The 1,132,781-nt window shown below is 42.8% G+C and overlaps 20 protein-coding genes and 11 long non-coding RNA genes across 78 annotated transcripts in view; 15 read left to right on the top strand and 16 right to left on the bottom strand.

Moving 5' to 3' along the window:
- Window positions 1-119,850, top strand: part of LOC309347984 — a 155,442-nt gene extending 35,592 nt beyond the window's left edge. The window contains exon 2 of the long non-coding RNA XR_014159106.1: window positions 116,883-119,850. This is a non-coding gene — a long non-coding RNA (uncharacterized lncRNA). The remainder of the gene's footprint in view (window positions 1-116,882) is intronic.
- Window positions 6,163-21,939, bottom strand: LOC309347989. Its single transcript, XR_014159111.1, has 4 exons — window positions 21,832-21,939; window positions 10,861-10,945; window positions 7,021-7,108; window positions 6,163-6,499 (listed from the first exon to the last, which is right to left on the bottom strand). It is a non-coding gene; the product is annotated as an uncharacterized lncRNA (long non-coding RNA).
- Window positions 61,981-65,483, bottom strand: LOC309347996. Its single transcript, XR_014159118.1, has 2 exons — window positions 65,412-65,483; window positions 61,981-63,166 (listed from the first exon to the last, which is right to left on the bottom strand). It is a non-coding gene; the product is annotated as an uncharacterized lncRNA (long non-coding RNA).
- LPCAT1 (lysophosphatidylcholine acyltransferase 1) lies at window positions 65,142-107,809 on the top strand. The gene is made up of 14 exons (XM_081872785.1): window positions 65,142-65,580; window positions 82,515-82,657; window positions 85,290-85,504; window positions 88,925-89,037; window positions 90,921-90,981; window positions 94,461-94,519; window positions 95,598-95,632; window positions 96,361-96,415; window positions 98,538-98,620; window positions 99,924-100,049; window positions 100,853-101,006; window positions 101,830-101,928; window positions 104,823-104,961; window positions 106,266-107,809. The coding sequence occupies exons 1-14, from the start codon at window positions 65,413-65,415 to the stop codon at window positions 106,430-106,432; spliced, it is 1,617 nt and encodes a 538-aa protein (XP_081728911.1). The 5' UTR covers window positions 65,142-65,412; the 3' UTR covers window positions 106,433-107,809.
- A 2,481-nt stretch (window positions 119,851-122,331) lies between the features above and the next one.
- Window positions 122,332-148,621, top strand: CLPTM1L (CLPTM1 like). The gene is made up of 17 exons (XM_081872764.1): window positions 122,332-122,573; window positions 126,600-126,700; window positions 128,178-128,367; window positions 130,736-130,881; window positions 133,861-133,939; window positions 135,016-135,133; window positions 136,687-136,781; window positions 137,813-137,897; window positions 138,611-138,714; window positions 138,966-139,031; window positions 139,652-139,702; window positions 140,552-140,634; window positions 141,315-141,349; window positions 143,471-143,526; window positions 143,627-143,671; window positions 144,597-144,712; window positions 145,900-148,621. The coding sequence occupies exons 1-17, from the start codon at window positions 122,391-122,393 to the stop codon at window positions 145,982-145,984; spliced, it is 1,638 nt and encodes a 545-aa protein (XP_081728890.1). The 5' UTR covers window positions 122,332-122,390; the 3' UTR covers window positions 145,985-148,621.
- Window positions 148,622-150,841: 2,220 nt separating this feature from the next.
- TERT (telomerase reverse transcriptase) lies at window positions 150,842-207,975 on the top strand (the record flags this gene model as incomplete). 8 transcript variants are annotated; one of them, XR_014159046.1, is made up of 19 exons in its annotated part: window positions 150,842-151,078; window positions 153,634-155,503; window positions 158,092-158,290; window positions 161,032-161,221; window positions 161,589-161,771; window positions 163,288-163,449; window positions 165,176-165,271; window positions 166,521-166,606; window positions 169,868-169,981; window positions 172,113-172,184; window positions 173,450-173,638; window positions 174,814-174,940; window positions 175,172-175,233; window positions 177,236-177,360; window positions 178,929-179,066; window positions 180,127-180,246; window positions 181,076-181,138; window positions 181,542-181,656; window positions 183,403-183,540. XR_014159046.1 is itself a non-coding variant. In XM_081872596.1 (17 exons), 16 exons carry the CDS (start codon window positions 150,842-150,844, stop codon window positions 180,228-180,230), a joined length of 3,954 nt encoding a protein of 1,317 aa, XP_081728722.1. In that variant the 3' UTR covers window positions 180,231-180,246; window positions 183,403-183,540. The 8 variants fall into 8 exon arrangements, 1 of the variants encoding a protein (XP_081728722.1); XR_014159049.1 differs by having other exon boundaries at window positions 180,127-180,250; XR_014159044.1 differs by lacking the exons at window positions 181,076-181,138; window positions 183,403-183,540 and adding an exon at window positions 206,949-207,975 and having other exon boundaries at window positions 180,127-180,250.
- Window positions 180,615-205,660, bottom strand: LOC309347995. Its single transcript, XR_014159117.1, has 2 exons — window positions 205,572-205,660; window positions 180,615-181,064 (listed from the first exon to the last, which is right to left on the bottom strand). It is a non-coding gene; the product is annotated as an uncharacterized lncRNA (long non-coding RNA).
- On the bottom strand, window positions 181,185-195,423 carry LOC309347943 (sodium-dependent neutral amino acid transporter B(0)AT3-like). The gene is made up of 12 exons (XM_081872939.1): window positions 194,968-195,423; window positions 193,111-193,251; window positions 192,617-192,754; window positions 191,083-191,264; window positions 189,865-189,975; window positions 189,073-189,185; window positions 187,633-187,761; window positions 187,083-187,233; window positions 185,527-185,731; window positions 184,917-185,076; window positions 183,062-183,218; window positions 181,185-181,551 (listed from the first exon to the last, which is right to left on the bottom strand). The coding sequence occupies exons 1-12, from the start codon at window positions 195,164-195,166 to the stop codon at window positions 181,345-181,347; spliced, it is 1,893 nt and encodes a 630-aa protein (XP_081729065.1). The 5' UTR covers window positions 195,167-195,423; the 3' UTR covers window positions 181,185-181,344.
- LOC309347847 (sodium-dependent neutral amino acid transporter B(0)AT3-like) lies at window positions 205,716-224,110 on the bottom strand. Its single transcript, XM_081872718.1, has 13 exons — window positions 223,650-224,110; window positions 220,021-220,161; window positions 219,103-219,240; window positions 217,041-217,222; window positions 216,554-216,664; window positions 215,326-215,438; window positions 213,304-213,432; window positions 212,792-212,942; window positions 210,483-210,687; window positions 209,602-209,761; window positions 208,002-208,158; window positions 206,149-206,326; window positions 205,716-205,905 (listed from the first exon to the last, which is right to left on the bottom strand). The coding sequence occupies exons 1-13, from the start codon at window positions 224,086-224,088 to the stop codon at window positions 205,883-205,885; spliced, it is 2,127 nt and encodes a 708-aa protein (XP_081728844.1). The 5' UTR covers window positions 224,089-224,110; the 3' UTR covers window positions 205,716-205,882.
- Window positions 224,111-229,922: 5,812 nt separating this feature from the next.
- On the bottom strand, window positions 229,923-248,410 carry LOC309347862 (sodium-dependent neutral amino acid transporter B(0)AT3-like). Its single transcript, XM_081872756.1, has 12 exons — window positions 248,236-248,410; window positions 245,651-245,791; window positions 243,879-244,016; window positions 243,292-243,473; window positions 242,002-242,112; window positions 241,104-241,216; window positions 239,851-239,979; window positions 239,315-239,465; window positions 238,260-238,464; window positions 233,555-233,714; window positions 231,940-232,096; window positions 229,923-230,272 (listed from the first exon to the last, which is right to left on the bottom strand). Exons 1-12 carry the CDS (start codon window positions 248,384-248,386, stop codon window positions 230,090-230,092), a joined length of 1,821 nt encoding a protein of 606 aa, XP_081728882.1. The 5' UTR covers window positions 248,387-248,410; the 3' UTR covers window positions 229,923-230,089.
- Window positions 248,411-250,876: 2,466 nt separating this feature from the next.
- On the bottom strand, window positions 250,877-267,337 carry LOC309347857 (sodium-dependent neutral amino acid transporter B(0)AT1-like). Its single transcript, XM_081872741.1, has 13 exons — window positions 267,217-267,337; window positions 265,391-265,724; window positions 262,524-262,664; window positions 261,371-261,511; window positions 258,939-259,120; window positions 257,637-257,747; window positions 256,669-256,781; window positions 256,110-256,238; window positions 255,279-255,435; window positions 254,561-254,765; window positions 253,130-253,289; window positions 252,021-252,183; window positions 250,877-251,388 (listed from the first exon to the last, which is right to left on the bottom strand). Exons 2-13 carry the CDS (start codon window positions 265,590-265,592, stop codon window positions 251,176-251,178), a joined length of 1,917 nt encoding a protein of 638 aa, XP_081728867.1. The 5' UTR covers window positions 265,593-265,724; window positions 267,217-267,337; the 3' UTR covers window positions 250,877-251,175.
- MAJIN (membrane anchored junction protein) lies at window positions 267,134-534,776 on the bottom strand. 25 transcript variants are annotated; one of them, XM_081872830.1, is made up of 12 exons: window positions 534,755-534,776; window positions 288,497-288,560; window positions 283,597-283,714; window positions 282,707-282,752; window positions 281,806-281,881; window positions 279,434-279,559; window positions 278,339-278,370; window positions 276,871-276,980; window positions 273,233-273,332; window positions 270,518-270,593; window positions 268,673-268,805; window positions 267,134-267,496 (listed from the first exon to the last, which is right to left on the bottom strand). In XM_081872830.1, exons 1-12 carry the CDS (start codon window positions 534,755-534,757, stop codon window positions 267,439-267,441), a joined length of 942 nt encoding a protein of 313 aa, XP_081728956.1. In that variant the 5' UTR covers window positions 534,758-534,776; the 3' UTR covers window positions 267,134-267,438. The 25 variants fall into 25 exon arrangements, with proteins under 25 accessions (XP_081728956.1, XP_081728955.1, XP_081728936.1 ...); XM_081872829.1 differs by having other exon boundaries at window positions 283,597-283,717; window positions 534,755-534,773; XM_081872810.1 differs by lacking the exon at window positions 534,755-534,776 and adding an exon at window positions 443,009-443,137 and having other exon boundaries at window positions 283,597-283,717.
- LOC309347994 lies at window positions 272,346-282,306 on the top strand. The gene is made up of 2 exons (XR_014159116.1): window positions 272,346-272,552; window positions 282,047-282,306. It is a non-coding gene; the product is annotated as an uncharacterized lncRNA (long non-coding RNA).
- LOC309347962 lies at window positions 299,755-308,847 on the top strand. The gene is made up of 3 exons (XR_014159083.1): window positions 299,755-302,199; window positions 308,182-308,739; window positions 308,825-308,847. It is a non-coding gene; the product is annotated as an uncharacterized lncRNA (long non-coding RNA).
- Window positions 309,294-409,138, top strand: SLC12A7 (solute carrier family 12 member 7). Of its 5 annotated transcripts, none has more exons than XM_081872609.1 (25): window positions 309,294-309,517; window positions 355,326-355,420; window positions 357,506-357,628; window positions 358,693-358,839; window positions 363,274-363,328; window positions 368,885-369,015; window positions 369,966-370,192; window positions 371,234-371,445; window positions 372,506-372,673; window positions 377,795-377,893; window positions 379,303-379,360; window positions 379,708-379,882; window positions 380,698-380,816; window positions 382,556-382,654; window positions 383,823-383,942; window positions 385,513-385,617; window positions 386,786-386,954; window positions 392,042-392,237; window positions 393,641-393,810; window positions 394,350-394,481; window positions 396,546-396,653; window positions 398,332-398,448; window positions 401,544-401,725; window positions 407,336-407,469; window positions 408,410-409,138. In XM_081872609.1, exons 1-25 carry the CDS (start codon window positions 309,331-309,333, stop codon window positions 408,499-408,501), a joined length of 3,420 nt encoding a protein of 1,139 aa, XP_081728735.1. In that variant the 5' UTR covers window positions 309,294-309,330; the 3' UTR covers window positions 408,502-409,138. The 5 variants fall into 5 exon arrangements, with proteins under 5 accessions (XP_081728735.1, XP_081728734.1, XP_081728736.1 ...); XM_081872608.1 differs by lacking the exon at window positions 309,294-309,517 and adding an exon at window positions 310,027-310,237; XM_081872612.1 differs by lacking the exon at window positions 309,294-309,517 and adding an exon at window positions 331,744-331,798.
- On the bottom strand, window positions 416,664-424,328 carry CAVIN4 (caveolae associated protein 4). Its single transcript, XM_081872854.1, has 2 exons — window positions 423,429-424,328; window positions 416,664-418,820 (listed from the first exon to the last, which is right to left on the bottom strand). The coding sequence occupies exons 1-2, from the start codon at window positions 423,840-423,842 to the stop codon at window positions 418,164-418,166; spliced, it is 1,071 nt and encodes a 356-aa protein (XP_081728980.1). The 5' UTR covers window positions 423,843-424,328; the 3' UTR covers window positions 416,664-418,163.
- TMEFF1 (transmembrane protein with EGF like and two follistatin like domains 1) lies at window positions 425,730-501,275 on the bottom strand. 2 transcript variants are annotated; one of them, XM_081872847.1, is made up of 10 exons: window positions 501,200-501,275; window positions 466,199-466,308; window positions 464,663-464,792; window positions 454,141-454,167; window positions 448,738-448,834; window positions 439,796-439,944; window positions 438,193-438,258; window positions 433,235-433,358; window positions 431,364-431,522; window positions 425,730-427,084 (listed from the first exon to the last, which is right to left on the bottom strand). In XM_081872847.1, exons 1-10 carry the CDS (start codon window positions 501,258-501,260, stop codon window positions 427,000-427,002), a joined length of 1,008 nt encoding a protein of 335 aa, XP_081728973.1. In that variant the 5' UTR covers window positions 501,261-501,275; the 3' UTR covers window positions 425,730-426,999. The 2 variants fall into 2 exon arrangements, with proteins under 2 accessions (XP_081728973.1, XP_081728972.1); XM_081872846.1 differs by lacking the exon at window positions 501,200-501,275 and adding an exon at window positions 495,060-495,252.
- Window positions 482,621-484,128, top strand: LOC309348259. The gene is made up of 2 exons (XR_014159313.1): window positions 482,621-482,663; window positions 483,183-484,128. It is a non-coding gene; the product is annotated as an uncharacterized lncRNA (long non-coding RNA).
- LOC309347951 lies at window positions 502,914-530,313 on the bottom strand. The gene is made up of 3 exons (XR_014159068.1): window positions 529,572-530,313; window positions 528,155-529,260; window positions 502,914-503,200 (listed from the first exon to the last, which is right to left on the bottom strand). It is a non-coding gene; the product is annotated as an uncharacterized lncRNA (long non-coding RNA).
- Window positions 530,449-549,343, top strand: SLC39A6 (solute carrier family 39 member 6). Of its 4 annotated transcripts, none has more exons than XM_081872717.1 (10): window positions 530,449-530,592; window positions 533,555-534,160; window positions 536,217-536,397; window positions 536,733-536,902; window positions 539,160-539,372; window positions 539,802-539,898; window positions 545,010-545,381; window positions 546,887-546,967; window positions 547,785-547,975; window positions 548,647-549,343. In XM_081872717.1, exons 2-10 carry the CDS (start codon window positions 533,564-533,566, stop codon window positions 548,797-548,799), a joined length of 2,055 nt encoding a protein of 684 aa, XP_081728843.1. In that variant the 5' UTR covers window positions 530,449-530,592; window positions 533,555-533,563; the 3' UTR covers window positions 548,800-549,343. The 4 variants fall into 4 exon arrangements, with proteins under 4 accessions (XP_081728843.1, XP_081728840.1, XP_081728841.1 ...); XM_081872714.1 differs by having other exon boundaries at window positions 533,555-534,265; XM_081872715.1 differs by having other exon boundaries at window positions 530,463-530,580; window positions 533,555-534,265.
- LOC309347993 lies at window positions 548,964-550,746 on the bottom strand. Its single transcript, XR_014159115.1, has 2 exons — window positions 550,503-550,746; window positions 548,964-549,977 (listed from the first exon to the last, which is right to left on the bottom strand). It is a non-coding gene; the product is annotated as an uncharacterized lncRNA (long non-coding RNA).
- Window positions 550,747-555,080: 4,334 nt separating this feature from the next.
- Window positions 555,081-560,243, top strand: ABITRAM (actin binding transcription modulator). Its single transcript, XM_081872918.1, has 6 exons — window positions 555,081-555,243; window positions 557,517-557,568; window positions 558,145-558,274; window positions 559,650-559,726; window positions 559,802-559,871; window positions 559,959-560,243. The coding sequence occupies exons 1-6, from the start codon at window positions 555,183-555,185 to the stop codon at window positions 560,085-560,087; spliced, it is 519 nt and encodes a 172-aa protein (XP_081729044.1). The 5' UTR covers window positions 555,081-555,182; the 3' UTR covers window positions 560,088-560,243.
- On the bottom strand, window positions 560,056-639,154 carry CTNNAL1 (catenin alpha like 1). Of its 5 annotated transcripts, none has more exons than XM_081872685.1 (21): window positions 638,938-639,154; window positions 631,378-631,490; window positions 599,745-599,934; window positions 597,363-597,550; window positions 596,673-596,792; window positions 593,407-593,496; window positions 591,703-591,873; window positions 587,326-587,526; window positions 584,698-584,784; window positions 583,040-583,198; window positions 580,421-580,513; window positions 577,634-577,784; window positions 568,981-569,018; window positions 567,941-567,991; window positions 567,683-567,837; window positions 565,380-565,428; window positions 564,533-564,589; window positions 563,689-563,808; window positions 562,601-562,684; window positions 560,628-562,506; window positions 560,056-560,365 (listed from the first exon to the last, which is right to left on the bottom strand). In XM_081872685.1, exons 3-20 carry the CDS (start codon window positions 599,824-599,826, stop codon window positions 562,336-562,338), a joined length of 2,067 nt encoding a protein of 688 aa, XP_081728811.1. In that variant the 5' UTR covers window positions 599,827-599,934; window positions 631,378-631,490; window positions 638,938-639,154; the 3' UTR covers window positions 560,056-560,365; window positions 560,628-562,335. The 5 variants fall into 5 exon arrangements, with proteins under 5 accessions (XP_081728811.1, XP_081728809.1, XP_081728812.1 ...); XM_081872683.1 differs by lacking the exons at window positions 631,378-631,490; window positions 638,938-639,154 and adding an exon at window positions 620,803-621,122 and having other exon boundaries at window positions 560,628-561,533; window positions 561,576-562,506; XM_081872686.1 differs by lacking the exon at window positions 631,378-631,490.
- A 1,400-nt stretch (window positions 639,155-640,554) lies between these two features.
- On the top strand, window positions 640,555-690,062 carry ELP2 (elongator acetyltransferase complex subunit 2). Its single transcript, XM_081872672.1, is given in 23 exon segments — window positions 640,555-640,719; window positions 641,556-641,634; window positions 644,077-644,147; window positions 647,385-647,541; window positions 649,582-649,659; window positions 651,588-651,652; window positions 653,089-653,155; window positions 656,516-656,659; window positions 660,816-660,911; window positions 661,889-661,989; window positions 662,870-663,001; window positions 665,458-665,607; window positions 666,238-666,426; window positions 666,882-666,951; window positions 669,830-669,928; window positions 670,055-670,112; window positions 677,803-677,875; window positions 679,687-679,879; window positions 681,058-681,179; window positions 685,039-685,181; window positions 686,644-686,757; window positions 689,768-689,911; window positions 689,913-690,062. Coding segments are annotated over 23 exon segments (2,517 nt in total). The 5' UTR covers window positions 640,555-640,587; the 3' UTR covers window positions 689,953-690,062.
- Window positions 690,063-691,425: 1,363 nt separating this feature from the next.
- Window positions 691,426-696,590, top strand: LOC309347945. Its single transcript, XR_014159056.1, has 3 exons — window positions 691,426-692,594; window positions 694,878-694,974; window positions 696,459-696,590. It is a non-coding gene; the product is annotated as an uncharacterized lncRNA (long non-coding RNA).
- Window positions 695,720-997,684, bottom strand: GABBR2 (gamma-aminobutyric acid type B receptor subunit 2). The gene is made up of 19 exons (XM_081872653.1): window positions 996,488-997,684; window positions 959,431-959,568; window positions 913,402-913,572; window positions 886,656-886,757; window positions 882,447-882,512; window positions 880,950-881,150; window positions 875,865-876,101; window positions 831,847-831,907; window positions 798,358-798,438; window positions 795,305-795,455; window positions 793,245-793,377; window positions 785,579-785,686; window positions 778,554-778,676; window positions 713,721-713,831; window positions 712,155-712,379; window positions 709,266-709,448; window positions 704,922-705,051; window positions 699,650-699,767; window positions 695,720-699,014 (listed from the first exon to the last, which is right to left on the bottom strand). The coding sequence occupies exons 1-19, from the start codon at window positions 996,806-996,808 to the stop codon at window positions 698,849-698,851; spliced, it is 2,826 nt and encodes a 941-aa protein (XP_081728779.1). The 5' UTR covers window positions 996,809-997,684; the 3' UTR covers window positions 695,720-698,848.
- A 10,722-nt stretch (window positions 997,685-1,008,406) lies between these two features.
- GALNT12 (polypeptide N-acetylgalactosaminyltransferase 12) lies at window positions 1,008,407-1,043,540 on the bottom strand. 2 transcript variants are annotated; one of them, XR_014159055.1, is made up of 11 exons: window positions 1,043,131-1,043,540; window positions 1,038,671-1,038,840; window positions 1,034,823-1,035,012; window positions 1,029,637-1,029,822; window positions 1,024,373-1,024,490; window positions 1,022,297-1,022,473; window positions 1,019,933-1,020,064; window positions 1,017,666-1,017,779; window positions 1,014,214-1,014,369; window positions 1,010,241-1,011,493; window positions 1,008,407-1,010,146 (listed from the first exon to the last, which is right to left on the bottom strand). XR_014159055.1 is itself a non-coding variant. In XM_081872757.1 (10 exons), exons 1-10 carry the CDS (start codon window positions 1,043,523-1,043,525, stop codon window positions 1,011,356-1,011,358), a joined length of 1,776 nt encoding a protein of 591 aa, XP_081728883.1. In that variant the 5' UTR covers window positions 1,043,526-1,043,540; the 3' UTR covers window positions 1,008,407-1,011,355. The 2 variants fall into 2 exon arrangements, 1 of the variants encoding a protein (XP_081728883.1); XM_081872757.1 differs by having other exon boundaries at window positions 1,008,407-1,011,493.
- Window positions 1,043,541-1,045,437: 1,897 nt separating this feature from the next.
- On the top strand, window positions 1,045,438-1,068,073 carry ANKS6 (ankyrin repeat and sterile alpha motif domain containing 6). Its single transcript, XM_081872662.1, has 16 exons — window positions 1,045,438-1,046,228; window positions 1,047,319-1,047,815; window positions 1,051,296-1,051,340; window positions 1,051,611-1,051,815; window positions 1,053,669-1,053,775; window positions 1,053,942-1,054,090; window positions 1,054,880-1,055,084; window positions 1,055,500-1,055,549; window positions 1,056,470-1,056,682; window positions 1,056,947-1,057,112; window positions 1,058,746-1,058,915; window positions 1,060,853-1,061,042; window positions 1,062,480-1,062,547; window positions 1,064,577-1,064,693; window positions 1,065,588-1,065,681; window positions 1,067,463-1,068,073. Exons 1-16 carry the CDS (start codon window positions 1,045,873-1,045,875, stop codon window positions 1,067,510-1,067,512), a joined length of 2,682 nt encoding a protein of 893 aa, XP_081728788.1. The 5' UTR covers window positions 1,045,438-1,045,872; the 3' UTR covers window positions 1,067,513-1,068,073.
- Window positions 1,068,074-1,074,658: 6,585 nt separating this feature from the next.
- NFX1 (nuclear transcription factor, X-box binding 1) lies at window positions 1,074,659-1,111,729 on the top strand. 3 transcript variants are annotated; one of them, XM_081872614.1, is made up of 24 exons: window positions 1,074,662-1,075,083; window positions 1,076,615-1,077,604; window positions 1,079,826-1,079,987; window positions 1,080,237-1,080,314; window positions 1,081,689-1,081,794; window positions 1,082,752-1,082,823; window positions 1,085,596-1,085,735; window positions 1,087,190-1,087,271; window positions 1,087,364-1,087,581; window positions 1,088,450-1,088,547; window positions 1,090,726-1,090,756; window positions 1,093,923-1,094,005; window positions 1,094,508-1,094,616; window positions 1,096,003-1,096,122; window positions 1,097,346-1,097,425; window positions 1,098,637-1,098,867; window positions 1,100,529-1,100,602; window positions 1,102,031-1,102,132; window positions 1,102,541-1,102,582; window positions 1,104,149-1,104,247; window positions 1,105,908-1,105,974; window positions 1,106,318-1,106,413; window positions 1,107,231-1,107,332; window positions 1,109,047-1,111,729. In XM_081872614.1, exons 1-24 carry the CDS (start codon window positions 1,075,056-1,075,058, stop codon window positions 1,109,056-1,109,058), a joined length of 3,222 nt encoding a protein of 1,073 aa, XP_081728740.1. In that variant the 5' UTR covers window positions 1,074,662-1,075,055; the 3' UTR covers window positions 1,109,059-1,111,729. The 3 variants fall into 3 exon arrangements, 2 of the variants coding, with proteins under 2 accessions (XP_081728740.1, XP_081728739.1); XM_081872613.1 differs by having other exon boundaries at window positions 1,074,665-1,075,083; window positions 1,106,318-1,106,463; XR_014159050.1 differs by lacking the exons at window positions 1,105,908-1,105,974; window positions 1,106,318-1,106,413; window positions 1,107,231-1,107,332; window positions 1,109,047-1,111,729 and having other exon boundaries at window positions 1,074,659-1,075,083; window positions 1,102,036-1,102,132; window positions 1,104,149-1,104,245.
- A 4,341-nt stretch (window positions 1,111,730-1,116,070) lies between these two features.
- Window positions 1,116,071-1,117,177, top strand: LOC309347965. The gene is made up of 2 exons (XR_014159086.1): window positions 1,116,071-1,116,445; window positions 1,116,803-1,117,177. It is a non-coding gene; the product is annotated as an uncharacterized lncRNA (long non-coding RNA).
- A 1,509-nt stretch (window positions 1,117,178-1,118,686) lies between these two features.
- On the bottom strand, window positions 1,118,687-1,128,391 carry LOC309347916 (carboxymethylenebutenolidase homolog). Of its 2 annotated transcripts, none has more exons than XM_081872908.1 (7): window positions 1,128,207-1,128,391; window positions 1,124,470-1,124,684; window positions 1,123,317-1,123,424; window positions 1,121,736-1,121,878; window positions 1,120,218-1,120,309; window positions 1,119,640-1,119,926; window positions 1,118,687-1,119,343 (listed from the first exon to the last, which is right to left on the bottom strand). In XM_081872908.1, exons 2-6 carry the CDS (start codon window positions 1,124,682-1,124,684, stop codon window positions 1,119,747-1,119,749), a joined length of 738 nt encoding a protein of 245 aa, XP_081729034.1. In that variant the 5' UTR covers window positions 1,128,207-1,128,391; the 3' UTR covers window positions 1,118,687-1,119,343; window positions 1,119,640-1,119,746. The 2 variants fall into 2 exon arrangements, with proteins under 2 accessions (XP_081729034.1, XP_081729033.1); XM_081872907.1 differs by having other exon boundaries at window positions 1,118,687-1,119,351; window positions 1,119,647-1,119,926.
- Window positions 1,128,392-1,132,781: the final 4,390 nt, after the last annotated feature.

The following is a 1,132,781-nucleotide window of genomic DNA, read 5'->3' as shown; positions in this document are numbered from 1 at the left end:
TTTCCTCCTCCTCCTCTTAGACATGTATTAGCTATATTGTGTAGCCAGTGCACTACTACTAAAATCCCTTTCCTTCCTTCCTTCCTTCCTTCCTTCCTTCCTTCCTTCCTTCCTTCCTTCCTTCCTTTTCCTCCTATTTAAAAAAATCAAGGTAGCCCACAAAAATCTAAATTGCAGCTTCCAAAGAACCTAACTTAAATACAGCTAACTAACATCAAAGTTCTGAGAGACCAGGTGAATGTTTTCAGTCTTCTTAAATTCAGTCACAGTTCTTCCCTACTCCCTTTCTCAACCCTTGTATGTCTGTAAGGTTTTTTTAAAAAAGACTGTAAAGCTACAGACAAGGTCCTTTCTTATCCACTTACCTGGAGGGGGTAACAACCCATTTCAGGGCACATTGGATACCGCCAGGAGAAACAGGCAGAAGAGCCCGAGCAAGCAGAGCTAAGCAGAAGGACACCATTTCTTAGTTCTAATCCCTTCCAGGACCATGAATCAAATATTAGGATTGTGACTTTATAAACCCAGACGCTTAGATCAGGAGGTTAGTTATTCCTCTGCCACCTTTACTAAATTTGCACTTCCTGAACCAAAAATAGGAGCTGAAACACAGCTGTCCTTTGACATTCCTACTTTTCTGAATGTTGCGAAAACAATGTGCAGAAACGCATTAACTGTATACTCATGAAAATTGCTTCACTTATGCAAAATTATATAAACCAAAATGTACATACAGTGGTACCTCAGGTTATGTACTTAATTCGTTCCAGAGGTCCGTTCTTAACCTGAAACTGTTCTTAACCTGAAGCACCACTAATGGGGCCTCCTGCTGCTGCCACGCCGCCGGAGCACGATTTCTGTTCTCATCCTGAAGCACTATTTCTGGGTTAGCGGAATCTGTAACCTGAAGTGTATGTAACCCGAGGTACCACTGTATTAGGAGAAATGTGCATTGAAATGTATATTTAATTTTTTAATCGAAAACTGATGTGGAAGTGGGACAAAACAAATTTAAGACAGGAAAAACAAAACAATGAGAAATCCAAGCTGCCAAATTTATCCATCCCTATATGTTCCAGATCTTTTTGTATAGGCATGATAAGAATCTCCCCACTAGGGGGCAGCACCAAAACAGAACTGCTGAAGCAAGCTGAAGGAATTCCAGAGAACTCCTTGATAACAAAGGAGTAAATAAATAGCTTGTTTAATTTCCAAGTTAGAGCCATCCCAACAGCATCCAACTGATCCCCATGATTAATTATCATTTCTTCAAAAAAGGAGGAATTCTGGAAAAGAATATGCAGCCGGTGACCCAAAATATTGACTCAGAGAAAGAGCGCTTGTCCCTGGAACTGACCAAAATGGCGGTGGGTCAAGGTTGCCCAAAAGAATTCCTGAAGAGACCTCAAAGGTACTGCCATCTGGGAGATTAATTTCCAAGTCCTATATAGATGTTGGTGAAACATTGTCTGTGGACCATTCATTCCACTCAAGTGCACAAGTCCAACAAACTGTGTTGTCCTTAGAGAACATGCTAATCATGAAGGTAAAGGTAAAGGGACCCCTGACCATTAGGTCCAGTCATGACCGAATCTGGGGTTGCGCACTCATCTCGCTCTATAGGCCGAGGGAGCCGGCGTTTGTCCACAGACAGCTTCCAGGTCATGTGGCCAGCATGACTAAGCCACTTCTGGCGAACCAGAGCAGCACACGGAAACGCCGTTTACCTTCCCGCTGGAGTGGTACCTATTTATCTACTTGCACTTTGATGTGCTTTCGAACTGCTAGGTTGGCAGGAGCAGGGACCAAGCAACGGGAGCTCACCCTGTCGCGGGGATTCGAACTGCCGACCTTCTGATCGGCAAGTCCTAGGCTCTGTGGTTTAACCCACAGCGCCACCCGCATCCCATGCTAATCATAAATGAGCTAAATTTCAGGGGAGCTGCTGCAATCTAGAGGAGGAAGAGGAGGAGGAGGAGTTTGGACTTGATATCCCACCTTTCACTCCCCTTAAGGAGTCTCAAAGCGGCTAACAATCTCCTTTCCCTTCCTTCCCCACAACAAACACTCTGTGAGGTGAGAGAGGCTGAGAGACCGAGAGAAGTGTGACTAGCCCAAGGTCACCCAGCAGCTGCATGTGGAGGAAGCGAACCCGATTCACCAGATTACGAGTCCACCGCTCTTAACCACTACACCACCCTGGCTCTAATGAGAAAAACAAGGCAGAATCTTCTAAAAGGTGTGGGGGGGGGTGTAAAGCCAGCTTAACAAAGCTTTAGGGGTTTGATATTTTAAGATTTGAAACAATGCACATGCTCTTAAATGCATTTTTTTTCTATAACCACTTTCAGTATGATAGGAGTGACTGTGTATCATTTAAAATAATGGGAAGAGGTGGGGTAAATCCCAGCTAAGATCCCAGGAAAAGGAGGGTAAACCTCAGTATTTTGAAGAAGAAGCCAAGGGCATGCAATTGCTGCTGATCCCTGGTGGTTTTGCCATTTCATGATTTTTATGAAGAATTGTATTGCCAGTGAAATATCCTTTTCAGTGCATTGTTTTGTTTTATGTATTCTCCGCTCTGGGAGCTTAAGGGCTGGTTTAAAAGTCTGAAATAAATAGATTGATAAATCTACTTTGCTGGGTTGAAGATGGGTGATGGGAGGGAAGTGCGATACAATGCTGTCCTGAACTCCTTCGGAGAAAATGTAGAATATACACATAATTAACAAATTACCAAAGAAAAGAAAAGAAAACAACCACAGGAAACCTGCAGTTTGGCATGCAGTGGTACCTTGGGTTACATTCGCTTCAGGTTACAGACTCCGCTAACCCAGAAATAGTACCTCAGGTTAAGAACTTGGTTTCAGGATGAGAACAGAAATCGTGCTCCGGCGGTGTGGTGGCAGCAGGAGGCCCCATTAGCTAAAGTGGTGCTTCAGGTTAAGAACAGTTTCAGGTTAAGAACAGACCTCTGGAACGAATTAAGTACTTAACCCGAGGTACCACTGTACTGGAATTGTATGCTATAAGTAACACATAGTTTGGAAAGCCTGGTATATATAGAGGAATTATTGGGCTGATAAAGATATTCTGAGAAATTATCTGAGGATTTTCTTTTGAGAGGCTTCCAGAGAGAAAGGAGAGCATTTTTCCTACTCCACCTCTAGGCTATTTAACTGGGAAAGTGAATAACTTTGGATTCAACAGATTCATCACCCCTCACCCAGACATATCACACACCCAACATCCTGATAACTGGGGGTTCTTAAACCAGGTAGTGCCAGTGAGAGATCTGGCAACGGCAGTTTCCTAACCACCTGGGCCTCGGACCAGTATACCTGAAGGAGCATCTCCACCCCCATCATTCAGCCCAGACACTGAGGTCCAGTACCGAGGGCCTTCTGGCGGTTCCCTCACTGCGAGAAGTGAGGTTACAGGGAACCAGGCAGAGGGCCTTCTCAGTAGTGGCACCTGCCCTGTGGAACTCCCTCTTATCAGATGTCAAAGAGATAAAAAACTATCCAACTTTTAGAAGACAACTGAAGGCAGCCCTATTTAAGGAAGTTTTTTTATGTTTGATTTTTTTTTTTTTTTTTTGTATTTTTAAATATTTTGTTGGAAGCCGCCCAGAGTTCCTGGGGAAACCCAGCCAGATGGGCGGGGTATAAATAATAAATTATTATTATTATTCTAAATTATTACTATTGCAGTGGTTCTCAAAGGGTGCGGTGCACCACACTGCTGTGGCAGGAGAGGATGGCAAGTGTGGTAGGAAGGTTCAAGGACAATCAAAGAAACATTTAAATATTTCAGTGTAGTATGGACATATGTACAACCAGAAACAAATATCCACAACTCTCTTCAAGAGCATTGGCTAGTCTTCTGCTGTTCCCCATGACATATTTTTGTGAACAGGGATTTTCAACTCTGTCATATCTGAAAAGAAAAAGGCTTCTTTGTGTTGATGAGGAGATGAGAGTTTTCTTGTCTCAAATTAGACCTAATATAAATTAGATTACCCAGCAAAAGCAAGCCCACACACTATTAAGGCACATATGTAAGGCTCATTCATAATTATATTTTGGGAATAACTCATGTTGCTTTAAAAAAAATATTTACAAAATATTTTTTTAAAAATATATTTATTAAGCTTTTACAGAAAAAAACCAAATAACTACAACACAAATGAAGAAAAACAAACATAGTCAAAAATACAGAAAAATAAAAAAATACAAAAAAATAAAATTACACCAATCTAAAAAGAAAAATAAAAACTCCGATTTTTAACTTCATACTTACTTATCCTTCTTTCTTTACTTCCTCACACCTCCCTTTTTTGTGTTCCTCTTTACCCAATCAGAACAGCAAATCCTTACCCTCTTTTAAAACTCATTTCTAATTATTAGAATCGTTCTAATATGTCTCCGATCTTCCTGCTTGTACTTTAAACCCCTTTAACATATTATTTTACTTTTGACATAATATAACTTTAGTCTTTTACCCTTTTCTATTACATTTTTACATACTTTTTCAAACTGTATCACTAATGCCATAATATTGTCATATCCAACATCATTTTAACATTCGTAAACTTTGCAGTGTTTCTGCAGGTAATCTTTGAACTTCTTCCAGTCCTCTTCCACCAATTCTTCTCCCAGGTCTCGGATTCTGCCAGTCATTTCTGCCATCTCCATGTAGTCTATTACTTTCATCTGCCATTCTTCCAAGGTGGGCAAATCTTGTGTCTTCCAATACTTTGCAATAAGTATCCTTGCTGCTGTTGTTGCATACATAAAAAACGACACATTTAACACAATTAAATTAAATTTCAAAATAAAACAAGATTCTTCCGAATCTTACGACTTCCCTCCTCCACTCTATGGGTCATTTAAATATCTTAATCAACTGCATATTGCAGTTCTTCCAAATTATAGTCACCCAAAATATCCAAAGTCTTGGCAACATTGCAAGAGTTATTCAAAGCCTGCCAAAGATTTCAGCTGCATTGTAATATTTGGGAAGTGGAAAAACCAAGGGTTAACTAGGTTCTAGTTTACAGCTGTAGGCATAGATCGGTCACTTCATAACAGATTTGGAAAAGTCCAATTCTTCAAATACTATATCCCTAGATATGCATTGTTGGATATTGTCAGTTTCTTATTTGTATTAAAACCTATGACTTTAAACAAATACGTTGCATTGTACTGGTACCTTTCTGAAGCTAAGCATGTCTGATCGGTGCTTGAATAGATGAGCCCTTGGGAAACACATATACACTGATGGGGAAAATGCAAGGTATTAATGTTAATGAATTATGATGCTGGAGGAGACTCTTGATCAAACCTATCCAATAATAATAATAATAATAATAATAATAATAATAATAATAATAATACTAAATTATTTATACCCCGCCCATCTGGCTGGGCTTCCCCAGCCACTCTAGGCGGCTTCCAACCAGATAGTAAAATACACTAATATAACAAACATTAAAAGCTTCCCTAAACCAGGGCTGCCTTCAGATGTCTTCTAAAAGTTTGGTAGTTGTTGTTCTCTTTGACATCTGGTGGGAGGGCGTTCCACAGGGTAGATGCCACTACCAAGAAGGCCCTTTGCCTGGTTCCCTGTAATTTGTCTTCTCGCAGTGAAGGAACCGCCAGAAGGCCCTCTGCACTGGACCTCAGTGTCCGGGTAGAACGAAGGGGGTGGAGACGCTCCTGCAGATATACTGGACCGAGGCCATTTAGGGCTTTAAAGGTCAGCACCAACACTTTGAATTGTGCTCGGAAATGTACTGATTTCTTAAGGAAACCAGCCTTGAGTGCTCACTGGAAGGACAGATCCTGAAGCTGAGCCTCCGATACTTTGGCCACCTCATGAGAAGAGAAGACTCCCTGGAAAAGACCCTGATGTTGGGAAAGATGGAGGGCACAAGGAGAAGGGGACGACAGAGCACGAGATGGTTGGACAGTGTTCTCGAAGCTACAAACATGAGTTTTACCGAACTGCGGGAGGCAGTGGAAGACAGGAGTGCCTGGCGTGCTCTGGTCCAGGGGGTCACGAAGAGTCGGACACGACTAAACAATTAAACAACAACAACAAATTAATGTGATACACACACACACCAAAGCAATTTTTTACATCGGGGCTCTCTCAACTGCAAAGCTAAGTGCAATAATTTTAACAAATACAGATTGAGAAAGTAGAATTAAACAGGAAGCTAAGGGTCGACTCTGTGAATGTTCCTTCCTGTCTTGAAAGTATTTTGTGCCCCTGCCAAAATGAGACCCCCTTTCCCCTTGCTTAAGGTAATGGGAAGTGCAGCCCCATAAGCAGGGCTTGCAAATGAAAAATGTTTATCATTCATGCTTCGGAGCCTTCATTATGTACCCAGGCCCAGTCGTTTTCAGGCGAGGAGAGCGTTCCTCATCCGCGCTGCATGCCATTTATAATGCGGCCCTGCTGAAATATCCACACCACTAACATCTGTCTTCCACTGCAAGAAAAAGGGGAGAGATTCCCATAGATAAAAATGCACATGAGGGCAACAAAAGAAAGGAAAACCTATGACATAGTCAAATTTTATTAATGGATCAACTATATGCATCCAGGGAATAATTAACTATTCACAGGTGAAATTAACTGATAGGAGTGTCTGTCGCGAGCAAATCGAATGAGCTCTGATTATATCAATAGTTTTCAACCAGTGTCCCGTGGTTATCAAACTATCAAATAAATTTGTCCACTCTCTTCCTTTGGGGTGTAAAAAGGAAAAAAAAAACTTTAATTATCCGGCCACGGTGTATGGCAGGTCATTAATAAAAGCTAGTTATCTAGCTGCCGGTTTTAGAGTTTTTACTGTTATCAATCTTTTATCTAAATAAATGTTTGGGAAATGTCCTTAAAATTAGTTCCGCTACTTTGCCCCAATGGCTAAACAGATATTTGAAAATAATAATAGTTTTTTTTAAAAAAAAAACTTTGCAAGATTTTACAGTAGAGTATACAGGATGTCACCTCCAAGCTACCTTCTCTGCTTTCCCCTTCCACCAAAGGAATTGAATTATGGAGTTTGGCTGCACATACATTGATGAATCTAACCAACCTGCAAATGCAGATAAGAGTAAAATCACTTGATGGCTTAGTCCTCCTTAATGTATATTTACTCAGCCTTTATGTAATGTTTGCATTTTTTTTACTTTTGCGCCACATATATCAATGACAAATGGAAAAATGGAAAAAGGAGTAATAATATAAAAGAACCAAATGCTTTCTCCCTGCGCCCCAGCCCCCACCCACGCACAAAAGCGGAGCATTCCCAGAGACGGTATCTTTTCATTTGAATAAAGGGTGCATGCTAATGTTGAAAGGCCCCGGTCTTCTACCAAGGAAAGTCAGCTTCAAGCAAACCATGCGCTGCAGAACTAGACATTTCAGGCTAGTTATGCCACAACAGTAATTGGCACCACCCAACCAAATATTTAATCACTGATGACCCATTGATTTCAAAGAAGAAATCAAGGCTGAAATCCAATGTATGCTTAAGTTTCAGTACAGTAAGCCCGCAGCTAACATGCATTTAACTTGTGTGCATTCAGCTTTATGTGCTTGGCAAAAATAAAAAAATTAAAGGGGGAAGAGAGGGGACAGGTGTCTGGGGGGAAAGTATTTGGTACTGTAATCCCACCTGCCATTGCACCTCATGTGTTTTGATTGTTCGAAATTTTGGCTTTAGGCGCAATCCCCATAACATAACCCCCAGGTAAATTGTGGGCTTACTGTAAGCTCAACTGAGAGCAGAGAGCTTTACAGTGGCGTAGCGTGGGGGGTGCAGGGGGGGGCCGGGCGCAACATCTGAGGGTTAGGGTTAGGGGGCGCAAATCCACGGGTTAGGGGGCGCAAATCCATGGGTTAGGGGGTGCAAATTACTTGCCTTGCCCCGGGTGCTGACAACCCATGCTATGCCACTGGAGCGTTAGCCTGCAGGCTTTCTTCTCTAGCAGGTTAGGGTGCGGCAAAGGGTTGCACCAAGAGGCCTGTTGGTTTCAATGGGAGGAATGAGCACATCCCTCTCTCTCTTGCAGACACATCTCTTTGGGCTTCCAAAGACCCAACTGTCCAAGACATAGCTGTCAACTTTCAGATTTGAAAAGAAGGGATCAGCAGCCAAAATAAGGGATCAGCAGCCTCACCTCTCCCAGGCACTCCTCTCTTCCACTGCCTCCCGCAGTTTGGTCAAACTCATGCTGGTAGCTTCGAGAACACTATCCAACCATCTCGTCCTCATGGTTCAAGGTTACTGGTGAGCAAAGTTACCCAGTCAGGATTTGAATCTTGGTCCTAACTTTTGGGGTTAAGTTTCTATTTAGCTGTCCATTAATACTGACAAACCGTATCTCCCATTCATCTCTCAGATCCCCTTGCAAATCTCAAGTACTGACCTCACCATATCCTGCGGTAAAAAAATTCCCCAAATTAATTACACATTGTGTGAAGGTAAGTGTGTGAAGCTACAATATTCCTACTATCAGCTTAAGTGACACATTCACACTCTCTCTCTCTCTCTCTCTCTCTCTCTCTCTCACACACACACACACACACACACACACACACAGTAGAGCCCCTCCGAGCCAAAGGCAGAAAGCCCAGCCAGCAGCCAAACTGTTATGTACTGAGTTGAATAGGATCCAAAATGCAGCAGTCTGATTGGTCCTAGAACAATAGGATCCAAAATGCAGCAGTCTGATTGGTCCTAGAACAATGCAGCAGTATGATTGGTCCGCAGGAGCCACCCAATCCAGCTCCAGATGGAAGTGAATCCACAACCTGATTGGCCTACAGGAGAATCCCGGAATTAACCAATCACGTGCAGCCCATTGTGTAAATAATGTATGTAAAGCAGTTACTGTGGGGGAACTTCCATTCCTCCTCACCACTATGAGCTGAATAAAGAGCATGAAATCCACTCTTGACTCTGAGTATATTTCACAAACGAAGCCTCAAGCAGTGGTTCCCACAGTGCAGCAACCCGGCAAAGGGATACAGCAGCAAGGAAAACCACACCGTCACCTCTCCGCTGGGAAGCACTGAAGCAAAGGCGAGTCCCCAGGCAACGCGGCCAATTTGATCGGCATAAGGCATGCAAACTCCATCCCCCAGTCGTTCTCAGACTCCTTATTGGTGAGCAACGCAGCCGAGCAACACAGTTGAGGGGCCTCCCTGGCCGGCAGGGAGGGAGAGGAGCTGCTTCCTCTGAAATCCGGGAAATTTACGGGATATCAACAATCCGGGATAGCAGCGGGAAACGGCGCTGGAATAAGGGAGTTTCCCGCCAAATAAGGGAAGGTTGACAGTTATGGAGAGTGTACAGCTTCACAAAAGCCTGCCTCAGTTTACACTCTTTTAAATGTTCAGTTGAATTTTTGAAACTGTGTTGAAACTACAGTACAGTGGTACCTCAGGTTAAGAACTTAATTCGTTCCAGAGGTCTGTTCTTAACCTGAAACTGTTCTTAACCTGAAGCACCACTTTAGCTAATGGGGCCTCCTGCTGCCTCTGCGCCACCGCCGTGCGATTTCTGTTCCCATCCTGAAGCAAAGTTCTTAACCTGAGATACTATTTCTGGGTTAGCGGAGTCTGTAACCTGAAGCGTTTGTAACTTGAAGCGTCTGTAACCCGAGGTACTACTGTACTGCATTGGCTCCCCATTTGTCTTTAAATGCTGGTGATGGCTTTTCCTGCTGTATATGTTTTAGGACCAGAATTGCCTCAGGATTTCCTTCTCCCATCTAATCCCCTTCTTTGATGGCCTCTCCCTTTCTCTATGGGAGAGCGGAGGCTCTTTGTTCATACAAGCTGTTACAGTCTTCTTACTGATTTTTATGCATACATTTTGCGCTGCGTGAAAATTTAAAATCTGCAGGGTTTCTCCCCCTCCCCATATTTCTGTGTTTTTTACTGTAGTATGGCACCATTGCTTTTATTACTGTTTGCAACTTGTTTTATTGCTCACAGGTTTTCTAAGCCACCTGTTACGTTTTGGTGGGGAAACAGTCGATAGATCCCTTCAATAAATGAGTTGCACAATTCTGCTTACTGCATTTGCCATGCTAAGCATGTCATCACTGCAAACAAATCCAGTTCTCATAAACTGTGTTTCAACTGGCATTGTGTATTCTGCTATTTGTATTATAATGTACATTGTGGGATGCTGGTGGTGCTGTGGTCTAAACCACTGAGCCTCTTGGGCTTGCCAATCAGAAGGTTAGCAGTTCGAATCCCTATGATGGGGTGAGCTCCCATTGCTCTGTCCCAGCTCCTGCCAACCTAGCAGTTTGAAAGCATGCCAGCGCAAGTAGATAAATAGGTACTGCTGTGGCGGGAAGGTAAACGGCGTTTCCATGCACTCTGGCTTCTGTCACGGTTGCACCAGAAGCTGTTTATTCATGCTAACCACATGACCTGGAAAGCTGTCTGTGGACCAATGCCGGCTCCCTTGGCCTGAAAGCGAGATGAGCGCCGTAACCCCATAGTCGCCTTTGACTGGACTTAGCCGTCCAGGAGTCCTTTACCTTTTACCTTTAATGTACACTGTAAGTGTCTGGTGTGGGAAGTCTTCTGTTTGGTCCAGTGAAAGTTGGTTCAACTTTCACTGGAGGACCTTAACTGATAGTTGAGGAGGGGTTTTATGCACAACTCTGATTGGTGGCTGCAGGTTTAGAATTCTTAGACACTGTGATTGACAGATGGGGGCTGGTCACACAGCATCAGCATGCATTGGTTGGTGTTTGTGCTATAGAGCCAGAAGAAGACGACCATGGGAGAAAAGGATTGTGGAAGAAGAAAGAAGATGCTCACTGAGAGGAAATGCTTCAGAGTGGCTTGTTGACTGAGGTATTCCTAGCTCAGGCTGAAGAGTCAAGGAGAGAACCAGTCTACATCACTGAGGAGGAAAAAGTGAGAGGTGGTTTGCATAATGCTAGGCTCTGGCACCCGGTAGGAGGAAGATTCCAGGACAGGACATCAAACAGAGACCTTCAATAAGTCAGCAGGGGCTGAAACAGAGGCTTCAACAAAAGTCCCTGGTTATAGTGTTGGTGAGGCTTAACTAGAGTCAATACAAGGCCAGTGTGCACAATTAATCTTGTAATAAATAAATATATTTGATAAATGTAGTAATGACATCTGCCCAGCTTTGTACCATGTCTGTATTCCACAGTTACCAGAGTTATTGGTAAGTATTCATTCCCCCCTCTAGCCCACTGTGCTCTCTGGCAAGAAAGGTTTAGTAGGGTTTTGCTCTAATTCAGAAATCTACAGAATAATTCAGCTAGAAATCACAGCAGGATAGAAAACAAAGAATATCAGTACTGCCATAGGCTCGAAGGTATCATCCAAATGCCAATTTCATGTCAGTTTCATTACAGAGACAGTAGCAGGGCATCCAGTTTTCCTGAACCCATTCCATATAGCGAATTTTGACAAAAAAAATTGACATGCTTCTAACTACTGAAATGTCATATTGCCATGGACTGATTTCGAGATTTGTGTCATGAGGAAAGAAAATCAGAAGCAGCTATAGCCACTCACAGGTTTCCTTCTGCCACATACATGGATTAGGAAAGGTGTCAATGATATTGGAGTTAATCAGAAGTGTGGATTTGTGTCATACTTGTCATGTCTGAGTTTTGCTCTACAAGCGATACTTTTAGAACAAGCAGAGAAAGCAGCAGAGACAGGCTGGCAAAATCAGTGTAGAGTTTAGTACAGGAATAGAGACAATTATTAATCAGCTATGGTTTGGCCACAGGGATGGGGACCCTCTGGTCCTCCAGATGTTACAAGACTACATCTTTCACCATGCCTGCCCATTCACCATGCTGGCTGAGGCTGATGGAAATTGTGGTCAAGCCGTACCTGGAGCGCCACAGGTCCCCCATCCCTAGTCTAGGGTAAGGGATCAATGGATCTGAGGTTGGGACTGGATTCACAAATTAATGATTTGCGTTTAAGTGGTAGAAAACCACAAGGTGCAAAAGAGAAACATTACAGTGATGCAAAGTCTTTGTCCACACTTTGCATTTGGAAACCAACAAGATGATCTCAGATATAGAGAAGGGAAGTATAATAGGAGTAAGATTACAGTGGTGCCCCGCAAGACGAATGCCTCACAAGACGGAAAACTCGCAAGACGAAACAAGACGGAAAACTCGCAAGACGAAAACAAGACGAAAATGTCTTGCGAGTTCCTGCGGGGTTTTTTTCCTCCCCCCCTTTTTCTAAGCCGCTAAGCCGCTTATCCACTAAGCCGCTAAAAGCTGCTATGCCGCTAATAGCGCTAATCCGCTAAGCCGTCAATGGGCTTGCTTCGCAAGACGAAAAAAACGCTAGACGAAGAGACTCACGGAACGGATTCTTTTCGTCTTGCGAGGCACCACTGTAATGGGCGTAGAATATTTTGGGGGACAAGGAATGGCATAAGAGATGCTTCTTAGGAAATGGCGACTGGGGAAACTTGCTGCTGGATGGAGTCATTGAGCAGACATTGCTGGACTCGGTCTCCCATCTGCCTCATTCACCATGGCCAATGATCAGGAATGATGGGAGTGATTGTGCGACATCAGCTGGAGTGTCATAGGTTTCAGTTAGACAAAGTCCCCCATGATATTCTTGCCGAGAAGTTGGTAAATGTGGGCTGGATGAGGTACCGGTAACTGTGGACTTGTAGCAGGTTGACTGACTGAGCCCATAGACTGAGCCTCACTAATGGTTCTTGATCAGGGGTAGGCAACCTAAGGCCGGATGCGGCCCAATCACCTTCTCAATCCGGCCCGCAGATGGTCCAGGAATCAGTATGTTTTTACATGAGTAGAATGTGTCCTTTTATTTAAAATGCATCTCTGGGTTATTTGCGGGGCATAGGAATTTGTTCATTTTTCCCCCTTCAAAATATAGTCTGGCCCACCACATGGTCTGCAGGACGGTGGACCAGCCCACGACTGAAAAAGTTTGCTGACCCTATTCTTGATCATCCTGGAAAAAAGTGACCAGTAAGGTGTTGCAGACTTCTGTCCTGGGATCATTGTTAGTCAACATCTTTATAAACAACGTGGGCAAAGGAACTGAGGGGATGTTCATCAAATCTGCAGATGACACCAAACTGGGAGGAGTAGCCAATGCTGCAGAAGACCAAGTTGGGATTCAAAGTGACCATAACAGATTGGAGAACTGGGCCAAAAGTAACAAAATGAATTTCAGTATGGACAAATGTAAGGATCTGCACTTACGCGGGAAGAACCAGCTGCACAAATATAAGATGGGGGACACCTGGATTGCCCGTAGTACGTGTGAAAAGGTTCTACGGCAGGCATAGGCAAAGTCGGCCCTCCAGATGTTTTGAGACTACAACTCCCATCATCCCTAGCTAACAGGACCAGTGGTCAGGGATGATGGGAATTGTAGTCTCAAAACATCTGGAGGGCCAAGTTTGCCTATGCCTGATCTACTGGGTCTTAGTAGATCACAAGCTTAACATGAATCAACAGTGTGACGCGCTGACAAAGAAAAAGAGAAGCTAATGCTGTTCTAGGCTGCATCAACAGATGTCTATCGTCCAGCTCAAGGGAAGTAATAGTCCCACTCTATTCTGCCTTGGTCAAACCACACTTAGAGTACTGTGTCCAGTCCTGAGCACCACAATATAAGAAGGATAGTAATAAGCTGGCATGTGTACAGAGGAGGGCGACCAAGATGATAAAGGGTGTGGAAACCAAGCCTTATGAGGAATGGTTGAAGGACTTGGGTATGTTTAGCCTGGATAAGAGGATGATTAATAGCCATATTCAAATATTTAAAGGGCTGTCACAAGGAAGATGGAACAAGCTTGTTGTCTCCTGTTCCGGAAGGTAGGACTCAAACCAGTGGATTCTAGTTACAAGAAAGGAGATTCCGACTAAACATCAGGAAGAACTTTCTCAGTAAGAGCTGTTCAACAGTGGAATGGACTCCTCAGAACGTGATAGCTTTCTTCCCATGGAGGTTTTTAAGCAGAGGACGGATGGCCATCTACCATGGATGCTTTAGTTGAGATTCCTGCATTGCAGGGGGTTGGACTAGATGACCCTCAGGACCCCTTCCAACTCTACGATTCTGATAGTTTTCCCCAGTCCTGCTCTAGAGAAATAGTATCCTCAGCTATTTCACATCCACCTACAGTGGTGCCCCGCAAGACGAATGCCTCGCAAGGCGGAAAACTCGCTAGATGAAAGTTTTTTCCATTTTTCGAGGTGCTTCGCAAGACGAATTTCCCTATGGGCTTGCTTCGCAAGACGAAAACGTCTTGTGAGTCTTGCGAGTTTTTTTTCTTTTCCTTTTTCTAAGCCGCTAAGCCACTAATAGCCGCTAAGCCGCTAATAGCGCTAAGCCGCTAAGCCGCTAATGGCCGTGCTTCGCAAGACGAAAAAACCGCTAGATCAAGAGACTCGCGGAACAAATTATTTTCGTCTTGCGAGGCACCACTGTATTTACTTTCTATCACTCTACCTTCTCTTTGTTTCAATACTGAACTGAGGTGTTATCTTTGTGATATTTGTTATCACATATTCTATAGATCCATGTCTAAATGGAATAAATGCTTGAGAAGGGAACATGCCCAGTGAAAGAACTGAGCAAATATTCATTTATTTAATTGGATATAGTGATCAGGTTTGATTATCTGCTTCTAATCCCCATATTTGATTGTTACATTCCTGGTTAGTCACATTAAGATCCCAGGTATAATGTGTTTATCTGCAGGATGAAGGGTTAATTTTTTTATTTTTTAAAAAAAGCATTTCTTATAGATACTAAGCCTGTAAAATGATGTACAGATTCCTGCAGATCTCTTTGCTCAGGCCCAGGCACTCATTTATGAATCCTTTTTCATTTTCTTGCTATAGGGTATACAATCACTTCTTGTTCAGCATCTGATTATCTTAATCCATGGGTAGGCAAACTAAGGCCAGGGGCTGGATCCGGCCCAATCGCCTTCTAAATCCAGCCTGCAGATGGTCCGGGAATCAGCATGTTTTTACATGAGTAGAATCTATCCTTTTATTTAAAATGCATCTCTGGGTTATTTGTGGGGCACAGGAATTTGTTCATTATTTTTTTTCAAAATATAGTCTGGCCCCCCACAAGGTCTGAGGGACAGTGGACCGGCCCCCTGCTGGAAAAGTTTGCTGACCCCTGTATAATCCATTGACAGCCATTAGTACAGATGGTGTTTTTAGAAGGAATAGATCAATTCATGGTGGATGGGCTATCAGTAGGTAATAGTCATGCCAGCTAAAAATGACATTTTAGGGTACAGAGGTAGTATATTTTTAATTACAAAATGTTGGAAACAAATAATTGAATGTGACCCCTTCAGTGAACATCTGACTGGAACACAGGGTTCTAGGTGAGATGTGGGGTTCTAGGTGGACCTTTGGTTTGGCTCAGCAAGTCAGTTCTTACGTTCTTTACCAGCCATATGTGAATTATAAAATTGGATTCTGGTTCAGCTGGAATAAGGTTATTGATTTTTTTCATACACAAAGAGGAAATCAGAACACTCAGCCATAAAAATTTGACCAACTATGCAAGTTTATAATTTGATGTGTCTTATACATTTTGGGGGGATGAAATCCATCATTATTCTCATGTACCTTATTCAGCAGTTTACCTTTCTGAATGATCAACCTATGTGTTTTTGTCCAGCTCATTGCAAATTGTCGCTCCATGTTGTTTAGATATTTTCTAGATTTACTGCAAGTTGCAAACAAATCATTTCTCATTTTACTATTATAATCACTCAATTCTCCATCCCTTGGCTGTGGTGTCTCTGTAATTAAAGTGTGGGGCTTTCTACGGGATGCATCGCACCAAGTGAAAAATGTTAGCTATTTCCACACTTCAGAGACCCAGCTGCTCGGAGCATTAAAATTTTACTTAAAACATAAATTTATTGCGTTGCGATTACCATGGATTATGTTGTTATAAATGAACTGCACTGTAAATTGCTGTTTTTAATTAAAATACAGGTTATTAGAAAAGGCAAGGGAATAAAGTGGGGAGAAGTTATGTTTCATGTAATTGCCTCCATACACAACAATACCTGCAGAGGTAGCAAAAGACCCATTTAGAGTCCAAAAGCCTCTTAAGACTGCAGAGTACAAGCTTCCATTTCAAAGGCTGTGTGCAGACTGAATGCAGATCAATGTCCTGATACCACCACAACCTATTCACTCAGCGAAAGTAATATGGGAACGGCTCTGGACCCATCTCTTCACAGCCAGGACTATCTCTCAGAAACCATAGCTTTCCCACAGTATATTCATATTCTGCCTTTTCTCTTCCAGCCTTTACACTTAATGTTTTTATTTTCCCCTTATTTCAGAGGCAGTGCGGCATAGCTTTTTTGTTGACTGTGGACGCCAACGTGCTTCAAATGGGGGTTCATGGAATGGCCAGGAACTCCCTTTCTGTACTGCTACTTCCTGTTCTGGTGGGCGTGGAAGAAACTCCTGCCCAACCACAGCAACACTTGCACCCAGAAGTTCTCCATTGGTTTCTGTCGGCATTTGTCACTTCCACACCAGTCAGGGGGAAAGCACTATGGAATTGGCAGTGGAGCAGATTGTGTTTGGATCTGGGTCAGTTAAGCCTGCAGCTGAGCGCAGCTGAGCCATTGAATGTTGAAGGTGGCATTTGGCGAAAAGAGAGAAGTGGGGAGAAAGTAGCATGGGAGGTCTTCTTGAGCCCCATAATGATGTTGTTGTGTTGTTTAGTTGTTTAGTCGTGTCCGACTTTCGTGACCCCATGGACCGAGCACACCAGGCACTCCTCTCTTCCACTGCCCCCTGCAGTTTGGTCAAATTCATGCTGGTAGCTTCAAGAACACTGTCCAACCATCTCGTCCTCTGTTGTCCCCTTCTCCTTGTGCCCTCCATCTTTCCCAACATCAGGGTCTTTTCCAGGGAGTCTTCTCTTCTCATGAGGTGGCCAAAGTATTGAAGTCTCAGCTTCAGGATCTGCCCTTCCAGTGAACCCCATAATAGCTTATTATAATGTGCTTGGATGTGAGCATTTGAGTTGAGGAACCTGTGCCATGAGGTTAAAATTTGTTGGGTGGATTCTGATAGCGAGAGGATATTTTGTTTAGTAGTTATCCTTCCTCTTTCTCACTTGTGTGAGAATGTAAATATTTTTTTCCAGCAGAGTTTGAAATCATCAGTGCACAGCTTATTGCTAGAAGCGATTAGGACAAGGTTGCATAGAACAATTATGGATGCTTTTGGAAGACTTGGATTATCTTCCCCCATTTTATGTTTCCCTCTTAACAAAGGAATCACCCTCAGACTGCTTAGTAAGCAAGAAAATACAGGCTTTACTCACACCAAAAGTCTTGCCAGGATTCAGCTGATACACTGCTGAAGGACATGCAGTCAATCATCCTTAAATGTTACAAATATCTATAGTCCTTTTCAAAATGGAGATTTCCCTCTGGAGGAGAGCAAAAATACATCTTCCCCCATTGCAGGTAGGAAAAAGAGCATGTAGTGACAGGATGAAATGAAGGAAGCTATCTGTAGTTGGTGGGATATTGAAGGAATTGCTCTTAATCCAGCTGGGTTGGATTAAGTTTTAAACAGGCTTTGAGTTACCTCCTTAGTCTCCATCCCCATCTGAAACAAAGTTTATGTATGCACACTGCACATGCTCATAGTCGCCTTTGCCTCTCATCACCCTCTGTTGCACCTCTCCCCTTAGCCCTGTCAAAATTCAGATTGCCTTGGGGCATATAACCTTTCTCCCTTTTCCTTTCCTTTCTTTTATGCCTCTTTAGAGCATCCTGTACATTGTCTAAATAAGTAGTGGTCTCAGGCATAAGGGTAAAGGGCCCCTGAACATTAGGTCCAGTTGTGGCCGACTCTTGGGTTGCAGCGCTCATCTCACTTTATTGGCCAAGGGAGCCGGTATACAGCTTCTGGGTCATGTGGCCGGCATGACTAAGTCGCTTCTAGCGAACCAGAGCAGTGCACGGAAACGCCGTTTACCTTCCCGCCGGAGTGGTACCTATTTATCTACTTGCACTTTGACGTGCTTTCAAACTGCTAGGTTGGCAGAAGCAGGGACCAAACAACGGGAGCTTCACCCCGTCGTGGGGATTTGAACCGCCGACCTTCGGATCGGCAAGTCCTAGGCTCTGTGGTTTAACCCACAGCGCCACCCGCATCCCTCGGTCTCAGGCATAAAAACCAGCAAATTGGTTTTATAACTTGACACAAAATGCCAGCAATCCAAAGTTCTAAGCATACAAGAGTACGGCTCTCTAGCTTTTGAATATCCCTTGTATTGCTTTCAGTGTTTTTATTTAAAAAGCAAAACACCTGAGCTGTCATGGCTTAAATATCCTATCTATCCTTGGAAGATTCTGATCAGTGTGATTTTGAAAACATGAGCTGTGTCCCAGCATACCTTTCAACTAAAATCTGGTTAACATGGAGCAATGGGTTTCATCTCCCCATAAATTTTCTGAAGTCCTGGGAAGTCTCACTTTGGAATGGCTACATTCTTCCATGAAACCTGGAGATGGTCAAGACTGTCTCTTCTCTGGATAACTGTAGATCTGCTTTAATACCCACCTAATTGTTGCAAGGCTATGCTCAAAGCAACGATTGAGCTCTATGGCAGATACTAATAGGAGCAGCTCCATTCCATTTCTCAAGTCCATTTTAAATTAATAAGTGTTTCCCCTTCTGGGTTTTTTCCTTAATCCACAAAAGAGACCTCTCTGCATATTAATCTAATGTTAAATTGATGGATCAAATTATACCAAGCTCAGATTCCATTCTGCACGTACTCACTAGGATAGACCAAATCCCTTAGCAGGGATAAAGCGCAGAAAATGCATTTAGAGACACTGATAAGTCCAGGTCCATTATATTTCATTTTAAACAAAGGGGGACGGAAGGGAAGTCCCCTCTGAGATGCTCTATCAGCTATTAAACAGAAACGTTGCCTGCAGAGGGAGATTGATGATTAGCAGAGAGACCATCTCAGGATGATTCTCCCCGGGCAGACGAATACACCGTTCACAGGCAACCCCATACACTTCTCTGGTTTTGTGGCTCTTCCACCACAATCAGTTCACAAGTGCAGAATTCCAGGGCTGGTCCTTGGTGCCAGTGAAGTATCAGGCTGTTGTTGTTTAGTCGTGCCCAACTCTTCATGACCCCATGGACCAGAGCACGCCAGGCACTCCTGTCTTCCACTGCCTCCCACAGTTTGGTCAAACTCATGCTGGTAGCTTCGAGAACACTGTCCAACCATCTCGTCCTCTGTCATCCCCTTCTCCTTGTGCCCTCCATCTTCCTCAACATCAGGGTCTTTTCCAGGGAGTCTTCTCTTCTCATGAGGTGGCCAAAGTATTGGAGCCTCAGCTTCACAATCTGTCCTTCCAGTGAGCAAGGTTTACTAATATAATTAGGCTGATGCTGCGGTGAAGTCCAACTTTCAGATAAAGCTCAGTGGGCAGGGTCCATGCTTTCACGGCCGGCCCACCCATTAGACATAGTGAGGGGACCACTTCAGGCGGCAGGATCCACAGGGGCAGCAGATCCCAATGTAGATTTTTATTCCCCCTTTGTTCCTGATATAGATCTTCACTCCCCTCCTCCTCCTTCCTGGGGGGGGGGATTGCCATGTTGTGATTTCGCCCCAGGTGCCAAAATGTCATGGCTCGACCCAGCATACTTTGAATGCAGAAATTCCTAAATTCAATCCCTGGCATATTCAGTTAAAATGATCTTAGGTAACAGGCTTGTGTCTCGAGACCTTTGTCTATTATGTGGCAGCTTCTTATGTTCGTGGGAAGACAGGTGCAGCTTTTGCAGGATTGGTCCAGTGGATGGTCTGGGAATGGCTAATATATTTGCACTGTTGCAGCAAATCATATGTGTTAAGTTGTGGGTGAACATATCAGACGACACAGCAATTCTTCAGACAGCTCTTGTTTATTCACAGGCCAGAACAGAACTGAATTGAAGGGTTCAGCCAACCTGCTTATATAGAGCTCCACTACAAAGCAACAGTAACAACTTTCTGTAACTGTCCAATCACTGAATGTCAATTTCAATTCCTTATTTGGATATGCGGACCTGAGTGAAAACTATCTACAGTATCCCCCTGCTGGCCCAGGGTGAGAACTTCAGTACATAACAATACAGTGGTACCTCGGGTTACATACGCTTCAGGTTACATATGCTTCATGTTACAGACTCGGCTAACCCAGAAATAGTACCTCAGGTTAAGAACTTTGCTTCAGGATGAGAACAGAAATTGTGCTCCGGCGGCGCAGCAGCAGCAGGAGGCCCCATTAGCTAAAGTGGTGCTTCAGGTTAAGAACAGTTTCAGGTTAAGAACGGACCTCCAGAATGAATTAAGTACTTAACCTGAGGTTCCACTGTATGTGCATCTGCCTATCCACACTTTCGACTGGTGAAGCAAGAAACTGCAGCAACAGAGCCCAGCACAGTCAGATTGAGCTAAGAGGAGAGATACCCCTGCCTCATCCAAGCCCCCTCTGGTGTCACTGAAAAATAATAATGGGTGTTTTAGAATATATAAAACTCAGGGTTTTATTCTGATTTTGGTTGCTTTGAACTGTTGGAACAGATGAGAGGAAATCCTTTAACTAAAAAAATTAAAATTGCTGTACTGAAAGGACCCACCGGTCTGTAGCTGATAGCTTTCCATGCCATTGCTTCCATTGACAGCCCAGCCTCTCAACCAATGTATACACTGCTCTTGCAAACTGAAGAGTGGCTTATCTCTTACTCCCTTGTATGCCGCCTATAGTCATCTGAAGTGCACACAAAAGGCTTTTCGGTTCTTTTTTTTGAATCCTCCATCAAGGTGAGTTAGGCTGCAATGACTTTCCTGGCCCAAGCTTTGTGGCAGAGCAGGGATTTGAACCTGGAGCTCCTCTGGTCAAATCCAACACTCTTTGTTTGGGTTTGTTGTTGTTGTTTAGTCGTGTCCAACTCTTCGTGACCCCATGGACCAGAGCACGCCAGGCACTCCTGTCTTTCACTGCCTCCCGCAGTTTGGTCAAACTCATGCTGGTAGCTTCAAGAACACTGTCCAACCATCTTGTCCTCTGTCGTCCCCTTCTCCTTGTGCCCTCCATCTTTCCCAACATCAGGGTCTTTTCCAGGGAGTCTTCTCTTCTCATGAGGTGGCCAAAGTACTGGAGCCTCAGCTTCAGGATCTGTCCTTCCAGTGAGTACTCAGGGCTGATTTCCTTAAGAATGGAGAGGTTTGATCTTCTTGCAGTTCATGGGACTCTCAAGAGTCTCCTCCAGCACCATAATTCAAAAGCATCAATTCTTTGGTGATCAGCCTTCTTTATGGTCCAGCTCTCACTTCCATACATCACTACTGGGAAAACCATAGCTTTAACTATATGGACCTTTTTTGGCAAGGTGATGTCTCTGCTTTTTAAGATGCTGTCTAGATTTACACACACACAAACACACACACACTACAAAAAAAAAAAATCACTTGTGGGGGTTGGGGGAGAGAAAAGCCTTATGCAGAAGTGCATTCAAGGATGCTGATCTTGAAACCAGCTATTTCTTGAGGGGATACCCTAGGCATGCTACAGGAAGGTTATACTGTCAAATCTAATTAGATGTGCTTCTATAACCCATGGTATACGTTTCGTGGGTCTCTCAGGAACTTGCTGAGATATTCCACATCCTATTTTTTAAAATGTAAATAAAACATATAAGGCTGGCTCTTTACCTGATGTCAGCCAGCTGATAAGCAGCTGCTGGTGGTCTGCCCAACATGCCACAAAGATTAAAAGAATGAAAAATCCAGCAGTCTTTCTATGGCTGTAAACGGCACGATTTTTTTCCTTGGGAAAAGCAGACAGTGAAAACAACATTTATAGGATTTGCTGGAATGCTTTAAAATGTCTTGAAATAACCCCGGAAGTTCATTCTCAACGGGAAGCATTAATATAAGCAAATCTATCACCACCACCCTGGAATGTTTCCAGAGGCTACAAAAGAACAACATTGATTGGGCACTGCTATTTTGGATCATACTCATTGCTGCAGGACTTGAGAGATCTCCCAAGTTCATCTCAAAGAGCCCAGGGTTTAAGTGAGCCATTATATCCCCAAGCAGGGCCTGACAATGACCACCAGAATTTGCCAGGGATGTAAATGGGTGGTGGTCTAACTTAGGCGTGTGCTTTCCACCTTCTTCGCCAGGTACTCCTCAGATGATAAATGGCCCAGTCTGAACCGGAAAAGGCATGAGCTGTTTCTCATAGTTTCAGAAGCTCATCCTGTCATTCCAGAGAGGCGTTTGACAGGATTTCCTTATTTGTTTGTTTGTTTGTTTGTTTGTTTCACTTGCTTGTAAAACAACAACAACAAGAACAACAACCACCTCCCGACAGAATTGTGGTGCCTTTCTATGATCAGGAGATGAGCTTAGGGGGCGATGCTGGACCTCCTCTTTTGAGGGGCAGGTAAAGGGGTGGTGAAGAATAGAAACCAAAAGTTAACCCAGCAGAACAGAAACTGAAAGTGCTGAAAAGGTTCCCTTCAGAAACAAAACCTTACTTCGGGTTACAGATGCTTCAGTTTGCGTTTTTTCAGGTTGCAGACCTCCGAAACCCAGAAGTACCGGAATGGGTTACTTCCAGGTTTCAGCAGCCGCACATGCACAGAAGCGCTAAATCATGCTTTGTGCATGCGCAGACACACCGAATCGCAACCCGTGCGTGTGCAGACGCGCCGCTGCGAGTTGCGGACGCTGCAGGTTGCAAACATGCATCCCGCATGGATCATGTTCACAACCCAAGCGCCCACTGTACTAGTGATTTGATTGGTTGAAGACTGAGACAAAGGCACAAAGCTTTTCTGTATAAGCATACCCTACAACATTTCTCCAATGAAAATAGGGACAACATTGATAATAATAATAATAATAATATACCTGACCTGTCTGTCTGACTGGGTTGCCCCAGCCACTCTAGGCAGCTTCCAACTTATATAAAAACATAATAAAACATTAAACATTAAAAAGCTTTCCAATACAGGGCTGCCTTCAGATGTTTTCTAATGGTGTTTGTTGTTGTTAGAATTTATATACCGCCCTATACCCGCAGAACTCAGGGCAGTGCACAGGTTGTATAGTTACTTACCTTTTTGTCTTTGAGGTCACATAACTCCATATCCTCCAACATTTCTCCCATGAAAATAGGGACATCCTAAGGAAAAGTGGGACATTATTGGATCCAGTCAGAAATTGAGAGGGCTTCTGTTAGTCTGGGACTGTCCCTGGAAAATAGGAACACTTGGAGGGTCTGTATAAGGTTGTCAGAGGGAGAAAGCAAAGAATCAGAGCTGTTTCTATTTGTTTAGCTTTGGTTGCCCACAGTCCCTTCAAAAAGCAGAGAAGAGTTAGTGAGCCCCAGACATACTATATACTGAAGACACTACTTCATTAGAAGTGGTGCCTTCTAACTATTCTCCTTGGTTAGTATTCTCTGCTGCTTTGAAAGGATGTGTATGCCATTATTGCATTTTATTTCTCCAGCCAGTAGCGCTGCAGTTACAAGGCCACCTTCATTACCAAAGTTGTATCAAGCACAAAGACTTCAAAGAAGCTGCAAGAGAAGCTCTCACAGAGCGGTGAGTTCACAGGACGATGCTTTGAACTTCCTTTATGTCTTGAACAGGAAAAAAAGTATCAGTGGAACAGAAGAAGTCATATGCAGGAAAATAAATAAACAAAAACTGTACTCTATGATATGAACCATTGTGTGGTGTGAGTCACATGACCTTGTGCTTCATGACGCCGCAGGTAAAATGATAGACCTCTTACAGTTTCACGATGAGGCAGGGGATGAAATATTGGGGCACACAATGCAAAGTATACCTCTTCAAGAAGGCAGAATGAGTGGATAATGTTGTGTGGCCAAATTTGGAGGGAAGATAATGTTGAAAGCTGATGCCTCCATGAGATTCTCAGATTTAGCAGGTGAAACAGAAGATATTTCCAGCACAGAAAAACTGCTTCTAGGTGTAAGATTTGTGGAAGAAGCTGACGGGTATATGAGGAATTCCTTGGGTTCATTTCAATCTCAGACTAAACTGCCAACACAATTTTATCTGCTTGTTCTGATTTTGGAGTAGATTTCAATAAATCAGTTGGATGAGGATACATTGGTTGTTCAACTATGGCCAGAAAACAAGGTGGGGTTCAAGCACAAATGAGGGCATTCTATCCTCAGGCAACCTTTGTCTGAGGCTCATCCCATAGATTTAATCTCACTGTAAATGATCCGAACAGTGCAGATGATGTGTGGTGTACAGTTGGCACAATTAAAACCGTCATCCTTTTTTCCATGAGACCATCCAAACACAACATCTAATATCCAACACGTCAATGCTATGTGGAACATGGTGGACTCAAAAATACAAGAGCATGCATGTGTTTGCAAAAACAGTAAAGAAGTATCATCTCACAACTGAAGCAATTAGCTGGATCAAGGGAAATGATGACAAAGGCGGCTTTTGGACCACTTGTTGTGTGCATTGCAGATACCAGCTTTTACTGTTTCTCTTGGAATCAGAAGGAAATATTATTTGATGCCAGAGTCAGTCGCCAAAGCTCTGCAAACTGTGATGTGAGATGTAATGGAAATGAAAGCACATACAGTGGTACCTCGGGTTAAGTACTTAATTTGTTCTGGAGGTCCGTTCTTAACCTGAAACTGTTCTTAACCTGAAGCACCACTTTAGCTAATGGGGCCTCCTGCTGTTGCCGCGCCACCGGACCACGATTTCTGTTCTCATCCTGAAGCAAAGTACTTAACCCGAGGTACTATTTCTGGGTTAGCGGAGTCTGTAACCTGAAGCGCATGTAACCTGAAGCGTATGTAACCCGAGGTACCACTGTATATGAGAGTTGCTGAGAATGCTGGAACAACATGGGGAACTTAGTGAGGAGACCTTTAGCACAATAATAGAAAAATGCAAGAAGCTGGCAGATGAATGATCTAGACACACCATAAGGTAAAGGTAAAGGTACCCCTGCCCGTACGGGCCAGTCGTGTCCGACTCTAGGGTTGTGCGCCCATCTCACTTAAGAGGCCGGGGGCCAGCGCTGTCCAGAGACACTTCCGGGTCACGTGGCCAGCGTGACGAAGCTGCTCTGGCGAGCCAGCACCAGCGCAGCACACGGAAACGCCGTTTACCTTCCCGCTATAAAGCGGTACCTATTTATCTACTTGCACTTAGGGGTGCTTTTGAACTGCTAGGTGGGCAGGAGCTGGGACCGAAAGACGGGAGCTCACCCCGCCGCGGGGATTTGAACCGCCGACCATACGATTGGCAAGTCCTAGGCACTGAGGTTTTACCCACAACACCACCCGCGTCCCAGACACACCATACACAACAGAAAATGTGCAAATCATCCCTACCAATCCACAGAAGAGTTATACTGGGGGTCCATCTATGTTCCCTACCTAGATTCACTTATAACCTCACTGAGGATTCATTTCCATTCTGTTTGTTGAAACTACGTCCATGTCAGATGTGCCGCAGTGGAGAAGACAACTTTCAAGCCCACATCAATTCCATCAAGGAATGTTACTAGTTTCAAAACTTGGGGAATGAATCTGTTGCTTAGTATGAGCTGTGGAGGAAAAGACCTGCCAAAGAAATACACACATCATTGTTGCTAGTAAGGCAACACAGGCCTTAATGAACTATTGGACCACACCAAACTGTTCCCTGCAATTAAAATGGCTATCCAATTTCCCTCCCAGTTACAATTAGCATTTTGCACAGGGTGAAGACATGATTGTCTGAAGATCATGTATGTTGAGCGTTCATAGTGAAAAATGGAAGACCTATCCCAAGGAGAAACTTCTAAAAGAAGTTATCAACCGTTTTGGCCAAGATCCCCATATTTTGTTTAAAGAATGACCCACATTGTACTATATTTTCATAAGAACATACAACAAGCCTACTGGATCAGGCCAGCGGCCCGTTTAGTGCAGCATCCCATTCTCACAGAGTTGACCAGATGTCTGTGTGAAACTAAAAGCAGAACCTGAGCACAACAGCATTCTGCCCTAATAGGTGGGTGGTCCTGTAATGGAGACTTAAGAGCAAAAAAGGAGAGGGAATTCTCCTGCTCCTGCTTAACAAAAGAGGAGAGTCTGATTAGCTTTAAAGGTAAAGGTAAAGGGACCCCTGACCATTAGGTCCAGTCGTGGCCAACTCTGGGTTGCGGCGCTCATCTTGCTTTATTGGCCGAGGGAGCCAGCGTATAGCTTCCGGGTCATGTGGCCAGCATGACTAAGCCGCTTCTGGTGAACCAGAGCAGCACACGCAAATGCCATTTACCTTCCTGCCGGAGTGGTACCTATCTATCTACTTGCATTTTGACATGCTTTCGAACTGCCAGGTTTGCAGGAGCAGGGACCGAGCAATGGGAGCTCACCCCGTTGCGGGGATTCAAACCGCCGACCTTCCAATCGGCAAGGTCTAGGTTCTGTGGTTTAACCCACAGCGCCACTTCTTGTACAAAACCCTTAAAATCTCAGGGTCAATGGATAGGGGACCCTATTAAGGCATTAGTCTTAAGATATGAGGAGGAGGAATAGGGATGAGTGTGCTTGCTGTGTCTCCCTGTCATTGCTCAGAAAGTGAATGGTGAACTTCTGGAGCAAGGAGCCTCCTAAACTCATGTAAGTTCCTCATCTAATGCAGAACCTGGATTCTACGTTGTGAGCTACTCCTATATAGGTGAGTATGAGAGCTACTCCCAAGGCATTTTTCCCCCAGCTGGAGCTCACAGGAGCTCAGCTCTGGTACCTCTCTGGTGGGTGCCATTGCCATTCTAAGAGAATGAGGGAGAAGTTTGTGGTGAGCTCCAGCACCTCATTTTCTAAAAAAAAAAAAAAAGAAAATAGCACTGGTTACTTCTATATACATGAGTATTTAAGGTTACAACCTTATTTGCGAGTAGGCTCCTTAGACATCAGCGCAACTTACTGTTGAGCAAGCATACTGCAAGTTTCCAATCCTGAACACATTTGCCAAGAAGTTAAGTCCTATCTGCTGAGGGGAGTTTTCTTCTTCAGTATATATGTTCATTCAGCTGAAGGCAGTGGGGAGTGCCGGTGTTGACATTCTCTTAAAATGCTGTTTGTCAGACCCATGAAATGAATCTATGCCACGGAGCTATCATGGGAACGTTTTCAACATTTTTCTATATTCCACAGAGCACATCATTCTAAGACACAATCTAGCAGGAAGTCCTCCAGCACAGGCACCGTTCCAATGAATGGCTGCCACACAAGAGCATTCATGTTCTTGCACTTCTCCCATTGTTTGTAAAGGGGCTTGCAGTGGGATCGACTGCTGATGCGTGCCCAAAGCAGGCTGTATTTTTGTGAAGGCTTTCCAACAGAGCTGTGCTTGCTCTCTGCTCCACAGTATGTGCTCTACTCAGTCTGTCCTTTGCATTGGTTCCACCAGAACGTGCATTACAATCAATTCTCAAAGCAACAGCTCCACCCTTTGTTTGTGAAGAACAATGCAGAATTTACAGTGCATCAAACCACAGAAGAAGAAAGAGCACACTTCAGAATGACATTTGCTGTTATTTCTATTGATATCCTGCTACTTGCCATGGGCTAAGAGAGTATTATATGCTTCTCTGCTTCCCTAGGTAGTGAGAAATTCAAGAGATAGGACTATAACATTGGATGCTGAAAGTGTCTTTGCAATGTTTACTGCTTTTACAGAAGCACAAAAAGGTAAATGGAATGGTGATGTAATTTGATTGTTGGTCACAATTCAGATACGATACAATAATCTTTATTGTCATTGTCCCATACAGAACAACGAAATTGAAAAAATCTACATAAGACATTCAAAAACCAACAAGACTGCTATCCCAACTATCCCAACCTGGTTAGCCCCTAAAAACTCTGATACCCCATTTTTAAATACAATATACTCCCATAGAGACTCCTTACACTGCATTTAAAATCAAAATCTCATTTGGATAGAAACTGTTTCTCAGGCAGCTAGTTCTAGTCTTTATAACCCTGTACCTTCTTCCAGAAGGCAGAAGCTGAAAGAGATCATTTCCGGGGTGTGCACTATCCTGCGCTATCTCTGCAGCTTTCTTATGGCACCTGGAAGCATAGATTTGATCCAAGGTGGGAAGAGTGCACCCAATTATTCTCTCCGCAGTCTTTACAACCCTGGACAGCATTGTTTTTCCCCTGACCGTGCAGCTTCCAAACCACACACACAGTTAATACACTCTCAACAGTACAATGGTAAAATGCCATCATTATGATTCAAGGGATTGATCACTATTTTTAACTATTTCTGATCTGGTGGTCCTTTAGCTTTTCAAAAATCACAGAAGACCTTTCTGATGGTAAGAGCTGTTTGACAGTGGAAGGGACTCCCAAGGTGGTGGGCTCTCCATCTTTGGAGGTTTTTAAGCAGAGCTTGGATGGCTATCTGTCATGGGTGCTTTAGTTAAGATTCCTGCATTGCAAGGGGTTGGTCTAGATGACTCTCAGTGTCCCTTCCAACTCAACAATTCTATGATTCTATGAACGTTATTAGGGATGCGGGTGGTGCTGTGAGTTAACCACAGAGCCTAGGACTTGCCGATCAGAAGGTTGGTGGTTCGAATCCCGTCGACGGGGTGAGCTCCCGTTGCTCGGTCCCTGCTCCTGCTAACCTAGCAGTTCGAAAGCACATCAAAGTGCAAGTAGATAAATAGGTACCGCTCCTGCGGGAAGGTAAATTCCGTGCACTGCTCTGGTTCGCCAGAAGCGGCTTAGTCATGCTGGCCACATGACCCGGAAGCTGTACACCGGCTCCCTCAACCAATAAAGCGAGGTGAGTGCCGCAACCCCAGAGTCGGTCACGACTGGACCTAATGGTCAGGGGTCCCTTTACCTTTATGAACATTATTGTTTACTTTTTTATGATGATTTCGGAACTGGCTGAAAACTCAAGGAGCCGGAAATTGTCAATTGAAGTATGCACCTTGCCTTAGGGTTACTATCTATTCAAGTGAGGATGAGGACCCCATCACCACCCTTGGAGCTGCTGCTGTTTGTAATTTTTTTCTTATTAGCAGTCAAGAAAATGAGTGACCCACCACACACCCACACAAAAACCCCCGAGTTCATCTGGGATTCAAGGCATGTGCTTATGATTCCGCCCCACCCCCTTCCCAAACACTTTCCCAAACAGTGTTCCCAAACACTTTCTCCAGAAAAAAGGGGGGAAATGTGTTTTTGCATGGATCAATCAAGAAAAGTAATAAATATGAACAGGCTGATAGGGAAACGAACTGTTTACTATAATGCAATAAATAATGTCATAGTGTTATTACAAAAATATATGCATCAGCTGCACATTTTAGCACTCAAACAGTCCATTTTGGGGTTACATTAATAAATATAATAGGTTCCAATTAAGTTCCAATGGCTGCACTCTGTGTGTTTGGCTAAGTCACAGGGAGCAAAAAAGAGAAGACAAAGAGGTCAACAATAAAACAACAATTAAACAATGGGTGTTAATGGTGGTTAATGGCTAATAATCACCTTAACAGCAAATCAATGAGACCAAAGCTAACACCACATTTCAGCAGTACTTAGCAAACAGTTAAGATGAAACATCGATGATGATAGCAACTGACTAAATTTTATCATAACAAATACGTTTTAAAAATAAAATGACACTATCAGGGAATTCTGCAGAAAGTTTTTGCAAAGAGAGTGAACAAATGCACTACAGTCCAGCTCAAAGCTCAGTCCACTTGTAGAGATTTCTGCCACCATCCTTAAAATGGAGGCAAACAGACACTTCTATAAGTAGCACAGCTGCTTATCCAGTGCTAGATCATCAAAGACAGCAACTGCATCTCAAGAATCCTTCAGCTTCAGGATCACAGCAGGGGTAGAGGAGGGAATTTAATATCCTCCCTGAGGAAGGTCCTGGGGAAAAAATCACCTATGAAAGTTGTTTGTATCATAAAGAAGCATCCCACTTGTGCATGCGGCAATTTTGATAATCTGCTCACCTTACTCCCAAACTGATGCTATTTTCATTTTCTTTAAAACCTGGAGGTTAAACACAAAGATGCATTTAACACCATGTCTTGCTTGGCCCTCAGACTCTAGTTCTACAGGCAAATAACCCATTCATTTTGGCCCAGTTCTCCAATCTGTTATGGTCATTTTGAACCCAAATTCTGCCTTCTGCGGCATTAGCTACCCCTCCCAGTTTGGCATCATCTGCAAATTTGATGAACTTCCCTTCAATTCCTTCATCCAAATCATTTATAAAGATGTCGAACAACAACAAGCTCAGGACAGAACCCTGTGGCACCCCACTTGCTACTGTTTTCCAGGATGGTGAGGAACCATTAGCAAGCACTCCATGGGTTCGGTCAGTCAACCAACGACAAATCTTCCTAGCAGTTACCTTGTCCAGCCCACGTTTTACCGGCTTCTCTGCAAGAAGATCATGGGGGACTTTGTCAAAAGCCTTACTAAAATCAAGATACACTATGTTCACAGCGTTCCCCTGATCCACCAAACTTGTAACTCTATCAAAAGGGGGGGGGGGAGAGAAATGAGATTCCTCTGGCATGACTTGTTTTTGAGAAACCCACACTGGGTCTTAGTAATCACAGCATCCTTTTCTAAGTGCTCACAGACCGACTGTCAAATTATGTGTTCCAGGAGCCTTCCTGATATTGATGTCAACAGAGCCATCTTTCTCATAGAGCTTAGTGGTGTGCTGCACCACAGCGCTGCCTTTTCAGGGGCGCCCCAGCGAGTGGGGGAGCTTTTTGGCTTTACCTGCGGCCTCCCCTTTCCCTGTACGCCCGGGCTTGCAGCTTGCCTCCCAAGCCTCCTGTGCATGGCAGGAACGTGGGAGGAGAGCCCCGAACCAGTAGCTAAGTTCCTCTATTTGTTTTTTTGTCACCGAAGTATGCTACAGGATCCTGCCCTTGCTGGAAACCCACAGAGATGAGGCGGATTGCTCACCTCTTCTGCCCTTTGGCGGGTGACTGTGCCGTTGGGGTGGTGACGAGATCGCACTGGTCTATCTATTCTGAATGTATTCTGAATGTTCTTAGGTGATGCCAATAAAGGTTACTTGACTTGACTTGAGAGCCCCGAAGAGGTGGGTGGGAACAGTTTTGACGGGGAAGCTGGAGCCTCTCCCAGCAGCTCTCTGTCAAAGTTCCCCACCAGCAAGCGAGGAAAAGGGAACTCCAAAACATTTGCAAAGACTCTGGTTTTTTTATTACAGTGGTGCCTCGCAAGATGAAAAGAATCCGTTCCGCAAGTCTCTTCGTCTAGCGGTTTTTTCGTCTTGTGAAGCAAGCCCATTGACGGCTTAGCGGATTAGCGCTATTAGCGGTCTAGCGGCTTTTAGTGGCTTTTAGCGGCTTAGCGGATAAGCGGACAAGCGGATAAGCGGATAAGCAGCTTAGCGGCTTAGAAAAGGGGGGGGAGGGGGAAAAAAACCCGCAGGAACTCGCAAGACATTTTCATCTTGCGAAACAAGCCCATAGGAAATTCGTTTTGCGAAGCACCTCCAAAATGGAAAATTCTTTCGTCTAGTGAGTTTTCCGTCTTGCAAGGCATTCGTCTTGCGGGGCACCACTGTATTTTTATTATTAAAGATTTTCTTGTTTTACAGAATTATGTGTAATGTCTCTTCTATTTTTTCCATGTAACATTTTTACAAATCCGTTTCATTTGTTGAGACATTAGGGGGAGAAAAAAAGGGGTGGAGGGGGGAAGATGGGTGGGGGTGGGGTCAGGTGGCGATGTTTCTATTTTGCTTAATGTATGTAGGGTTTGGTGTCAGTGTTGCTTGTGCTGTTCACTTGTGTTCCTTTGGTGGTGAGAGAGGTTGGGGTTGTTCGTTTGTGATGGGCTGTGGTGATCTTTGTTTCCATGTGTGAGTGGGGTGTGTGGGTGTGTTTTGGATCAGGTTAGCCATATTGATTTGTATGCTGTTGGTGGATTATTGTCATTGTCTTGTTGGGCTGTGTATGTGATAAAGGGGAGCCATACCGGGGTAAAGGCATCTTCTTCTGTTTGTCCCCATGTCAGTTTCAGTTTATTGGTTACTTTTTCTAGTAGGGCTGTTTCCCATACTATTTGGTACCATTGGTCCATGCTTACTCCTGACAGGTCTCTCCAGGACTCTCCTCCTCTTCACTCGGGAGCAGAAAGAGCTGCTTTGGCTGCTGCCCCTGAGACTCAATCCATGCTCGTTTCTGGAGACCAAGCTGAACTCTGACCGAAAGAATTATTTCATGGGGTCTGCCCAAGGCATTTTGCTTTACACACACACACACACAGAGAGAGAGAGAGAGAGAGAGAGAGAGAGAGAGAGAGACCCGGCCTTAGCTGTGCCCAAGTGCACTTTTATTTCTCCCTTTAAGTAGCGTTGCAAAATGCAGTGGGCTGCACACACACACACACCCCTACACTGCATGTGTGGTCATGAGTGAGGACAATCTGCTGCTGTCGCACCGCACCGCACCCACCCACCCACTCACTTACTTTGAGGGGATCAGGGAAGACTGCGTGGGCGGGAGGAGCGATGCTATTACTGCCCAGCTCAGCTTCCTGACCACCCCCCTCCTCTCCTTACTCCTTCGGTGGGTTAAATGCCCTCCCACTTTCTCTCTTTTTATCCAGTAAAGGAAGGGGTAGGTTCCCCCCACCCCCAGCTCTTGCCTCTCCTTCCCTGTAGTGAAATTTTGTTGAATTCCCAAGTTCAGGTCAACAGCTTTGGGGTTCCCCCATTAAAAAGGTCGACAACTCTGGGAAACTGGGGGGGGGGTGTGCCAGAGGGTTCTTTGCACCATGGCGCCGGATATGCTTAAGACAGCCCTGGATGTCAAGCCGACCGGTTGATAGTTAACTGGATATTCTTTTTTCCTCTTTTTGAAGATGCGAACATTTTCCCATCTCCAGTCTGCGGGGACCTCACCTGTTCTCCACGAATTCTCAAATATTATAGACAGAAGGTCTTCTATTACATGTGCAAGCTCCTTTAGTACCCTTGGGTCCAGCTCATCAGGCCCTGGAGATTTGAATTCATTTAAGGCAGCTAGGTGTTCCCTTACCACATCTCCTATCTTAGGCTGTAGCTCCCTCCTTGCATCATTTATTCTGTTGTCACCAGGTTGGACAATGCTAACCGTAACCCTAATTCTAACTCTAACCTCCCTATGTCACTTGTTTTGGGTTTAGTTTGTTGTACCTGGAGTTCATAAGCATAGCCTATTCCTGAACTCAGCCATAAGATGTTCCACAAAAGTTGCTCAGGCATTTCGAAAGAACTCCCCCTTTTCTCACCTTCTGATGAATGTTATCAAACTCCATTTTTCAGACACCCCAGACTTTTAAAACTTATGCTAAGCTGATTGACCAAGTATTTCCAAGCAAATACTATGGATTTGGATAGGCATATCTGAAATTCCTGCAGCATTAAGTCTGTTAATGTCCATGGGTTAATGCTGACTAAAATTAAGTTGCCCACAACCCTGGCTTTCTATTTACAAAACACACAATAGCTACCTAGGCCTTCTGCAAGGTCAGGTTATTTGTCCAGTTAGGCCAGCGTTGTCTAAGCTAGATGATTCTCTAGGGTCTCAGGCAAAGAAAGGCATTTCCCAGCATCTGTAAGCTGATGCTTTTAATTGGTTGCATGTGTCAGTTTACTTAGCCCCTGGGCTATGGTTCCTCCACACACACTGTCTCTATGTCTTAAATAAGGCACCTATGTTTTCTTGCTTTTGTAGCAGATATTATAACTTTGCTGGCATACGCAGAGTTTGAAATTTCCGAGGGAGTAATCCTATACACAAGAAGCCATCAAAAAATAAGCAGGTGTTAAGTTAAAGTTACACCAGATCCAAACTCTGTTCACAGCAGGGCTACCACTGGCAAAGCCAGCCAAAGAGGAAGGATGCCTTTATCTGGTCCTAAACATTTCAGACATTTTAAGTGTGTTGTTATGGGACATTTAGGGAGCAGTCCTGTGCTCAGAGAGCTGGTATAAGTTACACCATCATTTTTGCCAGCTAAATTTACAGCAAGTTGCCAGGTCAGGTGACCGAGCTGGGTGGGTGCTGTTTTGTTTGGAGGGTGGTTTTAAATTCTTGTTAAATGTTGTATGTTCATTTAGATTAATACCATGTTGGCAAATGCTAATGTTGTAGATGTGGGGGCTGAAATGCCAGTTTCTGCATGAAGCTAAAACCATGGATTACCTTTTAAACTGGTCCATAATTGGTCCATAGCCCTGTTCTCCGTTTATGTTATGTACTGAAGTTCTCACCCTGGGCCAGCAGGGGGATACTGTAGATAGTTTTCACTCAGGTCCACATATGCAAATAAGGGATTGAAAGTGACATTCAGTGATTGGATAGTTACAGAAAATGGTTACTGTTGCATTCTAGTGGAGCTCTATATAAGCAGGCTGGCTGAACCCTTCAGTTCAGTTCTGTTCTGGCCTGTGAATAAACAAGAGCTGTTTGAAGAATTGCTGTGTCGTCTAATATGTTCACCCACAACTTAACAGTTTACCTGAGAATAAGCCCTATTGAACTCATTGGGACCTAATTCTGAGTAGACAGGTGCTGGATTGTGCTGTTAGACATTTACAACCACATGTCAGCTGTAGGAACTCGGGAAACATTTGTGTTCTCCATTGTTTTCTACATCAAAAGGTATGTTATATTCTGCATTAGATCTCATTTCCCAATCCAGGCCCTAAGTGTTACCGTATCCACACATGTGTAGTCCGTGTTCATTTTAGTAGTTATAAAGGAGCTACTGTCTTAACAGCTAAGAGGCATACCAGGAATTAACATGACTGTCTCAATGTAGAGTTGTTAATTGGTTATATAGCTGATCATCTCCCACATAACTGATTGATCCACTTATTTTTAAATAAATTCACACATCAATTTAGACATTTCCGAGGCCACTGGAGAGAGTGTGAGATCCTGCAAATTTAATACACAAAAGCTAGCATTCATTACAACAATCTAGGAAATGTCACCTCTAATATTATTCTTTTGTGGTTGCAAAGGCTTCAGATCAAAAAGATAAAAGCCACAATCCAGCACAGAAATGGGCATGCTAAAAGCCTGTGAAATAAATTAACTTACAGCCCATGCTTGCCTACTCAAAAGCCCCACTGATTTCAAGAGGGCTTACTCCAAGGTAAATGGATGTGGCATTAAGCAAGACAGGCTCTGTGTCGCTTTGTGTCTTACAATCACACTAAACCTGCACTCCTAAACTCACTCACTAGTGAGTAACACCCATTGAGCATAGTGGGTGGGACTTACTATATTTCTGAGCAAAGATGCACAATTCTGAACTAACTAGAAGTTCCCAATTCTGAACTAACTAGAAGTGCATTCTGCGCTCAGAATAAATAAAACGCTTCCCCTTGTTAGGATAAACAAACAACCAAATCACCTCTTAACCTCCTTAAGCCCCCCATCAGAGCCAAGTCCTTGAGCTTTTCTCTCTACAGCTGATTTGATGCTCTCTAACATGCTGCAAACTCCTTTATCAAAAGGCTCGAGGGACGTGGCTTCTTGTCAGATAAAGCAGTGTTTGGCTGATGGAACTGCAGACAGCTGTCAACTGTCATCCTTCAAAGTTCTGCAAGCCCCAACAGCCCTTTATTATACTACAGGCTGCAAGTTTCAACATTTAATCTAACTGCATTTTATAGAGCAGGGAGTGTTTTCTGATTTAAAAGTGAGTGGAATCCAGCTCAAATAATAGTAATCTTTGAGATTCCCTATTAAAATGTTTGGGTAAGGGTTTGAAAAAAAATGGATGTGTTGCACAAGTCAGTCATTCTGATCATTGCCAACTGTAATGTCGCAGTCTGGTCAAGCAAAGCATGATTGCCACGTGGAAAGGAAACGACTTGTACACACCTGCTTTTATCTGGTGGGGGAAATTCCAGGCAAGTTGAAGTCTCAAGCTGCTAGATCTCAACAAGTAAATTTCCCCTCTTCTCTGCATCGGTATTCCTTTACCACTGAGCAAAGACCAGTATTCTCTCATCAACACAACAGTTGTGGGTATACAACTAAGATGTCCGTGTGGTTATGCCCTTCTTCACTGAACCCAAAGGTTTACAACCTGTGGTTGGTTGTGGCAAGCTCAGAAGGACTGAAAAGCAGGTGGGAGAGAACCAACAGTCTTCAGATGAAAATAGGGGCATTTCTCATGCCCTGCAAACTGTCCCTTCTCAATCCCCCCCCCCATTTTTTGTCCCCGGTCCCCCCTAAAGAGCATTTCCTATCAGAAGAAGAGCGAGTGTCACCCCCACCACCATACTAATGGGACACAGCACACCCTTAATTCCAGTTTTATTTCATTTTATTCTTTGGCAAATTTATAAAAAGAAAAATACCCCCCAGTAAATAAATTTTAGAAAGGGGCAAGATTAGGCATGGACACACAAAACATTAAAAAGGGGGGGGGGGAGACTCCTTTGGTTTTACAAAATCAAATTGCCCAGTCCCAGTTCACAGTCTTGCATCTCTATTCTGAACTAATTGATGTTTCTGAATCATTTCCCTCCTCTGTTTCCCAATTTAATATTTTCTTGAATTTCAAAAGTTTTTACATATTAACTTCAACTCCAATATTAATTCCCTTAGACATTTTGATTTCCCACCCTTACCTCCATGGTGTTTTTGTTCCCATGCTTATTCCTACTGTGGGGTGTGATCCATGAGAGGCAGTCAAGTACAACATTCCTTGTAATGCTAGAGAAGACATGTTAGGGAATGTTTGGTTCAGCCAGTCAAAACTTCCTGTTCCTTCTGGCTGGAGCATCCTTCCTTTTGCATGTGATGAAAGGTGGGCGTGACCTAACCTGTCCAGGTAACAAAAGGACAAGTCATGCAGCACACTTCCCTCCTTTTGACTTCCTTCTTTGTTGGACCAGTTTTTAGGTAGGACTGCAGAAGCTCTGGGATTATTCCCCCATATGGGGTAGATCCACATGTACATATTTGTAACTAAGTCTGCCTTCAGGAATCCAACTGTGAACTGAAGTGAGTAAACTTATTGACTTTGAATAAGATTGTGGTATCTTCATTCTTTTAAGAGGGATTCAAGGGAACTTGCTAGGAATGTACAATTCAGTCTGAGACAGACTGAATTGTATAATAGTGAGAGGCTCACACAAGCCTGCAACCAGCTATCTGATGTGCATGTAAAAAGGGGAATGTAAACTCTGCTAAGTTTAGGAAGGATATTAATAAACAATATATCCTCTCCTGCCACCCTGAACATTGCCACACCTACTGCATTAGACATCATACATTTATCCAATACATAAGTTTTCTTACATTTATCATCATTTTGTTTCGGCTGCTCATACTTTGAATCCTGATCGTGACTCCATCTGACTGTGATATTTTCTCAGATAGTCCATAAACGGTTTCCACTCTTTGCTTTGATCTCTTAACTGTTGCTGTCAGCTTTGCCATTTCTGCAGACTCCATTAGTTTTAATATCCATTCTTCCTTAGCTGGAACTTCTCTTTCTTTCCATTTCTGTGCATATAAAATTTTAACTGCTGTTTTTGCGTACATAAATGATTTTATTGTCTTCTTTGGGACATCTGTCCCTATTATCCTGAAGGAGCGTCTCACCTCCATCATCCAGTCTGGACACTGAGGTCCAGCTCTGAGGGCCTTCTGGAGGTTCCCTCTCTGTGAAAAGTCAGTTTACAGGGAACCAGGCAAAGGGCCTTCTTGGTAGTAGCACCCATCCTGTGGAAAGCCCTCCCATCTGATGTCAAGGAGATAAGAAACTATACAACCTTCAGAAGACATTTGAAAGTGACCCTGTATAGGGAAGTTTTTAATGTTTAATATTTTATTATGGTTTTATTATATGTTGGCAGGCCCCAATTATATGTTGGCGGGTGGGGTACAAATAATAAAATTATTATTATTATTATCTTTTTTTAAAAAAGGTTTGGGTTTGGGGAGAATAACCAATTTTAACATCTTTTTCATTTCATTGTGTATCATTTCCCCAAACCCTTTAGCTTTTCCTCTGAATCATTTTCAGAGGCAGCTTCACATACAAAAGCACATCGTACTACTACTACTAATAATAATAATTTATTATTTATGCCCCACCCATCTGGCTGGGCCTCCCCAGCCACTCTGGGCGGCTTACATAAAAACCAAAAATACAGTAAAATATCACACGTTAAAAACTTCCCTGAACAGGGCTGCCTTAAGATGTCTTCTGAATGTCAGGTAGTTGTTTATCACTTTGACATCTGCTGGAAGGGCGTTCCACAGGGCAGGCGCCACTACCGAGAAGGCCCTCTGCCTGGTTCCCTGTAGCTTTGCTTCTCGCAATGAGGGAACCGCCAGAAGGCCCTCGGCGCTGGACCTCAGCGTCCGGGCAGAATGATGGGGGTGGAGACGCTCCTTCAGGTATACTAGACCGAGGCCGTTTAGGGCTTTAAAGGTCAGCACCAACACTTTGAATTGTGCTCGGAAACATATCTGCAAGTAAGTTCCCAGTGTGTTGTCTCTGACCCAGTGAGGTCAAACTTGGCATAGGAGCTTCACTAACCTGTTGCCCTCCAGATGTTTTGGACTACAATGCCCATCAGCCCCGGCCAGCATGTGCCCCAGGTGGGTGAAGGCCAGGCTAAACTGATGGAAGGTGCTCAGAGCTATAATTGCCATCTGTGCCTGCAGTCAGAATGCGAGTATCCTGAAACTGGGAGCCTGATCCTGTTTAGGGGAAGTGCATCCACCTCCAGAATAGAATGAAAACCTCTGAACTGAGCAGACAAACCACACACAAACAATATAGTACCACCTCCTTTTCTGGATCAAGTTTCAGATTACGGGGCCTCATCCATCCTAATGACTTTTGAAGGCACTAATTTTGACCATGATATTGGGAAAGATTGAGGGCACAAGGAGAAGGGGACAACAGAGGACGAGATGGTTGGACAGTGTTCTCGAAGCTACCAGCATGAATTTGACCAAACTGCGGGAGGCAGTGGAAGACAGGAGTGCATGGCATGCTCTGGTCCATGGGGTCACAAAGAGTCAGACACGACTAAACAACTAAAAAACAACAACAAAATTTAGATAGCACTCACTTGCTCGCTTGATTAGGAGGACAGGTGCATATTGGTGGCAACCCAACTCAACTACCTGAATGCCCTCAATCCAAGTATCAGTGGTTTCAAGTAGATGTTGAAGAGCATGGCGGTCATCCCATCAGGTGCACAAAATGGCCTGTCCCCATCCGATGTTGACTGGAAGGAGGCATGGCCAAAGCACTGACTCACGCAGAGACACAGCAGAGAGCATCTCTTCTGCAAGTCAATACTTTGGGCTCACATTTTGAATAATGTCGTCACTTTATTTCCTGAAGCATACTAACAGATCCCTAGTGGCACACTGGGAATTAGCAAGGCAAGTACAAAAGGTGGTTTGATTGTTTTTTTTGGGGGGGATAAAGATTATTGCTATCTTGCTTTTTTAATATAGAAATAACGACAGGTGCATATGAACTCCCTGTCTTGAAATGGTTAATAGTATTGTGTAAGCATTTCCCATACAGCATTGACATATAACTGTACAGTTTTGATTACACACACACACACACACACACACACACACACACACACACACAGCTCAAACAACTCAAGGCAAGCTGTCAGTCAGGTGGATATTAGCCTAAGGGCTTATTTAAGGTATATAGGAAAGAAAACAGGAAGAGGTTTAGGTTTAGGGTTTTGGGGGGGTTGATAATCTCTCCTGTTTCTCTTCCGCTAGAACTTGAAGGACTGGTAGGAGTTCAATACATGTTGAAACAAATTGTGGTCCCTTTTGTGAATGATGCCGTTATTTGTACAGGCTGCCCTACATGACCCAATCAATTCGGCAGTGCAATAAACACCAATGGCTTACTAAAGAATTTAACCTGAGAAACACGGCATCTGAAACAAATGTCATTTGACCTAGATTGGATTTCTCTCTCTCTCTCTTTGCGTGTTCATTAAAACCGTTTGTGGAGCTCCATTTCCTGAGGCGACTTAGCGGGGGCAGGCTACAGCCCAAAGAAACAGAAAGCCTATGAAATGTAAACTTTGGGGGATCACACCCTTCATATTTCCACATGCTATTAGAGAGAAGCATTCTGTTCTGTACATTGCAACCTTTCGTCTAAATATTATAAATCATTAAGGCATCTTTTGTGTAGATCTTGCTTCCTGTCTTTGTTTACAGTGCAACCCAGTAAGCCAGTCCACGAAGTGACCAGCCTGCAAATATATATATATATATTTGTTTAGTCATTTAGTCGTGTCCGACTCTTCGTGACCCCATGGACCAGAGCACGCCAGGCACTCCTGTCTTCCACTGCCTCCCGCAGTTTGGTCAAATTCATGCTGGTAGCTTTGAGAACACTGTCCAACCATCTCATCCTTTGTCGTCCCCTTCTCCTTGTGCCCTCCATCTTTCCCAACATCAGAGTCTTTTCCAGGGAGTCTTCTCTTCTCATGAGGTGGCCAAAGTATTGGAGCCTCAGCTTCAGGATCTGTCCTTCCAGTGAGCACTCAGGGCTGATTTCCTTAAGAATGGAGAGGTTTGATCTTCTTGCAGTCCATGGGACTCTCAAGAGTCTCCTCCAGCACCATAATTCAAAAGCATCAATTCTTTGGTGATCAGCCTTCTTTATGGTCCAGCTCTTCCATATATATATATATTACTAGCCATCTGGGGCTTGGCCTAGGAGGGACAGAGTGTTCTGTTCTTCCTACAGAAGGGCCCATCACCAGTTTGATCCCATTAGCCCATCAAGACTACCCTACAGTACTGGGTGCCCTTGCCACCTTCAAAGTTGCAGCGCGGGTCCCAGTTGAAGACTAGAGTCAGCCCAGATGCAGGCCTACCTCTCAAGCTGTCTACACACCATTCATCCAAAGCATGTGACTTCCGCAAAGAATCCTGGGAACACATGCATGCACACAGGGTATGCCTAGCCATACCATAATGTTGCTATTTTTTAAAGGGAAGGTCATGACAAGGAGGAGAGAGTATGGAGCAGCACCCTGGCTCCTTCAGCTGCCACAACTCATTGGGAAATGGGGTTGGAGGGAGACAAAGGGAGGAGGTGGAAAGCAGACAGACAGAGAGAGATGCAGGCAGAAGAAAAAGGCTGGCATAGGAATGTAGCTTCTGTCTGCATCTGTCTCTGGAAGTAACATAGACAGAATCAGCAGATCCATTCCAGCCTTTTTCTTCTGCTTGAGTCTTTCTCTGTCTCATGGCTCTTCCTCTGTCCACCATCTTTTGCTCAAATGTGGTGAGGACTCATTCTCTAGGACAGAAAGATGAAGAAAACTTAATTTGTTCTGGTCAGTTTAGGTTAGGTTAGGTTTTTATTTTCCTTTAAACAACATTTCCAACATTACAGCAACAAACACAAAACAACCTTTTTGCTCTGCCGAGTTTGCGACTTCCCTCCTTCCCTTCAACAGGTATCCCATATCACATCCATTTGCGCAATTTAAGTCTTTGCTCTATGTCCACATTGTAGGATTTATTTCAATCCTGCTAGTGTCTTCAGATTTTTGCAATTATCATTCAAATATACAAGAAACTCCAGTCTCTTTGGAATTTCTGATCGTTCTGGTCTCGGATCCTGCAAGTCAGTTTGGCCAAGTCCATCATCTTCGCCTGCCACTCCACAATAGTAGGTATTTCTTGTAATTTCCATTTTGAGGCAAGCAAAGTCATCGCTGCGACTGTGGCATACATAAATAGTCTTTGATCCACCTTTGCAATCTCATTTCCCATCAAACCTAGCAAAAACGCTTCCGGTTTTTGGGGAAAAGTGTATCTAAACAGCTTCTTTAATTCGTTGTAGATCATCTCCCAAAATACTTTTACTTTATCACAAGCCCACCACATATGATAGAAGTCACCGTCTGAATCTTTGCATTTCCAGCATGCTTTATCTCTCATCCTATACATTTTGGCTAGCTTTACAGGTGTCAAATACCATCTATACATCATATTCATTGCACTCTCTTTCAAAGCCATACATGTTGTAAATTTCATATTTTCGTTCCATAATCTTATCCATGAATCAAACTCAATATTATACCCAAAATCTAAAGCCCGTTTTACCATAACTTCTTTCACTTCCTCATCTTTAGTAAACCATTCTAACAACAAAATATATATCTGTGTAGCAGAAGCTTTCATGGACTACAGCAGCCTTATAAATAAGCCCACAAAAGTTACTAGTCTGCTAACACAAAAACAACGAACCTATAGGAGGAAGATGCTATCAGGAGAAGGAATGGGGTGCTTCTTTCTTCCTGCAACAATCCACATAATTCCACAACCTGCAGCTGAAAAACTTCATGCATCTGATGAAAGAGATCCTACGCCACAAAAGCTTATGTTATAAAGAATGTGTTCATCTTTAAAGTGCCGCAAGGCTGTTAGATTTAAATAATGTTTTCCTTGTTTAAAAAATGGAGGGAATCAAATTAGATTTAATGAATCTAAAGAAATGCTCTCATCACTGGGTTACAGTCACATTTAGGAAACAATCAATATTAACAGTTCTGTACATAAATGTGATGCTGGGAACACTGTAATAATACATTTGAGAGAGAAAATAGGTATGTAAAACAGAGAAGCAGCGAGGGAAGATCGATGGCATGTAATCATGTGGAAGTACTGGAACGGCTTTGAAAGAGGATCTAATATTTGTTTAACTTCTTAAGAGCCATAATTAAAGTGGGATGTGCCAGAGGCCTCTGAGAAATGATGCCTAGCTCTCTTGACTGATACACTTTAGAAAGCAGCAATTAATAGGCAGCAAGCAAGTTCTTTAATATCCCTAAAACAAAGTAGGATTAAGCAGGATGAAGCAGGGATGGGAGTTTATCTGATTAGTCTAGAGAAGAAAGGAACCAAATCCCCTGGCAGGCCTGCTGGTGTAAATCTGGAGTAACGTCACCGACTTGCCTGGGATTCTTTAGGCCAGATGACCATCAGATTCCATGCATGGTGGGTCAGATGAGTAATGAGTGCAACAGTCTGCTAGTAAATTACTACTTGCGTTTAGAACTGCCAACTGTAGCACAGCTGCGAGAAACCCTATCCTGACCTCAGAGGCCAGAAGCAGCTGTGTAGAACGAGAGTAGTGAGGGCAGGAGCTACGGGAAAAGGAGATTCAGAAAAGAAGTAACGGACAGAAGGAGCAGCCCAATATCAAGCTGAAATTCTGCTTGTCTCTGGGGAGGCACAAAGTGCCATAGATTTATGTATAAGCTAAACAAGCTATAGGAATGCGGGTGGCACTGTGGGTTAAACCACAGACCCTAGGGCTTGCCGATCAGAAGGTTGGCGGTTCGAATCCCCGCGACGGGGTGAGCTCCTGTTGCTCAGTCCCTGCTCCTGCCAAACTAGCAGTTCGAAAGCATGTCAAAGTGCAAGTAGATAAATAGGTACCACTCCGGCGGGAAGGTAAACAGCATTTCCGTATGCTGCTCTGATTCACCAGAAGCGGCTTAGTCATGTTGGCCACATGACCCGGAAGCTGTACGCCGGCTCCCTTGGCCAATAAAGCGAGATGAGCGCTGTAACCCCAGAGTTGGTTACGACTGGACCTAATGGTCCGGGGTCCCTTTACCTTTACCTTTAGGCTCCTATGATGCAAGTAATGGGTTCTACCTGCTAGCCTGCTCCCTAAACTATCACTGTTTTGCCCATTTCTATATATAGGGTGCCTACATTCTGCATGGACTGGTTTCATGGCAACATGTGCAAATGGCTTTAGATACCTATTAGGTCCATAAATTACCATATAGCATACAGTGGTAGCTCGGTGTTAGCCGCCCTGAGCCCAGCTTCGGCTGGGGAGGGCGGGATATAAATAAAATTTATTATTATTATTATTATTATTATTAAACAGTCCTGTTTACGAATTATTCGGTTTACGAACTTTGCAAAACCGGAAGTAGTGTTCTGGTTGGTGAACTTTAGCTCGGTTTATGAACAGAAGCCAAACGGTGGAAGGGCACTGGTGGCAGGAGGCTTCATTAGGGAAAGTGCACCTCAGTTTAAGAATGGATTTGGTTTAAGAACAGACTTTCAGAACAGATTAAGTTCGTAAACCGAGGTACTACTGTATATTCAATACAAAAACAGCGACAATTTGTTGTTAACAAAGGACAGCTGGACATATAAAGGGCCCCATTACTTTCAGCAGCTTAGGTTCTCATCAAACCTAAATCCAGCCCTGCTGTAGACCTTCTAGGTCACCTTTTCATTGCCTCATGTGTCATCTTTATCAACTTGCGCATTCATTCATTCTTTATGAAATTAATATTGGCTAACAATCAATACATGGAAAGCATTTTAAAACAATGGAACAATAAAAATGGATTGTACTTTAAACCACAAGCCAGGCCACAGCAGCCTTAACAGATTGAAAGCCGTCCTGAGCAAAACACACTCTTGCCATTCTTCTGAAGAATATGGCTGAAGCTGAGGTCTATAAGCAGATTCATATCCAGCTCCCCCTTGAAGTCTGCTGCCTCACGGCCTTCGCAACTCATATCCCTTTGAAGCAGGGAGTGCAATGGGCTTAATTCTGTTAACGTTTGCCCCGACTTCTGTATGTGTTATGGAATAATCTTTTTAAAAGCTTCCACGATTAATTGAAAGCAATGGCGCTGCGTGCATGAATTCTTTACTGCTGCATGCATGTATCTGAAAGCAAAAGAGAATTAAATAAATGGTGGAGCTCATTATGTGAATGAAAGTGAGGTCTGCTGAAGTCAATAGAACTTTAATCCGAAATAGATCTCACCGATGCACATTCACTCTGAACTGTGCGCTTGGACCTTCTTTGTGATGCTCATCTTGGCCCAAGGTGGTTCGATATGGTTTTATGATACATGTAGCATTGCGCCTCCTCCTGTCCGAGGCCACCACATGTCACATGCAACCAGGTGCCCATGACAAAATGTTTAGAGTAGTAGCTTGTTACCTGTCCAGTAACAACCGTTCTGTGCTATTATATTTGAATCTGTGTGTGTTTTGAATGGTTCCTGTATTCTCTTTGCAACTTTAATTTCTCATTAGGCCACCCTCAGATACACTGAAGAATTTTAAAGCGTGTACATCTGGACACTTACACAGAGCGAGCATACAATTTGTGCAGCGTATTTCATGTTTGTAAATTATTCTCTTGTTAAAAGGAGGGGAACCTTTTCTGATGTGGGCTGCATTACATTTCCCACTTACTATTAACCTAGAGAGCCCTGAAGGAGCTCCCCTCCCCCCCTCTTTCTTACTTAGTTGTATAATAGTGACCTGATGCAATCTGCCTGCAGGGGCAAATACAGTTATCTCTCTCTAAATTAAAATTGTAATTGATTTGGTGCAGTTTACACAAGGCCTCAGCTTTGACACATGCAATTACTATGAACACAGGGCGAACATGATTGCTGGGCGCCACCAGGAATAGAGTTTAATCAGAAAACATGGAGTTGTTCCAACAGATTTATGAGTCCACTACTTGTTATTCTTTTGTGTTCTTGGGGTTCAGATAATTAGATACACTGGTTCTTGCTTCTCAAAAGGCCAGAGAGGGCAAGTCTGATTATTTCTGTGTGTGTGTGTGCATTAAAAATGATTAAATTATATTGCCATCCATCCACAACATTTTTCTGTTGTTAAAGTGACAAATTCACTCTGTTTATTGCAATGTTTACAAAATATTACAAATCACTCACTTTATAGTATTTGAATATTTCACCCAGTGCGGAAGTGAATTAATTCATTATACAGATTCATTACCTGAGCCAGGAATATCTGTCATGTGAAAACTGCTAAGTTAGGCATCTATTCCATCCTTTTAATCAGGTTTTCACAAGTAGCCCTTTAAAAAAGAATACAGTTCACAGCTTGCTGGAGTCATATATTTACCAAAGGGTTGGATCCAGACATGGTAAACAGACTCATTAAAAGCAATGAGACTGAAGTCAGTTCTCTCCGTTTCTCGTATTTCCAATCTTAAATGGTGTTCTCCGCATTTCTTCAGCAATTTGCTCATTTGTTTTGAACAAATCCTCATGAAAATCCTTCAGCATTTTAGCATTACAGTAGCTTAATAAAAATATTTCATAAAAATGTGCCCATTTTTGCAATCCATTTCTCCTAGCATAATGCTTTTTTGCAGGTTACGGTATTTTCACCAATGTATTCGTTCTTATGCACATTCCCCCCAAAATATGAACATTTTTAAAATCATTGTTTGGTTGGAGAATGGCATCATGAATTTCGGATATGTGTGAATTTTGAAGGATGCCTATGTTTTGGTTGCCATATTGTTTTGGAATGCAGCCCAGAAGCCATGTATTCCGGCCTTCCTCAATGTCTATGCACTCTCAGGGGCAACTTACATGTTTCACATACTTTCGTTCAAAACTCCTTATGTATTCCATGTGATTTATTGCTGGCTGGCTCCATGACAACAGGCTTCTTCTTCCTTTCTTTTATTTACCGTATTTTTTGCCCCATAGGGCGCACCTAGTTTTTTGGGGGGGAAATAAAGAAAAAAATTATTTCCCCCCCAGGCGCGGGGCTGGCGCGAGGGAAGCCCGAGCTTCCCCCGACCCCAGCCCCCAGAACAGCCTGCTATCCGCAAGCCTAGGGAGCCCGGCGGGAAGTCACACCGGTCTCCCCAGGCTTGCGGAGAGCTGTGCGAAGCCCGGGCGTGCTCTTCAGTGCGCCCCAGGCTTTGGAATGCAGGCAGCTCTGCACAACCCTGGGGAGACCGGCGTGACTTCGCGCCAGTCTCCCAAGGGTTGCACAGAGCTTCCTGAAGCCTGGAGAGCAAGAGGGGTCGCATTTACCTGCATTCACCCCATAGGACGCTCACACATTTCCCCTTCATTTTTGGAGGGGAAAAAGTGTGTCCTATAGGGCGAAAAATATGGTAAATTTTATTTAGATTTTCCGTCATACAATTCAAAAGAGAAAGAGAAATAATACAGAACAGAAAAGAAACATTAAATCATTATACAATATCCCAACAGAAAAAAATAAACAAAATAAATTAACCCACCACCCTGTTTAGCTTCCCTCCACCGCTTCTCTAGAATCAATTTTACCCTTATCATTGCATTCTGATTGTTTTTATTTTCTCTATATACATATACCGTATTTTTCGCTCTATAGGAGAAGAAATGTGTCCTAAGGGGAAATGTGTCCTATGGAGCAAATGCAGGCTCCTTGGCTTCAGCGATAGCAACGCGAAGCCTCCAAAGCGCAGAGGGAGCGCTCCCTCCATGCTCCGGAGGCTTCATGTTGCCCTCTCACTCTCCAGGCTTCAGGGATAGCCGCCTGAAGCCTTCGGAGCGCAGCACGAGGTCCCACTGCGCTCCGCAGGCTTCAGGTTCCTTTCACTGAAGCCGGGAGAGTCTTGCTCTCCCGGCTTCAGCGAAAGGAACCTGAACTTGCACTGTGCTCCGAAGGCTTCAGGGATAGCCGCCTGAAGCCTCTGGAACACAGCGGGAGGTCCCGCTGTGCTCAGGAGGCTTCGGGTTCCTTTTGCTGAAGCCAGGAGAGCAAGACTCTCCCGGCTTCAGCAGAGAGGGAGAGCTGCGCAGCGCCCCTTCAGCCAAGCGGGAGGAGAAATGGAAGGGGCTCCGTTTCTCCTGCCGCTTCGCTGAAGGGGCGCTGAGCAGAGAGGGGGAGATTTTTTTTTCTTGTTCTCCCCCTCTAAAACAAGGTGTGTCCTATGGTCGGGTGCGTCCTATAGAGCGAAAAATACGGTATATCTTTTTGATAGATTATTGTTTTGATGCATTTGCATTCTTAGTCTAAGCATATTAGCATGTCTTTTTTAGACCAGTATTGTGTCCTATAGTCATCAAAGCATTGCCATTCATTTTTAGTTTTTGATTTAACTGCTGTCGTATAGATGCTGTTAATTTAGCCGATTATAAATATTCGTTTAATTTGAGAATCCATTCCTCCTTGGTAGGTAGTTCTTTAGCTTTCCATTTAGATGCTATTACTATCCTAGCTGCGGCGGTTGCATATAAAAAAAATCCTTTTTTTCGATTTCGGTATTTCTTTTCCTCATAGGCCCAGTAAGTAAGCCTCTGGTTTTGTCATTAATGGGATTTTAAGCAGTTTTTCAACTCCTCGTGTATTTCTCCCCAGAAGTACTTAATCGGGGTGCAGTTCCACCACATATGCATTGTTGTTCCAGCTTCCTTGTTGCATTTCCAGCAGAGGTTGGATTTCAGTTTATAGATTTTTGCTAGTTTGACTGGTGTTAAATACTACCTGTAGAACATTTTGATGAAATTTTCTTTTATTGTACTACAGGCGGTAAATCTTATATCTTCCTGCCAAAGTTTCTCCCTAAATATATTGTATGGCCGGTGTCTTGCACCCATTTAATCATTGTCTCTTTCACTTCCTCATCAATCATGTCCAGATCTAGCAAAAGGTTATACATTTTAGATAGTAATTTTTTGTTGTTTTTTAATAGTGTTTCATACATTAATGAATTCTCTTTAGCGAAGCCCATGACAATAGGCTTCTTGACATTCTCAAACAGGGGTGCCAACTTGAATAACATATTGAGGGGTCCCAGGTAAGCCCTGCCCCACATATTCGATCACATTACACAGTGCACACACACCATTTGAATGGCAATGCCCATCAACTTTGGGGGGCAGCCCCCTGAAATATTTTATGGGGGGCTGAAGTCCCCACAGCCCTTAGAAGTTGGCTCTTTAATAATGTGTTTTCCAGGAACAGACATTAAGTTAACTAGCCTGTAATTTCCTGAGTCCCTCTTAATCTCTTTTTTTTTTAATGGTGTTACATTGCTGTTACATCCAGTTGTTTAGTACTGACGCCAGTTGTACAATTTCAAACTGCTGTGCAATTTGCTCAGCTTTCATTTCCCAATGTTCATTTGCATCTTTCCCTAGGATACCAATGTAAGTAAGTTCCTGGGCACATGGATGAAGTAACACAAAAAAGAATCCTGATGTGACGGTAACCACAATCACATCAGGATGCCTTTATGCAACATCTTTCATCCATATGCACAGAACTTTGTGCACGTTAGAAACCTAGCAGAAAAAAAGAGGTCAGAAGTAACTGAAAGTGGGTCCAGCCGCATAAACGTTTCCACCTACATTTAGCTGATTACTGATGCTGCTATTTTACTACTGAGTTTTGGAATGAATTGTTTTTAGTTTGGATCTTTATATTTTACCTCTCGGTGTGCTTTTGTGAAGAACTTATTTTGTGAAGAACATATTTTGTGAACCACTTTCAGAGGGCTGCTGAAAGGCAGTACCTTGGTTCTCGTACAGAATGCGTTCAGGGAGTCCGTTCGACTTCCGGAACTGTTCGAAAACCAAGACACGTCTTCCAATTGGCTGCAGGAATTTCCTGAAGCCAATCGGAAACCGCAGAAGCCACACCGGACAGTCAGCTTCCAAAATCATTAGAAAACCGGAACACTCACTTCCAGTTTTCAATCGTTCAGGAGCCAAAGCATACGAGTTCCAAGGCGTTCAGCAACCAAGGTACAACTGCATAAAAACCTTAGAATGGAAATGGAAATCGCACATTTAAAGCTGAAGGAAGGCAAGTTAAAATAATGAAGTTGAGCCAACTCACTGATCAATAATGGAACAAAATGGAGCAAATCTGTTCATCCCAGCTTCACCTCTCATCCCTGGATGATGCTATATTTGACTGCTCTTGGCCAAATGAGTGAGTTGGCTCCATTGAAGAGTATTACACATCATACAGTCATGCAGATTGACTCTGAGCAGTCCTTGGGAGCTGCAAAAATTATATCTATGATGAACCTGCAATGACTCAGTCACACAGGCAAGTCAACTGTTGATGCTTCACCAAACAAGCAACGAACAGGCATGTGTCAACCAGTCCTCAGTTGCAGCCAGTTTGATTAGATGCCCAGATCAACTGAAGAGAAGGTGAAGTAGAAGAGTAGGAGAGCTGAAAATAATGCCAGCATATTTCACAGCTGGCAACCAACACATCCCTTTGGTTTCAGATAGTACATGGGTAGACGAGTCTAGTGGCTATGGTGGCTCATTTTCCAGAAGTAATGCATTTAGCATTAACTCTGGAAGTGTATAAGCTAAGCCTCCAGAGTTAAATGAATTACTGAATGAATCTTCCAGTTAATACTGTGTGCATCCATGTTTTATCTCAAGATTTGCCCGTTGTTCCACCAGTTCTTAAAAGCAACATTGATGGCATGGTGGAACTGGAACTCAGTACTGGCTTCTGTTTGTAAGAGAAAAAGCAATCTCAGAAGAGGAACTGGTAGCAAAGATGAAAGCGATCTAACAAAGGCATCAGCGGGGAAGGCTTAGGAGCCAGTACTGAGTTCGAATTCCACCCCACCATCAATGTTGCTTTTAAGAATTGGTTAGCCTCCTTTCCTAGTTCCATACGAGAGAGCTGCAAGAAGCACAGCTGATGGTATTGTGTAGTTGCTTTCTATTTGTACCCATGGAATATTCACTCTGCCTCTAATGAGAAGTATCAGCAATTTAATTCGGAAAGCTGCATAGCATAACCCGCGACTGGGCATTCCTAGCCCTCCTTCGTATTCTTGAGGTCTACCAATCTTATACAAGGTGAGTCCTTTAAAAGAGGCCCTGTGGATACAGAGTACACATGTTCCTCGGGGCCTCTTTTAAAAGACTCACCCTGTATAAACCTTCCATGTGGGGGGGAAATGAGACAATGTTTGTTAAGAATCCTATATTGCCTGTGGTTTGTGTTCCTATTATACTCTGGGTAGTTCCATGTCATTTCCTCTGCTTTCTGTTCTTTTATTCTATTACGAGGAAAATTAGATTTGGGGAAGATGGCAATTTGCAAAGCTCCCTGTGTCCTCATTCTTATTTTTAAAAAATCAATACTACTTTTTCTTTCATTCATTCTTGTGTTATGTTAGCAATTGTCCATGATTGTCCAAAGAGAATTGCCTGCAATCCTGAAAGTTTATAAACTAATTCCGTAAATAACCCTTTCCAAAATTGTGTGCATTGTACTTTTCCCATTATTTCCATCATTTTTCTAATTAATGTTCTGATTTGTTTACTAAGTTGTCCTCAATAGTCTTTGGGGGGGGGTTTTCTTCTACATGTGAATATATGTAAGGTAAAGGTAAAGGGACCCCTGACCATTTGGTCCAGTCGTGACCGACTCTGGGGTTGCTGCGCTCATCTCGCTTTATTGTCCAAGGGAGCCGGTGTACAGCTTCCGGGTCACGTGGCCAGCATGACTAAGCCACTTCTGGTGAACCAGAGCAGCACACGGAAATGCCGTTTACCTTCCTGCGGGAGCGGTACCTATTTATCTACTTGCACTTTGATGTGCTTTCGAACTGCTAGGTTGGCAGGAGCAGGGACCGAGCAACGGGAGCTCACCCGGCAAGTCCTAGGGTCTGTGGTTTAACCCACAGCGCCACCCGTGTCCTTGTGAATATATGTACATAGCTATAATTTTCAAACAGTTTTGCAAATCTCTATCATGTTGTAAACCTATCAGAGGTTTTACAAAATTATGAATAGTGCAGAAAGAGATTATTTTCTCCTTCTCTCATAGTACCAGTTGGTGGGATGTACCGCTTGCTAAACATAGATGGTTCATATGTATTTACCGCACAGAATCACTCTGATAGAGGACATGTCAGGGATGCTCTGGTGGTACCAATGTCTAACATTTCTTCACCCACACCCCACATAAGTCAGTTGTCCTTTCACACTAATTGGCACAATTATTTTCCAAGACAGGAGCAACCAGACTGGTTCATAGAGTTGAGTAGTGACTCATCCTGGAGCAGAACGATAGTGGCTTACTTTCTTGGGTCTCAGACTTAGGGCAGGAATGGTGTGTCAGAAATTAAAAAATAAATCAGGAGAAGGGTTGAGCTCTAAACATGGGCAGGAAATGTAGGTGGAAGAGAGCTATGTTTAGGCCAGTTTCATCACCAATGTATATGGGTGGCATACAGAGCACCACCAGGAAAAAAGACAGGTTTTTTCCTCAGGGACCATAAGATCTAAATGTTGACAGCAAAAGAGACAAATCTGGAAGAATTAAGAAGAGCAAACATTTATTAAAGACTGGAAAACTCTTATAGTCTTTTTGTGTGAAGAAGGTAATGAAATGGTATATGCATTTGGGGACTGAAGATAGTGTTGGTTTATAGAAAGTGGTTTTGTTGGGTGTTATATTGGGGTGGATAAAGTAACTATTGTTTAAATATAGTGGGCAGATGAAGAATCATAAGTTCTTTAATTTCTATATTTTATCGTTTATGTTCTTTTCTATCTCTTTTTTCTTGTTGTTTTCTCTCATTTTCTCTCTCTTCTCTTTTCTCCTTTCCTTTTTCTTTTCCTCTTTCTTTATGTTTTTATTTTATTTAGATTAATGTTGAATTAAGAAAAATATATTAATACCAAATAGTTTTGTATCTCTCTTTATAAACTCTAATAAAATTTATTCAAAAAGAAGAAGGACAAAGAGAAAGCGGGAGGAGGAGGAGGAATGGGGAAGATGAGATCAAGTTCTGATGCCCATGGTTTAATCCACTTAGGGAACAGCAGTACATTCAGCTAGAGACCTGGGTACAATTAGGACCATCTTATTTCATATATTCTTCTCTGCATGTTCCACTCAACATTTGAAGCCTTGCTTGGGTTTGTTTCTCTCTCTTTATAAACTCTAATAAAATTTATTCAAAAAGAAGAAGGACAAAGAGAAAGCGGGAGGAGGAGGAGGAATGGGGAAGATGAGATCAAGTTCTGATGCCCATGGTTTAATCCACTTAGGGAACAGCAGTACATTCAGCTTGAGACCTGGGTACAATTAGGACCATCTTATTTCATATATTCTTCTCTGCATGTTCCACTCAACATTTGAAGCCTTGCTTGGGTTTGTTTACTCATATGAAGCACAATGACAACCACTAGGGGCAGGGCATTTTCTGGGGTGGCCTTCACCTTCTAGGTGAGATCTAGCATCACTTTACAATATTCTATAATTAAGATGCTGTACGTGTTCCATTTGCCCATAAAGGGGAGCAAAAATAGCCTCCCAGAATTCTGAGGCAGTGAAAATTCGCTTCTTTCTCCCTGTCCTGAGCAAGAACTGTATTGGCAGCCTGGCCACCAACTGCATCTCCTAAAATGACGGAGACCGAGCACTGTTCCAGGCCATTATGGGTTGGGGGGAGAAATGGTTGCTAGCGGCTACCACACACAAAAATGATCCTCTCTTTTCAGAAGGGGTCAAAAATAAAATTTATCAGAAAAATATATTCTTGTTGAACAACAATTTTGGCTTGTTCCTGCATGACAGGAAAAGTTGTACCACAGTCCTGAACCATTCTATACTGTCCCTTTCAAGCAGGTAGGAGTAATAACAGGAATATGACTGTTTGCTAGAGATATGTACAAGAAGCCCTGGGATCTGCCTGTCACTTAAAACCAAAAACTGTGTAAAACCAACACAGTGACATTGCAGCTAATCCATTTAATGATATATAATTCAAACCAGTCATAGAATTTTGTGGAACAATCCTAACAGATTTCCTACGCATGTCTGCTCAGCAATAAGTCTTGCTGGTTTCAATGGGGCTGACTTCCAAGAAAGTGTCCATTGGATTGTAACCTTAAAACTTAAATAAGTTTGTGTTTTCAGGAAATCTTGTGCAAGAGCTAGCAATCTAGTCAGTTCCTCTAGCAGCTAGAGTCCAGCTACTTTAAAAAAGAAGGTCAAGTGGTTAGAAGAAGTATGAAGTTTTATGTAAGAGAGTCTCTTAGCAAACAGATCTGCTATTAGTAGCTAAAGGAACATACCAAGAGACAGGGAACACACTGTAAGCTCCCTGTAACCAGGGCTGCAGTGGTTAGATGTAAAGCAGAAGAAGGCTACTTGTATACAATTGCTGAAATTTCCTCTTCTGCACAGCAATTAAGGCTTCACATTTTAAGACGTTACAGATCATCCCAGCACACACCCCTTACACCATGCAGGGAGAGGGGCGCTTGAGTGAGGGAGCCCACTCAGCTGAGGCAGCCTTCTGGCAGCTGAACTCAACTGCTGAGCCAGTTAGAGGGTGACACAGGAGTCCGACCCAATCGTCCTCCCCACTACCACCTTCTGCTATGGCTGCCATCATTAACCACTGGGCTATGGATGAAGCCATGGCTGTGCTACTCCACAAGGTTTGTATTGCACCTTTCCACTGTGTTGTAAACAAAATCTGCCCCCTTTCCCTTATCCAAGAGCCCGTATAGAGTCCTTACATGGGTTCCCTATTGGTAGGAGAAAATAACAGAGGCAAACCAGAGAATACTGAGAAGCAAAGCAGCTAGTAAGCCTGATCTTTAATTGATCTTTATTGAGAAGCAAAGCAGCTAGTAAGCCTGATCTTTATTGATCTGTTGCAACAGGGTGCTCCCCTCACACGCAGGAAAGGAGGAGGTCCCAGAACCAAGGTGTGCCTGCCCTTATATAGACATTTTAAATTCCCTGCCCTAGAGCTCCAGACCACCCCTCCATACATCATACATTCATCACAGAAGGGGTGTAACCCAAGACCACCCCCCACAAACATCATACCTACATCACAGAAAAGGTGGTCTACAACAGAAATTTGAATGTTGTTGTTTTTCCTGTCTGTCAGGTTATCTGATAATGCCTTTCCTGGTAGTCTGGCCATTCTTTTGAGATGGTGATTTCCCAATTCCTGAGACAATGGGAAGGTTCCCTCACCCCCTCCCTCCTTGCAGAGAAAACATTTGGTCATTTTGGGAGTTTCAAGATGGTCTTCCTGTGTTGCTCCAGACATGTGGTCCACATATCTATGTATGTGCTTCGTTGGTACATTTATGAGCATTTATGATATATATAAGACCTTAATTTTTTTATTTCAGTATGTTTTCATGATGCATGCATTCCTCTGTGTTCTTTCTATGACAAGTACCAATGTGTGTGTTCTTCTTTTATGTTCAGTCTTTAATGTCTCCAGTCATGCTTCTGAGTATAAACTCCGTATTGCATCTGTATAAACTGCCTCTACAATTTTAGCAATTTTGCAGCTTTAGTTTTCTCAGACAAAATGCCCTCGGGGTAATAATATGAGTCACTTGTGAAATGGCATGAGCGAATGGCATTGGCTTAGAAAATAACCTTCTGCTACCAGGAAAGAAGCAACAGGCAATGTTTTCTGGGAATCACAAAATGTGCTGGAAATCGCAAGCTGGGAGAGTGCTGTTGCACTCAGGTTCTGCTTGCAAACTTCTCATGAGCCACTATGCTGTTGGCCACTATGAGAACTAGATGGGCCATTGACCTGGTCCAGCAGGGCTCTTCTGATGCCTTCATGGCCAGCATTTCAAAGTCAGATGTGCCTCTTTAGAACTACAAGGAACTGTGCAGGACCTCTGTAAGTGTGACCTCAGTCTGGAGGGACACCCCAAGATCAACACGGACTCTGTCTTCTGTTTTATAGGATTTAACGTCTATGATATAGGGGGAAAATAGGGGTGGTTGGCTTTTGCTGCCCAACTCCCCAAGGGACTGAGTCCACTAAGTCCATGATCGGTCAGAGATGAATGGATGGACGCAGATCTTTATTTTTCTGTTGCAACAGAGTTCCCACCCATCCTAGCAAGGAGGCAAGAGAGACCCCGAACCAAGAAGAAACATCTCTTTTAATGGTTGGCATTTTGGCATGGAGAAGGACACACCTGACTGCAAACAGTCAGAAATTACATGTCACTTAAGGTGGGGTTACTGTGGCTCAGGCAAGTCAAGGTGTGATATTCCTGGGGATTTAGCAAGTTTCACATAGTTCCAGATGCAGTTCACACAAAGAATTAGCATTTGATAAGAGAGTCTCTTAGACGTAGACAGTCCAGATGCCCGTCAGACATCCCTCAGTGCAGAACATCTGGGCAAACAATGACAATTAATACAAAGGAGCTTCGTAGATATAGGAGAAGAATCCCTTCAGGAACTTCCCCTAATTGCTATCTGCCTACCTGTTCTCAGACAAGGGGGGGTTGAGGAGGCAAAGGAAATATTTTAGAGTATTTAGGGGAGCCAAGATGGTTTTTGGATTGCTCTCCTGTACTATTTTAGACATGTGGTCTTTATACTTAGGTATGTGTGTTTACCTTGTGCAATTATCAACATTTATTCTATATTTAAGACCTTGCTATGGGTTAAACCACAGAGCCTAGGACTTGCTGATCAGAAGGTCGGGAGTTCGAATCCCCGGGACAGGGTGAGCTCCTGTTGCTTGGTCCCTGCTCCTGCCAACCTTCCAGCGGGAAGGTAAATGGTGTTTCCGTGCGCTGCTCTGGTTCGCTAAAAGCGGCTTAGTCATGCTGGCCACATGACCCGGAAGCTGTAGGCCGGCTCCCTCGGCCAATAAAGCGAGATGAGTGCCGCAACCCCAGAGTCGGCCACGACTGGACCTAATGGTCAGGGGTCCCTTTACCCTTTACCTTAAGACCTTAGAATTCCTATAACATCTACCTACCTGAACATGTGCTGACAGTCTGTGGTCAAGGTAACAAAGAGTGTGAACGAAGGAGGCTTAAGCAACTGATACCCTAATCACTGGGGGAAAGTGCCTGAGCAGAAGACAGCATCTTAGTGGGACAAGCTAAGGGGTAAGGGCTCTGTATCCACCTGATGTAAAACAATGACTCTGGTCTCTTTCCTCCTCCTCCTCCTCCTCCTCCTCCTCCCTCAACTCTCCATTTGTAGTCTGGCCATTGAGAAATCAAAGCACCACTGCAGAGTGTGTGTTAAGGTGTGGGTGGTGCACTGATTTTCTGAACTGAGTTCAGTAAATGTGGCGGTCTCACCTTTTCCCGCACATAAAAGTCTCACTAGGTTTGTTATCATTCTGTTTATATTTTTAAGGTTGGACTTCATGCATAAAATTAAAGGTGCCCTGTTCTCTTTTGCACTTGGTCACCCCAATTGGGATGTCTAAGACTAGATCAAACCAACCTAATAAATTATTAGAGGAATAGTCAACGTTAGTCATACTCAGATTAGGCCCGTTGAAATAAATTGGTCTGGTATGACTAACATTAGATATATTGAAACCATGAATGTGGAAAAGCTTTTTAACATTCAGATGAATGTGATATATATCCTGTGGGAGGAGAATGTTTGCAGAGCAGAGGAGGAATCTGTTGTTACGGACAGCAGTCTCACCAAGCCAGACATTTACTATACAATTCAAAGCAAGTTAAATGTATTGCTAATGTAATTCAAAGTACAAACCTGTGCCTTTCAGACTCCTGTGCCGTACAGACATTGGCTGGAACCACAGGGAGATGAAAAAGGGCAATTGTCAACAATGACTTTTGGAAACAAGGGGCTCCAGGGGCCTTCTTAAAGCACCTAATTTGGATCTGTCCAGTTGTTGGCCATTTTGGAGGACAGAAATAATTTCTTCAGTAAATATAGTCCTTAATGCTTTCATCGCAGAGAGGTTAGTAGTCCAACAAACTGGAAGCTGTCCTGGCTTTTGTGGGAATTTCAATTGCTAAATGCATATTTCTCTGCCATTGGAAGTTGTAAACCTGCACCATGATATGATAAATAGGTGGCAAAGATGTAGCCCTTGTGAGACTGAGGAATCCAGATAAATTTAAAAACATAGGTGAGCTTCTGGATCTATAGAGTCCAGGTCATGTTTATAGAATCACTGCTTATTAACACTTGAATGCATGTAGGATTGAGGTACCCATGATTTATTCATTCAAATTATGGAGTAATCAACTTTTAATGTTATTTTTATTAATTTATCAGTGAATGAAATTTAAAAGGAAATTATTTTCTGTCTTTGTTTTCCCTCTTTTATGGCATCTTGACGTAATATTTGGCCCATCTGATTTTACCATGACAACTGTGAGTTATTGTTATGTATTATATGGTTTGTTGTTTACTTTTAAGACTGGATCTCATAAGGACTGTGTTTTCAGGAAAGATGGAAAGAGGAGGGTGCTGATGATGGAGGGGAAGGCAGTATGGTGAAATGGTGTATTTCTATTAAATGAATTCTTTTAAAAATAATAATTCCATTCATTAGAGATTTCTGAAACATTAAGCCGTATATAAATGCTTTTTTTTTACAAATCAATTTTAAAATTGGGACTTGTAGATCTCACATATCTCCAATGATTTGGGCAGATGAAATCTATATGAGTCCCACACCTGTATTTCTGGTTACTTCTTGGTGACCTTTTAACTGGTTCTCAGATTGTTTCTGATTTCTTCTGGCAAGAATGGGTTGCAGCCATATAGATACTGCAGACCTGAGAAGCAAGAACTGCGAAGCTAATAAAATGAGACCAGAATCACTGTGCTTTGTTCTTCAGTGATCTTTACAGTCTTCCTTATCAGCAGAAAAAAGGCAGACTTATTGAGAACACCTTGGAGCAACAGCAACTAAAGGATATTTAAGTGTGCTAACCACTTTAAGTGTTTACTTTTTCAAATAGCTTTCTTGATTGACTATTAGGACCAAAGAATGAGAGAATCAAGAAGCTTCCAAGTTGACATTTCTTCTCCTTTAATTTACCTGGAAGGGAATTTACTTGATTTGCTGAAGTGTGCTTTCAGAACAGCATTGTCTTCAATGAAATTGTCAGCAGAGGCCCGCTGCAATTTTAGAGGAAAGCATTCATTTTAAGTAACATCACTATGTTTGGGAGGAGGAGACAGTAACAGCCATTCCTCAATATATATTTTATTTTTGGTAGTAATATTTTATTGAAAAGTTTACAATTATAAAGAAAAAAGTGATACAAAGAAAAAGAAGAAGAAAAATACAAAAGGCACAAAAATGTGTAGAGAACACACACACACAATACGATAAATGCCCTAACCCATACATTCTTTTTAAAGTTTGATTTAATCTTATACATATGTAAAGCCTACTGCATTTTGTATAAACCCATTCCAAATATTGTTACATTTATCCAAACAAAGTCTACGTCTGTAAGCAATCCATTCATAAGTTGCGAGCGTTATCACATTGTCAATTTTATTGTGCTATTTTAAGAATGCATGGAACCAGTTTCTATTCCAGTCATGGAAATATCATGAGCAATGGTAAAATTAACAGAAAACAGAATTTTCAGCGAAAATAAGACGATTACTGTGGCTGTCTTTGCTCTGGTGAGTGGGAAGCAACAGCAAAAGTATTCAAATTCACACAGTCATTTGGGTGCCTTATGTACATAAGCAGAATCACTGGGAGGTACATTTGTAGGTTGTTAGTACCACAGTGGTAGTAATACTATTATTTGGTAATAAGCCATGACAAAAAGAATTGGGGCGCCCAGAGTTGAGCCATAAATGTAGCTCTCAATCCCCTGGCCACCAACACCAACATGGAACATACAAGGTAACATAGTTTTCATTTTCAGGCAGCAAAATAACAAAACCGTACAAACTCAGAAAGTGTAACAAAGTAATTTTAGATACTAAACTCAGGCAAATATTTTTAGTACCACATTTGACCTGTTTCCTCCTTGGTTGGTTTTCTCCTATTCTACAGAAGGAACAAGTCAGCTACTTTTTCGTGGCATTTTGATTGGTTCCAATAAAGCCAACTGTGGAGTTCGGAGGGGATTTCCCCCCTGATGCCAACACTAACTACCTTTTGCTTTTTATGTGCTTTGGGGAATACCGGATCCAGACATTCAGAATGCAATCTACATCCAGAGGAAGATGGTTTCTACATCTGAAGATGGATTTTGTAAATATGGAGGGTTACAATCCTCTCCAGCCACTAGCATGTGCTACACAACTTGGCTTCTATTGACTCTTTTTTCCACCCACCTACCCTCTTGCTGGGGACACAGGTGGCACTGTGGGTTAAACCACAGAGCCTAGGACTTGCTGATCAAAAGGTTGGCGGTTCGAATCCCTGCGACGCGGTGAGCTCCCATTGCTCGGTCCCTGCTCCTGCCAACCTAGCAGTTCGAAAGCACGTCAAAGTGCAAGTAGATAAATAGGTACGGCTTCAGCGGGAAGGTAAACGGCGTTTCCATGCGCTGCTCTAGTTCGCCAGAAGCAGCTTAGTCATGCTGGCTACATGACCTGGAAGCTGTATGCCGGCTCCCAGGCCAATAAAGCGAGATGAGCGCCACAACCTCAGAGTCGGTCATGACTGGACCTAATGGTCAAGGGTCCATTTACCTTTACCTTACCCTCTTGCTCAGGAGAGGTGCAAAGAGCTCTGACAGGGAGCATCACGGTGGGTAATATAGATGTCTTCTTTCTCATTGATGGCGAACATGCCCACACCATCTTGAGGACCTGTCTCTTTTTTCTGTGGTTAATAGATGTGGCAATCATTTTGTGTTATGCCACACCTTCATGGCAGCTGTATTGGTGACTGGCACCCACAAAGCCTTCTCAATATTCCAGATGTGTCCATTGTCCCCAAAAGTTTCCCAACCCCTGCATTAAGGTACAGGGCTGGGCTGGGAAGGTTGGATTGAAATACGCACAGAACTAGTTGTTAGGTCCAGGCACACTCACAATATCTTGGTCAAAGCAACTCAAAACATTGTGTTGAGGATAAAATTGGGGAAGTGCAGACATGCCTAAGATTAGACCGTGAATGTCAGAATGTGTAAGTGCCTAACAGCAATGGGAAAAGCAAGATCTAAGGGTAATATGGAAGCCTTTGTAAATTCTTTCCATTTTCTATAACCTGTGAGATTTTTCAATTGCAGCAGCTCTTCAAATAATCTTTAGCAGAAAGCCATAGAAGAGTGAAGTGGTCATTTGCAATCCCTGTGTTTCTTTCTACTTCTAAAATATATGCATTGCTTTCCTGCCTGATAGGGCTCCAATGTAGTATACAACTAATACAAAACATGGTACAACATTGATAATAACTATCTGCTACAACAGCGGCAAGAGTCTTGATAGCACAAGGATGGAAGAATGAGGAAACCCCAACAAAAGAACAGTGGCAAGAGAAATTGATGAACTATGCAGAACTGGCGAAACTGACATGCAAACTGTGAGATAAGGACAACTGTGACTTTAAAGAAGAATGGGAACTTTTTACAAATTATTTAAAAAGACAACAAAATGAACTGGACTCCTTGGCAGGTTTTGAATAAACATACACAAATTTATTGAGGGTTAATACTGTAGACAGATATTATAAGGGTGTATACAATTTTACAATATGCAGAGAATAATAGGAGTTGAGAAATCAGAAAGAGGAGCTGAGGGAAGTCTGGGGGGGGAGGGTTTGTTGGGGAGGTGGGAGGGAAAAATAATGAAGATGATTTGTTTTGATAATTTGTTGTTGAAACTGTTAATATATTTTTTTTAAAAAAATATCGATAATAACTATTTTCAATAGGCAGGTTTTTTGCTATTCCTATCTACACCATGCTCAAAAATCTCCCTTTGATGTAGGTTTGGGTACAAAGAAGTGTTTCTAGTACACACACAGGGGAGATTTGTCTTTGATTTCTAGCACGCCCTGTTCTCTACGGTAAGTGGTACTTTGCTTCTGGAGTAGGGTGCTCACATCAAGAAGTGCTCAGTTTGTGCTTCTCAAGGTTCAAGTGCCATATGTTCCCATCACCTGTCCTTGAATCATAATTAAGATCTGAATGCACAGAAGCAGTTTTCTGACTGTTTGTGTAATAATAATAATAATAATTTTTATTTATACCCCGCCCTCCCCAGCCAAGGCCGGGCTCAGGGCGGCTAACAAGCAATAATAAAAACAAGTTGAATGAATACAACTTAAAAACAAAATTAAAATACAACATTAAAATATTGAAACATTAAAATATTAAAATGTAGCCTCATCGCAGGATGAGTAAGGGCACCCTTCCATAATAATTAGATATGGGAAATGCCTAATAATCTGGCCCTGCACGGTGATATCAGAAGAGCTACTGCCTGACTACCAGTTAAGTTTTAACTTATCCAGTTAATAGGATCTTTGTTTTAAATTACAGTATAATATTTCAAACTACAGTGTCTTCAAACATGTTAGATAGGCTAGAACAAACTATATACGGGTGGCTAAAACTAAGGTTACATTTTAGAGGTAATCTACACATGCAGAGAAATCACAGAGGAACTATAATATCTCAAACTTGTGAGGGATAGAGTGCTGTCCCACAAAACCATCCCTCTTCCAGGGAAAAACTGTCCCCACTCCCGGTTGAATTCCTCTCAGGAACTTGCATGTCATTCCCACGTATGTGTCAATTCACCCTAAACTAGGACTGCCGTATTTCAAACAGTGAAAATCCAGACAGAAAAGTTGAGCTTTTGGGGCAAAAATGCAAAAAAGAAGCAAACTAAAAAACCCCACAATTTTCCAGCTAGTTTTATGGGAAAACAGTAAAAACGGCACTGCTGACATGGGCTGCCATACCCCTGGATTTTCCCAGATATTTGACCGATTTCTGCCCAGACACTGCTGCCGACTGCAGTATTTTGAGTATGTCCAGGAAAATCTGGACGTACGGCAACTGTACCCTAAACTGGGGAAGAGTTACATTTTCTATGTACGCCACCAGAGAACAAGGCATGGTATAAATAAATATATAATATTTATTGCTGGCATCTGCCTGTCTCAGGAGACAATGGAAGAGTGCGCCATTGGGGGTAAAGTCAAACCATTACAGCGCCTGCTGTGGTTGTAGAGACTGATATTGGAGAGACATGTTTTGTTGCAGTTGGGGCAGGTGAAAGCATCCGGTTTCATGGTTACAGCGGTCATTCCTCCTTTGGTCACTGCTGTGGCTACTTGACTGCCTGTCTCCCAGCCATCCAGTTGAGGGAACTGCTCGCTAACAGCGCCTGTCTTAACTGGATTGAGCTTCAGCTTGTTGACTTTCATTTGGTCCATTACTGAGGCAAGGCATCGATAATTCAAACCTCTTCCCAACTCTAGATTAAGCAATCCAAAGTATCAACCACCACCATCCTGGGGTTGGCACTCATATCTCCAATATGAATTGGGAGCAACTGCCACCTCTTTTGGTGCACGCTTTTGCAGGAGTAATCCCAATTTAAATATGAGCAAATTTACCTATCCATTCTTAAGGAAATCAGCCCTGAGTGCTCACTGGAAGGACAGATCCTGAAGCTGAGGCTCCAATACTTTGGCCACCTCATGAGAAGACTCCCTGGAAAAGACCCTTAATGTTGGGAAAGATGGAGGGCACAAGGAGAAGAGGATGACAGAGGACGAGATGGTTGAACAGTGTTCTTGAAGCTACCAGCATGAGTTTGACCAAACTGCGGGAGGCAGTGGAAGACAGGAGTGCCTGGTGTGATCTGGTCCATGGGGTCAAGAAGAGTCAGACACGACTAAATGACTAAACAACAACAACAACAAATTTAGACTGTGGGTTAAGCCACAGAGCCTAGGACGTGCCAATCAGAAGGTCAGCGGTTCGAATCCCCGCGGCGGGGTGAGCTCCAGTTGCTCGGTCCCTGCTCCTGCCACCTAGCAGTTCGAAACCACATCAAAGTGCAAGTAGATAAATAGGTACCACTCCGGCGGGAAGGTAAACTGCGTTTCCATGCGCTGCTCTGGTGCGCCAGAAGCAGCTTAGTCATGCTGGCCACATGACCCGGAAGCTGTACGCCAGCTCCCTCGCCCAGTAAAGCGAGATGAGCGCCGCAACCCCAGAGCCGTCCTTTTGTTGTTGTTGTTGTTTAGTCGTTTAGTCGTGTGCGACTCTTTGTGACCCCATGGACCAGAGCATGCTAGGCACTCCTGTCTTCCACTGCGTCCCACAGTTTGGTCAGACTCATGTTCGTAGCTTTGAGAACACTGTCCAACCATCTCGTCCTCTGTCATCCCCTTCTCCTTGTGCCCTCCATCTTTCCCAACATCAGGGTCTTTTCCAGGGAGTCTTCTCTTCTCATGAGGTGGCCAAAGAATTGGAGCCTCAGCTTCAGGATCTGTCCTTCCAGTGAGCACTCAAGGCTGATTTCCGTCAGAATGGATAGGTTTGATCTTCTTGCAGTCTATGGGACTCTCAAGAGTCTCCTTACCTATACCTAATTTACTTGTGGGTAACTAGCTCTGGATTGTGAGCAAATTGCAGGGGCTATTTTCTGTTTTGGCCACCAGTTGCTGTTTTGACTACCATTTTCATTCTCATTCCACTGAATCCCATCCCTTTGCACGGAGAAGCCAAGGTCTGGGCGAAATCGACACAGAGAGTGGGTGAAGCACCGCTCTGCAAGGTTCACAAGTTCACTGACTCCTGCTCGCAATCCTAACAAAGGTCATAAATGCCAAGTTTGTTGGGGTTACAGTATTCCAAGCAGTTACAGATAGGTAGCCGTGTTGGTCTGCCATAGTCAAAACAAAAAATTCCTTCCAGTAGCACCTTAAAGACCAACTAAGTTAGTTCTAGGTATGAGATTTCGGGTGCATGCACACTTCTTCAGATGCATGCACACGTGCATGCACCCGAAAGCTCATACCTAGAACTAACTTAGTTGGTCTTTAAGGTGCTACTGGAAGGAATTTTTTGTTTTGAGTATTCCAAGCAGGTGGCCTTCCTGGGGGAGAGGGAAACCGAGCGCCCAGAGGTCGCCTCACAGCAGCCCACTGGGCCCCGCCGTGGCCTGGCCTTCCCGCGCCCACTCGCCCCTCACAGTCTCCAAGGGGCGGCGGCGCCGCCGGGGGCTTCCCGCCCTCCGCCCCCATCACTGAGGCCAGGACGCATGCGCGCTCCGGAGGGCGGGGCTGAAGCCGGGAGCTCGGCGCGGCAGCGGCCACAGCAGCGTCTGACACAGCCGCGCATCCGCCTCCTTCCCTCCCTGCCGGCTCAGGGAGACCAAGCGGCCGAGCGCTGCTCCGACACCCTCGCCAGCCCCGGCCCGGCTCGGCCTAGTTGATTAACCGCAGCGCCGAAATTGCCTCCCTCTCGCTCCCGGCTCCTTGCTTCAGAGGAGAGGAATTTCCCTCAGCTTCACCTCATCCCTTCCTTCTTCCTCCTCCCTCCGTTATCCCCTCCCTCCCTCCCTCTTCTGACCCAGCGCGCCCATTTTCTCGCTCGGCTTTTCCTCCATTCGCATCCCTCAACCATGAGGCTGAAGGGCCGGGGATGCTGCGCCCCGGGCGGAGGCAACGGAGGAGGAGGCGGCGGCGGCGGGGAGGAGAAGCAGCCACCGCAGCCGCCCGGGCCGGCCCCTCCGCCGGTGCGGAGCCCCTTCGCGCACCACCTGCGCTTCAGCGCCCTGCAGAAAGCCAAGGTGGGTGTGCGCGCGCGCGCGCTAAGCGGGGCATGTCGTCTTGTCTGGAGGCGAAAGGGGCGAAGGAAACCGCCGCCCGGAGACATAGATAGGGGAGTGTGTGTGCGCGCGCGCGCGAGCGAGCGAGCGGCTTTTCCTCTCCAACCCCACCCCCCAAATCAAGCATGTATGTGTGTATATCTGCTCCCGCGCGCGCCCGCCCGCGAGGCAAGACCCGCTCGTGTGTGCGCGAGACGAGGGGGGTTGTATTGCACAACGCGTGGAGACGCCGAGTTGCGCGCCCGGCGGAGGGGAAGGGACTCGCGCTCTTGCGCGCGACGCTGCAACCAAATCGCACCAGTCCTGGTCTCCTAACCGCTCACGCAGATGGTCTTGAAGTCCTCCTCCTCCTCCTCTCCATCATCAGGCTGAGGAGGCCTTTCCTTCACCTCTCCGCTTTCTTTCCGCCTCTTACCATCTTCCTGATGCTTCTCAGTACAACAGGTGCCTAAAAGCACCGAGGCCTGATTTTTTTATTTTTATTTTTTGGCCTGGCCTCCCTGGCAGAGCCAAAAGATTGCAGGAAACTGGCGTCCTCGACTCTCTCAGGCATACCTAGCAAAGTCCAACAGAAGGAACGTGCGTCGGATTATGGTATCACATGGGGCATCACTGATATTTGAGGCGCTAAGGTCCGCCACTGTACGTAGTGCCGCTTGATCCCTTGGCAAGGAGCTGTATTGGCACACACATATGAGGGGGGTCACTTTACCACAATAGCCGTATTAGAAATTACTACGTTTTACAACTACAGTGGTGCCTCGCAAGACGAAATTAATCCGTTCCGCGAGGCTCTTCATATAGCGGTTTTTTCGTCTTGCAAAGCAAGCCCATTGACAGCTTAGCGCTATTAGCGGTTTAGCGGCTTTTAGCGGATTAGCTGATAAGCGGCTTAGCGGCTTAGGAAAAGGGGGGGAAACCCGCAGGAACTCGCAAGACATTTCGTCTTGCGAAGCAAGCCCATAGGGAAATTCGTTTTGCGAAGCGCCTCCAAAACGGAAAACCCTTTCGTCTAGCGGGTTTTCCGTCTTGCGAGGCGTTCATCTTGCAGGGCACCACTGTACTCCAAGTGTCCGTAGTGAGGGCGGCGAGGCCAGGAGGAAGGGTGATAAAAAAATTTGCACGCCTTTGTGTGAGAAAGATGGGAAGGTTCTGTGTTCGATGATGCCATGACAGCAGTGGCACATCACCACAAACATATACAGTGGTACCTCTGGCTATGTACTTAATTCGTTCCGGAGGTCCATTTTTAACCTGAAACTTTTCTTAACCCGAAGCACCTCTTTAGCTAATGGGGCCTCCCGCTGCTGCCACGCCGCCACTGCGCGATTTCTGTTCTCATCCTGAAGCAAAGTTCTTAACCCAAGGTACTGTTTCTGGGTTAGTGGAGTCTGTAACCTGAAGCGTATGTAACCCGAGGTACCACTGTACTGCACATTGTACGCTCCATAGCATGGCAGGTGATTTCTGCAGCCTCCCTGGGCCTGGGTCCCAGCGGGACCGGTTTCGCCAACCCCTAGGTACACCTCTGCCCCCTCTATATGCGAGTGCTTCCCATGGCCTCCCATGGCCTTTTCCCAAGGAAGAGCTGGTAGGAAGTGCCTTAAGTTGTGGCTAATTCTTCCAGTGGCATCCAACCCCTCCTTGTCTGCCTTAATTGGTCTGGAGTGGGAAAGACAGATGGGAAGTTTGCCTGTGTGACTAGGCAATTCAGGCACCTTGGGCAGTGCGGCTGCTGGTGCCAAATACGCCCCAGACTCCCTCCAAACTTTGGAGCTGAAGAGGTGGGGCAGGGATTGGCATACAGTTACTAAGACAGTTGCCCACCTTGCCCACAGCTTCACACCTTGGGAGAAAGATTGGCTGCTCACAGTCTCCACAGGACATCACCATGCTTTGTCATAGTGAATGTGGCAAGTGGGAATTGCTGGAGCCTGCTAAAGCCCACTCCTAACCAAGGTTCTCAGAAATAAGGCTCATTCATTTTCAGCACAGCTGATTTGTAAGCATGCTTAGAATTGCAAAGTAGTCCAAAAGCCATCCTGGAGTTGGGACTCTAGAGAGGCTCTGGTGTTCTTCACACCTCCTATTCCTTATTTGTATGATGAGAAAGACCATCTCATGTCTTCTCATTTTTGTCAAGGAAATAAACAACTATCTGCCTTTTAGAAGACATCTGAAGGGGAGTTTTTAATGTTTGAAGTTTTATTCTGTTTTTAGTCCTCTGTTGGGAGCCGCCCTGAGTGGCTGGGGAAACCCAGCCAGATGGGCAGGGTATAAATAGTGTTGTTGTTGTTTGTAATAGGGACTGTATTAGTGTCCAGCCCCAGCCTCATTTTAGTGCTCTTAATTTTCCTGCACTGTCCAAGAACAGAGACATGAGGTTTGATAAATTCTCCTCTTTTTATTGAGGTGCCCATATCAGAATCTTCCCTGGGCCATATATAGCTTTAAAATGAAATATGATATCTAGCCACCATAAATCATAGTCATATCTGATCTTAAAAGTTTTTGTTACATTGGAACAAATTGGCCTCATTTAGATTCTAGTCTTCTGTCCATAATACCTAGCACTAGATGTTCATAGAATGTCCAAAATGAGCACAGGAGAAGTTATGGTATTCTACTGTGCCAGAACAATAGTAGAATACCAGTGCTGAAAATAATTGCCCCGTAAGGCTAGCCCCCAAACTTACTTTTTCTCACCTCATGGGACCAATATTTTGGCAGTCCTCAGCGGCTAGGCATCTCAAGGACTTAGAATCATAGAATCATAGAATCATAGAGTTGGAAGAGACCACAAGGGCCATCGAGTCCAACCCCCTGCCAAGCAGGAAACACCATCAGAGCACTCCTGACATATGGTTGTCAAGCCTCTGCTTAAAGACCTCCAAAGAAGGAGACTCCACCACACTCCTTGGCAGCAAATTCTTGTTGGCATGGGGTTCCTCACCCCTCTTCTAATCAATGTTTGTGCTATGCACACTGATTCCCACTTTCTGCAAGCCAGTTGTGACTGCTGTTTCGACCCATACTCCACTTGCAGAAAGAACAGCAAAGTCCATACAGTTATACTATGCAAACTTTCCTGCAACCTGGTACTTTTTCTTAGGCACTGTTCCCCACACTTCCAGATGAATGATGAAAAATGGTAGTGCAGAAGTGAACATGGAGAGGAAAGAATTGTCCAGTATCACTTCATTTGTAGCTTCTGGCGTTTGCCTTTCTCTGACCAGAGGATGCACTTTTAAACTTTGGTAGTATGTTGCATCAGGCATCTTTCATAACCATGTCTAACTATGTTTTGAACACACACACACACAGCGCAACCACTTTTTTGGAAATAACCCTGAATGACACCTGGAAAGCACTATATAGACTTATTTTTTTATCTCTTGTGGCAGTGAATTTTGTACGCTAATGTTGTATTGCATGAAAATGTAACTTCCCCGAATCTTAACCTGCTTTAAATTTCCATAAGTATTCCTTAGTTTATTGTCAGATGGAGAAAACCTGAGCAATAGCCCTGTGTTCACATTTTCCTTGATTCTTGGCTATACTTCTTTCATTAGTGCTTTTTTCCATTGATTTTTTTTTTAAAAAAAAGCTTGCTTGAAAGATACAAAATCTTATCTTTCTGTGTGCCCTTTTCTAATTCTGCTGGAAGGCAACAAGAATTACACATGAAATTAAAAGGTTTGTCACCAGTAGGAATTGCTCTGACAACTTCTCATGTGGGCTAGGAAAGAGGTGACTAACCTGTGTCCCTCCATATATTGCTAGGCTCAGGCTCCCATCAGCTCCAGCCAGCTTGCATGGTCAGGCATAGGGGGAATTGTAGTTCTGCAACATCTGGAAGGCCAGAGATTAGTCACTCCTGGACTAGGGCAAGAAGAGGATGGCAATTAGCAGACTAAGTCACAACATAAATGAGTGAAGCCTCCCCACCCCTATCCCACACATGTGCTGGAGGGCTGGGCCATGGGTGCAAGCAGCAACAAAAATATCTGGCTAATAAGCCAGGTAAAAACTTATAGACCTCTGTGAATGCCCCAGTTTTGGTTTCCGACAGGCATCCAGTTGGCCACCATGAAACCAACAGGCTGTTCTTATAGAACCACTATATTTTCTGTATTACACCATAATCCACGCTAGAGAAGTGTAAGTAGTACTCTACTCATATAGCAGTGCCTTCTCCCATCTCCACCTCTACTGTAGCCTTCTGAGCCCCCTGAAAAGTTGCTCTTGAGGGTTAGGGGCACTCTCCCAAAATTCATGCAATGATGAGACCACAGTAATGGGGGGAGGGGGCAAGTGGAAATCAGGATCCCATCTTCTGCCCCCTTCCCATTTGCCTAACCAATGTTTAAGAGTGATGTGTTTTGCAAACTATTGTTTAATGTGTGTAATGTTTTTTAAACCACCCTGTCTTCAACTGAATTGATTGCCTGTTTGTAGAACAGGAATTCTCAGAATATCTATAGAGGCAGGATGCATTGATATAAACCACTAAGAAGAATCATGGTTTAAACCAGGTTTCCCATTGCAACTTCATGTGGTTTCTAAACTGTTATGCATACTAATTGGTTAAAAGATTTTGGTTGGCATCCGTCTGTCTCAGGAGATAATGGAGAAGTGCATCATTGATATTAAAGCACATTTATGTACCACTCCACAAAGTGTTTTTATTATCTGGGAATGTATGTTTTGTATATGTGCGCGCGCACACAAACAAACGTGGGGCCAGTTTTCTTGCAGCTGCCATAGTCTGAAACAAGCAGTGTACTGGTGCATGCTGCTCAGTGAAGCCCACTTGGCTGTTCAGTTTCTAGAGCTGGGAAGCTGGTTTAGTATTGCATACAAACTAGCGTTCATGGTTTGTTCCTCTCAAGCAAACCATGAGTGGAGAATCCAGGGTCTAGAAGACAACTTTAAACTATGTTTTTACATTCCGACTTCCTTGGAAGCTATTAACCAGTTTCCCAGTTCAATATAAGCTATGGCTGACTTCTCCCACACTCATTCAAAGTGCACAAAGGTTGGGCACACATTTGCTTATTAAGTCAAGGTTTGATCAAATTCAAACACGATCTCTCCTTACCTAATAGCTACCACAAGCCAAATCCTACCATGGCTTGGCGAGGGTATAGAAGAGAGAGGTTGAGGTGGAGCTGGACACAGGTTCATTGATGGAAACTAGTGGCCAAGGCATAGAGAAAGTTACTGTAGATTAGACTCAGGTTAAGAGGTATGGTCAGTGGAACTAGTCTAGATATGAACCTTCTTTGTGTTGGTGTAATAAGAATGCATCAGATGGACGGCTATCTCAGATTTCTGTACAGTACTACATTTGCCAAATCTTATTCATCTTAAAAGATCTATTTGTGTTCCCATGGCTGAATCACTTTGGTTCATAGTCATCTTGTGACCAAGACCCAAGTACCATGTTTCTCATCTGTGGTTTCCAGCTGATGAATCCTCAGCAGACAGGAAAAGTAATCATTACCAGCTTCCAACTGCACGTTGGCATCGCTTAAGGGGCATTATCCAGCAACAGTTAAGTATTCCTAAAACCTATACATTATAGTGGAATAGTTGACCTCCTTAATTTTAGGTGGAGTGTACGTGGAAGTTTCCATCTTAGCTTCATTGCTGCACCCTATACACCTATACACATAATGGGGACGTGGGTGGCGCTGTGGGTTAAACCACAGAGCCTAGGACTTGCCGATCAGAAGGTCGGCGGTTCGAATCCCCTCAACGGGGTGAGCTCCCGTTGCTCAGTCCCTGCTCCTGCCAACCTAGCAGTTCAAAAGCACGTCAAAGTGCAAGTAGATAAATAGGTACCGCTCCAGCGGGAAGGTAAACGGCGTTTCCGTGAGCTGCTCTGGTTCGCCAGAAGCAGCTTAGTCATGCTGGCCACATGACCCAGAAGCTGTACGCTGGCTCCCTTGGCCAATAAAGCGAGATGAGCGCCGCAACCCCAGAGTCAGTCACGACTGGACCTAATGGTCAGGGGTCCCTTTACCTTTACCTTTATAAACATAATGGTTGGCAATGCTCACAACCTTCTGGTGCACTAACTGGTACCTGTTGGTTTCTGGAATTCTTGCAAAGAATGCTAGATAGCTAGATCTAGGGTCATCCTGTGTGCTTAAGCAAGACTCTACTCCTTCTCATCGAACATGATTCATTACGCCTTAGCTAATAAGAGATCCCAAGCAGGCTGCCTTGATTTGTAAATTTAGAATGCATTAGTGGACGGTGTGGAGTCTAGTGCAGGAAAAAAACAAATCACACATTACTGAAATCCGCTCACCCCTATTGTAAAACTTCAGCCACTAATCCTCCATATTTCTGAAAAATATTGAATATAATGGATCCTAAAACTTGTGCTTGGAAGAGTATTTGTTAAGTCATTTATGTGGGTTATTATTTTTAAAAAAGAGATTTTTCTATCACAATAGTCGCTCCCTCAAATAGTGTGTTCAGCTGCTGAGTGCTGACAAAATGGAGCCAACAGAGGGACGCTGAGAAACAAAAGGAAAGTATTAGGGGGACCAGAAAGTATCAAGAAATAACAACAAACAAAGCAAACTTTTGAAACAGCAGAGTATGGGGCAACTCTCCACCCACTATAAGCCCAATAAGCAGATACTATGTCTCAGATTTTGTTATATTTTGCCTTTTGTATTGATAGCTTCATTTTTATGTACAGCACTCAGGATTCACACTTTGACTGAACATGCACTTCATAAATTTTCTAAATAAATAAAATGAAAATTAAAAACTGGGAAAGGGCTGCCTGCAAGAAGAGGTTGTGGCTGCCTGCATCCCTTAACAGGTGGGAGGTGAGAATACATTGCAGAGGCACTTCTTCTCCCCATATACCTCTGCAGTGTAACATGCAATGGATTCTCACCTCCCACCTGGACCTCAGTGAGGGTTTGAGATCCGTCAGCTGCCCTCACCTGGTTTAGCTGGCCAGTCAAAGCTATTCCCATGGTGTGGCCACTGTTGCATGCTGACAGCTTCCAGGAGCCAGAGGTGAGAGCCGAGTGCAGGGTGAGGAAGAAAGGTGGTGCTCCTTCTGGGGTGGTTTGTCCAGGACCTCCATACACACTGTCTAGGCTTGTGCCCCAAGTAGGTCACTAATGCAGCGGTTTGACTTCACCCGCAGAGGAGCACTCCATTGTCTCTGAGACAGACGGATGGCAGCAATACATTGCAGCACTTTGTTGCAAGTTCCACTTGTTCCCTCTTATGGCCAACTAAACCAGTTCATGAGACCACCACCCCCCCAAAAAAAATCAGGTAGTGTTTTTTTAACATACTCATTAGATCTGTAATGGGGTGCCTCTAAGCATCATGGTGCCCTCAGATATGCCTCTTGGCCAAGACCTACTGCCCCTCCCCTTTCTTTTAAAATGAGTTTTCCTGGTTTCTTTTACCATGGGTGCTGCTGAGCTCGTCCACATCCATCCTCTTAACTTCTTTTCTTCCAGAATGCCCCATGTTGGGTCCTATGTTGGGATGCCTTGCTGCCATTTTTGTTCGTTTTGTAGCAGTTGTTGGCGTTATTATTTTCTTCTTCTTCTTTCCTTTTTTGTGGGTTTGCCTACTTTATTTTTTTGAGACGGAATGCATTTCAGCTGCTTTTTCTTTTGCTTGTTTGGAAGACACTTTGCCTGGTTTTTTTGTAGGGGAGGGTGGCTCACTTGCCCTTTTTTGACAGTATTTTGTATGTTCTTGGAGTGTAGATGTGTTGCCTGTTTTGGGGGTCTGAGTTTCACCCAGTTGTTTCCTGTTAAATGGGTATCTTGTGGTGCCCATTGCAGTTTCTTAGATTCCCATACATACTCCCAGGTGTAAAATTGACATAGGAGTTCATATATGCATGTAAATTAAAAGAGAAATATATTTGTTTCTCTACTCTGCTGCCAAATCATAAAATGACCATGGTGGTGTTCAATAGAAGCATTAAAACATTACAAAATCCAGAACAAATGGTTAAGGCTGGATCAAATTAATTCTCTGAAAATACTTGTTGAAACAGAAACCTTTTCAGCAGGCGGCAAAATATCAAAATTCTTTCTTAATTCATTAGAAGCAGTCTTCCAAAGTGCAAGTGCCACTATGCTAAAAGCAGGCATCCCCAACCTTCGGCCCTTCAGATGTTTTGAACTGCAATTCCCATCATCCCTGACCACTAGTCCTGTTAGCTAGGGATCATGGGAGTTGTAGGTCAAAACATCTGGAGGGCCGCAGGTTGGGGATGCCCGTCTAAAAGCCTTAGTTTGCATAGAAACCAAACAATTATGTGATAACTGTAGAGCAGTTAGGAGGGTTTCTCTGGGTGATCAGTGATCTGGCCAGTGTATAAGGAACAAAGTGGTTCTTCAGGTAATCTGGTCCTAGGTCATTTAAAACCTAACAGTAATATCTTGAACTTAGCTCAGCAATGTATTGGCAGCCAGTGCAATGCAATATGCCTCTATTTCCCAGTTCTCAGATCATTTCTCATAACAGCCTCATATGTGAAGAACTCAGTTTCCCCATATATTTTCTTCTCAGAGGCACACTCAATTGGCATTTATTGGTGCATGTAAAACAAGATCAAAGTATGTTGGTGTTCTGCCTACTTCTTTTCAGTTTTCCCTTTGTACTAGTAGTGGTGAATATCTCTTCCCAGTGCAGGTAATAATTTTTATCATGAGGTATTTGAATCCTAAACTGATTAATCTGGCATTTATTTTGCCCAAAGAGCCAGCTGCCATTTTCAAAGTTATCCAATTAGTCTTGGCACCTTCTACATGTGATGAACCCATGCTGCAGTACAGTCTGTTTGTAATTTCCTGCCACATCATTAATTAATCTTTTCTCTGATATCCATTCCAGGGCCTTGCATACTACCAAAGTTAGCTCAATTGGCCTCTGATCATTTGAATTGGTTCTATTTTTGTTTTTGGATGAGATTAAAGGTACAGTGTTAGACATTTCCTATTTTGTAAGGTACCGTTGCTGACTTCTCTGAGAACCTGACTTTATGGGCAGGGTCATAATAAAATGTTTCATTCTTTGGTTCCTCCTTCATAAGATGGGCTTTGCCAAGCAGGAAACAGGATATGGCCAATTTCCTTCGGTGTCAAAAGCACAAATAACATTTCTTACCCTTGCCTCTGCTGCATGGTCTCAGTAGATCCAATCTAGGTTATGGCCGTGGTTTCAACATTTAAGAACAGCCCTGCTCAACAAAATTTAATCTACTCTAGCATCTGTTTCCAACAGTGGCCATCCAGACAATGTAAGAACACATGCATCCTCTTCTATAGTAGCATCATAGAGGATCAAGCGCACAGAGCCAAGGGGTGTTGGCACCTTCCTGCACAGTCAACCTTGCCTTGCTCTTAGCCATTATTGGATGGCTGTGCTTTGGAAGGACCCCTGTTGAGTGGTGCAAAAGTCTTGTCCAAGGGGAGAAAAGCTTGCTTGAATGAGGTAAGAAGGGAAAGGGTGAAGGTGCTCTTCATGATTCCTCCCATTGGTTTCTAGCAAAACAGTAGCTCAGAAAGTCACCACAAAAGGTTCAGTGGGCTGGGCCTCTCCTGACTCATTCTCATTCAGGCACTGGGTAGGATACTAATAGTTTCTTGCGGGAAATTCTAAAAGCACGCCATAATGGTCTTCAGCACATAGTCGTAACTGCACAATCCTATGTCAACTGTAGCAAAGGCAACCCATCTTGGTTCAAGGGAAGCTGGATAAGTCTGCATGAGTTGCTCCTTCACAATGTGCTCCTCAAACTGTTGCAACATAGGATTCTGTTTAGGACTATTGTGTTTAAGTGTGCAGTTTTTATGAGCCTGGTTTTTTAAAGGTAAAAAAAAGGGGTGAGCATAATTTCTATACCTTCAGTTTTAAATGCTCTAGTATTTCTTCCATTCAGTGACGTAGCGTGGGTTGTCAGCACCCCGGGGCAAGGCAAGTAACTTGCGCCCCCTAACCCGTGGATTTTAGGTAGGGGCAGAGAGCTGCAAATGCGAGCGTGCCCCCCCCCGATGTTGCGCCCGGGCCCCCCTGCACCCCCCACGCTACGCCACTGCTTCCATTAGCAGGAATTATTGGTAAAAAGCTGTTTTTTACTGCATCATAGCTATCTAGGAAGATTTAGGCCATTAGACAACTTGTGGTTTAAAACAAAAGTTGTGAAGAAATGTACTCAGAATTTAGGGAATTTCGTTCATTGCACTGAAAAAAAGCTGTACTTTTGGTGAAAGGCTTAGTTTTCTAGTGTGAAAATCAAAGGTTTGTGTCACAGCATTAGATACAGCAGCTGAGGCATGTTGCTGATAGTTCTAAAGGTTCTCTGCAGGTCCCATATATCTTAAAGAACATACTTACTGCTTCAGAGTGAAGATGGTTGATTTATTTTTCTGGTTCCAAGCAACTGGACGTAATCCTATTTTTCACAACTTTCTATTGCTGCTATAAATAACTTCAGCATGCCATGTTACTTTTCTACAGAATATACGCTATACAAATTCTATTTTTTGATGTATTATATGATGTGGTTTTGACAGTGTGTATGCAGAAAGTAGAATTGTTTTGCGTTCCTTTTTTAACCTGCGAGAGCTTACATGCCCTCATCCTTTTGATAGCTGGTTTTGTCTGTTGTTCGACTGAGATAGCATTTTAATGCCACTTAATCAGTCAGGCAAACTGATCCTTCGGGTAGTTCTCTGGCATAAATATTGAAACGAACCGAGTTTGTTAAACAGATTCCTTGACCTTGTTCGTTTCAGGTAACATAATTCTGTAGCCCAAATCAGTTCTGAAAGCTTAGTCAGATAATTCTTGTTAATGATCAGTATCTCATAATCTAAATTCTTTCTTGCGTATCTGAATAAGGCTGCAGTCCTGACCTCACTTATCTAAGAGTAAGCCCCATTGAATTAAATCGGACTTAGACTGGAATAGATGTGGTTAGGATTGCACTGTTAGTGTGATGTTTCTTTAAAGCAATCTTGTGTTGAACCGAGTGCATATTTGTTGCCCAGGCAGTTCATATCAAGGTCCATAATTGCAAAGTTTAATCCGGTGCAGCTGAAACTGCTTTCTTGTTGAATGTGTTTGTAAACATACATGCCATGACATTATTGGTAAGGTGCTTCACCTTTGGCTTTTAGTATCTGGGAACTGGTCTGTGTGAATTTCTTTACATCAACCCACCAGTGCATTTCTCTTGTGCGCTACGTCTTCTCCTATTGCAGAGAGACAACAACAATGCAAGTGAATGAATGTTGTGCCCTCTGTTGTAAGAAAATAAGGCTGCATACACAATATTCCTTTGAAGCACTTCTCTCTCTCTCTCTCTCTCTCTCTCTCTCCTGAATTCTGGACTCTGTAGTTTGCTAGGAGTTGCTGGGATTTGTAGCTGTGAGGAGTAAGCTATAATACCTAGAATTATTTGAGGGAAAGAATGTGCTTCAAATGTTCTTTAGAGATATACGTGGTGTGCTTGCAGCCTCAAAAACAGTTGACTGCATTTCTGTCACTTTGTCTAAGCTTGCAGCCTTGAATCGGAAGAAGTTAATATTAAAATTAATTGTGCTATCATTATGCAACTACATATGTAAAGCCGTTCAGCTGAATATGCTACAAAAATAGTTTGATGCATGCCAGGAGCCTCAGCCAGCAATCTTCTTCTGTTTGTTCTTTAATGGCCTATTGTCTTGGGTATTAACAGTCTTACAACTGGAGTGTACAGTTCTGTGCTCAGCCTTTTACCACTGTTCCTAGTTATTGCAAGACACCACAGACTTGCTGGAGGAACTGCAGTCCAGAAACGCCATTCTGGCCACCACAGATATATGTAGAAGTCCCAAACACACATTTTCCACTCAAAGTTGGGGTATAAACCATCAGAAACACTAAGCCGTGGCGTATCTAGCTACTGAGCTTAATTGCTTTGTTTCACAGTTGCAGGTAGTCTGCATCTTCAAGTTAGTGGTTTTGCTTCAGTGTTGCCCCATGGTATACTTATTGCTGAATTAGAACAGTCTTTCCTTAGTTCCTGACCTCAGTTGCCTCTCTTGATACCCGAATTGCATCAGTGATGACATCATAATCTAGTTCCATAAGCACACAAACACAATCTTATACCATATTGATGGCTACACGTACCTATATGCTTCCAGCTGACATCCATAGCACACAGCACAATTCATTGTCTATAACTAGCCCCTAAGATGGGGGCCAGGGACGTGGGTGGCGCTGTGGGTAAAACCTCAGCGCCTAGGACTTGCCGATCGCATGGTCGGCGGTTCGAATCCCCGCAGCGGGGTGTGCTCCCGTCGTTTGGTCCCAGCGCCTGCCAACCTAGCAGTTCGAAAGCACCCCCGGGTGCAAGTAGATAAATAGGGACCGCTTACCAGCGGGAAGGTAAACGGCGTTCCGTGTGCTGCGCTGGCTCGCCAGATGCAGCTTTGTCACGCTGGCCACGTGACCCGGAAGTGTCTGCGGACAGCGCTGGCTCCCGGCCTATAGTGAGATGAGCGCACAACCCTAGAGTCTGGCAAGACTGGCCCGTACGGGCAGGGGTACCTTTACCTTTTTAAGACGGGGGCCACAAACTCATTAGGGCCTGTGGGACATTTGACAATCTTAAACTGTTAATGGGCACTAACAGAGTACCGGGTTTGTACGGAAGAAAGCTGCTGGAGCTCAGAAGCCCCCCCCCCCAAAATAGCCATCTCCCAAAACAAATAAAAGACAAGAAGCAAGTGCACACACAAAAAACCCCAACCACACAACCCCACCAAGCAACAATGACAACCCACAAACCTTTAAAATTAAAAATAATAATGGAAGGGGGCCTTGGCAGGCACCAAGGGGGGGGGTGGTGGAAGATGCCATAATGGCCTAAGATACAGCTGCACTTCTTCCAGTCCTTCAGGCAGAGACTGGCAGGATTTACATCAAGTATTATTGAAACTACAGTACTGGCTTGGCCTACAATGCAGCAGCATCAACACACCCCAGCCACACTAAAGGGGGTCGGATTGGGCAGAAGCATCACTCTGCCAGCACAGAACTGCCTGTTCTGCCTGCTGACTAGGTGAATGGAAATGGCACTATAGCAGGATCCTTGCCAGCAGCAATCTGCAGAGAATTGCAAAATTGGGCTTCCAGGGAGGGGCTGAGGCAGCCTGGGATCTGCTGGCTCCCAAGCTGCTCCATCTTGCAGTCACTAGATGGGCAACACGCACAATCCGGACTGGCACACCAATTTGCCTGCCTTCTCCCCAGGCCAGCATCAGCGCACTGCTCTCCAGCCAGGTTTGGAGTATGGTGTTGGTTTCCTCCATTGGTTATTGAGTATTAACATTTCGTATGGAACAGACTCGCTTGGGAGGTGGTTGACTCTCCTTCCTTGGAGGTTTTTAAGCAGAGATTGGATGGCCATCTTTCATGGATGCTTTAGTTGAGATTCCTGCATTGTAGGGGGTTGGGCTAGATGACCCACAGGGTCCCTTCCAACTCTATGGTTTTATGAAGTGTCTTGATTTGTGTCTGGGTCTGCATTTATCCTTTTGCCCAGACGCAGTCTGGTTTGGTCTGTCAGAGTTTTCCTTTGTCCATACTACTGGTAGTCTTCACCCTCTTCAAGATATACTTGTGAGTTGCGTGGTGTCTTCATATTCTGTTTGATACATATTTCCAGTTATAGATAGGTAGCCGTGTTGGTCTGCCATAGTCAAAACAAAATAAAAAAATTCCTTCCAGTAGCACCTTAAAGACCAACTAAGTTAGTTCTAGGTATGAGCTTTCGTGTGCACACGAAAGCTCATACCTAGAACTAACTTAGTTGGTCTTTAAGGTGCTACTGGAAGGAATTTTTTTAGTTTGTTTGATACATAGGCAGTGATGTAACAGCTGTTTCTCAGTACATACATTACATGAAGTGTCACAATGCAAGAGGTGGCTTTTCTTTCATTTCCTCATTCCATGCAGCTATTTCTCTTTTTAAAATTCTGTTTACTTAAAAACTTGACCAGGCTGCAGCCTAGCAGTTGTTACTGGTGTGGCATAGGTACAGAGAGCATAATCCTACAGATCTATAGGCAGAAATCTGTAGAAATGATATTAAAGCTCACTTTTTTTTGTATGACTGCATCATACAGTCTTTCCTTCCACTGCCAAAAATAGCTTACAATCTCTTTACTACATGTAGTTCCAAGTATTGTGATGTAAATAATATGGGGACAGACAGAGACAGGAAGGGTAACTGAATTGTAATGGGAAAACAGCCAGTGCTTTTCTATTTGTATTAATTATATAACAGAGTTTTAAAAGATGCCATGTTCATGCCGCGTTTCATTAAGATCGTTCATAGTGGGTTACTGCCGTATGTGTTCTCAAATTGTCAATCTTTTACTCAGCTAGAAACAAATTCAGGCTTCTTCCTGGATAGCAGACAAATAGCTTTCCAGGTCAATGAAGCATTAGTTCATCTGTGTTGTGTTTGAGCTTAGGATGCAATTAGGTGAAATTACAATGGCTTGTAATATCAGATTTCTGTTGGACTATGACTAACGTTGGATATCACCGTGGATGCCTTTGCTTGTTAAAAACTTGCAGAAGCTTATTGGAGCAGACTAGATGTGCTTGCAATCTATGTATTAGCTACAAGCACACTAATACCTTGTGTACCAAGGGATTTTTGGCAGGAAATTGAAAATTAAGATTTGGTCACCCCAGTGGTTTTCTCAAAGTTTACAGCAACCGTATCAAAAGTTCTAATAAATGTTGACTAGGAACATAAGAAAAGCCCCCCAAAGACAGTACAGGTAAAATATAGTCACTATCACTAAGTAGCCATTTATAGCTTTATGATCCATGAATTTTAAGCCCTTTAAGCTTGTGGGATCACTTTAGCCCATACACGTCATGCCCAACCACTTCAGTCTGCAGAACTGGCAACTGTAACAGGTGCCATGTAATATTTCCACAGTTGTAAGAAATCTGTATTTTAGTGTGGCAGGGCCTGCCCTGTAGAACTACCTGTCTATTGACATCAGGGAGGCGACTCTGTTGTACTACTGTCTATGCCGTCTTTAAACATTTTTTTATTTAGTCAATCCTGTAGAGACCTGTTGTAGGTGTTGATGTGCTTTCATCTATTTTACTGTTAATTTAAATTATCTTTATTTTTTATTGATATTTTTAATTTTTCTTATAAATCACTTACAGCTCGGCAGTATATGCATTTTGTTAAGTAAAACGAATTTTGTCTAATCCTGTTTTAAAAGTCACCCTGTTTGGTGATCATTACTGTATATTGGGAGAGTGAATTCCATAACTATGCACTGTTTAAAGTGATAATTCCTAGTACAAATGAATGAAATCAGGGTCCTTAGTAATTTGGAGTGGATCTACTCTAAGAAGCAATGGATTACTCTAAGAAGCAAGGCAACAGAAGTCAGTCGTGTTAAAGGAAAGCTCTCAGTGCTCTTAACTCTGTGTGGACTGTGGCACCAACCACTGTGGGGTTTATCTGATTCTAAAAACTTCTCATTTCCCCACATGCAAACCCCATCTTGAACTCATTGCAAACCCCATCTTGAAATTTGACGGCTGCCCTGTGAGTATAATTGCATTTGCTGGGATTTCTTCATTCCCAGTTTGGACAGGGATAGAGTCAGGGTGAATGGGTGCCATAAAAACTAAGGTGTGAAAAGCATGGCTGCATAACTATTCAATCTAGGTGTTATTTCAGATTCTTTCTTCAACTTATTTTCCCTTACAACCTGTCCTGAACCTTTTGGAATGTGGGGGGGAGGGAGTAAGAGTTCTTCTATGATTCTTCCTGCTTGCTCTTTTAGTCCACAGCTGCAGAAATGCTTTTGGCAGAGTGTTATATGTGTGTTTGGCTGTGTATTCCTGCTTAACTAAATCAGGGGTCAGCAAACCTTTTCAGCAGGGGGGCGGTCCACTGTCCCTCAGACCTTGGGGGGGGCAGACTATTTTTGGGGGGGGGGATGAACGAATTCCTATGCCCCACAAATAACCCAGAGATGCATTTTAAATAAAAGGACACATTCTACTCATGTAAAAACACGCTGATTCCCGGACCGTCCATGGGCCAGATTTAAACGATGATTGGGCTGGATCTGGCCCCCGGGCCTTAATTTGCCTACGCATGAACTAAATCATCCTGGGGAACACTACAGGCTTTTACTAAACCAGAATTGGGAATACATCTAGAACTGTCAATATCTTCTTGCTACTTCCAGTTACTTAAGAAGCATTTTTCCGGATTTGGTAAGAAAACAAGTGTTTAAACCATAATTTTAAGCGGGGTCTACTTCATATAGGTGGGACGCGGGTGGCGCTGTGGGTAAAACCTCAGTGCCTAGGGCTTGCCGATTGCATGGTCGGCGGTTCGAATCCCCGCGGCGGGGTGAGCTCCCGTCGTTCGGTCCCAGCTCCTGCCCACCTAGCAGTTCGAAAGCACTCTTAAGTGCAAGTAGATAAATAGGTACCGCTTTATAGCGGGAAGGTAAATGGTGTTTCCGTGTGCTGCGCTGGTGCTGGCTCGCCAGAGCAGCTTCGTCACGCTGGCCACGTGACCCGGAAGTGTCTTCGGACAGCGCTGGCCCCCGGCCTCTTAAGTGAGATGGGCGCGCAACCCCAGAGTCGGACACGACTGGCCCGTACGGGCAGGGGTACCTTTACCTTTACTTCATATAGGTACTGTTTTGGTGGCTGTCGTCTTTGTTATAATGTGTTAGATTTACCTGATCATCAGCAAAAAGCAACCACGTTTACAAACGTTGTTTGCCTTGTGTCTACAGTCCAATCTTAAAAGAACCAAATTCCTTGGATTTTTGCAGATTGCCTTCATGACGCTGACCCTGTTCCCCATCAGGCTGTTTTTTGCTGCTTTCATGATGTTGCTGGCCTGGCCTTTTGCATTCATCGCATCCATGGGACCTGCCGACAGAGAAATAGAAAAACCCCTCTCCTGGTGGCGAAAGTAAGTCATTGAGCCCATTTGGGTGTGCTAACATGTACTTGGAGTATAATGCAAGAAGTGAAATTGGCACAGGTTACTAATTTGTTATATTTCTCCTCATAGTGGTGAAACTGACAGTGGAAGAAGATTGGAAGAAATTTAAGGACTATCTTAATAAATACTATAAGATTAATGAATGCTAGATTGACATGGGTTTAAAAACAATGTGGTTTTCAGAGATGTTGAGTAAGAAAAGGAATGGAAATAGTAAAAAACTTTTGGGAAATAAGGGAATGGATTTGCTGATTGGATAATGAAATTAGAGTACAAAACGGGGAGGTATGAGGAAGTCGGGGAAATTAGGTTGAGAAAATAAGGTTTGAAATTATACTTGTTGTCCTTTGTTTGTGTTTGTTTTTATTGTTGCTGTTTGTATTTGTATGTTCTTATTGGAAATTTTAATAAATATCATTAAAAAAAAAAAGAAACTGACATATTGCACAATAAAATCATCGTTTCCACCTAACGATGAATCACTTGTATATTTAACCCCCAGTGGCAGCTGTCTGTACTGAAAAGTATCTTCAAGAGAGGCTGGCACTAAGCAGAGAAGTAAGCTGGTGGGAGAGGAGGCAGCATTAACCTTTTTGCAACCTTTTCCTTCTCTGCTGCCTAACCTTCCTCTGGAGGTTCTGGGCAAGCATTTTTAAGACGAAGCACATTTCTGGAACCTCGCAAGGAGAAATGGGTAGGTGAGGTTTTGCAGGAGGGAAAAGGGTTAATCATTCATGCCTCTCTCACAGCTTCTGTGCTGAAGCTCGCCGCCCCCCCCCCTTGAAGCTGGTTTTCACTACAGAGAGCAGCTATCAGGATTTAAATAGGTGCAATGTGAATGTGAACACTTTATTTCTCCTGGCTGATGTGCGTTAAGTTCAGTGTCTGCCCTGATTCTTTTTCACTGCGTCCCCACTCACATAAACTGCTTAACTGCTTTATTTGGTACCCGAAGATGAGTTGCCGGAAGTGTTTACAAGATCTTGAGGGTGCTTCTTCTTCTGGAAGATTTTCCATTATCTCTACGTGCTGTGCTGTGCGATGTTAATCCCAGGATTAACGGAGGGTACATCTGATTGGTTAAAAACACAAGAGAGTTGCTGAGCAATGCTGTCTTTCTGTACCCATGAATAGTCATGAGAAACAACAATATCGAAAACCGTGCCCTGTTACCTCCATGGGATGGTTTGTCAGCTTAGAAAAGTACCGTATTTTTTGCTCTATAAGACTCACTTTTTCCCTCCTAAAAAGTAAGGGGAAATGTGTGTGCGTCTTATGGAGCGAATGCAGGCTGCGCAGCTATCCCAGAAGCTAGAATAGCAAGAGGGATTGCTGCTTTCACTGCACAGCGATCCCTCTTGCTGTTCTGGCTTCTGAGATTCAGAATGTTTTTTTTCTTGTTTTCCTCCTCCAATAACTAGGTGCGTCTTGTGGTCTGGTGCTTCTTATAGAGCACCTGAAAGGGGAAGGGAACTGGTTAAATGTCTCGTCCTGACAGGTGCCTATTGCGGTATTCCCTGGAGAGATATGCACACAGTGTTTGTAAATACTTCTTCAGCTGTGGCCAAAGAAGTTGCAAGCATTTCCACTGCATGTTGTTCGCTTTTCTCTTAACCCAAGCCATGCTTTGTGGGGCAGGAAAGCTTGAAGGCACAGCAGCTCCAAGTTTCAAATAAATGTAGCAAGGAGGTTATAGAACAGCTCACAGAATACTAAAATTTATATCTTTAGGCACCAGGCGAAAACATTTCTCTTTAACCAGAACTTTGGCTGATTAACATTCTATGTCCTTTTAAATGGAAGGGGGTTATTGGTTTCTTTTTGTTTCTATTATGCATCCTTTGTGATCTTCAGATGAAAGGTGGTATACAAATTTAATAAACAGCAACAGCAACAACAAATTTCCTCTGCCTGAATTGTTGGGCGTGTACATCCAAAGTTAGTTCATTTCAGATTGTGCCCATTAAAATTAATGGACATAATTAACTTCGGTCCATTGATTTCAACGGGCCTAACATAACTTGGATAAAACTCTTTTGAGTTTATAGAAAACCAATATTGTCTTTATAGTTGGAGTGCGTACCCATCTTAGGATATCACCATAATTGGAAATGATAGCTTAATAATTATAAACTATCCTACAGCTAGCTGGGGGAGAATGAGCAGAGAAAAATAGTCACCCAGCTCTTTGCATGAACATCTATTAAATGAGAGTGCACTCTGTGGATATATTTGTTTTGGGTTGTTGTTTTTGCCTGCTTCGGCCCACGCTCTGTGATTTCCACTGATGAAGATAGACAGGTGACAGGCTGCCTTTCTAAAGAGACAGTTTGTACCTGTTCTACAGTGATGCTCCCTTCGACCTTTTGGGGCAAGATGAAGTAAAATCTGCCATGGGGTTGTTAAACTGGAACCTATTTAACCACATTTGAATTCCCTGACTTAACAAAACCGTGTTAAAATGCAATCAGAAAATGAGGAAGCAAAGTGCTTTTTAAAAGAAACTCTTATTTCTTGGTTATCTTGGAAATAGCTTATGTAAGTAATCGTGTTCAAAGGGATTAACACTTCTGCATTTGTGCTATCTAATTATTTTCAGGTTTGTGGATGTCATGCTGAAGGGCATCATGAGGACCATGTGGCTTGCTGGGGGATTCCACTGGATAAATGTAAAGGGCAGGCAGGCCTTGCCCACTGAAGCAGCAATATTGACTCTGGCTCCACATTCCTCGTACTTTGATGCGATACCTGTAACAATGACCATGGCCTCCATTGTCATGAAAGCAGAAAGCAAAGATATTCCTGTTTGGGGAAGTAAGTCAAAGAAAGCTTTACTTTCAAATAAGGGCCACGGAGATTTATTTCTGGAACGGAACGTATTCTTGGAACGTGGGAACCACCGCAGAAAAGGGCCCCTTCCTGGTTGCTGGCAGAGGAATATTTGCAGCTTGTGAGAAAAATAGGAGGGCCTCTGACCTTAGGGGCCAGACAGATCCAAATGGGAGAAGCCGTTCCCTCGGGTAACCCACTCCTGAGTTGCTTGGATCAAAGCTGAAACCTGGCTTGGTAGCAGATGGCAGGCAGTTCAGTTCTTTCAACCAAGGTTCTACATGACAGCAGCTTGACACATCGCTCAACAACCTACCCATGGCACTCTCTGCTTGTGCCAGCTTCTAGGCCACGCATACGAGCAGCTAAACATAGAGTGCCTATCAGTATGCCCCTTCGCCACCCCACCAGGTGTTTTCACAATGTTTCCATTTCTTAATTTTATGTTCCTTCCTTCAGTAAGCACCACGTTCTCATACATTAGATTATTCCATTTTATCTTTGGGAGTCATACAGTGAGGTGAACCAGATTGAAAGATAGCAACTTGCCCAGGTTATCCACTTGAGAATTTTGTGCGCGCACACTTTTAAAAGTCTCAAAGCAGTTTACAATGAAACATGCCAAAAAATTTTATACAATGTGCAACTTCAGTAAAATAACAATTAAAAACACACACGAAAGCTCAGGTTGATGACACTTGTCATCAAAGTTGCTGATGTGTCTGCAAGAATAAAAAAATGTTTCTACATGGTGCCAAAATGGTAGCAAAGTTGGTGCCGGCCAGATCTCCTTTCTCGCACTATGCACAATGGCCCACTAACTCTTTCTTAAGGAGCCAGCACTTCTATTTCGATATCAGAAGGAGCGTAAAGGAGGAGGCTAAACATGATGTAGCCCTACATTTATTTCAGTAGCATCCAAGGGAGTTCAATAGCAAAAGGTTGAACTTTCATTACAACTCTGTGCCTACAAAGTTTTTGTTAGTTCAAATGTAACTCCGTAGTTACAAAACAAGGAAGTGCAAAAATGAACCACAGATTTTTCCCCTGATTGCGTTGTGTATTATGTAGCATGATGTGGTATCTTAAAATGAAGAAAGCAAAACCTCTGTGGGAGAGAGTGGGTATGGAGTGGAAAGGTCACCCCACCCCACCCCCCCGTCCCTCACTAACTGTTTGCTTTTTATTTCCCTGTCCTGCTTCCAAAAAAAAAAAAAAAAAAAGAATCAGGGCACAAGTTCCTTGATTTTTTTACATTTGTGTTTTGAAAACATGGATAAGTTCAGGAGGGGGAAAGAAAATGATTTTTGGGTCACTTTGCCTGGCTGTAGTGCTTTTCATCTTGCAGCTATTGCATATATGAATTTGTGTATGTATGATTTTTGTCTGTAAATGGGTGTATTTAACCTGCTTTTGCCCATTTATAAATGGATTGCTAGACATTCTTTACTCTGCTTGTGTTGCAGAATATCACTGTGGAGGATTATTCAATGGGTGAACTCTTGGTCTTCCTCTCTTCTAGACCTAAAATTCAGTGGGATGACTTTTGTTGTTAACATTTTGGCATTCTATTGCTGCTTTTCTGTACCTCTGAGGGAGTTGCATACACAGCCCTTTAACCATGTGTACATGACCTACATAAATATAGGAATTTAGTCTGCTGGTCATCTGTCTTAAATAAACTTGGAAGTTTTCTGGAGATTTAGCTCAGCGGCAGATTGTGGGACTTGATTTTTTTTACCACTGTTGATGGGGGCAGGGAGAGAGAGAGAAAATATTTAATTCACTTGAAACTTTGGGGGGCATGGAATCATTGAAAGCAGGGAGAGCACGTGCTATGAAATGTGACATGTACAATTTCACTAGTGTTATTTGGGAGTGGGAGACGGACCCTCCAACAGGTGGCAAAGATCAGGCTGTCCAAAGAGAATTTAGCTGCTTCCCTCAAGCGTTTTCCAAAGTTTGCAATAGTTTCCATGAAGACTATTGCAATGCAGTAAGGCATTGCTGCTGCTGAGTGATAAACGTCAACAATAAATTCCAGCATGCCACCAACCTGTCTAACATAGTATCTAATAATGAGCTCTAAATGGCTGAAACCTCAAATCTACAACATCCACACCACTTTCCTTATCTGGAGTTGGATATATGATTAAGGATAACCTGTTTGTACCGCTAGGAGTGATCTGACAGAGGTAGAATTGCTCAAACCCCAACCTTTCCACTTTAAATCCAGGGGCTTCTCTTATGCCAACTGGCTTTTGTTAGTTGTGTGAATTGCACAACACAATTCAAGATTCTGTGGTACTATAGGAGTATAGTCAGGTGCTCTTGTCAGATTATTCATGTGGCTGGGGAAAGAGTAATCTCACAACCATGTATATTTAGAACACTCAGGTGATGACATGCAGCTTGTCATATGCATTTGAGGTGATGAGCAGCGTTCACAATGACCCCAGGGAAAGTGAGCTAGAAATGCAGACTTCCTAGCAGAAGTCTAGCAGTGTCTCCTTTGAAAAGATCCCTCCCATTATTTCAAGACTGTCAGTGGTGATGATAGTTATTGTTCTTAGGAGCTTTTCCTGAAAGGAACAAATAATTTGATTGGCTTTGAATGCAGGCCAAAATGGTTCTAGAGTGGCTATAAAAGTTATAAATGTGATGTATTGCTTTGCATGGATTTTATTATTCCTTATCACTATTTCAGTATTACCGTATTTTTTGCTCTATAAGACTCACTTTTTCCCTCCTAAAAAGTAAGGGGAAATGTGTGTGTGTCTTATGGAGCAAATGCAGGCTGCGCAGCTATCCCAGGAGCCAGAACAGCAAGAGGGATTGCTGCTTTCACTGCGCAGCGATCCCTCTTGCTGTTCTGGCTTCTGAGATTCAGAATATTTTTTTTCTTGTTTTCCTCCTCCAAAAACTAGGTGCGTCTTGTGGTCTAGTGCATCTTATAGAGCGAAAAATACGTAGATATTCTGATTCTGAAAAATACATAGATATTCTGAACTTTTCACGAGTGTTAAACTCATATCCCATCCCATTTGTAAGAAATAAACAACTGTCCTGTCTACCTTCAAACAGGATCAAACTGAGGCAATTTTAGAAATAAGTAAAAGCATGGGAGGTAGTTTTAGTTTTTGTTTTAAAGGGGCACTTTCAGTTTGAAGTATTCATAAGTGGGTGATTGTATTTCTCAATAAATGCAGAGCTATATTTTATTTTAAAATGTTTCTTAATGTGTTCTGCTATTTACTCCCCTCCATATGGCATATTTTGTTATGAAATGTGTTTGCTCATAAAACTGTTGATTGTTTCTCTATATAGCATGTCATACACTTATGCTAATCTAAAGAAAAATGAAGGAATATACTTAGGAATACGGACATTTCTGTTTCTTTCCAGCTCTAATCAAATACATTCGACCCGTGTTTGTATCTCGATCAGATCAGGATTCCCGCAGGAAAACTGTTGAGGAGATAAGGCGGCGTGCTCAGTCAAATGGCAAATGGCCACAGGTACTGGTAGAACGTCTTGTGATTTAAAGGTATTTGTTTTCTGTAAAGGAATATCTATTTCCACCTAAAGAGATGCTATTTCTGTTCAAAAGTAGACACACACTCCTCAGGTTTCAGTTTCTACTATTTGTGGGGCTAACGTTCACCTGAGTTGTGAATTCTTTCGAATTCTTCAGGTTTTCCTCCAGCTGTTCCTCTTGATTGGTACCACATCCGGGAAAAGGGGGGGGGAATCCTTTGTTGGATGATACCATGGTTCATTTAATCCATTATTCTGTTTCTAACAGCCAAACATCTATGGGTGTTCACAAAGAAGGCATGAAGGTGACAGCCCTCCCTAGTTGTTGCCAAGGAGGATAAAATCCATGACTTGCTGTTAATTTAATTATGTTTGTCATGTGAAACAATCCTGATACATTAAGGAAGCAATCCTCTGGGGAGACCCCGTGCCACCTTAACTCCCTCACTGTCAGCTCAGCCAGAGATAGGCTGCCTATATCTCCCTCTTCCAGGCTCAGCCGTTAGTAGTACAGTTTCCTTTTCTCAGCCCTGATCCTAGTGTCTGTCATTCTCTTCTAGAGTTATGAAAGATGGGGGGGGAGGGGAAGTACTTTCTCAAGACGAGTTTTGATTATATAAACATCCATCACATTCCCCTTAATCACCTCTCCTGTTCTTTCCTCAACTAAAAAACAAACAATTGCTTTACGAATAGCGAATTCACCTCTTGGCAGTTTGGTTACCCCTTCGAAGCGTTTTCAAATTGTGCGATAGCACTTTTGAGAAGAAACAAGTACATAATATCGAAATGTCACCGCAGCATAAATTTGGGTAATGGTATTTTAACGTTGAGTTCTGTTCCTAAGAATTTCCAGTGCTGAGTTCGTTGCTGCTTAGGAATCTCTTAAGCTGTGCATAGATAAGTTTTCCTCCTGCCATAGAGGAAATCATTTTAATCTTCACCTCTTCTTTGTTTGTGGGTGCCATGCTATGTGTGAGAAACTTTAGTGCCTTGAATTTAAAAGAACAGGGTTTCCTACCACTAATATTGTTCAACTTTTATTGAGTACTGATGGTAAGCACAGTAAGCACATAGAACTTTAAAGTAATGTAAAGCTGTGGAAAAGCCGAATCTGGCAATTTCGATGTGGATTAGTTCCCCTTTTTTGAATATATGAGCAGCTTCTCTTTCTTCGTTAAGGTTGGGGTATTTAAATACCACCTGATATTTAGTGAAGTATCGTTGGAATTTGGTTATACAGTACTGCTTTGCTGTTTTTATTTTATTCCACAACCCTGTTACTTTCTTTTTCTCTTTTGCTTACTTGTTTTTCCCCCTGTATCTACACGTTTTCATATGCAACAGTAAAATTCGATAAAAAGTATTTTAGAAAAAGAAAACAAGTGGTGTAATCTAGGCTCCTGAAGTCTTGGAGCCTACGTAATTTAAAAGGCAATGGATGAGGAGGTCATCGTTTGCTTCATGCGTGATTAAATGAGAAAGAGTTACCCTCCTTGTGATGAACACAAGGGTGGGGGGGTGGAGGAACATTATATTATAACTTCTACCTCACTCATTGAGAGGGTATCTGGCCCTCACTGTTTGCAGTTTCAAATGGGAGAGTACTTCAAAGATTCCTGGGCTGCGTTCCATACATTCTTTCATAGATCACACTCCATTTGTAGAACACCTTAGGGAGCAATCTGAATGCCTTCTTGAAATCAGATACCTGTGGTGAATTATTTATTAAATGCTAGCAGCATTTAAAGCAAAGCGAATTTGAATGCTTCTAAATTCTGAGCTTGAAATGTACTTAAAGATGCAGAAGATGTACAAAAATAACTTTGTAATAGAGGGGGTTTTTTTCTGTTTCTGTTTTAAGATTATGATATTCCCGGAAGGAACATGCACTAATCGATCCTGCCTAATTACCTTCAAGCCTGGTAGGTATGATGTACATTCTTCTTTACCTATGTAACTTCAGATTTTGAAATTCGGTGCTCATGATTGCCTATGGCCACTTCAGATGTTACAAGAGGGGTGTCCTCTCACCCCCCAATAAGGGCAACCTTTGCCTTTTCTGAAACTTTGGTATGCCAAGAAACCTAGGATTGTCTGTCTGTTTGAATGTTGAGTTAACTGTCGTAACTTGCAATCCAAGTACGTGCAAAAAACCCACCTGTAATGGATGTATGGGGGTTGCTCGTGCGTAAGTTTGCCGCCACTCCTGGCTAGGTAGCCTGATTAAACCTTTCCTGACTGGACAGCCCTTCACTTCGTGGCTGTTCAGTCGCTAGCAGAATCCGTCAGTGGGCGTTTCTTAAACTTCTCCCAGCACAGAAGCTCTTTGACGCCAAGTCTACGCCTACTTTCCCTGTGCGGAAGTCTTCTGCGCAGGGTGGGTGTGGGCAGAGGAGGACCTGTGCTCTCCCCGCTGGTCTCCAGCGAAGAGTCCTGGAGACCCCTCTCCGATTCCCCCAACCGCCCCCCTTTATCCCTGGTGTTACGCTGATTTCCTTCCCCAGCCGATGAGTTCCCTCTCTCCCTGCTTGGCCCTTCTCCGGCATCGCTTGGGAGCCCTGCCTCCACTTCTGGCTCCGATGTCAGTTCCCTGACACCACCCATCTGAAGTACCTTCTTCATACATAGGTTTGGAAATCAAAGTGCATCATTGCAAACACGTGTTGACCATTTCCTGGAAAATGCTGAATGCAAATAAAGGGGTTTCCATCTTCAAATCTAATTATTGAGTTCAGGACAAACAAAACAAGCAAGCAAACAAGAACCTGAAATAGGACATTCAGTCAGTTCATCATTCTCTGTATTTTGTCCAGTCTTGACACTTGCTGACTTTCATCTAGTGTGCATCAGGGCTCCTTCGGGATATTATGTGGTCTAGAATGTTTAAACCTAAAACCTCTCTATAGCAAAATAATCTCTCTTTTTTTGAGGATTACTGCCATTAGCTCAGTTCTCTTACTGTTTCCTATGGAATTCAAAAAATGTTTCCAAGTAAGTTCAGAAAGACTTCCTTATAGAAAAAAAAGTTGAAACTCTCATGGTTTTGTGCCCTGATTTGGTAGGTGAAGGGGCAGCGTCAGAATGAGTTGTTTTTGTATTTTTAATGCAATAGTCAGAGACATCATTGGATTGTTCCTTCCATGCTTCAGTGGTCTTTATTTCATAAATTGTAGAAATAGTAAATGGAAATTATTCTCTTTGCCAAATACAAAGGGTAGGGGTGTTTTGCTTGTACCACAAATTGCAGGAGATAAGGTTATCTTACCATGTTTTGCATTCTCTAAAGTTTAGTCAACATATTGGATAATGAGAGATTTATGGTAATACCTTGTGCCCTTTTCATTCCTGATTTGATGCCAGGACTTTTCCTCAGATATGTATTAGTATGGCTCTTGTGTTGTGCAGCACTTTGCAATCTTTTCCCTAGGATCTGTGTATTTGCATGACCTCTGGTTTTCTAATCAGATGGCTATCATCCTGTTCTGTATCTGAATAATTTCATGTTGATGGCACATGTACGAATCCATGCATACAGCTGTGCAACAGAATAATGAGTAAAAGAATCCATGAGTGAAGATTTGAATCATGTGGAGAATGCTACCTTCAGTCTGAGTCCAAACATATATTTTCCTAATAGCATTTAAGCATGTACTACTAATATTCAGTAGTATTGGAGCTTGGCTGTTTGTAGAATGGAACTTCTAGTGCTAATCTGTCAGAGCCTTCTAGAAAAGATTGCTTCAGATTGTGTAAATGTCTAGTCCAGTTTTCCGTGACCAGGTGTGTATGTTTGATAGGAGATCTTCATTTCAGAGATCTTCCCTAGAAAATACAGTGGTGCCTCGGGTTAAGAACTTGATTCGTTCCGGAGGTCCGTTCTTAACCTGAAACTGTTCTTAACCTGAAGTACCACTTTAGCTAATGGGGCCTTCCGCTGCCGCCGCACCGCCGGAGTACGATTTCTGTTCTCATCCTGAAGCAAAGTTCTTAACCCGAGGTACTATTTCTGGGTTAGTGGAGTCTGTAACCTGAAGCATCTGTAACCTGAAGCGTTTGTAACCCCTAGGTACCACTATACAAGTTTGTGTCACATTCCCTGATGTCAAGATAGAGAGAGCAAGGATTTTTTAAAAAAATACCAACACTTTACGGGCTCCCTTAGTGAAAGAAGTCTTGACCTGGGTTTCTGGTTCAACAGGTTCCTCTAGTCCATGAGTAAACAATAGTTACTATCATCAGTACCTGTGGGAGATAGGGGTGGAATGAGAGGTTGCTGCTCAGGGCTTCAAACAAAAATCCCAAAGGCCTCTTTCCCTGGAGCCTTTGCAGATTGCATCATCATGCTTAGAGAGATTCATATGCCGGGCTGCAAAATCTAGAAAGCACAATTGTTCAACCTTTTCGGAAAGGGAGACATCTAAATTTGTAAATGTTGGTGAAAATAGCCACAGACTGACCATAGAGTTGGGAAAGAACTGGGTGTCCAGAAAAGATTTTGATTTATTGCTATCTTTGGTAGTGGATGAAAGTGCAAACAAAGAAGACCAGAAGTGTTGATTGTTTCAGTTATCATTCCTTTCTTGTTCCTAGTTAGAGATTTGAGTTGATTCTACAGTCTTCTTCCACTCCAGAAGAGTGGAAGAATTAGCATTAACAATGTAGATTGTTTTCACACACCTTATTACTGGTTGCTGTTCGTTGGCTTATAATATGAGAGAGAGAGGTTACAAGGCAGATTTTCCTGTTTAAAAAGAAAATGTTTGTCTTCATCAGGGAAGGCAGTCAAAACTTGTGGTGGAACATTTTTTCTATTTCTGTCAAATTCCTGGAATATAAGTTGCGTAGGATTTGACAGCCCTGAGATCTTTCCAATTAGGTACTTCTGAAAAATTGCTGGCTATTAGTTGTTTTGACTAACTATCCATTCTTCCTGTGTCATCTTATCTGGAATGAAATATCCTGCTTGATCAAAGGATTTAAATTAAATTGAATGAATCATACTAATGCTTCCAATGTTATACAAAGTTTTCCAGGAAGTAAGCTGCTGGGAATAAGTCACAGTGGTATACCATAACAGTAAACCTCTGAAGATGGCACATTATGTTCACTTGCAGGGAAAAGCTTGGACTATTTATTATTTGGGCAGGGAATAATCAGAATCTTTTTATCTTCAGATGCTTGGATTACTATGTTGCTGAGTGTTGTTGCTTAACCTTTAAAAATAAATTATAGTTGCATCTTTTTTGGCTACTTGGGAAGGTGGAACTTCAGGGCATATCATCCAGAAAAGCCAGCTGTTACATAACAGAAATGCGCAAGCAATACCTTCAATGCTCACAGTGTCATTAATAGGTGGTAATTAGAAAGTATTGTAATTATATGTATCCCGTATATCTTGTAGGAGCATTTATCCCTGGAGTGCCTGTCCAACCAGTGATTTTACGTTATCCAAACAAACTGGTAAGCTCTGAGTAAGCTTTTATGGCAAATACATAAAGGTAAAGGGACCCCTGACCGTTAGGTCCTGTTGCGGATAACTCTGGGGTTGCGGCGCTCATCTCACTTTATTAGCTGAGGGAGCCAGTGTACAGCTTCTGGGTCATGTGGCCACCAGCATGACTAAGCCACTTCTGGCAAACCAGAGCAGCGCACAGAAACACCGTTTACTTTCCCGCCGGAGTGGTACCTATTTATCTACTTGCACTGGTATGCTTTCGAACTGCTAGGTTGGCAGGAGCAAGGACCAAGCAATGGGAGTGCACCCCGTCGCGGGGATTCAAACCGCTGATCTTCCGATCGGCAAGCCCTAGGCTCAGTGGTTTAGACCACAGCGCCACCCGCATCCCTATGCCAAATGCATATTGGAACCTTAAGTAATTGTCTGAAATATATTCTCAAACTTTTTTTTGAAAAGCAGAATGGTAGTAAATCAGGTGGGAGGTGACACGGGCTGTTTCTTAGATATGTACATTTGTTTCAAGACAAATGCAGCGTGTATTGACTTATTTCCCCCCCAAACGGGAGAACATGAAGTATCCCCCAAAATAGTCAAGTTACTCCTATGCTAGCTAGAAAGATGTAAATTTGATATGTACACAGCCCATCTTTTCATCTAATAGCTGATCTGTTAATCTATCAATCTATTACTGCAGAATGCAAGATTTGTTTGCTAGTATCTCATTGTGGTAAACAAACTCAGTTCTACCTATGAGAAAGCAAAAGTGAGCTTGTGTCCCGTTATTCCTTTAACTGAAATGCTGCTTCTGTATCACTAGAGGGCACTGATAATTCCTTTGTCAGTATGCTGTAAACTGGAGGAATTCCTGAACCTACAATAAATTCATCGGCATTTCATTTAATGTATTTCCCCCTTCATGATTTACATATTGCCAAATGCAGTAGTAGACAAAACCCTTACAGGGATAATGAGATATAAATAGCCTACTGTCACATTTTTCAAAGCAGTGCTTTTTTTTGTGAAGCCTATTAACATCATAGGACTGCTTAAATATTTGAATGCATTTCTTTTGCTGCATAGGATACAATTACGTGGACATGGCAGGGTCCAGGAGCGTAAGTCAGCTATGTATTATTTGACTTACTAATTGCTTTAATGAATTGCTTTTCTTTCTTAGGACTAGTATGTTAAATAATGGGAAATAATGGGCACACGTCAGATTATCTTCCTGGCCAATTATTATTTTTATGATCAAACAGGGTTTAATAAGTTCTTCAAACCCCAAATCACACTATTCCTAATTTGAATGAATAGATTAGCCTGCCAATAGATAACTTTTGTCTATAGTGTTTGGAAGCATCTGAGCAATGGCCTTCTTGTTTCTCTTTAGCTTTTTCATGCAATTTCAAATCGATTAAGTATTTGATAATGTTAAATCATATTTGATTTCAATATCATTCATAGCTAAGGTACTTAAGTTTACTGTGCATCAGTTTTGATATTTAATTGCCAAGTAGTGTTCGCTTCCTATATTTTACAGAGTGAGGTCCATCTGCTTACACAACATAAATCCATTTGTGCAATGGGACTTCTTATTCTTCCTGCTCCTCCAACTCCCCCCCCCCAGCTTCAGAGAGTCCCCCAACCCTTTAGAGCATATTTGGGGGTGCACAGTGGGGAGGAGAGGAATGAGAAGTCCCATTGCATGAGCAGATGCCAGTTTGTACAATGCTGGATCTCACCCAAAGTTCATTTTCGTTTCTCTTTCTCAGGATGCATTTGTGATGTTAATAACGAACTAATAATCTTGTAAATTAAAACAAGCTTTTCATTTCTCTTTCAGGTTGAAAATTCTGTGGCTAACTTTATGTCAGTTTCATAATTTTGTGGAAATAGAGGTTAGTACAAAGTTACCAGTGTTTTAGTCTGCAATCCTAGGCTTGAGACAACTAAAAAAAACTACAACCCATTTTAACGGTATCCTTTAATATGTGTGAATAGTTCAGCTCTGGAACAGGGGAGAGCACAATAACTTCATAAGAGTACCCCAACAAAATAAAGACCGTGTACTGCAGGAGGAAAGCTTAACTTCATTTTATTTCTTTTTCATTTCCCCACTTTGCAATAAGGAATAGCCAATGCTATTTTTCTAGAAAAAGAGGTACCGGAACTCAGCCATGAACGCCTCCCCTGTTCTCTTACAATGGCAATGGCGCCTGTTAAGTTGTGGGTGAACATATCAGACGACACAGCGATTCTTCAAACAGCTCTTGTTTATTCACAGGCCAGAACTGAACTGAACTGAAGGGTTCAGCCAGCCTGCTTATATAGAGTTGCACTACAACGCAACTGTAACACTTTCTGTAACTATCCAATCACTGAACGTCACTTTCAATCCCTTATTTGCATATGTGGACCTGAGTGAAAACTATCTACAGTATCCCCCTGCTGGCCCAGGGTGAGAACTTCAGTACATAACAGCGCCCACCTGAGAGGTGCCAGGACTGAGTTCTGGTGACTTCCAGCTGAACAAAAACCCTGGGAATAGAACAAGTGCTTCCACTGGTCTTCACAGGTCCATGCATTGTTAACCTTGAGTTAGGCTACTGTAATGTGCTCTACATGGGGCTGCCCTTGGGTCTGGTTCGGAAACTCCAGCTGGTGCAGAATGCAGCAGCCAGATTGCTGGGGCAAGCTTCTGGTCAAGAACATGTCATGGCTGCCCATCTGCTACTGAGCCAAGCTTCTTATACTGATTTACAAAGCCCTGAGCAGCTTTGGGTCCAGGATACCTGAGGTATCACCTGAACCCTTATAATTCTGGCTCTGTTACTGAGATCATCTGCAGGGGTGGCTTGGGTGAGTTGCTGAGGCTCGTTTGACAACAAAAAGAAATCAAGCTTTTTGTGTCACCAGTCCTGTGGAACACTCTGCCAAAAGAGATTCAGAGGCACCTTCTGTGCCAACTTTTTAATGTCCACTGAAAACAATTGAGAGTACACCTCCCACAATAGTCTATTGATGCTTGTTTTTTAAATTTCTTTTTGCTTTCAACTTGCTTTTTTAAACTTTCTATTATTTTACTGTCTGGTTTTATGTTTTTTCTATTGTGATATAAAATAAATAAAAGTATAATAATAGAGGTCAAAACGTTACGGGCATATTGGGAGGGGGAATTAATGTCACTGATCAACGATAATGCTACTATCTGTATGCGGTGGTACTGACGACATTTGCACAGCCACATTTCATACCTGCAGTCCACTCTCAAGGAGAAAAATGCGGTTTTTAGACTTGCTGCTCTGAACTGTGGGAAAATGAGATAATTGACGCAGTTGGAAGCACAACGTAGACGAAAGATGCCTAATCTGTATCCCACACAGCTGCTCATTTGTTGCACTATAAATATCATTTAGTTCCTTTTAAAAACACAAATTACCGTATTTTTCGCCCCATAGGGTGCACCGCCCCATAGGATGCACCTAGTTTTTTGGGGGGGGAATAAAGAGAAAATATTTATTTCCCCCCCAAGCACGGGGCTGGCGCGGGGGAAGCCCGAGCTTCCCCCGACCCCAGCCCCCAGAACAGCCTGCTATCCGCAAGCCTAGGGAGCCGCACCGGGCTCCCTAGGGTAGCGCAGAGCTTCCTGAAGCCTGGAGAGCGAGAGGGGTCGGTGCGCACCGACCCCTCTCACTCTCCAGGCTTCAGCGAAAGCCTGCATTCACCCCATAGGACGCACACACATTTCCCCTTCATTTTTGGAGGGTGGGGAATGCGTCCTATAGGGCGAAAAATGCGGTAATAAAGGGAGGGAGGTTGGAAACAAAAAAACCTGAAATGTTGCTACACCTTAATGATGCGTGTAAAAATTCAGGATTGTGTTTTTTGGTTTTATATTTGCTTATGAACATTTGATCCTGTTACTGTACTTAAAAGCAACATTATTAGTGTGTGTGCTTATACTTTTGCCTGTGAAATACGGTAACACGCTTGTGCTGAAACCATTTTTTCTACTTGCAGTTCCTGCCTGTGTATATACCCTCTGAAGAAGAAAAAAGAAACCCATCTTTGTATGCAAATAACGTGAGACGGATCATGGCACAGTAAGTGAACTGCTGTCCAAATAGCACCATTGTGGTATCTGCTTATTTAGATGTTTGTACCGAAATATTCTGCTTATTTTAATGTGTGTGCTAACATTGTGGACATTGCAGAAAAAAAATATATATCATATCAAACCTAACAAAAGCTGATTGCATCACAAGTGTGGACTGGAATCTGAACCTGTTTTTGGTGTAGAAATTACAACCCTGCCAATGACAAGAAAATCTGTTCCTTCTAAGATCTGACAAGTCCCTGCTAGTGTCAACTTTGACTTGTCCGGGTTCATTTACAGTCTATTAATCCTTAACTACCTGCCCACAACTTCCAAACAGTGATTTTATGGCCAATAGGGTAGCTGGATATTTAGGGAAAGTTCCTCACTCCAAAACAGTGGGCGATCTCTCTCAGTGGCTTCATATCAGTGGCTTTATATCAACAGGTTTAGTGCCGATACTAATCCCTGTAGGACTACATAGACCAATTTTCAAGAGGTGAACAATCAACATCATTCCCAGCGACCATCCTCTATATCTGACTGGGAAAGATTACCAGAATTTCTAGGGAACCAAACCTATCATCCAAAGCAGATGCATTATGGTTGCAGATTAAGGTGCAGTTTAGATGTAGCAAGAAAACAATTTAAAGGGATTTGGCTTCTAGGTCCCCAGATATACCCAGTGCACTGCCCACCAGAATGCACTGGCTGCTAATAACTGTAACTGAACATTTTAATTACAGGTAGGTAGCCGTGTTGGTCTGCCGTAGTCGAAATGAAATAAAAAAATTCCTTCCAGGAGCTCCTTAGAATTTGTTATTGGTATGAGCTTTCGTGTGCATGCACACTTCTTCAGATACCTTCAGATGTCTTCTTCAGATATTCTTCAGGTATCTGAAGAAGTGTGCATGCACACGAAAGCTCATACCAATACTTAGTTTGGTCTCTAAGGTGCTACTGAACATTTTAAATACATGTCTGGTGGAAGTTTTTTATAGTGTTTTCAGATGCATAAACACACATAAATGTACACCAAACAGTTGAGAAATATGCAGGAGAGAAGGTCTAGTGGTTTAATGGTTTTAGGCAGATTTAAATATACCCTCCCTTTTCTTTGTCTCTTCATCCCCATTTTTAAATTTGAAGTACCCTTGATGAAAGCTACTCTTTCCTTGACTTGCCAGACCACATCGTGAGCTCTGGCATAGCCAAAATGTGGCGTTTAGATTGCGTCTGCTTTATAAGCCTGCCGTTATAAATAAAGTGTGATGCTGTTGTGTAAATTCCTGCTTTTTCCCCCCCTCAAGGGCTTTGGGAGTTCCAGTAACGGACTACACTTTTGAAGATTGCCAGCTAGCTTTGGCTGAGGGACAACTTCGTCTCCCTTCAGATACCTGCCTCTTAGAATTTGCAAAGCTTGTGAGAAGCCTTGGGTGAGCAGGCTGATAAAAGTGTGGAACTGTACGACGTAACGTTTTAATCGCTTTGTAACTGTATAGGGACACAGGTGGCGCTGTGGGTTAAACCACAGAGCCTAGGACTTGCTGATCAGAAGGTTGGCGGTTCGAATCTCTGTGATGGGGTGAGCTCCGGTTGCTTGGTCCCTGCTCCTGCCAACCTAGCAGTTCGAAAGCACGTCAAAGTGCAAGTAGATAAATAGGTACCACTCCAGCAGGAAGGTAAACGGAATTTCCGTGCGCTGCTCTCGTTCACCAGAAGCAGCTTAATCATTCTGGCCACATGACCCGGAAGCTGTATGTCGGCTCCCTTGGCCAATAAAGCGAGATGAGCACTGCAACCCCATAGTCGGTCACGACTGGACCTAATGGTCAGGGGTCCCTTTACCTTTACCTATTGTCAGATGGCTTAGGTGGTTGTTCACGAGTAACCAAACTGCCTGGTTTGTCCTCCTCAACACTCCTGTAAGAAAAAAAGAGAGAGGGTTGTTTACAATTGCAGCCTTGGTTGAGAGCCAGTGTGGTGCAGTGGTTAAGAGCGGTAGACTCGTAATCTGGTGAACCGGGTTCGCGTCTCCGCTCCTCCACATGCAGCTGCTGGTTGACCTTGGGCCAGTCACACTTCTCTGAAGGCTCTCAGCCTTACTCACCTCACAGAGTGTTTGTTGTGGTGGGAGGAAGGGAAAGGAGAATGTTAGCCGCTTTGAGACTCCTTTGGGTAGTGATAAAGCGGGATATCAAATCCAAACTCTTCTTCTTCTTCTTCCTCCCATGTTTAGATTAAAGCCAGAGAAGCTTGAAAGAGAGCTTGATGCATATTCAGGAAATACCAAAAGAATGAAAGACAAAAGGGTCAGTCTCAAGGAGTTTGCAGAATACCTAGAAGTCCCGGTTTCTGACACATTAGAAAACATGTTTGCACTTTTTGATGAGGTAAGAAAGATGACAGTCTTGAAATTTCTAAATAACCACTTTTATTATTTGAATTAAGGCCTTGGGCGTTCTTTCGTTAGGAATGCAGTTTTCATTTGTGAGTATGGTTAATGGAGCTGTAACATAGAAAGTACCTGTTTATGTTATGAACAATAGTTTCGAAAAAGTGATTACTAAATCCAGAAGGTCTTGTGTGCATGCCTTTTGCCTGCTGTGTGAACATTTGTAGTCTGAAATTACGCATCCTATTGGCTGCTGATCATCATTTTTACCATGGAGAAATGTAGCACAAGGGATACATGGTGACTATGACTTATTTTACAAATTAGACTACAGCTTTCTATATACATACACATATATAGCAAGCATAACGTAGTGTTGCATCAAAGCTCTCTATAAACATCCACATGGGAGAACTATTTGAAAGCCCGCAAAGGGCTGTTTGAAAGCCTCATGTTTCTTTTTGAAGTTTTGACAATCAAGGGCTCAAAGGGTTACATTAACTGATAGCACTATGATGCCAGGTGATTGGCAGGTGGCTTCCCTGCCCACCAGGGGTTGGGGAGAGAAAGATCTGGCCAGAAAGGGTTCCTTGCTGTAAAACAACTGATAAATATAAGATGTTTCAAAAGTTCAGAGGAGTTAGTCCCTTAGTTAATTGCAGATGAGCTGCTATTTTAACACTAGTTTCTTTGTTTAGAAATCTTTGTGCTGAAACCTCCATGTGAGCTCTTTTTATGTGCACTTTTCAGAATTTTCTTTTCTTCAGTGGGTATTTTCTATGAAACTGGTAATACAGTTTTGTTTCTTTCTTTTTTTACAGAAGGAAAGTGGTCTGATTGACTTAAGAGAATATGTAATCGCTTTGTCAGTAGTCTGTCGGCCATCCAAAACCTTGCAAACGATACAGCTGGCTTTTAAGGCAAGTAGCAGCTTTTATTAAGCCGGTTTGTTGAAAGCCATTTTAAAAAACAAAGCCCTTTTTTCCCTTTCCCTTTTTTGGGGGGGAGGGGGGCAAAACAGGTCAATTCATTACATTAACCACAACTTCTCTGCATCTCTTGTCATTACTGGCTTTATACAAGTTCTGTACAGTTGTTGTTTAGTCGTTTAGTCGTGTCCGACTCTTTGTGACCCCATGGACCAGAGCACGTCAGGCACTCCTGTCTTCCACTGCCTCCCGCAGTTTGGTCAGACTCATGTTTGTAGCTTCGAGAACACTGTCCAACCATCTCGTCCTCTGTCGTCCCCTTCTCCTTGTGCCCTCCATCTTTCCCAACATCAGGGTCTTTTCCAGGGAGTCTTCTCTTCTCATGAGGTGGCCAAAGTATTGGAGCCTCAGCTTCAGGATCTTCCAGTGAGCACTCAGTGCTAATTTCCTTAAGAATGGATGTGTTTGATCTACTGTACAGCAGTCACCATCTAACAGTAGCCATATTCACTCACATGCATTTTGGCCCGCAAAACACAGCAGCAATCTGTTGTGCCCTGTTTTGTTTTTTTTCCAAATCAGCAAGCAGGAGCATGAGACTGTGCAAATTGCTGCCTACGCAGGCAAATGGGTAAGAAAAAAGTAGCTTGCATGCTCATCACTTGATGAAAGCAGCATCAAGCGACAACTTGTCAATGTGAGTGAGCCATCACATATACAACACCACAGAGACATCCTTTCTGGTAATGGTGTTTTATCGTACATTGATGCTTTATTTTATGAGCTGTGGCCAAAGAGGGGCTAACAAATGGGGGGAGAGTGTCACTTGATGATACCTCAAACTTAATGTTTATCAGTAAAGTTAATTCACGAAGAGTCACAAAGAGTCGGACACGACTAAACGACTAAACAACAAAAAAGTTAATTCACATAGTCATCTATGAGTCATTGAGCACCGAGAAATCAAGTGATGTAAGTGAAAGCCAAGGTTTGTGTACCTTTTGAAAGCCCTGGATTTCCTGAGCTCCGTATATTTGAAGGACCACCTTTTCCTGCATGAGCAACCCCTTACCCTAAACACATCTGGGGTGATCCTGCTGTGGACGTGGCTAGGTCTTATTTTTATTTCAAAATATTTATGACCTGCCTTTCTTTCCACCAGGACCACCAAGGCAGCTAGCAATACACAATACATTGCCTAACTGGCAAAATGCACAGTTCCCACAGAATAAAAGAGGCAGTAAATCAAAAGAACTCAAGGGCGTATGAGCATATGAGCTCCCCAATGCTCTCTTATCCCTCCAGCACTCAACTCTATTGTGGCATCACACCTGTGGATTGCGTTTCCTTATGCTGGCCCACCAGATTACAGCCTCAGCAGAATTTAGGTGACAAATGAAGTCTCCTGTATCTGTTGCAGTGATGATGCATGATTAGTCAGTTTCCTGCAGCAGACCTTGAGAGAATGGGATTTTAACTGGCATTTAGTAACATGGTTGGCCTTTGTATTTTTATGTACTGTAATTCCTTATATTACCTTGAGTACTACTTTTAGTGGAGAGGCAATTGCATGTTTGATGATGATGATGATGATGATAACGATAATAACAATAACAAACTATTAAAATACAGTGGTCTGTTAAACATTAAAAGCTTCCCTAAACAGGGCTGCCTTCAGATGTCTTCTAAAAGTCTGGTAGTTGTTATTTTCTTTGACATCTGGTGGGAGGATGTTCCACAGGGTGCCACTACTGAGAAGGCCCTCTGCCTGGTTCCCTGTAACTTGGCTTCTCACAGACAGGGAACTGCCAGAAGGCCCTCAGCGCTGGACCTCAGAACGATGGGGATGGAGACGCTTCTTGATTTATCTAGAGGCCAATCCCCCACCTTTGCAATACCAGAATGGCTGTTGTTGTTACTATTATCATTATTGTTTATTCAGTTTACATCCCGTCCTTCCTCCCAAACAAGCACTACATTTGCACCACTTGAAACAGCTTACAGCAATTAAAATACTGCATCCACAAAAGCAATAATATTAAACAAAGCAATTAAAAAATAAAAACAGGCACAGCAGATAAAACCCCAAAGAGAGCTTACCATATAAAGCATCCTATGTTGGCAAGAAGGGGCTACAAACAAACCTCAGAGGGCAAGGTATTCCATAGCCTGGGTGTGGCCACTAAGTGTGGCCCTTTTTCTCTTTCTTTATCTGTTTCTGAATAAACCAGAGGTAGGTCACAGTGAATGCCCTCTCTGCCAGATCTTAGACATTGGGCAGGCTGGTACAGGAATAGGCGGCCCCTAAGGTATCTAATAGGGACACGGGTGGCGCTGTGGGTTAAACCACAGAGCCTAGGGCTTGCCGATCAGAAGGTCGGCGGTTCGAATCCCCGCAACGGGGTGAGCTCCCGTTGCTCGGTCTCTGCTCCTGCCAACCTAGCAGTTCGAAAGCACGTCAAAAGTGCAAGTAGATAAATAGGTACCGCTCCAGCGGGAAGGTAAACAGCGTTTCCGTGCAGTGCTCTGGTTCGCCAGAAACGACTTAGTCATGCTGGCCACATGACCCAGAAGCTGTACGCCGGCTCCCTCGGCCAGTAAAGCGAGATGAGCGCCGCAACCCCAGAGTCGTCCGTGACGGGACCTAACAGTCAGGGGTCCCTTTACCTTTAATGTATCTAATATACTGTATCAATAAATGTATTTGCTCTTGGGCTTCAGCAAAATTTGCAAACTCTAAATGGAAAATAAAAGGTGGCGTATCAATCAGCGTAGGGAAGTTGGAAGATTTATTTGGCTGGGAGGAAAGTGTCAAACAGAGGCCCTGGGAATGTGTTTCTTTGCTGCTGCTGCAACAACAAATCATACGTTTTAATTTTTCACAGATGTATCAGTCAGAAACTGGAGCTCTAACAGAAGAAGATTTAACCTGCATTTTAAAGACTGCCATGGGCGTTTCAGATCTTAATGTGTCAAACCTATTCAGAGCTATAGATGTCGACGAAAGGGGGGAAATTACATACGGTGAGTTCCGTGCTATGATTTTAGAAAGCCACAGAAAATGGGGAACTTTTGTGTGGTGGCCAGGCATGTCCCACGGAAAAGAGCAGCTGCCTGGGGGCGAGTGTGACAGGTTCCTGGCCATTGTGTTGCATGGGAAGGGCTGTAGCTCAGAGTTTAAGTCTCAGCTTCAAACCCAAGCATTTCCAAGTGGGAATGCCTCTGTCAGAAACCCTGAAAAGCCAGTCAGTACTAGATAGTCTGGGTCAATATGAAACAGCTTCCTGTGCTCATTAATGGGCTTCCTGGAATGTCTGTATATAGGGACAGAATGTCTGTATATTATTTCTTGTTTGTGTGCTATACCTTTTCCTCCAGCTTGTATGGTTGGCACCCCCTTCACCCCTTTGATCCTTACAGCAACCCTGAGAGATAGTGCATGGCCCAAAGTAATCCAGAGAGCTTCCAAGCCAAATGGAAATTTGAACTTGGACCAGTCCAGTCCTAGTGCAGCACACTAACGCGCTCCATGCTATGGTTACCAGTAGCTAAAGGTTCCAGTCTGTTCTATGATCAGTGACCTTATGCTGCAGTGTTGGGCGCTGTGGTCTAAACCACTGAGCTTCTTGGGCTTGCCGATCGGAAGGTTGGCGGTTCGAATCTGCGTGACAGGGTGAGCTCCCATTGCTCTGTCCCAGCTCCTGCCAGTTTGAAAGCACACCAGTGCAAGTAGATAAATAGCTACACCTGTGGCGAGAAGGTAAACGGCGTTTCCTTGCTCTCTGGCTTCTGTCACGGTGTCCCTTTGCACCAGAAGCAGTTTAGTCCTTCTGGCCACATGACCCGGAAAGCTGTCTGCGGACAAACGCTGGCTCCCTTGGCCTGAAAGCGAGATGAGCGTCGCAACCCTATAGTGGCCTTTGACTGGACTTAACCATCCAGGGGTCCTTTACCTTTTACCTTTACCTAATGTAATAAACCGACCTGTCAAGAAAAGGCCAACACGAACAAACAAACTATTGCTTAAATCTCAAGGAGGTGTGGAGGGGAGGAACATAGTGTAGTTCTGCAAATCATTTTGAGTTGTTAGCAAATGTTAGTGTTACTCAGGGAAAACCCATTGAAACTAATGAAAATGACTATCCTGTGTCAGTGGGTCTACTCTAAATATAATTTAATTGGGTTCAATCCTTTGGAAAATGCTCTTAAAGTTTGGCATGGGAGACTTAGTAAACAGTAGTCTACTTAGTACTTTTATTGTCTTGCAGTCTTTCTTGATTTTGTAAGTAAAACGCTTAAAATGTATGCTTGCTTTTATTAATTTCTAGAGGATTTCCACAAGTTTGCCGAAATGTATCCAAACTTTGCTGAGGAGTATTTATATCCTGATCAAATGGAGACTGATACTTGTCCTGCTCCTAACGGTTTCTGTACAGACTTCAGCCCAGAAACTACTGAAGACAGAAGAAATCACCTGCAGAAGAAACTGAATTAATGTTAACAATTCCAGCATCCTCTTCTGGTGAGAGGAGCGTGTCCTGTCTTGGGCTCGTCATAGTCACACAACTATGTAATCTGAAGTATGTGAGGGGTGTGTAAGACAGAGAGGAAAAAGTGTGTGTGTGTGTGTGTGTGTGTGTGTGTGTGTGTGTGACAGAGAGAGAGAGAGAAGATTTTGCTGCATTAATGAGCATCTTCAGACTTCCTGTTTGGAAGATCTTGGTTTTTTCCATCAGCATCTTGGAAAGTAAAGAATGTAAATGAACTTTTAATTTGTGTACTTAAAAAGAAGATGCTTGCATATTTATATTCCATTGTTTAGTTCCATGTACAAAGTGTCCTACAAAGTGTGCATGTGTAAAGAATACTGTAGCTCCTATGGTGTTAAGTGCACTTCGGTGATTAGTGTTATTCCTGTTTAGGGAATTGTTTGGGTTCAAGTTCCGCTTTCCTTCTTCATGTGAAGACACAACTATTTACTGCTGACTGTGGTCACTGGTCTTCTGAACAAGGCTAGCTCAATTTAGCCCTTTTGTTTTCATTTCAGCAAACAGTTAAAGGAAGAAAAGTATGCAAAAATATTTTTAACTAAGGAATTTTTAAAATTATTTTTCTTGTAAGAGGACTTTTTTGCCATTCAGTTCATGGTAGTATTAAAAATTGGAAGGGTGTGGTTGTTCCCTGGGTTGTGTGCATTCTGTTCTAAAAGCATGAAAAAATCTGCACCAAGTAACATAAATTCAAAGAAAACTGAATTCCAAGGTTTATATAAACTAGATAAACTTCCACATTATATATAGTTCTGCTTTTCCTGAATGTGGGCAATGACCAAAACAACTAAATAAATGAGGCAGGTGTGAGAGAGACTGAGGCCCAGTGTGATGTAGTACTTGAGAGTGTTAGCCTAGCGCCAGGAAGACCTGAGTTTGAATCCTGGGTCAAGTCACAAAGCTCACCAGTTTACCTAGGGCCAGTCACACTCTCAGCCACACCTGCCTCACAAGGTTGTTGTGAGAATGAAATGGACCAGAAGGAACCCTTGAGTTCCTTGGAAGAATGGTGGGATACAAATTGCCCCTGACCTCTGGAAAGTCATATTATTCCCACTATAAAAAGCTGCTGAGATTTCAGAGCCCACATACTGTCACATTTATCTTCACATCTTAAGGGCCAGAATTGTTCATTTTTTAAAAAAATGAAAGCTAAAATTCTCAGGATGCTGAATACTGCCCTAAATTCAAATTTATTTAATTATTGGGTATGAACACAGAACACACACAGCCCTGGCCATATTCCTGCCTTTTCTGTTGTATTTCACTTAGGGTTTTCTAGCAGGGGATAATTAAACAAGGTATATTTTAAACAGCTTCAATGGATTTGGCTTTTTGCACAGAAGCAACACAATGCATAATGGAGACTGAACAGGCATAAAATAAACCATTTTTAACACCAGAAAGCCATCAGTTCTTGTGAACTGCCCTGAGACCTGTGGGTATAGGGAAGTATACAAATTTAATAAATAATAATAAAACAGTCCCTCATAATCACCCACAGATATCATAAGATTTGGTTGTACACATTTTCAGAAAGAATGCTTGGTAACATCTGATTCCATTTTTTTTTTTTTTTTTACTATCCCTGCCTTAGTGACTTTTTCACTGCAAGATGCTTTTCAAATCAATGTATTGCCTCAAATGGTCACAAAACCTCATTGTTCTAAAATGTGTTCTCCTACAGTCCACAGCTTTTCTACAGTTAAAAACTGGACATTTTAAAAAAAAGATATGGTATAAATTACTGTATTACATCAGCTTTCTAACCCCCTTTTAATGTATACAGAGATCAAAAAGAAGAGGACAAATGCACTTGGAGGCGTTTTATCTATGAATCTTCCTTCCTTCCAAAATGCTGTTGGGATCACATAATTTTGAGCAGCTATTTAGGTTGTTATAGGTTTGGAAGAGAATTTTTTCCTCCTCAAATCAAGAAGTTGCACACATAGTTTCAATGAGACTTGCCATTATGTCAGTAAACGTTCCACTGGTATTCATCTGAACGGTGATTCTCTGTGGCCTGAGAATGGTCATTGGTTGGGCAATGGCTCCATCTTGGGAACAAAGACAGGAGCAGAACTTCAGAGAAGTAGACAGCTCCCACAATCCACTTTGCAAACTTGTGTTGTCATCAGAAAATGTCAGAATCCTTGGTCTGCATCAAAGTAGCCTCAAGTTAACAGAGCATTGAAACTTGATCAAAAGTGTATAACCTGAATGGCATTGTGAAGAAGAAGAAGAGAAGAAGAGTTTGGATTTGATATCCCACTTTATCACTACCCTAAGGAGTCTCAAAGCGGCTAACAATCTCCTTTCCCTTCCTCGCCCACAACAAACACTCTGTGAGGTGAGTGAGACTGAGAGATGTCAGAGAAGTGTGACTAGCCCAAGGTCACCCAGCAGCTGCATGTGGAGGAGCGGGGAATCGAACCCAGTTCACCAGATTACAAGACTACCACTCTTAACCACTACCACTACACCACACTAGCTGAGCAAAGAAGTGGGGGATTTTTGCTTGCTTCTTCTCACTGCAGTACTGCCTGCTTTCTGGACTCCTAAAGCTACATCAAATTACAGGGAACTGAATCAGCTTTCTTTTGCTACAAAGCAGTCCACCATTTAATTTCCTTTGCCATTGCAAACACACATGCATGCCAAAATTATACAGATCTAGTTTCAAATGTGTGAGCTTCCTTTTACATCTCATTTATTCAAATGTCAATTATGTTGTCTGAGAGTGCAGCATTTTTTTTCCTGGCTTTCCAGCACGAAAAGTCCTTAGGGTTGAAAAGTCTGCTTGGTGAAGGCAGGGCACAAAGCACTGGTTAGCAAATTGATGCACATTGTCGCTTTCACCAACGACCAGTGGACTTGAACATACTAATCCTAGCATTGTACACCCTATCACTGAAGGCTTGCATCCAACGTAATTGCCACTCCTAGCAGGGAGACCTGTACTTTTGAATCCAGGGTCCACCCAACACATGGCCAGCAGAAGACAGCAAGGAAATGTGCACAGGATCGTGTCTGTTATAGGCTGTTGCCCACTGGAACAAGAGAAGTGCTAATTGAAAGCGGTAGTGGTGATGTTTGGCCCAGACTGTGATTTGAGCCATGGGCATTCAGAGGTCAAGGACTTCTTCCAAGAACATTACACCTGCCTTTTTGAAAGAGGCCAGAACCTAGGCCAGAACCTTGATCTTCAAAATGTAGTCTAGAGAGAGCAACATCATACCTGTGGAGGTTTCAAGAAGCATTCCAAGATGAACCAGCTGTCCAATCAGAGACAGGTGATTCTTGCCTAGGTTTACAAGGAATCCCTGGGTCTCCACCCAAGGAGGAGTCAAAGCCATGTCTCAAAGGGCCCAAGTCAGAGTGGTACAGCCAATAAGGAGATTGCCCTGGAAGCAGAGGTGAGCCACCAGGGCAACCATACTCTGTGCGGAGGTCTGAAGTGCTGTAGCCAAGTAGAAAGGAAGGGCCCAGTATTGAAGATGATTCTGGTCAAATGAAAACTACAAGTACTTCCTGTGATTGCAGTGAATGGGGATGTGCAGCTATGTTTCCTGAAATCTATGGGCACTAAGAAATACAGTGTTTGGATACAGTCTTAGGTGGAGGCCAGAGATTGCATCCATAACTTATTGTAAGCGACCCACTGGTTCTGGAACTTGAAATCTAGCAAAGTCATCCAGGACTAGCCATCCTTCTTTGGCAGCAAATGAATATTGAATGGGTGGGGAACCTTATTTGTTCTGAGCCAACATTGGCAGTTCGGTAGGACTTCTCACCTGTCAGTCACGCGTCATTATGATGTCACGTAATTGACAGTGTCCTGCCCACTTGTCAAAATTCTTATGCAGGGATTATGGAAGTGACAAACAGGGGAGGAAGAAAGAATTGTTTAGCAAGCAAAGGCAATGCAGGAGTTCTCCTGAGCTCTGTCTTTGCTTGAAAATCATACTTTTCTCCTCTCCCCCACAGGGGAAGGGGAGAAAGTTGCATTTTGCAGCAAAGGCAGGATTGCCAGAGAAGTATTCAGCTGCAACAGGGATGAGGTGAGAAAGAAACTGTGTGAGAGAAAAACCTAAACTGCACCAGAAAAGATAGAAAGAATGCCACAGATAGCTGGGGAGGAAATAAAGAGACAAGATAATGAAGAAAGGAAGAAGAAACCAATGAAGTATAATCCTGAGGAGAATAAATGAATGGGAGCTCTAAGGAACACATCCTGCTTCAACAAAGGTCAGAGCAAACAGGATTGCTAGAGGTGCCTGCTTCTACCAAGTTTTTGCTCCTACTATTCCCCACCAGGTGGAACTGTTTCCCAAGCTGTGATATTCTCAGGTCATGGAAGAATCTCCTGGCTTTTCATTGATCCGTCTTATTTCCCGCAAAGATTTTCACTCTCTGATCTTGCCTTTCATATGCCTGACTGCACATCCAGCTGCCACATATTTTCTCATCCTCCACTCTGGGTGCTTCCAAACTAGGGTTAACTCTAGAATTGCCTCTTTTTGCCCACTCGCTTTTTATCAGGCACCTGCCATTAAAATGGCCGTGCTGCCTTTTCTGTACTTATTCCATTTCCCTTTTCGGAGCTCGCAAAATCCCAACTTTTGGAGGGGAAGGAACAAAACAGCAGAGCAATCTCTAGCCTTAGAATACCTTCCTATTTTATTAAATTTGTATACCGCCCTTCCTCCATAGATCTCAGAGCAGTTCACACTATAAAAATTACAAGATTAAAACACAAGGCTACTCTTCCATCCATTTCAAGAGCTGTAGATTTGACATGTGCAATTAGGTTACCATCACATCACATGGGCACACCTTCAGTGTTACTTTTCCAGTTGGTGCCATTTTAGCAACATGGGTTGCTGTTTTTTACTTTTTTATGTTGATGCAGTCTTTTGCTTTCAAGCATTTTAATGCATTCGTAAATTGTGTGTTTAGGTCCATTGTTACAACTCCACTCAGAAGGCTGTTGTGATGTTCACAGTTGTGGACAGAACATAGCAGGGTACAGACATAGAACCGTAGAATTCTAGAGGTGGAAGGGACCCTTAGGATCATCTAGTCCAACCCCCTGAAATACAGGAATATGCAACTGTCCCATACAGGGATCGAACCTGCGACCTTGGTGTTATCAGCACCATGCTCTAACCAATTGAGCTAACTGTTCTACCCCTTAAAGTGTAGGAACCTAGGGGCAATGCTGCATGTAGAAAAGCAGTGATTGAACAATGCTAAAAGTAAACACTAGCGGTGTGAAAGCTCCCATTCTGCCGTGTAATTTCTGACTAATACACAACATGCATCATATGAAATGCTATGGGAGAATGCCCCTTGCCTGTGAATGACTAGAGCAGATATTTGTCTCCTCTCGATGGCAATACCATGAAGAATAGAGACATTGTCATCGTATTTTTAAAAGATTAATTTCATTCTGAAGAGCTATCAGACTTCTGGTTTATTTACATGCCTGCTCTATTCAGAGACTAATTTTCCTATTCATTGTGGGCAGAGATAACAGAGCCTATACGAAGCCTGAACATTGTGCAAATGGCCCTATTGAAGCTGGTGGGGTGGTGTATTTCAAAATTGGGACCAAAGAACCAAGGACACTTTCGTTGTCGTTAAGAGCTGTTATGATCACTTCAGTCCAGCTGCTGCTCGTGGGAACAGCTTTCGATACATTTCAGCTTGTTTGTGGGATAATGACCATAATATAGAGTCCTACTTCGGTAAGTTAAGTGTCAACAGCATTTTTATACTGCCTACTGTCATTTAAATGAATTTTAATGTGGGGGATATTTTTTTCATAACTTTCAGAAGCATAAAGGTTTTTACATAGAGTAACGCCAGGAGCTGTTGTGCTATCAAGTTAGGTGTTTTTTTGTTTCGTTTTGTTTCGTTTCGCTATTGATCCTCTTCCGAAGAATTGCTTTAACCTCAGCAATCGCCAGGTCTTGCAAGGCATGTGGAGAAGTAGGTGCTGTAAAGAACAAGAACAAAACAACCCTGTAATCCTCCTCATGGAATGCCTTTAGAAGTTTCACAGGTAAATTCCATATAGAGTCTGGAATGTGTAGTATCTTTTATCTGAAAATTAGGTGGGTAAGATGGGATTATGAAAAAGGCAGACGAAGGCTATTTTCAATAGGTTCCCTATGCTATTAGCCCTGGAATGATGCCCATTCTCCCGTCTTTCCCACTTTGCCAAATTTATATAGGAATATGACGGCATGTGTAATCATTTGCGTAAATTTATATTCGTACGATCTCAGCCAACGTGTTTCATGTGAATTTGGGTCAAGTGAGTTGCATTAGATCCCACTTCTTGAATTTGAAGGATTAGATTGCAGTGCTCGATACTCCCATTGTTCAAAGTGCATTTTGCAAAAGGGAATTTCATTAGCGCAAAAAGTTTATGAGCTCTGGGTGCACGCACCTGAGATTTCAGATTAAAACTGCAGAGTGGAATGAAAGGAAGACCTTTTTCTGCCTCTCCATTTCCAGCTACTCTCTGAAAACTGTAGAAGAGACTATCTTAAGAATATTAGGGAGGTGGGCAGGGGAAGGAATAGACCATGTGAAAAGCGAACATAATATTTTAGCTGCAGTTCATTCATTTTCAGCTTTGTATTCTTGTTATTAAAAAGTGCGCCTAGACATTCCGCTGTTGCACCCATAACCTAGGTTTATGGTGCCATTGAGCTCCTAGCTTTCATATCTCAGTTTCTAACACTGTTAGATTGCCTCCTGAAAACAACAGGTTTTAGAAAAAAAACCTGGTTTTAGAACCAGGTTTTAGAAAAAACCCTCAGAGTTCCAGCTACCCTGAGAGTGGCGGGGTGATTCCTTGCTAATAGTGTTCCCTGAAATGTCCATCCTTAGGTAGCCAAATTAGCACCATCCAAGCACAAGATGGGAGGGTTGCAGAAATAAAAGCAACAGGAACCTAAAGTAGGATGTAGCATCCTTACTGTCTACAGAATGCTCTGCATTTGTGGTGGAACAGAAAATTGGGGTGGGTAGGAGGGAGTTTAGGAAAGGGTGTCGGTGGCAGAAACCCTGAAAAGGAACATTCCATCCTGCAATGTTTTTTCGGAGGTCCAGCTCATAGTTTAAAACTCTGTAATAAGCTGCCAGTGCCATTCTTCAGCAATACCCTTTATCTCATTCCTTCTCCCTAACCCTAACCCTCCCAAATCTCCTGTTAGCTTCCCTCGGTTCTCTCCTCCAAAGGTTTGCTGGTTAAGCTGTTGGGTTTTTTTCCTTTGTCTCTGGTTTAGTTTTTAAAAGCATCAAGGCTCAGGCTTGCCTGGGAGCCGCCCATTCTGATCCGGAAGGTTGTTGCCTTCATACCTTGTGTGAGATCTGGTTACGCTTGCTCTCTTTATTACTGTATTCCTTCAAATGTCTGTCTTTGAATAAAAGCTCTCAAAGCTGACACCTGGTAAGTTCCGGCTGAAATTAAGCAGAGCCCAGAGAAAGAGCCTTTGGGTTAAACAGTGAGGGGCTGACATGGTAAAAAAAGGCATTTTGCAGGGAAGTTACAAGTTGGAATATTTTGTGTCTAGGGTCTGCTGTACATATTTAGCAGGTTTGCTTGCGATGCTTAAACCAGTGTTTCCCAACCTTTGGTCTCCAGCTCTTTTTGGACTACAATTCCCATCATCCCTGACCTTTGGTCTTGCTAGCTAGGGATGATGGGAGTTGTAGTCCAAAAACAGCTGGAGACCAAAGGTTGGGAAACACTGGCTTAAACCATGGTCTAGCACTTTGTGCATGAGCCTGGGCAAGCCTAAGCGAAGTCTCAAGCTTACACACTCATCTTTCCTCTTCCTCTCACACGGCTGGGAGAACTTCTGCTGCCGCTTTCAGTGTTCTGGTGCGCCATGATGTATGACCCAAGAGCCATGATTGAAAGGAAACTCTGGATAAGTTAAGCCAGCTAGCATCATAAAGCATGGTTTGAAGTGAACTTGGCTTTAAACCACAATTCCCAGTTCAAGCATAACAACAAGCCAGCATTTGTGGAAACGGAACTAAGCATGGCAAAAGTTCTCCTGCCTGAGCCAGGAGGAGGGCTGAGCTTGTGAACCAATGTGCATGGTGCTAATTGCAACTTAGTTTTTGGCTTTCTGTTTTAAAAGGGCACAAAACCTAGATAGCTGGAGCTTTGTTTAGGTTTTGTGGAGTCATTCAGTCCTGATCTGTCCAAGCTTGGCAGGTACAAGTTTAACAGTGGAATAGAATTCATTGGCTCCTTTTGAGGCATCAGAAAAGCTTCCAAGTGTGGATGACATTTAAAAACACTCCTTTCCATGCAAAGCTATAGTGAAATGGTAACTAAGACACAACTGATCGTGTTTGCATAGCATCATTTATTCTTTTTTTTAAAGCCCATATAACAAGTGTACAACATGACCACTTCTTCATGTGTTATATGTTTCCCCCATGATCAAAGGGTAGTCCTAATAAATTACTACTTTGCTTTGTAGTAGCACAGAAGACTCACTGTATCTGGAGTCAGAGGTATTCAAATATGGGAAGTTAAAGTAAAATTGTGCAATACAGCTGTCTGCAAAGTTAACTTGAGGCCTAACTTTCTGTGATTTTATTGATGAAATCACCAGTGTGGTTTATCAAAGGAATCTCAGTGTGCCTCACATATTCTTCTATTTCAAAACAAAACAAATTCCTTCCAGTAGCACCTTAAAGACCAACAGAGAAAGTGTTGCATAGTTTTCTTGCATATTCAGTGGGATACGTGGATTGTAGAGGGTTCTTAATTCTAAGACCCTTGGGTATAATGTCCAGGTTCTTGCATTTAGTAAGAAAGAAGATATCAGTCTGTACCTGTGCAAGTTTCTTGGTGAGGTTGATGGACTTCCACTTCATGCGGCTCAATGTGGTGCCTTCCATAGTTCCAGTTACAGATAGGTAGCCGTGTTGGTCTGCCATAGTCAAAACAAAACAAATTCCTTCCAGTAGCACCTTAAAGACCAACTTTAAGACCACCTTAAAGACCAACTTAAAGACCAACTGAGGATAAAACTTTTAAAATTTCAGTTGGTCTTTAAGGTGCTACTGGAAGGAATTTGTTTTGCTTTGACTATGGCAGACCAACACGGCTACCTATCTGTAACTCTTCTATTTCAGATTGGGGGAAAACCGATAGGGACAAATAATTAGATGGATAATGCAAAATATGTTGCATCAACATTTTCCAGTTATCACAACTGAATTATCTAATTGCAAGGTTACAGTGCAAAGTTACTGTAGCATCAGTTTCTCAAACATGACAATATCTATTTTATTTCTCTGTATTAAACATAGTTGTTGTAAGAACACTTTGTTTTCAGATCACATCCATTATCAGATGCTTCCCCACGCAAGCTTCTTGCTAAGAACATTATCAAACCAATTGAGGTAAACAAATTTAGGGAAGATTATCTCACAAAATGGAAGGATTAAACTGCTTCCACTGCTCTTGCCTTCCTCCTATTTAATTAGAGGCTTGCTGCTTAAGGCAATAAATGTCCAGATAAAAGTGTGTCAGTGGCAGTTTGTGACGACAAACTTCAGTACTTCAGGGAGAAGTAATAGTTTCTCAACATTTGTAAAAGGGCAAAACCAGTCTAGGATGAATTTCAAATTTGGATTTGACTTTTGCTCTCTGATTTAGAAGCTAGTTGCTTTTCAGACAATCAAAGCTGATAGGCATTGACTCTCATTGTGGTTTCTCATCATTGTCAATCAATAAAATTTGAAGAAAATGGATTCCTTCCTTTAAAAACAAATGAGCAAGGATAAAACTTTTAAAATATCTGTTGGCTTCTATTTTGAACTAGCAGTTTCTGGTTCAAAATAGAAATGTTTCCCATGCTAAAGAACTCAATTGGTTTTTTAAAAAAACATATTTCTGTACTTAAAAGAAATGTAAATATAGGGTTTCTGTCCACTGAGCTCATTGCAACCCTTTTATTGATGTCTTCTTCATTTACGCATCTTTTGGGTCCTGACATTTAAATATTATGGACCTCTTACAGGCCCCTACTGACCAGTATGGTTTTTACACATTCTACCCCCCTGAATAATCACTACTTCTGGTGTGAACAATGCAAGATTAATTCAGATCATAGTGGAATTGTCACAGATCAGCACCAATTCGTGTTCTGAACAAGCTATCCCGCCTCCTAGTTAAGAGTTTCAAATATACTTAGTCCAGCAGCTTTCTCCTTTTGTAAGGGTTTGACATCGAGCTTTTTACATGGTAAATTTTTCTTGAAGTCCTGCTTTTTTGCTCCTCCTGGTCACATGAACTTGTGAACCACACCCACATGAAACTTTTAATGATGGATCTTCTGTAGTCTTTATAAGTCTTTATAAGATAGAAATTTCTGGAGGAAAGGTTGTGTAGAATTCTGTCACAAGGATACCCTTGCCGCCTCTCGAAAATTCAGAGAAGTGGGGAGCATTTTAATACTTGGCTTAGTGCATAAACTGATATTTTAGCAGCATGCACAGTGCATTTTTGAAGTGGCTACTACATGGTCTCTGGTCATCCCTCTCTAACCTTTCTTTTCAAAATTCGGTAATGAAGTTCAGCAGTGCTTTTGGCACCAGCAAGCCACTATAAGCTTCCCAAGCGTCTTGACTATTTGACTTTAATGGCTCTAATATCACATTGCAGCACTGAGGCCAAGGGCCAAGTCTAGAGAGTGATTGGGAATCCTGAGCTCATATTGTGGGTTGTAAGGCATCCATCTTGAATCTCTTTTCTCAGACACTGCTTTTATTCCAAGTCTACCTCCTTTTCTGTAGGCATCTGTGTTCTCAATTTTACTGTTGCTGAAAATGAGGAGGAAAATACCTCTGCTAAAATAAAAACATGGGGCCTCATCTTTAAGCCTATAAAGGTTTGAGGACGCAAGTGATGTTTAGAAACTGTTCAGGATCCAAATAATCTCATTACTAGTTCCACATTTATCCAATGGCCTCTGGACTCATGTTTCTTAGGCAGCAGTTTCTACCCGCCTCGTGCTGTCTGACAAATTGCTTTTGAAATTTAGAGCTTGTGATATGATATTAGTTAGGGTGGGAGTCTTCTGTGCATAGGGAGCAAGTAATAAATTTATTACAGCCATAATTTCACAGCCATAATTTCATTTTCCTAAAAGCATCTAATGTAGAAATGGGACCAAAACTGAATCAAACAATGTCCATGCTGACAAACTGCTAGAAAACAAAATATCTGACTTTACAAGTCATTTCAAAACATGACATGTATATTTTTAATTCCTGTGAAACATGAAAAATGTCTTTCGGGTGATGGAAGTGTAAGAGTAAAAATCTTGAAAGCTCTTAATATACATATTTTCCACATATCTCACCTTATACTGTGAAAATCAATCTGTACAGTTTGTGAAGAGCAGAAATATAAATAAGCCAGCATTAAGTTTGAACTTTCTAATTAAAAAAATGGGAGAACAAATATTCTTGTATAGATAAGATTTCACAAGTAATAGGATATATTTAAGATGTCAGATTGCTGTAGCTGGTGAAACGTTTTTGTGTTCTGTTTACATCGACTACTGATTTTTCTATGATTATTTTTAGGGGAGTAAAAGCGTTTTAAAGTAATAATTGTTATACCTTAGAACTTTAATATGTAACTAGCTCCTCTTAAACAAGCTCTGAAATTCATAATTTAAGGACCAAGGTAACTACATTTGTGGTCCTACACATCTACTAGCTTTGTATGAAGTGCTTTATAACTTAAAAGTTACAGCAATTTATTAAACTATCTCCAAGATTGTTGCAGTGGGGTCATTTTCTATATCATTTTGTATCTCCTGATATCTGCATAGCCATTATGGACAAAAATTATTTTGAGGGGGGCTTCAAAACATTGAACCATTATTTGATGTTTTTAAACCTTTAAAAATTATTGTGAATACAAAATCAAACTATAGTGTCCTGTTTATATATATTGTCTAGCATTACTACATTTGTGATATTATTATTATTTTTAACATAATTAAGTTTGGAGAAAAAATACTAGTCTCTTGAACAGGTCAGTTTGGAGACTGCTTTGCTACTGTGATATCCAGTGTGGACCACTGCCTAAAGGTGGGGGGGAACGGGACTCTAATTGGACCAATAACCTTTGCTGATATGACAATACCTTTATCCTATTTGTGCTATGATAAGGAAATTAATACATTTGACTTTAGCAGCAATTAAATCCGCGCTGTGGTCTAAACCACTGAGGCTTTTGGGCTTGCCAATCAGAAGGTCGGCGCTTCGAATCCCCGTGATGGGGTGAGCTCCCGTTGCTCGGTCCCTGCTCCTGTCAACCTAGCAGTTCGAAAGCACGTCAAAGTGCAAGTAGATAAATAGGTACCGCTCCGGCGGGAAGGTAAACGGTGTTTCTGTATGCTGCTCTGGTTTGCCAGAAGCGGATTAGTCATGCTGGCCACATGACCCAGAAGCTGTGTGCGGACAAATGCCAGCTCCTTGGCCTATAGAGTGAGATGAGCACCGCAACCCCAGAGTCATCTGCGACTGAACCTAATGGTCAGGGGTACCTTTACCTTTACTTTACTTAAAATCAGCGATATACATTCCATGGCAATCATTGCTACTGAATCAAGTTTTTCTGTGTTTAAAGAGAGATAAAATAACTCTGGGGGCAGTTTTCTAATGCTGCATCTTTGCGTATTACGCATGATGTATTGTACTGATTTAAGCTAAGAATCCTGGAACCAACATTTCTGATACAGAAGTACTTTTTCCACTTGAGTTTCTGTTGTGTACATGTACAAAGGCAATTGTTTCCATGATAAAATAAATGGGATTAACCATAGTTCAAACAAGAATATACTTTGCCTTGCTGGATTTACAGTCACTTGTAACGTCAGCAAATAAATGCTTTCGATGAGGACAGTATATCAGCTGTTACATCAACACAATGATGTCATGTAGCCATTGCACTGGATTGGAGTGGAAGCATAGACATTTATCAGTGCTGAAATGTTTCATTTCATTGTCTACTGAAATCATCTTTCAAAGAATGTTACTTTTTTGTACAATGTCTCAAGTTTATATAGTCTGACTGTACCTGATATCAGTACTATTCACCAATTTCCTAAAGGAAATACCTCACTTTGAGCAGTCTCTCTTTTTGTAACTGTCAAGTGAGTGGAATTCTGTGTCTTCGTTACTGATTGTAAAGTGCTATAAACTGAACCAAGCCAAGGAACAAAATAATAATAATGGCTTTTAATGGTTTACCGTTATGAGACATGCTGATTTCCTTAAAATAAATCTGGTGTTTGTTTTTAAACGTTAGGAAAGTGTCTTATTTCAAGATTTTGTCTGTGCACTATAGAATCACTGCTCATTTTGCCTGGTTGGGTTTCGCCCCCCCCCCTTCTGACTGGCTTTCTGTAAGCTGAATTTTTAATATGGAGACAAATTAAAAGAACAGGGGACAAGCAAAGTATTCGTCTTTCATTAGTATTTTTTATGTTGTAGTGGGGTGTCTTTTTAAGTGGGCCACCAAAAAAATGAGAAAATGGATAGTAGTCTGTTGGTCTATTCTGAATATCACTTAGTTGACATTAACTTAGTTGTGTTTATTAATTTAAATGGGTCTACTTTGAGTAAAATTTAGTGGCCTCCCACCCTATGTATGGGGAGCTATTATACATTTGGTAGGACTCTCATTGTTCCACATCAGCGATAAAAGGGGAAAGGGAGACACAGGTTAAATTGTGAAGATGTATGTTTCTGATCTCAAAATCACAGCACAATCTGCTGGTTTATTTTAGTGCACATGCACCCTGTCCAAATTTGCAGCAGAAACTGCGGAGGGGGGGTACTTCTTAGAGGAGAAATGATGAGCTTATATAGATTCATTTGTACAAAACTAGGCATGAGTTCTTGCAAGTGAACACAAAGATGGGGCCTGGTTCTAAGCTGTCAAAAATATTTCTTCATCTACAAACACCCTAAAACCAGTGCTTTTCTTCTTTAAAAAATATTTAGGGGTACTCTCAAGAAACTATTTTATAGTTAAAATCGGGGGAAATAAAGACAGTAAGTGGACAAAAGTACAAAGATTCACAAAATGTTTAGGGGTATGCGTACCCCTGTGTCCCCCCAGGAAAAAAAGCACTGCCTAAAACTGTTCAGAAAATGTCCATTCCTGCAACAGCCACTGAAATGTTTCCTGGATCGCTTTTACCATGGTAGTAACACTGTGTGTCATTTGAAAAGCAGTGCAGTTTTGCACAATTAGGACAGAAAAGCAACACCTCAATAACCATGTGACCAACTTATATAGGAATATACTTGTATTTAGATGACATGGGGGGAAATAAATCAAGGTGCACAGGAAAACCATTAAGCTTCCATAAAACAGGTGCCAGAATATTGGGATTGTGGGTGCCTGTCTTCATTTCAATAGAAGCAGCAATATTTCAACTTGCTGGTGCCGCTATACACTAAGTCTTCATTTGCATATAAACTAAACAGATGGAGATAGCCAAGTGGGAAATGGAGTTATGCAAGCCACTGAATTTTTGGACGCTTGCTGCAGGTGCACATCAAAGCCTGTCTTTATACTCATGAGGACTAAAAACTTGCTTTGAAAGAAGCAAACCTCGTTTGAGATGTCATCTGTTTTTTAAGGTCACTGGATTTGGTAGCCCATGCAAATATATATATATATAGAGAGAGAGAGAGAGAGAGAGAGAGAGAGAGATCGATCCTCTCCAGTCAGTCAAGAACCCGTAACTGGGAAATCGTATCTGATGCAAGCCTTCCAACATGCATTGAAAAATCAGTTCCATCAGACGCCAAGATGCGCGTGGGCGTAACCTTGTCCACAGACAGACAGGTGGAAAGGGGGAAAAAAACACCTAATCCTCTCACCACCACCACCCCATGGGTGAGCATTTAATACTTGTTGTTTAGTCGTGTCCGACTCTTCGTAACCCCATGGACCAGAGCACGCCAGGCACTCCTGTCTTCCACTGCCTCCCGCAGTTGGGTCAAACTCATGCTGGTAGCTTCGAGAACACTGTCCAACCATCTCGTCCTCTGTCGTCCCCTTCTCCTTGTGCCCTCAATCTTCCCAGCATCAGGGTCTTTTATTCTCATGAGGTGGCCAAAGTATTGGAGCCTCAGCTTCAGGATCTGTCCTTCCAGTGAGCACTCAGGGCTGATTTCCTTCAGAATGGAGAGGTTTGTTCTTCTTGCAGTCCATGGGACTCTCAAGAGTCTCCTCCAGCACCATAATTCAAAAGCATCAATTCTTTGGCGATCAGCCTTCTTTATGGTCCAGCTCTCACTTCCATACATCACTACTGGGAAAACCATAGCTTTTACTATACGCACCTTTGTCGGCAAGGTGATGTATGTACTTTTTAAGATGCTGTCTAGGTTTGTCATTGCTTTTCACCCAAGAAGCAGGCGCCTTTTAATTTCACGGCTGCTGTCACCATCTGCAGTGATGCTACTGGATGGGTTTTTAAAGGGCCAGCAGCGCCGACTTCCGCCCGGATATCCCGAGAGCGGAGGGGAAAGGCGCGAAAAGCCCTCCCCGCTCGAGCCCGAGACAAGCCACGCCCCACAGGAACCCGGCGCCGGCCTGGGCGGGACTACACTTCCCGGCATGCCGCGGGGCGGAACGCGACCGGCCTCCCGTCGCTGAGGGAAGAGAGAGAGAGAGAGCGCGCGCGCTCGGAGCGTGAGGCGGAAAGCGGGCCGGGGGTCGGATCCTGCCGTTTCCCGGGGCGGCGGCGGCGGCGGCTTCGCCTGCCTTGTGGGGCCTCCGCGTGTGGTGCGGGCGGTCGATGCCGGCGGCGCTTCTCGGGGGCGATGCTGCCGAGGCGCAGCTCGCTGACGGGGCTGGCGGTGGGGCTCTTCGCCGTCTACGTGGCGCACACCTGCTGGGTGATGTACGGCATCGTCCACACCCGGCCCTGCCTGGCGGCCGCCCGGGACAACGACGCCAACGACGGCTGCATAAGGCCTTACCTGGCGCGGAGGCCCAAGCTGCAGGTGAGGCGCCGAGGGGGGAGGGGACAGGGGAGGGGGGCAGTCAGTGGGCGGGGGGGGACAGGGAAGGGGGTGGGGGGCAATGAATGGACGGGGGGAGGAGGAAGGGGGCAAGAAATAGGCGGGGAGGGGACAGGGAAGGGGGTGGGGGCAATGAATGGGCGGGGGGAGGAGGAAGGGGGCAAGAAATGGGCGGGGGAGGGGACAGGGAAGGGGGCGTGGGGCAATGAATGGGCGGGGGGAGGAGGAAGGGGGCAAGAAATAGGCGGGGAGGGGACAGGGAAGGGGGTGGGGGGCAATGAATGGACGGGGGGAGGAGGAAGGGGGCAAGAAATAGGCGGGGAGGGGACAGGGAAGGGGGTGTGGGGCAATGAATGGACGGGGGGAGGAGGAAGGGGGCAAGAAATAGGCGGGGAGGGGACAGGGAAGGGGGTGGGGGGCAATGAATGGACGGGGGGAGGAGGAAGGGGGCAAGAAATAGGCGGGGAGGGGACAGGGAAGGGGGTGGGGGGCAATGAATGGGCGGGGGGAGGAGGAAGGGGGCAAGAAATAGGCGGGGAGGGGACAGGGAAGGGGGTGGGGGGCAATGAATGGGCGGGGGGAGGAGGAAGGGGGCAAGAAATAGGCGGGGAGGGGACAGGGAAGGGGGTGGGGGGCAATGAATGGGCGGGGGAGGAGGAAGGGGGCAAGAAATGGGCGGGGGAGGGGACAGGGAAGGGGGTGTGGGGCAATGAATGGGCGGGGGGAGGAGGAAGGGGGCAATCCGTGGGCTGGGGAGAGTGGCAATCAATGTGGGGGGGAGGGGACAGGGAAGGGGGTGTGGGGTAATGAATGGGTGGGGGAGGGGCAATAAATGGGAGGGGAGGAAGAAGGGGGAAATAGGCGGGGAGGGGACAGGGAAGGGGGTGTGAGGCAGTGAATGGGTGGGTGGAGGGGCAATGAATGGGTGGGGAAGGAGGAAAGGGGAAATAAATAGGTGGGGGAGGCGAAGGGGGAGTAGGGAAATGAATGGGCGGGGGAGGGGAAAATAAATGGGAGGGGAGGAGGAAGGGGCAATGAATGGGTGGGGAAGGGGACAGGGAAGGGGGAGCAATCAATAGGTGCATGGGGAAGTCTGTTTGTTCGTTTATTTATTTGAGTAATTACATGCCGCTGTATGATGGAAATGTGTCACCGAGTTTTTGCAATCATGCAGGGGGGAAAGTAAAATCCGGAGGAGTGGGAGGGAAGCATAAAAACTCCACAAGTTCTCCCCTTTCTCCTTCCTATCTCCTTTCCGAGGGAAATCAATTTGGGGGTGTCCGTTCGTTCATAGAAAATGTAGATTTGGAAGGGACCCGGGGGATCATCTAGCCCCCCCCCCTGCAATGCAGGAATAGGCAGGGGGGATAGAACCTACGAACTTGGTGGTGTTTTCAGTGCCAACAGAGCTACCCAAGTGGCCTTGTTGGTTTATTTGTTTGTTCTGAGTGTTTATGCATCACAGAAATATTTTTGTCAGCAGTTTGCAACAATGTAGAACGTATAATTTTTTAATTTTTAAAAAAACCTTTTAAGAGGCAAGTTCATATTCCCCTCCCTATCCCAACCCACTCAATGCCAAGTTGGGGAGGGACACGTCACCTAAAAGGCATAGACAGCTGTGTGTGACCGGACTTCAGCCTTGCACAATCTGGTTTTTCTTCTTCTTTAATCACAACCCCCGACTCCTGTGTGCCCAACACTATCTGTACTGTGGCATATTGTATATTTGCATTGCCTCTGCATTCTTCCCTACGCCTCAAGATTTGCTGTAAGGTGAGCGAAGCTCATTGTGCAAAAGCGGCATATGAGTAAACTCTCAACCAACCAGTGTGAAACTTTCAGAGCAAGGTTCTCATTTTAATAAAGCCAACCTCTGCTAAGTTATGTGGAAGCCCTTTTTCCTGGGTTACGCCAAGGCCCATCTGGTACAGTATGCTTTGCAAGGAACTTGGAGCAGCCAATGGACAGTGCTAGGTGGTCTGCTGCAAACTGACCAGTGAAGCATGGTGTGCTACGTAAGCTCTTCAGCTTTCTTTCTTTCTGCCCATCCTTTGACTGACTTGCACTGTGAACCAGGAAGTGCTGCTGCTGCCAACCCCCTTCATAATTAAAGCCTTGAGCAAATTGCTCTTGCCTGGCATCATTGCCCTTCTTCAGTATGGGGTGACGATGCTGACTATGCAAGAAAGTGTAGGAATCAGTACCTAGAGACCCTTGAGCCAGATTGCCACCCCCTTCCTGTTGACCAGCCTTGTGGCAATACAACTAAGCAGCAGTCCAGTTGGCCCAAGGCCATCCTACTTTTTTCAGTTCTTATTTGGCAAAAGTTGCTGTTAAGCAGAGTTCTTAAGGATTAGCACAGGCATAGGCAAACTTGGCCCTCCAGATGTTTTGGGACTACAACTCCCATCATCCCTAGCTAACAGGACCAGTGGTCAGGGATGATGGGAGTTGTAGTCCCAAAACGTCTGGAGGGCCGAGTTTGCCTATGCCTGGATTAGCGAGATATATGTGAATAGCTTTAAGTGTTCTGTAAAGTGTTGTATGAATGCTAAGCTTATGGTTGTTGAAAAATAAAAGTACCCACTCTCAATTATGTTTTTAATAAAGAGTTATTTCAAATTCCTAGGCAGCGTAAGAATGATATGAGGCCTTTGCTCCCCAATTTCCTGGTATTTTTACAGTGGTACCTCGGGTTACATACGCTTCAGGTTACAGACTCCGCTAACCCGGAAATAGTGCTTCAGATTAACAACTTTGCTTCAGGATGAGAACTGAAATTGTGCTCTGGCGGCAGCAGGAGGCCCCATTAGCTAAAGTGGTGCTTCAGGTTAAGAACAGTTTCAGGTTAAGAACAGACCTCCGGAACGAATTAAGTACTTAACCCGAGGTACCACTGTATTTGACTTTTCTGTCAAAAGGATTGTCTGTGTCTTCTTGTACCATATTAACACCTTTCATCTACAGTGCATTGTAAAGTCATGTACAGTGTAACTTTGCTCCACTGTAGTGGACTCTTGGGAGCGGGGAAGGAGAGAGAAGGAACGATCATGAGCAACATGACAGGCTTGGATTTTGTATGTTCCTCCTCTGTTTCCCCAGTAAAGTAGAATGCTGCTCTCTGTGCCCTGTCAGTTTTATTAGTCTATTGTCCTGTCGGGAGCAGAAAGTCTCAAGCAGGAGGATGGAAAGAAACAGATTTGTATATTCTGCACTAGACTGTAGAATTATAGATTTGGAAAGGAGCACCATGCTCTTTAATTGTCATCACCACCCACTGATGGGTCTACCACTACATGGGTCATTGGAGTTCCATACGCAGCTGCACTAGAAAAGGGGGCAGAAAACAAATGGCAACTCATATAAATAAACTCAAAACAGTGTTTACAGAAGCAGGCAACTTCCATCCCTGCACAGCACTTCATAAACTTGGAGCAGGTGGGGAATCTATCTCTGTTCAATATACGGTGATCAGATTAGAAGAATCATACCCCACACTTTTAGTCTCAAAAGAGATGGTCAAGAGGAGTTGCATCAGTTTAATGAAACAAATAACAAGTGAGCAATTAAAGCAATAAAATTATCAAAGTAGATTATGGCGGGGGATGCTGATTTTTAGTCAGCAACTAAAAATGCTGAAATAAAAAGGTCTTCATGAACATTGGGGCTGTCATACCTTCCATGGCAAGTGAGTTTCATAGTCTACATGTGACCACTTCCTCCCTTCTGCATTCCGGCCAGAGCTCTATGGTCCAGACACAGACAGCCTCATACGCCCCTTTTAAGTGGCGTCTGCGTTTTAGATGTCACTAAGGCAATGTGGGTTGCAAGCTGAAAACATGCTGGCCTTGAGTTGGGGGGGAGGGATTGGCAGCAGATAAAGGGAATAAATGCTTGGGATGGCAGGAGCACAGCCAGTTCCACTTTCATCAGCACCCAGCACAACAACATGGTGGAAGGAAGTATTTGTGCAAGCATTGACTGTTTGTCCCTTTTCTCTTTCAGCTAAGCGTTTACACAACCACGCGATCAAACATAGGCACTGAAAATAATATTGATCTGGTTTTGAATGTGGATAACTTTGACGTCGAGTCCAAGTTTGAAAGGTATTAATGGATTTGTACAGTTTTCTTTTAAGACCTATGTATTTAGCGTAAGAGTTAATCATGTGCTGTAATATTTATCATTGAAATGACAGTGTCTTCGAAGTTTTTGAACTGCGGCTGGATCAGGGGTTCCCAGCTTGTGGTTGGTGGACCACTTGTGGTGTGCAGTTGATGTTGTCTGCGGCATGTCTGTAAAAATAGATTCACACAGCATATGCACAGTGCATTACACTTGCTACAAGAGGCAGAGAAATTATCATGCACTCTGCCAAAATTCTCAGTAGATTTCAAGTGGTCCATGGAGGGAAATATTGGAACCACTGGGCTAGATCATGCCTCATATTTTTCATGATTTTTTTCAAGTCATAGTTTTATTTTACTCCCTTTGTTTAAATCATGTGTATTCTGCCTTTTACTGATGATTTCAAAGTAGCTTACAATTGTCTGACTTGTGCCCATTTTTAGCATGCTAATTGAAAAGAAGGATGTGAGTCTAATTTTCATTAATGGGATTTACCTCCAGATAAGTGTGCTTAGATTGAAGTTCTAAGCCCATCTATTTTGATTTTCTGGGCAGGATTTGTTCATGGTGTAGGTGTAAGTATTCAGAAGTCTTTAGTAACAAAATTCATCATAAGTGGTTGCCCCTCTTCCCTTCGTTTCCTTGAGTGTGTGCTATGTGCAGAAAACTTGAGGAAGGAAGGGTCCTTTGCAGAAGACTCAGGTAACATACTTGCTGCTTTCACCACCTGCAAAACCTCAGCGGAAAGGGAAAAAAATCCTTGCTTTGCTCAATGGAAGATTGGAGGGGGGAACTAAGAAGTAGTTTCTCTCTTATAAATTGAGTTTCTGCCTTGCTTTGCCTCTAACCAAACCCAGCAAAACTGGGAGGAAACCACTTTTACTTCCTCCCCTTCCACTACAAACTTCCATGGAAAAAAGCAGGGACAGTTTCTTTCCCTTCCCAATTAGCGTTTTTAGGAGAAAGTGCAATGACTGCTCCCTTAAAAAACACAACATAGAGGTGAGCTTCCTTATCACTGTTCCGACATACAGACAGAAAAGGTGGTTTCTGTCCCATGATTGGGTTCTGGTTGGTGTTGCAGACCAGCAAGCGAACAGAATCCTGTTTGGGGAAATTTTGTCTTCTATATAAGTGGCCTTTAGGAAGATTTGGTGCTATCATCAAATGTGGCAGTTAAAATTCCTGGAGATCTGAAATGCTTCATTAGAACAAAATAAAAGAATATGGAATCAGTCAGACTCCAAACAGAAATATGAATCTGTTACTTCACCATTCAACTAAAAGACATTTAAAAGTTAATCTAAAAATTCTAAATTTATCAGAGTATCTCACTTTTAAGTGTCTAAAACGCTAGTAGTCCTGGTTGAGGCAGAACTGCTAACGATTGCATCTCATGGCGAAGAAAAAGCATAAACGTTATTTGTATAATTAATGTCTTTATTTCGTTTTCAGAACAGTTAACGTTTCAGTACCAAAGAAAACACGAAATAATGGGACATTATATGCCTACATATTTCTCCATCATGCTGGAATTCTGCCTTGGCATGATGGCAAGCAGGTTCATATCGTAAGCCCTCTGACTACTTATATGGTCCCTAAACCAGAAGAAATTAATCTTCTTACAGGAGAATCTATCACACAGGTGAGAGGCTTTCTTTTTTGTTATTGGAGATTTCTGACATTTTGCAGTATTTCCAGTGAATAATTTGCCAAGTAAAAATTGTGTTGGTACCTTGCGGACATGAAAACTTTGCTAAACTAGATACATTCAGAATTATTTTCTACCTGCTAGTGGGCGTGCTTAGATAATGCACATGCTCAATTCATTTCTCTGAAAGCAGTGCTGTGGCACTTACTGGCCATAGTAGGATACCTTTGCCCTTCAGTAGAATTTGCAGGTGAGTTTTAGTGTACATAATGCACATTTTATGTAAATACAGTGGTGCCCCGCAAGACGAATGCCTCGCAAGACGAAAAACCCGCTAGACGAAAGGGTTTTCTGTTTTTCGATGCGCTTCGCAAGACGAATTTCCCTATGGGCTTGCTTCGCAAGAAGAATGCCCATAGGGAAATCTCCGTGGACCTCTTTTAAATGCTGGCGGTGGGGAGCAAAGCCTTTCCCCCCCCTCCGGCCTTCAGAAGAGGTCCAGGAAGGCCGGCGGGGGCCGAAAGACTTTACTCCCCACCGCCAGCATTTTAAAAGCGGTCCGGGATAGCAGGGAAGCGCTTCCCGCTATCCCGGACGGCTTTTGAAGGCAGGCGGGGGGGGACCAAAGACTTTCGCCCCCCGCTGGCCTTCAGAAGAGGTCCTGGACCTCTTCTGAAGGCTGGCGGGGGGCGAAAGTCTTTGCTCCCCCCCCCCCCGCCTGCCTTCCCGGGGGCTTTAAAAGACTTTCGCCCCCCGCCAGTCTTCAGAAGAGGGCCCGCCAGCATTTTAAAAAACCCCGGGACAGTGGAGAAGTCCTCTGCTGTCCCGGGGTTTTTTAAAATGCTGGGGGTGGGAAGAAAAGCCCTTGTCCCCCCCCCCAGCCTTCAGAAGAGGTCGGGGGACAGACTGTCCCCGGACCTGGTCTGAAGGCGGTTTCCATAGGAACGCATTGATTGATTTTCAATGCATTCCTATGGGAAACCGTGCTTCGCAAGACGAAAAACTCGCAAGACGAAAAAACTTGCGGAACGAATTAATTTCGTCTTGCGAGGCACCACTGTAAATGCCAAATGAGCCAGAATGTTTGGCTACCTAGGCTCACCCATAAAGAGTAAGAGCCTTGCTACAGTCGTAGCTGTTTTCCATGGGGGAAGCCTTTCTGTTTGGAGGCTACCATGATGGCCTGTCAATCCCAGTGGAGCCCCCTGAGAACTCTTTGGGTTGCTCTTTCAGAGTGTGATAAGAGTGTGGACACTTGCCCTGGGCAATGGTTTGTGGATCGACTTGCTCCTAGGTAAAATATTGGCGCAACCGGGGAGGGTGATGTGAGTTAATCTGACTTCTGAATAAGAGATGGACTGCTTGGATGCTGAGTCTGTAGTTACATCCTGTGTGATTGGTGGGTGTTTGGTGATTTTGCTTTTTGCTATTGTATATATTTATAGATTAGATTTACATTTATGAGCCACCATTTTGAACTCTGTGCCTGCTTGCAAAGCAATTAGATCCCTAGTTACTCTGCTCACTATTTTTGAAGTTGTTGTTGTTGTTGTCGTCGTCATTATTATTATTTATCAAATTGTTATACTGCCCTTCATCCAAATATCATAGGGTGGTTAACAGTATAAAAATTCAAAATGAGAACACAAAATACATGATAAAATAAAAACAAACCAATAGCCCCCCTCCCACAAACACATTTAAAAGGCCATAGTGTATGTCATGTATTCTACTCATATTGATCCAGAGTAGAATTCCAATGTGCAGTTAGCAGAGTAAAAACTTAAACACGTTGCAGGATTCCCCCCCACAGAACACCACACCAGAAGGAGAGACAGAAAGAGAGTGAGACCCAGGCTCCTTCTGGCCTTATTATTATACTTAGCATGACCTTGACAGAAAGAGATAACAGAATCAGTTTAAGCCAGCTGTACTCAGCTTCTCTGAAGGTATAACCCAAACATCATGAACCTTCTGCTTGTTTCTTTCACACAGAGAAGCTTCCAGAACCCTCTTGAATTATTTAGAATAAGAAAGATGTGCCTGCTACACATCAGGTCAATACTTTCTCCACTAACAAATGCCAACCAACAGAGTAGGCATAGTTAAAGGGAAACATTTTCACCCAGCACCTAAAGTTATGTAATGAAGGCACCAGGAAAAGTCCCCCCATCAACCATGAAATTTGTTTGGAGAGAGGAATGGAAGCTTTACTTAACTTATTCGGATTAGATTGTAATGTCTGCTCCATAAAGATGGAAAAGCAGAAGATTAGAGTTTGAAAGCAACACCTTTTTTGAAATATTTCTGCCCAAAAGCCTGGATTTCTGAAATAACTTTTGTATCTCTTTTTATTGAGCAGCAAATTGAAGCAGAAAAAAAGCAGAATTATGCTCTAGATGAGCCTGTCTCACACTGGAGGTCCAGGCTGACCTTAAATGTTATGGTGGAAGACTTTGTCTTTGATGGCTCCTCTCTCCCTGCTGATGTGCACAGATACATGAAAATGTAAGTATTTTTTAAATTGCTAATCCAAAATTCTTCCAAAATAGGAATACTTCAACAACATATACAGGAAATGTTCGAAACTCCCATTGTTCTAGGCACAATTTGCTACAGGGAATTTCATTAGTGTGAGCAGTTTCTGAGCTCTGGGCACGGTATTGCGCCTAAGATTTCAGTTTTAAACTGCAGAATGGAAGGAAAGGAGGACCTTTTTCTGCCTTCCCACTTTCAGCTATTCTCTGAATACTGGAGAAGAGACCCTCTTAAGAATATTAGGGGGTAGGAAAGGGAAGGACTAGACCATGTGAAAAAAGAACATAATATTTTAGCTGCAGTTCATCTGTTTTCTGCTTTGTATTCTTGTGAACGTAGACATTCCGTTGTTGCACCCATAACCTAGGTTTAAGGTGCCATTTAGCTCCTATCTTTCATATCTTAGTTTCTAACACTGTTTACATCAGGGATCAGCAAACTTTTTCAGCAGGGGGCCGGTCCAATGTCCCTCAGACCTTGGGGGGGGGGGCTGGATTATATTTTGGGGGGGCAGGGGGAATGAACGAATTCCTATGCCCCACAAATAACCCAGAGATGCATTTTAAACAGATTAAAATTGCATCTCTATACCCAACTTTTCTACTACATCTAATGCTTTTTAGTGTTTTGACAAAATACATTGCCCTAATAGTTTATGATCCAGAAAGATTTTCACAAATAAAATGCTGGGAAGTTGAGAGTGGTTGGGTTTCGTGGTGGGTGCAAGGGCCCTTTAGTTCAGGACACAAATCCACTGAGAGAGCAGATCTGTCTGATCTTGCAATCTCCTGAGGGCTCCTCAGAATTCATCCCTGACCTCAGACAGGGTTTCAGAGATCTCTGAAGCTCAGTGTAATGGATGAGGTGCTGCTTTTGACAGCTTATTATGTTTATATTAATTGTATTTTCACATTTTGTATTGTACCTTGCAATGTGGGGCCTGGGTTATGTTTGTCTCTGTAAAAGAGATAGTTTTTGGTAGTTTATTTATTGTTATTATTATTATTTGTTAAATTTGTATTCCACCCTACACCCATAGATCTCAGCGTGGTAGTAACACCATATTACAGGTGAAACTTGGAAAATTAGAATATTGTGGAAAAGTTCATTTATTTCAGTAATTCAACTTAAAAGGTGAAACTAATATATTAGATAGACTCATGACATGCAAAGCAAGATATGTCAAGCCTTTATTTGTTATAATTGTGATGATCATGCTGCACAGCTGATGAAAACCCCACATTAACAATCTCAGAAAATTAGAATATTAAATGAAATCAGCAAAACAAGGACTGCAAATAGAGCAATATTGGACCTCTAAGAAGTAGAAGCATGCATATGTACTCAGTACTTGGTTTGGGCCCCTTTTGCATCAATTACTGCCTCAATGTGGCGTGGCATGGATGCTATCAGCCTGTGGCACTGCTGAGATTGTTAATTTGGGGTTTTTATCAGCTGAAATAAACTTTTCTACGATATTCTAATTTTCCGAGTTTCACCTGTATATTCTTATGTATGTATTTCTCTTTTGTAACATGAAGAGCTATATTAAAAATGAGATAAGATCCTGTTGCTTCAAAATAAGTTTGGTAATGACTATAAATTTTGACTGGCTCCCAAGGTCAATTTGAGATCACACAGTTCCATGGGCACCCCCAAGGAATATATATATTCGTAGTGGGATTCTGGCTGTATATGTAGGGTCAAAGGTCACTCTGCCTTGTTCAGTCTTCCACATGTGTCTCTTTCCCTGATTAGCACTTACTAATGAGCACTTACTGTTCCCAACCCCAACCCTGCAGGAAGCCATCTAATTAGAATTTAATTTGATTCTGACCTGTTTTTAGGAGGTAATTTAATTATTGTTTGATTTTATACCAATGCTATATATATGTTAGCTACCCTGAGCCCGACTTCGGCCAGGGAGGGCGGGATATAAATAAATATTTTTATTTATTTATTTATTTATTTAATAAAAGCACACATTCTACTCATGTAAAAACACCAGGCAGGCCCCACAAATAACCCAGAGATGCATTTTAAATAAGAGGACACATTCTACTCATGTAAAAACACGCTGATTCCTGGACCGTCCGCAGGCCAGATTTAGAAGGCGATTGGGCCGGATCCGGCCCCCAGGCCTTAGTTTGTCTACCCATGGTTTACATGTTTGCTTTCAATATACCGGTACTCTCTACTGCAGCTGTAGTGCCAGTGGCCTCATTTAAGAGCAAATCTAGCAAATTGAGCACTTATTTTAATGGGTTGGGGGCTTTTCTAAAGCAAGTCGTGATAAAGTAGTGACTGTCTGGTGTTTTGGGCTTAGAGCAGGAAGATGTATGTTCAACTCTCCATTCAGCCATGAAGTTTGCTGTGTAGCCTTGGCCACATCACCCATTTGCTTCAGCTTTCTCAAATGTTGGGGATAAAAATGCAGATACTCCTTCTTTGCTTTGCTGTTAGAAAGTAGATTTTTACAGGCATGTGTTAAAATCAACCCTGGTGTGTCACCCCCAAATAGTTTCGAGTCACATTCCATTGCTTCAAGATATTGGTCATCTTATAACTCCCCCCCCCCCCATGGTTAGCAATCAAGTTGATACGTCACACTTGGGTCATAAATTGAGGTGTCAGTGACTTTTGTCTAGCTTGGCACTGTTCTGTGTAAGGCTCATTTGAGTAGAAGAGCCACCCAAATTCCACAGACAGTTATCCAGACTAAAAATTAGAATGTTAAATGAACTTGGGTTTCATTTCTCTCTGAGAAAACTTGAACAAGTGAGTGTTTGCTTGGTGTAAAGATTATTCATCTAGGTTCTAGGCAGAAATATTGTAGCTGATACTGGACTATGTGTTTTGTACTTTAAGATGCATAAAGTAATGTTTGTTTACTTATTGCATTGAAATAGAATTATTTGTATTCATAACAAAATCTGTTTTGAAACTTAGGGTTCAGTTGGGCAAGACTGTGCATTATCTTCCAATATTGTTTATTGATCAGCTGAGCAACAGAGTGAAAGATTTAATGGTGAGCTACAGCGTGCCATCTTACCTTTTTTATCATTGTTTGTTTGTCTCAATGAACATTTGTTGTTTCTGCTACAGCAGTGTAAGTTGAAAAAAGGGGTTCACCATCCCATTCCAGCTGTGCAGTTCTAACATGTAGCATGGGAACTTCATAGGACTATACAGAATGTTTCGCTTTTTCCTTCTCTCCTCTATGTAGCCCTTGCACGATTCTGCTGTGCCTGCTGATTTCTAAGGCACACAGACTTGTTGCCCTTTGACTCTGAAGTGTATGGCATATGCACCCTGGGGAAGCGTAGGCTAGTTCCTGTCAGGAGCTCATCCTATACTCGAGTAGACCCTGGCAGAGACACATGCCCGACTGGCATGTTCTCTCCCTCCTGGTCGATCGTTCGGGAGCTTCAAAAGCTTTCTTCAGCCCAAACATCACAGCGACCGATGCCAGCTGACATCGGCACACTTAGGGATCCGCAGAGTTTGCGCAGTTTGCGTAACAGACCTCAGCAACTCAGCATTTTGGCTAATCTACTTTATTTACATATAAATACACACGGAGCACTGCAACATGGCTCCCTCTCTCTCTAGCATCAGACAGCAGAGATAGAGGACAAAGGACAATAGTCCCACTTCACGGAACACAGTAATAAAAACATCCTGTCTCCATCACTTCCCACTCTGGCATCAAAACAGACAACAATCCCATGACTGCAATCACAGAGCAGGAATTCTAACAGCTCCATGTCACTAAGGGAGGAGAGTGCAGGCCTCTTATTCTAGGCAAGGTACTTGCAGTGTACTTCGTACTACATCCACCTGGCTCAGCTTCCAGGGCTCCATTGCACCTTATGTCTCTGAATCTATTGTGGTATGTGGCATAACCTGGAAGAGTGGAATGTCGAGACTGTTGAGTATCATCCTACATCTGTAATGTTATGTTGCTACTTCAGTATTTTTTTTAGATGTTGCTTTTTTATTGTAAGTAGCCCCCTGTATGGTGTTGCCCTTTTAGAAGGTGTAATCTAGTTGTCGGTGTTCATCTTGTGGTTCTTAATTGATTTGTTTTCAAACTTGATGCAGATTATAAACCGTTCAACAACAGAACTACCCCTTACAGTGTCATATGATAAAATTTCCCTGGGGAAACTGAGGTTTTGGATCCACATGCAAGATGCTGTGTACTCTCTGCAGCAGTTCGGTAAGGTTCAGTTTCCACCGGGTTTATGGAGTGGGTTGAATATTTCTGTAAGAATAGTATTGATGAACACAAATCCAGCTTACTGTTGATGTGTAATATCCGTACCATTCAAGATTAAAGACACCATTTTGAAGTCTAGAGCAGAGGTGGAGAACTTGTGGGTCTAGAGGTGTTGACGGGACTCCAGTTCCCCTCATCCCTGACTATTGGCCAGGGGCTCAGAGTGAAATGAAGGGGTTCTAGTGAATAAGGTAAATAAGAGTATGAAAGAAGGGATAGATACTGGACGAAAATTTGAACAGTACAATATGTGAAGGAATTTTTAAAGGATAAAATTAATAAGAATGAACTTGCTAAATTAATTTCAAAGTGGAATACAAGAAAGGAAGGCGGGTGGAAGTCAGGAAAATAAGGTTATGAAGGTTAAGAATTTGAAAAGAGGTTTTTCTTTTTTCTTTATGTTAAATTTTCAAGTTTTTTATTTTTTGTATTTTAACTGTATTTGTTGTTTAAATGTTGGTATTTGTTGGTGTTTTGATGTTTGTTGTATGCATTGTTTTTCTATTGTAATTTTTCTCTTTGTAAAATCTAACAAAATATTATATATATATATATATATATATATATAAAACAGAGTGCAGCAGCATTTGCATGTCCCCCCCCCGCCCTTGTCTAGAACTATCCAAATTGTCCTGTTTCCCCCCCTGTCTCTTTTGTTCATACATGCACAAAGGGCTGATGTAATGGTGAAACTGTTCCTGGTGTGTACCACTTCAGACTGCATGTGAACAAACAATTCTGAAAGTGGTGGTGATGTTGAGAATAATAGTTGAAGCCTCAGTTTATTCCCCATATGCTTGTTTCGTTTATAAAACAATTTTCTTGAGAAGGTATTCGGCCTTGCAACCTCCCCAGGTATCGTGTGTGCACCGCATCAATATTGGCAATGTTGTGATTTGGATCTTGTTTAATGTAACCAAGTGTCCACAATGGATGAAGTTCAAAGGCAATATAGTTCTTCAGTGTGAGGTGGGTTGGACCCATGTATGTGTGCCTCTGCAGTCAGCTTTTAACACACACTAGATTTTTGGGCAATGTTGAATACATTGTGTAGTGCATTACAGAATATAATGCCAATAGAAACCTATGATTTGCTGACGTTTTGCTTTTATAAAGCCTTGTTGATAACCCAATAATTTGCCTCATACTGAGTCATGCCATTGGCCCATCCAGCCCAGCATTTTTTACTCCCCAAGATCTCATGCAGAATTCTTTCCCAGTCCTGCTACCTGTATTATTTCAACTAGAGATTGCCAGAGCTTCAACCAGGGCCATCTGCACATAAATCATAAGCTGAGTTGTATGTCCTCCATCAATAGACGACACCTGTCTAATTATTCATATATGTTGTGCTTCCATTCTATTTGCCCAAGGATGTAAAGGAAGGGAAAGTGTGTGTTTGATCTTCTCATATTTGAACTATATTTAGAATGCTTGGGACTTCTTCTTCAGCTTGCTTGTAAGCCCATGTCCTGTCCACTTCATTCTTCTAGGCTTTTCCGAAAAAGATGCCGATGAAGTAAAGGGGATTTTTGTGGATACCAACCTCTATTTTCTTGCTTTGACATTCTTTGTAGCAGCATTCCATGTAAGTGAATTGTGGATATTTAATCACTGATCGTTGCTGTCTGACAGTGTATCTAATAATTATGGAATTCTGTTGGCTTACTCCAAGCTCCTGTTTCGAACAGCACTAGTTCTGTTTGAGGCTCTGTTCAAATTAAGACAGGGATAGAGAGATGTTGGGCTGGTGGCTAGAATGTTAGATATGAGATTGAAATACACACAGTCACAAATCTCAGCCTCAGGCATAATTTCTCTTCCTACCTTACTTACCTCACAGGGTAGTTGTGAACCCAAAACAATGCCCTGAGTTTCTTAGGAAGGAAGGAAGAATGGAAATGTAGCTAATAATGATTTGACATGTTTCACAAGGCTGCATAAGTTTATTTGCCTTGGCCTCCAAGTCTCTGGAAATTGATTTGGAATGCCAGTGTTAATTAAGAGAGACGGTTAGAACCCTGACTAGAAGGAGAAGCTTGCAAAATTAGCTAGTTTGCCTGATTCATCTGTAAATATAATTACAGATTAATAAAAACTGTAATGCAAATTGAGTTTTTTTTCATATCACAGGCTTTTAGCAGCTGATCTGCATTGTGGTGTGTGCTGGGGTTTTGTAGCATTAGAACCTCTGACTGATTACTTGAGAGGAGATGGACATGAGGAAGGGTTTTCTATTGGTTTGTCGACTCTTAATTGTAAGGCGTTGCCAGTTCTGGGTTCCACAGACCTGAACATTCGGGAACTGAAATGTACGACAATGGAGCTGTTCGGGAACCGAGGTTCCACTGTACCAACTCAGGCTGTTGGTCCTCCTAGCAAGTTGCAGGTCCGCTGTATTGTTTCCTGCATTATGGAAGTGGATAGACATTGCCAGGCAGAAGCTGAAAACAGAGGTGGGCTCACATGGTCATCTAGACAAGGGATGAGGAACTTGTGGCCCTCAAAATGCCATGGCCTAGTAGTTGTAGTGCCTTCAAGACTTTACCAACTGTAGAAACGTAATTGTGCTGCTCTCTTTTGGTCGGTTCTAATCTAATGGCATCTTGGTATTTGCAGCTTCTCTTTGATTTCCTTGCATTCAAAAATGACATCAGCTTCTGGAAGAAGAAAAAGAGCATGATTGGCATGTCTACAAAAGCAGGTATGGAATGTGTGAGTTTTCTGTGCCATCTTTTCATGGTTACCAAAGCCAAAGGTGGAACAAATGCGGCGTCCCAGCAAGGCCTACCCATACTGACCCTGTTACATTTATTCCTCTTGCCTCTCAGTGTTGAAACAAGTGCAAAGTGGCTAAAGCAAGGGTGCTATCATTTTAATCTCTGCACAGTTCCCTCGATATAGCATCCCTCCAGAGTGCTAGTGCATTGGGGAGGGGTTGTAAAGGATTCTGTTGCTCTTCTCAGCACTGATGGAAAAAGGAAGAATCTTTTTTAAGGACCCAGTTTAGGCAGCTCTGTTGATTTAGGATTTTTTTCCTCGTCGCTCAGCACTGAAAGGTGTACCAGTTGGCTATAAACATGCCTGTTTAATCTGTCTTCAGTGTCTCTGATGTTGTGCACTCTCAGAGAGATTGAAATGGCAGTTCCCATGCTGTTCCCCTTCCTGTGCCACTCCTGCTGTTGCCACCTATTCTGCTCCTGCCCACTCTGCTTCGCAAGCTGCCTCTGGACAGAGCCACTGATGATACTTTGCCTAGAGCTGTGTAGACCTGGAGCCAGTTATATGTAGAAATGCAACTATTAAAACAGATGAATGCCGCTTTTCAGTAAAGTTGGGTGTATGGATCTCTAAACTCGAGAAATGCATTATTTTAAAACTCGCACAAGTGTCCTCATGTGAATTTCTTCCATGCAGTGCTTTGGCGATGCTTCAGTACCGTGATAATATTTCTTTTCCTATTGGATGAACAAACAAGCTTGTTGGTGCTGATTCCAGCCGGTATCGGGGCAGTGATTGAGGTGAGTTGCCACACATGTTTCATATGAGCCCAGGCAGCCATATCCTCAAAGTAGCTTTATGTGGATTTAGACCGATTTCATCCAGTATATTTCAGTAGGTCAAAACCAGCTTCATTCAAAATGAATCTGGCATTTTAACCACTTTGTGGCCCATTGACTCATTTCTGACAACAGCTGTTAACAGTGTGAAAAATGAAATCAGTTAATAAAACAATACGTGAAGATACTAAGGTAATGTTTTTACCTTCCAGCTTTGGAAAGTGAAGAAGGCATTGAAAATGACAATTGAATGGAATGGCCTGGTGCCAGCAGTGAAGGTAAATTACTTTTTAACTGTTTGTATAGAAATCGTCTTGCTTCATTCATACCGTTTTTTCTTCCAGAGTCACTCTGATCATAGCATAGTATGCCACTAAGGCCCAAATAATGTAAAGGATCTAGGATCAGGTCTCCTAGCACTTTTATTTTTCTTGATGCCTGCAATGGAGAATTCCAGATTGGATCAGAACAGCAGCATTTCTCCCGATTCCACCCCCACGCCCATTTTTCTACTCTGAATTCCAGCCCTCAAAGTTTTTTGCCCACAGCATGAGATTCCTTAACCTTTTTCTGCTACTTGGGGTTATTGCTTTGAATTAGCAATGGTGTCTGTTAACATAACTGGAGAAGAGACACTTTGTGTCTGTGGCTCCCCATTCCACCTTCCACAGTGTTCTGGAGGATCACCCAACCCTCCAGAACAGATTTTGGGAGGTTGTGGGGTACTGAATGGCAGCCTTGGATTTCATTCCTAAATCTTTGCCATCTGTTCTAGGTAAAATATGTAAAGTGGTTTGTGCACTTCTTTCTCCATTACATTTTTTAAAATTAGCCCTTCTTAACAAAAGAGTAGGGCATATGGTCAACCTGATCGCTTCTGTTTCTATATTTTATACAGTTTGGTGCATTTACTGAGTCTGAGAAGAAAACTGAGGAGTATGATACCCAGGTAAGAGAAATCTGCAGCGTAACATTTAGTTTACTACCCAGAGGGATAGCAGCAAAAAGCAAAGTATTGTCACATTTTAACGGTTATCATTTTTTTCATAGCATATGTTTTCATGGGCTCAAGGCCACTTTCTCAGATGCATGATGTAGTAGACCATAACTGAGTAGAAAATATTTGTTGTGGACTTTCTTAGTAAGGAAAGAACTGATATGGAGCTTTGCCAGGCTCTGTATAAAAATGGAGACAACAGGTCAAAGGTGGGCAGGAATGAGAACTAGTGTTGTCAAACGAATGGCATTGCGCTCCAGATTTTGAACTCCCTAGTGGTTTAATACATGCTGTTGAATTGAAAGGTCTGTAAGGAATCATGTACGGATTGATCTTTCTCCAAATATAGCTTGAAGCTGCAATGTGGGGGCTTGTGTAAAGTCTATGCTACATTAGTGGGAAACTGGTTTTGAGTTTTAGAAATGACGTTCTGCCTCCTGGTCCATTTTCATGTGTGTGTCACAAAATTCCATCGTACTGAGGGCAGAGGCAAGAGTTGGAATGGCTCCTGGACATTTCATTGGTTGAAGACTCTGCCCTTTCCCTGTATTGACTTCTAAATATTAACTTCCAATGTAATGAAAGCCAGTGTGGTTTAGTGCATAAGATGGTGGTTTGGAACCACAGAACCCTATGTCCAATCCTGGGTAACCTTGGATCAGCCACCATCTCTCAGCCTAACCTGTATGATACAGTCATGAAAATAAAAGTGGGGAAATCCATTTATGCCACCTAGAGCTCAGTGGACAAATGGTAGAAATATAGGAGTAAGGTTCACCCCAAAAATGTTTTCTTTTTCAGGCTATGAAATACTTATCATATTTGCTATACCCATTGTGTATTGGAGGTGCAATTTATTCATTGCTTAATATCAAATACAAAAGGTAAGCTGCTGTGAATTATTTCAGAAACCTCAAAATGTCTGTTGCATAGCCTTGAGCCAATGACTTATAATACTGCAAAGTCAAAGAAGGCAAATGGTTTAGAAATGTTATGCTGGTGGCTAAATGTCTGCCTTGTTTTATGAGTTCTCTTTAGTTAATGTAGCAAAGAATATATGCTTGACCAGTTTGAGATGAGAAGATCCTCACGGTACTATAGTGCTCCGGTTCAGAGCTTGCATCAAAATAATGGTTTGGCCATTAGGAACTTGCTACAAAACCACTTCACAAAGTGTAGCTTCTGATTATGACTTAAAGGCAAGCAGTAGTTGGCGGAGAGCTGCGGTCGCATAAGTAAAATAAGCATGAGATGCGAGTTAGATGTACACCTGTGATTTCTTATGTTAAGCAGTCATCCTCAAACTTGGGTCCCCAGCTGCTGTTCGACTACAGCTCCCATCATCCCTAGGTAGCTCATCATCAGGGATGATGGGAGTTGTAGTCCTAAGTTTGAGAAACACTGTGTTAAAGCATGGAGGAAACAGAAAGGCGGGGGAAGAGGGGTTGTATTGTGCTGGTGTGGGTTTTGTTTTGTTTTTGAAAGGAAGGAAGGAACGAAATAAAACAGCAGATAATGTTGTTTTTATTAATTTAATGCAATTTTTTTTACCGCCCCCTTATAGCTGGTATTCATGGTTAATTAACAGCTTTGTCAATGGTAAGTATGGATTTGTTTTATGTGTTTTGTTGAAGTCTAGTTCTCTAAAAATATGATTACAGAGTGAAGTTATTCTTAAAAACGGTAGTATTTCTGGAAACTTGTGTCATTATAATCGCCTGTGGTGAAACTCGCTGGGCTGAGTAGAAATCACAGAACTGAATGCTTTCTCAAGTTAAAAGTAGCACCCTCCAAGTAGTAAAGTAGGGTGTCTGGCGGAAGGGTTAACTAGAACCAGAGGCTAGTGCTCTGACTGCATGGTGTTCTTTGATGTGATAGGTTCAGTAGTTCTTAAGTTGTGCAATGCAGCAAGAGCTGGCCCTGGCAACAGCTGGGGGTCAGCATTATTGAGCAGTGGCTGAGCCCCCAGAAATATTCCCCATGAAGGCGACTGTTACACATGCAGTACAGCAGATCCAGCTACAGTGGTGCCTCGCAAGACGAAAAGAATCCATTCCGCGAGTCTCTTCGTCTAGCGGTTTTTTCGTCTTGCGAAGCAAGCCCATTGACGGCTTAGCGGATTAGCGCTATTAGCGGTTTAGCGGCTTTTATTGGCTTAGCGGATAAGCGGCTTAGCGGCTTAGAAAAAGGGGGGGAGGGGGGAAAACCCACAGGAACTCGCAAGACATTTTCGTCTTGCGAAGCAAGCCCATAGGAAATTCATTTTGCGAAGCGCCTCCAAAACAGAAAACTCTTTCGTCTAGCGAGTTTTCCATCTTGCGAGGCATTCGTCTTGCGGGGCACCACTGTATCCCTGGTTCCCCTAGAACAGAGATGGAGAACTTTTGGCCCTCCTGATGGTGCTGAACTACACCTCCCATAATATCTGGCTTGCTGCGCCTGATGGGAGTTGTAGTTCAGCAACATCTGGAGAGCCAAAGGGTTACCCACACACCTACCCTAAAATCATTTTTATTAAAATGCCTGTGCTGGTGCCTTGAACTACTTGGCTTAATAGAAGCAGGAGCTTACGACAGAAAGAATGTATAACTTTGGGTTTCATACTATATCTTGCTTTAGGTAGTCCATTCTGTTTCTCCAGTTCATCCTGCAAACGTGTCCAAAGTGTCTGGACACAGGACATCAGCTTTCTTTGTTAAAGGAACACATGGGTGGCTTTGCACATTACTCTGTAGCAGCTTGTTATAGGTAGAAAAAGAGTGAGGAGATCTGGGGCTAGCGGTGCCTCTTGATTGTAGTTGACAGTTGGAGTAGAAAGCAGCAGGACAAAATTTTGGTTGTCTGCTATAAGAATACGTAGCAATTATATAACACCTAAAATCTTCCAAGGCACTGTACAAGATTACAAAATAATAATACTGTCCCTAACAGATCTTACAGAAAGGGGAGGGGTGATGTGCAAGGAACAGGAAAACCAGCCAATTAAGGTGTTAATTCCTTATCGGGTTACATAAACGTTTAACAGCCAGGTGGATTAGCCACTGTGAGAGACAGTTCTGAGAGAGGAAGAACCAAGGAGTGGATTAGGCTGACTTAACCTCTCCCTTCGCTGTGGCCAAGCGGAATGGCTGCTAATTACAGATGGAGCAGTTTTACTCGGGAGCAAGCCTTGCTGCATTCATTGGGAATTATATCAAAATAAGCATGCATGCAAAAGCAGCCAAGAGTGTACCATGTGCTTTGTTTGTATCATCTCAACTATTTTTACAATAACGTTGCAACGTAGGCTAGTGCTGTTGTCCCATTTCAGGGAGTGGTTCCCGATGACATGGCAGCTTTCCAACGTTTTGCAGGGGGTGGATTTGAATAGGAGTTTCCTTCCTTCCATTTCTTAGCTGTGACATTACCCTAGCTTCATTTCAAGCGTAGAAATAGATAGGTACCAGAAGTCTTGTTTTTATTTGGGGGGTGGCAGGGTCCTCCTTTAGACAATGTGAGCTAACCTCCCTGATCTCCCAAACCAGTTAACTCAGTTTTGTGGTTGACATCTTGAGAAGTTCCTTGAGAATTGCAAAATGGGCTTTGCCATCTCTTAGCTGAGTTTAACCAGTTGTCATTGTATCCTGATAATGTAAATGTGGTAGAAATAAAAGTCTTTAAGGGCATTTAAGGCTTTGTTCTTTAATTATTAAACCTAGTTCATGTTTTCTTTCCCAACAGGAGTATATGCTTTTGGATTTCTATTTATGTTGCCACAACTATTTGTAAATTATAAGGTAAATCTGAAGGTTTTAAAGAATACCTTAATCTTTTTGTTTTGTCCGGCCTCCTTTACTACTGCTAGTATATATGAATGTATGGTTTCGTTTCTTCCAGATGAAATCTGTTGCACATCTGCCCTGGAAGGCATTCACATACAAAGTAAGTTAAGTTCATTTGACAGTTCTAAGATTTATAGTTCTGACTTTCAGTTAATATCATTTAGTTGAAAATCAGCAGCAATTGGTGGCCAAACAATATTCATCAACAATTATAATACGTAGCAAAACTCTTAATGTGGTTGAGAGAAATGATGAGAACGCTTCTATAGCCTTCACTCCCAAACACTGCAAACCTGGAAGTGAATGTTCCGGTTTGTGAACGTTCTTTGAAACCTGAACGTCCGACGTGGCTTCCGATTGGCTGCAGGAGTGTCTTGCAGCTAATCGGAAGCCGTGCCTTGGTTTCCAAACATTTTGGAAGTCGAAGGGACTTCCGGAATGGATTCCATTCGACTTTCAAGATACCACTACGTTATTATTTGTCAGTGGTCCCTTGTGGGGTATAAGATGTGGTTGTTAAACTGCATTTAGCTTGATGGGTCACAAGTTACGTAGGCCTGAAGTCTAAATCCTGGTCTGCATATCAAAAAAAAAGCATTAAAACTGTTCCAGCTGCTACTGAGGGTTATAGTTCTTATCTCTGTCTAACCATTTTCTCCCCACAATTTTTTAAGGGCCCTTTTTATTACCGGTTCCCAGTCATAAAACACTGTGTAGACTGAGCTCCTGCTTGCCTCTGCAGATGAGTTCAGGACTCTTGACTACCTCCCCACCTCCACCACAAAAAATGCATGCTAGTTTTTAGTTCATGTGCAGTGAGTTGCTCTTTTAAGGCTCACTGGGAGACTAGACGAGGTGGGCTACACCCCCAATTTCTGAGATACCTTTTTAGCTTCAGAAACTCTGTTTAAATATTGTATGATGAAGAATGGATGACTTGGTTGAAAGCTTGGTTTGCTGGAAACGACACTTGATTGATGTTCTGCTACGTACGCTGTGTTCACCTTGTGCTTTATTTTCTCCAGGCATTCAACACTTTCATTGATGATATTTTTGCATTTATCATCACAATGCCAACATCTCATCGGCTGGCATGTTTTAGAGATGACGTGGTGTTCCTGGTCTACCTTTACCAAAGATGGTATGAGTTCCTCTTATAACTTTAGTTTTTGTTTTTGTTTTTGTTAATGTTTTGCCATTCATTCTTTTGTCAAAAAAGGCAGATCTTACTAGTTCTGTATATCAAGCTGTGTTGAGAAAAATGGCCCTCAAATTCTGGTTAAAAGGGAATCCTTGTTTAATGTTGGTGCTAATTGTAATACTGAAGAACAGATAAAGAGCTGGGAGGAATTTAGAATCCTGAAGGATATACTCTCCATCTCTTACCTATGTTTACATGTGGTAAAAATGCTATAGTAATGGCGCTACTTATGCCTCCTGCTCACCCCAGCCATTAAGTGTCAAACCTGCCCCTGTTCACATAAACCTATGATGTCTTCTGTTTCTTGGTCACACTACAGTAGAGGTTCCCAAAACTGGTCTGGGACCACCGGTGGTCCTCAAGCTTCATTCAGGTGGTCCATAGCTTCTCTGTGGATTTGTGATTGAAGATGGGAGACTGCACATCCATCGCATGAAATATTCATATGGATTTTAATAGTATTCTAAGGGCTATTTTTATTTGTTACGTTGTATGTTATTGTCTCACCGTTTGAATCCTGTGGAGCACAATGAAATGCGATACATAAGAAATAAAAAGAGTAATAAAAGTGCAACCTGAGATCATACGGCACCTAGCTCCAGCACATTACAATAGCTACAACAGGCAGAGGAATCTTAAAAGTCGTCCACCACGACTCTCAGTAATTTTCAAGCCATCTGTGGGTTCAAGAGTTTGGGAACCACTGTGTGATCTGTTGCAAACCGGAAGCTTTCATTTTTTCATTTTAGTCTCCCCAAAAATCAATTACCGGTATGTGCTGTAAAAAATAAAATAAAATAGAAGGAAATCCCTGTCTGCAAGTGTACAGTCTAATAGAGATGGGCAGCAGAGGGTATGGAAAGCAGGGCAAGATCCACTCAGCAATTGGCAACCCATACTACTATAAAAGTAGTATCATTCAACATTCACAAGTATCATTCAACATATGTTGACAGACCTTGTTGCTGAAAAGAATAATAATAATTATTAGCATTATGATGGCATTTGCAAGGAAGGATATTCTGGCGCTGATGCATGAAAAACTGTACCAATTAAAGGTGGCAAAAGTATGTCCCTGTGGAGACTTTTCTTAAAGGAAGTATTAACTGTTTCTTTTTATCTGCAAGGCTTTATCCTGTGGATAAGAGCAGAGTGAATGAATATGGAGAATCTTACGAAGAGAAGCCGAAAAGAAAGCCCCACAAAGAATAACTTAGGATAACTCTAGGAGTCTCTTTGGACTGATACTGGCTGCATATGTTGTCTGGCTTGTAAGAAGCAGCAAAGCAAAAGAGTATTCTTCAAAGCTTGTGACAGAACTTCATGGACAAAATATCATCTGCATTGCCAAAATATGTTTTGATTGCCTTTGGATCTATCTTTGCTGTTGTTTTCTTTGTGTTCAAGAAGTCTGCCAATATTTCTGCCAGGTTTCACTCAAATGATTAACATTTTGAATTTCTGTGGAAGTTTCTGCATAAATATTTCTGTCTGTCCTGCTTAATGCCTTTGACCCTGCAGTATCTGGCAGTGTGGTTGTATGCATTTAAAGGCCTGTGAGAAATAGAAGTATACTGTGAATAATTACAAAAGGGTAGCGAAAGTGGGGAGAAGGCCAGCAAGTGACCTTCAAACCGTCCAATAAAATGCTTTTGTACTCAACTGGGCCAATCCCTGGGCATGATCCAGTCAAATTCAAGACCCTGATTTCAGTGCAAGAGATTTCAGTGCATTTTTATCTCACGCGTTGAAATCATGTGGACTTGAAAAAAAGTTTGCTTGACTGGATTGCACTCCTTGTTTTGTATCACTTTCTCCACCATGAACATCTCATCTTTTAGATTGAGATGACTGACAGCTATGCTTCTCACAGTGGAACATGTTATCATAGCAGAATTGGGCATTGTTGCTGAAATAGTGTCAATATACAAAGGCATGCACTTTAACATGTATGTACCAAACAGTTCTAAGCCAGCACTGGACACAGAAAGCTTGTAACTTTTTAAAATGCATTTTTTAAAACGACAAAGGCTTATTGGCATAAGTCCAACTGAGCACATGCAACAAATAGTATTCAGTTGTTTTGGGTTTTTTTGTACAGTGGGCAAAATGTTGTCCTTCAACCCTAGAATTAGTATTTCTTCATTCCTTCCAAACTGGATCTTCGTTCCTAGGGTGAGAGCCATTATGTTGTAGTCAAAAACCTCTTTTTAAAAAAAAAAAAAAAAATGTAAATACATACTTGCATGACACACTATTGTGCCAATTATATTCCGGCAGGGAAACTAGGCCTTTTTCTTCTATATTAACATAGATAGCATAAAGATGAGAAGAAGTTGCTTAAAGCACCTAATAGAAAACAGAGACATCAGAAGGGAAGTGTAAAGAGATTCTGTTGCAAATCTGGTAGAAAAGGAAATGAACTTTCCAGTTGCCATTGCTTGGCGGGGGAGGGTGTTGCAGGGTTTTAATCTTTTGCATTTTTTAAAATTAATTTGGATGTGTTGATCTCATCAAATAGTGTCACTACGTCACTTTATTTTGAGCATGTCCAAAATGCAAGTGAAGCCGCCTTATAAAGGATCTTCACTTGTATCACAGCATGACATTTAGTAGAGCTACAATCCCACCTGTCCTTTTTGAGCTTTGATCTCCAATGAATTCCATGGAATTTGGACTCTAGGATTTTTATTTTTATTGAGACGCTGTGTGCACGTTGGCCTAATCCCCCCACCCCATCCAATGGATTGGCGCATAGGGCCTGCTCCCCACTGTGCATGCTTAAGCCCATTGACTTGAATGAGACTTGAGTATGCTTAATGGTGACCTTCATTACTAAGAGGTATTGCATTCAATAAGGTTGAATATGCATGTTCGTTCCGCACTCCAGCATCAAAAGATGCACTGGTACTTTATTCTTTCAGACAACATTAGGTTGCTAAGTTTTGGGTGTCAGGATACTTTAAAGATCTGTTTTGGTTCCTCAGGACTCTTCCCCCCCCCCCCCCGCTATATTTTTATATTTTTAACTGGGAGGTGGGGATGTTGGCAGTCAATTAGTTCTCTGTCTTATTTTTTCAATGGAGGCATTCTCTCCCATTGAAATGAATGGGCCTTAAAAGAAGTGCACTCTGGTTGGATGGTGCCCTTTTGTCTTCAGCTTTCAGTTTATCTGGATGCTGAAAGTTTCTGAAGTCGTTCCCAAAACCTGAAGTTCTGCATTTGGGTAGCTTTGTCTTTCAACATTCCTTCCTTACTTAATGTGGTTTCTCTGGCAAGTAGTAATATTTTGAAGTGCTAACAAGTGCCTTTGTAATCTCTTTTTTTAAAAAAAACAACACCTCATTTTTTTTTCAAAATTACGGTAAACTTAATAAAGTTGTTGTACTACTAAGTTGAATGTAAACTTAAAATATGGGCACAAAGCAGTCAGAGTTCATTCCCATGGATTTCGCTGGGAAAAATTTAAACACTTACTAAAAAATCACAGGCCCCAAGAGTACTTGATGGGAGAAGTAGACCATATATCTAAATTTCCAATAAATTCAAACTGGTAGAAGCTTCTTATTGTTTTCAAATTATAAAGAATAACCTCTTGGCAGAAATATTAATAGCACATGTTTGTTTTTCTGTTTGGTGTCTAAAAGTACAGAATATCAGTGATTAGCTGAATAATTTGCAGTGCAAACATTGTTTGGTTTGAATGAACATGTTTTATTTTTAAACTTGAATGAGGAGTGTATTTGGGAACATCAAAGTGTCCTGTCAATTCAGAGAGACCTGGTTAGCCTCCCATCCAGTCAATGATATTTGTTTCCTTCATTCCATGTAAATAAATGTTTATGGGTATGCTTTTGTTGTCTCTACTTGACATTCTCATTACGTTGTTGAAGAGTACTCTTCACATTCTGTTGCATTAAAAAAATGCATATGTTCATACTTGTGAACAATCCCTCCTCCCGGGGAAACTTGGGGAATTGTAGTTCTTTGAGGGAAATAAAGGTTTGCTAACAACTCTCAGCACCCTTAACAAACTAAAGTTCCCAGCATTCTTTGTGGGGAGGAGGAGCCATGACTGTTGGTACAGTGGCACCTCGGGATGCGAACAGGATCCGTTCCAGAGCCCCGTTTGCATCCAGAAGCGAATGCAACCCACGTGCACGGATCGCAATTCGCCACTTTTGCGCATGCGCGTGACGTCATTTTGACCGTCTGCGGAGCGGCAAAACCCGGAAGTAACACACACTGTTACTTCCGGGTCGCTGCAGCGCGCAACCTGAAAATACTTATCCTAAAGCTACTTCAACCCGAGGTATGACTATACAGTCATACCTCGGGTTGAATGTGCTTCAGGTTGAGCGCTTTTGGGTTGCGCTCTGTGGCAACCCGGAAGTAACCGAGCATGTTACTTCTGGGTTTCGCCGCTCGCACATGTGCAGACGCTCAATATGACGACACGCTCATGCGCGGAAGTGGCAAAATGCGACAAGTGGCGTCGCGTCTTACGTTCCGTTCAGGATGCGAACGGGGCTCCGGAACGGATCCCATTCGCATCCCGAGATACCACTGTATAATAGTGCTTCAAAACGTATCGTATGGAAGTGGCCTTAGGCAAGTTGCTATTCCTCCACCACCCCACCTACAATTAAGATTTTTTAAAGAATTACTGAAAGAATAATGGTGAAACATTGCAAGCACATGCTGCTGGCGTTCATAAACCACCTTGGAATGAGATCAGGATGTTATACAGAGGGATTGTCTCATTAGGTGAATTGAAATTGCAGGCTCACACAGCCTCTGCATATGTAGCCATCAAGAATCTTGCTTCTCCATTGTTGGCCATTCCATTTCCCATGCTTGGGAGGTAGGAGCAAGTTGAGGCTGAACTGTTACTGAGGTTCTGCCTTCTGGACATGAGGGAAGCAGGCAATGGGGGTGTGAGGGGGGAGGTGAGTGGAACCACTGATCCCCGAACCAAAGGGAAAGCCACCCCAAAGAATCTGCTTGCTGGTGTTTGTCCAATGTCATTGCTGTGAAGAGGTTGCGAATTCCCTGACGTCTGTGTAATTACGACTTGCAAATATATGGATGATGCAAGTTAGTAGAGGATGGAGCCAGGGAGTTTGTTCCTTTTGCATAGGCTGGGGTGATGTACGCTAATGTCATGGTGTATTCCGCCTTTAGAAGATTGGAAGTTGACTTCTGAGAGAGCCTGCAAGGTCCTCTGCCATCAGCTGGGCTAAATGACCCCCGTGGTCTGTCCGTCCCCAACCCTATGATGTCTTACCTTTAACTTTTTAAAAATACAAAACACAGCACTAATTTGTTGTTTAAAAAGAGAAGCTGCGCAGCAGAGTCCCCCACCTTCCCGGGCAAATGGAAAAGCCAAGCTAGGAAATGAATAAAACAAATCCAATATTGTACTAGGTCAGTGCCAGATTTATGTATAAACTAAACAAGCTATAGCTTAGGGTCTCACTCTCTTGGGGGGCCCCCCAAAAAAATTAAAGAAAAAAAGGTGTACATTTCCAAAATATAAAATAAAAAGCAAATAAAATAAAAGCTACATACAGCAACAGTGTTTTGTAGGCTCCTATTTGTTATGTGCAAATGTCTTTAGGTCCACAAGTTACCATATAGCATATATTCAACACACCAAAACAGCGACAATTGGTTGATGACAAAGGACAGCTGGATATATAAAGGGCCCCATTATCTCCAATAGCTTAGGGCCTCAGCAAACCTAAATCCGGCCCTGACCAGGATCGAGAAATGAATGAAACAAAGCCTGCACTCGGCTCGAGATGCAACCAGACCGCTCAGTGCAGATCTTAAAGGGGGAGGGCGGTGCTGCAAAACAACGTCGCCAAGACGCAAAGCGCTTTCCCGCGGCTTGCCTGCCTTTTCCCTGCCCTCCAAGCAGGTGTTTCTCAAACTTCCCTAGGGATGATGGGAGTTGTAGTCCAGCAACAGCTGGCCACCCGCGTGCGAGGCGGGGCGAGCGCGCGGAGACGCCCCTCGCTTTGCGCGCGCCGCCGCCTTGGCGCGCCTGCTTCCTCGCGCTCCCTCATGGCGCGTCCTCGGCGCTGCCGGGCGGTGCGGGCGCTGCTGCGGAGCTGCTACGCGGAGCTGCTGCCGCTGGAAGCCTTGGTCCGGCGCCTGCAGGCGGCCGCTCGCCCTGAAGCCCCGCCTCAGCCTCTGCTGCAAGACGGGGACCCCAAAGACTACCGCGCCTTGGTGGAGCGGTGCCTCGTGGGGCGCGCGGCCGGGGCCAGGGCTCCTCCTCCGCTGCTCACCTTTCAGCAGGTAAGGAGCGAGGGAGGGAGGGAGGGAGGCCGGCAGGCAGGCCGAGGATGGGCTGGGCTGGGCTCCCAGCTGGCTTCTTGCTGGGGCTGGGCTCCCCCTCTTTGCCTGGGGACGAGGGGGACCAAAGGAAGCTCTCCAAGGCCCTGGCACAAGAAATGCTTAATGCCAGCAAGTAAAGGGACCAGGTTTTTATTTTGTTTTTTAAATGATATTTATTCAAATTTTCAAAAACACAAAAAGAAAAATCAGGAAAAAAGAAAGAAAAAACATAGTAAAAGAAAAAACGAACAAAAAGAAGCCATAAATTCAAATTTACATCCTTTCATTATCTTGTGTCTTAGACCTCCTCGCGCCTCCCTTTTTGTATTCCAATTTATTGATTATTTCAGCAAATTCTTCCCATGCTTTTCAATCATTATTTAGATAATTTATCTAACAATCTATCTCAGTTTACCATTATTATCTTTAACTTTATCTTCCCTCAAACCCATAAACTTTTAAATTTTAGAATTTAAACCATATTTGTACTTAACACCTTCAAATCTTCTGCTAAAGCCAATTAAATCCTTTCCAGCACAATCTATTATTTCCAGGTTTTTAAAATCAACAGGCTTGAAGCAACAGCTTGAAGACCCGCACAGTGCCAGATTTAGGTACAGAGGTAGCTCAGGTTACATACGCTTCAGGTTACATACGCTTCAGGTTACAGACTCCACTAACCCAGAAATAGTGCTTCAGGTTAAGAACTTTGCTTCAGGTTGAGAACAGAAATCGTGCTCCGGCAGCGCAGCAGCAGCAGGAGGCCCCATTAGCTGAAGTGGTGCTTCAGGTTAAGAACAGTTTCAGGTTAAATACGGACCTCCGGAACAAATTAAGTACTTAACCCAAGGTGCCACTGTAAAGGTAAAGGGACCCCTTGGGACACGGGACCGAGCGATGGGAGCTCACCCCGTCACAGGGATTTGAACCGCAGACCTTCTGATCAGCAAGGCCTAGGCTCTGTGGTTTAACCCACAGCGCCCCCCCCCCCACGTCCCTCTTGTGCCAGATTTACGTATACACTAAACAAGCTATAGCTTAGGGCCCCACTCTCTTAGGGGCCCCCCAAAAAATAAAAGAGAAAAAAAACCTGGACGTACATTTCCAAAATATGATTAAAAAAACAAATGAAATAAAACCTACATACAGCAACAGTGTTTAGTTTTGTGTTGTGTAGGCTCCTATGATGTAAGTAATGGGCCCCGCCTGTATTTCACTATTAATATACTTCTTCTTAATTGTATTTCAGTTCAACAATTACCTTGATAAAATACATATTTTGTTATTTGCAAATGGCTTTAAATACCTATTAGGTCCATAAGTTACCATATAGCATATATTCAACACAAAAAACAGCAGCAATTTGTTGTTGACAAAGGACAGCTGGACATATAAAGAGCCCCATTACCTTCAGCAGCTTAGAGCCTCATCAAACCCTGGACTCGCAGCAGATGTTATGGGAGACCCAGCAGACAACAAGCATGGAACCCACACAGTTGATAATCTACAAGAGGCCTCTCTTCGGAGGCATGTTCACATGCTCGGAAGTCGCAGTTAGCTATGGCCATGTCGGCATTAGTATCATCATTTAAAAATTTTCTTTACTGCCCTGCATCTGAAGATCACAGGGCGGTTTGCAATATAAAAAACACAAAAATACGTACCACAATAGCAAACGAAAACTCTTCCCCACAAAAAAAGTTTATTTGGGTTACAATACACTTCACAACCTGCATTATGTTGCACAGAACGCAGTCTCAAGGTATATTAGCCACTTCACTTTCAGCGATTGTAACTTCCCTTCTTCAAATATTTGTCTATGTGAACCAGCCTTTGATATCTTTGAATTGTGCGTTGCTGGTCCATGCCAACAGGTTTCTGTCTGGCACACTCAGCTTAAGCAATTTCTCCGTATAAATTGTGCAAGCAGGCATCATTGTGGAGTGCTCGAGTCACATGTTGGCGGCATTTTCTCTTGCGGAACTGTTGTTGTTTAGTCGTTTAGTCATTTAGTCGTGTCCGACTCTTCATGACCCCATGGACCGGAGCATGCCAGGCACTTCTGTCTTCCACTGCCTCCCACAGTTTGGTCAAACTCATGCTGGTAGCTTCGAGAACAATGTCCAACCACCTCGTCCTCCATCGTCCCCTTCTCCTTGTGCCCTCCATCTTTCCCAACATCAGGGTCTTTCCCAGGGAGTCTTCTTTTCTCATGAGGTGGCCAAAGTATTGGAGTCTCAGCTTCAGGATCTGTCCTTCCAGTGAGCACTCAGGGCTAATTTCCTTCAGAATGGAGAGGTTTGATCTTCTTGCAGTCCATGGGACTCTCAAGAGTCTCCTCTAGCACCATAATTCAACAGCCTCAATTCTTCGGCGATCAGCCTTCTTTATGGTCCAGCTTTCACTTCCATACATCACTACTGGGAAAACCATAGCTTTTACCACACAGTAATACCCAGTTTGTTTGGCTCTTTCAGGAACCTGTTAATGAAAATGTTGCTTGCTTTTTTTTGCAGGTTTCCAGTCAGGAGGATGTCGTGGCAAGAGTCATTCAGAGAATCTGTGAAAAGAAGAAAAAGAATGTCCTGGCGTTTGGCTACGGACCTTTGAACGAGAATGACCGCCATCTGCCCTGCATGCCAAATATCTGCAGCTACCAGCGTAATAGCACAACAGAAACCATTCGCCAAAGTGTTCTGTGGGAAATAGTGCTGAGCAGAGTTGGAGATGATGTCATGATGTACATACTGGAACACTGTTCTCTCTTCATACTCGTTCCTCCGAGTTGCTGTTACCAAATGTGCGGCCAACCCATCTACGAACTTGCTTTAAGAAGCGCAAAAACCTCTCCTGAGTTCTTCAGGCAGAGATATCCCAGGCCGGCACCCAGTGTCTTATCTAGCTACCTGCGAGGAAGGCTTCGGCCTTGTGGGAAATACCTTGCGAAGGCAAACTGGGGGAAATGGAACTCTAGGAAGCAGAGATGGCGCAGATCACAAGAAGGTGTAGGCGGTGACTCACAGCAGCCTTTGAAGGTTCAGAGAGCTGCCAGGCTGAGCCCTACAGCAAATGAACTGGTTACAAGGTCCAGTGACTACCTAGAGGACCAGCCAAGCCCCAAACGCTGCCTATGTTTAACAGCACCTCCTCGTAAAAGGAAATGGGAGGACTGTTATGAAATTAGCGCTAAGAGAAAGAAAACCACGCAGACGGACGAGGGCCTGGGAGAAGAAACAAGAAACCCAGTTCCCACTGAACGCAAAAAACAAATAATTCTGGATGGTGGTGGGGATGCATCTAGAGGGTCTGTAAGTCCAATTTCAGAGGAGCAGGTAGTTTTCGTGAAGCCTGTTGCTCAGAGAAGTGAACTTGGAGCACAAACCTTGGATTGCACAGCTCCTGATAATTCAGAGGTTTTTTCATGTGGTCCTGCACAAAGTACGGAGAGCAAAACACTGTGTGGATGTAGTACCAAAACAAAACCTCGCACTTGGGTGCCAAAGGTAGAACCTAGCATTTCTGATTATTGCTCAGTAAAGCTTGTGAATGCTGCTGCGACAGACAGAGGCCTAAGAACATCCAAGCCAGCTCAGGAATTTTCAGATAGGATTTCTGCTCCTGCCGTGCAGATTGAAAGACGCTCCCTCTTGTATTCTTGCCGGCAGTTGAAAGAGCGTCTACCTAAATCATTTGTGCTGAACCGCTTAAAGGGCTATCCGGCAGGCGGGTGGCGGCTTGTGGAAGCCATATTTTTGAACAGCAAGATTCCAAAGCAGCCAGGCAAATCAAGTCTTCCAGGTTACGATAGGAAGAAGAAGCGACTTCCAAAACGCTACTGGCAGATGAGAGGCGTCTTCCAGGAACTGTTGCAGAACCACACAAAGTGTCCTTACCTAACAGTGTTAAGAAATAATTGTCCCATTTGGGAGTTGGACAAAATTGGCCCAGGAAGACGGAGTTGCGAGCAAAACATCTGTCAAGAGGATCAAAGATTGCCAAGGACATGGCAGACGAACGCCACAGAAAATTTCCCCAGAAGGATATCGGGTGTTTTGGGTCCATTCTCAGGTGCTTCCTGTAGAAGCTTTGAAAAAGCTGAGTTGCATCAGAAAGGAACTGAAATGCAAGCTCCCCAAGTCTCCCCCAGTTCTGACGTCACAGTGTTCCTTAAGCGACATAGCAGCCACTGGCAAGTGTACACTTTTGTGAGGGGCTGTCTGGAGAGAGTGGTCCCTGCTGGACTCTGGGGTTCTAACCATAACAAATGCCGCTTCTACAAGAATGTAAAGCAGTTTATCTCTCTGGGGAAGTTTTCTACGTTTTCGTTACGGGAGCTGATGTGGAAAATGAGAGTCAACGATTGCGCTTGGCTTCGTCTGACCAAAGGTATGGACTGTGGTTATTAAAATGAAAGCAGCATCTCCTGAAAGTGGCTTTATTTTTAGACTGTCCTTCCTCATGTCAACATAGCAGGATAATTTCCAACCTAGTGCGAAATGCAGTCCTGCAGGGATAACCTACATCAGGCATGTCCAATAGGTAGATTGTGATCTACTGGTAGATCGCGGGATGTTCCTGGTAGATCCTGGCTGATTTCTGGCCCCTCAGAGATCTCCTTACAAAAAAGCGGTGGGGGGGGGGGCGACCCAACTTTGCCTTTCCTAAAAAAGGCTCCAGAACTTTGGCTTCATAAAAAAAGCTGAACAACTTTGGATACAGTTACAGATGGGTAGCCGTGTTGGTCTGCCATAGTCAAAACAAAATAAAAAAATTCCTTCCAGTAGCACCTTAAAGACCAACTAAGTTAGTTCTAGGTATCTGAAGAAGTGTGCATGCACACGAAAGCTCATACCTAGAACTAACTTAGTTGGTCTTTAAGGTGCTACTGGAAGGAATTTTTTTATTTTGTTTTAACTTTGGATACATCACACTGCCAGTTTTTTTTATTGTGTGAGTAGATGGCAGTCTATTGGGAGTTGAACGTCCCTGACCTACATAATGCTCTCTACTGTGTGGTGTTAGAATATAGCCCCCATCAACTCCAGAAAGCATGGCCAACGGCCAGGGATTTGATGGGAGTTGCAGTCCAGCGCCATCTGGAAGGACTCAGTTCTGGCTATCGCTACAATAATACACAAAGTGTGTAAATGAAGTTGGTAACTTAGGAGTGTAATGTGTTGGGCAACCATCCATTGCGTCCCAGCACAATTCCGTTATCTGAGAGATATACGTTGATGATGCTGTTTTATTCCGATGCATTTTGTGGGATGTCCTTTTGGGGAAAAGTGATGAGTAGAACTAAAATAACCCATGAGACATCCCTTCCTGTCCAAGTTACACATGTTTTGCTAGGCTTGAGCCCAGTGAAGTAGGCTCTGTCAAAAGGCCACCAGACCATTGTTCTCAAAGCTAGCTTGGCCGCAAAAAGTATAATCATTCTACAAAGCTGGAAATCAGTCGTATCTTCCCAGTGTTGAGGATTCTTTTGGGAAACAATCCCAAAAGAATGTGACAGCTTGGGTTCAGCTTGTGGTTAGCGAGCAGAGAGTTTAACCATGCATCCTGGTTTGGATAGCTCAGTCGGTAGAGCGTGAGACTCTGAATCTCTGGGTTGTGGGTTCGAGCCCCAGGTTGGGCAAAAGATTCCTGCACTGCAGGGGGCTGGACTGGATGACCCTCGTGGTTCCTTCCAACTCTACAATTCTGTGATTTAAAACAACCCAGTTAATGAATACAAGCAATAGAGCAGCAGCTTGAGAATAATAAAACAAAAGAGTGGTTTTTTTTGAGAATGCCTGGGAGAACAGGGTTATTTATACTTGCCATCTAAAAGCCAGCAAGAATACTTGCTGTCAGAGTGTCTGCAGTCTGAATTTCTAAGGGCAAGGCGTTCCAGAGTTGGGAGTGTGGGGAAATAGTGATGGCACTCTCATAGCAAGCTCAGCTATAACCAGAATTACTCAGAATAGGATGCTGGTATTCTCTAGCAGATTTCAGCCTTGTAAATAAGTCTGCGGAATTTGTTGTTCCTGTTTAGTCATTTCCGACTCTTCATGACCCCATGGACCAGAGCACGCCAGGCACTTCTGTCTTCCACTGCCTCCCCCAGTTTGGTCAAACTCATGCTGGTTGCTTCAAGAACACTATCCAACCATCTCGCCCTCTGTCGTCCCCTTCTCCTTGTGCCCTCCATCTTTCCCAACATCAGGGTCTTTTCCAGGGAGTCTTCTCTTCTCATGAGGTGGCCAGAGTATTGGAGCCTCAGCTTCAGGATCTGTCCTTCCAGTGAGCACTCAGGGCTGATTTCCTTCAGAATGGAAAGGTTTGATCTTCTTGCAGTCCATGGGACTCTCAAGAGTCTCCTCCAGCACCATAATTCAACAGCCTCAATTCTTCAGCAATCAGCCTTCTTTATGGTCCAGCTCTCACTTCCATACACCACTACTGGGAAAACCATAGCTTTTACTATACGGACCTTTGTTGGCAAGGTGATGTCTCTACTTTTTAAGATGCTGTCTAGGTTTGTCATTGCTTTTCTCCCAAGAAGCAGGCATCTTTTAATTTCATGGCTGCTGTCTCCATCTGCAGTGATCATTGGCGAATTTACTAGCCCGTAAATATTTCAATAAGCTTGCCCGAGTGGTGTGATTTTTTGTGTGTGATACTCAAATGGTGTCATGGCCCAGAAGACAAGTCTGTGCCACCACCCTTGCCAGATCCTGTCCTTCCAAGGGAGGAAATTGGCATTCCTACTACATGGCCAAGTGTGCATATGAGAGGGGACAGATCTTGCCATGCCTGTCTCATAACGTAGCCGCAGCAAAAATGTCTGTGGGGGTTTCTAGCTGTGTGTTTTCATTTGGGAGGAACCCATCTTTGTAAAATGTTAGCCTATACTTTGGTCGTGGTGGCAACTTTTTTTAGAAAGCTCTTTCTAGACTTAATTGTGAATAAACCTGCAATTCTGCTTATAGAACTCAGGCATTTCGTTCCTGCCTCCGAACACCGTTTCCGTGAAGATCTGATGTCCAAATTCCTGTACTGGGTGATGAACTCCTTCGTTGCAGAACTGCTGCGATCTTTCTTCTATATCACGGAGACTATGTTTCAAAAGAACATGCTTTTTTACTTCAGAAAGGCTGTTTGGAGGAAGTTGCAGAGGATTGGCATTAGGTATTTATTACTTGAAGCGCCGTAATTCGTATCCTGCGCGAGGGGGGTGGGGAATGTGTGCTCCCTTTGTACAGTCTCCCATACCTTCCTCTGGGAAGATGCCATTTGAAGAGGGTCCCATTTGCACTGCACATTTAATTATATTATGCCACTTTAATCCATCATGGCTTCCCCCAGAGAATCCTGGGAAGTGTAGTTTGTTAAGGGTGCTGGGAGTTGTTCAGAGATCCCTATTCCCCTCACAGAGCTACAGTTTCCAGAGTGATTAAAAAGTCAGTTCCTCTCTGCGAGGGAGGCTAGGAGGTCTCCTAACAACTCTCTGCACTGTTAAACTACATATTCAGCATAAATATAATGATAATAGTAATAATAAATTTTTATTTATACCCTGCCCTACCCGGTTCAGAAAACCGGGCTCAGGGCAGCTAACAACAAATTTAAAACACTTAATTGATGCAACAAAGAACAGCATAAAATACAGTATAATATGGGAAGTTTTTAATGTTTAATAATAATAAGAAGAAGAATTTATTATTTATACCCCACCCATCTGGCTGGGCCTCCCCAGCCACTCTGGGCGGCTTCCATAGAAACCAAAAATACAGTAAAATATCACACGTTAAAAACTTCCCTGAACAGGGCTGCCTTAAGATGTCTTCTGAATGTCAGGTAGTTGTTTATCACTTTGACATCTGCTGGAAGGGCGTTCCACAGGGCGGGCGCCACTACCAAGAAGGCCCGCTGCCTGGTTCCCTGTAGCCTTGCTTCTCGCAATGAGGGAACCGCCAGAAGGCCCTCGGCGCTGGACCTCAGTGTCCGGGCAGAACGATGGGGGTGGAGACGCTCCTTCAGGTATACTGGGCCGAGGCCGTTTAGGGCTTTAAAGGTCAACACCAACACTTTGAATTGTGCTCGGAAACGTACTGGGAGCCAATGTAGGTCTTTCAAGACCGGTGTTATATGGTCTCGGCGGCCGCCCCCAGTCACCAGTCTAGCTGCCGCATTCTGGATTAGTTGTAGTTTCCGAGTCACCTTCAAAGGTAGCCCCACGTAGAGTGCATTGCAGTAGTCCAAGCGGGAGATAACCAGAGCATGCACCACTCTGGCGAGACAGTCCACAGGCAGATAGGGTCTCAGCCTACGTACCAGATGGAGCTGGTAAACAGCTGCCCTGGACACAGATTTGACCTGTGCCTCCATGGACAGCTGTGAGTCCAAAATGACTCCCAGGCTGCGCACCTGGTCCTTCAGGGGCACAGTTACCCCATTCAGGACCAGGGAATGCTGTATTGTGATTTTAATATACGGTTGGGAGCCGCCCAGAGTGGCTGGGGAAACCCAGCCAGATGGGTGGGGTATAAATAATAAATTATTATTATATTATTATTATTATAAACAACTGTTTAAAGCAGTATGATACTGCTTTAAACATGTCGTGCAGACGAGGTCTAGGACTCTGAACCTTTCAAATGTAGCTCACTGATTTGAGTGTTGCCGTTTTGAGGGGGTGGGGGAGGTCAGATGAACCACGCGTACCAAAAAGGTTGAGAGCATATGTGTGAGGTGTCACAGGCTATTCCTGCCCCTGATGTGCCAAATGGGTGTGCTATCATCCACAAATATTGAGATACTGCAAAGGTCTCTAAAGTTCATACTGATGCGCAGGTGTGCAAGTGAGTGAACCCTACACAGCTTCTCCACGTGAGGATTGTGGTTGAGCCAGGATCCTACTTGTGTGACGTACTTTAGTGTGTACATTGGGAACACACCCAACCCACAGCACCGTCCAGAACCCTCTGAAAGCGCAGATGGGGACATGCCCCCTGGCATATTGGGCCATTTTATTGCAAGACCACATCTCAGACACACACACAGAGCCATTGGGTTTTTTAATTGAACCTGAGCTTCAAAGTTTCTCTGATGAGATTTATGTCCTAGCATTGTTCACGAAGACAAAGTGGAAATCCAGACGTCCTGGGTAGTCTTGCCCCTCTCTCCTCTATACAGTGTTACCTTGGGTTATGTTACCTTTGGGTAACATAACTTTCGGGTTGCGAACGCAGCAAGTGCAGAAGCAGCGCCTCTCATTGTGGACTTTTCAGGTTGCACACGGACCCCCGGAATGAATTAAGTTTGTATCCGGAGGGTCCACTGTACAGGGGTACCTCAGGTTACAAACGCTTCAGGTTACAGACTCCGCTAACCCGGAAGTAGTACCTTAAGAACTTTACCTCAGGATGAGAACAGAAATCACACGGCGGCGGCAGTGGGAAGCCCCATTAGCTAAAGCGGCACCTCAGGTTAAGAACAGTTTCAGGTTAAGAACGGACCTCCAGAACAAATTATGTTCTTAACCAGAGGTACCACTGTATTAACGTTAGACCACATGGCTTGCTGTGTTACCAAGACAAGCAAAGACACACATCTTCCCAATTTCCAGTTGGTTGAAAGAATCTGTTGTAAATGACCCACTTCAAAGAATACTCAGATGGCAGGCTCTGTTCTCATCAGAGTATTTCATATGGGGCTTCCCCCCCCCCCCCCCAGCCAGAACTCAATTCCAGCACCTCTCAGGTGGGCGCCATTACCATTGTAGGAGAGCAATGGCGGCGCTGACAGTGAGTTCCGGTACCTCTTTTTCTAGCAAAATAGCACTGATTGTACAGAAGCAAAACTCGAGGGGAATTTTGTGATCTGCTTTGTAGTCTGTTGTAAAAGAATAATGTTCCTTTCCACTTTAGAAGTCATCTGGCCAAAGTGCAGCTTCGTGCCTTATCAAAGGAGGAGATTGAAATTCTGCAGCAGAAAAAGTGTGTGCCCCTGGCATCGAAACTCCGGTTCATCCCCAAAGCGAATGGGCTGCGTCCCGTGGTCAGCCTGAATGATGTTGTAGGAGCTGAAGCATTCTGCAGAAAGAGCAGAGACCAAAAGGTTCTTACTTTACAGTTGCATAGTGTGAAGTTCATTCAATGAGCAAGTGTTGTCTTTATCATCTTTGTAGCCCTCTTCTGAATCCCATTCCCAAATAATAATAATATTTGGACGGCTTCCAACAAGAGAGTAAAAATACATTAAAACATCAGTCATTAGAAACTTCCCTAAACAAGGCTAAAGGCTAAATCCTATTCCTACATCCTTCTTAAATGCAGCATGCGTCCTTTCCAATAACTCTTCATTTTCTCCCTCTGCTAGTTGCCTTCTCTTCCAAGAGATCAGTCAACTTGGACATGCATGAGAATGCTTTGTCCTTTGTGAAACACTAATGCCCCCCTAATTTCTCTCTTTAATTTTCTCCTAGGTTCACTACTTCAACAAACAACTTAAAAACTTATTTAGTGTCCTTAGTTATGAAAGCACCAAGAACCCCATCTTGCTTGGCTCGTCTGTGTTTGGAAAAGATGATACTTACACAATATGGAAGAAGTTTGTTTTGAAGGTTTTAGAGTCAAACTCGGAAATGCCGAGATTCTACTTTGTGAAGGTAACGCTTAGTGTCTCCATTGGGCCTGGATGTTTTCCATTTCTTGAAAGTGGACAGAACCGAGGATTTTTCTTTGTTTAAGGCTGCAGTACTGTGACCAAGCTCTGTTGAACCCAATGGCACGTAGGTCTGAATAAACATGCACTAGGAATCAGGAATATTTCATAAGTTGGGGTCTGTGGCCCCAGTTGCTCAGTTTTGTAACGCTGCTGGCGTCAAGCTGTTTGCTTCTTTCTCTTCACTCCAGGTAATCAAACCTGTAGGGAAGGATAAGGTAAAGGGACCCCTGACCATTAGGTCCAGTCGTGGCCGACTCTGGGGTTGTGGCGCTCATCTCGCTTTATTGGCCGAGGGAGCTGGTGTACAGCTTCTGGGTCATGTGGCCAGCATGACTAAGCCGCTTCTGGTGAACCAGAGCAGCACATGGAAACACCGTTTACCTTCCCGCCGGAGCGGTACCTACTTATCTACTTGCACTTTGACATGCTTTTGAACTGCTAGGTTGGCAGGAGCAGGGACCGAGCAATGGGAGTTCACCCCATTGCGGGGATTCGAACCATTGACCTTCTGATCAGCAAGTCCTAGGCTCTGTGGTTTAACCCACAGCGCCACCCGCGTCCCTTTTTGTAGGGAAGGATAGGGCTCTGTAATATCTCAAGAAAGGACAGTTTTAAACTGGAGTTGGTTTCATACTTGGGTTGGGATAGAATTCACACTAGGCTTCCAAGTTTTGCCCTGTGCAGAACTAAGGTCGATTCAGGGGTTGTTAACTTGAGTCAGCGGAGACCAGTCACGTTACAGAAGGTTTTTGGTGTGCAGAAACATGCCAGTCCCAAAAAGGCTGCTGTTGATTGGCATATATAGTCTTATCCACTCTTCAACACACATTATCTCTCGTACACGGACACACTCGCATTGTCTCTCATGCACACACGCATGCTTTCTCTCACCTGCAAGTCCTCCATCTGCAAGATGTACGAAGCAAAGTTTAGAGAGAAACTCCAACAGCAAGGAGCCTTTGCAGAACCCAGCAAATTTCTCTGTTCTGTGCAGATTCCAGCCAAGGATTTGGAAGTTTTACAGGTATCCATCCCCCACGCCAGCTCCAGGGCTTGGGGTTTCCTCTCACCTCTCAGCTGCTCACCCCTAGTTTGTTGAAATTTCCATTAAAACCCTCCTGAAATCTACAGTCCACATCCCCTGTTGAAGCTAAGCATGTGTTACTAAGCAGAATATAGGTTTGTCCTCTGTTACCCTCATCCCTGACTTTGCTTCCTCCCTCTGTTCCCTTTCCCTGCATTGAAGTTTAGTTTGTAAGCTCCTCGGGGCAGTGGCCTATCCTGTTTGTAAATGCATTATTGGTGATGTTGTCTTTGTCCTTTGCAGAATACATCTGTGCCGGTTAGCAAATGCCCTCCCGTTGCAATTTCTTTGCTTTGTGTGATATCTGATGCACGGTTGAAAGTTTAAAATAATGGAATTTCTTCTCCCCACCCCCCACCTTGCTCTCTTTCAGGCTGATGTCACAGGGGCTTACGATACCATTCCCCATAATAAACTGATAGAAGTAATTTCACAAGTCCTTGCTCTGGAGAGAGAGACCCGTTACAACATACGCCGCTATGCAGTGATCATGAGGACCAGAAATGGACTTAAGAGAATATGCTACAGGAGACATGTAGGGCGGATCTTTTTCTTTCTCTCACCCCCATTTTCTGTTCTCTGATAAGTACAACAACCGTGGGAACTCGGTAACGTCTTCGTAAATATTCCATGGAAGGGCTAGCCAACGAATACTATCCTTAAGGCCGGGAAGCAACACATTTTGAAATGTCCTGCCTGCTAACTAAAAGTGGTCGCTCCTAATTTGGGTGCTTCCTCTCGCTTGCTCCAGGGTTTTGCAAGAGGATCCAATGGAACCTCACTAATGCCTCGTGCCAAATTGCAGCAGAAGCAGTTTTCCTCCCCCAAGCTCTCTATGGAGAAAGGCAGAGGGCCTTCCCTCATGCTGAGCTTTTGCAGGATATAGAAGACCTCAGCATCGTGCTCCTGCAAAAGTCAGACCTGGAAGAGCATCCTTGTGCTGGGCATGCAAAATCCGCGAGCAAGCAGGTTTATAGAGCCCTGTTCAAAATAGTTGAGCCATATCCCTGTTCCAGAGGTGAATTCAGCTGTTCTTAGCTAGATGGCAGTGCCTGCGTTTGAGACTGCTCCTGGACTGACCTCTGCCTTGATTTTGAAGTAGCCTGGCATCAGTTGGTATCGTTGGTGGCAGAGAGGCTGTGCCCTAGCTTTTGCAGGGTTTTTAATTTCATAGAATCATAGAGTTGGAAGAGACCACAAGGGCCATTGAGTCCAACCCCCTGCCAAGCAGGAACCACCATCAGAGCACTCCTGACATATGGTTGTCAAGCCTCTGCTTAAAGACCTCCAAAGAAGGAGACTCCACCACACTCCTTGGCAGCAAATTCCACTGTCGAACAGCTATTACTGTCAGGAAGTTCTTCCTAAAGTTTAGGTGGAATCTTCTTTCTTGTAGTTTGGAGCCATTGCTCCGTGTCCGCTTCTCTGGAGCAGCAGAAAACAACCTTTCTCCCTCCTCTATGTGACATCCTTTTATATATTTGAACATGGCTATCATATCACCCCTTAACCTCCTCTTCTCCAGGCTAAACATGCCCAGCTCCCTTAGCCGTTCCTCATAAGGCATCATTTCCAGGCCTTTGACCATTTTGGTTGCCCTCCTCTGGACACGTTCCAGTTTGTCAGTGTCCTTCTTGAACTGTGGTGCCCAGAACTGGACACAGTACTCCAGGTGAGGTCTGACCAGAGCAGAATACAGTGGCACTATTACTTCCCTTGATCTAGATGCTATACTCCTATTGATGCAGTCCAGAATTGCATTGGCTTTTTTAGCTGCCGTGTTACACTGTTGGCTCATGTCAAGTTTGTGGTCAACCAAGACTCCTAGATCCTTTTCACATGTACTGCTCTCAAGCCAGGTGTCACCCATCTTGTATTTGTGCCTCTCATTTTATTTTATTTTTACACCATGGAAATGCATATCTGCTGAGTAGTCCAGGATTTTAAAATTGTAATGTTTCTTCTGAGTGCACCAGGAGCTTCGTGGTTCTTATTTATTGATTACCACAGAAAAGAAGGGAGGAAGTACGGGCTGAGGAGCACATGCCAGCAGCTCCTGGGAGAACTGTGGGGCAGCCCTTGCCCAAACCCTTGGGAGAAGCTGGGGGGGGGATGCCAGGAAGTAGAGTGGTCTTCTGCCTGCCTCCTTCCACATTCTCTTCTCTCACTCCAGCCCCTCATAATTGTTAACTCTGACATTTTTACTATGCTGGAGGTCAGCTCAAAAATCTAAAATATCTCTGTCTGGATGTTGTTTGCAGGTATCTGTTTCCGGTGAGTTTAAGCCTGATATGAAACAGTTTCTGTGTCATCTTCAAGAGAGCACCTCGCTGCGGAATGCAGTAATAGTTGAGCAGGTAAGCTTCTATGTACCATTCCCTTTAACTAGGGAGGCTGAGATTGAAAGAGGATTTCCGAAGGCTGCCCCATTGGTGTGTCCCAAGCTGTAGGCAAACCTTGCAATTGGTTGTCTCGCTCTCTCTTACACACACACACACACACACACACTTCTTCATTTTTTTGACTAACTGCCTCTTGCCATGTCATCTGAACTTGTCAAACCGTAGTAAATCTTAACTATGGTGTGGGTAGACCCCAGTTTAAAGTTTGGGTGACATGCTAAAATGTAGCTTTGCCAGCGGCAAACATGTGGGGCGAGGGAAGCATGCAACCCCAAGGCTCACTTAGGCTTGTTCACCTTACAATAAACCACAGTTGTTCAATAAACCATAGTTTCTTTTAATACCTGCTGAGTTCATGACAGCCAGTAAATTCATGGCAGAGGCAAGATTTGAGCAGTAGACTGCCTGAGTCATAACTCCTTCCGTTAGGCTGCAATCCTAAACCCACTGCATCCAGTAGGATTTACCTCTGAGTAAACATGCATAGGTTTGTACTATTAGCCACTGCATTTTACCATTTCTGAAGATGAGATTAACTTCAAGACGATTTATTCATTTGGGGTTGACGCTAGTATTTGCGTTCCTGTTTAGAGGTTGCCCACATCTTGCATTGTGCAGTTTTCACTTTTAATATTTTAATCCCTCTTACCACGATCCTGCAGTCTGAGCTTTCCATATCTTGGTGCACAAGGGAGAATTCTGAAACGGGCAATGTTAGCAGCTTTAAAAGAGGGGATTTTGTAAAGCTCTAACAAGTGTTTAAAATATGCCCAAGGGAAAATTGTATGGTGCCTTAGTTTGCTCAGCTATACTGAGCCAAACATGTTTCTCCTTTTGAAGAGCATCATCAAATGCCACGTTAATTCGCTGCATCCATTCCACTCCGTGACTTCTCAACTTAGCCCTTTAGTTTCCCAGTTTGAGTGCATGTCTTTGCCACTTCCCGCCAGTAGATGGTGCTGACAGACATCCTTGTTTGAGGGAAATCCTTCATTGCTAAGCTTAACATTTTACAACTGGGTCTTCTGTTCGTATGGTGCCAGCTTCACTGGCATTTAGCTCTTAGCTGTTTACTCTGGGCATGCTTTACAAGCACACCTGACCTCAGAGCAGGCATAGGTGTTAACATGTTAATATTAGGCCAAATATCATAAGCCAAAGCATACAAAGTTCAAACTTCTACTTTTGCTTTTTCTTCTTTCAGGGTGTCTCTTTGAGGGAAAACAAATCCAGTCTCTATGAGTTCTTCTTGCAGTTGATCCACCATAGCATTCTGAAAATTGAGAAGAGGTAAAGTCTCTTTTATTATCATTGGTTACATAAACTTTTCAGGTACCAAAATGTATTAGCCTGATGGCACACAGCTCATGATTTCTTCTCCCCAGCAAACCATGAATGGTAAACCAAAAGCAGACCTTATCTTCCTGATTTTTAGTTTTCTTGGTGGGGGGGGTGAGGATTGCTTCAGGCGCAACCCTAAAACCATGGTTTATTTACCTGGTTTATTACCATGGTTTTTAAAGCTGAGTTCACAGACTACTTTACCAAATTATAGTTTTTGGCCAGCATTGCTTCCGAATGCAGCCAGTTGGCTGAGGTAATTTCTGAATTCAGAATAACAGCAACGAAGAGTCTTGTAGTTCTTTAAAGACTTAAAATTTTTAAAGCATAAGCTTTTGTAGGCTTTTTAAGAAGCTTGTGCCATAATAAATTTGCTACAATACTCTTTAATTTGCTGCAGCCAAAATAATTAATATCCGTCTGGAAGCTGAATCAAGAATGTTGTTCCAAATCCAATCTTTCAGAGGAGTCTTAAGCATTAGCCTGTATCCATTTCTTTTAAAGCTTAAAAAATAATAATGGGAGGCTTTTAGAATGGAGAAGCTAATGGAATGGGTTTAGCTGAGTGCCCAAAGGGGAATTGCATTCATTCAAATCGGTATCCATTAATTTTGCAAGAACAGTCAAGTGTTTGCCAGAATCTTTTCAGCAAAATTAATTGACTCCCCCTGCTTTCATAATTATGATAAGCCATGTAAGCTGTTTCTTTGCATTGATCAGGTGGACGTCGGTCTCTTCAAAGACCAGTTTGGGTTCAAGAAGATCATCTTCCCTTTGTGTATTTCCTGTTCTCATGAGAGTCTGACTTCTATAGGTGGACTACAGACATCCAATGACATGCTGTTGTTTTTAAGCACTCTGCACACGATCTGGCTCACTCCTCTTATCACTTCAGATGTTCCAGGGTTGACAGTTGCCATTCAAAACTAGTTCCAGGCCTCATATCTCTTCCCCAAGCCAGGGTGGTCTACACGTTATCTGTGTTGGGTCCAAAAAACTACCGTGGCTCCAAGGTGGCCCTCAATAGAGCGTCTCATCAGTACAGGGGATGGCTCGCTCTCAATAAAGGAGTACAACAGCTTGCTTTGTTAACCTGCAACCGTTTTTTTCAGGGCTGACCCTGACCCCTTTCAGATCCCTTCCTTTATGGAGACCTCTGCTGAGTCTGTTAGACTGTTGTCGGACTAACAAATATGTTGCTCAGACACAAGGGATTCTGTGAAGTATTTGTAGAGGCATATGATGGATTTGCCATTTGGTTGATAACGTTATTTTTGCTAAAACTATTGACTTTGGGCACAAAAGAGCCATGAATATTTCGGAATTTGCTGGAAAATTCTAAAGCTCTTGGATGAATATCTGAGGGTGCAGACGGCATGTGCTAGACAAATAAGATATCGCCAATATACACAGCGCTGACTCTGTGTTTGAAGGGTAGAGTTACGTAAGTGATCAAAGCTGACAAGGAGGAAAGATCAAAGTCTTGTCTGAATGCCCCTTCTTCTCTCTCTCTGAATGCTTTCATTTCAGTGCCGTGTTGAATGCAGACTAATGTAGCATTTCATAAGACTCTGCAAAGTGTATTTTTATTGTAAATCCATACAGCTGAGAAGTACAGAAGTGACCGGCATCACTTTGAGAGCAGCCTCAGAATATGCGGGATACTTTTTCATTTCTGTATGAGATGAACCATTGATCTGTGGACCTGTCTAGTTCTGCACTATGTGACTGGCTGGACCTTTGGAAGTGAGCTTTCCTAGTCCCAATGCCAGAGAGACACCTAACAGAAGATTCTGGGAACAGGGGACCTCGTACACATGAAGTATGTGTCCTGCCCAGTCTATCCAGACTGAGGACACACATTTGAGCAATGCCATTTTGGTTGTCATTTCTCTCCTGGAGTCCACAAGGGCCCTGGGGCTTGAGAATTACTAGGTAGTAACAGAGAGAAATAAAACAGAGAGAGGATGCGCGTGGCGCTGTGGGTTAAACCACAGAGCCTAGGACTTGCCGATCAGAAGGTTGGCGGTTTGAATCCCTGTGACGGGGTGAGCTCCCGTTGCTCGGTCCCTGCTCCTGCCAACCAAGCAGTTCGAAAGCACGTCAAAGTGCAAGTAGATAAATAGGCACCGCTCTGGCGGGAAGGTAAACGGCGTTTCCGTGCGCTGCTCTGGTTCGCCAGAAGTGACTTAGTCATGCTGGCCACATGACCCGGAAGCTGTACGCCGACTCCCTCGGCCAAAAAAGCAAGATGAGCACCGCAACCCCAGAGTCGGCCACAACTGGACCTAAGGGTCAGGGGTCCCTTTACCTTTACCTTAACAGAGAGAGAATCCAGAATGTTCCCTCTGTGTGTTTTGTTTCGTTTTAACATGGGGGACCATATTTCAAATGGGATCTTCCGTCCCATGCCTCCACTCGGTTTCTGAAATACAGGCAACTCCCAAGTTTACGTGGAGATTTTGTTCTACCCCTCCGGGCTTGTAACCAAAATCGTGTATATTGGGGGAGCACCCTGGAGAGTCCTCCTGGCTCTCAAGGAGAGCCTCTCCAGAGCCCAGGGAGAATGTCCCAATATACATGATTTCAGTTACAAGCCCGGAGGTGCAGCAGGGAATCTGCCCTGCTGTTGCTTGTGGGGAGGGTGTCACAGGGGTGTCCTTGTTTGCAGGGTTTGGTGGGCTCATGAGCCAGCATGCCCTGGTATTTCATAATAATAATAATTTATTATTTTCCCCCAGCCACTCTGGGCGGCTTCCAACAGAATATTTAAAACACGATAAAACATCAAACATAAAAAAAACTTCCCTAAACAGGGCTGCCTTCAGATGTCTTATAAAAGTCAGATGGTTGTTTATTTCCTTGACACCTGATGGGAGGGCGTTCCACAGGGCGGGTGCCACTACCAATAAGGCCCTGTGCCTGGTTCCCTGTAACCTCACTGAGTAAGATGCTTGGAATTGTCAGCTGATGAGGGAAGAGGCCAGTCTTGAGGTAGGCTGAGGCCCCAGCCAAGAATCATGGAGTCCACCCTTGTATTTAAAAATGTATTCCATCGTTTTTTAATTTTTTAAAAAAATGCATTAGAAGAAAAAAAGAAATTCCATGCGTAGGCTGGCCACGTTCTGGCAGTGACAAGCATCTCATTCATGCCTGCCATCAGCTTTCAGCATTTGTGATGGCAATTTTTTGTTCCCTGATACTTGCCAGGTACTATGCCCAGCGCTGTGGAATCCCCCAGGGCTGCATCTTGTCAACCCTGCTATGCAACCTCTGCTATGGAGACATGGAGGACAAGTTGCTGCGTGGCGTGCAGAGAGATGGGTATGGTAATATTCCCCAGCCTGCTATATAATAGTTGTTCCCCCCCAAAAAAAACAACAACTCCTGTGTGCTCAAAAATGGTTCATAGATATTCTGCATCAGTTGTTCAAGCTTCTACCAGGGAAGACCAACAAGGATGGAAAGGGTATAACCAAGCAAGTGGGTAAAAAGTTGAAATGTGGAAACGGTCTGTGCCAAGGTTTTGAGTATAAACTAGCAAGCAAGACAGGGAACTGCAATTCTTTGGAAGTGTTTGGGAATCTGATGTAGATTTCCTTGGACCAGCAGTCCACAAAGATTGTGACCTGTAGTGACTTGGTGTCAGGCTTTGGGGAATCCTATCCCTCCCCTATGCTTTTGAATTATGGTGCTGGAGGAGACTCTTGAGAGTCCCATGGACTGCAAGAAGATCAAACCTCTCCATTCTGAAGGAAATCAGCCCTGAGTGCTCACTGGAAGGACAGATCATGAAGCTGAGGCTCCAATACTTTAGCCACCTCATGAGAAGAGAAGACTCCCTGGAAAAGACCCTGATGTTGGGAAAGATGGAGGGCACAAGGAGAAGGGGACAACAGAGGATGAGATGGTTGGATAGTGTTCTCGAAGCTACCAGCATGAGTTTGACCAAACTGCGGGAGGCAGTGGAAGACAGGAGTGCCTAGCGTGCTCTGGTCCATGGGGTCACGAAGAGTCGGACACGACTAAACGTCTAAACAACAACAACAACAACATCACTCCCACGGTGGCAGAAGAGATCTTACCAATTAGTTTATTCAGTAATCACAGCCAAAGACAAAGGTCTCTCTCTAGAAAATGGCGTTGCTCCGAGTAAAGCCCGACACCCTCTGTCTCCCTTATCCTATGTTATCCCTGCGCCAGCTGAACTGAGCTTTCTGCCGCTGAGCTTTCTGTTCTACTACCCTCAGTGCCTGCCTGGTCCTGGGGGGGTGGTCAGGAATGCTCTCCAAAAACACTTGTCAGCTTTCTCTCCCCTGGTGCTGCTTCTTCCTGCTCTTCCTCTCCCAATATTTCCCAGCTTTCCCCCTCTGCAGCCTCTGAACTATGTCCATCTACCAACCACTGTTCTAAATCTATACTGTCCTCCTGTTCTCAGGAAGGTTAAGGAGAAGGGGGGGGTACCATTCCTCCTCAGTCCAGCCCCTGACACTTGGTTGCCCAGTGGTGTAAGTTTTTCACCCGTTATAGGAAACGTGAACTCATTTTACGTCAGACATGAGCAGCACCAAGTCCTCAGTAAACTGCCAGATGGAACTACAGTCATACCTGGAACTCAAACCTTTTGGCTCCCAAACGCCGCAAACCCGGAAGTGATTGTTCCAGTTTGTGAGCGTTCTTTTGGAACCCGAACGTCGGACGGGGCTTCTGGTTGGTTGCAGGAGCTTCCTGCAGCCAATCAGAATCCGCGATTTGGTTTTCGAACATTTTGGAAGCCGAACTGACTTCTGGAACAGGCTCCGTTCAACTTCCAAGGTACAACTGTACCCCGATTTCTCCTCGTGTTAAAAAAATTAAAAGTATGCTCTTACTCTATATTTTATGATTTGGAATTTATATTTAAGCATTTTTAGTTGCATTTTGGTAATGTATGTGGTGCTTCACAAACTGCTTTGATGCTATTGCCAAGAAGCAGTGTACACATCATTCATTATCAGTAATCATTATCTTCATCCGTCCTCAGATTAACTTTATGGGGAAGGAGGTCGGGGGGGGGGGTGGAGACAAGCATCCCCTGCATTGTCCTGCCTTAAGCGCTCATAAAAATGTAAAATGTTCTTCTAGGTGCATGTTCTGTGCCCAATGACTAATTAATAAGCAGATCTGCTTATACAGAGTACCATAGAATTGTAGGGTCATTTAGTCCAACCCCTTGCAGTGCAGGTGGCCACCCAACCTCTGCTTAAAAACTTCCGTTGAAATGAGCTTCCTCTTGTGGGAGCCTGTTCCACTGTTGAACAGCTCTTAAATAAATTGGAACGCCACAAACTCATTTCCCCAAGTGGATTCCATAATAATATTGGTAATAAAAGCAACACTCCTACTTAACACAGTGTAAATTTTTATTTTGGCGACGCAGGCCTGTTTTAACACGTTTTTAAAATTCACATTTCAGGGTGCTGATGCGATTGACAGATGACTTTTTGCTTGCCACGCCTCATTTGACAGAAGCAAAGGCATTTTTAAGGTACGGTCTAAAGTATGGAAGTTTGATCAATTGAGTCTCCTTCTTTGCAAAAAGGAATGGAAAGAAATCTGCCCTTGTTCTGCTGTTTCTCTTTCATATTCTTAGTGATGAGTTGATCTTGTATGTATATGCTCCTGTTCCACAAAGGTGCAGATAAAGCACTGAATGTGGTGTTCATTTCTCCATTTCCAGAGAACCTTGGCTTTGTGCGTGTGATTTTAGGCTTGTGAAGACTTGTTTGAAGAAGTATGTTCATCGTGCCTGTTGACATCTCAGCTGCCTCCCCGGCTTCTGAATATGGGTCTTGCCCCGAGTAACTCCTTCCTTCTCCCCATGCCTATGAACTGGCATCATTTATAAAGCATAGGGAAATAGGTCCAGAAGTTCTAATACTTTGGCACACAGCCCTGCTTAAAACAAGCAATTGTAATGAGGCTGGCAAGAGGGCAATCTTAATAATCCACTTAAATTATTTACAGCTTTTTTTTGCTATTAAAAAACCCCAGCCATGGTCTGTCATAGAACAAAAGCAAGACTGCGGGAGACAGTGTAAAAATGCAACTTGACTACTGTAATTCGCTCTATGCAGGGCTGCCCTTGAAGCTATCCCAGAAACTCCAGCGGGTGCACAATGCAGCAGTGAGGCTCCTCACGGGGTCTCTGCCATGGGAGCATATTCACCCAGTGCTTTTCCAACTGCACTGGCTCCTAGTGGAGTATAGGGTCAGATTTAAGGTGCTGGTTTTGACCTTTAAAGCCCTTCACGGCCTAGGACCCTCGTACCTACGGGACCGCCTCTCCTGGTATGCCCCACGGAGGACCTTAAGGTCCATATATAGCAACACCCTAGAGGTCCCGGGCCCTAAGGAAGTTAGATTAGCCTCAACCAGAGCCAGGGCCTTTTCAATACTGGCTCCGGCCTGGTGGAACGCTCTGTCTCATGAGACCAGGGCCCTGCGGGATCTGATTTCTTTCCGCAGGGCCTGTATGACAGAGTTGTTCTGCCTGGCCTTTGGCTTGGAGTCAATTTGATTTCCCCCCCCCTTTCTTTTTTCCTTTCTCCTGCGATGAGGCTGCATTTTAATGTTTCAGTGTTTTAATGTTGTATTTTAATCTGGTTTTTAAGTTGTATTCATTCAATTTGTTTTTATTATTGCTTGTTAGCCACCCTGAGCCCGGCCTTGGCTGGGGAGGGCGGGGTATAAATAAAAATTATTATTAACTGTGTAAATAACATTTCTAACCACACATTCTCATTAATTTAGGGCTCTGGCCATGGGCGTTCCAGAGTATGGCTTTGTTATAAACCCAGGAAAGACTGTAGTAAATTTTCCAGTTGATAAAGATATCCCGGGATGTTCAGCGTTCAAACAATTACCAGCTCGCACTGTAATCCCATGGTGTGGATTGTTAATTGATACACAGACCCTTGAAGTTTATTGTGATTACTCCAGGTAAATGAGAATAATATTTACTATCATGTTAGGACAGCATACTGTAATCAGTGTAGACTAATCAATTAAAGTTGATTAAGTTATTTTAGTTGATAAGCCAGTGGGGGCTAACTTCACTTAGACCGGTGGACACAAGTTGTGGAGATCAGTGGGGTGGGTGGGGCTGTAATGAAAGAATTGGGATCCATTCTTGTGACCTTCTAACAAGTTTCCAGCCTTGTATTATTTTTTACCCTGAATTGCACCACCCTGAATGACAAACTTACCAGGCCCAGTTGGTTGGGCTGGAAGTATTGGGCGTATTGCTTCTTCAGTTGGCAAGCATGCATAGTTTGTGGTTAAACTTCCCTTTTGATTATACCAGTTGGGAAATGGTTGCTGATTTGCATTTTATTTTTTAAAGAGCATTAGATATTTCCTCCCCAAATGTGCATTTGTAAAGCAGGTGACTTTTCATGTTCTTAGTCCAAGCATAGCTGTCAACTGTCCCTTATTTGGCGGGAAAGTCCCTTATCCCAGCGCCGTGTCCCGCTGCTGTCCCTTATTGATGATGTCCCTTAAATTTCCCGGGTTTCAAAGGAAGCAGCTCCTCTCCCTCCCTCCCTGCCAGCCAGGGAGGAGGGAGGCTCCAACTGTGTTGCTTGGCTGCATTGCTCACCCAATAAGGCATCTGAGAATGACTGGGGGGTGGAGCTTGCATGCCTTGTGCGCGTTGCCTGGGGACTCACCTTTGCTCAGCGCTTCCCAGCAGAGAGGTGACGGTGGTTTCCCTTGCTGCATCCCCTTTGCCGGGTTGCTGCGCTGTGGGAACCACCGATTGAGGCTTCATTTGGCTGCTGGCTGGGCTTTCTGCCTTTGGCTCAGGAGCTGATTGACTAAAATCCCTTATTTTGGCTGCTTTTTTTGTTTTATTTTTTTGGCACGCCGAAGGACCTGTGACTGTGGAGTTTTGAAGGCTTGATAATAGAAGGCATCCATGTTTCTCTGCATGTTGCATAACAGAAATGCATGTCTCTTGAGACTGTATAGCAGTAAACAAAAAGAGGAATTAAGCAGGCCGACTTCAGACAATCCCTGTAGTAGGAGAAATCTAACCTGGTTGCATCAGAAAGCTATATAACTTCTGCCTCTTCTTCCCTTTATCACCCCTGCATCTCCTCGCTCCCAAATTGCAGTTATGCCTGCACATCTATCAGGTCAAGCCTCTCTTTCAACTCGAGCAACAAAGCCGGTGTCAGCATGAGAAATAAACTGCTAGTAGTCCTGCAGCTGAAATGCCACAGTTTATTTTTAGATTTACAGGTAAGACAGTTGTAAGACGCATGGGAGAAGCCTTTCAGACCGAACATTTCCAAATGTGCAGTGTACTCTGAACCTTCCGACACTGGTGCAATTCCTGTTCCTTTAGATTTCTGCGTGAAATACTGCAATCCATTTAATTTTTATGTATATTTAAAAAATTAAGCCATAAACGGTGAATTATTTTTTTTTATTCCTCCCCTCACCCCAATTATTTCTTCTCTCTAAATTTAGATCAATAGCCTTAGGACTGTCTGTATTAATATCTTCAAGATCCTTCTGCTTCAAGCCTACAGGTACGTGTGATAATTTTCAAAACTTCATACTATGCAATGCCACTAGAAGGCACTGTGAGTCAAGAAAACGCAATGTTTCACCTGCCATTGTTGCCTTTTGTTGTGCTGTGACTGGTCATTTTAAAGATCCCCAAGCACTGGGGCTTCTAAACCGCTTTTATATATCTCCCCACCACCATAATGTTAAAAACACCCAGAACTTTTGACTCTATTTTAATGTTTCAGCATCAGATGACTGTTCTATAGATCTAGGAAATGCAAAACATCTGTTTTTCATGTAATGTTATAATTTCAGTGCCGATGCAGTTCTAAGTTCGTCCAAATAATCCACTTGCCTTTAGCTCTTATCTTTAAAATCACAGTATATCCCAATTATTGGTGATGATGCTCAGTAATTAAAACTACAGTGGTACCTCGGTTTTCAAACAGCTTGGTTCACGAACAAATTGGAACCCGAATGCTGCAAAACCCAAAGTGGGTGTTCCAGTTTTTGAACTTTTTTCCAGAAGCCAAACATGCTCCGTTTTGAGTCCTGAGCTTCTGTTTTTACTGTTGCGCAGCTAATTTGCGTCCCCCCATTGTAATTCAAGCCTCCTGTTTCCGTGTTTCCTGCTGCGCTGCTAATTTGCCCCCCCCCCCATTTAATTAAAGCCTTCCATTTCCGATTGCAGTGTTCTGAGGTGATATTTGGAGCTTATATTTGGTCCTTTCATTTTTGCTATTTATTTTGCGTTTTTTGTTTCGGAGGCTTTTTCGGTTAATTTGTTTTTATGACTGTGTGGAACCCAGTTCAGCTACTGATTGAAAGATTGGTTGATTGTGTGACTGCAGAAATGGATAAAAGCCCCCCATTCAAACAATGGCTATCATCAGTGGAGGTAAGAAAAAAAAATATTTTTATCATCTACAGTACTGTTTTATTTATTTCATACTATAGCACATTGTTTATTCCTTTCATTTTATGAATCAATGGTCTTGTTAGATGGTAAAATTCATGTTAAATTGCTGTTCTAGGGCTTGTTTTTAAAAGTCTGGAACGGATTAATCCGTTTTGCATTACTCCCTATGGGGAAGCACGCCTTGATTTTGGAACGGACTTCCGGAACGGATTAGATTTGAGAACCAAGGTACCACTATAATACAGAAGATCAGCATCTGATTTAAATTCACTTAAACTGAAACAAAAGCGAAGGGTGTGTAGCTGCACTTGCTCAACAATCGAGCCTTTGTTCCCCGATGCTCTTCAGCATGTAATTCATTAACATTTTTTAAAAAATATATTCCGGAACATTATGTCTAGCTGAACTCTGCCAGGACTTTGACCTGTTCTCTTTCAGCCTTGTCCTTGTGCGTTAGACTTCCTGCCTTCACTTTCTGAAGTTCTGATGATCTTTTAATGGCTTTGTAAGCATCTTTCCTCCTGCAAGGGTTTCCCCTGCCCCTGGCAAACACATTCTTATCGCACAGAACATACACTTTGGTCAAGGCCAAATGGGAACGGCTTGGGTGTCACTGGAAACCACCCAGGTTAGGTTTTTAATCTCGGCGCCATTTTGCTCTTCCGTGCAACAGCTGTCAAGGACTGGGACAGAGATTCCAGGCTGCCTGTACACTATAAATTTAAAGCACATGGTTTTCCCCAAAGAATCCTGGGTGCTGTTAAGCGTGCTGAGAATTGCAGCTCTGTGAGGGGTACAGTACTACAGTTCCCAGGATTCTTGGGGAGGGGAATTGTGCTTTAAATTTATGGTGTGCACACAGCCCCCCAGACCATGGGGAGGTCTCTTGAAAAGAAACAAATATGGTGTATAAGGCTGAACAAGATGTCACTGTATTTTTTCTCAAACATCTGCCTGGCTTCATTTTTTACAGAGCCTGATTACAAAACGCAGACTCCTTTTACTGCTGAATTCAGTGGAATTTAATTCTTCACAGAGCTGAGATTCTGTGCATATTTAAGTGGGTTTTAAACCACTGAAAGCTGCTTCTTTTTTAATTCCAGGTTTCATGCATGTGTCCTCCTGCTTCCTTTTAACCAACAAGTTAGAAATAATCCCAGTTTCTTCCTGACGATAATCTCTGACACTGCCTCATGTTGCTTCTCTCTACTAAAAGCCAAAAATGCAGGTAGGTGAAATAAATGTACTAAAACCGCAGCCCTTGGGGAACAGTTACTTACTGGAGTCGTTCTTCTGACTTAACGTTTCTTGCTTAGGACCAAACTAGACATGACATTAAGCATCTCACTGAACGTTGCATCCTTCTCTCTCTCTCTTTTTTAAACCCCTCTCTAAATAGCCACAGGGGGCAGAATGTAATAGGAGAAAATTGGGAATGTTGTGGATAGTAGGAGAGGATATATTGATTAAATATTATCCTTCCTTGGGCTAGTGAGTTAGTAGCAGAGCACATTACCTGTATATCACAGGAAGCTAGTTGGTGGATTCGTTAGAATCTCTTGTTAAGCATTTTAGTCTTTTCTTGTCCAGATTGGATTTTGCTGGTAAATTCCCCTTTAATTCCCTCTTAAAAACAATAATGACACAATAGTCTTCTTTTAAGAATAAGAAGAAGTTTACTTACCTTCAGTTCACAGTTGGATCCCTGAAGGCAGGCATTAGCTTATAGCTACAGAAGAAAGTGTGAGCTCATCCCACATGGGGAATGAGCCCATGTGCTGCTGGCTGAGATCCAGCAGACAGCAAAAGAGCATCAAGAGAGGGAAGGGAAGATGGCTGCATGACTGCCCCTTTTGTAGGGTCTGCCAGGGTCACGCCCATCTACCTGGTCACAAGCAGGAGGAGGATGCCCCAGACCAGGCGAGTCAGGAAGTCCTCTAGGCAAACAGGAAATGTTACACTTGACTGCAACAGTGATGTTGCATCCCACAAGAAGTGTGACATTGAAGGCAGACCAGTTGAACGCTTTCATCCTGTTTCCACAAGCTGCTGTTTTGGTTGGGCTGCAGGAAAAAGCCTCATTTGCTGCCCCACTTCCTTTGCCCAACCTGTGTCCTCCAGATACTGTTGGACTGCAAGTCTCATGAACCCCAGCCATTGTGGCCAATGGCCAGGGTCAATGCGGGCGACAGTCCCCACAGTATCTGGGTGGCACCAGGACAGATATGACGTGCTTTTTCCTCACACACACATTTTAATTGCCTGGCGCCTCTTTTACTCAGTCCTTTTAACCGACGATGGTAGCAATTGAATCTAGGGAATTATAGCTGCAATTAAGTCTTCCTCAAATTCAAGTTACTTTTTGAGGGTGGTAGAGCGGGCAAGGAGATGTTGAAGAGGAGAAGGGATCTGTGTGAGAGACGGATTAGAGTAGTTTTTCTTAAGGTGTGAGGCTGAGAAAGATGGAATCTACCCCTGGGGAGTAGATGGGCACTGAGCGGATGGCAGTGATCAGGTAGACATTGACATTGTTCACCAGAGGCAGGTATCAGTTTTGAAGATTAAAATAGAAGGTTGACAGAATAATTTGTGTGTGTGTTTGGTTTGGTTTTCTTTTTCCTTCACTCTTTTTAATTCTTTTTTTCTTACTCTTTTTATTGTGTTTTTTAAGATACTAAATCTGCTTGTTTTTGTTGTATTATATGTTGAAAACTTAATAAAATTGATTATTTAAAAAAGAATATAAAATCTCTTCACTAAACAAGCTTAAGTCATTTTTTCTTGCTTTATGCCTAGATATACCTTTTTCTCCTGCTGGTGGTTCAGCGCCGCTTACATACAAAGCTGTGCAATGGCTCTGCTATCGTGCCTTCAGTGTGAAATTAGGAAATCACAGAGTTATTTACAAATGTCTTCTTGTACCACTCCAACAATGTAAGTACCTCTCCGCTTCATGCCAAGACATGCAAATGCTGTTCATGTCTCTTAATTTTCCTTTCCAACTAAAAACTGTTAAGTTTATTCTTGAAGTGACTCTTTAGTTTCTGTTATCATTATTCTTGACAATGTGGGGGTGGGAGTAGGGAATAACTAGGGATGCTTTTGAGAAATTAGGATATCGATGGGTAGGAAAATGCTAGAACGGGTGACTCTCAACTTAGGCGGGCATTATGTTCCGGGGATAGCGCATAAATCGTGTATAGTCAAAGCACATTGGGTTCAAAGGTGAGTGGGACTGCCAAAGTCTTTCACAACCCCCCCCCAAATGACCATCCCCTTTAAAAAAATAAAATTAAAATGTGAAGCTGAATGCACTAAGTTGCAAGGTTTCTGAAGAAGCCTAATGTCTTCTAAGGCATTTGAAATATTTATAGATGCAATTATAGTGCCTTAAAGAGATGTGGATTTTATGATGTCAAGCTGATACTGCTCTGATTGGGGCATCTTATCTGTATAGTCACTGGCATAGTGCTAGCAATAAAAGCTAATCTGTTATATGTATTTGAGATTATTGAGGGCATTGAACTATTTTTAAAGAGCCTTGTTGCAGATTTGAGCCATATAATTCCTTTTTATATATATTAGAGATGGGCCAGTTTATGGTCAAACTACGAAACTTTCTCCCCCAGGAGGCAGTGATGGTCTCCAAGTTGGTTGGCTTTAAAAGGGGATTAGACAGATTCATTGGGGGAGGTCTAGCTGTTATGACTATTGTTCTCCCTCTACTCTAGGAGACAGCATTTCTTCCAAATACTGGAAATCACAGGAAGGGGGTGCTTGAAGCAGCTAGGAAGCCTGCTCCCCATCACGTGCAGTTTCAAAATGTCCTTGGGAGTGCAGGGATGGGGTGGGCCAATGTTCTATGCAGCCCAGAGGCATTGCATTGGCAAAAAATGGCCGCCCTAATTTTAAAAGACAGCCTGCGGACCACCCAATAACCCTGTTGGGAATGATTTGTCTATCTGATCAGCGATTTTAGCATTCATCTTTTCAGGTGAAATACAGTTGCTGCGGCAAATTCCAGAAGCTTCTGTACAGCTCCTGAAGGAAGTGACAGAACCATCACTATATGAAGATTTCAAAGCCATTCTGGATTGACAGATGCGGTCCTATTGTAGGTAAACTGATTTATTTTTCCTTTAAAAAAGGAAAAGGAATAAATAGCTAAGTCAACCTCCTGTATCTCAAAGCAGGAAAAATGTAGTAATTTGGTGCCTGAAAGTACACTTAGTGCCATGAATACAAGAGCTCAAAGCAATGTTTTCAAAGCATTTTATCAGCAAAGTAAGTAATGGGATATGCTCCATTTTTAGTTCTATTTTTTACTGTGTAAAAAATTCACCTAACCTGGAATTGTCAGGGGGAAATATATTTGTCTGTAATGCAACAATGCTGAGATGCCTATTCTGGTATCTTGCCTAAAAAGTGATCTATGGCTGCAAGTTTCTGTGTTCCGTTCACTAAGCCTTGTAAATTGCTTTTAAAAATGTGACTTTGGTTTTAAAAACTCGGTAGCACATTATTTTATAATTGTGGCTGCCAGAACCATGTGGTTTTCCTTAAGCCTTGCTGAGTAATCCTCAAATTATTTGCATGTTCAAGACTATTATTGTACTTGCACATGGCCTTTCAGCCAAAACAGTTGTTGTATCTTTCTTGGTAATAGCCCATTTACTTGGTAAGACCCAGATCTCCAATTTAGAAAATACAACTTGTGACTTAATGGATTGTGTCTTCTAAATTCCAGTTATTATTTATATATCTCAATCTGTCATAAGGGTAGTGCCTGAAAAGATCCTTACTGTGGAATTACCATGTTCTGTCTACTTATGTTTTGGAGGGTGTCCACTTATAATGTCATCATTTTGTAATCAGCCCCTAGCAGTTTCCCCCTTTCTAAATCTCACGCACCGAATGGCCTTAGGCAAAGCACTTTATTTCAGTCTCAGCCCCCACACCTGCAATATAGGTATAAGAATGTGGACCTGCCTTATATGGTTGGCATAGTAAGACTTACTAATTTATGTGTTATGCATTATGAACATTCCTAAATGTTATATATAAAGATGCATTTATTTAGAAAATGGTTTTACGTAGAAATCCCTACATTCTTACTGATTGAATACCTTAAATTTGAGGATACATGTGTGGGTTTTTTAATGGTGAGGATAGGATGGGGAAAACAAGGGTGACCAGATCGCTGAAACAAAAGTTAAGATCGGGTGCTACTGGTGACACCAGGGATACTAGTGCTGGTGTCTGGATGTATTATTCGTAGCAGTTTCTTTTTCAACACAATTCTCCAAAGTTGGTAAATGGCTCCGAAAGGGATCATCAAGCATGGTACAGTTTCAAGCATCTCAGAAATGACAACAGCCAAGGTAGGATACTTTTTCGGCTCTTTTGCAGGAAAATTTACCTTTGGGAGAAACAAATGTATTGCGTGAAAGCCACACTGAACAGCACAATCTTCTATGCATTTACGCAGAAAGAAATCCCATCAGGTTATATGGGTTGCTCCCAGGTAAGTGAGGACAGAAATTACAGCTGGTTAAATACTTCAAAGTGGGAGCTAAGCAAAGGTTGGCAATATTCAAAAGGGAAAGGGTTGCATGCAGTGTAGGGCTAAGACTATGGCTTCATCAGCACAAGGATGTCTCCCCATATGATGGGATGTTCTCCCTTTCTCCTCCCCTTATGCACCCCGAGCAAATTTTGGGGTGCCATGGGAGGAGGAGAGGGGAAGAAAGTCCCATTGTGCCAGTGGCAATCCTCTGCGTGTTACCGTATTTTTCGCACCATAGGACGCACCGGACAATAGGACGCACCTTGTTTTAGAGGGGGGAGAACAAGAAAAAAAAATCTCGCCCCTTCAGCGAAGTGGCAGGAGGCGCTGCGCAGAGAGGGGGAGAATTTCCCCCCTCTTGTTTTCCCACACTAAAACAAGGTGCCGTTCAGGTGGCTACCTTGGAAGTCTGGAGAGCAAGAGGGGTCGGTGTGCACCGACCCCTCTTGCTCTCCAGGCCTCGGGTTCCTTTCGACCTGCTCTTTGGGGCTGGCGGCGGGAAGCCCACCACCAGCCCCAAAGAGCAGGTAAGGGAGCAGCGGAAAGGCGCAGCGGAGAGGCTGCACCCATAGTCGTGCGTCACCTCTCCAGCCGGGAGAGGGTCGCGGGGCTATGGCTCTTGCAGGGCTCACCACGCTGCGGATGTCTGCTTCAGGGCGCCTCTCGCGCCGGGCGGCAGGCTTTCCGCAGCGAGGGGAGCCCTGCGGGGAACTCCGGCAGGGCTCCCCACGCTGCAGATGTCTGCCCGGCGTGAGGGGCGCTCTGCTTCAGGGCGCCCTTCGCGCTGGGCTATCCGCAGCGAGGGGAGCCCTGCGGGGAACTCCGGCAGGGCTCCCCACGCTGCGGATGTCTGCCCGGCGCGAGGGGCGCTCTGCTCAGGTGCTGCTATCCTCTATAGAGGCTCCTTCCATAGCCGCGCGTCACCTCTCCAGCCGGGAGAGGGTAGCGGGGCTATGGCGTCTTCGCTCCATAGGACGCACACACATTTCCCCTTCATTTTTGAAGGGGAAAAAGTGCGTCCTATAGAGCGAAAAATACGGTATATCTGGGACTGGTCAGTGTCTCAATGGTTGACTAGCTAGGAACCACATGGAGGTGACCTTGAGTCCCATAAGTAAATACAGAAATTGCAGCTGATGCCCTCTTATGGGTTGTTGTTGGCATCCATCTGTCTTGGGAGACAGTGGAAGAGTTTGCAGGTAAAGCCAAACCATTAAAGAGGAATTCTGTACTTAAGCAGAGCATCTTTATCAATTCAGGAGTTCATAGCAGCAAGATTGGAGTGAGAGCTCAATCTCCCCCCCCCCCCCCATGAATGCAAATTAGGGAAAGACTAGTAATGATTTGTAGAAAAGTAACTTACATAATTTGGGTTCCATGTATTGTAGCTTGCAGGTGGCTCAAGAAGTACATAGAACACAAAAATTAGGAACATTATTGCTGGGGAGAAAAATTGCCACGTTGCCTTCCAATAGCCTTTTAATGGTCTTCCTGTCATCTCTTCCACATCTGCACTGAATCTGTTAATGAAATGGATATATTTAGTGAGGGATCTGAGGGAAATGCAAACAAAAGAGGATTCAGGCTTGCGTAAAACGTTTATGTGCTAATTTAGAAATGATTTCTGTGACTGAAATAGAAATGTATTACATGTCTCCATAGTGGGGAAGACTGATCAGCTAGCCTGTTCCATCTCCTTTCCAGGTGTTAACTTTGAAGCCCCTGCTCTCCCTGCCTAGAGTTCTTCATCTTTTAAACCAGAGGGATTTTCAAATCAAGGACTACCTCAAATAGAGATCTATCCTCTCTGACAGCTGCTTGGGCTGTTAAGTAGCCCCCCCCCCCAAAAAAAAAAAAAAATTTCGCTGCTGCCCCAACATCAAATGATCACTTGCAGAAATGAATTAAACACAACAGGAAACCTTTATCCTCTTGCAAATTGTGGGTTGTATATCGCCAAATTATGCATAAGGCTGCAAATCTTAGCTGGGATCGTATTCCCACTGTATGCAATGGAATTTATTTCGAAGCAGGGGGACAGGGGATTATACTTCAAATACAATAAACAGGTATCTCTTGCTGCACCTAGGCCAGTAAGGGATCTGGCAGACACCCTCACTTTTGACTTTCCTGCTTCTCCTAAAGATCAGGCCTTCGTTGCTGTTTAATATTTAATGTTTGTTTGTTTTTGTTCTGCAACTCTTTATTATCCATACATTAAAGACAAATCTTCCAATTCAGCATATTCTACCAGCTTTAATAACCATTCTGATCTGGTGGGAACCTTATCACTCTTTGCTGTTTAATGTTTTGATTAGCTATCCATTTCCATAACTATTTGTACTGTTTGCAATTGTATTTTTAACATAAATGTTGTGCATCACCCCAGTGTTTTATTTGGCGGTACAGAAATGCTTTTCTAAATAAATAGACTAAATAAAGGTTTGTTGCTTAGAGTGTTGTTTTCACAGGATAAAGGAGGGAAATGGAAGTGTCACACCTCACCAGCTTATCAATGGGCTTGGTTCTCATGATCCCTATGATGAGGGGTGCTGGTAAATCTGGGTCCTGGGCCATACCACTTCAAATAGCAATGGCTGTTGGTGACTGTACCTCTTCAGACTGAATGCCCCTCATATTAAACATAACTGATCGCTGCCACCACCACATAGAAAACTACCATATGAGAGAAGAGTGAGTCTAGAAGAAAATTATGGTTAGTTACCAAGTAAAATGGGAGAGCAGGCCGGGGGGTGGGTGTGCGCAGGGCACTCTATCTCTATAAAATTCTGATTTGCATGACAAGATGTAGGTGGATTAGCCTAGCTTCTCCATAGTGTGTTCATTACTCAATAGAATTGCTTAGTTATGAATACGGCTGCATGTGTTCATCTGCCTTGAGTTGCTTGTGTGAGTTTAATGCTGCAAAAAGTGCTTTCAGTAGTGAAGAACTCCCAAATTCAGCAAAAAAACCCACAGGCTTGGCTCAGAAAGTTATTAGCAGCTGGGAATCGAGTCTCCAAGAGCTGAGCTGTTAATGAGGAAATCTTCAGTTCAAATCTTATTTCTGCAGTGAATTTGCTAGGTGGGCCTACTGCACAGGGTTGCCTGAGACATTTGAATGCTATCACTGTTAATAAGGATTAATGCTGATGTTGTTACAATACAACAAGCAGCACCTAAGGACTTATCCAGATACACATGCAAAGAAATATTACCTTTTCATTCCATAAATATATACAACACCGATCACTTCAAAGAAAGCAATGACGAGCAAAGGCATGGTCCCCGCAAAGGCATCAAACATCTCAAGCCAGTAGTTTCCTGATCTCAGAGTAAAAACCAGGCCCAGCAGAAAGGCAGTAAGGCATATTAAACCTACAGACAACAACATTTGTCACTCAACACAAAGGAAATAAAAAGAAACCTAACCAGTGGTGTTTAGATGTGTGTTTATAGATGTTCCATTCTTGCCAAACACTCATGTTTTGCTGCTCACCTATCCTCCTTAACGGTTAATGGGTGCAATCTGGCATCATTAAAACTATATAGTTTCTGCCCAGCAGATTATTGCTATTGTTGCTGTTACTATTTGTTAATTTATATACCACCCTTCAGAGATCTCAGGGCGGTTTCACAAGATAAAAATACAGGATAAAAGCACAAAATAAATAGAACAGAAATGAGACACTAACGCCCCGCTCCCACAAACACAATTAAAAGGCCATAGAATTAGCACAAGGTCTGGTTAAAGAGGAACTTTTTTTTTGCCTGTATTAATCTTGAGCATGGTATTGAGAAGAAAAGTATTTGAGGAAGATGCCTTACCACATACTGCCTCCTTGCATATGTATCTAGACACAATGCGAGATTCTGTGAGAGGGGTCAAGATACTTTGAACAAATCCAAACATGGAAGATATACCAAGACTCAACAGCATGAGAAAAAACAGAATCGCCCAAGTGTTTGATCCAGGCATCTTAAGGACGATTTCAGTGAACAGAATAAAGGCCAAGCCAGTTCCAGAAACACTCTGCAAAATTCACAAATAATGGTAAAATCTGTCAGATTGATTTCTAAATGTCATTTATTCTAATGCAGAGGCAAAATGTTGCATTACTCAACATTTAGCCATCATCTGGAATAAGATACAGTCATTACCGATGACAAGTTCTTATTGGGATGGGTGGGGAAAACAAAAAACCCTCTTGACCTTGACCTTTGACACCTGAGATGTGCATTTTTAGGACTCACCATGTTTTAGTGGTATTAAGTTGCTGTAATCTGTTTTTAGTGTTGCATTTTAAATTGTTGTCACTTGCCCTGGGATCTAAGGGTGAAGGAATGGTAATAACATAGTAATAAAAGCAGCCACCTAAGCTCACAGGCAAACAACCTGTGGTCTCTGTGCACTCATACATATGGGTAGAGTAACAAGCTAGTTTACCAGAGACAGAGGAGCTTGTATGAAGCCAAAGAGCTAAACACAGCTCTTCTGAAAGAATTTCCTGCCTGGGCCATCACATCAATGGTAGCTGAAAAGCCAGGCCTGTACCTTGCAGCACGGCAGAGGTTGCAGCACGGCAGAGGTCTGGCAGAGAACCTCTACAGAAAAATGCAGTGGAAGCTGCAGAAGCCATCATGGAATGTGACCAGAGAAGGAAGCCCCATTCATTCATAGCAAAGCTGTTGACACAGTCAGTGCTGTCTGTCATCGCTTCCTCTCAGGTGAGGTTGCATTGAAGGAGAGGAGCAAGGCGGCAGGGAGGTTGGCATGGTGCAAGTGCTGCAACAGGAGCAGCAGGTTGGCTCTGCCGCAGCAGCCACCCTTGCCAAGCTCCCCACTGTCTTGTCCTCCCCCATAAGCAATGGCAATGTGCACTCTTGGGAAGCTGACTTGTGCTCCACTTGTGCCACCCTACTGGTCCCTACTCAATGCACTACCTGTCATGGCAAAAACCGCAAAAGCTCTGGATGAGCCCTATCACTTCAGATCCTATTCAGCAAAAGCCCATGGCTGGTAATGGAGACACCATTATGCCCAAGCCAGGGAACATATAGCCATCAGGTTCTATCAACAGACGCAGCCTTGCCCTTGCCTTCCATGCACCTGCTTAAAACCTGCCTGCCATGAGGGAAGGGGGAAGGGAGCAGCCAGAAAACCCAGCTCACAGAGATCGTGCATAAGGTGCTGAAGTCTGAGACTATTTTGTACCATTTCCTGTAAATAGGTGCCTTGGCAGAAAAAGAGCATATGAATGCCATCAGGAACTAATGTCGTGTTTGTGGCAATAGCCCCAGAAAGTGGCGTCGTTCGGGCGACTACAAAATCAGTGCATACTGTACTTTTACAACTGGATCATTTGTAAAGCAAGTACGAATACCTGATCAAGGAATTTCTGGCGATCACAATTTGCCAGGTTGAGAGATGCCAGTTTATTGATATCTGTTCCATTCAAGTAACTGAGCCAAAATGCGCTGCTGTCTACAGTGATGTTGTCTTTCCTGAATGCCTTGGTGATGCTTTTAACATTTCTGTCAGTAAAGTCAGGAATGATACGAATTATTTGCATTGCCACAGCTCCTAAGAAAAACAACAGCAATTTGCTTCAAATAGGGGCAGGCCAGGGCTGAACGGGTTTATGCGCAACCACTGACGTGCACTGGGACCAGGAACACAACCCCCACACAAAAAGGAAGTTGCCTGTATACCTGAATTAATGCATATGCACATGGAACATGCAGGATTGTATACTTTGTGTTCTATGCTACAATCTTATTTTAACTCTGCCCTCTGGGGTCCGCTAAACTGGTTTAAAGGGGGGGAGGAGAAATGACACTAAATTCTAGACAATGAAAAACAAAACAAATTGTGAACAGAGAGCTTGGACCAACACCTAACAGGCTTTTAACTGTGAAACTTGAACGGCTCACCTTTCCAAGCATTCTTCATAGGCCACTGTTGCTTTGAACCCCAGAATTGAAAAAATTGGGATTGACGCAAACAAAGAAGTCACAGAATTTATTGCTGCTATCATGATAGCATCCATTTCACAGTCATTTCTAGGAAAAACAAGTACATAACAACCCAATTAAATGTTACGAAGGACAGCACTGAGTCCTTCTAATGTTATACATTTCAGGTACTTGTACTCTACTCTTCACTGAATATTTTAAATCCCAGAACAGTAAAACAAAGCAATAGACAGGTATAGCCGGGGATGGGGTATAACAATATATGAAAATTACAGCTGGTCAGCCTAAAATCAGCTCCAGTAAATTACAACAGATTTAAACCATCTGCATCACAAGGCAAGTAAAGCTTAAACCACAATAAGGACAACAGCATTTCCAATTTAACCAAATACCTGAATAAAAACAGATAAAACAGTCTAAACAACCAAATGGCCTTTGCAACCCTACCTCTCACCTAAGGCAGCCCACTAACTCCCCTTGTTCCGCTGCCTTTCACTCAGAGGGGCGCACTCTGTGCCAACAGACTGACTTTGTAGCTTTTGAGCAACTTAACATCTTTTGTGCACAATCTCCAACCCCCATCCAGGGTATAATAATAATAAATGGGTGGAGATTGCCATTTACAGGACATACTCTCGGTTTAAGCTTGTGTATGCCCTCAATGCCATTTCCTGGAGGCTTCAAATCCATCTTTCCCTTTTAGGCTGACAAGCTGGAATGCAAGAAGCAGTGAACAATCATTTTGCAATGAAATTGGAGAAGGGGGGAGGCAAAATTAGTCCTAGGGTCCCTCTTCCAATGCTGTGAATGCTGGTGCTTGCAGAAGACTTTAAACTGGTTAGAAATGCTTAGCCTGCCAGATTCTCTTTGGCTGCAAGATGGGCCTGAAGAAATGGCCAAGCACAGGGGGCATATTGCCACAGAAACTAAATAGCTGGAATGTGTTGTTTTGTCATTGTTATTAATTTGTTTATACCCCATCTTTTCTCTGACGGGACTCAAAGCAGCTTTCAGTTTAAAAACATGAACCACTAGAGAACCACTAGGTTTCAGGTTAAGAACGGACCTCCGGAAGGAATTAAGTTCGTAACCAGAGTACTGAGAACATGCAGCTGCCTCAGTCACTTGCCTTCTGATCAAAAATAAAAACTCTCAAGGCAGAGCTCTGCAGCTGACTTCAGTGGGACTCATTCATCATAAAGTATTGCATCTCAAACTTAGCTGAAATTTTCCCACTTCCACTTTCACTTCCATCCTTCCTGCAGATGATGTGGAGATCTTCACACGCAGACATGCATATGCAACCTACCGTTTGTGTGCGACAGCCTGTGTACTGGGGCATCAATTTGACTGCGTCAAACAACTCTCCATATTGTGAGCGAAAGCTACCAAACCTACCTTGACGGGTTGTAGCTTGCATATGCTATGTGTCCCCCAAATCCTAAAGAAAGAGAGGAAAATATCTGGGTGGCTGCATCAAGCCAGGCACGTGGATTGTTGAGTTTCTTAAGCTGTGTGAGAGAAAGAGAGAGCTCAGGGCTAAACACATGAATAGTCTCATAATTCCTGTGTTTCACAAACTGCCTGCTGGGGGCTTGCTGGAGGCGGAGAATCAGTGTGTAGGAGAGAGCGCTTAACTCTTTCCATGTTTGGCGATAGTCCCTTACAAATGCTCACTAGAGTGCTTTTACCTTCACTTGCGCATCTTCCAGTCTTGAACCCTGCCAGACGGAGAAACAAGAAGCAGCCCAGGGGAGCATTTGTAGGGAAGAATTGGTGGGCATAGGGAGGATTAAGTAGCTGCCCACTGGCTTCCTCTGCAAATGCATCTCTCCATCTCTGCATTCGCCCCAGCATTACAAGTCAAATACAGAACTGGGACACCCCATGCTTGCACAATGAAGTGTAGTTCTGCTCTGTCTTCCGAAAAATAAGATTCGACCCAGGGTTGCCTATATTCGTGAATTTTAGAAAAGGGCACTTTTTACACAAGTTTCTGTTCTTCATAGATTCCAGAGGGAGTTAACAAAGTACAATTGCCAGAATATGTGTGGATCCCAACTAGTATTAAGTGGTAAACAAAGAAGCAGCATGAAGGAAAGTTCAAAGTTCAAAGCCCCCTCTAAAAGACCAAGTCAGACTTTCCATACATCATCTGGAACACCAAGGATCAATTGAATAAATACTTGCATTAGGAGTCATTAAGTAGAGTAATCCGTGAACGGCTCCTGGGAGAGTCAGTCCATAAATTAGGAATAATGTTAGAATTAGGTAAGGAAATGTGGCTGTAAAATATATTGCCTAAGTGGAAGAGCAAAGCAGAGAAGAAAAAAGTGTCAGGAAGAGGTTAAGGCAATACCATGAAACAGATACTGTGCACACAAAATTACTGAACAGTTGCAGCTGAATCCAACTCAGTGATAAACTGTTTTTGTTTAGGGTGGTTTGAGGAAATGCAGAAGCTCATGCATGTGTGTAAATCACCACATAATGGTGCCATCCAGTGTGGTGCAGCAGTGGTTAACATGGCAGACTAGAATTGAGGAAACCTGTGGAGGTGTGCTCCACAGAAGTGCAGGGAGGGGAGGGAAGTGGGGGCAGTGGGGGCCCCCTCCCAACCTTTTGTCCAAGTTGGTGCCTATGGCCATGAAGCCAGTTCTTGAGACAGTTCTTGAGACAGTTCTCCAGTCTAACCGACTGAAAGATTGTGAGCAGATTGTGTGCAAGAGGAAAGAGAGAGTAGCTTGAACTCTTTGGATGAAAAGTAGGATACTAATTGGCTGAGTGAGTGATTGATTGATTGATTGATTGATTGAAGAGGCAAGCATGCATGTGTTAACCAGCCTTTAGTCTGTTGCAGAAAAAAGAAGATAGAAAACACCTTGTGACTACTTAAGGAACTACAGTCTGTTTTATTAGATGCATCTAGGGCTGCCATACATCCAGAATTTCGTCTGGGCTGCTTTTTCAGAAATCGGGTGTGTTGGGAACCAGTCAGAGAAAATATCACAAACATAAGCCAAGATATTAATGCTGAGTGTGCCATGCCTATTCTGTGAGAATGCTGCTATTTCAGCTACAAAATGGCAGGCCCTCTCCCCCAAAATTTAAAAATAGAATATTAGATAATACTCTATCTTCTGTCTGGACTGTACCATATCTAATGGTAGGCAGGTAATACGATGATCAAACACATGCAAAAAAAACCCTCTTGCATGTGGATTCTAACCTAGCCTCCTCGCAGACGCATTAGTTTTCAATGGGCAGGTGCCTTTTAAAAAATATGGTAGAACATTCATTCATGTGAGCTGCCTCCTATCTCACGTGGTGCAGTCCAAAGATGGCTTTACCACCTCAGTAAGGACCAGGTCAGTGAAATACAGGTGTCTGGTAATAATCCCTGCTCACCTTTCCAGTCGTTTCAATTCCTCGTACTGTACAAATGAACACAAGTAACCAGCAGGCTGCCAAACATAAAACCAGCCACCACTGAAGCGTACCACTGTTTGTAATATCCGTGCTTATGTTTAAAGTGTACCTATACCAGAAATAATTGGTAGTTGTGCTTTTTTGACATTCTTCAATAAGTTCTGAAATAACAAGCACAGAAGGCATTATCAAAACAGATGGAATCGTAGAAGAGTCGGAAAGGATCCTGACGGTCAGGAATATGCAGTTGTCCCATTCTGCACCAACTGAGCGTGCAGATGGTATAAAGGTAAAGGGACCCCTGACCATTAGGTCCAGTTGTGGCAGACTCTGGGGTTATGAGCCAATAAAGCTCATCTCGCTTTATTGGCCGAGGGAGCCAGCGTACAGCTTCTGGGTCATGTGGCCAGCATGACTAAGCCGCTTCTGGCAAACCAGAGCAGCGCACAGAAACGCCGTTTACCTTCCCGCCGGAGCGGTACCTATTTAGCTACTTGCACTTTGACATGCTATTGAACTGCTAGGTTGGCAGGAGCAGGGACTGAGCAATGGGAGCTCACCCCGTCGCAGGGATTTGAACCGCCAACCTTCTGATCAGCAAGTCCTAGGCTCTGTGGTTTAACCCAAAGCACCACTGCATTTTAAAAACTCCATTCCATTCCATGTTTTGTTTTGTTTTTAAGGAAAATGTGAACCTACCATAAACCCCTCTCCTCTGGAGTTCTAGAATGAGGTATTGTTTAGTTTGGGGAATAGCCTCCTCTTGATTGACAAACAGGGCTTTCCAAAAGAATGACATCAAGAGGAGATGCTTCACCTCAGCTCTTCCAGACCAAGCCTGGAACAAAACTCTCCAGCCCTACATATATTTGGGTTAGGGATGCAACCAGGCACAGCCCCAGGTGAATGGATATGTGCCTCATCCTCTCAAAGCTATTCATGGAAGCTATTCAAGGGGAAGGGGCAGGAATGGGGCCTTTCTTCAGGCATCAGTTCTCTCTGCACAGGAAGCTCTTGCTTTGGCATAACTAGCAAACTTTAAGCCAGGATAGGGAACCTTTGGACCTCCAGCTGTCATTGAACTACAACTCCCATCAGCCCTAGCAAGCATGGCCTATGGCCCAGGATCGTGGGAGCTGTAGTGCAGTAAGAGCTGGAGGGCGTGAAGATCCACCACACCTGATTTAAGCTATTGGCCCCATCTACACAGCACTTTAAACCATTCTTAAACTAAGCTATGCCTTAAATGTAAACTTACCGCTGCTTCTTTCAGATGGGCAGGGTGTAAATAAAAATATTATTATTATTCTACCTCTGCTGCATTACTTTGCCGAGTGTTTAGTTCAGTTCATATCCTATTCCCTACGGCCAAAGGAGGCATGGCAGGGACAAAGCTGGGTCTGTCAATTGCTGACTGTGGTAGAGTTGGACAAACAATTTAATGTGGTGGTTGAAGGATACATAGAAAAGCAGATACTAATAACAGAAAGCAGCAAGAGACTTGGGAACTCACCTGGTTTGCTGATATCTGTTGGGCAGGAACTCCAAGGTAACGGGTTTCGGAAAGAGTTTATAAGATACCATATCACCAAGGCTAAAAGCATATTGTAATAGAGAATCACTAGGAAGGAAACTATCAGGGAAGTGTAACCTGTGGAATATGCAAGCACACGCAGAATTGGCATGAACAAAGACAATTGCAAGAGTCTGATCTGCACAAATGAAAGATCAAATCCAGTGACTATCTGAACTCTGGCAGTCTGGAAAAGAACATTGCTCTGTGAATTAAACAAACTGAGGTGGGTGGGGGAGGCAATTTCCATTTTGCCTCAGGTGGTGAAATCGGCAAGGCTGTCCCTGAGTGGCCCTGTTTATCTTCCAGACAACTGCCTGAGTTTACTATGACTGAGTTTGCTATTACAGCCTCACAAAGCCCATGCATTTCCAGGAAGGAGCAATGATTTGAAGATTGTATAATCACAAGTAAAGGCAGTTACAGAAACCTACCCAGTCCTCCCAGGTAAGGAGAGATGTGCCACCAGAGTCGAATGCAGCCTTTTTTCAAGCATTGCCCAACAGCTAATTCAAGAAAAAATACAGGGATGGCTCCCAACACAAACGCGATGAGGTATGGAATCAGGAATACCCCTAGAAACACAATAGCCAAGCACAGTTAGCTCATAGCAGTGGCATAGCGTGGGTTGCCGGTGCCACCTGCCTGACCATACAAGGGAAAGCCCAGCAAGCCGCCATAGCCCTTGGAGGGTGAATCCCCCCCCCCCGATGCCCATAGAGAGGAGTGCCAGGCCAGGTTGTGCTGGGGTGCCCCTTGTCCATCTCCCTCCATCCCTGCCTGCATACCATGGGTGTGGACTGCTTTTCTGCTTTTGCTGGGGTGGGGAAGCCAATGCCTGGGGGGGGGCGCTGGTTGTGTCCCCTCAGAATTCTGCGCCCGGGGCTATGGCTGCTTTTTCATTTTCATTTTAAGGATGCTTTTTAGTAATGCTTTTTAAATATAAGACCTCAATCCATAGTGTGTGTGTAAAATCTGAAGAGTCGCAAATTGGCTACCTGATAAAACTAGGATGCATAGAATCAGATAAGGGTTGCAAATTTCTGGGAATGTAGCTGATAGGTGACCTCAAACGGCTCCAAGATATACACATTTAGCAAAACCTCTGGTCAGAATGCATGGAACGTCATATAGCTTGTGGTTAAGACCCAGACACGAAAACCCGCTGACACCTGGGACTGGAACAACTGATTAGCAAACTGTGGTTTGCCCTTTTAGCTTTATCAGATATGAAACTAGCTTGTGCTTGCATTGGGAACAAATAGTGGTTAACCAGAATATTACTAGGACAGCTGCTTATGTCAATAGGTAAAATAGGTAAAATGCAAGGGAACTTTGACCATGTTTGTACAATGATGAACAGGGGAAGTGGGCTGGAAATCTGTTAATAAGGCGGACGTGGTAGGCTGTAAACATTGCCTGCTCCTTCCTGGTGGGCAGGTGGAGGAGGGACTTTCGGCCACACGAGGGACTTTGTAAACTGCGTTTCTCCAGAACCAGGTGTGCCTGTATTGGTCACCCACCCTTGCAATGGTGCTTTCCTTTCAATAAATTTTGCTACTTCATCAATTTCGCCCAGAATTTCTTTTTAAAGGGTCCTGGGACTTTAAGTCTTAGGAGCCAATGTTTTAACTCTTACATGGAGTCAGCTAATTATGTTCTTCCTGCTTAAAGGTAAAGGTAAAGGGACCCCTGACCATTAGGTCCAGTCGTGACTGACTCTGGGGCTGCGGTGCTCATCTCGCTTTATTGGCTGAGGGAGCCAGCATACAGCTTCCGGGTCATGTGGCCAGCATGACTAAGCCGCTTCTGGCAAACCATAGCAGCACACGGAAACGCCGTATACCTTCCCGCCGGAGCGGTACCTATTTATCCACTTGCACTTTGATGTGCTTTCAAACTGCTAGGTTGGCAGGAGCAGGGACTGATCAACGGGAGCTCACCCTGTTGGGGGGATTCGAACCACCAACCTTCTGATCGGCAAGTCCTAGGCTCCGTGGTTTAACCCACAGCGGCCCCTGCGTCCCTCCAGGCCACATAGAGCCCCTTAATCTCCCTTAATGGCTCACCACCCAGGCTATCGCCTCACTGGGAGGCTAGCCTGGCTATTCCAAGAATTAAAAGCATTGATTACATTTTAACAGTTGCTGGATCCAGAGATTACAGGGGTCTGGAACACAGCCTAACACCCCAAACAGATAACATTATTTTAAAACACAAGGAGCTTGTCGTAGTTTAAGTCTGAACAATCCCTCAACTAATCTCCAATGAAAAGGTGGGTTTTCTCTTACCTCCTCCATAGGTTTGGCACAAGTATGGAAAACGCCACACATTTCCAAGACCCACAACAAATCCAGCACAGCTTAAAAGGTACTGGAATTTACTATTCCACTTGGGTCTTATGTACTCTTCATCGCTGCCTTCAGATTCATCAGTTTCCATCTTTACTTTATACTCTTCAACGCCACCTTCAGGTTCATCAGTTGCCATCTTTGCAACCTCTTTTTTCCCCTTTCAGCACAAATTTCTCCAATATTAGCAGCTGCCAGGCAACTGAACCTCCTCACTGAACCAAGTAAGTAGCAAGGGGGGGGGGCAGCAGCAGAGGTATACTGAACAATGGATAGAACTTCCAACTGCGACAACACACCAAAGAATCCAGATAAAACAACCTAGCAACCTACAGCCACACAAATTACAGAGTTGAGATGAGGCACTGAGGTTAACAGAAAAAAATCTTACCTCTTGGAAGCAGTGAAGATATAATTTAATCCTTTCCATCTAAACTCTAAATTGTATTACCTTTCCCAAAAGGCCACAACATTTGGTAAGTTAAAAAATGGTTTACTTACACACTCAAGTCAGGTTCATGTCTTTCATAAAAGGTTGCTCAGGCAATAATATTCACCTTAGTTACAAAGCTGTGAAAGGTCCTAAATTATTGGTAGAGGAACTCAAGAATGGATGCTGAGAGCCATGCAGTTGAGCTGTCGCAACCAACTCAAACCTCTTCACATGCTGAGCTTCTCAAGTAAACTGGAGAACAAAGGCTTGATTACTAGTTCCTTCCAAGGTGAGGGGAAGTAGATAGTTAAGCCTGTAAGGACAGCATACTCTATGGTATTAACCCTTTCATGCATTCATTAGAAACCTAAGCATGTTGGTTGGCCAACATGATTTCCCAATGGGACAGTCATGTCCAAAGTCTGGCCCACAGGCCAATTGCGACCCGAGTTCTGGTTAAATACAGCCCCTCAGGTAATTTGGCAAAAGTTCTTAATATGGTAATATGACAGCAACAATCGCTAGTAACAAGGGCTCTCAAAGTGGGATCAGGTATTAAACAGGGTTGTGTTACTGCCCCGACTCTATTCATTATTTCCATTGCCATGATCCTACACTTTGTTGAAGGGAAACTCCCCTCCGGAGTAGAAATCATATATCAAACAGATGGAAAGCTCTTTAATCTGAGCAGGCTGAAAGCAAAGAGTAGGTTTACCACAACTTCCATCATAGAGCTTCAGTATGCTAATGACAACTTACCGTATTTTTCGCCCTATAGGACGCACTTTTTCCCCTCCAAAAATGAAGGGGAAATCTGTGTGTGTCCTATGCGGTGAATGCAGGCTTTCGCTGAAGCGTGGCGAGCAAGAGGGGTCGGTGCGCGCCAACCCCTCACGCTCTCCACACTTCAGGAAGCTATCAGCAAGCCTGGGGAGCCCGCGGGAGTTCCCGCAGGGCTCCCTAGGCTGCGTATAGCAGCCTACTGCCCGGAGCGGGAGGCGCACTGAAGCAGAGTGCCCCGCACTTCGGGCAGATATCCGTGGCTGGGGAGGGGAATAATTTTCCCCCCTGTATTTCCCCCCCCCAAAAAAACTAGGTGCGTCCTATGGGCCGGTGCATCCTATAGGGCGAAAAGTACGGTAGTGTGTGCACGCTCAGAGGATGACCTCCAATCCATCCTAAAAATCTTCGCAGAAGCCTATGAAAAGCTTGGCCTATCAACATCCAAAAAACCAAACTGGATTGGGCAATCAAAGGCATGCTGAGCACAACATGAGTGAAGAGAAACCCATAAAATAACTTGGGGTGTGTTTCTTTGAACATGTGTACTTACATATTCGGGATCCCAGACAATGTATAGTTACTCTTCTCTCACTTTCAGCACGAAGTAAAAAAAGAAGATAACCAACATGATAAGAGGACTGATAAATCTCCAGGTGGCCTGCCAGAAGATATTGGGTTTGTGTCCAATCATGAACTTAATATCATCATTAAATTTGATAATAAAGAGAGAGGAAATTTAGAGAAACCAAGCTGCTTTGGACAGATTAAGGGCCAACTCACACATGCATATTCATTACTTGATAACTGCCATAAGGAAAGAGGCACAGCTGTCAACCTTCCCTTTTTTTGCAGGAAATTCCCTTATTTCAGAGCCGTTTCCCGCTGCTATCCCGGATTGTTAGATATCCCGTAGACTGTCTCTGGGACAGGTGAGACTACTGATCCCTTATTTTAAAATCCGAAAGTTGACAGCTATGCTGCTGATCCCTTATTTTCGAATCTGAAAGTTGACAGCTATGGAAAGAGGGCATTACAGATATGGCAGAACCGACAGAACTTCCATATCTGTTTGCATTGCCTAAAACATTAAACCTTGCACAGGGCCATAGGAAGGTGGGGGTTGGCCATCCCCAGTGCTATCGTGGAGGGGGGTGACAAATTATCAAGGAACAATTACTGTGGGACCTCAGGTTAAGAACTTAATTCGTTCTGGAGGTCTGTTCTTAACCTGAAGCACCACTTTAGCTAATGGGGCCTCCTGCTGCCGCCGCGCCCCCGCTATACGATTTCTGTTCTCATCCTGAAGCAAAGTTCTTAACCTGAGGTAATAATTTCTGGGTTAGCGGAGTCTGTAACCCAAAGCGTATGTAACCCGAAGCATATGTAACCCGAAACGTATGTAACCTGAGGTACCACTGTACTGCCCTACTAGGGTGGTTCATAAAAACCTTTTTTTAAAAAATGCCTGCTCCATAGGTCTTATCTTACTACACTGGGGATTATATAGCTATACAGTGGTGCCTCGCAAGAGGAAATTAATTCATTCCGTGAGTTGCTTTGTCTTGCGATTTTTTCGTCTTGCGGAGCGCGGATTCCCCGGGTATTAACGGCTTTAAGAAAAAGGAAGCAAACCCGCAAGACGTTTTCGTCTTGCGAAGCAAGCCCATAGGGAAATTCGTCTTGCGAAGCACCTCCAAAAACGGAATACCCTTTCGTCTTTCGCGTTTTTCGTCTAGCGAGGCATTCGTCTTGCGGGGCACCACTGTATATGAAATTTCATGCTTATCAGTTAATATCTTGACCCTCCTCCACGAAAATAGCTGTTTACTTGGCTGTTTTCCTATGTCATGAAGGCTGAAATTTCAATTCAGTGTAGGGTCAAGATATTAACTGATATGCATGAAATTTCAGATATAGATATATAATCCCTAGTGTTTTAAGATAAGACCTTTGGAGCAGGCATTAAAAAAAAAGTTTTTAATGAACTGCCCTACTGCCCTACCTTCTGCTGTGCTTCCCAGGTCCTGGAAAGTCGGCCTATGTGAAGAAAATGAGACTAGGCCGAGTAAATTAGGCCTTGCCCTAATTAGGCCTCTGCCCGCAGCTGATTGGCCAGCTGGGTTGGGGGCAGAGTAAAGGCAAGGCAAGGCTGAATCTACTCGGCCTAGTCTTATTTTCTTCACATAAACCGACTTTCTGGGCTGCTGAGGCCGCTGCCTGTCCTTCAGGCCCCAATTCCCGCCCCCCCCCAGAAAGCCTTTGCTCCCCCCGAGTGTGCGGGAAATGGAAGTGCTGTCACCCCATTTTGCCCGCGCGTGGCGCCGGGAGGAGCAGCTCAGTGCCACCCTGGGTGCTCGGCAGGCCAGCCTCCCCTTTGCTGCCAGTATCCCCTGCATGAAGCCAGGACACCCCCTCTCTCTGCCACACACCCCAGTCTCCCCTGCATGAAGCTAGGACATCCCCCCCTCAGTCACACACCCCAGTCTCCCCTGCATGAAGCCAGGACACCCCCTCACTCAGCAACACACCCCAGTCTCCCCTGCATGAAGCTAGGACACCCCCTAACTCAGTCACACACCCCAGTCTCCCCTGCATGAAGCTAGGACACCCCCTAACTCAGTCACACACCCCAGTCTGCCCTGCATGAAGCTAGGACACCCCCTCTCTCTGCCACACACCCCAGTCTGCCCTGCATGAAGCCAGGACACCCCCTCACTCAGTCACACACCCCAGTCTCCCCTGCATGAAGCTAGGACACCCCCTCACTCAGTCACACACCCCAGTCTCCCCTGCATGAAGCCAGGACACCCCCTCACTCAGTCACACACCCTAGTCTTCCCTGCATGAAGCTAGGACACCCCCTCACTCAGCCACACACCCCAGTCTCCCCTGCATGAAGCCAGGACACCCCCTCACTCAGCCACACACCCCAGTCTCCCCTGCATGAAGCCAGGACACCCCTCACTCAGCAACACACCCCAGTCTCCCCTGCATGAAGCCAGGACACCCCCTCTCTCTGCCACGCACCCCAGTCTGCCCTGCATGAAGCCAGGACACCCCCTCACTCAGCCACACATCCCAGTCTCCCCTGCATGAAGCCAGGACACCCCTCACTCAGCAACACACCCCAGTCTCCCCTGCATGAAGCTAGGACACCCCCTAACTCAGTCACACACCCCAGTCTCCCCTGCATGAAGCTAGGACACCCCCTAACTCAGTCACACACCCCAGTCTGCCCTGCATGAAGCTAGGACACCCCCTCTCTCTGCCACACACCCCAGTCTGCCCTGCATGAAGCCAGGACACCCCCTCACTCAGCCACACATCCCAGTCTGCCCTGCATGAAGCCAGGACACCCCCTCACTCAGTCACACACCCCAGTCTCTCCTGCATGAAGCTAGGACACCCCCTCACTCAGTCACACACCCCAGTCTCCCCTGCATGAAGCCAGGACACCCCCTCACTCAGCCACACACCCCAGTCTCCCCTGCATGAAGCCAGGACACCCCCTCACTCAGCCACACACCCCAGTCTCCCCTGCATGAAGCCAGGACACCCCCTCACTCAGCAACACACCCCAGTCTCCCCTGCATGAAGCCAGGACACCCCCTCTCTCTGCCACGCACCCCAGTCTGCCCTGCATGAAGCCAGGACACCCCCTCACTCAGCCACACATCCCAGTCTCCCCTGCATGAAGCCAGGACACCCCCTCACTCAGCCACACACCCCAGTCTCCCCTGCATGAAGCCATGACACCCCTCACTCAGCCACACACCCCAGTCTCCCCTGCATGAAGCCAGGACACCCCCTCACTCAGCAACACACCCCAGTCTCCCCTGCATGAAGCCAGGACACCCCTCACTCAGCCACACACCCCAGTCTCCCCTGCATGAAGCCAGGACACCCCTCACTCAGCCACACACCCCAGTCTCCCCTGCATGAAGCCAGGACACCCCCTCACTCAGCAACACACCCCAGTCTCCCCTGCATGAAGCCAGGACACCCCTCACTCAGCAACACACCCCAGTCTCCCCTGCATGAAGCCAGGACACCCCCTCTCTCTGCCACGCACCCCAGTCTGCCCTGCATGAAGCCAGGACACCCCCTCACTCAGCCACACATCCCAGTCTCCCCTGCATGAAGCCAGGACACCCCCTCACTCAGCCACACACCCCAGTCTCCCCTGCATGAAGCCAGGACACCCCTCACTCAGCCACACACCCCAGTCTCCCCAGCATGAAGCCAGGACACCCCCTCACTCAGCAACACACCCCAGTCTCCCCTGCATGAAGCCAGGACACCCCCTCACTCAGCCACACACCCCAGTCTCCCCAGCATGAAGCCAGGACACCCCCTCACTCAGCCACACATCCCAGTCTCCCCTGCATGAAGCCAGGACACCCCCTCACTCAGCCACACATCCCAGTCTCCCCTGCATGAAGCCAGGACACCCCCTAACTCAGCCACACACCCCAGTCTCCCCTGCATGAAGCCAGGACACCCCCTCACTCAGCCACACACCCCTGTCTCCCCAGCATGAAGCCAGGACACCCCCTCACTCAGCCACACACCCCAGTCTCCCCTCCATGAAGCCAGGACAGCCCCTCACTCAGCAACACACCCCAGTCTCCCCTGCATGAACCTAGAAGACCCCCTCACTCAGCCACACACCCCAGTCTCCCCTGCATGAAGCCAGGACACCCCCTCACTCAGTCACACACCCTAGTCTTCCCTGCATGAAGCTAGGACACCCCCTCACTCAGCAACACACCCCAGTCTCCCCTGCATGAAGCCAGGACACCCCCTCACTCAGTCACACACCCCAGTCTCCCCTGCATGAAGCTAGGACACCCCCTCACTCAGCAACACACCCCAGTCTCCCCTGCATGAAGCCAGGACACCGCCTCACTCACTCACACACCCCAGTCTGCCCTGTATGAAGATAGGACACCCCCTCACTCAGAGTGGATGGGAAAACCCAACGTAAAACCACTCAGCAACACACCCCAGTCTCCCCTGCATGAAGCCAGGACACCCCCTCTCTCTGCCACGCACCCCAGTCTGCCCTGCATGAAGCCAGGACACCCCCTCACTCAGCCACACATCCCAGTCTCCCCTGCATGAAGCCAGGACACCCCCTCACTCAGCCACACACCCCAGTCTCCCCTGCATGAAGCCAGGACACCCCTCACTCAGCCACACACCCCAGTCTCCCCAGCATGAAGCCAGGACACCCCCTCACTCAGCAACACACCCCAGTCTCCCCTGCATGAAGCCAGGACACCCCCTCACTCAGTCACACACCCCAGTCTCCCCAGCATGAAGCCAGGACACCCCCTCACTCAGCCACACATCCCAGTCTCCCCTGCATGAAGCCAGGACACCCCCTCACTCAGCCACACATCCCAGTCTCCCCTGCATGAAGCCAGGACACCCCCTCACTCAGCCACACACCCCAGTCTCCCCTGCATGAAGCCAGGACACCCCCTCACTCAGCCACACACCCCAGTCTCCCCTCCATGAAGCCAGGACAGCCCCTCACTCAGCAACACACCCCAGTCTCCCCTGCATGAACCTAGAAGACCCCCTCACTCAGCCACACACCCCAGTCTCCCCTGCATGAAGCCAGGACACCCCCTCACTCAGTCACACACCCTAGTCTTCCCTGCATGAAGCTAGGACACCCCCTCACTCAGCAACACACCCCAGTCTCCCCTGCATGAAGCCAGGACACCCCCTCACTCAGTCACACACCCCAGTCTCCCCTGCATGAAGCTAGGACACCCCCTCACTCAGCAACACACCCCAGTCTCCCCTGCATGAAGCCAGGACACCGCCTCACTCACTCACACACCCCAGTCTGCCCTGCATGAAGATAGGACACCCCCTCACTCAGAGTGGATGGGAAAACCCAACGTAAAACCACTCAGCAACACACCCCAGTCTGCCCTGCATGAAGCCAGGACACCCCCTCACTCAGCAACACACCCCAGTCTCCCCTGCATGAAGCCAGGACACCCCCTCACTCAGTCACACACCCCAGTCTCCCCTGCATGAAGCTAGGACACCCCCTCACTCAGCAACACACCCCAGTCTCCCCTGCATGAAGCCAGGACACCGCCTCACTCACTCACACACCCCAGTCTGCCCTGCATGAAGATAGGACACCCCCTCACTCAGAGTGGATGGGAAAACCCAACGTAAAACCATTTTTGTGGGGGGGGGGGTGACAATAAATTTTCTGCACCGGGTACCACCTGACCTTCCTATGCCTCTGAGCTTGCAATGTAATTGCCTCTCACATTCAGAAGCTGGTTATCAAGTGCAGACCAACCAAGTGATGCACATGCACACATAACTGAGCCATAGGTCAAAACCAGCTTTAACAGCATGATTTCAAGACTCAGGAGCACTTTCCAGGGTCTGAAAACACATGCCATCGCGAGAAGAGATGTTGACATGCATAAACGTCAAGAGATAGATGTATGTATTGCCATACAGGCAATAAGAGGAGCCTTGTGTGTTATATATGGGTTGTAGGGAACGAAATACCCCAATTCTTCTCCCTTGCGCCATAGTTGTCTCTCCATTCGGCTCTTACAGCTATGCCAGATACTTGTGTTTCACAAGTATCACTGCTGGTGCAAAGTGTCGCCTTCTGCTCACTAGATGGGCAAAGTGCTGTTGGCAGGACGCTCAGCAACAGCAGTCAGCAGAAAGCTCCCAAATGGAGGGAAGGCCAACCTGGTTCCTTGAGTGTCATGTGATAGCACCAGGCCTGATGTGAGCCCAATTGCTGCACCCAACTGGTACAGAGATTGCCCTGACTGCCCTCCTTCCAGAAAACCCTGTCAGGTTTGCCTTGGGTTTGGCTTGCCCCCTCAGTATGTGGCAAAAGGAGTCTTTTGCCACAAGCAAAGTGCAGTCATGCTAATGAGTCACATTTAAGTTTCTCTAATACCTGTGTTCAAAATTACTGTTTGGAATACGGTAAATAGCACCTAGTATTTATAAAGAACTTGTCAGAGCTGCAAAGCATTTTGCATGCATTATATTTGTAATCCTTAAAACAGTCCAGTAAGCTGGGCTTATAAATCATTTAGAGATTTTATTACAATCAAGCAGTATATAATTTTTGTTAAACAAATAAAATTGTTTCCCTTGTACTTTTGAGGGGCATAGTACTTTTGAGGGGCATAAAAGCTAATCTGTTATATGTATTTGAGATTCTCAAGGGCATTTGAAAGAGCCTTATTGCGGATTTGAGCCATATAATTCCTTTTTATATATATTAGAGATGGGCAAGTTTATGGTCAAACTATGAAACTTTCTCCCCCAGGAGGCAGTGATGGTCTCCAAGTTGGTTGGCTTTAAAAGAGGATTAGACAAATTCATGGGGGAGGAAATGGGTACTAGCCATTATGACTATTGCTCTCCCTCCACTGTGGGAGGCAGCATTCCTTCCAAATACTGGAAACCACAGGAGGGGGGCTGCTTGAAGCAGCTAGGAAGCCTGCTCTCCATCACGTGCAGTTTCAAAATGTCCTTGGGAGTGCAGGGATGGGGTGGGCCAATGTGCCATGCAGCCGAGAGGCATTGCATTGGCAAAGAATGGCCGCCCTCGTTTTAAAAGACAGCCTGTGGACCACCCAATAACCCTGTTTGGAATGATTTGTCTATCTGAGCAGCAATTGGTTGATTTTAGCATTCATCTTTTCAGGTGAAATACGGTTGCTCTGGCAAATTCAGGAGCTTCTGTACAGCTCCTGAAGGAAGTGACAGAACCATCACTATATGAAGATTTCAAAGCCATTCTGGACTGATAGATGCGGTCCTATTGTAGGTAAACTGTTTTATTTTCCAGTTAAAAAGAAAAAGAAAAAGAAATAAATAGCTAAGTCAACCTCCTGTAGGAGGGAAAATGTAGTAATTTGGTGCCTGAAAGAACGCTTAGTGCCATGAATAAAGGTAAAGGTAAAGGGACCCATGACCATTAGGTCCAGTCGTGGCCGACTCTGAGGTTGCGGAGCTCATCTCGCTTTACTGGCAGAGGGAGCCGGCATACAGCTTCTGGGTCATGTGGCCAGCATGACTAAGCCACTTCTGGTGAACCAGAGCAGTGCATGGAAACGCTGTTTACCTTCCCAACGGAGCGGTACCTATTTATCTACTTGCACTTTGACGTGCATTCGAACTGCTCTGTTGGCAGGAGCAGGGACCGAGCAATGGGAGCTCACTCCGTTACGGGGATTTGAACCACCGACCTTCTGATTGGCAAGTCCTAGGCTCTGTGGTTTAACCCACAGCGCCCCCCGCATCCCAGTGCCATGAATACATGCGCTCAAAGTGACGTTTTCAAAGTATTTTATGAGCAAAGTAAGTAATGGGATATGCTCCATTTTTATTTCTATTTTTTACTGTGTAAAAAATTCACCTATCCCTATTCTGGTATCTTGCCTACAAAGTGATCTAGTTTCTGTGTTCTGTTCACTAAGCCGTGTTTGTGTAAATCACTTAGAAAAATGTGACCTCTGTTTTAAAAACTCAGTGGCACATTATTTTATGATTGTGGCTGTCAGAACCATGTGGTTTTCCTTAACCCTTGTTCAGTAATCCTCAGATCATTTGCATGTTTGAGACTATTACTGTATTGCACATGGCCTTTTAGCAAGAACAGTTGTTGTATCTTTCTTGGTAATGGCCTATTCACTTGGTAAATCTGAATAATCTGTATGAAGGATGAATGGAATGGCTGAGTTCAGGTGGTTAGATATAAATAAAGTACTGATTCTGTCCAAACTAGTTTATGTTTCTACAAATAAATGGGATATTCTATTGGCTATAGGGGAAATCATCAGAAAAAAGACTCAGATCTCCAAATACAATTTGTGACTTAATGCATTGTGTCTTCTAAATTCCAGTTATTGTGTGTGTGTGTGTGTGTGCGTGTGTGTGTGTGTGTGTGTGTGTGTGTGTGTTGTAAGGGTAGTGCCTGAAAAGATCCGTGGAATTACAGTGCTACCTCGGGTTAAGAACTTAATTCGTTCTGGAGGTCCGTTCTTAACCTGAAAAGGTTCTTAACCTGAGGTACCATTTTAGCTAATGGGGCCTCCCGCTGCCGCGCAGACGCCGCACAATTTCTGTTCCCATCCTGAAGCAAAGTTCTTAACCCCAAATACTATTTCTGGGTTAGCAGAATCTGTAAGCTGAAGTGTCTGTAACCCAAGGTACCACTGTACCATGTTCTGTCCACTTATAATGACATAATTTTGTAATCAGGCCCTAGCAGTTTCCCCCTTTCTAAATCTCATGGCCTTAGGCAAAGCACTTTCTTTCAGTCTCAGCCCCCACACCTGCAATATAGGGATAAGAATGTGGACCTCCCTTATATGGTTGGCGTGGTAAGACTTACAAGATGTGTTATGTGTTATGTGTTATGTGTTATGTGTTATGTATTATGAACATTCTTGAGTGCTATATATAAAGATGCATTTATTGAGAAAACTGTTTTACATAGAAATCCTTACATTCTTACTGATTAAATACCTTAAATTTGAGGATACGTGTGTGGGGTTTTTTAATGGTCAGGATAGGATGGGGAAAACAAGGGTAACCAGATCGCTGAAACAAAAGTTAAGATCAGGTGCTACTGGTGATACCAGTGATACCGGTGTTACTGGTGATACCAGGGATACCAGTGCTACCGGTGCTACTGGTGATACCAAGGATACCAGTGCTACCGGTGCTACTGGTGATACCAGGGATACCAGTGCTACCGGTGCTACTGGTGATACCAAGGATACCAGTGCTACCGGTGCTACTGGTGATACCAGGGATACCAGTGCTACCGGTGCTACTGGTGATACCAAGGATACCAGTGCTACCGGTGCTACTGGTGATACCAAGGATACCAGTGCTGGTGTCGGGATGTATTATTTGTAGCCGTTTCTTTTTCAGTACGATTCTCCAAAGTTGGTAAATGGCTCCGAAAGGGATCATCATACATGGTACACTTTCCAGCATGATAGAGATGGCGACAGCCCAGGGAGGATACTTTTTTGGCTCTTTTGCAGGAAAATATACCTTTGGGAGAAATGAATGTATTGCATGAAAGCCACACTAAACAGCACAATTTTCTATGTGTTTACTCAGAAGCAAATCCCATCAAATTAAATGGGGATTGCTCCCAGGTAAGTGAAGACAGGAATTACAGCTTGTTAATACAGTACTTCAAAGTGGGAGCTAAGCAAAGGTTGGCATTGTTCCAAAAGGGAAAGGGAAGACTCCTGAGTTGCATGCAGTGTAGGGCTAAGACTATGGCTTCATCAGCACAAGGATGTCTCCTCACATGATGGGATGTTCTCTTATCCACTGGTGCACCTCCTAAATACCTTCTAGGAATTTCCCAAACTCTCTGGAGCAGGCATCTCCAAACTCGGCCCTCCAGATGTTTTGGGACTACAACTCCCATCATTCCCAGCTTACAGGACCAGTGGTCATGGATGATGGGAATAGTGGTCCCAAAACATCTGGAGGGTCGAGTTTGGGGGTGCCTGCTCTGGAGCAAATTTTGGGATGCCATGGGAGGAGGAGAGGGGGGGAAAGCCCCATTGTGCTAGTGGCGTGTTGTATCTAACAAAAAAAAATTTTTTTATGAATGCTCACTCCTGTCACACGAAATGGTAAAATCTCTGTTTTTATGTAGGCTGGGACTTGATAGCAAACAGTTATCATCAAGGCTGATCATCTGAAAACTCATGAAGCTGAACAGATCTGGGACTGGTCAGTGTTTGCATGGTTGACTAGCTAGGAACCACATGGCATCCATCTGTCTTGGGAGAAAGTGGAAGAATGTGCCTTTGTGGGTAAAGTCAAACCATTAGAGAGTTACAGCACCCACTGTGACTGTACAGAAAAAGCATGTTTGCTGCTACAGGTGTGCTATGGCACTCCTTTCTGCGTCCCACCCCCAGTGGTCATTCCTCCTCTGTCCACTACTGTGGATACACACCCTAACTGTCTTTCTCCAGGCAATACCATCTTGTAATAGGTACATACGCAAGTTTGCTGGCTCACTACACGTACAGCAGACACACACCTCCTGTGCCCCACAAAGAAGAAAACAGCCCAGCAGGCATGTAGGGTTCTCTAAAGCCTGATTTAGCTTGGTGTCCTAGATGTCAAGAGCCAGGATTACTGTCAAGCCCTTGGTGGGCTGTAGTATATGACTGATGGCATCTTTGGGCTTGGTGTGAAAAGGATGTCTGTTTATTCAACCTGCTTTTAAGTTGCTCTTCAGGAATGCTCTTAGAGCAGCTTACAGCAGAGTAATAAAATCAAAATGTAAAACCATTTATTAAATGTGCGGCTGAAACAAAAGAGGCAAGACATTAAATAAAAAGGCCAACATAAAGCATCCTCAGTTGATTATACTTAATAATTTTATTATTTATACCCCGCCCATCTTACTGGGTTTCCCCGGCCACTCTGGGTGGCTTACAGCATATCTTAAAAAATCCAGCATTAAAAATCTGGTGAGGTTAATTAGCTGCAGGACCCCCTGTAAGCCCTAGTGAACCATCAGTGATGGCCCAGGAATTCTGTGCTTAAGCAGAGCATCTTTATGAATTCAGGAGTTGAACTGAGATTCAGGAGTAGCAGCAAGATTGGAGTGAGAGCTCAATCCCCCCCCCATGAATGCAAATTAGGGAAAGACTAGTAATGACTTGTATAAATGATTTGTAGAAAAGTAACTTACATAATTTGGGTTCCAAGTATGGTAGCTTGATGGTGGCTCAACTAGTACATAGGACAAAAAAATTAGGAACATTATCACTGGGGAGAAAAATAGCCATGTTGCCTTCCAATAGCCTTTTAGTGGTCTTCCTATCATATCTTTCACATCTGCACTGAATCTGTTAATGAAATGGATACATTTAATGAGTGATCTGTGGACAATTCACTTGCATGCAACCTTATTAAAAAATGAAGCCAGCTAAACTTCTGTTTCTCCTCTGACTGCATGCCTGCTCATCACTTGATGAAAGCAGGAACAAGTAGAGCAGCTACATAAGCATCACTCAAAAGAGGGAAACACAAACAAAAGAGGATTCAGGCTGGCGTAAAACGTTTTTGTGCTAATTTAGAAATGATTTCTGTGACTGAAATAGAAATGTATTACATGTCTCCATAGTGGGGAAGACTGATCAGCTAGCCTGTTCCATCTCCTTTCCAGGTGTTAACTTTGAAGCCCCTGCTCTCCCTGCCTAGGGTTCTTAATCTTTTAAACCAGAGGGATTTTCAAATCAAGGACTCCCTCAAATAGAGATCTATCCTCTCTGACAGCTGCTTGGGCTGTTAAGAAGGCCATATGCACCCTCCAAAATCAAATGATCTTTTACACAAATGAATTAAACACAACAGATAGGAAACGTTTATCCTATTGCAAATTTTGGGGTGTATATCCCCAAATTATGCATAAGGCTGCAAACCTTAGCTGGGATCGTATTCTCACTGTATGCAATGGAATTTATTTCTGAGCAGGGAGGCATGGATTATACTTCAAATACAATAACCAGGTATATCTTGTTGCACCTAGGCCAGTAAGAGATCTGGCAGACACCCTCACTTTTGACTTTCCTGCCTCTCTTAAAGATCAGGCCTTCATTGCTTTTTAATGTTTTGATTAGCCAGCCACTTCCATAATTATTGGTACTGCTTGTAATTGTATTTTATGTTGTGCATCACCCCAGTGTTTTATTTGGCAGTACAAAAATGCTTTTCTAACTAAATAGACTAAATAAAGGTTTGTTGCTTAGAGTGTTGTTTTCACAGGATAAAGGAGGGAAATGGAAGTGTCACACCTCACCAGCATATCAATGGGCTTGGTTCTCATGATCCCTATGATGAGGGGTGCTGGTAAATCTGGGTCCTGGGCCATACCACTTCAAATAGCAATGGCTGTTGGCGACTGTACCTCTTCAGACTGAATGCCCCTCATATTAAACATAACGGCTCCCCCCATGGATGAGTATTCAGTTTTGAAACACAACTCACTAAAGCAGTCTGAAGCAGTCCGGATTAGACACCAGTTTACCTTGTAAACCGTCTTCAAGCAATAGTTAGTTTTCATGGGAGTGGGAGAGCAGGCCGGGGGGGGGGGGGGCAAGGCACTCCATCACTAAAAAATCCTGATTTGCATCACAATATGTAGGTGGATTGCCTAGTTTCTCCATAGTGTTTTCATTTCTCAATAGAAATGCTTAGTGATGAATACAGCCTCAGGTGTTCATCTGCCTTGAGCTGCTTATGCACCTAAGGGCTTATCCAGATACATATACGAAGAAACATAGCCATACCTTTTCATTCCATAAAGAAATGCAACACCGATCACTTCAAAGAAAGTGATGATGAGCAAAGGCAAGGTCCCCGCATAGGCATCAAACATCTCAAGCCAGTAGTTTCCTGATCTCAGAGCAAAAAGCAGGCCCAGCAGAAAAGCAGAAAGGCATATTAAACCTACAGACAACAACATTCATTCGTCAATTTACACAAATGAAATAAAAGAAAACCTAACCATTGGTGTTCACATGTGCGTTTATAATCAATCCCAACACGTCTGTTCCATTCTTGCCAAACACCCAAGTTTTGCCACTCACCTATCCTTAATTGTTAATGGGTGCAATGTGGCATCATTAAGACTGTACAGTTTCTGCTCACCAGATTATTGTTATTGTTGTTATTACTGTTTATTAATTTATATAGTGCACTTCAGAGATATCAGGGCAGTACACAATATAAAAATACAGGATAAAAGCACAAAATAAGTAGAACAAAAATGAAACAATCACCCCCACTCCCACAAACACATTTAAAAGGCCATAGAATTAGTCCAAGATCTGGTTGAAGAGGAACTTTTTTTGCCTGGCTCCTAAAGATGTATAATGAAGGTGGCAGCCAAACCTCCCTGGGGAGGTTAATGAAACTGGAAAGAACGTATCTGGAAACAACAGTAGCAACTATAAAAATGATAAATGAGCCAGGATATTCCCCCATCGAAATACTGTCTTGCCCACGAACCCTATCTCAGCCCCAACCTGCAATACAGAGATAATGTTAAGCTCTTGTTGTTTTTGATTGCTGAAATAATATAGGTGAAGCACTTTGAACCGCGTAAAGCACCATATTACTCTTGAGCATTGTTATCAGCAAAGAAAAGGATTTGAGGAAGATGCCTTACCACATATAGCCTCCTTGTATATGTATCTAGACACAATGGGAGATTCTGTGAAAGGCGTCAAGATACTTTGAACGAGTCCAAAAATGGAAGATATACCAAGACTGAACAGCATAAGAAAATACATAATCGCCCAAGTGTTCGATCCAGGCATCATAAGCATGATTTCAGTGAACACAATAAAGGCCAAGCCAGTTCCAGAAACACTCTGCAAAATTCACAAATAATGGTAAAATCTGTCAGATTGATTTCTAAATGTCATTTATTCTAATGCAGAGGCAAAATGTTGTATTACTCAACATTTAGCCATCATCTGGAATAAGATACAGTCATTACTGATGACAAGTTCTTATTGGGCTGGGTGGGGAAAACAAAAAACCCTCTTGACCTTGACACCTGAGATGTGCATTTTTGGGGTCACCATGTTTTAGTGGTATTAAGTTGCTATAATCTGTTTTTAGTGTTGCATTTTAAATTGTTGTCACTTGCCCTGGGATCTAAGGGTGAAGGAATGGTAATAACATAATAATAAAAGCAGCCACATAAGCTAGCAGGTTGCTTTCTGTGGTTCTTTTAGTGCTCATACGTGCAGACACAGGTATGGTTTCTGTCTCTGCAAAACTATAAGGGGAAACTTCTCAAGCTGGACTAGAGTTTTGGTGGGTACCCTGAGCCCCATTTTCTGTGTGCAAGTATTTGTGGTTGACAAAGTGGCCGTGGAACACCCCAGTAACAATAGTTGTAGAGGGGATGGTAGATTGTGTTTCTTTGGAGATAATAATAATAATAATAATAATAATAATAATAATAATAATTTTTATTTATACCCCGCCCTCCCCAGCCAACACCGGGCTCAGAGCGGCTTACAAGCAATAATAAAAAGTTGAATGATTACAACTGAAAAACAAAATTAAAATACAACATTAAAATATTGAAACATTAAAATATTAAAAAGTAGCCTCATCGCAGGAGGAGACGGAAAAGAAAAAAGAAAGAGAGGGAGGGAGGGAATCAAATTGGCTCCAAGCCAAAGGCCAGGCGGAACAACTCTGTTTTACAGGCCCTGCGGAAAGAAATCAGATCCTGCAGGGCCCTGGTCTCATGAGGCAGAGCGTTCCACCAGGCCGGAGCCAGAGTTGAAAAGGCCCTGGCTCTGGTTGAAGCCAATCTAACTTCCTTAGGGCCAGAGACCACTAGGGTGTTGTTATTTATGGACCTTGAGACTCTCTGTGGGGCATACCGGGTGAGGCAGTCCCGTAGGTACGAGGGTCCTAGGCTGTGAAGGGCTTTAAAGGTCAAAAGCAGCACCTTAAATCTGACCCTGTACTCCACTGGGAGCCAGTGCAGCTTGAAAAGCACTGGGTGACTATGCTCCCATGGCAGAGACCCCGTGGGGAGCCTCGCTGCAGCATTCTGTACCCGCTGGAGTTTCTGGGACAGCTTCAAGGGCAGCCCCGCGCAGAGTGAATTACAGTATTCAAGCCTGGAGATGACCGTCGCATGGATCACTGTGGCCAGGTTGGGGCGGGAAAGGTAAGGGACCAACTGCTTGATGCGGTGAAGGTGGAAAACCAGGATAACCAGACAAACAACTTGTGGTCTCTGTGCACTCATACATATGGGCAGAGTAACAAGCTAGTTTACCAGAGACACAGCAGCTTGTATGAAACCAACGAGCTAAACACAGCTCTTCTGGAAGAATTTCCTGCCTGGGCCATCACATCAATGGTAGCTGAAAAGGCAGGCCTGTGACCACCTTGCAGCATGGCAGAGGTCCAGCAGAGAAACTCTACAGAAAAATGCAGTGGAAGCTGCAGAAGCCTTCATGGAATGTGACCAGAGAAGGAAGCCCCATTCATTCATAGCAAAGCTGTTGACACAGTCAGTGTTGTCTGTCATTGTTTCCTCTAAGGTGAGGTTGCATTGAAGGAGAGGAGCAAGGCGGCAGGGAGGTTGGCATGGTGCAAGTGCTGCAACAGGAGCAGCAGGTTGGCTCTGCCACAGCAGCCACCCTCGCCAAGCTCCCCACTGTCTTGTCCTTCCCCATAAGCAATGGCAACATGCACTGTTGGAAAGCTGGGAGAGCAACCTAGCCCCACTTATGCCACCCACTGGTCCCTACTAAATGCACTACCTGTCATGGCAAAAACCGCAAAATAGGTGCCTTGGCAGAAAAAGAGCATATGAATGCAATCAGGAACTAATGCCATGTCTGTGGCAATAGCCCCAGAAAGTGGCATTGTTTTGGCAACTACAAAATCAATGCAAACTGTACTTTTACAACTGGATCATTTCGTAATGGAGTACGATACCTGATCAAGGAAATATTGGAGATCACAATTTGCCAGGTTGAGAGATGTAAGTTTATTGATATCTGTTCCATTCAAATAACTGAGCCAAAATGCGCCGCTGTCTACAGTGATGCTTTCATTCCTGAATGCCTTGGTGATATATTTAACATTTCTGTCAGTAAAGTCAGGAATGGTACGAATTATTTGCATTGCCACAGTCCCTAAGAAAAACAACAGCAATTTGCTTCAAATAGGGGCAGGCCAGGGGCAGAACGCAATCCCCACACAAAAAGCAAGTTGCCTGTATACCTGAATTAATGCATATGCACATGGAACATGCAGGATTGTATACTTTGTGTTCTATGCTACAATCCTATTTTAATACTGCCCTCTGGGGTCCCCTAAACTGGTTTAAAGGGTGGGGGGAGAAATGACACTAAATTTTAGACAATGAAAAACAAAACAAATTGTGAACAGAGGGCTTGGACCAACACCTTAAATTGGTTCATAACTGTGAAACTTGAATGGCTCACCTTTCCAAGCATTCTTCATAGGCCATTGTTGCTTTGAACCCCAGAATTGAAAAAACTGGGATTGACGCAAACAAAGAAGTCAAAGAGTTTATTCCTGCTATCATGACAGCATCCAGTTCACAGTCATTACTAGGAAAAACAAGTACATAACAACCCGATTAAATGTTACAAAGGCCAGCACCAAGTCTGTAACTTCTAATGTTATACATTTATTATTTTATTTGAAGTACTTGTAATCTACTCTTCACTGAATATTTTCAATCCCAGAACAGTAAAAAATAGCAATAGTAGACAGATGGCATGATGCTGTTTTATACTCACAGGAACTTTATGGAGTAAAGCTATATTGAGAATATGCAGCCACCTCAGTCACTTGCCTTCTGATCAAAAATAAAAACTCTCAAGTCAGGGCTCTGCAGCTCATTAATCATAAATCCGCTCCACTTCCCAGTGGGGAGGAATTGCGGTGGACCACATGGCCACCTACTCCCCACTGGGGGCGGGGGATTTGTCCCCCGTTGCCTGGGGGATCCCGGCCACGTCAGAGCCCGGCCAGCCAACTTGCTGGCCAGTGGGCGTGGCCAGGGCCGTTTAAATGGAGGAGCGAGCCAGAGGACTTCCTCTTTGGCTCGCTTCCTCAATCACCCGCCCTCCCTCCCTATTTTGCAGGTTAGACTATGGCCTTGCTATGGACTTCGGTTGGTTGCCTTGGTTGTCTGAGGGTCCTGGTAGGAATTTTTCCACTTGGTAAATTGGCACTGGCCACTTGGTTTTCGCCTACTTCGTAGCAATCGTCACAACTTTGTTAGGGATGCGGTTAGGCATTGTTTGACCTTGCGGGGGGGGGAGGGGAGGTGTGGCCATCACCTGCCCCTCCATGCTTAAGGGTATTCCATTAAAGGAACCCGGGGATGTTGATCTAGTCTGAAGCCCAGTTGGGGGGGGCTAAGGCCTTGACACGACCCTGACCGGAATACCAGGGAGAGCTTGAATTGGTTCGCATCGACAGGGCTCCCCCTACCGGTGGCTTACCCTTACTGGACTTCCTGCACAATGGGCAGGAGTCAGATATAGTCAGGTCCAATCTATGCCTAAGTCAATACCGCTCACATTCTTTAATTTCAATAAAGTTGTGGCCAAAATTTGCCCAATAACATAAACCTAATATCCGTATCCTTGTGTGAGTTATTTCCAACGAGGGGGTGGCTGCTGAGTCTCAAGTTCAGGGCTCTGTAGCTGACTTGAGTGGGACTCATTAATCATAAAGTACTGCATCTCATTTTGTTATTAGTATAAAAATGGGGAATTCGTGGAAGGGAAATTGGGTCGACCTTAGAAAAAGGTTTTAAGTATAAAGACTGATGTATATAAGTTAAAATTTCATATATAAAATGAATTAAATATAATAATGAATTAAGGTTAAAAATTGGGGATAAGAACTTGTTGAACTAACATTTGGAAATGGAATACAAGAAGGGGAGGCGAGGGGAAGTCGCGGAAATAGGTTATTGAAAATAGGGATTGTAAACGTTGAGTGTTTTTAATTCGGTTTTTTTTTTCTTTTTTTCCTTTTTTATCTTTTCTGGATTTTTTCTTTTTTTCTTTTTTGAAAATTTTAATAAATATCTTTAAAAAAAAAAAGTACTGCATCTCAAACCTAGCTGAACTATTCCTACTTCCACACTCACTCCCATCCTTCCTGCAGATGATGTGAAGATCTTCACAGGCAGACGTGCGTATGCAACCTGCTGCTGTTTGTATGCGACAGCCTGTGTACTGGAGAATCTGCACAAATCTGACATTGTAGAAAGAACAATAAAGGGCATCTTTGGGATTCACACAGGGAAACATCAAGTGAACAGAGCGAACCGCTTTTCCTGGGCTCCAGTGTGGGCTGAATGAATTGAGTCTTGTCTCCAGAGATCACTGAGGCGCTATCTCATAGAAGTCAATTTGACTGCGTCAAACAACTCCTCTCCACATTGTGAGCAAAAGCTACCAAAACTTCAAGATTATACCTACTTTGACGGGTTGTAGCTTGAATATGCTATGAGTCCCCCACATCCTAAAGAAAGAGAGGAAAAAATCTGGGTGGCTGCATCAAGCCAGGCACGTGGATTGTTGATCTTCTTGAGCTGTGAGAGAGACAGGGAGATATCAGGGCTAAAAGCATTATTAGTCTCATAATTCCTGTGTATATTTCACTGATACAGGCCTTCCTGACAAGCAGTGGAAAATTAGTGTGTTTTCTGAATTCAACCAATTCAGAACAGAACAATGCATTATACTGGCAAACAAGTGTTTCACAAACTGCCCGCTGGGGGCTTGTTGGAGGGGGAGAATCAGTGTGTAGGAGAGAGCGCTTAACTCTTTCCATGTTTGGCGATAGTCCCTTACAAATGCTCACTAGAGTGCTTTTACCTTCACTTGCGCATCTTCCAGTCTTGGACCCTGCCAGACGGAGAAACAAGAAGCAGCCCAGGGGAGCATTTGTAGGGAAGAATTGGTGGGCATAGGGAGGATTAAGTACCTACCCACTGGCTTCCTCTGCAAATGCATCTCTCCATCTCTGCATTCGCCCCAGCATTACAAGTCAAATGCAGAACTGGGACACCCCATGCTTGCACAATGAAGTGTAGTTCTGCCCTGTCTTCCGAAAAATAAGATTTGACCCAGGGTTGCCTATATTCGTGAATTTTAGAAAAGGGCACTTTTTACACAAGTTTCTGTTCTTCATAGATTCCAGAGGGAGTTAACAAAGTACAATTGCCAGAATATGTGTGGATCCCAACTAGTATTAAGTGGTAAACAAAGAAGCAGCATGAAGGAAAGTTCAGCCCAGACACTGAGATCCAGCACCGAGGGCCTTCTGGCGGTTCCCTCATTGCGAGAAGTGAGGTTACAGGAAACCAGACAGAGGACCTTTTTGATAGTGACGCCTGCCCTGTGGAATGCCCTTCCTTCAGATGTGAAGGAAATAAGCAGCTATCTTCTCTTTAAAAGACATCTGAAGGCAGCCCTGTTTAGGGAAGTTTTTTATATTTAATGCTGTATTGCAGAGTGGCTAGGGAAAGTCAGCCAGATGGGCAGGGTATAAATAAATTATTATTATTATTATTATTATTATTATTATTATTATTATTATTATTATTATTATTATTATTATTATTTCAAAGCCACCTCTAAAAGACCAAGTCAGATTTTCTGTACATCATCTGGAACACCAAGGATCAATTGAATAAATACTTGCATTAGGAGTCATGAAGTAGAGTAATCCGTGAATGGCTCCTGGGAGAGTCAGTCCATAAATTAGGAATAATGCTAGAATTAGGTAAGGAAATGTAGTTGTAACATATATTGCCTAAGAGGAAGAACAAAGCAGAGAAGAAAAAAGTGAGTGTCAGGAACAGGTGAAGGCAACACCATGAAATATACGAGCACTTAAGATAGATAATATTCTATTTTCTGTCTGGACTGTACCATTTCTGACTGTAGGCAGGTAATAAGATGATCAAACACATGCAAAAAAAAAAACCCCTCCTGCATATGGATTCTAACCTAGCCTCCTCGCAGACGCATTAGTTTTTAATGGGCAGGTGCCTTTTAAAAAATATGATAGAACATTCGTTCATGTGAGCTGCCTTCTGTCTCACATGGTGCAGTCCAAAGATGGCTTTACCACCTCAGTAAGGACCAGGTCAGTGAAATACAGGTGTCTGGTAATAATCCCTGCTCACCTTTCCAGTCGATTCAATTCCTCGTACTGTACAAATGAACACAAGTAACCAGCAGGCTGCCAAACATAAAACCAGCCACCACTGAAGCGTACCACTGTTTGTAATATCCGTGCTTATGTTTAAAGTGTATCTATACCAGAAATAATTGGTAGGTGTGCTTTTGTTACATTCTTCAATAAGTTCTGAAATAACAAGCACAGAAGGCATTATCAAAACAGATGGAATCGTAGAAGAGTCAGAAAGGATCCTGACGGTCAGGAATATGCAGTTGTCCCATTCTTCACCAATTGAGCGTGCAGATGGTATACTGCATTCTAAAAACTCCACTCCATGTTTTGTTTTGTTTTTAAGGAAAATGTGAACCTACCATAAACCCCTCTCCTCTGGAGTTCTAGAATGAGGTATTGTTTAGTTTGGGGAATAGCCTCCTCTTGACTGACAAACAGGGCTTTCCAAAAGAATGACATCAAGAGGAGATGCTTCACCTCAGCTCTTCCAGACCAAGCCTGGAACAAAACTCTCCAGCCCTACATATATTTGGGTTAGGGATGCAACCAGGCACAGCCCCAGGTGAATGGATATGTGTCTCATCCTCTCAAAGCTATTCATGGAAGCTATTCAAGGGGAAGGGGCAGGAATGGGGCCTTTCTTCAGGCATCAGTTCTCTCTGCACAGGAAGCTCTTGCTTTGGCATAACTAGTAAACTAGCCAGGAGTGGGGAACCTTTGGACCTCCAGCTGTTGTTGAACTACACCTCCCATCAGTCCTAGCAAGCATGGCCTATGGCCCAGGATCGTGGGAGCTGTAGTGCAGTAAGAGCTGGAGGGCGTGAATAATAATAATAATAATAAATTTTATTTATATCCCGCCCTCCCCAGCCAAAGCCGGGCTCAGGGCGGCTAACAACACTAAAACAGTACAACATTATAAAAACATTATAAAAAAATTAATTAAAATCAAAATTGATGGCAACCATAAACTAAAGTTTTGTAAAGATTGCCAAAGGAGGGAGTCAGGCTGCGAAGATCCACCACACCTGCTTTAAGCTATTGGCCCCATCTACACAGCTAAGCTATGCCTTAAACATGAACTTACTGCTGCTTCTTTCAGATGGGCAGGGTATAAATAAAAATATTATTATTATTATTATTCTACCTCTGCTGCATTACCAAGTGCTTCTTTCAGTTCATATCCTATTCCCTTTTGGTACAACTTACAAGTGCTGCTTTCTCTGTAATTCTGTCCTTCTGGAGCTGTAAGATTTGGGGTGTATGTTCACAGGATGCAACTGCAGACACATGTTCATGAGGACACAGCCTAACTAGGTAAGTCTTGCTCTGAAGAGCAGGGCTGGGGGGGGGGGAGAGAGGTCAATTTAAAGTGCAGTGCATCTGGGTAGGAGGGGGAGCTAACCCCCCCTTCTCATCTGTGCTTTTTATGCAAGAGGAGAAGAGAAGAATTGCATCCAAGCTTTGTACACATTACCATTTACTCTTGCTCTAGTGCGCTCCCAATGGTGGATTTTGAATCCAGAGACATTACCAAAGATGTAGAGCTAGCCTGGAGATTTTTGATAAATGTTGCTATTGTGTGTGTTTTCCATCAAACCAGCTGCAACCCAAAAAGAATACTTAAGCCACATTTGATGTACAGTTCAGCTGAGGTGTGTAACAGCGTATGCACTGATGATAGCACCATGAACCATTGAACCATGAACCATTGGGAGGATTGCAAGTGGGAGGGGAAATGAAGCACGTAATGCACATTGGGTGCAAACATCCCCATCCCGTCTCTGGTGTGCACAAATGCAACCTGACACACAGACACAGCTGATAATACGTGCATAGCCTACACAGAAAAATGGGCACCTGTAGGGCTTTGTGTCTAGACCTTGCTTATCCCAATCTGTGACTAGGGCCAAAACAGGCATGGCAAGAACACACCTGGGTCTGACAGTTGCTGACTTCGGCAGAGTTGGACAAACAATTTAATGCAGTGATTGAAGGATACATAGAAAAGCAGATACTAATAACAGAAAGCAGCAAGAGACTTGGGAACTCACCGGGTTTGCTGGTATCTGTTGGGCAGGAACTCCAAGGTAATGGGTTTCGGAAAGAGTTTATAAAATACCACAAAATCCAGGCCAAAAGCATATTGTAATAGAGAACTACTAGGAAGCACACTATCACAGAAGAGTAACCTGTGGAATATACAAGCACACTCAGATATGGCATGAACGAAGAAAATTGCTTTTTAACATACATATTGCAAGAGTCTGATTCACACAATGGAAAGATCAAATCCAATTACTACCTGAACTCTGGCAGTCTGGAAAACAATATTGCTCTGTGAATTAAACGTTGGTGCTAACAAACTAAGCAGTGGGGCGGGGGGGGAGGCAATTCCCATTTTGCCTCAGGTGGTGAAATCACACAGGTTGCCCCTGAGTGGCTCTGTTTATCTTCCACACAGATAGGCATGCAACTGCCTGAGTTTACTACTACTGGGATGCGGGTAGCGCTGTGGTCTAAACCACTGAGCCTCTTGGGCTTGCCGATCAGAAGGTCAGCGGTTCAAATCCCTAAGACGGGGTGAGCTCCCGCTGCTCTGTCCCTGCTCCTGCCAACGTAGCAGTTCAAAAGCATGCCAGTGCAAGTAGATAAATAGTTATCACTGTGGCGGGAAGGTAAACGGCGTTTCTGTGTACTCTGGTTTCTGTCACAGTGTTCTGTTGCGCCAGAAGCAGTTTAGTCCTGCTGGCCACATGACCCAGAAAGCTGTTTGAGGACAAACACTGGCTCCCTCAGCCTGAAAGCGAGATGAGCACTGCAACCCCATAGTCGCCATTGACTGGACTTAACTGTCCAGGGGTCATTTATCTCTTACCCTACTGCTAACAGGTTTGCTATTACAGCCTCCAGGAAGGAGCAATGATGAGAAGATTGTATAGTCACAAGTAAAGACAGTTGCAGAAACCTACCCAGTCCTCCCAGGTAAGGTGAGATGTGCCACCAGACTTCAATGTTGTCTTTTTTCATGCGTTGCCCTACAGCTAATTCAAGAAAAAATATAGGGGTGCCTTCCAACAGAAATGCGATGATGTATGGAATCAGGAATGCTCCTAGAAACACAATTTCCAAGCACAGTTAGCTCATAACAGTGGCATAGCGTGGGTTGCTGGCACCCAGTGTAGGCAAGCCCTTGACACTGACGGAGCACATCTCCATCCAAGTGGGGCCTTGCTGTGCCAGCTGCCTGCAGGGGCATGTCTGGCCAAGCCAGGCCACACTGAGGATGCCCCTTGTCCCCTCCCTGTGCTCCATGGGCCTGGACTGCTTTGCATCCTTCACCAGAGTGGGGAAGCCAATGCCTGGGGGGGGTGCCTGGTTGTGTTCCCTCAGAATTCTACCCCTTGGCCCCACACACTATGCCACTGCTCATGCCCTCCTCCACCTCTAACTTTCTACTAGCATTATCTTTATACCAGCAGCATCTGTTAGGTAAGTATGTTGTACATAAAATAATTATTAAGTAAAGCAAAAAAGCTGTAACAGTTGATTGAGAGAGGATTTTTTCCCCATATGGTGATAAACTGGGTGTAAGAAAACCTTAACTGCTATGGCACCCAGTTGTGGCTCTTGAGAATTTTTCCACGAAGGAACAAGGGTTCTACAGCTAATGATCATTAACTTCCTCCATTGGGGAAGCTGTGATGTTGATATCAGATTCAAATCAGGACTGCCCCGCCCCCATGCAAACAATATGAGGGGCAGGGAGGTGTTGTGGAGTGAGCTAATCATGTCCTTCCGCTTAGGGTCTGTGCAAAAAGGCAATAATATACAACTAATTGTTAGAGGGGGTTTTGTGTTTTTTTACTGTGGCATGCATTGAAAGTGCATCTAATTGGTGGGGATTAACCTGCATAAATTAGACCTGCAGTGAGAGATGTAGAAGGTGAAAGTAATGAAAGAATGCTGCTTCATTGATTGAGAGTTCCTTGCTGCTGTTTTTGCACTTACATTTTAGCTTGGGTTTTTTTTGTTTTTGTTTTTGTTTTTTAAATTCTGGAATGTAGGGTGGGGGGGAGAATCAACTTTGAGGGAAATCAGCTAGAATCAACTCAGGTGTTCATAGCTCCCTTGGTCTACGTTCTCAGGTGTAAATTATCTGCTTTCCTTGAGAAGAAGAAGAGATTGGCAAAAAGTTACAACCAGGAATGATGCTGCAAAAGAAGTTGCTCTTGGACAAAGTAGCTTGTTTCTAATCTCTTCATTTTTCAGCAAGGAATAATACACATTTTAAAATAATTTATCAGAGTCAAAGCACAGAAACATTTAAAGAACTCTTATTGTCACAGTTGCCTAGAAGCAAGACTATTTGTTTTTCATGTTTCTTGCCAATAGCATTTAAATAAAAATAAAAATCCATGTCCGTTTAGTCAGAGAAAGTAAATAACTCAGACACTAAATCCCTGCAGTGAAACCAAATCAATCGGTAACAATAGATAACAATTCCAACAAGACTTAAAGCTTGGGTTGTAAGTCATTCAGTAATACTATTAAACACTGCGTGCAAATCAGAGTTGCAGTGAGGCATTGAAGTTTTTTTTGTTTATTTTTTGCCAAGTGAATTTTTATTGTTTTCCTTATATATTCTTTTCCAACAAATTGTAATAGCACCATACATTCCCTTTGACTCTGCCGAGTCGCGACCCCCCTCCCTCCCCACAACTGGTATATTTATCCTCTTTCCATCATGCACATCATTCTCATATTAGTACTATTATACATTGGAGGTATTATGTCAATCCTGCTAGTGTCTTGACCTCTTTACAATTCTTCTTTAAATATTCAATAAATTTACTCCAGTTATTTTGGTATCTTTGATCTCCCTGGTCCCGGATCCTCCCTGACAGTTTGGCAAGTTCTGCATATTCTGTCAACTTCGCCTGCCACTCCTGGATAGTTGGTATATCTTGTACTTTCCATCTTTGGGCCAGAAGGGTCCTCACGGCAGCTGTAGCATACATGAACAAATTTTGATCTTCTATTTTAATTTCTGTTCCTATTAAGCCTAATAGACACGCTTCCGGTCTTTTGGGGAAAGTATATCTAAATATTTTTTTGAGTTCATTATAAATTGATTCCCAAATTTTTTTTACCTTATCGCAGGTCCACCACATATGGAAATAGTCGCCATCTGCCTTTTTACATTTCCAACATTTCCTTGCTTTTTTCCTATACATTTTAGCTAATTTTACTGGCGTCAAAGGCCATCTATACATCATTTTTAGCAAGTTTTCCTTTAAAGCCATACATCCTGTAAATCTCAAACCCTCCTTCATAATCTTTTCCACACATCCAATTCAATGTTATGCCCAATATCAATTGCCCATTTTATCATTGATTCCTTTACTTCTTCGTCTTTTGTATACCATTCTAGCAATAGACTATACATTCTTGATAAAATTTTATCTTTACAGTCTATTAACTCGATTTGGAATTTCGATTTTTTATCTTTGAACCCATTTCTCTTTTTATCTTCCTTTAATAAGTCACTGATCTGGTGGTATTGCAGCCACCCTGTTAACATCTTTTCAATTTGGTCATATGGTTTGAGCTTTATCCCTTGGTCTGTTTTCCTAGTAATATCCTCATATGTTACTCTTTCCCCTTCCATGTTTACTTTTTTTGTTGTCAGCACCTCAATTGGTGATATCCACCACGGTGTCTTTCTTTCCAGGAGGTTTTTATTCCGATCCCATACTTCATATAAAGATTTCCTGATCACATGGTTTAGAAAACCTTTATGTACCTTTACTTTGTTGTACCATAGGTACAAATGCCAGCCGTATCTATTGTCATGGCACTCTAGATCTAATAGGTCAGTATTTTCTAAAGTCAGCCAATCTTTTAACCATACCAAGCACGAAGCTTCATAATATAAAGTCAGGTCTGGTAAATCAAAACCTCCTCTTTCTTTCTTATCTACTAGTATCTTCATTTTTATCCTTGGCCTTTTCCCCTGCCAGACAAATTTCGAAGTTAACAGAAAAATTAGGGACATATCTTTCCCAATTTCTCTGTCTTGTTGTTTTGCTCTGGGTACATAGCCATCTGTCAATCAGAAGGAAGAGCAGGATGTAAATGGCATTATTTTTTATTTTATTTAGCAATGAATTTCTCAAACCAAAAATAAAAAAGGACCCCTCCCTTTTACAGAACCTGTGATAGTCTCCTTCTTCTAGCTGTCATCTGCCACAGATGAGGCCATCAGGTGGAGAGTCGCAACATTTAAGTACCTTTACAGCTGCCTCTGCAGAGCCATTTTAGGCCACCTTTGTTCCCACCTCTGGCTTTTTTTGCCATCTCACATAGAGCCCCTTAATCTCCCTTAATGGCTCACAACCCAGGCTAACACCTCACTGGGAGGCTAGCCTGGCTATTCCAAGAATTAAAAGCACTGATTAAATTTTAACAGTTGCTGGATCCAGAGATTAGAGGGGTGTGGCACACCCCAAACACATATTATTTAGAACAAGAGGAGCTTGTCATAGTTTAGTCTGAACAATCATGCAACTAATCAATTAAAAGGTGGGTTTTCTCTTACCTCCTCCATAGGTTTGGCACAAGTATGGAAAACGCCACACATTTCCAAGACCCACAACAAATCCAGCACAGCTTAAAAGGTACTGGAATTTACTATCCCACTTGGGCCTTATGTACTCTTCATCGCTGCCTTCAGATTCATCAGTTTCCATCTTTACTGTATACTCTTCAACGCCACCTTCAGGTTCATCAGTTGCAGGCTTTAATTGATACTCTTCAACACCGCCTTCAGGTTCATCAGTTGCCATCTTTACTTTATACTCTTCAACGCCGCCTTCAGGTTCATCAGATGCCTTCTTTACCTTAGACTCTTCAACGCCGCCTTCAGGTTCATCAGTTGCCTTCTTTACTTTATCCTCTTCAACGCCGCCTTCAGGTTCATCAGTTGCTTTCTTTACTTTATCCTCTTCAACGCCCCCTTCAGGTTCATCAGTTGCCATCTTTGCTTTATGTACTTCAACGCCGTCTTCAGGTTCATCAGTTTCCTTCTTTACTTTATCCTCTTCAACGCCGCCTTCAGGTGCATCAGCTGCCTTCTTTACTTTATCCTCTTCAATGCTGCCTTCAGGTTTATCAGTTGCCTTCTTTACTTTATCGTCTTCAACGCCGCCTTCAGGTTCATCAGTTGCTTTCTTTACTTTATCCTCTTCAACACCGCCTTCAGGTTCATCAGTTGCTTTCTTTACTTTATCCTCTTCAATGCTGCCTTCAGGTTCATCAGTTGCCTTCTTTACTTTATCCTCTTCAATGCTGCCTTCAGGTTCATCAGTTGCCTTCTTTACTTTATCCTCTTCAACGCCGCCTTCAGGTTCATCAGTTGCCTTCTTTACTTTATCCTCTTCAACGCCGCCTTCAGGTTCATCAGTTGCTTTCTTTACTTTATCCTCTTCAATGCCGCCTTCAGGTTCATCAGTTGCCTTCTTTACTTTATCGTCTTCAACGCCGCCTTCAGGTTCATCAGTTGCTTTCTTTACTTTATCGTCTTCAACGCCGCCTTCAGGTGCATCAGTTGCCTTCTTTACTTTATCGTCTTCAACGCCGCCTTCAGGTGCATCAGTTGCTTTCTTTACTTTATCGTCTTCAACGCCGCCTTCAGGTTCATCAGTTGCTTTCTTTACTTTATCGTCTTCAACGCCGCCTTCAGGTGCATCAGTTGCCTTCTTTACTTTATCGTCTTCAACGCCGCCTTCAGGTGCATCAGTTGCTTTCTTTACTTTATCGTCTTCAACGCCGCCTTCAGGTGCATCAGTTGCTTTCTTTACTTTATCGTCTTCAACGCCGCCTTCAGGTGCATCAGTTGCTTTCTTTACTTTATCGTCTTCAACGCCGCCTTCAGGTGCATCAGTTGCTTTCTTTACTTTATCCTCTTCAACGCCGCCTTCAGGTTCATCAGTTGCTTTCTTTACTTTATCGTCTTCAACGCCGCCTTCAGGTGCATCAGTTGCCTTCTTTACTTTATCCTCTTCAACGCCGCCTTCAGGTGCATCAGTTGCCTTCTTTACTTTATCCTCTTCAACGCCGCCTTCGGGTGCATCAGTTGCCTTCCTTGTTTTATCCTCTTCCACACCACCTTCAGGTTCATCAGTTGCCTTCTTCACTTTATCGTCTTCAACGCCGCCTTCAGGTTCATCAGTTGCTTTCTTTACTTTATCCTCTTCAACGCCGCCTTCAGGTTCATCAGTTGCCATCTTTACTTTATGTTCTTCAACGCCACCTTCAGGCTCATCAGTTGCCATCTTTGCTTTATGTTCTTCAACGCCACCTTCAGGTTCATCAATTTCCTTCTTTACTTTGTACTCTTCAATGCTGCCTTCAATTTTATCAGTTGCCATCTTTACTTTAAACTCTTCAACACTGCCTTTGGGTTTATCAGTTGCCATCTTTACAACCTCTATTTTTCCTTTCACCACATATTTCTCCAATATTAGCAGCAGCCAGGCAACTGACCAAGTAAGAAGCGGGGGGGGGGGGGCAGCAGCAGAGGTATTCTGAACAATGGATGGAACTTCCATCTGCGACATCACACCAAAGAATGCAGATATAACAACCTAGCAACCTACAGCCACACAAATTACAGAGTTGAGATGAGGCACTGAAGTTAACAGAAAAAATCTTACCTCTTGGAAGCAGTGAAGATATAATTTATCCCTTTCTGTCTAAACTCTAAATTGTATTACCTTTCCCAAAGTTTCCCCTAGCATAGGAAAAAGACCACACGTTTGGTAAGTTTAAAAATTGTTTACTTTCACACTCTTCAAAGGTCAGGTTCATGTGTTTCATAAAAGGTTGCTCAGGCAGTAATATTCACCTTAGTTACAAAGCGGCGAAAGCTCCTAAATTATTGGTATAGGAACTCAAGAATGGATGCTGTGGGCCATGCAGTTGAGCTGGAGTGACCAACTCTAACCTCTTCACATGCCGAGTTTCTCAAGTAAACTGGAGAACAAAGGCTTGATTACTAGTTCCTGCCAAGGTGAGGGGAAGTAGATAGTTAAGCCTGTCAGGACAACATACCCTATGGTATTAACCCCTTCATGCATTAATTAGACTTAAGCATGTTGGTTATATGAGGTTGATTATCCCACAAACCCCTTCTCAAGAAAATGTAACAATTGCATGCACAATAAATGAACCTCCAGGAATAACATCAAAGGTTCTAAAAACTGTTTCTTGGTCAGAATGTCAGCTATCAATTCTTTGGTTTGACAATACCGCAATTCAAGTCCATCTTGTACCACATCATACACATAGTGGTATTTCACCCCACTATGAGCTTGCAGTTTCTCCAGATCTGGGAGAGCTGTGTACAGCTATTAACCAAATGAAAAACAACAAAGCCAGCGAACCTGATGGGATACCTGCTAAAGTCTTCAAAGTGGGTGGAATTGACCTTACACAACAACTTCATAAATTCATCGGAAAAATCTGGGAGAAAGAGGAGATCCCAGTATATTTTAGGGATGCCAAAATTATCAGTCTCTTTTAAAAAGGTGAGAGAACAGATTGTGGAAACTATCAAAGGCATCTCTCTATTAGCTGTGGCTGGAAAAATGCAGAGAACAAAACCAACCCCTGTGTATGGTATTTATTGACCTGACTAAGGCCTTTGACACTGTAAACTGTAATACCCTGTGGACTGTCCTTCTGAAAATTGGCTGCCCAGATAAATTTGTAAACATTTGGCTCCTCTATGATATGACAGCAACAATCGCTGGTAACAAGGGCTCTCAAAGTGAACCATTCACAGTGGGATCAGGTGTTAAACAGGGATGTGTTATTGTCCCAACTCTATTCATTATTTTCATTGTCATGAAAATTTCATGTATTTTCTGTCATGTATTTGAAAATGTCATGTATTTTCATTGCCTACACTTCATTGAAAGGAAACTCCACACCGGAGTAGAAATCATATATCAAACAGATGGAAAGCTCTTTAATCTGAGCAGGCTGAAAGCAAAGAGTAAGGTTACCACAACTTCCATCATAGGGCTTCAGTATGCTGATGACAACTTAGCATGTGCACGCTCAGAGGATGACCTCCAAACCGTCCTAAATATCTTCGCAGAAGCTTATGAAAAGCTTGGCCTATCACTCAACATCCCAAAAACCAAAGTGCTGCACCAACAAGCAAAAAACAACCCCTCTGAAGCGCCTCAAATCCAACTCAATGGTGTAACATTGGAAAATGTTGATCACTTCTCCTACCTGGGCAGTTATCTTTCCACAAGGGCTGACATTGATGCCGAAATCCAACATCGCCTGAGCTCTGAGAGTGCAGCTTTCTCCCGATTGAAGTGCAGCAGTCAGCAGAAAGCTCCCAAATGGAGGGAAGGCCAACCTGGTTCCTTGAGTGTCATGTGATAGCACCAGGCCTGATGTGAGCCCAATTGCTGCACCCAACTGGTACAGAGATTGCCCTGACTGCCCTCCTTCCAGAAAACCCTGTCAGGTTTGCCTTGGGTTTGGCTTGCCCCCTCAGTATGTGGCAAAAGGAGTCTTTTGCCACAAGCAAAGTGCAGTCATGCTAATGAGTCACATTTAAGTTTCTCTAATACCTGTGTTCAAAATTACTGTTTGGAATACGGTAAATAGCACCTAGTATTTATAAAGAACTTGTGAGAGCTGCAAAGCATTTTGTATGCATTATATTTGTAATCCTTAAAACAGTCCAGTAAGGTGGGCTTATAAATCACTTAGAGATTGTATGAAAATCAAGTAGTATATAATTTTTGTTAAACAAATAAAATTGTTTCCCTTGTACTTTTGAGGGGCATAGTTCTTGCATTAAAAGCTAATCTGTTATACGTATTTGAGATTCTCAAGCGCATTGAACTATTTTTAAATAGCCATATAATTCCTTTTTATATATATTAGAGATGGGCAAGTTTATGGTCAAACTACAAAACTTTCTCTCCCAGGAGGCAGTGATGGTCACTAAGTTGGTTGGCTTTAAAAGAGGATTAGAATAATTCATGGGGAAGGAGATGGGTACTAGCCGTTATGACTATTGCTCTCCCTCCACTGTGGGAGGCAGCATTCCTTCCAAATACTGGAAATCACAGGAGGGGGGTGCTTGAAGCAGCTAGGAAGCCTGCTCTCCATCACGTGCAGTTTCAAAATGTCCTTGGAAGTGCAGGGATGGGGTGGGCCAGTGTGCCATGCAGCCCAGAGGCATTGCATTGGTAAAGAATGGCCACCCTCATTTTAAAAGACAGCCTGTGGACCACCCAATAACCCTGTTTGGAATGATTTGTCTATCGGAGCAGCGATTGGTTGATTTTAGCATTCATCTTTTCAGGTGAAATACAGTTGCTCCGGCAAATTCCAGAAGCTTTTGTACAGCTCCTGAAGGAAGTAACAGAACCACCACTATATGAAGATTTCAAAGCCATTCTGGATTGATAGATGCAGTCCTATTATAGGTAAACCGATTTATTTTTCCTTTAAAAAAGAAAAAGGAATAAATAGTTAAGTCAACCTCCTGTATCCCAAAGCAGTAAAAATGTAGTAATTTGGTGCCTGAAAGTACGCTTAGTGTCATGAATACATGAGCTCAAAGTGACGTTTTCAAAGTATTTTATCAGCAAAGTAAGTAATGGGATATGCTCCATTTTTAGTTCTATTTTTTACCATGTAAAAAATTCACCTAACCTGGAACTGTCAGGGGAAAATATATTTGTCTGTAATCCAACAATGGTGAGATGCCTATTCTGGTATCTTGCCTAAAAAGTTGTCAGAGAACTGCCATCGGAGCCAGAGGGAGAGGGATGGCTCCAGAGGGATTCCGGAGAGCGTCCCGGGAGGGAGAGGAGCAGCCCATCTTCTGGGGAAGGAAATCAGCGTAGCACCAGTGGAGAAGGGGGGCAGATGGGGGAATCAGCAAGGTGGCTCCATGACTCCTCGCCGGAGACCAGCGGGGAGAGCACAGGTCCTCCGCTGCCCACACCCTCCCTGCGCAGAAGGCTTCTGCGCAGGGAGAGTAGGCGGAGACTAGGCGTCAAAGAGCTTCTTTGCTGGAAGAAGTTCAAGAAACGCCCACTGACGGATTCTGCCAGCGATTGAGACAGCCACGGGTGAGTGGCTGTTCGGACAGAAAGGGTTCACTCAGGCAACCCAGCCAGGTGTGGTGCCAATTTACGCACGAGCAACCCCTAGAACCATTACAAAAGTGATCTATGGCTGCAAGTTTCTGTGTTCCGTTCACTAAGCCTTGTAAACTGCTTTTTAAAATGTGACTTCTGTTTTAAAAACTCGGTAGCACATTATTTTGTAATTGTGGCTGCCAGAACCATGTGGTTTTCCTTAAACCTTGCTGAGAAATCAAGACTATTATTGTACTGCACATAGCCTTTCAGCAAAAACAGTTGTTGTATCTTTCTTGGTAATAGCCCATTTACTTGGTAAGACCCAGATCTCCAATTTAGAAAATACAACTTGTGACTTAATGGATTGTGTCTTCTAAATTCCAGTTATTATTTATATATCTCAATCTGTCATAAGGGTAGTGCCTGAAAAGATCCTTACTGTGGAATTACCATGTTCTGTCTACTTATGTTTTGGAGGGTGTCCACTTATAATGTCATCATTTTGTAATCAGCCCCTAGCAGTTTCCCCCTTTCTAAATCTCATGCACCGAATGGCCTTAGGCAAAGCACTTTCTTTCAGTTTCAACTCCCACACCTGCAATATAGGTATAAGAATGTGGACCTGCCTTATATGGTTGGCATAGTAAGACTTACTAATTTATGTGTTATGCATTATGAACATTCCTAAATGTTATATATAAAGATGCATTTATTTAGAAAATGGTTTTACGTAGAAATCCCTACATTCTTACTGAGTGAATACCTTAAATTTGAGGATACATGTGTGGGTTTTTTTATTGGTCAGGATAGGATGGGGGAAACAAGGGTGACCAGATCGCTGAAACAAAAGTTAAGATCAGGTGCTACCAGTGCTGGTGTCTGGATGTATTATTTGTAGCAGTTTCTTTTTCAACACAATTCTCCAAAGTTGATAAATGGCTCCAAAAGGGATCATCAAGCATGGTACAGTTTCAAGCATCACAGAGATGATGACAGCCCAGGGAGGATACTTTTTTGACTCTTTTGCAGGAAAATATACCTTTGGGAGAAATGAATGTATTGCATGAAAGCCACACTAAACAGCACAATTTTCTATGTGTTTACTCAGAAGCAAATCCCATCAAATTAAATGGGGATAGCTCCCAGGTAAGTGAGGACAGGAATTACAGCTTGTTAATACTTCAAAGTGGGAGCTAAGCAAAGGTTGGCATTATTCCAAAAGGGAAAGAGAAGACTCCTAAGTTGCATGCAGTGTAGGGCTAAGGCTATGGCTTCATCAGCACAAGGATGTCTCCTCACATGATGGGATGTACTCCTCCTCCTCTCCACTGGTGCACCCCCTAAATACCTCTAGGGATTTCCCAAACCCTCTGGAGCAGGCATCTCCAAACTCGGCCCTCCAGATGTTTTGGGACTACAACTCCCATCATTCCTAGATAACAGGACCAGTGGTCAGGGGTGATGGGAACTGTAGTCCCAAAACATCTGGAGGGCCGTTTGGGGGTGCCTGCTCTGGAGCAAATTTTGGGATGCCATGGGAGGAGGAGAGGGGGGGAAAGCCCCATTGTGCTAGTGGTGTGTTGTGTGTAACAAAAAACACTGTTTTTATGAACGCTCACTCCTGTCACACGAAATGGTAAAATCTCTCTGCTTTTATGTAGGCTGGGACTTGATAGCAAACAGTTATCATCAAGGCTTACCATCTGAAAACTCATGAAGCTGAACAGATCTGGGACTGGTCAGTGTCTGCATGGTTGACTAGGAACCACATGGCATCCATCTTTCTTGGGAGAAAGTGGAAGAATGTGCCTTTGTGGGTAAAGTCAAACCATTAGAGAGTTACAGCACCTACTGTGACTGTACAGAAAAAGCATGTTTGCTGCTACAGGTGTGCTATGGCACTCCTTTCTGCGTCCCACCCCCAGTGGTCATTCCTCCTCTGTCCACTACTGTGGATACACACCCTAACTTTCTTTCTCCAGGCAATACCATCTTGTAATAGGTACATACGCAAGTTTGCTGGCTCACTACACGTACAGCAGACACACACCTCCTGTGCCCCACAAAGAAGAAAACACCCCAGCAGGCATGTAGGGTTCTGTAAAGCCTGATTTAGCTTTGTGTCCTAGATGTCAAGAGCCAGGATTACTGTCAAGCCCTTGGTGGGCCGTAGTATATGACTGATGGCATCTTTGGGCTTGGTGTGAAAAGGATGTCTGTTTATTCAACCTGCTTTTAAGTTACTCCTCAGGAATGCTCTTAGAGCAGCTTACAGCAGAGTAATAAAATCAAAATGTAAAACCATTTATTAAATGTGCGGCTGAAACAAAAGAGGCAAGACATTAAATAAAAAGGCCAACATAAAGCATCCTCAGTTGATTATACTTAATAATTTATAATTCTATTATTTATACCCCACCCATCTTACTGGGTTTCCCCGGCCACTCTGGGTGGCTTACAGCATATCTTAAAAAATCCAGCATTAAAAATCTGGTGAGGTTAATTAGCTGCAGGACCCCCTGTAAGCCCTAGTGAACCATCAGTGATGGCCCAGGAATTCTGTGCTTAAGCAGAGCATCTTTATCAATTCAGGAGTTGAACTGAGATTCAGGAGTGGCAGCAAGATTGGAGTGAGAGCTCAATCCCGCCCCCCCATAAATGCAAATTAGTGAAAGACTAGTAATGACTTGTATAAAGGTAACTTACATAATTTGGGTTCCAAGTATTGTAGCTTGATGGTGGCTCAACAAGTACATAGAAGAAAAAAATTAGGAACATTGTCCCTGGCGAGAAAAATAGCCACATTGCCTTCCAATAGCATTTTAGTGGTCTTCCTATCATCTTTTCCACATCTGCACTGAATCTGTTAATGAAATGGATATATTTCGTGAGGCATCTGTGGACAATTCACTTGCATGTAACCTTATTAAAAATGAAGCCACCTAAACTTCTGTTTCTCCTCTGACCGCATGCCTGCTCATCACTTGAACAAGTAGAGCAGCTACATAAGCATCACTCAAAAGAGGGAAATGCAAACAAAAGAGGATTCAGGCTTGCGTAAAATGTTTGCGTAAAACGTTTATGTGCTAATTTAGAAATGATTTTTGTGACTGAAATAGAAATGTATTACATGTCTCCATAGTGGGGAAGACTGATCAGCTAGCCTGTTCCATCTCCTTTCCAGGTGTTAACTTTGAAGCCCCTGCTCTCCCTGCCTAGGGTTCTTAATCTTTTAAACCAGAGGGATTTTCAAATCAAGGACTCCCTCAAATAGAGATCTATCCTCTCTGACAGCTGCTTGGGCTGTTAAGAAGGCCATATGCACCCTCCAAAATCAAATGATCTTTTACACAAATGAATTAAACACAACAGATAGGAAACCTTTATCCTATTGCAACTTGTGCGGTGTATATCCCCAAATTATGCATAAGGCTGCAAACCTTAGCTGGGATCTTATTCCCACTGTATGGAATGGAATTTATTTCTGAGCAGGGAGACATGTGATTATACTTCAAATACAATAAAAAGGTATCACTTGCTGCACCTAGGCCAGGAACAGATCTGGCAGACACCCTCACTTTTGACTTTCCTGCTTCGCTTAAAAATCAGATCTTCATTGCTCTTTAATGTTTTGTTTAGCCATCCACTTCCACAATTATTTGTACTGTTTGCAATTGTATTTTATGTTAATGCTGCGCATCACCCCAGTGGTTTTTTTTTTGGCGGTACAGAAATGCTTTTCTAAATAAATAGACTAAATAAAGGTTTGTTGCTTAGAGTGTTGTTTTCACAGGATAAAGGAGGGAAATGGAAGTGTCACACCTCACCAGCTTATCAATGGGCTTGGTTCTCATGATCCCTATGATGAGGGGTGCTGGTAAATCTGGGTCCTGGGCCATACCACTTCAAATAGCAATGGCTGTTGGCGACTGTACCTCTTCAGACTGAATGCCCCTCATATTAAACATAACAGCTCCCCCCATGGATGAGTATTCAGTTTTGAAACACAACTCACAAAAGCAGTCTGAAGCAGTCCAGATTAGACACCAGTTTACCTTGTAAACCCTCTTCAAGCATTAGAGTTAGTTTCCATGTAAGTGGGGGAGCAGGCGGGGGGGGGGGGGGAGGCAAGGCACTCCATCACTAAAAAATCCTGATTTGGATCACAATATGTAGGTGGATTACCTAGCTTTTCCATAGTGTGTTCATTTCTCAATAGAAATGCTTAGTGATGAATACAGCCTCAGGTGTTCATCTGCCTTGAGCTGCTTATGCACCTAAGGGCTTATCCAGATACATATACAAAGAAACATAGCCATACCTTTTCATTCCATAAAGAAATGCAACACCGATCACTTCAAAGAAAGCAATGACTAGCAAAGGCATGGTCCCCGCAAAGGCATCAAACATCTCAAGCCAGTAGTTTCCTGATCTCAGAGCAAAAAGCAGGCCCAGCAGAAAAGCAGAAAGGCATATTAAACCTACAGACAACAACATTCATTCGTCAATTAACACAAATGAAATAAAAGAAAACCTAACCATTCGTGTTTACATGTGCGTTTATAATCAATCCCAACATCGCTGTTCCGTTCTTGCCAAACACCCAAGTTTTGCCACTCACCTGTCCTTAATGGTTAATGAGTGCAATGTGGCATCATTAAGACTGTACAGTTTCTGCTCACCAGATTATTGTTATTGTTGTTATTACTGTTTATTAATTTATATAGTGCCCTTCGGAGATATCAGGGCAGTTCACAAGATAAAAATACAGGATAAAAGCACATAATAAATAGAACAAAAACAAAACAATCACCCCCGCTCACACAAACACATTTAAAAGGCCAAAGAAGAAGAGGAGGAGGAGGAGGAGGAGGAGGAGGAGGAGGAGGAGGAGGAGGAGGAGGAGGAGGAGGAGTTTGGATTTGATATCCCGCCTTTCACTCCCTTTAAGGAGTCTCTTTTTTAAAAAAATATTTTTATTAAGATTTATCATACCAATGCAATACAATAATACAAACAACCAAGAAAAACAGAAAAAAGAGAGAAAAAAAAGAAAAAATAGAAAAAGAATATAAAGAAAAACATGTATAATTTCCGTGTCTTATTTTCTTATAACTTGCTTCCCCGACTTCCCCATACCTCCCCTCTCTGTATTCCAATTTCTATTTTGTTGCTTTAGCAAATCCTCACCCTAAATTTTAGTTTAACTTTTAACCTGTCTTTTCTTTTACATATTTTCTAAATCAATGTCATTCTAAGATTCGTTAATTTTGCAATATTTCTTAAGATAGTCCTTAAATTTCTTCCAATCTTCTTCCGCTGTCTCTCTCCCCTGGTCTCGGATTCTGCCAGTCATTTCTGCCAGTCCCATATAGTCTATCAACTTCATCTGCCATTCTTCCAGAGTGGGTAGATCTTGCGTCTTTCAGTACTTCGCGATGAGTATTCTTGCTGCTGTTGTTGCATACATAAAGAAAGTTCTATCCTTCTTTGACACCAATTGGCCAACAATGCCCAAGAGAAAGGCCTCTGGTTTCTTCGGGAAGGTATATTTAAATACCTTTTTCAGTTCATTATATATCGTTTCCCAGAAAGCCTTAATCTTTGGGCATGTCCACCAAAGGTGAAAGAATGTACCCTCAGCTTCTTTACACTTCCAACATTTATTATCAGACAAATGATACATTTTTGCAAGCTTGACTGGGGTCATGTACCACCTATAAAACATTTTCATAATATTTTCTCTTAAGGCATTACATGCCGTAAATTTCAGTCCGGTGGTCCACAACTTTTCCCATTCAGCAAACATAATGTTATGACCAATATCTTGCGCCCATTTAATCATAGCTGATTTCACCGTTTCATCCTGCGTATTCCATTTCAGCAGCAAGTTATACATTTTTGACAAGTTTTTTGTATTGGGTTCTAACAATTCTGTTTCCAATTTTGATTTTTCCACCTGGAAGCCAATTTTCCTGTCTAACTTACAGTGGTGCCCCGCAAGACGAATGCCTCGCTAAACGAAAAACCCGCAAGACGAAAGGGTTTTCCGATTTTTTAGCGGCTTCGCAAGACGAATTTCCCTATGGGCTTGCTTCACAAGACGAAAGCCCATAGGGAAATCTCCGGGGACAGCGGAGAAGCGCAGCGCGTCTTCTCCTCTGTTCCCGGACCTGTCCTGAAGGCTTGCGGTGAGAGGTCCGGGAACAGAGGAGAAGGCGCGCAGCGCCTCTCCTCTGTTCCCGGGGCTTGCGGTGGGAGGAGGGTTTTTCCTCCCCACCGCCAACATTCAGAAGGCTGTACTGAAGGCTGGCGGTGGGAGGAAAAGCCCTTCTCCCCCGCCAGCCTTCAGAAGAGTTCCCCGCAGGGCTCTCCAAGCTGCGGATAGCAGCCTGCTGCCCCTATCCGCAGCTTGGAGAGCCCTGCGGGGAAGTCCTGCAGGGCTCCCCAAGCTGCAGATGTCTGCCCCGCGCAAGGGGCGCTCTGCTTCAGAGCGCGGGGCAGCAGGCTGCTATCCGCAGCTTGGAGAGCCCTGCGGGGAAGTCCTGCAGGGCTCCCCAAGCTGCGAATGTCTGCCCCGCGCGAGGGGCGCTCTGCCCCTCACGCGGGGCAGCAGGCTGCTATCCGCAGCTTGGAGAGCCCTGCGGGGAAGTCCTGCAGGGCTCCCCAAGCTGCGAATGTCTGCCCCGCGCGAGGGGCGCTCTGCTTAAGAGCGCCCCTCACGCGGGGCAGCAGGCTGCTATCCGCAGCTTGGAGAGCCCTGCGGGGAAGTCCTGCAGGGCTCCCCAAGCTGCGAATGTCTGCCCCGCGCAAGGGGCGCTCTGCTTAAGAGCGCCCCTCACGCGGGGCAGCAGGCTGCTATCCGCAGCTTGGAGAGCCCTGCGGGGAAGTCCTGCAGGGCTCCCCAAGCTGCGAATGTCTGCCCCGCGCGAGGGGCGCTCTGAAGCAGAGCGCCCCTCGCGCGGGGCAGCAGGCTGCTATCCGCAGCTTGGAGAGCCCTGCGGGGAAGTCCTGCAGGGCTCCCCAAGCTGCGAATGTCTGCCCCGCGCGAGGGGCGCTCTGAAGCAGAGCGCCCCTCGCGCGGGGCAGCAGGCTGCTATCCGCAGCTTGGAGAGCCCTGCGGGGAAGTCCTGCAGGGCTCCCCAAGCTGCAGATGTCTGCCCCGCGCAAGGGGCGCTCTGCTTAAGAGCGCCCCTCACGCGGGGCAGCAGGCTGCTATCCGCAGCTTGGAGAGCCCTGCGGGGAAGTCCTGCAGGGCTCCCCAAGCTGCGAATGTCTGCCCCGCGCGAGGGGCGCTCTGCTTCAGAGCGTCCCTCGCACCGGGCAGCAGGCTGCTATCCGCAGCCTAGGCAGCCCTGCAGGAACTCTTCTGAAGGCTGGCGGCGGGAGAAGGGCTTCCCCCCCCCCAGCCTTCAGTCCTTCTCCCCCCCCCCAGCCTTCAGAAGAGGTCCGGGGACAGACTGTCCCTGGACCTGGTCTGAAGGCGGTCTCCCTAGGAACGCATTAATTGATTTTCAATGCATTCCTATGGGAAACCGTGCTTCGCAAGACGAAAAACTCGCAAGAAGAAAAAACTTGTGGAACGAATTAATTTCGTCTTGCGAGGCACCACTGTATAAACTTCCATTATCTGATAATAATGCAACCAGTCTCGCACTTTGTTTTTTAGTTTCTCAAAACTCTGCAATTTCAATGTGTCTCCCTCTTGTTCCAAAATTTCCCAATATTTTGGCCATTTGGACTCCATGTTAAGTCTTTTAAAAGCTTTCGCTTCTATAGGTGACAACCACCTTGGGGTTTTGTTTTCCAGTAAATCTTTGTATCTTATCCAGACATTAAACAAAGCTTTCCTGACAATATGGTTTTTAAATGCTTTATGTACTTTAACCTTGTCGTACCACAGGTATGCATGCCACCCAAAAGCATTATTAAATCCTTCTAAATCCAAAATGTCTGTGTTCTCAAGAAGCAGCCAGTCTTTCAACCAGCAGAATGCTGCTGATTCATAATAAAGTTTAAGGTCTGGCAGGGCAAATCCCCCCCTTTCCTTTGCATCAGTTAATATCTTAAATTTTAACTGCCCTGCCAGACAAATCTAGAAATATCTTTCTGCCACTTCCTGAAACAATCCATTTTGTCCAGAATTTGCAATGTTTGAAACAAAAATAACATTCTCGGCAATACATTCATCTTTATGACTGCAATTCGACCCAACAAGGAAAGTTTCAAATTTGACCAAATTTCTAAATCTTTTTTCACTTCCGACCAACATTTTTCATAATTATCTTTAAATAAATTCACATTTTTTGCTGTCATGTTGATCCCCAAATATTTCACTTTCTTAACCACAGTCAAACCTGTTTCATTCTGGAACCTCTCTCTTTCAATCAATGTCAATTTTTTTTCTAAAACCTTAGTTTTTGATTTATTCAATTTAAATCCTGCCACTTGACCAAACTCTTGAATTATTTCTAAGACCCTTTTAGGAGTCTCAAAGCAGCTAACATTCTCCTTTCCCTTCCTCCCCCACAACAAACACTCTGTGAGGTGAGTGGGGCTGAGAGACTTCAAAGAAGTGTGACTGGCCCAAGGTCACCCAGCAGCTGCATGTGGAGGAGCGGAGACGTGAACCCGGTTCCCCAGATTACGAGACTACCACTCTTTACCACTACACCACACTGGCTCTCTCTCTCCCAAGGCCTGTTTGAAGAGGAACTTTATTTGCCTGACACTTAAAGATGTATAATGAAGGTGCCAGCCAAACCTCCCTGGGGAGGGTAATGAATCTGGAAATAACGTATCTTGAAACAACAGTAGCAGCTAAGAGAATGAGCAATGAGCCAGGATATTCCATCAAAATACTGTCATGCCCATGAACCCTATCTCAGCCCCCATCTGCAATACAGAGATAGTATTAAGCTACTGTTAATTACAATAGCTGAAATAATGTACAAGAAGCACTTTGAACCATATTAATCTTGAGCATGGTTAACAGCAAAGAAAAGGATTTGAGGAAGATGCCTTACCACATACAGCCTCCTTGCATATGTATCTAGACACAATGGGAGATTCTGTGAGAGGCGTCAAGATACTTTGAACAAATCCAAACATGGAAGATATACCAAGACTGAACAGCATGAGAAAAAACAGAATTGCCCAAGTGTTTGATCCAGGCATCTTAATGACGATTTCAGTGAACACAATAAAGGACAAGCCAGTTCCAGAAACACTCTGCAAAATTCACAAATAATGGTAAAAACTGTCAGATTGATTTCTAAATGTCATTTATTCTAATGCAGAGGCAAAATGTTGTATTACTCAACATTTAGCCATCATCTGGAATAAGATACAGTCATTACCGATGACAAGTTCTTAACTTGACCTGGACCCTTGACACCTGAGATGTGCATTTTTGGGACTCACCATGTTTTAGTGGTATTAAGTTGCTGTAATCTGTTTTTAGTGTTGCATTTTAAATCGTTGTCACTTGCCCTGGGAGCTAAGGGTGAAGGAAAGGTAATAAAATAATAAAAGCAGCAACCTAAGCTCACAGGTTGCTTTCTGTGGCTCTTTTAGTGCTCATACGTGCAGACAGAGATATGGTTTGTGTGTGTCTCTGCAGAACTATAAGGGGAAACTTATCAAGCTGGACTAGAGTTCTGGTGGGTACCCTGAGCCCCATCTTCTGTGTGCAAGTATTTGTGGCTAAATAAAGTGGCCATAGAACACCCCAGTAACAGTAGTTGTAGGGGGGATGGTAGATTGTGTTTCTTCGGAGATAACCAGGCAAACAACTTGTGGTCTCTGTGCACTCATACATATGGGTAGAGTAACAAGCTAGTTTACCAGAGACAGAGCAGCTTGTATGAAGCCAAAGAGCTAAACACAGCTCTTCTGAAAGAATTTCCTGCCTGGGCCATCACATCAACGGTAGCTGAAGACCGAGGGCTGTGACCCCCTTGCAGCATGGCAGAGGTCCAGCAGAGAAACTACAGAAAAATGCAGTGGAAGCTGCAGAAGCCTTCATGGAATTTGACCAGAGAAGGAAGCCCCATTCATTCATACAATGCAAGTACAATACCTTATCAAGGAAATACTGGAGATCACAATTTGCCAGTTTGAGAGATGCCAGTTTATTGATATCTGTTCCATTCAAATAACTGAGCCAAAATGCGCTGCTGTCTACAGTGATGTTGTCTTTCCTGAATGCCTTGGTGATGCTTTTAACATTTCTGTCAGTAAAGTCAGGAATGATACGAATTATTTGCATTGCCACAGTCCCTAAGAAAAACAACAGCAATTTGCTTCAAATAGGGGCAGGCCAGGGGCCAAACGGGTTTATGCGCAACCACTGACGTGCACTGGGACCAGGAACGCAACCCCCATACAAACAGGAAGTTGCCTGTATACCTGAATTAATGAATATGCACATGGAACATGCAAGATTGTATACTTTGTGTTCTATGCTACAATCTTATTTTAATTCTGCCCTCTGGGGTCACCTAAACTGGTTTAAGGGGGGGGATGACACAAAATTCTAGACAATGAAAAACAAAAATTGTGAACTTGGACCAATGCCTTAAATTGGTTCCTAACTGTGAAACTTGAACGGCTCACCTTTCCAAGCATTCTTTATAGGCCATTGTTGCTTTGAACCCCAGAATCGAAAAAATTGGGATTGATGCAAACAAAGAAGTCAAAGAGTTTATTGCTGCTATCATGACAGCATCCAGTTCACAGTCATTACTAGGAAAAACAAGTACATAACGAACCCGATTAAACGTTACAAAGGCCAGCACCGAGTCTGTAACTTTTAATGTTATACATTTATTATTTTATTTGAAGTACTTGTACTCTATTCTTCACTGAATATTTTCAATCCCAGAACAGTAAAACAAAGCAATTGACAGATGGCATGTGGTCGCAGAAACTAAATAGCTGAAGGCACTACTGAAATATGTTGGTTTTGTCATTGTTGTTATTATTAATTTCTTTATTCGCTGACAGGACTCAAAGCAGCTTACAGTTTAGAAACATGAACCACTAGAGAAAAAAAATTCATTGAAATACAATTAAACATGGATAGAATGAAAACTATAAACATGTAAAAAAAATATGTTTAAAACCTACCAATAATTACAATAAAAATTGTTCTCAATTTTTGTGTGTGGGAAAGAGAAAATAAGCAGGCAGCCCTAGAACAGAGTCTGAAAAAGACAAGGCCTGACTAACCCTCTGTGAAGATCCAATGAAATGGCACTGGGGGTTCTAGAAATCTACTGGGGGGGGGAGGATCCATCTGAGTGTTGATGCTGTATATTTGTATAACTAAAGCCTTTTGATACAGAAATGTCAGTAAGACTCTTCAGATCTCATTCAACAGAAACCAGCCCTGGTGCGTGCACTGGAATCCCTGAAATCTCTCATCATTCTGGGACTGGAGAGGGCCCAGATATTATACATTTATCACATTTAGAGCTCACTTTTCTCAAAAGGATTCCAAGGTAGCATACAAGCAAGTTATGCTGTTTTATTCTCACAGGAACCTTAAGGCATAAGTTATACTGAGAGCATGCAGCTGCCTCAGTCACTCGCCTTCTCATTATTGCATCTCAAACGTAGCTGAACTTTGCCCAGCACTGGCATTGCAGAAAGAACAATAGAGAGCATCTTTGGGTTGCTCACACAGGGAAACATCAAGAGAACAGAGCCAGCCGCTTTTCCTGGGCTCCAGTGTGGGCTGAATGAGAATTGAGTCTTGTCTCCAGAGATCACTGAGGCGCTATCTCATAGAAGTTTATTTGACTGCGTCAAACAGCTCCTCTCCACATTGTGAGCGAAAGCTAACAAAACTGCAAGATTATACCTACATTGACGGGTTGTAGCTTGAATATGCTATCAGTCCCCCAAATCCTAAAGAAAGAGAGGAAAAGATCTGGGTGGCTGCATCAAGCCAGGCACGTGGATTGTTGATCTTCTTGAGCTGTGAGAAAGACAGAGAGAGCTCAGGGCTAAACACATTATTAGTCTCATAATTCTTGTGTATATTTCACTGATACAGGCCTTCCTGACAAGCAGTGGAAAATTAGTGTGTTTTCTGAATTCAACAAATTCAGAACAGAACAATGCATTATACTGGCAAACAAGTGTTTCACAAACTGCCTGCTGGGGGCTTGTTGGAGGGGGAGAATCAGTGTGTAGGAGAGAGAGCTTAACTCTTTCCATGTTTGGCGATAGTCCCTTACAAATGCTCACTAGAGTGCTTTTACCTTCACTTGGACATCTTCCAGTCTTGGACCCTGCCAGACGGAGAAACAAAAAGCAGCCCAGGGGAGCATTTGTAGGGAAGAATTGGTGGGCATAGGGAGGATTAAGTACCTGCCCACTGGCTTCCTCTGCAAATGCATCTCTCCATCTCTGCATTCGCCCCAGCATTACAAGTCAAATACAGAACTGGGACACCCCATGCTTGCACAATGAAGTGTAGTTCTGCCCTGTCTTCCGAAAAATAAGATTCGACCCAGGGTTGCCTATATTCGTGAATTTTAGAAAAGGGCACTTTTTACACAAGTTTCTGTTCTTCATAGATTCCAGAGGGAGTTAACAAAGTACAATTGCCAGAATATGTGTGGATCCCAACTAGTATTAAGTGGTAAACAAAGAAGCAGCATGAAGGAAAGTTCAAAGTTCAAAGCCCCCTCTAAAAGACCAAGTCAGACTTTCCATACATCATCTGGAACACCAAGGATCAATTGAATAAATACTTGCATTAGGAGTCATGAAGTAGAGTAATCCGTGAACAGCTCCTGGGAGAGTCAGTCCATAAATTAGGAATAATGTTAGAATTAGGAAAGAACATGGGGCTGTAAAATATACTGCCTAAGAGGAAGAGCAAAGCAGAGAAGAAAAAAGTGAGTGTCAGGAAGAGGTTAAGGCAATACCATGAAACAGATACTGTGCACACAAAATTACTGAACAGTTGCAGCTAAATCCAACTCAGTGATAAACTGTTTTTGTTTAGGGTGGTTTGAGGAAATGCAGAAGCTCATGCATGTGTGTAAATCACCACATAATGGTGCCATCCAGTGTGGTGCAGCAGTGGTTAACGTGGCAGACTAGAATTGAGGAAACCTGTGGAGGTGTGCTCCACAGAAGTGCAGGGAGGTGGGGGAATTGCAGGCAGTGGGGGCCCCCTCCCAACATTTTGTCCAAGTTGGTGCCTACGGCCATGAGGCTCACTGGTGACCTTGAGACAATTCTCCAGTCCAACTGACTGAAAGATTGTGAGCAGATTGTGTGCAAGAGGAAAGAGAGAGTAGCTTGAACTCTTTGGATGAGAAGTAAGATACTAATTAAAAAGGCAAGCATGCATTTTTTCTATGTTGCAGAGAAAAAAGGTAGAAAACACCTTGTGACACCTTAAGGACCAACACTGTAGGTCCTTATTAGATGCATAAAGTCACCAGAGAATGCTGGGTTTATCCATACATCCAGATTTTCCTGGACATAACTGGGATTCGTTCTCCGAAAATAATGTCTAGAAGTTAAAATGTAAGGGCATATGGTAGCCAAAAAGCTCAACATATTTGCCCAAAGAAGCAATATATTATTCAACTGACTATTCATTATGACGTTATGCCACATTATTCATTATGCCACATTATTCATTATTCATTATTCATTATGCCACAGTCCGAGTCAGGCCATCTAAACTGCTGTTCCATCCCAAGGTGCTTTAGCCCTGCAGTCTAATGGGAACACTTGTGTTCCTCATAGCTGCACTTTATAGCTAATTAATCCATAATTTTGTTTCTCATTTGCTTTACGTATTGCTGATCAAACACATGAAAAAAAAATACCTCCTGCATATGGATTCTAACCTAGCCTCCTCGCAGACGCATTAGTTTTCAATGGGCAGGTGCCTTTTAAAAATATGACAGAACATTCGTTCATGTGAGTTGCCTTCTGTCTCACGTGGTACATTTCAAAGATGGCTTTACCACATCAGTAAGGACCAGGTCAGTGAAATACAGGTGTCTGGTAATAATCCCTGCTCACCTTTCCAGTAGATTCAATTCCTCGTACTGTAGAAATGTACACAATTAACCAGCAGGATGCCAAACATAAAACCAGCCACCACTGAAGCGGACCGCTGTTTCCAATATCTGTGCTTATGTTTAAAGTGTACCTATACCAGAAATAATTAGTAGGTGTACTTTTGTGACATTCTTCAATAAGTTCTGAAATAACAAGCACAGAAGGCATTATCAAAACAGATGGAATCATAGAAGAGTTGGAAAGGATCCTGACGAACAGGAATATGCAGTTGTCCCATATAGAGATCGAACCTGCAATCTTGGTGTTATCCGCACCATGCTCTAACAGACTTTCCTAATATGGTGCCATCGAGATGTTTTGGACTAGAACTTCCATTAGCCCCAGCCAGCACAGAAAAATGGGCACCTGTAGGGCTTTTGCTTATCCCAATCTGTAGCTAGGGCCAAAGGAGGCATGGCAGGAACACACCTGGGTCTGACAGTTGCTGACTTCGGCAGAGTTGGACAAACAATTTAATGCAGTGGTTGAAGGATACATAGAAAAGCAGATACTAATAACAGAAAGCAGCAAGAGACTTGGGAACTCACCTGGTTTGCTGGTATCTGTTGGGCAGGAACTCCAAGGTAACGGGTTTCGGAAAGAGTTTATAAAATACCACAAAATCCAGGCCAGAAGCATATTATAATACACACTCACTAGGAAGGACACTATCAGAGAACTGTAACCTGTGGAATATACAAGCACATGCAGAACTGGCATGAACAAAGAAAATTGCTGTTTAACAAAATTTTTGCAAGAGCCTGATTCACACAATGGAAAGATCAAATCCAATTACTACCTGAACTCTGGCAGTCTGGAAAACAACATTGCTCTGTGAATTAAATGTTGGTGCTAACAAACTGGGTGGGGGGAGGCAATTCCCATTTTGCCTCAGGTGGTGAAATCACACAGGTTGCCCCTGAGTGGCTCTGTTTATCTTCCACACAGATAGGCATGCAACTGCCTGAGTTTACTTCTACTGGGATGCGGGTAGCGCTGTGGTCTAAACCACTGAGCCTCTTGTGCTTGCTGATCAGAAGGTCAGCAGTTCAAATCCCTAAGACAGGGTGAGCTCCTGTTGCTTGGTCCCTGCTCCTGCCAACGTAGCAGTTCAAAAGCATGCCAGTGCAAGTAGATAAATAGTTATCGCTGTGGTGATAACCACAAACTGGGGGGGGGGGGGAGGCAATTCCCATTTTGTCTCAGGTGGTCAAATCGGACAGGCTGCCCCCCAGTGGCTCTGTCTATCTTCTAGACCAGGGGTCAGCAAACTAAGGCCCATGGGCACGATCAGGCCCGATTGCCCTCTGGATCCGGCCCACAGACGGTCCTGGAATCGCCGCTTGGATCGGCTTCATTGTTCGGGCAGTGCCAATTTTTTTGCAATTTTTTTCCCGGGTGCTTTTCCCCCTCCCCTCCCCTCCCCTCCCTCACACACACCATGGCACAGGCGCCTCCCTCCTCTTGGCTTCTCCCCGCCCTGTGGAGGAAGGTAGCTGGGCTTTGATTGGTGCCAGCAGCCAGCCAATCTGAAGCCTCGAAACCCACCCGCTGGCCTCTCCGTCCATGGCTGCACTGTGGGCAGCGTGACAGGCACAGGGCTTTGTCTGGAGCTTGGTGCTGGCCCCGCACCTGGTGCCCGAGAAAGCTGGCCCAAAAAGGAGAGGCGCTGCCACCGCCACTGGCTTCCAACCGCAGGCAGAGCAGCGGAGGACGTAGGAAAGCAGGGGGAGGGGCTGGAGGAGAGAGAGAAGCCCCCCTCCGCGGGGTGCGTGCACACACATGCGCGCAATTTGGCCCACCACAAGGTCTGAGGGGCAGTGAACCAGCCCCCTCCTAAAAAAGAAACTGCCTGAGTTTACTACTACTGGGAAGCGGGTGGCACTGTGGTCTAAACCACTGAGCCTCTTGGACTTGCCAATCAGAAGGTCGGCGGTTCAAATCCATGCAGCGGGGTGAGCTCCCGTTGCTCTATCCCAACTCCTGCTACCCTAGCTGTTCGAAAGCACGCCAGTGCCAAGTAGATAAATAGGTATCGCTGTGGGGGGAAAGTAAACAGCATTTCTGTGCTGTTTCCATCATGGTGTTCCGTTGCACCAGAAGCGGTTTAGTCATGCTGGCCACATGACCCAGAAAGCTGTTTGAGGACAAAGCGAGGTGAGCACTGCAACCCTATAGTCGCCTTTGACTGGTCCTTTACCTTTTACCCTACCACTACTGGGTTTGCTATCACACCCTCATGTAGCCCATGCATTTTCTAGGAAGGAGCAATGATTAGAAGATTGTATAATCACAAGTAAAGGAAATTGCAGAAACCTACCCAGTCCTCCCAGGTAAGGTGAGATGTGCCACCAGAGTCGAACGGTGCCTTTTTTCAAGCATTGCCCTACAGCTAATTCAAGAAAAAATACAGGGATGCCTCCCAACACAAGCGTGGTGATGTACGGAATCAGGAATGCTCCTAGAAACACAATTTCCAAGCACAGTTAGCTCATAACAGTGGCATAGCGTGGATTGCCGGCGCCCAGGGTGGGAAAGTCCCCTGACACTGGTGGAGCACACCTCCAGCCAAGTGGGGCCTTGCTGTGCCAGCTGCCTGCAGAGGCATGTCTGGCCAGGCCAGGCCACACTGGGGATGCCCCTTGACCACCTCCCTCCATCCATGCCTGTACTCCATGGGCCTGGTCTGCTTTGCTGCCTTTGCCAGGGTGGTGAAGCCAATGCCTGGTGGGTGGGTGCCTGTTGTGCCCCCTCAGAATTCTGCACCCGGGGCCCCAGCCCCCCCCCCACACACACTATGCCACTGCTCATGCCCTCCTCCATCTCTAACTATCTACTAGTATTATTGTCATACCAGCAGCATCTGTTAGGTACGTATGTTGTACATAAAATAATTATTAAGTAAAGCAAACAAAACTGTACCAGTTGACTGAGTTGACTGAGCAATTTTTTTCATATGGTGATCAACTGAGGTAAGAAAACCTGGGGGTGCTTCTTAACTGCTATGGCTCCCAGTTGTGGCTCTTGAGAAATCTAGTTCCATGAAGGGGCAAGGGTTCTACAGCTAAGGATTATTAACTACACCCTCCATTGGGGAAGCTGTGATGCTGATATCGGATTTGAATCAGGATTGCCCCCTGCGATATAAACTGTATGAGGGGCAGGGAGATGTTGTAGATAGAGCTAATCATGTTCTTCCTGCTTAGGACTGTGCAAAAAGGCAATAATATACAACTAATTGTTAGCGGGTTATTGTTTTTTTACTGTGGCATGCATTGAAAGCACATTAAACTGCATAAATTAGACCTGCTGTAGAAGATCTAGAAGGTGAAAGTCGTGAAAAAATTGCTGGTTTTGCAGTTACATTTTAGCTTGTTTTTATTCATTTTTTAAAATTCTGGAATGGTGGGGGGGAGCTCTGCAAATAATCCGTTCCGTACAATGCTTTTATGATTCTATCATATGATACTTCAAAAACTCAGAACGTATCAAGCATTTATGCCTCCCCTACCAATCATTTACCCTGTCCCACGTTAGTGTTCCTAAAGTGGTAGAACAAATGGCCTTGTCTCTTTTGATTTGGCAGTGTTGTTTTCTAAAACCAAAGTTAAATCAACTTTGAGGGGAATCAGCTAGAGTCAGCTCAGGTGTTCATAGCTCCCTTGGTCTATGTCTAAATTATCTGCCTTCCTTGAGAAGCAGAAAAGATTGACAAAAAGTTACTTTGCTGCTGCAAAGGAAATTGCTCTTGGACAAAGTAGCTTGTTTCTAATTTCTTCATTTTTCAACAAGGAATAATATGTATCTTAAAATTATTTATCAGTGTTAAGAGTCAAAGTACAGAAACACCACTTTTTAAAAAAAGTTTGGATTTGATATCCCGCTTTATCACTACTCTAAGGAGTCTCAAAGCAGCTAACAATCTTCTTTTCCCTTCTTCCCCCAGAAAAACACTCTGAGTTGAGTGAGGCTGAGAGACCTCAGAGAAGTGTGACTAGCCTAAGGTCACCCAGCAGCTGTATGTGGAGGAGCGGGAAATCGAACCCGGTTCACCAGATTATGAGTCCACCACTCTTAACCACTACACCACACTGGCTCTTATTGTCATGGTTGCCTAGAAGCAAGGCTATTTATTTTATCATGTTTCTTGCCAATAAAAAAACCAAACACTTTAAAAAATCCATGTCCATTTAGTCAGAGAAAGTAAACAACTTGATTCACTCAGGCACTAAATCCATGCAGTAAAACCAAATCAATCAGTAACAATGGATAACAATCCCAACAAGACTTAAAGCTTGGGTTGTAAGTCATTCAGTAATACTATTAAGCTCTGCATGCAAATAGTAAGAGTTGCAGTGAGGAATTGAAGTTAATAGAAAAATTAGTGACATATTGTCCCCACTGTCTCTGTGTTGTTTTGCTCTGTGCACTTAGCCATCTGTCATTTAGGAGTAAGAGAAGGATATAAATGGAATTTTATTTTTTTTATCCAACCCACCCAAAAAAATACTTCCACCCCTTTTACAGCTTCTGTGACAGTCTCCTCCCTCTAGCTATCATCTGCCACAGCTGAGGCCATCAGGTGGAGTGTAGCAACATTTAAGTACGTTTGCAGCTGCCTCTGCAGAACCATTTTAGGCCACCACTGTTCCCACCTCTGGCTTTTTTTACATCTCACATAGTGCTCCTTAATCTCCCTTAATGGCCCACCACCCAGGCTGTCACCTCACTGGGAGCTAGCCTGGCTATTCCAAGAATTTGAAGCATTGATTAAATTTTAACAGTTGCTGGATCCAGAGATTAGAGGGGTGTGGCACACCCCAAACACATTATTTTAGAACAAGAGGAGCTTGTCATAGTTTAGTCTGAACACAACTAATCAATTAAAAGGTGGGTTTCTCTTACCTCCTCCGTAGGTTTGGCACAAGTATGGAAAACGCCACACATTTCCAAGACCCACAACAAATCCGGAACAGCTTAAAAGGTACTGTAATTTACTATCCCACTTGGGCCTTTGTGAGTGTTTAGAGCTGCTTTCGTGTTGATCAGTTGCCATCTTTACAACCTCTTATTTTCCTTTCACCACATTTTTCTCCAATATTAGTAGCAGCCAGGCAACTGAACCTCCTCACTCACCATGTAAGCAGCAAGGGGGGGGGGGCAGAAGAGGAATTATGAACAATGGATGGAACTTCCATCTGCGACATCACACCAAAGAATCCAGATAAAACAACCTAGCAACCTACAGCCACACAAATTATAGAGTTGAGATGAGGCACTGAAGTTAACAGAAAAATTCTTACCTCTTGGAAGCAGTAAAGATATAATTTAACCCTTTCAGTCCAAACTCTAAATTGTATTACTTTTCCCAAAGGTTCCCTCTTTCCCTAGCATAGGAAAAAGACCACACGTTTGGTAAGTTAAAAAATGGTTTACTTACACACTCTTCAAAGGTCAGGTTCATGTGTTTCATAAAAGGTTGCACAGGCAGTAATATTCACCTTAGTTACAAAGCGGCAGAAGTTCCTAAATTACTGGTAGAGGAACTCAAGAATGGATGCTGAGAGCCATGCAGTTGAGCTGGAGCAACCAACTCAAACCTCTTCACATGCTGAGCTTCTCAAGTGAACTGGAGAACAAAGGCTTGATTACATAGTTCCTTCCAAGTTGAGGGGAAGTAGATAGTGAAGCCTGACAGGACAGCATACTCTATGGTATTAACCCCTTCATGCCTTAATTAGACTTAAGCATGTTGGTTATGTGAAACTGATTATCCCACAAACCTCTTCTCAATAAATGAACCACTGAGAGTCCCATCTTAACTCAAAGGTTCTCAAAACAGTCTCTTGGTCGAGGGCTGGTCAGAATATTGACTGTCATTTCTTTGGTTTGATAATATGCCAATTCAACAAGTCCATCTTGTACCACATCATACACATAGAGGTATTTCACCCCAATATGTTTGGTTCCTGCATGAAACATCTCACTTTCCAAGAGTCAGCATCAGTGTAACCTAGTAGTTTTGGATTGCTGTTGACTTGCAGTTTACAGTTCATGGCTTCCTTTAAGTATCTAGTAATTCCTTGCATATCAGTCCAGTCCTTCTCAGTGGGAGAGCTAACATCCCTGCTTAGAATAACCGGCCCACGAGCCACCCCAGAACTGAGCCTCCTGCTCAGCGAGTTTGCAAACGTTGCGCTAAACAGGCGCAGTGTGGTGCAAGGACTCGCTTCTGTGGTGCCGGAAATCGCATCTGTGCAGACACCAGAAATCGTGGGCACGCGCGCCTACACACGCACGCGATCTGGCCCATGGAAGGATCTCTGCTCGAGTGAACCAGCCCAGGCGAGGTAAACCTTGCCAACCCCTGGATTAAGTACATGTAAAGCACATGACTTCCCCCAAATCCTGCAAACTGTGCCCCCCTGGCCCCGCCCCACCCAAGCTACAATTGCTTAACACCCTTTGTCTCCATCTGCTTATAGGAGACAAAATGCCTTTAAGCAAATTGTAATGAATGAAACTAATCTGGAGAGAGTGCATTACTTTCCTTATGCTTCCTCTTTTCTTGTCTTGCCTCGGCCCAGTATACCTGAAGGAGCGTCTCCACCCCCATCGTTCTGCCCGGACGCTGAGGTCCAGCGCCGAGGGCCTTCTGGCGGTTCCCTCATTACGAGAAGCGAGGTTACAGGGAACCAGGCAGAGGGCCTTCTCGGTAGTGGCACCCGCCCTGTGGAACGCCCTCCCATCAGATGTCAAAGCGATAAATAACTACCTGACATTCAGAAGACATCTTAAGGCAGCCCTGTTCAGGGAAGTTTTTAATCTGTGATATTTTAGTGTATTTCTGGTTTTTATGGAAGCCGCTCAGAGTGGCTGGGGAAACCCAGCCAGATGGGCGGGGTACAAATAATAAATAATAATAATAATAATAATAATAATAATTATTGCCTCTCCCATTCTACATTTGGCTTTGCAGTAAAAGATAGAAGACTTAGGGAAGACAGAGATTGAACCTTAAAAGAAAACTAGCAAACATTTCCAGCTCCAACATTTCTTTCTGTGTAATTAGAGAAAGCACATCTAAGTCCTGTCATTTTAAGAGCTCTGCCAAGAACTGATGAAATTGCTGTGTGCTGCTAATATTGGCTCATCTAGTGCATTATTGTCTACTCTGAGTAGCAATGACTAGATGTCTTTCCCATTATCCTGCCACCTGATCTTTTAAACTGGAGATTGAATCTGGGATGCAAAGCATGGGCTCTGCTAGTGAGCTATGACATCCCACTGCCACCTCCCTTTATAACTTCAAAATAGCAGAACAGGTGACAAGCTGAGTCATTCATACAAATGTCTGTCATTTTCAGCATTCGGTTCAACATACAGTTGCAACTGAAATTATTCAACTCCCATTGCAAATCAGGTTTATTATCAAAATTTACAGACTTTCAGCTGTTTGCAATGAGCAAATCAAACAAAAGCAATTGAAATAGCTCAACACAGAATCAAAACAAGCGGTAAAAAAGAAGAATCAAAACTATGCATATTTCACTCGAATAGCATTTTGTTTAATAATACATTATTTGTCCAACATGGTGGCACACATAAGATAGCAAACAAAGCATTACAGGTGCATGTTTGGATAAAAGAGACATCTGTATTAACCACCTGCTAATCCAGCACAACTGGTAAGGAGAGTCACTCAAAGTGCATTAGTCTCATTTAGACTCTGGGACCCGTTAACCTTTTAACAGCTCTAATCCTGAACTCAGGAGAGGGAGACATCAGTGTTGCACCATCTCTCACTGAAAAGTCTTCCTGTAACACCTCAGGAAGGCGAATTAATTACACTTTGTTCTTCAGTTCTCCATTTATTGATGCTTCTGATACGGCACTGATCAGATCCTGCCGTCCAGGATTTCTCCTCTTGCATAAACTTTGGATGCCTTTGTAGATAGCAAACCCAGGGATAAACAGGCTTGGTATTCCTGCAAGGACTACGATGATAGCATAAACCCAGTCAGGATATTTTATCGACATTGATTTGGGAAACAGGTCCTGAGGAAAAGACGACACATCTTTCAGATAGTTGTAGGTGGTGATGGTGCAGAAAAGATGGAAACCTAAAGGCATCCATCTACCCATCCCCCCTGAACTGCATTTAAGCTAGGCTCCTTGGAGTGCAGGAAGAGCAGTGCCAGAAACTTATATTTTTGCTTTTGCAAAGGCCAAATTGGTATACCCAGCACCGCTAAAGGGAACTGAGAACTCAGATACATTAGTAAAGAAAAAGTGTATTAAAACACTGTGATACCAGACAACGCCGTGGAGTTCTTTCGCCAATGTGATTTCACATTATGTTTACAAGAAAATTTACAAGCTTCTTTAAAATGTGTCTATATCCAGTCTGAGGTCCCATTCAATGCAGGCATGCCTTAACAGGGATTGTGATCAATCATTTAATTTCAATTAGTAGCCAATTTAGAGCAGGTAATTTATTTTCCCTAAGGGGGAAACAAATTGTTCTTCTTCATCTGCCCCAACAAGATATTCAGCAAATAGTCCTTGTGGGGGTGTGGGAAGGGTAGCAAACTGTGGATTGGGCAATCAAAGGCATGCTGAGCACAACGTGAGTGAAGAGAAACCCATAAAATAACTCAGGGTGTACTTCTTTGAACATGTGTACTTACGTATTCGGGATCCCAGACATTGTATCGTAATTCTTCTCCCACTTTCACCACGAAGTAAAAAAGGAAGATAACCAACATGATAAGAGGACTGATAAATCTCCAGGTGGCCTGCCAGAATATATTGGGTTTGTGTCCAATCATGAACTTAATATCATCATTAAATCTGATAATAAAGAGAAAGGAAGTTTAGAGAAACCAAGCTGCTTTGGACAGATTAAGGGCCAACTCACACATGCATATTCATTACTTGGTAACTGCCATAAGGAAAGAGGGCATTACAGATACGTCAGAACTGACAGAACTTCCATTGCATTGCCTAAAACGTTATATCTTGTAATGGAATCGGCTTTCACATTCAGAAGCTGGTTATCGAGTGTAGACAAACTGTTGCAGGAATTTATGTATAGGTTTTGGGGGGGGGGGTTCCCCTCCAGCAGATATCATGCACACGCAGCCCACTACCAAAACCAGCACAATTGCTTTTTGTGACTTTTCTGATTTGTCCCCACAAAACACGCAATCACAGTTTCTTCCTATCTATTGAAAGGGCCTTTGCTGCACAATGCCAAATGTAACAATTCACTGATAAATGTATCTATATACTGGCTCACTGGGAAAACTTCAGAAATTCATATAGACATGTGAGCTCAGCTACTCAGCAGCCCCTCTGCCTCAGTGATAATTCCTGGCATCCTGATACCTGAATGCCAGACAGGTAGCCATTCCAGGAATAACAAACTCAGATGAAGACAAAAGGGTGTGATTAACTTCACTGGGAAACAGGGAAATGTAAATATCTTTTTTGTTACACTTGATGGGTGTTTGGTGGAGGGCAAAGAGAACCATCGGGCAGGGTCCAGGATGCAAAACATTTTGCATGCATTATATTTGTAATCCTTAAAACAGTCCAGTAAGGTGGACATATAAATCATTTAGAGATTTTATTACAATCAAGCAGTATATAACTTTTGTTAAACAAATAAAATTATTTTCCTTGTACTTTTGAGAGGCGGGTGGGAGAATAAGTGGCTTGCACAAATCTAGCTACAGAATTTTTGGCTGACAGGAATCCAGAGACACTTTCTATTTGAGAAAGTTTCACATCTTACCTGTCTATCCCATATATGTAGACAACGGAAAACATCTCGAAGAAAGCAATTATCAGCAAAGGAATGGAACCAGCAAAATTATCAAACAGAGCCAACCAATAGTTTCCTGATCTCAGCACAAAAATAATGGCAAGCAAGAAAGATGTCACACAAATCAATCCTGTAAAGAAACAGCAAACACGATCAAACAAAATAAAATGTGAAGCAGAAAGTTTAACTAAGAAAATTAAATAAATATTATATACAAGAAACGCTGGCAACACCTCAAGGATCAAATCAGCTAAACATGAAGAAAATGTATTGATCCAGTTTTCACACATCATGGTGAACAAGTTAACAGTTTATTGCAAACACACTGTCTCTCCCACCCTCTGCTCATTCTGATAGGAAAGAAGCTGATTTCTGCCATAGTATTACATCCAAGCCAGGAGCTATGATTTGTTTCATTCCAACGAAGTATGCTCAGTAAGCCAAGAAGAAACATTGAGTACAGGTTGTGGCTTGCTGTGAGTGAAACAAACCAAGATCCCTGGCTCAGACATAACACTAAGCCAAGAATGGTGTGTTCTTTCCTCTGAACAGTAGCTGGGAAGACAGAAACAGACCAAAAAAGTTGCAATCTATGGTTGATTGCAATGTGCGAACAAAGCCATTCAGTTTTTGGAACTCTATGGAGGATTTAAAGTCAAGGGGAAAAGAAAAGAAATGGCTCCTTCAATTATTATTATAGATTTAGGAAGTTAGGAATAGTTATAGATTTGTAAGGACACTGCTTCTGAAATTCAAAGTTTGAACTCCTCAGAGAGACTGGTCCATCTCAAAAGGGTTGCTGTGCAAAAAAAAAAGAAGCAAAAAAGCTGACTGCTATCCAAAGCTACATGCTCACAATCAATTCCCTTCTCCTCCATCAGCAATATTCAGCAGCAGGGGTTGCTTTACTGTGTTTGGCTGCAAATAAAAGGTCCAGTGAGTAGCTGCAGTGATTTCACTCTGCCTGGCTTGCTGGCAAAACTCATGAGCAAGTTGCTGCCTTTTTACCATCATCTTTAAAACATGCTTCATTCATACTGGGTCAGATTCAGCTAAGTTGTTGTGCTAGCAAAAGCCAACACAACAAAGCCTGTTGATGCAATGGTACTTTCCCCAGCCGTCCTCTGCACCACGACAGCTGCAACCAACCCAAAACTCCTGAGGAGGGTCAGGAGGACCCCACAGAACAGGGGGAAAAGGAAAGAACATTCTTTCTAGCAAGCAGAAATGCTTTTTCTGATTGAACTATCGTCTTAGTGCAATACTGAATTCCACCCAATGAAAATAAAGTATTACATCATTTAACTTGAAAGAAACAATATACTACTTGAATTCTGACGACCACTTTGCAATCCCTCTGTTGCCACACCCTGATTATACTACCATTTTTTTTCAACTAACCTGTAACAAGTTCCTTAGGCCATTTTTTCGGTATGATTTTGAGATCGTTCAGTGGCACCATAACACCCTCTATATTCCCAAACATAGATGATAAACCTAAGCAGAACAGCATGATAAAGAAGAGGATGGACCATATTGGCGAGGCAGGCATTTTGGTGATGGCCTCAGTGAAGACAATAAATGCTAATCCAGTTCCTTCAACACCCTGCAGAAAATAGCAATAGATATAGATGGAATAAGACATACAATTATTGATCATTTTAAAATGCACTTTAAGTCACTCAGGTTAGACCATCTACAGCCAGCTTCCTAAGCCAATAGGACCATATCATTTATCATTCTATCACTAACTGCTCTTCCACCAAAGTACCCAAGGAAGAGTACAAGAATAGAACCAGATAAAACTGCTCTTCCACCAAAGAACCCAAGGAAGAGTACAAGAATAGAACCAGATAAAATCATCACAAAAGCTACAATGAATAAAGTTTTTGTTCAAGCAACAGCAGCCATATGCTAAAATCAGTTATGATAATTTCCAAGAGGGTAAATAAATTCTCTCTCTCTTTCATTTATGTTTATATAATTTGGGTCTTACAATGGTCCAGGACACATGTGGTAAATCATAATTAATGGTTCACCAGTAATATGGAAGTGACTCATGCTTATTGATATAAAGTCCTTTATTATAATCTTGTTAGCTTCCATGTTATCACCTTACATCACTTAAGAATGATTCCAGGTCACAGGTCTGAAATGTAAGAGTTGCAAAGGTTGCTGGGTCTGTCGTGTTGAGCCAAGCTTGCATTTGTTCAAAGTTTTCCTGGGTTACATTACCTTCTGGCAAATCAAATGCATTTGTCAGAGTGAGGATATTTCTGCAAATGCAAAAGGAAAGCAGTCAATGCCTCTTCAGTCAATGACTCTTCACACAGATTTCTTAAGTTTTATCATTATGATAATGAATTAATAAATAAATTTATTATGCTCACAGAACAACGCATTTAAAAGAATGCAGATACATTACAGAGGGGTCGAAAGTAAGTTCTGACTTTACCATCTGCTTCCTAATTTCTATTGAAAATAGAAAGTATTTTGCTACTTTATCAGGCAGTAATAAAAATAGAGCCATCAGTTAAATAAAAAGATATCAGATCCTTAGAGGCAGAGTTCTTAATAATATGGAAGGGTATGCCTCCCAAATCCTTTATTTCCTGTGCCACAAGGACAAAGTTGTTAGCTAAGTTAAGAGAGCCGAGGGCAGAACACTTAAATAAATTAACTTACATGTTCTCTCCTATTTGTAAATAGCTAATGTTTTCCCAGAGACAACAAGGGTTATTTGTACATAGAAAATGTTCTGGCAACCACATGCACACTGTTTTCCCACATCATTGACAGTTCTGCCCGTGTTGCTTGCTTATTAGAGAAGACAACTGATCCCACAAACCCCTGGAACTATAATTGTCTATGCAATTGGCACTCATATTGGGGAGGAGGGAAAGAACAATGATCTGGGACGCTTTAATTGGAAAACAGGAAAAAAACTTACTGGCTAAAGCAATTGTCATATCTCTCTGTCGCTCTGAATCCAATGATTGAGTATATGACAGTAGCTGCATAAATGGATGTGAGGCCATTAATCACAGAGATAGTCAGAGCGTCCTTTTCACAGTTGTTACTGGAAACCAAAACACAGAAACAAGCTCACCAGGTGATCTTGGGCCAGTCACTGTCTCTCAGGCTTATGTACCTCTGGGACTTGTTGTGAGGTAGAAATGTGTGGGGGTAGGGAGGTGGAGAAACGTGTGTGTGAGCCCTGGTTGCTCAGTTTCCTAGATCTTGCATGGTAAGAATTGTGCTACAAATAGTAATACACAGTCTTCAATATGAAAGAAAGGAGAAGGAAGGACTTTTCTAGACCTCGATCTTGAGCTACCTTGTTTTGTTCTTCCCATTTGTTTTTTGTTTTGCTCAGGAAGAACATATGCCTTCCAAGATACTTATGAGATAGGATTGGGGGTTGTCACTATCAAGAAATGAACTACTACCAAGTGTGAAATTGTGTTCTAAAACTGAATTGAGTTTTTCTATTTGGTTTGGCAACTTACTGAATTGAATTATAACTAGAGAATGAGATGAGGCCTCCAAAGGCAAGGGAAAATGAAAAGAATACTTGAGCTCCGGCATCAAGCCAAGTGGTTGGGCTAGCCAATTCTGCAACCTGAGGAACAGAACAAAAGAACTTCAAAAATTGGATAACATTACAGCTAAAATGGAACAACGTCATGTCCTAGCTGACTCTGAGCATGCAACCTGTTCATTTAATATAAAGTGTGGTATGGGAGAATCCCACCGCTTGGACCATCCTACTCTGTCATTCAGTGCATAATCCAGCAGGCAGGTTGAAGGAACTGTCCATAGGAGGAGAAGGGTGCAGAATGGACAGGCAAGGCAAGGAAGGCTATGTGTGTGGACAGCCAGGCAAAAGATTTCCAAGAGAAACCTGCCTTAGCCCTGTCTATCTAGCTGCTTCCTGTCAACACTGACTGCCAGCAGTCCTCCAGCGTCTGACGAAGAGGCTTTTCCCAGGTCTTTTACTTGCGATCTTCTTACTGGCTATGAACCATGCTTGGACCTCATTTGCTACCTGTGTGCAAATGATATATGCTTCAATTGAAATAGGGCACCTCCCATGCTCTTGATTAGAGAGATGAGTTGCTCGGACTGAAGAGCCAGGCAGATTGAGGGTTTTATGTGTCAAGGTGGAACACAATTGCCCCCCCCCCGGCCATCTGGGAAACTGCTGAATCAGCAGGTGATATTTGCAGGAGCCTCAGCTAACACATTAAACACATCTGCACAGGTAGAAGAGGGCAGGGCATCACCATTTACTATGCAACCCCTCTCCCTCAGCAAAGTGGCATGTCTGTCTGTCTATATGACTTTGATCATGGAGGGCTTAATGATATCCGGAAAATAATCAGTGTAAATAATGCTGCAAATGGCTCATTTCTCTTCAAACTTTCAGTTATTCTGTTTACTTGGGGTGGTGGTTGGGGATCTAATCAATACTTACATCAGGCGTGAAGAGATATACAATTCCACTGGTTGATCCTTTCAGTGTTAAGCCACGGATCAGGAAAATTGTAAGCACAACATAAGGAAGTGTTGATGTTACATACACGGCCTGGAGAAGGAATATGTCAATTGAATACGCACAACATGAATACACCTCTTTTGTTACTCTTACTTCTTTCATTCCTTCCCATCCACAGCTCTATTGTCTCCCACACTGCTGAAATTTTTATTTGTCACTTTCAGAGCGGAGAACTGCCTTCCCCCCTCCTTAACATTACTCTGTAAATCGCCATGTGCATTGATGGCACAACATAAACCCCCAAGGAAAATTTAAAGCATGGGGTAAATTTGTTTCAATGAAAAATGGCATGGAAAGGAGGAAACTGGGAGAAAAACCATAAAGATTTGCATGTATTATCTGTTGCCAGTATTGCAGGTGTACAAACTGTAATTGTTCTACGGGAGCTACTTCTGCAGGGTCTGACCCCACATTATATGGGTGTCATCTAAAACAAGAACCAAGTGGATCAGATGAATGATGTAGCCCAGGAAAGAACCACATCACTCAGTCTGTCTAGATGGTAGCAGATCAGATTGAGGCTGTACCACATGAAACCCACACTGCATAAGCACTACAATAATCTGACTTGTATCTGCACATATTTACAAATGACTTTTCTGATTCAGCAATACATCTGAACCCGGCCTCTGATGACACTATGTGCTTCAATTTCTCTAGAGTTTACAGGTCACACATTGAGACAAGGGCCTGCTCTAACCTACAATGCCACAAAATAGACATTGCGGCAAACATGGAATTTCCATCCCTCTGTTTGTCCCCTTGTGCTGTGTTTGGTTGTTCTGGGGCTTGTTTGTACACTGGTGCCGATACGTGTTGTTGTTGCTAGGCTTGATCATTATTATGAACTGCTCATATTTTAGCATGTTTTTAAACCTTTGTTTTATATTAGGGCTCTGTATAGCTGAGCAGCACATTGCATGAGACAACTGATAAAAATAACAAGTAAATAAAATAAATAATAAAGTGAAAGCTAAGGCAGGGTGGAGAAGGATCTGTTGGGAAAGAAGTGGCCAGCAACAAGGAGAATGTTTTGCCCCCTTCCGGCCCAAAGATACCATCCAAGGTATTAAACACACCCCAAGCCCCGCTTAAATCAGCACACACATAGACAGGTCTGTGAGCCCAGTTTGGGGGAAAGCAGCTGCAGCAATCCCTAAAATGGTTGGAAAACAGAATATAAGAAGTAGCTCTGATTTCGTTCATACAAGACAAAAGTACCTTTCCTGTTGTTTCAATGCCTCTAATCGTGCACACGTACACCACTCCCCAGGCACATACTAAACATAACAGCAGCCACCACTGTACAGTTCCAGTCTCGTCAATATTGGTGGAGACATTTAATGTCTTCCTGTACCAAAAATAATCAACAGAAGAGCTCTTTGCACATTCATACACGTAACCTGAAACCAAAGAAACAGTCCTATTAAGCAATGCTACAATCCAGTGGGAAGCTTTTCTGTGCAAGCTCCATTATAATGAAAAACCACAGTGCACTCTTGCACATCTCCCATTAATTTCAACAGAGCATGCACAATAACTTTTACAGATTTGTTTCATTTAAAGAATCTATACCCTGCTTTCCACTGCTTGTCTCAGAGCACTTTACAGTAAAAAGAAAACATACAATGTACAAAATTTAAAACATTGGAAACAGAAGCATTAAAACAAAGGTTTCCGGGGGTGGGAAAACATCTTAACCTAGCATCTGACACTTAGCAAGGACGATGACTGCCTGATTTCGAACTTTCAGTGGCCTATACCACAAGGTTTTTTTTTGTTTTGTTTTAAAAACATTGGCAAGAAAGCACCTGACCTTTGGAAGGACACTGAAAGTGGCTTGTGAAATTCATACCCAACTGGGGTGCCTCTTTATGCAATTGAGATGTTTTGAGTCAATTCTTCTAATCAATTAATCAGCAAAAAGCTGCAGACTTATTTAAAATAAATATGACTGGGTGTGGGTGTTGCTATTTCTTCTTCCTCTGCCTATCAACCTTTGACCAGTCACTCCTCTTCCCTCAAGAACAAAAGAGAGAAGCACACATTGGCATTGCATGAAATACAGCACACAGGAACCCTCCATTCTACCAGCCTGGTAGAAACTGAGATTTTCTGTCTGAGTCTTTTTAAACTTTTGCCATGCCATTTTCCCCATGAAAACCTGCTCTTTAACTCTGAATTGGAACAAACAGCAATTCGGGTTTTCCTTGGATTGCCATAAAGTGTGGGCTTTCCTGGGGAAAGTGGCAGGACCCAACAAAAAAAGTGCAGACCCATGCCTAGAAATTCCACACAAAAGCAAGTCTGGGTGAGCCCTTTGTTTGACTGATAGTTTCAGCCAATTGGCTACTTTTAATTGGTGGTCCCTTTTTTTATTGAGTATAATAATCATTGCCACCCTAGATTGCTGGAAGAAAGCAGACATGGATTTATTTAAACCAATCAGACTTTACTGAGTCGCCAAAACATAATTCATTTCCAGGACAGTTCACAAAACAACAACAAAACAGTTAAAATGCCATGCAATTTCCAAGCCAGACTAAAAGATTACAACACCTTGAAAATAATGTTAAGGTCACTTCTCATAGTGGTTTTCAAAATTCAAGACGCAACACTTGGCTCAACCTGCTAAGACTATAGCTCACCCAACAGGCTTTCCAAAACAGCCAAAGGAAAGCCAGTGGTGAGTCGAACAGATAAGCCTCCCTTGGAAGAGAATTTCAGATCATGGGCACCCATTATTAAGAAAAGTCTGTTCCTCAAAGCCATTGGCAATTGGAACCGTAACTCACCCTTATTTCCAAATGGTTCTGATGCCAGAATAATGTGCAGGATAGCTCAGTTAATATAGCTTCCTGGATTTTGGCCCTTCTGTTTGGACAGTCACTTAGATCTTACCGCTGGGCAATAGTGATGCTTCTGGGATTTCTCTGCACCCACCAGCTGTGCTCAGGGCTGGCCTTGCCATGCAGCAGTGTGAAATAACCTGCTTCGGGTGACACTATGAAAGGGAATGGTCTCTGAAGGCAGGAATTGTTGTCTGAATGGTGGTTCAAGACTTTTTAAAGTGTTATACTTACCATGGGGAGATGCTATTTGGGAAGGGACCTAGAGCATCTGCTTTGCATGCAGAACATCCCACGATCAATCCCTGACATATCCAGGTAGGATCGGAAGAGACTCCTACCTAAAACCATGGACAGTCACTGCCAGTCAGTGCAAACAATGGTGAGGTAGATGGACCAATGGGAAAATCCCTATGTTCCTATATTTGTTCCTAATGGCCAGCATGAGGCAGGAGGTGGGGTGATAGAAAATATTTATTGGTTAGATCCAAACTATGTAGGACACATTTGCTTTCCAATGAAATCAATGAGCCTAATATTAGTGAGAAATGCAATTAATTTACTGGCCCCTACACAAGGTTTTCATATGTGCAATAGGTGAAATAAAATAACGTTCTGCCCTGAGCCTTATGCTACAAAATGGTCTTGAGGAAGCTTTCCTATTGTTGTTGTCTCCAGCTCAGCAGATTAAAACATTACCCTAATTCAAAATGATCTTTGGTAAAAGACTGTATTTTCTTATGCTGTTTGCAGAGAGAAGCCTCTTTATGATAGACTGCTAACTATTACAAGCATAATCTGTACCTGTTCTGTTTTCATCAGCAAGTGGACATTCACTCCAAGGCAGTGGCTCTTGGAATGAGTTGAAGAAATACCACATCACCCAAGCAATAATAGTATTATAGTATAAGCCCACAAAGAAGGAGACAATCATTGCTGCTATACCTGTAGGAATAGAGAGAAAGCATTTAGATAGATCCTTTTAGTATTTTAAAAAAAATAATGATTTTGAGGAACAATGATGAGGAAATGAAATTGACATCAGAACAAACCTTAACAGGTGCAACAAAATTTTGAAGATGTATCCCTGTCCCTTTCCACACTGAAATATCTAGTACAGTGGTACCTTGGGTTACATACGCTTCAGGTTACACACTCCGCTAACCCAGAAATAGTACCTTGGGTTAAGAACTTTGCTTCAGGATGAGAACAGAAATCGCACAGCGGCGGCACGGCAGCAGTGGGAGGCCCCATCAGCTAAAGTGGTGCTTCAGGTTAAGAACAGTTTCAGGTTAAGAAGGGACCTCTGGAACGAATCAAGTACGTAACCAGAGGTACCACTGTAGTTTTCTAAGAATAATCCACAGAAGGAAGCAGAAATCTCCATATATTTAAGGGTGCTGATCTCACAAAGCTACAATTCCCAACACCCTTAACAAAACATAGTGCCCAGAATTCTCCATGATTGTTTGAGTGACATAAGAGGGCTTTGGATGTATGGTGTTAATTGTTAAAATCAATTTGAGGCCACAGACTGGTCCCTCGTCAGTGTGTGTATCTGAGTTTCAGTCTCAAGTCAAGAAAGAAAGTCCAAATTATTTTTCACCAATACATAATATACACATAGCTGATAAAGGACAGCTTGTTGGATTTTACTGAAAGACTTGTCTCTTCCCCCTTCAACCAAGTCACTGTCCATTTCTTAAAGAAAATGGAAAAGTAGCACCATGTAGATTGCACTACTCTTCCATTTTTTCCTCAAAAAAGAAGCTGGGACTTTCTGCTCCAAAGAAAAATGACTGGAGGGTTGCAAATTGATTATAGTGGTGTGTGGAACGCCCCAATAAAATTTGAGTGAATGAGGCATGGTGATTCCAACCTAAAGACCTTGCATGAAAGCATATGTATGCTTATAATGCCAACATGTTGCTGAGTATTAAAATACATTAAAACTTACCTACGCCCTTCAGGGCGGGATGGATAGCACTCCAGACACCCACACTACCTCTTCTAAGTCTTTGTCCAATGGCAAATTCAAGGTGGAGCAATGGGATGCCTTCCAGGACAAGCAAAATGAGGAAAGGGATCATAAAAGCTCCTGCAGGGGTAAAATCCAAAATGAGTATGTTTTATACCCAGGGTGGAGAACCTGTGGCCTTCAGATACAGCTGGACGACAACTCCCCGCATCCCTGACCATTGACCGTATAGGCCAGGGCATGGGGGCTGATGGGAATTGAAATCTAACAGCAACTAAAGAGTTCCCGATTGTTTTATTTTTCTTTAAATGCAAAAGGACAACTGGGATAAAGTGGTAAGGATGCAATGGTAAGGAAATGCAGAAAAGGAGATACAAGAGCAATTGCAGCATATCCTTTTGTGAATAATGTATATTTTACCATGGTTTTCTAAGGAAGCAAGTAAAAACAGTGCACTACTGCAGAATTTCAGGCATCATCTCTCACCACACTCTAATACATTGTCAACATGACTACCTTTTCAAAATGAAACTCAGGTATTCTCAGGAGAGTCTTATTTCTATACATTGAGGGGAAAGTTACAAAATAAGACTCAAACCCTTGTGTGGGGTGGGGGACAGACAGAGTGGAGTAAAAGGGCATCAAAATGATCTCTTTTCTTTAAAAAGTACTTGTAGTTTTATAGCCAGCATTGCTTGGGAATTCCAAGAAACCCCAAACTCAGTGTGGTTTTGAAATCGGTGGTTAACATCAGTGCAGTTTTGAAAGGTTCATTCTACCATCTTGTTTCAAATTGTATTCAAACATAGACACACACACACAAAAAAACCTACTCAGAAGCCATCATGCAAAATTTGGCTGTGAAGCATCCAAATGCATAGCAAACAGCTTTCCAAAATGCATAGTAGATTCACTAATTTTCCCATAGCCAATTGCTCACTGGGCGTGTTATCTGTTTCTTAAGCAAAACAACATGTCAAAAGAGCAAGCAAAAGTGAGAGAGAAATGATCCAGAATAGCACTGACAAAATCATTTATCTCATACGGCATTTCTGTTCAGTCACTAACTAAATATACTGGAATATTTCCCTCCAGAGGGGAATTCTCTTACAGAATCATCATAAATCATTTAATAGCCCTGTGCAGAAAAGTGATGCTTTTTAAACTGTTTTAATCCAATGCTGAAACATTTGTACAGCTCTACCTGAAAAATCTGAAAGTGGCACTTTTTTTACATTGAACAGTTGAAGTTTAGGGGGCCAAGTTTATCTCATAATGTAGGCCTGCACTCCAGCCACACATTGGAAACCATCTTAGGCTGATGTTTACCTGCTAGAACTAGCATGCAGGGTGGGGATTTCCTATAACAATGAGGAATGTGTGTCTGAGCAAAATGCAAGCTTCTCTTACTAATATTTAATTGCCATGTTAATCAGTACGCCAAATATGTAACACATTGAGTACAGTACTGAAAGTTTAGAAATTGACATGTCCTCCTTCAGTGAGTGAGAATGTGTGACTGGCTTTTAAATAAACACTTTCCTGAGATAAAGATTAACACACCCGAAATGCAGTGAAAGCAGGACGGGAGGAATGGGAGTGAAAAGAAATCCCTGAATTTGTTTTTTAAAATGAAAAAAGAAAATTGTCAGAAGCAGCTTGAATCTCTCTCAGATTGTTGGCCTGCCTGTATGACGTCAAGCAGATCATTATACACAGTGGATCAGCACTTTGGCAAGGTGGAGATTCAGTAAGTATATTAACAAAGAGATTTAGGGGGATATGGACTTTAACCAAGTGAATGCAATGACATATGTTTTCAAGAAGCCTCGGACTTACCCAGATGGCACTGTGTCTCCCTCTTTTAGAATGTGCTAAAGCCAGGATAATAAAGAAATAAACAATACAAATCTCCCCTTTCCCTGTTGTCGTTTGTCTATTGTGTTTGTGGTTTTTTGCAGTGTGAGCAAGTCTGTATGTGTAACTGGAATAATATTTTGTAGGCAATGGTTGCTGATACACTGGTAGGGTTATTTTGCTCAGGGTAAGGGACACGTAATTTTAGAGAGGTGTGAGTGGATTGGTGGATCTTATTTTTCTGAATTTTTCTTCTGCAGTAAAAACAAACTTGCATGAAAAGGCACAGGTCCTAAAATATTACAAAGTGATTAGCTGCATCAAGTAGTCTTATATTTCAGAGCATTGCCCCCCAAATATACTACAACACAAAGTAGGTGCAATGGTAACTATTTTAGACCTATTTTAATTGCATGAAAGTTAGAAAAACCTCTGAATTATGAAAAAAGATGCTTAATTTAATAATGATAATAATAATAAAACCATCACCACCCATGGGAACTGGGTTGTTCACAATAGTAATCATTTGTACAAAGCACAGCATTTCTTGACTAATCCTAATTTTAAAATAGCTCATGTTTGTAATTAAAATGTTAATGACTGTTTACCTTCTACAGTCAGACACAAATGAGAAACCACAAGAAATTTGGGTCAGCCTTTCTTAACTTTCTGAGAATGCCCATTTGTTTAGAAATTTGTACCTCTGTCATTATTGCTGCAATTCCATGCATGTTATAGTCAGGTATTCGGCTGACTGAACTCAACAGAACTTCATTCTAAATAAATGCAACCATATAGTACAATCATATGCAAATCTCTCAATTTCCTCAAATGATAGGGTACATGATTGCTTTGTAGGTTCTCTCTAAACTAGGTGTGGGTTTTTTGCCATTGGAAATCATAGTGATTGAGAAAAACATTACAATTTTCCGCTCCATTCAAGCATTCAAGCATGTCTGCCTCCACCATCTGCGTGATCAGAGACATACCTCCTCCGTGGCTCTGGCAGAGATAGGGGAATCGCCATACGTTGCCCAGACCTACACAAAACCCTATGCAGGTGAGCATGTATTGTGCCTTATTATCCCATTTGGGTCTTGAATCCGCCTCTGTAGCCTCAAGGTTTTCAAGGTCCTCATGGGAAGGTATTCTCAGTTCCAAGTTGGGGTTTGGCAGCTGCAGTTTTACCATGATGTCTCTGTGCTTGGATGTTCTTGCTCAAGAATCCGTACCTGGTCCTGGGGCTGGACGAAGAAAGGGAGCCTTGGCTGCTGGCTTCAGCTCTTTATAGTGAACCTTTGACACTAAACTTGATGGTGCTGACTTGGGGTAGAAAGGAAGCGTCAGCAAGTCATTTGATTAACCAAGGTTACTCAGAGACTTATTAATGCCTTATCTGCCAAAGCTCCAACTGAGTGCAGTGATTGCGTGGTATCAAAATGATCAAGACAAGTAATGGCAATTCACAGGGCAATTTGCTCCAAGGTACATAAAGCAGTATGTTTAAATAGACCTTGCCACACCCCTCTGCTAACCATCATTTGCAATAAAGTGAAGGACATTATCCCAGCAAAATCAAAGCCCATAACCAAGTTCCTGTAACTCCCTACAATCTCTGTTAGTAATCATGCTTGCTGAGACCTCCCACCCCTTCCAGTATCTGCACATCCTGCATCAACGCCTTTACAAGGCTTATATTTCATTATTCTTAGTAAGCAAAATATTTGGGCTTTAGATTAATTTGGGCAAAAGTGTTACAGGTGATTAGAAATGAAGTTTTGTGAGACACTTACCATTACATGTTTAATAAATGGTACCAAAAAATTAAACCAAAGGATGGATTCCTCAATTTGATTAAGATGTTACAGAGCTCTGAATTTCATTACAGGTAGCAGGGGAAACTGCTCTGCTGGCAGTTCAGATAGTTCTGGCCTATCTGAAGGGTTCTAACAGCCTCTCTCAGACATAGAGATGAATGAATCTGTAAATTTTGGTTTCTCTTTCATTTCTCATTTTTCTAATCTTAAATTTGGTTTGACACATTCCTGAATCAATTTGCTTTTTTAAAAAGGTCATCACGAAAATCAATTTTTGTACTGATTGACATGCATTTCCCCTAATGTACACATTGTTTGGACAACTGCAATGCAAAATCCAAAGTAGTATGAATTTCAAAGGATAACTGTTGGTTCATTTATTGTTTCAGAAAGTGCAAATTAGGTAGGTTCCCATTAAATTGTGAACTGAACTGAACTGAACTGAACTGTGTTTTCCCCCTATCCCTCCTCAGTCAGAAGCTGAGCAAGATCCAATTTAAGTACAATACTGTAGTAGAAAAGTACTGGCCCAGCTCACATTTCTGATGTTCCCATATTTAAACAGAACATTACTTTCCCCACAACCAGTCTGGAAATTATCTAAAATTCCACCTAGGAATTGGTGCAAACAGTATCCTACTTTCCCATGACATATACCTTGGAGAAAGAAGTGGATATGAGCATACCCTCAGGGTATTCATTGCACAGAAGTTAAAGATTGCCAGAATCAGAAATTAATCCTATTATTAGCTGAAGGTGACACATTTAAAGTATCCACAGTTGACAATCTTTAAACCAGGACCAGATAATTTTGTAAAAACACTTGATCTCTGTATAACTTGAGGGAATTAAAACACACTATCTCTATTTTTAGCAACCCATTTTAACTTAAAATATTGAAGAGCTGTGTCTTAGTAACTGCAAATTATGATAGTTTATTCCATTAAAACACAAATACAGTGTCTTGAAAAGAAAGAACTATGAATTCAAATACTAACTTTAACCATTTAAATTCTGGCAATACATGTCTGAGGAAGTTTCAAAACCAATATAAGTACTCAAAGCTGAAATGAGGGTTCAGACACCAAGTATACAGGAGAGCTTTAAGCACCCTCAACTTCTAAAACTATTGCACTAAGTTAGAAAGCTGAGTTCTTTAGAAATCATTCATGTCATTCAAAAGATACAGGCAGCAACAGCTTTCTGGTAGTGATAATGCTTTAGGAGGGCTGACTGCTTCCAGTAAAAATTCGCTGTAGTATCGGTGGAAACAGAAAGCTGGTGGGAGAAGGAGAAAGGGATATCACACTGAGAACACTGCTTGACAATGTGGAATATCAGCAACTTGGGTTTTCCAGGGGAAAGGAAACCTGTGATAAGGCTCATCCACACTACCTAGAAAGCATGGGTCGGAGTGGTTTTCCAGTTGCCCTGCTGCTTTCCCAAGGAAAACATGCTATTTAGTGCTGAACTGGAGAAAATGGCAAATCCATGGGAAACCTGATTGACGTTTGCACCAATTCAGTGGAAAAGATCGGGTTTTCCTGGGGGAAAGCGGCGGGAGAAGAGGAAGTCTGGATGAACCCTTCTGACACACTAGAACATTTGTGCTGCATTCCTTTCAAAGCTGTGCTTATCAAGTCACATCACTGACCCCACTCTCATCTCTCCACAACATGCACGCAGACAGACAACATTGCACCACTCCAGAAACATGGGAGATCCCCCCCCACACACACTATGCTAACAGCACACAATCGCTTATCCCTAATATACAAGAATTAAATTAACTGCCATGCTACGTCGTTTGGGGAGCATGAAGTCTCACTGGTATGTATATATATCTTTTGAAACCCTCAACAGTACATTTTAGGGGTTTTTAAAACATAATTTTTGAGGAATTAGCATCAGAAAATAACCATTTTTAAGCTCACTTTTACAATAAAAATAACAAGGCAAATAACATGGTAGACTATCTAAGAATATGACATTGAAAACTAACTAAGGTAAGGGAGGAAGTAAGCTGTCTCCAGGAAGACTTGTTCCAGGTATTCATTTTTTTTAATTGTCCCGAAACTTTTCAGCTCAATGACCCCCCTTTTTCAAAGAATGTATGTGTGGTTATTATCCTGTCAAAATTGACGTGTTTGTGGGTCTCTTCACCCACAGTTCTGCCCTCCCAATGTATTCTTGTTACAGATTTATTAGAATTACATGGGGAAAGGCTTTAGAAAAAACAATACACAAATAAAAAAGATTATTTGCTTCCTGTGCTCCTGAATACAAAACTTCAGACATCATCATACACATGCAAAACACATGTCATTACATTAATAGCCTCAGTAGGTTTTAGGGATCAAATTAATCTCTAACATAAATCCCTTACTGGAGCCAGTGTGAATACTATACTGGCTCCTGCTAGGAAGTCTAGATGCTTTAATGTTATTACATTACCTTGTCAATAACTCTAAAAAGCCTTTAGCTTTTAACTCCACATTTTCCTCTGCTCTCTTTTGTACAGTTGCAACTTGTCCTTTCTGCGGGGTGTTCTCTGTATTTTTTGTCCTGACATATGCTGCAGATTCCCCTATGTGCAAAGAAAAATTACAAATTATATGGGGGAAAGAGAACAATTACTCTGAATTCAATTCAGAAAGTATAAAATCAACAGTGTTGATGTATTGCTAATGTATTGCTAATGTACACCACCTTGTAGTTTGAATCTCTCATGTTTTCCTACATGAAAGATTTTTGGAGTTGGTAATAGGAAATAAGGCTTTTTTGGTGCAGTACCACATCTGTGCAACACTTTCTAGTCTTTCCAGTGCCAGGCAAAAAATATTTTTTTTACTCTCGCCTTTTCATCATTTGAATTGGGTTTCAATCTCTTCTAAAATTTGTTTTACTGTTCTGCTATTTTTAATCCTTCCGATCTTTTTATTAGGTGAACTGGAATGTGGTCTCATTTTAATTATGTATTGTCATTTGTTGTAAGCTGTTCTGAAAATAGAAACACTGAAGAGTGGAGCATAAATAATTTCAAGAGATAAATAACATGAAAAATCTTCACCAGTTTGGTGAAAACCTGAGGCAGTTTATAGTTGTCACAGTTGTTTGCTGTCTTAACTCAAGGAAGGTCAAGATATGATCTTCACCACACAATTTTAAGGTGAGTTGCTGAAATATACTCAGAGTCGCAAAGTGATTTCATGCTCTTTATTCAGCTCATAGTGGTGAGGAGGAATGAATGAATGTCCCCTCACAGTATCTGCTTTATATACATTATTTACACAATGGGCTGCACATGATTGGCTAATTCCGGAATTCTAATGTAAGCCAATCAGGTTGTGGATTCACTTCTATCTGGAGCATGATTGGATGGTTCCTGCCAACCAATCATACTGCTGCATTGTTCTAGGACCAATCAGACTGCTGCATTCTGAATCCTATTGTTCTAGGACCAATCAGACTGCTGCATTTTGGATCCTATTGTTCTAGGACCAATCAGACTGCTGCAGTTTGGATCCTATTCAACTCAGTACATAACAGTTGCTCAAGGCCAAGTGAGCTGAGATTTTTAATCATGGTGTTCCCAGTCCAAGCCCGGTACTATAACTGCTACACTACACCAGCTGTCATACCCTCCCCCCCCCCCTTTTATACTATATCTTGTTCTGTAAGTCTTGATGTGATTTCTACGCAACCAAGGACAACCAATGGGGACCAGCTCAATGACTGTCACATGTAATGGCTACTTGCCATGCCCCCTAAGTCCCACTGCATCTGAGCTTACTACTTCCCTTTTTCAGTCAGCTTCAACACTTCTTTGGGGTTTATCTGAAGCTTCTCAAGGTACAGCAACCTATGGCTTCCAGGTGCAAGTGTCTTTACAATAAATTGAGACTACATGGGCTTATGAAAAAAATAACTAAATTACTGGAACAGAAAAAAATATTAAAGTTTTAAGGAAAAGATATTACAGGAAAAAGTTACAGAAAACCAGTATATTTCCCAATGGAGCAAAATAATAAAATGAAGTAGATTAAAACATGATCCTCTTTCCCTTGAGCTGAATCTCACTTTCTCTCATACACTCCTCATACAGTCCTGCTTTCCTGCCTTTCTCTCTGGCATTCAAATCCTTTTCTTATTACGCTGATATCCACATTTATCTGTCCACCTCCAAGCTAGATGCCTTTGTCTAAGGCCCAATTCCTTCATATCATGATTTGAACCCAAGCTTCCAAGTGAATTCCTCTTCATAGGCTCACACCTTTACAGTAATAATTTCATACTTACACAACCGCTTATTTTCATAATCATTGTTAACAGTGGCAGAGCCACAATATTGACACGCAATTTCTTCTGGCTGATTCTGGGGGGGGGGGGGAGAGGAGCGAAAATAATTTAGATATTTTTTTCCTTTCCCCTTAATATTTATTTAACATATTTACAACCCACCTTATGTCACATATTATGGTGAGAAACAATAGTTTCAGTTAAGAACAAATGCATAATCAAAGCATCAGGACTGCTAGATTCATTCATCATCCATTTTAAAACTACTTAGCATAATCTATAAATGTCCTAAATTTATACCAATTCATTTTATAATCTCTATCTATAATATGGATGTGAAATTAACTTTCTCCCCTCTAGTCTGCATTTTACACAAACATTTATTAGCTAACCACAATGAAGGCCATGGAGAATGGATGAGGAGATTTCACATGAGAGAAGGGATGCAGGTTGGGGTGAGATTTCACAGCCTTTCCCCATGGATTTATCAATGTTACACTGCACTAGACATTAATATGTAGTCAAGAGAAAATAGTGACGACTGTAAGGGGGAGAGACAGCTGCAAAATAGCAAAAGATCTTGAGAGCAGAGGTAAGCAGAAGTATAAAAGGACAGAGTAATTATCCGGGTGTGGGATTTGAGCATTTGGAAGGGATTAAACTGAACGGGAGGACGCGGGTGGCGCTGTGGGTAAAAGCCTCAGCGCCTAGGGCTTGCCGATTGAAAGGTCGGCAGTTCGAATCCCCGTGGCGGGGTGCGCTCCCGCTGCTCGGTCCCAGCGCCTGCCAACCTAGCAGTTCGAAAGCACCCTCGGGTGCAAGTAGATAAATAGGGACCGCTTACTAGCGGGAAGGTAAACGGCGTTTCCGTGTGCGGCTCTGGCTCGCCAGAGCAGCGATGTCACGCTGGCCACGTGACCCGGAAGTGTCTCCGGACAGCGCTGGCCCCCGGCCTCTTGAGTGAGATGGGCACACAACCCCAGAGTCTGTCAAGACTGGCCCGTACGGGCAGGGGTACCTTTACCTTTACCTTAAACTGAACGGGAAGAAACCCATTTACCCTACCTAGAGTTCCTCAGAGGAAGAGTGGGATTAACAGGGTGATAAGATAGGAGATAAACCAAGATAAGTTTGGGGCAAGAGGACATAGGCACATGTAGTCTATGAAGCTTATACTGAATTTATGATCAGTTTAGTCTGAAAAGTCGATACTAAGACTCAAAGTGCAAATCATTCTAATCTAAGACCAGCATCATTGCTCTTCTAGAACAAGATTTTCTGTTTTCTGTTTGTAAACTTTCAGCTCAAGATACAATTTGAATTCCTCAATAACTCGCGGAAATATACATCCCAACTTTAAATAATGTATCATCATCTAGAGCACCAATGGACATAGCACACTTCCAGTGGCGTAGCATGCGGGATGCAGGGGGGGCCGGCCGCACCGGGCGCAACATCTGGGGGTTAGGGGTAGGGGTAGGGGTAGGGGGCGCAAATCCACGGGTTAGGGGGCGCAAATTGCTTGCCTTGCCCCGGGTGCTGACAACCCACGCTACGCCACTGCACACTTCATAAAGATTTAAATAAAAGTGCCCCTGTCCACAGACTTATGCTTTGGGGGGGGGTTACATCTAATTTTGACTACTGTAACATTCTCTACATGGAGCTGCCATTGTGTTCAGAAACTTCAGCCTGATTCAGAATGCTGCAGTCACAGTATTGATCAGGGTACTGCTAGTTAGAGGGACTTCATGGGCTATTGGTCCATTTATGGGCAAAATTCAACATGCTTGTTATGATCTACAAAGTCCTTTATTACCGGTATTTGAGATCCAATTATCTAAAAGACAGTTGTCTCCCATGCACTCCTGCCAAGGTTTTTATGGTCAGCAACGTCATGTCAGGGCATGTCCAGCCAACATCTGGAGCACAAGAAATCAATAGACTTTCTTGGTGGCTGCTCCCAGATTCTGGAACACCTTGCTTAGAGAGACCCAGCTAGCCTTGTTTTTGATGACCTTCCACCAGAAGACAAGTATGTTTTTATTCAGACAGGCATATCACCCATAAGCTGGCTACTTATGGCCATTGTAAAGATGGTACAATTGACAAAGTGGTTTTATTGAAATGCTTTAGTTGCCCTGCTTTTATGCTTCTTACTTCATATTTTGTTCACAATTTGGTGATGGAATGGTGGGATACCAATTAAACAAATCAATATATATAACATTAAAGATGGGAAGCACGAGAAAAGGGGAAGAAGGAAATATATTTCATATCCTCACAAAAATACAATCAGTTACAAATGCATGGAAAACAAGTTATGTGAAGTTTCTTTGTCAGAGGGTTAGTACTTGATCCAGCTCACACTCATTTGTGCCTTCAAACTAGAAATTTGGTGCTATGTAATTAAGAACCTAACTACCCTTCCATGCAAATATGTGTAAGTCGCTTTGTATTTTCAAACTGGGATGTGTGGACTTTGAGGAGAGTATTTAACTTTTTTCCTGCCCACAATTTCCCTACTCTGCATTGCTACTCCACCAGGCTTCTTTCTTCCTCATGTATGCCATGCTAAAACCATGGTTGGAATCAATGACGTGTTGCAATATTTGCTATCAAAGCTTCTGGTGCAAGGTAATGCTCCTGCACATAGTCATGTCAACAGATTCAATCTAGAACTAATGTAAAAAATAAATAAAATATATTTGATACCAGAGTTGGATGAACTGTGTCTTGCCGAAGTCTCTCGTTTTCAAAGCCAACTTCTAGCTTGGCTGTGTCATGAATACAGGTTGTATTTTTAGTCACATTTCTGCAAAGTAAAAATAAAATATGTATCTCATTTGTATTCTGCAACAACGGAAAAGACTAAACATCCATTTGGAACAACTTTTTATAAATTGAGTATTTTGCCAACATTAAGCAGGAAAACTTTTAGGATATTTTTTTCTCATATGTATGATAGTTAAATAAAGATGAACTTCTAAGTGCCAACTGTTCATTTTCAAAAACATTTTTTAAAGCAGTTTTATTGTACAATGTATATATGGATCTGTTTCATACACTGCAAAGCAATCATTTTGTTACATAACAATTTAATTTAATGTTTTTTTAAAGAGGTGTTATTTCTGAGTCCTTTTTAAATCACTTTAACTTCCATTTTTCAATGTTTCAGTCTGATTTGTGATGAATTAACATTTTATTGCAGATCTTTATTTGATTTCATTAGCTGCATTTCTTGATTTTTAATGTAATTTTACATATTTCAACTAAATTACTATTATATGTTTAGCTGGGAAACTGTTTTGAATATTTTGATGGGAAGGCAATGCATGTAAACATTGTGAGCCAGTTCATATCAAACCCTAAAACAACACAGCCCATGGCCCACCACCAGCATGCAGCCACTGACGGATGCCCCTGAAGGGAAAGTGGCTCTCAATGGGCGTGTTGGTGGGTGTAAGGTTCCCCCCCCCAAAAAAACCACACAGTTTAGCATTACCTGTATAAACCTCTAAGAGTTTCTGACTTGAGTGCTTCTGCTGTCCTTTGAAATCCTAGTACACACCAGAAGAAGAGACTGGAACCATCTGCCTAAACTTTTAATCTGAAAAGTGTTCCCTATTGCATTCAATCTTGGGGAACTCCCCTTTAGATTAAACTCTGGTTAGCAAGCAAACCAGGATAAGAAAAACACAGCTTGATCTGGCTTGTTTTGAGCTAGCTAGAATTTAGACTAATCAGAGTTCTCCAAATTACAGTACACCAAATGTAGGCAGATGCTTCAGATGCCCCTCTTGTGTGTGAAATGGGAAGGGAGGAGGAAACATTTTAAAAGTTTTTTTTTATTTAATTGCATTTATATCCCACTATTTACTCCAAGGAACTCAAGGTGGAGTGCATTGTTCTCCCCACTCCTCATTTAATCCCCACACCCCTGTGATGTAGGTTAGTCTGAGAGGCAGTGACTGGCCTGAGGTCACCCAGTGAGCTTCATGGCTGAGTGGTCTCCTAGGTCCTAGTCCAACACTTTAACCACTACACCACACTGGCTGAGCAAGCCCAAGGCTTGCTGTGGCTCATTTTTGCAGTGCCAAATTTTGATTTAGCATCATATGTGAACTGCCTGAGGTCTGTGGCAGCAACAAAATAAGAATTATTGATTGCAGTTTTTGAGGTGCTTTCTTTAAACAGCCACTTAACAAACAGTACTTTTTACAAGGAACCCAAGCCTCTCCTCTATTGTGGAATTCCATCCTACCCATTTCCTCCTAGGAATGGTTGCATGCTATGTTTTTGCAAGGCAATTCTATGTTTATACTGCATCTGTTTCATGGTGAATACTTGCTGTGTTCTCCATCTGGTAATCATAATAACTCTTAGCAATTATGTAACACTTTTGAATACTGTAGTTGACCTGTTGATATTTATCACAGCAGGGCAAAGTTGAGTTTTCACAGTTTCTATAGCTTGGAAATACCTGCTCTTACCACATTGAGTATTCAGCTTTCAGGTGAAATCGCCACCAGGAGATACTGACATCACCATTTCACCTTACCAGGAAACGAAGCAAGACTCATACCCTATCCCTCTCTGAACCAGAGCAAATGAATCTATATTTATGTGCAACACTTTCCCTCTGTCAAAACAAAATAAAAAAATTCCTTCCAGTAGCACCTTAAAGACCAACTAAGTTAGTTCTAGGTATGAGCTTTCGTGTGCATGCATACTTCTTCAGATACACTGAAACAGAAGTCACCAGACCCTTCTAAATAGTGGGAAGGTGGGGAGGGGTATTACTCAGAAGGGTGGTGGGAATGGGTAATTGGCAGATAGCTGTGATGAGCCTGTTGACGACTCTTAACGACTGCAATAGGTCTCCCAGGAAAAAGCAAGGGGTGAGAAGGTGAAAAATGGCTTTGTCATGTATAATGAGATAAGAATCCAATGTCTTTGTTAAGACCAGGTCTCTCCATGGTTTTAAGTTTGGTAATAAGTTGCAATTCAGCAGCTTCTCTTTCCAGTCTATTTCTGAAATTCCTTTGTAATAGAACAGCTACTTTGAGATCTTGTATAGAATGTCCTGGGAGATTGAAATGTTCTCCTACTGGTTTCTCTGTCTTGTGATTCCTGATGTCCGAATGTGAAGGATACCTGAATGAGCATCTCCACTCCCATCATTCTGCCCGGACACTGAGGTCCAGTACCGAGGGCCTTCTGGCGGTTCCCTCGCTGCGAGAAGCCAAGTTACAGGGAACCAGGAAGAGGGCCTTCTCGGTAGTGGCACCCATCCTGTGGAACGCCCTCCCACCAGATGTCAAAGAGAAAAACAACTACCAGACTTTTAGAAGACATCTGAGGGCAGCCCTGTTTAGGGAAACTTTTAATGTTTAACAGACTACTGTATTTTAATATTTTGTTGGAAGCTGCCCAGAGTGGCTGGGGAAACCCAGCCAGATGGGCGGGGTATAAATAATAAATTATTATTATTATTATTATTATTATTATTATTATTATTATTATTATTATTAGCTTAATTGCTCATCGTCTAACATTGTGTATGCCATCAAATGCCAACAGTGTCCTTCAGCTCTCTATATTGGACAAACAGGCCAGACCTTACGCCAAAGAATAAACGGACATAAATCGGACATCAGGAATCACAAGACAGAGAAACCAGTAGGAGAACATTTCAATCTCCCAGGACATTCTATACAAGATCTCAAAGTAGCTGTTCTATTACAAAGGAATTTCAGAAATAGACTGGAAAGAGAAGCTGCTGAATTGCAACTTATTACCAAACTTAAAACCATGGAGAGACCTGGTCTTAACAAAGACATTGGATTCTTATCTCATTATACATGACAAAGCCATTTTTCACCTTCTCACCCCTTGCTTTTTCCTGGGAGACCTATTGCAGTCGTTAAGAGTCGTCAACAGGCTCATCACAGCTATCTGCCAATCACCCATTCCCACCACCCTTCTGAGTAATACCCCTCCCCACCTTCCCACTATTTAGAAGGGTCTGGTGACTTCTGTTTCAGTGTATCTGAAGAAGTGTGCATGCACACGAAAGCTCATACCTAGAACTAACTTAGTTGGTCTTTAAGGTGCTACTGGAAGGAATTTTTTTATTTTGTTTTGACTATGGCAGACCAACACGGCTACCTATCTATAACTTTCCCTCTGAATCGTAAATGCTTATAAGTGTGCGTACTTATGACGACTTTTTAAAAATGTTGTCAAATAAGTGACACTATTTAGCATAACATTTAAGAAGTGCCATCAAGCATTTTAAAGGTAAGAACAAGGAATTCATGCTGGGTTTAGGAGGGAAGATCGTCACTGACCTGCCCCTGGATATCCGTGGATGTGAAATTTCTACTGTGTCTTCAAGTCTTCTCCACTTAATGGTTCTTTCTGTGTCCCCTTTATCTCTTTGGTCACTTCCACTGTTGTCCTTTTAGGATGCATCAGATTGTCAAACTCATTTACCGGTATTTATTCATTTAAAAACATAAATTTTATTCACTATTACAAGACTTGCAAAAAGATGTATTAACATATAACATACACACATTTGCTTCTTTTTGTTTAAACTTAGGAATAGCATCTCAAGAAAGCTAACACTGCAAAAAATGCATTTGAAAACACATATTTGCACTTTATTGTTGTTTATGTATTAATAAATGTGTCCTTTAGCAAAAATATACGAATACTTCTATGCCACATGGCTCTCTCCACCCTCATCTCCCCACAACCCCAGTGTGGACTTTGATAGAATAAACGTTTCCCCAACACTGTGCTCAATAGGCCATATTCCCAGGTAAATGTGTGGCTGCACTCAATTCAATTGTTGTGCAATTCAGTTGTTGTGGATCCCATAGGAAGTGCTACTATATAACAACGTTTCATGTGAAAGGCATGTTCACCAGTGATTTAACCGCATGATTTTGGATAACCCAGTGACATATCTATATGAAAGCAACTGCACTAGAATTTCAGGGTCCCTGTGGAAATGCTAGATAGGGTCACCCCCCAGGGTCACATGGAAACAGTTTTTCAGAAGTGCTCACATGGGGCCATTACATTAGAATCACTCCTTTTCCTGTACAGTGGTACTTTGAGTTATGAACTTAATTTGTTCCGGAGGTCTGTTCTTAACCCGAAACTGTTCTTAACCTGAGGCGTGCTTTCACTAATGGGGCCTCCCACTGCTGCCGTGCCGCCAGCACGCATTTTCCGTTCTTATCCTGGGGCAAAGTTCTCAACCCAAGGTACTACTTCCGGGTTAGCGGAGTTTGTAACCCGAGGTACCACTGTACTAATTTCACGTATGTCTAAGGAACAATGCCTATTGAAGTCACTGGAGTTATGAGTTATTGGGTGCTGAACTGCAGAACCCACAGCAACAGTGCAAACTTATGCATGTCTATTCAGAAGTAGGAGCCATAGAGGTCAATGGTCTTGCTCTCTCAGATAAGCATAAAGGATTACAGCCTAAGGCACCAATATGCAACAAAATTTACTTTATCTGGTTTCTTTTAAGCATATAAATCATGCAAATGAAAAGTTATATCCAACTAAGTTCTATGCAGAGTACTGGAACTATGGAACTATGTTTGTCATATCTATTTATTTCCATAGATCTACTCTGAGTAGGACTAGCAGTGGCTACAAATACAAGTTTAGGCACATGCTGAAGCAGTTCTGTTCTCCCACCCCATTTTTTTAAACTTAAAAGTATTACTCTGTCATAATAAATCCCCCTCTACTTTTCCCCATCTTACTGTCTGAAATTTCAAAGAAAATACTCACAGAGTTACAGGCCTCCCTACATCCTGCTTTACCTGAAAATATGCAACATACTTCATAAAAGATAGGCCAATCCAAATTGGTAACTTATTTACTGGCAGACTTAAAATATAACACATTCCAGTACATGGAACTGCACATTTGCAAAAAGTGTAACAGCAAATTTCCAGGAAAAGGAAAGATAAACCTCTCAAACATCTTAACCCTACTATCATTAAAAAGGTGACTGATACACACATGCCTAGAGAAAGTGAACACTCCATAGCCAATGGATTTGGATCTATTTTTGCAGACCCATGGATAATCAAGAGTTTTTATAGGCCTATAAACTGCAACATCAGGAGGGTCAGGGACTATCCCAACCTCTGCACTATGGGAAAATAGGGAAATTCTGCAGCCAAAATCAATTGTTTTTTTTGTGGCAATTATGTCAGGTTATATGTCTTTAGACTTCAAACCATAGCTGTCAAGTGTCCCTTATTTGAAGGGACAGTTCCTTATTCCAGGGCCATGTCCCGCTGCTGTCCCTTATTGATGGATGTCCCTTAAATGTCCCTTAAATGATGTCCCTTAAATTTCAAAGGAAGCAGCTCCTCTCCCTCTCTCCCTGCCAGCCAGGGAGGAGGGAGGCTCCAACTGTGTTGCTTGGCTGTGTTGCTCACCCAATAAGAAGTCTAAGAATGACTAGGGGGTGGAGCTTGCATGCCTTGTGTGTGGCTAGTTAATGCAAGCTGAGGAGGTTTTTGAATGCTGGATGCCATTTTGTTGCACGTGCTCCTGCAAACTTTGCAGTGCAAAGCCAGGCCGGGGAGCCATCTTAAGTTGAGGCTGCATAGGCCTTGTGGTACATGTGATTCAGATTCTATTCAGTTGAACCTCTGGTTACAAAGTTGGTTGGACAGTGTTCTCGAAGCTACCAGCATGAGTTTGACCAGACTGCAGGAGGACAGGAAGACTGGAGTGCCTGGAACAGGTGAGGCTGCAGGTCCCTTATTTTGGTTCCTGGTCCCTTATTTTCAAGGCTGCTGGTCCCTTATTTTCAAATCTGTAAGTTGACAGCTATGCTTCAAACATTCCTTCTTGAACTTCGGAACTTACCCCACAATGCACCATGCTTCAATAGATTTAATTCTACATAGACAGTGCAGACATAAGGATAAGGAACAAGAAACGTATCACCACGCATGAATCTCAAGTCTGACACTTTTTCCCATTGGTTTAAATCTGATCGGTACAGTTAAGGCTCAACAGTTCAGCAGCAGACTGGAGTAAAATGAAGGTTGCAAAAATTGTGGTGTCATTCCTGGTTCAGTTTGGCTGCAGGGAAGACAGGAATGGAATGCTACTGCCTACCACTGATAGCCACATGCTTAGTGTGAACAAGTAAGCATCCTAGTGTGTGGTGAGAAAATTGTCATCACTTCGCTCTTTCCTGGTCCTACAGTCACTGCACTACCCAGAGTTAAGCCATGGTTTGGGCTTAAGGTTACATCTGAACCCAGTTTCATGGTTTGTCTTGCTCCAGACAAATGCACTGCATCCAATGTTTGTTTTTACATTACTGCCCGTGGATTGTTTTGAGAGAAACAAACCATGAGGCTGGGCTGAGACCTAAGGTTAAGCCAAAAAATAGCTTAGCTCTAGATAGTGTGGTGGTGGCAGGAGCAAACAGCCATGATTTTCTCACTGTACACCTGTACAGTTGCTCATCCATGTTGAACTATCCTTCGGCCTAGCATTATGTGCAGAAACTAGTAGGGAAAAGAGAAAACACTAATGTATCTGAGTGCAGAACTGGAAGCACCGTGGAGCTTTACACAAAAAGCTTTATGAATACAATGCTGTACAGTGGTACCTCGGGTTAAGAACTTAATTCGCTTTGGAGGTCCGTTCTTAACCTGAAACTATTCTTAACCTGAGGTACCACTTTAGCTAATGGGGCCTCCCGCTGCCGCCATGCCGCCAGCGCGCAATTTCTGTTTTCATCCTGGGGCAAAGTTCTTAACCCGAGGTACTACTTCTGGATTAGCGGAGTCTGTAACCTGAAGTGTTTGTAACCCAAGGTACCACTGTATTGCAGCATGATAACAGATATAGCACCACAACTTGCAGACCAAATATTTTCTACACTCAAGCAGAGATAATATGTAAATTTAAGGATAACAAAATAAATCTACTGAATCTGCATATCTCATGAATATCTTATCTCACTCTTCAATTTTTTAAAAAATCAGACTTAAAAAATCAAGCTTAATAAGCTAAGGCTCTATGTACTTTGTAGCAAGCTTTGAAAAGAAGCTGGGGTGAGGACTGAAGTATTAAAACTCTAAACTGCCACTCGCTGAAGGTCAGTAAATCCCATGTTTAAAACCACTGTTGTCTCCACACCACTCCTTTTGTCTCTGCTTGGAAAGGGAGGTGGGGGACAAATAGCACACTTCTGGGAACTGCTTTTGATCCAGGGCTGCCAGTTGCAAATTCTTGATCTAAGGGCTATATAAGTTGTAAGTTAGCTGGCATCTGTCTGTCTCAGGAGACAGAAAAACAACAAAGCAACAGATTGTGAAAAGGTGATTCTGAGCAAAGATGCCATTCTTTGGTACAGATAGGAGAAAGCTTAGAGGGGCAAAAAGGAGAATAGGCATTTTTTTAGGCAACTGACTGATGGCTGGGTGGAGACTGCTTCATAAACAGAAATTTACTACCTGGATATTATGTAGGAAACTGACATATTACTGCAGTAAATAACCATCGGCAAATAATGTGCAAAATGTCTGTGATTATTTGCACAAGTATTTTCACTTTACTGAAAAAATGATGTTGCATGTTTGGGAGATTTGCTCAAAAATACTTATGGAATTCAGCAGGATTTTCAAAATGCATACCTCATATTGTAGCAGAAGTATGCTTTCTATCTTTTCAAAATGCAGCATTCTTACTTCCAGTCAAAATTATATCCAGCTTGCACGAGTTTAACCTTTTTCCTCACCTGCAATTCTCACCAGCTTGCGCTTGATTATCAAGCCTTCCCATTTAGATGCCCCTTTAATGCCCCTTCTTAATGTTGTTGTTTATTCTTGTTTCCCTTTTGTCTGATTACCAGCTTATTAGTGCACACATTCGTTCACGTCCTAGTACAAATGCACATTGTTCTAATTCAAATGCTTCCTGGCTTCCAACTGCTTGTCCCTGTTCCCCATCAGAAAGTATCTAGTGCACACTTCTTCATCCCTATCCCTGATAAGCACATGTGTGTCTATTTCACTGCCTACACATTCAATGGCAGCCTACCACCAATAATCTCTTGTGATTTTGTGAAGTAAGACTCTTCTTTGTTACATAAGTCAGACGGGTTGTGTAAAATCCTTTTCCAGATTAGCCTCGTGATTATTTATTTTTATTAACAGATTTATAACCACCCCCACCGTCAACACGTGTTCCTTAGACAACTTACACTGATAAAAGGATACATGGAAATATTATCAAGTGCTCAGTAGTAAATGGGCATAGATCATTAAGGTTTCCAAGTATTACTCGAATAGCATCCTGGAAGAATTGAAGGAAATTCTGTTACTTTATTAGTGCTTAGAAATTTCTGATATTAAACACAGTGTAAAAGACTGGACTAGCCAGAGTTCTTGTGATAAGGTTGTTATTATGTTTTATCAAGCTAACTTCTAGATCTCCTGATACTTATCCTCAACCTTCCAGGTGTTGCTGAACTACAACAACTCCCATTATCCCATGCTGGCTGAAGCTGATGGAAGCTGGGAGTCCAACAACATCTGCACAAGCACAGGTTCCTCTGCAGTTGACTTTATTACATCTTCTGCTCAAGCAAAAGGATAAAAAAAAGTTTGATGCATCAGTTTCATCTCTATGCTCCCAGTTTCATCTCTGTACTCTGCATAAGTAACACACTGAGCCCATTATACACTGCTTAATAAAAAGAAGACAATAATTAAAAGAAATTATTGTAGGATCGGCATACTGCAGACTTGGCTTTACAAGGACTTCCAGGTAAAAGGGGTGGTGGAGGATTTCAAGAGTTCAGTAGGGAACCATAAGTCAGTCAGAAATGAAGCTTAGTACCATGTAATACAAACATACAATGAGAACAGAAAAATCATAATTGGGACCATATAAGGAAATGTACTACCCCCTCTTAAACAAGACAAAGCCGTGTTTTTTGCAAGTATCCCTCCCAGCAAACAGGAAACTCCCAAACAAGCATTCACTGTTAGGTTCAAAGCTATCTGAATGGAACTTGAACTTTAAGTGAGTTCTGTTTTCCCAAAGCAAAGAGGACAAAGTCTAAATTCCACATCTATCATATGACCCTTTCTGAGATAAATCTGCTGCATATCTTACCTGTAGTTCTTCATTGACAATATTTTCATGAAAATCAATATTAACACTGTAAAACAAACATAACAGAATTTAACTGCAGAAATCAAATGCAAATGGGCATTTAAAACAATTGCAGTCACTGTAGTTTAGACTAAATATCTAACTGCTCATATATTCTCCTTTGCCCTCCAACATGGCTTCAAGGATGTGATCAGAATTTTCTTGTTATATCTGCATTGGGGGGGGGGACTCTGGCTGATTTAAATAATGGTTTTGTTCAAATGAACTAGGGTCAATCCAGAACTAACATTCTGATATTTATAGTATAGTTATAGTAATAATAGCAGCAGCAGCAGCTTGTTACAGTATTTGCTGAGTGTTCAGTGTGCTTCACATCACTGGCGGAGGAAAGGAGTGTGGTCGGTGTGGTCCATCCCAGGTGTCATCCCTGAGGGGGTGTGACATCGCTGCGCCGCCCCCCTGAGATGCTCGCCCCACCCTCGCAGGCGGCTAACCCCGCCCCCGGGTGCACAGCATGTGCGCTGCTCCGGGTGCCGGAGCAGCTAGCTCTGCCTCTGCTTCACATAACTTCTCTCAGTTATCCTTACAACAAGCCTGTAAGGCAGACCAGTGTTATTAGCTTCACATTGCAGATATGCAGAGGGATGAGTGTGACAGATGGCTTACCTGAGTTCAGAGATAAAGTTATAGCTTATTCTCTGGGTCATTATGATAAACTAGCTTTAGGTAAAGTATCTGTAATATTCTAATACAATTTTTGATTTTAACAAGTCTCAACCTAAGTTCTTTTGAGATGCTGAGCCTATCTTTTATTTCTGCTTCTTAATTTGAACAATTCCTCAGTACTGTGAAGAGTGAAGGCTTTCAGTTAACTGTCTTGTCATACTTACCTCATAGAGTTGCCATATTTGATCTTAAATTTGTAGACATTTGCTCCTGCATGAAAAAACCTTGTCTCAGGCACTGGATATGTGAATGGTTTTAAAGACGAGTGTTCAGAAAACCAGCCTACTTAAAAGAAGAAGAAACACTATGCTAAAACAAATCTTATCACACCAATTCCATTGTTTGTGGCAAGGCAACCAAAGTGTTATGAACTGGCCTAGTTTTAGAAATTTGTCCGGAAGTGTTATGAACAAGTTGACGCTTTATGGGTTCAGCAAATATATTAAAATACAGCAGTTCAGTTTTTGTATGAGGCCAAAATATATGCTGGGATGATTCTCAAAAGTGCAGTTGGAAAGCTGAAAATATGCAGTAATTTTTCCTCAACATGTAGCTTATAAGAACTATTGCTAGTTTTCAAGCCCAGAAGTTTATTTTTCTTTCCAACGATTGCACTTTTCAGAAAGCATTATTGCAGGAGTTTGCAACAAAGTGGTAAATTAATATGAATGCAAAACTAAGCTGATCCATTATTCTCTTAACCTTGCTGGTTCTTGGATCATTAGAGATGACAGTATGTTCTTAATAGATTTTAAAGTAATGGCCTGGTTATGAAGATAAGCACTTCTTATTAAGTCATGTTGTGATCCATGCGTAAACCATAATGCTATAGAATACAGATTAACCTTCAATTTACTAGGAATCTCATGTAATCGTGCTATTTTATGCCATCACTGCTTCTGTATTTGATATTATAGCCAAAGAGAATTCATTTGTAAAGCAAAATGCAAACATCAACTGAGCAGTGCCACTAAAATAACAGCACTTTCTCAAACTACTAATTTATTACAGCACAAGGGTAGCACAAGCACAAGTCAGTTTATAAATTTTGCAAAACAGGATGTTACTTGGACACTTAAGAAATTTTGTCCTGATGGTGGTAAAATTAGTTTGAGCGCTTAGAAAAAGCCCTGCATCAATACAAACAGGTGGGATGGATCATGGTATTTTATACTGGATACTAATTGCATCCTTTTTTTACATATACTGTAAAAAACGTATGACAAGTCAGTGTTTTGTGGTGGACAGCTTCCAAATTATAGATGTGAGACAGGGAACGATTTATTGCTGTTTGGCAGAATATTTGCACCAAAATGATTCTCCTTCACAAATGCAACTATTTATTTCAGAATATACTCATGGTAACTTCAGTTGAGCTGCATCAAAAATACCAAATGATTACAAACAATTTCATCTGGATTTTATTTTCCTCCGAAAGCAGGGAGGAAAAAAGAAAGTCAGGTGGTTCAGAATTCTGAACCATAAAATTATACATTGCTTGAAGCATAACAACTACATCAGTTGATTAGTCTGATCAAGTTCTGGGTAAATCTCATTATAAATTCAGGAACCACTGGTCTCTCAAACAACACAATTCCAGACAATACAATTCCAGTTGTCGGAATAGAAATAGCCATACACACCCCACAGTTGCATGTTGATACAAGTGAATGTGAGGTCATTGTGTCATTAATAAACTGACCCACAAAATAATTTTTCTAAAAATATGGCAAAACCAGACTCCTGGTAACTTTTCACACTTGAACAACACTTTTTCCAAAGGCTGCCACATCTAAAAAGTTGTTGCCTCCACTTGCATATGCCATATTAATCCTACCTGTTTTCTTAAATTCAATTTTCTTTCTCTCTTTCACACACATACCTAAAATACTCTCTCACTCACATACTTTTTCCAGGTTTTAACTCTACTGACTGTACTTCTGCTCACAAATCCTAACATTAATAAAAATTCAAGGTTATATATCTGGGCAATGTTTCTGAAAAATCATCAAATTGATTTTTTTAATTGCTATTAAGTTATACCAAACGCACCCTCCAAGTCCCAGCCTGCTGTATTTCTGCTGAACCTCTTTGACCCATTACGCTGCAGGGACAGATGTTATTCCTCATTCTACATGGATTACGAATACAGTTTTTAATTCCTGCCTCTGTCACAAATTCTTTAATCCTACCATCAACCACTCAGAACATCCTATGGGGAAGCCTGGATGGTATTGCAGATTTTTGCATGTGTTACAGCTGCTCTGCAATGCAATGCCCAGTGCGGCAGTAGTACAGCAGACAAAAAGCAAGCAGAAACTGGTTGACTGGAGCTGGAGCAAGGATGAGAATGCCCTCTCCTGGCAAACTGTAGTCTCTGTTTTCTCTCTTCTAACCCAAACATGGCAATAAACACAGAAGAGGGCATTCTAATGAAGCTGAACCCATACATGAACTCCAGTGTGAGACAGCCGTCTTACATTTCTAAGAATCATTTCAAAATAAAACAATTGGAAATATTTACAAATGCTTATTTTTGTGTCCTGAGGGCATAATGAAGTCACATAAATAAATAAAAATGTCTGCCTTACTACTGCATCCAATCGTTGGTCAGCACTGTTTACCACACTAGTTGACAGCGGTTCTACAGGGTTTCAAACATGGGTGCCCTACCCAGGAGTTATCAGGGACTGAGAACATGCAAATCATGTGCTCTATTCTGGGCTACAGTCCATCCCTTCTTTATATCCTTGTCTATGTCCAGACTAGACTCTCAAAGCCGCTTACAGATAAATATCATAATGAAAACAGAATTGCACAAATCATTAACAATATCTGATTTGTCTAGCAATAGGCTCTCCAGAGCCCCAGGCACAGGTTTCTGCCAGCCCTGTTACCCAAGATCTTTGAACTAGAGGTGTCTGGAACTGAAACTGAATAAAATAAAAACACCACGAAACTGAATCCAAAGCATGTGACTCTGAGCTATGGAGTCTTTTGTTAACCAAGGATGCTGCAAACTATGGACAAATCAGGATGTGTTCTTTAAAGGACATTTCTTACAGAGCTATGGGAAAGAAGGGGTTACATTTGTCACTATAAATGGACTCCTAGTACAGATTAGGAAACTGATCTTCCTCATCAGCTAGGCCTTTTTGACCAGGTTTGTGGTTGTATGTACTGTAGAGTAGTAAAAGAGATAGCAAGAGTAGTACAAGAGATAGCCCCAGGCTTTTAAATAGTGAATCCTTTGAGATAGTTGAATTTTAGATCTGCTATACAGTATGTTTTTAGGGATGCTGTATATTTTTCTGTGCTGTTTTACTCTCTGCTGATGAAATCTGTATGCTGAAATTAGTTTACTGTTTTTAATTCTGTGGTTATTATTGTAAAATAATGTTTTATTGTCTATAAGCCACCCAGAGGACACTGTTATGGGGCAGCATGTAAATTCTGCCAATATAAAAAGAAAGTCAATAAACAAGCAATCCAAGGAACTGAAGTTCTGTGAGTGACTGAATCTAGGCATCATCTAAAGAAAAAAAGACTTTGCACTAAATTACAATCCTATGATTCTTAGAGAGAGCACAACAGTTAACTGGCATGAAAGCACTTTAAGTTTGCAATGAAGATATAAGAATACAGTGGTGCCTCGCAAGACGAAAAGAATCCGTTCCGCGAGTCTCTTCGTCTAGCGGTTTTTTTGTCTTGCGAAGCAAGCCCATTGACGGCTTAGCGGATTAGCGCTATTAGCGGTTTAGCGGCTGTTAGCGGCTTATCATCTTAAAAGCGGCTTAGCAGCTTAGAAAAAGCGGGGGGGGGGAAATCCCGCAGGAACTCGCAAGACATTTTTGTCTTGCGAAGCAAGCCCATAGGAAATTCGTTTTGCGAAGCACCTCCAAAACGGAAAACTCTTTCGTCTAGCGAGTTTTCCGTCTTGCGAGGCATTCGTCTTGCGGGGCACCACTGTATAAGAATAGGCCTGCTGGATCAAGCCAAAGGCCCATCTAGTCCAGTATCCTGATCTCACAGTGGTCTATCAGAAACTTGTGGGAAGTCCATAAGCGGGACATAAGTGCACAGCTGATTGCAATTAACAGTTTAGAATATTTCTATTAATATGCATAAGTGAAAGGGAAGAGGGATAGGACACCATGAAATGCATGTGAATATCAATATTCTAAACAGTTTGCTATAAACAAGCCAATTTGGTTTTATTTACCCTCCAGTTCTCAGTGTTGCCAATCTGCTTAAAACAGCAATAACAAAACTATAAATCTTTCAGTTAAGCAGTATATGGCCACAGAGATCATAGAATAACTTTTACTCTCAGGTTTGTACTGCCTTGGAATGCTATAGAAACAGGAGCAGAGAAAAAGTAAGGCTACATATAGCAGATTATTTGTATATTGAAAGTGGTGGCATGTCAACAAGCACTGGCACATAGTATGCAAACCCTCCAAGTGTTCCTATTTTCCAGGGACATCCCTGGTTTAGAGAAGCAACCCCAGTTTCTGATTTGATCCCGGAATGTCCCACTTTTCCTTAGAATGTCCCTATTTTCATTGGAGAAATGTTGGAGGGTATGGCATTATCCGACCCCTGAGTCATCTGAAGGCAATTCTGTATAGGGATGTTTTTTTAATGCTTAATTTTTTAAATGTGTTTATGTATGTTGGAAGGTGGCCAGAGTAGGCAACCCTGTAAAGTTGTGTGGGGTATAAATAGAAAAATTATTATTATGGAATGGGACGTCCCTATTTTCATCAGAGAAATGTTGGAGGGTATGTAGTATGTATACTCATCCCACTATCTTATTTGGCTTATAGGTATTGCAAGCTTTTGTGGTATCTCAGGAACTGCAAAACCAGTGCATCCAGTGCCAGCCCCACCATTAGACATAGTGAAGCAGCTGCCTCAAGCAGCAAATGCTGGGGAACGATGCAGTATTTGAGGGAAGAGTTGCGTGCCCTGCACCCCCTAAGCTAGCCTGCTGTCTTCAGGAGTAGAGGATGCTGTTTGACTACCAATATTGAAATAACATTCAATTGCCAGTCTAGTTACCTTTTGTACATGGGGACAGCACCATCATGTTGTCTGCTGCAGGCAGCAAAATGTACTGGATGGCCTGTACAGATCAAAAGAAATCAGTGCATCCTATTTACAAGCAATTATACCTTTATGGCATCACCTCTGACTAAAAATCTTATAGCACAATCCTATGCATGTTTAATCCAGAAGTTTCACAGGATCTTACACCGCAGTAAGCACAGGATTGGAGCCTAAAATTTTGTAGGCACTCGAGTGTTTTGGAAAAAAGGGTGTGTGCCTTTCATCCAACCTGTTTTTGTGATTTTTTTTTCATAATCACTAAGTACCCCATCCTAACAACAATACATTATCAGAAATATGACTAGATATTATTATTATTATTATTATTATTATTATTATTAAAGGGAGATCTAGTCATATAGAAAATAATGCCATTTCAACACTACTTTTGAAACCAGTAAGATATATCCCATTTGGAAAGAGAAAATAATGCCATTTTAATGGTACTTTTGAAACCAGTAAGATATACCCATTTGGAAAGAGAAATAATGTAGAGCGGGCATCCGTTTTCTAACAACAAAATACAAAGAGAGTCACAAGCAAGGCATATTTATGTACAGTCCTTACAATCTATTCCAGTTAATCGGGAAGCACTTAATCAGGAAATCCACTTAACTGGGACATCTCCCAGGAAACCAATCTAGCCTAATGATGGTGAATGAAAAAGATGATGGGCCATCTCGCTTGGTACTTAGAATATACATCTTGTTGTAGCTCTCGTCTTGCTTCCCTCCCCTCCGCACCCAGCTCCACTTACTCCTACTAAATAAAAAAGAACAAGAGGGGCATTGATTAACCAGAATACTAAAAGATCAACTTTTGTTAAATCTGAGAGAGCGTTATGCAACAGTTCTATTTTCTTATAGAATTCATACTGCCAACTCTCAATAGCCATCCGTGGCAAACAAAAAAACAAAAACATCAGTACATTAGTATCCTGTAGCTCCTCACACACTCATCCCAAATCTCCAGAGAAGCTACCACTGGTGGTACTTTTGTTGGTGGTAGCAGCCATTAAGCCCCAAAATGGGGCCTTCCAGAAGGCAGGAAGGAGAAGCCTCAGTTCATTAGAGAGGCTTTAGGATTGACCCTTTCTCTATGCCAACCTATAGCTGGGGTGGGTGTGGGTGTGGGTGTGGGTGTGGGTGTGGGTGTGTACACCCACACACATACACATCCCTTTTACAGTGGTACCTCGGGTTAAGTACTTAATTCGTTCCAGAGGTCTGTTCTTAACCTGAAACCGTTCTTAACCTGAAGCACCACTTTAGCTAATGGGGCCTCCCATTGCTGCCGCACGATTTTTGTTCTCATCCTGAGGTAAAGTTCTTAACCTGAGGTACAATTTCTGGGTTAGCGGAGTCTGTAACCTGAAGCGTATGTAACCTGAAGCCTATGTAACCCGAGGTACCACTGTATTTGGAAGTGGAGTGTGAAAGCACAGTGCTTTTTTACTGGGGGTACACAGAGGTACCCATACCCCTAAACATTTTGTGAACCTTTGTGCTTTTGTCCATTTACTGTATTTATTTTTCCTGATTTGAACTATAAAAGGGTGATTTTCTTGAGTCAAAATGAGAGTACCCCTAAACATTTTTTTAAGTAAAAAAGCACTCAGTTCCAGCACCTCTCAGATGGGCACCATTGCCATGAGTTCCAGAACACCTCTTTTTCTAGAAAAATAGTACTATACAGTAGTACCTCGGGTTAAATACTTAATTCGTTCCAGAGGCCCGTTCTTAATCTGAAACTGTTCTTAACCTGAAGCACCACTTTAGCTAATGGGGCCTCCTGCTGCCGCTGCGCTGCTGGAGCACAATTTCTCTTCTCACCCTGAAGCAAAGTTCTTAACCTGAAGCACTATTTCTGGGTTAGCGGAGTCTGTAACCTGAAGCGTCTGTAACCTGAAGCGTATGTAACCCGAGGTACCACTGTATATATAAACACAAGAGGCAAAAAAGAGGCTAAGAGCATCCCCTCACACCTTTTAATCTGGCTGCCCCATAGTGTCAGATTTAGGGCATTGCAGGCAGTTCCAGCACTTAGGGTGCCAAGCTGAAGGGGTGCAAAACAACAACATTTATATGGGCACCTACTAAGAATATTCCTAAAAAAGCAACTGCACTGAAAGGAATTATTGTGGAAATAATAAAGATCGGGGGGGGGGGGATTTTGTCCTGCCTCAGGGCACCATATTACCAATATGCCCTGCTCCCTGCCTGTGCAACTTACGACTGCACTCTTAACAAAACACCAAACTGCACTCTTAACAAAACACCAGACAGTTAGTTGTTGTTGTTCTTGTTTGTTTTTTTAACAACAAGCTACTCAAATGGCAATAAGTTTGTGAGGGGAAATGGTGTTTATGGGTTTTCTTCATCAGCTTTCCCTCCACATGTATAAAGATCTCCTCGTTCTGGAAATAATATATATTATTCAGAATTTAAACAAAACATATTATCTTAAAACATATCATCCTTGATCCCCCCCCCCATAAAATGACCCACCCTCCCCTCAGCTCCAATCTCTGGTTTCTCTACAAATGCTATTCTCTGCATGTTACAAAACTGCATGTTACAAAACTATAAATCCTTGATTTATCTGACTGGTTATTGTCAATAAAACAATAGGGAGGCAATAAATCACTCAGGCTGGAGACGGTGAAAGCTAAAGCTTAACAGGCAATAAAACTACTAGCTCTAAAACTGCTATCTCTAAAAAGCTCTTAAAAAAAGCTCTAAAAAAGCTCTAAAAAAACCCGGCAGGGGCGTTTGAAACGAGCAGTATTAGGCTGCAGCTAACTACAACATCAGAAAGCAGCATGGGGCTGCTGCTCCCTAGCCGCCATCTTCCCACTTCTTTTTAATTTTTATGTTTAAATCCTTGTTATATTCATATTGTCCCTTGTATTTTTGATATTTTTTTTATGATCTGTGATATTGTGTATGTTGACGCTGGTCTGTGCCCGTATTAATAAATTCATTCATTTTGGAGTCGCAAAGGAACACGAAGCTAGTTTTCAGATATTTTCATCGTCAACCTTTTTTACACACACACCAGTTGTCCTTTTTAGAACGACTTTTCCCTCCCTACTTGTTTTAAAGCTAACCCTTCTTTGGAGACCTTTCTGGTCTCTGATCAGCCTGAGGCAACTGAGCCTGAGCATGTGGGAGGGAAAGGCATAAAGTTACGGGATAAGGCTTTGTAACTGAAGAGTAACCTCTCAGAACATATCTTCAAGCTCCCAATTTAATATAAAAAAAACAAGAAAGCACAGCGGTCTCCTAATTTGTGGGGGTGGGGAAAGCACCCACTAAGTTGCTGCTACATGTCTCCTCCTGGGAAGCTGTCCTTTTCCACAATTAGCTTCCTTCGTCCATTAACATTTCTTTCCAGTTTGTCAACACTGAGGGGAAAATAAGCAGAGGAGAACTGAATACACGTGTCAATAAAAGGAGTACAGATGGAGGATTCGCAAAAGCGTGTGTGTGTGTGAGAGAGAGAACAGGACAATGAGGAAGGCCTGTGTTGCAACTCCCTCCTCAGATCCTCTTCCTCCTCTTTTCCTTTTGCCCCTGCCGCCATTTTGTCCTCACAAAATTAGGCCTTCCATTGTTTTTATGCCTTTCGTTGTACAGCTCCCCCTGCTGGAGCTCTGAGCAGATGCCGGAATAGTTTCCGGTGACTTCTAAACATGGCAGGCAAAACAATGGCAGGCAAAAAGTAACATTTTCACCTCAGGTTGCAAGGAATTGGCCCCTGCTGGCAAGAGTAAGGGTTCCCTCAGCAAAGGCCTTAAACCATGGGTAGGCAAACTAAGGCCCGGGGGCCGGATCCAGCCCAATTGCCTTCTAAATCCAGCCCGTGGACAGTCCGGGAATTAGTGTGTTTTTACATGAGTAGAATGTGTCCTTTTATTTAAAATGCATCTCTGGGTTATTTGTGGGGCATAGGAATCCGTTCATTTTTTCTCTCTTCAAAATATAGTCTGGCCCCCCACAAGGTCTGAGGGACAGTGGACTGGCCCCCTGCTGAAAAAGTTTGCTGACCCCTGCCTTAAACCTTCCCGTTTTCTTCTTAAAAACCTTAACCTTTGTGCAAGGAACCCACACAGTTACATGCTGCCCTTTGAAATAATTTCTGCCCGTTCTGTACTTAAACAGCTAGTTCTGGAGCATATGCCTGCTTTCTCAAAAAGACAGTTGAGGCACCAACAAGAGCAACCCACATTAGATTTCAAACTGACCTCCAATCTCAGCCTTCAATTTAATATGGGGAGAGTTATACTACTAAAAATTGTGACTGTGACCCCTGCCCCCCCCAAAAAAAAGCCTGTCAAAGCCCATAGGCCCCCTATTGTGGTCTGTCAGCTGCTTGATTGCCCTATCCTTATTTTTCCAGTTCCAGGCAGGCAGTACAAACTGGAAAATCACTCAGCTCTACCTGAACTCAAAGCAGGCCATGGTACTTGGCTGGTCTGCATTGGGCTTGGTGCATTGGGCCCTGATGCAAAGGGGAGGCTTTTCTTGTGCAGAAAAGGAAATTTCAGGAGGTGCAGCTGCTCCACACCTGTAAATGTCAGGCTGTGAACCTGGGTATTTGCCAGCTTTTCAGGATTATAAATTTGTGCAAATGGGTCAATGCGTGGGGGTGGAGAACAAAAATAAGTATTTGTGACTTATAAAGTGTGTGTGCAGATGTATGTAAGTTTAGCAGTGGCAGAAGTGCAATCATGCAGGACACTTCAAAGCTTTATAATGTTCATTTGAGGACAGTTTTCCTTCCTTCCTCAGCTGGAATATATAGTTGGTCAGTGTTGATCTATGTGCAGGGCCTGAGCCAATTGCCTCTTTTCCTTCCCGCTTAAAAGGCTCTGCACTGATGACTTTTGGGAACCACACTTGCAATTATCTCCCCAAATCTAGCTCAGACAAAACCTGTTAATCCAGTTTGCGCCAGCAATCCTCTAATTGCCCAGCCCTTGTGTCAATCACAAAGCCTCCTACCTTGAAGTGTTTTTTTCCAGGAGCTTAAAAAAAAGTTTGAATTGTTTTATATAGCATCCAACAGATTTGACCAGATAAACATGGTAAGAATTTATGGGGAGGGGGACGGGATTATAGGGGATATCTTGTCCGGGACACAAGGGCAAAGGGCAATGAGGGAAACACAATCTGCTTTTAATTTAGATACAGTTGTGTTGTTTTAGTTTACAAGGCAAGGGAGAGGTGAGAAAGGAAGAAATGAAACTATGGACATTGGTTAGACTTGTTTCTCATGTATCAGCTGGGAATCTCCCAACACACTTTGTGAATGGGCGTGGGTAGGTGTGTTGTTCAAAGCAAGAAGTAAAAAAATCCTGCTTTGGTATGCTTCTTTGGGCCTTGAGATTTGTTTTTGTATGTTCCACACTGCAGCTTAAATACAGGAGATGTACTGTACCAAGAATTGGGACCAAACTAGAGAGGATGATGGAACATACATTTAATACATTTCAGTGCACAGATGCACATTTAATTAAATATATAAAGAGGAGGAACTATCTGATATTAGAAGAAAAAAGTGCATGCGGACAAAGGTTGAAGAACAAATCACATTATTTGTGGTACTCTTTCCCTGTTCGCTTTTTTGTAGTGTGTGGGGCCTTTGCCCTCTCTCTTTAAGAGATATAACTGATATGTAATAGAAACGGCCGTCTCCTCCTTGGGGGTGGTTCCCTCCTTAGTCAACTGGAAACCAGTTGGAATCATAATTATTTGAGGGAAAGAAATGTGTTCCAAATGTGCTTTAAAGGTATCATGTGTAGATGCTACAGTTTACTTTGGCTCCAGCGCTCTCCCACTGATGTTTTTTGAATCCATGTTGAAAAGCTATGCTAATAGTTTCTTGACAAGTACTGCTGTCTGATGCATTTCCATCGAACCAGCTTCAATCTGAAAGGAAATATTAAGCCAAATTCACTCTGCAGTTAGACTTAGGTGTGTACCTTTGAGGCAGCCGTTGGACATGCACAGATAATGGTGCATGCACAGATGACAACTGAACGAATAGCATGAGACATGTACAGTGAGTGGTACCTCGGGTTACATACTAACCCAGAAATAGTGCTTCAGGTTAAGAACTTTGCTTCAGGATGAGAAAAGAAATTGTGCTCTGGTGGTGCGGCGGCAACAGGAGGCCCCATTAGCTAAAGTGGTGCTTCAGGTTAAGAACAGTTTCAGGTTAAGAACAGACCTCCGGAATGAATTAAGTACTTAACAGGAGGTACCACTGTAATGTGCATTTGGTGAAGTCCCCCTCTTATCTGTACAACAGCATGCATATGTGATTTGAAATGCAGCAGAGGGAGGCAACCTCACTGCATTTTATGCTGTGAATGCATTAGTCTTGCCCGTACTATTGAAGCTTTCCTGAGTCCTGTTGCTTCCTGACATTAGGGCACACCCATTACATGGTTTCCTCACACAGTGAGTACCTTTCCCGAAACATGAGATCCTACACCTTTTTCCTCATCAGGGCTCTGAAATCAGTATAGTGAGACCAATTATCAGAAACGTACCCGGCAGGAAGAGATCAACATCCCTGGCTGAACACTCTTTTTACTCAATAAGGCCCTTGCATTATAACTAGAGAGGTCTTCAGCAGCCATCACATCTAATTCATTCCCCCCTCCTTACATTATTAACCCTAATCCAAGGCAGTCTCCCATTCAGTTTCTCATGCGGTTTCTCCCATTTCTTTCTCATGCAGGCACAAGACTTTTGGCAAGAAAAAGGCTGGCAACCTTATAGCTGATCAAAAAGTTGGCAACCTTACACCAGGACAGACTTAGACAGGTTTAACTTCAGTAAGCCTTAACACCGGTAAATGCTGTTCTGTCGTCTGTTGTAACCAGTGTTATGTTTCTGGAAAAAGAGGTGCTGGAACTCACCACGAATGCTGCCCTTGTTCTTCTTTAATGGCAATGGCACCCACCAGATAAGTTCTGGAACTGAGTTCTGGTGAGCTGCAGCTGAAAAATAGCCCTGGTTGTAACTCTTTAAAAAAAAAGAAAAAAAAAGAGGCCACAACAGTAAATCTACTTGTGTAGTTGCTTGTTTACTTGCATTATAATACTACACTTCCATGATATATCAACACTAAATATTTTTATGTTATTTTACTTTAGAATGCAGTGTTATACATTGTTCCTGTTATTTTGTGTGTGTGTGTGTTAGCACAAATTTACTGGCCAGAGTGCTGTGGACTTTAATTGGTACTTTAATAGCTACCTAGATCTAAACAAGTTTTTACTCCTTCAGATTCCTATCTAAATATTTCATAAAGTGGGCAGACAGCCAGCAATGGAGCATGTAAAACACTTTATCCTGTCTGGCATTAAACTTACTTAGAACGTGCCTTTTAATTTATGCCTCTTCTTTCCCCTGGCATGTCTGATATTTCTTATTCAGTCATTATTGCTAATCTTCCGTGTTTTACAAATTCAAATTAAGAATGATTGAAAATCCTGTACTTTGGCTTGGTTTTACACATGCATGTTGATCACACAACAGGATGCAAAATGCTTAGGGCACAACTACTCATCTTCATTCCCAACAGACTAAGTTCTTGAATGCCAACTTTTTTCCTGCCCAAAGTTCTGTCTGAAAACATTCAGCAGGTTTAACTGTTCCTGGCATACAGATGCAGTGATAAGAAGAACCTTGCCTGCTGAAGTTCTAAAGCAACCTATATTCCTAACATTAATCTGCTTTTTGAAGAACAGTGTTTTCAAAACATTTGAAACTTGGGGCACAATACTCCTGCATTAAAATCAGAAACATATTATGCAGATATTTTCTCAGGTCAATACTCAGACAACTGAGAGGGTATCTTTTTTTTATTATTATTTCTTCTTTTCTTTTGTGCCTTCTACTTTCTCCCTCTGCAAAGTCAGCTAGGTTTCAGGGATGTCCTTGTGTTTTCTGGGCAATGATGATGTAGAATAATGTACAATTATTCTACAAATAATTATAGCTCAGGCTGCTGGAGGATCATGGATCATTTCTATTCTGTCTGCCATGATGCTTTCATTACACACAGACTGCCAGATAGGGTCAGAGGCAATCAGGTGGTTTATATGGTTCAAAAACATTGCTATAAATATAATTCAAAACTACATCTTCTTTTCAACACCTTGCTAAATTCTCCCCCAAAATATTTAGCCCTTCCTCTGTTTCACATTTTCGGTGCTTTTGGCACCAACACTAGACAGCCACAGTTGGAAGTATTTATGCTTCTAAAAGTTTTATCTAACAGCTGTATGCTACCTTAAGAAAGTTTTGCCTCAAATGCACATTAAATATGTTTCTCATGAAACTGACTGTACACAGCCCCCTTTTTGTTCTGCTACAGCAGTTTCTGTTGAGTCATTTTGTTTTACACGATTGTTATTAACACAGATATGTCTCAGGACAAGTTAAATGTCCAAGATTCTTTAAGTCAAGTCTTGGCAAGTATGCTCAACTTCAAGAAAAGCATTTCTGCCTTTTTCTGGTATTCGAACAACCTGTCCTGGGGACTATCTTGAGGGATTTGAAAAGCAGATTTGTACAACTTTGCTTTCTCATGGTGGATGGGAAAGCTGATTCACCAACTTTTAGAAATGAGCAATGTGGCTCGGAGAGGAAGAGATGGGGATGATAGAGGAGGAACGTTAAACATAAAAAGTAGGTGGGAAGCCACAGGCATGGGAAGGTCAACAAGCAGCTTAACAGCAAAGAAGTCACCTTGTGGTATTATATAAACTTTACAAGCAGTTATTTGACAAGTACGGGAACAATTAGACAAAGCCTTATGGTTATCTTTGTGCAACTATACACAACCTCTGCCATAAAACATTACTGAAAGAACAAATCCAGAGATAGCACATTGCCCTCACCTTCCCTCTCCACCATTCTTCCCTCAGAGCAGCAGTTATTTAATCTCACATTAAAATAGGACTGCCTTGCAAAAATCAAGAGTATTTGCTGTGGTGGGAAATCCTCATTACTGCCACCATTTTCAGCATCTTTGGTAAAACATTTAGCCTCATAATGGAACCTGAAGGACTTACCATAGAATAACTTCAAAATCCAGCAACATTTACCTTGAGATATGTTGTTGTGAGAAGGGGATAGAAAATAATATATTGACACTGTTTCCCAAGCACATACCCTTATCATGTACACTAGAGACAAAATGCATCAATTCCTGCAGGTATTTTTTTATTAAAGACCTGGGGAATAATGATGGAACTTAAGGAACTGCACTCTAACTTCTGTGGAGATAGTGCAGGGTAGGATTGTGCAATATATTGTCCAAAACTAGTTTGAAGTCCATACTGTGATATCGTTTTCATAATTTTAGACCTAGCAATATATCTTGAATTGTGTGTGTGTGTGTCTGTGCTATGCAAAAATCACAATGTGGGAAAAACCTTGAAGCTAGCCAATGCCTCTACAGCAGCACCATCCTTATTTCAAACATTGTGGTTAATAATAATAATAATAATAATAATAATAATAATAATAATATTTATACCCCGCCCATCTGGCTGGGTTTCCCCAGCCACTCTGGGTGGCTTACAGAACATATAAAAACATAGTAAAACATCAAACATTAAAAACTTCCCAATACAGGGAAGTTTTAGATGTCTTTAGATGTCTTCTAAAAGTATTGATATATCACAGTGTTTAGCTGGTAATATAAAAAGGTAAAGGGAACCCTGAAAATTAAGTCCAGTCGTGAACGACTCTGGGGTTGCGGCGCTCATCTTGCTTTACTGGCCGAGGGAGCTGACATTTGTCCGCAGATAGTTTTTCCAGGCCATGTGGCCAGCATGAGTAAGCTGCTTCTGGCGAAACCAGAGCAGCGCACAGAAATGCCGTTTACCTTCCCGCTGGAGCGGTACCTATTTATCTACTTACACTTTGACATGCTTTCAAACTGCAGGAGCTGGGACCGAGCAACGGGAGCTCACCCCGTTGCGGGGATTCGAACCACCAACCTTCCGATTGGCAAGCCCTAGGCTCAGTGGTTTAGACCACAGCGCCACCTGTGTCCCTTAGCTGGTAATACACTGTACTGCAATGTTGAAAACCAGATATTGCTCAGCTCTAGTGCAGGTCTTGGGCAAGGACTCTGAATGTGGGCATTGTAGTCAAATACTTTATCTATTGTTGTAAGCCACTTTGAGTACAGTATTTTAATAGAATAGTGGAGTATACATGCTACATCTAATCTCATTTAACTTTCTGTCCGAGAGCAGAGGTTGATAATGGTGGTATCATGGCTGCTGGCTGAAGTTCTTTTTGTTTGGCTGAATATTTGCTTATAGGATATTTCATCAGTGGGAACCAAGGGCAGGAGATGGTCTCCTGATAGCTAAGGAATAAGTCTCCAGCTTAGGGGATGAGATATCTCTCAGAGCTTAAAGAAAGTGATAACCCTCCAGCCGAGGAATGGGGACAGAGAAACAGCAAATACATGCATGCATACATACATACCAGCTGGAGTTTTAATTGTCTTAAATAAGGAAGGAGCCAAGAGTTTCTAGCTGGGAATAACTTAGAACAGTGAGTGCAGCTGCAAAGGGATGTAAGTTCCTTGCTGGTGATCTTCTACTTGCTGTAGGAATGCTTGTTTGCTTCCACTATGCTGTGCCACTATAATTGTAAACAAAACAAATATTACAAAGACACCATCAGTCTCCAGTGTCAGGTCTTGCTGAACTGACCTGCATTAAAAAAAAATTTAAAATACATCCACATTTGATATACTATAACCCAGCCCTAGACACATTTCTGCAAGGTGGCCTGTGAGGGCCTGGTCCCTTACAGATGGCCCAGGACCCCTATCTGCATATCTAACTTCCATTAAAGAAAAGAGTACATATGTACTCATTTTACACAGAGTTACAAGAGGAAATATGCAAGCAGTAATCTCCCAGTTGCCCTTTCAGAGAGGGATAGCTGCAATAGGGCTCTGGAGCTGGTTCTTGTTCTGAATCACTTTATTGACTGAACTCATTATCACATGCCTGTTTCATAACCTTCTCTTCCTTGACCCTTTCCTCCTTGTTTGCTTCCCCTCCACCAATGTCAGCAATGGCAAGTGAAAACTAAGGGCAAGAAATCTCAGTAAGGCCTACGCAATTTTGCGGCTGAACAGTGGCATCTCAGGTTACATACGCTTCAGGTTACAGACTCCGCTAACCCAGAAACAGTGCTTCAGGTTAAGAACTTTGCTTCAGGGTGAGAACAGAAATCGTGCTCCAGCAGCGCAGCGGCAGCAGGAGGCCCCATTAGCTAAAGTGGTGCTTCAGGTTAAGAACAGTTTCAGGTTAAGAACGGACCTCCGGAACGAATTAAGTACTTAACCCAAGGTACCACTGTATTCTCTGTTTAATTTGGGGAAATTGCCTCAAGGATGGATTAGGAACATAGCTGTCAACCTTCCCTTTCTTTGCGGGAAATTCCCTTATTCCAGCGCCGTTTCTCGCTGCTTCCCGCTGCTATCCCGCATTGTTAGATATCCCGTAGACTGTCCCCGGGACAGATGAGGCTGCTGATCCCTTATTTTTGAGGCTGCTGATCCCTTATTTTCAAATCTGAAAGTTGACAGCTATGGTTAGGAACACTGGCGAAGATGCATGCTGCGCTACCGGGGGCGGAGAGCAGGCGGGGGCATGGCTGGTGCCCCCCGGGGGCGTGACGCCACCAGCAGGGGTGTGGCGCGTGTTCTGGGGGTGTGGCGCCCAACGTGCAGGGGGGCACGGCATGCGTCGCTCCCTCTGCACCCCCGTTCCTCTGCCAGTGGTTAGGAAGGTGGTGTAGTGGGGTGGCAGCAAGAGCGTAGCCAGGAGGAGAAAAAGAAGCACCCTGCTTCTCTGCGTTGGACTGCTTGCAAATTATTCCTTACAAAACTTACTGCAACATGTCTATAGAGTGTGTCCCTGAGTTTTATTTTGCCCAGCGTGTCCCATATTTTGCCCAACCAAAGGTGGCGACCCTAGATGTAGTTAATGAGAAGCAATAGGATTCTGCAATAAAATGTTGCCGTATATTCTCTGTCCTAGTAGTAGGAGTGCTTGTGTTCAGGGTCTCAGCCAGCCATGCCACCCCCACCTCTTCCTGCCTCTCCTTTTCAGTTTCTCTTTGCCAAATGACTCTCAACACTTTGTGGCTACTAAAACATGCCCAGTCCTTCCTGAGCCATTATTTGAGGACAGGTGCCCTTGAGGGGTGGGGTATAAAAGGATTTTTGGTACTTTGGAAACCTCAAGATCCCCCTGAACCTGATAGAGAGCCTCCTGTTCTCAGGGCCCTATTTTCACTTCAGTCCTGTTTACATTCACCACTTGAGTTTGCTGTTAAAAGGAATGATATAAAAACATGATGAATCATGGGTCACACCGGGGGGGGGGGGACTTAGTGAGTGCCATATTACATCAGAAGCAGAAAGTCACTGAGTTTATGCAAATTTCTTTTACAAATGAATAACCATGATTAAGCCCTTTTCCTCCAAGAGGGCATAATGCTCAAGCAGGTTTAAACCTCAGAATCTCTCATTGTAGAAAAAGTACAATACTGTATTGTGCTGTGCTAAAGGACTGAATGGGGCATAACACCCAACTTGTCTTCTTCCCTTCTTTTCACTGCAGTAAAAGAAAGTAAAGGGACAAGTGCAAAAAAGGACAAGTGCAAAAAACGAGCCAAGGACAAGTTCTGTCTCAATGTGAAAATTGAAAATGGGTGATAAGCAGAGCTGGCCCACCCATGAGGCAAGGTGAGGGGACCACCTCAGGCAGCAGGGGTCCACAAGGGCAGAAGATCATGACATTGATCTTGATCTTCCCATGCCCCTTCTGCCCTGTCAGGAAAGGAGCTTTCATTTTGGGGTCTCCCTCAGGTGCCAAAAATGTATCAGGCTGACCCTAGTGATAAGAGTTCCCCTGGGCATGCACAGAACATTTTTCTCATTACACTCTAAAAACACATAGCTATTTGCTTCACATCTGGTGTTATGGGAAGCATGTGGTTTTCAGGTAGGTCGAATTGTGACATCACTAAGTAATTAAAGCCCCGGTTAATATACATTTATCCTCTACACATACAATTCTACCTCCCAACATCTTTTGCCTCTCAAACATCTCTTGAGAGAGGTTACACACAAATAACTTCTCCCTAGACGATTGGTGGCATATCATGTTACAAACAATTAAAATATGTACATTAGCATCACAAATGCCAAAGGCACGTTTTTACATTTCACATGTCTTCAATTTGTACTTTTTGTAGTCACATAGCAGACACACATGCTAACCTGTAAGGAATTTTAAAATTTTCTCTGTTAGTTGAAAACCTGTACTCCTTTATCCAAAGGAATTCAGAACGACGTATTTCCCACTTCTACATTATTGTAATTCCTCCACTGTTTAGAGACCTCTCAGTTATCTAACATGTAGGTGGGTGGAACATTTTTACTGCCTTTAATGAGGTTGTGGTTCTATGTGTTCAAAGTGCAAACACTGTTTTGTCAGATTATTGCTAGACTGGGAAAACACACTCTAACTTTGAATTAAATCAGTTAGTGCTTACCCTAGAACCTCCTTGATGAGCACTTGAACACCTGGGGTATAGAAGATAATTAAATTAATAAGTTAAGTAACTCTAAACATAATGGACATATATATATTGCTATTTCACATTGAATTAGGAATTAGAAATAATTTGACTGAGGGTAATTGTAAACACACAAAATATGTTTAAGGTTTAGTGTTATCACAAGTAGGACCTGCAACAAAATATTGCTGTGTAGAGTGCTCATATTCAACCTCCTCTCCCTCCCTTGCCCCCTCCTTCCTTCCCTCTCACTGGTGCTCCTCAGCAGCCGCCACCCGCTGGTCTAGCAAGGTGCAGGTCTGCCGCCATTTGGCCCCCTCTGCCACCCCGACTTGACCTCTCCCACCTCCCTCCTCAAGTCTCTTCCTACGCCAACATGGGCAAGAGGCTGGGGCTGGGGCTCAAGTCACCCGTGGGAGCCAGCCAGCTACCCCGGGGCCCTGCCCACCTTCATGAGTTGTGGGGGAGAACGGGGCAGGGTGATGAGGGAGGCCAAATGTGGGGAATCCCACTCCTCAAAGGTGGGGGGGGAGAGGTTTTGGAGTCATGAGAGCGTGTGTGCCCCCAATCCTCACCCACCCTGTCCTGTCCTTTATTTCGCCCAGCCTGCCCCATATTTTGCCCAACCAAAGGTGGCAAGCCTAGATGCAATTAATGGTAAGCAATAGGATTCTGCAATAAAATGTTGCCGTATATTCTCCGTCCTAGTAAGAGTGCTTGTGTTCAGGGTCTCAGCCAGCCATGACACCCCCACCTCTTCCTGCCTCTCCTTTTCAGTTTTTATTTGCCAAATGACTCACAACAGTTTGTGGCTACTAAAACATGCCCAGTCCTTCCCGAGCCATTATTTGAGGACAGATGCCCTTTAGAGGTGGGGTATAAAATGATTTTTGGTACTTTGGAAACCTCAAGATCCCCCTGAGCCTGATAGGGAGCCTCCTGTTCTCAGGGCCCTGTTTTCGCTGTCTACAATAAAAAAACATGATGAATCATGGGTCACACCAGGGAGAACTTAGTGAGTGCCATATTACATCAGAAGCAGAAAGTCACTTGCACTCCTTCCTAGAATGTATGAACTGACTTTTAATAAGCTCATTTAATAGGTCTCTGCTACAGAAGTAGTAACAGATTAGCAAGCTTCTGAAGGAGAAGATTAAAGGCTTAGCCAATTAAAGACTATAATAAAATAAATTTTCTTATTAGTGTACAGCATATTGTTTTAGTCACACAGCTGTCAAAATTGTTCTCAGTTAATTGTGGTAGACTTGCTATTTAGAATCTGAACATTTTAAAAAAACTGTTCCGTAGCATATTGACAATAACATTATTCTAAATCAACTGTATTTCATGTATGAATTTGACACTACCCAAATTCCTTAGATTATCTACAATAGATTATAGATTATCCCCACTACCTGCCATTGACCAAGCAAATTAGCAGCCCCTGTGATAGCTTTTAAATATACATCTTGAGAATTCTGATCAAAGGTCTCCTATGTAACTTGTATGTGTGCTAATGCATGTAAAAGGCTTTAAACACACTAAATTTGCTATAGAAAGTCTAATTAATTTATTACATGGCCTCTATGCTTTCAGCAGACTAGAATTCTGTGGGTCAAGAGTAGACAACATGGTGCCCTCCAGATATTCCTTGACTACAGCTCCTCTCATCCTTGGCCTTGGGCCGTGCTAGGGGCTGATGGGAAATGTAGTCCAACAAACATCTGGAGGGCATCCTATGGATTCTCCCCAATTGTGGCGACTAAGGAGCTAATTTCACCAGTGTCTCTCATGTTTATTTGTCGTGCATAAAGTACTAGCAGCACTTACAGGACATATTTCTGAAAGAGGAAAGAAACAACGGTGGAACTATGGTTTGCTAAAATAAAGCAAATGATAGACAAATTCACCAGTGAGCACTGAAAGATCAGTGTTAATGTAGTACAGTTTCTGTTCCTTAAATATGAAGAAGACAATACTTTGGGAGGAAAATGTGCCTAGAATGGGAGTCTTAAATGTATGTTGCACAAACTGAAATATAAATTAACTCCGTGGACCCCCTAGCCACTTTCAGTCTGTACTATTTATCTATCTTCCATGCCTTCTCTTTGTCGCTTTCTCTTAAATCTTCCACATCTCTTTTACTTTTCCCCTCCCAGTCTCTATAAGATGGCCATGGTGCCATTTGTGTGACCTACTTAGGTCAGGTCACAGCTCATGGTCTGAAGATGAATGTGTTAAGGTATTACCTTGATTACACTAATCTTAAAAATAGTATAATAAATAATCCGCAATAGCTGCCATATAGGTGTCATCACCACAATTCATTACAGTATTGCATTTCTGCAGCAAATGACAATGCTAATCTGGCATGGTTTGATTATGCCTGTCTACAATCTCTTCCCTAAAAGTTTTGCTATGACTTCTTATATGTGCAGGAAGGTGGACTTAAGAAGGGTTAAGTGAATAACCATAATTTTTGTTCCCTAAAAGAGACGAGCAGATAATATTGTCATTATAACTCATTGCACTTTCAGGGCAGTCAATTATGGGTTTGGCTGCAAGTCCTAAGAGGAGTAGAACATTTGATTTAAAACTTAAATATAGCTGAATTACATGGTAATGGTGACTGTAATGTAAGAGTGACAAAGCCAGCTCAACAACCCAACATGATCACCACAGTAACATCTAACTTCAATAAAAGGGAATTGCCATAAAACTAAAATACCAGTTAGAGGTAAATTATAAGGTAGACTTGCAAACATCATATACACACAAACACCAGAAGACTTTAAAACATCATGATATAGTCTGAAAATGTATTCCTGAAAAAAAGGAAAAAAGCTGAGCTGTTGTTCCAAATAAGTATTGAAAGAATACACCCTTTAAGAATAATTGATTAGCCAGAGCCATTTGTTAAGGAGATGCTCATATGCAGAAGCTTTGGCGATGCCAAACCTGAAACGAAGCCAGGATGCAAAAACCTGAAGCTACCTTTCAGAAAAATACCGTAGTCTAGGGCCAAAACCCCTACTTGCCCCCAAAGCCTCATGCACAATAATTTTGCACATATGCTGCTGGAATTTTCAGAAGCAGAAGCCAGCTTGCAGGGGCAGGGAAGCAACATTAGGAACATGAAGAACAGCTGAGCCATCCCTTTGTCCCTGAAGTGTTTATTGCAGGGAGGGACTGGGGCACAGAAAAAACCTTCTGAGCCCAGGTTTTTTTGCGGACCCTAGTTAAGACTGCTGCCAGTCTCCGCTAAGATTAGCATTTATTTATAATATTCACAGCCTGCATATGTATTTTGTGGACAGCCTCTCTACTAAGTTTTGTAAGGGGGTTCTCAAGGTGCTCCTTCTTCAACAAGACTTGTGTGTGACACAAACTTAATTATGCCTCCTTCTTCCCAGAGTCCTCTTTTGCTGCTAGATGATCTGCCCTTTTACTTACCTATGCCCTTTTACTTTCCCATATCTATGGGTTTACCCTCCAAATTTCACAGTGCTTCTTAAATATCACCATACACAGCCCTTTAAAAAATATTGCAGGGGAGTGGAAGAGGGATGACAAGGGAACAGAGAGTCCTCCTTCCCCCTGAATTCCTTGCTTGTTTGCACCGTATAACACCACAGTTAGAGTTTTTGAGAATATCCAATAGGCCTTGTACATTCTCATAGCTAATACTACCATCCTATATACACTTACTTTGGTGTACCTAGCTTACCTCTGAGTAGACATTTGTGAGATTACAGTGTTAATATAAATGTAAAAGAGTCAATGTCTGATAAGCCCTCTGCTACTAAAATTATATGGAAGTTGGAGGCAAGAAAAAGATTCCCTTCTAGATTCTTATGCCAGAAAGAATTGCCCTGATAATATTTTAAAAAGTATATATAAGTTCTTTCAGTTTTATCTATTTAACTCCTCCCCAAACCCAAACACACCCTGAGATAGGCAGCAGACTGGGGACAGCTGGGAGGGGACATCTGCCCCCCCCCCAATGGCACTCCTTTTGCCACCTCCCGTGCTTGTCACCTGCAGCTGCTTCCTGGAAAGTGTGGCAAAATATCTCAGGCTGGCTCTGCCCTGAGTTGCTCTCTCCTTTTTCCAGTCTAACTGTTCTCTGCATCACCTTAGGTGTAGGTGTTGCAATGAGTCAAATGGGAACAGTATGTGGGATTCAGGCTACAAGCTGAACCTTCCACCAAGAAATAAACCTTTCTGGACTGCAATGGTAGTCTGGTCAGACAGGTTTGAAGCGAGAGGTGAGTGCCCTTACCTGACTGGTTGGGACAGATGCAAGGAAGAGATATGATGCACCTCTTTCTATTAGAAGAACAATTCAGGTTGTCTCTCAAACCTATCCCCATAGCTTACATCCACATTTCCCTTCCAAGTGCTTTCACATGGCTCTGTCCGCTCTGCCTCCAACTGTCACCATCTGCCATCCTTCTAAACCTTATTTTATTTTTACATTTGTCTATATCAGGGAAGCTGTACACCGGCTCCCTCGGCCAATAAAGCGAGATGAGTGCCGGAACCCCAGAATCGGCCACGACTGGACCTAATGGTCAGGGGTCCCTTTACCTTTACTATATCAGGGCAGTGTACAAAATATAAATCATACAACACTGATAACAGCTGGCATGCAGTTAGAATGACAATTCACCACCACTCTTGTAGCAACGAATTCTACACTAAAGGGGCCACACCACTTCTCTCTACCCCTAAGGCTATGTACAATTTCCACTACCATTCTCTGATTTCCCTGCTCTCTCTGTGCGTAAGCTCACTGCTGCAGAAGAATATGTATGCAGCAAGCCTTCTGTGGAGAGTGGCAAGTAGGAGTTGAACCTGGAGTAAAAGACAGGCTGCTGAGAGATGCTGGTTACTGAGAAGATGGAGAATATTGAGTGAGAAACAAGGAGGGGAGAAAGTTCCACACAAAATCATCTGGGACTGTAAAAAGCAACTTATTGGCTGGAGGAGAAATGAGTAGCATTCGTCCTGAAGGTTCACGTTATGTGCCTTCTCGGAAGCAGCAGTTGTATAAAGCATTCCTGTATCAAGCTCTGAGCAACATGTGCAGATTCCACAGTGCAAACCACGAATGAAAAAACTGCTGCTGGTATCATTATCTTAACTTGGAGCACTTGAAAATGTTCCAGCAGCCAAGTCAGTTTTAGAAGGGCTGTTGTTTTATGTTTAAAGATTATGGCTCTCATTGTGTACTCTCCCGCCCACTTTTCTGTGTAACAGGACATCTGACCTTCACTCAGTTATTGAGACTGTATCTCTTAAAAAGAAACAGATATAAATAAACCTTCAGTTGCAGCAACCCTAAAAGCTATTGAGTCTTATCACCTATGTGCTACTTGCTAGCTTCTGTTTTAACCCTTCCACTCTCTGGTAAGGCAGTGGAGTTGATCCTCACTATTATTTCTTGCTGGCCGTCACACACAACTGTGCTATTATGTTAAGGGTACTGTATTTGTCGCCTTCCTATGGCTTATGGGATTCCATAATCTTTATGTTTTGCTGCCCTAAGATTTATGGGTATAGAGCGGTATACAAATTTAATATTTAATAATTTAATAATAATAAATAACCTGTTTGCTTTCTTGTACTTTTGAAAGCCACAGTTATCTTCTAGTCTCTATTTGTATTGTGGAACTGATGCTTATCATTGCTGTTTTCTTGCTGATATTTTAATTGCCCTGTAAGTATTTTATTGATACGGATTTCCTTGTTGTCTGGAAACAGCTTTGAAGTCATATCTGGCAGAAAGCACCATATAAAAACATCAAACAAGCAAATACTGTGGAACAATTGCATGGTGACAAGCTCTGCATGCGCGCGCGGGGGGGGGGGGCTTAGCCACAGAAAAGCCACAATGAAAAACCTACTACCAGCTTCTTACATTTCTGGGAGGATGCTGTGTCACTGGGTTTTACAGATCACCTTTAGCATCAGTAACATCTCTGTCCTGAGATAATTGCCGTTAGCTGCTACATCCATGAAAAATATGAGCATCTCTGATCTGTGACTTTTGACGGCTAGTCCCAGTTATTATTTCTAATGAGGGGGGAGAGATGCACCCCATATGGTCCAAAATGCTTGTATCCTTTGCTGCTTTTGATGCCCCACATACAAAACCCTCTCACATTCAGAGCAAGCTTGGGCTTGCTCTCCTGGGTGTTGAATCAAGTCAAGGTGTGCATGTGTGTGTTTGTAGGGGTGAGTGTGTTTTGAATCAAATAAAGGGGGTGTTGAATAAACTCAAGGGCTGTGTGTGTGTGTGTGTGTGTGTGTGTTGAATCGAGTCAAGGTGTGTGTGTATTTGTAGGGGGGGTGTTTAATCAAATAAAGGGGTGGGGGGATGTGGAATATACTCAAAGGCTGTGTGTGTGTGTTGAATCAAGCCAAGGGGTGTGTGTGTGTGTGTGTGTGTGTATTTGTTGGGGGGTGTTTAATCAAATAAAGGGTTGGGGGTGTTGAATAAACTCAAGGGCTCTCTGTGTGTGTTTGTGGGTGTTGAATCAAGTCAAGGTATGTGTGTATGGGGGTGTTGAATCAAATAAAGGGGGGACGTTGAATAAACTCAAGGGCTGTGTGTGTGTTGAATCAAGTCAAGGTGTGTGTGTATTTGTGTTTGTAGGGGGGTGTTGAATCAAATGAAGGGGTGGGGGTGTTGAATAAATTAAAGGGCTCTGTGTTTGTGTGTGTTGAAACAAGCCAGAGGATGTGTGTTTTTGTGTGTGGGCCAGCAAAGGGGTGTTGAATTGAAGCTCTAGGGCTCTTGGGGCAGCCCTGGGCTCCCTCTGCCCCTCGCCGACGCCGCCTTCAACAAAGAGCAGCTGAGGCGGGAAGCGCCTCTCTTCCCGCCTTTCCCCTCTGAGGCAAAGGCTCCCCTCACGTGAGGCGCGGCTCCTGCCTGGCAGCGGAGGAGCTCCCGGAGGCCGCAACGGCAGCGCCGGCGCTTGAGGGGGCCGGCCGAGGAAAGAGAGGCGGAGGTGTGGGGGGAAAGAGCCGCAAACTCTTCCCGCCGCCGCGGCTGTTAACGCGGGTGGGCGGGGAAGGAGGGCGGCGGCTGCCGTGTGAGGCTCGGCACGGCGGGACCCGGCCGGGGAGCGAGTTGCCATGCCCACCAACTTCACGGTGGTGCCCGTGGAGGCGCCCGGGGGCGGCGGCGGCGGCGGCGAAGAGGGCCCCGGCGCCCAAGCGGGGCAGCATCCGGAGCCCGCGGCGGAGGAGCCGGGCGGGGGCACCCTCGGGCGGCCGCAAGAAGCGCCCCTCGAGAATGGCCGCGTGGAGCCCGGGAGCCGAGGCGAGTGGTCGCGCGTGGGTCTCGGGCTGTGTGTGGGGGGCTCTCATTGCTGTGTATCCCCCCCTCACACGCGTGTAGGTGGCATATGCGTGTTACAAGGAGGTGAAATGAAGGGGGGGGGTCGTGTGTATGTCCAGGGGAAGGGGCACTTCCCTCCCCCCTCAGGACATTTTGGGCTTTTTTTACCTCCTGTGGGCGCAGGTGGATCTAAGGGGGAAGAGGCAGCAAACTTCGGTTTCTCCCACACTCCCGGAAGGAACTGGAGGAATCTGGGTGTCAACTACGAACCCAGGTTTAGTGTATCCATTATTTTTCTTTTTTGGGGGGGTGGGGACGGCTACCAAACGTGGGGTGGGCGCTGCAAAACTTTGGAAAGTACCCCAAACTTCGTGGCTTGTAGTTAACGAAACTAGGAACTGTGGGGGGCGAGCGGGGGGGGGGAGCTTGGTTTTGTTCATTTTTTATTCTTGATTTCCCAGCACGTGTGCATGCAGGTAAGTCGTGGAGAACTCGCACAGATCATAATGCTCCGGGGAACCTGCGAGTCTGCCCCGCAGGTTGTCTTAGCGAAAGTTCCGCCGTGGGGATTTGCAACTCCCATTGTTTGCTCTCGCCGGTCCCACAGGTGGCCTTTCCCTCTCCTGGCAGCGGATGGAAACGAGGAGGAGCCTCGCCAAGCCTGGGCGTTTCCGGCGTTTGCTTTGGTCAAAACGAGCCACGGTATTGTGCATTTTCTCTGGAAAGCGAAGCCCAATTTCTTATAGCTCCACCTCCGTAAGCATGTTTCTTAAGGGAATTTTTAGAGGGAGCACTATCAGTTAACAGTTGGGAAAGGTTAGGAAGCAGAAAGCAGAGTTTAAAAAAAAAATGGGGAGAAGTTAGAGGAGTATTGTTGTTGTTGTTTAGTCGTTTAGTCGTGTCCGACTCTTCGTGACCCCAGGGACCAGAGCACGCCAGACACTCCTGTCTTCCACTGCCTCCCGCAGTTTGGTCAAACTCATCCTAGTAGCTTCGAGAACACTATCCAACCATCTCGTCCTCTGTCGTCCCCTTCTCCTTGTGCCCTCCATCTTTCCCAATTCCAGGGAGTCTTCTCTTCTCATGAGGTGGCCAAAGTATTGGAGCCTCAGCTTCAGGATCTGTCCTTCCAGTGAGCACTCAGGGCTGATTTCCTTAAGAATGGATAGGTTTGATCTTCTTGCTGTCCATGGGACTCTCAAGAGTCTCCTCCAGCACCATAATTCAAAAGCATCCATTCTTTGCCGATCAGCCTTCTTTATGGTCCAGCTCTCACTTCCATACATCACTACTGGGAAAACCATAGCTTTTACTATATGGACTCCTATAGAGGAGTATAGGCAAGGTAAATCGGTATGTTTCTGGAGTGTACCATGTCAGGTTGCAGTGGGAAAGAGGTGCTGTTTTTTAATACTCCCATATGCAAAAGACATATTTACATATGGCATCCGTCTGACTCAAGTTAGTGGAGAAGGAGTGTGCCTTTGTGGGTGAAGCTAAACAATTGGGAGACTTGCAGCACCTGCTGTGGCTCTAGAGACGGATATGGGAGAGACATGTTTTGTTTCAGCTGGGGCAAATGAAGGCGTCCGGTTGTGCTGCTTCAGGTGCACCATGGCATTTCCTCTCTCTGCGCTCATCCCAGTGGTCATTTCTCCTCTGGTTACTGCTCTGGATACACGACCTGACTGTGTGCAGGCACTGCTGTCATCGGCAAGGGATTCCCACATGGCAGGGTTAATGTTGCCAGCCTTCATGTCATGTTTGCAGACATCTTTGTAACATAGAGTTGGTCTGCAAACAGGCCTGGTGCTTGGATGCAGAAAGGCTTCTCCCTGATATGCTACTTCAGGGAGCTTTTTCCTTTTGAGGAAAACCTTGTGGGAATGTTCCAAAATAGACCCTCACCTGCAGTCTTAAGTAGTATTGTGTAGAATGTATTCCACTCTATCATTTATGTAGACAACTGTATATATGTTGTGGAATGTGGTGGTAGGGTCTTGAGGGGTATACCCCTTCATAATTTTTGAACGATTCCCTGTATTTAAAAATAGCTCATTGCAAGTAGAAAACTAGCACTTCAGGGGGAAAGGTTCTAGCCCAGTCTCATCTGTGCTGTGCTAGTTTTCTTCTTCTATATAGTTTTAAAATGTGATTCCCCAATTCTAGTGTGAAGTGGTGCAGTCCATTCTACTGTTTCATTTCCAATACTTCTACATGCTTAAATTCAGCCTGAACAAATGACTGAGGCTGCATACACATACTTTAAATTCAGCCTGAACAAATGACTGAGGCTGCATACACATACTTTAAAGAGGAGGAGAAGGAGGAGTTTGGATTTGATATCCCACTCTATCACTACCCAAAGGAGTCTCAAAGCGGCTAACAATCTCCTTTCTCTTCCTCCCCCACAACAAACACTCTGTGAGGTGAGTGAGGCTGAGAGACTTCAGAGAAGTGTGACTAGCCCAAGGTCACCCAGCAGCTGCATGTGGAGGAGTGGGGAAGCGAACCCAGTTCACCAGATTATGAGTCCACCATTCTTAACCACTACACCACACTGGCTCTGGTGTAAAAGCACATTTGAAGCACATTGCCTCCTAAAAAAATTCTGGGCACTGTAGTTTACCTGCCACAGATTTACAATGACCAGCAACCTTCAATGGACTGCAGTGCCCATAATTATTGCTGGGGGTGTGTGCTTCAAAGTATAGAGTGTATGCAGCTTGAGTTGATGCTTAGTGTGGCTGAAGAGGAATCAACAGGTGTCCTGAAGACAAGGGAACTGAATAGCATAGGTGCAGAAAAAGCTGAGGGGAAAAGAGTGGAGAAGTTTGAAAGAAACACCCATGCAAGTCTAGAAAAAATATTTACCTAACTTTCTCCAAAAGGACAAAGTGAGAGAATAGACAAAAATAAGAGGAATAGGATTGGATATGAAGTGGTTTGAACAATTGGCCTAAAAGTAATGTGGAAAGGCAATATGTTCACAAAAATTTGGGATGGAGCTAGGTATGGCATCTGCTGAAGGCAATTATTGTACCATATGACTCACCCTATTGCATTAGATTGCAGCAGTACCTTCCTGGTGCTTCCACTTTGACTACACATACTTGAAGTAAAGGTAAAGGTAAAGGTACCCCTGCCCATACGGGCCAGTCGTGTCCGACTCTAGGGTTGTGCGCCCATCTCACTTAAGAGGCCGAGGGCCAGCGCTGTCCGGAGACACTTCCGGGTCACGTGGCCAGTGTGACGAAGCTGCTCTGGCGAGCCGGCACCAGTGCAGCACACGGAAACGCCGTTTACCTTCCCGCTATAAAGCGGTACCTATTAATCTACTTGCACTTAAGAGTGCTTTTGAACTGCTAGGTGGGCAGGAGCTGGGACCGAACGACGGGAGCTCACCCCGCCGCGGGGATTCGAACCGCCGACCATACGATCGGCAGGTCCTAGGTGCTGAGGATTTACCCACAGCGCCACCATATACTTGAAGTATATGTGAATAATTCTGGTATGCTTGCCAGCTGATTCTTTTGTAGTTTTGTTGGTTGATCATTCTTCAGAGTGAGCCTAACATAAAGAGATAGCTGGAGAATTCTCCTGACTGTTTTAAGGAGATAGCTGGAGAATTCTCTTGACTGTTTTAAGGAGATAATCTTGGAACCTAGATAAGATGACATCCTCCAGCAGATGGGAGAGGGCAGATGGGTGTGACAAACAGCAGCTGGTAGTTTGGGAAAGGGAGAAGAAGAGATATTTGAGTTTTCTGAGCACACCTTGTGAATGCAGGGCATCACTCTGAAGTTCTGATGTGATTCTGCTGTCTTTCTGGAGTGTTGTGTTGCCAGTATATGCCGTGCTTCTATATTTGTAAATATTATGTACACCAGAAGGGGCCAGAGTGCACTCGTCCAAAGTACAGTGGAACCTTGGTAGTCAAATGCCTTTGTTGTTGAACAAATCGACTGCTGAACGCTGCAAACCTGGAAGTGAGTGTTCTGATTTGCGAACGTCTGACGCGGCTTCTGATTGAGTGCAGGAGGCGCCTGCAGCCAATTGGAAGCCACGCCTTGGTTTTCGAACCTTTCTGGGAGTTAAACGGACTCCTGGAACGGATTAAGTTCGACAACCAAGGTACCACTGTATTTTAAAAAAACCTGACATTGCTGTTCCTGAGGGAATTGGGGAGTGTATAACAATACCTTGGTGCAATCTTATGCCTGTTTCCCTGAGGAATCCTGAGGAAACATGTATAAGATTCCACTGTAAGTATTTATATCAAAGGATTTCATATTCACCTCAACCATTCTTACAGCAGCTCTTTCAGGGATTGTGAAGAACACTGAAGGAATTTGTAGCAGCATTAAAATAACAAATGCAGTTCAGTGTAAGAAAGTGTGAAGGGATGCACATTGGAGAAGAAAATCCTAACTTAACAAATACCCTAATGGGGTCTGAACTAGAAGCGACTGACCAGGATACAAGACCTCAGGGTCATGATGGATAACTTGATGAAAATGTTGACCCAGTGTGTTACAGCTGTGAAAATGTTAATTCTATGTTGGGGATCATTAGGAAAAGGATTGAAAAGGTATGATGGGATTTGTCAGCTTGAGTGCCTGCCTCTTTCCTTTTATTTAATTCCTGTTACTTGAGCTTACTTCTGGTATTGGAGGAGAAAAGCCCCTGAGAAGACAGACTGTGAGAAGGAAAGTTAGGGTGAGGGGAGATTTTAGCACCCTCAACCCGCACTCCATTTGTTCTGAAAACTGTCCAGTTTAATCAAATGGAGATGTTACTGTCATGTCTGGTTTGGCTTTGAATCTATTGCAGAATGCCACCAATGTTAACAGGAAATTGCAGAGATCAGGGAGAGTCTGATCTTTTTGCAATGATAACAATCAGTGGTTGGTTGTTTATTCAGTATTCTCACTCAGATTCTGTTTAGGTCACTGCTGCTTGTGTCTTTTATATCTCTTCCTTCCTTCCTTGTAATCTTTCCTCTGTTTATCTTTCCCCTTGTCTTTGTTCCTTTTTCTTTTGTGTTTCCTACCTGCAAGAATTCCCATCTCCCTGTGGGTTCTAGGCTCATTCTTTTTTCTGTTCTCCACTATCAGAACTTAGTTAGCTAGCAGTGAAGTGCTTTAATTAAAATTTATAGATGAAATTTTCAACTACAGTGATATAAAGATACTATTTTATGACATTTTTGTTGGCCCTAATAAAGGCATCACCTGATTGTGAAATACACATAGAGGTCATTTTTGAACAGTCCTGACACCTGTGGCTTTTGCTTGGTTTATATCAGGACTATTCTGTTTTTGATTTTTTTTTGGGGGGGGAGTTTAGAATATTTGTAATCTGAATATGTTCTCAGGATTATTCAAAATATACAAGGCCTACAGGTTTAGAGACTCCTCTGAAAGAACTGGAGTGGAGTGGAGGTAGAAATAAACACATCAGCAAACTTAAGTTGGCAATTCCACACACCGCTGTCTCTTAAGAAGAAGAAAAAGGTTGGATAGAAAGTGGGAAACGATCCTTTCTCATCATCAGAATGTTTGTTTTATTAATTAATGTTATTAATTTGAGTCTTCCTCATATGTAGAACGCCAACTCAGAGTTTGTGATGGGTTTTAGAAGTTGTTGGAGTGCTCCCATCCCATTATTGTAAGAAGTGCAACACGCAAGGCAGGCAGGGGGAGGGGAAAACATTAGCCCTGCATTTGCAAGCAAAATTGCAGATGTTTGCAAACTTCTGTGCTGAAAATGTAGAAGAGAAATTGGCATTACTTTTCATCTGTATTGGGGGATGTTATATGATAATTGCAATTATAATTCTATATGCTACATACTGAAAGGAAAGAGAAAACCCCAGAATTGAGAGCTGGGAAAAATAAATACAAATATGCAATTGTTGATGTAAATCAGGGGTCAGCAAGGTTTATCTTGCCTGGGCTGGATTGGTCCCATGCAGATCCCTCCGTGGGTCAGATTGCATGCGCACGTGAGCGCCCGTGATTTTTGGTGTCTGTACGTGCGCAGACATGATTTTTGGCATCTACAAGTGCACAGTCGTGATTTTCGGCTTCTGCATCTGCACAGACATGATTTTCGACGTCTGCACATGTGCAGACACCATTTTTGGCACTGTGGAAGCGAGTCCCCACGCTGCGCTGCACCGGTTTTTCAATGTTCTAAATAGGTTTTAATTTTATTTTTAGTTGTGCTTTTTAATCACAGAAATGTGTCATCTTTGGGAGGAATGGTAGTATATAAATCTAATAAATAAATACCTGTAAATATTACCCAAAATCCATCAAAGAAGCCCACTGATTTCATTCAAATTCTGCTGGATTTCTGCCACTATCATTACAGTTCGATTGGTTATGTGTATTTAAAATCAAATTGCATTGTAACAACAAAAACATAAACCCAATACATGTGCAGTATTGGCATGTAATCACACAAGAAAAATGTTGTGGAGTTCTTGTAGACAGTACTGGAAAATCCCACTCTTGCAGTATAGGAGTGAGTGGGAATTGACAGGCAATGGTGAAGAACCTGTCTTTGCTTATTGACTAGCCACAAATCTCCCTGCAGTCTGGGAGTGGTGTTGTTCGTGGCTGCATGCGAGTTGTGAAGATATGGCTAGAAGTGTGAAGTATGACTGTCCTGTATTAGTCAGTGAATAATTTGAAATACTGTTCAGTCTTTTTTAAGGGTTGTTGCCTGTCTCTGAGCTCAGAATATGCTGTAGATTAGATATCAATGTAAGAATATACTTGCTACATCAGACCAGTGGCACTTCTAGTTTAGCATTTTGTTTCCAACAATGGCCAGCTAGATGCTTCTGAGAATCCCACAGGCAGTGCATGAAGGTAGGCACTAGTCTGCCTTCATGTTTTGCCCCTCAGCAACTTGTTTTTGGAGACCTGCTGCCTCTGAACTGCAGGTGGTCTTTCATAGGCTACTAAACTAGGAATATGAGGAACTACTTTTAAAGCCGCCCAAGCCAGTGGTTACTATGACATCTTGTTGCAGCGGATTGCATTAATTGGTTATGTGTTGTGTGAAGAAATACTTCCTTTCCTTCACTGAATTTATTTTTAGCCCAATGTGTATTACTGTATACTTGCCTACAACTTATTCTGAGGAGGAAAGAGGTTCTGGTGCTTTGTCCTTCTTCTTCCTCCATTTCTCAAGAACCATGTCTTCTTAAGAGTAAGTGGCACCACACAATCTGCTTTTTACTACTTTCCCATTTCTTATATTTTGTAACTCTCCCCATGAGTTCCAGCTGCTCACCTTGAGCTACTACTTAGACTGGACAACTTGTGTAGACTTCTTTGTCCTTTCATGCCCCTATAATCCTGCCTCACTCCCTACCTCTACCAGGAGCAGGCTGCGTGCAGGGACCACAGTCATACCTCGGGATGAATACGCTTCAGGTTGAGCGTTTTCGGGTTGCGCTCCACGGCAACACAGAAGTAACGGAACGTGTTACTTCCGGGTTTTGCCGCTCGCACATGCACAGACGATCAAAATGACATTACGCGCATGCACGGATGCGGTGAAACATGGCACGCACAGTCGCGTGTTATGTTCGCTTCAGGATGCGAACGGGGCTCCGGAACAGATCCCGTTCGCAGCCAGAGGTACCACTGTACCGGTGATTTCCCATTGCTCCACTTGGCAGCCTTGATAACAAACTTCCTTCCCCTTTCAAGTGGTCTGATCAAGTGCTCCTGAAGATACAGATTGGAGTGCATGGAATTAAGATTAAGAACTCTGGTTTTGGTGCAGCTGACACTTTGGCTGTTCAGCGGCTGTTACTCCCAGCTTTCTCCATGCCTATACCACAGCACTTCAGTTCCCTGCAAGTTTACTTGTTCCTTGTTTTAAGAGCTGTTTGTGGTGTCCAGGATTTTCTGTGCTGCTACAACTGTGCATATCTTCTTTTTAAAAGATTATGGAACTTGAAAAGCAGAAGAGAGCTAATTGGGCCGATTGATATTTTAGATCATGTGGAAATGAGATTATTCCTTTGTATTACTGTGACCTTAAAAGGAAACATGCTAAACCCTTTCAGTAAATGCTCTTCAAGTGTACCTTGACAGTGAAGAAAAGCAAACTCTTAAATTTCTGATATATTTTTGAAAATGATGGGCATTTTGATCTGTGTACAGTATATTTACAGTGTCTGCCTGGATAATAATTTTGGTTTGGTTATATAAGTTGAGGTTTGTTTATCATTTTAAATTGATTTTTTAAATTAAAAAATAACTTGATTAGCAATGAAAACTTTTAAACTGGTTCTGAGTTCATTCAGTTTTTATTGACTCAGAGAGGCAAACCTCAACAGGTTTACCAGGAGCAGAAATTGATTGCAGTATTTTATTGTAGTGAAATCTGGAAAGAATAAGCAGCTTTGAGTAGAGTTGTTAATCAAATTGTTTGTGATTTCAGTGAAGACCTTTGGACAAAGATGTAAGCTCAATGGTGTGGAAAGGTTTTCTTTTCAGCACTGTCAAATTGAGTGATCATATTGTTGATGTGAAATAAACTCCAGTGGTAATCAAGAGATCAGTCACTTTTGAGTTTCTAATTATGTATTTTCAGTGAGTTTTCTAATTATGTATTTTCAGCCCATTCTAAACATAGATATAGCTCAACTTCTTGTCTAGTTAAACATTCTGAATGTTTGTTTTCTTGATTATTTAAATTAGCTTCTGATAGAACATAATTTGGTGGAAGTAGCTCTGGAATAGGTTGCTAAAGGGCTCAGTTTATGATACATAGACATTTATTTTAAGATACAGTAAAAACTATTTTTCCAAGGCATATTCTTGATTCTCTGCAGCGTCACATGATAATAATTCAAGCTTTGGAGACTGTTAATTTTTTTTTAAATAATCCATACAGAAGGTCTTTGTTGTTTGGATTTGTCTTTACTATAGACTCTTTTAATTCCATAGAGAAGAAAAAGTACAGAAGAAAAATTTCTTTACTATTTTGGGAAAGATACGGTAATTCTTTCTCTCCCCACCCTAGCCCTTAATTCTGTAACTGATATTTAGATTTTGTATTGTAACACTTCCCACATCTTCATACTCCCTATCTAATATCCCGAAAGCCAATTCAATGACCTACAGCTGGTACTGCCTCGGCACAGTTAGCATTGCACTTCCTATTGGTCAGCTGCAAGATCAAGGGCCTTCTTGGAGCTCTTTTTCCAAGTCCATCAACAGCCAGTACCCTCCTCTTCCCAGACACTTGTCTTCTGAGGAAAGGAAATGAAAGGTGGGATTACAGAATATGGGGCTGGGTTGTGTTTTGGAATGTCTCCAGGGAAGTCAAGTCTACTCCTAACATTGCCTCAGTATACTAATCACATCTCATATTTTCTCTTCATCCTCAGTGTGCTAGTGCTTCTAAGCTTTTGGAGCACAAACACTCTTTGCAGTTTAAAATCAAGACTTGGGGCTTTTAGACATGCTCAGAATGTGGCCTAGCTGGAAGCTCCACTAAACTTAATGGAAGTTACTTCTGAGTAGACATGTAGAACAGTGTGCTGCAATGTTGAGAAAGGAGGAAATAAAAGAAGGGGAAATGGTGTGGGGGGGACCCCCCCAAATGGCTACTTGTAGGGAAATGGTGTGGGGGGGACCCCCCAAATGGCTACTTGTAGGGAGAAATTAAGATAAATTTGTCAGGAGCGATTGTGGTGATGAGTGGCATATCTTAACTAACTTAACAAGGTGGTTGTCTCAGCTGAGGTACTTTGCTTGCCTTTTTTAAAAAGTCCTTTGCTTACCTGCTGAAGCAGGACTTGTAAAAAGCTAGCAACAGGCTTTAAAACTTTTTAAACAGTAAAAAAAATTGAGTAGAGTGTTGCAAGCTGATCGTAATATAGAATAGTCCCTTTCACTTTCAGTTGTGCAATGAACGTGGGTCAGGGTGGATAAATTTCTGTAAAGAACAGAGGCCTCTTTAAAAGTACATCTTCACTATGTACTACAGCCATGAAGTGAAGACTGGAGAGTTAGGTGAGAAAATGACCCTGTTACCAAACAGAAGTGGCAGCAGTGTTGAGCAGACCTACAGAGGACTAAGCAGGGATGGATGGCTTTGTTCTGGCCCCTGCCTTGTCAGCTTTCCTAGCCAGGCTGCAAGACAGTGTGTATGCTTTTTTTTTTTTTTTTGTATCAGTATGTTTTTCCAGTGAGATACCTGCCTGCAGGTAAGAGTGTTTGTGCTGATTGCAGTTTGGGGTACTGTTTGATTGCTGACTGAGTGAATACAGCTGGAATGGGTGTGTGGTACAGAGCTTGTCTTGCTACAAGAACAAGTTCTCGTGCAGGCAGTAGGGCTGTCCCCAAAGTAGGTGACACAAAAGGGTATTGCTGTTTTGAGACATCACTTTAAAGTTATTACAGTGCTACCTTGGTTTTACGAACTTAATCCGTTCTGGAAGTCCATTCTTAAACCAAAGCATTCTTAAACCAAGGCGCGCTTTCCCATAGAAAGTAATGCAAAATGGATTAATCCGTTCCAGACTTTTAAAAACAACCCCTAAACCAGGAATTTAACATGAATTTTACTATCTAATGAGACCATTGATCCATAAAATGAAAGCAATAATCAATGTACTGTACAATAAAATAAAACAGTATTTTAGACGATAATTCCCCCCCCCCTTAACTGCACTGATGATAGTCATTGTTTGGATGGGGGGCTTTTATCCATTTTTGCAGTCACACAATCAATCAATCAGTAGTTGAACTGGGATCCACACAGGTCGCCCCCCCCCCCCACTGCTGTGGGAAATGCTCCCTAGAGCGTGTGCCTTTCACAATAGCATGGGGGGGAGTTGCGCTCCCACAAACCAGCTGACTGGCAAGTGTGCAGCTTCCCTACCTCGCGGCTGCGGGAAACATTCTCCTGCTGCAGCAGCATGGGGGGAGTTGCGCGCCTGAAAACCAGCTGGCGCGTGCGCAGCTTCCCTCCCTCACGGCTGCGGGAAATGCCGTGATGACCCCCTTCTCCGCTGCCGGACAATGGAAGTGTGGCACTCAAAACGGAAGTGCACCCCTGAACAGAGTATGTTCGGATTCCAAACAAAGTTTGCTAACTGGAACACCTTCTTCCAGTTTTGAAGTGTTTGTGTTCCAAAGAGTTCGTGAACTAGGCTGTTTGTAGACCGAGGTACCACTGTATGATAAATGCTTTTTTGCTTTACAACATTTAGCAACATCATTACACACAAAATAAACCCTAACCCAGAAGATGCAGTACATCAAAAATAACATCCAGGTAATGTAAATAGTTCCTATCCCAGACAACCGTTTGTATAGAAGGGGACATACAGGTTATGCTAAACAAATGTTTTATAATGGGAGAGGAGTCACCTTTTCCATTTTTAGCCATGTACACAGAAAAGCTGTACCAATCAGTTGCAGGAGAGTCTTTATTCTTCAAACCTTGTGCCAGTTTTATTTTATTAGTCAACTTTTCCACATGTGCTATTTGCTGTACACTATTGTAGCAACTTGTCAGAGAAGTTCTCTCTCAAATTCCTCTAGTTTTTTTTATTACTGTGGGCCTGGCTGGCTGCTAATTAAAGGGAACTTATTAGGGGTTTGAACTACAAGTTAGTATTATCTCCTGTGATACAATCGAGCAGTGCCAGCTCTGGACATTTAAAGGTGTTTCGTCCTGTAATTGTTTTTATTTTAACAAATGGATGTCCCAGAAATGAGCCACTATCCCACATGTCCGCCACATTTGTTGAACAGAGCCTAACATTTGACATCCTCTTCAACAGTTTGGTGAACAGTGAGGCTAAATTTGTAGGCATAAGATATCAATTTTTTTTTGCACTATTTAAAGTACTACCTCTTTCATCAAGGTCAGGACATATTTAAAAGGAAATCTCCCCCACATTGAAGTCAAGACCTCTTCATTAATAGTAATCTGCTAATCGGCTTCCCACATCTGCCTTAGACTTTCGTTGTATTCATATCTATTAAGATTAACACACTATTCTGTCTAGACACTGGACTCTGTTTTATCTTTGTGGCAGAGTCCAACAATAATTCATAAGGGGTAAGGTCCTTCAATGCCAGTTCCCTGATGTGGGTTCAACAAATAAAATTAGCAATTTGGTACCATGTCAGCCTAGAGATTCTATGTTCCTTAATTTGGGATTTCAACATAACCCTTGGGAGTGGTTGAGATTCAAGAACAAAGTCACAGAGTTTATTTAAACCTGCATTGTGGAGACGTAAGAAATTAATATGTCTGCTGTTCTGCATGAGCTCTGGAAAAATGTTAAGCACCAGCTGTTACTTCCACCTTTTCCAAACCTGTCAGACCACCCTCATAGTGGAGGTATTCTGTACAGGCTTCTATACAGAGTACTTAATAAATATACAGTCAGTTGTCAAAATTCTAGCCCTGTTATAACTCTCGATTTGCACCCATTATGCACCTATTTTGGCAACCAAAAAATGAAAACAAACTGGCTTGGGGCCAGTTTACCTGTGAGATGCCCTTATCCCATATATGCCCCGTCAGCTGCGTTGATCTGCGAAACTGGCATTGCTACAGGTCTCACATAATACTTGTATTGCATTTGTAAAAACAAAGAAACAAAAAACCAATCTTTTAGTGTTGCATCACCCACACTTTAGAACTCCTTGCCTACTGACATGAGGAATAGCGCCATACTGTCACAGTTCTAAATAGTAAGATTTGTTTAAAAGTTTTAGACACTGCATAGCCATTGCCTTCATGCTCTGCTCTGCTTGTGAAACCGTGCACTTCCAGTAATATCTGGCTAACCACAGTTAATTGGAATGTTGGGCTAGACAGACCTTGAACTTAATCAGGAAGACAATTCTTAGGTGTGTGGCAGAGTAGCTGTTACTCCCCCCGCTGCCAGTATTTCTGTGCCTTTAACAAATGAGCGACATGCAAAAAATTATAAAATGTAGCTTCTCCCAATTTGGATATTAAATGAATTAAAAGGTCACCTGCTGGGTTTCTTGCAGTTAAAAGGTAAAGGGACCCCTGACCATTAGGTCCAGTTGTGACGGACTCTGGGGTTGTGGCGCTCATCTCGCTTTATTGGCTGAGGGAGCCGGCGTACAGCTTCCAGGTCATGTGGCCAGCATGACTAAGCTGCTTCTGGCAAACCAGAGCAGCGCACAGAAACGCCGTTTACCTTCCCGCCGGAGCGGTACCTATTTATCTACTTGCACTTTGATGTGCTTTATTCAATGAATTAAAAGGTCACCTGCTGGGTTTCTTGCAGTTACTCAGCTGTTAAATACATAGAAACCTCTGTGTAAATAAAGGTAGCAGCCGTAAAAACTTGCAAGTCAATAGTAGTGACAAATGCATAAGTCTGCATTCAGACAGTGGAGGAACATAATTCTGGAGAGCTTATGACCTTTATTCTGACAAAGGCAGCTAGAAATAACCTGTTCACAACATAGATAATGGGATAATGACCTCATGTACAAAGGATCCAACATTACCAGCTGAGTCATTTTACCTGGCAAGGCTACTTTTAGATGTGGTAATAATTGACATCAGATGTTCTATTAAATACAATTTCCTTCATCTTTTTTAATAAGGAAAGTTATTTGTGTATATTAGGAACCCAGCAGCTAAGTCTGGATTGGTGTCAGTTAGAGGCCAGGGGTTTGGACAGAAACACTAGCTAGGCTTCACAAACAACTTCTTCCTTGCGGGTGTGGATTTTGAATGATGCTGGCCAATAAAAATGGGATGAAAAGGAACCTCTGGGAAGGAGGTGGAACACACAAGGCCAAATGGTCCAAGGCAATTTTGGTGCCTGAGCTGTGTAATCAAAACAGTACTCCCAATGTAAGGGCGCATTGTGAAATCTGAAGAGTAGGGTTTCAAGACACCTGGTTTCAGTTTGTTAGCTATGTCAATGTTTGTGACAATCCATCCTTCTACGTCTGTTTTCATTATCCTTGTTTAATCTAACCTTTTCAACTGCCTAAAATGTTTTGCTGTGCTTCAAATTGATTGTTATGTAGACACTTTGTACAGTTTTGCTGTTGTTGTTTTTTGTTTGTTTTTTACAATGGTAGCAGTATTGTATGAATGAAATTGACATTTTGTTCCATTTCATGGTGGCTTAAACCTGCCACTTTTACATTTTGCTTAATACTTGGGCTTGCCCTGATTTCCTCTCACCCTCTAATTCAGTTAAACACCTGCTTCTATCTTTTACACTGCTGTGAAAAAGATAAAATGAGGAATCCTTTTTAAAATGTGACTCTTAAATTAGGCCTACAGAAATTTTGTCCTATGTTACGAATAGCCTACAAGCCATGTATTGTACCCCCTGTTTTGCAGCCCTGGACCAAAGCTCTCTGGTGAGCTGCAAGCATCACACCTGGCTTACAAATTGCATTTGGCTTGATGGTTTACAAGTTGTGGTATTTCTAAATCCATGTTGATTGGATATTGCAAAAGTTGCCATAAAATAACCGGATTGGTAATAAACCTTTATATTAGTCAAAGAAATAGAAGTTATGTAAAATGTAAGGGATGTTAAAGGCTTAGAATCTGTACTGAAGTTTGAAATACTACATTTGTGCCCGGCTCCTCCTAGGGAGGTCAGAGCAAGCTGTTTATCCTTGCAGCAGCTTGTGAGGTAAGTTAGGATGAGGGTGTGTGTGTCTTATTCAAGGCCCACCCACTGAGTTTCATAGCAGAGAGGATTTCTATGGCCCTGATCAAGAACTCTAGGCTAGATTTGCACAAGCTTTGGCCTACTGGGTTGAATACAGGCTACCTGCTCTGTAAGCCCACTCGCCGTGTACTTGTTAAATGTGTTGTTTCTACTGTCTGTCTAGGACAGCAAACCTGCATTTGAGATGTAAGATATCTGTCAAAAATGTACGGCTGTCATCGTGCAGCCCCCACTGTAGTGCTGTGTCACAATCCTGGATTAGCATGAAGTCATGGCACAGGGAGGGGCGCAGAAGAGCAGGCAGAAGATGGAAGGCTACAGAGGGAAATAGTGGTTTTAAACAACAGCAGAGGTTTGAATAAAGGAGGGTTGGAGAGGATCTGAGAGGCAAAAAGTAGTGATTTCAAACAATAGCAGAGAATTGAATAGAGGGAGCAGGGTGTGACATTGAGAGAGGAGAGTGGCAGTTTTACATAAGGTTTGAATACAGTGAGAAGGGAGTTAGAAAAGGCTCTGTTGTGCTGGCTTCTTTGTTGTACCCACCTCTGCTATTTCTCCTGGTTAAAACCCACTTTGTTTCTCCATACCTGCTTTACTCAAACCACAATTTTTGTCTAGGTGTCTGTCCACCTTTGCTTTACTCAGACTTCTGCCATTGTTTGAGTACAATAAGGTACAAACACTAAAATGAATTTTTCCCCATTTTGTCTGTTTTAAGCTTCTCCCACCCACTTCCATACCTCAGCTGTCTCATGTGTGAGAGAGAAAGGATGTGGATCTCTCAAATATTTTATAGTACAGGGCGGCCCAATTTTTCATACCAAGTGGGTTGCAAGAGCACTTCAACATAGAACCCATGGGCCGCACACTGCTTTATCTTGCACACATGCACAGTGTGTGTGTGAGGGAGGCCAAAAATTGTTACTCTCACACTGCATTCACACAGATGGCTAAGCTAGGCACAGGGCTTTAGGAAGGACACGTGAGGCTTTGGCAGGGTCCTAGAGCCCTCCCACCTCCTTCCAAAATTTGGGAAACCAGTACCTAGATAGCATGAGGGCTGCAGTGGTGGGTGGAGAGGATGTCAAATGTTGCCAAGCGTTGGATTCCTACAATGTATTTCACTTTTGGTACCATTTGTTGTCTTCAACATAAAGTTCCAGATTCAGTGTAATAATTTAGAAAATATGTTTTATTAATAAGCAAACATGCAACCACTTTATTTGAGAGCCAGTGTGGTGTAGTGGTTAAGAGTGGTAGACTCATAATCTGGTGAACTGGGTTCACGTCTCCACTCCTCCACATGCAGCAGCTGGGCGACCTTGGGCCAGTCACACTTCTCTGAAGTCTCTCAGCCCCACTCACCTCACAGAGTGTTTGTTGTGGGGGAGGAAGGGAAAGGAGAATGTTAGCCGCTTTGAGACTCCTGAAGGGGAGTGAAAGGCGGGATATCAAATCTGTGGGAAAATGGTTGTTTGCACATAAGAGCATGGGCGAAAGTTTATTATTGCAAGGTGATTTCATAGCAAAAGGCATTGCTTGGAGCATGATCAACGCGTGGAGAGCTCATGCTGCCCGATGATTGGTCCATGTAAGCATAGCCTGATCAAATACGTGGTCTGGTGTGATGGCATGAGACCCATGTATTGTATTGTCTTTTATCTGCTAGCTGAGGCAAAGTTTTCTCCTTGAATTTGTATCTTTTCTACTGCACACAATAAATGTTGGCTGCAGCAGGTCCTGGGCAGCCAGATTTCTGCAACCCATCTTGGTGTGAGACTGATTATTTACGGATGGCGAGCAGGTTCTCGTCATTTGGTGCCCCGTGTGACTGATTTAGGACTTCACGACGCTACGGTTCTCTCAGCACCCACCACGCCCGGCTAGGGCTTCAGGCGCCATTCATCCTTCCTAGGTGAGTGCTCCCTTGTTTCGCTCCTTTTCATCCTTTGTGGATCCCTACTCTCACTATCATGGGGCTGTCTCTTTCTGCACCACAGAAGCTCGTCACAAATCCAAACTCTTCTTCTTCTTAACCTTTTATAATTGAACAAGCTAATTGACATGCTTGCTCTGAAGTGTCTTTTCATCTTAAAGATACAGTAAGCTGTATAAAGGTAAAGGTACAGTGGTGCCCCGCAAGACGAATGCCTCGCAAGACGGAAAACCTGCTAGACGAAAGGGTTTTCCGTTTTGGAGGCGCTTCGCTAAACGATTTTCTCTATGGGGTTGATTCGCAAGATGAAAAAGTCTTGCGAGTTCCCGCAGGTTTTTTTCGCTCCCCCCCCCTTCCTAAGCCGCTAAGCCGCTTATCAGCTGTTCCTCTGATAAGCCGCCTCTCAGCTGATCGCTAAAAGCCGCTAGACCGCTAATAGCGCTAATCCGCTAAGCCGTCAATGGGCTTGCTTCGCAAGACGAAAAAAACGCTAGACGAAGAGAATCGCGGAACGGATTAATTTCGTCTTGCGAGGCACCACTGTAATGTGCACAAAGGGGACTGCAGAATAGGAGACAGGAGGAGGCATGGAAATTGGGGGGTGGTTGGTGTGCAAGGTAGAGTTGAGAAAAGTAAGGAGGAGGATGAAGGAAAAAGTGAGAGATCTGCATTGGCTCCCAGTACGTTTCCGAGCACGATTCAAAGTGTTGGTGCTGACCTTTAAAGCCCTAAACGGCCTCGGTCCTGTATACCTGAAGGAGCGTCTCCACCCCCATCGTTCAGCCCGGACACTGAGATCCAGCGCCGAGGGCCTTCTGGCGGTTCCCTCATTGCGAGAAGTGAAGCTACAGGGAACCAGACAGAGGGCCTTCTCGGTAGTGGCGCCCGCCCTGTGGAACGCCCTCCCATCAGATGTCAAAGAGATAAAGAATTACCTGACATTCAGAAGACATCTTAAGGCAGCCCTGTTCAGGGAAGTTTTTAATATGTAATGCTGTACTGTTTTTAACACTGATTGGGAGCCGCCCAGAGTGGCTGGGGAAACTCAGCCAGATGGGCGGGGTATAAATAATAAATTATTATTATTATTATTATTATTATTATTATTATTATTATTAAAAGTGAATGTGCAAAGGGGGGTTCAGAAAAGGGAATAGGAGGCATGGGAATGAGGTTGCTGATGGAAGCAGGGGCATGAAAGGGTCTGAAGAATATGGGAGGTGACAATGACTTCACAACTGAGCAGAAGGTGAAAAGTGTGCTTGTTGCCATGTGGGTGGTGGACGCAGGAGTTTACAATGGGGGTGGTTTGTATACAGGGGCAGTTGCACAAAAGGAGGAGGCATGGACATGGGGTGAAGGTGGAAAGTGGGGAATAGAAGAGAATTGGTTTCAGAAATCAGTTGGGAAGGGAAGCTTTAGGGTGTTAAATGTGGAGGGAGTGACAAGGGGAAGGGGTTGGTGAGTAGAGGGAGCAGGACCACAGTCTCTAGTACACATATAATTACCATGAACCTCGTAGGCCATAATAAATGGGTCGTATGCTGCATACGGCATGATGTGTCCTAAGTTACGCAGACCTGTTTCAGCTACCATATCACACAAGTTCAACACATCAAATTTATAGGCACATGCCTATTTTGCTGCATGAATGCAGATGATCTTGTTTACTGAGATGCTTTCAAAGCTCATATTCTCAAGACATTTTCTCTTTTTAGATGAGTAAACTTTCTCCATCGAGTTGCACAGTATAGATCTGGTGTTTTACATAACCATTTCATAGCTGGCAATAGATGTGACACGTGCGGATTACTTTCCAGAACATGATGCTATTTGCAGACAACATATCTAATATTGTAATCTCTGTGATCAGAGGCTAACATTTGTGCTTTGTTGATATTGCTTGAATATGTGCAAACACTATGCTGCTTAGATAGCAGATGGGGAAAAAATCAAATCCCAGCTAACATACTAGTTGTGCCATCTGTGGTGTCAACTTTGATGTGTCCCTCCCCAACGTAATTGCTGTGTTAACATTATTTGAAATATATAATCAAAATATTTTGAATCGTCATTGGTAAGCCATTGTTGTTAGCATTGCTTTATAGCATTGTTCTCCAGTTTCATTTTTATGCCACAAGTGGGTAATATGTGGAAAATCCAGGCAGGAATCTTAGCATTTCCAGTAAAAGGATGTTTGGTACCAAGTTTGGGATAGACCTCAGCCTACACGTAAGTGCATTTAACTAAACCACTTAAAACAAAACAAAACTGAAAAAAGGAAGCTGTGATTTTGAGAGGAGTGTGGGTGCTTAATCTTTTCCTGTTCAAATTCACAAACATCAAGCTCCACAACCATAATAGCAGTCTCCAGCAAGTCACAAAGCTGTTTCCTAATAGGTTTCAGGAAATATCACATTTCAAATGAAATCCGTCCAGCTGGACTTCAGACTTTCCCCCTCCTTTCAACAGATCAGTGCCCATGCTGTTTTCAATCTTCATGGTCCCTCATTAAAATGTTAGCATTTTAAATGCTGTAGATTCTCAAATAAGACTGATATGGATAATTAAGGAGCCAGGAAAAAGGTGTTTCACAGATAGCACGTGGTTACTTCCCCAGTGCTATACTTTTAGCACAATAAAACAACATTACCTTCACTAACAAAGTTAGATTTAACAGCAAATACCGAAAGCTGCCTTATTTCATTTCAAACCTTTGGCTACTGAGAGTCCTCCTAACTCAGCTCAGTCTTCTTTGACTAGCTTTCCATGATCTTTGGCAGAGATCTTTCCTACTCCTGTTGTCTAAAATATTTTCTCTGGAGATTGAGTTTAGGACTGTACAGAGCACTTGCTGTACCACTAATTTAGGGACCATTCTCATGAAAATGTTATTGTAATTGGAGCTGTTCTGCTTATGTTTTTGTGGGGTTTGAACCTATAACATCATTGGCCATTGGCCAATTAAATAAGTTGTGTATTATCTGGGCAGCAAGAAAGACAGAACAGACTTGGTTTTAATAATTTACTTTGAGTTTAGGGTAATCTGTTACGTGTGCTCTGACAACTGTTAATGCACATTCATACTGATGGTTGTAACTTGCCCTTACCCAGTGCTTTTTTCTGGGGGTACTCATACCCCTAAACATTTTGTGAATCTTTCTACTTTTGTCCATTTACTTGTATTTATTTTTCCTGATTTGAATTATAAAATGGTGATTTTCTTAGTCAAAATGAAAGTACTCCTAAACCTTTTTAAGAACAAAAGCACTGCCCTTACCACAACAGTAATAAAAAGAAACATGTTCTAAGCATAGTTACTTGGAATTGAGTCTTACTGATTTCATGATTTTTTAAATTTATTTGCTTATTTGGTTAAAGGGGGCATTGATCACTATCTAGTTTTTCTGGTTAGGTTTCTTTTGGATATTCAGTCAGATAAAACATAAAACATGAATATTTTGGGTCCTGTAGGAACTATATTTTAGAGCAGTGAGCTTCTTTACTTCTGCAAAGGGATAAACTAACAGAAATGAAACATTGATGCTTTCTCATTATATTGTTTTGAAGGGTTTTTTGTACATGTAAAGGTTTTCAAGGGCAATATATTTCGAGTCCCTCAGAATTGTCATTTACAGTCATTAAGATAAAGTCATTGCATGGTGATTTTATAACCTTTTTTTAAAGAAAAAAAATCTGTTTAAAGTTTTAATTTATTTTAAATTAAATTAATCTGTGTTAAATAATAAACTCCCATGTGTTTCAACCACCCATGTGGGTAACAATTATTTATATTAATAATATTTCTGCATTGCTTAGAATGGTTTACATAAAATACAATAATATACTTAAAAGTTGGAAAAGATAAGATAAAAGTCGGAAAATTATAACCAAAACGAAATGAAATGAAGAAATATACCAATAATAACAAGAACAAGAACAGTGTGATGAATTGTATGAACCAGTGAAAGGCTTCTTAAATATATGGCTCTTCAGGAGATGTTTGAACTTTACTGCTATTTCTGCCTTGTGTGGGAGGGTGTTCTAGAGAGTAGGTGGTACTACTGAGAAGCTAATTTTTGAGATGGCATTACTGTAGATGGCATTCCACCAGTTGTGGTATGGTCAGCATGGCTGTTCTAGAAGATCTGAGAGGAAGATCAGAGTTGCAATGGAGAGGCAGTTTGCTAGGTATCTTGGTCCCAAGTTTTTCAGGGCTTTATGCACCAGTAATGAAACCTGTAACAAGTCTGGGTAGCTATTAGACATGTAGAAATGTGTCAAAAGGTTAACAAATCACAAAGAAGACTTGAAGGACTTCTCTCCGACAGAGCAACCTTTTGTCATAAATGGCTCCTTATATGAATTGTGAGGACTAGTGCTTCAGAACAAGTGCGTGAATTGGCCTTGATGGAAAACAAATATATTTCAACAAATAGCATTTGCCTCTTTCTCTGCCAGGTCATTTCAAAAAGGAACTTGCACAGTTCCAAAAACTTTTTGCATTCAGATCGTCTTCTGAAATTAACTGTGTAATCCTATGCATATCTACTCTGAAAAAGTCCCACTGGGTTCATTGGGACTTGCTCCCAATGAAACATAAAAGCCGTGCAGGATTTTTGCCTCACTCTACCAGCTCTCTGTCTCCAAACTCAGCAGCAGTGATTCTTCTGGAAGCAAGTGGCCAGAATTCTCATACTACTGTTTGCATGAGTATCTGTGAACTAGGGGACTAATCCCACACTGGCATTAGAGGAATGGAACAGAGTTTCAGACACTCCTGAAGACACCCAACCAGGGAAGGAGATGTATGGGGAGTGTGGTTGCTGTCGCTAGAAGCTCCCATGTTTTCCCTGCCTCTCCAGTTTCCACGATTACAGCCACCAAAATGCTGATACTAATGCTAAACCTCTACTGCTACGAGGAAAGTATCTCTGACTGATTGCTGCAGGATTTTCTTCCTCCTAGGTACTTTCCATCCAAACATCTTCCCCAAGAGGTCCCACCCTGCAGTTTAAGAGCCACTAAGATAATGTAAATTAAAAATCATTTACTACCTCTTTAATCCCATGGATTTAGGATTAAATATTTTATTTACGTAAAGTATTGGTTTATGAATAGCATGCTGTCGAAATGATTGGATGCTCACTGCTTTCATATCCACAAGGAGGGCTTGTGTAATGGAATAGCTTCAGAGACATCTGCTGCTGTAAAGAGCAAGTCGATTCTAGGTGTAATTTAAGGCTTTCTACCTGGCGACACTTGATGATAGAGATGTAGGCCCTGCCCTTACTTCTGTGTGTGGGGGATTTATCACTGATGAACATCTCTCTCAGCTTAATCTGTTGGAGAGTGCTGCTGCTGCTGCTGCACTGCAGCTTGGCTTTGTGTCACATGCATACTTTAAACTGCATGAAGCTTTGATGACTTGCTTCAGGATTAATCCACTACTATCGAGAGACAGGATTTGAGGTCTTGTACAAAACGAGAGAGCAACTGTCAGCTTTCTGCTCTTTCACTTTTTAACATTTGAAGAGTTGACTCCTGATTATGAACGAACGGGATTATGAGGAAGGTGGCCCAAGCCCAGGTGAGTCTTAATCTTTAATAAAGAAAAGAGAGAGAGAAGAGCAAGTGTTTTATAAACTGCTGGTTGTTCTTGCCAGCAGAAGTCATAGAAGCTTCTTCGGAGAATTCAGATACTGTTTTCTCCAGAGTTTTTAACCACATTGCATTATTTTTTTCCAGTTCAATCCATTTCATCGTATTGGAGTTGAGTAGCACTGCATTGTAAGGCAATGCATTTAATTTTAGTGATGCAGTATTAGAATCCTCTGTTACATAAGGCAGATTAAGTACTTTTCATTTTGCTCTTCAGTATAATTTAGGTAAACAATGCTTTTTATAGATACTTTTAAAAGTGATTTGGATTTTAGTGCCTATTTTCTGGAAATTAGAGCTCTCTCAGAATGTACACGTGTGATAAACTTTTTCAGTAACCAACCATCTCGTAGTTCACTTTAATGATAATCTTAATGCTTTCTTGATTTTTGTTTTATAAATTGAAATTGAAATCCTGGAAAATGATTCAGTGTTAAACACTTCATTGATATTGGGGCCAATATTGATCAGAGCAGTTGATATTAATTAATGCACTGGATCACTGAACTCTCCTTGTAAATTCTCAAGGAATGTGGGGACGCAGCACCTTTATTCAGGTGATGACTTTGTGGAGTCAGGAAAATAAAGGAAGGTACAGTTAGGACTGAGGTGGAACTTGAGTGGTAGCTGTCCCTTTTACTACATGCTGCATTTAACTTTGGATATTTAAGGATATTTAAGTTCAAGTAGGAGTATCAGGGGAGAACAAAATTTTATTGGTAAAATTAAGGGGAAAGCCAGTCTCCTGTCGCCCTTCTTCCCTGGTCTCTACTCTCATCAGGAGCCTCCCTGGGCTAAGATACTTGCATATGGGAGGACTCTTATGGTATGTGAAGGGGAAGGAGTGGATCATACTCCCCAGCTGATTTTTTTGGAAATTGGATTTGGTTTGTTAGGAAATATGAAATAACGGGAAAAGACTATGTACTGGATATACACTCGAATATTCTGCACTGTTCTATCTATAGTTTTACAGGATTTTCATTGAAATATTTGTTGTGTTCAAAGAAAGTGATGGCTGGTTGCTTTATTCAGATTGGGGAAGAAAACAAGATTCAGGAACAGAGTCTCTATTTCCTCAGTATTGTGATGATCTTAATTGTTCTTAGTTTGCTTTTTCTCAAAATCTCACATGTGTGGTTAACTGCAAATTACAAAGTATAAGTAGTATGGGTGTTTCTAACTTTTTTTGTGAACTATGTTTGGAGCCCTTTTGGGAGTATGAGATGTAATACAAAGCTAAATGTATAAAACAGCCTTGAAAGTAGAAATATTCAGAAACTACAAGCCCATTAAATATTCTTCTAGCCTTTCCGCTTACGCATATTCCTACATAAGCTCACTGTTACATGCTGACATCCAGAAAGGGAAAAGAAGGGGGAAGAGGTAAATAAATTTCTTACATTTTGCAAAAGCATCCCTTCCCTCGCAATTTCCCCTTGCCGTAGAGAACTAGATGAGCAGATATTTAAAATCCTGAAATAAAAAGGAACAATTCACAAAAAATTTGCGTGGCGGGGCTGTTAAAGTCTTGCTCCTAGTGACAGAAATCAAACATAGAGATACAGTTGATTTTGTGTGTCCTGATTCCATGATCCTCTGATATGGAAATGAGAGTTCAGGATCGGGTGCTGTGTTGGCAGTTTTTACTATTTTAGTAACATTTTTAAAAATAAAAAATATATCATTTATATACTTATTAATATCACCACAGCAATTAATTTCTGCAGATTGGTGTGCTGCTGGTGTACTTTGTGCTCTGAAATGTGTTGCAAATTCAGTGCATATATTGTGTTAATAAGGTTGTTAAGGTGGCTTCACATGTACACACCTTCCATGTTGACCTTCAGTGCCCTGTAAAGAGCTAATACGTATATGTGGTCAGAAGGTAGCCGAGGTCATAAGGTCTTTACCCAGTGCACTGTTCTCTTTCTCTCTATGATAGCATAATAAATCCATTCCTGAAAATCCTAGGGTGCTTTTCAACTAGGTTTTAATCAGAGTATAACAGTTGAAATCAGTGCCCATGATTAAGTTAGGTCTATTAATTTCAGTGGGTTTACTTTGAGTAAAACATCATTGACTTAATTCCTACTGAAATGTTCTTTTAAGTAGTGTTTTAGTCTGATTTACTTTTTTGTAATTAAACTTAGCGCTAAATGCATTCTAGAGAATGTGATTTGAAAGAACAGCTTTAAGTACATAAATTACTTTGTTGTCTGTTGTGGCATGATTTACTTTCTAGTGTCTAGCTGTAATTAGGAAAGTTTATGTTATGCTGAACTGTGTTAGTTGTGAAGGCTTCAACTTCTCTAAATTTTTATGTACCTCCGTACACAGGTTGCAAAATGCATATGTAGCTTCACACAAAGCAGTGTTTGATCTTGTAGGCAAAATAGCAGACCTCAAGAATACTTAAAACTGTAACTTGAACATATAGTTAAATTGTAAAAGAAAGCTAGAGCTTTTCTTCAGTAGTGAAATTATACCTCAGAAAAGTAGCCACTACTAGATCAGTGTGACTTTTAAGTTACAACTTGCATGCAAAATACACTTTGACAACAGTATTATAAGCTTGCCATTAATATTCTCATACACACTCACACAGGTTGTAGCTCTGTTATTCTGTCAAGTCTGTGTATTTAGCTGAATAAATAAGAGACTTCAGACTAGTCACCTTATACTTTTTAGATTTCCCCCCTTTCATTTGAAACCTGAAGAGCTTCATTCCATGAGGATTCTGGTGGCTTAATTCTCTTAGGGGTGAATTAACAGGCCTTTGGAGTATTGTAAGGTTCCTTATTATATGCGGGGGTGAGCACTGTACCAAATGATTCTGCCCTGCCCTGTATTGTTAGAAAATTGGGGTGTGAGCATGACTCAATAGTACAATGTGTCTGAATTTGTCTGAATATGCCTTCAAGGTGGATTTCTGGGTTCTTGACTGGTAGTTGCCTGAAGGTATGGAGAGCTGGAGACCTGCTGCTCCATCCTACTAGACTCAGAGGATCCCTGTGCTCTCATAGACACTAGTACAAAATATTAGTGGTAGCAGAGCAGTTCATCTAAATCGCTGAAACTAGGCTAGCTGGTTATACTTTTCTCTTGATACAAGTGTTGCCAGTGCGGTTCACATTTGTGGTATAAATAAACTTTTTCGTGTCAAATGTGTGATCAGTGCTTGAAATGTGCCATTAAAGGGCAAAAGGCAATTTACTAATGTGTATGTGATATCCTTCCGGTATGTTTGAACCCTGGTTGACCCATGAGAAAGTTTTAACCCTAAACAATACTTCTATGTGCCTATAATCTCATTATACCTGGGTTCTGTGGTTATTCTTACAAAGATCAGGGTATTAGGTTTTTTTGCAGATTTTGAAGGCTCGGGGCTGGTAAAAAGAATGTGAACCAAAGAAAGGAAAATATCTGTACATTACGGCACCTAACCGATCATAATTCATGTAGAAATCAATATATGTGTTGATATGTAGAGCAGAAGTAGGAATGTTCTTGAATAAGGGGAAATGGCTCCAGTGAACTCCAGCTTAAAGGAGTAATAGGTTAACAAATTCATAGCTGTCAACGTGTCCCTTTTTTAAAGGGAAATTCCCTTATTCCGAATAGGATTCCTCGCAAGTAAAGGGAAAAGTTGACAGCTATGCAAATTGTACGTAGCAGGCTTTAAGGAGAAAAAAAGAGTTTCTACAAAATGTGCTATGATCTAATTTTTCTTCATAACAATTATTTGTGGCAGGCTATTATTGCTCAAATGATTTGCAAATGATGGTCTGAAAATGAGAATGGGGAGTTAGCCTAAGTCCACTCACCAAGTCTGTGGCTGAGCTGGGATTTTGAATCGGATCTCTCAGTTCTGCCCAGTGCTACTGGTACTGTGTAGCAATAGTGCGAGTGAAAAAGTTATTTTTGAGACAAAGTGAAATTATTATGTTTGTAAAGCTGTTGTCAACCTTGCTTCCTTAAACTGTGCCAAATAAGAGAATCATCACAAACGAATGCAGATAGTGTGATTGTTCTCTAAAGAATCTAAGATATTCAGGACTGTTTGTATAGCAGCTGTTAGAGGAGACAGCTTGACAGTTGATCCAGCGTGTGGCTCTCTGTTGGAATGTATTGTGGTAGCCCACTCCTAAGTTCACCGATCTAGCATAAGAGGGAGAGACTTGAGTAAGAACTGATAGAAACATAGCCATCAGCTATGCCTTTTTCATTATTCTGACAAAACAGTTGGGAAATGAGAAGTTGGGGTATGCCTGAGTCCAAGTAGAAGCTTCAAAGCTTTTAAGTACTGTACAGTAGTAAGATCCAGTAGCTGGTGAAGATCTGCAGTTTTTAAAAGAGAGAGTTGCTTGTTGACTGGTGCATTCTGTCAACACCATTTAACATATTTGCTGTGGGAGCTGCACTGGCTGCCAATATGCTACTAGATGCAGATCAAAGATTTGCTTTTAAGATTTTAAGCCCTAAATAACTTGGAACCAGGTTACTTAAGGGACTGCCTCAGCCTACCTGGCAAGTGTACCCCTCAGATTGGGCAGTACTAACAGTACTATATGCCCCAAGAGTGCACTTAGTTTGTACTAGAAACAAGGCTTTTAGGGTTGCATCTCCAACCCCTTAGAATCAGTTACCAAATGGAATTAGACAAGCATCTAGCAATTTGACATTTAGGTTTGACATTTGAATGTGTTTTTGGATAAGAAGACTCTCCTTGAAGTGTGAGCCAGTTGATTTATGGAATATCAGTTGTGGAATCTAGAAATGGTTTTACTGCTTTTAGAGTTTTTAGAAATTGTTTTATTATTTTTGGAGTTCATATTTCTAATATTTTATCACATTTTATCTTATTGTACACCAGTTCAATAGCTTCTGGCGTGAAGCAGTGTTATGCCCACCTGCTACACCCCTGACTTTCCTGTATTGAGCAGGAATTGAGCAGGTGTCAAGGGGTATTCTCAGCATGTTTGACTGAATGTGGTTAGAAGCCTCCTCACTTTTGGAACTTGCATTATCAGGATTCCTTCTGTGCATTTTTGGCCAAAGGCACTTAAAACCTGACATAAGGCTTTTACGCTCAACACAGGAGCCCTTGCAGGTGGAGAATGTTTGGGCATGGCTCACCCACATAGCTATGCAGCTGCTACTGCTATTAAGCATTCAATGTTTAGGCTATCGTAAGACCAGTTATTATTATTACTGTGTTTAGACTAGGAGAATAATTGCTTTACTAAAGCCATGTAGTGAATTAATGGCTAAGCTGGGAGCATTGAGGAGCAGTACCCATGGAGCCACCCTCCTGACAGATATAAGCGTAAAAACTCTGCTAGATCAGGCCAAAAGATCAGGCCCAAGTATTCTGTTACCACAATTCTAGGACTGCTAAGTTTACTCAGGATTGTTTGGTGAGGTACTTGTCAAAAGCTTTTTGCAAGTCTCAGTACGCAATGTCAGCTGGAGCACCTGTATATGTATGCAAATTTACACTCAAACAACTGAGACAGGACTTGCCCCTTATTTGTTTATTTTGCAAAATTTATGTACTGCTTGATTGTAACAAAACAACTAAGCGGTTTGCAAGAAATACTAACATTATCAATAAAAACCAGTTAAAATTATTTTTTAAAACTATTTAAAAAACAATAAGCCAACAGGAAACTAAAAAGATTAACAAACTGTGTGAGAAATAGATTGTCATGTAGAAATAGTGGGGCTGCCATTGGAGTAGCGATGAGGAACCGAAAGCCCCACAAGTCCCTGGGAATTAGCTGTCAAGAGCAGTCTTGCACAGACGTATAAGATCAAATGCATTATAAACATATGCCTTTTTTTGTAATTCAGGAGCATTTTAAAAACTTCTACTTGTATGTTTGCACAGTGCCTAGACCAGTGTACTGAGCTGACCTCAGAAATGAGGCACCAAGTTTGCAACTATGGATGTTAGAATTCTGAATTTCTAGCCTCAGACCCAAACTGCATGTCATGGGCTGCAGACTGCTTCAACCATCCTTCATTTGTCTGCAAGTTTCCTCTCTTAGCGCTCTTTCCCTCCTGCTGCTTTCTTTCAGCTTCATTCTCATACCAGCTCAGTTCCACTGGGAGAAAAGCACCTAGAGGGAGGTGGTATGGTCATGGGGTGGGATTTAGCACACACACCCCAGCCTATGTGCTTCTTTGGTCTTACATCTTGCTCCTCTTGGATCAGACCTACCTTAAAATACTGGATTCTGTTGTCATTGCATCTAGCCTGGGCTTTAGGTGTTTCATCTGAGTTTAGATTTCCTAGATGAAAGGTACTTATGTGTATTCAAAAAGTGAAGGTTAAAACGCTAAGCGTTCTGTTTAAGCTTTGATTATTTAGTGATCAAAATATTTGTGCTGCCTTTCTTTATATAGTGTGCCTCAGCATGCCTTTGTCTTCCTGTCTATTTATCTTAACGTTACTTTGCTTGGAACTGGCTGTGAAAGGTAAATGAAGATTATATGTGTGGTGGGGAACTGTTGCTGTGTTTGACTCTTAAGATCCCAAATTGCAGACTTGCGGGCTCCGTCATCATTCCCAGTGCTGCCTCACCTCTCTGTTTGACATACAGCAAAATAAGAACGCTGGAGAACTCAAAAGTTTGCTTAGTATTTTGTGACTTATTGGATGGTTTTGAAAAAAACTCTGTGATGAAGGGGCTTGGTTAACTTTTTATATTAAAGGTCAAATTTAATCAATATACATAATATAATGTCATGTTATTTAGCTATTTGTTTTAAAAAATACACAGCATTTATAATAATAGAAACAGGTTGCCAGCTACTTGATCTCATCTTCCATTGAGATTCATCGATGCCTTTGTTAGACATTTCTTGGTTTTGAGTTTTCTTATTTATAGGGTGAAAAGTTCAAAGAGAAACCAAAAGGTAAATGCTCCTGTTTGAGGCTTGTGTTTAAGTTTGATAAAACCATCACGTAAAAAGCACTGCAAAACCTTGAGCTTGTTAGATATATTATGCTGCAAGGACAACATAACAGTAGCTGTATAGAAAGTAGATAATCATACCTGAAAACTTTATTTTCAACTGAGGTTAAGCTCTAAAGCCCATAGCAATACATTAAGGCAGGCTTTTAAATCTCTGAATACTGGCAAGGTGCCAAAGTATGCACTTTACTCTCTGACCTCAGATTTACAAGGTCATATTAACTATGCACTTATTACTGTTCCTTCCCTTGAATGATTTACTAATTTCAAAAGGAAGATCCACGGAACAATCCACAGTACCTTTACTAGACCAACCATAATGGCAAAATGCCAAGAACAAAGCTTTCAAATTCTCCAGATTTCTTCCTTACAGTATATGTTGAACCAAAAGTGGGTAGGTAGCTGGGAAAGGGCAGCATGCCCGGCAGCCTGCAATTTTTAACAGTTTGAGGTTGTTGCAGATGGGGTTATGTAGATAGAATTAGATTAGTTTTATCAGATGTTAAACAGATTTGAAGGAGCATCATGGCTACTAGAAAAAAGAAGAAACCCTCCATTTTTCAAAATACAAATTCTAGTAGTTGGTTCTGACTCCATCACTATTTGGAATGCACAGATTCTCTGCGAGGCAGAGAACAGTAGTGAAGGGAATCATATAGTCTTTATAGTACCAACACTAGAGTTTAGTTTTAGGTAGTATATTACAAGGTATGTTGTAAATAGTTGGAGGGGAATGCAATGTCTTTTAGGACTGCTGAAGGACATTTTCATGGCCCCAATATGTATCTTGAGACATGTTTATTGCTCTGAAAGATCTTCTGTATAGATGTGCAGAGTAGAGAGGTTAATGTACAAGTATGGCTTCAGCAATGCAGTATTTGAAGAGATTATTTCTATTGCATTGTTTGCAGTGCTCAGAATATGTCAGTATCTAACAAAGTTGATTGGCTAAATTCATGGCTATCGGTTTAAAATGAGGTCTACCAAATAGCTATTTTTTCAGGGTCAGCCATGGTAATTTAACTGTAGCCAAGCTCTAGCAGTTATGATCAAGCAGTTATGATCAAGCACTATTTGTATGCTAATCTAGAGAGCCTTACATGAATTAACCAGATCAAGAGAATGGATCTTGACAGTCAGCTGTGTATCAGCTTAAAACTTAGGCTGCATTCTTACTTGGGAGTAAGCTTCATTGATCTCAGTGGGTCTCAGTAGATCTGTATAGGATTGCATTGTAACTGTCTGAGCTGCATTGACAGGGTCCGTGAATGTGATGAGTTGTGATTCAAGGACCTGCCACCCGCTTGAGGATAAGAAAACCACATGGACACGGTATACAGTGGTAGCTCGGGTTAAGTACTTAATTCGTTCCGGAGGTCCATTCTTAACATGAAACTGTTCGTAACCTGAAGCACCACTTTAGCTAATGGGGCCTCCTGCTGCTGCCGCGCTGCCAGCGCATGATTTTTGTTCTCATCCTGAAGCAAAGTTCTTAACCCGAGGTACTATTTCTGGGTTAGCAGAGTCTGTAACCTGAAGCGTATGTAACCTGAAGTGTATGTAGCCCGAGGTACCACTGTATAAGGTTAATGGGCTAAAAAAGGCCACAACTTTATTGATTACAGCATGTGAGAGGTATTGGCTTAGGCATTGGATAAACCACAGCAAGTGACTCCACCCCCTCAGGGAGGGGTGAGTCTATCAAGGGTTAACCACCAGTGGGAGGAGCCTGTTCATGCAAATACAACTGAAAGCTCCCCCTGATGTCACCGGGGGTCATGCCATGGCCCTAGCCACTAGCAAGGGCGTCGGACAGGATCCACAACCGCCGGATTCCTTTACCGGAATACCCATAAAGTGGAGGGGTAGGCGATGGCCACACCCTGCCCTCCAATACACAAACATATTCCAATGCCTAACCGTCAATACCAAAAAGTTGTGACAGTTTGCTACAAGGTAGGTGAAAAACCAACTGGTTGGTGCCAATTTGCCAGTTGGATAAAAATTCCTACCAGGCCCCTTGGCCAACCAAGGCGACCAACCACAGGTCCATAGCAATGTCAAGAACCAAGCAATGAACTAGAGGGAGGGTAGGTGGGTGATCCAACGAAAGGCAGCAGCACAATGGATGGGAAGTGCTGCCGCGGCTGCGTTTTGAGTGGAGAAACGCCGCCCCCAAGCCTCCACCTGGTTGGTTGGCTACCTGGGGGTGTGGCGCGGCAGCCGGGATGGCTGGGCAGGGGCCAAAACACCCTCTGCCAATGCTGGAAATAGTTCCTGCTCACAACTACTCCCCTCTGCAAGGAGGAGAGGCTTTGTAGTAACTTGAATGTAGCTATAATTTAGGTTCCTTTCTTAAAACATGACAAAAATTCAATAACAACCTGATCAGTAATTTCTGCTGATTTAGGTGGGAATTATTTCTAACCCAAATGTATTTAGGAGCTGCAGTATTAATGACAAGTAACAACCAATGTTATATCAGACACTTTCTAAATAAAGACACCACAATGCTGATGTATTTCAAACTGGAACCCGTTCTTAAAGATCATTCTGCAATAAAAACAACTACCATTAGTACTACTACTAAACATAAATTTTAGAACTATTACGCCTACTCACACTCATCCTTTTCCTCTGAAATGTGTAAAAAAATACATAATCAGGACAGACTGGGTTTAAACAAACAGGTGTTCTAAATTGTTTCTAGGGGAAAATAATTTGTTCCTATGGAAATGATAATGATTTATGCTTTGAATCATGCTTGCAATTGCAAGAAGACTTCTAAGTATGTTTGAAAGAATGCATTTTGAAACCCTGCAGACCTTAGATGTGTGAACATTTCAAGAGGAGGCTGTTCACCTGGTGGTTCTGAGGTGGTTCTGAGGGCAGGGCTTATACATGTATCCCTTTCCTGTGTAACTTTTTAGCCCTTGTATACAAGAGAAAATCTGAAATGACTATTGTGTCTTTTCAGTACACACTTAAACCCATCTCACAATTCACAGTTTGAGACACTCATTTACAGTACAATCCTTATAGCTATAAGGGTCGGTTTTTGCATGGTAAAAATGTGAAAATTACTATGAGGTGTTGCTTCACAAGTCCTTTACTGAATAGCTTCCATGCAGTTGTGTTTTAAGTTGCAACTAACAACTGAAATCCACCAAGATGGAGGATTATTAGCCTCCAGTTACCAACATTTAAATATATCCTGATAGTTTTTTAGTTATTTTAAAAATAAAACTATACACATTTTTATTAATGTGGTACAGTACTTGTTTTGCTCACATTTATTTGAATGTGCTTCCTGTGTTCTCATCAGAAAAGGTGTAAGAGGACACAAATCTGCCGCTATTAAAGTCTGTTGCTGATTATCCAATAAGATGCTAAATATAGCAATCCTTGACAATTTTAGCTTTCCTTGGTGGAATTGGCAAGTGGCCAGTCAATTAAACTGATTCTTCATATTTCAAGGAGCACCAGTATAGAAGATTATAATTGCTTCTAAAGTGGATGGTTCAACTTTGTTATTAAGTTGTGCTGGAAGAGTTCATAAACTATGTAAGATGCTTCTTGGATATAATAAACCCTAGAAACATTATGATCTTAATAATCAATCGTAAAACAATGTTCTCAAAAACAACCTTGCAAAAAGAGAGACCACAACAGCCTCCACCACCCCTCTGTTAATCATTTAATGGACAGGCAATTTCCATCCAAGCTGTTCTCTTGCCTAATGTCTGAGCTTGTGTTCTGCCCATTGCTGCTCATCCTGGCTGGCCTTTTAAGAAAACTAGAAGGTAACCTTGAGTGGCACAAGGGCTCCCCTCCACTCTCCACCCCTCTACCTTAGAACCATCTTCCAGCAGGGCTTCTCTTTTTCTGCCTGATGCTAAGAAAAAAACTGGAGACATCAGTTGAGGAGGTTAGAAAACTTGGAACATCTCTCCACTCACAACTTCCTAGTATCATCCAGCCCATTTCATTAGTATAAAGAGAGCCAGGTGGGTTGTGAGAGCTCCCAACAGGTTTGAGGTTCTCTGACAACATTCCCCCAGATTCTTCTGGGCAGGGTTTCCTTTTTTCAGCCTGTGGAGTGGCACAGAGGTGGATGTAGAAGACCCATGGTCTGGGTCGGAGAACAGGCAAGCAAGGATGTAGAGGGCAGAAAGTTGCGAGCTATTCATCCAGGGGCAGCAGTACAAGTGGCGGTGGAAATGGTTGTGGGAGAATGTGAATTAATAGTATAGGAATGTAATGCTTTGTCTTCCAAGTTGAAACCTGTTGGTTACTGTAGAATGAGGCCAGGATATAAGCAACTTAACAGTTCTGCTGGTGCAAGGACTTTTAGTTGTGCAGTGGAACTTCTCCGCACTCAACTTTCCCCATGTGCCCTCTATATGCCCCTTAAATCTTTTTCAAAGGATTGGTGGAATCCCCAGAACAAATTTAGGGGGTAACTGGGAGAGGAGGGGTTGGGGAAGTTGCGTTGCACAACTAAAAGTCTTTATGCTAGTGGAACTGTTTAGTTGGATACCACCCAATATATTTTTCAGAGCAGACTGGCTCATTTGATTTTAGATTTTAATATGTTCCCCCTGTTGAGATCCATCACTATCAATGAATTTCAAACCAGCCATGGCAGTTTTTGCATCCCTTGCCAGCGTGGAAAATTACTTGAAGAGAAGGATCACTGATCCTTTCCTTTTCACACAATTTGCTGTGTGATGCATATATGCTGAGACATGGGAGCTTCTATCCTCACAGTCTGTTTCATGGTAGTTTATTGATGTGACAAAGGCTTGTTGATTTAATAGGATTTCACACTTTAGACCAAATAGCTTTGAACAGCTGGGAAATTTTTGCAACCTTCTGCAGAGTTTGTACAGTCGCCTCACTAAAACCCTAGGTTTAATATGCCTAGCAGTGGGTGATATTGCACAATAAGTCAATATACAAACAATGGTTACAAATATTTGGTGTATATTGCCACATATCTTTCTCTTTTTTTAGCTGCTATCACTTTTATTTTCACTTTTAGCTGCTATCACTTTTATTTTCCTAGGCTTCAATACTGCAATTTTAAAGCATGCCTTAGTCTCACTGGTTTCAACTGGGACTAAGTCAGGGCACTGATATTTTTGGTTATTATGGGACAACGGCCTCTGAATTCCAACTCTTGAATTTATATCAGATGTGAGTTGTGTGACTAACCACTGGTGCCTTCCAGATGCTGCTGCTTTACTTTGCCTAGACAAAAATATGGTTTTACAATATACCTGAGGCAGCTGGTGCACAATCTTTCACACAGGGCAGAGGGAAGGAAATTTCACAGTACAAGGGTAATGGTGGGAAATGCCCTTTTTTGGATCACCAACCTGTGATAAGTAAAATTTCCCCAGATGATCCTTAGGGCTGGGCAGTGTTGGGTTTTCAACATCACAGTGTAGTGATAAACAGTGATGTTGAAAAAAGCTGCATCGGCCCCAACTGGCGAGGTGCTGGGTGAAACTGCTGCAACTCTCACCATGGGAGCTGAGGCATTTTCACCCCAGCACCTCTCAGTCTGAGGCCAATACAACTGGCTCAAGCCTGCTGCTCAGCTGGGGGACAGGTGAGCTCCTGCCCCCAGCAGAGCCAGCACACAACCAGCAGGGGACTCAGGGCGCCTTGGCCAGGCTCCCTCTGCTTTTGATGGCGGGCGGGCAAGCTACCTTGCCTGCTTGCTCCCCACTCCCCGAAGACGGACCAAGCCTGTCAGGCTCCTTGCATTTGACTGCCTTAGCCTTCGCCAGTGCGGGTGTGCTGCCTCTTTCCGGTGGTGGTGGGGAGTCATTTACCCCAGGAGAAAGGACACAGCCCACCTGCTGAATTCCATAAGGCGTGGGGTGCAAAGCCACCCTTTCTGCATTTTGCGAGGGGCTGCTGGACAACTCTGGAACTGCCAGCAGCATCAAAGAGCCCCTACACCGCCTGGCTGCCTTCCACTGGGAGGATGAGCTCCGTCTTTCTGGCTCAGCACACCAGGTCTTTCTCATCTGGGAAAGGCAGGCTTGCATTTCTCAGCTGCGCAGCCCTGATCCCGCTCCTACTCTCGTGCAAGCAGGAGCCAGGTCAGGGCTCTCTCAGCTGGGGAGGGGGAGCACTTTAACAGAGCCCCCATCCCACCGCTGGCTCATATGAGCCAGTGGCAGGTCAGGGGCTCCATAAAACTGCCTGACTGAGGTGAGGGCACTCCTCAGCCAAGCAGATTAAAGAAGTGGAAGAAGGAACAAGCTGTATAAGCTTGTTTCTCCCTCTGCCTGGGCAGAGTGCGATGGCGGTTTCACCAGCGGTATATCGCTGATGAAACTGCTGCCACTTGAGTCCTTCTGCCTCCAGCTCCCGGCTAGTTTGTTTCTCCCTCAGCGTGCTCAGCAGCCTCTACGGTCCTGGGTGATATATTGCCCAGGCCTAGTGATCTTAAAGGTCTGTACAAGACCAGGAAGCTTTCAGGTTTGGGGCTCCTTTTCCCATAGACTCCAGCCAGCATAGCCAGTAGTCAGGGATGATGGGAATTGTAGTCCAACAAACGCCTGCAGGCTACGTACCAATCTATGTCTTAGAAATGTAATTTGAATTGGAAGTGTCATTAGCCAGGGGCAAGATGAGGTATTCTTGTGTAATCTTTATTTTTTCTTGAGATAGGTAATATTTATTTTTATTTTATTTATTTTAAACATTTATATGTTGCCTTTAGAAGTAAAAAAATATCATCCAAAGCAGTTTACATAGTAAAATAAGAATACATTGACTGAAACAGAATAAAATAGCAACCCTAATATTCCTAAAGAACATTTCAGATAAGAAGTTCTATAAAATATAGCTGAGAAAATTAGCAATAAAAGATCCACACAGGTGAATAATTTACCAGTCCAAAAGCCACTTGAAACAGCTTTACAATCCAGCTGTATAGGACTTCCAAATGTCAACATGTAGGAAGTTCCAGAGTAGGGGCTACCACAGAAAAAGCCCTTTCTTTCATATATTTCTCTTACATCTCACTGATTTTTGGTGGCAAGCAAAGGTTAAAACCAGTACCTTAAAATGGGCCGAGATGTACAGTGGCAACTAGTGCAGCTGATAAAGAGTGCTTTGTTTGATCTGGCCATCTATCACCTGTTGGGACTAGCAGTGGCATTTTCTACCTGCTGAAGCTTCCGAGCTATCTTTAAAGGCAGCCCCACATGAAGCAAGTTACAGTAGTCAAGCCTGGACGTGACTAGGGCAGAGGTTACTGTGCTAGGCCAGACCTCTCTAGATAGAGACGCAGCTGGCCCACAGGGCAAAGCTGAAGAAGTCCACCTCTGGCTGTTGATGCCATCTGTCAGCATGTTATTCAGAAGGACTCCCAAACTATGAACTTGGATCTTCAGGGGGACTGCCACTTCATGTAGGACCAGCTGTAAACTACCTTCTGGAGCAGACAGTGGCCTGACTCACAATTAAATGGATTTAATTTTGATTTGTTTTGCCTTCTCCATCCCAAAATTGCCCATGTAAGACTTCTACAGCCTCCCTGGGATCTGAAGATGGAAATGAAATGTATGCCATTTGTGTACTGATGACAGTGCGACCCAGACCTCTGGATTATTTCTACCAGCAGTTTCATATAAATGTTAAAGAGCATAAAAAACAGTTTTGAACCAGTGACCATGCGGCAAAGCAGCTGTCCCTCAGCACTACCTTCTGGAAATACTCTTCCAACAAAGGTCTGAACCACTAAGGGTGGGCCTCCCAAACCCAAACCCTATACCGTATTTTTCACTCTATAAGACGCATCAGACCATAAGACGCACCTAGTTTTTGGAGGAGGAAAACAAGAAAAAAAAATATTCTGAATCTCAGAAGCCAGAACAGCAAGAGGGATCGCTGCGCAGTGAAAGCAGCAATCCCTCTTGCTGTTCTGGCTTCTGGGATAGCTGTGGAGCCTGCATTTGCTCCATAAGATGCACACACATTTCCCCTTACTTTTTAGGAGGGAAAAAGTGAGTCTTATAGAGCAAAAAATACGGTAAGTGATCCAGGAAGATATCATTGTTGATGGTATTGAATATCGCTGAGAAGACCAGGAGAATAATATAAATGGCAGCAGCAGGGTCTTCGTTGGATGGAATTTACAGAGAAACATGCCAATGACCCAAGATTAAAAATAAAGTCTACGTTGGAGTTCAGAAGACTGTTAAGTAATCCGAAATTCCTTGTTCCTATTGATGGGAGTACTTATCGCACAATTTCAGAGCTGGCATAACTGTCTATGAATCTTAATGATTCAGAGTTTGTTAGCACTTGCAGATTGTTATGTGTTGATTAAAGTTGTTGCAGTAGGTTTAGGCAGAACTCTGCAGCATTGGGGTTGGACGAACAGTGACATGGGGAAGAGTTGGGTTTAGGGACTTGTTCATTAAATTAAATATTTATTCCCTTCCTTTTGCAGAATAGCTCAAGGTAGACTGCAGTAAACCTCAAAGTGCAATAAAATATACAATGCAAGAATATAATAAAGGTAAAGGACCCCTGATAGTTAAGTCCAGTTGCGAACGACTCTGGGGTTGTGGCGCTCATCTCGCTTTACTGGCCGAGGGAGCCGGCGTACAGCTTCCGGGTCATGTGGCCAGCATGACTAAGCCGCTTCCGGCGAACCAGAGCAGCGCAGCAGATAAAAAAGGGAGTGACAGGCAAATGGAAAACTCATGTAAAAGCAGATTAAAAAGTAGAAGCAAGTTATAAGCCACTGAAGGCATGAGGGAATAGGTATGTAAAGCATAGGTGAACATTGTAGGTGAGCCTGTCTAGTGAGTGAGTTTCACAGTTGTGAGTGCCACAGCTGAAAAGGCTTTTGTCACTTGGAGAACTTCAGGCCTATGGGGAAGATTTCAGCTGGTGAACAGGCTTGCACGCAATCCAAATAATACTAGCAATACTAATCAGTATTACTATCTCTATTTGTGTATACTGCATTAAAATTTTAAATCTGTAACTAGTACAGTATGAGAAACAGGTCATAATTGGCTGCCAAAAAGCTGCTGTGATCACAGGTCTTATTTTACGTGCGCTTATGTTGCTATTTCATGCTGCTTACAGCTCATAATTTTGTATTTACTGTAGGTGCTGATATTATTTGTCTTTGCTACAGTCAAACGCTTTCTTAAGTGTGCTTTAAGTCCCACTAAAAGTGTTTCACAATTTCCTCTGACCTCCTCTAGTGTTTGTGAAAGAGGTGCTTCAAAAGACAAGTCCTGTTTGCTTGTTGGCTGCTAAACTGTTCCATTACTAATTTTCGGGTAGAAATCTTGTTTCCTTTTACACCTAAAGTGTTGTGTTTTGAACAGGAGATATGCTATACCTTGTCACACTAATACAAATGGGTTAATGAGGAATAATCCTTCCTTTTCTGAGGATGTGTAATGCTGAGGATTTTTTAAATAAGATTTATAGGCTTCCTAAGGATAATGCTCATTAGGCTCAGAGGTCAACAGGATAGTCATGCTCTTTATTTTTGTTCTGTTTGTTGCAGGTGCCTGTAGATAAGGAAGCTAGGAAAATTGGTTCGCAAAGGATTGTATTTGTTTAAAATCATTTTGTCGAAAGTTAATAGATTGTTACTAACCTATTTGAATTAACAAACCTTCCTCCACCCCATCCAATTTGCGCAACTGAATTCATGTAAACCTGTTTTTAACACCTCCACTGTAGATAAAATGCTGGCCCTGTGAAGGAATTGTTGCAATAAAAACATCAAGCAAAGGCTTCAGATGTGTGTACTACTTTTTCTTTTAGCACTCGTGTCCCTTTCTTAGATATGAAGCCTAAATTTCAGTGTTATTTTTAGAAATGGAAGACTTTCCTAATAAATTTGGTCACATTAGTAAATTAATTCACTTTGTTGTGAATTACAGAGGTTAGAAATGTTCCTGTAAACAAGTTGCTCTTTTTGCAGAGGACTGCTTCCTTTTTATATGGCGTCATTCAACAATTCATACTATCTCAGTTGCCTCAGTATTTGTCTATGACATTTCATAAAGTGGGGTGGGGGCTGTGAGGAAGCGAGGACCTCTTCCCCCTTCCATCTTCTTTTCTCCATTTCTAGCCTCCCTCAGCTTTAGCCTCCCCTCCATTCCTGTGTTCTATTCTGCCCCTCTCTTACCATATTTGTAATCATTTTTCAACATTCTCAAATCAATTTTCACTTCAGGTAATAAAATGAGAGCATATTTTCTGCAGCCCAAGAACTTTTCAAAACCCAAATTGAACTCAGGAGGCAAGCAATGCATAACTCAGAAGATGTTTGCTTGGCATCTGAGCCTGAAACCATCACTTTTTAAAAGGCAAGCCAGGTGGATAATAATCCAGTTCAAAAGTCTTGATAACCCTCCTTTGTTTTTGAAGAATGTATGTTATAGTCCTTAAGATGTTTTCCTGTTTTTATTATTTCTGCTTAACACTTGGGGAAACCCAACCAGATGGGCGGGGTATAAATAATAAATTATTATTATTATTATTATTATTAACACTGCACCTACTAATTCTATCAGTTTGATATATTTCATCTTAATTCTTTTGTGTATTTGATAGCATATTTCCTTAACCTTTCACTATTTCTATCATCTAATAAAGCCTTTCCCATAGCTATACATACATTCCCATAGCCGTACATGGCAATCTTGCTTAAGCTACGCGTATGTCTATCCCAGGGGTCTGCAACCTTTAAGACAAAAAGAGCCACTTGGACCCGTTTCCGAAGAAAAAAAAACTGGGAGCTGCAAAACTCGTCATTATAAAAATAACTTTTTTGTCACTTTTTATTATTTCTTTGTTTGACCCCTCATAATTACTCCTCCTCATAGAAATAAACGTTAAATTAACAAGTTACCCTTTTGTGTGTGTGTGTTCTTCACTCCCCTTCAAAACAGTGACCAGCGTACATGCCCCCTTTCAATGCAGTGACCAGCGTACATGCCCCTGACAATGTAGCGGGCGGGCGGGCGGGTGGGAAGGTGACATCAGGACGGTGTGTGACTAACGCACGCACTGCCCCCATGCGACGTCACAGCCAGTACAGCGCCCGCCACAGTGGGGAGTGTCGGGGCACACAGTGCGCCTCCTCTCCTCGCTAGTATCTGCCCCGGAGCCGCGGCAAAGGTGTAAAAGAGCCACATGCGGGTTCCATTACTTGGAAGGGGTATCTCTTAGGAATCTGAAATAAACCAACTAGAGTTCCAGCATGAAGGAAAGAGATATACAGGTCGTAAATACGAACACTGAAGTGTACCTAAGACAAGCAGGCAGAAATGCTGATTTTGACCTTTTAAAGCTCTGCACAGACTGGATGTTGCCTGTCTGAAGAAATACCTCTTCCCTATATCATATATATAACTCATTGAGATTGTTGAGGGCTTTCTTCTGTGAGTGTACCTGCTTTCTATACAGAGACCTCTGTCAGGAGAAAGACAGGGATAGTGTGTCCCTGTTAAGTCTTCTCGACTCTCAGCATTGTTCGATACCCTTGACAATGATATCCTTCTGTAGTGGAGTTGTGGGTGGGTGGCACTGCTTTATGATGGTTCCAGTCCTACTTGGATGGACGTTTCTAGGGAGTGATGCTTGGAGAGAGTTCTTCAGCCCCGTGGAGCCCTAAACGGCCTTGGTCCAGTATATATGAAGGAGCGTCTCCACCCCCATCGTTCTACCCGGACACTGAGGTCCAGCGCCGAGGGCCTTCTGGCGGTTCCCTCACTGCGAGAAGCCAAGTTACAGGGGACCAGGCAGAGGGCCTTCTCGGTAGTGGCGCCTTCCCTGTGGAACTCCCTCCCACCAGATGTCAAAGAGATAAACAACTATCAGACCTTTAAAAGACATCTGAAGGCAGCCCTGTTTAAGGAAGCTTTTAATGTTTGATGTATTATAGTATTTTAATATTTTTTTGGAAGCCGCCCAGAGTGGCTGGGGAAGCCCAGCCAGATGGGCGGGGTATAAATAATAAATTATTATTATTATTCAGTGGGGTTTCTCACTGTTCAATTTTATCCTCTAAATCTACATGAAACCACAGAGTTGGGGTCATCTGGAGGGTTGGAGTACATTGTCAGCAATATGCTGATGACACTCAGCTCTACTTCTCCTTTACATTTGCAGGTGATATGGATATGCTGGGCCATTCTCTTGCCTCGGTAAAGGAGTGGATGAGAGCCAACAAACTGAAGCTCAATCAGATAAGACTGAGGCACTGTCAGTGGTTCAGAGATAGCCTAACTGTTGTCTATGGTCTGGTAACCCCTAGGTTTAGAATTACTGCAACATGTTATCTGTACAGCTACCTCTGAAGATGGTTCCGAAACTTCAGCTAGTGCAGAATTTGGTGGCCAGGTTGCTCACTGTGACAAGACGGTTTGAGCATATTACACAGATCCTGGTCCAACTGAACTAGCTGCCAATTAGTTTCTGGGCCCAATTCAAAGTGCTGATTTTGACCTATGAAGCCCTAAATGGCTCAGAACCACAATACCTCAAGGTCTGCCTCTCTCCGTATGAACCTACCTAGACCCTGATATCATCATCTGAGGACTTCCTTCATTTCCGTCCTCCACAAGCAGTCCAGAAGGTGGCAACACGAGAACAGGCCTTTTCTGTGGTGGCTCCTCCTTTGTGGAATGCTCTCCCAACGAAGGCTTGTCTGGTGCCTTCATTATACACCTTTAGGCGCCATGTGAAAATGTTCCTCTTCCACCAGGCCTTTGGCTGATAAACATCTTACACCCTTTTAAAAAAAGGTTGTGGGAGGCGCAGGGGGTGGTGGGTATTGTTTTTTGTGTGGTGGTAGTTCTTGATTTTATCGTGTATTTCCTACTCTTATGTTGTATTTTTGTGTTGTGAGCCGCCCTGAGATCTGGGAGTGAAGGGTGCTATATAAATTTTAATAATTAATAACACCAACAACAAAATCAATAATAAGTCAAATACCTATTAGCAGTGTGGTTCTGGATCTAGATCTGCTCCGAATGTGGTCATTGGTGTTGGGACATATTTTTGTGACTCTGACTTCAGGTAATGTCTGTAAATTGCCAAACATTGGCTGAAAAAAGAATTCTAAAGATACCTGTTATAGCTGGTGGATAGAAGAGAGGAAGTGTGCTGCCTTTTTGGCATGCAACAAGTTGATTACTTTGAAAGCGTTCTGCCAGTCAGCATCTGGCTAATCTGCTATATAACTACTGCAAAACAGATACAAGATTTGTCTTGCCTGCTTTTCAAAACAGAAATGTATCGCTTGATTACATTGTTAAATCTTCATTGTGATGTTGATAGTTTCTAGCGCTACTCATATAACGTGTCTGGGCAAACCTATTAAAGCTTTGTTTGCAGTTTATTGCTTTACAGTTTGTGTTTGGGTTTTTTCCCCTGCAGTAGTTGTTCTATTTTTAGAAAGAAAAACTGGTTGAAAGGTCTTTGCTTCATTCTTCATCTTCTTTTCTTTTTCTTTTTAGTGGTCTAAAAAGAACTGCTGTTTTCCTTTAGGAATAAGTCTTGTCATATGTAATTGGTAGGCACATTTGGCTTCTATGGCTGAAAGTCTTGCATGACTACAAACCTGTTTGATCAAAAGTGGAATCAAAGGATAAGGAGAGTAAGGAACGGTGGCTTCTTTTCTGTTCTTCTTTGGACACTAAATGTCTAATGAAAGGAGAGATCAGAAATGACATTACGCATTCTCTCAGAGGTGCAGTTGAGTTGGTAGAATGCAAAATGAGCAGAGCTCAAAGGTAAAATGTACATTTGTTGCTCCATCCACTTCTTTCTGGACCCACCCACCACTGACATGTGGCTCTCAGGCTGGAAAATATCCCCCTTTAATATATACTGTTAGGTTGTGATGAGGTAGAATTATGAGGGAGCCAGTTCTTGTTGAAAGTATGCACTACACTGGTGCTGAAAGCCCTGTTTTCATGGATGTCTGCAAGCATGATTTCTGTTGCAACTAAGCAGAAAGAAGCTCATTATCATGTCTGGAAGAGCTTTCCTAATACAATTACACTAGAGAGACCACACATGGTGGTGAGGAGAGTATAAAAGTTTTGCAAGTAAACTGCTAGTGCAAAATGAATCACTTAAAATCAGGACCCCACAGGCTCTTGCTGACCTTTTACATGTTGGTGGCTTGTCTCATCCACTTACTACTCTCATACCCACTACTCCCTCAGATCTCATCCATATCTGAGCATTAATCCTTGATCTCTTGGAGAAACATTTCTAGGGGAAAAAAATCTGAAGATGTGTGCATGCACACGAAAGCTCATACCAATAACAAACTTAGTTGGTCTCTAAGGTGCTACTGGGGGATGCAGGTGGCGCTGTGGGTTAAACCACAGAGCCTAGGACTTGCCGATCAGAAGGTCGGTGGTTCGAATCCCCGTGACAGGGTGAGCTCCCGTTGCTCGGTCCCTGCTCCTGCCAACCTAGCAGTTCGAAAGCACATCAAAGTGCAAGTAGATAAATAGGTACCACTCCGGCGGGAAGGTAAACGGTGTTCTGGTTCGCTAGAAGCGGCTTAGTCATGCTGGCCACATGACCCAGAAGCTGTACGCCGGCTCCCTCAGCCAATAAAGCGAGATGAGCGCCGCAACCCCAGAGTCGGCCACAACTGGACCTAATGGTCAGGGGTCCCTTTACCTTTACCTTAAGGTGCTACTGGAAGGATTTTTTAAATTTTGTTTTGACTGCCTCAGATCAACACAGCTACCTACCTGTAACTAGAAAAAAAAATGTCATAGTGATGAAAGAACTGGACTTGGGGTAGGATTTGCTATTTGTTAGAGTTCATTTATTGTATGGCAATTGCTTTTACTCTCATAAACAACATTGAGGTGCCAAATAGTTACCCTGGACACAAGGAGGGTGGAAAGTTACAGAAGACAATTAGATGGCAATGGTTAAGATAATTTGCTTTGAAAAAAGTTTTTTTGAATGCTAAATTCTGGTCTGGAAAGTTATAGTCACCTAACAAGGACAATTTTTAATGTAAGCAACTACTGCAAATAAAACAGGGAAGTAAGAACATTTGGAGATTGTAAAAAAAAATAACTGTGATGCACACAGGGAAATTGTGCATCTTGAGGAAAGCAGAGTTTGAATATGAAGCAGAAGGAAAGTGTGTGATTCCAAAATACTGCATATCTATACCATGTTCTGTATGCCATTTAATACGGTACATACAACTTTGGAATTTTTTTGGAACATATACAAAGTTTTACATCAAGAATTCTGCACCTTTTGCACTTTAAATTTGTGTGTAGTTCATGCAGTTCAGAGTACAGATCCTTGCAAGTTTGGTTTTTTGTGGGCAGTTTATAGACATCATCTCATGTGATCTGACTGTGTACTTTGGTTAGTGTTTGGGGACACTGGAGTGTGGAATAACAAATTGCTGAGTGTGGGAACTAGAACCATGAAAGTGGGCTTAGGTTTCCATGATTTTTTACTTGTAAGTTCAGTTCTTTGGGAGCTTCTCAATTGTTTTCCTCTCTAGCAGATTGTAGTGGTGTTGACAGTTGGATATTCTTTCAGGAAAAGCGGATTTATGTTTAATATGAACTTTTAGTGTCACTTAATTTATTAAAACAAGGTCTGAATCTCCACAGATTTTGTAAAGTTTCATTCAGATACTTGGAGACAAATACTGTTCTGTCACACATAGAGTTACGGAATTAAAGGTCTTACTGGAGTATTTGTGTGTACAGTTAAATGCTTTGATATATCTGCTTATAACTGTGGTTTTGTTTCTTATACCTTACAATCCCACCAGCATAACATATCAGCATACGTGGTGGGTATGTAACTATACACAAGTTCTGGAAGCAAGTTGTAATGGAGATTGATATTATTGTTGGCAAACAAGTCACTTGGATGCTAAGCTATGTCTCTTATCCATTTTTGACAGTGTCAGTGTTGACTTAACCTCTCAACAATTAATTCTGTATTTGTTGTTTGCCACTTGTCTAGTGATCTCTCCAGGGTGGAAGGATGGATCTTGTTATTCTATGGATCTGTGGATTTAACAAGTCATATTTATTGTCATTTCTGAAAAAAGCTGACTCATAAAATATGATGAGTCCCTGGGGTGATGTAGACCCCTTTGTTTCTGCTTGGGGACTGTTTGTGATGCATATGACCAAACATGGTTGGTGTATTCCCATTAAATACGATCTATTCAGCAACATTCATGATTATTTTGTATTTTTGGTACAAATATGAACCTTTTACATATATTCTATGCTACTTTTTAAAAGCTTTTAAATTATTATGATGGTTACTTTATTATCATGTGATTTTATTCATCTTGCTCTTATGACTGTTTTTACTACTTCTTTTAGGTTGATGTTTGGTTTGTTTGTACATTAAAAAATAACCCTGCTTGTATTCATTGTTTCATGGTAGGTGATGGGATTCCAAGGGAAAGCAGCCCATTTATCAATAATGACAGCATGGAGAGAGGAAACATTTACGAAGGGAAAAATATGGCTCTTTTTGAGGTACTTTTGATAACTTATTTTCCAAAATCCCTGTTACTAAGTTCTAAGTATGAAGTGTTATATTTATGTGCTTTTATTCAAGTAGCAGTACTTGCTGTGTTTTCTTGCAATCTATTCTGTAAGACCAGGATCAGAATAGTCCCACTGAGGTTAATAAACCTAAGTTAAGTATGAGTAACTTAGGTTTGTAAATTTCAGAGAATCTACTCAGGACTTAGCTGCATATATAACCCTAGGGATCCACAAATTGTCACTTCTATGAAGTCTAATACTACCATGTTGAAATATAACACTAAATCATGTTGCTACTGTACAAGGAGTAAGCTTGAGGGAAGTCCTGAGTTTCTGCACTCCGCCTCTCCAGTGTTTGGGAAAATGAGTTTAGTTTCACTTTCCACTAACCTTGGCTTGTTGTGTTGTGGTGTAAAACAAACTTCGGTTGTTTCAAAACAGGCCAACTTCAAACCACGAGTCAATAAGCTGCTTGTTTAACCAAGCAGAGTTTGCTTTAAACTATGATTTCTGGTTTGTATGACATGACAAGCCAGGATTTGTAGAAAATGAAACTAAATGCATGCAAAGGCCTTCTCCAGGACACATGGGGAGAAGAGAGGGGAGTGTTGAACTCAGCCCTCAAGTTTGTTTCTAATAATAATAATAATAATAATAATAATAATAATATTTTATTTATACCCCGGCCAGAGCCGGGCTCAGGGCAGCTAACACCAATAAAATAAAATCACAGTAAAAACATAATAGGGGGAAAAGAGAGGGAGGGGGGGAAACCCAATTTAAAATACAGGTTAAAATGCAATTTAAAATGCAGCCTCATTTTATTTGTAGCAAATATTTGTAGCAAATATTTCCATTGAGGCTCATCAGCCAGCTGTAATGAAGCATATGCATTCTGAATAAAAAGCTGAATGACCTTACAGAGAACGATTTTGAAAGATTTGCTTCACTTGTTTGAAATTAGAAACTGAGCTAGCAGTCAAGTTAAGTACTTCTTCACAAAGCACATAGTTAAACTATGGAACTCGCTTTCATAGGAGACTGTGATGACCACCAACACAGATGACTTTGAGGACTAGACAAATTCATGGAAGAGACGGCTATCAATTGCTACTAACCATGATGGCTCTGCTCTGCTGCCATAGTTGAAGGCAGCAATGCTTCTGAATACTAGTTGATGGAAGCCGTAGGAGGGGAGAATTCTCTTGTGCTCAAAAGGCATCTGGTTGGCTACTGTGAGAACAGGTTGCTGGACCACATGGGCCATTTGCTTATTCCAGCATTCTTACATTCTTAAAGAACTTTTCACCCCAGCCCTACATGCTTTTTCCTTCCCTCATTTCCTTTTTTTCATTCAGTCCTTCACAGTTGGTCCTAGCATGTTGGAATAAAAAATACTCCCAACTTTGCTAATGTTCTAAGTGGCCTGAACTGTAAGTGGAAGGACTTGCATATCATATCTCTCTCTATGTGTATGACTTCCCCCTTCTTTTTGTTTTTATTCTGGAATCCCAGATAGCTCCAGTTAGCAAATATAACACCATTTGTCTTGCCTTCCAAATGATCCTTCAGAGTGACTTGTCTAGCTTCCTGTATCTCTACATCTTTTAAACTTGAGTGTATCATTGGAACAACCTTAAGCAACCTTTAAGCCTGCTTGTGTGTCATTGCCTTATTCAGAGAGGAAGGAAGTAGCACTCACCAAAGCTTGGGAGGTTGCCATGGCAAATACATTTATCTCATGTAAAACTTGAGTAAATATAATTTGCAATCATGAACTCTATTTACAAAAAATATCAGAATTACTTAGGAGAGTTTGAATTTGAACGTTTAACCATGTTAAGAAGGATCTTAGCAGAAATAGACCTGTGGTTTTATTTTGTACACAAATAATATTTGTTAACAACTTTTATTTTGCAATAATAACAAAGAATCCTTGAAATCCTCATTATTTCACAGCAAAAAGGTTGTAGCAGCAGAATTTGCATAGATATATGATGCTTTTACCTGTTCTGAAATGTGTTCCTATATAATGGACCTTGATATTTAACATATTTTTCAAAATCCCAACAGGAAGAAATGGATAGCAACCCCATGGTATCATCTCTTCTTAATAAGCTAGCAAACTATACCAATGTTACTCAAGGAGTGGTAGAACATGAAGAAGATGAAGATAGCAAACGTAAGGAAATAAAGGTACAAATGCCAAAACTTTTAATTAACAATTGGTAGCAGAGCTTCTTCATTGGAGAGGTGGGCTGTCTGTCATACAAAATAGGTAATAAATATTACCACTAATGATAAAAGAAAATATGATTCATTTCTCTCAGTTCCATCCAGGAAAAAAATAAAATATTGCTAGTTATCAGCCATACATACAACAAGTTTACTTTTGGAGAGTGTCAAAATACACACTACACTCTCTTTTTCGTCTTCCCCTTTTCCGTGGTTTGGAAAGAGTGACACAGTGATCATGGATATTAACATGCCAATAGAGGCAACTGAAGGAACAGGTGTTGCCATGGGCAAGTGGCTGGTAACACCTCTGATATATTTCTTTTTCTGGGGCCTTGCAAAATAGGAGATTTTGTTCAAACTTTAAAATTTTGGGCCATGATCAATAAGCCCTAGAATTATTCAGCCTATAGCCACAGAGCATACTAAAGGGGAATACAAGGGGGCTAGTACTCTGTGACATTCTTCACACAATGGGGGCAACCGAAGAGAGACCAGACAAAACCCAAATCTGTCAGGAGCCAGCTGAAGTTGAAGACTCTGAGGGAGTGCATCTAGATCTTTGCCAAATACGACTTTCCTTGTTATGGTGGGGCAACAGTTATCCTTCAGTTCCAGTTTTTCTTGCTCCCCAAAATAGCTTCTTTTCTGTGATTACAGTTGCGTTAACTACTCTCAGAAGATATGGCCTTGCACTATTGTTCTTGACTGATCATGGTCATACCTACATTTGGGTGAAGGACTGAGAGCCATGTGACTCTGATTGTATGCAGTAGAAGCTTCTTTCCTAGGGCATATGACATACATTTCTGAGGTTGTAGTGTGAGAAACATAAAAGCTCCTCAAAGAGTTTCTGAATATTTCTGTGATTCTCTATGTGTATATGTTACTGGTTGCATCCCGTTTCAGAGGATTTTTTAGCCTTTATGAAAAATTAGTTTCTTTGGGGAAAATGCTGTCTTGCTTAATCCAGATACATTGGTCAAAAAGTATACTAACGATTATGTTTTCCGTGGGTTTTTTAGGCTCCACGTATGGGCACTTTCATTGGTGTGTATCTGCCCTGTCTACAGAACATTTTAGGAGTTATCCTATTCCTGAGACTGACATGGATTGTGGGAACAGCAGGAGTTCTTGAATCTTTCATCATTGTATTCATGTGCTGTTCTGGCGTAAGTACAACTGCCACTTTTTATGTTTAGCTCTACATGGGGCTGCCCTTGAAGCTGTCCCAGAAACCAGCGGGTGCAGAATGCTGCAGCGAGGCTCCTCACAGTGTCTCTGCCATGGGAGCATATTCACCCAGTGCTTTTCCAGCTGCACTGGTTCCCGGTGGAGTACAGGGTCAGATTTAAGGTGCTGGTTTTGACCTTTAAAGCCCTTCATGGCCTAGGACCCTCGTACCTATGGGACCGCCTCTCCTGGTATGCCCCACGGAGGACCTTAAGGTCCATAAATAGCAACACCCTAGAGGTCCCGGTCCCTAAGGAAGTTAGATTAGCCTCAACCAGAGCCAGGCCTTCTCAACACTGACTCCTGCCTGGTGGAACGCTCTGCCTCATGAGACCAGGGCCCTGCAGGATCTGATTTCTTTCCGCAGGGCCTGTAAGACAGAGTTGTTCCGCCTGGCCTTTGGCTTGGAGCCAATTTGATTCCCTCCCTCCCTCTCTCTTTTTTTTTTCTTTTCCTTCTCCTCCTGCGATGAGGCTACATTTTAATATTTTAATGTTCCATTATCTTAATGTTGTATTTTATTTTTGTTTTTAAGTTGTAATCATTCATCTTGTTTTTATTATTGCTTGTAAGCCGCTCTGAGCCCGGCCTTGGCTGGGGAGAGCAGGGTATAAATAAATTATTATTATTATTATTATTATTATTATTATTATTATTATTATTTCATGCATGCATGCATTGCAAAAAAAAAGTTTGCTTATTTGCATTGCCCTCCCTGGCTTTTTCTCTTAGTTGCCTTCACTTGCCATGAGTGACATCAGTGTGATCCATGATCAGAGCCGTAGCTAGGTGATCTTGCGCCCGTGGCAGAACCGTCCAGATTGCGTCCTCTAGCCATGGACAAATGAACTCTTCTTCCCGCCTCTCCTCCAACCCGAACTCCCTTCCACCCATTCATTTCCCCCTCTATTTTAAACCATTTCTTATAGGGCAACAATTGATATGTATATTTATGGACATATTTTTAGCTGATTTTGCTCCCCCCCCATTGCTTGTGCCCCTGGCGGAGGCCCACCTTACCACCACCTAGCTATGGCCCTGTCCATGATTACCTGAAATCTCCCCATTGATTAACTCAGGAAGCAGAGACAAGCAGAAACCACACCTGGAAGAATGCCCCTTCATTACCACACTTAATGGCACTGCTAGATTTAGGTCAGAGTGGCGAAACACTGACTCCTGCCTGGTGGAACGCTCTGTCTCATGAGACCAGGGCCCTGCGGGATCTGATTTCTTTCCGCAGGGCCTGTAAGACAGAGTTGTTCCATCTGGCCTTTGGCTTAGAATCAGTTTGATTCCCTCCCCCTCTTTCTTTTTCCTTTCTCCTCCTGTGAAGAGGATGCATCCTAATGTTTTAATGTTGTATTTTAATCTTTTTAAAATTGTATTTTAATCAACTTGTTTTTATTATTGGTTGTTAGCCGCCCTGAGCCCGGTCTTGGCTGGGGAAGGCGGGGTATAAATAAAAATTTATTATTATTATTAAATGCTGTTCTGCATTCTAGTGATTTTCCATTGTCGTCTTGTAACTTTATTCAAGCATTTACGGGGAGCAAGCTATGTAAAGCAAGACTGGGTGCAAGATAGAGTTTATATGAGCCAGTGTGGTGTAGTGGTTAAGAGCGGTAGTCTCGTAATCTGGGGAACCGGGTTCGCGTCTCCGCTCCTCCACATGCAGCTGCTGGGTGACCTTGGGCCAGTCACACTTCCTTGAAGTCTCTCAGCCCCACTCACCTCACAGAGTATTTGTTGTGGGGGAGGAAGGGAAAGGAGAATGTTAGCCGCTTTGAGACTCCTTAGAAGGGAGTGAAAGGCGGGATATCAAATCCAAACTACTACTCTTCTTCTTCTTCTTCTTCTTCTTCTTCTTCTTCTTCTTCTTCTTCTTCTGTTGCTATCTTCTAAGTGGCTGCGTTATGGATATTGTAAAGCAACATCAAGTAGCTTTCAGGAAGGCCAACATTTTTAGCCTCATTTGTATATCTCAGTCTCTAGTGCCAAAAGAGCAGCACCTTGTTTAGGCTAGGATTTCTCATGAACGAACCTTTTTCTCAGTTCAAAAATATAATGCAAGCCAAGTGTAGTTGCAGTTCAAAAAATAGAACTCTTTTGTGGTTGATTGGTGGAAAAGGGCTGTGCCAAGTAAGGGCTTAAAAAGACAATATATTTATAAAAAAGTCTTTTCTCTGTGGCACACAACACAGTCACCAATGAATTAGGAAGATAAGCCATTGTCCAGGTTGAGCATCATGATGGGAACTAGTTGTTTCTCTTCCTTCTGATCAAATTAAAGGCTTAATTGGTGTCATCGCCCCTACCCCACATCTAAATCATAGAAGAGATACTCTTTCTGGATCACCCAAGTCTTTTGCTTTTCTTTCATTTCATTTTAGATTCTGACACTGAAAGAGATTTTAATTCTCAGGGGAAGTCATACATTCAATGAGAGAATAAATAGGATGTGAAAACAAATGGGAGACTCTTACCCAACAGCTGATTGGCTTGGTCACCAGTTTGGACAGTTTCCCTTACTTTTGTTTCCAACTGCTCTCACTTTAAATAGCAACATCATTTCCTAACAACTCATCAAGTGAGATATTGTTTCCGAAGTTGAGAGCCAACAGACATGGGTTCCGTGCCATTGTAGTGATTTGGGCTTAAGTCTGCACATGTTTCAGCCCTGGAGCTTTGACCCATACCTGGCTTTCTTCCATCTCCTGATTTGATTTCATGGCAAGGAATATGACTGAAAGAGGAAAGCAATTCTTTCTAACCTTGAAATGTCATCCTGCTAGAGTGTTTTGGATATATGGGTTTGATTTTTGTTTTTCTGTTAGGACGATATTAAACATACATACTATATTTGTGTTTTAGTTAGGTTATGGAAAAGTAGCATAACATTCAATATGTTTAATAGTTCTTTAAATCCAAATGCATTTTTGAAAAGATTGGGTTGTATCCAAGAATGTCACTCAGCTTATGGTAAGGTTTTGGTCAGCGGAATGGGAAGGGAAGCAATTTTTTATTATTCCTCCCTCCAGTGCAGCCCCCCCCCCACATCCTTCCTAAATCTGCTCTAGACCATCATAGTAGTAGTAATAATGCGAAGGGGACTGAATGAAATTGTTTCCCTGCCTGTTCCACTGATGAAAGCCATACAGCCAGCTGACCAATACCAATGAATATTCCTTTCTTTCTGGTAGACTCACAAAATATTTTGCTTTAGGTTTTATGGTACAAACAGTGGTTTTCTTTCCCATTCCTGCAGCTGGACCTTCCCACTTGCCATTTTAAAACTACTGGAAGCACACAGACACACATATATAAATAACCCAATCAATTCACATCTATTTAAGTGTCTTGTGCTTCACCTGTTCTGAGGGGCTTAACTGTTAGAGAAACCAACTGTCAGACATTCTCATTCTCAAACTTTGCCTGTTGTATTATTTGAGGGCATCTAAGGCTGCAATGTTGTTAATGCCAAGCAGATGGGGCCTCATCAGTGCCTAAACAGCTCTGAACTTTGAAAGGAAGAATGGGATATAGATATGTATAAATAGCTTCTCTTTGCTGTATTAGTAGGTAGATAAAAGGATACATGGGTGATGGTTAGTCTTTCTCACTTCTACACCAAGAATCCTGTGTCTGAGCCTTTGTTTATACCAGTGCTACATAAATGAAGAGTAATATGTGTTGAGTCAGTAAAGGTAAAGGGACCCCTGACCATTAGATCCAGTCGTGACCGACTCTGGGGTTGCGACGCTCATCTCACTTTATTGGCTAAGGGAGCCGGCATACAGCTTCCGGGTCATGGGGGCCAGCATGACTTAAGCCGCTTCTGGCAAACCAGAGCAGTGCACAGAAACACTGTTTACCTTCCCGCCAGAGTGGTACCTATTTATCTACTTGCACTTTGACGTGCTTTCGAACTGCTAGGTTGGCAGGAGCAGGGACCGAACAACAGGAGCTCACCCCGTTGCGGGGATTCGAACTGCCAGCCTTCTGATCAGCAACTCCTAGGCTCTGTGGTTTAACCCAAAGTGACCAGTAAAACTTATGCCTTGGTTCTTATTTCCACTTGAACCATTTTAACTACAGTGTCTTCACCAATTTATATACTATTGCAAAAGCATGATTTCTGACATAAGATGCAAGAATAAGGAGATGCCACTGGTATTTCATATGGATCAATAGTTTTAGTGCTCTCTTGTACTTGAATGCATACATCTTTTGCTTTTTATAAAGATTTAACTCATGGGTCCTGTACCCTTGAATGTGCTGGGAGCTTCTGCTCTTACTATACTAACTGTCGTCAGCTGTGGTTTCTTAAATTTGCTAGTAACGTTCTCCAATATCACTTGTTTTTTTTGCAGACTCTGCTAACTGCAATATCAATGAGTGCAATAGCAACAAATGGTGTAGTTCCAGGTAATTACAAATTTTACTTATATATTAAAAGTATGTTTAGTGCACATGCTAAATGATAATGGAATACAGATGAAATGCTTCTCACTATGATGAAGTGGGTATGTGAGGAGTGGACAACAAAGTATCTCCTGCTGTTCTGGGCACAGGCACACATTTCCTAGGTCTGTCAGTGGGGTAGGTACCAAGGAAAGGCTCTGGCATTCTTCCCATAATGATGCTTGTTCCGGTCTCTCTCTTCTTGCCTGCTTTCTTGAGGATGGAACAGGACTGGCTATATCAAGGTGCCTGCAATTCTGCCTGCACCTGACTAGGTGGGGGGGGGTGTCTGCCGGTGTGTCTGCAAAGGCCTTACCTTTGCTGCTCTTACAGCAACGGCAGCAGCATTGTAGCTAACTAAGCCTTTCTGTATCTCTTCCCCAATTTGCATGTGGAAATGGCGAAACAGCGTACACAAGAGACTTTATCAGAAATGGGGCACCTATTTCAGCCCACAAATGTAATTTAACCGTGACCATGAGCTGCAGCCAAACTTCGTTTTTACTTCTGAGTAGACATGCATTCTGCAGTGCTTTCAGACAGTGTGTTGGCTGTCACTATAAGAAATTTGATACTGGTACTATTTTTCTTTGAATTGATACGTAGCAACCAAATAGCATTCACATTTATGCTGGCAGGAAACATTAGAAATGCAGCCCTGTCTGTAGCTGCACAATGGCACTTGCCTACATATATCTGTGGGTAGGGTTGCTTAATGAGACTGTAAAGCAAGCCACTTCTGTTAAAACACAGGCAAAGTGCTAAATGTGCAGCATGATACTGCATTTTCTGTCATAACGAATTAATAAATCTTATAACATTAAACAATCTCCCAGATCATGGATTGCTTCTGACCTTTGAATTCTCCTCCAGTGTTTCCTTCGTTCTCCTTGATTTATGAACAGTGAAGCTGCAGTTATTATTCCAGCCACAGCCTTTCCAATCTCTTCCTTAGTGCTACTTGATACCTACTGTTTTATAATCTAAGAACTGTTAGCCAATTAGCCAGAGCAGAGCACAGCAGGAACCCTTTGTTGTTAGTGGATTATCTAGGCTTTTTTAGTTGCTACCTTCTGAGACAATGTTCCAGATATTGTTTGCTTTTAGATGCGGTCCCTGTTAGGTGCAGGGTATCACTCTCAGAAAAAGGAAGGGGGCAAGTATGGCTTCTTGCATATAGGGAGGGATCCCCCTCAGGTTTGCAGGAAACGCCTTACATTTGAGGAAAGGCCTCCTACTTCCCCCAGCCCCCCAAATCCACCACTATCTCACCCCATTTGGTCACTTTCTGATATGCTTTTCTAGCCCAAATTCAGCACTCGCTTGCTTACAGAAGCCTTATGCTGCACTGTCCTGCATGTCTGCATCGCATGACCATACCAAGTCAACTCTTAAACTCTTGCCCTCTTCTGTCTCCTTGTTAAGAATCTATTTTTGACACAGAGCATTAGGGATGCAACAGGTTAAATAGTAGAAATTGCAAATAACGTGAAAGTCCGTGTCTGACCTTTGTTTCACACACTCCTATCTGCATTCCTGGGGGCAAATGTGCATGGGGCTTATTAATGGTCACTCTTTGTTTCACACCTGCTTGATATCCTAAAACAGCACATGCCGCTGCATCAGTTTTAAAGGAAATGTTATGTACTGAGTTGATAGCATCTTTTTTGGTAAGAATCTTCATTTGAAGTTACAGTGGTGCCTCACAAGACGAAAATAATCCGTTCCGCGAGTCTATTTGTCTAGCGGTTTTTTCGTCTTGTGAAGCATCCCTATTAGCGGATTAGCGCTATTAGCGGCTTAGAAAAAGGGGGGGAAAGGGAAAAGACTCGCAAGACGTTTTCGTCTTGCGAAGCAAGCCCATAGGGAAATTCGTCTTGCGAAGCGCCTCAAAAAACGGAAAACCCTTTCGTCTAGCAGGTTTTTCATCTTGCGAGGCATTCGTCTTGCGGGGCACCACTGTAGAAGAAACCAGGCTTCTGTCTTTCATGCTGCATGTTCTGTAAGGAGGGCAGGGAGAGGGAGGCTCCTCTTGTGAGTCTCCAAATTAATCCACTTTTTCAGATGCCTGAGATAGTTGCACACTTTCTGTCTTTCCTTTCCTAACCACAAATCACAATCACACTATCCCCCATGAATCTCCTGATCACCAATGCTAATGTACAATGAACAAGGAGAAACAATGGTTGATGTTCTGAAAGAATTGATGTTTGCATAAAATTTAGTAAGTTTAGAAAAGCTTGCATGGTGTTTAGTAAGTAACAGTACAATCCTATCCATGTCTAAGCAGCCTGAGGTTGCAATCCTGTACCCGCTTGGCAGAAAATAAGGCCTATGGCACGCAGTGAGGCTTACTTCTGAGTAGACATGCAAAGCACTGCATTGTTGATTGCTATTGTAGTGTACATTTAGTTAGAAGTAAAAATGCCAACTAAACATGTTAAGATGGGGGGAAAGAAAGAGAAAAAGTTCCAGACTACATGCAGAGAGGAATGTAATGAGGAGTTTCCATGCAAAAAAAATAGAATGACATGTTATTACAAAGGAGGGGGGATTTATTTCAGCCTAGGGCCGAATGCATTTTTGGAAAACCACCTGAGGGCCATATGCCAGTGGTTGGTGGAGCTGGAGGCAAAAAGGGGCGGAGCAACAAATGTATAAAAAATCCAAGCATCTGGGGCGATTTGTAGTGGGATATCAACAGGAAGCAGGTTGCTTAACCCTTTCTCAACCCTAATTGGAAAATAATTTGTATAGTAGGCAACCCAGATTTGTGAGACTGAATTATGGCAACCATACTAATGTCTGAATGATGGAATGCATATTTTAAAACAAAAAACTCCCATTGCATTTTCCTGGCCTCTCCACTGGTCCAGTTCTCATGTCATAGTAGGCAAGTTCACATTAAACCATTAACGTTGCTTTACCTGGGCTGTGTGTCATCTCCTCAATAGCACATGGAGGAAAGCAACTGTAATCCTTGGCATAGCGTTGCATCTGAACCAGGAACTGTGGTTTGCTTGGCTCCTACAAGCAATGTTCAGTAAGCCAAGAACAAACCTTGGTGGATTCAGCTATGATATAAATTCTAAAGAAAGTAAGACCCAGAAACTTTGGGTGGTCCATAATGTTGCTTGCCCAAACGATTGATAGCTAGGATGGCATTATCATGCTACTCCTTTTCTGAAGCAGCTGCACTGCCTACCAGTCTATTTCTAATTCAAAGAGCTGGCTTTGAACTATAAATAAATGATATGAGTTCTGATAATCTCAAGGAGTGTATTCTCTAATATCAAGGATGGGGAATCTGTTGCAGTCTGGTAAGCATGGAGGTGCCTTCCTTGCTGGCCTCTGGGGTGTCCCCAGAGCCCTTTCACCTCCTTCCCAAAGGCCAGTAAGGAAGGTGGCTCATACTGAACTTTGGAAAGGTGGGCACAAGGTCTCTGAGATGCTGTCAGAGACCTCCCGCTCCCTTCCCAAAGCCCAGTAAATGAGGAAAACCTGCTGGGTACATGGGTGGTGATGGGAAATAAAGGAGAGTAGAGAACAGTGGGTTTCCCTGGCTCTCCATTTATTTATTTATCCCACCCACCTACCTGCATAAGGTTGTGATCACAAAAGTAAAACAGGTGCAGTAATTATATTATTTATACCTGCCCATCTTACTGGGTTTCCCCAGCCACTCTGGGCGGCTTATAACACATAAAACATTGTGAAATATTATGCATTAAAAATTTTCCGATACAGGAGTGCCTTCATGTGTCTTCTAAAAGTCAGAGAGTTGTTTCTTTCCTTGACATCTGATGAGAGGGCATTCCACAGAGTGGGTGCCACTACCGAGAGCTTGCTGTAGTTTCTGGAATTTGTGGTTTGGTGTGCTTCTGTGCTTGCTTTTGTGGGGGGAGGTTGTGTTCATAATATTATTTGTGGGGGGGGGATCTAGTGAATTTGTGGTCCTTGGTCTTTCGTTTCTGGGCATATTATGTGTGATTGTGGGCACGTTCTTGTGTGTGCTGTACGCTATGCCTTACAATTTCCTGCCCTTTAAACTCTGCTTCTCCCTCTTTGTATTGTCCCTTGTCCCTAGTTTAAAGTGAACTCCCCTCTTCCTTTGTTTTATAGCCTGTTTGGGGGTTGAAGTGTCCTTTCCCTTCCTCATCCAAGCAGTGTAGTGTTCTGTGGGTTGTGTGAGCCGAATTTTTAATGCTTTTTTCTCCTGCCTGCCGTTTTCTGAGCTTCACTAGAACTCCAGGCCATCAGCCGCACCAGCCCATGGCATTTCATAGAATCATAGAATTGTAGAGTTGGAAGGGACCCCCCTGCTGTTTCCACAAATCTTTGGTTCAGCAATCACTGCAGCTCTGTTTTATTTCATTTTTTTGGTGGTCTCCATTAGCTCCAGGCCAACAGCTGCAGTAGCTCTGTGGAAGTCTTGGGCCATGGACAAGAGGAAGCTGCTGAAGGCTGAGGCCCTTAAGGCAACATATAAATCAGCTCATAAGCATCACCCTCCTCTGATGGTGTCAACCTCTGCAATCGTGGGCGCCAAGCCCAATTGGCGTGGGGGGAACAAGGGGACTGGTGAAGCTGCCGCCCTCCATTACATCCCAGATACTGTGGCTGAGGGCACTGCCGTTGCCAAAGGTGTTGTGTTTAAGGTGAGCCACCAGAGTCTGGTTAAGTTTCCTGCCCATTTCTCTTTTCAACCAGTTGTGATGAAGAGGCTCTGCCTGAAGTTTTTGTGCACCCTGAGTCCTTGTGGAGTCTTCTCTGAAGATTGATTTTGGGGATTTGAGGTTCCTTCCCCAGCCTCTCCCCATTTCTGTGCCACCTGATCCTTCACTTTCTTACTCTGTTTTGCTTCAGCCTGGTCCTCTCAATCTTTCTGTAGTATCCTTGCCCGTGACTAGTAACGATCCATGCAAGCATTTGTTGCCTGTTTCATAACATAGCCCAACTGCTGCCGCTGTTTCCTTGTAAACATAGCTTCACCTGATTCCTCAGATATTACTTCAAATCTTTTGGGTGATATACCTAAAGAGCTGCCAGTTATAGTTTCTAGTTTCTTCTCTGCGCTGGTGTCTTTGGCTCCTGCTTCAGTTCCTACTTAGATCTTTGTGGCTTTATCTGTTCGACCCATGAAGTCCCAACCCTCTGTAACTCCAGCAATACCTACTGTTCCTGTTGTGTTACCTTTGCCAAACCACTGTTCACTGCCTGATAAACATGTGAACACATGGTGCCATGCACACAAGAGGGTGAAATCCGCGTCTGCGCTCAGTGGTCTGCAAATGAGCCGTGGACCTGAACATGATGGAGGAATCACCATCTCCTACTACATCAAGCCTTTCTTAAAACTATATTATTGTTGAGTTATGTTTGTTTGCCATTTGTTTGCCATTTTTTTATACTGTATAGAAATTAGTGGTTGAATAAATGAAGCAGTGTAAATATGTTTTGAATATTCTTGTGGCATTAAGTATTATGCTAATGTGTGTTTCATTGATGTTAATTTCACAGCTGGTGGCTCATACTACATGATCTCAAGATCATTAGGGCCGGAATTTGGTGGAGCTGTGGGAATCTGTTTTTACTTGGGCACAACTTTTGCAGGGGCTATGTATATTCTTGGCACAATTGAAATTCTACTGGTAAGTTGTCGTTTAAAAAGCTGATAACTACACATCCCCTGCTTTCTAATAAACTACAATACTGTTTTTATTAAAAACATCAGAGAGAGAGAGAGAGCGCCATGAGACTTGGAAAAGTACATGTCCGTAATGAATTTTATTTATGGAATAACATACTGTCTGAAATGAAGGGGCACAGACCATAATATTGTATTTTTATTTTGTACCGTACTCTGGGACCTTATGGTGAAGGGTTGATAAGAAATCAAATTAATAATAATAATTAAAATTGGGATGACAGTATTTAAGTATTAGATAAAAACATTTACTTTTTAAAAGACTTCCCTGATTTAATTGGGCAATATATGTACTATCTCATGTGCACACACATACTTGTGTACCATGCATGCATTTATGAAAATTGCTGGCGGCAAGAACTACCTTAAAGAGAGCTGTTATCCTCTTCTTTTACACAGAAGAAATTCATTTTTAAAAGAATGATGCTTGCTGTGATGCATGAATAATTTAAACCAGATTTGGTGAGCTTGTGACCCTCCAGATGTTGGCCATCATCCTTGAGTGTTGCCCATGCTGCTTGGGGCTGATGGAGAATGGAGTCACAGCAACATCTGGAGGGCCACATGTTACTCACACCTGATATATGATTTTGCTTCACAGATATTTTGCCTATAAGCACTTTTATGCAAACTTAATAAATAGATTAACTTGCACAGATATTTTTCAGATTATATTTCCAAGTTTTATTTTCTAAAACCATGTTGAAATAAAAGAAAAATCCTAATTTGACAAATGATGAAACGGTTGTCAAGTACTAATTTCCCCCAGTTTTGTTTTAAAAGCTAACTTTTTGAGGTAACAGTCTTGCTGTTCTTTGATTACTTAAGTGATCTGAAAGTTAACTGTCTTGGAATTACGTGCTAAAAGCTGTCTGATATTTATTTTCCTTATAGAAATACATTTCCCCCAATGCTGCTATTTTTGAAGGCGGTGAGGAAGCCATGTTAAACAACATGAGAGTTTATGGGACATGCATTCTTGCTCTGATGGCCCTCGTTGTTTTTGTGGGCGTCAAATACGTCAATAAGCTTGCCCTCGTCTTTTTGGCTTGTGTAATTCTTTCAATTTTTGCCATTTATGCTGGGGTTATTAAAACTGCTTTTGAACCACCAATCTTTCCGTAAGTAAAGGATAAGTTTTTTTTAGATATGTGATTATTATTACAGCATGCTTTAAATATCTGGAATCTACTTGGTTCAGACATTGAAGCAAAAATTTGAATTCCTGAACTCAGTGAGCCCCCTGAGTCATCAGAACCTTCCCAAACTCATATGTCCTTTATTAGTGTCGCTGGGAGACACTCTAAGCTGAATCTGGAGAGCTTGGCAGGGACTGAGAGAAAGGAAGAGCTTGATGCTCCTATCGTGGGGACAGTTGGGGTGGTTTCCTCTCCAGTTGTCTTCTGCCAGTTGATGAAGACTTCTTATTCCAGCAGGCCCAGCCAGCCGATCCTTTATCTGAAGACAGTGCCGCACGAGTGGAGTTCTGCTTGCACAGTGGGACTACCATTTCTTGTCCTCTCCCCTGTGCCCCCACAATCTGCTCCGGAGGATCTCCTAATCCTCCAGAGCAGATTTAGTGAGTGTGTAGAGGGCTTGAAGGGATAGGAGAGGGAGAGGAAGTTCCGTTGTCTGCAAATAAATTTGTTGTGCGAATGGAACTGCCATTTTGTTGGATACAGCCTGTTGTGTTTTATTATATGTTACTCCTTTCTCTGCTGTGTTTTTCTTGATGGTGGTGGTTTTTTGATGTTGTGATTTTTAACAACTTGTAAGCCTTCTGAGGAAATGCCTCTCCTTAGAAGGGCAGGCTAAATACTTCTGTGCAAATATACTCATGTGCACTTAAATGTAGGTTTTGTGCCAGACATCACTCACTTAACTTGCTTCTTTACATGACTTCATTAATTGTTGAACACATGTACTGATGAACAGGCAGGTACTAAAGTGGAAGTGAGAACATGCACGTTTCTAAAAAGTCTTTATTTTTCAAAATGCATATTCTCTGCTAGGGGGAAAATACATTTTTCCCAAATGGGGCAGCATTCTTGACTTTACTATATAACTACAGTTATCCTAGCTTGAACATACTTGTTAAATCAAATGATAAAAATTTGTTAAATCGCGTGTAGCATTTGATTGATTTTTATTTTGTGTTCTAGCGTTTGCCTCCTTGGAAATCGTACATTAGTAAGAGATACTGACTTTCCTTGTGTCAAATATTATGAAGAAAACAATATGACAGTGACTACCAAGCTGTGGGAAAATTTCTGTGGTAGCCCGCTATTAAATGCCACCTGTGATGAATATTTCATTCTAAACAACGTCACAGAAATTCAGGGGATTCCAGGAGTCGCAAGTGGAGTCTTACTTGGTGAGTTTACATCTTGTGAAGTGACAACTGCACCTTTAACCACATGTGCAGAAACTAGGTAACCCAAATGTTTTCTACTGATAGGAGTATAGTAAGGAAGCCTTTTAACTCCTGCTCTTTGTAGCATCAGTTTGTACTTACTGCTGCCCGAACACATTCTCTTCAGACTGTTGCGATTGCCCAGTTTGCCAGGGTTGCTTGTGCATGTGCAGATGACACTTCCCATATGAACTGGTCCTTAGTTCAGTGCCGGCCCTAGACTAACTAATATCCTTCATAGCAGGCTACGAAGGACCTGCTCAGAAATTTATTGGCAGCTGCACGAATGATTATAGTTAGAAAGGGGAAGGGACAATTAGAATATAAAATGGAAGAATGGTATAAAGAGGTGTGGGATATAGCTATTAACGATAAATTAACATGTGCCATTAAGGTAAGGCGGGGAATATGCAGGAGAAATGATTTTGAGGAGATATGGAAAGTGTTTGTAGAATTTGTACTGTTGAAACGGAAGGGGGTCAAAACATTGCAAGAGGTGTTGAAATTTTGGGAGGTTGGATGGATACAATGGAATGGTCTCGGTGGTGGGGTGCACATTTTTATTCTTATTTATTTATATTAGTCTATTTTTTAAAATTATTTTTATTTTGACAAACTAGTATCCTTGCAAGGAGTATCCTCAGCACCTTTTCTCCATTGCAGTCCATTTCATTACTTTTATGCAGATTTGTCAGAATGATTTATTTGTGCCACATAATATGCACTTTCTCATGAAAAGAAAAAGAAAAAAGAACACAAATTATTGGCCATACAGATCAGTGTTGCCAGTTTTACAAGTGAAAATGAACTGTTTATATTACATTTTAGGATTCAGCCTAATAAACATCTTCATTCTGGGATAAGTAATATCCCAGAAACTTCAAGTGGTCAAAACGAATAAGGTTTTCTTATTGATAAGAGAACCATATTTTGAGGAAGAGTGAATGATTTGCATGAGTTAGTGTTCATATATGTTTAGAGCTGGCCTGAGTGAGTAAACTTTTGTTCTTATTCCTCACAGATAATTTGTGGAGTGTATATGGAGACAAATTTGCAATTGTGGAGAAACAGGATCAGCCATCAGTTCCTGTTTTAGAAGAGACAGATGCGAAAATTAAATACTATGTGTATTCGGATATCATGACCTATTTCACCATGCTAGTAGGAATTTATTTTCCATCTGTGACAGGTATAGTTCCCCTCCCCCCCCCTTTCTCTGTCTCACAACTGAAGTGATTCTCTGTGTATTGATTATAATTGTATATTGGATTTAATTTGCCTAACTCAGCTCTATGTGTCCTAGTTGCACATACATGTAAAAAAAAAGTGCATGTAAATTTCTTTTCTGCCAGCACTTATAATGAGATAATTAGTTTAGACACAGTAATATTACTAACACATGGGGTAATCAGACAACAGTCAAGAGTTGAGAATCAAAGAATGTACTACATTGCAAAATAGAAAGATTGTGGCAATTGTGTAGATTATTACAGAACAAAAAATAGTGGTTAAGCAAGCAGCATTCAGATAATACTGGTGGCTTATCTGCAGATGGGTGGCAAGAGATGCTAGACAGATATGTACAGCCTTATTGGTATATGGAGAGTTAAGTGTGTGCTGTTAGCAGCAGTGAGGTTAACTATAAACAAAAATGGGAAGGAGGGAACAGAAATGAAATAAGAAAGAGAAGTGCCTTGGAGTGTGAGAAAAGGAGACAGAGATTGTCTTTGGCATCAGATTGTCAGGGCTTCCTGGGGTCAGATGCTATGTGGAGCTGGAGTCAGCTGAACCTTCAGGTCCCTGGAGCTCTTAAGACATTGCATGGCTTCCTGGAATGGGAGTAAGAAGAGAGGCACATAGCAATTTTTCCTTGGGGTCCCTAACTGAACCGAGCTATCCAGGTCAGAGATTCAGTGGTATGTGAGGCTGTTCAGTTAAGGCCTTCAGTTCTGCTCCACTACTCACATAATTTCTTCATTACTTAACAAAATGTATCTACTTCTTGATTGGTTAAAAGAAAGACAACAACCTAAATGGTTTACAAAAATTTACTATATATTTTGGAAAATGGTCTCTCTGTATATTTGTCTGCCCGCCTGTTCTCTATGGGTTCAGACACCAGTCGAGTTGGTATCATTAAACTCTACATGAGGGTTTCTGAGGTTGTGGGGGTGGTCTTCACTGACATTTGGATGCCAGGTGCCATTGTGAATTAAGATAGCGGACCAAAACATGACTTTGCCCAGTTTGGTGTGACAGGCTCAAGCTGTGCTGATGTGGATGCTGCTGAAAATATCACCCAGTTTCATGTGACTTTGTCCAATTTGGTGCTACAGGTCCAAACTGCACATAATTGGACGACTCTGAAGGTACTATTGCCCGATTTGGTGTAACAGATCACAACTGTGTTGATGTGGATGCCTCTCAAAATATTGTCACCCAACTTGGTATGAGAGCTCCTGAGATGGAGGCAGCAGTCTTCATCTTTGTTTTGATAGTGGATGCTGTTTTGAATCAAGATGGCAAACCAGAAAGATGACTTTGCCCAAACTGATGTGACTGTTACAAATGAGATCTCCTGAGGTGGAGGAGCTAGTTTTTGCCTACGTTTGGATGCCATTGGATGCAGTGAGCCATGTGTCTGCGCTGAAGGCAGGAAACAACAATTTAGGAAGTAGAATGCTCACCCTCTCTGCTGTAAATCACCTCTGTATTTTTCATGGAGGCAAGAAGAGACCTTTCTTGAAAGTTGCATCTAAATTTCATAGAAAGCAGTAATTAGTCCTGCCCATCTTTTGTCTGTCTGCTGCTCACCAACTGGAATTGATGGGGCATTCCACAGATGTCCACAGGACCTTAAAGGGTATAGAGCCAGTGCTTTAGATTAATGGGCATTCTTTTGTCTCATTTCTTCCTTCTTACTTAGGTAAGAAAGTAACTAATGCAACATCATCTAGATCAGGCTTCCTCAACCTCGGCCCTCCAGATGTTTTTGGCCTACAACTCCCATGATCCCTAGCTAGCAGGACCAGTGGTCAGGGATGATGGGAATTGTAGTCTCAAAACACCTGGAGGGCTGAGGTTGAGGAAGCCTGATCTAGATGGAGTAGGGCTTTTATCTCCCCAGCCAATGAATCTCAGAAACTGCCTGTGCCAGCTGGGATAACTACTCACTCAGCGAGTACAGCAGCTGCTTCCACTGCCTTTTCTGTCAGTGCAGAGCAGCCACTAAACTCATTCAGCAGACATTACAAGACAGGCAGGTATGCAGGTATGCTGAAGCACCTTTTGGTCAGAGGGTCCTGCAGCAGGTCCTTTGCCAATAATTAGGTTGCTACCAATTTCCCACCCTACATCTGGAGCATTTAGTATGTCCTGGATTAATGAGCTTCACTAGCAACAGAGATAGAAGCACTGGGCTCATATCTGATGAGTAGTTATTATTAATAGTTTCCTGGCTTTAGGTAATTTTAAAGTACTATTTTTTTCGTAGGTTTTTTTTTTTTAAAGGAAGTGGGTTTCCTACATTTTAGACAATGTTGTTCCTCCTAGACTGACTTGGTAGAGCTTAGTGAGAACGCAACTGCATGCTGGGAGCATTCTACTTCCCTAAATTGTTATTTCCTGCCTTCATCACAAGGTGATGCTGCAATCTCAGATTGAAGAGCTTCTATCAGCATCAAGAACTACGTTTCAGGTAGGAACCAATGGTTCCTTTTCACTCATCTATTGTTCAGACACCAGTCCAGGGCCCACACAATATCCCGTGATTCAGATGTCATGGAGAAATAGAGCTGTGTGTCATCAGTGTACTGACCACACCTGGTCCCAAACCACCTAATGAGCGCTCTCAGAATCTTAATTCTGATATTAAGTAGTATTAGGAAAAGAATTGTTCCTTGCAGCACATGACAGCACAACCCCCAGGGGCTGAAGGGCACTCTCTCAATCCTGTTCTCTGGACTGTCCTGGAGGTAACACAGTGCCTTGAGTTCAGATACTCAGGATTCAAATGTGTAACTCAGAGTGAAGCGTTTAATTTAGTAAGAACAAAGAAATAAGAATTTGTGTGTGTGTGAAAATCTGAGTATATTCAGCATTTAGGGTTTTTTGGCGTGAGAGGAGTATTTTTGGGTACGCAATATGAACAAGTCCTGCAGATGAGATAGAACATATTATTTTAGTATGACTGCCAAAACAGGGAATGAACTGGAATTTTGTTGGCATCTCTTTCCATGTCTATAAAAATAAGGGCTTTGTCTTCCTTTGTGTTGCTTTGATTCCTGCAAGAAATGGAAGAAGCTGTCCGAACTTGTTCTCTCATGTAATGAATACTATTGGGACATAATACATTTGCTAAGGTCATCCATGTCCTGATATTAGCTAATTGGCTGAAAAGTATTGCTGGAACTCTTCCATAGAAGTCTCTTGTACAGCACAAGCTGAACTTTTGTACTGACATCTTCGCTTTTTCCTTTATGGTCCTAACACTTTTCTTCACCTTTTTCAAAGTATAGAGGTAGACTGTGTTTTGAACCTTTTGGTTTATATGTCTTTTCTTCAGGAGTGAAGCTTGCTTGTAAAATAGTGAAGAAACATTCATTTTGGCAAGCCTTTAGTGGTTGCTTCTTAGCCTTGCCAGACTGGATTGTAGACTTGTTGCTAGAAGTTTGCTACAGTGTAGTTTTGCCTCATAATATGATAAAATATATTCTTCTCTCAGTTCCAACAGCCTGGGCTGTATAATGTATCAAACAAGGTCGTTATTATGTTCATATGTCTGTGTCCACAAAGGAGACATTGACTACAGATAATTATAGTTTCTGTATTTGAGTATCACCAAATATTGTTCTCAAAACATAGCTCTTTTATCCTAAATTTATATTTGCACTAAAATATATTTTCTGCTTCTGCCAGTACTTTTCTGCTGCTGGTTTTGGATTTATTATTTATTATTATTCTCTTTATTATTGGAAAACCATAATACATAGAAAACATTTGCAGCATTAGCAAACTAATCATCAACTAATTATCTTTTTAAAAATAATAATTTTATTAATATTATATTTATACACTTTGTAGCCAAGACCAGATATCAAAAATAAAGAAAACAAGTAGTGAGGGAAAGAAAAAAGTTGAGAAAAATAAAAATAAAAATGACATATAAAGGAAGATTATCTATCCTTTGGCACCTTTTTCTTCAGTAGTCCATGGCTTTTCCAGCCTTTACCCAATAGTCCAAAAGCCTTCGAAACCTTTCTAGGCTCAGCAAAATGTGAAAAGCACAGTATTTCTCCTAATACATAGCCTGAACTAATTTTCTAAACAGAGAAGACCCTTTTCTGTCTAGCAGCCTCATTGATTAGGCATAGGAGCCTTTGGATCACTGCAAGATGTGGCCAAGAACAAACTTTGACTACAGCTCTTGGTTAAGGAGGAGAGAGCTTAACCACAACCCTGGGTCTGAACTGCACACTATGCCAAAACTTGGCTTAGCTGTGCGCTGCACTGAGCTAAAAGGGTTGGGAAGGAACAAAGCAGTTATGAGCTTCTCCCCAGAATGTTCATGCTAAGCCATGGTTTTGTTTAGCATTGTATGTGACTATGGCCAGTGTATTGACATTGACCTGGTTCTCACATCATTGTAAGTCAGAGTATGGCTTACCATGACTGCACTGACTCCCAATGGGAGTTTGCATTTGCTTTGTTTCTCCCTTGACTCTTTAGGTCAGCATGGGGCAGCAGCTCAGCATGTTGTCTGAAGCTGAGATTATAGTTAAGCTCTCCTACCTAATCATGAGCTATAGGCAAGGTGTGTCTTGTGGTTTTGGTTAAGGAGGACACCTTGCCCACAATCTCAGGTTCAGGCAATGTGATCCCTTAGCTGAGCTGCTTCTCTAAAAAGCCCAGGGAGAGGCAAAGCAGCTGCAGCTTCCTCCTTGGGAACCAGCAAATTTGCATATCTGTGCTAAGTTTTGGTTTAATGTAATGTGCAAACGCAGCTACTGTGACTGTTTGTAGAGATGACGGTTGGAAAGGACTTTTGGAACATTTGACTCTTGGAGGATCATCATATGCAGACCTTCTTAATAGTCTCCGCCAAGTCTTGATGTTGTTATTCCCTTCCCTTCTCCCTTTCCAGCTCTCTGCTAAAGGTGTGATTGACCAGATATAGTCCTTTGCTTAATCTGGCAGTAGTATGTTATGGTTGTTGCTTTAATGACAGGTTGCATCTATCAACTTAATATAACTGGAATAATCAGAAACTTGATGACATCCAATTTTTTCCCTATTTCTGTATGTATTTTAGGCATTATGGCAGGTTCAAACAGGTCAGGGGATCTTCGGGATGCTCAAAAAGCTATTCCAACTGGAACAATTCTGGCCATTTTAACAACATCATTTATCTGTATCCTTTTAATGCAATTTGCAGGGGTCTAGATTTCATATGGAACGCAGGTGGCGCTGTGGGTTAGAGCACAGAGCCTAGGACTTGCTGATCAGAAGGTTGGCAGTTCAAATCCCCGTGACGGGGTGAGCTCCTGTTGCTCGGTCCCTGCTCCTGCCAACCTAGCAGTTCGAAAGCACGTCAAAGTACAAGTAGATAAATAGGTACCGCTCCAGTGGGAAGGTAAACGGCATTTCCGTGTGCTGCTCTGGTTCACCAGAAGTGGCTTAGTCATGCTGTCCACATGACCCGGAAGCTGCCTGCGGACAAACGCCGGCTCCCTCGGCCTATAGAGCGAGATGAGCGCCGCAACCCCAGAGTCGGTCACGACAGGACCTAATGGTCAGGGGTCCTTAGATTTCATATTCTTGGTTTGTTTAATTGGGTTTTTGTTTTGAGAATGCACAGGTGGCTGACATACGATAGTAAAATGTGGTTATGAGGGAATCCTAAATATTTTATTTTCAGTATGAGTAGGGTTGTTGGGATTTGATGAATCTTTAAGCAGAAAGCATAAGCCACTTATCCAGGAATAGTACATCTCGTATTAGTTTATTTAGAAGCTACACCTCATTCTGACTGATTGATAAAACCGATGGGATTTGCAGCATTAATATTGGTAGATAGATATAAGAGCTTTGTACTATTATAAATGGAAACATGTGAACCATTATAGTATTTGTTTTATAGCATTAAATTTAACCAGAGATATATGAAAATAATAAGCTGTAATGGAGCAAATAATAAAGCAAAAACGTGAATCTTTGGAGGGAATATCTCCCTTCTTTTTCTATTCTGATTTTTTTTTTTTTTTTAAATTTTAGGTATAGAAACAGAATATGGTACAGTCAAAGTTTAAATACTCTGCCAAATTCAATGTGGAAGTTAAAACCTTTCCCAAAGAAATCGGTGCTTAGCTTCTTTGGGGTGTGCAGTAATGTGTGCTGTTCTTCTAATGCATGGGTAGGCAAACTAAGGCCCGGGGGCCAGATCCGGCCCAGTCGCCTTCTAAATCTGGCCCTCAGATGGTCCGGGAATCAGCGTGTTTTTACATGAGTAGAATGTGTCCTTTTATTTAAAATGCATCTTTGGGTTATTTGTGGGGCCTGCCTGGTGTTTTTACATGAGTAGAATGTGTGCTTTTATTTAAAATGCATCTCTGGGTTATTTGTGGGGCACAGGAATTCGTTCATATTTCCCCCCAAAATATAGTCTGGCCCCCCACAAGGTCTGAGGGACAGTGGACCGGCCCCCTGCTGAAAAAGTTTGCTGGCCTCTGTTCTAATGCTTTCCAGGTGTTCTTGTGGACCTTCTGTTCCCCCCCTTTTCCAATTTATGTTCCTTTTAAGTTCCTTGAGTCTTCATTGCAGATTTGTCCTGCATAGTACTTTTTGGAGCCTGTATAGAAGGAGTCGTCTTGAGAGACAAGTACGTAACAGTGGGGGGGGGGTTGCTACATAATTTCAAAAGCTTCCTGTCCATACCAGTTTAAGTGGATGAAAATGTGAGATTGGGAAGTGTATATTGCAGAAGCTGGTATAGATAATTCAAGATAACCTGAAACGGATATCTGCTGCCTGCTTTAAGTTGCACTTTTATTCATCCTGCATGCATGTCCGTGTTGCCAATGCATGTCTTTCTAGAAATAACATAGCCCTAAATCTTTGGGGTTTTTTGGTGCGGCGGGGGGGGGGGGAGAGAAGCAGACTGATATTTGTATAAGTTACTTAACTTTTCTTCCTTGTTTAATGTTGCATATGATCTTTCTCCGCAAGATTTGGACAAGCAGTTAATGGAAACCTGGTGATTGGTACGTTGGCATGGCCTTCTCCGTGGGTCATTGTGATTGGCTCATTCTTTTCCACATGTGGTGCTGGTCTCCAGAGCCTCACTGGTGCTCCCCGGCTGCTACAGGCAATTGCAAGAGATGGCATAGTACCATTTCTTCAAGTGAGTTTTTGCCTTCAAAATTTTCAGTGCTTTCACAATTTTGTTTTTTTAAAAAACCCAAATCTGTTGGGTAGCCCAAGCCCAGCCTCTCAGTTTTAGCTGTAGTGATGTATATATCACTTCCCTTGCTGTTGTGATAGGTGGGAGTTGATGTAATATTTCTAAGATGTGTCACACCCACAGCTGTGGTTTAAGTGTGTTGTGAATTGTAGCTGTGTGAGGGGTGAACTACAGTTCCTATAATTTTTTTCGGGGGATCATTATGCTTTAATTTTATGGTGCAGATGTGACTGTGGTCTGCTAACATATGCAACTGAGGGAAAAACAGTAAGCTCCATTTGATTTATGCTGCTTGAGGTTTGTGTGTAACAAATACAGTGGTGCCCCACAAGACGAATGCCTCGCAAAACCCGCTAGACGAAAGGGTTTTCCGTTTTTCGAGGCGCTTCACAAGACAAATTTCCCTATGGGCTTGCTTCGCAAGACGAAAACGTCTTGCGAGTCTTGCGAGTTTTTTCCCCTCCCCCCCTTTTTCTAAGCCGCTAATAGCCGCTAAGCTGCTAATAACGCTAATCCGCTAAGCCGCTAATAGGGATGCTTCGCAAGACGAAAAAACCGCTAGATGAAGAGACTCGCGGAACGGATTATTTTCGTCTTGCGAGGCACCACTGTAATAGTTTGACTCTTTACATGGGACCCTGTAATGTTCACTTACATTAAATTCATGCCATGCATTTTTGAAACGTGTATTTCAGATAGATTAAAGCATTAATCCTTTGTGTGTTTATTTTTTCTCCTTTTTTGTTTTTTAAAAGGTATTTGGTCATGGAAAAGCAAATGGAGAACCGACATGGGCTTTGCTTCTCACTGCATTGATTTGTGAGATAGGCATTCTCATAGCTTCCCTGGACAGTGTAGCTCCAATCCTTTCCATGTAAGCATGTGTATTTAGGTTTCACCTATATTTTTGTAATTTATTTTGAAATAATAATAAGTAATAATAATAATAATAGTAATACAGTTACTGTTTAATTTATGATGCTTACACGAATTTTGATGCAGAGAGTTTGAGTGACTTGTAAGAGACTTGCAAGGTAGAATGGGTAGTCAGGAGAGAGAGCATGCAATCTTGTAGCTACAGAGTTTGAGGGCACTATAGGGGTGAAGTGAGAACACAAGGACGTAGATGGGGAAAAGAACTGATAAGAAGGTGCAACAGTGAAGGCACTTAGAAGTTAATAGAAGTTAACACAGTATGCAACCATTCAGAAAACAGTAATTTGAAAAGATCAAGGGAATTAAAGATTACAAGTTAACGAAAAAAGTTTTGATAAAAAGCCAAATAGAAGAATTTTGCAACAGGCAGTGGGAGAGGAATGAGAAAGTGCTGCATCAAAAGAGAGAAAAGGGAAGCCGGCATGGAAACATAGACGACTAGCCCTTTTAGCAGGCAAGTAAAAAAAACAAACAAAAGCCTTTCATCAAGCAGAGGAAGGACCTTTTATTCTTCCATGGTTTGCAGATAAGGTTGGGTGGCAAAGGAGCCGGGGAAGGGAGCTTTCTCGCTTCTCTTCATGAAATTCCATCAATTCATTGTTGCCACATGACTTGCTAAATACTAGGCTGGAGTAAGTGATATTTCATGTTATGTTGCATGGCACAGTGAGGCCATTTTTAGCAGTAGCCTGATGACAAGTGTAATGGGCTATTCTTCCCTGACCAAAGTGTATTATATTACTATAGGACACATGCAGGCAACCCTTGTAGCATCTGTAAGGCTCCCTGCTGCCCTCTGAATGTTGGAAAGCCCTTTTGCAAACAGCCATGTACTGTGCTTTGAAGTCCTTGCCCACCTGTCAAATTTACCCCTCCAAGAATGTAGAGATGAGACTCTGGCCTATAAGCAAAAAAAGAAAAATTCCTATCCTTGCCATATATAAAGTGTGTGTGTGTGTGAGAGAGAGAGAGAGGGAGAGAGAGAGAGAGGGAGAGAGAGAGAGAGAATGATTATGATGGATGGAGGGGAAGGAGAGAAGAGAAGAGGGGAGAGAGAGAGGTTATTTGTCCACTTTTGCCTGCCCACTGCTATATCTGGCCTCCAACCACTTCCCAAAAGCAATGCCCCCAACCCAGAAAAGCTTGTCCATCCCTGGTCCAAGATGTAGATGGAATTTGTTGTAGGACTACAACTTCCTTCACCCCTCCAAGCCCAGTTGTTGTGGTATGTTTTGGACAACCCTGCACTGTTGAAATACAGTGGATGCTCGGGTTGCGAATGTGATCCGTGCAGGAGGCACGTTCGCAATCCGCAGCGCCGCGTCTGCACATGCACAAAGCGCGATTGCCGAAACCCGGAAGTTGCCCGTTCTGGTACATCCAGGTTCGGCGTGGTGCGCAACCCAAAAACGCACAAGCTGAAGCGTCTGTAACCCGAGGTATGACTGTAATGCAGCACAGGCAGTTATGTGGGTCATCTGCCTCAGTCCTTGATTACAGGCTATGAGGCTAGCCAGTTGTATCCTTAGGAGAAGTGAACTTTATCACTTTGTCTGTGTCACCTTTCCCCCCTCCTTTTCCTTTAACCTAACTATCTCTGTTCCAGCTATCTCTGTCCCCAAGATTAGAGTGGGTGGTGATACTCATGTCAACTGTAAATATATTTTTCTTTTATAGGTTTTTCCTTATGTGCTATCTGTTTGTGAACTTGGCATGTGCAGTTCAAACTCTGCTCCGTACACCAAATTGGAGACCTCGTTTCAAGTATTATCACTGGTACGGCATGTTCTTTACAAATTTATTTTTTGAAGGAGAAAAACAAGCATTTGTTTTATAGTACTATGGTCTTTTTCGGTTTAGTAGGCATTGTATTGAGTTGTGTGTGTATATGTGTATGCATGCAAAAAAGCTGCAAGAAAACACAAAATACCTATAAGAAACAATGGAAAGAAAAATGGATTTCTGTGTTGGTTATTCAGTTGTTTCCTATTAGTCTATAGAAGAACAGGAGGGTAGATAAATGCAAACAAGAACACAAAGATAGCTGCTGTTAAACAGAGTATAGGCATGAGTAATAGATTTCATGGGACAAATTAGAATGTAAAGAAAATTAGAAAGGGTTTCCCCCACATATTTGGTCAGTTATTCATGTTCAGAGCGAAGCAAATGAGAAACTGGATTTATTTATTGAGCTCTTGTCATAGCATAATTGTCACCTTTTTAATGCCATTTTCACTTACAAGAAAAGCCCCATGCCAGAGCACAGGCTTTCCAAAAGGGGTTCAGGGGCGAGCATCTCAGCCTCTCATCCCACTGAGACCCCAGGCCATGTGCCCTCTGGAGACCCTCCTCCTCCCCTAGAGGTGCCTGAAGGTTCTGCTGGGGGGCAGGAAAGGGGGCGCAGACGGTGAAGGTTTTTGCTCACCCACTGCTTCCCCTTCTTGGTTTGCATATCCCAGAGCAGCCCCATGGCTGTTCTTGACCATTTGCTATGAGTCAGCTAAGCCCAGGCGGCCTAAGAGCTCATGGCTGAGATGACGAGATACGAGGGGACCAAAGGCGGTGGCAGCTGGAGAAGGAAAGGAAGGGGCCTGAGGCTTAACAGAGCCTCAGAAGTTACAACACAACAATTACACAATGAATTTTTGGCGTGAAAAAATAGGGTGCGACTATTATGTGGTGGCTACAACTATGCAGGAAAATATGGCATTGTTAAAACACTAGTGGGTTGTATTGTACATTTCATAATTCATTTAGTACAGGGAGATTGGGGCAGGAAAATGGAAAAAACAGGAATGTGCCACCCACCTGCCTGTTTTTCTTTCTCCCCCCCCCCAAAAAAAAATCTGGGGTGACTCGTATTTTTGTGTGTGTATTTGTGTATATATAGAGATCTACTTGTACAGCATGAATGTTAACAACTTGTGTTATGTGTTTCTTTTAGGACTCTCTCATTCTTGGGGATGAGTTTGTGCCTTGCCTTGATGTTCATTTGCTCTTGGTACTATGCTTTGGTAGCCATGCTGATAGCAGGATGCATTTACAAATACATAGAATATAGAGGGTAAGAATGCACATTTATCTGATCTTCAGTGTAGCTGCTCAAACAATAAATTAAAAAGGTACATTCTTCCTGCACTTCCTTGCATATCTGTATAACTTCTATTAAATTTCACCCAAAAAAACGAATACCCCCCATCAACTTCTATAGGAAAAGTATGTGTGTTTTCCATATCTTGTTGGGGTTTTCAGCAATTTTCTGGGCTAGAAACGTGGAGGTTTAATTAAAGATATTGTTTACATAACCTTACATAAATGCCATTTAACTGCTACCCAGTTGTGTGAGTTTGTGAAATACATGAATCAGTGATGTTCAGATTTCTTGTGTGCTTTTCAAAGTCCTTCTGTGATTTTACAGTAAGGAGAATAGGGAGACAGCATATGTAGTTACATGACCCAGCTACTGAAGTTGATGCTACTTTACCCTGTTTAAATTTGTGTAAATATAAATAAATATATCATTGGGTTCACCAGCCCTACCCCATCACCTGGACTCGTATTTAAAAATATATGAATTACCGTATTTTTTGCTCTATAAGACTCACTTTTTCCCTCCTAAAAAGTAATGGGAAATGTGTGTGCGTCTTATGGAGCGAATGCAAGCTGCGCGGCTATTCCAGAAGCCAGAACAGCAAGAGGGATTGCTGCTTTCACTGTGCAGCGATCCCTTTCACTGTGCAGCGAAATTCTGAATCTCAGAAGCCAGAACAGCAAGAGGGATCGCTGCACAGTTAAAGCAGCAATCCCTCTTGCTGTTCTGGCTTCTGAGATTCAGAATTTTTCCCCCCTGGTTTTCCTCCTCCAAAAACTAGATGCGTCTTGTGGTCTGGTGTGCCTTATAGAGCGAAAAATACGGTATGTATAGGAGGGCTCATGCTCTCATGGCACGTGGCTCACCTAGGAAATTATTCCACAAACTGGGCACCAGTGGAAAAAGGAACCAGTTAATATGAATATGCAGAGGTGCTCCCTCTAGGAACAGTTATTAGAGTGGGATCAAATTGGAATGATTCAGGATGCAATACATCAATAACGTGTCCTGGTCAAGCTTTTTGACATGAACATGATGCTCTGTGCTTGTGCAACTCCCCATTTGTTTCAGTGAGGCATGAAAGTTCCTGGCAGATTATGTCATGTAGTCTTTGTCACTTGTATCTGGAAGCCCAGTTCATCCATTCCAGGACTTAAAGAGGATATAAATTGGCTGCAAAGTAATAGAAAATTCATTTTTCTCATTTATTACTTTCATCCAATATAATCTAATTCCAAACCCACCAAAATAAATTAAATTTCCGGTGTTTTGTAAAAAGTTCTCTTACTCACACGTTTTCATTTAAATGAATTCACCTTTACTGTGTTTCAAACACTTCCACATGAAAGCAGTGGTTCACATATATTCTTTTCATGGATTTACAGTCAGGTAGAATAGTTTTTTAAAATAAACTGTAATTGCAAAGTTGTGTCAGTCTAGACCCAATATATTTTTGTGTATTATCTTATGTTTAGCGAAACAATAGAGGTATTATCATAAACATACAATTTTTTTGACTCTCCTTTTTATTTCTTCTTTTTAGAGCTGAAAAAGAGTGGGGAGATGGAATCAGGGGATTGTCCTTGAATGCTGCTCGTTACGCTTTGCTTCGGGTTGAACAGGGTCCTCCTCATACTAAAAACTGGAGGTAAAATTAAATGCACTATATTTAACAAATCCATTAAAGTTGCAATCCTATTCCTAATAATTGGAAGTAAGCTCCATTAAACTCAGTTTTTAAACTTGCTTCTAAGCCAGGCATGTCCAAAATCCATCTCGGGGGGCCTAATCTGGCCCGCTGGTCGATTTAATCTGGCCCCTGTGGCAGTATATGTCCTGGGGTAAAACCCTAAAAAAAGCTCAGCAACTTCAATCCTTAAAAAAAAAAAGCCTCAACAACTTTGGGGTAAAATTGTAAAAAAAAACTCAACAACTTTGGTCAGCCCTCCCGAAAATTCACTTCATCAAATCCGACCCTCTTTGAAAAAAGTTTGGGTACCCTTTTTCTAAGCAGACATAAGCTAAGTCTGATCCTGGTGTCCCTAGTTGTTGAGATTAAAACTTGCTGCTGTCTAAATAGTCTCATCCTGTATTCTTGGAGCCTCAAGAGCAGGGGTAGACTTCCATTTATTGTTGGACTTGCAATTCCCATCAGCCTCAGTCAGCATAGCCATTGGCCCAGGATTATGAAAGCTGCAGTCAATCAACATTTGGTTATCTCTGTACTAGAATGTGATGGAATGTCAGGAACTGGTTTTTTCTTCTCTCTCTCTCTCTCTCTCTCTCTCTCTCTCACACACACACACACACACACACACAGAGAGAGAGAGAGACATTGTTGTCATAATCCTGCATTACAGTGGTGCCCTGCAAGACGAATGCCTCGCAAGACGAAAAACCCGCTAGACGAAAGGGTTTTCCGTTTTTCGATGCGCTTCGCAAGACGAATTTCCCTATGGGCATGCTTCGCAAGACGAAAATGTCTTGCGAGTCTTGCAATTTTTTTCGCTTTCCCTCCCCTTTTCCTAAGCCGCTAAGATGCTAATAGCCTCTTAGCCGCTAAGCCGCTGAGCCTTTAATAGCCGCTAAGCCGCTAATAGCGCTAATCCGCTAAGCCGCTAATAGGGTTGCTTCGCAAGACGAAAAAACCGCTAGACAAAGAGACTCGCGGAACGGATTATTTTCGTCTTGCGAGGCACCACTGTATATATTTCACTAACCCCAAAGTCGTCTGTGACTAGACTTAACTGTCGGGGGTCATTTACCTTTTTTTATCAGCTATTTTACTTACTTACTTACTTACTGTATTACTTCAGGCCACAAGTCTTGGTTCTTCTGAACTTGGATTCAGAGCAGGTGGTAAAACACCCACGGCTCCTTTCCTTCACCTCTCAACTGAAAGCTGGGAAGGGTCTGACCATTGTGGGATCTGTCCTTCCAGGAATATATTTGGATAAATTCACAGAAGCTCAAAGGGCTGAGGAGGTATGTATTAAAAACACAGCTGCAGTAATAAAATTTGCAAATACGAATAGCTTGGGTTTAATCGTTTTAGAAAGCACTGATTTTTCTGCTATAATATATTCTGTAATTTTGACTATATTTAAGCATGTTGGGAAAGGGTAGTCAAAATATTTTGGAGCTTTAGGTGCACTTAAATGATGACATTTGTTGGATCTAATTACTACAAATGTGATTATTTATGATCATATTATGTCATTGCTTTAGTGATATAAATCTAGAAAACGCTGCAGTGAAAATGATTTATTTTTTAAAAAACCATGGGCTAGAGATTGAAGTAGTTAGATAATATGTACTAAGGTGCAATACTCAGTCAGGGATAGTGCTGAAAAATGAATGGAGGAGAGTACGAGGGAGGAAAAACATGTGGACTCAAACTATTAACCAAAGCCAAGGGATTATAAAATGTTCTGGCCTCGGCATCCATTGTAATTAATGATGTATCAAAAGGATTTTTACAAAGATGATATCAGTGACAACTTGATATTTACTATAGATTGGAATTATATTCTCTAATGAGTTATATAAATACTTGTATATAATGTTCATGCAAGACCATGACCTTACATTGGTTGGCGTGCTGTGTGAGAGAATCATGTAAATGCCGCTTATTATAACTGATTTTTTCTTTTTTTTTTTTTGAGGGGGAGACAAGGTAGTTAATAAAACCAACATCCTCATATCAGCAGCACTGGTCTTCTGTTTCCTTTGGTGAATATGAAAAGACTTACAGAGTTGGAGAAACACAGTACAGTGGTACCTCGGGTTAAGTACTTAATTCGTTCCAGAGGTCCGTTCTTAACCTGAAACTGTTTTTAACCTGAAGCACCACTTTAGCTAACAGGGCTTCCTGCTGCCGCTGTGCCGCTGCTGCACGATTTCTGTTCTCATCCTGAAGCAAAGTTCTTAACCCGAGGTACTATTTCTGGGTTAGCGGAGTCTGTAACCTGAAGCATATATAACCTGAAGTGTATGTAACCCGAGGTACCACTGTACAGTTAACCTGGATTAGTGTTGGATAATCAAGAGCCCCTCATTACTGAGTTCATTAATGCCTTGCTATTTGGAAAGGTGGGATTGCAATCGGATTTGAGGTCAGGGTTCCATCAAATATATTCGTTGAGATAGATAGCTACAAAATATAGTCCCAAAGTGTCAGAAATCCTGCAGATTTCAGCCGTAAAATTAACAGAATAATAAGAAAAGCAATTCATGAAGCCAAAGCTTTGTAATGAGCTTTACACTTCATTTTATGAAGACGCTAGGAAATGGGTAATTAGTACATGGCTTGGCAGTCCTAATTCTTTCTTCATTAGTTTCATTTTTTGAAATGTTAAGTCCTTTCAAAAAGTAAGCTTGGCTCTAAAAAGCTCACATAGAGATCTTCAGCCTGAACTAAGATTATCTTTGGAAGAGCTGTACACTAATGGGGAATCTAATGTTAACACAAGCATTGAGTAGCCAGACTTTTGTATTGCTGTCAGTTCCATCTATTTTTTAATAGAATATTTGAGGGTAAGTCTAAGACAGACTTTCTTTAATAAGCAAAAGAGAAAATTAGGGAAGAGCAGGTTTGCTCTGCCAAATGTACTGTTCTGCTGGCTTCTGGTTTAACTTGGAGGAATTCTAAAATTAATATTAGAATTGGTAACATTGCCTTTTTTTATAAATATTTATTAAAGTTTTTAAATATCAATGCACAAATAATAAACAGTCTTACTTCTGTCACAAGCATAATTTCATCACTTCTTTGGACTCCCTCACGTCTCCCGCTCCCATTTACATCGTTAAAAATTTTTCCAGACAAATTATCAACTTGTTTACAATCTCATGTCCACTCATTCAAATATAATCTAGCACTTCTTCCAAAAAATTTTATATTTTCTTTAGTCTCACTTATCATCAAATTTAAATCTAATTTAGTGGTGGCCAATTTTTTATAATCTAGCATCCTTCTTAACATTCAACCAAATTACAATGTTTTTGTAGATACATCTTGAATTTCTTCCAGTCTTCCTCCATCTGGTAACATTGCCTTTTTGGTACCCTTTACAGTTTTTAATCTTTGTTTTTTGCAGGTTACTAATATGCACTGGCATATATGTGCATTGATTAAAATGTAGCATAAAAATGAATCCTGATGCAATTGTGTCCAGATCCTTTTTTACACTGCAGTTTCAGTCTATAACCTTGTACTGGTGCACACCCGTAAGCCTGCAAGAAAAAGAAGATGTAAACTGAGAACTTAAGCAAACTGTGTATGCTCTGTAGTCTGTACAATGCCCAGAGTGGGGTGGGGAGGAAGATTGCAACACATTTGTGCACTCCACAAGCAAAATCAGTAGTTCCATTAATTCTCCCCATCTCCAGCCCGGAGAGGGATTTCAGCACATTTTGTCTTTCTCTGGAGTTCTGATTCCTTCTTATAATTCCTTGGGTTAGGATGGGGATGTAGGGTTCAGGGAAGACATTTGCTTATTAATTAGTAGCTTTAAGAGCAGATGCTGTCTGGGAAACAAGCGTGATACCCTGGGCTGGCTGGAACGGCCAACAGAATCTGGGTACCAGTTGTCAGTCAAGCAGGATATTTTTATTAAAAGCATTGTAATACATTGTGTCCCTGCCCCAAATGAGGGAGTGACACACACCAAGTATTTCAAACAGCAGTATTTATACACTTTTCAAGCAAAGAGGAAGCAAATGGGTAGTTATATGGCAATACTTCCTTCTACTAGCTTATACTGGTTTAATCACGAGGCCTAACAACTTTCTTATCTTTCCGTCCTTCCTGATTCCTCAACAGTTTACAGCATAAGCTCCTGCGTATGTGTTGTTACGTCATTCTCTTGTGGTTCTCTTGCAAGCACAACCTCCACATTCCGACCGTCACTTGTTCAGCCCTTCTGACATCTGACACTATTGGCTGTGGGGCTCCCCACTACAGTTAGTAGTATTCTCCTTTTGCTGGTTTGAGGCTGAGCAGGCTCCCTGTGAAACTAGAGCAGTAAGCCAGTGGGAACAACTTCTGAATGCTAGGGGCGCACTGTGACATTTAAGCAGGCCAGCTTTGAAGTTGGATAGTACAATGCAGAGGACTGCTGTGACTCAGTGATCCACCTCTCATATTGATTGGTTTGTTGCTCTTGAATGTACGATTTTATGGCTGCTTTCCTTCCATGACATTCCTCCTTTGGGTACTTTAGGCATACTTTGGGTCTAAGTAACTCCATTACTTCTTGCCCCACCTCCAGCCCTTGTGCCATTGGGTATTCAGTGTGACAAGAGGAACTGCATAAAGAACTGGATGAAGAAGACTCAGATCTTATATAATTTTATATAATTTTGTGTTTACCAATTATTTCAAGAATACCTTTAAGCAGAATTTTTGTGTGGGTATCCCATGCTTTCTCATTCAAAGTGCGGTGTAAATTAAAGGTTTGCTTTATTTAATATCTACTGTAATGCACCTCCTATGTGATTGCAGACTGACTTTTTTTTTTTTTTGTATTAAGCACCAAAAGTCAACATTATGTTTTTGAACAAAACTGTATCCAGGAAGACTCAAAATAGTTCCTTCTGTGCAGTGACAGAGCTTGAAATCGGACTTCGCACTGCAATGTGCAATTAGAATGAACATAAGATCATTTGTGGCTTAGTGCTTAAAGCAGAACGCTTTATTCTTGGCCTGTGCAAGTCAGCATTTACTTAAATGTAGCACCCTCTTAATATTTAACAAGGTATTGAAGCTCAGAGGTCTGCCTGGAGTAATTCCCAGAAACGAAAGGAGATGGCTCAGCGGTTAGTAAATGGTTGCTGAGATGAATTTTTAATCACAATAGTTTGATTATTTAAAAACCAGTTACTCTATTGTATTCTGAACACAATTTTACCATTGTCCCTTGCTACTGGAAAGATGAAAGTTTTATTTACTTTGAATAAACACTGTATACATACAGGTTGTGCAGCAACGCGTTCTCTGAGCAACGCAAAAAAAAAGTAAAATGAAAAGAACAAAAGAAAAGACAGCATAATTTAAAAGCTTTTTAGCTCACAGAGGAGGTAAGGCCAGCCACACCTTAGAAGCCCAGTGTCTTAAGATAACAAAAACATAACCAAAAAGCCGTGAAGAAGGCACCAGCTGAGCCTCTCTTGGGAGTCTGTCTGGGAAGCATCAGGGTTCCTATCTATACAATATATATTGCTAAAATTATTCAAGAATAAATCCAAATCATGCCAATGATAGCTTTAAAACCAGGAATAGCTCTGGCCTGTACAGATTTTCTAGCTTTAGAAGCAAAGGCTTATTAAGGTTCCATCAGCACAGATTTTCCTTGTGCAATGAAATCTTCTCCCGCACTCTCCCCATGCTCCCCCTAAATATGTTTTGGGGTTCCTCCAATCCTCTAAAGCAGATTTGGGGATCACTGGGGGAGAAAGGGGAAAATTCCTGTTGTATTCTCTGGAATCCTTGCACTAATTTTTATTAGGGCAAATGAGTTAGTTGAATACAGTGTCATTTTATATGTAATTAGTAGTCCACATCACAGAAGAAGATTGCATATCTAATTATTCCCAATCTCCTCTTATTTATGAAAATGGATAGATTTGCACCTTATTTTTAAGTAGTAAATCTAATTTCCAGATAACAAAGGTGATAATTAGTTCAGTAATTCATTTTCTCACTTTAGGCCTTTAAGTGTTTTCATTTAACACTTTCCCTCTAATTCAACCTTGTTATTTAATAATGTTAAATATCAAACTGGTATTTCTGGGAGTAGTTTAATAGCAATTGTAATTGGTTAGAATTGTGTGACTTGGTGGATAACGTTTTAAATGTCTGAAATATAACTTAGTAGGAAATCCTTATTTCAAAAGAGAAGCCTGATTTTATTGCCGGAAATCCTGCTTGCTTAAGTTTCCTACCTGTATGTTTACAGCTGAACAATGCAGAAACCCTAATAGAACTGTCCACAGTATTTTAGGAAATGCTTCATGCTTTAATACTCTGTTATGAGTGTTTATAAGTATTTATGTATCTTTTCCCCCTACAGAATATTCGATCATTAATGGGAGCAGAGAGGACCAAAGGATTTTGCCAGATTGTGGTATCATCCACTGTTAGAGATGGAATTTCCCATTTGATTCAATCTGCTGGCCTTGGAGGGATGAAGCATAACACAGTCTTGATGGCATGGCCTCAGTCCTGGAAGCATACTGATAATCCTTTCTCTTGGAAAAACTTTGTTGGTATGTGTGGCTGTACAAGTTATACAAATCATATTCGCAACACGCAATATAATAGCACTTCATCTAATTGACCTCTGAATGTTCAAAATTTCCAGTATGAAACAGTGCCCTGAAATAGAGGTTTTGAAAAGAGCATTTCACAGATTGACCTTAGTGTCCTCCTGGAGTGGCGCTGTCACACTGTTTCATGGTGTTCCATTCCTAACTGTAGGATCACTTCCAGGGAATAGCATTGGATGATTTCTGTTTGACTCCATGGCCATTGTGCTGTGGAGTCTTGCAGAGTTTTCTTCTTGTGCCTAGTGCTATTTAACGCCTGTATGATCTTGTGCCTTGGGTGGAGGATGGGCCTCTGAAAATACAAAAGCCAGTCAACCCTGGCTCAAGTAATTATTTAAAAAAATGTACTATGCCAGGGATGTCCAACAGGTCGATCACAATCTCTGCAGATCCCTGGGAGGTTTTGGTAGATTGCAGTCGATCGCTGGCTCCCTTTCCTTAGTGGCAAAGGAGCATCCGTCCCTGCCCCCCGCCCTCCATTCTTGAATAATCTCTAGAACGGAGGATGAATTTTTTCACTGTGAAGCTGACTGTCTTCTTAGTAATCTTTTGGTTTTCCCCTTTATACCTAAAAAAAAACCTCAACAACTTTGACCTGAACCGCCCCCAAAAGGGGCAGTTTATTATTCTGTGAGTAGATCACAGTCTCTTAGTTGGACGTCTCTGTACTATGCAAAGTGTACAGGTTATTTACATTTAATTATTTTGTGCATCACTGTGGCACAGATACAGCTCAAACTTTTATTAAACCTTTAATACAGTGGTGCCCCGCAAGACGAATGCCTCACAAGACAGAAAACTCGCTAGACGAAAGAGTTTTCTGTTTTGGAGGTGCTTCGCAAAACGAATTTCCTATGGGCTTGCTTCGCAAGACGAAAATGTCTTGCGAGTTCCTGCGGGGGTTTTTTCCTCCCCCCCCTTTTTCTAAGCCGCTTATCCGCTAAGCTGATAAGCCGCTAAAAGCCGCTAATAGCGCTAATCCGCTAAGCCATCAATGGGCTTGCTTCGCAAGACGAAAAAAACGCTAGATGAAGAGACTCGTGGAACGGATTCTTTTCGTCTTGCGAGGCACCACTGTATGTCCAACACGACAAGAACCAAACTTCAGTGGTACAGATTCTGCTTTGCTTGCAGACTATTCCAGGCTCAATCCCAGGTAGAGTTAGGAGATCTTCCTGCTTCAAATGCTGGAAAGCTACTGTCAGGCATTGTGGACAATACTTGCTGAGCTAAATAGATCAGTGTTCAAACTTGGTATAAGGCAGCTTCTTCGGTTCCTAACAAGGATAAAAGTTTTTTAAAATACCAATAGTGGTTTTCAGCAGTCCTATTTCTTTTTTCAGACACTGTTCGAGAAACAACGGCTGCACAGCAAGCCCTTCTAGTTGCCAAAAATATAGACTCGTTCCCTACGAATCAGGAGCGTTTTAGTGAGGGCAACATAGATGTTTGGTGGATTGTTCATGACGGAGGCATGTTGATGTTGCTTCCTTTCCTGCTGCGACAACACAAGGTACTAGCCTTTCTTTCCATTGGGAAACTTTGCTTTTAAATGAACAAGTGCTAATTGTAAGGTCTTTGAGGCTAGGAACTTTTGTATGTGAAATCCTATGAAGGATCCAGATAGTTCTGCATAAACAAAACAACAAGTAGCCTGGACATGAGATATAGTCAGTGCAGGATCTCTTTGTGCAATAAATCTTTGGAGTATAACAGAAGGCCTGATTTTCTCTTACTGAGAAGTGTTTCTGTAAGCATAATGATGGAACATCTGAAGTCATCTGCATACAGAGAAGTTCTAAAGGCTGGAGATTATGTGCATGAAGTCACTGTGTTCTTCCTCACTTTCCTCTTGTCCAGCTACATTGGATTTCTTCTGGTAGTGGAAAGCTTATGAGAGATGGCCATTAAGCAGGAATGCAGTGCTACACTGTTAGCAGTGCTAACAGCAGAAAACCACAGTAAAGAACCAGCAGCAGTACATTGCCAGCTATAAAGTTATGAGAAATCACTTGCACATTTGTAAAAAAAAATGTTCTCTCCTACTGACAGGTTTGGAGAAAATGTAAAATGCGCATCTTTACTGTAGCTCAAATGGATGACAATAGTATTCAAATGAAAAAGGATCTCCAGATGTTTTTGTACCATCTTCGAATTAATGCTGAGGTCGAGGTTGTTGAAATGGTAAGGTTTTTGATGCACCCAGTTAAGCTTTCATTAAATGTTTATGTTTATCCTTAGCTGAGGAACGTTATTTAAGATGTCCATCGTGGGGAAAAATACCTACGTGTAATTTAAAAAACAACAGCAAAAAACACCCTGCTTTTAGTGAGCTCCAAAGCAACTCACATAGTTGTGTGTGTGTGTGTGTATGTATGCTTCGGGCTTGTGGTTTGCTTCATGCCAACAAACCCTGAGCTATAACCAAGATTTGTTCTTCTCTCACCAATCAAGCTTGTTTGTGGAGACAAATCTTGAGCCTGGGTTCAGACAGCACGAAAAGCCAAGCTCTGTTTTGTTTTGTCCATGGCACATATTTCGTTTTAAATCAGTGTCTTAAAAAACCCCAAAAAAGACACTTAATATAATTTTGAAATACTCCCAATCCAGATTAGGTTATGATCCGGTCAGGGCTAAGCATAATCACATCCTAGTGGGAAAGTTAAAACAGGTGTCTCACTGAAGTTAAACTGACTTGATCGTGTCCATTTATTTTTTCTTCCACCCTGGTAGAAATCTGAATGCTCCTTTTTTATATATATAAAATATTTATTAAAGTTTCAAATTAATACAAAAAACAAACATACACAGAAACAGAAATAATAAAAATACAGAAATACAAAGACAAAAAGAACAATTAAAACAAATGTAATTTCCATTACTCATTTCCATTAACTTATTTCCCAGACCTCCTCTCACCTCCCCCCTTTTGTATTCCAATTCAAATTCTTAGCTCAGCAAATCTGAATGCTCCTTTAAGAGTTTACATCTGGCTGCACAAATAGGTCGCTGTGGCTGAGTCTTTTCAACCAGTGCAAGTTAGACTTGAGGGACCATTGCTTCTCTAATACTTTCATCATTTGTGGCTGTAGTCCCAACAGAGAGGAAACTGGCCTCTATTTTAGCTCCCTCTACTGGAGGATGTAGTTGAATAAGGTTGGAATATGTGTGTTTATATCCATCTGAAAAGGGGACAGAGGATGAGAGTATGACTACAGTAAGCCCGCAACTTACTTGGGACTTACATTCCGGGCAACGCATGTGTCAGGGAACTGACATCAGAGCGAGATGCGGAGGCAGGGCTTCAGAGCGATGCCGGAGAGGGAACCAGCAGGGGGGAAGGAATTCAGCGTGACACCAATAGAGAGGAGAGGGAGATGGAGGAAGCGGTGTCAGAGCTCCAAGACCCTTCAACCGAAACTAGCGGAGAGAGCGCTGGCACGCCCCTGCCTTCCCCTTACTTGCGCAGACGCGTTCCGCGCAGGGAACATAGGAAGAGACTTGGGGTCAAACAGCTTTTATGCTGGAAGAGATTCAAGAAACGCCCACTGACGGATTCTGCAAGTGACTAACAGGTCACGGAGGGCGAGCTCTAACCCTAAACATGGTTGAGCGAACAATCTAACTAAACTGAAGGCAATTTACACACAAGTAACCCCCTCACAACCATTACAGCATGTGAAGCCAAAATCATGTATAGACAAAACACAATGGGTTCAATGGCAGATGGGTTTGCCAAAGTCATTCCCCAGAACTACACCCCCTTTCTTCCCCTTTCCTTCTTTTTTTTTAAAAAATGCCAGGTGCATAAAGCTGAATGTGTATGAGTTAAATGCACGTAAATTGCAGGCTTAACTGCATATGTAAACCAATTAATATTTGTCCAAGAATCCATTATCTTCATAGGGTATATTAGCTCTATATTTTTAAGGAGGAAATGTGCAACTTTATGTTTCAGCAACGTAAGTTGCAGCAGAACAGTGGAAGAATCTGTTGCCCCCCCTTCCTCCATTTTGAGGGGCAGTTAAATCATCAGGGTCTACGTAGACGGTTCGCATCTATTCTAAATAAAAATCAGCACAATTTCTCATTGCAATTTTAACTTGATGCTTCCTTTTTCATTCTTTTTTAATTTTTATCATCTTTCTTTCTTTGCTTTTGGGGTAGTCTCAGGGGATTGACCCAAACATCAGGGCTTCTAGCATATGTTTTCTTTTTATTGCAAATAACATTTATTTATTTTTCCAGTTTGAAAATGATATTTCAGCATTTACGTATGAGAAGACCCTTGTGATGGAACAGAGATCTCAGATGCTAAAGCAAATGCAGCTTTCTAAAAATGAAAGGGAAAGAGAGGTAATCCATTTTATTTTCTTATTTTTAAAAACAATGAAAATAATCTATGAGCAAACCCAAACTCTGGTGCTAATTAATGAGGTCATTACTGGCCTTCCCCAAGGTATCAGAAATGTAATCAAGGTGTAACAGCTATCCAAGGCATCAAATTATTTGGGGCAGCCGTTTTAACTTATGAACCATCATCCACCAGGATGAGCCCAATTATGAAATGAGCAGGAGCATTCATGTTAGTTAGGTTTGCTGAATGAGTGCTTTCTGGTAGAATCAATCCTATATTTATTAATTGGTGAAATGTGTCACTTGGATTTATATTGTTCTCCCTGACTCACAGCTGTCCATGGAGGCGCAGGTCAATTCTGTGTCCAGGGCAGCTGTCTACCAGCTCCATCTGGTACTCCAGCTGAGACCCTACCTGCCCACGGACTGTCTCGCCAGAGTGGTGCATGCTCTGATTATCTCCCACTTGGACTACTGCAATGTGCTCTACTTGGGGCTACCTTTGAAGGTGACTCGGAAACTGCAATTAATCTAGAATGTGGCAGCTAGACTGGTGACTGGGACCATATAACACTAAAGGATCTTCACTGGCTCCCAGTACGTTTCCAAGCACAATTCAAAGTGTTAGTGCTGACCTTTAAAGCCCTAAACGGCCTCGGTCCAGGATACCTGAAGGAGCATCTCCACCCCCATCATTAAGTCCTGGACACTGAGGCCATCCTTCAAGGGTCTTTTGGTGGTTCCCTTATTGCGAGAAGCAAAGTTACAGGGAACCAGGCAGAAAGCCTTCTTGGTAGCGCCCCCCCCTGTGGAACACCCTCCCTTCAGATGTCAAAGAGATAAAGAACTACATAACTTTTAGAAGACATCTGAAGGTGGCCCTGTATTGGGAAGTTTTTTATGTTTGATATATCACTATGTTTTATATATGCTAAAAGATACCCGGAGTGCCTGGGGAAACCCAGCCAGATGGGTGGGGTATAAATCATAAAAATATTATTATTATTATTATTATTATTATTATTATTACTATTATTATTATCTACAAGAGCAGTGCCATTTATATCAAAGAGGATTCAATCCACAAGTACATGCTTACGAAGGTGAAGATCAGAAATGGTTATAAAATACCAAAAAAATGGAGTTTTTGTTCTAATAAAAGACTTCCCTTTAGAATATATATTTTTTTTCACTGAAAACATTAAAGGACAGCACTGATTTGAAACAAGAATTACCCTACCTAGAGTGGACTTCCAAACCTATGACTTCCAAACCCCTTATATCAACATTTTAGTTAGCGGGCTTCTTCAACTTTTTAACAACGGATTAGCAGGCAAATTTTCTTTTTAAAGAAATCCTTGGCTCTTTGACTATGTCCGTAGGGTCTTTGGATTTTCAGATTTACTCTCATAGTGGAAAACTAACTTAAGCACAGAAAGCATCATATGGTGGGGAGGAACACCACTGTACTCCTTGCCTCAGGTCAGCATCCTTGCTGTCCCTTAACGGGAGGTGGGGGCAGTAAGGAACTGCCACTACAATCCATGATAAGGTACCCAGTGCAGTATCCATTGTTTAGATGTACTATGCTTCCTTCTGTTGTTTAACTAGTGCCATTGTATTTTATGAGCTAACGATATGCTTTTTCCGGTTGTGCCTGGTGACCTTCCTGTCCCAGATTCAGAGCATCACTGACGAGTCTCGTGGCTCAATCAGAAAGAAGAGCCGCTCTAGCCCACAGTGTATTGGTCAAGATGTAGACAATCTGCTACCTAATGACATTCAGGAGGAAGAGGTAGAAATTGTACCTACCTGACTGTTCCCTTCCCATGACAACACTTAACAGTGCCATTGTAAACCATAGCTGTACTAATTACTACCACTAACCTGATCTAATTCTTACTAATTACACTGTTATATGTAGGGAGTACCATTCCTACGGTATAAAAGCAGATGGGTTTTTTAAAATAGAAACTTCAATGTGCAGCTTTTCAGAATAGACCATTCTGAATATCCCCCCCCCCCCGGTATCTTTAGTTGAATCACTTGGTTGAACAACATGGTATTCAAGTCTTATGTTCACAGGTGAAGGCCCCTGAATCTGGTATCAATGCTATGTACATTAAAGAAAGATTTGTGGTACTGCTCTCCACACAAGAACACACATGTTCAAAATGCTGAGTTTCCAGGAAAGACAGAAATTTGGAAAGTTGTTTTCAGAACTTTCCTGGAATAAATCCATTCATAAGCATTCTGCAGTTATATTTATTGCAGTGATTTCTTCCATGAAGAAATCATAGGACCACCAGAACTGTCACTCTGAACCAATCAAACTAGGCAATATTTAACAGAAATATTTAAAGGCTATCCAGGTTAGCACTCCAGACACTCCCTTCAGGAAACATACAACAATAAGATTCTTTATTTTTAAAAAATCATGATCTTTGAAATTAGAAACCGAATCATTGATCACAATCTACCACAATTCCAGTATTTATGAGAAATCTCAACCTTTATCACACTCAGCTGTGTTCAAAATCGTAGCCCTTCTCTCATTTTGTTAAGTTCCTTAGATTTAATAATAGACTTCAGCAATAATTTTGTGTTTCTGAATCTTGATTCTTCATATAGAAATAATGATTGCCTTTAGTGTTCTACAGAATGCCATGATACATGTAATACACTTTAAGCCCGGTTATAATTTTAAAAATGGCACTTCAAGTGTGGCTCCTTGTGTTCAAACCCGGATGTCCTAATTTTAGTTCTTAGCAATGTGGAATGTCCTTTTGTAGATCACCTTTAGTAAGTTCAGTGTAGTTGTGTGTTTGAAGTGATAACAAAATAATCCAAAATTAGAATTTAGTAAATGTCACCCCTTTCTGTTCTTTTAAAATGTTGTATTTAAATCCCATGACTTATAAGATCTTTAATGTTTTCGATCCAGCAGTAACTGATGTCAGTAATTATCATTCGTGTCCTAAAGCCTGAGATATTTTTTTAAAAAATAAAAGCATTAACCTAAATGTTAATACCTTTATTGGATATTGTTTGGCTTTATCCCTCTGATAGTATCTCCTCTTTGGAACAAGTCTGAATTGTTTGTTGTTAACACTAGTGTGGTAGATAGTTGTGTTTATTACTTCATTATTCATTGCACTGTTCTGCATTATTTGACGAACAGTTTGTCGATATAAAAGAATGTTAATCGGTTATGGAAATTAAGCAATATAAAAAGCAGTACTGTATAAGCGAAAATGCATATATGTTAACTCAAGCTAGTTTTAGGATAATTCAGTAATGTAATTAAGACTTTGTGACAGAATTACAGCATTTCAGCATTTTGTGCATTGATGCAAACGTTAATGAGAAAGCTCTCTGGTTGAACTGGTTACATATGATATATAGGATGTTACAGACTTGTATTCACAGGTACTGTGATACTAAGGTGACATACAGAGCCTTTCCGGAGAATAATTCTATTGCGCAGTGTTTCCTGCTATGCTGCTACATTTCATAGTACTCAAATATCAATATTTTGATGCTGTTAAAATGTCTTCCCTCCTCATCTATTGTGATAGCGGGTAATATGGTGAATATGGAGGTGAGATATTAATGAACAATTTGGATGCTGGCTGTGACTTCTGGTGAAAAGTGATGCAAGTTCTTACAACCAGTGAGCTTGCTATTTTGTGACAGCTTTTAATTTTAAAGTTTATACCACTTAAGCTTGGGCAGGCTAAGAAAGGTATAGATTTTACACCAGAGCTGTAACTCTCAGCAATCAAAAGCACTGGCTCTGTAGTATCCTAAATGCCAGATTTTGTTTCAGAAGTTCCTTGAGCCAAAACTCTTTCACACTTTACTGTCATGTTGCTCTGTCTAAAGAACAGTAGCGCCATCTATGGGAATAGGATTGAATGGCATGTGGCTTTGCTATATTATCATGTAATCTCCCAACTAAAATATGTAATTTGTCCCTCCGGTCAGCCCCCATGCCCAGGAACTGTAAAATGGCCAATGCAACACCAGTTTTTGAAAAGGGATTCTGGGAGGATCTTAGAGATTATATGCTGGTTAGCTCGCCTGTCCCAGCAAAACTTGGAGGAAAGTATTGTTAAAGATAAAATAACCAAGCATGTGGAAGAACAAGACTTGCTGAAGCAGAACTAGCATGGCTTATGCAAGGTTGAGTCCTGTCTTACTAATGTATTAGAGTTCTTTGAGAGCGTCAACAAACAAATAGAGGTGATCTGGTTGGCATAGTTTTTGACAAGGGACTTCACCAACCTGAGTAAACTCCGCAGTTGTGCGATAAGAAGAGAGGTCCTCTACTGGAACAGAAGCTGGTTATGTAAGAGGTAGCAAAGAATGGGAATAAAAGGCAAATTCCATGCTATAAATCATTAGGAAACAAATTGAAAACATGGTTGTTGGCATACGTTTGGCTCAAGAGACATTGGAATGTCCCTCCGTGGGGTCCACTTTTGCCACAGAATCTATCTGTGAAGTGCAACTCTCAGGAAAATGTGTGTTCTGTACCTTTTGTGTGTATAAATATATTTTTATTCTTCAAAATGAGCAGCTGCCTTCATGTAAGTCATCCTATCACAGACAAATGTATCTGCAGGGTCAAATACATTATTTCTACCCCTATATGGGCCATGGAATGATCCCCCATCCCCATTTAGAACTAATAATGTCAACCATTATTGTCATTAAATTGGTGAATAAACATCTTGAATACATTGCATCTCTCATAAGCTGAACATGAACTGCTTTTATGTACAAGCAAGCAAAGTATTTACATGGTATTTACAGGCCTCTGCCAGCCTTGAGTTCCCCAATTTGCCAAAATGCTGATCTTTACATTGCTTATTTGTGTTTGGTCAGGCTCAATTAATCCATGATAGGAACACTGCATCCCGCTCAACAGGAATGGTCAAATCTCACACTGCTGTTGCTACACCAGACAAAATACAAATGACCTGGACGAAAGAAAAGCTTATTTCCGAGAAGCATAAAAATAAAGAAGCTTGTCTGTCAAGCTACAAGGATATCTTCAGTATGAAGCCGTAAGTAGATACATAAGGCATTAAATACTGATAAAATTTGATCAAACCCACACTAACATTTAATGGTATTGAATAGAATGGGTTTATACCATTCTAGAAATGGTAGCTCATAGAAGAAAGCAGTAAGAATACATTGGCCAGTTAGATTCTGGAGGTGTAAATGCCTTAAAATCATAAAATCCCATGCTGAAGATATAAATAATTCTTTTTTTCTTTATAAACAAACTACTAGCCGTCTTCCCAGTACTACTTTTGTTCTTACATGAACAGAATTGTCTTTTAATTATTCTCTGGTGGCCCTGTGGGTTAAACCACAGAGCCTAGGACTTGCCGATCAGAAGGTCAGCGGTTCGAATCCCTGTGACGGGGTGAGCTCCTGTTGCTCAGTCCCTGCTCCTGCCAACCTAGCAGTTCGAAAGCACGTCAAAGTGCAAGTAGATAAATAGGTACCGCTCCTGCGGGAAGGTAAATGGCGTTTCCGTGCGCTGCTCTGGTTCACCAGAAGCGGCTTAGTCATGCTGGCCACATGACCTGGAAGCTGTACACTGGCTCCCTCGGCCAATAAAGCGAGATGAGCACTGCAACCCCAGAGTTGGTCACGACTGGACCTAATGGTCAGGGGTCCCTTTACCTTTACCTATCTTGTATTCAGTTCTGCTCTCTTGAGTGCAACAGGAGCTGAGTTTTAGTTTGAAGGCTTATGAGTAAGCAGGAGCCATAACTGAAGAAAACTTTGTGAAAGACTTTTGTAAAAGAAGACAGAATATCTTTAGAAACAGGGGTGTTTCCTTCTGTTAAACTTTTATGCTTTGTGTGGCATGGTATCATAGCAACATCATTATTTCAGTGGTACTATAAGGAAGTGAACCACTTTGCTTCAGCAACCACTAGATGGCGATGTAATCCTAGTAATCATTGCCAGGACTTGCAGCACCTACAGATTGAAAAAAACGACAATGTTGTGTTTTTTATTTTTATGGAAATAAAAAACATGGTTATGTGTCACAACATGGCTTATTATGTTTATCATCTATTGTACATGGGTTGCTTTGAAGTACTACCCATTACGTTCTTTAGAAATTTGCTATCCAAACCCTCTTTTATACATTAATTTCAGAACATAAAAATAAGTAATAGTTTAATATGTAGAGCATTACAAAGTTAGCACTAAATCTGAAAAGAATGTGATATATGTTTTCTGTACAATTTAGATTTTGATATCCTTTAAAATAAAGCAGAATTGATATAGATTATTTCTGTAATTTTAAGAAATAATTTTAGGTCCATCCTTAATTAATTAATTACACTACAATAAATATTATTTCTGTCATAAACTAGGACAGTTGGAGCATTTGCTCGATTTCTGTAGCAAGAAATGTGAAAATGAGTTGAGCTTTTTAATAAAAGTAACTGACTTCACATCTGTAATGGTCATACACGGTAGTGGAACAGGTGATTCGTTAGGAAGATTAATAATAGTGTGATAGAAAAGACATAAGTGAGTTTCTACACTGATCTAGAAAGCCTCATGTGCATTATGGTTTACAGCATTGCAACCTATGTGTGTGTACCTGCAATATGTTCCTGTGTCTTCATGTTGACCTTCCCTGCTGACCTATCTGCTTCAGAAGTTATTGTTTTGGCCTTTGGTAAGGTTACTGCTGTGGTTGCTTATCTCTCAGAAAGAAAATTTACACCACTTTAATTTACGTTTGATTGTCCAATTTAAGAACGCCATGGCAATGGCAAAAACCGAATAGGTTCGTTTTAATCTGGCCAAGAATTATTGTATTCCTGAATGCTCAGTTACGATCATACAGCTTTTACTGCTTGCTGCCTTTTGAAGAGAGCTGAAGTGGTCAGATACTGTTTCTCCAAGACTGTAGCCCACACGACAGTCTCCGTGCTTCTCCTCTCTCTAGGTGAAAAAATATCCAATCCCTCCCAAATACAATGTTCACCTGCCATCAAGGAGTTGTGGGGAGGAAAAATACATTAACACAAAAGCCAACCGCAAATAAATAAATAAATAAATAAATAAATAAATAAATAAATAAATAAATAAATAAAATTGCAGACCACATTAAACAATTACAAAAAGGGTTGAAAACCATAACTAACATGGGGGGGGGGGGAATAAGCAAAAAGTAAAAGCTAAAAACTAAAGCACCCTAATAAAAAGCTTTGAAAATAAAAACTAAAGAAACAGAAAATTTAAAAGTAGGCATTTTAAATGCTGCAAGTATAGATGAATACAATATTATGTTGGGTCAGAATTTATTCCTTTTTCAGATAAAGGAAGATTTTGGAAAGGGATCGTGCAAACTCAAGAGTTGCTTGTTTGCATAGTTTCATCTCTGTGTCTGAGCTATTAACACTGCAGGAAATCACTTAAAGATTAGAGGGCCAACATTAAGAGCAGTACAGAACTGTTGTACAATATGAACAGGGGACAATTTAAATCTTTCCATTCTTTTAGGAATATTCGCCATGGTTTGTTTTTAAAAATCACACGAGACATAGTAATTTTTAGTGATTAAAATATTTAGGAAATGAATAAAGTTATATTGTGTTTGAAAGTGCTTTATTAGAAAAATATGCCATATAGCTATGTAATATTTTTGCACATTTGTTTCTCTTCCATGTAGAGAATGGGGAAATCTGTAAGTTGAATTTGATTTAATTTAGGTTGTTATTCCTGCTTTCTGTGCTTTATTGTTTAAGTGTTGTTGCATGTCTCTTCCAAATTAGCTGTTTTTGAATCTTCACTGGGTCTGTGCATTATGTTTTAGCATGTGAATGTGATGGCTTAGCCTTCCTGTCATATTTTCCTTTTATGCTTTTCTCCTTTTTCAAAGCTAGGTGCCTCTTTTTTATTACTACTTTTCTTCAGAGTAAATCACATTATGTGTTTCATAAAATGAAGGTCACCATTTGCCTGTATAAAACATTTGACATTTCCTTCATCAAAATCCCATGGGTGCAACTTTTCCCCTTAATTATCTCAATAACCAGATGCACAGTAGTTTCTGGATAAGCTAACATTGACATAATTGCAAAGATTATAACAATGACAATAAGGGTGATTTTAAAAATAATAATAATTAAGAAGTAGGAAAGATAGATGCAGATATTAATCTCATGAGTTTGTTAAGCTATATTGTGTTCAGTTGCTTAATTTGTAAGAATAGTGTGCAATATTGCATACCTTCAAACTCTCCACCCACGGGGGCGGGGGGTGGGACATAGCAGCAGATAAGATTATAAAAAGAAACTAATGTGGATAAATGAGTCATTTTTGAGGCAGATCATTCAACCTCATGAAAGTGATTGCGATGCAAGTTTTTGTTCTCCTGTGACTTCTTCCATCCCCCTGCTTTGAAAGCACTACTAAGGGCTCTCGCCTGCCTTTTTTTCTTTTTTGTTGAATATCCCTGTCATTTTGTTCTTTGATTTTCCCTCTGTGTGAGTCATCAGTTCCTTATACCAAAAACCTTCACACATAGCATTGATGTTTCTCTCACTTTTTTTTTTTTAAATGTCTTTTTACATATCCATCCTCCATAATCATTGTATGGCCCCTAAGTGTCTTGATTCAGCAGATGTGATCAGCCTGCAGAAAGCTTTCTGCCCAGGGACCTGGTTTCTTGAATGCACCAAATCCAGCCATGTGGCAGACCACAGACTGTCACCAGTCATGTACACAGAAACCCATGACCTGTTCCATATACAGTGGACACTCGGGTTGCGAACGTGATCCGTGCGGGATGCACGTTTGCAACCTGCAGCGTCGCGTCTGCGCATGAGCGGGTTGCGATTCGCCGCTTCTACGGATGCGCAAAGTGCGATTTAGTGCTTCTGCGCATGTGTGACCGCCGAACCCTGGAAGTAACCCCTTCCGGTACTTCCAGGTTTCGGCAGTCCGTAAACCAAAAAAACGTAACCTGAAGCGTCTGTAACCCGAGGTATGACTGTACACCCATGATTAGGCTTATTCAGTTGACCCCTTACATATGTATGTAGCTGGGCTCCTGTGCTCCCACAATTCTCTAGGTCAGGAGCAAGTAGATTAGATGATCATCTCTTGGGTTAATAAGGCAAGGCATGAATGTGCCTTGCAGCTGTCCAAGAGACCTCTTTGTCCCTCCTTTGACATGAAGGAGCAAACAAACGAGGAAGACTCCAGTTAACGGTTGTTTCCTGGTCTGAACCAGGAAACTCTGGCTAACAGCTTCAGAACAAGCAAAGATACTAAGTCATGGCTTGAAATTGGCTTTGTACCCTAGCTTGTTCCAAAGCATGTTATATTTAAAGAATAAGAAACAAAAATAAAGGGTAAAAGGACCCTAACAGTTAACTTTTGTATCCTCGCCACCCTTGAAAAATGTGATGGAACTCCTCAGTTGGAGAATCTTCCAGGGCATATATTGCCCATTACTGCATTCATAAGAAGAATGGCATCTGCCTTTTGAGTTTTTCGAAGGTAACATAGCAGCTGTTATTGTTCTATAAAGTTGTGTCCTTTAATTTATTGGTTCTCTTTATCCAGTGACATTCATGTCCCCTGAGAATTAATGGCAAATACAGTTCAGTTTAAGTGTTGCACATTGGGGCAAGAAAATGTTGTTAATGCCCAACACATTTTGGGAAAAGTTTTCCACCTTCAGAGGCAATTTTCTTTGTTGGAGCACTGCAGAAAAATATTACGGAGGCTTCTTCCTTGGCCAGATGCAGCCCACTGCCTTCCTTTCCTTGTTTTGGTGTTGCACATCAGGGCAAAAAAACTTAATTCCACACACACATTAATGGGGTCTGAGCTGACAGTGCCTGGGGCAGGATAGGGATGTTGGAGTCTGCTGTGGAATAGCTAAATTAGAAATTTGACCCACTATGCATCAGCTGTAGAAAATGGTAAAATTTAGTTTGAGGATTATACGGAAAGGAATCAGAAATAAAACTACCAATACTGAAATGTGAATTTATGTTGTGACCATACCTGGAATGCCGTGTGCGGTTTTGGTCACCACACCTTAGAAAGGATGTTGCAGAATTAGAACAAATACGGAGAAGGGCAACCAAAATAATCAGGCTAGAGCAAGTCTCCTTTGCCACTAGGCAGTTCTCAGCCGGTTATTCCTGGTGGAAAATGTGATTCCCTGAGAAAAAAATGGGTTTCTTGCCCTTGCTCTGTGTCAGTGTAAAAATGAAGAAGTCATTGATGAAAGAACCCTTAAAGGGGTAAATTCACTTTGGTAGCCTTTTGACTTAGAAAAAGTGCAAAAACAATAACAATTCTATGCTACTTGGAACAAAATGTTTTATCACTCCTTTATTTAAATTTTGCGGGTCTACAGAAGGGCCAGATATATTTGTTTCCAAAGCTTGATCCCGTCCACAAGCCCAACAGTTGACTAGACTTCATAGACACTGTTGCTCAAGTATTTTATTTTATTTTATTTTTAGGAAACGTCATGGCATTACCTGCTGATTACTAAGCATTTGCTATGTTGTATGGCTTAAGATTTTTTTGGCTGCAACAGTAACTTTTTCCTTGCACCTATCAGTAAGATTGTGCTGGCTGATCCATCTCTAATTGTTGCTATGTTGTAGGAACCAGTCGAATGTGCGAAGGATGCACACTGCCGTCAAGCTCAATGGAGTTGTGCTAAACAAGTCACAACATGCCCAATTGGTGTTACTGAACATGCCTGGTCCTCCAAAAAACAGGCACGGGGACGAAAATTGTATCCTTTTTTGGTGCACTTGAGGCATAAAAGCAGCCATGCAGCAACACCCAAAATCTGTTATGACATATTAGAATCAGATGAGGGAAATATTGAATAGAACTGTATGAAATAAAGGCAGTTGACCAATTATGCAAGGGAGATAAGTGATTTACCGTATTTTCCTCTCTATAAGACGCACCTTTTCCCCTCCAAACATTAAGGGGAAATGTGTGTGCATCTTATGGAGCGAATGCAGGCTCCATGGATTCGGTGAAAGCAACGCGAAGCCTCCGAACCGCAGCGGGAACGCTCCCACCACGCTCCGGAGACTTATGGCGGCTATCCCTGAAGCCAGGAGAGCGAGAGGGGTTGGTGCGCACCGATCCCTCTTGCTCTCCTGGCTTCGCTTCGCTGGAGAGGCGCTGTGCAGCTTTCCCTCTGTGCAGCGCCCCTTCAGCGAAGCAGGAGGAGAAATTGAAGGAGCTCCGTTTCTCCTGCCGCTTTGCTGAAGGGGCGCTGCGCAGAGAGGGAGAGAATTTCGTTTTCTTGTTCTCCCCCTCTAAAACTGGGTGTGTCTTATGGTCGGGTTCGTCCTATAGAGCGAAAAATACGGTAATAATAGTGTGGGAAGTCAGTTACATAATGATAAAATCTCACACTTCCTGCTTCCGGATAAATCTACAATTTACATTTGATAACAGGTAACAGAAATTCCCATTTTACTTTCCCATGTGGAACTGAAGTTGAATTTGGGAATGAGAGTGATTTGCCCAGTGAGATCATCGCTGATCAGAGGTATGAAGTTGGGCAAAGCAAGCTGAGTATGTTTTGCTAACACATACCTTGAGAGAGATGCAGTTTGCACCTTTGGGTGTGGGAAGGGGAAGTATATAATCACCATAAGGTTTCGGTACAATTTTATTCCAGGTCTTAAAACCTTGACTACTTTGACATCCAGATATGGAGTTCTTGGAAGTTTTGACAGAAGGCTTGAACAGAGTGCTCTTGGTACGAGGAGGAGGTCGTGAAGTTATCACCATTTACTCCTAAGAATTTTACTGAACACACCAATATCACTACACATAACATCTGTTTCCGGAATTAAATGTGGGACTTTGGCAAATCTTGTTGGGACTAATGACTTTTGCCCAGCCCTATTTATTGCATACAAAATAGAATCAAACAGTTGAATCCTCTCTTTTTTTCTTTTATAAAATTATGTAAGCAAAATTATTTCCTACATAGATCTCTCTAAAATGTGTCTTTATTGAATAAATGTATTATATGCTTGTATATTTTTTTAATGTAGAAAACTGGGAGACGTTTTTTTTGTTGTTCTGGGGATTAGGGTGGGACACAGAGGGGCATACTTTTTGCACATAGCTCCTAGTAAATACAATAGCTGCTTCTTGGACATAGGAACAGACTCCTAAGTTTGTACTACTTTTTATAATGATGGTTTTTAAAAAAGAAAATGAAGAAATGGGGCTTCCAGGAACCATTTTATAAGAGTCTGGCCTACATATTTTGTATCGTTGACCCTGCTGACCGGAAGCAGGTACTGTCTCCTTACCAAGTCTCTATGGTTCTGTATTCATTTTAATCCACAACTCTGTGAATTGTTTAGCATTGTGTTTTAATTAAAGATCACTGGTTGAATAAAAGTCCTTTGATTTAGGAACCACAATTTTGACTACTTGAAAGTGGCCCTTATGAGTCCAGGCTTAAATTGTTGCTGAAAGCTGAGTCTACCTTAAAAAGATAATACTTCACTTACAAATACAGCAAGATCTAATCTTATTTTTGGAGTGTCTTGTTTTTAAGGTTTTGAACCCCAGCTCTTAGTTTTTAGGAGAGGAGAAAGGAAGAAATCCACTAGAATAAATCATTTAATCCTTTGAAGTTACACATGTCCAGCTGCTGTAGGGAAATGGAAGACATTAAAATGCAAAAACTTGACAAATAAGAATACTCTGCTCTTAAGCAATATTGACTGGACCCTATAAAAGTCTAAAATTCGTTCTCTAATACACTTGCCTACCTATAAGCTGCATAGTACCCATTTCATTTAGTAGGCAGGGAGTGGCTGGAGTTTTGCTTCTTCCTCAAATTTCTGGTAAACTCCTGACTTCACCAGATCAACACATGCTCACTATTAGTCCTCCATCCTCTTGGGCAGTAGCATGACTCTTCCACTTCCCTGACTTCCTGCAACAAAAGCATAACTATATATTTCCACTCAATATTGGAAGGGGGCTCTTTTGGAGACCCAAATGCGAAACTGAAATATTATAAATATTTCGTGCAGGTGCAGGTAGAATCAAGCAACTGAGAGTTAAATACAGCAGCTGTTGAGTGCAAAATAAGCGCACTTGGTAACAGCACCAGCAGTGTTATTAATATTACTTAGTTAAAGTGAAAATTCTGGAAATTTCACCATGAGATAAACCTTGTGTTTTTTAATGACTTTTGTGGGGGTTTTTAGAGGGCATAGAAATGCAAATAAATAGAATATTGAATTACTTATTAGATCAAACCTTTATCACATTTAAAAATGTATTGTGGTTAAGTTAGGCTGGCATCCGTCTTGGGAGACAATGGAAGAGTGTGCCTTCAAGGGTTATGTCAAACAACTGGAGAGTTATAGTGCCTGCTATGGCTGTAGAGATGAATACAGGAGAGACATGTTTTGTTGCAGCTGCTGCAGATGCAACACAGCATCTCTTCTTTCTGGGTTCCTCCCAGTGGTCATTCCTCCTCTGGTCACTGTTGTGGATCATTTAAGAAATGTATTGTACGTAAGTTACCCATGCATGAAATTAGAACTATTTGATATAGTGGTAAGTTTTTTCAAACAATAACTGCAAATATAACCATTGTTAGAGATGGGATTGCAAGCTTCTACTCTCAGCAAGGTACCTGTAACGCAGAAAGTGAAGAAACTAATTTTCTGAAGAGAGCTTAGAAATGAACATCTGAATCACAACATGATTTCACAGATCGTGTGCATGGTAGCAGATAGGATAGTTCAGTGCCCGCACACTGGAGATTCAAGACACACCTGATATTTTACCAAGTATGTAATGTACATAAGACCAATTAGCACAATCCTTAACTCTCAGAATTGGTTTGTATGGGATGGAGAGCATGGATAGGTTCCACGTGCATTGGGCATATCTTTGAACACATAACCAACTGGGTTCAGGAACAATGCTGTAACCCTGGGTGTGCATGTGCATTTGTGTGGCTGGTTGGCTGGCTGGTGCAATGTTGATTTTCCACCATGCGTAGATGCATCATTTTTAGAGCCATCTTTGTAGCTCTAGAATAAAAAAATCCTCAGGTTTTCCATCCTGTTACAAATTATTGCATATTGGGCCTCAGTGCGTAAAATCTTGACCTTGAATGTATGTTAACGTATTCCTGGGGGTAGTGAGCATTTTTGTACTGAGGCTATATTGACGTCAGCATGACCATTGTTAGGGAGTAAGGTTATTGGCTGTTGATCTTTGAAATCTGGATAGATGAATAGTACCCATTTACTGTACTGCATATTAGTTAACGGGTGGGGTGGGGATATGTGAAAGCTAATTACTTTTAGCATTTCACATAAATATTACGGCTCACAAGTTTTTATTATGCAATGAATGCTATTATGCTAGCAGTTGCTTCATCCCCTATCATTAGTTTGTTGTTTCTGTAGTTTATTTTTGTAACTTTGTTGTGATTGTTGCAATCATTAGGGATGTTCTAATTACTTATTGATTGTCCATAATGTATTTCACAGTTGAAGTCATACAGTGCTCCAGATAACTCCATGAACAGTTTGAAATTTGTCCTCTCAAGTGACCTTAATAGGGTGCTTTGAAACACATCACTTCACTGTCGTCATAGGCTTGCCAAGTGTTTATTGCTTTTGAAAAGTAGAAGAATTTCAGATGTACTGTAGTTGGTCAGTTTCTCAGAAGAGAATGGCTATTTTAAGAAGAATTGCTTATATATCTTTTAACATGTAAAATGTTTTCCTGTGTTTTCTCTTCTCAACCCTGTGAATTTATGGCTAAAACCCTTATCTCACAGGAAAAGGGTTGGCATACTAACCAGTGAACTCCTTGTGCCTAAAGGAGGATAGCACATTTAGTTGAGTTCGCCAACCTGAATGAAGAGTGGATCCATGTGTTCCTTTTCTTTGCCTCCAATGATTTTTTGGCATAGTGGCTCAGTTGAGATTATTTTGCTGGATATTCTGCATAGGAATCACTACCCTGTGGTCTAATCCCACTTGACTCTGGCAACGTCTGTAAGAAAAAACTGGGTGGGTGAGCCAAAAGGCATGTCGTGATGCTGGCATGGGCAAAACCCATGTGATTTAGGAGGCTCGTTTAGTTCTTCCAGATATTCCTGGAGAAAGGTTCAGGGGGTGTATCGCTTCAGTAGCTTATGGATGTTGCTTCCACAGAATCTGTTTGGACGGAGATTGCAGAATTTTGGATTGCACCATTTCAGAGTGTAAATGCTTATCAGGTAGGAAAGCTTCCACTGTAGCTCTCTCCTTGATGTGCTAGTTTGCTCCATGCAGGGGACTCAAGCAAATAATAGCCCCAAATTTTATCACTTTGTTCCACACAATACACATTTCATTCTCGCTACAATCTGCTTACATGGAAGATGGACAGCTTTCGGCCTTGAGTGCCAGCTATTAAGAGAAGTGAATGAGGTGGTTTATTTTAAATTATAAAATGCTATCTAATCAAGTACCCTTGATAATATCTTTCAGATTTTTTAAAAAAAATGCTCTCAGCCTTTCACACTCAGGATCAGCTGATTCTCATTACTTCCTAAGCAACCACTATCTACTGATAGTTTTAGGGTACTGACCCCACCAGCCGACTCCTGAGAAATGGCGTGGTTCTTATCCTAAAGCCAAGGTCCATGAAAACAGTTTGAAAAGTAATACTGCCATTGTTGGAAGTGAGAGTCCCCCAAAGCTGACCAGCCTATCTTAGGTTCTCTTCCAAGACAGAAAGGGCACTATGAAGCCCCAATGTTATTAGAACTCAAGCACTATGGTTTCCTCCAACCCTTTTGGGTTGAACTTTTTGTGCTCCCTCTCAGTAAATTTCTGCTGCTAAATGAGTCAACAGCTTGACCTCTGCATAGGCATGGGTTTGTTTTTTTGCTGGCAGGACCAAGCAGAGGAGCTCAAATCAGCAAAGAACTAATCAAATTTGGCCGCTAGCAATAGTGATTGTCTCCTTGGCCACAGTGATTTTTGGGGATGATGGATGGACTAAAGGGAACCTTCTTGAGGGGCAATGTGCCCTCGGATGTGTGACAATCCTGTTAACAATCTGGCATCTTTAATGGGATTATGCCCACCGCAGAATCGAGCTGGTCTGCGTTCCCCTGTTTATCAAATGTTCAATGAGTAATTTTCAATGATATTGCAGCTGACAAGCAGTGCAGTGGAACAGAGTGGCAAAGATACTGCTGTAGTTATGTGCTGTGTATTCTCTTTGGGGAAAGAATTAATTTAAAAAGCCTCAAAAATCCAGAGATAAAGCTTAGTACAAATTAAAAACAAGATTCAGCTTCTCACCTCGTCCATTCTGTTGCTTATTTACCAATTGCAGACCACTTACTACCAGACATTTATTCCAACAAACAGGAGGAATCCCAAGACAGATCATGGCAATTGCCAAGCGGGATGTAGCTTTGTAATAATAATTAATTAATTAAAATAATAATTTTATTTATATGCCACCCATCTGACCAGCTTGCCGAAGCCACTTTGCAGTGTGCTTCTGCAAAGGGCAGGAGTAGAGATTGATGGATCAGTCTGTTTTCAGTCCATTTCAGCTTTGCATGTGTTCAGTCTGCTCCATCTTGTTTCCATGTTAAATTTGCATTTTTAAAGAAATAATCTGCACAAAAAATCCATATTTAAATTAGCACATTGAAACATTTTCTCACAAAATCCAGAGTCCTAAACCTATTTTATGTGAAAATGTGCATTTCTCGATGTATTTTATCTAAAAAAAGATGTATTTTAAAATGCACTTTCGATATTTTTGGAGCAAGGATTGCATGATGGAGAGGCACAGATAACTGAAGGATAATGAAGTTCCAATCCATAGGTTAGTCCCGGAGACACAGGTCAGGTCAGTTCACATACAAATTCACAAAGAATTCAGCATTTCTGGGCAAAAGTGAAAGCCTGTTGGAGGAACTCTCCAAATGCACACTCAGCAAGCAGCTTGCCCCCCAAGCTGCCTACCCAAGTTGTGCAGTCAAGACAGTATCCTCGCTCCCATTAGTGCTGGGTTGCTGCTGCTAGAACAGAATGCTGCTGCATGCAAGCAGTATTTTCTGTATAATTTCCCTGACATTACTCTGGTAGTTCTAGTCCCCATTCCAGCTTCAAAAGCTGCATAAACAGAAGTGTAATGGAGGGTTTGAGCCTCATTTCAAACTGATCTAATTGTGACAGAGAAGTCATAAGAGCCTGGGGGTGGGTGGGAGAGAAGGGGGGTATTTCTGTTCCGTTTGGGAAAAAAACATTAAAACACCATGTGTTTCTTCTGCAGCTGAATAAGGGAAATGGAGGAGTCCTATAGGCTTGGGCTGAAGAGGAACATGACCAAGAGAGCCAAAGTTGGTCAGGTGAAACATAATTCCATGTCTCTCTGCTGTGTCTTTGCAATAGGACTAGATGACATTAGGGGGGAAAATGATACCTTGCTTTTGTGAAGAGGGGCTGGTGGGTGGAATTGTGGTGGTTTTTTAAATGTTACATATTTGGATAACAATACACATGTTCCAGGATCTATTTTGCTATTAAGGACATTTCTGTAGATCTGTTCTAATGGGATAATTTAAAAATCTGCCACAGAATTCAGATGAAATGTTTCCAAGACAAATTCAAGCACAGTGCTGAGATTTTTATTTAAAATAAGAAAATTATCCATCTTTGTGTTCCAGTTAATGCTCTGCAAATTGATCATTGGACGATTTGCCACAGAGGAGTAGGAATGTTGTCTTCTTCTGTAGGTCTGAATATGTACGTAAGAAGCAGGTTTTAATTCAGTCCTCTTTTTTATTTTAGAGCTAATCCCTGTGTTCCAAGTTGAGGATAAACAGTAAATCGTGCAGAGCAAAGTACAGGTTAAATAAGATCATGAACTAAGATCATATTGGTTCTTTAACGAAATTTAAGCTGGCAACAAAACCTGCATGTCAGCATAGCTTGTAAAGAAAGATCAACGAGTTCTATCTAAAACAGTAATAAATTATTTCCATTTGGTACCACTTTTGTCTTTTACAATGTGTGGAAATATAGTTACAGTATGTCTGAAGCAGGCTTTCTCCCTTATACAGCCTTCTCTTGTGTGTTCCATTGCAATGAAGTCACACATCTCAATCTGGAAACATTAATCCACTTTGAAATTGTTGCACCACCAAAATACGTAGTGTAGCATTACAGTGGTACCTCTGGTTAAGAACTTAATTTGTTCCGGAGGTCTGTTCTTAACCTGAAACTGTTCTTAACCTGAAGTACCACTTTAGCTAATGTTCATAACCCGAGGTACTACTTCCAGGTTAGCGGAGTCTGTAACCTGAAGCATTTGTAACCCGAGGTACCACTGTACTCTCTCATAACCACTGTTCCTTGGGTCCAATAGCTAAGTGCTAACACAGTACACAATATTCTAGCTGTGACGTTCAAGACTATATGTCCCTTGCAAGCACAGAAAAACCCTTTGCATATTGGCCATTGCCTCCTGCGTCCTGAGAATCCCAGATTTTGTTTTTAAAAAGGCAGGTTTCTAGCCCAGTGTTTCCCAACCTTTTTTGGGCAAAGGCACACTTGTTTCATGAAAAAAATCTCGAGGCACACCACCATTACAGCCCCGTGACGTCAGCGCGCAGCGTCACGCCGGGAGGGACGCACGAAAGTGTAAGTTTCAATTTTTTCCCCTCCCCCTTGCCTTCCTTCTGTGCCAACCGCCAAAAAGCCAAGAAAAAAGCCAAGACTTTAGGGCAGCAGGTCGACACGGAAGAAGCTCCTACCTAAGGACAGGTGCGACGGCCGTGTCCTCTTCTGCCACACTTGGCAGCCCTGCCTCACGGTCGTGACTCCCACCCTGATTTCTCCCCGCAGGTCGAGCGGCACAGGCAGCCCAATGTGTCCAGCCCAGACACAAGCCCCGCTTCCCCACTCTAGATCCTGAATGCGACCAAGTGCTCTGGACTCCCGAGCAGGGTGGGAAAGAGGACTCGCATCTGGTAGCCTCCGGGCTCCTCGCCTGCTCGAGGGATGGCATTGCAGGCAAGCTGCCGGCCGTCGCCATCGCCGCCCCCTCATGCGAGTGGACCTGCCTGGAGTGGTGGGCCGGGGGAGGCTCGCTCTCTGTGGGGATGTGGCCCGCACGCACGGCCCCGCTTCCTCCTGCCCAGGGCTGAGCTCCTTACCCGCGATCTCGGTCTCGCGCACGCGGATCCCACTTATTCCGAAGCTCGCGCCACTAGCCGGGGCTCTCACACCGTGCCAGGGCGAGGCGGCGCGGCCCACTGACGTCATCGCGGCTCGCCGCCGCCCTCGACTTCCCTGTTCCCTCCCCTCCCTCGGGTCGCCGTGGTTACCGAGGACTGCAAGCTGCTCGGGCGAGCGTGGGGCATTAAGTGGGAGAAGGAAAATTAAAATTAAAACTCGCCCGAAGGCCGCCTCTCCGGATATCTTTCGAATTTTTTAATTTTTCCCGCGGCACACCAGGCAACGTCTCGCGGCACACTAGTGTGCCGCGGAACACCGGTTGGGAAACACTGTTCTAGCCCATATTAGACAAGCTATAGTATGTGGGAAATGAATCATGAGGAAACTCCCATAACTAGGGGAAGAGGGAGGGAGAGGAGGGTGCTCAGTAGCACTGCTGATAGTAAGAGGCAAAGCATCAGTAGTTTAAATAGCTCACTGCCCCCCCCCCAAAACCCTAGCAGCAATCATGGCAACAACAAAAGCCGCCAACCACAGGTCACACAATACATTGTTGCTCGATGTAGATTTGGTGTTGTCTTTTTTAAGGCTTGGCGTGTAGTCAATGTTGGAACCACAAAACTGGGCAAAATCAAGGAACTTATTTTCACAGGGTGATCTTTTGCAGGTAGGCAAAGTCTTTAGGGATACATGCTTTGACACGAAAATAATCAGTCCCTTTTGTAAATATATTTATTTAGAAGTACGGAATCCAGCAACCACAAACGTTTAAGGAGCCATGCTGCTTCAGTGCCCACTGGATAGACAAAGGGATTCCAATTTGAATGGAAAATAAGAACCATGACAAGGTGTTTCATACATGTTTAGGGGGTGGGGGCAGCGGGGGATATTACAGCAAATGACAGCCATGGGTAGGTTTGGCATATTCACACTTTTGAATTTAAGTCCAATATTCTTTTTCAGGAATCTTCACCTATTATTTCCCTGAATCCTTCGTTCTACCTACCTACCAAGTTGAATCACATAAAATCCACACACTAGAGATGGGCTGAACTAACAATTGATCTAACCCAACATCCTGTTTCCCACAGAGGTTAACCAGATGTTTCTGGGAAGACCACATGCAAGACTAGAGGGCAACCCCCGTCTTTAGTGGTTGCTTGTCCCAGCTCTGGTGCCCAAGGCCTCCAAACATGAAGGTCCCATTTAGCTATTTCTCCACAATGTTACCTCCTGAGAAAACAAGGCCTGCGGCCACTGTTTTTAACCAGGCCTCTGCTTTCTTCCAGTGTCTTGCCAATATCACTGAATTCCCTTTCGCATCCCTGGTAGATTCCTCATAGCCGTTCCATTGCCACAGACGGCTCTCTCGGACTATAGTCCAACAACCAACCAACTTTGCTACAGCTTTTCTAGAACAACCTTCGTCTAGCATTTCTGCTTAGGCTGAAAAGAATTTAATCGTTCAACTGTAGCCTTCGAGAAAAGCAAGTTACCTGTTACTGAACTCATTTTCTCCCACCCCTGCCCCTTGGTGGAAGAGTCTGCCTGAGTAATGAGTCATTTAATTAGATTTGCACTGTTTGGTTGTCATTGTGCATAAAATACAGATACAGAAGACTAATGAAGGAGCTGATGCCATTAAGATGCCTCCCATTAGTAATACCTGTTAAGATAAACGGCATTTATGTATATACATCAAAGGAGATCAGTCCCTCGTTTCTACAGGGTTACATCAGATGATGATCCATTGCTTATAAACAAAAAACAGTATATACATATTGATATATTTTTCTCACATACCAGTAATTTAAACAACACACACCTATCTCAAATAGTGGTTTCCAAACTATGTTCCTGGACGGCGTGGTGTTCCTTGAGAGTTTATCAGGGATTCCTCAGTAGAAACATTTGTGACAACCAAGGACAAAGCTCTTGAAGGAGAGCTTGTCTGCCATTATTTATAATGCTGGGGGAGTGATAGATGTGTCCTGCAACATGTCCTCATTCCATGTGGCACCCCAAATGAATGGAGTGTGCTATTGAACATGCCCCAGAATCTTCTGCAAAGAGCCAAGGTTTTCTCCGAGGTTTCAACAACAGGCAAATCAGTTCAGAAGAAAGGGCTACTTGAAGGAAGTTTGAAAACCGCTCTTCTACACCTACCCAAGTTGAAGGGATTGCTCCTTCCCTACCACAGTAGACAGGGATTTGCTATTTAGGCAGATTGCTTCAGATCCAATAGAAGGACATCCTCATCTTCTTTTGCCTCCTGCTTGAGCACTATTTTTTCAGGAGTCATCACTATCTTTTCTTCAACCTGAGAAGGGCCTTTTGATCCACCACCTTTGTCTTTCTTCACTTTGGTTATCACCTCTGTGTAGGAAATTTCTTCAGAGACTGGCTCGGCATCCCCACTATCAGCTGTTGTTGTTGTATCGCCAGTAGCCTCTGGGGTTCCATCTTGACCTTCAGCCACTGCCTGCTCTTTAGGTTTCTTCTTCTTCTTGAAGGTCTCCTTGGTTGGTGCTGCATTGGATATATTTTTCTTAAATCTTATCCCAGTTTGCCTCAGCCTCTCTCCTGACTGCCTTATTCGCTCTCTCCTCTCTGGCGTCACTATTCTAGTTCGGAGCCTGTCCACCCTCTTGCCAAAATTTTGCCTTGTCTTCTGGAGGTTCTCTCTTGAGAAGGCCTTCTTTATATTGTTGATACGTCTCATGCCTGACTTCTTAAACCGGGCTGCTTTGCTTTCTTCTATGTAATACTCCTCATCGGAAGAAAGATCGTCAGGTGGGCAGAAGGCATCTGCTAGGTTTTCCCCTTGTGTTCGGTCTTTGATAACTGACAGAGACAATGGGCACGGAATGTCCTCCTGCAAGTGAAAGCACAATGTGTCAAAAAGGGCTTATTGTTGAGGGAGGAAAGGAATAAAGGTGCTTCCAGATGGCCAGCTCCTTAGCAATTGCTGCACCAAAACAAAATATACCTCAGAAGGGCTTGGCAGGCAGAAGATGCCAGATTCAATCCCTGGATAGCCAAAGGCAGCCAGTGTAGACAATAGACTCAGTATAAGCTTCCTATGTTCATTATCATTGTTTTATCTTCTGTGCTGCCTCCTATGCTAGCTCCCTGCCCCCCAGCCCAAAAAAGGCATTAGGTTTGTTTTGTTTTTTTCTCCCTTGGACCAGGCAGATATAACACTGATGATTGCTAAGGAGTGGACCATGGCATCGCATGTTTTCTGCCATCTTCAACTCCTATCCTCCTCTTGGGCACGAGTCAAATTCCTGGTTAGTCTCTTACAGACATTTAAGAGTGTCACTGTCACACTTAACCATGGCTAGGAGAATCGGTCCAAAGAATCGATCATTTGGTAAACCATGGTTAGGTCACACATAGTACAACAGAGCAGCATGTCTAATCACACCTAGTGGGTTCAGTGTCTCAAAAATGCAAGCAGAGCAGCAAAGCCTTAGAAGGGTAAAGTAGAGGAGGGACTTTCTTGATCCAACAGGAACTGACTGCTTTTAATGAAAGGGCTGGTGTCACGCTGTTTTTATTGTAATTATTTGTATTTTTTACTTTTATAAGTTTGTGTGTATAATTGATCGAAGTTTAGTTGCTTTTTAATGAATGCTTCCCCCCTCCAATGTTTTTAGCTGCTATTATTTTTATCTGTAAGCTGCCTTGAGTGTCAGGGAAAAAGGTGGGACATCATTATTATTATTAAAATTTTGATACTCCGCCTTTTGGTCTCCAAGGACCACCTTGGCAGCTATTGCAGTGTGCAATGGAAGAAGCTATTCAAAAAATTCCTGTGTGTCCATCCCAATTTTAGTAAATGCCATGCACTGATTTTGCTCCTGCCCTTTTTTGCTAATGCTAAAGTCACTCCAGGCCTCCAGTGCAAAACAGGGAAGCCACCCTGTTGACTTTTGCACATTCCAGGGCCCTGCCCTGCTGCAGATGGCATGAAAAACATCTGAATAGACTGCAGGAACTGGGTGCAGCATCATCTAAGAGGTAAAAAGAGAGTGCTGGATACTCCTTTTGGACTGTGAGGGAGCGGATGGGGTGTCATTCACAAACTTGACTGTTTGTATAACCATTTGGCTAAAAAAAATCCCACGGCATAGTCTGTGATTACTGATCACATTTGATCAATAATCACATAATCACATTTGATTTCTCAATGTAGTTTGATTTTTTTCTAAACATGACTGAGGGAAAATGTTATGTTATAAACATAGCAAAGGGCCATTTCACACATTGTATAGCCAAAAAACCTGGTTGACTACTCAACCAAGTTGACACAGCTAATTCCAGCTTTCTGGCTGGTATTTGTGACTGAACACCCAATTGCCACATCAACACGTTATGGCAGTTAGGTACACGCTATTTTAAAAATGCTCTAAAACATAAATGAAACTAACAAAGTCCTAACCATTGCATGGAATACTAAAGAACAAGGATGTCAAGTTGCTGTGTAGAAACAAAGAAAAAAAAATATAGAGGAAGATTCAAAACTGCACAGTGCAATCCTATCGAGACTTCCTAAGGAGTGGGAGAATCTAGTTCCAGGTAAACACACATAGGAGTGCCCTGTAAATTTCCCTTTGGAATAAATGGAACTTTACCACTGGCTTTTGATAGGATCAAAACTTTAAAGTTGGGAAATTTTAGACTGGCTGTAATGGTTTAAGGCAAAGGAGCTCTTTAGATGGCATTCTGCTGCATGCCACGCCCCAACATCTGCCTCAGAGTCCTGCTGTGACTGAACCACTATCAGAATCCCTCACCACAGTAAAGAAATTGCATAGATAGATATAGTACATTTAAGGGAGGGAGGGAGGATTCTCTCTCTCAAGGATCTCTGAAGTGCTTTCCCTGAATGTCCAATTGTCATAGTTGTAAGTCTCTGTTCCCTTTACATTACATAAAGAGATCAAAGGAGAAATGTGCAGGCAGAATTCTATACAATTGCTTGGAAAATCTGCAGCTTTCTGGTGTTCTGGCCAGTGATGCCAAACTGCTGGAGATGAACGACAACAAGCACTTGGCACCTTGTTCAAAGCCTACTATTCTCTAACTGGCAATAGCTCCCTAGGTTCTAGGGTAGGAGGTTCTTCACAGTCAGCCCTGATATTTGAGACCTTTTCCACCCGAGACCTCTAACCTGGGATCTTCCTATGCAAAGCATGTGCTTGGCAACTGAGCTATGGGCCCAACCCAAATTTCTGGCCGCCGGCAAGGCAGCTGTTTTTTTTCTAGAGAGAACATTTCATTCTCCACAGGCACAATCTACCGCTCGGGGGTTGGAATAGGGAAGCAAGTGCCCCCAGTGAATTGCCTGCCATTAATTTTGAGAATATTTGCAAAAATATCATAGGTGGTAGAATCCAGATCATCTCATCTGAGATCTCAGCAGGATTATACACCGGCCTCATTTGCATGTGACACTAAGCCATAGTTTTGAGTGTCAAGAATGTGCCACACACTTGCATAGTGCTCCACTGTATAGTCCCAAACCCTTGCAATGCAGAAATCTGCAGCTGTCCCGTACAGGGATTGAACCTGCAGCCTTGGCATCATCAGCACAGCTCTTTAAACACCTGAGCTATGCCCACCACTCCTCTAGGGTAGCTGCAAAGAGCTCTGGGGTAGCAGCAAGGAGTTCACTTCTGCCACAGTCTAGTGTGTCTTCTGAAACCTTAATGGAGTTTAATGTCAACTATGGTTTGTATTAAACAAGCCAGCCTCGGGACCCATGCTCTGAAGTTGGCTTGAACCAAATGACAGCTACCCACAGCTAGTGTGTGCTATAAGTAGCATGCAGCGCTCTCCCCATCAGTGCCCCATGCTTTAGAGTTATGTTGCCAAGTTTAGCGGAAGGCAGTGATGCAGCAGGCTTGACTCTGTGCCATAGCTAGGCACATAGACCATCCTGTCCAGTGAGCATGCTGCACATTGGCTATGTACTAATATAGTAAAGGTTGCTCTTGGTCTCCGAACATCAGTGGATCCCTGCACCTCACAGAAGAGACATGCCGCGGGGGTGTAGAGCTACTAACTTTATAAGTTCAGTAGCAACTTACTATTAGACTAGAAAATTCACACTTCATTTTTTGTCTAATGTTCTACAAATATATTTCCAAGTACCTGTAGTTTTTGCAGAGCTTGTGTGTGTAGAAATGACTAGAGTCTGCAATAAGCTGTAATGTGAATGGATAATTTCAAAAGTTTTTTTTGTTTTGTTTTTGTAATAGTGAACTACCATTTAATCCATAGGGAGAAGCAGTTGTACAGGGTGATAAAGGAAATTTTGCCTTCATATCCAAATATGTGCACTTTGCAAACTTATTTCCTTGGAAATAGGCCTCATTGAATTTTTTTGGAACCACAGGCTTGGTCCAGTCAAAGTTAATCACTTTTTAGTTCTGCTGATTTCAATGAAAGAGAATTAACACAGTATTTAACTCTGCCACTGAAATCGATGGGACTAAGTATCTTTAAAGAAGCCATTCACATGCAAGAAATTATTTAAGTGTCAATCACTTTTCACAATCTGAACCCTAACAGCCTGGCAAATCTAAATTTTCTCATCAATGGCTGCTTTTACAAGGAAGAAAACTGACGTTCTAATGGCTAGATGCTAAATATTCTCAATCCTGGGTGCCCTTATTGAGGATCCTGAACATCTCTTAAACACAGCACTGCAGATGCATGAAAGATCACTTCTGTGCCCCTGCATCTGAGCGCAAAAACTAGTCATTTGGGCACACTTGGTACATGAAATATTTCTGTATGCATCAAACACCTTCATTCAGCACAATAACTTTTCATTCCTTTCCACTTCAAGCTATTCTTGGGGTAAGTCATTTTGAGATCAGCAATTCCAAAGAAATCCTGAGAATGGTATGCAAAAGAGTCACCCCAGGAAGAGCTTAGAAGTAAATCACTGAGCTGGGGGGATCACAACTTACAATAAGGTCCAACAACCAGTAAGCAAAATATAAATCAGCTTTTTTGAAAGCACAATTAATGGAAGGATTACTTTGTGCAGAGAAATTCAGAGGTTTAGCACTCTAGTTAATTCTCTGGAAAAATAACAGGGATGACAGTCAAGCATGGAATACTCTGTCAAGATGCCCAAGCGCCTGCCCAGATTGCCTTTCACAGAGGCAACAAATAGTCCTTGCTGATCTACAGTTAATCTTATGCTGGCTGCCGGAGAAACCTCTTGACACTAATAATAGACCGAGTGCTTTGCCACTGGCAGATTCATACTGCAACACGTTCAGAGGCAGAAATCAATTTTTCTAAAAATTAAATAAATCAAAAGCACATCACACACACTTGATATCGGAAAGGCTGCTTTTACCTCCCTCTGGTTTGTTAAACAACCAACAAGGATGTCAGAAACGGTGATGAACGCAGCAGAAGCAATTGCAATTAAAACAAAACCCCAAACCCTGTTTACCTGGTAAATGACAACACGGAACTTGTTTTTCCGCAGCATTTCCTCTTGCTTGGCCTCAACCTTCTGCACGTTCGCGTTCTGCTTCTCGACACGTGCCCGCACTTCTTTGACCCGAACGCTTACTTTGCGGGTTTTCTCCAGCAGCTTGTTGACTGTGTAGCTGGTGTTGTTGTGGGCCTGAGCGAGCTTCAGAATGTCTATCTGAATGGTCTTGATGGCATCCTCCATTTCTCTGTGCCTCTCTTCGATGCGTTTCTGACTTGCCTGCACACTGTCCACAATGGTCGCCACTTTGTCCAGGACTCTGACAATGGTAAAGGCGGCATCTTGCTCCTCGTCGTCGTCATCCGGGACGCTGGGCAGGCGATTCTGGTGGATTTTATCCGCCTCCAAGGTGGCTTCGCAGTGATCCATACCGTCCCCTCTTCGGATCGCTCTACAGGAGCTGAAATATAAACGGCTCGCGGCAGCTGCAGCTCCAACTCCAGTGGGGCAGTTCTGGCACTGGAGCAAGAAGGTTGCTCGACAGCTGGTTTTAGGGGATGTTCAAAAGCAGGGTCTGAAACTTCAGCCCAGGAGACTTGTCAAATATTTATAACCACAAAACAGCCTCACAGGATTGTTCAAGTGCTTTCTGTATGCAACATGAAACCTCTAAAATTAGGAAGCAAAGTTGGGGAAGGAACATACGTTCCAAGAATCACATATCTCTACCAATCAACTTTCTCGAGTTAATCCAGGAATAGTTAAGCAACTTATTAATTAAGCCAAAGAATGAACCGGCATGCTGTTAAAATCCACTGTTGCTTTTGTTTTAATTAAGCTCTTTTCTTGGGTGCAGGTGACGGGAGGGCATTCAATGTTTTCCAATGGCCTTTGGACAACTGAAATGAAAAAGTGCTGGCATGCATACTTATGGTACGACAAAGTTAAGATCAATAAGGCCTTTAAGAACCATATTGTTAGGAAAGCAGTATTTAATGTCTGGACAAAATACAAAGACTTATTGGAAAACAAGACTCCGAGGTGGCTTTCGCCTCTGGAAGCTAAGGCCCGAAAAAGACCCAATATGGAGGCCAAATGGCCAAAATATTGGGAAATATTAGAAAAAGATGGAGACAATTGGAAATTGCAGAGTTTGGAGAAAATGAAGGATAAAGTGCAAGACTGGTTACATTACGCTCAGATTAAAGAAGTTTTTAAAAATGACAAAAAGTTAGGGTTCCAGGTGGAGAAATCGAAATTAGAAACAGAATTGTTAGAACCAAAGACTAAGGTACTATCTAGAATGTATAACTTGCTGTTAAAATGGAATACGCAAGACGAAATGGTTAAATCGGCTATGATAAAGTGGGCACAGGACATTGGGCATAACATCATGTTTGAGGACTGGGAAAGGTTATGGACCACTGGGTTGAACTTCACCGCATGTAATGCTCTGAAGGAAAATGTAATGAAAATGATATATAGATGGTACATGACCCCAGTTAAACTTGCCAAAATATACCATTCGTCTGATAATAAATGTTGGAAATGTAAAGAAAATGAAGGAACATTCTTTCACCTCTGGTGGACATGCCCTAAGGTGAAGGCCTTCTGGGAAATGATATATAATGAACTGAAAAAGGTATTTAAGTATACCTTCACTAAGAAACCAGAGGCCTTCCTCCTGGGTATGTCGGCCAGAAGGTGTTAAAGAAGGATCAAACATTTTTTATGTATGCAACAACGGCAGCAAGGATACTCATTGCTAAAAACTGGAAAACTCAAGATCTACCCACACTGGAAGAGTGGCAGATGCAGCTGATGGACTATATGCAACTGGCCGAGATGACTGGCAGAATCCGAGACCTGGGAGAAGAGAGGATTGAAGAAGATTGGAAGAAATTTAAGATGTATTTACAAAAACATTGTAACTTGGTTGAATGTTAAGAAGGATGCTAGATTATAAAAAATTGGCCACCACTAAACTAGATTTGAATTCGATGATAAGTGAGATTAAAGAAAACATAATTTTTTTGGAGAATTGCTAGATTATATTTAAATGAGTGGATATAAGACCGTAAACAAGTTGATAATTTGCTTGGAAAAACCTTTTACGATGAAAATGGGAGTGGGAGACGTGAGGGAGTCCAAAGAATTGATGAAACTACGTTGCGTTGGAAGTAAGATTGTTTATTATTTGTGTATTTGTATTCAAAAATATTAATAAATATTTATTAAAAAAAAAAATATGAAAAAGTGCTGCCACTATCTTCCAAACCTTCCAGTAAAGAATAAACAGACTCAGAACAGATTAAATATCGTGGGAAAACATTGTATTGATATTTCTTTCCAGTTCAAATATTGAAAGCCTTTTTATTGAACAAATTATTAAATCCTACATGCAGAATTGGAAAGCCTAAAACTACATGTTGAACAGCTGGAACACACCCTAGTTACATTTTAGCTCTGGATCTTCCAAACAACTACTAACATCCTATTAATATAATAACTACAACCAGCAGACTTTATTTGCATGAGACACATTCTTAGCTCTTGAAAAGTATTCTAGACAAGAGCTCAAATCTTTTATGGTATTTAATTTTTTTTTCTTTTTTGCATTTTAATCACAAAGACTATACAATTTTATTTGTTGATGTGAAAACAGGTATCCTCTTTAGAAAACTGTAATAAGTATGAAAGCAGTTTAAATAGTGACCAACACAGGCTTAATCCCAATCATGTGAGTTTGCTTATTAAACATAACTTAAAAAAAATAAAAAATACACAAGTCTACCAAGACCTGTTTCTGCAGGGCAAATGCCCTTTGCTCTACTGGGCAAGCTTTCAAATTCAGAAATGTATATTATTATCATAATCATCATTATTTTACAATTTAAAAATAAAGTGTCAAATATTTATGAAGACGGTGGTGCTTTGACCCAGTCCATACATATTGGGCTGGATCTAGACTAAATTAGTTGCACTGAAATCGTTATGACTAACTTGTTCCACTGATTTCAATGAGCATTAAGTGAAACTGAATTAGTCTGAATTCAACCCGTTATAAATATGTAACAACTACACACAAGTACACATCTTCACAAGTCATGCGATTGGCAGTGTCTAAAAAAATCAGTTACTAACATTCAAAAACATTTAAATATCTACGGTATTTAAACACAGTGTCTTCTAATTCCTTGTAAGAAAAGTACGCTGTAAACATCTTTACCCTTATGTCATGCCTTGTTTGCTAAGAAACAGGATGGGATCCATTTTGCTTTTTCTACAACCATTGGTGAAATGTCTCGGGTCCCAAAAATGTTACATTCCGTAAGTAAAGCACAAGTCTATTATTATAACCATGTGATACAATACAGGAAATAAACTACCGCATCTTCCAAATCATGAAATGAGAAGTTACTAGAGCAGTCCATTGCTGTCAGCTGCTTTCGGAATAAAACAAAACAGAGCTACGCTAAAAAAAAAAATGTCCAAAAATAAGGCCTCTGAAATAAATATTTCCATTCTTTTAAAAAAAGATAATAAAATTGTACATCACATGGGCATTGTAGGTATAAAAATTGCTCTAAACCATTCTGGATGACGTATCTGAAGTAAAGTGGCCTAGATTTTGCTTCTGCCGTCGTCCTCTGTTGTTCTTTGGGCATTTCCTGTTACCGGAACCAGAAAAAGAAGGGAGGGAGGGAGTGGGGTGGGAGAAGAGAAATGATTTATTAACTGAGTGTATTTTAAAAGACTACTTCACGATTAATTCACATACAAAAGCCTCCAGAACATAAAAGGCTGCATCATCCATCATTGACATCTGCTGCAAAAGCCACACGTGTTGTCGCTTTGGGGTTTACACACCAGAGGCACTACTAAGAATCACACTGTTTGTCATGCACCTGCTCTGGCTGAAGCAAAGGGAGCTTGTGCTTCAAGTTGTACACTGCAGACTGCTTCTGTTAAGTTGTGGGTTGACATAGCAGACGACACAGCGATTTCTCCAAAGCAGCTCTTTATTTGTAAGCTGGAACAGAACTGAACTGAAGGCCTCAGTCAGCCTGCTTATATAGAGCTCCAGTACCTTGTTACTGTAACAACTTTCTAAAACTATCCAATCACTGAACGTCACTTTCGATCCTTCATTTGCATACAAACTATCCAATCACTGAACGTCACTTTCGATCCTTCATTTGCATAGCTATCTACAGTATCCCCTGTTGGCCCAGGGTGAGAACTTCAGTACATAACAGCTTCCACCTGCACATTTAGCCGCATGGGAGCCATACCCTCCAACATTTCTTCGACGAACAGGGACGTCCTGAGGAAAAGCAGGACATTCTGCGATAAAATCGGAAACTGGGATGGCTTCTGTAAACCCGGGACTGTCCCTGGAAAATAGGGACCCTTGCAGTCACATGGGAGGAATCTTATACAGAAACTGAAAAATTGTCATCTGGTCTCGATATGGCCTAGTACAGTGATAACCCACAGCAGCTGCCCAGGTTCTCAGAAGCAAACCACACCCTACATTTTAAATTCCAGTACGAAAGGTACCATAGCTAATATGGCAAAATACGCACACTGTAACATCAATCGTAAATGGGTTAAATGGCCGCTTTCCCCTACAAGAAAACCTGTCTTAATTCCTTCATCTCAATCCAAAAAGCAGTTCCAGTTTAACTCAGAAGATGCTACAACCCGTTTGTGGTCTGATGTAGGCTTAAGACCATGGCCTAAGTTGGCTGTGATAGAAGTTGTGTACAGTCATACCTCGGGTTACAGCTGTTTCCGGTTGCGCTTTATTGGGTTACGGACCGCCAAAACCCGGAAGTACCGGAACGGGTTACATCCGGGTTTCGGCAGTCAGGCATGCGCAGAAGCACTAAATCGCGCTTTGCACGGGTTGCGAACGTGAATCCCGCACGGATCACGTTCGCAACCCGAGCGTCCACTGTATATATTTATTCCATTAGTCCACCCTTCCTTTTCCTCTCACCTTTTCCTCTTCCTGTTCCCCTTTTCCTCTCACAATAACCCACCTGGTAGGGTGGCTGAGCAGCAGTTACCATTTTGCCAAAGAAAACTGCAGTCATGGTTCAGCTGCAAAGCTACCGAATTCTATTTAACATATACAACATTGTTCCACTAATGGCACTGAGCTTGATGCACCAAGATTAAAATGGTCTCTTGGCTATTTGGAAATATTGCCCTAGCTAAGGCATACCAATTCCTTGGCCCTCTGACTGAAGAGACTAATGTGGGCAGCACCAGTTGCCTCTGACTCGCCCAAGCCCAAAATTAACAGCTGGGGAAACAGGAGGGGGCCATTCAGAATAAGGGCAAACAAAACTTTTGAGGGATGAAAAAATCAAGCATCTCTTAGCCAACGAGCCTCTATGAATCATGCTGAAAACATTTTAACCATGATTATCAGCACAGAAGCTTAACAAAATATCCTTTCTCCCTTGATAACCATATGTGGCTGACATGTTGTGCCGGATTAAGAAACCTAAAGGCCGGTATAATAATAATAATAATAATAATAATAATAATAATAATAATAATTTATTTATTTATTTATACCCCGCCCATTGGGCTGGGTCCCCCCAGCCACTCTGGGCGGCTTCCAACAAAACACTAAAATACAATAACCTATGAGAAGCCGAGTCAAATATGACAGACTAAGGTTGTATTCCTAGATGCAGTTTACTTGGGACTAAGCTGCATCTTTTCAGTGGGCTCATAAACGTGGTCTGAGAAAACCTACCTATGATGTACCTGCACAGGTACTATTACTGGAGTCTTTCTGGACTCGTGTTTTAGTCTTGATGTCAAGATCGAAGACATGTACTTACTGACTTCCGTATGATCAGGCTGCAAAGTACATCTAAACCTTTTACCTCTAATCCTCTGAAAAAGCAACTTAGTACTGCTTGCTCCAGGACTCGTAGGCTGCCTCATTAGAGCCAAGCACTCAGGATTTCAGCAGAGTGCAGCAGCAAGCATGATGTTATCCCATTTTATGCACTAGCGAAGGTTTTCCAAACTCTCTGCATTTCATTTTTTTATACTAGCCCATTTTGGCTTTGCTCCCAGAATGCAGTCCACTCCTCATATAGTATTAAGAACTACAGTGGTGCCTCGCAAGACGAAAAGAATCCGTTCCGTGAGGCTCTTCGTATAGCGGTTTTTTCATCTTGCGAAGCAAGCCCATTGACAGCTTAGCGGATTAGCGCTATTAGCGGTTTAGCGGCTTATCAGCGGATCAGCTGATAAGCGGCTTAGCAGCTTAGGAAAAGGGGGGGAAAGGGGGAAAAACCCGCAGGAACTCGCAAGACATTTCGTCTTGCAAAGCAAGTCCATAGGGAAATTCGTTTTGCGAAGCGCCTTCAAAACGGAAAACCCTTTCGTCTAGCGGGTTTTCCATCTTGCAAGGTGTTCGTCTTGCGGGGCACCACTGTACAAGTTCCAGCCAAATCTTAAATGATGGGTTGGTGGGTGCGTTTCTGCCTAGCTGCAACTCTTCTATTGACTTGATATCATGTTGATTTCAATAACTGGGGGTGAAGACTGTCTTGGGCCATTTGTTGCCACTTCCAGGCCCTGACATGTGATACAGCCAACTGTGGGGAAATGTTCCATCCCACCCAGCAAACTTAACAATGCCAAACATCTAGCGGCCTTATGATTAATTCACCAAGACCTTTTGCTGCAGGACATTTCCTTACGAGGTAACGAGCAGAATCTTATTTTGAGAAGTTATCATCCTGTTGGCTACCTTGTTTGTGGGTTTTAGTTTTTCTTTAGTCTGGGAGGAACCAATAAAAGTAGCATTGTCGAAATCGTAGACCTAGTTACAAAAATTACGTGAATGAATAGGACCAACCCAATGCTCCAATCTGCATGATGAAAGGGAGACATGTCCCCCTCACTTCTACCAGGCGTGTACCATTGCATGTGTGGTGGACATGATGGCTTGGCTTTGAATGATTCTTCAAGAAGTGACATTATACATAATGGCCTATATTTAGAACCCCAGGCCCATATTGACATTACATTCCTAGTGACACATAGGAACTCAAGATGTTCCTCCACCATGAGAACTGGTGCTAGTTCAGTGTAAGCCAGTAGACCATAAATGCAGAGAATGCCATCCTTGATATGGGTATGGATGAATAGGCAATGGTCCTGTAGAAGTATTTTAGGCCATGGCATGTATAACAGGAACAAGGAGAGATGTATATGAATATCATATCCCGGAGGAAATATTTCCTCTCTACCTCTCTGCCGTGCCTAATCCATCTCTGGAGCTGAGCCAGAAGGAAGCAGCCAACATTCCACTCTGATATGAAAAGATCTTCAGCAGATTTTGTGGTACATACAGAGTTAGAAGGAGGGGACATAATGTGAAAATTTCCTCTTTGACAGGCTCAGAATTCAGTGCCAAAACGCTACATGCAATGTCAACACTTGCACACATAGTGGCAAATACCTTAGAGAGATGCTACCTAGACACACCAAGTTTTTTTTGGGTGTTCAAAGCATTACTTTATCTTAGCAATTCTTACAAAACATTCTGCAAGGTATCATGGCTTCTGTGTGACAGATTTGTGTCTATGCACAAAGAACCGTGTCTTGCCTAAGACCATCTAGTGAGTGTGTGATTGAGATGTGAACCAGAAATAGCCTGACTCATCCATCGCTCACACAATTAGCCACTACATCACAGCAGCTCCCAGCTTGAAGTCTTCTCTACTATCCAATGCATCGCCTTTCAAACCTGAATCCTGCTGAATCAAATTTGTAGGCCCATAAATCCCACTGGAAGCTGAATGAATCAGGGCCATTAAAAGATATGGCAATAAGATTCCAACTGTGGCAGTCATGAACTTCTAAAAAGGGTGAAAAGCACCCATTGTACTTCCCCCCCAAGCAACTTACCGAGTTATGCACATCACAATTGCAACAATAATGGCAATCTGGACAGCTCCAATTATTGCTGCAATGAGGACATGTGTGAGTTTTTGCCTACTCGGGACAACATAAAGTATGCTAAAGTCCGTCTTTTCACAGTGCTGTCCTGTGTATCCAGATTCACACCTGGAAGAGAAGAGAGAATGTTTTTAGAGGAAGTGTCTATTCAAAGTTCAGGCCATTACACAGACAGTGCTGAACTGCAACTGTGAGACAACAGTGAAAGACTCAAGGCAACAAATCACATATTCTCATAAAAGCATGAGAAAAAGCACACAAGGGTCATCTAAATTTTAAGATACAGAGCTATATGTTATAAATGGTAACTGAGGACCATCACAATTTAAAATGCTGGAGACAATTTTTTTAGGGTGTGCCTAGACTACTTGTGCCAGTTTTATACCAGTCTGATTATCATGATTATTTTCTCCTGCAGCCTTAACAAAAATAAATAAATCCTGGTTGCTTTCTATGTGGTTAGAATTTTGGTCTGACATTTAAGCTAAAAATTTAAGCCTGAATTGCATAGGACTTAACAGCTATTTCAAAGTTTATCAAAATAAAATGCAGTCCCACTACTGCTTTGAGGACCGCTCTGGACACAGATGATCAACAGAAGATCACAATGAAACGTGCTCCAGTGTGTGTACAACAAGGATTTCTCCTCCCTCCCTCCCTCCTCTTTTACTTTCAAAGCAGAATCCATTCTGCTGCAGAAATCTGTATGGGGGATCAACTGGACCCTGCTTCGTGTCCCCTTTCCCCACCCTCCTCCCTCACTTGCTAAAGGTTCTCAAGTTGCCTAAAGACTTCTTGTACCTGGAAGGGGTGGGATGAGAATTTAAAGCACGGGTGGGCAGTACGCAAATGCGGAAGCAACACAGGTACACCCCCCTCGAGAAGGTTGCACACATTGATTTTGTTAGCAGGTGTTGGACAGCTGGGGTTCAAAGCCTTCCAAAAGGACAAGGGGATGAGAGACACCTCACTATGGGGAAGTGGTAGCTGATGAGAGGATCTGAGGGCACTTCCTCCATCAGAGCAAGAAATGCTGGGCAGCATCTTTTGCCACTGGGTACAACTGGGTCCATCTACACATCCCCAAGATCCTTCCTGGGAACTGATGCATCACTTTCTCTGAAAGAGGTCCAATCTATGGACCTCTTCTGTCTTCATCAGAACTCTCCACTACAGCTTTGTTCTTCCTTCCCCAAAGTGGCTTCCTTGAGCAAAGGAAGGTGGAGTAGTAAGCAACAGAAAGCTGGCATCATTTGGGTCCCTCATGCATTCAAAAGGAACACTCAAAGAGCCCGACTGATTTTGGGGGCAAGCACCAGGTTGTTCAACCATTTCTAGTGCCTAGCAATGGCTTGTCAGGCTGTGGAGGGTGGGGAGAGCAGAGAAACAGCTCTACAGAGGCCAATGCCGGTCTCATACCCAGAAAGCTGCACCAAAATGAAAATGAATTATGCCATCTTTTATAACTTTCCCCTCTCATTTTGTTTTAATCCAAGGGTTTATATTGTTCACTTAGCAACAGACAAGAATAGAACAGAGGTTAAGAGTATAGCAAGCTATATTTAGAGAATATTGCTATAATTTATTCATTCCATGTTAATAGAATGTGACACTCATTTGATCTAGTGACAAGTCGATAAATAGTTAATAAAAACAAGAAGAACAAAAACTGGGCTTGCATAAACCCAATTTATTTGATGCTCACTCGGAAAGGGGGAACTTCAGAGATGGCTGTTTCTGCTTGGATCATCATGAATACGCTAATTGTGGAGTTGAGCACAAATTTCCAATTTCCAAATCTTCTTGGTCGATTGACTTACCGACAGGAAGCCTTCTGTGTAGAATAAATGAATTCACATTTCCCATGGATGCAGTAGCCACTAAAACTTTCCGAGCAAGGAATATGGTTTCCAATGTAGATGTCTTCTCTTTGATCACTTGCATCTTTGTGGAAAAACAGAAGAATGGTAGAAATTGAAGGAAGATTAAAAGCTGCTTAACTTTACTGATTTCATTGGTGTTTTGCCTGCTTTGGTTTGGGGTTTTTTTTGGAGGGGGGGGTCTTTATTGCTCTGTTATTGTTTTTTATTATATTTTATTGTACTTGGATTATTGTTGTTTGCCATCTTGAGTACCTTTTGGCGGAATAGCAGGCTATGACGTCAACAAACAAATCCTTTTTTTCACTCACAGCAGTATTTAACTATTGAAAGGGGTCCATAAGGAGTTCAAATATGTCCCATGAGGATGTTTCTCCAGGACAACACCCACCTGCCTCACACCTCATGCCATATCTGATATCATGTGGCTGCCAATGCAAAATTGGGAGCTTTAAAGTGTATCCTCAGTTTCACATTGACAAGGGAAAGGTCGACGCCCAAGGATCAGCTGTGTGTGATACTTCAAAGGACCTGGTCACTGGGCATCACTGTGTTGTCAGGCAATTGAAAGGTGGGCAGCCCTACCCAGATGTCAAATTTAGCCTGATAAGGATTTGGCTCACGGAGCCAAAAAGGTTCTCTATCTGTGCCCACTGCCATATAAACAACAGCCATATCCTTAGATGACTTTGTATATATATACAGTGGTGCCTCGCAAGACGAAATTAATCCGTTCCGTGAGGCTCTTCGTATAGCGGTTTTTTCGTCTTGCGAAGCAAGCCCATTGACAGCTTAGCGGATTAGCGCTATTAGCGGTTTAGCGGCTTTTAGCGATCAGCTGTTAAGCGGCTTATCAGCGGATCAGCTGATAAGCGGCTTAGCGGCTTAGGAAAAGGGGGGGGGAGGGGGAAAAACCCGCAGGAACTCGCAAGACATTTTCGTCTTGCGAAGCAAGCCCATAGGGAAATTCCTTTTGCGAAGCGCCTCCAAAACGGAAAACCCTTTCGTCTTAGGGCCTTTCTTAGGGCCCTCTCCCCAAAGGAATATCCCTAAGATACAAAAGAAGGACTCTGGATAATTCAACAGAGCAATAAATGTTAAATGTGATTCAGATAGTAAAATAATATATAATCAAAATAGTTCACTGTTAGAATTATGTTAAATGTTCACTCAGAAAATGACATCCAGGTTAGCTATACTCTTGGACGGATTTCTACAATACAGTCTGGATCAGTGTAACAGCAATATTAATTCCCCCCTCCCCCCTTCAAACCATACAGAATTACATTAACATGGATCAAACAGACTTGGGCCTGATACAAAACTGATAATTATTAGAACAGGAATGTAAGAATTAGGTTATAGACCTAATTCTCTATTTACAGACTTCTAAAGATAATTAACCTTTCCACCTTTCTATTTATTGCTGCATAAAGGCATTCGACTGCCTTGAAGAAATCTATGACTTCAGTAATGAAACAATTTGGAATGGAAGTCAACTTTATCAAATGGTTTAACTTTAAATTAGAAGGGGGAACAAAAAAATTATATCAATCATCCCCTTTAAATCAATACTTTTAAAAATGATTAGTTTTATTATTGCCTCATGTTGTAATATTAAATTCATACTACTGTTATTCAATGTTATAATGAATTCTCAGGAAATAAAATGAATGTACTGAAATCTGGAATGTAAAATCCCTTACAATACAAACTTTAAATAGTAGATAAAAATCAGGATTTCAACAGTTCCGTAATGAGAAAAAAGCTGGAAAAACAAGGAAGTCTTTGCCTAGTACTGAAATGACAGCAGAGCAAACTCCAAGGGGGAGCATTCAAAGAACAGGACACCGTCACCAAAATATCCTACCCTGGTCGCCACCTGCCTAACCTCAAAACAGTAGAGACATTTTGAAGAGGGCCTCTGAAGATGACCCAGAATTGCTGTTAATTGTTAAGTTCTAAATAAGAAAGTGGAGAAGGGTCTGTAAGCATGACCAAACTGATCTATATCCTGGCTGGGGAGACAGATGTCTATAAAAATATAGGAATTCCTAACATTTCTATTTCTGTTCCCACTACACTCTGTGATATTTGAATAATATGCAAACTAAATCTCTCTTCTGCTGTTTAATAACATGCAAACAAAATTGAACTTATTTATTTGGTAAGAAGGCCTGCCGAAGGGAAAGAAAGAAAGAAAGAAAGAAAGAAAGAAAGAAAGAAAGAAAGAAAGAAAGAAAGACTAGTAAAAGGCCGACATATCCTGCCCCGAAGCTGGCTCCCTTTCTTACATCTTGTCTACACTTCAGGTGGAAACTTCTGCAAATAGAGCCATGATAAGAAGATCAAGAACACTGCGTAGGCACTTCTCTTCCTTCCTTCTCCCCACTTGTAGGCCAATTCCCCCTTTCCTGTCATTTTGAGGCCTTAAACGCAATTAGTGCTACATCTGCAGCAGTGTTTTCCCAAATGGTTGTTAGCTTGAACCGTGGTTTGCAAAACCCATTCCTAGGCATTGGTTGCAAACTGTGGTTTGAAGCTAACTATGGTTAGCAAAAAGCACAGATATATATGTAACACTAGTCCAGAGGTAGCTAACATGGGGTCCTCCTGATGGGACTGTAACTCCAATCATACATGACCACTGGCTGTACTGGCTGGAGATGATGGAAGTCGGGAGTCAAACACATGAAGAGCACCAGGTTAGCTACTGCTGCTGTAATCATTATTAAGTTCCACCAATGAAAAGGTAGAATAATTCATGAATGTACGTTTGGGGTGGGCAGGATGCAAGATGTTCTCCTAAGCCAGAAACTTGTGTGATTTACAAAGTTGCCTTAACATGTCTTCTTAAAAAGCAGCAAACTCCAAAGTCAATTGCTGTGACCCCCTTAAAGTTTAGCAAACTATTTTGAAAACCTCGGAGACAGAAACCACAACTGGATCTCATAGTCATTGCTGCTATGTTCTGGTGGATGAAAACTTTGCATTCTCTGTTGTCCCCTCCTCCTCCCGGCTTGAGTGCCTGCACAACAGATGATAATTACATGGTAGGCAAAACAATTTTCAGCCTGGTTTGCGTTTTGGGTTTAACTAAGAAAGGTATCCCCTCTCCCCACCTTGCATAACAGTCTGCGTCTGCAATGTGAACTTCTTCTTCCTCCTCCTCCGCCACCCCCCGCTTCCAAGCAAATGCCTCTCAGGTTCCCAGGTTTCTATCTCAAGCAGAAAGAGCAAGGAGAAGCTAACTGGGGCAGAACGGAAGAAAAACCCAGCAAAAAAATCCTTTCAGTTAAGTTCCCAGGAATTACAGACATCCCAAGGCTCCAAAATAGACCTTGGAGGTCAAGCTTCTAGATAAAAGAGAGGTTGACAGGTTCTACAGAGCAGCTAAACCACTGAAGTTTCAGCTTGTACTGGATCTGAATGCTGATCTTTCAAGAGGAAGGCCTTTTAGCTCAGGAGATGCAAAGGCAGGCAAACCAAAGCGGCCTGGAAGCAGAGAGAGTCAGAAACTGCAGAACCAGAACAGCGCTCCAGTCAGTTTTATCCTGGTTTCATCTATTAGGTTCTCCTATCTTAAAAATGGGAGGTGCAGTGGAAAAGGCCACAATCTCAACTGGCTTGTAGCAGGGATGGAAAGATTAAAAGCACTCCCTGGTAAGAGCAGGGAATTTCAGGCATGGGGAGTGTGTGCGATTTTGCCCCACCTTTTTGTGTGAACTTGGGGAAATAGGCATTGAAGTGAGAGTGTTGTTGTCCCAGTGATAAATGCATACTTGTAGAATTGGTGTGTGGATCTGGTAGTGTCCGCTGTATTTCTATGTTTTGGATCTCCTAGTAGCTGTTATTTTCCCAATATGTTAGTTATTTTTCATTTATACTGATTTTTGTATATTGTACCTAATCATTCTGCTCAAAACAGTTGAACGCATATTCTAGATTGCTTAAGACAGGTAAGTTGCCCCTTACCTGTTCTGATGCAAGACGGAAAGTCAAAGAGACTGGGTAAAGGCTAACACTTTCAGTTTATGGACAAGGTGTAATAATTAGTTAATCCAGACTCAATTAATCAGAAATGGGAATGATTCTTTGATGTGCCCACACAGAAATGTCCCTCTATCCACTGCCCCAAAGATAAGTTCAAACAAGCCCAGAGGCTTTTCTCTCTTTCCTTTTCCTTTAGCACAAATTTATCCAATAAACAATAAAAGGGGGAGAGAGAAAGTGTCAGAAGGAGGAAATTGCTTTTCTGTAGAAATGGTTTCTTTCCTTAGTTTCTGCCAGCTTTAAAAGTCACCTTTAAATCTGAAGTGCAGAACACAGGAAATCTATTTTGTAGGAATAAGTCATCCTTCAGAACAATACATGAAAGCTTCCTTTTCCGTGTTTAATAACAGGGGAGTGTTTAGCATTAATATAAGAAACACATGAGAGCTTGGGCACAATAGAACAACATCATAACTCCATTCGTGGAGCAAAAGGAACACAACATCAGTTCATTTAAGACTATTTATATGCTAAATTTTCCAGAATAAATAAAAATGGCTTTATTATACAAAATGTCTCATCACACACAGCGCAAAACTGCCAAGGCCATCAGAAGTGCTTGTAAAATGGTATTTGTTCAAGCAAAAATGCATTGCTTTGAAACAGATTGGAGGCGGCAAGTTATTTTAACAGGTTTAACTCAATTATTGAAGGATGTCTATGCCCTTTCCAATAAATATTTTCTGGAGGGAAGGAAATGCTTCTCTCTGCACTTAAAGAACAGCAATGTGCATGTCTTCATCAGTACCTGCGAGAACTGCCATCCTGCAAGAGAAAAACTTGCTTTGACAACCTATCCTTGCTAGCGCTGCAGACAGAAGGGCGGTCCAGTGTTAGAATCCTACCTTTCACATCCGGCCGATACTGCATTCCATCATCCTTTTTCCCCAATAAGCTTGTGTCGTCGGAGTCTATTTGAGGAAAACCATAAAAAGAACCAAAGATATTTATTGCTTTGTTGTATTATTTTGATACCTGAGAAGGCTACTGAACAGCAAGTAGGTGGTGAAACACTGTATTTTTCATGCAGCTTAAGAAGACAATATTGTCCAGAGTTGCCCTTATGTATTTCTTGTATGTGGGTTAATTTTTGAACTCCAGGAGATGCAGAAAGGGGAAACAAAGCAGCAAAACATTCCACAGATTTGGTACGTCTCCTTAGATAAGGGGAGTCAAGTGTAGTGAACAAATGTGGTTATGATATCACGTTTTAAGGTTGGTTGTGATACTTTATCAACCCTCAGCGTATGAGGTGTGATGCCTGGACAACATAGACACTCCTTCCTCTTACCATAATACTACCATAATAATACTTTCATTTTCCAAGCATCACAACTTTGTTCTTTCAAATCCCCTAGGTGCAGAAACAGCCATTAGGGCAAGATTATGTTCAGTCTCCAACAGCAGGCTATAAACTAGTGCCAGAAACATAGAAAACTGCATGGCCTTTCTCTGCAATGTAACCCTCTTAAAAACTTCACCATCTTAAATCTCTCTCTCTCTCTCTGTTAATTCTTCCACCTATCTTCCTTTCATGAAGAGGGAACCTTGTGGCTGTGTCAGATAGCCTGGAGGACCCTAGACCGTGAGAACATACCTCTATTCTTTTCCAAGTCTCCTAAGCCATTTTGATAGTAAATGCAGTTTTCATTGTGGAACACTGGGCCTTTATGTGTGGGCACTGAAGTGTACCCAACTGCATTTTATCCTTGGATATTCCTCTAAGCCCTGAACCACCAGCAAATGTTGTGGGAATGTGAAAGGAAGAGGAGGAGCCTTGCTGCTCTTTGCAGCTTTTGCTGGATGAGTGCTCCAGTGCTCAAACTGCACAGCAGGAGAGCATAGAACCACTAAAGACATCTTTTTGTTAAAAAATAAAGTTCACACAACAGCATGTGCTTCATTCTCAATGGTGTCACAGACAATACCCAATCAGAGCAATGTTGCCTTTCTAAAAAATGTTAGATCCTTGCAGCAGAACCCAGTCTGTCTTGAAAATCACCGGCTGTGGGCAACAAATCATATTTATTATGCAAAAAGAACTTATTGGAAACAGGATTGTGTGTATTCTGCACTTAAAATTGGGGTGGGTTATCACAATTCTGTGCCAAAACAAGTTTGTGAACTATATAAACTGCACTTTAAGCAGATATACATGATTTCCCTTCTTTTGAAGTCTACTGTATATTCTCCATTTTTAATTTATTCTGCAATGGGTGGGACAAGACGCTATATAGAGCACAGAAATGCACACACACACACACACACACGTTTGATGAAAATTGAACCTCTTAGGCAACTCAATCCTTCGCATCTTTTCTGTGCTTCTGCAAAACCCTAATTCAGAACCCTATTTCTAACTCTGACGTGAAAAAGCAATTGTACAATTTGCCCTTTCTCAGTCTGCTGGTGGACATCGGTTTCTACTGAAAATAAAATTTGGAGTACCTGAGCAGTGTCCAAGGTGTCTGATATCAATCTGTTCTTGTCTCAGGCAAGATGCTTCTCGAACAAAGCATGGGTTGTTATAGGAACTTCCGTCAGATGCGCAAACAGGATTAAAACTGTAGCCGCTGCAGTCTATGTTGCAGACGCACCTATTGACACAAACATGCAGTTGGATGAGGACCAATTAATTCAGCACTCTGCATTTTGTACAAGTGGCACACTTGTATCTGCATGCTGTGTATAAAATAATAATAATAATAATAATAATAATAATAATAATAATAATAATAATAATAATTTATTATTTGTACCCCGCCCATCTGGCTGGGTTTCCCCAGCCACTCTGGGCGGCTTCCAACAAAGATGAAAAATACACTAAAATGTCACATATTAAAAACTTCCCTGAACAGGGATGCCTTCAGATGTCTTCTAAATGTCAGGTAGTTGTTTATCGCTTTGACATCTGATGGGAGGGCGTTCCACAGGGCGGGTGCCACTACCGAGAAGGCCCTCTGCCTCGTTCCCTGTAACTTGGCCTCTCGCAGTGAGGGAACCGCCAGAAGGCCCTCGGAGCTGGACCTCAGTGTCCGGGCAGAACGATGGGGGAGGAGACGCTCCTTCAGATATACTGGACCGAGGCCATTTAGGGCTTTAAAGGTCAGTACCAACACTTTGAATTGTGCTCGGAAACGCACTGGCTCGGAAACGCATAAAAGGCAACCATAGTCCTCATTAACACAAACACATACTTCATTTAATAATATTAGTGAGACAAGGCATCTAAAATGCACCCTTGAACCCATGGCCCCGACAGTGCAGCACATAATACTCACAGCCACTCTCACTCCTGTGGCCATCCTCCTAGAGATGTCCACTAGTTTGCACTGACATTAGACCACCAGGCTACCTGTGATTTCAAGGCCAACTTGCAGATCACTTTGGTGATCAGTTGTCCACTAAAGTGATACAGGTGCCAAGGACAGACTTTAGTCATCTTCCACAATATGGTGCCCTGTGCAAGGCCAAAATTTTGTACAAGCACTTCAGATGGACCATGTGAAAAAGGAACATAAGATTTTAGCTGCAGTTCATTCACTTTCAGCTTTGTATTCATGTCATTAAAAAGTACTTCTAGACATTCCTCTTTCAGTTTCTAACACTGCTGGTATTCAGAGGCAAATAGGACTGGCTCCAGAGGGGTGGGACTACACAGAAAAACCTCTTAGCATGCATGAATTCCTTCTCCGGAATCAGTGCTATCATCTTTCAATGTCTGAGAAATGGTCCATTTAGTAAATGGCCCATTTAGTCTCAGAGTGGCTAATCAGATGTCTGTGGGAAACATGCAAGCAGATCCTAAGTGCAACAGCACTCTGCCCATGCACAAGTAACTGCTGCCCATTGATTTCAATGGAACTAAGTGCATCTGGATCATGGGGTTATATTCAGAGCAGAGTTGGGGACAATGTAGGACGTGGGGAGGGGGGGAAGTCCAATTATGCAAGTGAAAGTTGTTCTGCTCCCATATTTTTTTAGCTGAATACCAGCCATAATAATTAAATGTAGACTGAAAAATGCAGCTTTTAAAAAAAGAAATGCATCACATTTTTCTTGTCAGGGTATCACTAGGCAACAGACAAAAGGTGCCACTAAAAAGCTGCAAATTGTCAATTATTTAGTTTTCTCTTGTATCCCCCCCCCCCCCAATCTAGGGTAGACGGAATCTCTTTCTTGACTCCCAAGTGGCTTTTCCTTATGGGACACCTCAGATCTTGTCGTTGCTGAAAAACCATTACGAAGAAGATGCAACAGTATAAATTTCTGTTCCTTCCTATAAGTCAGGAAAAAGTGGTGGTGGTGGTTTTCTTTTAAAGCAAAATAAATAAATAAATTTATTGCTGCAGGGCAGGGGGAAAGCTGCAGTAACAAAAGCATTCATTCATGCTTTTCAAAACCCTGTCACATTGGTTTGATTATGCTGTTCTGAAAAACAGGATCATGCAATCTGGATTATTTCCTATTGCATTCAGCTAAACCACTAGAAGGGTTTTCAGCAGAGTGTTTCATCTCACAAGTAACAGAGAGTTGCAAAAGAGAAAGCTTATGCATCCAGCATCCTGGTGTAGGGGTCAAGAGTGCCTCTAGCCTTGCACAACTTCCGATATTCCCCACCTCCTCAATAACGCCAAAGACAACTGCATATTGCATCATGGCAGGTACCTGAGACCCATTCAACCATCTTAGAGGGACACCAAAAACAGGGTTTATTCAGATGCTGCAGAGCCACCATAGTTATGCAGGCCTACAGCTATGGACAGGCACAGCAAGGTCTACTCCATTTTCCAGGAAATGAGTTGAGGCCTGGAAGTAATCAGCTTCAGAATAAAGATGGCATTATCTAGCATTGTGGGACATCTATGGGAGAAGCAAAGGCTGAGGAGCAAACACTGCACAAATCCAGAGTTTCTAAGACGGTTGGATGGTGTCTTGTACACCTCCTTCCAGCAATTCCTGAGCCAAGCTGGTGCCAAACGCATTGCGCTGCTTTCCTTTGGACCACATCAGCAAAGGGGGGTCTTGTCGTCTGGGCAGCCCAGGACCTCCATACACACTGTCCAGGCTTGCGCCCCTGGAAGGTGGTTTGACTTCGCACACTCGATTGTTTATCGACACAGACAGAGGCCAACCACAAGCTAGCAGTGAAGGTTCACGGTTTCAGAGCATACAGGAGCTCCATTCAGGTACTCTGAATGGTCCTCCCCTCCACCACCAACCTTCATATGTTGAGCAGGAAGGTCTGAATAGGACTGTAACTGCATTTGTTTGGACACAGTTACAGTATTCCCTGCAATGGTGAGACCTGATTGTACAGGGTTCCTATAAACACATCTGAGCACATCAGTCCTTTATCCTCCAAGTGGGAGAAGGAGCCAGGTAAAAAAAAGGTAAAGGTGCCCCTGACCGTTAGGTCCAGTCGCGGACGACTCTGGGGTTGCGGGCTCATCTCGCTCTATAGGCCGAGGGAGCCAGCGTTTGTCCACAGCTTCCAGGTCATGTGGCCAGCATGACTAAGCCGCTTCTGGCGAACCAGAGCAGCACACAGAAACGCCGTTTACCTTCCCGCCGGAGAGGTACCTATTTATCTACTTGCACTTTGATGTGCTTTCGAACTGCTAGGTTGGCAGGAACAGGGACCGAACAACGGGAGCTCACCCCGTCACGGGGATTCGAACCGCCAACCTTCTGATCAGCAAGCCCTAGGCTCTGTGGTTTAGACCACAGCACCACCTGCCAGAGCACATATGTTTTCTGCTCTCTATGGGACATAATTTCAGAACGCCTGGATGCGAAGTTCAGATCAGAAGAATCTTTATTTGCATCAGCCACTAGCCATAGCAATAAAATAAAAGAGAATAAAATAGAATAAAATAAAATGTACTGAAGACAGAGGTAAAAACTTAACCGTACAAAATACATTTTGGAGGTTTAAATCTATAATCAAATAATAGATCTTATTCTAATTGCCCCCGCCATAAACCTTGCAGTTTTTGCTATCACCTGATCATCTTGATCTGCTAGAAGAAAGGACACAGTAGCAATGGTTGAGCGACCTGGTAAGGACAGTAGTAGAGGGGTAATAATCTCACTCCTCAAATCTTTATAAAGAGTGCAGGCTAGAAGCACATGAACAACTGATTCAATACTGCCATCTCCTTATGGACATAACCGTTTTTCCAGTGGAATTTTCCTGGGTGGGAAGCATTAATGACATGAATGTTTGCGTATTATATACATAATTGAAGAGGGAGATGCAACATCAAGCTATGGAGTACTAATTTCTTACCTAACTTGAAAACATTATTTTGGTGGGGTCAGTAGAGGCCAGATAAATGATCTAGGGTCATATCTAGCCAGCAGCCAGCCAGCTGAATGTCCCTGGTCTAAACTATCAGAGTATTGGTCTGGACTGATACTGCTCCAAGGTAACATCAGAATCCATATTTGCTCTCAAAGGATTTGCAACTTACGGATCAGGAATTGGTTAAGTTGCAGGCAGCAAGAGTAGGAATACTCCTCCCTTTATTATCCCATACAGGAAGAGTTTTGCCAAATCTTCTGGCTGTTCAATGTTGAGGAAATGGGTTTAAAGAGCACTGGCTACATATACACCAAACATTTAAAGCACCCTGTCAAATAATTCTGGAAGTTATAATTTGTTAAGGATGTTGGGAACTGTAGCTCTGTGAGGGGTAAACTAAATTTCCCAGAATTTGGATGTGTGCGCTTTAAATGTATGATATGTATGAAGTCTGAGTTGCTGTGGGAGTCAATAAGTGGGTGGGGCAAATTTTGCTCAGTTGAAAAGACAGCTGCCCCCCCTCCAATTAAATATTAGTTGCTGACACAGGTGCTGAAGAAAAAAACCTGAGCTAGATTTGACAGATGTAGCTTTCCCTCTGTAAAGACCAAAAGCCACATATCGCAACGGTGTCAAGTGGAATTTCCACAGCAGGCTATCCTAAAACCACAGTGGCTTGTGACTAGAATATTAGCTTCTTCCTCTCAGTAGGAAACCAAAGTTGCCTTGAGAGAGGTGATGTTCCATCCCAAGGGTTGCCATGGATACGTCCAGTCACAAGCTTCCAGCTGTGGCGTTCAACCCTGTCAGTGTCATTTAAGGGTAATTGAAAACAACAGGTCACTAAGCAAAGTGGCACAATTTGTTCAAATGCCCATTTGCAGGGGGTCACTCTGGCTAAGCATGGAAGAAAGCTGCCTTGCTCGACTACATGGACCTCGGCAGAGAAACATGTAGCTTAAGAAGAAGAATATCTCTCAGGAAACATATTTATTCGTGGCATTTGCAACCTTCCTTAACCTCCTAGGAGTTTGAGACAAGAGTCAATCCTTCTAATTAATCCACACAACAATCTTGTAAGGTAAATTCAGCTGAAAGGGGATTAGGTGACTGAAGGTCACCCACTCAGCTTCATTACTGAAGGGACATTGAAGTTCAGGTCGACCATTTCTGGATAAGGCCCCACAGCCCTCTGTCAGTCAGAGGGGAAAGCTGCATTCCACACGTGGAACTTCTAGTTCTAACAAACTGGGTGCACCCACCCCCCAAATATTGAAGTGTTTAGCTCTGACAATGCTTATCAACTTGTTTTGTGGGTAGAAGTCTTGGTAACCTGACACCCTCGCCTCCTAATGGATTAACACCATCAAAGCTCACAGCACTCTTCCATCCCTTCAGCAAACAGCTATGTGAGAGGATCTCTAAACAGATGCCAGCATGAGTCAAGTTTCTGGGGGCATCCCAAAATCTGTGAGCGTTTCCCAACTGACCAGAGAAATCTATGGCCTAGTTCACATACAGACATGCATGCTTTGATGACTGTCCTCTGGTATATCCAGTGGGATGTCTGGATTCCACCTTTTGAACAAGACTCCCATGCCATATCACATCGCAAGCTTCTTTTGCGAGCCTCCTCATTTTCAAGAATGATCTTATTAGCCAACATTGGGGGGGGGTGTTGATGTTTGAGAAACACAAAGCCCAAAGAGACCTTTCACGTGTGGGATTGTTTGCACAGTTCATTGGAGCAGAGCCATTTGTTTGGCTTTTGTATATGTCAGACATTGCACTTTTTGCTTTTGTAACCAAGCCAACACTCTACATAAGAACATCCAGAGACCCTTACAAAACTTAACATATTTACATTGGTGTTCAGGAGAGCAGTAGGAAGATGTGATGTGATTGTTCTTGGCACAGCTGGATTTTTTAAAAATACATATGCAGAAAGCAAACCAGTGGCTCTTAAGTTCCGGTAACGCTTTAGCAAGTCTATATCAAGTGGCAATTGTTTCAGTGATTAAAAAAATCTAGATCATTATCTGCTCAGTCTGTGATAATGTTAATCATTTTTTGAAAAACCTCCTTGCACTTGAAAAATAGCAAATCAAATATCTTGGACAATTTTAGGGCATGCCTGGAAAATAACATGTGTCAAAGCAAAACAGCGAAGCACCTGATTTACTATAATACTTTGCTAGGAAACCTAATTCTTAGGATACACTTCTGCACACATTTAAAGATTTTGTCGCTCTAGTCATGAAATAGCTCCTCCCAAAACCTCTACTTCCATCAAGGAGGGAGAATTCAATGCAGCTAAAGGACTGAGAGAGAGAAAAATGCTCAGACCTTATTTGTAAGTTTCTTCCTATGCTGCTCTGCAGAACACTGGAAGGACCAGAAGGATGGGAATCGACAGCATGCTTGCATCCTATGCTGTTGTTATACTGCCAAAATAACCACATAACCACCAGCCTCATCCACATGTTCCTTCAAATGTAATTAGAGTTGAGTAGCAGCAGCTGCACGACTACTGGCAATGTTTGAATAAAGTTTCTGTTAACTACGCTTGAAGATCTCTAGATCAAGAGAAGTAGGATTAAGTGCACCTAGTTATGTGTGTGTAACCACACAAATTACTAGTACTTCCCTACAGCTCCAAAGCCATGTCTGAAACGTAACTCTATGTACGATTGGAAAAACAAAGCTGGCAGGAGACAGTTGTAGAATCATAGAATCGTAGAGTTGGAAGAGACCACAAGGGCCATCGAGTCCAACCCCCTGCCAAGCGGGAAACACCATCAGAGTACTCCTGACATATGGTTGTCAAGCCTCTGCTTAAAGACCTCCAAAGAAGGAGACTCCACCACACTCCTTGGCAGCAAATTCCACTGTCGAACAGCTCTTACTGCCAGGAAGTTCTTCCTAATGTTTAGGTGGAATCTTCTTTCTTGTAGTTTGGAACCATTGCTCCGTGTCCGCTTCTCTGGAGCAGCAGAAAACAACCTTTCTCCCTCCTCTATGTGACATCCTTTTATATATTTGAACATGGCTATCATATCACCCCTTGACCTCCTCTTCTCCAGGCTAAACATGCCCAGCTCCCTTAGCCGTTCATCATAAGGCATCGTTTCCAGGCCTTTGACCATTTTGGTTGCCCTCCTCTGGACACGTTCCAGTTTGTCAGTGTCCTTCTTGAACTGTGGTGCCCAGAACTGGACACAGTACTCCAGGTGAGGTCTGACCAGATAAATAGATAAATACCAATTAATGAGCAAAGCTTCTCTACTGCAAACGGCACCCTCTCCACCCCAATTTGAACAGGACAAGCAGGGGCTGACCTCTGGGCACATGTTATGGTTGAATTATGGCCGGGAAGGCTGAATTTATTGATCTGAAATGACTAGCCACACAATTGGTAGCAGACAAAGCTACATTACTTTATCTGCTGGCAATATTTCTCTCCCGATTTCTCTTTCCTGTTTTCATGATCAAACTCCACTTGGAAAAACTCACACCTCTGCTGTCTCTAAATCCAAAATTCATAGTGTGGCCCAAGGACAGCTGTCCGGTTGCGGTACATGCTATGGTTGGAATTATGCAGGTTGATGTGGGCATGCAGCTGGAGGGGAAGGGTTCTGTTGGATTCCACTTAAAATAAATGTTAGGAAAATCAGATCATCACTCTCATAATACTGAAAATAATGCAATCCAACAGTGGATCCAACGGTCAAGAAGGCGGTTTCTGCATGTGCTGTAGAGGGAAGTCAGGAGCAGATGGGGCCCATTGACCTGGGAAGGTAGCCAATCTTGAAGGACAGCTCTGATCCTAAGCCTCTGCTGCCTTGCAAAAAAAGCTGATGAGTTAAACCCTACACAAAACCAGAGTGGAATCTCTAAGACTGTTGGATGGCCCCTTGCATAACTCTTTCTGGCAACTCCTGCAGCCAAGTTGATGCCAAATGTATTGCTCTGCTTTCTTTTGGACCACATCAATGAGTCCGAGAGAGGGGTCCTTGTCTTCTGGGCAGCCCAGGACCTCCATATACACTGCCCAGGCTTGTGCCCCAGGGAGGTGACTTTGGTGCTAATAATGCAGAGGTTTGACTTCACCCCTGGAGGTATACTCCATTGTCTCTCAAGACAGATGGATGCCAACAACAATAAGGGAGATTTTTTTAAAGAAATACACATTATCAAGATGCTTCTTCTGTGTATTTGGAGGATCTTGATGGAAGTAAGTTATTTCCTTTCCCCCACGTTATCATTTATTTATTTATGAAATAAAAAAACAGGGATGAATTATAATTTAGAGATATTTTCTCAGCAGGAATTGTTCACATATTTATATGCAGGAATGTCACATACTGTACTAATTTGAATCTATCCAAATGTTAATTTTCCAGCCGTGCTGTGCAGCTCATGACAACCACCTGCTCAAAATTCACATCTTTCTCTTAATCAGCCCAATAAACATTAAAAGAAAGCACCAAAAGGAGAAAAAAAATCTGCCGAGATAATAGAAGTGATAAAGTTGTGTATATTTCTGTGCTGAATGTAATGTGCTGCGGTACCTCTGACAGTCTAATTACAGAATACTGCCTAGAATGAAAAATGCAAGTTTGCAACCTTTGCTAAGGATGCTTTTAAACCCAGAATGCAGAGCTGAGGCTGCTCCACCATAATGGCTGCATGCCTCAATAGACTGTGGGAAAGCACATGTTCTTTAAATATAGGTGAACATTTGACTTTTGCATGGCTGGAATAAAGCGTACTGTTCAAAGGTAAGTAACATAGCCATTTCCTGCATCCACTTTGGCCTATGACCGCCCCCCCCCCAATTTGTCTCAAGGACATATGGCCATGAAGCTACAAATGGCTCCCCCAACACACAGCCCCCTAAGAGTCACTTGTCCCCCTTATGTGTGATGTTCTGTTCTGTTGTTGTTGTGTTGTTGTGTTTCTGTGTTTTATGTTGGAAGCTGCCCAGAGTGGCTCGGACAACCCAGTCAGATGGATGGGATACAACAAATACATCATCTACATCTTCCTCCTCCACCTCCTCCTCCTCATTATCATGACTTACCCAACATTTTCCGCATCTTCATCACACTCAGCCCTATACTTGCAAACGCCACACTTGGAATGTTTTCTTTGAACTTCAGTTCCAGATCCTTCATATTCTAGAGCAAGATCAAGCCAACACAAAGTATTGTTTAATTAAATAAAAATAAAACAACAGCAAGAGAGAACACATTTTCATATTATTGACACTTTCCCTTGAAAGCGGCTTGCATGGAGTCATCCTGTTTTGTCCTCACAAGGTGTCTGATGAGACTGAGACATGGCAACTAACCCACAGCCAGCCCAGTGAGCCTCATGACCCAACTGGGGGGGCTGACCCCACACCTCTCTACCCAATTGCTCTTTCTGCCATACTACACCAGCTCACAACATTAGCTAAAAGATTTGTATACTCAAACTTTTTGCCACTGGAGATAAAAGAAACCTGCATGCTGGTACACAGCAGATGCAATTTACTCTATGGTAGCTACCTAATCTAAATATCTGAATTTGCTGCCGTTCCGAATGACAAAATGGAAATGTTTCACATGCATATATTACTGCAAATTGATCGTTATACTGAAGTTTTCCTCTGCAGTCAAATATTCAAGAATACAATGGATGCCAGGTTGTTATTATCCAAAAGCAGCAAGTGCTTTTGCTTTATAAACCAGGGGTTGGGGACAGAACTAAGCTTGGGCGTGCTGAATGAAACCACAAACACCTGAGAAGCTCTTTATGCAGAAAGCACCTTGCAAATGCCAGATTTACACCAGCACAAGCATGACGGATAAAAACTGGTATTTCAGTGTTTGAAATATTTATCACTACCATTGTTAAACATCTTTGAGTGCTCAAAATGTTTCACATAAATTATCTTACAATACTTACAGCAATTTTGTAAAGTAGGCAAGTGTCATTATTCCCATGTTACATTTTTTTTAAAAAAAGTTATTTATTTGTAACATTTATATTCTGCCTTTTCTGCAATGAGCTCTGGGTGGGAGCCTGAAACTGCGGCTTGTCTGAAGCCACTTAAGTGAGTTTGTAGCAATGGCACATTTTTGAATTGGCATCTTCCACATTTGCCACTCTTGGCCACTGTACTACACCGGCTCCCCTATACATTAATCTGAGGCAGTGATCACATGTCACACTAAACCATGGTTTAAATTGTACTGGAATGTGCATGGGCTGCAGCAAGCCTCAGACTTGGGTGTGTCCTCTCTCCTCTCAAGTATCTAAAAGGAGGAACTCAGAAGTTTTTGCAGTAGCTTATTGGTACAGCCACAGAGTAAAGACTACAGTTCACTGGTAGACCATCTGCTTTGCATGCAGAATGTCCCAGGATAAATCTCCAGACCCCTGCCTTGGAAATGTGGCATTTCAGGTAAATATAGACAATACTGACCAATGCTCTGATTCAGTACAAGGCACAGCTTCCATATTTAGTTAACCAAAGTTTGCTGTTTTGTCTGGATCCAGAATTGTGGTTAACCCTAACTATGGTTAGTTGCTGCCAGTCAGCTTCAGAATCCACAACTGGAAGTCAGCTTGCTTGAAACTAAAAGCAGTTAATAGTAGTCAAATTTTTGTCATATGAGACAAAAAAACAAAGTGTGAAAGCGAAAAGCAAGCACCTGAGCCCAAGACGCACTGCGGCTCATTCCTGCTCATGTAAAGGGACCCCTGACCATTAGGTCCAGTCGTGGATGACATTGGGGTTGCGGCACTCATCTTGTTCTATAGGCCGAGGAGCCGGCGTTTGTCCACAGACAACTTCTGGGTCATGTGGCCAGCATGACTAAGCCACTTCTGGTGAACTAGAGCAGTGCACAGAAACGCCGTTTACCTTCCCGCCGGAGCGGTACCTATTTATCTACTTGCACTTTGACGTGCTTTCAAACTGCTAGGTTGGCAGGAGCAGGGACTGAACTACGGGAGCTCACCCTGTCATGGGGATTCGAACCGCCGACCTTCTGATCGGCAAGCCCAAGAGGTTTAGACCACAGTGCCACCCGCGTCCCCCTGCTCATGTACATCACACTAAATTAGCGGGGTGTACAAATCTGGCCAGTTGTATCACTGGTTCAGATTCAAAAATAATAATAATAAAATTATACAACCCATGTGGAGGACACAGTGGAAAAGGTACAATTTCAAATTTGTATATATGCTTAGAATTATACCAATCCCAACCTGTAACTGCCACAATCAACTGTTGTGCGTAACAGACAGATGGCAGTTAGCTGAATAGTGCATACTGATTATCAATTTATTAATTACTAAAAGCAATCTGCCAGGGCCTTTAATCACCACCATACTTTAACAACCAAATTTTGGAAAGAGGGACTCCGAAACAAATTATTTCAATAATAATTAACATGACGATCTGTATTGCAAGCATGCCATTTCCCTAGCTTGAAAGCATAGACTAATCAATTGCCATCTGTCCACAATTAAATATGGGTGGTTTTTTTTAAAAGGTGCCTAATTTAAACTTTGTTTAGGTAAACAAGCACTCACTGTGGTTAGTGTTAAACAAAAAGAATAAGAAATGAAACTGCATGGCAATTAGCCATTACTCCATTGAGGAAGCACTGAACAGGTTGCATCCTGGAGATTCATCCTCTCTTAACAGCCCTGCAGCTGTGAAAGAGGCTTCTGTTCCAATCATGCATACTCCTCCAGCCTGCTGGGAGGAGAAATGCACAACTGGACTAGGATGATTCTCTGAGGTCATCTGTAACATTTAATGCACTGTGTTCCTTGTTCTGTGTTTGGGAGAAGTCTGATCAATATAAGCTGGCTGTGATCAGCCTTGGCTAAGTCTGATCAATATACGTTACAGTAGAGGTGAGCAGTCTTGGTTAAGTCTGATCAATCTAGACATTACTTGTGGCTGGGTCCTTCCTCAGGATTGCAACATATGGCTTTGAAGCTGCCTCCCACCCCATAATTTTGGAGCATTTTAGAGTTCCTAGGCAATACCAGCTGGGCTGATCCTGATGATCTAACGCCACAGGAGATGGTCTCTTGCCACAGTGACGTGAGGTGCTGCCCCACGCTTCCTTACCATGACCAGTGTGCCTGAAAATAGCTATGGCAAGACTGGAGATAACAACTCCTGGCTAAAGGGCTGGGAAGAGTGCCAATCAAATGACTGCCAGTGAGAAGAAAAACTCCCATGTTGTCCCATGGAGACAAGAGTTTAGTAGGGGCTCACTCTCTCCCATCATACCTCACTTGCCTAGAGCTAGAAGATTAGCTGTGTACTCCAGCCATGTCTACGTAACTGTCCTGATACTGAGGAGGATTTTTGGCATTCCTTCCCATGTGGTAGTGGTAAGGAACCTGCCAGCGCCTAGTTGATGAGACTGGGCATTCGGGGACTCTCGTCACTCCCAAGGTGACAAAAAGCATGACACCAGAGTGCTACACCTTCTATCTCCATGAACATTTCAGAGGCACTAGCTATAAACCAGAGTGTGGCCTGGTCACTCCATCAACTACAGAAAGCAAAGAATTAAAGGAGCAATCCACCCCACAGAAGTGTGACTGCTCAGGCAATGCTGAAGGCACTCACTCACCTGATTGCAACAACAGCAAACACTAGCATGACACCTGGCTAGTGAGCTACTACAGAGTGGACCCATCAACAAACATTAGCAGTTTTGCAGGCCATTTGGATTGCCAAAAGGACAAGTTTACATGTCAAATGTAAGGCCCACTGAGCTTAGTAAGGGTTGACTCCCAGGAAGGGGGTAGAGAATTGAAGTCCAGGTGAAACTTCAGCTGCTTTATTTATTAAACTACTAAAACCTTCATCTAAGGATCATGGGGCAGTTTATAATATAAAAACACCAAATACATAAAATTGCAACAAGCAAAACAATACCCTATACAACAGGCACGCAGTTTAAAAGACCACAAATTGTTTAATTGAGGTTTTTAAGGAACAAGAAGACATATCCAGGAAAGAAACAGCTGCAGGAAAACCCAGACACACAATAATCATTCATACCTTCTTTAGAAATATATGAACTGACAGCTTAAACTGAGTTAAAGTATCAGTCCACTCTAGCCTATTGTCTTCTATAGCTGGCAGGGGCTCTCTGAGGACTCAGCTTTCCCAGCTGTGCAAGCTAAGGTCTATTTTAAATGTAGATACTCTGATTAAAGTCATGCAACACATGCACTATTCCGCTGAGCTGTGGGCTCTCCCAAAATAAAACAACCTAAGAAGTTAATTTGCTCTCTCATCCAACAAAAGTTGAAATTCCATCCATTAGTGCAATACAGAGTTAAGAGGTAAAGGTAAAGGGACCCCTGACCATTAGGTCCAGTCGTGACCGACTCTGGGGTTGTGGTGCTCATCTCGCTTTATTGGCCAAAGGAGCCGGCATACAGCTTCCGGGTCATGTGGCCAGCATGACTAAGCCGCTTCTGGCAAACCAGAGCAGCGCACGGAAACGCCGTTTACCTTCCTGCCAGAGAGGTACCTATTTATCTACTTGCACTTTTGACATGCTTTCGAACTGCTAGGTTGGCAGGAGCAGGGACTGAGCAACGGGAGCTCACCCCGTCATGGGGATTCGAACCGCCGACCTTCTGATCGGCAAGCCCTAGGCTCTGTGGTTTAACCCACAGCGTAACACTGATTTATAGCTGATGTTTTTCTCATTTGTGCAATAATCACACCAGGGGCAAAATGCCCGCTGCTGCCCCTGTGATGGGGTGGTGGGCAAACTCTCTAAGGACAAATCTCCACTGGCTGTGTGGGAGGCGTATCTTTTCCAGATCTCCCCCTCCTGCCCCTGGCAGCAGGCTTTGCATTGACTCCCCCCTTCATTAGAAGCCAGTGCAAAGCCCCCCACCCAAACAGCGGGCAAAGCTGAGAGGCAGAACGCTTCCTCTCTTGCAGAAGAGGGGTATTCCACAGAGCTTTGCCACTGACTCCTCTACCCCTAAAGGCTGGGGAAACCAGCTGTTAACTGGGCAGTGGAACAGGGGTGCTGCCCTTTGGGTGGGTACCACCTGAGGCAGTTGCCTCACCCTACCTAATGGGGGGCTTTTTAGTGCACATATTGGTGCATCACTGATAGAAAAACAAACGGCAGAATCCAGTAAAAGTTATGAAACTTTGATTTTAATGGGAATAATTTAAGCAGATGCTTAATCTCCCATTGAACATTGCTTAATTTTGGCTATTGAATGATATAACTTTTTTTTTTTTTAAAAAAAAGTTAAGGCTCCTGACTTGTATTTTTCAAGGAAATGGTTGAATTGTTTACAAACTTTTCAGAAATCACCTTTTGCCAAGGAAAAGCAATCTATGTAGTTGTGTTTTTCTGCAGTACATGTAAACATTTCCAGCTAGGATCCTGCATTCACACAAAAGAACAAAAATATCAGCAATACTCACCCCCTTCTCCTGATCCAGAACCATTATCTGAAAAGGCAAAAAAATTGAATTATTTGGGACTGCATTTTTTTATTTTAATTTTCTTTAAAAGCCTTTATAAACAGCTTGATTGTGTTGAATGGGCAAGACCAATTGAATGGAGAGGAATAACAAGCAGCACTGGGAGGCAGGGCAGATATACTGGTGTGACTAAATACCCTTCAGGTTCACAGTTCTTACTCTGTTCCCACTCCTATATGATAATGTGTTTTCTTGGTGAGAAAAATCCCATCAGCAGCCTGATCCACAAAGGCCAGGAGCATTATCACAAGATGCTCCAAGTTGTTGAGTGCTGGATTCCACGAGGCCCATAGTATCCATCGGCAATTACCCCCCAGTCTCTGTACTTCTTTTGCCTGCTTAGACTGCCAATCAAAGCCTTATGTAAACAGCTACAGGGATCTAGAGCCTGGGCCAGCAAATTATTGAATAGGGATGCTGTCTGAATCAGCCAAGTGCAAAGAGGGATCAACTAGCACTGGCTTTACTCAAGACGCAAGGGGTTCTTCAATGTCTTCCTCTCTGATTTGGCAGAGTCTCTCCCTTTACTTACCCTAGCTGCTCATTCACATTTCCCTGCATCTACCCACCTCACACAAGACAGCAACCAAAATGCATATAGGAAGGAGTCTGACAGCACCTAAACTGCTCTTTTTGCCTAGGTTTCGGCCTGGGAAAAAGAGGCTTAGGAGTATGAAGTGGTACGGCATAAGATGTCTGAAGAGGGTCAAGAGGCAAACAAGACTAAAGGAGACAGTATGTAGGCATTTCTACATGGCCACGGTACATTTAATGCCATCAAATAAGAAACTTCATTTCATGTGTGTATGTCTGAGTTCAGTTCCCCAACACAACCTTCCCCAGTAAGGTGTCCTTTAGATGTTGTTGCAGTATAACTCCCATCATTCTTGGTCACTCTTTATGCTGGCTATGGGTGATGGAGTTGAGATTCCCAACATTTTTAGGACTCACCCTGTTCTTTGGACTGTAAATGGTTTTAACTGGTTTTAAGATAGTAATTCTATATCGTTGTAACTTAGGGTGAAGGGCAAATCTGAAGACAGAAAACAACATCTGGTTGAAAAAGATTGCCCTTACATATGGCCCAGGAGGACATATATAACCTTAAAGATGGTCCAGTCAGTGGTGAAGGATGCATTAACTCATAATGGGATAAGTGGGGGAATCCCAACTGGACAATATAATGGCGGCCATCAATCTCCTTACTCCTTTTAGAGCCACAGCCATGACATGATGGATGTAACCCAATGAAGAGATGGCAGATCACTTAGCTCCCCTGCTGAATTTCTTCCTGCCTTCCTCCCACATGTTCCTTTCCTCAAATTCTCAGTCCTGATCCTCCTTCATTCCTTGCAATTTCCCCTCCTCTGAATGCAGGGCAGAGCATGCCAAGAAGGAGTTGCTCACAGTGACTTTAAAATGAGGCAGTTTCTTGCAAAGAATAATAGAGACATCATGGCCAATCCATTACAGAGTCAGAAAACACAGCATGAAAAGAAAAAGTTCTACATTTGAAGAGCAGTTCACATCAAGCAACTTAACTGGCTGCACACAACAACAACAAAGCACTTCCTACGTTGCCTTGCCTTTCAGAATTACAAGATTTAAACATATCTGGTGAATTGGTTTTAACCTTAGTCATCTTATGATGGGCTGAGTAAGTATTAAGGCACTAAATTTTCTGGAAACTGTGTGATTTCCTTCTGTCCTCCTCTCCTATTCTTCCTCATTCTAAAACAATGAAAATAAAACAGCAAAGCTGGTGAGAGGGGAACGGACTCAGGACCTTGAATGAGAACTATTGATTGCAGAATACAGAACATGCCTCCAGGGTAGATGCGCAATGGAAAATGCTGGTATGTATTAACCCAAAGTGCCACAAACGCAAACATGAGTCAGTTCCAACTTTTCTTTGGGGAGTCAATGAAAATGGGGGATGACTTCAGCTTGTGATTTACTTAAGATTAAATTCTTCTCAATTTCATTTTGAAAAGTGAGTAAAATACGGGGAAATAAACTGTGGGTTCCCTGCCCATTTTGTTTGTACCGGGCTTGTTGTATCAAATAATAATGGGGAGACTAGAAAGCGGTTTTTATGCTTGTCTTTTTCTGCCTTTGGTACCTTACATCGTGCGAGCTTGTTCAAGCGTTAGAGACATATTGTCACCCCTCCCCTCTCCCAACCTAAATGCTGAGGGTGGTTTCTGCCTAAGAGCTCTTAAAGAACTCAAATGTGAAATGTTTTATCTTCTAACAAAAATATTTAACCTGTCCCAAGGAATGGCATCCGTAAAAGAGGACTGGAAAGGGGTCAATGTAACAGTATTTTTAAAAAGGGATTTCATACCCTCCAACATTTCTCCGATGAAAATAGTGACTTCTCATTCCATAATGATTATTTTACTATTTATACCCCACGCATCTTACTGGGGTGCCCCACCCACTCTGGGCAGCTTCCAATATATGTAATAAACATAATAAAACATTAAACAATTTTTGAAAAAACCCTCCCCTATACAAGATTGCCTTCAATTGGTTAGGGGGCCGGATAACTCCAACATTTCTCCAGTGAAAACAGGGACATCCTAAGGAAAAGTGGGAAATTCCGGGATCAAATCAGAAACTGGGATGGCATCTCTAAATCAGGGACTGGAAAATAGGGTACTTAGAGAGTCTTGGATTTACGGAAGATCTAAGAAACGACAGGCCTGTTAGCTTAAGGTCTGTGCTGAGTAAATTGGTGAAAAGCATTATTAAATATAAAATTATCACGCATATAGAAGAACAACATAGAAAGCCAGTGTGGGGTACAGCAGAAGGGAAGGTGTCTGCACAATCCAACTAAGTATTTTCCATATATAAAAGTCTCTGTAAGCTAGAGCCTTGCCTTAAAAAGAGAATGAACTGTCCACAGTCAGGATCAAAAGGCTACCATGGTCCACAATGCTTTCGGGTGGGTTAAAGACGATGTTCTAACTCAGGAAGTAACTCTGTGTTTGGTCGGTTCCACTGCAGATTGTGGCTAGTGGAAGCACTTTATGGAATGCCCCCTCCCCGATAATTTTATGTACACAGAAACTAGGTGTCAGATGAAAGATATTTTTGCCTAGCCTTTATCCTGATTCTTTGCACCACTTTAGTCTTCTTCCCGTTGTCTTTATATCTCCACCGCCTGTTTAAAGCCAACTGTGTCTGCCAGCAATTACCCTAAAGTCACAAGTGTCCTCAGGAGGGTTGCTACCTAATTGCCCAGAGCGGTGCAGCCTCAAATGGAGCCTTAAACTGTTACTTGGCAGGATACAAACAGTAGCTGATCATTCTTTCATGCAAATCTTGGCAAAATGTTCCAAAAAATTCACTCTGAATGCTTAAAGCACAGTAGCTTGCTGTTCAGTTGCAGGAAGTGCAGGCCGTGTTAGGTCAAGCGTAAGCTCTTCCCATAATACCCAAGGCCATTTCACACACTACGCAGCAACGTACCTGGGTTAGTCTCTGAGAAGCATACCTGTATGATATGTCTTTTCAAAGTGTTTTGTTGCATTCCCTTTTTCTAGATGTGCACTTGGGCGGAAATCTTAGACATATGCCTTTTAAATATATTATGTGAAGAGACCTTCATCTACACACCCTGCCTTTATCATGCCTAACAACTGTTTCTGCACCCAAGGAGAGATAACTATATTAGTTTACAGGTATATGGGTTAAGTCAGCAGTGAGATGTCTGCCTCAAGAGAGAGGGGTGGCTGGTTCACAGGTTACAGGAGCAAGTCTTTCTGCTGCACGCACACTGGTGTCCTCTTGGGGGGGGGGGGAAGTAATGTGTGAAAACACACCTCTCTGAACATTGAGGGGCAATGCAGAAAGCACATATTAGGAGGTCATAACTATCTTCTGCATTGGGGATGGCACCAGGTTCCGGATGAACTGGGCAAAGTGTCCTTGTGGTTCCCACTTTAACACCACTCCAGCAAGTCTGAGGGCAGCAGCGTAAACTTTTTAAAAAAACTCCCCCCTCCCCAAGCCCAGTCCAGCAATGGTAGAAGTACTCAGTATGGCGGTTGCAGCCCCAAATGTCTCTGTTTTCTGGGCCCTGATTTCAACTTGGTCTTTCATCTATCGGCTACGGGACATTCAAAAGAAGAAGGAAGATTTCAGTTTTTTTAAATTGCTACCACCTATCACTACAGGCCATGCATGGTGGGAGAGGCACATCTTTCTTGTATACTTTAGGTGCTCCCAGTGAGGATCAAGAGCACAGGCATAGCAAACACTCCTGTAAAGTGTGACCAGCTCTTGGGCAGAAAAGAAACAGGCAATGCCTGTGAATCAGAGCCCAGCACGCATATGGGGCTCTCATTTCCGGACTGCAGTCTGAACTTTAGAGCAGATGGTGTCCTGAGAACACGTGGGGCACCTTCTCCTACCACTGCTGGCAAAAGGGGCATGTGTGTCTGTATATCGGGGCAGCTCTCATTGGCAAGATTTAGATCCTGGTTCGGTGTTGGTTATGAACCTCTCCGCTATGGTACAGAAGGTTCAATAAGCAGGAAAGCTGATATCCGCAACTCCCCCCACCCCATTTTATTATTCCAAAGGCAAAGTACCTAGGATTTCCTGCTTAACAGCGATGAGATTAAATTGCACCACTGACTTTCTTTCCCCCTGCCACCAAACACAGTATATCGTTGTAATTGCATTTCCACTACATAAACAAACACAGACTGTAAAACCCCAGCTGCTCAAGATTCATAATAAGGGCTTGATTACTTCAGATTGAGGGACACTAGTTCAAAATTAAATGTAGCCTTGAGAGTCTCTGCCTTCCCTGCAGTGAAATGTGTTATGAAAGGAATGAGAGACGCTAGCAAACACCTGACATCTCACAGAGCAATGGTGTTTGCTCTTAATAATGCAAATACAGCACGAAGGTTGGTTGGTTTGTTTTTCCAGCTTAAGAGTTTAATAAGGGAGCCAAGAGGTGGTACTTCCCAATAAACAGGTCTCTCTGAAGGTGTGGATTCAGAAATCCATTAGAAAATTAAACTGCATGCCCACTGTGCATGCTTAATTTTACAAATTTAGCAGAAGTCAATCCTGGGAGCAATTATATTTGCTACTGTGGTTAACAGAAACACAGAGAAATGAAAATAAATCAGAAGAGTTTAACTTTTATTGCTAATTTGCCAATAAGATATGTAAGAGAAAATGGCTAAGGACCTATTTCAGCTGTGAGAATGGAGAAATGCTAAGGTTGTTTGTGCAACTAGGTGCAGTAATTTTGGAACTACTGGATAGCAACCACAGAATTCACAGAGGGCAGGTACTCCCAGGATCTTATCTATGATGAAGTGGAGCAGACCAGTGAAGCTGGAGCAACTGCAGGATCCATTGGCACAAACTCCCTGGCATGCCTCTAACCACACGGGTGCAAAATTTAGCTCAGTTTGGTTGTTTATTTTATTTCATAAAATGTATGCACTGCTTGATTGTTTAAAGAAAAACCCCTCAGAGTGGTTTACAAATAGATTAAATCAAGGGGGGTGGACTACAGTATTTTAGAACATACTTTGTCAGCATTTGAGACTTGGGTCTGAAAACAAAGAGGTTACTGCAAGTCGGAACAGACCTCACTTCAGAAAAAGAGAGAGAGAGAGAGATGGGATTGACCCAGAACATGATCTGAGGGCATGAGATGTGCCCACCCTGAGCTCTGTGATGGAAAAAGAAAGGGTGTACCATTTGCAATAGGGACACAGGTGGCACTGTGGTCTAAACCACAGAGCCTAGGGCTTGCTGATCAGAAGGTCAGCAGTTTGAATCCCCGCGATAGGGTGAGCTCCCGTTGCTCCTGCCCACCTAGCAGTTCGAAAGCACATCAAAGTGCAAGTAGATAAATAGGTACCGCTCCAGCGGGAAGGTAAACGGCGTTTCCGTGCACTGCTCTGGTTTGCCAGAAGCGGCTTAGTCATGCTGGCCACATGACCCGGAAGCTGTACACTGGCTCCCTCAGCCAATAATGCGAGATGAGCGCTGTAACCCCAGAGTCGTCCACGACTGGACCTAATGGTCAGGGGTCCCTTTAACTTTACCTTTTACCATTTGCAATGGCAAGTTTTCTCCTCAGCATTTGTTGAAGTAAGCCACAGCTTATGAAACGTCACAGCACAATAAACATGCTACAGTTTCACAGACCCCTTTATTGTTTCTGCTGCAACCACTCAACATACCAGTGCTTCTGAAATTTACCTCATTCCAAAAGCCCATGAAAAACAAATGCATTCTCTTTCCTCCCTAAAAGCAGAGTCAAACCGCCTCTGAAAGGTCACTTTCCCAAGAAGGTTGTTTGAGCTGCTCTGCCTGAGGCAATGGAACAATTTTGTACTGGCAGCCAGAGATGCAAATAGTCACAGCCTCCAGCGTTTAACTGTTACTTAGCCCCAACAGTGCCCCTGGGGACTGACCCCATCCAATATCCTAGAAAATGCATTGCCTGCCTGAGTCCAGATCGTGATGTTAAAACAAAAGCTTGCTAAGCTTCCTCCACCAGCTGCACAAACAGCTGGTCCTTTATGTCAGGGATAGCCAACATGGCGTCATCCTGACCACTGGCCATGCTGGTTGGGGCTGTTTATAGAGCAGTTGTCCCCTTTCGGCTACCTTGAACCTAGAAACCTGCAAGTTGTGCAGACTTACTTGGGTGTTTCAAGGAAGCCCCTTTGCTTTTCAGACAAAAAGGGCAACAGCCAACCCAAGCTGAGCGTTTTAAATATTCAACATGGCTGCTCACACATTTTACCGGTCTGCACTAACGTGTAAAAGTGTTCGCTGGTTTAAAAATAAAAATGAATGTCATGTAGCAATATAACACTACATTATCATAAGCATTCTGAACACTGAAATGGCCAAACAGCACAACAAGGAGCTACAATAAGCACTGGGCATTAGTGACCCATTTTTCCGATTCACGTTTAGGCATTAAAATAATTTAAGGGCAGTAACTAGATACTCAACTTGCAAAAAAAACCCATACCTTGGTGTCCTACTTGCTTTGCCCCACCAAAGCTGGTTTGCACATAATATGCTAGGCTAAAAGATGGCTGATCTTGTCAGTGAAAGGCCTTTCAATATTCCCCAACTATGGCTAAACCAAAACAAGGCAGCTTAGCAAAAGGTGTGGACTTGGAATCAGAAAATAAGGTCCCCGCAGGACCTATTTACTACTAGCAATATTACTATTGCTGCTATTCATAGGTCAGCCAGCCAGTATTTTGCTGATTCAAGTGGTGGTATTCAAACTCCTTCCAGCCTCCAAACATGGCTCACCAGATTCTGCCTTGGCTCCTCCACCAACCTACCAAGTTCCTCCGGGCTCTCAACCAAGCCCTGAAAGTTCTGCCCTGGTCTTATCCATGAAGGGGCAATATTTCTGAAATCAGGGGAAGGCAAAAGCTGATATTCTGATCTAGGCAGAGTTCTTCCAAGGTTTATTTACCTTTATTCATGAAAGGCATAGAAATGTGAAATAGGAGCTTTGTCTCCAGTTACAGGAGAACAGCAACAAAGCCTTCATCCAGATACAACAAAGTCCAGAGCCACCTACTAACTCAACTAAACTGTATGATGACACTATCTACAAAATCAGGGCAGACCTTGGTGATATGGCACCCTGGACAAAGGCAAAAATTGACACCGTCTCCAGTCCTTGACCCGCCTTCCTAAAGCTAGGTAAGAGGCACTGGGCTTTGGGAAGAAGGTGTGAGGGCTCTGGCAAGGTCCTAGAGTCCTCCTTTCTTCTTCCCAAAGCCTGTTAAGTGCCTACCAGGTTTTGAGAAGGTGCCCTGCTTGGCTGCATGCCCAGTGTGGGCACTGCCCTAAAATCGCCTCTGACACAATTACCTGGCATGCACACACCGTAAGCCAAACTGTGGCTTACTGGGACCTTGCAAATGGACACACTCATGAAAAGGAGCTTGCCACCACTTTGCTTCTGCCAGGTCACCTTTTGCTCCCATACCACATTGTTCCTAGCTACACCTCGTGCTTAGTAAGGCAAGAGTTTGGCCACAACATTAAACCAAACCTTGACTTAGAACAAATGATGCAGCATCAAAACAGGACTGTGGTGTTGTGCTTACCGTGTCACGTAAACGATTGCTACCACAATACAAAGTTTTAAAAGCATATTAGCTGATTCTCAGTCTCAAAAGGTTTTTTTTAAAATCAATATTTATTATCTGACTCACAAGAAGTTGAAAGTGGAATTAAAAATAGTTGTTGCTGTTTTTAAAACAAGATTGTCATTTTAGTTCTGCACTGCAACATTATATGCAGAGATGAGCCCAGTTATTTAATGGATGCTGAAGTCAAAATAATATTTTATAAGATCTTGTATTTATTATATTATATTCCTCAAAGGCTACAAAAACGTATCAACTTCCCATGGCATTCTCCTGCAAGGAAGATAATATGAGATGCAAGGACGATAGCACAGGATTACAAGGAAATAATAAAAGCACGAGGCAGATGTGCTTGAAAATACAAAAGAGATAACAGTGTGTAAATCACCAAGAAAATATCTTGTTTGCTTTTAGGCAAGCTCGGTGATGCGAATCATATTAAGAGCTGCAAAATAATAGGTAAAATCTTGATTGCAGTCTGCTTGCTAGTGGCCCGATACCAACTAGCCAACAAAAGAAAATCATGGCATAGAGCGATGCATCTATCTACCAGCAAAACTGGCTTCCTCTTGTGCAATGGGACTACCCCCTCCTCTCCTCCCTGCTGCAGCCCCTCAGACCCTTGGATAGGATTTGGAAGGGTTTGGAGGGGCTGCAGGTAGGGAGGAGAGGAAGGAAAATACTTGCGGTGCATGTAGGAACCTCCTTGTCCTATATTGGATTTCACCCGTAGGATTTTAATGTAAGAAATAACTTACTTTAAGAGACTTTGGGAGAAGTCTAAAACTGAAAAAGGACTCTTTAGATAACTGGTTTACATACTAAAGAAAAAAATGCAGAAAATGCCTTGAAATAAGCCAACTTAATCGGTTTATTACTGGCAATTGTTGAGTTGATTTTTAATGTACGATTCAAGAGTTCTTATTTACATTATGACCTAATATGTATTTCTGAATGAATGGTTATGCGTTTCTTAAATAAAATCATCTACAGTGGTACCTCTGGATACGAATGGGATCCATTTTGGATCCCCGTTCACATCCTGAAGCAAACGTAACCCCTGGCTGTGCATCTTCGTGTGCCGTGATTCGCTGCTTCTGCGCATGCACGTGGCGTCACTTTGAGCGTCTGCGTGAGCAGCGAAACCCGGAAGTAATGTGTTCCGTTACTTCCAGGTCGCCACAGAGCGCTACCTGAAAGCGCTCAACCTGAAGCATATTTAACCCGAGGTATGACTGTAGTTCCTTTAACACATATGACTTAAGACCACTGTAATGAACACTTAAGACTAAGATACCTTATTATTGATTTTTAATTGCTATTTTTTGTTTAGTGCCTTTTTGACCTTATTAAATCTTTATCAACAAAGAAATGAAATGTTGGCAACCCTTATCACTCAGCAAAGAAAACTAGCAATCCTTATCGATCAGCAACTCAAGGATGGACAAACTGGTGCCTAGCATTTTATCCATACAGGGAGAAAGGCCCAGAGAGAGAGACAGGGACACACCATGGATTCATAAAAATGTGGGGAATATTGTGTTAACTTCCCTGATTATATTGCTAGTGCTTCTGCCCCATATTCTAGTGTTCCTTTCACAAAGTGGTACCAGTTGTATTATGGAACTGTAGCTTTTTGACCAATATACCAGAACGTCGTACATGGTGTGACACAATCATGAACATCATTGGACAATTTTGCCACTCCATGAGCAGTTCCGCACATGATCTCCCCATAAAAACTGAAGGAAATAACTGTGTGCTGGTATACTGTCCCAAATTTCGTGACTTTACTCACACAATTTTCCAGGTTATAAAGGCTGCAGACTGTTTTTTTATAGACTAAAATAACATGACAGTGCATGTTAAACATGCACTGTATTCTATTAGTTTTCTGAAGTGGCTTTCATGTCATGTGAAAGATCAAGTGTAATGTAGAAATGAACAGTTAGGGAAACATTGGGGAAAGAAAACATCTAAGAATAGGGCTAAACAGAGGTAATGGCAGTCAGAGGAATAGTTCAGCATCCCTCGACGGCTGCCATTTTATGTGACCTCCTGCTTTCAAGCTGACCAGTGCTGACATGCAGTTGAAAATTACATATGTTTCACCACTGTATCTAGTTCCTCTAGCCCCTAGAGACCGAGGGACCATGTCCAGAGTGGACATGACATTTCAGTACAGAAGTGGGCCCTTGATCAGTGAATCCTGGTCCTAGGAAAAACACTGAAACATCCAACAAATGAAATAAGAAAGGCTGTCCTATTAACTGCTGTTTACTCACCTGAGTAACAAGGCCCTCTAGCCACCACTGTTATCTCTTTCTGATGCTTGCAAGCAGCTCTTCTGAGAAAGCATTCATTTTGGTAAGTGTCTCCATTTGAACCACAAACAGGAATATATTTTGTGTGACACTGCAAGGGAGAGGGAAAAAAATCAAGAAAAAGAAATTATTTACACAACCCCGTGTATAGGTATTCAGCTGGAGTGGCAACGGTGCAATCGGAGAGTTTGATTTCGTGGCTCATGGCTTCCTTCCAGAGGCCCATTCCATTCAGCTGCAAAAACAAACCACAGCAGCCCAAGGAGCAGCAGCTAAAGCAGCGAGACAGAAATGCACAAGCAGAAATTGGTATTTTCATGTCCCCAGGATAAAGAAAGCATAGCACACTCGCTGAAGGCTGCAGCTTGGCTGCCACAGGACTGAATGGCAACAATGTACAGAAAGTTTTTTGTTTAATATTAAAGTGCCTATCCACAACACACTGTTGCAAAAAAAATAAAAAAAAGATAAAATCTAAATATACTGTTCAGTGGTGGTTACACGTCACAAAAGAGTTTTTCCTTCCTAATGGAATGTGTTCATAAATATGATACCAAGCGGCAGTTTGCTATTGTTGGAATTTTCGTATTTTAGTTTTTTGCTTTGTTTCCACATTTAATTGCTCTTACTTCCCAATTAAATTGTAGTGGTTGTTTAATAATAATACAACAGTAAAAGTGAACAAATAAGACCCTCAGGAAAGGAAAGTATTATTATTAAACAACAAAGGACCCTGCCGACCACACATTTCAAAAGAGGGAATTAAAAATCGGCAAAATATTACAGATGCATCGTTTGCATCGTTTCTTAAAGATATAATGAAAACCTGAACACAGAGTATTTTCTTCTCTCCAGGTGTTAATGGAATGAAGAATGTTTCTTGGCACTGTGGCCCAAAGCAGGGATGGACTTTGGTCTTTCAAATTTCAGCAGTACCATGTGCAAGGCCAAAATTAAGTCCGTGCGTCCCCGCCTCTCGCCTTCTGTTGTGCTCAATTCACTACTGGCCAGTGGATGTACAGAATGCTGTTGAAATACGCACATTCCTTGGGGCCTCTTGGAGGTTTTATATATTTGATCAGGAAATGTGTACAATTCCCTCTTCATGGGCAGATTATGTGCACATTTTCCATGAGGCCCGGAGAATGTGCACAACAGTCAATTGTTATGCACATTAACTGCTCTATTCAGCCTCTGAAGAACAGGCTACACCAGGGCTGGATCTAGACACATCAAAGAAGCGTTTCAGTTAAGCGCATTGTAAACTCATATAGCAAAATCCGGTAGGGAAAGATGGGACCTCACAGCGCCATCTGGTGTCAGTGTTATATCGCATATACAACAAATATAAAACGCTTTTTCTTTACCAAACTAGCTGAGTCCCAGATCATACAAATGGGTACATGACTGTAAAGCTCTCCTCTCAAACGGACACAGTTTTTCAGAGGATATCATTATTTTTGATCATATTAGATAACAAAGGTGAAAATTCCTTACCAGAAATTGGCATGCACACGTCAAACTATCTCCTTCTTCCTTACAAACACCCCCATATTTACACGATGATTCATCACATACTCTCACATCCGATTCCTTTACATTTAGTTCTGAAAAAGGAAAGAAGATTTAAATAGATTATGTGTTATGCTTTTTAAAAGCAAAGTCAGTTGTGCAAAAAGGCACTTGACAGCCCCGCACCCCTTGTAATAAAAAGCAGCCCTGGGAACTTGTCTTTTTATCAGAGGAATAGATGATGGAAGTGCTTAACTCTCCCCCTGCATGCCATTTTGCTGCTCAAAACCAATCTGCTCCAAGTTGTTCCCATCCCCATATTCTGGAGGCTTAAGCACAATTTTTAAATATGCACCTGAAACCTGTGGGAGGGGAGAGCAACTTGGGGGGGAGAATTTGAAATGGAAAAATGGCTGGCAGGGAAGTGCTACGCACCTGATTCCTTGCTCAAAATTGTTTCCCAATATTGCTTTTCATTTAAGCCAAGTAACAAAAAAATACATTTGGGGATTTATGGCACAAATTTCCTGATAATGTGCTCTTTGCCCCCACATAAAGCGAAGAGCCCTAGCTCAGTGGTAGAGCATCTCAAGGTAGGGCTGAAACCCTAGAGATATGCAGCTAGATCAGGGGTCTGCAAGCTTATCAGACAATGGGCCGGTCCACGCTCCGTCCATCGGAGGATGGGCCGGAGCATGTGCGCACGCATGCTCTTTCGGGTCGGAGGAGCGCCCGTGAGCACACGCTATCTCCAGTGCTCCTCTGACCCAGACATGTGCCAGAAATAGCGTGCGCACATGTGCACAGGCGCTTCTCCGTCCCGCACGCATGCGTGCACACTATTTCTGGCGCACATCCGGGTCGGAGGAACGCCTATTCGCATGCACACAGGTGCCATCAACCCGGAAGTCGGTCCCCATGCCACGCTGGTAAGAGCAGTCGGCAGGGGTTGCCATGGGCCGGATAGACGAGCCCTGTGGGCTGCTACCAGCCCATGGGCCTTAGGTTGCCAACCCCTGAGCTAGATGGACCTGCGGTCTGACTTGGAATAAGACACCTTCTTATGAACTTCAGTTCAGTTTGTTCATTGGCTAGCAGAAGCATTGAAACAGGGTGGGAAAGTAAGCTGGGTGGTAACTTTTAAGAAGCAGGTGCATTTCTTGCTGCAGGAAAGTAGAAAGAGAGAAGGCCAGGAATATGTGCTGCCATTCAGTTCCATGCCTATACAAGCAAGATAATAGGTCTCCCCATTTCAAAGGAATACTTGAAGGATAAAAACATTAAAAATTGACAAGCTGCCAAATACTGTGGCTAATGAGAACCAGAGACGTATCTTACAGAGACAGACAGCGCCTGTTAGGATTTGAAATGTTACGCACAAGTCGCATGTATAAAACATTCAAACACAACGGTTGCCTGTCAGTTGCCAATGCACTTCCCCCTCTGACCCTCAAACTATCTGGAAAACCCTCTTTCTCAAAGAGAAAATATCAATAATGGCGAACACTCTGCTTCAACTGTCAGTTGCTCTGGACTTCAGAAGTCAAGGGGGAAAGAGCACTCGGGTCTCATCTATCAGCCAGCATAAGAGCAGCCACCCACCACTTAGCCAAGCAAACACGCCTATAGTGTGACAAATACTTATCTGGAAAACCCAGGGGTGGGGAGAGCAGCTGGGAATGAAGCTTTGCAGGTTCCCAGTTTTGGTTCTTTCAGCTTCTCGTTTTTCCAATCTTGTTGTATTCTTGTTTTGATGTTAATTTTACTGAATTTGCTTTACATTGCCATGAACTGCCTTGGGACCTTCAATGAAGGGTGGCATAAAAGTATTTAAAATAAGTAAGATGCAGTGTTGCTTTAACAATGGGAGCTATACCAGCAGGTAAGTTACATATTTTATAGCCAGATTTTAGCCTCACCAGATGATGGGGAATTAGCATCACTGTCTCATAGTGTGCTTGAGCTGCTACTAATAAGGTACAGGGAGGGGAGAGGGAGGGAACCTAAATGCCTTGAAGAAAGATGCCATGGAAGAACAAGGCAAAGGGAAAGGCACCGAAGAAGTCCTCATACCTAATGATGTGACTGCTGGTGTTTTAAATGCAGAAAATTAGGCTACCATGAACTGCCTTTCACCATTTACAAGGAAGAAGAAAAAGGATAAATTTAACAAGCTAATCCCTCAAAGACTACTCCAGGGTCCTTTTGAAATGTATGTAAAGCAGAACCCGGCAAACTCTTCCTCAGAGATTAATAAAGTGCAGCCCCTGAGTGGTTTAAGACATGCCACTACAGCTCCTGAGTGCAGCAGGTTCGTATCTAATTCGCTTTCACAAAGAGCAGCAGCCTTACTCCACACCTAACAGGGAAAAGGGGACCTGACCCCCCTCTGAACATGGCTTGGAAGTCACATTTTGGCGCACAGAAATGAGTTGCGCCGTCTTTGTTGGGGTCTGCTCTTAGCTCAGCTCTCTGAAACAACGCTGGACACTGTAGTCTTGTGAGAGCGGTGAAAACCTGTTTCTTTTGCTCCAGAGGTGGGATAGTATAGCCCATGCCAACAGCTCAGTTGAAACAAAACTACCATTTGCTGCCACCTCATCCTTGCCTCTGTTGGAAGCCATTCCACCAGACTGCAGTAGAGGGAGATGCATAAAGATGGTCATCTTCCACAGCTGTTGACCCCATCCTTACACCAACTCCAAGCTCAGAAAACAACCTGGATGAGGTGTCTCCATCTCCACTACCAGGGCCTTCCAGACCAAACAAGACTGAGAATTCTTTCAATGCAATCCTTGTCGCTAAAAGAGCCAATGACTATGGAATATGGCAACAAACCTATAAGATCCCAAGTAGCTTCTCAGTTGAAACACAGCTAATAGCACAGGCTGGCCTTTATGAAGTCTCAGAAGGCATTTGCACCCTGCTGAAACAACAGCCTCCCTTGCTACTGGGTGAGGATCCTTAAACCAGTGATATTTCCAAAATCCTGAGCAACAGTATAGTTATGCTCCACCTGCTGAGTCCAGAGCTTGCTGATGAAGACTTTGCTTTGTCCAAACTTATCTTTATGTTGCCTATCAGAATCTGACCTCGACCTCTGTAGGAACAGCCTTACTCTTGGTGCCAAACATGGTAACATGCCAGAGGAGGGCACTACCCCAATCTCTTGTACTTCAGAACCAACATGGCAGGTGGCTACTGAAACAGAACAGGCACACAGGGCATCCAATGAAAGTGCTGATTCTGCCCCAGCTCCTCAGTCTGAACAATGAGTTGCTCAAACAGAGACGGAGCTGCTTTCGTATCACCTTGCCTTATCTCCTGACTGCCATCCCAGTGCTCAGTAAAAACCAGTGTTGTCACCCCGGGTACACAACCCGGAGAGAAAATGTTACTTTGTGTTCACAAACAGATTGTTAGCTCACATTTTTACCCTAAAAACTGATAACCAGGGAAGGACATCTGATTAGCAAGGTGTCAGAGCTTGACATCTTTATTCCAAAAACTCAGCAAACAGCCAGTCTGTCAATTCCATTTTGCAATGAGAAAGTTTGACAGTTCCTCAGCAAAGATTTGCAAAAAGCATGTTCTGGGAAATTTTCCAATGAGTGGAAAACTAGGCCAGCCGCACACACAAAAGTAAATAAAATATGAGGCAAAAATATATCCAAGCAAAAACAGAAAGAGGAAAGCACGGCTACTATTTGGAAGTCAAGACCTGGTTTTACACCACAATCACAAAACAATGCTCTCACATTTCCCTAGTGACACAATAATATGTAGTTATGGATATGTAATGCAGTTAAGGAATGGAGATTCCCAGGTCCTCTAATTCAAGGCTATGAAGACTATTATGGCTTCCCCAAAGTCTGGTAATTCAAAAGTCTGGTTCATGTACACACCCCAAAAACAACTCTTTTAAAAATGTTTTTTAATTAATATTATGTTTTAAGAATATGTAGCAAAACCACTGTACATCAAACATGCTTGCTTCTCATGTAAAAAGAAGAAAACAAGTCAAACAAAAAAGAAAAGGAAATGACATATAAAGGAGAGGGAGTGGGGTGCAAGAGTCTTGTGGGGGGTGCTTTGTGTGTCCACTTGCCCCTTTCTAAAATTTATTTATTGGTGTGTGTTTTCCTTTTGGAAATTATCAAATAATAAAATAAAACCAGGATTCAGAGGTGGGTTTTTTTCGTAGAGGGTATGTGTGCTGTGCCCCGTTGGTGTAGTGGTGGTGGAAATGCTGGGGGGGGGGAGCAAAAATGGGAAACGGGTCGAGAAGGGTCTGTGGGGAGGGGTGAGAAATGTCCAAATTTATACCTGAAGAATGTTGGAGGGTATGCTGACATCTCCCTTAGCCATGGTTAAGGTAAGACAGAGGGATATATTACTCCTGGAGAGAGAAAATGCGTCAACAAGGTAGCCTGCTCCCCTTTCCTTAACTGCAGTTACAAGAGCCCTAGTATTATGTCTGCCCCTCAAGTACAGAGAGGACATCAAGGCTTCAACTCAATGCTCACTATGCCTATACAGTGGTACTTCAGGTTACAGACGCTTCAGGTTACAAACCTTCAGGTTACAGACTCCGCTAACCCAGAAATATTACCTCGGGTTAAGAACTTTGCTTCAGGATGAGAACAGAAATTGTGCTCCGGCGGCACAGCAACAGCAGGAGGCCCCATTAGCTAAAGTGGTGCTTCAGGTTAAGAACAGTTTCAAGTTAAGAACGGACCTCCAGAATGAATTAAGTTCTTAACCACTGTAATGGAGCTTTCAGGTTTTGTGTCAGATTAGTCTGATTAGGTCTAGAGACAGAGGAAGCTGAGCCAGTCTCTCGGTAGGATAATACTTGTTCAGTTAACATATTTATATTGACCCGTTGGAACAAGCAGACTCTCTTTGAGTCTGCAGCTCTTATGGTCACAGACAAAACTCAAGGTGCTTCTCACCGACTGATGTGATTCCTTCCCCAGGCTAGCAGATTAAATAGTCTGTAATACTGTTTGCATTTCTAATTAAAAACTAAAGGTTGCATTACAACTGACTAAAGAAGACACATCATTGAAACTTAAATGTGCTTTACTGGCGAGACCTACACATTGAGAAGGGAGCGCTGCGGACTTCAACGGAGCTTATCCCAGGGTGTATAGGATTGTAGCTACGTCACGAAAAGAGGTTTAGGGTGCTAACCAGCTTTAGTTTTATTCAGAATAGACCCATTTTAATTAATGGACATGCATAACTATTGAACAGGGACACAGGTGGCACTGTGGGTTAAACCACAGAGCCTAGGACTTGCCGATCAGAAGGTCGGCGGTTCAAATCCCCGCGACAGGGTGAGCTCCCATTGCTCGGTCCCTGCTCCTGCCAACCTAGCAGTTCTAAAGCACGTCAAAGTGCAAGTAGATCAATAGGTACTGCTCCGGCGGGAAGGTACACGGCGTTTCCGTGCGCTGCTCTGGTTCGCCAGAAGCGGCTTAGTCATGTTGGCCACATGACCCGGAAGCTATACACCTGCTCCCTCAGCCAATAAAGCGAGATGAGTGCCGCAACCCCAGAGTCGGTCACGACTGGACCTAATGGTTAGGGGTCCGTTTACCTTTACCTTTTTTAACTATTGAACATTTTCCAAAATGATAACACCCATTCATATTATGAAGAGCTTATAACCCACCTACTCTCAGCAGCCAGAAGCAATGAGGGCGACCTGTCAGGAGTAAACTGGTACCAAACCATATGGGAAACAGCCTTACTGGAAAACCTAAGCAACAGACTGAAACAGACACTGGGACAAATAAAAGAGAATGCCTTCACCCCATTATTGCTAACTTTTATTACATACGTAGCCCAACAGGCCAACAACAAGAATTCACTGAAAGCATACGAATCAATATGGCTAACTTGACCCAACCATCTCTCTCTTCCCTCCATCCCAAACACACATAAACAACTATCACTGCAGTCAAATAAAGACAACCAACCATGCCCTGGCTTGCTCCACTCAACTTCTCTCACTGCCAAGAAAAAATAATAAATGAACAGAAAAAGAACCTACCCAAATGACACTGACACTGACACTAAACCCCCACACATACACTAAGTCAAAGAATCTAAGTTTTACCAACCCACCCCCTCTCTTTCCCCCCAACCCTATACTGCATCAAACAGTAAAGTCTCACATCAAATGTAACTGATTTGTAGAAAAGACTCTACGACCTGAAAAAAGAGACAAGCACGTACCTTTGCAACCAAAGAAAATCTTAAATAAAAATTTCATAAAAAGAATAGACATGTCTAACTTAGGTCCATTAATTTCATTGGGTCTACATGGAGTAGAACTTTGTTGGATAAATGCATAATCATTAAAGTGCTACTAGACTCTTTCTTGAAAAATTAGCCATTCTTCCTTCAATTCTCTAGTAAAATACATTGAACAGAAAATTAAAATTGGTATCTTATTAGCCAAAAATCGTATTTTCGAACTTTTTTTATTATTAATCTAGATTTTCAAGATAGGCCACAAAAGAGAACCATAAAATATAGATTAAAAACACCAGAAACAAAAGCAATTATCCTAGCAACAGTAAAAATACAAAAAGCAGAACATTTTGATGAAAATGTTTGTTTTGTTTTCTGATTTATGTAAATTTGTTTTAATATTTGAGCTTGTATGAAACATATGTTTATGGGAGAGGAATGGCTATTTCTAAAAAAGAAAAAAACACCTGCCAAAATCTGTAGAATTGAAGGTTGAATTTTTTAAAAAAGGGATTTCATAGGTTCCTCAATTTGATTAGACTCTATGAATACAATCCAGCATGTGCCTATCCAGAAATAAACCCCACTAAATTAAAGAGTTTACTCCCACTTGTGGATATAGGATTAGAACCCGAGTCAAACTTTAACAGACAATATCTGTTACAGATAGGTAGCCGTGTTGGTCTGCCATAGTCAAAACAAAACAAATTCCTTCCAGTAGCACCTTAAAGACCAACTAAGTCAGTTCTTGGTATGAGCTTTCGTGTGCATGCACACTGTGTATCTGAAGAAGTGTGCATGCACACGAAAGCTCATACCAAGAACTGACTTAGTTGGTCTTTAAGGTGCTACTGGAAGGAATTTGTTTTGTTTAGACAATATCTGTGTCGATATATGCATATGATACTGTTGCCCTACCATAGTGGGACTCCATTTCTAATATCTAGCTGTGAAGTCAACACTTGGCTTCCAAACTTTGGGGGGGGGGTGGCAGACTCGCAAGGAAGCCCAATGTACATCCCTTTAAACCTACTTAATGTGTAAAAGTTGTTGAATACAACATCCACAGCCTTCTTCATTGCTTCTGAGTAAAAATATCTCAAGACATGGAAAATATGTCTTCCCAGAAATGCACTGTGTGATCACTTATTTCTGTGCAACCAAAATGTGTTGTTTCCGACATGCTTTTTAAAATGGTGTGCCTTTTCATTTATGCTCGTCTCTAAATGCTTCATTTGCCAACTTAGACTGTGGAAGGCAATTTAATTCCCTTCACTACTGCGGAGAGGGAATAATTTGGCTTGATTTTGGCTTGATGTTTCTCTGAAAATACAAGGCATAAATGTCAGACTCTGCACTCTTCAATTCATATTCTTAAATACATGCACGTAGCTCCCAGTAAAGCCAAGACGACTTTTATCTTGGGAAAGTATTTTGGCTAAGAGCCAGTAATATCTTCTTTGCTAAAGTAAATCTTGGAACATAATACTGTATCATTTTCGTCCTCTTAATCAGAGAAAATGGCATTCATATTTTCTTATTAATCCTAATAATCTTCTTTTAAAGAATGAATTAGCCACCTTAGCAATGGTCTGGTAGGATAAAAACTGAAAGCTAAATCTGGAAGAAGTTAAGCATTCTTAAAGGACCAAACTCCATATTATGCTATATGTATAATGGACAGCTACATCTTTGTTTTTTCTTTAATTACAGGCATGGGGAGGGAAGAGTCAAGCTCCTTCCTCTCCTCTCCAGCTACAATTGGAATGAAAATACCCCACTCTCACACAGCTATGATGCTTAGGAGTAAAGTTCTTGATAGTGCCAATGGGAACCTTTTTCTAAGCCTCAAGGCTGTGCCTTGCAGGGTGGGTGTGGGTGGGAGGGGCAAACCTCTCCTCCCTGCATGCTGTGGTCCCAACTACTCCCCCGACCACATCTGAATTTAGTGAAAAGAAAAAAGATGCTGTTGAGTGCTGTGCATTCACTGTAATGTGTAGTTTGACCCTAAGCCCCACTAAATCAGCAGTACTTGAAGCACTTAAGGTTCCTTTGATTTTAATGGGACTGAAGAAGCATGCTTAACTTGCTAATGAGCAAGTCTTAAGCCTGTTGGAATTTCCAGACTCTGTGCAGAAATTATAGCATGCCATGCTGAAGTACAGGATCCAGGGTCATTCCTAGCCCATTGGTAGCAAAGGTGTGTGAAGTACAGTGGTGCCTTGGTTTGCAACTGTTTTGGATTACAACCATGTCACACCCGGAAGTGCGTGTCCCTTTTTTGGGATTACAACCCATTTTTTTTATTAAAACCATTATTATTTTTTGGAGGCCCCACTAGCGAAAGCGCGCCTTGGGTTACAACCTGTTTTGGTTTACAACCGGACCTCCGGAACAGATAAGTTTGTAAACCAAGGTACCACTGTATCAGATAACTGGTTACTGGGCTATGCCCACTGTGTGGGAGGTAGTGGAAGCAGTAAACTAGTACCCAGGGCAGCAGACCTTCACCTTCAGTTCATCATTGACTTTACTATCTAAAGCCCTAACAAAAAAAATTCCTTCCAGTAGCACCTTAAAGACCAACTAAGTCAGTTCTTGGTATGAGCTTTCGTGTGCATGCACACTTCTTCAGATACACACGCATGCACACGAAAGCTCATACCAAGAACTGACTTAGTTGGTCTTTAAGGTGCTACTGGAAGGAATTTTTTTTGTTTTGACTATGGCAGACCAACACGGCTACCTATCTGTAACTGTATCTAAAGCCCTGTTAAGGGTGAAGGGTGTGAAGATGATTTCTAGATCCCTCCCCCAGCTCCGTTTACCACCATAGTGGATAAGTTGAAATGACTGCCCTTACCATGACAATGTTCATGAGGTTGTGGCAAAACACCCCCTGTTCTACCTGATGAGGAAAATTCCATGCAGGTTGACGTCTCAAGCTGCTAGATCTCAAGCCCTTCTAATGCACTGCTCTATTACCTCCCCACAGACCAAAAATAAACATTAAAAAAATCCTCCTTGTACTATGGGTCAACAGCACCAGAGGAAAAAGGATTTTCTTGTTTAAAGTCTCTGGCCATGCCATTTTAACTTCCTCCTTATAAGACTATGGAACCTTCAATGACCAAATATTATCCACACACCCACAATCTTCTTCCCAATTTTACTATGGTCCAAAACCCTGGAAATCACCAAGGAGTTTTCCTTCCCTCAGCCTCTTTCTTTCTTCTTCTAGAACACCATCGACAGTCATGCTAACAGGGAAAAACCCAGGTTAGATTTTTCTTTGAAAAGGAAACATGATTACATTATGTAAGACGTAAATAATAAAAAAGAATTTGCAAAATATGCATATTTTCTATGCTGAAAGTCATTATTTCCCAACCTGGTGCCTTCCATATGTTTGGGACTACTACTCGGCACAGTTGCTGCAAGTTCTGCTTCTTTTGGTCATAGTTTGCCACCCTAACAGAGCGAAACAAAAGGCCTGCAACTGGCTTTCTAGGAAATGACTGGCAGAATCTGAGACCAGGGAGAAGAGTCGGTGGAAGAAGATTGGAAGAAATTTAAAGTTTACTTACAGAAACATTGTAAAATTAAGGAATGTTAGAAGGATGTTGGAATGAAGTTACGTGGTTTTAGCAGAAATGTTATAAAAGATTAAGTAAAATTAGATTGTAACGTGGTGAGAATGTAAAGTTACATTATATTAAGATAAATTATTAGGATAAAAACAAAGATGGAAAGGATTTGCTGAAATAGCTAATTGAACTAGAATACAAAAAAGGGAGGTGTGAGGAGGTCAAGGAAACAAGCAAATGAAAGATAAGTTATGGAAGGATTGATTTGTTTTTTTCCTTCTTAATTGTTTTTATATATCTGTGTTTTTGCTCTTTTTTCTTCTTTTCTTTTTTTAATTTTGTAACCTTTCAAAACCTTAATAAATATTATTTTTTTAAAAAACTGGCTTTCCAATGTAGATTATTATATATTTCACAGAATCATAGTATTGTTGAGTTGGAAGGGGCCCTGAGGGTCATCTAGTCCAACCCCCTGCAATGCACGAATCTCAAGTAATGCTTCTGTGACAGGTGGCCATCTGATGTCTGCTTCAAAACCTTCAAGAAAGCAGAGTCCACCATCTTTTGAGGGAGTTCATTGCCCTTTCTTAGAACCTTTGGATGAGATTTCAGTTTTCTTGGGCTACCTCTGTCGTGTCTAGCAAAGCTCTCCCACTGGATGAGGTGTGTCCCCTGAGCTCTCCACAAGATCAGTATCATAACATCAGATGGATAAAAGGGTTTAAAGAAAGGCACATTCTCCAATATCACCTTTATCCAGTCAACTTTAAGCAAAATTCTGGCCTCTCAGCTTCAAGTCTCTTTCACAGGTCTTAATATGCCTATAAAAAGCAACATCAGTACTACTGAAAGATGCTTTGAATACTAACAAAAGTGACACCTCTGGGCTCCTGTTATGTCCTAATGTACTTGGATTAGCAAATGTTCCAGTACCTTAATTCAGTTCAGAGTTTTATTGCTCAGAGCTTGATATTTCCTGCAGAAATAGACCCACATACACAAACACTTCTGCACTGAAATACTTCTCACAAAGCTGGCCATTTCTTTCTCTTCTGAAAGAACAAGCAAAGCATCAAATGAAATTTTTGTTTTGACTATGGCAGACCAACACGGCTACCTATCTGTAACATCAAATGAAAGTTAAACTATATATGAAAATTCTTAGGTTTCTTTTAAAAATAAAACAAAAGTTTCTACGGTATTTATCGCTCCGTTTTGCAAATTTATTGGCAGACTCTCTAACTGGAGCATGCAAAATTGGGGTGTGTGTGTACTTAATAATCAACAACTCTGCCTACCTGCCAGAGGCTTCAACAACTGTCCCGACTCTACTCAAGTCTCCCGCCCAGCCATCGGAACTTCATCCTAAGAGACTGATGCCCTCTGGATAGCTGTCTCCAGGCACTTTTGCGCTATAATGCATCTCATCTGTCTGCAGTGCCGTAACCAGTCACTTCAATGCCAGAGGCAGCCTCTCAATTCCACGCACATAAGAGCTGGCACGAGTTAAGAATGGCTTATGAACCGTTGATGAAGCTTGCAAGTTTTCATTGCTGAGGCTTCTCCTCTGAAGCTGCTGTGCAGAAAGACAGCTGGCTGTAACCTAATGTTATAACTCCAGTTTTCTCCTCCCGCAACAGCAGTATCTGTGTACTTTAGGCTGTGATCCTATACCAATGTACCCGGGAGTAAACGCCACTGACCTCAACAGGAATTGCATCTGATTAGACACATATAAATGTATCTAATGGCACAGGACTATCCCTTGGCCTAATCTGCTGTCCCTACTAAACCTCAAAGCAGCAATGCAACTTGGAATAGCTTTATTGAACCTATAAATAGAGGTGGCACTGATCAGAATCCTCTGCAATCCATATTTTTGCCAATAAGTAATAATCAGCCATCTATTTGGTTTCTGGGTACAAGCCTCAATAAGTGGTTTCCTTAAGGGTACATGAATCATTATGCCTTGCATGTAGTAATGTTTTGTATGTTCAGTGTACAAGATGATCCTGCACTGGTTTGAATAGTGTTTGGTGTTTATGGATGGAAGCTCCACTCATGTAATGGAGCACAGGGAAGTATCTACAGTGGAGATACAAGGCTACATTTGTCCTGCTATTGTTACAAATATTATCTTTTAAAAAACAACTTTTCATCTACTATTCTGTATGAAAAGCAAACGTTACACAAGTTGGCTTCATTCTGACAGCTATTACTTGATGCTCACTTTTTACACCCTTACCTAGGTCGTGTCCAGTATAGGTGCTAACTATAGCCCCACTCTAGTCACTCAAATGCCAATCGGACGCAAAAATCCTGGAGCATTTATTCATAGTGCGGATAGAAGTACCTGCTGGCCTTTATGATTTCCAGTGATCTAGAAGACATGCAAATGAGACTGGCAAAATCTCTGGAAGCAGTAAAATAAAATCAGGGGAGGGAGAGAAAGTCCCTCAAGAAGAATATGAGAGGCCTCAACAAATCAGTAGAAAGTCCCTTATTCAAAGCGGCCATCACCACACATCTTTAAGTGGTGAATTCTACGAGTGCATTGCGCATTGCGTGATGAAGTACTTCCTGTTGCCTGTTACTGAACCGATTCCCAATCAGCCTCATCGAATGGCTTCCCCATTCTTGTGTTATCAGAGAGGGAGAAATTCTTCCTGTTGCTAATGGAGTATGCTCTGCAAGACAGAGGAACTGTCAGTCCTCTGAACGTCCCCTAATTAAAGCAATGGGTGCCCAAGCCAGAAACTAGAACTTAAGAAACTCAAAGTGGCTTTCCAGAGGCATCTTTTCATATTCATCTCCTTCCCTCATGCCGATACCAGCTCTCTGCCTTTTCTTATTATCAGAGTCTCACTTTATTCCTGCTCATCGGTCTTGCTCTCTCTTCTGGTCTGAAGCGTTGCCATTATTACTTGTTCAGCTGTCTCCCACGTGTAACGCTTCAAGAGCATTAGCTAAGTAGCATATTCTCATTGACTGGCAAAGACATTTACCTCCTGAAGAGGTAAAAAAAAAAAAGCTACATGGAAATTGATGAAGGACAGAAATGGCACTGGAAAAGCTTGAAAGCCATAAAGGGGGGGGGGTAGGAGAGATAAACCTGCAGATGGGCACAGTGGCATTTATAAAGATGCTCTTACAGCTTAAAGTGCATTTTTTTGCATCAAGGGAGCCATGAGCCTCTCTTTCTGTGAATGGTGAATTGTGGAGGTATACAGGTTCCCATTATGCAGACGTTTCACATATGAGCTGGAAGAAGAGTAGTGACTAGATTAGCAGACTGAACTATGAATCAGAAAGGCCCCGTCTGCATCTTTCTTCTGGCATTAATTCATTAGATGGCTTTAGAAAAAATCTGTTTTCCTCAGCTTCCCACACCACCACTACTATTGGGGGTTTGGGATAATGGTATTGCCCAACCATGCAGGACTGGCATGGAATCCTTGCAAGAATTACAAGATAATGTGTGCTAAGCATTTTGGCTGCAATCCTATATCCACAAAGCTGGGAGGAAGCCCCACTGAACTCATAGAATAGATATACATCAGACAGCACTTTTTGAGCGTGCTGAAGCACCAGGTGAACACAAATTATTGCATTTTTTTTTTTAGGACCAAAGCAAAATAAAATAGCAAGCAAAAATTATAGAATTGAGGTATAACAAGAGAGCCAAAGGACAGAAGCAGTATTTATTTGCTAATTAAAAACGTTTTCAGTTTTTGCTTTATAAACCTACTGTTTCTGTTTTCTTAAAGGAAGCCAACAGAGCAATCCAAATCTTTGATTCTGCATGTTGGAGGACATTTGGAGGTGATAGATATGTCCTTCCAAGCCTCTCTATTTGTCCCTCAGGTGTCTCCCACTGTCCCCAGACCTTCACCAGTCCTGTGCTGTGTTGTTCTTAAGTGTGCTTACCTTACTGGATTGCTTAACTGTGATAATGCATCTTGCTTGCCTGAGTCCATAGAAAGATAGAACCTCCAATTTATGTGTGGCTGGAATGTAACCTACCAAACAACAGGAAGACCCACATCTCTTGCTCCTTCCATGTTTGCCTAGGCTCCTAGTCATCACCTGCATGAAGTCTCCAGAAGGTTGCCTATAAAGGAATGCTGCCTCTGGACTGAGAAAGGTTCCCCACTCCTGGCTCAAATCTTTTCCTAATCCGTGTAAACTTTGGTGGAAATTCTAAAGGCACATCACTCTTTCTCCACAGATATTTTTTCCCTACAGAGAAGAACGATTTGCATGTCACACTGAATATGGAGTAACTGAGGTTCTATTAGGCACCCTAGGGCTGGCAAGTACCAGGCAGGTGGGCAGATGACCAGCCACACCAAGATGGAAGGCAGGTTGGGACTCCCATGGCAGACAAGCAGTCAAGAGTCCTGCAGGAGATGAGGATAGCATGGTGGCTTCCCTCAACATGCTGCCCAGACGGAGCAGCAATTACCGATCTGGGGGCTTTATTCCATGCAGGAAGGACTCACTGGTGTCCCCTGATTTTCAGGCCCAAGAGGATTCTCTAGCTGTGAAGATAGGATCTCAGCTCAACTACTCCCAGTTCCATCTGCAAACAGCAGTCTCACAAGTCTCTGGTGCCTCCAGACCCCATTCTATGCCATACATGCGAACAGGCCTTAGACCAACAAATTAACAGATTTTTACGAAGACGAAGAATAAAGTTTGTGTGACAACTTAAAGTTAAAAGCGGTCAGTCTGGAAGCTCCTTTGACAACTCTGCTGCTTAATAATACAGACATGTCTATGAGGAAAATGGATACAAAAATCCAATTTTAAATTCTGTCTGCTACATATCCCAGTGACGGAGCTGTTCTTTTCGCTGAAAAAGGTAACAAACTTTCCATCTTATGTAACTAACCCTGTTTCCCCCCGCCGATTCAAGTCAAGATGAATAGAGAATAAAAGAGAACAAAACCTTTTGAACAATAGTGTTCAATCTCTAAAAAGAATATTAAAATGGTAATTCAAAACACAATGTGCTTCTTCTACATTGTATTCCAATTACCCGAAAGTACTAAATTATAACTTCTGTATACATGGGAGGCATATGTAATTAAGTTATTCTCCTGACAGGTTTATTCATCTATAATATCTAAATAAAGGCCAGTTTGTCACTGCTTTATATCATATGGATACAAATGGTGTTATTTAGAACAAGACTAATTTATCTGGATAGCTCCCTCAATATTTTAATGTAGAATTTATGTATTCTATATAGCAGTAACTCTATGTAGCAGTGATGGAAAACCTCAGAAAGTAAATCTTTTCACAAGCCTTTCTTCTGCCTCACTTCGTGACATGGTAAGTATCTCCCTAAAAAATCCCCCTGTGTCTCTTGGGCTTTTATACATTTATTGACATGACCTGCTTGCAAGTTCCTACTGCTCCTCTGCAATAAACACACAGTGACCAGCCCAAAGAACAGGTTCCAAATATAGTATTGAGAAACAATACAGACTTTTCTTGCATCACAAAGGCTCTGAATAGTGGTAATAAAACACAAGCAATCCATGTCTAAATGGATAAATGGCACAAGTATCTCTCGGCATCAAACCAGACTGCTTGTTCACAAATACACAGAATCCTAGAATGGTAGAGTTGGAAGGGACGACAAGGGTAATCTAGTCCAACCCCCTGAAATGCAGGAATCTTTTCTCCAACATAGGGCTCAAACCCTGAGATTAAGAATCTCATGCTCTACTGACTGAGCTATGTTTTCCTTCCAGTAGCACCTTAAAGACCAACTAAGTCAGTTCTTGGTATGAGCTTTCGTGTGCATGCACACTTCTTCAGATACCAATGCACACGAAAGCTCATACCAAGAACTGACTTAGTTGGTCTTTAAGGTGCTACTGGAAGGAATTTGTTTTGTTTTGACTATGGCAGACCAACACGGCTACCTATCTGTAACTTGAGCTATGTTTTGTTCTCCTTTAAACCAGAGGACCTGTTGATGTTTTGAGTGTGCTTGAGATTTTTAAAAACAAAATGCTTTACTTTTGCTTGATTAAATGTAGGGATTTGGGCACCAATGCTATACTCCATTAGAAATTAAATTCAGTTCACATTTAAAGGTGACTCTGTCAGATTTGCACTTTCCAAAATAATATGCAAACTGAAGACAGAGCTATCCATTTAAATCCACACTTAACCAAATTTTGTTATGCAGTTCCTCCAGTATTTACAAAAATGCATATATTAGGGGAAATAACTTTCAGGCATGGAGTAGAGTTATTCCACCTGACATCCTTAAGATGAAAAATATTAACATCATTCTTGATTTCTCCCTCAGATTACATGCAAGTCATCACATTAGCCGGCATGAGATTTTCTAGGTTCTGAAGACAGCCTAGGGCACCCAAAAAGGTTACGATTTGAGCAAACTGTTTCATTTATACACCTGAGCCCAATCTAAATTTCTGAAAAATGATTATGCTAACCAGAGTTAAGTCTGGTTCACACATGCACACTTGTCACCTGATGACCCTACTATCAAGTGGTGACTTGCATGTGGGAATAAGCCCAGGACTGAACCACCTCACATCACTTCTGTTTCAATTACTGTATTTTTCGCCCCATAGGACGCACTCCCCCCCCCAAAAAAATGAAGGGGAAATGTGTGTGCGTCCTATGGGGGGAATGCAGGCTTTCGCTGAAGCCTGGAGAGTGAGAGGGGTCGGTGTGCACCGATGCCTCTAGCTCTCCAGGCTTCAGGAAGCTATCCGCAAGCCTTGCAAGCCCGGCGGGAGTTCCTGCGGGCTCACAAGGCTTGCGGGCAGCAGCCTGCCGCCCGAAACAGGGGGAGCCCTCCGGAGGGCGTCCCCTGCTTCAGGCGGGTGTCCGCAAGCCTTGCGGGCCTGGCGGGAGGTCCCGCCAGGCCGCAAGGCTTGGGGCGGCAGCCTGCAGCCCAAAGCAGGGGCGCCCTCCGGAGGGCGCCCCGTGCTTCGGGCAGGTGTGCGCAAGGCTTGGGGCTGCAGCCACGGCTGGGGGGGGAAATAATTTTTTTTATTCATTCCCCCCCCTAAAAAACCGAGGTGCGTCCTATGGGCCGGTGCGCCCTATAGGACGAAAAATACGGTAAGTTTTTTCTGCAGTGACTATGAGTCTTCAAATGACAAAACATACATGGGTGTATAAACTTCTTAGTTGGGTTCAAATGGAGGCTCTTAGTTGAGCCTCTCCTCAGCCCCGCCCCCCCGCCAAACCACAAACACAACCCTTTCCGCCATAACTGCTGCCTTTTACTCTTTGCAGCAGTGCTGACAGGAATCCCGATCAAAGAGGTACACAGTGTTACATGTCACAACATCTCAGGCACTTAATAAGGCACACAAAATCTTTTCTGTTTGCGCATAAAATAATCTGTAAAGTCAACCACTTATCATGGTTAAAAAGAGGAAAGCCAGCTTCAAGAATCTCCTTAGAAACATCATCATCATCATCATCATCTCACCTGTTTTCCAACTAAAATATGCCAGGAACAGAAGGCCTCTCTATCTGGCCCCCAGGACTATTCCCAGGCCCCCCAGGTGGGGGGAGGCCAAGCCAAGCCAAGCGCCATGGGCTCATTCACCTGGTCATCTTTCAATGCCTTAACAATGCCCTTTCACTGTCTGCATGGGACAAAAAAAGTCTGCACAAAAGGAGTGGACACGAATCTGACCCAAAAATCCGGCAAAAATGAAAATCCCCCAAGAGAACATTTCAGTCTCCTAGGATACTCAGCTGCTCATCTCAGGGTAACAATACTTCTTTCACCATGAGATCGTAAAACTACCATTCTTCAGAAATATTTTTTTCCATGCATTTAGTTCTTAACCAGGGGCATGGGTTCATCATAATTTTTTATTCTGTGCTGGGTGTTAAATGAGCATAGCATGGTTGGTAGAAATATTTATCACCACCATTACTCTTAATTAGATTTATATAGCTGCCCCTTAATAAACATGTCCTTGGTGGCTTACAAGAAAGTATTAAAAACACAGCATACAATAATTTTCTTTTTTTAGGCCAGCAAAAGAAAAGAAACTTCCTTGCATACAGGGAACATTCAATACTTTACAAACCAGAATTAAAACACAATTTAGAAGCATGGGTGAATTTTTAAAAGTCCAACTGTTGCTGAAAGGATCATGGAGAAGGTCCATGGAGAGATGGACCATGAAGGTCCATCCAGCTGGAGAGGATGTTCCATGGCTGAGGTGCCAGTACTGAGAAGCCCTCTCTTTGGCAGCCACCCGCCTCACTTCACGTGGAGAGCAGGACCTCCAAGAAGGATCTTAGAATTCAGGAAGGCATACTGCATTACAACTGTTACTCTTTTGAATGGGTCGCCATTCTTATATCATATACTTCGGACCTTTGCATGAAAACATCAGAGATAATATGGACTTTTAGCATTTCCTAGCCATCTACCCTCACTGTTTTTATTTTCCTCTTTGTGCCCCTGTGCAGATCTCCCAAGCTGAGAATAACACTTCATGCTTCTGACGGTTGTAGTCTTATGAAAGCTTATGCCACAATAAATTTGTTGGTCTTTAAGGTGCAATAGTATGCTTTGTTTTTCTGCTGCAACAGATGAAAATACAGCTACCCAACTTGGAATCAGCTTAGCACTGAATTTACTGCTGGAGTACATATTCCTGTTTGAAGACACTAACTGTGAATGCACCCTAGGTTTCCTGACAAGTACGCTAGAGGCGTAACATGCTTTTATTTTATTTTTATTGCATTGTATCATTTTACAATCCGGTTTATTCTTCTGTTAACTCATTAAGGAGTTTCTCATGTAACCAGAGCTCTGAATCTGTAAAAGTATTTCAGAAGCCAAATGGTAAGTCTGTTCACACAAACAGACTGATACAAGACCAAGAGAACCTTATTCTACAGGAGGGATCTGAAACTGATAAATGAAAAACACTTCTTCTTTTTCTTTACATTTCTGCCAATAAAAAAATGACAGAAGCTGAATTTACTTAATGCTTAGTTTGGACAAGCTCATACAAAACTGATATATACAGTATTATTTGGTCAGATGAAGCCTGTGAGGCTACGGCAAATTTACTAGGAATTTCAGAAGCAGGTCCCACTGAAAACATATTTAGCACTGGGTTCATAACTGATGGCATCATGTTACAGATATATCATCTAGTTCTTATTTCCAAAACACTTTAACATGACAACACGAAATGAAACATGTAGAGAAAGAGGTCTGGATATGCAGACAGCAGCTGGCTTATTTCCAAGTGCCTCTAACTCAGTTCTGTGGGTCAAAGTCAATGGGTTACAATCAGGAACATACCAGGGTAAAAAGAAGGTAAAACATTATCTTCTCCCCAGGCACTGGCATCTCCAGCAATAAGAATTTCTCCAATTTAAGAGAATGCTTCCATTCACTCCTATGAGATGGGAGAAAATGAGGCACCACTGCACGAGGTTGTGGTGTTATAATAGTGCTGAAACCCACCTAGTAGTCCTGAAAAATGGTAGCCAAGTTTCCACTGAAAAGGCTCCAATATGGTGCTGGTAGCAGCAGCCTCTTCCTAGGTAGCCTGCAATTTCTACACTGTCAAATTCTACCGTAATTTTGATCCTGTTTTGCTAGTCTGTTTGGTGGTTTCAGTCTAGACTGCATATCAGAATTATGAACACGCTTCAGAATAACAACCAATTAATAATTCCCACACATAATCCAACCGATACTAATGCATGACGAGGTTTTCAAGCTGAAGGGAAGACTCCTTGCAAATGAAGCTGCTTGATTGTTGATTAAGATGTTTCCCTAAACCCTGCACTTAATAACAACTTGTGATCACTTGCTTGGATAACATGTGATAACATGCTTGCTTGGCAAACTCTAGTCCAGAATAAAAAGCACTGAGCTTGTTTTGTACTCTGCAGGATAAGACACAGCCCAGAAGAAAGCTTTCCGGACCTGGCCCATTGTGGATTTCCATTCAGTCCTAGACTAGAGCTGTAAATTTTGCTCAGACATATTTACTCTCCAAAACCACTCAGTAGTTTGATGGCTTCACAATGTGTCCTCAGTTGCTCTGACTTTTTTGTTGGCATCCATCTGTCTTAAGAGACAACTGAGTGCACCTCCTGGGGTGAAGTCAAATCGCTGAAGAATCACAGCAACTGCTGTGGCTGCAGAGACCAGTAACTTGTAACCGCTGTCTCCCGCATTGTTTTTGCTGTGTTAGCAGCACCAAAGTGACCTCTCTGGGGCACAAGCCTGGGCAGGGTGTATGGAGGTCCTGGGCTGCCCAGATGGCAACCCACAAACCCCTGCCTCGCTGATACAATCCAAAGGAGAGCAATGCGTTTGGCACCAGCTTGCTGTCAGGAGTTGCTGAAAGGTGGCATACAAGATGCCATCCAAATGCCTTAGGGACTCCACTTCAGATCTGTGTAGGGTTTCCTCCTTAGCATTTTCTTCTTCCAAAGATGTCCTGCAAGTCAGCAGGTACAGATTTTTCCACGGGGTTTACTCCCGAAGCCTTTTTCACAAATCAGTATAGCTGCAAGGTAGCAGAGGCTTAGGATCCAAGTTTTCCTTCTCTTAGATGGGCTACCTTCCCAGGTTGATGAGCCCCATCTGCCCCCACTTCCCTCTACAGCTTATACAGAAACTGCCTTCTTGATCGTTGGACCTACTATTGGTCTCAATCTGCCAGAGCCTGTCTTTGCATGCAGGAGAAGTCCCTAACATTCCAAGTATTTGAGAGCCATCAGCTACCCTCACCTGGTTTAGCCAGCCGTTCCCGAGGTGTGGCTTCTGTTACATGCTGACAGCTTCTAGGAGCCACAGGTGGGAGCTGAGTACAGGATGGAGACCAAAGGTGGACAAACTACCCCAGAAGAAGCACAACATGTCCCCCACCAGAGGTACTACCCCTCTCCTAACACCCCCCACACATAGTTGCTCTGACTACTGAGACACAAACTAATTTTAATATACATTGAATCCAACTATGGCAGTCAATGAGGTATGAGATCAGGAAAGAAATGCAATATCTAAATAGACACAGTAAAGTTGTCACTGTAGATTAAATTACTAATCAACAAGCAAGATATATCTGAAAGTACTCTTTGTATTGTTTTAGATTAGCTGTCCTCTTTAAATAAGCTGCCATGCCTTTTCTCCCTGTTGTTCTTATAAGCCTGCAAGTTCCCATTGTATGGCTACAATGTTTTTCTGAGGTCTTTTGAAAGGCTCGGAATACCACTTGCTGCTAAACAGGAGAGGGAAGGAGGAAAATTTGCATGGAGAAGTAGGCAAACTGCATGAGAGGCACTTAACAATCCCCTCTGGCTGCGGTTCCTTGGCATGCATTTCTTGCATCATACAGCAAAGTAGCTGGGGGAGGAAAAGGGTTGCAGAGAAAAGCAGTGAGGAAGGGAAGAGTTAAACACCCCTCTCCTGTCAGTGCTACCCAGCAAATGTCACCCTTTCCCTGCCATTTTGCAATTGTTCGGAAGAGACCGTGGTTCTACAGCAGAACATCTCTTTCAGCTGAAATGTGAACCCGAGAAATAGTCTGCAATTTCATTTGAACTATAAATGCTTCCCAGCATGTCTATGATCAAGAAAAAGCAGGTGCAGGCTAACAGAAGCCCATTCTATGGCAGTAAGCTGGGGCTACTTGTCCATTAAGATGATCAATGCTGCCTTTGCATTACTGGCATCATCTGTCAGCAAAGCTCATGATTCCCTTACTTCCCATCTTCCCTAGTATTTCATTACTATGAGACCTATTTCATTACTTTTATTTCCCATACGCCATTACTAATACAGCATTGCAGAATGTCTCCTCTTTTTTGCTTCTGTTTCCATGCATTTGCAGGGGGTGGAAAGAGATGTCTGAAGTGTTATAATGGGTTTTTATGATTCTTTCCACCCTGGAAAATTTGTCAAGCCCAAGACAAATGTTTAGTGAAATGAACGCCTTCATTCCACACACACACACACACACACACACACACACACACCCCACCATATAAACATGCTCCTTGAACTGTTCATTGGGTAGGCAAAGAACCCCCTTTCCTACAAAGAGCAGCTTCCATTGAGGAGGGGAAATTTGTAAGTGGTTTCAGAGCAACTGATGTTGCTGAAGTAGGTGTGGACTTAATCAGCCCTTTGGATGGGAAACCACTGGATGAACTATGTAAGAACAGCATACAAAATCAATTATAAGGGGAAAAAATCACGAAGAAGAAAGGATTTCAAGAAAATCTGGGTAAGGATCATAGCTGAAAGGGCACAGGCTTTGCATCCAGAAATTCCCAGGCTCGGCCAGCAAAAGATTCACAATTAATGTGGCTGGGAAAGGCTTCTGCCACAGAGTTAGTGCCAGTCAGTCAGAGCAGACAATACTGGGTTAGATGGACTCATAATCTGACTGCATCCAGCAGAGTTTTTTACACCTCAGTCCATCTGGTCAGCCGGGGGGGGGGGGTTACTGGAACTGAGCATTCAGTTTTTTTAAAAAAAAAACTGCCCCAAGGTAACTCCAGTTATCTGTGGCACCTTAAAAATTAACTAACCCACTTATTATGGGATAAATTTTCATGGATAACAGCAGTCCACAAATGCTTACGCCAGAATAAATTGGTTACATTTTAAGGTGCCACAAGAATCTTGGTCGTTTTTGTTACAAGAGGCTATCATAGCTAACCCTCCGTTCTGCAACTTGTATAAAGTATCTGCATTTTAAAATGCCCATATTACTCTTACTTTGCATAATTTAGTCTTCTTCCATTAGGCAAAAGGAGGAGTAATAACCTATGCAGAACACTGACTCTACTTGAAGATGGGAAAAGCCAGGGCTTTTTTATCCAGTCAGAATCCACCAGAACTCAGTTCTGGCACCTCATAGGTGGGTGCAATTGCCATTATAAGAGCACAAGGGAGGTGTCTATGGTGAGTTCTGGTGCCTCTTTTTCTAGAAAAGTAGCACAGGGAAAAACTTAGTCCCTCCTTTGGCACCCAAAATTCTTGAAGAGGTTGGCATATATATACAGAACATATAATAGCTGAGATACTTAGGGAACTGAATTCTGCTACCAAGGCTACATTTTGCAGCTTTCCTGCAGTTTTGCTGTTCAGTTGTTCCTTGGAGACCAGCTGCCTCCTGCTCACAGAATTGGTGGCAGAGAGACATCTCTCATGTGTGCTCCAAACAGTGGGGGGACACTTCTCTCCCCCGCCCCACTCTAATCCAGCATGAAAAAAGGAGGGCCGTCTGGCTGAAAAGCACAGGGTGATCCAGAAAGCAACCTGAAGCTGTTACATCATTTCAGCTGCTTTAGGAACACCAGTTCTTTAAAAGCAGGACAGTTTTGAAACAAGGGAAAGGTCACACCAGGCCCAGGAAGGTTGCGCTCTCTCCCTTCTCAGGAAGAATATCGCAGCAAGGGAGGAAATGAGCCTTTGGCAGGATAAGAAACAGATGCAGGGATTTTGCTTTCCAATCTGCCCCCTGCTCCGCTAGAAAGAACTCTGCCCCAATTGTCAGCTGCCCTAGAGGAGAAGGTTGTACTGGTCTCAGTTACTGGCCAAAGAATGAAGGGCAGCTAGGGATGCTGAAGCAGGGATGCTGAATTCATACCTAGCAAGGGCACAGGCCTGACCCCTACTGGATGTTAAGGACCATTAATTCCTTTCCTCTTCTGTTCAGATATCCCTTCTTTTTCTACCTTTTCCTTTTCCTTCCCTTCTGTCTTCCTTTTCTATAGTTGGGAAGCCCGAGGGTAAGGCCTGTGGCTTATTTTCATTTAAGTACCAGTTAACACAAGAAATAAATAACAGCAGCACAGATGCTGTGTCCTTTTGAATGATCCCTACAGAAGATGCCAATTTTGTTTGCTTAAGTAAATATGAGTGCAGGTGAATGCAGATTCACCAAATCACTCATTTCTTTAGGAAAATAAGAACTTTCCTCTCCTTTTCAGGACACATGAAGGATACCACCTAGTTACACCTAGGTAACTAATCACCTAGTTACAAGCAGGTCACCATGCTGGGTTTCTATGTCTGTCTCATTGCCCCTTTTTGTTTACTAGTTGTGCCACCATGAACTTAACAGGAGCTTGACCAGAAGGAACTCTGTAGGGTAATCTCTTCCTTGTGGAAATAAGTGGCAGGAAAAAACTTCACCTGCTAAATTTCTGAGAGGCTGATTTCTGCGAAAAGATAGAAGAGCAGGCTTATTAAAAGCAAAGGTTGTTTCAGTGCAGAAGGAACTCTTATAGCTCTGAGCTGAAGAGTGAGGCTAAATGCAAAACCAACTTCATCCTCCAGATACGCAAGCAATGCACAAAACAGAGCTTCCTAAATTTGGATGGGAACAGTGTGGTCCTACCTGTGATCTGAGGTTGCCATCATCCCTGAACATTGGCCATGCTAAGCTAAGGATGGTGGGAGTTAAAACACCTGGTAGGTCACTTTCTTGGGCTCCATGATCACTGCAGATGGTGACAGCAGTCACGAAATTAAAAGACGCCTGCTTCTTGGGAGAAAAGCCATGACAAACCTAGATAGCATCTTAAAAAGCAGAGACATCACCTTGCCAACAAAGGTCCGTATAGTAAAAGCTATGGTTTCCCCAGTAGTAATGTATAGAAGTGAGAGCTGGACCATAAAGAAGGCTGACTGCCGAAGAATCAATGCTTTTGAATTATGGTGTTGGAGGAGACTCTTGAGAGTCCCATGGACTGCAAGAAGATCAAACCTATCCATTCTGAAGGAAATCAGCCCTGAGTGCTCACTGGAAGGAAGGACACATCGTGAAGCTGAGGCTCCAATACTTTGGCTACCTCATGAGAAGAGAAGACTCCCTGGAAAAGACCCTGATGTTGGGAAAGATGGAGGGCACAAGGAGAAGGGGACGACAGAGGATGAGATGGTTGGACAGTGTTCTCGAAGCTACCAGCATGAGTTTGACCAAACTGCGGGAGGCAGTGGAAGACAGGAGTGCCTGGCACGCTCTGGTCCATGGGGTCCATGGGGTCATGAAGAGTTGGACACGACTAAACCACTAAACAACAAAAGGTCACAGGTTTCCTACCTCTGTCCTAAACAAAGCAGGCAGGTCCACGTTCTGGTGTACAGCATCTCAACCCGGATGTAGCAACAGAGCTGAACAACTATCACAAAATGAATTCATGGTCTTATGTCCTTAGATAATCTGACTAAAGTATCCTGTCCCCAATGTAACTAAAGTATCCTGTCCCCTTCCTACTGCAGCAGCCTGCATGCCTCTGTGGGGATGGGGTGTCCTCCTGAACAATGTAGGATGGGGTACGGTGTCAGGGAGGAAAAGATGGAAAATCTTATTTCCATGAACTTCCTTTAAACTTATTTTAGGATCTATGCCACTATACAAACACCACTATCCCATTCAACCAAAAGCCCAGAGAACAGAGGAAGGGGATGCAGCTTCCACAGCTAACTTATTTTCTTTCTGGTAAAGATCCAGTTAATATGTAACTATTGTGGTAGGATTGTCTGGTGACTCGATCTCACAGCAAACCAAATAATGTCTGAATGAAACAACTACACAGGATCTCAGGGAACTCATTAGAACTGCTTATGCCAACATCCGCTAGCTTTTATGGGAAAAGAATGTCAATGTGGGTTATACCTATGTAATCCTGGTGAGGTTATGTGATTCTGTCATTTGGTTATTTCTGGTACAGGGAAGGGAGACCCATACAAAATGAGTAATAATGTGTGTTTCAGGAGCACATGGACAACCTCAACAGCAGTTGCAGTAAAATGGCATCAGTATGACATGGCAGGAACACATTGAAGAAGCAAAGTGGAAAGATGAGAAACATGGTTCCCACAAGACTAGTTTATCAGTTTGGGGAAGTAGAGGCCGCACACAAAAAGATCAGCACTTAAACCTTGAAAAGAGCATCTACGCAGTGGCACAATTCAGATGAATTAATTAGGCTTGGAAATCTGAACTGTAGTCAAACGAAGTAACTTTCAATCTAAGGAAAAGTCTGTGGAATTGTGCAGGCTGAAGATCCTGGCTTGCCAAAGAAAATCTTCACCTGAAAAAAGCAAACAACACTGCTTTCCACTCCTAGCTTTCATTTTATATTTTTGTGCATGTTCTACTGGTTCCCATCACTCTGCCTGTTTCGTATGGTGTCATTTCACCTCTTTGCTTTGAGAACACTGTTATTTTGTGATACAAAGACATCACTTTAATGTTCTACACTTTATTTTATGTGCTACACTTTATTTTGCTAGCTTTCTAAAGTGAATCTTACAGAGTTCCCTCCTCCCCCCCCCCAACGTGGTAATATGTACCTGTCAAGTAAGCTGGTATTTGGCAGTAGCACATTAACTTACTAATCTTTCTTTGCAGGGAATGCAAAAGGGGCAGGAGTTAAGGATGGAAGAATAGTGATTTACTCCCCAACACCACCAACATGTCTGGTATTGGAGCATGAAGAACCCAACAAGCGAACAGAGAAAAACAAAGATGAAATTTACATTGTGGCTTTTGCGTCATGTGCCTCTCTGAGAAATTTGCTAATCAATATTGGCAGAATCTAGTGAAGGTACTCTAAATTGAAATTGCTATAAGATGATGTTTAAATATAAATGGAAGAAGGAAACTCCCAGCACAAAACTGCCTTAAGACTGCGATCCCCAGCACACTTGCCAGGGAATAAGCCCCACTGGAAAGTGGTCTGTGCTTATGGTACAAAAAGGACCACATAGCACGAGGTGCTCAGAGTCTGCTTACAAAGTGGCAACTGCCTTCATCTCACAGGGAAGACAATGGGTTTGGAAGACACCAAGTACCTCTCATGATTCTCTCATCAATCTGGCACTAGCAGTTGCACGTAATTTCCACTGGCAATCATTTCAGAGCAATCATCCATGCTTTTCAGATGAGAAAGGGAGAAGAAACAGCTTGAACGCTTTGAGGAAGGTAAAATACCTAGTCTGGAGGAGGAACTAAACAGAAATATCCTTAAGAAAAATATTAGTTTAGAAGCACAATCCCAGTTATAAGCTTATGTATTTTCTAAGTGTTCCTGTTTAGATTTCTATTATTCCGGGGGGGGGGGATTTTTTTACATTTTAAAAATGAGTATTGTGACATTTACACAACACCAACACATGGAAAGACAGGATAAAGCAGCCAAGTGACATGGCTCTAATATTGTTTTTTTAAAATATAATATTTTCTTTGATTCTAATGCATTCACAGCAACAATCCTTTTTCTTGGTGACCAGCTTCACAGCACAGGCAGCAGATTTGATTTTAGGATTTGTATTGTATTTAGGAACACTAAGAAGCAGACAAAAAGCAAGGTGACTACCTAAATGGGTTACAGATACCTGAGCACCTCTGCATTCTCTGCTTCTCACACCATTCTCTTAAGCAAGAGAGGTGACAAAAGGGGGGGGGGGGAGAGAAAGATATAGGTTGCATTCATTAGCTGGGGTGATGGGCCTGAACTCAGGAGACAGAAACAAAAGAGATAATTCCACCTCCTGATTTGGGGGCTGAAACTTTGCTCCTACTTTCAAGAAAAAATATTCCCCTCCTTGTGTGACAACTAAAATAAAAACACATTCTGAGACCAGGGCTGCAAGGTCTTTGTTCCCAGAAGCATGAAATGAACTGGCACCCCCTATCGCCACCAGTTCCGGATACATGAACTGTTGACTCCTCACTGCCCACACAAGGTCAGTGCTCTCATTCCCGGATTCGCTGGATGCCTCCCTATTTTCATGACCTCAACCGTGCACCGAAGAGATCAGATGCATTGCATGGATGTATGCACAGCAGTCCTACATGTGTGTCTGCACCAGGAAGGAAATGCACGCGTGATAACATCTATGTATGGGAAACACATAAGCACAAGGATGGAGAATTTGTGCAAAAGAAGAGAAAGAGTGCTTGTATGTGCATGAGGTTATACAGCCAGTGTTTTTCATATCACATTTGGAACCAGACAGCATTCAGTTTCTGAAATAACTGGTACTGGGGCTTGAGAGTCCCTGTGCTCCCCACCCCCAGGCCTGCCTGCCTGAAATTCACATCCTCCAAGTTAGGAAACTATCCTAATTCAAGTCCCATTAAACTCAGAGGAATTTATTCTGAGTAAACATGCTTACCAGCAGGTGAGAACTACATTACACTTCTCTGATTTGATGAAAAGCCTCTTGTAGATTAAGAGAGCAATCCTACACATATCTCTATTCCATGTAAGGCATACTGAATTTAATGAGACTTGCTCCTGGGGTCTGCAGCCTAAGGCACTCCGTTATTTAAAAGCACAGTCTAGAGTAGCTCAAGACTCTGAAACGAAAGGAAACCTGGAACCTTAAAAAAAAAAAAAGTCCCTGCTCACCCATAAAACTGGCTGATTCGCCTTCCAGAAGTCTCTCATACTTGCCTGCCTCACTGGGCGCTACTATGGTTAACCTGACCCTGAACTGGACAGGAGACAAACACAAACTCACTAAAATAAAAGAATCCCGAAGGAAGCAAAGCGACGGGGGGGGGGGGAGTGTGCGCGGGGGGGGGGGAGAGGCGCACGCTCCTCGCCACGACGCCTTCGATCCTATGCATGTTTCTTTAGAAACAAGTCCCACCAAATTCATTCGGACCAAGCACGCGCGCAACACTGGACTGAGTGGGGGGGGGAGAGGGAGAAAGAGAAAGAATGTATGTGCACGAAGGTTTTTTAAATGAGCGACTGACAGCGAGGCAAAGATGGGGCTGGCGATGGAGCTTGGAGAGCAAGGGAGGGGAAGGTACACGAGGCGCGCACGGGGAGAGAGAGAGAGAGAGAGGCGGCGGGTATTGTGAAGGAGCCCATGTGGCGAGGGAGCAAGGATGCTGAGCGCCGCGGCGCCCGCTTGCCCAGCCCTGCCCGCCGGTGGGGGCGTCGTCGTCGTCGTCCCGGGCGCTTACCTGAGCAGTTGCTGCCCGCCTTCCCTTTGCCGACGGCGCAATCCGCGGCCGGCGCGGCCGGCGAGAGCGGGTTGGACGTCCGCGCCGGGGCCAGAGCGCACAGGGCCACCGCGAGCGCCAGGATGGCGGCGGCGCTGCAGCAGCCGGGCGAGGCCCGGGGCCGGGCGGGGGCCGCCATGGCGAGGGCTGGCGAGAGGCCGGGGAGGGGGCCCGCCGCTGCCGCCGCAGGGCCCAGCTGGGGATCAGCGGGCGCCGCCCGGAGGAGCGCGGACCCGCCGGCCTTGCTGCTGCCAACCAGCCCTCCGCATCCCGGGCCGCCTCTGGGCTCTTCGGAACCGCGGCTGCTGCTGCTGCTGCTGCTCGACCCTCCTCCTTTTGCCCGGCGCCCTGCCTCTTCCCGGAGCCCCTTTGTGCGCTTCGGTGGCGGCGGCTGCTGCTGCTGCCGTCGCGAGCGATGCTGCCGCTGCTACTGCTCCGGCTACAACAAAGGGATGGGAGGGGGTGGGAGATGGAGGGAAGGGGAGGGGGAGTCAGGCAGTGGGGGCCACGTGACGCTGCTGCTGCTGCCGCCGCCGCCAGCCTCCTCCCCCGGGACCCGGGCAGGATAGGGGGTCCGGCGCCGGCCTGCCACGCCCCCCTCTTTCGGACCGCCGGCCACCACGCCGACACCCCGGTGGAGTCTGGGCGCGTTCCTCCGCCTGCGCGCCCGCCTTGGGAGAACGATCTCTCCCCACCCGCCGCCGCTCAATCCATCGACGGTAATCGGGAGCCCGGCTCTCCCACCTCGTCTTTACGCACACTTGGGGAGAGAGCAGGAGTCTCCCCTCGAGAAAGCAAGCAGGCCGGCCACGGGTGCGCTGGGAGAGAAGGGGAGCGATGGCTTGCCACAGACTTTTGCCTCCCCCCCCCCTAGTTGGTTGGGTGGGTGTCTGTCCCCCGCTGCTCTCATTTACTTGGGAGTAAAGAAACGCCCAAGGCAGAAGGCTGATCGGAATGGATGCTTTTGAATTATGGTGCTGGAGGAGACTCTTGAGAGTCCCATGGACTGCAAGAAAATCAAACGTATCCATTCTTAAGGAAATCAGCCCTGAGTGCTCACTGGAAGGACAGATTGTGAAGCTGAGGCTCCAATACTTTGGCCACCTCATGAGAAGAGAAGACTCCCTGGAAAAGACCCTGATGTTGGGAAAGATGGAGGGCACAAGGAGAAGGGGACAACAGAGGACGAGATGGTTGGACAGTGTTCTCGAAGCTACTAACATGAGTTTGACTAAACTGCCGGAGGCAGTGGAAGACAGGAGTGCCTGGCGTGCTCTGGTCCATGGGGTCACGAAGAGTCGGACACGACTAAACAACTAAACAACAACGACAAAGAAACACCACTTAGCACTGGATGAGGAGCAAAGCCCATTGCCCTCAGTAGGAAGCCTATCCTGGAGAACTCCCTGCCACGTGCTATTTCCATATAAGTAGGTTCAGGATTCAGGTGTGAGTGCTCTGTAACTTCTTTCTCCTGAAGTTTGGCAGAGGCAAAAAGGTCAGGGCAAACAAGCAGAGATGCACCTAGGCTCCCTTGCACCCTTGGCAAGGAGTTGAAGCGGCACGGCACCCTCACTCTATATCTGTGTCCCTCCCCACCACCGGAAACTGAGAGAGCGAGCTTTTTGACACCTTTTGCACTCCACCTGTGAACACATCTAATTGTGCATGGGTGGGCTCCTAGCCATTCCAAGCTAGTGTAGAGAGATGCATTTTTGTGACCCCCTAGTCAACCCTGGGTACAGATGTCATTTGTGGCTGAGCTGGGATTTGCACCGAGACCTCCTTGATCCAAGTTCAGCTCCCCAGCCGTTGTGCCACACTGCTGCATGGTTTATTAGAGGAGGCACAAAACAGATACCGGTCTCTCTTCATTCAGCCAAGAGGTAAATGCACAGACACGCCACATCTTGCCTCATTATCCCAATCAATAGAGCATAAGTGACTGAGTGTCTTTCCAATTGTCAGGGAGAGATGGGTGTTGTTGGAGAAAAATGTCAGTTCTCTTCCCTGTTGTAGGACTCCCACCTTTGAGCTTCTTTAAACAAATCAAGTGCCTTCCAGTTTCTGTTGGGTGAGCCCTGTACCTGGGTTACATCTGTGCTTTGGCACCGGCCAAACATTTTACACTGGGAAAGGTTCAAACCTTGTCCAATTGCTACTGCAGAATAACTCCTTTTACTGCTACAGTTTGAAAAAAAACGCAGCCTAGTTCCTAGGCATGTTTCCCTGGAAGTTAGGAAGCTCTTCTTTCAAGGTAAACATCTGTTGAATTGCCATCTGAAGAGAGATTGGGGTAAACAAGTCTACTTTGAGGCTCCTTGCATTGAATTAGAAACACAAACTTATACCAGTTGCCAACTTAAATACCTAAGCTTTCCAACTTTTTTGGGTGGGAAATAGCCCTGAGTGTTTAAAAACTTTGTAAATATTTTTATTATTAATGAGAAGAGAGACAAAATTTCTGTGCCTTAGAGGTAGTCCTCGCCAGAAACCCCAAGTGGGGCCCACAAACTAGTGAGAGAGAGAAGTGCTGTTGAACTGATTGAAAATGGTATCGAGTGCTTGTTCAGCATATAAGTGACAAGAAAGCTTCTCTCTCCCAATCCTTTTCAATATGCCTTTGCATGGACAGAAAAGCAAAGGGAAGGCAAACAGGCATGGCACTTCTTAGCTCCCCCTCCCTCTTTTCAAATATTTCTTCCATGGGCTGTGCAAATCTTGCAAAAGGGGAAGGGAACAGAGTTAGCACTTTTCCATTCTGGGGCTTTTCCTCCCTTCCAACAGGGGACCTTGTGAGGTTGAGCCTGCATTGGAACTGCCTAGTCAGCTTTCCATTCTTGCTTTTGGTAACAGCCTCTGCTGGTTAATCATTTGTCATTTCAGAGCAACTTCGTTAATAAGAGTTGTCCTTCCTTCCTTCCTTTGATTTTGATTTTAATTTTTGCAAATGTACTGAGAAAAGGAAGAATCACGATCAGTGATAATAAAATAATAAAAATACTCAATTGATTTGGGGGGGGGAGGAGTTCTTCCATGAACAGCAAAAACAGAGGAGGTGGAAAGCCTCAGAACTTCTCCCAACATCCTTGAAAAACCTAAAGAGGTGGCATCTATCCTCCTTCTCCTGTCCAACTTTGTGCCACCACAGCTGCCCAGGCAAACCCTTCGTTGCAAAAAGGAGTGGAGGAATTAGAGTTGCAAGAGGCCCTGTGAAGTCCAGCAAGTGGTCTGTGCTGCAGAAACTGTGCTTGCATCAGGTTGGGACCCTTGACTTAGATAGCTGCCTTTGCATTATGCTTCATAATGTCCTGGCTACCAGTCACAGGAGAACATGGACTCAGATGATGTCTCCCCCCCCCAAAAAAAGCTTTAGTGCTGAGATCTGTGATACATATGCAAAAACGCTGTTCAAAGGCGTAGCAGACAACACACATATCTTCGCAAAGGTGCAGTTACCCAACAGCACTGCAGGAGATATGGACACTCAAGCAAAGACAACATTGATCCAACAACAACATAGAAACCCAGAATTGTAGAGCTGGAAGGGACCTCAAGGATCATAGTCCTACCCCCGGGAGTGCAGAAATCTCAGCTAAAACTTCCAGGAGAGATGGCAATCCAGCCTCTGCTTTAAAACCTCCACAATCTCCCAAGGGAGTCTGTTCCACTGTCGAACAACTCTTGCTGTCAGAAAGTTCTTCCTGATGTTTAATCAGAATCTTCTTTTTTTGTAACTTGAAGTCATTGGTTTGGATCCTACCCTCAGAGCAGGAAAAAAACCAAGCTTGCTCCATCCTCCACGTGATAGCCATTTAGATATTTGAAGATGGCTATCCTGTTTCCTCTCTGTCTCCTCTTTTCCATACCCAGCTCCTTCAATCATTCCTCATACGGCTTGGTTTCTAGACCCTTGATCATCTTGGTCATCCTCCTCTGCACACATTCCAGCTTGCCAATATCCTTATTAAATTGTGGTGCTCGGAACTGGACACAGTAATCTAGGTGACCAAGGCAGAATAGAGTTGGGACTATTACTTCCCTTGATCTGGACACTGTTCTACTGTTGATGCCCCATCATGCAATCCTGGTATAAAGGAAAGGGCCAGCACAGTTTAGCGAAGCCTGCTGTTCTGTTCTTTAGTCCTTGCTAATGTTCTGCCTGGGCGACTGGACCTGCTCCATCTGTTCACACCTCTGTTCATGCCTTCAGGACCTAGGTGAAGGGGTCGATGTCACTGCCTCCTGCAAAGTGGATGGGGGCAGATGGGGCATCACCCCGCTGTGAGCCAGCCCACTGGAGCCCTCCCCAGGGTCCTCTGCAAACCACCCATCAGTGCCATCCTGACTTGGGCAGTCCATGACACATAACTTCTTTCTAGAAGCTAGAGACTGATTTTTTTAAAAAAAAAATGAAAGCTCAGAGTCGGGGGTCCCTGCTGGCATGGGCCCAGGTGCAATTACTTCAATTGTGCCATTATAAATCCGGCCTGGTTAAGATCCCAGGAATTCCTGTAGCCTGGTGTCCAAACAAGTCACTTATCAATCACAGCGCTGACTTAATGCATTGGCTAAACATTCTGACAGGCAGGAGAAGACAGCCTGGCTCATTTAACAGAAATTGCTTAGGTTATGCTTCCTAGCTTGCTTTCTAGATAGGCAGGCCTACTTACCTCAGAGTCTGGAGCCTTCTTGTGCACTGGCTTGGTGAACCTGTCCTAATTAATCTCCCTCCACTGACTTTAATTGAGGAGCAAGAGAAATGAAGAGCAGAAACAATGCAGCAATTGATAACACTTGAATTCAGCAATGGCAATAGTAGTCATGTTTCAAAGGTATCCTCTCAGTTACCAGTACATACTAATAACTTGGGGAGCTTTGAGAGGCAGGGCTCTCTAATTCTGTGCATGCTGTACATACATGTAAGTCCACTTATTTATAGCAAAGAAAAAATTGCAGGAGGGCTAAGAAAACATCACAGTAATCAAGATGAGAGAAGACAAGGTTTTGAATAAGGGTTAGAGTCATTAGAATTTTGGAAATATTATACGAAGAAAACTGACAGTCTTTAAATCATCAATAGGAATGTAGGAATTGTTGATTATAGTTCTGTCCATATTGTACTGACCAGCAATGCCTCTCCCAAGGTTTTAGACAGGGTTTTTTTCCCCAGCGCTACCTCAATTTGCCAGGGATTGAACCTGTCCCATGTAAATCTACACCATACATTTAAGGCACATGGCTTTCCCCAAAGAATCATGGAATCTGTAGATTTTTAAGGTGCTGGGAATTGTAGCACTACAGTTCCCATAACTCTTTGGGAAAAGCCATCCATAATGTGCTTTAAATGTATGGCAAACTCTTGAAATTTGCTGAGAAGATTCAAGGGAAATGATGCAAGCTGAGAGAAGGCAAAAGTGAAGGTTTGGGGAAATCCCAGTAAATTCTGCCTTCTGCATCTTAAGTTTGAAACACAACGATCCAATATCCAGCCAGGTATAGCTATAAAACAATGGGAAATATTAGTATGAGCAGAAGGAGAGAAAGAAGTGATCGTGAAAATGGTGTGGGATAACAGCGACACTGTTAGCCAAAAGGCGAAATCAGATTGCCAAGAGGGAAAGGGAATGTCTGCACAACAAATGTTCCATCATCATAACCATCGTCTCTCACACACCAACAGCCAGTCAGTACAACCATATCTTTTACATGCCAGCCAAAGCCGGGTAGGGAAACATTGCTGTGGACCCCAGTCTCTGTGCTGCGAGTCACACAGCTCTCTTCCTTGGGGCCTATCTACACCATAAACATACAGTATATTGGTTTTATGTATTCCAGTGACCCCTGGGAATTGTAGTCTGGATGAGGGTGCAGAGAATTCTTTTAGAGATGCCCAGCCCTAAAGCTCCCTCTGCTTGACAGATTCTGGTGTATTATGGGAAGGCAACATTTCTGATGAACCAGTTTTAAGTCTGGAATGTGCATACGCACTTTAAAATCAGCCTTAAATTGGCTTAATCAGAAGTCCCATGCTCTCCACCCCTTGGTCCCCCATGGTGGCGCCCATGCTTCTTTCCTAGTTCCCACTCTCTGGAGCCTACCATGAGACTGGTGGCCCTGGTGCCCCTGGAGGGCGGCTGTCTTGGAGGAAGAACTGTTCATATGTGGCTGAAGAGAGACAATGGTCAGTATTGACCTAGCATATACCATCCACTGCCTTGACAGTCTGAGCTGTAAGGTGAAGTTCACGACCGAAAAGCTGTTTCTCAGAGGGTTGCTTTACCATGAGTGCTGTATCTCAGAGCATGCTGCAGCTGGGCCAATGTGCTCCCTTGAACCCCAGAGAAAGAGACACACTCACTGGGGAAATGGCGAGGTTCATTCCGTGGTTGAGCTCTAGCCCGCGTTGGTAGTGAGGGCAAACTCCGTGTTCAGGTTCTGTGGTTCATTGTTGCGCTCACAGCCTCCGATGTTCGAGGAGTCAAGCGACAGAAGGAGGGTAGTATGGGAACCTTTTATGCTATATCTGCAGAAACAAAACAAAAAAATGGACTCGTTGGCAGGATTTAAATAAACATGTATAACTTTATTTACACAAAAAAGAAATATAACAATGTGATAACATTATATACAAACAGCAGAATGTACCATTTGATGTAATAAACCAGAAATAGAAGCTGAGGGAAGTCAACAGGGAGGGGGAAACTGAAAAATGAATGTTTAGTATTGATATTGGAAATTCGTTTTGAAAATGTAAAATCAATACAAAATTTAACAAAAAGAAAAAAGAAAAAGGAGGGTAGTGATGGGAAAGGGCAGCATGAAGGCAGATCTGCCAAAAGATGGTCTCAAGCCTACATTGCAACCTGCAATGGGGAAAGTGAGTCACCAACACAAATGACAATCGAACCAAATACGAACACAGCACTGTGAATAACCCACAAAAGTTACTAGCCTGCAAAAAGTCTTATTAGCCTGTCGGGAGCTGGCAGTGGAAAGGTGGAGAGCTGTGTTTCTATGCTGATTGGAAAGGAGGGAGCATCCTTCCTCTTGCAGCCCACTTGAGAAAGGGCAGCTGCCCCATCCCTTCTCCATCAGTCCGTTTTCTGTATGTAAATCAGACTGCCTACCCCCGAGATACAGCCCTTCCACAAGTTCCAAGAAGTTCCATGGCTCCCCACCCTGAAATTTTACTACAAAGGAACACATGAGAGGAAATCAGTTTACCTAAATTATCATCCCTACTGCCATTCTTTGGCTCTGGCTATTCCCCCCCCCCCCCATTTTTTTATTGGAAGAGATAGCAGGGATGCCTCTCACCCTAGCAGGGATGACTTTGGCTAGGTGACCTGTCTGTCTTCTCAGTCCGCTGTCCTGCTGCTCACTGATGATGGGCAACTTCAAGGCCCCTCCTCTCCCTTCAGGTCTTCTACTACTATGTCATCTTATATACACTGAACATATCCTTGGAAATAGACATTACTGTCATATTTTCCTGGGCCATCCTCTTCCACCATCCTCCTCTGGCAGGAAGTATGCAGAGCCTACAGGGAAACAAAGAGCAACATGGAATATTTTTATTTTTCAGAACCTCGAAATAGGCCTCAGACAGTTACAGAGAGACCTTTCTTAAGAAACATTAGGGACTAATATTACTATGGAAGCAACATCTATATGCTGAATGGTTTTACCTTTTCTGTCCTCTGAAAGGGGTGTGTGGAGGGGGTGGTCTTAGGGAGAGGCAAAATCTTATTTCTCCTTCCCAACCAGGAAAACGCTTTCCCCAGCCTTGAAAGCCCAGAAAAGGAGAAAAATGTGAGAAACGAGGCTCACAGTTAGTACTCTCCTGCCGCTAAAATGGTTTTGGCATTCACACATCAAGGCTCAAGAGGAATTCACTATCATCACAGAATTCAGATGCTGAGAGAAGTCCTACTTACATTTCCATCTCCTTTCTCTCACACAGATGAAATGATCCAACCATAGGAGCTCACCAGGCCTTCTAGTACTCTGGTGACCAGTGAGCCAGCAGAAGGAGGTGCCACAATGGCTTCTGTAAATCGGGGGCTGTCTCTTGAAAATAGGGACACTTGGCAGGTCTGCTGAGGGAACCCATGATATGGTGCTTAGAATTATACAGACAAAAAGTACTATGTAAATAAATACACACACACATATATATAAAGAAGTCCCATAGAATCCAGCTGAATACACCTTAATAAAAAAGTAATACAGTGGTACCTCGGGTTAAGTACTTAATTCGTTCCGTACTTAATTGTTCTTAACCTGAAACCGTTCTTAACCTGAAGCACCACTTTAGCTAATGGGACCTCCTCCTGCTGCTGCGCCGCCGGAGCACGATTTCTGTTCTCATCCTGAAGCAAAGGTCTTAACCTGAAGCACTATTTCTGGGTTAGCGGAGTCTGTAACCTGAAGCGTATGTAACCCGAAATACCACTGTATATAGACACTTAGAAGCCCGATAGAGTTCAGTGGGGCTTGGGTAACTGAATCCTGTAGCATGAGCACAGGCTTAATTATATATTGTTGCATGCCACCCCAATCTCCAAGCAGTGTGAGATTTCAGGGATTCTGAATGGTTCATATTTGGTTCGTATTTCCTTTGGCTGTGGTGTCTTTTAGGATATGTGGTTTATTTACACATATATACATCCTTAGCCTGCAGTGGAGGGGTTCACAAGAAGGCCTTGCTTTCCCCCATAGCAGCAGCCTTGGATTCAAACAGAAATCCAACGTCCCTCTGTCTCCCAGTTTGCTACTTAGCCTCTAGCTCACATCACTGCAAACTTTCAAGTCTCAACTCTGGCTTTGTCCTTTTAACTATCCAGGAGTTGAAGGAGCCCCTTTCCTTGTTTCCCTTAATGGCTCATCAGCACAGAAAGCTAGCCTGGCTTATATTTTAACACTTGCTGGATCTAGTGGTTAGAAGGGTCTTGGCATAAAGACTACTTCCTCACCACTCACCCAACCTCATACCAATATGCTTTACATTTTCTGTGGCTCACTAGCAATGTCTGCTGCTATTCTCAGATTTTGTTTACATGTTCCAGTGACTTGTAATTACTGCCAGGCTCATATAGATTAGATTATCGACTTTCCTCCCCACAAAATCCATCACATGGCATGCTGTGTGCAACTTCATCGAAAGGAAACAAGTTATATTTGTTCCTGCATTTAAAACATTTGCAATCACAAGGGCTCAGACCAGGATTTCATAAAAAAGAAGGCACTTGAATCTGTGTGTCACACGTTGGAGCAAAAGACGATTTTCTGCATTCTCAGTTCATGCTTAAAGGACACCCACATGTCTGAAAGACAATGGAAACCACGTGTCTAGGCGCCTTTGCAAATTGATGCTCTGCCAGATCTTTCCAGATAGAAAACTTACAGAGGTGATTAACCATCTAGGACATGATTGTGGAAGCCTTTGGTCAAAGGGCCCATACACCCCCCCCAAAAAAACTAGCAACGGAAACAAAAGAGTTGGAACAATAAATGAAAGGAGTGGTTGCTACCCCCTGGTATTTACACTGATGTCCCAAAGTCCTCTACATGTCACAGAAGATTCTGGGACAGCATTGTCCCTTGTTTTCCAGTGGATGGCTAGAAAAACTAAAAGTTGTGTCAGTCCTGCTGCTTGGAGCTGGGAGCCCAGTGTAAAGTGAAAATTACTCTGAGTGCTCAGGAAGGGTTGACCTAGGGTCTGTCGAGACATACCAGGAAATGGGATGCCTGCTAAGTTCCTGAACCTGCATAATCCTCAAAGTTGAGCTCCCCCTTGTGTGGTCGTAAGGAGGAAGAGATGGGAAGGTTTTCCTCCTGCAGCCCTCAGCCAATTGTATAGGTAGCAAGGAGGGAAAAGTGGGGGAAGTGGGTGGCAGAGAGCAAAGAAAAGGGGTGGCAGAAAAGAAGAAAGGGGGAATGCCATGCTGTTTTGGGCCTCCAGTCCTGCTCACCACTGCCATACAGCCCCTGGTATGTTATTGCTGAAGGAATTACAGCCCCTGACAGAAAAAAAAGATTCCCCACTTTGCTTTAAACTGTGGTTTGATCCTGGCCTGTTTCAACAAACCACCATTTAAAGAAACCACATGTTCAGATGTAATGGGGAACTGTGGTTAGGTTAAAAGCAAAAGCTCACCTCTTTTTTAAAATAAATATGTTCATTGGTGGCAGAGTATTCATCAATAGGAAACATCAAGTAAAACAGTAAAGGGGGAGGGACTGCAATATGTCTTTATAGAAGCCATTGGTTGGCTGCTGCAGGTAACTATGTTTTAGTGGAACCCCTAGATTCAGGGAAATAAATCACTGCAGAATGTCAAGTGTAAAGCTCATCTCCTTCTTCTGGGGTGGGGGTGGAGGCAGAGCATACGAGCGGAGGCTCATGCAGGATCACACAAGTAGAAGGAAACCATGGTTCCTCAATGCATCTGATCTTCCCAGGTATCCTGCACAAAGTGAAAATGGCAGTATAAAATGGGCCTCCATTTCCTGCATGGACAGGTGCTAGCAACAATACAAAACCCTGCAAAACCCATTTACCCAGGGGGAGGTATGGGTGTACACCAGTAGCGGTTATCTGCCCTTCCCAATGCCAGGTGTCGCTGCTGTTTCCTAAGCTGGAGAGGTGAAACGTTCAGGGAGCTCAGTATGGTACAAGCACAGCAGCAGGAGTGTTGGATTAGCTCTACCACTGTGCCTGCAGTGCACTGAGCTCCCCACAATTGACCTCTCTCCATCTCAGGAACCAGCAGCGATGCTTGATGCTCCATGCACACCTGCACATGCGCACACACACACAGAGGGAGTCTTCCATTGTAAGGGCACTTTGAGATGACCTGTTTCTTGAGCATGCACCTGACTGGTCTTCAGGGAGATTAGACAACCCTTCATCAACACAAGCATTAGCCCACATTTTCCATGCATTTTCCTTATTGCAAAAAGTCTCTGTCAGGTATTTTGGAATAAAACACTTCCTTAGTGAATTGTGTTTTGGTTTGATAAGAATGCTGATTGGTTTGTAGCAGTAGTAATAAAAATATTTTTAAAAATAAGACATAGGATAGGAAGAAAGGGTTGCTGAATCTTTAGGCTGGAGGGAACAATTGTACTCCAAATGGGAGGGTTCTGCCTTATTCTTCAGCTGTAGACTGAGTTGTCAATCAATGTCAAAGGGTATGGGTAGTAAAAAATAGCTAGCACCTATTAGTATAGGTCAGTTTTTATTTTGATCCAATTAGACATATTATTCAAATTGAGTTTCTGAGATAGATACTACCAAACTCCTTACTAGGGTATTTTTAGGATTACATTTCTTTCTGTAATATTTTATTGAATAATTCATCTGGTATTTACTTATTGCTTGTAAGTGCACACACTGGCAGCCATCCACCAGCTACATAAAATCTACAAGCTAGACAATGGAAGGGAGTAAATGTTAAGAGACATGAAGAATTATATCTTTAAAGCCATCATATATTAATTGCTTTGGGTACCTCACTTTTGGCTGTTGCAGTGTTTTGAGGTGTAATTCTTATTACTTTCATGTTGAAGAGAGTTTCCCGTTCCAATTATTCTCTTTCTTTTCCCAGTTCAATAATTGCTCAGGCATGGCTATCACTGCTTTAAACCATCCCCCTAAGTGCCATAAAACCTATATTGCGGCTGATCTGCACTGACTGTAATTATGCTGAGTGCATATAGTAAGTTACTGATGCTAATGGTTCAATTGTTACATCAGATTTTCCATAGCATATTAAGTGCTTCCATGGCATGTCAAGAACATAAGAACTAACCTGCAATAATGGCAGGTGCTTGATTCTGAACTCTGCAACCAATCCCACTAAAAATGGGGTGTCTGTGGCTTCATTTTTTGTAAAAAATCCACCACACCAGGGATGAGTGGGGATATGAGGGGGGACCACAGGGCTAAGGAACACCATATCACCTTGTATTATTCCCTGAAGGACCTTGAAGTGCACCCAGTTAACAGGCATCTCTCTGCAGCTCCAAAAATGGCAATGGGGACCCCTCTGGTAGGGAAGGAAACAGCAAAGGCCCTCTTAGCCATTTTTAGCAATGAAACAGAGAAGCAATTCACGAAGCAAAAGGAGGACAACTGGAAGACAACACTGCAACCCCTTCAAACCACTAAAGCTGACAGAACTGAACAAAAATCATGGAATTGAGAAGACTTTTGAAACTGGGGCCCACCTGACAAACCGGATGTCCAAAATTCTGACCCACAGCAGGGACCTCCTAATGAAACTCAGTGTTCTCCCAAACAAGGGGCATTGTCATAGCTTTTTACAGTGAAAAACAAGCTGGCAATAGCTGCCCAAGAACACCAAAATTTTGCCTATAATGGCTTTCCTGTTATGATGCTGTGCCAAAGACACATTTTACAGACTGCAGCATCAATGTGAAACAATGGTCTTTTTTGCCCTTCTTTTAAATAAATTGCAAGCTTTTGTGGAGGCAGATAGGGGGAACTTCAATATGACACACAATCCAGTCTTGGACCATAGATAAACATCCAACTTATTTTTATTTATTATCACATTTGTCATCCAGAGATCACAGGGCGGTTCATAACATTATGACCTATTGTCCTTAAAGGCTTTGCAAACCTATTGCAAGCTCACAAAATTCGAATGATGTTTGGTATTATATGCACTGATGACTTCACTTTTCACTCTTGGAGCTAGGCCTATTGCTTTTCCAGTACATATTACATGTTTGCCTCAAATATTTATGTATCATTTATTTTATAATTGTCTATTAAGAATATTTCCCACTTGAAAAACATAAAACACAGTGATTTTTTTAAAGCATGGCTCAGATAAAAGGTTTCCTCGCATCTTTGTGGATGTACCATATTTTTTGCTGTATAAGACTCACTTTTTCCCTCCTAAAAAGTAAGGGGAAATGTGTGTGTGTCTTATGGAGCGAATGCAGGCTGCGCAGCTATCCCAGAAGCTAGAATAGGAAGAGGGATCGCTGCTTTCACTGCGCAGCAATCCTCCTTGCTGTTCTGGCTTCTGAGATTCAGATTTTGTTTTGTTTTGTTTTCCTCCTCCAAAAACTACGGTAGGTGCTTCTTATGGTCTGGTGCGTCTTACAGAGCGAAAAATACGGGTATATCTCTTTCGGTTGGGTGCTTGTATTTGGCATTGCCATCTCCTTCTTGGTTCTGCTTCACCGCCACTAAATATGATGGTTACTCCTACCTGTTGGTATCCACTTATTTTCATCCTCACTTGCCCTAAACATTATTTAGCACAGCAAGCTATTAGGCTGGACTGCTTTATTAAACACAAATCTTAGGTTGTGTGAAGTGAGTAATATCTAATATTTATAGCTGCAATCCTGCACACGCAGAAGTGTGTGGGGGTTTTTTTAAGCCACACTTGCATAACTGTGCCTGGGATCATTGTCTGCAAGTATAATTAAAATAACAATATTATAATGTTTTATGAAACATTTGTATATTATAAAGTGTTATAAAAATATTGATTTTTTCTTTAAAACATAATTAAATAAAATGATTTACAGTCCAGAATGGAATGTATGACGAGACAGACTGGGAGAAAGAATGAAAATTTGATATTATTCAGTTATACGTCAAGGGAAATTATGCTGATGTTATACTATGCAAAAACTAAATTGAACAAACATTTTTTAGGAAGTGGAACATTTTAAATATTGCTTAGCTTTTCAAAAGCTTCAGTATTGAGATAATTTGTAAACAATATTTTATTGGTGTTGATGCAAAACATTGTACTTGTATAGGAAGACTATTAAAGTAAAAATTAAATACAGTGTTGATTTTTACAAGACTGAACTATTCACATTTTTAATCATGCAAATCAATACCATACGCCTCACATAAATAGCCTCAATTATGCATTTTATTCAGAATTCAATATCTGATGTTTTGTAGATGATGGGGATGGTGGGTTGTGTGGTTTTTCTTTTTGCCAGGAGATGTGCTGGGTAGATGTCCTACCACTGCCGAAGGAGAGTTACAATGTTTTTTTACAAGTTTCCTGCTGGACTTACTTAAAGAAAAAAAATCTATTTGGGTTTAAAGGACTCTGCAACAAATGGAGGCAATGACAGAAGGGCATGAGGTCATAACAGAACAAAGCCAATTATCTGATGTACATAAAGTCTATAGAAATGTTCCACTGATCTAGATGACTGCCTTTGCCACCCTGATTTGATTCTATCCTTGGGGCTCCACAGAGTTTCTGCTATCTTCAAAGAAGTGGTGCACAATATCCCAGCACCACACTCTGCCTATGTCACTGCATGTATTGACAACCTAGTCATCTATGGCTGTGTCCGGGAAAATAATCACCAAGCAGTCATCTGTGCTTCCTTAGAAGCTACAGGCATCACTGCCGCCACACTCAAATGCCAAATCAAGGCCAAAACTATCACCTGTTCTCAGGCATCAGACAGGCAAGGAGGTTTTGAAAAATATCATAGAATAGAATCATAGAGTTGGAAGAGACCACAAGGGTCATCGAGTCCAACCCCCTGCCAAGCAGGAAACACCATCAGAGCACTCGTGACATATGGTTTTCAAGCCTCTGCTTAAAGACCTCCAAAGGAGGAGACTCCACTACACGCCTTGGCAGCAAATTCCACTGTCGAACAGCTCTTACTGTCAGGAAGTTCTTCCTAATGTTTAGGTGGAATCTTCTTTCTTGTAGTTTGGAGCCATTGCTCCGTGTCCGCTTCTCTGGAGCAGCAGAAAACAACCTTTCTCCCTCCTCTATGTGACATCCTTTTATATATTTGAACATGGCTATATGTATATATCTAATATTTTATCAACTACGCTACATTCAGAGAACACTTGAGCAGTGTACAGAAGAACAGAAAACAAAACAGATATAAAATATAAAAAAGCAAGCATTAAAACCTGCAGAAATAAAACAGACTAATTTGGGAAGGCTTGAGAGAAAAGTGAAAACAAAAGGTATTGAGCCTTACTTTGCTCCTAAGAAAAGAGGATTTCATGAACCAGTAGTGCAAAGCCATAATGAGAGCAAGCCCAGCCCAAGTGACTGTCCCACCACCATGGCTGCGTGGCTTAGACTCCTTTTGCCAGTGAGGCTAGGGAGCTGTCCAAGTGCAATGTTTCCAGCACAGCAAGGGAGCTGTCCAGTACAGACACCGAAAACTGCTAGGTGAGGTGCTGCCTCAAAAGTGGCTAGGCACAAACAGCTGTTTCTGCTGCCCAAGCCTTTTCTGGAGCACCAGCAGGGCTCTGACTCCTTTTTCTGGCTTCCTCTGGTCAAATAGGGACCAGGGAAAGACTCATGCTGCCAAATGCATAGTGCCTGTTCTGGTCTAGTCACACCGGCTGCCATCTCTGCTCCTGCAAATGGTTTTGGGGGATCTGAACCTGGAAGGTGGGATCAGAGCATGCTGGATCCCCTGAAAATGTAATCCTTTGTATGTTAATCTCAGGGGGGTTGTCCATCTCCACTGATTCAGCTTAAGCTCCAGACACAATGGAGTCAACAGTAGGATCCTCCTCTGGGGTCTCATCTGGTCCTGGAAACTGGTGGGGCATGGCAGTGATCCTGATCAAACCAGCTGTCAAGCCCTTGACTTTACCAGCTTCTACCAATGCTTTTTACCACTGTTTACCCAATGCACAGCTCTGAAAGCAGACCTGCTTAAGGAAGGGAAACATAATCCAGTTCCAGAGACCCTACTCTATGAAAAAGCCAATCACCTTCAGGCCTGGCCTCATTAGTCTCCTTTTCTTCATATATACTGATGACTAGTAGCACTACTGGCCAAATGTGCAGGAGAAAGATGTTCCAACATTGAAGAAGCCCTCTCCATTAAGTGGATCATTCCCTCCTTCTACTGTTACCAGACTTACACCCCCTTCATTGTGGCAAACTCTACTCTGACAGTTACAGATAGGTAGCCGTGTTGGTCTGCCATAGTCAAAACAAAATAAAAAAATTCCTTCCAGTAGCACCTTAAAGACCAACTAATTTAGTTCTTGGTATGAGCTTTCGTGTGCATGCACGCTTCTTCAGATACAGGTATCTGAAGAAGTGTGCATGCACACGAAAGCTCATACCAAGAACTAACTTAGTTGGTCTTTAAGGTGCTACTGGAAGGAATTTTTCTACTCTGACAGTTCATGTAGAGCACAAAGCTCTGCTCACTGTGCTGTTTTTTGGCTTTACACTCTTAAATATTTACCATGGGACATATAGGAAGCTAACAAACCAAACTGAAGGGCTGTAAAAGGGTTCCACTTTGGGCTGAGACTCTGCACAGGCAACTATTGTTTTCCTGACTTTGGAGCATTCTTAGTTTTGACTTGTCTCCCGGTTGAGCCGTTGGTGCTGACTCCTGGTTTGACCCCTCAGCTCTGACTCCTAGACTGACCTGTTGGTTGACCCCTGGCGCAACTCCTGGCTCCAACTTGACAGCTGCCCACAGCTCAATTCTGACATCAGTCAATTTTATTTCCTCCCTCCCTTCCTTCCATAGGGAAAAAAAAACAGAGGCCCCATTCTGCCAACAGGGCAAAGACCCTTGCTATTTGCCCCTGAGATCAATAAATAAGAGCCCACAGACACAAAAGCCACATCTTAAGATGTTCACTTTTAAGTGTACAGTACTTATTTTCCCCCAGCAAGGCGGGCAGCAATAAACAGAAACCCAATTTTTGTATTCTGGTTCAGATGTTGATAGACCTGGCAATAGCTTTGGGAACATCTGTCGCCATGCGTAAGATGTGCTGCTGTGACTGGATCATGCATGCATGCTGACTATTTGATTCTATAAGCTGACATAAAGCTTAAGCCTCTGCATGTTTACTCAGAAATAAGCACTACAGCAAGCATTGGCAACCTGGTGCCCTCCAGATGTTTATGTTGCCTGTGACTAGTTGAAGTTCAAAACATCTGGAGAACACCAGATTGGCAAAGTCTGCCCTACAATTTTCAACTGAGCTTACTCACAGGTAAGTGTGCATAGCACTGCAGACAAAATATATTGGTCTTTCCGATGAAAGAAAGAAAGAAAGATTACTGTCTCACCAGATGGTGACACTAAGCAACAGTTTGCAGTAGAACAGGATAACAGTTCAGTGAGGCTTTAATTTATTTTTTATTCAAGTGTTTATACACAATAGCTACTCTAAGATAGTGAAGTATGGAGCCAGGTTTTGAGAACATGTGTAACATGTTGCATATAAAGTAAAGTGAGAGCCACACATCAAGTTGTACATATATTGCATGTATTGCATGCAGAGTCAATCCCAGACTTCAGGAGGCCCTTGGCAGCCAGCTGCCCATGCCACTCTCAATGCAAATCTATGGGCCGGGGCTTACATTTTGGGTAAATTCAATTGGCAGATAGCAACTATGGATGGGACTGAGTTTGACTCCTATTCAGAAGCAGCAGTACTGCCCTTCCAGCACTAAAATGATTGTTGGGGACCACTGGGAAGGATGGTAAGTGATGGCACAACCAGGTCAAATCCTGGTAAGTGATGGTAAGTGATGGCACAACCAGGTCAAATCCTCCTGAGCTACTGGGACCTTCAGCCTGTGCCCAACCTAGCTGGCTGCTGGCACCAGAACTGACTGAATGTATGGATTGTCTCAAAAATCTCCTCAAAGGCAGAACTTTAATCACTGCTCACAACACCCCAATCACAATCCTTTTCTGCAGAGTCAGTTTGCATATGCAGCTGGCTATTGCAATATCTGAACTGTCCCTCTTACCCAAATGCACACACCTGTAGGGAAAAATGAGTAGTGACTCCATGTGCAGTCTCGATTCTTCTCTCTGCTTTAAGATTCAAGAAGGCCCACCTCCAAGGACAATGTGACAGCATAATAAAATATCATGACCACTTAGTAGTAACTAAATACCTTAACAAAAACTGCCAATCTAATGTAGTGAGCTCTACCATGTCTTTAGCTCGCCTGTAATATATATAAGCCCGGAGGTAATTGCAGCTTGCACGCTGAAGATAGAAGCTAAGCACCAACTAAATTATGATTAATGAGAGATTAAGGATTAGCCATAATGACAACTAAGAATTATACTTCGTCATTATCTGTTTTGGTCACAACGACACAGAAAGCAATCAAAATTTTCATGCAAATCCTGCACTTCTGCATTAAAGTAATAATGAGATTATTCCAGTGGAGCAAACCAAGAGTCAGAAATAATAGATTTATTGAGTTTTCAGGAATTTAAAAGACCTTCTTTGCTGAATAATAAATTCACTTGTTTAACCTGTCTCATATATGTTCACTGATGTCCTGGAATATGAAATTGTTCAGTGTTAATGAAGTGTGATATCAACAATTTACTTTATATTTTAATGTTATCTGTCATGTTTATAGTGGGCCTGAAACTCTGCTCTTGCTATTTCTTGCCGAGGATAGACCACTTTACCTTGCCTCCCACTCTCTGCTTGCCTCACCTCACACCACCCTTCAGCTCAGTGGGAACTAGCTCTGACAGTGACATCAAGACATTCACTGCAATGCTTCATCTTTATATAGTTACAACAGTTGGGTTTCTTCACTGGATAATGCACAGAACATTCTGACACTTTAAGGATCTGCTGTGCAGGTTGCCAAGAAAAATAGACATGACTGTTCCAAAGAAAACTTCTTGTCAAGAACTTTATCAATAAAATTAATCATACTCCTCATAATCCTCTAAAGAGAAGGAAATTTAAAAGGAGCAATATATACTTGTGATACAGAGGACCCCACACAGGTGGAGTGTGCTTTAAAGGGGATGCACAAACGCCACTTGAACTTTAGATTTCCAGTCATCTGCACCCAGCTATATAACATTATACTTTCAGATTTTAATTGTAGCTTTATAGATACTATGAAAACAGTCCAGCCAAAATTAGGAATTATGCAGCACACCTCTTTTATAGTGTGCATTTAGAACCATTAAGCTCACAACAATGTCTAAATAACAACCTCTTCTGATTAGTTGCCTAGACCTCTGATATCAGAGATGGAGCTTCTGTTTCCATTGGTCCATAGTACCATCCATCTTCATTAAGAGGCTGGCTTTTACTGGTTACTTTTATTAATTTATTTTGCTATAATGAAATATAACTACTATATTATTTGTTATTATTGTATAAATCAGTCTTCAGCATTGCCAACCTCCAGATGTTTTGAACTACAACTTCTATCAGCCCCAGGCAGCACACAACAGTGGTTGGTACAAATTTAAAGTTGATACAATTAAAAGTAAAACAGAGGAGACAAGATGGAACTCTAGAAGATTATACAAGGAAGGGAGTGCAGGAAACATGAGCTCTCATCCATCAATACCTTTTGTGGTCTTTCTGCCAGAAACTAGAATAAGTACCGTATTTTTCGCCCTATAGGACGCACTTTTTCCCCTCAAAAAATGAAGGGGAAATGTGTGTGCGTCCTATGGGGCGAATGCAGGCTTTCGCTGAAGCCTGGAGAGTGAGAGTGGTCGGTGCGCACAGACCCCTCTCGCTCTCCAGGCTTCGCGGACCTCTCCGCAAGCAGCGGAGTGCTCCCGCTGCTTGCGGAGAGGTGCCTGCATGCCGAAGCCTGTGCGCGCTGAGTTCAGCGCGTCCAGGCTTCGCGGACCTCTCCGCAAGCGGCGGGAGCGCTCCTGCTGCTTGCGGAGAGTTGCCTGCATGCCGAAGCCTGCGGCTGCTGAGATCAGCGCGTCCAGGCTTCACGGACCTCTCCGCAAGCAGCGGGAGCCAGCCCTGGGCTCCCACGGCTTGCAGAGAGCTGCCTGTTTGGGGACTGGGGTCGGGGGAAGCTCAGGCCTCCCCCACCCCAGCCCCGCGCCTGGGGGGGGAAATAAATTTTTTTCCTTTATTCCCCCCCCCCCCAAAAAAACTAGGTGCGCCTTATGGGACGGTGCGTCCTATAGGGCGAAAAATACGGTACTCAAAAGCAGTCGCATGAGTGTCCTGTCCCCAATTTTAACCTTCAACTCCCACAATTTAGTTATCAACACCTAATGATCCAAATGCCAAAGAAACAGGGTATCAATAGAGTGCAACTTTCATTACTGACATCCACTGTAAGCTCATCAGACAAAGCCACAAGCACAGTCTCAGAAAGAAGATTAATCTTAAAAACACCAAAAGGATGAAGAAATGCAATGTTTTACAGAAAGCTGAGATCAAGAAGATTGCTTTGTCAGAGAATATGAGCAGTTCTACAGAACGAAGAAGCAAACAGCTTCATGCTACTGTAAATGACGGTCCTTCCAAGGAATTGTGGGGCAGGGGGGGTGGAACTCTTTAAGTCTTCACTGTTCTTTGGAAAACCTGTCAAAAATGTAGTTTCAGATTCACCTAACTCTCCAGAAAAGAAAATGATGGTAATAGAAAAGCTTGTCATTATGACAAGAATCCAAGGAAAGAAAGCACGGGAGACTAAATTGCTGTTTCTAATTCTCAACTCCCCAAATGTGTGGAAGTGGTGTTTTGAAGGGATTTGTTTCGTTCTTAACTATAGGGACATTATATGTATTTGTTCTGGACTTTTTACTTATGTTAAAAAAGCAAACAGCAACAACAAAGATGAAGATGTAGAAATGTATGTGACAAATCCCTCCCTCTGGAAAAAGAAACCTTGCTTTGTTCAGTAATCTCATCCCAATAATTCAGTTGGTGTCCCTACATTTTGTAAAAGAAAATGTGCCCGAGATCTATTATTTTCCTGCTAACTATTATAAATGGGTGGTACAAAGAATGCAGAGCTCTGAAGACATTGAGTGCCTGAACATAATCTGGAAAGCCTCCTTGGTGTGATAATACAGTGGCATTAAAATGCTGGAAAGGAAAATGTAGAGACCATGCTTAAAATGGTTAAAATATTCACCTTGGAGACTGAAGCTCTTTAAAAAGAAATTATAATGAAACATTAATTCGAAAATGATCCAGTCTGAAATATTAATCACAGACAAAAATAATCACAGCTGTGTAATTTTGCAGATGAAGGCTGTGATCCATAAAAGTTCCCTACTGCCCACGGGTACAGTGCTCCATTTATTCCTCCGCTGTAGTTTGCACAGGTAGCTGAACCTTGTCAAACCCCAGCCACACCTGGGGTTGAGAGATCACAAATCTCCAGTGCCACATCATCTGGTTGCAACAACTACGTCTCCCAGCTGGGGAAGAGGATGCTGCAGGCGTATGGCTCCTCAGCAGGTGTTATTACAACTGGCCCCATCAGTCATGCGGCAGAATTTATTATTGTCATGCAACATTTGGGACGTGTAATTTCTCAAGCTCAGGTATGCCTGGAACATTCCAGGGATCAGGGGCTGGTGGGTCACCTTGCAGTGCTCTGCTGCATGGTCCTGTGGGTTCTTCTCTCCCCCCTTTTATTGTTTGTTTTTCAAAGTATGTTTTTTGCTATATTTTAAGTGGATGTTTTTAAACAGGAATAAGAATAAACATTTTGCATATCACAAAATACAGAAGCCATATCTAAATTAGTAAATGGTGTTATGTGCATGAAGCTTTTCTGGTTTTTTTCACTGGACTGCATTGGTATTGCATGCTATCCTAACAGCACTAGTGTTGGCATCTGTCTGTCTTGGGAGGAGTGCATCTTTGGGGGTGCAGTGAACCCATTGGAGAGTTACAGTGCCTGCTGCGGCTGTAGAGACCGATAAAGGAGAATTGCAGTTCTGCTCGGTCGGTAGAGCATGAGACTCTTAATCTCAGAATTGTGGATTTGAGCCCCACATTGGGCAAAAGATTTCAGTATTTCATGGGTTTGGACTAGGTGACCCCTTTTTATTATTCTATTGTTAACTGAAGGTGAGGAACTGGCTCATTTGTGAATTTCACAGACTCATGTCTGGGGCAGGAATTGTACAGTCTTCCTCTTCATTATTCATGTATGTAATAAAGTCACCAGAAGCTTTTTAAAACCGATTTTATTATTGCAGTTTTAAAATTAATCCCAAATTGGGGAAAAGGAGGTGGTTACCTATATGAATGAAGTAACTTTTTTGGGGGGGGGGAGTAGGAAATAATAAAAAGGAGGGAGAAAAATGTGGACAAAGTTGACCCAAGGAATGTTGGTGCCTGAATCTAACATTAAGGTGGTGTGCCTCCAAGTGGATTGAAGTAAGATTCAACACTGGAGATCTGTAATTGAGGACAGCAGACTAGCTTAGGAAACAGAGGGCAAGATGGACAGCAGGCTAGCTTAGAGAGTATATGACAGACTGTGCAACACACACATCATTCTGTCCTCCAATATCTTGCATGTGCTCACTGCCCAAACACTCTGCATCTGCTGCCTGAGGCAGTTGCCTCACTCTACCTAACGGTGGCACCAGTCCTGAAGGGTTGTAGAATTTCGAAGAAGCAACACACAGCAAACTGATGACTATAGCAACATAGGAAGCTACCTCATGCCAAGTCAGACCATTGGTGCATCTGTTATTGAGAATGTCTCAATAAAAGCTGAGCAAATGTCTTCACATTTGTCCTCTTTGCACCTATGTCAATGCTTTGCCAAATAGGGACAAATAATGCAAATCCTTAATCCATTGTTGTGTGCCTTCTTTTTTTAATGTTGGAGAACCATACACTGAACCATTCCTGTTGCAAGCATGAGTCACTGCTTATGATGGCCACACAGATTTATGGAGCAAGCCTGGGCTTTGCAGTTAATTACAGCTGTGAGTATAAAGTGCATTATTAATAGCAACTGCAATGTTATAAAATTAGAGTCTTATGGGCAAATGCTAAAAGCAAGGAAAACATATTTATAATGAATATGCTTCATTCACTGTTGTTGCCTGATATGAATGAAACACGTTAAGTATAATGAACTTACACTGATAGCACATCCTAAGGACTCAGGAATTTGTTCATGGCATCTTAGCTAATAGAACTGAGGAGGAAATACAGTGAAGCACTTAAAATATTCATTACCCGTCATGAGAAAGGCACGGTGGGAAAATAGGCGGGGGAGCAGATTTTCATGTAGGGCCATCATTATAAATAAGAACGGAGATTGTTCAGTAGTTCAAAACTCAGCTCAGGTTGCAAGCAGAATACATGACCAGCATAAAGGTTATTCTAATTACAGCTGATAATGAAGTTTGAGAGAGTAGGTGATTAATGAAGAATGTTTGTGTTATGAGAGCTAATAATAATGTTTCCAACGATTCACAAATGCCATTAGGTTATGGTGATCAAATCCCTGCTTTGTCCGCTACAAAAATCTGTGTTAATAATTAGGATGTGTGAGCCAAGAGAAGCTATGAGTTGTGGAGAGGAAATGTATGGAATAATTTGTGTTGCAATGTTGGGAACAGCCATCAAAAGAAAATAAAAATCTACTGGAGGTAACTTGCAAACTATGACAAGTATATATTGTTTTGAATATCTACCATGCAGATCATACAGCCAAACTGTCCAGTTTGAGTTGAACATCGTGTGACCCTACCCTGAACTAACTGCAGTTTCCAGACCATTTTCAAAGTTAGCCACACTTATAATGTGGTACATAGGTAGTTGCCTTATACTGATACTGAGTCCATCTAGCACAGCATTGTTGACAATGACTGACAACAGTTCTTCTGAGTTTCAAACAGGGGACACTTCTAACCCTATCTGAAAATGATAATGATTTAGACTTCCTAGCCACTTGCTACATACACAAAAAATCTTCTCCAGGGCAGAGGTAAAAGCTGCCTATAAAATATAATGGAGAAGTGTCAGGTACCACAGGTCTATGGAAGTATCTGAATTTAGCGCTGTCCAAGGCTTCTTTTTACCTTCTTTTTTGAAATAAAAAATGGTAAGTCTCTTTTTTATTTAGACCTTGTAAATATAGATCACACATCCTTTCCCTCTTGGCATGTTTTATTGTTAACTTAGTACTGGCTTGGTCATGTCCACAGAATGCTAGATGGTAGGATTCCCAAGGAGATGCTCTATGGCTTCTGCACCAGGCCTGTTGGCAGACCAACTCTGCCTTACCAAGATCTCTGAAAATGTGACATGAAGGCTGGCCACATCAGCCTTGCCATGTGGGAATCCCCTGCAGATGACTGCGGTGTCTGGAGACAGGCAGTCAAGTTGTGTATCCATAGCAGTGGCCAGAAGAGAAATAACTGCTGGGAGGATCGCAGAAATGGCATGGTACATTTGGATGCCTTTATCTGCCTCAGCTGCAACAAAACATGTCTCTCCCGCATTGGTCTCTACAGCCATAGCAAGTCCTGCAACCTTCCAACAGCTTGACCTTACCCTGAGAGGGGCACTCCCCTGAGACAGATGCCGACACAGCACAGTAAATCACATAGCTGCATCCTATATTTCTTTATTGGAAATGGTGATAACTTATCCTTTTTTAAAACTTTTTTTTTTTTTAATTTGCAACCGCCAGTCATTTTTTTTTTTTTTAATTAAACAGAAGGTAATGATGAAATCCAGGATTTTAGGGTGACCCTGATTGGGCTTCAGCATTTTACCTTCCCTACCACAACCGAAGTAGCAGCTCTTTGGTCTTTTTGCTTTTTTAAAAAATAAATAAATGAGTTTTATGTTGTTTTAAATTGGCCTGCCAGAAAATATCATTAACTTCCTAATGCACAAGTTGGGGATAGGTGACTGTATATGGAAAAGATTAGTTCAACTAAGCAGAAGTTAGCACAATCAACTTAAATTATCATAGAAAAAAAATATTTGCAAAGCGACATTTAAGAAGGGAGAAATCTACCTGCTTTATATGCCACTGCTGGAAGCCCCCAAGCCAAGTTGAGTGAGTTGGAATTTCTCCATACTAAAAGGGAATACAGAGCACTTCCACTTTTTCACCCCTCTCCCACTATATTTATGTTAATATATTATTATTATTAACGTGAAAGGGAAAGTAGGAGAGAGGCATTTATAATGTGAATGAGCATTCTGTCTCTTGTGGGTTTTACATTCACATCACAAACTAACTGAAGCAATACATTATATATACATTACCAGAAACCAGGCTAATAAGTGAAAAATCAAAAGAATGCAGGATATATAATCTATAGTACTGTATAAACAGCATTGGCAATGGCATGGCACTATATTAAAAAGAAATATGCCTTCCAGTAAGTTAGATGAACTCTTCAAGAACAAATTCAAACTCTTCAAATTCCACTGAATTCCTATGCGTGGAAATTTCAGTTTATATTATGACCCTAAATAATGTGCTAAAAATGCATTTTTATTTCTGTGATAAATTAGCCCTGAAATTTTGGAGAAAGAGAAGAGGAGAAACAGCAAAGCCAAATACATATATATATATATAACAAAGTTACTTCATTTAGCTTCAAACTGATTTGCTAAACCTGACATGTGGCAAAACACCAGGAAAAAATGTATAGGTAAAGGTAAAGGGACCCCTGACCATTAGGTCCAGTCGTGACCGACTCTGGGGTTGCGCGCTCATCTCACTCTATAGGCCGAGGGAGCCGGCGTTTGTCCGCAGACAGCTTCCAGGTCATGTGGCCGCAGACAGCTTCCGGGTCATGTGGCGAACCAGAGCATGGCACGGAAACACCGTTTACCTTCCCGCCAGAGCGGTAGCTCTTTATCTACCGTACTTGCACTTTGACGTGCTTTCGAACTACTAGGTTGGCAGGAGCAGGGACCGAGCAACGGGAGCTCACCCCATCACGGGGATTTGAACCGCTGACCTTCTGATCGGCAAGTCCTAGGCTCTGTGGTTTCATAGAATCATAGAATCATAGAGTTGGAAGAGACCACAAGGGCCATCGAGTCCAACCCCCTGCCAAGCAGCAAACACCATCAGAGCACTCCTGACATATGGTTGTCAAGCCTCTGCTTAAAGACCTCCAAAGAAGGAGACTCCACCACACTCCTTGGCAGCAAATTCCACTGTCGAACAGCTCTTACTGTCAGGAAGTTCTTCCTAATGTTTAGGTGGAATCTTCTTGTAGTTTGGATCCATTGCTTTGTGTCCGCTTCTCTGGAGCAGCAGAAAACAACCTTTCTCCCTCCTCTATGTGACATCCTTTTATATATTTGAACATGGCTATTATATCACCCCTTAACCTCCTCTTCTCCAGGCTAAACATGCCCAGCTCCCTTAGCCGTTCCTCATAAGGCATCATTTCCAGGCCTTTGACCATTTTGGTTGCCCTCCTCTGGACACGTTCCAGTTTGTCAGTGTCCTTCTTGAACTGTGGTGCCCAGAACTGGACACAGTACTCCAGGTGAGGTCTGACCAGAGCAGAATACAGTGGCACTATTACTTCCCTTGATCTAGATGCTATACTCCTATTGATGCAGCCCAGAATTGCATTGGCTTTTTTAGCTGCCGCGTCACACTGTTGGCTCATGTCAAGTTTGTGGTCAACCAAGACTCCTAGATCCTTTTCACATGTACTGCTCTCAAGCCAGGTGTCACCCATCTTGTATTTGTGCCTCTCATTTTTTTTGCCCAAGTGCAATACTTTACATTTCTCCCTGTTAAAATTCATCTTGTTTGTTTTGGCCCAGTTCTCTAATCTGTCAAGGTCGTTTTGAAGTGTGATCCTGTCCTCTGGGGTGTTAGCCACCCCTCCCAGTTTGGTGTCATCTGCAAATTTGATCAGGATGCCCTTGAGTCCATCATCCAAGTCGTTGATAAAGATGTTGAATAAGACCGGGCCCAAGACAGAACCCTGTGGCACCCCACTAGTCACTCTTCTCCAGGATGAAGAGGAACCATTGATGAGCACCCTTTGGGTTGGGTCAGTCAGCCAGTTACAAATCCACTGAGTGGTAGCATAGTCAAGTCCGCATTTTATCAGGTTCTTTACAAGAATATCATGGGGCACCTTGTCAAATGCCTTGCTGAAATCAAGGTAGGCTACATCCACTGAGTTCCCTTCATCTACCAGGCTTGTAATTCTGTCAAAAAACGAGATCAGGTTAGTCTGACATGACTTATTTTTCAGAAATCCATGCTGACTATTGGTGATCACAGTATTCCTTTCTAGGTGCTCACAGACTGTTTGCTTAATGATCTGCTCCAGAATCTTCCCTGGTATTGATGTCAGACTGGGCGGTAATTATTTGGGTCCTCTCTTTCTCCCTTTTTGAAAATAGGGACAACATTTGCCCTCCTCCAGTCTGCTGGGACTTCGCCTGTTCTCCAGGAATTCTCAAAGATGACTGCCAGTGGTTCTGAGATCACATCTGCCAGTTCTTTTAATACTCTTGGATGCAGTTCATCTGGCCCTGGAGACTTAATACATCTAAACTAGCCAAGTATTCTTGTACTATCTCCTTAGTTATTCTGGGCTGTGTTTCCTCTGCTGAATCATTTGCTCCAAATTCTTCAGGTCGGGCATTGTTTTCTTTATCGGAGAAGACTGAGGCAAAGAAGGCATTGAGGAGTTCAGCCCTTTCTGTGTCCCCTGTTTGCATTTCACCATCTTCTCCTCTGAGTGACCCCACTGTTTCTTTGTTCTTCCTTTTGCTACGAACATACCCATAAAAGCCTTTTTTGTTGCTTTTAACCTCTCTAGCAAGCCTGATAAAAAAATTCCTTCCAGTAGCACCTTAAAGACCAACTAAGTTAGTTCTAGGTATGAGCTTTCGTGTGCATGCACACTTCTTCAGATACACTGAAACAGAAGTCACCAGACCCTTCTATATAGTGAGACCCTTCTATATAGTGAGGTCTGGTGACTTCTGTTTCAGTGTATCTGAAGAAGTGTGCATGCACACGAAAGCTCATACCTAGAACTAACTTAGTTGGTCTTTAAGGTGCTACTGGAAGGAATTTTTTTTATTTTGTTTTGACTATGGCAGACCAACACGGCTACCTATCTGCAACTAGCAAGCCTGAGTTCATTCTGTGCTTTAGCTTTTCTGACTTTGTGTCTACACGTGCTGGCTATTTGTTTGAATTCCTCTTTGGTGGTTTCCCCCCTTTTCCATTTTTTGTACACATCCTTTTTTAATCTTAACTCAGTTAAAAGTTCTTTAGATAGCCACCCTGGCTTCTTTAGGCACCTTCCATGTTTTCGTCTCATTGGTATTGCCTGAAGTTGTGCTTTTACTATCTCCCTCTTAACAAACTCCCAGCCATCATGAACTCCCTTTCCTTTTAGTATTACTGTCCATGGGATCTCACCCAGCACTTCCCTAAGTTTTATGAAGTCAGCTTTCTTAAAGTCAAGAAATTGAGACCTAGTATGCTTGGCTGCTCCTTTCCGCTGTATAGTAAACTTCAGAAGAGCATGATCACTTGCGCCTAATGATCCTTCCACTTCAACCCCACTAACCAGGTCATCAACATTGGTTAGGACCAGATCTAAAATGGCTGTTCCTCTTGTTGCTTCTCCCACTTTCTGGACAACAAAGTTGTCTGCAAGGCCAGTGAGGAATCTGTTTGACCTTATGCTCTTGGCTGAGTTTGACATCCAGCAAATATCCGGGTAATTGAAGTCCCCCATTACTACTATCTCCTTTCCTTTTGCATGCTTGGCCATCTGGTCCAGGAAGGCATCATCTATAGTAGATATCATCTATAGTAGATTCACTGTTATTCTTCTCTCCCTTAATTTTGACCCAAATGCTCTCACTTTGGCTTTGAGGTTCTAAATCTTGGAACTCTTCACAAGTATACACATTCCTGACATATAACGCCACTCCTCCTCCTTTTCTTGTCTGGTCTGTTTCTCTGAAATAGATTGTATCCATCCATTATTACATTCCAGTCGTGGGACTTATCCCACCAGGTTTCAGTGATGCCTATTATGTCATATTTAGTTTGCTGCACCAAGAGCTCAAGCTCATCTTGTTTATTTCCCATGCTTTGTGCATTAGTGTACAGACATTGAAGTCCATTAATCATTCCCCCGTGTCTCTTATTTAAGGATTTTTTCCTCCCACCACTAGGTCTGCGTGCTGTTTGCTCCATTTGGTCTATGACATTTGGATGATCATCTTCATCAATTGATAGACTCCTACCTTCAGGAGCACTTTCTCCCTCCCCCACATTAGTCAGTTTAAAGCCCTCCTGATGAGCTTTCTGAGATTTTTGGCAAAAACATTCCTCCCAACCATTGTGAGGTGCAGCCCATCGCTTGCCAGAAGTCCATCTTCAAGAAACTGCAGTCCGTGATCTAAGAATCCAAACCGTTCCTGTTTACACCATTTGCGAAGCCAGCTGTTCACTTCCACTATTTTTCCCTCTCTCCCTGGGCCACATCGTTCAACTGGGAGGACAGATGAGATGACAATTTGTGCATTTAATTGCTTCAATTTCCTGTCCAGAGCCTCATAGTCTCTTTTGATCTTCTGGAGGCTATTGCTTGCAGTGTCATTGGTTCCCACATGAACCAAGAGGAAGGGGTATTTGTCAGTGGGTTTTATGATTCCTTGCAGTCGTTCAGTTACATCTTGGATCTTAGCCCCGGGGAGACAGCACACTTCCCGAGACATCTTGTCAGGCCTACAGATCACTGCTTCTGTTCCCCTCAGTAGGGAATCCCCTATCACCACTACATGCCTCCTCTTAGGTTTGGTTGGGGTTCTTCCATGAGCTGTCCGTTCCAAGGTCGCCTGCACATTCCCTGAGGACTAGCTTTGCTGCTCGTCTTCATATACCTGATCAACTGTAATGAGGGAGAGATCCTCAAATGGAGTCTGCTCTTCATCTTCCATGCTAGGGGAGAGGACCTCAAAGCGATTGTGTAATTCTAAACAATCAGAGCGAACCCTGGGCCTCCTACTTCTTTGAGTCACGTTTCTCCATATATCTGGCTCCTGTGTTGGTGAACTAGCCTCCTTCTCAGGGGAGTCCCCTGTCTCCTCCTTGGTGGAGACGGTGTGCTCTGTTGCTTCCAAGAAGAGCTCCAGCTCTCTAATTCTTTGGAGAGTAGCTACACGTTCCTCCAGTTGCTGGACTTTGTCTTTTAAGAGGGCAATCAACATGCAATTGCTGCAGGTAAAGCTGCCTGCAACCTTTGGCAAGATGGCAAACATTGCGCAGGAACCGCAGGCGACTGCAGCTGTTCCCTCACTCTCCATCTTGAGAACGTGTCGTTGGGGGTGGCTACACCGGTCCTCCATCATAAGAAGCGTGCAGACAGGACAAATAACTCCCCCCCCCACAAAAAAACCCTAGGTCTCCCCCAACAAACGTTTGAGACTAGCTCCCCTAAATCTAAAAGATGGATCAAACTCTGACCTTTGCACAGGGAGAGCAGCTAATCAGCCACAAAGAAACACACACACACACACACACACACACACACACAAAAACCCTTTGCTCCTTCTTCAGCTGCTGCCCTGCAAGCTCTGAACCCACATAGGTACAAAAAATGTTTGTGTCATGGAACTGATGAGAGAAGAGGTGACTATTGATTATTTTCTCCTAAGGGGTGCCATGTTGCAGTTGCTAAAAAAGAAAATAAAGATTCTAGTAACTGTTCCTTCCACTAGCTCATTTTGTTAGTAAATGATTATGCTATAGTTTGTGCCAAGATGTCAGAGAAAAGACCTGTTGAGACTTGTTTGATGTCAGCGCCTGGAACAAGATCACATAATTTCTATATTTTAATCAATACCATGCGTTTTGGTGATTTTGAATGCACAACATTCCTTTGAAAGTTGAGGCTTAAAACAGCTGAATAACAGCTTTTTAAAGGTACACCAGTATCAAAGATTCACTTCGGACGGCTGCTTTTGTTAAAGGCTATCAATTACCATTTCTCTGATGGTTTTATCCATAGCCTTGTTAAACCAAATCACCAGAATTTAAGACGATATACTATATCAGTGTAATTGAAGGTCCTAAAATCTAGCTACAAACAATGGACCAAAATTAAGCATTTTTAAGTCCCAGTTATTGCAATGAGAAAAATTTAAACATATGTTTAACTCTCCCGTGGATATAAATGGGATTTAAAAATGCTTAACTTTACTGGATTACACCTACTGACTTTGAAAGGCTTTCCAAGAAAAGGCAAATTAAGCCTGCTGCAGAAACTATCACGTTATATATTTTGTGTCTCTAATTATTGGTGAGTACTAACACATCATAGAGGGACGCGGGTGGCGCTGTGGGTAAAACCTCAGTGCCTAGGACTTGCCGATTGCATGGTCGGCGGTTCGAATCCCCACGGCGGGGTGAGCTCCCATCTTTCGGTCCCAGGTCCTGTCCACCTAGCAGTTCGAAAGCACCCCCAAGTGCAAGTAGATAAATAGGTACCGCTTTATAGCGGGAAGGTAAACGGCGTTTCCGTGTGTTGCACTGGTGCTGGCTCGCCAGAGCAGCTTCGTCACGCTGGCCATGTGACCCGGAAGTGTCTCTGGACAGTGCTGGCCCCCGGCCTCTTAAGTGAGATGGGCGCACAACCCTAGAGTTGGACACGACTGGCCCGTATGTACCTTTACCTTTTTAACACATCATAAATGCCTTTACTAAAGTTCTGTTCAGATTCAGTGAAGCTAAGGTGATGTTCTGAAATAGGTAAGTGTGAAGCTTGGCACAGATAGGATGCTCTGAAATAAGTAGGATTCCAATATGAGGATGGGTGAGAAAAGTAATTATTTTAAATTTAAAATAAAAGGCACCTGGCTACTTTAGTCACTGCGTTAAATAGCCTTGTCTTACTGTCTGTTTATTTTTAGTTGTTAGATTGTTGACCAAATCATGCACCTCTTCAAATTATTTCAGGATGTCAGTATTGGAACCACGGCAATCAGGACAATATGAATGAGCCAAGGTGTATCGCAACTGAAGAGAGACGGAGCCCACTGGAAATCATGAAATGGCAAAGATGGAAGCAGAGACAGTGGAGAGACAGATTCCAAAACACAGGAAACTGTGGACTATTTGTCCATCTGCTAACCCTGTACTGTCCACTCTGACTGGTACCACTCTACAGGGTCTGATAACAGTACAGTGGTACCTCAGTTTAAGAACACTCCTGTTTACGAACTATTCGGTATAAGAACGCCACAAAACCGGAAGTAGTCTTCCGGTTAGAGAACTTTACCTCGGTCTACGAATGGAAGCCGAATGGTGGAAGGGCACCGGTGGCAGGAGGCCTCATTAGGGAAAGCGTGCCTCAGTTTAAGAATGGCTTTGGTTTAAGAACGGACTTCTGGAATGGATTAAGTTCGTAAATGGGGGTACCACTGTATTGATCTTGAGGTTATTTTGCATGCATGCATGTGATTTGCCACTGAGCAATGAAATCATGAGTCAGGCTATTTGTCTACCTAGCTCAGCACTGACTGCACCTGCCTCTTTCAACCTTGGGTTCCCAGATATTGTTAGACTACAATTCCCATCATTCCCAGCATGGCCAGTGGTCAGATGATGGGAGTTGTATTTCAAGAACATCTGGGAATCCAAAGTTAAGAACGGCTGGTCTATACAGTTTGGCAATGGCTCTCCCGGTGTGCAGACTGGGGTCTCTTCCAAGATGGTGGCGACTGAACCTTCTGCATGCAAAGCAGATGGTCTAGCACTGAGCTACAGTCCTTCCCCTTAATAAGGTTAGTCAGGTGCTATGGAGGTGCTATGGAGAACAGGAGCTGAGGTCTTAAGGCACAGAGTTTATCCACAGCAAGCAATACAAAAGAGAACCAGACCTAGAATCAGGAGGTGTAGAGTTAGGTAATCCATCCAAGGGAGGGCTAGAGAACTGGGAAGTAGAAAACACGGGTTGAACAGAGAAGGAATTTGCGGACAAAGGCTGCGGACAACACCATACCTTTAAAGAACATCTCCTCCCTTCACAAAGGATCCTGGGACGTGTAGTTTGTAAAGGGATGTTGGGAACTGTAGCTCTGTGAAGAATAAGCTATCACAGAGGAGGATGGGTTTTAAAAGTATAGCAAATATGCAGCAAACATCTGGAAATATTTATGATCGGGTCAGGAGGATTCAATGAGGCCAGCAGGACAGGGCTGGACCATAGTAGGGTCAGGAAAAGTACACATTGCCATATTTTTTCCTTACTGTACATTCTTCAGTTATTCGTGACACGGCCACGCAGAGTTTCCCACAGAATTCATTATCCTGACGATACCTTGCTCTGGGATCATTTATATGTGGTTTTTCTGAAGACAAGATTGAAACATAGTTCGAGCCAGTTTCTGAGCTGCCGCACCTAGAGAAAACACAGTACAGTTAATAACCAAATAAAAAAACAACAACTGAAACATTAAAACTACAAATGACAGAGCCTGCGTAGTGTAGACTAGGACCTGGGATATCAGAGTTCAAGTCCCCACTCAGTGTTGAAGCTCACTAACAGACCTTAGGCCAGCCATAGTCTCTCATCCTAATCCACCTCAAAAGAAGGTTGTGAGGATAAAATATGGAGAGGGAGAAATGCGCCACCTTGAGGTCCTTGGATGAAAGGTGGGATGCAAAATGTAAAAATAAGTAAAATTACAGCTTTTTTTTCAGTCGGGACTCACCGGAACTTCGTTCCAGCCCCTCTCTGGTGGGCACCATTGCCACTGTAAGAGTAAATTTTTTCTCACAGTACTGAGTAAAATGAATTAAATTGAATAAAAATTAACATCTTCCCTTCAGATAAAGGGAAAAGTTCCCTTTGTCATTTGCCTCTTAATTTCAACAAAAATCTGACATTATCCAATTCACACATAAATGGTGCCAAACAGTTGCAAATTCTCCCCTAACAGCACGTTTTATCATAGACCAAAAAAATCAGCCCTCGGTGCCTTAGCCTGCGAAAAAACATTTTTTTGGAAAAAAATCCCAAACTTTAATGCTTTCCTTCAATATTCCACCACCATTCTGTCCAGTTGAAGTAAGGGAACTATCACAAACCCCAGCTCTTATGTTTCCTGTTTTCTTTTCCCAAGCAGAGATAATGTGTAAGTGTGGCGTCAGCTCCCTAAAAAAAGGTTGTCAACTCTGGTGAACCTTTCCTAAAAAAGGTCAACAACTTTGGGGATCTTTGCACTACAGCGCCAGATATGCTTAAGACGGCCCTGATTACACACCCTTTAAAATAAAAGGGAGTCAATCTGGAAAAGCCCATAAGGGTTGTCACGAGAATGAAAGCACACGATCCACAGGTGTGCATCTTGTAGCTCTGTACAGTGGTGCCTCGCAAGATGAAAAGAATCCGTTCCGCGAGTCTCTTCGTCTTGCGGTTTTTTCGTCTTGCGAAGCAAGCCCATTAGCGGCTTAGCGCTATTAGTGGCTTAGTGGATCAGCTGATAAGCGGCTTAGCGGCTTAGAAAAAGGGGGGGGAGGGAAAAAAACCCGCAGGAACTTGCAAGACATTTTTGTCTTGCGAAGCAAGCCCATAGGAAATTCGTTTTGCGAAGCGCTTCCAAAACAGAAAACCCTTTCGTCTAGTGGGTTTTCCGTCTTGCGAGGCATTCGTCTTGCGGGGCACCACTGTAGAGGAAAAGGCAGCTAGATAAAAGATGCTCCCACCTCCTGCTTCTTGGAAGAAAATACTGCATTCAGCTTGGGAAATGCCTCCAAATTTCCCCTCATTTAGGTTTTGTGTTGCATTTTAATGTATTCCGTTATGGTTTTTCATTAAGGTTTGTATACTTTTAATTTCCACTGAATAACTGAACAAGGGGCCTGAACAGAGCCAATTATAGTGGTACCTCAGGTTACAGACGCTTCAGGTTACAGACTCCGCTAACCCAGAAATAGTACCTCAGGTTAAGACCTTTGCTTCAGGATGAGAACAGAAATCGCGCGGCAGCAGGAGGCCCCATTAGCTAAAGTGGTGTCTCAGGTTAAGAACAGTTTCAGGTTAAGAACGGACCTCCAGAACGAATTAAGTTCTTAACCCGAGGTACCACTGTACTATTATTACTATCATTATTAAAAATTATTAAATTTGTACATTAACAGGCATTAGAGAAGGCGGTCGCCCTGACAACCAACACGCCCGCCTCCCCCCCCCCCCATCCATAGCTGTCAACGTTTCTCTTTTTTAAAGGGAAATTCCCTTATTCCGAATAGGCTTCCTCGCAAGAAAAGGGAAAAGTTGACAGCTATGGCCCCATCGGCATTTAAAACAGGCTTCCTCGGTCACGCATGTGCAAAGGGCCCGTCGCCATCCTCAACCACGTGGGCCCCGGTGCAGACGCTTTTGTCTCGTTCCCTCCCGCCCCTAGCTCCGCGCTCCACACTAAAAAGGCCCGGGCCGAAACTGAGGCGGGGAAGAGGCGTGAGGCAGGCCGCGCAGGTGCTCATTGGCTCTCGGCAGCCCTCGTGACAAGAAACCCCGCAGCCTGATTCGCTGCTTTGGAGGTGAGGGGTGGGAAAGGGGGGGGCTCTCGCGCTCCTCTTCTTGCTCGAAAGGCCGGTTCGCTGGGATGCTCCTCACTTGGGAGGGAGGAAAATAGAAGGCGGCTCATGAGGGGCTGGCGAGGGGCTTCGCGGTAAGGTGTCCGGTAAGTGTGTCTGGTTGCGGAACCCCTTCCCCCACCCCCTGTTTTCCTTGGCGACGAAACGGGAGGGCTCAGGCAGACGACCCCCACCTCTCTTCGAGAGAAGGCGCATGCGCGTGAAGAGCGTCCGGCTCGCGCTCGTTCGGAGTGGCGGTTGCGGTCAGTAACGGTCGTCCTCTGACGTCGTCCGCGTTCCATCAGCGCCCCCCGCCCACTTGCCCTCTCCACACACAGGATGGCGGGCAGGGGGCGGGTGGGAGTAAGTGTGGACGAACCTCCCTTGACAGAGGCAGTCTACCTCGGGATCCTATGGAGGCAAAGGAGGCTGTGTGCTGGCCGGGCCCTTATTGTGACACCCCCCCTCCCCAACCCCCCCACGTCACTGAGGCATCAGGCTAGACCAGTTGGCCTTAACTGGGCAAAGCAGTTCTTACGCAAAATACAAAGGGCAGCACCATTATCTTTTTTTACAGGTGTGTAGGAGGGGAATTCCAGCAGGTGCAGCTTCCTTCACCTCTGCGTGAAGCAAGCTGAAGCTTGTTCAAACATTATTTATTGGAGTCCTGTGCGGTCATAACTTGGGTTGAAGCACCATACAGTAGTACCTCGGGTTAAGTACTTAATTCGTTCCGGAGGTCCGTACTTAACCTGAAACTGTTCTTAACCAGAAGCACCACTTTAGCTAATGGGGCCACACCGCCGGAGCACGATTTCTGTTCTCACCCTGAAGCAAAGTTCTTAACCTGAAGCACTATTTCTGGGTTAGTGGAGTCTGTAACCTGAAGCATATGTAACCTGAGGTACCACTGTAATTGCTAAGCTGTGACCCCCCCCCCATAAGACGCAACCCACCCACAATGTTATCACCACCCTTCTGCTAAGGGGTAACCTGTCATGTCTGCTGCTCACCTGAGATCCAGATACAGCAAGCTGTTGAAGCAGCAGCAGGTGGAAAAGAGCTGGCACACCCATTGCTGGTGTTTAAGGGGAATTACCTATGTAGTCAAGGACTTGCTGATCCTCTGAGCAGACTGCCATCCTCCCTGCTGTAATGCAGTATCTCATACCGAACTCAGTGGGAGTGCAAAATAAATGAGCATGAATTGGTCAGAAAGAGTCACAAGCTTGTGAGAATGTTGCAAGGCCATTGTGTTACCTGCATTGTGTGCTTTTTGTTGCATGTCGCAAGAAGCCGCCGCCTCCTCCCCTCTTGCTCATTTTTTGATCTGGTGACTATCAACCCTCTTTTAGAGAAAAAACAAAATAGGAGATACATATCTTAGTGGAGCAAATCCTATTGGTAAAGGAAAGTGCAGGCCTTTAACACAAAACCTTTGTCTATTAAGCACACAGAACCTCTGTACAGAATGCAAAGTTGCTTGCAAATACATGATTTCTTTTAAAAAAAAGCTCCTTAAATGTATCATACCATTGATCAGAAGTTTGTTATATTGTATATCGCTCAAATAATGCAGAATCCCAAGATTCTGTTCTGTGTATTTTTATCCACTATGTTTATTAAGCTGTTAAAAAAATATATATGAACAAGGATGAACTCAGAGAGTGAGCAGCGCTCACTATTTTGTAACTTTTTGGTTCTCCCTGAAGATATTGCCACACAGGATTTTGTGAAGAGGAATATTTGCATGTTTTCCATATAGTTTCTCCTTCACATCTTCTAAACTAAAACAGTGTTTCTCTACGTGTCTAGACACAACTTAAATTAATGGCATTTCCCCTCCTAGTGCAACATACTATGTTATTACTGGTGGTAATTCTTACCTGTAAAGCTCTTAATAGCCTGGGCCCTTTTGGCTGCGCCTTCTTCAGTATGACCTTCCTCCTTGCTGTTAATGTAGGGCTGGGGAACCAGGTTGTTGGTTGATAACTCTCATAATCCCTGACCATGCTGGCTGAGGCTGATGGGAATTGGAGTCTGAACATTTGGAGGGCCAGAGATTCCCAACAACTATAAGTAGTTCTGCTTCATCTCGCAAGGTTAAACTTCTGAGGTTGTTGAACAAGGCCTCTTGCATCATAGAACCAATGACTTTAAAATTTCCTCCCTGGGAGATGTCCACTTGAGCTTAAATCTTTTATAGGCCTACTTGTTTAGACAGCATTGAAGATTAATGGTGGCAAGTATATATCAGGGATGTCCAACAGGTCAGTCGGGATTGACTGGTTGATCCCTGGGAGGTTTTGGTAGATTGCGGTAGATCGCTGGCTCCTCCATCCGGCCTTGCCCCCCCCAGCCCCCCCCCCGTCCTCTAGATTGCTAGAACAGAAGACGGACTGCCTCCTTAGTGATTTATTGGTGAGTCCCTGTTTTCATTTTTTAGACCTGACCCCCCCCCCAAAGGGACGTTTCTCCCCCAAAAAAGCTCAGCAGCTTTTACCTGAACCCCCCCCCAAGGGGTACATCACTGCCAGATTTTAATCATGTGAGCAGATCATGTGAGTAGAGTAGTCTCTTGGAAGTTGGACATCCCTGGTATATATATTTTGAGTGCTTCCTGGGGGGAAATGCAGTGAAGTGGGGGTGGACTCCAAAAGCAACACAGTGAGCAAATTGATTATGTTCAGTGGATGTGGAAAGCTGGTGGCAGTTTAGGGATAGGAGAAACAGAAACCTAGGAAATGGGAAGTTGAACGGAGTATCCTAGAACAGGGCATGGTAGCCTGTCAGGAATTCTAAACACTTCACTATACATGTTGTTGCAGGTTCCGCTTCTAATCAAGAAATATTATTGTATTATATTATTAGAATAGAATAAAACATACAATATTACATATTATATTAGTAAGTACTGTTATATCAAGTAATGTTAATACTAAGAAAGAAAAAGTGTTTTAAATTAGCAGAATGTCTGTGAAATATTTGTTTTATTTTCTCTGGAGTAAATTGCAGTATGGGATACACGAACCGTTTTCTTAACTCTTTCTTTTGTCATTTTCCTTACAGGACTCTGCTATGGCGAATAAGCTTTATGTGACTTTACTTTTCATATACTTGTTTTCTGAAGCTCGCCACCATGGCTTGGAATCAACTACTATTTCACAAACTGCAGAGAACCTTATACCTGAGAAGGCAGCTGGTATCAATGTTGATTTGGCCACGCTTATGCAGAGACATCACCTTCAGGAACTCTTCTCTCGTTATGGGGAGAACAATACATTGACTATAGAAGGATTTAGAAAACTTCTACGGAGTATGGGAATTGAGAAGGTGAAAAGAATTTCCCAAGATCATGAGCACCACCACCACCACTATAATCATGTTACCCTCAGTACAAATTCTGAGAAAATAGGTTGCCCTAGTGACGAACCTGTCGGTGGAAGCAAAAATCATTTGAATAATTGGGCAAAGGATTTGTCTAGCAAACAGAATACAGAACACCAGCAGGGCTCTGTGAATAGCAAGAGTACAACGGTTGCTATAGCTGCATCCACCTACACCACGACCACAGAAGGCAATCCTTTGATACAGCATTCAGAAACTGCAGAATTGAAGTCTACACGTATAGGCCTTGCCAAACCCAATCCTAACATTGTTCTAGAAAGCAGCAATGTGAGTTCACTTGTAAATGGAAAAACAAATGAATCGCTTGTTTTCGTGAGGGAATCAGAAAGAGGAAGTTACATGTATTCGAAAATAAGAAAAATTACACAAGAGGTACTGGGAGATTGTTTTTTATTGAAAGGAAAGTTGTGATGTTTGGTAGCGTTGTATTCCTTATTCTTTATGAGCACTTTTTCGACCATCCCCTGCTGCATATTTTCTACGTTGCTTTTCCACTTCATAGAATTGCTGTATAAGGGTCAAAAGCTATGAAACTGAAAAAAGAAGCCGCTTGTGAATTTTAGGATAACTTCTGTTCAAGTCTAAGATTTGACTTGAGCCTTGCGAGGGGCATTTGGGTTGGGGCCGCTGAAAACCTTGGGGACAGGGCACTTTTAAGTTAACACTTTTTATTATCTACAGATTTATCTCCCCCTTCAGAACAGCAGAAAATGTTCTTCCCCTCCTGTTTTTAACCTTGTAGCAACCTTGTGAGGTAGCTTAGGTTAAGAGACATTGACATGCCCCAGCTTTGTGGTTGATGGGTCTATTTGTTCCTAGCGTTTTGCTATGCTACAGCATAAAGGTAAAGGGACTGCTGACCATTAGGTCCAGTCGTGGCCGACTCTGGGGTTGCGGTGCTCATCTCGCTTTATTGGCCGAGGGAGCCAGCGTACAGCTTCTGAGTCATGTGGCCAGCATGACTAAGCGGCTTCTGGCGAACCTGAGCAGCGCACAGAAACACTGTTTACCTTCCTGCTGGAGTGGTACCTATTTATCTACTTGCACTTTGACGTGCTTTCGAACTGCTAGGTTGGCAGGAGCAGGGGCCAAGCAATGGCAGCTCACCCCGTCGCAGGGATTCGAACCACCGACCTTCTGATCGGCAAGTCCAAGGCTCTGTGGTTTAACCCACAGCGCCACCCGCGTCCCTATACTACAGTATAGTGGCTACTTTATTGAGAGATGCTACGGTATAGTGGCTTGCAATAAAGTAGAATACATTTCTAAACATGCATTCTATTATTTAAGTGTTTTTGCCACAAGTGCATTTCTGTTAGCGTACCAGCAATCAGGGGTCTCATGGGTGTGCTGGCCAGGTCATATCTACTTTTGTGGCATCCGTTTTTTGGAAAAAGGAGTAGGCAAGCTGTCTAATTGTTCAGACAGGATGGAAAAGTAGTGAATTTGATTGTAGCCTTGCAAATAACTAAACACATTTTTCCAGGCCTCAACATTTTATTAGTCCAAAGTTTGTTTTAAAGTAATTTTTGACATATCTGCCACAAGGGGGAAAAGAACTTATTCTCTTCTACAATACTCTTCTCCACTTGATTGTATTGAAATAATTTTTATTCACTATCTGGTAAGTAACTATTTAAAAACTTAGTTTAACTATATGCTCCTTTTTTCAACCAATGTGGTTACCTTTAGTTGACATTAAATTTCAAGCCATATTTTTAGAATTCCAATTATTTTAATTTTCGTCTTCATCATTAAAAACATTTTTGAATGACTGTCCACTGCTTATAAAAATTCCCTTCTTTAATCAAGTTGTCTGGATAAGTTCTTAATTGGAATGCTATCAAATAAACCTATGTTATGAAACCCTTTGGCCTCTCTGTAGCTGGCCTATCAAAATAATTTCTACCTAACTTGTTCCTTTGTACCCAGTTCTTTAGTATTTTTGGTATAAAAATGTCAAACTTACATCTCCTTAGGTTGATGGGGGTGGCATGCACCTGTGCCATATCGTGCATTATTTTAAAAAACCCACCTGTTTCAACCGCAGATTGCTGTGTGTTTTGGGTTTTTAAGTGGTGGCATGGAGAAATCAAATCAGAGAATTAGTTGCACATTTCTTTTGAATTTTTGCCTATAAATACATTTGTTACTACCCTATATATATGACAAATTTTGTTCAGTTTTGCCTGTTTGTGATTTTTTGCTTTTTTTGGTATAGCACTTGAATCTTTCCAGTTAAGTTCAGAGGAGAGATCTTTTAAAATTAATCTCCCAACATTTATGTATGCATTTTCCTGAAATGTGTTTGTCTCTTTTATAGTGTGTCAATGCTTCAAAACTGATGCTTTCTCATGGAATAAGTACAAGAGTTCCATTGACAGCCATAGAATTTAGCTATATTTGCCCTGCTATCGTTAACCAGATTGATGGCAGATATTGTGTAATTCATGCAACAAGTGAAAAGACAGAAACTCCTCCAAAAACTTATTCATTGCAAGTAGGTACGTTTGTTGGTGAAGTCAAACATTTCCTATTTCATCTCTTCTTTGATGCTGTACTTAAAGCAAAATATTGAACAATAATTTGTTTTGGATGATTCTGCTATCTTAAAGTCTTTGTGGTTTTGTTTTGAAGGGCAAGAAACCTCAAGCAAGGGACGCAATACCTGTTTTTATTTAGGTGAACTAGTGTTCACAATGCAGCATGCAATCTTTTGTGTTAGATAGAAATTATTCCTCCCACGGAGTGCTTTACGAAATAAAACTTCCCTCCCTGACATAAGGTGGAATAAATTGGTTACTCAAGAAAGCAAGCTGTTTTTTCTTCTTCTTTTCAGCTTGGATCGGTGGATTTATATCCATTTCTATCATCAGTTTCCTTTCGTTACTGGGTGTTATACTGGTCCCTCTTATGAATCGTGTATTTTTCAAGTTCCTTCTAAGTTTCCTTGTAGCATTAGCAGTTGGTACCCTAAGTGGAGACGCTCTTTTACATCTTCTTCCACATGTAAGTATCTTCTTTTTCATTGTATTTACTGGGCATGAATCACTTTGGGACATAGTACTACAGTGGTACCTCTGGTTATGAGCTCCACTAACCTGGAAGTAGCTGCTCCTGGTTACAAACTTTGCCCCAGGATGTGAACCGAAATTGTGCACCAGAGGCGCGCGCGCACGCAGCGGGAAACCTCATTGGCAAAAGCCTCGGGATAAGAACGGTTGCAGCTTAAGAATGCACCTCCGGAATGAATTAAGTTTGTAACCAGAGGTACCACTGTACTGTAAATATGATCAGGAAATGTCTGTAATTGCACCATAATAATCATACTTGTGGCACACCTCAGTATAATAAAGTTTTTAATTTAACAACTCACTTTCCACATCAAACTACTCTGTGGTATATTTTTCCTTACAGTCTTAGGGCCAAACTAAACATTACATTAATTTCATGAATGCATGCAATGTATGCATTTTCTAAAACGTAAATAACTAAGGATTGAAAGGGAGCAGCAATGGGGGACCTGAGAAAGGAGAAAGAAGAAGTTTAACCACAGCCACCCTACCGTGGTTCTGGTGAAAAGCCATCATTCCCTACCAATGCAAATTAACAGCTTTGGGTGGGAAAGAATAATCACTGGGGTCATGGCAGGTGAGGAGAAGGGGAAACTTGCCCATTGTCCCAATACTGTTCAACACTGCCTAATGCTGCCTCTGCTCTAGCTCTGCTATTAAGTACATGTGCTATTAGGTTAATTAGAGTAATTAATAAGTCCCATGCTGAATCAGACTGAAGGCAAATCTAGTTCAGTATCCTGAACTAGGATGCTTTTGGGAATGCCACAGGTCAGATTTGGTAATCCAGTTTGTGCCCAGCTGTAAATGTTTGCTTGCTACTGTAGCAGTTTATAAGATCCAACTATAAATCTGCCAAAAGAAATCCTTTTGTGCCATAGCTGTGCTACTGTAGTTGAAATTCCTCCTTGTTTCAACGGAGTATAAAATCTATAGAACCCAAGGCCGTCACTGCAATCTGAAGATCAGGCATTGCTAACATAAGAAGAGACACTGATAGTACAGTGCTTTGGTATTATACAGATAGAACGCTCAGTGCAGCACAGCAGCTAAGCCAAGTTTTGTCTTAACCTGGGATTGTCGTTAAGAAGCTAAACAACAAGCTCCTTGGGAGTCTGCATGTTTGCACTAAGCCACGAGTTGGCTTAGTGTTGCATGCAAACACGGCCATAATACCATGAGATGGTATGATATGGGAAACAGGAAGCTTCCTTATACTGGGTCAGACTGTTAGTTCAACTAGCTTGGTACTGTTTACACTGCCTTGCAGTGGTTCTCTGGGGTTTCAGACAAGGCTTCTCTCTCAGCTCTACCTGGAGATGCCAGGGATTGCTGCTGCAACCTTCTGCATTCAGAGCACATGCTCTGTCACTGAGCTGTGACCCTTCCTCATACCACTTCAGACTAAGGTAAGCTTTTTTATTTTTTAATGCTCCTCTTTGTGAACATTCCATGGAAATAAAACTAATAAACGAGCCTAGAACCTCTGATGTGCAATTATTATTTGCAGGGAGCTGTTTTTACAGGAGGAAGCATTTGAAACTGGTGCTCTTCTTTTAGTCTGAAGTGGTACAGTCCATGCTACCCCTTTGAGATCCAAGTCTTCTGCATGTGTAACCCAGGCTTTAATCAGTGTCACTTTTCATCAAATCAGACATAGGTTCAACTGTTGAAACTGAGATATGAAAGCTAGGAGCTAAATGCCAATGTAAACCAAGGTTATGGGCTCAACAACGGAATGTCTAGGCGCACTTTTTTTATAACAAGAATACAAAGCTGAAAATGAATGAACTGCAGCTAAAATCTTACGTTCATTTTTCAAATGGTCTAGTCCTCATCTGAAGACTGCAAAAAACATGCTTCCCCTGCCCACCCCCTGTATATTCTTAAGAGGGTCTCTTCTCCAGTCTCCAGAGAATGTCTGAAAATGGGGAGGCATTAAAAGGTCCTCTTTTCCTTCCACTGTGCAGTTTTAATCTGAATTTTTAGGCTCAGAAGCTGCTCGCACTAATGAAATTCCCTGTCGCAAAACGCGCCTAGAGCAATGGGAGTTTCGAAAGCTGCCCCAAATACTCGTCCCAGACTTTGAAATAAACTGATGCAGGCAGACTCTTCCACTGCCCACGTCTTGTTGTTGTGTATGGAAAGGTGTCTGAAGTAATTTTTTCCCCTTCTTTCCCCCCAACTTTTAGTCTCATGGAAGTCATCATCATCATCATGAGAAACCATTATTGGAACACAATAAAGACCCCACTCTTAAGCATCTTGTTTTTCAAAGTGCAGAAGACAGTGCTAACTTGGATTCTACGTGGAAGGGCCTCACAGCCCTTGGTGGATTATATTTTATGTTTCTTGTTGAGCACCTGATCACACTAATTAAACAGTTTAAAGACAAGAAGAAAAAGGTAGAGAAATCATGTATTGAAAAGTGAATTTAAGTTTTTCTGTGTCCAAATCTTAAGGGATGGTTTACACAAAGCTTGAACAGTATAAGCGGTCCTTGATGAGGGAGCAGGAAGCACTTAGATGAATTGCAGCACTGTGGAGGGAGAGTTTTAAAAAATAAAATTGTGTTGAAAGGGTTTAAAAGTTGATGGGATAAATAGTGAATCAGAATTGGTTGAAATGTTTCATTTAGACTTGAAACTTCTAATAGTGAGCAAAATGACTTGGGTTGCTTGTTGTGAATTTTATCACTTATGTGCAGTTTCTTTCCTGTATTTCAACTTCTGATTTTCTTAATCCATTTCATGTTTTTATTGATAATAGTCTACGAGATATATAGTGTTCAAGATGTGTACCTAAAATGTTAATAACTTCGTGTATTTCTTCAGAAAAAAAATGAAGATGATGAAGCAGAAATCAAGAAGCAACTATCTAAATATGACTCTCAGCTTTCAACAAATGAAGAAAAAATAGACACAGATGATAGTAAGTTTTAATAAATGTTGTACAGCATTGTCATTCAAAATGTTATGGGTTCTTCTTTGTGTTTCTATGCAGCCAAACTTGGTATCTGTGCCTCTGCAGAGCAATATTCACAACTCAACTAGTAGATGCTAGAAATAATAAATGGGCTTATGATTTTTATAGATTGCCTCGGTATGTGACATAGCTATTCAGATGCCCCCTTGCAGCAAATAAATATTGGGGCATAACAGTAATATCTCATTTTGGGATTTAAATGAAATGTTGAATATAAATTTCCAAGCCCACTATCAAAAAGATTCAGAAAGTTACTTCTGTTAACATGGTGGTGTTTGCTAGAACAGAGATCCTGTCAGAAATGTTGTAAAAGCCAAAGGACTTCAAGGAAAACAAGAACCCAAGGTCTTTGGCTTAACCAGAGTTGTGAATAAGACTGAATATATATACCATTTGGCTATCTAAGTGTATTGTGCATTTTTCTGCACATATAGCTAAAAGGTGATTATTGTTTCTGGTGTGATAAACCACCCTTTTTTGCTACTTCTGATACAGTGGTACCTCGGGTTACAGACGCTTCAGGTTACAGACTCCGCTAACCCAGAAATAGTACCTCGGGTTAAGACCTTTGCTTCAGGATGAGAACAGAAATCGCACGGCAGCAGCGGGAGGCCCCATTAGCTAAAGTGGTACCTCAGGTTAAGAACAGTTTCAGGTTAAGAACGGACCTCCAGAACGAATTAAGTTCTTAACCCAAGGTACCACTGTACTTCAGCATATTCATATCATCTAAGATGCTCTGGAAATGACTACAAAAGTTGGCACTAACCTATAGCTTATATCAGGAGTGTGAATATGCATTCTTAGAATGTGCCTTTCTAGTAGGGTTCACTATATGGAAGAGATCTTATTATCCAAGAACAATTTCTCATCGTTACAAGATGATATTTACACTGTATCTTGTACTAATCCACTATCCCATTGCATAGAATCATAATACTTCACTTTATCTGCTTTCAAAGCAGGAAAGAATAACAATTCACTTCTGACATGTAGCTGCTGTTTAAGGTTTGAACAGTTTGTGGAATTGCTTATTTAAGTTATCTATTAAAGCTGTTTCTAACAGCCCAATTTTCAAATGCTGTTATGCTTGGTTTTCTGCAAGGGAGCACTTTCATACTCCCTTACCAGCATAATTTACCATTTTTTTTCTTAATTATACATTCTATTTTTGTGCAATTGTGAAATTTAGGAACCACTTTTCTGTGTGGTTAATAGTGCGGCACTGAGTATTGCATCAGTTGACTCTTTAAATAGGAGCCCAGAATGGGGTGGGGGGTGGAAGCAAATGGGTAAGCACTGGTTTCAAGTTTAAATGCATTTTTCATACTGATAATTTTCCTAGTATTTGTATAAGACCAATAACTTATTTTCACTTGTCTAATTATGTTATGAATTCTGTTGTCACTTCCGGGTTGGCGCCATCGCCGAATGGCAGACTCCCTCCGAGCTCTGGAGGGAGCCTGCTCGGCAGGGGCTGGGTCCTACCGCGCCGGCGACGCGGGGACCCTCAAAAACCATGGGCGCTGAAACCCATGGGCATGGTGACTCGGCGGGCACTGTTTGCGCCCCCCCGACCCGCGAAGGAGCCTTTTTAAAGGCTGCGGAGCGGGTGCCAGGGGGGTGGTGGTGCTGTGAGTCCTCCGCTTCCCCTGCCGAGCGAAGCCGCATGCCATTCGACGGAGAGCGCTGGCTTCTTCCATTGAAAATTTGGACTTAAAAGAATAACCCATGAGTAATTGGAACTTGGATTAAAAAGGGGAAATTTTTTTAAAAAAAAATTCGGAGCGAGCGGGGGAGGTGCAAAAAGGAAGTCAGCCTCCCCCCTGTTGTAGAGGAGTTAAAGCAAAGGATTTGACAACTAAGATCGAGTGCAACCTTATTTTGATAAAGTTATTAATTTCGCGATGGAAAATTACAAGACTGGGCTGGAGGAGAAAAGTGGAATGTGAATTAAAATGCACCCCCCCCACCGGAAAACCCCGGGAGCGAGCTGTGAGAGCGCCGGGAGAGGAGAAATAGAGGTTTTGACAGCTGTCAAAGGAGCTGTCAAAGCGGAAGAACAAAAAGAGAACTTTGTTACGAGGACTTTGCTGGTTACATTTGTTACAAATTGGACATAAATTGTTTAAAACAAGGAATAATAAGTTACTCTGACTGTTGGGTGTGATCGGGAAGGAAACTGAGTTACTATAATCCCTCTAGAGGAGCTGTGGGACACTACAAGTATTGCTGGCATGGAATTTGAATAGGACTTTTTATCTCCTGGGAAACTGCAGAAATGGAACACTATTTTGTCTACAGAGGTCTATACACTAAAGGAGACAATAGATTTATCTATCGAAGAATGGAAGGGACTTGACATAATGTTTCGTTCCTGAATAACAAAGCCTCTGCAGAGGAATTAGAAGCTTTTGGAATTAGAACATTTGTGCAGGAGAGCAGGGGGGAAAAAAAGGAGGAGAGAGATCAACAAGAATAACAAGAACTGGACAAAGTTGGAAGTGGGAACATTTGGGACATCCAGATCTGAAAGGTCTAAAGAAATAAAATTGGAGTTTTTACTCTTAAATACAAAGATCTGGATGGAAAAAATGGATCTTTTTGAGACAGACTCCTTCCAAGATTGGACATTCGAAACTAAAGATGACCAAAAAACGGCAAAGACTATTAAAAAGATGGCAAAGTGGACTGGTGAAAGACTATGGCTTAGATGTGGGAGCTCCAGGATGACAGTAGACATTGATGGACATTGGGAACGCAACCGGGAAAGGGGGGAGGGAAATTTGGAATCCAAAGGGTGTTAAATTACATTTTATTCTTTTTTCTATTTTTTTTATTCTAATCTTTATTGCATAATAAAGAGGGGAACTCGTGGAAGGGAACAGGTCGATTTTAGGGGATGGGAAAATATTTTTAAATTGGGACAATGATAATAATTTTAAAACTTGGAGTAAGAATTTGTTGAACTTATTTGAAAGAATTGGAATACAAGAGGGGGAGGGGAGGGGGAGTCCTGGAAAGATGCCAATGAAAATAGGGTTTTAAATTTGGATGTTTTTCTTTTTTTGTTATATTTGAAAATCTTTAATAGATATTATTTTAAAAAAATAAAATATGAATTCTGTTGTCAATGTAAAATGGGGCTTGCCCAGCATAAGCCTGCAATATTATCTTGTTCAGCACTTCCACTCCAGTAGAGTAAAATACTTCATTGGGCTCCAAATAGGGAAGGTAATTTGAAGACGGAAAGTGTCTTGGCTCAGGGTGGTATGGAGAAATTTCTTACCTGGCTCATTTATGGTTCATCCCATAGTAACTGAAATCCATTTCTGCAGTCATAAGCAGCACACCTTCCAGCCTTCAGCTCTGTAGAAAAGGCAAGGTGGCAGGTTGTACATTAGGGTGGCACATTTCTTTGAATTTCTGAATACAATCCTATATACGTGAAGTATTGCAACAAGAAAATATGGCTGGCAGAAGATGCTTATAAAAATGGATCTGAAATTAATGTGTTTCACACACATCTCTTCCGAGACCCATGGTAATAGAAATATCTACCGTAATTTTCGCTCCAAAACACGCACTTTTTTGCTCCTAGAAAGTAAGGGGAAATGCCTGTGCGTGTTACGAAGTGAATGCACTCAACCGGAGCCATGGCTGCCGTCAGTCAAGCAAAGCGGGAGCCGCTTGCAGGGCTTCTGTCCTGCTTTGCGCGGCTCTAGCTTTGCTTGCTTTACAGCCAGGAAGAGGGGGAGGAGCCGAGGAGGAGGGAGGGAAGGAGAGCCATGGGAGCAAAGCGGGCAGCAGCTGCTTACACGGGAGGAGGGACAGACGGGAGCCATAGCGAGCCGGAAAAAGCGCCGGGTAGCCAGCAATAGCTGCTGCAGCCTCAGCTAGCAAAGGTCCGTGCACTCTCTAAACGGAGCAATGAGGCTGCAGAGGGACGGCAGGGCACAGGAGGGCTCTGAGCCACGAGCGCAGTGAAAACCAGTAAAAAGTTTTTTAAAAGGCTGCTGGGGACAGGAGGGCACGGGATGAGGGAGAGGGGGAAATTACGATTCTCCCAGCGTCTCAGCTGATCCGCTGAGCAGGACTTGGGTTGCAGGGGATTCGCCATTAGCTGCGTAAAGCAGCAAAGAGAGAGAGAAGGAGCAAAGCGGGAGAGGAAAGGAGCTGCTTACACTGCTGTAAGTGGCTGCTGTCCGGTTGGCTCCTTTAAAGCAATGGTGCTCTTTCCCTCCCCGCTCAGCTCTCGGAAAAGCTCCTTTTCCACACACCCCACGCGAGCTCCTTCTCCCCTTAAACCCCTCTTCTGCATCATTAGCAGCATCCTTCTCCACCCACCCCATGTGTGTTCCTTCTCCCATTAAAACCCTCTCCTGCATTATTAGCAGCATCCTTCTCTACACACCCCACACGTGTTCCTTCTCGCCTTAAACCCCTCTTCTGCATCATTAGCAGCATCCTTCTCCACACATCCCACGTGTGTTCCTTCTCCCCTTAAACCCCTCTTCTGCATCATTAGCATCCTTCTCCACACACCCCATGCGTGCTCCTTGTCCCTTGAATGCTTTTCCTCCCCTCCCCTCTTAAAACGTGGTTACAAAGCACGGATCCACACGGATCCTCAGGATTTTTGCATTGGGCTACCCCAAACTCACCGTCAGATCACGTCTGTGGCCACAGCATGAACCACAAAAATCATACATCCACTGTTTCGTTTAGAATATTTTTTTCTTGTTTTCCTCCTCTAAAAACTACATGCGTGTTATGGTCAGGTGCGTGTTATAGAGTGAAAAATACGATAAAACTAGAATGGGTAATATGGGGCACTCCAGATATTTATGGATTCTCATCTCCTATCAGTCCCAATCTACATGGCAAATGACCAGGAGAAAGAAGGCAGGTGGCAGATTTCCCATCTCTGACATAAAATATTTTATGAGTAAGATATTCAAGTACCGAAAATGTTGCAGTAGGCAAAAGTGTTCTGAATATTCTGTTGCGTCTTTTTGTTTTGAGAATGTAATCTGCTTTTCCTGTGTTTCACAAAGGGCCAGAAGCTTACTTGGGGGCACATTCACAAGAGCCTTCGAATTTCATCTCCCAGAAGCCAGTAGTACAAGAAGAAGAAGAAGTTATGATAGCTCACCATGAGCCTGCTGACCATGAATATGCATCCAGGGGGTGTAGAAATAAATGCCATTCACATTTACATGACACCCTAGGACAGTCGGATCATCTCAGTCATCATCACCATGATTACCATCATATTTTGCATCACCATCATCATCAGAACCATCACCCTCATAGCCATAGCCAACGCTACTCACGTGAAGAACTGAAAGATGCTGGTATAGCTACTCTAGCCTGGATGGTAATTATGGGTGATGGACTACATAACTTCAGTGATGGCCTTGCAATTGGTTAGTGTATCTTTATGTTTTTTCTTGATTAGTCCCATACATATTAGTGGCCGATCCAACTCTTTTCTGTGCTGTTTACCTCTTCATTTCTGGTATTAGTATAAAAGCAGAAAGGCAAAAGCCTGGTTGTCTGTTGTTGCAGAAGGCAGGGCTTCTTTTAATGGGTTTGAAAGGAGGGTAAATAATGGTGGGACATTAGGAGAAACTTCTTAACAGGAAGAGCAGTTTGATAATGGGGATAAGTAACCTAGAGGTGTTGTGAACTCTCCAGTACTAGAGCTCTTAGGCCAGGCTTCCTCAACCTTGGCCCTCCAGATGTTTTGAGACTACAATTCCCACCATCCCTGACCACTGGTCCTGCTGGCTAGGGATGATGGGAGTTGTAGTCCCAAAACATCTGGAGGGCTGAGGTTGAGCCTGTCTTAGGCAGTGACATTGGACCCTAGGGGGTTGGACCAGATGGCTTAGAAGGCTCTTCTCATCTATAGTGGTCTTGACTAGTCTCCTCAAAATCCTGTCGTGTGTGAAGCTCACAGTACATTCCCTACCCAGTGGTGGATATACTGCAGATCCAAAGTGTGTTAAGGTTTATAGTGAACTTCTTTAATCGAACAAGGTTAAAAGTACCATTTTCTGATGATAGATTCTATAACAGCCATTGTTGAAAACTTTTTCGGTTTGAAGGCTGCATGCCAACAGTGGATGGAGCCAGGGGCAAAAGTGAGTAGAGCAACAGATGCTACTCTTAACTTAGTACCCGTGTTCGAAACTCCCATTGTTCTAGGCGCTTTTCGTGACAGGGAATTTCATTAGTGCAAGCAGTTTCTGAGCTCTGGGCACAGTGCTGTGCCTAAGATTTCAGATTAAAACTGCAGAGTGGAAGGAAAGGAGGACCTTTTTTCCCAACAACTCTCTGAAGACTGGAGAAGAGACCCTCTTAAGAATATTAGGGGGGGTGGGCAGGGGAAGTAACTAGACCATGTGAAAAATCAATATAGGATTTTAGCTGCAGTTCATTCATTTTCAGCTTTGTATTCTTGTTATAAAAAAGTGTGCCTAGAAATTCCGTTGTTGCACCCATAACCTAGGTTTAAGGTGCCATTTAGCTCCTAGCTTTCATATCTCAGTTTCTAACACGGCTTTGTACAGTGGGCTGCATTCCTGCTACATGAAAGGTACAGGCTTATACATACACATCTACATCCAGGCAGGCAAGCAGCCTTATCACAGTTTAAGGATGCATTCCAGTCAGGCAAAAGCACTCAAGGGGACATGGCCTGAGGCAAGTCCAAAGGGTGAGATAGAGATGCTTAGAGGGAGCATGGGAGGAAAAATCACCGCTGATTTACTCCTCTCCCAGTTCTGCTGTTGCTATGCTACCCAGAGCTAAGTCATGGTTTGGCTTAGCAGTAGCGCAAACTAGGTCATCATATAATTTATATGTGGATGTAACTGCATTCTTCAAGCGAGATTGCTTCTCTTTAATTTTCTTTGTCTTCTCCTAGGGGCTGCTTTTACTGAAGGTTTATCTAGTGGCTTAAGCACTTCGGTAGCAGTCTTTTGTCATGAGTTACCACATGAACTGGGTAAGAGGGAGCCAATTTTGCTTACTGGTAGGGTATTGTTTCTATACATTTACATTTGGTTGATTGATTGATCACTGTCACAGTTACATTGAGGTATTTCATAGTATGTGTGACTAACAGTAATATCCCATCCTCTCGGGCTCCTGTAGAATAGACTGCTCAAGGGAAAGTGCGCTTTTTAAAAAGCACGACAATCAACTAAAACTAATCTAATATTGCTTTGTTTCAAACAAATGAATTCTATCTTGCTTCCAGACCAACAAAGGAAACAAAATGGTTTGAATGATGCAAATACTTACTTTACACACCATTGGCAGTGCACTTAATATGGCAATATGCATTGCTGAATGGGAGATTTTCGAGAACATATTGTCAATTTAATGCAAATTAGCTCAGCTTTTCTTGATGTTGTTTAACCAATTACATTACGTTGCATTGAAGCATAGTGAAATGATACGAGTTTTCCACTGATTGAAAACACAGTAAATTCTAACTATAAAGAGCCATTGTGAGGACTCTTGAATAGTACTATTTCAGTTTAATGTGAACTTTATGAGCATGTCCCAATCCATTTCCAGTAGAGTGGTGGAAAAAACAAATACATTTCAAGTATGTATACATATGCAGGATATTCATTGTGGCTGCTAAGATTGCTTGGCGCTCCTGTCCTCCAAAAGTTTTGACCGCATTAAAAAACAAAAACAAAATGAGATTTTAAGGCATAAAAATATTTCTGGGGAATCAGGGGAAATGAAGCAGTATGGTGGACTTTTAGTATGCTGACAAATGACCAAAAATGTTTTGTATCTCTTGGCAGGAGATTTTGCTGTACTTCTCAAAGCTGGCATGACTGTCAAACAAGCTGTTCTTTATAATGCGCTTTCAGCTATGCTAGCCTATCTTGGAATGGCTACTGGGATACTCATTGGCCACTATGCAGACAATGTATCTATGTGGATCTTTGCACTTACGGCTGGGCTGTTTATGTATGTGGCCCTTGTTGATATGGTAAGTACTATATATAAGTATCATTGGATATTGATAGCACTCTGGTATGAAATAGTTGCAGCAACAGAACTTTAATCAAAGATGATGCCAACATCTGAATTGCTGTACATAAGAGCCTTTCCTCATCAGGCAAAGGGTACATTAAGTTCAGCATCCTAGCAGTGGTTACTTAAATTCAGCCACAGAGAGCTACAAGTACCACATGAAGGAACATAGTCTGCTTGCTTCTATTGCTGACATAGCAGTCTTCTCTCATTGTCCCTAATAGCAAGCTTAAAACAGGTCCACTGAGAAACAAGAGGAAAACTCTCAGCATGCTTGGGGAACCCCACGCTTTGCAGAAATATAGCAGCTCCCCCATTCAAAGAGCCCAGTGAGGACTTGGCATACTCAATGGACACCAGGAGCCATGGCATGTTGAAGGATAGGGTGGATTGGGGTACAATGGCTTGTTTGAGCTTCATAAGATAGCATGATTGTCTAGCTGGAACCCTGCACAAGAGCACTTAGGTTAGAAATTGGGATATACTGCAGTATTTTATAGCTGCTCTCGTCTTCACAGAAGGGGAATTATTACCAACTTGAACAACTTAATGTCTCAGCATTAACATGTTCTTTCTATAGTATTCAGATTAATTTTGTTTATGTCTCTCTCTCCTTTTTAAATTCAGGTGCCTGAAATGCTCCACAATGACGCTAGTGATCATGGATGTAGTCGCTGGGGGTATTTCCTGTTGCAGAATGCTGGGATTTTGTTAGGTTTTGGTATTATGCTACTTATCTCTGTGTTTGAACATAAAATTGTGTTCAGCATAAACTTGTAATTTTTATTTGGTTCTTTTTTTGTTTTTTACATTCCTGATACTGACATGGTACTGAAAACTAACTGTGGGCACTTTTTACCTCTTAATTGCCTCCTGATTAGGCCTTTTTAGTAGTGTTAACTGCTTGCATACATGGCAAGAATATAGTATGTAAAAAAGGTTAAAAAAAAAGGTACCTTTACCAATATAGTATGTAGCACTATGGGGAAATTGGCATATTAAATAGCACACTTTGCCTAACATAGTCAAAGCTAAAACTGTAAGGGAAGTGTTTTTATTTTATTTTGAAAAGTTATTTAATATTGTAAGGATACTTAATAGCATGCAATGTGAGGTTTTGTCTTAGTCTTGTATATGTTAACAAGGTGATCCCAACATGAAGTTGTATTGCTTCTGATGTAATATGATATAGAAAAAACGAAAGCTGTCATTTTCGTTCCTGCTATTGCGGGGGCGAACAAGCACTCAGAGCATTCTTGAACAGTTATGCTACTGTAAACAAGTTTTCTAATGAAGAGATTAAATATTTGGCTTACCATTAAAATTACATGCTCACTTGTGTTTATGTTCACAAAATTATTAACACTACAGTAAAAAGTTGTGAAATGTCCCACTTCAAGGCCTCAAATCTACATTGAGTCAAGATTCTACATGTAGTTTTAAAAATGTAGTTTTAAAAATTGGAATGTGACAATATTTTCAAAAAGAGCTATGCTGTGTATTTAAGTGAAAGTGTTGACAGAAATATAAAACCAGTGGAGGACAAAACAATTACCAGAGGTGGGTGCCTCACAATATTGGGAAGGTTATAAGGAATGAACTGCACAGACAAAAGAGCACAAGAAGTAGGGGGAGACTGTAGAATTCTGCTCTGAACTGTATTGTGTGCACACTTAACAGTTCTAAGTTTCGTAGTGCATGGGGGCAGAGTGAATAGTTGAATAGGAACTGTTTTTTCACACCATACGTATGCTTAAAATAGAAACTAGTGTTGGAAAGAACATCTTTCACTTCCTAGAGAACTGGATTCTTAAGAGCTCAGTGGTATGAAAAGCATGTGTGCAACAGAGGAGTGTCACAGGCCTAAATCAGCTGCTAAGACGCATGTCATAGTTTGGATAGAGTAGCAGTTATCCTAATTCTATAATACTAACTTTTGCTATTTACCGTATTTTTCGCTCTATAGGATGCACTTTTTCCCCTCCAAAAATTAAGGGGAAATGTGTGTGCATCCTATGGAGCGAATGCAGGCTCCTTGGCTTCAGTGATAGCAACACGAAGCCTCTGAAGTGCAGAGGGAGCGCTCCCTCCGCACTCCGGAGGCTTCGCATTGCTTTCGCTGAAGCCTGGAGAGCGAGAGGGGTCGGTGCGCACCGACCCCTCTCGCTCTCCAGGCTTCAGGGATAGCCGCCTGAAGCCTCCGGAACACAGCGGGAGGTCCTGCTGCGCTCCGGAGGCTTCAGGTTCCTTTTGCTGAAGCCGGGAGAACAAGACTCTCCTAGCTTCAGCAGAGAGGGAGAGCTGCGCAGTGCCCCTTCAGCCAAGCGGGAGGAGAAATGGAAGGGGCTCCGTTTCTCCTGCCACTTCGCTGAAGGGGCGCTGAGCAGAGAGGGGGAGAATTTTTTTTCTTGTTCTCCCCCTCTAAAACAAGGTGCGTCCTATGGTCGGGTGCGTCCTATAGAGCGAAAAATATGGTAATTTACCTGGATAGCTTACCTTTATGTGCACTTCAGACGAGAAGCTCCTTAAAAATGTATTTTGTTGCTGGCCCAACCTTGCTCATAAAGTTCCATATGATCTAGGTTGATAGATCATATCAACTTAGGTTGATAGCTAAGTCAGTAGAGCATGAGACTCTTAATCATGGGTTCGAGCCTCACATTGGGCAAAAGATTGCTGCATTGAAGGGGGTTGGACTAAATTACCCTTGTGGTTCCTTCCAACTCTATGATTGTTGTTGTTGTTTAGTCATTTCGTCGTGTCCGACTCTTCGTGACCCCATGGACCAGAGCACGCCAGGCACTTCTGTCTTCCACTGCCTCCTGCAGTTTGGTCAAACTCATGCTGGTTGCTTCGAGAACACTGTCCAACCATCTCGTCCTCTGTTGTCCCCTTCTCCTTGTGCCCTCCATCTTTCCCAACATCAGGGTCTTTTCCAGGGAGTCTTCTCTTCTCATGAGGTGGCCAAAGTATTGGAGCCTCAGCTTCAGGATCTGTCCTTCCAGTGAGCACTCAGGGCTGATTTCCTTCAGAATGGATAGATTTGATCTTCTTGCTGTCCATGGGACTCTCAAGAGTCTCCTCCAGCACCATAATTCAAAAGCATCAATTCTTTGGCGATCAGCCTTCTCTATGATTAAATTAATTTAAATATACTTTTTTGCTGATCTTCTCGATTTTTAGAGAATTCTAGAGTAGGACTAGATGATATTTTCCAACTCTTCGCTCAGTGCAGAATGCAGGATGCAGTTGAGGTATCCCTGGCATGTTCAACCTGTGCTTAAACACCTGGCAAAACAGAGCTCATCACCTCCTGAGGCAGCCTATTCCATTGTTAAATGGCTCTTACACACATGTTTCTCCTAAAGATAAGGCGAAAACTGCTTCTCACCAGTTTCCCGGCATTGGTTTCAGACCCGGAGCAGCAGTTTCAGAAGATGTAGATTTCATTGGTATTATAGAACAGACCTGTTACTTTTGCAGAGCACTGTTAGTTTCAGGCTTTCTCTGCAGGCAGAGCATTTAGACTGATAAAGCAGGGAAGGTGCCAAGGGCATATTCAATATAGATGCTGTTATGGTCTTTAGTTTCTTAAAAAAAGTTACAGCTATTGAGCATTAGTCTCAAATATCAATATTTTAGCACTTTCTCTTGTAAAAATTACCGTAGTTCACAGTCCTTTATCCATCTCAAATAAGCCTTTGCTGCACAAAACACTCTGATTTTATGTGTGTATGTAAGGCTGATAAAAACATTTTTGAGATGATATTTGTGGATTTAGATACAGGATTTCTTTGTTCAAGTCCAGTACAATCCTTTCTGATGAACTGGATACCATCTAAAATGAAACGGATCGAAGCATTTCTTTGAAGAAATAAGCACAATAATAGCTTTTGCAATAGTTTTTATAAGGTAAATGATTGTTTTGGTCTAGAAAAGGGTGGTGTCTCCTCCTACATCTTGGGTTATAATCTCTTTCCTGGCTATAGCTCCTGTGTGTTTAAACAGGTGAGCACTCCCACCCCACTATGATTGATGTTTTGTCAAATAGTTTTCAAAATAATGAAATTGGTGTGTATCTATAGAACTAGTAGCCTGTCTTCATTCAACTAACAGCTGCTATTTAAATCCACCTCTACCATACTGGCTAGCAATTTGTACATGTAGTGCTGCTTGCTTCAGTCAAGTTTTGGGTACTAACTCTTCTTGTGTGGTGGCAGGAAGAGTAAAAAAAGTTGCACAGTACTTCCTATCTGAATAACAGCACATCCAACATTGGGAACATCCTAAAGAAGGGGTATGACTCCTTTTACATAAGAATCTCCTTCCTCTCTCTCTCTCTCTTTCTTAAGTCTGATGGGATTTTCATTCTGTCTGGTAACATCCTGAGTTCTGCTATCAAAGTTACACAACCTTTCAGACCAGCTCTTGGGCAGGGAGAGAAACTTAAGAGTTTTTGATTTAATTTCCTAAAGCGAAAAGGAGACACAGAACTTTGAGAACCTTGTGAAACAGTTGATTACACAAGAATGTAGCTCAACCATGTCCTATGCATGGAGATTTTAGGACGGAATTCCAGGGAAATGCCTTTTAAAGCCAAATGTCAAAGTAGAAATAATTTTTTGGGGAGGGGGAAGCCATCTAACTTGGCTAGTAACATGTTGCCTGCTTGAGAAAAGGTTTCAGAGTTTCTTGCAGAAGAGCTGTGCTGAGACACTACATCTTTGCAAGGTTTTTAAAAAAGAAAATACATAACTGCCTGGTGTGTGATAATTCACACTCAGTGTGCATACCACTAAAATACGCGAGCATTTTCCTTATGCATGCCTACATATTTTATTGTTTAGAGTCACATTTTGTCACATCTAGAAGCCTATCCTCAGAACTGGAAATTTGACAGCACTGATTCAGAAGAGAAATAAGCTTCACACAAGAGGCGTCATTAACTTCAATTTGTCATACTTTCAGGCACAAATGCTTCATGTAGATTCGCCCCAATGAGGTAAGTAATAAGTTAATAAATAAGAATGCGCACATGCTGAATTCTTCTGGCATCACCACCCTGCTTTGTCAGGAAAGGGCTCTCCCATGTTCTAGAATTACTTTCTTAATATTAGAAGCTGGTGAATATTTTACTTACTGAGGCTGAATGTTAAGTAATTAGTCTGAGCTCTTAATTCCATGATAGATTTTTTTTTTAAAAAAAATAGTTTTTGCTGAAACAACGTAGCTGCTCCTTATTTTTAAGCATGAAGTCCCATTTTAGAGCCACGGAACATCTGTGTCCAGATATTTGCAACTTGCCCGTGAATCAGGAAAGTGTGTAGAGAAGCCTCCCACAAGCTGCTGCTGTTCATAAATTTTTTTGGAACTACAATTCCCATAATCGCTGAAAAGTCCATGGGACAACTGATGGGACTTGTAGTCAGAATATCTGGAGGACACCAGCTTGGGGAAGGATACAGGATATCCCTGCACATTCATAGCAGGGGCACTTCAGTGAGAAACCCAGAGTACTAGCTACTTCTGTGCACATTTGCTGAGAAGTGAACTTCACTGACTTTTAATGCGGACGATACCATGCAGGAGATGTAAAAATTAAAGGAAAATGTCATCTTGGTCATGGCATTGTAGAGTTGGAAGTGATAATGAGTGTCATCTAGTTCAACACCCTGCAATACAAGAATCTCCAATAAAGCGTACATGATAGGTGGCCTCTGCATGTGATAATACTTTGTGGAAAGTTACTAGAATGTGGGAAATTTTATGGTTAAACCAGTGGCGGACCTACATTTTGGGGCCTTGAAGCTTGAACTGTCACGAGGGCCCCTTCACAACCAGCAATGAGGTCTAGGTAACAAGTTACCTTCTTCGATGGGGTTATGTTCCAGAACAGATCACGTTGGGATTGTTGAAATATATACAACATAGATCAAATTGAGTTGTGCGACTCAAATTGAGTCTACTAGACCCAAAACGTTTAAACAATGTGGACTAAAGTCGCTTCGGGCGGGGGGTCCCCTCTGCGATCAGAGGCCCTGAAACTTAAGCTTCATTAATTTCATAGTGGTTTAAACACTTGACAGAATGGAGGCAACACGACAACCCTCTGCCTTTTTGGTTGGTTAGGTTGATAAATGGGAGGTGGCTGGGGAGTGATGGAAGATAATAATAATAATAATAATAATAATAATAATAATAATAATAATAATAATAATATATTTATACCCCGTCCATCTGGCTGGGCTTCCCCAGCCACTCTGGGCGGCTTCCAAAAAAAATATTAAAATACTGTAATACATCAAACATTAAAAGCTTCCCTAAACAGGGCTGCCTTCAGATGTCTTCTAAAAGTCTGGTAGTTGTTGTTCTCTTTGACATCTGGTGGGAGGGCGTTCCACAGGGAGTGATGGAAGATAGAGATGTGAATTTTAAATATTTAACTAAAAGTCAAGCGGCCAGTGAACCCAGCCAGTGTTAGCTGTGATTTTGGGCAGCAACCGCAATCCTCCCGCAAAGGACGCAGCAAAGGCAGGTGTTTTTGCTCACAAGCCTCGATTCTTATTTCGTGATTTTTTTGCGTTTTCGAGCATTTAAAAAAATGCAGCGCGCCTGTATGCCAGCCAGTCAACGGAGAGCAATGCAGTTTTGGACGCAACTGAATTCTGAACCTGGGAGGGATCAGAGCTAGGAGTTTCTGTGCTGCATTTCCAAGTCAGAAACGCAAACCAGACTCAGTGCCCTCACCTGTCAACCTGCAATACGGATAACGGACTGCACTGCAAGGCTGTTGGTAAGCTATTTAAGGCTGTTAGTCTGCGTTTGGTATTAAAAATGTAGCATTGCCGAAGGTTTATTATTTCCCCTCCCACCAGCTTGGGTCTGCCTGACCGCAGCGACGCTAAAATCCCGATTAAAAAAAATAAAAATTCAACTCCATGGGGAAATCTGGCAGATGCGAACCCGGAAGCTCCTTATGGATGCACTGATCTATACTTTTTTTCCTATCTCTGCCGGGGGATGCCCGGGCGCGAGGCGGTTCCGGGTTGCCGCCCTTGGCTCCGCCCTCTCCGCTCCCGCCTCGGCGCGCGACGTCCGCGCGGTCCTAAAGGTGACCGTGTCTGCAGGTCCGGGACGGGCTCGTTTCCCTTGCGCTCTTGCCAATGGCGGCGGCGGCGCCGTCCGGCGTGACGGAGCGCTACTTCACCCGCTGGTACAAACCCGGTAAAGTTGCAACAGCAGAAGCGCCGCGGAAGCTCTGTCTCGGGTCGGTGGCTCCCCGAGCGTCCTTTTCTCCGGGCTGCAAGTCCAGCCCAAAGCAGAATTTGCAACCGTAGATGGGGGATTTGCAGCCATGGTTGGGGATGGTGGGATTTTTATTTGAAATTTATGAAACCCCGCTTGATTGCAAACAAAACAAAACACCAAACAAAGCTCAAAGCGGTTTGCAAAAAGATAAATATGGATCCGGCGCAAAGGAGGGTTTGCAGCAGAGATGGGGGTCGGGGGTCGCATTTGCAGACATGATAAGGGGTGCTGGTGGGGGTTTATTTAAAATTTATGAACCCCCGCTTGACTGGGGGGGAAAGCCCCTCCAAAGCAAAAAAGATGAAACAATAAAATCGAGAAAAAATGGTAAGCCCTGCTTTAAAGCATGGGAAAGTTAAAATACAAAAATAGATTAAAACTGCCTCGATTGAAGCATCTTGGGTAAAAGGTAAAGGGACCCCTGACCATTAGGTCCAGTGTCACCGAGTCTGGGGTTGCAGTGCTCATCTCGTTTTATTGGCCAAGGGAGCCGGTGTACAGCTTCTGGGTCATGTGGCCAGCAGGCCTAAGCCGCTTCTGGCGAACCAGAGCAGTGCACGGAAACGCCATTTACCTTCCCACTGGAGCGGTATCTATTGATCTACTTGCACTTTGATGTGCTTTCGAACTGCTAGGTTGGCAGGAGCAGGGACCGAGCAACGGGAGCTCACCCCGTTGCGGGGATTCGAACCGCCAACCTTCTGATCGGCAAGCCCTAGGCTCTGTGGTTTAACCCACAGCGCCACCCGCGTCCTTTAGCATCTGAATAGGATTGCCTTAAGGGGGGTGTTTTTAAACAGGCAGCAAAAAGGCTATGCAGCAAAGATGCCTGGCTCCATCTCAATAGGCAGGGAGTTCCAAAGTTCAGGCACTGCCGCACCATATGATACGAGTTCCACTCCCAACATCTGGAGGACTGCAAGTCCCCCATCTCTGCTTTATAGGATGCATAGACACACATGCACACTAGTACAGCAGTAACTGATTCACTCTCTGATTTTCTAAGTCATTTTGGGTTGCCTCTGGAAAGAGAAGGTAAAGGGACCCCTGACCATTAGGACCAGTTGTGGCCGACTCTGGGGTTGCAGTGCTCATCTCGCTTTATTGGCCGAGGGAGCCAGCGTACAGCTTCCGGGTCATGTGGCGAGCATGACTAAGCCGCTTCTGGCGAACCAGAGCAGTGCACGGAAACACCATTTACCTTCCTGCCAGAGCGGTAGCTATTTATCTACTTGCACTTTGACATGCTTTCGAACTGCTAGGTTGGCAGAAGCAGGGACCGAGCAACGGGAGCTCACCCCGTCACAGGGATTTGAACCGCTGACCTTCTGATCGGCAAGTCCTAGGCTCTGTGGTTTAACCCACAGCGCCATCCGCATCCTTGGGCAAGAGAAAGTGGCTAACAAATTTAGTGACTAGGAATAGTAATTTATGTAATTGGAACTGCAGCAGCACATGGCCTTGGGCTGGCCTCATCCAGACCCACCTCTTCCACGGCCAATCCCTTTTACTCTGAAATGAAGACTTACATTGTGATCCCATGATTCCCATTATGTTACTGATTTATTTATTACGCACCCTTCAGCCCATAGTCCCTGGGCTGGTTGCAGCATTAAAAACAATATAAGACACATAACGCCCATTCCGTGTTTGCAAGAACTTGATTGTTTAGTGTGGCAGTGTCTACACTTTGGAACTCCCTGCTTATTGAACTCAAGAAGGTGCCTTTTTGGCACCTGCTAAGAGCATTCCTTTTGGGGCCTACCCAGATTCTTACGAGGTTGCGGTAATTTTAATGTTTTAGTGTTTTAGCTTTTCTCTGTTTTACAGTAGGGTTGTGAAATTTTCTTAATTTTACTGTTTTACCTTTGGTAAATCGCTTTGAGGTTGTTCTTTTTTTTAACAATCATTTTTTAATAAATTAAACATTTTATGAAATTAAAAGCAAAAGGATTGTAGCAGAACTGTATGCAACTGCATTTCTTGAAATTAATCCCCTCTCAACCAGGCTTTAGCCTTGCCACACTTCATTGTTGTTGTTGCCTCCCCTGCTATAGAAACATAAATGGTCAGCTTCTTGGGCCAAGAAGTGTGTTTACATAATTTCAACTAATTTCACCCAACCTCATCTCTGCATGTTTTTTTGGCTGGAAAGTTATTTATTTGATGGTTAATTCCCTCCTCCACAGATGTCAAAGGTAATCCATGCGAGGACCATTGCATATTGCAGCATTCTAACAGGTAAGCTTTTTTGCAGCCCATTTATTTGCATGTTAACTTGGAACTGCTTTTGTGTTCAGTGGGGGGGGGGGTGTCACTCCAAGTAAGTGAGCGCAGGATTTGCTCAATAGGTCTTACTTATTAAGAGATTCTTGCCTCAACATTGAGGCAGTTGAGATTAGCTGCAGTCAGGCGCACATATAAGGGATGGTGCAATTGATCTACGTTGTATTGTTTTAAATAAGATGTGCATTAACTTACTTATTTGCAGCCAGCGCTGGATTGAGGCCTTTTAGGGCAAAAACTTGCTTTTATGAACAGAAGTGATAGGCTTACTACACATAAGAATTTTTGCAGCTTAATTTAGCCAGATACACCCTGTAACTTTAAAATGTTTCCCTACCTAATTTTCGTACTGGTTATTTTTTGTACTTTTGGAAAACTGTTTTGAGAAGGCTTCTGGCTTCGTCGAAGTAACTCATCCATAAGAAAGCGGGACTTCCCAAAGCAACATAAATTACTGTATTCAGCAATTTCCCTAGCAGTTGGCACTAGAGAAGTCCAAGCAGTTCATTGTTCTAACCTCTTTTCTTGTAGAATCTGTGTTGTCACTCTCGCAGAGGCTCATCCTCTTCTTCAAAAAGGAAAATCCATTGAGAGGATTAGTTACCAGATCAGTGCCAACTGCAGCAGGCTGCAAAATAAAGTTTCTGGGAAGTCTAAACGGGTATGTCTCATTCCATTTTTTAACTTGGCTTTAGTGTGATTGTCTAGTAAGAATTCTTTTTTTAAAAAACACCAATTCTGCTGGACTTAGAGAAGGAAGAGTTTTTAAAATATTGTTATCTGTAAGGGGGCTATCGGTACTTACAGAGAGGGGTTAACATGGTATAGACTAAAATAGTATGTGCCTATTGTTGGCGAATGTAGTTATGAAGCTATTTTGTGTGAAAGAAGCCCATCTTCCCCCTTTTCCTAGTGACCTGCGGTGCTTGCTTCCTCTTGTGACTTAGGGGAGATTAGATTGCATTAAGAAGAGGGTCTCTGACTGTCGGTATGATCCATCATGCTTGAATTCCCTCCCATATTCTTGGTAGAAGGAGAACAAGAATAGTCTGAGGCGTTACCTTACCGTTAAGGAGGGAGGCCAGGCTGCCAGTTACTAAATGCCAGTTCAGGTTTACTGAAACAAAGTCAAGGCCTAGAGCCTAGAGCAAATGTCCCTCAGACCTTGTGGGGGGCTGGACTATATTTTGGAAAAAAAAGAAAATGAACCAATTCCTATGCCCCACAAATAACCCAGAGATGCATTTTAAATAAAAGGACACATTCTACTCATGTAAAAACACAGATTCCCGGACCGTCCGCAGGCCGGATTTAGAAGGCGATTGAGCCGGATCACGCCCCTGGTCCTTAATTTGCCTACCCATGCTCTCTCTAAACCTCTCTATCTTCTCACAAAACCCTCTCCAAACCACATCCTCTACCCGTTCTGCTCTGTTTCAACTTCAGTGTTTTGGCCTTGCTAGACTTTGTCCTTGAAGTGTGATGATGTCGTCTGCTTGTCTTGAGAGGGGTGTGTGTGAAAATCTCTGAATCTCTGGAGCCAGAATTTAGCATACTGTACAAGGAATGAGACACATCCATTGCTGTTTTGTCTACTGTCTCCACAAACCACAAGTTGCTTGCAGAGACCACAGAAGATGGCCCCCCACCATTTCTAATCCCAGTGTCAATTGACTTGGCCACCACTGTAAGCATTTCTCTGAAGGAGAAGGGGGTCATCAGCAAAAATCATGTTATCATTCCTCCCCAAGGCTTAATGTCAGGTTACAATAGATGTAAGTTTATACTGGCAGCCTAATGGGTTTTGTAAAGGACCCTGGATCTGAACATGGGTTTCCTGGCATTCAGAATCTAATGCCTATCAGTTTTGTCCACATTAAGGAAGGAAACGGCATCTTGCTTAATTTAGAAGTTTTTTGTTCAGAACAATAAAACAAGGTCCCTGGACTTTTACTGCTGGCAATGAAACCTGTCAGGCTCTTGCAGAGTTTCCTTTTCTCAGAGTCTTAATTTGTATACCCTCCATTTCTCCCCAGGGTGCTCAGTTCCTAACAGAACTTTCCCCTTTGTGCCGAATTTTCTGCTCAGATGGAGAAGAGTATACCATATATAGGTAAGCAGGAGAGTTTTGTTTACCTTGCGCTGCTTCTACCATTTGAGAGTTTACTAAACTGGAAATTCTTTGCAGCTGTATAAGAGGGAGATTGATAGAGGTGAATGAAAACATTCTGGACAGTCCAAATCTGCTGCAAGCCAAGGTCAGAATTTTAAGCTAGCTCTTAGCTCTTCTCTTCTCTTCTGCATTCTCTTACTTTTTGTCTCACTTCTCATGTTTTCCCCTCTAGCCTTCCACAGATGGGTACATAGCAGTGGTATTGCCAAAGTTTGAAGAAAGTAAAAGCATAACTCAGGGACTTTTGACGCAGAAAGAATACGAAGATGTTTTGTCAAAACGCTTTAATTCCGTTTCTTGATAAGATGCACAGAATGAGAACTCAACATTTTACTAGCAGGTACAAGAACTGAGCGAGACTGCTTCCAGTATACCCCACAATAAAGTGACTTCTCCGCTTTCGTACTTAACCCGGAAAGGAGAACTGAATAAAAACGCTTTGAATTTCAAATAACAACAGGTCTGAGAATTTGTTCTTTTTCAGCGCAAGCAAGCAATTTTTTTAAAAAAGCACTTTTATTAACAAACTGTCAACTTATTACTTAAATCTCCAGTGATATCAGTGGAACTTCAAGAGAACTTACCCGTATTTTTCGCTCTATAAGACGCACCAGACCACAAGACGCACCTAGTTTTTGGAGGAGGAAAACAAGAAAAAAAGTATTCTGAATCTCAGAAGCCAGAACAGCAAGAGGGATCGCTGCACAGTGAAAGCAGCAATCCCTCTTGCTGTTCTGGCTTCTGGGATAGCTGCACAGCCTGCATTCACTCCATAAGACGCACACACATTTCCCCTTACTTTTTAGGAGGGAAAAAGTGAGCCTTATAGAGCAAAAAATACGGTAACTTTGACTGTGGCATTTAAAGGGGGAATGCCAAAATACAATAGTGTTTCCAGTATCAACAGAAGTTTTGTTTATCTATAGTTTATCAGTTTCACCCTCTACTTTATTAAGTGAAGACTAAATCTTGACAGGGTGGCATCTATCTACCATTAACAAGTTTGTTATTTGGAAGAGTTTATTGTTCAAATGTACACCTGAGCGAAATATTGTGGGTGGTAGCTAATGCAATGACTAGACACTCACTAGCTAATATGGCCTTTTCAGTCACATGGTAATTTGAGTGGGATGCTTAAGCTTTCTCCTCACTTGCCCCTTTTCTACCCAACCAGCTTTTTGCCTCCGTTGAGAGTTCGGGATAGGACTGGCGTTGCAGAAGAAAAGAGGCCAGCAGGTGATAAGGACAGAAAATAAATGGTGGGGAAGCCCTTATTCCATACTTTGCACATCAGAGTAAAATGAGATTGGGAATTCTCTTTTTGCCATTAAGTGTCTAATTTTTATCCTAAAGTAAGAGAATAAAAAGGAGCAATTAACCATAGCCACATCAGTCATTGCCTAAGTTTCTCAGGTTTGCAGGACTCTAAATAGGGGTTGAATAATAGCGAGACTTCAGACCAGAGCACTTCAGTAACTACAGCAAACATACATACATCTCAAACAAGAATGAAGAATGTTTAGTTTCTACAAAACAAGTAATGCCCTCTTTGTAGTGACTGGTTTTAACAGCTACAACTTATTTCCAAGTGGAATTATATAACCTTTGTTAGCTACCTAAAACTGAGGGATCAAATTTTACACTTAAAGCTGCAGTCCTAAGCTCACTCACTAGGGAGGGAAATCTCCCTAAACTCCCTGGGAGATATTTCTGATAAAATTGCTTAGAGCATACGACACAAATTTTACTGACTCTGTGTGAGCGTACTATAAAAACAAACAAGACAAACACAAGCTCTTAACTGGTTGGCTTCATCAGCACTAACGAAAACCTTTATTTTTAGCCTTGTAAGTTGGTAAATTTGGTGTTCTTTTTTTTTTAAAAAAGAGTGAGGTTTACAGAAGGCTTTTATCCTTAAAGCTTTCTTGTAACTAGCAAATGCTTTCAGAAGAGGTCAGCAGCTTGGAGACCTTGGGACCAAATCTTGCCCCTAAAGAGACTATACCTGCCTCTTTCCCTTCCTCCTCTCAAGGTAAAAGTGGGATCTGTGGCAACAGAACCTGTTTGCAGGTCACTTTAGGAGGGAGGGGGATAGATTCTAGTCCCATCTTTTACTCCCTTTTCAAAAACACTCTTCCACAATACCTCTTTTCAGACCAGCGTCCTTAGTGGTGACTATTAAACAAACAACAAAATACCAGTAGTCCTCCCCCCATGTAGCATATCAAAAGACTATCCAGTTCATGTGCATAAAGATCTATAGCAGCATCTTTGGGGTTGTAGAGTAAGACATTCATAAATGCACGGGATTACAAAAATAGCGGTACATATTAACAGTGGACAAAAACGTATTCATTTTACAAAAATATGCAGCCATTTAAAGCTGCGTGTTGCTTTTGTTAACTGCCAAGTACCGTGACATCTATTAGATGTGAAAAGGTTACAAGAGCTTTTTCTATCCTGGTTTCACCTTTCTCAAAAGAAAGCAATTAGGAGAGGCTTAGTGTACAAACTCTCATATGGAAATCTTTCTGTTCCCAAAAAGCGCCTTAGAACGGTTTGTTCTCCAAAATACTGAGGTATGCTACGTGTTGTTCCAAGGATTTTATCCCAAAGGCGTCTGTTCTTCCAGCCAGGCCACCACTTTCTCTTGCTACGGTCTGCAGGCCATTTTCCCTCCAGGGATGATGGGCTCTAAGATAGTCATTTCCTCCTCTGTGCTGCAATAAACGTAATTTATAAATACAAGTTGTTGCTCCATCCAGAAATAGGTTCATTTTGCTACATTTAGATGATGTGTGCATGCCAACTCACCTTTCTTAGTAACCTGCAGCTAAGTGGAAGAACGTGGGCCAGCAGATCGAGAATATACTTTGCTTTGTGAATGCACGTGTCCACCTAAACACAGAGTAAATCTGGGCATCACCAAAGAGTTCATGAAACGCCGCCTATGAAAATTGCTTTCGCACTTTTATCAAAGACTCATTAGTGGCTCAAACTCCACTACGATTTCTTCCCTCCACCGTCACCTTTTAAGGATAAAGAGCGCAATCCAGTAGGAAGTTCTGCATAAGCCTTAATTAAAGGAACAAGGAACAAGAATCACGTGAAGACATGCATGGTCCCAACTCTCTTAAACTGCTCTCTTGCAGGCTGGATTAAAAGGCTTTAATCAAAGAACTGGCTTTCAAGCAATGAACTGGTCACATTTTTTCAATGCCTTAAAGGTGATTTTTGTTTTGTTTTGGCGAGTCCTTAAAAAGGTAACCTCTCTCTTTTAAAAAATGCACAAATTTAAGACAGCCCACCATTTATTATTACTTTTGAGAAAGGAAAACAGGCATCTTTGTTTTCTTTACGGTTGGGAAGCAAGCAATATGCTGAATACTTTGTAGCAAGCTTAAAACGAAGACAATTCATGGTATCTGTGTTACATTAGACATGCTTTTAAAACAGGCCTGAGCATACATTCTACAAGGTGCTGATGGGGTAACAGGATTTGTGCTTGCTTTTTAAAAATCTGGGACCCCTATTTCTTTGTTGGAACAAGGAAACTTTTTGGAGCACCACATTTGTTTCCAGAAGACCGTTGACTTGTTTGGCTACGATTTGTTTTTAAGCATCACCGTATAAGTGTAAAGTGGCCTCCCAAGTTGAGACCCGGCTAATTTTAGCGACATAATAGCACCATGCAACCTCTGCCTGCTCTATTCAACACACAGAACTAAATAATATGTGTGATCCTCAACATTAGTCATACTCAAAGCAGGCTTACTGATTTCACTGAGTCTACTCTCAGCATGATTAACACTAGGTTTTCTTCCTTCGACTACAAAAAAGAGAAAATTGAAAAAGCAAGTTCATTTGGCAAAACTCTCTTTAAAATTTATTAAGAAGCTTACCTTTGTGAAAGTTGCAGTTTTACCCTGAACAGGGGTTTTGGCTGTTACCTGAAGCTGCTGATAAGCAGGGACCATTTTGTCAATCTCCTGTAGAACCAATGGCTTGTCATCATCTTCCAGCTGAAACAAACACATAGATGCCTCTAAGATAGGAGCATAGCTGTCAAGTGTCCCTTATTTGAAGGGACAGTCCCTTATTCCAGTGCCATGTCCTGCTGCTGTCCCTTATTGATGGATGTCCCTTAAATGATGTCTCTTAAATTTAAAAGGAAGCAGCTCCTCTCCCTCCCTGCCGGCCAGGGAGGCGCCAACTGTTTTGCTTGGCTGTGTTGCTCACCCAATAAGAAGTCTAAGAACGACTGGGGGGTGGTGGAGCTTGCATGCCTTGTGTGTGGCTAGTTAATGAAAGCTGAGGGGCGTTTTGAATGCTGGACGCCATTTTGTTGCACGTGCTGCTGCAAACTTTGCAGTGCAAAGCCAGGCCGGGGAGCCATCTTAAGTTGAGGCTGCATAGGCCTTGTGGTGCATGTGATTCAGATTCTATTCAGTTGAACCTCTGGTTACAAAGCTACCAGCATGAGTTTGACCAGACTGCAGGAGGACAGGAAGACTGGAGTGCCTGGGACAGGTGAGGCTGCAGGTCCCTTATTTTGGCTGCTGGTCCCTTATTTTCAAGGCTGCTGGTCCCTTATTTTCAAATCTGTAAGTTGACAGCTATGGATAGGAGAGCTAAACATGACAGAATTTATATAAGGGGAAAAGACTAGAAACCAGGCATGGAAGCATCAAGAACAGAAATTTTTAAACGCAACTTTTTTTTATATATTTGGAATTTGTACGGTACCTGATTAGAAAACGCAAGGAGAGCCGAGGCGAGCTTTAGTCCTTCTGCAGCAAAGGCCTAAGACAGAAAGGGGAGAAGTTACATGCAAACGTAAAGAACAGTCAACACGAGACGAGGGGAGGTCCTACTCTCAACAACAGACCTAAAAACCTGTTGGTGATTGAACAAGTCAAATTCAGCTCAAAAGGAATACACTTTAAAATACTGTTGTTTAAGAGACAGAGCTCACTTAAAATAAATACACTGGTGTAAGAGTGTGTGTATGTATTTAATAATACATCCACTGGCTGTCTGCAATCCCCTCCCTTTTCCTTGTAGCCTATCCTGACCTGCAGACTCGAAAAGACCTGCTCCGAGAGAGAAATGGAGGCACGGGTATATCCAGGGTCACATGTCCATAGTTTGAACGATATATATATATGTGAGGCAACACAGCAATATTCTTACTGTCTCCCACCAGAATAAAACTGGGAGGAAAGATTAAAAATCAGCTTGGGGGTGAATGAAGCAAACCCACTTCTCTTCTCCGCTCCAAAATTTAAAATCAATACACAGTTCACATATACGGAAATCCTTTTTTTAAAAAACAAAAAACCCTCAAGATACATACAAATGTACTTATTAGATTTCCCCCACCGATAAATGATACCTAAGAGGAATAAGATTTAGGGAAAATATTAACCTAGACAAAAAGTGCTATATTCATTAGGCAACCCAAAGGCCCCATGATTTAATTGCTCGGTGTTTTTGCTAACAGGACCTCATGTTGTTCCAGGAATTAATTAAAACATTTTGCTGACAGCATCTTGAAAGTAGTTTGCGAACTCTCTTTTGGTTTGTTCATTACCTCTGACTGCTGAAATAAATCCTGAGTGGTTTTCAGCAGCCCTTCTCCTCTAAAGAAGAGAGAGAGAGAGAGAGAGAGAGAAATAATAATGATAATAACAATTCCAACACACTAAAGACTGTTTAATCTACAAAACCCTGTGATTAGGGCTCTGGAGGGCTGGGACAGAGAAGCTGAAGATTTTGTTCAGAGGTGGGCAACTTGTGGTCCTCCAGGTGTTGGATTGCAACTCTCGCTATTCTGGGCTGGGACTGATTGGAGTTGCAAGTCTGACAACTTCGGGAGTTTCCCTGTCTGTGCTTGAGTGGCCCAGAATAGACTCTGCCAAGGAGAAAACAGCTCAATCTCTCGGTTCTGCTCCAGACTTGGGCATCGCTTTGGCTGAAGATACAGGAGCACAGTGATTTTTTGTTTTTTATCGAAACATCCCTCGCGACATGAGAACGAGCTGTCTTTGCTGTAACTACATCCAGGTTACTTAACTTGAAGGTGCAAAGTAAGATTTCAGCTAAGGGTGAAACATGGAAGGCCAGTGTAATGAGTTTTTTTAATAATAAAAAAAGTTTTTCCTGTCTTGCTAGTGTTCAGAAGAGGAAAGAGCAGTGACCTTAAAAATGCCGTCCAGACACTTCTCAGACTTGGCTGATGGCTGCCTTCCCCAGGATACAAAACCAAGTACACACAAGTGGGGATGGGGGGGGGTTCAGCAAGACAAGCTTTCTGGGATCTCTTTCAATGCTGCGGGGGGGGGGGGACTCTTAGATTATGGTTACCAGAGGTCCCCGTTTCCCAGCGAAAGTCCCCGGCTTTACAAATCTGTCCCCAAACAAAATCCGTCCCCGGAATGTCCCTGGATTTCATTTAATGTTCTGGAATTTATATTTTAAGTGTTGTCGATTTATTAGTAGGGAATGAATGCTGCGTGATTAGTTCAACAAGCAAGACACATCATATGGGGAGTTCCGACGAGGCAAAATGGCGGGTGTCATGGCAGCGAGCAGCTCCTGAAGCCAGCCAGAGCCAACTGCATTACCAGGCTGGCTTCGGGCTGCTGAGTCTGCCGCTGCCAAGGGGGAACCGGGGACACCCGGCGCGTCAACTGGGGGAACTGCTGACCCCCCTGCACGACCCAAATTGAGCTGGGAGTGAGAGCATCTGGCCACCCAGCCAACTGCCCAGTGGCGCTCCGGGGCCAGTAAAACCCCCAGAGCTCACGCAGTGAGAAGGAGGAGAGGAGAAGGAAAAGGGAGAAGGAAAAGGGAGAAAGAGGAAGGAGAAAAAAGAAGGCAGCCCTGACCCTGCTGCGCCGCTGCCACTGAGGAGGAGAGGTAGGAGAGCACAGCGAGGGCAAGGACACGTGGCCAAGCCCAGGCCTGACCTGAGCCTACTCCATGGTGGCTAGCTCTCCAAGAGAGCAGTCTGAGGCCCAGAGGAAGGCCGCGTGACAGAGGAGACTACAGAAGAGAAGATATTACTTCTTTATTTTTAATTTTTTCCCCTTTTTTCAAAAAAAAAAAAAGTGTCCCCGGATTCTTTGAAAAAAATCTGGTAACCTTATCTTAGATGCAACTCAGCAGTCCCACAACATCCCCTACAACATTGCAAGAGATCCTAGGAACCACCTGACAGGACTGCGTGGTATTTCATTAATGCCCCTAAAAAGCTTCTGTCCTAGGCAGTCGTTTCTGCAGCCAGATGGCTCGCGCTATACTTCAACACCAAAAGGCTGTAATGTATATATTTTTACACAGCATAATCACTGCACACAATGGCACTATGCTGAATATTCATCTGCTGCAAAAGGCACCACCGGTGCATTTAGCTCCCTTTGTCCCTTTATAGCATCAAAGTAGGGCTTGTGAAATATTATGACGTCTGCCATCCCCTTTCCCTGCCTGCCTGCCAGCATTGTGGAGAAAAAGAACATTATAATCTGAGTCAAGTTCTAGGAGCTTTCGCTCAATGATACAAGGGAGAGGGGAAGGGAATACAGTGGCCATTTTCACGTTCAGCCGCATGTTTAGTGTAATTTCTTGTTTAGCCTTCAAATTAACATGAGCAAAGAGAGGTCCCAGCCCCAACGATAATACAGTGTCAAGTTTGGCAAGGGAAGGGCAGAAAGATGAAGGCTAACAAAAATAGCTTCCTCAAACTGGTTCTCTTCAGAATATTCCTTCAAACCATGGTTTCTTCTTCAAACCATGGCCGGTTCTCTTCATAATATTACTTCAAACCATGGTTTCTTCTTCAAACCATTCTCCCCTTAATATTCCTCCCTCCCTCCCTGACCCTTTTGTTTTTACCTTGTAAATAAAAACATAGAATAGGCCATGCTAGACAGGCCTTGCCCATGCCGTACAATCTCGTTTTCAGGATCGTCCCACTTCTCCATCTCAGCGTCGATGCGCGTTGTCAGTTTATGCAGTTCCAAGCCTAGTTTCCCAAGTTTCATTTGCTCCTGCAAGTGATAAAAGTTACTTCCTTTTTGCTTAATACACTATTCAGCTTCACAACTACAGTACAGAAAAATTGTACTAGCGGATTAAGAAGTAGTATCTTACCTCGCTATCAAGCCTGACTGGCTTTAAGGCTTTCATGTTTGCATTATGCTTCTATTAAGAGAAAAAAGAAAAGGTTTACCGAATGGAATTTGCTTCCAGCGTTACTATTATTCCATCAAAGGGATGAGGAATGGAGTCAACACGTGAATTACCAAGAATGTGTGCTGTTTTTCAATAAAGCTCTTCCCTCCAACCCCAGACTCAGAATGATTGAATTCAATGAAGGATTATGTTGTTGGGTCAGTGTTGGAATGAACCAACTGCTGTTCTCCTTTCATGGACTTCCTGCTTTTTAAAACCCCTTCCTTATGGGCTCACTGAACACGATAGAAGTGACCCATGGCTGTTGCTAAAATTTCAGATTTTTAAATATGTGAGTAAATCTAGCGCAAAACTGTCAATTCTAATTGGCAGAAGTTCTCCAGGTACGAAACAGAGTCTCCTATATCACCTGCAATTACATACTGACTTCAGTAGGCAATGTCATGAACTGAACTACAGGGGTCTTAGCCCATGGGTAGGCAAACTAAGGCCCGGGGGCCGGATCCGGCCCAACTGCCTTCTAAATCTGGCCCGCAGATGGTCCGGGAATCAGCGTGTTTTTACATGAGTAGAATGTGTGCTTTTATTTAAAATGCATCTCTGGGGTATTTGTGGGGCATAGGAATTCGTTCATTCCCCCCCCCAAAAAAAATATTCTGGCCCCCCACAAGGTCTGAGGGATAGTGGACCAGCCCCCTGCTGAAAAAGTTTGCTGGCCCGTCTTAGGCAAAGCCCTGCAGTTGAGAAGGCGGGGGAAAGGATTACCCAACTTTCTTTTTTGTTTAGTTACTGCTGCTTCCTCAAAGAAAACTACCTTCTATAGCCAGGATGGCAATATGAGGTTTTCATTAACCCTCTGTAAGGGGGCGAAAGAAAACTAGATTTTTAAAAATTAGAGCACAGTGGCAAATAAGGAGGAGGTATGTGGAATGGAGCAAATTAATTTTTAGTGTATGGGAAAAAAGGTAAATGCAGCAACCCCACCAAAGTGAACTTACCCCCGGCCTGGGCAGTGACAGGTACACACGCTTCTCTCCTAAGAACAACACATTAAAATTTGTCATGTAGCTTTCACGCACACCTCAGACTTAGTCTTTCATTTCTTTAGGCTTAAAAAAAATATATTTTTAAAGAAAAGAGCCACCTACCTCTAACAATTCCTCTTCACAGATTCTGCCATGGCTTTCAGTATATAAAAGGGGAATTCTGCTACTGCTTAAATTTGATTCTTTGAAGACCTGGCACGTTGAGTAGGCACCCTTCCTTTTCAACGACATTCTTTCTAAAATCTTTTAATACCTTTCTGAATGCCCAAGGAGAGGGAGGGAACTATTTCATGGGGCAAAGAACGCCTACATCACACAAGCAAGTGCAGAAATGAGTTGGGAGTGTGCCTTTCTCCTGGTAATTTCTGATATAACATCTCAGCTATTTGTCTTTCCTGCCCTACACCAGTAGTTTTCAAGGAGGGGTGAGGTGGTTGTATGTCCACATAAGCATTATTCAGAGGATTGTGATGGCACCTGGGTGGCCCAAAAAAGCTTGGCGTTCAAACCAGAAAAGTTTAAACACACATCTAATTAACATCTGACCTGCTGTGAGTGTCACAGAATGGAGAGATCTGCTAGCAAAACCAACTGCATGCCATACCCCAAGGTGATTAAAAAATAGTATTTGGAGTGGCATTATCTGGAGAGTCACAATCAGTGTTAGCATGCTAGTAAAATAGCTAGTTATACTGGGATCCAGAAATGCTGTACAGTCGTAGCTTGGTTCTCGAACGCCTTGTGACTCGGAACGTTTTGGCTCACGAACCTGGAAGGAAGTGTTTCGGTTTGCGAACGTTCTTTGGAAGCCGAACGTCTGACATGGCTTCCGATTGAGTGCCGGAAGCTCCCGCAGCCAATCAGAAGCCGCGCTTTTGTTTTCGAACGTCGAATGGACTTCCGTAATGGATTCCATTTGAGAACCAAGGTACGACTGTACTCCTTAAAAGTTTAGCCACCGACGTGGCTGAGACATGCTTTCCAGGAGGTGCTCTATTAGAGAGGAAGGTTTGGCATACAACCCTTCCAAAGTACAGATAATCTCATGTGCTACAAGCCCTCTGCACAAAGCCCATTCATGCCCACAAAAACGGAGAGGATCTGTAAGATCTGTGACATGATCTATCATCTTCTGTGCAACAGAATGGAGGGCAAGCAATGGAGCAAGTCAAGCAATTTGGTCTGCTGGACCAACCCATGTACAGAAGACTGGAGAGACTATCCCAGGCCATGCAATTCAGATGTTGCTCTACTAGGTGGTAGATCCACTCCACTTTCCAGTGGGGAGGAGTTGCGGTGGACCACGTGGCCACCCACTCCCCACCGGGGGCAGGGGACTTTGTCCCCCATTGCCTGGGGGATCCCGGCCACGTCAGAGCCCAGCCAGCCAATCCGCTGGCCGGGGGAGCGTGGCCGGGGCCGAGGAGCGAGCCAGAGGACTTCCTCTTTGGTTCGCTTCCTCAATCACCCGCCCTCCCTCCCTATTTTTCAGGTTAGGCTATGGCCTTGCTATGGACTTCGGTTGGTCGCCTTGGTCGTCCGAGGGTCCTGGTAGGAATTTTTCCACTTGGTAAATTGGCACTGGCCACTTGGTTTTTGCCTACCTTGTAGCAATCATCCCAACTTTGTTAGGGATGCGGTTAGGCATTTGTTTGACCTTGTGTAGGGAAGGAGAGGTGTGGCCATCACCTGCCCCTTCATGCTTAAGGGTATTCCGTTAAAGGAATCCGGGCGTGTTGATCTAGTCTGAAGCCCGGCTGGGGGGCTAAGGCCTTGACACGACCCCGACAGGAACACCAGGGGGAGCTGGAGTTGGTTCGCATCGACAGGGCTCCCCCTACCGGTGGCTTACCCTTACTGGACTTCCTGCACAGCGGGCAGGACTCAAATATAGTTGGGTCCAATCAATGCCTAAGCCAATACCGCTCACATTCTGTAATTCAATAAAGTTGTGGCCAAAATTTGCCCAATAACATAAACCTAATATCTGCGTCCTTGTGTGAGTTATTTCCAACAAGGGGGTGGCTGAGGCATCGCCACTGTGGCTGAGTCCAAAGATCAGTCCAGCTCAGTCTTCCAAGTACTTCATGGTACCCTCACTCACCCCTGGCTACTGTCAATCAAAGGATGAGAGTCCCTCAACATGATATGAGGAAAGGGCAGAATGTCTGGCAAAGAGAAAGCAGAGTGGAAAGATTGAAGTGGTTGAGACAGAGGAGGAAGCTGAAACATTTCAACAGGGGTGGCGGCAGCCGAGGGAGTTGCGGAGTCGCTGCTGAAATAGAGCCCACGGCACTCCGGCTTCTCCCACGAAGGAAAGAAAACACAAATCAGATTGGAGCCAAGCAGTTCGTTGTAAAAATACACTTGGTTTATTAGAAAGTGTCCAGCACATTTTGATTGCTCTTCAGTCTTTAACCATCACCAAAAAGCAGAGAGCGTTTGCTTCGCAGACATCAAAAACATACCTTTCCCATCACATCCCCCACTTTGTAAAGTGACAGCTTAAAAAATTACATTACCGTAAAAAATATAAAGATTGTAAATTAAGGGGCAGGTGGAGGGGACTAGCCCGCTAAACTTTCAGTCCACTTAGTATATAAGCCTAGCTATCTTCCTGACAAGAACAAACTGAAGTGTTAATTGCAACTTTAATTATTATCAAAGAAATTAAGGGATGTTTCCTCCTGTTATCTAGAATGCCACTATTGGGTTGTTGTTGTTGTTCTCTAGCAATGGCGAAGGCAGGCTCAATTTTGTGATAAAAGAATTCAGAGAACACCCAGGAAGTTTATGTTGTATAAATCCATAGAGTGAAATATTTTGTTCTGTCACTGAGCATAAATTTGTTCTTTTTTAAAAAAACAAAAAACACCAAGCCACAACAACCCAATTTAATATGCTGAATTGGAAACTAATGCCAGCTGCTGCTTTCAAGACAAAAGCCATATTGACCTGGTTAAACACATTCAATCCCATTAATCTGAATGGAAAAATTAAGACACGTGCTGAAAACCACCCTTAAGAAGTCAATGGGACTTAAAAGCGTTTCACTTTGGCAGTGCTATGTCCTCTGCTGTGTTTGAATCCAGCTTTTTCCTAGTGCTGACTTGCTGCAGCTTCCAACAAGGCCAGATAACGTTATTCATACTAAGTTTAAACTAAGAATCAGAGCTACGTTGTAGGTCCTAGCCACAACATAATTTGGCTGATAAACAAATACATGAAACAAACAATTCATAAGGAGGGAGGGGAAGGGTGTTTCATTACATTCTTTCAAGACAAATTTGCTATGCAAGCCTAATTTAGGTCCTTACCCCGTGGTACTTATTAATTCCGCCACATGATATATAAACGGCAGGCCAACTAACAGGCTCGATTCGATTCAACATATCAGGGTTGGGTAGCAATGTTGTTGAGCAACAACTCCAACCATCACTGGGTTTTGGCCATGCTGGTGGGACTACAACATCATCTAGCGGACCACGGATCTAAACCATTTTTAAGATGACTGTGGCCAAGCCTGTGTGAGCCTCAGATACAATCCCTCCTTTCCTAGGAGCAAGAAGAGGAGAGAGATATTCCATTTTCACTTTAGAGAAAAGCAAAGTTCCCTGTTGCTTTCAGAGGCTGTGCTATAGTCTAACCGCAGTTAGTTAAAACAAACCAAGACCAGTTGTGGTTTTAGAAAGCAGTTTGTATGCATTAACTGGCTTTGACAACCCATACACATCAAAGAACTGTGGTTTGTCCTAAAGTGGGAACAGAAGCTTTCTCTCTCCATCTCTCGGAAATTATGTGGGCAGTGGGAAAGAGCAAGACGAAGTCTCATGCAGCTCATTCACAATAATCTGTGATTGGCTGAACCAGGTCCCTGTAGAATTTGTGAGATGGAAGTACTGCAGGTTAATTTTCCTCCCTCAATATTTACATAATAAATTGGTTGTGTGGATTTTCTTTTAAGCATGTGACAACTTGTGGATGTTGCCAAATGGGGACACATACACATGACTCTGTATTACCCTGCAAATACAAAGGGGAAGGGCATAAATCACGCCCAGGTTCAAGTTTTGCATTGAATTTTTCCTTGAATGCCAAGTAATCACTTTGCTCCGGTAGGAAAAGTCAAAAGGTTGCAAATTGGTTTAGATTTCTACCCCTCTCCCCCATTCTCCTTGAGGGCAAAATTTAGGCCATTTCATAAATGCACAAAAAAATATAAATGCATAGTATGTAATATTTTCTAAGTTTGCTATGAAATTATAGCAAACATTCCATTGGCAATTTCATACAATATAATTTAAAGTGCAACAACATTGTGCCAACATGGAAAGTTTAAGGGCATTTAGACATTACTCACTCCTAAACTGGAGAGGTGTGCTTTGGGTTTAGAAAGAAAACTGATATTCTCTTCTTCTAGGGCAGGCATGGCTAAACTTGGCCCTCCAGCTGTTTTGGGACTACAACTCCCACCATTCCTAGCTAACAGGACCAGTGGTCAGGGATGTTGGGAATTGTAGTCCCAAAACAGCTGGAGGGCCAAGTCTGGCCATGCCTGTTCTAGGGCAATGTGCATCTGAGTCAGCTGGGACAAATGCTTAGACCTGCTTCGAATTTTAAGCAAAAATTGTGCTTGTTACTAAGTATGAAATAGTCCCTATAGTTATGGGAAGCAGGATTTGACCGGTCACATTTTTCTTGTGTGTGCTCACTGCAGAGTTAGGAGACACAACATCTTGTCCTTTACACTTTGAGCCTCAGTCCATTAAGATTCAGACTGAAATTAATGGAACTTAAAGATGAATATATTAACTTTCCCCACTGATTTCAGTGGAACCTCAACATGACCAATTCTCTCTCTGGATTGCAGCCATTGCGTTCGACATGGGAAAACACTACTCTGGATTTGATGAAGAGTCAATAATTCCAACAGAAATCTGATTCTATGAGTTGGAAATAGTTCCTTCCACCTAAAAGACAGGGATCATCAGGGGTGTTAAATATCTAGCAATGCCTCTGCGGACTATGATTAGTCTTCTTGATGTGACTTCCAACAGTTTCAGAACTACAATGTTAGATCCCAACAGATGGACCCGAGGCAGCAAAAGGACAAAATAGAAGCTTGTCCCGAATGTGCTTCTGGTTCTTTTAAATATACTTCAGGAATAGAAATGAGACAAAACAGGTGAAATAGGAACACAATCTCCTGTTCACTATGGCATATCCAAAGAGCACTCACTCATATTCCTCAAGCCATTTCTTTCTCTTTTGTAAATATCTATTTGATCCAATGACCCACCATGGGACAAACAGGAATAGATACCCATTTCAGAAGGATCGGGGGAAACTTCTCCCATTGTTAACAAGCAAAGCATGCATAGTGACAAATGGCTGTTTTGCAGCACTAGCCCGCCAGATTGGGTAATGCACAGTTCTTCTTTCAAACTTCCAAGCAGGACATCAAAGTTGTCCTCCTGCCTGGACAGGATCAATCATTATGCTAAGGATGCAAGAGAGCTCTGCTGTAGAGAACTTAACTGGGAGCTTCGGAAAAGAGCTCTTTGCACAAAGGGAATAATTTTGGCAGGCTGCAACTGCTTGTCCTGCAGCTGTAAAGGTAAAGGGACCCCTGACCATTAGGTCCAGTCGTGACTGACTCTGGGGTTGCGGCGCTCATCTTGCTTTACTGGCCAAGGGAGCCGGCGTACAGCTTCTGGGTCATGTGGCCAGCATGACTAAGCTGCTTCTGGCGAACCAGAGCAGTGCACGGAAACGCCGTTTACCTTCCCGCTGGAGTGGTACCTATTTATCTACTTGCACTCTGACGTGCTTTCGAACTGCTAGGTTGGCAGCAGCAGGGACCGAGCAATGGGAGCTCACCCCATCGCGGGGATTCAAACCGCCAACTTTCTGATCAGCAAGTCCTAGGCTCTGTGGTTTAACCCACTGTGCCACCCGTGTCCCTTCCTGCAGCTGTAGTGCTGCAGAAAAGCTGCGCTTGCTGAAATTCGTCTTCTACAGAACTGCTAAGGCATCCTGCCCTACAGCAACCTAGGAGGAAGCCTACTTGTATTTGTCACTATGGGTGAAGGCTGATGTAGTATTGAAGCAGAAGCTACAATTGGATCTTCTCCATTGCTGTGAACTCTGTTTCCATATGGCTTCTGCTTCCAGCCACACTTCACAGTTCCTATACCTTCACAGGTATACAAGTCCAAGATAGTCAGGACCAGTGCTTTTTTTTCTTCTTCTAAAAAATGTTTAGGGGTACTCTCATTTTGACTCAAGAAAACCACCATTTTGTAGTTCTAATCAGGGAAAATAAATGCAGTAAATGGACAAAAGTAGAAAGATTCACAAAATGTTTAGCGGTATTCCTCCCCCCAGAAAAAAGCACTGGTTAGGACACTTCTAGATCTTGGCCCTGCTAGCAGAAATGCAATAGGAAACTATGGAGGATAAAAGACTAAACACAGACTTCCCCTTTGGCACTCTGCAGTAAAAGCTACCATTGTATGTCGGGTTTTGCTCTAATATCAAACCTAATTTCTTTGCCCTGAGTTTTCCATAAAACACACAACTGAATCAATACATCAGATGCTACATTTCTATAAAATGAAGTGTGGCACAATTCAGTGGGCGAAACCCTCCATAAAACTGAAAAGCTGGAATTAAACTTATCTGAAGAAAATTAAAATTATGCTTAGAAATGAGAAGTCTCTTGATAAATTAACACTGCACAACGCCTCGGGCAAGACATTAAGAGAGAGATTTGCTCTTTCACAGTTTCTTTTCTACATGCCATACAAATACCAGGTGACTTACCCACCACAGAAAATAGGCCAAAAGTTGCGTAGAGTCATCAGAGAGATCCCATCCAAGCAGAAAGGATAGCAGTTTAAAAATCAAATAGCTACATTCACTACATTGTGGAGCGAACAGAATGAGAGCAGACAGTACAGAAATAAAAGGGTGTTTCTTTTGCAAGAACACTGGACAGTTTAGGTCAGACAGAAAGAAAGAAAGGCGTCTCTTTACAACCCCCTCGCAAAAAAAATGTTTCCATTGTTTTGTATTACTAAGCATTTCCTGAAATTAATGCTTGAAAGTTTATTGCTGCATCTCCATAAAAAGCAAAACCTATAAAGTACTCTCACTGTATAACATTTATCCCTCTAAAATAATGGTTTTCAAACTATACCACCCGGGAGCTCTTTCAAAGGTTTATCAGGGCTCCTCAGTGTTGGACAAGCTACTTTAAAAAGCCCTCCTTGCAAAACGCAGCCTTGGGAGAAACTGCAGGGTACATCATACAATATAACCCCAATTAACAGGGAGCAACTGCTAGGCCCAAGAAGTGAAAATGCACCCAGGAACATCCCCCAGAATCCTATGCAACGTGCAGGAGCTCCAAGGCTGACTAGCAGGGGCTCCTCAGTTGTCCAATCCAAAGAGATAGGGTTCCTTGAGGTGCGAAGCTCAAACTCACTTCTTTTAAAGCATTAACTGTGAGCATGATCACACCAGACTTATGGGACGCTCCTTGTCAGATTCAAGGAACCCCGAATTTACAAAATGCTCAGCCTCAAAATCATACTCGTTAGCCTGGTTTGCACGTGAACAACAAACCATGGCTAGAATTATGTGAGCTACAGTGAGCCTAAGATTTGCATACCACCCACTCCCTGTTGGTGAAGCTGCAAGGAGGAGGCCAAAAGTTTCCACTTCTGTCCAAACTGTAAATTTTATTAACTATGTTTAGTGAAAGCAAGTCAGCTTTATAAGCTATGGGTTCGGAGCTGGCTTGCTCACACTAACCATTACATATCTTTCAGTGCCAGGCAAAAATATTTCTCTATAACTTTGGATAGGGGTTATTGGTCTGTTTTTATATATTTTGTGTTCTCATTTTGTATATTTATGTTGGTATTTTATATACCAACACCAACATCATCATCATCATCATCATCACCATAGCTAAAACTAAATGCAGTCTCCCCATGTACGGACATCATAAAAAGCTCTAAAGCAGATACGAAAGTCTTTTAAGCTGCTCCTTCCAGCCACACAAATGGAGCAGGGAGCGTGTTGAGACCATGGCTCCCTGCAACTCGTCCTCATAAGACTAAACCATGGTTTAGCGCTACGTGCTAGCACAGCCAATCTTTCCCTGAAAAGGTGAAACCAGACTGATTCAGAGTTATTATTTAGCTACTTCACACTAGCACAGCATCATGGGTTCTCCAAAGTTTGCTGGGCTAATAAATGCAATAGTAAATTACGTGTTTCTAAACACTCAGTGGACATACGCCAAGAAGCTCTGCCAACTGGGCCTCCATGTCAATTTATCTGCTGCCTCTGGAGCTGCGTATTTGCTCTGCAGGCTTCACAATTTGCAACGTAGCAAATATGAGGGTACCTATGGAGCTGCGTAAAATGTTAAGTGACTCCAAGTTGTCCTTTGTTGACCTTATAAAGGATTCAACTTAGATGCACAAACCAATCTTGCATAACAGCCAGGGTACTCAGAATACGCGTGTGCTGTAAGTTGGTAGCTTGTATTTAAGGACAGTAGGTTGTCTGCATCTAAGAACAGCTCTCTCACCTCGTCTTCCTTCAAACACATCACTGATTTCTCTTAAGAGCAAGGACATGTCAGTCAGCTGTGACTCCCAGGCTTCGCAGAACACATCCAGATTTTCTTTTGCAATCTTGCTGGAAGGATGCAACGTCAGGGTTTCTGCAGCAGAAATTATCTGAAGGAAACAAAGCAGATCTTGCCATGTAACCAGAAATTGCTAATCAGCATCCACCCCCAGAGGCAAAGAATAAACAGCCTCTCATTTGTATTTAAAAAGGGCCGCTGTAGCATTTGCCTGGCAAAGCTTTGCAAACACTAAGGGCATTCATTGGGAGCACATTGTGCAAAACTGTTCTGAACAAACAGCTTTCTTAAATTGAGTGAACTGAGAAAAACCACTTAATATAATTAATCACGACAATTTCACAGATTATTACTAATTTACATAATACATTCATATTAAAGGCAAAAAAGGTTCACCGAAATTGGTAGAATGTCTGTAAGAAGAGCTTTATCACATCACAGATGTGCAGTACTGCAGATGAGAGCCCAGATGTTGTTCCACGTAAACTATACTGCACCTGTGGAACACTGGTTACTAAAAATGATCCTAAAACTAACATTCCCTTTTGTCCCAAAACAATTTTGCTACTCAGATGTTCATGAAATCTATCTAATATGGAATTCACATAGAATTTAGCACAGAGGATTTGCAGCAAGGACAACTTGCCAACGCTTTGGATAGAAAGCAGTATCAGGACGCATGAGCCAATGGTCTGATTGGTGTAAAGTAGCCTCATTTGTGCAGAGCAAGTCTAAATTCTGGCCTTCCAGTATGGTCCATTACAGATTGGGTATGTATTCTTTCTCCTCTCTGTGAAGAGAATTCCCTGTGGGTGTTAACCGCAAAATTACTATAACACTGAAGAAAATCATTCCAAAGGGTTATACCACCAGTACTTGACCCCAGCAAAATCAAATTAGATTAATAAAAATGGGATTGGGTCAGTGCTGAAAGTGTAATACTTTGCAAAGGATTTCGTGTGTTCAGAGGTTCAGAGTAGTATGTGAGGTGAGAATATTCTCCAGAGAATATTCTCCACAAACTGTAAATTCTAATGTAAGAACCAGTTTTACAAACCACGTTTAAAAAATCTAGTGAACAGTAAGTCAAGCTGTGATACTGCCAGCTTAAGTAATGAATAATGATTATTATTTTTTTAATCCAGTTACATTACTGGGCATTGTGTCATTCACCATTGGCACTTCTGAAATGTGAGCTACAGAAAACATTTTTATTTTTTTAGTTTAAAAAATGCTATTCATTTAATTTGATGAACATTTGAATTCGTATGTATTTCAGCTACATGTAATAGCCTTTTTTCTATTTTGGTGTGATCTTATTCTTAGCAATTCTATAGCCTTGGCCATACAGTGTGATTTTTTTATTTTATTTTTTACAGAAAGTAGCTTTAATGCTTTATACACTTAAAATACCTAGGCCTATACAATTATGTGTAACAGCATGCGAAGTGGCCTTTATTTAAACAGTTGACATTTCTATATTTTTATTTAGTGCCAGTAACTGGTTTTTGCAGTGCCATTCAATGGTACAAGGTGCCATTTACCAGAGACTGACATGCTGAAATATATTATGATATAATGATAATATATTTAATGTTAATGGCTTCTTTTTTATATGTATGCATATAGTTTTGTTGATCAAGCTATGTTTTAGTCACCAAAACAGTTATTAGGTGTTAGAGCAATTAGAAGCACAAGATAGCCTATTACTGAATTTACTTGTATCAAACCTTAACATGCCAATTGTATTTTTTGACTTGTCCTATAACACGTACATGTTCTAATGGAAGAATAAAATATGATTTAGCTACTGAGTTTCGTTATACCAAATCTTAACATGACAATTACTGGTGCCATCACCTTAGAAAGGTTTAAAGCGCATTAAAATTATATCATTTTCAATGCATTAAAATGAATATTCTCCTATTTTAAATGAAAATTCTTTAATATTCTCATTAATCGAGAATATTCTTCAAAGGATTATTCTTGAGAATTTAACATCACTAGTTTGGAGTGCCAAGAGCTGGAATAGAATCTGTTCACAGCTGCAAAAGGATGCCGCTTAAAAATATGGCATACTATACGAAAGGAACTAAGAGATAGTGAAATAGAAAAAGAGATATTAAATTGGTCTCTTTTTGTAAAGTCCATGTAGACTGGGAGTAATACTGATGCACATTAATACAGTGGTACCTCGGGTTACATACGCTTCAGGTTACATACGCTTCAGGTTACAGACTCCGCTAACCCAGAAGTATTACCTCAGGTTAAGAACTTTGCTTCAGAATGAGAACAGAAATCGTGTGGCGGCAGCAGGAGGCCCCATTAGCTAAAGTGGTGCTTCAGGTTAAGAACAGTTTCAGGTTAAGAACTGACCTCCGGAACGAATTAAGTACGTAACCCGAGGTACCACTGTATAAATCCATTTAATCTGATCTGCTAGATGAAGGAAATCAGCTTGAATGTGTAATGACTGATGAGCAGGTGGACTGATTAAAAGGTAACATCAGAACTCCTCAATTTGATACAGGAAAAATGATAATCTGCAGCAGCGATAGAGGCTAAGCTCTTGCTAGTGGTTATCACCCAAAAGCTTATGGCACAGCAGTTCAATGCCTCCTAGCTGTGCTGTTTCTAAAGCTGGATGTGTCCAAAATGAGATACCGCAAACACAGGTCTGCCTTGAAAACATCTCTTTCAACACCGCAAGGTAAAAATCACACCTACCTGAGGCCCCGTCACGTGAAAAGTGTCTTCTGCATGTAGACAAGTAATTTCCAGCGGCTCTGTTCCGGAGACATGCCTCAATAAATGACATATCTAGGAAACGAAGCAGGAAAAGCCACCTACCAATTATGCGATGGTTATGGAAAGACAACGTAGAAATCACATTGGTGCCAAATGAAAGCTTTTAGAATTCAGAAACTGCTGATGATAACCTGGATCTCTGCTGAACGGCTAAAAAGCTAAGGGGAGAGGAGCAGTGATTGACCTTCCTGCCCCTCCATCACTTGTCTCCTGAACTCTGGTCCCCTAGACCTTTTTTCTTTGCCTCAGCTGGTGCAAATGTGCAGCTGGGTAGCCAGGCAAAGGGATAATCTTATCTGTCTCCTCCAATTCTCTCCCTCCTCCTCCTGCTCCTTAGACATCTGACATTGAAATCCAGCATGCGATTCCAGCTTGGCCCCTGAACATGCTTAGCATTCCTGCATTGCAGCAGGTTGTTCTAGAATGATGAACCTCCCAACTCTACAATTCTACAATGCTCCCACCTAAATCAATAGCACTGGAAGCTTGGCTGCAGTGGCCCCACAGTCATTTTGCACAGTGTTGATTCTAGAGCCATAATACACTAAGGTCAGAAACTAGTTTCACTACAGTACCACTTTGTAGAAAAAGGCAGAGGGGCAGCATATATATAAAAAAACACTCCGCAACTAAGGTGACCCACCTACAAGGTCTGATGCCCCATATGAGATTTCCCCTTTCAACTCTAAGGGTGGTAACAGAGATGGTACCTCCTAGGAAGCCACATCTGGACCAGGAACATACCCTAAGAACATGATTTGCAACTCTGATATGCATTACAAGAGGCAGCAACAGCTATCAGCATAGTGCGTTCTACCTCCACTGACAGAATGTGTAAAGGACCCCTGGACAGTTAAGTCCAGTCAAAGGCAACTATGGGGTTGCGGTGCTCATCTCGCTTTCAGGCCGAGGGAGCCGGCATTTGTCCACAGACAGCTTTCCGGGTCATGTGGCCAGCAGGACTAAACCGCTTCTGGCACAACGGAACACTGTGATGGAAACCGGAGAGCACGGAATAATAATAATAATAATAATAATAATAATAATAATAATAATTATTATTATTATTATTATTATTATTATTATTTATACCCCGCCATCTGGCTGGGCTTCCCCAGCCACTCTGGACGGCTTCCCAAAAAAATATTAAAATACTGTAATATATCAAACATTAAAAGCTTCCCTAAACAGGGCTGCCTTCAGAAGTCTTCTAAAAGTCTGGTAGTTGTTCTCTGTTGGGAGGGCGTTCCACAGGGAAGGCGCCACTACCGAGAAGGCCCTCTGCCTGGTTCCCTGTAATTTGGCTTCTCGCAGTGAGGGAACCGCCAGAAGGCCCTTGGAGCTGGACCGCAGTGTCCGGGTAGAACAATGGGGGTGGAGACGCTCCTTCAGATATACTGGACCGAGACCGTTTACAGCTTTAAAGGTCAGCACCAACACTTTGAATTGTGCTCGGAAACGTACTGGGAGCCAATATAGGTCTTTCTACATTGTTTACCTTCCCGTCGGAGTGGTACCTGTTTAACTTCTTGCACTTTGATGTGCTTTCAAACTGCTAGGTGGGCAGGAGCTGGGACTGAGCAATGGGAGCTCACCCTTTCGCAGGGATTTGAACCGCTGACCTTCTGATCGGCAAGCCCAAGAAGCTCAGTGGTTTAGACCACAGCGCCACCCATGTCCCGCTGTCGGATTCTGTATGCTTTTGAGTGACAGTTGCTCAGAATCACACGTGGGGAGTTTGTTGTTGCGCTCAAGGTCTGCTTGTTCGGCATTCCAAAGGCATCTGTTTGGCCACGGTGAGACCAGAATAGTGGACTAGGTGAGCCACTGGCCAATGCTGTGGCCGAAAGAAAAAAGTTGGGGAGAACCACTGGCCTAATACAAGGCTCCTCTTACTTTTTTTTTAATGCTGTGCTACGTATGTTAGGGAAGGGACGCGGGTGGCGCTGTGGGTTAAACCACTGAGCCTAGGACTTGCCGATCAGAAAGTCGGCGGTTCGAATCCCCACGACGGAGTGAGCTCCCGTTGCTTGATCCCTTCTCCTGCCAACCTAGCAGTTCAAAAGCACGTCAAAGTGCAAATAGATAAATAGGTACCACTCTGGTGGGAAGGTAAACAGCGTTTCCGTGCGCTGCTCTGGTTCGCCAGAAGCGGCTTAGCCATGCTGCACACATGACCTGGAAGCTGTACACCGGCTCCCTTGGCCAATAAAGCGAGATGAGCACCGCAACCCCAGAGTCGGCCACGACTGGACCTAATGGTCAGGGGTCCCTTTACCTTTATGTTAATGTGCTCCCCCATCCCTGAGTCCAGGCAAAGCACAGAACAGGCAAACTTGAGAACTGTGGTACTGCAAGGCCTAACAGCCTAGTCAACTGATGCCCCAGCCCTGGGGTGTGGGGGCATGGGCATGCATGTGGAGTCGGAACCTGCACAAATTTCACAGGTGTGCCCCAAACCGACAAAAACCCAAGACCGCTTTAAATCTTAATATTAAAACATTTTTGAACATGTTCATGAACATGATGCCAACTTACTTCAATTAACTGTTCTTTCTGTTCAGAGAGCTTACAGCTGTGTTCTGCGACTGCCTCTATGTTTCCTTCTGTCCCACAGATCTTCAGAGCTTTCAGAACAAGGTGGTCAGAATGGTATTTTATCACGTCTGCTGCGACAGATGTTGCTGCACTGTGAAGCTTTGATATATATATTTTTGGGGGAGGAGGAGAAGGAAGGAAGGAAGGAAGGAAGGAAGGAAGGAAGGAAGGAAGGAAGGAAGGAAGGAAGGAAAAGAAACCAGTAGGTTACAACACCAGATTGCCTGTGGTGGACAATTCAGAGCAAATTAAGACTGGGCGAGATGTACAAAACTTCCATCATTATGCATCATTCTTTTTCCAATTCCTCATCACAAAAAAAGAATTAAAGAATTGCGATCAGTCTCACAGAGTGTGGTGGGGCAGAGATGTTTGCCCGACCTCCCGGAGTTGTTGCTGGCTACCCGGAAGCTGAGGGGTGAGGCAGTAGTGAATTGGAGACATTGCTGTGCCCGCACAACTACAGGAACAATGGGTTGGCTCCGCCAGAGCACTTGTGCTGAGCTGCCTTCCCCACCACATCATCCCTCCCAGTAAGCAGCAGCAACTCACCTCCCAGGTCAGTTAAGCATCTCCAACCTAACCTTACCTCCATTACTGGTAGTTGTGTTTAACTGTAAACTGATGTGTCTCATTTTTCCATGCATACGTCTAGCTGTCCTTCTTAAAGTGGGCTCAGAGCACCTTACCTGGGGATCTCAGAAACTCCCTGACTGGCACTTAGGTTCATTAATGCCACAGCCCAAGGCGCCACCAGAGCATCCACTGGGAAATAAACTACATAAGAAGAATAAAACCTGAGCCATGCGAGTCCGAATTCTAAAATATTACTTAGCAATGTGCGTATTCAGGTCATGCTAGCAGGCTTCTATGCAGGTAATTACTTCAAGATAACCTCACAATATAAAATTTAAAAAATCCTTCCAGTAGCACCTTAAAGGTAAAGGGACCCCCGACCATTAGGTCCAGTCACGGACGACTCTGGGGTTGCGGCGCTCATCTCGCTCCATAGGCCAAGGGAGCCGGCGTACAGCTTCCGGGTCATGTGGCCAGCATGACTAAGCCGCTTATGGTGAACCAGAGCAGCGCACGGAAACGCTGTTTACCTTCCCGCCAGAGCGGTACCTATTTATCTACTTGCACTTTGACGTGCTTTCGAACTGCTAGGTTGGCAGGAGCAGTGACCGAGCAACGGGAGCTCACCCCGTCGCAGGGATTCGAACCGCCGACCTGACTGGCAAGTCCTAGGCTCTGTGGTTTAACCCACAGCGTATGAGTTTTTGTGTACATGAACACTTCTTCAGATACTTCTTTGTGTGCATGTACATGAAAGCTCATACCAATAACAAACTTAGCTGGTCTCTAAGGTGCTACTGGAAGTATTTTTTTATTTTGTTTAGACTACAGCAGACCAACATGGCTACCTGCTTATATCTTGCAATATAAAAAAAGGCTCAAGTGGTAGATTCAATTAGTTGGAACTACCATCACATGATTATATATCTGCTGAGCCAAGGATTTGTTTTTCAGAAAGTTATACATATCAAAGCCCAAGTAGCTCCCGAAATCTACTGCGGATTATACTGAATTGCACTTACTTCTCTCTGAAGCTCGGTCATACATTGACACATTTTTAATATCGCTACTTCCAGGTCTTCCGTGACATCCTTTTTCCTCTGACTTTGCTGGAGAGAAACAATTCCCAATCCCGCAGGATGGGTTTTTAGGCAATTCAGTTGTTCAAACAATTCACCGTCATAATAATAATTCAAACATGGGTTTGCAAGTAAAAGGTGCAGCCCTATGCATACTAATTTGGAAGTTAAGCTCCCTGAACAGAGTGAGACTTTTATTTGGAGTAAGCAGGGACAGAGATTCCTGAATAATAATAATAATAATAATAATAATAATAATAATTTAGTATTTATACCCTGCCCATCTGGCTGAGTTTCCCCAGTGACTCTGGGCGGCTTCCAATCAAGTGTTAAAAACAATACAGCATTAAATATTAAAAACTTCCCTAAGCCCTCAGGGTCTCTTCTAATTCTACAATTCCACGATACGAGGGTTCGACTATATACGTTCTGCTTTTTCCAGCATGCTTCTCTATCACAGAATTAAAAATACAGAGCAATCCACTGTGCTTCTGTTAGACAATAATTTGTTAGCCAATCCTGACCATGTGACTTGTTGGTTGTGTTTTTTTAAAAAAGTAAAACCCTGGATGGTTAAGTCCAGTCAAAGGCGACTATGGGGTTGCGGCGCTCATCTCGCTTTCAGGCAGAGGGAGCCGACGTTTGTCCGCAGACAGCTTTCTGGGTCATGTGGCTAGCATGGCTAAACCGCTTCTGGCACAATGGGACATTGTGATGGAAACCAGAGCACACTGAAATACCGTTTACCTTCCCGTCGTAGCAGTACCAATTTATCTACTTGCACTGGCATGCTTTCGAACTGCTAGGTTGGCAGGAACTGGGACAGCAATGGGAGCTCACCCCGTTGCGGGGATTCAAACCACCGACCTTCTGATCGGCAAGCCCAAGAGGCTCAGTGGTTTAGACCACAGCACCACTCGTGTCCCTTCTGTTTGTTGTGTACGTTAGTGCAGCATAAAAGGTAAGTGTCCTGGAAACCCATGACATTATGTGCACCAGTGACCTTGGGCTAAAGGTAAAGGTAAAGGGACCCCTGACCATTAGGTCCAGTCATGACCGACTCGGGGGTTGCGGCGCTCATCTCGCTTTATTGGCCGAGGGAGCCAACGTACAGCTTCCGGGTCATGTGGCCAGCATGACTAAGCTGCTTTTGGTGAACCAGAGCAGTGCACGGAAACGCCGTTTACCTTACGCCGTTTACCTTCCCGCCAGAGTGGTACCTATTTATCTACTTGCACTTTGACGTGCTTTTGAACTGCTAGGTTGGCAGGAGCTGGGACCGAGCAACGGTAGCTCACCCTGTCGCAGGGATTCGAACCGCCGACCTTCTGATTGGCAAGTCCTAGGCTCTGTGGTTTAACCCACAGTGCCACCTGCGTCCCTGACCTTGGGCTACTTGCTCTCTTATCCAAACCTACCCTGCAGGGTTTCTGTAAAATGACAGATTGGGGAAGAAACAGACCGTGTGTACTTACTGGAGGTGTGGCCCACAGTCCATTGGTAAAATAGTAAAAAGTAAACAAAAACATTTATAAAATGAAAGATCGCTCTACATTCCGCAGTCCCCGCTCCCAGTCCTATGAGGAATCAACCCCCTGTGCAAACTAACCTAGGGGTAAGCTCAATTCAAACATGATTTTACAAGTTGGATTTACAGATTTAAACAAACAACCAGCAGGCCAGATTAAGACTGGGGGTGGCAGTGGGTGGTCAGAAAAATAATGGTCCTTTATACTACAAATATCCATCACTCTGGTTAAAGGAACCAAAATCTGTTGTCTATGATACAAGCACCCATTGTGCCGCCATTTTACACCTTTTGTTGTGTCTTCACAACAGGTGAAGCAGGTTAGGCCGAGAGTTGGATATTGACCCAATTGAGCAAAACAATGAGTTATGTGAATTTAAATGCAAAACTGTACATGCTCACAGTATTTATTTATTTTTAGCTCATGAAAGTTTGTACCATAAAGATGAAGATAAAAATTTGTTTGTCTTCAAGATACCACGAGTCTTATTTTGTGGTACATTATTCTATGTTTACCTTTTGGGGGAAAGGGGCCCTATTGTGGGAACTGCACCAAAGCCCCCAACCATCTTAATCCAGCCTCCATCCAAGGGGCCAGATTCACATCTGTTTAGCATTAGCCATGCTGCAACATCTGGTGCTCCCAAACCATATGTTGGGGCTACCAAGCCAATGTTAATGGAAAGGTTAATCAGATTCCAGAGGAGAAATAAATATGTCCAATACAAGTGTACTTTTCTATATTAGCCAACAGTGAGAGGTGTGTGTGTTTTGTGTGTGTGTGTGTATCTGTGCATCTCCAATTATTAGTGTGTGTTTATATCTGGTTTGTAAACGACTGCAAAACACAACTAAACAAAACGAAGTTTTAAAAAACCAACGGCAAGGATTATAATTAACTTATGATGTTTGCAATATTGTAATGGGATGTTATTAGGGTTATCAAATAAGCTGTTCTCTGCAAATTGCCCTTGAAGTGTATTTCTTTTCAAGCAAACGTAAATGAATCAGCAATGCTAGGGGGGAAAGAAAAAAAATCTTACAGCATACATCCACGCTGACACCAGCTGCTCCAGTTCCATCTTTGCTTGCTTGGACAGTTCCAAGATGCGCTCTCTGTTCTCGTGGCTAGTATAAGCAGAATCAGTAAAGTCCTCTGTGTGCTCGAGGACAACACGTAGCATTGCCCGAAGATTTTCCTTTGACAGAAGATAAAGATTCTCCCGCAATCCTTCCACCTTATTCTGTGAAACAGGGTGGGGAGAACCATGAAGACACCTCAAAAAAATCATAGAAGACTAACAAGCGTACCATAATGGTTAAGAGCTGTGAATCAAGTACAGTGGTACCTCGGGTTACATACGTTTCAGGTTACATACGCTTCAGGTTACAGACTCCGCTAACCCAGAAATAGGACCTCGGGTTAAGAACTTTGCTTCAGGATGAGAGCAGAAATTGTGCGGCGGCAGCAGGAGGCCCCATTAGCTAAAGTGGTGCTTCAGGTTAAGAACAGTTTCAGGTTAAGAACGGACCTCCAGAACAAATTAAGTACTTAACCCGAGGTACCACTGTAGTCTGCAATTCAGATATAAAATTACTGCTGCCTTGGGCTGGGGGAAGAAGCCACTGGCCCATCATGGCTTTGGGATTCCAACTCTTCCTAGCATGACTCAGCCTAGCCAATGGCCAGAGACATGGGAGTTAACCCCAACAACATCCTGTGGGGCCAAGGCTCCCCACCCCTGCCCTAAGCTTCTTATTATTTCCATATTGCTGGTGGGAGGGCAAACATTGACTGGGCTTACAGGTTGTTTTAAGGAAACGAAACTACCATGAAAATGAGGGCAACGTACTTTGCAAGCTCTAAATACCAAAATTATTCAGCCCTTGTATATCAACGGGGAACGGGTGGAGAGGGTGGCGGAATTCAGGTTTTTGGGAGTGACTATCGATCAGGGCATGACTTGGAGCGCAAATACCACTGCTCTGGTGAAGAAGGCCCAGCAGAGAATTTATTTCCTCAGACTTTTAAAGAAGAACAATCTGAGTGAGAGACTGCTGGTGTCCTTCTACCGAGGCTCCATAGAGAGCATTCTCACATACTGTATTTGTGCCTGGTTCTCCAGCTGTACAGCTAGGAAGAGGAAGGTGCTCCAGAAGGTCATAACCACAGCCCAAAGGATTATTGGTCATCCCCTCCCATCTTTGGAAGAACTGTACGGTTCCCGTTGTCTTAGGAAAGCAAACAATATCCTGCAGGATGCATCTCACCCGGGACACAGTCTGTTTGTACTACTGCCTTCTGGCAGGAGATACAGAAACATCAAGTCAAGGACAAATAGACTGAAAAATAGTTTCTATCCAAGAGCTGTGGCCTTCTTAAATGCAGTAACTCGATAGTGTGACCTGGGAGTTTGATGGGTGTGGGTGTGGGTGTGGCTGGAATGTGGTTTGTTTGGTTGTTGTTGTTGTTTTGCTTTTGTTGTTTTTAAGGGATGGCATCCAATTTCGTTGCACTTGTGCAATGTTGCACTTGTGTAATGACAATAAAGAATCTATCTATCTATCTATATATTTCATCCCTGTCTTAAGCTAATGTTTGGGATCTTTTGTTAAAGAATCTATAGGTGGCATCCAGGATCTTTGCATATCTCCCACAGTGTAGTTACAGATAGGTAGCCGTGTTGGTCTGCCATAGTCAAAACAAAACAAATTCCTTCCAGTAGCACCTTAAAGACCAACTAAGTCAGTTCTTGGTATGAGCTTTCGTGTGCATGCACACTTCTTCAGATACACTGAAACAGAAGTTTCCAGACCCTTCTATATAGTGAGAAGGTGGGGAGGGGTATTACTCAGAAGGGTGGTGGGATTGGGTGATTGGCAGATAGCTGTGATGAGCCTGTTGACGACTCTTAACGACTGCAATAAGTCTTACAGGAAAAAGCAAGGGGTGAAAAGGTGAAAAATGGCTTTGTCATGTATAATGAGATAAGAATCCAAGGTCTTTGTTCAGACCAGGTTTCTCCATGGTTTTAAGTTTGGTGATAAGTTGTAAGTTGCTGAATTACAACTTATCACCAAACTTTTTTTTGAAGCTGCTGAATTACAATTTATCACCAAACCAAGCTTTGAAGCTGCTGAATTACAACTTATCACCAAACTTAAAACCATGGAGAAACCTGGTCTGAACAAAGACCTTGGATTCTTATCTCATTATACATGACAAAGCCATTTTTCACCTTTTCACCCCTTGCTTTTTCCTGTAAGACTTATTGCAGTCGTTAAGAGTCGTCAACAGGCTCATCACAGCTATCTGCCAATCACCCAATCCCACCACCCTTCTGAGTAATACCCCTCCCCACCTTCTCACTATATAGAAGGGTCTGGAAACTTCTGTTTCAGTGTATCTGAAGAAGTGTGCATGCACACGAAAGCTCATACCAAGAACTGACTTAGTTGGTCTTTAAGGTCCCACAGTGTAATTAGACATACCGTATTTTTCGATCCATAAGGCGCACCTGACCATAAGACACACATACTTTTTGGGGGGGGGCGGGAATTCAAGAAAAAAAATATGCGGCTCTTAGGGGCTTTTGCAGGAGGTGGGGGAAGTGAGAGAGCCTCGGTCTGTCCCTTCCTCCCCCACCTCCCACAAAAGCCAGGGATAGCCGTGTGAAGCCTCCCCAGGGCAACGGGATGAAGGCTCCCCGCTGCCCTGCGGAGGCTTCGCAGGCTACCCCAGAGCTGTTCAGGAGCTTGTGGGGCTGGCGGGAGAAGCCGGGCTTTCCCCCCAACGCCTGCCCCAAAGAGCAGGTCGGGGAGCAGCGGAAAGGCTGCAGGTCCCCCGCCCCCCCCCCCCCGCTCCAGGGACCACACATTCGCTCCATAAGACGCACAGACATTTCCCTTTGGATTTTAAGAGGAAAAAAGTGCGTCTTATGGAGCGAAAAATACGGTACATGTACATGAACCAACCTGGATCAACCTTTCTTTACTGGGCAGGATGCCATTTATATGTGTTAATGGGTTTTTAGGTTTTTATTCTGTTGTAGCTTTGTACTGCACTAACTCCTAGGGACGGAGGAACTTTGCTCCCCCCCCCCATGTCTCCGCCCCGGCACCTCGCAATATCATGCGCATGGCATCAGGATGTTGCGTTGTGCCCCCACAATCTTTTTTGGGTACTGCTTTTCATCTTTGTACTACTTTGTAAGTTGCCTTGGATTACTTTTTTGGGGGGGGGGAAGGGGGGAATGATAAAATGCAAATAATAATAATTATATACACGGCTCATTTACTTCAACCCTAATCAGTGCAGCAGGATGAAAATACACTTTTCTAAGATGATATACAAAAGAAATACAAGTGACACATGAGGAATGCATGGCTATATTTCATCCAATCCCCTTGGGGATATGAATTTCAAAGGGTGGAAGAGTTTAGTGGGATAATAAGAACAGGGGGACAGGGACGGACCTGTGGCCATCCAGATGTTGTTGAGCTACAACTTCCATCGTTTCTAACCACTGGCCATGGCTGATGGGAGCTGGAGTCCAAGAATATCTGGACTCCAAATGCAACACTAATAGAGCACATGCAACATTCAACATTAATAGCTGTGCATAACACTGCCATATGAACCATGTGCCACTCCACAAGTAGCAATGGCTATCCACCCCCCCCCCCAAAAGAGGGGGGAAATGGGTTGAATGGTGGAAATTGGCGAAACCACAGCAACACCTACTCCATACAGTGACTAACACCAACAATGTCATATTTTAAAGGAGCATAGCATGATGCTCTCTCTCATTCCCCCTATACAGAAGCCTCTCAAATTGGATTTGTCTTTATATTAACTTATAACACCTTCACAGCAGAAACTAATAGTAGTAAGTAGTAGTAATTATTTTTATTTTTATTTATACCCCGCCCTCCCGGGCCAAAACCAGGCTCAGAGCAGCTAACATCGAATATATAACACATTAACATAAAATCAGGCACTCAATTAAAATACATCCTAAAATCAGATCAGGATCAGAATAAAATCCAATCAGATGGAAACCTGCAGATTAGGGTTGGAGACCTTAAATACTCACCAGTGTTCTTGGGTTAATTTTTTTGAATTTTGTTGCACAAAAGGCGGACAAAACTCTGGCACCTACTGCCAGTTATCTGGTATTTGAAACTGAACAGCATTCATTTTACTTCTACACGCAGAGTTCCTTAATATATAAAGGGCCCTTAGTACCACTGTGGTTCCATGAAAGAGTGCCTCCTGTTTTCCCTTGGAGGAAAGGAAACTTCTATTGCCCATCAATCCAAGTATGCAGAAGGTGGTTTTCTGCTCATGTGTCTCGACCTAGGGATTTAAGCCACACTCTCAAAACAGAAACAAAAACCCCCCACTGTTTTGTCCTTACCTTGAATTCCTTGATGCCAGTATAGATGCTCACTGGGCCTGGTTCATTCTCTCCACTGGGTCGAGAGTCCGTTACAATCTCTATTACCTGCTCCAAAGCTAGTCTCATCCTGTGGAACACGGCTCCTTTGTTTACACGTGCTGATTCACAGTCAGGATGTCTTAAACAGGTCTTGGAAATAAAGGTTGAAAATAATAATAATAATAATAATAATAATAATAATAATAATAATAGTAATAATTTATTATTTGTACCCCGTCCATCTGGCTGTGTTTCCCCAGTCACTCTGGGTGGCTTCCACAGAGACCAAAAATACACTAAAATGTCACACATTAAAAACTTCCCTGAACTTAAGGGCTGCCTTAAGATGTCTTCTGAATGTCAGGTAGTTGTTTATCGCTTTGACATCTGATGGGAGGGCGTTCCACAGGGCGGGTGCCACTACCGAGAAGGCCCTCTGCCTGGTTCCCTGTAGCTTTGCTTCTCGCAATGAGGGAACCGCCAGAAAGCCCTTGGCGCTGGACCTCAGCATCCAGGCAGAACAATGGGGGTGGAGACGCTCCTTCAGGTATTATCCAGGTGTGCAGTCTGCAAGCAGGGGCAGCCTTTCAAATTTCAGCAACGCCCTGTGCAAGGCCAAAATTCTGCGCCTTCCAGCCTCTTGCCTCCAATTCTGTGCGTACACTACACCTTCAAGATTTGTGGCACCCTGCCCCCCCCGCCCTGGCTCAGCTCCCGGTACAGGGGAACCAGAGGCACCGCCCTAAATCAGCTTCTGCTGAAGGAAGAATCTCTCTATGCTCTGACTCCTTCCCTCAAGCAAAACAGCCAAGGCTGCTTATCAATCCCACCAATTAGTCAGCCATTGCATTTGTCAACACTGCCTTTTGGAAAGCCCTCTAGCCTTACTATGCATTGGCTGTTGCTACTTCAGTCAATTTCAGTCAATTTTACTTCAGTCAAATTCAGTCAATTGACATGAGCCAACAGTGTGACGCGGCAGCTAAAAAAGCCAATGCAATTCTGGGCTGCATCAATAGGAGTATTGCATCTAGATCAAGGGAAGTAATAGTGCCACTGTATTCTGCTCTGGTCAGACCTCACCTGGAGTACTGTGTCCAGTTCTGGGCACCACAGTTCAAGAAGGACACGGACAAACTGGAACGTGTCCAGAGGAGGGCAACCAAAATGGTCAAAGGCCTGGAAACGATGCCTTATGAGGAACGGGTAAGGGAGCTGGGCATGTTTAGCCTGGAGAAGAGGAGGTTAAGGGGTGATATGATAGCCATGTTCAAATATATAAAAGGATGTCACATAGAGGAGGGAGAAAGGTTGTTTTCTGCTGCTCCAGAGAAGCGGACACGGAGCAATGGTTCCAAACTACAAGAAAGAAGATTCCACCTAAACATTAGGAAGAACTTCCTGACAGTAAGAGCTGTTCGACAGTGGAATTTGCTGCCAAGGAGTGTGGTGGAGTCTCCTTCTTTGGAGGTCTTTAAGCAGAGGCTTGACAACCATATGTCAGGAGTGCTCTGATGGTGTTTCCTGCTTGGCAGGGGGTTGGACTCGATGGCCCTTGTGGTCTCTTCCAACACTATGATTCTATGATTCTATGATTCTATGAATTTCTTCTCCTTGTACTGCTGCAGCAAAGAGGCTCCCAAAGTCTTTGCTCTGCTAATGTCACATGAGTAAACGAGTTACCTTGGAAGCAGTGAGAAGCATCATGGTACATTTCTCGAGAATAGCCCTTGCCGCTGCCATCTTGGCCTTTTTCTTTTCGTCTTTCAGATCCTAAGGAAAGAAAACGAAAACACTCTTGGTGGATAGCCAGTCAAAGAGCTTAGCTTACCTCCTTATCTAATGACGAGGTATTTGGACAGCTTTTCTGTAAAATTCGGGTGGAATTAAACATTATGGCTGAACTCTATTATCTGTTTGCAGGCTTCAGATATATCTACACTACCAACCTACACAGTTTTTTAGTACAGATTAACTGTTGTGGCTCTCCAGCCCAGCACCCTGAGAACTGTAGTTTGATGAAGCCTTAATCCTGTATTACAGAACCCCAGCCCTCTCCCAGAACTAGTTTCCTAGTTCTGTGGAGAGAGGATAACTGTTAGACCAGCTTAACTCTGTAAATTAACTCATCTGAGATAGATCGCATATCTCTGACACCTGAAAGCATTTGATAGATTAAGGTAATACAGTGGTACTTTGGGTTACATATGCTTCAGGTTACAGACTCCGCCAACCCAGAAATAGTACCTCAGGTTAAGAACTTTGCTTCAGGATGAGAACAGAAATCGTGCTCCGGCGATGCGGCAGCAGCGGGGGGGGGGGGGCCATTAGCTAAAGTGGTGCTTCAGGTTAAGAACAGTTTCAGGTTAAGAACGGACCTCTGGAACGAATTAAGTACTTAACCTGAGGTACCACTGTACTTGAAACGTCCTCCTATAATACGATAGACTCTACTGATAAATAAAATCCAAACGACTCATAATGTAAAATGTGCTGTAATAAGGCAAACATGTTACTGACACCTTTGGACTTCTGGGTCTTCAATGTTTTAAGATTTACTGACTGATGCAGTTCAACTGTCTTGTCTTTGAAGCTGTATCAGTTTGAGCATGTGTGCCTTTGCCATATAAATCTCCAAGCTACCATGAAATGCGCAATCTCCGTTGAATCATAAATGTTCTTTCACGCAGGAAATATATAAAACATCACATATTTGTCTGCCTTGTTTTGCATTCCATGGGATCTCTCCGGAAACAACCACAGCCACATGACCCTGTTTAAGCAAGGCTGCGGGGGTGGGGTGGAGGCAACCTTCTGGTTTTGCCTCAGGTGGCAAAAACAAGATGGGCTGCCCTTGACCTAAAGGAAGGAGCAAGTGTTTTGCAGAAAATGGGGCAAGGAAAAGACACAAGAAGGGGGAAATCATACAGAAGGGACTGAACAAAATCCACAAACCTTGGAGTCAGGAGAAGCTATATGCTGTGGGGTTTGAGGGTAGGGAATAAGAGTACAGTGGTACCTCAGGTTAAGTACTTAATTCGTTCTGGAGGACTGTTCTTAACCTGAAACTGTTCTTAACCTGAAGCACCACTTTAGCTAATGGGGTCTCCCGCTGCTGCTGCGCCGCTGGAGCACGATTTCTGTTCTCATCCTGAAGCAAAGTTCTTAACCTGAAGCACTATTTCTGGGTTAGCGGAGTCTGTAACCTGAAGCGTATGTAACCCGAGATACAACTGTACTAAGTGATCAAGAGGCGGGGAGGTTGAAGGAAATGGCTGCTAGGCAGACACCGTGATATAGGAATCCTGCCAAGTTGCGGCTTCCACTGTTTATTGTGAACTAGCAATCCACGTGGGATCTATTACCAGTAATCAAAGACAAATATGGCATCCAGATAATGGAAACAAACCCACATGGGTCTTTGATTATGTAAAGTCACCCTCCGTAATTGGAGCACAAATAGTTTGATTTCCTTATTAAGGTCGCCTAGAGTACGCTGGAGCTGTTTTCATTCATGTCTATTTGAACTGGGCGATTCACATCTCTCGTTCCATTTCAAGGCTCGTTCGCCAGCTTGTCTCATTCTAAAGAAGTCCACTTCATAGACAGATATCCCTTGCCAAAAATGGTTGTAGGAATGTATGAACCCCCTTGCTAGATCATATCAAAGGTCCATCCAGGCCATATCCTGTTTCTAAAAATATCAAGCCAGATGCCTCTAGGATATACGCATGCAGGACACGGAAGCAGAAACTACCTTCCCCAACTATTTGTCTCGGCCACCTGCCATTCAGAGGTATACTGCCTATGAACCTGACAGTTCCATTTAGCAGGCTTCCCCAACATGGGGCCCACCAAATATTTTGAACTGCAACTCCCATCAGCCCAGGATGGAGGGCACAAGTTGTGAAGGCTGCATTTAGCTCTCAGCCAAGGACAGCCAAATGAAATCTCAATGTTCCTAAAGAGCTTTATGCCTTAAGATACCCAATAAGTTGTCCATCTGTGCAAAGTAGCCTACACTGCGGCAGCTAGACTGGTGACTTGGGGCGGCCGCCAAGACCACATAACACCGGTCTTGAAAGACCTACATTGGCTCCCAGTACGTTTCTGAGCACAATTCAAAGTGTAGGTGTTGACCTTTAAAAGCCCTAAATGGCCTCGGCCCAGTATACTTGAAGGAGCGTCTCCACCCCCATCGTTCTATCCAGCGCCGAGGGCCTTCTGTCGGTTCCCTCATTGCGAGAAGTAAAGCTACAGGGAACCAGGCAGAGGGCCTTCTCGGTAGAGATAAACAACTACCTAACATCTAGAAGACATCTGATGGCAGCCCTGTTCAGGGAAGTTTTTAATCTGTGACATTTTAATGTATTTTTAATCTTTGTTGGAAGCCGCCCAGAGTGGCTGGGGAAACTCAGGCAGATGGGCGGGGAACAAATAATAAATTATTATTATTACATTCAATGGCCGTGTTCAGATGATGAACTCTTCGCTTAGTAAGCTAAGGTATGGATGAACTACCTGCACCTGCACACTGCTGCTTCGCTCCTCCCTTCAGGCGAGCGGGAAAGCAAGCCAAGAAGCTGCAGCCAACTATAGCTTCTCATTACATCTGGCCCAGCAAACTATGGTTAATGGCTATCGGGCATGCTGGCAGCTTGGACCTAACAGGAAGCCATGGTTGACTGCAGCTTCCTGGCTTGTTGTCCCTCCTGCATAAAGGGAGCAGTGAAACAGCTATGTGTAGGTACATAAAGCTCATATGCTGAGAAATGGATATTCAAATACAGCCACTAAATAGCAAGTGAGAGTTTTTAATGTGGCAGAACAGATGACTGTTCCTCTCCTATGGAAGCAGGCAGGGGAAAAACGCAGTACTTTGCTTAAATATACTTCATTTATTTACTTTTTTTAAAGCACAGGGCAGCAGGATTTCTCGCAATACTTACGTTTTGCCGGTCTCCAGTTAGATGGGCAAACTCCACCATTTCATTTCCAAACTGACTGAATATTTGCACAAATTCCTGAAAACTACTCACTCTCTCTAGCTGTTCCATTGTTACAAGGACCTACCAAAGAAATTTAATAAAGCTATCAATGACATACCTATAATATCACTGGTAAAGAAAAAGAAAAATCTCTGGAACATTTAGTTTTGCATTTTAGATGCAAGAATTCTTTTCTTACGTTATTTGGCCACCCAACTCAAGTCAGTTATTCCTATTGCAAGTCCCTTTTCACTTTTTTATTCCAAAATGTAGCTCAACTCCCAACCTATCTGGTCATTCATGTTCATTTATTCCCATTGTAGCACCAAGAAATCCAATTCTGTGGTTTGCTGTGTAGCAGTTACATATTAAAGGGGGGGTATTAATGCTCAAAAACAGCTAATACATAATTGATACAATCTAGTCTGAGTTAAATACAGGCATATAGTGCACTTTGCTGACACACAAGGAATGGAACCCCTGTGCAAAACGATCACCGTCTGTACATCTGGGTCCAATTTATTTAACTAGCTCCCATTGAAATCAACTGCATTTTAAAGAATGCTATCAGTCCTATACAAAGCCTCATTCTCACTCAACTCGTTCAGTCACGCAAGCATGAAGTGCCCATATTCAGAAAACCTTGAATACCTTGTTTCTAGAAGTTATAATTTGCTTAATAACTATTCTGTCGGCCAACACCAACACTTTAGTCACTGAAGAAAGCAACAGTCTTGCAGCCTTTACCACTCCTGTTTTGTCTGTGAAAATTGTTATCTGGCCATCAGATTCTGGATGGTCCATGGTAGCTACATCTGTAAGCTGTGCTATCGTCTCACCTATAAATTAAGCAAAGTACAGCAATTAAAACAGATTCAGATCGATTTTGAGTACAGTCGTAGCTTGGAAGTCGAATGGAATCCATTCCGGAAGTCCGTTCAACTTCCAAAGTGTTTTACTTCCAAAGCGCAGCTTCTGATTGGCTGCAGGAAGCTCCTGCAGCCAATTGGAAGTCGTGGAAAGCCTGCCGGACATTCGGCTTCCAAAAGAACGTTTGAAAACTAGAACAGTCACTTCTGCGTTTTGATCATTCAGGAACCAAAACATTCAGGAACTAGGCTGTTCGAAAACCAAGGTACGGCTGTATTGAGGAGTGTACGCCATCTTAAATCAACAGCGCTAAAGGTCTAGGGACAAATAACTGCCGAAGGAAATGCAAATCTTCTCATCCCCTATTATTCCCAGCCCACTCCCAAATCACTCTAATGCTCGAATGATGATAATTAAGCTATCACAGAGAGCCCCCCCTGAAATCTGTCTTTGTATTCCTATTCAGATACCGCAGTATAGTCTCACAGACTGTACAACCCATTGTTTTCCAGAAGCACATATTCACAATGCCTGTTTGGACGGGGGGCAGGGGATCTGTGTGAAAAGCAAGGGGTTTAAAAGGTGAAACAAACGGCGACATTTTTTTCTTTTCTCGTTCTCCACACTTATACTAGGGGATAGATGAATCCTCTTAAATCATTGGAAGTGTTCTTAGTTTTTGCTTCCACAATGCAAGCATGTATATTGGGAGACCGGATATTTCTCTGTTTTCTAATCCAACCCATCATTCATTTTCATCTTTCATCATGATGAAGACTAGGTTTTCTGCCTCCCACAGTTGGTATTTTATTACTTGCTTCTCTCTTTTCAATTTTTTGACAGTACTGTCAGGTACCAACTCTACTTCTAACACCACTTTTACAATATCTTCAGTCCCAAGTGCCTGTTTGTTAAATAAATAAGTAAGTAAGTAAGTAAGTAAGTAAGTAAGTAAGTAAGTAAGTAAATAAATATTCTTACGAGCTGAACTAGTTGTTTCCCAGTTTCCATCAATTCTATTTTAAAACTCTGGAACTGAGCAGCTAGTTCTTTTGCAAAGTTTCATTCTGCATCAGTTTGAAAATCCCTGGGAAGGGATGTTTGGAAGAATAAGGGGCCGTTCTGTTTTCATTATTGATGAAGTGAGGCTCAATAATGCCTCCTTCTTTTTCTATTGTTTTAAAGTATAAAACTAGGGTTTCCTCCATTATTTTCTCAGGTCCTGGAAGCATGCCAGGCAAAAGCTTTTCTCTATAACCTATTACTATTCTCTATTACTTCGCCTTGTAATCTGTGGGCTTTTAGAAGTGGGCAGGATGTTTTAAATGTATTTCTTTTTCCTCTTGGTTTTAATTGATCTACGTGGAGCTTTCTTTTTGTCTGCTTATTTGTTTGGTTGTAAGTTGCTTTGGGTTGCCCTGGGCAAGATCAAGTGACTAATCAATTCAAAATCATCATCATCATCATCATCATCATCATCATCATCACAAAATGTTCAATTTCTATCTTTTTAATCATCAGAAGGGGTGTTTATTGCAAGGCTGTTTTGTGAGCAGAGGTCTCAAGTGATCATTCTATAGCCACGCCCCGAGGCAAGATTTTTTTTGGGGGGTGGGTGGGTTGTTGGCAAACTTTTTTATTCTCTAGTGCTTCACTCTCTGACTGGCCACCTTTCTACATCATCATTTAGAGAGTACAAAATGCAGTCACCCCTAATTTAGGTGCCTAGACACCTGGGACTTCCTTCCAGAAGCCGCAGAGGATTCTCCAATGAGCCAACACAATCATTACCACAGTTTCTATTTTACATAATCACGTAAGGATTATCCCTGAGGAGCTGGGTCATTCCACAATTTCTCCAGGTTAATGCTTCACTTTACCCAACTGGCTATATGCCAGTAATCAACAGAAGGAGTTAGTACAATTTCAGCAAAAAAGTAGACATCCTAGCTAGAAGAAATCCCAGTAGGGAGATATGAGCACTGCTCCAAATACTAAAAAGATTATAAATTGCAACTCTTCCTTGCCGGCCAAATCAACACCCAATGGCTTTAATCACCACCTCTCAAGCTATCTTTAGCAGCTGGAAGAAAGAAGCATTTTCTGGGGTTCTCAGAGCAGAGATGATGGCATGCCTCTAATGCTCTAAAAATACCCATTTACCTGCTTGCTTTGCCTCAGTGCAAGCAACCTTCATTTCCTCTTTCAACTCTTGGTTTTCATTGGCTATAGCTTTGCCGACCATGACAAATCTCCCAACAGCCAGTTTTACGGCTTGGCCCACTTGCTGAACCGCTCTCAAAGTCTTGTCTGACTTCTTTGGCTTATCCTTATGGTTAATGAGGGTGGTTATCTGAAAGCAAAAACATTTATCAGTTAAAATTACACATTAAACAGTGTGTCGGCATGTATTGAGAAGCTCAACTCAAAACAATAATAGACAGTGGGGGGAAAGACTATATTTACCTGAGAGATATTTATTTTCTAGGACGTACCCTAGCTGTGTGACTGTGATGTTTTAAACTGTTTTTAAATACAGTCATACCTTGGGTTGAATGTGCTTTGGGATGAGCACGTTCGAGTTGCTCTCCGCGGCAACCCGGAAGTAATGGAGCACGTTACTTCTGGGTTTCGCTGCTCGCGCATGCGCAGACGCTCAAAATGACATCACGCGCTTGCGCAGAAGCGGCGAAAAGCGACACGCATGTGCGCAGACATGCTGTCACTGGTTACATTTGCTTTTATATGTGAACGGGGCTCCGGAACGGATCCCGTTCGCATCTTAGAGGTACCACTGTATTGTATTGTTAAAATCACTGCAACCCACCCTAGGATGTTACATGTGAACGGTGGTTAAGTAATCAAATTAATCATCATCATTTGATGAAGTAAGGTTTTAGACCATGCCACAACAAATGTTTTAGGAACTTAGAAAGTGGCCTTATACTGACTGGCAGCAGGTTGGCTTAGCATCACCAGGGGCGCATCTAAGGGTTGTTTAGATTGGCTCCCGCCAAGTGCGCAAGAAGCACAGTAGCACTCAAGAATCGCGAAGGAAGACAAGAGAGAGCCAGCAACTACCAAGGGTACAAGGAACAGGTGCATTTGCTGATACAGCTCCATGCCAAGGGTGCCTAGGTGTGCCTCTAGAACACAAGTAATATAATTCATGATGTTGATGGTCCATATGGAGGCCCAATTCAGATTATGTCTCCTCACCCCCCCCCAAAAAAAAATCAGGCATACACGAACACAGTTTTCACGACTTAGACTTGATGTTTTACATTAGGTGTATGTCGGAGGGAGAACATACACTTATTCCTCATTGTGAAGGGAGTCATTGGCTCAGGAAATGTATGAACTGGGCCTAACATAGCTATTCTTCCAGAATGTACACGATGTGTCTTTCAAGCACAGGAAGTCTTCAACCTACGCAGAGGTTACTTTCACACCTAAATTGTGTATGGTCAAAACACATTGGGTGCAACAGCGAGTGGGATTGCCAAAGTCTTTTCTTCCGAGTGCCCGCTTCCCTTTCTGCCTCCCATTCAAATTTAATTTTTTTTTGCCAAGTGTGTAAAGCTAAATGACCACAAGTTAAATGTGCGTGAGCTCACTGTGCCACAATTAAAGCAATTCAGTGGCTTTTTACACCTGAAAACTAAGGGCTAATTCATGTGTCAACCACTTTCCCCTATTAAAATAATGTGTAAACGTTTTGTGTGCAAGTGACACAAACTCTGGGGAGTCGTAGGCAATCGTGGCTTCCCCAGGCAGTGAAAAAGAGGGCTGCACAACTCTTGTATGCTACAGTCTGCATGTAGGTATCACACAATTTCCTAGACAGAAAGCACTTGCATGAGCTACACTCCTGGGATTAAAACTACAGTATAACTGGAACCCTTCTAACACTATATTTTAGCTTAATGCAACAAGAATAACACCTGACCTCTGTTTATATTTGCACCCATGGGTTACGTTTATTACCTAAAAGCTAAAATAACTTTATCTGTCAGAAACCAACAGTATATAAAAGCATAAGCAAAGCATTTATGGGTGCAAACCAAATAAAGTTCACACAATTCCAGATGAATATTCATCTGGAATTAACGGTTTCTAATAATCTCTATCTCAATGTTTCAGTGTCATTTTTTTGTTTTGTTTCCAGTAGCTTATTTGTTACGCATCCTATCGTTAATGGGCGAGTTTTTTCCTAAATAAATCTCCTCTTTCTTTGGCAGGAGACAACAGAGTGGTAGAACCTCGTATGTTTACGTGATCAGCTATCCTTGGATAACCACTAGTCTTCTGAAGCTCACATCAACCTCAGGCTACTTCACATTCATAAGGTAAAGGTAAAGGTACCCTTGACCGTTAGGTCCAGTCGCGGACGACTCTGGGGTTGCGGCGCTCATCTCACTCTATAGGCCGAGGGAGCCGGCGTTTGTCTGCAGACAGCTTCCGGGTCATGTGGTCAGCATGACTAAGCCGCTTCTGGTGAACCAGAGCAGCACATGGAAACGCAGTTTACCTTCCCGCCAGAGCAGTACCTATTTATCTACTTGCACTTTGACGTGCTTTTGAACTGCTAGGTTGGCAGCAGCTGGGACCAAGCAACCGGAGCTCACTCCGTTGCGGGGATTTGAACTGCCTACCTTCTGATTGGCAAGCCCTAGTCTCTGTGGTTTAAACCACAGCGCCATCTGCGTCCCTTCACATTCATACGTATCATCATGTAAAGCAGGGATTTCTGGCTCTCTAGAAATTGCAGGACCCCCCCCCCATTAGGTTCAGCCAGCATGGCCAAGGGTCAAGGAAGATAGGAATGCAACTGTATAAAATAGAGTGTGCTCTGAAACGATGGAATTTGCTCTCTCAAGAGGCATTGGCGGCCAACAACTTCAATGTCTTTGAAAGAGGATTAGGCAAATTCATGGAGGACAAGGCTGCTATCCCCAGAGGGATATTTTCTTTCTCCACTCTTCTTATGTTCTCTAGGCACACAGTACAGAGGCAATTCAGTCAAATGGGTCAGGTTGAAGCAAAGCAGGATTCTGCTAAATTTCCTTGAAGGAAGAGCAGGTATAAGATTGGCAATCTTATTGATTGATCCATTAGGCCTAGTTTCTTACTGAGGTGGAAAACTTGTGTCTGGGCTGTTCCGTTTCAGGCTGCGCATGGCGATTAACATGACTAAATGCTCCTCCGTACAAAAACACACCTCACTGCATGCCATGTAGAAAACGAGTTTGTCAGAGACAGAATACGGTGGAACCATTGGCCCCAGTGTTCTGTCCGGTGTAGGGATTTACTCATTTCTAATTGGAAGTCCTTCAAACATATGAGCCCCCATACACAATCTGAAGTGATACACCGGTCTGCGATCTCAGTAAAATGTTTGTTTGACTCCCCACTCCTGAATACGTTATGTAAACAGATTAACAATCTTTTTTTAAAAAAAAACAACAGCAGCAACGCCACACCTCTGAACCTTGTTCGGACAAGAGATTGCATGTTTCCTTCTGCATCAACTAAATCTAGCCTTAAGATGTGATCCTAGAGCAGCAGTCAACAAAAGAAACAAGGGTACGTTTGCTTGCACTGAATGGCAAGTAAATGTGTTTCTATTTGGTACTTTCTATTTTGGTACTCCATTTGGCTTACTGGTGGCCAATTGCTTCTTAAAAATGGGTTTGCATGTTGTGCCCTCCCCCTCTCCTCCATTCATGAGGTGACTTGAAAGGATGACAGGCCATGGACTAGTATCTCACCAGTCTCCCAAGTTCTTCCTCAATTCTTGTTTAACTCTTCAGCAAGAAATGAGCAGGTGTGTGTTCCCAATGCTTCTCTTTATTCATTTATTTTCTCTTCTGTGTTCATTTTTCCTCATTCAGACCACGATGCCTAAAACTGCCAAATTGCAGGAGATGGCGATAAGAACCGAAAAATAAATACTAGATCTGGCTCCATCTGGTCCAACATTCCTGTCTCCAAACAGAGACCAAGCAGTCCTGTCTTGCCTCCATCATCTGGGAATTAGATGTGTACTACCTCTGAATACGAGATCTACCTTTAAGCTTACTTGGCTGAAGCCTGCTGGCAAACCTATCCAAACCAATAATAATAATAATAATAATAATAATAATAATAGCATAGCAGTTTACATAGACTGTCCTAGAAAAAAACACAACATCTTAATACCCCATGTGCATAATCAAATGCTGAATCCAAGCTTAAAGTGAGTTAAAAAGAAGTAAAAGAACCCCTTAAAAATCACAGGCTTTTGCTTCATCTCAGTTTCATGCCAGGACGTCACATGTAAACAGAATTATGTCAAATTACACCATGTTGGCCTGACATGTTTAGCTTGGAGTATCTTTCAACAGAAAACATTTCACCTAGGATTCCTTACCTACATAAGGAAACCTGCAGTAAGTCCTGAATTCACAACTTCACAAAGCATCTCAGAAGAGGGAAGAAGTTGAAAGGAGAGTAAATGAACAGTAAACATTAGGAATTCAGGGCCCAGGTCATGACATATGGTTCCCTCCAACAGGCAGCTCTACTCCCACTTCCCAATCATGGCAAAAATATTCATTGCCTTGTCAGAAGAATGCAAATCTGAAATGTATATTAATTGTAAATAAGATTTCATTGCAGTGGGGTGCCTTGCAACCAATCGGTTGCTGTGCAAATGAATGCCGCTTTTTACCTTAATGCTGGGGCTTGCATAAATACAGAGACGTATTAAAACTTGCTTACAGAAAAACAGGGGTTGCCAACAGAGCATCATTTTGTCCAGGCATTTTTCCCACTAGTAACTATGGTGCCTAGACTATGGTGCCTAGACAACATCTTAAAAAGTAGAGACATCACCTTGCCAACAAAGGTCCATATAGTAAAAGCTATGGTTTTCCCAGTAGTGATGTATGGAAGTGAAAGCTGGACCATAAAGAAGGCTGATCACCGAATAATTGATGCTTTTGAATTATGGTGCTGGAGGAGACTCTTGAGAGTCCCATGGACTGCAAGAAAATCAAACGTATCCATTCTTAAGGAAATCAGCCCTGAGTGCTCACTGGAAGGACAGATCGTGAAGCTGAGGCTCCAATACTTTGGCCACCTCATGAGAAGAGAAGACTCCCTGGAAAAGACCCTGATGTTGGAAAAGATGGAGGGCACAAGGAGAAGGGGACAACAGAGGATGAGATGGTTGGACAGTGTTCTCGAAGCTACCAGCATGAGTTTGACCAAACTGGGGGAGGCAGTGGAAGACAGGAGTGCCTGGCGTGCTCTGGTCCATGGGGTCATAAAGAGTCGGACACGACTAAACGACTAAACAACAATTGGTCTGTCTCAGGAGAGTGCACCTTTGAGGGGTAAAGTAAATTTTTTGGATAACTGCAGCTCCTGCTGTGGTTGTAGAGACCGATACGGGAGACATGTTTTGTTGCAGCTGGGGCAGAGGAAGGCGTCCAGTTTTGCCGCTGCAGATACACCTTGGCGTTTCTTCCCCCTGTGCTCCTCCCAGCAGTCACTCCTCCCCTGGTCTCTGCGATGGATACACAGCTTGACTGCCTGTCTCCAGGCACCGCAATGGTCTGCAAGGGATTCTCATACAGCAAAGTTGATGTCGCCAGCGCTCATGTCATGTATGCAGACATCTTTGTAACACAGAGTTAGTCTGCCAGCAGGCCTGGTGCCAGAAGCCTGCTTTCCCTTGGGGATCCTGCCATCTTCCATTCTGTGGACATGACCGAGCCAGCAAGACGTCACTGAGACAAGTGTGTGAACATGCTGGGAATGTGGGTTTCGGAGATGTTCCTTCAAAAATCCACAATGAAGAGAGACTGTTTGCTCTTCCTGTTCAGTTCGTGCTTGCTTCTTCTGAGCACATGTCCCCATGTAGTGTGCGCGCCAATGGGCCTTTCTCAAAACTCCAAAGGTGCCCACTGACCAAAAAATAGTTGCCAATCCCTGTAGTAAATGTAGCTGGCTTTAATTCACACACACACAAACGCTGGTTGAACTTAGGTAAAGGTAAAGGCACCCCTGACCATTAGGTCCAGTCGCGGACAACTCTGGGATTGCGGCGCTCATCTCACTTTACTGGCTGAGGGATCCGGCATACAGCTTCCAGGTCATGTGGCCAGCATGACTAAGCCACTTCTGGCGAACCAGAACAGCGCACAGAAACACCATTTACCTTCCCGCCGGAGTGGTACCTATTTATCTACTTGCACTTCGATGTGCTTTCGAACTGCTAGGTTGGCAGGAGCAGGGACCAAGCAACGGGAGCTCACCCCGTCGCAGGGATTCGAACCGCCGACCTTCTCATCGGCAAGCCCGAGGCTCTGTGGTTGAACTTACACTGAAGTAAATTGTGGGAAGCCTAATTCCTTTCTAGAAATAAGGAAAGAGAGGAGACTGATCTTCAGAGTACAATTCCCGGGCTTTCTCTCCTGTACAAACACTACTAAAATGTATGGAGGCAGCCCAAGAATTCAGTGCTGCTCTGTTCCCATTGATTTCAATGCCGTTGCTTCCCAATGGACTGTGCTCTTGGTTTACTCTTAATGAGAGTAAGTCTCATTGAACTCAATGGGGCCGACCTCTGAGTAAACATGCTGAGGAATGGCACTGCTAATAGGCCAAATGTTGACAAGCGCTGGTGGCTGGTGTTCACATTACAGAAAGAGGAGCAGAGAGAGGAGCAACCAAACATTTATGACATTGTACGGCAGAGTGGACATGGGGATACAGAACTGTGTGTCCTTCCGTCACCACAGGAAGCATGAAACCATAAACATGAACTGAAGGCTTTCAGAAATCCAGGAAGGTGTCAGATACAACAGCAGCTGCCCCGAGATATCTTGTTCGTGGTAAGGTTTAATGAACCTTTCCAAAATCAACCAAGAATAATTAGGTTGCCTCTCAAGCGTGGGCAAGTCTGTGCAGGCACAAATTAACTTATCTTCACGTTATTCAATACCCCTGCCCCGGATCACAGGGACAAGGAGGAAATTCTCTTTGACAATAAGCCAAAGACCAAAAAAATAAAAATCAAAATCAAAAAATCTACTGAACTTTATGGGTTTTATTTTTAAAAAATAAAAAGCGCTTATTCCTTGCAACAAATATCTAGTTAGGCCATGATAACATTTGTTTCAGGGCAAGTAGGCAAGCTATTAAAATTCGTTACAGACCAATTCAGGGTTGTTGGTTTTTTTGCAATGATCTTTACACCTCCTGCGTCCTGGGCATGATCTTATATAGTTGCAGGCAGCATGGCAGTTTATGGAGTCCAACATTTCTAGGAATGTAAACATCAGGGTTTTTTTTTAAATACTGAAGTTTCTAGTCCTGGAGAATGGTTAGAAGGCAGTTAAACAGGTCTGGCCTTAAGATCTTCCTAGATGGAAGGCAATACCAGGCCACTGCAAGGTCCTTGGAGGGAGAACCGTAATAAACAAAATGTTTGTGACAGTGACAGCACAGCTTATTAATTTTATGTGGCTAAAAAGTAGCGCATTGTTGTGATTCTACCCAGGATACATTTCTGACAGGACTCTTGGACTGCAATCCTATGCCCACTTATCTGTGGAAGTAAAGGTAAAGGACCCCTGGACGGTTAAGTCCAGTCAAAGGCGACTATGGGGTTGCGGCGCTCAACTCACTTTCAGGCCAAGGGAGCCAGCGTTTGTCCACAGACAGCTTTTCAGGTCAAGTGGCCAGCATGACTAAACTGCTTCTGGTGCAGCAGAACACCATGAGGGAAACCAGAGTACACGGAAACGCCATTTACCTTCCTGACACAGTGGTACCTATTTATCTACTTGCACTGGTGTGCTTTCAAACTGCTTAGGTTGGCAGAAGCTGGGACAGAGCAAAGGAAGCTCACCCGGTTGCAGGGATTCGAACTGCTGACCTTCAGATCAGCAAGCCCAAGAGGCTCTGTGGTTTAGACCACAGCCCCACTGAATTAAATGTGACTTACTTCTGAGTCCAGGACTATATAGGATTGCACTGCCAGTGTTGCTCAAGTTGCCCCATCCTGATTTCAAACATTTCACCTCCAGCTCTAAACACTTCAACCCTAATTAGAAGCTCTTCTAATTCTCTTTTGAGATGAATGGAACTTGCTAATCAGTGTTTTTAGTTATCACAACCATTAGCAAGTATTCTGCTGTACGGGAGCATCATTGTACCAGCCAGATGAGAGCACATTCGAGGGGTGACTCTTCAGTTGTTCTGCCGCTGCTCACACAATTAAGAACCGCCAACAGAGCGAAATTAGCACGACTCTGGGAAGCCCAAAGGAAACATTCAAACTGACAAGTGTGTTAAACAGTCTGTTGCCAGCCAAAGCCTTGAGCTGCAGAGCTAATGGGGAAAGACAACGACAAAATTAAACTCAGGAGGCGAGAGGATAATTAGGAGCAGAAACTCCCCCGTCCCCGTCCCCCTGATCCAGCCACTGCAGCACACAACAAAAGACCTTCATCCTAAAAGAAACCCAGAATTATGCATTTTCTTGAAGAGTCCTGGTGCGTCCAAAACATCACAAAGGGAAAACAAAGCAACTGGCTATTTTAAGCTCTGGGATTTACGACCCTATGGGTATCTCCACTGAATGTCCACAGTATAGTTTGTTCACTTTCACCTGCGGTTCAGAGAATCATAGAGTTCGAAGGGAGCACGAGGGTCATTTAGTCCAACCCCCTGCAATGCAGGGATCTTTGGCCCAATGTGGGACTCGAACCCAGAACCCTGAAATTAAGAGTCTCCCACTCTACCGACATGTAAATAAAAGTGTCGTGTTTGTTTGTTTAGATGCCCTCCTGGTAACTGATACTAAATTTCTGCCCTCTTATTCAGCCACTGTGTGTTTGTGCCGTGAGGCAAAAGCCACTTCTCAAAATCACCCAAATCCTTCGAAAATCACCTACTAGCCGAAGTTGAGGAAGCAGAACAATACACTCAAGAGAAAGGGGGTGGAAATGTCTCTTTCACACAGGGCAGGCAGAATAAACCATCTGCTCCACATTCTCACGCCCAGGCCTCCCGCTACTCACCAGGGAATAATAAAGTCAACTTTAAGGTAGTTTACGGAATTAAACCTCACATATGCAGACCACTCATTGCCCCTCCAGGCACTCAGCCAAAATTATGACACAGAAGATAGCTCTTCCCATTTCTGGAACAGCAGACAAGAGCTTATCACATGCGCCCAGGAGGAAATGATACCAAACCAGAATGCCTGCTTTCTGACCAACTGCTAAATAACCCAGCCTTTGCTAGGAACAAAACGTTTTTAAAAGCTGAGAATAGATCAGTGATATCTCTAAATCATGTAATGTCTTCAAAAAGGGGGACTTTCGGAACAACCAGATCTCAGATACTGGTTTACACATGAATTTGCTTTATATCCCTTTTTTTAAAAAATGACAGCAACTGTGTCTAAATCATAACACAGCTGCACATGAAGTGAAGCTAAAACTATTCCAATGACATATTTATTTCAGGGCTGTGACAAAATTTTGTTACGTTCATGCAAAATACAAGGTGAGGGAGAAAAAAAAATTTTTCTTTTATTTTTATAAGGCAAAATATATTTATACATGGACACCTGCTTATAAATGGCATTTATTACTTTATTTATTATGGTACACATGGTCCCCTCTTTTATTCTCGCAATTATTCTCAGATTAGGCTGAGAGTGTGTGATCTGGCAAAGGCAGCCTATTGGAACCTGGTACTGTTCAAATATTTTGGATTACAGCTCCTGTACAATGGGTGTGCTGGGGCTGATGGGAGTTGTAGTTCAAAACATCTGGATGGCAGCAGGTTGGGGGAGGCTGGGCTGAGGTCACCCACAAACATGATGGAGGAGTGGAAATTTAAATCCAGCCAAAGACATACCACACCATACCATAATAGCTCTCCAATCCCTTTGCTCAGCCAGTGCTTCATATCCAATCCAAACATGCAGCCCCAATTCAGGTATTTCCCATTTACAGGCCCCTGTGGGGGGTGTGTGTCAGAACTCCCATAAAATGTACTCAGACTGCATCAGGTTCTGAACAGTTTTTTTTGCAAAATGCAGAGAAACTCCTGGCAGCTGCTCGTGTTTTGCTGCTAATCAAAGGTACTCAGCACTAAGGTAAAAGCTAAAGGACCCCTGGACGGTTAAGTCCAGTCAAAGGCAACTATGGGGTTGTGGCGCTCATCTCGCTATACTGGCCGAGGGAGCCGGCGTTTGTCCACAGACAGCTTTCCGGGTCATGTGGCCAGCTTGACTAAACCGCTTCTGGTGCAACGGGACACTGTGACGGAAACTAGAGAGCACAGAAACACCGTTTACCTTCCCACCGGAGTGGTACCTATTTATCTACTTGCACCGACATGCTTTTGAACTGCTAGGTTGGCAGGAGCAGGGACCGAGCAATGGGAGCTCACCCTGTCGTGGTGATTCGAACTGCCAATCTACCGATCAGCAAGAGGCTCAGTGGTTTAGACCACAGCTCCACCCACTCAACACTATCCTGCAGTTGCACACTATTACATAAAGAAAAGAGTTTCAAAGCTGCAATTCATTACTAATCCTCCAACTGAGGAAACGCCCCCCGCAAATGATTTCACTTTTCCCCACATTTTAATTTGAAAATCACCACTCCATTTAAACAAATAAGCAGCCTGTAAGAGAACAGCTCACACAGTGACATCTTTATAATTATAGCACATGTAAATTTCCGATTTTACGTCTAACAGATCATTTATAGTCTAACATAAATTGCCTCTCTTTCTTTCTCCCTCATGCTTGCGCGCGCACACAGAAGTAAACTTCATACTTTGTCATGATTTAGCCTGAATCTTGGGGGCAGGGCATTCACTTTAATGAATAATGCCCTGAATATATAATGCTGATTTTGAATGCTTCTTTTTTAACCGTATCTTAGTATACTGACCCTTGACATTCTATTACCAAGCGTCTCTTTCCTCATACAGCCTCACACGTCTAGAGTTCTTCAAGTGGTATTAATATTACCAAGAGTTAAATCTGTTACTTAGCTGCATACCTGATAGATTAAGTCTATGTTAAAAATCGAGGAAGTGCTCCGTTAATCTTGCACAGCAAGGGGAACGTCAAGCCACTCAAGATACAGAGCTGTTTGCTGTTACCCAGATTATCAAAAGTGAGAGAAAATGTTTGGGATGAGTTGAAAGATAGAGTAACCTGTGGGAATTGATTTACATTGGCTGCTCATAAACATCATAACACAACTTGGAATTTATCAAATGATCAATGTGTTTGGGTGGTGGACTCATATCCTTTGACTCAAAAACAACAGCAGGATCAATACTTCAGATCTTTCAAGCTTAATTTCAATTAGGGGAGGGGGCTCTGAGGGTGTCAGGGAAGGAAGGCCTCTGTGGGCATTATGTGTCTACAGTGAGAAGTGGAAGTGAGAGCTGGACCATAAAGAAGGCTGATCGCCAAAAAATTTATGCTTTTGAATTATGATGCTGGAGGAGACCCTTGAGAGTCCCATGGACTGCAAGAAGATCAAACCTATCCATTCTGAAGGAAATCAGCCCTGAGTGCTCACTGGAAGGACAGATCCTGAAGCTGAGGCTCCAATACTTTGGCCACCTCATGAGAAGAGAAGACTCCCTGGAAAAGACCCTGATGTTGGGAAAGATGAAGGTCACAAGAAGAAGGGGACGACAGAGGACGAGATGGTTGGACAGTGTTCTCGAAGCTACAAACATGAGTCTGACCAAACTGTGGGACGCAGTGGAAGACAGGAGTGCTTGGCGTGCTCTGGTCCATGGGGTCATGAAGAGTCGGACACGACTAAACAACTAAACAACAACAAGAAGACACCAAGCTGGCAACCCCTAGAATATGTGCAATATCTTCTTATTTCTTCTTTGGCGATCACTAGTAGCCAAGTAAGGTTGTCTTCCATAAACATGGTTTTAAAAGTGAGTCCGTAAGTGACTGTGGAGGCCAATTCTGGATCCACACCTACTTCCACAGTGGGAACATAGCTTTCTGGGTGGGAGTTAATCAAGGTGAGGGTTTGCCAAGCGTGCCTTCCTCTTAGCGCATGTCTCCCTTTCGTCCTGAGTTCAAGCGTCTTCAAAACCCATGACACCTTTGGTAAAGGCTCTTCTCTAATCACTCACAGGCCAGTGTTTCCCAGTTGTCGGTCTTTATACTACATTTTTAAAGATTTGCCTTGAGAGGGTCTTTGAACCTCTTTTGTTGACCACCAGCATTACGCTTTCCATTTTTAAGTTTGGAATAGTGTAGTTGCTCTGGAAGACGATAATCAGGCATTCGCACAACATGACCAGTCCAACAAATGGGTTGATGTTGAAGAATCATTGCTTCGACACTGGTGATCTTTGCTTCTAGAACATCCCCTAGTCAAACAGGCACAAAGCACCGTTAAGACCCTACCTGCCCGTGGACTGTCTTGCCAGAGTGGTGCATGCTCTAGTTATCTCCCGCTTGGACTACTGCAATGCGCTCTACGTGGGGCTACCTTTGAAGGTGACCCGGAAACGGCAATTAATCCAGAATGCGGCGGCTAGACTGGTGTCTGGGAGTAGCCGCTGGGACCACATAACACCGGTTCTGAGAGATCTGCATTGGCTCCCAGTACGTTTCCAAGCACAATTCAAAGTGTTGGTGCTGACCTTTAAAGCCCTAAACAGCCTCGGTCCTGTATACCTGAAGGAGCGTCTCCACCCCCATCGTTCAGCCCGGACACTGAGATCCAGCGCCGAGGGCCTTATGGTGGTTCCCTCATTGTGAGAAGTAAGGTTACAGGGAACCAGACAGAGGGCCTTCTCGGTAGTGGCGCCCACCCTGTGGAACACCCTCACTTCAGATGTGAAGGAAATAAGCGGCTATCCTATCTTTAAAAGACATGTGAAGGGATGTTTTTAATATTTAACGCTGTATTGTTTTTAACACTTGATTGGGAGCCGCCCAGAGTGGCTGGGGAAACTCAGCCAGATGGGCGGGATATAAATAATAAATTATTATTATTATTATTAGTATTATTATTATATATTCCTTACTGAGAGCTAGGGAATGCACACTCCTCATCTGCTTTCAAACTTCAGTTTACACCATCACTATCAGCTGTGAGAAGCAGCCTGCTTTTCTGTATCCAGTTTGGCTGTGTCTCCAGGTGGCCTTGTTCTGCAGACCTCCTTTCTCCCCCCCCCCCCGCCCCCGCTTTGCAAGAAGCACGCTGCCAGCATTTAATCTCATGACCTGTTGTGTTTCTGTAGTAGCTTTGTTTTACCGAACTCATGATTAATGCTACTACTGGTTCATCTAATAACCCCATTCAGACAAAAGAATGATTCAGGTATGGTTCTTTAACAATAAAGCAATTATTGCTAAGTCCACTTGCTAAATTCCTCTACTGTATCATACCAGGAAAAAAGAAACCTCAACAAAACCTGTACCTACCTGACAAGGCAACCTCCCCTCCCGGATCCCAGTAAAATCTCCTGTTTCTCCTACATTCCTCTTGCTCTTTACAGATGCAGAGGGTGGGACAATGCATAGTCCGGTGACTTCTGTTTCAGTGTATCTGAAGAAGTGTGCATGCACACGAAAGCTCATACCTAGAACTAACTCAGTTGGTCTTTAAGGTGCTACTGGAAGGAATTTTTTTATTTTGTTTTGACCATGGCAGACCAACACGGCTACCTATCTGTACCTAGAAAGGGTAACTGATACTTTGGAATGCTCATTGTAAACTACCCCCAGGGACAGGGAATGTTTCTCCATCAACAACAAGAGGATTCCTGTGGTTGCAATAAGGTAGGAACCTAAGGTGAACAGAAGCTTCACACCTTTGAAGAATGCTTTCTTTTCCGGGGGATAAAACCCCCTCCTAGGCAATTGCAGCTGCAAGGCTCAACTGCAAACAACTTCCACACGGAAGGAAGGAACATGGGAGCTTTTATTTCACCGCATTTATAATAATAATAATAATAATAATAATAATAATAATAATAATAATAATAAATAATAATTTATTATTTATACCCCGCCCATCTGGCTGGGCCTCCCCAGCCACTCTGGGCGGCTTCCATAGAAAGCAAAAATACAATAAAATATCACACGTTAAAAACTTCCCTGAACAGGGCTGCCTTAAGATGTCTTCTGAATGTCAGGTAGTTGTTTATCGCTTTGACATCTGCTGGAAGTGCGTTCCGCTTCAAACCTACCTCTCCTGCAAGAAGCCCAAGGTTATACAATGGTACCTCGGGTTACATACGCTTCAGGTTACAGGCTCCGCTAACCCAGAAATATCACCTCGGGTTAAGAACTTTTGTTTCAGGATGAGAACAGAAATCGCGCGGCGGCGGCGGCGAGCAGCAGCAGGAGGGCCCCATTAGCTAAAGTGGTGCTTCAGGTTAAGAACAGTTTCAGGTTAAGAACAGACCTCCAGAACGAATTAAGTTCTTAACCCTAGGTACCACTGTACATGGCTTTCCCCCCTCTTATCCTAACAACAACCTTGTGGTACTGGGAGTTAGTGACTGCTTCAGGTCTAAGTAGGGATTTGAACCCTGAACTCCTAGTCAGGGGTCGGCAAGGTTTACCTCGCCTGGGCCGGTTCACTCCAGCGGAGATCCTTCTGTGGGCCAGATCGCATGTGCGCATGAGAACGCGCAGCCGCAATTTCTGGCATCTGCGCAGACATGATTTCCGGGATCTGAGCATGCACAGACGCGATTTCCAGCACCGTGGAAGTGAGTTCTCGCGCTGCGCCAGTTTAGCGCAGAATGCAGGGACTCGCCAAGCGGGCGGCTCGGGGGCCGGTTAAACGACCCCCATGGGCCGCTTGTGGCCCATGGGCCTTAGGTTGCCTACCCCTGTCCAAGATCCTAATCCAACACTCAGCCATATTATGCCAAATACCAGATATGATAACAATTGTCATGGTGATAGCTGGAATATCCAAGGGCACGTGTACTCCGTCTTTAGTATATACGGAAAAGAGGGGTGCAGTATTTGTATGGTTGGTTCAAACACTGACAACCCCAGGAATGCAATGGGGCGTGCCTCCGCATAAGTCCACATTCACCACCACACATAGGAAATAAAATGTGACATAAGCATATGCGCAGTTCTGCATTTTGCCTAATTTCCACATACCTTCCACCTCCTGAAAGGGGAGGAGGGAAAGTTAAAATCAAACGAATCAGAAATCATCTGCCTCTATATATCTCGGGTCACATTTAACTTCCTATACATGGTGGGAATACATGATTCTGAGTCCCAGTGATGTGGGGTTGTTTTTTGTTTTTGTTTTTTTTTGAAATGTTTAAATCTTAACATTTCTGAATACCCTATATAACTGTGATCCAGTACAGCATGTTTTTGTTGTAATGCATGTAGTAAGTAAATATGCAAAAGTACAGTGTAATGAGGTACAGTATATGGATCTCAAAAGTTCTTCAACCTATCAAAAGTAGTTAAACTGAAATAGCTGATTATAGGGAGGAAATTCATAAAGTGCACTTAGTATAGTTTAATTCAATGCTTTACTTGAAAATTATTACTTGGAAGTTATTATTTGAATATATTCAAACAAATTCAATTCTTTGCTTGGAATTTTTTTTTTTATTGGAATATTTATATCCAAGAATATCCAAATGCATGACAGCTCAATAGCATATACTTCCTTTGCAATGTTTAAATTTGGGGGTGGGTGAATAACATTAAGGGGCTGAAAGCTATTAACGTAGTAATTTTAGCATACCCAAAGAGCTATGCGTAATTGCTTCCTAGGGATAGTGACCTGAAACCAGTTAAAGTACAACTTTGAAATGGCCCAATCTTACTGGTAATGTATCCAATTATATTCCAATAAACGTTGTGAAACAATGCAGTTTTAGAAATGAGATTTTTCTTTCCACTGAAAAATACATTAGTGGAAATGTTTGCAGCTAGCATATCTGACCTTTCAACCTCTCTTGCCCAAGCTGGTAGATGCCTTGAAAAATCAGCACTGTAGCCCTGATTTTGATTATAGCTTGTAAAAAATAATCACCACAGCAAAGGAATAAAGTCGTGTTAATGTACCCATGGCAGCTGATATTGCCAAGATCATATTCTACCATATTCTAAACTAGTTGGAGATTCCGCAGTTATGTCATTTCTAGAGGAAATACCTTGGAATAAGGGGAGATGGGAGAAGGGATCTACTAATGGAAATTCTTAAAGGTAAGACTAGAAACTTGAAGCTGATGCAGCCAAGGATTAAAAGCCAGCAACCAGAGTCAAAGCACGAGATAGGATCACAGCAACAGACGGAGGGGAAGTAATATGACAACGGTGATATTGCGAAAAGATCTAGGAGCAGATATAACAGGCAGGAAGGCACATAAGTTCTTAAACAACATATTCTGTAAGAAAATGGTAGATTCTGAACGTATTGAGGAGACCCTGGATGTGGAGGGAGAAAAATATTCTACACATGGGAGATCATTATATATCTAACAGTGACAAATAAGTTGGGGAAAGATTCTGAGCTGAAAGCAGTCAGCCTTGCCCCTTCAATCAAACACAGCTAGGAGACACTGGGCCCAGCTAAGTGCTTGAACCCATGCTTCAGTCTCAGGTTTAATGATCAATTTTAAAAAAAAGGATCAGTCAGGTAGCAGCTTATGGAAAATCCTCTCTCTTCCTGGGACCCTGCGTGGCTGCAATAAGTCAGTACAGACAATACTAGGCTAAATGGACAATGTTTGGTATGAGGGCACAAGGAGAAGGGATGACAGAGGACGAGATGGTTGGACAGTGTTCTTGAAGATACAAACATGAGTTTGACCAAACTGTGGGAGGCAGCAGAAGACAGGAGGGCCTGGCATGCTCTGGTCCATGGAGTCACGAAGAGTTGGACACAACTAAACGACTAAACAACAACAGCTCCCTAAATTAGCTCTGAAGCGATTCCTGATGCCGCAACGCTACCCTAAGTAAGAAAGGTGGAAGAATATATTCCTGTGGGCAACTACAAATGACTCACTATGGCAAGTGCTTGACTCAAGTCTTCTTCTTCTATGTTTATGTAGCCAAACTGCACTACCAATACACAAGAGAAATACAGAGAGACTCAAGGTAGCCCATAATTACTCGATGGCACGAAATGTTAAGTGAGTGGGAGGAGACAAAAACATGACAACTAGTGGAACAGAGCGGAGTAGCTGGAACAGGAGGACAGAGAAACATTGTCTGATAGAGCTTTAAAAATATTTACATTGATTAGTGTGGTTTAGTTGTGTCTGTTTTCATTCATGATGTGAGCCATCTTAGGGCCTGTACTAAATTCATAGACCCACAACTCTACTGCTCCATCAAAGTGCCTGACCTTTAAGTAGTCAAAAATTCCCAGGTCAACTTTCCAAATATTAATGAAGCTTCAAAACTCCCCAATCATCTTTTGTTACTGCCACCTCCGTTTGCTGCCCTCATCGAGAAAGTGGTCTTTTGTCCATGAAAACGAATGCCATAATACATTTGTTAGCCTTTAGGGTGCCACAAGACTTATTTGTTCATAGGCACGGTGTCTCGCACTGTCACAAGACACCATTTCCTCCCCGCAAGATAGCACACTATGTGCAAGAAGCATTGTTCTCTCTCCTATTTGGCTTTGTGGTGACAAAAAAGAGGATATACACATTAGGGAAAGAGGGAGCATTTCAGTTCAGCCCAAACTCGAGCTGCCAGCAAGCATGGTGTACAGGCAACTCCCCATTTCCACAGGGAGGCTGTCGCACCTGTATATGCTACTTATTTAATCTTGGCTAAGTATTCCAGGGACGCGGGTGGCGCTGTGGGTTAAACCACAGAGCCTAGGACTTGCCGATCACAAGGTCGGCGGTTCAAACCCCGCGACGGGGTGAGCTCCCGTTGCTCGGTCCCTGCTCCTGCCAACCCAGCAGTTCGAAAGCACATAAAAGTGCAAGTAGATAAATAGGTACCGCTCAGGCGGGAAGGCATACGCCGTTTCTGTGCGCTGCTCTGGTTCGCCAGAAGCGGCTTAGTCATGCTGGCCACATGACCTGGAAGCTGTACGCTGGCTCCCTTGGCCTGTAAAGCGAGATGAGTGCCGCAACCCCAGAGTTGGTCACGACTGGACCTAATGCACAGGGGTCCCTTTACCTTTACTTTAAGTATTCCAAAGTTTTCAGAACAAAAAGTTTTGGTCCAATGCATGGTAAAAGATCTATTTGGCCCATTATTGGGTCTGGAATTCTGTGAGTGGCTGCCTGCGCATCAATGCACATCTAACTAGTGTATACTTTAAGCCAGGGATGGAAAGAGGTTGCTAAATTGCAAGTTCTCACCGCCCCTGATCATTAGCCATGATGGTTGGGGCTGAGGGACGCAGGAGCCCAACAACTTCCAGAGGGTCACAAGTTTACCACCCCAATTTAAACCATTTTTAACTTTATGGGAATTACTGGGAAAGGTTTGCATGTAACTCAATCCTGTGCTTATTTACTCAGAAATACTTAGAATTACAGCTTCCAGCTGTTTACAACTTACAAACTTAGGTAATACTTAGAAACAAGACTAAATGGATTCTTTCCTAAAGTTGGGATTTGCATATACAGTGGTACCTCGGGTTACATATGCTTCAGGTTACATACGCTTCAGGTTACAGACTCCGCTAACCCAGAAATAGTGCTTCAGGTTAAGAACTTTGCTTCAGAACAGAAATCGGGCTCTGGCGGCGCAGCAGCAGCAGGAGGCCCCATTAGCTAAAGTGGTGCTTCAGGTTAAGAACAGTTTCAGGTTAAGTACGGACCTCCGGAACGAATTAACCCGAGGTACCACTGTACTTTGTTTCTGTTATTTCCAGCTGTCCTACCTTTTTTTAAAGGTCAACCTGAAAACTATTGGATATTTCCCCTCCATTCTCACCAACCTAGGCTATAACTTCACGCTGCAGACCGCATTGCACAATGTAAATGGTTTCAATGGATGGGATTCTACTGACTTGTTCTGTCAGCGCAATGATTTCTGTTTCCACAAGGGAACTCCCTCCCACATCTGTTCTGGTTTTCTGCTACCCACCCCCTCCAGAGCAGATTTGGGCAGGATTTAAAATGCGTGTAGGAAGAGGACACAGGGAAATGCCATTGTGCAAGCAGAAATATTTGCACTAAAGGGCTGGTTGGATAGCACCCAATATTCTTGCCGCATGGCTGCCTATGGAAATTGAGACTCACCATCAGATGATCAAGCAAAGTACGGTAGCTTTTCAAAGCAAGTTGGTACGGTAATTCTCGTGGTAATGAGCCACAAATCACTAATGGGAATTTGTATGGGCAGAGAGGACAGTTAAAAATATATATGGGCTAGTAATTTTGTGGGCTTCTTTTCTAAACAATAAACCTGTATTTACCAAACTGGTTGCCCCGCAGATATTTTTGACCCCAGCCATGATGGCTAATGGTCAGAACTTTGGGAATTGTAATCAAGGAACACCTGGAGGGAACCAGGTTACAGTAAGCAAATTTAGACAGAACTTGATAACACTCCAGTTTACAAAGCAACAGAGCACCATCATTCTGAGTAACTTTGTTTGCAACAAACTATGTACAATGCAATCCTATACTGTTCATTTCCATAAGCATTGATTAGTTACTGTCAGCAGTCTCTTATGTGCACACGATTCTGCACAGCTTTTAAAAGCAATACATTCACCAAGAATGTCAAAAATGATGTTTCCAAGTATGGTTCCGTTACTGTTTTGCTCAGATTTCCCACTCTTTCTGGCTGCCAAAGTGAGATATTTGAAATTCCCTGCACACCCACAGACATCAACATTCTACAAAATTAATGTTGCGGTTTAACAATCCTCTCCTGCTCAAGCGGACTAGCAGGAAAGGGATTGGTCCGCAGTAAGCAGACCTAGCTGTTTTCTAAGGTTGATACCACTGGACACAACCCACCAGGGTGCTCAACAGAACATTTCCACAGCACAAGAACAAGATGATGCCTTTTGTACAGCTCCTCCTTCTTTTCCATTGTTATCGTGCAAGTGAATTTCTTAGTGCATACTTTTACTCGGGAATAAGTTTTGCTCTTTTCAGATGCACTTGTTTTAAGTAAGGGGTAACGGCTTGCTCGTACACCCTTCCTCTGTTGAAGAACTTGGTCCTAACTTCAAATAAAGCACGGCATTCCTTAATCTGGAGCCATTGCGGTAAAGCGCACGGGGCGATCATGGGAGTAAATACACCTACGCAAGTTCTAGGGCACTATTTGTGGAGCACTTGGGCGCTGAAGTGGCTCGTGCACCGCATTTGTCCTTGCTGAAATTCCTGCCCTGCAGCCTTGCAGGCAGCCTACAAGGGATACGTGCTGCACATCGTTCTCGGATAAGGTAACACAGCCATGCAATATTAACTCTAAAACACACACACACATACACAATCGGTCGTGCAAAAACTTCGCTACGAAGTGCAAGGCTGCGCTGAACGCCGCTGCTAATCCTCCGGAAGTTAGTGGAAACTCTCTCTTTTTTTAAAGTCCTGCACAGCTAGCGATGGATCTAACGAAGTCCTGGGCCCCAGGAAAGCGGAAAACACAATGAAAAAGCACAACAAAGGCCGGGCTGGGAATCCAAAAGGTTTCCCCCTCTGAGCACAAAACTCTTTTAGTCGGATGTTTAAAAAAAAGGGGGTGGGGGCTTCATTTATTTATTTTTAAAAAGGTCTCGATTTAGCCGAGCGGCTCCCGTGCGGACAAACCGATGTTCGGAATCGCTCTCTTTGCAGATTTTTGGCCGGGAGGGGAAAAGGGGGATGGCGGGGGGGGGGGAGGAGAGATCGTCAAATCGGGAGGGTTTTTGCAAGCAAGGTATGCATTTATGCATGCTTTATGCAAACACCCTCCCTCCCCCCCTCCCCCCCAAAAAACACACCACCACCAAACCCCCAACACCTTAAAACTCTACCCGGGAAAGCGATGGCTAAGAAGCGGGCGAAAGTAGAAACGGGGACTTCTGCGCGCGCAAAGCCCCCCCCCCCGGGGGAGGCGGCCCCGATTCGGAGCGGCTCCGGATTGCATTCAGGATCGGGGGGGGGGGGTTGAGGAGGGAAGCAGGTTGAGGGAGAGGGGATCCCGGCAGAAAGGACGGAGCGCCCGCGAGTAGCTTGCTACCTGCGCCACGAGCGGCACCAGCGTCTGCTCCACGGAGCGCGAGCGGATCTGCAGCCCCGGCAGCGGCTCCCATCCCAAAGCCGTGGCGAGAGCCGCGCCGGGCGGCGAGCGCGGCCACGACACTCCGCTGCCGCCGGGGAACGCGGCCATTGCTCCGGAGCCGCGCAGCTCGCTCCTCGTCGGCTCTCCCGCCTGGGAGAGGAGGAGCAGGAGGTGTCGGCGGCGGCTGGAGCTCTCCGGCTCCGGCGCGCTCCTCCCCTGTCTCCTCCTCATCGCCTTCCCGCCTTCTGCCCTGGGAAATGGCAGCCGCCGAGCTTGAGGTCCCGTCCCCCCCCCACCTCCGCTCCTTGCAGCGCATATAACTCCTCTCCAGCCGAAAAGCCCCGGTGCCCCCGCCCTCCAGCCCGCCCAGTTTTCGGCCACACACCCGTGTCATCGCATCCCGACGACTGGTAGTGCTGGTTATTTGCGCGCGCGCGAGCGAGCGAGCGAATCGTCGCCACGGGCAAGGGCTTCCTTCTCCCTTTGGGGCACTTCCATTACTCATTTTCCCTTCAGTTAGTTCGCACACTGGCGAGTCGTCAAGATGGCAGTGTAAACATTACATTCAGTTTCTTCTTTTTCTTCTTCTGCCGTTGGGCACACCCAAAAGCAAAGTAAGCCGGTCGTGTTGGTCCATGAGAAAAAAAGGGGGAAATGTATATAATCTGGCAAGGCCAGTTTTGATCCACCCCAAACTGCCTTGTCAGACGTCGAGATCCTTAGCTTTTAACACGGGTTAGATGGGTGCCTAACTGCAAAGAGCCTTGTGGCACCTTAAAAACCAGCTCATTTGTTACGGCATGAGGTTTTTGTTGTCTTTCACTTCATCAGATCTATCTGGCGAATACTCCGTAAACTTAAAAGTAGCTATCCTGGAGCAAATCCATTTCAAGGGGAGGCTGTCAAGTGAAACCTGCTTGATAACAATGCATCAAGAATTCCAATGCTATCACTTGTGGATTGAAGGCACACAAGGGATTTCTATGTGTTGTTGCTTGATTTAGCAGTGCCAGGATGTCTCTGCCATCAAGCCAACTGCTTTGTGAATTTCCGTAATTTAGGGTTACGTCCATCATCATAAGCAGTGCTTCTTTCCCGGGGTACGCAGGGTACACATACCCCCAAACATTTTGTGAATCTAAGTTTGGCCTCATTGAGGGGCAGTATTTCAATATGAGTAGGAAAATGAGAGTACCCCTAAACATTTTTTTTTTATAGAAAAAAAGCACTGATCATAAGTGTCTGTTACTTTGCTGCATTTAATTTCCTTCTATCCTAACTTCTTACAATCCCTCCCTCTAACCATGTACCTGCAACTCAGGATTAACACTCAGGATTACAACCCACTTAATTAGTGGATTAAATGCCATCATACATTTGTTAGCCTCCAAGGACTCTGCAGTTTTGCTGTAAAAACACTAGTGTGACTATTTCTGTATGTACGACTGAGATGGAAGATAAATCTTATGCAGTATTTTTATCCCAACTTCTTCCAAGGAGAGCTGGGTGACACACAGGGTCTCTCTCCTGTTTTTCCCTCACAATCATAAAATTGTAGAATCCTAGAATTGCAGTGTTGGAAGGGACATCTAGTCCAACCCTCTGCAATGCAGGAATCTCAACTAAATCATACATGGTAGATTACCATCCAAACACTGCTTAATAACCTCCAAGGAAGACGAGTCCACCACTCACGAACATCTTTTACTTTCAGCAAGTTCTCTTTGTTAAGTTTATAGTGGCCACAATCTAGTGGGTTTAATCATCCTGAACTATGTGGTGGATTCTGATTAATGGTATACCCTAGGGTAGGAGCTAAATGGCACCTTAAACCTAGGTTTAATGAACACTAGGAGCTAAATGGCACCTTAAACCTAGGTTATGGGTGCAACAACAGAATGTCTAGGCATGCTTTTTTAATAACAAGAATGCAAAGCTGAAAATGAATGAACTGCAGCTAAAATCCTATATTCATTTTTCACATCGTCTAGTCCTCATCTGAAGACTGCAAAAAACAAAGCCATGCTTCCCCTGCCTCCCCCCCCCCCCAATATTCTTAAGAGGGTCCCTTCTCCAGTCTTCAGAGAGGAGCTGGAAATGGGGAGGCAGAAAAAGGTCCTCCTTTCCTTCCACTCTCCAGTTTTAATCTGAAATCTTAGGCACAGTACTGCACCCAGAGTTCAGAAACGGCTCGCGCTAATGAAATTCCATGTCGCAAAACGCGCCTAGAACAATGGGAGTTTCGAACACTGCTTGTGACACTCCTGTTTTCATACCAAGGAAAATTGCCAAAGCAACTCTACCTAGTGCTGTTGGTTTTTCCCCGTATGCTGTATGCTGCATTAATTTCCTCTCCAATGGCCTGTCCTGTGCTGATTTAATGCAGAGAGCATTTGTTTGCCTTTTGTCACAGACTGATTAGAAAAACATAGCTGTCCTATAACATGGTATGACACTTAAGAGCTCAAACGAGCCTCATCAATGCAGCCGCTGAAATGGCAGGCTGTGTGCTATTTGGCATCTTAATGTTCGTGCACATGGATTAATTCATTCATTGAATATATTTGCTCTGTTTCTTTTCCACCAGGGAGGCTCCCAAAGCAGATAACATAAAAAAAGTAAAGCCACGATTCTACAACAAAACTACAGAACAGAGCAGAAGACAGCTGTAGAGCAGGTAAATTTTCAATGAAATGGATAAATATAAAAGTTTTCACCAGGTACCAAAACAACAACAAATGACAGTCAGTCAGTGGCAGGTACACCTCCGTATAAAGGTATTATCAAGTGGAAAAGCTCTCTACTGTCAGTTCTTTGCAGTCACTGCCGCAAAGAAGGGCCTCTGAGGATAATCTTAATTGCTGTGGCTTGATTCACAACGGGAAACGACGGTCCTTCATACAACTGGCTCCCTTTCAGGTCTTGAAAGGTTAAAACCAGATGTTTGAAATGTATTTAGAAATGGACAGGTATCTGGTGCAGTTCTTTAAAAATTGGTGAAATGTGTTCCCTATGCCTTGTCCTAGTCTGGAATTCAGGTGCTGACTTCCAAGGCAGATTTCAGAGGTAGCTGCAAGCATAAAGCATTGAGTACAGTGGTACCTTGAGTTAAGAACTTAATTCATTCTTAACCTGAAACTGTTCTTAACCACTTAACTAATGGGGCCTCCTGCCGCCGCCGTGCAATTTCTGTTCTCATCCTGAAGCAAAATTCTTAACCTAAGGTACTATTTCTGGGTTAGTGGAGTCTGTAACCTGAAGCGTCTGTAACCCGAGATACCACTGTAATCTAAACAAGATGATACCAGGGTGAAAAGTGGCTTGTGTTACAGGGACTACTTGGGCTTCCAAGGGCAAGGTCAGCAGGTCATATAAGAACACACATAAATACCCATCAGCCTCCTTAATTCTGGAGAGTGCAACCCCACCTACAGGACCAAGATTTCCTGAACATCTCCCCAACACGAAGAAAATTTGAACGACCCAGAACAGCTCTGCTGGATAGTACAGTGGTACCTCGGGTTAAGTACTTAATTCATTCCGGAGGTCTGTTCTTAACCTGAAACTGTTCTTAACCTGAAGCACCACTTTAGCTAATGGGGCCTCCTGCTGCCGCTGCGCCGCCAGAGCATGATCTCTGTTCTCATCCTGAAGCAAAGTTCTTAACCTGAAGCACTATTTCTGGGTTAGTGGAATCTGTAACCTGAAGCGTTTGTAACCCGAGATACAACTGTACTGCAGAGCAGACGAACTAGTGGGGAGGGATGTTGGAAGCAGTCGTGTCAGCCACATCTAACAGAGCAACAACCTTGGTGGCACCAAAAATTACCCATCTGATCTGATTATTCAATGGGCCTTTCTCACAGGTAAGTGTGCACTGGGCAGCAGCCTTAGGATCAGGTCCTTCGAGAACATTTTATGGGGGTGATTTGTTCTGAAATAATAACAGCTGCTACAGCTACTATTAAATTTTTATTTGGTGTGCTCGAAAGCTGTTGCGGGGAAGTGACTCGAGAGGGTTTATTGTTCCCGGCACTTGGGGTGGGGAGGACTTTTGATATAAATGCCTGGTAAACTAACAGCCAATTATTTCAAAGTACTGCTAGTTAGAATAGGATGGCTTGAGATGCTTAAAGTTATGTGGTGTCAGGTATTTTTTAAGGGTGACAACTGTAGCACTAGGAGAGAAGGTGGGTGCTCATAACTAAGGTAGTTCAAACAGGTACGTAAGTTCACCACTTGGAGACTGGACCATTGTGGTCACTTTGTAGGAATGAGCGAACTTTACCAGATCAAACAGCATGCCTAGAACTCTGATACAGTGCTTTCAAACAGAGTCCATTCACACATTCAGCTGCCAGTCATCATATGGTGAAAGAGATTAAATGATATGCAAGCATGTGTGAAGGGCTCCTGAGCACCTGTTTCTGTCTATGATATTTTATCTCCCTGCAGAAACACCATTTCAAGTTTCAATCAAGAGTCCTGCACTTGGATGGAAAATGTGGGGGTATTTCAAGAGTGCTTGCCTTTTAATGCCTTGCAAAACATATAATCACATTGTCTTGCAAGGCTTCCTAAATGGCATTCTTGCTAAGTGGGGAAAGCAAAAGCGCCTCTTTTCACACTGCCTGTATATCACATGATATCTCTGTCCCTTTGATTACTCAGGGACTTATAACACCTTAAGGGTGTAATAGGGTGTTTGGGGAGGGGTAGAACCTCTGGTTGGGGGACACATCATGCTCCTTCTGGGGTAGTTTTTCCACCTTTGGTCCCTAACCTGCACTCAGCTCTCACATATGGCTTTGACTGGCCAGCTAAACCAGGTGAGGGGAGCTGATGGGTCTCAACCCCTCCGTGTGTTAGGGACTTCCCCTGCATGTGAAGACAGGCCATGGCGGATTGCAAGGACAAGACCAATAGTGGGTCCAACAGTCAAGAAGCCAGTTTCTGCCCGTGCTTTAGAGGGGGCTGATGGGGCTTGTCAGCCATCTAGGAGAAGGAAAACTCTGATCCTAAACCTCCGCTGCCTTGTGGGACATCTGGGAGGAGAAATGGCTATGGATTAAGCCCTACACAAATCCAGAGTGGAGTACCTAAGATGGTTGGATGGCACCTTGTATGCATCCTGGCATTTCCTGATGCCAAGCTGGTGCCAAAGGTATTGCTCTGTTTTCCTTTGGACCACAGCAGCAGGAGGGTCTTGTTGTCTAGGCAAGGCTTTTGGCCTGGGTCACTTCGGTGCTGCCAAGACAGCAGTTTGGCTTCACCCCTAGAGGTGCACTCCATTGAGAGAGAGGCAGTGGGCTCTAGTGAGGAGAAGGGCCCCACAACCTTTATTGATAAAGTGTATATAATCTCACAGCATGGACAACTCCTGAAACCCAGTCTATAAACAACTGGCACACAACGCAGCGGGTTTGTCTTGAAACCATCTCCCCTCTTCCATTTGCTTTTGGAGTCAGTTCAGAAAGCATTCTCTTTTGTTATCAAGATCAGTTCAGGCAGGGCTTGCAGACACCAACGTTATTAAAGTCACAGACACTGCTAGCTGTGACGACATCATTGTTGTCTCCAGGTCAGACTGATGGGTTTTTCATTAGTGATTAGATCTCCTCTGGTACAAACGAATGCAGACTCCGCTGTGCTCAGAGACTCATCTGCACTCTCTGATATTAGGTGATTTTATATGAGTGATAATATTTCAAATGTTGTTGTCTTTTTCTTTAGGATCCTTGATGAAACTCCTCTAGTTACTGTCAAACTATCATACACAACACTGTTAAGAATGATAAAATACAGCATTCTGCACATATGTAGTGAATCGCCCAGAGTCCTGCTTTATTTGTTTTTAGATGCTCTTATATTGCTGTTTTGTTGCTTTTAGTTTGTATTTTTGCTTTAATGATATCGGGGGTTTTCTGTCGTACACCACCTAGAGATTTTCAAATACTAAGCGGTTTATAAAGTTGTTTTAGTTAATTCCATAGAAATGTCAGGTTTTATTGCATTGCATGGAAGTCCTTCACATCTTAAAACAATTGACAATCCCGATTAATTCATGATCTGCTCTGCTCAATGCCAAATGGTTTGTTACTGGTTAATAATGTTTTAAACTGTTTTGGAATGTTTTTAGCTGGTTTTTTAATGATGCTTTAAAACTGTTTTTAGTTGTGCGTTTGGGGGAAAATAGTTTTTCCATTGCTGTGTTGGTCACCCTGGACTCCTTTGAGAAGGAGGGCAGGAGATAAATCAAATTTATTTATTATTTCAAAAAGAGAAGCTGCTTGGTACGGCACTGAACACTTTCCCTAAAATGTGTTACCCCCCCACTGAATCACATGTAGCAGTTCTGCAAGCAGTGTTGGGAAACTGGGTCTCGCTACTATTAAAATATCTTACATAGCATTGATGCAGGGCATTGTGGGAAATTAGAATGGTAGGTAGGCCTAATTGTATTGGTTAAAAGTGCTGAGCCAGATTTGTTTTCCCAAAATGGAGTCCCAAGAACTTTGTCAGCAGTAGGCCCTGCCAAGGCATGATATGTCAGGTGCTGACCTGGGGTGACTTTGGTCGAGTTAACATTCTGCACAGATGTGAAGATAAAATGGAGTAACGCCATGTATGCCAATTTGAGCTTTTTGGGAAAAGTGTGGGGTACAATTGTGAGAGAAGCATAGATACCGAAGACTAGTGAAATACGGTACATGAAGTTATGTGAATGTTCATTTAAGGAGAGGGTGTACTGTCTCATTTTCACGCTGTATGCATGCTTTAGGATTCTTCTTCCCATTACACCTCAGAATGCAATGCATATAATAATGGCAGGGGGCTGTTTGCTTTCTTGAAGAAATATGGCGTCAAAATGTGAAAGTGAAAAGAGTGACACTCCCACACATAAAGGACATCCATACACAGTAATGAATCTTATTGAAAAGACAGTAGGTTTTAATTCTCGTTTTTTAGTACAAGGGAAGAAGAAAACGCTGAAGGACAAGCCTTTGTACACATACTCAAGTTACATGCAACGGTGCCAAAATTATGAGAAAGCAACCAAGACTACTCATGTTATAGTTGATTGGAACTAGAGCTTTTCGGGAATATTTCTCTCTCTTTTTGCTACCCAATTACCTCTGTTTTCTCATTCTCAACCACCACCATCACCACAACAAAAGGGTTTCAAAACTTGAAAGCTTGTATTTCAAGAATGGGCGCCATTTTTCTCCTCTGGAGGGCTGTATTCCCACAGGTGCAATCTGAGGTGCAACTTCCATGCCAGTGGTGGGAGGAAACATCCATTCTTGCACCTTTCTTTTCTTTGATGCCCCTCCCAGTGGGCTGTGGAGGAAGGGACAGATCACTCTTGAACTGATTCCTTGCCAGGGCTTCCTTGCTTCCCACTGCTCTTCATCACTCCCTCTGTTCTTGTCCCCTTCCCTTCCTTCTTTTCCTCCCTGTGAAATTAGTCTGCTGGACACAGGTTCTGACACTTGCACTACACAGTCATTAACTGACCCAGTAAAAAAATAGAATTACGTTTTCTCTGTAGCTGAAATCCTATACACACTTAACTTGGTGGGAGTCAGTTCCATTGATCACGGCATGTTCACTAGAGGGCCTTAAATATTTGATCAGCGATTAGGTGAAGCCCTGCTGTGGATTAACAGAGCATTGCATTCAACTGGCTCCCATTTAAACTGACTTGTTTATATATGTATTAATACAGTAGTTTCTCAGAGATTGGCTAAGTGGTACTGTCTCCCAGTGGAAAAGATTACGCCTGCTCTTAGCAGTTTCTAGAATGTTTTCTTAAAGATGGACTGAGAGCTGTAACGTTCATAGTGGTAAATAGATCTCCAGAAGAAATTTAATATAAGAGACAGTTCGGTGTTAGAACGCCTAATTGAGCCAGGAAATTACAATTTCTAAGGAGCAAAAATGTGTAGCCGTTTTCATATAATTACAGCTATTCACGCAGCACATTGTTGATTTTGGTACTTAGACAAGCTTGTGGGTGGTAGATTTCTCTAAATGGAACTTCCATCTACACAAGTACTCTATCTCCGGACGCCAGGTACTAGGAAGAGAGAATTCAGGCGGGCCATCACCTTCATATGCTAGTGAGCACTGCCCAAAGGCATTTGGCTGCTCTGTTGGAAACAGAATACCAGATCTGGTTGGAGGACCTTGGTCTAATCCAGGCATAGGCAAACTCGGCCCTCCAGATGTTTTGGAACTACAACTCCCATCATCCCTGACTACTGGCCCTGTTAACTAGGGATGATGGGAATTGTAGTCCCAAAACATCTGGAGGGCCGAGTTTGCCTATGCCTGGTCTAATCTTTACAATCAATCTCTAACAGAACACCCTTAACTGCCTATATTCTCTTTGAAATGCAAGTGGAGCAAATATTAGGGCAAAGGGCCCCATTATCCTGTAACAGAGGGGAGGATTAATAGGATCCTTATGGAGCCAAAAATTATTCAATTACCCAAGAGAATGAGATATCTGCAGACTTGGGGGGGACCTTAATGCTTGCAGATTCTCTCTCTCTCACTCACACTCACTCACACACACACACACACACACACATATATATACCCCAAAACCATAAAGATCCTCCCTCGCACAAAACACCTCAGTGAGGATGTTGAGGTGCAATGTTGAAATGTGGCCGCAGGCCTCTGCTGGGGCTCTCTCACTGGTATAGCTCAGTTGGTAGAGCATGAGAATCTTAATCTCATTGGGGAAAAGATTCATGCATTGCACAAGGTTGGACTAGATTACCCTCATGGTCTCTTCAAACTCTACAATTCTATGGTTCTGCAAGTACTTGTCCCATACTTGGATCCTGGAATCCAGTGAATTCTCCTTTCTATATTTATTTATTTATTCCCCCCCCCCCCCCGCCAGCCAACATGTACATGGTCAACAGCTGTAGAAGATGCTGCAATGGACATTTAGGGTGGATTGAGACATAATGCATACTTTCTAGGAAATAGTGCAACTTTGGTATGGTTGCAATTAGACCAGCTATGGAATTTATCCGTTTAGCTACAAGTCTGGCTGCCGGATCTCAACTTCAACTTCTTAAAAAAGGCAACAGAATCACAGTCCAATTAAATATCGCCAGCTGGCACATTTTATTATTTTATCTGCTTTGAAATCATTGGTTTTGTTCATGCTGTTGTTACAGCTGTAAGTCACCTGCATAAATATTTACACTGTTTTAAAACATTATTACCTATAAATGGTCCTTTTTTGTAGCAACAAGAAATCAAATGCAAATACAGGAATTAAGCAGCATGTACGGGAAGGACAAATGGCTAACAAAGAGAGGAAATAAATATTTCAGTATTACATTTTTAAAAGGAGACAGGGTTAAAAATATTAATTGATGCTCTCAAAATAGCCTGTGCCCTTTGGGAGTGATCCAGAGAGCAGCTGGCACCTAAAATGTCTTTGGGGCAGCTTGCAATAATAAAACACCTGAAAACAAACCCATTAAAAAGCAGATAAAATAATCACAATGAAACAAAACACAGTACTGACAAATGGAGAGGAAGGAAAAAAGGACAGCAGCGATTCTCATTTGGTCTGAGGTCAGGTTGGCGTTCCACTTGCACTGGGGCCCAATTGACTTGGTCTTGCTCCTTTACCTGCCTGCCTGCGAGGCAACCAGTGGCCCATTTGGATGTGCCCTAGGTAGAGTTTGCAGGATGTGTAGGCAGTGGTTTTGCTGCAGTACCTTCTTGAGGAGGGACCATCAGTGACTGTTGCATGCAGAAGGGCTCCGATTTAATCCCCAGTGCCTGTGGTTAAAAAGATGTCAAGGAAGAAGGCTGGGAAAGAAGAGTTTGGATTTGATATCCCGCTTTATCACTACCCGAAGGAGTCTCAAAGCGGCTAACATTCTCCTTTCCCTTCCTCCCCCACAACAAACACTCTGTGAGGGGAGTGGGGCTGAGAGACTTCAGAGAAGTGTGACTGGCCCAAGGTCACCCAGCAGCTGCATGTGGAGGAGCAGAGACGCGAACCCGGTTCCCCAGATTGCGAGTCTATCACTCTTAATCACTACACCACACTTGCTCTCGACCTCTGCTAAGACCTCTGCTAAGACACTGCCAGTCAGAATAGGCTAGAGTAGGCACTATGGACGCGGGTGGCGCTGTGGGTTAAACCTCAGCACCTAGGACTTGCCAATCGCATGATCAGAAGGTCCCGCGACGGGGTGAGCTCCAGTTGCTCTGTCCCAGCTCCTGCCAACCTAGCAGTTCGAAACCAATTCAAAGAGCAAGTAGATAAATAGGTACTGCTCCGGCGGGAAGGTAAACGGTGTTTCCGTGTGCTGCTCTGGTTCGCCAGAAGCAGCTTAGTCATGCTGGCCACATGACCCGGAAGCTGTACGCCGGCTCCCTCGGCCAGTAAAGCGAGATGAGCGCCGCAACCCCAGAGTCAGTCATGACTGGACCTAATGGTCAGGGGTCCCTTTACCTTTACCTAGGCACTATTGAGCTAGGGTGACTAACCTGTGGCACTCCAGATGCTGACAGCCTCCATCATCCCTGTCTCTTGGCCACATTGACTGGGGCTGATGAGTGTTTGGCAGACCAATAACATGTGGAGGACCTCAGGCAAGTCCCTAGGCCAAATGAACAGACAGTCTGTTTTGGTAAAAGGCAGCTTCATTTATACAGGGTTGGGTAAAGGTAGAGGATAGCGACCCATCCTCTTTTTATGATATATCCCATCTGTTCCACTTCAGGCTCCTAAGATACCAAGGTTTCTGACATCAACTTCTCAGACTTCAAGCAGCTCTAGCAACGCCACCCACCAGGTCTAGCATCTCAGGGAACCTGGACTCATCCTTGTTGGGAGCTCTCCAGCCTTCCACTGGAGGGAAAGACTAAGAACATGCAATAGTTGAATCCAGGAGTAAGGCAAGCATCAGGACTCCTCAGGTTGGAGAAGGTCCAAAGTGTAGTTGGGAGAACCGTGCAGCCTTGAGAACTGCAGAGCGATGGAAACCACAACACACTTGGAATTGCCTTGCCTATCGCACGAGGTTAGAGGAAAAAGGGACACGGGTTACTGGAGCAGTGGCCTTCCAAAGTGGGGAGAGTAATTTGTTGTGGTGGCATTCCAAAGGTTTTTTTTTTAATTGAACAAAGTATTTTATAGAATTAATATCAGTTGACTTACCAGCATTTTCAGTTAAGTAACTGATTTAGAGATAGGTACGCATGAGAATAGGGACGCGGGTGGCGCTGTGGGTAAAACCTCAGCACCTAGGACTTGCCAATCGCATGGTCGACGGTTCGAATCCCCGTGGCGGGGTGCGCTCCCGTCGTTTGGTCCCAGCGCCTGCCAACCTAGCAGTTCGAAAGCACCCCCGGGTGCAAGTAGATAAATAGGGACCGCTTACCAGCGGGAAGGTAAACGGCGTTCCGTGTGCTGTGCTGGCTCGCCAGATGCAGCTTGTCACGCTGGCCACGTGACCCGGAAGTGTCTGCGGACAGCGCTGGCTCCCGGCCTATAGAGTGAGATGAGCGCACAACCCTAGAGTCTGGCAAGACTGGCCCATATGGGCAGGGGTACCTTTACCTTTACCTTTTACGCATGAGAATAGGTAGATGAGTGAAATGGGAAATGAATGCTGACTTGACAACTGTGTCTTCTGTGCGGGATACATGTGACCCTTTATTATTAGAGATGGAAAACTTGTGGATTTCTAGATTTATCAAAATATTTTGTAAACAATTACACATTTAGGAATATAGCTGTGTAAAAAAATAAAGTAGGAGACGGTCACACTGATTTTTTTTATATATAAAAAACATAATTGCCAGGGATGATGGGAACTGTGGTCCACAGTCTCACAGTCCTGCTTATATGATCTGGGGTTATAAATGTTGTGGTGCAGATTTTTGCATTACATGAGCTAAAGTGGGATTTTTTAATAATACAAGTGGGGGCAAAGTCCTCTCGTTTCAAGAGCATCCCACCGTTTTCTGCCAGTATGGGGGTACACTAGTGCTAGTGAGTTATGGAAAACTCACTGTTTTCTGATTATATGTTCTGGTATCTCAACCTTCCTCCAAAGGGAGCCCAGATTGTCCAACAACAATCACATAAAAGACAATCTAACCCAGCATTTAAAACCAATGTACGATAATAATGCAACAATAACATTTTTTAAAAAAACGCAGAAGGCTAATCGTTAGACCACTTAAAAAAACAATTCTCCACCTATGTGGCAAAGGCTTGAAAAAAGAGACAGTTTTTAAGATGTTGCTTGAACAAAAAAAACAGTTATTCAGGGTTGGGAGTGACTTTTCAGTGCCAGAATAAAGAAGCAAAGTTATCCTTGCACTGGAGGCTCCTACTGTACATGAATTATGTTTCTCCTGAAGCAAAACGTTACTTTAGTCTCTTGCATTATCTTAACATGTGTACAAACTTCATAGAAAAGGAAAGGAATAGGATCACAGTGTGATGCAAATGGCCTGTTTCATCCAAATTCTCAATCCCGGCTGCTCCCATAGCCCCCTGCAAATGAAATACTCTGGTTTCTCTTCAGAGCGTATAAATCTTTCGCAAATGAACTGAGTGGCAAAATCTAGCAGACTAAATCTTTATTGATTTGTATTCATATAAAATTTTCTTTCCTGCCCTTCTAAGTGCCAAAACATCGCTTGGGCCACTAACTACTTCTGGTCTAAGCAATTTTTTCTACAGCTTTAAAAGGGCTACTGATGCTTGCCTGTGTTCATGTTTTCAGGTAGGATTTAAAAAATAAATAAATTCAAAACTGCCCTGCGCTACAGAATGGAGGTTGCGTGTTATTCAAACTGGCCACAATAATATATGCAGAACATGTGTTTTGCATGCACAGGGTCGTGGGTTGTGTGTCTAGGTAATATGGTAGAGACTCCTGGCTGGGGGGAAGAAGAAGAAGAAGAAGAAGAGGAGGAGGAGGAAGAGTTTGGATTTGATATCCCGCCTTTCACTCCCTTTAAGGAGTCTCAAAGCAGCTAACATTCTCCTTTCCCTTCCTCCCCCACAACAAACACTCTGTGAGGTGAGTGGGGCTGAGAGACTTCAAAGAAGTGTGACTGGCCCAAGGTCACCCAGCAGCTGCATGTGGAGGAGCGGAGACGCGAACCCGGTTCCCCAGATTACGAGACTACCGCTCTTAACCACTACACCACACTGGCTCTGCCACTGGGAGAGATCTGCCAGTCAGTGTTGAGAATGAGAAGCTAGGTAGACCAATGGTTTGACTCATTGCAAGGCAGTTTCCTATGTTTGCGGTTATGTCCACATTGAATCAAAGCCCTGTAGATTTGCAAGGGACCCTGAGAGTCTTCTACTCCAACCCCATACAGTGCAGGAATCCACAGTATCTATGATCTTCCGGTCAGGTGCTGAGTATTTTCAATCTAAAAGCACTGGAGCATTTTAAAAAGTGTTATATTTTTCCTGTTTCTAATGACTGGTTTGCCTGAAGCATGACTGCATTACACAAATGGATTGCCAGAAGTGCAGTCTAAAACCAGAATAAGAAAGTGGCAAGCTGCCTGCACATTAATGGGCCCTTACCTTTCCATTCACAGTGGAAACATGAATTGCCATTATGCTGAGAAAATATGATTATGAATATAATTCATATGATTATGAATGATAGCAGGCGTCTCTAGGTTGCAGAGCAACAGGATTTGTCTGGCTTATGTTGTTCTAAAAGAATATATCCACTATGATTATTTTAATGATGCACAGCTTCATAGTTAGGCTGTTATGGAAAAAACCCACACCCATAAAATGTCTTTATATTGGTTTTGGCATTTTATTATTAGTTTTCCATTCCTTGCTTCTATTAGCAGTTGCTCCTAGTACAGTGGTACCTCGGGTTAAGTACTTAATTCGTTCCGTAGGTCCGTTCTTAACCTGAAACTGTTCTTAACCTGAAGCACCACTTTAGCTAATGGGGCCTACCACTGCTGCTGCGCCGCCAGAACACGATTTCTGTTCTCATCCTGAAGCAAAGTTCTTAACCTGAGGTATTATTTCTGGGTTAGCGGAGTCTGTAACCTGAAGCGTATGTAACCCGAGGTACCACTGTACTAGCTGAAAGAAGATGAACCAAACTGATTATCTCTCTCACCTAACACTAACTGAAGAAACTCTGAGGTATTTTTTTTTTAAATGGTGATGTTCAGAAACCAAAACCATGGCTCTGAACAATTTCCACACCTGATACTTAAACCTGTTAACTGGTATGCATGCTTTATTTAAAAACACCCCTTACCACTTTCTGTCTTGCACTAATATTCACAGGTTGCAGTTGGCAAGAGAGGTGGTCAAATGTGTCTTTCATTCAACAAGATTTTAAAAATATATGGCTATAAGCAGTACTCTTTGGGAAACCCTCTTGGTTTTAAGAGGAATTCAGGTTCTTATTTTTTATTGTTGTTTGCTGACAAGTGTATAATTTGAAAATGATTATTATGAACATTTTGAAGTCGCACAATTTAAAAATGGTTTAATGGTAAAAAGATAGGTTCACATGTCCTGTGTTTAAAGAACTTTGCTTCCCTAAGCTTGAGTTACGACACTTAGTACGTTCCTAATTTGGAAATTGCACCTCGAGCATTCAGGAAAGTTGGGCTATAAAACTAAATAAATCAATAATAAACATGGCTGTCATTTTGGAGAAGGAAAAACAAGCTGTAAAGGAAAGGTCACATTTCAGCCTGCCCCTTGAAAGTTTCTGCCAAATATAAATGCCCTTCTGGGGGCTAAATAGAGCCCTTTAAAATGGTCAGCTTTTTAGCTTGGAATGTGTTACATAAATAGAAGGGGAAATGGGGTGGGGGGATGTCTCTTTTCACTTACTGGAAATATGACATACTGAAACAGAATTCAAGCAAACGGCAAGGTAAGAGGCTAGTGTGACGTTGCAATATGAGTTTCTTGGAGGAAAGGACCACAGAAAGTTGCCTTATACCAAGTCAAATCATTGGTCAATCTGTCACTGGGCTACAAGGGCTGAGGCTCAAACGTGCGATATAAATGCAATTGTTGTAGCAGTAGTCATTATAATTTACTGGCCTTATACAGTGGTATAATTTCATCAGCCTCCGTAAGATTCCAAACAAATCACTACATTCACAAACTAGCAAAAGTGAGCCACAACAAAACTTCCATTAAAATTAATGAATCAATGAGTGATTAATTAATCACAATGATTTCCCATTCTGCCACTGAAAATTGAGGTGTAGTCATAACTACTGAGCTTTGCTAGATTGTGCCCTAAATAGTTTGTAAATAACCCTGAACAGATACAGCATTGTATCAGGTATCTGAGAGCACTGTATTGTGAACATATGACTACTTCTGAGCTCATCTACACTGCTGATGTTTTGTCACAGAGCATCTGCAAAACTTGGGTAAAATACTTTGCAAAGTTGAATGCATGCAATAAAAATAACTGCAAGATTTTAACCATGTCAGGGAAACAGAGACTAAACATCCTTCTGCTGTCATAAGTTATTTTTATGCACAAGTGTTCACATATTCAGTGGATACAATAAAGAATCAGAAACTGTAACATGCAGAACAACAACACTGCAATATCAGAAAAATAAGCACAAAATAGGGAGTTTTCTGTCCTGATTAACTGGTTACCTAAATTTTAGTCTATGGGGTGGGGGAAGAGAAAAAGATGACCAAAAATAACTTCCAAATAAGTTGCTTTATTTCCTATTTTACAACCATGGCCTGATCTCTTACATTAGATTTTATTGGTGTGCTAATGACAACTCTTAGATTTTTTATTATGATGTTGTCTTATAGCTTTATATGGGAGAAGCAAGCAGTTTGAGATGACCACATTTGAACTGGTAATCTGATTGATTGCTTTGCATTACAAAGTAAGATGCCTGGGATACACAAACCCCAGGAGATAAAGCATTTGTGGCATTCGGGAACAAGACGTTCCTTGTTATAAATTATTTGTGCCATCATAAAACTCTTTATTTCATCCAGTGTATATGAGGGCTATCATCTAACTCAAGCAATAACTTCTTTCTCAAGGTTTGGCCTGTTACAAGGCTAATGACACAACCAGGGCCAAAAAATTCAGCATCCGAAGCTTGATTTGCAATGCCCTGCAATTAATAGCAGCAGACATCCTTCAAATCACAGTGCCAACACAAGAAATTGTTTAGAAAGAAGTGTTTGGTTACAGATGCAGCTAACAATAAACTAAACTTACTGACTGAGCTGACATGTTCTATTTCAGGAGGGTAATCTGTGCCCTGCCAGCATGAGATTTTGAGAACATGTTTTAATGTACTACAGGCAGCCATAATTAGCAGATGCTTGTCATTAGTTCTGTATTATTTTCACTGATGATACTTACTTGGCTGTAGGAAGCCAAAGGGTGTGTCTGTACAGGACACATATCACCGAGCTGATCCCTTGATGTTCCCTTCACCTGTCTGTACGGGGGAGAGGAACTCTAGCAAGGCAGGCTCTACTCTTCCCATGTGCCAGAGTGAAATGGCAGTGACATCATCATCATACAATTTCTTTTTGCAAATCCTAGAGATGACCATAATAATAATAATTTATTATTTATACCCCGCCCATCTGGCTGAGTTTCCCCACCCACTCTGGGCGGCTTCCAATCAAGTGTTAAAAACAATACAGCATTAAATATTAAAAACTTCCCTAAACAGGGCTGCCTTCAGATGTCTTTTAAAGAGGAGATAGCTGCTTATTTCCTTCACATCTGAAGGGAGGGTGTTCCACAGGGCAGGCGCCACTACCAAGAAGGCCCTCTGTCTGGTTCCCTGTAACCTCACTTCTCGCAATGAGGGAATCGCCAGAAGGCCCTCGGTGCTGGATCTCAGTGTCTGGGCTGAACGATGGGGGTGGAGACGCTCCTTCAGGTATACAGGACCATCTATTATTTTGACAGGCATTTGTGGAGATTATTGGCATCACTTTCCTCCCTTCCACACATGCCAGATACAGTCCAAGAATCTCTTAGAAGTCATAGGACTTTTAAAATTGGGGCTGCATTTTTATTTGTGAGAAAGTTTGAGTACTTTACCTGGCCCTCAAATAAATCCCTGGATTTTTTTTTTTCTTTTTACAGGAAGAAGAAGAGGAGGAGGAGTTTGGATTTGATATCCTGCTTTATCACTACCCTAAGGAGTCTCAAAGCAGCTAACAATCTCCTTTTCCCTTCCTCCCCCACAACAAACACTCTGTGAAATGAATGGGGCTGAGCGACTTCAAAGAAGTGTGACTAGCCCAAGGTCACCCAGCAGATGCATATGGAGGAGTGGAGACGCGAACCCAGTTCACCAGATTACGAATCTACCGCTCTTAACCACTACACCACACTGGCTTTAGGAAACTAGGTTAAAGTGTTGATATGCCAGAAAAAAGTTGCACTCCTGTTCTGTGATACCCTAAAGAGGACAAAATGTAAGCCTGTCAAACAAAAAACGGTATATAACTTTTCCTTAAAACACAAGAGGAGAAATGTTGCATGTAATCACACATAACAAAGCACTTTAAGTATCTTCCACTTTTTAGCCTATGTTATCAACGTATACATCTGGGAACAAACTATGCAAGATGTTTTTATCAACATGGGGGGAAGTAGAGGAGAGAGAAATCACACATGTGGCATCATGGGTACAGTGTTCTTAACATCAGTCTACAGTGGTACCTCAGGTTAAGTACTTAATTCGTTCTGGAGGACTGTTCTTAACCTGAAACTGTTCTTAACCTGAAGCACCACTTTAGCTAATGGGGCCTCCTGCTGCTGCTGCGCTGCCGGAGCACGATTTCTGTTCTCATCCTGAAGCAAAGTTCTTAACCCAAGGTACTATTTCTGGGTTAGCGGAGTCTGTAACCTGAAGCGTATGCAACCTGAGGTACCACTGTATTCTCTATTGCCTTCCACTGGTTTACGGCTTCTGACTTCAGTTTTATTAGCCCTGGTTCTGTTCCTGCAACAAAAGCCTGACTAAAATTAGCAAGCAACGCATAGAAGGTAGGAAAAAGCTCACCTACGAAAATCCTGTGTCTGGCTACGCCATAGTAGAACAGCCAGTTGAAAAGAGCAGCGATTCTGTTTGCACAGCGTCCTCTAGAAAGGTATCTGATTTGGGCAGATAACAGATACAAATAATGGGCACAATACTTTCTAATGGGATTGGAAGTCCTTTTAAAATGGGGAGCTTTTCGTTTACTCGGAAGCACGTTACTTCTTTGTACACCTCCTTGTCAAGCCAACAAACTCTTTCAGCACAAATAGAAGGTGTTGCCAAGCAATGCCTGTTGCTTAGCTCCCTGCACACACACACACACAGAAGTTATGGATTCACAACGAGGGAGGGCCTGGAGGCACAGGAAACTGGGGAAAGTGTGACAATAAGGCAGAGGCCCTAACCCTTAGTTAACCTCTCCCACAAATTGGTGCCTGTACCTGAAAAAGGAATGGAAAGACCAAACTGGGTTTCAGTTGCTGTCCAGCACCAGCTCCGATTGCGATCCTCAATATGCGAGGCAAATATTGTGTACATAGAAAACAGTGCAACATTAAAAAAACAGAAAAGCAGAGCAACATACAAAGCTTATTTTCAAATCTGTAATATAACCACAACAGTTTATGCCGTAACATATTTTTTTAGTCTTTAAAGGTCTGCAAGACTGTCTTCTCACAAACAAAGCATCCCACCCCCCATTACTTTCCTACCGGAGCACCTCCAAGTGAGGCTTCTGCACCCTTAAAAGTTGTGCAGGAAAAGGGAATTTCAGGTGTCAATTATTAAAGGTGTAGAGAGGAGCCCAGCCTTCTTTACAACTTAGCCATCCTACTTCTGAGCGGGGGATTAAAATCCGTTGCACCTTCCAGAAAACTGTGTAACAAAAAAAGACAGGTATTCAACCGGTGCGGCATTTTTCATCACATCATCATCTCTGTGTGGGTTTTTTGCCTCTCACGAGAGGTTTAAAAATGCAAGCGAACTGCCCCCCATCATTCCAACTCTGCCAGACCAAAAACACAAAAAGCAAAAAAGAAATGAGATATTTAAACTTTAAATATTTCTTTTGCTGTTTTTGGGATACTCATCTCAAACATTTAAAACCCTGCAAGGCAAGGAAGCCTCTATTGACCCTACCCTGCTTTATTTCATATTATTATCTTAATATATGTGTATTTTTTAAAACCAGCAACATCAGCTCGTATTAGTTTGCACACCCTTGCTGTCCCTCCCCTAAATCACTCCAACTCTGCCAGACCAACACAAACAAAAAAAGCAAAAAAACAAAAAGTAAAGAGATATTTAAGCTGGTTTCTTTTGCAGTTTCCCAGACACTCATCCCAAACATTTAAAACTCTATAAAAAAATTCCTTCCAGTAGTGCCTTAAAGACCAACTAAGTTAGTTCTAGGTATGAGCTTTCGTGTGCATGCACACTTGTTCAAGGAAGAAACTCTGCAAGGAAAGGAAGCTTCTAGGGACCCTACGCAGCTTTTTGTTTTGTTATGTTTTATTATTCTAATCTAATATATGCACATTTTTTTAAAACCAGCTACATCAGCTGGTACTAATTCTGCAACTCCCAGCTGCCTCCCCCGCCTTCCTTTTTTTTCTACGGCGGCCGCTTTGAGGCAAAAAACCTACCGTAGCGAAGGCGAGGGGTTGCGACAAGATGGCGGCGCCCTTCGAAGTGTGCCATGTCGCCTGCTGCGCCAACCGAGCCGGTCCCGGAGTGGTTTCCTGGGGGAGAGGCGGCCTGGTGGCTTTTGGCTCGTGCCGCTCGGTCGTCCTCTACGACCCACAGGTGAGGCGGCGGGCTTTCCCCTCGCTCTTGCTCGGCTAGGGTGGTGCTTCTCGAACGCGGGAGGCCCGGCTGCCGTTGGACTACAACTCCCATCATGCTTAGCTTTTAGGGCCGGCGGTCAGGGATAGCGGGAGTTGTAGTCCGACAGCCGCTGAGGCAGCCCAAGTTTGAAACCCTGGAGGCTCAAAAAAATAAATACAAATAAAGCCTATTTAATAGAGCTACTGAGAAAATCCATAAGAAGTAGCTGTGCCAAACCGAATTGTTGTGGAAATAAATATTGAGGGTGGGGCGGGGGGCAAATTTTGCCCTCGCTCAGGGCGCTGAGCCGAAAACGGGTGCTAAATAATGATGATGATGGTGATGGTAAATCTATATTTATTCAACCTGCCGAGAAGTTCCATAAAAAGCAACTGTACCAAAATGAATTATTCTGAAAACAAGAACTATTTAAGATGTGGGGACTCCAAATTTTTCCTCCCTGAGGGCTCCATATTCCCAAAATAACTCGCCTCACCTGGATTCAGATTCAGGTGTGAGTCATCAACCCCGCCCTGTAATAGAAAGGTGTAACTATTTAACAAATAATGGGTTTCCACTGGTGAATATTGCCTGTGGTTTCTATGCTTTCCTAGTGTCAGCCAGTTGGGGAGTATTCTGACTACAGTTAGTGAATGGTTAATTTTTTAACCATAACATACTTCTGAAATATTTTTCCCTTTTAATGCTGTTACTGAAAGAATGTTGCAATAGTCTCTTTGAGAGCATCTCTGGATAAATAACTTTTCCTTATCAGAATTCTGCTCAACTCCACCACAAGCTTTTTTTTTCCCCAGAGAAGAAAAGTAGTTGGCACACTGAATGGACACACTGGAAGAGTTAATTGTGTTCAGTGGATTCGCAGAAAAGATGGATGTAAGTATAATTGTATTAAGAGGCCTATTTCTACTGAGTGTTTTTTTTTTTTTTAAAGGGCCATTGATAATGCACCTGGATCGGTGCAGAGTACTGATAATATATTTTTACCTCAAAACTTACAATCCATTTTAGATGTATAGGATAGGGTTGTTCGAGTTGGAAACAGGTTTGAAATGCAATCAGTAGATACTATAATTCTGGAGTGGACAGTATTGCACTTAAACTGAGAGACCTCACAATGACATACTGAGGCTTAATGCTGTGTAAATCAGTCTTTAGAGACCTTTGGATTTGTGTATTTCTACTTGCCCTTGCATGCCACAGTTCTCTTACTCCCTTTCCAATCTGAGGCAACCAGTAGTTGGGTCATTTTGTCTGAAGTGACAAACTATGGTTTGTGCTTTCCATGAAAACCATGTTCAGAAACCACAGTGGTTAAAACCATAGTTGGCAGGTTTGGGCTTAAGAAGGAAGGCAGAGAATTGCTGTGTGCTAGAGAGATAAATGGGGAGCATGGAAGCTCAAGGGTCTTTCTTCACATAGCACCAAACCATAGTTTGGCATTGCTTCCGAACCAGCCCGGTGTGAGCAGCAACAGAGACTTTGTTCAGCTCACCTGTACTTTCCAAGACACAGAAGAGTTGGTTGTTAGAAAGTTGCTGAGGTGCATAATAAAAGGGAGAGGATGTCCATTTAATAGTGGTCAGGGGCTATGGTCAGGCTACATGGGAAGTCCCCTGGGACTTCTGGGCCAGCAATTGCCTCTCTTTTCCACACACACACTATATACACCGTATTTTTTGCTCTATAAGACGCACCAGACCACAAGACGCACCTGGTTTTTGGAGGAGGAAAACAAGAAAAAATATATTCTGAATCTCAGAAGCCAGAACAGCAAGAGGGATCGCTGCGCAGTGAAAGCAACAATCCCTCTTGCTGTTCTGGCTTCTGGGATAGCTGCACAGCCTGCATTTGCTCCATAAGACGCACACACATTTCCCCTTATTTTTTAGGAGGGAAAAGTGAGTCTTATAGAGCAAAAAATACGGTGTGTGTATATATGTGTATGTGTGTATTTATACACACACACACACACACACACATATACACACACAACTTTAACTTGGCTATCAAATGTTTTATATTATTGTTGTAATTAATATGTTTGGGGATGCAGTTAATTTATTTGTGCAATAATACATGGCAATGGGAAGCATGAAGGGGATAAAAGGAAAAGCTGTTGTGCCCTTGGTTACACAAGTCAGGGTGCAAAGAGCATCAGCATGCTTGGCCCACCAGGCTTGGACCCACCGGGTGGGATATTTGACTCTTCCTGCTCCTCCTTTGAACAGTGGACTCCTGTGCCTTATGAACCATAGTTTTTGAAACTCCATTTCAAATGTGACTTGTTTTATGTCATGGAGGATGTGTGAGAAGTGCAAGTCCAATACTTTATTAGAAACAAAGAAATAGTTACATATTTCTTTGAATCCAGGCCATAGATCTGCATTTTCTGCACTGCTAGGTAGCCAGAAGAATTACCTGGGTTATGACTGTTGCTGTGGCAGTGCCCTCTGGTGGGCATGTTCTACATTTGAAATTTATTCCGCCCTGTACTTTTTCAAGATACAGTATACAGTACAGGGCAAGGAGTCCAGCTGTCTGCAAGCATGGCCAGTGGTGTTTTATGTTATGCTATGTTCTTTTTAATATCTTAAGACCATGTAGTCCTAGGTGACCAAACAAAGTGAGTTCTTTAGTTTGGGGGGGCGGGGAGATTGTCTCTTGAGCATAGAGATATCCCAAGAGAATTTGAAACATGTTCAGGACACAATTCTGTATTTCAAGTTAAAACATCAGCTTAACCTGTGCACCCAGTTTTCAAGGAAAGGCATAAAGTATAATGTATAATGGTACCTAAAGTGAGGCCTCTTTTACATTTTACAGTTCCGTTGTGCATATTGCCATTTGCAAAACAAAATGCAGCTTAAAAGAGTGCTAAATAGAGCTAAACACTCCTGAAATGAAAGAGGTTCTTTAAAGATTATAGTCTTAAAAACGTGAGGATCACTGTGAAAATGAAAAGTTATGTATAATGTAAATGTAGGGAATTGAGAATTTGCAATTACATGAGACTGGTGCTTGAGGATAACCACAAATTCAGGTGAATTCCTAGTAAAGTAAAGGAGAGTCTGTTTGTGGAGTTGCAAGTGTCTCTACTTTCTCCTCTGTTGGAAAGATGGGACCTAGGAAGAAATTGAAACTATTGGTACAGACTTCAGTGTGTGTGTGTATGTATGTGTGCTTTTTAAAAAAGTAATCTATTTGCACATTTTGACCTTTAGGAAGAATTGCCACTGAAACAAACCAAAAGTCATCTTGAATCAGAATTATTCAACTTTTCCATTGTTCAACCTTTCTCTCCCTCCCCCTTCACAGCTTACGAAACAGAATTAATTTCTGGAGGGTCTGACAAACTACTTATTCTTTGGGAAACACAAAATGAGAAGGTATGTAGAGCAATTGTGATATGTGAGAATAAAACAATTGTAAGCATGATTTCCCCCCTTAAAAAATAAAAACTAGAACAGCTTCTGAATCTTTCCATTCTTTCCACTCTAAGTATTGTACTAAGCAATTCTATACTGCAACAAATTCATTGCTAGTAATCTGGATTCAAAATTTCATCACAGTGAAAGCAAAAGAGATCTGTTCAAGGATCTGCCATTGTACGTGTTGTGTAGTACTTGGTGTAAAGGGGAGAAATCTATACTAAGACTTCAATACTATATGCACTTCCTAAGCAGTAAGTGCCACTGAGGACAGTGGGACTTGCTTCCAAGGAAACTTGCTTTGGATTGCACTGTAAACAAAACAGAATTCTGTGCCCTGTTTACATTATGCATAATTGAACAAATGTGCTTGTATTATGTTACATTTTCCGTGCATTCTGTCTTTTGGAAGACTGGAAGGTATATCAATTCTGGAAGCCCATCCCACTGAAAATCGTATTTAGTTATCTCTCTGAATTCTTAGGTTTTGTCATCCATTGTCTACAGTATACACTTAAATGCTTATATTTGCTAAATTAAGGCCTGCAAACATATGTTTACTAAAATGATACCAGAGATCCCGAGGAAGCTGAATTTTGCAGTCAGTGGCACATTTTGTGCTTAACAAGGAAACTCAGAAATACACTACCCTAGCAGAGAAGAAACTGTGGTTATTTAGGCATGATACATGCCTAGTACTCGGCCTTAATGCCACAGCTCTGTTTAACTCAGGGGCCTGGTTCACATGCCAATTAAACCATAGTTTAAAATAAATTATGGCTTGACATAAACGAGCCGCACATGCTGCTTAAAAAGTTTCTGCAGAGCTCCTCCTCTGCTTCTGCCACACTACAGGCAAAACAAGCTGGAGTCTGGCTTGCCCCCTTGTCCAAACAAAGGCTTTAAGGCTGATAGGGCTACTAGGGAGGATTACGGAGGAGGATTTGCTGGGCTCACTCATTTCTTTGCTCCTGACTGACTGAGGAAAAACACCAGTGAGCATCTTCGAGCAAAAGGGCTGCAGCAGCAGTGCTCTTTAAATAGTGATTTCTGGGTTGAAAGTCAGGCAGTGAGCTGCAGCTGGTGTTTCTTTCCTCATCCTCTGCCCACTTCTGCCAGGCCTGAGGTCTTACATCATCTTGTAAGAAAAGATTTGCTCCCGTCCTGTTTATTGTATCATATTTAATTACACACACTTAACAAATTCACCAATCCGATTTGCCCTGTCTTTTCAAGTTTTGCACCTGCCACAGACTAGACAATTAGTGCCACCCAGAAATACTTAAGGCTGAGAATTTATATCAGATGTTGCTGGACTATAACTCCCATCAGCCCTAGTAAGTATGGCCAGTGGCCAGGGATGATGGGAGTTGTAGTTCAACAACATCTGGAGATCCAAAGGTTCTAATTTCTATCATGATATACCAATGCTACGTTTTGACCCAACACAAATTTGCAATACCTGTGGTGTTCTTTTTCTTTATAATGAGATAATTCCTTCTTCTCTCCTGAACCAGAGAGAGCCGGTGTGGTGTAATGGTTAAGAGCGGTGGACTCGTAATCTGGGGAACCGAGTTTGCTTCCCCACTCCTCCACATGCAGCTGCTGGGTGACCTTGGGCTAGTCATACTTCTTTGAAGTCTCTCAGCCCCACTCACCTTACAGAGTGTTTGTTGTGGGGGAGGAAGGGAAAGGAGAATGTTAGCCGCTTTGAGACTCTTTGGGTAGTGATAAAGCGGGATATCAAATCCAAACTCCTCCTCTTCTTCTTCTCTTCTTGAGCCTAGTACCTGATATAGCAAAGAAGACATACAGTATTACAATGTTACTTCATTGTGAATGAGATTTCCTTTGTCACTATAATTTACCTATATAAAGAAAGAAAGAAAAAATAGCTTTTCATGACAACATAGAATAAGAAACCAGTGATATTACAAGAGGGCTTGAGAGAGTTTCTATCCAGCCATATATCACCATGGATCACCTGTCTGATGCAAGCGCACATCTCAGTGACGTTCAGTCTTGGTTCTCTGTAACAGTGAGGGGTGAGGAATAATCAAGGTTGTATCCACATGAGTCTTATTTCTTTGTAGTAGACAAACAAACTTAACTTTTGATCCACCTGGCATGGTAAATTCTTTTGCCGAAATGCAGGAATTCTTTGTGAGCAAACAAATTGCTGGGATGCTTTCTTGCAAATCTGAAGGCAGTGAGGTCAAATCTCTTCCACAACCATGAATGTTCTCGTGACAGTAGCTTGAATATGAAATGGCACCCCAAAGTTTTTCTCTTTCCACTATCTTGAGCCTATCTACAGACTGAAGGAGGCAATGTGCTGGCAGTGGACGTAAATACCTCATTAATGAGGTACCACCTTGTCTGGAATAGCACCTAGAAGTAGATCCCTAATCGGAAATACTATTAGGATGAGGTGTAAGCTGTGCCTGCTGTTTTGAGGATATATTCCAGGAAAACGGCTGGTATGTCCACAATCCCAATGATTGCAAAGCACTTCATGTACTTAACTGTAAAAGTGTTATGTGTTATTAGCTGGTGAAACAGAAGGCTAAGTGAACTGGTATAGTCAAGTGCTTATCGTTTTTTAAATTGAGATTAGACTCTCTCATAAAAAGAAATGCTTAAACTAAATGGAACCTGGAAGACTCCACAGAAAACAAATTGCATTTGCCCTGTGCCATACATGAGATGAAATTAAATGACCCTTCTGATAGCATTTGGAATAGAATTATTTTAATCAATATTACCCTTCAGATGTTTTCTATTCTGCCTGAATGCTTTTCCGTTGTGTTCAATTTAGTTTAAACCTTAATTATTACTATTTTTGTCATATACCAAGCCATTTAAAGTAGATTTAGAAAATGGATGGAAAAACCCAGTGATGTTGCTTTTTGTGAACGTAACGGAGTTTTAATTTTTATTAGAGCACAGAACAGCATAGATTACAAATAGAACGTTGTATAAAGTGCATATTTTCTAATGCCCTGGACAAAAACAAGAGCAATGTAATTTGCTTACCAGTGTCCTCAACTAAAGCTTTTGTATTTCACTTCTGTTACAGTTTTTAGCACTTCCGTAGTTGGACAGTTCTGAAAACTGCACACTTTGCATGGCAGCTTGATTTGGACTTCAAGGTTCTTGTCCTTCCTTTGTGTAATCTTATAATGTTCTGTTTAGCTTGTGAACTGCACTCGTCTTGAAGGCCACACTGAAGCAGTTTGCTCTTCGGATGCTGTTTACATGACAAATGAGTCTACAGGAGAGTTAAATATACTTTTAGCTTCTGCGGCTTCTGACTCTACTGTGCGAATCTGGTCCAAACAAGGAACAGAAGGTAACTATCTCCATTGTGCTTTGTAAACAGATTCTTTCAAGAAGTCACATTCATGTAGCAAAGTTTGGTGATATGCATCCATAACTATGGAGAATCTGGATTTCTTCCAGTTGGAATACAGTGGTGCCCCGCAAGATGAATGCCTCGCAAGACAGAAAACTCGCTAGACGAAAGAGTTTTCCATTTTGCAGGCGCTTCGCAAAACGAATTTCCTATGGGCTTGCTTCGCAAGACGAAAATGTCTTGCGAGTTCCTGTGGGGTTTCCCCCCCCCTTTTTCTAAGCCAATAAGCCGATAAGCCGCTAAAAGCTGCTAAAAGCTGCTAAACCGCTAATAGGGCTAATCCGCTAAGCCGTCAATGGGCTTGCTTCGCAAGACGAAAAAACTGCTAGACGAAGAGACTCGTGGAACGGATTCTTTTCGTCTTGCAAGGCACCACTGTACACTGGTTTCGAATAGCCACCAGTTGTCTAGCTAGCAAAAATATTTTTTTTAAAAAACAGTTTTGGGTGTGTCTATTTTCTTTTTGTAAAGCTAGTTGGGAATGTAACTGAAGAGTGATATAAAAACACTTAAAATAGCAGAAAGGTGGCAGTCCAGTGGATAGTCAAAGTTAGGAAAGTATTCAGGATATGTTAGAACAGAGGTTCTCAATTATAATTAGGCATGCTGAACAAACACAAATCATAGTCATACTTTCATCAACTTGGAGGACAAATTAATGTTGTGCAAATTCCTGGGGGGATAGGTCTGTTAATGATTATTAGCCATGATAGCTAATAGAAACGATATACAGTGGTACCTCGGGTTAAGTACTTAATTCATTCTGGAGGACTGTTCTTAACCTAAAACTGTTCTTAACCTGAAACACCACTTTGGCTAATGGGGCCTCCTGCTGCCACCGTGCCGCTAGAGCCCAATTTCTGTTCTTATCCTGAAGCAAAGTTCTTAACCTGAAGCACTATTTCTGGCTTAGTGGAGTGTGTAACCTGAAGCGTATGTAACCCGAGGTACCACTGTACCTTTAAGTGCTAGAGATTGAGGATAAGCCATAGGGGGTGGCAATTGCTTTTGTGCTGTACCTGTGAGCTTCCAAGGCATCTGGGTAGCTGATATTGAAATGGAATCCTGGACCCATAGCCTGAACAACAACAAAAAACCCAGATCCCTCCTGGAGCCCTATTTGTGTGTGTGTACCTCCATACATGAATGCCCCACTTCAGGCAGGTCAAGTTAGGAGTCATGGCTGGTATGTGCCTCAGCATCTAGGAGAGAGGCTAGCTTGTATATTCCAGAGAGCCTCTTCAAGCATTCAGGACACTCAGTATTGAACACCTGAATAAGGCTCAGACCTTAAGTACTTTCAATATCTGATGTTATCGACATTCATCTGCTCTGGGTGCCATTGGAGAGTGTGCCTTTGGGGGTGAAGTCAAACGATTGGAAAGTTACAGTGCCTGCTGTTGCTGTAAAGGCAGATATGGGAGAGACATGTTTTGTTGCAGCTGGGGCAGATGAAGGTGTCCGGTTGTGCTGCTGCAGATGCCTGCTGTTGAAATGCCTGCTGTGGGTCCATGACCTGTCTGTCTCCAGGCACTGTAGTCATCTGCAAGGGATTCCCACAAGCTATACATCTTGACAAAGAAAGGGCAAAGGCGATAGCTATGTTGTGTTATGCCAAACCTTTACGTCACTTGCCTTGCTACTTGCCACAATGCATGAATCCTTAAAATTGTTTCCTATAATAAGGGAAGTAGATGAATTTTGTCCCATTGAGATGAGGAACCACCTCTCAATGTGCCAAGGTCAGTGTGAATTCTTTCGTTCTGATCTACTGTAACCTCTCCTTATCAGTTTTTCTATACCTGAGTCAGTTTCTCTGTTGCATTTCTTTATGATGTACAATCCTTTAGGTTAATCTTGGGTGAGTTTTAATTCTTTGTAGCTGTAATTAGCAGCTTATCTCTTTGGTTCTACATTGGCTGTCTGTCATGTTGACTGTTGGTGTGCAAAACTATTCTTTCTCTCTCTCCCTCTCAGTTAAATGTCTTCAGACGCTGCTATTTGGAAATGGATTTGTTATGGATGTTTCTTTGTCCTTCTTGCCAGACAGCAACAGTAAGTGTGTCTGTGAAACTGTTTAATCATTTAAAGGGATGCTTAACTGGTGTCTTAAGCATTTTAGTCGATGTAGTTGATGGATGGCAGCAAATTTCGAAGACTGACTCAAACATTTTGTTTTAAAGTATATTTCAAAAGTGCAGTACTGGGCTCCTAATATCTGCTCCTGTGAGTTCCCATTTTCACACCCACCCACACCAGTGTGACTTGACACTAATTTGACTTCAGTACTGCTTTCTTTGCCATGTTGCTCAATATGTTTAGAGGAAATGTTTTTTTTTCCCTTGTGTGCACCACATTTATTGGTAAATGTATCAAAGGAGATAGTGAATGTTACTTTTCCACTTTCAGCTTTCTATTCAGTGTTTCGAGAATAAATGCAAGCAAAAATTGCATAGTTGGTCATCTGAGCTGTGATTCTATCCCTAAATGCTGAATATTCTCCCTCTGTTTGTCTTCACCTTCCTCCTTCTCTCTGTTGTCTCCCATGTGTTGAATGTTAGGTTGCAAGTGCCTTGGGACAGGCAGGCCCCTGCCTTTTTGGTTATTACTCTGCTAAAGCACCATGCACATTAATGGTGGTATGGTAATAAAACAATTTATTGCTTGGTGTGTCTTTAAATGATGGCCTCTCAGTGATGCAGGAGTTTTAGGTATGTGCACACCCTTCCCTTACCTCGTCACTGCTGGGTGGAAGGATGAAACAGAGAGGAGGGATATCTGCTCCAGATGTTGTGTGTTTTATTGGAAAATGGTACCTCCTTTATGGTTGCAAACAATATCCCCATGTTTGCTGCAAATTGAGTGTGGTGCAGGGTCTGGGAGAGAGCCCATTCAAATAAATTCAGCTCAGCTGGATGCTTGTGATTGTATCCACCATGCCTGATGCAAAAATCAATACTGACTTTTGGGATTATCAGACTTGTCAGAATGATGCGTTTTAAAGTTCCCTTTGACCCAAGTCTTTAGTAGCGAATGTCTGCTTCTAAGTTCTATTGTATTAATAATAATAATAATAATAATAATAATAATAATTTTTTATTTATACCCCGCCCTCCCCAGCCAAGGCCGGGCTCAGAGCGGCTTACAAGCAATAATAAAAACAAGATGAATGATTACAAACTTAAAAACAAAAATAAAATACAACATTAAAATAATGGAACATTAAAATATTAAAAAGTCAATATCTATACATTATCCTTTTTGAGAAAATACCTATGAAATTAACTCTTTGCAGATGAGCAGGTAATTGCTGAAGTGGAAATGAATATGTTGGGAAATTATTGGTGTTGTGTCAGGATCAATTAGGAGTTGCCATTCACCTGTTGTATTAAAGTACCTTTTAGTCCTGGGATTATGTGGGTTGCCTGCATATAAAACAGTGATTCTGTTCATAGGAGTTGGATTTCCAAAACACTGGAATGATGCATAGACAATCCTGATATATTATCTTCATCCCAGGCTCAGCATGTGTTTCATGGTGCTGTTTATGGAGATCCAGAAAGCCATTCTCTGCCCTAGGGTAAATAGATACATTAGTGCAGGAGCATAATATAGGAAGGCAGAAAATTTTGTGATTTGACTTTTAGCAGTGTGGAGAGCAGCTTAATTCCTTATTTTTGAAATTTGTGAAATTATAACTACTGCAGCACTGGATATTCTACAGATTATGAGTTTTTTTTATAGTCCTGGAACTGTGTAACACACCCTTAGAAGTAAGACCCAGAGCATTCAAGGTGTGCTGGCTTCCTGGTGCTTTGGCATAGGATTGCAGCCTTAGGCTCCTTCTCTCCCTCCTTCCCTCTCTTTCTCGCTCTCTTCTTCCTTTAGTAAATGTGGTGTACTCCCTTGTGTCCATTTTATTTTTCTGTTTAAAATAATAATAATGAAACAGCAGGTTTTGACTGACTGCTTTGCCATTTCAGTACCGGTACTGGCTTGCGGTGGGGATGACTGCAAAATTCATTTATATGTGCAGCAGGATGGACAGGTAACTATTGCTTTTGTCTCCTATCCCATGAATAGTATGTCATTTTTTTGGTGTTTTGTTGTGACTGTGATTTTGTGGGGAGAAAATGAAGGTAGGAAAAATGAAGTTGAATACGTGGGAGAAGTGTTTACAAATATTGCTGTGGTGTGCCTTTATATTGAATTTTCAAAATGACTTTTAATTTGTTTATATCCCATTCTATTTGGAGGATTTTGAGCTTAGACAAATAATGTGTTTTGGGTTTAGTTGTGTTCCTTCCAGTTCACATTTGATGTTAATTGACATCCGTGCTAGCATTCATCATAGACAGGTTGTGTGTGTGGAATTGTTCAGCATGCCTGCCAACTCATGGTGACCGATGTGCCTATTTATCCCAATTAGTTATATACCACCCTTCATTGAATTTGGCTTCAGTGTGGTTTACAGAATTAAAAATATCAAAATGCCTTCACAAATACTTTTAAATGCCAAACAGTGCAACCCTATACACATTTACTCAGAAGTAAGTCCCAATGTGTTCAATAAAGTTTAAAGGTAAAGGTACCCCTAACCGTTGGGTCCAGTCGCAAACGACTCTGGGGTTGCAGTGCTCATCTCACTCTATAGGCCGAGGGAGCCGGTGTTTGTCCGCAGACAGCTTCTGGGTCATGTGGCCAGCATGACTAAGCTGCTTCTGGCGAAACCAGAGCAGCGCACGGAAACGCCGTTTATCTTCTCGCCGGAGCGGTACCTATTTATTTACTTGCACTTTAACGTGCTTTCAAACTGCTAGGGGGCAGGAGCTGGGACCGAACAACTGGAGCTCACCTCGTTGCGGGGATTCAAACCGCCGACCTTCTGATCGGCAAGCCCTAGGCTCAGTGGTTTAGACCACAGCGCCACCTGCATTCCTTCTCAATAAAGTTTACTTCCAGGTAAATGAGTATAAGACAGCAAGCTTTAAAAGCCCGCAGGTTTGCCTGGCACCTAAAAGAACGCAACCTTGCTGGGGAAAGGCATCCCACAAGCTCAAAATGGTCCTCATTGTGTTTGTCTCCTGCTTCATCTTAAATGAAGAGGGAACAGAGAGAAAACCCTCAGCTAACAATCTGAGAAGGTACTCCTTCATGTCCCCAGATCACTTTGAATCAAGTTTGCATTGGAGAGGCTGCCATTGGAGCTATCTCAAATAAGCTCTGCCTGTCAGAATCTGGGCCGCTACATTCTGTACCAGCTGAAGCTTCTGAATAATCTTCAAATTAAGCCCAATGTATAATGCATTACAGTAATCCATTCGAGAGAGGTTACCAGGGCATGGCTGACTCTGACCTCGCCGGTGAACCCTGTGCTGTTTGAGCTCATAGCAACAAAGCTGAATCCAGGAGAACCCTCAGGCTGTAATGCGGAGCATCAAAATACAGATATTTGTGCTACATAAGGACACTGGTTTGTTTCAGTTTCAGAAGACTTTGCTGCTCCATGGCCATGAAGACTGGATAAGAGGGATTGAATGGGCAGTTTGCGGTAGGTAGGGAATGCGGCAAGGCATTTTTAATAATCTAATGTGCCATATAGAGCAAGATTACTAGGAAAAGCCAAGCATCTGAGATGGTTTTAATCCCCCTTTCATATATGCAAGCATAGTATTTGAGACCCAGCGGGGCAGCGTGCAGAAACAAGTAGGATGGCAGAACTTGATAACGAGAGTGCTGTAATTTTTAACACTATAGTTAGATGTTTATTTTTATAATTCCGCTGGCATGAATTTTCTTCTCCACATTTTGAAGGTGACGTTGCTAATAGGGAAAGATAATTTCAGAGGATTCGACTATATAATGTAATAGGCAAGTATTCCATTTTGGATAATGATGTAAGGGGATTGCCCTTTCAGTCTGGAGTAGCCTGCTTCCTAGAGTTCAGCCTTTGTTGAAACAAAGAGGGACAATTGTGTCTTCCAATGCAGGTGCTTGGCCTAGAAGAATCAAGGCCTCAACACTTGCATCTTAAAAATGGTAATTGAGGTTCTAGGGCATGGGTCAGCAAACTACAGCCCATGGACCAGATACGGCCTAAGGGGGTCATTAAACCGCCCGCTCGGTCGGTCCCCACGAGGAGCTAAACTGGCGCGCTGCACTGGTTGCTCCGCATGGGCACTGACTTCCGGGACGTAGCCACGGCTTCCTATTGGCTGCAGGAATTTCCTGCAGCCAATAGGAAGTCGTAGAGGCCCCCCCCATGGCTCCGAAGGAGCAGTGGGCGTGGGCGCGCGCTCCCACATGTGGGCGATCCAGCCCGCCAGTGGACAAGTTTGCTGACCCCTGTTCTAGGGAAACTGGATTCTATGCCCACTTCTACACTCTCCAGTTTTTCTGTTCCCCTGTGGAATCTCGAGAAAAGAGCACACCAAGAACTCAAGCCAATGTAAGTTTCAGTAGTGGGAATGGTCCCTACTCGCAAATCAATAGTCAATAGTAAAAAAAACTAATCCATTCAAAACTATGTATTCTGACAAGGATTACAAACTCATAAAAATATGTATAACACAATAATTCACTACAGAATTAGAGATAAGAGTTTATGAGTGGAGATAAATTCATGTTAGTCCATATTCGTTGTGGAGGTCTTAATTTCAGTCACTGAGCAGAAATCAGAAGTCAGTTATGGATTAGAAACCAGGACAGGACCCTGTTTTGATGTATTGACCTTCATCAGCTGGAAGTATCAAATATTACATGAAAATACTTTATAAAACAGTATTATATAGCATTTGTTTTTTTTTGTTTTTTTATAAATATTTATTAAGGTTTTTAAATATAAATGCACACATAATAAACAATCTTACTTCTTTTACGACAATTTCATCACTTCTTTGGACTCCCTCACGTCTCCCGCTCCCATTTACATCGTTAAAAATTTTTTCCAAACAAATTATCAACTTGTTTACAATCTCATGTCCACTCATTCAAATATAATCTAACACTTCTTCCAAAAATTTTTTATATTTTCTTTAGTCTCACTTATCATCAAATTTAAATCTAGTTTAGTGGTGGCCAGTTTTTTATAATCTAGCATCCTTCTTAACATTCAACCAAATTACAATGTTTTTGTAGATACATCTTAAATTTCTCCCAGTCTTCCTCCATCTTCTCTTCTCCCAGGTCACGGATTCTGCCGGTCATCTCGGCCAGTTGCATATAGTCCATCAGCTGCATCTGCCACTCTTCCAGTGTGGGTAGATCTTGAGTTTTCCAGTTTTTTGCAATAAGAATCCTTGCTGCCGTTGTTGCATACATAAAAAATGTTCGATCCTTCTTTAACACCTTCTGGCCGACAATACCCAGAAGGAAGGCCTCTGGTTTCTTTGTGAAGGTATACTTAAATATCTTTTTCAGCTCATTATATATCATTTCCCAGAAGGCCTTCACCTTAGGGCATGTCCACCAGAGGTGAAAGAATGTTCCTTCATTTTCTCTGCATTTCCAACATTTATTATCAGACGAATGGTATATTTTGGCAAGTTTAACTGGGGTCATGTACCATCTATATATCATTTTCATTACATTTTCCTTCAGAGCATTACATGCGGTGAAGTTCAGCCCAGTGGTCCACAACCTTTCCCAGTCCTCAAACATAATGTTATGCCCAATGTCCTGTGCCCATTTTATCATAGCCGATTTAACCATTTCGTCTTGTGTATTCCATTTTAGCAGCAAGTTATACATTCTAGATAGTACCTTGGTCTTTGGTTCTAACAATTCTGTTTCTAACTTCGATTTCTCCACCTGGAACCCTAACTTTTTGTCATTTTTGAAAACTTCTTTAATCTGAGCATAATGTAACCAGTCTCGCACCTTATCCTTCATTTTCTCCAAACTCTGCAATTTCCAATTGTCTCCATCTTTTTCTAATATTTCCCAATATTTTGGCCATTTGGCCTCCATATTGGGTCTTTTTCGGGCAGTATTATATAGCATTTGGTTCCTTACCTAATTTTTAAAGGGTTGTGTAAGTTTGAAGACTTTCGGATAAATATATCCTGTTATTTTCTACATTTCTCAAGGATAACAACTGAAAATAATTACTATTAATAATAGCTACATGTGTTGAATCAAATTAAAAACTCTAAGGCAGCATATAATCATATGATTCCTCCACCCCTGTGGAATCTCAGCATATATGCAACCTTGCCCATAACTTACAGCTTTGCTCTACTTACAGATAGGTAGATACAGTACAGATAGGTACTTACAGCTTTGCTCTACTTACAGATAGGTAGCCGTGTTGGTCTGCCATAGTCAAAACAAAACAAATTCCTTCCAGTAGCACCTTAAAGACCAACTAAGTCAGTTCTTGGTATGAGCTTTCGTGTGCATGCACACTTCTTCAGATACACTGAAACAGAAGTTTCCAGACCCTTCTATATAGTGAGAAGGTGGGGAGGGGTATTACTCAGAAGGGTGGTGGGAATGGGTGATTGGCAGATAGCTGTGATGAGCCTGTTGACGACTTTGCTCTGTGTAGCACAATTTTAGAAATAGAGAATCTTAGAAGATACTGAATCCTGCCCCCCGCCCTGAGAAACCACGTAGCACTATCTTTCCACAAACAGGTGATTTTGCCAAACTATTCCAATCTAGATTCAAGTACGTATTCCAACCTACAGAGCTTTCCTTAGATTATGTGAGGCATTTCTTCAGTATTGTAGCTAATATGACAGTGTGATATTTATCCCTCTCCACACTGAATGGTGCCGACATGCGCTACAGCAAAGTATTTATTTTGGTATTCGTTAGCAACTTGCTCATGGCAATACTGATTTCCCTGGGCAATGAACTTCCCATCTTTAAAATCTTCCTGATTTTCATTTATTTAATTTTGCAAAAGACGGAGATCTCTTCTTGGCAAGCTGTTCCCAGGATTGTCTGATAAGGATCTGGAAGATGCATGCAACTTCATTGCTTGTGGAAGCCCAAGATGAGGAAACCATAAGGCTGAAGGAGAACATTTTCACCGTGAAAAATGACAGTGGTGAGTCTCTATGAATAGCTGTTGCTTTTTCTGAGGCACTTTGCAATTGTTATCAGTAGGGTTAAATGAAAGTGTAGAACCTGAGGTTTGCCATTCTTTTTATTTTTATTTTATGTTTTATTTTGACAAAATAAGAATAAATAAGAATAAAAATGTGCACCCCACCCACAAGACCATTCCATTGTCAATATCCAGTCTCCCAAAATTTCAACTCCCCTTGCAATAGTTTGACCCCTTTCCATTTTAACAGTACAAATTCTACAAATACCTTCCATATCTCCTCAAAATCATTTCTCCTGCATATTCCCCGTCTTACCTTAATAGCACATGTTAAGTTATCATTAATAGCTATATCCCACACCTCTTTATATTCATCTTGCTCCTTCCACTTCCTTTTTAAAAAATATATACTTTATTGGTTTTAAAAACTGTGTAACATAAGTAAGCAACAGAAAACAAAAAGAAAAATAAACATTCATTCCAGAGTTGGTGCTTGTTGTATGTAACAATTTTATTTTTTTATTTTTTTTAAATAATTTTTATTAGGTTTTTACATTTTATAACAACAAACACACACAAAAAGACAAAAACAAACAAGTACAAATTCATACCCTGATTTTCTTTACCCTCTTTCATTGACTTCCCCCACCCTCTCTTCTTACATCCCAATTCCAATAATTAATTCAGCAAGTTCTTACCTAACCTCTTAAACATATTAATATTACTTTTAAAACTTAATTCTTTTTGTTTGTCTATATTCAACTTATCCAATTCTCTTATAATCATTAATTTCTTTTTTTTTTTAAGGTCGATCTGACTTCCCTTCCACAAATTTTTCCCTTTATTATATTGATTATAGGTCACATTAACCAAATAAGCAAATCGTAACATTTTAGAATTCTATTCTCTCCCCCCTCCCTGCCCCGGTTTCTGTCCCTTCCCAAACAAATGTCCAATAAACAAATAAAAAATAGTTCTTAGCCCGGATTCCTCACGTCCGAGGCCTTTAATTCTCTGTTAGTCCCTCTCTGCCAATTATATTGGTAGTCCTTTTTGTTGATCCTGGGACCCCGAAGGAGTTCAGTCAGAGTCACATCAAAAAATCTTCCATCCAGAATGTTTGAAAGTGGTTGCTGCGAAAGGTCGGCTACTTTTCCATACTCAAGAGGGAAGTCCCAATCGTGTTGCTTTATTCTTTTTGGTTTTAATGTTCCAAGTACTCCAGGGACTTCCCTCTTCTTCTTTCTCATCTTTCGCAGATTTGTAATCCAAAGGTCTTCTTGCTCATACTCTAACAGTGTGGACTCCTGATTGGTGTTTTCCACTTGTAGTGTCTGCACTCCTTCTTTCCTCTCTGTCAATTCCAAGAGCATCTCTTCCTGCTCAGCTGCAGGTTTTTTATCAGTTATATCCTTTATACATTCAGCAGAGTTGTTTGTTTTAGAATTCAAGGTTGTAAGTGCTTTGTTCATAGCCATACTCTGCTCTTGCAGGATTCCCACGAGAAAGAACATTTTTTCTATCTCCGCCAGTAATTTTCCCTCTGCAGCCATTGTAATGTCACTAATTCCCCCTAGGGGGATTTCAGTTACTTGGTAGTCCTTTTCCAACAATCTGTTACTTTGTTGTTATCACTACTTTATTTCCAACCACCTCAGTTCAAATGTATCACCTTTAATTCAGAGAGTTATTAAATAACAAGATTCTTAACTTTGTCCACCCGTTTGACAGCTCCTTTGACAGCTGTCAAACTCCTTTCACTTTTTCCTCCAGCACACAAACAGGACACTCCCGGGTTTTGGGGGGGGGGGGGATTACACACAAAGTTCCAAAGTTCTTCCCTTTCTCTCCAGCACAAAAACTTCTTCTATCAAATTTATGAAAACTTTTAAGTCATAAAAATAGTAATCTTTCCACCTTAATTCTCCGTTCCTTGCTTTAAATCGTCTGTAAGTAGAGGGGGTGCGGACTTCCCTTTAGCACATCCCCCGATCGTGTCGAATTCAAAAGGTAAAATTTTTTAAAGTCCAGATTCCACTACTCACGGGTTATTTGTTATCCAGTCCGAATTTTGGGAAGAAAGTCAGCGCTCTCTGGCCATGGCTCGCGGCTTCGCTCCACTGAAGTAGCGGTCTACTCTCAGCACCACGCCACTCTCCGTACCCTCTCCATAGCCTTTAAAAAGCCTCTTCGTGGGTCGGGGAGGGCGCTTAAGGTGCCCACCGAGTCACCAAGTCCGCAGGCTTCCGCGCCTGCGGTTTCTGAGGGTCCCCGTGTCGCCGGCACGGCAAGACCCGTCTTCAGCGGAGCCGATTCCCTCCGGAGCTCGGAGGGAATCCGCCATTAGCCGTTCGCACTGACCCGGAAGTCCTGTATGTAACAATTTTAGTTGGATTCAACACGACCTCTGGGCCCCCCGTTGTGGTTCACAGATTACATTCTTTATCTGCGCGCTAAACTTTGTCTCCTCTCGGTTGTTTCAATTGCATTAGTTTTGTAAGATTCTTCTATTACACGCAGAAAGTCAATTCAAACCTGCCAACAGATTTATATTTTTGCAATGTTCTTTTAAATAAACTCCGTATACATCTACTTCCTAGCTATAACAAGTTGTGCAGCTGTCAATAAATCTGTGAGCAAGTCCTTCATAGCTTGCAAACCTTCCACCTCCTCATAAATTGATGATAATGCTACCTCTGGACTTTTGGTCAGCTTTAACCCAGCGATTTCTGTTATCTCCTTAAACACCCTTTGCCAAATTTCTTTTACATATTTACACCTCTACAACATGTGGACATAAGTCCTGGTTTGCCATTCTTGAGTTTCAGATTCTTCTTTCCTGAGAATAATTCACTGAACTCATGCTGTATGACTATACTAGCCAAAGGGCCAAGAGACATGTGGCGTTTCTGCGTGCTTTATTTCAGCTAACCTCATAAACTTCAGCCCACTCCTGTTACATCATCCGTTCCTATTCCTGGGCAGGGATTTAACCTTTCCTACTGCATAGCCAAGTCAGCAGTAGAGTACAGAAATTGCACAGAGAAATATATTGCATCAGCTCACCCTAGTGAGACATATTTGTGAATGGAAACAAGTTTGTTTGCACATATCTCCATTATCAATAGGAGGCTACATTTTGTGTATGTTTGAGAGGCGTACCTGCATTCAGAACCCAGGATTTGCAGATGTGATGCTGTACCACCCTATCTGACTTCCCAAACAAACTTCTGAAGGTGCTCAGGGACATGTGAAGTCGTACTTAGGCTTTCACATTTTGTTGTGGCATCTATTTGTTGTGCCAACTATCCACACTATGGCTGGGTGCTTCTTGACAGTTTGTTAGCATAACTCCATAAAGGTAAAGGTAAAAGGACCCCTGACCATTAGGTCCAGTCGCAGACGACTCTGGGGTTGCGGCGCTCATCTTGCTTTATTGGCCAAGGGAGCAGCGTACAGCTTCCGGGTCATGTGGCCAGCATAACTAAGCCGCTTCTGGTGCATGGAAATGCTGTTTACCTTCCCGCTGGAGCGGTACCTATTTATCTACTTGCACTTTTGATGTGCTTTCGAACTGCTAGGTTGGCAGGAGCAGGGACCGATCAACGGGAGCTCACCCCGTCGCGGGGATTCGAACCGCCAACCTTCTGATCGGCAAGCCCTAGGCTCTGTGGTTTAACCCACAGCGCCACCCGCGTACCTATAGCATAACTCCATACTATCCTTGCTTTTCTATGCAAAACTGTAGTTTGTTTGCTATAGTTCTAAACCATCCTTCCTCCCATGAGATCCCAGGGTGGCGTGCAAATAAAACACACACACACACACACACACACACACACACAATGCACACAAAGTAACATTCTGTTTGAAACAGCTGAAACCATTGGAAAGCAGCTAAAAGAGACAAATAAGATAAGGTTTGAGAAGAAGCTCCCCTGCAATATGCAAGACTCACATCAATGACAGGAACGGAATGGTCCAGGTTTTGTTATTTGCATCTAACGGATTTCAGGGAATGTAGTGGAGTTACTTCGTGAATTTACCTTATGGGGATGTTAGCTGGTTTCATACACCAGTAATCTTGACTATGTCCTTGGTTCTTTTATAGATATAAGCTTTGAAGATTTTTATTATCTTTTTTGCTCTGTGGTAGGTTCAGATGCATCTTTTGCTGTTACGCTGGACTCTGTGTTAGCTGGACATGAAAACTGGGTATATGCTGTTCATTGGCAGCCTTCCTTTCCCAAAGGTAAGAAGTATGTGAGCTGCAAATTGGGGGACAGCTAGACATGGCGAAGAACACTGGATTGCTGTGGGTAATGGAACACCCATAATGACTTCTCCCATACCTTATCTCCGTGTTGTGCATTTTCCTATCCCAGTGTGGCAGCTGGTGATGTGGAGTAGAGGCTGGGAATTGCAGGAAATGATATTGATTCTGCCTGTAGCTCATTAACTTTTTCCTATAGTCCTGATTCTGCATGGGTATGGATTTTGGTTATTCTGCACTGTCTGTCCTTATGGTTGCTCCAACCTTAACATTGCCAGTTGCTGAATCATTGCAATAATTACAGTGACCACCAGCCTTTTCAGACCAAGGAGCCACTAACACTGACAAGGGGGCTACTTTTTTTCATTGCCTTTTAAAATATGCATCCAGATTTGTCTTTCTCTCTTTCCCTTTTCTTCTATTGAAAATAGCAACATTCAGTGACATTTAGAATCACAAATGCTGATTCTTTTGGAAAATCGCCATTGCTTTGCCAGTGCAGCCTGCCTGAAGGTTCATCTCAACCTATGATTTACTACTTAATGTGTCACGAGTCGCCAGTTAACGACCAATGATTCACCAAGTGCTGCATTTCCAAAAAGTGACTATACTTGGCACTTCTGGGTGTAATGTTTTCTCTTGTGATTGGAACTGAATTTGTGCAATTTGAAATGTATGGACCCAGAACCATCTGCAAACATTCCCTTTTAAAGCAGGGGCGGTAGACAATTACTACAGCACCTAGTATTCAATGTGCAAGACTTTTGTCTCTGCACCCTTCTTGGAATACTGTAAATTGCAACTACACATTTCTCTCCTCTTCAGCCCAACACAGTTTGTTCTGCAGCATGCCTTTGTAGAATTATCTTACCTTTGCTATCCCAAATACAATATGTGAGACGCAAAAAAGCATGCTAGCATCTTCCACAAAGATAAATTTTCTCCTTGCACTGTAGATGGCAGGATGGAACAGCCAATGAGGTTGTTGTCTGCTTCAGTGGACAAAACTGTGATACTCTGGGCTCCAGATGATGAATCTGGGGTGTGGTTGGAACAGGTAGGCATGTTTTATACATTTTCCTCTCTTGCTTTCCCTGCCCACCCCCACCCCCCGCGGCTTTAGAAATTAAGTAAAGGGAATATGAGGTCATATCCAAGCCTAAAAAGAATTCAAGTGGAAAGTATTGTAATTGTAGCAGGCTGTTACTTCAGTGGAAGAGTAAACAAGCAACATTCTGCTGTATTTAGAACCACAAAAACTGATTCTTAAAAGCAGTAAAGACTTCTGTGTGCATATGAGGGCAGGGAGGGGGCTGTGCTTGCAGCAAAGAGGCCACACACATTTGAAACCCGTCCAGCCTGTCTGCCTACACATGGATTCGAACTGAAACTTAAGTACTTGCCTTATGCTGGAAACTTGGTGTTTTTCTTTTTAATAAACCAGAAGTTCCCAGCATCTAGTACCCTGCTCCAGTACATGGAGGTTCAATTTAGCTGTTACAGATAATAAATACTGATTTTTATGAATTTGTCTAAAAAAAAGAATTTAAGCCAGCTAAGCCAATAAGCATCAATTCACCTTGGAATGTTTTATTTTTATTGCAGACTGCCTGTGAACTTGGCAAATAAACATATCAAACCATTTTTAAAATTAAGATATATTGGTGATAAGTATGGGGGGGTTGAATCTATTTTTCTGTGTTGTTTGTACATATAACAGTTGTGTGCCTAGACCCTGAACTAATGGTTTCTTAATTTTGTAAGATCAATAGCACATTAATGCTGCTGTAACTGCGTTCTTTTAACTTCTCTTTTGGGTGTAATTCTAAACTGTAGATGAAGTTTTGTTATTTTGTTTAGGATTAAGTCTTTAGCCATCAATGAGCAGATTGACTGGTGGCTGGCTCATGTATTTTGTGTTCAATTTTTCAAAAAAGGTCCGCGTAGGAGAAGTGGGTGGAAATACTCTGGGGTTTTTTGACTGTCACTTCAGCCCAGATGGCTCAATGATTCTTGCTCATGCTTTCCACGGAGCACTGCATCTTTGGAAACAGACTTCAGCAAACAAGGCAAGATAATTTATTTATGTTGCTAGAGAGGAAAATGTTCACGGACTCTTGTTGTATAGTAAGCCGTGGCTTTGTGCTCAAAAGATACACTAGACTGGATATCTATTCTGAATACCTCATTTAAGCTAAAGCATTGATCTTCTTAATTTTCTTTTTTCCCCTACCACAATTAGTAGCAAACAAGATTAAATCTGATGGGATCACTGGGGTGTGCCTTTTGGGCTCTGTGGGTAGTAAACATCGTGTGTGTGTGTGTGTGTGTGTGTATATATATATATATATTTGCTTTCGTAGATTTTCACGGGTACAGGAATGCAGGTTTTGGTGTCCTCGGGTGTCTTCCCGTGTAAAAGTTGGGGTGTCTAGGCGACGTTTCGACGAGGTCTCACTCGTCATCTTCAGGCTGGTGCTTTCGGCTTCTTGTTACTGGAACAGAGCAGGATCTCAGTGTTTGAGTTCCTATAAATACTGTAGAGGGGGTGTGGTGTATAGCCTCCAATGTTCTGGGCAGAGAGGAAGTTCCCAGGCTAGTGTGCCTTTTCTTCTTTTGTTCCTTAATTACTTGAGAGATATCTTGAGTGATTTCTTGAGTGATATCCTGAGTACCACTTAGGTGGGTCATTAGTAAGTGGTACTCAGTGGTACTAAGTGGTACTCAGGATATCACTCAAGAAATCACTCAAGATATCTCTCAAGTAATTAAGGAACAAAAGAAGAAAAGGCACACTAGCCTGGGAACTTCCTCTCTGCCCAGAACATTGGAGGCTATACACCACACCCCCTCTACAGTATTTATAGGAACTCAAACACTGAGATCCTGCTCTGTTCCAGTAACAAGAAGCCGAAAGCACCAGCCTGAAGATGACGAGTGAGACCTCGTCGAAACGTCGCCTAGACACCCCAACTTTTACACGGGAAGACACCCGAGGACACCAAAACCTGCATATATATATATATATATATATGAATGAGATATATTGCTTTGTGCTGAGTCAGTCCATCTGGCCCACTCTGGTCTACCCCACAGCAGAATCTTTCTTTCTTTTTTATAGAATATTTATTAAAATGTTCAGAAATAATACAATGTAAAATAAAAAGAAAAAATAACAAAAATACAAAAATAAAAACAATTAAAAACACATAGAATTTCCATTACTTATTTTCTTTTAACTTATTTCCCAAACCTCCTCATACCTCCCTTTTCTGTATTCCAATTCAGATTGTTAGTTCAGCAAATCCTCACCATTAGTTTTTACTTATTTCTAAACCTTTTTTTTTCATATTCTCTTAAGCGCTACAGCTGGAAACCACTTAATTTCTGTCCAACATCATTCTAACATTCATTAATTTTACAATATTTCTGTAAATAGTCTTTAAATTTCTTCCAGTCTTCTTCTGCCGACTCTTTTCCCTGGTCTCGGATTCTGCCAGTCATTTCTGCCAGTCCCATATATTCCATCACCTTCATCTGCCATTCTTCCAGAGTGGGTAGATCTCCACAGCAGTATCTTTCCAAGATCTGTGAGACAGACAAATCTTTCCCAGCCTTTTAACTGTAGATGACAGGACCGAACCTGAGACCTTCTGCTTGCGAAATGCGCATGCCATTTCCAGGCTAGCTCTTAATAGGTATGAGGTGGGTGGGTAAAATGCTATTGGAAGAGAGGATCACGTTGCCTTCAATATACGTAGCATTTTCAAATGTATGAAAACCCGGCCAAAGGTCCCCTTCATTGTAACCAGCAAGGTATGCCTATGACCATGTCCTCATTTTATGTGGCTTGAATCCCATCAAAGTTCCTTGGTTCCTGTTTGTTTCCTCCTTATTTTTCCTGGCTTTTAAAAGCCCCTCCTTTCCCCACCTATGTAGCATCAGAACAATTGGAAAGGGCAATATCTTATTGGATAAAAATAAATTGATGAGGGGTGTGTGTGTGTGTGTGTGTGTGTGTGTGTTATTATTGACTCCCCGCCACTGTTTTTACAGCTCAGACTTCTGCTATGTGTTTGTGAATAGCATGCTAAAGTTCAAAAGGAATGCCCTTTTCTTGCTTTCTCAGAACAGTAGCTATATTGGTCTATTGTAAATATAATAATCCTTTGTATACTCATTTTAGAGTCACCCCATGTAACCTAGTGGGGTTTGCTTTTGAGCAGACCTAACATTGGGTATTCTAATTTGAGAGGGTCATTGTGAAAATTGAGGCAGGGCAGTTTTTCTTCTGGGCTAGTTAGTTAGACATTTGGCTCTGTCCATTATTGGTCTCCAAGGAAATGTGGCTCCCAACCTTGTAATACTTTACTCTCATTCTTCATTGGACTATCAGCTGCTGTTAGCAGATCTGCTGACACCCCCCGCCCCCGAGTGCTAATGCTTTTCATTTATAGTGAGATCTCTATATTTAACAGATAGCTCATTTGCATTTTATATAATATTAGTGGTCTTGATTTAATAGAGAGAATGGGCTCCAGAAGTGGTTATTTCAGGGCATTTTGATGCCGTGCAAGATGTGATGTGGGATCCAGAAGGAGAATTCATCATCTCTGTTGGTTCTGACCAAACTACAAGAATCTTTGCTCCGTGGAAAAGGGAGAACAAAACAGAGGTATTTATTTATTTAATCTTTTCTACAAGCTTGCGAAATCATCTGTAAGTCAATAGGTCACAAAATGTGAAACTTGAACAATGGCTCGTCTCTAATTTCTCAAAAACCATTTACGCTGCACACTGATCTGTAGTTTGCTACTATGATATTACAATATTGCGGATGTCTAAAAATGTCCAGTTCTTGCACTAAAAGGAGCAGTTCAAAAATTATATCTTGCTTTTTGCAGACTTCCTGCTAATTGTGTCATTGTTTATGCAGCATCTCCTTGCTCTGTTCTGTTTCCTTTAGAGGAATAAAATATATTAAAGAGATATTTAGAACCAGTAAGTGGAGGGAGTCAGACTTAACTTGGGGATACCTGTTCAACTTTTGGCAGAGATGCTTTCCTGCAGCCTTGATAAAAATCACAGCACTCTTTTCTCCATTGCTCGTAAGTGCAAAGAGATCCCTAGCATTTCCAGTGAGGACTAAGTCGAGGGCAAGGATGCTGTTTCTGGGGAATGTCCATTTTCAGCAAAATTGACTATTTAGAATGGACTGAGGCTAAATGTTCTCAATTCTTCAGTGCTTCTTTCCTATAGCTGACAATACCGGCACATACTTACATGTCAATGGTCCCTTTACTAGACATCATGGCATGAAATAGCAAGACCCCAGGTCCATGGATACGACATGCAGTGTTTAGCGATGACCGGCCGATTCCAGTTTGTGTCTGGAGCAGATGAGAAGGTGCTTCGAGTATTTACTGCACCCAGGAATTTTATGGAAAACTTCAGCAGCATTTCTGGTATATCTCTGGAGGAACTAAATAGTGGAGTAAGTGTGTTTTTACTTTCTTTTAAAGTGTGTGAGCTCTTACCGGAGATCCATTAACCGGAGATCTTCACTATGTGAATTGTTTACAGCTGAGCCACGGTTCCTCCTTTGAGTCTTTGAGAAATACAGACTAAAAGACACGAGGCCTGGAACTACGGTAGTTGGCTCACTGGGGAGCCAAAATTGTGTTGGTACTTTCACCTTACCTATAAAGTTGAAGCATGTAGTTTTAAGTTTTAACAGTTTCGGATTGGTATTTTCCTAGCAATTGGAATATATTGGGAATTATGTATTACCAAGCTTGAGTTTCTACGTCATGGAAGGTCAGGCTGAAAGTACACCAAAGAAGGACCATCAAGAAATTTCAAATCATATATGAGTAACCCCCCCCCCCCCCCGCAAGGAAAGCAAACACCCAGCTAACTTCTACATAACATTTTCTTTTTTCTTTTTAGCAAATGATTGATCTTCCAGAAGGAGCTACTGTGCCAGCCTTGGGGCTGTCCAATAAGGCTGTCTTTCAAGGTAAGAGTTGTGTGTTGTCTGTGTGATTTGTAAATCATTCTCTATCTACACTTGTGTGTATACACACACACACACACACACACACTCATATGTGACTAATAAAATGTTTGTGTGTCTGTTGTTTTTAATAAGATTTGTGTTGTTTAGATTGATGAGAGGGGAGGCACTAGGTGGCTGGCCCTTATTTAGCCTTGGTTTGAATTCTGGCAAGTTGCTAAGTCTAGCCTAGCCGTTTGGAGGAATTTGGAAACACTTCCTTTCTGGGATCAGATAGTAGCTGGTGGGAAAGAGTTTTAAGACATTGGAGACTAGTTGCTGCCACTCAGAGGACAAGATAATATTGGGCTAGATGGCCAAAAATTCTGATAGTGTGCAAGGTAGCTTCAAAAAACCAGGAATTGGCTGGCTCTTGTCTCTAAAGAGATATTATGATTGAAGCTATTTTGTCCACAAAAACGACACTGGAATAGCAGTCCTAACCTTCGTCCAGGCAGCAGTGGTCCAAGACAGAGTGGCGTAGCCACTGTTGCTTCTGCAAGCCCACCACTCATGCCAGCGGGGGTAGAAGCTGGGGGGTGTATGGGGTTAGCAGACAGAACACTGCTCTACTCTATGTTAGCCTGGAGTCAAGTGAGTGAAGTTGGGCTGGCTCTGGATGCTAGGCTGGTTAGGCTCCCCTCTGCCTGCTCCTGGAATGCCCTGTTTGGGGGGCTTTCAATGGGCTACCTCTGGCGGAAGTCCTCCTGGCTGTATGTTTGGTAAGATGAACGGGGAGGTGTGCCAGAGGTGTGACACTGCTGTGATTTTGTGGCAAAGACTGGTGGCGCTGTTTTGGGCTGGGCAGAGGGAGCCTTCTGCTTCATCTTGTACAACGCCCTCCCCTCCTCAGCATGCTAGATGGGTTTTTAGATTGCAGTCCTTATCCCAGTATATCGCTTCTTTCTGTTAGGACATTTGTCAGTTACCCAGTACAGTGGTACCTCAGGTTAAGTACTTAATTCGTTCTGGAGGTCCTTTCTTAACCTGAAACTGTTCTTAACCTGAAGCACCACTTTAGCTAATGGGGCCTCCTGCTGCTGCCACCGTGCCACTGGAGCACGATTTCTGTTCTCATCCTGAAGCAAAGTTCTTAACCTGAGGTACTATTTCTGGGTTAGCGGAGTCTGTAACCGGAAGCGTATGTAACCTGAAGTGTATGTAACCCGAGGTACCACTGTACTGTGATAAGCCTATTCATAGTCTGCTGTGTCATACCAGAATTCATGAGCTGTTGTCTCTAAGTCCTTTCAAGAATTCATTTTCTGCAGTTAAATTACTGCCCTGTAATTCCAATGCATAGCCCACCCTGCTGTTGATGTCAAGATGGCAGGGGAGGTGCCTGGATGTCTTGGGTGCTGTATGTTCCTATGTTGTTCAGATCTGGTAACATACGTTTCCCTGAAAACTTAATCGGATGCCACTGGTTAAAGTCTCCAAATGCCACGCTTCATGGCTCACACCCATACTTGATGGCTGGGTAAAACTATTCAATAGAGTGTATATTTTAAGCTTTCCCTTTTTTTGAACAAATCTTCTTGATTAATAAATTTAGTGCAATTGTTATGAAATTGCAAACTTCATTTCCTACAGAAGTCGGTTGAGGGAGCTGAGATTGGCAGGGGTGTCTAACAAAAGCAAAAACAAAAATTTGATGGCATCTGGAGACTAAATTCTGTAGGTGATGGCCCACTTTGCCAAATGCTGAGTTGCAGCTGGGAAAAGTATAAGGCAGAAAAGTCTGTAGAAAGCTGACCAAGAAGATGAGTTATGGGGTGAGCTCAGGAGAACGCCATACCAGCTTCTTTCTGCTTTCTCTAGGTCCTGCCAGGAGTTGTGTCGTGAGGCCCAAATAGTTTACCTTGCATTGTAAAATTTGCTAACCTTTCTATCCAAACGTAATTGGATTATGGACCAAATTTTCTTTTAGATAATTTAAACTGAAAACAGAATTCTTCTTTTCTGTTCAGTACAGTGGTGCCCCGCAAGACGAATGCCTCGCAAGACGAAAAACCCGCAAGACGAAAGGATTTTCCGTTTTTCGAGGCGCTTCGCAAGACGAATTTCCCTATGGGCTTGCTTCGCAAGAAGAAAGCCCATAGGGAAATCTCCAGGGACCTCTTTTAAATCCTGGCGGTGGGGAGCAAAGCCTTCCCCCCCCCCTCCGGCCTTCAGAAGAGGTCCAGGAAGGCCGGCGGGGGCCGTAAGGCTTTGCTCCCCACCGCCAGCATTTTAAAAGCGGTTCGGGATAGCAGGGAAGCGCTTCCTGCTATCCCGGACGGCTTTTGAAGGCAGGCGGGGGGGAGCAAAGACTTTCGCCCCCCGCTGGCCTTCAGAAGAGGTCCTGGACCTCTTCTGAAGGCTGGCGGGGGGCTAAAGTCTTTGCTCCCCCCCGCCTGCCTTCCCGGGGGCTTTAAAATCGCCCCGGGACAGCGGAGAAGTCCGCTGTCCGGGGCGATCTTAAAATGCTGGCGGGCGGCAGCGCTGCCGCCCACCAGCATTTTAAGATCGCCCCGGACAGCGGAGAAGTCCTCCGCTGTCCCGGGGTTTTTTAAAATGCTGGGGGTGGGAAGAAAAGCCCTTGTCCCCCCCCCCCAGCCTTCAGAAGAGGTCGGGGGACAGACTGTCCCCAGACCTGGTCTGAAGGCGGTTTCCATAGGAACGCATTGATTGATTTTCAATGCATTCCTATGGGAAACCGTGCTTCGCAAGACGAAAAACTCGCAAGACGAAAAAACTCGCGGAACGAATTAATTTTGTCTTGCGAGGCACCACTGTATTTTGTTAACCATTCCTTGATTGGCATGTTACTTTCGGACTCTCAAATATGTCTCTTTTACAGCTGAAGATACAGCAGCCCAGACAACTGAAGAGGAAGAAAAACTTAGTAACGCTTCCAGCCAGTATCATGAAAATTACTTTCAGCCATGTAGTCTTACAGGTATGCAACATGTTAAAATGCTGTGTTTGGGAATTTTGTTATGTAAATTAAGAGAGCAGATGAAAGGGAAGGGGGGTAGTATGAGGGAAAAAACCTCTTGGTTCTAAACCAATTAATATCTTCCAGAACCTCCCACGGAAGATCATCTCTTGCAGAACACGTTATGGCCTGAAACACAAAAGTTGTAAGTTGCTTTGTTTATCAGATGAGAAATAAACGGGAAAAATATGGGGAAAGGTTTTAACTCATTTGTTTAAAGTCAACTTCCCACGAGTTGTCCTCATTTCCTCATTAAACTTGGAGTTGTTCTGGGCTAAATGTGGGCCAAATGAATGAATGGCATTTATTAAAAACCACATTTGCATCCTATTCTTTATTGAGGTAGCTCAGAATAGCATGCAAAATCATCTTTCATTTTATTCCCACAACAGCCTTGAATGGGCGGGGATTGAACCTGGGTCTCTAGCCAGGTTTGAAGATACTTAGTAAGAACGTTTAGCATCTAATGTATATATTATGTATGTATTTGATTTTATGTCCTATCCCATCCAAAAGGCTTGGGGCAAGTTACAGTATGCGAATTACTCTGCCCTATCAATTAGCTGCTTGACAGTAAATTTGAATTTAAAAAAGGCCGGATGATGTTTCTGGAAGACCTACTGGCCTAGGCTTTGGCAAGTTTTTGTTGAATTCTTTGCAACCTTTTCAAAACCTCATAAGCAGCTGTTGTTATTTAGTAGTAGTAGTAATAGTAGTAGTAGTAAAGGTAAGGTAAAGGGACCCCTGACCATTAGGTCCAGTCGTGGCCCACTCTGGGGTTGCGTCGCTCATCTCTCTTTACTGGCCGAGGGAGCCAGCGTACAGCTTCCGGGTCTTGTGGCTAGCATGACTAAGCCGCTTTTGGTGAACCAGAGCAGCGCATGGAAACGCCGTTTACCTTCCCACCAGAGTGGTACCTATTTATCTACTTGAAGTTTGACATTCTTTCAAACTGCTAGGTTGGCAGGAGCAGGGACCGAGCAATGGGAGCTCACCCCGTCACGGGGATTCGAACCGCCGACCTTCTGATTGGCAAGTCCTAGGCTCTGTGGTTTAACCCACAGTGCCACCCACGTCCCTAGTAGTAGTAGTAGTAGTAGTAGAAGAAGAAGAAGAAGTGATTTTTTTTATTATGCTTCTGTCATTAATATAATCTGGGCAATGGGATGGAGACTGAGAGAGAGTGGCTTCCTGAAGGGTGTAGGTTCCTAACTAATAAGAGTTAGTGGCTGAGATAAGACTTGAACCTGTGACCTTCTGGCTTACTAATGGCATTTTTAGCTGCTATACTATATCACTTGGTAAACACGGAGCAGTAGCTTTATTGATCCTGAGTATAGCTCCCTCCTGTAACTGAGAAACAAACAATAGATGCATGAGTGGCTGCTGTCCTGAAACAAGTGCTTTTAGGAGCTAGAGGGTAACCCAGAGGCAGCTCTGTGTTCAGTGAAGGAGTTGCTGAGTTGCATCAAATATGTGTGCATTTGAGCAGAGGTCAGGAGATAGATTTTTGCCTTTAGATTCAGCGAGGTCTGCTGTCCTGGAACAATTCCCAGGGAGGCTGTTTTCCCCTCTGTTTTTCTTTGCTCGCTGCAGTTGCCTTAAAGGCGCTTTAAATTTTGGCAGCTCTCTTTGCAAAGTGTGCCAGTTTTTCACAGTCTCTCATTCTTGGCAGGCTGGAGGTGGCAGAGGTACCATGATTCCAAGCAATTTGACTTTCTGCTGAATCTGAGCAGGGAAGCCTGGAAATATTCTCAGGGCCGGGGGGAAATCCTTGCATGGTTTGCCAAGACCATTTGCCAGAGCCCTGTCCACAGGCCTGCACGCCTTGTGACCCACCAAGCAGAATGCAGCCCGTAGGCCATGTATTGCCAGCTGCCAGCTGTAGTTTTTGTAGCCACAAGCAAACAGCAAAAACAAAGCAATTAGAAATCTGCAGTATGACCAGCTTTACACGGATGGGTTTTAGAGTTTCATAAAACTCTCCCTCTGGCTCAGTGTTAGGGGCAGGGGGAAGAAGCTTGTTGCATGTTTTTGGTGGAGGGAAGGTAGTAGCTCAGTCTGCTTCTTAGAACGGTGTGATGAGGTGTCAATCATTCAGTCAACCATATGGCCATCAGTGGAAGATGTCAGGCCAAGCCAAAAACCCGGTTATGTTGGAGGATGTTGTCTAGACAGGATGGCATTCTCCCTCTGGACATGAAGCGCAGGGTCTTGAAAGCTTCGCCTCTTCTAGGGAGGAGAAGTTGTCCCACTCTCCAAATCTCCCCTTCCTCATGATGGGGTAAAGATTAAGGTACCCCTGACCGTTAAGTCCAGTCGCAGACGACTCTGGGCTTGCGGCGCTCATCTCGCTTTACAGGCCGAGGGAGCTGGCGTTTGTCTACAGACAGTTTTTCCGGGTCATGTGGCCAGCATGACTAAGCCGCTTCTGGCGAAACCAGAGCAGTGCACGGAAATGTCGTTTACCTTTCCGCCAGAGCGGTACCTATTTATCTTCTTGCACTTTGACGTGCTTTCAAACTGCTAGGTTGGCAGGAGCAGGGACCGAGCAATGGAAGCTCACCCCCGTCATGGGGATTCAAACCGCCAACCTTCTGATCAGCAAGCCCTAGGCTCTGTGGTTTAGACCACAGCGCCACCCCATGATGGGTTAGTTCGAGTCTTTTGTTCCTTAGCAGAAAAGGCTTCCAGTGCGGTACTTTTAACTGCTCTACAGTTAAAAAGAGAAATAAAAACAATTCCTCTTGTGCTATCCACTCTGTTGTCTACCCTGTTTAACTCCCGACCATTGTCTGGGACTATTGGCTGGGATTTGGAGGGTCCTCATTCACTGGGGTGGGCAGATTGGCATGGGGAACTACATTTTGACAGTTCCTCTATTTTATGAACTCAGTGTTCACTACTTCTTTTCCGTTTGTAATGAGAGAGAGAGAGAGATTTATTTTTAGTTGTGGGTTTAGATGGGATGTGTCGCTCTGCTCAAGATCCTGAGGACGTCATCCTATCTAGAGACTGTCCTCGCGACACAATCAGTAAATAGAAATTCACAGTAAGAACCAATTTCCTTTCTCTCTCTAAGCCTAACTAGGGTGGTTGTTACTGCACCTCACCCTTGCCTTCAAATTCTTTTGTTGAAGGTCAGTATAATAGGTAACCAATAACCAAGTAACCGAAAACACTTAGTAAATAAATAACTTTTAAAGGCACATAAGTGCTGTCATTGTATTTGGAGGAAAGGGAGCAGCAGGATTTTTCGATTTTTTTTTTATAGGGAAGTTCTTTTAAATCTGTAGTAATCTTAGTAGGTTTTCGAAGTGAACTCTCATAAACTCAGGAGAGAGACTCTTTGCTAGCTGGCTAAAGGTGCTCTGAGAGGACAATTGTTACATTCGGCTGCAAGCTCATTATTGAGAGAATGGCAAGTGGAACAGGTAGCAGCAGCGTACATTGAATAAGCTTGGTGAATCCCCAGTGAAGTCATTTGCTCATCATAGGTTTTTCTGAAAGGAAAGAGAATTATTTCTCTAACCAAGGCTGTACTTTAGCAAAGAGCACACCAAACAGATGTTTTGCTGGATCCAGATGCAGATACCATCCGTGTGTGTGTGTGTGTGTGTGTGTGTGTGTATGTATCTAGTCCGTTTATAAGTCTGCCCCATTTAAGAGCAGTGATCCCAGTGTGAGTTACACTTAAAAACAACCATAAAATCAATTAAATACAATATAACAAATATCTGGAGTCCTATTTCATCTAATGTTTGATTCATGTAACTTTGCATCTGATTAGAGATATGAAACCTCTTCAGCACTGAGAAAATTGCTGATTATGTCTCACGATCCATTTGTCTGATGTGTAAATAGAAAAATGTTATTATAATAATTATGAGTGTGGAGGCAGCCTGATCTACAGAATAATGCATTGAACTTTAGACCCAAATTTTCAAATTCTGGCTTGTTTCTGGACTTGCTGCTTATATACAATTCTTATATACCTCATCATCAAACTTGACTTGTGTTTGTGGAGGGACCTGTGTGTGTACGCGCTTCTCCTCTCCATCACACAAATAACATAATTTATATATAATTTAAATAAGTTACATTAATTTAGAAAAAATATATAACAAAAAATGGTAGGGAACGTCTGGCCCATGAGGCTGTTCCCCGCAAACTTTCACACCTGAGCGCATATGGGATGGCAGGTGTAGCTCAGGTACGGCTGTAGCTATTAAGTGAGCTCCCAATTGTTGTTGTTGTTGTTGTTTTGGCAAGTGGAGTTCCCTGTAAGAAAAGAAAATGCTCTGTTTGCAGGAAATGGTTTGTATCCAAATGTTTCCTACAAATGAACTTCAGAGGGGACTCCCTGGAACCACTCATTAGCTGATAGGTGCTGGAAGTGTCTTCAAGGTCACTGTAACTTCCGATTAGCTGATTGGAGGTTACAGCAAGCCCCTTTGGCAATCACCTGTTGTTGTTGTTGTTGTTGTTGTTGTTGTTGTTGTTGTTGTTGTTGTTGAATTATTGAATTTATATACCACCCTATACCCAGGGGTCTCAGGGCAGTTCACAGAATAAAATCAAAATATAAAACCACAAAATACCTAATAAAAATATAAACAAGAAACACCCCCCCCCCCCAATTTTTTAAAAAGGGCATAGGATGTAAACTGGATCAACCAAAGGCCTGGTTAAAAAGGAACATTTTTGCCTGGCACCTAAAGGTGTGTAATGAAGGCACCAGACGAACTTCCCTGGGGAGAGCATTCCACAGACAGGGAGCCACTGCAGAGAAGGCCCCGTTCTCATGTTGCCACCCTCTGAACCTCTCGAGGAGGAGACACACGAAGGAGGGCCTCAGAAGATGATTTCAGGGTCTGGGTAGGTTCATATGGAAAGAAGCGGTCCTTGAGGTATTGTGGCCCTCTTATGAAGTTGGGTGGATGTCATGTAGCGGTCCCTCCCACCTGTCAAAGTTGGCCCATGGCATGGGGAAATGAAAGAATCAGGCCTACCAAGCTGGAACTGGTTCTCCACATCTGGTATGAAGTTAAAATGCTAGTCTGTGCTAACCATGATTAAGAATTCATACCATAGTCCAACAACAAACTGTGATCCAAGATCTGCTTGCCTACTTTCGTTTCCCATCTGCTCTTTTTATAAGTTCAGAACTATTGCCATAGTATAGCAGATCTTTGAGGTGGATCAATTGCCCAGACCGTGGCTTGTGAGGTCCTACGAAACAGCAAGCAGCTGTTTCCAAATGTTACGTTTTACAAACCAGCTTCAAACTGTGGTTTATTGGCCTAAACAAACCACAGTTTGGGTACAGACATTAAAGCAAGTTTTGATTTAGCGAAACAATGCATGGCTTTGCATTATATCAGAACCCAGTCTAGGTTCAAATGTTCAAAGTCATGGAAAAAGGATCACTGGCCCAATGAAGAATATGATTTAGGCCGTGGCATTTCCTATTAATAAGATGAAGTTCCTCAAACCCGCTAGGGAAGACTTTTTCCAAGACTGAGTTCTACAGGATCTTTTCTTTTTTCTTTTTTCTTTTTTTTGTAGAAAGCAATGTATTTTGACAGGAGATAAAGAAAATATTGTCGGTTCCCAATTGTATTTGTGCAGTATTAATCTTGAAAGAAGCAATGTGAAATAATAGAAAATGTAGGTTTAATGTTGCCATAGCAGCAAGAAAAACAGGAACCAGCTTGCTAAAAATAGACCATTTGGCAATTGCATTTCTGTGCGAAATACTGTCACCTCGGCTTTAGATTTCAGAATAAATTTTTAACTTTGATAAATATTTAAGGAGATAATTGTGCATAGGAGTCTACTGAAGTGTTCCATTGCAAAGATTACATTTTATAGTTCAATAATAGTACGGTTGAACTTTAAAATAATTACAGGAATAATGAGGCAACATACTAAAACTTGCAGTGTCGAGCTTCATGCAAAATGTGTTTGCTTTTTTAGCTCACATTTGTTGGGCTGGTCTTACTACAGGGTGAATAAAGGTTATAACTCAAGGCATTGCAGACCATTCTGTTGTGCAGTCTTCATAGACCCCATGTGGTTGCTGAGGCCTCTTCAAGTGACCTGCCACTAATAGTCGATTTATAAAGAAATGATTAGGGAATAATAATAATTTATTATTTATACCCTGCCCATCTGGCTGGGTTTCCCCAGCCACTCTGGGTGGCTCCCGACCGAATATTAAAAACACAAAGCAGCATTAAACATTAAAAACTTCCCTAAACTGGGCTGCCTTCAGGTGTATTTTAAAAGTAAAATAGTTGCTTATTGCCACGACATCTGCGTTCCACAGGGCAGGCGCCACTACTGAGAAGGCCCTCTACTGTTCTATGATGCTAAGTCGAGTCTGCCAGTTCTCCGCTTGGTGCCTACCTGCCCCTCGCCCCTCCGTCTTCCCAAGCCCACCATTTTCTGACCCATATGGCTTCTTATTTGAACATCACATTTGTGCTCCTTCCAAGGCCAAATAAGAGTTCAATTGGCAGCAGCATCTCCTGCATAGGAGCTCCAGGAACCTGCTTTCTGCCAAGTCAGGTTGTTGGTCAGTGTTGGTGCTGACCTTTAAAGCCCTAAACGGCCTCGGTCCAGTATACCCGAAGGAGCGTCTCCACCTCCATCGTTCTGCCCGGACACTGAGGTCCAGTACCGAGGGCCTTCTGGTGGTTCCCTCGCTGCGAGAAGCCAAGTTACAGGGAACCAGGCACAGGGCCTTCTCGGTAGTGGCACCCGCCCTGTGGAACACCCTCCCACCAGATGTCAAAGAGAAAAATAACTACCAAACTTTTAGAAGACATCTAAAGGCAGCCCTGTTTAGGGAAGCTTTTAATGTTTAATAGGTTATTGTATTTTAGTGTTTTGTTGGAAGCCTCCCAGAGTGGCTGGGGGGACCCAGCCAGATGGGCGGGGTATAAATAAATAAATAATAATAATTATTATTTATTATTAGTCCATCGAATTCAGTATTATCTACACTGCCTGGCAGCAGCTCTCCAGGGTGTCAGGAAGGGAGTCTGTCACAGGAGATGTTGCTGCCGATTGAACCCGTGGCCGTCGGCATGCAAAGCACTCCACCCTTGCTTCCTAATCATCCAGACATCCTTACATGTAGAAAAGGAAGGCGACCCTTTCGCAAGGGCTTTTCCTTCCAGCTGGATGATGAAGGCACAACTTGGCTGTGCAACCGCACAGGAAGGAGAGAGGAAGAATGGAGAGGCTGCAAGGTGTGTGTGTGCCCAGAATATGTTTTGGGACACTCTCAATCAAAGACCCACACTTTTAGGAGAGCCTTCGCTTTGAGATCGCATTGAATCTTATCTAGCTCAATGTTTGGTTTGGGTGCAAGACAGCAGAGCTTTGATACCTCCATACCAGTAATAGCCAAGTTATATGGAAATGAATAGGAACTGGGGTGTGTGTCGTCTTCTTTTCTTTGGCAATCACTCGTAGCCAAGTAAGATTGTCTTCCATAAACACGGTTTTAACAATGAGTCCATAGGTGACTGTGGAGGCTAATTCTGGATCCACACGTCCTTCCACAGTGGGGATATTGGTTTCCGGATAGGTGTTGATCACGGTGTGGATTTGCCAAGCGTGCCTTCCTCCTAGCACGTTTGTCCCTTGCGTCCTGAGTTTGAGTGTCTTCAAAGCCCATGACACCTTTGGTAAAGGCTGTTCTCCAATTGGAGCGCTCATAGGCCAGTGGGGGGGGGGGCGTGTACACTGCAACAAACTGTAGCCCACCAGACATTTTTTGCTATCTTTGCCTTTTTACTACTTTGGGGTCTTTGTCATTTTAGGTATGGACATGGCTATGAAGTTTTTTGTGTTGCCTGCAATAATGCGAAAACTGTGATTGCCTCGGCATGTAAGGTAAGAAAAAGTAAAAAGCGGCTGTGAAATTCCGATCACAGTGATCTGGGTGGCCTGAGTCACGTGAAAGAATCCTGCTGGATCAGACCAGAGGCCCACCAGCTAGAGAGTCTCACAAACCTGTGGCAGCAACTGGTGCTGACAGGAAAGCTGCTTTGGGAGAGTGACCTCATTGCGTGGAACTGTTCCTCTTTTTTTTATTAAAAAAAATGAAGACATGTATCTTAAATACATCAGATGCATATTTTTAAAATTAATGTGCGGAGAGACTCCACAGGTGCAAATTAGTGGATGATTCCTCTTATAGGCTGTTCGTTGTACATGGGGCATGTTGATTAATCAGCAAAATCAAAATAGGTTTTTCGAAGGACGGGGCAGACCTGGCCATTTTATTGTAGAATGGTGTCCTGGGCCAACATATGCAGAACATGAGCTTCTGGAAGCCAAGGACTGTAAGAAATACAATCAGTTCTTGCATTGTAATAGTAGTGGAGTCAGCCACTTGTGGTGGTGGTCATTTTTTGAGAGGAAGAGTTGTTAAGGGAAGCTTTTCTGAAACACCTGCTTTTTTTATGAGGCATTGCCCTAATCAACCAAATAAGTGTTTCTGGCATTTCCGTAATGCAAGCTGTCAGGGGTTCAGGAGCAGAGACACAGGAGAAGGAGCAAATGGAGAGTGAGGAGGAGGAATCCGAGGGGGGTGTAGGCAGTGACAGTGGTCAGAGAGATTCCACGAGTCTCTCCAGCGAATCGGAAGATTCACAGAGAGGAGCGCCGATGGCCAGGACAAGGGGGGTGCCAAGGGGGAAACCCCAGAAGGAAGGGGCCAGCGGGGACTCCCTGAGCAGCAGTTGGAAATCAGCGTCCCCACCAGAGCGTAGTGGGGGGGAGGAGTCCCAGGCATCGGGAGCAGTCTTCTCACCACCAGAGGGAGGAGATGAGTCAGGATTGGCCACGCCTCCATCGGAGAGCGGGGAAACGGTCAAGAAGAAAGTCACCGGCTGGGCGCGCGTGCCAAGTTCAAATGTACAGGCGAGCGGCACAGCAGGTAGCCCGGATAGGGAGCCAGGTCCTAAAGCCCGCCGGAAGGAAGGGCAAGACTCAGGGGGGTCAGCGTCAGAAGAGTCCAGGAGGGAGGAAACCCCAGGGGGCAGAAGGACCCAGAGGAGGAAGGAACAGCGCAGGAGGTGGAGCCGGGCTAGGATCTTAAACTGGTGCAGAAGGGGTAGTGACTCAGAGGGGACTTTGCCGGTCTAGGGCCAAGACGTAGGGCTGCACGCTCTGGGGTTTGAAATGGAAACTAAACTTCAATAAAGACTCTTGTACATTACATCAACCGGGCGTTGGTCCTCTGTGAGCTGGGACCTAGAGGCAGCTCTGACACAAGCAAAAAGAGAAAATCAAGTGAAGTAAAGATTCCTGCCAAAGGACAGTTTGCAAAGTAAATATTTATTCATCCAAAAAAGATAGGTTCAGACTCACTATTTCCCCCAGCACTTTTTGCTACTACATCATGCTGGCTTTATTTAGGAATCTTTTTGGCCACCCTTCATTCCCAGGGTGCGACATGATAAGACTATTTAAAAACATAAAAGCAATTCAAACGGTAATACAAAAGAAGAGTGGATAAATATCAACACCAACTGGAGCAACAATAAAACCACTGCAATAATGACATCAAGCATCCTAAACACAATCTTACCCGGCAAATGTCTCTGTAAATTGCTTATCTGCCCTTATGGTTGTTGTTTTTCAAAGCTGCTTTTGTTCATTCCCAGTATTTATTCTCTCTCCATCACCCCGTTTCGCAGGCTTCTAAAAAAGAACATGCAGCCATTATTTTGTGGAGCACCACAACGTGGAAGCAGATACAGAGCTTACCTTTCCACAACCTGACAGTTACACAGATTTCCTTCTCCCCCAACGATAAATTCTTGTTAGCAGTTTCAAGAGACAGGCAGTGGTCACTTTGGAAGTGTAACGACATCAGTTCAATGCAACCAGGTAAGCTAGCTAACAGTTGGTGTCACTGCTTGAAAACTAACGTTGCAGCTTTTAAAGGTGTGTTACGAATGAACACACAGACCTCCATTTTGTGACTCTCTTTTAGTTTCTTCTTAAACTTCATCTTCTTTTGCAAACATATTCTTCATATTTTGATTTACAAATCTGGCCTTCATCTTACAGTTTCCAGGGGAGAGAACGTTTGGACAGCAGAAACTTTCAGGCTGCTGATTCATGGCAATCCATTAACCAAATGAGGGTGGTGGAAGCTGTCTTGTTTGCTTCTTCCTGTTGGCCTTGGGTGTTTCTTGTGGAAAAGGAACTTTTGGACAAACGTACAGTATGTCTGTTTATGCCCTACTCTGATGAAATGGCAAAATAGTTTCCCTGCTCCTGACCATTATGGACAGAGCAGTGCTCAGGAAGCTGAGCAGTTGTAAAAGCTATAGCAACCTGTCTTCTTTTTTTAGTAGCAACTCTCTTGATAAAATGTTGTCGGGCATTTCTCCTGTAAATACATGGTCCAGTAACATTTGACTGCTGAATGGTATCTTTGTATCCTGTACGTAAAGTGATGGCATTCCAGGAGAGTTAACACTGGATGTTAAAGAAAGCTTGTAAATGTGCTGGAAGAAGTGGATATTATGTATTCTGTTCTATTGAACCATCTAAATATGAGTATTGCAGTTCCTGACAGTCTTGTGGGATTTGGAAACGATTGCCAATTCTTTAACTGGTTTGTAGATTGTGTGTGTTTGGTGAGGTCAAATCTTCCCTAAAGAAGGCTATTTGAATGCAGTAGATCAGTTTTTCAGCTGGTCGATGTTGGTAGACCCCCCCACCTCCCACCCCCAAACTCGCTAGCAGTGATGCCACTGTAGTTGCCCAAGCAGCTTGGCTCAGGAAGGTCTCGTCTCCTTGACTGAGCAATCTTAGAAGATGATCTGAGTTGCCCCAGAAGCTTCTGCAGTTACGCAGAGGGCTGCCTGTAGTGTTCAGAACACCAGGAAGTAGGAATGGGGTGTGTGTCTGGATGCAGTTTCTGAGCCATCAGTTGGCCATCTGTACTCTGTATTACTGTTCCCTCCTTTTAAACTTTTACCCCACTATTTTCTGGGGCAAGGTCTGCCTGCAGGAATAAATCACAACGTTCTTCTGTTTCATATTTGTCATTCCAGACCCAGCTTTCAGCCTTTTCGCTTACACAAATCAAAGCACGGCTGTGCACACTCGCATCATTTGGTCCTGCGACTGGACCCCTGATAGCAAGTATTTCATTACTGGAAGCAGAGACAAAAAGGTAAGTAAATAATCAGTTGCTCCTTACCCAGCTTCACAGAGTTAATTCACACAAATCAATATTTATTTATTAAAAGCATTTATACCCCACCCTCTTCCTTAAAAAGGGTGTCTAAGGCAGTGTTCCATCCATGTAATTGTTTAAAAAGTACAAAAATGTTTAAAGAAAACCAATACTTCACTCCTATTTGGGGAAAGAACCAAAGGAGCATGTTCTTGTATGTTTATGCGGAATGTGTCATTAAAATTAATATGCCTTTAAAAATTCATCCCTCAGTAAATTTGTTTGGCACTGAACTTGACTACCTATTTTTTTATATATAGGCATAATCTTTTACTGAAAGTCCTAATTCAATGCAGATGGAAGATGTTGAGTGTATTAGAAAGCAGAGGAGGAATTTTGCACAAAATATTATTTACCCAGCTGCTGTTAATTCTAACATGCTCATTGTTAGTGAGTATAGGACTGAAGCGAGATCTTGCATGTTAGCTTAGAGAGGTAATAGTTTTATGCAGTAGGACAGTGTTTCCCAACCTTGGGCCTCCAGCTGTTTTTGGACTACAACTCCCATCATCCCTAGGTAGCAAGACCAGTGGTCAGGGATGATGGGAATTGTAGTTCAAAAACAGCTGGAGGCCCAAGGTTGGGAAACACTGCAGTAGGAAGTCTCTTATAGCCATATTCTGCGTACCATGATGGGGCAAGAACCTGCTTAAGGCATTGCTTTTGAAAAAGATGAAGCCTGAATTCAGGCAGGGTGTACTACATTCATTCATTCATTCAATCAATCAATCAATCAATCAATCAATCAGTCAATAAAATGTTGTATACCTAGGCAGTCCAAATTATGTGCTAAGTAATTAGAAATTTATGCTATCTGTGGATTCTGCAAATTGAGAAATTAGCATAAATTACCGTATTTTTTGCACCATAACACTCACTTTTTCCCTCCTAGAAAGTAAGGGGAAATGTCTGTGCTTGTTATGGAGCGAATGCCTGCGGGTGGCAGGGGTGGTGTGTGGATCTGCTGCAGTCATGAGCAGAGGATCCATGGTTCCCCTTCCTTCCCTCCTCCGTGGCTCGCTTTGAAACAGCAAAGCAGGAGAAGAGCCGCGGAGTGGGGAGGAGAGAGGGACAGAGAGCCTGCTTCTTTAAAGGAGCAAAGCGGGAGAGGAGAGGAGCTGCTTACACTCGTGTAAGCGGCTCCTGTCCGGTTGGTTCCTTTAAAGCAAGCAGGCTCTCTGTCCCTCTCTTCTCCCCACTCAGCTCGCTAAATAGCAGCCAAGTTTTTCAGCTCGCTAGCGGGGAGGAGGGAGAAAAGCAGAGCCTGCTTACTTTAAAGGAGCAAAGTGGGAGAGGAGAGGAGCCTTCTCCCCTTATACCCCTCTTCTTCATTATTAGCAGCATCCTTCTCCACACACCCCATGCGTGCTCCTTGTCCCTTGAGTGCTTTTCCTTCCCTCCCCACTTAAAACGTGGTTACAAAGCACGGATCCACATGGATCCTCAGGATTTTTGCATTGGGCTACTCCAAACTCACTGTCAGATCACATGTCTGTGGCCACAGCATGAACCACAAAAATCATATATCCACTGTTTCGTTTAGAATATTTTTTTTCTTGTTTTCCTCCTCTGAAAACTATGTGCGTGTTATGGTCTGGTGCGTGTTATAGAGCGAAAAATACGGTACCTTATTTCAAATAATTTATTATGAGAACAGGCGCGGTAGTGGTTAGAGTGTTGGACTGAGCCTAGGAAGAAATCTGCACTGAATCTCACTTGTTCACCTTGTGCCAGTCATTCTCTCTTGACCTAACCCAGGTCACAGGGTTGTTGTGGGAATAAAATGGGGGGGGGGGAGAGAGAAAAAGGATGAAATTCTCCGGAAGCTGAATTCTGTGCTCCATAGCACATATTGTGGGTTTTCTATGCTCCTACAGAAGTGTAGCCATGCATAGAATCTTGCCCAGATCCTAAGAACTTGGTAATTATTTTAGTTTCATATCTGTGCATATGGTGGTCATCTGTGATAATTTAGTACAGTGCCATCAGTATATATAAAGCTTTCACAGTATAAGTGACAGAAAATCACTGTTCCTTGTTATAAGGAGCTTATAGTCTAAGGTTTATCAGTGGAGAGAGAGCAGAGGAAGATCAGGGACGAAAGATGCAAGGATAACAGAAGATAAATGTGAGCAACTGTAGTTACACATACTCTGATTTCATGGTAGTTGGGAATGAAAAGTGAGTGGTGGTTGTCTATAATCAAATTTTTTAAGTGCAAAAAGTATTTTTTTTATGGTAACGACTCTGTTTCTTATGCCTCTTCACGTATTGTTAGGTTCTGTTTTGCAGTCCCGGCTTAGAGTGGCTTTTGCCTTGCTGCTAACAAAGTGAACAAGAGCTTTAGATCTTGCCTTATTTATGTACCACTGGCTATAATAAGCTATTTTGTAAATTCCCACCTTCACATGGGGGAAAAACACCTTCCATCGCCTTCGTTGTTATCCTTTCTTAAGCCCCCATACAGGTTCTTTTCTCTTTTTTTGCAATATCCTTTCTTTGCTGGTGGCGAGCAGCCCAGCAAAGAAGGTTTTCCAGATAATCCTTATCAGTTAATCCATGCTTCTAAATGTTTTTTGTACAGCAGTAGAACTTACTATGTGTTTTGTACACTGTTTGCTAACCAGCAGTGGCTTTCCCAGAGCCTAAGCCTCTGCTCTAAAACTAATTTTGGACTCCATAAAGTACATCAACACTTGCGCTGGATTATTATTTTTAATCACCCCTGTAAACATTTCAGAATTGCTGTGAGCAAAGTTGGGAGTGCCTTCTTCTTTCTCCTAACTTCAGATTCCCCCAAAAGCTCCCCCACGCTTCACTTTTCAGTATGGCAAAAAAAGTCAACATATCATTATTGCTTACTGCACTGCTGCAGCTTTTAGACAGTGATCAGTTTTACATTTGACTAGCATAAGCTCTGCCTTTGAACACTTCTGAAACTGCAGTAGCCAATCTCTGAGGTCATTGGATGATTCCAAGGATGGGCTTAAGCCTAGCAGGAAGAAGAGTGAAATCACTTCTCCTGCACAGAGTAGTGTTCTGTGTGTAACACACACACACACACACACACACACACAGAGAGAGAGAGAGAGAGAGAGAGAGAGAGATATTTGCCTTTATGGTTAGTTTTATTATTTATATGGGTTTATATCCTTCTGTGGGGACGCGGGTGGCGCTGTGGGTTAAACCGCAGAGTCTAGGGCTTGCTGATCAGAAGGTCGACGGTTCGAATCCCCATGACGGGATGAGCTCCCGTTGCTCGGTCCCTGCTCCTGCCAACCTAGCAGTTCGAAAGCACGTCAAAGTGCAAGTAGATAAATAGGTACTGCTCTGGCGGGAAGGTAAACGGCGTTTCTGGTTCGCCAGAAGCGGCTTAGTCATGCTGGCCACATGACCCGGAAGCTGTACGCCGGCTCCCTCGGCCAATGAAGCGAGATTAGCGCCGCAACCCCAGAGTCAGTCACGACTGGACCTAATGGTCAGGGGTCCCTTTACCTTTATATCCTTCTGTATCCCTTGGGCTCAGGGTGGCTAACAGTTTTTCAATAGCATATATAGGTCTGTATTCTTTGGAGGGCTCGCAACAAACCTGGACCCCAAACAAGAGAAGAGGTGGGGAGAAAAACAGGATTTTCACATACTAAATTCATCCCCAAACATTTTCCATGCATGGAGAACAGTTAGTTTCTTGCAGCATTGGGAAGAAACACTGCAGGGGTGGAAACTCCCACCTGATCCAAATGTGCAGTCCTCACTGTCTCATTGGCTGATACTCTGCTACTTGCCCTTAAAATAGGTTGTTATTTGGGGCGAATGTTGTTCAGCAGAGGAGAATAAAGAAAACGACCCGGGTGAGATCCAGCCTTGTTCGCCAGTCCTGGATGTTGGGGACTCTGTCACGGCCCTTAGTGCTAGTCATCTGCTTGCTCCTGATGGGAGGTATGTTGTGTCCTTAAAGAAGAAGCCATGTGCTCAGAAGCCGAATGTTCATGGCGATTGATTTCCTGAAACAGAGCCACTACTAGTGGCTTTTGTGGCCTGTGTTTCTTAGTTCGCCTTGTTGTATTTCTAACTCTTATTCAGACAGTCACTGGTTCTACCTGCCTCTACCCCTTCTAGGTGTTGCTCTACATGGGATGTACATTGTAATATCCACAGGCCCGATTAACAAGTCTTAAAATGGTGGAAGGCTTAAAAGTTGCTTGTATGTGGCACTGTGGGTTAAACCACAGAGCCTAGGATTTGCTGATCAGAAGGTCGGCGGTTTGAATCCCTGCTACAGGGTGAGCTCCCGTTGCTCAGTCCCTGCTCCTGCCAACCTAGCAGTTCAAAAGCACATCAAAGTGCAAGTAGATAAATAGGTACTGATCCGGCAGGAAGGTAAACGGTGTTAACCGCCTCTCCCAGTATGCCCCACAGAGAGCCTCAAGGTCCATAAATAGCAACACCCTAGTGGTCCCGGGCCCTAAGGGAGTTAAATTAGCTTCAACCAGAGCCAGGGCCTTTTCAACACTGGCCTCATGAGACCAGGGCCTTGCAGAATCTGATTTTTTTCTGCAGGGCCTGTAAGACAGAGTTGTTCCACCTGGCCTTTGGCTTGGAGCCAATTTGATTCCCTCCCCTCCCCCTCTTTCTTTTTCCTTTTTCCTTTCTCCTCCTGTGATGAGGCTGCATTTTAATATTTTAATGTTTCAACATTTTAATGTATTTTAATCTTGTTTTTAAGTTGTATTCATTCAACTTGTTTTTATTATTGCTTGTTAGCTGCCCTGAGCCCGGCCTTGGCTGGGGAGGGCGGGGTATAAATAAAAAATTATTATTATTATTATTATTATTAGTAGTAGTAGTAGTAGTATTCTGTGCGCTGCTCTGGTTCGCCAGAAGCGGCTTAGTCATGCTGGCCACATGACCCGGAAGCTGTACGCCGGCTCCCTCGGCCAATAAAGTGAGATGAGTACCGCAACCCCAGAGTCGGCCACGACTGGACCTAATGGTCCGGGGTCCCTTTACCTTTACCTTTATGTGCAGTTTAGATGTGATGTCAAATATGTGGTGGTTGAGCTGGGATTATCAGCTTTCAGAGAGTTGGAAGGGATCCTGAGGGTCGTCTAGCTCAACCGCCTGCAATTCAGGAATCACAACTAAAGCATCCCTGACAGATGGCCATCCAAGCTGTACTTAAAAACCTCCAAGGAAGGCGAGTCCACAGTCTACTGAGGGAGACCATTCCATTGTGGAACCGCTCTTTCTGCCAGAAAGTTCTTCCTGATGTTTAGTCAGAATCTCCTTTCTTGTAACTTGAAGCCAGTGGTTTGGGCCTTACCCTCTGGAGCAGGAGAAAACAAGCTTGCTGACTGGGTAATGAGCTTTAATTACTGACAGAACTCTCCTTTTTCTATAGCTATATCGTTGCAATAGGCACAGAAAGTGGGAAGATTCACTTGTATAAATGGAAACCAAGCGACAAGAGGCTGCCACTTTCGGACTGGACCAAATGTGCTGAAACAGACAACAGGTAACCCCATCCCAAACCTCTTGTGTCTCAAAGCAACTATACAGAAAGCCACTATTTCACAGATGCCTTAGCATTTGGCTGTGTGAGGGTTCTTGCACTGGTTCTGTGAGGCCCCTTTGGCACCTGTTATAATGATGCCTTAAGGGACCTGCATTTGTAGAAACCCTTATTTATAGAGCTGATGCAGCATAGCTGCTAGAAATGTGAGCTGGGAATTCTCTGCTTCAGATTTGCCCCCAGCCAGTAGCTGAATTTTAATTGTGGCGAGCCGTGATATCGTAGCAGCAAGATGTGCACTGGAGGGGAGCCAGGAGCAAGGTGAAAATGTTGTGGATGCTTGTGTCTTTGTATGGTTGCTGTGGTCCTTTCTCTGCTTCTTTTTCAAGAACTGCTTAATTTCAGAAAGTGTTGCACAAGAGCTCTTCCAGACCCTGTTGCTCTTGGGAGTGCCAGAGTCAAACCATTTCTGTTGTTCTTAAACTTGTTCTGATTTGATTCCGGTTCATCTCAGTAAAGGTTTGTTAGCAGGTTCAGATGAATGTCATATAATACCGAATTCTCTGTGTGATAAGGCTAAAGGTCCCTGCAGTACTTTTATCATTATTATCAATATATCCTGCCTTTCACTGCAGTTCCCAGGCAGTCATCCCTCAAGCCCTGTGGCCAGAACCAGATCTGCTTAGATTCAGGCCATACACTATCACAGTGGTCTTGGTTACTGTGTTACATATGCAATTCCTGGTCCATGCTTTTCGACTCATAGCTGATCCCAGAGATCAGCTTCCCCTGTACATCCTTGCACTCCGTTCATTTTCCTATAGTGAGAGGGAAGACAGTACAGCACAGGTGGAATTCTTCTGTGTAGTGCATGAAGAAAAATATCCTTCCCTCCTTCTTTCACTGCACTGTTATCATCACGGTCGGTTGCAGAATTATAGCAGCAAATGTCCTCTGTTCTGCCTATTTCGTTTCTCAGCCCTGGAAGAGGGCAGTGTGTTAGCAATACTTGGCCTTTATATAGCACTTTCAGAGCACTGCACATTACATTATCTGGTTGTAATCCTTTCAGTAACCTTGTAAAATGGGTCATCATTCTGACGATATTACAGATTTGAGTGGTAGGAGGCAAGTAGCTGTGAACCAAGGACTCCCTGGATTGTAGCCCCAGTCTCTTACTGTAGCTCTTATATTAGAAGCTTTAGCCCATATATAGAATTCAGTTGCCATTCATGTTGTGCATGTATCCCCATATCACCCCTTTAGAAAATTATACCCATATTTGGAACTAGCAACCTGAATTTCAATTCAGATACAACTAAGCCTTAGATAAAAGATGGAATGAAACTCAGTTTAGCTCTGGAATCAGTTACTACAATTGTTTGCAGCTATATGCATACTGGGTTAAGCCTTTCCAAATCAGATGCAAATAACTTGATGTGCTTGCGTGTGCAAGCTGAACTTGAAAGACCTCAATGGGACATGTAGAAATGCATATAGGGTGAATTTTTAAAAGCTGAAATCTGATGGGAGGGAGGAATATATAGTTGGAGTCAGTTTTATTTATATAATACATGATCTGCCACATTTGTGCTCAAAGCAATTTGCAGACAATAATTTTTTTAAATAAAATAATGCAATACTTAATAAGAATTATAGTATCACTACTGCATGAACAATGAATAGAGGATGCACATCCATGCTGATTTCAAGTTCTGTGCCTTTGGGATCTGGCTTGTTAAGGCCCCATGAGACCATGAATGTTTGAATCTCTCACTATGCCATTAACTTTTCCATTTATCTAAATTGGCCCAAAGGGCTTACTAGTGTACCAGCAGCATCTGTTCGCCCTTCAGATGGTTTGCCCGGCTCCACATAACATCTCACACACACAGTCCAGAGCCCTCTGGGACATCTCTTGCCAGCACAGTAGCTAGATAAGACTTTACACAGTTCTGTTGGCATACCTTGACTTCTGTATGTCTTGTTTGTTTCACCAAACAGTCTTTACATTTATTAAGAGTTCAATGTTTCAAATTGTCAGCTGTAGCTACTTAATTCTTGAACAAGTTTACCTGCTCTGGTGCCAACAGAAGGAGATTGAATTGGAGCTAATATTTGCTTTTATTTGAGTTGTTTACTCTGTGGAAGAACATGTCTGTAGTTCAAAAAGCATTGGGAAATGTGAATATTAGTTGGGCAATTAACATTTTCCACACGTGCTTCTGACTGCAGTTGTTTGCACACCCGGATTTTGCCTTTCGATGCGGCGGCTAATCATAGTTCAGTGGTTAGGATTGCCCCAACAAACTTATGGGTCAATTACATCATCCTGTCCTGATTTTTGTTAATAATAATTTGCTGAGATAACCATATTGGTAGCCTGTTGGTTGCCCAGAACTCATAATATGAACCCATAGTTTGTTTATAAACTTTGGTTTGGAAGTAAGGTATTAACGACAGGTTGCCAATGTGGATGTCATGGTAAACTGTGATTAGTGAAAACTAGAAGTGAAAATTAATTGGGGGGGGGGAATTCACACCCTAAAAGGGGGAGAAGGAGTGAGTGAGCACATGGGCTTTCAAAGGCACCCCTGACTATCAACCCATGGTTTGGCATCTTTTCCCTTGAGCTGCTGTACTCTCTGACACTTGCTTCTCTTTAAACTTTCTAAGTGATGTGTTTTGTAACTTTTTGTTAAGAAGCTTGCATGGCTAATGGCAACGTTTGACCTGAAATTACAGCGGAAATAGGTGTATTTCTGTTTGAATTATTTATGGGATGAAGCGGAGAAATGCCACTTGAACTCAGAATAGCTCCAGCATCTTTAATATCTACAGGCAGTGACAAGTTTAGTCCCCCCCCCCCGAGCTGGCAGCGCTGAAAAGGAGTGCACTAATTAGCTAAATGCTGACGTTTGGAATTGACAAAGTCCAGCTGAGTTTGACATTTTGTGGTTGCGAGAGATGAATTGGGTTTCCTTCCCCCCTAATAGCTCCTGTCTTTTTGCAGCCAAAGCCACACTCTTGTTGTCAAGCAGCTGTGTTGGAGAAAGTGCGTGGGCCGCGCTGGGCAAGGGACAGCGGAGAGCAGCAGCTGGCTGCAGCTGGCGAGCTGCGGGGCCGACTATTCTGTCAAGATACTCAGCATTAACAGAGACAGTCTTTAAGCAATTTACTTTCGACCACACTTCGTGAAATATGTCAATAGTACCTGTTTTCTGAACTTTTTTTAAAAAAGCACTTCTTTTTCTGAAAACTATGTGTCTACCTGGAGCTTAATTATTAAAGCGGTTTGTATAAAAACATGTGTTTACTATTGGCCTTCCCTCACAAAAAGGTTATTCTCCACGGGTACATTGCTGTCCTTCGCTAGCGTTTTCCTTGAGATAACCATCTCCCTAGAACAGAAGTGATTGGGGCAGAATGGACTCACTCCTTTACCTTCTCGGAAATTACATTCCTGTTTAAAATTGCCTATTCCCCACCCCCCATTGTGTTCAACATCATTTTCATTTGTGGTTCTAGCCTGGGCCTCAACAAAGTTTTGTCTCTAAATGTGCCTGAGCCTCAACCAATGCAGGGTTTTTGTTTTTAAATCATTTTGTTCGGGATGGAAAATGTCAGGCTCAGGGGCTGCATTTTGCCCTCTGCACCTCACTATTTGACTCTTAGTACTCTCCCATGGCCCTTCCCAGCCATATCCCCTGCTTGTCCCGCTCTGCACTTTCCTTGGTTGTTTTTGCCTAGCTGGAATATGTCTCTGAACTCTGATAATGCCTCTTGTTTCCTTAGGTTAAGGATAGAAAGAATGGTGTGAGAATGCCTGTCAACTAGACTATTGGACAAAGGTAAAATTCACATTAATTGCTCTGTCCACTTCACACCCTTTCTCCCTGCCCTCCACAGGCATGTGGCCCCCCGAATGGAATGTGGCCCCCCGAATGAAAAAGGTTCTGTGCCCCTGATTTAGATGACCTTTTGAAATTCTTTGTAACTTTCCTTCTCTGTTACCTATAATGCGTGTTAAGCGCAGCGGCTTGAGATCAGATTTATTGTGCCACGGAACTTGTGTGATTCCAGTTCCGTTAGATTTTTCTGAGAGTATAGTACAGTGGTACCTCTGGTTACGAACTTAATTCGTTCCGGAGGTCCGTTCTTAACCTGAGGTACCACTTTAGCTAATGGGGCCTCCTGCTGCCGCCGCGGCGTGATTTCTGTTCTCATCCTGAGGTAAAGTTCTTAACCCGAGGTACTACTTCCAGGTTAGTGGAGTCTGTAACCCAAAGTATTTGTAACCCGAGGTACCACTGTATTCACTATTTTGCAATATTTGTTAAAAGTGGGTAACTTTTTCAACTATTGAAAGTCTTTGTGTGGTGGTGCACAATCGTGTGAGGAAAATGAATAGGACTAGTGTGCCCGGTCCCTGCTCCTGCCCACCTAGCAGTTCAAAAGCATGTCAAAGTGCAAGTTGATAAATAGGTACCGCTCTGGCAGGAAGGTAAACGGTGTTTCCATGCTCCTCTGGTTTTCCAGAAGCAGTTTAGTCATGCTGGCCACGTGACCCAGAAGCTGTCTGCGGACAAACGCCGGCTCCCTTGGCCTATAGAGCGAGATGAGCGCCGCAATTCCAGAGTCGTCCGCGACTGGACCTAATGGTCAGGGGTACCTTTACCTTTAGCGTTAGTGTAACCTGCACAGTTTCTTCATTTTCAACTCTTAATGGATAGTGCTCAGATGGGGGGATCACCTTATGGAAGCAAAATGCAGCTTACCTATGATAAAATAAATTAAGGCATTGGCCTTTTTGTTGACTCTTGCCTGTGTGGTGCTGAAATCAGAGAGGGAAAGGTTTTAGTTGTCTTTCCATAAATAGCTTGTGCTGGGTCAATTTTTCTCTAAATTACACACGGCCAACTAAAAAACTCTCCGACTAATTGTTAAAACCAGTGCAATCTTCTTTTCCCCCAGGAAAGTGAGCCCAGTCATTTTAGAAACCCTTCTTATTAGTGGATCAGATATCAAGCTTGCAGCAGTGGCATAGCAATTGTAGCAGAGATTGATATCTCATTCTGTCCTTTATGCTTAAGCAAATCTTAAAGCCTCTTTGGGGAGCTTCTAATGCATTGCTGAAAATTTAACCAAGTCCAACACATCTCCTTAACAAAGTCGTTCCTATATTGCTTCTGTAAAAAGAAATTGACATGATTTATTTTTTGAAACCTCAGCAATAGAGCAATTCACTCCTGTGTATCTTAAGTTAAAGGGTCTCAAGTGGAGAGCACACAAGTAAACCACCACCAGCTTGCCTCTGCCCGAGACCCTGAATTTCTGTCAGTCAGATTTAAACAGCACCAGGCATGATAAAATAATGGGTCTGACACCATGTCAGTCATCATATATTCACATATTTATAAAGCAAAACGGCACAGAAAATGCATCGCTATGAGGTCATCCATCCTTAGGAGGCTGGGGCAGTTCATGGTTCTGAGGCCACAGTGCAAATGAACCAGGATCCTTCAAGACCTCTGCATTTTGTTAGGAATAGTCTGCCGAGGTTAGAGGTGGAAGCAATTTTAATACTTGTTAAGTTTTCCCAGTAAAATACACCCAGTCACTGGGATATGCGGCCAAGCAAGTGGTTATTTTGAAGCCTGTGCTGACAGGTATTGTAAGGCATTGAAGAGGGTGAAGTGAGGAGTGCTTGGATTCCTATCTCTGGATGAAATCAGAAGCGAGCACCAAAGAAGAATGGCCAGTCCTCCTTTGCAAGTTGGGCAAGAGTCAATTCAGTGTATGGAACCGGAACAAAATGGCACTTCAGGCCAAGAAAATGGGTGAGTAGCTTCCATTGTAAATGTGTCCTGGCACATGAGCATTTTTAATGTTATATATATATAATTTAAGGTTACATCTTTTTTAACGGGTTGGCTTGACTTCCTCATCAAGAAATCAATGCTCACATTAGTCTTCACTCCCTCTGGAAAATATTTTCTGTCATCCCAGCAAAAACTGAGCCTGCCCTTCCCCTAGACAATAACAACCTTTGTATTTGTAGGAGCTGCTATATTCTTCCTCTGGAAATAATTCCTAAGCATGAATAATAGTTATGGCCACCAATGTAGAGCTCTTCAAAACTAATGGAGGATAATGCTTTCTGTGTCTGTTATCCTACATCCAAGATTGGTGGGAGCATGCCATTAATTGCTGAAAAATGGCAGCTGGGTATTTGGCTAGTCACTTTTGGAAACAGGATATCAGACTAGGTAAGCCTTAGGTTTGATCCAGCAGGGCAGTTCTGATGTCTTACTGGTTTCAAAAGCAATGGCCTGGTAGCTGAGGCCAGAGTTTCTCATGGGAAGTAGCCACTTTAAAAAACAACAACATGCCTGTAAAGGAACAGTGAAAATCCATTTGTGAATGGGAAGGAGTGCTGAAGAAACATGCAGGGAGTTGTTTTGAAAGCAGCATTGATTTTTTTAAACTTCCACTGAGATCATGACTAATGTCTGAAAAACCAGGGCAACATACGTTAAAATGCAACTTCATATCATCTCACACTAGGAAACAACTGGGAACCTGAGTATATTTTTTTAATCAGTGTGTGCTGTCTACTCTGAGGTTAGTCCCATTGAGTTTAAGGGAGCTTATTTCCAGTTAACTAGGTATTGGATTGCAGCCCAAGAAATGGGATGCTGTGTTATTGGACAATTTATAGGGAGCTATTATCCACTTTGCAGAGTACAGTGGTACCTCGGGTTAAGTACCGTATTTTTTGCTCCAAAAGACTCACTTTTTCCTTCCTAAAAAGTAAGGGGAAATGTGTGTGTGTCTTATGGAGCGAATGCAGGCTGCGCAGCTATCCCAGAAGCCAGAACAGCAACAGGGATCGCTGCTTTCGCTGTGCAGCGATCCCTCTTGCTGTTCTGGCTTCTGGGATTCAGAATATTTTTCTTCTTGTTTTCCTCCTCCAAAAACTAGGTGCGTCTTATGGTCTGGTGCGTCTTATAGAGCGAAAAATACGGTACTTAATTCGTTCCGGAGGTCTCGGGTTAAGAGCTTTGCTTCAGGATGAGAACAGAAATTGCGTGGTGGCGGCAGCAGGAGGCCCCATTAGCTAAAGTGGTGCTTCAGGTTAAGAACAGTTTCAGGTTAAGAATGGACCTCCAGAACGAATTAAGTTCTTAACCCGAGGTACCACTGTAATTCCTATGCAGCTATTGTCGACTGTTATGAAAGGCATAATAAACATGTCTCAAAAGACAAGACATTTTCTAACTCTGATATGGGAGAACCAAGAACATCCATGTCTTGCCCCACATGTCTTACAATGTGGTTATGACAACTCCCATCGAGTTGTTTGCAGGGATCACTGCTGCCAACTTTGCAAGCAGATCTCTGGTAACTCTGTTGCTATTTGGGAGCATCTGTGTCATCTACCTTCAGCTTGGGCAATGCTTCAAATAATTTAACACAGTGCATCTCAGTTCCTACATATATATCTTTGCCATAGTTGTTTCTTCCCTCATGGAAGTGTAAGCCTATTCAATTAAGTAGACGGGGACAAATCTGAGCAAGCAATTTGCATTGCAATGCAAAATACTTATTAACACCAGTAACATTTCATTAATATTGGTTTGCTGCAGTTTGTTCCATAAACGTTGTCTGTCTTTAAGAACGAAGGCTGCTGTAAAATCATCAAAGGCAATACACAACTTATTTAGATCCCATGATGTATCTATTAGCCTAAAATGAAGTTGTGGTCCATAGTACTTCTTCCCTTATGGAAAACAGCATCATAAAAGCGGCTGATGCTGATCGATTTAACAAATGTAGACAAATTATAGGTTTTTGATGGGCCTTGGGGTGGTCCCTTTTCCCTTTCTGGTGTATTGGGATTTATAACCTTTCTACTTGACAGGGAGCTTTAGAATTGCTACAAGTCACACACAGCACAGGCTCATATGCACTATTTTTCAAAAAACAAAAACCCTGTTCAGAAATGCGTACAATTTGCCATGTAATACACTTGTACCTACTTCGAAACAAGATGATTCTAAAAATAATACGTTAAAATACACAAAGGCCACAGTTACTGTTAATTCCATCTTTCTGTGCAGGTCCCATCGCCATTACCAGACTGTTGAGATCAGAACCATGGCAGCATACGGGAGAGTCACTTCCACACTGTATCCAACCAATCTCACCCTGGGAATGGTAAGGACCCCATGGTGCATGATATCATCCTAAAAAGTAGCTTCTAGGCTAGGGGTGGGGAACTTGTAGCTCTCCAGATAGCTGCAGGGCTGGTGGAAGCTGGAGTCCAGCACTAACACTGTCAGTGGCAAGTGATGATGGGAGTTGTAGTCCAGTGAACAGCCACAGGGTCACAGCTTCCCTACACTGTAGGCAGTGTCGGCATGCAAAGGGTCGCAAGGCCAGCTGGCTAGCCCCAGCTGGGTCGTCTCCTTCTAGCCGTCGGCCTCTGCTCCGACGTAAATCAGCAACCCGGGGTTCAAAGCCAGGGCACACTATTTCAGCAGAGCAAACTGCACATACAGAATAGGCGTGAAGGTGGAATGGAAGTCTCAACAGGCAGTTATGGGAAGAAGAAGAAAAGGTCTGCTCCCTTGACTGAATGCTCTGTAGGGCTCCTTGTGCTGCAGTATGTAGACGATGGTGCAGGCACACTACACAACTTTTCTCTCTCCTTGTTGATCGTGAGTGGTCTAGGACAGAGTCTACTGGAAGAGAGGGTCTTGTCTTAGACTAAAGGCTTGGCCAGGGCTCTGGACTATGAAGCACCTCCCACTTCTCTCTAGCTAGGCCTTTGCCTGTAATACAGAATGAGATCCATTGCTCCGTATCTCACCAAATGGAGCCTGAGTGAGCTTTTTTCTGTCCTAGCAGTGTGTACCTGTATATCTGTATATCTGTAAGAAAGAGAACCACTAAAGTAGTATTTAGGTTTTCTCTATTTTATTAATAAAACAGATTTTTGCAACAATTTATTAAAAATTGGTTTTCATGCAGTATAAGGGGTATACAAGAAATTCTCCATGTATTCTCTCTTTTTTTAAAATAATTTTTGACAGTTCCAGTCTAGATTAAAGCATTTTGTGCACTATCATTGTTGGAAAATGCCATTGGGGCATAGCTCGTCATAAATTTTTACAGTACATTTTTGCTGCAGTATAAAAAAAAAAAACAGAAACATTAAATAGCTATAGTCACTTTTGTGGGCCTTATTTTCTGCAGGAAATTTAAAAAAAAATGTTGTGGGAGAAACTACAGTTGCATTGGAGACAAAGAATGTACTGCATGATTTAAACCTAAGAAACAGCACACGGTCAGTATTCACAAAGAGTTACAGACACACACTCACCGCCAACAGTCCAATACTTTTTGGAATTATTTTTTTTGATTTGATTCCTGCTATGTTGGAATAATATTTTCTACAGAAATGTTTGTGTATACATTATATACAGTATTATTGTTCTTTTTTGAAAAGTAATATTTATTTGTATTAAATAAAGTCCTGATGAAGTTTATTAATAAATTAAGAGAATACTGGCAACACACATACATACACGCTCACACACTCACACCAGACGACACCTTCAGTGGTTAGTGCTCAAACCGAGTGATGTGTCCTACTCCCTGTGCGGTAGACTTACTCACTGTTGTCCTAACACTTCCAGGTGCCTCCATGACCTCTCAACGATACGTGCGCAGGGAGAGATTCTGTGATGCCCCCAGTGGATTAAGCGTCATGTGTTTCAAAGGTAATATAATCAGGAAGGAGGGAGCAGGGGCATCCGCAGTAACTTGGTTGATATAATCTCCTCTCTCATGCAGATACTAAAACGCTATATCCTGGGAACACTGGTGGGAAAAAGATTCATTCCTATGGCATGAGAGAAGACAGTGCAGTAACAAAAGGACACACACACACACACCCTTCCCTCTCCACACTGCCCTATTGTGCTAGCTTAATTAATACAAGATTTAGAAATGGCAGCTGGCCAGTATCACCAATGTTGCATGCCAAATTGCCATCCAGTTGGAGTGGCCAAGGCTGCAGACAGCCAACACGGTTGGGGAAAAAGTGAAGGTGGCAGTAATTTCCTCTCTCTCATCATGCTGTTATCTCTGGGCACACGGGTGTTGCAGAGTTTTGAAGCACTATCCCCCTTTAAAAAATAATAGTGAACAGAGACAATAGAGCTTACAACACTTGGGGATATTTTTTTTGCCTGTCTCCAGCGCTCAGCCACACTCTGAATGTTGCTTCCGCGCCATTCACATGATTTGCATATCCTGCTCACAGCTTGCCATGGGAAGGAACAAGAGCTTTAAATAAGCACATTTCTTCATGAATAGGCCCGGCTCACTCAATCTAAAGATTGTGTGGGTGAGGCCTTTTCACAGAGCAGTGCTTTTCAACTGGTGGTACTTCACAGTGTGTTTGGTGGGTTGAGTACCAGCAGCTGAAAGGCACACTTGTCGGTGCATGGAAATGCAGGCGCCTTAGCTTGCTCCAGGCGTCCTATACGCAGTAAGGCAATGGGGAAGATTAGGCCTTGCTTCCATGCCGGTCCAGTGCAGAATCCACCGTGCTTGGGGTTACGTGGAAAGTGCCCTATAACTACATAAGCGATAAGAACGTCAGAGAATGCAGTATCTTCAATAATGCGAGTGCTGTGCCCAGAGCAAGGATCCCACTGAAATTCTCTGTTTCAGGTAATCGTGGAAAAGATCTTTGGATCACACATGCACAATCTTAATCACTGCAGGCTTGCACAGAACCACTAGCAGACAGGCGGCACATGCTTGTATCAGACCTCTATCAGTTAGTGATGGAATCACTCAAACATTTCATTTGAGCTTCCTGCTGTTGCACTCTGATAAGAATTCAGTTGCTCTTTTAGGGAGTAGATTGAATCATGATTTCTCGGGGGGGGGGGGGGGAGACCATTTTTTCAAAAATAAAAAATGTCTTCTACAAAAAACTTATTCACTTCTTGCCTTTAGTTTTCTAATTCAAAGGACAAGGGGGATTCCCTAGCCCATATTAGGCGAACTTGGTTCAGACTGTCTTTTTCTCAACTACCACTGTCACACACGCAGATATGAAGCAAAGGTTGTGTATATACTATCTGTGCCTCTGCGAAATTCAGCTGCAGCAGCAAAGTGGTGCCTAAACATCCCACCCCCCACCCCGCCTTGCTAAATTAACTGTACTGTAATTATGTTGTGGTTTAAATCAAGCAAACTCTGGGGAGGGGGACAAGCCATCCTGTGACATTAAGACTTCCGTAGCCATTCTCAGCCTTGTGCTGTTGGACCTAGTTTTCAGTATGCAGATAGCCACCTCTGGAACCCTGCATCTTATCAGGAGGAAGGAATGGCTGCAAATAGCATCTTGTTTTCCCTACCTGGTAGCCTTTCTGAGATCCTGGCCCTGGACTTGCTTCCCCCTTGAAGCATTCTCCATCCCAAGCGTATCTTGAGATGTGTGGAGCTGGGCTAAGTGAAAGTCTCAATGACACCCGAAGAACTGTTCCAAAGTGTCTCCTCCTCCTCCCCACTGAACGTAGTCCCAGAAATGAATGTCGGCCCAACTAGCCGGTGCCTCCAGCACCTGAATGAAATCCCTGCAAAACAAAAGTGTTTCCATTTCAGTTAATATAACTCTGTTTTCTTTTTGCACGTGGCTCCACATTTTTCAGTAGCCATATAAAGTTTAGTGACACTTGAGCGGGATTCTTTTGTCTTTGTTCTTTGTCGAGTCTGTTTCCCAGCCACCCTGGCCTCTGTAGAAATCTGGGAAGAAACATGGGTTTGGTGACTTTCCTCAGGAAGAAATAAAAACGTCCACAAGTAAGGCTACAGATCAAACCTCCGGGTGACCCTCTCCACTTCACATGCTTTCCCACAGCAGTGGAGCTGGTCTTCCCTTGACGATGGCCTCGTAAAACTAGTTCCTCTGTGCTAAGAGTAAGAGAGTATGTAGAAGGCAAGAGTTTCACACAAGACGTTCGGTCCAGCCATTGAGTACCAAAAGCAAGTTCACGGAGCTCTGGTCCTCCTACAGGCCAGAGACCATCACACGGAAAGATGGCGGCACGTGCCGGTGCCTTGGACTGGCGCTGGGGCTGACGCACGGACTGGCACAGCTGGCATCGACCCCTCCTATTGATGGCAAATAGGCATGATGGAGAATGGGCAGTTGTAAGGAGAGTCGACGCTGTATGCTGCAAAGGCAGAAAGGAGAAAGATGAACAGGAAGGAAATGGAGCGAGGGTTTGCTAGCAGGCTATTGACAAAAGTGTCCCTCGTTTGGGAGATGCCTTACAGCCACAAATAAATCCAGTGGGCAGCCTGACAAAATAGCCCATGGAACGAGCAAAAGCAATACACCCAAGTTATAATACCGCTTCTTTCTTAACAAACCACTGTGAGGCCTTGGGTTCGCTTCTCTCTTTCTTTGCTCATTTGTAAAGCTAAATACTTGCTTGCTAGCCACCCAAGCCCAGCATTAACGCTGAGGCAGTATTTTGTACATAACAGAACACAGAAATGTCACCATGCTTGAAAACCAGAACTTCGGGTCCCCAGAGTTTGCTGGGGGCACCGTTAACAAGGCCCTCAAATTACAAAAGATTTTGTTTTACTAAATCTTGCCATAAATATGTATGTGTTCGAATGATTAACATTTTACTCAGAAAGACCAAGGGCACAGCGACAACTGTTAGCTTGTATCTCAAAGGATCCTTTGAGACATAATTTTGTAAGTAAGCGATGCACAGATTTAACAAAAAATGCTAAGGACTGAGGAAGTAACCTCAGTTCTTGTGACCATGTAACAAGAAAGAACCATGCTACTTACTGTTCTGGGGAATTGATATCTTCTGTAAAGTCTTTGCTCGTTCTGGAGGGCTCTGTCGTATTCCACTGGGCTTGCGGGTTCTGATCAAGGTGGTTTTTCAATACAGCCTTTTCACCATCTAGAAAAAGGGAGAAAAGTGTCTTATCTTATCATTTTTCCAAAGTAAATTTATTTTTCCAGAGTTGCAAGGATGATTCTGTAATCTACCACAGTGCTTCTAAACTTATTTACTGAATCTACTGAATTCTTGTGATAGCTAAGAAACATACAATTTAATAATATAAATAAATAAATCATTTATACCTCGCCCATCTGGCTGGATTTCCCCAGACCAATTAGATGTATTAAAATAATGCAAAATATAAAAATTTGACCCTGACAACAGATGGTTAGCTCACAGCATCCAATAATATCTTTGACCGTCAATTAGATTTTAAGCACATTGAAACATACATGCTTTTACTTGCACCCCCAATTACTAGCAAATCTCTCTGTTGGTGAGAAATTCTGGAGGGACATTGTCACTTCTTCTCTGTTCCCAGTTCCAAAAAGCAGGTTGTCTGTCTTTCCTGCACCCACCCAAAACGAAATTGCTGTTGTACAAGTGACTGGATGAAGATCTAATCCCTTGCATACAGCAATACACAACAGTTCTCCACCTAGCCCAGAAGAGCTCTCTACAAAGCACAGTGAAGGTGGTAGCTGCAGCACACACAGGGTGATCCTGTACACATCTATGCAGGACCCTCCACTACCTTGTGAGGTATCTCTGGGAGAAGAAAAAGCTAAGGAGCAAATCCTACACAGATCTGGAGTGCAGTCCCTAAGACCGTTGCATGGCATCTTGTACGCCTCCTTCCGGCAACTCCTGCCGCCAATCTGTTGCCAAACGTATTGCTCTGCTTTCCTTTGCCTCAGTGAGGCCGAGAGAGGGGTCCTGTTGTCTGGGCAATCCAAGACCTCCATACACACTGCCCAGGCATGCACGCTGGCAAGGTTGCTTTGGTGCTGCTAACACAGCTGTTTGGCTTCACCCCTGGAAGCACTCCATTGTCTTTCAAGACAGGCAGATGCCAATTATGCAGAGTATGAGCCATTGAGCTTATTGTGACTTTTTGCTAGGAAGGTGTGTGAAGCCAACACATCAGTTGCTGAATGGAGGAGATAAATTCCTCCCTGGAACTTTATTTCCTCCCCCCATCTTGTTTTAATGCCTTCCCTCCTCTCTTTGGTGGCAATGGTGGCTGCACTGCTACCCTCAGGAACCTCTGCATCTCCCAGGCCTTAAAGCAAGCAGACAGCTTGAAGACATAAGACCCAAAGTCAAAACTGCACTCTCCCTTCTCTCTTCTAGGAAAACACAACTGAATTATTCAAGACCTAGACATTTCTATGTTTAGAAATATGTCTCAAATCCTGGGTTTGTTCCAAATGCTGCAAACCAAACACAATCTCACTCTTGGACTCCACTGCTCCCAAAGGGCTATAAACAAGACCTGTGGCAGCTAACTACGGCCACTTCCTGGTTTGTTCTGTGTGGCTCCCAATCCCTCTTCTCTATACCATGCACCCTGATGGTCCTATGGCAATAAAAAAAATATAAAGGCATTTATTTTTCAACCAGCTAGACAGAAAAACAAAATCCCACCAAAGCACCATTAAGCATTTTGTAATTTAGAACAAACCACAGAGCCTAGGACTTGCCGATCAGAAGGTCGGCGGTTCGAATCCCCGCGAAGGGGTGAGCTCTCGTTGCTCAGTCCCTGCTCCTGCCAACCTAGCAGTTCGAAAGCACAAAGTGCAAGTAGAGAAATAGGTACCGCTCCAGCGGGAAGGTAAACGGCATTTCCGTGTGCTGCTCTGGTTCGCCAGAGGTGGCTTAGTCATGCTGGCCACATGACCCAGAAGCTGCACGCCAGCTCCCTCGGCCAATAAAGCGAGATGAGCGCCGCAACCCCAGAGTCGGTCACGGCTGGACCTAATGGTCAGGGGCAGTGGCGTAGCGTGGGGGGTGCAGGGGGGGGGCGGCCACACCGGGCGCAACATCTGGGGGTTAGGGTTAGGGGGCACAAATCCACGGGTTAGGGGGCGCAAATTACTTGCCTTGCCCCGGGTGCTGAGAACCCACGCTACGCCACTGGTCAGGGGTCCCTTTACCTTTACCTAATTTAGAACAAGGCTGCATTGCTGGAGGCCACCGCATCCTGCAGACAGCAGTCCTAGAGGCACAATTTGTGAAACTGCACAATTACCCAGGAGCGACCAGGTTCTAAAGTAAAACGGCCTTAATCCTTGCCAATGGACATATGAGTTTCAACTCCCTCCTTTAACAGTGACAGTTCTTCTGTTGCCTTGTTATTTACCTACATGTCAGGTTCCTGATCATTCTGTCTGCTGCATGAACCATCACAGTACTGCACAGCCCCTTTATCTGAAACCGTGTCACATTAAAAGAAAGTTCATTAATCCCTCGTCCCAAAAACCTCAGATCTATTTACAGCGGCATTGTCTATTTTAGCGCACATTCAAAGTAACTCTGCAAAGATAAACATTCTGTCCTGTCACCAGTTACCCTTTAAAAGATTTCCAAAGTAAACCAGGCACACTTAAAAAAAATATTTCCCCCCCAATTTACTCTAACATGGTGGTGGGGGGAACAAGGCGGGGAGAAGGAGTGCCCCTGTTTCTGGACTTGCCCAGGAGCCCTTGGTAATAGCCGCTGAAAAGAAAGGAAAGGCTACTTGAATATTTCACCCCATTCCATAATTCAGGGCATTAAGGTAAAGGTGAAGGTACCCCTGACCATTAGGTCCAGTCGTGGTCGACTCTGGGGTTGCGGCACTCATCTCACTTTATTGGCCGAGGAAGCTGGCATACAGCTTCCGGGTCATGTGGCCATCATGACTAAGCCGCTTCTGGCGAACCAGAGCAGCACACGGAAACGCTGTTTACCTTCCCGCCGGAGCGGTACCTATTTATCTACTTGCACTTTGATGTGCTTTCAAACTGCTAGGTTGGCAGGAGCAGGGACCGAGCAACGGGAGCTCACCCTGTCACGGGGATTCGAACCTCTGACCTTCTGATCGGCAAGTCCTAGGCTCTGTGGTTTAACCCACAGCGCCACCCGCGTCCCTATTCAGGGCATTAGATTACTCCTAAAGCATATGCTGAAATGGAGTTGCTATATAGGGAAGAAAAGATGCAAATGCACAGAGCAGGCCCAAAATGGCTTCTGGAGGCTGGCTATCTTAGCTAGATACAGACATTTCTTTTCAGAGAACAGTATACTACATTCATGTGAGGCCTGTTCGATGAGGCTCACATTTTGCTGTTTCAGATCAGTAGGAGAGAAGTGAAAGTAGCTGCAGATCAACAATTCCAAACTATACTCCCCCATTTTAGACTTTCATACACCAGTCAGCTGTAAAACTTTGCAAGTTTGGGAGATTACTATGGCCTGGTTCACATGTAACACTAAGCCAAACCATGGCTTAGAGTGAATGAGCAAACGTGGACACCACACAAAGTCTTCTTCTGTTTTGAAGTTTTGATTATGGCTCCCACATTCTGCACAGTCCCTAAGAAGCTACATCAATGTAGAATCTTATCAAAATACAGGGCAGTTTGGGTTGGGGAATCGATAAAATTCTGATCAATTGGGAAAAAACAATGCTGGTGTGAAAGGTTTGTTTCCTTCTTTTGCGGGGATGACCAAAATTTCATTTTTGACCTCATTAACTACAATGTTCATATGACTGACAACAGTCTCTCCCTTGTATATAAAGTGCCTCCAGAGCCTATCAACTTCTTAGTTTCTCTCACCACCAATTCTTCTATACTGTATGGGCCCGAATATAAGCCACACCCAAATATAAGCTGCACCTTTAAAATTCAAGGGTGGGGGAGAGAAAAAGTCAATACTCAAATATAAGCCACTCCCTTAAAATTCCGCAGGCACTCACACCCTTTCCATTTTACCTTATGTCTGTTTCAGCAGCAATATCGTAAAAGCCAATTTTTGTAAGGTCACAAATTTAAGCCACACTTTAACTTTCCACAGGTCGGAATTTGGGGGGAAAGTGAGGCTTATATTCAGGCCAATATGGCACTTTCTGCCATTGCTAAGTTATCAGGAAACTATGTACTCTGCAATTCTGCAAAGGCGCAATGCCCCCCCCCCCAACGGTGACAGTGGGTGCTGCCTAAGAAGCCCAGCTTTCATATTTCATGAAGGTGAAGGTAAGTTTTGAGTGTGTGGACAATGTCTGGTGAAAACCTGGTGTTTCCTTCTTAGGTTCTGTGTTAGGTAGGCAGCAACAGGTCACATAGCTATGCTTGTTAATGGAGGTAGTAAATATGTGGTGGTCTATAGAAGAGTTGACAGTGGTTTAAGAGAAACTTAGGTCCGTATGGTTAACATTAGAAAGCTGGAGGGCCAGATACTCTTCCCTACCCCCAATCAACACTCCTCATGTTTCCTCATGATGCTAACCAGCCACTGCCAGTTTTTCATTTACTGGAGTATATCCTAGACAGGGAAAAGGAAATAGGAGAAACGTGGAAAAAGGAGAAAATGTGGTTTTGACAAAGGATTTGTTGTCAAATCTTCTTCACTCCATCCCAAATGCCTTGTGCATACAATGCTAGCTGACTGACCCTACCTGCCCACAGACTCACCAAAGTGTTGCATGCTCTGGTTATCTCCCGCTTGGATTACTGCAATGCGCTCTACGTAGGGCTACCTTTGAAGGTGACCCGGAAACTACAACTAATCCAGAATGCGGCAGCTAGACTGGTGGCTGGGAGTAGGCACCGGGACCATATAACACCGGTCCTAAAGGAACTTCATTGCCTCCCAGTGCATTTCCGAGCACAATTCAGAGTGTTGGTGCTGACCTTTAACACCCTAAACAGCCTCGGCCCAGTATACCTGAAGGAGCGTCTCCACCCCCTTCGTTCAACCTTGACACTGAGGTCCAGCTCCAAGGGCCTTCTGGCGGTTCCCTCACTGCGAGAAGTGAAGTTACAGGGAACCAGGCAGAGGGCCTTCTTGGTAGTGGCACCCAACCTGTGGAAAGCCCTCCCATCAGATGTCAAGGAAATAAACAACTATCTGACTTTTAGAAGGCAGCCCTGTATCGAGAAGTTGTCAATGTCTGATGTTTCAGTATGTTCTGATATATGCTATGAGCTGCCCAGAGTGGCTGGGGAAACCCAGCCAGATGGGTGGGGTATAAATAATAAAGTTGTTGTTGTTGTTGTTGTTCCCTACCTTTATTTTCTGTAAAGTTCCGTATACTGAGGATGTCATTGAGCTCCTGATAGTGGTTCTGCTTAATATATGTTGTCTTGTCAGGGGTGTCTTGAAGCTGCATAGTGACTTCTTCTAAAGCTTTGTCCAACTGTTAAAAGAAAAGCATGTTACAATAGCATTAACATATTTTGTAAGCAGGTTTCATTAACTTTCCTTGCAATCTTATGGACCAAAGTTATTTTTCTCTATGGGGTTTCCTTCCAATCATGCGTAAAAGTTGTAGTTATTTCTTCTAACGCATTCCTGGACACCCAGACAGGCAAAAGTGTCCTCTGTAATTCAGTGATACCATACGTGTCGGCTCCAGGGGGCTGAAGTATTGTAAAGGTAAAGGTAAAGGTACCCCTGCCCGTCAGGGCCAGTCGTGACCGACTCTAGGGTTGCGTGCTCATCTCGCTCAAGAGGCCGTGAGCCGGCGCTGTCCGAAGACACTTCCAGGTCACGTGGCCAGCGTCACGAAGCTGCATCTGGCGAGCCAGCACCAGCGCCGCACACGGAAACGCTGTTTACCTTCCCGCTAGAAAGCGGTCCCTATTTATCTACTTGCACTTAGGGGTGCTTTTGAACTGCTAGGTGGGCAGGAGCTGGGACCGAACGACGGGAGCTCACCCCGCCGCGGGGATTCGAACCGCCAACCTTTCGATCAGCAAGTCCTAGGCTCTGGTTTAACCCCCAGCGCCACCCGCGTCCCTTGAAATATTGTGGGGCCCCTTAATTATTATTTTAGGGGGGCCCATTATTGAGGCTGGGCACGGAGCAACGTCAGGACATCATGCGACATCACAAACATGATGTCGGCATGTCACATTGGGCTCCCCCAAAGTGCTTATGAAGATGGTGCCCCTGATAGGGTGTCCACAGATGTGTCACTGGAAAAAATGGGCCCATTTGCACATGGTATCCAAAGGTAGGGGAAACGCACCACACATGTAACTTCTAGAAGCATGGGAAGCATCAAGGGTGAGTGGGTGGCTGGTCAATGGCGTTGAGAAAAGGTTGAGAGGTTGCTTCATAGGTGGCTGTAGCAGCTGACAGAACTGAGAGCTGCAACAGACACTCAAAGGCTTCTCATCGCACAGAGATTCTGTTTGGGAATCCTGTGTCATCTGTCATCCATAGTAAGCCCTTTCAATTCTGAACAGTCATAAGTCTTCAAAAGAAAATGACTTCTTAAGAAATCTCTCAGCGCTCTCTTTTATTCTGCTCTGAGAAATCTTTCTAGGGCACAGGCAGATACCTTTTTTCCTGTGATGCTCCTGAACACCTCTCTCAAATGCTCCTTCGTGTGAGGAACAGAGCACATTTCTCAACTTTTAAAGTGTCACAGCTTTGCTCTGATGCGTTTTGCAATATTCCACCTCCTCACAAATTTTCAACCATAAAGGGGAGCATACTCCCTCTGAAGTAAAAATAAAATAGAAATAACGCTCCGAGGTTTGAAATCCTTCAGCACACAGCCTGTATCGCCAGCTCGTGTTTTTAAAACAGTGTTCACTGGGTTGATTCTAAAGGAAAACGTCAGGCCTGGATTTCCTGTCCCATAAGAAACTTGCTGCACTTTGTTCTCTATCTTCTTTCCTGGCTGTCCTATGAGGAAACGGAACTCCTGTTGCTCACCTCATCCGGAGGCCAGGATTTTGGCAAAGTGTGCATCTCCTGGGGGGTTCGGCCACAATAATGAGTCTATGTTCTGTCCAGGTTTGAAAAATGGAGGCGATAAGGCAGTCATTAAGTCCAGAGATTTCCAAAAAAAGTAAGGTAAAGGTAAAGGTACCCCTGCCTGTACGGGCCAGTCGTGTCCGACTCTGGGGTTGTGCGCCCATCTCACTTAAGAGGCCGGGGGCCAGCGCTGTCCGAAGACACTTCCGGGTCACATGGCCAGCGTGACGAAGCTGCTCTGGCGAGCTGGCACCAGCGCAGCACATGGAAACGCCGTTTACCTTCCCGCTATAAAGCGGTACCTATTTATCTACTTGCACTTAGGGGTGCTTTCGAACTGCTAGGTGGGCAGGAGCTGGGACCGAACGACGGGAGCTCTCCCCGCCGCAGGGATTCGAACCGCTGACCATACGATCGGCAAGTCCTAGGCACTGCGGTTTTACCCACAGCGCCACCCACATCCCCAAAAAAGTATCCCTTCCTTAAAGCACTTTTTCATTCAGAAAAATGGTTTTGTTTGCAAATATGATGAGAAGGAACATTCTGCACATCATGTGTAGGTTGACTCTCACTTGCCCTCTCCTTCATCTTGGTGACAGCAGTGGAAAGAAATGGCAATAGCAGTCCCTGGCTCTGTCCACAGTAGGGCCTTAATGAGCACATGAGCCACTGCTTGCATGTGCCCATTTATGTGGTTTCATGCACATAAGAGCCCTTTCAGTTTTATGCCTCTGAAATCCATTTCAATGTTTCTTCTCCATACTAGTGGGCAGTGCTTGTTAGAAAATATTTTTTACAGAGGGTTGTTTTCCACTCTCTTGAATTAGTTATTCCTTGCCCACCATAAGTTCCAGAAATCTGAGGTCCGCTGTGGACAAGTAGGCATTTGCTTACCTGTGCACACACACCTTTTTAAACCTTCATTTTTAATTATGAAATACAAGTTTTTCAATTACCAAATTTTCACAAAAGAGTCAAAAATGTGTGTTTGTGTGCTCCAGGCCAGGAAGCCTTAGGTCTGTTTTAAGTATGCAAACAGGTATTTGTATGCAGGTATGTACACACCTTTTAAATTTGTTTTTGAAATACAAGCTTTGCACAAAAGAGCACCCCTTTTTTTGTGCAACTCTGGTATATATGTGTTGCTCTAAATCAGGATTTGGAGTTGCACACGTGAAAGGCTGCTGCTTCCTTTCTTTTCCAGCCTCCTGAACCTGTTTTTAATACAGCTGTTTTGTGCAGGAGCAGTTATGTGCAAAAGAGCTGTTTTAGAAATTAAAGAATCTGCAAATGTGCCTTCAGCAACAACGAAAAAGGCAGACTGCATCCTTTCCTTTGGGTGGATGGAAACAAATAGGTAGTTTGCACTCATGCCTAGAAACTTGGAGGCAGTGCCGTTGAAACAGCTCACTTCCATAAAGGGATAAATAAAGGAGATAGAATTACGTAACAAGTATACTTTAAAAGGTGGCAGATCTAATAAAAAAAGAATACATGTTCTAATCTAAGATGAAAGGATCTAGGTGAGCTGAAAAAGCATCATCTTTTCTAAGAGATAAAACAGAAGTTTTCACATCAAACCCACAGGTTCGTAGCAGAGAGATGACAGTAAAACTCATACTATAGCGATCCCCTCTCCCTTTTTCTGTCCTGGGACACCATCGCTGAGTAAAGCTAAATTAGCGTGTAATCTGGCTAGATAGTAGTATTTTACATCACACTGAGTTCAGCAAGAGGGATGTAAGAACAGTGGGATCCAAATGTGCTTAACTTTCTGCCCCAATTAATAAGCAGTTATGTGACAGCAGGTGCCCCAACTATAACCCAGAACACAGTGCCCTGAAACTTCGTTCAGCTTCGTTGAATGCCCACAAATTCTAGTGTTATGAGACTAGTCACAACTTGTTCTAGTCCACGTCTTTCCATGCCATGCATAATTCTTATAAACTTCTATCCTTTTATCTCTTTAACTACACAGTCCCAGATGCTTAAACCTTCCCTCATAGGAGAGTTGTTCCATCCCTTCGATCATTTAATTTGCCCTTTTTCTGAACCTTTTTCAACTCTTCAATAAACTTTTTGAGGTAAGGCGATCAGAACTGCACAGAGCATTCCATATGCAGTCACACCATAGATTTGTATGGTGCCATTATGATACCGGCAAGTTGATTTCTAATTCCTTTCCCAACGATCCGTAGCATGGAATCCATCTTTTTCACAGCCACCTCACACTGGGTCAACATATTCATTGAGCTACAACCGCTACAACGTCAAGGTGTTGTTCCTGGTCAGCCACTGCCAGTTTGACCCCTCCAGGAGTGTATATGTGAAATTAAGGGGGGGGGGGGTTGCTGCAAACACAGAGCATCATCGGGGGAAAAACACAGTGAGAGCATCTTCAGGGAAGAAGCAATTTAGATAGGAGAAATGGTCAAACTCCCTCCACACTCCTGCCCCGTACTGGATCCAATATGGGTCCCACGGTTGCTTCTAAGTGAAAAGCAAAACATCGAGAGATCCAGTCATGTACCTCACCTGTTTTGACTCTCGAGTTTCAGATAGCTTGATGGCCTTGCAAACTGAGAATACATGCAATGCCCGCAAGACAGAACAGTCTAACCCAGAACACACACTTAGCAATACCTCTGTTATTTTCATTCTCAGCTGGTGGTTTTCTGACTGTAGGCCTTCCAACCTCGATGTGCTGGCCTGGTTGACACTGGTGACTGACGTTGATGTTTTTGAGTCATCTTTCTTCTGGTTCTGAGTGAACTGGAGTCCTCTGTTTCGGGTGGCAGCATCTGGATTTGTTCTCAGTGTGATTAGCTGAAAGTTGAAGAATATCTCATTTTATTTTTGTGTATCTGTGCCCCCCAAAATATTCATTGAACGTGCATTCAAATGTGTGACTACTTCCCATAATTTAGCAAAGGCACCTTAACAAGCTACTTAGCTAATGTTCGAAGCTCAAAATAATGTGTAAAGGGCTGCTGATATGCCTTCTTCCCACACTAGTGTCAAACCTCCAGGAAACCAGACTTCTCCTAGGAATCACAGATTTCTGACATTACTGATGCAATGCAGAAATGATCCCTGTGGCTTCCAAACCTCCCCTGGAAGGTAATATTTGAAGGGATCTGAAAACAACTTTCAAACACACCCACCCAATTCCATTTCTCCTTTTAGAGTTCCCTTCTTCAGTATTGAGATAATTTACTAAACTTTGGCCAAAGAGATTAGAAAATTCCATTCATATGCCAATCTGGGTAAGTGTTTCAGCCCAAAGTAGATGGACTTTGTACATTCATTATTTTTTATTGATTGACGTTTATTACACACCCTTCACTATAAGACCTCACGGCAGCTTATGACAATGTAAAACAACAAAATTAGTTTAAACAATTAACAATTAAAGAATGGAGTGGGTCTATCTATCAATATTGATATGTATATTAGGAGTACTCCTAAAATATAGACCTGCTTTTTCCAGGGCATTGCGGCCCTGCCCATATTCCCACCTCCCAGAGTCAATATCTTGGAACACATAACATCTCAATCTTACTAGGATTCAGCATCAATTTATTGGCCCATATCCAGCCTATCACTGTTTTCTGAGCCACAACATTAGGAGGATATGAAGTAGTAGTAGTCATCTCAGCCTTTAAATAATTTGCCCATGCAATGTTAACAGCAATGTTAATTGTGAAAACCTGATATTTCACAATAATGGGAAATCACCACGGCTCTCTCTAGTGACATTATGTGGTGGGGCAGAGCTGTGGAGCTTCCTAAGGGCTCACCCAGACTTCTTTTTGCACCATGTTTCTAGGCAGAGGTCTGTGCTTTAAAGCTCTGTGCCTGAGCACTTTCTTTGTCCATTATACGTGCTGCTTCTGCCTTCTCTTAGACCTAGCTCTCCCTGAGGTGTGTCTCAGCTGTATTGCTGAAGATTACAGGTGTGGGCTCATGACTGAATAAAGAACACCAAAAGCCAGCATGTCAGGGATAAGGCCAGGCTAGAAACCTTTCCCTGAAAGGGTCAGGAAATGATCCTTCATTTACTTCCTGCATCCTGAATAGCCATAGCTCAGGCATGGAAAAATCCAGGAATGGCAAAGATAGAGGAATGATCAATTAAAATCTGGGGTAAAGCCCAAATAGTTAAAGCTACAAATATGGTTACGGAAGGGAGTCAAAGCAACAATATTTTTAATTGAAAAATGGAGTTTGCTCCCCCCCCCCTTTTTTTACTGGAATGGGAAAATGCAGGATGAAGTAAACCCCTATGTGATATAATTTTTGTATCTAATAATGCTGGCTATTTCTGTATGTATACTTTTATAAATATTCACATCTATATAGTTATATATTGTATTACAGTCATACCTTGGAAGTCGAACGGAATCCGTTCCAGAAGTCTGTTCGACTTTCAAAATGTTCGGAAACCAAAGCGCGGTTTCTGATTGGCTGCAGGAAGCTGTAGAAGCTCCGTCGGACACTGAGTTCCAAAGAACATTTGCAAACTGGAACACTCATTTCCGTGTTTGCGGTGTTCAGGAGCCAAAACGTCTGAGTAGCAAGGCATTCGGGATCCAAGGTATGACTGTATTACAAATAAGTAAAGGTAAAGGGACCCCTGACCATTAGGTCCAGTCGTGGCCAACTATGGGGTTGTGGCGCTCATCTCGCTCTATAGGCCAAGGGAGCCGGCATTTGTTCGCAGACAGCTTCTGGGTCATGTGGCCAGCATGACTAAGCCGCTTCTGGCGAACCAGAGCAGCGCATGGAAACGCTGTTTACCTTCTCGCCGGAGCGGTACCTATTTATCTACTTGCACTTGACGTGCTTTCGAACTGCTAGGTTGGCAGGAGCTGGGACCGAGCAACGGGAGCTCATCACGTCGCGGGGATTCAAACTGCCGACCTTCTGATCAGCAAGTCCTAGGCTCTGTGGTTTAACCCACTTAGTATTAAAAGAAACTTCTCTCTGACATCTAGATTCTTATGTGTAATTTATTCATAGATAACCAGTCCCCACAAGTGATACTGCCCTAGACAAAGCTTTGCTCTGTCAGTTCTAGACAGAAGTAGATTTCTGTCTAATCAAGATATGGAGGGACCAGGGCAACTACCTGATGGAATAACTGCATAGCCTTAGGAAGGTGATATTTCACCTTTCCTTCATGGAACTCAATATGGCAGATGTGGACCCCTTCCCTCATTCTATTCTCAGAACCACCCTGAGAGAGGCAGATTATGCTGAGAGATGCAGTGATTGGTGCAAAGCCACCCTATAAGCTTCACCCGAGTCTCACCAGTCTTAGTCCAACACTGTAACCACTAAAACCATGCTGGCTCTCAACTTACGCTTTAAGAATCATGGGCACAATCCAGTGAGCAACCATGTCCTTTTGCTGTTCCGGTTCAGTTCAGTGGGGCTTGTGCAGGAGAATTTCCCAGTGCAGGAGTGAATTTAATAGTCCTACAAAAATTATATGCAGATAACAGACCCATAATGAGTCAATGTGCTTACCTTAGGAACAAAGACTAAGCAGAGCGTAATAGTACTACAAAATATAATGACTAGTGCCACAATGCAGAATTGGACATTGGGCTGGTCCCGTGTGAGAAAGGAAACAGCAGCTCCAATGATGCACATGATGCCCACATTGTAAACACTCATGCCAATGTATTTACTGTCGTTCAGAGCAGGAATGCTCACATTTCGAGTCTCCCAAGCCAAAAAGCAACCAAATAGCTGAAATTAGAAAGAGAGAAGGAAGTGATGATTGTTAACACAATAAGCACAGTGATAGGTTTGCATACCAGACATCAAAAGAGTTCTGTTTCTATTTCTATCTGCATTCTGCTTTAAGCAGCTTATGTTGACAAATGCAAGACAGGGCGAGATCCAGGCAAAGTTAAGCACATTTAACTTCCACTGAGTGATTCCATACTCTACCTCTGAAACTATTTAGCCCACTAGTATTTAATTTAATTGGGGGGGGAGGGGTGGTTGCTTGTGAGGTATATAATTACATGACCCACCTCCTAACCACTTGGGCATGAATTACAGGTGTGATATTGAGTGATGTGCGTGCAAGCACGGGGCACATAAACTACCACATCTCCTGGGTCTTCTCTTACGGATAGGAAATATGATATGGGAGATAAACTTGTTTCGTATTGGTAAAAAGGCTTAATTATGATAAATGGTTAAAAGGCTCATTTATTTTAAAAGAATTGCACTTGCTACCTTAAATATACTGGGGCATTTGTATTAAGCTATTTAAAATATTTATCAATCAGCTTTTTTTTGGCTAGTAACCCATAAGAACATGGCATCAACTCTCAGAGGTTACAGCCTACTTCTTCAGCTGCCTGCAGGGCACTTAAAAGGCTGCCATCGTTTCAAAACAGACACCAACCCACACTTATCAGTGACATGGGAGAGTATGGAATACGTGATGATAAATGGCTCACTCAACTCAGTCTTCCTCATGAGGGAGGAGTCTGTAGTCTCTATCTACATTACCATTAGAACTTTGGGTTTTAATTTCATTTGAGCAAAACAGCAACCTAACATTTTAGCCATTTTAGGTAAAGGTAAAGGGACCCCTGACCATTAGGTCCAGTCGTGGCCGACTCTGGGGTAGCGGCGCTCATCTCGCTTTATTGGCCAAGGGAGCTGGCGTACAGCTTCTGGGTCATGTGGCCAGCATGACTAAGCCACTTCTGGCGAACCAGAGCAGCGCACAGAAACACCGTTTACCTCCCACCGGAGCGGTACCTATTTATCTACTTGCACTTTGAGGTGCTTTTGAACTGCTAGGTTGGCAGGAGCAGGGACCGAGAAACAGAAGCTCACCCGTCGTGGGGATTCGAACCGCCGACCTTCTGATTGGCAAGCCCTAGGCTCTGTGGTTTAACCCACAGTGCCACCCTTTTAGCCATTTTAGGACAACATAAATAAAACTGAAAGTGTCCCAGTAGGCTTCATGGCCAAGTGGGGATTTTCATTTAGGTCTCTCCACTCCCTAGTCCATCATTCTATCATGACACCATACTGGCTCTGAGCTACACTTACCATTAGACTTACCATGAGTAGGCCTTTGTAGGCATAAACAATGCCAAGCCAAATGGTCATGTGAGTGTTTTCACAGTGCTCCAAAATGGGAAGAATAGAAATATCTCGGCCTGCAGGGTCAGGCTGCAAGTAAAGGGAAGAGAAGAGAAGAAAGGATTTTATCCCTGAGCTTATATACATGAAAAATGAATATTGTAGTCAGGTCAGAGACTGTTGGAGGCAGAAATCTAGGGGGGCGGGGAAAGAATGCTAATGAACTGGAAGCAGGTTCTTAGGCCCACTGCTCAAGAAAAATACCACACTGAATGGTACATCCGTCAGTCATTACCATAAGCTTCTATCCTTATAAATTATATTGTAAAATAAAATATTAGAAGGTCCTCAATGAAGCAATATTATTTAGCATTTATAAGGCACTTTTACAACATTCATAGCACTTCGTATACGTTATCCAACAATTCGTACAAGACCCTTGCAAAGTTGGTTTATATTGTTATCCTCTTTTTACAGGTTGGGGTGGTCTGAGAGTGACGGCGGGTGCTTTGCCTAAGGGATCATGGTATAGATGGACTTTCTGATGCATAACCCAGTTTATAAATTACTATTCTGTACCAGGCACACAAAGAAGTAAGGGGAATTTGCCAGTGGTTTTTGTATAATGTATTTGTTGTTTTGCAACATTTTAAACCGAAAAGTTTAGAAGATGTTGGCTTCACCAGTACAAAAATCTGGACATTATATCGCATTGGAACGGACATAAAACAAATTAAACTGCAGCTATGGCTGTATTAAGCATGATATAATTAATTGCAAGTTTTAATAGGTTTATAATCATGAGTTATGGATGATAAGTTTTCTGATGAAAAGTTAAAATTATGATAAATTTTCTGGTGAAAAGATAAAATTATGATGAATTTTCTGATGAAAAGATATCATTAGCTGCACACCACCAACTCTCCTTTTGTACATTTTGATATTGTTAGAATTAACACCCAGCAGAAAGATGATGATATATTTGAAAACCGGCTATTCTTTTAATATACAGCAAGTAAGAAGCCCTTGGGTTTTCTCCTTCAGAACTTAAGGATCTCTTAGCCTCTGCTGAAGATGAAGCTTCGTAAGCTCTTCTGGAACTTGATAGCATCTCTGACACTGGAAGCAGTTTTTGGATACTGTGTTCAGCAGCTCTGCATGGGAGTGAATTCATGTTAGGCTGTCATTCCCAGCTTACTCCAATTACTTCCAAATCTGCTGAGGCTTTTAGCTGTCAGCCCCTTGGGATTTCTCACAGCCCCCCCCCCACTCCCCATTAGGCCACCTCAAACTTTCTTTTGTAAAGGATTTCCAGATTTTGTGCTTCAAAGCGTTCACATTTCCCATCCCGTACAACAATTCTCACAAGCTAGTCAGGGGAAATAGTATCTCCTTCTAGATGCCAAGAACATTACACTGAAGTTTGGGGCAATGCAAGAGGGAAGAGCGTTAGAAAATGCAGTCCACTCTCAGTGCCCACCACTCAGACTAAGCTAATAAAAGAAGCATATGAGACAGTGAGCCACTTGAAGAGTGCCCAAACGCCCAAGGCACAGAACGGACAAGACCAGGGTGGCTACTTTTAATATTCCTGCACTTGTGCCTTTAATAGGAGCATCACAGAGATATTTCCCCCCTCCCCACAGATGGAAATAAATGATGGGGGAAAGCTTCAATGGCTTATCCCCCCCCCCCGCCCTCGCCACATTAGCTTGCAGTGAAAAGCATAACATCAAGTCCTATTCTCCCTGGCCCTCCACAGATTAAGGGTTACTAATTGTTGCAATCCGGAGAATTTTGAATCTCAAACGAATGTAGGCAAAGACAGAAGTCCTGATGACTTTAGCAGGTCAGATACAGTAGTAGCAATGTATCTTACCGTAGTCAGACAACTGAAGGTTAAAAATGAGTTATCTGGGTTGCAACCTGGCAATGCTGTCGTTCCTCAAACTACTGGATTTCAGCACTGAACTCCACCATTGTTCATTTTCCCAGGAAGACTTTGCTTTTTTGCTAATCTAAACTGCCAAAACATGAACTTTGGGTTTTCACATTTATCCTGCTCCAGCAAAGCCTTAAAACATTAAATACCTTACAGTTGTCAGTTTCCCAAAGGAAAATCCACTTTGCTCAGAACTTTCAAATCCTCACTGCTAAGAAATATTTTTAGCCACCAGCATTCATCCTCATCCAACAGGGAATCCTGTCCTGTAATATTGAGTTAACTGAAACCATCCTGCAGTGATTTCTGATAGGATAAACAAGTATGTGCTTAGACCAAATATGTATTCATCTACCAGGGTGGAGATGGCTTCTTTGGCAGGAGTTTCAGAAACCTTCAAATGCAGAACATGTGGCAAACTCCATTTTAACTTCTTAAATAACGACGAGCTCAAACCTGGTGCAGCTTTTCACTTGGCTGACCTAGATATTTCACATCAAAAAAAGGCTGTTGCGAAAAAGCTTAGGGAATCCAACTCATGTTTTTAAAATCATCCTAGTAAGAAAGTGTAACGTCATCTACAAGTGTTGTGAAACATGCTTCCAAAACAAAATTCTATACAAGCCACCTCACGTCAGAGATATTCACACATTATTTATCCTGGAAACATGCCTTCCCTTTCCATTTGTGTCTCTGCTCAAACAGCTTCATAAAGGGACGCATTTTTTGTTGTACTTACTGAGTTTTAAAGATGAGACAATGCTGTTAGAGCTATTTATAGATTCATCTCTTGTGGATGCACGTTTTCCCCATCGCTGCCGCTAACCAAGAAAATTTCTCAGCAAAATATATCCATAATTTATTATTTTCTCTCGTGTGGGCTTTTCTTTAAAAAGACACTGATTTTTATAAGCATGATGGATCTGGGCACAAGTGGTTGCTTGATTCTGAACTGCTGGTATAACAATCCCAACTTAACCCCGTAGTTACTGAAAACGACATAAAATTCCATCTAATTCCTTATGTTTTGTAATGATGAAAGTGGGTGGCATGTTTTGCTGGAACTCCTGCAACATTCTACTCAATGCCAGTTCATTCCTACCCAGAGGGCAGGTTTCTACTCCAGCTGCCTCTTCTTTGCCCATCCTGTCTCACCATCTGAGGTGAAATGGGAATTGACAACTTCTGGCCCATCAAGCCGTGTCCCACTTCTGTTGCCACACCCTGTCTCTCGCCAAACTTGGTGTGAGCTGGGGCACTCCTCAAAGTTTTGCAGACCGGCTTTCTCTCAGGGGCAGGGAAGATGAATGGCAACTCCAAAGCACTGGAATGCCTCCATCTTGGCAGCAGAAGTGGTGGGGCGGGAGTGCTTCACCCTGTGTCATGAGCTCTGCCTCTTTAGATCACGGGATCATGCCATTCTTTATTAAAGAAAGGAAGTTCTCCATTTTGGGGTCCCTCTTCCGGTGGAACAAAATCCTGCTTCTCTCCCATCCAAGACCAATATTTTAATTTTCCCAACTGAACTGCATGGAACAAGCTCAATAGGAAAATTAAGAGTAGTATACTCCTGAACACATACATGCCAGTCCTGGATGGATGCTCTGTCCATGTGTGCATTCAAGGAGGGGTAGGAACTCAAAAGGCAAAGTGGAATGTACAACAAAACATTGCCGTGTGTCCTGTAGATATACAAAGCCCTGAGCCACTTGGGTCTAGGATACCATAAGGACCACCTAAGCAAGGTGGTGAGCCCACTCAAGAAATAGCAGACAAAATCTGAGGCCTTCCTCCGCCCCCAGATTTGGAGCTGATGCTGGTTTTATGGCTACACAGATCCATAGCTGTCAACTTTTTCCTTTTCTTGCGAGGAGTCCTATTCGGAATAAGGGAATTTCCCTTTAAAAAAAGGGAAAAGTTGACAGCTATGCACAGATCATCCCTTGAAGGATCTCAGTTATTGGTAAGCAACTTGTACTTTTTGTTTGTTAAAGTCCTTAGCTCATTTGCTATAACCAGGGCAGCCCAGAATCCTAATAATACAATAAAAAGTTGTCATACATAAAAAGCAACCGAAGCCTCTATGAAACTGATGTCATAGGCTGGTACCAAAGAAGTCAGTACAGTGCGCCCTGAGAACCTGACAGAAAGAACCTGATAAGTATGGCAAACAAGCTCTGTGTTACCTGCAAATTTGTAAAATACGGTATTTCACTCGTATCACTGGCAAAACCAGTTTTTGGCATAACACCTAGAAATAGCCTCCTGCCAATCTGACAGTGAATCACTAATGAGTAATCGGCTGGAGATGACTTTTCGACTGTTTGGGCAATCCCCCAACAGTAACTCTGCCTAGTCCCTAATACGCTATTGTGCTTCTAAGCATAACAACTGCTATTCCATCAAATGCCTTGCTGAAATCAAGATGTATTACACAGACTTTGTCTCCCAGCTCTCGGCTGTGTTATTAAGCAGGGGATGTGCCTCTCTCAAATTGATTCATGATCTGTTCTAGCCACTTGAAGGGTGCTGACAAGCTGCTGGCTGGCCTTTAGTACGATGGAATTACCTTATTCACACCCTTGAAAAATATAATTCTGTTTGCCCTTCTCTGGTCCTCTGGGGCTTTGCCTGTTTTTTTTTCTATGAATCTGAAGACGAGGTTATTTATTTAATATCTCCAACTAGAATTTCATTCAGCCAGGGCCTTCCCTATTTAAAAGCAATTAAGGTTTTCCCCTCAAGCTACTACATTTCTGTTCCGATGGCCAACCCTTCTTCGAGTCTCATTAACATTCGATACATTTACCATCAAGTCCCAATTTGCCTTCTCAAATGAAGGATGAAAGCAATTCTGCTTTCTTATCGTGGACCAACAACTACTTTCTCACCATCCCATTTGGCATTTGGAGTAGCATTTGCAGAGGCCTGTTAAGTGAGGGAGTTGCAAGGACTGTGGAAACTGTAGCTGAGGATGAGGTTCAATAAGAAGACAAGGCTCAACTATTCACCAGGGGATTTTTTTAAATACCCCCCCTTCCTCCAAGGAACTCAAACCAACATACATAGTACCCTGCCTCCCTGCACACACCAATTATACTCTCATAACAACCCTGTGAGAGGTAGGTTTAAGCTTAGAAACTACGACTAGTTTGTGACTAGAGTCACAAACTCTTTGTGGGATCTGCAGTTCGACAGAACACTCTTCTTCCCAGGCTGAGAGGAAAAATGATGACAGGTTATTTATTGGGACAGAGTGACTTTTGCAGCTGTTATTAAAGTTGCAAAACAATGAAGCACGGGACAGAGTGAGGGAGAAATTTCTGGAAGAACAATCAGCTCCGCCCAAGGCATGATGGATAACAGCAACAACCAGGAAAATATAGACATAACATTTTACAAGGACAGGAAGAAACACCACAGGCAGAATAATTGCCACACACAGGAAGAAGAAGCATATAGTTTGAGTGCCTCACTTGTAGATTTATAACAAAAAATTCCTTCCAGTAGCACCTTAAAGACCAACTAAGTTAGTTCTAGGTATGAGCTTTTTCCTGTAAGACCTATTGCAGCCGTTAAGAGTCGTCAACAGGCTCATCACAGCTATCTGCCAATCACCCATTCCCACCACCCTTCTGAGTAATACCCCTCCCCACCTTCTCACTATATAGAAGGGTCTGGTGACTTCTGTTTCAGTGTATCTGAAGAAGTGTGCATGTACACGAAAGCTCATACCTAGAACTAACTTAGTTGGTCTTTAAGGTGCTACTGGAAGGAATTTTTTGTTTTGACTATGGCAGACCAACACGGCTACCTATCTGTAATTGTAGATTTATAAATTATTTAATGTGTCAACACGAATAGAAGTTATTAACATTGCAGTTCTTGTATAAGGGATTATTATGATGACCAGAATGTCATTGAAATTAATAGGATTTTGGAATGTAGAAATAAAATCATCAAACCATCAATTCTAGCATGCAGGGCCCCACCTTATCTAAATTATATAATTTGGTATTTGAATGATTGGTATTAGTAATTGTATTATAAATTGGTATTGTTATAATGAGGCTATTATTAGATTGTAATTGAAAACTAATAAAAATTATTATCAAATTCTTTATGGCTGCACAGATGGTGCCAGGCAGGCCGTGAGGAGAGCAAGTGGGCCTTAGATAAGTCCCCCACTACTGATTAGCAGATTCAGGGCTTGTCCACACCTGAGTTTAAATGCGTATTTGATGCTGTTTGGGCTCTCATTTGAGTAGTGTTTCCCTCAAGCAGCCCCCATCCTGCTGGTTTCCCCAGTAAATTTGGATTTCTCTGATCCAGAGAAAACAGCACATTTTGAAAAATGCAACTCCAAGCCAAACTCGAAACAGTATATACATTGCCTTGAGGTTTTGTGTTGTTGTTTTGGAGATGGATCAAACATCCATTTCTGCTACCCACCTCCACTTTCCTAGAGTTGACCCTTTCCCACTGGGACCTAGTCTTCCAGCGCAGAGAGTAAGGCCATCTTTGTGCTTGTCCTAACAGGAAAATACACATTTGGGCTGATTTGCAGAGTTTAGGGCAGTATTCTCCAACCTAGTGCCCTCCAGATGTTTCTGACCTCAGCGTAAATATCACAGCCAAAGAAATTGTTTCCAAATAAAGCAGCGTGCACTGAACTCCCAAATCTGCTCCAGAAAATTACCCAACCCTTTGCAATAGATTTTGGAGGTGCAGATGGAGGAGAGAAACAGGAGGCCCTGTTGTGTGACTGGAAGTTCAGTCACACAAAGTTGTATGTCACATAGTGACATTCTTATACATAGCTTTTTCGCCTTCCCCTATATGTCATAAGAACCTCTGACTTCTTTCAAGAGTAAACTATGAAGTATTTGACTGGTATGTAGAAAAAAGCACACACAAAAAACCACTGGTAGTTTGATTTTCCTAGGGCTTTTAAATTTTATATATTAATTTCAGTGGAGCTTTGATTTTTGTTAATGTGAATTTCCCTGTTGCAAACTCAATATAAAATGGTATTTCAGAAATATATCAGAAGCGGAATAAAGCAGGTAGTTTAGCCTCTAGTGTTTCACTCAGATCAGTGAATCCTTTATGCAGCATTTTCCTTAAATAATTTAGCTCCCCCCCCCCCCCCAGCAGATGTCATACCACATTCTCTTTAACATAGTTCTACCGGACATATTTTCACACTGACTGACTACACACAACTGTCATATGAAGGAGAATATTCCTAAAGCCACTCTCTGTTCAGACCCACCATTCTTGAAAAAAGAAATAAAAGTCTAACCTAGAATGAGGCAGTTTCTTATGTACCGGCAATTGCTAAACAAACAACACAGAGAACAAGGGACGGGAATTATGCTCTGCTTTAAAGCAAACTTGTAATGATTTATTGCATGAGAGATTTAGTAACAATAACAAGGAACCCTCAAAGCTTTTAAAGAGGTCTCTTCAAATGTGCCACAATTCTACTGATTTATAGTGATATAGTCAATATTGAAAAATGGTTCACTAAGCACAACAGCACTAGAAGTGGCCTGAAAGTTTAAACCCTTTTCTTTCACCAAAACGATTCGGCTCCTTACTGCTTAGCTTTTAAAATTCTACAGTGCCTTGTCGATTATTTTAAAAGTAGACAGTGTGTATTTTAAAAGTAGACTGTGTTCAACAGCGATGCCAAGAAGGGCGTCTTGTCATCTGGGCAGCCCAGGAGGTCATTTTGCTGCTGCTAATGCAGTAGATTGACTTCACCCCAGAGGAATACTCCCATTGTCTCTTGACAGACGGATGCCAACAACATTCAAGAAAGGACAGTATTAAGTAAAGGTAAAGGGACCCCTGACCATTAGGTCCAGTCGTGACTGACTCTGGGGTTGCGGTGCTCATCTCACTTTATTGGCTGAGGGAGCCGGCGTACAGCTTCCGGGTCATGTGGCCAGCGTGACTAAGCCGTTTCTGGCGAACCAGAGCAGCACACGGAAACGCCATTTACCTTCCCACCGGAGCGGTACCTATTTATCTACTTGCACTTTGACGTACTTTCGAACTGCTAGGTCGGCAGGAGCAGGGACCGAGCAATGGGAGCTCACCCCGTTGCAGGGATTCGAACCTCCGACCTTCTGATCGGCAAGTCCTAGGCTCTGTGGTTTAACCCACAGCACCACCTGTAGGTCCTTTTAATAACAGCACAGAAAAACAGCTGGTTTATAACGACAGAAGCTATGTGTTTCCCTGTCGCTGCTATGATCTAAATCCAGCATTTACACAGGAGAGATGGATCACGTGAGATGTAACTGTACCACAGCTGCCACATTTTTAGGTGACCCTGCTCCTGTACCTGTGCAATATCAGAAATGCCTCCACTTCTTGAATTTTTGCATGTCAGGTCAGGTTGCAGCCAATCGCAGCTCCCACAGCAGCAAGAAATACGGTGAACCTGGACATTTTTAATCTAGCTGTTGCAGCAGCAGTGGTGCTCTCCTGGCTACCGCATCTAGACTGCATTGCTCTGAGGAAGGCCATGTACACCCCAGCCCTTTCTCAAAACAAGGCAGGGAGGAGAGGGAGGAAGCATTAGGGAAACAACCAGTACTGCTACCACTAATGTGACAGCAAAAATAATAACAGGTCACTTGGTAGAAAATGACTATTAAATCTCAGGGTCGTGAGTTTGAGCCACAGGTTGGGCATAGATGACCTTCTTGGTCCCTTCCAACTCTACAATTCTATGAATAATTATGAATGGAGGAATAGGAATAGGAACTACATGGGGGGGGGAGAGAGAGAGAAGGACAGTGGTGGTGACAAGAAGAGGAAGGAAGAGGAGGAGCGTTGGAGGAGAGAACACATCACTGCCTACCCCAGGAATCTTATGGCGGCTTTCCTTGAAAGTAGGAACCCAAGGCTGTGCATTCCCTTCAGCCCCTAACTAAATCGAAGGCAAAATAACAAAAACTGAAGGGAAAGGAAGAGGAGCCAATCTGATTAGAGTTGAAGTCATCGTTCCAGGAGAGACGCCACAAAGACTGAACCAGGTTGGAACAATCTTAGGGGAGCAGCGCCGAGGGCCTTGTGGCGGTTCCCTTGCTGCGAGAAGCCAAGTTACAGGGAACCAGGCAGAGGGCCTTCTTGGTAGTGGCACCCGCCCTGTGGAACGCCCTCCCACCACATGTCAAAGAAAAGAACAACTACCACACTTTTAGAAGACATCCGAAGGCAGCCCTGTTCAGGGAAGCTTTTAATGTTTAATAGGTTTTTGTATTTTAATATTCTGTTGGAAGCCGCCCAGAGTGGCTGGGGAAACCCAGCCAGATTGGCGGGGTATAAATAATAAATTATTATTATTATTATTATTATTATTATTATTATTATTATATAGCAAAAAACAGGTGAGAGAACCAAACACTGCTCTGTTTGAGGGGACAGATCTCCTAAATATTCCATTCCAAGAGATGAGGTTTACCTAGCTGTTCTGAATTGTTTTTGTTACTGTGTTTTAATGCTGTAAGCCACCCTGGGACCTTGCAAGTTAAAGATGGGAACTAACAAGCTAAATAATAGAACGGATGGGTGGGGACTTTTCTGGAGTACCGCAGAAAACCCAGGTGTGCATACCATTGAAACTTGCACCACAAGCAGCAAGTGCAAAGACATGTAGTGTTCAAATAGAATTTCAGTATGTTGGGAGACACTAACCTTAAGTTATGGCAATGTGTCCTAATGCGGCTACAGCTGGTAGCACTGCTGCCAGAACATGCAACTTCTTCTGCCAGGGCTCTAGGATTACCAAATTAGGAAGTTTATGGGATGACTTAATTAGGCTACAGATCAGACAATGAAAGCACCTGCATGTTCCAGAATTCTCGCACTGGTATGTATAAATTGTGAGAGTACCTAGATGATAAATTAAAATCAAGGCCAGCAAATACCAACCGTAGCTTTCTAGCCCTGTATGCCTAAGCTTCTTCATTTTTCCTGGTCAACATGGAGATTTCTGGAATCTTAGGAGTATACTTGAAAAAACAGCAAGGCTGATTGGATTGGTAACAGTGTGGCTTGACACCCCCCTCTCATTTCTGCAGTCCCAGGTTTATACTGAGTCCTTCCCCGGTGGGTCACAATGCATATCTGGTAGGTAGTGTTTGGCTTGATGGTTATAAATTGGGTAAGCTTGCATTAGCAGAACTCCAGGTTATGGTAAGTGACACCAGCACAGAATTTGGTAATGATCAGATTGAAGGACTGCATTCAGTTATGGGAACCAGATCTTGAGGAATAATCAATATTTCAGAAGAGCTCTGGACATTTTTAGGGTGGCACCTCTGCTATGGAATTATTTTCCTATAAATGTTTGCCAGTTAGCTCCCTTACAGCTTTTACAAGGTTAGCAGGAAGGTCTTCACAAAGGGATCTTGGTTCTTTGCTGTATTATTTCTGGTTTCTTAATATGGTTTATTTTAACTGTAATTCAGGAGTTTTAATTGTAATTTGGGAGTTCTTAGATACTGAATTCATTTTTTTGTTTTGTTTTGTTAGCTGCCCTGGGGATAGGATATGAATGTTAGCAACAATTTTAAAAATAAGCAGTAATATATAGACAGACAGAATAAAACTACAGATACAACACATAATTTGCTTGGAAAGATGGAAGCTGAAGAGAAATGTGGTCTATGTTAATTTGCAATAAGTGAAAGCCAAGTATAAACAGAATGGTATTCTACCCCCCCCAGTGTACCAATTTAAACAATTGTGCAATAAAGCGAGTTATCAAAATTTAAAAACAACTCCCCTACTTTTGTGTCACCTTTCTAATTTATATTTTCAAACAATATTTTCAAAGCAGGAAGCTTATATAGGAAGTTAACTGAGTCACACTGGTCCAATGAGCTGAGCACTGTCTATACCAGAGATGGGGGACCTACTTCAGTCAAGGGCCAAATTCACCCTTGGCTAACCTTCTGGGGAATGCATTCCATTAGTGGGTCGAGCACATAACAAAAAGAAAGAAAAAGGAAGACACACACATACCTCTACTCACACCTCACAATGGTCACAAAGACACAGGCACCAAGCATGCAAGCACACACCCACACACATCCAGCATTTTCAGCCCTGGGGTGGAGGTGGCTGGAGAGACCCTTCTGCCTGCTTTTTCTACCCTGCCTGGGCGGATATGTTACCTTTTGATCTTAAAGTTCAAGCAGAAAGGTTTATCTCCCATTCTAGCAGCTGCGGGGTGCTTAGTGCTGAGATCAGAGACCCCTCTGCCTGTTCTGCAATTCTAAAAGAGCAAGCAGAGGACTTATTCCCAATCCTAGTGCACTGGCTTCATCTCAGACCTCCATAAAATTGCATGGGATGATTGGCAGGTGGGAAGGGCTCGCTGGGATTGGTCTGTCAGGCTGGATTGAGGGAAGTGGCAAACTGAATTAGGACTGCAGGTGAAGGGTTCCCCAGCATTCACCTGTACTAAGAGTGCCTCTTAATGGTTCCAAGGATGGAACCTTGGCTGCAATTTGACCTTCCCACGATGGTGGAAAATGGGTGTTAAAGTGCAAAAAGAGGGGAGGGGAAAGAGGAATCTTTGCTTGCCTGAAACCTTCGCAGGCTCCATCACTGGAAGTAACTCCACCAGGAGAAAAATGACTAAATAAATAAGCGTGGGTGGAAGAAGAGTTTCCATCTTCCTCACTGCTGTAATTTCAATCTATCCTCCCCACTTCCCTATATTGTAGAGATCTGGGACAATGCAAATCAGGTCATGTTACGTCACATGCCATTCGGCATCGAATACTTAATCCTCACCCCAGTTTTATTAAATTGGTCAGTTAAACGCTTGTCCCCCCCCCCCTTCTGTCGACTTTTACAACAAAACTGCCTTAAGCAGAAATCTCCATCATCTATTTCTAATGGAGAACTGAGGCAATGGATTCCAGTCACCATCTTTTGCTATGTTCTCTGTGGGAAGATCAGACCACAGCAGTATTAGTGACTGATAAATCATTAAACCTTGTTTTGCCAGAGTGGCTGCTGAATGAGTTTTTAAAAGACTATTACCATAAACCAGTCAGTGGCTGTATTCATGTCATTAAGAGAGAGAGAGAGAGAGAAGAATATGAATACCACAGGGAGGCAATAAGATATGCTAATGTTAGAAAGAAAGCTATAAAGAATCCGGCCTCATGATGAATCACAGTTCCTTTTACAAACACTAGATGGCATCAGATTACAAGGTTGGTGCTACTTTAACAAATATTCTATCGTTTATTATTACTTGCAAAGTGCCTGTCATGATGGCAAGATCTGTACGGTAGGATGTTCTCTATGTTAGAAGGGCCCCTGGGATGTTTGTGTGTGCAATGCTCTGCAGCTAGCAAGTTCTGAAATACATAGGGTTTCTCTCTGTGTGTCATTGTTTTCCACTGTTTTCTGCCTTCTGTGTGTCTGGGCAATGCAGAAGCTTACAGGACTCTTAGCGCTCTGGTTTGCAAACTGATAATACGGTGTCTCTAGCATGTGGTAGACTAACTTCCAGTTTGTAGACAACTGTCTGAATGAAGAACATGGCAAACCCTTAGTTCAAAATGCTCTGCAAACTGCTAGGCAGATCTATCTTCTATATAGCTGTAAGTGCAGTTATTTTAAATGGAAGTGAATTTGGGTTTTAAAATTCATATGCTTAGACACACCTCAGAATGCCTGATACTGTCTAATTAATAAATGTCCTTTCCTTAATTTTATGCATTTTACTGTGAATCTTCCTGGCCAATGACTTTAAATAAACATACAATATAATACAGCAGTCTTGGCATTAATGAAGTTCCCCTCTCTGGTAATTAAAGGGAACACTTCTCAACCTAAATATAAATATAAATATAAATCTAACAAACAAACAAACCTTTTGACAACATGGGCCTTCCAGTTGATAACTCTCCTTCTGAATAGTGAGGAAACAGACTTCACATGTTGTGTTTCTTATTTTGGGACTGCCACCCAAATATGAAATATATGTGCACACAATCATTAGGGGGAAGGTGTGTACACTAAGACATGCCAAGTAGGCAACTGTCAATCAGAAAAGAACGGGTCCCCCACTTGTGAGCACTGTGTTCTATTTTTTACAAACACATTCTTAAAACTGTGAATGCATGAGCATGTGTTATAGTCACATGTCTACAACAAACAACACATGTGTGCACAGAGTGACTCTCCTATGTACACTGAATGGAGCTGGATTCTACCAAGTCCTTAACCAAGGTCTGACACTCTAGTTTATCTGCACAAATTCCATGATATCATTTCAAAGCGACCTGCTAGATCCTGTTAGTCTAGGCCATTTCAACTGGGTTAACTTTCAATGGCAGAAGTTAAACAGGTAAGGGCAATGAAGGAGTTTTGGTAGTGGTTATGTTCAGTGTCATCTATCCTAGGGCAGATGGAGGCTCATCAACTTGAGAAGGTAGCCATCTAGGAGAAGGAAAACTCTGGTCCTAAACCTCCACTGCTTTGTGGGACACTTTCAGGAGAAGAATAGGCTAAAGAGTTAACCCTACACAAATCCAGAGTGGAGTCCCTAAGATGGTTGGATGGTAATGCCTCCTTCTAGCAACTCCTGCAGCCAAGCTGGTGCCAATCGTATTGCTCTGCTTTCCTTGTCATCTGGGCAGCCCAGGACCTCCATACACACTGCCCAGGCTTGCACTTCAGGAGGGTCACTTTGGTGCTGCTAATGTGGGTTTAAAATGCATTTTTCTTTTCATCTATGCAGCAAATACCCTTTTGGGGTAATGGTGGTCCCCTTTTGCTTTCAAAGTGACCGCTGCGTTCATTGTGGGAGGAACAAGGAAGAACCTGCAAACGAAATGTTGTAATGTGGAGTGCTTGTGTCCGGGGCTTCTATACTCCATTCCATTTCCCTTCCCTGTTGTTTTCTATTGCTCCTCACCAAGACAATCAGTATCCTGTGCCCACTGATTCAGTCATTATTAGGTTATTTGGGTTCCTTTTGGGGATGGGGAGGAGGCTAGGATGGACGAACAATCTTGGACTGTTTCATTTATTTCTACGGGCAGCACTTGCTTCTGTTCCTAGCAGTGCAGGATTGACGTATAAGCTAAACAAGCTATAGCTTAGGGCCCCACTCTCTTGGGGGTCCCCCAAAAATTTAAAGGAAAAAAACACACCTAGATGTACATTTCCAAAATATAAGATAAAAACAAATAAAATAAAACCGACATACAGTTAGAGCTTAATAATTATTTCACTATTAATATACTTCTTGTTAATTGTATTCCAATTCAACAATTACTTTGATAAAATACATATCTTGTTATGTGCAAATGGCTTTAGATACCTATTAGGTCCATAAATTACCATGTAGCATATATTCAACACACAAAAAAACCAGTGACAATTTGTTGTTGACAAAGGACAGCTGGACATATAAAGGGCCCCATTACCTTCAGTAGCTTAGGGCCTCATCAAACCTAAATCCGGCCCTGCCCTAGGGACACTTAAAAACAGTTTCTCATTGTGAACCAGGAAATGACAATGTGATGGTCCCCTGTGGCGTCCTTTATATATCTATGGCTGAGTACGCATGCAACCTTTGAAGCACACAGGCTGTTTTCTTTCATACTGAACGTTTGCAAATGTACACACCTTTGCACGGTAACATCATCTTTAGCAGCATGTTTTCAAACTAGCGCAACAATGCTGTTTTCTATTCCCTTCCCCTTAATTAGCATTTCCACAGGCATTCCTCCCCAACCCCCACTGTCTTTTGAAAAAGAGGGGCTGGAAACGGGTAAGTTGATATCCAGAGGATATATATTGACGTACACAGGTGACTACAGTACTGCTTCCTATTTTGCCTGCTTCATTCATACACAAGTTGGACATTGAGAGGGGGAGTGGCACCGCGCTGCAACAGCAGTAGGTCTGCCCCAATAGGAAGGTGCTTGCTTTGTAAACATGTGCAAAACAGATTCTATCAGCTCCAACAGAAAGCGCTTGGGATGGGCAAATAGTGTGGGACAGAGATGGCATGGGAATGATGCCGTGTGCATAGCAACCCAAAAAGGTGCCTGCATGCAACACTGAATGCACATGATCACGCGGCGTAGAAACACCCTTCATATCTCTTCTTCCATCCTCTTCAATGGGATGTTTTGAGGTTCTGCTTCCTTAGGTTACAGAGAGTCTGCTGATATCTGACCTTTGTACATGGCTGGCGTACGGGCCTGAGCACAAGCCCTCAAAGACTTGGCATTAGTATATAAATTATGAAGTGATAAGAAAGTGCATCTGAGCATGCACTCACGCATGCACGCACACATGCACGCACGCACACACCCCTAACCCAAAGCCTCTGACATTAAACCACAGTGGCATACTCTCGTAACATTTCAGCCAGAGAGTCAGGGTGGTGTTACAGAACTGGGAGACTAGGGCTCAAATTCACATTCGGCCAGGAAGCTCACACTGTCTCTTAGCTTAACCTATATCACAGGGTTGTTCTGGGGATTAAATGAGAAGGGGGAGAACCATGTATGCCCTGTTGACCTGCTTGGAGAAAATATGAATGTAATACAATAATCATTAAAAAAAAATCACAGATGAAAAACAGGTTACACTCCCCTTCCTCACACCAAATATCATTGCTCAGCACAGCCATAGTCTGAATTTCATTCCAACTGCAACAATTTGCCCTGTAATAGTTTCCAAAGCACATGTGCTAGTAATCTGACTGTAACAATTAGCCTTTAAAAAAAGAAGTGTGTTTAACACTTTACTAATGCCAATTATTCAATCTAGATTTGTTAGTCAACGAGCCATAACACATACCAAGCAAGGAACAGGTTGAAGGAAAATATTTGGTACAAGTGAGGGGTGATTGACTGGGTATTTTTAGAAACAAACGAACAAAAAGTGATTTTTAATGGATGGTACAGTTTGTGCCCTGGTGCGAATTTTTGCGACAATAACTCAAGAGGAGGCCAAAACTATGTTAAAAAAAGGGGGGTGCAAGCATGCTAAAGCCATGTTTTGGTTTGACATCCTGATTCAAAATGGTGCCTTGTGTCCAAATGGCTGTCACCCCAACTTGGAAACCCTCGTGCCAATTTGGTGATGATATCTCTAGAGGTATAGAGACGAGACAAGTAGACAGACAGACAAACCACTTTCCAAAATGTATAGGGGATACTGTACACGGTATCAAAAACTATTCTACGTATCTATCATTAAATGACTAATGTTAATAACAATGTTTAAGAATTTAGCTTCAACTGCTTCAAGGCAAAAAGCCTGCAGTAATTAATCTGATCTATCAATAAGTGTCCTTTTAAGGGAAACAGCAAGCATTCATTTGTGCCCTTATAAAATTGTAAAAATAAAAAGTTATTTTAAAAAGATATCTGGTTGAACTTGCAGCACTCCAATGCACATTGAGACTGTCCATTTTAAATTGGAAGTTAGAGATTATGATACTATTCCATACACCTAGATTTACATAAAATTTTAAGGTTTATTCTGAACGTATCTGCAGGATCCATCCTTCCATTTAGACAGTCTCCCTTCAAAGCCTACACCAATTTATACTAATTTCCAAAGCAGTGACTCTTCACTAATGATCTATACAATCATTTCTGGGAGTCTTAATTTTAAAAGACACTAGCTTGGGAAGAAGGGGAAATCAAATTAGAAGTGAGCAAACACACACACACACACACACACAGAGAGAGAGAGAGAGAGAGAGAGAGAGAGAGAGCGCAAGATTAATAGCATGATAAAGCTCTCTCTTCTGAGCACACAATTATTTCAGGGATGTAATCTCTTACGTAAGACCAAAGTTGAAAGCAACATTTTATGAAGTTAATGTGCTTCTGTGGTTAAGATTAGAACACAAAGTGCCTGTTCGGCTATGTGTTTCAAATGAAGCAAATCTGTTACTCCACCTTTCTGGAAACGACTCAGTTAGAATTTTCTAAAATGAATGTTACAATCCATTTTAGAAAATTCTTAACTGCCTTGTCATGTCCGTAACCTGCTTCAATTTCTGGTAACACCATTTAAATTTATTCTGCAGCTTTATGCCCAAACACGTTTTGGTGATGGTAGCCAATTCCAGTATTATCACTTCCATTTTGCTAATTGTTAGTTCCAAATCAATATAGGTGAAATGACTGTTCATGCTATAAAAACTCTCAAAAGCACATATGTATTCCTGAACATAACTATCTGTTGCTTGTTAAAATGTCCCAGGTTAGAAGAAGGCTCAGTAGGATTTCCAGAGTTCAGAAGGTGGAGCTTTGGCATCCTGGATGGCGCTTTGTTCTGCCTAGCAAAACTAGAATAAATAATGAAATAGAACATACCAGGCGAAATAATGGAAATATACTGATTTGCATAAATTGAAGGATTTAGCTGTCATGGTAGAGAATATGGACTACTTGATGTTAGGATATTCTGTTCCACCTTAAAAGGAACAGGCATGATTGTTGTGTGTCACATGCCTGTTTACAGCATAGCTTGCTGGGAACTTCCGTTTTTTGTATAGCTTTTGCTTATGCTGCTTGCTTGGACACGAAAAGGAGCAGACATGTTTTCTTTGTTCTGAATAAACTGTTTGCAAATATGCTTTAAGGGACACAGGTGGCACTGTCGGTTAAACCACAGAGCCTAGAGCCTGCCAATCAGAAGGTCGGCGGTTTGAATCCCCGCAACGGGGTGAGCTCCCATTGCTCGGTCCCTGCTCCTGCCAACCTAGCAGTTTGAAAGCACATCAAAGTGCAAGTAGATAAATAGGTACTGCTCTGGCGGGAAGGTAAACAGCGTTTCCGTGCGCTGCTCTGGTTCGCCAGAAGCGGCTTAGTCATGCTGGCCACATGACCCGGAAGCTGTACGCCGGCTCCCTTGGCCAATAAAGCGAGATGAGCACCGCAACCTCAGAGTCGTCCGTGACTGGACCTAATGGTCAGGGGTCCCTTTACCTTTAAATATGCTTTACATATGTCTCTTTCTGCCCTTCTGTTGTGAAGAGTTATTTACTCTGCTGATTACAGCATGCTCCAGCTTCTGAAGGTTTCTGAAGCTGCGGGTCGCTGCTTGATGCTGAGCCAAGGACCGGAAATTGCCCAGCTACTGGCCGGTGGGCTGGAGCCAGCTGGGGGCTTGCAAATTGCCCCCGTTCCCTTGGACGCATCCCAACACTTGGGTGCCAAACACCAAAGTATAGCAATCTGAAATCCAAGTAACAGAGCAAGTGTCATTCACCAGAGAATGCAAGTCAAAGAAAAAGCATTTACATTTGCCAATGAAAGGAACATAAACATAAAGAAAAACTGGCCTGTATTCAGCAAATCATGCCAAATCACAGGTACCACCACTGAGAAAGTCCTGTTCAACATCTTCAACACTTCCAAAGCTTTCAAATCACCATATGTCATATATGTGTGCACATTGCCCAAAGCCAGAAGCTTCTAGAACTTAAGACTCTAACCACAAATATTGTAGCAAGCCAAACCAAGATATTCCACCCAACAACTTTCATAGCATGTTGTGGCCCTCAGGCTGCCATGGACTGTAAAAGGGAAAATGACTAGAGCAAGGAATTACCCTCAGCACTAAACAATGACTGCATTTCTCCATAATTCCTATGCATGAGGAGTCCATCTTGCCAGCACATCTCCAGGTGGAGGCCATGCTACCATCACCCTTGGAACCCAAAGACTGCAGCCTAGAAACAATACCAAAGCCACATTTTCCCCAACAGCACTGGAGCCAATTCTGATAAATCAGGAGGAAGAGGCTTCTCGCAATGGAGGTGCAACTGGCCACTCTGACTGTGTATGAGCCTCATTCTAGAGTTCTCTGGTACTGAAGCAACATTTGAGCCTATTAAGCAGTGAAATATACTCAGAGTCGAGAGTGGATTTCATGCTCTTTATTCAGCTCACAGTGGTGAGGAGGAAAAATGCTTCCCCAAAGTATCTGCATTCTATACATTATTTACACAATGGGATGCACGTGAATGGCTAATTCTGGAATTCTCCTGCAGGCCAATCAGGTTGTGGATTCACTTCCATCTGGAGCTGGATTGGGTGGCTCCTGCAGACCAATCATACTGCTGCATTGTTCTAGGACCAATCAGACTGCTGCATTTTGGATCCTATTCACTCAGTGCATAACAAGCAGGCATGTATTTATTCAGCCTGAGCTACACCCCTAACCAGAGTCTTATCTGACAAGAGTCTTATCCCTGCTGGAATGCCTACTTGAACTTGAACCATTTGGCTCTCTGGCCATCACCTGAACAGAACCCACCACTCACAGTAACATCCCCCAAATGAAGTTTTTCCATTTCCCCCATCCAGAAAGAGACCGTTTGACAAAACTAGGGGAAGAGCTAGCAATCTGAACGACAGTAAGCTCCATCCCCCCCCCCCCACACTGCATATATCAAAAGGAAAAAGAAAAGCTCAAGTCATTGCCAATCAAAATTTTAGAGGAAGAATCATGGTGAATGAGGGTACATGTGGCAGGAAGTACATGCAAATTAACCTAAGAGGAAATAAATCTTCATCAGAATCAACCCAAAATCATTGCTTTACTAGAGGTAGTCTACAATGGAGGTTGCAATTGTATGCATACTTTGTCAGGAGCAAGTCCATATAAATACTGGGAATTCCTTCTGAGTAAACATGCAAGCCAGCCACAGCTTTAATACAGAAGTTGTTGCAATGCAATGCAATTTCAGTAAAATCAAAGTTAACGTATGCATTAATTAAAAAGGTACAAAAATCACCTTTAAACCAAAGTGTTATAAACTAAAAAAAAAAAAAAGAAGGGTCCAAGATCGTTGGAACTCTAATTTCTTTAAAAAACAAACAGCAGCACAACAACTCTGTGTTGAACAATATTTGAACTGTAGTCTCAATATTCAAGTACAGTATAACAAATTTGTAAAAACTCAACTGCTTCCCTGTAGCAGAAATAGCCTCTAGGAAATGAGGATGGGAAGATTTTGCAAGCTGGGGAAGAGCTGTTCTTTTTTTCCCCCTTCAGACTGCCAATGTGCCACAAATGACTTACATTGTTGTGAGTGGACAGGCTAGTAGGGATTTTTCTGTGCTAATAACTTTGGTAAGACTTTTATGTGCAGGGCTGCTCAGTTAATTCATATGGAAAAAGAGCTCTAATGTCTCTGTGTTACTTTCGCTATTGTAGTCTTGGTTTTTGGTCAATACATTCATCTTGTTACAACTTTGCATACAAAAGAATTATAATTGCAGTAGCTAACTTGACCCTTTAAAGTATCTGCATTTTTTCTAGTTGTTAGCAACTGATCTGCTTACATGTTTTGCTATACCACAACAGCAAACCTCGAACTCACTTCAGCTTTTGATTAAAGTATGGACATTAAATAAAAAGGATGCCAACAGGATCAGGAGTTCCTGAGCAATCATATAAGATGGTCCCTTTGAAACTCCCAGTCTTCAGCGAACTCTTTCCGTTATCTTGTTTGTCAAGGGAATGTGGGTACATGAAAAAGCCCTAGCCCAGTCCAATAACACAGTTCTGCTATGTTCACTTAACAACTATTGGGTTAATTCTACAATATTTGCTGTCTTCAGCTGGCATAGCTAATTCCCCTTTGAAAAGAAACTCTATACAGATCAGCCAAACTCCGTAAATAACAACAGATTACACAGCTCATTGGGAGTATTAATGTATGAGTAGATGATCTCAGTCCTGGAAACTCTGACCCTTTGCAGCAGCGGAGTCAATGTTCCTTGGGGCTTTTAAGATTATCGGCCTAAAGCTTTTTGTTAGTAGGAAACCCAATATTTAGGGGGCCATGACTGATAACAGAACTAGCTATTATAATAAGACCAACTCAAAGACCTGAACTCTGCTTAAAACTATGAATTACTGCTGGTATACTTAGAAATTATGCCTCTGGCTTAACCAATTAGTTCTCATCCCTAGCTGAAATGAAACTTAAGGGCATGTAGCTGCATTTGCTCCTGTTCATCTCTTGTTAATTTGCCCTTTACTCTCTTATGCATTTCTTGTTACCTGTTGGAGGATGGGATCAGCTTTTTTTTTTTTTTTAATTACTATTATCCTGTAAACCACTGTGGACACCAGTGGCGTAGCATGGGGGGTGCAGGGGGGGCCGGCCGCACCGGGCGCAACACCTGGGGGTTAGGGTTAGGGGGCGCAAATCCACGGGTTAGGGGGCGCAAATTACTTGCCTTGCCCCGGGTGCTGACAACCCACGCTACGCCACTGGTGGACACTGATATGGAATAAATGAATATATAATTCTTATGTGCGCATATCTAGTCTCAAAGTAATTGCACACCTAGGGGTTCACATACATGGTTTCTAGGTCATCAGGAACGTTTCACTCAGTCAAGCATTAAATGGTAGACCCCCAAGTTCAAAAGCACCTAAAATTTATTTCATGTAGTTCTTCCTCCGCTGGCGGTCTGGCACTCGCTTCCCCATGGAATGTGAAATGGGGCAGGCAAAGGCACTGGGTGCATGGAGCATTCTGACTGCCACGACCCCTTGATCCTGTTCCTGGAAGCACAGGTTATCCTGCTAATTATTACTATTGTTTAATTGGAGCGAACTACAGGCACGTGCTAGAGACGATGAGATAAGTAACTGCAAAAACAACCCAGCTACGAGGATTTAAAAGGTTTGGATTGAGAGGGGATTTGATTTGGTGAAAGAGACGATGAGGGAAGGGGAGCCCACGGTTTGCTTATATTGAAGTTTTTCTCTACATTTATGATATGGCAACCCTCGCCGGAATGCAAGTTGTTGGTTTTTTTTTAAAAAAAATATATGTACAAGTGAGGATGGAAGAAATTGGAATATAAATAGGGAATTTAACAAAACTGGAACTGCATGTGTAAGAGAAAGGAACTGAGAGGGAAGCGGGGAGGGGGCGCTACACTTTGAAAATATGGAGCAAATTCCTCCCTAAGCTCCATTATTCACAAATGAATGTGTTTGAGATAAGGACAATTGGCCATAAATCAGTGGCAGGGAGGAAAGGAGTCTGCCAGCTGTGGGAATAGAAGCTTTTGGATTAATTATCTGCAGTCTGGATTCAGACCATTCTTCCTAGGCTGGAAAAATGGCGAAAACAGCTTGTTTGCTGGAAGCCAAATAATGGGACATAAATGATGCAGTGACTTTGGGAAACTGTGAGATAACAGTTTCTCCTGAGGCATGACGGGAACCATCAACAGTTGTAGGAATGAAAGATATAACACCATATATAGATGGGAAAACATTATGGGGAAAAACTGTCATGCACAGGAAAGAATAAGGATTATAGTTAGAGTTCCTCACTTGAAACTTTATAAATTATCTAATATACTAACACAAATGAAATCACAAACTGTTATATAAGGGATTATTATATCTGAATGGAATGGAAATTATTGAGATTTTGAAACACAGAAAAAATGTAGAAGAACGAAGCCATCAGTTCTAGCACACAGCTTGATTAAATTGTATAATTTGACATTTGAATAATTGGCATTAATAATTGTATTAATTGAATAAAATTGGTATTGTTATAATGAGGCTGCTGTTGAAATTATACTGGAAAATCAATAAAAACATATTTTTTTAAAATTAGGGAGTTTGGCTGATCCACCCATCAATTTGCCCAATAGGGCAATTTCAAACCTTGCAATGGTGACTAGCCAGAGAGGCATTCCAATGGCTGGCCACCATGTCAAAGTCTTTGAGGTTGCGAGGGGCTTCCACGCTGGGCCACAACCATCACCCACTTTCTGACCAGGTAAGCGGGCATTTTCCACACATGTGAAAGGGTCATCCTAAGAAAAAGGAGTTGTGTCTTTGGCATGCGCAGCTGGCATATTCTATAAAGAGTGAATAAGCCAGAACTATAGATGCTCCTGAGAAACAATTAAGATTTTATCTAAAATAAGGGGAGGGCCTTTCCTCCATTAATTTGTGCCTCTTCCACACTACAAAAAATCACCCCAATTCACCAAAGTAATATAAAAGCTATTAATGAGACAGTGCTTATGCCACACCCACAATTAAGCAAACAGAATATTTGCTTGATGTATTCTGGTTTGCACAAATTGGATTTCTTTATTGCAGAGTCTGAAATCAGGTGAATTGTAACCTGATTCTGCCATCGGCTGAACTGGGGCAGAATCAACATACTGTACTGAGTAGAACCTGTGTTGCTACTGAAGTTAAATGCTTTTTTTCTGAAAAGAGGCTACAAGTACATTGCCTGTTCAAGTTGATCATTGAAATATGCCTCTAGCTGGCTGGAGAGCGTGACTTAACTGGTGATCTTTCAGAGGCAATGGGAAGCAAATGAAGCAGTTATAATTCCTCCTGATTTCCCATTAAGTCAAGAAAGTTAATTATTCCACAGATGGCAGGATGGCGAATGGGATTGATGCAGCCAGCTTGCCTAGAAAGCAGAATTTTTCACAACATATGCAGTGAAATGAGACAGAAAGAAAAAGTTGGCAAAAAAAATGCATTTCAGTTTCCGCATCAGCTCTGACGAGAAGGTCAGAAATAAATCGGTGACCTGCGCGTACCCTGACACATGCCAACAGCTTCATGTAAAACATCTCACCCTGTGGGTTAAGAATATGCATTTTCACATGAAGAATAATACTAAAGCTACTGGAGATGGACAGGCAGTGTCCCACGATAATCGCTCTCTTTCTCAACCACTTTAATCAGAATGGATCGTTTGAAACAAGCTGTAGGGTTCTCAGCGATCACTTTACACTCTAGATGATAACGAAGAACATCATCGTTATCATTATCCATTTAACGTGTTTCGGGGGGGGGGATACTTTTGAGACATTTTTCTCTTTGCTGCATACAGAAAGGGAAATTCTGACATGACGAGGTGGGCAATCTCCAGCTTTGGAAAAGTGCCTCTTCCAGGTGGAAGTTGGGGTAATTTATGACTCCGACCTTACAGATTGACCTGGAAGAGCAGCCATTGTCCAGTCACTGGACAGTGAACTTCTGAAACCAGCATGACAACTATACTTAAGAGAAGTGCACAGATTTGAGGCCCTGTCTACTTTCCCTGCATGCTGCTCCTATGAGTTTGGCCTTTGCCCAAGCACTCAGTTGAGTAGACAGACTGACCCTACAGTAAGACAGAATATCCCTTTCTTATTGAGGAGGTTAGAGGGAAGCAGTTTTATCCCCTTGGGAGGGCCTGTAGGCTGACAGCTGTCTCTGAGGCTGTTAATATTCTCTGAAGCTCCCATCCGAAAATGTAGCCTCTACAGATAAGAGTAGAGCTTTGTAGTGCTTCGTAAAACTGTTCATCAAAGCTGCCGGAATGATGTCTCTGAGCTATTTGGAGAAAGAAGACCCAGGAACTTTCTGGCTCAAAGAAGACTGTCCGTTGGACACAGAGTGAGCACATGAGCACCTGAGTCTTATCTGATTATGACATCAGAGGCCACCTGGCATAAAACTTGCACTGCTCCTTCTCCTTGCCATTCTTGGGATGAGGACAAAATGTTGGCAGGACTGTCTCCTGTGGAAGACATCATTATGCTGTAGCAGGAAGGATAGATCTGGCCCTAAGTACAACCTCAGCTCTGATACTCTACGAGCTGATATAACAACTAACAACAACAAAATCTTACTTGCTTGTCGTGCCATCACACCTTTGCCACACACACACTCCTGAATTTGTTTCGGACAGACTGTTCTGTTGTTTAAGTCTGCACAAAATTGCTTCTCTGGGTACTCCTGAACACCACACTTTGCAATGCCAGCTCTGTATTACACAGTGGCAGTTGAGTGCTCTTCCTCACTCGATGTCACACGAAGTTGCTTCAGAAAGGAAAAGCGGCTCTCCGGGTGCCTGGAGGCTCCCGGGTGCCGCACACAGCTTTTGTGACGGCACTTATTATACATTGTGCTTAAATGACAATCTAGCCTAAACAATTATCTCCATCCTCTGATGTTTGTATTTTTAGTACGCGATTTCCCTTAATTAACCATGAAAAGAGGATGTTAATTACTGTTGCCATTTCGTCTTAAGCCAGTCAAATCAATTTCAAAATGGACATCAATTAATGCTGTTTAAAATACATTTCAGAATCAATCAGATGACATAGACGAAAGCATTTCAAAAGGAACACCATTCAAAAAGGCCGTCTTTGAAGCAGGTAGAAGAATAGCTTTGGTCTGCTGCACGGATCTTGTGTGTCATGTTAGCATTTGGCACTGCTTTTGTGGCAAAGAGATTAACATGTGCACAGTTGCTTTAATTTTCCACTTTACTAGTATTTTTTTCCTTTTTTTGCAATAAGACACAGACACCATGTTGGGAGGGAAGTCAGGGAAGGGAGGTGTACTTCTGGCCAGGAGCATGTTCCCTCCAGAATTTCTGAGCATTTTTTATCCTCCGCAAGCCTGTTCCTTTCGTTATCTGCATTTTGCAGCAGGCTACGAGACATTAATGAGAGATTTCATGTTCATACCAATTACTTGAAATATTTAACATCCCTCTTAAGGTGCATTTACACTTCAAAGAAATGACTCACTCTAAACATTCCACTAGGCTACAATGGGGAGGGGGCATCTTATCCTTGTTTGGCACCATTAGAGAAAAGTATTTTCTATTATAGCCAAGGTCCTGTTATCACATTAATTTTTAACCCCTGCTTTTAGCAAAAAGGTATTCTGGACAGTTTCCAGCTTGTGGGTTTGTATCAATACTCCCAGTTGCTGATTGCCAATTAAATTTATCACAAACATGTGTGGTTGTTCTCCATTGGTGCCTTTCCCTCCGCTAAAACCAATACTGTGGCCCCAGTTTGAACAAGCACAGCTGAAGCTGCAGGGACTGTTGAAAATGCTAATATTTTTAAAAAGTTTGCACTGAGCAGTAGCAATCAAAGAAGCCTAAGGCTCCCTTATCTGGGATTAAGGCCTGATGAACTCCATGGGTTTGATTCTGAGTACACATTTCCAGAACTGCACTGTAAGAACAATGATGGATTTGGATTCCAATGTTTAGAGCAATATTCTGTATCCACCAAGGACCAGTATTGGACCAACTTGCTGGCTTTTAAGAAAATTTGGGCCTCTTCTCTCATTACCTTTTGTAGAAAAGCAGCCCAAGTAAGCAACTTACACTTACTTTGACTTTTTTCACTAGTGCTCATTCAGATTTCATCTATTATTATACATGTGGGGGTTTTTAGTGTTTGGAAAGTCCATTTATAAAAATGAACTAATTCAAGTTCATCCAGTCCAAGGAGGAACGAGTTCAGTTTAAGTTCATCCAATTTAACGTCTTAATTCATGAAAAGTTCATCTTTATGAGAAAAAAAAAGTATTCGCAATGTTAAAAGCTACTTTGCTGAGCTCCAAAAGTAAATCAGGGAACATAAAAAAAGTAATAAAATGTCTGACAGACAGATAGTCAACAAGTGAAGATTCTTCATAATTGTATTTCCCTCCTAAAAAAAGGTTTACCCTGTTTACTTTCTGCCAGCCTCACAGCTGTTAAAGGCACAAGGCATCATCATTCACTTTGCTCCTATACTTCTTGCTGCAAACTGCTCATATTAGAAGATATCAAATATTTTCAGTAAGGAAGAGACAGAAAATGCATCACATTCCTTCCAACTTTTCCATTCCCCCCCCATTTTAATTGTTTTCCATGGGATTCCACCCCAACCACCATCAAAACATAAGTCACGCCTGCCTCCATTGACTGAACAATAAAAATAATAATAGTGGATTGGGTGCTTTCCAGAGCTTCCTAGCACACAAATATCTATTCAAGAGATCCACCCCCCCCCCCAAAAAAACCCACCATCAAATCACAGGCTATCTCTGTGTCTATCTCTGTGTTATTTAATTTGTTGGTGGTTTTGTTGTCTTTCTGTGTAAAATATCATGACGATCCATGCCATGTTGTTATGATGCTGGCTGATCTGTGATTTCTATTTTGCAGTCTACCAATGTAAGCTTCAATGAGATGGTGATTTTTAGGTGACCTTGAAGAATGCCTATCGCTGAAATTCAAGATGGTCTATTTTAATTCTGCTGGATCTGACTCTTTTGCAGGTGCACTGGGAAAGTGCTGTCTGTTGTGTGGGGTGGGTATTGATTGGCTCAGCGAAGTGTGGAGAAAAGCAGTCAGAAGGGGGCAGTGCCCACAGTACTCTCTCAAAATTCCCAAATATTCCCATAGGCCATAAAGGGTTGGGTATCCCTTGGTATAAACTATCCCAGCCGTGTTTCCTCACCACTTAACTGCCCTGAGAAAAAGGCTTCTAAGTGGCAAAGGATGCTATTTCACCCAACACTGAATGCAAAACCCATATTCTGTTAGTCGTAGCTAATATTTTATTGCACAATGATTTTTCAGGAAAAGAAAGCTATTTTTATTTTTTAAAGTCTGATTTGCATCCCATTAAGAACAAACCCCACCCGCAGCAGCCATCTGTCCGTACGCGTCAGAGCGCTGTTTTCCTTGATCCAAGCTGTCTTAGGAAAAGTTCAATTCCTCTCATTTTTTCGGTTGCTTTAAAAATTTATTTTAGGAGCTCTCATTCTGAAAGAAGTGAGGCACTTTGTGGATGTTTTTCATCCTAGGAAAACATTTTTGATGGCTGTAAAATAGAAGCTGAAGATACAGGCTTGTATGCAGGTGCAAATATAAGGACTGCGGTTCAAATAATTCTTCAGTGGGACTTGAGAAGAAACTCACGATAAATGATCACGTTCTAGTTACTCAGTCATCTGTAAAATTCTGCAGCTTTTGTTGCTGTTGTCGGCATCCATCTGACTTGAGAGACAATGGAGTGTCAAACTAAATCAAACTAAAGTGACCTTCCTGAAGTGCAAGCCTGGGCAGTGTGTCTGGAGGTCCTGGGCTGCCCAGATGACAAGGAAAGCAGGGCAATATGTTTGACACCAGCTTGGCTGCAGGAGTTGCCGGAAGGAGGCATACAATGGGAAACTAGGGGCATATAACTGCATATTAAAATTCTCCTCACATCTCGGCAAGGCACTGTAGGCAGCAGGTCTAAGAAGCACCTTGTTAAACTACCACTGGTAGCATGTTATGTGAACTGCTTGCAGCCATGTCAGAGGATTTAAAACCATATACAGTGGTACCTCTGGTTGCGAACGGGATCCATTCCGGAGGCCCGTTCACAACCTGAAAAGAATGCACACGCGGGTCACGATTCGCCACTTCTGTGCATGCGCGTGCTGTTATTTTGTGCGTCTGCACATGCGTGAGCGGTGAAACCCAGAAATAACCCTTTCCAGTACTTCCGGGACGCCACGGGATGCAACCTGAAAATGCACAACCTGAAGCAAATGTAACATGAAGTATGACTGTACTCCCAAGCTTAAGGCAGCAGAGAAAGCATTTTTCAGTGAAGGCACCCAACTTATGGAATTCCCTCCCCAAAGAAGCTCACCTTGTGCCTACTTTGCTACCTTTCTGGTAGCAGGGACAATAAAAAAAATAAAATAAATAAATCTGAACTTTAAAAGTTCTGAAAGTCTGTCCTTTAATTCTGCTGCTTTTGGTCACTGATTGTTACTCCACCATTTTCTCTTGATTTTATTGCATTCTATGTTGTGAACTGCCTTGGAAGGTTGAAGGATGTGCAAAATAAACAAACAGATTATTATTACCATCATCTGAAGAAGCTGTCTGATTCTGCAGTCACTGTATGCTGTATGCTGCAAGAAGAGAGCCTTATTTAAGGAAGCACTTAAGAAAGCCAACAGTGTGACGCGGCAACTAAAAAAGCCAATGCAATTCTGGGCTGCATCAATAGGAGTATAGCATCTAGATCAAGGGAAGTAATAGTGCCACTGTATTCTGCTCTGGTCAGACCTCACCTGGAGTACTGTGTCCAGTTCTGGGCACCACAGTTCAAGAAGGACACTGACAAACTGGAACGTGTCCAGAGGAGGGCAACCAAAATGGTCAAAGGCCTGGAAACGATGCCTTATGAGAAACGGCTAAGGGAGCTGGGCATGTTTAGCCTGGAGAAGAGGAGGTTAAGGGGTGATATGATAGCCATGTTCAAATATATAAAAGGATGTCACATAGAGGAGGGAGAAAGGTTGTTTTCTGCTGCTCCAGAGAAGCGGACACGGAGCAATGGATCCAAATTACAAGAAAGAAGATTCCACCTAAACATTAGGAAGAACTTCCTGACAGTAAGAGCTGTTTGACAGTGGAATTTGCTGCCAAGGAGTGTGGTGGAGTCTCCTTCTTTGGAGGTCTTTAAGCAGAGGCTTGACAACCATATGTCAGGAGTGCTCTGATGCTGTTTGCTGCTTGGCAGGGGGTTGGACTCGATGGCCCTTGTGGTCTCTTCCAACTCTATGATTCTATGATTCTATGAAAGCCATGTAGTGACTCAGGCAAATGAAATAAGGAACATACTACTTGGAAAAAAGTTTCCCTTCTTCCCCTATACTTTCTCTCAGGATTACTGGCCCCTTAACCTGGGGGAGAAGTTCCTTCTCAACTGTAATTCATACGAGCTGCCTCAGTTACTACAAAGAAAACGTCTTCATCAAATGATGACGAAGCAGATGTGGACAGGAAGGCTATTTAAACATTTACAGTGGTGCCATTCTAAAAGGTAAAGGGACCCCTGACCATTAGGTCCAATCGTGACTGACTCTGGGGTTGCGGCACTCATCTCGCTTTATTGGCCGAGGGAGCTGGGATACAGCTTCCGGGTCATGTGGCCAGCATGACTAAGCAGCTTCTGGCGAACCAGAGCAGCGCACGGAAATGCTGTTTACCTTCCCACCGCAGCGGTACCTATGTACCTACTTGCACTTTGACGTGCTTTTGAACTGCTAGGTTGGCAGGAGCAGGGACCGAGCAACAGGAGCTCACCCCATCATGGGGATTCGAACCGCCGACCTTCTGATCGGCAAGTCCTAGGCTCTGTGGTTTAACCCACAGCGCCACCCGCGTCCCGCGATTCTAGCCACAGACAAAAAGGAGGTTTCTGTAGATTCCAACAGTGTTCTAGCCATGCCATTCTACTGGGAAACCTAATGGTGCATAAGAAGCAGACAACTACCACCCTTCATGGTCAGACTGGTGTCCCACTAATGGCTGCCATGTGGCTGGCAGACATTGCTTTACACTTACACAATGGGAACGAAGTGGTATCTTAAATACAACTTGGGGCTGAAATGCTTCATTTTCAGAACTGTTGTGCTTGCTGAGGGGTGGTTTGCTTTTTTCCCTTTTTCTTTCAGTGGGGAGGATGGCCTAGGAAAAGGCATCTGCTGAATAAGAGGAAGGAGCAGGAAGAGCGGAATACCCTAGTTAAACACAGCAGGTCCCCAACTGCAATTAATTTATCCTGCATGCTATTTTCTAAATTCCTCTGGTTACCAGTCTAAACCCAAGGCTGTAAGGAGGTATGGCAGTTGCTAAGGAAGGCACACGACCTTTCCAAGTTCTGCTGTTGTTATTAGCACCAAGAAGAGAAATTCTTTTTTTTTTTTTTAAGTTATTATTAGCTGCCTTTCCATATATATATATATATATATGAGAGACCATTAGGTCCAGTCGTGTGTGTGTGTGTGTGTGTGTGTGTGTGTGTGTGTGTATGAAGGTAACATACAATTTAAAATTTAAATTTACAATTTAAAATAAACCAGTACAAATTATAATGATGATGGCATTATAGCTCAGGACATTAATAGGCAAGATGTTAAATTGTTTTTATATGCAACAACTGCGGCAAGAGTATTGTTAGCCCAGAAATGGAAACAAGAAGAAATTCCGACGAAAGAATAATGGCAGACAAAATTAATGGAGTATGCAGAATTGGACAAAATGACAGGAAGGATTCGAAACCTGCGGGACCAGAGATTTACAGAAGATTGGAAGAAGTGTATGAATTATTTGAAGGGCAACTGTAATCAACAAATTACGCTATAGGACTACAAGAAGTTTTGTAAGGAGAAATATATGAAGTGTTACAAAGCAGAAAAAGATAGAGATATTGGTTATGAGTTTGAAATGTAATAGGGAAGATAAGAAATGCATACTGAGAGATTAGATTGGAAAATTTTCAGACAGGATGAAAGTCAAAAATTTGAACAAGATGTAAAAGTATGTTTAATTACTGTTGAAAATGATATGTTAAAAAAACTAATAAAAAATTATATATATGGGGCGGGGGGGAATTATAATGATGATGCAACTTACTGAGCAGGAGTCATATAACCCAGCAGAGCAGAAGAGTAAACCTTTCAGCCCAATAACCAAAAAGTAAGCCTAAAAATAAAACTCCTTAAGAAGAACTGAGGTCTGTTGGGAAGCACTCAGGCAGCAGCATCTAGGAATAGAACTGGCACATACTCCGTTTCTGGACCAAAACAAAAGATTTCAGCTGGAGAATCTTCTCGTGATTCAAAATCTGTATGCACTTCTGCCATACACTGCTTTAGCAATTGTTTGGCATAATTTGGGCCCTGAGTGATGCATTTCAAGCCTTTTTGCAGAGTGCGACAGATTTTGCAATCATACAGTTGTGTGAATAATTCTTCCACATTATGTTTTGCTGAAGGTTGCACTGAACCATGGTTTTGGACTTAAAGCTTCTGCTCTTCATGCTTCAAATGGGAAGTAAATGAAGTGAGGAGTAAATTTCAAAATTATAAATGTGTCTTCTTGGTATGACAACATAATATTCCAAAATCAGAAGAGATTAAAGGAAACAGTTTGCCATTTTAGAGTCAAAACATCACAATACAATTATCAAAACAATTCAGGACATTTTTGGCTGTGGCACTAAAAGCTCTATGACTCTGACAACTCTTAGATTAATGATCCAGTGGATTCCATGAAAACAAGCTGGATTACGATGAAACTGCGTGAGTTTTGCGAATATTCTGAATTGACAGAACCACAGAATTATTTTGACAGTATTCATCAACCTCTGTCGATTCAGCAGAAAAAAGAATTATCCTGTCTGCCATCACCTACTAACTGCCTCCCAATCTGAGCAGTGTAACAACAACAACAACAACAACAACAACAACAACAACAACAACAACAACATCATCATAGGGGTTTCCTTCAAAAAATATAAATCAGTGCTGTAGAGCTACAGTGCCATGCAAATTTCATCAGTTTGGGGGCCAGGACCCGAATGGCTGTTGCACAAAATACCCATCTGTTACCATAGTTACACAGTGCTCAGACAGTCTGTGTGAAAATTAGGGACATCTCCATGGCAAAGTTTGTGAAACTCTGATCTAAGCTTTTCCCTCAAAAACCACCTCTCCCCATATGAACTGACCTGGACCCTGCAATCATAATCTGAAGCCCTTTTCTCTGTGTGTCCTCCATGAGAGGTCTGGAAGTTCGCAACACAGGAATGGGCCTTTCCTGCAGTGGCCCCCTGTTTGCGCAGTGGTCTCCCTGGGAAGGCTCACCTGCCTGGCACCTTCATTATACACCTTTAGGTGCCAGGTGGGGAAAAATGCTTCTCTTCAACCAGGCGTTTGGCGGATTAACATTCTATGGCTTTTTAAATATGTTTGTGGGATGGAGGCTATTGGGTTTTTAAAGGTATTTTGTACAGTGGAACCTCTACCTGCAACCATAATCCATTCCGGAGGTCTGTCCGGAGGTCAAAACGGGTCGCTGGGAGAGGTGCCATTGTGCGCAAGCGCGGGCAGTGATTGCTCACTTCTCGCATGCGCAAACGGCGGCAAACCCACCAGTTACTTCTGGGTTTGCCGCAGATGTTGGGTGAAATGGATGCAAGTGGAGGCGGACGTAATAAGAGGTTTGACTGTATTATCATTTTGTAAATTGCCCTGGGATCTTTGGACAAAGGACAGTATACAAATTTAATCAACAACAACAACTCGCCCCAATGCTGTCACCCCATAGCAAACACAGTGGCCTGTGTTTTCCTGTTTGCTTTGTGCGGACAAGAGGAATTTAGAAGATTTCGTTTTGTCTAACCATTTCCCCAGGCTCTCTTGTCTTAAAATTCTTAGTAAACAGCCTGCCACTAGAGTTTTCCCAAAAGGAGTTGCCTTGCAACACAAAGCCTTAGAGTTCCCATCTTCTGGGAGTATTTTGACATATACACGACTTCAAAGGATGCCTCCTTCCACCTTTGCTGATTCTCAGATGAATACAGTATATGTGCGCATACACACAGAGAGAAAATTTCTACACTAGTCTCTTGATAAAGGCAGAACTACAGAATCTAATGAGTCGGAAGAAATCTAAAATCCATACCTTTACTAGCCTAAAAGAAAAAAAAAGTAAATCCATACATTTACTAGCCTACAAAATAGCAAGCAGTATACAAGCTTCTGGATCCCCCAAACTCTTCATCAGATAAGTTGGTAATAAATGCAAAGGGGTGAGGGGAAGAGAGAGAAACCCAGTTGTTCAGATGATGAGTGTATATTATGAAAGTCCCTAACCTACATGGGAATATATCTGCAGGCTTAGTAGATCAGAACTAATGCTAAAAAAAGAACAACCTGAAAAGGTGACGAAGAAAAATACTACACCTGAAGTTAGAAGTGTTTTATAGTCAAAGTATGCTGCCTGCTTCCCCCCACATTCAGGCACCCTTCTGTCCTGCACACACTGAACTGAGCTGTGTATATAGTACATAGATCAATCCTACAAAGTGTAAAGAATAATCAGAACATCACACATAATTCAGGTAATTTGCCATTGACTCCGAGTGAATACAATCCCACCCACCTCCACATATAATGAGGCTGCCAAAAAATAGACCATTTTCTGGTACCTGCTAATAGAAAATAGACATAAAAATATTAGGTAAAGGGACCCTTGACCATTAGGTCCAGTCGTGACCAACTCTGGGGTTGCGGCGCTCATCTCGCTTTATTGGCCGAGGGAGCCAGCGTACAGCTTCTGGGTCATGTGGCCAGCATGACTAAGCCGCTTCTGGTGAACCAGAGCAGTGCATAATAAAAATATTGCTCTTCCCTTAAAAAAAAGTTTTGTGTTTTTAAACATAAAAGTGTAGTTCAGTATGGTATATTGTTGTTCGCTTAGTCTCCTCACAGGCACATTTCATAGGCTTCCTCTACCTTTTTAGCCCTTGGTAAATGCTTGCAAACTTTGGAGATTTGGAGACAGAAAGGAATACCAGATTATTCTATTAGACATCTGGCACAAGGCAGGCACTTCACTTAAAAATAATACATAGAATTTATCTAGAATGCAAATTATTTCAGTAATCCTTACAACAACCCTGTAAAGACTAGTCATCATTATACTTATCTTGCAGATGTGAGCAATGAGACTGGGAGGTTGTGATTTCACTAAAGCAACCCAGTACGAGTTGAGGCAAAAATTGATCCAGAGGTTTCCTGGCTTAAAGGTTCACTAACCACTGAACCTAGAATTCGAAAGCACGTCAAAGTGCAAGTAGATAAATAGATACCACTCCAGCGGGAAGGTAAACAATGTTTCCGTGCGCTGCTCTGGTTCGCCAGAAGCGGCTTAGTCATGCTGGCTACATGACCCAGAAATTGTACACTGGCTCCCTCGGCCAATAAAGCGAGATGAGCGCCGCAACCCCAGAGTTGGCCATGACTGGACCTAATGGTCAGGAGTCCCTTTACCTTTACTTTAACCACTGAACTACACCAGCTAAAATCCTCTGTACACGTGTGGGGTAGGGAAAATTAAGCAGTGCACAGAAAGTTCTTAAAGCTGCCCCATGCTTAGGAATATATATCCCTACCATGTGAATGTGTTACAGAGATAACAGCAATGTTGAATGTCATTGCCAACAGTTTTATTCTTTACCCATCTCATGCTTCTGCTATTCACCGCCCAACCCCCACCCACTCAGTGAAGAAGGCAAGTCTCTGTGTTTGACTTACTACTCATTTGCCATACTCAGTTTCTCAGTCCCTTGAGAAACTACTTGTAAGCTTCATTGCTTGGGTCCCCCCCCCCCCAGCTTCTCTGGCTCCTGCACCATAGCAACAAGTAAAATTATCACTACGGAAAGGTTTCTAGATAAGCACAAGCTTGTATCCTTGGGAAAATCACCTTTCCACCCAAAGAAAAGGGCATTAATGTGGATTTGCGGACTAACAAAATAATGCACTTTGTGTATTATTATTTGTGGGCGATTTTTGAAAGTTGAATGCTGATAAGCAAGAGTGCAGAAGTTCTTACTCACAGAGTATCTATAAAGCGTAATTGGAGCACTTCATATACTGGGGAAATAGCTTTATTATCTGAGATAAGACGGGAAGCCAATGTCTAGAAAGGATTTTCTCCTTCGTAAGAGAATGCAATGAAATTAGCCACTGATTCTGCCACTGGAAAAATGTTTTGTGGAGAAACACCAAATAGGAAGCAATTTTAACTGGGTAAATTGCCAGGCTGCTCAAATGCAAACTCCCCCCTTTCTCCCCCCCTTCAAGTGTAGTTATTCGCACTATGACATCATTCCACCACAGTTACACTTCTACTTTTTATGTTTTAAGGGCTGTGACTGCTGTGTTAAATTTTCCACCTCATCCACAAGAAGGCCTGTATGAACAAGAAGTACATAACAAAGAAGTGACGTTAATTTGGCACATTGCACCATAACTGCTGTAGTGCAACAAATGTAGGAAATACCTTCTCCCCCACCCCCATTGGAACATCTGTGGTATGAAAAGTTATTTTTCTGCAAGAACCTACGGACCACACACAAACTGCTTCAGTTGCCGACATGACAGTCCGGAAAGTTCTGAGGTCACAAATCAACTAGAACATGGGTAGGCAAACTAAGGCCCAGGGGCCGGATCCGGCCCAATTGCCTTCTAAATCTGGCCCACGGGTGGTCCGGGAATCAGCGTGTTTTTACATGAGTAGAATGTTCCCTTTTATTTAAAATGCATCTCTGGGTTATTTGTGGGGCATAGGAATTCGTTCATATATATTTTTTTTCAAAATATGGTCCGGCCCCCCACAAGGTCTGAGGGACAGTGGACTGGCCCCCTGCTGAAAAAGTTTGCTGACCCCTGAACTAGAAGGTGGGAGTATGCATGACTATCCTGATATTATCAAGAGCACAAGTCACCCTGAATGTGGATTAAAAGTCCCATTTGGAGGGGCCCTAATTCACTTAAAATCTCCCACAAGTTTAGGTCTGCGGTATGTTGGGAAAATCCTAGTCAATTCAAAAAGGGTTAACATTGCAATACATTCATGATCACGTACTCTACATCACCCAGCCCCAACACATGGGGATAAAAAAGAATTTGGGCAAGAAAACCAATTTAAAAGCAATTATTTGGGGGTCACGGGGGGGGGGAATCTGTACCCTTTGACATTGGCGTTGGAAGTAATAAAGTGATGTAGCCTACCCATGTGACCGAAACTTCTGTATGCTATTTGTATGACTTGGAGCTGGGGGGGGGGGGGCGGGTAATAACTGTTTGCTTTTTTGGCCAGCTTGCAAATGCAGTAAACACATTGATGGAATCTTAGAGGCTGTATTCCGCTCCACACTGGCGCATCTAAGGTTTATCACGCAATCTAACACCCATTTATCAGCTACTTGCCCACATCAGTCTTGCTGATGCTTATCTTCCTTGTTAGATACCTCGAGAATTACTTTCCTTTCCTTCTGTAAAAGAGAGAACTGCCAGTTCTGGGAATCTAGGCAAAACATTCCAACAATTCGATCCCTTAAAAGTATTCTGCTCAAGGGGCAACGCTGCTGGAAATTTTTGAGTGGGCTCTCTGTAGTGGCAACTCTGTCATACAACTATACATACAGAATTAATTTTCATTATCATTTCAGATCTTTTCTAAAAAAATAATTTGAACAGCTCAGAGGATTAGTACGGCAGCTTTTCTAGATGCCTAAGCATGCTGGTTTAAAACGATTTGCACACTGCAACTGCCATGTAACATTTTTCTGACTGCATTTGAAAAGATGTCATATATGACATACAAAACAACATTTCTGTTTCCTTTCCAAACACAGGACAGGAATAGTAATCAAGAAGGACAGCCTCTTCTGCATCATCATGTCACCCTTTCCCATTTAATGAGGAAATAGATGGTATTATGGTTTGAATCTCACCTATACTGTACTGTGAATTAATTAGATGCCCTTGGGCAAGTTGCTATCTTCCAAGCCCACCCACCTCCACTCCTTTTGCAACAGGAGGATAATATTTCCATTCTATCATAGGAAAGGATTCCTAATGCATGCAAAGTATTCTGAACACTGAGAAAAGGACACCAATGCTAAGAAAAATTTTAAGCAGTCATTTTTCATGTGCCATCTGAAAACTCAGCCCTTTTTTTTTTTTTTAAGAAACAATAATCCTGCAGCTGGTGGCAGGTGATTAAGTTAAGTTCAGACAGGGAAGACATATGGTTATGACGCAGTTTAAAGGAGAATGGCAAAAGGTTATACAGTGCTGGGATGTATTAGCAGGTTTTGAGAGCCAATGTGGTGTGGTGTTTAGGGTGGCAAGGCTAGTAGACCCAGGTCCAAGCCTCCACTCAGCACTAAAATGCATTGGATGACCCTGGGTCTTTGCCTAAACTATGTCACAGGGTAGTTGTGAGCAAAGGTATGATATGCTGTGCATTTAACTGCGGCTGCTATTCCTAAGCAAATGGTGTGTGTTCTTTTCAAGATTTTGTTTCTTGTTCATCGGTTGTAATATTAAACTAAAGTATTTAAAAATATTTTGTGTCTGAACACAGATAGATATGGTCTCATTGGCACAGGCCAATTCCATACCGAGAAAGTTCCATAACAATTCAGAGCACAACCACAATTCTCCTATCATTTTTTTTAAAAAAATACTGATACACAAGCTGCAACAAAACCACTGCTTCCCTGTCATTATCTCTGTTAAGGAAAAAAATTCCAGGGTGAGAGACTATTCAATAGCCCAGCTCATCGGGATGCAAGTCCCCCGCGGGTCTATGCGGTCTGTAAAAGAGGGAAGTTCTGGGGTTGTGGCACTCATCTCGTTTTACTGACCGAGGGAGCCAGCGTTTGTCCACAGACAGTTTTCCAGGTCATATGGCCAGCATGACTAAGCCGCTTCTGGCAAAACCAGAGCAGCGCACGGAAACGCTGTTTACCTTCCTGCTGGAGCGGTACCTATTTATACCCTGTTCCTGCTGCCTACAGTAACTTCCTGCTTCTTGGTTCATGGAGGGAAGTGGAGCCCAAATTCACCTTTCTTTAAGGGTTAAAATGGCGTTGGAATCAGGAGAGTTGGTTAAAGTATGGATTTTCTACTAATTTCTAAAGCTAGGTATCTTCCCTGAGCTGTCAAGTCGAAAGGATACATTCAGACATAATATTTGTAGCATTGTAACAACTTTAAAGATGTGCCCCCCATGTCATTTCCGTAACATCTCTATGAACATTTATTTTGTGATACAAGGGGCAAACAAAGCAACATTTTTACAGTCTTAAAAAAAATACAATATTTTGGGTTGGAAGAAGGGTAAATTAGAATACACCGATTGAAATCAGTGTGGAATGTTAGTAATGACTAACTTGTCATGATATTCAGGTCAGTAGGAAGTAGGTTCACCTAACGTACTCTGAATCCAAATCATTGTGTTACTTTATATAATTTTTACCCTGCCTTTCTAAAAATATGCATGATCTATATCCAGTCCTGGATCAATCGCTCCATTAAAATCTGTCACTAATTCCATAAATCAGAATATTGATTTAAAAATTCAGGTTATTTGGAACATTCACCAGAGGCAGAAAACACGTTCACCGATGATTTTATAGTCTCCCTTATAAGTAAATTGTTGCTATTTTGGACTTGGGAGACTCAAGCATTGTATCCAACTAGGTTTTAATCAGAGTTGGCCCATTGAAATTAATGAACATAAGTTAGTTGTGCTGGTTAATTTCAGTGGGTCTCCTCTCAGTAGAACTATAATTGGAGACAACCCTCAGTTGCAGTCTTCCTGGGTTTTGTTGAAAGGGATCTCACACTATTTTGATAATACAGAAAACAAAACATAGTTTCAGTGGGATGTAAATAGGGTTTTTTAAGACGCCGTGGGAGAATGCTGTTAACTAAACATGATTTGCCAGAGCTATTTGTTCTGAACAGAAAGATGAAGCTGAAACAGGGAGAAATGTACAGAAGAAAACAATAAATCTAGTATAGAATGAAAGTACCATTTAAATAAGATTTCTTGAGCATTCTTGCTTAATGTTTAGATTACTTACTTCAAAATGAAATGAAATATGTTACATTATTAATAGTGTGCTTTTTCTTAAGGCACTGGACTCTCCTTTTCTGACAAAACCATTTACCAATATTAAATCTATGATTAACAACAATAATTTTCAATGTTGTTGTTGTTGTTGTTATTGTTGTTGTTGTTGTTGTTGTTGCTGCTGCTGCTGCTGTTACTATTATTATTATTTCTACACAGCCCTCCATCCGAGGCTCACAGGGCAGTTTACAATAAGAAAGCACAAAAATGCGTACCATTGCAACAAACAAAAACAGTATTAAAGGATCTCAAGAATTCAGCACTGTTTAGGGAAGTTTTTAATGTTTGATGTTTTATTCTGTTTTTAATCTGTTGGGAGCTGCCCAGAGAGGCTGGGGAAACCCAGCCGGATGGGTGGGGTATAAATAAATAATAAATTATTATTAGTATTATTATTATTATTATTATTATTATTCACCCAGTAAGTAAGTGGAAGTTACTACACTTGCTATGGCTTTTCACAACAACTTTATGCTATAGATAAGAAATGCATATTAATTAAGAAAGGATTTCCCTGATTTTTCAGGCATTTGATGGCTAAAGGCCTTTTGAAAACTGTGACCTATTTTAAAACAGTGATCTTCAGAATACTTTATTTATCCTGTTATGTTCAAAGTATTGGGCTCTAAGGGTTTGGAATTTCTAAATAATTGATGATCTCCTAACCAAAAGGGATGCACATCAAAGCAAGAAGCTGCAGCTTCGGTTCACTTGATGAAGCTACACAAACAAGCAAAACATGTGGATAAGGATGCAAATACGAAAGGAAAAAAAAACACAAACAGATTTCCAAAACATAAGTCTATTATGACATATTTCATGAGTTCCACTGGTTATAAATCCATAAATTATGAATTGGTAGTCAGAATTACACAAAAACCCATAATGATGCAGCTTTCTCAAGTGTCTCCACTGCAAATACCAATCTTCAGATAACAAAGCCCTTTCCTAGTCTTATTTACTGTATTTTAATAATTAAAGCAGCAAACTCTAGCCCTGAATGTTGTTCAGAATATATCAGAAACTGTTAATACGGCAAATCCGTTGCTCTTCCAGTTACAAAACCCTTTAAGAACCCGTTTTATATGCTTGGATCAATTTCTGTGCCTCTGCACTTCTGAGTTTAATGCTGGCAGTATAATAATTTGGCCCATGCATGCAAATATGGAGGCCTGACATAAATCATAAGAAAACAAGGCAGAGTTGAAACTAATAGCTTTTTAAAAGAACATTTGCACCCGGGTCAAAAATACCCGGTTTTGGGTGATCTTTTGGCACTTGTTGCAAGAAATAAAAAATAATTTTTTGGGGGGAAATCACCTGTTTATTTTAACCCACAGGCTCTCAATCTCAGATAGCTTTACTAGCTATCAGTGACATTATGATGCAGCCAAATATGATTAGCTACTTAACATTGTGATGCCACCCTCTTCATTATGTGATCCTTAATTAGCTGTGATCACACTGATGAAAAACTCAGGAAGAAAAAGGAAGCACCAGCCAAGCGGGAAAACATTGCCGAAGTTGAAGCATGAGCCAGAGGAAGCAGTGATGTTGAACAGGGTCAAAAACACAGAATATACATATGCTTCTTTTCTGTACGATTTCGATTCAAGCTGATTCCCCCCCCCCCATACAGAATTTGTCACCTTGAAAAAACTTTACTCATTTTAAATAAAATATTGGTATATGGACAAATAAAAGCAAGTGATATTTGATGTAATTTTGGTCATAAACACAGACTTTGGAAGGGCTCATTCTACAATGCTAATACAAATAAAATTTCCCTCTTTTGTGGGGCTAAAGACAGTGTGGGAAACGGATATGGGGGGAAAACTGGTGTCAGATCACTGTGTGGCATGTGTAGTCTCTCACCGCAGTCCTTTCTAAATAATCAGGAAAACTCTCATGCGCTCATTCGTCAGTGGTTTTATACATCAGTTCAAATGGCCCACATTCAGGGTAATGGTTAAAGCTATGGTTTTCCCAGTAGTGATGTATGGAAGTGAGAGCTGGACCATAAAGAAGGCTGATCGCCGAAGAATTGATGCTTTTGAACTGTGGTGCTGGAGGAGACTCTTGAGAGTCCCATGAACTGCAAGAAGATCAAACCTATCCGTTCTTAAGGAAATCAACCCTGAGTGCTCACTGGAAGGACAGATCCTGAAGCTGAGGCTCCAGCACTTTGGCCACCTCATGAGAAGAGAAGACTCCCTGGAAAAGACCCTGATGTTGGGAAAGATGGAGGGCAGAAGGAGAAGGGGACGACAGAGGACGAGATGGTTGGATAGTGTTCTCGAAGCTACCAGCATGAGTTTGACTAAACTGCGGGAGGCAGTGGAAGACAGGAGTGCCTGGCGTGCTCTGGTCCATGGGTCATGAAGAGTCGGACACGACTAAACAACTAAACAACAACAATGCTCTGTGTTGGTGGAAATACAACGAAAGAGGCGTTTATTGCACTGCTGGTGGACCTGCCCTGCTCGGCTCGAACTAGCTGCCCAGGAGGCAGACCCTGCCCACTATCCCAACTGGCCCATTCACGAGCAGGCAAAGGAGGTAGGCCACTCCCAGCGGGTGGGCGTGGGGAGGCCAGTTGGCTCCACCCTCTGGGTATATAAGGAGGGCCTGTGGCTTGCCTAGGCAGCCATTTCTTCATCAGATCTCCCTTCCTCCCTCTCTACTGTATTTGGCTGACGTGTTGCCATGGTAGACCTTGCTATGGACACTTTTGGTCGCTGTATTCAGGACCAGGTTGGAATTTGCCCAATTGGCAAATTGGCTCCAGCCCTGTGGTTTTTGCCATCCTCACAGCAATTGTCATAACTCTGGCAGTTTAGCATCGGGTAGGCGTAGTCTTGGATGGAAAGGAGGTTGTAGCCTTGCTGGCCCCTCCAAAAAGGGGGGCATCCCATTAAAATGACCCAGGGGAGATGCTTCTGTCTGGACGCCCAGGTGGGGGTTAGGGCCACAGCAATCCCCAGGTGTAATCCTGCAGCTACTCCTTGATGTAGGTCAATAACTCTCTTGTTTCCAGTTGACCCTGAATTTAAGTCCTTCCAGCAGGCTGGCTGAAAATGGTTAGTTCTACCCAATGCCTATGCCAAACTTCTTACATCTGTGGTCTGATTTGACCCGAATACTAGTTGTCATATCTCATTCTTCACTGATTTCAAGGCAGTCCGTAGGGCAGAGGGATGCCTGGGCACGCAAATGGAAAGATGCTTCATCAATTACTTTAGAGAGCTGGCATGAAGAGCTTTGTTTAGAGCTATTTCATTATTTTCACAGAACCAGAAGACTGTGCAGCAGTGTAGTGGAATTTAATGCTAAACATGTATGATCAACCTTTCCAGTTGCTTATACCCACTAAGTATGCAGTTGTTTGTTTGTATATATATGTATATTTAATTTGATCTTCTTATTTGTTTTTACCCTGACTGTATATATACCTGCATATATACTGTATATGCATTCAGACTGTATGCTGTGTGAAAAAAATTTAAAGCACAAAACATATGCTACTAAACCTCAAAGAACTACCACAAGTCAAATTAAGTCAAACTGGCCAGCGATTATTTAACTACTACAGTGGTACCTCCGGTTGCAGACAGGATCCGTTCCAGAGCTCTGGTCAGATCCCGAGGTTTCTGCAACCGGAGGAACCGCATCTGCGCATGCGCGCACAGCAAAACACTTCCAGGGGTGCTGCTTTTGCAATCTGAAGTTTATGTTACCCAAGAGTAACGTAAGTCGAGGTGCTACTGTATTCAAATATTGTCAAATACCCCATGAAGTCAAGAATACGAGTGTGTAGCCTATTTTAATTTCAACATGGAAATTATAACTGAAGAAAAGTTAGTACAGCCTTTCTGTAAAACCATCTTGTCATAGTAAATAAGTAAATAAGTAAGTAAGTAAGTAAATAAATAAATAAATAGGTCCAGTCCCCCCCCCCCCCAATGATAATTTTTAGTTCAAACAATGCATAGTCATCGCTCGGTTATTGTGTTGAATCCAAACATTTTAGCTCAGTGTTGTGCAGCTGCTACTCAGTGTTTGTAGGGAATCCAGATGTCTTCTATGAATGAAGTAATTCTGTTGCACCTAGCAAAACAAAACTTCTTCAATATTCTCGACATTGGGAAAGCTTTCAAGGCAGACAGTGCATGACCCAACTAAAGACAAGTCCCATTGACTGAGTCAAGTATAGGGATGGATCGATAAGGCTAATCTGGGTTTGTTCCACTTTTGCAACTTTCCTTTTTAAGGTTCTGTTTCTGGGGTTATGTGAGATTGAAAAATAGAAATCTGCATGAAATACTGACCCTCCCAGACAAAGGAAATGTTTCTACTGATGATAATGATTCAATTTCTTCCCTGCCTTTCACCAGCAGGGCAGGTTACAACAATATAAAATTCAACATTAAGAACGGCTAAAACAAATTACAGTCACATCCTGTATAGGGTGCATCCTGTAAACACATACAGTATCTCAGGTGCCAAAGACTAGGGTAAAGAGACCATCTTCAGCATACAGCAGAACCAATAAATGAAGGTGCCATACACACCTCTATGGAGAGGGAATGCCACAATGCCACAGGCAATGTCCTCTCCCAAGCCGTTACCACATGAACCTCTGAACGTGCTGAATCTATCTAGATGGCCTCTCTGCCAGTCTCAACAGTGAGGGACGTAGAATTTCAGACATTATTGTTGTTTGCTGCTCTGAGCCCAGCTTTGGCTGGGGAGGGCGGGATATAAGTAACATTATTATTATTATTATTATTATTATTATTATTATTATTATTATTATTATTATTGACATCAACGTGAGCACACTGAACTGGGCCCAGAAATACACCAGCAACCAATGAGCATTTATGAGGTCATTAAAGAACTGCCTTTTAATCTTCTTTTTTCTTTAAACCTTCTGCTTGGTTTGCCATAGAGCAGTGGAATGGGCAAAAGATTCTGTTTCCAGGAAGAATGTGGGGAGAGAATTACTTCGGGGAAAGGGCCACCTAGCCTGGAGCTGCAGTTTCATTGTCCAGCTGCTCTTACCTTTTGCCTCTGCAGTTTGGTGAGTGGCTGGAGTGAGGCACCAAAACAAATCAAGGTTCAGACAGGATCCTGGATTCTGACATAATGACAAACAGGACTTGAAACGTGCCAATATATATAAGCCAACAACAAACCACATTTCCACATTAATGGCTGTTGCTCCCAAACGACAACAACAAAACCCGCAGGGCTGGTTAGGAGTCCAATATCCTGAGATCACAGGTTCTTCCACGTCTGTGCTGTTCCTCATTCCCATAGATAAAACTGCATAATTGGGACATGATAGGTTTTTTTTTCAAAATTGTCTTACATGTTTTCATACTAATTATGCACAGCAAACCTGCAATATTGAAAGTGTCTCACTGAAATCCATCCTTATCTATTTGACAAATTGCCTTCATTAAAATATCCATAATTAAGGAAAAGCCCCTGGTGTGTAATGGGAATTATTAGTTTAAAGGCTGCAATAACCAAGTCAACCTTCTTGTTTGTGCACTTCCAAGGCACAGCTGTGGGCCTATACTGTGTGTAACTGTGTGTAAGTGGACCCATGCATGAGAACATGAAACTTCAACTGACTGTAAAGGCAAGAGAAATCACTTAGCACAACCCTTCTGATATTCCACCACTTCAGACAGTGGTGTGTGTGTGTCTGCAAAATGAATGTCTGAATACCTCCACAAACATCAACATATTTCTATCCATGAAAATATAGGATGACAAGGAAAGGGCTCTATCCTGAGTCTATATGCGGGGAATAGTGAATACAGAATCTCCCCTAGTCTGAAACTATTCAGGAACTATTTAGCTGCATGTATAGATAAACTCTGGGACGCAGGTGGCGCTGTGGTCTAAACCACTGAGCCTAGGGCTTGCTGATCAGAAGGTTGGCGGTTCAAATCCCCGCGACAGGGTGAGCTCTCATTGCTCGGTCTCTGCTCCTGCCAACCTAGCAGTTCGAAAGCACATCAAAAGTGCAAGTAGATAAATAGGTACTGCTCCGGCAGGAAGGTAAACGGTGTTGTCGTGGACTGCTCTGGTTCACCAGAAGCAGCTTAGTCATGCTGGCTACATGACCTGGAAGCTGTCTGCGGAGAAACGCCGGCTCCCTTGGCCAGTAAAGCGAGATGAAAGCCGCAATCCCAGAGTCGCCTTTGACTGGACTTAATCATCCAGGGGTCCGTTTCCTTTACCATTCCTTTATAGATAAATTCTAATTTGTATTTGCAGCTGTGGGGGAGAGCAGGGCAGATCTAGGGTTTGCCAATGTCTACTAGAGAAATGCCCTTTTTGTTTTCACATAAGCTAGTCAACCTCCTTCAGTTTGTGCAACAACCTAGTTTGGCTACAGATCTGGTGGCTGGGAAATGACAGCCAAGCTATAGACATTAGATTACTACTGCATGATAGAGCCTATGAAATTTGATCAGACTCCAGTATATAATCATGTCATCTGCAACGCAGCATACCAGGGTGGGTGGGACTTTGATTTCATCTTTGCCTCTCTACGGCTGCATGAAGGTTAAACATGCTTCCATCAGAACTTTTGCAGCAGAATCAAAATGAAGTTGCTAACAACTTCACAAGAGCTGCCAACACTGCATATGGTAATCTTTCAGAAATATTCTCTGAGCTGTTAAGTACTTATGGAAATAAGGTTCTGACAGGCAGGCATTCTAGTGAGAAAACTAACTCCCCTGGTTGCATTGACGTGAGCCATTTCTGGGTGAAATATTCTTGTCAAGTCTCATGGGGCTCTATGCGTTGATTCGTCTGGGAGGTGACTCCAAGGAAGCTCTCTGGGGAAGCAAAATTAGAATCTGCCTTGGAGAAGAATGCCATATGCTGCATGAAACCTCATGTTACGGCCAGCACTGGAAACAAGATACCAGAAAGAATTCCCATCTTAATTGTCAGCTGTCCTATGGGTGCCCACAAGAAGATGGGAGGAGACATCTAGTTATGCTGCACTAGTTCAAGATGTATAGTTGCTGAGAACTTACTTTCCCTCCCTGTTATTTCCAGAGCATCCTCCATCCTAATTTGCCCTGTAGATGAAATAGGAGTTTGGCACTTCAGGAACTGTTTGAGGGAAAATGCCATTTAATGTCCTGAAACTTAGTAATAATAATAATAATAATTTATTATTTGTACCCCGCCCATCTGGCTGGGTTTCCCCAGCCATTCTGGGCGGCTTCCACAAATACAAAAAATACACTAATATGTCATACATTAAAAACTTCCCTTAAGATGTCTTCTGAATGTCAGGTAGTTGTTTATCTCTTTGACATCTGATGGGAGGGTGTTCCACAGGGCGGGTGCCACTACCGAGAAGGCCCTCTGCCTGGTTCCCTATAGCTTTGCTTCTCGTAATGAGGGAACCGCCAGAAGGCCCTCGGCACTAGACCTCAGTGTCCGGGCAGAATGATGGGGGTGGAGACACTCCTTCAGGTATACTGGGCCGAGGCCGTTTAGGGCTTTAAAGGTCAACACCAACACTTTGAATTGTGTTCAGAAATGTACTGGGAGCCAATGTAGATCTTTCAAGACCTTTAGTGGGCCAATGTAGATCTTTCAACATCTTTAGTGGGCTGGTGGCAAAGCGAAAGCCGGGGGGCAAGTGATTCTATCTGTCAAACACAGGCATGTTCTATCTAATTGGCCAAGGGGAAGGCTTCAGTTTGATAAAAGAAAAAAGAGGTTTGGATAGGCCTTTGTTGTTAGTTTTTCATGGGAACTTCCTTTGATTGCAGGGGTGAGTACAGAGCTTTGTGAGTAGATGGGAGGAGGGGAGTGAGCTGGTGGAATCCGAGGATAATGTTTTAGTTCTCTCACTTTAAGGCAACCACCAAATCAATATATAAAAGCATAAAAAAATAGATGTATGTCCTGTTCTTCTTTACATTTCCTATTGGTCTCATGGTAGATGGGGAAAAAAAATATGGGGGCAAGGAATTCTGAATTTGACAAAGGTGCCCTTTCTCTATACAGAGTTTAAATGTATTTCAATCGCAAATAGGTCTTGCAAATATTTATACGTAGAATACATTCAGCATGTTTGAAACAATGCGTTAAGAGTTCTCTGGTGTACCGATGGCAAAAGTTTAGTACAAGATTTGCTTAAGCAGAAACCAAAGCCTGTTTATAGAAAGCAGAAAGAAGAACTAATAGTGTAAGAAAGCAAACAAAAAAAATCCCCAAAACACACACATCCCCCCCCCCAAACACATTTTGGCTTTAAAGGTACCATGTGTGAATGATTATTTACTGAAATTGGCTATTCCTCTGCCTCTCTGTACAGCTTTTGTTCCCAGTGTCAGTCAGAAGCCAGCCACCTGCTCTTTCGTATCTTCAAAGTAGGTCAGCTGTGAGCCAATCAATCTTCCATCTTCATTACTATGAAACCCAAAAGCCTAAGGCAAATGAACCATTTGAAGGAAGATGCAATGATAGCTGTGGCATTTCTCTTTCCTGAGTGTTAGCCATTTGCATCTGGACACACCGATCTAGAAGGTAATCTTTCAGTGAGAAATAGTGACAGGCATTGCTATTAATTAGTTTGTACTATTGTGAATAGCAGGCAGAGCAGCTCATAAAGCAACATTTATGCATCATTTATGCACTTGTTTATTGTTCTGGAGCTGTGATCTTAAAAATAAAAAGGGTTGGGTTTTTTTGTATTACTCCTTTAAAATATTTCATTCCAGTCCTAAGGACCAAACTAGAAGAGACATTGACAGAATAACCTGTAGTTTAAAAAACTAAACAGAAGCCATGAGGGCTCCATTCAGACTGGGACTGTGGCCCTGGGGATATTTAACTATCACCTGCCATGCCATATTCCTGAGTTGCTACTTGCATCATAGGGGGAAATTAAAAAATGTCCAGATGCTTGTAAGTTTTTCTCACCACTGCAAAGAGCATCTTCAAGGGATGGGAAATATTTGACCTCCTTCCTTCTGTTTCAAACCCATCCACCACACACAACCCCTTGGCTTTTTTTCTAAAAAAATAAGTTTGTACTGAGAAATTAGTGTTCAGGTCTCTACAGGCGGCAAAGGGAATGATTTCTATCAAAATCTTCTCTCCCCCCCCCCCATTTTCAATCCCCTAGATTTCCCCCCCCCCAAATTCTACACAAACTAGCTTTGAAAAGCTCTAGCCAACAGCATGAATGAAGGCTAAAGATAATGCAAGGATTCATGCAGGATTGCTCACATAAGTAAGTACCCTTTCTGAAATTACTGCTGGACTCTCCTAACTTTGAAGGAGGCAACACTGCCTGGTACCCTATCCAACCTCCAGCGTACGTTTTGTCCATCGGGGATGGAGTAGCAAACACAGAGTGGGGGTGGCTTGAGGTGAACTGTGTTGGTGACTGTGTTGGTAGTTCACCATACCTCAACCAGTGTCATAATATCAACAGAATATGCGGAGCCGCAGAATGTAATGCCCTACAGACTATTATACCTGGTTTCTACATTCCTGGACCAGTGGGAGGCTGAACGACTCAGCAAATCACACACTTGACCTCGCTGGCACCTGGCACCCTTATCTCAGAACATCCAGCAGTGAGGGATGTGCTCCTCAAGACACGAGACCAAGCACTGTGTAATTTAACCCATTGTTCAGATTGCACCAATAAACCGTGCTTACCTTGATTCTGCTAGCAAACAGTCAAGGAGGGATGTTTCCTTCTTGTCTGAATTCTCACAACACCCCTAACTCTAGCGGAAATACTAGTAGGAGCTTTAGGAAGTTTGTTTGTAAGAAAGGTTGTCTTCAAAGAAGCCATTGTCACCTACTACCCTGCTTCATCACACCCACTGCTCACCCTGAAAATCTTTTCCCCTTAGGATAGGATAGCGGGTAGTGAAGGAGAATGGGACCCTGGAGTATTTGCATGGAATAATGGAAAGGGGAAGGCCTCATGCGTTTTGGAGAATCCAAATTAAACATCTAAATGACTCATTCTTTTTGGGGGGTCAGCAGTGGGATGTATGTGCATCTCTGGTGAAGTTCCACATGGGGAACCTGGGAGAAATGAGAGCAAGCCCTTTCAGGAACCATTTAATCACGGCATGGAAAGACTGGGACTACCCCCCCACTCCCAGTTTCAAAGGATGCTGCTCCAGATGAGCGCCTGAAGTTTAAAATTGCACCACCAGAAAGTTCTGCTAGCACCATCATCGTTTATTAAATGCGTATGACTGCCCATCAACAAATATTATCCAGGCCCCTTAAAGAGTAGAGTATGTTCTTAGAAATAATCACATGGTACCTGCCTTTTGGTATTTTATCATGCCAAGTGTTGCGCAATGGGTCAGTGTCCCCAGCTGTTAACCACAAGGTTGCTGGTTCAAGCCCACTCAGGGGTGGCTGTGAGCAAGATTCCTGCACAGCAGAGGGTCAGGCTAGATGACCCTCTGGATCCCTTCCAACTCTACAATTCTATACAGTGGTACCTCAGGTTATGTACTTAGTTTGTTCTGGAGGTCCGTACTTAACATGAAACTGTTCTTAACCTGAAGCGCCACTTTAGCTAATGGGGCCTCCTGCTACCACTGCACCACCGGAGCACAATTTCTGTTCTCATCCTGAAGCAAAGTTCTTAACCTGAAGCACTATTTCTGGGTTAGCAGAGTCTGTAACCTGAAGCGTATGTAACCTGAAAACCTGAAGCATATGTAACCTGAAGTGTATGTAACCTGAGGTACCACTGTAATTCTAAGCTGCAGTTGATGGACCACATATCTAAATGCACTCTTCTTCTTCTTCTTCGAAACAGAACAAAAGAACCTTCTTTTGCACAGAAATCTAGATAATCCAAGAACAGGTGAAGTGCTCTGATATGCTGACCTAAGCCCCAGTTTCATTCTGAAGTGATATAACCCCAGCAGAGCTATGACCATGCCACATTTTGAATGTGAAGACTGGCTCTCCGTTTAGTTGCCTGAATGTTTGATGTGAGACAAAATATAGAGGGCATGCAATATATGGGTCAAGGGGTTGATATACCTGAATGCCCTGGTCCTGTCTTTGAGCTGGCCAGATGGCTCCCTACCTCCGCCAGTGCCTTTGCCCATTAAAAGCAGGCAAGGGACAACTAAAGACACAAGAGTCCCCAAACTGCCAGCTGAACATTTGTCAGTTCAACTCAGCTCAAATTAAAGCAACAAGCTGCCAATTTTAGATCGAATTTGTGAAAATAAGCACATTAACATTTCATAGCAAAGGTCAATTAACTAATTGAGTTTTATTTATATAAACATTGCCTATAATTTCATTTACAGAGGTAATTCAAGTGAGACAATAATTACAGAGGTCTATCTGATTAAATATGGTACCACTTTACTATCTAGGGTGCACCCAGGCAGAATATTTCTGTTCTCATCTGTGAGAGGAAATGCAGCAAAAATCCCCATAGATCAGAACTGGAAGCCGCTATACAATGTTGTCATCTCAACAGAGTCGACCTGCAAATGCCCCCACCCTCTATATCATGGTCCCAATTTCAACTGCTCAGTGTAGGTCTGGGGAGATGAACACCCCCCCCCCAGTTTCTGTGATGTAAAGGAAAGTTGTGAGTTTGATAGGGATTCAAACCTCACTTAGGTCCTAGGGATGGGAGTGGTTCTGTGGGGCAGGCTGAGGATTGGGTAAAGGCTTCAGTTGGTAGGGAACCTGAGGAGTAGGGAACTCATGGGGAAGAAAGCTTGGAACTGAAGCAGAAGAAAGAGAGGCAGCCCTTAAAGTATTCACATATATAAAATACTGGAGGGATTTAATGCTATAGCTGCTGAATCTGATAGAGCTCAGACCTATCCCTGTCTTGATGTACCTCCAAACCATCTCCTGCTTCATCTGGCTACAGTCAGAATTCTTTTTTCCACTAACCGAACCAGTGTACCAATTACGGCATTCAAACTAGAAACAAAATTTCCCAATGTGGCCATTCTGCTAAAGACTCCCTATGTTTGTTTTTGCCAAGAGACACTGGTCACATAGAAGTTCCCACAGTGAGAGAGTTTCAGTCTCTGTTGTGGCCAAGTCTATTATGCCAGAATTGTTATTAGTATTGTTGAGTTTTTGTTGTATGGAAGAAGCTGAGGTTGCCTGGGAATATATGTATCAGCTTCTAACAAGTATGGGTCAATTGACCAGTTAGCTAAGCTTCCATTAGATGAATATGTAGCAAAACCTCTTACTTGTGATAAGGCATCTCCAAACCAATTTCTTACACCCTTTTCATGTAAGGAACCAGGATTGCCCATACAATATAAATTAATGCATCTTGCTGCAAATGCTTTGACGTTACCTCCACCTCCCTTGCTCCAACTGCTGATTCACAATAGTCCAGCATAGGTTTCTGGATGATTTATCTGAAGCTCTGCAGATCTGTGCTTCCCTTTGGTGGAGATGAGCTTACTTATCAGGTGAGTCAAAACATGTGCTCTCCTAAGCATCTGTCCTCCAATTAAAATATATGGCATTTAAACCCACTTTTTTAAAAAAAAGTAAGACAGATCCCTATATGTTGCAGGTAACAGTAACAGCTGAGCCAACTGACTTTAAAACTATTCAAAATAAAAACAAATTAAAACAGAACATGGAGTTCAAGGGCAGGCAGCCTTCCTTGTCTCCATCTCCAACAGGAAAGGAGGAACAGTTTTATGCAACATCATTAACTCACATCCAGCAAGGTTTTGCATATTGTAGTGTGTGCACGTACAAACTTTGAATACAATTCAGGATTTGCAAAAGATTACATGACTTTGCTAAATTACAACCTATAAGTACACTGAGGAAATCAGTGCTGCAAGCTATGCCTTAAAACAGAACCTTGGTCCACGCACAAGCCAATTTCCAGGTACAAGGGCTCAGCCAATATTGTTCTCAGAGGACAGATTTACTCACAATTCCTGCGGGTGCAATCCTCCAACTGTTAACATGAACAACAAAGCTGCCGTTGATTTTAATGGAACAGGACTGCAGCTATTTTACACACACCTTCCTCTAAAATGACCCAGTGCTGGCCATTCTTGGAAAGCATATCCCATGCTAGAAAGAAGGTACTAAGCCAATTTCATTAGTGCAATGCCTGCTGAGGGGGAGGAAACCCAGGTAAGTGACTGGGAAACGATGCCTGTCCACCCTTCATAGAACTGTCTGTGTTTTGTGAGTTTATTTATGCCTATTTCAAATCTGTTCCCATGGAAACTGAAACAAAACTGGCCACCAGCTGAGTCAGCTTCTACTGCTGCCTTCCAGTTATCACAATGTCATCTGTTTCCCTAGAAACTGATGTGGAAAATGATTTTTTATATATATATAAAATAAGGGACAACAATTATTTTTTATAGGAACACGAAACATCTCTTTCAGCTGGTCCCAAGTCAGCTTCTATTTAAGCAACAGTGGGTTTTGAAAGGGCTTTTCGAGGGGGCAGGATGAAACCTTTAATTTCGCCCATCATGGAATAGTGCCAGTAGCCAGCAGGCAGAAGATGCTGAAATGGACAGCTCTCACTTTCAACTTCTGGCTGCCTGCCTCCCGAGTTTCAGAATGGCTGGATTTGCAAATGAGTTCTACCACGCAGACATGTTTGGCTTCTAAAGACGGGCGTGATTAAAATAAAATAAAATGATGTAATTTAGACCGATAGCAGAAACGGATGGATGCAATTGCATTCAAAGAGCAAACTGAGTAACAAGCTCTGCCTCAGGCTGAGCACCCTTAGCCATTACCTTGGTCAATTACATGTTTTCATAATGTACACTCCTTTGATAATTTGTGTGTGTGTGTATGTGTGTGTGGCTAATTCAAGCTGTTAGTTGATAGAATTATGTGGCAATTGGAATTTAAATTACATATATTATACATTATTTTTTATTTAAATTTTGACCTACATATATTGAACTCAAACATGAAGAAAGGATTTGCCAAAGCAAGGCTGGGAAACTATAAAATCATCTGTATCTGAACATAGCAATGTAAACTATGTGTTGCAGTGGCAAAACCTTTGATCCTAATTGGCTAAACTGCTGTGATGGTATAGGAAGCTACTTATGAACATTCCAACTACTCAGGAAACAAAGCTGTTTGGAACATCTACAGTCCAACTTCTATGAAGGGAAAGTAGTCAGTTTAGCTGAGAGATCTGTGGAAAGCTCTCCCCTGGGAGGTTCACCTGGTACCTTCATTACATAGCTTTAGGAGTAACTGGGAGGGGGCAGGAAATAGATCATATACAGTAAGATAAGCTAAAGGACAAGGAGCCAGAGACAAGTCCTATTTGTGTGCTCAGAATAATTCTGTTGAGTAGGAGACACCACTCCTCACCTCATCACCAAATTCCCACCACCAAATTCCCCTCCTATATGTTCAGACTCAGAGGAAGGTCTGAAGAGGGGAGCCTGATGTATCTGCATATCTTAGGCTTCTCCTGTAATATGGAATCCTAATGGCACAGGCTTCCATACCATAGAGGAAGCCTATGTGGAAAGAGCAGGATTTACTCTTTAGAGCTGAATCTGATTTTAGAAAAGGGTTAATTATGTCTTCTAGTGTCTTGCTCTCCATTTTCTGATAAGGGAGTAAATGCGTAAAGTATTGACCTCTATCATCCTCCATTTTTAACTATAGGACCTGGTCTGAGCCTTGTAAAATCAAAAGGATATTGTGAACGTGAGCAAAGTCTTTATTCCATTTTAGGTTAGGTATCACTCTGTTTTCTTATTTCTTATCCCTATAAAGGGTTTCATGAGGTAGGCAAGGCATCTTATTTGCATTAATAAAATTTAGTAATAATTTTTTTTTACAATTATTAACGTGAGAGATGGGTATGCCAATTGGTAAGACTCAAAATAAATAAATAAGGCATGCTAATTTTGTTACAGAAGCTCTGCCCATCTGTGAGAATGTGAGCTTTCACCAATTTTTGAGCTTAGCTGTTAAATCTTTTATCAAGGGAGTAGAGTTCATTTTTTCTAGTTTAGATAGATTCTTAAGTATATTAACTCTCAGGTATTTAAAGTAGGTGTTGCAGAGCTCCAAGCCAGTTGTCTTGTGCCAATGAAGTTGTAGATTTGGTGAGGTGTGTGTACACATTTACTCAGATTTGATGGAGCATGTCTAAATCAAGAAGTTTTCATTTAGCACCTATAGAGGGAGCTGGCTGAATTTCCTATAGCAAATTGTTCTATATTCTGGGTGGTATTACAGGAATGCCCTGTCCTTCATACCAGCCAGTCACCCCTCAGGTGGAGGCAGCGTACATTGCTGAATACGTCCAACCTCTTATCTGGCGTTATCAGGCAAACGAGCTAAGACTGATGAGGAGGCTCATAGCTCCATGATGAAACGAATGCTTTGCATGCGGAAAGCACCATGTTTAATCCTTGACACCGCCAATTAAAAAGGGATCTCAGCAGGCTTGAGAAATATTTTGCCTAGGACTTTGGTGAACCATTGCCAGTTAAGAGTAGACTGTGCTGGACTAGGTGAACCCGTGGGCTAGATGAATGAGAAAGCTTCATCAAGTCCTGGAAGAGACTTGCAAAGTTCAGATGGCTGCATCCAGCTGTACATTGATTAACTTGGTATGAGAGGCATAAATTGGAGCAAAACAGCCAAGGGCGAAAGTGGATGACGGCAATGTTTGCTCCCTCCCCCTGAAGAACAGCTAATTGGGACTCTGGTGGGGATGAGCAATACAAATTGAGAAGCAGAATGAACTATTCCTAAAACAGCTATCTATAATTCATAAATGAGGCCTTGTGTAGCCATTATTAAAAATATCCTTGGGAGTATCTAAAATTATAAACGGCCATTTTCTAAAACAATGCGTGCCTCTTACACAGGGTAATTATTTCATGTCTCATTTAGACCCCTAAAAATGCATCATTGCAAGTGAAATCTGGCAATGCTTTTGATCATATGGTCACATTAATTCATTGGCTTCGTGCTTCAAAGAGAGTAATCTTCCAATGCTGCTACATTGATTGGGAGGGGATATAGAGCCATAAGGTGTATAGAATCACTGACAGATCAGTATGCTCTTGGCTAGGCAGCACAAAAATTCACCATTTTATAACAATTATGAATAGGGGCTTGTTTTACAAATATCTTTCAATATCTGTTCAGCTATGAAAATGGGTGGCTTCCACAGATGAAAAAGAGCAGAGGCTCACATTTGAAATTGAAAGGCAAAAATTAACTGAAGGAGAAATGGGATAGTTTACAGAAAATAAGAAGGAATATTTTAAAGTATCAGCATCAGCAGCGAAAAAGTAACTGGGACATTTAAATTAGCAAATATAGAAACACAAATCTCTGATGATTTATCTTCTGCAACTGCAAAGCAGCAGAGTGCAATGACCTAGAACCTTCTCCCTGACAGGCTAATTTTATATGAGAAGGAAGTATTTTATATAGGGAGCATTCAAACATTTGTTCCCCGCCCCCACTACAGTCTGAAACGGTACAACTAATCAACAGAGCTATCACATGAGGCTTCTTCTCATCTATTTTAGTTTTCAGGCCAAAATCCTAAGCATGCTTTAGGAAGCATGAGGAAATTGTCAAACTGAATCCATTGGAAACTTATTTTAAGGAGCTGAACTGTCAAAAGATTCCTCCCCCCCCCCACCCCGCCACCTAATGGATCCCAGTATACTTCAGATCTCTCAAGTTGTGTGAATGTATGCAGTCTGCCAAGCAGCCCAGATCATCCCGAATAAATGGCCTTTAAAAAGATATATTTTAGAGAGTATGATTAAATGGGCTTGATACAGTAATAACTAAAGGAAATTAAATTTGTGAATGTTATGCAACACATCAGAACAGATTATTTCAATGGCTCCTCCTGACCTTAAAATCTGTGTAGCTAAACCAGGAATACTTCAAAGGACTGAGAGGGGGAATAACTTAGAACATCAACCTTTCACTATTAATTACAATATCTTCTTCTCCAATGTTTCCACCAAGTCCCCTTGTACCATTTAAAACAACAACATGCAAGTTGTGAAAAAAGAAGATGTTTTAAATGATATCGTACCTTCACATATGGGTAGCACACTCATGAGAACAAGCGTAACCGCTTCCTCAGCAAATATCAGTAAGAGAGTCTCTGATCTGGCCTGAATTGGACTTGTGTGCCTCATTTCTCCACAATGTTAAGACTCCTCTACTTTTTCTCTCCATTTCCCTTCCTTTCCGTTGCGCGCTGAGGCCGCTTGTAAGCCAGAGAAGATCTGTGTCTTTATTTTTATTAATGTGCAGGGTCTAGTAATCGTATGTACCCTTGGAAAAATTAGTGACCCTTAAAGGATGATTTTGAGAAACACTGCCAATAGCACAGCTGCAGTTGGACTTTGGGGCCAAGGTTCAGAGCCAAAGAGCCAAAGAGATTCCTGAAAGTCTACCTAGAGATCAGCAGAGAATGTAGTCAAGCTTGTAAAAATGTACAGGTGCCAGGATAAACTATGTTGGAAATGTAGGGCAAAGGAAGGGATGTAGGGCAAAGGAAGGGAACGTCCTACACATGTGGTGGACCTGTGATAAAATTATGGTTTTTGGGGGGATATTATTTACAATGAATTAAAAAAGATACTAAAATATATTTTTGACAAAAAACCAGAGGCATTCTTATTAGGGATAATTAATGAAGAAATTCATAAAAATATGTAAATTTATTTATGTATGCCACAACGGCAGCGAGAATTCTCCTGGCTCAAAGGTGGAAACAGCAAGAACTCCCTACATTGGAAGATTGGAGAACTAAGATGGTAGAATTTGTGGAGTTGGCGAAGCTGAAGGGGAGAATTGGGAATCGACCCGAAGAAAAATACCAAAAGGACTGGAGCAAATTTATTTATTATTTGAAAGAAAATTGTATTTATATGAAAACGTTTGTAGCATTAATGTGATATGTTTTGTAATGAGGAATTATGATGCTGATTTATAAATAAGAATGTGATTTCTTAAGGTTAATATATGATAAAGAAGTGATCACGAGAATGCAATAGATATGTTAAATGTCATAGGGATGTCTGAAAGAGAGACAGAAGGAAGTCAAAGCTCATTTTGAGCAAATAATATAAGTTGTGAATATGTGTATGGAACTAAGATGAAATACAGAAAAAATCAATAAAAATTATGTTAAAAAAGAAGAAGAGAAAATGAAGTCAATAACAAACAAGCCCACTGTCAACATCTAGCCTGGCATGGGCATGCTTGGGCCAATTCTGGTCACCGCAACATCCTTTCTTCCTTCTTAATAAGAAATGAGAAGCAGTTGCAAAGCATGGATTGGAGTTGTGGGGAAAGGTTAATTGTGTGCTTCACAATGGAAGTAATACACATGACCATCGAAATGAAGTCTCCCATAAGAACATTAATTCCGGGATCTAAATTTACCTAGCAGCACCGCTGATTATGGCTAATTGCTATTCATATTCTTATCTTCCATGAACTTGCCAAGACTCCTTTACAGCCATCCTACTCACATTCCCCCCCCCAAGACGCACCAAATATTGTAGCCTTTTCTCATAATAGCATTGAGCTACAAAGCCCTGCGCCTAGTTGCATGCCTTTGTCCATAATTGTGTACACCTGGCTGTAGGATGCAGAGTGATCATTTTTAACGAGCGCTGCTATTGTTTGTTCATATCCCATCTATCATCCACTGTGGAACTGAAGACGAGGAATAGCATTAACAGTTGTTCTTCCAACCAGGCACTGACCAGGCTCAGAGCTGCTCAACTTTAGAAAAAAGGTTGTGCATTCTAAGTCTTGAGATCATTATCTGGGGACCAGCTTGCTAACTCCTACAGACAAGCTATCCAGGCAGAGCTTATTTATTTATACCAAGGAAGGGTTGAAAGAAACCAAGGTATGCTAATAGCATATGCTCTTATTTTCCAAGAGAGACATCTTGTGCAGAAGACAGTTGCAGGAACACAAACAGATACACAAATATGTGTGCTGTCAAAGCAAAGCAAGGTGAAAAGAGAAACACTGGAAAGGGGTGGATAAAACAGCAGCTGGGAGGCAGGTAATAAGTGCAGGGAAGATTAAAGAAAAGAGTACGGTAATTCTGGAATTTTAAATGCATTTTCTGTTGGCAGAAAGCAGTAGGACCTATAAATGGATCTAAAAACTACATTAAAAAGAGTTTGGTTAATGGTAAATAACATTCCCCGATGTTTTAACACTACATATAGCTGTGAAGAAACGGGTTTTTTTTAAAAAAAAATGTGGACTTTCATTAGCATTGAAAAATACCACTTTTGTTTTTAGACAGATGCAAAAATATTTGCCTATTCACTTCTATCAAATGAATAGGCAAATATTTGCTCCCCACTACTTCACTTACTCACAGTGATAACACCAAGTAGTTAAAACTGGGTAAACCCCACAGCTCAATGCTATGTGCATTTTAAATCTCCTTACTTGCCTTCACAACTCCCAGTCTGTGCAATGCTTACCTGCAGAATACATTGTGAGTGGATATACACTGTTGTGTCTGTTTGTGGGGGTGGGGGGGTGCACATATGGCAAGGATTTTAAACATTGTTTTTCTCACTTCGAGAAGTGGCATGGATAAGAGTCTGCACAAAAGATAGCGTCTTTTGTTATTTATGTATTCATTTATTTTTAGGAGATTTATATACTACCCCCCCTTTATGCCATAAAACCTTCAAGTCAGCAAACAAATTACAGCAAACAATAAAATCCAATATGCCAGAGATAAAATTAAAAACCACTAAATGAAAGGAAAGGAACAACGAAAGTCAGTGCCAAATGGGTGACTCTGGGTAGCAAATTCCACAAACACAGTACTACCATATTTATATCAGGGTCAGTAGCAGGGGATGCTGCTGTAGTCTTAAAGTGGTGGGGGGCACATTACTTTTGGGGGGTACCCGTCATTTTCTCTCCTCACTTGTCATTACACAGAATCACAGAACTGTAGAGCTGGATGTCAAACTTTACACAGTCCTGAGTGTGCAGAATCATAGCTGTCAAGTGTCCCTTATTTGAAGGGACAGTCCCTTATTCCAGCGCCATGTCCCGCTGCTGTCCCTTAAATGATGTCCCTTAAATTTCAAAGGAAGCAGCTCCTCTCCCTCCCTCCCTGCCAGCCAGGGAGGAGGGAGGCTCCAACTGTGTTGCTTGGCTGTGTTGCTCACCCAATAAGAAGTCTAAGAACGACTGGGGGGTGGAGCTTGCATGCCTTGTGTGTGGCTAGTTAATGCAAGCTGAGGGGTTTTTTTGAATGCTGGACACCATTTTGTTGCACGTGCTGCTGCAAACTTTGCAGTGCAAAGCCAGGCCGGGGAGCCATCTTAAGTTGAGGCTGCATAGGCCTTGTGGTGCATGTGATTCAGATTCTATTCAGTTGAACCTCTGGTTACAAAGTTGGTTGGACAGTGTTCTCGAAGCTACCCGCATGAGTTTGATCAGACTGCAGGAGGACAGGAAGACTGGAGTGCCTGGAACAGGTGAGGCTGCAGGTCCCTTATTTTGGCTGCTGGTCCCTTATTTTCAAGGCTGCTGGTCCCTTATTTTCAAATCTGTAAGTTGACAGCTATGTGCAGAATCCGCATATCACAGCAAATATCTATTTGGGCTAATGATATGTGATTATCAGCATTATCAGTACGTTTTAAGTGACGCTGCAGACTTCCACATCCCTCTAATCCTCTTGGTTTATGTCCCAAGTTCACGTTACAATGTTTTGCAGTGAAAGAGGGGGATTAAATTGGAAACTAATAGCACAGAGACACTGGAGGAGAAGGTCCTTTCCCTCAAGTGACTGGGGAAGATTAGTAAATCATTCACAACCCAGTTTTGTAACTGAGTCAAAATCAACAGAAGCAGCTGGCAGCTATGGGGCAGCAACAGATGTAGTTCCTGTCATTCTGTTTTTTCCTGCCTTAAATGATAAGAGAAGGAAATGGCCAGGAACTCTTACTAAAAAAATAAAAAATAATTCCAGAACAAAAGTGAACTAAATTCACTAAAAACACACATGGAAAGACGGCCCTCCTATTGGTAACACAGGTGATAATTCTCACTAGGAATTCTTCAAGGGAGTATTACAGCCACTGGCTTCAGCAGATTAATTGCCCATATCTTTGAATCATTTTGTTTGTGTTTTTAATTTATCTCAAGTTGCTAATAATTAATGCTTCACCTTGTAATCTAGTGAAAATAATACGCAAACATTGACAGTTTTATGAATATGTACCAGACAGTGGCGGTAAAATAATTTTTTTAAGTGCAACCGACCTCAGTGAGACTCTGATTGGCACCATATTTAAAAGATACTGAATAAAAGTCCCACTTGCCAAGGGACAACTGGGAGGCCATCTTTAGACTCCCTTGCAGTTGTGCCCTTACTTGCCCCACCCCTGACATCATATATGACTTCAGGTGTGGGGCAGGTGGGAATGGCTTGGCCTCAGGGTCAAACTAGGAGCCACTGTTAGGCCTAATTTGGCCCAGGGTTCCCTATGCCTGTTTTAAACATTTAAAATCTGATCATTGCCTGTTCATTCCCTTTGTGTCCCTTGACTGTCCAAAATATAGCTGGTGAGAACATTAAGAGTCTCCTTCTCTGTAGCTTTGCCAACTCGGTTTGAACTTCCTTTCCAAGAGGAATTTGGCCACTCTCTGGCGTTTCTTTATCATCATTTCAAGACCTTTCCTTCCAGCAAGGCTTTGGCCCTCTAGACATATAATGCAACATACTCTCCTGCTTTGTTTCGACTCCAATTTTATTGGGTTTAGCTGACTGAAGTTCATTTATGTTTACCTTGTAAACTGGCTTAGGTAATTTTGTCGGGCAAAAAGGAAGAATATAAATGATTTTAATAAATAAATAACAACTAAATGGGACGTGGGTGGCACGGTGGGTTAAACCACAGAGCCTAGGACTTGCCAATCAGAAGGTCGGCGGTTCGAATCCCCGCGGCGGGGTGAGCTCCCATTGCTAGGTCCCTACTCCTACCAACCTAGCAGTTCAAAAGCACGTCAAAGTGCAAGTAGATAAATAGGTACCGCTCCGGCGGGAAGGTAAACGGCATTTCCGTGCACTGCTCTGGTTCGCCAGAAGCGGCTTAGTCATGCTGGCCACATGACCTGGAAGCTGCATGCTCCCTCAGCCAATAAAGCGAGATGAGCGCCGTAACCCCAGAGTTGGTCATGACTGGACCTAATGGTCAGGGGTCCCTTTACTTTTACCTTTAAATAAATGATGTTTTCCGCTACCTATGGGGAGAACTATGTGCAGAACTTGGGACCCTTCATCATACTGGATGCTTGCTAAAGCTGCTTGTGTTAGCTGCCTGCCTGGGATTGCAAAACAAGAGGGCTTTTGAACCCAGAGCAGACCACTATTCATTGGTGGTTAGGTACTGTATGGGCTTGATGTGCCACAAGTTCTACAGGCCAGTAGAATGCAAGAGGCAAGGATGGATGAAGGATCCTAACACAAACAACAGAAACAGCTGCCATGAACAAAAGAAGTCTAATGAGGCAAAGACAGGCATTGGCATATATGCGTGTGTGGCAGGAGCCTGTTTGAACAGGGGCATGCCATGAATTGAACTGACAGCTTGCAAGGCTGGCTGTCAGACAGATATGCATTAGAACATGGGTCGGCAAATTAAGGCCAAGTGGGGGGCGTGGATCCGGCCCAATTGCCTTCTGGATCTGGACCACAGACGGTCCGGAAATTGCCATGTGGATCGGCATGGGGATTCTGATCGTTCGGGCCACGCCATCCCTTCCCCCTCCCACACACCATGGCGACGCCTCCTCCCTCCCTCCTCCTGGCTTCTCCCAGCCCTGCCTAGAGGAGGAAGGGGGCTGGGCTTTGTTGAGCCTCAGTTGGCTGAGCGCCATTTTAAGCAGCCCCTCTCTGGGGCCAGCCCTTTCACACCGCTCATCGTTCCTCCGCCACCAGCCCCTGCCACTTGCAAGGCACAGGAGCTGCGGTTGACTGAGTGCCATTTAAAGCAGAGCAGCCCCTCTCCGGAGCCAGCCCTTTTGCGCTGCTCATCATCCCTCCGTTGCCGCAACCGCCAGCCCCTGCCACTCGTAAGGCACAGGTAAACAGTCACCAGGGCTTGTCTGGTGCTGTTAAGAAGGGAGGGGGGAGTCGGTGGGGGGTTTCCCCCCTCCAAAATATAGTCCAGCCCCCTCAAAAGGTCTGAGGGACAGTGGACCAGCCCCCTGTGGAAAAAGTTTGCTGACCCCTGTATTAGATGGCTATAAAGTCAGATGGGATAAAGGAGTTCTGCCAGTCTAAGGAGATTCAATATTCAGGTGAGGTAAGGCCTACTTTAAGATAAGATATTAAAGTACCAGATTTCAAAGTGACTAATATAGGTTGAAATCATTGCACTATTATAAAGAAACTTTTATTGACTGCATGTTTGAAACAGTTACGGATGCAAAGAAGTTCCCTTAAAGGCTATTTCTCCAGTGAGAACAGAAAGCCCACAATACCATTCTGCCACTAATACAGTAAGTGGTCTTGCACAAATCACTGCAACACATTTATTCATAAGGGAAGGGGACGGGGATCAAGTTGTAGGAGACAATGAGGTGCCCAAACTCATCATGAACAACTGCCTCATTCTCTTAGAATGGTAATGGCACCCACCTGAGAGGTGCCAGAAGTGATTCTGGCGAGTTCCAGATGAAAAAAAAATCCCTGGCTGAGTGTACATCTTCCATGAATAAGCCATCTTTACTGCTAGCAGATGTCAACTTTATTGTACTATTTATTGTATTGCCCATCTTTGGCAAAGTGACCCAGAAGAACACAGAAGTTAACTATCTCTGGTTTAGAAATATAGCAACACGATTGTTGTCAACAGTATGAAGTACAATTAAGCAAGCACATTTCAAAACAAGTGTCTGGCTACTTCCTCAATCCTAGAAAATTATTTGGAGTGGTCTCTTGCTCATCTCTCACTCAGATTCTATATCAGCAATGCAAGTTGTCATTCAGAGAACACTGCATAGATCAGGGATAGGCAACATGGTGCCCTCCAGATTTTGTTGGGATTCCAGCTCTCTACAGCTCTGACCAGCATGACCAATGGCCAGAGACAGCACTATGTTGGTTACCTCTGCTGCAGATTCTCAGAAAATGTTCATTTATTTATGTCTATCCCACCTTTCCTCCCAAACAAGCCCAGGGTGGCAAGCAACAAAACAATACAAAGTAAAAACACCTGAAAACAGTTTCATATCCTCACAGCCACTAATTTCAAGGTCACCAGGAACACTACATTTCAGCCATAAAATGCTTGGATGAACAAGAATGTTTTAAAATTCCTTCTGAATGCTAATAATGAGAGCGAGAGCATGAGCTAGAGCCAGTGAGAGAAGACTCACCAGGGAAGGCATTTGATTAACAGGGACTGCTCCTAAGAAATGAGTGGCCTCTTACATGCATCAAAATAGTCAATCTCCCACAACTACCAGAGACTCTCCAAACCTACGCAGTCACATTTCAAACCTTAGTAAATGCTGCCGCACCAGAACCCTGCTACTTTCGCTGCCATGTGATAAGAATTGTGACATAGTAGAAGATAGGAAGCAGAGAAGTTAGAAAAGGTAGCACTTAGCTTGATGCAAAAACTATTTTTGCTCACTTGTAAGCAAACACTGTAACAGAAAAACCATTTTAGATTACTTTTTTTCAACATACTGATGCAACTGTACACAGAGAACCCCTTTCGCTAAAGGTTTCCATTTCTCCTGCCTTCAAGACCTTCTACTTTCTGAAGACTTTTCTTCCAGAGTATATATCACATATAACCAGAAAGTCTGATGAGTCAAGTAGCATGCTACCAGGCCTGTCATCCTTGACCTTTATATTTCCAGGGTGACCTTTTGCAGGAGATGACATTAGAGGACCAGACATTATACATAAGAGAACCAGGCCAAGTAAAATAATGGGTATTGCAATTACAATACCCAAAGATCCACAATAGCAATGGAAGCTTAGTTCTTCATATAGGGATTTTTTTAAAAAGCAGATTACTTTATTTTAAGTCTTCATTTTATGTCTAGCTTGCATTAGTTCCCCATGAATTCTCCTAATGGAGTCTGAAAATCTATTATTTATTGCAACACCGTCTCTTATAGACTCTTAGCAAGGAACTCCCCTGTGTTTACAACATTACTGCATCTAAAACCTCTTAAGCATGGCAGAGATGCAGGACTGTATTTAGAGTGCAGATGCAATTTTCTTCTGTCATGAATTATTTTTTTTTTCCTTTCCAGTCCACTCGAAAAACCCATGCCTGACCTCTTTCAATATATTTTCATCCATTGTCTTGCATTGCAACCCCCAACACCAAATGTGAAAATGGTAGAAGTTGTGATGACATACCTCCATGTTGTAATTTTCCACCGTCCTCCTCAAGGGATCAACTACTTGCCAGCAAATCAAGATGCAAAGATCTATCAGCAGCATCCCCCCAACTATTACCAGAAGCTTTTGGTCCTTAATGATCTAGGGAGAAAAAAGCAGAGAGCATAGGAGGGCATTCCCATATAAGTCTGAGATTCCTGTGGCGCCTTTCTTAAGTGCCATAAATAAAAGGTATGTAACAGTGCTAACAAGGCTTTTTAATTATGCACAAAAAAAGGTCTTTGTGAAACCGGAATACAAGAAAAGGTCATCTTGCAAGCTACATTTCCTGCTTGCCGGTGCTGTTTGAAGAGCAAAAACATCTAAATCATGCAGAATGAAGATAGTTGAACAGACAATAATACTCAGAATTAAATATATATATATATTCTGCATTCACAGACACAATGCTTTTCATGTTCAGGTTAAGGGAACTCAGAAATACATTCGTTACAGCTTCCAGCAGAAGTTATAGCTATGGACTCAATTCAACTTTTTGAATCCAAAAAGTGCAAGGCATAAAATATATAGTGGCATCATCCAGTCCCATCTCTAAACACTGAAACAGCACGTCGGTTTTTCAGAAGCAACGTAAGGGAATGCTTTCCTGACCTTTGAGAGGGCTTGGGGTGGGGGCAGAGATGAACCCTCCCTTGTGCTGAGTGCTTCGTACAATGTGAGGCATTATTCAGCCCATCTCCTAAGAGTCTTTTATGACACTCCAACAACTGTCAAGGGTCAAGGACTTGCTTTGTACAAAATGCCAGGAAGGTCTGACTGACATAGAGTCATTTCTTTATGTCATCTGCACAAAGCAGAAAATCATTTCTTGTGGCGGGATGGGTCCTTTGCCTGTGTCTGGCCCAGCTTCATCAACCTATTGCATCCCATCAACCTCATGGGACTAAAGCAGGGATGGTGGCTCTCCAGATATTGCTGGACTATAGCTCCCACCATCCCTGACCATTGGCTATGCTAATGGGAGTTGGCATTCAACAACATCTGAAGGGCCACTGGCTCCCCATTCTTATATTAAGGTGAGGCAACAAAGGGAAGACAAAAGAAGGTTGCTGTAATCAAGGCAGGAGAGGTCCAGAGAAAGAACCTGAACTTTAGCTGAAGGAGCAAAGAAGAAAATGTCATGCTCCTAAATAAGCCTGTTTGGTTTAAGTTAGTTGTACTTTGTTCCTATTGGAATAAATAGGATGAGGTCATGACTAACTTGCTCTATTGCTTTCAATGCCACCTACATGCAGCTAACAGTCTGGACCTGTATCCAAGATGAAATATTTTCACATAAGAAGTATGCTGTTTATCTCTGTTTAATTTCCCATGGAATAATTTCCACCTGTGTGCCGCCCTTACATTGTGGCACTGTTTCACCCTTTGCTTAGCACTGCCGCAATGGAGCCTACTTAATTGGCCCCTTGCATTCTTGCCAGCAAATTGGTGATCAAAGGGCTGCTTTTTATGAATCAGGGCTACAACGCCAAACAAATTCTGCTTCTCTTCAATGGGACTTACTCCCTGGTAGGTGTGGATCCAGTGTCAGTCTGGCTCCAACCCATTTTATCCTTCTTGTTCACATGTTGACAACCTCTATAAACAGATTATGACATAAAATAAAGAAACTTTAGCCTGCTCATTGGTCCTTTAACTAAAATACAAATTTCACTAACTAAGCTGTATAATATCAAACCCAATACACTACAGGGCAGATTTGCTATGAAAATTCAGCTAATATACTACTAATTCCCTCATTATAATTTTAAGCAGGTTTCTATTTTTTTCTTATTTTGAAGTAAGCTACAATGCTAGAAAAAATTGAAATGCAAATCGCCATATGTTGGTTCATTTTCAGCAGATGGTCTCTTAATAGTGCACTTGGTGGTGCTCATTTTATTTAGCATGAAGATTTTTACCTCTGCAAAACACCCCATTTCCCTGTTTATTTATTTAGTAGATCAGAAAGAACTACGAAAACATCCAATATTATTATTAAGAATAAAAGTGATTGGCTTCATAGTGCTAATAAATCTTTTGGGGTTGCAATCTTAAATTCAGTCCCACTGAAACCACTGGCAGTTACCTTTGAGTACAACAGTCAGCACAGGCCAAATGTCAAATTAATACAGATGAGTGAACCATGTTAGTTCCAATCCACTAGTAATGTGAATTTATCTGATTAGCTTTCAGGCTATCCATTGGATGTCTGGAACAGAGTCCAATTGTTTTGCTAGTTCCTGGCATCTGCTTACAGACCCCATGCCTAGTTTCATGCCATTGATTGCTTCCTGCAAACCGATCCTGGAGTCTTATTGCACAGAGCTACTATACCCTCCAGTCCATATGCAGTGAGTGCACCCAGGTAAAATGGTAAAGGAAAAAGACCCCTGGATGGTTAAGTCCAGTCAAAGGCGACTATGGGGTGTGGCACTCATCTTCCTTTACAGGCCAAGGGAGCTGGCATTTGTCCACAGACAGCTTTCCGGGTCATGTGGCCAGCAGGACTAAACCGCTACTGGTACACGGAGGACTGTGACGGAAGCCAGAGCTCATGAACAACAAGTACTTTCTCAACAAGTACTTTATTACGGTCATAGACCAGCATAAACAAAACATATACATAGATAGTATAACAGTATGAATCCAGGCGAATAATTATTAGATAAATAGGAGCTAGAACCAAACGTAGATTTAAACATATACATAGAGTACTTAATTAAGGATAGACAATGGGTCTAAAAATTTATAAGAAAGATTAAAAGATTAAAAGATCAGTTAACACAGCTATATGGGTTGGGCTTCAGAAGTGCGGATCTAATAATATGGGCCTTCAGTTTAGGATTGAATTGTAGCATAGATCATTATTCGTCAAATATCTATCATGGCAGCGCAATATCTGGTGACTGAATATGTGACTTCTGGGCTCTCTTCCTGTGAACCAGACCAAGTTTTATTGCGACAAAAGCCAGCGACACCAAACACCACAAGACCAAACAAAAAGAAATCAACAACAACATCAAGAAGAAGAAGAAGAAAAAAGATTACACAAGGGAACTTCGCAGTGTGCCACTCAACAAAAGAAATTTACGCTTCCTGATTGCTAAAGTGCAAAATTTGGCCACCTCATATGATATTGAGCTTGAGGAATCTTCCAGAAGGTATTTTCGTATAATTTCGGGGGAGGATTCCAAATAATGTTGTAGGGGTATAAATTTTGATAAAAGCGGCAAAATGAGTTGAGCTCGTTCTTCACTATAAAATTCGCAAAATAGAAGGATGTGAGTGACAGATTCTACCTTATTAGGCATACAGGGGCAGAGACGTGCATGCATTGGTACCCGCGTGAATTTGCCGTACAGCACTGCTGAGGGCATTGTCTCAAAGCGGGCTCTAGAGAAAGCCCATCTATAAGCTTCGTTAGTGATGTTAGTTAAGTAAGGGGCAGCTGCAAAGTTAGGCCAAGCTTTTAAACATCTATATGTCTCCGGGAGTAGAGCGTCTTCTTGTTGTAAGCTCATGAAAATGCCATTTACCTTCCCACTGCAGTGGTACCTATTTATCTATTTGCACTGGTGTGCTTTTGAACTGCTAGGTTGGCAGAAGCTGGGACACAGCAACAGGAGCTATGCAGATTCAAACCGCCGACCTTCCAAACAGCAAGCCTAAGAGGCTCAGTGGTTTAGACCACAATGCCACCTGCACCCAGGATCACACAGCAACTGTAGTTTCTATAAAAAGCAATCTTGGAGGCCTCGAGATAGGTCAAGGTTTGATGGGGATACCTGCAACAGAACAGGTGAATCCCAATTTTGTTTATGCTTCTACCCCAGGCACTATCCAACTTTCAAGAGACAGCAATCTACTCCCACTATAAATAAACTGGTCTACCCACTGGATTGACCAAAGTTGTTGAGCTTTTTTTGGCAATCGATCAGGAATCACATGATCAACCGTGATCGACCACAGACCCCACAATGATCAACCGGTAGATCGCGATCGACCAGTTGGAGATCCCTGTTCTATCCCATGCATTCCTAAGGCTTAGAGCAGTTTATAATTACAATTTCACATTTAAAAAACTTCAGAATTAAAGGAAAACTGGAATAGAGAAGGTAAGGCAAACCAATGGCTCTCCAGATGGTAATAGACTCCCATATTCCATCAGCTCCAGCCAGCATAGTCAACACCCAGGAAGGATGAAGAGGTTTAAGTCCAACAACACCTGGAAAACCACAGGTTCCCATCCCTGTGATTGTTTCCCGCTGTGATTCACTGAATTGCAAGAGGGCCCTTCTCATGTTCTTCGGTGACTAGGGTGAGGGAAAGTAGAATAGCGGATTTAAAGAGAATATCCCTTTGCCTCCCCTCCCTTCTTGATTCCAGGGGAAAGAAGCAGGATGTAGGCACCTAAGCTGTCCACTTGAGATGACTGGCTCTGTCTGTGAGGCACTAAAAGAAGAGTAAGCTTAGAAGGGGAACCTCGGAAGCTGATACACACATAATCACACCAGAAAGTTTTACAATACAGTACTCTTTCTTCCTAAGGGACGCAGGTGGCGCTGTGGGTTAAACCACAGAGCCTAGGACTTGCCAATCAGAAGGTCGGCGGTTTGAATCCCCGTGACAGGGTGAGTTCCCGTTGCTCGGTCCCTGCTCCTGCCAACCTAGCAGTTCGAAAACACGTCAAAGTGCAAGTAGATAAATAGGTACTGCTCTGGCGGGAAGGTAAACGGCGTTTCCGTGCGCTGCTCCGGTTTGCCAGAAGCGGCTTAGTCATGCTGACCACATGACCCGGAAGCTGTATGCCAGCTTCCAGGCCAATAAAGCGAGATGAGCGCCGCAACCCCAGAGTCGGTCACGACTGGACCTAATGATCAGGGGTCCCTTTACCTTTACTCTTTCTTCATAAGGAGAATGATCTACACCAGGGGTAGCGAAACTTTTTATACCTACCGCCCACTAACGCATCTTTCTTGATGATAAAATTTCCTTACCACCCACCAGTGCTCAATGGAAGGAGGATTCAGCTTGTGCCATAGAACCCCCTACGGCCCACCTAGAATTCTGAAACGCCCACTAGTTGGCGGTGGGGACCAGGCAGATAACCCCAGATCTACAAACATAAACTCCAAAACTTGTTCTTGCTTGAGAAAGTCAGGGAACTGCACAAAAAAACCTCATCCAACTGGAGTGAACGTCTGCCTCGTTGTGTCTGAACCAGCAAATTTATGTACTGTCAGGACGCAACAGCAATAAACTGTTTCTCCTTGCTGTGCTTCTTGAGCTTTTTGCATCATATTAGGCATTCAGATTTACTAGCAGTCTACTCTTCATTTTACACCTGCTAGATCTTGGACTGATGTAGGATCTCAGCGCAATGTGAATGTACAAGAAATAAATTTATTATAACAAACAGAAAATGCCTCTGCTGTGGTAGGACATCCTATGTCATCATCACAATATACACTTAATCCTGGAGATACGTGAACCACCTGCATATGGTGAATGTTACATGAAGGCCAGGAAATGCTGCTTGCTCGCTTCTCTAAAATTTCCACAATTTTGGCTGCTTCTAGCAATTCAACGCATTGCATCACCAGCACCCACCAGAGATGGAATTTACAGTCCCTCAACCTGTGACCTGGCAAGGACGCTGACAGCCTCCTTTTTTGGCTAAGGGCCAAATCTTCTCAGTGCCATGCATGACAACAAAAGCAGTGCCAACAAGTGAAATGAAAGGAGACAAAGGCTGTTGGCAATCCATAGATCAGGATTTGCCCCAGAGTAGACTGACAGCTAGATTACATAAAATGAGGACAATGGCAATATGCCCAGGACCAAACTGCACAGCAGCAGTCATATATTATACCCATACTGGCAGAACAAGTTGTTTAAAATTCAGAATTCTATCACAATTGCACATCACATCCAAACCAACTACCTCTGCACTACAGTGGCACATAACACAAGTGGCTTCTCCATCTAAGAACTACGTAACTATTGATATCAACCCAAAGGCAGAACACATATGGATAAAATATCAGAATTCAACTAATAATATTGATAATATCAAGTTGATCCCAATTTCATGGAGCATCATTGGACTGGGCACCTGCAGCAGAACAACAAATGTTCATACAATATTCCACTAGGACCTAGGTGGATGAACAGTTATCAAAGCACCATCACAAAACATCCCCAAATCATACTTATTACTCCAAGCTAAGTGCCACTCAACATGACAGTTTCTAATCCATGAACTTTCATAGCACAGTTGCCTGTAAGAAAACAGGCAACACAGAGATGATAGAAATTCTTTTTTTAATGCTTTATTGGTTTTAAAAACAAAACAAAACAAATACAGAACAAAACAATACAACACAATCAACAAAAGGCAATCCAAAATCAACACTCATTACAAAATAATAATAATAATAAATTAATCTCTTGTTGGAAGCTGCCCAGAGTGGCTGGGAAAAGCCAGCCAGATGGGCAGGATATAAGTAATAAATTATTATTATTATTATTATTATTATTATTATTATTATTATTATTCCACACATAACGAATTCCAACATGACTTCCAATCCCTCCATTGTGATTCCTAAGTTACATTGTTTAGCTGCACACTTAACTTTCAGTTAAGTGATTCCTAAGTTACATTGTTTAGCTGCACACTTAACTAGATGGTTCAGTTGTGTTAATTTTGTAAAATTCTCTTATTTCATGCAGAGGTCAATCCAGGCCTGCCAAAGAACTTAGGTTTATACAATGTTCTTTTAGATATTCTCTGTAAATATTCCACTCTCTATTAAATATTTGATCTGTATGGTCTCAGAATCTTGCTGTCAGTGTTGATATCAGTCTGAGATGATAGAGATTCTTAATATGTAAACATCCTGCATGCACCTACTAGGTTTTCAATACAGTGTTTCTATCATCAGCTAAAAGGCTAGAGGAGAGAAGGAAAATATGATTTTTTTAAAAAAAAGACTCACCTTTTTCTTCATTTTTACATTTTTGAATATTGCATGGACTCTCCATGTTTTTGCAAACATTGCACCAAATGCAGTTGTGTAGCCCACTGTCAGTATCCATGTCCGGACCTGAAACAAACGAATAAAAAAAATTCAGTTTTTTTCCTCCCCATATCTGACTTTATTAACAAAACTTTATACATTTGGGTTAGACTAAGGAAAAAAAGAATAACTCCTTTATATCAGGTTTAGGGTTTTAAGCACCACGCCCACAGTCCCCAAATAGGAAAAACAGGAGCTCTCCTTTCAAACAAGGTTAAAAACTTTCACGACTGCAGAAAAGCAACAACTATGAACCAAGTGTATTGAGAGTTGCAAACTCGTAGAGGAAATAATAGATGCTTTGAGATTCATGGCAGGGAGCATAAAAATGTAATAAATAAATGTATCTTTTAAAGTAGGAGTTGGGTTGCAATCCAGTGAGGAAGGTTAGGGCGTTCCTATGTTCTACTAAAAAAAAAAAAAAAAAAAGCAGAGACATCACCTTGCCAACAAAGGTCCGTATAGTTAAAGCTATGGTTTTCCCAGTAGTGATGTACGGAAGTGAGAGCTGGACCATAAAGAAGGCTGATCGCCAAAGAATTGATGCTTTTGAATTATGGTGCTGGAGGAGACTCTTGAGAGTCCCATGGACTGCAAGAAGATCAAACCTATCCATTCTGAAGGAAATCAGCTCTGAGTGCTCACTGGAAGGACCGATCCTGAAGCTGAGGCTCCAGTACTTTGGCCACCACATGAGAAGAGAAGACTCCCTGGGAAAGACCCTGATGTTTGGAAAGATGGAGGGCACAAGGAGAAGGGGACAACAGAGGATGAGATGGTTGGATAGTGTTCTCAAAGCTACCAGCATGAGTTTGACTAAACTGCGGGAGGCAGTGGAAGACAGAAGTAGCTGGCGTGCTCTGGTCCATGGGGTCACGAAGAGTCGGACACGACTAAACGACAAAAGAACAACAACATGTTCTACTAAAATGAAAAGAGCAGAAGTATAAACCCTTAGGCGAAATCTTATGGCAAGATCCACCAGGATGAGCAACCTGGAATTCCAACTCAACCATGTAATTTTGGATAGCTTTAGCATACTCAGGAATCAAAAGCTTTGTGTCTCTTTTGTAGGAAATGTATACAACCCAGTGTTATCTAACCCAAGATCAGCTCAGTCAAAGTTAAGCCAGCGTTTGCTGTAACTCCCCAGAAGGGAGCATTCCAGGGATGTGGTGGGGCAGGACTAGAGAGCAGAGATTAGGCACCCCTTCAACTATGTCATGTGACCTGACAACCTAACATTATTTTAAATACTTCTTTTCCCTCTTCCAGGCTTAGGAAGACCAGGAGTAGCAGCCCCACTGCTGAATGGGGTTTGGATTTGGTGTAACTGTGCCCTGGCTTAACTTACACCCGGCTTACTTCGCACCAGCTTTTGGTGCATAAGAGCGCTCCCTCAACTTCTAATGATTTCAAAGAGATTTGTAAATGGCAGGCCTTTACAAAGATAAAATGAAATGGTGGTAAAGAAGAATTATACGAGAGAGAGAGAGAGAGAGAGAGAGAGAGAGAGCGATTTAGACAAGGGGAAGAAAAAGGAAGGACGGAAATCTAAAGCAATGAAAAATTGTATCCTTTTTTGTCCTAGAGATTTTGAATGTGGGACAGTGTGTTCAGCTGACAATGTTGATGATGCCGTTTAAAAACACACACAAAAAAACCCCCTCTGCATCATTAGCATTTATGCTGCAGTTTTTGTATTCCACTTTTCACAAGGCAAATCACCACAGGCAACTCTATTGTTCCAAGTAGAAAAACTAGGCATCAGACAAATATTAGAATTAAACAGTAAGAGTCAGACATAAGCACGATCTTAACTGGGTTAATAAAAACAAACTCTTCAATAATGAGAAAGGGGTGTCTTCACCAAAGCCAACATTATGCATCCACGTATTTTAAACCTGGCTGAAATATTTATTTCTACATGATTTACTTAGGCGTTTACAGTCTCAACATTTCTTTCCCCTTTGAATTTGGCCTATACTATTGTAATTGCAAAATACAATACTGTATTAAAATTAAGAATCGGGGTTATAAAACACTGCTTCTTTCTTTGTGCTTAAAATAACTGTAAAGTGTCTGGAAGTGAATTCCAAACATCACAATTGGTGCCTAAAGAGGGTGGGGGGAAAGAAAAGAAGCCAGGAAGTCATGTGGCAGAAACAATATTTAACCTTACAAACAGCAAAACCATCCCCAATGTGTTTCCCTGCAAAAGTAAGTCGCCTACTCTGTTCATTGGGGCTTATTCCCAAGTAAGTGCACGTAGACTGCAGCCTCAATAGATCAATTTCATCTCACATACCAGAGCTCCTTATTAATAACTAAGTTATGATCACAATATCATTGGAAGAAAGAAAACAATTTATTGAGTGTACCTCGGAGGAGATATGCACATCCCCATCTGGGACATCTGGTTGTTAATAATGACTAACTGGATGCAACTAGAGTTTCACTGGGCGCTCTGTTATTTGGCAACTTCAGTTCAATCCGGTGATTTTGAAAACAGTATCCTATTTAGAAATCTCTTCTTACTCCAAAGCTATAACCCTGCATCCAATTAAAAGCTCAATTACAGCAGTGTGTTGAGATACTGGATTTGGGACATTTGCCTGTTGAATCAGCCTTGTCATTCCTTCCAGAATCTGCCATGTTTTTGACACATGGCCTAAGAGTAGATTGCATTACAAACTGGTGAGTTGGTGATAGTGAGGATGTAAGAATTTGCAATGACACAGCAAAATGTCAAACTGTGTACACATAATGATGATGATGATGATGATGATGATATTTCTACCCTGCCCATGTGGCTGGGTTTGCCCAGCCACTCTGGGAGGCTTTCAGCAAAACATTAAAAAAAGAATAAAACTTTAAACATTAAAAACTTCCCTAAACAGGGCTGCTTTCAGATGTCTTCTAAAAGTCAGATAGTTGTTTATTTCCTTGAGATCTGATGGGAGGGCGTTCCACAGAGTGGGCACCACTACAGAGAAGGCCCTCTGCCTGGTTCCCTGTAACCTCACTTCTCGCAGTGAGGGAACCGCCAGAAGGCCCTCGGCGCTGGACCTCAGTGAATGATGGGGGTGGAGACGCTCCTTTAGGTATACTGGGTTGAGGCCGTTTAGGGCTTTAAAGGTCAGCACCAACACTTTGAATTGTGCTCAGAAACGTACTCAAAGACCATTCCTAATCCAACAGGATTAAATAAGCCATGAAAGGTACATTTTTTCACCTTTGGTGGACGTGCCCAAGGATTAAGGCTTTCTGGGAAATGATATATAATGAAATGAAAAAGGTATTTAAGTATACCTTTCTGAAGAAACCAGAGGCCTTTCTCCTGGGCATGGTCGGCCAATTGGTGTCAAAAAAGGATAGAACTTTCTTTATGTATGCCACAACAGCAGCAAGAATACTTATTGCAAAGTATTGGAAGACACAAGATCTACCCACTCTGGAAGAATGGCAGATGAAAGTAATAGACTATATGGAATTGGCGGAAATGACTGGCAGAATCCGGGACCAGGGAGAAGAGTCGGTGGAAGAAGACTGGAAGAAATTTAAAGATTATTTGCAGAAATATTGTAAAATTAATGAAAGTTAAAATGATGTTGGATTGAAACAAAGCGGTTTTAGCAACAAGGTTAAAATGAATTTGTAAAAATAGATTGATAACAGATGAAAATATAAAGTTATAATGTGTTAACATATTGGATTAAGATCAAAACAAAGAGGGAAAGGATTTGCTGAACTAAATAATGTGAATTGGAATACAGAAAAGGGAGGTGTGAGGGAGTCAGGGAAATAAGTAAAGGAAGTATAAGGTATGAAAAGATGGATTTGTTTTTAAGTGTGTGTTTTTTCTCTTCTGTATTTTGCATTTTGAAATTTTCTCCTTGTATTTTTGTATTTTTTTATTTCATTTTCCTTTTTCTTTCTTTTATTCTTATTTCGTGTGTCATATATTATGTAACCCTTTTTGTTCTGTAAAACTTTAATAAATATATTTATAAATAAATAAATAAATAAATAAGCCATGAAAATTTGGTTGTCTCCTTATCTGCCTCAAGCATAAGTTGCTCCTGAGTTGACCATACAAGATAAGTTGCTCAGCTGGCATATATGCAGCACATGGTGGCTCCATGGCAGCAGCTACTTTTTCAACTAGAAGAGAAAGTTCTCTTCATCACGAGGATAGATGCTTTAGATTGGTCATTGCCATGCCAGGTTGAATGAACATCTGTCTCTTTCTCCTTGAATTATATCAGACCCTTAAGACAGAATTAAAACACTGATTTTCAAATGATAGCAATTGGGGTTGCTTAGAAGGAAACATGTTGTAATTTCCCAGTATATCATCCCTTGAACACAGGAGCCTCCTGAGTTGAGGGGAAGTAGCAGCAGGGCAGAAGACACACACAAAAGATGGGTATGACTACAATTCCATCTCTGGTTCTTGTTGCAGCAGTAAAGCCTGTTTAATTCACAAAGCTACTTCATTCCCTTCACTCCCAATGAGGCTCTGCCTGACTGGCGCAAAGGAAGCTTACACAATGCGAGAACCATCAACTCAAAGGTAGGCCACCAGTGATGGCAAGGAAGCAAAAAGAGTTTTATTGGGAATTCAATGGATGACCATACAAGATTAGCAGGCTCTTCTCCTTAATGCATGCCTGCTGTAATGTACATAGTTAAATTGATTACCCAACTGCAGCCTTAAAGTTTATAATCCAAGACAGAATACATTAACAATAACCACCGAATGCTTATTTATGAAGGATGTGAGGCTAAGCATGATACAGTAGAGGACAAAGACAAACAAATAAGCATTGTTGTGGGCATACTGCTGTTTTCCAGAGCTGTAGAAAGAGCACAGAATTGAGCTTCCTGGGGATCTCAAGTTTCATCTCAAAAGAGAAAAGAAAAGAACAAGCTTCTAGTACTTATATAACTGCAAAGATATGCACAAAAGCCAAATAAGATTTTAGTGGTTGGGCTATGTCTTCTGAGGAATGTTAAATGTTTTGTATTGTGCTGTTCAAACAGTGGAAGACCTGTACAAAGAAACCAAGTCGTCTTGTTATAATGATTGCCATTATAATCCTAGCTATACAGGGAGTTTTCAGCTGAGAGAGTCATAATATGACCAAATATCTCAAAAGACATTGCTTTGCAAAGGCAGATATATCAAGTGTCGTTCATGTACAGTGGTACCTTGGGTTACATACGCTTCAGGTTACATACGCTTCAGGTTACAGACTCTGCTAACCCAGAAATAGTACCTCGGGTTAAGAACTTTGCTTCAGGATGAGAACAGAAATCGTGCTCTGGTGGCGGGGCAGCAGCAGGAGGCCCCATTAGCTAAAGTAGTGCTTCAGGTTAAGAACAGTTTCAGGTTAAGAACGGACCTCCAGAACGAATTAAGTACTTAACCTGAGGTACCACTGTATAATCAACAGCAACCCTCTCCCCCCTCAAAAAAACAAACAACAACAACAACTTCTCCTTCAAGTACAGAACTAATATTAAAGTTAAGAAATTTTTTTAATGACCATTACCCAAAAGCAAGAGAATGCAAACTGGATATTCAGCAGCTACCATTTAACTATGCACCCAAACTAGAAGTTATAAAAACCATTACTTCAGTGTGCCATATTTAAAGCCCACAAATTATATTATATGAATATATGATATCTAATTTCCTCTCTCCTACCCACAAATATGAAGCATACTTAATATTTCCACATTCTCCTGATGATTAGGAAGGTGTCCTCTTTCAAATATGTAGAGTCCTCAGTTCCTTTTGGAATTTCATGCCACACTGAGTATAGGGTTGTGGTCATTGAGGGCATTAATTGCTTTATTTTGGCATTTGGATGCTAGCATCTCATAGGCACTTTAACTGTGCCAACTTTTAAACTTTGAACTTAATGTATTTCCCCCCACCGAATTGGTTTGAAAGATTTTATAAAAAGATACTTATGGCATATGTATACATTAAATTCAAGCATAGTTTGCTAATATATACTAACAGAGGAGCCATGGACTGAATATTCTGTCAATTTAGACAGTCTTCTCATATTTCCCATGCTTTTAAATGATGCCCTTCACTTTCCCTCCTCCACTTTGCTCCAGATCACTCAAGTCTCTAGATTATGTATGGCCTATGATATACTAATATCTTCCAGGATCCCCCCCCCCATAAGTAACTTAGGAAACATTCCTCAGGCAATGTTACCCCCACCATAAAAGGACTCTCAGTTTACTTAGACAAAGTGCAAAGTTTCAAGACATTATTTTGGTGTGGGAAGAAACCATGCCCCACAACTACTAAGTGATATGGCTCTATATTTAGCAAATTCTCCATTCCTCAACTCTGCTAAAATCACATTTTTCTTTACTTCTGTTGTCTGTCTTACAAGGGACCCATGAGTTCTGATTAGTGCTAGAGGCTGGCTTTTAGATTCATAAAAAGAAGAGGAGTCATTACTTCTTAAGACTCTGACAAAGAGTTATTTGAAACTTAAAAAGCTGGTCCACTGCTTTCAAGTTGGTCTTAACGCAGGTATTGTGGCTGAAATTTCAAGCTGTCGGCCATCTCCTCTTTCGACTGTAGGTTGATGTACAATATATTAGTAATGCTGAATTGACCAGTTGTCCTTAATTAGACACTGGTTACTGTAAAGTATTCAAATTTCAAAATGCAGCAATTATATTTGGTCTTAATGGTGGCTTATTTTAATAAGACAGATTTACTCAACAACATACTTTAGTCACACAATGGAGTCATACTCCAGATTTTCACCAAAATGCATTGATCTACCATATCAAGCCAGTGAGAGGACTAGGAGACAGGACATGGAGATAAAGACATACCCTGAACTTCTTATACCTCTGGGCCCATTATGTTCGCACACATCCTGAAACTAGGCCAGGTTGAAAGAGGTCAGAAAACGAAAGTCTGAAGCAAGCTTGTCAGGGTCACATCAGCTTTCTGCTCAATCAAATGTTTAACCAACTTCCCTTCCTCAATATGAGAAAGTTTGAGCAGAATGTGAGATTGCTTAGATCAGGGGTGTCCAAACTTTTTTCAAAGAGGGCCAGATTTGATGAAGTGAAGGGCCGTGAGGACCGACCAAATGGGCAACTTTTTTAAAGATTGAAGTTGAGCTTTTTAAATGATTTTACCCCAAATTTGTTGAGCTTTTTTTAGGATTGAGGCCAGATTAAACTGTCTGGCAGGCCGGATTAGGCCCCCAAAACAGACTTTGGACATGCCTAACTTAGATCATTGGAGAAAAGACCTGATCACCATCTTCTTGACACAGAATCCTTCCCTCCCTAAATACCACACCTAAACTTCAAAACTGTGAGTTTAAACATTCACTGAAAACTCATGCAAGTGCTCCATATATCTCAGTATTGTGGCTGACTGGCTCAAAAAGAATCCTGTTTCCTCCCAAGACCGAAAGCCTATTTTGTGCAGATTAACAGTACCAAAACCAGAGCATAGTACGTGGGATGCCTTGTGTCATGCAAAGCATGAACAACAGCATCTCTGTTAAAACGTTTCAGAGTGACTTACGGTACAAAGCGTCTCAAATGTCTTTTCAGAGACAAAAGATCCATCAAGGCCAAAAAGGAATATTGATGCATAGGAGAGCATCCCTCCAAGAATTATGAGGTTGTTCATGTAGGGACTGGACATCTTTATCAACCTGTGGACAGAAGACCAGAAGACAGTCATGAGAAAGCAACCCAAGACTTTGGGTTCCAAGACCTGTGTTGAGCCACTAGCCAGGTGTGAAACTTCTTGATAGTCAAGAAAACTATGACGCCAAGATTAGTCAGAAGTGCAAGATGGTAAGGCCCAAGGTCTATCCAGTTGCAGGTAGTTCCAAGGGTGGAATGGGTGATACAGGGGTATGACATCTGTATGTTTGTTGCAGTTACACTCATGACTACAACACGGTTCATGAATCGAGGGAGGATGTTAGGATTCTTACTCTGTGTTTGCAGTCATGAGATTGTTGTCTATCACATGACGGTGTATGTTTTCATTCCACAGAGTGGGAAGTGACAGAGACAGTGACAGAGTTTTTTTGTTACTGTGTTCCGTGAAGTGGGACTATTGTCCTTTGTTCTTTTTCTCTTTGCTGTCTGATGAGGAAGAGGAAGGAGCTAAGTCAGAATGCTCCGAGTGTATTATATGTAAATAAACGTAGTTTAGCCAACATACTGAGCTATTGAGTCTGTTACGCGAACCGCCAATACTCTGCAGGATCCTAAGCGTGCTACTGCCTTTTGGTGTCAGTTGCTGTGATGTTCGGACTGAAGAAAGCTTTTGAAGTTCCCGAACGATCGACCAGGAGGGAGAGAACATGCCAGTCGGGCATGTGTCTCTACCAGGGTCCTACACAAGTGTAGGACGATCCTAACAGATGCGGCAACAATGACCACCACTATGAAATCCAGTCCTGTAACACTCTATGTAGTTCATTTCATAGCTGTCTGGGTCAAGAAAGCTGGGAGGACAAAAACAGAATCAGGGTAGAGGAGATACCCTCCCCCAAAGGGAGATCAATGAGAACAAAAATGAACATAAATGCATTGTATTAAAGCTGAATATCAGCAAGAACATGAGAATACGTGTAACCCATAGTCACCAAATGTCAAATAAACAGTCACATGTAAACAAAATTAACCAGTTGTTTCTAAAAACTGTGTATGTTTTCAATTATTCATTTAGAAGACTTTATGTTCATTCATGGACTGGGAACTCAGGCTTATACACGGAGATTGAAATGTATGCCCCATGAGAAACAAATTTGGAAAAAGAAAATGATGTTGGTGGATGGAAAGACGCATGCACACACAAAATAAAATCAGAAAAGAAAAATACCAAGGGTTGGACAGCCCCTAAGTGATTTGCAGGTGCTAGGTGCACTGTTTCAGCACACCTGAATGGCTCTGTCTGGGTGAAACTTAAGAATGAACCATCTTAGGCAAGATAACTGAAGCAGCTTTATGTGCAGAATTGTAGAAATATGCAAATCTCTGTGCTGCTTTATAAATAAGTTTAGATGAGCATTATTATGGTTAAATGTCTTTGATCTCCTTCACTAAAGCAACTCCTTATGTTATACAGTGGTTTAATTAACTGGGGATTATGCTAATAATACACAGTGGAAAACACTAATTTTGATCTAACAGAATAAAAGGATTTAATAAAACGTTCCGACACAAAGATATTGTACAGTAACATCAATTAAGCAGAATTTTTAAAATAAAAAAATTAAAAATTGGGCATGATCCAAACAAAGGTAAGCGCTTCTATGATACATCAGTTTTGTAAGAAGAGATTTAAGTATGTGCTTAGTTCTTCCTCTGAAATCAAAAAGACATCCACTCCGATCAACTGCATGTTTACTTGAAAGTAAGTCCCGCAGAGTTCAGTTAGACAGCCTCCCCTGGAAATGCAATATACTGCAGTCTTAAGTAGTGAGTAACTTTGAATGGATCATTCCAATTAACTTTGTAAATACCGACCACGTGACCTCTTAATGACAATTGTCCTAATTAAAAGGACTCACAAGAGAGACAATGGAGAGGGGGAAGGGAACAGGGCAATATGTAGCTGCTTACTTCTGATTCCGGTTTTTGATGTTAAAGAACAAAAAAGCACTGGCCATTATCATTCCCAGGATCGTGAGTGCTGAAAGAATACTGTAAAGAGGCAGGGAGATCTTGCGAAGTTGCTTTTGGATGATTGTTCTGTCCTTAGGTGGTTCTTTCCCTGAAATGTCGGCAAGAAAAGAAAGAGTCATCATTATACCCTTGTGACAAATAAACCACAGCCAATAATAATAACAGCAAAACCAAACCCTATTGCCATTTGATTTCTATAAATTAATTTTACTGAGGTCCTTTAAAGTTACCTTTATCTACCAAAGTGATGTACTTGCAGGCTTTACAAAACAATATGAAGTATAGCAACACATATTCTGCTCCACATTACTTATGTGCAGAAAAGATACAGCTCAGCAGGACAGCAGGAGTATCACAACCTCGAATCCTTCAACTAGAGAAGGAACTAGTTCCTTCTAGTTCCTAGAGGCGGAACATGGGAAATATACGAAATACATGTATGTGCTCAACCACTGAGAAATGACCTAAATATTCTCGGTTGCTTGCGGACATATATGTATTTCATTTTTTAAATTATTCCAGAGAATGCCGACTGCCATGGCTTTTAAATAAAAACCTTACTCGGTAAAAGTCATGGTTCAAATGATTACTTTATTTAGTCCAGGGGTAGCCAACTCCCAAGAGACTGTGATCTACTCACAGAGTTTAAAAATGGCAGTGTTCTACCCCCTGTTTTGAGGGGTTCAGGTCCAATTGTTTGAGGTATTTTTGGGGAGGAGGAAAGCCCAGTTTTTTAGGAGTTCAGGGCAAAGATGTTGAGGTTTTCTTTGGGGAGACAAACTTGTTGAGCTTCTTTGGGGAGCCAGTGATCTACCAGTGATCTACCGGGAGTTCGCGATCTACCTGTTGGACGTGCCTGATTTAGTTTAAGGAAACAGTAGATAGCATGGATGAAATGACAGCGAAAGCTGTACATCATTTTTGCATGGTAGGGCCGGACCCTCAAAGGACAAATTTCAATGCCTGATGTATCATTAGTATTTAAATAGGAAAGAGGTTATGGCAGTATTGCTCCTCCCATAGTGCTGCTATAGCAGAAGAAGCTGCACACAATCTAGTTTCTGTGCAACCATCAGGAACCACACAGAAGCCTTCTCTCACAGGCTGGTGTTAGTTATAGCTGTCAACCGTCCCTTATTTGGTGGGAAACTCCCATATCCTAGCGCCGTTTCCCGCTGCTGTCCCGGATTGATGATGTCCCGTAAATTTCCTGGGTTTCAAAGGAAGCAGCTCCTCTCCCTCCCTCCCTGCCGGCCAGGGAGGAGGGAGGCTCCAACTGTGTTGCTTGGCTGCGTTGCTCACCCAATAAGGAGTCTACGAATGACTGGGGGGTGGAGCTTGCATGCCTTGTGCCAATCAAATCGGCTGCATTGTCTGGGGACTTGCCTTTGCTCAGCGCTTCCCAGCAGAGAAGTGATGGTGGTTTTCCTTGCTGCATCCCCCTTGCCGGGTTGCTGCGCTGTGGGAACCACCACTTGAGGCTTCGTTTGGCTGCTGGCTGACTAAAATCCCTTATTTTGGCTGCTGATCTTTTATTTTCGAGGCTGCTGGTCCCTTATTTTCAAATCTGTAAGTTGACAGCTATGGTGTTAGTGGCTAAAATGCTTTCCTGTGAACTAGGAGGGCACCAGTTCAAATCTGCTCTCTGCCATGGACTCAAGTGTGACATAGGCAACCCACTATTTTTTTGGTTTAAATTTTTTCCATCTGAAACGTGGGTGGATGGGTAAAATATTAACATACACCTGCCCTATGTGGGCAACCCTTTAAATATTGCTATATATTTTTTTCTGTCTACATCCCACCTTTCTCCCAGCCGGGACCCAAGGCAGCTCATAGAATGAATTAAAACAAACACAGCCTAAAACACACACAATCGATATAAATAATTAAGAATGAGACAAGTAACTCCCACTGAAACCAACACGGAAAACAACAAAAACTGTTTAAAAAGGAGCGGAGAGCACAAACACTTACTTTCAGGAAACTCTGCCCCAACAGACAACGAGTGGCCCGGGTTTGTCTGAACAAGGAAGGAAAGCAGAGGCGGCCAGACCTGCCTCCCCTGTTACCTGTGTCGTGTGGTGGGGCTGAGCTCAAAGTTGGGCAGGTCCTTTAGTCAGCCTGGACCCAAGCTGTATAGGGCTTTGTACATCATAACCAGGATATAACCAGCAAGATAATGTAAGTGAACTCTTTTAAATAATGAGTGTTTAATATAAATGTGCTTGTGAGTATACACCAGGCTTCCTCAGCCTCGGCCCTCCAGATGTTTTGGAACTACAATTCCCATCATCCCTGCCCACTGGTCCTGCTAGCTAGGGATCATGGGAGTTGTAGGCCAAAAAACATCTGGAGGGCCGAGGCTGAGGAAGCCTGGTATACACCTAACATCATGCCCCCTTGATGCTTCCCTTTACGGCTGATTAAACTAGCCCCCCTCCCTGCAGTGGGGGGAGATGAGAGTGGGGGGGGCGGAGCTCTGAGTCTGGTGAATGCATATTTTGCAAGAGTAATAGTTTATGCTTGCACCTTTTGTGATAAGGATTTTGAACCTAAGCACAAGTGCTACGCACAGATATGGATTTACTCAGCGTCTATTGGACTGGATTCTCTGAAAGTACCTAAGGGCTGGTTTGCTGGTTGCACAGAATGGGGTGGTAGATTCCGGACTGTACCACTTCAGCCTATAGGTGCTACAAATTTGAATGTTCCTTTACATAAGAAGCTCCCAGCATGCCTTTCTCTCATGGGGAGGCCTATGCCTGATGTACTAAAGAACTTTTCCTTTAAATGTGGGATCATTACAAAATATTCCACGCATACTAACCTGCAGTCTGAAGCGGCACAGTCTAAATACTACATTATTGAGCCGGTTTTACTCTGTGGCAGTAGTGAAACATTTCTGTTTGCTGCATTCCATGTGACATAAAAATTATACAGAAAGCTAGGGTATCATTCCTTCGCTCTCTTCAATATTCCTGCCTTACCGTGGAATTTGATGGTGTTGTTAATCATTTCCAGTGAATCAAGTATAGCATTATATTCTCCCACCTTCACTTCCTTTTTGTCTGTGGAGAAACAAACAAATGGGATTGTTTATGTCAGCTCACATATTCTTCATTTCTAATAGCTGCTATATTTACCTTTCTGTCTCTCGCATTGTTGCTGTACCTGCCATCGAGGTAGCATATGAAATGACTCAGAGACGCTAAATGGAGCTAGAGTTGTGGCAAAATTTTAAAGCAACGCTGGTAACAATATTGAGCAGTTACTGCAATTCAAAGAACTGCAAGCTTATACTGTATTACGCTACCCCCAATGTTATTTAAAATTCTTCTGGCTCTTAATTAATATTTCTTCAAGTCTCAGGGGAATGCTGACAAACTTGTCCTGAAAACCAATGGCTGGAGTGCACTCCAGAAGGAAACCCCAAAACAGTGTGGATATCATGGGGTTCCCAAACCATTACAAGAAAATTCAACATGTAAGCAAGCCAAGCAGTAGTCCTGACAACCATTTCAAATCTCCAAGAAGGGCTAAGCAAGCAAAGAGGCAGGATTCTAAAGTGATGGAGGAATAAAGAACAAGCAAAACCCCAAGAACAGCCTAAAGCTAAAGTAATAGGCCACCATCTGAAAAGCTCTAATGCAAGCCTATGTAGGCTTGCCAGGAATTGTCATCACAGCTAGTCAGGCAACAACTGTACTAAAACCACAAGGCACTAAAACTACATGGCTAAATTGATCTAGCCAAGGGTTTTGATCCTGACATCTAGTTCCTAAGCCACAGAACTAGGAACCTAGTTTACCTGGGATTTGTTCAGTGTGTATAAGTACTTCTGAGTGCATTGCTGGTGGTAAGGAAAAAGTATGTACAGTATATAAAGGAAAATTCCCTGGATGCCAAGATCCAGGTTTGGGGCAAGTACTCTGGTGTGAGTACCCCACCAGAGATTTAAAATCACGACATATGCAGCAAAGTAAAGCATGGAAATATAGGCTGTTAGCCCTCTAAAATATCTCCTTCTACATTTTCTTCCCCGGCATAGAAAAAGGGCTATGTTTGGTATGTTTAAAATGGTTTACTTACTCTCCAAAGGCCAGATTCATGCTTTCCATAGAACATCCAGAAAAGGTTGCACAAGCAGTGAAACTTGGCTTAGTTACAGTGGTGAATGTTCCTAAATTATTGGTATAGGAACTCAAAGAGAGGCTTGTTAGAGCCATGCAGTCTGAGCTTGGAGCAATCAGCTCAGACGTCTTTATACACTGAGCTTCTCAGGTAGACTGGGAGAAATCAGTAGTTCCTTCCAAGGTGAGGTAAGTCTGACGGGGCAACTTACTTTATGGTCTTAACCCCTTTCATGCAACAATTAGACTTAAACATGTTGGTTATATAAGGCACAAACATGACAAGACCTCCATATTCACAACTCTGTAAACCCCTGGTGACTAGAGCTTATTGTACTGTGCTGGAGGCCATTCCTGAAGGTTTGGAATACGGCATATCTAGCAACACTTTGAATCTGGATCACAGTGTTTATTGTCTATTTGCATGGTTGTAAGTTGCTTTTGGTCTAGGAATCTGCAGAATTCTTGTCGCCTCGTCAGATCTCAGTTCTTAATATTTTTAGTGGCACAGAACGTCTGTAGTGTGGATACAACATTCATTCCCAAGTATTCATGCTGGTGTGCAGTAAGAGAAAGGTGCTGTGATAATACATTTAATTGCTTAAATGGGTACAGTGAGCCCAAAGAATCCACCCACAAGGAAGGCTGCCTGTTGTGTCTTTGTGACTCTTAACTGCTCTTGCCTTGCCTTCTCCAAAATGACCTCAACAGGGTAAGTTCTGATACATTCTGTCACTTCCAGTGAGGCAGAATTACCCAGTGGAGGCTGCCCACTGCCCTTCTGGGTGAATCACTGCTCAGGGCATCACTTTCTCCAATGAAGAGGCATGCTCACAACAGTAAATTGTGCAGGTAAAATAGGGAGGCTGTACTTCGTTTTCATTTGGGGAGAGATAGCATTTATCAGTCTGTGAAGCAGCAGGACAGGAAGGGAGATTTAAGTTGAAAACAGGGGGGTTGGAGTCGCTGTCTGGCTGTCCAGAGCTCTTGCTGAGAGAAGCAGGAGTATAAACAAACAAGTGGGAACCTGTAACAAAATTTCACAGTCTCTGTATTCCAAACCCCTGATAGGAGTGCTTCTGTTTAGGACTTGAGTCTGAAACTGGGGTGTTATGTACTGAGGTGAATAGGATCCAAAATGCAGCAGTCTGATTGGTCCTAGAACAATAGGATCCAAAATGCAGCAGTCTGATTGGTCCTAGAACAATAGGATCCAAAATGCAGCAGTCTGATTGGTCCTAGAACAATAGGATTCAGAATGCAGCAGTCTGATTGGTCCTAGAACAATGCAGCAGTATGATTGGTCTGCAGGAGCCACCCAATCCAGCTCCAGATGGAAGTGAATCCCCAACCTGATTGGCCTACAGGAGAATTCCGGAATTAGCCAATCACGTGCAGCCCATTGTGTAAATAATGTATATAAAGCAGATACTTTGAGGGGACTTTCATTCCTCCTTAGCACTATGAGCTGAATAAAGAGCATGAAATCCACTCTTGACTCTGAGTACAGTGGTGCCACGCAAGATGAATGCCTCGCAAGATGAAAAACTCGCTAGACGAAAGAGTTTTCCGTTTTTTGAGTCGTTCCGCAAGACGAATTTCCCTATGGGCTTGCTTCGCAAGACGAAACATCTTGCGAGTTCTTGCGAGTTTGTTTCCTTTTTCTTAAAGCCGCTAAGCCGTTAATAGCTGCTAAGCTGCTAATAGCCGCTAAGCCGCTAATAGCCGTGCTTCGCAAGACAAAAAAAACGCAAGACGAAGAGACTCGCGGAACGGATTAATTTCGTCTTGCAAGGCACCACTGTATATTTCATGGGGCTTGCAAAGGATCTGAACATGGGCATTTGTTGCTATATAGATAAGGAGGGGTGCATACCATGAAGAGGGGGAAAAATTCACCTCTTGGTTCACTTCCCCGCTCCCTGGGACTCCAATTCTAACTCAATCTCTCCTCCTCTATTTCCCTTATTTTGGCATATCCCTATCTTGCTTCCGGAGTTATAGGCTATTATACTAGTAGATACTTCCTGTAAAGTTGCAGGGAATAATATATCAGCTGGGATTGTTATGCAACCAAGAACAAGAACAATTGCTGGTGGGAAATGTGGCAAATCAAGGTGCATGTAACAGCATCTGGAAGCTTTCAGCTCCTCTGCAGGGCTGTGAATTTTCCCTCAGGATAATTAAACTGAGGTTTAAAAAACCTTGGTGCTTTTATTCACACTGACTAAGAAACAAAATAGCTAAGTAACCTATAAATACTACTACAAAGGGAGAGAGATAAAATGTATGATAAAATTGGGTAAAAATTGCACTTCCTACCTGCCAGACAACTGATAAGAAGAGCTAAAAATATCAGTGAGACATCTGTGGCCAGCAGAGATAAGAAATGTTTAGGCATATCGAGAGGAAATAAAAGTTATTCCAGTGAGCCAGTTACTAGATAAAGATGGTAAAGCTTCAGTTACAGATAGGTAGCCGTGTTGGTCTGCCATAGTCAAAACAAAACAAATTCCTTCCAGTAGCACCTTAAAGACCAACTAAGTCAGTTCTTGGTATGAGCTTTCGTGTGCATGCACACTTCTTCAGATACACCTCATGGTAAAGATGGTAAAGCTGTCAGTCATGATAAAGTGAAGAAAGACAATAACGAAATGTATCAGCTTAACATTTTAGGGGAAAGCTCTGTGGTTTTTGTTGTTGGTTTTTTTAACTGAAATGTCCCATTGATTTCAATAGGAAAAATTAGGCCCAAATGTTCCTGCACCTTCCTGCCACTTCTGGGAGGAGTGCAAGTATGGAACACCAAGAGTCTTACAGCTTGTGTTGCCATTTTACTGAGTTGGGTCAACAGGGTGTCCTCTATTTGGGTGGGACAGCTTGTCAGCATCAAACAGCTGGTCAACATAATGGACCAGAGTTATAGCCCACAAAAGAGAGATATTCTTTCAGATTATGGCAGCTCAGGCCTGGATTTTGTTAACACATCCCCCCCCCCCCGCAGCTACCAATTCCCTTTATGGCCTAGAAGGTCCCGCCCCCTTAGATTGGCATTTTATTTTATTTTATTTTATTGGTATTCAGCCACTTTTTAAACCCTTTGACCCTCTTTTTTCACTTTGTCTTCACTACCAACAAATAAGTCAAAACCATTTTGTTTTCCTATACAGTGGTACCTCATTTTGCGCGTCTGCGCATGCGCGAGCGGCGAAACCCGGAAGTAATCCTTTCTGGTACTTCCGGGTCACCGCAGGACGTATCCTGAAAGAACGTAACATGAAGCGGACGTAACATGAGGTATGACTGTACCAGTTCATCTTTCAGTAGCTATAACAAGGGACAGAACAGGCAAAATGGACCACAGAGCACCTGAGTTATAAAGGAGGCATTATTCAGTTATTAAAGCTTTTTTCGCAATACAGTGGTACCTCGAGTTACAAACACCTCAAGTTGCAAATGCTTCAGGTTACAATCTCTGCTAACCTGGAAGAGTTACCTCGAGTTGAGAACTTTGCCCCAGGATGAGAATGGAAATCATGTGTTGGCGGCGCAGCAGCAGCAAGAGGCCCCATTGGCAAAAGCGCGCCTCAAGTTAAGAACAGTTTCAGGTTAAGAACAGACCTCCGGAATGAATTAAGTTTGTAACTAGAGGTATTAATAGAGTGCAACCTTTGTTTACGCATAAGGTTTGTGGTTTCACTTCATTGTCGCTTTCAGGAGGTTATAGTTCCATTCTCTAACCAATACCTTGCCAATTACTGTTACAGATAGGTAGCCGTGTTGGTCTGCCATAGTCAAAACAAAACAAATTCCTTCCAGTAGCACCTTAAAGACCAACTAAGTCAGTTCTTGGTATGAGCTTTCGTGTGCATGCACACTTCTTCCGATACACTGAAACAGAAGTTTCCAGACCCTTCTATATAGTGAGAAGGTGGGGAGGGGTATTACTCACAGCTATCTGCCAATCACCCATTCCCACCACCCTTCTGAGTAATACCCCTCCCCACCTTCTCACTATATAGAAGGGTCTGCAAACTTCTGTTTCAGTGTATCTGAAGAAGTGTGCATGCACACGAAAGCTCATACCAAGAACTGACTTAGTTGGTCTTTAAGGTGCTACTGGAAGGAATTTGTTTTGTCTTGCCAATTACTGTGTCACTTTGTTTCCCCAGTTAGCACAGATCTCACTACACTCCAGAGGAAATTACACATAGTCTTCAACTTGGTCTTCACTTCCTCTCAGGATTGCAGCTATGGTGACAATCCACCCTCTTATTTGCCTATAATAATTTTGAGCCAATAGGATGAGGCGGAACATCCATTAAATGACCAATCAAAACCAAACACCCCCTTGATGCCTTTGATTCTGAATATAAAACCCGCAACTGCCCCAAGCATAGCCACCCCCTTTGTTGACAATAGGCTACAGTGACAGTTTAACTGACACTTTGCAGCCTGCTAGTCTGCCTTTGATAAAATAATGCATCCTTCTAACATATTCCTCCAGGAAATAACAAAAGTCACTTTGGTTCACAGCTAACCCTTTACTTGCACCGAATTGTTTGAAATGTTGTTAACAACCTTATAATAAATTTTACCACATAAGCAAGATATTACAAATCATTGTTTTCCTTTATGGAAAACACTTCCCATTAGATCTAATTAAGCACCAATATAATGGATTCTAAACTAAGAAGAATGGCTACAACTAATTACACAACGATCAGAAATACGGAACCCTTCTTTGTAACTGAAGACTCCATGTCTGCTGGTAAAAGTATTTCTACTTTCTACTGCCTATTGTAGATTCACTATCAGACTCGGGGGGGGGGGGGGGCTTTTTGATGAGAGAAAAAAAAAACCCCTGCACATTATTCTCATATGGAAAATTGTAAGTTCCCCCACTTGTGTCAACCTGTAAAGTCACAAATAGATATGCCAGCAATCCTGGAACTGAAATTTCCAAAACACAAACAAACCATGAGTCTGGGTTCTGATGACACACTGAGGCCACTTTAAATAGTCATGGCGTCCGCCAAAGGATCATTGGAACAGCAATTTGTTATGGGTGCTGGACATTGTTAGGAGACCCCTATTCCCCTCATGGAGCTACAAATTCTAGAATGGTTTAACCATCAATCCTTCTTCCTGAAGAACTTGGGGAAAGAGCTATAGCTTCCTATGAGAATTCACAGATCTCTAGCAAAGCGTGCGCGCGCGCACACACACACACAAAATCCAATTTCTGGAGGGGTCAGGTCTTTACTGTCCTAAAGATTGTTGGGCATGCTGCCTACGTAAGAAATGGAACTGCTTGCAGAATAAATCTGCAGGCCTATTGAAATATATTTTTTAGTTTTCCATTAATATGAGTGGAAAAGACTAGCAACTGACCAGCCTTCGAGGATACAATGGTATTTGTAAAGTTCAGGATATAGCAGGCTGTAATAGTTTTAGTTCCCTATTTCAACATTCAGTGTCACTGACATATTTATTTCAGTGATACTGATCTCAACAGATATACCCTTAAGGTCTGCTGTCTATAGAGTTTTCTGTCTTTAACAGTGTTGTTTCTCATGATTTCGCTTTAGATAGAATGTATGATTTTTGTTTGTATGTTTATTTCAGGCACCCCCAAACTCGGCCCTCCGGATGTTTTGGGACTACAACTCCCATCATCCCTAGCTAACAGGACCAGTGGTCAGGGATGATGGGAATTGTAGTCCCAAAACATCTGGAAGGCCGGGTTTGGGGATGCCTGGTTTATTTCATAAAATTATACAGTGCTTCACTGTAAAACCAATAACAACCTCAAAGCAGTTTCCTTTCTCTCACCTCCCTGGAAGAAGGCTACTTTTCAGAAATTCTCTAAATATTCACCATTGGTAGTGGGGTGGTTGCCATCCCCATACCCTAGGGCTGCCAAATGTCCAGATTTCCCCAGAAATTACTGTGATTTCAAAGGCGGAATTGACCCAGGGGTATCCAGGCGCTTTGTCCTGGATCTGATGCAAGTCAATAAAAAGAAATCACGTGTTTTGGGGGGGTGTTTTTGGGGAGAGAAAAAAAAGCTCACTAACTTTTGGGTCAACAAATTTGGGGTCTTGCGCCAGCTGCAAAACCAAAAACAACCAGGGAAGAGAGAAGCTGTGCTCTACCCTTGAGAAACTGTTGAGAATTTACCCTTCCCCCAGAGAAATTCGTTGAAATTATAACCCTCATTTTTCTTCTTGCAAATTGAGTGGGGAATTTTCAGAGACCATGTTAGCTTAGATAGGAGAGAATTAGTGGGTGCAGACTCATTGCAAATGTTCTTTAATACTCCACGACAATGTTGCCAGGTATATATATTTTTTTTTTTGACAGGGAGATTTTTTCTATAGCATGACCTCACTTAAGTCTTCTGAATGTGGGTTAACCGGACTTACCCCACCCCATTAAGGGCAATGCAATTTAAGTGTTTGTGAAAGGAAGCAAAGGAACAGACCACAGCTTTCAAGTGCGACACAGAGCTGACTTCCTGGGCTCTGCAACCCAGAGAAAGAGCCTTCTTTCCCACCCGCAGATCTGATGTTGGGCAGTGGATTTGGCTGCCTGTTGGAAGGTTAAACTGTTCCTCCACTTATACTCAGTCTGTAAATAAGCTCAAATATTTAAAAGTGCCATAAACGTCCAGTAACCTCCTTCAAAGGGAAAACTGAACCAGGGTTAAGCGCTGTGCCCCTGGAACTTCTCACTTCTTGGCGAACCAGGATGAGCATAGCAATATGCATCCTCATACATTTTAGCCTTTAACTTGCAGACAAGGTCATTTTCCCTTAAAAAGGAAGGCATTTTAGTGAGCAATTCCACAAAAGTGGCAGATGGGCTGTTTCTTCATCTTGTTGCAAACTGCAGTTTTCTTTGGCTGCTGTAGTCATTCTCTGTTCCAAAGCACTGCTGAGTTATGTACCCCGTTCTCATTACTAAACTGTTGGGGATTTCATAACAAGCTACCCCAAGAAACTAGGCAGACACACTTGGATACAAATAGCTTTGTCATAAACTAACAGGCCACCCAGAAACAACTATTCTTCTGGCATTATTTGACCATTTTGGAACATCAATGCGCAACATCCTGTTCAAGAGCTCTCTGAAAACAGCATTGGTCTACTTTAATGTTAGAAAACACTGTCAGCCCTACAAAACAACAACACACCTTTTCATGCTACCATCTAAAAATCCTACATTAAATAACACCTAAGCAAGGAATATAGAATTTCACAGAGCATGATCTTTGTTATTGATGTGGGGAATGACTACAATAGCCAAAGAAAACTGCAGTTTGCAACCAAAGTATTTTCTCTATTATTATTTGGATCAATGTCATAAACTACCCTAGTTCTAGACCTAAGAAACCTAGACCTATGCACCAGATCTAAGGAAAAGTTTTGTACATATTAATTTTGAAGCAACACTGATCCATTTTTTAAATTTTTATGATCATTTTTTAAAAAAAACTAATGAAAAATGGGAAAGCATGACATTTAAATCACAAACTTATCTCATCCAGATCACATCTTTTACACAATTCAATAGCTCTATACAACGCAGCTCTTTTCGCCTGTAAATAAAATTAACTACTTCCCCACCCGCTCCAGCACCAACTCAGCCATTCTTGATTTCCCACTGTCAACAAAGATTAAATAACGGATTTAGAAGAGAAGATTCTTGTGATCAAAAGGATTAGTTATGAGAGGGTGTTTGATAGATGAGCAGCAGAAGGCAGAAACATTCCACTGCATAACTATTTCTGGCTTTAACCTAGAAGATTAAGTAATTACAATAAAAAAAATCAGAAACAAAACAGCCTCTTTCCAGCACTTCAGTTAACAGGCAAGAAGGGAGAGTTGCAAGTGTCATCTCCTCTGATCCTCCATATAATGGGAAAGATCACACCCACCCACCCAATTTTTGTTACCTAAAGGATAAATGGATACCCTCTATTATTTTAAGGGTCTGTCTTGACTCTGCACTAGATAGTGGTTCAGGACCTTGAAGTGTATTTGCTGCAAAAATGAATTATCTAAAAAATAGTTGGGCCAGGCCATCATCTAGCAGTTAAAAGGCTTCTCAGAACAGAAGCATAAGGACTTAGGTGTCCACTTTCTCTACACTATGCATAATTGTATATACCTCTATCATGTTACCCCCTTACTGATCTATACTCAAAACTAAAAATCCCCAAATGTTGTAATATTTCATCAGAGGGGGGTTGTTCCATCTCTTGATCAAACTTTTCAGAACCTTTTTGAGCTCTGCAATAGCCTTTATGAGGTCAGGCAGCCAGAACTGTACACTGTATTCCAATTATGGTTGTGAATAATAGCATTGTGATACTGTCTTTTGTTTTCAATTCCTTTTCTATCACTTCCTAGCATGAAATCCACCTTTTCGCTGAAGCCAATCATTGGGCTGACATCTTCCTCAAGGTATCCACTATGGTAACCTATCAGGTCCAGCCCCTCTTGCAAGAAGGGCTTGGGTAGAAAATAAATATTTGGGATGTGGGAGGCTAAACAGAACACCTCCCTTCTCCCTGTCCAAAGTCAGAATGAAACACAACAACATCCCCACTTCCATTGCTCTCCCTATTAATTAATTCACCAAAGATGTAGGAAGTTGCAATAAAATAAAACCAGCAAGCTTAGGGATAGTTAATGCATGAATGGGTTAAGACCACAGAATTGTATTCCTAGACTCAGGTCATATCCCTTCACCTCTGGTGAAGAAGGAAGTAAAGCTTCTTTGTTCACTCTCTGTTATGTACTGAGTTGAATAGGAACCTAAATGCAGCAGTCTGATTGGTCCTAGAACAATAGGATTCAGAATGCAGCAGCAGTCTGATTGGTCCAAGAACAATAGGGTCCAGAATGCAGCAGTCTGATTGGTCCACAGGAGCCACCCAATCCAGCTGCAGGTGGAAGTGAATCCACAACCTGATTGGCCTACAGGAGAATCCTGGAATTAGCCAATCACATGAGGCCCATTGTGTAAATAATGTATATAAAGCAGACATTCTGGGGGAACTTCCATTCCTCCTCACCACTATGAGCTGAATAAAGAGCATGAAATCCACTCTCAACTCCGAGTATATTTCACTCTCTTTGATAATGATGATGATATTTATTAAGTATGTATACTGCCCTATACCTGCAAGTCTCAGGGCAGTTCACAACTCTCTTCCACCACATGAAACTGACCAGGCAATATGTTGGGGATTGACTACCAAGTCCAGACTGCGTGCTCAGGAGTATTTTCCCTGTATTTTGTAAGGAGCACACAACTGGGCTGCTATCAGTACATCAGGGCCAGATGGGCAGGGTATAAATAATAAAATTAGTTTCAATTTCAAAACTAGTTTCAATCCCTGGCACCGACAAGTGGAGCGAGGAAAGAGTCCCTGGGGAGTGGTGACCAGTCAGTAGAGACAATCCCAACCAGATGGACCAATGGTCTGAGTCGATATGAGGTGGCTTCCCACACTCCTACAGTACATTTTATGTTTCTGTGATCTATTTTGTGTGTGTTGCTATGTTGACTCCTGACATGTAGTTGTGACTCTCCCATTCCTAGCTCTATGGAATCTCTTCAGCTCACAAACCCCTTACTTTTCACAGTCTGCAGTAGGACTAGATGAACGCAATGTTCCCAGTATAAATACTATTTATTAGTCATTAGTAATCATATAAAATTCACTAAAATATAGGAAGAAAATCATTCAGGTAGTGAAGTATCTTCAGACTGTTTCTTGCAGCTTACATTTGTACGTAGAACAGAGAAGAAAAAGTTTTACAGTTCACAAAAATGCTTTTTTGTTTGGAACACTCAGCACTCAACTGTAAAGCTAATTGCCTAGAGCGACCCATATTTAATTCTGATCATCAGCCTGTCAGAAAACGCCAGGATGCTTGCCTGCAAGCAAGATATATTATATAATATAAGGAAAGGATACCTTGCCAAGCTTGATTATAACTTGTTGGTCGAATATTCTTAGGTTTGACTCACATATAATGTTCCAATGTCTTTAACGGCCCAGCGATGGCCAGTGAAATCTTTGCTTTTTTGTGGATTTTGAAAATAATAATTAGAATATTATTTTTAAACTCTAAGTTGCACGGTGCAAGATCTGGTACCCCCCTTTGCTGGAAGTAAATGAATGCCAGCACAGATACATTAAAAATAAAACTACAGAGACTTTAAAAAGTGTTGTAAGTATGTGTGTGTCTTAATGTGCTTAGATTCATGTTATGAATCTTTTTGGCACTTATTTGCAGTGGAGAAGGTGACACATCAAATTAAAGCAGCCAACAACATGTCAAGTCTTGCTTATCAGGATTTTTTAAAAATTTTTTTTGCAATATAGGCAGTCTGTTTAGAATTTGTAAAATTTGTAAATGCCCACAATCCCCATTTAAGACCACCCCAGAATGCATACTCAAATCGAGCAGATGTGCTTAAAGAGAAATTTATTTTCAACAGCTTGTTTAAGCATTTGGAAGAACATCAGAATGCCATCCCATTGAAAAAAAATGCAATGCAGACAGATGGTATTAGCACTCAGATGTACATTTCAATGAGAGTTCAAATATATAATTCAGATTTTCACATTGTGAACTTGACGGTTCACCCTAGCAGGAACATGCAATGGATATTTTTAAATACCTTGGTGCAAAATTAAATTAATGCATTTTAATTAATTTTCCATGAGAACACACTAACCATTCCACATGTGCCGCTGAGTTCTGGTTGTGTGACAGAACTTTTCCCTCCTGTCCCCCTTGCACCCTCAAAATCTGCTCCAGGGAGTTGGACAAGCCTTAGGAACAGATTTTGGGGTCACACAGGGAAGGGAAAGGAAGGAGAATTTGCATTGTAGACTAGTGCAGAATAATATACAAGCCACAGTGCCCTCAGTGCATGTAGCATATTGTAAATATTTTAATAAGAAAAATCAGAGCCTCTGTCTATAATCTTTGAGAATTCTTGGAGAACAGGTGAGGTCCCTGCAAATTGGAGATGGGTAAAAGCTGTATCCATCTTCAAAAGGGGGTGGGGGAGAAGACCCATATAACTAGCGACTGGTCAGCTTTATTTAGATACCAGAACCAATAATTAAATGGTCAGTATGTGAGCACTTAGAAAAGGATGCTGTGATTTCTAAAACCCAGCATGCGTTTCTGTGAAACAAGCCATGCAAGACAAATCTCTCTCTGTCTTTTGGTGGTTCAGGGGAATGCTGTGAAAATAGTGTATATTGATTTCAGTAAGGCTTTTGACGAAGTCCCCCATGATATACATGTGGAGAAGCTGGTAAAATGTGGGTTGAATGAGGTAACTGTTAGTGGATTGGTATCTGATTGACTGACCAAACCCAAAGAGTGCTCACTAATGGTTCCTCGTCATCCTGGAAAAACGTGGCAAGTGGTGTGCCACAGGGTTTTGTCCTAGGCCCTTAGCTGTTCAATATTTTTATAAACAACTTGGATGAAGGAATTGAAGTGATGCCCATTGCATTTGCAGATGACACCAAAGTGAGAGAAGTAGCAGAAGACAAAATCGGGATTCAAAATCACCTTAACAGATTGCAGAACTGGACCAAATGAAATTTAGTAGGGACAAATTTAAGGTTCTGCACTTAGGCAGAAAAAAAACTAGCTGCACAAATATAAGATGGGGGGCACATGGATTGCCAGTAGTACATGTGAAACAGAACTAGGAGGTCTTAGTAGACCACAAGCTTAACACGAGTCAATAGTGTGATGCAGCAGCAAAAAAGGCTAACTATTCTAGGCTGCATTAGCAGAAGTATTATCAGGGACTGGCTGGGGACTGGTAGTGGGTACTGGGTACTGATGAGTGAGCACCCATAGGGAGGGGGGGTTGGAGATTGACTTGGAAGAAGGGATGGGTGATCTGGGGGAGCCTGAAACAGCCAGGAGATGAGAGTCAGAGACAGAAGAAGCTACAGGATTGGAGAGCCAAGAACAGGTGCAAGGAGGAAGGAGAGAGAGGTCAGGCTGGTGGAGAATCAAGGATTTCCACACCTTCTCCTCTTGCCCCTCCCCCCCACTCCACTGTCTCCCAGGACCAAGAGACGATTGAAGATGCAGGAGCAGAACCAGGCTACAGTAATTCTTTGATCCGGGTTAGGTTCACAGGCAGTTATGTATAACTAGTTGTGGCAAAATGTGGATTGGTATGCACTAGAATCAAACTTAGAGCTTCCGTTCATAAATATTGCTTTCGTGGAAGACTGCCATCAATTCTGAATAAAAGAAATCTAACAACATTAATCTGGCACTGTGGGCCTCCTTCTTTTCCTTACAGAAAACTTTTTTCCACTTGTTAGTCCGTTTGCAATTATATCTGTTTAATTGCATGATCCAAAATCTAAATATCGTAATATGCATTTTAATTATCTACCTTCCACTTTAAACAAGCACATAGCATTAGTTGGATACTATACCCTGGAATTTATTAATTAAAATTTCATAGTCAACGCAATCATAACTTAATCGAAGAACCCTTAATTTGTGTTCTTCTTGTAACAGGCTTTCCAAGATAGTCATCTGCTTCATTAATGCATACCAGAAAGAACAAACCATGTTAAACTCATGATACACTGGATGACATCTTCAGTTTTGCCTTTATGCACATCATGCTGACATTCAAAGAGACATATACTGCCAAATAGGTGGATACAGCCTCATATTATCTATAGGTAAAGGTAAAGGGACCCCTGACCATTAGGTCCAGTCGTGACCGACTCTGGGGTTGCGGCGCTCATCTCGCTTTACTGGCCGAGGGAGCCGGCGTACAGCTTCCGGGTCATGTGGCCAGCATGACTAAGCCACTTCTGGTGAACCAGAGCAGCGCATGGAAATGCCGTTTACCTTCCCGCCAGAGCGGTACCCATTTATCTACTTGCACTTTGACGTGCTTTCGAACTGCTAGGTAGGCAGGAGCAGGGACTGAGCAATGGGAGCTCACCCCATCACAGGGATTCGAACCACCAACCTTCTGATCGCCAAGTCCTAGGCTATGTGGTTTAACCCACAGCACCACCTGCGTCCCCATATTATCTATAACTAGCACGTAAATTCTAAATAATTAAAAAGGGGCCCCCTGACCCATAGTCCTTTTGTACAGAAAGCCCAAAGTCCTTATCTCAGCTGCACGGGAGTGGCAATGGTGGAAATCGACTTTTTGCAGTTCAAACTCAAGAATTATATTTAAGAGGAAAATTGTGGTTAGCAAGTGTGGTAGCTAGATAACCTCTTAATGAGTGTGAAAGAGGAGTGTGCAAAATATGGTCTGAAGCTCATCATCAAAGAAACCAAGATCATGGCCACTGGTTCCATCACCTCCTGGCAAATAGAAGGGGAAGAAATGGAGGGAGTGAGAGATTTCACTTTCTTGGGCTTCATGATCACTGCAGATGGTGACAGCAGCCACGAAATTAAAAGACGCCTGCTTCTTGGGAGAAGGGCAATGACAGGCCTAGACAGCATCTTGAGAAGTAGAGACATCACCTTGCCGACAAAGGTCCGTATAGTTAAAGCTATGGTTTTCCCAGTAGTGATGTATGGAAGTGAGAGCTGGACCATCAAGAAGGCTGATCGCCAAAGAATTGATGCTTTTGAATTATGGTGCTGGAGGAGACTCTTGAGAGTCCCATGGACTGCAAGAAGATCAAACCTATCCATTCTTAAGGAAATCAGCCCTGAGTGCTCACTGGAAGGACAGATCCTGAAGCTGAGGCTCCAATACTTTGGCCACCTCATGAGAAGAGAAGACTCCCTGGAAAAGACCCTGATGTTGGGAAAGATTGAAGGCACAAGGAGAAGGGGACGACAGAGGACAAGATGGTTGGACAGTGTTCTCAAAGCTTCTAACATGAGTTTGACCAAACTGCGGGAGTCAGCGGAAGACAGGAGTGCCTGGTGTGCTCTGGTCCACGGGGTCACGAAGAATCGGACACAACTAAATGACTAAACAACAACAACAGCTAGATAAATAAATATTTATTCTTAATGCATGTGTTGTATATTCTAAGTCGAAAAATGAGAACGAAAACAAGTTACAGGGTTGAGCCCTGGCTCAATTACGATGTATATAGTCTCATAAATTTAAATTAACCACAAAAGTACCGCAAGGCAACACTTTTTATATGGAATAAACAAATACATTTTGGTATTTACGGTAATTAACAGGACCCAATTTTTCATTCATCTTTTATCTACCTTAACTGAATATCAGTTTGCCAAAATCAATAGCCGCTTCAGTTTTGATGAATGTTCTGGAATGTACCAAAAGAAAAAAGAAAAAAAAGGGAGAGAGAAATTCTGGACATTTCGACAGATACCTAGACACCTGTGCATCCTAGTAGTAACTAAGGCTCACTTTGTATTTTGATAGGACAATTTTAGGGTGTTTGTTTTTTTGTTTTTTTTTGCATTCCCCAGATTTCAATGCGAGAGAAAAGAATATGCACAAATATGTCCCTCTAAAGTCATTTTCCCACCCCTGTTAAACTACTTTCCCCATAATCCTTTATTATTTATTATATGCAGAATGGGAACAAGACAAATAATGATATAAAAAATGCGTACACAAGTAAGCACTTCGCAATGTGATTCAAATAATAAAAAATTTATTGCTTCTTTTAAAAGATATGAGGCCATGAACCTCATAGGATCAGACCACAAAGGAAAACCATTACAGCTTGCAGTCAAAGAGCCTACCTCTATGAACTACTGGTTCATGGTAATTTTTGCATATACTTGGGTACTTCAGCACAGTATGGGTTGCCACTGATTAAAACTGGTAAGCTGGCTTTAAAACCTTGGGTATTCATTAAAACAAATGACTGGGCAAGATTCCCAAAGGCCTGACTCACTTCCGAATTCCGCTGACCCACTTTGCTGTGATTATTTTCTTAAGTACCACTTGCAGCTGTTGATTAAATCTGATCTACCTAATAGGACAGCTATCAATTCTAAAAGGGAATGTTTGCTTCGTAAAAGTCACATGGCTGAAAAGGGACAAACCCATTGGCTTAGTTACCAAGTAAGAGAGAACTCCTGGCTCTAGCTGACCTATTGGGCTGACTTGACCCATCTCTCCCACCCAGTGCCAGATGTTCTCTCTCAGTAAAAGACCAGATGGTCCAGGGAGGGAGGGAGGAGAATGTTACATGTGCTTCCTGTGGAAGACTATACAAAAGGTAGAATGTGGGGCTATGGGAAAAGTGCAAGATGAATGGGAAGAAATGGAACAGAGGCCAATGAGGATTCCCCCCCCCCGTGTCCCCATTAAAATTATGTATTATTTACTAATTTTTTATGTCGCCCTATACCCACAGGTCTCAGGGCTTCTACAACATAAAAACACAAAATACTTAATATTAACCTCCCAAACACATTTTAAAAGGGGCATTAAAACCCGTTATTACTCCAGCAACCTTTTTCATAGTCTAAAGCAGGGATTGGTGAGGGCCGCCAACTTGGGCAGCTCTGAAAGATAATTATACAAATTCATGGAGGATAAGGCTGCAAAAGGACACTAGCTATTATGGCTTTGTCAAACACCTTCAGCACCAGGACCTGTATGCCTCTGAACGTTAGCTTCTAGGTGAACAGCAATGGGAGGGGGCTATAGCCCTCAGGTCTTGCTTGTGGGCTTCCCATAGACACCTGGTTGTCAACTGTAGGAAAGAGGTGGGTGTTTGATTTGATCTAGCAGGGCTCTTCTTATTGTCAATTTGCCTTTGAGTGGGGCATAAATTTTGCAGGCTGTGGCCATGGAATTGGGAGTATATTTTACCCTGATGGAGGACAGAGTATAAGTAGGCATGAGTGTTCACACACTCACATTTAAGTATGTACTTAAAAAAGTATTTTATTACAGTATTTACGCATGATGCCTCAATATGCATATTACTAAACATATTTACCCTAAATAATACATATTCTAAATTCATTTGGTACAACTTTGCAGCCAAGAACTGTATTGCAAAATTTGGAGAGGTGTGAAATCCAAAATATACTTTTATGCCAATCTGCATAGTGCTTGGAGAGGTGGAAATTAGGTCTGTTCACTTAAAAATTTGGAACAAACAAAATTCTCCTTCGTTTCATTTACATGTTTGTGTGAATTCCTGCATGTACACACAGAGCTTCATAGTAGTTGGTGCTACCTAGTTAATAGAGCACATTATGTTCGTGTATGTGACTGGGGCACTACATCTTCGGGAAAAGAAAAGGCTAAGGAGTAAACCCTACACAAATCTGGACTGGAGTCCCTAAGACAGTTGGATGGTGCCTTGTATGCTTCCTTCCAGCAACTCCTATGACCAAGTTGATGCCAAACATATTGCTGTGCTTTCCTTTGGACCACATCAGTGAGGCCAAGAGGGGAGAAGGTCTTGTCATCTGGGCAGCCCAGGACCTCCAAACACACTGCCAAGGCTTGTGCCCCAGAGAGGTCACCTTAGGTGCTGCTAACACAGAGGTTTGACTTCACCCCCCGAGGTGCACTCCATTGTCTCTCGAGACAGACAATGCCAATAACATTACACACACAATCCAAAGAGATATATGCAGTTAAAGGCGCTTTGTCAAACATGTTTTGAGAGTACTATTTCCCCCCCTTTCCAATTATTAAATTTGGTAGAGCTTCTGGGGAATAGATTTTTTTAAAAATGTATAAAAAATACAGTCATAGATTCCCACTTGGCCATCTCTTTGGACATCTAAATATATTTTAATAGTTGAGCATTTAATTTGCATAGCATCCAAACATCTGTTCTTTCAGCCTGAGCTACTTCATTCTATTTATCACATTTCCTGGAAGTCTAACTCAATGGTTAATAGCTGAGCAAGATCCAAACCACTTGGTTTCAGTGGAAGAGCTTTAATATTAATACGTAGAGACTACAACATGTGCTTAAGATAGGGGAGGGTCCCTAACTATCAACCATGGGGATTTAAAATTGCCTCTATTTTGCCTGTTCATGCCACTTCATTGTTAGAAAGCCCTACTTTGCCTTTCAAACTATGAAGCAGCTGCAGTGTGTGTGTGTTTCTTTCTTTCAAAAGGTACATAGACCATACATAATCTTCTTTGTCCACCCATCCCTGTGGTATCTCCTTGGAACCAAACTATTATGAAGTTAATATTCATGACAAGTTTTACTAGATAAGAGAATTTTTCAGGCACTTCTATGCCGGCTGGCACTACACTTGAAGAAAAGAATGAATGTCAGCTGGTCCTGAAATGTTAATGAATTTGCTAGTTCTAGCTATTTCTACATGAATTGATCCCTAGTCAGATGGCTGAGAGAGAGAAAGAGAAGAAATTAAATTGATAGAGACAAGGCTTGCTTCATCTTTGTAACTATTGTAAATATGTTGACTGAAGGAAAACTACTGTAATTAAATTATGAACTATTTGGAGCATGGGGGGGAGGGAGGCGGAAAGGGTCTTAATGAACTGTCACAATATGCTGCTGACCATGAATAGTATTAACTCAACCTGTTGGCATATATTCTGATAGCAGGACTCTCCTCTAATCAGGATCCAGTTTAATGGACACTGAATGCTTTAATACTTGGTAGCTTCAACAATGAAATCTTCCACCTACCACCCTTTATGTTAAGTACCGAGCCTTTTCTCTCTTTGCTAAATTTCTCCAGTTATAACAGTCTATGTGGCTCCTTGTACAGTGTTGACATGCAACACAACAGAAGTAAAAACTGTCCTGCATAGTGCTGACTTCTGTAGGATAGCTAGAGGAGTCAGGAAGTGGATTTCTGCAGATCAACAACATGCATTTAGAGAAGGCTAGAGTTTTGCCTAGTACAAAGAGCCTAAAGCCAATTCTACAAATAAATTCAGTCTGACAGGCCATTTAAAGTATGGCTGTGTTCCAGCTGGAGGTTTCTGCTGAGTAAACCCCAACACGAGTCCTGCTAAGAAATATATTGAGGGACTTCCAAGTTTATGGGGATACCAGCTATAATTACTATCCCCAGGAACTATTTATACAGCCTGAAAACTTCACCCTAATCTTTTGAAACAATACGAGTATTTGGATATTTGCAGCTAGAAAAACCCTAGCCATCTGGTCCCCATGATACGTAAAAATGCTATGCCAGCGCCAATGATTTTCTCTCTCTTCTATTTCTGGCTGTAACATATTAGATGCAATGGATACTTGAGCTCAAAGGGAAGCAGTTCAAAATTCACAAAGCAACAGCCAGGACCTCACGCGGTTGCGAATACAGACACAGTAACTGTACATGTAGTTTATTTCTTAACTGAAAGCATAGAAAAATTAAGAAGAAGAAAAATTCTTAGATCAAACGTCTTCCACTGACTAGATTGCACAGAAGTCATTCCCATTTATTGGTCTGTTAGCTGGAAATCTATCTGTTGACACTTGGTCCACAAGTTTTTTTTTGTTTTTTTTTAAAGACTAGGTAGCTAAGCTATATTTTCTTCTCCTTTCCAAGAAGAAGGTAGGTTTAAGTGTTGGAAGAATGCAGAGGCTGCTTATTCAGACCAACAAGAAGTGATGCAACAGGACAGCAGTGAGCTGGAAGACTCCAAAGACACTCCCTGCATCTGCGTAAAACACAAGGTGCAGGAACAAGCAGAGGGAGGTCCCAGGGATATAGAAAGAGAGAACAGATGAAATTTGAAGGATGAGTAAGCACAGTGCTGAGCCAGGAAAGAGCGAGGGAGGGAAAATAAGGGCAAGGGTGAAGGAGGGCAACCACCATACTACAGAAAATCTATGGGATATAAGGAAGTGTTACACTACTGAAAAAAGGGACGCGGGTGGCGCTGTGGGTTAAACCACAGAGCCTAGGGCTTGCCGCTCAGAAGGTCGGCGGTTTGAATCCCTGAGACAGGGTGAGCTCCCGTTGCTTGGTCCCTGCTCCTGCCAATCTAGCAGTTTGAAAGCTTGTCAAAGTTCAAGTAGATAAATAGGTACCGCTCCAGCAGGAAGGTAAATGGTGTTTCCGTGCGCTGCTCTGGTTCGCCAGAAGCGGCTTAGTCATGCTGGCCACATGACCTGGAAGCTGTACGCCGGCTCCCTCGGCCAGTAAAGTGAGATGAGCGCCGCAACCCCAGAGTTGGTCACGACTGGACCTAATGATCAGGGGCCCTTTACCTTTACTTTACAGAAAACACCCACTAGGTGGTCTCTGGCAGGAAGAGGCAACTCAAGACTCTGAAGTTTTGGGGGACTATAAGGAGCACAAATGTAAAAATAAGCATATGACATACATTCAACAGGTTCCAGTTACAGATAGGTAGCCGTGTTGGTCTGCCATGGTCAAAACAAAATAAAGAGACTACAACATGTGTATCTGAAGAAGTGTGCATGCACACGAAAGCTCATACCTAGAACTAACTCAGTTGGTCTTTAAGGTGCTACTGGAAGGAATTTTTTTATTTTGATTCAACAGGTTGTTATGCTTTTAGCTGTTCCTGTTTTATATGTAAGCCACCTTGAGTCCCTGTCAGGGGGAAAAGGCAGGGTATAAATAAATATAACAACAACAACAACAACAACAACAACAACAACAACAACAACAACAACAACAATGTAAAATAAAAAAAATTCCTTCCAGTAGCACCTTAAAGACCAACTAAGTTAGTTCTAGGTATGAGCTTTCGTGTGCATGCACACTTCTTCAGATACACTGAAACAGAAGTCACCAGACCCTTCTATATAGTGAGAAGGTGGGGAGGGGTATTACTCAGAAGGGTGGTGGGAATGGGTGATTGGCAGATAGCTGTGATGAGCCTGTTGACGACTCTTAACGACTGCAATAGGTCTTACAGGAAAAAGCAAGGGGTGAGAAGGTGAAAAATGGCTTTGTCATGTATAATGAGATAAGAATCCAATGTCTTTGTTCAGACCAGGTCTCTCCATGGTTTTAAGTTTGGTAATAAGTTGCAATTCAGCAGCTTCCCTTTCCATTCTATTTCTGAAATTCCTTTGCAATAGAACAGCTACTTTGAGATCTTGTATAGAATGATCTGTAACAACAATGTAGTCTCTTTATCTCTCTTATGGCCTGTGATGCCACAAAGAGTTGACAATGATGTTTCATTCATTCAATTTTACTCCCTTCCCTTTCTCAATAAGTACCCGAGGCAACCAATGTACAAGCAGGAAACGAAATCAAATAAATACATCAATGAAACCTCAACTGATAATACATAACGCAAGAGCACATAAAAAAGCAACAACGAGAACAAATTAAAAGCAGTAACAATGAAAAAAGAACCATGCTGATGGGTGCGCAGCCCTAGTTTTTAACCATGATATATGACACATTAAATAGGAAAGAGGAAGCTGTAATCAAGTGGTTCTCAAAGGTGTGCCACACAGGTGTGGCAGGAGAGGATGGCAAGCATGGAAGGAAGATTCTAAGGCAATCAATATTATATTTTGGGAATGATACATGTTGTTATGTAGTAGCTGCACTGTTTTATACTTTCTGGATGTCCCATGATCATATTATAAGGTAGCTGTGTTCTATGTTATTAATCAAGCACTGCTAGGAGTTGTGTCTTTATGTTTTTCAATGTATTTCTTATTAATAAAAAATTGTTGCAGTGCAAGCAAATATTTATTCTGAAAGCATGGCCCAGAGGGAAAAAAGTTTAGGAGAGGCTGGTGGGCCAAGATCCAATACATGCCTTAGAAGGGTCTGCTGCTCAGCCTTGCAGCTACAATCACAACATCTACACAACCTGCAGGTTGGTCACTTGGAGGCTTGGTTGACCTCTCAAATACAGGAGAAGTATATGTAGTCACCAGTTCCTGAATGATAATTGACACACTGTTACAGTAACTGCTCCCATGCAATCAGCCCATAATGCTGCAGCTATAATAATAATAATAATAATAATAATTTATTATTTGTACCCCGCCCATCTGGCTGGGTTTCCCCAGCCACTCTGGGCGGCTTCCATAAAAACCAGAAATACACTAAAATATCACAGATTAAAAACTTCCCTGAACAGGGCTGCCTTAAGATGTCTTCTGAATGTCAGGTAGTTATTTATCGCTTTGACATCTGATGGGATGGGAGCTAGACATGCACATGTTAAAACAAGACTTGACCACATGTAAATAAAAGGAAGAGTGTGTGGCTTTTTAACTCAAGGCATGGCAGAAGCACATGCATCTGAATCCAAACTAGTTTACTTCTACTAAAGGGAGAATCCAATATCAATTGGGTTGTGGCTCAAAGGGCTTCGTTTGAAGTACGCATATATTAGGATGAGCTTTTTTCTTCTCCTTGACATTTGGATGAGACTGGCTGGTCTGCAAATGGCTTCCTTCTCACAGCCAGACCTCATGCTATTTGTTAATGCTAGACAATGTTAGCCTGCTGTCACATCACACTGTCACAACCTTGCTTCAAATGTCACATTAGCAAAGTCAGACAAGAACTGCTTTGTATGAGAACATTTTTTATGCTGACCTTTTGAACAGTCAAAATGACAGGAAAGGCTCCCCTCTCACGGCTCTGCATAGGGAGTCCATATTTACACAATGAGAAGCAACACAAGTCTTAATTTTTTCAGTTTGCTATTAAAATGCTCAATGCTACAAAAATAAAAAAAATGCCACCATTGCACACAACAGAAAATAGCAAGTTAATGGTATGTGTGTGGTCATTTCTCTGTTTAGCAAAACCTAGTGTTTCAAGGCAGTGACTTCTCAATCAGAATTATACTTTTTTATTTATTTAATAAAAATAAATAACCTGATCCTACCTAGTTGTAAAGTTTAAGTGGGAAGAGTAGGGGCCAGAAACACTGGATCCCACCCAGCATAAGATAAAGTTAAAGGGACCCCTGACCGGTAGGTCCAGTTGCGGACGACTCTGGGATTGCGGCACTCATCTCGCTTTACTGGCCGAGGGAGCCAGCGTACAGCTTCCGGGTCATGTGGCCAGCATGACTAAGCTGCTTCTGGCGAAACCAGAGCAGCACACGGTTTACCTTCCCGCCGAAGCGGTACCTATTTATCTACTTGCACTGGTGTGCTTTCGAACTGTTAGGTTGGCAGGAGCTGGGACCGAGCAACAGGAACTCACCCCACTGCGGGGATTCAAACTGCCGACCTTCTGATCAGCAAGTCCCAGGCTCTGTGGTTTAGACCACAGCGCCACCCATGTCCCCTCCCACCCAGCATATTTGACTTATAAGAGTTACATTCCAACTGTTGTCTCAACTGGGCAAGTGATACAGGAATCAATCCTATACAGTACTCAAGAAGTTGACAGAAAGCAATCCAGTGTAAGTTGAGTCAACAATGTTTTAAAATAGTGTTTGAGTTAACTTGCACAGGGTTGCCAGGTCACACGACCAAGGTGAATGACCCCACTCTGGTCCTGCCCCTGCCACACACCCAGAATATTGCCTTTTCAGGGCTTACATCAGCATAAAATCTGCCAGGTTTGACTAAGCTGCCTGGATCCCAGTTGAGTTGCGATGGGAGAGATGGACTGTTGTATCTTTGGTTGAGTTGAGGATGAGGGAGTTAAGCCAGCATAGCCTGGTTTAGCCAGGAATCTGTGGCTGGATCCTAATCAATCCACTCATGCCAGCAGAGTGTGCTATAGGATTGCTCCCCTACTCACATGAGCAAATTGCAATGTATAATCAGGGAGGTGTATTTAGCAAAGTTTCAGTGGCAGCTTCTCAAGAGTAGCGCATTCTGTAGAGGTAGAGATACCCACCCCGATTTTCATGAATATGCTTATCTACTGCTACACTAAGGACTATTATTTGCGCAAAAGAGCCAGTAAATAGAATTTGTTTTTCCCTTTCCCTTTTACCATTTTTATCAAAACAAGTTGATTTGACTCATTATAAATGTTAATGCAGCAACAGTGCATTAAACATTTATATAGCATTCATTTATTTATAGAAGGCTAACGAATAATAGAATTGTGGAATTGGAAGGGACCACGAGGGTTGCCCAATGTGGGGCTCAAACCCGTGACCTTGAGATTAAGAGTCACGTGCTCTAACAACTGAGCTATCCCAGCTGCTTATACTTTTTTTTTATTTAATTACTCTATCGAAACATTGATTATGTTTAATATTTCTATACCTATAGACAGACTATCTTCTCCTTAATAATTATTCTAATAAAGCTTAAAATAAATTTAAGCAAAATTCTAATGCAGCCACAATGAAACTGAAAAAACCCCTAGTGTTTATTTTTTAAAAATATTTTGTTGCTGTTGTTATTAATTATTATAATTATTAACATTTCTTTTACCACCACCCGTATATTTCAGGGCAGTATTTACATTTTGTTTTAGTATCCCTCTCTCTTTTAATTACTTTGTTTTTTGAGCTACTTATTGTACTTCTGGCTTGCCGCTTACTGCTTCTGCAGTGCAAGACAACTAATGATGGAAAAACCTCCTCTACAGTGAGCCACTATTTACTTTCCTCAACAAAAAGGCATCACCGTAGGCTGGGCCGTCTTACCCACAGGCGCTAGGGGTGTGGGGCACCAGGGCGCCGGGCTCTTGGGGCGCCAGGCCAAGAGTCCAGGGCCGAGATTTGGAGTCCGGCAGAGCCCGTCGGAGCACCACAGCTCTTCTGCTGCGGGCAAGCGAGGCACTGAGGCAGCCGGCTGGCTCTGCCTTCCTGTGCGCCTGGGATTGATGAGGCCCACCCGGTTGAGAGGCCTGCCCAGTGCACACTGCTCACATGAGCCTTGGGCTCGTGTGATGGCCTGGGATATGGACTCGGAGGCTGAATCTGAGGAATCCCACCCTGCACAGGAGTCCCCGCCTCCAGAACCAGCTGAGCCGGGGCTGGGGCTTGAGCCTGAAGGGTCCTCACCTGTGCTGGATCCTCAGGTACAGGCACCAGCTGAGTCTGCTCTGGCTCCTGAGGTGATGGAGGACCCATTGCCTGCAGGTGCTCCACTCTCAGCCCCGTCAGGGGAAGCTGAGGTTGCCTCTGGGTCCGGTAACCCTCCAGCCTCTCCTGAGCTGCAGAGGCTCAGGGCAGAAGAGGCGGAAGGAACTAAGTTCCCGCAGGACGAGTGCTCGCCTCCAGGCCAGGAGAGGTGAGTCACCTGTGGACCAGGGCCGCCCTATGCCTCAGGGCAGATAAAAGCCAGCCAGCCCCAGTCCCAGGTTGCGGGAGCAACATTGTTGGTAGCCTGTTCCTGCCTGCACCCTGTCCTGCTCTTCTGCCAGAGTTCCTGACCTCACCCGACTCCTTGCCTTGGACCCAGCTTCAGCTTTGACGGACAGCCTCCATACTGCACCCTCGACCTCGGACTGGACCCAGACCTCGCCGCACGCTTAACCCTTGGGACCAGCACAGCTCAACTGTTGTTGTGCTGGGCTCTGCTTGCTGCCACCGCCTCGGACTCCTCTGTTGCTGCTGAGGCGGCTGGCCAGGCCAGCTCTGCCGTGCGCGCCTCACCAGCCGGTCCTAAGAAAATGTCAACAACTTTGGGGTTCTTTGCACCCCGGCACCGCATATGCTTAAGACGGCCCTGACTGTAGGGAAATGTTGGGTGCATGGTATGATTTCCCACATCTCAAAAAATAAACTAGGAGGCCCAGTTTGCCACAGAGTCAACTGTGACTGTATTCTATATAACTCAGTATAGACTGCAATACCTCAAGGACCACCTCTCCCCATATGAATAGACCCAGGCCTTTGGCTAATTAAACAATTTGTGGCCTTAAGCTGTGTGGCTGTGTGTGTGTGTTTTGTTTGTTATTATGTATTTTTGTGTTTTGCAACTCAGAGGGTTCCATGGCAGCCATGCCTTCAGCAGGTACCACAATACAGAAAGAGTTTTCGCAAGACATGAAATCTGAAGGAAAGTGCAGAGAAAGTTAAGCATGCGAAAAGCCCTACACAAATCAGTGGGCAGTACATGTCTTTTGGCTTTTGTCCTATATATTTATTATAATGTAGTAAAGGCAGTATGTTGTACTTACATTGTGAAGGCATAGACTGCAGTGAGCTTTAGTACATTAGCCACAATCTAGCACAAATGAACACTTAATTCAATTTATTTCAAAGAGCTTATGCATTTCTATGTGCTGGATTGTGATCAATATGTAATGATGGAAGAACTCGGGGAAATGAACAGATTTTTCTCCTGCTTTCCAACTTGCTAAAGAAAAAAACAAAACCCAGCATAGTATTTGAGCCAGTGAGTGCCTTGGAGGCATTTATTGTAGGGAAGCAATGAGAGATGTAAAAAGAAGAAAATAACTAACAAGAGCAAGCTATATCATGTCTGTACAAATTTTTCAATTACAGTCATACCTCAGGCTACACATGCTTCAGGTTGCATTTTTTCGGGTTATGGACCCGCCAAAACCCGGAAGTACCAGAATGGGTTACTTCCGGGGGCTGCGCATGTGCAGAAGCACTAAATCGCTCTTTGCACATGCGCAGAAGCACTGAATCACACTCTGCGCATGTGCAGACGCAGCGCTGCGGGTTGCGAACGTACATCCCACACAGATCACGTTCGCAACCCAAGCGTCCACTGTAGCTGGAATAAAATCAAGTTTCTTCAAATCGTCTGAATAACGACTCATGCTTTTTTCCCCTGATCTGCAAACTACATATACCTAGAGCTAGTGAAAAAGATGGAGCAATTAAGGGCTAGTTCACAATGACGAGCGGTGTCTTGGGGCATTGGCTATCACTGATTTAGCACTGCAAAACGAACTTTCATGTCACCTCAATGACATTGTTTTTAAATGGAGTGGCTTCACGTACTGAGCTGCCAGTCACTTGTAAAGAAAGCAAGTGGATATTCATGCACGTGTGAAACAGTCACCCATCCTTTCTACCTAATTATTTTCCATGCACAGAAATAGTACTCAATTTCCTCCAGGCAGAATCTACATAAAACTCTTCCAAATCTTTTGGGTTTTAACTAGCACTAATCAAAGCCCATTCACAATATTTTCATACATCCCTATCAACTTGGCTGTAGGCCCAGAAGGAAAACTGGCTTTTAAAAAAAAGCTTCAAGGAAGAAATTGTTAGCGATGTAAAAAGAGGGAGGAATGAACGTCTTGGTGCAGATTTTAGCATGGTGGATATACTAGCAAAGAAGATAAGTGAGCTCCAAAGATTTCAAACAATGCAAGCTTTTTCAAAAGATTTCATTTAGAAAGCAAAAGCTGAACTATACATTTTGTTACACGTGAAATTGCAATGGAACTGCAACAACCACATCTTTGTGACAAAGTCCCACTAGAAACAGATAATAGGTAGCAGAGATAGAATGGTAGGAGGCAAGTACGGTACTTAAAATTGTTCCTACCAGGCACTTGCCGTATGAAATTCCCTCCACCCCAGCCAAGCCATTGACATTCCAGCAAAGAAGGATTTTCAAATTGCCACTGATAAAAAAATTAAGGAATTTGCAAAGTCTAGTGAAGTCAGAAAGGCCTAAGTAAAATACAGTAACCTCTAACCAACCACAAACTTAACAATGAAGCGTGCATGCAATTATATACCTTTGTCACCTCTAAAAGACATGGATCTGTGAATGCAAGTATTTCCATTTTCTGATAGCTGAGAAGCGCAAACTGTGATGTGGGACTCAATTAAATCATAGCCTTTGGCCATGATCCAGGGAACAGCAAGTGCAGCAGAAATTCACGGGGATGCCATGAGCACAACTGCATATTTCCATGAAAGGGGCAGTCAATAGGTTTGAAAACAATTGCTTCCGACTGAAGATTATATGTATACTAGATCTTTTGCTTCCTGGCTGATCTTCCTCTTAGACCTGCTCCTCATATGAGATCTTTGAACTGAGCAGAGAGGGAAAAATAGGGATCTTTCAGTTTCAGCGATGCATTACCTTGATATCATGCACTGGTTAGCAGCCTAGCTGTTGCATTTTGCACCAACTGAAGCTTGTGGTTGCTCCTCAAGGGGTAGCCCTGTGTGGAGTGTGTTGTGGGTAACAATGGAGAAGATTGACTTGGGAAAGGTCACAGCTGGTGCACCAGATGTAAATGCAGAAACACACCTTGCCACTGCCACAACCTGAGAATCCAGGGACAACACAGGATCAAGAAACACACCTAAGCGATTTCATTTATTTCCGGGGCAATGCAGCCACTTCCAGAACATGCTGAATCTCAGTTCCCGAGACAACACCAAACCTGCCATGCCTGGATTTATTCTCATCTTATTCACTCTCATCCACTCCACCCGGCAACATTCAAGGGTATCAACTTTTATCTTTGCACAAGGAGCAATAGAGCCAAACGTCATCAGCATGCTGGCAGTTCTTAACTCCAAAACTCTGAATGCCAGCTCCCAGTATATATTGTGTGGATGTTAAACAGCACTGGGGACAGAACAGAACCCTGTTGCATACCACAAGCCAAGCCTCTGGTGTCAAACAGCAGAACTCAGAACCACGTTCTGGACACAGTCCAACATACAAGACCAGATCCCCCGAAATACAATTTCCATCGGCTGGGTGAGGACTGCAGGGCCTGCTCCCTCCCAGGGCCTTTTCCAACTGGCCCAGGGGGCGTGGCCCAGGAACAAACTTTTGGAACAAACTCTTGGGAAGGGTAGGAAGTGTTCTGCCATTGCTTCCCTGTTCCAGGGGGTTAATGTGCTTTATAATGTCCTCATGCAGTCGGTGGCAATTTAAATTTTTATTTCTTTTTTTCCATTGCTGGGGGTGGGTGGGATGGATATTTGGTTGGGGATTAATTTTAGTATAATTGTTCTGTTCCTTTTTGTTGTTGTTGTTGTTTTATTGGTTCTGTATAGTTTGTGTTTTGTTTTGAAGGGGCTAGATCAGGGCTGCCTGGGAGTGGGGCCCCAGCCATCACGATGGCTGGGACAAGTTCCACAGGGGGGGAAGCACTGGGACATCCGATCTCGGTGATCATGGGCAGGAGGCGGAGTTACGCTAAGACCAGACCATGTCATTACCGAGGAGGCAGGTTTAGTCGTTGTTTGAAGACTATCCCTGCCTCCGGGTCTGGCCTTGACCGGATGGATACTGGAATCAACAGGGGAAACCTACATGACCTGAAGGTGTTGCTGTGTAATGCCAGGTCAATGATGAATAAAACCACTGCCATCCACGACCTGATTGTGGATGGAGGACTTGACCTGGCATGTGTGACAGAGACCTGGTTGGAGGAAGCAGATGGGCCTGTCCTTGCCGCTGCTTGCCCACCAGGTTTCTCTTACGCACAGCAACCCAGGTCATGTGGGCGGGGAGGGGGGGGTTGCAGTGATTTTTAGGAAGTCACTAGCTTGCACCAGGCGTCCTACTGGGAAGATCCAGTTTTCTGAGTGCATGTTCTGGAAGTTGGGCAATAGGGGCAGTACAGGATTCCTTTTGGTGTACCGACCTCCCCGCTGCACCAAGGATTCCCTGTCTGAGCTGCTTCAGGTCGTGGCGGATTTTCTCCTGGATACACCTAGTTTGGTTGTCCTAGGGGATTTTAACATCCATGCCGACACGACCTTACAAGGGGCTGCTCGGGACTTCGTGGAAAGCATGGCCTCCATGGGGCTGTCCCTGAATAAGTTTGGCCCAACTCATAGTCATGGACATGCCTTAGACCTGGTGTTCACCTCTAGTGACGTGGGTGATCTGACACAAAGTAAAAGTGAAACAAAAGAAGTGCCATGGTCAGATCACTTCCTGGTGCAACTGGACTTCTCCGCGACCCTTCCCCTCTGCAGGGAGGTGGGACCAATTCGGATGGTCCGCCCCCGCCACTTAATGGATCCAAATGATTTCCAGAGAGTGGTAGGGGATGCCTTATCCCATGTTGATGGCCTTTCAGCTGATTCCCTGGTGGCCCGCTGGAATGCGGAGTTAACCAGGGCTATCGACTGTCTGGCTCCGAAGCGCCCTCTCCGATTGCATGGAGCCCGGACAGCTCCGTGGTTTTCTTCGGAGCTGAGGGCGATGAAACAATCGCTGAGACGGCTAGAGCGTCGGTGGCAAAAAACTCACTCCGAATCTGACCGGACACAGGTTAGAGCTCAACGTCGAGCCTACCAAGTGGCGATAGCGACGGCGAAGAAGACTTTCTTCACCGCCTCTATTGCATCTGCAGAAAATAGTAGCAGGAGACTTTTTCAGGTGGTTCGTAATTTAACGGAACCACCTTTACCACCGGGGCTTTGTAAAGACCCCAAGATCTCCTGCAACGATTTTGCAAAGTTTTTTGCAGATAAAATCACTCATATTCGGAAGGAGCTAGACACCACCGTGGGAGCAGGGCTGGGGCGGGAGAGTGCTAGAGCTCTGTCTGGTCAAGTTGCATGGAATCGATTTCAATCCATTACCCCCGAGGATGTGGACAGGCTGCTTGGACGTGTGAAACCAACCACCTGTCTCCTGGATCCTTGCCCATCCTGGCTAATAAAAGCAAGCCGGGAAGGGCTGGGCGATGGGCTCTGCGGGGTGGTGAATGCTTCCCTCTGTGAGGGAGCATTCCCAGATCCGCTGAAAGAGGCGGTCATCAAACCGCTTCTTAAAAAACCATCTTTAGACCCGGCCAGTATGGCCAACTATCGCCCAGTCTCAAATCTTCCATTCTTGGGCAAGGTGATTGAGCGCGTGGTTGCTGAACAACTCCAGGCACGCCTGGAGGATGCGGACCATTTGGATCCCTTCCAATCGGGATTCAGGCCTCATCATGGGACTGAAACTGCCTTGGTCGCGCTGGTTGATGATCTCCGGCGAGCTAGGGACAAAGGTGAGAGCTGTTTCCTAGTTCTGCTGGATCTCTCAGCGGCCTTTGATACAATCGACCATAACATCCTTCTGGACCGTCTAGAGGGGCTGGGAGCTGGGGGCACTGTTATACAGTGGTTTCGCTCCTTCCTCCTGGGCCGTGTTCAGAAAGTGATGGTGGGGGATGAGTGTTCAGACCCCTGGGCCCTCACTTGTGGTGTGCCTCAGGGTTCCGTCCTCTCCCCCATGCTTTTTAACATCTATATGAAGCCGCTGGGAGAGATCATCAGGGGGTTTGGACTGGGTGTCCATCAATACGCAGATGATACCCAGCTCTACCTCTCTTTCAAATCAGAACCAGTGAAGGCGGTGAAGGTCCTGTGTGAGTGCCTGGAGGCGGTTGGAGGATGGATGGCGGCTAATGGATTGAGGTTGAATCCTGACAAGACAGAAGTACTGTTTTGGGGGGACAGGGGGCGGGCTGGTGTGGAGGACTCCCTGGTCCTGAATGGGGTAACTGTGCCCCTGAAGGACCAGGTGCGCAGCCTGGGAGTCATTTTGGACTCACAGCTGTCCATGGAGGCGCAGGTCAATTCTGTATCCAGGGCAGCTGTCTACCAACTCCACCTGGTACGCAGGCTGAGACCCTACCTGCCCGCGGACTGTCTCGCCAGAGTGGTGCATGCTCTAGTTATCTCCCGCTTGGACTACTGCAATGTGCTCTACGTGGGGCTACCTTTGAAGGTGACCCGGAAACTACAACTAATCCAGAATGCGGCAGCTAGACTGGTGACTGGGGGCAGCCGCCGAGACCACATAACACCGATCTTGAAAGACCTACATTGGCTCCCAGTACTTTTCCGAGCACAATTCAAAGTGCTGGTGTTGACCTTTAAAGCCCTAAACGGCCTCGGCCCAGTATACCTGAAGGAGCGTCTCCACCCCCATCGTTCTGCCCAGACGCTGAGGTCCAGCGCCGAGGGCCTTCTGGCGGTTCCCTCATTACGAGAAGCAAAGCTACAGGGAACCAGGCAGAGGGCCTTCTCGGTAGTGGCACCCGCCTTGTGGAACGCCCTCCCATCAGATGTCAAAGCGATAAATAACTACCTGACATTCAGAAGACATCTTAAGGCAGCCCTGTTCAGGGAAGTTTTTAATCTGTGATATTTTAGTGTATTTCTGGTTTTTATGGAAGCCGCCCAGAGTGGCTGGGGAAACCCAGCCAGATGGGCGGGGTACAAATAATAAATTATTATTATTATTATTATTCCACAAGGCCCAACCCAGCCAGGAAATCAAGAAGGAAACCATGGTAGATGGTACTGAAAACCACCGAGAACTCCAAGAGAACTAGTAGAGCCACACTCCCTGCATCCAAAACACTCTCAGGGGTTATCCATACTTCGTCTTGCCTGCTGCTTCCCCCTGGGGAAAACCATTCTTTGGTGCTTAATCAGAGGAGACAGCAATTCAGGTTTTCTCCAGATTGCCATTTGTTCCTATCTATCGCTAAACAGCGGGAAAGGAGCAAGAAAGGGGAAAACCCCTCAGACCCATGCTTCCAGGCAGAAGTGAGGACAAGCACTTAGTTCCACATCCCAACTCATGTGGGTCCCAAATGCAATGGGTCTAAGTTTTGTTTTGTTTGGCCTTTGATGTTTTCTTTCAGAGGGAAGTGTGTATGAGAGCGAGAGAGCGAGAGAGAGAGAGCGCAAATTAGTTTGAATTAGTTTTAAGGAACCATGCATAGGATTGTGTTCTCAGGCAACTAAAGGTTATGTAATCAACTGACAGCCCTAATGATCTGATCATAAAAAACCCTTCAGTACGATCTTTTAAACATGGTGTGAGAATGTAAGAAAAAAAGTTTTTCCCCCCAGTAATCCAAATGTTATGAAATGTTTCAAGGAATATATAGCTTAACAGGGAAGACATGAGGAAGCTGGCTGATCAAGTCTGGAGCATGAAAACCCTCTCTACAAGGGAGGAGTTAAGCTGTACGCCTGGAACTAACCCAAATCACTGCACTATTGTAATTCCTCATCAATGATTAGGTTTCAAAATATATTTTAAATTTTATTTTTTTATTTCTTTAAGGAAAGTAAGCCAGTAGAAATTGTCTTATTAGAGCAGTAGCTCTCATTTTCTAAGTTCTAAATATGTCTCACTTTTCATGCGGGACAAGAGGTTAGCACATGTTATTTCTATAAAATACATTTTCAGCACACTTATCCAATCTGTATGCCAGATCACATGTAGGTTGCCATGTATTTTTGTAAGCAAAGAAGGCCAGCCTCAAAGTAGAGAGAGTTTCACACAATGCATTCCCCCGCCCCACTGACAAAAAGGAGAACCCATTATTTCTGGGCATTCTGCCACGTTTTATTACCACATATTCAGTTAATTTCCTTTCAACCTACTATACAGTGCAAAGTGGCTATTAGGACAAATGCATCTCACATTCGCATGCTTTACAAACTGCAATAATATAAATGCAAATGGATAAATAAATATCTGTCACCTACCTTGGAACTGTGTAAATTTGATTGTCCCCATCCTCTCTCCATTTCTGAACATAACTTGACCCTAAATAAAGTAAATAGACAACCTTATAAAGCTACAGTTCACTCTAAATGACAATGAGATCAACTATCTAATCTGGACTTTTCTTATTAAAAATACACTTGGAAATCAGAGACCTTGATGAACTAAAGAGAATTACACTTACAGAACCCATTTTATAAAGTAACCTGAGACTTGTGCAAGGCTGTGCTGGAGCAGTTATGCAATAATGATGATATAGGGGAATCTGCTGGCGAAGGCCATTGGTCTTTTTATGCTGAATAGCTGCCCAAAGCCAAGTCTATCACTGCAAAGATAGATAGATCAACCGCCCACCCCCACCCAAATCGCAGGCAATATCTATATAAATAAATGTTGCATTCTTGCAGGGCTGACAAGCAATTAACTTAAAGGTCACATATACACACAGGGAGTCAATTATTTTATCAATTCCATTGCGGGCAAGGAAACACAGAAAAGAAAGGTGTGGATTGCACATAGTTAAGCTGAAAGCCTCAATATAGGCAGACCCATCCAATATATAACACATAAGCACAGGAAATGTACTTGGGTGTGAATAACTGTGCAGATTTTTGTGTGTGCATGCTCCAGCCAATTAAGCTTGTGCCTGTGTTAAATAAGGAAGAAGTCAACAAACTCCACATACAGGAAGCAGAACTGAAAACACACAAACTTGGGAACGGTGTGAGGCAGGAGCAGTCAGCAGGGGAGGGCAGCGGTGCTCACCTGACTGCCTGCCACCTTTGTTACTGCTGCTTACAGGGAGGTGTGTGTGTGTGTGTGTGTGTGTGAGAGAGAGAGAGAGAGAGAGAGAGAGAGAGAGAGATCCAACAGCAAAGTCAGCATAGTGCAAAAGCACCAATGGAGCTAACCATGCACTCCTGCCAGTGTGTTTGCACCACACTGACCTCGCCACTGCCTCACCCCTCCCTGTAATGCAGGAGCTGGACATTCAGAGAACACCACCCTGCCAACAGCTGCTGGTGTGGGTATATATTGGCAGGGGGGCATTGCCAAGCACCACCCTTTTACCTACACAGAGAAAACACCTGAGATCCAAGTCATAGCTACTGAGTAATTACAAAAGTTGTATCTTCCATTATTCATAATGCAAAGTATTCTAGTGTGGGGTCATTGCTACTGAAAGTCACCCCCTTAATGTGAATTTTGGGAGAAACTAGTCTATACATGTATTATCTCACTGGGTTTCTCATCCTTTGGTTGGTGGTTCAACACTTGACAGATGGCAGCTGGATGTGTGAACTGCCTCCATTGGGAAGCACTAAATGTGAGGAAGACTTTGAAGTTCTGTCGGAAGTGTTAGCTCTACTATAGCTCTTCTATGCAAGGGAACCATCACCCAGTGCTGCAGACACCAAAGGACAGACATGAATGTTTGAACCAGCCCTGAGTGAATCAGCATTCTGCTCCAGATTCAAAGCTAACCAGAGTGGCAACAGAGTATAATGACAGTGCTTAGGGTTTGGTTGTACTTAAGGGCTTAAGCCCCTCGTGGGGCCATAGCTGTTAACTTTTCCTAACAAAAGAGCCACTGGCTGCTATACTGAGATCATAAAGTAACTCAAAAAAGGTAAAGGACCCCTGACAGTTAAGTCCAGTCGCGAATGACTCTGGGGTTGCGGCGCCCATCTCGCTTTACTGGCCGAGGGAGCTGGCGTTTTGTCCGCAGACAGTTTCTCCAGGTCATGTGGCCAGCATGACTAAGCCGCTTCTGGTGAAACGGAAACGCCGTTTACCTTCCCGCTGGAGCGGTACCTATTTATCTACTTGCACTTTGACGTGCTTTCGAACTGCTAGGTTGGCAGGAGCAGGGACCGAGCAACAGGAGCTCACCCCGCCGCAGGGATTCGAACCGCCGACCTTCCGATCGGCAAGCCCTAGGCTCAGTGGTTTAGACCACAGCGCCACCCGCAACATAAATAAATAAATAAACAAACAAAGAGCCTTGTCACTTGATTTAGTGCAGACACAGGTTCCAAGGTAAATCAAGTGGGGATCTGAACTCTGATCTCCCAGGTCTTAGTCCAACACTCTAACCCAGGGGTCAGCAAATTTTTCATCAGGGGGCCGGTCCACTGTCCCTCAGACCTTGTGGGGAGCCAGACTATATATTTTTTGGGGGGGGGAATGAACAAATTCCTATGCCCCCCAAATAACCCAGAGATGCATTTTAAATAAAAGGACACATTCTACTCATGTAGAAACACGCTGATTCCTGGACGGTCCGCGGGCTGGATTTAGAAGGCGATTGGGCCGGATCCGGCCCCCGGGCCTTAGTTTGCCTATCCATGCTCTAACCACTGCACCACACTGATCATCAGGTGGGGAGGGGCAGAGGGTAGTCTGAAAGAGTGGCTTGCGTAAGGCTACATAGTAAAATCACGGCAGATGCAAGATTCAGGGACTTCCTGATTTGTAGCTCTGTTTTTTAGCCACTGTGCTATGCCAGTCTGGAGTATAGCGCAAAGGGGAATGGGTGAGTCATACATAAGGTCCACAGCAAACATAAAAGCAATCACAACAACTTCTGAAAGACAGCATCCTATAAATTTCTCATTATTATTTCCTGAAGTAGCTTTAGATATACTACGTTCTCACGTCTGTTAATAATATAGAAATAACTTTTGCTTTCTGCAGTGTGACAACGACAGTACTCTATGCCAGAGCAAAAGCCCACATCCACAAACGCCAGTAAATGTATTTGTTTGTTTATAAAATGCATCCCACCTTAATAGCAGGAGCAACCAGGACTGGAACTAGTGGTATACCGTGCCTCTTAGAGCAATGGAAAGTTAATATGGGTATCACTTTATTTATCTTCCCATTTTTACTTCCTTTTTTCCTCTGTGCCAGTCAAGATAGGCCACAGTTCTTTAGCTGTGTGCAAAGCAGTGCTGTTTTTCTAGAAAAAAAGAGGTGCTGGAACTCAGAATGAACACCTCCCTTGTTCTCTTAGAATGGCAATGGCACCCACCTGAGAGGTGCCAGAACTGAGTTCTGCTGAGTTCTGGCTGGAAAAAAGCCCTGGTGCAAAGTATTTCTCTAATGCACCAGAATTGATGTAGCTAATGAGATGTTTCCTCTGGTCTACTTATCTCAATGTGCAAAAAAGGGGAGAGGGGAAAGAGATAAATTTCCATCCCTGGCACTGGGTGTACAACAAGCATTTATAATGCTTTTCATTATGCAGCAGAAATCTGACAACATTCAGTTCTAGAGAGAACCAAGGTCGTAAGATGCTCAAAGAGATTCCACCCCACTTTGTACTCTTATTCACAAAAGATAATTCGTACTGGTACAACATCTAACACAAACAATTACTGTTCAAATTAGAGCACATTTCATCGTCATATTCCAAATGAACCACGGAAAAAAATGTCGCCTATGTCTAAAGAACACTAATAGGAACTCTGTGTGCTCTTAATAGTGATGACTAATCAAAACGTATTTAATTAAGTGAACAATGCCAAATATTTCCCACTCTCACTCTACCACACTGGTGGCGGCTGATAGGACCAGGGCAATGGTCCGCATAAGAGATCTTTGGAGGGATTAAAAACAAACAAACCATCTTGCTCTTCTTTTTTACTCTCATAGTATTCCTCAGAAAAGGACCATATACAGAGTACCATATTTTTTGCTCTATAAGACTCATTTTTTCCCTCCTAAAAAGTAAGGGGAAATGTGTGTGCGTCTTATGGAGCGAATGCAGGCTGCGCAGCTATCCCAGAAGCCAGAAGAGCAAGAGGGATCGCTGCTTTCACTGTGTAGCGATCGATCCCTCTTGCTGTTCTGGCTTCTGAGATTCAGAATATATTTTTTTTCTTGTTTCCCTCCTCCAAAAACTAGGTGCGTCTTGTTGTCTGGTGCATCTTATAGAGCAAAAATACGGTAACTGTGAAGTAAGTCACAGCTCCTGTGTCTTTGTAGTTTTGCAATTGCACAGGGGCATGAAAAGCTGCAATCTTACGCTTAATTCCATGATGAGCCACTTTCTCAGAGCTGCTTCTCAGCATGAGCCTGGGAGTCAGGCTGGCAACACTCAAGAAGCCATTAAACAATTACAAGTCAATGCGCCTCCCGTAGTTTGCTCTCAGTTTCCAGAAAATAAGAGAACTGGCGAGTGGAGACACCTTAAGAACAGAGGTGCATCCCCATGTTAACAGTTAATGCATCTCAGCTGATCAGTATTGATGGACCGGTGCTTCGTTAATTTAATACGATCCTCTTCTGAATCCATTTATGCTACTATCTTTTGCAAAATAACGAAAAATGTGGTGACTTGCATGCTGAATGAAACATTATTTCTCTCCGTCAATTTTAAATCTATGAAGATTTTTTTATATATAGGTTTTCATAGAATCATAGAGTTGGAAGAGACCACAAGGGCCATCGAGCCCAACCCCCTGCCAAGCAGGAAACACCATCCAAGCACTCCTGACATATGGTTGTCAAGCCTCTGCTTAAAGACCTCCAAAGAAGGAGACTCCACCACACTCCTTGGCAGCAAATTCCACTGTCGAACAGCTCTTACTGTCAGGAAGTTCTTCCTAATGTTTTGAGAGAGTTAGTGGCATATCTGTGATTTCCTCCAACACAGATGAACTGATATAGTTGTACAATGCCCACACCCACCCATTATCTTCTTTTTAAGCAAATGAATGAGTTTTGTCAAGTTGCAACCTGGAAAACTCTCCTCTCTTTATAAAACCGTGCAGCCACAAAGGAGAATGCAGTCATTTGCCTGAGTATTCATCTCTGTATGAGCTCCCTACAATGTCAGTAAGGGTGGAACTATACATTATGAAGCAAGGGTGGAATCCCCTTGCCTCCATGTCTCCAATGCAGAGGGTAACCAGTGAGCCTGAATGGGCTGCTTACTCATTCCTGCACCCACCAATTCTCCTCTGCAAACTACACCCTGCCCCCCGTATTCACAATAAACAACAGACGGCGTGGGAACTCAGTGTTTGGCCCTAAGAATGCAAGCCTTATTACAATGGACCGCAATATCTCAAGGACCGCCTCTCCCCATACAAACTGACCCAGATGATGTGTTCATCATCTGAGGCCCTTCTTCGTGTGCCTCCTCCTTGAGAGGTCCGGAGGGTGGCAACACGAGAACAGGCCTTCTCTTCAGTGGCTCCCCATAGTAACCAGGCCTTTGGTGAGCTCCCATTGTTCGGTCCCTGCTCCTGCCAACCTAGCAGTTCGAAAGCACGTCAAAGTGCAAGTAGATAAATAGGTACCACTCTGGGGGGAAGGTAAATGGCATTTCCGTGCGCTGCTCTGGTTCACCAGAAGCGGCTTAGTCATGCTGGCCACATGACCCAGAAGCTGTAGGCCGACTCCCTTGGCCAATAAAGCGAGATGATTGCCGCAACCCCAGAGTCGGCCACGACTGGACCTAATGGTCAGGGGTCCCTTTACCTTTAGCTTTTGGTTGATCTTATTGACATCCAACAACCTTTTAGAATGTGGCTTGGGGGGGAGTTACTGGGTTGCTGCTTTTGTTGTGATTTTGGTCTTGTTGTGAACCACCCCGAGACCTCCAGGTATAGGGAAGTGAATAAGTTGATATGATAAAATAAATAAATAAATAAATAAATAAATAAAGGACTGGTTTTACAGACAGGAGTAACAATACCAATCACCAATCAGAGACTGATATTGACCACATATTAGAGGACTCTGAATAATATATACATCACATAAAATGCATCAAAAGAACAGGAAGGAGGTCCCTGTCAGTAGAAACCTCCTGAGCTGACCTCTGCATGTGTGCTTGTGTGCTTTATCTTTAATTTTTATAGGCTGTTGTTCTGTACAAATACTGCTTACTAAAATAAACAAGTAAGAAAATGAGATACAACAATGAAAAGATAAAAGTGTGACATGAAATGATGTTTAACAATTTGCCTCCAAATCTTCAACAGCCTCAAAACACTCCATCACTAGATTATTCCAATCTCAAAATGGCTGCAATAAATATGGAAAAGGTCAACTAAAATAATCACAGTGGGAGCATTTTCCCTAGTGAAGTTTTCCAGCTTCCAGAGGAAAACAAGGGGCATGAATATTGTGAATGAAAATGTTCTCCCTGACTACCCAATGAAGGTGGACTGAGAACTTTAGGTCTGAAAAAAAGAGCCATTACTTCATGCAACTCATAATTTACACGTAATTCATGACTACAAAATGTGGTTGTAGATTTTTTTAAAAATGTAGGCAGCTGCTGAAAAATTATTAGACAAATTTATGGAGTGTATGTTTATCCATGGCCATTAGCCATAGCAGATAAATGAAAGATCTGCCTGTTTCTAATATTTCGACCTCCACCATTGTGCCTTCCTTGTAGGAGGCATTTGAGTAGCCACTGGCAAAAACAAAATACTGTCATAACCTGATCTACCAAGGCAACTATTATCTTCATCTACCCATGGGGAACCAAGGCAAGAGATTTGCCCAAGGCCAAACCATGAGCAAAGTTCATACTGGAATCCAGTCCTTCCTGATGCAAGTCTAACAGGACCTCATCATATCATTTGTTCTTCCATCCCTGTCCTTCAATTCCCTATCTTGCTCCCTCACAGCAAGAAAAGAGAAAAATCTAAACGGTAAAAAGTCTGTAAAAAAAAAAAAATCCATTCCCAAACCAAGTTGGTCATCTCCTTTTTAAAAAACAAAAAAACAAAAAGCAAAACGTTGTTTCTCCTCCTAAAACTCCTGAGAACTAGGTCACTATATTATCGCCAGGCGCAGATGAGGAAATGAAGACAACAAAAATGACTTGTTTTGGGCAGTCCATGAATCTATGACCATTTAAAAAAGAAAACCTCATGAGTAAGGCAGGGAGTGCAAATAGAGTTTGGATTTGATATCCCGCTTTATCACTACCCTAGGGAGTCTCAAAGCGGCTAACATTCTCCTTTGCCTTCCTCCCCCACAACAAACACAAACACTCTGTGAGGTGAATGGGGCTGAGAGACTTCAGAGAAGTGTGACTAGCCCAAGGTTACCCAGCAGCCAGATATGGAGGAGCAGGGAATCGAACCCGGTTCACCAGATTACGAGTCTACTGCTCTTAACCACTACACCACGCTGGCTCTATGAAACGGTAACTGAGTGGGAAATGGATGAAGGGTAAGAAAACATGGGGTAATATGGAAATGTTGGGTGGTGGGTAGTCTCAGACCAGGGAAAACACAATGGCCCTGCAATAATAACCCATTCATAGGTCATTCAGTTCCAACTCTCCATCTCCTCCCATTCCACTTCCACAGCCGACCACTTTCTCAAAGGCATTGCCACGGGACTCATGACAGAGGAGAGCAACACTATGTCCTTGGGTTGGTTGGTGATTCTTGTGGGTTATGTGCATCTGGGACTACTTCTGAGAGCAATTCCCTCCCCCACTTGGAATACCTGACTTCATTTAATTGATTCACCTTCTCAACGATTTTATCACATTAACTATATCAATTAGCTAACTACCTGCCCTGTGATTTAGTGAATCTTTTTTCATTTTACATTTTAAAGCCACATTAACCCTACACATTTGGTGCTGGAGGAAACTCTGGAGAGTCCCATGGACTGCAAGAAGATCAAACCTATCAGTTCTTAAGGAAATCAGCCCTGAGTGCTTACTGGAAGGACAGATCCTGAAGCTGAGGCTCCAATACTTTGGCCACCTCATGAGAAGAGAAGACTCCCTGGAAAAGACCCTGATGTTGGGAAAGATGGAGGGCACAAGGAGAAGGGGACGACAGAGGACGAGATGGCTGGATAGTGTTCTCGAAGCTACGAACATGAGTTTGACCAAACTGCGGGAGGCAGTGGAAGACAGGAGTGCCTGGCGTGCTCTGGTCCATGGGGTCACAAAGAGTCGGACACGACTAAACGACTAAACAACAACCCTACACATGAGAGACAAGGCTCTAGCTTGAATAAAAGACAATAAGCACAATCATGTTTTCTATAGTATCCTATTATTATTATTATTATTATTATTATTATTCCTCAACAAGTGGTGAATTCTGGGGCTAGCTGAATTGAGCTGTTATGTGTTCCTGGAAAAGCACTGTGGCAGCCAGCAGGATGGCGTCAATACTAGTCAGAGGTTTTATTATCTCAGTGCTTGCCTCCATTTGTCAGCCCTGTTTTTGACTATTAATATCAAGGAAGAACTATAACCCAATAAATATAATATGTTCCATGCACTCTAACACTGTGCAATTAGAGCTGCAGTATTTCCTGGCATGTCTCTTTGCAGAAGTGAAATGCATATCACAAGCTGGATTAACAGCTGCGACAAGGCCCCAAGGCTGCGGCATGCCTCAATTGGGGGGCGGGGGCGGGAGGGGTAGTACGCCTGTGACATGCCTTTCCATTTCATTTAAGCACATGCCACAAAAGTGTACAGTCTCTCGGATTTTGTATAAGTCATTTCCCACCCTTAAAGGAGGCTTCTAGTTGTGTATAGAAGAAAATAAAAAAGTCGGAAAGTGTGCATTCTGCATCATAACTTGCTAAATAATCAGGGGGAGTGGGCTTCAACCTGGCAGTTTATTGAGCACTCGGGTGCGGCTCATGCATGAAACATTTGTGTGTGTGTGTGTGTGTGTGTGTGTGTGTGTATTTGCAGCATCCATATAACACTGTCCCTCATCAAAATGACACCCTTTCCCCCTTATTTCTGTGCCACTTTCCCACTTACTGAATGTTCTGTGGATTACCATATTTTTCGCCCTATAGGACGCACCGGCCCATAGGACACACCTAGGTTTTTTTTGGGGGGGGGAATAAATAAAAATAAATTTATTCCTCCCCCCCCAGCCGTGGGAACTCCCGCAGGGCTCCCTAGGCCGCAGGGCTTCCCGAAGCGCGGGGCGCTCTGCTTTAGTGCACCCCGCGCTCCGGGCAGCAGGCTGCTATCCGCAGCCTAGGGAGCCCTGCGGGAACTCCCACGGGCTCCCCAGGCTTACGGATAGCTTCCTGAAGCCTGGAGAGAGAGAGAGGGGTCGGTGCGCACCGACCCCTCTCGCTCTCCAAGCTTCAGCGAAACCCTGCATTCGCCCCATAGGACGCACACACATTTCCCCTTCATTTTTGGAGGGGGAAAAGTGCGTCCTATAGGGCGAAAAATACGGTAAATGGGAAAATAGCACTTCGATGCAGACACCATGGGGACAGTGTGCAGAACTGGACCAGACCCAAATGTGGAAATGACCCCAGAGACAATTTCAGTTAAGAGAAACATTTAAGTAAACTATACCTAAGCACCACAGACCTCTCCTAGTGCTAGAAATAATCAGTTGTGCACCTAGTGTAGTCTTCCAGTTATGTGCTTTCCTCCCTGTGAGATATTACCCTCAGACTTGGGCAAAATTTGGCAAGGTGAGAGTCAGGCTTCCAGTTTCCTCCTCCTCTGCCACCACAATTTACTATACTGCAGGCAAAGGTCCAACAAGAACTTCAAAGCTATCACTCTGCCTGGGCTCCTGCTTTCATATCTAGCCGATTCATCTACCACCTTGCAGGGTGGGAGTGTGCCGCAGGAAGAAGGGATTAATTATTCCAAATAAATAAATAAATAAATAAATAAATAATAAAAAAGACATTGCATTTAACTGCCAATATTGCACACCTACTGCCTATCGTTGCCTAGGTTGTGCCTCTGTCACCCCACTTGTATATACTGCTTTGTTCCTGGGGACTAGAATGCATCGCAGCACCAGTTGGTTAGAGTGTGGTGCTGATAACCCCAAAGTTGCAGGTTCGATCCCTGTATGGGGCAGTTGCATATTCCTTGCATATTCCTTTTGCTCACAAGGGTCAGAGGAACATGCAAGCCCACTCACCACGACAAGGTGATGATCCAGCGAGTGGGATCATCTTCCAAAGGAACTACTCTATTCCGAACTTTAAAATGGAAAGCGTAATGCTGGTGGTCAACAAAAGAGGTTTAAAGACTGTCTCAAGGCAAATCTAAAAAAATGTAGTATAAACACCAACAACTGGGAAACACTGGCCTGCAAGCGCTCCAGTTGGAGAATAGCCTTTACCAAAGGTGTCATGGGCTTTGAAGACACTCAAACTCAGGAAGTAAGGGAGAAATGTGCTAAGAGGAAGGCACGCTTGGCAAATCCACACCATGATCAACTCTGGTCTGGAAACCAATGTCCCCACTGTGGAAGGATGTATGGATCCAGTATCGGCCTCCACAGTCACTTACGGACTCATTGTTAAAACCGTGTTTATGGAAGACAATCTTACTCGGCTACAAGTAATCGCCAAAGAAAGAAGATATTCCTTTACTGCAGGTAGCATTGTAGTATTCCAACACTACAATTCTATTATCGTTATTAATTGACCACCTGCCTAACTCTCAGTAAACTTGGCAGCCTGCAAAATCTTTTAGGGGGAGTCTGTAGCTCAGTGACAGAGAATGCAGCTTTGAATGCAGAGCAGGTTCCAAGTTCAGTTCCCGGCACATCCAGGTAGAGATGGGACAAGACTATGTCCAAAAACCTGGACAGCCAGTCATTGTAAACAATACAGGTGGACCAAAGAGGCTGACTTGATAAAAAAAACAAACAGCTTCCTATATTCCTAATATCCACACAAACACCACCGGCTGCAAAAAAAAAAAAATACATTACTTCATGAGCACACTCTTCTCAAAAAATACAGGCAAGAAGAGCTTGAAGTGTAGAGAAACTGGATCAGGTGTGGTAGAGCGAAACTACCTGAAATGCACTCTCAGGAGATATCAGAACGGAATGGAGTTGTGAACATGCAAAATCAGGTTGTGAGCGTCCAATGGAAGGGTAGCCTGCTCTCAGGATACAGCATGGCATCTAAGACTAGAGTCAGATGCCGCAGAAGAAGGCAGAAGAATTTGGAAGTGGAAAAGAGGGTTTCAAACTGCAGGTGAGGAATTACCTATTTAGATGCTTCTCTAAGTACAACTACAAGTAAAAATAACTTTCTGCAAGCAGGTAACTAGAATAGCAGGGAGAAAATCAGTATGTAAACTCCCTGATGTGTTGCTTTTCTATTTGAAGGAATGTTTTTTTAAAAAAATAATAATAAATGTTTACATGAGAGCATTAAAAAAATGGCACTCCTGACCTGCAGTCGATTCTATCAGCTCAAGGGCTACACTACTTCATTCTGTTGCATGCCTGTTCTCAGCCGTGGTGTCATCGTGTTTTTAAATAGGTAAACTAAAATGTTAATTGTCTTTGCATGCATGCTTTCAGCTCCTTGTGCTTTTATATTTTCTACAAATAGAGTGCCTTTTGAAGCATGTGCTCTGCAGGCCCTGACCACATGTCCTGAGCCAGAAAGGAAAGCATGAGTCACAGTTACAGCATGGCACCCACTGATCAGGACAAAAAAGAAGCAGCAACCCTAATGCTTCTCTGACAAGAACACTAAATGCCATCACATCACTGTCATTTACATGATACCCCAGATTACTGGCGGGGGTGGTGGTAGGGGGAATGGCTGAACTGGGACAAGATTTCCTTTTAACCCTTGTTTGATTATGTCCCTTCAGATAATCAAGAGAAGGAAAAGCAGTGTTTTTATTAACCATCTAAAATTAACTCAACTGCTGCATTATATTCTTGGAAATTTTGCATTGCTTGTTGTAAACTCTCCTGGAAATGCTAATTAGAACTGAAGGGCAGGGTATAAATTTTACCCCCCCCAAAAAAAAAAATAAATTGCTGGAGCGAAGGGAGTGGTACAAACATATCCTCCTGAAGTCAAATGGCCCTAATATGCTCTGCAGAAAATGTCCTGTGTCCCTATGAGCCAATTCACCCATGACACTTTCTGTTCTCATCAAAGGAGACCCATCGTTTCTAGATAATCCAGAACAAAGCTTTTAAAATGTGGCCTAGTTCTCACCCAGCCATCTTTTGGCTTCACTACCCTCAGATTGTACTACCTGCAAGTTCAATGCTTCTCCATACAAAATAAAAATAAAAATCTACACAGAAAAAGCTTGCATGCCAAAAGAAAGGTTAGATGGGAATCTTGGCCTTTGGCATTCTAGTTGACATATGTGGGAAATTATTTTGCATGGAAGAGCATTCATTCCTGCCAGCCGACACCTGCAAACAGAAGTTGCACAGCATAGATACAGGTTTACTACCTCATTGAGAATTAGGCCTAAGATCCATTGATTACTCATTTCTCAACCATCATCAGGTCCCAAGATACATTGCTCGAATGACTAATAGCCCTCACCATGAATAATGTGTGGCCTGTTCCAGTTTGAAATTTGTCTAGTTCCAACAGCAGATCTCATTATGCCTTCGTTTGCTACATTAAAGAGACAGCTCCCCGCTATGTAGTTAATTTTAGATGATTAGTCAAGACACTGCTTTTCCTTCTCTTGATAATATGAAGGGGCAGCTTTCCTTGGAATGGAGAAGGAATTGTACAAGAATACAAAGTGAGTAGAATTAGTACAAAACCATGGCGAGATTAGCCAAGTGATGACGTGACAGCCACATCAATTCACTAGTGGAAGATTACTTTTTCCATGACTGCCCACTGTGTTCCAGTTCTACTACTCTTTATTGTCCTCAAGCCTCCTGCATGCTATCCCTTCCTTTTCCCAGTGCTCTCTTCCAGAACACTTACTTGGAGCAATTTTTCTCTCTTCCTTCAATTGCCTTCACAACAAAACCCTTCCTCTTCTATGAAGGCTATGGCTTGTCCCCTTGGAGACCAGCCTTAATCTCTCATTTCCTTCTATGTTTTCTTTCCTACAGTTGAAATTTGTTAGCTCATCAGAGCTGGTTTTTGTGGGGATGGCAGTGATGTTTTTCTCGAAAGTGCCATGTACACTGATGGTGTTATAATAACTTATAATGATTCTAATGGCTCCCCCCCCAAAAAAAATTCTAAATGGTTGGGAACTTCCTTTCCGCAGAATAAAAATGGATCAGTGGTATCCACGACACATGCATTCATCAGAAAATATTATGCCCTTCAAAAAAAAATTAGAGTCAGAAAACGATCCAAAATGATTTTCTAGTGAAAACTGTGTCATGAGCATTAAAGTAAAGGTAAAGGGACCCCTGACCATTAGGTCTAGTCGTGACCGACTCTGGGGTTGTGGCGCTCATCTCGCTTTATTAGCTGAGGGAGCCGGCGTACAGCTTCCGGGAGATGTGGCCAGCATGACTAAGCTGCTTCTGGCAAACCAGAGCAGCGTACGGAAACGCCGTTTACCTTCCCACCGGAGCGGTACCTATTTATCTACTTGCACTTTGAGGTGCTTTCGAACTCCTAGGTTGGCAGGAGCAGGGACCAAGCAACGGGAGCTCACCCCGTCGCGGGGATCCGAACCGCTGACCTTCTGATTGGCAAGCCCTAGGCTCTGTGGTTTAACCCACAGCGCCACCCGCGTCCCTGTCCTGAGCATTACCCTCCAATTTAAGACGAAAATCAGACCTGTGATATAGAGTTATAGGCACCTGGAAGACAGAATGTTGTGGCATTTTAGGTAAAGGAGCGTCTACCTTTTTAAACCCATTGGAACATTTGAATTTTTGAGTGAGTGCCATCAGCACCACCCTTTCTGGCCACTCCACTCCTCCCTTCCCTAAAGTAGTCCCCTCCCAGAGACAGAAAGTGTGCCTGCATGGGCACATAATTCAGAAGAATTAATCTGAGCCTTGAAAAATGAATGGGAATTGGCTTTCCCCTTTGTTTCTGTGTACTTTTCAAGGGAGAAAAGGGTAACAACCCTTACCACTTCATGAACAACAGGGAAGTGAGGTGGAGGCTCAGAGACTTCATAGGGTGCCAGGGGGAGATTTCAAGGATGTAATTGTGACATGATGGTAACTCCCGCATTATAGAATTAAGCGTATGGATAGTCAATATCATGTTATGTAGAGAACTACACATACTCTGTTGTAAGCCCTGAGAATTGCTGGAAAATCTACTCACATCATATAGAGCTCATAACCCACCTACACTCAGCAGCCAGAAACATCATAGCCAGACATTGGAGAGACTTGTCAGGAGTAAGCATGGACCAATGGTACCGAATAGTATGGGAAACAGCCTTATTAGAAAACCTAACCAATAAACTGAAACTGACATGGGGACAAATGGAAGACGATGTCTTCACCCTGGTATGGCTCCCCTTTATCACATACACAGGCCAACAAGACAATGACAAGAATCCACCAACAGCATACAAATCAATATGGCTAACCTGATCCGAAAACACCCACCCACCCCACTCACACATGAAAACAAAGTTCACCACAGCCAATCACAAACAAACAACCACACTCTAGGCCAACCCCAACCTCTCTCACCACCAAAGGAACACAAGCGAATAGTAAAGAGAACCCGCACAAGTGACGCTGACACAAAACCCCACACATACTTTAAGAAAAATACTTCCTAATGTCTCAACAAGTGAAACTGATCTGTAGAAAATGTAACTTGAAAAAAGCGACATTGCACATACTTCTGTAAACCAAGAAATCTTTAATAAAAAAATAAGTTTTAAAAAAATTAAGTAAAAGCTGGATCTAATAACTTGTTCACACACTAGTTAGGTGCACACATAACAGGCCATGAGTGCAACCATGAGTTGTCCTGCAGGTGATCAAGCAAACCATCATCTCCACCAGTAACCGGTACAATGCCTTTTAAGGAAGAATTGCATCATGGACTATTCCTATTCTGGATTTCTAGCATTACCAGAGTGTTGCTGCAGCAGTTCCTACTTGCTGGACTAATTTCAAAAGAGGCAGGAAAATTAAGAATGCCCCCCCCCAGCCCAGAAATGGAAACAAGAAGAAATTCCAAAGAAAGAAGAATGGCAGACGAAATCAATGGACTATGCAGAATTGGACAAAATGACAGGAAGGATTTGAAACCTGCGGGACCAGAGATTTACAGGAGATTGGAAGAAGTATATGAATTATTTGAAGAGCAACTGTAATCAATAAATTATGCTAGTAGGACTACAAGTAGTTTTGTAAGGAGAAATATACGAAGTGTTACAAAGTAGAAAAAGATAGAGATATTGGTTATGAGTTTGAAATGTAATAGGGAAGATAAGAAATGCATACTGAGAGATTAGATTGGAAAATTTTCAGACAGGATTGATGGAAGTCAAAAATTTGAATAAGATGTAAAAGTATGTTTAATTACTGTTGAAAATGATATGTTAAAAAAAAGCTAATAAAAAATTATATATAAAAAAAGAATGCCCCCCCCAAATAACCTTTAAGGTCTGTACAAATAAAATGAACTGATAACAGTATGCTAGTATATTTCCTCCTGCATCTAATATCCCTGATGGGCCCAACACAGAATCTCTTCTTCCAGAATTCTGATGGCTATGCATGCATTCCCCAAACCCCAACTGCAAATGAGTTGCAACAATCAGCACAAATATATGCAATATGGGAACTGCCTTATTTGAAACATAAGTTTGTGTTAATAATTTGGAAAGATAGAAAGGAAACTTTAATGTCTTGTATTTCACTGCTAGCCCCGCTGACTTCTCATCCAGAGTTTATCAATAAAGGTTGTGATTTGGGTGCCTTATGGGGATAATTGGTATTTTTAACTTTAAAAGATTTCTGCAACCTCTGACTGAAAAGGAATACTAATTTGGCCGGGATGCAGAAATGTTAAATGCCATTGTTCATAACAAAAGCCAGGATAAGAGAACAAGCAGCTAGTGCACTGACTCCTGGGTATAGAGCTGTTGTTTTTTTAAAAGCTTTTTAAACCTTTTCGTGTAAAAGCTGACAAATAAAATTGGCTTGGGGTGGGGTCTAAAAAGAGAGTTTTGGATCAGAATGGCTTGATTTTGTCATAAATGTGAAGAAGAAAACGGGTGATTGTAATGCCACCATCTCAGTATGCTACTTTGTGGAACCCATTGTTTATTTCTGCTGTAGTAACAAAACGGCCACACGCCCAGGAAATGGTTTTGGCTGGTTGGCTAAATCAGGTAAGGGCAGCTGATGGGTCTTAAACCCTCAGTGAGTTAAGAAGAAGAAGAGTTTGGATTTGATACTACCCGAAGGAGTCTCAAAGCGGCTAACGTTCTCCTTTCCCTTCCTCCCCCACAACAAACTGTGAGGTGAGTGGGGCTGAGAGACTTCAAAGAAGTGTGACTGGCCCAAGGTCACCCAGCAGCTGCAAGTGGAGGAGTGGAGACGCGAACCCGGTTCCCCAGATTACGAGTCTATCACTCTTAACCACTACACCACACTGGCTCTCAAGGACTTCACCTGCATGCAAAGAAAGGCTCTGGCAGATTGAGTGGATGAGACCAATAGTGGGTCCAATGGGCAAGAAGGCTGTTTCTGCATGTGCTGTAGAGGGAAGTGAGGGGCAGATGGGGCTCGTCTACCTGGAAAGGTAGCCCATTTAGGAGATCGCAACTCTGATCCTAAACCTCCGCTGTCTTCATGAGAAAGGCTTTCCTTTGGACCACATCAGCAAGGCCGAGAGGGGGGGTCTTGTCATCTGGGCAGCCATACACACAGCCCAGGCTTTTGCCTCAGAAGAAGAAGAAGAAGAGTTTGGATTTGATATCCTGCTTTATCACTACCCAAAGGAGTCTCAAAGCGGCTAACAATCTCCTTTCCCTCCCTCCCCCACAACAAACACTCTGTGAGGTGAGTGGGGCTGAGAGACTTCAGAGGATGTGGAGGAGCGGAGACGCGAACCCGGTTCCCCAGATTACGAGTCTACCGCTCTTAACCACTACACCACACTGGCTCTCAGGGGTCACATTTTGCTAACGCAGCCAAAACAATGTGGGAGGCAGCAGTTATAAGTTACCAGTCACTGCAGCCACAGAAGGTGCTATGATCCTCCAGCGGTTTGACTTCACCCCTGGAAGTGCACTCCATTGTCTCTAGAGATAGACAGGTGCCAACAACAACAACAACAATAAGAAGGACAAATCACAAAATGTAATGCTGCTAAGAACAGGATGGTATTGAATAATGTTGGCACAACCAGCACAGAAAATCATTGAGAAGAAGAAATCATTGAACTGAGAAGAAGGTCACAAGAAACCTGACTTGTTTTTTGAGCTCCCAAATGATGCCTGGGAACAAAAAACCAAATGCAGATTTGAAACCGCAAAATGATACTTAGGTGTTTAAGGAGCAAGGGGGAGAACAGGAAACAGAAACGACGAAAAGAACCTGAAGCATAAAGGTCTCTGATCCGGAAGATGATATTACATGCACATTTGATCTATAAAAGTAGTTAGTGACCCAGATCAGAGCCTGAACAGGAAAAGAGAGAGAAAAACCAAGAACAATGTAAACTAGGGTGACAATGAAAAATGAATGCTTCAAAAGTTCTACCAGAAATTGCTTCTATAAATTCTTTCACAGCAAATTTTTTTTAATTAAATACAATATCTTTCAGAGTATAATTTGATATTTTCAAGCATAGCAAAACTTGAAAAGTAAACTGAATTGTGATACTTCTTGACTCTTATTTGGAAAGGAGGTGGGATCACATTAAATATAACAGGAGAAAGTTGTGAGGTGAAGGGGATTAATTTTTAGCATATATCTTAATCCCAGTCCTTCCCCCATCAAATGACAGAATCGTGATCCCAGAACTGGTCTATGGGTGGAAAAAATGAATTTTTGCATTCTTGACTGCAAGATTTGGAACCAAAGAGAAATGAGCTGGGAAGCATGTGGGAATTGCAGTTGTATTTTAAGAAGACCAAACAATATTAATTCCCCTGTGTCCAGGAACTCTTCACCATGTTCCACTGCCTGATGCATGGAAAAACGTAAGATATATATGCACCACTTCATGAACCAGTTTCCAAACTGTTAATGGGTAGGTTTCTCCAGGGTTTTCCCAAAGCTGCAGACATCTCCTCCTCTCTCCTCCCTGACCTTCTGAGCCTCCTGCTAAAGGCCAGTTTCTCATTAGAATTTCCATTGGAGGGACCAGCGACCTTCAGTGTTGAAAGCCATTACTTTCAGGAAAACGCACCACTGCTATACCACCATTGGGGATTTGACTTCTGCTGGTGGTGGTGGTGGTGGTGGTTACAGTTGATTTCCCAGATGATTTTTTTTTTAATCATCATTTTTAGAATCATAGAATCATAGAGTTGGAAGAGACCACAAGGGCCATCGAGTCCAACCCCCTGCCAAGCAGCAAACACCATCAGAGCACTCCTGACATATGGTTGTCAAGCCTCTGCTTAAAGACCTCCAAAGAAGGAGACTCTACCACACTCCTTGGCAGCAAATTCCACTGTCAAACAGCTCTTACTGTCAGGAAGTTCTTCCTAATGTTTAGGTGGAATCTTCTTTCTTGTAGTTTGGATCCATTGCTCCGTGTCCGCTTCTCTGGAGCAGCAGAAAACAACCTTTCTCCCTCCTCTATGTGACATCCTTTTATATATTTGAACATGGCTATCATATCAACCCTTAACCTCCTCTTCTCCAGGCTAAACATGCCCAGCTCCCTTAGTCGTTCCTCATAAGGCATCGTTTCCAGGCCTTTGACCATTTTGGTTGCCCTCCTTACTTCAAACTCATTCAACTGTTCTGTAGATGTAGATTTTGTGCATGCCCAAGGTGTCTGACATAGTGCAAAATACCATTGGCAGGAGAACTCCCTAACTCACTGAGGATTTGAGACCCATGGTCTACCTTCACCTGGTTTAGCCAGCCTGTCAAAGCTGTATCACACGCTGACAGCTTCTACGAATGAGAGCTGGGTGTAGGGTGGGGACCAAAGGTGGAAAAACTACCCCAGAAGGAGCACAACATGAGCCCCCACCAGAGGTACTATCCCTCCCCTAACATTCCACACACCTCAAATAGTTTATAATACCATAAAAGTGAGTGAACCACCACCCTCAAACTATTTAATACAGTGGTACCTCGGGTTACATACGCTTCAGGTTACAGACTCCACTAACCCAAAAATAGTGCTTCAGGTTAAGAACTTTGCTTCAGGATGAGAACAGAAATCATGCTCCGGCAGCACGGCAGCAGCAGGAGGCCCCATTAGCTAAAGTGGTGCTTCAGGTTAAGAACAGTTTCAGCTTAAGTACGGACCTCCGGAACGAATTAAGTACTTAACCCAAGGTACCACTGTACATCCAACTCAAGTTGTGAGTTACAGGCAGGAACCACAACATGTAACATGGGGGGGGGGGGAGCTGTGGAAAGTGCATTTTGGAATGGTATTCCACTGCTCCTCCCTACCCTCCCAGTCACACTACCCATGCTGTTCACAGTCAAAACATTTTTGGGAAAACCAGTGGCTGTTTCTTATTTGAACAAACAAAGCGATACTCCCTTAAGGTGCTAAATCTGAACTGTGAAATGCAGGCTAAATCCTGAACCGAGGACAAATGCCACAATGTATACCTGATGTCTACTTTATTGCTGGATTATTCAGCGCCAGTTTAGCACCTAGCACACTCCATCTGCTTCAGAAATGACTTTCTAACTCGAACAGTCATTGCTATCAACAAACGTAGGAGGGACTCCGAGTTGCCATGGCGAGAGGTGGGGAATTAAGAACAGAGACTGTTTGGAACACAACACATTTTACAGAACATGATCCAAAAGTACCAGGGATCTATTTTAAAAAAAGTAAAGGCATCTTCTTAAATCACAGAACAAATCATTACGCTGGGAATTCAAGTAGAAAGCAGCTGCCCTTTTGTAGCACACTGCATGTAACCAGTTTGGGAAAATTAGGAAAGATGGCAGATAGTAAAGATTCACAGCAGAATTGGACAAAAGGGGATCTGTCCCAAGTGCCCCAAACAGAAGCAGAGACATCCTGAAGTGCTTCATCACACCGTGGTAGTTCAGACATTTTAAAAAAACCCACCAGACTTGCTAAAACAAAACAGCTTGCCATATAATGAATTGTCTGTGAAGGAAGAGGGGGCTCCATTGTGACTAATGGGTCTACCTTGAAAATAGGAATGATTTTGTGACCAATTCAAGTGATTTGCAGTGAGGAGGGGAGATGCTGAAGTAAATAAATTGCTTTGATCTCTGATGCTTCTTGTTTCTTTGCAAGTTCTTGCCTCTGAGAAGCAGTAATGTTATTCCCGTTCCAACACCCATTAGAGCAAGGTTTTCCTTTTGCTGAAGTTTAACCCAGCCCATCCCTTTCCTTTCAAACCCTTCTGTTCTTTTTCATTTATTCCTTTTGAGTTCATCTTGCTGTTGCATTGGTCGTGAACTTGATGGGAAATTCTTGGTAAATGGGTGCTGCAGGCCATAATTCCCATTCTCGATACAACAGCTGGGACATATCCACCAAGCCCTTTTAACAATGCTAAAATCCAGCTGATTGGCTGTTTTGAAGGGGGAGAAGGCTAAATTACGTCCCCTTGATGTGTTACCTCTTCCCCACCAAAATGCTGATTTGCAAGGTTTCAGCTTTTTTTTTTTTTAAAAAAAAAGACTACACTTGTATGGCCACAGCTGTTCCTTGTGCATGCAGTTGGATTGGAACCATTGGCTGCAGCACAATACAGCTGCATTCATAAAAACAAGGGCACTTAAGTATGTGTATCTGTGCCGTGCAATCTTATCCATAATTCCCTGCACTTAACTACCATTGATTCCAACAGGACTTTACAAAACTATGAAATTGTACCTTAATAGTCTGTGCCCTTGATCTTTAGGAAAGCTTATGACCCATTTCATATTGGAGGCCAAAGTAGCTGATATCTGTAACATTTCGTGACTGTGTAGTCTATGAATCCATATAAATTAATCATGGCATTTAATTTTCCTCTGTTTTATGAAAATTCTTCCATGCTTCATGAGAACAGTTCACAATTAGAGCATCTCTCCAAGGGGGAAGTGTGTGTGTGTGTGTGTGTGTGTGTGTGTTTTGACTAGTTCATTGCTGAAATCATGTTCGCTACAGAAGAGGGGGCACTGATGTATGAAGAACTGCAATCCTTTCAGCATCAGACCTGACAACCACAGAGCGTTTGCAGACTAAAAAAATCAATGGCAGCATTGTTAACAGTACAGGTAGGATTATACAATATAAGAAATTTATTTTACTTATTTCAGCAAATGTCTATGCCCAAGGTGGAAATGCTGCATTTTAAGTTACTGAATTAAGCAAAACAGTGGTGTGTGTATGATTTTTACATATATATTATGGTCATTTCGAGAGCTGGACCATAAAGAAGGCTGATCGCTGAAGAATTGATGCTTTTGAATTATGGTGCTGGAGGAGATTCTTGAGAGTCCCATGGACTGCAAGAAAATCAAACCTATCCATTCTTAAGGAAATCAGCCCTGAGTGCTCACTGGAAGGACAGATCCTGAAGCTGAGGCTCCAATACTTTGGCCACCTCATGAGAAGAGAAAACTCCCTGGAAAAGACCTTGATGTTGGGAAAGATGGAGGGCACAAGGAGAAGGGGACGACAGAGGACGAGATGGTTGGACAGTGTTCTCGAAGCTACGAACATGAGTTTGACCAAACTGCGGGAGGCAGTGGAAGACAGGAGTGCCTGGCGTGCTCTGGTCCATGGGGTCACAAAGAGTCGGACACAACTAAATGACTAAACAACAACAACAACATGGTCATTTCACATCCTTCTTAATCATTTACAGTATGTATGTAAGTATGTAAACACTGCCGACATCGTATGTACTGTAACATCAGGTGCTCCCTAGAAGTTGTTTTCTGCAACTACTACTATATGACATTAAAATAAACTCCCGAACAAAATGTCTCTCAGTGGAAACAGACTCCAGCGGCTTCCAAAATGGGGTGCTGATGTCACAAGTCTGGTTCAGCTTGGACCGTATGTGTTGTGACCCATCATCTTTTCATACCAGAAATAGTACTAGATGAGACATCTTCGAAGGAATAGGCCACTGATGCTTAGGATGACTGAGACTCAAGTGGAGTCAATGGAAAAGGACAAACTACCTGAGATTGCCACTGAGGAAGGTGCTCAGAGAGGCCACAGATTCGGGCCTTGATATGAGTCCCTTTGCTTCTGAATGATGGCAGGCAGCCTGTTTGGTGGAATAGATTATATCACAGCAAACAGCAAAAAGAGGAGATCAATGAATGATGCATGCCATATGACAAAAGGCTGGAAAGTGCACTAGAAACCGCAATATAGATTTCATATAAGTGCCTCCTGAATTAATGCATCTTAGCTCACTGAATAAATATTTAAAAATGAAATACATGTACACAATTCACTTTTTTTAAAAAGGAAATATGGTTTTGAGGGCAGAGGCAAAGGAAATAGGTTTTTGAATCAGCGCCATGCGTACTTCAACTGCTGGCCGTATAAACACAGTTGTGCATTTATTTTGTTAAAAACACTGGTTCAACCTACCTGTCTAGAACAGGTGCTCAAACAAGCTGGTATTTCCTGTTACTATTAAATATGCAGGATGCAATACTCTACTCCATGTTTCCACCCAGGTGTTTGAGCTTTTGTTTCAGAATCCACTTGGAGGAATATGACTCTGAGCACATTTTGGAGCACTCCCCCCCCCCCGAAGGACCTCTCACCCATTCCTGCTTTCACAGCTTCTGCATTACAGGTGCTACAAAAAACCAGAGCTGCGCAATTTGTGACCCATCAAGCCAAAGGCAGTTCAACAGTAGCTCGACAAATCTCCCACTTTTTTGAGACACCAACTTGAGGCAGCAGAAATCGGGATGGGAGAGTCAAGTGCTTGGTGGGTTGCATTCAGCTTGACAGAAAGGTTATACTGCTGGGATAGCTCATCGGGTAGAGCAAAATACCCTTAATCTCAGTGCCATGGGTTGGAGCCCCACTCTGGGCAACAGATTCCTGCATTGCAGTGGGGTTGGACTAGAAGACCCTCTACAATTCTCAGATTAGACAGCATCTTAAAAAGCAGAGACATCACCTTGCCAACAAAGGTCCGTATAGTAAAAGCTATGGTTTTCCCAGTAGTGATGTATGGAAGTGAGAGCTGGGCCATAAAGAAGGCTGATTGCTGAAGAATTGATGCTTTTGAATTATGATGCTGGAGGAGACTCTTGAGAGTCCCATGGACTGCAAGAAGATCAACCTATCCATTCTTAAGGAAAACAGCCCTGAGTGCTCACTGGAAGGGCAGATCCTGAAGCTGAGGCTCCAATACTTTGGCTACCTCATGAGAAGAGAAGACTCCCTGGAAAAGACCCTGATGTTGGGAAAGATGGAGGGCACAAGGAGGAGGGGACAACAGAGGATGAGATGGTTGGACAGTGTTCTCGAAGCTACCAGCATGAGTTTGACCAAACTGCAGGAGGCAGTGGAAGACAGAAGTGCCTGGCATGCTTTGGTCCATGGGGTCACGAAGAGTCGGATACAGCTAAACGACTAAACAACAACAACAACAACAACAACATGGTTCTCCCTCACTATCAGAGAAAAGAAAGGAAGGATGATCTGTTTTCATATCTCTCCTGATTTCTGTGAGTGTCTGCTGCAATATTGTATTCGCACCTAATAACAGATTACACAAGCAATATAAGCAACATATTTAACACATCAACCACAAGGTGAGAGAGACAAAAAGAAAGCACTGTCCTGTGTTTTCCAAATCAGAAGGGATGTGGGTTTAAAAAGGAGTCTGCATTCTAACCCAGATTGCCAACTGCAGAAAGATAACCAGATATTTTGATTACATACTTCGGTGCAGACATCATCCAGTCATTATATAGTATTTTCTGCTCAACCTGTGAACTTCTGAAGGGAAGATATATTAGCCAGGATCATCTCACACATGCACAACAGATATTGAGGCAATTTTAATCTGGGGTTTTTTTTTTTGCATTCAGAAAGTTCCAGATTCAGTCCCCACTGTTTACAGGAAGAGTTGTTTAAGCATAATTGTGTAGTACACACATCAAGCACATCTCTGTGACATTCTCACTTCCCATATTCAGATGTACACAGAAAGACCTGTATAGCTAAAAACAGGTTAAATCCTGTGTGTGTATAGGGAATGTTTTGCAGCTGCAGGCTATGCTAGATGGGGCAGGATTGGAAGAAGGACACATCAGAAGGATGGACCAATCTGTCAGTGAAGAGGCAAGAGTTATTTTATTATTCATTTTCATAGGGAAAAGAGGAGCTGTTTTGAGGGGGAAATATAATTTTAAAGCAAGGGCTACACTGAGGCTTACGTTAATGTTTATTGGGCGCTCACTTCATGGACTGGGATTTTAATGCATTTGCATCCTATGGTTGGTTGTAACATAACACATAATGATGTATTGTTTCTCAAACCAGCTTCACACTGGCGAGAGTCCTTAAGCCATTTCTAACGCATTTCCAGCCAAGTGTCTAAGGCGGTATTGTGAACATACCCTAAGTCTTAGTGAGTAAATCATATAAGACAAGGGAGCAAAATCTGATTGCATCTTTTCAGGAACACATCCATAAATTGTGCTGGGTTAATGTTATATAGCAGTAATTAAATCCATAGTCAACTTTATGAATACAAATGAATTGTCAAGAAAGGAATATCTCAGACAGACTACCATTAAAGTTGCCACTAAATTGGACTAAAGTGTTGTTGCTGTTTTTAAACCAGTTAGGAAAATCTTCAAGTTTTTGCTGGAGCAAAATATCAAGGAAGTAAAAAAGAGTTTCAATAAGAATTTCAAGTAGGGCACTTAAGCGCAGTCCCTCGTAAAACTGCACAGTGCGCAATTAACACACCTGGTAATTAGGAGGCAAAAATAATAATAAAATATATTACTAATAGTGTAAGACATTAAAAATATACAGGCAACTACTTTCAAATTCACATTACAGCTTTTTTTCAGCTACACCCTTTATATGTTTCTTGTGACATTATGTTCCTCCATTATAAACAACTTCCCACTTCTCTAACAGAGCCCAGCCAAGTAATTCTTGGAGCTTCTGCTAATAACCTTGTGTTGGGGAATCAGAGAAGCCTTTCTGACATTCTTCTCCTTCAAACCAGCAGTTCCCTATGAGACAGCGGAATGTGGCTACAAACAAATTCTTTGAAACTGGCGGGTTATTCCGAAGGCTTATGAAAGCCGTGGGAACGAACTGAAAAACAACAACCCAACAACCGCTGGCTACTGCAGCTTCCTAAAGCTTCCTAATTTCAGAGGCGGCAGCAGCCTCTGTGTTATGGGAGTGACATGGACTTCATACAACCAGGAAACGAGGCCACAAGCAAAAGGTATTGATCACGCCAGGGAAGGGTCAGCGCTGTATTTACATTCCCACAGGAAATAGCAGAGAGCAGTGTTAGCACAGTAGTTCTTTGTGCTTTTCACTGGTGACAGGGAAGGAAAGAGGATGTGGAGGTGATCCTCCTAAATGCAGGGCAGCCTGGCATGTGTAGCAAGGTCTCCTCCGTAACCTTCTTTTATTGCAATTCTTCCTCCCTTGCTGTACAAAAAAACTACTGTGCCCACAGACACTCGTGCCAGCACACACAGAAGGGATGCCCTTTCCCCTGTGCCCCAAAAGAAAGGAAGCAGGAACACACACAATCACACACAGTGCAGCAAATAATTTGTGGGGACTCCAGCTCTCCAACTGCAAGCTTCAAGTCAGCACAAAGGGACCCCAACACCACTACCCTGACCTCAGCTGACCTGCCAATTCACATTAGCTCTTTTATGTGGCTCACTGGGGTGGGGTGGTTACTGTTGAAGGATTAACAAGTTCACATGGTTTACACGCTCCACTTCTAAAAAACACAAATCATACGGCACATCCACAATTGGATGTAACTTGAGAGGAAGGCGGCACTAAACAGAATTACACTTACAATAAGAAGCACACTGAAAATAGGGATCACAGTACCTCTTAACAACATCAATACAGTGGTACCTCTGGTTACGTACTTAATTCGTTCTGGAGGTCCATTCTTAACCTGAAACTGTTCTTAACCTGAAGCACCTCCCGCTGCTGCCACGCCACTGCTGCACAATTTCTGTTCTCATCCTGAAGCAAAGTTCTTAACCCGAGGTACTATTTCTGGGTTAGCGGAGTCTGTAACCTGAAGCATCTGTTACCTGAAGCGTATGTAACCCAAGGTACCACTGTATATAAAAGTATCTTACCTATGAACACACATTTTAAAACTAATATTGTATGTTTTTTGAGCAGAGGCCATTGCAGAATTTGAAAAAGCGCAAAATCCAAAAGGATGGCTGCCTTCCGATCCATGGGTTAGTCTGGGAAGTGCAGATCCAGTTGGTCAGTGCAGGAATTTGCAGGGAACAAATTCCTCAACGTAGGTGCCAACTACCTGGGGCCCTGGGTGCCCAGGCACCCACAAAATTCCCCATGAAGAGGCTGGGCACCCACCAATTTCGGTGCCAGGTCCATGCACACTGCATGGCACCCACAGCCCTGAGCACCCACTGCCATGGAGCCAAATTGGCACTCCTCTTCCTCAAGCAATCCCCTCTACCCTTGCTAAGAGAAAGACATGCATATAGTAAAGGTAAAGGGACCCCTGACCATGAGGTCCAGTTGTGGCCGAATCTGGGGTTGTGGCGCTCATCTCACTTTATTGGCCGAGGGAGCCGGTATACAGCTTCCGGGTCATGTGGCCAGCATGACTAAGCCGCTTCTGGCGAACCAGAGCAGCGCACGGAAACACCGTTTAACTTGCTGCCGGAGCAGTACCTATTTATCTACTTGCACTGTGACGTGCTTTTGAACTGCTAGGTTGGCAGGAGCAGGGACTGAGCAACGGGAGCTCACCCCTTCACGGGGATTCGAACCACCAACCTTCTGATTGGCAAGTCCTAGGCTCTGTAGTTTAACCCACAGCGCCACCCGCGTCCCCGAGATGCATATAATTTTATACTATTTTAAAACACATGTTACTACCAGATGCATTTCTATTTGGCTATTTTAAATGCCAAGTTGTTGCTTCATCTACCATAGCCGTATTTCTTTATTATGATGTTTCACTGGAAGAAGAATGCACTTTCACTAGAAAACTGGCCAAGCATGGAAAGTTAAATGCAGTTATTTGAAACAATTCTCTTGAATGTCTGTCTCCCCCTGCCCCACTGCACATTTAACTGTGATCTTACAGCACTCTCCTAATATCGGAGCCAGCAGGGAAAGGACAGCAGGATGGAGAAAAGGGGACTGCTAAAAAATGAAAGTGGTGGAAGGCCTTAGGGAGACAGTAAGCTGTACTAGGGCATGCTGTATATAGTGATTCAATCTGTGCATTTGTTCCACAAACATCCTTCCTAGAGTTTTACCAACTAGAAAAGACACATGGAATAAACCGGGGGGGGGGGGGTGTTCTAATATACTGGCATTCAGGTTCATTGCAAAAGAGGGGGGATGCGAAATGCAGGCTTTATGCTTGTTAAATAGGAAGGGAAGTCAACTTTCAACATTGCAACTATTGCAAAAGCCCATTTAATTCTGCCTCTTGCCATCAAACGAACCCTAATGTGGGAAATATTATGTTTGTTTAATATTTGTCACATTTACTGGTCCATTCTATTCTTACAAGAAGTAGGTTAGGTTGTAAGATGTTGATTTAACCAGGGCCACTCATTAATTGAACAGGAACTGGAACTCCAGTGTATCAAAACTAACACACACACACACACACACACACACACACACACACACACACACACCACTAGCTCTCAAAATCGCTTTCAGGTTATTTATTGATTACATTTAAAACCCACTAATTCTACAGGATACTCAAAGGCAGCTTCCAGTCCAAGACCCTAGCCACAAGGAGACCTGCTGAGTTCATTTATTTTAGAAGGTGTCCTTCAACCATTTTCCAGGCACATTGAGCAAGTTCTTTAAATCTGAAGAATAGGCCTGTCTAGCAAAACTGCCTTTTGGGGGACTGCCTTCATTGATACTTAGGCCCATTAAAATATATGCACTCACCACACCGATAGCATCCAGCACCTAGAAAACTTATGCTGCCACCAAACCCCTCCCTCCATTGTGATGGTTTTATTTGTAGAAATTAATGTCCTTAGTAGGATGTTCCCACTAAGCCCTGCTATTTTATTCGTAATAACAATGTGAAACATGGTCTGCAAAAGTATGATAAAATAAAAGTTCAGAATGTGCAGATCAAAATATTGCTGTGCAAAAATGGGCTGTAATTATTAACTATATATATGAAAAGACACTGCATAATGTGTGTGTGGCTGAAGCCCATGATTCAACATACGACTAAAATATCACCACAGAGAAAAAGGCTTCATTAAGCAAAATCTCTCATAAGTGCTCAGAAGAGCTGATGACTGCAAATGTGTCCTCCTCCCTTCTCTCAAGCAAGGTTCACATGAGTTTTCTCTCCTTTGTTATCTTCTCTGAGAATAATCTAAAAATTAACATGTCATGTTTCTACATCTCAGACTAAATATTTGCATTTGACAACTGGGACGGGTGCTGATAAAATCCATCACTTGCATCTTGACAGACTGTCAAGTCTAAACAAGAGGTAGAAACAGGGAAGTGGGGGAAGGGGGCGGAGAGAGAAAACAAACGCAAAAGAAAGTGTCTCATTTCCGAAACGTCTACATCTCCAGTAATTATCTTAACCCACAACCCTTTCTAATGCTTTCCCAACATCTCTCTCAGTAAGAACTTCTTTTTGTGCATTGTGGATCTTCGTTCTTAAGCCTTGGGAAGCTGGTAGGTGGATTTTTAAAGACACAACATGTGAAAAACACAAGACTGACTCCACACCCCCAAACCACAATCTCACAGTGGGGGGAATTGTTAGCAGGAGGTGACCTGAGTCCACAATCTTTTGCAATAGACTTTGGATTCCTTGCCCCTTCCTCCCTTTTTTAAAGTCTCCCCCACACCACAGCCCAGCTTAAAAGGGTGGCTGGGACCTCTGCAAGGACCCAGAAGTTGCTCTCCACCTTCATTTCCCTAGAGGCAGGCAAAACTGTGTCACTTTAAGTACCTACAAACACCCCCACAGTCTCCAGTGTTGAGCTGACAAAACAAAACAAAACCCCCAATTCTATCGCATGGTTCAGCTTCACAATTTCTGTGCAATAATACTGTAGCAAATGTTGCCTCTGCTCACAATCCCCAAACTACTGAAGGGGGGAGAGAGAGAGAGAGAGAGAGAGAAAGAGAGAGAGAGAGAGAGAGAAATAAAGAAAGAAAGAAAGAAAGAAAGAAAGAAAGAAAGAAAGAAAGAAAGAAAGAAAGAAGGAAAGAAAGAGGCTCTGCTGGTGCAGTTCTACATGCTAACATTTAAGACAGAAAAGCAGCTTGCTCTTTCAGGAGCACAAGAGGATGCAGTGAGAACTTCAAACTTCCATGTGCCCAAAGATTTTCATCCTATACCTCCTTCAAATTACACCTGCCAGAGACAAATGCGAAAGCTAAGTTTAAACTGGTAGCTGTTCCAGCTACGTTAGAATTCTGCACAGTGTCAAACTGACCCTTCTTCACTTTCCATCACCTTTCCTCCCAGTCCTCACATAGAGCTTGTCAAGACATTGTGTGTGTGTGTGTGTGTGTGTGTGTGTGTGTGTGTCAGCTTCACAGACAATGCATTGTGTAAATCATTTCAAGTTACACGATCACGTTTCTGCTCATACCAATTCCAATGGAATACCCTGCGTGGGTATCAACCAACCAACCAACCAGCCAATCAATCAATTTATTGTGCATAGCCAAAACAGTACAGCAGCAGAGGCCATGGCATGGCTTTCCTCTGAAGTTGCACAACATACTCTATAAAAAGTTTACAGCATAACTTTCAAAAATAAAATAAAATTGAGAGCATTAACATATCCGGAACAGAGTTTCTTAGCTGCCAGAGCAAATTTGGCTACCAGGTGTGTAATCTGTAGATCTTTACCAGTTAGGAGCTCGGCTGTCAGCTCCTGGGGGATTGGCCTGAGAGACAGTCAAGAACAGGTGATAAATTCCTCTGGGCATTGAATGTAAGGGGAGAAGTATCAGGTAATGCACGACATCCTTAACCTGATTGCATCCATAAATCCACCTGCTTTCATTATGGGGAATTCCCAGGTATCTCCCCTCTAAATATGCTGAGGGCATCTGTTGGAACCTTAGTTCAACAAACGCCCTACGCAGCTGCGGGCAAGTCAGTGTCTCAAGGTAAAGGGGCTTTGAGTGGTTGATCTTGATTTGGGGGTACCAAATATAATAACAATACCCTGCATGGAAAATCTAGGTTGAAATACTCTACATGGAAATCTGCAATTCAGATGACGAAATGATATTTAATGATTTGGGAGCAATCCTGAAGTAGATTCCACCAGAATGAGTGGGGCTAGGATTCAGGGGCTCTGGGGCTGAGTAGGAGTTTCCTGCTCAGGTCACAGAAAGGCTATGGGACATAATTCTCCATCCTCCACTGCTCTCCCAACACCCCACCAATTCTGGCTCGGCTGGTATGCAGTTGGTTGAACCAGTGCAGGTGGAGTGAATTAGAGAAGGGGGATTTAGGCTGTATCTTAAGCTCGTTCATCTTGGTCACATGAGCCCCAGGGGGTGGGGAGATGGTTAGTGTAACTCAAACGCTATCTAGAGGCAAGTTTTTCAGAATGGAGTCTGGATCTGGCATACTTTACCCCAGCTTAACTTAATTTCACATCAGCTTCTTGTGTACAGAATAGCCCTGCTAGACAGTACAGTTGAACCTCGGTCTTCGAACACTTCAGAAGTCGAACGTTTTGGCTTTCGAACACCAACAACCCGGAAGTGAATGCTTCCGTTTTCGAACGCGCCTCGGAAGTCGAACGGCTTCCGAAGCACGTTTCTCCATTTTTTCAATGGATTTAGCCTACTGGCAATTGCGCCTCAGTTGTCGAACGTTTCGGAAGTCAAACAGTCTTCCGGAACGGATTACGTTCGACAACCAAGGTTCCACTGTAATTCACTTGCTTTTTGCTAGAATTAAAAAAAATCCATACTCTCTTCTAAGACTACCACTTAGGAAACAAAACAGCTGTCTTATTTTGCACATTCACAGTTTAGAAAAAGATTAATTTTAAATGCTTTCAAAACCAATTTTAAATATTGGGGGGGGTTAATAAAAAAAATCTACCAATATTTACAATAATCACCACAAAGCATATCATTTATAGTTCTCTGGCACAAAGTTAGGAGGTTTAAGTATCAGTGTTAGAAAAGGTGCAGAAGATTGCATCTGGGCCCATTTTGAAGCAGGCATCCAAACATTTGATTTGATTTTAGTGAAAAGCTGTCAGTTGCTATCATTTTTACACTGAAAACGAGCGCTTTCACAATAAACTCCCCTTGCTGCAGAAATCCCCAGCAAAAGGTGCCCCTGGGCAGAACTAGGCACGAACGAAGAACTTGGGACTGCGGCCATATTATAATATACCGGTGGCCCAGTTTCCACTTCACACATGAAGGAGGATTTCACACTAGAACTATTTAGCACTTTGCTTTTCTGGAATCAGCTGGGTGGTAATAAAATGGTGGTTCCATGCTGCATTTTTTTTTAATGTACTTCCCACTAAAATCTGGTGGTACCCATTCTCACAGACAACATCTGAGAGGAGCAATTGTTATAGGATGCCAAGGAGGCATGGAGTGGTTGAGCAGCTGTTGTATCAAGAGCTCTCCTGGGTTGTGACAACCAGTACAGAAGTCTGGGACAGGTCCCCTTCCACCCAGTTTAAACCACACCACTTAGCTAAGGAATCCAAGAACCAGGCCACCTGAAAATGATTCACAGATGGTATTTAACTCCAAGTAGGCTTGCTAAGATAAGACTGAATCAGATACCGTATTTTTCGCTCTATAAGATGCACTCTTCCCCTTCTAAAAAGTAAGGGGGAATGTTTGTGCATCTTATGGAGTGAATGCAGGCTGCACAGCTATCCCAGAAGCCAGAACAGCAAGAGGAATCGCTGTGTAGCCCTCCCTCTCACTATTCTAGCTTCTGGCTTAGCCGCACGAAGCCTCTTCAGGGCAGGGGGAGCCTTCATCCCGCTGCCCTAAGGAGGCTTCGCGCGGCTATCCCAGAAGCCAGAACAGCAAGAGGGATCGCTGCACAGTGAAAGCAGCAATCCCTCTTGCTGTTCTGGCTTCTGGGATTCAGAATATTTTTTTTCTTGTTTTCCTCCTCCAAAAACAAGGTGCGTCTTATGGTCTGGTGCGTCTTATAGAGTGAAAAATACGGTAAGTGCTGGAGATGCAAAGAGGTGGAAGGAATGGGTCTTTCATATGTGGTGGACTTGTAAAAGGGTAAAAGTGATCATTATGGAAATGATCCATAATGAATTGCAAAAAAAAAAAAATGTTTGCAAGTACTTCCCCCCCCAAAAAAAAATGTTTGAAAGTACTTCCCCCCAAAAAACCAGAGTCCTTTCTGTTGGGGATAATTCAGACTGAAATTCCCAGGAGTCAAAAAAGGTGATTTATGTATGCTACTACTATGGCCCATGTTTTGCTGGCCCAAAAATGGAAAACGAGCGAGGTCCCAACCAAATAAGATTGGCAACTTAAGTTGACAGAATATGCACAACTTGCAGACTTAACATACAGAATAAGAGAACAAGAAGAACATATGTTTAAAGAAGACTGGAAAACATTTATTGAATATATGGGAAATAATTGTGTACAGTGGTACCTTGGGTTAAGAACTTAATTCGTTCTGGAGGTCTGTTCTTAACCTGAAACTGTTCTTAACCTGAAGCACCACTTTAGCTAATGGGGCCTCCTGCTGCCGCCGCACTGCCAGAGCACAATTTCTGTTCTCATCCTGAAGCAAAGTTCTTAACCCGAGGTAATATTTCTAGGTTAGCAGAGTCTGTAACCTGAAGCGTATGTAACCTGAGGTACCACTGTACACCTAAAAATGTTGGCAGCATTAAGATAAATTTAACAGTGTGAATAAGTTTTGATGGATGCAATTATGGAATACTGAATGGTATAGTTTTTTGTAAAATATGCAGTGATTTATGATATGTAAAATGAACCATGGAAAGAGAAGAAGGGAAGTCGTTGATATTTTAAGGATGTAAAATGAGTATTTTAAACCGCAAACCACAAAATTTAATAAAAATTATATATATAAAAGAATCAGGCCATGGGACTCTTGGTCCAAAGCCACTGTTATCGGGGGGCCCAACCCCGAAATGCCCACATTTCATAGCTTTCCACAGTCTACCATCAGCAAGGGAAGTACTGGCAGCAGTTTAGCACCAGATTTGGTGGAGAAGGGCCTCTGTCGCTTTGAAGACCGCCCCCCACCCCTCCACCAATGGGGTGACTGTGCACTATTTCAACACCCACCTGGTCATCAACACCATGGGGCTACGATTGGCTTGCGATATATGCTTTGTAATCCACAAAGACCCCACTTATCACTCCCAACTTTAATATATAGTTTCCTCTGATGCTCCTTTCTTCGAAAGCAGCTTCTGTTTTTCAGCTACTGACCCTAATTAGTTTCTTCCTGTTCGCTCTTGTGACAGTGGCATTCATGAATCAACACTTTAATTAGAGCGAGCTCCTGTTTTCTTTGGTAGGGGAGTTTTAATTACTGCTTTCCTCTTTGCAGAAGGAACTACTACCAATTAATTATTTTGTTTCATTTTTTATGATTTCTTAATGGATTGCTACCATGAAGATGGGGGAGGGGGAGAGTGTGGGTGATTGTTCAGACTACCCCACCCCAAGCCATAGAAACCTACTGGAGCTGATTCAGAAATACCACGTAAATGACAGTGAATAGGGAGAAACTAAGGCTGTGTACACACATACATTTAAAGCACATTCCCTCTCTCAAATAATCTCAAGAACTGTAGTTTACCCCTTGGAAAGCTGCAAATCCCAGCAACCGTAAAACACACACACACACACACACACACACACACACACACACACACACCCTATGGTTCCCTGGATCCTTTGGATGAGGGGCGGACACTTAAAATGTGCTTTACATTTATGCAGTGTATGCAGCCTCAGTAGCTAAGAAGCAGGAGATGCTTTAAAAGGAAGGGGCAAGGAGGAAATTACTAATTCAAGCACCACTTTAGGGAGAAGCCTCAGTAAGTGGACAAGCCAATACTGCATTTTTAGTCTGAAAAAATCACCACAAATGATCACCCTGGACAAATATGACAGAGTGACAAACAAGGACAACACTGTGTTTTGTCGTTTCAATTCTCCGCAGAAGCAGTAAATGTACAATGCCCATTCTGGAGAAAGCAGGTAGTGTAGAAGCCTAAGAACAGGTGTAGAGAGTTTTACAACTTGCCAAAGAATGGTGTGGCAGACAGTTGCTGCCTCTCCCAATACTTCGTTTTGGATTACCTGGCCATATGCCGCCATCCATCCCCAGGCAGTTTCCCACCTACCCTGCCACTTCCTGTGACATTTGCAAGTAGGGCCCCACCAGGGCAGCATTGCCCAAGGTGCCCTCTAATGTAGCCCTGGTTCTGAAGACATATAAGAACTGGGGAAATTTGAGGTTAACTGGAATAATGGTCTAGCATTATTTACATAGTTGTAACCATATGTAAAGGGACACGGGTGGCACTGTGGGTTAAACCACAGAGCCTAGGACTTGCCGATCAGAAGATCAGCGGTTCAAATCCCCACAACGGGGTGAGCTCCCGTTGCTCGGTCCTGGCTCCTGCCAACCTAGCAGTTCGAAAGCACGTCAAAGTGCAAGTAGATAAATAGGTACCGCTCCGGCGGGAAGGTAAACAGCGTTTCCGTGCACTGCTCTGGTTCGCCAGAAGCGGCTTAGTCATGCTGGCCACATGACCTGGAAGCTGTACGCCGGCTCCCTTGGCCAATAAAGAGTCGGTCACAACTGGACCAAATAGTCAGGGGTCCCTTGACCTTTTAACCATATGTAAGTGGAAGTAAAATGCCCTGAAAACAATTATACTTCTGCTTAGCAGTGCTTTTTTCCCTAGCTGTAAGCAGTACTGCCACCTTTGGGGGGGGGAGGCAGGAGGGCTCTTGGATCTTCTCAGAGCATCACACCTCCTTTCTTAAGCTGGGCAAATGCTTCCTGGGCTTGGGGAAGGAGGTGTGAGGCTCTGAGAGGATCCTGGAGCCTTGCTGCCTCCTTTCCAAAACCAGGCTCTCTTGGATGGTATGACCCTGTGGTTAAAAAAGACAGGCACAGTCAAGGTACTGGGAGTACAGAAAGAGGTATGGTGTTTCAGCAAGTCATTTAATTATCACGCATCATGTAACAACTATATACCAAGATCTTAATGAAGTTCCATTAAAACATGTACCATAGTTTTTGCTCTATAAGACTCACTTTTTCTCTCCTAAAAAGTAAGGGGAAATGTGTATGCGTCTTATGGAGCGAATGCAGGCTGCACAGCTATCCCAAAAGCCAGAACAGCAAGAGGGATTGCTGCTTTCACTGCGCAGCAATCCCTTTTGCTGTTCTGGCTTCTGAAATTCAGAATATTTTATTTCTTCTTTTCCTACTCCAAAAACTTGGTGCGTCTTGTGGTCTGGTGCGTCTTATAGAGCGAAAAATACAGTAATTGTTTTGTATGTAATTGTTTTTCCTGACCCCAAGGAAATTTTGCACGCAGGGCAACTCCCCAGAGTACCGGCATCCTTTTTCCACAAATAAACCACTGCCACTCAGTAAATGAGCATAGGATGGCTGTGTTATTGTGCATTTATACAAAGGTCCCCTAGCCATATTACACTCCTACAAAAGAAACCAAAATTGCTGTAGTGTAGTGGCTAAAGCAGGCACCCCCAAACCCGGCCCTCCAGATGTTTTGGGACTACAACTCCCATCATCCCTAGCTAATAGGACCAGTGGTCAGGAATGATGGGAAGTGTAATCCCAAAACAGCTGGAGGGCCAAGTCTGGGGGTGCCTGGGCTAAGGTAGGAGATGAGTCTCCAAGTCCTGTCATAGCCACACCCTTATTAGATGGTTTTAGGAAAGACACTGTTGTCTCAGCCTCAACCAGCAATATAGAGATAAATAATAATGACCTATCTTACAGGGTTGGCATAAGGATTCTATAGGTAATGTACACGACAAACTTGGAATGCTACACAATATGCTATATGCTAAAATATGTACCGGTAGATGTGAGTGCCTAATTCATGTGATAAGAATAATCTGCAACACCAGAAAACATCTACCAGATTATGAAGTCAGGGAAGTCAGTGCTATGCACCTCACCAAATAACCTAAGATTAAAGGCCCAGTTTAGTATGCAAATATCCTAGCATCCAGCTTTCGGCAAAAACAAAAAAAAGTGCACACTCATTTAAATGAAACATGCATGCCCACATTTTTCTGCAGCTGTTTCTTGGCAGTTAAGGCAGACCCATAATGTATGTACCAGACACCATTTATTATGACACTAGGAAGTGTTGGGAAACAAGAACTCTCAGGCTGTTTCATAAATTACACAGCAACAGACCCTGGTTTACTGCTGAATGTAGACTCAACAGGGAGTTGTAGCCAATCCCAGGGCTTGAATAATTGGACCAATACAAGTTTGCAAATCACTTGTCACATTCACATTTTTAGGTATATACGTTAGGAATGTGGTATATCAACAGCCCTGTATCTTATCCAGCCACTTTAATGCCATATGTACCACAGATAAAACCTTCCACTGGCTTAAACATAGCCTAAGATTCTCAGAGGCTATGTTAATGTATTATAATGCAATCGGCGATTAGAATTCCTTTATGGTTGCGACAAAAAAATCTTTCCTACAGGCTACTAGCTTTCCATTCATTAACAAAAACACACATATAAGGCACACAGAATTTATAAAGCATTTCAGAATATACTAATAGCTCTTGTACCTCAGGCAGTTCTTGAGCATCCAAGTGCAGATAAATGTTTGGTTAGCAAATGACTTAGCTGCAAGGATTGCTGCTCTGCTGAGGGACAGATCATGAAATTACTCTAGGGTTAGAAAAGGTCTCATCATAAACAGACTGCAAAAAAAGAAATCTGCAAACTTGCCAGATGCTCTTATTTTAAATGATGTCCTTTATTTGAGCGCGCTGAAGAAGAATTAATCTGCTGCTCTGCACATGAGATTGCTAACAGTCTTTGCAGAAGGGAAGGAGCCATTTGGCTTCAGCAGAAATGCCTTGACATGATAGCAGTGGTGGGTGATTTAAATCAAAAGCCTTTGCTCTGCAGCTGCCCCTGAATGCATTACTTTGCTAGCAGTAGGGTTGCCGGCACTGGCCACTGGCTACAGGTTTTATTTTTGGTCATTGACAACTTTGACAGGAAGATGGTGTTGAGCCTCAGTCTGCTGACCTCAATGATACTGATCATCAGCCCAGGACCCCTCACTCATCAGACTCAAGAGAAATAAACTTCCCATAGGCTTGTTGAAGAGGAATTAGCTCAGAATGGCAAAATACATTTTGAAGGCATGTTTTGGCACCTGGTCATCAGACTCTCAGAATCACTTTGTTGCCCCATGCCAAAACAGCCAACCCTGGTCTCCATGAGATTTGTATTGGCGCTTGCTAGGTGCCACTCAGCGCCACAGTTTTAACTTGGTCTTAGTCTTATTGTATTGGGGCTCTTGTGCACTGCTGTGATTAAGCAGTATACAAATCCTTGAAATAAACAATGAATTGATACAAGGCTCTGGCCCCAGGCACAGGGATCCCTTGTGTCATCGAGCCGTGCTTCTCAGCACAGTACAAAAACTGGAGGGATGATCTCTGCCCCTTTTCCATTCCAAGCTAGAGAGGAAAATGTGATTCTCCTCATCACTCTTACCAAAGAGTATCAGCCCATGCACCCTGCCAGAGACGCCAGCTTCTCCAGATCACTGAGGTGGCCCGGCGCAACATCACTTGACATCCTGACATCGTATGATGTCCTGCTGTACATGCAGCCCTTAAGGGGGCCCAGGGCCCTCAAAAAAACATTGTGGAGCCCCCAGAGTGTATCATTCCCCAGGAGCTGGTGCCTATGCATACCACCCAAGCTGCTATTTACGAGAGGAGAGAGGCCGCTTTTAGTGCCAATGGCCACCTCCTCCATGCAGTAAACAACAGCTAGTGAGGATGCAATTTTAATTTGATCCATGGCATGGGGTGAGAGGATTAATTTGCCTTCCTGTGATCCTGATCTGGCTCCCCACTTGCTCCCTAAAAAAATAACATCCTGTATGTTAAATGTGACCACCCATTTGATAGAATGTGTAAGTAGCTCTCTATTGCACTTCATATTTGGTAGGGTCAACTTCCTCAAGAGTTTTCCCAGGTTTTGCAGTATCTGAGCTCTCTGTCTTCTGGAAGTGTTTCTCAGACTTGGGTCCTCTGCTGTTGTTGGACTACAGCTCCCATCATCCCTAGGACCAGTGGTCAGAGATCAGTGGAGAAGAAATCCCGCAACAGCCAGAGACCTACCGTATTTTTCACCCTATAGGACGCACTTTTTCCCCTCCAAAAATGAAGGGGAAATGTGTGTGCGTCCTATGGGGCGAATGCAGGCTTTCGCTGAAGCCAGGAGAGCGAGAGGCGTTGGTGCGCACCGACCCCTCTCGCTCTCCAGGCTCCAGGAAGCTATCCGCAAGCCTTGCACGCCCGGGGGGAGTTCCCCCGGGCGCGCAAGGCTTGCGGGCGGCAGCCGGCAGCGCGGAGCATGGGGGGCCCTTCGGAGGATGCCCCGTGCTTCGCGCTGGTGTCGGCAAGCCTTGCGCACCCGGGGGATCTTCCCCCGGGAGCGCAAGGCTTGTGGGCGGCAGCCTGCAGCGCGGAGCACAGGGCGCCCTCCAGAGGACGCCCCGTGCTTTGTGCAGGTGTCGGCAAGCCTTGCGCACTGGGGGGATCTCCCCCGGGCAAGGTTTGCGGGCAGCAGCCTGCAGCGCGGAGCACGGGGCGCCCTCCCGAGGACGCCCCGTGCTTTGCGCAGGTGTCGGCAAGCCTTGCGCACCGGGGGGTGCGTGGGGCGCCCTGAAGCAGAGCGCCCCTCGCGCCAGGCAGACATCGGCCAGCCGCACAAGCTTGGGGGACAGCGGGGAGGCGCAGCACCGCCATCCCACTGTTCCCCGACCTGGTTTGGGGGGGGAAATAAAGGAAAAAATTTTTTCCTTTATTTCCCCCCCAAAAAAGTAGGTGCGTCCTATGGGACGGAGCATCCTATGGGACGAAAAATACGGTAAGTTTGAGAAAGACTGGTTTTGTGCCTTGCTACTGCTTCCTGCTGCTGGCTGCCCTCTCCTCCTAAGTTAGTTCTTCCTAGATCTTTCCCAGCACAGCAGACACCCTCTTATCCTGGTTGGAACAGGAGAGCGGGGAAGCATGGCGATTATTCCGAACTTCTTCTTATGAATTTCCTCAGGGATTTCAAGCATGTGCACATTTCTCCCAGAGCATGCCTGCTGTATGGCAATACTGATCCTTAAGCAAAGGCGTGGTCTATAGATGCCTTGTTGTTTTCTCTCAGAGAAAAAGCCAAGCCAGAAAAAAAAAAAAATCCCCCTGGGGAATTGTGTACATCAATGTGGCTATTTAAAAGGCTTCTTGCATGCTTTAAAACGGATGCACTTCCTGACCGACCTTTACAAGGAACCGAACTGGGAAGCCCATAAAATATTTACATCCCTTCTGCTTGTCAAGCTCATTAGCTATCGTAAAGGTTGCTCCCTATTTAATTTTTCTTTTGGTTGGCTTTCCAAAAGATCACCAAAGAGACCGATTTTTTTGCCCAATGCCTCTTTTTTCTGTTTTGCAGTTGACACAAGTGTAGAAATGTAGACAAATTCTACCATGAAGTCCAACAGCCTAGATTGATTAAGGAATATACCTAAGCACCTGTTAAAAGCTTGAAAGCAGATTTCCCACTTCCTTAATTGCTCAAGCTGGCAGTTGTTGCAAAAGCAACTGTGGATAAGTAAAAACACTGAAAAGTTTTGCCAGGGAAAATAATTCAGTGCTGCTGCGCTCTAATTTCAAGAGTGGCTAAGCCTGTCTGAGCATGCCCAGAGGCTTCTAACATACTGAGAAGTTCAGCACATCACAGGTCTCTGGGTATTTCCAGACATTAGACAGAAGTCACCTAGATCCAATCCATAAATATTTCTGCTGGTACCAAGGGTCCTAGCCCCGGTGAGATACGGTAGCACTTCTGAAGGCACAATTATCAACTTTTTCGAAAGGCAATTTAAGTGAAGGCTTTCATCCCAGCCTACATCTGCACTAGATTTGGAACTGTTCTTATATATGATATTCATATATATATAGGACTCGTGTATGGTCTAAGCCTCTTGAGCTTGCCATTCGTAAGGTCGGCAGTTCGAATACGCGCAATGGGGTGAGCTCCCTGTTGCTCTGTCTCAGCTCCTGCCAACCTGGCAGTTTGAAGGCATACCAGCGCAAGTAGATAAACAGGTACCACTGTGGCGGCAAAGTACCGTATTTTTCGCTCTATAACACGCACCTGACCATAACACGCACATCGTTTTTAGAGGAGGAAAACAAGGGAAAAAACATTCTGAATGAAACAGTGGATGTATCATTTTTGGGCTTCATGCTGTGGCCACAGACATGTGATCTGATGGTGAATTTGGGGTGACCCAATGCAAAAATCCTGAGAATTCCTGTGGATCCATGCTTTGTAACCACGTTTTTGCACCATTGCAGTCCCAGGCAACAGTGGGTGCGTGATTTTTTTGGTGCAGGCTGTAGCCATGGACATGCTATGTGATCTGATGGTGAATTTGGGGTGACCCAATGCAAAGATCCTGAGGATCCATGTGGATCCATGCTTTGTAACCACGTTTTTGCACCATTGCAGCCCCAGGCAACAGTGGGTGCGTGATTTTTTTGGTGCAGGCTGTAGCCATGGACATGCTATGTGATCTGATGGTGAATTTGGGGTGACCCAATGCAAAGATCCTGAGGTTCCATGTGGATCCATGCTTTGTAACCACGTTTTTGCACCATTGCAGCCCCAGGCAACAGTGGGTGCGTGATTTTTTTGGTGCAGGCTGTAGCCATGGACATGCTATGTGATCTGATGGTGAATTTGCGGTGACCCAATGCAAAGATCCTGAGAATCCCTGTGGATCCATGCTTTGTAACCACATTTTTGCACCATTGCAGCCCCAGGCAACAGTGGGTGTGTGATTTTTTTGGTGCAGGCTGTAGCCATGGACATGCTATGTGATCTGATGGTGAATTTGGGGTGACCCAATGCAAAGATCCTGAGGATCCATGTGGATCCATGCTTTGTAACCACGTTTTTGCACCATTGCAGCCCCAGGCAACAGTGGGTGCGTGATTTTTTTGGTGCAGGCTATAGCCATGGACATGCTATGTGATCTGATGGTGAATTTGGGGTGACCCAATGCAAAGATCCTGAGGATCCATGTGGATCCATGCTTTTTAACCAAGTTTTTGCACCATTGCAGCCCCAGGCAACAGTGGGTGCGTGATTTTGGGGGGGGGCAGGCTGTAGCCATGGACATGCTATGTGATCTGATGGTGAATTTGGGGTGACCCAATGCAAAGATCCTGAGGATCCATGTGGATCCATGCTTTGTAACCACATTTTAAGTGGGGAGCGAAGGAAAAACAAAGAAGGGACATGAGAGGGGTGTGCAGAGAAGCAGCTGGCTAAGAATGCAGGAGAGTGATTTAACGGGAGGGAGGAAAGAAAGGCAAAAGCCCACCGAAAGCCAGCCATCTCTCTCTCTCTCTCTCTCTCTCTCTCTCTCTCTCTCTCTCTCTCTCCCTCCCTCCCTCCCTCCCTCCCCCCTCTCTCCCTCCCCCTCCCCCCTCTCTCTCCCTTCCCCTCTCTCTCTCCCTCTCCCCCAGCAGCACCCGCGCACAGAGAGGAATTCCCCTCTGCTTGTCTGGAGGGGAGGGGCTTTCCCTGCTCTTTGTTCCGTTTCAGCAAACACAGCAACGAAACAGAGGAGGGTGGGCAGTAAGGCCCTGAGGCAGAATGCAGGAAAGCAGCCGCTTCCTCTTTTCAGATTTCCCTTCTCCGTGAAGCTCCGCGATTTGATTTTTGCCTGATTTTTCGGCTCCAGGGACCACACATTCGCTCTATAACACGCACAGACATTTCCCCTTCCTTTTTAGGAGAAAAAATCTGCGTGTTATAGAGGGAAAAATACGGTAAATGGCGTTTCCATCCACCAGAAGCAGTTTAGTCATGCTGGCATGACCCATAAAAGCTGTCTGTGGACAAATGCCGGCTCCCTCGGCCTGAAAGCAGAGATGAGCAGTCGAATTTGACAGGACTTAACCGTCCAGGGGTCTTTTACCTTTTCCTATTTCATATATGTAATTGCCATAACTGCTTTTACTGTTAAATGGCTTCCGAGACAGTTTACAGGAAGTGGTTTATAACTAGAAATCGATAAATTGATAAATAAAAAACATACAAGTGATCCCTGTTCCCATGTAGTAATACAAAAATAGCTCTTATGGATCAGACCAAAGGTTCATGTGGTCCAGCATTATACGTTCACAGTGGCCAATCAGATGTTTATGGGAAGCTTAAAAGCAGGGCATGGGTGCAACAGTATTAGTGATCCCCAGCAACTGGTATTTGACCAGAGGTCATGTGTATCCATAATGAACAGCATCCACAGACAGCCTTATTCTCCATGAGTTTGTACAATCCCCTTTCAGAGCTGTCTAAGTTGGCAGCCATTGCTACAATTTGCGTTTGTGAATTCCAGTCTAACTATGAGCTGCACAAAAATCCTTATGATATGAACTGCAGCAGTTGTGTTGCATATCACCTCTTTCCAGCTGGTGGCCACCAAGAAGGGGGCAGAGATCCCTAGCACATGGTATATGGGTCTGCATATTATGGCTGGGATGAGGGTCATCTCCGCACAAGGAGACCACATTCAACTGCTCCCCCGTCATTAATTTACATAGATTATTATTCAGCATGTGTTTATTCTGCCTTCTAAATGAAAGATGATCTCTGAGGGGCTTTACAAATTTAATGTTCCAGCATATATTAAAACGATGAATGAAACAAACCCCACAGCCAAACCATAAAGACAGAAGTAGGAACTAGCAATGGCATTCCCTCATAGACGGTCCCAGAGACTGTCTTCAAAAGCACAAGGTGCTGAAATGCTAACAGACAGTGTGTGGACTGAAGTTCCCCTCAGAAGAGATATGATGTCTAAGCATAAGGAAGAAGAAAACCACTGATGTCTTCTTCCTCTCAGCTGGTGAGAGCAACTAGGAGACAACCAAGTCCAGTTTTCACCTGTTGGTGTACTCTCAGGAGACTCCCTGACGAACGTTGATTACATTTTGTTTATGTTTTTTTAAAATGTGCCTTTATATAAACTTAGATGTACACCTCAAATATATAGTGCAGAATGGCTCTAAGGATCAATAACCAGGTTAGTCTAATACATGCTTACTGCCAATTAGTTTGGAAAAAGCAATCACCTGTGTTGCAGCTGGAGAAAACGACTCCCTAATTCTATATGCACCTTTTCAAACTGCAGTAAGACTAATCACAACCCTCTAGCTCTGATCATAGACTCACAGAATTGTAGAGTTGGAAAGGACCATAGGCGTCATCTAGTCCAACCCCCAGCAATGCAGGAGTCTTCTGCCCAATGTGGGGTTAAAACTCACAACCCATCTATTACCTAACTTTTTAGAAAAGCCTAGGAGAAAACCCATACCCAGTTCCTCCCTAATACCCTGATTATCTTGACTGGGGGCAGATTTTCCCTGAATAAACACCCACAAAGCAACAAAACTTTGATTCAGCACTCAAAATATTCTTTTCTGAAGTACTTTTCACAACAGACGTTTCTATTTCTAATAACCGGCAGCTGAAATAGCTCCCAGGAAAGAGACCGCTACCAGACTTCAGTTTAAAATAATGAAGGCAGGCTTACCGTTACACCAAAGAAGCTGGTCTGATTCATTGCATCTAGGAAAATTTTTCCAAGTTCTTTGTTGGTGTAGTTAAAGTCCTCAATTTTTTGGTTTCTGTTGGTGGCATTGAGAATCTTCATTGCTTGCTGAAGTGTTTTGGCAATTACCCAAATTCCATCATAAGCAAAGCCATGGAACTTACTTGGCTCAACATTCCCTCGCCTTTGATCATACTCCTCTTCATACTGCTGTGGTGTCTGTGTAAAAGAATACAAGGCCAGTTCACTGATCAGCATGTTAAAGTCTGTGCCCAAAATGTTAAAAGCTATGGAAGCCCTTAAGAGACCTGTGGAGCTCAAGAAATAATGAGAAGCATTTCAGGGCAGAAAAATACAATTTGGTTAAGAGCGGTAGTCTCGTAATCTGGGGAACCGGGTTCGCGTCTCCGCTCCTCCACATGCAGCTGCTGGGTGACCTTGGGCCAGTCACACTTCTCTGAAGTCTCTCAGCCCCACTCACCTCACAGAGTGTTTGTTGTGGGGGAGGAAGGGAAAGGAGATTGTTAGCCGCTTTGAGACTCCTTTGGGTAGTGATAGAGTGGGATATCAGATCCAAACTTTTCTTCTTCTTCATTCATCATGTAATATTGTGCCATCATGGCAACTAGTGACTCAGGTCATATCCCCACAATATGTTTAAAGCATATTTAAAGCATGTGGCTTCCTGAAAACAATTCTGGGAACTGTAGTTTGTCCCTCACGGGGATAAAATACCCAGCACTCTTAACAAACTAGTTCCCGGGATTCTTTCAAAGAAGCAATGTGCTTTGAATTTATGGTGCGGATGTAGACTTGCATTAAAAATGACTTGCCTAGACCTACCAAACTAAATTACTTGCACTTGGGTCCACTGAAATCAATAGAACAAGTTAGTAATGAAGGAAGTTCAAACTGGTTCCAAGCAATTATTCTTAAATCAGTTTTCTCCAAACTAATGATACCAAAGGCACACTTCTTTTCTGAATTAAAATGGGGCACATGCTTTATTTTGGCACCCAAAAGATACTTTCAGAATGTAAATGGGTAACTGAGGGCTTCTCAGTGGGCTACTGTGGTGGGGGTAGTTCTTGATTTGAAGGAGATAAACCCATGGCAGTAACTCGTGCAGCTGCTCAATGGACACCCCTCCTTTTTGCAGGGTCTCTCCACCAGGAGTGACTGAACGGTCCAATCACGCCAACTCCAGAAATGGCACAACACTGCAACACTAAACTCGTTACATTAAGTGTAAAATAAGCAAGATCTTCCTCATGTTGTTTGGGGCACTGTTGCCATGGTGAAATTCATTTGCTAAACAGAGCTCAAAATAATTGTTTGTGTTTACTAAGAGAAAACGATTTAATAATATCCATGCACCATTGAGGTGCATACGTACATGCTTTTATAAACAAGAGTCAACATGATTTTTTTTCCTCTTTCTCTCCCTCTCTTCAGGGTGAACCAAGGCTGCTTCAACCTTTGCAGCGCCTCTGATAGAACGTTTTCCAAAAATTACACCTGCTGATTTATGTTGCCTTGCCTTGCCTTGCTCCTCTCCTCTGCCCATCTGAAGTGCAAAGGCAATATGTCTGAGTCTTTTCTAATTCCTGGGTCCAACAAGGTTCCAATTGCTGGAATGGCCAGGCCAGCCACTACTTAGGTAACGTCCTAAGTATGGGTTGTTAAGGTAACAAAGGAAGTAGCTCTGTGCCAGAGGAGCAAATGAGCGCCCCCCCTCCCTCAACTGCCTGGTAGTTAGAAAGACAAAAGGGAGAGAGTTGAGGTTGTTCCCTCGGTTACCCATTTACATTCTGAAAGTATCTTTTGGGTGCCAAAATAAAGCATGTGCCCCATTTTAATTCAGAAAAAAAAGTGTGCCTTTGGTATCATTAGTTTGGAGAAAACTGATTTAAGAATAATTGCTTGGAACCAGACTTAGTTTGAACTTCCTTCATTACCAACTTGTCCTATTGATTTCAGTTAGAAGCTAGAAGCAAGCAGAAGCCAGGGAGAGACAGAGCCATGCCTGATTTCTGGTGGAATCCAAAGCTGTGGCTATGGGAGAAGCAAGACACTTTGGAGTGTTAATGCTGTGAGCCTCCCCAGCCACTGTAGGCTCAGGCTGCATATATGTGTAAATAAACCATATATCCTACAGACACCAGAGTCTCAGCTGTCCCTCGTTCCGAGGAAACCGAACTCTGGGTAAGTGCCTGGAACTCCTGGCCTCTCTGAGATTGGGGTGGTGTACAACAGTATTTTAAAGTGACGCATAATGCTAGAGGGTTTTTTTGTGCTGGATATCTTTAGTATTTGACAGGGGGGTTTTCCCCTCCCAAAAAGCACCCTGAAGCACTTTGGACAACGCTGCTTCACTTTGAAGCACCTCATGGAGATCCTGCTTCCGCTCTGACAAGCCCTGAATCTGGCCAAAGCAGCCCTGCTGTGGTTCTTGGTCCAAGACTCGTCAGAACCTTTTGCAAAATCCCATTACAAGAATATAATAATAATAATAATAATAATAATAATAATAATAATAATAATAATTTATTATTATTTATACCCCGCCCATCTGGCTGGGTTTCCCCAGCCACTCTGGGCGGCTTCCAAAAGAATATTAAAATACTGTGATACATCAAACATTAAAAGCTTCCCTAAACAGGGCTGCCTTCAGATGTCTTCTAAAAGTCTGGTAGTTGTTGTTCTCTTTGACATCTGGTGGGAGGGCGTACCACAGGGAGGGTGCCACTACCAAGAAGGCCCTCTGCCTGGTTCCCTGTAACTTGGCTTCTCGCAGTGAAGGAACCGCCAGAAGGCCCTCGGTGCTGGACCTCAGTGTCCGGGTAGAACGATGGGGGTGGAGACACTCCTTCAGGTATACTGGACCGAGGCCGTTTAGGGCTTTAAAGGTCAGCACCAACACTTTGAATTGTGCTTGGAAACATACTGGGAGCCAATGTAGGTCTTTCAAGACCAGTGTTATATGGTCTCGGCGGCTGCTCCCAGTCACCAGTCTGGCTGCTGCATTCTGGATTAGTTGTAGTTTCCAGGTCACATTCAAAGGTAGCCCCACGTAGAGCACATTGCAGTAGTCCAAGCGGGAGATAACCAGAGCATGCACCACTCTGGCGAGGCAGTCCGCAGGCAGATAGGGTCTCAGCCTGCGTACCAGATGGAGCTGGTACACAGCTGCCCTGGACACGGATTTAACCTGTGCCTCCATGGACAGCTGTGAGTCCAAAATGACTCCCAGGCTGTGCACCTGGTCCTTCAGGGGAACAGTTACCCCATTCAGGACCAGGGAATCCTCCACACCTGCCCGCCTCCTGTCCCCCAGAAACAGTACTTCTGTCTTGTCAGGATTCAAATTCAATCTGTTTGCCGCCATCCATCCTCCAACCGCCTCCAGACACTCGCACAGGATCGTCACTGCCTTCACTGGTTCTGATTTGAAAGAGAGGTAGAGCTGGGTATCATCCGCATACTGATGAACACCCGGCCCAAACCCCCTGATGATCTCTCCCAGCATGTAGATGTTGAAAAGCATGGGGGAGAGGACAGAACCCTGAGGCACACCACAAGTGAGAGCCCAGGGGTCTGAACACTCATCCCCCACCACCACTTTCTGAACACGGCCCAGGAGGAAGGAGCGGAACCACTGTATGACAGTGCCCCCAGCTCCCAGCCCCTCAAGACGGTCCAGAAGGATGTTATGGTCAATGGTATCAAACGCCGCTGAGAGATCCAGCAGAACTAGGAAACAGCTCTCACCTTTGTCCCTAGCCCGCCGGAGATCATCAACCAGTGCGACCAAGGCAGTTTCAGTCCCGTGATGAGGCCTGAATCCTGACTGGAAGGGATCCAAATGGTCCGCTTCTTCCAGGCGTGCCTGGAGTTGTTCAGCAACCACTCGCTCAATCACCTTGCCCATGAATGGAAGATTTGAGACTGGGCGATAGTTGGCCATCGTGGCCGCATCTAAAGATGGTTTTTTAAGAAGCGGTTTAATAACCGCCTCTTTCAGCGGGTCTGGGAAGGCTCCCTCACGGAGGGAAGCATTCACCACCCCATGAAGCCCATCGCCCAGCCCTTCCCGGCTAGCTTTTATAAGCCAGGATGGGCAAGGATCAAGGAGACAGGTGGTTGGTTTCACTCGTCCAAGCAGCCTGTCCACATCCTCAGAGATAACAGATTGGAATTGATCCCACGCAATTTGACTAGACAGGACTCTAGCACTCTCCCGCCCCGGCCCTGCTCCCACGGTGGCGTCTACCTCTTCCCGAATCTGAGCAACTTTATCTGCAAAAAACTTTGCAAAATCATTGCAGGAGATCATGTGGCCCGTACTGGGCCCCGATGTAGCAGGTGGTTCCGCTAAATTGCGGACCACCTGAAAAAGTCTCCTGCTGCTGTTTTCTGCAGATGCAATAGAGGCGGTGAAGAAAGTCTTCTTCGCCGTCGCTACCGCCACTTGGTAGGCTCGACATTGAGCTCTAACCTGTGTCCGGTCAGCTTCAGAATGGGTTATCCGCCACCGGCGCTCTAGCCGTCTCAACGATTGTTTCATCACCCTCAGCTCCGGGGAAAACCACGGGGCTGTCCGGGCTCCATGCAATCGGAGAGGGCGCTTCGGAGCCAAACAGTCAATAGCCCTGGTTAACTCCACATTCCAGCGGGCCACCAGGGAATCAGCTGAAAGGCCATCAACATGGGATAAAGCATCCCCTACCACTCTCTGGAAACCATTTGGATCCATTAAGTGGCGGGGGCGGACCATCCGAATCGGTCCCACCTCCCTGCAGAGGGGAAGGGTCGTGGAGAAGTCAAGTTGCACCAGGAAGTGGTCTGACCATGGCACTTCTTTCGTTTTGCTTTTACTTAGTGTCAGATCACCAACATCCATGGAGGTAAACACCAGGTAAACACCAGAAGAACCATGCTCTACCCCTTAAGCCCTGTTTTTGCACTACCACCTCAAGGTTTAAGACTGGGCTGTAAACCTACTATGACAGAAGTTTTTTGCATGCCTTTATATGCTCCAAATGGTAAAAAGGAAATCAAACTCACCCTTCCTGAAATGGTTTTGATCGGTTTTGAACTGAGAGGTTCAAAATCCACTCCAATGTACCCTTCCATGGCGCCAAGAAGGTTCATGGTGAGACAGTGAGATGAGTTAAGCTTTGGAATAGCTTTTTCCCACCAGTGGCTCTGATACCACCCAGGAATGATCCACTGATATTTAGGGCCAAACATCTTTTCATTAAATGCCTACAGTGGAAACATAAAAGAGGGGAGAAAGAGTTACAACATATATAAACAACTTGTAGAGGTTTAAATAATCTCAGCTATGATAGCCGCTCCTTAAAAATAAACACTGTTCTTGGGGGGGAAACGAACCTAAAGGAACACACACATTTTAACAAGGGAGACCCTAAATATATACTTATACGTAACTTAGAATCTGTACTGGATACACAAGAAGATGCCATCAACTGAGGACTGCTATAATACAAACAACTTCATAATTAATATGCCTAATGGAGAAGCACTAAGAGCTTCTATATATAGGCTTCATGGCCAAAAAGTAAACAAGAAGGAATGGGGCTCCAAAGTGAGAAAAAGAGCAAGACTGGAAGTCTGGTCCTTCTCAATCACTCAAGCTGAGCCATATGGATAAAGATGGTTGTTAGTTGGGATCTGGAATACTCTCCCCTCCCACAGCATGTGATAGGGATTGTCTGGATGACAAGGAATGTTGGGAGGTACCATCTGGGGGAACCCCCTGGGGAAGCCTCAGAAGAGGGAGGCTCAGAGCCCAGGGAGTGGTGGTGGGACCCTGAGGACAGGTCCAGGGGTGAAGTGGGGTGGGAGGATGGTTGGATGCTGAAGAAGCTACAGGCTTTAGCAAACAAGAAGAGCCAGGTGCAGAAAGCAGTGCAGACTCTGCAGATGAAGCAGAGGAGGAAGCAGCAGAGTCTGCAGAAGCAGCCCAGGAGCTTGCCATCCCTACTGTACTAAGCTCCCCTCCCCTCCAAGGACACAGAGGGCTATGCCTGCAGCAGAACAAAGAACAAAGTTCCCCCCACCATTGTAGTTTAAGGCTGCTTGGGAAACTTCTGGCTGAGGAGGAGTCTCAGCGGGGAGAAGAGCGCAGAGGCCTTCAGTCCTGGCAATTGCTTAATGGGAGCAAGTCCGGCTGGGAAGCATTGCCAAGCTGTATGCCATTTACCTAAATAAAGAATTAAATACACTGAGTCTTGTATTTAAGAGCTGCATCTGAGCCAGTGCTGACACCATGCCACCCTCTCTCTTGGCATGTGTAGTTGCATAGCTTCCTGCAAAATGGCCTGTCCATTTATTTCTAACTAAGGCCCTCTCAAAGTCTTCTGCCTTGTCCAAAAGCCAACATGCCCTTTCGTCCATCAGCTGGGAAAATTTATTGCTTTCCCTTTAATTGTCAAGGTGGCATACATAGAGTTCCCAAGTTATCTCCCATCAAGGCATTGGCCAAACCCAAGTCTGCAGAGATCCCCTCTTTTTCTCCCTCTCTTTTTCTTTACTTACACAGCAGAATACTTTTGCCGCCATTTCCTCATTGAACTGGCCAAGGATAATTCGGACATCATTTCCCTGCAGAATACAATAAAAAGTGACGTATTAGTGAAATCACCACCTTCTCCTCCTCTCACAGATCACAGGTGTGAGATAATTAGTAATTATTTAATAATAATTAGTAATTGTTTTTTTATTGCCACCAGCTCATATACCATTAACAATACATAAGGCACCGTAAAAAGCCTGAAATGACTAGCTCATCAAGAAAGTTTAAACAGCCACGTAGGCCTGCTCACATATTTTTATTTGTGAAAATATATTTTTCACAAATATAAAAAATATATTTTTTATTTGTTTTTATTATTGCTTGTAAGCCGCTCTGAGCCCGGCCTTGGCTGGGGAGGGCGGGGTATAAATAAAAAATTATTATTATTATTATTATTATTATTATTATTATTATTATTATTATTAAATGGCTTTCAAAAGACACCTGAAAATAAAAAAGTGAGGATAACTGCTGAATCTTTGCTGGAAGAGTATTTCACATCACAGGACTCACAACACTAAAAGCCTAACTTCTGGCAAAAGCCAATCAGGGTTCTGTAACATGGGGGGGCAACCAACAGTGCTCTTTCAGATGAGTCCATTAATTACCGTATTTTTTGCTCTATAAGACTCACTTTTTCCCTCCTAAAAAGTAAGGGGAAATGTGTGTGCGTCTTATGGAGCGAATGCAGGCTGCACAGCTATCCCAGAAGCCAGAACAGCAAGAGGGATTGCTGCTTTCACTGCGCAGCGATCCCTCTTGCTGTTCTGGCTTCTGAGATTCAGAATAATTTTTTTCTTGTTTTCCTCCTCCAAAAACTAGGTGCGTCTTGTGGTCTGGTGCGTCTCATAGAGCGAAAAATACGGTAAGCTGAGGTCCAAAGGCTTAGGTGGTCCATACAGCATCCTTTATAATGCCTTATATTACTGAAATGCTCTTTGTTTATAGAAAAAAATTAATTGGTGCTTCATATTTTACACCAACAAGCACCTCCCAGGTAGTCTAGGATTCAGATATCACCAGAAGTGGCACCATGTGTTGAGGCAGAACCACAACCAACCAGCACCAGATTCGCTGCTGCTTAACCTGGACGGGGGTTGGGAAGCAATGAGTTTGTTTGTTTGTTTGTTTGTTTGTTTGTTTGTTTGTTTGTTTGTTAAAACTATTAATAATCTGCCCTTCATTGGGAGATGCTAGGCAGCAGATACACACAAACCAAACCCAAAACTAAACAGTAAAATAAAAATACTGTAAAAATAAATAAATACAGAATTCAGGTACAACTAAAACCAGCAGCAGAAACAAAACTTCAGCTACTCAATGCACATCCCCTCTCGCGGAAAGCCTAAGCGAAGAGGCATGACTTCACCTGCCAAGGAAAATGGCACCAATGTCATGGTAAGAAACACCTCAGAGGGGAGGAGATAGTGAAACTCAATAGGCCGAATTCTGAGCAGTGTCTGGTATAGCCAAGTTCACTCTTAAAAGATGATACAGAAAGGGCAAAATGAAAATATTTTGAAATGTCAAGACATTGCTGAGTGTGAAAGTATCTTTGCACTGCTTTGGGGGGTGTTTTTTTAGATATAAATTGTTGCTCATGTGGATAGTGTGCTAAGCAGCCATCCTGTATTTTACTAAACTTTTTTTAAAAAAAATTATCAAAATGTTTCAAAAATGTCTGCAGGCACAAGGGAGTGGAAAACACAGATACAGTGCAGGGGTTGCCATTGACGGTCTCTTCAAAATGATCACTTCTGTATTTTCATCAGTGCTGGCTATCCTTCTTGGGAATGAGTCTGGTTTTTCTAGGAGATAGCTTGGGAAAAACCCTGAATAATGAATTTCAGCAGAGACTAAGGCAAGAGACCATAAATTAAAGTGCAAAGGGTAACGACAGCTCAATAACAATGTCTCAAAATCTCTAGAAAGCTTCAAACAATTGTTTTGTTTTGCTTTCTTTGTAATAGTACTGCCATCAGCATCTTTTTGCTGCCCATGGCAGCTTTTGTGTGCCAGCACCCACGACACTTTTATCAAGATTTGAGTACCAGTACCTCAATTTTTACTAAAGAAAGTCCTGGTATACACACACAAAAAGGTGGCAGTCTTTGGTTTCCATTGTTAAATTTCTCCATCCATTACCTGTGCAAATTAAGTTCAGGGCGCTTGATTAGAAAGTAAAAATAATAAATAATAAAAATATTAAAAATATTAATATTTTTAATATTAAAAATATTAAAAATAAAATAAAAACAAAAATCAAGATATCAAGGACTGAATTTTTGACACTAGAATGAACTACTTAAAAAAACAACACTCCGTATGGTCACTGAAAAACATGCATTTCATCAGATTTTTGAGAAGCACACACTGCACCTAATGCATTAATGTCTGGTTTTGCTGAGACCAGAATATAAAAAGATAGAAAGATGGGCATTAAGAATTTAGATGTGTATGCCCTACTTTTTATCTGCAGCAATTCACACAGAAGGTATGAAGTGTCAATCAACTGGAATAGCATCTGCTTCCTAGCAGGGAACCTTTATCTCCTACTACTTTTGGTCAGTCCTGAAGGGCTAATGTAATAAACATGAAAATTATAATCTACTGTTCAGCATCTAGGCAGCATACATCATAAAGAGAGATAATGGCAGAGATGCGGGCAAGACCAGCAGCAGAGCGAAAATCTCACGCACAGAAGGCTGCATTCAACTAAAGCAAATAACATAAGTTCATTTATTTCCAGTGGCTTTACTCTGATTATTAGTTAGTTGGATACTAGAGGGGGGGGGAAACATTAGTAAAGTTAACAAATCACACAAGTGCAATCACCCATGTTTAGTTTTCTCGTGCAAAGTGGGATTTTACTGTTGCTTCTTGTGGAAAGGGGGAAATAGTTTGCACACTGGTACGTGGGTCAAAGTCCATATGCATTCACCTCTAGGCTCATCTTGCCCCACATGTGCACACATTCATCACAGCATGTATATGTTGGATACATATTGTCACACACAGAGAATCATAGAATTGTAGAGTTGGAAGGGAGCACAAGTCCAGCCCCCTGAAATGCAGGAATCTTTTGCCCAACGTGGGGCTTGAACCCACAAGCCTGAAACTAAAAGTCTCATGCTTTACCGACTAAGCCACTTACCATATTTTCCGCTCTATAAGACGCACCCGACCATAGTTTTAGAGGAGGAGAACAAGAAAAAAAATATTCTCTCCCTCTCTGTGCAGCGCCCCTTCAGCGAAGCGGCAGGAGAAGCGGAGCCCCTTCCATTTCTCCTCCTGCTTCGCTGAAGGGGCGCTGCGCAGAGAAGGAAAGCTGTGCAGAGCCTCTCCAGCGAAGCGAGGCCAGGAGAGCAAGAGGGGTCAGTGCGCACTGATCCCTCTTGGTCTCCTGGCTTCAGGGATAGCCGCCCGAAGAATCCAGAGCACAGCGGGAGCACTCCCACTGTGCTCCGGAGGCTTCGCGTCGCTTTCACTGAAGCCATGGAGCCTGCATTCGCTCCATAAGACGCACACACATTTCCCCTTACTTTTTAGGAGGGGAAAAGTGTGTCTTATAGAGCAAAAAATATGGTACTTTATAAGATAGAACCAGCTCATATTTCTGGCACATGTGTTTATATGTTAAGCCAGTGCTATAAAGCAAGGACCAATGACTTTCCCACTTTCACAAAAAACGTGAAATTTATCAATGAACTCATAGCGTTCCATCTCTTAGATAGCAGCAGGAGCCCTATGCCTAAGTGGCACTCTATATTACAAATGACTAACTTATTTCCATTAATTTTAGCAGGTCTTCTTTGTGTAAGACCAGCATTAGATACATCCCTATTTTTTTTCTATTTGACACTCAGTTGGTAACTTAGATGAACACTTTTAGAAAGAACGTACCTAAGGGTGAGAGACTGAAGCATTCACAGCTTTTCTACTTTGCTCCATCTGACCCTGCTAGTGCATTTTAAAATGAGCCACAACTGCTTTTAATGCATCCAGTATTATATTACCTCCAATATTAATTCTTGCACCATTACAACACAGTATCCTATACAATACGATTTACTTCTTTATAATGGATAATTTATCAGCAAAATGCCAATTCTATTGCCAATGATTTTTTTTTTCTACTGCCCAGTTTGCTTCTTAATAATAGCTGCACCCACCTTGAGTTTTTTGACACTTGTACAGGGATCATTAGAGAAACTCTCTGTGTCTGAGATTTCAATATCTTCCCCATACAGGACACCAGTCAGATCATTCCGTACCTGTTGCAGATTGGGAAAAAAGGCAAAAATGAATTCATTGGTACCCACCACTGAAAACGCCACTGTCTCGCAACACCATAGCATGATTCAAACAGATGCCAAGTTAGTCACCCTTCCATACAGGTGTTATATTAAATCATATGGAGTGTGGGAGTGGGGATTTCCTGACAAGCATTCCAGGTTTGAGACTGTAATATCTGCTACACTGAAAATAACATGCTATGCTGTTACAGACAAGCCACTCCATACAAGAAAGCAGCTCCTCTTCAATCTGCAATACCCTGATTGACTCCTAAAACCTAAACACAATTCTTGAACCCCTGAAATGCAACATGAAGCTGGATCTTACAATGTGAACATTCTTTCTAAAGTTTCCTCACATTTTCTAATACATCCAAACGGATCCAATACTTCCTTTTCTGTTGTATGCATGTATAGCACCACGAACAATCTTCTCACTAAATACACAGATGCATTCTTTTTAAATTAATAACAATAATAAAATAAACTGGAAGTCAAAGAACGTATAAACTACTTGTAATGGTGCTGTTCAAGTCTTGCTACTCAAAACTGTGAATGTATTTATTTATTTTATAAAAGCACAGAATCACAACAGAAGAAATAAAATATTTTGTATTGTTCAGAAATTTCATTATACAATCTCACACACCATGTTTATATGAATGTAGGTAGTGTCCCTTCCCTTAAACGCAAAAGCAGAAAGAAATGCATTTTGCTCCCTGTTAGCTGACATTTGATGGAAGTTGATATTGACATGTGAACCCTGACCATCTCAGGAAAAAAATTATGAATGTTCAAAAACCTCAGGTGTAAGCCGGTGAATAATAATAATAATAATAATAATAATAATAATAATAATAATATCAGTATTCACTTGGATGTCTGGAAAATAGTGAAATATACAGCTGTTTGGGGCCATTCACAAAATTTCTCTGGGATTATTAGCACCCAGACATCAGTACCTCAGGTTACATACACTTCAGGTTACAGGCGCTTCAGGTTACAGACTCCGCTAACCCAGAAATAGTGCTTCAGGTTAAGAACTTTGCTTCAGGATGAGAACAGAAATCATGCTCCGGCGGTGTGGCAGCAGCAGGAGACCCCATTAGCTAAAGTGGTGCTTCAGGTTAAGAACAGTTTCAGGTTAAGTACGGACCTCCAGAACGAATTAAGTACTTAACCTGAGGTACCACTGTATTGAATTTCTGAGATCCACTTTCTCCAGGATCCCAATTCCATGACATGATTCGCAATCTAACAGCAGTGAATAAACCTCTATTTTCCTGTCAACATGCAAGAAGGGTAATCAGGAGCTTTGACAATCAATAGCAGAATAACCAACCCTCCCTTTCAAAGAACTTACTGGCATATTCACCAGAGATTTATACCATATTGTATCCCAAAAGTTCCCACTTAAACAAAACCACCTTACAGTCCAAGGTATGGCAATGCCAAACTTTTATTACTAGGGAAGCAGCAGCAGGAAAAAACTAATTAATTTGTTGGAATGCGCTGCAGTGCAAAAGAAGTATTTCCATCATTTCTTCAATAAAGGATCAAAGACTCAGCTTTGGAACAAAAGAAAAATTAAGTCCACGGTCAACCAGCTAGACAGTAAAGATGTTATGTGTTCTGAAAACAATGACAAGAAAATTGGAGACAGAAGCATTTCCAAAACGCAGAAAGAGCAAAGAGCAGCTGCTAGAGCTTTGACAAACTGAACAGAATCAAAATAATATTTTGAAGAAAAGGGACAGGACAAGACTAGAAGTGAGAGGCCATAAACGCAAGTATCAGTTCTAATATTTTTTTCATTTTAAAAACATTCTAGGGTAGAGGGCCCTGGCATACCAGCCTCCACTGCAATGTCAAGTGCTTCTTGGAAAACAAGCAAATGTCTGCTTAGCTAACATGCCCACAATAGTACAATCTGTGCACAGCTCTGTTCTAGTATTTCCACCGTTGCAGAATCAGTTCTATTCATCACTACTGAAATCTGGTCTCCAATTCATACTGGATCCAAAAAGCTACAAAATGACATTAGCATACAATGGCAAATTCACAATAGGCCCTGCCGCCACTGTCACCCCTACAAAACTGACAGGGAGCTTTCTGACACCACGCTCTAAGCGACTACCAGAAAGTCAGCCTAAAAACAGAAAAACAGCCTCAAAACACACCCTTGTCCATTGTGAGGATTTTGAGCTATGGAACAATCTGCTCCCTCAGTCATGTTAGTTCATGCAACCACAACTTCTGAATGTTTATTTTTCAGGTGACTGGTGTTCAGAATCAATGTGTGACCCATCAAAGCACTATAACACCTGGGAAATAAGGATGCCTGGAAGTTGTTTTCATGATCCTCACAGTATTGTTGGATTTGGGTTAGAAGGCTCTGATGCTGGAGGAGGAGGAGAAGGAGGAAAAAGAAACAGAAGGGAGATGGTGGGAACCTAGGTTGGAGCTGGGGGCACCTCCCTCTTCAACCCCCAAATTCAGCTGCTTTGGAAGGGGGAGGTGGGTTGTCGCCTCTCCCCTCTGTCCTTTCTGTGGAGCAGAGACCTCAGTGGAGGCTGGGAAGATCAGTTGAAAAGGGAAGATGAACAGAAGATGGTCATGACTAAACAAGAGCCGAAACAGGAGGATGCAGCCTTGTCCCCTACAACTAGGTGCTGCCTTCACAGATGGGAGAGCACACATGCAATCTTGACATTCCCAAAAGGCAAGAGAGTATATCTCAAGTGAACATGCCCTGTCTTTAAAAGCTGGTGGAAGGGGTGGTGAAACTTCTTGGGACATCTTCGTTGCTTCCATCTGTTTCTGAACTTCTTACTCTTCCCCAGAACTCCTGTATCATGACTCCTGAGCACTGTGCCTGACCTGTTACTTGCCTGATGAAGAACGTTTTTCACTTACAAGGAAGAGACTCTGTCTGTGTGCTTTGGGTGGGAGATAGGACATTCTACCATAGATGGAGAAGTGTCCCATATTGTGAGAGATGAAAATAGCAACTTCTCCTCCAACACCAAATAGTTCTAAAGGCTTACGCGCTCTTTGCAAACGAAAGCTCCAGATAGTCACCACAAAGAGGGTTCAGGTTTTGCTAACTTCAGGATAGTCATTAACCACCTTATCGCTTACGTGGTTTCTCAATTAAAATTATTTATCAGTTATTATTAATGCAGTTTTGTGTGCCATACACACACACACACACACACACACACACACACACACACAATATTTTTCGCTCTATAAGACGCACCAGACCACAAGGCGCACCTAGTTTTTGGAGGAGGAAAACAAGAAAAAAAATATTCTGAATCTCAGAAGTCAGAATAGCAAGAGGGATCGCTGCGCAGTGAAAGCAGCAATCCCTCTTGCTGTTCTGGCTTCTGTGAAAGCTGCGCAGCCTGCATTCGCTCTATAAGACGCACACGCATTTCCCCTTACTTTTTAGGAGGGAAAAAGTGAGTCTTATAGAGCAAAACATAGGTATATATGCACGCACGCCAGCCTAGCAGGACCATCATTTCTGCACCTAGTAAGCTTGCCAAAGGGGCATGGCTCTAATAGAAGTTACATACGTATAATGAATGGTGATAAAATGGCTCACTTGTTGATAACTTGCTAGTAATTAGCCTACATTAGCAACACTAGTGATTCCATATGAAAGCTAAAGCATTTCTCCAACAGCTAATGTTTATACTGCTAGTTCTAAGCTAAAATCCACAATTCCAATAACATTTCTTGTTTCATCATATTAACAGTGACTCCCCAGTGAACTAAAGCTGCATGTAAGTACTGCTGGATAAATCCTTTGTTGCTGGAGTATATATATATATAGATGTATGTATGAATGGCGGGGGGAGGGCATAATCCCACCAGATGTTGATCATCAGAGATTCATAATGAATGAGAACTGGACAGAGCAGATGGCTCATACAATCATAAATTTGCTGAGGTTTTCTCCATTAATGATTCCTATGCAAAGTTCTTTTCTTTAAAAAAGAAAGAAAGAAATGTTTTCTGCCAGATTCCTCAATTTTATTGAAGAAATAAATCTAAAACAATGACTCTTTAAAAATGTATACACATCTGAGAGGAAGGGATTATAGTTTCTGGGATTAATAAAGAAGTATGTCAGTAGGAAGGGTGCTTTGAATCTAAAATTGTAAGCAAGCAAATTTGTATTTTTGGGCATGTGACTTTCTATAATTACAGTGCATGATAAAGGCCTAGAACTATAAGCACTGTCTATTGTCTATACGCAAAGAGCTAAGATATAAAAATAGAAATGCTGGATCAGATTTTTTACTTTATTACAAAAAGAGAGGCACTGACGTCAACTGGATTGCAAAGTAGTGACACAGAATGGCACAGTCATTGGGCATAGACCCAGGGTGGCAGAGAACATAGTGGTGCCCCAGATGGAAAAGAATCAACAAGAAATATAGAAGGAGCACTGGATTTTTCAAAACCTGTCAGCAGCAAAAGATTACATACAAGAGAAAAGAATCAAATAAAGGAGAGATGGGGGGAATGGATACAATAAAATATATCTTTACATGTATAGAGACTGAATTAACTAATTTTTATTTTAAAAGAAATCTTAGTTCATCAGTATCTATACAGCACAAAGCCAGACATAGACGTTCTAAGTACAGGGATCAGTTGTGAGCTTGGTATTATTCTTTTTATCTGACAAAAAGAGTCTTTGAAGTTTTTTATCTGTTAACATCTTTGAAGTTCAGTGTTCTATTTAAAGAACAACCTGTAAACCAGGCACATAGAAGAAAAAAAATCCAGAGAATTAATGATTCCAATGTGTGGAGCAAACAGAACACAGTGAAAACGGCTTTTGCTTTCACTGCCATTCTTGAAATTAAAATAAGCTGGCATTTGGGGATCCAAACAATGGCGTCTCTGCTTAAACTATACACCACATGATCCATTATCTACATTCAATTCCTGCAATACAATGACAGTTACTCTGCTCTGCAAGGAGGAATGCACTAAAGGACTTCAGGGATTTCTCAAGCTCCATACACAACCACATGAAGTAGGAAGATACAAATAACAAAGAATTCACAAACCTCGGGCTTATTTTAATTCTCCTAAAAGGTAAAGGTAAAAGGACCCCTGACCATTAGGTCCAGTCGTGAACGACTCTGGGGTTGCGGCGCTCATCTTACTTTACAGGCCGAGGGAGCCGGCGTACAGCTTCCGGGTCATGTGGCTAGCATGACTAAGCCGTTTCTGGTGAACGAGAGCAGCACACAGAAACGCCGTTTACCTTCCCGCCGGAGCAGTACCTATTTATCTACTTGCACTTTGACGTGCTTTCGAACTGCTAGGTTGGCAGGAGCAGGGACCGAGCAGCGGGAGCTCACCCCGTCGCAGGGATTCAAACTGCCGACCTTCTGATCGGCAAGTCCTAGGCTCTGTGGTTTAACCAACGGCGCCAACCACGTCCCTTTTAATTCTCCTGCTTTTCCTTTAAAAAGCTCAAAGCAGATCCCTACTGGCTAACAACCAGGAAGTGACCAGCCAATTCATTGGCTGTGCTTTCCCTATGAGTGCTTCATCTACAGGAGATGCCTAGGAGGGGAAATGTAAAATGACTGATCTAAAAAGCCCCCTTTGACAAGTTGCAAGTACCTAGGTGTGGCATAGTGGATATCATGCTGAGTTTGAATGTTTGAAACAGAGTGGCCTAAAGCCCACACAACTGAGGTATTCTGGGGTTAGGGAGCTCCAGCTCTGGCATTCTTGAAAGGAGAGAAAAACGAAGACACCTTCTGACAGGCTCCCTCTTTCTAGGTATGGAGGAGGGGGTGTGCTCTGACACCAGCACACGTTGGAAAGAGGAGGGGAGGACAACCAGGTAGCTCTGACCTTGCGAAGCATGGAAAAGGGGAGCCAGTGGGAATCATCTAATCCCAGTTCTCTTCTCGGGAATTCTAACATGCAGTGAGGTACCGTATTTTTCGCTCTATAGGACGCACCCAACCATAGGATGCACCTTGTTTTAGAGGGGGAGAACAAGGGGGGAAAAACTCCCCTCTCTACGCAGCGCCCTTCCAGCGAAGCGGCAGGAGGCGCTGCGCAGAGAGGGGGAGAATTTTTTTTCTTGTTCTCCCCCTCTAAAACAAGGTGCGTTCAGTGCGTTCAAGTGCGGCTACCTTGGAAGGCTTCAGTGAAGACAACCCGAAGCCTCCGAAGCCTTCGCGCTGCTCCGCGAGCTTGTGGAGCTGGCGGTGGGGGAAGCGCTGCATTCCCCACCACCGGCATCAAAGAGCAGGTTGGGGCTAGTGGGGGAAGCCCAGGTTCCCCCCCCCCCCCGAGCCCCATGGATCACACATTTGCTCTATAAGACACAAAGACATTTCCCCTTAGATTTTAAGAGGGAAAAAGTGTGTCTTATGGAGCGAAAAATACGGTAGTTGCTACATGATGGTGGGGAAGGTAAGAATTGTAATTTGTCTCTAAAGTTCCAGGCTATATGGAAGCAAGAGATGGAAAACAGGACATCTTTGCTTGCAGCAAAGAAAAGGATAACCATTCCTTCTATTAGAGATTTCTTCAATTCAAATAGTCCCTGGGGGGGGGGTAAGCTTTTCCTGCACACAAAGGATGGTTGGGATAGCTTAAACATTTTTGCAGGAACTGGTAAAAGTTCCTGTTGCAGATGTTGTCATCAGTTAAATACTGTTTTTAGAACCACAAAGTTCAAAGTGGTTTTTTTAGGGGTTTAAAAAAAGGAAAAAATAAGAGTATCATGCCATGGGGTAAATGAGGTAACTGCAAAGTTCTGATGAAGAAAATATTAATTCCCTGATTTCAGCTGCAATTATAATATCTGTACTTGTCAACTAGGGAGCTGGTTTCAAGGCATCTTACATAATTTAATAACTATATTTGTAAACATGTATGTACATATGTGTATGAATATGTGTTTGCGTCAATATCTGAAGTAGGGAAGTAACAGTATTGGAAAACGTTTTACAATCACCCCTCTCTGGATGTCACCTTTTCCATTTAAAAATGGACTATCATGTTATGCAGAAATGATTATATTACACCTAGTGAATTTGGCAGGATTCTGCACAGAATTAGCCATGGCACAATTATTCATGCTCTGGTAACCTCCAGATTTAGACTACTGTACTTTGTTTAATATGGGTCTGCTTTTGAAAATATCCAGGAAACTTAACCTAGTGCAAAATGTAGCTGCCCAGTTGCTAACAGGCTTTGGCTATATCAGCCATATCTCACTAGTTCGTAAAGAGCTTCAATGCGTTAAACCACAGAGCCTAGGACTTGCCAATCAGAAGGTTGGCGGTTCAAATCCCCACAACGGGGTGAGCTCCCGCTGCTCGGCCCCTGCTCCTGCCGACCTAGCAGTTTGAAAGCACATCAAAGTGCAAGTAGATAAATAGATACCGCTCCAGCAGGAAGGTAAACAGCATTTCCGTGCGCTGCTCTGGTTCGCCAGAAGCGGCTTAGTCATGCTGGCCACATGACCTGGAAGCTGTACGCCGGCTCCCTCGGCCAATAAAGCGAGATGAGCACCGCAACCCCGGAGTCGGCCACAACTGGACCTAATGGCCATGGGTCCCTTTACCTTTACATCAGCCATATCTCACTATTTCGTAAAGAGCTTCAATGCACACCACCTCATTTTTTCTGGGCACAATCAGAATTGCTGGTGCTCACCTGTAAAGCCCTAAATGGTTAACAATTCTTTTGTATTTTATTCTGTTACCCACTTTGACTTTAGGAAAAGTGGGATGGAAATACATAAACAAACAAAAGAAAGAACCACACCTCCTGGCAACTCTCCTCGCAAGCCAGAAAGGAAAGGTTTAGGTTTTTTAAAATGGGGAACATTCTGTAGAATACAATGCTTGTAAAGGAACAATGAGATCTACACAAAACGAATAAGAAGCTGGGGTGCTGGCACATAAGAATTAGAAATGGTTCAAAGAAACTTCTATGTCAAGCACTGGAGGGAAGCCAAGCATACAGAGCAGACAAAGACATTCTCCAGGAATGCTGTAATGAAAAAAAACCTTCATAAACACAAAACTATAATTAGACACCCAAAAAGGGAATTTGAAGAGCAGCTTCTTAGACAAAAGGAAAAATGTAAAGTACCTAAAGAAGCAGGAAGTCTGCAGAGTCAAGACTGATTCATTCACCACCAGAGCAGCATGGGGGCTGTTTCCATGTGTCTAGAGCCCCATGGTATTCCGGCCTCATCTTTAGGAGGATACCAGAATACAGAGCAATCGCCATCACTTTCTTACTCACTCTTGAATAGCACAGAATTCTCTTGGCTTTCATTTACCTTAATTGTTAAATGATGGGGCTTTTTAAAGGGGCATTGATGACTAGAAGCTGCTTGCTTAAATGTGCATCGAAGGCTGTGGGTGATTGGTGTCTCAAAGCTACCACTTCCCTGTGGGAAAAAAACAGTCCTGGAAGTTGGAATGTAGTCCACAAAACAGAAGCAAGACTTGAGTTCTGCAAATGGCTAACAAGCAGGGTATCCAGCCGGGAGGGATGTTGGCTCTACATGTGGGCCAAATAATGAGGTAAATTAGAGTGAGGGAGGCACCTTTCCTGTGTGTCAAGGTATGTTTTCGATGTCAGTGATACCAAGCTGGATTGGAGACCCCACAAAGTCATAGAGTGCTCTGTTCCTGTACTTATCTGTGCACCAATATAACATGATGTTTTTCTATATAATACCTCTGGGTAGAAGAAGAAGAGGAGTTTGGATTTGATATCCCGCTTTATCACTACCCGAAGGAGTCTCAAAGCGGCTAACAATCTCCTTTCCCTTCCTCCCCCACAAGAAACACTCTGTGAGGTGAGTGGGGCTGAGAGACTTCAGAGAAGTGTGACTAGCCCAAGGTCACCCGGCAGCTGCATGTGGAGGAACGGGGAATCGAACCCTGTTCACCAGATTATGAGTCTTAACCACTCTTAACCACTACACCACACTGGCTCTATCACACTGGGTAGAATTCAACATTGCGCTAATACAATTGTTCCATCAGTGCAAGCATTTCTGTTTGTCGGGCAGAATGATCGGCCCTCTCTTCCCTCATGCACTGTTCTGTGGTGTTCTCCCAAACTGCCAGAGCAGACTTGGGGAAAGAGATGGGGGAGGGTGCAGGGAAGGGAGGAAGGAGAAACCCTGTTCTGCTAGCAGAAAACCTGGCACTGGGTTCTGCTAGCACACCTGCTGCACTTCCGCCACCAGAGGGTGGCTTGGGTGGGCTTGCTCTGGTGTGTCCCTTAGAGTCTTCTGCACAAGGAAAGCGGAAACACCATAGAAAGCTGCCTACTGAAAGCCCTGCTTTCCAGGGAGCTGCCAAACAGTATGAAGCTGACCCTCAGAGGAACTGGTGGACCATTTAGGTAGAAAATTAGGCTTCGGATTGTTGCTGGTGGTTTAAAAAACTAATATTTCACTACAGAACACGTTGCAGATTTACTAACATTTGAACTGTTGTTTAAAGCAATAAATCTAAGAAGCTGTGGCAAATTAACATTTGAATAGTTATTTCCAGGTAGAACGTGTAAATCTAGATATTTTTTTAAAAAAGAAACCAACAGTTCTTCAGTGACCATGCTCTAAAGCAGCGATGACAGGCTGGATCTAGCTACACCTTTTCAATTTCCCACCATGGCCCAGACCAATTCTAGGTTGGGAGCACTACAGGAAATTTGGGTTCCATGATCACTGCAGATGGTGACAGCAGTCACAAAATTAAAAGACGCCTGCTTCTTAGGAGAAAAGGGATTACAAACCTAGACAGCATCTTAAAAAGCAAAGACATCACCTTGCCAACAAAGGTCCGTATAATTAAAGCTATAGTTTTCCCAGTAGTGATGTATGGAAGTGAGAGCTGGACCATAAAGAAGGCTGATCGCCGAATAACTGATGCTTTTGAATTATGGTGTTGGAGGAGACTCTTGAGAGTCCCATGGACTGCAAGAAGATCAAACCTATCCATTCTTAAGGAAATCAGCCCTGAGTGCTCACTGGAAGGACAGATCCTGAAACTGAGGCTCCAATACTTTGGCCACCTCATGAGAAGAGAAGACTCTCTGGAAAAGACCCTGATGTTAGGAAAGATGGAGGGCGCAAGGAGAAGGGGACGACAGAGGATGAGATGGTTGGACAGTGTTCTCAAAGCTACTCAAATGAGTTTGACCAAACTGTAGGAGGCAGTGGAAGACAGGAGTGCCTGCTGTGCTCGGTTCCATGGGGTCACAAAGAGTCGGACACGACTAAACAATAAAAGCTGCTTGGGACAGAGAGAAATATTAAGGGGACCCAAGGCAGGCACCAGCCAAGGGCCCTGCTGACAGTTGCCAGGTCCTGATGCTGACCCTGTTTTCATACAGCAAGCTGGAGCCTTAGAATCATAAAATCAGAGTGGAAGGTACCCTGAGGATCATCTAGTCCAAACCCCTGTAATGCAGAAATATGCTGCTGTCCCATATGGGGATAGAGCCTGCAACCTGGACGTTATCAGGACCACACTTTAATCAACTTGAACTATCACAAGGGGATTCACTTGATAGAAAGAAGACTGCAATAGACTGCTCTTCCACCACAGCAAAAGGTTCATTCTTGAGCGAGCACCTCAGTGAGTACTTACTCATAAGTAATTTGAAAAATATATTAAAAGTTTCTTTTTCTCTGGTTTCTCTGAGAAACCAGTAGGAGAACACTTCAATCTCCCAAGACGTTCTATACAAGATCTCAAAGTAGCTGTCATATTACAAAAGAATTTCAGAAATAGACAGGAAAGAGAAGTTGCTGAATTACAACTTATTACCAAACTTAAAACCACGGAGAGACCTGGTCTGAATAGAGACATTGGATTCTTATCTCATTATACATGATAAAGCTATTTTTCACCATCTCATCCCTTGCTTTTTCCTGTAAGACCAACTGCAGTCGTCAACAGGTTTACCACACCTATCAGCCAATCACCCATTCCCACCACCCTTCTGAGTAATATCCCTCCTCACCCTCTCACTATATATAAAGGTCTGGTGACTTCTTTTTCAGTGCATCTGAACAAGTGTGCATGCACACGAAAGCTCATACCAAGAACAAACTTAGTTGGTCTCTAAGGTGCTACTGGACTATATATATATATATATATATATTTCTACTGCATCAGACCAACACGGCTACCTACCTGAAATAAGTAATTCGGTTCCTGCTCTTTTTAATATACCATATTTTTTGCTCTATAAAACTCACTTTTTCCCTCCTAAAAAGTAAGGGGAAATGTGTGTGCGTCTTATGGGGCGAATGCAGGCTGAGCAGCTATCCCAGAAACCAGAACAGCAAGAGGGATCACTGCTTTCACTGCGCAGTGATCCCTCTTGCTGTTCTGGCTTCTGAGATTCAGAATATTTTTTTTCTTGTTTTCCTCCTCCAAAAACTAGGTGCGTCTTGTGGACTGGTGCTTCTTATAGAGCGAAAAATACAGTATATAGACTGCATGCAAGCTGAAAGTGGCAAAAGAACTTACAAAACGGGAGTCTGCCTCTCCTTGTCCAGGAAAGAAAACATGCCAGTATGGTCACAACACAAAGCCTGACTTGATTAGATTAGACTAATTAAAAAAGAAAACAAATAAATGCGAACAACTTGACAGCATCTAACTTGCATTATTGCCTTCAACTGAAAACATTGGGACACTAAATTTTGATGGGTTTTTTTCCTTTTCTTTTTGAAGCAATGAGAGGTTAGGTTTTAAAAGAACAGAAGGCAGCAAGAGACAAAAGAGAAATAAATCGTTTGACTTCCATTTTAATATGTCCAACATAATTTATTATTTCTTAGACTTTCATTTTCTTGATTATTGCAGTAATCCATCCAGTTGTCTAATAATACTGAAATCAATGAGACTTCATCATTTAACTGCGCAATCAAGACCCGCTGCATTCACTGAAACTTAAACATGGTCGGTTTCTCTCTCTCTGTCTCTCTCTCATTCGTATTGGCTAAAATGCTCTAGTCCAGAGGTTGCATTACCCCCCCTTCCTTTTGCATTTTATTCTATTATAATAAAAATGTAATAAAACACAACATATAAAAAATAAAAGAAGCAATGCAAATGTAGCTAAGAACCACACAGCATCTAGCACAGTTCCTTTCAATTGCTACAACGGGCAGAAAAACCATTAAGTGGTCCTCCAAGACCCTAAGAAATTTCCAAGTGGTCCATAAGGGAAAGAAATTTGAGACCTTCCGCTCTAGTAAATTCGACAGCATTAGCTCAGTTGAGGGACTGAACTCTAGAATTGCAAGAAGTTGAATGTACTTGGTATTATATCAGAGGTGGCTAACTCTGGGCCCCATTATCAAATTTTTCTCCCTCACGTAGACACCCCCCTCCTTTGTGTGGCCCCCAGAAGGTTGACTAAGGTTGAATGTGCCTGTTAAGTTGTGGGTGAACATATCAGACGACACAGCGATCCTTCAAACAGCTCTTCTTTATTCACAGGCCAGAACAGAACTGAACTGAAGGGTTCAGCCAGCCTGCTTATATAGAGCTCCACTACAACGCAACTGTAACACTTTCTGTAACTATCCAATCACTGAACGTCACTTTCAATCCCTTATTTGCATATGTGGACCTGAGTATCCCCCTGCTGGCCCAGGGCACAAACTTCAGTACATAACAGTGTCCTTCAGTGTAAAAAAGGAAAAGTTGGTCAGCTTGTATTATATAGAAAGTTAGATTAAAGAGGCTAAGGCTACAGTTCTACCCTGACACACCTATTGAATTCAATAGGACTTGCTTCTGATTAGACAGGGTTAGGATTAAGCTATAACTGAGCTATGACTTCTTAAAGCCAAGTCACCTTCTTTTGAGCTTGGTTTCCAGAAAACCTGAGTAAATTCTGCTTTTTCAAGTGTTTTGCATGTTTCCTGGAATGCACTATAAACTCTCGCTGACCCTGTCAACACATAACACCTCTGGCTCAGAGATCTGCGGTTGTTGCTGTTTTGTAACCAGGCCAAGTTCAGTGTGTTATTGTCTGATAGATCACGCTGCAAGGCTGCAACACACTTATCTGAGAGTAAGCCCCACTGAGTACTGGCAAACTTACCTCAGAGTAAACATGTATAAGACTGACTGCACATTACATTGACAAATGTAATTTTTCAAGCCGTATTTTTTTTGGGGGGGGGGGATTGATGAGAACCCTACCCAGACTTTCTCATCATAAATTGAGGTCAACTCTTGAATATAATATCTCAACACTTTCATATTTCACACCCTATTAATGACTAAATGCTATTGTATCTTATAAAACAAACATTGAGGCATTACATTATAGTACAGTACAGTATTTTTGAAATATTTACTTTGGGTCATATGAAGAACATATTATCACTGTATGCCACTAACTCTTTAAAGCTATACACCACATATTTGATTTGTATTATTCTCTAATACGAGATTTACAAAAAAGGGGGGTTAAATTCCAATAATCCGGCCCGATTTAAAGAATGCTTACAACTAAGGCATGAATAATTAAGATAGGACATGTTGCAATAGACCATAGCTGTCAACGTTTTCCCCTTTTTAAGGGAAATTCCCTGATTCCGAATAGGATTCCTCGCAAGAAAAGGGAAAAGTTGACAGCTATGCAATAGACAAGCACAATGCTGAGGTTAAAATATGATACAGAAAACAGAAATGTCCCCAAAAAGTTGGCAACCTTTGTTTTCTAGAAACAAAAGTATCCATTAATATGCATATTTATAACTGTTTCTCAACAGCTTGATTCATGTCATTTCAATCATACATATTATGCTTTATATTTAGGACAAGATGAAGCTATAGAGTTTGCACATTTTAAAATAAGTTTCAATTTTTGAAAATGAAAGAAAACCTTAGCTGCCATATGTACTACACTGTGAGTGGTAGTGGCTCCCAATATCTCAAGCAAGGGTCTTTTCCATACTCTTAAGCAGAAAGATGCATAACAGGAATGCAATGCCTATGTTCCATCTACCTTTAGTGAAAATTTATGGTTCATTTATTTTTTACCAGTCTAAATGCTTTTTAAAAAAACTTTATTGTTAAGTAGAACTTTGTTATTGCAAGCAAATAAATGACTTCCTGGTCATTTTAGTTTGACGACAATAACACAATCCTGTTAAAATAAAAAATAAAAATAGTAAGTTGTTCCACATGCATGAGCAGACACAATTCCCAGGGTTCCCTGGAGAAAGAAAATAACTATGAAAGCAGTTTATGTCTGTGTTGTAGATGTCTCTTAATGTCTTTAAAGACATTAAGGTGGCAACCCTAATCACCTTTTCTACTAAGTATGGACCAATGGGGCTTAATTCTAAGTAAGCATTTTTAAGATCAGGTGGTAAGGTGAAAAGGTGAAGCAAGGAAGTAAGCTTTTAATTACAAACAAAGTTTGCTCCTGCCAATTAGTGTAATATCCAATGCAAGTGCTTTCAAGCTTGGATCAATTCTGCTTTTTTCAATATGTGTTGATTCTCCCTCAGCGAGGCTGATTAGCGGTCAAGTACAGAGAACTAATTTTGTTCCATGTTATTCTTGCCTACAGTTTGGCTCTTGTTCAGTTTCAGCGAGACCATTATTTAAAATAGGCACAAATTGCAATCTACTTCATTGAGGTGGTGTTTAATTTAAGACAGGCTATAAAAAGAGTTAGTTTAATCAACATAAGAATGGCTATTATCAACATTTTTAGACTAGAATCCTGTTGTGTTAACTGAAGAGTAGTTTGAACCACACCCTTGGAAAATCTCAGTGTTCCCTCTGTTCAAGCAGGCTTTGTTGTTGTTTAGTCATTTAGTTATGTCCGACTCTTCGTGACCCCATGGACCAGAGCACACCAGGCACTCCTGTCTTCCACTCCCTCCCGCAGTTTGGTCAAACTCATGCTGGTAGCTTCAAGAACACTATCCAACCATCTCGTCCTCTGTTGTCCCCTTCTCCTTGTGCCCTCCATCTTTCCCAACATCAGGGTCTTTTCCAGGGAATCTTCTCTTCTCATGAGGTGGCCAAAGTACTGGAGCCTCAGCTTCACAATTTGTCCTTCCAGTGAGCACTCAGGGCTGATTTCCTTAAGAATGGATAGGTTTGATCTTCTTGCAGTCCATGGGACTCTCAAGAGTCTCCTCCAGCACCATAATTCAAAAGCATCAGTTATTCGGCGATCAGCCTTCTTGATGGTCCAGCTCTCACTTCCATACATCAGTACTGGGAAAACCATAGCTTTAACTATATGGACCTTTGTCGGCAAGGTGATGTCTCTGCTTTTTAAGATGCTGTCTAGGTTTGTAATCCCTTTTCTCCCAAGAAGCAGGTATCTTTTAATTTCGTGGCTTCTGTCACCATCTGCAGTGATCATGGAGCCCAAGAAAGTAAATCTTCAAGCAGGCTAGAGGATGCTATTATAGCAGAGATCATGTGACACAGCGTGACAACTGGTCTGCTAAAGCTGTTAACTCTAGCATGGTTCCTCAGGCTGATCAATACATCCCTGAGGCACAGACCAAGGTGCTTTCAACCACTGGGCATCTCCACATGTCTGCTTGACCACCTCTTTGTTTCCAGAAAACCAGGCCTGACAGCAATACATGTGAAATAGTTCTGCCAAGTAGGTAAAAGAAATACACCTTCAGCCTCTGGACTGCTTACATGAGTCAGGCTAACAGATGCTGGGAGTCGTCATCTTTTAAAAGCACAAACAGGTGGAGGCAAAGCAAAGACTGAACACATGCCCCCTCCTCTAAAAAAGTAGTGATCGTTCTGCCAAAATTGACCACATTCACCATCTGTTCAGCAAATGCAATTCCTCCCAGTGCATGCAAACAGCTCTACGTTCACAGAGTCCACCATTGTATCTGAGCATCTTTTGACTGGACTCAGTTTAGAAGATGCTATCACATTAGAGAAGCCAATGCTCTAGGTTTCGTGCTTTGGCTTCCTGTTTTAAACATATTATCAGAATATGACCAATCCATGGATACTCTAATATTTCTGGCTGTTTGGAATGCACTGAATAGCACTCATGACTAGGTATGCCTACATTACAGATGTGATTCTTCTGCTCCAATTGGCCACCAAGAGACCAAGTATGTTGTATGCCACCTTGTTCTATTTCCCGTAAAAGTAGGTTTACAGATATTGTGATTAATTGAATTGAATAAATGAAAACATAAATACAATGTCTACTTCAGAGGCCCTCCCCAAAGTATCTTATGCCTAGGAAGGGGGAGGAAATAGCCATGTGGTGATCAAGGAGAAGGTTTTTTCAGTGGTGGCACCTGGATGAAGGAATGTCCTCTCCTAAAAGGTGAGGAAGGTGTAAATACAAAGATTAAGATATTTGTATTATCTGAGTTGTTCAGCAGTCAATTTTATTGCTTTTTATACTGGTTTTATGGATTATTTTCTGCTTTTAAAACTTTTGATATTTTATATTTCTATTAGTTCATATAATGTTTTGCATTTTTATTATTTTTATTATTGTTTGTATTATTCTGGTCTGCTTAATGGAAAATGGCTCAGGACTGCAATACCTCAAGGACTACCTCTCCCCACATGAACCAACCCGGACCCTGCAATCGTCATCTGAGGTCTTCCTTTGTGTGCCTCCTCCACAAGATGTCTGGAAGGTGGCAGCATGTGAATGGGCCTTTTCTGCAGTGGCTCCCCATCTGCGGAATGCTCTCCCCAAGGAGGCTTTGCCTGCCACCTTCTTTACATATCTTTAAAGGTAAAGGGACCCCTGACCATTAGGTCCAGTCGTGACCGACTCTGGGGTTGCGGCGCTCACCTCACTTTATTGGCCGAGGGAGCCGGCGTACAGCTTCCGGGTCATGTGGCCAGCATGACTTAAGCCGCTTCTGGCGAACCAGAGCAGCACACGGAAAGCCCGTTACCTTCCCGCTGGAGCGGTACCTATTTATCTACTTGCACTTTGACATGCTTTTGAACTGCTAGGTTGGCAGGAGCAGGGACTGAGCAACGGGAGCTCACCCCGTCGCGGGGATTCGAACCACCAATCTTCTGATCGGCAAGTCCTAAGCTTTGTGGTTTAACCCACAGTGCCACCCGCGTCCTTTAGGCACCAGGCAAAAAACATTTCTCTGTAACGAAGTCTTTAAAATTCTATGGCCTTTTAAATGTGTTTGTGTGTAGGGGTTTTATTGGTCTGTTTCTGTTTTTGCTTTATTACGTATTTTGTGTTCTCATTTTGCATTTTTATGTTGTGAACCACCCTGTGATCTTCAGGGGCAGGGCGATATACAAATTTAATAAATAATAATAAGTGAAGCATACAAATGCTCTAAATAACATTAAAAAGAACAATGTTTCACCCCTTCTCCAAGCCAACTTTGCACATGTTTGGATTTCTTGTACAAATTGTGAACTATAGGGAGCCAACTTCAACAGCTGCACTGGCTATTTATTGTAATCATATATGTATATAGTTTTAATTCTATCAATATTTAATTGCTTCATATATGTTTTTCTATGCTTTCAGCGGTTATTATTTTTATCTGTAAGCCAAATTGAGCCCCATCAGGGAAAACAGCGGGGTAAAAATATAATAATAATAATAATAATAATAATAATAATATAGCAACAACAACATGCTTTTTGCCTTTCATAGCTCCAAAAAGAAAAACGTACTCATTCCAAATAATGAATGCATTAAAAATAATAAAAGGTGACCATGTTGACATGAAAGATAAGCATCTCCCACCATTCAGTGCATAGCTCTTTAGGTCTTGCCATGTCCTCCTCAACATGCTCCTGGGGCAAGTAAGCCAGAGGTAACTGCCTTTATTAATCTGCCATCCTTCCTTTGACAGACAAGCGGTCATAAAGTTATCTCGCAGAAATGAAACCGACATTGATAGAAAACACCAAAGGGAAGAAACCAACACAAATACCACTTCTGTACACTTTAGTAAGCTTTTTTAAAAATAATAATAATAATAATAATGGTGCAATGGCTGGAAGGTCAGCCTCTGGACTTTTGGAAGGTACCGTATTTTTCGCTCTTTAAGACGCACCAGACCATAAGACGCACCCAGTTTTTGGAGGAGGAAAACAAGAAAAAAAATATTCTGAATCCCAGAAGCCAGAACAGCAAGAGGGATCGCTGCACAGCCTGCATTCGCTCCATAAGACGCACACACATTTCCCCTTACTTTTTAGGAGGGAAAAAGTGAGTCTTGTAGAGCAATAAATACGGTAAGTGCCAAGGATAACCTGCAATCATTCTTCCTTTCCACCCTCTATACTGGTTTAAATCTGCCAGAGACTAAATAATTGTTTGTTTTTATCTTGCAAGCAAATTAAAGAGTTGTTTGACAGGATACCAGGAGGACAACACGGGAATTAAAATTAATCCCCCAGCTCACATAAAAGGAAACAATGGGTGAGCAAAAGGAGTGGAGACTACATCATGACTTAGTATTAAAGCGAGTCAAACTGCACCTCAGTGTAATTCAAGCCAACGTAAACTGGAGCATATCGAGCACAAAGTTCTTTCTCTTTTGTCTTATAAAAATAACAGCACTGGAACCAATGGCTGAACTAAGTTAGCATTCTGCTGTTCAGAGAACATTAGTAATGACTTCCTGTACTTTGCGGCAGCTTCCAGTAAGGGACCCTGGTTGATGGGAGAAATCTGCTGGAAACAAGCCACTAAAACAGGAGGACATGTTTTAGGTGAAATGATTCCTTCCATTATAAAGGGGGTCGGGTGTCATGGATTTAAAAGTCCGCAACAGCAATTTGACAAGTGCATTCGGCCTTCCCAGTTTGCACTTCCCAAAACAACGCATGAACTGAAACTCAGATGCATTTGGAAATTCACACTTCTCTGAATTCTGTGTTTCAGTTCTCATAACAAAAGGTGTGCACAAAAAAATGTTTTTTAGTGAAAGTAACATACAAAAATACATTACACACAGGGAAAATGTGTATATTAGCAAAAACGTGAACTTGAATGCTGACAACGTTTTTGCGAGAATTTTTTTTTTTTTTTTTTTTTTTTATTATTATTATGAACTGTTGTGAAAATGTGAGCTGAATTTAAGCCTGGAAAATCAAGGACCCGAATTTAAGAGATCCACCCTGGCCAACTCCCATCAACTTTACTTCAAGCAGTGATCACAAAAAGCATGTGTTTTTAAACATTTGTCACATTTTTGAATATTCACATTTTACATATTTAGGTGTAGACTTAAAAAACAAACAAACCCATAGGTATATAAAACTTTAAAAGGATATCACGTAAAGCGTAGCCAGCTTGAGGCTGTTCATGCACACCAAGAGTCGTTGGCAGCGACACAGCTGCATATGCTGTTTACATTAAAAGATGATGTGTTTCTACTGCAAACACTGGCTACAAGCAAGGCAGCCTTACGCTGAAAGCTGCTGCTGCAAAAATACCAAAATGGGCTGGGGTTTTTTTTTGGGGGGGGGGTGCTTGCTTTGTGTTTTTTTTAACCTAGCTATTTCCAATTGCTGGCAGTTTGGGGTCTGCATCAAGTTTCGTTTTCCTTCTCAACGTGGATTATCACTGGGAATAACAATTCTGCAGCCTAAATTAGGCCCTGAGCGAGACTTGTGAGCTTTCCCACCATCGACAAATTAAGCCCTCTGGGGTGCAGAGGAAGGCCAATTACCTCCTGCAGAAATGCCCAGGCTGGAACCCCAGTTGACTAAAACCTTGTAAACAGCCTTGTGAGAGAGACAGCCCCTCTTAGGAAAACCGGTTATTCTCCCCAAAATGGAGAGGATACTTACAGACTCCCAGCTTCACACTGGCTAAGCAAATACGACGTGGTCATTCAAAGACTGATGCTTGAACTTCAGACACAGCTGTGACAAAGGCTGGTTTTGTGCCTAAAAAGTAAGGTGGCCCATAGCTAAATATGTAAAGGTCCTAATTAAATCATGTCCAGCAGTGATATATAAGGAGAGTCCTCTGCAAAGTGGACTCTCCCCAACCACCAGCTGACAAGCATGTATTGATTGGCTGGGTGAGGCACTTGTCAGTCAATACCCACCTGGGTCAGATACCCCTTAAAAGATGACAACTGTGTTGCAGTCTTTGTCTTTTCTGAATCCCCTCCCACACTCCAGTAACCAGCAACTGATTCCTAAAGCAGCCTATGCCACAGGTAGCCACAGAGGGTAAGCTAAGTTTGGATTAAGTGTAGGGTTAGTTATACCAATATTGTGGCCTAGTGCTTTAGTTCTATTTTGAACTACATACAGTACTTGCTATTCCTCCCCTCTTCTTCCTTTTTCAATAAACTGCTTCATTGGATTTCTGTACTGGTTTGTGAACACACTCAAGGGCCAGTTAACCTCCCACATGGCTTAGGTTGCTGGGATCATGCAACTGGTTGTTAGAGTACAGTACAGTGGTACCTCGGGTTACAGACACTTCAGGTTACGGACGCTTCAGGTTACAGACTCCACTAACCCAGAAATAGTACCTCGGGTTAAGAACTTTGCTTCAGGATGAGAACAGAAATTGTGCTCCGGCGGCGCAGCAGCAGTGGGTGGCCCCATTAGCTAAAGTGGTGCTTCAGGTTAAGAACAGTTTCAGTTTAAGAACGGACCTCCAGAATGAATTAAGTTCTTAACCTGATGTACCACTGTACCTAGAAAAGTGGGGGGGGGGGGAGGCTGGCATTGCCAAGCTGGAGACCTGGAATTTAGCTGGCTGCTCCCTTACTCCTGAGGTGACCACTATAAGGCAGTAGGAATCCTGTACCCCTGGCTTTAGGTGTGTATGTGTGAGAAGGTAGAGGCTCGTTCCCATTATCCAGATGGTAACTGTGGCTACAGCAGAAATAATGGCTTGTGCCCAAGGCTGCATACGAATAGTCTACCTAAGCTAGGTGATTATTATAGATTCTGTATAGCTACAAGGTTGAAGGCAAGGTGAGGCTCAAGACAAGCTTTTTATTCAGTCTGGGGAAACCAGACAATAGATGAAACTTGGAATGCATCTCAAGGATGTCACAATAATGCGTTTTTTGGATGGGTGAGGTCAGAATTGGAGCTCACAACAACACTTTAGTTCTATTACTGCTTCTGGTACGGGAGAGATTTTTTTTTAAAAAAAAGAAATGGAGCATATTCCTTAACTAGAGTCCTAGAAGACATATAGTGGAAAAATAAGAAGTGGAGGATTTTGTCTGTGTTTATCTTAAAGGAAAAAACTATACAAGGAATGAGAGAAATCCTCTATTTGTTTGTTGGAAAAGGAAATGGGATTGCTGTCTTCTGCTTATTTTCTTTTTCTCTCCTCCTCATGAAAACGATTATTCTTCTTTGGCGATCACTTGTAGCCAAGAAAGATTGTCTTCCATAAACACGGTTTTAACAATAAGTCCGTAAGTGACTGTGGAGGCCAATTCTGGATCCATGTGAACGGGGGACTTGACTGAATATTGGAAAATGTTGTGCTGCCTGCTTCTATGACCACAGAGCTTTTTGCTGCTGTTTGTGTGTTTCCAAGCTCAGTTCTTCAGTCTCACTTGAAACCGTGTGGAAGAGAAGGGAGGAAGCAATCAGGGAAATCTTTCTATCTCTCACTATTCTTAGATAACAGAAACACCATGAGAGGAACAAGATAATAGAAAACCTACTTAAGACAAGAATCTAGTAGAAGCACTTTCTGTTCAGTCCCTACAATGGGAAGGACAAGCATGAGTTTGAAAAAGCAACAACAGTTTGCATTTTATTTGTTAAAGCACCCATTTTGCAAAACCAGTTCATTTAAGAAAAAGGGGGGAAATAAATTATAATTAAACCATGTGTTTCTATAGAAATATGTTAATTTTACTTTCTGAAATTGCATTGTAAATGCAAACCTCTAGATGCAAACAATTATTTATCTGTTTACTACCTTCAGGCTACCGTAGCAGTTGCTATCTTTTATGTTGGGGGAAAAAACCTGTGTAAAATTTAAACACAGGGGACTAATTAGCAATTTGTCCAAAAGAATCATAGAAGACTGAATTCACAACAAATGAGGTATCTGGATATCTTTCAGTATTATAAGGATTTTACATGCCTTAAAAATAAATAAATATGTATATCCATTTTGAAGCTTACTCAGACAAGGAATTGCCATACTGAATCAAATTTGAGGATAGAACTAGTTTTGCTTTTACAATTTGTCATAACTGCTTTTCTACCTACTGTGCTTGTCAATAACCCTGGAAAATTGGCAGCGGGGGAAGGCAGTTTTCCATTTATCTTCTCATTCCTGCCCTCCCCCACGTAAAATCTGTGTATTGATTTCCATTCTTAAATGAAACAAGTGAATGGGGATTGGCTCTGCCAGCAGAGAGATCAAAGGACTCTCTCATTTTATAGAGAAATAGAATATCCTTAGAGTTTGATTGACTAGATTACTGCATAAATGATACATCCTGACAGCACAGAAACTATCCCGCCACCCTCACAAGCTTGATTTGGTCATTCTAACTCAAAACACACCAATTCTAAAATGGAGTAACTCTTTATGTACTGCCCACAGCTCTTTAGGGGAACAGCGGTATACAAATGAAATGAATACACAGATAAATGTCTGAAGTAAGTCTCATAAAAATCAATAGGGTTTCCCAGTGCTTTTTTTCTTAAATAAAATGTTAATTTTCCTACTCATATTGAAACACTGTCCCTCAATGAGGCCAAACTTAGATTCACAAAATCTACCCCTAGATTCACAGGGGTATGCGGAAAAAAGCACTGGGGTTTCCACACCAGTAAATGTGCTTAGAAATTGGGTCCTCCCTTAAAGAGGGCACGTATTGCGGTGAGACCTGGAAACCGACCCCTTGTGTTGTGGGTGGGTACGATTGGTCAGCCACAACACCCGATTGGTAGGTCCCTCATAGCTGGGTGTAATCTGGCCAATGGGACGCAGTCCAAACGGTTCGAGGGACCTATTTATGCCCATGCACGTGACTCAGAGCTTCCTCTTTTGGCTCTTGCATTCAGAACACCCGCCCACCTCTCCCTACTTTTAGGGCTTGCACACTTGACCTTGCTATGCCGTTGTGTGCCGTCTGTTGTTGGGACAGGGGCATGGCAGGAATTTTCCCTACTTGGCGGATTGGCTGTTGCCATTTGGGTTTCGCCTGCTGCGTAGCAAAACCTCACAACTTGTAAGGTTGCGGATAGGCTCTGGTTCAGGTGATAGGGATGGGAGAACGCTCTCACCATCCCTATGTGAAGGGTATTCTGTTAAAGGAATCCAGGGACTCGATGGTTTGGTCAACCCCTGAAAGGGGGTTGTGCCCATGCCTGAGTCCAGGGGGACATTTGGGTGGCAGAGGTAGCCTGTTCCCGGCTTTCCGCTTATCCAGGTTTTCACGCTTGGCTGACCTACGCTGGAAACCTGGGTCAGCGCTACCTGCATGGCAGGGAGCTAGTCAAACCAGAGCCTATGCACCCAATCACTTTCTGTAAATCAATAAAGTTGTGGCCTAAATTCTGCCAAAAACCAAAACCAAAATCTGAGTCAAGTGTGAATTTATTTAGAGGGGAAGGTTTCTGGGTCTGAACATGCAAATGGAGTTTCAGTATTTTGCCGTAACTTGAGGTACTTAATATCTCTAAGCCAGTATATTAGACAGAATGCTATTTTTTGTTTGCTTTTCATTTTCTGTTTTTCTAATGCCATCTCACTTTTGTGTAATAGCTTTGCCTTAGGTGTTCAAAAACTCTTGCCAAATACCCACTAAGCCTCCAGCTGCCTGAAACTAAATTACTCTTGATACAGTGCAAAGAAGGGATAAACGGTACAACTGAAAATCAACCCAAGTTAAATAAGAAAGGTGTGTACAGACATGTATCTGCTTTACTCTTGATGGCTGTTATCATGGGTTACTGTTTTACAGTTGCTACTGCTAAACAGTGCCTAGTAACTACAGTATAAAGGTAAAGGTCCAGTCGCAGACGACTGGGGTGCGTGCTCATCTCGCTCTATAGGCCGAGGGAGCCACTGTTTGTCCGCAGACAGCTTCTGGGTCATGTGGCCAGCATAACTAAGCCACTTCTGGCGAACAAGAGCAGCACATGGAAACGCCGTTTACCTTCCTGCCAGAGCAGTTCCTATTTATCTACTTGACTTTGATGTGCTTTCGAACTGCTAGACCGAACAACGGGAGCTCACTCCATCGCAGGGATTTGAACCGCCGACCTTCTGATCGGCAAGCCCTAGGCTCTGTGGTTTAGACCACAGCACCACCCGCGTCCTAACTACAGTATAGGTAACTTTAAAATAGGAATGAGAAGGAGAACAAACCCCATCTGTCTGGGCTGGAGGAACTAGATAATGATAGCTAGGCTGAGTTTGGTGCCACTGTTTGACACTTGTTTTTTCATGCTAGACGTTGGCAAGGAATAATTCTGAGAGCAAGTGTGGAGGAAATCCAGTCCCCAGAACCATCACACCTATCACATGACAAGGTTGTCTGTATGCAGGTAATCCAGCACTTCAAACTCCACCTAGCTCTTTCTTCCCTCGATTGCCGTTTATGGAATTCTCTCCCTAGGGAGACTCACCTGAGAGGTTCCAGGCAAAAACATTCCTCTTCTCCCAGGACTTTGGCTAATTATTGTCTTTGCTTGTTATTATGGTATGCATTTTTGTGTGTTTTTGTATTGTACAATTGCCCTGTGATCTTCAGATGAAGAGCACATTGACATTTAATGAATAATACATTGAAATTTAACATTGACATTTAATAAATAATAATTATAACTGTGCACAGAAATAGCTGTATATTTATTTGCATCTATTAGGGTATTGGGTCATATAGATTACTCCGGGAACGCCCCCCTCAAAAGTGAAAATCACATTTGACTCGAAAAGTTTGCAGACTATTCAACACTGTGGGAAGAAAGCCTACGAGATACCTATCTTATTATAGCTTCACACATTTCACACCAACACAGCCTTTTGTCTTAGGACTAGAAGTACAGAAAGCTAAATTTATCAGAACCAGTTCATACAATGCTTTTCCCTATTATTCAAGCCCTCTTGCATGTGAGCTTGAATGCTGGGCTCATACAAGCTCACATTGCAGGGACAGGTGGAAGGGTTCACACAAACTGCATAAAGTCTCCTTTGAACTCCTGACTCAAAGCACTGACATAATGAGATCCATGCTCTGACTTAGAATAAAGGTAAAGGGACCCCTGACCATTAGGTCCAGTCGTGGACGACTCTGGGGTTGCGGCACTCATCTCGCTTTATTGGTCGAGGGAGCCGGCGTACAGCTTCCAAGTCATGTGGCCAGCATGATTAAGCTGATTCTGGCAAACCAGAGCAGCGCATGGAAACGCCGTTTACCTTTCCGCCGGAGCGGTACCTATTTATCTACTTGCACTTTGACGTGCTTTCGAACTGCTAGGTTGGCAGGAGGAGGGACCAAGCAATGGGAGCTCACCCTGTCAAGGGGATTCGAACCGCCAACCTTCTGATTGGCAAGTCCTAGGCTCTGTGGTTTAACCCACAGCGCCACCCACGTCCCTTCTGACTTAGAAAGGAAAGCAATATGGGAATTGTACAGAGTTCTTGCTAATATGTCCAGGTGTCAGGAATAGAAAGGGTTAAACCAGAAATCGCAACCTCAGACTCTGTTCTGAGAGAAGAGGCATAGGGCAGCCTGACCTTTGCCTCTGCACTCTTTCCCAACTCTTCTCACTAGACTCTTGACCCAATCAGAACAAGCCTTTCAACAATGCTATTTGTGTCTGATTATGCATCTGCTTTGCGGGATAATCCTTGTTCATAACCTAACCCTTGGAAAGTCAAGACTTATTCATGTGAACCTGAGCTTGGCTGCCCCTCTCACACCCAAGTATCTTCTAACCAACCTAGTACAGAAAAATCTCATCTGAACAACAAAGGAAGACTGCTATTGCTGCACTCACGCCTTCCTTGTGATCATGTTGTTGGTCAGTGTGGGACACAGGGTACTGGACTAGGTAGGACTTTGGTTTGACCCAACAGTGCTTCTCTTATTCTGAAGTGAGATGATCCTGAAGTGACAACGCTTGAAGTGACTTCTGCCACTTTGAGCCAGCACCCACTGAAATGCTTCTTTGAAATACAGTGGTGCCTCGCAAGACGAAATTAATCCGTTCCACGAGTCTCTTCGTCTAGCGGTTTTTTCGTCTTGCGAAGCAAGCCCATTGACGGCTTAGCGGATTAGCGCTATTAGCGGCTTTTAGCAGCTTAGCGGCTTAGCAGATAAGCAGATAAGCGGCTTAGAAAAAGGAGGGGGAAAGGAAAAAAAACCCGCAGGAACTCGCAAGACATTTTCGTCTTGCGAAGCAAGCCCATAGGAAATTCGTTTTGCGAAGCACCTCCAAAACGGAAAACCCTTTCGTCTAGCGGGTTTTCCGTCTTGCGAGGCATTCGTCTTGCGGGGCACTACTGTACAAGTATCTCAACTCGCCACCACATGCAAAAACATGCAACTTTCGCAGCCAGTTTCTAGTACAAGAATTTAAGCAGATCTTACCTCGGAAAATCTTTGTATGTCTTGGGTCAAAGTCCCCACCCTTTTCCATTTGTAGTGTTTGAGCAACTTCAGAATTGCAGGGTTCACAGCGTTATCGGATGGCACTGTCCGGAAGAAATAAGGATACTTTTTCTTATCAGCTAACTCTGGTGTCGTTGCTGCGAAGGAAAGCTGAAAAACAAAAACCATTTAAAAAAATATCAGCTTAATCTAATAATCTGCAAAATATATATATATGGTGTGTGTGTGTGTGTGTGTGTTATGAAAGATTACGGTCTTCAAACAAAAACATCTTGGAGGTCCCAGGCCACAGAGAGGTTAGGCTGGACTCAACCAGAGCCGGGGCTTTTTCGGCTGTGGCTCCGATCTGGTAGAACGCTCTGTCACAAGAGACTAGGGCCCTGCGGGACTTGACATCTTTCCGCAGGGCCTGCAAGACAGAGCTGTTCCACCAGGCCTTTGGCCAGGGCACAGCCTGACTCCCTCCTTTGGCAATCTTCACAGAACTCTAGCCCAATGGTTGCCATTAATTTGATTTGAATTAATTTTATAATGAAATGATTTTAGAATGTTGTATTATTTTATTGTTGTTAGCCACCCTGAGCCCAGCTTCGGCTGGGGAGGGCAGGATACAAATAAAAATTTATTATTATTTATTATTAAAATTTCTAAATACTAATAGCATTTTAAGACTTCTTTTTCTAAAGAGTCACATGTAATATATAATTTGGTATCTGAAGAAGTGCATGCACATGAAAGCTCATGCCAATAACAAACTTAGTTGGTCTCTAAAGTGCTACTGGAAGGAATGTTTTTATTTTATATAATTTCAGTTTGCAATTAGCAAATGACTTGTGAACTGGGATGCACTTAATTTGGTTAGGAGGTGAGAAGAGCTCCAAACCTTCCAAAGTTTCCTATTAAAGGTATTGGAGCTTTGTCCTAATGCCAAATATTTGCACTAGCTAGCAGTTCCAAATCAAGATGCATCTAGACTACATTGTTCAGACAGTAGAGATTAGCAGTCAGTACTTCCTTCACTCCCCTGTATTCTACCCATTATCCATCCTGCCGCTTGCAGCATTTCCGAGCCACTAAGTTAGTTAGTTAGTTAGTTTGATTTATTACGGCCATTGGCCCATATCTAAAACAATACATCAAAATTTATCCATAAACAATACAATTTACACAGTTCCAAGTTAAAACACCCATATAAAACCAATTTTACTTCAATTAAGTAAACACTATACACAATAAGCTCCCTCTATGTAAACCGCAATTCAAATCCCTCAGATTTTGGGGGATATGCGTCTTAGTTCTGGCACTTATTGATGGTTCTTAAGTTTAGCTAAGCTGTCAGAGTCATACAGTGATCCATTTCTCTCTTTTGAAATAAGACATTAATCAGGTATCTAGCGACTGCAAGGGATCTACTTGTGTCTTCGTCGTTTAATAAGTATATTATTTGGGCTTCCTGAAATCTGTCAGCAATTCTCGATAAATATGGGGCCAGAAACTTGGACTGTGAAGCCGAATGTAATGGGCCACCTTTCGGCCGTCCTCCTTTCTGGGAGGGGCAAGCTGGAAGAGATAGAAGGTCGAATCCATTTATGACAATTTCACTCTCCTCCCAAGTTTCTTGCAATAGAATGATATGAAACGAATTGATATACGACTGGAATTCTGGGTTTCCTATTAAAGGTATTGGAGCTTTGTCCTAATGCCAAATATTTGCACTAGCTAGCAGTTCCAAATCAAGATGCATCTAGACTACATTGTTCAGACAGTGGAGATTAGCAGTCAGTACTTCCTTCACTCCCCTGTATTCTACCCATTATCCATCCTGCCGCTTGCAGCATTTCCGAGCCACTAAACATTTCATAATTAGAGGATTCCAACAGGCAGAATGCTCTAATTATAGTTCTCTATAATTTGAAACTTTCCCATTGCTATTCTAAATACATCAGAATTATAGGGTCACAGGCATGCCTCTGTGTTAAGAGTGAGTTGGCCAAATCACATTCTGCCATTATTATGAGAAATTGTGAGGGCCAGTAGGTTTTATGGCTTCTGGTTAGAAAATGGTTCAGTGGACTGAGACAATACTTGGCAGAGTGTGAAAAGTAAGTTTGAGGATGGTCCTTGATGAATTTGGAGTAGAAAGGATAAGAAATTGCTTGTTTTGAAGGAGGTAAAGACATGTGTTGAACAATTAAGGGTTTACAGACAGAACTAGATAGCCAATGTTCTACTGTCAGAACACCAGCTGCTAGGATTTGTGTAGGGTTTATTCCTTCCCCTTTTCTTCTCCCAGTGATAACTCACAAGGCAGCAGATATTTCCTCCTTCCTTCCCAGGTTAGTGAGCCCCATCTACCCCTCACTTCCCTGTACAGCACATGCAGAAACTTCCTTCTTTACCATTGGACCCACTTTTGGTCTCATCCACTCAATCCACCAGAGCCCCTAACTCACCAAGGATTTGAGACCCAATGTCTGCCCTCACCTGGTTTAGCCAGCTAGTCGTTCCAGGATGTGGCCATTGTCGTATGCTGACAGCTTCTAGGAACCACAGGTGAGAGCAGAGTGCAGGGTGGGGACCAAAGGTGGACAAACGAACCCAGAAGGAGCATGACATGTTCCGCACCAGAGGTACGAATTTTCCTTTCTTAAAAACCTCTTTGAGATGTTTTGTCAAAACAAAAAAAGCAGCTCAGAAATAAAATATTGGAGAAAACATTCCAGATTGTGTTTTTAATATTTTATGATCAAATGTGTGTCTCGGTGAAAAATGCAATGTAATTAGCTGCCACCAATCCTTTGTCACCCTGTTAACAAATTAGCAACTTATTCAAGCGAGCTTTTAAAATTATTTCATTTCATTTACAGACAAGAAAAAAACTGAACAAAAAACATGGTTACTTCCTAACTTCAATTCTTCCCTAAGACAAAAGTCCCATGATGTGAAATTACCCAGCTTTAGACATGAGTGACAAGTATTTCTTACCAAATATCCTAAGCTGTCAAGAGAAGAGCTAAAGTCTCTATATGGGAAAGGAATTTTGCAATTTTCTGTTTCTACTTCATTTTCTCTATTTTAAAAATCTTATATACACTTCCACTGACACTAGTGAAAATGCCAAACCATCCATTCACTAATTAGCCGAATTTTACTCCATAATCTTTATGTTACACCTATGCCTTTCGGCCCATACAATTAATGCTATTAATGAAACACACTATTCTGTAATTTTCTGGAATGATCCTTCAGCCAGGATCAAAAAGCAAAAGACAGGAAAGAATAACAATGCTGAAGCAGAAATATATGGAAAATTGCTCGTCCAAAGGGCATGTGAGGACTTGGCAACGTGTAAAGAGTTACTGGGGGCAATTTGAAGTGGCTTGTTTGGATGGCAGAGGTGGTAAACAAACCTTGGCGAAGCTCTTTGTGAAGGAAACAGAAAGCAAATTTCCCTCTGCTTTTCATGACAAGTTGCACCTCTCAATACTCAGACATGTTCTACATAACTATTAAAAAAGGATGGGGAATCCCCAGCCAGTGGGCCAGATACACACAGCAGGTGAATTTACATCAGTCTTCTGGGTTCTTTCCTGCCCATCAGCTGTTCAGTGACAAGAGATGATGGTTGTGCAAAGCATGCAAACCAACTCCTTCCTCTGCAATAAGAACTGCTGGAAGAAGACCAAAGCAGAGCCAAAAATGTCTTAACAGGCAGGAAGACTTGTGCTCTGTGCATTCTGAATACAGTATATGGTTCAAAGGTCCACAAGCAGAGACCTAGGAATAAGCAAAGCCATTGTCCCGACATGCTCCTCCTGCTCCACCTTTGAAGAGCGAGAAGGAGCCTGTCATTCATGCATTTCTCATCCTAATGCCATGGATTGGCTGGAGACAGGGAAAAGAGGCAAATTATGTAAAATTTAATGGTTAACAAAAAAGGTCATATGTATCTTAAAACAGGCTTCCTCAACCTCAGCCCTCCAGATGTTTTTGGCTTACAACTCCCATGATCCCTAGCTAACAGGACCAGTGGTTAGGGATGATGGGAATTGTAGTCTTAAAACATCCGGAGGACTGAGGTTGAGGAAGCCTGTCTTAAAAGGTGAACAAGCACATGTACTGATTGACACATCTCCTTGGGGCAACCATTGGAAGAACCCTGATCTGTTCATTGGAAAGGTTTTAAGTCTTTCCTGCCAAATCTCATTCAGGGGAGGCCTCAAAAGTGGAAAGGCTGCTATATACATTACAGTGTTCATGTTTAATGTACTCATGCAACAAATATAAATCTAGTATAACTGCCTGGTGCAGGCCCAAACTGTGAGCTTTATTAGAGTTCAGCACAAGCACATTGAAATGAGCTCAGAGATTTGCCAAGGAAGCATGTTTTAACTGCAGTACTTTGTTCAGTATAAGGGCATCTACTGAGCACATCTCTGTGCAGGTGATACAAGCAGAAAGTTTAATTACCCTTAAATCCGCTTTTTAACTCTCAGTTTTTCTTAACACTCGCACTTAAATGTTACACATGGCTATCAGCTGATGTCTTTAGAGCTGAGAGATTGCAAGTGTGAAAACAGCTGTGACAGTAACTGCTTTATAATCACAACAATCGGGGTGTCATGTCAGTTTTTCTACCTCTAATTTGTCTTAAGAGAGCATGGAGTACAGCTAACAAAAGATCACATTAAAAAAAAGAGTAATCAACACAGGATTGCAATATTTCATCAAACAATAAACGAAAATGATATTTCTGAAAATGTGATGTGTATTCAGTTTCTTTGTCATATCATTATTAAGAGCACCCTGCTTCGGATAAACTTGAAGATTTCTCTGTATAGAATCTATTATATTTTGTTATTGTTACAGCGATGTGTAGGCAGTGCTGTTCATGATCACTTTACAGAAGGAAAGGCAAGCGTATGATAGCAAACCTGCTAGAACTGTTAGTAGCAGCAATGCTGCATAATGGAACGATGCATCCATTTCATTGTGTTCCATTTCTATGCAGGGGGGTAAAGCCAACTGGAGGGTAAAGGTTTGCCAAGTCATGCAGGTGTTAAGCAGAAACCCACTCGCTGGATCATCACCTTGTTGTGGTGAGTGGGCTTGCATGTTTCTATGACCCTTGTGAGCAAAGCCGTTGGGAATCTCATACTCCAAGCAGGTTCACCCAAGGCGGTAAGGTCAAAGGGAAGGAGCTAGACAAAGAATGGTCCAAGAAGTCCTCAATGGCAGAACAGGCGGATGATAACAAGCGGTATGTTACAACGGCTTTGAAGGCGGATGAAGGCTGCAGCAGATAGGAATCTACTGGTTTGTTGTGACTACTTCATGACTACTTCATGCCCTACTGCGAAGACTGTATGTTGGTCAGCGGGCACTGATCTACACACATAAAACAAATTCATGCACAGGCGTCTTCCAAAAACCCAACCCAAAACCCAAAAGTCCCATGGTGATTGACAAATGGTAACAGGGGCAGGATCGTGAAATCTGGAAGCCCCTAGTCATGAACCTGCACATGGGCAGTGGATACAGATTCAGTTGTTCTGACTCAAGGAAAGAGGCAGTTGAGCAGCTTGGCAGCTGTATCCATGACTGAGCAGCCCTTTTTAGGATCCACTCTGCTCACCCCAAAAAGGGGAGGAGCTAGAAAAGGTGCCCTAAACATAGTCTGCCTCCCTTTTTCCCTGACTGGATTACCGCGCCCAGTGGGGTCACCACCTAGCGGTCATAAAAGACAATTGAACTTTGGAACATGGAATATACAGACTTTGTCAGATGACACAGACAGCGAGCATCCTGAACACAGAACTGCCATCATTGCAAGAGAGCTGTGATATTTTAACATCGATATTGCAGCGCTTCAACAGACTTGGAGAGTAGGCGAGGGACAAATGAAGGAAGAAAATGGAGGCTACACATTCAGATAGAAAGGTCTATCTGAACAAGAACATCAAATACATGGGGTAGGCTTCACTATCAAAAATGACCTTGTGAGCTCCTGTCAGAAGTCCCTACCAACATTAATGAGCGACTCTCAACCCTGCGAATAAAGCTCACCAAAAACCAACAGGCTACTATTATAAGTGCTTATGCACCAACACTGGATGCTGATGAAGACATTAAAGAAAAAATTTATTCTCAGCTGGATACCGTCCTATCAGAGACGCCTAAGGAAGATAAAATTATCCTCCTGGGTGATTATAATGCAAGAGTTGGGCGAGATTTCGATCTGTGGTCTAGGACTATTGGGAAAGAAGGAGTTGGCAACAGCAACCAGAACGGAATCTTACTTTTGACAATATGTGCAGTGCATAACCTTGTTATTACCAACACACTCTTTCGACAGAAAAATAAATTTAAAACTTCATGGAGGCATCATCAGTCTCAGACCACTGGCACCTCTTAGACTATGTTATTGTTCGTGCTAAAGATTGCCATGATGTGCTCCTTACCAGAGCTATGACAAGCACCGATGACTGCTGGACAGATCTCCAACTAATACACTCCACAATGGCTATCAGGAAACCAAGGCGCAAAATGAACACTCAAGCCCTTCAAGATCCCATTAGGCGGGATTGTTTCCAAACGACTCTTAAGGACCATCTGCTATCAGAATTCCCTGATAACATTGAGGTACACTGGACAAAGCTAAAAACATCCATTATTGCAGCCTGTGAACAAACAATTGGACACCAAACCAAGAAACACCTGGAGTGGTTTGATGAGAATGATGACAGTGAGATTGAACGCATGATTGACAAGAAAAGGAAGGCTTTTCAGATCTGGCAAAGAGACAGAAACTGTGTCACTAAGAAAAAAACCTATGCCAACGCTAAGGCTGAGGTTCAAAGAAGAACCAGAGAACTAAAAAATACCTAGTGGATAAAAAAGCTCAAGAGATCTAGCACTTAGCCAACACTCATAATAAACAGAGTTTCTTTAAAGCCACAAAGACGATCTATGGGCCAATAAATCATGGCATATGCCCCCTACACTCAGCAGATGGTATCACACTTCTAAAAGATAAAGAAGCTATTGCACAGTGCTAGAAAGAACATTGCCAGCATCTCCTTAACTGCAACTCCCCCGTAGCTGCTGAGGACCTCTCACAAATTCCGCAAAAACAAATTAGAGATGAGCTTGCAGTATCTCCAAATCTGGGAGAGTTGTGTACAGCTATTAACCAAATGAAAAACAACAAAGCCAGTGGACCTGATGGGATACCTGCCGAAATCTTCAAAGTAGGCGGAATTGAACTTACACAACAACTTCACAAGCTCATCGAAAAAATCTGGGAAAGAGAAGAAATCCCAGCAGACTTTATAGATGCCAAAATTATCAATCTCTTTAAAAATGGTGACAGAACTGATTGTGGAAACTATTGAGGCATCTCTCTATTAGCTGCGGCCAGCAAAATTCTTGCAAGGATCTTAGCAAACCATCTCGTAACAATATCCAAGGTGACCCTTCATGAATCCCAAAATGGTTTTCGGCCTTCTAGGGGGACAGTGGACATGATTTTCACTGCTCAACAGCTTCAAGAAAAATGCAGAGTGCAAACCCAACCCCTGTAAATGGTGTTTATTGACCTGACTAAGGCTTTCCACACTGTAAATCGTAATGCCTTGTGGACTGTCCTTCTGAAAATTGGCTGCCCAGATAAATTTGTAAACATCATTTGGCTCCTCCATGATAATATGACAACAACAATTGCAGATAACAATGGCTCTCAAAGTGAACCATTCACAGTGGGATCAGGTATTAAACAGGGTTGTGTTATTGCCCCAACTCTATTCATTATTTTCATTACCATCATCCTACACTTTGTTGAAGGGAAACTCCCCACCAGCGTAGAAATCATATATCGAACAGATGGAAAGCTCTTCAATCTGAGCAGGCTGAAAGCAAAGAGTAAGGTTACTGTAACTTGTCATAGAGCTTCAGTATGCTGATGACAACGTAGTGTGCGCACGCTCAGAAGATGACCTCCAAACCATCCTAAATATCTTTGCAGCAGCTTACAAAAAGCTTTGCCTATCACTCAACATCCAAAAAACCAAAGTGTTGCACCAACAAGTACAAAATAACCCCTCTGCAGCACCCCAAATCCAACTCAATGGTGCAACATTGGAAAATGTTGTTCACCTCTACTTAGGCAGTTATCTTTCCACAAGGGCCAACATTGATGCTGAAATCCAGCATCGCCTGAGCTCTGCGAGTGCAGCTTTCTCCTGATTGAAGTGCAGAGTCTTTGAGGACCGGGACATTCACAGGGAAACTAAAGTGCTTGTTTACAAAGCTATTGTATTACTAACCTTACATTCTGCTTGTGAAACATGGACCACTTATAAACACCATCTCCAACTCCTCGAAAGATTCCATCAACAGTGTCTCCAAAAATTTTTACACATCTCTTGGAAAGACAGGCAAACTAATATCAGTGTACTGGAAGAAGCAAAGATCACCAGTGTTGAAGCAATGATTCTTCAACATCAACTTTGTTGGACTGGTCATGTTGTGCGGATGCCTGATTATCGACTTCCAAAGCAACTACTCTATTCCGAACTTAAAAATGGAAAGCGTAATGCTGGTGGTCAATAAAAGAGGTTTAAAGACTGTCTCAAGGGAAATCTGAAAAAAATGTAGTATAAACACTGACAACTGGGAAACACTGGTCTGCGAGCACTCCAGCTGGAGAACAGCCTTTACCAAAGGTGTCATGGGCTTTGAAGACACTCAAACTCAGGATGCAAGGGAGAAACGTGCTAGGAGGAAGGCACGCTTGGCAAATCCACACCGTGATCAACTCCCACCCAGAAACTAATGTCCCCACTGTGGAAGGACGTGTGGATCCAGAATTGGCCTCCACAGTCACTTACGGACTCATTGTTAAAACCGTGTTTACGGAAGACAATCTTACTCAGCTCCAAGTGATGGCCAAAGAAGAGAAGAAGAAGCAGAAACAGCCAGGGAAAAAGAATTTGCAACATAGGAACAGATTCTTAGCCAGCAGTTTCATTGGACCCAGAAGTCAAGAGAATATATTGGTGGCGACTGATTCTTGTATTCAGTCCCTCCCCGCACAGGAAAAAGGGACAGGTTTGCCATTGGTGCATAAACTGAGGTAAGCAACTCAAGGTTCCCCCTAGGCAGTATGGAGGCAGGCAGATGCTGCATGCAGCCAATCCCATGCACAACTCAGCTTGCCCCTCTTGTAGCCATGAAGAACTAGTGACCCTAAAGCTACAAGACTGCAAGCACTGGATTTAAGATGGTGCAGGCAGCTCCCCAACATAGGGTGCCAAGATGATGAGGCACAAAATAATAATTAATAAATAATAATAATAATAATAATAATAATAATAATAATACAGTGGTACCTCGGTTTTTGAATGTAATGTGTTCTGGAAAACCGTTCGGGTTCTGAAACGTTCGAAAACCGAGGACTCAACAGCTGACAGCTAGGCCTCAGGATCCTGCACTCAGCGGAAGCCGTCTTCTGAGGTGTGTTCGAAAACCGAAGCATTTATGGTGTTCAAAAACTGAAATGTTCTTCAACAGACATTCAAAAACCAAGGTACCACTGTACTTACCGTATTTTTTGCTCTATAAGACTCACTTTTTCCCTCCTAAAAAGTAAGGGGAAATGTGTGTGTGTCTTATGAAGAAGAAGAAGAAGAAGAGTTTGGATTTGATATCCCACCTTTCACCCCACTTCAGGAGTCTCAAAGCGGCTAACATTCTCCTTTGCCTTCCTCCCCCACAACAGACACTCTGTGAGGCGAGTGGGGCTGAGAGACTTCACAGAAGTGTGACTGGCCCAAGGTCACCCAGCAGCTGCATGTGGAGGAGCAGAGACGCGAACCCGGTTCCCCAGATTAGGAGACTACTGCTCTTAACCACTACACCACACTTATGGAATGAATGCAGGCTGCGCAGCTATCCCAGAAGCCAGAACAGCAAGAGGGATTGCTGCTTTCACTGCGCAGCAATCCCTCTTGCTGTTCTGGCTTCTGAGATTCAGAATTTTTTTTTTTCTTGTTTTCCTCCTCCAAAAACTAGGTGCGTCTTGTGGTCTGGTGCATCTTATAGAGCGAAAAATACGGTATATAGGTACCTACCAAGAAGAGCCATTTGAAAAGCAACTGTACTAAAAGGAATTATTGTTAAAATAAGGGGGGGGGGAATTGAGGGGGGGTGTCCTTTCCTTGCTCAGGGTATAATATTGCCAAAGTCTTCTCCTGCTCCCACAGAGCCCCTTAATCCCCCTTATTAGCTCATCACCCAGGGTATCACCTCAGCAGGGAGCTAGCCTGAGTATTCCCAGAATTATAAGCCTTTATTAAATTCTAACACTTGCTGGATCCAGGGTCACACCCCAAACTCATAACAGTATGTCCAAGACATGGTGTTCTTTTTTGTGTGAATACTGCTCACCACAAAGAGAGCACCCAAGTCTTACTGAACAAACATCCAATAACAACATGAAACAGAACCCAGGAATGTAATTTGAATGAGCTGAAGACAATAATATTCTGAAGGACTGTAGTGTACTAATGTCTTCTAGCCACACCACTGTGGTTTCCAAACTCCATTTCAACAGCACGTTTGCAAGGTGGGAGTACACCCCTTTGACTGAGTGGTAGACTGTTTTCCTTCAAATCTAAGATCTTAATGAGGAGCAGAAAACAAAAACTGCTGGCCTTTGGCTCAGCTCTGTTCATTAACCAAGTGAAGATGACTACAGAAGTAGAAGCAGTCATCAATCATTGCTTTGAAGCTTCTCCAGCAGCCTAATCAGCACCTCTCTGACTTTTGTTCCTGGGTCTGCCAATTCAAATGCAGCCGGTTAACCAGTCTACGTAAAAGGTACAGTTTCAAGCTTATTTCCATCTGCATGGTGTTTCCATCCCAGAACACACACAGCATAGTCAACTGGTCTGGATTAAACGCACATCTCCACATGCCACACCAGCAAACAACAATGCTATCAGTGTGACTAAGGGCTCACCCGACAATTAATTCCTCCAGGTCTGAGAGCTTTTCTCGTTGTTCCATGGCTTTTCCTTGCAAAAATTGGATCTTATCAGGTGCACAGAAAAAGTGAAGAGTGATTCTGCTTAGCCAAACCTCATTTCAGAGGGTAAGAGCAGATTTCGCAAGGTAACACCATGGAAAAAAAAGGAAAGTTCTCAAACCCAGGGGAAATAATCATTACACAATATGAGTCAAGCAGAAGTGTGGCTGAGCTCTAGGTCTAAAGGACATCCAAGATGGCACCTGGAACACCTGAATGTCAAAATCAAAATCACTAATCTCTTCTTCTACTGTTTCTTGGGGTAAGAAGATGATTTCTGGTTACTACTTTCTCAGCTGGGAGTGATGAGAATCACCTCCAAATGAGTTATATAATTATTTTTAAAGACATACCGGTCAGATTGCTGAAACGGAGAGACCCATATAAACCATTGGTCCAAATTCTGAAGAAAAATAAGATTGAATTTAAATGGGAATTCCCTCAGGGGATTTCTTTTGTTTATAAAGCCAAGAGACACAGACTTACAAGTCCCGAAGAAACAAGTAAGTTTCAGAGACGTTACAAAGAATTGATGGTAGAAGAGGAAGAGGAAGAAGGTGCGGTAGGAGGAATTGACCCGGCGGGAGGAAAATTTCTAAAAGAAAAGTATAAAAAGAATAGAGAGACGGATGAAAAGGAGGAGGAGAAAGAAGAAGAAGAAGAAGAAGAGGAGGAGGAAGAAGAAAAGGAGGAGGAATTATAAAGAGAGAAATTTAGAACAAAATTTTATATTTTTTAATTAATTATCAGAAAATATGGCATTGAAATTATGGAATTGGAACATTAATGGGATGAATGATAAGAAGAAAAGAAATACCATTGAACAATATTTAAAAAGGAAAAATTTGGACATCATCTGTCTTCAAGAAACACACGTGGCAAGGAAACATAAAAAAATTTTGATCAACAACAGATTGGGAAATGAATTTATTTCCTCGGATAAAGAAAAGAAGAGAGGCATAGTCCTTTACGTAAGAAAAAATATAGAAGCTCAACAGATCTTTAAAGATGAAGAAGGAAGAATAATTGCAATACAGATCAATTGGCAGGGCGAAAAATTAATAATTGTCGGGATCTACGCACCAAATGGAAACAAGACTGATTTTTACAAGAAATTGGAAGAAAGATTGTTTGAATACATGGATCAAAAAATTATAATAATGGGAGATATGAACGGAGTTGTATCAATGGAAATGGACAGATTAAGAGAAAAAAGTGACAGTAAAGAAGGGAAATTACCGAAGACCTTTTTTGCATTGGTGCAAAATCTCAATTTAATTGACATTTGGAGACTCAAACACCCGTTAGAAAAAGAGTTTACATTTTATTCGGAACCGAATCAGTCCATGTCAAGAATAGATCAAATTTGGATCTCGAATGAACTAACTACCAGAATCCAACAAATAGAAATCCAACCTAAAGTAATTTCGGATCACAATCCGATAAAAATGGAGATAAAGGCGTATGAAGAAAGAACATTTAGATGGAGATTGAAAGATTACCTTTTGGAAGATGAAAGAATCATTCAAGATGCTCGCAAAAAATTGATGGATTATTTTGTAGATAATATGAACAAAGGCACAAAGATCAGTACAGTTTGGGATGCAAGCAAGGCGGTAATGAGGGGATTTTTTATCCAACAGAATGCGATTAAAAACAAGAATAGAGAGAAAGGGAAGAAGGACATCCTAAAACAAATAATGGACAATGAACAAAAGCTAATCAAAAAGCCAAATAACATTAAGATAAAACAAAACATTAAAGTTTTGCAGACACAGTTTGCCATGATCATAAACAAAGAAGTTGAATGGAATATTAAAAGACTGAGACAAAGGAACTTTGAATTCGCAAACAAACCTGGAAAATGGCTTGCATGGCAAATCAAAAAACGGAAAGAGCAAAGTATAATAAACAAAATTATTGTGGATGGCGAGGAAATTGAGAACCCAAAAGGCATCAGAAAAGGATTCTTGGATTTCTACAAGCATTTATATGCAAGACGAGAGAAAAACAATATAAAGAAGATAGAGAAATTTTTGAAAGAAAAAAAGGTGCAAAAGATCCCGACAGAAATGAAAGACAGACTGAATGCCCCAATAGAGAATGAGGAAATTGTGGAAACTATAAAACAGATGAAAAAAGGGAAGGCACCAGGACCAGATGGATTTACAGCAACTTATTACAAAGAAATGAAGGGCTCCCTGACGGTACCACTCAAAGAAGTTATGAATAATATTTTGAAACATCAGGACATACCAGAAACATGGAAAGAAGCCTTTATAACACTCATACCAAAACAAGACTCCGATCTCACACAAGTGAAGAATTATAGACCGATATCTCTGCTAAATATGGATTACAAGATTTTCTCGGGTATTTTGGCAACAAGACTTAAGAAGATACTGCAACAGCATATCCATGGAGATCAGGCAGGTTTCCTTCCTGGCAGACACATGAAGGATAATGTAAGAAATATAATAAATATTCTGGAATATCTGACTGCCAGTAATGAGAGACAGGCCGTCCTAATGTTTGTGGATGCAGAGAAAGCGTTTGATAATGTTTCATGGGAATTTATGTTGAAAAATTTAGAAATGATGGAAGTGGGAGAAGACTTTTATAATGGTATAAAGGCAATATATTCAGAACAGAGAGCAAAATTGATTGTAAACAATGTAATTACAGAAGATGTGAATATAAAGAAAGGTACAAGACAGGGATGCCCTCTTTCGCCACTGTTATTCATTACGGTTCTGGAGGTCCTGTTGAGTTCTATTAGGCAAAATGAACTAATAAAGGGGGTAACAGTAGGTCAAAATCAATATAAAGTTAAAGCCTTTGCCGATGATCTGGTAATTACAGTGGAAGATCCGACAAGAAGTTTAAAAGAAGTTATAAAAGAAATTGACCAATTTGGAAGAGTAGCCGGATTTGTACTAAATAAGAGGAAAACTAAACTTATGGTGAAGAATTTGGACCAAAGTCTGATGGAAGAAGTGCAAAGAGAAACAGAGATGGAAGTGGCGAAAAAAGTAAAATATTTAGGAATATGGTTAACTCAAAAAAATATTGATTTATATCAAAACAATTATGTGACAACTTGGAACATTATTAAGAGAGACCTCGAAGTGTGGAGTAGGATGAAATTATCTTTTTGGGGCAGAATCTCTTCAATTAAGATGAGCGTGCTTCCAAAGATGTTGTTTTTATTTCAAATGATTCCAATAATCAAGGGGACAAAGATCTTCAGAGAGTGGCAAAGAATGATTTCCAAATATATCTGGCAGGGCAAAAAGCCACGAATACAATTTAAGTTACTAACTGATGCGAAAGAAAGAGGTGGCTTCGCCCTGCCAGATTTGAAACTTTATTATGAAGCATCTTGTCTCTGTTGGTTAAAGGACTGGATAACACTAAAAAATAATAAGTTATTGGACTTGGAAGGGTTTGACAACAGGTTTGGTTGGCACGCCTACTTATGGTTGGGTAAGAAGAAAGCTCACAAAAGTTTTGCCAATCATATTTTTAGAGGTGCCCTAATAGAAATATGGGATAGGTACCAAAATATTTTGGAACCAAATGTATCTCATTGGTTATCCCCACTGGAGGTCATGAGTGTTAAAAAGACAAACATGAGAGAGGATTGGATGACTTATGGAGATATTGTAATTAAAGAGGGGGGGAAATGGAAATTGAAGCCATATGAACAAGTTAAAAAATATGTATATGATTGGTTGCACTACTTCCAAACAAATGAAATGTTTAAAAAGGATTGTAAAGAGAGGAAATATATTGAAGGAGAGTCTAGATTTCAGAAAGAGATAATAAATAATGATTATAAGGTTTTGTCAAAAATGTATAAAATGCTATTGGAATGGCAAACAAAAGACGAAGAAGTTAAATCGGTTATGATACATTGGGCCAAGGATTTTGGTTATAATATACAGCTGACAGATTGGGAGAAGGTATGGAAGGAAAATATGAAATTCACTGCATGTATGACGATAAAGGAAAATATCATGAAAATGGTATATAGATGGTATATCACTCCCGTTAAACTTGCAAAAATGTATAAGACATGTAATAAATGTTGGAAATGTAAGGAGAAGGAAGGGTCGTTTTATCATATGTGGTGGGAGTGTAAGAAAGTAAAAGGCTTCTGGGAAATGATATATAATGAGTTGAAAAAGATGTTTAAATATACGTTTGTGAAGAAACCAGAAGCCTTTTTGTTAGGAATTACAGGAAGTGAGATCAATAGAAGTGATTATAAACTTTTTCAATATGCAGTGACTGCGGCAAGAATTTTAATGGCTCAAAAATGGAAACAAGAAGATTTACCAACATTGGAAGAATGGAGACGGAAATTGATGGACTTTGCTGAATTAGATAAACTGACAGGAAAAATCAGATACCAAAAGGATCACAAGTTCATACAGGACTGGAGAAAGTTTACGATTTATCTGGAAAATATATGTGATGAACAGACAACGCTAGTCGGTTTTAAAGAGGCTTTGTGAGGAGAAAGGGTGTTGTAAGAGGGGAAAGAGCTGTAAAGATTCACTAACTAGCAAGACAATTATAAAGGAAATGTGAATTAAATTTTAAAATCATGAGGATTGTGGAGGGAGCTGGGGGAAGTCTAAAAGAATTTATGTATTATATTGGAAAGTATGTGTTATTTAAATTTGTAAAAGAAAAACTTTTCTAAAAAATTAATAAAAAAAAAAAAAAAAGAGAATCACCTCCAAATGACCTAAAAGGAAAGTTCTGCAAAAGGCGCTCTCATTTTCTACAGAAAGCCCCCAAATAAAGAATTTTCACATGGTTGTATTGGGCCCAATCTGGTCCTGGTCACTTTGCCAGCTCCAGGCTTCCCCCACTCTACCCCAGCTAGCAAAGCCACTTGATAAAGCTCTGCTAGGCATCATTCAGGATTAGGACTGCATTCTAAATGTCAATAAATATGTAAACAGGCTGATGTCAGGGACTGGCTGGACGAAGACTGGTGGGAGGCACCAGCTGGGAAATCCCAGAGGAGGAAGGCTCAGAGCCAGGGGATGGGTGGTGGGACACTGAGGAGAGGTCAGAGCGAGGAGTTTGGGAGGAGGGCCTGGATGCTGGAGAGGGCAACAGGGTTTAGTGAGCAGGAAGAGCCTGACAGGGAGCAGTTCAGACTCCAAGGCTGAAGCAGAGAAGGGGGAGGGGGTCAAGAAGCTGTTGAAGAATCCAGGAAGTATCCCTCTCCTGCTGCAACAAGCTCCTCTCCACCCTGGTCTCCAAGAACGTGCAAAATGAGGAGAGCAGAACCGAGGCCAGAGGTCCCCAGATGCAGTTTGAGACTGCTTGGTAAACATCTGAAGGAAGCCTTAGAAAGTGTGGAAGGCAGGGAACTTCGGTCCAGGCAGCTGCTGAGTTCTATGTTAACTCCACTGACAACAGAGCCCTGTGTCTTCGGTGCTGGCCTGTGTCTGACTCCAGCCTTTACAACTGGCTAGATGATGCTTTTAGTGGGCTATTAGATGTTCCTTTGATGTCTTGGTGCAACAGTAGTGGAAAGCTGAATGTGCTTCAGTGGGCTTTCAAAAGGGGTTCCTATCCCCTGAGAATCTGACCAGATAAGGGGTGCTGCCAGATTTAATGATTAATAAATTTCTGGAGACTTGGTCCATCTGGGAACTTCATCTCTACTCCTGGTGGTGGTGGTGGGGACCCTACAGCTGGGATGCAATCCAGATATTGTTGTACTACAGTATTCTATGACCCATGACCATTGACCATGTTGGCTGTAGCCAATGGGAACTATACACAGTAATTTACATATTTGTTCAAAAATCCACATGAAAAACGCATATGCGCTTTATCACAAAGTGCCCCCCCAAATAGTTTTTATTCATTTTAAAAATATGGATAGAACAATAAACATAGCATAGGACAATAACAACAGTGAATGCAAGGCAACTACATTCACAGGAAAATTAGAATAAAGAGAAAAGAGGAGAGGGGGACATTAAAACAAAAGAACAAAAGTTATTCAGATGCATATTTTATCTCAGTGTATGCATTTCTGAATGTATTATATTATCAAATCTGCATTTTGGTACTTTTTTGAGCCGAGACCTGTGTTGCAAAATTTGGAGAACTGCAAAATCTGAAGGATAATTACCTCCCAATATACTCATTAGTGCAAAAGGTGTTGATCAGGTCAATTTACAGTGGTACCTCAGGTTACATACACTTCAGGTTAAAGACTCCGCTAACCCAGAAATAGTGCTTCAGGTTAAGAACTTTGCTTCAGGATGAGAACAGAAATCGGGCTCCGGTGGCGAGGCAGCAGCAGGAGGCCCCATGAGCTAAAGTGGTGCTTCAGGTTAAGAACAGTTTCATGTTAAGAACGGACCTCCGGAACGAATTAAGTACTTAACCTGAGGTACCACTGTACGTTGAAAGAGAAATCAAATTCCTCAAATGTCCATGTCTGAGCTCATTACATGCACAACTATAGAACACACCTGGACTGCTGGGCAGAGCTTGTGGATTTCTCTTTTTAAAGGCTGCATTCACTATGGTCCTTACTCAACGTAGGGGAATAGGGGATCACTGTTATTTTTCTTCTCAGCATGCGAGCAAGGTCAAGAGCATAACAGGGGAAGTTTAATCCCTTTTGAAGAGGTAATGTAGAGGGTACTGAAGTTAATGGGGGAAGGGGAAGAACTGCTGTTTGAAAAAGAAGGTGAAAATGAAGAAGTTTCACACTGTGGGTGCAACTACTATTCCTCCTTTTAAAAAGAAGAGAACCCTTTCAATAGATCGACACCTTTGTTAACTGTTCCAGCTAGAAAGAGCAAGGAAAGCATTTATTTTAGAATACCATTATGGGAATGTGAAGGGAAAGATTTTGAAACAAGATTAATAGCAGAAGCACCCTGTCTGATAACTCCGCAGTGAATGTCTTCAGGGTCTTTGGAACCCAATGGTCTTAAAATCAAGGAGTAATGCAAACTGTGAATCTTCACCAGGGATTTTAATAAATTAAATATAAAAAGGGATGGTAGTGCAACTATTATGCGCATCTCCCAGGATTTTATAGGCAGGGTCAACCAAAGCTTCTGCATGTTAGAGGAAATAATCTGGAGCAATGGTACAGGAATACTAGACAATTTGTACCTTGATAAAGCAGTTTGTGCTTTTTCTAAGACCTGTGAAGTGCTGGTAGCAATGACCCTGGCACTGGTACTAGGTGCTTTTGTTATTTAGTTTATGCCCCTTCCCTCCTGCTCTAGGAAGTTGCTGGGCTCAGTCCATTTGAGCAGTAAACGAATCTCAAAAATGGGCTGATTTATTTCACGGAAGAAAAACAAGCCTACCTGTGAACAAATTCCCCATTCCCCCTAATGAGCAGTCCTGTTGTATTGTTGTCTGTGCTTTTAACTTTATTTCAGAATAAAATGCCATGTTTAAGGAAAAGACAGCTAATTAGGTCTTTTTCTCTATTCACTAGCTACAGGCTCCTAGAGGAGCTGGCATACGCAATGTGAAACATAGCCTACATTCTCCCATGCCAGCTCCAAAACACCATCTCTATTTCATTGGCACCAAGATAATAAAAAGTCTACAGAATATCTAGCTTATGGATGTTGTTTCCCATCTTGTTTCAAGAGGATTATATCAAGTTATAGTGTTTCTTTGATGCTCTCTACCTGGTAGCAATACCAAAGGATGCCTTGAGGACATGTGACACTATAAAGCCATTGGAAGTGGTAGGTGTTGCTTCTTGTGTTGACAGGGAAGGCAAAGGACTCCACTTCTGCAATGTGATTTAGGCCCAGAAGTGTACTGATTTTAAAAAAAACTCCTCACACCAGCCATAAACTTACTACGTTTCTTCAGGCAATCACGCCCTCACCAGAAGAATTTAATACTGTTTGCCCTACTGCAACTGAGAGGATGTATGTGAACGGCTTTGAAGAGCCTAAAGCAAGTGTAATTCCTAGGAGCCCAATATCTACTTATATTTAATTTGAAATAAGTTGGCATTGAGGGACACGGGTGGAGCTGTAGGTTAAACCACAGAGCCTAGGGCTTGCCGATCAGAAGGTCGGCGGTTCGAATCCCCATGACGGGGTGAGCTCCCGTTGCTCGTTCCCAGCTCCTGACAAGCTAGCAGTTCAAAAGCACGTCAAAGTGCAAGTAGGTAAATAGGTACCGCTCCGGCGGGAAGGTAAACGGCGTTTCCGTGCGCTGCTCTGGTTTGCCAGAAGCAGCTTAGTCATGCTGGCCACATGACCTGGAAGCTGTACGCTGGCTCCCTTGGCCAATAAAGCGAGATGAGCGCCGCAACCCCAGAGTCGGTCACGACTGGACCTAATGGTCAGGGGTCCCTTTACCTTTACCTTTAAGTTGGCATTTGGTAGCACAAGAAAATAGGCCTTGTTTTATATTAGCAAGATAATATTCTGAACGCGATAACAGTTCTAGAATTTGATTACAGTGTGGATATTTATAACATTATGCATACTTGAGGATATTGAGGTAAAAGTAACCATACCTTAAAATGAAAAATATATTTACGAATTCTTGGCCGGCATTAATGGATTGGAGGTGAAGATAGGAAAGTCTGCATATAATAAGGAAGCCTTTCCAAACTGTTCTTTAGGAGGGGGAGGGGGAGCTACAGACTTTCAAACTCAGCCCCTCAGATTTGCATTATTATCAGAACACATGTCAGGAAATATTGATTACACATAAGGTACTGTCATTGCCAATAAACCTTTGCAATAGGTTTGAAGTGCTTTATAACGTTTCACAGATTAGGTTGCTGAAAATGTTATTGTGGGGTCCCCCCCCCATTTTGTAAAGCATCAAGTAAAAATACATCGCAAATAATCATAAGCTGAAAAACCCATTTGTTTTTCTTCTGCTGTTGTGAAGGCAGCTGCCAAACAGGCAAAAAAAAAAAAAAAAAAAAATACAATTCTTTTGGACATTCCTTTAGAAAATTAGTAAATTATGTTAGTGCCAAGATTGAAGGTTTAATTGCCAAGATAACAAAATTCCTTGCTTTGGGTATCAACAATCCTTTAAAAGCTGGGCCTAGTGATCATGGAATCATTGAACTGTAGAGCTGGAACGGACCCCAAGGGTCATCTATAGCCCAGCCCCCTGCAATGCAAAACTAATAATCATAGAAGCTAATCCTCTCAATTCGCATTAAAATATTCTCAGATCCCAGCAACACACTCACATACTGTTATGACCTCCGCCTTGGAATGGATTTACATGAAAGTAGCTCTTGGATGCAGACCTGACCCCTGGCCAGCAGCAATGGGTGTATGTGTGATGGAGCTGGCCAGGGCAGAAGGTTGGGGGTACAGGGAAAATGACCCTTTGTTCTGCCAACTCTCAGGATGGTGAAATGAAGCCCAAATCTACCAGACTTTTAGAAGACATCTGAAGGCAGCCCTGTTTAGGGAAGGTTTTAATGTTTGATGGATTAATGTATTTTAATGTTTTGTTGGAAGTCGCCGAGAGCGGCCGGGGAAGCCCAGCCAGACAGGCGGGATAATAAATAATAAATTATTATTATTATTATTATTAATTATTATTATTATATCAGGCACATCTCCATTGGATCCCTTGTTGTCCCAGCCCTGCTTCCTCCCCACCCCATTTTGGGGATTCCCACCAGCTGCCAGCTGCCAGGATGCTGGTGGCTGCAGCTTCTATTCACCCATTATTTGAGCGGCTGCACCTGGGTAAACCAGTGGGGCAGCCCCATGGACAGTGGGTACTGCAGCCAGGCATGGGCGAGTGGAGGGACACCTCCCCCCGACCCAAACCTCCTCCAGTGTCGCGGATCATGGCTTTGGATTGCTCTGCTTGTTCACCCAGTTATTCAGCTCATATATTATTTATATCCTGCTTTTAGCTTATTTTTATGTATTACTTATATTTTATTGTAAGCTGGCTTGACTCAAGGGCAGAGTACACATTCCTATGGCAAAGCAAATCAATAGAAGCGCTTTAACTGGAAAGCTTTCCTCTATGTGATCACCCCCCCACTACAGAAAGATGTGGTGCACTACAAGGACAGTTTTACAACTTCGCCGGCTGCTTGCGAGATCTGGCCTCTGCAAGCAGACCATAAATACAAGCAAAAATGCAGATTATAACCTTTCTAAGGGTCAAACTAGGTAAAACAAGGGAACTTCATGTTTGGAGTACCCAATTTATTTATCTTTCTTAGACCTTCCTACCTGCCCCCCCAAACCTCAGTCCCCTAATGGGCTGCTTTGGGGGGGGGGAGAGATATTAGGCACTCCAAACACAGAGCTCTCACATTGTATCTTATTTGACCCTTGCATGCGTCTTTGGTGCTTCATACTAGGCATTTAGAATGGAATTGCCATGCTTTGTTCACTCACTTTTTACAGGTCATCCGCACAATGCTGTTTTCTAATTATTATTGTTCCGTAAGATCAAACCTATCCATTCTGAAGGAAATCAGCCCTGAGTGCTCACTGGAAGGACAGATCCTGAAGCTGAGGCTGCAATACTTTGGCCACCTCATGAGAAGAGAAGACTCCCTGGAAAAGACCCTGATATTGGGAAAGATGGAGGGCATAAGGAGAAGGGGACAACAGAGGACAAGATGGTTGGACAGTGTTCTCGAAGCTACCAGCATGAGTTTGACCAAACTGCGGGAGGCAGTGGAAGACAGGAGTGCCTGGCCTCCTCTGGTCCATGGGGTCACGAAGAGTCGGAAACGACTAAACAACAACAACCGTCCCCGTGGTTCTGACGTCTTTTCTCAGACCACCAAAAGCCTGACTTTTCCTTCAGAAGAAAAGGAGTAGCATGATCTCCACAGGTATAAATGCCCTCAAGACTCTTTCATCTTTTTAAAAGGCCAAGTGATGTTGTGGGTGACATATGAGGCAGATGAACCAATCACAGCTTAGCTCAGCACACAGTAGAAGGAATTCATCGTAACTCTAAGGAGATTGCTCTGACAGTGCAAGCGTTTCTGCTTGTCGATGGAACAATGTCCCCTCTCTCTACCCTGCACTGTTGGGGGGTACATGGGGGGGGGGAGAGAAGAGGAGAGAAAGCCCCATTGCATATATCCTTGCATGGCTATTAGTTGAAACCAGCCCATTCGCGTTAACATTTGCAGTGCTTGTCATTTTAACATCCTGATTATGTATTTTTAATTGATCGTAAGTACTAAACTGCCTCCCCTGCATTTTTATTATTATAAATATATTTTATTGTGCTTTGTTACAATCTAAATGGTAAAGAGCAGCAATAAAACAAAACAAATACCAGTGGCTTCTGCAATTTGTTCCATAAACCAATACTTACACTGGGAAGACTGAAAACAAAGTTACAGAGCTCCAAGATAGTCAGGACCTCAGGTCTTAGGGACAATTATGGTGGGAAAACCGAGCCAATTCCTCAGGCCGTGTCGAGTAGAGACATGCAGATCTTCCCCCTCACTTACATCTATGTTTATGAATTTCCATGGCAGTAAATAACCAATAAAGCCGTCTCCCATTTTTAAATCAAGTTTGAATTCCGCCTACTTATTACAATTCTGTAACAGAGCTTTGCTTGCAGATTGACATGGTGAAGCCAGGAACCCTGTCTACTTCTGTGATCTGGGAACCCTAGAACCAACTATTTGTGCTATGAAATCACAATAATCTTCTTTGAAAACAAGAAGAGCAAGGGCAAAGAGTCTACATTTGACCAAGAAAAATATAGACCTGCCAGACAACATGAAGATAACAGGTTCTCCAAAACACATTGTAACAATAGGGGATTTATTTCAAATACTGTATATGAGACAAATAATCAGAATGACAACATGTTTCCCACAAGTCATTCGCTAACAAACTGGCTGCTAATTCGTCTGAAATTATGCCATCTGTATATATTTGCTTATCAGGTTTTCAATATATAGATTACACAGTGGGGCAGGGAGGATGGTTTGCTTGTTCTCAGCTGTTGGCAATTAGAATGAGCCTGCACCAGTCGTGAACATCATCCGTCCTTTGCTTCAGAAAGACACATTAAATTTCTATGCTGCACATTTCTATCAAGCAGTTCAAATGCAGCAAAACATCCTGAGAAATTTCCTCCCATCCTCCCATACCACCAAAGTTTGCTTGCAGCCAGCTTCCCCCCATCGAGAATGAATTAAAAGACTTACAGTGTGTAGAGTTCATCTTACAACCAAGGGGGGAAAGACACAGGTGACTAAAATGTAGGCTTCCAAACTAGGTCAACTGAAACAAATATGTAGCCTCTGAGACTTAGGACACCAAGATGCTCTGGGGCAGCGACAAATTCTCTCCATCTCCCTGACAAAGAAGGCACATGCAAGGCCTATCAAGATTATCAGCTGCAGATGGGGGGGGGGATGCATTCAAGGTACCTAGAAATCATGAATCAAATTCTCATTAATAATAAGCTCTGAAAATAGACCAGCAAATAGGCTTAAGAAAGAAGTATTGTGATGGGAGGGGAGAGGAATTAGATTTATTCCATAATCACTGATAATAGCATCTCAAAATGATGTTGGGAGAGACTGCATTTACCGTATTTTTTGCTCTATAAGATGCACCAGACCATAAGACGCACCTAGTTTTTGGAGGAGGAAAACAAGAAAAAAAATATTCTGAATCTCAGAAGCCAGAACAGCAAGAGGGTTCGCTGCACAGTGAAAGCAGCAATCCCTCTTGCTGTTCTGGCTTCTGTGATAGCCGCACAGCCTGCATTCGCTCCATAAGACACACACACATTTCCCCTTACTTTTTAGGAGGGAAAAAGTGAGTCTTATAGAGCAAAAAATACGTTAAATGTTACGCTGAAGCGGGAACAGCAAAGTTGTGGCATGCTACATATTGTTAGACACCAACTTCCATAAAACTCAGTGAGCACGGCCAATTGTTGAGGATTATGGGAACTGTAGTCCAACCATATCTGGAATGCCACAGGTTTGTAGCCCTGTGTTTATGATAGTTTAGTGTTATGGAAAAGAGCTTAGGTGACTCTTGAGCTCATGTGCTGCCCTCTCCCTTCTCCTCTAGCATGGCCATAAGGAGACAGAAAACTTTGGCTTCCAATTTCAATTAACCACAATTAAACTCATCTTAATTAAATTTTAACTATGACTGTTGGACCAGTACCCAATCTATGGTTTGAAATTAGCTCGTTTCAGACAAACCATAGTTAAGATTAACCAGCATTGTTTTTTTGGCTTCAAATGAGACAGCAAACTCTGGTTAACCAAAAAGTGAAACAAAAACTTCAAAACTCGACTTCATGGCCACGCTGGAGAAGAAGTTGGGAATGTGCAAACTCAGAGCTTCTCTATATTACTTCTTGGTTTTGTGTGACATCCAAAATGGGCCAACTGGATAATGAGAGCACAAGAACCACAAGTTATATGAATTGCTTACTGTTCAAGAAGCACATTCTTGGTGTGTTTCAAATAAGGATACTATGAATGTCCATTATTTCCCACTGCCAATATGATGTCAACATATTCACCGTTGCAAATTCATGTCTCAAACAGACAACAAATTCTGGAATATAGTTACAGCTGTACAAAAGAGGAAGGGAGGCTACTGTACGTTAAAGTCAATGCACAATTAAGTCAACTACAGGCAATAATATGCATGTGATACACAAGAATGATATGGACTGAGAAAACAATATATCCGCTTTTGCAGATCAATGTCCTGAATGTGTGATCCCAGCAGATGGAAATATGAGAATATCTGAATAAAGAAAAAAGGTTCTGCACATTCCTCATTTGAGGCGAGGCTCTTTCTCAGGGGCAGAAATCTATACTCTCATTCTCAGAAAATGAATGTGTCTAAACTCTGTTATAGACAGCTTCTTCAGTCATTGTACAAGGATGATAATATGGATTCTACACGGACAAAAGCTTTGCTTGAAAGCTGCGGGGCACTCGCTGGTTTATTCAATATGAATGACTAAACCATTCATATTACCTGCAGCCTTTTTGCAGAGTTTTATGTCAGTATTTCTTGTGTGCTGCGAGAACAGGCCCTTCTAGGCTTTTGTTGTTTCATTTTGTGCATTAAGAGAATGAGGTACAAAGAAACATGGGAGTTAGACATCCCAGCCGGTAAAAGCAGAAAGCAAAGGTGAAACTTCAACTTGGCAGGGGAGAGGGCAAGTCAGGGACATTCTTCCTTAGCAGCCCATAGATGACATACTAACCCAACCGCAAGCTTAGTACATAATACATATACTAGAAATCGCTTCCTAAGGCAGCTCAAGACCATCAAGTTATAGATTAGGGCAGCTTCTTACATTATGAAAGCATCTTCCTTGCTTCTCCCCACTTGCGTCGATTCTATCATACTCTGATTCAAGTGTGAATGCAGAAATCATGTGAAAGGAAGGCATCACAAGGAAAGAACCAAGGGAGAGGTCTCTACCTGAGATTCTTTAATGCAGAGACTGAATGTGGGACCTTCTGTATGAACAGCGTGGTCCTACCCTTAGGCATCCTTCTTCAATACATGCTTGTGGTGGCGGCTCTAGCTATTCAGAATGAATTTGCTCTGATGAAGAGGAACAAAAGACCATTTTTCAGTGTGGAAACTGCATTCCCAGCCAGCAGAAAGAGAAATTGCCACAGAGTTTTCAGTTAGTTCTAACGCCAGCAGTGTGCCTGCAATGACGTTCATTATGACACATCTTTTGTTCCTGTGCTGACTGACAACCTTCCCTTTTTCAGGCTGCATCTCCCTTCAGGGACTTCACAAGACTTTGCAGAAATCAGCAAGGTGGAGTTGCTGTTCCTGGTTCCAGGTGAGCAGCACAGAAGGGCTCAGTAGAGGTGGAAGTGTACTGCACAAAGCTATCTGCCAATTAATTTAAAAATAACTTTGCACTGTACAATGGGACAAGGCAAACAGTAGCTCAAACATGCACATTTTACTATGTGCAGTGTAAATCTAACTGTTCTGCAAGCTTCACGGGGGAATCCAATGCACTTTTACTCAGAAGTAAGCCTCCCTAGCTTTAATGGAGTTTACTTCAGTCTTTGTCTTAAACAGGGGCATGCACTGATCATAAAATCAATTTGCTCCTTCAAAAAACAGCCCAACTCAGTTCAAAGTGCTTCAGGGGCTTCCTGGTTGGGTTTGGGACCAAATCCATTCCTGAAATTCAGGAAAACAAAGCTTTGCATCTCCCCTATTTACTATTATGGAGGAATTTTTAAAAAACGATTATAAAGTTTTTGTTTTCATTTTGAGATAACTGGATGGTATTTTCAAGCACAGTAGCCCCTCGTGAGTGGATAAATCCTACAAAATTACAAATAGGTCCAGTGATTTTTGTGCTGGGCACCTTTAAATTAACTTTTTGGCTTTGGTTTTTAAGGAATCATCTACAATTTTTTTTAAAAAAAAACCCAAAATTATTTGACAGAAGTGGAAATTTAGATTTCTTTGCTTCTTTTGGAGAGTCCGATAGTGCCAAATTTCAAAACTTTAGCAGTAGCTTTCCAGCAGGAAAAGCCTTTCGAAGTTTGGAGTGATTTAAAAAATGATTCACTTAATATGCCCCCTATCTGCCTATAAAGAAGAAACCAGCAAAAGTGCAGATAAATAAGTCCAGATGGGTTTTGTGTTAGGATCTTTTAAAGTTGATTTTGAGGCGAAGAACTAAATAGGGCTTTGTTTCCCTCATGGTAGTTTTGCAGGCAACAATATTATTTCAATGCCATATACTGTAGAGGGATGGGAGCAAGGGCTATGGTGTTATTTAACAAAATAAATCAGGTTTGTGTTCTGCTCAGTTGGAACCAAAGCCCACAGAAACTATGTACAAAGCCAACTTGACAGGTGTGTGTGAGAGAGAGAAGAGCCAGAGAGTGCAACTGGCACAGCTGCATAAAAACTCGAATGTCCTGCATTTTCCTAGCTGACTCTCAGATACACACACACACACACACACACACACACACACAACCATCTCCTACAAGACCAGAGTAGCCAGGCAGGAACTTCAGAGACATTGCTGTAGTGACAAGCTACCTGCATGTGAGGAGGGAAGCGATTCTGCTTAGATCAGGGGCAGATCTACACGCATGGTTTTTAACATTAAGGAAGAGTTAAGGAAGGGTTTTGCTGACACATGATGTCCTACTTTTAATGTTCATAATGTGTTACTAAAACATGGCACCAGAGGGCACTGCAGAGCAACCAGCAGCAGAGAGACAGAGTTTTGACAAAAAAAGGTAAAAAAACACTTTAATTTACAAGTATGCCCTGTGACGTTTTAGAACGACATATCTAATATCATTCTAATAACGTTAAACAGGTCAGTGTAGATCCAGCCCACGTCCTGACTGAAAGTCAGGAAGAGGTGCAGCCTCCAGCTTCTATACAAGCTCCTAGTCCGAGCTGCTCCATTGCTGAAGAAACAGCTCTCTTTGCAGCTCCAAGATTCAGCCAGCCTGACCTGGGGAAATGAATACTTGAATTTTAATAAGATCCCCTGTCAATATTGGTGCCATCTACTGGGGCATTCTTCTGCCGAAGTGCCACGGAAAAAAAACAGGAACTACTCTGCCACTTAAGATGTCTGGAGAGCAGCCACTAATATAATCACATAATTTTTTTCATTTGTAGGGAGCTTGCACAAGAGAACAGATTGTACAGTCTGCAAGCCTGTCCCTGCATTTTCATTTCATGGCATGCAACCACACTACCCTTGACCTCCTTTCCATTTATGCCCATCAAAACCACAGAACAGCAAACAAGTGGTTTTCATGTACTTATCCCTCATAATGTTACTAATGATTCTGTATGAGCACTGTTTTAGTTCAATTGCAATTTAGGAACCCTGCACAGCACACAAGCAATACTGTTAGAGAACAATGAGTAATAGACTCTTTAGATAGTTCCTCTCCTGAAAGCAATAAAGAGAAATTGAATGCAGCCCTATCCAAAATTACTACTCTAGGAGCTAAAGAGGCAGAGAAAAGTATGCTGTTGTCAGCAGTGAGAGAGAAAGCAGACAGGCAATATTCATTGAGACATTGTCATGCTCTCTTGTCACTGAATTAGGATTCTCTTTGCAGAACTGCCTCCTCTGCAAGAAGATGAAACTCAGGCAAAAGCTTAATCAAAGTGATGAACCCAGGCAATCCAAACACGTCACTGAGCAAAGTTGAATTATACACTATGGCTAAATGATGCAAACTGAGCAAATTTTGATTAATTTTTGCTCAATTTATTCTGGTTTTGCTATCCAGGCCATTCCATTGTGTCTTCTTCACCTCTCCTGTTACAGCATACAGTGGTACCTTGGTTTACAACCATAATCCGTTCCGGAGGTCCATTTGTAAACAAAAACAGGTTGTAACCCAAGATGTGCTTTCGCCAATGGGGCCTCCAAAAAACATTTGTTCATAATCCCCAAAAAATGGGTTGTAATTCAAAAAAAGGTTGCAAACTGGGACACGCACTTCCGGGTTTGACTAAGGTTACCAGATGTCCCTGTTTCCCGGGGACCGTCCCCAGATTTACAAATCATTACCCATACAAAATCCATTGAAGTTGAAAAGTGTCCCTGGATTCATTGAGAAAAATCTGGTAACCTTAGGTTTGACAAATTTGTAATCCAAAACATATGCAAACCAAGACGTATACAAACCCAGGTACCACTGTAGACATTAACACAAGATGTAGCAGAAGGCCATTTCAACAAATCTTTCGCTTTGTTGATTTACACTGAAAATGGAGATCTCAACACTCTTGCAAGCATGAAAAAACAGCAAACATCAGCTCAGAAAAACAGGATCCAAGGACAAGGATGGGTGGCATGGGGTATCTGTGACATTTAATCCAGTTACTATAGAGCAACTTCGTTAAGAATTTTCAGATACTTAGAAATGAGGACGTCACACACTCAATGATTTCATTTTCAGATTTAAAATGTTGGGGAATGAGACCAACTTGACCTCAGTTCCCATCCATAAGTTTTTTAAGACAGCTGGAAGATTGTTCTAGCTTCTTTCACAGTATTCCATTTCTTTTGCAGGAGAATTTTCGTTGCTTTTAACAGTAAGTCAAGTTCTGAATCAGTCTGGCCAGAAACATTCAGACTTCCTTCTACAATCCCGGCTGCCAGGAAACTCAACTGACCCTTCAGTACATCCTTGTTTTTAATGGCTCTTGCTCAGAGTGGATTGATTTGAATTAACACAATTTAAATCTCTCTCTTTCTCTGTTTTACACACACACAATCTAAACCATTTATTTCCATCAAGACCCATTTTGAAATTCATATAGTTCCTGAAATGCAAGCACACTAACAGCTTGCTAGAACAATCAAAGCATATTAGCTTGCACCAAAGCCACTTGGAGACATTTGAGCTGGTTTAAACTGTGGCTAGTCAACGCACCAGGATTATAAACATGGTTCGATCTCAGCTGTTTAAACAGGAGTTCCTCAACTTCAGATGTAGTCCAAAGTGGGGCAATATGTTTGATGGATGCAGATTACTCGGTTTTAAGAGAATACAAGGGACAGATTTTAACATGTTTGTGTTCAATTGTGAGTTTGTTTCAAAGATGGACACTGTAACTTAAGTTGCCTCACACTATTTCCTTGTCTAGTTCCTGATCCCAGGGCAGAAAAGACAATGAATCCTAAAAGCCATCTGATTTTGTTTGGAGATACAGTGGTACCTCGGGTTAAGAACTTAATTCGTTCTGGAGGTCCGTTCTTAACCTGAAACTGTTCTTAACCTGAGGTACCACTTTAGCTAATGGGGCCTCCCGCTGCTGCCGCGCGATTTCTGTTCTCATCCTGAAGCAAAGTTCTTAACCCGAGGTACTATTTCTGGGTTAGCGGAGTCTGTAACCTGAAGCGTCTGAAATCTGAGGTACCACTGTACCAGGAAAGCACTTCCTCTCAGGGCCCCTGCTCCTAACAGGTGAAATCTGCAGGTTATTGGAAGGCCTTCCACTTCCAGGGCCAGCCTGGACCACAGCATTTCTGTCTCTCTCCCCCTCTCTCTCCAGTTCTTAGGACTCCCCGACTCACCTTCTTCCTTTCTTCCTTCCTTTCTTCCTTCACTTACCCCTTCCTTTGCCACCCCACTTGGAAGAAAAGCCTGGTATTTATTCCTGTTGCTGTGGATCCTACCCTATTAAGCCATGAGCTTACTGTTTGCCCCTTACCCTAGTTACCTGAGCTTTCCTTTTGGTTTCCTCTCCTCCACCACCTAGGGCTTGCTTTGGCCTCTGCTCTGTCCTAATTCCCAGTTCACAGGATAGATCACCATGCATCTTTGTCAATCAGCTACAGGTGCCATTTCACACAGCAGTAGGAGATTAGGCCTTAACTAATTACTCTCTGTGCAAATGGTCTGTGCTTTCATGCTGCTGCAGCAACCTGGCACAAAAGCTATCAGTACTGTTGATGGTTATAAGAACCCCTGACAGAAAGAGGAAGCATGTCTTAAGACGGCTGTGAGGAGGCGAGGACTTTTAGACAACTGATTTTCATGGAGTAAGACCACCAGGAACAAGCTTCTCTGCTCATTGGGCCTGACACTCAAAAAAAGTCTGTGAAGGTGGTACCTTCCTCACCAACCAAAACGTCACACAACAGTTTGCACACTTTCAAGTTCACCACATCATCAGGCTAGCTGGTAAACAAAGTGGACGGGAGGGGGCTAATGGTAAAGCCATGAAGTCTATATCTGGCCAATCTCAAACTGGAGTGTTGGGAGGAGTTTGCAGACTTGCAAATGAGCCTCTGTGAGGAGATAGGCAGGTTTCAGGTTACATCAATGGTTGCCCCACCATTTGAGGAATATAAAATATAGCTATTACATAGATCTGTTTCCATCCTTAGATAAAACAGTCATGGCACGTGGAAAACAGGAATAGAGAGAAATAGGCCATTTGTGAATCCCTGCTTAAGTATGAAATCTTTACTGTTAGCTAATGCTAACTATATTTCTTATGTACTGAAGTTCTCTTCCTGGGCCAGCAGGGGGATACTGTAGATAGTTTTCACTCAGGTCCACATATGCAAATAGGGGATTGAAAGTAACGTTCAGTGATTGGCTAGTTACAGAAAGTTGCTACTGTTGCGTTGTGGTGCAGCTCTATATAAGCAGGCTGGCTGAACCCTTCAGTTCAGTTCTGTTCTGGCCTGTGAATAAACAAGAGCTGTTTGAAGAATCGCTGTGTTGTCTGATATGTTCACCCACAACTTAACAATATTGAAGATTTCTTCTCCTATATGCAAGGGGCCAGTTTGTGAGACAAAATCTTCTTTGGCGATCACTTGTAGCCGAGTAAGATTGTCTTCCATAAACACGGTTTTAACAATGAGTCCGTGAGTGACTGTGGAGGCCAATTCTGGACCCACACGTCCTTCCACAGTGGGGACATTGGTTTCTGGGCGGGAGTTGATCACGGTGTGGATTTGCCAAGCGTGCCTTCCTCCTAGCACATTTCTCCCTTTTGTGTCCTGAGTTCGAGTGTCTTCAAAGCCCATGACACCTTTGGTAAAGGCTGTTCTCCAATTGGAGTACTCGCAGGCCAGTATTTCCCAGTTGACAGTGTTTATACTACATTTTTTTTTTAGATTTCCCTTGAGACAGTCTTTAAACCTAAATAAAGCCTCAGGCACCCAGACCACTGCCCAGGGAACAGAATGCTACTCTCATAGTGAGGCTGAAATTCGTGATCTAAGAGGACAAAACCATTGGAAAGGAGGCACCTAGAGAACGCCATTCCTTTTGATGCAAACTATACTGCTTTTCAGGGACGCAGGTGGCGCTGTGGGTTAAACCACAGAGCCTAGGACTTGCCGATCAGAAGGTTGGTGGTTCGAATCCCTGCGACGGGGTGAGCTCCCGTTGCTCAGTCCCTGCTCCTGCCAACCTAGCAGTTCGAAAGCACGTCAAAGTGCAAGTAGATAACTAGGTACCACTCAGGCAGGAAGGTAAACGGTGTTTCTGTGCGCTGCTCTGGTTTGCCAGAAGCGGCTTAGTCATGCTGGCCACATGACCCGGAAGCTGTACGCTGGCTCCCTCAGCCAATAAAGCGAGATGAGTGCCGCAACTCCAGAGTTGGTCACGACTGGACCTAATGGTGAGGGGTCCCTTTACTTTACTTATATTGCTTTTCAGCTCCTTGGTGAGAGAAGGAGAAGCCCATCTTGGAGAATGTCCTAGGTGAAAGTTAGGAGGCAAGGCAGCCCAGGTGAGAGATGAGCTGTTGTCAGTTATTTGTATTCATGTACTGCCTTGGCATGGAGGTTTCAGGGACTGAAGATGTCAGCTCATTTTCTATTGCTATTATGCTGATTGAGATTAGGGCACTTGTACTTTGCTGTTTTACTGCATTACTTTAATAGACTTTGATTAATTTAATTGGCTTAAACTGCAACGTATTTTTATATTAATGTATTTTTCTGTTGCTGATATTTAAGCGATAGGGATTAGTTAGTGAAAGGTTTGCTAAATGTGTTGATTATTCTTATTTATGGGAGGAATTGTGTTTAATGTTTAGGGGAATTTAACTGATGGAATGCTACTTTTGTTAACCAGCTAATATGCATTAAAATTTTTTTTAAAGGAAATTAATAATAATAATATTTTTTAAAATTTATATCCCGCCCAACTTGCTGGGTTTCCCAGCCACTCTGGGTGGCTTGCAACATGTATGAAAACACAACAAAGCATCAAACATTAAAAAACCCAAAATATCTTGCACGAGCAACGAACAAACCAATAAATCAATAGAAACCAATAACAACAACAACCACAACAACCACAACCAGTTTACAGTTATATACTCTTGCATTCGCTGTGCCTGCAGAGGATCCTGAACCAGGTGGAAGCTTTACCTACATGTAGGTAGGTACCAAGCTCTGACCATAGGGGGAAGCTATAGGGAAGCCAGGCAAGACAGTCATCTCTTAACAACAGTACGTCAGAGCGTGTGAATTAGTACTGTCTGACTGGTACCAAAGGCTCCAGCTCAGATCTTTGCACTCATCTGACCATCATGTAGATTTTGGTGTTATGATAACCATTTGCTTCATTTTTGCCTTACTCTTCAGTTTGACACAAGGTGGACCCGATACTATGGCACTTATATTACTTCCCCTTACATCACACATCACACACCTCACTCGCTCACCTTGTTGTGGTGAGTGGGCTTGCATGTTCCTATGACCCTTGTGAGCGAAGCCATCGGGAGTATCGTACTCCCAGCAGGGTCACCCAAGGCAGTAAGGTCAAAGGGGAGGAGCTAGACAAAGAATGAGTCCTCAACAGCAGAATAGGCAGAAGATAACAAGTGGCAAGTTACAACAGCTCTGAAGGTGGATGAAGGCTGCAGCAGATAAGAATGTATCAGTCATCATGATACTAATGCCATCCGAATAGAGCCTTACTGTGAAGACTGTGCATTGGTCAGCGTGCACTGATCTACACACATAAAACAAATTCACATGCAGGCATCTTCCAAAAACCCATCCCAAACCCAAAAAAGTCCCATGGCAATCGGCAAATGGTAACGGGGGCAGAACCGTGAAATCTGGAAGCCCCTAGTCCTAATGGGCAGTGGATACAGATTCAGTCGTTCTGACTCAAGGAATGAGGCAGTTGAGCATCTCAGCAGCTATATCCATGACTGAGCAGTCCTATTTAGGATCCACTCTGCTCACCCCATAAAGGGGTGGGGCTAGAAAAGGTGCCCTAGGAAGGCATGTTTGGCAAACCGTCACCGTGATCAACTCCTGCCTGGAAACCTATGACCCCACTGTGGAAGGGCGTGTGGATTCAGAATTGGCCTCCACAGTCACTTATGGACTCACCGTTAAGATTATGTTCACGGAAGACAATCTTACTCAGCTATGAGTGATTGCCAAAGAAGAAGACAACAAGATCCACACATTTGCTTATTTACAAGCCACAGCACCCAGGCAGAAAGTAAGGGGACTGATAAGGCATATCAAGCAGATAAAACTTCACAACTAAAGGTCAACACTGTCCATTTCACTAGCACATCATGCTGCTCACAGCTGGTGGGGAGGGTAGGAATATGCCTGCCATTAATACCTGGAGTGCACACTCAATAGTGAGTGTTTACCCTCACAGTACAGTGGTACCTCGGGTTACAGACGCTTCAGGTTACAGACTCCGCTAACCCAGAAATAGTACCTCAGGTTAAGAACTTTGCTTCAGGATGAGAACAGAAATCACACGGCGGTGGTGCGGCGGCAGCGGGAGACCCCAATAGCTAAAGTGGTACCTCAGGTTAAGAACAGTTTCAGGTTAAGAACGGACCTCCAGAACGAATTAAGTTCTTAACCTGAGGTACCACTGTACTAACGAAGCCCTGATATTGATCGTCTAACCTTCATCCCCTCAAAGGCTAACATTCCGGATTTAAGGGGGGGCTCAAGCCATGAACCATGCACTTGCTCTCTCATTTCCTTGAGTCAATAGCTGAAGACTCAGCCCATTACCTTTCCAAATAATCCACCAATGTCGCTTTGAGTTCAAGCTACAGTTCAGTGATACAGACAGTAGGCACAAAAGAACAGACATTTTATTTTTATCAGAACTTAGTCTCTGTGACAAATACAACCATGTGTCAACGTTACTTCCAATGTCTAATGAATTACTACAGGCAGACGGCAGGCACATTTTGTCACAGAGTTAACAGCTGTTTTTAAGCGACAGCAAAGGCTATATAACTGCTAACTTTCTAAAGATGTGGAAGGCTAGCACGATGGCAGGCAGAGAAATAGCACTGTTACCTTGTCAACTTTAGCAACTTCTGTGAAGGATCTCTATTAACACCAAGGGCCATGATGTTGCAGAAATGAACGCACTTTGTGAATGCTTCCCAGCTGCCCTTCTGTACATCTGTACATCAGTCAGGTTAGAACTCCCAGTGGGTTTGCACAGTACTGCTGTGCTGAAGCCATAAGGTAACCTATTTAACAGGGGCATAGACCCTGTCAAAGGAACCAAGCAGCTCTGAGGTCTCCCTCCTTCAAATTACCATTGCCAGAGATCTGTTCTTGAAAAGGGGAAAGGGGGGGAAGCTGCAAAACATAGATTCACCCCCTCCTTTCCTTCCTAGCTGTGTTTTATAGGCAGCAAATGATCCCTCCTAGCTCAGATTTGCTTCCCCTGCCTACCAGCTCCATTTTATTTAGACTCCTACAAGAACGGGAAATGCCACTCTCATCCTTAAGCTAAATATAACACTCCATAAAAACAGATTATAAACTTTTTTTAAAAAAAAAAGGGTATCATAAACCAAAGAACCAGCAACCATTTCAGACATTTATGGAAGTACTAGCCAGGAGTCCAAGAATTGCACAACTTGTTCTGCAGGCCCAAGGGAGCTATGGGCTTATATTTCTCAAAACCGTAGCGCCACAAGGTCACATATCAAGCCACTACTTATTACTAAGCATTTATTAAGCTGTATCCCAACCCGCAGCATCCTAGTTTCTCAGCATTAACTGCAAAATAACAATAGTTGGCTATGGGTATTTCTAGCCGACTTTCCAGATGAATAGGTATGGCCCAGATTGGTCTAGAAGGGAAGTGATTTTCTGTTGTCAAATATACAACAAGCTCCCCAGCTCACCTCACCTCTCTTTCTTAATGTGACATGGAGACACAAGCTTTTTCTCACACATGCCTGAATGTGGAAACTCATGGGCAGTTGACGTTCATAATTTCTACCACATCTGCATTCGTGGAAGCACTGGCCAAGATTCAAATAGGATAAAAGTTAATTTGACGTAGTAAATAATTTTAGCTTTTTAAGTAATTTCAAAATGTACTGTTATTTAACAAAAAAAATATGAATGATATCCCTGTGCCTTTGGGCTTATTCGCCACAAAATTGGAAGTCAAGAGCAGACTTATTTCTTGGAAGTAACTGAGCAGAATACTGTCTGCGTATTTTCATCTTGAATGCCCATCAGTAAGAGAAAAGAGACTTCTTCCTTTAAAAAGAATCTAACATTCAGGGAACAGGCTGGATTATCCCTGAGGAGTTAAGTCCCCGCACTGCAAAATAAAAATAAAACCACCTCTCTCATTGCTACAATCCTGCTGCTGCATAGCACTTCCAAATGAAGAGGCTAGGTAAGGACCACAATTCAAAGCTGCATGCATTTCAGCAATTTAAGGCTAGAGGTAGCTTAACCAGCGATTTTCCTACTCTTTCTCCAACTTTTCAGTATCATGTTATCAATGCACTTCAAAAACATCCTTTGTTACATCCCCATTGCCTTCTTTTAGCTCTTTTCCTGCCGATCAGGGTCCACCCCCCCACCCCCCACCCCCCCCCGCCAGCAAGATCACTATGTTGTATCTGTCGTATCTGGATGCCGTCATGGCGTGCTAAAATCTGCCAGTATGCTGCAATATCAGTTTTCAAGAAGATGCAGCCTTGTGAGTATGCAGGATTTGTCCTTCGTCTGTTCTTGATACATAACTGTGCAATTAAGGCTGCATTGCTATGGCAATATCACCATCACGTCACATCGTCTGTCAAATTTATATATTCATTGATGCCACATCAGTCACAAAGGTTTAAGAACTCCCAGCTCTGATGTCTTTTGTAGTCATTCATAACGTTGGACTGACAGTATAATTTCTAACAGGTAACAGACATTTGCCAGGTAATAATTTAACTTCTAGGGCACAACAAGAAGACGCCCTACTCCCGGAGACGTATAGATCTTTAAAAGCTTGGTCTAATTTTTCAGCTGCCCCTTACTTAACTAACATCACTAACGAAGCTTATAGATGGGCTTTCTCCAGAGCCCGCTTTGAGACAATGCCCTCAGCAGTGCTGTACGGCAAATTTACGCGGGTACCAATGCATGCGCGTCTCTGCCCCTGTATGTCTAATAAGGTAGAATCTGTCACTCACATCCTTCTATTTTGCGAATTCTATAGTGAAGAACGAGCTCAACTTATTTTGCCGCTTTTATCAAAATTTATACCCCTTCAACATTATTTGGAATCCTCCCCCGAAATTCTACGAAAATACCTTCTGGAAGATTCCTCAAGCTCAATATCATATGAGGTGGCCAAATTTTGCACTTTAGCAATCAGGAAACGTAAATCTCTTTTGTTGAACGGCACACTGCGAAGCTCCCTTGTGTAATAATTTTCTTTTTTTTTTTCCCCTTCTTGATGCTGTTGTTGATTTCCTTTTGTATGATCTTGTGGTGTTCTGTGTCACTGGCTTTTGCCGCAATAAAACTTGACTTGACTTCTAGGGCACTATGCTAAAGTACCGGTAACTATGGCTTCCTACATACTGGGACCCTAAAATAAATTGGAGGTAGTCAAGGCGTACTTATGCAAGCCCACAGCAAGAATCACAGACTTACAGTACCATATACCCTATGAATTGTGAATATCTAGGACACGGGCATTTTAATGCACCTCTATTTCCCACAAGATACAAACTGGCCATAGTTATAAGAAGGCTTCTGTTTAGCAATGCCAAATGGCAGTGATAGCAGAGGTAACTGTTGGTTCAAGGAAAAAATAGGTACTGTGTATAGAAAGGAAAATTCCCTGGATGCCATGGAATTATTATTATTGGCAACCCTGTATAAGGATTTTTTTTAAATGTTTCTTATTATATATTTTTATATGCTGGAAGCTGCCCAGAGTAGCTGGGGCAACCCAATCAGATGGGCAGGGTACAAATAATAAAATTATTATTAAAAATGGTTAAGATCCAAGTAGGGGCAAATACTCTTTGGTGACAGAACCTCCCAGCAGAGATTTAAAATCACAAAATATTCAGCAAAGGAAAGCATGGAAATATGGGCTGTTAGACCTTTAAAATATGCCCTTCTGAGTTCCAAATCTTTCCTCAGGATAGGAAAAGACCACACAATTAGACAAAGGTCAAATATTTAGGAGTTTGGATAATGCCCAAGCATATTAATGTTTTTAAGGACAATAATTTAAAAAGTATGGAAAGAGATTCAGAGAAACAATTCCAACACTTCCAAGTTGGGGTAGGATGAATTTGGGAAGACTATCAGCCATAAAGATGAATGCGCTACCAAAAATGTTATTTTTATTTCAAAGAATTCCAATGATTGGCAACACAGGATGCTTCAAGGAATTGCAAAGAGATATTATGAGATATTATGAGATTTATCTGGCAGGGAAAGAAACCAGGAATAAAATATAAATTACTAGTGGATTTGAAGGAAAGAGGTGGCTTCTCCCTGCCAGACTTAAGATTATATTATGAGGCATCCTGTCTTTGCTGGTTAAAGGAATGGTTGACATTGAATAGTACGCAGGTTTTGATTTTTAGAAGGACTTTTAAAAGCTAAGGTACACAAAAGTTTTACAAATCATACTATTAAGAGAAATTTGTACAAGGTATGGGAAAAATACAAAAATTTGTTAGAAAGAAATACACCATGGTGGCTTTCCCCACTCGAAGCGATATCAATGAAAAATGGGGATGGGGGGGGACTGGGGGACATACAGGGATTTATTAACAAAAAAGGACTGGGAAATAGCGTTAAAGAGGTTTGAAGAGTTAGATGGACAAGTAATTTGATTGTTTACAATATTTTCAACTCAATGAAGTTTTCAAGGTGGATAAAAGGATTTGTTTTTTTAATCAAAACTCACAATTTGAAAGAGAGTTACTAAGGAATAATGATAAAATTATTTCCACAATGTACAAACTATTATTAGAATAGGAGACGAAAGACGAGCAGGTGAAGTTGGTCATGATTCACTGGGCAAGAGATATATGCCATAATATTGAAATGGCTGCATGGGAGAAGTTATGGAATGTAGATCTTAAGTTTACAGCATGTTATACACTAAAAGAAAACTACATGATAATGATGTAGAATCAGAAGAATCTTCATTTGCATAAGCCACTAGCCATAGCAATAGAATAAAATAAAATATACTGAAGATAGAGGTAAAAACTTAACTATCCAAAATACATTTTGGAAGTTTACATAAATAATCTTATAACAGATGATAATGATGTGTAGATGGTATTTAACTCCTAGCAGATTGGCAAAAATGTATAAATCCAAAGCAAACACATGATGGCAATATAAAGAAAAAGAAGTTATTTTTTTACCATATGTGGTGGTCTTGTAAGAGAGTAAAGGTTTTCTGGGAAATGATTTATAACCAATTGAAGAAAAGGTTTAAGATAACTGTTAATTAAAAAAACAAGCTTTTCTTCTAGGGATTGTAGGTACTGAGATTCCAAAAGACAAAAAATAAATTAAAAAATTCTGCTTCTTCATGCCCAGCCCTGCAGCTCCATCAGAGAGAGGAGGGTGAGTGGCAAGGCTGCCGCCCACTCTCCTGGACTGCGGCGCATGAGTGCACCCCCTGTGCCATCTTGCAAGGCGAGCCGCAGGGGGCTCCTTCTGCACCCCGCACCCCTCGGTGGCACACAGCATGTGGCGTTTCCTTATACTCCGCCACTAGGGAGTGATAGGCAACATTATGGCGTAGTCTTCATGTTGTGGGTTTAAAAACATACACACAAAGAAGTCCCCTTTTCAGAATTTATTAAAATAGTCCAGGTTGTCTTGGGCTACAAGCTGAAAACTGATAGCTTACCTGTTGTGAAGGTGCCTTAATTATTATTTCCGTGCCTTTTGAGCCAGCAACTAAGTGAGTCCCATAGACTGATAGGCATTTTGCATTACTGAACTTTTAGTAGAAGCCCCACTGTAAAAGACCTTCGTTCCCCACCCTACTTTTAACTTCTAAGGTTCCATTATATGAACAATTGGAGTAGGTCCCTTTGAATTCAGTAGACCTATCTTCTGAGCAAGTATGCATAGGATCAGGCCGTTCGTCTGGTTTTCTTACTGATGTGATGTGATAAGCAATCCTATGCATATTCACCTGCCCAGTGAAATATACAAAAAATGCCTTATATTAAATGACTGCCATTGTGCTTATCTCTCTGCTTTAGTGCCCACTACTTATAGTTGCTTTTGTCCCTCTCTGCTGATCAGTTTGGGAGTTTGGAGGTTGATGCTAGAATTCTTGATCTGTAACAGATGTACATTTTTACTTTTAGATGCAGGCCATTTCAGTATATGGTTCATAGTAACCTGTAGGCAACTGGTTCCTTGAGCTACCATTTAGATTCTGACTCCATCCCAGTCACTGTTTCCTGTCAGTAGACCTTTAGGTTCTCGTGAAAAGCAGCTCATACAAGCCTAAAGACTGCTCAACCCAGTGCAGAACTATTAATAATAAAAAATATCTACATAGTTGTGATGGGATAATGAGCTGCTTGTGCGTAAAGCTTGATCCCTCTGGGGTTTGGCTGGTCATCCCAACCTAGGCACTAACGGAGCTCCCCAAAGCATGACTCCGTTAGTCGCTGGTAGTATCTGACAGTGGGCGTCTACGGAACCTACGCCAACATAAAAGCTGTTTGACAGACATGCGCTTTCGTGACTCTCTGCGTGACAGTTTCCGGCGCAGAGTGGGAGTTCCTAACGGGGGTCTTGTTACCTCTTCGCTGTCGTCACTGGAAGTATCCCAGAGCCTCCCCTCCGCTGTGACTCCTGCACTCCCCCTGCTGGTTCCTTCTGCCGCAGATTCTCTCCTATTCTCATGGAACTTATCCACCACCTCTTTCTCCGATGGCAGTTCCCTGACATCCACCTCCCCCCCAGGGCCCCCTTCACCCCCTCCCGCCTCCTCTCCCACTAGCGGTGAGGACGGAAAGCCCCTGAAGGAACTCTCCTCGTCGTCCGAGGATTCAAACACTTCTAGCCACGGCGTACCGTCTCTCTCCCCGTCTTCCTCTTCTTCGTCTGAGTCGGCTTCCTCACCCACCCCTGACTCAGGGAACCCTTCAAACTCTCCTTCCTCATCGGTGGTACCAAAGTGTTCCCTTCTAAATCGTGCCACGGGTTGCGGTTTTCTTGGGAAACGCTGATGAAATGTTTCTATTAAAACCTCGTCATTGACTACCTCTGCTGGTACCCAAGTGTTTTCCGACTCTACTTCCCCCTCCCATTCTACCAGATATTCCACCTGATTCCCCTTCCACCTGGAATCAATGATTCCTGCCACGTTCATGTCGCGCTCTCTCTCTTCTATCACGGGCGTTTGGGTGGCCTCTCTCTCATGCTCCCCCCACTCACGCCCCTCTCGGTACGGCGACAGTAATGACCTGTGAAATACTGGGTGTAACTTCATGTGACTGGGCAGCCTGAGTTTGAATGCTACTGGGTTGACCTGCTGTATGACCTCAAAGGGTCCCAATCTTTTGGGTCTCAATTTCTTACACCCTCCTTTGAACGGTAGTCCTTGGGTGGATAACCACACCCGGTCCCCCACCCTTATGGTTTCACCTTCCCTCCTATTTTTGTCTGCTTGCTTCTTATATTCTTCCTTGGCTTTCTCTAAGTTAAGTTGAAGCTGACGGTGGATCGCTTCCATCTCTTCAAAAAAATATTCCGCCGCCGGCACGCTCCACCTCTCCCCTCCCTCTCCTGGGAATGCCCGGGGGTGACACCCATAATTTGCCAGAAAGGGACTCATCCCTGTGGACACGTTCTCCGCGTTGTTGTAGGCAAATTCTGCTAGAGGTAACTTATCCACCCAATCATTTTCTCTGTCTTTTACATAACACCTCAGGTATTGTTGTAAAATCCCATTTGCCCTTTCCGCTTGCCCATTGGTTTCTGGGTGCCGAGCAGTTGAGAAATTGAGTTCTACGTGTAATAAGCTCATCAGTTTCCTCCAGAACCTGGAAGTAAATTGTTTCCCTCTGTCGCTCAAAACCCTCAAGGGGGCGCCATGCAACCTAAAAATATGTTCTACAAACAACTTGGCGGTTTCCTCCGCTGTGACTGCATGTGAACAAGCTATAAAATGACCCATCTTGGTTAATAGATCTACCACCACCATGACAGCTGTTTTGCCTTTGGATTTTGGCAGGTCCGTCATAAAATCTATGGATACTGCCTCCCATGGCCTTTCGGGCGTGGGTAAGGGTTGTAATAGCCCCGCTGGCGCCACCCTCTCTCCTTTTGCTCGCTGGCACCTGACGCAACCCCTGACATATTCCCGTACGTCCTCCCTCACCTTGGGCCACCAAAACTCCCTGGTAACCAACCACATGGTTTTGTGCTGTCCAAAATGTCCCGCGGTGGGGCTGTCATGCAACTGCTTGAGTACTCTGCCCCTCAGTTCCCCGTCGGGTATGTACAGTGCCCCTTTGTAATACAACGCCCCGTTCTTTTCTTCAAACCCCCCTGTGTTCTCCTCTGCCCTCCGGAGCTCTCTGAGTTTCCCTTGGGCGTATTCATCGTTCTCAGTACCCTCCATCAGTTCCCTCTGCCCCACCAATGCCGCCCCACACACCCAGCGGTCTTCAGGGATTACATGCCTTGCCTCGGGCGCTCCCTCCCCCTCTAAGTACTCAGGTTTCCTGGAAAGAGCGTCCGCCCTCACGTTCTCGGATCCGGGCACGTAACGAATCTCAAAGTGGAATTTGGAGAACTCCTGGGCCCATCGTACTTGTCTCTGGTTCAGCACTCGGGCTGTTCTCCAATATTCCAGATTTTTGTGGTCAGTTCGGACTTGAACCTTGTGCTGCGCCCCAATCAGCAAGTGCCGCCATTTCCGGAAGGCTTCATGAATGGCGAGCAGTTCTCGGTCGTATACTGTGTAGTTCCTCTCGGATTTGTTCAACTTCCGCGAGAAGAATGCACACGGTCTCCATTCAGACGTATCTTTTCCCGGCTGGAGAAGAACGGCCCCCACCGCTCGGTCTGACGCGTCAGTCTCCACTCTCATTGGTTGTTGTAGATCCACATGCAACAGTTGCTCTTCCGACGCAAACGCCTGCTTTAAGCGTTCGAACGCCCGCTGCGCTTCTTCCGTCCAAACAAATTTCTTTTTGCTACTAAGACAATCCGTGATAGGCGCTGTCAAATGGGCAAAGTTCTTGATGAACTTCCTATAGAAGTTTCCGAAGCCCAGGAACCTTTGCACGTCCTTCTTGGTCTTTGGTGTTTTCCATTCCAGTACCGCTTGAACCTTGCTGGGATCCATGGCCAACCCCTTGTCAGACAACCGGTACCCCAGGAATTCCACCTCCCTGGTATGAAACTGACACTTCTCCAGTTTCACCCACAGCCGATTTTCTCGCAACTTGCTCAGTACCTCTCTTACATCTCGCACATGCTGCTCCTCATTCGCTGAGTACACCAGGACGTCATCTAAGAACGCTACGCAGTTCTTGTAGAGCAGTGGCCCCAGGACGTGATTCATGAATGATTGAAAGCAGGCGGAGCCCGCTTGTAATCCGAAAGGCATAACTAAATACTCAAAAGCCCCCAAGGGGGTGAACATAGTGGTCTTCCACTCATCCCCCTTTCTCACACGTATCAAGTTATATGCCCCCCTAAGGTCCAGCTTGGTAAAAATTTTCCCTTTTCTCACCTGTGTCAGAATGTCATCAATTCTAGGCATAGGGAAAGTCACTGGTTCTGACACTGCATTTAGGCTTCTGAAGTCACATACAAGCCTCGGTTTGCCCGTGTGTTTTTTGTCCACAAAGAACACTGGGCTGCCCCCCACCGCTCGTGACTCTCTGATGAAACCTCGCTTGAGATTCTTGTCAATGAACTCCCTTAACTCCTGCATTTCACTGTCTGACATTGCATACAGCTTGCCCACTGGCAATTGTGCTCCTGGGAGTAAGTTAATTTGACAGTCAAAGGGTCTGTGCGGGGGCAGTCTATCTGCTTCCTTTTCGCTAAAGACGTCAATCAAGTCAGCATATTGTGGTGGCACCTTGCCCTTGCCCATCACTTCCACCCCTGCTAGAGTGGCCCTGGCCCCTGCCTGAACCTCTCCCTCTTTGCAGTGTTCTAGGCAATGTGCTGATCCAAAGGAAACCACTCTCTGATGCCAGCCTACTAGAGGATCGTGTAGTGCTAGCCAGCTCATTCCCAAAATAATGGGAACTCCTCCCAAAGTGGCTACGTTAAACGCTATCAGTTCTGTGTGTCTTGCCACCCTCATTACCATTGGAACAGTCTGCTGGCTCACTTCTCCTCCCAACAGTTCCCTCCCATCAATCGTGGTAACCTGCAAAGGCTTACTTAATGGGATAGTCTGTATCTGGTGTTCAGCTGCAAACTCCTTACTCATGAAATTACAGGAGCTGCCTGAATCCAATAGCGCTTTTATCTTTAGTGGGTGTCCATTGGACAGTTCCAGCAACACCTCTATCACAAGCGCTGGTCTTGGAGGTTCCGGCGTGGGCACATTCACTTCTCCTCTGCCTGACTGCGGTGCCCTGATGCTGGCAGCCAGGCGTTGGCTTTTACTTGCTCGCTGCTTGTTTCTCCTTCCTCCTTCCCCCCAACAGTTCCCGCCATTCCTTGCCATTCCTTCCTTTGCGGACAGACTCTGGCAAAGTGACCTGGCTGTTGGCAGAGATAACATCTCTTGGCGCCCTTCCCCTCCTTCTTCCGCCCTTCACTGGTGTTTGAAACTGCGCGCGCGCGCGCTGTTCCAATTTCCATCGGCTCTGCTGGCGGGAAAGGCTGCTCCGGAATCTCTGGAATGCGGAAATCCTTCCAACGTTCCCCTTTTCCTTCCCGCTTTTCCAAAGCCCTTGCCTCCTGGCGCGCTCCTATGGACAGCGCTGATTTAGTCAGATGATCCATAGACTCCGCCCTGGGCGCCCGGGAAAGTTCATCTTTCACTGCCGGAGAGAGCCCTTCTTCAAACAGCATTTGAATAGGTTCACTCGCAAGGTCCCACCCCAGTCTATGAATCAGCATGCTGAACTCAGTCCAGTACTCACGTACAGATCGGCTCCCCTGTTTACACGCCATTAACTGCCTCCGCACCACCCCTTGCTCAATCTCACTGGAAAACATCAAGTCCATGGCGCGAAAAAACTTCATAGTGTCCTTTAAGATTTCATTATTGGCTGCCATCAGGGGCCGCACCCAGTCCCTCGCCCCTCCCTCTAGATGGCCGATCACGTACGCCACTCTAGAGTTCTCATCAGGGAAGTCATCAAACAGTAGGTTAAGAGCATATTGCATCTCTGTCCTAAAGGCTTGATAGTTCCTGGGATCCCCCCCAAATTTCTGCACCAATCCAGGCACCTTTCTGGCAAGTGGGGTGGGTTTCCCTTTATCCGCATCTTGAGCCCTCCTCTCCTCGAGCCTCGCCGTTTGCAGCGCGAGCTGGACCTCCAACGCCCTGTACCTGTCTTCCAGGCTTGGACCTCCTCCAGCCCCAGCTCCTGCACCTCCGGTTCCAGCTGGTTCGCTCATGATGCCCTCTGCTTGCACAAGCTGCTTTCAGAGACTGTCAGATTGCTGTGATGGGATAATGAGCTGCTTGTGCGTAAAGCTTGATCCCTCTGGGGTTTGGCTGGTCATCCCAACCTAGGCACTAACGGAGCTCCCCAAAGCATGACTCCGTTAGTCGCTGGTAGTATCTGACAGTGGGCGTCTACGGAACCTACGCCAACATAAAAGCTGTTTGACAGACATGCGCTTTCGTGACTCTCTGCGTGACAGTTTCCGGCGCAGAGTGGGAGTTCCTAACGGGGGTCTTGTTACCTCTTCGCTGTCGTCACTGGAAGTATCCCAGAGCCTCCCCTCCGCTGTGACTCCTGCACTCCCCCTGCTGGTTCCTTCTGCCGCAGATTCTCTCCTATTCTCATGGAACTTATCCACCACCTCTTTCTCCGATGGCAGTTCCCTGACAATAGTTTTCCAAAGAACATCCTAACATTTCAAAGGTATCAATCAATATATCTATAAGGTGTTGTTCTTACCTGTACCAAATTCCATCCTATTAGGGATTCAGCAATGATGGATGTTACAGTTGTACATACTCCACCAAAAACCATTAGGTGTGTAGGTCCATATTTTATTGCATCGTAGAAGGCTTTAAGTCCCTTTGCATTGTCACACTGAAGGGGGGAAACAAAAATAGCTTAATCACTAAATGCAATTTAGTATTGGCAACATTAATATTTGATCAAAGTTAAGTATTTAGCATAACAAACCACAAAGATGCAGCACAATACTCAACAAACAACAAACTTTAAAGTGTTCCTATTGGTCACTTTGAAAGGTACTGATGGAAATGGCTGTAGCTTGCCCTTCCACGTACTACAACTGAAATCTCAACTTCACAACTAAAGGTCAACACTGCCCATTTCACTACCACATCATACCTTGGGGGGTACTGTTTTTATTTGTTACTAGTTTTGCATTTTTTTGTTACTAGTTATGCATTTTTGTATTTTTATATTGTAAACTACCCTGCGATCCTCGGATTAAGGGTGTCATAGGAATTTGATGAGTAAATAAATTAAACAAAGGAACAGGCAGAGAATAGGCACATAAAAAGCCAAGTTCTATATGATCAATTTAATTGTGTAACCAGAATCCATCAAAATAAACCACACCCACACACCCAAGTTTTCCTCCACTGCTGGTTTCCATAGCACTTTCAATGCTGCTTCAGGCTAAAGGACACTCTCTTCAGACTTTTGCTGTAACAGTTCTTATGTCATATCTGTAGCTGGGTGAGGTGTTTGGGCATAAAATGCAAAATAATGCCCCAGGCGCCTTTGGGGCATCATCTCAATATCAACGGAGAAGAATGACCAAACTGCAAGTGGACAGAGACACGGGAGCCATCACCAATATGGCCACAACTCCTTCCTGCACAGACTTTACCTTCGTCCATAGCCCAAACAAGGAGAAGAAAAGCGCAACCCTCTGTCCTCAAACCCTTAACCCAAACATTACAGCTGAGCTACATCTCAGGCAAAAGATCTTGAAGTTAGGAAGCTGCAGGTAGCTCACTGAAAATTTAAAATGTCATCATTTTAACAGAATACAGAAAACTTTCTTTAGGCCAGGTGCAAATAGGATTCCAAAAAGACTGTACTCCTTTACAGTGCAGACTGCACTAATTTCAGCATTGACAAAGTTAAGCACCATTATTCTGGTTCTGATATGACCTCAGGACAATTTATATCCACCTGACAGTGTCAGAAGCTGACAGATCTGGTGCAGCCACTCATTGAATAATGCACTTAATGCAGAAGGATTATCCAACCATGCTTTAATGACTGCAAGAGCCACTACTTCATGTTCCGTGCTACCAATATATGAGTTTCTTCACACATTGCTTCTCCTGAATCATATTCCAGAGATTTAACCACACACTAAAAACATAAAGATGATCAACAAGTGCTGGAAAACAATGCGACTCATTCATGCACATACATCAGAGAGCTAAGACTGGCTGCAGCTCTCTTTTGTTTGTCGGCTCAGCAATAAATCTGTAAAGTGTGGAATAGCCCCACATGGAACGAAAAATTAAATATACACAACCTAAAACAGTTGTAGTTGTAGCAATGCTCGCATCCATGTAGCTCGATGCTGCATAAACACAAGGGGATGCAAAACAGTGGTACCTTGGTTTACAACCATAAGCTGTTCCAGAGGTCCGTTTGTAAACCAAAACAGGTTGTAACCCAAGGCATGCTTTCGCCAATGGGGCCTCCAAAAAAAATTTGTTCGTAATCCAAAAAAAGGTTGCAGACCGGGACACGCACTTCCAGGTTTGACGTGTTTGTAATCCAAAATGTATGCAAACCAAGAAGTATGCAAACCAAGATACCACTGTACAGTGGTACCTCTGGTTGCAAACAGGATCCGTTCCGGAGCCCCGTTTGCATCATGAGCAGAACGCAACCCGCGTCTGCACATGCCGCGATTCGCTGCTTCTGCGCATGGACGTGACATCATCCTAAGCATCTGCACATGCGCAAGCGCCAAAACCCGGAAGTAACCCGTTCCGTTACTTCCGGGTCGCCGCAGGACGCAACCTGAAAATACATAACCTGAACCGAACGTAACAAGAGGTATGACTGTATTACATTTTCAAAGTGTATGTGAAGAAGTTTGTAAGCAAGTATTTCCATACTGTTTCCAAAATTTGTTGCAGAATTTGCAATTCTGAATACACTTCTATGAAAGAAAGCCCCACTTACCACATGCACAGTATCTTACTGAAACAGTGCACTAAACTGTTCCATGCTTTCAGCTGCATGCTTAAATGTTTTCTGACAATTTAGTTTTAGTTTGGCTTTTGACCGGCACTATGTTCTGCTCACCACCTTTATCACCAGGGAAAGATCTCCAGGGCACCATGATGTCCACAGGCACCATGTTGGCGACCCCTGCCTTTGGTCCTGGGTGAAAGGATAGGATTTATATGTAATAAATTGAGACATACGCTCTTATGAATATTCAATACATGAAGGATCTATGCCCCATCACATATTCAATATTGTCAGCTCTGGGTGCAGCTCTTTGGAGGTCTCACATGTGGAGGTTGTCCAAAGCTTGGTTACCTGCAACCCTTTCAATGATAAATGCTGAGGAATGAACCTGGGGTCTTCTGTATCCAAAATCTGCATTCTGCTTCACCATATTAGCAGCATATTCCAGGCCTCTCCATCCAGACTTTGGGAGTCCCCCTAGGCCAGGGGTAGGCAACCTAAGGCCCGGGGGCCGGATGCGGCCCAATCGCCTTCTCAATCCGGCTTGCAGACAGTCTGGGAATCAGTGTCTTTTTACATGAGTAGAATGTGTCCTTTTATTTAAAATGCATCTCTGGGTTATTTGTGGGGCATAGGAATTCGTTCATTTCCTCCCAAAAAAATATAGTCCGGCCCACCACATGGTCTGAGGGTCAGTGGGTCGGTCTATTCAAGTTTGCCAAAGTTCAAAATTAAATGGGATATCAGCTCCGCCCAAGGAATGAGAGATTAACAGCAACAACCGGGGGAAAGAAAAACATAACATCTTACAAAGACAGGGGAAAAACACCACCGACAGAATAATTGCCACACACAAGAAGAACAAGGATATAGCTTGAGTTCCTCACTTGTGGTTTTAATGTGACAACACAAACAAAAGATATTAATATAACAGTTGTTGTATAAGGGATTATTATGATGACCTGAATGTGAAGGAAATTAATAAGATTTTGTAAAGCAGAAATAAAGAAAATAATCAAATCAGGTGGTTGCCATTCTTCAGGGTTATCAGTATTTTATAAAAGGATGCTCTATTTCAACAAAATAATCTACAGCATTTGTATTATTCAACGCATGCAATTTCTTTGTTAATTTTTTGATACAACGATGGACCACACATGTTCCAGCCCCTTCTGAGATTCTGTGCCATTGGTAAGCATGCCGCTACTAAAATAAAAGCAATTAATTCTTTATAACAAAGGTAAAAATTTCCCTTCTTTAAAAATCCAAACTTGGGGTACAGTCCACATGTTGACCTGTAATATAGCTTATTCCTGTAAATATCCTCTGACACAAGGGCTTTATACGCACAAGACATCCACCAAACGCGGATATACTATGGCAGTCTCTACAGCACAATAGTGGAATGGTTTTCTTAATATGGCTACTTAATATGGAAGATGGAGAGCAGGTGGTGTAGAAGAAACAGCTGGCTTTAGCACGGCTAGAATGTAGTCTACTTTACAGATGTAAGAGACACACCTAGTGTTCTGCTCACTTTTCACCCACCACAGGCACACAGATCGTGGAAGGTTAAAGAGATGACTCGTTCCTTAACCAGAGCCCAAAACAAGTATCAAATAAACCAAACATCATCTTCCATCTCATCCAAAATATTCCTTACCACTCTATATTATTTGGTAACATAGTGAATAAGTAACAAAAAAATTAATTTAATGTGCTTAATTAAATCAGTCATCTCACTTTAGTAGTCCAATCTCCATTAGTTTTAGGTTGTCCTGGTGCAAGAGGAAAGGATTCCTGCGCCTTTAACATGAGGGGATTTCAGAAAGTGCAGCTAGCATGTCAAGCTATAACTGCTGAAATTCTCTCTTCTGTACAACTATTAAATGCGCAGGAACCCTGTCCTCTTTTTCAGGCCAGCCTAATTACAACCTGCGATGTCAAAAGGAACCACATGCGCATGCGCAGAAGCGGTGAAAGCCGGCACGCGCAGTCGCGTCTTATGTTTACTTCAGGATGCGAATGGGGCTCCGGAATGGATCCCATTCGTATCCAGAGGTACCACTGTATTGGGTTCCACTGCCAACAATTTCTTGCTACAGTCTGAAACAGCACAAAATAATATTCACAAAATAGTATGTTGAGATTTGTCTCTGTCTCTCTCCCCACCCCCACCCCCCACAGACCATTTACCTCAGGAGAGGCCAGCTGGCCGGGGAGATCAGATGTTTCATATTCAGCAATTACACTAATGCTCTTGCTTAAGCCATATCCATTCACAGAAAAGAGGACAACATGAATATGTCAGATTATTCAGATTAAATAGGCAAATAAGTAGGGACTTCTCTTTGAATTTAAAACAGTGCTATTTCCCACATTAGATACTGTGACAACCATATTAACAAGTTCAAAGCAGACACATTAGCAAGGGAAAAGTGTTTTCCCTGTATCTCTTGTGAAAGTGTTTGAAGTAAATTAACACATATTTGCATCTTACCATACTTAATTAAGCCAGTGCTTCAACTATCTTTACCAACACCTTAGGGGTGGTCTCTACATCAGCACAGCAGTATTTCTCCCTGACAAGACAACTAAAGTGGAGGGAAACAACTCACTCAACTCCTCATACTTTCATAGACTGGTGCAGATGCAACATAAATAATTCCTTAACCATGGTTAAGGAATCAGAAATACTAGGGAGGATTGCAAGCTCCATTCACCTGCCCCATCCTAAAGAAATTGTGCCACCAGCCTTAGCCGCGTTTAAGAGGATTGTGTCAACAGTAAAATTAGTGCTGTGTAGTGTTCATTCTTAACCATGCTGGCACAACTAGGATTAAGAGGGGTGTGTCAACCCTTGGTTAGTACTATGTAGACTTCACTCTTAACTATGTTTTAACCAGCATCAAGTCTTACTTTCAAAGTAACCCTGGTTGGCATTTACCAAGCTTGATGTCAAAGCTAACATAAACCTGAGGCTGGAGGGAGGGGATGATACATGAAAGACAGGAGACAAACTGGGAAAATCGTTGAGTTCACCATGCTTGTTCCCAGTCCCCTTTACCTGTTGTTTTAAGATGAACCATGTTAAATCTGCACTGGCCATATGATAATTCATTTACTCCAAAACAGGACAGGAACTACTCTTCCTTCTTCCAATACAACATTCCTAGCTATGTCCACTCCAGAAGCAGCCTAGTTCCTGGACATGAGGTCACATTACATTTTAGAATACAGTTCTGCTGATGTGCTGTTTCAGACTGTAGCAAGAAATTGTTGGCAGTGGAACCCAATACAGTGGTACCTCTGGATACGAATGGGATCCATTCCAGAGCCCCATTCACATCCTGAAGTAAACATAAGACGCGACTGCGCGTGCCGGCTTTCACCGCTTCCGCGCATGATGTCATTTTGAGCGTCTGTGCATGCACGAGCGGCGAAACCCGGAAGTAACACACTCCGTTACTTCCGGGTCACCACAGAACGCAACCCGAAAATATTCATCCCGAAGCTACTTCAACCTGAGGTATGACTGTAATATAATGGGGCTCCCCTGCAAAGATACTTACTTAGATATGGCCTCATTATTATTTAAGTCATAAAACAATGCCTCTCTGCCAGAGGCAAATTGGGGTGGGGTGGGGACATATTTCTCAAAAACAAAGAGCAAGAATCCACAGCTCTTATCATTTCACCAAGGCCCCTTGCTGTCCCATAAACTTTCAGGACATAAAACAGAGGACATACCTAAGGGCTGCCAATCACTGTTAAATGCAAGCCTTAAAAGTCTGCCTCTGCACCTTGATATCTGTGCTGTTTCTTAGCTTTGCAGATTAATTGCTTAAATGAAAAATAGGAATATCTGTTTCTCATTTAGATATTGTTCTTCCCTGGATTTCTACAACTCCCAGCTCAACACTTTCTTTTTTCCCCAAACCTAATTCTAAATTTCAATCTGTACCTTCAGTCTCACAGTAATGATAATGGGACTACTGATTGCTATCACTGAGCGCCAGGAACCCTCAAAAGGAAAATATTTGGCCTCTGTGAATAGTGGATCTTGATAAGGATTGTTGAAAGCAAATAAGTGTCTTCTTTTTCCGTTACCAATTTTAGTGACAATAACTATTTAATTGTCAACGAGAGACACCATAAACATAAGAAACTACTGAAGTGAACAAATATAGTCTGCCTGTGGGGTTTTGCCATAGAAGTGTTCTAATATGTACAAATCATTGGTGGAGGAGATAGCCCAAACCAGAGGCTCTTAATTAAGTCCTCAAAGCAGGGTTGGTCAAACGGCCAACCCACTACCCAGTGGCCCTACAAAATCTATGTTTTCACACTAAAGCAACAACAACAACTTCAAAACACCTTGTCTTCTCTACAACTTAGCTAATATTGTACAATCGGGTGGACACTGTGAGAACATAATCAAGGAGAGATCAAAGCATGAATGAATGAAGCCACTGTAAAAACCATCAAAACTTTACAACCATCCCAAGCACAGGCATCGCTGGCCTAAATAGGGAGCCCCCCGATTGGTGGATGGCTTGGCAGGTTATACTGCCCACCTTTGCAGCTGGCTGTGGGAAATCCCCAGTGACTGGCCACAAAATGAAGAGGCCTTTCTTCTGTGAGGGAGGGGGCCACAACCACAGCCCAACCTTATACTGGGTAAGCGGCCATTATAGTCCTGCAGCAAGTAATTTTCAGTACAATTCACATTATGCCTTAATACCCTACAAAAGGCCCCAAGTTGTTGTTTTAAACATTCTCAAATAGGTTACAGCAATTATTAACATAGTTGGTCTATTCTACCAATGTTTGTATGTATTGCTTCTTGCTAAGTTTTTCTTTGGGAGAAAGTCCCCATTTAGAAGCTACTAATTGACTGTTGATTCTGCTTAGCTGAATAAAGCACTACTGGGTCACTGCCACCAAAGCAGAGACATCACCTTGCCAACAAAGGTCCATATAGTTAAAGCTATGGTTTTCCCAGTAGTGATGTATGGAAGTGAGAGCTGGGACATAAAGAAGGCTGATCGTCGAAGAACTGATGCTTTTGAATTGTGGTGCTGGAGGAGACTCTTGAGAGTCCCATGGACTGCAAGAAGATCAAACCTATCCATTCTTAAGGAAATCAGCCCTGAGTGCTCACTGGAAGGACAGATCCTGAAGCTGAGGCTCCAATACTTTGGCCACCTCATGAGAAGACTCCCTGGAAAAGACCCTGATGTTGGGAAAGATGGAGGGCACAAGGAGAAGGGGACGACAGAGGACGAGATGGTTGGATAGTGTTCTCGAAGCTACCAGCATGAGTTTGACCAAACTGTGGGAGGCAGTGGAAGACAGGAGTGCCTGGCGTGCTCTGGTCCATGGGGTCACGAAGAGTTGGACACGACTAAACAACTAAACAACAACAAAAATTGACTGTTGCCAATTTATGTTTCAGTGAGTGAGTGTGTTTTCGATTTTTTAAATGCCATGCGATGGGATGAGCTCCTGTTGCTCGGTCCCTGCTCCTGCCAACCTAGCAGTTCGAAAGCACGTCAAAGTGTAAGTAGATAAATAGGTACCCCTCTGGCGGGAAGGTAAACGGCGTTTCCGTGCACTGCTCTGGTTCACCAGAAGCGGCTTGGTCATGCTGGCCACATGACCTGGAAGCTGTACGCCGGCTCCTTCAGCCAATAAAGCAAGGTAATAAAGCAAGGTGAGCGCCGCAACTCCAGAGTCGGCCACGGCTGGAACTAACAGTCAGGGATCCCTTTACCTTTTAATTTACACTGTATACAATACTTGACTTGGAATTAGGGGCCCTAACCTAAAGCAAATTCATTCTGATAGTATAACTGGCACAGGTCAATGCTCACCATGTGATAAGGTCCAGTTTGCTCCTCTGATATAAAGATTCGGAAAAATGACTGTCTTGTACATTGTTATCTGAGGGATCAGTGGAACTGAGCTTTAATCATAGAAATTGTCTTACAGGCATCTTCAGTTTAAAATGAATTTGATTGTGATTTGTAGAATGTAAAATGGTATTCCTACTAGCGCACTCAACAAAAACTGATTAATATGTATGATTTAAATGTACACAGCACTATGCTGTCCCAGAAGGCATAGAAAATAGAAACAGAAGCAGAGTAAGAAGGAAATTTAACATGGTAATGTACAGGATTAATCTCAGGGGAGAAATATTGGTAAGTTTTCAATATTCCCAAATGCCAGAAAAATAACATCAATTATAATTAAAACATAGGATAACGTCATCATAAAATAAATTATAGACATTTAAAATGCTCCTCCAAAACAGTAATAACATATTGGCCAAATTAGGAACAAAGAGGCTGTCTATAGCAGCTCTCTTAAAACTGATTACTAAAGCAAGTATTTTTTCAAAATTATGCGAAACATGAGTACAAAACAAATGAGTGGGTGAAAATGGATTTTCATGTAAACCCACATAATGCTGCAACTCAGAATGGGCTCATCATGGGGAATCTTGATAGAGATAAACAACATCTAATGAGATCAATGCCAAATGCTCATCAATTACTTGGCCTTCTCTTTAAGAAATAACTTAAGTTTTGGGGCTACTTTATGCTGAACGGAAACAATATTATGCATCAAATCTCTTTACAGACCTGTGGAGTACTATAGGGCACAATAAATTAAATGGAACAAACTCTCAAGCAAGTGTTCTTAAAGCTTGTTGCTGCTGAACAAAGAATGAGGCTGTGTGTGTGTGTGTATATATATATATATATATATGCTTTCGTAGATTTTCACGGGTACAGGAATGCAGGTTTTGGTGTCCTCGGGTGTCTTCCCGTGTAAAAGTTGGGGTGTCTAGGCGACGTTTTGACGAGGTCTCACTCGTCATCTTCAGGCTGGTGCTTTCGGCTTCTTGTTACTGGAACAGAGCAGGATCTCAGTGTTTGAGTTCCTATAAATACTGTAGAGGGGGTGTGGTGTATAGCCTCCAATGTTCTGGGCAGAGAGGAAGTTCCCAGGCTAGTGTGCCTTTTCTTCTTTTGTTCCTTAATTACTTGAGAGATATCTTGAGTGATTTCTTGAGTGATATCCTGAGTACCACTTAGGTGGGTCATTAGGTGTGGATTAGTTGTTAAAGTCTTTGTGTCTTGACCTCTTGAACTTTGTGAAGAGTTTTCCTGAGAAGATGGCTGTACTGTACTTAGTTGTGCTCTGGCTTGGCTTCGTGTATAGGGGCGAGCTGTGGTTTTGTGGCTTGTGTCAGCCAGATCTGTGTAGGGATTGCAGGGGGGTGCAGCATCCGGAGGTGCCACCATGGATTGGCTACTGGATGGTGTCTGTAATTCATCTGTGGAGAGGGTCTGGGTTTGGGTCTGGTGTGGTTGATTGGTGTTGGCGTTCTGTGTGCCTCTGGATCTGGTGTCAGTTTTTGTGGGGAGGGCTAATTTCCAGATGTCTGGCAAGCGGGATGTGTCGTCACGCTTGTTCATGTTGTGAGGGTGTTTCTCTATCTCGATGGCTTCCATGATTATTCTCTTGTGGTGATGTTCCGTGTTAAAGAGCAATTTGGAATCTGCAAAATTAATTTCGTGTCCTGTTTCTTTCATGTGTTGGAAAAGAGAGGAAGTTTTTTCTTCTTTTTTGACGGCATTCTTGTGTTCTGCGATACGTGCATTTATTCGTCTGTTTGTTTGTCCAATGTACGTGGCTGGGCAGACTTTGCAGGGTATTTCATAGATCCCTTGGTTTTCCAACTGGATTTTATCCTTGGGGTTTCTGAGGATATTGGCTATTTTTTGGTTGGTGCAAAAGGCTGTTTTGATATTGTGTTTATGGAGGATTTTGCTAATTTTATCTGTAGTGCCCTTGATATAAGGAAGGAGGGCCATGCCATTGTTTTCTTCTGTGTCTTGGTTTTTGGGGGGTGTTTCCTTTTGGATTAGCTTCGTAATCCTGTTTTGCTGGTATCCATTGGCGATTAACACGTTTGAGAGATTCTGTAACTCAGTTGTCAAGTGGTCTTTGTCAGCCAGGCGTTTGGTTCTGGAGATGAGAGTCTTGGCTAACCACTGCCTAACCAACACGTACTTCATCCACAATGGACAAAGATACAAACAGATAGAAGGAGCACCTATGGGATCACCCCTCTCACCGGTCATCGCAAACCTGTACATGGAACACTTTGAAACCAATGCTTTAGACAAGTCAGAACACAAACCCAAACTTTGGCTCAGATATGTTGACGACACCTTTGTAATTTGGCCACACGGGAAGGAAAAACTGGATAGCTTCCTCACACATCTCAACAACTTACACCCCAAAATACAATTCACTATGGAAATAGAAGCCAACAACCAACTTCCCTTCCTTGACGTCCTAATCTACAAAAAACCTGATGGCTCCCTAGGACACACTATCTACCGGAAAAAAACACACACCAACCGCTACTTACATGCACAATCACACCACCACCCTGCTCAAATAAACTCCGTACCCAAGACTCTCATCTCCAGAACCAAACGCCTGGCTGACAAAGACCACTTGACAACTGAGTTACAGAATCTCTCAAACGTGTTAATCGCCAATGGATACCAGCAAAACAGGATTACGAAGCTAATCCAAAAGGAAACACCCCCCAAAAACCAAGACACAGAAGAAAACAATGGCATGGCCCTCCTTCCTTATATCAAGGGCACTACAGATAAAATTAGCAAAATCCTCCATAAACACAATATCAAAACAGCCTTTTGCACCAACCAAAAAATAGCCAATATCCTCAGAAACCCCAAGGATAAAATCCAGTTGGAAAACCAAGGGATCTATGAAATACCCTGCAAAGTCTGCCCAGCCACGTACATTGGACAAACAAACAGACGAATAAATGCACGTATCGCAGAACACAAGAATGCCGTCAAAAAAGAAGAAAAAACTTCCTCTCTTTTCCAACACATGAAAGAAACAGGACACGAAATTAATTTTGCAGATTCCAAATTGCTCTTTAACACGGAACATCACCACAAGAGAATAATCATGGAAGCCATCGAGATAGAGAAACACCCTCACAACATGAACAAGCGTGACGACACATCCCGCTTGCCAGACATCTGGAAATTAGCCCTCCCCACAAAAACTGACACCAGATCCAGAGGCACACAGAACGCCAACACCAATCAACCACACCAGACCCAAACCCAGACCCTCTCCACAGATGAATTACAGACACCATCCAGTAGCCAATCCATGGTGGCACCTCCGGATGCTGCACCCCCCTGCAATCCCTACACAGATCTGGCTGACACAAGCCACAAAACCACAGCTCGCCCCTATACACGAAGCCAAGCCAGAGCACAACTAAGTACAGTACAGCCATCTTCTCAGGAAAACTCTTCACAAAGTTCAAGAGGTCAAGACACAAAGACTTTAACAACTAATCCACACCTAATGACCCACCTAAGTGGTACTCAGGATATCACTCAAGAAATCACTCAAGATATCTCTCAAGTAATTAAGGAACAAAAGAAGAAAAGGCACACTAGCCTGGGAACTTCCTCTCTGCCCAGAACATTGGAGGCTATACACCACACCCCCTCTACAGTATTTATAGGAACTCAAACACTGAGATCCTGCTCTGTTCCAGTAACAAGAAGCCGAAAGCACCAGCCTGAAGATGACGAGTGAGACCTCGTCAAAACGTCGCCTAGACACCCCAACTTTTACACGGGAAGACACCCGAGGACACCAAAACCTGCATATATATATATATATATATATATATATATATATGTGTGTGTGTGTGTGTGTGTGTGTCTCAAAAGACATAGGAAGGGGATAAGATATGGACTGAGCTGAGCAGAGACTCTCCTACCTCTGAGCTAAGATAGAAAGGAAAAAGAAAGCATTTTACGTGTCTTCTCGCTTTTGAAAAGGAGCACCCTTGCCTTTGGTGCCTTTGGCTATGATGCCATTGCCAGGAAGCTGTCCTTTTCAAAGGTGATGGGGGAGAGAGACTTCCTGTTCTTCATCAGACAATGTTGTTTTCACCTGCCTTGCCCCACCCTCCAGCCCTGGAAGCCTTTCCCAAACCATGAAATTAAGAGCAGAAGCAGCTGGGAGCAGAGGAGTTCAGGGGGTGGGGGTGGGTATGTGTATAGATAGATAGATGATAGAGATAGATAGATGATAGAGATAGATAGATGAAAGATAGATAGATAGATAGATGATGATAGATAGATAGATAGATAGATGATAGATAGATAGATAGATATAGATATTTGTGTGTCCTTGTTTCTCAGTTTGTTCCTTTTTATATGGTTTTGCATGTGTTTGTTGTGGTATTTTATGCATTGTGGTTTGCTGTTATTTTTATCGATTATCATTTGGTAATTCTTGTGGTTGATAAGTGCAAAATGTTTAATTATTATTTGCTGATGTTTTAATTTTACTGTTTAACTATTAGATTCCAATGGATTATTGAATATTGCTTTATTTGATATAAGTTGTTCATTTTAAAGTTATTGTGACTTTTTTATATTGGATCAGATTGTTGCCATTGATGTTTGATGTTTTATTGTGATTTTATATGTGTTGGAAGCCACCCAGAGTGGCTGTGGCAACCCATCTAGATGTGCGGGGTGTAAATAAATAAAAATATTACTATTATTATTGTTATTAAAGAGACATCCAATATGAGAAGAGGGTGGTTGTACGCTAAAAACAGCTTCCTGCCTGAGTGCCTTGGACTTTTTATTCTTGCTTGAGCTCCAATTTTACTGTGAGGGTTGTTCTACAGAGCATAGTACCCAACCATTCCTGCCTGTGATATTCATTTCTTGAAGCAACGTACTTTTCAGTTCAAACAGGAGTCAGTAATAGACAGGAGATGGTCTGTTTTTTCATCAACTGATTTCATAACTATACCTTCAATTTAGTCTAATCTTTTGGGAGGGAACAGTAGAAAATCATATAATGTTAACATAATTACACAAAGTGATTCCAACGTAACTACATTAAGCCGTTTCTGTCAAAGTGTTTTTCCTGCTTTGATTATTTGCATACTTTTGCATTAACAGAATCAATAGAAAGGGCTTCCTGGCACACCTCTGTGGAATTAACTTACTTGCCTTCTTTCAGTTACTTAACTATGCTATAACAAAAAATTCCTTCCAGTAGCACCTTAAAGACCAACTAAGTTAGTTCTAGGTATGAGCTTTCGTGTGCATGCACACTTCTTCAGATACTTAATTATGCTATATCTTTCCACTGTGTGACTGGACTTTTTACTGTGCGATCCTATGCATGCCTAATCAGAAGCAAGCCCCATTGAGTTGCATGGAGCTTAATTTCAGGCAAGTGTGCATAGGATTGCAGGCTCAATCTCTCCTGCTTTAATGCTGGTATACAATGGTCTTTCTAGCATCCCATTCAGTACGTTTGTTCAAAAGAGTAATTTGCGCGGACACACAGGGAGTAGGCAGCCTTCTCTGAGGGTGGGTAGCAATTCTTACTTCTTCACACTCTGAAAGAACTTTTCGGGTACAAGAATGGTGCGTCCTGTTTTGATTCGAGGAAAACATGCCTCAGAAAACAATATTTGGGCAGCACTGTGACACTGGAACGACGACCACATGAAAACCACAATTCCCTGTTTCACAGTGTTGAACGAACTTTAAATGGGCCTTTGACAATTAGTAGGAATATACACATTTATTTCACACACACACACACACACACACACACACACACAAAATGTGGCTGCTCCATGAATGATAATTTATCCTTGCAACTCAGTTCAGGCAAGAACACATTAAGCTAATAATCCTCTGTCATACTTACACTGGGAACTTAATGTCAGAATGTACTAACCTAACTGTAAATATATTTTGTGATGCAAATAATGATGAAGGGGGGAAGGACCCAGCTGGCAAGTTACTTTTTATGCACAGTTCAGGAAAACATAAAAATGTTGCACTGAAAAGTCGGGCTTTAAACTGATTTGCCCCATGACCTATTTAAATAAGCTTCTAATTGCTTTATTCTCAATTTAATTCGATAACTGATTGCTAAGACCAAAGATGCTTGCTATTTCCTCAACAATTCTGATTAGGTTTTATGCCTTTCACACTCTACGTAGATGAAAAAGATGAAATAAAAGAGTTTTCTTAATTTTTAAAAAACAATGTGAACGAAAGAAACAGAAACACACACACACACACACACAAAACACAACTGATTCTGTGCCCTGATGCAGCTAGTGCAGGACATATACTATGAGAATGAGGAGCTGAAGGCCGATTCTGACATCTCTGAGGGGCATCTCCTGGCTTGGATTGCCAACTCAGAGCAATGAGGTAGTGGCATGAATATTAATGAGCTAGGGGGAATCCCCGCTTCTCACGGGGCTGACGCCAGCTCCGCGAGATTGTTGATGGGTCGAGAGCCCGCAACCCCACCCCCTCTCTAGATCGGGAGTGGCTTTGTTTTAACTCATTACTGAATGTATTTTAAAAGGTAACTATCGTCAAACAAGGAAAATAAAAAATACCAACATAATTTTGTGATTTTACAAAGCATAATATAACTAATAATTTTCTTAAATTGTTGGGGGGGCAGAGCCCCCCCAAACGGATTTTTGAGGGGGCTCGGGCCCCCTCAGGCCCCATGGAGTCAGCGCCTATGCTCCCATATCCAAGAATCTCCTGACGAGTCTGCTGATTCTCCAGAGAGGAGGAGCAGTGTTCTGCTTTCTACTTATTCAGCTCCAGCACCAAGTCAGTCAGTCAGTCAGTCAGTCAGTCAGTCAGTCAGTCAGTGTGTCGGGGAGAGAGAGAGAGAGACTGAGTGTTAGAGATCGTGTGTAGAGATAAGGTTGCTGCTAAGAGCAGCTGCAGACACTCAGTGCAGCATTCATTTATGCTTAGACCTATTTAGCTCTGTATATAGTTTTGTATTATAGTTGTAGTTATAGAATAAAAGAAGATATTCTACAGAGCTGCTCTCCGAGTCGTGTATACACTGCTAGACTCTGCTATACTCTGCTGTGCGACGACTGTATTGTGGAAGTGAATCCGGTGCTCACAACTCTAAGCTGTGAGTCCACAGCACTTTGACCTGTTCCTGTGTAAAAGGTGGTCTCTGGAAGTGCTACCCAGCTCGCCTAGCCCAGTCGGGGTTGAAGTGCATGAGTCCAGTTGGTGACACTGGCTCAAGGGCGATGCTGACACAGCAGTACCAGCAGTGTAAAAAGAAGCAGGTGTCATCCAGGACAAGGCCGGTCTTGGCATTTTGAGAACCATCCTAAGACCCTCTAGCATACACAACTGCAGGTTTCCATCGGCTAAGATAAATATGGGGTGGAACTCAGTTCCCAAGGCTTGCCAACTCCTTAAATAGCCCTGCTCCTGTGCTATTAGCAGCATGGCACACATAAATAGATGGAATTCTCCTACCAAATGAGGTGCTATGAAGAGCTACTTCCTCTTGCTTAATTTCTGCCTGTGTCGATGCAGGCTATTCTTAAAAACAAAGAAGCAGGGCCATTAAAAAAAAAAGTGCCCTTGTTACTCTGCAGTGCAAGCATCAACTTATAAAACATAGTCAGTGGCCTTGAAGAAACCAAAGCCTAGTTTTTAATGAGGTGGTGCAATCAATGGCTGACCGGCAGCATTTCATCTTGCAGGTTGATACAAAAAAATAATTCAGGCACATAGAAAATTAGCATGTTGGGAAAGGCCCAGTCTAGTTTTCTATGTGCAGGTTATAATGTATCTGTATACGTTCGAAAGCACGTCAAAGTGCAAGTAGATAAATAGGTACCACTCCGGTGGGAAGGTAAACGGCGTTTCTGTGTGCTGCTTTGGCTTCGCCAGAAGCGGCTTAGTCATCCTGGCCACATGACCTGGAAGCTGTCTGCAGACAAACGTCGGCTCCCTCGGCCAGTAAAGCGAGATGAGCGCTACAACCCCAGAGTTGTCCATGACTGGACTTAACGGTCAGGGTTCCCTTTACCTTTTTATACATAAAAATAAGGTAGGCTTCTTCCTGACATGCTAGTTTTATGTATAGAAGAATTCAATCAGGTAAACCCTCACCTTCATCCTCAAGTAGCACAGCCCAAACACAGGACTCAGTTCAGTAGGGAAAGAAGGTAAGGTAAAAAGCAAGCAGACATCACAATTTTGTCACATGTTAATAAATGAGCAAAACGCAACTGGCAGCACTATCCAGCTAATTAACTATTTATAAAGCTTATTAATTGCTATTCCATTCCATTAAAGCACACAAAGCAATTTACAATTAAATACACATAAGAACAAATAATGAAAACACCTGAAAGCTAGCCATAAAAAAAGCTGAGAAAATATCGCTGCTCAGAGCACAAACCCTACAATGCATTCCTTAATAAGGCGGGGGGGCAGGGGGCTGTCAGAAAAACAGAAAAACAGCAGAGAAAGGCCAGCCATGCTTCCCCGGGAAAAGGAAATCCAATGGGTAGGGGCTGCCACTGTAAAGACTCGGCATCACATTCTGACCAGAAAATAAAGGAAAAGAGAGCAAGCCTCTGTAGGATGAGCTGATAAGGAAGAATACTTAGGAGCAGATGCTCACTAACATAAGAAGCAGAGTATTGGATTGGCCTTGGAAGTTAACAGGAAGCCAAGGCAATTATGACCATAATCCTATACACTCTTACTGGGAATAAGGCCCATTGTACTCAACCGGGCTTAATTCTGAGTAGGCATGCATAGGATTCCACTGTGTTTCAGACTACTGTAAAGCTGACAATACAGTAGAATCACTGGACTTTGGACCAATGCAAGTGGAATGCTTAACACGTGTCTATCACATTAAAGGGACGCGGGTGGCGCTGTGGGTTAAACCACAGGGCCTAGAACTTGCCAATCAGAAGGTCGGCGGTTCGAATCCCCGTGACGGGGTGAGCTCCCGTTGCTCACTCCCTGCTCCTGCCAACCTAGCAGTTCGAAAGCACATCAAAGTGCAAGTAGATAAATAGGTAAGGTAAACAGCGGGAAGGTAAACAGCGGGAAGGTAAACAGCGTTTCCGTGTGCTGCTCTGGTTCGCCAGAAGGAGCTTAGTCATGCTGGCCACATGACCCGGAAGCTGTACACCAGCTCCCTCGGCCAGTATAGCGAGATGAACGCCGCAACCCCAGAGTCGACCACGACTGGACCTAATGGTCAGGGGTCCCTTTACCTTTATCATATTAAAAGTGTATGTCCTTTCCTCTCCTTAATATGTAACAGAATATGCCCAGTGGCAGCAATAGCCAGTAATATGGAACAGGAATATGGAACACAGCAGTGCTTCACAAGCTATCTGATATGGTGGGTCGGCAACTTCCCACCCCACCAACATGCCTGGGACCCATCCTGTATTTGGTTCCTGAAGAATTCCACCCAACCTGAGCTGTGGTGGAGTCACTGGGGGCCACTAGCTGGTGGGTTGTGGATTGGCACCAGTCCACGGACCACCCCTTTTGAGTCGCACTGACGTACAGGACACAACGGCATTAGGATACAAGCACATTTTTTTCTAAACTCAACACATTACATAGGAGTGTGCAGGAACTGTTTTCAGAGGCAGGTGTGTATTCATCATCACGTCAAGTTTTGCACCCTTACGTTGCTACATAAAATTAGTGCTTACTTACCTTGTCCTCCCTATTTTTTCATAATTTTTATTACCTGCCCCACACTTCACACCTTTTAAATTAGACAACAGGTCCAATTAAGCCTGTTCAAATATATACTGGGGAACATACAAGCTCCTTGGAAAATGCTAACCTTTAAAAAATGTGTTTGGTATAAACATGACACCTGAAAAGCTTCTTGTGACATTCTAGTAAGGTAGTAATATGCCTCCGACAACTGCCACCCCACAAATAAGATTAACTGTTAACGCCGATAACAAAGGAATGCCCTAAATACTATTTAAATAGTCTTCTAAATAGGCATCTTGTCCGTGGAAGCAGTTATGCTTCAAAGTTCTTGAAACTGCTCCATATAATGAGTGCAAAAAAAAAATTAAAAATGATGGGGAAATAGTCCACGTTTTGTACAAAAGAAATATTGGCGCAGAGTTCAAGTTTTGTCTTACGTATAATCAACACATTTAAGGTTTTTGAGCATGAAGAAGAGAACAGATGAAGCAGAGCAGAATGGAGCAGGATCTATCACTCCCCAAATCCTAGGAATTTTAGTTCATAAACACACTTGCCGGTGGTTGTGGGCAACCATCTACTTGATGTAAAGAACTTAATTTCAGTATAAACTGGCTCTGGGCAGCGCCGTTGATGCTGCAGCTTTGAGTTGTAGCAGCTGTAATTGTGAATATTTCTGAGATAGTGAAACATGGTGTCCAGTTTTCTATTGCATTTTTTCAAGTGGAAAAGTTTAACTGAATGGTTGACACACAAGTGGTGGAAAGAATTGTGCATATGCCAATTTTTGTAACCTTTTTACTTTGAACTACACTGCTTATGAGATATTGCTGGATAGAAAGCAAATCTCTCAGATCACTGTTCAAAGGTACCAGAGAGTTTTCGCTCAACTATCACATGCTTCTGTCTTATTTTCAGGTGGTCTTTGGAATCTCAGTAGTTTGTGCTTCTTTCCCTCACTATCAACCAGGTTGCATCTATCTGTGGTGGGTCTGTCTAAGATCAGGTACTCCCTAAAAGTGTGTTTTTCCCCGTTTCGTTTCATTTTGTTGCAAATGCTACTACACAATAAAGATCCGTGGGAGTTAATGAATCCTCTCCCCAAGTGGTAAATGCAAAAATTTGAAAAGTTTGCAAAGAGGATTAGGCATGTCACCTGTTGTCCAGGAGCTAATGCCCAGGCACTGTCCTGACTTCCACCCAAAACAAGATATCAGAGGCTCTTACTTGCATGTATCAGAATCACATTCTTCCATCTGCGCAAATGTTTCAGTTTGACTAATGGGACATTCTCCCCTCTCCTCCCCCTGTGTGATGTTCTGGGGGCTCTCCAGATCCCCCATAGCATAGGAGTGCACAGGGGAAGAGAGGGGAGAAGTCCCATTGCACTAGCTGGACTTGTTGCACAGGCTCCTGCTAGCACACCTACTTAGATGAATTTGCTCCTTTGTGTTCACGGCAGGCATTTTGCGACTGGCACCCTCAAAATTCAAAATGTGCCCACATGCCCAAAGAGGCTGGAAATGACTATGTTAAGGATAGCAAAGCATATATTTCATGGTGAATCCTTATATAAGTGTGTGGTGGTGGTGTCATGATATTTTAGTTGTGTCCCCTATAATCATATGTAGCAGCTCAGCACAAGAGAATACAACAACCATGGACTGCCAGGGGCAAGATGAACTGCAGGAAACAGTTCTGGTCAGCAGAAAGACAGGCAGGTTTAGGGAGGAATATGGCCAGGACAACTGAGACTAGACTTGGGAAAGGATCTAAATGAAGGCTGAGGACAGGGTAAAGGAGGCCAAACAAACAGTCCAGTATTGGCAGTCCAGCAACTGTCAACACAAGCTGCTGACTAAACTTACCAGCTGCATGTTCCGGCTTCCTTTTATACGTGCTGCTGATAGACTTTGCCCCTTCCTCAAAAAAAAAACAGGGATCCTCCAGTACCCTTAGATGAGCCTGCATCATGAACACACTTCAAAAGCATTTCCTGATCATATTCTCGGGGGGGGGGGCCTGTAATTAAGAGTCGGCTTTCTTCCTACTTCAATATTCAGAGAATGACACCTCCAGCAGATTCTGCACCATTAGACCCGATGGAATTTTATCATTCGCTCCAAAGCGTTCAGGTCAAATCCGTGGGCGGAGGATTTGACATAGGGTTTCTCAAAGAGCAGAACATTTAACTTCTCTGTAAGTAAAATCCCTGGTTTTTAATCAGAAAAATTAGTCATGGCACCTATTTACCTCACAGCAAGAAAATGTTAACATTTGCTTATTAATGCTTTTGAAGCGTGTTCAGGGTACAAGAAAACACTTTAAATGCTAATGTTTGGTCTGTTGCTGCACTGAACTGTTGCCAGTGTGGAACTGTACATTCTTGCTTAAGCAGTTTTTAGAAATCAAAGAACCAGATGATTTGTTTTATTTATAATTTATATACTGTCTTTCTTCCCAACAAGGGTTTCCATGTGTGCTCTGTATAAGCCTCCTGTTAAAAATAACATTAAAATGGGGAAAGAGTATGACACAGTTAATAACTGTAAGGCAGCACTCCACAAGACTGGCAAGCTTAAGTGAACGTAATGAGTCCAGAACCATCATCTTTAAACGAGGTCAATTGTGACAGCAAAAAAAAGGCCACCATCCATGCTTCATTCAAAGAAGCCTTTGCACATGTCAGCAAAGTAAACTGGCAAATTGCCTCCACCCCTTAGTCATCTGCTCTCTCACATCAGCCATGACAACCAAGGTTTTGAATTCTAATGGCGATTTCATTTGGCAGTGAGGGCCAATTCACATTTTAGATAGAAAGTATTTTTGCTGCCTATGCATCAGCATTCACAGTGACAAACATCAGTAAAGCACAACATTGAGATGTGGATTTGTAAATACAATAGTCAGTGTGGTGCAGTGGACAAAATTTTGGAAGACCTAAGTTCCAACTTCACTTGCACACTTCACTGGGAGAACTTGGACCAGTTACTGTCTTTTAGCCTGAACTGCCTCACAGGCTAAGGGACGCGGGTGGCGCTGTGGGTTAAACCACAGAGCCTAGGACTTGCCAATCAGAAGGTCGGCGGTTTGAATCCCCGTGACGGGGTGAGCTCCCGTTGCTCGATCCCTGCTCCTGCCAACCTAGCAGTTCGAAAGCATGTCAAAGTGCAAGTAGATAAATAGGTACCGCTCAGGCAGGAAGGTAAATGGTGTTTCCGTGCGCTGCTCTGGTTTGCCAGAAGCGGCTTAGTCATGCTGGCCACATGACCCGGAAGCTGTACGCCGGCTCCCTTGGCCAATAAAGCGAGATGAGTGCCGCAACCCCAGAGTCAGTCACAACCGGACCTAATGGTCAGGGGTCCCTTTACCTTTACCTTTACCTTGGTGTGAGGATGAAATTTATTTGGCACTGGGTGCATGGAGAAAAGACAGGATTCCAAATCCAATGGAAAATAAAATAAAACAGACATGGGGAACACACACTGGGATTCTCAAACCAACTGGGGGCTCTCCACTGTGTGTTTACAGACACTCAGCTACATTTTACACTCTGCTGTCTACATCAGTGTAGCATAGCATACATAGCAACCACCCATAGTTTTAGTATAAACCTCATATGCTCCAATCTGGAAATCCTTTGGCAACGGCAGAGTAGGGTAGGTGGGACTTAGCAACTGAAATGTCATTTGCAAATACGTGAGGGTCGTTATTCATACCTGATGCCTATCTCCTCTTGACCTGATGAGTCTGTGCCTGTCCTTGCCCAGGGGACTCACACCAGAGCTTTGTTGTGGGGGGGGAGGGGCCGAGTGTTTTCGGGCAAGTGGAGCAGGAAGGTGACTTTTGGACAGCGTGTTGAGTTGGGTGTTGATACCGCTGGTCCCAGTGCCATCAAGACATTTCTTGTAGATGACAGGGAATCTAGGAAAGCAGCGAGTAACATGGATATCAGTCTGATTGGCAGGCTGGGATTCCTTCGCTTTCTCCCCACCTCCCCTTGTGTTAATGCATTGCAGGGCACACGTCTATTCTAGGCACACTGAATAGCCTTAGTAATGGATATGTTTAACTCGCATGAACTCAGGCTGAGCTGAAGAGCTTGTTGAGTCTGTTTTGCTGAGAGATCACATCTCTTGAATGACAGAGGTGTGCTTTATCCCTTAACGGTCTTACACACTGACCACCTAAGTGAATAAGGTGGGGGAGGAGAGATTTGAAAAGAAATATGCTGTTTAAAATATGTATTTATGGCATACAGTGGTCCATATACCTGAACTTCTAACTTAGAGCACTTCGTATCACAACTTGAGAGACACAATGGTTTGATTTTCTAGTGTGTTGTACTATGTAGATCTGTTGCGCCATTTTGTCATGGAATAATATATGTGACAATGCTCTTGGTTCCTTTTTCCCATCAGGATTTTGGAAAATCCTAAAAGGTTTGTACAGTATATGGAATATAGCTAATAGTTCTGCAGCATCTTAAATACTTAACAAATTTATTGCAGCAGTCGTTTTTGTGGATCAGAGCTCACTTCATCAGAATATAATGGTCAAGTTCACAGTAGGACAGTTCAGCTGCAGTTAACATAACTCCGGGGAAATATTGGAGATTTTCTAAAAATTAGTGGTATCAGGAGAAAGGCTGACCTTCCAACAGCCTGGGAGGCTGCTTCCACACAAGATGTTTAGTGCAGAGTTGTCATGCTTCAGTCATTCACATTTTATGGGACATCCAATTATCATCATCCAGCATTATCCCTGTGGTTCTTGTGTCTTTTCTCAGACTGCAGGAAGCCTGACTCCCCCCCCCCCGAAAAATGGAAGGGTAGCAGTCTCCATAGGTGTAAATGCCTCTAGCACTACTCTGACATATTTTTAAAATGTCAGAGTTTCCATGTAGGCAGTGACATATCAGGACAGTTAACTTATTTACCACACATTCATTATAATTTTTGTCGTGGGTGCCATTTTATCACTCTAAAATGCACCAAAACAGTCTTTTGTCCATATACATATTTAAAATTAAAATAAAATGCCTCATAATACTATGACATAAATATTTTTTTTTAAAAAAAATAATAAGTATGATCACTTCCCAAAACCATGATTGGAAAGTGTTTTTATTTTAGCCATATTGATCACTAAAAAAAATAAAAATACTTTAACATTACAGCATTATAGCACTATCTTCATCTTTTATTTAAAACAAAGGCATTCCAAGTCAAATATAGTTCAGTTTCCAGTGATGTGGTATGATTTTATGCATGTTTACTCCCATGCTCTGACTTCATTTGGATTAACTCCCAAGCAACACAGGATTGTAGACTTACATCTTCTATTATACAAAAGGACTGTTTTTATTCACGTAATTTATATCCCGCCTTTCTGATCCAAAGAGACAGCAAAGTAGATTTCGAAGTTCTAAAACATAGCTGACAATATTGCTGCTTCTTCCGACTGATATGTTTACCTTTCAAGAGATGCGCTAACGTTGTGTTGTATATTCACATTTTCGTTATTGCTGCCATGGTGGTTTTCCCATGAAAGAACATTAACGCTGTCCGTAATTTTGCATACCTATTATAGGTCCTCTCAATTGTCTTTTCACTAACCAAAAAGTCACAAATATTTCAGCCTTTGCTTGTGGAATGAACATTAACCAGCTTCACATATATATTTTTCACATTTAATATGAGCATTAAAAATAAATAAATCTCAGCATCATTCTGTCCAGTATTCAGAGGCAAGATTAGGGAAACCTATAGCAGTATTATACTTCATAATCAAATAAAGACTCTGATTATGAAAGAGGTTAACAATTGCTCATTAACTTTAAATCAAAACCAGGTAAGCAGCTCCCATAGAAATTCTAATCACCAAGAGACATGAATACAACAATTTTACATAGCACAACAAAGCCTTGGCTATCGTAGCAAATCATGTTTGGTTACTTGACCAGTTCTTGATTTGAATTTCACAGTGAAAAGGAGAGGGAATCCCTGCTGCTAGCTAACTTCATGTGAATGTACTGATGGAAACAGAGAGAAATTTCAAGTATCTCCTTTCTCAGTAAATTTCAAGTATCTCCTTTCTCAAACCTCAGTTTGAGGTTGCACTCTTGAGTTCATGCAAGGTAACAGGGAGACCCTTCAGACCTGGCCAGTGCCATATGTGAGTTGAGGGTGAACTCAAGAAAGCACCCCAGAATCATCCACAACGAACACGAGTTCCACAGCAAACATGCTGATGTGAAAAAGGCCTCCCTCTCGTGACTGAAAGCCTCAAAAACTCAGCTCCTGTCGAATGAAAGACACATTTTCCCACATGTATCTAATCCACTTAGATACTATTTCTTCAGAGGGTGAGCTGCATACAGACATACTGGGGACCAAAATACAGGCAGAAGCAGAGTATTGTGAGATGATGAACCTGCGTAGTATCCAGGAAAATCCCACTATTTTTATTTTTATTTTTATTTTTAAATCCTACCTCCAAGAAAAACCTTTGCGTGCATGTTGCCCTCAAGATACTAACAAACAATGGTAATAGAGAACATCTTATCAACAAGAGTGCTCAACCCCTGAAGCTAGAAGTTTATCTGAACAGAAGCAAACACCTTTCTGCTCCCCGCTCCACACTTGATGGCTGAGACCTAAAGTGGAGGGCAGCATTATAGGGGAATCCAGGGGCCACATACCAGCAGTGACCTTTGCCAAAACGAAAGTAGTCATTGTCAAAATGGCCCCCCAGGCCTCCTCTACTATCAATAGTCCTTTTACTCAATCTACCATAAAAAGCCATTCAGGTACAGCCGTGCCTTGCAGAATACATTTTGTCAGTGGTTCTAGCACCTGACAATTACGTTGTGCAACGTGATTAGAATGAGATATTTAGTATCACGCTGCTCCAGCACCGACTAGTAATCTGTTGTGGTTTTAAACATATGAATTTCTCATTTCATAGCACTTTCCCATCAACTGCCTGCTGAAAACAAAAATGAGCTGCAACCAAAGCTCCCAAAGAGAGCTTTAATGCATACCTCCTGAAAACCAATTCAGGGCCTATACAATCATCAACCTGATAAGATTTGCCAGTAAAAATAACAGATGCAAAAGAGGGCAGTGTTCCTGCATATTTCTCAAAATGTGTAGAAAAGAATTCACTTTTCTATACAAGCATGAAAAGACAGACTAGCCCTGTCTGTCACTGCATCCTGATCACTTCTACTTCCGAAAAGCTACAGAGACAGTTGTGGATCAGATTTAAAAAGCAATGCTTAATTCAGTCTATAACTACCACTGTATATTATTATTATTATTATTATTATTATTATTATTATGCTTATTTTGGATACATATGAAGCTGCTATGCACTGACTCAGATCACAGACCCATCTAATCCAAAGTTTTTTCCTGGTCCTTTTTTTTACCTGAGAGCTTTCAAAGTTTAATTAGAGGAGCTAGAGACTGAATCTGGGACATTCTACATATTTTCCCATACCACATTTGCTTTTTGTTCCATGGGCTGATTCCTAAGTAAATGTGCACATAACTTCAACCTTAATGTATTAATGTCTTCCTCATTAAGGGTGCCCTTTTAGGAGGCAATCATCCCCCACCCACATGGTTCAAACCCCATCCTTAAAAGGGGGAAAGTTTGTGTACTCATCACATTGCTTTTAAATACCATTTTTTTTGCTTCTTCTTTTTTTTTGAATGCATCCAAGAAACAGACCTTTGAAACATGCTGTAGATCTTGTGTCCACCAATCTCATTGCTCTGCTTTCCCACAAATGAAGCAATGCACATAAATGATTTTTAAGGCATACTTGAGACATTGAGACATACAAACTTATATTTCATTGAATAGAAACTGTGCAGTGGTGCCATTTTGATAAAGTACCGCACCTTGTCCTTTGATATGACATTTATATACCACTAGGACAGAAAGATACTATAGATGAAAAGGACTCCTCTGCTTTCAGCTGCATCAAACAGAGAATTCCACAGGGTGCAAATGCTTCATATATAGAAAGTGTCAGGTTCACTCAGTAGCATCTCTACGTAAAGGTATCACAGGTAACAGTGCTGAGGGGTGGGTTGGGGGCAGGCCCTTTGAGGAGCTGCTCCTTGGGGGTAGATAATTCTAGATTAGACGGATCAATAGTCTGACTTAAAATTATGAAATGTCATATATTAGGAGACAGGCAGGAAAGCTGTGGCTGTACAAGAGCCCTACCCTGCTTTGCATTTGATCATCCTAGATGCTATTTAAAAGTATCTCAGGTTCAGGCACCACTGTAATCCACAACAGAAAGTATCAGAGAGAAAATTAAGGACTCTAGAACTAATTTGCCTTGTCGCACAATCCCTTTGTATATGAGGGAACTGTGGGGGAGAGGGACAGTAACAAACTCTAAAGGGTTTCGAAACAACACACAACCAAAATGTTTTTAACAAGTGCATTAGAATTTACCTGAGTGTCCTTTAATGTTACTTGGAGTTCGTAGTTCTTCAGAATCCAGTGCCTGCGTAAATGTTGCAAGGCTATATGAATTGCAGGTAACACACCTGCTGTTAGGTTACCATGCCCTGTAAAATGACTGACAGGTAAAAGCCCAAGAATGGATATGAGAGTGCGAGGTCGAGCAGTAGGTCGCTCCTCCGAACATCTGATCATTAGCAGCGCGCAAATTACCAGAAGGCCCGTCCTCCATTTCCAAGTAAACATATTCCTCAGACTTCCTCTCTGACTTCCTCCCTCGCTTTAGAGCTTTCATCTCTAGAGCAAACAGGCCCCAGCTTGTCTGTCAGTCTGACATTTTGAAGTTGCTACTTCCTTGGGCTGCTGTGTCTCTCTAAGAACAGAGCTAATTGTTATTAAAGGATAAACTGCTCTCCAAGGCTGGATTTTCCAATTTGGACAGTAATCCTGCTCACAGCAGTGCTGCTGTGAATCAGTTCCTCACAAGAATAATTCTTGAGGCAAACTGTTCTGCCAAGTCTAATTTTAAATATCTGTCATTTTGGACATTTCGCTAGCACAATTCATCACCCCCTAGTTGACAAATTTATAAACATATTAGAATAATAATTCTTCAGGATACAGATCTGTCTGTTCATGGGAATTTTCATATTTTAAAATATCATTTTTGATGTTTCTGCACATCAGCAGGCATGCAATATTGTACGAAAATGTGTGCATACCACCTGCTGACTTCTTCACATCAAGCTGCTGCTAATATTTCTCTAGCTCCAATGGGAAGAGCTCCGCACCAAACATGGCAGTCTCAAGCCTTTATCTTCCCTCTTGCAGCTGCCAGCAAGCACTGCAGCTCATCTGTGCAGGCTGTTTAATGGCTCGAGCTTCCAGCTTGCTAACAGGAGAATCTTATTTCCCACATGGTCACCATTTACTTTGGCCTGTCGTTTCCTGCTTACAAAAAAAAGTATAAGGAAAGGGGTTGTTGGTTTGTTTTTAAATGCCTTGGTGAGAGAGCCTGAGATGTGCACTTGCTTGTGTGGCCATACGCTGCTTCGCTCTTCTTCACAGGGATTATGAAACATTCCCTGGTTACATGACTACATACTAATTTTCCCATCAGGATACTTGCCTGAGCAGAGAGGAGAATGAAAGTTCCCTGGGAAACCACACATTTAGGACATACAGGTTTCAAGCTGGCTGGTTTTACAAACTCAATTATCTTATCTTAGTATTTAAGGCAACTGCACTCCTATACACACTTACCCGGGAGTCCACCCCAGTGAACTCCAAGGGGCTTTCTTCTGAGTCTGTGCACACCCTAGTGTGAAGCACATTCTTTCCCCTGAAAGAATTCTGAGCACAGGAGTTTGTTAAGGGCTGCTGGGAACTGTAACTCTGTGAGGAGTGAACTACAGTGTCCAGAACACTTTGAGAGAAAGATGCGCTTCACAGGTGCTTTAAAGGTGTACTGAGTACACGACCTGAGTGGACATGTATAGACTTCCACTGTGGACAACTGAGACCTGATGAAAGGCATGCAGAATAAAGTCACCGGCACTGGATTCCACATAGCTAAATTCACACGGTATTGGTATGCAAGCCATCCATGGCCCTGGAGCACTTTGCACAGACTTGCTAACGCAGCAAATGTAAGAACCAACAGCCTGACTTATACATGATGCCAGTCAGAGAGAATCCCACATGGATAAGTGTTTTGTTAAGTTTCTCTCTTTCTCTCACACTACCACACACAAAATCACTTATAAACTGTGCAATGATGTGGCATGGAAGATTTTCTGTTTAGACATGCATAGGCTCATAAAATTAATTAGAAACATAATGAATAGATACACTACCAGTCAAGTTGGGCACTGGGGATTTCTTTTAGCTGTCAGATTTCAGTATCAGGGTCATAACTGCATTCAATTATGTGTTCAATGGGCAATGTTGTCATAACTATAAAAGTTTCCAAGCAAATGTAATTTGAAGTTTGCCAAGCAAGATAGGATTGTGACATCACAGCTTCTCTTTCAATGCAGGCATTAGTAGAAATGTGAGGTGCTATCTGGCATGGATGTACAGAAGAGACCAAATAACTATTTCTTCCTATATACATAAAAATGTAAGGCAGTCATCATGCAGCCTCCATTGGAGGATTTGTAGTGCCTCATCAAAATCCTAGAGTTGCATGAACACAGGGCAGGCAGGGTTGGCGAGAAATGTGAGAAGGTGCAATAGCCTACCATAAATTTACCTAGTCTGCCATACATCTGCAATAAAAGAGAAAGAAAAGTATCCACACTCTTTACCCATACAGTGGTACCTCGGGTTACAGAAGCTTCAGGTTACAGACGCTTCAGGTTACAGACTCCGCTAACCCAGAAATAGTACCTCGGGTTAAGAACTTTGCTTCAGGATGAGAACAGAAATGAGGTGGCAGCGCAGCGGCAGCAGGAGGCCCCATTAGCTAAAGTGGTGTCTCAGGTTAAGAACAGTTTCAGGTTAAGAACGGACCTCCAGAACGAATTAAGTTCTTAACCTGAGATACCACTGTATTCCTGATTGCATGGATGACAGTTCCCTCGTCCCACCACTGATATTCTGTGCCTTTAGCAACTGGATACCAAGTTCCTACCTGGGTTTTGCCATACCCTCCGGGAATACCTTGAGCAGGCTACAGCCTTCTCAACTGTAATATGGGGATAGTAATTATAGAGTTGTTTTAACCTTCACTGAAATAATGTACATAAAGCAATGGAGCACTGGGGAGGGAAAATGTACAATTATTAAAAGCAGCATATCTTATGGGGAAAGGACTGCAAACTTCTTATCCTCAAAAGGCCTGTTATGTCAAGACAAGGTCTTTGTGGCCTGCAGAAAATGGCAGGTTGACCAGAATAGGCAGGAGAAAGAAAGTCCAGTTTAGAAAGGAATAGAGTCCCCATCTTCCTCATACTTCAGGTTGCTCACCTTAATGAACTAACAGGTGACAACAGAGCTAACCAAACGGCAGAAAACAGAACAGAATAAACGGCAAATGGATCAACAATGGCCACAGGATCAAAATCATGATGCCGGAAAAAAATGTTTCAGTCTTTCCTAATCTGGTAGCCGTCACATGTTTTGGACAACAACTCTCAACAGCCCCAGTTACCAAGCTAGGCATTACTGACCTGCAGCAATTATTCTTTTTAGTACAGGTACTGATTGGATGACTGTTGGCAACATATTTGATTCTGAAATTAAAGAGGAAACCCTGTTAGATTGATCAAAAATACAGTCAAATCAAAACTGGAGGGGATTTTTTTTGTTCAATGTCAGTCAGGCCATATTGGGATGCAGCCCTGAACTTCATTTTAGAACCCTATCTAGGGACCCAACTACATTTATTTATTTTACCTTATTTCATTTATATCCCACCTTTTCTCCAATGAGCTCAAGGCATCCCCACTCCCAATTTTATCCTCACAAAAGCTTCATAGCCAAGTGGAGTTTGAACTTGAGTCTCCTGCTTGCTAAGATAGTTTTTCTCCAGTTAGAGAGAAAAAGTGCAACCAGTTATGTACTTCATTAACCACAGGTTTCTCCCAAACAGCCAGCACCAGGCATCATGGGTTCCAGGCAGGAATGAGCCAGAGCACCCCTTTATAGATACTGTACTAATTCCTCCCCAAAATGCATGAAATTTTGCACATAAGCAAAAACAGTGCTAATATACGCAACACCATGCCCCCGATTCTAAATATGTACGGGTTTCTGTAACTGTGCCATAAACATGAGACCAAATCCTCCATTTACTTTTCTCTCCAATAGGTGTACAGAATTTTCATAAGGCCTTAATCATGCTTTACATAGAAATTAAAGCAACTGCAATAGATTAGGTCCTGATTTAGAAACATGGCCATATTATTTTAACTTTCTTTTCAGTGCTATTGATTAGTAGAAATACAATTATTTGTAAGCGCATGCGAAACCTATTTGCTTGCAAGATGAAAAATGCTGGATTCTGTTCCTCGTGTGCTGCTAAATTTAATCTCTTTCATTAACGCATTTGTTACTTCATTAATTCATTCGGGCTTGTAGCCCATCCCACCCCAAAACCTTTGGATGGATAACTTTTTTTAAAAAAAAATCTCTGTACCTCTTTAGCCTTGCCACCAAACATGACCCTGAACAAAAATTGTGTACAATGCTTTTGAATGAAAAATTCATTAAGCCAATTTAAATATTGGGTTTAATTCACTGAAATGGAACAACTTCAAATTCAGGCACCGCACTGAAAATGACAGCATGTCACAAATAATTTTTAAATTTATTTCACATTCAATATTTTCTGCGCAGTATTTAAAAAATCTTTGCCACTACCCTGCACAGATTTAGGGTGTTTAAATCCCAATAATTAAGAGCTAAGCAGTCTGTATGCGGATTTCAGCCTTTGAGTTCAACAGCTCAGTATTAGAGCACATTAAAGTTAAAGGGACCCCTGACCATTAGGTCCAGTCGTGGCCGACTCTGGGGTTGCGGCGCTCATCTCGCTTTATTGGCCGAGGGAGCCAGCGTACAGCTTCCGGGTCATGTGGCCAGCATGACTAAGCCGCTTCTGGCGAACCAGAGCAGCGCACGGAACCGCTGTTTACCTTCCCGCCAGAGCGGTACCTATTTATCTACTTGCACTTTGACGTGCTTTCGAACTGCTGGGTTGGCAGGAGCAGGGACTGAGCAATGGGAGCTCACTCCTTCACGGGGATTCAAACCGCCGACCTTCTGATCGGCAAGTCCTAGGTTCTGTGGTTTAACCCACAGCGCCACCCACGTCCCGTATTAGAGCACATTACTTCAGAGGAAAGAGAGCTGGTGCGTCTCTTTTCTCTTTCCCCTCTCCAAGGGTCCTCCTGAACTTTCCTGGAAGGAAGCTGATCCAGCCACCACTTCTCCTGAGCAATGAGCTGTCATTTCCAGCGCACACCCACTGCTTGTCCCATTGGCTTCAACCTATTGAGCAGGGCAATGCAACACTGTACTTGAAGTTCCCGTGCGGGTAGCCTTATGCTCTGTGAGTAGATACACGTGAATTACTACCAAAGTCCTAAATTCAAAGCCTAACTTTTTGTTCCCTATTGTGTTAGTACCCAGAAACTGTCACGTGTCCTGACAAAACTGGACCTGACGACTCATAAGCCAGTAATAGATCATTCTGGTGATCAACCACACTTTCAAATAATGAGACCGATGTTCTCAAAACTATGGAATGTAAGCCAAAATTTGTCAGGCAACAGGTAGGGCCACCATAAGATCCTGTTATCATCCCAGGAATGGAGGAGACAGCGCTTGTGTTGATGCCTCAACAGAAAAACAAAACCACCTTTTAAAAACAATTTTTATTTGGTATTTGAGAAATAATCTGTACAATTTACCACTCACAGTGCAATACAAGGCACCAAACACACACACCCATTACAACTTAGTTCAGGTAAGCACAGCATATCACTTCTTCATTCATTCCTTATGTAATGGAGAAACTAATAAATGGACGATATTAACCTTTCTGGACATAGAAACCTCTGACAAACTTCTTTTAACAGCAATCACTATATATCGAGCAATTTATAATGTTTAATAAATGAACCCTAATGCAATAAAGCAAGAATATATTAGCAGTATGTGATTTTTACACTGCTGGGCAACTCCACTTTGCAGGCACAGATCTCAAGAGATCTAGCACCATGGACAGCTCCACGGTCATTATTTCTTTTTGTATTTGCATCTTATTTCCTATATGTATATCATTTTTTGCCTTGTATAGAAGAAGAGGGCAGGATTCAACTAAGCTGTTGCATGAGCAGAATGAGGTATGCTCATGCTACGGGGCTTTCCCCCTTCTCCCCCCCTGCAGCCCCTGAATCTGTTCTGGAAGGCTTGTGAAAATCCATCATGGGTTTGGGGGCACACATAGGAAGAGAGTGGGGGGAAGTCCCATTACGCAAGTTGACCTTGTTCCACTCATGCATACCCACTTAGCGTTACACTGAAACCCACCCATGGTGTCAGATGTTTTAGCCACAAGATCTGCCTTTAACCCTAGCCTGCAGCAATAGGACCCACATTTTCTGTTAGGGGGCATCATTTGGTATTGTTCATATCACAACACAGTTCAGTCAGTAGAACACAAGACTCTTAAGCTTGGGGTCATGGGCTTGAGGCCCATATTGGGCAAAAGATTCCTACATTTCAGGGGGTTGGACTAGATGACCCTTGTTGTCCCTTCCAACTCTACAATTCTAGGGCAAACAAATTCATTGGGGAGGAAATAAAAGATACAGTCTTGCTCTTGGCAGTACTCAAGATTAGACTGTAAAATACACTGTGCACTTTAAGAGCAATTGTTCTGAAAATAAATCCATACATTACCTATATCGACCCAGGTCAAAAAGTCACAGCGTTTGGTTGTTTTATATCAGGGGTGGCCAACTCTCAAGAGACTGCGATCTACTTTCAGAATTAAAAACAGGCAGTGATCTACCCCCGTTTTCGGGGTGTTCAGCTCAAGGTTGTTGAGCTTTTTTTTAGGGAGGAGTCCCATTTTTTAGGGGTTTAAAAAAGCTTTTGGGGGGTACTTCTATTTTTGGGGGGGTTAAAGGCAAGGGACAAAGGGGTAAGGTCACTCACAATAAGATCGCTATGGATGGAAACAGCAGCATAGGAGAAAGCTCCATCTTTCCTTCCAGAGATCAAACAACAATGGAGGGTGGGCCGAGGGGGCGGGGCAGGAGTCAGTTTTAGTGACGCTAAGAAAAGGGAGCCAGAGATCGACCACGATCTACCAAAACCTCGCGGGGATCTACCAGTAGATCACAATCAACCTGTTGGACATCCCTGTTTGATATAAATGGGATTGTGCCCTTGGCATAGATACCTATTGAACAGGTTCATCTGATAAACCTGTTTAATAGGTATCTATGCCAAGGGCACAAGTCCATTCAGAGTGAAGTATAAATCAGTTAGCAAGCAACAGTGCATTCCTGGGAAGTAATTGGTGGAAAGTAAATACAAGGGAAGGCAATGCCCCCACCCGTGTCATCCATTCATATACACAACCTCTTTATGTTAGAAAAAGGTTTTACCAAAAGAAAAAAATGAGACATGCAGTGCTGGGTGTCACTGGCTTGTGCTAACACCCCAGCAGTTGAAGACCAATGGTGTAAGATTGTGCATGCTCCCCTGCAAGGCCACCAATCATGGTAAGCCATTTATACATGGAGAGACTCACACTCATGCGCTTGTCACATGTGACATGGCTCTCAGAAACTATACAGTTCAGTTTCCTACATCATAACTAGCTTCTTATAGTAAAAAATTCATGTGGCAAATACTGAAAAAGACGAGATAGCTACATCTCTTGATAAATGCAAAACCTGCTTAATGCCTAGAACACATGCTTCCTTCCTTTTCCATATTTCCATTAGCTCAACTTGTACATTTTTTGCTATTAATAATATCTGTTTAACATCAGTAAATGATGTAACAAGCATGAGACTACTCAGAAGATCAAAGTCTGCCTTGGTATTTTACAGGATTTCTTCCCTGGAGTACAAAAAGGTGCTTTTTTTTTTTTAAAGGATGTTGCTAAACCTTCATGCTCCACTTGGAAAAAGGAGATCCAAACACAGAAGCATCTTCCATGCATGGATCTCTGTCAGTGGATCGGGAACCTATGGCTGAACATGAACATTCAATCAGATGCAGATGTCGCCTCACTGCATTTAGCAATACACGCATTCAGATGTGCAACCCATCCACATTCTACAGCAACTAGAATCAGAATTGCAGAGTTGGAAGGCAACACAAGGGTCATTTAGTCACATAACTACCTGTATACACAACTAAAAGTGGAATGGGAGATCAACAACAAAAAATGCATTTTCCTTAATATTGAAACATGACAGAAAAATTATATATACTTAAACTTCTCAAAGATCACAAGTAGCTCAATTCCAACAATAATCATTATCTGTTCATTCGATTCTATGAATCTATGAATTAATGCATCCTAAACTAATGACTGGAATCTGAATGTGTGACCTAACTCCGGGGACAGCCTCCTCTGAGGTTGATGTCAATGAGATATTTAAGTTCTGCCTGTGGTGTTGTGTCTGTGATGGTACATTCACACGTGCACACTCTCAGCTGATGCTACTGTTATCAACCAAGGAACGCATGTGAGAATCAGTCTTGGGTCTCACTTTTCCAAAACTCCACATTTTGCAGATTGTTTGGAACGTATGCATGACTGCTCAAAAGTAAGCACTATTAAGTTCAATTGGATTTACTACCAGGCAAGCAGGTCTAGGATTGCAACCTATATCTTCTCATATATGCTTACAAATGTAACCTTTATAGAAACATACACCTCCTTATTTGAATTTTAGATTTCAATGGATGTTTTCAAAATCCCAAATGCTTTTCAAGTAAATTTGACTTTTCTTCATCTGACGTATGAAGAAATAAGCATTGCCTGCCTACTTGTTACCATTGCAATCTCATTTTCAAGCCATCCATTCAAATAATTCACACCAAAGGTGATAATTTATAGACAAATATTTATATTTGTACAAAAATAAGTATCATAATCACCCTGCCTTCGGTTTTCTACAGATAAGGAATTACAGTCTTGCTATGACCACAGCTGTACCCTTGCTCAACACATAAATTCCACATAAGATGGTTATTTTAAATGCTACTGTTCCTTGATTTCCCTTCTAAGCAAATGTGGAAAGGGCATTACATTGAACGGTGCAGAAAATATTTAAATAAAACCAGTAATTTAAAAACCAAAAGGTGCAATGAAGTATATGACAGCGAAGCATGTTCCTTTGCTCCTGATTTGTATTTCTAACAAATACCAAGTGCGAAATGGAAGAAGCCTACATGGTGTCACCTTAAGACAAATTTTGGACGAGGACAGTTAACCTTTCTTCTCAGTAGTCACTCTTTACAGCAGGGTTATCTTGGCAGTGATCGTCAGGCATAAGTATTACATAAGAAACTGCTGCCACCTTCAGGAAAGGTCCAACATTGAATCAGCATTTATTTGCCGCAAACACGTTTGCTTGAATTGTGACCAAAAAATCCAAGCACAAAACAATAAGCCTCCAACGTGTCCGCAACAAAGCCGCTCGATAACTTCGTGTGAATGATCAGGAAACGAAAACTGAACAGCCTAAGGAATTCTCTGCTGAGCGCTCTGCAACGGCCCCTTGCCCTTGGCCCACCCAGCCTAAGTGCACAAGATGTGTTACCCAGCATTTACAGGAAGTATTATGCATGGCAGACAAACGACGACGACGAGGAGGGGGGAACTGCAAAATTAACTCTTTCTGGGCACTGGCTGATTGGTTTTGCACAACCGACTTATGAAAGAATGCCAGCCAAATCCTCGCGCACTTTTCCTCTCCATCCCTTCCCCGTTTCCCAACAAGCTTCTCTGTGTCTTGTGTGCCACCGTACCTGCCAACCAGCTAGCGCGAACTGAGACAAGAGAGGAGAGTGCGCCAAGAGGAGCGCAAAGGAGAGGACGCTCCGAAGGGGGCAGCGTGTCCACGGATCACAGCAGCTGCTCCCGAAAGACGGAGCCGCCGGCCTCCTCCTCTCTTTGCCCCCTCGCATCGCTAAAGGGGGGAGGGCAAGCCACCCCACCCGCTGCATCCCTCTCCTGCCTGCCTCCCCCTTCCCCGCTAAGCGCTAGAAATCCGACTAGCCTCCCGCTCGCCCTTCAGGAGTTCACCGAGAGCATCAAGTGGCGCTCCAAGTACGCAAACGCTGCAGCTCAGCTCCAGCTCAGCTATGCGGGTGGCCAAGCGCCTGCTCGCAGCTCGCCAACCACAAATCCCTGACGTGCATCTGTTGCTTAAATAACGGGCGGCGCTTTCTCGGCACGCCAAGGGCTGCAGGTTTGAGCCCAGGCTGCTGGGCCAGGAAGCAGCTGCCCGCGGGAAACCAGCTGCAAATTCGCTAAACACCAGCCTCTGGTGGCGTGGTGGAAGCCAGGCCACTGAGCATGTCAAAAGGGGTGGGGGCAGCGCGAATCAGATCCGAAGTGATTCCGTTCCAAACAGCTGGAGTCTCTTCGAAATGCCTTTTTTCCGCCTCGCTTCGTTTCCATCCAAGGCCAGCCTCTGCTGCTGCTGCTGCAGACTGGCAGCGGGGGGGAAAGGGCTCTGGAGAGGTACACAAACACGGATGGGAGTGATTCCCTTTGAAACAGCTGGAGTCCCTTCCAACATGATTTCCTCTTTCCCTTTTGGACTCGCACAGCTTCTGCCCAAGGCCAAGCGCTGCTTCTTGCAGCATAGCATCTAAATTATATATGCATTTAAGGCACCAAGGAAGGAACCCAAACAGGAACTCGAGTGACTCCATCTAAACGGGTGGCTTCCCCTTGGAAGCACTCATCCTGCCATCCCATGCCAAACAGCTGGCTGCAGGTCGGCATCCAAGGCTCTGGCAGCGGCAGGTCCCACCTTCTGCCCCATCCATCAGGCGTGAAGGCAACGGGACTGTGTCGCCCTCCCCCCCCCCCACACACACACCGAAAGGTGCCCGGCGCTGGCCACGCCGAGAGAGCCCCCTGCCGCCCCACTCACCTCGGTGTCGTAGTAGCGCAGGTCCAGCGAGTAAGGGTCGAGCAAGGACTCGTTGAGGATCTGCTCCATGGCCAGTTGCATGGCCGGCAGGACCCCCCGGCCGATCCTGCCCTTCTCCACCGAGTCGCTGAGCGGCATCAAGCCCATGATGGCGATGGGGGTCGTGGCGGCGGCGTTGGGCAGCGACCCCGCCGGCGCCCGGGAGTTGCTTCGCGACCAAGCCGAGGAGACCAGCGGCGGCGGCGGCTGCAGGAGCAGCAGCAGCAGGAGGAGCAAGGCAGAGGTGGTGGCCGCGCTGGGCCGCCGGGGCAAGGCAGGCATCCTGCGGGAGAGGTCAGGGGGGCACAAGCACGAGGGCGCCCGCTGCCCTCTGCCAGGCAATGGCCCCGGCAGGGAGGAAGGGGCGCGCACGCTGCGGCCCCCCCGGCTCTAATCCTCCTGGCAATGGCGCCGGCTCCTTCCTCGGGGCGGCCAAATGGAACCACTAAGCAGCAGCAGCAGCGACGGAGCCGCTGCCCGCCACCCCCGTTTCCCACCCACCCCACCCCCGAGTCCACAAGCGGCGGGCGAGGGCGCCTCCTCAGCCCCTCACTCAGCCGCAGCCAGGCTGGGCGAGGGCGCGCGCTTGCCTCCCTGCTCCCGGGCAGGTTCCGGAGGCGACGCGGAAACGCGACGAGGGCTGAGGGGGAAACAATTGGGGCGGGAGGGGGGTTCTCGGCTCTTCCACAAGGCTGGGGACGCTAGTGCCGCATTCCCCCGGAGCCCTCCCGCCGCTGCCGCGCTTCTCCGTTGCCGTTGCCGCCGCCGCCGCCGCTGCTGCAAGCAGACACCACGCCGCGCCACACAGCGCGCGCAGAGGGGCGCGCACAAACCGGCCAAAAGGGGGGAAGCGGCGGCGGCGGCGGCTGGATGCAGTAAGCGAGAGCCCCTCCGTGCGCCCGCCCAAATCCTTCTGCCACCTCTCGGCTGCGCTTCTTCGCTCGCTCGCTCACCCGGCTCCTGCCCTGCCTTCCTCCCCGGCGGCGGCGGCGGGAGAGGGCTGGTCGGCTGCCGCTGGGGGACGGCGGCTCTTCTGCTGAGGAGACGACGCACACCAACGCGAGACGCAGGAGGAGATGCAGGGTTTGGGCACGTCCAGCAGCCCATTGGAAGGCGGGCTGGGGCGGGTGGGAGAGGAAAGAGGGCCGCTGGGGAAGGCGGGAAAGGGACGGCTTGGCGCGAGGCGGGGGGCGCAGCGGCCTCTGCCCCTTTCCTCGAGGCGGTGGCGTGCTGAGGTGCCCCTCTCTTGCCTTTTTCACACACACGTGACGCGCGGATTATTATTGTTGTTGTTATTATCATTTCTTTGTTTTGGTTTTTCAAAGTTGGCTGGGCACAAGCCGAGAGGCGCTTGGGGAAGACTTGAGGCGTTTGGCTGGGACACTGGCTCCCCGTTCAGAGTTCCATCCCCTATTCTTTCGTTTCCCTCAGGAACAATGCACTTTTTCCCCATTAACTTCCTCTAAACATGCAGAGGTGAACCTGTGCGGCTGTCTTACTCTCATTTATTCCCACGTCTTGTTCCTAGTCTCATGGCCTAGCCCCCAACTGTCTCCTCCAGGCCTGCGCAAGGCATGGCTTGCCAAGCCAAAGGCAACCCATCAGCCATGTTTTGAGGCCTGGCAGCATCTCCCTCCTTTCCCTCTCTTCCCGCATCTGAGGAACGTAGCAAAAACAGGAGGCAAATCAAGCCCTGGCAAGGCGCCACACATACTTGGGGGGCTTGTTTGGATTTATTCTGGTTTGGGCAGCAGCACCTCAAGTTCTGTTACCTGAGAGACTTAAATGAATGAAAGATAGCCGGGACTGAGCCTGGAACCGTTTTTCCATGCCAGGCATGTGCTCTCAGCCACTGAACCAAGGTCCCTCCCACATGTCAAGTGTCCTTGGCAATGTGTCTTTGCCTACACCAAGCACAGCATCACTGCACACCATCTGTGTACCGAGGAGTGCGAGTCAGCTCTTCTTTTCGGAAGCAAAACTAGAAGGTTTTTTTGTAGCCTCTGAAAAGCCGCCAGATACAAGCTGGTGAGCTGATCTCAGGTTGTTGGGTCGGAAGTCCCCATTTACTGGGCACTTGCTGCCTTCCCAGTGCTGGGTTTTATAATTCAATACATTATACCCAAAATGCTAATGAATCCTGTACTTTGCTATTAAGATTCCACAGTTTGGAGCACTGTTTCTCAAACCAGCTTCCCGCCAGCTGGAGCCCTTAAACCATTCGCAAACAGAAACAAATACGACACCAAAGAAGCCGTGCTGACGTGAACAGCTGCCTGGAAGGGAAGGAGAGCTGTGAAATGCACCAGGAAAAAGCAGCAACTTTGCTGTGTTATTAAATCATAGAATTGCAGAGTTGGAAATTACCCTGACGGTCATCTAGTCCAACCTCTTACAATACGGGAATCTCAACTAAATAATACATGAGAGATGGCCACCCAACCTCTGCTTAAAAACCTCCAAGGAAGGAGAGTCCACCATCTCCCGAGGGAGTCCATCCCACTGTTGAATGTTTCTTACCATCAGAAAGTTCTTTCTGAGGTTTTCTTGCAACTTGAAGCCATGGGTTCGAGTCCTGCCCTCCAGAGCAGGAGAAAACAAGCTTCATCCTCCATGTGGCAGCCTGGTAGATATTTGAAGATGACTATTGTATCCTTTTTTTCTATCCATTCATTTATCTCCTTTTTATCAGGCTTTACTTTACTAAGGCAGTGATGTGAACATACCCCGGTCACTGGTTACATTTTGCCACATTGAGAAGGGGCTTGTGCACACTTTAGCCCCTCTATTCACACAGGAGTTGTACGTCCCCACCTCAAAAACACTGATTGGTCTCCAACCAACAATGTACCACGAAGACGCAAACCGCCATGCAAAACAGATCCATCCTGTAAGTTCTGTGTAGAGCTCTATGCACATTGTTTGGCAACAACGAATAATTAGCCTGTGGAATTCAGTGCCAAAGGTAAAGGTACCCCTGACTGTTACGTCCAGTTGCAGATGACTCTGGGGTTGTGCACTAATCTCGCTCTATAGGCTGAGGGAGCCGGCGTTTGTCCACAGACAGCTTCCAGGTCATGTGGCCAGCATGACAAAGCCACTTCTGGCGAACCAGAGCAGCGCACAGAAATGCCATTTACCTTCCCACCGGAGCAGTACCTATTTTTCTACTTGCACTTTGACGTGCTTTCGAACTGCTAGGTGGGCAGGAGCAGGGACCAAGCAACAGGAGCTCACCCCGTCGCGGGGATTCAAACCACTGACCTTCTGATCGGCAAGCCCTAGGCTCTCTCTGTGGTTTAGACCACAGCGCCACCCGCGTCCCTCATTCAGTGCCATAGCATGTGGCAATTGCCACTGTTTGTTTTTGCTTCTAATAGAAATTCACAGACCATCTAGGGAGTTGGAGTGGGGGAATAGCAAAAACGGGTGGCAAATCAAGTTGTGATAGCTAAATGGATACATGTCCATAGAAAATAATGAGGGAGGCAATTCCTCTGTACATGACTGTTTCATTCTTCCTATCTACCATGGCAAAAGCAATGGATCAGATCAAAGTCTGATAAGTCTAGCATGCTGTTTGCAACAGTGGCCAAATAGGTATCTCTGGAAGTTCACAAGCAACATATAAAAGCAATGGCCACTCCATTGTCTGTCTTCTGCAACGGCATCTCTTTGCAAACAGAATGCTGTACTGATACTGTTGTTGATCTGATCCAGCAAGGCAATCCTGTAAGTATATGATAAATAAATATGTTTCTTACAAATGCAGAATGAGTATCTGTAACACTGCCAGTTCCACAGCCCTCAAGACCCTTCCACTTAACATATGTCCTACATAAAAAAATATGAAAACATTCCTGCATACACTAATTCACACATCTGTGCACAAAATTAAAGATTGCCTAGATCCCATTATCTCACAGGTCTACTGTTTTCCACTTTTCAAGCTGAATGAATGCACCCTTTTTGATAAAGACAATATATTTCACAAACAGCCTGGCTTGTTTACAATTTGATATTTTTAAAAGATTTAATCTCATTTTCTCCCTACAACGTATGCAACCAGACAAAGTAAACCTGCAGGGGGAAAATGTTAATAGAACATGGCAGTAGTTAAAAAGGTAGACCAAAGCGTTGTAAACTATGTCAGTTGTACTACAACTGCCTTGACATCAGACTTCGTTCTAATATGGAATTCAAATTAGAAAAGACAGAAAAAATACAATTAATGCAATAAAATATAGCTCTGTGAAAAACAGATTGCGTCAAGAACTCGGGTATTTTTAATATAAAAAGTATAAATTGATTGGTAAATTAATGTGGCAGAGTTAATTTGTTTGTAGAAAAACCATTTTGTTTCTATTTGGATTTCTTATGAGTTAAGTTCTAACGGGTGTTGATAAATTAAAAATGACTGAAGGTAGAGTAGGACTGTCAGTTCAACTATACCAAAAGAGTTTGAAATGAAAATAAAGGGAGTATTTTCTGTTTTTATTAGCATTAACAAGAGAAGGGTTTGGTTTTAGCCAGGAAGAATGTGAAAGAGGGGGTTAAAATCCTAACAATTAAAAAGAACAAAACGTTTAAAGACCAAAACATTTTTTGTTCCATAAGTTTTCATGGGCTAGAGTTCACTTCACCAGAAGCATGTTTAAGCAACAACAAGTAAATCCTTATAGAACTGTGTCCTTATAAAGTTGAAATGGATGCTGCATTGTCTAAGTTTGATTATTTTGTGGAAACATTCCTTGTTCAGGCTCTGTGTGGTAGAACATACCGTATTTTTTGCTCTATAAGACTCACTTTTCCCTCCTAAAAAGGGGAAATGTGTGTGCGTCTTATGGAGCGAATGCAGGCCGCGCAGCTATCCCAGAAGCCAGAACAGCAACAGGGATCGCTGCTTTCGCTGTGCAGTGATCCCTCTTGCTGTTCTGGCTTCTGGGATTCAGAATATTTTTTTTCTTGTTTTCCTCCTCCAAAAACTAGGTGCGTCTTATGGTCTGGTGCATCTTATAGAGCGAAAAATACGGTAGCTACTCCTTAATCTGGCATTATCCCCAGCAATAAGACTTCACTATTGGGTCATAACTAATAGGCCTCATCCTTTATTTATAGTAGTACCACTATGTGAATGTATGCTGACTCATTATTTTTGCTTCATTTCCGGACATCTTCAACACGATAGAATGGATGCATTCTTGTTGCAGTACTATGTCATCATTCTGTTGACATTTTGGGAAATGCCCATACACTGGGACCAAGAAGGGTGCTGAAGATAAGTAATGAGAATTAATTTTAAAAGCATTCAAGAAATATTAGTAAATAATATTTAAATGAAAATATTTTGTCTTGGGGAAGCAGTGGAACAGTAAAAAGAGATAAAAAGCAAGGCGGGAGAAGGATAGAGACATTGTGCTCATCAACACATGGCAAAACACCAGAAAGCAACCAGAATCTTTAGCCAGGAAATTAAGTGGCGCTGAATGTAATAATTGCACAAGTGGACATGACAAGAAGGAAAGGCCTGAGGAAGAAGTGTAGGTGGCTGTGGTCTGCATATTGATTGTGGGCTTTTAACAGGAGAGAAACCAGATCTGTCATGACTTCACCAATTCTGCTGAATTGGTGGGAAGCAAAAAGAAAGGGGGGTGAGTAACAGAGGGAGAAGGGATGCGGGTGGCACTGTGGGAGCCTAGGACTTGCCGATCAGAAGGTCGGCAGTTCGAATCCCCGCAGCAGGGTGAGCTCCCGTTGCTTGGTCCCAGCTCCTGCCAACCTAGCAGTTCAAAAGCACGTTAAACTGCAAGTAGATAAATAGGTACCGCTCCGGCAGGAAGGTAAACGGCGTTTCCGTGCGCTGCTCTGGTTCGCCAGAAGCGGCTTACGTCATGCTGGCCACATGCTGGCTGTATGCCAACTCCCTCGGCCAATAAAGCGAGATGAGCGCCGCAACCCCAGAGTCAGTCATGACTGGACCTAATGGTCAGGGGTCCCTTTACCTTTAACAGAGGGAGGCAGAATCAAGTTATTCTGTAGGTTTCTGAGATTAAGACGATGGTATCATGATGCCAGCAAAATAATTTATAGCTGTTATCCTTTGCTTCAGGAATGCTTGTCCAGCTCCTTTTTGTTTCGATTTACATGCTGCTTTCAGTCAATTTTGAAGGTAGCTTACATTGCAATCATACAATATCCCTCCCCCAATATGTGCCTACTCAAACACTTTGATCTTGCTTGATATTAATAGGTGAGGAGGTCCAAAACACAGGTCTTGTCACACTGAGAGTTTGGCTCCTCGTGAATATGGAGTGAACAGCATATAGTATTTGTGCTTTGGACCTCCTCCCCTGTTACTATCAAGGAGAAACCCATATTATATTATGGGAGTGGCTAATTGGATATAGTCAGAAGTCCAGATCTTTATATCCCTATTGGATCACCCAACTGTCAATCAGCAGCTGTCATAATGTAGTGAATGATGCCTCTCAAAGTTCAAAGAAGAAAACTTTAACCACTGATCAGCTGATTGGGAGTTGCAGCAACCCGCACTGAAGACATTCTTTCAGCACCAGTCAGGTGACTGGTGCTGAAAGCACACTTTCAAAGGAGCTCCCTGTAACCTTAAATCAACTACAAGACTCTCCACAGGGGGAAACTGAGTGCTTTCTTCTTCCCAAATGAAGCAGCTTGGAATTGAAATCCTTAGAGGAAACACATGGGAAGCTTTCTCTGAAGAATTATCCATTTTTAGGAGCACTTCTGCCTCTACAGAAAAAGCAGTCCAAACCATTTCCTCCACCCCAATGGTAAACTCCTTAGTGGAGCCAATCCCACCTGATTCTTGAGGCTGTGCTTTGGTGGCTGGTTGATTGTCAGTTGCACAGGGCTCTTTGCAAGCACCAACAATGAGCTGATTGTTGACATTTGCAGATTGTTAATGTTTGCACTGTGCTCCGAAGGCCCGACAATCAGCTGATAAGTCAGGAGTACAGTGGTACCTCTGGATACAAACGGGATCTGTTCCGGAGCCCCGTTCGCATCCTGAAGTAAACGTAAGACGCGACTGTGCGTCTGCGCGTGCATGGGTCGCGTTTCGCTGCTTCCACGCATGCGTGTGATGTCATTTTGAACGCATGCACGAGCGGTGAAACCCGGAAGTAACGCACTCCGTTACTTCCAGTTGCCGCGGAGCTCAACCCGAAAATATTCATCCTGAAGCTACTTCAAGCCAAGGTATGACTGTATAAACTGCCTTGCAAAAGTGTTTGCAGGTGCCGCTGACCATATTTCTATGCCATGTGCTAAGAAAAAAAATGTAAAGAAACAAGTATTTTTTTTTCATACAGTTTCAACATTTAAAAAATATTGTTTTTGAAAATATATATTTTAAAGTTAGATATTTCATTATGAAACCAGCCTTATTGAACATAAATACATCAGAATTTATTCTCCACTGCATCAGCAAAACACATGCAGGGACACACAGAGACCGACCCCCCAAGCATTGTTCTTTAGCAAGTTGTTAATGCCAAATCAAATGTGCAAAGATTTCATTTCAGATAACTCTACAAAATGTTAGCTCTCTGACTATATTCTGCTGGAGTGTTTTATCAAATTACAGAGAAGTCTGCTCAGGGGAATTGGCTGAAACCTCATCACATTTATTTTAAATCGGCAAAGGAAAAGAGGGCATGAAATTTGAATCACGGCCTATCCATCTCTTACAGTTTGCACAGAAATAAAATTCTTGTCACTTCATCATTCACTCAATGAATCTGTAAGGCTATAATATAAAGGTTATTAGAAGTGCAACAGATCCTATATTATTAATGGAATATTTCGATTAAAACAACAGGAACTTCCAAATAACTATATTTGGGAACAGGAGAGCAGTGATTTTAGGTTATCTGAGTTTTTAAGGAAGTTTCACATATGCATACAAACATATATAATTGATGTAAACATATAGGAACAGTGTTTTGAATTGCTCTTGGAGTTGTGCCAATTTCCCCCCAGAGAGAACTTAGATATTCACTATTAGATGATGGCAACCTCAAGTAATGGGCCACAACTGTGTCCTGATCAAAAGAACATTTATCACATAGAGATAAATCAGACATATATAACTAAGGTAATGAGCCTTCCTGGTAAATGTGCTCACCATATTAAAAAGTGGAAGACAGACTGTCTTCTCTTTGGACTTGACCTTCATTTTCCCAACGAAAGCCAGCCATGCAAGGTGCTGACTGCCTGACTCTTGTGAGGTTACAACAACACACAATACACATTCACACTTTCCTGGAACAATTTTTCAACTTATAAAAGAATGTGGGTTTCCCCCATCCTTAAATGAGGCGCCAAACAAACTTTCGAGTCAGTCAGCATACATGCTACACTTCAAATGGATGCTCCACTGGAAAAGCTGCCTACAAATATTCAAAAGAAAGAAGTGTGAACTGCAACAAAACATTGCAGTGTAGGATGCTCCAATTAAGAATGTTCTAGTCAGCTGGCCATCCTGCCTTCCACGACACTCTATTCTATTCCATTCCTCACCTCAATGGACATCATTCCATGGCCAATGGAATGTTTCAGGTTTTTTCTATCTTTGGGAGGTTGGGGAGGGATCTAAATAAATGTGTACTTCTACAAACTTTAAGGGTACCCAAAGCCTGCTGATACCTCTCTCTTGTGCATTGGTGGTAGTGTTTTGGCTGCATAAGGATTGGCTTTCTAAGAATTGAGCTTGCTATTTGTATTTGCAAGAGGGCACTGTAAGGGATGCGGGTGGCACTGTGGGTTAAACCACAGAGCATAGGACTTGCTGATCAGAAGGTCGGTGGTTTGAATCCCCGCGACAGGGTGAGCTCCCATTGCTCGGTCCCAGCTCCTGCCAACCTAGCAGTTCGAAAGCACGTCAAAGTGCAAGTAGATAAATAGGAACTGCTCCAGCGGGAAGGTAAGCGGCGTTTCCGTGTGCTGCTCTGGTTCGCCAGAAGCGGCTTACGTCATGCTGGCCACATGACCCGGAAGCTGTACGCCGGCTCCCTTGGCCAGTAAAGCGAGATGAGCGCCGCAACCCCAGAGTCAGTCATGACTGGACCTAATGGTCAGGGGTCCCTTTACCTTTTTACTGTATGTGCCATGTTCCTTTCCACTGCCCTCCCTTCACCTCCCATTCTCCCTTCACCTGGTTTTCTGCCCCACAACCCAACAGCTGGCCACTAAGTGTGCTTTGCCCATACTAGGTGGGATTGGGTTTCCTCAACACCACTAGTCCAGGGACAGGGAACCTGTCAAGCCCCATCAACACCAACTAGCAGGGAGAATGGTTGGGGATGATGGAGTCGAAAAACATCTGGAGGGCCACAGGGCTTTCATTCCTGCACTCCTCACTCTACAGAAACAGTCTTGCTGCTTTTTTGAACCTTCGAGATACAAAACCACGTGGAAACACAATTTAAAATACACAATTTACACATGACCAAGCTACTGATATGCAAACCCTTTCATGGCAATCTCAGCATTACAAACTTGTGGTCTTTCTCATATGTGCGTTTCAGATCTGGATGTATTTTTTGGGGACCAAACTATTATTCTCCAGCTGGTTAATTTCCCCAGCTCCATGGCCTGTTGCTCTGTATTAAGAGCACTGGCACTGAGAAGCTCTGGCAAAGCCTGCTGCTAGGGAGCAGGTGCCTTGATAAATGCTAGCCTCCTTATGTTCCCAGAGGATGGAGAGATGCACCTGCTTGTTGCAACTACACCAAGCAGGCATTTGTAACAGATATTGCATGGTGAATGCTTTAGAGCTAGCTATTTTCACCTCTACAATTCTCCATACCCGTGGTTTTTATAGCCTTATGGCTCAGCTTTGCAGGGCTTCTGAAATCTCTGGTTTTCCACCAGGAGCTCCCCAGAGAACTTCTTTCCAGGCAGTGTTACTCAGACAGGCTATAGGTAACTGCTTGTGTTTCAGGTAACAACAATGCTTCCTTGCTGGACTAGTAGTTTCAATGTTTCTGACTTGGGATACTGGAGCAATGAATGCTGCTCTGTTTCAGCCTAATTACCCTTCTCCTGATGAAGTGTGTGACATTATGCTTACTTTTGAGGCCACAATGTACATAGGTTGCCTTCAGTTGGCAATCATCCAAGGAATGTTTAGGTTATTAGTTACTAAAGAGTTGACTACACTGAGGACCTTTGTGTGCCTACTCCACAAGAGGTCCAGAGGGTGGCAACACAAGAAGAGGCCTTTTCTGTGGTGGCTCCCTGCTTGTGGAATGCTCTCCCAAGGAAGGCTTGCCTGGCACCTTCATTACATATCCTTAGGTGCCGGGCAAAAACATTCCCCAGGCCTTTGGCTTATTAAACAACCTATGGCCTTGTAAATGTGGGCGTATTGTTTTTATTTGATACTATCGTATGTATTTTTGTGTTTTTATATTGTAAACTGCCCTGTGATTCTCAGATGAAAGGCGATATAGAAGGTTAAGATAAACAAACAAACAAAAATAATAGAAGGGTGCAATGTTACACCTAGAGATAATCTAACATACAAAGCCATCAAATGACAAAGATACAATGTTAAAAAGTGGCATATATATATATTAATATTGGGGAGGGGAATCATCCTGAAATCTGTCAGACCCCAAAAGAGATGATGTACACTCTATAAATATTGATATGATATGTTCCAGCATTTCACCAATAAAAAGACACAGAATGAGGATAAAATGTGTAAGGCTAAGCAGATGAGCTGGTTTGGTTCTCAGTGGTTCACTTTAAATTGCATGGGTCAAAACGATGAATATAACTTAAGTTAAAAAGACGCAAAAGCTCCTATCTGTCCCAGATAATGGAGTAATCCAATAAATTTAGCTGCAACTCTTATGGCATATGAGTGCACTCTTTTACTTTCTGCCACTTAATCGTATGTGAGGAAAAATAAAGTGCTGCACTTAGGGGACAAAATGACTGTCGCAGCAGAGTCATTTCTACTACCATTGAGATTGAATTGCCTGGGCTACACCATCAAGGTTATCTGTGCACACAAAAGAAACACTACAACCTGCAAGGGGTCTCTGCAGGTTACAAGCATTCCCCCATATGTATCTGACCTACCATCATAGCAGGTGTTTTCACAATGTATTTTGTAAAAAATGCCTTTATGAGATTACTGGGTTCCAGGGTACTGAGCAAATTATCAAAATAATAAAAATAGCAGAAAGTCAAAAGCATAAAGAGTGCACACAAACATGCAAGAGCATCATTTTTTTTTAAAGTCCAAAATAATAAAAAAATAGGACAGACTTTGCTGGGCAAAGCAATGACAGCAATGAAGTTCCACAATTAAGGTGCAACCACAGAAAAGGCTCTGTCTCTAGTAGCTACCTGTCTAATCTCTGCTTTAAGTAGCTAAGTGGAAAATATACAATCAGGAAATAATGTTCAGTTGTTTCTATTGCTCTATTACCAATACTGACATTCCAGGGGGGTTTTTGTGTGTGTATATTCGTAACAAAACTCTTATCCTATGACTAAAACATTTTAAATGGCATCAAAAGTGCCTATTTACCCTTCGCACTGCAATGACCTCTCATGTCTGTCTTAAAGACTCCTTAGATTTCATGGGTCAAAATCCAGCAGTTATCTAAATGCAAATGTTGTAGAATTAAAAAAAAAGAGGTATTTTGCAAGGTAGTGCAATTAATGTCAGTATTAGATTCAAAAGAATCTTCAAAGTATAGTATTTCAGAAAAGACTATACTTTCAGAAAAAGGAAACTGGCAGGCAACATATTTCTTGATTTACTTGCCTGCTTCTGGCAGATAAGGCCTTTAGGAGATTAAAAAAAAAGGTTAAAAGGAAAAGTTGAAGGACAAATCAACAAATAGTTTATTGGCTTTTGTACTCGCTACATTAATTGAACACAGAACTTTATACATTCTTATACAAACCTCCCACCTATGCTCACATTCCTAGAAAAAGTTGGATATCTAACCATTATAAAACAGTCTCACTATCATTTATAAAGTTACTAAACAACATTTATCATACTTTTAAACAGTTTCAACAGCCATGTGATAACACGAATCAAAGTATAAGGTGAAGAAACCTCCCAATATATCCAACAGAATAAGACTGCTTAATTTTTAAGGCACTTAGGAAGAAGCAGCCTCCAAGAACTGTGTAATTCCATAGCACATGATGCATGTCAACTGTGTCTGATATGGATCAGAATTATAGACCACTTTGAAAAGCAACAAAAATCACGCAATTTTGGCGCTGCAAGAAAAATACCATCAGTGAATCGAGATGCTACTGCTTCACCCCTTCCCAAGTTTGCAGCATTGCTTCAGATGCCACCTCCCCTATGCTTTCATGTTATCCTGCTTCCCATATATTTGTCTTCTTCTTCTCTGATATACCCAGCAAACTCCAGGGGTAGAGATTAATGGTGGGAAATGGTACTCCTGAAGCATATTTCCCAAGGAGCATAGTGTATACCCGGTGAAATAACAGACAATCCAGGCAGGTGTTGCTTTGGGCTATCCTTCATGAGACACTGAAGAAGTTGATGAACCTCAACTGAAGTACAAAGAGGTATGAGATTATGAAGCTTGATCTGTGGAAACTGGCAATGTATCAATTGTTGTTGCCTGAAAAATTCCAAGACTGGTGATTCATCATTGACTAAGAATTGTTTCTGATTAAGCTACAATCCTCACGCTCTCTCAAAGTAAGTTCCACTTACTCTGTTGAGAAATATTTCAAGTGAGGAAGCTGCAAGAAAAGTATCCCCATCTTCTGTTTAAGCACACAAACAGAAGTGTAGGAACTATCTGGGGGGGGGGGAGAGAGAAAGTATAGATGCTGTGCAGGATTCCTTACACCGATAACACACCTCATCTTTTCTGTCATGCAGATAAGCGGAGTTAACAGGTCAAGTGGGACTTTGGCACTGTATGGCTTTAAGATTGGTTATGCCCTAAGTAGAGCAGCCAAAAATTTGGTACATGAATGGCTCAAGGCAGAAAAATCCCTTTGTGTTGAAGTGCCAACCACTACAGTTAGTTTTTCTTCTCCGTAGTGGAGAACCAGTGATGGAAGCTGGCTACTGAAACTTAGTATTAACATAGTATCAGTTGCCTAATCTGGTATACTTAACTTTATGTTAGTAAACTGGTACCCTCTGGTATAATGCAATATTTGCTTTATTGAAGTTGGCTGCTATGTGCTAGCAGAGCATGGGGGCATTTCCTATCATGTTTTTCAAAAGGAAAATTCTCATATTAAAAAGTACCATAAGATTAAAGCCCAGTTCAAAATATGTGGTCTGAGGTAGTTTTGTTGGTTCTTTAAAACCCAAGACTCTGGGTGATATTCAACTAAGTCATACTCAAAGCAAACCCATTAATAGCAATATTTCACTTACTTAGGTTCACTGATTTGCATGGGTCTATTCTGAGTATAACTTGAATGTACGAAGTATAGAAAAAGTTTCAAGTTATTTTAAAAGCTTTAAAACTGAATGCTATCCTTGGTTGCCTTAATTAGCAGGGGCAAACTACCCATTACGTCACAAACATATGAAACAAACCCCAACACCTCCTTCTCCATTGGAAAGCACCTTCCAGAGGTGGAGATCTGCATTAGAAAAAGGCCAGGAGGAAATGAGACGCTTAACCCTTCCCTTTGCAGCAACTCTCCTCCTGGAAAATCCCACCCCTGCAGCTGCCTTTGTACCTAGAGGGCTCCAGACCTATTTGTGAGATAAATGCAGGTTCCAAATACTAAAAGCACATTGGAAGGGGAAGCTTCAGAGGACGGCAAGAAAAGGGTTGACCGTTCGCCTTACCTCAACTGATGCAGACTGCCCCCACCTGAATATGCTTGCCACATAGATGGGGCTGTGTCAGCGCTTTGTGAAACATGGCTGCAGTGCAACACATAGTTTCCCCCTTAGTAAATCTGCTCCTGCAAATTCTTTCCCCCTTCACTAGTTTTTCTGTATGCCAGAAATAGGCCCCCAGTACATCTAGTTCACCATTTTTTGCCGAAATAAAGCTTATGATGGGTGCTTTAAAAGGCTAATTTCAATCACTAAATGATTAGGAATTTTAACCTAGCATGCCATGACACGGCATGATTGTTTGATATTATATATTATGATTGCCTATGGTTGAATTTCCAGTATGTACCATCTGTATGGTTCTCCAGTGTTTGAGCAAATGTACTAGCCCTAAAGCAGGGATAGCCAACAGAGTAGCCTCCAGATACTGTTGGACTACAACACCCATCATCCATGACCATTGGCCATTCAGGCTGAGGCTGATGGGAGCTAGATCCAACATCAATTGAAGGCCACCATGTTTGCTACTCAGTCCTAAGATGTCAGGTGTACACAGAAAATAAATCTACTTGAAATCTCCTGTAATCACACATTTCACAGCAAAATTTGGCCCATTTTAATATCTCTTAGAGGGGCACAACTGCAGAAAATCTTGCTAAAAAAATAAATATTTATGTTGTCAAATTTTAGTGCAATCGTTTCATTACCATACCTAACAGGTTTATATAAATACATGGCCTTTTGGCAGGGGCAGGGGTGGGATTAGGACACTTTTGAAGAAGTCATATAGCTGCCAAGTAAGGTATGGATTTCTTTTGTAGGAAAATCTGTACCAATTTAATATATACATGCCTGCTAGTATTCCAGGAAAGTAAAAAAGGAAAAGTGCAGCCCTTCTGCATAAAAAAATAAAGGTTTTCTTTCTTCCATTTCAATTATTTTCTTGCACAAAATAGTGGAGTTCCACATCAGCTCCTTTCTTCGAAAAACCACTTCTGGTATTCTGAATTGGAACACGGCCGTAATAAAGGTGCTGAATTGCCATCATAAGCATTAGATTCTGCTTGTATGCACTTCTGGGTCTGCACATGGAGTAACGTTCCATCCTACAAAAAATGGTACAGAACACTTTATACTTTACAGTAAAGACAGTATAATAATATTTGAGAGTCCAGCTGATAATGCACTCATCAGCATTGCTTTTTAGCTTTTTATTAGTCTAACTGAAAGAAGGAAGACTAACAGAAAAGCAAAGAGGCGTGGGATTCTGTCAATATTTTTTTTGTGCAGATTCAGAAAATTATTTAGCAACTGCAGTCACTCTTAGTAAGCAACTGACTCTCTGTCAAGACAATGGTAATTAAGGAGAACTCTTTTTCTTAAGACCCTCCGAAGGCAGCCTTCGCTGATCAGTGTAGAAATTAACTTTAACATGGGTTCTGGCAAAACTATTTCATTCTTAAATGCTGTTTATAAACATTAGGAACAGACTCCCACGAGGAGTAGTGCACTCTCCTTCCTTGGAGGTTTTTAAGCAGAGGCTGGATAGCCATCTGTCGTGGATGCTTTAGCTGAGATTCCTGCTTTGCAGGGAGTTGAACTAGATGACCTCTGGGTCCCTTCCAGCTCTAAGATTCTATGATCTAGTTGAGATTCTTGCATTGCAGGAAGTTGGACTAAATGACCCCCAGGGTCACTTTCAACTCAACAATTCTCTGGAAGTTCTGACAAAGTTGTTGGTACTAATTATCACAATGTAGCTGAAGCAGTCTATGTAGTAAGGGATCAACAATTTAAACATATACCTACTGAATAAAGTGAAATCAAAAAAGGATTTTAATCTGATATGAAGTTTAAAATTTGAGGGTACGTCCTCCTTTTCCTTAGTCAATCAAAAATAAAGTGGTGCCTCGCAAGACGAAATTAATTCGTTCCGCAAGTTTTTTCTTCTTGGGAGTTTTTCGTCTTGCGAAGCACGGTTTCCCATAGGAATGCACTGAAAATCAATTAATGCGTTCCTAGGGAGACCGCCTTCAGACCAGATCCGGGGACAGTCTGTCCCCGGACCTCTTCTGAAGGCTGGCGGGGGGAGGACTTTTCTCCCCACCGCCAGCCTTCAGAACAGCCTTCTGAAGGCTGGTGGTGGGAAGAAAAGCCCTTCTCCCGCCGCCAGCCTTCAGAAGAGTTCCTGCAGGGCTGCCCAGGCTGCGGATAGCAGCCTGCTGCCCGGTGCGAGGGACGCTCTGAAGCAGAGCGCCCCTCACGTGGGGCAGACATCTGCAGCTTGGGGAGCCCTGCAGGACTTCCCCGCAGGGCTCTCCAAGCTGCGGGTAGCAGTCTGCTGCCCCGCACGAGGGGCGCTCTTAAGCAGAGCGCCCCTCGCGCGGGGCAGACATTCACAGCTTGGGGAGCCCTGCGGGGAACTCTTCTGGAGGCGGGAGAAGGGCTTTTCTTCCCACCGCGAGCCTTCAGAACAGCCTTCTGAATGTTGGCGGTGGGGAGGAAAACCTTCCTCCCACCGCAAGCCCTGGGAACAGAGGAGAATCGCTGCGCGCCTTCTCCTCTGTTCCTGGACCTGTCCTGAAGGCTTGCGGTGGGAGGAGGGCTTTCCTCCCCACCGCCAACATTCAGAAGGCTGTTCTGAAGGTTGGCGGTGGGGAGGAAAAACCCTCCTCCCACCGCAAGCCCCGGGAACAGAGGAGAATCGCTGCGCGCCTTCTCCTCTGTTCCCGGACCTGTCCTGAAGGCTTGCGGTGGGAGGAGGGCTTTCCTCCCCACCACCAACATTCAGAAGGCTGTTCTGAAGGTTGGCGGTGGGGAGGAAAAACCCTCCTCCCACCGCAAGCCCCGGGAACAGAGGAGAATCGCTGCGCGCCTTCTCCTCTGTTCCCGGACCTCCCACCGCAAGCCTTCAGGACAGGTGCTGCGCTTCCCCGCTGTCCCCGGAGATTTCCCTATGGGCTTTCGTCTTGCGAAGCAAGCCCATAGGGAAATTCGTCTTGCGAAGCAGCTAAAAAATCGGAAAACCCTTTCGTCTTGCGGGTTTTTCGTTTAGCGAGGCATTCGTCTTGCGGGGCACCACTGTACTTTGGTGAAGGGCTGCAATGGCCTGGATCTGCAAATCACCAACAGTATACCGCGGTTTCAGATAGCATATCTGCCTTAAAAGAGGAAGGCATATCATCATTCTTTGCAGTCCAGTATCAACTGGGGTTGCACAGATCAAGTGGTGATGCAATCTACAGCGGAAGCTTATCCAGGAAATCCACTCAACACTCTGTTGTAAATACCGTATTTTTTGCTCTATAAGACTCACTTTTTCCCTTCTAAAAAGTAAGGGGAAATGTGTGTGCATCTTAAGGAGCGAATGCAGGCTGCGCAGCTATCACAGAAGCCAGAACAGCAAGAGGGATTGCTGCTTTCACTGCACAGCGATCCCTCTTGCTGTTCTGGCTTCTGAGATTCAGAATATTTTTTTTCTTGTTTTCCTCCTCCAAAAACTAGGTGCGTCTTGTGGTCTGGTGCGTCTTATAGAGCAAGAAATACGGTATATTTCCTGATCTTTCAGGTGCAGGGGGGGGCACAGATGGGCAACAGCTTTCAGACCCCTCACCTTCACATTGTACTAAAACCAACCTTCTTCTTAAGCATGAATTTGAAGTAGTTTCAGTGAGTGAAGGGAAACAAGCAATGAACTGCCACCCCACTATTCTAGAGAGCAATTCTGTTTGAAGCTTCTTTCAGGGACTGAGCCTTAACCCATTAACTCATTGCTAATGGCTGCTGGCTGTACAATGCAAGCAAAAAGACTGTGCTGCCTCCTTACCTCTCTGAAGAAAATTTTCTGATTTTCAGGAATGTTCTGGATACCTTCTTGGCACAAATACATTTTCAAATAATCAGATCCCGGATCAACCGCTGCGCAGACTTCAGGTTGCCGTGTGTTGTAACGTATTTCATTGTGGGAGGTGTATTCAAAAAACTGTAAACCCCAAACGGAAATAAAATCTCTACTAAAACTTTAGGTATTTATGTGTGACATTCAGAGAGACAGCCTTCTAGAGCTTAAATGCAAAAAAAATCATATTTTGGGGGGAGGTCCTCCAGACCAGGAACTAAATTAACATATCCAGTAGCGACAACTGTAACCTTTCTCAATTGCTACCCTGACATAGATTGTTTTTGGTAATTCGTTCATCAGGCACTAACTACTGCCAATATAGTAACAGTAGTTAGTGGTAATGAATATAAAGGAACACATATAAAACTATCCAAGAAAATGACAGGGAAATGGGTAGAAAAAGGATTAATGAAGGACTAATCAGGGGCAAGTAGTTAGTGGTATTTTGGCAGCTTACAGAGGAAACCTATGCATGTTTGCTAAGAAGTCCCACTGTGTTCAATACAGCTTCATCCCAGGTAGTAGGGTATATAGGGATGCAGCATTTTATATTTTTTTAAAATACTATACCCTACCAGGTCTTCAAGGTGGCTTACAATCCAAGACAAAATATAAAATTCACACAAGTTTAAAACAGAAACAAATCAGTAACAGAAACTAGCAGCAGGAAAATTGGCACACAACAAACGACAAAAGGATTGTGCTTTTACTTACCAAAAGCCCAAGGGAAGAGAATAATTTTAACTCTGCACCTAAAAAATAGGATGGTAGGTGCCAAACAAGAATCTCTGGGGAGGGTATTTCATAATCAGCCAGGACCATGAGAAGAAAGAGGAGGGAAAGAAGGGGTTGTGGGAATTGGGGCAGGACAGGAGGTTTACAGCGTTAATAAAGGTTTGTCCATTTGATCCGCAGAGTACCGAGCCGAGAGAAAGCAGCTGAAAAGGCAAAAACCTTCCTCCTCCATTTAGCCCTGAGTGAGTTGGAGGACCTCAAATGTGAGAGCAGCTGTTATAGCAGAAGAAGCTGTGGGGCTAAGAGCTTCAAACAAAGCCTGCTGCAGGCTCTGCAACAGCAGTGAAGAGACATGCAGCCAGCTGGGAAAGGCGAAGTGCACACCAATAGACTCACTCTGGCTATGCCAGGATCCAGCCCAGGAGATGAATGCCACCAGAACTTAGATCTTAGACCATAAAAACAAAGCCTCCTGCGGTTGCAATCAGTGAAGTGGGTTTTGCAGGAAAAAAATTGTAGTGGAAAAAGTTGTATGCAAATTTGAGTAATCTGCATCACCCTAGAGAGCGATCCAATTTAGCACTTTGAAACAACTTTAGACTTTGAAACAACTTAATTTACCAGTTCGCATGTCACTTTAAACCACAGTTAGGCTTAACTATGGTTTAAAGGTGTACACCAGGCATAGGCAAACTCAGCCCTCCAGATGTTTTGGGACTACAATTTCCATCATCCCTGACCACTGGTTCTGTTAGCTAGGGATGATGGGAGTTGAAGTCCCAAAACATCTGGCAGGCCGAGTTTGCCTATGCCTGGTGTACACAGCTTTCTGGTGCATAGTGCTAAAACTACAGCGGCTTTGCTCCCCCACACCCCTTGCTGCTGGGAACATGTTTCATATAATATATTTTTGAAGCTGCTGGGTGAAGTTTAGAGTTGGGTGTCATTAGCACCCAATCCATATCTACCAAGTTAGGGGAAGCTGTGGAGTGTTGGATCGGGGTCTGCATATGAACTAATAAACAGACTGAATCCCAACAAAACTGAGGCCTTGTGGGTTGATGGTTTTTGTGTATGGGAATTCGGCAAACAACATGGAAGCATTTTGACGCACAAGACACCCTGCCCCAAAGGAGCAGGTGTATGGCTTGGAGTCTGTTTGGCCAACTTCAGTTTGATCTACCAGCTACAGTCGTTCTTGATCAGGGACAGCATCTCCACAGTAATTCATGCTCTGGCAGTCCCCAGTTCAGTGACTGTAATGCACTCTATATGGGGCTGTTGCTGATGAAGATATTGAAGTTAAATGTGGCAGCTAGGCTGCTAAGTGGAACTATGTATTGAAGCCAGAGTTAAGATGCTGATTGCAAATACACTTCTGGGCCTATTTCATAAATTTAGAGTCATAAAACCCTAAAGAAGTGGGAATTTAGGTATTTGAAGTAGCATCTGTCTCCACTATGGTGTTAAATAGTTGAATTTATAAACAAACAAACAAACTGCCTGAATACTGAGACTGGCTCATTAAGATACCATCTTTAGGAGATGCCCATTATGTCGAGATGTAGAAAATAGGCCTGATGGAATAGAACAAAATAAAAAAATTCCTTCCAGTAGCACCTTAAAGACCAACTGAGTTAGTTCTAGGTATGAGCTTTCGTGTGCATGCACACTTCTTCAGATACACTGAAACAGAAGTCACCGGACCTTTCTATATAGTGAGAAGGTGGGGAGGGGTATTACTCAGAAGGGTGGTGGGAATGGGTGATTGGCCATTCCCACCACCCTTCTGAGTAATACCCCTCCCCACCTTCTCACTATATAGAAAGGTCCGGTGACTTCTGTTTCAGTGTATCTGAAGAAGTGTGCATGCACACGAAAGCTCATACCTAGAACTAACTCAGTTGGTCTTTAAGGTGCTACTGGAAGGAATTTTTTTATTTTGTTTTGACCATGGCAGACCAACACGGCTACCTATCTGTGATGGAATAGGTTATGGAATGGCCTGCTTTCTGAGGTCTCCCTGGAACAACTTTGTCTTTGTTTTGGTGCCAGGTTAAAAACTGGTTATTTACTTAGGCATTTGTGCACTGTCAAAATTTGCTGCCTGGTACTACAATTTGCCAATCAGAAGGTTGGCGGTTCGAATCCCCGCGACGGGGAGAGCTCCCATCACTCTGTCCCTGCTCCTGCCAACCTAGCAGTTCAAAAGCATGTCGAAGTACAAGTAGATAAATAGGTACCACTCCAACGGGAAGGTAAACAGTGTTTCCATGCGCTGCTCTAGTTCGCCAGAAGTGGCTTAGTCATGCTGGCCACATGACCCAGAAGCTGTACGCCGGCTCCCTCGGCCAGTAAAGCAAGATGAGCGCCGCAACCCCAGAGTCGGCCACAACTGGACCTAATGGTCAGGCTCCCTTTACCTTTACTACAATTTGCTTTGTGCTTTAAGATTAGTGTTCATTATTTATTGTTTTGTGTGTGTTAATTCATTAATACAACACTTCAATATACAAAGTAGGTGTCCTGCCTGAGATCAAGCAGTATAGAGTGGGCTGTAAATATTTTAATATCAAAAAACATGCACAAAGAAAGGGCAACTACATTTCGACCCTCTAATGGAAGTAAAGGGAAAATCTTACCTGATTTTGTCCCATGCCATGACAAGGATATAATATGACTACACGTCCTGTTATATCATGGTCATCAAGAGGATTATAATCAAAGCAATAATTTGCCATCCCTCTGTTCTTCAGCTGAAAGGCAGCAGAAGGCAGTTAAGAGATACCAGCCCACAATCCAAACATCCCATCAGTCGCAGCACTTTAAAAACTATTAATTTAGCAGCTTATAATTCAGTATCACATCAGATGCAGCAATTTTATTTTTTTAAATGAGAAACCATCAAAACTAAATAGTAGGAACCAACGATCTTAAGTTAGTCCTGACTAGTAACGTAAGCCTACTGATTTCAGGGGCTCTACTGTGAATATGACTTAGTCAGGTACCACTCATAGAATACAATTATATTTTGGGGGGGGATTTCCTCTCCAGATTGTGTTGGTGACTGCCTGAAAATATATGCCCTGGAGCTTTTTACAATATGCTGACTGTTCTTTGTGCCAGGGAAGATTCCCATGTTCTATAATTGGTCTAGAAATGTCAAATACGAGCTGGTGATGAAGACCAATGGTCAAAATTCACTCAGCTGGTATATGAACTGTTTTTATAATCTAACTTTATATTCACTTTTTTACGTAGAATGAGGTAGCAAATGAGAATTTGCTGTTGAGAAGTGTCATGAATAATAATAATTATTATTTCAATATGAATTACTATTGACCCTAGCTCCAAATTTCTTTAGGCCAGGTCGAATATAATGTGACTGAATCTACATTGGAAGAACTTTCAGGTCTTCTGTGTACTAATTTGCTGGGAAGCTGTATGTGTCGTAAACATAGTTCTCCCCAGTGAAAACAAGCATGGAATGAACTGATTCTTTCTTTATTTGCATTGAACTCAAAATGTCAGACCCAAGAGCTACATAAAAAGAAGAATAATTTTCCCTTCAAGGAAATTCACAGCAGTATCACCCAAAAAAAAAGAAAAAAGGATTTCATAAAGAAAGGATCTGCCAAGAACTAATAAAACCAGTAGAGGGGAGGAAATATAACATAAAGCAAGCATGACTGGGCAAGATGTTTTCAGCTATGGGGAAGACAGCCAAGACAATACTGGATAGGTATCCTCTTGGTAGGCAGCAAAAAGGATGCCACTGGAGGAACATTTGTTAGCCAGTTATCTGATATATTACATAATACACTTACACATGACATATGGTGAATGTTAACATATTGTGGTAGCGGCACACATGTGAAGGGGTATTCCCAGGAAAAAGCATGGCTCCTTTATAGTGGCATTATACCATGGGTAGGCAAACTAAGGCCCGGGGGCCAGATGCGGTCCAGTCGCCTTTAAATCCAGTGCGTGGACAGTCTGCGAATCAGTGTGTTTTTACATGAGTAGAATGTGTCTTTTTATTTAAAATGCATCTTTGGGTTATTTGTGGGGCCTGCCTGGTGTTTTTACATGAGTAGAATGTGTCCTTTTATTTAAAATGCATCTCTGGGTTATTTGTGGGGCATAGCAATTTGTTCATTCCCCCCCCCAAAAAAAATATAGTCCGGCCTCCCAACTGCTGAAAAAGTTTGCTGACCCCTGCATTATACCATCCCTATCATGGGATCTAATTAGTGGGAAGCATCTAGCTGATTACAGTCGTACCTCGGGTTACATACGCTTCAGGTTGCATACACTTCAAGTTACACACTCCGCTAACCCAGAAACAGTACCTCGGGTTAAGAACTTTGCTTCAGGATAAGAACAGAAATTGGGCTCCGGTGGCACGGCGGCAACAGGAGGCCCCATTAGCTAAAGTGGTGCTTCAGGTTAAGAACAGTTTCAGGTTAAGAACGGACCTCCGGAACGAATTAAGTACTTAACCTGAGGTACCACTGTATTGCTGTAAATACGATTCTGGACCCTTGATGAGCTCCAGAAGAACCTAGTTATACAGTGGTACCTTGGTTCTCAAACGCCTTTGTTCTTAAACGCTGAAAACCCAGAAGTAAGTGTTCTGGTTTTCAAACTTTTTTGGAAGCAAATTGTCCGATACATTGCACATTATCAGTACTTCTTACAATAACTCTGTACAAGGTAGATGGTATTATTATTGACACGGAGTCCAGTGCTGAGAGACAGTGGATTACCTAAGGCTACCTAGTGAATTCATGTCGAGGGTGAGATCTGAACTTATTACATTTTCTGCTGATTTCTGCCTTGCCAAACTATCCTGAAGGAGAGATGTCAGTAATATGAAAAACCCACCTTAAAAAAACATTTTACTTACCATCCCAAAAAAGCCAGGCCTGTCCTCTGGCACATGGAGTTCTGGGTAAATATTATCCAAGTACCACTTGAAATCCTTGCATTTCAACTTCTCTCGAAGAAATCTTCTTTCTGTCACATCTCCATAAGGCTCCTAAAAAGAAAACCGAAAGTAAATTAAAATTTCAACATAAGGAAAGCTACAGCAGAAACTTTGAAATGTCAGGAGGGAAATGGAGTCCATCTGCATGGAATATTTGTCAGGTTTGTACAACCTGTGACCTACCAAGCTGAATTCAGCCCACCAGTCATATAGTCATAACATTCTGCTACTGGGTTGAAATGGCAAAAATGGGGTTGGGATAGGGGAAGCTATTAGATTCTGGCAGGCCACAAAACATGGCTGGTACACCATGGTTTTTTTTCCCCGGCTAGTCACAATTTGTGCAGGCCTGAAAGTAGAAACAGATAAAATGTAAGGCTAAGTATAGAAATCTCCTCCTCCTCCAGCCTTTTAAAGTATGGTCAAAATAGGACATCAACATACAAACATCATTAAGCTAATATTCTATATGCTTTTTCTACTTGGATGTTCTGATTTCACATCCAAACTTTAGTTTTGCTACTGCAATAAAACTGATGCACGTGTTCACAGCTGGTCACTGACCTTCAAACACTGTTTCCTAATACTATCCTGATAGAGCAAAGACCATATTTAGTATGACCCAGGGATGCCAGATTGAATTAAATATTGGGGGGATGTAAGCCCTTACATAATCAATCACATGACATGGCCCCCCCACACCATTTGAATGGCAATGCACCTCAACTTGGGGAGGGGCTGGTCCCCTCAAATATTTAGGGGGGGGGTCAAAGGGACTTTAGCCCCTAGGGGTTGGCTCCTATGGTATGACCACAATTGAAAGAGGGTTAGTTACCAGCAAAATTCCCTTTAGGCAAGCATCATAGCATCATACATAGTGAAGGACCCAAATCCAGACAAAATCTGTGTGAAGTCTCACAAAGGTAACTCAGTACAAACACCATAATCCCTCTTTATCTGCAGTACCAGTACATATTACAGATTTCTAGATCAGGGAGTTTGTGTTCTTACCTTCATTAAAAATGTGTGGTATTTGATTGTATCCAGCCCATTAACTGAGCCAGATTGATTGGTATCTATTTAATCATATCCCAACCTAGGCTCAACATTTTTAGTACCAGCTGTAACCTTGATCGTCTGCGATATTACTATTCAAAATCATTAATAAACCTACTGGACTAGATGCAGGTTTCTCCTTCCATTTGCAGAAGAGACAGAGGTCCAGTGGAGGCTCCTGCTGCAGAAGGTGGGGATGGAAGGAAGCTATTTTTGCCAATTCCCCCTTCCTAGTATTCCATGTATTACCTCCCACACTGTTTCAGAGGGTTCTCTAACCATATGGAACAGCTTTTTTGAGGATACAGGCGGCTTTGGCAAAATTGCTTCTCCCTTCTGTAGGACTACCTGATGGTAGCAGAGATCCAACCTATGGAGTTTTGAATTAGAAACCCTCAAATGTCCCGGCAGAAGGACCCTCTTGATTTCATGTAATGCCACCAGGAGCTATCGGGTACCAGAGTAATCCTTTTTCCTGAGATCCTTCTTAAGTTTTACCTCTTCTAAATGAAAATCAGATTACTAGAACCAACTATTTATAGTTATCCAATTGATCACATTTTCTCAAGATTATAAATGTATTTGGTAATACTAATCCTGAAACCACATTGATTGGCAATAATTATAATTGTAATAATTATAATTCTACCATCAAAATCTTTCCTTTAATGTAGAGTTATGTATTTATCAACAGTTCAGTTATTCTAGTCAGGATAGCTAACCTATAATTATCAAGATTATGAAGCCTATTCTTTTTCAAACTGGCAAAACACTAAGGGGCAGTATCCAACAAAGTAGATCCACTACTGCACGGGTTTCCACTTGTGCAATGGAATTTTCCCTCTCTGTCCTCTCCCTCTGCACCTTCCCCAAATTTGCTCCAGAGGGGTTGGGGAAAACATCAGAACAGATTTAGGGAGGCAGAGTGTGGGGGGGAAAGGAAAGTTCCCTTGCACAGCCGTAAGTCCTTGTGCTAGTAGATCTACTTCATTGGAGACCATTTCCATTCTTTAGGAATTTTGTCACTTTTGTAAGATGGATTAACAGCCCTGCAAAAAGTGCTCTGTGTTCTCAGCATGTTACAAAAACAGACAAGCACCAAGGCAATTCAAATTATGTGCCTGGCATAAATAATACCCCTTGCTGCCTTGGCTCTCCCCTTTTCCCTCTAGAGTCAAAAGTTAGGTGACAGGCTCCTCAGAAAAGTGATCTGAACAGTAAGCTTACCTTGCGTGCATGCGGATTTCTGTGGTAATAAAGCTCTTTGTATGCATCCATCCACACTTCTGCAGCGCGGACAGAGTTAGCCAAAGCCTTTGCCCTTGAGTAGGGAGCTTGCTTTGGGAAAACATGTCCCACGTGAGAACAAGGATGGATCTCAAGACTTCCTCCACACTGCCAGATCTAAATGAAATAAAGAAAAACCAAACAAAGCAGCCTGTATTATATGCATGCAATATTGCAGCCCTATCCTATGAACTGGCTTAAGCAGCAGCTGTTTAAGAAGCTACTTGTACCACTGAAGCTCAAGGTAATGCTTCAGAAGTTGAGCAAATACTCCTGCCACACTTCCTCCCAAATCCCTTTCCATTACCAGTTCTGGCTAGCTCTGCTTTGTGTCAGCCTCTATAGCTTAGTTTAACTCCATGCATATTTCAAGATCTATTCTATGGGTGGTATTCAACTAAGTAGAACTATTGTAATTAATGGACCTAACTTAATTTCAGTGGGTCTACGCTGAGTAGAACTTAATAATAATAATAATTTTTATTTATTATTCAACTTTGTTGAATACCACCCAATATTTATGATTCCTCCCCTAAAAATATGCCTGTTTGATCTCTCATGCCGTGTGAACACAATCAAATATTGCAAGTACCTTATGTCAACAGTCTAGCACAATTATTACTGGAAGCATACAACATTGATATTTCCTACATTTGGATTTCTTCCTTGTGAACTTTGAGCAGATATGCACCGGCCTTAACTTTTAAGGAACAGGACAAATGGGCAGAGTCATTGAGTATCTTTACACAGGATGTAATTAGTTGAAGAATGTATTTTATACACGGAGTCAGCGGGTGGCTACAGAGGACACTTCAGCTAAGAGGATAGAAGAGATGCCTGGGCATTTCACAGCATAAAATAATTATTGGCTCATTTGTGCATTAGATCCGTTCAATTAGATACTATATTAAGATCAAAGAGTATATAATTTAAGTAGTGGTATTAGACTGAAGCATTACAGTATCTACGTTTTCTTTATAGGTAGATGCAGTACGGAGTGTTTGGGGAAGTTTAATCTACAAGTTCCATACTTAGTATGACATCTATATTCTCAGATGTTCCTCTATTCTCCAAACAGTGATGTGGAGGCAGGAACTGTATTTTGCCATGCAATCTACACTATTTACATATAACCAAGCTTGATAATAACATGTGGTGCTACCAAGAAGAAATGACTTTGCAGTTATGGATCATACGCGTATGACTAGACATTTCAATCCATACAAAACCCAAACACCCCAGTCCAAATAAAGCTTGTATATTTATGTCCCATTAATTTTAAGTAGGGAATACGTTCATCTTTGGGGGAAAATATTTAGGGATGCGGGTGGCGCTGTGGGTTAAAACCCAGAGCCTAGGACTTGCCGATCAGAAGGTCAGTGGTTTGAATCCCTGCGATGGGGTGAGCTCCCATTGCTCGGTCCCTGCTCCTGCCCACCTAGCAGTTCAAAAGCACGTCAAAGTGCAAGTAGATAAATAGGTACCGCTCTGGCGGGAAGGTAAACGGCGTTTTCGTGCGCTGCTCTGGTTCTCCAGAAGCGGCTTAGTCATGCTGGCCACATGACCCAGAAGCTGTACGCCGGCTCCCTCGGCCAATAAAGCGAGATGAGCGCCACAACCCCAGAGTCGGCCACGACTGGACCTAATGGTCAGGGTTCCCTTTACCTTTATTTTCCTTATATGGGGCATAGCAAGTACAATTTTACTTCCATTAACGTTTGGTAGGACTTGCCTGAAACTATGGAATCACCAGCTAGTTATCCATCAGAGCACTGGGCTACAAAATATGAATGTTATTACAACTACCTAGTTCTGGACGACAGAAGCAGCTCAGGAGAATGAACTAGACTTTGTATTCATAATAGCACTGGCAAGGACTGGTTTGATTAACAACTAACACTACACTACTTGCATATTTCCTTTAAAACACAGTTATTCATGCAGGAGACATAAGGAGCTTAATGAGATTTGCGTGGAGGGGAATGTTTCAGGGCTACTTCCAATAACGTTACTTACCCGGAATGAAAATTCAAGGTTTTCTCCTCCCCAGACTTCCATTCCTGTGTCATAAGAGCCGAGGTAGCTAAAATAATGCTTACTGACTGCAAAGAGCCCACCAGCCATAGTAGGAGACCTATGAGAGGAAAGTAACTCTGACATTAGGGAACACATTGTTTTTCTGTAACAAGCATCATTATGTGGCTCAACATATCAGTGCCATATTATTAATAGTACACCTTTTACAAAAAATGTCCATGGACCAGAATGCAACTTATTCATATGTTACCAAGAAAACAAGGAGGGAGATATTAACATTTTATAAGACAAGTTTTGGTTTCAAGAAATGTTTGTGATAAAATACATTCTGCTTTCACAGGCTGCTCGATTACAACTAGGCTAATAAATCCACATTATTTAATACTTTAAAAGAATAAGGGTTCAAAGGCTGTGATTGATAGATAGATAGATAGATAGATAGATAGATGATAGATAGATAGATAGATGATAGATATAGATGATAGATAGATGGATAGGCAGGCAGATATCTTACTGAAATAAGGTACACACATATACTGTATTTACTAAAATCTAATGATCACCTTTTTTGGCCAAATTACGGTACATTGCAAAAATTAAGGTGCACATTAGATTTGATGGCACATTTACATTCTCCAGCAAATACTTTTTTTGGTTTCAAGGTTCTAAAAATTGAGCTGCACATTAGAGTTGATGGCACGTTAGAATGTTATTACACAAACATACATTTACTGAATGGTGCTACTTATATTCTAAATGACCTCCAGACAAACTAGAAAGATTAAGGCTGCAACCCTAACCCCATTTACCTGGGAGAAAGTCCTACTGCATTGAGTAGGACCTACTTTTCAGTAGACACTGTTAGGATTCCTCTGTAAACCAAGCACATTCACAGCTAATTTACAGCAGGGGTGGGGACCCTTGGATCCGGGGGCCAAATGTGGTCCTTCATTCTCTCTAACCAGCCCTCAGGACTCTATGTAGACCATGCCCTCACAGGCCCTGCACCCTCCTCTGATTATTTTTATTAGGATGGAATGTGTCTTTGAACCGTGATTATACCTCTTTCTTGCCTGGATTGAGGATTGTATATTTCTGGCCACACACACTATTGGTATGCAGCCCCTGGAAGGCTGCCCATGAGGGAATGTGGACCTTGGAATGAAAGGGGTTTCCCAGCCATCCCCTGATTTATAGGTAGCACTGTGCCCAGAATGGCTAGCGGGCTTTTTTTGTTTCTTGTTTAATGATCAAACTACAAATACAAGATACCAAAACCCATTTAGAGAGAAGGGTGAAGATACCAGAAAAACAATAATTTTAACTAATGTGACAGATCCAAGAGCAAAAAGGGCAGATTGTATTGATAAAGGATATCGAGTATGAATGCCCTCCATTTTATCCCCCATTGTTATTTATTGTTATCACCGTGTACTGTTTTATTTTGTTTTTAAGCTGCCTTTTATTATATAGAAAGGTGGGACATATATTTTGAAATTAACATTTAAGAAACGTTCAGAATTATCCTATGAATAAATTAGATAGATATAGACACAATTATTAGCCCATGGTGACCATCATGACTGGCTTTGGTCACAGTCCAGCCCTCTAACCACATTAGCTCCTAGAAAAGGCTTTAAGTGCAATCCTAACCATGTCTATTCAGAAGCAAGTTCTGTTGAATTTAAAATGGTTTATTCCCAGGTAAGCGGAGTTAGGATTACTGTACAGCCTAAATCCCCCAAAAAGAAGGCACTAAATGAATTGCAGATAGACAAAGACACAAGCAACACAAAGGAATTTGTATTAAATGTGTTAGAAAAGGAAATGGAAAACAAAGACAACACTGGATATTTCCTCAATACAAAAGAAGGCACAGTGAGGATAAAGAGGCAGCTGAAGTAATCAAAGCCTATTTGTTTTGGTCTTTACTAAAAATGAAAGCAGTTCTGGGTACTCTAGTTCAAGAGGGATGTTGAAAAGTTCTTAATGTTTCAGAGAGCTACAAATCATACAAGGAAAGTTAAGGAAACAGGCACGCTCAGCCGAGAAGAAAGAAAATTTGAGGAAAAAGAAAACAGGTTGACAGTTTCAAACGTTTTTAAAAGAATCTCAGAGGAAGAGGGGGGATAATTATTTACCTCTTTACTAAGGAAAGGATGAGAAAACCAGTGACTTCTAAGCAACAGAAAGGTATAGAAATAATGCATGTTAAATAATTCAGTATCAATTTAAAGAATGTTTCAATTTTTTTTTATTTATTACCTTGTTTATTTAATCTACTTTTACTCTGTTATTCAGCCATGTCCCCCAAAGTAGCTTACATCAATCCAAACAACAAACCAGCCAATAATCAAGATTGATTACATAGCATTATATCCCTGGACAAACAACCATTTTCACTTGGCACTTAAATACACGCAAAGGAGGCACATGACAAATAGATGTGAAGAAGAGCCCTAAATGGGATGCCACCATATTTCTGATGATGGGGGTACCTAAAGCCATCCCTCTGCTGAAGATGTTACAAGGGAGCAAGCAATTCTGTTTGGGGCACATTAAAGTAATCTAACAGGGATATTGTCAGGGCATGGAAAACAGCGGCATGATATCTTTCCAAGTAGGACTGCAGCTGACACACGTAACAGAAGTTGATTAAAAGGCACTTTGAGAACTACGTCCACTGCAAGACTGGATCTACGTAATAGCACCCCCTACCTATGGTCTTGGTTCTGTTTGAGCAGTGCAACTCCATCTAGAACTGGCTAAATCCTAATTCCATGGTTTGTCAATATGCTGGTCTTGCATTGACTGAGATCCAGTTCTGCAGGGCCAGCCCAGGATATTTTGCTGCTTCAGACAAAACTGAACATGCTCCCCATTGCCTCTTCTACACACATGTGCTGCCTTTGCCTACTCCACACCTGGCTGCCCCTTTTGCCACCTCCTCCTCAGCAGCAGCCAGTGGTGCAGAGGTCAAGGCGGAAAAGGGAGCAGCCAGGCACACAAGAGGCGGCCATGGTGGCAGGCATGCATGGAGGAAATCAGATCTGCCACCTGAGTTGACTGCCTCACATTGCTCATTGATGAGCCAGCCCTGCAGGAACTCCAGACAACCTGCTCAGAACATGCACATCCTCACCTAGAAACTTATTTTGAACGAGTTTGCTCACACTTTGGATGCAACACTAGGGAAAACCATGGCTTAGTGCAAATGAGCAGGTTCCTACGGCACAGACTGTGGCCCTGCTGCTGCTGCGCTACCCAGGGCTAAGCCATGGTTTGACTTAGCATTAATGTCTGAACCTGGTGTGGCGATCACACAGGGTCCCCGGACGTTTCACCGTCTATTGATCCCTGTGCCACCACTTTAGTTCTCGCTGCCACCACCCAGGCCCTACCTGGTACAATACTGAGTCCAGTCAGGGTTAAATTGGAAAATAAACTTCTGTTTATTTATTGCAGTTTAACAAGCGTGTGGTTTCATAAATGGTCTCAGTCGATTACAATCATGGGCTGCCTATCCAGACCTATAACTTCCGCTACCTGCTCTCACTCACTAAACCACCTCTCAGATATTTACTTGTCTTCCTAGCTTCTAACTGTTCCTGACTCAGCTTATTTCGCTACACTAACTCAACCTACCCCCAGACTCTATCCCAATTCACTCCCATGGCAACCAACCATCCAACTCCCAACGAACTCCCCTTCGCCCCTCCCAGAGTTGGTTTGATAGTCCCTCTGGCTCCACCCCCTGGATTCTGATTGGGTAACTTGTTTAACTATTTCACCTCCAGCACTCTCATATGTTAACGTCACACCTGGGCTCATGGTTTGCTTCACTCCACACAAAGAATGAGTCTGGGTTTGGATGTAGCCAAACCATAGCACAACTCTGAGTAGCATGGCAGAGCCAAACCAGGGGAGGAGCACAATGGCTGCAATCATCACTCTGGAAACTCACACGCTTGTTTGTTCGCACAAAGCCACTGTTTGGCTTGTTATTATGTGTAAACTGGGTCACCACAATGCTTGGAGATGCAGGTACTCCAAAATCCTAGTTTGACACTTGTTGACAATTTCATTCGGGAATTGGGCCATCAGATAGGAACAAAACGTCCATTGCACAGTGGCTCTAATTTTCAATTAGGAAGAAGAATTACGTTATTCTTAACTATCTCCTAAAATCTTGACATTCCAGCTTGTTCTCCGCTAGTAACCAATACATCTTAACCTATTGTTTCAGTGTAAAATTAATCCCATGGAGATAGGTCAAGACTAAGCTTATTTCATATTAGCTCTAACATTTCTGAATTTGCACTAGGAATAGCTATCTTCAGTGCATTATTAATACTCTTAATACTTTGGGTTAGAAATGAACACTGCCTTCCAAAAAACTAGCATGTACATAATTCTCTTTAATTGTTGGTGTCTGGAGGAAAGTAGAATGCAACTACCTTAAATGTAAAGGGGAAAGCGGAGTTTAAATCCTGTACAAATTACCAGCACATAGAAGTAAGATTTTGCATTACAGTGGAACCTTGGTTTGCAACCGTTTTGGATTACAACCACATCAAACCCAGAAGTGCGTGTTCCTTTTTTTGGATTACAACCCTTCTTTTTTAATTCTTCTTCTTTTTTTTTTGGAGGCCCCATTGGCGAAAGCATGCCTTGGGTTACAACCTGTTTCAACCTGTTTTGGTTTACAACCAGACCTCCGGAAAGGATTATGATTGTAAACCAAGGTTCCACTGTACTATTTCTGAATGAGTTTGTTCAACCCTGTTAAAGGGTAATTTGGAAAGAACATTTTAGTATTCAGTGAAGATGACTGTGAAAAACCTATTCCAGATATGCCATAATGCATTTGTAACCAATATTCTGTTTGCCACGGCCTTGTGAACTGAACAGCAGTTGATTTTCTCTTTGTGGCCTATTGATGTGTAACACACACACATACACAAACAAACATATATGTACTGGCTTCTCACCTCCACCACCACTGGTTAATATCTCTGTGTTCTGAGAATTGTACAGTATAAAACTATGTTTACAAATGAGGAAAGAGGAAGATTTACATATGTGATTTTAAAAGCAGAATTTATATGACAACCTACACATTTATATTATGTGTTATAGATAGAACATTCAGAATCCGTGTTGAGAAGCAAATTTCAGTTTAGTCAGCCCAATGGGTTTAGCAGTTTAAAATATATTTCAAAGAAAGTAGAAATCAGTCTGACCTGATGACATCAACCTCGGATCTCCTCTGTTTTTGTTCCCTCTCGGGTACTACATGCCAGGTGAAGACCAGTCTCCAGTCAAACCCACCAATCTGTGGCTCTCCAGGATTTCCCAAATATTCAAAAGTGTTCCAGTCAATCACATCGATCACAGGGCAGACAACAGCTGATGGCTCTTCTTTAATTCTAAGTTAATAAAGAAATAATATTTGGATGATGTTCACAGAAGCAAGAAATATCAAACAACATTACGGAAGCACACTAGAGTACGTATATTTATAGGCTAAATGGTTTATTATTTTCCATTGTGCGGCAGGAAGCTTTTATAACTTTTTAAAATAAAAAATAAGTAAACATAAGCTAGCTCAGTTTCCCTGAAACCTCTTGAATCCATCCCCTTCCTGTACTTATTTTGCCTTCTGCTCCAACTACTGTTTGATGGATGAATGTAAGCAGGTTTGTAAAACAGTTGAGAACATACAGCCCACTGGTGGCATGAGGATTTATGGAAGGGAGTGACAGAATTGTTGTTGTTTAGTCGTTTAGTCATGTCCGACTCTTCGTGACCCCATGGACCAGAGCACGCCAGGCACTCCTGTCTTCCACTGCCTCCCGCAGTTTGGTCAAACTCATGCTGGTAGCTTCAAGAACACTATCCAACTATCTCATCCTCTGTCGTCCCCTTCTCCTTGTGCCCTCCATCTTTCCCAACATCAGGGTCTTTCCCAGAGAGTCTTCTCTTCTCATGAAGTGGCCAAAGTATTGGAACCTCAGCTTCACAGAATATTAAGGATTTTGTCTAAAAAGACAAAGCAGGAGTGTTCATCCTTTATCTTCCTCACCCCATCCTCTTTATTCTTTTGCCCAGCTGTTCTAAGGATTAACACCAAAGCACAACTAAGCATCTCCTGCCCCTACCTACTGCTTGCAGAGTTCCCACATAGCATCTCAAGCAAAAGAGAACATTCACAAGAAGAGAAAAAGGCCCACCTGCTATTTGTCTTCTGACATCCATGGCTCACTCTGAAGTTCCAACATTAACCATCATTCCTAAACTACTGCAAGTATCTTGAAACCTACTGAAGGATCTTGCTCCACAATCTGAGAACCTGGCTTTAGTCTAATGCAATGCAACTGCCTTAATGCCAGGAAGTATATATTTGGGGAAGGGATGTAGCTGAAGTGGAAGGGCATACCTCAGAGGAAGAATGCCTACTTTGCTTGCAAAAAGGTCTCACATTCAATCCTCAGCCTCTCCAGGTAGGGCAGGGAATGTCCCTTGCCTGAAACTCTGAACAGTTGCTACCAGTCTCTGTAGACAATACAAAGCTAGATGGAGCAATAGTTGGACTCACTGTAAGGCAGCTTCCTAAATAAGTCACATAAGCTTAATCAATTCAGCAGTAAGCTTGAATGATTAGGGAACTATCCATTAGTTTAGACCAGGCACCCCCAAACTCGGCCCGCCAGATGTTTTGGGACTACAATTCCCATCATCCCTGACCACTGGTCCTGTTAGCTAGGGATGATGGGAGTTGTAGTCCTAAAACACCTGGAGGGCTGAGTTTGGGGGTGCCTGGTTTAGACAAAGTATGCAGTAACTGCAGGTGAGGCTCAACAACTGACATTTAACAACTGTACTCTGTGATAGGGAAAATTAGCACAAGTGTTCTAATTAACAGCTAGAGACTTTTTAGAGTTTAGTCACCACCAGAGAGCTGAAGAATAACCTCTTTTTGTCCCTTTCCTCCCCATTAACAACATCCCATGAGAAATGAGAAAACAATCCATGGTGGTTTTAGAGACAAAAATGGTTTTACTCCGTGTCAAACCACACCAGGTTCAGTTGAACAGAACAAATCTGCATCATAATGTTCATATATTTACTTTGCCAATGTAAAGTTGTTATACAGTGGTACCTCAGGTTACATATGCTTCAGGTTACATACGCTTCAGGTTACAGACTCCACTAACCCAGAAATAGTACCTCAGGTTAAGAACTTTGCTTCAGGATGAGAAAAGAAATCGCACAGTGGCGGCGCGGTGGCAGCAGGAGGTCCCATTAGCTAAAGTGGTGCTTCAGGTTAAGAACAGTTTCAGGTTAAGTACGGAACCTCCAGAACGAATTAAGTACTTAACCTGAGGTACCACTGTATTAATAGTCAGGATTTTTTCCTCTTTGTAGTTGAGGTAATATTTAGCAACTTAAACATACAAACAACAAAAAAGAGGGGGGGAAGCTTATCTAACTGCTTCTCGGCGTCTGTTTACAAAGTCTTTTGGTAATCTTCTTCAAAGAAAGGGATGGTAGCATAAGGAAAAAAGGCACGGCGAAACAGATACAAAGGCAAAGCTGAAGCACAACAGAACCACCACACACACAGAGAGCACAAGCAAACTCATTTTACTCACTCTCCAGTCCCAGGAGCTTCAAGAGTTCAGTGACCAGTCTTTCCTGACTGGGTCTGTCAGTGAGATGGCCACAATCCAGGCAGAGAGGCAAAGTGCAGGCTGGTTGCCAGACAGCCAAAGAAGAGAAAGGAGATGAAGTCAGAGAAGGCGAGGAAAGGAGAGCAAGAGAAACTTAATAGTAGGAGTGGGTTACTTGCAAATATTAAAGCCAAGCGGTCAAAAGATGAAAACCTGCACCAACACATGCTCTACAATGTGTTAGCTCTCCCTTTACCCCTACCCTACTGGCCACCTGAAAGCAACAACCATGATGAGCAGTAGTGTGCACTGTGATGCCATAAATTGGGGAGAGAGCTGGCCCAATTATTTCAATATATACAATGTCAATGCACCCAGCTATGTCCCTGTTCCCCATTTCTAATTTTTAATTGCCCCTTGAGTCATATCAGGTCATCTGCAACAGAAAAGGGAATGTCCTGAACTCCTGCAATACTGCAGTCAATTCGTTTATAAACAAGGTTTGCAATGGTGGAAGAGCAGCAGCTTGAGGACAGGATAGTAAAAGCTATGACTGGGCCAAAATATACGATAGTATCGTTAAAATTATGCAGGAATACTCTACGGCAGCAGTTTGCACCGCTGCTGGTTAGTTATGGAGGCTGCTGCAGCTGAGACCACATGAGGCACCAGTTCATAACAATATTTTTAAGTGAAAATAAGAGATCAGGAAACATGTGAATCATTGCTAAGACTACATACAGTGTATATACAATAAACAGAACGCAGTAAAATATGAGAGAAAATATTCACTTTCAGACTAAAGCTTGCCCCACACTGCCATCTGGTGGATTAAATTGATAAGCATGCCTTTGGTTACTTCAAAAGAACTGAATAAATGTGGCAATATAGGCCTCTATAACCTAATAGTTCAAATTATTAAATAAAGTCAAAGCATTAGTTTTCCCTTCAAAATGTTTCCCGTTAAATATTAATTACATTCCAAGCATTATTACATGTTGTTTTTCACATCTTCATATTGTTTTTTGGTGTTTAGGCAAGTGTTCTGCCTAAAATTCCACTTCCCTGAATTATTTTTAGAGGTCTCGTTTTTTATTCTTTCATTCACAATGCAGAACCACAACCTCTGACAGCGGGGTTTGTGCTCATTTGTGGGTTTCCTTGCATTTTGGTGTTAAGAATAGTCGTAAGTCTCATACCACAAGTATGCTTTTAATGTATGTGGGAGAGGGGTTGCCAGTAAGTTATTATGGCTTAATGTTTGATGATATTCAGTGCTTGTATAATGCATTTATGACACCACAAAATACGTAAGGGCCCAGTTTGCATGTATCACTAGGCAAAACTGTGACTAAGAGAGACACAGCAAAAGCTGTGTCTGCTCTGCTCCTCCTCTGGTCTTGCTGCTGCTGCACTGCCCAGAACTAAGCATTGTTTGGCTTAGTGTTACATCAAAACCTGGACTCATGGTTTGTCTTGCTCCAGAAAAACTACAAGTTGTAGCCAAAGTTCACTTAATGCTTGCCACTCATGGTCTGGTTGTGGAAGACACCACATAGCGGCAGAGTAGAAAATGAGTGATCTGGGCGTGATTTTTTGCTGTGAGCACTTGCATATTGGTTTTTCATGCTTCGCCATGTTTTGGCTTACTGTTATGTGGAAACCGGGCCACGTGTATTTTGTGTTGGTTGTCAGAAACACATTACACAGCACAGTGTACCATCAAGCATTTTCTTCCCTTGCCATTCTCATTCCTTTATACCACTAGAAAAATCCCACAACATCTCCATCTTACAAGAAGCTGAAAATAACTTATCATCAACTGTCAGTCTCAGTGGCATCATCTCAATATAAGCAAAATGTATTTTGAAAAAAGGAGGGCATACCAATGAACAACCTTTTTATCTACAAATGTAAACACTATCAATTTTAAGCCAGCCCTGACTCACTCCCGCTACAAAAACTGAGATTATTGAGGAGGCCAGAGACCATCTTGGCTGACTCTTGGTGCAGACCCAGGTCATCCACATTCCTGTTGTTGGAGGACTGGCAGCAACAGCAGCAGGTATGTTCTATGTTTAAGATAATATTTTATTCTTTTGCTAATTATGCTGTTTTAAATGTATATATTTGACTTCCTTTAGTAATTTTTTCTTTTGAAGTCTTTAAGGTAATATTTTAGTTTTCTGTTAATTATGTTGCTTTGAAATTATACTTTATATTTGCCTTTATTCTATAATAGTTTATTCTGAATTGTTTTATTTGATGTTTTAACATAGGTTGTAAACCACTTTGAGATTTTTTCTTAAAAATATAAAGTGGTGTAGAAATGAAAGGAAAAATAATAATAATGAATCCAAGGGATTTAGGGCTTATATTTTTTAAACAGATGTCCTTCCTTGATACATGGCAATTTCTTCTGAACTGTGGGGGATTTTCAAAAGCAGCAATCTATGGTTGAAATAGATATTAATCCCATTGGGCATGCATAAAGCAGCTACATGAATCTTAGTAAAGTACTGGAGGTTTACACATTATTTACGTTGGTTCTAACCACACGTATTTGTTGAAATTAGAATGTCTTAAATCTTTTTAAAGTACTATTTGGATTCATCTAAAATAGCAGGTAGAAGAACAGAAAATATAGAATGTGAGGCAAATACTCTGGCTCCGGTTGCCACTGCTGAGAAACAAAATGAAAATCAAATGCCACTCACTTTTTTAATGCATATAGAAAGTATTTGACCGAACATTACCTTTCTAATAATGGTTCAAGCCATTCTTCATGGCACTCACAGTGACAATCAAGAAAGGTTAGAACATCCCCTTTTGCTATAGAAGCTCCCAGCAGTCTTGCTCGAACCAATCCTTCTCTCTTGTTGGCCCGGATAAGCCGTACCTTGCGCAAGTTAGCCACATAGTTTTCCAAATTCTCCTTTAAGTGCTCTGTAAAAAAGAGATGAATGAACTGCTGTCGTACAAAGCAACTGCTAGCAAAACGGCTTTTCATCAAAACATACCCAGCAATTCAGTGTTGAAAGCCATTTTCAGTTCACCAAAAAAGTGAGCTATGATGAACCTCCCTTTGGAGGGTGTTCCAGATTTGTGATGCCACAACCAAAAACACCTACCTTGCATGTTCATTTGCCCCACCTCTGAAAGCAGAGCAGCGCAGAGCCCAAGATGCTGACCTGAACATATTCCAACTTAATGTCAATCAGGGTTTCTGAATGGCCTGTACTCATTAAAGACGGCCTGTACTCATTAAAACCTGCCTGGTTTTTGAGATCATCATTGGAAGTCTGGCTCTGGGTGTTCCCACCTTCTAAAATTATGTGGGTGGTCATCCAAGATTGGGTTTTCTTGATACAAGTACCTTAGTTAATCAACCCACCCTCCTTATCTGCTTATCTGGCATTAAATTTGAGGACTTTGAAGTCCTCTTTTCACTGAGACGGCCCACCCATGAGGCAATGTGAGGCAACAGAAGATCTGGCCTCCAAGGAATGTATCGCCCACTACTACTGCTAAAGTGGCAGCGATGGCTGCAGTGTGCTCCATAGAGACTGCATCTGCCACCTCCTTTGCCACATCTACAGCCAGCTCTTGATGGAAATGAGGTGCTGTCGGTCTCCTTCCAACCTTGTTCTCAATGCAGATCTTTATTCCCCCCTTGTTCCCTATGTAGATCTTCCTTCCTCCCCTTGTTCCCAATTTAGATCTTCATTCACCGCTTCTTCCCTGGCTGGGGGAGGGGGCACCATTTTGTAGTTCGCCTCAGGTGTCCAAATGTCTTGGGCAGGCCCTGCCTTTTCATGGTACTTTATAGGTTTAAAGCTCTGTATTGGTCTTAAAAGGTTCTTCAATATTCTATTAGCTTTGAAGACTGCTATTACATTTACTATTTTATTGTTTCAATTACAGTGGTACCTTGGGTTAAGAACTTAATTCGTTCTGGAGGCCTGTTCTTAACCTGAAACTGTTCTTAACCTGAAGCACCACTTTAGCTAATGGGGCCTCCTGCTGCTGCTGCACTTCCACTGCACGATTTCTGTTCTCATCCTGAAGCAAAGTTCTTAACCCGAGGTCATATTTCTGGGATAGCGGAGTCTGTAACCTGAAGCGTATGCAACCTGAAGCGTATGTAACCCAAGGTACCACTGTATTTTATTGCTATAGATTTAAAATACGTTGTAATCCACATTGGGGGATTAAAATGGAAAATCAAGATAAAATAGTTTACTACATATACAAAACACTTCAGTTGTTTTTCAGATATGGTCCTCAAAATGGTTCTGAACTATTGTGTGCCTCCCTTTCAGTGTCTCTGTTATCACCCATATGCTTACATCTCTCTTTGTGATCTCCTCATACAGGACATGGAAGATAACATTACGTTATTAATCTTTTTAAGATGAGGAATGACTGTATCTGTGTAAACTACCTAGGGACTTTAAATTCTCTTTATTGAGGTTTTCTCCCCTTCTCTTTATAAATAAGGTTTGTATTTTGGTGAAGCACTGATAAGGGTGAAGGAAGGGTAAAAATATTTTTAAATACAGTATAATAAATCAGTCTCTAAGAAAGGTACTACTCAAACTACATATTAGGGATGGCATTCAACTAAGTTTTACTCAGAGTAGATCCAGTGAAATTAATAAACATAACTAATTTATGCCAATTAATTTCAGTGAGTCTACTTTAAGTAAACCTTAGTTGAATATCACCCTAAGAGTTAGATTATACATATATTTTGAGAACATAACTACAGTATTCTGAGAGTGGAATAAATATCAGACTAACAAAAGCCTCAGGTGTTGCACAATCACTATTACCCTGTTTTGGTCACAGAAGAGTACAATCCAAATATTCTAGGCTAAAAATAAAATTAGAAAACATTAACTGATTAGGTTTCCACACATCAAAATACATATCGAATAGAGTTGTAAGGAGTGATGTTTTTTCTTCAAATGAAATGTGGGCTAAAATCTATACAGCAGAAATATCCCATTCTGCAGAGACCCCTATTCAAAATCTGACATCTCTTTTGCTTTGTTCCACTATTAGATTTATTAAATAGTATGCAGAAGAGCCAAGCAAATGTCTTAAAATTCAGTGTTACCATTCCCATTTTATTTGGTACGATCATTTTAGTTATTCTAGTTATAATTTTACATCTACAAGTCTTAGTTTTATATAACAGAAGGTAGACTCCCATCAGCTGTAAACTTTACAGTTCATTAATCTCATTCATCTTTATTACTGCAAAACTGGGACTGCTGGGTCTTTGGTTACTTGATTTCAGCAGACAGGATAGACTTTGTCTGATATCACATAACTATGCAGTAGCCATCTGGACGGGGTACCTGGATGTATCTACAGTGGTACCTCGGGTTACATACACTTCAGGTTACAGACTCCGCTAACCCAGAAATAGTACCTTGGGTTAAGAACTTTGCTTCAGGATGAGAACAGAAATCGTGCTCCAGCAGCGAGGCAGCAACGGGAGGCCTCATTAGCTAAAGTGGTGCTTCAGGTTAAGAACAGTTTTAGGTTAAGAGCAGACCTCCGGAACGAATTAAGTACTTAACCCGAGGTACTACTGTATTTGATACACTTGCATACCAAGGAGCTCAGAGCAGCATTTTCGCCTCAAACCCACTCTGTTGAGTAAGCTGGGATGAGAGGTAAGTAATTTAGCCAAGCATCACACAAGCCATTTGTAAAATGAGTACAGCTGCCGCTTGAACCAGCATGACTGAACTGAGGCTTGCCTACCTATGTGCATCAGGCCCTGCCTGCTAGGTTCCCCTCAGCCTAGCTTTTTATTCTTGGGGATCCCAACCTGTGCAATATTCCGTCTCTTGGTAAACCATTCCCAAAAATTATTAGTCAAGTCTCCACATCCCGTGGTGGCTCACATGTCCGCCAAGATTTTAAGAGAGGTGGGAAATAAACAACATTGTGGTATACCGACGAGATAATCACACTACGATTACCGAGAAGTAATTTTCAGGAGTATAGAGCAAACATTACAATGCAGGCCACTAGCAACGCATCTCTATGCAAGCCAGTTTCAGTCTATGTTGTTCCTTGGAAATACTTCCTGCCAAGTTGCACTCTTACACCAATTATATCCTAAAAGGGCTACGCTTGCCTCCAAGTGTAAGGTAAAGGGACCCCTGACCATTAGGTCCAGTCGTGGCCGACTCTGGGGTTGCGGCACTCATCTCGCTTTATTGGCCGAGGGAGCCGGCGTATAGCTTCCGGGTCATGTGGCGAGCATGACTAAGCCACTTCTGGCAAACCAAAGCAGCACACGGAAACGCTGTTTACCTTCCCGCTGGAGCGGTACCTTTTTATCTACTTGCACTCTGAAGTGCTTTCTAACTGCTAGGTTGGCAGGAGCAGGGACCAGGCAATGGGAGCTCACCCTGTCGTGGGGATTCGAACCGCCAACCTTCTGATCGGCAAGTCCTAGGCTCTGTGGTTTAACCCACAGAGCCACCCGCGTCCCGCCTCCAAGTGTAGTAGCTACTAAATGCCCTATTTATTTCACAGAAAATCCTGTGCCAGCAAGGGGCTTTGTGGAGACACTGCTTACCTTTATCACTGTAATCGTCTACAAGGATGACTTCTTCCAGAAGGATGTCAGGAGAAGTCTCAAGAACACTATGAACTGTTCTGAGAAGCGTTGACCAAGCCTCATTATAAAAAGCTATTATAACAGAAGTCTTTGGAAGGTTATAATAATCATACTTCTTTTCTCTGCATCTGTAAGAAAAGCATACATTTTAATTGAAAAATCAGATACATAATTAAGCAATACTCTGCCCAACAATTTATGCAGAAGTGAGGTGAATACACAAATACGTATCGTAAGTGTGCAGAGTAGGACCTGCAGCAAGGAAGTAATTTCTCCTAGATTTTCATCTTGCAGTTTCAAAAAGCGTATGAACTCCATTATCCAGTTTGTGATACACTCCGTACTACATTAACTATATTAAGGAATTCAATGCTACTTCCAAGCACACATCAGAATGTATATCCAAGTGTCAATACCACCTATTCATGATGTAATATTTGCAAATACCATCTCACTCCCAATTCTGTTGCTACTAATTGCATGTAAATATCTTTTCTAAAACAATTAGAGTTGGATCAGTGAGAACTTATTTTTAATATCTGCAGAGTTAACCATATAGGTTTATTATTATTAAATGTTAAGCATATTTTCACAGAATGCAGTAACTGTTCACATTCACACATGTTTTTCATTTGAGCTTCATTCTCCTTTATTCAAGCAGTTCAAATATCAGCTTTGAAAATCTGTGATATTCAATTAACTATACCAATGAATAGATTAAAACCTTACAACGAATTACTGAGGCAATTGCCACCCACTCTTCTATCTCCCTCGTTTACCAAACTGGGAGAATGCCAGGCACAGGGACTTACCTACAGAGCCAAAGGCAATTAAAGTAGAAGTCATTATGTTGTCACCATGTCAAGATCTTGACCTGAAGTATCCAACATGGTGACCTCCAGGTGTTGTTGGACTCCAACTTCCATCAACCCCAGACAGCATGCCAATGGTAAGGAATGATAGGTGTTGTAGTCCAGCAACATCGGGAGGCCATCCAGTTGGCTACCCAGATCTACGGCCTGTCTTCATTCTGCTATAAAGAAACTACATGATTGAGGTTCTGTAGGACATTAGACATGTATACTTCAGAAGACTTCCCTTCCTTGCCCCACCAAGGTTAATCACAGCCAGGTCATATAAAATACACTTCCTCAATTTTCTGGTTTCTAGGAAATATATTTCATCAGATCATTCACTAACACCTCTCTCCTACCCAAGGGTGTTCCCATTTTGCTCACTAATGTTCCTGCTGCTCCCTTCAAGGGCCAAATCAAATGATTGTTTTTGCGGTGAAAATTTCATCATGCTGATAACTTTCACATGCTGCAGTAGTCTTGAGAAAGTTCCCTAACACAGTGAAATTGCATGATACTCAACCAATTTCTGAGAAGTTGTTAGTAGCTAATAGGTGTATAACCAGACACTGAGCTTCACCTGTGTGGTGGAAATATATACACCATTCAGTTACGCTGCACTCACAGACATTGCAACGTCAGCAATTTACAATCTCTCTAGTCCAGGAAGTAAAGTGTAGTATTTTCTTCTTCTTATGAGCAATCTTGTTAGAATCTTTTTGTAAATAAAAGACTTCAGTTTCCTCCAACAAGCAGAAATGAACATGATAAGGCAGCTATTGGCAATGTCCATGTGTACTGTACAGGGCAGTTTATTGTACAGGTTGGGGTGGCAAGAATGAAAGGATTATGAACAGCTAGCATAAAGAGTGGAACTACATCCGGCTTAAGTCAGTTGAGGGTGCCTCACTTGGAAAATTTCCAGGAAGAAAATATTGTCAAAGGCTACCACTGTGCCTGATTGAGAACAGGCAGCAATAAAAAGAAAGCAACCATCTGTGTGATCTTAAGCATGGGACTGCAGCCTCAGTGATAAGCTTGGTTAACTATACATATAGGACTGGGTTCAAAGAAAGTGCTCAACTGAGGAATGATCATGGCCGAAATATCTTAACATGACATCAAACTTCCAAAAATGGTGGAATATAGCTGTGTGAACTCACATCTTTTTGGATAATTATTGGGGAGGCAGCAGGATGATGGTGAGAGATGGGACTCCCTGAGAAAATATGGGAAACGGGTTAGGCAGCAGCAGAACTGGAAGCAGCAATGATTTTGAGAGGCTACAAACATTCTCACCAACTTACAGACATCTTCATTTGGGACACAATTTTCAAGTGGAGATGCTCTCAAAGAGGTGACCCTATACTTTAAAGCTAACTTGGCACAGGTCCCATTCACTGCTTCTGGCGTGGAGTTTGCTGGTTGCATTAACTTCCAGCCACAGGTACCACATACCATGACATTTGTACATAGGTAGGCATTATATATTGAATTATCCAATTAATTAAGGATTGGGTTTTCATATGCACTGTAGCTTATGGTTACCAGATTTTTTTCAATGAATCCAGGGACACTTTTGTTTTGATGAAGCTGAGTAGCAACAGGGAGTCAGTAGTGGGGATGGTGAGGCAAAAGACCCTGGGCTCAAGCACACATGCATATCGTATAAAGGTGCAAAGCTCTTCCTTTGCACCCTATGAAACATAAATGCGCAGAGTTTTTAAAAAACTGGGCAAAGGCTGCCCGTGACTCCCGAGCCTCCCCCAATCTCCTCCCTCTTCCCCCTTTGTTTTGACTGATCAGGGGAGGCTTGCGAGTCGCAGGCGGGCGGCCATTGCCCAGTTTTTAAAAAACTGTGCATTTATGTTTCACAGGGTGCGAAAGAAGGGCTTTGCACCTTGCCCAGCAGAGAAACCAAGCACCTTGAGCTCCTCATGGACAATGGCCGCCCGCCCACAACTCCTGAGCCTCCCTTGATCTGTCAAAACAAAGGGGGCAGGAGATCTGTACAGCCACTTGTCCCCGATTCTCCTTTGGCAGTGGCAGCGAGCAGCTCCTGAAGCCAGCCAGAGCCAACTGCGCTACCAGGCTGGCTCCAGGCTGCTGGGGCTGCCGCTGCCACGTTTCCCAGGGACAGATTTGCAAATCTGGGGACATTCCATGGATGGAATTTGTCCAGGGACAGATCTGCAAATCTGGGGACTGTCCCCAGGAACTGGGGACGTCTGGTAACCCTATTCTAGCTATTTATGCCACAAGTGACTTGGTTTTTTAGGTATGAAAACACAGGCTCTGAAAGTATGGGACAAATCCTTCCAGGGCACCTAGGATGAGGCCATGCACTGTTCCAGGAAGTGAACAGGTGAATCTAGATGGATTAAATACCCGCAGACAGAAGTCTTTCAATGAACCAACCTTTTATCTGGTGAGTGACAGCTCTCCCACTGCACCATGATCCCATTCTGACTTGAACAGGCACTGAAAGAAAGGCCACGGGTTCCCCCCACCCTCCAAATTTTGTGTCTCTGTTTTCAGAGCAATCTTAGTTGCCTGCTCTGTTCCTCTTCTGACATAGTATTTACAGTAACACGCCAATATTTGCACACAACTGTATGGAAAGATTGCCATGTGTTCACCTGTAAGGCGGGGGGCGAGTTGCAGAAGGCAGGCCACGTTTAAGGAGAGGAGATTTTAAAATGTCTGAGAAAAACACAGGCATGATATACTGTTACAACTGAAGAGTATAGCTGGGCCCCTATGAATCTGCTACCGAAAGCAAACCTTCTCTCGTAGGTGCTCATGTACACTATACAGTACAGTCTTGTTTTGCCAACACTTCCCCAGACAGGCAGTAGCTCATATCCACTCTGAATGGGTTTTACTCAGTGCTTCTTCTTTTTTTAATAGAAAAAAGTGTGAAGTTGTTACAGTAAGTGCCACACTTTTAACATTATGGGTAAAATGGGGGACTGGGGGAGGGGAATTCATAACTTACTTTAAAAACCATTGCAAACTGTTAAAATCGTTAGTTGGATTGTAATTACACTTGTAGTCTAATGGTGAAATTTGGATACAATGGAGATGCAAAAGATTTGGATGATTAACAAGAGGACCCACAAAGCGGAGGAGGGGGAAGTCCGGGAGATCCTTTGGGGTCTTCTTTTTATGGTGCATGTTGGAAATCTGTTTGTTAAATTTTAATTTGTAAACAAAATAAATAAATATTTTTAAATGCTGGTACTGAGTACCATTGAGTACCCCAGGGGAAAAGAGCACTGGTTTAAATCTTGTCTGGAGCTCACCTCCCATACACACACACACCCGTGCTCTAAGTAAGGTGGCCATTTCAGGTAGCTGAGGAAGCAGACTCTCTAGTGCAATCACGGAATTGCAGAGTTGGGTGGGGCCCCTGAGGGTCATCTAGCCCAACCCCGGGCAATGCAGAAATCTCAGCTAGATCGTATATTGACAGACGGCCATCCAGCCTTCCCCCTGCCTCGACTCCCCTGTTTCCTTCGGACAGCGCCCGTCCCTTTGCCGCCCTCCCTCCGCCTCACTCACTGGAGGTGGCGGCGCTCCGGCAGGCGGCGGTGCAGCGAGATGCGGTCGCTGAGGTAGATGTTGATCTGGTGCCTCCGGATGCTCTCCTCCTGGAGCCGCTGCTCGGCGGCGCTCAGCTCCAGGCGCACGGGCCGGCCCAGCTCGCCCAGCTCCGCTTCCCTGCCCAGCGGAGGCTTGTCGTACACGGGCCTGCGCAGGAGCCGCCGGGCGAGCTCGGCAGGCGGCTGCGAGGGCAGCGCGACGCCGCCGGCCTCGCCCAGCTCCGAGTCCGGCAGGCCGCGTTGCCACAGCAACAGCCAGCCCAGCGCCCCCGTCGCCGCCACCAGCAGGGCCGCCGCCGCCAAAGCCAGAGGCCCGCCCGCTCGGGACACCCGCGACCGCCGCACCCGCCGCATCTCTGCAGCGCCGCCGCCGCCCGAAGCCGGCGCTGGCCTCGCTTGAGGAGCGCGGGGCGGGACCCGAGGAGGAAGGGCCGCCCCGCCGCCGCCTGCCGGGCCCGGAGCGAGGAAGCGGCCTTCTTTGCAGGATGAGGCGGCGCTGAGGGAAGGAGCAGCCGAGGTGCCTCAGAGGCCGCGCGGCTCCCGGCCTCGGAAGTTTGACAGCTCGCCACAGAAAAACCAAACACAAAACACAAACACAAAACAAGAAAAACCAGACGTCTTCGCCTATTTGTTTATTTAATTTTTATACGGCCCTTCGTCTCAGGGCGGTCTGCGACAGAAATAATAATAATACATGAGACATAATAAAAAAAAAAAAACGCAACCAAAAACTCCCCACCCCGCCCGTCCCACAAACATTTAAAAAGCCAGATTGTCAGTAGGCCTGGTTGAAGTGAAAGGTTTTTTCGCCAGGTGACGAAAGGCTTGCAACAAAGGCCTCAGGCTAGATTCCCCCGGGAAAGCATTGCACAAGCAGGGAGCCACTGCAGAAAAGCTCCTGCTGCCCTTTGCACCTCTGTCAAAGATGAGGGTGGAATGATAATTGTTGGGGTTAGTGGGGACTGCATGCGGATAGTTTTCAGCACAACTGACCAAGTGTGTTTGCAATCCTATCTGCCCCTTGTTAAGTTGTGGGTGAACATATCAGACAACACAGCAATTCTTCAAACAGCTCTTGTTTATTCACAGGCCAGAACAGAACTGAACTGAAGGGTTCAGCCAGCCTGCTTATATAGAGCTCCACTACAACGCAACAGTAACCATTTTCTGTAACTATCCAATCACTGAACATCACTTTCAATCCCTTATTTGCATATGTGGACCTGAGTGAAAACTATCTGCAGTATCCCCCTGCTGGCCCACGGTGAGAACTTAAGTACATAATACTCCTAGTTCTAGGGACGGTTTCCAAGGACTCACTTCTGAGTGGAGAGGAGTCCTCCAGATATTTATGTAATGGTGAGGAAAATCCTGGAAGGTTTTGACAAAAAGCTGTTTCCCCAGTTATCCATACCAAGCCCTCCTGTTGCCTTCTCCTGGAGGAGTCCGGAGGGTGGCAACACAAGAACAGACCTTCTCTGTGGTGGCTCCCTGCTTGGGGGAATGCTCTCCCCAGGGAGACTCGCCAGGCACCTTCATTATGTACCTTTCAGCGCTAGGCAAAAAACACTTCACTTCAACCAGGCATTGGAGCTGATGGACATTCTGCGGCTTTTAAAATGTGCTTTTAAGGAGTGGGCCAATTCTTGGTTTGTTTTCGTTGATTGTTTATTTTGCGTTCTCATATTGTTTATTAATAATAATAATAATTATTTATTTATTTATACACCGCCCATCTGGCTGAGTTTCCCCAGCCACTCTGGGCGGCTCCCAATTGAGTGTTAAAAACAATACAGCATTAAATATTAAAAACTTCCCTAAACAGTGCTGCCTTCAGATGTCTTTTAAAAATAGGATAGCTGCTTATTTCCTTGACATCTGATGGGAGGGCGTTCCACAGGGCGGGTGCCACTACCCCCTGTGGGTTGCTTTTCTGTTGCAGACAGCCCTGGGATCTTTGGATGAAGGGCGGTATACTAAATAAATAAATAAATAAATAAATAAATAAATAAGGCATTGGCTGTGGGAGGGTGGGCTTGTTGGGTTGTTTTCCCTTTTTTACATACTTTGCATTCTCCTTTCATACTTCTTTCTATTGCGGGCCACCCTGGGATCTCAGGAAGAACGGAGTTTACAAATTTAATAATCAATCAATTTGGTGTTGGCTGTGAGAAGGGGGGTATTTATTGGCTTCCTTTTTTTTATTCTGCATTTTGTGTTCTCGTTTGTTTGTTTGTTTGTTTGTTTGTTTGTTTGTTTGTTTTCTGCAGCGGACCGTCCTGAGATCTCCGGATGAAGGGCGGTATACAAATATTAATAAATATATTTAAGCAGCGGCAGGAGCAGCACAGCGCTGGCTGTACGAGGGTTCTACAGTATTCTCCCTCTCGGGGATGGAAGGCGCTCGGGCGCTAAGCCAAACTTAACAAGCCAAATTAATGAATAACTAAAACTGGCGTCGTCGTGGGGCTGTGCGAGGCTCCCTTCACCCCGTGGCGAAGCGAAGCCCCAGTCCTCGCCCGGAGGCCTCAGCCCAGTGCCTGCCTCGCCTGCCGTCCCTCCCTCTTTCCCTTCCCGGCCGGACTGTGCGGAGAAGACGGCCGCCCTCCCTGCCTGGCTCCTCCGCCTCCTCTGACGATCGGAGCCGGGGAGCCAAGAGAGGAGGACGCCCGGCGGCGGCGGCGGAGCGCGAGGGCCGCGGATGGGGGAGTGCGGGGTGGCGGCCGGCGCCCAGCTCCTGCTCCGCGCCTGCGACCAAGGCGACTGCGAGGGCGCCCGGCGGCTGCTGCTGGGCCCGCCGGCGGCCTCCGGGGCCGGCGATGAAGCGGCGGCGGAGCCCGGCAGCTGCGCCGCCGCGCCCGGCGGGTCTGGAGCTGCTGCGTCGGGCCTGCCGCCGGGCTCGGTGCCCGTGGACTGCGCCGACGAGGCCGGCAACACGGGGCTGCAGTTCGCGGCGGCCGGCGGCCACGAGGAGCTGGTGGGCTTCCTGCTGCGGAGGGGAGCCTCGGTCCAGAGCCGCAACCACTGCGGCTGGAGCCCGCTCATGCAGGCGGCCAGGTCAGGGCGAGAGCAAAGCCAGGCCCCGGGTCTTGTGCAACGTCGGGATGCGAGGGAAGATGCTGGCCGGGTTTGTCGACCCTTGTGAATAGGTCCCAAGCTCCTGGGTGTCCAGGCACCCACAAAATTCCCCAGTGATGAGGCTGGGCACCCACAGATTTGGGTGCCAGGGCCTTGCAGGTTGCATGGCAGGGTCAAACTGGCACTCCTGCTTGGGTGCATCTTAGTAGTAGTAGTAGTACTGTAGAGTTGGAAGGGACCCTGAGGATCATCTAGTCCAACCCCCTGCAATGCAGGAATATGCAGCTGTCCCTTGCGGGGATCGAACCTGCAACCTTGGTGTTATCAGCACCATGCTCTAACCAACTGAGCTATCCAGGCCGTGTGGGTTAGAAGGATCATAGAACTGTAGGGAAGGGGCACAAGGGTCATCTGGTCCAACCCCCTGTTGTCGGCATGCTTCTGTCTCGAAAGACAGTGGAATGCACCTCCAAAAGTGAAATCAAAACTGCTATGTTCGCAGCACCAAAGTGACCTCCCTGAGGCGCAAGCCTAGGCAATGTGTATGGAGGTCCTGGATGGGCCAGACAACAGGACCATCCTCTTGGCCTCGCTGATGCCAAAGGGATGAAGAAAAGCAGAGCAGTACATTTGGCACCAGCGTGGCTGCAGGAGTTTGCCCGAAGGAGGTGTACAACTCGCCATCCAACCGTCTTAGGGACTCTGCTCTGGATTTGTGTACCGTTTAGCACTTAGCCTTTCCTTTTCCGGAATATGACCCACAAGGCAGTGGAGGTTTAGGATCAGAGAAGCGGAGAATTGCAGAGTTAGAAGGGACCACAAGGGTCATCTGGTTCAACCCCCTGAAAAAATTGTAAGTGCAGACCATAACGAGAGGTTTGCCTCACTTAAGAGGTCAGAAGGAGATTTGAACTGAGCAATTACCCGCTCAAATCCCATTCTCTGACCATGACACCACACTGTTTCTCTGCATTGTTAAGGCAAGAGTGCCTTAAATCCAAACAATGCAGTTTCATCCTACTGGGTATTGTAACGTTTTCTCTCTCTCTCGTTTTTCCCCCAATCAAAGGTTTGGACATCTGACTGTGGCTCGCATCTTGCTAGAAAACGGCGCTGACCTTAATGCACAGAACAAACTGGGAGCCAGCGTACTTACAATGGCTTCTAGGGGTGGTCATGTCAGTGTGGTGAAGTTGTTGCTGGAATCGGGCGCTTACGTTGATAATTACGACCACTTGAGTACTAGCTGGGATAACAACAAAGAGGAATTGCCAGCTATCACCCCCCTTATGGCAGCTGTCCAGCACGGGCATGAGGCAGTGGTCCATCTTCTGTTGGACTGGGGAGCGGATTGTAATTATACCGTGAAAACTATGGGTTGGACTCCCCTAATGCTGGCGGCTGTCAGTGGAAGAGTGAGCTTGGCTCAGCAGCTTATGAACAAAGGAGCCAATCCTGATCATCTGAACACACTGCATAAAACACCATATGAAATATCTGTTGACTTCAAACATGAAGATATGATGGATTATTTGGCACCTTTAACAACAGTTAGACCTCAAACAGGTATGGGTCTCGCCATAGTTATTTTCTTGATTGGGAAACTCCCTGACTACAAAAAAAAAGGAAAAACAAGGATGATTTTCTTGGCAGGACTGACGGCTGATAGCAAAGAGGTCTTGTCCTTATGGCCATATTATGCCCACTAATAATGTCAGGGGAGGGGTGTTTAGCTCTCAAGACATTGTAATGCAAGGGGTAAGCAGTCAGTTCAAATAATAAAGTTGTTTATAAAGAGGAATACTAGCGGTCCAGTTTCTCAGGCTCACGAGAAACCTTGGTCTCTCTTTATGGGACCATCAAGTGCTCCTGTGTGATACATGATTTGTTATTCCTAATAGAAAACAAACAAGATTCTGGTTGTCAACCTTTTTGTACCAGCTGAATACCTTTGTATTCTCCCTGGATTTTCAGAACAATGTTTTGGTCCTTGGAACAGATTATTGCTGCCAGTTTTTAAATGCTGTTTTGCTACTTTTAAGGCAATAAATTGGCTTGATTGATTCTTAATATCTTAGATGCTTTAATGTTTTAGTTGTTGGAATTCAGTGCAAACTGCCCAGAGGACATTGTTGATTGGATAGCCAGCAAATATTATTGATTGATGGATTAATCCATTCATTTGAAGTATGTTTACATGATGTATAATCAACTAGATAGTTATTTTCCTTTTGTAGAAATGACCACAGTTTTTGTACACAAAGTGCTTATTCATGAGGGGGCTTTGTCACTCACTATAATGGAGGGGGCCATTTTATGATCAGTTGAGTCCCCTCCCTTAAAATATATGAAGATGCTTCTGGAAAAAGGGAAGCACCATGTGAGCTTCAGAGCTCCCACACTTGCAAGGAATTGCTGGATCAGAGGACTTGGGCATGGAGTTTATTTAAGTCCATAACTGATGGACTTAAATTGTTGCTTTCAGCTTCCAATCTTTGCTTTTATTTCATTCACCTTTTGTTCTTTTCTGTATTTTAGCAACCTGTCTCTTTTCAAAATCCTCATACTCTTTTTTTAAAAAACTAACTTTTTTCCATGGCAGAAGAACTTGAGAATTTCTTGAATGAACTTTAACGGAGGGCGTAGTAGTATTACGCCAAGGGAGTAGTTGTCCTGGGACTGCATCTGTAGGAATGTACATAAGCAGTAAACAAGATATGATTCGATCCAAACCGTGATCTAAGGAAAGAGCAGTGCTTTCCATGCAAAATGTACTGGGCTAAACCTGTGACATTGCCACGTAGGGCTTGAAAAGACATCTGTCCAAAACCCTGGACAGCAACTGTTAGCCAGTGTGACAATACTGAGCAAGATGTGTGTCAATCACTATAGTGCAGCTTCTTGTGTTTCTGACAGAAGAATCTGGACAACAGACTTAAGGTGGAGAAAAACTGTACCAACCTGACTTATGTAGAGCAGCCTTTCCAAAGCTGGTACTCTGCAGATGGTTTAGACTCTAACTCTCATCATCCTTTAGAGTTTGCCATGCTGGCTGAGGGGTGTGTGTGTTGGAGCCCAAAACATCTGGAGGGCAGTAGTTTGGGAAAGACTGGTGATGTAAATAATCAAATCTTACCATACAATATGCACCACCCTCCATCTTTTTCTCCTCCCTCCTTCAGAAGGGTGCTGGTAGCCAATATATTTTTAACCTTTTATTTCTTTTTCTCTTTCAGCTAGCTCTTTCATTCTTTCTATTTTTGCTTTCTATGGAAGCTGCCCAGAGTGGCTGGGGAGGCCCAGCCAGATGGGCGGGGTATAAATAATAAATTATTATTATTATTATTATTATTATTATTATTATTATTATTATATTCCATCTCTACAATCAGAATTTCTGCCTTCTTCAATACTGGTATTTCCTCTCCTTTTCTCCTGTCTTTTCCCTGATCCAGCAAGTCTGACGTCTCACGGGTTTCATTAGTACAAAAGATGACTCTCAGGAGTATAGGACCCAAGTTTTACGTGGGCTGCAGGCTTGCTGTGCTGGTTTCTGGTAAGGCTTGTTATGCCTTGGGAAAAGGCACATCACTACTAAATTCAGAGTTTCGCTCTGTACCCTGCCATAGAGCATCCACACCCCTGTGAGTCCTTATTGGCCTAGACCCACAAATTGCTCTGGGACAGGCTGCATATAGGATGCTGCCATACGCAAGGCTGCAGTGGTGGGGGAGCTGAGACTGGAGTCAGCCTTAAAGCTCCTACCAAGCCTTCTGTGCTTAGTAGGGTTGGGGATAGGATTATAGGAGAAAGGAGCTGGCTAAAATGGGTGCTCAGGCCTCCTGGGTCCTCAACACTTGGATGGAGGTGGCCAGAGCATGCCATTCTTCTGGATCCTCCCTCCCCGCCTGCCTGCCTCACAACATACAGTTTGTACACTCAGGGTGTACTGAATGATCTGGTATAGCCTGGCATGGAGTCTAGAATGTACAAACATACCTGTGCTATTTCCCCTGACATGCGAAGGGCTGAATCATGTCCTAAGGTTCTGTTGTTCAAGGCTACAAATATCTTTCTAGGGGAGACAGTGAGGAGTGTGCCTTTGTGGATGGGGTCAAACTGTTGGAAGGATACAGTACCTGCTGTGGCTGTAAAGGCCGATGCAGGAGAGACATGTTTTGTTGCAGCTGGGGCAGATGAAGGCGTCCGGTTGTGCTGCTGCAAATGCGCCAGGGCGTTTCTTCCCTCTGTGCTCCTCCCAGCAGTCATTCCTCCACCAGTCACTGCTATACTGTAGATGCACGACCTGACTGCCTGTCTCCAGGCACATGCCAGGGGAAATAGCACATGGCACGGTTGATGCTCCTACTAGTCACTGAGGCAGGAATGTGAACATGCTGGGAATGTGGATTTGGGAGAGTGCATCTTTGTTTGAGACTCTGTCCTGCCATGGGATGCCTAAAATCTTGTGGAAGGCATTGAGGTTTCACTCCTAGCAGGTGTAAGTTGCCTTTGAGTTCCTTCCATAAAGCAGCGTGCTCAGCATGCAAGTCTGGTAGACCTTCATCTTGGTATTGGACGTTAGCATCCCATTCTCCCATACCCTTTTGGAGAGAGGCAAGCCATTGCTGTAGCTGCAATGCCAATAATACACAGCTATCAATACTTGATAGCTGCATATTACTAATTTTCTTGTTCTTGCGAATTTTCACCTTATGTTTTGGGAAATGGTACCCCAGTGCTCCTTTGGGTCAAACGAAAATCACTACAGCTTTTCACACAGCAAACAATCACAGCCTCAAGAGACCAGGGGCGAGAGGAGGGTAATGGTACCTCAACAAACCTTCTGGCTTCAGAGATGAGCAACACAGCATCACTATCCCAAGTATTTTCTCATTACTTTGGCTTGTTGTTTTTTCAATCGTTTATAAATCAAAACACAAATTTTGAAGCCAAACGATTTACTTAGAATACATTGTGTTATTTGCTGTTGTAGCATCAGCTGCAGTTGTTTTATAAACTTTATACTTTTCTCCCCACCCCCAGATAAACAGAAGAGGCAACCAGATATTTTCCATGCCTTGAAAATGGGTAAGGTCCTTAAAAATATTCTAACACATCTGATGTATTCCTGGGTAACTAGTAACTAGAGGCATTCTAGTAGGAAAGAGCCCAAAGGTTTGGCTATTTCAAATGACCGCTCATATTGTTGTAGCAATATGGTGGACCTCTTTCAGGTGCACAAAGCAGCTTAGTTCAGTCTCGCCCATACAGTTAGAATTAATCCCTTCGGCACTTAAAAAATAAACCTTTTAACTTCCTGAGCTCTTCCTTTGTTAACCATGTTAACCATCTCCACAGGGAATTTTCAGCTGGTTAAAGAGATTACAGACGAAGACCCTGCACAAGCCAATGTAATTAACGATGACGGTGCTTCTCCACTGATGATTGCAGCTGTAACTGGACAGTTGCCTCTTGTACAGCTGCTTGTTTCAAGAAACGTGGATATTGACAAGCAAGATACTATCCATGGCTGGACAGCACTTATGCAGGCCACATATCATGGGTAAATATCCTTCTCTCACCCCCTCCCAGTGTGGAGTAAGATAAGTCTTGTTACCACTGCCAAGGAGGTGTATTTGCGTTCCGGTTTTTAATTTCCTGCCCATGTTTAGGTATAATATTACAGCCCCTGAAAATGACTAGGAGTAGGTGGGCCAAGAACTGGGGGTGTTTTCCTGTCCCACCTACCTATGGCCGTGCATTGGACATAACATTATCATTACATTTGAAAGCATGTAGGCAGGAACTGTAAGGTTGTGATGGCATGGGGAATGAAGGTTAGCCAGCCATCCAACCCTTCCTCATCCCTGCCACCCAATGGATATATTTTCTCTCTCTGTCTGCCTCCCCTGAACAGCCCTTTTAATATTTTGGACTTTTACTAACCCAACCTATCATTCTTACGTAGGGAGCAGAGTGTTAGGGCATCAGCTTGTGGGGTGAATAACAGGGCCTCAGACCAGTTTCTCCCCCCAAAACAAACAATGCTTTTACTTAAAGTTTTAGTAAGATAGCATGTTACTAGTTTTAGACAAAACAGTTTTAGGAAGAGAAAATATTATAACTTGTCAGGAAACTGCCATCGAAGCCAAGGGTGGTGGTGAGGCTCCAAAATGATGCTGGAGAGGGAACCAGCAAGGAGAGAGAGGAAGCTTCCGCTGGGGAAGGAAATAGACGTGACGCCAGGGAGAAAGGGGAGTCTGAGGGAACTTCGGAGAGAAGGCTCCAGGACTCTTCCAGTGAAGCCAGCGGGGAGAGCATGGGACCTCCTCTGGGAACACCCACTCTGCGCAGAAAGGTTTCGCGCAGAGAAGGCAGGCGGCGATTGGGTGTGAAAGAACTTCTATGTTGGAAGAAATTCAGGAAACGCCCACTGACGGATACTGCCAGTGATTGAGACAGTCACGGTGTACTGACTGTCCAGCCTGGGGAAAGTTTTAACCAAACTACTCAGCTCGGAGCAGTTTGCACCTTACGCACAAGCAACCCCGTACCCCATTACATAACTGTTTAGGTAGTCACCCATAAGAGCAAATCAATTTAACCAACAGTTAATTTTAGACACTTTCCCTAGCAAAGCCAATGTTTATCAGCTTGCATCATTCCTGACCATTAGTTATGCTGCCTGAACCTGATGGGCATTGGAGTCCAACAATTTTGGGAGGGCTATAGATGTCCCATCTGTGGTTTAGGCCATGTCAAGGTGCATTGCCTAAAACCAAAAATTCATCACTCTGTTCAGTCTTCTTTACTCAATCTGTTCTTTTCTGCTAGCAACCCTGATCTTACTTTTGAGATAAATATTTTTAAAGGAATGGATTGGGGTGAAATCATGGAGGCTCACTAACTTATGCCAATATTAGGAGTTCTTCACTCTTCTCTCTCTTATCCTGGTATAAGCAATCAGGTACATAGTACCAGGGTTGTTACCTCCAGAAGATGGAACTCACAATGATCTGTGGGTGATGCCAGAAAGTTAACAAGAGCTGTTTTTTGGAAAACTCCAGGTGCAGATAAGGGTTCTTGTCTCAACCAAACAGTATAGGTACTAGGACAACAAATCTGGTCCCAAGACAGCAATGTTTGGATACTGAGTGTGTTGCAAAAGTACCTAAAATCCTGATGACAACTCTTGAGCTGAATTGCAAACCGATCAGGGCTAGATCAGTTGGTAAGTAGCTGGGCCATATAAGGGGGCCTTAGCACAACAAACAGTTGTTAATAGAACACACACAAATGTTTAGGAGAGATTAGAGGGAAGAGGCAGGCAGGCAAATTCTCAGACCTTTCTAGTACCCTCTTCTAACCGAGCCGAGTATATATATATATGTAACTTACCTTCTGTTTTCTTTGAAGAAATAAAGAAGTTGTTAAGTATTTATTAAATCAAGGAGCTGATGTCAACCTGCGTGCCAAAAATGGATATACAGCCTTTGACCTGATAATGCTGCTGAACGATCCAGGTACTTCTTTTTCTAGTGGGGTATCCTTCTTGGAGTCTTGCAGCAAAAACAACAGAGAGTCTTTTGGGTGGAGTACTTCCCATAAGATAAGAGCCTGATTTTTTGCTGATGCACTTGTGGCGTAGATAATTCTTTCCAGGAAATTTGTGTGTGGTTTTTTTTTCAGATGCGGAACTTGTGCGGTTGCTAGCCTCAGCCTGCATGCAAGTTGATAAAGAAAAGAGCAAGCAGAACAACAAATCAGCTGTGACTTCTTCAAGAAATAAGCAAACTGTAGATATCCCAGTGTTGCCTGATGACAAGGGAGGATTGAGGGTATGCAGATTTTGTTTATTTCAGTAAGGCATTGTCTTCAGCTGGGAGAATCTAGCAGCTGCCTTACTTTTGCCCATTGTGGAAATTTGTTTGATGAGAAATCTGTTAACCTACTCTCTGCTACACGGTAGCACCACAACTGAGTGCGGCCAAAGATCAGGTCCCACAAAGTGCCAGTTGGGTTCCACCTGCTCCCATAAAGCTGCAACTCTGGTGAAGCTCCTCACAGTGGCGTAGTGTGGGTTGTCAGCACCCGGGGCAAGGCAAATAATTTACGCCCCCTAACCCATGGATTTGCGCCCCCTAACCCGTGGATTTGCGCCCCCTAACCCTAACCCCCAGATGTTGCGCCTGGTGCGGCCGGCCCCCCCTGCACCCCCCACGCTACGCCACTGCCTCCTCATCCTGAAGAATTTGTTAACATTTAGATGAAACTACCCTAGAACTGATGACTGTCACAAGTGCTTCCTGAACAATGTTCTGCTGCCATACCATTGTGGTTATTCATTGTTCTTGGCTCCTAGGGAAAGTCTCCTCTTCTTCTTCATGAGCGCTAATCCAGGGAAGGGACTCTGCAACAAACTCTTGCATTAGATTTACACAGCAGGAAAACGGGATGTGGATATGTCTAGACCTTTTGGAGTTTTGTTTTGTTTTTAATTTAAAAAAATCAACACCAATAAATTCCAGGTCATTCAGCGCATTATTTATCAGTGTTTAAAATATATCATTATGCATAATTATTTGTCTTTTTAAAAAACACCCGTATCATTATCTTTTATTATCTAGTCATGGTGGAACAGGATGTCCAATAGATTTCGCAAGCTGAAGTTGACCCAGACTTTAAATCATGGATTCTCCATCAATCCAGCTGTACCTTTTCCAGAAGAGTCAGCATCGCCATTTGATTGCACAATGAAGGCCACGTTACCAAGTGATAACAGTGTAAATTATGATGCCATTACAGCTTGGGCAACAAAGAGCAAGGCTAATGGTAAAGATTATTCAACATTCTTTTCAAACAGATGTGAAGTTGTCCAAAACTAAGGGAAGGTTTTGGAAACTTTTTAAGGGATGTTTTTGCGAAAGCCTGTTAAAAAGATGTTTTTTGTTTGGTGTCGAGAGACAGGGGTTGAATGTGTATATTGACTATTAAGCTATCACACTCCCCCAGTTAATTTGTAATGGACAACATGGTTTCTCACTGTGTGAATGAACTGCAAGCAGAGATGCATTCTTCTTTTTCACATCCACAAGTGGCAGATTAGAAACTTTTGATTTCCAGCTAACCATACTGTAGTTCAAATACTTCCAAATGCTGGCTTATTCAGAAATGCTAAACTTTGCATGGTTTAGTCATTAGATTCAAAATAGCATTGTTTATATGTGAGGGTTTTTCCCCTATTCAGGTATAGGAAGCACAAAGGGAGGAAAGGATGACGAATTGCTGACAACAGTGGTAAGTCAGAGTATTGCTGGTGCTCCAAGTTCTTGGTGTATTTTCTAGCAACTCTTGCCCTAAAACAGATTTGAACCAAAAGGAATCATGAATGTCCTTCTCTCTGTTATTATTAACAATTACTTTATTGTCAGATAGGTTATATAGACCTCGCCCCAAAAAGAAGCCACAGCGCTGATCAGTATTCTCTGAGTATTTTCATTTTTGTTTATTTAACAAAATGTATATACCGCTTACTAGAGGAAAATACCTCTAGGCAGTTTGTAATAAAGAGTCGAAAACAGTCATTTAAAATACCAATAAGAAAAAATACTACAGACAAGTCACATAAACATGAATATATAAAAAGAAATCTGTAATGAACAAGACACACTTATTAAAACCATGTATCAAGATTACATATTAAAGTTACACACCTGGGTAGGCTTCCCAGAAGGAAAAAAAACCCAGTAGGTGCCAAAAAATATACAATGAAGGCACCTGTCTGATTCAGCGGGCATTAAATTCCAAAATGGAGGTCCTGCCACCTTAAAGGATTGGTAAAAGTGATAAAATGGTGTTCAGTTTCATTGGTTCAGTGTTTATGTTGCTGGGTCTACTTAAGTTGATTAATACCTATGTTTATGAGCAGCATCTATAGCTAAGAATGCAATCCTATGCATGCCTGCTCAGAAGTCAGTTCCATTGAATTCAGTGGAATTTACTTCCAGGTAAATGGGATGTTGTGTAGGGGATTGCAGCCTAAATTCTAATTTATTGGATGTAAATGCTTGATTTAAAGTTTGTTTATTTCCTCTCTATTGTCCTTTTGTTGTAAACAAGAGTACACAGAGTTGCCTTCTTTGTGATTGCCTTATTTTTCTTGCTATTTAAAAAAATCCCTGCTTTCTTTATTCCTCCACCCCACACCTCCCGCTTAGCTAAGAAGTGGGGCTCCATTTACAAGGCTGCCTAACGACAAACTGAAAGCTGTTATTCCACCTTTCTTGCCCCCATCAAGTTTTGAGCTGTGGAATTCTGACAGGACGCAACCAAGCAAGGATGGTAGCAGAGAGCAAACGAGGCTTGGCCTTTCACACCGAGCGACCAGTCCTGACAATAATGGCGGCGGAAGTTCCGACAAAGGAAGAGAAGTAAAATAATACCCTACCTGGTTTCATTTAATCATAAAGAGTTGTTCAAACACATTGTTTTGTTCTCCTTTAAACCAGAGGGCCTGTTGATGTTTTGTAGTACGCTTGAGATTTTTAAAAACAAAATGCTTTTTTTCTGCTTAATTAAATGTAGGGATTTAGGCTTTCCCGAATGTACATGTAAGTGAAATAGAGTGGATAATTCTATTTTTCAGATATTCGTGAACAGCTTTAGTTAAAGCTGCATCTCATTTCTTTTTCTAGGCGTCCTTAAGTAGAGGTACTAGACCCATTAAACTATCAGCCTTTGCAAGAAGACCTCCTACTCCCTCCACCTCGAGCAACTTCAACCATTCCCCCCACTCTTCTGGTGGATCTAACAGCATAGCCGGAGTAAGCAGACATGGTGGAGAAATGCATAATAAATCAGGTGCTTATATTATATATTGATTCTTATCTCTTTGCCTGTCAAGTTTTTCTTCAAAGCCTGTAAATGAACATGAAATTATTGTACACTTATTTTGTAATGCCCATAAACAGACCCATCATTATCTAGGTGGATAAGATCTCTGGTAGAGTTTCTTTGTATTTAAGAACTTCAGAATAAGTAGAAGGCCAACTGGTAAAGCTTTCCCCAGAACCTCACCTACTGAAACTTGTGCTTGTAAAACTTTTCCATGCACATGTCATTAGACAAAGCTTTACTTGCCAGCTTTGTGCTTGTTTAAAGGTGCACACACACACTTCCCAACCAAAACAGCTGGGCAATGTCATTCTGATCAGGCAGGACTTGAAGACTAAGGAAAGCTGAGAAGTCTCAGATATAATTGCGGAAGGGTGTGGAAGATATCAGGTGGCAAGGGAACATTATGAGTAGTGAGGCTTCCTAGATCATTACACTGCAGCAACTTTTTCCACCTTCTTCATTCCTGATCGCTTTTGCCCAAAGCTCTCCCATCTTCTGTGATGTAAAACATAAGCGCTGTTGGCTTCAACAGGTAGGTGGGTGAAGCCCTAAATACCCCAGTGAAGACTGAGCATGCTCAGAGCATGCACATGTTGACTATTAGTGGAAAGGATAGAATGGCCTGATGAAGGAAAGTATTGGTGGTTGACTGGCTGGATACCCCGAACCACCTAGTAGGAATACATTCTCATCTTCTTTTGCAGGTCCCTCTTATACTGCCTAATCTCACCTCTCCAAAGCTCTGCATGTCTGCATTCTTTTCAAATCCCATGCACAGAATCACGCAAATGTGATGACATCAATAGATTCTCATTAGCTTTATGAAACAAGCTGTCAGGCTGTTTACAGGAGCTAGCCAGATGGCAATAGTAAAAATAAAAAAGCACTGCTTTAAACTGTTGAATGCCCTAGGATGACTTTGAGAGGCGATCGTTGCACAGAAACGTAAAGGGTGAATAACTTTTACATGGTATTTTATTCAGTACACATTATGAACGGTCTCAGACTAACAGTGAAATCCTAACCGTGCTTACTCAGAAGTAAGTCTTTTCAAATTCAACAAGGCCTCTGTTCTCAACATTGATGACTCAGAAGGCCTCTTGACTTCTTGTCCTCGCAATAACATGATGTGTCTTTTCTGATATATTGTTAACAAGCTAGTGTGGTGTTGTGGCTAGAGTGTTGGACTTAGAAGACTGGGGTTTAAATCCCCATTCACTGACAGACCAGTCATTGGCTCTCAGCCTAATCTTCCATTCCTGCTCTGCTCCACCACTGCCTCCTCTGCCCCCCACATTGCTTGTCATTTCACAGGAAGCCCCTCTTGGTTGCATCACCCTGCCACTCACTGACCTCACTGCTTGCCTGTCTCCTATGCTTCCTTCACATTGCACAGTTCATCATCAGCATGACGACAGACTAGAACAAATACAGTATAGAGAGAAAACCTCTTCTTCTTTTTAATGACACTTCCTTTGTAAACAGATGCTTTTAATGTTGCTTGAAAATGTTGAAATGAGATTGTTCTCAGTCTAGAATAATAAAATTGCTATTACATTCTTGACTTATGTAAGATTGGGGTTTGTGTTTTCGTTAGGTGGCAGTGCCGATAGTGTTTTGTCTCAAATTGCTGCTCAGAGGAAGAAAGCTGCTGGTATTCCTGAACATAAACCAAGCCAACAGCAAATGCCAATAGGCTCAGCTCCTTCACCCTGCCCTCCTGACGTGGAAAGTGCACAGACCATTGGCAACGGACACATTTTAAAGGTTTTTGAGTCTTGTAAATTTCTCGTAGCTTAGAGCTGAAGTAGTGAAGCATGCTTGATTTGCAGACTTCCCGTCTCAGTCACACGGCATATATGTATATTTCTACGATTACTGAAGTCTTTTGGCCTGTAGACATAAAGCTAATATCTGTTTGTGAGAATGTCCTCAAAATGAATATAGGGAAGAAGGAACAAATAACATCTGAGTTTTAGCATTTTAAGCAAATTGATTATGCCAACGGTTCATCAGGATGCAAACTAAGGATGTAATCCAGCGATATCAGCTGGATTGTGACCTGGGTTTATCAACACAACTAGTGGAACACCCTTGGAAGGGCTGCCAGTTATCCAGTTACTAAGAGTCAAACTAAATGTGAAGGATACCTGAAGGAGCATCTCCACTCCCATCATTCTGCCCGGACACTGAGGTCCAGTACCGAGGGCCTTCTGGCGGTTCCCTCGCTGCGAGAAGCCAAGTTACAGGGAACCAGGCAGAGGGCCTTCTCGGTAGTGGCACCCGCCCTGTGGAACGCCCTCCCACCAGATGTCAAAGAGATAAACAACTACCAGACTTTTAGAAGACATCTGAAGGCAGCCCTGTTTAGGGAAACTTTTAATGTTTAACAGACAATTGTATTTTAATATTTTGTTGGAAGCCGCCCAGAGTGGCTGGGGAAACCCAGCCAGATGGGCGGGCTATAAATAATAAATTATTATTATTATTATTAGCTTATTTTACCCAAAGTGGCTACAAGAAGCTGCAGAAGAATGGGGACAGCGATGTTGCGTTTCCCCCCCTATGGGCTATTTGTCTTTGAGACTACTTCATGCCCAGCAGAAAAAGGATACAAGTCCTCACCATGGAGATGAATTTCTCAGGCAAGAGTAGCAAGCATGTTCTGAGGCTTATACTGCAAAGTGAAGCACCATTCTGAATTTGGCCCAACTGAACACCCCTCCAGATAACATTTAGGCACATTTAGCCACTTTTGTTGGATCCAGATTAAATTGTGTTTAGAGTAGACCCTTTGAAATTAATAGGACAGGTTAGTCATGATTAATTTTAAGTCCCATTGATTTCAGTTAGCCTATTCTAAGCCTTAGCCAACAGCAGTAAGCAATGATCTGGAGTGGAAGTAGGGAAATTCATGATGTGATGATGTCATAAAAGGGCAGAGTGCTTAGATATTACTAGAAGAAGGGGGTATCTCAACATGGGAAATCCACTGTTATTTCAGGGTCAAGTATAGATCTAGAGCTACCCTCTCAGGCAGCTGATTTACTGGTAAAAAGTTTAGACAGGTCAAAAGCTTTCCAATGTTAGAAATGGTGTGTTTTCCATTCGTAAATGCATTGGATTCACTGAATTCAATTTGGCCAACTCCTTGAGACCCTTAGAGTAATTTATATGGGTGTTTCTGGCACTAGTCCAGAAAGGAAACTGTGTGGGTCATTAGAGGGAAGTGGCAAGATGCTTGCAAGACAACATACATGCATGTTGTGGAACACAACCTCTGCTTTAAAGCACACACAGCTTTTTCTGTGAAAGGTTATAACCAGATGTCTTCATATTCCAACCGTGTGAATCACCCCAATACGCCGTCGGTAAGGCCAATTGCCAAATATATTTTTGTCAGGAGGAACATTTTAATTACCACGGAGTCTGCTTATGTAAGGAGATAAAAATACCCAAGTAAACATGTGCTAAAGTCCTTGTACTTCATGTGAACATTAAAATAAAACAGTGGTACCAAAAGCCTACAACTGATGTTTTATTGTGCTTTTAATATTCTGTTAGAAGCCATCCAGAGTGACTGGGGCCTCCCGGCTAAATGGAGGTATAAGTAATGAATTATTATTATTATTATTATTATTATTATTATTATTATTATTAACCACATGATTATTTATTCTTCTGTTCATTGTTAACAAAAACAGAAGTTGGATGTGAACAAAAAGCCTCCATCTGAAAATTCGTCTACTTCTAAAAGCACATCCCCAACTCTTACGCCGTCGCCATCACCATCTGCATCCCCCAAGGTTCAAAGTGCAGAGTCCTCTCTCTCCTCTTCTCACAGGCAAGGGAAAAGTAGCGGTGGGTCCAGCAGTGGAACTTTGACAGATGAAGGTAAGCAGTCCCCGGCTACACCGTCAGCAGAATCTCCCTGGACTGTACTACTTAGAATGTGCATTGTGCATTTGGATATCCTCCTGTGTCAAAAACGCTCTGCAAATAGAAACCAGCACGTATGGGGCAAGGAACTGCTGCAGCAGAAGGGTTGTCACAGAAACGTGCAAGTTTTCAGTATATAGGTAAAGGTAAAGGCACCCCTGACCATTAGGTCCCGTCGTGACCGACTCTGGGGTTGCGGCACTCATCTCGCTTTACAGGCCAAGGGAGCTGGCGTACAGCTTTCGGGTCATGTGGCGAGCATGACTAAGCCACTTCTGGCGAACCAGAGCAGCGCACGGAAAGGCCATTTACTTTCCCGCTGGAGCGGTACCTATTTATCAGCTTGCACTTTGACGTGCTTTTGAACTGCTAGGTGGGCAGGAGCAGGGACTGAGCAACGGGAGCTCACCCTGTTGCGGGGATTCGAACCGCCGACCTTCTGATCGGCAAGTCCTAGGCTCTGTGGTTTAACCCACAGCGCCACCCGCATCCCTTTCAGTATATAGGAGCTGTTTTTTTAAAAAAAATACTGGTTTGCTTTCAAACATGCACATCCTGAAGTAGGTACAACTTTCCCATCCAGCAAAAGGAAGGCAGAGGGGAGTAATTGCTGTGTGGTTATCTCCTACTCCTCTATCCTTTATGTTATGTACTGAGTTGAATAGGATTCAGAATGCAGCAGTCTGATTGGTCCTAGAACAATAGGATCCAGAATGCAGCAGTCTGATTGGTCCACAGGAGCCACCCAATCCAGCTCCAGGTGGAAATGAATCCGCAACCTGATTGGCCTACAGGAGAATCCGGAATTAGCCAATCACGTGGGGCCCATTGTGTAAATAATGTATATAAAGCAGACATTCTGGGGGAACTTCCATTCCTCCTCACCACTATGAGCTGAATAAAGAGCATGGAATTCACTCTCGACTCCAAGTATATTTCACCTTACCTCTCAGGAAGCCTAGTTTAGCTCTGAAAGAACTGTGGTAGTGCTGCTACAGACTTGGAGAACGATCACCCTCCCTGGATCTCAGCTGTGACACCCTACTGCCTTTCCCATAAGTGTTAGTACTTGGAGCAGGCCCCAGTAATTTCAGGGGTAAACTAAAATCTTCGGACTGGCCTTTCTTCTATAAATACTCTGTTTATGTGTATGTATGTATGTGTATGTATGTATGAGAAGGGACAATCACAAGACCCATTATGCTCTGCATTGCATAGAAGGTTTTGCATAGAATATTTTCAGGGTTACAGGAAAAGTTCAGGGACAAATCACTGTTCAGACTACTTAATATGATCTTTGCATCTGCATGATTAGTTTGAAATATCGATAAAGATATGTATTCTCTGCCCTTTGTCAAAATGATTAATATTATTTCATTTTTTTATTTAAAGATGAACTCACAGGCATCCTTAAAAAACTCTCACTGGAGAAGTACCAGCCTATTTTTGAAGAGCAGGAGGTAAAGTTTTGTATAAACTTTTTATTTGTTCTTTTCCTTAATGCTTTCTGTGAGGCTGGCTGAAACTTTCAAATCATGAAGAATCATTAGGCCATGGAGGTCAATAAGGAAATTTATTTAAAGAATTATGATATCAGATTTTTATTATCTGGCTTTTCAGAAGCAATGTTCTTAAAATGGAACACAGAGCAGTCACCAACAATGCAAGGCTGTATTTTTGAATATTTATTTGTTAAAAATACTTATATCTTCCTTATAGCCCAGAGAAGCTTTTAAGGCAGCTTAGAAGAGATTCTCAAAATGGAATCACACTCAAATTTGGTATAAGAACAAAAATTACATCATGACCGTATGAAACCAGGATTATCCAGGCTCTTTTCTTAGTTTCATTGATTAGGGCTTGTCATTTTAGGGAGTGAAACTTAATTTTTGCAAATTTCTTCAGTAAGGGAGCTTTAAAATATGTTTTTCAGTGTGAGGAATTCAAATCTGCTATTATTTTTGTGATTGGACAACTAGGCCTCCTAAGAGGTAAAGGACTATAATATCATTGGCAGTCTCCATATTCCACAGCTTCAACAGCAAAAGCAAACTACCCAGTATTTCTGGTCCAGCTATCTTTGGTTACGCTCCATTTTCCCCACATAGCAAAGGGAAGTGGCTTTTCAAAACTTACATAAAGAATTACACCCATTTGCTTGAATGAGTTCTATTGGCTGTAAGTGATATTTCATGAACATAAAGGAGGAAAATATAATATATATATTCTGGGTCAGTGCCCCCAATATGAAAGTGCAAAAGCTTTGGGCGTAAGTTGCTTTTTGCCTTTGAGCTCAGATAGAATAACAACTTAGTATTCATTTAAGCATATTCCACTGCTGTGTAAACCTTTTAGAATTACTTAGAAATATAGTTGCGTTTTGCTATTTTGCCTGCTGCTACAGTTGTAGTATCTTTTCATGCAAATCTTGAAAACTAGTCAAAAGTAGAACCTGTTCTCTAACTATTTCAGTGAGCCACAGACATGCAACGGCATTTAAACATTCAATCAATATAACTTTTTGATGTATGTTCCTAGTTTTTAAGTGTCTGGTTACAAATGGCAGAAACGTATTGACCGTAGGGACTTAGAAAGCTGCCTTATATTGAGTCAGACCATTGGTCCATCTGTCTACACTGACAGATAGTCGTGCTCCAACAGAGTCCTGCCCTAGTCTTAAATGGAGATGTTGGATATTCACCCAGGTCTCTCCAAGCAAAGCCTGTCACTGAGCTATGGCCCTTTCCCCATATATTTCACCTTGCATATGTCTGAGCAAGCTTGGGACTCCTACAAGTTGGTGCATACACTAGTGGCCAAAATTGTGGAAACTTTTTGGGGAAAGTGTATTTCCAAAGTTTGATGGCTCATAACACCTGATTGGCTCTCTAAACACTCATGCTCATTGACTACATTGTAGGTAAGCTACTGCATATCAACCTAAGCAAGTTGTGCTTTCTTTTTCTGGTTATTTGGCTATAACTTTTGATAGAATACAGATAATTGAACCAACTTTGTTGCATTACATTCTTCATTAAATTATCTTTCCATTGATATATAATTTTATGGTGATACTAAAAAAAGAAAAGGTTTCCACAATTTTGGCCACTAGTGTAGATAATAATAGTGCTTTAGGGTGTTTAAAGTATTTCACACACATTATCTCCATGATCCTTATAATATCTCTGTAACAGGGTTATTAACTCCGGCTGAGGCCGAGAATGACTTCCATGAAGCCACCTATGTAATGAATAGCAGAGACAAGTTTTGATCCAGAGACTTCCTTTGCTATTTTGCTAGGTCTTCAGACTAGCACTTCACACAGTGCTAAAATTAGTAGCAGCAGTTCCTCAGACTGTTATGGGGACTTAAGTCTTGCTGGAGCCAAAATGGAGGGGAGAGTGTAAAATGCTCTCTCTGCCTCTTAGCTCAGCGTCTCCTTCATAAATCAGAAGAGAGAAAATGCATTTCTGGATTTCTGTTTCGCAGGTGGATATGGAGGCTTTCCTCACCCTCACGGATGGTGATTTGAAGGAACTGGGAATTAAAACGGATGGTTCTCGACAACAAATTCTGGCAGCTATTTCTGAGCTGAATGCAGGAAAGGTATTTCAGAATACATTTTACTTTCAGAGTGTTGTTTTTCTTTGCTTTTGAGAATTTGATTTTTCAACATCTGATAGAGAGTGCTCAGAGAAGATGATCTTGGCTTCAGGACTGCACAACTCCTTTGCTTTCACGCCAAAAAGTTTTGCCCTAGTGGGCTGGCTCAGGGACTTTACAGTTCTTCTGACTCCAGCCTTCATTGCCAACAATTTGTATATTACTGGGGTTAGTTTGGCATATTGGAAATCCAGATTTGAAACTTCTGCAATGTTTCAAGGCTCATTACTATGTGGGCAGGGCCAGTTACAGAAGTCATTGCCACCCAGTCATTACTCTCAGTTCCTGCTGGGCAACAAGGGTATGGAAAGTGTTCTTTCCAGGTCAGCAGTTTGCCCTATTAACATGATTCTGCCACTGCAGAACAAAATTATTGCTGTTTAGATTTTTCCTCCCAAAGGAGAACCGGGCAGCAAACACCAAAGCAATACAAAACATTTGAAAGCAGTTAATTATCCCTGCAGGTAAATTATTGAAGGTTGTCTAAAACAGCATCTTTCATATCAAGTGCATGGATGAGTATGAATGCTTTAAAATTCTGCCAAAATGTTACTAGACAGGGTAGCAGATGCATCACAGTATAATATATAACCAGTGAGCTGTGTTTAGCTTGCTGGGTCACAAGGTTGTACAGTCCCAAACCAGAGTACCTTGTGCTGGAAGCAGACTGGAGCAAACAAGGTTATTTCATTGACACCATTACCAGCAAACATGAACACCTTTCTTGGCATGTGTTCCTAAAGAACCAAGCTGAAGTTTCTCTTACTAATGATTGCATTGATAGATTTAAACATGGACTATGCATTTGGTTCTTGCTCTAACTATGGTTTTCAACAGGGCCGAGAAAGAAAAATTTTACAGGAGACCATACACAACTTTCACTCTTCGTTTGAAAGCAGTGTTAGCAACACTAGCCCTGGAAAACCTCAGTGTAAGTATAGGATCGTGATTTATTTATCTGCTATATATTTCGGAAAGTTGTTTGCCTGTTTGCTCTGCATTTGGACACCTCTTACGATATCATAACCAAATTTTGCATGATGGTTCTTGAGATGAAGGAACAGTTTTCTATGTTTGCGTTCAATTAGACACCATTTTGAATCAAGATGGTGGACTGAACCTTTGTTATTATTTTGTTTCTTACAATTCCTGATCAACACTGGGGATGAAGCTGATAGCTACTAATAAAATAGTATTTGAGAGACTTGACTCCTGGCCCTCTTGAAACTGAATCTAGAGCTGAAGATGGGTTTAAATTTGAAATCCAGAACACAAATTTGAAATCCAGAACACATCTTTATCCAGAACACATAGGTCAAATTTCATGCCAGTATCTCATTTTCAAAGGAAATTGTGCTTTGAGTTGGGTTTTACATATTTGCTAGTCTCCTTGAAAACAGGTGTGATCATGGTGGGGTTTGTCTTTGAAAGACAGCCCTGTATGTGCAAACTGTCTTCCATCTGATAACTCACTCTTCAAAGGAGATATTACATAGCATTATATCTTATATATTTCCTGCCTCCCTTGCAAATAAGGGAAATTTCTGTAATTGGATAGGGGACCATGTGTTGAGATTTCTGTATTGCAGGAGGTTGAGCTAGATGACCCTTAGGGTCCCTTCCAACTCTACAATTCTATGATTGAAACTGAATGAATTAAAAACCAGAAAAAAAACATGGACAAATAAATTCTTATCAAGGGAGAGTTCAATGGTTTGGTTAATCCCCCTCCCCCCAAAAGGTCATTTTATATATATATATCCAGGAAATAATATTGATATATGGAGATACAGTACGATCACATCTTACATGACAGTTCACTTCCAAGGCTTCCACATATACATGAAACTGCATATACTCAAACCTTCCCTTTGGAACCATCCTCATGACAGCACCCCTAACATTCCAGATCTGGTTACAGATAGGTAGCCGTGTTGGTCTGCCATAGTCAAAACAAAATAAAAAAAATCCTTCCAGTAGCACCTTAAAGACCAACTAAGTTAGTTCTAGGTATGAGCTTTCGTGTGCATGCACACTTCTTCAGATACGAAGAATCTGAATCTGGAAGAATCTGAATCTGGTATCTGAAGAATCTGAATCTGGTATCTGAAGAAGTGTGCATGCACACGAAAGCTCATACCTAGAACTAACTTAGTTGGTCTTTAAGGTGCTACTGGAAGGATTTTTTTTATTCCAGATCTGGTGTACTAAGTGGGGTTTGCTGTTTTGGGGCTTGCTTAGCTGGTTGAGCAGTTCAACGAAGTCTCAATGCCCCTCCGGCTCACGTGATCCAGAGTGGTATCAGGGCTTGCTCAGCTGAACAGTTTAAGGAAGCCCCCGTGCCCCTCTGGCATGTGTGAGTCAGAGCGGTATGGGGACTTGCTTAGTAGGGCTGGGAAATGTATCTCGGCTGCTTGTTCCTCCACTAAGGTGAGGAGGAAGAAGCAGCTGAGATACATTCCAGACATACCAGCATATCACAGTATTTAGCTGCTGATATATCACAATGTTGAAAACCAGGTATCGCCCATCCTTAATGGCCAAACCTATAGAGAACAAACGGACAGGTAGACAGACAAACCACTTTCCAAAATATATTTGTAAATATTTGTTTTTAAATCTAGCACTTCGTGCATAGATACTTTATGCATATCTAGCAGCTTCTGCATTTTAAAACAAAACAATTAATGATGAATTCCTTTCTGTTTGCAGCACCTGGATGCTGGGTGAGGCCACAAGAACCTTCTCCTACTAAGAGGTAGTTTTTGAACCAAGGTGTCCCACTACCTCGCCACAGTGCCCTGAAGAAAAAGTATCATGTGTACCTGTTACAGCAACATCTTTTCACAGAATGCGCAGGAAGGATTGTTTGTTAACAACTTTAAAAAACCCTTCATTCTGCTAAGTAGCTGTTCCCAAAGCCGAAACTACACATTAGGTATTTTGATACTTTGAAGGCCGTGAAAGACTTTCAAAAGTGAAAAGTAATGCAAGAACATGTATGGGTCATTTCACAGAAGTGCAGGAATGAGAATCTGAACCAAAACCCCTGTGGCTTCAGCAAAAAAAAAGTGTGTTGAGGAAGAACACGACGAAGTAACTGCAACTCACTGGAGTCTGCCATAGTCACCTGAGACTTGACTGTGCATATTGTGATAATGCAGGCATCTAAATTTAAAAGAAACTGCAAGTCTTTTGTAAGGAGTCAAGTGCACTGACGTGTGCCCAAGGCGTGTTTTTGTGAAGCACCAAACACAATTTGTATTGATGAACATTCAAATAAGATTTTTTTTTTCTAACTAAAGAAAACTTACGATTTGCAACCAGCCTTTTGTATTCATGCTTGCGAGGTTGGTGTTTGAGGGTGCCGGGTTTGCGTACACATTATTCACAACTTCCAACACATCTGTTGTAGACAAAGTCTAGGGACAAATGCATCTTGAAATCGAAATGCTGCTCTAAGCTCCTTGGAGAAAAGGTGTGGTGGTGATGATGATGATGATGATGATGATGATGATGCTGTGTGCTTACTGAAGTTTATGTACCAAAATATTGTACATAAGTGAACACACCATTTTGCCCCCTGCCAGTAGGCCTATTGAAGCCCAAGGGGGTGGGGGAGATCACCTGCCACATTTAAAAAAAAATAGTTCTTACCTTTTAAACTTAGGTTAGGGTGTATAGGGCTGCAGCTTATCTTATTTCTACAGTGGTGCCCCACAAGACGAATGCCTCGCAAGACGAAAAACTCGCTAGACGAAAGGGTTTTCTGTTTTTCGAGGTGCTTCGCAAGACGAATTTCCCTATGGGCTTGCTTCGCAAGACGAAAATGTCTTGCGAGTTCTTGCGAGTTCCCCCCCCCTTTTTTTCCTTTTTCTAAGCCGCTAATAGCCGCTAAGCCGCTAATAGCCGCTAAGCCGCTAAGCCGCTAATAGCCGTGCTTCGCAAGACGAAAAAACCGCTAGACGAAGAGACTCGCAGAACGAATTATTTTCGTCTTGCGAGGCACCACTGTATTCAGAAGAAAGCCCCATTGAGTTTAGTAGGACTTACAGTGGTACCTCGGGATGCAAACAGGATCCGTTCCGGAGCCCCTTTCGCATCCTGAACGGAACGTAAGACGCGTCTGCGCGGATCGCGTTCTGCTTCCGCGCATGCGCATGACGTCATTTTGAGCATCTGCATATGCGCGAGCGGTAAAACCCGGAAGTAACACTCTCCGTTACTTCTGGGTTGCCGTGGAGCGCAACCCGAAAGCGCACAACCTGAAGCACATTCAACTCGAGGTATGACTGTACTTCCAGGTGAGTGTATATAGGATTATAGTTCCCACTGATTCATTGAGTAGGCAAGCAGTGTTAGATACTGTTCTAGAGGCAAATATGGAATCTTGCCCACAGGGGTGGAGAGAAATTACTAGTGTATACATGACAGTAGGTAGAAACTGGCAGTGGCAGGCAGAAGACAGAAAGTATAGTTTGTAAAGCTAGCATACCCGGAAAGAACATGATTGTAGACTGCAGTTTAAGCAAGTGACAGATCAACTTGAGTTGGACCTATTTCCATGTAAATATGCTTAGGACTAAAACCCAAGACCAGGGCTCAGTAAATTGACTAGGAGGGAACCTTCAGACTGCAACATTGCTGGAGCTAGCAGGTGTGAATCTGGCCAGTTCTTTGAATGAAAGCTGCATGAAACAGAAGAATATATCTTGAAGAGGATTACAGCCAAATATCCATGGTTGGAAAGGATTTGTGAGCAAAAGTATTGGCCAGGTTGACCGCACTGATGGGAGGAATACATAATTAATTTTGATTTGGGTATACCTTGCAACTACTGACATTACTTTGTTTTAAGACCACATTCAGCATCGTGTAGGTCGCTGTTACTTGCTTCCTGTTACTTGAAATAGACAGTGTCTATTTTTCACCCATCTCCCAAAATAAAACATCATGTTGACAAGTGGAAGGGATACATACTTCACATAAAAATACATTATATGCTAAAGAGGTGTTAGTGAGCCTCTTTTAGGCCTATGGCCAGATTCATACCTTGCCAACTTTCTGGGGGCTGCATTTGGTGGAGCTAGAGGCAAAACAAAAAACAAAAAAACCCACAGGGTAAAAGTGGATACCAACATGAACAAAATAAAAATATTGTACAAAATTGTATGGATCTTACTTATATATTAATACCGCATATTTTACATTCAGTTCCCCCTTATTCTTTGAAGGAATTGTATAGAGAATAAGTGAAAGATACATGAAATGTAAAATTTATGTCTAGCCCTATGACTGACAGATGTCAGATGACATCAAGTGATTGGCAGCTGAGAGGACTTTGCCGGAAACGGCTCTGTTGACCATTTGAAAGGGCCTGGCAGGCCTGATTGTTGGGAGGTTCCCTATCACTGTACTAAGGGAAACTGTTCTGCTGAATTGAAATACTTCCTTTTTTATTGTTTCCTTCCATTACAAATGGCTATCCTCTTGGAATTGAATTCACCCTTAGCCCCATTTCATACTAATAGCCAGTAGAAATGACGGTGGAAGCTATAAAATACACAGAGCTAATAATTGCATGAATTCCACACACCCATCATGCATGGTGAGCAGTTCTCATACATTGTGACCACTGTGTGGAGCTCTTGCCACACAGAAGGGTTTTTAATCAGTGGAACAGGGTAAAAAAGTGATTTTGTACTATGTTCCCTTACTCTTCTCTAATTGAATGAAAAAGGTGCTGATTTTCTCACATGGCCAGTCTACTATCCCTATGAAATAAGGAGGCTCTCTTAAACAGCCAGCTAAATTATAATTATTTTATAAAGTTAGTTGTGTGACTAAGGGTGCAGTCCTGTTTTCCCTGTCACCTAGGAATAACTCCAGGTGAACTCAGTGGTGCTTACTTCTGAGGTGACACATAGACTTGTTATTGACCCTTTGTAAGTTCATCTAAAGATTGGGACAAAATGCTTTAAATAAACAATTATAATGTACAGCCGCATTAAATCTTACTGACAGCCACGATACTTTAGTTGTGATGAACCTGCTCTATTGGTTTCACTGCAGGAATTAATGTTCCACAGCAATATGTATCAATATATGATTGTTTTAATTAATAAATGAAATTCTTTATAGTGTTTTCTAAAGTTCTTTACCAGTAGGCCATACACGCCAGGTGGGAAAGTTAAGCAGGAAAATGAAGGAAGGCTTGGTCTTTCTACCACTCTCAGAGGTTCGAGGCGGGGTAGCTTGTGAGAAAGTCTTATCAGTTGTGGCCCCAATAATGCTCGGATCAGTCAGGGCAGCCACTTGCACTCTGGACCCTTGCGCCTCCTGGCTGATAAAAACTAACAGGGAGGGGACAGCTTGCTGGGCCATAGAGGTTATTAATGCTGCGTTGCAAGAGGGCTTGGTCCCTGCCTGCTTGAAGTGGGCAGTGGTAAAAACATTCCTCAATAAACCCTAAATAAAATCTAAAAAACTACTGGCCAGTTGCCAATCACCCCTTCTTGGGCAAAATTATTCAGCAGGTAGTTGCAGACCAGATCCAGGCGCTCTTGGAGAAAATTGATTTTCTAGGTTCATTTCAATTGGAGTTTAGGCCCAGTTTTGACACAAAAACTGCATGGGCGCCCTGTTGAAGAAGAAGAAGAGTTTGGATTTGATATCCTGCTTTATCACTACCCAAAGGAGTCTCAAAGCGGCTAATATTCTCCTTTCCCTTCCTCCCTACAACAAACACTCTGTGAGGTGAGTGGGGCTGAGAGACTTCAAAGAAGTGTGACTAGCCCAAGGTCACCCAGCAGCTGCATGTGGAGGAGCGGGGAAGCGAACCCGGTTCCCCAGATTACGAGACTACCGCTCTTTACCACTACACCACACTGGCTCAGTGTTGGGAGAGAGACGAGGAAATATGTCCTTGTTAATTCTCCTTGATCTCTCAGTGACTTTCAATACCATCAACCATGGTATCCTTTTGGAGTGGCTGTCTTATTTGGGGGTTGGCGTCACTGCTTTGAGGTGGTTCTGGCCCACTTGGTCATTTCCAGAGGATTACACTTGGGGAGTGCTCTCCGGCTTTGTGGAGCCTTCATTGTGGGTTTGGTTTTATCCCCATGCTGTTTAACATCTACATGCAACCTCTGAGTGGGGTCATCCAGAGTTTTGAAGTACATGGTCAGCAATATGCTGATGATACACAACTCTTCTCCTTTGCATCTACAGGTGTGGCAGCGGATGTGTTGGACTGTTGTCTTGCGTTGATAAGGTACTGGATGAGAGCCAATAAACAAGCTCAAGACAGAGACACTGTTAGTTGGTAGTTCCCTGGACCAGATTGCTGGGAAGCTGCCTGCTCTTGATGGGATTACACTGCTTCTGAAGAAGCGGGTATGCAACCTGGGGATCCTTCAGGGTCCATTGCTGTCGTCTGAGGCTCAGTTTGCTTCAGTGGCGCTGAGTGCCATCAGCTTTGGCTGCATCCCTATCAGGGCAGGGATTGCCTAACTTCTGCTGTCCATGCCCTTGTAACCTCCAGGTTATATTCCTGCAATATGTTATCTGTAGGGCTGCCTTTGAAGATGTTTCGGAAACTTAAGCTGGTGCAGAATTCAGCAAACAGGTTGAGCATATAACATTGTGTGCTGGCCTGACTGCACTGGCTGCCAGTTAGTTTCTGGGCCCAGTTCAAAGTGCTGGTTTGGACCTATAAAGTCTTAATCAGTTCAGGACCACAATATTTCAAGGACCATCTCTCCCCATATGAATCTACCCAGACCCTGCGATCATCATCTGAGGCCCTTCTTTGTGTGCCGGAGGTCCGGATGGTGGAACATGAGAATGGCCCTTTGCTGTGGACTGCTTCACTGTCGTGACCTCCATCTTGTCTGGATTCAATTTGAGTTTGTTCATACTCGTAAGCTTTCATTGTCTTCTTCTGGTGAAAATGTATTGACATCCTGGTACAATTAGGACGAGGGAAACTGTTAGTGCCATCTTTGCAGCAATCTGCTCCTAATCTGCAGACAGAATACGGAAGTTGTCTTGGCTGAATACATCTCCTGATATGTTGTTATTAAAACACAGACCTTAGTATTTGGGAGGCCAGAGATTTTTCACTCAAAACAAAAGATTTTGTGTGGGTGAATGTAGTATGCAGCTTTTAGAAAGAAGGGTTTTTACTTGAACAGTTGATTACTGCTCACACTGCCACAGACTTTGGTAATATGAAGCCCTGAGTAAGGGCAAAATATGGTTCCCCCTAATATTTCTTCTTTTCACAATAATTCCTTTTGGTACAGTTGCTTTTTTGTGGATATTCTCAGTAGGTACCCACATAAGCATAAGGCTTTTATTATTATTCTTATTTTGCAATCCCTTGACTTGGGACCCTGTGCAGGGGAACTGCCCACACCACACTAAATTTGACACGGTTCGAAGAAGTCCCACTGAATTCAGTGGTGCTTACTCCCAGGCAAGTGGGTATACGACTGCAGTCTTAAGTTGTTGGTGTGATATGACAACTGGGGAGCCAGATACCGAATCCAAATTTGTACAGGTTGAGAGATAATACTCTTTCTCATTACTTCAACATATCTAAGACTCCTGAATCATAGGGCTAAATGCTGTGGACAGCTGCATGAAAATAAAATGTCCACCAGGTGACACATCTTCCATTTCCAAGAGAAGCTTTACTGATTAAATTTTTGCTGGTCATGCAGGTAGTAAGGAGCAGAAGGGGCAGAATTGATACAACATATAAATCGTAACGGTCCTGGCATTATAAATACATTCCACCTCCACTCAGACATAGCTGACATTAAACCTTTTGTCCTTAGGACAAATGGCACGATAAAAGCTGAACAGCCTCCTCTCCAATATACTCAATATGAAATTACAAAATAAAACAAATAAATAATGAGGGGTGGATAAAGCCAGGCAAAAACTTTCCTCTGTAACCAGGCCTTTGGCCTTTTAACTATCAGTGGCTTTTTAGAAGTGGGTGGGATATTTTTAATGTGTATTTTCTCTTTCCTCTTCCTTTTAATATATCTGTGCGGGGTTTGTTGTCTGTTTGCTTAGCTGTAGATCGCTTTGGGTTATCCTGGGCAAGATAAAGCAACTGACAAATTTAATAAATAAATAAATTTAAAAAGTGTATCTGGCACCATCTGATTGCAGCTTGTTGATCAATGAAGACAGTGCTTTTTTTCTAAAAAAATGTTTAGGGGTACTCTCATTTTGACTCAAGAAAATCACCATTTTATAGTTCAAATTGGGAAACATAAAGACAGCAAATGGACAAATTCACAAAATGTTTAGGGGTATGCGTACCCCTGCGTCCCCCCCAGAAAAAAAACACTGGATGGAGACATACATCTTTACCTTGACCTTTAAAAACCAAACACCTGATCTTACTATCCTGTAATGTGTTGTGTGGAATTATGGTTTTGGAGGATTGTTGTATGGTCTATGTTGTGTTTTCATATGACTCGGGGACTTTTTTTTTTTTTTTAATTAAAGGCAGGCAAGAAATGACAACTGCCATGACGTTTGTTTGCTTTCGGACCTGAATACCAGCTACTTAAAAGAACGTGTGTGTGTGTTTTTAAGAGCATAATATATTTTGGTTGTCCCAACCTCAAAGACGAAGGAGGGATTATAAATTCTCCTGAGGAGAAATCATCAATGCACTGAAATGCTCCCTCTCCATTTTCCCCGTCTCTTTTCTGAGGGAGACTATATTAAATATATACTGGTGCCCAGTGCTTTTTTGCTTTTTTTTAAGGATACCCTCATTTTCATACTCATATTGAAACACTGCCCCTCAATGAGGCCAAACTTAAGAGTCACAAAATGTTTAGGGGTATGCGTCCCCTCAGGAAAAAAAAACAAAAAAACACTGCTGGTGCCTATAATTGATTCGTATTCTTTCTACGTGGGTAATATTCAGGGAGGAAAAGTCGGCAGCCGACTTGGATTTTGGGCGCGGGAGCCTCAGCAGGGCCTGCGCTTTCTCGTCAGCGCTGTCCTGCCGCGGCCTCTTCCCGCCTGGGCCGGCCTGCATCAGGTAGTTGGGGGAAGAGGAAGAAGAAGAAGAAGGGGGCGCCATCGCCTGTGGGGCGGCGCCAGGCTGAGGCAGTGGGCGGTCGGTCGGTCGGTCGGAGCGCGGCGCCTGCGCGCCTTCTTCCACAGCGGGGCAAGCGGGAGCTCCTCGGGGCAGCGTCGCGGAAGGGAGAGCGCGGAGTTGTGTGTGAGGCGGCTTGGCCGGCTGCTTTGGCCGGCGTGGCGCGGGGCGGCATGGCGGAGGCGGCGTTGCCAAGCTCAGGTAAGGAATGGCTATAGCGGGCGGGCGGGAGGCCGAAGCCGCCGCCGCTGCCGGGCCTGGATGGTGGGGGGGGGGGATGAAAAAATGCGAGCCTCGTGTGTGACAGGACCCGACTTGGGAGGCCGGAGGGGTGGGGAAAGGGGGGCGAAGGCGCCGCCTCGCTTCTCGCTCCTGAGGGGAACTCCTCGCCTCCACCCGGGTTAACCCCTCCGCCGGGCACAAGGCCTCGGACGGGAAAGGTCGGAAGGGCGAGTTTTCGCCTTGCTTCCGTGAGTGCAACCGGGGAGGAGCGGCGGCGGCGTGTGTGCGGGTTATACAGGCGGCAGTAGCATCGGTTGCATAAACGCGCTGCTCTTGCTACTTGTACGCCGGGAGGGGAGGGCGCACCATCCGTGATTCCCAAGCGCGAGGCGGCGAGCCTGGAAGAAGTCTGCAATATTGCATGGTGGCGGCGGTGGTGGTGACGGTCCTCATTCCTCAGCTTTCGCCGCTGCTGCTGCAGTGCATCTCGCATCAACAGATGTCGTGACGCTCATGCAAAAAGCGCGGAAAGGAGCATCCACACAGCTGCAGGAGCCCCTCGGTGCAGGAGGGAGCAGGGAAACGCCGGAGCTCGGGAAAGGGCTCCGTTGAAATGCCCCATGCGGGGGGGGGGGGCAGATCATCCCGAAATACCATGAAGCCGAAAATATTGTCCGTGGTTGCAATGCAGCACTGAGACATTGATGGCCAGTATGTTCTGCGGGATGCAGTTTGGGGCGGGGGGGGGGCAGCGGCAGAATTTAATTCTAGCAGAAGTGTTGGTTTGTTTTTGTGCAAGGGCTGTTGCGAGAGTCGTTTTTCTCTCTCCCCCTTCTCCCCCCCCCCCCGCCGTCCACTTTTGTAGTTGACCTTTACGGTAAGGTTATTTGAAATAGGCATCTTATAGAACGTAATTTGTTTGCAAAATGTTATTTCCTGAGTAGGGTACGGAGATGAGCTGCTGAATTTTTTTTATTGTTCTTATCTGTAATAGTAACAGCAAGATGTGCGTTGAGACTCTTGGTTGCTGCACAACAAGCAGTATAGGTCATGCACACCAAAGGATATTTGCTTATAAAATGTAGCTGATAAATTATTATTATTATTATTTATTGAATTATATACTGCCCTGTACCTGGGGGTCTCAGGGCGATTCATATAAAATACTCTGACAATATATAGAATGTCATAATGGTATACTGCATGAGAAATGCACATATACCTCAGTGCTTGTAGTTATTTGGCTTTGGCTTAATACTGCAATCAATCAGTTAATTGTGATAAATGTAGTACTGTGGTCTTAATCTTTTTACCAAAGAAACAAAATGTAGTTTGGAGTAAAAAAAACGTGGCAGTGTGTCCTTCATTGTTTCCCAGAAATTTCTCCCCCAAAACCTGAAAGGTACCCAAAAGAGGCTACAGTATTTTGACATCACTTGGCCAGTTAGTTCATTCTTGGTTTTGCTGAACAGCAAAATGCTTTTTTTCAATATATATTCCTTTTTCCTAGGTGTGTTAAATCCAGATGCAACTGACTTCATTCCAAGAGACAGGCAAACTTTCAGTCTGAACTGGAACAGTCAATCCAGATTGGAATCAAATCGGGACAGAAATGCTATACCACCTTCTGCTCACCCTAGACACAGTAAATATGAAAATTCTCCTGTAGATCAGCATACTTTTTATAGTCTAGAGAGTCAGCATAGAAGCCAACCAGATTCTTCATTGTTCAACAGTATGGGTAAAACAAAGGGCCGCAACTTACAGAGTCAGCGATGGTTGAGATCAAGGAATGAAAGAACACATGGCAAAAATCAGGCAAAGCAGACAAATGCAGGGAATTCAGATGATCCTCAATGTTTAGATAGCAGATTGATTCCAGGACGAAGGATGAATCCAAGAGAATACAGTGATTTTTCTTCAGACAGTGAAAAGGAGGCTGCTACTGCAGATAATAGAGGAGCAAAGCCAAAGAAGACATATTTGATGCATTCACGTGGAAGAGGGTTGAAGGAAAAGGAGAAACATCCTCCTGAAAGGGATAAAAGATTAGTTTCTAAGTGGAAGGACAAGCCCTTTGAAAATATACCAGCAATAGATCTTACACAGTCAGACTCTTCTGACGCATCACTTGGAAAAGCAATATCTGATGGCTTTTCTGACAATAGCATTGCACGGAGAAAGTACCCCTTTGCAAACAGATATTTTAGGGAGCCTATGTGGAATAAAGAGACTGGCAAAAGGCAAGATACATCTAGGAGCAAACATGTAAAACATGTTAAGAATGCGTCCCTTCCGCATCCTCCCAAAGAACGCACCAGTGAGAAGAGAGAATCTGTGCTGCGTGAAAGGGGTTCAAACTTAGTGAGTGTGGCACAGGCACAGCCAGTACAGGAATCAGGTACACGTGATGGGAGAAAACCTGTCCTTCAAGATGGATATAAAAGTAGGCGCTGGAAAAAGCAAAATGATGCACCAAAGAGCAAAGAAACTCATACAGGTAAATTTCTCCATTCTTAATCCATTTGAGGACCTGAAAGCCCAGTTGTGTGCTTTCCTTTAGCTTTTACAAAAGTGGTTTTCCTTGGTGCTCTGCTTTGTTATTCAAAATGCTAGAAGTTGGCTGTATGGATGAGTGCTCTGGATGTATATGTAGGAAACATCTGAGAAAAAATAAGTTAGGGTACATGCTTTATGATTGCAGTGTTGGAACAGGGCAAAAAAAATGAATGTCAGAAAGATGGGTGGATATAGTGTCTACAATGGGAACTTTTCAGCAGCAGGTGAAGGCCTTCTGTTTCTGGCCTTTGAAACTTTGTTGTTGTTTGAACTTTTCAGAGACAGGAAACTTGTGGATCTCCAGATGTTGGATTCCAATTCCTATTAGCCCCAGCCATCATGGCCATCGGTAAAATGGGAGTTGGTAGTCTAGAAAAATCTGGAGAGCCAAAACATCCTTATCCCTAAACTGTTTCCCCTTAGCTGGATAACGTTAGAGTTTGTTTTGATCTTACGCTGCTTCATATGGTTTTATGCTGATTTTACGCTTAATTGTGTGCTGGTACAGCTGCTGAGTCAATTGCTTACAGTACTTGTTATTTATTTGCAGTTGATTGTATATCTTCCTAGGTTTTCAGTTCTGAACTTGATTAATTGTGTGGTATACAATTGCACCAGGCAAGCTTTTAATTTCCTGGGTTTAGAATAGGGTGTGATATCTGAATAGTAATCCTAATTGATCTCCAAATGGTATATTGGTGATTTCGAGGAACACTATGGAAGTTTCCCTGGAACCACCTCAGGAGTTCCTCAGAGGAAAAAGACTAACAATGGCTGATTTCACAGTCCTGGCAGTAAGCGCCATTGCATTCAGTAGTGCTTACCTCTAAATAGACATGGTTAGGATTGTGCTGTGAGAAGCTTTACTGAAACGTAGCTTGCTCATCATAACAATTATTTGTGCACTATCAAACCACCAGGGTGTTTTGGTGCACACGTGGGAAAGTGGTGAGGCTAGAATTTGCCTCAGATTATCTGCAGCAGTACAGTGGTACTTCGGGTTAAGTACTTAATTTGTTCCGGAAGTCCGGTTCTTAACCTGAAATTGTTCTTAACCTGAAGCACCACTTTAGCTAATGGGGCCTCCTGCTGCTGCCGTGCCGCCAGAGCACGATTTCTGTTCTCATCCTGAAGCAAAGTTCTTAACCCAAGGTACTATTTATGGGTTAGCGGAACCTGTAACCTGAAGCATGTGTAACCCGAGGTATCACTGTAGTTGAGTCAGTGTGTGAAGTGTTTCTTAAAGACAAAACACTTTTAACCACTAAGGTTATAAATGACGTGCTCTGTTTGTAACAAACAAATAATGTCCTGAAGTTCAACATCATGTTGCTTGGAAAGGTGTGCCAGTAGTACTGTAATGTCAGCAGCGCTTGCTGTGCAAAGTCTCTCATCTTTGTAGTACTGCTGAGCAGACTGGTGTTTTGGAATTGCCTGCTGTTTCATGGCAATTGCAGCCACTCTGCATTTGCAAAGTCGTACCTACAGAGAATCAGGACACCTGCTGCACTGATGAGATAGCGTTGATATTTAGATGAAAAGATATTCAGTGCTTGAGGGAGCATCACCTTGCCTATTAGCAATATGGCACTTTTTGCTTCTCGTAATGTAACTTGGTGATCAGGGTTGGAGAGGAGCATCTACAGTCAGCGTGTATATCTGAACTCTACCACCACAAAATATTTGTTCATTTTGCTGCTCTTTGCCTGTAGCGTATAAAATTTATTCCTTGGAGACCTGTCAGCAACTGTCATGGACTGGTTGGACGCAGAGGAATGGTGGGAGGAACCAGCTGGGGAACCACCAAGGGAAGAAGGCTCAGAGCATGGGGATTGGTGGTGGGATGACAATGAGTGGTCCGAGGGAAAAGACAGGAGAGGAGCTGTTGGATACCTTTGTTCATCAAATGGCTGGAGTGGCTAGTGAAGGTGTTTGATGTTAAATACAGGAATACAGGTATGGGCCTTGGGTAGGGTGGGGAGATGGTTATGCAAGATAAGATTAGAAAATAAAGGAATATGTCCTGAAAGCAGAAATACCATTCACCAATTGGCAACTGAAGGCAAAAGCATTGTTATGCCGCTGTACATTTGTTTAGTATGCCGCAGGACTTATTTGTTGTTGGAATAATGTTTGTATATGTCCTAAAATATCTTCCTTAGGGTCTCTGATAGAGCAGCTTACCTCAGAAAAATATGAATGTATGGTATGTTGTGATGTGATCCGTGTGGTGGCCCCAGTGTGGAGCTGTCAGAATTGCTATCATGTGTTCCACTTGAGCTGCATTAAGAAGTGGGCAAGATCGCCAGCAGCACAGACTGAAGGTCAGTATTTCCTCCAACTTGCTAAATGTATTGATAAGACCCCCTGTGCTTAACTGCTTTTAGATAGTTGTACATAATCTTGTGTGACAGCCTCAATTAACTTTATGTAAAACAAGTTTATTGAAGTACTGTCTTATATGAGACTTTTTTCAAGAAATCCAAGAATTTCCTATATTTTATTACTTCAGGTGATCAAATACATCCTGAAAATGATTGAGAATTATAAAGCCTCCCTCATTTTTTTTGCAGATGGTAATAGTGGCTGGCGGTGCCCTGCTTGTCAAAATGTTTCATCCCAAGTTCCTAATATTTACACCTGTTTCTGTGGTAAGTGTCTTTCAGAGTCAGAATTCATGGATTATTGATTTTTTTGAAAATTTCATCATTTAGATATAAGTTCGTTTTGATTGCATTTTTCCAGCTTGGCATAATGAACCTTCCAGTGCATTTGTAACTCAATATGGCTATTGTTTTCATTTTGTTTATCAACAGTAAACATAATCTATTATACTCCACTTACTTCCCATCCCACGTTATTCAGAAGCCCCACTTCTCTGAAGAAGCTTTTCAGAAGGCAGGTAGTTGCACAAAAGAGAAGGGCACTTCCTTAAGTTAACTAATATTTTTAATTACAGATAGGTAGCCGTGTTGGTCTGCCATAGTCAAAACAAAAAATTCCTTCCAGTAGCACCTTAAAGACCAACTAAGTTAGTTCTTGGTATGAGCTTTCGTGTGCATGCACACTTCTTCAGATACCTATCTGAAGAAGTGTGCATGCACATGAAAGCTCATACCTAGAACTAACTTAGTTGGTCTTTAAGGTGCTACTGGAAGGAATTTTTTGTTTTTAATATTTTTAATGTTAGGGTTGTTTGTTTACTGTTTTCACCTAAAAAACTAGAATGGGTGGAATTTACACTAGGGGATTTGCCCAACGTATTGCATGCATTGAAAAAAGCAATACTGAAGAGTAGCATATAAATTTAATATACAGTATATATTTGAACATTTTTAATATATACATACATAAATCTACACCCCCCATACATACTTACACAAGCACCCATTTCATTTGCTTGTCTTCATAAAGATCTTTAAGAAATACCGTTTGTACCTTGTGGTATGGATGCTACCATCTTGTCTGCTGCTGAACAGTTTGCTGTCACTATGGAAACATTCAGCTCCATCTTTTAAAGCATAGTCTGAATCACATATGTTTAAAATTATAATAGGATGTGAATGATTATGGCTGTAGCTGATTGTTTCCAGTTCTTTTAATAGCTGGCAGGTGTGTTGAATGAGCCTGTAGTGGGGAGAGGGGTGAGGGGATTAAGTTGTAGGACTAAACTTGAAAGGAGCATGGAAACCTTAATTGTATTTGTAGGTACATGAAATGAAGTTCTGTGCATACTTCTTGAATGGATATAATACATATTATGTACAAACACACATATATACATAGACAAAGAATGGATTAGAGACAGAAGAGAAGGGTGATGTGTGCTGGAAGAATTTCATCATATTGTCCGCATGTAAGTTTAAAAACCTGTTGTAAAATGTAAAAGAGGATTGAATTAAAAAAAACTTCATTAAGAGGAATCACACAAAAATGAAATCTTTTAACGCTTTAATATAGTTCTGTCTTTGATTGATTGATTTTAAAAATGAACATTCTCTGTTTTGGGTTTTTTTTCCCTATAGGTAGGGTAAAAAATCCTGAATGGAATCGAAATGAAATTCCACATAGCTGTGGAGAACTATGTAGAAAGAAAAGATCAGCTCAAGACTGTCCACATTTATGTAATATGTAAGTATTTTTTCAAAATGCCCAGCGCATTAGATTATATGCCTTAACTCTTGAAAGATAAGCAGGGCTTTTTGCTTTTGTTCTGCAAAAGCATGTGGTGGGTAGAACAGTCCTAACCCTTGATCCACTGCACTGAAGAAAACTAGGATGCAGCTGACTGTCCAGCTGCCACTGTGAAGGCCCTTGCTGCACCAGCCAAAATGGTGGGCAGAAGCTATCACTGGTGGTATCCCCACTAGTGATAGCTTGTATCAACTCCCCAAAATGGAGCTTCAGGGTTAGCGGGTGGGGAGAACGCAGAGCTTGACTGGCCAAGAATCCACTGGATGCTAAGCTGGTCCAGCTACTGCTAATGGGCCCAACCTGGGCCTCTTGGCTATACCAGCCCGGACGGAGCTTGTGCAGTGAAAAAGAACATCTTCACTGGCCTCCCCGTTTGCCTGCCTAGCCAGTGTGAACAGCAGCATTTTGGACACAGCAGTGGTTCTGCTGAGATCGTAAGCAGGGCTTGCTGAGATGGTGCAAATGTTGATGGTGGGGTTCACTTAGTTGCATGTTAGAGATAAGCAGCTGTAGGGTCATAGATTTCCTTCCCATCCAGCCACTTCCTTTTAGGGTGTGAAATCCTTTTGCCCTTTCACCATGGGTGAGTGTTAAATGAAAATTGACATTAACTAGAATATCAAATGATTGTGCTCTAAAATAAATAACTGCTCCTGATATTCTAAACACAGCTGGGGACTTGTTCCTCATCATTATATCTTAACTAGGCTTCTGTGTTGTGTTAGGCATGGTAGTATTGTGTCCAGCACTGTAATTATTAAATTACGTTCCCTGTAGTAAAGTTCTGATGATGCCTTAACTTCAGCGTGCAAGGATAACTGCTGACTTTTGTGAATCAGATTGAAATGAAAATGTTACAAAACTTAAATTCTGTTGAATGCTTCCATTTTTCAGACTCTGCCATCCAGGACCTTGCCCATCATGCCCTGCTTTTATGACCAAAAAATGTGAATGTGGACGCACAAGGTGAGATCATACTTAGACTTTATTGCAAAATGCTTAAAATTTATTTGCCGCCTGTCACAGAATAATAATTTAGTATTATTTTTTTGTAATGTCTCTGAAGAATCTAAAAAATTTAAAATAATACAGTATTTATTTAAAATAATATTTTTAAATGGTCCATATTATTAGGAAATTGGCTGGCTACCATTTTAATGGCATGTATCTCCTAGTATACATGCTCCTTCCATGTGTAGATGCCTGTGTAATTGGATTGTCTACTGCAGTGCCCTCCTCTGGCTGGTGGCCAGTATTTTTAATGGCAATCATTCTTTTTACCAAAATTTGAAAATATGGAAGGGTGCTGTTAGGGAAGAAAAACAAAATTACTTGAGAAGGAAGGCATGACATAGATACTAATATTATATGACGCTTCAGTGGGATATTGCAATAAGCAAATCTTTCTGTACATGATCTCTCTATGTACAGTGACAAGCTCTTACAGGCTGTACAGCAAAACGCATCAGAAATAGATGCCACCCTCTCTGCTGTGATTGCCTAGCAATTGCCTGCTGTCTTTATGATGTACACCACAAATAACTCTTCCTATTGTGACTAATCGTGTCCCTGCTGTGTGAGATTCCTGTCAAGTAAGAATTTCCAGACAATTCATAGATAATTTTGATACATCTGAAATAAATGGAACGTGATTTATGGGCTGGCCCTCGAGTTTTCTTTGTTCATTGCTGCTGCTAATGTAAAAATGAAGTTGCCAATATTTGGTGCTATTGTTCTTAAGGTGTTTTTTTCTCAGGTTGTCCCACGAATTAAAACTAAGAAAAATAGTAAAAGTTAAATACAGTAAGGCCCACTAAGCTCAGGTTTTCAGTTTTGTGTTGCTTCTGTGTGTATCATAGTATGCTATATAATCACTTTGTGTATGATTACAATTCAGAGTTGTAGATTAGATTGTCCTGTTGAAATTGCATTATACCCTCACCCCCCATTTCCTTTTTCGTCTTAATTTCCCTTCACTTTGAAAATAGTCTTATCTGGATAGACGCTTGTTTGGTTATATGGAAAAGGGCATGCACAATGGTACTTGAATTATAAATCAGCATGGATACTGAGAGCAGCCTTAAAGAAGAAAAAGCCAAACTAAAACAATGCTAGGTCAATTTCCCCCTGCAGCATCAGAAACAGGGTGTTTGGGGTGGGGATGAGAGAACCACCAGTACTTTATGTAGGACTCTCCTGGCTGGAGGAGACAGCCCTGCCAAAATGCTCTGACCTTTGAGATGAGTTCTCTGCAGTGCCACTATCTCCCCAGGTACACAGAAACCAAATACTGCAAAATGAGGTCAGGGCCAGATGTATAGCTATTTCAGAATGCTCCAGCTAGCAGACCTGCCTTGGACTGATGGGAATCGCAGCCCCAGTCACTGAGGGACAGGGATGCCTACCCTGCCTCTTGAGCTAGTGGTAAAGTCTGTTGAGGAGACATTTTGCTCATGAGCAAGAAGACACTTTCAATGTAATTGCCAGTGTTGTTTTCTCATCACAGTAAACCATGGCTGATTCATCCAGTGCAGCCAGTATGTGAGTAATTGTAAATTAGCTGCAAATTGGCATATGAAAAAAAATGGTCTGACGTTGGCTTGGAAAACATGGTTTAAATTTTAACATGTGTACTGGGCAAAACACTCCAATTTTTCTACTTGCAAAATGGCAAACTGAAATATCATTGGTATATTCCTATAGCACCCTCTGGGGGGCAGGCTTAGAGTAAGCTAAAACATAGTTTCCATTACAGCCTGGTTCACACAACGTGCTAAGCCAAACTTGGGCTAAATGTGAATGTGTTAGGGGCTTGGAGAGGGGCTCAAAGCTGCTTTGACCCCAAATGTCTGGCCAGTGTTGGCTGGGACTGATGGGCACTGGAGTTCAATGACATCTGGAGGGCAACATATTCCCCATTTGGAGTTAAATAAATAACTTCTAAGCTAGATAACTCGTCTGTTTTACCATTCTAAGAGGTTTTCTTATTGTCCACCCCAACCACCATGATTTGTATAGATTTCATGTACATATGAATTTCTAATTCTTTTGTGTCAGGTTTGCAAACTAACTTCTCAGATTGAGCTGACTCCCTTTGTTATAGGTACAAAAGAATTAACAGAAATGCTACATTATCTCCTTTTGTTTGCTTAAAAGCCATTTGAACTACTTCACAGATGACAAATAGAACCAAATGGAAATGGTCTCCCCCCCCCAAGTATTTTCTCTTAGATAGCATATGCCCAATTGTGTGAGCAGATGAACGCTTCTTTAGACACACAGAACTCAGACTAATTGTATCAAATTTGCATTTGAGAAAGGGTGCATGGGCATTTTATTTGAGACAAAATAGCTGCCACTTTAAAGTTACATTTTGGTGTAACCTGCTGTGTGCTGCTACAACTGTATAATTGCAAAGAATAGTTTTGCATTTTCAAATGGTGCAAAAGTATATGCTTTAAGACATGCTGGTACTGCGGGTGCTGGAAGCATTTTTCCTGTTTAAATAAAGATCTCTGTGGTTTTCACTATTATGGAATTATTCTCCCTTTAATTTAGCAAAACCCTCAATGGAGCATATATTAAAGCCTAAAGGGACTTGCCTGTTAATATTAACAGCTCCTTTACTAAATATATGTAGTCGCATTCAGAGGGAATGTGGGTGATAGCCTAAACTATAAACACAGTATTCTAATCTTGCCAGCTGCAACTGAAGACTGACTGAGTTTTCTTCTACAGCCATTCAGTTCGCTGTGGGCATTCTACTGCAATTCAGTGTACTAATATATGTGGGAATGTTTTGAATTGTGGTACACATAGCTGTGCCCAGATATGCCATGCAGGAAAATGCCAGCCGTGTGAATTGACTGTAAAACAAGGTGAGTGGTGTGTGTGTGTGTGTGTGTGTGTGTGTGTCTGTGTGAACAACAACAAAAAATGTGGAAAATTAAATTTCTAATAAAATAGTACTAAAACTTCCAGGAGTTGTTGATTATGTAGGACCAACATACTTCAGAATTATGTTAGGCTTTCCTGAACCTTTTCATGAATTGACATGAAGAAATAGAAGAGCTACTGAAGTACAGTAACAAAATGATGTAGCAGCAACAGGGCTGGAGACACCATCAGGAAAATGGAACATAGCTAGGGAATTGGGAGTATTATCAGAAGAATAGTGCTCTCACTCTCCCATTCCCCTGGAGTTTAAGTTAGTGATGAAGACTAAAAAGAGCAACTGGTCACTAAAATGACTCAAAACATGTTTTTTTCCTCTGAAGTTAAATGTCCAGTCACTAAATAACTGCTTGCAGTTCATAAGGTTGCTGTTTTTCTTCTTCTTTTAAGGCTACAGTATTTGTACACAGGGACGCGGGTGGTCTCTTTCTTTTTGTTTTTTGCTGGTTGTACACAGCTAATTAAGGGACGCGGGTGGCGCTGTGGTTTAAACCATAGAGCCTAGGACTTGCCAATCAGAAGGTTGGCGATTCGAATCCTCACAACAGGATGAGCTCCCATTGCTCGGTCCCTGCTCCTGCCAACCTAGCAGTTCGAAAGCATGTCAAAGTGCAAGTAGATAAATAGGTACCGCTCCGAAGGGAAGGTAAACAGCATTTCCGTGTGCTGCTCTGGTTCGCCAGAAGCGGCTTTGTCATGCTGATCACATGACCCGGAAGCTGTCTGCAGACAAACGCCGGCTCCCTCGGCCTATAGAGTGAGATGAGCACACAACCCCAGAGTAGGTCACGACTGGACCTAATGGTCAGTGGCACCTTTACCTTTACCTATTTGTACACACTCCTAGTGGTTCAACCTAGTAACTTAAAATCACAATCTTACATGAGAAGGATGAAACAATCCAATCATGCACTGTGCAATTTCTTACGGTTCCGATTGGGGATGGCGTTTTAATTGTGCTGATTTCTGGTGTGGCTGCAGAAACTGGTAACTTGTAACTGCTGCCCCCCACGTTGCTTTCGCTGCATTAGCAGCACTGAAATGACCTCCCCAGGACACAAGCCTGGGCAAGTGCGTATGGAAGTCCTGGGCTGCCAGACGACAAGAACCCCCCTCTCAGCCTTGCTGATGTTCACCAAAGGAAAGCAGAACAGTACGTTTGGCACCAGCTTGGCTGTAGGAGTTGTGAGAAGGAGGCGTACAAGGTGCCATCCAACCATCTTAGGGATTCCACTCCGGATTGGCGTAGGATTTACCCCTTCTTTTTTGGGGTGGGTTAATCCAATTGATCTGGTTAATCTTGGCTCATGTGTTGTCCTTTCTCTTTATGATAACCCTTTCTGTTTCTCTTTCTCCCCAAATGCTTTTTTCTGTACAGTGTGTTACTGTGGGAGCACCTCTCGAGAAGTCTTGTGTGGGACAAGTGAGGATCATTTCTCTTGTCTGAGAACTTGCGGCAAGTAAGTTCTGCTTAGACCCTGAGCTCAGTTTTGTCAACGTTTGTGGATTAACATAGCCTTACGTGGCATAAATTATATTTCTTTAATTTCAGAAAACTGTCCTGTGGAATGCACAACTGTGCACAAGTATGCCATCCCCAGTCTTGCCAGCCTTGTCCACGGCTGCCACAAATAGTGCACTGTTGCCCTTGTGGGCAAACGCCCCTTAATAAATTATTAGAGCTGGGGTGCACAGAACGTAAACTCTGCACAGATCCCATCCCATCATGCGGAAGAACATGTGGAAAACCTCTGCCTTGTAGTAGCTTTGGTAATTAGAATGTTGCTTGCTTGTGTATGTAACATTCATTTGTGTTGAATTTTATTGCCGCTTCCAGAACGATTAAAAAAAAAAAAATGAAATAAAAGTGCATTTCTATGGTGGCAGTTCAGGTTGATAGAAAAAGCCTATATAGAAAAGAAACTTTTCTTTGGGGAGGAAGACGAAAAAGAGGTTGTAAGCTGCTCTGTGTTTTACCAAATGGTTGTACTTTTGCGCAGCCTCTCACCTCCAGCCACCAGGATAAAAAGGATCTAAATGCTGTAAGAAAGGCAGTTTTTCCAAGCTGGTGAATCCTGCACAAGAGCAAATGAATGGAGAACCGTACCTTCGTAATGTATAGACCTAGTATGATGTAAAGAATAGAACACCAGACTTGGGCTAGGAACGCCTGTTTTCAAATACTTGCATGACTGAGCTTGGGTCAGCCATTATTTGTCAGTCTAACCTACCACACAGGACCTAGTGAATGATATATTCACAATAGAGTTGAAAGTTTCAAAATTTGTTGCAAAAGCAGTATCATGGACAACTAGTGTTATTGTTTACTCTAAGGAATAGAATCTGTGATTGCTTATTTTGCTCAGGGAATACATAGTTACTCTGGCTTGTATCCAAATTAGCATTACCATGCCCCATCAATGCAATAATATCTGGTTGTGCCACAATACTTTCCCCCCACCCTCCTCCTCAAGCAGGCCTCTAAATCTGTTCTGTGGATTTGCCCAACCCTCTGGAGCAGATTTGGTAAGGGTATAGGGTGAGGAAGGGGAATCCCATTTGCTGACAGGACACGTTAGTTAAATACAACCCAGTGTATTAAAGTTTCAGTTGACCATATTCTCTTAATTATGCATAGATGCTGTTCATACATGCGAAAACCTCTGCCATGAAGGAGAATGTGGACCGTGTTCTCGCACATCAAAGATTTCCTGCAGATGTGCCTTAAAAACAAAGGTAATTCCTGAAAATAATAAAGAATGAATATTGAAAGTAAAACAGTCTTGTGGTACTTGAAAGACTAAAGCATATGATACCTACTTTTTATGTTTGCATGGTTATCTTCTAATCTGAGCTTGCAAAACTGTGTTTCCATTTCTGTCCCATGTGATGTGTTTTTTCCTATATAAATATATTTGTGCCACAATTATTGAAGGTCCATTTATTTTTGGCAGTGTTACATAGCATTTTAACCAAAGTATTCAAATATATTTTAAATATGTGTGCTATAATGCTTACCCATGGGCCATTTGGCTTCCCTCCCCTCTTGTTTTGGAAATGTGTGGTGGCGCTGTGGGTTAAACCACTGAGCCTAGGGCTTGCCAATCAGAAGGTCGGCAGTTCGAATCCCTGCGACGGGGTGAGCTCCCGTTGCTCGGTCCCAGCTCCTGCCAACCTAGCAGTTCGAAAGCACGAAGTGCAAGTAGATAAATAGGTACCACTCCGGCGGGAAGGTAAATGGCGTTTCCGTGCGCAGCTCTGGTTCGCCAGAAGTGGCTTAGTCATGCTGTACGCCGGCTCCCTCGGCCAATAAAGTGAGATGAGCGCCGCAACCTCAGAGTCGTCCGCAACTGGACCTAATGGTCAGGGGTCCCTTTACCTTTAAGAATCCCCAAGTAGTATTGACAAGGTGAATTGGGCTTGAACCAATGAATTCCAGATCTCTCGATTCCTGCAGCTTACCTTAAAATTGGGTGATTTTTAAGGATCAGCACCCTAATACCATAAGCTTTTCAGTATTTAATATATTGATACTTAATGTGGAGAAAGAGGAGAGAGAGAACCTTTTCCCCCTTCTCTTGTAACACTGGAACCCAGTGTCATCCAATAAAGCTGACCAATAAGAGATTGTTGTTGTTTAGTCATTTAGTCGTCATTGGCGGAGGAAGAGGGGGTGGGGGGATCACACTGCCCCTGCAGAATGCGCGCCAGCCCTACCCCCACCTGCTCTCCGCCCCCGGTGCCAGAGCATGAAGCTCCGCCACTGTTAGTCGTGTCCGACTCTTCATGACTCCATGGACCAGAGCACACCAGGCACTCCTGTCTTCCACTGCCTCCCACAGCTTGGTCAAACTCATGTTCGTAGCTTCGATAATAATGTCCAACCATCTCATCCTCTGCCGTCCCCTTCTCCTTGTGCCCTCAGTCTTTCCCAACATCAGGGTCTTTTCCAGGGAGTCTTCTCTTCTCGTGAGGTGCCTCAGCTTCAGGATCTGTCCTTCCAGTGAGCACTAGATCATGCTCTCCAGTGAGAGATTATGGATGGACAAAAGGAAGTGTTTCTCACACTGCCTAGCTAAACAATGGAATTTGCTTCCAAAGGACATGATGATGCCACCAGTTTAAGATAATTTTAAAAGTGGATCATTCAAAGTGATTTAAAAGTGGATCATTCAAATTTGTGGAGGATAAGGCTATCAGTGACTCTGGTCATAATGGCTATATACTACTTCCAGGATCAGAGAGGCCAGGCCTCTGAACACCAGCTGCTGGGAGCACAAGTAGGGAGAGTGTTGTTGCATTCCTGTCCTGTTTGTGAGTTTCTCATAGGCACTTTGTTGTGCTCTGTAGAAAACAGGATTCTGGACTAGCAGCAGGGCTCTCTATATTCTCATCCAACCTCTGATTCCCAGTACTGGGGTTTTGGATTTCAAATCAGCTTCCAATAAACTATCGCCTGTATAGTGCAGCAAATGTACTTTATGGTAATGTTGATTTCAAAGGGGAGTTTTGCAGTTGCTAATGCAGCCACACAGAGTAGATCTCTCTTTTATTTTTTTATAAACTAACCCATGAGACTGATATTTTCAGTCCTTTAACCAGATCAGGAGGCTGCCTCTAGACACTTTTACATAATCTGAAATTCTGCTTGTTGGTTGTGAAATACATGCTACTACCCTGAATTGTTGTCCCCTGGAATAATTTAGCCTTCACACAGTTCACTGGATTCATCCATCACAGTCAGACTTTTCAGTTTTCATATGCTGAAAATCTAGGTGCAGTGAGAACATGTGGCACTGAGAATTTTTGCAATGGTTAAGATGCAATATTAGCTGTTGCAATGTGTTTTTCTTTAATGTCAGTCTGATGATAGAAATAATGTGGCTATAATCCAATCAATTTTCTTTTCTTTAGGAAGTTCCCTGTGCCTCACTCAAAAATCAAGGTAACAAACACATTCATAGCTATTATTTGCTGGTATGGTACCCTTGTGAAATAGCACTACGTGTGCCATGTAAACACAGTGGTTGCAACTCGCAATGTTAGTTCGGCACACTTGGCTGAGGCTTTCAGTTACTGACTATTGAAAGAGAAGGAGACGCCTTGCAGACCTTTGCCTGTTACAACCAATGCTGGGAGCCCCATGTGTATGAAGAAACGTTAATCATGGCTGCATGTTGTCTGGCTCCTTGACACCTCAGAAAGCATAAGCATTTCCTGAAATGTCATTGAAAGCACATAAGCAAAATTCTTGCATATATGCACACATATGTATACAGTGGTACCTTGGTTTGCAACCGCTTTGGATTACAATCATTTTGGATTACAACCACGTCAAACCCGGAAGTGCGTGTCCCCTTTTTTGGATTACAACCCATTTTTGTGGGGAGGCCACATTGGTGAAAGCGCTCCTTGGGTTACAACCTGTTTTGGTTTACAACCAGACCTCCGGAACAGATTATGGTTGTAAACCAAGGTACCACTGTACACTCTCCTCTGCTTTGAGAACTTAATCTGTTCCCCAGAAATGGTTGGTTAGGCGAGTGTTCACATACCAAGCCACTATTTTCAATTGTTTCCCATGGGGGAAATCCCACTGTGTTCCTGACCTAGAAGAAATGACAAAATCCATGCTTCGCAGGTCCTACTGCTGGTTGTGTGTGTGTCCTGCTGCCACTTTCCGAGAATGACTTTACTTCATGATCTCAGCAAATATAAAATACTGTAGAGTAACAACTTTATAGAAACCCTCTTCCTTTTTGTTTTTTGCTGGTTGTACACAGCTAATTAGGTTCCTGCGCTCACTATTCCCTGGTTCCCTTTATTCAGTTGTGGTTTCTCTTCACAGTTTTTCCGCCTGCACCTTCCCACAACAGCATAACAGTGGACATTATGCTGGGGTATAATAATAATAATAATAATAATAATAATAATAATAATAATTATTATTATTATTATTATTAGTTACAGATAGGTAGCCGTGTTGGTCTGCCATAGTCAAAACAAAACAAATTCCTTCCAGTAGCACCTTAAAGACCAACTAAGTCAGTTCTTGGTATGAGCTTTCGTGTGCATGCACACTTCTTCAGATACACTGAAGCAGAAGTTTCCAGACCCTTCTATATAGTGAGAAGGTGGGGAGGGGTATTACTCAGAAGGGTGGTGGGAATGGGTGATTGGCAGATAGCTGTGATGAGCCTGTTGACGACTCTTAACGACTGCAATAGGTCTTACAGGAAAAAGCAAGGGGTGAAAATACTACAACCAGACCTAACACGGACACTGGCACCAGAGCCTGCAATAAACCCAGATGCCAACTTTGCTGCCACATACACCCGGACAACACCATTACTGGCCCCAACAACATCACACATACCATCTCGGGACTATTTAATTGCTCATCGTCTAACATTGTGTATGCCATAAAATGCCAACAGTGTCCTTCAGCTCTCTATATTGGACAAACAGGCCAGACCTTACGCCAAAGAATAAACGGACATAAATCGGACATCAGGAATCACAAGACAGAGAAACCAGTAGGAGAACACTTCAATCTCCCAGGACATTCTATACAAGATCTCAAAGTAGCTGTTTTACTACAAAGGAATTTCAGAAATAGACTGGAAAGAGAAGCTGCTGAATTACAACTTATCACCAAACTTAAAACCATGGAGAAACCTGGTCTGAACAAAGACCTTGGATTCTTATCTCATTATACATGACAAAGCCATTTTTCACCTTTTCACCCCTTGCTTTTTCCTGTAAGACCTATTGCAGTCGTTAAGAGTCGTCAACAGGCTCATCACAGCTATCTGCCAATCACCCATTCCCACCACCCTTCTGAGTAATACCCCTCCCCACCTTCTCACTATATAGAAGGGTCTGGAAACTTCTGTTTCAGGGTATCTGAAGAAGTGTGCATGCACACGAAAGCTCATACCAAGAACTGACTTAGTTGGTCTTTAAGGTGCTGCTGGAAGGAATTTGTTTTGTTTTTATTATTATTATTATTATTATTATTATTATTATTATTATTATTATTATTATTTATTTGTACCCTGCCCATCTGGGTTTCCCTAGCCACTCTGGGCGGCTTCCAACAAAGATTAAAAATACCTTAAAATGACACATATTAAAAACTTCCCTAAACAGGGCTGCCTTCAGATGTCTTGTAAATGGCAGGTGAAGGAGAAGCACCACATAGGAGCCAATCCTTCATGTTCACTGCTGTTAAGTGGGAAGATCAAATCCTGCATGGTGCTGCTGTTGAGTAGGAAAACTGAGAACCTGTGTGGCTGGCTAAGAGAGGCAGCCGAAACCAGAACCGAGGAAAGGAGCCCGGGAACAGCGAGTGCGGCACCCAAAATGGCTGTGTACAACCAGCACAAATCAAACGAGCAAAAAGAGGACTAAGCAAGTTCATTTAAAGCTGTTATTTTCACTGAGACTAAGGAAATTCATTCTCAAGAGTTTTGCTTACACGCATGTCTGGCTGTTTGGATATCTGAATCAGCCGTTTGTGTAGTGAGGTCCCTTGCAACTTTGTGATTCTCTGAATGAGGTATGGGTAGAAAATCCCTGTGTTTAGATAAGTGAATTTTCGCATAACAAGCAGGCAGATAACAGAACCTGTCTGTGTATATATATGAAATACGCAAATATTCCTCAAGGTTTACCTGCAGTTGATATACTGCTTCTTACACAAGTAATCATTAACTCCCACATGGCTTTGGCATTCCATACTTGTCATTCTGAAGCCAGATAAGCCAAATTAAGTTTTAGGCCTCATGGTTGAAATGTTTAGTAACTTCTAAATAGGTATCAGTCTTCTGCTAAATGCAAAAGCAATTTTGTTTTATGAGTTATGGTATTTGCTTTTCCACTTACTTTTTATATGTTGATACAATTCTTAAAATTGTAACTTAATGTTTCCTGTAAGCTGCCTTGGAAGGGCCCTGAAAGGCAGGATACTAATAAGATTTGCCTGCGTTCTTTATATGGGTCTTGCAAGGGCTAATGTCTTATCACAGTTAATGCAACATGGAGCCTAAGGGTAGGTGCAGTAATTTTCAATGAATAGCAATCATGTAAATGTATTTTCTCATTTGTAGTTGAAGTTGTGTTCTTGTGTGACAAGAGATGCAACAAGAAGCTGTCATGTGGACGACACAAGTGTAATGAGATTTGCTGTGTGGTGAGTTCATAAATATAATGAAATATTTTTTCCAGCAGAAAAAGAAATTTTTTTTTACTTTTATTAGTTGTTTGAACTCTTAATTAACATTTAGAAGGCTGGCTAATAATAGCTATAAGCAATCATCCTGGTTTTGATCTTTAAAAAAAATCTGCTTGAAGCCATTTTGATTACTCTTCTTTAGAGGCTGAAGCAAGGAACAGGTTGATGTGAAACTTTGTGGGTTTTTAAAATTAATGTTCATTCAGAAAAAGAAAAATACATATTCCCATATTCTTAGGTTTTTTTCCTTATACATAATTTCTATAATGACTTCCTATCACCCCATTGTGGATCCTAAATGCTTTAACCTGTCGCACTCTTCTTTATCAGTCCAAACATTTAGAAGAAAAACCAAATATTAAGCATAAATTATTAATTTGATATAAAGGAAAGAGGGGGCGCACTTCACACATAAAACGACATAACTTACAACACATCCACCACGTTTTTTCTTTTGCAGGACAAAGAACACAAGTGCTCATTGATTTGTGGACGGAAACTCAATTGTGGCATCCATAGATGCGAAGAACCTTGCCACCGTGGCAATTGTCAGAAGTGCTGGCAGACTAGTGAGTGCACATCAGAATTATATTCTCAGAATACAGTGGTACCTCAGGTTAAGTACTTAATTCGTTCCGGAGGTCCGTTCTTATCCTGAAGCAAAGTTCTTAACCTGAAGCACTATTTCTGGGTTAGCAGAGTCTGTAACCTGAAGCGTATGTAACCCGAGGTTACATGTACTAGTTTTGAAATACATAGTCAATTCACTTCACTCAAGTTGTTTAACATTAATTAGTTTGTTTAAAATTATGAGTACAATCCCAATCCTCGATCTGTGCTGCTGGAGAGGGTTGGGAACAGGTGGCGGTACCCTTTTGCTGGGCTCTGCCATCGTGGGGCCCCCCCATTCAGCTCACCAAAAGGATAGCAAGTTGGGAAGCTACGGTTGGCAGTATTCCTGCTGTGGGTAGCTGGTGTAAGTCCCCAAAATGCAGGTTTTATTGGGGCAGAGCAGAGCCGCCAATGGATCTGCTGGGTACAAAGCAGATCCATTTCCCAGAGTTGTGCTTAATCTGAGTTTCTGCTGGGGCAGCCTTGAGCTGGGGCAGCAAAATTGGAAAAACAACAACAACCACTACCTCCATCTTGGTGTGAGCAACAGGATTGTTGAATGCAGCGGTGGATTTGCTACTCTTTCCCACCCTGCTGTTTGTGACCAGGGCTTTGGATTGATCTACCCCAAAAAGGTCCGTATAGTTAAAGCTATGGTTTTCCCAGTAGTGATGTGTGGAAGTGAGAGTTGGACCATAAAGAAGGCTGATCACCGAAGAATTGATGCTTTTGAATTATGGTGCTGGAGGAGACTCTTGAGAGTCCCATGGACTGCAATAAGATCAAACCTATCCATTCTTAAGGAAATCAGCCCTGAGTGATCACTGGAAGGACAGATCCTGAAGCTGAGACTCCAGTACTTTGGCCACCTCATGAGAAGAGAAGACTCCCTGGAAAAGACCCTGATGTTGGGAAAGATGGAGGGCACAAGGAGAAGGGGACGACAGAAGACCAGATGGTTGGATAGTGTTCTCGAAGCTACCAGCATGAGTTTGACCAAACTGCGGGAGGCAGTGGAAGACAGAAGTGCCTGGCGTGCTCTGGTCCATGGGGTCACCAAGAGTCGGACACGAATAAACGACTAAACAACAACACCCCTACATTGAGCACAATGCAATACCCCTTAGTATTATACCATTTTTCCCCAGTTTGCTTTCGTGCCCACTTTTTTTAAAAAAATAGATAAGTGCCTGCTATCTATAGATATGCTGGTCTATATGGTTAGTTATCAGTTGGATAATGGTCATGGAAAATCTTCCATTGTGTACATGAAAGTCTGTTGTGCCAGCAAAGCTGCAGCATTGGTTATGTCTGCAACCTATTTTGGTTTTGTTTTTCTTCAGGCTTTGAGGAATTAACGTGTTACTGTGGTGAATCAGTGATATACCCCCCAATACCTTGTGGTACTCGACCACCAGAATGTAAAAATTCATGTACTAGACCTCATGAATGTGATCATCCAGGTAAGACTTACATACAAACTGCATTTAACAACTACAACTACTACAACAACAACTGTGCCAAAGTAGATGATGAATCTATTAAATTTTCAAATGTATGATGTAACGGTGCAGATTCAGGTGTAGGTTTTGAACTTAAATCTTAATATTAATTTCTGAACTCCAGAACATTTCTTACTGTAGTAAAATGCAGGTGTAAAAGCCTTCAAAGCAGTTTCTTAATTCATAGAAGAATAAATAGGGCATTCACTTCAAATAAAAGTAGATTCAAATACTCTTCATGTGATCAGAGACCTGATAAAACAAAATTTGGTAAAGTTTCCTCTGTCAGTGGACAAGACAGAATCTACTGCTAGTAGAATAAAGGAGGCAGTGGTAATTTTTTTCGATTAGCGTGGAACAAAATAGCTTGAAACACAAGATTGCGTCCATTGTTGCTATTCTGCTTGCACAGCAGATTCTACTGCACAATGGAACTTCCCCCTCCTTTTCTCTCCTCTGTTACACCATCAAAATCTGCTCTAGGGAGTTGGGAAACCCTCTTCAGAAGATTTTGGCGGCATTTGGGGAGAATACATGAATGGGAAGTCCCATTGCATGAGTGGGATTGCACTCATATAGCATTGGATAAAACCTAGAAGGTTGCGAGATTATCCCTCACATGGAATGAATTAATTTGATTAGCTATCAAATACCTTCCCACAATACAGTGTAGCGGGTAGACATGCTCTGGCAAAGAATAATGTCATAGTTTGCACTTACAGATAGGTAGCCGTGTTGGTCTGCCATAGTCAAAACAAAACAAATTCCTTCCAGTAGCACCTTAAAGACCAACTAAGTCAGTTCTTGGTATGAGCTTTCGTGTGCATGCACACTTCTTCAGATACACATAGTTTGCACTGTGAAGCCTCTTTTTTGTGCACTAATAGAGGAGTTCTCTTTTAAGCTCAGAGGAAGTCCATCTTGAGAACTGGTAAAATTATACCACATTTAAAATGAGAGCAGACCAAGTGTCTTAGATGAGGCCATAATTGATGTAGCAATCAGTGGAGCAACCATGTAAAAATTTGCTTGCCTGATTGCACTGAACAATAGAATGTAAAAATATTAAATGCTAAAATACATGGCTTTAGAAGGACATATTTGAATTTGTTTCATTAAAGAGATTTCATCTTGAAACATTTCCTTACGTTATTTGAAACCCGTTTTCCCTCCTGTGGTTGCAGTGTATCATTCCTGTCATAGTGAAGACAAGTGTCCACCATGTACATACCTCGTTCAGAAATGGTGTATGGGAAGACATGAGGTAAGTGTGACTGTTTAACTTCCCATTTTTAGAGATAAGGTAAGGCATAACTGTGTTTTATTTGTACATGTTGGTGTTGCAGAACTCATATCTGCACACTGTACAGCTGGGTCCAGATCATGTCTTGATTTATTAAGCTAAGATTTAAATGAACCTTTTGTCTGCACACACAGCCCCTTCTCTTCTCTCTTTGCAGTACACCTGGGTCAAATACAGATGACTCCAATTGACCACAGTGTCCTATTTCATCTAAACCAGGCTTATCATAGCTTTCGGATTGAATGGGAAACCATAGTTAATTGTATACAGTTATACCTTGGATCCCGAAGGCCCTGGAACTTGGACGTTTTGGCTCCCGAACGCCTCAAACCCAGAAGTGATTGTTCTGGTTTGCAAACATTCTTTTGGAACCCAAAGGTCCGACGGGGCTTCAGTGGCTTCTGATTGGCTGCTGGAGCTTCCTGCAGCCAATCAGAAGCTGCAGTTTGGTTTTCAAACGTTTTGGAAGTTGAACGGACTTCCAGAACAGATTCTGTTCGACTTCCAAGGTACGACTGTAGATCTGTACTTCATTTGGGTGCAGTGTGAAAAGAGAAGAAAGTCTGCGTGCATGGGCAAAAGGGGTCATTCATATTTTGGCTTACTGAATGAAAATGTGATTGTCCAAACAGAACTTAGGTTTTTAGATGCTTTTTAAAAAAACAGGCCAAACCAGTTTGTTTCCTCAATGACAAGGCTCTTAAATTTGTGCTGATGCAGAGAACGGAGTGTGAGTTGTGTTTACATTTTTTTGTGGCTCTGAATTGAGAAAGCTCTTTAAGTATTAGGCAGCCCATGCCCATTTGGGGGGGGGAGCCTCTGTGAAAAATTGTAGTAAAATATGTGGGCTTAGACAACCATTTTCTCACCATGAGTTGACTTTTGGATAGCCACTTTTACAGTGAAAATCTGAAGATAACTCTGCTTTATGAAGGGGTTCATCATGTGTCTCACTGCAACACAGATGCCTGATGAACTCATTCAGAAGCCTTTAATGAGCACAGGTCCCTTCATATGTCTGTCAAAAAAGATCCTCTACAATGAGAGATGGGCCCATCCTATGCAGTTGTCATATCTGCTTTTAAATGATAGACGTTCTTAAACCTTATTTCTTACAAGGTTGTCCAGTATCCATCTCTTTGTTTCTTCTTCTTTTTTCCTTCCTGGCTTAGTTGCGGAGCAATATTCCCTGCTACCTCACTGACATCTCCTGTGGTCTTCCCTGTGATCGAATGTTAAAATGTGGAATGCACAAATGTAAAAGGATTTGCCACAAAGGGGAATGCCTCATAGATGAAGAATGCAGGCAACCATGTACTATTCTTAGGCTTCACTGTAATCATCCATGTATGTCTCCATGCCACCCATCTTTACCATGCCCCACAACGTCTTGCAGTGCAAAGGTAGGTGACATCAAAAATAATCAGACTTTTTTTTCAAAAAAAATATTAAATGTTTTCATTTAATGTCAGCTAGAGTCTGTCAAGACTGGCCTGTACGGGCAGGGGTACCTTTACCTTTACCTTTTACTTTAGACGGGCAGCATGGCCCAGTCTGCAAAATATAAAAACCACAGTCTTTCTTTTTAAAGCTGATTTTGCCAAATGGGTTTGTACAGATGTCATGAACTTGCAAGTATTAAAGTTTCGTTAGTTTGTGAATGATACTGTTGTTGAGCAGGGAGGGGGGCATTAATTGGTTTGTGGTCAGTTGTTCTTGTTTTTATTATATGTTTTGTGTTTTTATATTGTATCTTTATGTTGTGAACCACCCTGATATCTAGGGATAAAGGGTAGTATACAAATTTAATAAGTAAAATAATAAAATAAATTAGAGAGCCACTGAAATCTTTTATGTATTGCATTCACGAAGACGGTTTGATCTTGCACTTAGAATGAATTAAGTTTTGTTAGGGACTTAAAGCATCATAAGAAGGTGGAAAAACCTATCGGCCATTTCTCCCAATAGAGATGAGCCCTATTCAGTTTTTAACATGCTATATCAGGGGATGTGGGTGGCGCTGTGGGTTAAACCACAGAGCCCAGGACTTGCCGATCAGAAGGTTGGCGGTGAGCTCCCGTTGCTCAGTCTCTGCTCCTGCCAACCTAGCAGTTCGAAAGCACGTCAAAATGCAAGTAGATAAATAGGTACCGCTCCGGTGGGAAGGTAAACGGCGTTTTCGTGCGCTGCTCTGGTTTGCCAGAAGCAGTTTAGTCATGCTGGCGACATGACCCGGAAGCTGTACGCCGGCTCCCTCGGCCAATAAAGCGAGATGAGCGCCGCAACCCCAGAGTCGGCCATGACTGGACCTAATGGTCAGGGGTCCCTTTACCTTTACCTATCAGGCCAAGGGCCCACCTAGTCCAACATCATGTTCTTGTTGGTCAACCAGATGCCTGTAGCAAGTCCTCAGGTAGGACCGGAGTGCACTACCACTGTCCCCACTTTTGCTTGACAGTGGGCATGGAACATAACTGCTGTATCTTATAGCCATTGTGAGCCTTATCCTTCATGAATTTGTCTTAATTCTTTTAAAAGCCATTGAGGTTGGTGGTTCTCAGTATGTCTTGTGGGACCACATTCCATAATTTAGCCATGTTCTGTGTGAATCTGTCCTGAACATTAAATGGCCATGAGTTCTAGTATTATGAAAGGGGGGAGCGGGATTTCTCTATGCAGCATTGATGCACTGTATATGTTATTATAGTAGATATAACCTTGATACTCTTCCAGTCAATCATGCAGAGTGTTTAGCAGATTATTTGGATTGCTACTGTTATAGTGTAGTGCAGCCTGTTGCCGTCCATATATTTTAGATTACATCTACCATCAGCACCTGGCAAACACGGCCAATGATCAGGAATGTCTTGGAAGTTGTCTAAACATCTGGAGGGTACTAGGTTGGGGAAGGTTGATTGCAGTAGCTTGATTTTCACTTAGATAACAGCAAATGAATCCATCGTATTTTAGGGAATCAGGGAATTCTCACCTGTGTTTTCTTCAAGGCATAAAATACTTTGGAACGTTAGATTCCTGCCATATTCCTGTTTTTGTGCCATTACAGGTTGAACTTCATTGTGAGTGTGGGAGAAGAAAGGAGACTATGATTTGTTCAGAAGCATCAAGCACTTTTCAAAGGTATTTACTGGCTCTGACTTCTGTAGTACAGTAGGCCTGTCCCTTATGTGAGGGTTCAGTTCCCGGGAGGAGGGTTGGATCCACGCATGCAAAGGCAAAATTGTGCAAAGTCGGGAACTCCCGGAATACCTCCCCCCCCCCCAGCAAGTTGAAGGACTGCTTATTGGGGTCTGAGAATGTCACGGGGCAGGTGGCTGTGAGCTTCCCAGGGCTGTCCTGCAAGCTTCCCACACCCTGGTAAGCAAAGAGGCTACTTCCTTAACTGGCCTCTGGGACAGTCCCAGAGTTGTCACACCTCCTTTCCAGAGGCCAGTAAGGTGGGTACCACCATGCTTACTGGGCTTTGGGAAGTGGCTGTGATGGCTCTGGATGCTTTCAGAGCCCTCCTGCTCCCTTCGCAAAGTGAGGAAAACCTGCTGTGTGCACAGGGGTGGGTTGTGTTGGGAGAAATAATTGGAGAGTGAAGAGCAATGGGGTTCCCAAGTTCTCCATTTACTTACTTACTTATTTCTACCCCACCCACATACAGTTGCGATTGTGTAAGCAGAGTCAGCACAAGTTGCAGACTTAACGTGTGTGTGTGTGTTGCTGTTTCTGTGCAGTAATCAATCATACACACCCATGGCTTTTCTCTAAAATTTGTATGTCCTAGAAACAGAAAATTAATTTACTCACTTGCTCTTTCATATTGAGCATTGTAACGTGTTCTCCTGCTACTAACAGGAGGTAGCAGCTCTGCAATATACGTCGCCTGTGTTTCAATTTAACAGGAAGTCTATAAATAAATAACTAGACATAAATAAACTGTCGGCAGAATTTTTTTCTTGTCAACTATTCTGAGTGGAAAATTATGATAATTTTTCCTACTTTTTATATTGAATCGTCTTTTGTAACTCCTATCAGAAATGTTACATTAAAGAAAAAAGTACCATATTAATCATCGTCTAGCTTGGGTATTTAAGACCACTAGTGTCTGAATTGAGTAAGGGATGCTAATTTAAGTTTTTCAGATAGCAGAATTCATGCCAGTAATAATATACATGCAAAATTTGGGGACAGCTATGGATGTAATCACATAATATCTGCTATGTATTCTTCTTGCATCATTGGTAAGAGAGATTAGCTTATTCCTTAACGGAAAAGACTTCTAAGGTCTATGTTTCGCTCATTCAGGTGCATTCCATCATTGCCCTTGACTTCATAGTTTCTTTGACACACTCAATCCTTTGTGTACCCTCCAGCCCTCTGTGTACCCTCTAAATTAGCTCTGGAGGGTTGAGAGATGTTGTGGAGCTGTTTTGTAGGTTACAGGGCAGGCCATTGTGTCAGCAGAAAGCTGCTGGTGCAGGTTTGGGTGCCATCCCCCAAGAATTTTCTATTGCCTCATTTAAAGACATTTTATGTTTCATAAATATCATTCTCTTCCAGAATAGCTGCTATTTCTATAGCCTCTAAGTTAACAGATCCACACCATGGAGATTCAATAGAGATCAGCAAATTGATTACCAAAAAGGAAATGAAGCAAACCAGGTAATCAAATTATGAAATAAATACTTGAATAGACTCAAATTACTGCTGAACTGAGGAGCTTAACGACTTTTAAAATCAAGGCTTACCTATCAGTTGCTGCTTCGGTTTGGGGCTGGAGATGCAGACTGTAATCAGTTACCATTGTTGACTGTTCACTAACTATGAGCTGTCCATAGTTTCCTGTGGATGGTGAGGAGTGGAAGCTCCCATAGAGTTATTCCAGTTAAGCATCAAGTCCGAACACTATTGAATACTAGCACCTGAAATCTTTCTATGCTATGTCCAGCTGCTGGTAAGACAAGGCAAATAGGAGCTTCTGTTTCACTGAAAATACTATTTTTTTCCATATGGGGGAGAGAGGATTTTTCAAGGAAATGTAATTTTGTGCATTGTATCTTATTTGTGTAGGCTGCAGTGTGATGATGAATGTTTGGCTCTTGAAAGAAACAGGTAGGTAATAATTTTATAATTTAATTTAGCAAGACGGATTGTGTGCTATAGCGGTTAGAGTGTTGGACTAAGACCTGAGAGACCAGGGTTCTAATCCCCACTTAACCACAAAGGTGACCTTGGACCACTCATTGTCTCTCTACCTTAACTACCTCACAGGATTGTTATGAGGATAAAATATGGAGAGTGGAAACATGTGCACCACCTTGGGCTCCTTGGAGGAAAGGTGGGATATAAATGTAATAAAACAACCATCTCTTTATTCTAGATTGGGTGGAAATATATTGGAATTAAATTACGTAAGATTAGGAGGAGGTAATCTGAACAGACTGGAATTTATTTGTATTTCATTTATTTAACAAACTTTTGTTCCTTCCATTAAAAAAAGTGCTTTGTAGGGTAGCTTGCAGGTACACAAAAAAAAGAAACATTATTAAAATCCAAAATAATGAGAAGCAAATAAAAAAGGAGAGTGATGAAGGCAATATAAAACTAGCCACATCCTGGATTTAAAATGTTTAAAGGCCTAGAGCGAAAAATTTTTTTCCCTTGGCACTGAAAAAGTAACAAAATGGGGACCAGGTGAGTTTCTTGACCAGGGGCACCAGTGTCAGCACTGAGAAGAGCCTCTCCCTAGTAGCCAGTGGCACCCAGAAAAGGGCCTTCAGAGAAGACCTTACTCTATGGTAGGCTGATGATGGGGCAACTGAGTAATCTAGGACCACTCTGGTCCCAAGCTGTGTATGGCTTTGAAGGTAAGCACTAGTACTTGGAATTGTGCTTGAAATGGACTGGGAACAAGTGTGGCATCACCCATGCCTGTGGGCAACTTGGAATTCCGTTAACCTCTGGAGGTGAACTGTTGGAAAGGGTCCACCACACCTGTGGAGGAGAGCAGCCTTCCTCAGTGTAAATGGCAACAAAAAGTTACCAGACCACGATGAAGCCATAATGAGAAGCATTTATTTGGCATAATCATGGGTCAGTAGCAATGTTAGAAACAGAGATGAAAGCTAGGAGCTAAATGGCACCTTAAACCTAGGATATGGGCACAACAAAAGAACGTCTAGGTGCGCTTTTTTATAACGAACGCAAAGCTGAAAATGAATTAACTGCAGCTGAGACATTATGTTCATTTTTCACATGGTCTAGTCCTTCCCCTGCCCACCCCCCTAATATTCTTACTGTATCGGATCTCTTCTTCAGTTTTCAGAGAGTAGCTGGAAATGGGGAGGCAGAAAAAAACTCCTTTCCTTCCACTCTACAGTTTTAATCTGAAATCCTTGGCCTAGTACTGTGCCCAGAGCTCAGAAACTGCTCGCGCTAATGAAATTTCCTGTCGCAAAATGCATCTAGAACAATGGGAATTTCAAACACTGGTCAGTCATGGCTTAAAAAACTCTTGAGCACCTCAAATCATGTAAAAGAAAAAAATCCCAGAGGTGAATCGTGATTCTGTAGTATAATGACTGTATAAGAAAGGCTTGAAATCATGTGAATGTTGTGTAGTTTAATTTTTGTCAAATATTGGGGTAAAACAATTACTTTTTAATATTCATTAATTAGGCGGTTTGCTGAGGCTCTTCATATTGATGACAGTTCTGATCCTTTTAATGTCCGTGCCTCTGTACCCAAGTACAGTGATAGCTTGAAAGAGGATGCAAGGTATGTATCGTTGTTACTTAGTGGTTTGTGTATTCTCCAGGGACACATTGGTAGCCCTTTGACTTCAGTGTCCAGAGGTTATAGCTGGAGAATTGTTTTAATGTTAAAATTATAGTTGGTCTAATTTGCAAAGGTTTTATTAAATGCTCATACTGATAAGTGCCTCTTCTCCCCCATACATGATAGAGAAATTTGTTTGAATGTTTCCCTCTTTTCTTGCGAGTTCTCCAAGAAAATAATGGTGGCATAACTATGTTGTTAGTAGCATGTTTAGTACAGTTGTACCTTGATTCGCGAATGCCTTGTTACTCAAACGTTTTGGCTCCCAAACTGCAAACCCGGAAGTGAGTGTTCCGGTTTGTGAACGTTCTTTGGAACCTAAACGTCCAGTGTGACTTCTGATTGAGTGCAGAAAACTCCTGCAGCCAATCGGAAGCCACACCTTGGTTTGGGAACGTTTTCAGAAGTCGGATGGGCTTCCAGAACGGATTCCGTTCAAAAACCAAGGTACGACTGTATATTGAACATAAACTGTGGGTGGGGGCATAATTTCATGCCTCAATGGAGCACATGGGCAATGGAATTCTGTACTCTTCCCCTGCCTAGGGTTTCCCTTCTGTAGCTGATTTTTCTTTTTCACATGTTCATTTCCAGTATTGGAGCTGGTTTCAGCTAGGAGGAGCACTGTGGCGAGAGGAAGCATGTGGAGGAAGGTTCAGAATCTCCATTTCAAATTGATTTAAGATGTCAATGCGGTTTATGGCAGCTATGAAATTGGCAAGTGCCATATTAGTGATAATTAAATAATTAGGGACAAATTTATGGCGGAGAAATCTCTGAATGGCTGCTTTCCACAGTGGCTTTGTTCTTCCATTGTTGGACAGAACAATCTCTGGATCCTGGGAATCACGAGGAGGAAGAGTGCTGTGGCACTCAGTCCTGCTTTTGGGGTTCCTGTAGGCATCTGATTGGCCACTTTGAGAAGACGATGCTCAACTAGATGGACTGTTAGCCCAATCAGGCTTTTATGTTCCTAGAGAGCCAGTGTGGTGTAGTGGTTAAGAGTGGTGGACTCGTAATATGGGGAACCGGGTTCGCTTCCCTGCTCCTCCACATGCAGCTGCTGGGTGACCTTGGGCCAGTCACACTTTGAAGTCTCTCAGCCCCACTCACCTCACAGAGTGTTTGTTGTGGGGGAGGAAGGGAAAGGAGAATGTTAGCCACTTTGAGACTCCTCTAGGTAGTGATAAAGTGGGATATCAAATCCAAACTCTTCTACCTGGTGCTTTATTTGTGATTCTCACTGACCTCCATTTGAAGGCACAAATCTGCCCACTGGTCCAAAGAGGTTGGTGACTTCTTGGGGGAAAAGCAGTGAAACGATATGTATGATGCTTACTCCATCAGAATTTAAATGCAGTGGGAATGTTGAAGCTTGTATATACTTTTTTTTTTTTAATTGACCTTGTGAAAAAGCAGAAAATGTCAGTTGTGGCTTTAAAATGAGGCATAATGAAATTGGATTGCAAGTGAGAGTCTGAAACCACTCACAGTGTATCCTGTATGATTTGTGCTGGGAAAACACTGGTGTATTTCAAATGCTATGTATGGATAGCAGCAGTCCTCCTTACATTTGTCATACAATTCTTCATTATTACAGGAAAGATTTAAAGTTTGTCAGTGAAGTTGAGAAAGAAATGAAAGCCCTTGTAGAAGCAGTAAATAAGGTTAGTAACGGGGGAACCTTTTATTTCCTATTAATTTTTTGAAGTTTACATACGTTTCAGCCATGAACAAAACTAAAATTTATTTTGTAAGATTTCTTTAACTTACGGGGCAGAGAGAAATATGTATATATGATGCACATATGTAAATAAACTCGGATGCTATAGATATTTTTATTATAGCAATTAACAGTTGTGATTCAAAGAAGTGATACATATTTATTGTAGATAGTTCATTCTCTAGTCTTGCAGATTAACACATAACAGAAGCTAGAAACTACATGCTTCATTCTTCTCCAACCTTCATGAAAGAAATACATAAAATAAACATCTCTCTGTAATCCAGAGCAAGCATACAAAGAAGAGCCATTGCTTCCCGCCCATGAACAGAGAACACCGCAGAATCATCCATGAGCTTGCTCAGGCTTACGGCATAGAGAGTGTGAGCTATGATAACGAACCAAAGCGCAATGTTGTTATCAGTGCGGTGAAGTATGTTGTTCCATTTTCTTGTTATAAGTTGCAAAATAACCTCCTTAACAGACACTGTAATATTCGCATTTGTTCTATTTAAGCCTGTTCTGTTTTTGCATTTGCACTGTGCAAACATCTTGTGCGTTCTTTGTGTGCCATGTATTTCAAAACAGCGTTTTGTGTTGCGGAGAGGAATGTGTCCTCATGAACATTTCTGTTGTTGAAAACGTTCCTCATTTGATTCATTATATATATATATTACATATTTGAATTCTGTAATAGTTGGCATCAAGTCAGATTTTCATATAGAGCAAAAGTCAGCATAAGCACCATTAGTTAGTTAGTTAATCAGTCTTCCTCCCAACCCTCATTTTTATAGACTTTGTAGACTTGTCTGTTGTCTTACTGTGGGAGCAGAGAGGAGGGACATTGTTTCTGTCCATCAGTATTAACTTGGTGGATGGGGGTTTTTTTGTTTCTAATTTTCTCTGTATAACACAACTACTCACTAGTATTTCCAAATAACGCATGACATTAAATGAAAGCATTATCCTATCCCACTGGGGTTCTTGTGTGAAGCGAGATCTATACAAAGGACGTGCTTTCCTCCCTTGCTTTCAAAGCCCATTTCTTTTTAAGATTTTGATATAGAAGTGGGTGTGAGGGAATGAGAGGAAGGAAAATCTAGTTGCAGCCATGTAGGCATCCTTTGTCAAAGCTCATTTATATTATGGCTCATTTATATTATGTCAAAGCTCATTTATATTATGGCTCTCTTTCTCCAGAGGGAAATCAGTTTGCCCAACAGTTACTCTGACTTCGCTGCTTACCAAGGAAAGGCAGACGAGGCCCCCACCACCTATTCCTCATCACAAACAATCAGAAAAGTAAGTACTATTGCTTTGAAATATTTGTGCTGTATTTTTTATCAGTGTGTTTTCTGAAATAAGATACATACACTTACAAATGGGCAAGCTGGCAATGCAGCCCAGTCTGTCCTACTGCCGCAGAAGATAGAATCGGGATTTAAAATGATAAAAACAGATTGGAGAACTGGGCCCAATCTAACAAAATCAATTTCAGTAGGGACAAATGTAAGGTTCTGCACTTAGGCAGGAAGAACCAGATGCACAAATATAAGATTGGGGGCACCTGCCTTACTAGCTGTACATGTGAAAAGGATCTAGGGGTCTTAGTGGACCACAAGGTTAACATGAGTCAACAGTGTGATGCAGCAGCAACAAAAGCTAATGCTATTCTAGGCGGCATCAACAAAACTATAGTGTCCAGATCAAGGGAAGTAATAGTGCCACTCAATTCTGCCTTGATCAGACCATACCTGGAATACTGTGTCCAATTCTGGACAACAAAATTTAAGAAAGATGTTGACAAGCTGGAACATTTGCAGAGGAGGGCAACCAAGATGACCAAGGCTCTGGTAACCAAGCCTTATGATGAGCAGTTGAAGAGCTGCGTATGTTTAGGCTGGAAAAGAGGAGACTGAGATATGATAGCCACCGTCAAGTATGTCAAGGGCTGCCACATGGAAGAGGGAACAAGCTTGTTTTTTCCTGCTCTGGAGGGTAGGATTCAAGTTACAAGAAAGGAGATTCCGACTAAACATTAGGAAGAACTTTCTAACAGTAAGAGTTGTTTGACAGGGGAGAGGTCTCCCTTGGGAGGTTATGGACTCTCCTTCCTTGGAGGTTTTTTAGCAGAGGTTGGATGGTCATCTGCCATGGATGCTTTAGCTGAGATCCCTGCATTGCAGACGGTTGGACTAGATGATCTTTGGGTGTAGTTTCCAACTGTACCATTCTGTGATTTTATGAACATCCGAAGGGCTACATCTTCCTTACCGTTGGTCTAGGGCTAGACACTGTCTCCCAAAACCTTGGAAAGACTCCCTCAGTTGATGCCCCAGTCATTTTAAGCCATAGCCACAGCACAAATGTCTTATCCTGCACAAGCATGTAGTTGCGCAATCAGGAAGTGGACTTTGATTTTGAATCCTGTCTTTTTATCTGTAAGGCTGCTAAGTATCAGTGCACTGACTTGTATTCTTCTGATGCAATATTTGGCAGAAGAGTTTTCCAGAAGGTAGTCTCAGTAGGAATCCCACTATAGTAAAACATTTCTGGAGAAAGCAGAATTTAGTTTTAATTAAGAACGGGGTAGGGCAGCCCACCCCACACTTAAACAGGAAGCACACACGTTCATGTTGGTTGTTTGGGAAGAGCAGGACTTAGCATTTTTGTGCAGTCCACACACCCTCACTAGGTGTCTTAAAATGCTTAATTTAGTGGGATTACCTTCTTTCCTTTTGTCATCTTTTTGTTAGTTTACCTTGTTGTAACAGTGCTTAGTCTTACTCTTGAAGTTCCGGAGCTTCTCCTGGTTCCAAGCATAGTCAGGGAACGGAGGGGAAGCCCTTCCCTTTAACATAATTTGTAAGGTGACTCTGCCTGCTGACCAAAACCAACGTGCTATTGTGTCAGTCCAGAATGCCCTGCATTACTGAGAACCCCAAAATTTGATTTTTACCTGAAAGTATCAAATTTTTATTTCTCCTCCCTGCCCCCCATTCTGTTTTAATTTCAGGCACGGGAATAGCAGCACAGAGAGAGGATTCAAAGAGGAGCCTGTGATTGACTACTTTGATGTACAGGACTGAAAAGATGAATGTGAAATTTGTACCGTTGAAAAGTGGAAGTGATGCTACCAATCATTTTTTCCGTTGAAACGCTTTGTACTCAGTGTATCCAAAGTACATCCTGGAAACGGCAGATGAAAAGAAATAGCTTGTCATTCTTTAACCCTCTGTGTGTGTGTAACCAACTTTGGGGTGGGGGTGGGGAAATGAACATAGAATGTAAGTGCAAGTTGTATGTACCTCTCAACCGCCTGCATCTGACGCTGCAAAACCTGTAGTGGTTCGTAAGGACAGAAAAACAAGTTGGCATCTAAGGTAATCTGCTATAAAATATAATGAATTATATCTCCTATGTAAGATAAACTTTTTGTCTGGGTATAAGGCACAGTGAAACAATAGCCCTATGCAAGCTGTCTCCCCTCACTCATGCAAAATTGCACCCACCTTATGTGATTGGCAGCCCTGCCCTCTTGCCATCAATGAGCTGGGGAGAGCTCAGAAGCAGGAAGCTTGTTCCCTGTATGATCAGAAACACCCTGCGCGGTCGGGGCCCTAAATCATTCTGGGAGTATAAACCTGTAGTGCTGGCTCTTTGTTTTAGACCTTCCCCCAACCCCAGTATGGATACAAGCTGGAAGGCAAAGACTCAGGGATGGACAACAAATGCATCTGCAACAAATCCTTAAAAGTTTTCAGCTTAAGGAGACAAGTTAATTGAATTCGTGAAGTACAAAATTAGGGATGTTGATGTATCCAGATGAAATGATGAAAGCCAGCTTTTCAGTCAAAGCATTAGGAGGCATAGTCCCATAGCAATTTGAACTTTGTGCAGCCTAGAAACAGTAGGATTGGTGAGTCAGTAAGTTTATACTTTTTATATCTAAACTTGAGTTGCCTTTGCCATAAGTCTAATGCTGGATATTTTCAGGTGGTAAGTGTATGGAGCTGGGGATTTTTTATGTCATCTGTCAGTTCCTTTTTGTTGTTTTTTTAATGGAAATGACCTTATCGGTTATTCTTCAGTTAGGGTAGCATGTAGCCTTATGCTTTGCGTGTAGCGGTAACAAATAATAATAATAATTTTTTGCATTTTTATCAGTGGCCAGACAGCAATTGAATATGGTTACTGTACTTGAAATGAAATATAAAGCCACCTTATTATTTCTCCTCCTCTTCCTCTTTGCAAACTGTGACCCATATATTTCCTTAACATTCTTCCTGCTTCGTACCCCTTCCTTTTGTGGACAGCTTCAAAGCTACAGGAGTGCCCACATGGATGCACCTTACTAAAAACAATAGTGTGTAAGGATTTTAGATGAGGGTACTGTTTAGTCAATTTTACTTAATTTGTGCCCTGCCTTTCCATTAAATATGTGTAACGGCATTTTATCAGTATGCAGGGGAATCCTGAAGTGGCTTGGACTATCTGTGTCTGCCTTGTGAACACATGCAAGTATCCATTCTTGGTGCATTATGATTTAAAATTAGTGGAATGGTTTGTAACAAGAGAAGAGGCCAAACCCACGTTCCTAGAATTTTTAAGTTCCTGTCGCACAGAGACATTGGGTTAAGTGGCCCTGCAGCACAGACAAGTGATTGTTCTATTATTACACGTTTATTATTATTTAAATACCAAAACGTTGAGCACAATTGCGCCTTTCCCACAGAACCTTAAAGTAAAATGCACTTCCTTTCTGTACATGGAGTGGAGCTGTGCTTCTGGCACCCCTATCCAGTGGTTGGTTTTCCTGCATGGTAGGGATTTTGCACTCACTAACAGTTCTGATGCCCCCACCCCCAAAGACATGCACAAAATAGGTGCTATGTTACAGCTAAAATCACATGAATGCAGAAGGGATCAATCAAGACTCAAGTGGAAGTGCAGCTCTACATTCCTCCAACCAGTACAATGTACTTCTGCTGCATCAATACACAAGAAGGATGTAGCAGAACATTTTGAACAGAGCCCATAAGCACAGAAACGTTTTTTCCTTTTCATTACTTAGCCGTTTTCATTTATGTGGATAGTGGTTTTTAAGTGACTGGTTCTGCTATTGCTTGGTGAAAAAGTGCCATGTGTACATTAAGGGATTAAACTGGTGTTTCTCTTTGTTGGTTTTGTAACATCTCAGCTTTTAAAAAATTGCCATTCTCATTTTATTCACTACTCATTTGGTTTTTGCACATTTTGGTGATCTGAGAGGGAAAAGTCTAATTGGAACAAGTTTTTCAAACTTCTCTTTTGCAATTATAAACAGGGCATTTGGATCCATACATGCAAACAGTGCAGGCAGAATTTTAGGACTGAGGCTTAGTAATAATTACATATTCAAAACTGCTGAGAATACTCAGTGCTTTGTGTGCATCGATTTGTGTGTAATCTAAAGTTGTGAAAATTGCTATGGAAACCATTCCTAATGGCATTTCTCTTGATGTACTTCATGATGAATTAAGTGAATTGATTTATGTTTGGTTTTTAATAAGTTATTTGTCAAAACTTTATATATATATACATACACACACACACGCACACACACACAACTTGCTTGCTTTCAATTCAGTGGTGTAATAAATGACTGACTTTATAAATTTGTAATATAAAACTGTAATAAAGTTCAAATGGATCTTGTCCATCAGTGTTCTGACACCATGCGGATGCTCCTCCAGCTTTAGATCAATATCTTCTATCACCATTTGCAGAAAACTAGCAGTGGAGGACTTTGGGCTTTCTAATTTCAGCGGTGCCCTGTGCAAGGCCAAAATTTGGCACCCTTTCCTCCACCTCTCGCCTTCCACTCCAAGTCATTTTTGTGGCACCCTCTCAGCTCGGCACCCAGTGCAGGCAGACCGGTAACACTCCCCTAAAACTGCCTCTGATCATAGTTCAGACTGATTAGCAAAGCCTAAATTTAATGCCTCATTTGTCCTGACAGCACTTCAAATTTAGCCTTCAGGAGCTGCAGAGCCTCTGGCCACTCCAATGCAAGAGCCGTTCGGATTTTATTCATCAGGTTCCCATGTCTTGTACGTTTCACACCTTTTTAATTAGGGAAGACTCACAATGCTATGCCAGTTTCAACAGCCTCATCCAATAGCACAAAAAAGTCTGTTTTTTGCCTCTTTTAGATCATATTTGGCTGATTTGTCCCCTTAGGTGCCATAGCATTATCACTTTACTAGTAGCTTTTCACACTCTATATCAAACTGTTTGCTGTCACCCTTGGCGAATATAATAATATTTATACATACATACATACATACATACATACATATATACATACCCCGCCCATCTGACTGGGTTTCCCCAGCCACTCTGGGTGGCTCCCAAACTAATATTAAAAACACAATATTTTAAATATTTACCCTTGGTTGCTGGAGTCGTGGTTTCAAGCTGCCATTGGGCTTTCTGGCAAGCCATACCATTTTTGCATGATCTTAAAACATTCATTATTTAATACTATCCCATTGATTCTCCTCTGGTATGATATTAATCTATCCCAATAATATTTATAAAATTCCGCAGTGTACCCATTGCAGCAATTTCTCTCATAATAATTGGTTCTTCCAGGAAGGACTAATCCTCCTTTGTTGGAAATAAACTGTTTACATTTATCTGATAGTTAGAATTTTGCTTCATTGTTCTTTTTCCATGATAAGCAGCAGAGTTTTATTTCCTAATCATCACAACTCTCTGCATTTGTGCCGTACCTCCACCTAGTGGCCAGTATGAAAGTAGCAAAGAATCTGCACTAATTTGTTGAAATTTGTATGACAAGCGAAGTCACACATAGCTGCAACCCTGGATTCAAACAGAAATCAAACATTGCTCTGTGTCTCTTGGTTCCCAGTTTGATACTTATTCTCCAGCTCACATCACTGCAAGCTCTCAACTCTAGCTTTGTCCTTCTAACTATCCCTGAGTTGAGGGCGGGGGGCACCCATTTGCAATCGCGCACAGAGCCCCTTTCCTTCGTTCCCCTTAATGGCCCATCAGCACAGAAAGCTAGCCTGGCTTACATTTTAACACTTGCTGGATCCAGGGATGGAAGGATCTCACATACATCCTACTTCACCCCCCTGCAAGCCATAACACTTATTTCAAATTCAAGTGATACAGACTAGCATCAGCTAATCACCACAGCTCTCCAACACCCCCAAAGAAATTTTGGGGTGGAGGTGGATTGCAAACTTTAGACAACCACCTTAGACAGGAGGCGGGCAGGTGTGGAGGACTCCCTGGTCCTAAATGGGGTAACTGTGCCCCTGAAGGACCAGGAGTCATTTTGGACTCACAGCTGTCCATGGAGGCACAGGTCAATTCTGTGTCCAGGGCAGCTGTTTACCAGCTCCACCTGGTATGCAGGCTAAGACCCTATCTGCCTGTGGACTGTCTTGCCAGAGTGGTGCATGCTCTGGTTATCTCCCGCTTAGACTAATGCAATGCGCTCTATGTAGGGCTACCTTTGAAGGTGACCCAGAAACTACAACTAATCCAGAATGCGGCAGCTAGACTGGTGACTGGGAGCGGCCACTGAGACCACATAACACCAATCTTGAAAGACCTACATTGGCTCCCAGTACGTTTCCGAGCACAATTCAAAGTGTTGGTGCTGACCTTTAAAGCCCTAAACGGCCTCAGTCCAGTATACCTGAAGGAGCGTCTCCACCCCCATCGTTCTACCCGGACACTGAGGTCCAGCACTGAGGGCCTTCTGGCGGTTCCCTCACTGCGAGAAGTAAAGCTACAGGGAACCAGGCAGAGGGCCTTCTTGGTAGTGGCACCTGCCCTGTGGAACGCCCTCCCATCAGATGTCAAAGCGATAAATAACTACCTGACATTCAAAAGACATCTTAAGGCAGCCCTGTTTAGGGAAGTTTTTGATGTTTGATGTATTACGGTATTTTAATTTTTCTTGGAAGCCACCCAGAGTGGCTGGGGAAGCCCAGCCAGATGGGCGGGGTATAAATTATTATTATTTATTTTATATGTGCGCCAAGTTGATCCAGTTTGAAATGCACACTGCAGAGTTCTTTGTGAAAAGAGGATGCAAGGATTGCAGGATAAACAGCCAAACAAAATTTGAAGCTTTCATTTGCAAACCAGATGTTGCAGAAAGGTTTTCTCCCTCATGAAAAAAGTAACTCTGGGAATGAGGAATAGAAATTGGAGTGAAGGAATTAGCCAACCTAGGCTGACTAAATTCGTATACACAAAGGATGGGGTATACTCTGTCACACATACACAATACCAAGGAACCGGGCTATGGGTCTTATAAAAAGCAACTATAGGAAGAAGGCAAGGCCTCAGAGAAGGGGGGGGCCTTTCTGAATTTGCACCGTTTCAGTCTTCTCATGTAGTTGTAATCCTTTTTGTGAGCTGATCCTCTTGGCCCTCTCAGGGGAACGGATAGGTTTCCTTGTACTTTGCTCCTTCAGGGCACAAGAATACAGTGGTACCTCAGGTTACATACGCTTCAGGTTACAGACTCCGCTAACCCAGAAATAGTACCTCGGGTTAAGAACTTTGCTTCAGGATGAGAACAGAAATCGTGTTTTGGCAGTGCTGCGGCAGCAGGAGGCCCCATTAGCTAAAGTGGTGCTTCAGGTTAAGAACAGTTTCAGGTTAAGAACGGACCTCCGGAACGAATTAAGTACATAAGCGGAGGTACCACTGTACCCAGATCGAGCAAGGACCATTTGGCCAGCTCAGAAATACTTGGCTAACTCAGCCCCAAAGGTCCGTGACACGGACAGCAGACGCTAGTCCCTCAGAAACTCCACCAGAGTGCTGCAGCCTCTCTCTGATTTGCCTACCAAGTGGGATGGAGCAGCACTTTGGGATGGAGAATAAAAGGAGCCATTTCTGAGGGAGAGTGATATGATTTGAGGTGGGAGATTGGGGTGAACACTGAGTTTGGCTGAGGGAGAACCGGTTCTGATTTGGGTTGAACATCCGTGCTGAGGAGACTACTGATAAGCAAGAGGAATAAGCCTTGCAGCTTAGATAGAAAGTTGACTGTCTGGGGAAGGTATACAGAAAAGAGTTAACTGGAGGGTGTGCCAGAAAAGTTTGTTTTTTCTTTTTCCCTGCCAGCAAATGTTTAGCGGACAGCAGCTTACAATTTGCTGGGGTTCCAGCAGGAGGGGGAGTTGAAAAGGAGAGGATTTGGAGAGATAGTTCATAGTTTTGGGGGTACTTGGGATTGAGGTTGGGAGAATAGATTGGGAGATAGGAAGCGAGAGGAGAGAGAGTTGGTTCTGGGTAGAAACAGCCACTCTGAGGAATGTATCAAAAGCTAGAGAAAGGAGACTCTGAACTTAGTGTGAAGGACAGTGTGTGATGTCCTGTCAGAGTAATTAGGCCAGTAATTAACTGGGAGGCTGAGGCTGAGCCAGGAGAAGTAGAAGCTGTGAGGATACAGTCTACTTAGGACTCATTCCAGTCTGGAGGGGAGAGATTATTCTACAAAAAGAGAAGATCCCTTGGGTCTGTTACTTGGAGTACCTCAGGAGTAGGGTTGTCTAACCTACAGGAAGTACCACCTTGGTTAAGAACAAAAGTATTAAGCAGTAACAGCTGCGCAACAAGTGAGAAAGCACTGAAGTGAAATAACATCATGATCTATGTTTTACCCACTTGTGTCATAAACTTCCTTTGTTAAAAAAAATCTTTATTGTTTATTTGATCAAATCCTGCCCGAGACTCCAAATTATTAAGTTTTCCCTGACACAAGTCCACCCACAAGACAATCTGAGGTAGTTTGTGGGGATTTGTGTTCTGTGAGGTGGGTGCACTATACAGTGGTACCTCGGGTTACATATGCTTCAGGTTACATACGCTTCAGGTTACACACTCCACTAAGCCAGAAATAGTGCTTCAGGTTAAGAACTTTGCTTCAGGATAAGAACAGAAATCGGGCTCCGGCGGCCTGGCGGCAGCTCTGGCAGTGTGGCAGCAGCAGGAGGCCCATTAGCTAAAGTGGTGCTTCAGGTTAAGAACAGTTTCAGGTTAAGTATGGACCTCCGGAACGAATTAAGTACTTAACCTGAGGTATCACTGTATTTAAGTGAGAGCAGGCCCAAGAACGCCAGGGGGAAAAGTGCTGTTGTGCCATCTTAATGGGCTGAGTCTGAGGAGAGGTAGAACCTGTGGAAATACATGCTACCCGGATCACATTCCTGTCAGGAGGCGAGAGTTCTTCTAGGTAAAGGAGACTCCCATGCCAGTAACAAGGGGTGAGGCGATCCTCTGGGTCTGATAGACTCATCCGAATACCTCAGGGGTGGGATTGCTAAGAGAGTGGGTAACTTGACAAAAAGTACTCCTTACTCGTGAACGGTACAGTGGTGCCCCGCAAGACGAACGCCTCGCAAGACGGAAAACCCGCCAGATGAAAGGGTTTTCCGTTTTGGAGGCACTTCGCAAAACGAATTTCCCTATGGGCTTGCTTCGCAAGACGAAATGTCTTGCGAGTTCCTGCGGGTTTTTCCCCCTTTCCCCCCCTTTTCCTAAGCCGCTAAGCTGCTTATCAGCTGATCCGCTGATAAGCCGCTTATCAGCTGATCCGCTAAAAGCCGCTAAACCGCTAATAGCGCTAATCCGCTAGGATGTCAATGGGCTTGCTTCGCAAAACGAAAAAACCGCTATACGAAGAGCCTCACGGAACGGATTAATTTCGTCTTGCGAGGCACCACTGTATTAAGCTGTGAAGGAAGCCGTGCCGTGTCAAAAGAAGTCCACTGTAATAACAAAGTAAAGGAACGAGAGTGAAGCAGCAGAAACTGAGTCAAGCATTTCACCACCTATTGTAGAAACCCCTCTGTTCTCGAACCCAATTAATAAACCGTGTTAAAACCTGAAGCACCTGCCCAAACTAAACGTAAGGACATAGAAAAGAGTAAGAGAAACTGAAGTGCAACAACAAATTTTGAGCAAAGGGAGTTAAAAAGAGAAGCTGTGCCTGTACTACTGTGTTTAAGCCTGAGACATCCTTGTATTTAGTTTAAGTAATTTAGTTCTACCTGAAAGAACATGTCTCCTGACACAACTTTATTTCACCAACTTCTTTTTTTGTGTGTGTAAATAAAACTTTCCTTGTTGGATTAGCTCATGGCTGAATCGCAGATTCCCTCACACAACACACACACACACCCGCCACCAGATAGCCTGAGGTAAATTGTAGACATTCATTTAATTGGTGTACCGTGAGGTAGCAGTTAGCAGAGTGAGTCGGCTACAGATTAGAAAAACGAAGGAAAACAGTGCCAGATTTTCCAAAATTATGAGTATTGCCAGAGGCCTGTAAAAATCAAAACAGGAAAGGGACTATCTCTTACTCTACCAAGTTTCCAGAATACATCTTTCCTAGTTATACAAAAGGCTCCAACTATGGTTTCAACATGTTCCAAAGAAGTGTACCTAGGGAAGTTTATTCATCAGCCTCACCTCACAATATTTGTAGTGCTGAGGTTTTTGTGCAAACTTCCTTAACCACAGCTAAGGATGAGCAAAGCTATCAATTTCTGTTTTTCATTTTTATAGCTTTAAATTCTGTTTGTCACATTTCTGCATCATATATATAGACTGCAACATAACAGTACTGAGTAACAAAAGAAAAAATAATATATTTATTTGCATATATCTCCATTTATTTGCATATCTACCATTTTTTAAAGAAAGTTTTCATGAAAACTCATCAGCATTTGATATTTTATCCTAATAAACATATTTTGTATGCAATTTTGTCTAAGATATATTTATTCAAACAAGTTCCGCTAATATAATGCGCCTTTTCACTTATACAGTGGTACCTCAGGTTACATACGCTTCAGCTTACATACGCTTCAGGTTACAGACTCCGCTAACTCAGAAATAGTGCTTCAGGTTAAGAACTTAGGTTCAGGATGAGAACAGAAATCATGCTCCGGCGGCACGGCAGCAGCAGGAGGCCCCATTAGCTAAAGTGGTGCTTCAGGTTAAGAACAGTTTCAGATTAAGAACGGACCTCCAGAACGAATTAAGTTCTTAACCTGAAGTACCACTATATTCATTTTTATATACAGGTGGCGACCATTTTAGGCATATCCAAATCATGCACGATCACTGACGTGCTGGCCCTTTTGCACCTGGAAGAGGGTGGAATGGAGACAGAACGGAATGGGGTGCACTTATGCAAGCTCCACTGTTTTGTGTGGGGTCTGAGAATGGAACCCCCATGTGAATTGGTCTCAGCGTGTACACTTTATATACATTTTCCCCTAATGTATGCATCATGTAAACCTTTTCGGACTGGAGAATCATAGAGTTGGAAGGGAGCCAAGGGTCATCTAGTCCAACCCCTTTCAATGCAGGAATCTCATCTAAAGCATCCATGACAGATGGCCACCCAATTCTTCATTCAGAAGTGCACTGCAAAAATCTGGAGAAGCAAATTTCTAAGGGTAGCTGCAATTTGGTTCACATCTTGCTATGGGAAGCATAAATCAGATAAATTTGCAGGAAAATATGTACCGAACTGAGTTTCTCCCCAATCGCTAACCACAGCTAATGGACATATTCCCTTAGGCACCCAATGAATATAAATATGATGCAATTCAATTTAAAACTTTATTGAATAGAGGAATCAGCATAGGAAATTTATACCAAACGTTATTTCTTTATGTTTCAGGACTATGGTACCAAGGAAAAGAAAACAGCTTTTCTGCTCCTAACCAATTACTCGGTCACTTTATTTATTGGTTGATTCAGTTGGTTTTGCCCATGAGTAGACTGTGGTTAATTAATGCACTGTACTCTGGCAGGGGAAGACCAGGACCTGCCATTTGCAATAGCTACTGTATGTCTCTCACACACTTTCTCTCTACTTGGGTATGGTCTACTTGTAAGCAGTGGCAGTAGCTCAGCTCATGATACCTCCCTAACTAGCTAAATCTACAATGGCTTGGTTGAGTGGTGATGGTGAATCAGGACTAGGAAGAGGCAAAACAACAGGCGAAATGTTGTTCATCTTTGGCTGGCTGAGAGATGGGTAGTGCAGCAGACACACTGAAGTCTACTCCTGCCCTGAGGTTCACCAGCTGAGCATCCTAGTGCCTAAGGGAGAGGATTAGTGAGTAGTGAACTGCTCAGGCACAGGTTGCTGAATGGAGCAAAGTCAGGTAGCTGTTGCTATCACCACCAGCAGATGGGTCTGTCTGCGCATTTGTGTGCATGAGGAAGGATGTTTTGGGGCAAATAGATTAAGTCTGTGGTACAGTGGTGCCCCACAAGACGAATGCCTCGCAAGACGAAAAACCCGCTAGATGAAAGGGTTTTCCGTTTTTCGAGGCGCTTCGCAAGACGAATTTCCCTATGGGCTTGCTTCGCAAGACGAAAACGTCTTGTGAGTCTTGCGAGTTTTTTCGCTTTCCCCCCCTTTTCTAAGCTGCTAAGCCGCTAATAGCGCTAATCAGCTAAGCCGCTAATGGGCTTGCTTCGCAAGACGAAAAAACCGCAAGACGAAGAGACTCGCGGAACGAATTATTTTCGTCTTGCGAGGCACCACTGTATATTTTAATGTTAAATGTTACAAATGTTTCCTTCTGGAAATTTTAAAAGCATATCCTTGTCACTAATTTTTCCATGATGCGTTTTTGGATGAATAGACAGTTAGATGTATCTACTCAGCCAATTCAGCATGTCCTTCCTTGCTTCTTCAATGTAAGGTCTGTCTTGAGGGTTAATATCTTCCCTTTTACGATGTACAAAACCATGAGTTTGTCCGGGATATATTTTCACTTCATGCTCAACTTTGCATTGCTGTTTCAGCTTCTGTTCAAGGGCAGTGACCTGAAAAAAAAAATACCCTCACATTACTGGTACTGAAATAATTTCTTTATGAGATTGCCAGAGTTCACTTGTCACATCTTGGAACAGAGATAAAAAAAATGGTATAAATATATGACCTTCAGATCTCCAAGAGAAATATCAACTCAGCCAGCCAGAATAGCAAGCATACTATGGATTTAGGATAATTGTAAGCCATTCCCTACCCCCAAAAAAGTATTTTCTTCAGCAAAATTTATACACCAGGAACATTGCTCCTGATTCAGGAACTCAGTTTTTGAAATAATGCCTTACTTGGTCAAGAGGAATTACTTCATCTTTCTCTGCAAAAATGAAAAAGGTGGGGTTCATCAGGTTGCAACTGTCCTCTGTAAATTTGATCACTCCTAGAATGCATTCAACAATAAAAGTTACATTAAAACGAAGCATGCCAAACACTTTCAGTAAGAGTGCAATATTTAACATTTTGCATGCAAATCCTTTCATATACAGTGGTGCCTCACAAGACGAAATTAATCCGTTCCGCGAGTCTTGCGGTTTTTTCGACTTGCGAAGCACGGCTATTAGCGGCTTAATGGCTATTAGCGGCTTAGCGGCTTAGCGGCTATTAACGGCTTAGCGGCTATTAGCAGCTTAGCGGCTTTAAGAAAAAGGAAACAAACTCGCAAGAACTCGCAAGACGTTTTGTCTTGCGAAGCAAGCCCATAGGGAAATTCGTCTTGCGCAACGACTCAAAAAACGGAAAACTCTTTCGTCTTGCGCGTTTTTCGTCTTGCGAGGCATTCGTCTTGCGAGGTACCACTGTATTTTTATTTTGCCAAAGGTTCAAAATCAGAGATGAGCAACGGTATATTTGTCTCCTTAAAGTGAATCCCATATAGACAAGGACTTGAAGAGCGAAAGGACTGGTCAAAGTCATATTGATGTTGACAAGTTTGACTTGCAGGTAAATTCCAAGTCAACATCCCATGAAATATTTTGATCTGGTTAAGTTAGTAAAATGCATCCTTTCATATTGGTGCTCATGCAAAGCCTGACATTAAGCACCAGTATATAATAGGCTCCTAATATTGACACATGCTCTAATGGACGAGTGTCCATTAAAGGAAAGTCCTATTGAATCAAACAACAGCCTATCTGGTTCAACATTCTGTTTTTTTAAGGTGCCTCTGGAAAGCTCATCTGCAGGACATGGAAGTAATATCCATCTTTGATTGTTGCTCCCATGCAATTGTTATTCAGCGGCGTGCTGCCGCCTCTAAACATAGAAGGTTCATCCCAGCAAACAGGCTCTTGGATATGCCCAAAATATCTCTTGGGATCCTCAGAATGATTAAAATAGCTTAAAATTCCAGTCATTTAACAGCACATATGGAGCAAAAGAAAATACAAAAATGATTTCTGGTGCCTTTCAGGTACTGAATGAATGTAATTTCAGAGAAAAATAATAGGATCTTATAATAATCAGAGGTCTGTGGTTCCTTCAATTGTTCTGGCAGCTATATTCCAATAAAACCTCCTTCTAAAAGATTTGCTTTAGGGTGGAGTGAAAGAAAAAAAGGAATCACTGAGCTAGCCTAGAATAAGTTTAGAGTGGTGATGAAAAACCAGGCATAACTATTTCAAATGAGGAAGTACAGATTAGGTGATACGAGTTGCATGTGAACAGCTTCTGTGCAAAGTATAACAGGGATATATTTTCTAAAACCTGGTGCAAGTGTCAAAAACATTGTGCTGCAAAGAAAAGCATATTCTGGCCATTATTTCTAACGCACACAGTGATATCAATATTCTTATTGTAGCTACACATACCATAGAGGGATACGCCCGCCTTAAAGATAGAATATTTCAACATCAGATGATGTACTGCAGCTCCACCCCAACAAAATCCAATGACACCTATCTTCTTTGCATTACATTGTTCCTTCAGATACTGCAAGACAACATCGGTTTCCCTAAAGCACAGAAATATAAGTGAACGAAAAAGCACCAGTGAAAAGACACCCACATAAATTTGCACAATGTTGAGAATTTAAGGGTATAAACAACAAAAAAAGGCTTAATGGGGCCAAAGGACTGCTGCAAACTTCCTTTGTAAGTACTGGCAAATTTGCCAGTAAAGTCTTTTGTTAGGGAAATTATAGTTAATTTGCCCACAGGCTTAAAAAATGGCAGGAGACAAATTTAGAAAGTGAGAATAATATTGGCAAAAGACATTTGTTTCTTATCTTCTTTGGGAGGGAAACTGCAGTTTTTTAATGGAACAGAGAAAGTGGCAAAGGGTAAGCTTTGCCCTGTTGAAAGCTCATTTTATTTTTGTATGTGTGGAAAGTGCTTCTTTTGACATCTGATTTGGGACAGAGGTTTGCTTTTTGTAATGTTTAAACTCTTGGTCTCCACCTACAGTCAATATTTTTTTAATGAAGTCAGATATTGCAAAGCTCCTTTAGGACTTTAGGACTCTCTCTTCATCCAAAAGAAACAAAACTCCGGCAATCGCCGTACCCCATAAGTTCTCACGATCACTTAAAAAAAGTATCATTTCAGAATCCAGCTGTGTAGCTCAGGATCCAACTGCCATTCAATGATTTGATGGAATGGAAAGACAAAGCTGGGTGCTATACTTTTATTTCAAATCTACAGATGATCCCACCCTTGTGAAGATGCAAAACAGAATGGGAGATGGTGCAACGTTGTGACACCTTTGCAGGCCAATGAACATGGGAAAACAACCACAGATTTGTTGTTGTTTAGTTGTTTAGTCATGTCGTGACCCCATGGACCAGAGCACGCCAGGCACTCCTGTCTTCAACCACAGATTAGTGCCCTTTAAAAACTCTCAACCCAAGAGGTTGGTAGAAGATAATTCCACGGCCAATTTTTTTTGCATAGATTTTAAAATTTCATTTTATAATTATATAAAACAGAGAAAACTGTTATGAGAACAGATGAGAATTAAAAGCGGATAAAGAATAAAATAATGAGTACAGTTACATATGGGTAAAAAAATAACAAGCTCCAAGTAAATAATCTTAGTGCTAAAACCCAAAAAATCTTGCCCTAATTTACATTCCCACCATAAATGATAATATAGCCAATGGTGCTGAACAGTTTTATCAGAGGGAGATGTTCAAACCGAACATGGTCCAAATCTGCAAATCCTCTCTCCACATTTACAGTTTAATCTGATCAGTCATACCATCAGCCTCAAAAATCCACAGCAGGAAGCAGTGGTTTTTTTTTTCTGGGGGTACATGGGGGTATACATACCCCTAAACATTTTGTGAATCTAAGTTTGGCCTCATTGAGGGGCAGTATTTCAATATGAGTTGGAAAATGAGAGTACCCCTAAACATTTTTTAATGAAAAAAATAAATTAACTTAAACCCTTACTTGTTGATATTCTTGGAATCTCGTGTTTTTAGCCAGTCATCAAATGCAGACCAATCATTAGATAGCTTCCAAGCTTCTTGTCCCTTATAAAAGTCTGGACAAATTGCTCTGCATAGAAAATAAATTAAAGTTCATTCTTCAAATATCACAGCACTGGTATAAATACAACTAATCCAGAATATGACAGCTAGACTGGGAACAGCCACTGGGCCCATATAACACTGGTCCCAAAGGATCTACACTGGCTCCCAGCACGTTTCTGAGCACAATTCAACGTGTTGGTATAGACCTTTAAATCCCGAAACAGCCTCGGCCTTGTATACCTGAAGGAGCATCTCCCTCTCTATTGTCCAGTCTGGACACTGAGATCTAGCTCTGAGGGCCTTTTGGTTGTTCCCTCATTGCGAGAAGTGAAATTACAGGGAATCAGGCAGAAGGCCTTCTCGGTAGTGGCACCCGCCCTGTGGAACACCATGTCACCAGATGTCAAGGAAATAAACAACTATCTGATTTTTAGAAGGCACCTGAAGGCAGCCCTGTATAGGGAAGTTTTTTTTAATGTTGGATGTTATAGTTTAAGAGAAACAGTGTGATGTAACCAGAAAGCAGGGAGGAACTGGAATGTGACCTGCAGAGCAAGAGAAGCTGGTGCCTTTTTGGGGGGGTGCTGAGAACTCTTCCATTATAGATTTCAGGTTGTTTATATGTGTAAATCAGGGTGGCCCAATGTGTATTCTCACTTGCTCCCCTTGCAATTTCTTGTAGGTCTCCAACATATACTATTAATCAGAATAGGACAGAGCGCCTTCTCAGAAGGCAGAGGGCCTTCTCAGTAGTGGCACCCTCCCTGTGGAACGCCCTCCCTTCAGATGTTAAGGAGATTAAGAACTACATAACTTTTAGAAGACCTCTGAACGCAGCCCTGTATCAGGAAGTTTTTAATGTTTGGTGCTTTATTATGTTTATTTATATTCTGTAAGCTGCCCAGAGTGGCTTGGATATAAATAGTACACATTTACTACTTCAGCTAAAGGTAAAAAGTTTAGCCAAGCAAAGTATTTTTGGACAACTACATCAGCTTGCACTTTGCATTCACAATTCATAATGTCAACTGAAAGAGATAAGACTAAGAAAAATAGAGACAATTTCTCACGTATATCCATGGGATGCGAGCATATCTGCTATGTATCTGGTGTTTGGCAGCTGCCATCCAAAAATGTCATGAATCACAATCACAGCTTTGTCTGTGCTGTGGGAGGGCTTGTTGATGTAGGCCTTGATGTGCCCAACAGAAATTTCTTGCCCATGCCCTTCATATTCAAATTTGTCTCCAATATCACATGGACATGGTTTTTCTTCATTAGCCATCTGTAAAGTTTTAAAGATGCATAAAGGTTAATGTAACTAAAGTTTAACAGGAATAAGTCTGTATACTGTACAGTTGTTGCAGGTGGTTGTTGGAGTCTGCACGAGTGCTCTGTGACGCATAGAGTCAGATAAAAACATATCAGATACATCAAAATTCTCAAAAGATCAACTCACGGAATCCTAGAGGAATTGCTGATTTTTAACTAGGGCCACCATAAATGGCACAATGATTTTCTTGGCACCTTAAAGCTCTTTCTGTGAATGGAAAAGTGTTCACGTTCATGGAATGAGGCTTCCCCCATCTCCCCTTTCCCTTTGTTGTCTCTTGCAACCTTTGTTAATTAGGTCTTCTTTAAACTTATTATCTGGGTTCTGGGGTCCTATATGGAAGGAACAGTTCCACTTATTGTATGAACCAAAGTTTGGTTTCAGGAAGCCATGATGATGATCATATGCCTAAGTCAAAGGCTGGAGGAGCAGAAAAAACATCCTTGAACACATGAATCATTCTTCCTAACACACACACAAAAACCTAGAATTTTCTTAGGCTTGCTTCTTTTTCCCTTTTTTTCTCTTTCTAATCCTAATGGGTTGTTTTTTGCTCAGGAATCTTCCAATGGAAACCTCACTGGAGTGATATGGACCTTTGATTCATTATTCCCCAAGGCCCTAAGATTTTACTTTAAAATCTTAAGTCGCTTTCCCTATGTTGTTTTAGAATATAAGAATGCCTTTATCATATCATGATTTTTTCTTTGGTACTTTTGCTCTTTAATTACCTGGACTGGAGGGAGGATGCTAGGAAAATAATTGCTTTCTTATATACCTTACGCAGCTAATGCAAATAGCTTTATATTTTTCTATCTAGTGCTTATAATAGATTCGTAATGGTTTCATTTATTCATGTAATTCGTGTTATATAATTATATTACTTCTATATCAATTACTATTTTAAATGCATATTTATTATTTTTCACCATTTGTCACTTGTTTGTAGATAAATTTCTAATTCACTTTCTTTTGGTGTGGTTCTGGCTTTTTGGTCACTATCCATATGCTCATTGGAGTCAATTAATATAGTTTGAATTTAGGACCTGTTTTTCCACACAGGTTTGGGGACCCTTGGGAATTATTTCTGTTGGCTAGAAATGCAAGGAAGGAGGGTGAAAATGTGACTGGAAGACCTACCAATGTGCATAAAGTGAGCGGCAGTCCTAAGATTGGAGAAATGTACTGCTGAATTCAGTGGGGGTTACTGCCAAGTAGTTACAGCCTAAATCATACCAAAGGTAGCAAGAGGCCAGGGGAAACATGACAACTGTTATGCAATCTGGGATGACTTTATTGATTATGCAAACCATGAGGCATATGGTAGAACAGTGCCTATGGTCTTTAGCGCAGTTTGGCATTCATGAAGCACATATTTTAATCACTATTTTTTTCCCCTTTCCTCATGTCTTTGTATAAAACCCTGCATACCAGAATGGCTGCTGATGCAATCTATCTTTTTCTTTGTGGCCAACAATGGATGTTCCTATGCATCATTTAATGTTAAGATTGTGATGGTTTTAGCATATACACTTCAGCAAAGCTCTGTTGGTGTACTTGGGGATGACTCTCTGATGGTAGTTGTTTCATTTTTCATTTTGATTTTCTGTAATTGTGTAACTGTTACGTGAAAGTAAATACAGTAATACCTCATGTTACATCCGCTTCATGTTACGTTCTTTCAGGTTACGTCCCGCAGCGACCCGGAAGTACCAGAAAGGGTTACTTCCGGGTTCCGCCACTCACACATGCACAGAAGCGCAAAATGACGCCACGCGCATGCACAGAAGTGGCGAATCGCAACCCGCACATGCTCAGACGTGCTGCTGCAGGTTGCGTTCTTTTCATGTTGCAAACGGGCCTCCGGAACAGATCTCGTTCGCAACCAGAGGTACCACTCTGTCTGTGTGTGTTTTGTGTGTGTGTGTGTGTATTAAAGAAGTCAGAGAGGCTAAAGGGCAGAATCGAATTATTTATCTTTGCAGTTTGTTCATGGCAACAATGGAACAGCAGTTAATGAATAACCCAATATCTTGTTTGTGCTGGTCCCATGATGTCCTTGTGATAATTTTAATCTCTTCGCAGACATGGTATTTTCTCACACAGTTAACAGTCACCAAACAACATTTCTTGGGGTTTCTCCATAGTGTTCAGAATTCTTTATGTCTTTGCACAGGGGTCAGCAAACTTTTTCAGCAGTGGGCTGGTCCACTGTCCCTCAGACTTTGTGGGAGGCCGGACTATATTTTGAAGGAAAAAAATGAACGCATTCCTATGCCCCACAAATAACCCAGAGATGCATTTTAAATAAAATCACACATTCTACTCATGTAAAGACACCAAGCAGGCCCCAAAAACAACCCAGAGATGCATTTTAAGTAAAAGGACACATCCTACTCATGTAAAAACACGCTGATTCCCAGACCATCTGTGGGCCAGATTTAGAATAGGCGATTGGGCCAGATTCAGCCCCCGGGCCTTAGTTTGGCTACCCATGTGTTTGCACGTTGATTTTGGGAAGTATACTGGAGCCCTTCCACCAATCTTAAAATGGGTGGTACCGACATGCAATGAGGAAAATGGGAGCCCTAGCTGGGAAAGATGGTGCGTCAGATGCTGTTGCAAAAGCCCCCAGCTACTCTTATTATTACAGAATGCTTCATCGTGTGGCCACAAGTTAAGTCTGGGGCCAGGGCAGGGGGTACAGTCCAGATCTAGCTCCAGAGGGTGGCAAGTCTGGGCATTTGCTCCACCTCAACAGTGATATGATTTTTGCTTTGCAGAAGAGTTCCCCAAAATGTCAGGATCTATGTGAGATAATAAGGGACGTGGGTGGCGCTGTGGGTTAAACCACAGAGCCTAGGGCTTTCCAATCAGAAGGTCGGCGGTTCAAATCCCTGCGATGGGATGAGCTCCTGTTGCTCGGTCCCTGCTCCTGCCAACCTAGCAGTTCGAAAGCACGTCAAAGTGCAAGTAGATAAATAGGTACCGCTCCGGTGGGAAGGTAAACGGCATTTCCATGTGCTGCTCTGGTTTTGCCAGAAGCGGCTTAGTCATGCTGGCCACATGACCCGGAAGCTGTACACCGGCTCCCTCGGCCAATAAAGCGAGATGAGCACCACAACCCCAGAGTCGACCATGACTGGACCTAATGGTCAGGGCTCCCTTTACCCTTTTATGTGATATAATGCATGGCCTCCATGCTTGCCTTTTTTACAGTTAAGGAAGCCCAAGTCCGTGGGTTGCCAAAATCCTGGAACTGGCGCTGTGTCTCTCTGCCAATAGTTCTACACATTTTGAAATAGATGTGGGTAAATCGAACCTTACTAAAAGTGCAGGAGAACCGATGAGCGAGCTGTTGCCGCCAGTTATTTTTATCAAGGCACCATACACTCATGAGGGCATCTCTGCCTCCCTCCCACTCAACTTCCTGCAGAAAACACTTTGGCATATCACGCTGGGACTCTTACGTACCTGAAATTCCAAAGTTCTCCGTTTTCTTTTCTTCTGGCAGGTTAGAAAGGGTTATTTCCCAAAGCTGTGAAAGATTTTTGAAAGGGAAAAGAAATCAGCTCGTCTGCTAATGGGTGCTGCGGCTTCTCCCACACAGCTTCCCTGAGTGGGCCTGCTGCAGCCTTCATGTGAAAGAAAAAAGAATTTGCTTATTACAAAACAGCACCAGAGGTGACCCAGAATAACCCAGCTAGGAAGTGGGAGGAGGCTTGAACTCCTCCCCCTCTGAGCTTCCAATCGTGCTTCTTTAGCATACAGTAGTCTTCTCTGTTTCCTTATTTATTTCTAACCCATGCAACTGTGCACACGAAACGTAAAAAACAACATCTTGCCACAGCTCTGCTGTTTTTGCTGTTTAAAAAAATCTACTTTATTCTATCTCACTAGTTACTAGTTACTCACTACAGGTAGTACTTTATTCTATCTCATTAGTTGTGAACATGTGTATGAACTTAACAGTGCTTAGCTTATTTTTTTTAGTTGCTATTCTGCTCATGTTAATATTGTTTTATAGATTATAAATGCCACATTGATTTGTTAACCGTATAACCTTTGCTGCAATTGTGATGTATAGCTTATTTTTGAAGTTGCCATTTTGTTAATAGGGTTTTATAAATTGTGATTGTTCCATTGAGGAGTTGTTAACTACTTTATATGATTCATGCTATATTTGTGATGTTCTTTATGTTTTATTATGTTATTGTTATTTATCGTTTGCTTTGAGATTCATTGGAATGAAAAGCGGCATAGAAATGAGATAAATCCAATCAAACAAATCATTAATTAATGATTACTTAATATATATATTCATTACGCATCATTCACACACTGGAGTACAAATGTTGGTAATCAACAGTTAGTGCCCTCCCAACCCCTGGGCCCTCACTTGTGGGGTGCCTCAGGGTTCCGTCCTCTCCCCCATGCTTTTTAACATCTATATGAAGCCGCTGGGAAAGATCATCAGGGGGTTTGGACTGGGGGTGCATCAATATGCAGATGATACCCAGCTCTACCTCTCTTTCAAATCAGAACCAGTGAAGGCGGTGAAGGTCCTGTGTGAGTGACTGGAGGCGGTTGGAGGATGGATGGCGGCTAATGGATTGAGGTTGAATCCTGACAAGACAGAAGTACTGTTTTTGGGGGACAGGGGGCAGGCTGGTGTGGAGGACTCCCTGGTCCTGAATAGGGTAACTGTGCCCCTGAAGGACCAGGTGCGCAGCCTGGGAGTCATTTTGGACTCACAGCTGTCCATGGAGGCGCAGGTCAATTCTGTATCCAGGGCAGCTGTCTACCAACTCCACCTGGTACGCAGGCTGAGACCCTACCTGCCCGCGGACTGTCTCGCCAGAGTGGTGCATGCTCTAGTTATCTCCCGCTTGGACTACTGCAATGCGCTCTACGTGGGGCTACCTTTGAAGGTGACTCGGAAACTACAACTAATCCAGAATGCGGCAGCTAGACTGGTGACTGGGGGCGGCCGCCGAGACCACATAACACCGGTCTTGAAAGACCTACATTGGCTCCCAGTACGTTTCCGAGCACAATTCAAAGTGCTGGTGTTGACCTTTAAAGCCCTAAACGGCCTCGGCCCAGTATACCTGAAGGAGCATCTCCACCCCCATCGTTCTGCCCGGATGCTAAGGTCCAGCGCCGAGGGCCTTCTGGCGGTTCCCTCATTACGAGAAGCAAAGCTACAGGGAACCAGGCAGAGGGCCTTCTCGGTAATGGCACCCACCCTGTGGAACGCCCTCCCATCAGATGTCAAAGCGATAAATAACTACCTGACATTCAGAAGACATCTTAAGGCAGCCCTGTTTAGGGAAGTTTTTAATCTGTGATATTTTAGTGTATTTCTGGTTTTATGGAAGCCGCCCAGAGTGGCTGGGGAAACCCAGCCAGATGGGCGGGGTACAAATAATAAATTATTATTATATTATTATTATTATTATTTGGTAGTTCATAGCTCCCTTTTTATTTTTAACTCTTTACCATGCTCTTTACCATGCAGTCTCAAGTTGGGTTACATACAGCTAATCAGGCATAGGCAAACTCAGCCCTCCAGATGTTTTTTGAGACTACAATTCCCATCATCCCTGACCACTTGTCCTGTTGGCTAGGGATGATGGGTGTTGTAGTCCCAAAACATCTGGAGGGCCAAGTTTGCCTGTGCCTGGCTAAAATGCAAGTAAGCCACATAGTGCACAACAACTCTAAATGATCAGTTACACCCAGTACTATTTTTTATAGAAAAAGAGGTGCCAGAACACCTCCCTCGTTCTCTTAGAATGGAAATGGTGCCCACCTGAGAGATGCCAGAACTGAATTCTGGTGAGCGCCGGGTGAAAATAAGGCCTGGTTACACCATATCATGCAAACCAAACAAGCAGCCACATTTCAGAGGGAGTGATTCTCTCAATTCTCCACCACCCAAAGTCTGTGCAAAAAGGTGCATCTTGGTCTGCCAACAAAACATATTTAATGACAGGATGAGACACACCTTGGAGAGCACATTCCACAACATTGAGGGCCACCACAAAGAAGGTCCTGTCTTACACAAGGTGGTAGAATGTTGCAATGTAGGAGGAAGCATTCTTTGAGATATTTGGGGTCTAAGTTGTTTGGGGCTTTATATATCCCTGTAAGCACTTGAATTGGGCTTGGAAGCACAAAGACAACCACCTCAGAACTTTAAGAATTGGTGTTATACCTACTATACCTGACGATACCCTGGCTGCTGCAGATTTGTTGCAGATACAGCAGGTGTTTTCAGGTTTGGTGGTTCATACGTTGAAGAAAACATTTTGACAGTTATTTTGGGAGGTGTACATAAGTTATATGATATATATTGTATTCATTTTAGTATTCCATACATCTGAGAAGGGAGGATATGGATTTTAATTCCGCAAAATACAAAGATGCTATTTATTAGGTGTGTGCAGAGGTCTCAAGGTTCATCTTGATTTTTTTAAAAAAATAATTGTGAGTTGCTCTGTGCAATCTTTCCACCCAAGTCTAGGCTTGTCCACGCCAAGGTGCAACGTGTAACTGAAGTTGCCTCTGTCTCAATCTAATCAGCGTGGTCCATACAATGTCGCCCTCCTTCACTGCTAACACACTCACTTTCTAAAATCTGTAAAGTTTAAAAAAGACCCTTTCATAATCACTCCAATCCCAGGGATGGACCCTTTGTAGCTCTGTTGTTCAGTATCCTGTTCTGGAATCAATTCTGGTGTTCATAAGAGAATGGAGATCATGCTTCATCCGCATAGCTGTCAACTTACAGATTTGAAAATAAGGGACCAGCAGCCTCGAAAATAAGGGATCAGCAGCCAAAATAAGGGATTTTCTGGGCACAGGTATGTTCAACTTCTGAGCCCCTCCGAGCCAAAGGCAGAAAGCCCAGCCAGCAGCCAAACGAAGCCTCAAGCGGTGGTTCCCACAGCGCAGCAACCCGGCAAAGGGGATGCAGCAAGGAAAACCACCGTCACCTCTCCGCTGGGAAGCGCTGAGCAAAGGCGAGTCCCCAGGTAATGCGGCCGATTTGATCGGCACAAGGCATGCAAGCTCCACCCCCCAGTCGTTCTTAGACTCCTTATTGGGTGAGCAACGCAGCCAAGCAACACAGTTGGAGCCTCCCTCCTCCCTGGCTGGCAGGGAGGGAGGGAGAGGAGCTGCTTCCTTTGAAACCCGGGAAATTTAAGGGACATCATCAATAAGGGACAGCAGCGGGACACGGCACTGAGATAAGGGAGTTTCCCGCCAAATAAGGGACGATTGACAGCTATGTTCATCTGCTGTGAGTCTCCTATCAGCTGTTGGGTGGGTGAAGCTTTGTTTGCTAGTTGGGCTGCTCCTCACAGGGTGTTCATGTGGGAGTGGGGAGAGGAACCTTTGTGGATCCACTGGGACCCTCCTCTCTTCTATCTGATATTGGGTGGGAGAGGGTTTGCCCACTGGATTGGCTGCATGCTCATGTGAGCAGCGGATCCTTGCAGAAAGTAGGAAACAGATTTCCTCCCCTGGCATTGGCTGTTGGGCAGGAGAGCCCTTAATCACTGGATCAGCCACATCCACTAGTGCCCCATGAAGTAATCAAGCCAAACCCTGCAGGAAGCATGAAATATACTCGGAGTCGAGAGTGGATTTCATGCTCTTTATGCAGCTCATAGTGGGAGGAAGAATGAAAGTTTCCCCAAAGTATCTGCTTTATATACATTATTTACACAATAGGCTGCACGTGATTGGCTATTTCCGGAATTCTCCTGTAGGCCAATCAGGTTGTGGATTCACTTCCATCTGGAGCTGGATTGGGGGGCTCCTGCAGACCAATCATACTGCTGCATTGTTCTACGACCAATCAGACTGCTGCATTCTAAATCCTATTGTTCTAGGACCAATCAGACTGCTGCATTTTGGATCCTATTGTTCTAGGACCAATCAGACTGCTGCATTTTGGATCCTATTGTTCTAGGACCAATCAGACTGCTGCCTTTTGGATCCTATTCAACTCAGTACATAACAAAGCAGTTAAGCAGT

Source organism: Podarcis erhardii (assembly GCF_964252035.2).
Source record: "Podarcis erhardii genome assembly, chromosome: 8".
Taxonomy (NCBI): Eukaryota; Metazoa; Chordata; class Lepidosauria; order Squamata; family Lacertidae; genus Podarcis; species Podarcis erhardii.
The sequence above is the reverse complement of the archived record's forward strand: the minus strand, read 5'-3'. Positions and strand labels throughout refer to the sequence as shown.

Excerpts from the sequence above, each read along its gene's own strand:
- LPCAT1 (XM_081872785.1), top strand. The coding sequence starts at position 65,413 with ATGAGGCTGAAGGGCCGGGGATGCTGCGCCCCGGGCGGAGGCAACGGA. Across the intron at positions 85,505-88,924 it reads AGATATTCCTGTTTGGGGAA|CTCTAATCAAATACATTCGA; the intron begins GTAAGTCAAAGA and ends GTTTCTTTCCAG. Across the intron at positions 90,982-94,460 it reads CCTAATTACCTTCAAGCCTG|GAGCATTTATCCCTGGAGTG; the intron begins GTAGGTATGATG and ends TATATCTTGTAG.
- CLPTM1L (XM_081872764.1), top strand. The coding sequence starts at position 122,391 with ATGCTGCCGAGGCGCAGCTCGCTGACGGGGCTGGCGGTGGGGCTCTTC. Across the intron at positions 139,032-139,651 it reads GCCTGGTGCCAGCAGTGAAG|TTTGGTGCATTTACTGAGTC; the intron begins GTAAATTACTTT and ends TATTTTATACAG. Across the intron at positions 141,350-143,470 it reads AATTAACAGCTTTGTCAATG|GAGTATATGCTTTTGGATTT; the intron begins GTAAGTATGGAT and ends CTTTCCCAACAG.
- LOC309347943 (XM_081872939.1), bottom strand. The coding sequence starts at position 195,166 with ATGGCAACTGATGAACCTGAAGGTGGCGTTGAAGAGTATAAAGTAAAG. Across the intron at positions 192,755-193,110 it reads TCCTTACCTGGGAGGACTGG|GTTACACTTCCCTGATAGTT; the intron begins GTAGGTTTCTGT and ends CATATTCCACAG. Across the intron at positions 187,234-187,632 it reads TATGAAGAATGCTTGGAAAG|AAATGTTAAAAGCATCACCA; the intron begins GTGAGCCGTTCA and ends CTTTACTGACAG.
- LOC309347847 (XM_081872718.1), bottom strand. The coding sequence starts at position 224,088 with ATGGCAACTGATGAACCTGAAGGGGGCGTTGAAGAGGATAAAGTAAAG. Across the intron at positions 220,162-223,649 it reads GTGCCAAACCTATGGAGGAG|GAGCATTCCTGATTCCATAC; the intron begins GTAAGAGAAAAC and ends TTGTGTTTCTAG. Across the intron at positions 213,433-215,325 it reads TCAAGCTACAACCCGTCAAA|TAATGACTGTGAACTGGATG; the intron begins GTAGGTATAATC and ends TGTTTTTCCTAG.
- LOC309347862 (XM_081872756.1), bottom strand. The coding sequence starts at position 248,386 with ATGGCAACTGATCAACACGAAAGCAGCTCTAAACACTCACAAAGGCCC. Across the intron at positions 245,792-248,235 it reads GTGCCAAACCTACGGAGGAG|GAGCATTCCTGATTCCGTAC; the intron begins GTAAGAGAAACC and ends TTGTGTTTCTAG. Across the intron at positions 244,017-245,650 it reads ACCTTACCTGGGAGGACTGG|GTTACAGTTCTCTGATAGTG; the intron begins GTAGGTTTCTGC and ends TATATTCCACAG.
- LOC309347857 (XM_081872741.1), bottom strand. The coding sequence starts at position 265,592 with ATGGTAAAACTGCAGCTGCCAAACCCCAACTTGGAACTGAGAATACCT. Across the intron at positions 253,290-254,560 it reads GCCTAAGGAACTTGTTACAG|GATTGATTTGTGTGACATCT; the intron begins GTTAGTTGAAAA and ends GTTTCTTTACAG. Across the intron at positions 252,184-253,129 it reads TACATATATGGGATAGACAG|ATTTAATGATGATATTAAGT; the intron begins GTAAGATGTGAA and ends CTTTATTATCAG.
- SLC12A7 (XM_081872608.1), top strand. The coding sequence starts at position 310,042 with ATGCTCCGGGGAACCTGCGAGTCTGCCCCGCAGGTTGTCTTAGCGAAA. Across the intron at positions 369,016-369,965 it reads GCACAATTGAAATTCTACTG|AAATACATTTCCCCCAATGC; the intron begins GTAAGTTGTCGT and ends TTTTCCTTATAG. Across the intron at positions 393,811-394,349 it reads TCCTGCTGCGACAACACAAG|GTTTGGAGAAAATGTAAAAT; the intron begins GTACTAGCCTTT and ends TCCTACTGACAG.
- CAVIN4 (XM_081872854.1), bottom strand. The coding sequence starts at position 423,842 with ATGGATCACTGCGAAGCCACCTTGGAGGCGGATAAAATCCACCAGAAT. Across the intron at positions 418,821-423,428 it reads TCCGTGTTGTCATTTACCAG|GAGGACATTCCGTGCCCATT; the intron begins GTAAACAGGGTT and ends TTTCACTTGCAG.
- MAJIN (XM_081872810.1), bottom strand. The coding sequence starts at position 443,122 with ATGTCCCATAGAGAGCAGAAAACATATGTGCTCTGGCAGGTGGTGCTG. Across the intron at positions 283,718-288,496 it reads GCTGTCCCCATGTACAAAAG|TAGGCTGGTTTTCTGAACAC; the intron begins GTAACTAGACTG and ends TCTTCTTTTAAG. Across the intron at positions 282,753-283,596 it reads AAATATGGCAACTCTATGAG|TGTTAATATTGATTTTCATG; the intron begins GTAAGTATGACA and ends TTTGTTTTACAG.
- TMEFF1 (XM_081872846.1), bottom strand. The coding sequence starts at position 495,237 with ATGGCGGCCCCCGCCCGGCCCCGGGCCTCGCCCGGCTGCTGCAGCGCC. Across the intron at positions 466,309-495,059 it reads GGCGGGCAGCAACTGCTCAG|AACTAAATGTAAAGGAATCG; the intron begins GTAAGCGCCCGG and ends TTCCTTTTTCAG. Across the intron at positions 427,085-431,363 it reads ATTGTGATGTGCATAACTCG|GAAATGCCCAAAGAACAACA; the intron begins GTAAGTTGCTTG and ends TTCCGGTAACAG.
- SLC39A6 (XM_081872714.1), top strand. The coding sequence starts at position 533,564 with ATGGCGAATAAGCTTTATGTGACTTTACTTTTCATATACTTGTTTTCT. Across the intron at positions 534,266-536,216 it reads TAAGAAAAATTACACAAGAG|TGTGTCAATGCTTCAAAACT; the intron begins GTACTGGGAGAT and ends TCTCTTTTATAG. Across the intron at positions 536,398-536,732 it reads AACTTATTCATTGCAAGTAG|CTTGGATCGGTGGATTTATA; the intron begins GTACGTTTGTTG and ends TCTTCTTTTCAG.
- ABITRAM (XM_081872918.1), top strand. The coding sequence starts at position 555,183 with ATGGCGGCGGCGGCGCCGTCCGGCGTGACGGAGCGCTACTTCACCCGC. Across the intron at positions 558,275-559,649 it reads TTTCTGGGAAGTCTAAACGG|GGTGCTCAGTTCCTAACAGA; the intron begins GTATGTCTCATT and ends ATTTCTCCCCAG. Across the intron at positions 559,727-559,801 it reads GAAGAGTATACCATATATAG|CTGTATAAGAGGGAGATTGA; the intron begins GTAAGCAGGAGA and ends AATTCTTTGCAG.
- CTNNAL1 (XM_081872682.1), bottom strand. The coding sequence starts at position 621,075 with ATGAGGAGGAGACAGGGGAGGAGCGCGCCGGAGCCGGAGAGCTCCAGC. Across the intron at positions 567,992-568,980 it reads TGTCACTGCCCAGGCCGGGG|AAGCATAATGCAAACATGAA; the intron begins GTAAGTTCACTT and ends TTCTCTTAATAG. Across the intron at positions 563,809-564,532 it reads TCCTTGCGTTTTCTAATCAG|CTGGAAGATGATGACAAGCC; the intron begins GTACCGTACAAA and ends TGTTTGTTTCAG.
- GABBR2 (XM_081872653.1), bottom strand. The coding sequence starts at position 996,808 with ATGCCTGCCTTGCCCCGGCGGCCCAGCGCGGCCACCACCTCTGCCTTG. Across the intron at positions 876,102-880,949 it reads TCAAAACCATTTCAGGAAGG|ACACCACAGCAGTATGAAGA; the intron begins GTGAGTTTGATT and ends TCTTTTACACAG. Across the intron at positions 793,378-795,304 it reads ATCAAAAACCGGAATCAGAA|GTTGATAAAGATGTCCAGTC; the intron begins GTAAGCAGCTAC and ends TTCTGTCCACAG.
- GALNT12 (XM_081872757.1), bottom strand. The coding sequence starts at position 1,043,525 with ATGCGGCGGGTGCGGCGGTCGCGGGTGTCCCGAGCGGGCGGGCCTCTG. Across the intron at positions 1,035,013-1,038,670 it reads AGACGATTACAGTGATAAAG|AGCACTTAAAGGAGAATTTG; the intron begins GTAAGCAGTGTC and ends TCTTTTTTACAG. Across the intron at positions 1,014,370-1,017,665 it reads ATGGCATGGGACAAAATCAG|TTTTTTGAATACACCTCCCA; the intron begins GTAAGATTTTCC and ends TGGGGTTTACAG.
- ANKS6 (XM_081872662.1), top strand. The coding sequence starts at position 1,045,873 with ATGGGGGAGTGCGGGGTGGCGGCCGGCGCCCAGCTCCTGCTCCGCGCC. Across the intron at positions 1,047,816-1,051,295 it reads AACAGTTAGACCTCAAACAG|ATAAACAGAAGAGGCAACCA; the intron begins GTATGGGTCTCG and ends CCCCACCCCCAG. Across the intron at positions 1,062,548-1,064,576 it reads CTATTTTTGAAGAGCAGGAG|GTGGATATGGAGGCTTTCCT; the intron begins GTAAAGTTTTGT and ends TCTGTTTCGCAG.
- NFX1 (XM_081872613.1), top strand. The coding sequence starts at position 1,075,056 with ATGGCGGAGGCGGCGTTGCCAAGCTCAG. Across the intron at positions 1,079,988-1,080,236 it reads GCCAGCAGCACAGACTGAAG|ATGGTAATAGTGGCTGGCGG; the intron begins GTCAGTATTTCC and ends TTTTTTTTGCAG. Across the intron at positions 1,090,757-1,093,922 it reads TGCCTCACTCAAAAATCAAG|TTGAAGTTGTGTTCTTGTGT; the intron begins GTAACAAACACA and ends TCTCATTTGTAG.
- LOC309347916 (XM_081872908.1), bottom strand. The coding sequence starts at position 1,124,684 with ATGGCTAATGAAGAAAAACCATGTCCATGTGATATTGGAGACAAATTT. Across the intron at positions 1,121,879-1,123,316 it reads GATTCCAAGAATATCAACAA|GGAAACCGATGTTGTCTTGC; the intron begins GTAAGGGTTTAA and ends TCTGTGCTTTAG. Across the intron at positions 1,120,310-1,121,735 it reads GGCGGGCGTATCCCTCTATG|GAGTGATCAAATTTACAGAG; the intron begins GTATGTGTAGCT and ends AATGCATTCTAG.